The sequence below is a fragment of the Phacochoerus africanus genome, chromosome 3, assembly GCF_016906955.1.
Source record: "Phacochoerus africanus isolate WHEZ1 chromosome 3, ROS_Pafr_v1, whole genome shotgun sequence".
In the NCBI taxonomy this organism is placed as follows: Eukaryota; Metazoa; Chordata; class Mammalia; order Artiodactyla; family Suidae; genus Phacochoerus; species Phacochoerus africanus.
The window spans coordinates 97,513,774-98,578,109 of NC_062546.1; the positions used below are offsets into that span (position 1 = coordinate 97,513,774).

The window sequence follows — 1,064,336 nt, forward strand, 5'->3', positions numbered from 1 at the left end:
GGGAATTAACAAAACTTGCCCTGGGAAGACAGCAGGGGCAGAAATGAGACCAAGGAGCCAAAGTCCCTTTATTGAGCAAGTCTTCCTTTCTTACTGCAGGCCCAGCACGGTGGCAGGACCCGGGGAGGGTGGATGGGGTGGACCAGGCGTGGCAGTTCTGGAATAACATGCAGCTGGGAAGACAAGGACTGGCTAATACACAAACAAGGAAATTTGGAGCATTAAGTCTGTGACCAAACCAGTGGAATAAAGACCCCCCCCTGCCCCAGAAGCTGTGTCACTTCAGCAGATCTGAATCACAGCCTCACAGAGAGAGGTGCAGGCAGAGGGAACAGCACCTGAAGTGTGGGGCCAACGGTGTGAATGCCCCCCACCCCCATCCCCTGTGCTGCTCAGAGCGGGGCTGGACCCATGTGATCGAGGGGCTGGCTCAGCACCAGCGTTTGGAGAGAGAGAAGGCAGGGCAGAGCCTCACAGGCTGAGAACAAGTTTAAACTCTGGACTCTTGAACGTGGACGTGACCACCCGATTCACCCGCAGATGAGTGTCTTCACGTGGAGGGTGTGCTGGAGGCGGCAGATGGGGAGCCCTGTCCAGACCCAAGCAGGCGGCACAGGTACCCACTAACCCACAGACACTCTCTGGGACTGGAGTTTTAGGAAAGGGGAAAAAGGAAGTTGCAGAGAGGCGGGTGGGACTAGGTTTGTGGGAGGAACTGGGCACCTGCCAGCTCCCTTCCCTTCCTGGGCACTAGGGCCTTGGAAGGCAGAGACCGGCGGCGTCCGTGCCAGGAGCAGTGGGCTTGTGAAGGGGGGCTCTCAGCTTTGCTCCTCACCTGATCCTTGTCTGCAAGACCCCTCCAGGGATTTGGCCCTCTCTTGAGGTCAACGTGAAGCTTAGAGGGAAGAGGAAGGCCTGGGACAGGAGCACTGGGGCCACTCTCTGCATCTCAACTCCACCCTTGGTTATTGGTTAGGGTACCACCTGCTCCTAGGGCTGCAGGGAGAACAGGCAACAGCTGTAGCCTTCAAGGGCTGAAGGGCGATACCCTCGCCAGAAGCTACAGGAAAGCGGTATATAGCCAAAACACGCTTTCACAGCTCTTTGGTATTTAAATTTAAAATTTTAAAATAAGAATTGCATATATTTAGGCTGCTCAGCATGCTGATTTGATCTGGGTTTACTTAATGAGATGGTTACTCCAGCCAGGCTCGTTAGCTCAAGGCATCTCTTATCATGACCACTGTGTGTGGTCATAACCCTGAGGTCTGCTCTCTAAGCAAACTTCCAGGACGAGATACAGGACTGTGACCTAGAGTCACCAGGCTGGATTCACTCATCCTGCAGCTTTGTCCCTCTGACCAGCTCCTACCCATCTCCCCCATCTTCTGGCTCCTGGTCACCCCCTTGCCTGCTCCCCCAGGACCGTTTTTTAAAACTCAGGGGTTTCCTTCCATTATTGTTGTTATAGTTATTGCTGTTATGGTGTGTTTCAATATGCAGGAGACCCTGTATTTCTTGGCACACCTTTATTGTCGGCGGGGATGGGACAATGCTTGTTAGATTTTCTGTGATTGTTCACTTGTTTAGTTTAAATAGGGAAACAAAATGAAGACTTTACCTGACTCTCCAAGATACAGTGGTGGGCTGGCATAGCTTCTTAACCTCACAGCCCTGGTGGTCCCTTGCTGTTTTAACAAAGTGCTAACAGTCTGGACTGGGATGTTTGGAAATCAGCCCGCTCTGCTCCTCTCCCCACCTGCGTGCAAAGTTTCCTTCGCTCTGGACAGCTGCTTGATTTGGGTTGGATTCAGTTCTCAGGAGTTTCTCCACAGTGCAGAATCTGGAGGAGCTCTATTAGTTTTGGGGGTTTCTTGGTTGTTTTTTTGTTTGTTTTGCAGTGCCCATGGCATGAAGAAGTTCCCGGGCCAGGGATTGAACCCCGAGCAGTTGCAGGGACAACACCAGATCCTTAACCTGCTGAGCCACAAGGGAACTCCTGTTAGTTTTGAGTTTATAGAGTTCAGATGGTTCCAGAACTGTGGATTCTTGGGTATTGGATAGGTATTGGGTTGTAGGTTTGTCTTTTTTTTTTTTTTTAGGGCCGCACCTGCGGCATATGGAGGTTCCCAGGTTAGGGGTCGAATCCGAGCTACAGCTGCTAGTGTATGCCACAGCCACAGCGTCTGTGACCTACACCACAGCTCATGGCAACACTAGATCCTTAACCCATCGAGTGAGGCCAGAGATCGAACTCACATCCTCATGGGTCCTAGTCAGTTTCGTTAACTGCTAAGCCATGAAGGGAACTCCTGGGTTGTTAGTTTTGTTATCAAATCTAATGTGTTTATTCTGGGAGAACTGGGGAAAATACAGAAAACTAAATTGTCACCATCTTCCTAAAATCCTTCTTAACTGGGCTTTCAATCTCTACTGACATGTAGAACAGAGTTGACTGAATCAAATGTGTATCATGGGGAGTTCCCGTCGTGGTGCAGTGATTAACGAATCTGACTAGGAAACATGAGGTTGCGGGTTCAGTCCCTGCCCTTGCTCAGTGGGTTAAGGATCCGGCATTGCCGTGAGCTGTGGTGTAGGTTGCAGACGCGGCTCGGATCCCGTGTTGCTGTGGCTCTGGCATAGGCCGGTGGCTACAGCTCCGATTCGACCCCTAGCCTGGGAACCTCCATATGCCGTGGCAGCGGCCCAAGAAATAGCAAAAAAAAAAAAAAAAATGTGTATTATGTTTGTCTTGCTACACAAAATCTACATAGACTATATTCCCACAGATCAAATGGAAAAGAATATAACACATCACTGCTATTCATACAATTCACCAAAATTCAAATTCCCTGTGCCTTCTAGTACGCAGGATTCTTTAGAAAGCTGTCTCCAAAGGCTGTGGTCTGTACTTTGCTCTTAAGATTATGAAATAGGAGTTCCCATCGTAGCACAGCAGAAACGAATCCAACTTGGAAACATGAGGTTTTGGGTTTGATTCCCGGCCTCGCTTAGTGGGTTAAGGATCTGGTGTTGCCAAGAGCTATGGTGTAGGTTGCAGAGGCTGCTTGAATCTGGCATTGCTGTGGTTGTGGCAGCTGTAGCTCTGATTGGATCCCTAGACTGGGAACCTCCATGTAACACGATGTGGCCCTAAAAAGCAAAAAAAAAAAAAAAAAAAAAAAAATTATGAAACGATTTTCCTGGCCGCCAAGCAAATGTGGCCTATATCCTGCCACCCTCTCACAGAGTGGTATATGCAGCTCTGGTCACCACACACTTGGGAATCGACAAAGAAAGCTGGAGAGTGATGAAAGTTGGTGATGAGTTAGGCTCCCATGGCTGTTATCAAACATTTCCAAAGATTCACTGGCTTAAAACAATACATATTTATGGTCTTATAGTTCTGGAGATCAGACCTAAAGTGAATGTACAGGGCCAGTTCCTTCTGGAGGCTGGGGAGGCACTTTCCTGTCTTTTTCCAGCTCCTCAAGTGGCCTGTGGCCCCTCCTCAGCCTTCAAGGCCTCAGAGAAGCTTCTTCTCTGGACTCTGCTCCCACACTCACATCTTCTTCCTCTGATTCCGACACTCCCCGTCTCCTCCTCAGCCGCCACAGGCGTTAACGGATGAAATTCAGATGTGAAAAAAGGGCCTGTGCAGAGGATCCAAGCGTGGAGCTCTGGCCAGGGCGGGGCCTCCAGTGCAGAAGGGTGGAGAAAGGAGCCTGGGGTCAGCACATGCCAGATGCCCTGAGCGCTGACCCAGGCATCTCCGAGCCCCCACCCCTGCATCAGCCACACGCTCCTCCAGTGCCTCTGAGTCCAGGACCGGCAAGATCCACCACTGAGAGACAGAGATGGAAACCTCTGTTGCAGTCAGGGTGCTGGTAGCTGAGATGGGATCACACCCACGGTGGAGGCAGAACTGGGAGGGGCAGCAGAAGAGGCTGCACCTGGTCCTGATGGGGCCTGGGTAGGGCAGGGTGGGGCTGGTCCACAAAGTGGGGTTGCGGGGAGGGCTTCCTCTGTGCCCCTCCCATGAGATGAGTGTTCTGGAGAGGGCTCTATGCAGCAAACTGCATGGGCACCTTCTGCCAGGGACGTGGAACCAGCTGTCCACTGGGGTCACTTGGGGGCAGCTCCCCGTACCTGGTCCCTGGCACCCCTTGTGGAGGGGTGGTTTGAGCACCCATGCCCTCAAGCTGGAATTAGCCTCTGGGATCATTTCTGGGGGGTCCTGTCTGTTACTATTCAACCACACTGCCTTCCACTCATGGAAAATATTTACAGAAAATGTTGGTTTATTATATAAATCCACCCCCAGGGCTCCAAGTCACCAGCACAATGATGCATTAGCTTTAACTTTCCTGAATTGCCCTGCTTCTGAAGATCTGCATCCAATCCTTGGCTGGTTTGTTCTTCTACAAGAGACAGGAAGGACCCAGTTCCCTGGCACTGAGAAATGGCCAGGCGAACAGAAGAAGCAGTCCATGGGCTGCACTGGCAGGAAGCCTCCAGCTGCTGGACTGGTCAGAAATTGGGTCTCATGTTGGGTTTGACCCTACATTTCAATTCTTGTGCCAAATGCTGGCTTAGGATTCTTGGTGTCATGTGTAATCTACAGTCTAATGATCCAAGCTGACTGAATGTTGAGTCAGTAAGAATTTCTTATTTCTTTTTATATATTTACTTCTTTGAAAGCAGATTTTCTTTAAAGAGGAAGAAGGTAAATGTCACCCATTTAAATTTAAAATGTGAAATGAAATATATTTGATTGTGAATGGACACAGAAACGTGTTTTTTTTTTCTCTTTCCCAATCAACAGATTTTGTAGGGCAGCCCCATTATTTCAGCTGCCTCCCTGCAAAGCCTCTGCATTGCATACACAGTGAGTCCTGGCTCCCTATCACTAATGTCTTCACAGCCGCGCCGTGTCCCACCTGCAGTCTGGGCTCTGTGACCCATTGTTTGGTGCCCTCCATTTAGTGGTCTCAGCTGATGTCACACAATTTCACTTCCAACGTCTCTGATGCTATAAAACTCCTCCCTTTTATTTATTTATTTTTCATCGAAGTGTAGTTGATTCACAACGTTGTGTTACATTCTGGTCTACAGCAAAGTGATTCAGTTATGTATAGATGTATTTTAAAATTCTTTTCTATTGGGGTTTGTCACAGAACACTGAATGTAGTTCTCGGTGCTATACAGTAGGACCTTGTTGTTTATCCTCTTCATGTGTAAGAGCTGGCATATTCTAACCCCAAACTCCCACTCCATCCCTCCCCAAGCCTGTCCCCTTGGCAACCACAAGTCTGTTCTCTATGTCTGTGAGGCTGTTTCTGTTGTGTAGACAGGTTCATTCGTGTCATATTTTAGGTTCCACATATAAGTGATATCATATGGTATTTGTCTTCTCTTTCTGACTTACTTCACTTAGTATGATAATCTCTAGTTCCATACATGTTGTGGCAAATGGCATTATTTCATTCTTTTTTGTGGCTGAGTAGTGTTCCATTGTGTATATGTACCACATCTTCTTGATCCATTCATCTGTTGATAAACATTGATGTCGTTTCCCTGTTTTGGCGATTGTAAACAATGCTGCTATGAACATAGGGGCGCATGTATCTTCTTGAATTATAGTTTCAAGTGGATATATGCCCAGGAGTGGGATTGCTGAATCATATGGTAGTTCTATTTTTAGTTTTTTGAGGAACCTCCATACTGATTTCCATCGTGGTTGTACCAATTTACATTCCCACCAACAGTGTAGGAGGGCTCCCTTTTCTCCACACCCTCTCTGGCATTTGCTGTTTGTAGACTTATTAAAGATGGCCATCCTGACTTGTGTGAGGTGGTGTCTCTTTGTAGTTTTGACTTGCATTCCTCTAATAATTGGCAATGTTGAACACATTTTCATGTGCCTGCTGGCCATCTGTATGTCTTTGGAGAAATATCTAGTTAGGTCTTCTGCCTCCCTGCCTTTTTTTAGATTTTTTTATGGCCACATCCATGGCATATGGACGTTTTGTGACCTATGCCACAGCTGTGGTAATGCCGCATCCTTTAACCTACTGCGCCTGGCAGGAAATCAAACCCATGTTCCTGCAGTGACCCAAGCTGCTGCAGTCAGATTCTTAACCCACCACGCCACAGCAAGAACTCCTCTTCTGCCTTTTTTTTGATTGGGTTGTTTGTTTTACTGTTGTTGAACTGTATGAGCTATTTGTATATTTTGGAAATTAGGCCCTTGTCACTTCATTTGCAAATATTGTCTCCCATTCTGTAGGTTGTCTTTTTGTTTTGTTTATAGTTTCCCTTGCTGTACAAAAGCTTGTAAGTTTGATTAGGTCCCATTTGTTTATTTTTGCTTTTATTTCTATTGCCTTGGGAGACTGACCTAAGAACACAGTGGTATGATTTATGTGAGAGAATGTTTTGCCTATGTTCTCTTCTAGGAGTTTTATGGTATTATGTCTTATATTTAAGTTTTTAAAACATTTTGAGTTTATTTTTGTGCATGGTGTGAGGGTGTGTTTTAACTTCACTGATTTACATGCCACTGTACAGTTTTCCCACCACTTGCTGAAGAGACTGTCTTTTTCCAGTTGTATATTCTTGGCTCCACTGTCAAAAATTGATTGACTGTAGCTATGTGTGTTTCTCTTTGGGCTCTCTGTTCTGTTCCATGGATGCGTATGTCTGTTTTTATGCCAATACCATGCTGTTTTGGTTGCCATAGCTTTGTAGTATTATCTGAAGTCTCTCCTCTCTTTTAAATTCCATTAACATGTTTTGTCTATTTCTACCTTTGTGCATCTATTTTTACTGTTCCCTCCAATAAGACTGCCAACCTCTTTGTCTCCAACAATTAAAATAGAGTCTGGGAGTTCCCATCATGGCTCACTGGTTAATGAATCTGACTAGGAACCATGAGGTTGCAGGTTCGATCCCTGACCTCACTTAGTGGGTTAAGGATCCGGCATTGCCATGAGCTGTGGTGTAGATCGCAGACGTGCCTCGGATCTGGTATTGCTGTGGCTGTGGCCAGCAGCTACAGCTCGGTTTAAACCCCTAGCCTGTGAACTTCCATATACTGCAGGTACGGCCCTAGAAACACACACAAAAAGACCAAACAACAACAACAACAACAACAAAATCCAGAGTCTGGGCCTCAGTGTTGCTACAAAGTTTCCTGCATGATGTCTGTTTCCACTGCTTTGTCCTCAGACCGCTAACTAAAACTACGGAACTGCTTACATGAACCATTCCAGCTTCAATTTACTATAATTCAGGGACAAGATATCTCATTGCCCACTCTTTTCTGGGCACTGCTTCAGGTGCCAGGGATACAGAGGGCAAGACCTTGAAAGCAGCCGAGGCCTGGGGGTCATGGAGCCTGCCATCTCCTTGGGTCAGAATTTGGATGGACAGAGGCTCAGAAATTCAGCCCCTCATGCAGGGGGGGTAGAGGGAGTCTCTGTGGCTGCGTGGATGACCAACTGAGTCCAGAGAAGAGAGTGCGGTCAGCAAGGGTCCAGGCCGAGAGGAGGGGTTGTGTTTGGAATATTCAGACTGTTGGCAAGGCTGATAACTGGGCAGATGGAGCAAGGGCAGAAACAGGGTGTACTGGAGGTCAGGCCTGCTGGGCACAGCAAGGGGTCTGGGCACCACCATGGAATTTACTGGAGGGTGAACTTGGGCTGCTGTGCGGGATGGATGCAGGAACAGGGCTTCGGGCCCCAGGAGGGTGATGGAGGCTCAGACCCAGGGAAGTAACGGTGACCGAGAGCTGGTCAGACTTAGGACACATGCTGGAGGGAGAGTCAGCAAGACTGGCTGATGGGCTGGGTGTTTGATGTCAGGATATCAGGGTTATGGGAAGTTCTGATGCCTGGGGCCTGAGCAGGGGCTGGCTCAGCCATGGTGAGCAGATCAGGGGAGGGCAGGCAGGGGTTCTGCTTCAAACCTTTCATCTGAGCTGCTGATAGACGTCCAGTCAGAGTTGGGCATGTGAGCCCAGAGGGCAGGGCTGCACAGCCAAATGTGTGAACCTGTGAGCATGGTGGCCATACTTACACTCTGGCCTGGAGTGCGATCTCCTGAGCAGCGACACAGGAGAGACGTCCAGTGTTTCCAGGAGGAGAAGAGCATCCAGCCCAGTGGCCAAGGACACAGGGGGGAAAACCACAAGTTCACAAAAGAATCACTTCAAAAAATGGGTTTCTGGAAGGTCAGCAAAAGTGGCCAAATATTGTCATGAGGACAAGGAAGATGAAGAGGACAATTGCAAACAGGAAGCTGATGGGGGCTTTGTCCAGAGCACTTCAAATGGGGAGTTCCCTGGTGGTGAGAAGGATCCAGTGCTATCACTGCTGCAGCTCTGCTCACAGTGTGGTGCAGGTTCGATCTCTGGCCTGGGAACATCCACGTGCTGTGGGTATGGCCAAAAAGAAAAAAAAAAAAAGAATATCTCAAACAGTGCCACCAGGGTTGGAAGTCTGCTCAGGTGAGTTCGGGGCGGGGGCGGGAGTGGGGGTGGCGGTGGTTGGAGGCTGTTCCGTAGAAGAGGACAGAATAGAAAAGGGAGGGGGAATGTGGAGGGTGATGTTCTCTCCTCAGACAGTAATGTCGGGGTTTTGCTTGATTTGATTTGATTTTGGTTTGGGTTTTCGACGGAGATCAGCATGTTTGCATTTTGATGAGTTGGGGTTTCTCACAAGCTTGGCCTCAGTCAGTAACAGGGAGGCCCCACCTTTGCTCGGAGCTCCCCAGGTTCACCTCTCGTTTGATTTGTGTGGGAATCAGCTACTATGGTTTGTTTTTCTTGGGTGGGTCTGTGCCTCCCTGGTTGGTCCCAACTCTGGACACTGGAGCTGTGCTATGGGTCACCCACCCTACGTGCCAGGCACTTTGCTGGCTCCGAGCTGCGTGGTTGTGAACCTGAACTGAACAGCCATTCAGAGGGAAATGTCAAGCCATCTTGGGAGGCAGAGATCCCGCTCCTATCCACCCCCTGGGGGGTGGAGAGAGAGTCGGGCACAGGGCTGGCATCTCCCCTGCAGAGGCCTGGTACCCAGGGCTTCTGGCCTCATAGTCTGTGCAAAGCAAATGGTGCTTTGAAAAGCTAACTCTCAGCAAAAATTAAAATTCAGTTCAGAGTTGGCTCAGGTTCACTTTTAACAGGCTTCTTAGCAATTACACAGGTGTCATCACAGAGGGGATCAGTTAATTGAGGGGACACAAAGCACTTCAATGTCATCAGTGCCCCCGTGGGTTGTTTTCAAGAAGCTCCGAGTCCTACAGCTGGAACGTTCAGGTACCCCTCGCCCCTGCTTCTCTCAGGGCTAATGGGAGTGTGAACGCTCTGTGGAGGGCATTGCATTGTGTGAACAGGAGCAGCAATTATAGCACTGATTGAGCCCACAAGGCTTTGAGATTATGTCCTGCAGAAAGAAGCTTGTGTACAATCCAGAAATTGGCTGTGTCAGGTGGCGTTCAGAATGAATGCCAGAAATAGCCTGGTTTTGGCGCAATCAGCCACCTCACACCCTTTTTCTTAAAAGCTTAAAGGAAGAAGAAAGCCCTAAACATTTCTTTGGTCCAGAGTGTTTGTGCCTGAGAACCGGACCTGCCAGGAGGGAAGTGATCAAGAAAAGCCTGGTGTTCCTGTGTTTTCAGCCAGAGCAGTGGGCTCCCAGTTTCGTGGAGTCAATGGGAAACTGTTTGACCTTGTGATCCCAGAATGAGCATTCTAGGGACATCTCACCTGGGTACAGGGCACCAACCCTGCAGCCTCCAGAGCCGTCCTCCCTCTGCTGACAACCTTGGCCTAAGGAGGCCTGTGCCTGGGTCTGACACAGGTGAACTACTTGTGCTCTGAGCCTGAGGAGAGAGGGAGTCCTGCTCAGCTTCTGTGACACATTCTCTGGTTCAACAGCCCACTTCATAGGCCCGTAGACATGACTCAGGACCCCTGTCCTGAGCACACAGTCTGCTGCTCCTGGACTTAGAATCTGCGTGAAGCATCTGCAAAGGGGAGTTCCCGTAGCGTTGCAGCGGAAACGAATCCGATTAGGAACAATGAGGTTGTGGGGAGTTCCATCCCTGGCCTTGCTCAGTGGGTTAAGAATCTAGCGTTGCCTTGAGCTGTGGTGTAGGTCACAGACGTGGCTCGGATCCTGCGTTGCTGTGGCTGTGGTGTAGGCCGGCGGCTATAGCTCCTATTCGACCCCTAGCCTGGGAAGCTCCGTGGGTGCGGCCCTAAAAAGCAAAAAACAAAAAACAAAAAAAAACAAACAAAAAAAATCTGAAAAAGGATTGCATTCGGAGGACTTGGCTTCCGTCCACCTTCTCTGACAGACTGGCAACATTGACGCCAGTTCGAGTTTAGTGCATAACCTTTGGGTGCTGTGCCCAAGTCAAGCCATGTATCTGCTGAAAATGCAGCACATGCTGCAAAGAAAGGAAATGCCTCTGCCCTGTTAGTGCATCACAGGAACCCGTGTTTGTGGGATGACCCCACGTGTGGTTCCTCACCCCCAGCGGGATGAAGCTGAAACCCTTGACACCACCACCTGGTCCCATTTTTCCAGCTTCAACTCTCTCCTCTCCCTACATCCTTGCCAAACATTTCCTATATTCTGATTTAGTATTTTTCAAACTTATTCACAAAGATTATTGCACACTAACGGCAAGGCCTACACGGTATTGCTCATGTTCACAGAAGGCCTTATTTCTGTGACAGACTTACTTGCAACCTTCTCAGATTTCATTTACCTCTGCTTACAATGTCTTGATGCCTCATTACTGTTTGGTGAGCTCCTATTCATTATTCAAAGCCCAGTTGAAACGGTATCAACTCTGAAACCTTCAACCGCTCCTCCCTCAATGAGTTGTTGTTCCCACAGCCTTTTGCTATAGGACCGATTATATTCGTGGGTATCTTTGGATGTTTTTGTCTATATCTTTGCCTTCTATGTTATGTAGTGAGCACCTCAGCAGAGGGACTTTCTCATCCGCCCGGGTGTTTCACGTCACAGTGCTGGCACAAAGCGGGGTTTCTAAATATGCTTGTTCTTTGTCCAAAGAAAGGACTAAGGAGGCACAGCGCTAATGAGTGACACATTCTTACTGGATTGTATTCAGCAAAAGCCAAGTACAACTGTTCCGGTGAACTGGCTGATGGTCCCCCTCCCCTCCCCTGCTTCCTAATTAGAATTGACAACTGTAGGGTCACCGGCTTTGCCTGCCTGTCCAGCACCCCATTTCTCTTCTTCATAGGGGCACCCTGTTTTCCTTTGGGGACTCACTCCTCTCCAAAACATTTAACTTGGGTGACCCTCTGAGCATGTAATTGGGTGAGGCTACCCTACCCTGTATTTCTAGGGGAGGCGAAGAAGATAGGCCTATCCTGAGAGGGCCCTCTACCCCAAACGCTGGGGTGGGTTCAAGATGGGCACCAATTCTAAAAAGACCAATATGTATTACACCTACACTGCTAGGATTATTGAGGGAAAGCCCCTCTTTTTCTGATGTACTGGGTGCAAAGCCCACAAAAGCCCCAAGCTTTGGGAGTCGTTGTTGCTGCCATGTCAAGAAACCACACCAGCAATGATGCCTACACAGAGGCAGCCATCAAAGATGGGGATAAATTTCCAATGTGACCACCTGGATGCTGCCATGCCTGATGCTACATATCCTAAGTCATTTTGAACTGGGCTTCAGGCCATCGCAATGTCCAGGGAATTCCCTGATGAATCTCCCTGCCAGAGAACACCTGGCTCCACAGTAATGTATTGCCTTCATCACCTCCAGCTCTACCAGTCTTGGGAATCACTCATGTAAACACAGGGGAGAGGACCTTGGCCCCAGGGTGTTGTGCCTCTTCTGCTTTTGCTTCACAGACAGAACTGCTGTTCAACTGTGGACTCGCCAGATGGTGCAGTTTCCACAAGGGCATCTCCTCCCAGTCTAGCAGGTTTATTTCTGCCACCAGGTTATAATGTTGGGACACACACACACCCCACACACCCCCTTAAAGGCAACTTTCTATGGATCCTGGGCTGCTGGACAGGCCTCAGCACAGGTCTGATGGCTCTCTCTGCCCGATTCTTACCACGTTTTACCGTAAGGTGACAGAGAGAAAACAGCTATTTGCTTTAATGAATTCTCCTTTGCAAATGAGAGATTACTTTAAAATTGAAGCAGCCAGGGCTGATACGCCAGGTGGAAATAATTACATTTCGTGCTATGGAAAGATGAGAAGCCGCTTATAGAGGGACGAAAAAAAATGTTAAAAATCCAAGTTCGAGAGTGTTCTAGACAATACGGAGTGAGCTTTTTTGGTGTGGAGATTCTGGTTGTGTGCCTGGGATTTAGTGCACCCCCCTCCCCACCGCCCCCGTGGGAAGGGGTCCCAGTTCCTTCCAGCCAGACTGGAGTCAGCAGCACTGCAGCGAGGCAGACACTTGGGCCGCCGCGGATGTGCTAACGTCACCACGAGGTATCAGGGAGAAGGGTCTCTGGCCAGGGCTGCGTGCGACAGGTGTCAGCTCCGCCAGGAGCCGCTCAGGTAAAGGGAGGGACAGGCCCATCCCCAGTGCTCTGTGGCAAGTAGGCCTTTTCCTTCCACAGCTTCTGCCAAGAGGGGGGTGATGCGGCTTCTGCGCCTTCTCGGCTCCTTCATTCCCGGTTCTTGCCGCGCGGGGGCGCTCTAGGCAGGAATGCGTCTTCCCTGGCTCTGGATCCAAAATCTGCCAGAGTCCAAGTCTTAGGATGACAGAAGGCTCAGGATGGAGGCTCTTGCCACCATGAAGGAACTTTTCTGATTGTGGAGATGACAGACCAACGCAGGAAACCTGCTTGAACCTGCGTTACTTCATTTCTCTCCAAAGCTCCCTAATCCTAGAGTCAGGTCAGATAAGAAACTAAGACGAATGCTAGGGAGTTTCGGAGGCTTGAAGAGGTATGTCCAGTAAATCAAGGATGCAGTTTCCGGGAGAATCTGGACACGTGTGGAAGCCGTGGAACTTGGGGCTTCGCAGGTAGGCGCAGTGGGAGGTGACTAATAAACGCTCTGTGGAACTCCACGCCTCAGTCGAGATGTATGCTGACCTTTTGACCTAGAGATTTTAGTTTTTAGGAAAACAGACTAAGGAAATAACTAGAGATACAAATATTCACATCCAAAGATGTTCATAACAGTGCTATAGTTAATAGAAAAATGATTGAAGGTATCTGAGTTCAAAATGATGAGCTGGTTAAATACAAATGCAATGAAACTTTATTAGTCATTAAAATTGTTTTGAAATTTTTTTAACTAGTGGAGAATTGTCTGTAAAGAACTTTTAGGTGACAAGGGAATATGGGACTCTACACAAAATATGCTAGCCATGCAAGTGAGAGTGGTGCTTTCTATAGATTACATGGATATTGCACAGAGAGAAAATCAGAAAAGAATCCACCATCAAAACCCAACTATAAATATTTCTAAGTTACATATATCTTAGCATTATGGGTACAGGTTGTTTGCACTTTCGTCTTTGTATTTATTGTGTTTTCTGAAATGTTGATAATGAGAATAGTTTTTAATTCGAAAATTTTTTACTCAAATATGTCATTTAACCTCGCAAACGCTTAATTTCTCAATACAAGAATATAACGACCTCTTCCAAATTTTTTCTTGTTTTGGTTCATGCATCTGACAAAAGGTTGTATTGAATGAATGCTACTCCTTGCCAAGCCTCAATTTTCTGATGGTGACATTGAGTCAGCCGTCACATGTCCTTGAAGTGTGTGGGTCTGTGGATTAGTGGAACCCAATCTCTGCTTTGGACACCAGTGCAGAGGTAGCAATCCCTCCTGTCTCCCACATGAACTAAAGTGGGGGTGTCTCACTCCAGCTGGGTGCTGGGAGGGGTTTAAAGAAAGCACTGCAGCCCTGGGCGCTGAGTTCCATATTCACCCCAACCAGCCCCGCCCCCTCCCTTTCCTGACTTGAACAACCTTCTTATCTGGCGTTGCATGGGGTCTACTAAAACTTGACAAGCAGCACTTTTTTAAAAATAGCGACGATTGTTGCGTTTTTAATTTAGTTATTTTTCATTTCACTTTTTTTTGGCTGCCCCTGTGGCATACACAAATTTCCAGGTCAGGGATTGAACCCATGCTGCAGCAGCAACCTGAGCCACAGCAGTGACAGATACTTAACCCCTGCGCCGCCAGGGAACCCCAAGGAGCAGCATTTTAGAAGGTTTTCATCTCCGTGACTAATCACTACTTTATTATTTTATTATTATTTTTGTCTTTTGTGTGTATTTTTTTATGGCTTTATTAAGATATAATTCACATACCATGCAGTCTACCCATTTTTAGTGTACAGCTCAGTGGTTTTTTTTGTATATTACTCATTAAAAAAAAAGTAAAATATACATAGCATAGAATTTGCCATTCTAACCATTTTAAGTGTACAGCTCAGTGGCATTAATTACATCCATAAGGTTATACAACCATCGCCACTGTCTGTCTCCAAAATGCTTTTATCATTATTATTATTATTATATTTTATAATGATTTTTATTTTTTCCATTATAGCTGGTTTACAGTGTTCTGTCAATGTCCTACTGTACAGCAAGGTGACCCAGTCACACATACATATATACCTTCTTTTTTCTCACATTATCATGCTCCATCATAAGTGACTAGACATAGTTCCCAGTGCTACACAGCAGGATCTCATTGCTTATCCATTCCAAAGGCAATTGTTTGCATCTATTAACCCCAAATTCCCAATCCATCTCACTCCCTCCTCCTCCCCTTTGGCAACCACAAGTCTATTCTCCATGTCCATGATTTTCTTTTCTGTGGAAATGTTCATTTGTGCCATTTATTAGATTCCAGATATGTGATATCTGGTGGCTTTTTCTTTCTGACTTATTTCACATAGTATGAGAGTCTCTAGTTCCATCCATATTGCTGCAAATGGCATTATTTTGTTCTTTTTTATGGCTGAGTAGTATTCCATTGTGTACATACACCACATCTTCTTAATCCAATCATCTGTCAATGGACATTTAGGTTGTTTCCATGTCTTGGCTATTGTAAATAGTGCTGCAGTGAACATATGGGTGCATGTGTCTTTTTCAAGGAAAGTTTTGTCCAGCTTTGTGCCTGAGAGTGGGTTGCTGGATCATATGGTGGTTCTATGTATAGTTTTCTAAGGTACCTCCATACTGTTTTCCATAGTGGCTGTACCAGTTTACATTCCCACGAATAGTGCAGGATGGTTCCCTTTTCTCCACGCCCTCTCCGGCATTTGTTATTTGTGGACTTATTTTATTATTATTTAAAAAATTTTTTTGGTCTTTTTGTCTTTTTAGGGCGATACTTGTGGCGCATGGAGGTTCCCAGGCTAAGGGTCTAATCGGAGCTGAAGCCGCCAGCCTATGCCAGAGCCACAGCAATGTCAGATTTGAGCCACGTCTGAGACCTACACCACAGCTCATGGCAACGCTGGATCCTCAACCCACTGAGCAGGCCAGGGATCAAACCCACAACCTCTTGGTTCCTACTCCGATTTGATTCCACCGTGCCACAGTGGGAACTCCCTATTTGTGGGCTTATTAATGATGGCCATTCTGACTGGTATGAAGTGGTACCTCACAGTAGTTTTGCTTTGCATTTCTCTAATAATCAGTGATGCTGAGCATTTTTTCCTGTGCTTGTTGGCCATCCCTATGTCTTGTTTGGAGAAATGTCTATTCAGGTCTTTTCCCCTTTTTTCAATTGGGTTGTTGGCTGTTTTCCTGTTGAGTTGTATAAGTTGTTTGTATATCTTTTGTGTTTTTAGGGCCGCACCCGCAGCATATGGAGGTTCCCAGGTCAGGGGTCTAATTGGAGCTACAGCTGCTAGCCTATGCCACAGCCACAGCAATGCCAGATCCTTAACCCACTGAGTGAGGCCAGGGATCGAACCTGCAACCTCATGGTTCCTGGTTGGATTCGTTTCTGCTGTGCTACTATGAGAACTCCCTATTATTTCATTTTATTTTTGAACAAAAGTTGTAAATAGTTGAGGTATACAATATGATGATTTGATATGTACATAGCGAAATACTACAGTTAAGCTAATTAATATAGAATGTCTTCACATAGTTACCATAGATGTTCAAATTTATTCATCTTATAACTGGAAGTTTGTGGCCAGCCTCTCCCCATTTCCCCCACCCCAGCTGTTGGAAACCACCATTCTAGATTCTGCTTCTGTGAGTTTGACTTTTGATTCCATATGTATGTGAGATCATGCAGTAATTTTCTTTCTGTGCCTGGTTTATTTCACTTAGCAGAATGTCCTCAAAATCCATCCGTGTTGCCGCATATGACAGAATCTCCTTTTTCTTTTTCTTTTTGGCCACGCCGGCTGCATGGGGAAGTTCCCAGACTAGGGACTGAACCTTTGCCACAGCAGTTATCATGCTGATCCTTAACCCACTGCTCCACCAGGGAACTCCTGTATCATATTTCTTAATCCATTTATCCATCAACAGACACTTAGGCCATGCCCATGTCTTGGCTATTGTGAATAATGCTGAGAGGTGTGCAGATATCTCTTTTACGTAGGGATTTTATATCCTTTGGATAAATACCCAGGAGTGGAATTGCTGGATCGTATAGTAGTTCAGCATTTAAATTTTTTTTTTTATGGCCACATCCACAGCATATGGAAGTTCATGGACCAGGGATCAAATCTAAGCTGCAACTTTGACCTATGCCATGGCTGTGGTCATTTGATATCCTTAATCTGCTGCACTGTGCCAGGGATTGAACCTGAGCCTCTGCTGAGAACTGAGCTGCTGCAGCCAGATCCTTAACACATTGTGCCACAGTGAGCCCAGCATTTAATTTTTTTGAGGAAACTTCATATTGTTTTCCATAGTACTTGAACCAAATTCCATTCCCACCAATAGTGCATAAGGGTTTCATTTTCTCCATATCCTCACCAACACTTGCTAACTCTTGTTTTTTTGATCATGGTCATTCTAACAGGTGTGAGGTGACATCTCATTGTGGTTTGGTTTGCTTTTCCCTGATGATCAGTGATGTTGAGCATCTTTTCATGTGCCTGTTGGCCATTTGTACACCTTCTTTAGAAAAATCTCTGTTCAGGTTCTGTGGCCACTTTTTAATTGAGATGTTTGATTTTTTGCTATTGAGTTATATGCGTTTCTTATATGTTTTGGATATTAACCGCTTACCAGGTATGTGGTTTGCTAATATTGCTTCCCATTCCATGTGTTGTATTTTCATGTTGTTCCCTTTGCTGCTTCTCCTCCTTTCTAATCTCATGGTCCAGAAGCCCTCAGCAGGACTAACCCTCCCCAACCTGGCGGGTGTGCGGACAGACGTAGCTGTTCTCACACACACCAGCCTGGGTCCTTTCACTGCCTGCTTGCTTCTTCCTCTTCACCCGATGAAACATGGAGCTATAAACATTTGTGATGGAAATGTTCATCACTTCATCACTTTCATTGCCCCAAAGTCTTATACAGTTTTTGCACGTAGTGGAATCCAATAAATATCTTACATAAACTGCTGTTTGAGTCCATTTCTGAACCTTGGTTATTAGCATCAAACTTATTTTTCAGCCCCAAACAATATTCTATCCTGATCACTCTCCTTATTTACCGTATTTAGCTTGGAATGATTTCGTTTTTCACACAATAAAATTTACCCTCAAATGACAAAGGCTTTGCTACCAGGGGTTAGATCTTAATGATTATACCATTGGCTGTAGAGGTGTTTTTTTTTTTTTTTTTAAATGATGGAAAAAAACTTAAACAGTAATAAAATTGATTTCTGAGAGATGGTAGTGAGGGATGACTTGAAGCGAGAGCTTAATTCTCTGCTCAGAAATTGAACCTGGGTAGGCTGGGTGAAAACTAGGAGTCCTAACCACTAGACCAGCTAGAGGCTAAAAGCAGAATTGCCCTGATTCTTGCCCCTTTTTGAAAGCAAGAATGTTTCAAGGAGGCAAAGCCTGTAAAAATAAGCACAAAGTTTATTGTTAGAGCCACATGTGGGAGAGCACACAGAGAAGTAGTCTATTTAAGGCAGGAGCAAAGCAGTAATACACACCCTAAAGAGGAGTGCGGGTGTGGGCTGTGGGCGTCCCCCTCAATGAGGCCGTACCAGAGATGTGATTTAAACCACTTATATAGGACAGCTCTTCCGGGTCTTAGAGTTTTCCTTTGGCCAATTATCTTGTTTTATTCCTCACACCTGAGGGACATAGGACATTCCCCGATATGCATGGGCATCTTTTGGCAAAGATGGATTCCAGAGCAAAGGGTGCTGGGACGGTATCAGGACTTATTATGGCCTGGAGCCCCCTCCCTTTCTGACCCCTAGGAGTCTTACTGCGCATGTGTAATTGGGGAGGTCTCCTTGACCCCAGGTGATTGAAGAGGTCATCTTCTCTTTCTATTCCAGCAGAACTCAGCTCCTGCCGTTAATTTTTTCCTTGACGTGTCAAAGAGAAACAAGGCCCAGTTTACTCAGCCTGACAAGTCCCAGCTGTTCTCAGCCCAGAGGCCCATCTATCTCTTACCTCAAAATCATTGGAACTAATATGTAGGTCTACCCTCAAAGTTATTATTTGAATGTAGATATTTCTATATTTTTAGAATATCATTTTTTTTTTTGGCTTTTTAGGGCTGCACCCGTGGCATATGGAGGTTCCCAAGCTAGGGGTCCAAGCAGCTACAGCTGCTGGCCTATACCACAGCCACAGCAACGCAGGATCTGAGCCTCATCTTTGACCTATACCACAGCTCAGGGCAACACCGTATACTTAACCCACTGAGTGAAGCCAGGGATCGAAGCTACAACCTCGTGGTTCCCAGTCGGATTTGTTTCTGCTGCACCACAATGGGAACTCCAAAATATCAGCCTTTCTATCATCATATCTTATTCACTTATTTCCCAATTCTGAAAAATACTCTTAAGAAAAAAAATCTAATTATCATAAATGACAAATGAGATAAATCCTCCTCCAAATGGGATAAGTGAAGCCCTCGCTCTTTGGGGATGTGACACACTCCACTTGGTCACATAGGAATATTTTCTCTCTGATACTCAAGTCTCAAAAAAAATGGATAAGTTCTTAAACTTGAATTTTTTTTTTTTTTTTTTTGCCATGCCCAAGGCATTGCAGAAGTTCCTGGGCCAGGGATCAAACCTGCACCACAGCTGTAACCAGAGTTACAGCAGTGACAATGCTGGCAAGTTCCCTTCATAACACAGCAGAAACAAATCTGACTAGAATCCATGAGGATGCTGGTTCGATCCCTGGCCTTGCTCAGTGGGTTGGGGATCCGGCATTGCCGTGAGCTGTGTTGTAGGTTGCAGATGTGGCGCAGGTCCCAAGTTGCTGTGGCTGTGGTGTAGGCCAGCAGCTGTAGCTTCCATTTGATCCTTAGCCTGGGAACTTGCATATGCTGCGGGTGCAGCCCTAAAAAGCAAAAAAGCAAAAAAAAAAAAAAAAAAAGAAAAGCTGGATCTTAACCTCCTGAGCCACAGGGACGTCCTGTTTGTATACATTCTTTGGTACAAGTCTAGCACTCAAGAACTGTCACATTTCAAATTCAGTGGTGGTAAGGAAGAGAAAATGAAACTGCTTCCAAAGCGAGCAGCCATCTCCTGCCTGCGCTTGCTCTCCTGATTGTATTTTTCCATCCGTCTTGTTTGCTAGACCATCATTCTGAACAATCCCTCTCCTTCTTTTGTGATTATACCTCTCAGAACTTGTACATCATTAACATGTCTCTTAGTCAGTGCTGCACGGCTCTTTTTCTGGTGAATATGCTCATCCGCCTGTAAATAGTTCCATTTATTACCTACCTCTTCTTTATGGTTTGTTCCCCTTTTGCAGAAACTGCAGCTGCTGGTCACTGGGCCTCTAGGGTTTCCTTTGCCTTAAAGGACTGCAGAGTTTCACCCCCGGTTCCTGGTTTTAATGGAATGGGTGGTGTTTTCTGAGCCTCATAACCTCTGTACCTCCTGTGATCAGCGTTTATGGTGCATGTCTCTGTTTGGGACATTGTTACTGTTGGACAGAGCTGACCAGGAAAGAAATTGTTATCAAAGTGAGAAGACATTATTAGGCTAATAAATATGTGAGGGAGTTGCACCTGGAAGAAACTCTGCACTAGGGAATTATGTTTGGGTGTATTTTTAAATTTTATAGATATAATGAATATATATATATATATATAGAGAGAGAGAGAGAGAGAGAGAGAGAGAGAGAGAGAAATGAAATATGTTGAACCTGAATCAAGCAATATCAATTTAGTCAGTTTTAAAAAATCTCTCATTCAGCAAGAATGAAGCCATGAGGAGGGAAACCGCTCCTGGGCTGTAACACATTTGCAAGTCGGGAAGCCGGTGTCTGGAGTAGAGGACAGTGGCTGTGGATTCACTGAATTCTTGTTCCTTCTGACGCTGCAGCTAGGCTGGCACAGTCCAGCGAGTGTTCAGGAGCCCCCACTGTCCCTCCTGGGCCTCCCTATGGGGAGCTACTGTGTGTAATTAAGCAGCAGATAAATATATAGTATAAGTTCAATAAGTGCCTGCTGACAGCACAACCTCTCTGTCTGATTTACCTGAGTGCTATATCAATATTTTTCTTTGGTTTTGTGGATGCCTAGCTTCATTGTCATGGTGCATTTTATTTTAATTTAATTTAATTTTATTTTATTTCGTCTTCTCTAGAGCTGCACCTGCGGCATATGGAGGTTCCCAGGCTAAGGGTCTAATCAGAGCTGTAGCTGCTGGCCTATGCCACAGCCACAGCAACGCCAGATCTGAGCCGCATCTGCAACATATACCACAGCTCACGGCAACGCCGGATCCTTAACCCAACTGAGCAAGGCCAGGGATCGAAGCTGCAACCTCATGGTTCCTAGTCAGATTCTTTAACCACTGGGCCACGACGGGAACTCCTGGTGCATTTTAAAAACAGACTTTATTAAGAGTTCCCTGCTGGCCTAACAGTTAAGGATCTGGTGTTGTCAGTGCTACGGTGCAGGTTCCATCCCTGGCCCGGGAAGTTCCACATGCTGTAGGCACAGCCAATTAATTAATTAATTAGACTTAATTTTTTTTAGAGCAGTTTTAGGTTCACAGCAGAATTGACTGAAAACTGTAGAGATTTCCTGTGTACCCCACACACATTTGTTATGGTTGATGAACCTACAGTGACACGTGTCCATCACCCGGAGTCCATGGTTTACAGTGGTGTTACTCCTAGTGTTGTATGAAGATAGTTACCAAGGCAAAGAGATGGAGTTCCTGTCATGGCTCAGTGGTTAACGAACCTGACTAGTAACCATGAGGTTTCAGGTTCGATCCCTGGACTCGCTCAGGTTAATGATCCGGCTTTGCTGTGAGCTGTGGTGTAGGTTGCAGAGGCAGCTCAGATCACGAGTTGCTGTGGCTGTGGCGTAGGCCGGCAGCTACAGCTCCGATTCGACCCCTAGCCTGGGAACCTCTATATGCCTCGGGAGCGGCCCAAGAAAATGGCAAAAAAGAAAAGACACAAATAGACAAATAACTTTAATGGCATGAAATCTCAGCAGGTGTATTTGGAGCATATAAAGAGGAAAGTGGTTTAGGGTGTTTCTTTAAGTAACTTGAAAGATCACAAACTTCCCTGAGAATAAGTGAGTTTTCTGGTCCAAAGAATGCAGTTGAGATTTGTTCTGCTTCATGGACTACTTGACCCACGCTGAACAGAAATATGAGAACAGAAGAGCGGCGGCTGAAGTGAGGGCTGGATTGAATTGGGAACATGGGGCCAGGAAGTGGGTCTGAGCAGCAGCTGTGAGGGCGCCCACCCAGGTCCTAAGCTGAGCCCTGGCTCCAAGGCCACACCCACTGGGGTGAAGGAGCAGGCGGGCTCCTGGAGACCCATTGACAGAGAACTTCCAGAGGGAGGCCAGCCCAGAGCCCTCGGGAAAATTTGTCAGTGTGGAAACCATCATCCCAGCATCTGTTTATGTGAGGTCGATGGGAACATAGTTCTTCCAAGTATAATCCTGGGAGCTGAGTAAGGTCACAGCTAAACCCTAATCACCGCTGTCACCTGCTGACAACCATTGCAGCTTCCTGAATCCAGACTTACAGTGTCTATACCATGTCCTGACCCACTTCCAATCAACCACCGTCAACTTCTGGGAGCTTGTATGGCCGTCAGCTGGAAACTAGGTAGTAACATTCATAAGGGCAGGAAAAGTGTTTATGCCTATGTCTGCGTGGCCCAGGGTGTGGCTTAGCAGGCAGAACTAATGGTTACCGCTTGTGTACCTCTTGGCATCCTGTGGAACTTAGAGTGAGTCCTGATATTACCCTGGAGGCCAGGTCCCTTCCTGTCACTTCAGTGACCCCTTTGTCCCTCTTTTTTCTTTTTCTTTTTTTTGTCTTTTTAGGGCCACACCCGTGGCATATGGAGGTTCTCAGGCTAGGGGTCTAATCAGAACTACAGCTGCCGGCCTATGCCAGAGGCACAGCAATACCAGATCCGAGCCTCGTCTGTGACCTATACCACAGCTCACGACAATGCTGGATCCTTAACCCACTGAACGAGGCCAGGGATTGAACCTGCAACCTCATGGTTCCTAGTCGGATTTGTTTCTGCTATGCCATGATGGGAACTCCGTCCCTCTTTTTTCTTTGGCCTCACCATAGCATGTGGAAATTCCCAGGCCAGGCATTGAATCGTGCCACAGTAGGACAGTACTGGATCCCTAACTTCTAGGCCACCAGGGAGCTCCCCCGCTCGCAGCTCCTGAATGTGGAACCTGAGGTCAGAGTCTGGTCGATTCCACTCATCCCTGTGTCCCTACCACCCAGCTGGAAACCACTGGAATTGGAGGTCAAATGAATTCCAACAGAAGGAGAGCAGTTCAGAGCCGCAGGGCCTTCCCAAGCACTGGGCCAGCATCAGCCCAGAGTCCGTGGGTCCTTCGCTTCGTCCCACAATTGGCAAATCGCACTGGCTCTGCCACCTCCATTCTTGTCCTCTACACCCTTTTTCCCCTCCACCTCACCCACGCCAGCCCCTTACTGATTCTCCAATTACACGAACCTGCCTTGTCTTCTCTTACCTTCTGGCCCTGGTTTCTCTCCACACAGTGGTGGGAGAATGTCCGCTCCCGACTCTGATTGTTTCACCCTCATCCTTGACATGCCTCAGCCTGTTCTGGCTGCTGTGACAAAATACCATAGACGGGGCAGCTTATAAACAGCAGAAACTTACTGCTCATAGTCTGAGGCCAGGTGCCAGCTCGGCGGGAGAGGGCCCTTCCTGGTTCACAGACAGCGTCTCCTCCAGTGTCCTCGTGTGGAGGAAGGACAGCGGGCTCCCTGGGGTCCCTGTTATGAGGGCACTGGTCCCATCCTCAGGGCTCCACCCTCGTGGCCTCCTCACCTCCCAAATGTCCCCCCTCCTGACACCATCACCTTGGGGGTTGATTTCCAGAGTGTGAATCTGAGAGGGACAAGACACTCAGACTGTAGCAATGTCCTTGGGTTTCTCCATTTCTTTCATGGAGTTCAAACACCTTAGTATGACCTCAAGGCCCTGCATGACTGGTTTGCCAGGATTCGCCTGTCTCATCTCCCATACACCTGCTAGACACATCTCCCTCCAGTCACAGAGCTTCCAGACGAAGGCCAAGGATGCACATCTTCACTCTCATCTTGTAGAAACCTCTGCCCTACACTGAGCTGTGTGACCGGGAAGGTAGGTCAACCTCTCTGGTCCTCTCTTCCTCATATATAAAAGGAGTGGTCAGACAGGATCTCGCGCCACTGCCTTTCCTGTGGATGGACTTAGTGATATTTAAACACAACTCAAGGTACAAATTCGGGGAGGGGAAGGAAGCTGTAAAACACAGATCCTGCTGGTTCTCGAAATACAATTAAATACCCTTCAGTGGGAAGATATGGTTGTCTGCCACCCCAGGGTCCCCAGAGCCATGGGAAAGTGGTGAATTAGACACAGATGCCTTCACGTGAAACAGGGATCACAGTGAGAGGAAGCAGAACATTGTGAAGGCAGTTAAGAGAAGAGCTAAGACTCCAGAGAGATGAGTCAGGAAACTCAAGGAAACAGTTGGTCAGGAAACACAGAACATTTTTACCCTGTCACTCATGAATGAGCTCCAAAAACCTTTAACTTTCCCCCTTAATGAAACAATCATAATAGGTAGGACTTAACTCTGATTTTGACCCATAATGTCTCCTAAAATAAGTTGGAAAAATCGAGGGATATACATTGCTGGCAAGGTAGTGTGTAAACACCTGGCTCTCAATTTACCAGGAGCCGAAAAGGTCACAGCATCATTGTGTCCACCTGGGCTGGTGTCCATGTGGACGCCCACACCAGGGCAGCCTTCCTGGGCCTTACATACTGTGGGACAGACCCAGGAGACCAGGAAGAAGCAGGAAAGGAAGATGGGAGGAGGCTGAAGGAAGATTCAGCTCCTCCACCCCTTGTGCAGGCGCCTGAGGAGGGAGTCCTGCTCAAGGTAGGACATCCGTGGGCACTGTGGGGCGTGCTGAAGTAGGCGGAGGGTTCGAGAGTCCTGGGCGACTCTCAGCAGACTGTCGGTTATGAAGGCCTGAGGGAAAGGAGTGCCAGCCCCAGGCAGACAAGGACTTCCTGCTGGAAAGTGCTTGTGGCCCAGCTGAGTATCCTTTCTGCATTTTATGGTCTTTTCCTCCTCCTAGGCTGCTTCTAGTTGCACAGTTTAATCTTTATACAGTGATTGAAACTGAAAACGGCGAACTCATAGAAGCAGGGATAGAATGGTGGTTGTACGGGCTGAGGTGGGAAGAATAGAGAGTTGTTGGTTAAAAGGTACAACCTTTCCATTCTCAGTTGTGGAAATCTTAACTGACCACAGTTAACACTATTGTATGATGCACACTGCTAAGAGAGCGGCTTTCATGTTCTCACTGCGAAAAGGAAACTGTGCCAGGCGCTGAATATGTTAACTTGTGGTCATTTCACAGTGTATATTATGATTAAATGTCCCATTGCACATCTGAGGTATACGTGACTTGTATTTGTCAATCATACCTCAAGACAGCTGGGGAAAAAAACTTCACAAATGCTTCCAGTTTTATCATCCGCCTCCCTGGGCAAGGGAGGAACGAACTTGAAACAAGGGGAGGCATTTTATTGCTGAGGAAACGGAGCCGGTGGAGGAGAGAGGACTGCAGACTCTCCGGCTGGTCTGCCAGGGAAAGGGGCAGGGATGGCTGCTCTGGCCTCCTGTGTCCCCACTTGCTGCTTCTATGAAAACACACCTAAAAGCAGCCCTTGAATGCTTTTCTCCATACCCACTGTGTGTTGACTTGGGAGGTGCCCTTTTATACAAGGAACGCTCATCCTAGGAGAGTTGTTCAAAAGATCAAATGCTCTGAAAACATGGATAGATGCAGTGAAACACACGGTGAGGTAGCAGGATGGTTTTGGGACCTTAGGAAATTTCCCAGACATGCCGGGTCGTGTGGGGAGGGGTCTGGGGTCTGCCTGCCTGGGGCATCACCACTCACTGATGGTGCCTGATTGAAGTCCGTCACATCATTCATGATAAGTGGGTGTTTGTGTGATGAGACACACACCCCTTCCTGGATCACTGCTTCCTTGTGGATTATTTGTGTCCTCAAGGAAGACAGAGATCGAGGGAAGTCTCAGGGTCATGACTGCAGAAATAATCAGTACCTTAAATTTGGACAGCGCTTTCTTGACAAAATGCCTGACACCTATCACTTAGTTCCAGTATCTCCCCCAGACTCCAGAACCTCTCAGAGGCTACCCTCTGTACTGGCTGCTCTGCCTCCTCATCTGTTACCCGTTTTTACAAAAGAGCCTCTGGGAGTGGAAAGCTCTGGAATGGCATCCTGTGATGCAGCCCAGCCTCTGCGTCTTTGGACCTGCTGCCCAAGCTGAGCTCAGTGGCCCGTTACCACCCAGGGCACTCTCCAACCCAGGATCTTCCCGACGCCCTCCTTAGGTACCTGCAGATCCAAATGTATGAAGATTGGATGTGGACCACCAAGCCAGCCTTCCCAAGGGAGGGGATGGCCCTCCCTGACCTAGAGCCTACTCCTGAGGGCCCCTCACAACACCCCTGCCCAGGTGGCTGTCTGAGCAGGTTCAGTAACTCACAGTCAGCCACATCCATCACATCCCAGGACATTAATGCTGCCTCAGAGACTTAGTCTTGTGGGATTTTCAAAAGCTTTCAGCTGCTTACAAGGCCTCTTGGCCAATCATGTGTCTGCTTGGCTCCCCTGCACTAAAGGGAGGATATTGGCTTAAGAAGTGTCAGTGGGGCAGTTTCCATCACGGCTCAGTGGAAACAAATCTGACTAGCATCCATGAGGACACAGGTTCGATCCTTGGCCTTGCTCAGTGGGTTAAGGATCTAGAGTTGCTGTGAGCTGTGGTGTAGGTTGCAGACAAGGCTCCAATCCCACATGGCTGTGGCGTAGGCCAGTGGCTACAGCTCTGATTCCATCCCTAGCCTGGGAACTTCCATATGCCTTGGGTGCAGCCCTAAAAATACAAAAAAAACCCCCACAAAAACCCAAGAAGTATCAGTGGGAATCATCTCAGTCAAGGCTCACACTTTGCAGCTGGGAGAACTCGGGCTCAGAAGGCAGAGCCCTGATCCCTTCCACTGCTTCAGGCTGCGTGCAGAGGTCCAACTCCAGAGTTTCAGACCCTCCAGCCCTACAGGAGGGCTTCCTCATTGGAGGGACTATGTCTAGAGGCTTCTTGTTCATCCTGGTGCAAAATCCTGAGTATATATAAGGTAGGACTCTGATTCTCCTCCCTGCCTTCTGAATATAAGGTTTGTATTTATTTCGCTGAAATTCTGAACATTAATGAGCATTTGGTGGGGAGAAACTGAGACTATGGAAACCCCCTGCTCCTCAACCACCTCCTCTCTAGGATCAATATCTCTTGGGGGTTCGTGTTCCTCCCCGCACCCCTCCAGGCTGTATTATGATTGTATTAAAATGAGTCAAATTCATGGAGTTGTTTCCATTAGGTCTGTATTGCTTTTTGTGTCACTCATACATCAAAGTAAGTGTTTATTGAGACATAATTGACAGATAACAGTTTCAGGGGTATATCACAGTTTGGTGTTGTGATCATTTCTTGATATACACATCAGTCAAGTTAGCGTCACCACACATAGTTACAGTTTTTTCCTTGGGATGAGGATTTTGAAAATTTACTCTTAGCAACTTTCAAGTATACAATGTAGTATTAATTATAGTTGCCATGCTGTACATTTCACAGGCAGGACTTATTTCCTAGCTGTGAATTTGTATTTTTAGCCCCCTTCCCCCATTTCACTCCCCTCACCCCCACCTCTGGCAACCACCAGTCTATTCTCTTATCCATGAGATTTTGGTTTTTCAGATTCTACCTATAAGTAAGATCATATGGTTTTTGTCTTTCTGACTTATTTCACTTAGTATGATACCCCCAGGGTCCATCTATATTGCAAATGGAAGGATTTCCTTCTTTATGGCTAAAATATCATTCCTTGGTATACACACATCTTTATTCCTCTGTGGATGGTCACCTAGGTTGCTTCCATATCTTGGCAATTATGAATAATATTGCAAGGAACATTGAGGTCCATGTATCTTTTCTAGTTAGTGTTTTTATTTCCTTTGGATAAATGCCCAGAAGTGGAATTGGTGGATCACATGGTAGTATTTTGAGGAACTTCCATCCTGTTTTCTAGAGGTACACCAATTTACATTCCTACCAATAGTGCACAAGGATTCCTTTTCTTCACATCCTTGCTAACACTTGTTACTTTCTGATAGTCATTCTAACATGTGTGAGCTGATATCTCATTGTGATTTTGATTTGCATTTCCCTGATAGTTAGTGACATTGAGCATCTTTTCACGTGTCTGAGGGCCACCCATATGTCATCTTTGGAAAAAATGTCTATTCAGTTCCTGCCAATTTTTAAAATGGGTTTTTTGCTATGGAGTTGTATGAGTTCCTTACTTATTTTCTCCCATTCAGTAGGTTGCCTTTTCATTTTGTTGATGGATTCCTTTGCTGCACGGTAGTTTTTTTTAAAATTTGTAATCCCTCTTGTATATTTTTTGCCTTTGGTGTCAAATCTAAACAAAAATCATGGCCAAGCCCAACCTCAGGGAGCTTGCTGCCTATGTTTTCTTCTAGGAATTTTTTGTTTTTAGGTCTTACATTCAAGTCTTTAATCCATTTTGTGTTAACTTTTTGTCATGCTGGGTGCCATCTTGAAATATCCACAGACAAGGAGAACAAGGATGAAATCATTGTCTTCTCACTTTCAAAACTGGGAGCAGGTATTTTTCCAAAGCTTCTTTGACTCCACTGGAAGCAAGGTGGCCACAGACAGCTTGAGCACTGTGTCAGCTGTCAGAGGCACTCTTGCTGTGATTGTCCAGATTCTGAGCCTTTAGCAGGGATGAAGAACCTTTGGAGAGACTTGGAAAGGGGGTGGGCTCTGAGAGGTGGGTGAGAAAGAGGAAGTCACTTTGTCTGGCTGTTCAGACAAACCTCAGCAAAGCAGCAAAGGCAGGACCAGTGCCAGTTACAAGCCAGCAGGCCTGCCTTCCACAGGCTCTCCAAGTGTAGAGAAACCTACTGTTTTCCTTCTGGGATTGTCTCTAGGCTTTTTAAACCAGATTTAATCTTTATAAAATGTGATAACCAAAATAAAAGGATTAATTTTCCCTATCACCCTTTTTCCTTCCTTGGCAAGATCCTGGTTTCAATAGCATTTCCAGAGGAAATGCTACTCAAAAAGGGGTTTGTGGAGTTCCTGCTGTGGCACAAGGGGATCGGCAGCATCTTGGGAGCACTGGGATGCAGGTTCAATTCCCAGCCCAGCGCAGTGTGTTAAGGATCCAGCATTGCTGCCGCTCCAGCTTAGGTCACAACTATAGCTCGGATGTGATCCCTGACCTGGAAACTCCATATGCTACAGGGCGGCTAAAATAGGAAAAAAAAGGGGGGGGCGGTGTTTCTTACTGACTTTACTGGGGGTTTGCTTGAAGGTCTGTTTTAACAACTTTTGAATCAAAGTCCAGCCTGTTCCAATCTGTTTCAGGCAGAGAGGCTGGAAATGAGACTAGTGGTCAAGGTAGTGGAGCCAGAAGGTGCACCTTGACATTGATCTGGCAGAAGGGGCTCGGCGTGCGGGGAGAGGAAGGAAAGGAGGGAGGAAGCAGTGTGAGAACCAGGTCTGGATGAAGCCTCATAATGAGGTTGTTAATTGCCACGAGTGCCTGGTGGTGGTGGGCTCTTCAAGGAAATGACTTAATGGAATCACCTTCCGACTCTCCTGCCTACGGGACAAATACCTTCAATGATGTTTAGCTGAGTGATGCCTTATGCATCCAGGCCTTCCCTTCTTGGCTTCATTTTTTTAGTTATTGGCTTGTGTTAAATGTGCCACATTCCCAAATTATCTCAAATGCTGACCGTGTACTTTTTAAAAATTAATGTTTAAAAAATCTTATTGAAGTATAGTTGATTTATAATGTTGTGTTAATTTCTGCTGTACAGCAAAGTAATTCAGTTTTACATGTATATTCTTTTTCATGTTTTTTACCATTATGGTTTATCATAGGATAGTAAGTTTAATTCTTTTGCTATACACTAGGTCCTTGTTATTTACCCATTCTGTATATACTAGTTTTCATCTATTAACCCCAAACTCCTAATCTATCCCTCCCCACACTCTTCCTCTTGGCAACCACAAGTCTGTCCTCCATGTCTATGAGACTGTTTCTGTTTTGTAGATAGGTTCATTTGTGCCGTATTTTAGGTTGCACATATAAGTGATATCATGTATGTTATTTGTCTTTCTCTGACTTATTTCACTTAGCATGATAATCTCTGGATTCATCCATGTTACTGCAAATGGCATTATTTCATTCTTTTTGGTGACTGAGTAGTATTCCATCATATATAGGCATCATATCTTTATTACTCTGTTGATGGACATTTAGGGTGCTTCTATGTCTTGGCTATCATGAATAGTGCTGCTATGAATGTAGGGGTGCATGTACCTTTTTGAATTATAATTTCAAATGAATATATGCCCACCAGGAGTGGGATTGCTGGATCACATGAGAAGTCTATTTTTAGGTTTTTTGAGGAATCTCCACCCTGTTTTCCATAGAGGTTGTACCAATTTACATTCCCACCAACAGTGTAGGAGAGTCCCCTTTTCTCCACACCCTCTCCAGCATTTGCTATTTATAGACTATTTAATGCTGGTCATTCTAACCAGTGTGAGGTGGTGTCTCATTGTGGTTTTGACTTGCATATCTCTAACAATTAGAGATGCTGAGCATATTTTCATGTGCCTTTTTTGGAGAAATGTCTATTTAGGTCTTTTATTTATTTATTTATTTATTTTTAATGTTTTAAGGCCACACCTGTGGTATATGGAAGTTCCCAGGCTAGGGGTCTAATTGGAGCTACAGCTGCCGGCCCATACCATAGCCATAACCATGCCAGATCTGAGCGCATCTGCAACCTACACCACTGCTCATGGCAATGCTGAATCCTTAACCCCACTGAGTGAAGCCAGGGATCGAACCCACAACCTCATTTTTCCTAGTCGGATTTGTTTCCACTGTGCCACGATGGGAACTCCTTTTGTTCATTTTTTGATTGGGTTGTTCAGGCTTTTTTGTTATTGAGTTGTATGAGATGTTTTTACATTTTGAATTGTTTTTATATTTTGGAAATTAAGCCCTAATCAGTCACATCATTTCCAGATATTTTCTCCTAGTCTGTAGGTTGTCTTTTCATTTTGTTTATGGCTTCCTTTGCTGTGCAAAAGCTTTTAAGGTTGATTAGGTCCCATTTAGTTTTTCTTTTATTTCTATTGTCTTGGGAGACTGACTTAAGAAAACACTGAACAGTTTGTCAGAGAATGTTTTGCCTATGTTCTCTTCTAGGAGTTTTATGGAGTTATATCTTATGTTTAAGTCTTTAAGCCATTCTGTGTTTATTTTTGTGCATGGTGCGAAGGTGTGTTCTAACTTCATTGATTTACATGTAGCTGTCCAGTTCTCCTAACACCACTTGCTGAAGAGATTGTCTTTTCCCCATGTATATTCTTGCTTCCTTTTTCAAATATTAATTGACCACAGAAGTGTGGGTTTATTTCTGGGCTCTCTATTCTGATCTATATGTATGTTTTCATGCCAGTACCACACTATTTGGATTACTGTAGCTTTATTGCATTGTCCAAAGTCTGGGAAAGTTATGCCTGTTTTGTTCTATTTCCTCAGTATTGCTTTGGCAATTCTGGGTCTTTCAAGGTTCTATATAAATTTTAGGATTATTTGTTCTAGTTCTGTAAAAAAATGTCCTTGGTAATTTGATAGGAATTGCATTAAATCTATAGATTGCTTTGGGTAGTATGGTGATTTTTAACAGTATTAATTCTTCCAATCCAAGACCATAGGATATTTCCCATTTATTTGAGTCATGTTCAATTTCCTTTATCAATGTTTTATAGTTCTTGGTATACAAATCTTTCATATCCTCAGTCAGGTTTATTCCTAAGTAGTTAATTTTTTTGATATGATTTTAAACAGTATTGCTTTCTGCTTCCCTGCTCTGGTATTTCATTGTTAGTGTAAAGAAATGCAAAAGATTTCTGTATGTTAATTTAGTATTCTGCTGCCTTGCTGAATTCATTTATCAGTTCTAGTAGTTTTTGTGTGGAGTTCTTCAGGTTTTCTGCATATAGTATTATGTCATCTGCATATAATGACAATTGTACCTCTGTCCTACCAATTTGAATACCTTTAATTTCTTATCTGATTGCTGTGGTGAGACTTCCAATACTGTGTTGAATAGAAGTGGTAAGAGTGAGCATCCTTGCCTTTGTCCAGACTTTGGCAGGAATGCTTTCAGCTTTTCACTGTTGAGCACTATATTCTGACCACATACTTTTAGATAGGATAGGACTCTTAACACTTTTTATGTGTAGTTTTCCAGATTAATTTTGGTGTAGACATAAGAGTTAATGCCAAAAATTTGTTCACCGATCCTCCAAATGCCATTTCACCAAACTAACAGGGCTATGTATCAAGTTCAGTTATCAAGTTCAAAGTATCAAGGCAATTTTGCTTCAAGGTCATGCTAAGTTCTCTATACCAACTTCCCCCTGAAGTCTGTAGATTTGATGTTTTTATGTTAAACATCATTGGACAACAATCAGCTGCTTTTCCTGGGCTGTGAAGGTTACCAGCATGTGTGCAACACGTTCCCTCAGAGATGCACTGACCTCTCCTCTGGGGCCTCATGATACTGTGCACACAACTCTGCAATGGTTCTTACCTGCTAATTGGAGAGCAGATGCCAACTTGAGCCTGAGCACAGTTTGCCCTTCAGTTCAGACTCATCCAGAACAGTGCTGGATGGTGTGGGGTCTGTGGATGTGACAAACAAGCATACAGAGGAGGTGTAGAGGCAGGGTACATCGGTGAGGAAAGGGAGGTGAGCCTGAAGACAGAAAAAAAATCCCTGCCCCTAATACTATGTGCTGTTACAAGCTGGCCTTATAATACTTTAAAGAGGGGTGCAAACCTCACATCAAATGGAGGTCAATTGACAAACTGATATTTTGAAAAAATAAATGCAATTCTGATGACCAATAGTGATTAATATCTATTATATAAAAGATGCCTTAAGTTGACAAGAAAATTAAAGTTGTCAAGGAACAGGCAAAGGGAAAATGTATGAAGCATAAAAATAAATTATTTGCAGAAAGGAAATTCATATAACTAAAAAACACTTAAAAACATGTGAACAGAGTTTAGGGGAAATTACAATGAAAATAATACCTATTGGTTTGAGAAATATTCAAAGCATTCTAACATAAACTGCAAGACATGAACAGAATAGGGAGTCTCACACATTCCTTGTGAAAATACAAATTTTATCATCTTTTCAAAACATGGAAAGATATATTAAAATTAGAAATCTACTTACCCTTCATACCAGTGACCTGACTCCTCATCCCATAGGAAAAAAGGGACATAGGAAAATGGGTATCAGCCTGTGTTTGGCCAAGGTCACCAAACATATTAGCAGTACAAGAGCAGACACTAGAACGAGTGAGTCTTGGGGATTCTGAGACCTGGGAAGCTGGTCAGTCATAATCACCAGGCTAATTGGTGGGTGGCCACTGTCTCGGTTACTCCACTGAACCAAGGAATCCTGGCGGGGGGGAGGCAATAAGGCTCCACCCCACTCTGAGGAACAGCTTAAGGTGAGGGCTGGGCAAGGGACAGCTGGTGGTGTGCTTAGGGAATGTGGGCCCATCTCCCTGAACAGCCTTGTCTCTGGAGTTCTGCTGTTTAAGGGGTGGTCTGCCCTGTGTGGAGGTCACAACGCCACCATCTGTTTACACCAATAGCAATTAGAACAGATCACAGTCCATCCCTCTCATGAGCACGTTCTTCACACCAATCTATATCCTGTCATCACAAGCCATCAGCAAGGTGACAATGTTCCCTGTCCTCCAGGGAAAGTAAAAATAATTACAGTTGCCAGCCTTCCTTCCTGGGCCCCCACAGCCAGAGTCGGTCCCAATGACAGAAGGATTGAGATCCCTGGGGTCCTGGGATGCCCCCCTGCTCCCTCCTTACCTGATGAGATGAACCCCACCACTCAGTGTTCTCAGAGTGGAAATCTTCATGCTTCCAGAGGGAGAGTGGTCATCCATGTAAATCACGTCAAGAGATGAAAGATTTACACAGAAAAATCCTGGATTGGGAGAATCTTACCTGTATCCGTCTCCTAGGGAGGCAGCCACATTCTTCCTCCAGGGGAAATTCCTGGAGAAACTCACCTGAGAAACCCCAGCCTAGGTTTCCAGGCTCTCCGGTCCAGATAGGAACCAGGGTGGCACAGCATCCACCAGGGGGAGGAAATACACACACAGTCAATCATGTGGTTCTGCAAACATGGGAGGGGTCTCCTCTGTCTATTTCTAGTCTTCCCTATTTTGTAATCTCTGTGGTTTAATCTCATCGTTTTCTACAGCCCTTGGTCCACACAACACGAACACCAGTGGCTTATTCCAACCTCTGAATCCTTTCCAAGGGCCTCCAAGGGGCTTGTCAGGCACAGGATTTCACAGAGATGCTGGCTGCACAGGAAGTGGGTCTGGGAGTCGGTTCAGACCTAACTACACACTTGTTAATTTGGACAAATTGTCTTGACTTGACACTTCTTATTTCCGCAATACAGATTTTGGACTGGGTTTCTTGAGATATTTCTATTTGTAAAATTTGTACAGCTTTATAAAGACACCTGTCTTAAGCTGAGTTTCTTGCATAGCTGTTTGAGCTTTTTTTGGAGTTCTCTTTTTCTGACACTCCGTTTCTTGGTAAAGGTCAACAGCATCACTTGTCTTTCATTCTGAAGCCCAGATTTCATATAATCAAAATCACCTTTGAAAATCTTTGCATCACCCGCAACTGCAGTGAAACGATGGTGCTCCCAGGCCTGAGCCTCCTGACAAAAGCAAGTCCCTCTGCACCCACACAAGCCAGCTGCTGGAGGGGCCATTCGCCCAGGCCAGCGTTTTGCTGTTTTAACCACCAAGCGTAATTACCTTTATGACTACGAGACTTTTCTTTTAATGTTTAAAATATTAGTATCTGTGTTATTCCAGTTAAATATTAGCTGGTTTATTGCATGTTTATTAGAATGGGTAAGGCTACACATGGTGTGTTTTCCAAATTAGAAATGGAATCGAGACTACTTGGACCATGTACTGATTTCTGTCAGGAAGAACGTGTCAGTAGCAACTGCAGCGTGAAATGGTTTTGTAATTAGATCACATTATTAGATAATTTTCCATGCTCACCACTGATCATTTTTTAAAAACATGTATAGAGAATTGGGAAGGATGGTGGGCGAGAATAGAAAGCAGGAGCCTGCAGAGAAGTGATTCTTGCAGAATGTTAGTGAAGAAAATGAGTTGAGGGTGTGTGGTCTGTGGGGGTTTGTAATGGTTCTTGGGGAAGATTATTTCACTGGTGAAGAACTTGTGTCTGTTTAGAGGAAAATAAATTTTATATTAGGTCAAGGACTCATGTTCTCAAGGGTACCCTCAGGATGAATTAAACTCCAAAAATGTGAGGAAAAGGCAGAAACTGGTGTTTCCACAAAGAAAAATTACAATAAATACATGGAATGATATTCAATGTCATTAGTAATGAAAAAGAAGAAAAAAACAATTTTTTCCCAACATAACATTTAAAAAAATCATTGTAACAGCCTGGAAAGTAGCCACATTCTGAGTGGAGAACAAACCCACCCAGAGTTTCCCGGATGCTGCTGCAGGCAGTTATACCAGAGTCACAAAGATATTGCAGGCTCAGTTGGGTGGAAATTTGTATATTTTACTTGTTTAAAAATATTTTCCTGTATGTTTCAAATTTTCTACATTGACAATATCTTGCTTTATGGTTGGAACAATTCGTCCTTTTTTTTCAGCTGCACCAACAGCATACGGAATGTCCTATGCTGTGGTGGCTGCAAAGCTGGATTCTTAACCCGCTGTGCCACAGCAGGAACTCTAGAACAATTTTATTATTTGAAATTTTTAGGGAAAAAATCTTTTCAGAAGTTGCTGTAGATGGAAAGGTACTGAAATTGCAGATGACTGAAGCGCCGACCAGATTTAACGCTAAGTAATAATTCTTAGAAGAAGTACCTTTGGGACAGAGGGAAGCCAGCCTCAGCCCCCAGGGGCACAGCGGGTTCCTCTAGTCACATGAGAAGGTTACCAGGCACTACCTCCAGCTCAAGTTTCCTGCTGAAACAACCAGTAAAGTAGGAAATGCAAAGACTCTCACAGCCAAACAGACTACAAAGGGAAATGAAAGGTTCATTGTTCTCTTTAGGTACTGAGTAAGGAAGTTTTCTTCAGCTGTCTATTAAGGAAATCAGTGCAGCATCATGTGAAACAGGTTGAAATGTTCCCTGTCTATGACACATACATAAGACCTCCCAACTACCATCCTACCTACCTTATTATTTTACACAGGAGAAAACAGGCCCAGAGAAGTTAGGTAACTGGCCTGAATTCACAGAGCAAATTTACAGCAGGGCTGAGACTAGACCCTGGAACCTGCCCATATCCCATTACTGGTGCCCTTTCTGTCTCCTCCGAATAGCCTGGTCCCTCCATCACTAGGTAACTCCCTCTGGGTGTGTTTGAGTTTACCCACTTCTCCCACCTCCACTGTCAACCAAAGGGGTCAACTAGCCCCCACCCCAGACCTGCCCTTCAAATAACAGCACGTTTGGAGATGTACGTCCTGTGACTTGGCTGCTGACATGCACCAATGCGTCCCTTTGCACTTGGAATGAACCCAAACCATGTGACCTCACTCCCTCCCTGGGCCCACTGACCACACAGCCTCTGTGCTACACCTGCCCCTCGGAATCCCCTCCTCCCAGGGTCCAGTGCCTCCCCAGGCACGTCCGAGCAGCCCTCTGCCTTCAGGGATCACCGAGTATCAGTGTGGGTGCCCTGGAGAGGGAGACCTGTCCGAAGTGGGTGCGGGCAGCAGGCCACGTCCAGTAACTGCTCTTTAGTGGGAAGGACCCGGGGTGGCTGAGGGTAGAAGACAAAGTGGGGCTGACAGGAGAGAAGGCAATGAAAGGAATGTGTAAGGAGGCCATGTTATCAAACCCAGCAAACATCACAGGCTTCAAGGACACCACAGGGCACCTAATGGCAATTCACACCATCACAGCGGCCACAGGTTCACCCAGGAAACTTGCATAACCTATAACTCGGCACCATGAAAGGGAGACTGAGAGCGCAGGGTCTGCCAGGAGGGGCTGTCCTGGGAATAGACAGCAGATATTATGGGGAGGGCTCCGGTGGGGCTGGCTACCCCCTGAGGGCACAGAGGCATCCAAGCTACCTGTAGGGGCCTGACATGCACACCCCCATCCTTAGAGACCAGTGTGTGTCCTCCTTCCTCTCCTCCTGTCAACAACACAGGACCTTATTGTCAATCAGCTCACAGGTCTTTGCAAATCAAATCACCCTCCTTCAGTGTGCCAGGTACAAGGTGCTGGAGGCAAGTGGGTTTATCTTTATTTCCCCGTGAGACTGTCTTAGCTCTGAGCCCTCCAAAGAGATGACCTGTTTCACATGTTCCCTGTTCCTGCTGGCATCAGGGTGAAGCTTTTCAATTTAGGTAGAAATTAAGTGCAATCAAATTGATGATGTGGTTCACATTACACAGGTCACGGGGGCTTTGATCTGGACACCTAGAGAAAGAGCCAACGGGTTGAAGGGGGCAGAGCCAGGGGTATAATTCTGGAAGAAAGGGGCTGTGCAGGGGATTCTGAGGTGAAAGGGGCTTGCTGCGAAGAGGGGGAGAGGGGCAGCAGTGGTCTCAGGAGATACAGGCTTGGCTCCCAAGGTAGGTCCAGGCTTGTGGGCTGAGCTTGGGCAGTTCAGGGAACCTCTTCACAAAAAAGAATTCAAAGTAGCAGACGAGCTGTGGGCAACTGTGGAAGCAAGGTCCCAGTGCGTCCTCAGCTTGAAGTGTGAGCAGAATTGTATGGTATGGGGCTGAATGACCATCAGATCTGTACTGTTGCTTTTGATCCAACTTAGAAGTTTCTTCCCCCATGTTGTGGTCAGCGTGCTTACACTAAGGGCAGTTTCTGCCAGCCACCATGGTTCAAGAGAATGCTGACAAGTTTCCTGATAGAAGCTCAGTCAAGAAAACAGTGATGCCCCAGAAGCAACTCTGGCCTCCACCTGGGCACTCAGACACCCAGGAACATGTAGAAGTGCTGGAGCTGCGGGCCCTGGTGCCCTGGGGCTGCAGCAGCAAAATCCCGCAGCCTGCGTGTCCTTATCCACAGCAGACACTTCTCTCAGTTTTGGAGGCTAGAGGCCTACAATCAAGTGCCAGTGATATGGATGGCATAGGCACAGGTAGCTGTAGAAGTACCATAAGGGACCACAGATAGAGAGGGAAACCTAAGGGACTCTGGAAGATCACTGTAAGTTAATAGCTGCTCAAGAAAGCCATCAGAACCAGACAAGGCAGGCTTCCTTGACTAGTGGAGGTGCAAGAGATGCCTCAGATCATTGGGTGGGGGGGGTGGGGGAGGCCTGCAGTCAGGTTCAGACCAAGGGCAGGAGTTTGAGGACCACCCTTCTGCTGATTTGAATAAGCACCGTGACTGGATACCAAGGAGGAGCTACTCCAAGAAAGAGGAAGAGGCGGTCTTTTCTGATCCACATTCCTCTTGGATGATAAAACCGTAGTCCACCTAATCCTCGAGGCAGAGCTTCCTTGACTGCCCGCTTGCATCCCTCAAAAGATCCTATCTTAATAAATCTACTTCTTGCCTATTACTTTGTCTCTCACTGAATTCCTTCTGCACAGAGGCATGAAGAACCTGAACCTCAGTGAGTCCAGATACCAGGTGAGTAGTTCTAATTTGAAACTGTGGGTTTAAAGTCCCAGTCTGGATTTAGGCCGGGGTTCGAGTCTCAATCTGGGTTCTGAATGGGTTCAGGCCATTAGTGCTGTCAGTTTCACCAGAATAGTCAGCTGAGGACCCTCTTCATGTCACAGGCTCTTTGCTGTGTCCTCAGTGGAGGAAGGGCTAGGACTGTTTGGGGTCTCTGTTATAAGGGCGCTAACCCATCATGGGGGCTCCACCCTCATGACCTCATCACCTCCCAGAGACCCCTGACACCGTCACATTGGCAGCAGGAGTCCAACATGTGAATCTGGGGGGACACAGACTTTCAGACCATAGCAAAGGGTGATGGCCCTTCTTTTCTTCCTTAAAGCTCAGCCTGCCCCCTGCTGGGGAAGAACTCAAATACCTGTGGTTTGCGCAAATAAACTGAGCTTCAATTTGCAGAGTAACTGTAAACAAAAGAAATTCCACCTCAGAAATGGAAATGAGTCAATGGTGCCAAAGCAGGAAAGCACTTCCATGAAGGAAATGATGGGGAAAAGCATTGACAAATATCCTACTGGGACTATAATTTTAATGACTAGATTGTTTTCAATTGATTATAAGGATTCAAAGACCCGGCCTGCCAAGCAGGAATCACAGTCTGTTCAACTGAGAGAAATTAAAGTAAAATCAACAGTCTGATTGATTAAGCAAAAAAGTTCAAGGCTGGAACACTGCCTTAACTGTGAATTTGTTATTATTTTGAATATTTTATTTTTGCAATATTATTTTGTTTTGAAAATTAATTTTTATAATGATTTTTTTCCCATTATAGCTGGTTTACAGTGTTCTGTCAATTTTCTGCTGTACAGCAAGGTGACCCAGTCACACATACATATTTTTTTCTCACATTATCATGCTCCATCATAAGTGACTAGATATAGTTTTCAGTGCTCTAGAGCAGAATCTCATTGCTTATCCATTTCAAAGGCAATTGTTTGTATCTATTAACCACAAATTCCCAATCCATCCCACTCCCTCCCTCTCCCCCTTGGCAACCACTAGTCTGTTCTCCATGGCCATGATTTTCTTTTCTGTAGAAAGGATCATATGTGCCATTTATTAGATTTCAGATATGTGATATCATATGGTATTTGGTTTTCTCTTTCTGACTTCACTTAGTATGAGCGTCTCTAGTTCCATCCATGTTGCTGCAAATGGCATTATTTTGCTGTTTTTTTATGGCTGAGTAGTATTCCATCATGTATATATACCACTTCTTAATCCAATCATCTGTCAATGGACATTTATGTTGTTTCCATGTCTTGGCTGTTGTGAATAATGCTGCAGTGAACATACAGGTGCCTGTGTCTTTTTCAAGGAAGGTTTTGTCTGGATATATGCCCAAGAGTGGGATTGCTGGATCATATGGTAGTTCTATATATAGATTTCTAAGGTACCTCCATACTGTTCTCTATAGTAGTTGTACCAGCTTACATTCCCACCAACAGTACAGGAGGGTTCCCTTTTCTCCACACCCCTTCCAGCCTTTGTTATTGGTGGACTTATTAATGATGGCCATTCTGATTGGTGTGAGGTGGTACCTCATAGTAGTTTTGTTTCACATTTCTCTAACAATCAGTGACATTGAGCATTTTTTCCTGTGCTTGTTGGCCATCTCTATGTTTTGTTTGGAGAAATGTCTATTCAGGTCTTTTGCCCATTTTTCAGTTGGGTTGTTGGCTTTTTTGCTGTTGAATTGTATAAATTGTTTGTATATTTTAGAGATTAAGCCCTCGTCAGTTGCATCATTTGAAACTATTTTATCTCATTCTGTAACTTTTATTTTTTTATGGTTTCCTTTGCTGCAGCAAAAGCTTATCAGTTTGATTAGGTCTCATTGGTTTATTTTTGCTTTTATTTCTGTTGCCTTGGGAGACTGACCTGAGAAAACATTTGTAAGGTTGATGTCAGAGAATGTTTTGCTTGTGTTGTCTTCCAAGAATTTGATGGTGTCTTGTCTTACATTTAAGTCTTTAAGCCATTTTGAGGTTATTTTTGTGCATGGTATGAGGGTGTGTTCTATATTCATTGATTTACATGTAGCTGTCCAGTTTTCCCAGCACCACTTACTGAAAAGACTCTCTTTTCCCCATTTTATATTTTTGCCTCCTTTGTCAAAGATTAATTGACTATAGGTGTCTGGGTTTACTTCTGGGTTCCATTGGTATGTATGTCTGTTTTGGTACCAGTACCACACTATCTTGATGACTGCGGCTTTGTAATATTGCCTGAAGTCTGGGATGATCATGTGATTTAACCCTTCATTTGTTACTGTGGTGTATCACATTGATCTGTGGGTATTGAAACATATCTGAGATGCTGTCTCCCGTGCTTAAGTCTTAATTTTGCCCCCAATAAAATTTAACTCTCAACTCTCAGGTTGTACATTTTTTCAAGTCAACACAGTCATGTTTGAGAATCCAATACATTTTGAAGGCAACACAGACTGACAACCTTGAACACAAACAAGTATATATACATGTTCCTTCAGTACACATAACAACACAATTCACCAACTTCACGTGAAAGCCAAAAATTTATTATTTTACTTTTTATTTTTTTATTTTTTTAAATGATTTTTATTTTTTCCGGAGTTACTGTCGTGGTGCAGTGGAAACAAATCCAACTAGGAACCATGAGGTTGCGGGTTCGATCCCTGGAATCGCTCAGTGGGTTAGGGTCTGGCGTTGCCGTGAGCTGTGATGTAGTCACAGATGTGGCTCGGGTCTGGCATTGCTGTGGCTTTGGTGTAGTCTGGCAGCTACAGCTCCGATTAGACCCCTAGCCTGGGAACTTCCATATGCCGCGGGTGTGGCCCTAAAAAGACAAAAAGACGAAAATTATCTCTCATTGAAGTGATATTATCTTGCATGTAGAAAACCCTAAAGACTCCCCCAAAACACTGAACTAATAAGTTCAACAAGGTTGCAAGATACAAAATCAACATAAAAGAAATCAACTGGATTTCTATATACCACTATGAAATATTTCAAAATAAAATTAAGAAAACAATCCCATTTACAATAGCATCAAAAGACATTTAAGTATAAACAAGTGGAGTTTCCTCGTGGCTCAGTAGGTTAAGGTTCCGGCATTGTCACTGCTGTAGATCTGGTTATTGCTGTGGTGTGGGTTCATTCCCTGGCTCAGGAACTTTAGTATGCCATAGGAGTGGCCAAATTAAAAAAAAAAAAAGAATAAACTTAACTAAGGAGGGGGAGAACCTGTACACTAAAAACCATGGTATACAGATGAAAGAAATTAAAGCAGACATGAGTAAATAAAAATGCATCTCATGTTCAGGGATTAGAAGACTTACATTGTTAAAATGGATTCACACTATTCGAAGCAATCTACAGATTCAATGCAATCTCTATCAAAATCCCAAAGACCTGTTTTATAGAAATAGAATTATGCATATGGAATCACAAAAGGCCCTGAATAGCCACATCCAAAGTTGGAGGCATCACAGGTCATAATTTCAAAATATATAACAAAGCTACAGTAATCAGTATAGTATTGGCATAAAAAGACATAGACCAACAACAGAGGAGGGATCTCGACCATAAGCTGACGTGTACCTTGTCAATAACTGAGTCAAGAATACATGATGTGTGTGAAAAGGATAATCTCTTCCATAAGTGGTGTTGGGAAACGGGACATTCACATGCAAAAGAATGACATTGGACCCTTAACATTCTTCATCATGAAAATCAACTCAAAATGGATTAAAGACTTAAACATAAGACTTGAAACTGTGAAACTCCTAGAAGAAAATACAGGGGAAAGGCTGCTTCTTGACATTTATGTCAGCAATGATTTCTCAGATATAACACCAAAAGCGTGAACAACAAAAACAAAAATAAGCTGGATTATATCAAACTAAAAGAACCAGTCAAGCAGTTGGAGGATTGGAACTCTGCCCCCAACTCTGAGAAGGGGAAGGGGCTACAGGTAGAATCTACCCACAACAGTCAGCGATTTAATCAATGAAGCCTCAAAAGCAGCCAGCGTGGGGAGCACAAGGAGATGCTGGAGAGGGGGCACCTGGAGAGGCCGTGGACACTCCGACCCACTTCTGCACACCTGCCTCATTCCTCTCCCACCTGGCTGCCCTGAGTTCATTCTTTCATAGTAAACCGGTAATTTAATACGGAAAATGTTTTCTGAGTTCTGTGAGCTGCTCCTCTAGCAAATTAATTGAACCCAAGGAGGAGCAGTGGGAACCTCCCATCTACAGTCAACCTATCAGAAGCACGGGTGACAACCTGGATTTGCATTTGGCACTGGGAGTGGGCAGTCTCGAGGGCCTGGGCCCTTCACCTGTGGAATCCGATGCTTACATCCAGGTAGAAGAGAAGCCCCACACAATGGAACAGAATCACACCTGTTCGCCTGACACTGGACCTGTCCACAGGCTGGACAGGCCGACTCCCTGGGTGTCCAAGGACTGACAGGTCAAGCTGTGGCACTCCTGCTCCATCCACAACAACCTCAGCCCCTGACCTCAGCTGTACTGCCTGTGCTCTTTCTGGTTTCTGGACCTTGAACTTGGTGGTGACCTTGGCGCTCACCAAGGTTCATCCTTACCCACCTGCATCTTCTGCTTCATGGCCACACTGGGGAGCAAGCCCTCGAGGGAACAGCCTGCTGTGACAGGTGACCTTAGGTAGTCAAGTTATCCAATAGCTCCAAGCCTCTGTTTCCTTATCTGTAAAATGGGTATTTAAAAAATGCTTCATAAACTTTTGTGATATTTGAATGAGCTAATGCACATAAAAACCTTAGCGCTGAGTCAAGCTCTCAAAAGACAGTAGCCATTTTGTAGGTTATCTTACAAGGTCACAGACACTGAAACTCTGAGAAGGCACCTAGAATTGTGCTTGGAGGCTGCATGGCCATGAACAAAGGCTAAAACAAATCCCTAACGACAGGGTTGCTTTCCAGGGCACAGGAACCAGGCTCTTTGCAATGCTGGGTGGTGCCCCTGCTCCCACCTGGCTTCTGAAAGTGGATGTGACTCCTTCCCTCTTCATTTCACTCTTCTTAGACTTGAGTCCTCAAATAGAAGAAACTAGGTCATTCCTGGACCCCTGGGGCTTGGAAAATAGACTTCTGCCTTGGAGAGGAAAGGTTCACTGATGAGAAATTCCCCAAACTTAATCAAGATTTGCAAGTGTTAAGAAGAGGTGACACTTTGAGAAGTGTTAAGAGGAGAAGCATCACAAGGAACTCCCATATGGAGAGAGCTGGGGTCTGCTCTGTGCCGAGTGCTCACTGCCTGCAGCCCACACTGGATTGGACTCCACTGCCCAGCAGATCTGAGGTCTAGTCTCATTTGTGCTCCTGTATCAAGGATGGTATCTGGATGCAAAAGCTACTGAATTGCAGATTTACTGAATTTATTGAAGAACTGAATTACTGATTGCTGAACTGTTGGTTGAAAAACATGCACCCCTGGGGCAAGAAGGGCATAGATGTCTCCCTGTTTTAAACGTCTCGCACGTGGTTGTAGGCAAACCTCAGAGCTCTGCTCTCACCTCCTCCACCTGGGCTCTTGTTACGCACAACACTTGTGTTGCAAGTCACACCAACGGTGGGTGTGCAAGATATTTAACAAGATTCTTAGTGTATTAAAACTCTTGCCACGTTAATGAATATAGCATCAAAAGAAGTTATTTTGCTGGAAATTATAACAGTTGGAAAGCATTCAAAGAACTCTGTGTTTTGTGCCTGGATTTCGAAGGGGACCACGGATGGACCAGCCATTCTGAAAATATTATTACCTGTAACTTTGCATCTAAAACATCCTCAGATTATAAGAAGTCATTGTGTTTTCAGAATACAAACGAAGCACAAATTCTTTTGCATTTCTATTTAAAGTTTAGAAACAGATTTCACTATTTTGAACCTCACAAAAACAACTTAATAGAGTTTATAGTTGGATGAGCATTGTTGAAATAGGCCTATAAAATGACTCAGTCATTAACACCCAGCTCTAAAATAATCACGAGTCATTGAATACAGAAAATGTTGTTGACATCTCTGCATGGATTTTTTTAGGACTTCGCAATAACTGAAAAACATTGCTTTTTGGAAAAATGAATAATTTACAATCTCAAATGGCTTTATGTGTGTCCAACAGTGTGCAGACACACCACAGCCTTTCTGAGCTAGAAACTGCCAGGGCGGGAAGAAGGAAAACCCTGACTCTCCCTTCTCATTCCCCCAGGCCTCACACCTCCTCCTGGCCTCATTCTCCCACATGTTACCACCAAAGAAACACCCTTTCTCACTGTGTTTCTCAGAGTTGATAGCAGCCTACTTACCAATTAAGGGAGCAAGAGCAAAGATTTCAAAACTTCACAATGTTGTGGAGTTCCCTTCGTGAAGTTTCCAGATCCCTCCCCTCCAACTGCCCCCATCTGTCCTTAGCCTGGGAAATGGGAACAGACCACACCTCCAAGGGGAATGTGTGTGTGCTGGGGGAGGGGTGATCAGGAGCCTTCTGGGCCCTCCCGCCCCACAGCGAGCCCTGCACTCTAACAAGAGGAAGTTGTGGCAAGGCCAGGAAGTGGTGGTTTCTTCTTCCAGCCACTGAGACTTCCTGGTGTTTGTCACCACGCTTAGAATAGCCTGCCTTGACTCAGGCCCCCATCTCACACGTCAAGAATAAACACCAATTTCTTGTGAGATTTGCCACATCTGCCTTGTAAGCCTTTAGCATGTTTCAGTAAGACTACAGAGTGAATAACAGCAAAAACAAATATTTGGGGTCATACAAAAATATTCACAAAGAAGATGCGAATGAGAAGTTCCTGTTGTGGCTCAGCAGGCTAAGAACCTGAGGATTCTGGTTTGATCTCTGGCCTTGCTCAGGGGGTTAATGATCTGGAATTGCCACAAGCCATAGCATGGGTCACAGATGTGGCTTGGGTCGCACATTGCTGTGGCTGTGGCATAGGTCTGCAGATTCAACCCCTAGCCCAGGATGCAGCACACTGTATCAGTACTATGCCTCCAGTATTGTTCCGAACACTTCCACATATCACAGAGTTGAATTTTCACAACTATTCTCATGGTCATCTCTTGGATGAGTGACCATAGCACAGGAGAGACATGACCTCACACAGTGGGCAGAGCCACAGAGCTGGACACACACCCAGGCAGAGAGTCCAGACGCACCAGCAGCCCCAAAACCAGTGGGAGTCTTGTCTCTAGCAACCACTGGGAGATCTGGAGCTTCGCAGAGGAAGAAGCTGATGTTTTGGTTTCTGAAGAGCAACCTGTGCGCAAGATTGTCTGTTGTTTTATTTGCCAATTTGCTAAGCATTTCAAGATTACATGTTCCCCAGTGGCTTTTCACATCTGCTAATTAATTCAGCAAAGCACTTATGGCCTAATTGTAGTAATAACTTTACATGATTAAACTCAATCAAATGCCATGTCATTGGTGAAGCTATGTCTTTTCCACTGATGAAATTCATAAATGAGATATCATAGTCCATATGTTCACTTTAAGTAACTTTCCAGGGTCTTTGGATGACTGGTCCACGAAGTTACATAATCAGGAAAATTAATTGAGCTAGTCATCAAGCTGGGGTCTCAAAGGCAGTGCAGCCAAGGGCCTGTCAGCCCAGGAGTAGTGCAGGAGGCAGCGGTGGAGGCTGCTGTCCTGGGTCTCCGTGTCCACGTGCCACCTCCCTGGGTGAGGCCCTATGGATCCAGCATCTCCTGAGCCCCAAGCTCACTGTCTCCCAACTCAAGACCATGTTCTAGAACACCATTTAGGGAACAGCCAAACACATATGTGATCTATGTAACCAAACAGCAGCTGACCCTAGTGAAGTGGGGGTTGCTGGCTGACTGAAGAAAAAGAGGAATTCTTAAGATGCAATGAAACAGAGTAACCTGGAGGATGTAGCCGGCGAAAGGAGCTAGTCAGGGAGAAATGTGTACGCGATGCCACGCTGATGGGCTCCTGGAGCAGCCTCTCTCAGAGGGTCAGAGCCAGGCAGGGGGCACGGGCAATGACTGAGTCGGGTTGACTAGGCGGCCCTTCACAGCGAAGCCCGCCACTCCCGAGCCTGCAGAGTGGGTTGCCACTCCGCGGTAGGGGGGCCCACGGATTTCCTGATGACGGAACAGCTGTGGGGCCTTAACTCGCCCAGTACCTTTTGCACACTCTCCCTCCCCCGCACTGCCTGGCATTCTCTCTCCTTCCCGGGTGCTGGCTTTGTTTTGCTTCGCCAGCGGAGATGCCAGACCTGCAGGCGGCTCCCCTTAGAAGGTCTCTTTAGATAAAGGCACCTGTCGCGGGCAGGCAGCCCTGAGAAGTTTTGTCTGTCAGATGCTCTGCTTCTGCTGGGGGAGATGTGCTGTTTAAAAGGATTAAGCGGCATTTGTTTTAAGTCTCTCTTATATATGGTTCAAATGCACCTTTGGATTTACTTTAGATTGCACAGGATCCTTCTTGCCTGTTTAAACAGATGATCGTCCAGCAGGCAGTTTCAGCTGCCAGCTGCTTCCTGCTTTAAACCCCGGCCTCACAGAGTTTATTTATGTAAGATGTTTTCTCAGCCTATGAAGCACAATTCCGGAAGCACAGAAGAAATGTTTTCACCTCCTCCGCAGTGGAGCACAGCCTATTTATTCTCCACGCCTGAGTGCAGGCAGAGATTTTCTGCAGATGCCACCAGTGATGTGATCTGTGGGGAGCGGGACTCTGAGCTTGAAAGGGAAGAAGTGAGCTTTGCTGTAACATTGTAGAAAGTGAGGGAAACACCCTCAGTGAGGAAATTCAAAAGCATTCTGGTCACAGATGGAGATGTTGTAACCCTGGGACACAGGAGGCTGTAGAAGAGCCTGCGGGGAGGATGTTGAAGGTCCTGGGATGGAGGAGGAGGAGGAGGAAGCAGCAGAGGCAGAGATGCCCCCAGGATGAGTGAGCATGGAGAGCAGGTGCCACGGAGTGAGCCGCTGGCATTGTTCTTTGTACAGGGACATGATGTGCATTACATATTATCATGTGTTATATTATCGTTATATGTAATCATGTATTTGTAATAGTGTTATACTATCATTATATGTAATCACGTATTTATAATATACTTATGTAGTATAAAGTTATATAATTATGTAATTATACCATTATCAAATAATTTATGAATATATATTATATAATAAATGACATATAATGTATTAAATATACCATATAATATAGTATATCATATATACTGTATACTATACCATGTACCATATACTATATATAAATGTGGTAATACTATGTTGTATATAATCTATACCATATTGTATATAAAGTATTTAATCCTATACATTATTAGTTACATATACTGTAATATATATCTATGCTATATATAGTATAGAATATTCTATGTCGTAACATAGATTATATATTAATATTTGATGTAAATATATAATCCAAATCTAAATATAGGAATATAAAATATTTTAAAAACACAATATTTTAAAAAATTAAATGGAGGAAGACACAAATATTATATATTTGCCTCTTCCAACAAAGAGCAGCCTTTGAAGAATCCAATAAAAGCTAGAACGGGTTCTGGCTCTCTAATCAGCTATGGAGTATTGGGAAAATCGGTTAAGCCCCTGGGCCAGTTTTGTCAGCAAATGGAAGATGAGCTGACCCTCCTTAGAGGTCCTTCCCAAGCTTTCCTCCTGAGTTCAGCCCAATACAGGCCATGCACACCTGTGATCAGGCCATTGGAGAAGCTCCCTTTGGCGAGGGTCACCTCTATCCCTTTGGTTCCTTTGGCGAAGGTCACCTCTATCCCCACCCAAGGCCCACGAGGACCCAGCAGGCTGTGAAAGACCCTCTCCCTCTGCCTGGAACCCCCAGGCCCCTCACTAAGCTCTGGCTTCTGGACCTCTTCCTGCCTTTGATACTTTTCTTTCTAGACACCAGGGTCTTTATCCTTGAAGTTAAGTTACTTAAGATATTTTAGCTCTGTCTTCTTGTATCACTTGTTTTTCCTAGAACATAAGACCAACAGATAAATTTTTTTCTTTTCCTTTTTCTGTTTTGGCTGCTCTTGGGGCATGCAGAAGTTCTGGGGCAGGGATTGAACCCAAGCCACAGCAGAGCCAACACCAGATCTTTAACCTGCTGAGCCACTAGGGAACTCCAAAATTTTTTCAATTTTTAAAGAATCTTTATGCATTCTTTTAACTTTTTCCCCTTTAATTCTTCTGTTTTTTAATTTAAGACCACCAATTGTACACATATTGTTTCCCATTGTCTCCACATCCTTCCCCAGCTCCTGAGTCACTTAGCCACTTTGCACAGTGCATGCACACTGTCCTGAGCAGTTCCAGGTTTGCTCATGGTGTCCAGGACTGCAGCTCTCACCTGCTCCTCCTATGTCTGAAGCTCCAGTTGTAGCTTCCCCTCCAGGCCCTTCTCTCCACCTGTTCCTTGCCCTTCTGTCCTTGTCCTGCACTCTCTCCTTGGAGCCTTTAGATCTCTTCCTTCAGCTTTTTTTCCTAAGAGCACCTGCTTGTCTTGACTGTAATTTTGTTTAGTAATGTTTAGTAATGCTATTTCTTTGAATGATTTCTTATTTCCTTTTTACAATTTTGAAAAAAATGTAAAGACACAGGAAAAGTACAAAGAATACTCACGAAAGGCATCTGTGTTCCCACAACTCAAATTTAACTATGTACTTTCTTACATTTGTTTTTAATCCCTTTAAAAGAAAAAACATATAACAGATACAGCTTAGGAATCCTTTAAATAAACAACACATAGGCCTGTCCTCACTCACCTGGTGGTAAACAGTTTGATGTGTGTGGTTTGTCTTTTGTTTTGGCTGCACTCTCGATGCAGAAGTTCCCAGGCTAGGGATTGAAACTTCTTCCTGCCCAGCTGTTTAGTATCTTCCCAGGATCTCCACCTGGCCCCAGTCAGAGTCCTCCCCATTGCTGTTTATCTTTGAAGGAAGCCAGTCTGGTCCTTCAGGCTTGTGGGAGGAGGGACAGGGTATGGGCTATAGAGCACAACACCTACCTGGGTTTGCTGCCACCGCCTTTGGGCTCCCTCTCCCCAGCTCCTCTGGGCTGACTCTCTTAGCTAAAAGGCTGGATCATAGGCAATAAAGATAGCACATGGGTTGGCCTTCAGTTCAGTTCCCCCTTCTCAGGCCCATCAGCCCCAGGGATCCCCTAAGCCCCTTGCTCTGGGACTGAGCCAGCCTCCATGGCAGGTTAAATAGGGGCGGGCATCCCAGGCCAAGTGAAGTGTGATGGGTCCATAGACTCTACCGCTTTCTCTTCCCTGTCCCTGCTCTGCACCCCAGGGGTGTGGGGCTCAGGGCACTTGGATGGGGGGGCGCAGGTAACCCTGGGCATTCATACTTCCTTAGCCCCCTCTCCCCTGCACCTGGCACGAGAAAGTCTCTGATCCCAGGGCTGCAGAGCCAGGTCCTCTTCCCAGGCTCCTGTACAGTGATGTAGGGGTTATGAGAAACCCCGAGGAGGCTGCTTTTCCACACTATCACCTCAGGACATTTGAACGATTAATAGTTTAGCAGCAGGGAGATATGCCACCATGTAAGCAGTAAGTTTCCCAGTTAGAAAACAACCAATCGGAGAAAAAATGTTTTTAATAGAGAAGAAGAGGTAGTGGGAAGGCTGAGTTTTCTATTTTTCACCTGGTAGATTAATGATTATATGTCTGCACAGCAGCAGCTAATAATTTCAAATAGGAGGCATATGATTAAATCTCTCGATGTTATCTGCAAATTGTTTCTCTGAGCTCTGCTTTCAAAGGGCAGCTCTCTAATTAGAGTCAGAGATGGTTATTATGGAGTTAGCCCTCACAATCCACTGTCTCCACAGGTGAGTTATTCTTTAAAGCACTAATTAGGCATACATTCAGTTCCTTGTACCGTATCTGACCTTCAACGTTTTGTTCTTTTCTCATTAGAATCATTTCTCTCAAACTTCGCCCATAGTATGGAGAGACTATTGAGCACTCTTCGCTGCTCCCTCCCAAGGACTTCAAGTAGTCTGCCCCTTCTGCCTGCGGCACTTTGCTCAATAAGTCCTCTGAAAGTAACAGAGGGTTCGCTCTTGACTTGTTATTATTGAAATGGACCTTGTTCAGGGTCAAGGATCCCTACTTTAATCTTGAATGGTCGCCAGTGAGCAAAATGCATCATACCTAATACGTCATCACTCCTTAATCTTCATTTTGCTCACTGGTGACCATTCGAGATCATTTTAGAGATGTCTTAAATTTAGGTTCTTTTTTGAAGGGTTAATTAAACGACATTATAGGAACTGCATTGACATCCTTTAAAAAATTTCCCCCCCTCTCTTCTGAGTGAGCTCAGTTTCTGGCTGGGCTGGTGGGTGACAATACTGAGGCAGTGGCCTTTTCTGACAACAGATCAGGAAAACTAATGGCTTTCAGGGCCACTCACTGTGCGCCAGGCTGGCACAAGGACAATGCAAGTGATCTCAGCCCACATCACAACCCCGAGGGGAGGGGAAGAGGAAACAGAGGCTCCGTGGTAGAGGGTCTGTCTGTGGGAGAGCTGGGGCTCAGCCCCTTGGTCTGATGTGGGACCTGGCCTCTTCTCACCCCACTGAAGAAAAGATGGGAGCTGCTGGTGGGTCCTGCAACCTGACGACAGTCAGCTTCAGGTGGCAAATCAGTGACACTCCCACCAACAGCTATGTCTCCTGCTGTTCATCCTCTGTGAATCTCTCTGTCTGCTTTTCATTCAGTGGGTGGCTCGTGCAAGTGCAGGTGCCTAAACTGTAGCAGCTCCGATGGGGAACAAAAGCCAGCTGCACTCCCCATGGAGATCCTGGTCTAACTCTGAGAGGTGGACCTTAACCAGGTCACATGGCTAATCAATAAACATTCATAACTGAGACAGTGGCTCAGGGACAATACAGGGCTGGACTCAGAGTTTCTCCCTCAGACCTTGCAGGTCAAGAGGCTCCAGCAGGAAATGCCTGTGTGGAGGCCGAGTGGACAGTTGGTGAGGAGAGCCTGGAGAATCGGGGCCATGGGGTTTGATAGGTGGTGCAAGTCGGGGACAGTCCTGCTTCCAGAGGGAGGCATCCTGCCCTCATCCCTACTCTGGACATCTGCCTGTTCAGAAACTTGCAGACCAGCAATGCCTCTAGGGGTGGCAGGACAGGGGTCCCAATATGTCCCAGTCCTAATCCCCAGGAATAGCAACTGTGTTAGGCTCCATGGTAAAGAAGTCCAGGCTATTCTGGCTGACGATCAGTTGACCAGGAGGTGGGAGATCATCCAGGTGGGCCCAGTGCAACAAGGAGAGGGCAGGCCAGTAAGGCTTGGGAGGTTGTGCTGGCTTTAAAGCGGAAGGGTCCCTGAAGCCACAGAAGGTTGGCGGCATCCAGAAGCAAGAAAAGACAAGAAAAGGATTTTCCATGGGAACACAGCTCTGCCAACACCTTGGTTCTAGCTTAAGAGGCCCCTTTCAGTCTCTGAGCTCCAGAACCATAAAATGATAAATTCGTATGTTTGAAGCCATTGAGTTTGTGCTAATTTTTTCTTCAGCAAAAGGAAACCAATACATCATTCAATGACTTTTTTTTTCCTTTCTGAATATTTCATTTACCATGTTGAGTTGGGTGTGAAACAACAGGTTTGTGTGAAAATGCAGTTAAAATTGACTTAATTCTTCAGCCAGGGCCAAGCATGTTTCTAAATAATGCCCAACTTGGTGTTTATACCCTTCAGTTAAAAAAAGTGATTATTATAGAAATATTGAAACTGTATTGTGTTTCCCTTGGATTTTGTCTTTTTTTAAAAAAAATTTTTTAGGGCCATACCCACAGCATGTGGAGTTTCCCAGGCTAGGGGCCAGATCAGAGCTACAGCTGCCAGCCTATACCACAGCCACAGTAATGCAGGATCCGAGCATTGCAAACTACACCACAGCTCACGGTGACGCTGGATCCTTAACCCACTGAGCAAGGCCAGGGATTGAACCTGCATTCACATGGATACTAGTCAGATTGGTTTCCAATGAGCCACGACAGGAGCTCCTTCCCTTGGGTTTTGGATAAAGAGGTGTAGGACTTAGCATCTCTTATTTCATCTTTGTCCTTTTTATTCAAGATGAAATATTTTCAAAAAATGTCACAATGACACAGACATGTTCAGTACTTGCTGTTTCCTGGTGGTGGGGTGGGCAGAACTCCTGTGTTAGTATATAAAAACAGGAGACCCAGGACCAGACAGGAAGACACAGTGAAAGATGCTGGATTTTTGGACGATGCCAAGTTGAAGGGTATGTGTGGCATATGCTGCCAAGGGTCCCAAGACCACAGCCTGGGGGCCTGGTGCCTCCAACATGCAGTGCATAGCCCTTGGCCTGACGACTTGTGCCCTCCTGAGCACTCCCGCCTGAACAGCCCCAGCTGGGCCACGGTGCTGCTGTGTAAGTCACTCTCTGTGCTTGAAACAGCCTTCTGTTATCTAGCCTAGTCACACATGTGTGCCTTTGCTTCCAATCATATTTAAAGCTGAGCCTAATTGGATTTAATTCTATTTTGCTTGAAGATTTGTTGGGAATCCTTTGGAGGGATTATTACTCCAAACTTACATTAAGTCTGGATTAATATTTAAAGGGTGGAATGCCTACACAGCATCTTGCATTTGTAGCTTCTCTTCGTGCTGCAGAAGGAAGGCGGATTAGCAGGGAAGGTTTGGTAAAGAAGTGCCTCCCTCATTCTCTGTGCTGTATGTGTCGGCTGTCTTGACCTGCCTCAGGGCCTAGGGTGAGCAGCTCAAAACCCAAAAGCTGCGCCTGGAGTCAGGTGAACAGAGCTCTGAAACTGCCATAATACCCTTCCGGTGGTCCTTTTTCTTTTTTAAAAAAATCTGCTTTTGCTTTATTTCTGTTGCATTTTTCTTCCCAAGGGGGCACTGCAGTGATGACCAAAGCGGGCGGTGAGCAGCAGGCAAATACCATGCGAGGGGTGCTGCCCTGGACGGATGGAGGGTCCGGCGGATGCAGAGGGTCTCCTCTGACAAGGCTGCTCATTCAGGGAGGGTCCCACAGCCGATCCAGGGCCACCTGAGTTTCCTGCGGGTGGAGGTGTCCCCCGGTGCTAGCGCTTACCCCAGCCCCACTCCCCCAACAGCCTTCTTCTTTCCTACCTCGGTGCCCCCGCCACTTGCCCCCTGGAATCTACCCAATGACAGTTCCCGTTGCTGCTATAGCAAATGACCTTAAACTACAAGTTGATTACAGCGCTGGAGGTTGGGGTCCTAAAATGTACACGTTGGCGGGGGAGGGTTCCTTCCGGCTCCTCTAGAGGAGAATCCATGTCTCTGCTTTTTTTTCTATCTGAAGAGGCCGCCAGGGTCCCATCCCCATCGTTGGTCCCAGAGGAGAGAGGAGGAGCTGGCCGGCCAGGGCGGGAGCAGGCTCAGGCTCCGGCTGTGCAGGGGCTGAACCTGCAGGTAGACGGAAGGTTGAACCTGCCTCCCTGGGTCCAAAGGTGCTGGAGCTCAGACGTACCCGCGGCCTTAACAACTGGCTCCGGTCTGGCAGATAAGGAGCCTGGATGCCGCCACCTCTGAGGTTTTACAAGTGAAAGGCTTTTCATAGACGCATCAGAGAACTGAGATCACGGGGCAAACTGACGCCCCCACATGGAGACAGGCAGGTGAATGGAGAATCACAATTTACTGGAGCAGAAGTCTGTGTGGGAACTAGTCCTGGGGCAGGAAAACCTGACCTGTAACAGGGAAATTGGTGGAGGCTTCGCGGGGACAGGTCTGGGTGAAAACTCTGGGGGCCACACTGTGTGGTTTCCCAGCTCTCAGTTCTGCTTATGAAGTCCGCCCTCAGGGGGAACTGGTTACCCAGGGCGAGACCTGCTGGGTTTTCCCAGAGGATGGTCAACCACAGGAGACAACCATGCAACTTAGTCTCACCTACTGTGGGGAGAAAAAACTGAGAGGCTCTTGTAGCCGTCACAGCCCCTGTAGGAGGGCCGGTCAAAACCTGACAGTAATCACAGGCCTCCCCACCCCATGACCCCATCCCCCAACACCTGGTCCCGATCCCCCCACATCGCTATCCCCCAGCCCCACATCCCCCACACCCACATCCCCATCTCCCACACCCCCATTCCCCCACACTCACATCCCCACCCTCCACCCCCACATCCCCATCCCCCCATATTCCCATCCCCCACAATCCTGTCCCCCACACTCACATCCCTCCATATTCCCACTTTCCCACATCCACATCTCCATCCCCCACTTCCAGTCCCCGTTAATCTGGTCCCATGAGCAACAGAGGATTCCAGTGGAAAACACTGCCTGATTCAGACCTCGTTTAAAGAAGATCTCCTCTCCTATGTCACACTAAATTAAATTATTCAGTTACACATTTAACAAGTCACTGTGTGCGAGCCATAAAAAGAACTGAAGTTCACCTTCGAATCCGCTATAGACAGCATCATTGCATCTACTCATCAGCAATAAGATGTTGCTGTTTCCATAACCACAAACGTGTTGTCCTGGGCTATCAGGTCAGAGGTCCTGCCTCTTCAGACTCATGCTCTTGGGGTGACTCTGCTCACCCAATGCCAACAGGGGACTTGCATTCAGGTTCTCTAGCCCCAGGGACTACACCATACCTCCTGGGTTTCCCAAACCCTACCCACACCTATGTACACCGTCCCTTTATTAAACTCTCCTTCAACTACCTGAATTAGAATATTCCATTGTTCCCTCAGGAGATTCTGCTACAACTGAAAAAGTGGAAAGGGCTCAGGTATGTAACACAGACCTCTTTCCATTCCTTTTGGCAAAATAAATGCCATGTAGTTGCTCAAAAAAGCATGCAGTGTTCTGTATCTTTTTTTGTTGTTGTTACTATTTCTTGGGCCGCTCCCGCGGCACATGGAGGTTCCCAGGCCAGGGGTTGAATCAGAGCTGTAGCCACCGGCCTACGCCAGAGCCACAGCAACGCGGGATCCGAGCCACGTCTGCAAGTTAACCCACTGAGCAAGGGCAGGGACCGAACCCACAACCTCATGGTTCCTAGTCGGATTCGTTAACCACTGCGCCACGACGGGAACTGCAACCTCATGGTTCCTAGTCGGATTCGTTAACCACTGCGCCACGACGGGAACTCCCCAAGTGTTCTGTATCTTAACCTGGGTGGTACACCCATGTGAAATTTCAGGGCGCCGTCTAACCTCTTCTGGGGAGAAGTCTGTGAGCAGAAGGGGCACCAAAGCACAGGTTAAGTTAAACTCCAGAAGCCGGGAGAGCCAGACAATTCTGGTTTGCTGCACTGTTGGCAAGGCCCTGCTGTAGAATGCTTTCTTCTTATTTTTGTACTTTTTCTAACCAAAAGGCTACTTGAAATACTTTTACCATTTTCCTGTCACCACCATGAAAAGCACTCTTGGGGTCTGACACTGGGTCAAGTGTGCTGAGTAATTTCACATTTAGTTTTGTCTCAGAAGTTGTGGCTGGTGCTCCCGACACCATTTGCTGCAAGAGCCCTCGTTTTCTGTGAGACCAGCCTTGTTCACAGGATGCCATGCACACACAGCGTGTACAGACCAGGACCCGTCGAGTTGATTCTGTCTTCCTGTGTCACATGTTGGCACTGACACTGGCCAAGTGCCAGAGCACATTGGACACCTGAGTGAACTGGGCTTTGCTCCTCTCAGACCTCATCTGTTCCATAAGTGTTTATGACTTGACTGCTAGATGCTGGCCTCTCTGCTGTGTCCCCTGTGAAAGGTCAAACATATGACAGTTTCAGAGGCTGCAGTTCCGGCCGCTGAGCAGGGCCCTGTGTGCCGCCCATGGGGCCTTCCCTTGCCCGGCAGTGGCGTTTGGGCTGCTGGGCCCTGTGAGCACCTTGGAGACCCAAGCTTTGCCCAAATTTCTCTGATTCCAGCAGTAGCAGCCTTTGTTCATTTTACGTGTGGTTGAAAGCCTGGTCATTGGAACAAAGAGTTCGAGGGCTTAACAAAAATAGAAAATTGTCCTAAAGCAGGGGTTTCCAAATCTGGCTCCACAGAATCAACTGGAAGGACTCTGGGCAGTGGAAGGGTGCAGGTTTTACCACGATCAAGGGGACGGAATCTCGTGGGGACGGGACGGCCGCTTTGACAAGCTAGTCCAGTGATCATATTGCATACATCCTGGCAAATCTGGGACCAGCAAATCTAGGCCAGCAGTTGGACTGTGTTGAGCACTAGCATCTCCTGAGTGGCCTGAAGATTAGCAGATGCTCAGACCTCACCCCGGAAATTCCCAGTACCCACGACAGTACCTGGGAATCTGCATTTAAAGAGATGCACCAGGTAATTCTAATGTAAGTAGCTTGTGGGGGGAGGGGGGGAGGCTGTCCTGAAACACATGAACTCAGTTAAAGCACATGTGTCCCTGCCTGGAGCTTTCTGTTTCCAAAGGCAAGTGTTCCCTGTCTAACTATCTGAGGCTTAAAAACAGGGTTTCATTTTAAAATAACTGTGGTTTCTGAGTGGTGGAATTATGGATTGTTTGTAGATGTTTTTTGGTTTGTTTGTTTTGCTTTTTAGGGTCGCCCCCAGGCTAGGGGGTCAAATCAGAGCTATAGCTGCTGGCCTACACCATAGCCACAGCAACACTGGATCCCCGACCCACTGAGCAAGGCCAGGGATTGAACCTGCATCCTCATGGATACTAGTTGGATTCGTTTCTGCTGAACCACAACAGGAACTCCTGTAGATGTTTCTTTAGGCTTTTCTAGGTCTTTCTATTAGGTGTAGTACATCCCATCTATTATATTGTTTTAATGAAAAAAATGGTGATAAATAATTTTAAAATATGCAACCTGTCTCCTTTTTAAGCAACAATTTTAGAAAGACATTTTGGCCCATTGTTTTAGTTTCCATAAAACTCACATCACGTGTGTTGTACAGATTTCATCAAAGCCTATTTAACCAAGAGCAGGCTGACACACGTGTATTTGATCTTTCCATATTTGCTGCTTTATAAACCACAGGCTGGTTGTCCTCCTTTTTCATCTTCTGCCCCTGCTTATTGTTTATGCTCACATGTCTCCTGTTCCGCATCCTCTTCCCTCATCCCCACCTTGTATCTCTAGTTAATATGGGGAAATCTTCATGCGGAGCAAAAGCAAATTAATATCTTTTTTTGGGGACATGATTAAAAGTGTTTTATTTATTTACTTAATTTTTTTTTGTCTTTTTGCCTTTTCTTGGGCCACTCCCTTGGCATATGGAGGTTCCCAGGCTAGGGGTCGAATCGGAGCTATAGCTGCTGGCCTACACCAGAGCCACAGCAACGCGGGATCCGAGCTGCGTCTGCAACCTACACCACAGCTCACGGCAACGCCGGATCGTTAACCCACTGAGCAAGGGCAGGGACTGAACCCGCAACCTCATGGTTCCTAGTCGGATTCATTAACCACTGCTCCTATTTACTTAATTTTTAACTGACATATAACATTATATTAGCTTCAGATGTTTGACATAATTATTCAATATTTGTATATACAGTTGACCCTTGAACAATGTAGGAGTTGGGGGCGCTGACCCTCCACACAGTTGAAACTTGAGTATAACTCATAGTCGGCCCTTTTTATCCTCAGATCCAACCAGTCCTGGATTGTACAGTACATGGTACTTATCACTGAAAAAAATCCATGTATAAGTGGACCTGCACTGTTCAAACCTGTGTTATTCAAGCAGCATCTGTAATTGCCTTCTTTGTGTAGAGTAATTGATCATATATGCCTGGGTTTATTTCTGGGCTCTCAATTCTGTTCCACTGACCTGTGTGTCTATTTTTACACTGGTACCACACCGTGTTAACTATTTTAGCTTTGCAATATAGTCCAAAATCAGATGCTTCCAGCTTTGTCCTTCTTTCTAAAGATTGCTTTAGCAAATTAACACTTAACGTTCTACAGCGAATGAAGGAAGTAAGGAGAACATCTATCTTAGTGTGTTGGGCGGTATAACAAGATGTCACAGACTAGGTGGCTTATAAACAGCAGAAGTTTATTTCTCATTGTTCTAAAGGTTTGGATCCAGCACCTTCTGTGTCCTCACAGGGTAGAGGGAGCAAGGGATTGGGTCAGGGGGGCTCCATCGTAATTCATAAGAGCTCCTCCCCATGCCTTGTGCACCTCCCAAAGGCCTCACCTCCTAATGCATCCCATTAGGCATTAGGATTTCAACTCATGAATTTTTTGATATTTACTTATATAAGTTTTATTGAAGTATAGTTGATTTACAAGTTTGTGATAATTTCTGCTGTACAAGAAAGTGATTCAGTCATAGATATACCCATATCCATTCTCTCTCATATTCTTTCCCCCCACAGACTATCACAGAATACTGCGTAGGGTTCTCTGTGATATATAGCAGGTCCCCGTTGGTCAATCATTCGATATACCTCAGTGTGTGTGTGCCAATCCCAAACCCCCAGCCCACCCCTCCCCCACACCTGTCCCCTTCGGTAACCATGAGTTTTTCAAAGTCTGTGAGTCTGTTTTTGTTCTGCAAATAAGTTCATTTGAATCATTTTTTTTAAAGATTCCACATATAAGTGATATCATATGATTTTTGTCTTTCACTGTCTAACTTCACAACTTATAAATTCTGAGAGATCCAAACATTCAGGCCACAGAAACATTAAACTTTATCAAGTAAATAAGCAACAGTATCTGTATTTTGAGATCAAAGGAATCTTCTGGTTCAGAACAAGAACCTGCATATTTAACGTTTTTTTTTTTATAAGAAATGTGTCTCATTTATTTATTTATTTACGCAACAATCATCTGTTAAGTGTCTGGTGTGTACCAGGCACCATCCTGGGAGCTGGGGTGCATCAGTGAACAAATGTGAAAAAAATTTCTGCCCTAGCGAAGCTTATATCCTAGCAGTAATAAATAAATTCATGAACTCATAAACTAATAAGGGTGAAAAAACAGGCCAGTGTGAGGGGGTTTCAGAGTGTCTGGGGGAAGCTGCAATTTTTTTTTTAGGGCCACTCCTGTGGCACATGAAGCTTCCCAGGCCAGGGCTTTAATTGGAGCTACAGCTGCTGGCCTATGCCACAGCCAAGCAACACCATATCTGAGCCATGTCTGTGACCTATACCAGCTCATGACAATGCTGGATCCTTAACCCACTGAGCAAGGCCAGGGATCAAACCTGCATCCTCATGGATACTAGCCAGGTTTGTTAACTGCTGAGCCACAACGGGAACTCAGAAAGTTGCAATTTTAAGTGAAATACTAAAGGTAGGTCTAATGAGAAGGTGACATTTGAGCAGAACTTTGATAAAGTAGGAAGACTTTTGTATGTAAGTGTATGATACTTACAAGTTATCTGAAAGCCCAGCTTTTGCAAGATCTTGTGCAGGCACTGTCTACTGGGCAATTTTCCTTCCATCCCAGGATAATAAAAGGTAGAGCAAGGGGGCACTTTACTAGTGACAGCAGGAATCACAGCAAATCTGTTTCCTTCCTATAAATACCATTTTAAGGTTTGATAGCTTTAACAACTATTGTAGACAGCACAACTGTCCTTCAAAGGGGAAACACCCGCACAAAGTAAGTTATTTATTTTTCTTGGAAGATTTTTCTTTAAAATACATCTAATTTCCATGGACCTTGAGGCTGTTTGGCTCATAACACTGGCTGAATTCTTGCTACCAGTGTACTTTCTCTCCTGGTATGAAATATTGATCTTCCTGACTCTCTTTTATCTACTCCCTTGTACATGACTTTGAGCTAGTTAGAATATCCACATTGCCTTGAAAAGTAGTTCTTAGAGTTGGATGGAGAAGCAGAGGAAAGGGTAAATGTCTGGCTTATTTTGCTGCAACGTGTCAACATGAGATAGTGGGGCCAACGAACAGAAACTAAGCTAATGTTTCAAGACTTGCTACCACCCCCGGGGCAACTTGACAGGATAGCCACATTAATCCTTGGGAAATTCCATCAGTAGCTACCTACATGTCACCCGTGGATCATGGAGCCAAGAGATACCAGCTGTGCACAAAAGTCTCATCAAGTCCCAGCCAACCAGCTAATTTACCATGGCCCAGGACACATGTAAGCCCCCTCCAATAAGGGCAAGGTATCTGACAGCTGGTGAGTGATGCTGATTTAGGGGGCTTGAGTGAAAGTATAAAATGGTGAACCCCACTCATGACATAATAGAAAATGTCAATCTGGGTTCAATTGAAGACAAAATTTGATTTTGGTACCAAAATTTCTCTGCCTTTGAAAATCGCCAGGCAAGTTCATTGATGATTCTACTAACATGACGTTGAGACATTCACATTTTAATTGTTCCTCATCTTCTTTTAAGGTGGCTTTTAGAAGGTCCTAAATTATGTTCTAAGTGCTCTGCCTGGTTCTGTCCTAGAAGTTTAAAGAATCTGTTTATGCACAAGTGGATTACAATATCAGCGCTCCAGGCAGAACCAACTTTGTGATTTCTTTTCTCACACGTTTCCTAAACATGAATTAATATGATTTAATTTGCCAAAAATGGGTGTGGGGAATAAAAACAAAAGAATGTAAACATCCCGCAGCTAAAGTGCTAATAGCTGGGCAGATGAACTCACTTCCACATGGCCAGAGGGAACCCTCCACTCATTCACTGATAATGGAGTACATGGCAAGCACCCAAATCAATAACTGTGTCACTCTCCTTGTCCCAGAAAAAACATGCACCTAACTCTGTGTTCCAACAGGGTCCTTCTGATAATTTGAGAACTGAGCAGAAAAAGAGTTACTGCCAAAACATACACTGTGCCATCTCTTGAATTTAGTGATGTGGTTGCCTTTATTAGCTTTTCTTTCTTTATTCACATGGAGTCCAGTTACGGTCTGGTGTCCTTTCCCTACAGCCTGGAGGACTCCCTTTAGTCTTTCATGTAGGGCAGTTTTGCTAGTTATAAATCCTCTCAGTTTTTGTTTATTGGGAGTGTTTTAACTTCCTCTTCTTCTTCTTCTTTTTTTTTTTTTTTTTTTTTTTTTGCCTGCACCCACAGTATGTGGAAGTTCTTGGGCCAGGGATCCAACCTTCGCCACAGCAGTGACAATGCTGAGTCTTTAACTGCTACACTACCAGGGAACTCCTCATCTTCATTTTTCAAGGGTAATGATGCTGATAATAGAAAAAATAGGAGGTTGCTTCTGGTATCTTAAAGAGAAAAATAAATAGCAATTTACACCATATAGAACTATCTAGTTACATGCAGGCACTGGAAGGTAATGGTGCCTGGAATGTTCTCTCTAGAAACTATAATTTCACCTTGTTTTTCCAGATTTCCTGTGGATTCCCTTAGCTCTGCAGTAACATCAGATCATCACCTCTGACTTTATTCTGTACAGTTCTCCATCTGTGGGGGGCAACGCTCTCCCCAGAAATGCAGGAATCATCTTGTTCTCCTGGTCCTCCCTTGACTGAGCTGTCCAGTTGCCTTCTCTGACTCGTGGTATAAGTCATTGTCCTGAGCCCCCCTCCTCAGTTTGGCTGTGCCTCAAAGATTTTCCAGGATTTTTATCAAATATGCACCCAGGATTGGGCTCCCTGCCTAAATGCGCTCCTAGCTTTTACTTTGCTTCTCTTTCCTTCAGTCTGCTCAAACCTAGTAGAGAAGTGCTTCCAGGAAGAATGACTTCAGAAGAGAAGTTGCCTTTTTTTTTTGCTTTTTAGGACCGAACCCACTGGCATATGGAACTTCCCAGGCTAGGGGTTGAATTGGAGCTGCAGCTGCTGGCCTACCCCTCAGCCACAGCAACATGGGATCTGAGCCGCATCTGCAACTTACACCACAGCTCATGGCAACGCCGGGTCCTTAACCCACTGATCCAGGCCAGGGATGGAACCCACATCCTCATGGTTCCTAGTTGGGTTCATTAACTGCTGAGCCAAAACGGGAACTCCTGCATGTCATTCTTTACATCATCCTGAAATATTAGACTTTCAAGGATGCTATACCCACCCACGGCTCATGTCACTTACATTACCCTGGCTTTTATGTGGGAGTAAAAGCAAAGATCATTTGTAGAGAGACTGAGAAAAATTGTTGGTATTTTTGCTATTCTTTGCTTCTCCTGTCCTTCGAGGTGGGTTAAGATGCCTGGAATGAGGCTCCATGGGCCTGCAGCTAGAGAAAGGTGAGCTGTCACTGGTCAGGAGATGCCTCACTTGTTTATGACGTCCCAGTGAGACTAGGTCCCGGTGGACACAGAAACGACTTCTGGCCCTTGTACAAACCTATTCTCCAGGCCACGGCTGGCTTTCACCAACTTGGTCTCTCAGATGGAGACTATTGATGGCTCAAGAACTCTCTCTCCGTCTTGCCATCTTCAGCACTTTAGATGAGGCTGTGGTTTTCATCTGAGCAGAGAAGCGAAATTTCTGTGTTTCGGTTATTTATTTCCATGTGTGCATTAGACACTTCTCCAAAAGATAAGAATCATTTGTTGACATTTTCACCCATTTCAATTCCACTTGGTTTTTAAAGCTGGATTTGTTTAACTTCCTTTTCTCCTAGACATTATTGGGAGAATGATTAATGCAGCCCATTAACTATTTCATCATTTTATTGCTCATAACCAGACCAGAATTAATTTTCCAAAATTATGTAGCACATTACTTTGATGATTTACTAAAACCCAGATGCATTTTGGGAGTTCCCGTCATGGCTCAGTGGTTAATGAATCCGACTAGGAACCATGAGGTTGCGGGTTTGATCCCTGGCCTTGCTCAGTGGGTTAAGGATCTGGCGTTGCCTGAGCTGTGGTGTAGGTTGCAGACGGCTCGGATCCCAAGTTGCTGTGCCTCTGGAGTAGGCGGGAGGCTTTAGCTCCAATTCGACCCCTAGCCTGGGAACCTCCATATGCCGTGGGAGCGGCCCAAGAAAATGGCAAAAAGACAAAAAAAAAAAACCAAAACCAAAACCAACCAACCAAACCAAAAAACCCCCAAAACCCAGATGCATTTAAAATACTGCCTTTCTATTCGTTCTGCTTTTTTTTTCAATTCAATCAAAAAAGCAGTAAACTTCTGCTGACAAAATTGCTTGGAAACCCCAGCTGTTCAGTGGACAATTTTGCTGTCTTCAATTTATTAAGTTTTCACTGTAGCCCTGGTGACAGGGTCTCTGTGGTACCACTGTCCTCATTTGTACCACTAGGGACCCTAACCAGAAACACAGAAAATTATCATGATTGGACTATATGATACTTATAAACACTCTAATAAAAATACACTAGGATGAGGTCTCATTAAGAAATGGGAAATAGCAGCAGCCATCAGGGCTTTCAGCTGACACAGACCCCTGGTGATTCACGGTAGCCTGTTCATCTTCCCAGCTTCTCATTCCATCACGTCATATCAGTGGCTTGAAACTGGCCATGAAGGGAGTATTTACACCATGAAATTAGCCAACACTGCAAATCAGGGCCTCTCTCCCCTCCTCTGAAGAGCTGGCTTACCACTGCTGGACATCTCCTAGGTGGCTGCGTGGCCTCACAGCCTGTGCCCCTCACAATGCATTCTCGGTCGTCCATACAGGTCCTCTCCACGTGGGGCTGGTGGGGTCACAGGCGCGCTCACCCACAACTGATTTTCTCTCCTGGCTTCCCCAAGCCACACTGTTTGCAGTGTCTCCTCACCCACCTGCTGGTCAAACAGCAGCCATGCTCATCTTCTCTGTTCACACTGACCTGTCGCCCCTGCAGCTTCCCGCTCAACCTCTTGGAGCGCCTGTGCTCTGCTCATGTCTCACCTCTGGAAGGTTTCCTGAACAGACTGCCCACCTTACCCCGAGGCTGCGCTTCTGCACTAGCTCCCAGGAGGAACTGGTCAGCTGTGCCCCCACTAAGCAGAGGGACAGCATCATGATGGGCAAGAGACCTGAGGGGACTGGAAGTCTGGGCCAGTCAGAAAACCAGCTCAGAGATGCTGTGGGTAATAGGCTGCAGACACCTTAGCATCCAAGCCCAACTCCTGGAGTGGGGTGCACTAGCATTTGTGGTGTAGGGGGAGGGATCTGGGAATCTGAGGCTCAGATTACAGCAGACACTTGTTCTCTATCCTGTCAGGAAAAGAGAAGCGTGTTTTCAGTGGGAGGCTTGGCTCCAGCGCCCTGTTCCAACACCAGCTGCGCGAGTCTTGAAGGTGTGGCCTCATCTACAAGGAGAGCTTAGGCTTCATGGCAAAGTTCTCTCGTGGTTCTAACAGTCTATCATAGCTTATTTTATTGCCTGCTTCTCATGTAAAGCCATAGAGAAATGAAAGAAGCATATGCCAGCATGGAAATAACCATACCATGACAGGCCAACTTCAATACCACATTTGAAGTAACTTTGAAGATGGATGTGTTCCCAGTGTTTCAGCTCTTGTTATGTTCAGATACAATAATTTCAGCTGGGTGGGTGGCCAGTCTCTCCCACTCTTCTCCACAGAGAGTAGATTTTCAGGACTCCATAAAGTGTAAGACCTTAGTCTCTGCCTTCAGAGATCTTACAATCTTCTTGTAAAATAGATTTTTTTTTTTAAGTCAAGGGCAGTGTGGGTTGGGATTTAAATAACTGAAAGAAGTTACAAGATACTGTGGTTGTTTACTGAATGATAAAGATTAGAAGTACTGGGGGAAAAGAGGAACACTTAAAACAGGCCTGCTCCTTGGAGCTTCCCTGGGCTGGTGGATTGTGTCAGACAAACCACTTCACCACCCTTGATCCATGTCTGCCTACTTGTATGGTCCTAGCAAGGTTACTGATCTTTTTGGAAGCCTTGGGCCTCATCTTCAAAACATGGTAATAAGATTGACCTTCTAGGGTTATTTTGAGGAAAAGGCAAGCAGAACATATGGCATAGAGCCTGCTGTGTAGTGAGTATTAAGTTCTTTCCAAGGTTACGCCATTAAAAATAATGAATAACTGTATGGATGAGGGTTTTTTGTTTATTTTTAAAATTTGTGGTGGTGTATTTGCAAGTAAATTACTATAATTGGAATTCTTAGGACAAATATAACTGCTTGCATGTGGAATTTTGGTAGACATTGCCAAGCCAAGACCCCATCACCACCATATGGTGGAAAGACCCTGATGCTTACCCATAGAGACTATCTAAACTACTGTTATGTCCACTCAGTGGAATAATCTCTAGGCATAAAAGAGGAAGAAAAGAAGGGGGACCTTTTTTTAAGTTCAGGGATCAAACCTGCAGTTGTGATCTGCAACACAGCTGCAGCAATGCTGGATCCTTAACCCACTGCTCCATGCAGGAACTTCTATGTTATGTTTTGCTTTTAGGGATGTGCGGTTTATGGCTTTTGACAAATTTATAGAGACATGTAGCGTGACATTGTAGTTTTACACTGATTATTATTTTTTAATTAAAGTGTAATTGATTCACAAAGGGACTGGTTCTTAAATTGGGGATATGCAAGCAATATTGCTGACCTGCTGCCCACAATCACTGTTACAGTATTTTAAAGGCATGTAGTCAAAGAACACTACTGTAATAAGCACATCAGGAATAGTTTACAAAAATATTTTTCTAAAATATGAATACTTACTATGTGCTTCCTGCAGTGAGTTCCAAATATGCAAATGCACATTTTATTTAAAAAAAATACTAAGAGCAAATACTTATATACTGCTTACCATACACCAGGCATTGCTTTGAATATTTTGAATATATTAATTCATTTAATTGTAATGATTCTGTGAGGTAAACACCACTACTGTCTCCACTGCTAGGAATAGTGAAGCAGAGAAAGATTAAAGCCTTAGTTAATAACCTCAGTTCTGATATGAACCCTAGGAGCTCACACTGCAGAGGCCAGAGCCATGCTCCTTCCTCCCCTGCCCTCCCACAGTACCTGAGCAGGATCCTAGGGGATCCCCACATCCTCTGCTTTAGCTCCCTTCTGAAGTACCCAGATAATAGTATCTAGTGAATATTTCCTGAGTTGTTTTACAGACGTGAAAACCCCCCACCAAATGGAAGATGTTAACTACTTGAGGATCATGAGCATACAGCCCTAAACTCCTGGAGCCTAAGGAATGATGATGTTAACTCCTGTGACACCCTGGCCTTTAAAAATTATTTGCTGAGGAGTTATCTACTAGGGTTAAGGATAAGGTGTTGTAAGTGCAGTTATTTGGGTTGCTGCTGTAGCCCAGGAACTTCCACAATGCTGAGAGTGTGGGGTGTGTGTGTGTGGGGGGGGGTGGGGGGTGCTTTGTTGAAACTCTTGGGGGAGTTTGGGGCTTTGGGGGCACAAGCCACCCATCTCCTTACTTGGCCCTTTGATAAACCTTTCTGTGCTCCAAACCCGTTTTAGTTTGTTGGCCTCACTATGTGTTGAGCACATGAACTTGTGGCACTAATGCTACTACCCCACATTCTTTTCTCCTAACTGGGAAAACCCCACAGGTTGAGACTTGATCCTCCAACCTTCCACAAAGAGAAGAGCAAAACTCTAAATCGTTTATAAATAGAAAGCACCTAAGCCTTAAAACTCTGTATTCTAGCAATTAGGTGTACAGGTGAATTGAGGACAAATAAAAGCTACATTCTCAAAATTCAGACTATTTCTGGGCAGCAGTTGGGTTGGAAAGTTGGGCAGGTTGGGTGAGCAGATTTAAGTATCCGTCTGCCGTCGACTGGGGAGTAAAAAACCAAGTATCCAACGCTTTTCTCTGCTGCCAGGTACCAACACATGGAACCTGGGGCCCGCCCACGCCCACTGCACAAGTGCGGGCGTGGGCAAATTGGGCCCAAGAGGGCGACGCCCTCTGCGCAAGCGCGCTCCTCAGACTCAGGCATCAGGGTAGCAACACAGCCACGCGGAGCCGCGCTGGCCAATCAGCGCGGCTGGGGGCGGGGCTTGCCTGCGGCGTTCCCCGGTACGCGGCGAGCGACTTCCGGCAATAAACTCCCGACGCGCCGCCGTCAGGTGCGGGCTGTGGGCGTGGGCGCGCCAGGTAAGGACGGACGACGCGCGCACCGGCTGGGGACTCTGGGCGTCCGCGCGTCAGGTGGGGACCGAGGCAGTCCGCCGGCCACACGGCGTGGCCCACCCCTCCCCCTTCTCCACGCACACCGCCGTGGACCCCCGCCGGTTCTGCAGAGCAGGCCCTGCCCAGCAGCCCGCGCTCCCCTGGGTCCTGAACCCGCCCCCGCCAAGTCGGCCCCTTCTGCGTACTGCAGGCGTCCCTTTCCACGACCCGGGGTCTCCCGGCGTCCGCCCTACCCACTCATGTCTCTGTGTCCCTCCCACCCTCTCTCGGGCACCTGGCCCGACCTTGTCCTTCTGCGGCTCCCGGTCCTCTGCCCTGCACACGGCTTTGACTCAGGTCTTCTCGTTAGTCGTTTTCTTGTTTATTTCTCTTGAGCTGATGCCTCAGTTTTGCATCCCTCCTTTTCCAGTGAGCTCCTTTTTAACCCTTCTCCCAACCCTGGCCGTTTTCAAACTAATCTTAAAGGATTTGGGGAATCGTGTCTCTTCCTGTGCCTCTTCCTCTGGAGCCCTCATTTCTTGCATCTTCCAAATCTTTACCACCCAGCCTTTATCAGAAATGACACGCTCTCTTATTCTTTCATATCCCGCTTTCCTCTCTTTGGGGGGGGGGGGGTGCATGTTTTCCGTTTCCATGAAGCGCCTGTGATCATCTCACAGGCTTTCTTGCAGTAAATCCCATTTCTCTTTCTCAGCTCTTGATTTACCATTTCTTGATGTTCTTTTAGATCAGATTCTGGCATACTTAGAAGCCATAGTCACGTTGACCCCAAATTGTTTGACCCTCAGTTATTTGGAAATCTTATAAGGAAAAGAAAGCAATAGAGAAAGCAAATGCTTATCGAGGACCAATAATTCTTTTCTCAAAACAATGAAAATTATTTTCTCAAAATTTTTGATGACAGGTGAGAAATGATGGGGAAGGAAACTCCTTTGCCAGCTGTTCTCTGAATATAAAACTGCCTTACTTTTGTCTTCATTGTATCTTGGTGGTTTCTTGTTTGTGTGCAGTAAGTATACCGAGAGCTCTTGCTCTCTAGTTACAGTTTTTATTGTTTTGAAAATCTGTTTAGTAACTGAGGTAAGCATGGTTATTCAATTTCGTCTTCATCTGACTTAAATATTAAATAGCAAAATACATGTAGCCTTTTCAAATTTATTAGAGTTAAGTTTCTTGTCATTTTTTCTTGTCTCGGTGTTTTTATAGATCATACCTAGAGATGTATGTCATACAAGGTTAAAAAAATGTAAGCAAACACCCTTTGCAGTTTTATGACATCTATTTTATTGGATGTTTAGGAATTGCTGTTATAAAATACAGTGATAAAGCTTAGATCATGGAGTGAGAGTCCATGAGTGTAAATCCCTGCTCTGTCAAACTTTACCTGTTTCTTTCTTATTTATTTTTAATAGTTATTTCCCCAATACAATTTTTTTTCTACTGTACAGCGTGGTGACCCAGTTACACATACATGTACACATTCTATTTTCACACATTATCATGCTCCATCATAAGTGACTAGACATAGTTCCCAGTGCTACACAGCAGGATCTCATTGCTAATCAATTCCAAAGGCAATAGTTTGTATCTGTTAAAGCCTCAGTTTCTTCATCTATAAAATAGAGACTTAGGAGTTCCTGTCGTGGCACAGAAGAAACGAATCCCACTAGAAACCATGAGGTGGCGGGTTCAATCCCTGGCCTTGCTCAGTGGGTTAAGAGTCTGGCATTGCTGTGAGCTGTGGTGTAGGTCACAAAATCGGCTTGGATCCTGCTTTGCTGTAGCTCTGATTTGACCCATAGCCTGGGAACCTCCATATGCCTTGTGGGTGCGGCTTAAACTTTTAAAATGGGGATTGTAACGTTTTCTACCTTATAAGGTAGTGTGAGAATTAAATAACAGAGGCAAATTGTCTAGGGTAAGGCCTCACCTATGCCCTTAATGTTTGCTACTGTTATCATTAGTTAACAAAAAGTGGGCTTGCCTAAGGAAAGACATTTCTTGGTTACTGCTGATTTTCTGGTGCAGGACTTTCTGCTGGCAAGTGAACTTCATAAAGTGCTGTTCTCCTGCAGTGCTTTACCCACTTGTCCTGCCAGATAATTGGAGATGAAGGGAGGATTTACAGCAGATGGCTCATGCTCTTTGACATCAGTTGTCATCAAATGTGCAAAAATTGCAAGTTGTACTGGCTGTTTCACTAGAATAGCCACCCTTTGGGTGGTTGCTCTTATGCATTTAATAATTTTCAGGAGTAATTTCTAGTTTTTATTTTTGTATTTGGAAATTCTCAAAACAAAGGTAATTTTAATTAAATGTATAAAATCTTAGCAATTCAGATCTTTTAGCAGAACAAATAAATACATTTTTGTAATAGGTGGGTTTTCATCTTTCTAAAAGTTTAGCAATATTGTTTTTCTGTTTGCAAACTTGGTAGATTCCTCAGACTGGGGATATTTTTGAAAATTTGAGATCCAGGCCTTTCAAATTGCAACTCGTGTGTTTTCTTTCTTTTTTTTTTTTCATGTTCCCCAATAGCTTTTTTGTTATTGTTTGTAATAACTGTGCTTCAAGAGTCTGCTTTGGTTCATGAACTAAAGCCTAAAGTGTAGATATAAGGATTATATGTAAGTTATGAAAGTATGTAAATATCATATAGGTATTATAGAAAGTTACATATTGTAATAACCTGTAAGGGAAAAGAATCTGAAAAATATATATATAACTTACTTTGCTGTTCATCTGAAACTAACACAAAATTGTAAATCAAATACATTTCAATTTAAAAAAGATTAAAGTATAAAGCCTAAGGATTATACTTTAAAATAAAGCTTCACTGTCTTCCAAAGAGTGTAACATGACATCTCTGGAATGGATACATCTAAACATAGCTATGAATATATGGAATATGCACATTTGTTTCAAAACAAATACTTTCCTTTGTGTTGCAAACAGAACCCTTGGAAATGTACTGTTTTTCATTTCTGTGATGCGTTAAGCTGCATTTCACTCCTTCTAACTAATGGAAATACACTTAAGCAGCTGTAAAGTTGAGGCCAGTTTGTTTCTCACAGAACTATTAAAGTCAACATGAATTATCTCTAGAATTTTGGTAGTTGTAAAGAAATTGATTATTTTACTGGAAACCCTAAGCTGACTCTTAACTTTACAGTAGAAACTTCGTGTAAATGTTACAGGGGTTGCTTGTGAGGCCTGAATATAAGTGCCTTGGGTAGTAAGTGGGCTTAGTGTCTGCATAGGCAAGTGCACTGTTTGTGTGTCATCAAGTCTTAAACATTTTCTTCGCTGAGGTGGAGTAAAGAAGTTTCTGTTGCTTAATTAGTTGTTCTTTCTGCCTCCATTCTCCTATTCAGTCTGCCCTTCAGGCCCTGGCAAATTAGTCTCAAAACAGCACTGCTTACATCGCTAGATTGCTCAAAAACTTAATTGTTCAGAGAATAAAGTCCAGTACTTTTGATAGTCAGCATTCTCCTTGTTCACTTTCAAGCCAACCTGCCAGTCCTCCTGCAGATGTCTCTATTTCAGCCGCCTCTTCTGCTTATTCTCAAACATGTCACTTGTAGTCCATCTTCATATTTTTTTCATCTACATTTCTGTGATTGGCATCTTTTTCCTGTCCTCTCCATCCACTCCAGATTTAACCCTGTTTTAGGCCAAGCTTATATCCTAGTTTCTCTTCAGAGGTTTCCCAGGTGATTTGCTTTTTACTCTAAATTTCTTTAGTTACTTTTTCCTTACTACTTTAGTACTCACATGAGAGATTTCATGTATGCATATTTACATATATTTTTGATGAGAAACCAAATTCATTCATTTAAATATATGAAGACTTCTAAAATCTACAAGAGAAGAAAAAACTAAAAAATCTGTAAAATGTGTGAGCGTACAAATCACAAAAGAAGAAAGGAAACATACTGGGGACATTTCTTCAACTGCATCAGGAAGATTGACATAGTTAACAACATCACCATTTCTCCCTTTCAGATCAGCAAGTTGTGTTCTATAAAAATTGTCACATGGGTAATACATATTCGTCTAAAAAAATAATAAAATAAAAATGCCCCAAAGAAAAAAAGGTAAAATCGGTTGAAATTCATTGTTCACATTTTGCTGTATCTGCTTTCAGACTTTTTCTATGCATATGTGTAAATTTGTGCCCACATTTAGAAATACATATTAGTATTGCATATATTCTCCTAAAACTTGGCTTCTTCCAGTTAATATACCATGAATATCTTTTCATTTTAATAAATCTCCACACAATTGTTATTAATAGCCATTTAGCATCCCAGTGTAATACATATATTTAAGACCTCTTTTAGATATTTTAATTGTTTATAGTTGTTACAGTTCTTGTTAAAAAAAATTCTTCAAGGGACATTTTTCTACATCTACATCTCCCCCTCACACCAGTTTTACTGAGATATGATTGACATACAGTACTGTATAAATTAAGGTGTAGAGCATGATGACTTGTGTACATCATGAAATTATTACCACAGTATGTTTAGTGAACATCTATCATCTCATATAGATACAACATTAAAGAGATAGGAAAAAAACGGAGTTCGCATTGTGGGGCAGTGGGGTAGGGATTTGGCATTGCCACAGTTGTGGCATAGGTTGCAGCTATAGCTCAGATTTGATCCCTGGCCTGGGGAACTTCCAGATGTTGTGGATGCAGCTGAAAAAGAAAAAAAAAAAGAAATAGAAAAAAAGGTATTTTTTTTCCTTGTGATAAGAACTCTTAGGATTTACTCTTCTTAATAACTTTCATATATAATGTAGAGCAGTGTTAATTATCATGTTGTAAATTACATCCTTAGTACTTTGTAACTAAATATTTATGTCTTTATTAATTCATTTGCACATATGCATATATATTTTAAAAATATATTTACATATATTATTGAGGGGAAGTTTTTTTTTTTTTCCACTTAAGGATGTATTAGTATACCCTTAAGGGAATGTAGCATAATAACACATTTAGTCTGTGTTTAAATGTTTGTCATTGAAGTAATCCTGTATTTGGCTTATTAGAAAATTCTGCACAGTTGCCCCTTGATTTTTTTTTTTAAACACAGTTTGAATATACTGAGAGATACTTTGGCAATTGTTAGAGATGGTTCTAATAGACATTTTCTCTTGTTTGTGTTTTATGAAACTAAATTTGCCATTAGGCTTCATCTACTTGCTCCATCATGGTACTTGCCTTCTTTCTAAGAGTGTCCTCTGGTCTGTGTCTGAAACCTCATGAAAATCAGAATATCAGAAACATACTATTGGACACACTCTTAAATACTCTGGATTGATTGGACATGGGTGGTGGCTTTTGCATTTTAGGATAATTAGTTTTGAAATAAGTCTCTTAAGATGAGGCTTATCAAAATAGTGCTGAGATTTAAGGAATTATTTTTATTATCCTCTAAAGCAAGTTAAATAATGTATGACTTAAAAAGATGTGTTCTGGTTATTAATTAGTTTAGCAAGGTTTTGACATCCTCTTACAAAGGAAAATTACTTCATTTTTTTGTTTCATATTGAGCACTCGTAGTTGACCCAGGAATATTTTTGAGGACCTGTAATTTCTCTCCTAAACTTTTTTTTGTCTCTTCTAAGCCAGTATCAATGCCTATTTAATAGCCTATTTTTTGTTAAGGGGAGGTCCCTGGTGGCTCAGTGGGTTAAGGATCTGGTATTGTCATTGCCATGGCAGGGATTGGATCCATGGCCTGGGAACTTCCACATATCATGGGCATTTTCCAAAAAATGTATTTGGAAGATGGTATTTGAACACTTTGGTCTCTCATGTACTCTATGTTATAAATATAACATATTAGTCTATTAAAACTGTTCTTGTTATCAGCTATCTTTTTGTAGCTAAATACAATGTATACTTTTTAAGTCTTACAATACTGGCATATTTATAACCCTTGCATCTGATCATTTCTTTCTTAAATCCATTCTACTCCTGCCTTCCCACTTCCCCTGTATCTATGGCTTTTTTTTTTTCCTTTTTTTCTTTTTTTGCCTCAGTGTGCAGTGGCTTGATGTGAGATCTCAGTTCCCAGACCAGGGGTTGAATGAACCATGGCAACAGTGGTAGAAGTGCTGAATCCTAACCACTGGGTGACGAGCCCCCCCCCCCCCCCCCCCCCCCCGCTTCCTTTTCTGTGTCCTTACCTTTTTTGGCCACGCTCACAGCATGTGGAAGTTCCCTGGACCAGGGATCAAACTCAAACCATAGCAGTGACCCGAGCTGCTTCAGTGACAATGACAGATTCTTAACCCACTACGCCATAGGGCAAGTCCTTGATCACCTTTCTTGGCTCATTTTCATCTGCTTGTCCCTTTATCAGTGACCTTTAGAGCTTGTTCTTTGGCTCTTTTCTTTCCCCACCCTGTCTGGTCCCTGTCACATTGTTCCTGTGGCTGTACTGTTTAGATGCTGACGGCTTTGCTACCTTGTTCTCTAGCACTCTCTTCTGAGCTGTGGATCTGTATTTGCATCATTCATGTGGTGATTGTTGAGCTACTCTTCTGTGCCTGCTTGGTCCAGGTGGTTGGGATACAGAGTTGAGTAAGACACTGTGTTTTGTTTTCTTTTTCTTTTTTCTTTTTTCCTTTTTAGGGCCACTCCCACAGCATACGGAGGTTCCCAGACTAGGGGTTGAATCAGAGCTACATCTGCCAGCCTATACACAGCCACAGCAACACAGGATCCGGGCCACTTCTGTGACCTACACCACAGCTCATGACAACGCTGGATCCTTAACTCACTGAGCAAGGCCAGAGATTGAACCTGCAACCTCATGGTTCCTGGTAGGATTCGTTTCCACGGCACCACGACAGGAACTCCAGACACTGTGTTTTCTAGAGGAAGACAGACTGTAAACATGGAAGTGTTTCCAGTGGCACTTACTACTGTGAAGACACAGTAATAAGAGTTCTTTTTGTAAAGCTCAGGTCTGGTTGAATCGCCTCCCTGCTGAGGTCCATTTCTTGGCTGCTTGGTGCCCTCAGTAAAGTCCAGCTCCTTTGACTTTGTCCCTTAATTGCCTCTCCATTCTCACTTCCAGCCAGTCTCTCTCCCTCCCTTACATCGGCAGCTTCAGCCAAACTGAGCTGTATCCTGTTTCATGTTATGTTGCTTCTAATTTCTGGCAAGGGTTTTCTGTTATTATTATTATTATTATTTTGGCTGTGCCTATGGCATGTGGAAATTCCCAGGCCAGGGATAAAACCTGAGCCACTGCAGTGACAATGCCAGATACTTAGCCTGCTGTGCCACAAGGCAACTCCTGTGTGGTGTAGTATTCGCTTTTCTTCCTCACTCCGACTGCCTGTTGTTTGGGAATGAGCTGAGGGATCAGTTCTGGTAAACCTTTGATGACATATGCAGGGTTGGGCCAGTAAATCTGCCAACACTTGTCTGTCCATTTTAGTACAACTGAGACACTGTGCTGTGTGCATTATTTTTTCACCATGTACAGACATTTAAATATTAAGAGTTCATTAAATTAATGTTGTAAATGAAAAGAAAGTTTTACCAGTTACATATTTTTAACATAAATTAACCGTTTTTTTAAATAGGAGAACTATGCCATTTTTGGGTCAGGACTGGAGATCTCCTGGATGGAGTTGGATTAAAACAGAAGATGGCTGGAAAAGATGTGAATCCTGGAGTCAGGAGCTTGAGAGACAGAGTAACCCATGTAACATCAGTCACAGCATGTGAGTCTAGCTAAGCAGAGCTGTGTCATCTCCTGCTTCACGTTTATGCTTCTGTCTGTTGAGACCCTGAAACTTACCATGTGGCTGAGAATTGCCTAATACTAGGCCTGTGTGAGAAACAAGTTGGTAGCTAAAGTCTGGGTCTAGTAGATGGCCTAGGACCCCCCCCCCTTCCCCCACAGGCTGCTTTCTTGTTTTTTATTTAGGACATTTAATTCTTACAATAATCTGAGTGTTAGTTATTATTACTATTATTAGCCTTCCGTTACAGCTGAGGAATCTGAAGCAATGACAAGATACAGTTTTGGCAGCATGTGTCAGAGACCCATAGTAATGGTGGCTTATGCAAGACAAGTGTGTTTCCCTCTCAGAGGCCTGAGTTGCTGTGGTGACTGTGCTTGGGGGGTGGGATGAGCTGGTCTTGTTGCTGTGCCATCTGCAGAGTGTAGCCTCATCTGCATGGTTCAGGGGGAGTCATGCCCCCACATCTGCACTCTGCCAGAGGGGGCATCCCCTCACACTTGCTCAAGTGCTGGCCACCATGGAACTGGGGGCTGTGGCTTTTCTCCTGGCGGCCGTGTGTCCAGATGGAAGTCAGAGATGGGGCAGACACAGAAGCAGGCTGGTGTGGCCATATGCTGACTTGCAGTCTCCATCACAAGGGTGATTAGGCCTTTGGAGGGTTGGAAAGGTCTGGAGGCTTCTTCCTCCAAAGTGTCATGGGTTTAGTCATTGATTTCATTGCCTGTTTTTATCTCACATTTACATAATTATCAATTGTGTATTTTGAACTGACAGGTCATCTGTTTTTCTGACAGGAATTTAGTACCTTTAGACTAGAGATTGGGTTTTGCCTTTTTTAAAGCAGAAATTTATGTTTCAGATTATAGTAAAGATAACACAATATTGGTTGAATTTATATTGTGGCATTTCTCTGCCATTCTGAATTCTAAAATGTCAGTTTAAAAACAGCTGTAATGTCATGTCAGTGACAACTGTAATGTCAGTAGCATTATTGCTACTTCTGCACTACAGCATTGCATGTGTTTTTTTCCTCATTTATTCTTTTTTTACCTTCATTTCAAACATGTTTTAAATGTCTAAGACTAATTTTTTCTCGTAATACACGTAGAATTAGAGAAATACAGTCAAGACCTGTTTTCTTTGTATGACAAACTCATGTCCTCCCATCTCCCTTCCTCCCTTCCCACCAGTGGTCCCACTCACCTCTCACATCACTGGAAAATTCTTTGAAGTAGTATGTAGTGCTGGCACAGCCTCTCTGTGGGCATCTCACAAAGACAGAGGCTGTGTCATGGCAGCCGTGGAACGTCTAGCAGGGTGACATGAGGGGCCATTAGCACTTTGCTCCCATGCCAGTGCCTTGCAGATCTGGGTACCCTCTCTTTGTACTAACAGTGTAGGAGGTTACCAGCCTTACATGAGTTTTACAGAGCGTGGCTGTGGTCAGCTCACTCACTCTCTGCCAGAGAGCACAGTGGGGCCGCCGTCAAGGAGTCTGAAGACATCAGACTTGTTCTCAGAACCTTCCAGTTGGAATTTTAGTTTTCATCTTTATTAACTTCATCCAGAACACACAGGATGTCTAGATCAGAGATGTGTTTTATTAATTACCTCCTTGTGAACAGAAAATGTGTTCCTCCCAGCCTAGCGCGTATTCCAGACACTTCCCAGGGAGGGGCTGGGAGAAGATCCCTTTGCTTTGCTTGTAGACAGGAAGGATGCAGCTGCCCCTCCCCTTGCTCTAGACAGGCTCCTTGGAAAGTCCTACCTCTTTCCTTTGGTGTGTAGACAAATCCCTCTGTGAGCCAGACCTGAGACGCCTCTGGTTCATTATCACCACGCTGTTGTGCATGCTCAGTCTGCACCATAGGTCAAGCATTTACCAGGTGTCCCCAGAGCTGGGATCCAGCAGTAAATGGGAACGGGCACAACCCATGCTTTGGGGAGCTTACATTCTAGTTGGGTAGCCAAACAGTGGACAGAACCAGCTCCATGTCCTAAGTGCTGTGAAGGGGAAACAGCCTGTGTGGGAGGGAAGGGTGCTGAGGGTGGGTGGTGGTGTATGGAAATGTCGAGGGAGGAGCCTCCCTGGGAAGGTGGGCTGAGTGGGTCAGAGAGGGCCTCCCAGGCCTGGAGGGAGGGCAGAGACCCCAAGGCAGGTGTGGTCTCTGGCAGATCAGCACAGACTCCAGGTGGGTGGGATGGGGTGGTGGGATGGCAGCATGGCCAAGGCCAGTCACTGAGGGCCCCCAGGGTGGGGGAGGGTTGGTCAGATGTTTGGAACACAGGGGGTTGTCCAGGTTTTTGTTTCACTCCTCCTGGCTTTGTGTTAGAACAGACCACAGAGAGGCTAGGGCAGAGCAGATGGGCTTGTTCCTAAGAGCCTGTGTGGTAACCCAAGTGGAAATGACAGTGGTGGTGGGTGATTTTCCAATGGAGCGGTATTGATTTGTGCTCCTGTTACCAGTGTGCGTTCATCCGACCACACTGCTCATCCTCTTATTTTTTATTTCTTGGGAATAAATCCATGTCACTAAATGTTGATTTACTTTTTTTTTTTTTATCTCACCCACACATATAGAAGTTCCCAGGCCAAGGATCAAACATGCGCCTCCATAGCAACCTGAGCCTCTACAGTGGGACTCTTAACCGACTGTGTCACAGCGGGAACTCCCACATCATTTTTTATAGTGCCGGGATTAGTTATATGGCCATATTATAGCTCCCAGTGATAGTAGTTATTCCCATATTGAGGTATAGTTGATGTATATTAGTTTCAGGTGTACAACATAATGATCTGGTATCTGTGTACATTGTGAAATGATTACCACAATAAATCAGGTTAACATCTGTCACCACACATAGTTACACAACTTTTTTTCTTCAGATGAGAACTTTTAAGGTTTACTCTCTTAGTGACTTTCAAATATGCAATTACTTTTATTAGCTATAGTCACTATGCTGTATTGTACATCACATACCTGAGACTTATGTATTTTATAACTGGAGGTTTGTACCTTTTGACCCCCTTCACGCATTTGCCCATCCTTACCCCCACCTCTGGCCATCTCCAGTCTGCAGTCTCTTCTCTATGAGTTGGTTGTATGGGGTTTTGTTTGTTTTGATTCCACATATAAGTGAAATCATATAGTACCTGTCTTTCTGTTTCTGACAGCTCACTTGGCACAGTGCTTTCAGGTCTGTCCATCTTGTCCCAGCTGGCAGGATTTCATACTTTCCATGGCCGAGTACTATTCCACTGTGTATACATGCCTCATGTGATGCGTAACTGCGCAAATGTACACACTGCTCATTCACCGATGCCACTTAGGCTGCTTCCATGTCTTGGCTGTTGTAAACAGTACTGCAGGGGACGCGGAATTGCAGATATCTTTTCAAGTTAGTGTTTAAAACTCAACAATAAGAAAATTAACAATTCAATAAAAAAAAAAAAAACAGGCAAAAGATCTGAACCTGCGCTTCACTAAAGAACATACATGGAGTGCTAGCACACATGTGGAAATAAGCGGAGAAGAATAAGCTCAATATCATTAGTCACCAGGGAATTACAGGCAACCTGGGAAGACACGTTGCGGCTAGTCTGAGGCCACAGTGCAGTGGGGAGCCAGCAGACCAGCTTGGAATGCAGCAGGAAGTTCCAGGGAATGAGACAGCTCTAGGGCCTAGATAAGCTTGCCCATATTCCTGGTGGTTTGAGAAGCTGTTCTCCCTCCAGATAACAGGTGTGCCATTACACACCTATGCCAATGGCTAAGGTTAAAAAACAAAACGTTAAAATGCTGGTGAGGACAGTACTGAATACTGGCAAGAATGTCCTAAATTTGGAGTGTAGACTGGCACAGCTGCTTTGTGAAATAGTTGGGCAGTTTCTTGTTAAGTTAAATATATAGCTGCCATATGAGCCAGCATCACTCCTAGGTATTTACCCAAGAAAAGTGGAAGTTTATGTTTACCCAGTACCTTTATGTGAACTTAATAGCAGTGTTTTTCAGTAATTGCCCAAACTTGGACGTAACCCACACTCTTCAGCTGGTGAGAGACCGTTCTGGCAGCAGTGCCAGCTCTCTAGGAAGAACCTCCAGCAGTGACAGGACTGAAGCTTTGATTCACATGACATGATGAATCTTAAGTTCATTTTGCTTAGTGAGAAAAACTCAACCCCTCGTGTGACTCCATTTATATGACATTCTGGAAAGAAAAACTATAGGGACGGGAGGGGTGAAAAACAGCCTGATGGTTGCCAGGGGTCGAGAGATGGGGGAACGAGTCAGGAGGCATTTGGGGGTGTGGCGGAGCTGCCCCATAGGGAACTTGCTGGTCCATTTATGACTCTGCATTTGTCAAAACATAGAGTTGTGCTGCACAAAAAGTGAATTTTACTCTTATGTAAATCTTAAAAAAAAAAAAAAAAGCCACCAGGATGTGTGTGATGGGGAGCTGGTACCCAAGATGACCTAAACTGTGACATATGGGTGTGATTGTGTTGCAAACGAACCCCATAACCACACTGAGGTGAGAGTGGAAAAAGGAGCTGACCTAATGGGAACTTTGGAAAACTGTGTTGATAGGATATTGTCAGGCTATAGACAGACACTCTAGTTGGTGAACTTGCTTCTCGTATCCCAGGGTGTGGGTTAGCAATTCTGAAACTACTTTATATGTGTTTTGGGGTTAAGCCATGAGTGAAATTAAGTGTGGATAATGAGAGCCAGATCTTTCACTTTGGAGAAAGAAGTCACAAAATAATGCTAGAATTTACCCTCTGGTGTGGATTGGTGTTGGCGCTATCAGTGTGAACTCAGGTGGTTGTTGTTGTTGTTGTAGGTGGGGTTGGGGGCATAGACGCAGGGGTCAGTGTGTAAGAGTTAGTATCATGTATTCCCACTTCTGTCCACTGTGGCATAGGTTGCAGATGTGGCTTGGATCCAGTGTTGCCGTGGCTGTGGCAGCACCTCTGATTCGACTCCTAGCCCTGGAACTTCCCTGTGTTGCAGGTGTGGCTCTAAAAAGAAACTGAAAATAAAAAGACTGACAATAAATGGTGGTGTAGATGTGGAGCAAATGGAACTCCCCAAGTTCACATTTCTGGTAGGAATGTAAAATGTAGCCACTTTGGAAAGTTACATGACATATGTCCAAAAGACTGACAGCAGTGTAGAGGGATGGCTTTATTCACAGCACCCCAGACTGGCGACAGCCAGTGTGGGCTTGATGGAAGAATGGGTAGAGCAGTTGTCATATGTTCTTATAATTTAATGTCACTCAGCAATTAAAAGAACTGCCAATACAACAGTAGAAATGAATCTTAAACACATTTTAAGTGGAAGATGCCAGACGCAAAAGGACATATCCCTTAAAATCCTACTCAGGAATTCCAGAGCAGTCAAATTTACCTGTGGTGCTAGGGACAAACACCTGTTGCCCTCTTGGGGATTGGACCTGGGAAGTTTATTTCCTTTTTTTTTTTTTTTTTGCTATTTCTTGGGCCGCTCCCGCCAGAGCCACAGCAACGCGGGATCCAAGCCGCGTCTGCAACCTACAGCACTGAGCAAGGCCAGGGACCGAACCCGCAACCTCATGGTTCCTAGTCGGATTCGTTAACCACTGCACCACGATGGGAGCTCCGGACCTGGGAAGTTTCTTGCATGTTCTTACTATCCCGGCTTCTGAGCAAGGGCATCGTAGAAGAAGGGGTAGCGCCTCCCTCTGGAGTGGTTTAGAGAGGTTCCCCTTCCCAGCCAAGTCCCAATGCAGTAGGCACGAAGCCCCTCCTCACCCACGTTCCAGGGCAATCAAGTCCTTCCCTGGAAGGGGGACAGAAGTACTGTGGTGTTTTGATTCCTGTAGTTTCATAATTTAGCTTATTATAAGCTGGAAGCATGATGCCTCCACCTTTTTCCTTCCTCCTAAAGATTGTTTTGGCTTTTGTGGTTCCATACACATTTTAGGACTATGTGTTCTATTTCTGTGAAGTAGAATTGGAATTTTGATAGGGATTGCATTGAATCTGTAGATTGGTTTGAGTACTGTGGATGTTTTAACAATGGTAACTCATCTAGTTCATAAGCGCAGAATATGTTTTCATTTATTTTTGTCCTCATTAGTTCTTTCAGCATTATCCTGTAGTTTTCAGTGTAAAACACCTCTTGGTTAAATTTATTCCTAGGGGAGTTCCCGTCATGGCTCAGTGGTAACAAACCCGACTAGGATCCATGAGGATGCGGGTTCTATCCCTGGCCTCAGTGGGTTAAGGATCTGGCGTTGCCGTGAGTTGTGGTGTAGGTTGCAGACGTGGCTCGGATCCGGCATTGCTGTGGCTGTGGTGTAGGCCGGTACCTGCAGCTCTGATTGGCCCCCTAGCTTGAAAACTTCCATATGCTGCAGGTGTGGTCCTAAAAAACAAACAGAAGTTTATTCCTAGGTGTTATATTATTTCGATGCAGTTGTAAATGGAATTATTTTCATTTCTCTTCTAATAGTTTGTTTGCTCTGTGACAGTAGGTGCTCTTACATTTTCTCTTTGTTGAAATTCTTATTTTGTTCATCAGTAGAGCTCAGTGAGCACTTCCTGATGATGATTTTGAAGGCTTTATCAGGTAAATCACTTATTTCCATTTTATTAAGGTTTTCCCCTGGAGTTTTATCTTTAATTTGGAGCATAGTCTTCTGTTTCTTCGTTTCCTTGACTCTCTGTGATTTCTGTGCAGTAGATGAAACAGCCACCTCACTCAGTCTTGGAGGAGTGGTCTGGTTTAGATGCTTTCTGCTGTTCAGCAGGGCCCTAGTTTCTGGCTGTCTCTCAAACCTCTGTGATTGTCCAGCCAGCCTCCTGTGTATTTAGTCTCTCTCTGTAATTGAGGGTGTGCCAAGACCTGTCAGTGTCCAAGGAGAGAAGCCCAGTCATTACCTGGATTCGGGCAGCAGCTTTTAGAGTATGCAGACCTACCTCTGGGCGAGTCTGCAGATGGGCGTCCTGCCTGCTTCCTAGAGTTGAGACCTGGGGGAATATCCGGTGAAGAATGGTTTCTTTCTGTGCTGCTGTCCTACCAAAGCCATGACCACGGCTCCATGGGCCACCAGAACCAAGCTCTCAAGGGCTGAGTTCTCTTGCAGCAGACACATACACCGCTCCTCACTCAGAGACGCTGTCCCCCAGACAGCCCCAGGCACAGCTGTGACCACACAAACAGGTCTCTTTCTCACACCTGCCACCTGCTGCCTGGCTTCTGGCTCCCTGAGAGGAGTCTGCGCCACCGGCCCTTCAGAAACCGACTCTGTTCCTTGTCGCCCCTGGCGTCTCTGCTTTCAAAGCTGGGTGTTGGGGGCCTTGCCTCTCAGACGCAGGTCTGAAAAGTTGCAGTGCTGAGTGGGTTCAGCTCCTTGCTTCTCAGGGAGAAGCTCCAGGCTGAGTTCCCATCTCACTGTGGTGGCCGCTGGCTGGGGTTCACGGCGAGACTGTGGCAGGTCCCTCCACCCACTTATATATGGATTTTTTTTTCTCGTTCGCTGGATTGTAGGGCTTACTCTGCTGGTTTGGGGGTTTTGCAGAGGAAATTGTCCTGTGGGTAGCTGTCAATCCAGCATATCCGGAGGAGGTGACCAGAGGCTCTAGTTTGTTTGGTCTGAATTGTCTCCTAATTCTTGTTTGCTTCCTTCTTAAATGGACTTTATATTTAACTGTCTAGCTCTGAGGAAAGAGATTTAATTTTCTTATTGGTTAAATTTATATTTTTAAGATTCTTTTTTTTTTTTGGTCTTTTTTTTGCCATTGCTTGGGCTGCTCCCGTGGCGTATGGAGGTTCCCAGGCTAGGTCCAATTGGAGCTGAGGCCACTGGCCTACGCCAGAGCCACAGCAACTCAGGATCCAAGCCGCGTCTGCAACCTACACCACAGCTCATGGCAACGCTGGATCCTTAACCCACTGAGCAAGGCCAGAGATCGAACCCCCAACCTCATGGTTCCTAGTTGGATTTGTTAACCACTGAGCCATGACAGGAACTCCTTTATTTTTAAGACTCTTAACTGTTTCTTCTCTTTCCATTTATTTACAGAGAGTTTCATGAAATAGTCTTTCATGGTTTTTTAAATTTTCTGTTGCATTTGTAATTTCCTTTTTGTCGTTCGTTTTATTTTTGGCTTTTTGGCTTTTTAGGGCCGTATCCTAAAAAGGCATATGGAGGTTCCCAGGCTAGGGGTCGAATTGGAGCTACAGCTACTGGCCTATACCACAGTCACATCAGTGCGGGATCCAAGCTGTGTCTGCAACCTACACCACAGCTCATGGCAATGCTGGATCCTTAATCCACTGTGCGAGGCCAAGGATCAAGCCTGCATCCTCCTGGATGCTAATTGGGTTTGTTATCTGCTAAGACACTATGGGAACTCCTATTGTTTAATTTTTTATTCATGTGTGTATTTAATGCCCTAAAGTTTCCCATGACAGTTATTTTTCTAGGGTCCTATAAATTCTGACGTGTATTTTCCCATCCTTTTGCACATGTGCATCTTCTATTCAGCATGGTGTTTGATTTTTGCTTTGTGAGCCAACTCAAAACACTTTTCCTTTAGAGGAAAAGCCCGTTCACACTTACTGCAGTGTTCGGCCTCAGTTCCCTGAAGTTAATGTTTTGGATGTACAGTATACGTTTACATCTGTATCTGCCTGTATTTATGCACCTCTCTCATACACACCACAGAGGGCCTGGCACCTTGTGTTTTGCTTCATTTGCCTTTAGTCTTTTGGTATGTAGGAGGTTTTTTTACGTCTTGTTCTCACTTTTATGCTAATACCTTTGTGTGTTACCCTCAGTTCCTGTATGAATTCTGTCAGCTCCCTACAGTGTATGATCTTGCAATTATGCTGACCTGGCGCCCCTGCCCTCCACTACCTTCTTGGTCATTGTTCTCTGCTAAGTGTCGTGTAGCATCACGTGCTGTGTCTTTTCTGTCATCATGGACCCTGCATGGATGTGTGGAAACGTGTGGGCCTACAAGTACATACGTGTTACTTACTCAGCATCAGCCTTTTTGCCTCTCCTCTTCAGCACTGGTGACTTTCCCTGCTCTTTCTGTAGTAGATTCACCACTATTTCCTGGCTGCAGTGCTTCCTGTGTTCGTGCACATTGGTAACATTTGTTGTGACCTTTACCCTAAGACTGGATTTATCTCAATGGTAAATCCTTGGCTCACTTGATTGTGGAAAATACATGATCTGAGCCTGTTCTGTTCCTGGCCTTGTGATTCCTCTTTGGAACTTCAGGCCTTTGCGTCTTTCTCTCTTATGTTATGGACGTGTGTCCTTGAGGTAGGTGGGAAGGGAGTGTGACGGACACGACCAGGTATTGGGTGGGTCTGTCGTTCAGGAGAAGCAGTGGATCAGAGAACACACATGGGTGTGGGGACTGCACAGGGCAGCCGTGTTCCCAGCTCTCTCTCACAGAGTTTAAGGTATATGTTATCCTAAATTCTGTAAATATGTATTTTACTTGTGAAAAATGGGGGGAACTCTCAGTGCCTCAGTGCAAATGAAAGGATAAGAGATAGTGAAACATGCAGACATGGTCTGTGGTTGAAGGACTTCTTAGGAGAGTGTGAGGTGACATCACCAAGGAGGTGGCTGCAGCAAGGGGCCCCTCCCAGGGACAACCTCTGGGCATTCCTTTGAGGGATGCAGAACAGGTACTCTGCATCCGCCAGTCCCCTGGACCACACAGGTATTTGATCAGGGCACCAGAAGGTGATGATGGTCAGGCAGTGCCCACGAGTACATGCCCAGTACACACACAGGCTAACGGCACAGCCCACCCATTCTCCACCCCTCACTGAGGGCACCCAGGCAGCAGTCCAGCCAGAATCCCTTCCTTTTGGGCACTTTTTTTTTTTTTTGGACCGCCTCACGGTTTATGGAGTTGGAGTTCCTGGTCCAGGGACCAGGCAGGGGTCAGATACAAGCCACACTGGCAACGTATGCCACAGCTGCAGCAACGCTGGATCCTTTAACCTGCTGTGCGAGGTTGGGGATTGAACTTGTGTCCTAATGCTCCAGAGATGGTGCCAATCCCTTTGTACCACAGGGGGAACTCCCCTTCTGGGCACCTAAGAGACACTGGATACCGATGGGAAAGCACTACCTAGTTAGGAGCTGCCAGCCCAGCCTTGGAAGAATTCATCCATGAAGAAAACACTAATTACGCAGATCACAGCAGGACTGAGTATCATGCTGAGACATTGGCATCTAAAATGATATCCTGTCTGGGATTTATGTCAAAATAATTGAAGTGGGTCCAGTAAAAGAAATGGGCGGAGAGAGAGCTGAGGTAAGATGGGTTGTGAGTCAATAACTGTTGAATGATGAATTGCCAACCAAAATGAGGGGAGTGTAGTAATGAGGTTAATTCTTTGTCTTTTATAGGCAACTCAAGACAGATATGTGCTTATTTGTTTTTTTAATTATAAAATTAGCAACCAAAACAAGGGAAAATTGAAATAATGAAAATTTAGCCAATTCTTAGGAATACGATTGGCAAGGAAGACTTTTCATTTATTTATTTATTTATTTGTTTAGTGCTTTTTAGGGTTGCACCTGTGGCTTATGGAAGTTCCCAGGCTAGGGGTTGAATCAGAGCTATGGCTGCCGGCCTACGCTACAGCCACAGCAACATGGGATCCAAGCCGCATCTGTGACATACACCACAACTCATGGCAATGCCGGATCCCCAGTCCACTGATCAAGGCCAGGGATCCAACCCGCATCCTCACGGATACTAGTCAGATTGGTTTCTGGTGCGCCACAACGGGGGAACTCCAACTTTTCATTTTATACTCGGGTTTTTTTTTTTTTTTTAAAACATAAATTACCTTTATGATTATTAAAACTTAAATCATTCACAAATCTTGGTAATTTTTCTTACTAATTATAGAATTTCTTGTGACTTAGATACACTGTAGTTCACACTGCCAGTTAACTGTTTTCAAAGCTGGAGGCTTAACTTCCCTTATTTTATTTCCTAGAATTGTGTGGAAATGATTGGAAGGTGAGAGCCCATCACAACCCTTTGCATTTAAGACCCTGCTGACCCTAGTAGAAACGGCCTGGGGGTGAAGCTTAAGGCCATGTTATATGACTCTTCAAGAAAAATGTCACCAATTTTCTAATAGGTCAGCACTAGGATGAGGACCACAATGTGGGGAAAGGTCAGTTCACACTGGGACAGTGTTAAAGCCACAGGCTGACTTCCAGAGTGGACTTAGGAAAAGAGAGTAGCTTCTGTGCTTGGCCCTCAGGGATCGAACCCATGCCACAGCAGTGACAGTGCTGGATCCTTAACCACTGAGCCCTCAGGGAAACCCAGGAGATTTTTTTTTTAAATTGAAGTATAGTTGATTTACAGTATTTGCTAGTTTCAGATGTATAGCAAAGTGATTCAGTTATGCATACACATATATGTCTTCTTTTTCAGATTCTTTTCCTTTATACGTTATTATAAGCTACTGAGTACAGTTCCCTGTGCTATGTAGTAGGTTGTGGGTTATCTGTCAGGAGATGTTTTGTTTGGGCCACGCTCGCAGCGTAATGGAAGTTTGGGCCAGGGATAGACCCAAGCCACTGCAGTGACAAGGCCAGATCCCTAACCTGCTGTGCCACAAGAGAACTCCATGTCCGGAGGTGTTTTCGATGGTTCTTTTCCACATGCATCCTTGTATGGCTTGGTTTTGGTGAAGCTGTGCACCTTTGGCAGGTTTATCAGAAAATGTTCCCCAGAAGGAGCGTGCCCAGGGTGCTGTGGGGTATTTAGCTGTGGGTGTGGAGGGGACTCACCTTCCTAAGTCAGATGTGTTTTCACTGTGTAATTGTTCTGTGCTTTCTGCATGTTATTCTGTCCCCATTGGCTGTTCCCTCCCTTCAGATGAGGGAGAGTGTGACAGCTGGGCCTTCCCAGGGCCGGCTCTGGGCACAGCACAGGTGGGTGCTTCCCTGCACCCAGCCGGGCACAGCGCCTGTGCCCCCCTCTTCTCTACTGGTGCCAGGTCTCATTTCTGTGACACTGTTTCTGGAGAACAGTGTGTTTCTGTTTTTCCCTGATGCATTTGTGATTGTAGTTAGAAAAACTTCAGACTTGAAAGCTTCTACTTTCAGTATATGAATCAATGACAACAAACAAGTGTGAGATTAAATGTGAGATACAACCAGAATTAACCAATTTCTATGAATTGGTGTTATTTACTGCCTGCCACTGAATGCTAAGTTGCTTGTTTTTTTGTAAATGCACTTTTGCTTGTCTTGATGATTTACAACTATTGCCAGTGTTGTTTAAGTCTGTTCTGACAGTGATAAATGGATTCATTTGGCAAATTCAGCTGTTTTTATTAAAAGTGAATACTGGTTAGTGGAAGGAGCTTATTGTCAAAGAGTGGTGACGAGGAAATAAGTAATGCTACTCCCTTGGTTTTGAGCATCAGGCCCTGCATCTCTGCTAGCCAGCTCAGTACACAAAGCCCCTCTTTGCGGTCAGTGTGCTGAAAAAAAATTGTGTGCATCTTTAGTCTGAGTGGACTGCTTTTTACATAGTCACTTTTTTTTTTTACACTATAGGAAAGAAACTTTAAAAAAAATGTATTCAGGGTGTTTAGTTATCACCTTATGTTTTTTTTATTTCATCAAAAAAAGGAAAAAATGGGAAAGTTTTTAATTAAATGTATTTAAGTGTAAAACAGAAATGTTTTACTTCATCTGATTTCAGTTTGGTTCATGTTTAAAAGGAAATGTTACGGTATAATAATAGTTCCTGTTGGGTCTTTGGAAATGTTGAGACAACAGAAATGCTTAGTGTTTACTGCAAATCATTAGTATCAGGTGTCATGTTGTCGTATTAACTTTAGTCCAGAGTACATACTATAAAATTGTAAGTTTTATTTTTTTATTTTTTTTCCCACTGTACAGCATAGGGACCCAGTTACACATACATGTATACATAATTTTTTCTCCCATTGTCATGCTGCAAAATAAGTATCTAGACATAGTTCTCAGTGCTACACAGTAGGATCTCATTGTAAGTCCATTCTAAGAGCAATAGTTTGCATCCGTTAACCCCAAGCTCCCAATCCCTCCCACTCCCTCCCCCTCCCCCTGGGGAACCACAAGTCTTCTCCAAGTCCGTGATTTTCTTTTCTGTGGAAAGGTTCATTTGTGCTGTATATTAGATACCAGATATAAGTGATATCATATGGTATTTGTCTTTCTCTTTCCGACTTACTTCACTCAGGATGAGAGTCTCTAGTTCCATCCATGTTGCTGAAAATGGCATTATGTCATTCTTTTTATGGCTGAGTACTATTCCATTGTGTATATATACCACATCTTCCTAATCCAGTCGTCTGTTGATAGAAATTTGGGTTGTTTCCATGTCTTGGCTATTGTGAATAGAGCTGCAATGAACATATGGGTGCATGTGCCTTTTTTAAGGAAAGTTTTGTCCGGATATATGCCCAGGAGTGGGATTGCTGGATCATATGGTAGTTCTATATATAGATTTCTAAGGTACCTCCATACTGTCCTCCATAGTGGTTGTACCAGCTTCCATTCCCACCAACAGTGCAGGAGGGTTCCCTTTTCTCCACACTGCTTCCAGCGCTGTTATTTGTGGCCTTACTAATGACGGCCATTCTTGCTGGTGTGAGGCGGTATCTCATGGTAGTTTTTTCATTTCTCTAATAATCAGGGATGTTGAGCATTTTTTCATGTGCTTGTTGGCCACCTGTATATCTTCCTTGGAGAAATGTCTATTCAGGTCTTTTGCCCATTTTTCTATTGGGTTAAAATTATGAGTTTTAAAGTCTGAAACTGCCTTGGTTGAACATGTCAAAATCCTTAGGAGATTCTAAAACATGTGCATCCCTTCCCAAAACAACATTCTGAAAAGAACCAGGATAAATCCTAGATTTCTCAAAACAAACAAAAAAAACCTAGACATTATCCTTGTAATTTCAAACCTGTGATTTGTTGCATTGAAAAGTAACTGTTTGCCTTCAGAATTTAACATGATTTTTACTTTGGGCTCCTGAATTGCAAGCCAAATATTTATTATCTTTTTTTTTAATAAAATAAAATCCAAATGAAATCTGTGTAAAAATATTTTAATAAAATGTATCTTTATTTCAGTATCTTAAATAGTGAAGATGAAGAAATATACAATAATGAAGAGCATGAATATGCATCCAAAAAAAGAAAAAAGGACCACTTTAGAAATGACACAAATACTCAAAGTAAGATAATTTTCATTAATAATTTTGTGATATTTTACTTGTTGAATATGTTCAGAATTTGCTTTGATAGTGCTGTCCTATGACATAAATGCTGATACAGATATAAGTAGCAGCACTGAATCCACTGTTGCTCACTGATTTAGGGGTCAGATTTTTGCAGTTCAGCCAGTTGAGTAAGTAGTTAGATTTGCAAAAATGAAACAAAAGACAGCAAACCCCACAAAACAGCCTCTATCTGAGTGTTGAAGAGCAATCCTGAATTCTGGTCTGTTTGCTCCCAGGCATTGAGGCAGAATCAGAGATGTCTTGTATTTGGCTTCAGTGCAGTAGATGCTGCTGATCAGAGCAGCAGGCAGGATGGGAAGGGAGGCTCTGAAAGGGCCCCTGTGCTGATGCTCAGCCATGAGTCATGGTAGTGTGTTAGTGAATTCAGTCCTGGGCTCCTGGAGGCTCCCATGGACGTTATTGCTATGATCCTCGAAGCTTTTGGAAATGAGCTATGTGGAAAGTGTATTTAAATGGAATACCATATAGATGCAGTAAAAGAGGAAGAGAACTTTTATTAGGGTACCAATGAAGTACTCTCTTATAACCATTTATGTTTTGATATGACTGCAGCTGCTGGTGGCACTATTTTCTTCTAAGTTACCCAGAGTTGGTACTGTTATAAATCACTCTTCATGCAAGGATGCTTCAGCACCTCTTAAACTGACTTTAGGAAACAAAGCCGTTCTATGTACATTTAGCCGAATCAAAGCATTTATCTTTACATGCCAGATAATTTTGTTAGCATGCGCAACCATTGAAGTTCTTTAAAATCTTCAATTTTTAATGATTCACCAGATTTTAAAAACAAAGCTAATTTTTATTCTAGGTTTTTATCGTGAAAAATGGATCTATGTCCATAAAGAAAGCACAAAAGAAGTAAGTATTCTATTATAAAGGGATATTTTGTATTGTTTCTTTTAAAACAATTCTGTTAAAACAGTATTGTTTCTGATGTCACATTAGTTTCTTTTGCAGTATCAAATCTGTGTTCACATTTTAGCAGGTGAAAGTATATGAGGGTCTTTGAGACTGTGTTTCCTGTGTGTATGTGTTTGTGTGGTTTATGTCAGTGCCCCATACAAGTCTGAATCAGCAGAGAGCTATTTCAGATCAAGTATAGACCCCTAGGTACTTTGATAGTTTCTCACCTTGCCCTTCCCAGAAGCTGTTCTTAGTGACCCTCTAGATGCTCAACTCTACATGTTTCCTTTTCTACTTACTTGGTATCTGGGGAAGCTGAGAAGCTGCATTTACCTTACTTTGCAGCAATTGGGAAAAATAATTTAGGGAGCAGTTGTTTAGTGTGTAGTATGTTAGTGTGAGTTAAGTGTCCCAGAAGTGTTAATAATGGATGTTCTGAAACCAGCCCAGCTTCCTAGAAGCTTACCAAAGATTACATTCTGAGACAGAATTTAGTTGACCTGTTTGGTGATGGTTAATATTGTTAAATGGATGTGAAACACTCTAATCCTTAAGATACACTCCAGTTCACCAGGAAGGTATTTGGCAGAACCTGACCCAGTTTGGGCTTATGAAAGACTGCTAGGCGTTTCATCCGCTGCAAATTGCTACACATTACAGAGAAGAGGTCCAGCTTGGACCAGCACACGCAGCAGAAGGGAGACTCCTGCCCATCTGCAGAGTGTCATGGAGGTCCTGGGAATAGGGCCACAAGCAGGCGCAGGAGGGCCAGGACTTGGGCAGAGACTAGCACCTCTCACTGCACATTTCTTCGGGCCTTGGGCTTCTCACCTGAGGCCCACCACGGGTCTGCTCTTGGTCTATGTGGCCGCCCATAGCTGCCACAGCCCCAAGGTTCCACGTGTGGCTCCAGAACCCCACAGAACTGGGTGTGCATGTGGTTCAGAAATATGATTTTGATCCCCCTTAAGATGGTGTTGTGAGATGGGAGGCTGCCTGGAAGGGATCTGTTACACCAGTGTTTGGAATTCTCTTCATTGAGAAGAGAAAAACTGTTGGTTATGGTCGATTCCAGATATAGTCAATACCAATTAACCTCCATAGCTCCCAGGAAAGTATTTTGCACATTGTGGATATTCAGTAAAAATACATATTGAATATTTTAAGTAAGAGTATCATGTTGACTTGTACACACACTGGGACTATTGTTGGGATTTGGGTGTAGAAACAGATCAGCCCTCACAGGGCAGTTTGTGTCTACGACTCAGGTTTTCATCTCCAGCTGCCCTTTATGGAACCCCTCCTGTCCTCTGTTTGAAATTGTGAGGCCTGTCTGTCACCTCATGTTTTCTGTGATTATTTTCTGCTTTCTCTCTCCCTGCAACCCTGAATTGAAAATATATGTCTGTTCTAAGTATTTCAGATACAGAAGATAGAGTTTAAAATGTCTTCTGCAACCTAGGGAACAAGTCTGTACAATCTATCATTAAGGAAAAACATCTGAAATGGAGCAGCAGTATTTCTCTACTGAAAAAAAGTTACTCATGTTTCATTTGTGGTCTTTGACTATTGGACCTGTGGGTCTTATGACTGTATTCTTGGTTTTGGGGTGCTAGGCATCCTGTCCCCATCCTCCCATTGCCCCCATCCTCTCCACCCAGATGCTGATTTTCAGACCCCCACCCCAGCCCCACCCTCCCAGGTGCCTCTGGGCCTTGATCCTGTGCAGCTGGGTGTGTGTCCAGGCCTGTGGGCATGTACAACTCCCTGAAGAGGGTTGAACTTAAGCCTGTGTGTTTATAGCAGATGCTTCTTCATAGTGGCCAAGCACAATTTATGTATATGTAGTTGCACAGACTAGAAGATACCCAGTTAATTGTATGATTGTAGGGTTAATATTGTCCTCCCCCTAATGTGTCCTGACAAAGGAAGTTGACACATATTTAATAAATATTTATATTTGTCATTTTATCAATAGTGGTGTAAAAATGCTAATGCATATTGTCTTGATTATATGTAAATGACTTTAGCATTGCTTTAATTTTACTCTATTCTCATCTAAGTATGGAATAAATCATAATAAAAATGAATATCCTTTGCCAAAGTTTTAAAAAAAATTGCACAGACTACTTCACATTAACTGTTGGTTCATTTTGACTAATTGATCAACATGACAGATTTTAACTCTTCTGTGTCCTTTTTCCAGAGACACGGGTATTGTACTTTAGGAGAAGCTTTTAATCGCTTGGACTTCTCAAGCGCAATTCAGGACATCCGACGGTTCAATTACGTGGTCAGAGTAAGTATTTTATTTCAGAGCCATTTGGTGATGCTTTCAAGTGACTGGGTTTTGAAGATTATAAGTGTGAAATATTTAAGATGCTTTGGCATCTATGTGAAGCTGTAGAAGACCCAAGAGGAGGAAGGGTTGTGATGAGGCTCCTGGGCTGGCACTGGGGGTGCCTCCTGCACTTTCCTTTAGAGGTCTCTCCCACCTGCCTTGTGTGTTAGGGTCTTGAGATGTAAAGATAAGGCAGAAGTTTTTCTTGGGATTTCTCACCCGGTTGTTTCACATGCATTTTTACTGTATGGTTTTCACAGAGTGTGAGCCCTGCTTCACAGTGGGACTGCAGGCTAATAGAAAAAATAAAACTTATACAGAAGAGAACTCCTCAAAAGCCTTACTATGTTAGTGATCTGCTTTAGAAGGAATCATTATCTTGGCCATAATACATTCCTTTATTTTTCACTTTTATTTGCCTAAAGGTTAACCACCCTGTGATGTATTCACTATCTTACTGTTTTAGGCAGTGAATGAGTGAGGGGTCCTGTAGCTGTTAATTTGGGTTCTTACTGGCTCTCTGAGACTTTGGAAGGAATTTCCTTGTAATGGCTTTTAGGTATTAGACAGTGTTGCTTGAAGGACACAAAGCTGGAAGGTCATATGCCTTTAAGCCTGAGGGGTCCTCCCTGTTGAGTGTGTGGTCATCGCAGCAACTGGGTCACTTGTGCCATGTGCTCCCTGCAGTCTCGCCAGATGGGTCCCTTGGCAGGTGTCTGAGTTCCCCCAGGCACCTGCACACTGGACAGGGGTCTCCACTGGTTACTTCTTTTCCTGCTGCTGGAACTGGATTCACTTCCACTTTGTCAAAATGTCAAGATTTGAGTAGCCGGGAAACGTGTTGTCAGAGAGGCCTGTTTTACAATAAACGTTTACCCCCATGTGCTCTTTGATAGGTCAGCTCAGACCTCCTTCCAGCCGCTCTTGACCACTGTCCACCAGAGGGTGCAGGAAGGACCCTGGGGCAGGATGGAGACTGGGGAGAAACCATTCCTCCTGGTTTCAGTGTCATACTTTGTGCCCCTTGCTGTCTAGGCCCGTGGTTTGCTGACCTCTGGACGAGGCTCTGAGTGCTCTTTCCTACTAATCCTGGTCTTGTGAACCACCGAGGCCACACTGTGGTTCAGAGTAACCTTTGTCAAGGCATCTTCCTGAAGGTAGAAACACCTGCTTTAGCCTCATGCTGAACATCAGGACCTGTAAAATTGTAGGTTTTTGTGCTGGTTGTTTTCCAGTACATGTGAAAAAAAGCACAACTAAGTGTGTGATGTGTCCCTGTGCCAACTAAACAGTCCTGCAACCCATGGAAACTGCTTTTCTCTGCATTGCCTCTAGTGACAGCTGCTGGGAGCTATGACTCTGGCAGGTTCTGGGGCCACCATGCTAGGTCCTGCCAGCATCTCTGGACCGTCCCATGTGGCTGGTCTCACTGTGGCACTGCCACAGTGGCTGAGAGCTCCTGCCAGCCAGCCCATCCCCAGCAGAGATCCTGCTCCTAACCCTCTTCCCACCCCTGCCTCCTGCTCCTCCAGATGCCATGCAGAGTGTGACCTGCCCCGTCCACGTCTGCAAAATGCGAAGACAAATGGATTGGCTGCTCTGGGATCACATTCCCATCTGGCCTTGCTGCCCACCCCACCCTTCCCTCTGTCACCTCCCTACCACACCTGGTGCCCCCATGTACTCTCCTGATCATGTTCTGTGTCTCAGTCTCACCTCAGGGCGACTATCTCCCTCCCCCTACTTGCTGCCCAGTCCCCTCTCCCTCAGTACAGCTTAAGGGGCAGAAGCTCTGCTCAGTGGGGTCTCTTGGCACCGTGTTGTGTGGTCAATCATAGTTGACCTTAGGGCTGGAGCAGTGTCCTTGGTATTTGGTACCTCTCTGCTGCTTTATTGCCTACCCCACACCTAACAGGACATGGGGAATCTTTTGCAGATCTTCTCAATAAGATGATTTCCCATAATTAGTGCTGTGCTGTCCATATGGTTAGTACTGATGTTGGAAAAGCTGTAAATGTACAAGCAGTAAACACTGACAGGAAATGCCTGAGGAAGAGTTCCCTTCTTTCTGATGGCATTCAGTAAATTTCTCCTGAGAATTTGTATCAAAACAGTAATACATGTTTTTAATTAATATTTTATATGAAATCCCATTGTTCATTGAAAATTAGTAATTTTAAACTGAGACTAATCAATAATTACTGCATAGTTTCTGAATAAAAATAAGTATTAGAGGAGTTCCTGCTGTGGCATAGCTGGTTAAGAACACAACTGCAGCAACTCAGGTCACTGTGGAGGCTCAGCTTTAATCCCCAGCCCTATGCAGTGGTTTAAGGATCTGGCATGGGTCACAGCTTCGGCTTGGGTTCAACCCCTGGCCCAGGGACATCCATATGCTGCAAAAGTGGCCATTAAAAAAAAAAGTGTTAGAGTTTAGTGTTCAATATGAATTGTTTCAGTTGTCAAAAGTAAGTAGTTTGGGAGTTCCCTCGTGGCCTAGCAGTTAGGGATCTGGTGTTGTCACTGTGGCTTGGGTTCGATCCCTGGCCTGGGAACTTCCATGGGCTTTGGATGCGGCCCCCCCAAAAAAGGTAGTTTGGAATGGAATTTTAGTCTTTATTCTCCTCTACTTTGGCAGGAATGGAAATTCCATGTGTTCTGTATACATAAATCCCAATTAAATGGTCTTTTCCACATCCTGTATATAAAACAATAAGCTGCTTTTGTTAATGTCTGTTAAAAATGTTTGAAATGGGGAGTTCCCTCTCCCACACAGTGGATTAAGGATCTGGTGTTGTGTCTCTGCACTGGCTTGGGTAGCTGCTGAGGGCTCGGGTTTGATCCCTGGTGCAGTGAAGTGGCTTAAGGATCTGGTGTTCCTATAGCTGTGGCGTACATAGGCTGGAAGCTGTGGCTCAGATTTGATCCCTGGCCTGGGAACTTCCATATGCCTCAGGTGCCGCCAAAAAAAAAGTTTGAAACATTTCTTTCTTTCTTTCCTTTCTTTCTCTTTTCTTTCTTTCTTCCTTCCTTCCTTCCTTCCTTCCTTCCTTCCTTCCTTCCTTCCTTCCTTCCTTCCTTCCTTCCTTTCTTTCTTTCTTTCTTTCTTTCTTTCTTTCTTTCTTTCCTTCCTTCCTTCCTTCCTTCCTTCCTTCCTTCCTTCCTTCCTTCCTTCCTTCCTTTCCTCTCTTTCTTTCTTTTCTTTTCTTTTCTTTTTTTCTTTCTTTTTTGGTCTTTTTAGGGCTGTACTCACAGCATATGGAAGTTCCCAGTCTAGGGGTCAAATCTGAGCTGTAGCTCCTGGCCTATGCCACAGCCACAGGAACTCGGGATCCAAGCCTCATCTGCGACCTACACCACAGCTCATGGCAACGCTGGATCCTTAACCCACTGAGTGGGACCAGGAATTGAACCCATGTCCTCATGGATACTGGTCGGATTTGTTACCACTGAGCCACGATGGGAACTCCCTGAAACATTTTCATACACAGGTTACTTTCATAATTTTTCAAAATGTTAGTCTGATTCTGATAAATATTGTTTTTCCAAGGTGCATTCGCTCAGCTTTTTAAAGGGGAATGGAAAACTGACTTGGTGTGTTAAATTCTTTTGGACAGGGGAGTTCCCATCGTGGTGCAGTGGAAATGAATCTGACTAGGAACCATGAGGTTTCCGGTTTGATCCCTGGCTTCGCTCAGGATCCAGTGTTGCCATGAGCTGTGGTGTAGGTCGCAGATGCGGCTTGGATCTGGCGTTGCTGTGGCTGTGGTGTAGGCCCCTAGCCTGGCAACCTCCATATGTCATGGCTGTGGCCCTGAAAAGACAAAAAAAAAAAATTCTTTAGGACACAGCGCCTAATTTAGGATCACTGTTGAACTGTTGAATCCCATAGGCAGCGCCTGCCAGTGCTGGTGGCAGTAGTAAGGCAGCCTGTAAATTTGGGATGGTGAGCTACACCCTCAGAACTGAGGTGGGCTTAATGAATGGTCTGTCACGGGCTCTTTGTGCACTTAGCCCATTTTAAACCTCAGGCAAATGGTGCTTTGTCCATCTGGTCACTGATGAATCCAATCATCATGTCCAGCTCTGGGCTAATGTGTGTAAACACACCTATGTCACCTGTACTACTGAGCTTTGTTAGCGCACTTATGCGCAATTGTGTTTCTTCACCACTGTTCAGAATTCATTTAATAATTATAATGTATATTTAGTTTCTGACTGATTGTCAGTGATGTGGCCATTATGTTAAACTGCTGTCAAAAGTATCTCATAGGAGTTCTCTTGTGGCACAGCAGGTTAAAGATCCATTGTTGTCACTGTAGCAGCCCAAGTCACTGCTGTGGTGTGGGTTTGATTCCTGGCCCCAGAACTTCTACATGCTGCAGGTGCTGCCAAAAAAACCTTTTTAATTAAAAAAAAAAAAAAAGCTGGGAGTTCCCGTTGTGGCTCAGTGGAAACAAATCTGACTAGTATCCATGAGGATGCAGGTTCGATCTCTGGACTTGCTCAGTGGGTTAAGGATCTGGTGTTGCTGTGAGCTGTGGTGTAGGTCACAGATGTGGCTCGGATCTAGTGTTGCTGTGGCTGTGGTGTAGGCCTGCGGCTGCAGCTCCAATTCAGCCCCTAGTCTGGAAACTTCCATATGCCATGGGTGTGGCCCTAAAAAAAAGCAAAACAAGAAAACAAAAAATACCTGAAGTCTTTAATTGGTAGTAATTTTTCTTTCATTGACTAACTATTTGCAGTTGTTTTATAAATGTGCTGAGAAACTTTCTTATTGGAAAAAAAAATTACAGTCAAGATACAGTTCAGATTTGGCCCTGGTGGGTGAACAATTGTTAAAATCCAGTCCTTCATTCAACTTACTTCTCATTTATCCCATTTATAAATAATGTTTGGGTAAACTAAATGCATTTTGGTCAGTCTTATGATCTTACTTTCATTAAGGTAAAGATTTAAATTTGGTGGAATTTTGAAAATTTTAATTAGAAAAATTAGCCAAAGATTTGGAATTATTGGCACATATGTAGTTATTTCACCACAGAGGAGGAGATTTGCAGAGTTAGAAGTAGGTGCCCTCATCTGCGGTGGAGGAGTCTGGGAGCTGGTGTCAGATTCTGGTAGAACTTGTCTCTGCAAACCAGCACTTTCAGGGAATCTTCCTATTCAAGCTTCAGTCACCCTTCCAGTAGGAAGCTCCTCATGCTTGTCAGCAACCCACACTGCACTAGTCAGTTCTGCCTCTGGCCTGTGTGCGCTGCTTTGGTCATCCATGTCTTATGTCCTCACCTGCCCATCTGACCCCCGAAGTGGGAGCCCCAGGGGAGTGGGGAATTCAGGATCTCTGCATCCTGCTCCTCCTGAGCTGGGAGCTACCAAGCAGCACCTCCTTCGTGGGGGCAGAACCCGTCTCTCCGTCCGGTGTATGGGCCCTGCTCGTGGGATCTGGAGGGCCCGTGCTCTGGGGACAGGGTTGGGGCTCGGTCCTGGGGAGGGAGGTGGATGTGAGTAGTATTGGGAGGAGAGGCCCGGTGCCTGGGGGTGGAGGCCACAGAGGCTGTGTGTGCCTGTAAGAAGCCTGAAAGCAGCTCAGTATGGCAGTTGAAATGTATGAAAATGCCAGATATGCTGTTTCCTAAAGGAGACACATTGTAGGGTAAACCCCACAGAATCGTGAAGCTTATGTGCCCTAATGTGGGTTCTTTGGAAAACTGTTTATCTAAGGTCCTTTGTTCTCTGCCTGTGGATGGATCAGTGAGACTTCACTGCCATCTGTAACACATATCCACTTTCTTTTGCTTATAAACAGTGCTTTTGACGTTGATTTTTCATTGAATAGGCCTAAAGTAAGGAAGTCACACTGGTGCTCATGAAGCAGACTAGACAGCACCAGGGAAATCATGGACGCCTTCTGTCCCTCTTGGCTCCTATGACAGCCCCTCCCACGTCTGGCCAGTGTCAGTTTCTGGGTTATTCTTAAGGAAATGTCCTCTCTTCATAAACAAACCCATGTATATGCTGATACTTTGTGGGTACAGGAAGGATCATTCCATAGGCTGTTAGCTTTATAGTGTATTATTCTGTAATAGTGAACACGAATCATGGGTTTCTTTCCGGATAAATGCACAAAATGCCTCTCTTGTGTCTTAACAGGTGCATTTTCTAACGGCATAATTGCTAATTCTTCATTTTAGCTTCCCTCTAATCAGAATGTGTTTTACTTACTGACAGTTTGGTTTATTTAAGCTTTCTTTAAGCCTCCTCACAGGAGCATCAATTTTTCTGTGGGATAGTAACTTGGCGTCCTCATGGTCCTTCCAGTTTGCAGGAGGCGCAGAGTGAGGCCATGCTGGGCGCCATAGCTCTGCAAACAGCTCTGGAGCCATCTGCATATCCATGGAGCAGCTCGAGGTGTTTAACGCCATTGTGTGTGCTGTTCTGTTGTATTCTTGGTGTTAGGGGAGTTGAACCTTGTAGTTTAATTATTAAAATATTTGTTGAGAAACATTTTTAACAGACATTAATCCTCACCACCGGCGTCTGTGGCCTATTTAGAGAACAGCGCTGCCTGACGGGGCAGGGTTTGTAGGCTTTTTAATGACTCCTCAGGCCTTTCCAGCAATGTTGGGAAACTTGGCCTCTGAAATGTGCTTAAGTCCCTTCTTGTACTGGGGTCACACAGAAGGAATCTGTTAATCCCCCAGTCCCAGTAGAGGATTAGGAAATATTAATAAATAGGTGGCTAACAAATGCGCTGATTCGGGTCCTTAATGAGAAGTGGGTCATGAAAGATTCATGTTTAGCTAAGATGGGATCTTGCAGAATAAGTATTTCTCCATTCACAGCATTTCACTGAAGGGGTAAAAGCATATACAAGTGTCCTGAAAGGGTATTTCAGTAACTTTTTTACTTAGAAGGAAGTTTGGCAGTGGAAACTGGATTTCTAAGAGGGGTTGTTGGGTGGGGGGAAGGGAGTCAGAGGTACAGGCTCCTGTGTATAAAAGAAATAAGCTACAAGGATGTACTGTACAGCATAGGGATATAAACAATATTTTATAATAATTATAAGTGGAGCATAAACTTTAAAATTGCACATCACTGTGTTGTACATATGAAACTTATTAAAAAATAAATAAAAGGGGTTTTTGAGTGACTTGACCAGAAGAATACAGCAGGGCTGGATTTCCTGGTTTTGAGCTGTAGTTTTTGTTGGTGATGGGAAGGGTGGTTGGGAAACTTACTCCCCTTTTGTGACAGAATATCCATTCTCAGACTGGGTATCAGGGTCCGTCTTCACTTTGAAACTGCTGAGGACCCCAGAGAGATTTGCTTCTGTGGGCTTTGTCTATTAATATTTACCCTGTAGAAATAAAAACAGGTTTAGCAAACATTTCTCTATTGAAAAATAAAGAGTTCATTGCCATGTCCCCATCCTACCCCCGCCCCCCACCCCATAACTGTCTTTGTGGTGTCTGCTGTGGCTGGGTTCAGTCTGCAGCATCCCTTGCCATGTGGCCTAGGACCTTTGCCACACACAGGCCAGGTGACCATGGTGCCATGAAGGCAGCTGGATCTGGGTCCCAGGGGCCCCTGACAGCAGCTGCCCTCAGACTCCTCTCTCTTCACTCTTGAGGAACTGGAGGGATGTGGATTTGCATGTTCTACCCTGTTTCCCTCCTGTCTTAAGGGTCTCAGGAGCAGGGACCTGTCTGTGAAGGTTGGTCATTGTCCAGTGTCCGGGGCATAGCTCAGTCTCTGCCGGGCAGTGCTGCCCCCTGCCTGCCCCCTGAACTGGTTGTCATCAGCAGGGAAGCTGGTCTTATGGTCTCACTTGGCCTGAGTTCTTTGTCTCTAATTTGGTTGTAAACACAGGATGAGGAAAGGGTTCTAGTCAGCATTAAAGTGGTGCTGAGAGTGATTCTGGTCCAACAAGGAAGACCCCCACTGACACTCAGCTTCTGTGAGAGAGTAAGAACAGGGACAGACCCTGTTGCCTCGGCTTCTCAAAGTGTTTGGCATGATCTAATCCCATCTTGGGCCAAGGCCCTAGAGTGTTGTGTTTCTGTAATCACTGTAATACAGGCCACTTTTATGTAAAAATGTTAGAAATTGCAGGAGTTCCCATTGTGGCTCAGTAGGTTAAGGACCTGATGCTGTCTCTGTGAGGATGCAGGTTTGATTCCTGGCCTTGCTCAGAGGGCTAAGGATCTGGTGTTGCCGCAAGCTACAGCGTAGGTAGCAGATGTGGGTCTGGGTGAGGCCTGATATAGGAGGCAGAAGGTACAGGGGCTAAGTTCTTTGTCTGTAGGAAGTGAGGGAACTGTGGGAAGAGGGCTAACACAAGCTCCAGGGACCGAGTTCACACAGAGAGGTGGGCTGTGGGGTCACTGAACAGTCACACAGATGAGCCATGTCTTTGAAAACCAGCTTTGGCCATAGGAGCAGAGGAGAAAGGGGACAGCATTTGGGCTAAGAAGCCCGGAGAGCTGCCCTGGCTGTTCCTGGCCACAGCACCTTCCTCAGAGCAGGGAAGGGATGTGACTCAGCCTTCATGTTCTAAAGGCAGGAAAGCCCCTGACGGATGAGGATCTGTGGGGTGGGCACCCAGACCTGACGGTTCCGTGGAGGTGAGGCTGGCGGGAGAGGGGTGCTCAGCTCCTGAGGGGTGAGGCAGCAGAGTGTCATCAGGGAGCAGGCGGAGTTGGGATGGGAGGGGCTGGGGGATAGGGACCCCTGGGGAAGTCCAGGAGGACATGGGGGTCTGAGAGGACTGGGAAGGAGACCGTGGCTGTGGGGCAGTTGGAGAGATCCGGCTCCTTTGTAACTGGGCCCCTGGGAGGAATCACAGCCAGGGCTGGCAGACCCCTGAGGTTGTGTGGGAATCCCCTCCCAGGCCTCTTCCTTGGAGGTAGAGCAGCAGACCTGCTCCCAGTGCATGCAGCTCACGGGGTCCTGGGGTCGCCGTGGCTGCTCCATCCAGAGGTGACGTGCACCCCTCTCTTCCCTCCCCTCAAGCTGCTGCAACTGATTGCAAAGTCCCAGCTGACGTCACTGAGCGGTGTGGCCCAGAAGAACTACTTCAACATTCTGGATAAAATTGTTCAAAAGGGTAAGGTGATGGTTGATATTTTAATAATTAAATCTTAATTAGAAATGTAGTGCAAGGAGATGGGATTTCTTTTATTTACCCCCAGTATTATGGTGTCAAATAATGTGATGCTGTGGGGACAGGGGCTCAGGTTGGCTGCTCAAGTGGTGATGTTGTTACTGTGGTTTACTTTGTTAAAAGGTGCTTGCACACAAAGGAATGTGTTAGAATGATCATCTCTTGAGTTTTAAAAAAGACTCCATTTCAGAGTTCCCTGGTGGCTCAGTGAGTTAAGGATCTGATGTTGTCATTGCTGTGGCTCGGGTTGCTGCTGTGGTACAGGTTTGATCCCTGGCCCGGAAACTTCACATGCCATGGGCATGGCCCAAAATAAGAAAAAAAAAGGACACCATTTCATGTTTGCCAGTCTTAGCTCACCTGAGCAGTAGTGTTTCTATAATTAGCAAGGTTGTGACTTAGTTCCTAGGTATCAGATAAGCCTGTAATCTTTTTAATTTAATGTTTGTCTTGATTAGTTAGTAGCCAGTAAAAATGGAATTCTAACTTAATGTACATACATACCATTTTAAATATAATTCTCTTTATGATAAGTATGGAAGAAAAAATATATACGCATGACCGGGTCACTTTTTTGTATAATAGAAATTGACAAAACAAATATCATGGAAAAAATAAAAATCATAAAAAAGTTTAAAAAAGAGATCAACAGTTTTAAAGGCAAAAAATATGCTGTCAAACAACTCAAAATAAATACACTATCAGACAATATTTTGAAGTTTTAAAATCTCATTTATACTTGTGTTTTCTCAAAAATGATACCACCCTGGAGTTGCAGGGAAATTAGATCATTATTTTTTATTGTGGTGAAATATACATGTAACATTGAACTTGCCATCTTAACCAGTCCTGAGTGTACATTCACATCATTGCACCACCATCACCACCATCGTCTTTGGAACTCTTCATCTTGAAAGACTGATACTCTGTCCCCAGCCCCTCCCCTCCATCTGCTTTCTATCCCTATGAACTTGACTCTGTCAAGGACCTCATATAAGGAGTGCATCTGTGTGGTTCTTACCGTAAAGTTTTCAGGGTTTATCCACTTCGCAGCATGTCTGAATTTCCTTCCTTGTAAGACTGATTTTCCATTGTGTGTATAAATCACATCCCGTTTATCTGTGTTACCTGTCGATGGACCCTTGGGTTGTGAAAATAGGTCATTCATAACAGTGGTGGGTGACTGCATGGGTACCTCATTTGGTTCTGTTTGTTCCAGTTCTCGATGACCACCAAAACCCTCGCCTAATCAAAGATCTTCTCCAAGACCTGAGCTCTACCCTCTGCATTCTCATCAGAGGAGTGGGAAAGTCTGTCCTGGTGGGAAATATCAACATTTGGATTTGCCGACTAGAAACCATTCTCAACTGGCAGCAGCAGCTTCAGAATCTCCAGATGACCAAGGTATGGATTTCTTGGCCTACAGGTGCTTTTAGTTTACAAAAGCCATTGCCACTTCCAAGCATATGTGAAAGACACCCTTTTCAAAGATTTCCCTCCTTTACAATTCATAAGAATTAAACTGCTGTAAGATGGATTTGGACCAAAAGACCTCTTCAATAGTTGTTTTGGGGAAGATGGTGGGGTTGGTAGTTATTAAAAAGAACTGATCCTCTGGGTGATGAGGTGGTAAATTAATTTACCTTTATAGGAAATAGGTGTTCCAGGCTAAAATAGCATTTGATGAATTCAGGCTCAATTGTATGGTGGTGACTGTTCATCTGGCTCTTGCTTCTCCACAGTTATGTCTTCACCCCCTCTTCTTGCTCTCTTGTTGTACGTTGTGTGGACATGTTTCTAGTTCAGAGGGGACATGCAAATCACGCCAGTTATTTTGATGTTTTCTGTTTGTTCTGGTAACTTGTTTCATAAAGAAAAATGTTGATACCATTGACCTCAGGAAGTGTTTTGGGTTGTGTTTTATTTATCTGGTTGCTTTCAAAGGTGACTGTGGAACACTGTCACTTAGGGCCATTTATCTGCCATCCAAATACAAGGTTTACAAAGGGCAGTGATTCCCTGACTGAGACCCTGAAGTTACAGTGGATGGTCTCACATGCAGTGACGAGGCAGCCTTGGCGTGAGCATCCTCCCGGGCCATGCCTGCCCCTCTCTCGTCGTCCCCCAGGGAGATGGCTCGCGCTACAGCCTGTGCTGGGGAGTAAGCACTGGCTCTCTCAGCAGGTGGACGGTGGCCTGACGCTCAGTGACCTTCCTGTGCACATGCTCAGCAACATCTTGTACCGGCTCTCGGATGGGTGGGACATTGTCACCCTGGGTCAGGTGACCCCAACACTGTCCATGCTCAGCGAGGACCGGCATCTGTGGAAGAAGCTGTGCCAGTACCACTTCGCGGAGAAGCAGGTGAGCGTGGCTCCTGGGGCCGCTCAGGGCTGTGCATAGCTGACCAAGGTCACTTCTGGGAGAGCTTGTCTTTCATGTTCAGAAAGAGCCATGATTCTAAAGAGCAACCCAGAGCAGAGAGCAGGACAAGAGTGGGTTCCTCCTAATCCCGCGTCCTTCCTGGGCCTTGAGCCCCACTCCCTGGGTGGCATTTAGCCTTCTGGGATGGGGAGCAGCCATGGGATCTGGGTGGATGCCTGTGTGCCCACTCCCCTTGCCCCTGCCCCACCACCCTGGTATTTCTGGAGCGCAGCACCCATGACCTCGGGTGTCAGCCACCCTCGGGGACAGTCGGGGGCAAGGCTGACATGGTCCTGCCCTTGGGGCTGGGGGGTCTCTGCTGAGGGGCAGACCTCATGTATCTTCTCAGATGTAGCTCTGGGGACGTTGCCTGGAGTGACCTGCTTTTCACACAGGCATCACAGCCATTCTGGAGGGCAGCTGAGGCCACAAGGAGGTTCAGGCCCTGATGTGAGAAGAGCCATGGACCCTTGAGCGGGTGGAGTTTGGGTCCAAAGGCAGCTGCGTGTGTGACCTTCTGAGGAACTGAGACACTCTTATCCAAAGTAGCCGCCCCATCAGGCAGCCCCCAGCAGCTTCAGGCTTGGTTTCCCCACATCCTAATCCACACCTGCTACCCCGAGAGATTGGTCACAGCCCTTAGTGGGTATGAAGTGGTGCCTTTGCCCATTTCCCTGATGACTGAGCTGTTGGGCATCTCTTCATGTGCCTGTTGGCCATTTGTATGTCTTTTCAAGCCCTTTCCCATTTGTTATTTGGATTGTCTTTTTGTTCCTGAGTTGTAAGTGTGCTTTTTATATTCTAATTACAAGTCCCTATTGGATGTATGACACATGTAAATTATTTTCAACTAACTAGTATGTGGACATCATTCCAGATCAGAACATTTAAGTCTGTTTAACAGCTGTGTGGTATTTCATTGTTTAGACACACCATGATTTATTTGCTTAATCCCTTGATTTAATCCAAGTTTAATTTTAAATAATCGAATGTTTCTTGCAGTTTATTGCCTTTTAAAATCATTATGTGATAATACTATGCTGTGAAAATCATCTGACTCTGAACAGAATTCTGTCTGTCTAGTTTTGTAGACATTTGATCCTTTCAGAGAAAGGTCATATCGAATGGAAGCTGATGTATTTTGCGCTTCAGAAGCACTACCCGACGAAGGAGCAGTATGGAGACACGCTCCACTTTTGTCGGCACTGCAGCATCCTCTTTTGGAAGGTAAAAATTTCAGGTGTACTCTTGTTGGAGTTTGAGGATGAGAATTAGGAGAAACAGACTATTCACCTGTATTTTAAGTGTAATGTTTATATTTAAAAAATGGGAAGTTGTTTTTGTAATGAGAGAGGTAACAGTGGGATGGGGGAATGGGCTTAGGAAGTAAAACAACTTGTGGTTGGACATGAACACCAGGCCACCTCTGTCCCCTTGCATCACAGTAGCAGGCAGGGGCCTGTCACCACTGGCCCTAGTGGGGGCGGGAGGGAATGCTTCCTGCTGGACTCCAGACGCCCTGCAGCCCCAGCCTGAGATGGGGATGGAGGTCAGGATGCCCCACCCTCTTCTGGAGCCTGTGCTGCACACTCGGCCGAGCCCCACAGCGGTGCCTCCAGGAGCTTCTCCTCACAGCTACATTCCTGGAGCAGGCGTGAGGCCCACGCAGGTGGCTGGGTGTCTCACGTATTTGGCGCATACGTGGCAAGCCTTATCCTCGGTGGAGACGAGTCCATCCCTCTCTCTGTCTCCCTTACACTTCTTCACAGACTCTGATAAAAACGGATTTCCCGGGGGTGGGGGTGGGGGTGGGGGCTCCTGTGCTCTTGGCAAAGGCACATTTCCTCAGCCAGGTAGGAGTGCATGTCCATGGTTTGCTTTGAGTCTGAACTTGTCTAAGGGGACGTTTCACTAGGGAAAAAGTGGCAAAACCAGCAGGCTGTCCACGCCTGCGCCTTGGCATCCTCAGGTGTGTCCCTGGGGCCTGATCCTTCTGCCTGGTTGGCACTTGGAGCTGTTTATTTCTTGTGCTTTTTGTTTATCTCTAATTTGTTGGATGGGTTACATGGCACACTCTAAACTTTTGAAAAAGTAATGACAACTTCAGATTTTTTTCATTTCAGATTATGTTTATGGTAGTGCGGCTTTTATGTTTAAATTATGAGCGTGGCTGAGGGGTGCAAGTCCCTGTGTCATTTGATTTGATTTAATGTTACCGGCATATAGTTGACTTACAATGTTGTGTTTGTTTCAGGTGTACAGCAAAGTGAATCAGTTATACATGTATCTATTCTTTTTCAGATTTCTCTCTCATTTAGGTTATTACAGCATATTGAGTAGAGTTCCCTGTGCTATACGCAGGTCCTTGTTGATTGTTTTCTTTGTAGTAGTGTGTATATGTTAATCCCAAACCCCTAATTTCTCTCTCCCCCCGTCCCCCATGGGTGACCGTAAGTTTATTTTTGAAACCCCGAGTCATTTTAATACCTTCCTTACCGTGAGGAGGTGAGCAGTGTCCCAAGTAATTTCTGCTGTCTCTATTCATCAACAGGATGGTTATGTTGCTTCCAACTCATTTCTGTATATTCTAATGTGACTTCTTTTTTGCAAAATTAAAAAAAGGAGATGTGTTTTGAGGTTGCAGTATTGCTCCTCCAGACAGGAGCATGTTGAGCTTCCCGCCTGGGTACAGCCGTGCTTGCAGGGACTTGGACAGCATCTGAAGGGCAGTGAATCCATGGTCAGTTGGGCAGTGAGGTCACAGTACACAGAGGACAGCCCTTGTTTGTTTATTTATTTTTGCTTTTTAGGGCTGCACCCAAGGCAAATCGGAAGTCCCCAGGCTAGGGGTTGAATTGGCGCTAGAGCTGCTAGCCTACACCCCAGCTCATGGTAACACCAGATCCTTAACCCACTGAGCAAGGTCAAAGATCATGGATACTAGTTGGGCTCTTAACCTGTTGAACCACAACAGGAACTCTGAGGACAGCCCTTATTTTGTCCTTTGTTCCCAGTCAGAGGGACAGAAACACACATGGCAGGTGCCAGGGTACAGGGTGGGCGGGTGTGCTTGCCTTCTCCCGCAGCTCTGAGCTCCCCCAGTCACAGGCCCTGACAACAAGCACCTGAGGAGGCATCTTCAGGGATAAGTCAGATGCCACGCTCTGGTTCCTGCTGAACTGATGCTTCTCCTGAGGAGGGTTTTCTGTCCTCCTCCCAAGTAGACTGTTTTATTCTGACAACATTCTCGGGGAAAACATGATTCCTGGGGTAGACGTCTTTGGCCTTGCCTGTGAGATGCTTTCCTAGAGACAATGTTCAAGAATCCTGGAGCCCTGCCCTTAAGCAATGAACCGAGAAACACTGTCCTTTGTCCCTGTGTTGTTGGTATGGACGTTCTGGTTCTTTACAAATAGAGAGGTAGTGCTTTAGCTTTCCAAAATTTGCATGCAGATTCTCTTATTTATGAAAATTCTTGTCTTCAGCCCTGAAATGCTCACAGTCTTACCTGCAACCACAGGCCTCAAGACTGGCTCTGTCCCCTGTGTGGTTACATCACAGCTTTTTCACCAGAGGCCATTCCAGAAGACACCATTAGAGTCAACTTTATTTCCTTTTTTTTTTTTAGGGCTGCAGCTGCAGCATTATGAAGGTTCCCAGTCTCGGGGTTCAGTCGGAGCTACAGCTGCTGGCCTACACCACAGCCATAGCAACTCAGGATCCGAGCCGAGTCTGTGACCTACACCACAGCTCATGGCAACGCCGGATCCTTAGCCCACTGAGCAAGGCTAGGGATCGAACCCACGTCCTCATGGATACTAGTCAGGTTCTTTAACCACTGAGCCATGTTGGGAACTCCCAGAGTCAACATTATTTCTGAATTTGTGTGAAAGGTTTAAAAAAAGTGTCTGAAATTTCTGACAGAAACTGCTTCCTGGGTTAGCTCCTGAGGAGGCCCCGTGCCCTGTCCTGCCCTTCAACTCCCGTCCTGTGGCCTCAGGGCAGTTCTCAGCCTCACAGAGTCTCCATGTGGAGTCTCTCTGCCCTGCACACGGTGGGTGCTCAGGAGGTGGTTCCTGCTGGTGGTACTCAGTGTCAGGGGACGCCTCGTCCCATCACGTTCGCACACGTGGGCCTGGGCTGATGAGCAGCTCCGTGCAGCCCCTTTGTCTCTCCTGGTTGGTTCCTGTCTGTCCTTGCTCCACTCTGGGAAGTCTGGGTATTGGTTTTTCTACCTGCCTTTGTGAGAACGTCTCCAAAGTGAAAGGGGCGGCGGAAGAGGGGTCGGGGGGTATACTGTTTTAAAAACCATGCAGCACAGTTTTAGGGTCACCAAGCTGAGTCACCTGTGAGAGCGCAGTGCCTAGCTTGGGTCTGCCTGGCTTCAGTGGGGCCACCGCCCAGGGCACTAAGCAGTGACTTGAGACTGTTTTGTCCTTCCCTTCCTACCTGTCCTCCACCAGAGCTTCTGTACTTCTTAGCTTTATAAAACTTCAGTTAAAACTGGGTCTGGTGTGGACAGAGTGAGTCCAGTTAAAGGCCGGGAGTCAGGACCCCGTGTTCCTTTTTTTGTCATGGCACATCCACCACCAGGAGCTGTGCTCACGCCCGACATGGACATGATGGGTCTGCAGTGGCAGTGGGAGCAGAGTCGAGGCTGGAGTCCTAGGCAAGCCACCCAGGAGGCTGACAGCCAAGCCCAGGTCTGCAGCAAGGATGAGGGAGCCAGATGGGCCAGCCTCGAGCTGAAATCAGGATGAGCAGGAAGGAATCGGCAAAGGACTTGGTCATGGGGCCCTGGGCCCATGTGGAATCTGGTTTGAGCACTTTATTTGGCAGGGTTGACTCTCAGCTGGCAGAGGGCACAAGGGACCTTCCGAGAAGCCTCCTGGGACCTTTTCCAGGATGCGCTGCATGCAGCAGCATTGCTCTGCGGTTTTCGGTGGACAGTTCCTGAGGGGCATGGCTCTGCATCCTGTCGGTTGTCAGTCTGAGGCTCAAGGAGCAGAAACTGCACAGCTGTCTGAGATGGCCTGCAGGTCCTGGGGCGGGGGGTCCTCGGCGCCAACTTTCATCACGGTCTTACTGCCCAGGTTTAGCCACCTGACAATTCTAGTTATTTTGGTAAATGATACACATCAAGCATAAACCCGCAGTCATCTGGCTCTTCCTAATAATCCTGTTTTCCCTTTTTCCTCCCTTCACTGCTCTCCTCCTTGATCTTTCTCCACCGGCTCCAAGGACTGCCGCCTTGCTTTGTTGCTCGAGGTACCTCTGCCTGCCCGCATGCTTATTAGTCTGCTTGCTCTGCCAGCACTGGGGTTTCCACGAGCTGTCTGTGGACCAGCTCCAGGGGTGGGGAGAGGCCCTGCCCTGAGGGAGGGTGTAGACTGGGGTATGAGAGTGGCTCGGGTGACAGCACTGTGCCTTGGGGTTCCGACTCCAGCCAGCGGCCCCTAGCCTCAAGGACCCCCAGCACTGAGGCTGCTCTATCTTCAGACACGAGACTCATCTTTGCTGTGATGAGACGTGGCTCTGGGCCTTCGGGAGCGCAGCAGGCGGTGCCTGGAGTAGTTCCCAGGGTGGACCCTGACCCACATGGGAGGGGAAAGCACGAGGCCAGGATGGGGGCAGGGCCCGGGGCACAGGCCACCCATCTGCCCACCTGCTGGAGCAGGAATTCCTGTGGGGCTGCCTTTGTTTTCATAGTTCTCAGCACTTACTGTCCACGAACCTTTGTGGTGGGGTCCAGTGTCCACTTAAACAGCTGGCAGCTTTGAGCTGTCTTCCCTCCAGAAACGTGCCATCTATGCTAACGCCTTCTCCTCCCACAGGACTCGGGCCACCCCTGCACGGCCGCTGACCCTGGTAGCTGCTTCACGCCTGTGTCGCCGCAGCACTTCATTGACCTCTTCAAGTTTTAAGGGCACCCCTGCCCCACCTGCCGTGTCCTGAGCAGCACCTGGTAGGACGTATCCTCCATGACTGAGCCATGACTGCGGTGCCCCCCCTGGAGTGGCCATGGATGGACTTGCGGGCAGGAGCACCTGTTGTGTTTCCGTCTTTGAAAGGGGGTTAGGAAACCCAGGCAAAATCATTTCTACTTCTTAAAAAAATTCTTCTAAGCACATCAAAATTTGCAACTTGGCATATTTGTGAATATGGTTCAGCATCATCTCTGCTGAACTAAGACTAACAGCCAAGAATATGCTTAATCGTCAAATGATCATTTCTTGATTTTGTAGTAATTGGGGGCGGGGACAGAACATTGGTTCTTGTAAGGATGTTGTGCAGAATATTTATTTTTCTTAAGATGTATTTTAACTGTACTGATTGTGTCCCCATGAATGCTCATGGATACAGACAGAGCCCAGGGAAGTAAATGCATGTTTCTGGTAGCTCAGCGGTGTAGACGTCTGCCACCCACAGACATGAGCTTGGGGCTGTGGTCCTGGGTTCATGGACAGAGGCTGGCCGGCAGGGCCCCGACCTGGTGGCCAGCCCTGTGTGGCCTGCATTTCACTGCTCTGAAACCCCTTTTACAAAGTAATAAATCATGTTCCTCTATCAATTTTAACTTCATCAGTTTTGCATCTTTCTGAAAAAAGTAGTACTAAGGATTTTGATATCATTTATTGAAACCTTTCAAAGATTTTATTTTTAAAATATTGCATGTGCATTTTAGAAAATTTTGAAAATAAAGTTTATAAAAGAGAATAAAACTTGCATATCACCCCGCCACTCAAAGATAGCTGTGCTTGCCAGAAAGCAGGTAGGGGTGGCCTGGTGGATGCAGGGAAAGAATGGGGCCACGCACCTCAGCAAAACCGCTTCTGCTCTCTTCTTAGCACATGGGGCTTTGCAATTTGCATATTTGTAAATAAAGTTCTGTGCTGAACTAACACTAATAAGAATATGCTTTATTGTCAAATGATAGTTTCCTTTGGTGTGTGTATCCACATGAAAACTTTTTATAAAACCATAAGCATCGGTATATACTCTTCTCATTTTATAACCAGCCTTTTTTTCAAGTGTTTGTGAAAATAGGGTGTTTATTGGCTACATGGTACCATGCAGATGGAACAGTGTCACTTCGTGAGAAGCACCAGCACACATGTGCAGCAAGTAGAACCAAGGAGATGGTCAGATGTTTGTAGAGATCTTCTCAGAGTGCCTGGCCTCTTTCTTCCCCAAGTGTGGACTTTTCTTAATGCTTAGCAGCCAATTGCTTCTGTATTTTGTTTTGCTTTTGGCAGATTACCCAATGTTTATTCTTTGCCTGTTTCCCTTTTGGGGTGTTAGTATTTTTTGTATCAATTTCTTTTTTTTGTTCAGCTGCACCTGCGGCATGTAAAAATTCTCAGATTAGGCATCGAACCCACAACAAGGCTGCAGACTGTGTCACAGCCGCGACAGCATTGGGTCCCTAACCCGTGCACCACATGGGAACTTCTGTATTAATTTCTTCTTAGGAGGACTTTAATCCCTTGAAGTTGAATTCTTTTCCCCCAATTAATAGTCCTGGGAGAGGAGTCCAGCTGTTCCACCCTATCATGCCATTTCCACGGACAGAGACAGAGGGTGGTTCCTGGGCCCTGCCTGGCTACTTTTGGGAGATCTGATGACACCAAATGGGAGGAGACAGAAGAGGGATTGTCCTGACACCACCTCCTGTGGTGTTTCTGGGTGCGGTTCCACCAGGACCTGCCAGATGTGGGCTGCACAGCATCACTGCCCTCAGTGTGTCATCTGCTCCCCTCTGGGCTCAACCCAGAGCTGCCCTGCAGGAACCACTACCCCCAGGACACCAGTGTCTGAATGTCCCATTGAGTCTTCCTTTGTCTTGTGGTACCAAAGGCATGTTCTCTCATAAAGTCTGTGACTTTGTGAGTTAGGAGGTGCCTGCCGCATCAGGTTCTGCAGCGGACCAGGGGCTGCTGTGTGTGTGCTGTGCGGGGCTGTCCATGGAGGACCTTGGTTCCTTTAGGGATGGTACTGGGGGCTTTGACCAGGTGTAACTGTTGCTGTTTACTTTTAAAATCATATAGGGGAGTTCCTGTCATGGCTCAGCAGTTAACGAACCCGACTAGCATCTATGAGGACATAGGTTGGATCCCTGGCCTCGCTCAGTGGGTTAAGGATCCGGCGTTGCTGTGAGCTGTGGTATAGGTTGCAGATGCAGCTTGGAGCCTTTGTTGCTGAGGCTGTGATGTAGGCTGGCAGCTACAGCTCCAATTCAACCCCTAGCCTGGGAACCTCCATATGCCACGGGTGCAGCCCAAAAAGCCAAAAATAAATAAAATGAAATAAAAGGTAAGATGTTTATAGACTGGTTTTCTGAAGATTCCTTAAGAGGTAGACACACAGCATCGTGTCTTCTTCAAAGAGGGGTGGGTTCTCACCTTCCCTTTGGTTTCGGTCTACACGCCCTTTCTTTTCCTCACCAGCTTTCTTGCCAGACTCTCCTGTGCATGTAGACGGTCAGGCACACACACATCCCTGTGTCTTACTGGGAAGGTCTTGGTCCTTTGCCCATGGCTGTGGTGCTGGGCACCACTATGGGCTCCTTATCAGGGTGCAGACTTAGCTTCTAGCCTCACTTTTTTAGTTTTTTTTTTTTTTTAATCAGGAAAGGATGTTGGAATTTTTCTCCTGCTCTTTCTGCATCTGCAGAGACAGTGGTCATGTGTTTGACTTTTGTTTGCTGAACCAACCTTGTATTCCCAGGCCCATGGCCCATGTGGTTTCTACACCATTGGTGGGTTTAGTTTGCTAGGGGTTTTTTTGTTCTTACTTCTCTCTCTGTTTTTGGCTGCCCGGCAGCATATGGTGTTCCTGGGCCAGGGATCAGATCTGAAGCCACAGTTGTGACCTACACCACAGCTGTGGCAACTCCAGATCCTTTAACCCACTATGCTGGGCTGGGGATTGAACCCCGTTCTTGGCATTGCAAAGACACTGCCGATCCTATTGCGCCACAGTGGAAACTCCTAGTTTGCTGGTTTTACTGATCATTTTCACAGGCAAGATTAGCTGTGCTTTTCTGGTGACGTCTTTGTCAGGTTTTGGTATCAGATCCCTAGGCTGGGCTTGCCTTGTTCCCTCCCATTCTCAGGAGGAGTTTGTGATGGGTTGGTGTGTGAATCCTTCTGTAAATGTTAGGGTGATTCCCCGGAGACCCAATACCCAAGTGTCCACCAACGGAAAAGGGCCAAAAAGACCAGTCCTCCACAGGATGTTGCATCCTCCAAAGACATTGTCACTCTTTCCTGTTTAAGAGAAGACCTGCACCAGACATGAGAGACAACTCAGCTGTGTTTTGTCTTTTGGATAAAATTTTCACTTTTCAGAGTTCCCTTCATGGCTCAGTGGTTAACAAATCTGACTAGTATCCATGAGGACGCAGGTTCGATCCCTGGCCTTCCTCAGTGGGTTAAGGATCTGGCATTGCTTTGAGCTGTGGTATAGGTTGCAGATGCGGCTCGGATCCTGAATTGCTGTGGCTGTGGTGTAGGCCAGTGGCTACAGCTCCGATTCAACCCCTAGCCTGGGAACCTCCGTATGCTATGGTGTGGCCCTAAATTTAAAAAAAAAAAAAATTTTTTTTTCACTTTTCTCTGATAGTCATTTGAGAAATTTGTACAGATAAATGCAAGTAGCTTTTTAGTATTTAATCTACATAGAAAATTCAAATGTTATTAAAACTTTTTAAATTACAGTAAAATACACATAAAATTTACCATTTTTAACCATTTACCATTTCTTCACCATTGTTCAGTGTACGGTTCCCTGGCATTAAGTACATTGACATTGTCGTGCAAACATCACACTGTCATCTCCAGAAAACTTTTCATCTCTGCAAAATGAACACTCTTCATCCCCATTAAACACTAACTCCCCATCCCCCCTTTCTGGCCGCTGGCACCCAACATCTCCGTTTTCTCTGTGGGTGTGATTTCTATAGGCCTGCCAAATAACTGGAATCATATAGTATTTGCCTTTTCTCCATGCTGTAGCGTGGGTCAGGATTTCCTTCCCTTGTAAGCCGGGTAGTTTCATTGTGTGGGTGGACCACCTTGTGTTTATCTGTCATCTGTTGATGGACACTGGGTTACTTCAAACATGGTGTATAAATCTCTCTTCTCGATAATGATTTTGTGCCCTTTGGATATATATGCAGAAGTGGAATTTCTGGATCATGTGGTAATTTTATGTTTACTATTTTGAGAAACTACCACACTTTTCCTTGGTGGGAATGTAAAATGGTGCAGCCTCTAACAGTGCATGCGGGTTCCAATTTCTCTACATCCTCACCAACACTTGTTATTTTGTGGGGTTGGTTTTTGCTTAATTAAAAAAAAAATTTAATGGTGTTTGATTGACTTACAGTGTATGTGTTTCAGGTGTACAGCAAAGAGATTCAGTCATACACACGTCCATTCTTTTTCGGATTCTTTTCCATGTAGGTAATTAGAGAAAATTGAGTAGAGGTTCCTGTGCTGGTTGTCTCTTTCATATATAGCAGTATGTGTATGTTAATCCCACACTCCTAGTTTCAGTTGGTTTGCTTTTGATGGTAGCTGGGAGGGTGGTATCTTGTATCTTGTTACGGCTTTAATTTGCACTTCCCTGGTGAAGAGTGATGATGAGCATCTTTTCCTGTGCTTGTTGGCCATTTATATGTCTTGGGGAAATGTCTATTCAAGTCCTTTGCCCATTTTTCAGTTGAGTTGTATGTGTTTTTGTGGTTGACTATAGGAAAAACCACAACCCTGGATACTAACCCTTATCAGATATGTGACTTGAAATACTTGCCCCTGTTCCCTAGGTTGCTTTTTCACTCTGCAGATTGTGTCTTTGTGCCCAGAGGTTTTTAATGTTGATGTCCACTTTTCTATATTCTTTCTTTTGGTGCTTGCATCTTTTGTGTTATATCCAGGAATTCACTGCCAAATCCAGTGTCATGAAGTTTTTTCCTATGTTTTCATTTTGAGAGTTGAATAGTTCCAGCTCTTTGATCCATTCTGAGTTAGTTTTTGCAGGTGGTATAAGGGCAGGCTCCAGCTTCATTCTTTGGCATGTGGATATCTGGGTTTCTCAGCACCATTTGCCGAAAGACTTGGCCCCCTTGTTGAAAGTCATGATTTGGTAGAGACTGTACTGAATCTGCAGGTTGCTTTGGTGGGAGTTTTCTGGTCCACAAACAGGGGATGTCCCTCAATTAACTCGTGTCTTCGTTTTCTTTCCGCCGCCTCTGCTCAGTTTATTCCTAAGTGTTTACTCTTTTGTTGCCATTTAAGATGGAATTATGTTCCTCTTTGGATTTTTCCTTGTTATTGTATAGAAATGCAATCAACGTTTATATGTTGATTTTGTGTCCTACAACTTTATTCCATTTTTTTTTCTTTTGTATAATCTTTAGAGTTGACTACATAAAAGGTCATGCCACCTGCAAACAGGTAATTGTACTACTTTCTTTCCAATTTGGATGCTTTTTATTTCTTTTTCTTGCCCAAATGTACTAGTTAAGATTTCCAATACTAGTTCCTGCTATCGCTCAGCAAGTGAAGGATCTAGTGTTGCCGCAGCTGTGGCTCAGATTTGATCCCTGGCCTGGGAACTTGCATGCTGCAGGCATAGCAAAAAAAAGGAAGGGGGAAAAAAAAAGACTTCCAATAGTGTGTTGAATGGAAGTGGTGAGAGTGGGCATTTTTGTTTTTGCTCCTGACCTTAGGAAAAAAGCTTTCACTGTAGAGAAGATGTTAGCTGGGGCTTTTTATTTGGCTGTGTGATGTTGGGGCAGCTCCCTTCTATTCCGAGTTGGTTGAGTATTTCTGTCATGCAAGGGTATTCAGTTTTGTCTAACTTTTTTTTCTGCATCAGTTGACAAGATCATATTTTTCCTTTGTTCTCTTAACGTGTGTATTAGTTGCTCTGACAGTGGCGACTGCATCTTGGTGAGAGTGGATCCTGGGGCCTCACACTGTAACAGTGGAACCATCTCTCCCTTCAGTGGTTGCTTCAAACTTTAGAAGCTCCGAAGTTTGTTCATGTTTGTTTATAATTCTTACGTCTTCTTGGTGAATTCTCAGCCTTTAAATTTAAACAACACTAAGATGATGAAATTACAGGATTATGGGATTTACTTTAACATAATTCTTTGGGTTGGGGCCAGGGGGTTAGCTAGAGATAAAACAAGATTGGCCAGGAGCTGGTAACTCCGAAGGCTGGAAGGGTGGGTACAGGTAGTTTCCTCAGGGTTCAGAAGACCTTCTGTGAAGAGGCAGATATTAATAAACACTTGTGATTTTGAGGGGCCCACATTTTCTCTTGCAGCCACACTCCATATGTGTGGACTTGGATGGCATCAGAAGGCACAGTGGACAGTGAGTTTCAGTCAAACTTTATGGGATTTCATGTGCCACGATATATTCTTTGTAAGTTGTTCCACCATTTAAAAACGTAAAAACCATTCTTGACTTGTGGGGCGCGCAAGTACAGGGGGTTGGCCTGTTGCCAATAGGCTGTAGTTTGCCAGCCGGTGATAGACTCTTGTCGCTCTTGGATACAGCTGACATTTTCCATTAAAAAAAAAAATGTTACTTTTTCTAATATTTGTTACCCTGTTTTTGATCATGAAAGTAATGTATATTCATTGTAAAAAGTTGTTAAAAAGCCAATACACACAAAAATTAAAATGCTACCCATAATTCTATGTCAAGGTATTTCTTTGTATTTTGATATATTTCCAGTATCTTATCTCACACCAGTGCCTTTTGAAGATACAGAAGCTTCCAAGTTACAAAGCAGGAGCAGCAGGAATTAGAGCTGTGGGTCTCCCGGGGAGGCGGGGCCCTCGCTAGGATCCTGCTCCCTGCTGCCCAAGGGAAACCGGTTTCCTGTGCACTTGTGCATGTTGAACTGTGGAGTTTTCTTAAAGGACAAAAATCCCTGGCATCTCCTGCTAGCTTGCTGCACAGTTCTAAAATTTACAGGGAAAAGAGCATTTTGAAACCCTAGTCTCTGAAGAAAAATCAGATCTCAGAAAGAAAACTCAAATAAAACAAATGATATTTTTCCCATCACTTCCCAGATGTATTCAGCTCTCTTGAAAGCAAAAATTCTATTCCACCTTCACACTAAATTCTACAGTTCTGAAAAACTATGCTGATACATAAATTTCTTTTTTTCTTCTTTTTCTTTGAATTTTAGGGCCACACTGGCGGCACATGAAAGTTCCCAGGCTAGGGGTCTAATCAGAGCTGCAACTGCTGGCCTACACCACAGCCACAGCAATGCAGGATCCGAGCCGCTTCTGTGACCTACACCACAGCTCACAGCAATGCCAGATCCTTAACCCACTGAGCGAGACCAGGGACCGAACCCACAACCTCATGGTTCCTAGTCGGATTCATTTTTACTGTGCCATGGCGGAAACCCCATAAATTTTTAATTATATGAATTTTTCCATCACTGAGATAGACCCTGGAGGGAGAATGGCAATCAGGAGACAGATGACAGTGGCCTGGGACACAATCAGAAACCTGGCCAATACTCAGTGGAGAACCTGGAGCAGAGGAGTGGATCTGTACAGAAGCGAACCACCCGGACACAGCCTCTATAGGAGCAAAGAGGCAAGGCAGGCCCTGTGGGTGAGAAAGCTGTCAGCCTCAGATGTGAGACCCACATTTCACACTTGTTTCATTGTCGACTAAGCCCCTACAGCAGGCCAAGCACACCCAAACACCATACCCTGGCTTTGAGGAAAAAGTTCAAAGCAGTTAGACATTTTCCAGACAGTTGGGAAAATGTGACTGTCTATGAATATTGGATGATATTAGGGAATTTTGTTAGGTGTTCACTGCTGTGGTACTTATGCAGGGGAATGGTCTTATTTTCAGAAATGCATGCTGAGTGCATTTAGGGGTGAAAGATCATGATGTCTAATTTAAATGGTAAATTTATATCTAAACTTCAAGATAGTTCATCACATAAATACATTATATGTGAAGCAAACATGACACATTCAGCAATTGTGGAATCTCAGTGGGCTGAGTTGTCTGTCCACTGCACTATTTTTATAATGGAAAAGGCCTAGGTAAAAGTTACGTACTTAAAAATTGAAATACTTGTCACTTCCAAAAAAAAAGCCAGATTGCAACATGCCAGAGTAATTATGAAAAGTAACCACCATTTAAGAGTTTTAGGTGTATCTTGCCTCTCCCTTGCACGCTGCTGCTTGGCTCAAGAATGGTGCATGCTGTGGAGAAAAAGCACAGCTGTTAACCCGCCCCCCAGACTGAGACTTGGGGCTCCAACAGGGTGGCCTTTCCTGTTGTTAAAATTAGAACAACTCTCATTGGGGACAGTTCTCCTGGATGAGCTGTGAATGCACAGAAGCTGAGCCCTGCTTCTGGCACCATCAGGAGAACCAAGGCGCCAGAGGTGGGTGTGAAAAGCAAACTCCAGGAGGAGCCCTTTCCCTCACGGAGCTGGCAGATCCAGAGGAACTTATCACTCATCTCACCAGGCACAGGCCGCCCTAGACACTGCTGCTGTCACACAGTGCCTCCCGAATTCTGCCAGTTCCATGACCTTGCTTCCTGGGAAGAACCAGGTGGCAGGTCCCATTTCATGAGAACGTGAAGGTGGGGGAGACGGGATTAAAATGGTGGAGAAGGACTGGAGCTCACCTTCTCTCATAAAAGCAACAACATTACAACCAATGGCTGAACAACCTCCAACAAACAGACTGCAAACTATCAAAGAAGATATCCTACTCCAGAAGACAAAGAGGAGGCCACATCAAGAAGGTAGGAGGGGTGATTACGCAATATAAGCAACCCCATACCAGCTGGGTGGGCGACCCAGACTGGAAAGTAACTATCACAGAGGCTCACCCACGGGAGAGTTCTGAGCCCCACATCAGGTCCCCATGCCTGGGGATCTGGCACTGGGAGAAGGAGCCCCCAGAGCATTTGGCATTGAGGACTGGTAAGGCTGGTACACAGGGCTTGAGCTCCATGGGACTGAGGAAAACAAACTCCATTCTTGAAAGGCACATACAGACTTTCATGAGCACTGGGTCCCAGGGAAAAGCAGAGACTCCATAGGAATCTGGGTCAGATCTGATTGCAGTTCTTGGAGGATCACCTGGGAAGATGGGGTGACTGTGGCTTGTTGTGGGGGAAGGACATGGAGGCAAAGTTCTCAGTAATAATCATCAGCGTGTGCTCCTCTAGAGATGGACGTTTTGGAAAAATCTGGCCCCACTCCTCAGGGCTGAGAAGCCCCAGGCCAAACAATAATCCAGATGGGGTCACAGACCCATCCACCAGAGAGATGAGACTCAGCTCAGCCTACCAGTGGGCATTCACCAGTCCCTCCCATCAGGAAGCCTGCAGCAAGCCCCCGGACCAACTTCAGCCGCAAGAGGGGTCGACATCAGAAGCAAGAGAGGCTAGAATCCTATTGTCTGCAAAAAGGAGATCACGCCAAAAATCTGTTCAAAATAAAATGGCAGAGAATTATGACTCAGATAAGGGAGCAAGAAAAAAACCTCTGAAGAATTGCTAAGTGATCTGGAGATTACCAGCTTCCATGAAGAAGACTTTAGGCTGATGATAGTAAAGATGATTCAGTCTTGGAAATAAATGAGGTGAAGATTGATAAATTACAAGAAACACTGAGCAAAGAAATAGAAGATTTAAGGATTAAGCCAGCAGAGATGCAAAATATAATAACTGAAATAAATTCACTAAAAGCAACCAACAGTAGAATATAGGCAGAGGAACAAAAAACGAGGTGGAGGACAGACTAGTGGAAATCACTGATGTAGAACAGAAAAGAGAAAGATTGAAAAGAAATGGAAGACAGTCTAAGAGAAACACTGGGACAACATTAAACACACCATCATCTGTATTATAGGGGTGCCAGAAGGAGAAGAGAAAGGACCAGAGAAAATATTTGACGAGATAACAGCCTAATAAAACTTCCCTAACACAGGAAAGGTCTACAGTTTCCTCCCAGCTCTTTCCTCTGTGATGCAGACGGAAGCAACACGTCCATGTGCCGGCTTCTCTCATCATTTTGTCTAAATCATTTAAGCTCAAGAGTTTTGTGGGAATCAAGGTTGATTCCTCACATCCTCCCATGGGGCGTTCCTTCATCTGGACTTTCCACTCTGGGAACTGAAACAGGATCCCGGTCAGGACGTGTGTCTTGGGGAGGAAGCCAACTTTGGGTTTCTGTCCCCCATTGCTAACAGCCAAGTCCTGCCTAACCTGAGCAGTGGATGAGCCCCGGGGGCCACAGACCTGGGCAGGGGACGTCCCTCCAGGCCACGTGGAGGTGCAGGAGGACCTGGGTACTGGGTCCAGTCTGTGCTGGGCTTAACTTCAGATACAGCCCAATGGCTGGCAGGTTGGTCCCCGCACACTCACCTTCCGGCAGCCTTCACGACCAGGCGCAGCATCTTGTCCTTGTGCCAACAGGATGGCATGCTGTTGGATTGCGACACGACATGGCTAGAAAAATCCCAGAACTGAGCTGGGCTTGTCCCTGTGGTCTGTTTCATATCTACCCTGTCTTCCAGAGTTTTCCAGAAGGGATGAAAGAAGAGGTGAGTCACCTGAGCCCCTCATCCTAACACAGCTGTTAAAATGCATCATGTGCCACACCACCTGCCTTCCCAGGGCCAGCAGACCCAGCCCGTCGACCAACTATATAGGGCTCGCTTGTGTTCAGCTTCTAGAGCCACCCCTCACCCTCACATCCTGGGGTCGCCTCTCCAGGTCTGGCCTCTTGGGAGTCTGTGGCACCCAGAGTTCATGTCGATAGGTCAGACCTTCTCCAAGCTCCTCTTGTGCCCACAGGATGCTGGATGCTTGGCCAGCGCTGGCCTCCACCCTCTACCTGGGGGTCCCTGGAGCCAGCATCTTGCTGCTGAAACACCATTTCCCACGTGAAATGCAGCAGCGTTGGGCCTGAACTCAGCCAGTCCACTGGTTTGCATGACAGTCACTTGCTTGTAAACTTGAGGGGTGGGGAGTCCTCAATGTTGGCAACTGGAGAGGTCCCCACGGAAACCTCCTTTTGCTGGGACGTCCTGGCATCCACGTCCGGTCCTTTCTTGCCGGGTCAGGCTGTGACGCCCCAGAGCACATGGGGTCTCGGGGGATCTGGGCCCCCGTGGCCCCGGGCAGCCTCCCCAAGTCTCTGCTCCCAGTGAAAAAGAGTGATACCAGGAAAGAGGACTTGCTACTGAAATCCTGTCTCTCCCATAAAAAAACATTCTATCTTTGGTGCTTTTGAAACAGGAAGTGATGACGGCCCTAGAGGGTGACCAAGCAGCTGCAGACACTCAAGGGGCAGCTCTGAGGACCAGGGCACAGGGCCAGTGCCAGCCCTAGCCCCAGCCCCAGCTGGCACCTCTCAAGGTCACCAGGCCCTGAGGGCAACTCCACCCACCCCACCATAGGGAGCGCACTGGGCCATGTGGCCACCCACCTGAGGGCGCCAAGCCCACCCCCTCTCTCCACTCTTCACTACCTCACAAGCTTATGAATCTCCCAAACCCTGAAATGCCTTCTTTCAGTAGAAATTTTACTTTTTTCAATGGCTGACAAAATCTAGATCACTTTGTTCTGCTATTAGCTAATACTGGTACATTTTTCAACAGGGCTCTTTACAATATGCATGGAAAGGCATTTAGCTTACAAAGTAGCATTTTTCTTAGAACAGGTGCATTCAACTGGCTGAATGTGACAGTTGACTGGCACCTGCCAAACCATCCACCGCCATCCCTGCCCCTCTGTCCACCAGGGACCCTGAAAATCAGGAGGTGCCCTGCAGGCAGGACCAGGCTGGGCTCAGCACTCCCTGTGGTCCTGAGTATCCAGGACTATAAACTACAAAACACAACCATGCGGACAAGTGCTCATCTCCACAGTTTAACCCTGACCAGTTGACGGGCAGCTTATAGCCCCATCAGACCCATGGTGAAGCAACAACTACCAAGTGCTGGTTTCTGCCTTCAGGGCCACATGTGACAGGGAGGACCCACTTGGAGGGGTTAGTGCCTCACATCCAGCACCCAGAACTGCTTTTCTACCAAAAAATTTATCACAAAGTTAAATCACTTTAACCAATTGATTTCTTTAAAGCTCATTAAATAGTTCCCTGCTCATCTTTTGTTGAGTCAATCAAATATCAGTTGAGAACCATGAGAACAAGAGTAGATAAACGCATAGAAACAGAGAGGTGAGGAAGTCCCCTGGCCCGTGACCATAGTCGGAAGGGCACATATACCTGGTTATTCACATACAGTATCCAAAGGCAGATCAAATATGCAAAAGATACATCTCAGAAACTGACGTTGAAGTTGGTTATTTATTTATGAAAAAGTCTACAGTGTGGTTTGCATCTTCAAGGAGGTTCAGTGTTGAGATAGGTGCTGTCAGCTCTGAGCGATTAAGTCACCATAAGCAGATGCCAGTAATCATGCAAACTAATAGAAAGTATAAACCAAGTTTTTATTTTTTTAAAAAAACCTCAGCATTAAGGATGAACTCGACCTTCTTTGAAGCCAATCATTTTCTTACTAAAAAACGACAAATCGGCAGTCAAAGAACACAGGCACTTTCCTCTTCACACAGAGAAGCTGTGTGTTTAACAGAACTTGGACATACCCGTTCTCTCATTAGCCAGTGAACAAAACCAAGTCACTTTGGTAAATTCTATCAAGAAAAAATATCTTTCCTCCAAAGCACACCAATAAATATTTATATTAAAACCCACAAACAGTTATTTTCATTTAGTCAGATACAACAGAAGAAAACTTCATTTTTACATTAATTTCTGTAGATAAGAAAAGTGTGATTTATGTGCATATTCCAACCCCAGTCTGGCTTTGTCTTCAGATTTTGAGCAACAATGTTATGGGGGCTGTTCTGCCAACTGCATCATGATGTGTCACTGAGGGGAATTTCAGGCACTTAAGCATCACAGCCCACGAGCAGCAGACTCCCCACCACACTTTCCAGAGTCCAGGACGCAGCATTTGTTTCCTGCACCTCAACATAGGATTGGCACGGCACCGGCAGAGTCCAGGACGCAACATTTGTTTCCTGCACCTCAACATAGGATTGGCACGGCACCGGCACCGGTGTGAATCGTGGCCCAGAGCTTGACTGTGCAGTCACTGCAAGGGCTCCTTTAGGGAGAAGGAACACAGGCTACGTCCTGAACTGTTACCTGAGGAAACAAGATTTTCAACTCCGCTACTAAGAAACAAAATCTCCACATCAAGCAAGGTTCTAACACAAACTGAACTTTAACACTCGCAACACGTCCCCCTGTGGGCTCAGTGAAGTAAACTTCTTGTCTATTAAAAGAGATGACAGATAGTGGGGGCTGGTAGTTAGATGACAGACTGAGGACAGACTATAGATGGCAGGTGACAGAAATGCTGAAGGACACCCCCTTACATGGAACATCACAGAAGTGGTCACTGAACACCTTGAGGACACTGGGTTTTCACAAGAGAGGAACGCACAGTGTAACTGGAGGGTTTTGTTTTTAGCCGGAAAAGCTCTGGCACCTTCTCTTTGAAACCACTGTGACCTAAGGGAGACGTGCCGAAGTGCCCAACATGGGGGTCACTTGTCAGGGAGACAAAAAGCAAGTCTGGAAACAGAAGAGAGATGCCTCACTGGTGCCCCCAACCTGCTGTAACACAGCTTCTCAGGGTCCAATGGCAATCACAATCTCACATGGAAAAACAAAACCCTGGGTAAGAAAAGAGGCACTTCTAGCATTTTACATACAGTTTTAACTCTACAACGAGCAAGTTAATATTTTCCAAACAAAATCAAGTGTCAGCTTCCTAAAACTAATTCATGCTTTATAGCATTCTTTAATCTGCAATCAAAAATGAAGACAAATTTTACAAGAAAATAAAAATCAGTATTTGAAAGTTCAGGAGAAGTAAAAACAAAAACTCAAAATAACTACTGTCACCATCTAACACAGACACTGGAGATGGGAGATGCGTCTGCAGACAGTGCATTTCATGCTGAATCAAATACAGCCTTTGCTTTTCCAGTGTTTAATCTGCTTAAATGTTTTAAAATTTAATAGAAGAGTTTAATTTGCCAGGCTAAACACAATTTAACATAACCTTTGGAAGATTCATTTCACACCTGGATTGCAAGTTTCTGGCAACAGAAGAGAAGTGCACGGCTGCCACATTCTTGTGTCACAGACACAGGTGTGCTACATGCAGAGAGGGGACAAAGAGCGATGACGGGGACACAGGAAGACAGCATCAGACCACATGCCTCCAGTTTCAGCAACACGTGGACAACAGGAAGAGAACATTTCTAAGGTAAGGCAATCGATGTGCAGGCCCTGCATGTCCACCGGGAAGTCACAGGATGCGGTTTCCCAAATCACCACACGAAGAGGAAAGTCCAAATGCGAGACTCTGCTCTTTCTATCCGGGAAAGACCAAACAACTTGATACACGAATAAAAAATATCATGATCCAGCAAACTCAGAATCTGAATGAAATGACACAGAGGTGCAAAATTAGGCAAATTTTGGTTTGGAAACACTTGGGAGCTGTGTCGTCTCCGCGGACACGTCACTCCAACTCTTCCCAGTTATCCGTCAGGTGACCTTTGCTCTGCCGGCGAATGCTGACCAGCTTCCCGGCTGACTTGAGGCTCCAGCGGGAGCTGCTCCCCGCGCCGGCCAGGCTGGTGTACTTGGTGGAGCCCTTGGCATCCTCCTCCCAGCCTGGCCGGGATGGACGGTCACTCGGGGGGTCCCCTGAGTCGGCGGTTACATCTTCAAGAACAAGTTTTGGAGGCTCCCAACCTTCAATCTCATCTGGTTTCTTAGACTGTACGTTCTGTTTTAAAACCAAATTGTCCCAAAATCCAGACTTCTTCTCTGTCTTCAACTCTTCTTTCACTCGTAAGTTAGTTCTATAGGAGACAAAATAGTTACGTGTTGGTGATCCAATCACCTTAGGGCCTCAAGTTGTATAAATAAAAGGTTTTTCTTTTGAAAATTGTTTAAAAAGCTCACATAAATTTATATGTAAAATGTGAAATATTACTATTATAGGAAAAATAGTCACTACGTCATTAATGAACCTTTGACCACCACATTTAAGGTGGTCACCCTCAGAGGACACAGAAGAGAGTCTTCTCAAGGCCACTCTGGCAGACTGAGCCCATCTTCCAGCAAATGTGACAATGACCCAGGCCCAGAGTAAGCAATCGGTTCACAGAACACTGTAAATCAACTATTCCAATAAAAATTACATTGAAATGGAGATTGTTCCATTTCCTAAGTTGGTTTCTCGCACAGGCTTATTCACAGAATAACGTCACAGCCACTCAGAGTGCAGGGCACCCTGTCCCGTGAAGGAAAGGCATTCCATGGTGGGGCAGGTCCTCGCACACACGCATAGCCCTCTGGCCACCAGGAGCACCTCCAGGGCAGTGTTAGAAACACCTGCGTCCAGGCCTGACCCCCCAGACCCTGACAGCCAAGGGGACCCACTACCAGGTCTTCAGAGCAAAGGGCACATGAGGCCCCCACCACAGGGTCAGAGGAAGATGCCGGCTGCCGCTGGTGGGTGCATTGCTGCCGAGGGACCTGTCCTGGGGGGAGGGCAGCTCCGCCCATCAGGGTCACCAGCTGTTGGCAGTGCCATCAGGTCATCACTGAGTGTGTTTTCATTTTTTAAACTTTCAAAATATTTATAATAAACTGGAAGCACTGCCAGCTTAAATATATTGTCTAATTTTTTTTACAGTTTAATAATCAATCTCTGCATTTTTTTTTCTTTTACAGCCGCACCTATGGCACACGGATGTTCCCAGGCTAGAGACTGAACACCGAGCTGGATCTGTGGCAACACCAGATCCTTAACCCAAGGTGGCACAGTGGGAACTCCAATCAGTGCGTTTTAACTTTTTTTTTCTTGGTTTTCTGAAACTACTACATGGCTTAAGCATGGCTGCCAACTGTTTCAGGGCTCAGAGTTAGAACTTGAACTCTAAGTTCAAGAGCTGGTCTGAGCTCCACTTTTCCATAATCTTTCAATGTGCAAACAGTTACCCTCATGACCTCCCTCCCACTCAAAGTACATTTCACTTTTGTCTCTGAAACATCAACATCAGATGACTCATTTCTGTTTCCTCTAGGGGGGAGGAGACGCCCGCCACCCTGATGCAGGACTCACCCTCTGGACTTGGGGGACTTGCATCTTTCCAGCAGATGCTGTTCATCATCCTTGTTAAACAGAGAAGTCACTTCTTTCCAACCCCGGAAACTCGCCCCCTGCACCTGGAACAGAAGATGGCACGCGATACAGCAAAAGAACAGGCCTGCTTTGCCCAGTGACCGTGGAGCCGAAATCTCAGGGATAGCTGGGGCGACTCCCTCCCCTCGCTGCCTGTGGTCATAGTGGGTCTCCGAGTGGCCCAGGGTAGTCACTCCCCACTTAGCAATGGCGGATCAGTCGTCCCAGTTCTGCCAAAGCAGGTTCGGGTGATGATGCTTTGGAGAGCAGTGGGGGCAAGAGGTGGGCCTGTGCTAACTTCCAGAGACTTTGAGAGGAAACCAGGCATTTTGTCGATTCTATGACAGATGGATTTTATACAAATTTTTCATTTCTGAATCAGGATGTGTCTTAGAATTACTGCGGGGCATCTCAGGTTCAGAGAAAGTCATAAGAAGGGAGAGAAGAGAAGAGACAACAGGTTCCGGAACCTGTGTCAAATGCTCTTCTCGCCACTCTGACACCCCGGGAGCCCGGGGCCACACCAACTCCCTTCTCTTCTCCTTGGGGGAGCACAGCCCCCACCCTGGGAAGCCCTGGCTTTAAGATGCTTTGAAATGGCAAAAATGCAGTAGAATTGAGAAGAAGAGGCCACGGCACCAGAGTGAGACATCACAGGACAGAAACAGGCCAGTAGTCCAACAGGGCGAGAGGGGCCTGGAACATGAGCAGGGCACTGGGCACCACCTTGGTCTGGCCAGGCTTGCCAACCCCGCTCTGGGCAGGGGCCTGCAATATGCCAGCTCCAGGGGTCAGAGGTCACAAGGAGGGCAGCATCCACTGCCTTGCGCTGCACAGGAACACAAGTGACCAGCGATACTGGGTGTGGATGGGGCCCAGTACCTCACACCTGCAGCAGAGGCCCCGCTCCATCCAGCAATCCTAGGTGACCTGACCTCGGCCTGAACCCACTAAAGAGGATGCCATGCCATCACAGGCCAGCAAAGCCAGGAGTGAAGCTAGGCCTAATTCCATTCTCACTCAGGAGCTGTCACACTGGCCCTTCTGGTACACACTGCAGGGCACAGCCCCTCTGCACCTGGTCACCTGACTCCCCAAACCCCAGCCTGCTGTCTTTCACCCTCCTGCTGCAGCATCAGCATTGCCTCTGGATGCCCGCACCCTACACTCCTCCATGGTGCCCACAGGGCAATGCCCAAAGGCTCCATTTTTGGAATTATCATGAAAATGTCTATGAGGGGAATTACTGAAACTGAAATCATTACCCCATATCTCCGCTTCCTGATGATAAAAAAAAGTCTCTAGTTAATGAGCTTCAAACAAATGTCCCAAGAAGAGGAAAATTAACACATACAAGCAAAATGAATCGAGAGAGAAAGTTCTGAGAAATGGAGCATGCAGTGAAGGTGCCTGTGGGAAGGGAGTAGAAGAGTTCAGATCCAGAAATTCAAGTGTAAGGTCATGATGCTGGGGGGAGGCAGGGAGGGAGTTTAGCTGAGAAAATAATACAAAGGATGGACCAGACCAGCCGGAGGGGCAGGAAGCCTGGGGTGCAGTCTTCACAGCCCTGGAGTCGATGGCAAATCTAAAGCTGAGTCACCCTCGTGTGAGAGTGAGAAACTGAAGCTACTTAATCAGGACAACCTTATTCTGTGCAGAAAACAAGTCAAAGCATATAGTGTCAAAAGACATCAAAACACACACAAAAAAATGAGAGCAGGATAAAAAGCAAGGAACAAAGCATTTACAATACGACCAGAAAACTATTAACAAGGTCTCCTGCCTATCAGTAATTAAATATAAATGGACTAAATTCTCCAATAAAAAGACACAGAATGCTTCTTACAAGAGACCCACTTTAGCCATAAAAACACACAGAGGAGTTCCCATCGTGGCACAGTGGTTAACGAATCCGACTAGGAACCATGAAGTTGCGGGTTCGGTCCCTGCCCTTGCTCAGTGGGTTAACGATCCGGTGTTGCCGTGAGCTGTGGTGTAGGTTGCAGACACGGCTCGGATCCCGTGTTGCTGTGGCTCTGGCGTAGGCCAGTGGCTACAGTTCCGATTCAACCCCTAGCCTGGGAACCTCCATATGCCGCGGGAGCGGCCCAAGAAATAGCAACAACAACAACAAAAAAAGAAAAAAAAAAAAACAAACCAGAGACTAAGAGTGAATGGATGGAAAAAGATACTTCAAGCAAATGGTAACCAAAAAAATTGGAACAGCTACACTTGTATAAGACAAAATAGACTTTATAAATGGTTACAAGAGACAAAGAGGTCATTATATAATGATAAAGGGGTCTAACGATCAAGAAAATACAATTATTAACATTTATGCACCCAACACTGGAGCACATAAATATACAGAGCAAAAACAGGACTAAAAAGAGAATTAAATGGCAATAAAAATAATAGGTGGGGAATTTAATACCCTACTACAAAAGTGGATATAGATCATCTAGACAGAGAATCAGTAAGGAACCAGTGAATTTGAACAACACTATGGATGAAATGAACCTAGGAGACACATGCAGAACATTCTATACAATGACAGCAGAACACACATTCTTCTCAAGTACACATAGAATGTTTTCTAAGATAGACCATATGTTAAGCCACAAAACAAGTCCAAGCAAATCCAAGCAGACTGAAAGCAGGCTAGGTGTCTTCTCTGACCACAACATGTACCATCAGTAAGAAGAGGAAAACTGGAAACTGAATACATGGAAACTAAAAACACTCTCCTGAACAACCCACAGATCAAAGAGATATTAAAGGGGAAATATAACTGTATCTTGAGACAAAAAATTGAAACAAAACATACCAAAACTTACAGGATGCAAAAAAAAAAAGTTCTAAGAGAGAATTTCACACACAAACAAGAAAGATCCAAACAACATAACCTTCCCCTATGCCTCAAGGAACTAGAAAAACAAAGTGCAATTAAAGAAAATGATAGAGAATAAATAGAGAAAAAGAAAATGATAGAAAAGGTTTACAAAATTAAGAGTTGGTTCTTTGAAAACATAAAGCTGACAAATCTTTAGCTAGACTCACACAGGAAAACAGAGATCAACAAATTTATAAATGAAAGGAGACATCACAATTGATACTAAATAAAGACAAGGATTATAAGACACTACTAGGAAATTACAACTGATATCACAGAAAAACAATCATGAAGTTCCTGTTGTGGCTCAACAGTAATGAACCGACTGTTATCCATGAGGATGGGGATCCAATCCCTGGCCTCACTCAGTGGGTTAAGGATCCAATGTTGCTGCACCCGCATGTTCATTGCAGCACTATTCACAATAGCCAAGACATGGAAACAACCCAAATGTCTATCGACAGAGGACTGGATTCGGAAGATGTGGCATATATACACAATGGAATACTACTCAGCCATAAAAAAGAATGACATAATGCCATTTGCAGCAACATGGATGGAACTAGAGAATCTCATACTGAGTGAAATGAGCCAGAAAGACAAATACCATATGATATCACTTATAACTGGAATCTAATATCCAGCACAAATGAACATCTCCTCAGAAAAGAAAATCATGGACTTGGAGAAAAGACTTGTGGCTGCCTGATGGGAGGGGGAGGGAGTGGGAGGGATCGGGAGTTTGGGCTTATCAGACACAACTTAGAATAGATATACAAGGAGATCCTGATGAACAGCATTGAGAACTTTGTTTAGATACTCATGTTGCAACAGAACAAAGGGTGGGGGAAAAAATGTAATTGTAATGTATACATGTAAGGATAACCTGACCCCCTTGCTGTACAGTGGGAAAATAAAAAAATTAAAAAAAAAAAAAAAAAAAAGGATCCAATGTTGCTGTGAGCTGCAGTGTAGATTGCAGACATGGCTCAGATCTGGCATTGCTGTGGCTGTGGTATAGGCTGGCAGCTGTGGCTCTGATTTGACCCCTAGCCTGGGAACTTCTGTATACCGTGGGTACAGCCCTAAAACAACAACAACAACAACAACAACAACAAAACAAAAAGCAAAAAACAAACCCAACCGTAAGAAACTACTATGAGCAGTTACATGCCAACAAACTGGACAACCAAGAAGAAATGGAAAGATTCTCAGAAACATACAACCTACTTAGACTGAACAGAAAGAAAACAGAAAATCTGAACAGACTATTTACTAGTAAGGAAAATGAATCAGTAACAGGACCAGACAGCTTCACTGATGGATTTTACCAAACATTTAAAGAATTAACACTAATCCTTCTCAAACTCCTCCAGAAAACTGGAGAGGAAGGAACACTTCCAAACACATTTAACAAGGCCAGAATTACCATGACACCAAAGCCATGAATAGCACAAGAAAATTATAAGCCATGGATAGTACAAGAAAATTATAAGCCAGTATCTCTGATGAACATAGGAGGCAAACATTCTCAGTAAAAGAGCAGCAAACCAAATTGAGCAGCATGTTAAAAGCATCATTCATGATTAAGTGAGATTTTTGCTGGGATACAAGGATGGCTGAAACACACAAATCAAATAAATGGGATACATCACATTAACAGAATGAAAGAAAAAACATATGATCATCTCAGCAGATGCAGAAAAAGCACTTGACAAAATTCAACATTCATTCATGAAAAAAACTCAACTAATTATGCACAGAAGAAACATACCCCAATCTAATAAAGGCCATATATAAATAATCCACAGCTAACATCATACTCAATGAAAGGTTGAAAACTTTTCCTTTAAGAACAGGAACAGGACAAAGATGCCCTCTCTCACCACTCCTATTCAACATAATACTGGAAGCCCTGGGCAGAGCAGTCAGGCCAGAAAAAGAAACAGAGGGCACCAGAGTTGTTTCTATTTGCAGAATCCATGATTTTCTATACAGGAAGTCCTAATGACTACACCAAAAACAAAACAAAACCACCAAAAAGCAAAAACCTGTTAAAACTAATCAATAAATTCAGTAAAGTTACAGATTACAAAATTAATATTTGAAAATTGGCACCATTTCTACACACTAATTTTTTGAAAAAGAAATAAAACAACACTATAATAGCATTTAAAACATCAAACACTTAGGAGTAAATTTAAGCAAAGATGACCTCCATACTGAAAACTGTAAGACAGTGATGAGAGAAACTGAAAAAAGATGCAAATAATTAGAAAGGTACCTTGTGCTCATGGGATGGAAGAATTAATATTGTTAACATGTCCGGGCATCCCCTTGTGGCACAGCAGGTTAAGGATCTGGCATTGTCACTACTGTGGCATAGGTTTGATCTCTGGCCCAGGAACTTCCACATGCCACAGACGTGCCCCCCACTAAAAAAATTGTTCATACTACCCAAAGCCATCCATTGAGTCCATGCAATCCCTATTGAGATTCCAAAGGCATTGTCTAAAGAAGTAGAAAAAAATCCCAGTATTTGTATGGAACCACAAAAGACCCTGAATGCCAAAACAATCCTGACAAAGAAGAACAAAAAGACATCACACACATTGACTTCAAGTTATACTATAAAGCTATAGTCATCAAAATGGTATGGTACTGACATAAAAACAGACAACTAATACTTGACAAGGGAGCCAAGAATATCAACGGAGAAAAGACATTCTCTTCAACAAATCGTCATGGGAAAACTGCACAGCCACATACATGCAAAGAATGAAATTTGATCCCTATCTTACACCACTCATAAAAATTAACCTGAAAAGGATTAAAGACTTGAGTGTAAGACTGGAAACCATAAAACTCCTAGAAGAAAACGTAAGAATAAAGATTCTTGACCTAAGTTTTGGCAGTGAGTTTTTTGGAACTCACAACTAAAGCACAAACAACAAAATAAAAAATAAACAAATAGAACTACACCAAACAAAAAAGCTTCTGCACAGAAAAGAAACCATCAACAAAGTGAAAAGGCAACCTATGGAATGAGAAAAAAAGTGTAAACCATATTATCTGACAATATTCAAAAAACACAGAGAACTCATACAACTCAATAACAACAAAAAAGCAAATCTGACTAAAAAATAGGAAGAGGATCTGACTACACAATTTCCAAAGAAAACATACACATGGAGATGGGATTAAGATGGCAGAATAAAAGGACTGGAGCTCAACTTCTCTCCTAAAAACAACAAAATTAACAACTAAAGACTGAGCACTCTTCACCCAAATGGACCGGAAACCTAAAAAAAATACCCTACTCCAGAAGACAATGAGGAGGACACATCCAGAGGTAGGAGGGGCGATTATGTGATATAAACAACCCCATACCTCCCGGGTGGGAAGCCCCACAGACTGGAAACTAACTGATTCACAGAGACTCACCTACAGGAGTGAGAGTTCTTCTCCCCACATCAAACTCCCACATGTGGGGATCTGGCACTGGGAGAAAGAGCCCCTGGAGCATCTGGCATTGAAGGCCAGTGGGGCTTGTGCACAGGAGCTCCACAGGACTGGGGGAAACGGAGACCCCATTCTTAAAAGGCACACACAGATTTTCACGTGCACTGGGTCCCAGGGCAAAGCAAAGTCTCCATAGACTGGGTCAAACCTGACTGCAGTTCTTGGAGGACCTCTAGGGAAAACAGGGGTGAAAGCGGCTTGTTGTGAGAGAAGGACATTGGAAGCAAACTCTCGGGGATTATTCAACATCATGCCTTTCTCTGGAGGTGGCCATTTTGGGGAAATCTGGCCCCACCCACAAGCGCTGAGAAGCCCCAGGCCAAACAAGAATCCAGGTGGAATCACAGCACCGCCCCTCAGTGAACAGGCTGCCTAAAGAGCCCCCAGGCATACAGCAGCCTCTAATCCCATCCAGAGACTAAGCCCCACCCACCAGAGGGATAAGAATCAGCTCTACCTACCACTGGGCAGGCACCAGTCCCTCTCATCAGGAAGTCTACAACAAGCCCCCATACCAATTTCAGCCACAAGAGGGGCAGACACCAGAAGTAAGAGAGGCTACAACTCTATTATCTGTAAAAAGGCCACCACACCAAAAACCTATAAAAATGAAGAGACAGAGAACTATAGCTCAGATGAGGGAGAAAGAAAAACCCCAGAAAATCAGCTAAGCAATGAGGAGATTCTCAGCCTCCAGGAAAAAGACTTTAGACTGTTGATGCTGAAGATGATGCAAGAACATTGGAAATAAACGGGAGGCAAAGATGGATAACTTACAGGAAACACTGAGCAAAGAGATACAAGATATAGAACTGAAACAAGAAGAGATGCAAATACAATAACTGAAATAAAAAATTCGCTAGAAGCAGCTAACAGCAGAATACAGGAGGCAGAAGAACGAATAAGTGAGGTGGAGGACAGATTAGTGGAAATTACAGAAAAGAGACAAAAGATGGAAAACAAATGATGGATTAAAGACCTAGATATAAGACCAGACACTATCAAACTCTTAGAGGAAAACATAGGCCAAACACTCTCTGACATCAACGACAGCAACATCTTCTCAGATCCACCTCTTAGAGTAATGACAGTAAAACCAAAAATAAACAAATGGGACTTAATTAAACTTAAAAGTTTCTGCACAGCAAAGGAAACCTTTAATAAAACAAAAAGACCACCCACGGAAGGGGAGAAAATCTTTGCAAATGAATCAACTGACAAGGGATTCATCGCCAACATTTATAAACACCTTCTTCAGCTTCATACCAAAGAAACAAACAACCCCATCCAAAAATGGGCAGAAGATCTAAACAGACAATTCTCCAAAGAAGACATACAGATGGCCAAAAAACACAGGAAAAGATGTTCAACATCTCTCATTAGTAGAGAAATGCAAATCAAAACCACTAGGAGGTACCACCTTACACCAGCCAGCATGGCCATCATCAAAAAGTCTACAAACAAGAAGTACTGGAGAGGGTGTGGAGAAAAAGGAACCCAATGACACTGTTGGTGGGATTGTAAATTGGTGCGACCACTGTGGAAAACAGTATGGAGAGTCCTCAGAAAACTAAACATAGAACTCCCATTTGATCCAGCAATCCCACTCCTGGGCATCTATCCAGAGAAAACCATGACTCACAAAGACACATGTACTCTGATGTTCACTGCAACACTATTTTCAATAGCCAAGACATGGAAACAACCTAAATGTCCATCGACAGAGGAGTGGATCAAGAAGAGATGGTACATATACACAATGGAATATTACTCAGCCATTAAAAAGAACGAAATACCAGCATTTTTTGCAACCTAGAAACTATCACGCTAAGTGAAGTCAGCCATACAATGAGAAATCAACATCAAATGCTTTCACTGACATGTGGAATCTGAAAAAAGGACAGACTGAATTTCTTTGCAGAACACATACTGAATCACAGCCTTTGAAAATCTTATGGTCTCTGGAGGAGACAGTTTGGGGGGTAGGGGGATGCACTGGGGTTGTGGGATGGAAAATCTATAAAATTGCATTGTGATGATCATTGTACAACTACAAATGTAATAAATTCATTGAGTAATAAAAAAAATCACTTATGCAGGACAAAAAAACCAAAAAAGAAAAACATACAGACGGCCAAACAGACACATGAAAAGATGCTCGACACCATTAACCATTAGGCAAATGCAAATCAAAACCATAAGGAGACATAACCCCACAGCTGTCAGAATGGCCAGCATCAGACAAGAGATAACAAGTGCTGGAGACGGTGTAGAGAAAAGGGAACCTCTATGCACTGTTGGTGGGAATGCAAATTGGTGCAGCCACTATGGAAAACAGTGTGGAAGTTCCTCAAAAATACTAAAAACTAAAACTACCATATAAGCTAGCAGTTCCACTTCTGGGTATTGATCCAAAGGAAACAAAAATACTAACTAGAAAAGATATATGTGCCTTCAGGTTCACAGCATTTTTACAATAACCCAGACATGGAAACAACTCAAGTGTCCACTGGCAGGTGAAAGGCTAAAATGTGGCACATACATACAATGGAAACATAAAAAAAAAATAAAATTCTGCCTTTTCTGACTACATGGATGGACCTTGAGGGCATTATGGTAAGCGAAAGTCAGAGAAAATAACACAAATGCCATATGATGTCAGTTATCAGTGGAATTTTAAAACTTTTTTAGATTTGTGGTTACCAGAGGAGAGTGGGAGAACTGGAGCAAAGCGGTCAAATGGCAGAAACTTCCAGGTACAAGATAAACAGGGCCTGGATATGCACAACAGGATGACGTGGTCAGCAATGCTCTGATGCATATTTGAGAGTAGATCCTAAAGGTTCTCATCACAAGGAAAAATACATTTTCCTTTTTGTGTATCTATGTGAGATGATGGATGTTAACTAAATTTACTGTTGTCCTCACTTCAAAATATATGTAAGTTGAGTCACCACACTGTACACCTGGAAGTTATTCAGTGCTGTGTCTCAATTACATCTCATAAAACTGGAAAAAAGGAGAATAACTGGACTTGTGAACTCCATCTCTTTGGATCAGGAAACTAGAGCCTTATCTGACCAAGTTAAACAGTCTAAAGTGCCATCCTTCAAACTCAGGCTCACAATTCATAGATCTTAAAATATTGAACAAAATGTCCCAAAGTTAGAGACCAAAATACAGTATCATTTGCATTTACTCTTATTTTCTTCAAATTATAAAGCTCTAGCTTTAAGTGCTTTAATTATTCAAATGCATTAAATGTAGATTTCTCATCTCAAATTCTTCCACCGAAGTGTGGAACCCAAGCTGCGGGAATGCTATGCTGTAAGGCCTAGGGCTACCTGCCCCAGGGCGGCTCTCCATCCAAAAGTTGATCAAAACACAAATTCTACTAGAGCAAGAAAAATTAAGAGCAAAACTCAATGCTAATAAATGAGATACACCATTTAAATGATGGGAGCAAAGGAAATATGCCAAAATATCTCTGAAAATCAGGAACAAATGCAAGGGTCAGTTCTGTGGAGATCACACGGCCCAAGGGTACCAGTCCAGATCCCATGGAACGTGAATGCTTTGGTAAGAGGTACTTACGTTCAAACAGGAGAAGCACGTTAATCTTCCTTGGGTCAGGTATCCCAGCATTTTATCAGGAAAGCACTGCTGTCACCCCACAGTGGTCACCTACACTAGGCAGGAGATATGAGCCACTGTCACTGCAGCCCTGTCCCCTATAGTCACCCACATGATAGTGCATTTTCTTGTGTGGATCAAAGAGGTCAAAGTGCACAGATCCTAACTCCAGAGTTGCCCTGTAGGACCGTCACTCATTAAGGAGGGCTTAAATGTGTCTGGCAGCTTCTTCAGAGTAAAAAGTACTCAGGTTGTACACTGTGCCAGCCTCTCCTTGGCGTCACCACAGCCACCACCCTGCCTGAGGATGATGTCCCTGTAGGGCCTTACTTCCCAGCCCCCAGGAGGAGTGGGCATGCCCTGGGACCCCACAGGGAACAGGCTGGTCTAGGGCCTCCAAGGAAAACTGCAGTGAGCCATGGCCAGGCTAAGGTTTCAATGACAATGTCATAGAAAAGCCTAATTTTCTTTCTAACCATTCTAGATTTTAGAACTCACAATAACCTTCTGTTTACACAGTGAATTTACTGGGAAACTGGTAATCCTAGAGGAAAGTGACTTCATGGACCCAGCCCAGGCTTCCAGTCAAACTGTGAGGCCAAACCCTTGGCTCCGTCAGCTCCTGGCTCCAGGGAGAGTCAGACAGGACTTGACATGGCATGAAGTCATGGCCAACGGCCTTGGAGGAAAGAAGTGCCACCCCTGATCACGAAGACAGTTCCTGTGGTTCCCTCGGCCCAACACGAGGGACACACCAGTCACTCCACTGGAGCATCAAGCTTTGGGGATGACCAGGAGGGCGGAAGGCCGTCTGTACAGACGATACCTGGACAGAAGTGGCTCCCTCGCTGGCGTCCATCTCGCTGACAGGATGGCTCTCGACAATACACCACAGAAACCCCGCAGGTTAAGTAAAGAAACAGTTAATGCTTCACTTGGCTGCTCTGAAGACAGTATTCTGTACACCGATCTGAAAGGATCATCCAGTCAGTGCACTGCCTATCCCTAAGCACTAGGCAGCTTTTTTTTTTTTTTTTTTTGGCTTTTTAGAGCCGCACCTGCGGCATGCAGAGGTTCCCAGGCTAGGGGTGGAACCGCAGCTACAGCTGCTGGCCACAGCCACAGCAACATGAGATCCTTGACCCACTGAGCGAGGTCAGGGATCAAACCTGCGTCCTCATGGATACTAGTCAGATTCGTTTCCTCTGAGCCACGATGGGTACTCTGCCAGGGGGCTTTAACAACAGGTCATCACGCAGGCCCTCCCATTAAAAGTGTGGGGCCAGTGGGTCCTGGGAAGGGAGGAATGGGAAAATCTCAATAATTTCTGTACTAACCTGTGTGGGAAAAGGGATGGATATCCTTGTATGGATGACTGAGTCACTCTGCTGTACACCTGAAACTAGTACAACATTTCAAGTCAACCATTCTCCAATAAATATACTCCAATAAATATAAAAAATAAAAAAGAAAGGCAGAATGCTGTTCCTCATCGAATTGAAGGCTATGGTCAAAATGTATGTTTTCCAGGAGTTCCTGTCATGGCTCAGTGGTTAAGGAATCCAACTAGGAACCACGAGGTTTCGGGTTCGATCCCTGGCCTTGCTCAGTGGGTTAAAAATCCAGCATTGCCATGAGCTGTGGTGTAGGTCACAGATGTGGCTTTGGTCCTGCGTTGCTATGGCTCTGATGTAGGCCCGCAGCAACAGCTCCAATTAGACCCGTAGCCTGGGAACCTCCATATGCCGCAGGTGTGGCCCTAGAAAAGACAAAAAAAAAAAAAGAAAAGAAAAAAAAAGATAAATGTATCTTTCCCCCCAAATTCACATGTTGGAATCCTAAACCCCGATGTGATGGTGCTGGGTAGGGAGGTCTCTGGGAGGTGATGAGGTCCTAAGGGTACATCTCCTGAGAGGGGACTGGTGCCCTTAGAGAAGAGATGAGAGTGCCCCCAACAGCTCCCTCCATGTGCAGACATGGCCCCATCCTGGAAGAGGTCTCACCAGCACTGTGAGAAACAAATTTCTGCTGCTTGAGCCACCTAGTCTGTGGTGTTTCGTTACAGCAGTCTAATCAGACTATTACAAAAATGCTTAAAATCTGTCTTCTGGAGTCCCCAGTGGCTAGCAGTTAAGGGTCTGGCATTATACACTCCTGTGGTATAGGTTCTATCCATGGCCTGGGAACTTCCAAATGCTGTGGGCTGAAAAAAAAAAAAAAAAATTCTCTCCTGTTTGTAAGAAACTGGAACAAGCAAACCCAGTGAAGAAACATAATCCATCACTTTGCCAACCAGAATCCAAAATACAGGGACTTTTTTGCTAGAAATATTTCAGACAGATGAACTTAACCATTCACTCCTCCCATTTCCCATGGCCTCTGAAGCCCCTCTCCAGTCACAGCAATGGGGACATAAAAGCTGACGAAAGCCAGTGTAATCAGATAACCAACATGTCAAGGAGGCTCAGGTTGGAAAAAAAGAAAAGTGATTAATCTCAAAGCCAGACTTCTGCAAACACACAGAATTCATGAAAGGAAGTGAGTCCTGGAAGGAAGAGGCCTCGGCAGGGAGCGCCTGGACACCAGGTCCTGTGTGGGTAGCTTTCCTGCTCCCTCCCCACTACCAACCCTGTCCTGGGGGCAGGGCTGGGGGAGCCTTAGGTCTCCTGGTCTCTACAGCCTGGGGCATCGCAGTTCCCATGCTTACCCTCCTGCCCACCTGCACAGCCAGAGAGGGGTGCCTGTGAGCAGCAGCAGCTGCAGAGCAGAAAGGAGGGCCATGAGTGTTTGGTTTCCTCCCTGGCTTCCTTGTCTGCACACAGTGTGTTCCAGGATGGAAGTGACAGAACAGCCCATAACCCTACCAAATGTTTAGATGCAATTCTCTACTCCCACAGCTGGATGATCATTAACCAATAGCAATCATGTAATTATTACCAATTGTAAAATTTTAGATATTTGCAATCATACTACTAAAAACAGTAGTAAGAACCTAACTTTTCCTAAGAGTCAAAACAGAAGAATTCCAAATTGCAGAAAGATGCTAAAATAAACACATGTAAAACCCAGTCCAAAGGTAGCTGGTGTTTATACATCACAGCCATATTCTAACCTACTACTGCAAATGAACTTAAAAGGTAGATGTGTAAACCTAAAAGCCAGAAAAAACAAAAACAAAAACAACAGATAAAGAAAAAAACCCACGTCTTAACTCAATCCCTCATTCCTTTTGAAATGATCAAAGGTATTTAAATACACTGAATGGCACCAATCCTAAACACTAATTTTAAACAGTTTCAGAACTGATGGAAATGGGGGTCCGTCCCCAGAGCAGAGCTAACTCCCACAAAGGGCAAGTGAACATCTGTGGCTGGAGCTGCCAGCAGCAGTGTGGTGCCCCCAACCCGGCTCCCTCCTTCCAACCGGCCCCCACTCAAGGGACAGAGACTCCCACAACCACCAAGTTGCTGCAAAGGCTGCTGGCCTCTTGGCTAAGCTGGCCCCCTAGTGCCCCCACCCAGCCCACCTTTTCCCTCCACATCCTCTCTGCACGCTGGGAGAATGCTGCCAACAGCAAAAGTAACACAAGGCTTGCATCTTGTGCCCCAACCAAGAGCATCACCCTCTCCACTCATTTCTGTATGAAACACTGCCTGTTGGAAGGGGGAGGAGGTCGAGCACATGACTTAGACCAAGTAATGAGCAAATCAAGTAACAGACAATGGGAGGGCAGCCACACTGACCTCTTACAGCCCAATCCCTGCCCCTGCCCGCCACGCGATCACTCTCAAATGGAGTTTTAAAAATTAAGGCAAGTATCAACTTCCACCTGTAAAGCCTGAGAAGACTGGGAGGCTCCCCAGGGAAACTACTGAAAAGTGTGAACAAACAGAACCACAACCATCCAGAGCCTCTGGGTGAAATACTCCTGAGTGAAGAGTAAATAAAAGATACCTACTCCAGAACATCTACAGATATTTGAAAACTGAGCAATTAAGAAAATGTACAAAGGGCAAGTGAGCATCTGTGGCTGGAGCTGCCAGCAGCAGTGTGGTGCCCCCAACCCGGCTCCCTCCTTCCAACCGGCCCCCACTCAAGGGACAGAGACTCAACTGGTGATCTGGCCCAGGCTGCTGCCCACCCCTCACCAAGTGCTCAGCTCCTAGAGTGGGGACCACTCAGAGAGGCTGGAGCCTGGCCCAGAGGCTGCCAGTAAAGACTGCCAGGAGGAAGGCCTTGGGACAGAGTCTGCAGGACTGAGGCTGCCTAGTTGGAGGTTGCGGCACAGAGGCTGCAAAGATGGAGGCTGATGGCTATGAGCGCAGGACAGGAAGCACAGGAGCACCTGGGGCCAAAGGCACCAACTGCATGGGCAACAGAGCACAGAGGAATTAAAACTAAGGGCTCTTGGGCACAGGGAGGCTGTGAAAGGCAACAAGGAGAGGACTGAGGCTGGGCTGGGCTGAGCAGGAGCCTGCAGGAGAGAGCTGGGAAAGAGAAGCCACGAGGCGCCCTGGAGGCCGTAGCAATGATCCAACAGGGCCCTCAGAAGTGCTTCCATCAAGGAGCCAGTTAAAGCCATTTATCCCCCTGAGGATTACTGAAAATGACAGAGCAACCAGCTGGCAGCCAGGGTAAGTTAAGAGCTGGGTACTGACAGGGAAAGAGGATGGGGGGGCCGGCCCTGCCCACTGTCATCCCAGGTGATGTGGGCACACCCCAGACTGCACCCTGATGAGGTGGGGGCATGGAACCAGCCCCACTAAATAATCTAGCCAGATACTAAACAAAGCAATAAATAAATGAATGAAAACATAAGTAAAAGGAATGGTGGGATGTGTACCCAGAGTTGCTGCAATACAGAACAATCCTAAAATGTGTATGGAAACACAGAAGACCTCAAATAGCCAAACAATCTTGAGAAAAAGAGCAAAGCTGCCAGTAAATGCTCCCTGATTTCAAACTATATTATAAAGCCACAGTAGTGAAATAGTGTGTTACTGGCATAAAAACAGACACAAAAATCAATGGAACAGAATAGAGAAGCCAGAAATAAATCCATGCATGTATGATCAGTTAATTTACAACCAAGAAGCCAAGAATACAGAATAGGGAAAGAACAGTCTCTTCAATAAGTGGTGCTGGGAAAACTGGTCATTCACATGCAAAAGAATAAAACTGGACCACTACCTTACAGCACAAACAAGAACTGACTAAAAACAGATTACAGACTTGAGTGTAAGACAGGAAACTATAAAACTAGAAGATGGAGTTCCCTCAGTGGGTTAAGGATCCAACGTTACCACTGCAGCGGCTCGGGTGCTGCTGTGGCACTGGTTCAGCCCCTAGCCCACCGACTTCCACCTGCCCCAGGCAAGGCCAAAAACAAATATCAAACCAAAAACTCCCAGAAGAAAACATAGCTAGGCAGCACCTTGACATCAGTCTTTGTGATGATGTTTTGGATTCACCACCAAAAGCAAAGACAACAAAAGCAAAAAGCAACGAGTAGGACTATACCAAAGTTTCTGTACAGGAAAGGAAAACATCAAAAAAATGAAAAGGCAAATACAGAATGGGTGTAAATATTTGCAAATCTTGCATCTAGTAAAAGGCTAATATCCAAAATACATAAAGGACTCATAAAATTCAATACAAGAAAAATCTGATTTAAAAAATGGGCAGAGGATCTGAACAGACATTTTTCCAAAGACATACAGTTGGCCAATAGGTATGTGAAAAGATGTTCAACATTACTAATTATCAGGGAAATACAAATTAAAACCACAGAAGTATATCACCTCATACCTGTGAGAATGGCTATTATTAAAAAGACAAAAATTAAAAACAGAACTACCAAATGATCCAGCAATTCTACTTCTGCATACTGATCCAAAGGATAACACTAACTGGAAAAGATATATATATATATATACCCCATGTTCACTGCAGCACTATTCACAACAGTCAAGGCATGGAAACAACCTAATGTGCACAGACAGATGCATGGCTAAAGAAGATATGGTCTCTACACAAATATTATTCAGCCATAAAAAGTGAAATCTAGACATTGGCAACATGGATGGACCTTGAGGACATTATGCTCAGTGATTTCAGTTACATGGGCAATCAAAAACAAAACAAAACAAACAAGAACCCAGCTCACAGGGAGAAGAGTGGCAGATGCCAGAGGCAGAGGGGGGATGGGGGCAGTGGGTGGAAGAGGTCTAAAGGTACAAACTTATAAAATGTCCATTTTCTAATGAAAAAGTTTGAAGCAGCCAAAAAGGGGGGGAAGTATGACCCAAAGACCCCCCAAAAAGTGGGCAACAAACTGACTGTGAGAGCAAACCAGATGTTCAACAGAAAAACACTACAAAACAGTCATTATAAACAGGTGCACAGGACTGAAGGAAGCACCACTGAGAAAGTAAAGGAAGGCAGAGCAGCACCAAGCAGAAGATGGGAGCAGAGGCAGAAATGACCAAACAGAACCAAGTGCAAATTCTAAAGCTGAAAAGTACAGTAAGTGAAATTATAAAAATTCACTGCAGGGGCTCAACAGGAGGTCTTAATTTGGAGAATTAAGAATTACTGAACTTGGGGAGTTCCCACTATGGCTCACTGGGTTAAAAACCTGACAGTGTCCATGAGGATGCAGTTCGATCCTTGGCCTTGCTCAGTGGGTTAAGGATCAGTGTTATCACAAGCTGTGGTGTAGGTCACAGATGTGGCTTGGATCCCACATTGCTGTGGCTGTGGTGCAGGCCAGCAGCTGCAGCTCTAATTCAACCCCTAAAGAACTTCCATGTGCCGCAGATATAGTCATGAAAAGAAAAAAAAAATTATTGAACTTGAAGCCAAAAACCAGAGAGGAAAAAAGATGAAGAAAAATGAAGAACCTCAGAAAAATGTGTGATAACATCAAGCACAACAGCATTGCAAGATGAAGTACCAGAAATTAGCCAAAAAAAAAAAAAAAAAATCAAATAAATAATAGAACATTTCCCCAAATAATTGAAAAACAAAAATCCATATATCCAGGAAGCTCAACACACTCTGAAGAAAGAGGCAGAGGAGTTCCCATCTTGGCTCAGCAGTTAGCGAACCTGACTAGCATCCATGAGGATGTGGGTTTGAGCCCTGGCCTTGTTCAGTATATCAAGGATCCAGCGTTGCTGTGAGCTGTGGTATATGTCGCAGACACGGCTCGGATCCCACGTTGCTGTGGCGAGGTGTAGGCTGGCAGCTATAGCTTCAACTGGACCCCTAGCCTGGGAACCTCCATATGCTGTGGGTTCGGCCCTAAAAAGACAAAAATAAATAAATAAATAAATCTCTCTCACACACAAAAAAAGAAAGAGGCACAGAGACCCACAAACACAAAGATCACAATGAACAGTGTTTTGTTTCACCCCCAACTGGGTCACACCAACTGGTTTACCGTAATCCAATCCTGCCGGTAACCACCAGGACTTACTCACAGACTCCACAGAAGGCTCAGCCTGTACAGAAGACACCAGCCCGTACAGAAGACACCAGCCCCACCTCAGGGGCCCAAGGCTGCCTTCAACTTCTGATCAAACAGGTATCAACTCAGAGGTTCCAACAACACCATCAGATCAGTGATTTAAAAAAGAACACCTATAACTCAGGAGAGTGCTGTACCTATGATCACAGGTTTATTATAGTATTAACAACTCAGCAACAGCCAAGTGAAGAGATTAATGGGGGGAGGGCAGAGGAGGGTTGCCTGGGAGGGAATGAGAGCTGCCCTGCCCTGTCCCTGTGTCCCTGTGGATGCAGAGCCAGCTGGTCTCACATACACACTCACCACACATTAATGTGTTCACCAACCTTGAACCTCCACTGAGCTGCCTGTCAAGACTATTTATTGGAACTTCATTATACAGACATGACAACTCATTAAATCACTGGCCATGTGACAGAACTCAATCTCTAGCCCTCTCCATTCCTGAGGGTGATGTGGCTGAAAATCCCAAACCTCTAATCCTATGCCTGGCCTTGCTGGTGTCCAACCCCCACCCTGAGGCTACAGAGGGGCCACCATGAGTCATGTCCTGAGCATGATAACGACTCCTGACCCTCAGGAAATCCCAGTTTGGAACCTTGTGCTAGGAGTCATGGACAAAGATCAGACACAGTCTTTACTACACACACAAAGACAAGGAGAAAGTCTTGAAAACTACAGAAGAACGACTAGTCACTTCCCCAGGAACCCCAGTAAGATTAGGAACTGACTCAGAAGAAACAATGAAGGCCAGAAGGCAGAGGGGAACATGTTTAAAGCATTCAATGAAAAACTGACAAAAATCCTGTTTCCAACAAAGCTAACTTTTAAAAGTGAAGATGAAATAAGGACTTCTCCAGATAAGCGAATCTGAAAGAATTTGTTGCTAGCAGACCTGTCTTACAAGAAACAATAAAAGAAGCTCTTCAGAATGAGAGCAAGTTAACTCTAAATAGTAATTCAAATCCAGGTGAAAAAACAAAGAGCACTGGTAAAAGAATTATGTAATTATAAAACACAATGTAAATGTACTTTCTTTTACTTCTTAGAACTTTTTAAAAGTGTATACAATAATATGTATATAATGTAATGATGGGCCTATGTAATGCAAGTGTAATTTATCTGCCGATAACAGCATAAAAGAGGTGGGTGGGAGTAAAATTGTATTGGACTAAGAAAATGACTACAGATGGTAAAATAGTAAGGTATTAAAATGTCACATTAAAAATTATACCCCTGGGAGTTACCATTGCCACTCAATGGTTAATGAACCTGACTAGCATCCATGAGGAAGCAGGTTCAATCCCTGGCCTCGCTCAGTGGGTTAAGGATCTGCCATTGCTGTGAGCTGTGGTGTAGCTTGTAGATGCAGCTCAAATCCCAAGTTGCTGTGGCTCTGGCACAGGCCAGCAGCTGTAGCTCTGATTGGACCCCTAGCCTGGGAACCTCCATATGCCATGGGTACGGCCCTTAAAAAAAAAAAAAAAATTATACTCCTCAATATAGTTCCCAATGTGGCTCAGCAGGTTAGGGACCCAAAGTTGTCTCTATAAGGACGGGGGTTCAATCCCTGGCATCAGCCTTGCTCAGTGGGTTAAGGATCCAGCTTGTCACAAACTGTGGTATAGGTTGCAGATGCAGCTCAGATCCAGTGTTCTGTGGCTGTGGTGTAGGCCTGCAGCTACAGTTCCAATTTGACCCCTAGCCCAGGGAACTTGCATATGCTGCAGGTGTAGCCATAAAAAGAAAAAACTAATAAAATAAAATATACCCCTGGAGTTCCCTGTGGCTCAGTGGGCTAAGGACCTGGTGTTGTCACTCTTGTGGCATGGGTTCAATCTCTGGCCCAGGAACTTCTGCATGCCTCAGTCCAAATAAGAATATATACACTTAATGCAAAAGAAAGCAGTAAGGGAGGAATAAAGGAACAAGAAATGAGACATATAGAAAACAAAAAAATAGCGGATGTAAATTCAACTCCAGCAATAATACTATTAAATATGAATGAAATGGGAGAAAACAGTTTCAAACAATGTGACTGAGAAGGGCTTAATCTCTAAAATATACAAGCAACTTATACAACTCAACAGCAAAAAAGCCAACAACCCAGTTGAAAAATGGGCAAAAGGCCTGAATAGACATTTCTCCAAACAAGATATAGGGATGGCCAACGAGCACATGAAAAAATGCTCAACATCACTGATTATTAGAGAAATGCAGTTCAAAACTACAATGAGGTATCACTTTACACCAGTCAGAATGGCCATCATTAATAAGTCCACAAATAACAAAGGCTAGAGAGGGTGTGGAGAAAAGGGAACCCTCCTACACTGTTGGTAGGAAGGTAAGCTGGTACAACCACTATGGAGAATAGTATGGAGGTACTTTAGAAAACTATACATAGAACTACCATATGACCCAGCAACCCACTCCTGGGCATATATCCAGACAAAACTTTCCTTGAAAAAGACACATGTACTCACATGTTCACTGAAGCACTATTCACAATAGCCAAGACATGGAAAACCTAAATGTCCAAAGAGAGATGAATGGAATAAGAAGAAGTGGTATATATACACAATGAAATACTACTCAACAAAATAATGCCATTTTCAGCAACATGGATGGAACTAGAGATTCTCATACTGAGTGAAGTATGTCAGAAAGACAAATACCATACGATATCACTTATATCTGGAATCTAATAGATGGCACAGGTGAACCTTTCCACAGAAAAGAAACTCATGGACATGGAGTACAGACTTGCAGTTGCCAAGGGGGAGGGAGTGGGATGGACTGGGAATTTGGAGTTAATAGATGCAAACTATTGCCTTTGGAATGGATAAGCAATGAGCTCCTGCTGTATAGCACTGGGAACTATGTCTAGTCACTTACGATGGAGCATGATAATGTGAGAAAAAAGAATGAATATATATGTATGTGTGACTGGGTCACCTTGCTGTACCGTAGGAAATTGACAGAACACTGTAAACCAGCTATAATGGAAAAAATAAAAATCATTAAAAAAATGTGAATGGATTGAACAATCCAATCAAAGGCAAAGATTGTCATACTGGATTTTTTTTTTCTTTTTTCTTTTTAGGGCTGTACCTGCAGCATATGGAAGCTCCCAGGCTAGGAGTCAAATTGGAGCTGCAGCTGAAGGTCTACCCCACAACCACAACAACACTGGATCCTTAACCCACTGAGCAAGGGCAGGGATCAAATCTGCATCCTCGCAGATACTATGTCAAGTTCTTAACCCATTTAACCACAACAGGAACTCCCATACCAGAATTTTTTTTTTTTTTTTGTACTTTCAGGGCTGTACCCGCAGTATATGGAAGTTCGCAGGCTAGGGGTCCGACTGGAACTGAAACCGCCAGCCTATACCACAGCCACAGCCACAGCCACAGTCATGCAGGATCCGAGCCACATCTGGGACCCACACCACAGCTCACGGCAACACTGGATCATTAACCCACTGAGCAAGGCAAGGGCTTGAACCTGCATCATCATGCATGCTAGTCGTGTTTGTTAACTGCTAAGCCATGATGGGAATACCCCCATACCAGAGTTTTAAAAGTGATCCAACTAAACGTTGCCTACAGGAGACATATTGTAGATTCAAAGGTAAAAACAGATTGAAGGTAAAGGAAAAAGATGTGTCACACAAACAGCAACTACAAAAAAAGCTGGAGTGGCCATATCAGTAATTAAAATCAACATTAAGTATTTTAAAGTTACCAAAGGTAATTATTTTATAATGATGTATAGCTTACCAAGAGGAAGATATAACAATTAAAAACATATAGGCACATGGAGTTCCCGTCGTGGCTCAGTGGTTAACAAATCCGACTAGGAACCATGAGGTTGCAGGTTCTATCCCTGGCCTTGCTCAGCAGGTTAAGGATCCGGCGTTGCCGTGAGCTGTGGTGTAGGTTGCAGACGCGGCTCGGATCCCGCGTTGCTGTGGCTATGGTGTAGGCTGGCAGCTACAACTCCAATTCGACCCCTAGCCTGGGAACCTCCATATGCCGCAGGAGTGGCCCAAGAAATGGCAGAAAGACAAAAACAAAACAAAACAAAACATATAGGCACATAACAACAATATAACAAGGAGTTCCTGTCATAGCTTGGCGGAAATGAATATGATTAGGATCCATGAGGACACAGGTTGGATCCCTGGCCTCACTCAGTGGTTTAAGGATCTGGCATTGCTGTGGCTATGGTGTAGGACAGTGGCTACAGCTCCAATTCGACCTCTAGCCTGGGAGCCTCCATATGCCACGAGGGTGGCCCTAAAAAGACAAAACAACAACAACGACAAGATACAAGAAGCCAAAATATAGACAAATAAAAAGAGAACCAGCAAGTCCACCAATAAGAGACCTCAGTATGCCACTATCAATAACGATTAAAACTAGACAGAAGACACGAAAAACACTACAAACTAGCTTATCTAATAGCTATCAATAAAATACTCCCTCCAACAGGAGAATACATATCTTTCTGAGGTGCACATGGAACACAGACCATATGCTAGATCATAAAACAAACCTCAGTACATTTAATAGGATAAAATTACTCACAGTAGCCTCTGACATCAGAGGAATGAAATAAAAAATTAAGAGTTTCCAGGTTGCTCAGCAGATTAAGGACCTGCCGTTGTCACTGCTGTGGCTTGGGGCACTGCTGTGGCGCAAATTCAGCTCCTGGCCTAGGAACTTCTGCATACCCTGGGTGCAGCAAAAAAAAAAAAAAAAAAAAAAAGCAGCAGCAGCAGCAGGAAAACCTCACAACTACATGGAATTAAAATTAAACAACACATGCTTAAATAACCAGTGAGTCAAACAAGAACTCAAAAGGGAAATCAGAAGCAATTTGAAATGAATTAAAGTGAAGACACAACATTCAGTTTCAAGTATAACTGACATACACTTTAGCTATAATAAAACTGTCATGGTATGCTCTAAGTATGGTAGCAATAAGTTTAAAGAGTTTGTTTTGCTTTGTTAAGCTATTTTAAAAAAATCAATGATTTTTTTAAAAGAGCACTTCCTCCATCTGATAATGAAAAAGTCACTGCTAACATCAAACTTTTTTGTAAAATATTGTAAACTTTTCCTGTAAGATCAGGAATGACACAAGGGTGCCTATCTCACCACTCCTATTCAACACAGTTTTGAGGTGCTAGCAATGCAATTAAACAAGAAAAGGAAAGGAAAAAAACATCCAGATTGGAAAGGAAAAAGTACAGTATTTCTATCTGCAGATGACACATTTTACATAGAAAATCCTAAGGAATACCCTAAAAACCTATTAAAATAAACCATTCAAGGAGACAGGATACATGATCTTATGCAAAAAGCAGGTGTGCTTCTATACTTCAGAAATGGGCAATTAAAAAAAAATAAATAAGGGAGTTCCTGTCATGGCTCAGCGGTAATGAACCAGACTAGTATCCATGGGGACTTGGGTTTGATTCCTGGCCTCGGGTTAAGGATCTGGCGTGGCCTTGAGCTACAGTGTAGGTTACAGAGGCAGCTCAGACCTGGTGTTGCTGTGGTTGTAGTGTAGGCTGGCAGCTACAGCTCTGATTCTACCCCTAGCCTGGGAACTTCCATATGCTGCAGATGCAGCCCTAAAAAAAAAAAAAAAAAAAGTAAATAAAACAATCTCATTTACGAACACATCAAAAAGAAAACTTAGGAATACATTTTACAAAAGTTCAAAATTTCTTCTCTGTGGAGTTCCTGTTGTGGCTCAGTGGGTTAAGAACCATTGTATCCATGAGGATGCGGGTTTGATCCCTGGCTTCATTCAGTAGGTTAAGGATCAGGCACTGCCACAAGCCTCGGATGCAACTCAGATCCCAAGTTGCTGTGGCAACCCCTAGCCCTGGAACTTCCACATGCCATAGGTGCAGCCCTAAAAAAATAAAATCTTCTCTGAAAACTACAAAATATGATTGAAATAAACTTTTACAAAGTCTGAATAAATTTAAAATATTTTTATGGATCAGAAAACATAACATGGTTACTATAGCAATACCCACCACCCCATCCCCCCACCAGACAGATTTACAGATTCAATGCAGTGCAATCCTATCTGACCTCTTGGTAGAAACTGAGACGCTGATTCAAAAATTCACATGGAATCACAAAAGACTCCAAGTAGTCAAAATAATCTTGAAAAAGAAGAACAAAATGGAAGGACTCACATTTCCCCTTTCAACGGTTATCAAGAGTGTAATACTGGCAAATGGAATGATAAACAGATCAATGAAACAACAGAGAATCCAATATGCCTTAGCTTCTCTAGACCATCCACAACCACAGCAATGCATGGGCAGGAGGTCACTGTCCTCAGCGCTTCCCTAGAGCAACATCCTCTGCTCCAGCCCAGGGTCCAGGATGCCTCTGCCTCACCTGCTGTCTCCAGAAATCCAGTACCTTAGCCTCCGTGTGTAAATACAAGGAACTGTTTGGCTGCTAGAAGATCCACATCAGCAAAATGGACTGTTTGGTCTAAGTGGCTATAGGGATTGGCAGTCCCTATTGACACTGTGAAATGGGCAAAACCAGCCTCCAACTCCCGGAGAAGCTGTCCCACCTGAGGACCACAAGAACACAAGCTGCCTGAGCCAAATGCACCAGCTCTCACAGAGCTACCCTCCCCTGGCCTTCAGAGGGGCTGCCACCAACAGGTTTGAGAATAGCTGCTTCTGGGCCTGAAGGGCTAAGTAAAATTAAGATTCTCATTTCTAAGTTGAAGGAACTGGATCTTGATGGAATCTGTCCTGAAAAAAAAAAAAGTCTAGAAATGGAAAAGTTTTACAATTCAGATTTTGTTACACTTCAGCCAGTACTTCTGAATAAAGTCACCATAGACAGCAGGAATGAAGGTCAGGGCCCCATTTACCATCTGCAGCCTAGCGGCAATTACCTAGGCCTACGCAGCTTGAATTTCATTAAACACAGACAACACTGACCTCTTCCTAATGAGACAGCTGTGGGATTAAATCTGACAAGTCCTTCCACTATCCTCATTTTAAATATATTTCCTGATCCATTTTCGATGATTTTAAATGCTCACTAATGAATCTCTTGGCCAGCCAAAAAACTATCTGTGATACTATGAACTCTCCCTCGCTGAATAAAACTACAGGCATTTAAAATATCGTGTATATTAGCATGTTTAAAGTACTATTGAAATAAATGATGCCAGAGTTCCCTAGTGGCACAGCAGGTTAGGTTATCTGATGTTGTCACTGCAGTGGCCATGGTCAAAAAGAAAAAAAAATTATATTCTAGCCAACATAACCCAGTAGAGTCAGAAAAAAGATAAGGCAGCTTTCTAACATTTTTACTCAATATTACTCTGTAAGTTTTTTTTTTGTTTTTTGTTTTTTTGGCAGTGCCTGTGCCATGCAGAAGTTCCCAGCCAAAGATCAAACCCAAGCCACAGCAGTGACAACACCAAATCCTTAACTGTTAGGTCACTAGGGAACTTCTATCCTGTAAGTTCTAATCAGTACAAGGCATAGAACAGAAATGAGTTAAAATTACATGCAAAGAGGGAATCCCCCTGTAGCACAGCAGGTTAAGAATCTGGCATTGTCACTGCAGTGGCTCAGGTCACTGCTGTGGTGCAGGTTCGAACCCCGACCTAGGAACTTCCCCATGCCGTGGTGCGGCCAAGGAAAAAAAAAAGCAAAAACAAAAACCAAATAACAAACAAACAAACAAAACTACTGGAAAGGAAAATACAATTATTATTACTTAGGCAAAGACCATATAACTAGAAAATGGAAAAACATCAAATGAAGAACTGTTAGACCTAATGAAATGGCTGAATATAAAATAGGTATACAAAATTAAATAGCTTTACTGCAGTTAAAGACAGTAGAAAAAATGCTATTCTCAAGATAAGAATATTTAAAATGTCCAAAAAAAAGTTACAGGTAGTTACCTTAACAAATTATATTTCCAGAAATGACCTAAAGAAATGGTCTGACAGAGAGATTTCTAGGTAGGGTGGGGGCAGAATGTGCTGTACTCCAAGCCACGTGGGCCTCAGAAGATCAGATCTAAGCCCTTCTGCTTCTCCCCAAGCCCCTCCACAGTGAGCCATGGCCACTAATGGCAGTAAGACATGCCCTTAGGAGTGTGGAATACAAAGAAAAAAGAAAGATGAAAATTCAAGAAAAGGAGAAGAAAATCCATACACTTGAAGAAAATACTTTCAAGAGACATACCTATCAGGTATTTGGCCTATTGTCCAAAATAAACAAAGAACTCTTAAAAGTCAACAATGAGAAAATGAGAACCCAATTTAAAAATGGGCAAGGAGCTCCTGCTGTGCTGTGGTGGGTTAAGAATCTGACTTCACGGCTTGGGTCACTGCAGAGGTAAGGGTTTGATTCCTAGCCTGGAGCAGTGGGTTAAAGGATCAGGCATTCATAAAAAAGAATGAAATAATGGCATTTACAGTAATGTGGTTGGACCTAGAAATTATCATACTAAGGGAAGTTAGACAGAGAAAGACAAACACAGTATATGATATTACTTATATGTGGAATCTAAAAAAAGGATATATTTACATTTCAATCAGTATAAAATACCTAGCAAAAAATTTTTTTTTAAAAAAGGTAAATTGATGAGTTCCTGTTGTGGCACAATGGAATCAGTGGTGTCTCTGGAGCCCTGGGACACAGGTTCAATCCCCAACCCTACCCAGGGGGTTAAGGATCTGATCCCTGGCCCATGAACTCCATATGCAGTGAGGTGCCCCCCCCCCAAAAAAAAGGTAAATTGGGAAAATATTTGATAATTCTCTAATTTCTCAAGGATACAGAGAAATGAATATTTTTCTTACAAGGTTGACAGTACAAAATAGTATAGACTTTCAGAAGCACATTCTGGAAATATTTTCACAAAAGAATAAAGAAGAAATGGAATCAACCTAAATGCCATCATGAGAGAAGTTAATTAAATTATGGCAGAGCCACACAATAGATACTATCAAGCCATTAAATATAAGAGATCTATATTTCTTGATATGTAAGAGCACCTATAACATATTAAAAAGAAAAAAGGTTTAAGAAAAAATTTGTGTAGCATAATCCTTTTATCGTAAAATATTTACATATATAAAAAATTGACAATAAAGTTATTTCTGGGTTTAAAATGGTTTAATAATGGTTACTTCTGGGTTTAAAAAAAAGGGAAGACTCTTATTTTCTTTAAAACTTTTCTTACATCTCATTTTTTCCTTTTTATTTTTGCCATACCCATGGTATATGGAGGTTCAAAGGCTAGGAGTCGAATCAGAGCTGTAGCTGCTGGCCTATGCCACAGCCACAGCAACGCCAGGTCCAAGCTGTGCCTGTGACCTACACCACAGATCAGAGCAACACCAAACCCTTAACCCACTGAACAAGGCCAGGGATCGAACCCACATCCTCAAAACGAATCCGTAGTCAGATGTGTTTCCACTGAGCCATGATGGGAACTCCTCATTTTTTGCCTTTGAATACCTATTACTATCATAATTAGCAAAGGGTATTAAAGCAAATAATCAAACCAAGAGAAGTTGAAATTTTCTAAACCAAAAAATAATTATCTTTAAGGAACTTTTATTCCATGTTCAAGGGTATCTCTCGAAAACTTTCATGACAGGTAAATCACTGTTGGATAACAGGTAGCTACAAGAAAATATTTCCAACAAGTTTTAAAATCCTCATCTAAACTCCTAGAAGAGAACACAGGCAAAACATTCTCTGATATCAACCTTACAAATGTTTTCTCAGGTCAGTCTCCCAAGGCAACAGACATAAAAGCAAAAATAAACCAATGGGCCCTAATCAAACTGACAAGCTTTTGCACAGCAAAGGAAACCATTAAAAAAAAAAAAAAAAAAGACAACCTACAGAACAGTTTCGAACAATGCAACTGACAAGGGCTTAATCTCTAAAATATAAAAACAACTTATACAACTCAACAGCAAACAAACAAACAATCCAATTGAAAAATGGGCAAAAGACCTGAATAGACATTTCTCTAAAGAAGATATACAGATGGCCAACAAGCACATGAAAAAATGCTCAATATCACTAATTATTAGAGAAATGCAAATCAAAACTACTATGAGGTACTGCCTCACACCAGTCAGAATGGCCATCATTAATAAGTCCACAAATAACAAATGCTAGAGAGGGTGTGGGAAAAGGGTACCCTCCTGCATTGCTGGTAGAAATGTAAATTGGTACAACCACCATGGAAAATAGTATAGAGGTACATCAGAAAACTAAACATAGAACTGCCATATGATCCAGCAATTCCACTCTTGGGCATATATCCAGACAAAACTTTCCTTGAAAAAGACACATGCACCCATATGTTTACTGCAGCACTATTCACGACAGCCAAGACAAGGAAACAACCTAAATGTCCATCCACAGATGATTGGATTAAGAAGATGTGGTGCGTATACACAATGGAATACTACTCAGCCATAAAAAGAACAAAATAATGCCATTTGCAGCAACATGGATGGAACTAGAGAATCTCATACTAAGTTAAGATAAGTCAGAAAGAGAAAGAAAAATACCATATCACTTATATCTGGAATCTAATATGTGGCACCAATGAACCTTTCCACAGAAAAGAAACTCATGGACTTGGAGAACAGACTTGTGGTTGCCAAGGGGGAGGAGAAGGGGAGGAAGTGGGATGGACTGGGAGTTTGGCGTTAATAAATGCAAACTACTGCATTTGGAGTGGATAAGCAGTGAGATCCCGCTGTATAGCACTGGTATCTAGTCACTTGTGATGGAGCATAATGGAAGATGATATGAGAAAAAGAATATATACATGTATATATATATATATATATGTATGACTCGGTCATTTTGCTGTACAGTAGAAATTGACAGAACACTATAAATCAGCTATAACAAAAAAATTAAAATCATAAAAAATTTAAAAAATTTTTAAATAAAAAAATTTAAAAAGGATACAAATGAATTTATTTGTGAAACAGAAACAGACTGACAGACTTCAAAAATCTTATGGTTAGGGGAGTTCCCGTCGTGGCTCAGTGGTTAACGAATCCGACTAGGAACCATGAGGTTGCGGGTTTGATCCCTGGCCTTGCTCAGTGGGTTAAGGATCCGGCGTTGCCGTGAGCTGTGGTGTAGGTTGCAGACAAGGCTTGGATCCTGAGTTGCTGTGGCTCTGGTGTAGGCCGGCAGCTACAGCTCCAATTAGACCCCTATCTTGGGAGCCTCCACATGCTGCGGGTGCAGCCCTAGAAAAGGCAAAAAGACAAAAAGACGAAAAAAAAAATCTTACGGTTACAAAAGGGGACAGGTAGTGGGAGAGGAAGGAACAGACTGAGGGTTTGGGATTGGCAGGTGCGCAATGAGGTATATGGAATGACTGGTCAATGGGGACCTGCTGTACAGCACGGAAAACTCTACCCAATATTCTGTGGTGATCTGTGTCGGAAAAAAATCTGAAAGAGGGAGATCCTGTCGTGGCTCAGTGGTTAATGAACCTGACTAGTATCCACGAGGACATGGGTTTGATCTCTAGCCTCACTCGGTGGGTTAAGGATCTGGCATTGCCATGAGCTGTGGTGTAGGTCACAGATGTGGCTTGGATCTGGCGTTGCTGTGGCTGTGACGTAGGCCGGCAGCTGTAGCTCCGATGAGACCCCTAGCCTGGGAACCTCTATATGCCACGACTGCAGCCCTAAAAAAGCAAAAAGAATCTGAAAGAGAATGGATGTGTGTACACATATAACTGAATCACCTTGTTGTACAGCAAAAGTGAGCACGACCTTGTAGATCAAATACACTTTAATAAAACTTGGGGAAAGAAAAGGATCTGGCATAGATCACAGATGCAGCTTGGATTCAACCTGTGGCCTGGGAACATCCCTATGTCGTGGGCACGGCCATTAAAAAAAAGGCGGGGCCGTGGTGGTGGTGGTGGGGGGGGCAAAAAGACCTGAACAGACCTTCACAAGGAAGACTGATACCAAAAGCACTGAAACCAAAAGCACGAATTCCTATTTTCTCATCTCTATTTTCTTTTCTGCACCTGTGTTCCAATTTCAGGTTCAAAAGTGATTAATCAAAGATCTCAGCTCCAAGTGGTGTCCCAGCCTTAGCGAACGTCTGTGCACTCACAAAATAAATATCAGGGGGGTACACTGCACATTTATTTCACGGAAAACAGTAAAGCATTAACTAAAAGATATATAGTAAGTATATGAAAAGATGACAAATATCATGTCTTCAGGAAACTGCACATTAAAACAAAAGTTAGAAACTACTACACAATTTTGAAAACGGCCAAAAGAAAAACACCAACAACATCAAATGCTGGTGAAGATGTGGAGCAACAGGAACTGGTGGGAAAGCAAAATGGCACAGTCACTGTGGAATCCCACTTTGGAACCTCATACGAATAAACATACTGTAACCACAAGGTCCAGCAATCACATGCCTTAGTGTTTACTCAAAGGAGTCCAAAACATATAGTGACACACAAACCTGCTGTGGATGTTTACATAAGCTTCATTCTTAATTTCCAAAACTTGGAAGCAACCAAGACAACCTAAATAAACTTGATACATCCAAAAAATGGAGTATTATTTAGCTAAAAAAGAAATGCACCTTCAAGCCATGAAAAGACATGGAGAAAACTTAAAATGCATATTACGTACCAAGTAACAGAAGCCAATCTGAAAGACTTCCTACTGTACGATTCCAACTCTAAGCCATTCTGGAAAAGGTAGAACTCAGGTACTGGGGAAGGGAGGAATGACCAGGCGGAGCACAGAGGATTCTTAGGGCCTTGAGAATACTCTATGTGACAATACAATGATGGATATGTGTCACCATCCATTGTTCAAACACAAAGAACATACGTACCAAGAGTGAACCACAATGTAAACCATGGTCTCTGGGTGTTTGTGACATGTCAACATAGATGCATCATTTGTAGCAAGTGCTCCATGTGGTGAGGATGGTGATCATGGGGGAGGGTCAGGGGGCCCAGGTACATAGGAAATCTGTGCCCCACCCTCAATTGTGCTGTGAACCTGAAAGTGCTCTATAAAATAAAGTCATACTAAAAAAAAAAAAAAAAAACCTAGCTCAAGAAGATGCATACACATAAAAAGTAAATGGGAAAGTAATGACTGAACAAGAATGTATAACCTAATAACCGAGAATTATATTTTATTCTGTGGACTTTCTGAGGACTTCAAGCCCAGGAGGCAGCCCCTCAGTAATGAGGGACTGCACCAAAGGGAGGAGCCAGGATGTATAGGAATTTGTGCAACAAAGGCCAGGTGGTGAGAACTTCAAAAAGGTTAAATAATGGTCAAATAAAGAAAAACAGGTATCTCAAGTTAAGGAATTGAGCGCTCTTCTTTGCATGGGAAGATACAGAGCCTGGGCTCATTGAAATCATTCCTTTGATATGCAGCTCAGCTTATGGGCCAGCATCCTGGGCTTTCCCAGCCACAGTTCCCTTGGGTGGACCACAGCGAGCAGCTGCAGGGGCTGAGGGCTTGGCCAGAGCAGTGTGAGTCTCCAAAGGGCGGCTGCAGTGGTTTGAAGGCTGCAATATCCTTGTTTACTGATGTGGCAGGTAACACTTTTCATTTACAAAAAGGAAGACATTTTTAAAAGTCTAATAAAAGGCAACTTGAGCCACCAGTTAGTAAATATATTATAAAACTTGAGTAAGTAGAACTGTGGAATGGAACAAGAACACACAGCAGAATTCAAGAGAACAGAATGGAAAAACCAACAAACCCTAAAGCATAGCATTTATAATATGAGTGATGTGATAAAGAGGATAAAAGAAGGATTTTTTTTTGGTCTTTTTAGGGTGTCAATGCGGCATATGGAAGTTCACATGCTATGTGTTGAATCGGAGCTGAGACTGCCGGCCTACACCACAGCCACAGCAACGCGGATCTGAGCCATGTCTGTGACCTACATCACAGTTCACAGCAACACCAGATCCTCAACCCACTGAGTAAGGCCAGGGGTCAAACCTGCATCCTCATGGATATTAGTTGGGTTCTTAACCCCGTGAGCCACAAAGAGAACACTAAGGATGGTTTTTTTTTTTTTTAAATGTTTTTAGGACAACTGGTTGTCTATTTTGAGAGGGAAAAAAAAATCCCTTAAATCCTTATTTTCCCAACCAACAGGAAAATAAATTCCACACAGATGAAAGAGTTGTTCCTTTTAAATGAAGCCATAAAGGAACTAGAAGAATCTGATCTCAAGGAAGGAAATGCCTTTCTAAGCATAAAAGTAAGAAGAAAGACTCAGGGGAAAACTGAGGGATTTTATCATTTTTTAAAGTTTTAAAAGAAAACACTTATTTTAATAAAAAGTCTAATTTGAGGGTTTGGTACAGTAAATAAATAGTTGGTCTTTGTTTCCTGGCACAAAGCCCCCCCCAAAGCCTTGGAATTTAGTCTTTTGTGTGCTAATAAGATGACACAATGGGGGGGGGGGAGGCAGGGCTAGAGCGCTTCAGGATGGGGGCTGGTCACCAGGAAAACAAACTTGTACAGTTGGAACTTTCAGTCCCACCCCATCCCCTCCCCTGACCCCTGGGAGAGGAAGGTTAAAACGGATGTCAATGACCAAGGGCCAGTGACTCAACCTATCAAACCCAGGTAAGGACCATTTGTAAAATCCCCTAAACAGCAGGGTTTGGGGGCTTCCAGGTTAGTAATAGCACAGGTGCTGTGGGAAGACAGTGTATCTACAGAGGTCAAGGACGGCCCTCCCCAGGCACCCTGTTCCTTGCCCCTTCCTGCGTTTTATCCTTTATAAACCTGTAATACTGAGTAGACTGCTGTCTCAGTTTCTGTAAGCTGCACTAGCGAATTATTGACCCTAACGGGAGAGCATGTGGCCCCTACTTAGAGTCGGCTGGAGAGAAGTGTAGGTAGCCTGGGTACCCCATTTTTTATTATGGTAAAAATAATAATACAAAATTTACCATCTTACCCATTTCTAAGTAGACAGTACTGTCTTCATGTGGGATATGCCACACACAACACAACAGACCAGCTGCCTATTTATTTCTCACAGCTCTGAAGGCTGGAAGCCCAGGATGAAGGTACCTGCAGATTCAGTGCATGATGAGACAGGCCAGCCCCCTTCCTGGTTCACAGATGGCAGAAGATGCAAGAGAGTTCCCTGGTGCCTCCTTTTTAAGGGCACTAATCCCATTCATGGGGGCTCCACCCTCATGATCTAATCACCACCCCAAGGCCCCACCTCCTAACACCAGCACCTTGGGGATTAGGTTTCAACTATGAAATTGGGGAGACAAACATCTGGTCTTCAGCAAGGACAGTACTAATTACACAGTGTTGTGCAAATGTGCTCCAGACTTAATCATCTGGCAAAGCTGAAACTCCTACCCACTGAACAGTAACTCTCCTCTTCAGCCTTCCCTAGCACCTGACACCTCAATTCTACTTTCTGAAATAATCAATACCTCACATAAGTGGAATCATACAGTATTTATCTTTCTGTAACAGACCTATTTATTTTACATAATATCCCTAAGGTTCATTGGTGTTGAAGCTTATCAGGATTTGCCTCTTTTTAAAAGCTAAACATTATTCCATTCTATGCATATACCACATTTTCTCTACCCACCATTCTTTGATGGACATTATACCCTCTTCAACTTCCTGGCTATTGACAGAAAGGGAGAGAGGAAGGGAGGGAGGGAGGGAGGGGTGAGACTACTGAATAATATGGTAGTTTTTTGGGGGGGTTGATTTTTAGGGCCACACCCTAGGCATATGGAAGTTCCCAGGCTAGGGGTCAAATCGGAGCTACGCCTGCCAGTCTATGCCACAGCGATAGCAATGTGGGATCTTAGCTGCATCTGCAACCTACACCACAGCTCATGGCAACGCCAGATCCTTAACCCACTGAGTGAGGCCAGGGATCAAACCCACGTCCTCATGGATATTAGTTGGGTTGGTTACCACTGAGCCACAATGGGAACTCCTGGTAGTTCTATATTTAAAATTTTTTTTCTGAATCTCCATACTGTTGTCCATAGCAGCTGCACCACTCTGTAACCCCACCAACAGTGCACAGTGTTCCAATTTCTTCACATCTTTCCAACACTTATTTTTTGTTTTTCTGATAGTGGCCATCCTAACATGTGTAAGGTAATATGGTTCTTATTTGCATTTCCATGCGAAAAGAATACAGGCGATTTGCATATTTCTTTGGAAAAATGTACACCCAAGTTCTCTGCCTATTTTTAAAGGCAAGTTTGTTTGGTTCTGGCACTGAGTTGCAGGAGTTCATTATATATTCTGGATATTAACCCCTTAGCAGATAAGACGTTTGCAAATATTCTCGCCCATTCCATAGGTTGTCTTTTTACTGTTGTTTCCTTTGCTGCAGAGAAGCTCTGAAGTTTTGTGTAGTCTCACTTGTCAATTTTTGCTTTCGTTATCTGTGTTCTTGTTAGTATATCTAAATCACTGGTAAGATCAATATTAAGATTTTTGCTTATGTTTTCTTCTAAGAGTCTTATGGTTTGGGAGCTTATGTATAGGTCTTTAATTTCATTTTGAGTTATCTTTTGTATATGGTATAACATCAGGGCCCAATTTCATTTTTGCATGTCAATAACCAGGCTTCTACATTTCATTTGCTCAAGAAACTCTTCTTTCACCATCATGTATTCTTATCACCCTTGCCATAGGTCATTTGACCATAAAATGAATTATTTCTGGACTATCTAGTCTGTTCCACAGATCTGTATGTCTGTCTTTATGCCAGTACCATAGTGTTTATATTACTGTAATGTGTAATATGTTTTGAGGTCAGGAAGTGTGAGGTCTCTAGCTTTCTCTTTCTCAAGAAAAAAAAACTGAGGGCCATTCAAAAAGTATCTTGGCTATTCATAGTTCTTTAGGATTCCATAGGACATTTAAGACAGATTTTTCTATTTCTGCAAAAACTGCCACTGGATTTGGTAAGGACTGCAGTGACTCCATAGGTCATGTTGAGTAATACAGACATTTTGACAATGTTAAGACTTCCACTCCATGAACATAGGATGTCTTTCCAATTATTTGCGTGTTAATTTCTTTCAGCAATGTTTTCTTGTTTCAGTGTATAGTTTCTTTTTCTCTTAGTTATATTTGTTCCTGAGTTTTTTATTCTTTATGATGCTACTGTAAATAGGATTTTTTTTTCTTAATCTCCTTTTTGGAATTTTCACTGTAGTGTATAAAAATAAAACTGATTTTATATCCAGTAACATCTCTAAATTTGCTTGTTAGCTATAACGTGTTTCTGTGTAACCTTTAAGTTTCCTACATATAAAATCATATCATCTGCAAACAGATATTTTACTTCATCCTTTCCCTTCAAATGACTTTTTCTTGCCCAATTTCTCTGGCTAGGACTTCCAGTGCTACATGGAACCGAAGTGGCAAGAATGGGCATCCTGCATTATTACTGATCTTAGAGGAAAAGCTTCCACTTTTTCACCCCTGAGTGGATGTTAGCTGTGGGCTAATTATGGTTTTTTCCCTTTATTTATAATCAGTTGAATGCTTTGTCATGAAAAGGTGTCGAATTTTGTAAAACGCTTTTTTTGCATCGAGATGATTATGTGGTTCTTCTCCTTCATTATACAAATGTGGTATGTTACACACTGATTTTTGAGTGTTGAAACATACCTGTGTTCCAAGAATAAATCCCACTCCATCAAAGTGCATTATCCTTTTAATGTGTTGCTTAATTTGGTTTGCTAGTATTCTGTTGAGGATTTTTGTATCAATATTCAGCACAGATACTGTTCTGTACTTTTCTTCTAGTATCTTTTACTGATTTTGCTACTAAAGTAATTATGGCTTCATAAAATGAGTTTGGAAATGTTCCTCTTCAATTGGGGGGAAGAGTTTAAGAGTGATTGGTATTAATTTTCTTTAAATGTTTTCAGAATTTTCTGGTTAAGTCATCTGGTCCTATGTTTTTCTTTGTTGGGAGATTTTTGATAACTGATTCAAAATCCTTATTAGTTACACATCTATTCAGATTTTTATTTCTTGTTTGGTCTTGGTTGGTTTTGTTTCTAGAAATCTATTCATATTTTCTAGTTTATCTAATTTGTTAGCGTATAACTGTTTATAGCAGTCTCTTACAATCTTTTTTACTTCTGTGGTATCAGTTGTAATACCACATCTTTCATTTCTGATTTCTGGTTTTTTTCCTCTGAGGGTTTGTCAATTTTGTTAATCTCAAAGACAACTCTTAGTTTCATTGACTTTTTTTTCATTGTTTTTCTACTATCTCTATTCTTATGATTTCCTTCTTTCTGCTAACTTTGAGATTAATTTGATCTTCTTCTAGTTCCTTAAAGCATAACTATATTGACTTGAGGTCCAATTTTGAATATAGGCATTTGCCACTATAAACTATACACTGCCACTATATACTCCCACTACTATATCTGCCATTATAAACTCCCTCTTGGTACTGCTTTCTACATCCCTTCAATTTTGGTGTCTTGTGTTTCTGTTTTCATTTGTCTCAAGATATTTTCTAATTACTCTTGGGATTTTTCTTTAATCCATTGCTTGTTCAAGAGTGTGTTAATTTCAACTTATCTATGAACTTTCCAGTTTTCCTTTATCTATCGACTTCCAGGTTCATTCCACTGTGGCTCAAAAGATTTCAATCTTCTTAAATTTTTTAAGACTTGTTTTGCGGCTGAACACATCAACTCAATGGTAAACTTGAGGGGAATGTGTATTCGCTGTTACTGGGGGGAATGTTCTGTATAGTCTAAAGTCCACTTGGTCTACATCATTGTTCAAGTCTGTTTGCCTACTGATCTTCTGTCTGGTTGTTCTATTCATTCTTGGAAGCTGGGTATTCAAATTTCTTACTATTATTATGTTGCTGTCTATTTTTGTCTCTAATTCTTTCACTGTTTGCTTCATATATTTGGGAGCCCTGATGATATATCTATGTAATATATATAATTATCTAATGACCTTTGTTTCTTGTGGCAAGTTCCCTCTCCCTTCTTCTTTCTTTCCTTTTTTCAGCGGTACCCACAGCATATGGAAGTTTCTGGGCCAGAGATGAAATCCAAGCTGCAGCTGTGACCTATGCCACAGTTGGGGCAACACCAAACCCTTAGCCCACCGCACGAGGCTGGGGATCAAACCCACACCGCCACAGACACAAAACTGAATCCTTATCCTGCTGTTCCATACGAGGAACTCCTCTTGTGACAGTTTTTGTCTCATTTTTTTGTCTGATACACGCACACCTATTTTTAAAAATTTATTCAGTTACTCTATGTCTTTTGATTGGGGAATTGAATCCACTCGCACCGAAAGTAATTACTGACAAGGAAACACCATTTCCATTTTGTCGATTGTTTTTTTGCATGTCTTGTAGTTTATATTTTCCTCCTTTCTGGTCTTGCTTCCTTCCTTTGGTTTTCTGTAGTGACATGTTTTGATTCCTTTTTCATTTTCTTTTCTATTATCTTCCATAGGTGGGGGTTACAGAATACATTTAGTTTCCACAATCTTTTAAACTGATAGCAACTTAATGCAATCACATACAAAAGTGCTACCCCTTTACATCTCCCCTCCATTTATGTTACCAATGTCGCAAATTACGTTTTCATATTTTAGAGTTATGATTATTTTTTATCTTTGCAGTTCCAAACCCAAATTAAAAGCGATTTACATACCCCCATTATGGCATCTGTCTATATATTCACCTTTACCAAAGAGCTTTGTTTTCATGTGCTTTTGTGGTACCTCTAGAATCCTTTCACTTCCACTTAAAGGGATTTCCCTTAGCATTTCTGGTAATGCAAGTCTAGTGATGATGTACTCCCTCAGCTTTTATTTCTCTGGGAAGGTCTTACCTCTCCCTCATTTCTGAGGAGTTCCCCCTCGTGGCTCAGCAGTAATGAACCTGACTAGTATCCGCCATTTCTGAAGGACAATTTTGCTGGATACAGTTTTCTTGGTTGGCGTTTCTATTTTCTTTCAGCATTTTGAATATTATCATCCTTCTCCTTCAGGCCTGTGACGTTATTGCTAAGACACACACACACTGAAAATCTCATGGGAGCTCCCTTGTGTGCAACAACTTGTCTTCTTGCTGCTTTCAAGATTCTCTCTTTGCCTTTTGATAGTTTTACTCAATGTCTTGATTTGATCCTGTTTGGGCATCCTGAATTTGGAAGTTAATTTCCTTCCTTGGGTTTGGGATACTTTCGCCCCTTCCTCCTCCTAGTTCTCCCTTACTGCAGATATTGGTCCACCTGTTCACATCCACTAAGTCTCTTAGGCTTTCTATACTCTTTGTTGTTCTTTTTGTTGTTGCTTTGTTTTGCTTTGTTTCACGTGATCTGTCTTCAAATTCACTGATCCTTTCTTCTGCTTGATGGATTCTGTTGTTGAACCCCCCTAGAGAATTTTTCAATTTAGTTTATTCTTCAGCTCCAGAATTTGTTCAGCTTTTTTATATTTTCCCCATTGATACTGACATTCTGTTCATGCATCATTTTCACAACTATGGATAGTTCTCTATGCTGTCTTGCAGCTTACTGAGTTGAAGGCAATTATTTAGAATTCTTATGTAATTTAGAGATCTCAGATTCTTTAGTGTCAGTTTCTGGATATTTATTTTGTCCCTATGATTGGGCCATATTTCCCTGTTTCTTCATACACCTCATTATTTTTTGGTGGGATTTGGGCACCTGAAAAAATGACCACCTCTCCCAGTCTTTATGGGCTGGCTACATACAGGGAAAGGTCTTCACCAGTAAGCCTGACTAGATTCTGGGAGCCTCTCAAATCTTTTCTGGGAATGTGTCTTCTCTGAGCTAGTGCATTTAACTTCCAAACTGGAGCTTTTTCCCAGTTCCTCTGTCCAGAGCATGTGACCTCTCTCTCCCTCTGGCATCTACAGAGCTGTAGGTTCTCTGATACTGCAACAAGCAGCCAAACTCATGCTTCTTCTCAGTGGCTGCATATTCCACATATGCCAGCCAGGTGAGACAGAACTTAGTTCCTTGGGCAGCTTCTCAAAAAGTCAGAATGTTGGGAATGTTTCACTCTTCCCTCCTGATGGAGGAGTCCTAAGTGTAGCACTTACTACCAATCATGCACTTGTGGGAATGGCTGGTGAGAGGGGAAACAAAGCCATTTCCTTGCCATTTCAATGCAGCTGTTCCTGGCTCTGTGCTTGCTTGGCTTACTGAAACCTCTTCACTGGTTTCTGGAGTCATGAAGGCTTTTTTGGACCATGTATTGTTAAGTCAGGGACTCTATGGAAAAATAGGTCTTGGGCTTCCTTTCACCACCCTCCTGGCATCACTCCTACGTTTGCCTGGGCACCCATGTGGCTGACTTCCGACATGGGAGCAGTCCTGTGGGACTGGGCCCTTAACTTGTGCTAACTTTGGATAGTTAAAATCAAAACTGAACAGAATCATAGGATACCCAGTTGGTGTCGGCGAACTGGAGAACTGCTTAGTATCAGAAAAAAACATGGGAGTTCCCGTCGTGGTGCAGTGGTTAACGAATCCGACTAGGAACCATGAGGTTGCAGGTTCGGTCCCTGCCCTTGCTCAGTGGGTTAACGATCCGGCGTTGCCGTGAGCTGTGTGTAGGTTGCAGACGCGGCTCGGATCCCGCGTTGCTGTGGCTCTGGTGTAGGCCGGTGGCTACAGCTCTGATTAGACCCCTAGCCTGGGAACCTCCATATGCCGCGGAAGCGGCCCAAGAAATAACAAATAGACAAAAAAAAAAAAAGAAAAAAGAAAAAAACATGGGGTTATTGGGTTTTTTATGACAAAAATGGAAAGGTGTGGAGATGATCATTCTTACTTATCCACTGTCCTTTCTCTGTAAAACTTCTCAGCATACTTTCTTACCACATCAAACAGAATATCTAATTATCTAATGGGGCAAAACTTCTCCATTTATTGTTTAAAACACCATCACTGGAAAACAATTTTATTTACTTTGTCTTTTTAGGGCTGCACCTGTGGCATATGGAGGTTTCCAGGCTAGGGGTTGAATCAGAGCTGTAACCACTGGCCTACACCACAGCCACAGCAACACCAGATCCAAGCCACGTTTGCGACCTATATCACAGCTCATGGCAACGCCAGGTCCTTAACCCACTGAGCAAAGTCAGGGATCCGAAAACAATTTTATTTTTAAAAAGTATTATTCATCTTTAGTCAACAAGCTTAGTATCAGCTACAGACAAATACTTGGCAAAGATGACCTCAAAAGATATAAATAGTTATAAGGAAACACTAAATCACATCAGGTATTATTTTAAAGTTTAACTGATTAGAAGAGGGAGAATGAAGTAATGGTATATAGCCAACAGGAGGCCACCAGCAGAACTGTGTAATAAAGCCTTTTGGTTATGATAAAATTTGCTGCTGTAACACAACAGCTCTGGATACTGCCCTCCCACAACCACAACCTACATAGGACACATCTGGGAAGGGGCCTACATGGCTTCCTCTCCCTTGTGATCTACCAGAACTTGGACATAGAGTCCCTGCTGGTGCAAAGGATGCTGGGAACTGAAGTCTGGTTGGGGAGCAGAAACGGGGGGAAATCAGCAGTCTCTCCCAGAAGAGTACCTGCCGGCCCCCCAGCTCCACAGAACTAAGAAGAGCACCACTCCACACAGCTCCTTCTATGTACAAACACATCTCTCAGTTCCTCTTTGCTCTGTTTGGGTTAAGATGCTGCATGTGATCACATGTGCTTCTCAATGTCTTCTCCGTGGCTACAAGAGCATGACTCATTTCATTGCGGTATGAGACAAAGGACTGAACAAGACAATTAATTTACATGGAAGCACTGAAAGCTATACAAGTGCACACTTGTTAATTTAAAAAGTAAGCTCAGGAAGAATATAAATGAGCTCTAGCACACAGCCATTTATTTCCATATTCAGCAATTAAGACTTCCTATTTGCACCCTAATCACAACAAATTTCACATCACAAACCTCTAATGAATTAAGTTGCCTTAAAATTAGAACAGACTTCAAATAGCCTTAGTCTAAACCAGGGGTCAGCAATAATGGCCTGACCCTGTCTGCGTAAATAAAGTTTTATTGGAACACAGCTTACTGTTTGCTTACGTCCCAGCCATCTGCACAGGACAGCTGCAGTTGAGCAGCTGTGCCCCAGACCACATGGTCTGCACAGCCCTTTACAGTCAGTTTCCCAATTCTTGCTCTAGGCCACTCACTTAAAACAGGGCTTCTGGAAAGAGAATAAGTAACCCACTTACCCCAAGTCACACAGTTAGTGACAGGGCTCAGGTCCACCTGTGGACCCCAAGCTCCCTCCTCTCCTCCCCTGGTCCCAGATCACTCATCCACTGCCCTGTAAGCTCTGAAATGGAGAGCCAGGTTCTTGCAGATTTTACACACAAATGATAAGCCTCTCAGCCCCTCCCCCACCCCAGCACCTGCTCAGCTCGTGGACCTGGACAGCAGACACTGCCTCAAAGTCATGTCCACAGTCAACTCACTGCTTTCCCTAAGGCAACAACTCCCTCAGCCTCCTGCTGTTCAGAGGTGACCTCTTCGTTCTGATCACTCGGTGACCATCAGCCTGTGATCCTCACCTCCAAAGGCACCAGCTCAGCAAGGAGATTTCTTTCCGCCTTTCCTGATATACTCATCCATCTAGAACTCAGGCTCTTATTTCTTGTCTGGACACCCACACCAGAATTCTACCTGTTCCATCTGCATCTCACCTCTAATCACTCCTCCTCAGTCAAGTACTCATGGTCAAACAGCACAAGGCTCTGACTCAGAGGCCTCTCACATTATCCCTCATGAGGTGTCCCAACTCTCCCCTGCCAGTTAAACTGGTCTGCTTTCTACCTCACAAACCTGTTTTGGGTCTTCCTGCTCCCAAAGCTATGCCATTTCCTCCCTTTCTCACTATCTTTCCTCACGAACCAGCTTAACTTCTACTTGCCCTTCCTCAACTTATCAAGTAAAAAACGGAGGTGTGTAAAGCAAAAGGTAGATGCGTGCAGTACAGTCCTTTTCACACAATGTTCCAGTACTTTTTTTCTTTTTTTTTTTTTGGCCAAACCTGAGGCATGCAGAAGTTCTCAAGCCAGGGATCAAAGCCATGCCACGGAAGTAACAATGCCGGATCCCTAACTGCTAGGCCACCAGGGAGCTCCCTCTAGTACTCTCCACTTGCTGATTCACCAGAGAACCATTTACCTCCCACAGTAAGACTTCATAAATATACTCATTATTACAAAACTTAAGCACAGCAAAAAGTAAATGTATACTATGATGTTTGTTATATTGAAATCTGAGCCAAAACCTAATGTTATCAATGCCTTTTAAGGCACTGATTATTGAAGCCCTAGGTTTTTCTGAATATAAAACATGAATATTTGGAAAATGAAGAAAAAAGATATCACAAACTTAGGATATTCTGTAAGGTAAGAAAAAGAGCATAGCCAAAGAATAAATAAACTCAGAGAAACCTGGATTCAAATTCTTGTTGGTGGCTATGTAATGCTGTGCAAGTTTTTTAACTTCCTTAAGTTCCTCGTATAAAATCTAGTTGATTCTCCTTACTCAAGGCAGCTGCATTGTAAAGCTGCCACGAACAATGAATCAGCAAATACTCCATCACTGCTCTTAGGGGGAAACATCGGTCAGGTTCCTACAGGGCTCTGGGCACAGCACTGCCATCAGTCACTCGATACATAGCTGGTTTTGTGCGCGTTTCTGTATAGAAAGGCCTTGGTTAACACATGCTGTTCGTTGTTCGTTAATAGCTCCTGGCAGCACACAAACTCAGGCCCAAACAAACTCTCCTCGCACATGTGTTTTCCGTCTGTTCTTAGGACACTAGCCGGCACTTCAATGCTACAATTGGGGACCATTTAACCAGCAAGATCACCAATAAAAAGGATAAAAATATGAAAAACGTGGCACCAGACAGCAGAAAGGATACCTGTTTACTGTGTCAGAGCTTGGTCTGTGCGACCTCGGCAGGACTCGAACTGCTTTCTGTTCTCCAAGCCTCTGTGAGCCACTGAAGGCACCACAGTCGCTATGGGGGCTCCTGAGAAATTTCCGCCAGCAGGTACACCTGCGAGTTGGAAGCCACGGAGTAGGAGGGTCAGCTGTCCCACCCTGTGGGTTCCCACAAGGCTCCCCAGCCTTGCAGAGCACTCCTGGGGCCTGGCCTGCAGCAGGAAGCAGCCCGAGGCAGCCACGTGTTCTAAAGACCAGCTCTCCCAGTACCGCACTCCCTCTGCTGTGCATCAGTGAGTACTGAGCATTCCGGCATCGTCCAAACACAGAGCGGATTAACAGCTGCCACTTAGTTTCAACAATATAAATTTTACTTCCATCTCCAACTGTGGTCATGAAGCTGAACTCTAGTGTTCTTCAGTGAGCACTGGCTACGATCTTGGAAGGTGCAGCCCACGTCAGGGGCGCCCTGGGCCTTGCTGCCCTCCATGCCCTGCCACTGTCCACCCTGCCCCCGGTCTCTCCTCTGCTCAGTTTCTGCAACAAGCAAAGGTGAGAAGGGTCGGCCTTCCACTGGACGTTAGGGCAGAAAGTGTGCTTTATGTGATGACCCATGTGTGACCCACGGGGAGGGCGGACAGCTGCAGAGAACGAGGCATTTGTGGGGCTGTTCCTAGTCTGGAGTCATCCTGAAATAACAACAAAAGCTCTCCTGGGCTTCAGTCTTGGGGTTTTAGTCCCAAAGCTAGGGCTTATGGCCCTGCACCGTCCCCTCACCCCAAAATCCGGAGTAAGGCAAGGTCAGCCTTCTCCTCAGCAGACCATCTAATAAAGGCAGATTAAATGTCCCCAGCCTCACTTCATGGAGACAGGCCACACACCTAGGGAAGGGCTGGGTGAGGCAAGGCAGGACAGGTGAGTTAGACTGTGTTCAGTGGTCTTCACTTTGACCCACATATCAAAACCCAGGGATATAACTCAAATGTGATAATGAGTGGCAATTTTTTGAGAATATTCTAAGTCGTATTACTTCAAGCTCTACTAAAACTCAGTGAATCTTATGAATTAGGATTTTAAACTCTTAGGAATAACAATTTCAATCTAAATGCCTAATACTAGCACCTGCAGATGAACGTCATCAGGGCAGTGTTCCGGGGCCCAGGAGACAGACACCTCCCCCTTCAAGCAGCTGACCCAGCTGCAAGGACAGAGCTGGGAGCTGAGGGCTGGCCCAGCGCACTCCTGGAGTGGCTCCACAGGCACGGCCAGTAGAGGCACCCACACCTTTGACCAGCTGGTCTGAATTCTGGGGGAAGATCTAGACCTCTGCTGTCCTAGACACTCACCAGCAGCTAAGCAGCCACTGGGGGCTGGGACAGGGGTAGTTCCATTGAGGAAATGCATTTTAAATTATTTAAATGCTAATTTTTTTAAAGCTACTGAAAAACTTTTATGTATGTTTAGAACAACTTGAATAAAACAATCTACTTTTTCAACGGCAAACTTTATAAAATCTACATACTGATCAAGTATTTCTGAGGAAAAGTTGGCATCCAGGGAGTTCCCTGGTGGCCTAGCAGTTAAGGACTAGGCATTGTCATTGCTGTGGCTCAGGTTTAGCCCCTAGCCTGGAACTTCCACATGCCATGGGACAAGTGGAAAAAAAAAAAGTTCGCATTCAAACAGATTTGCCTGTAAATGTAAAACACATACCAGAGTTCCAAGACTTAGTATGAACAAAAAGTAAAAGTAAAATACCTCATTAATGAATTTCTATATTGGTTAAATACTAATATAATTAATATTTTGGATATATTTAGTATATTGCATTGGGAAATTAATTTCACCTTTTTAAAAACTTTTTTAAGGTGGCTACTAGAAAACTTTTGCACTATATTTTTATTGGACATTGCTACTCTGTCAAATAAACAGGAGAAACCTCAGGCCTCCTTTCAGATGAGTAGCTGAATCTAGACGGAAGAAGTATTTTACCTCTGATCTTGTTTCTTTTCTTGTCTAACTTGGACCCTACTTCCTAGTCCCTCAAATAACGCTCTGCTTTCATTTGATGAAATCTGTTTTGCTGACTAAATGTCTGATGTAGCTCATGTTGAAATGTCTGATAAGACTAACTCTGCAGGAAGTATTTGCCTGCCCCCAGATGGACCCAAATCTAGGAGTAAAGCAGACTTTCTGGGGCTGCAGTGCTCTCATCATCCTCCCAGGCCAGTGAAAATAAAACCGAGCCTGCAAGCTCTCCCCTGCACCCTGGCCCAGTTCCCTCAGCACCCTGCACACAACTGCAGATACCACTGCATGCAAACCACCTCACAAGTACTGACAGGTGCACACCACTGCACACCTGGCCCCCTTCTTGGCATCAGGGACAGAAGTGGACATAAACTCCTTTCTCTGGGGAGATTTTGGACTGGAATCTAGATGACTCTTAAGAAAGGTCTGTGCGCTCTCAAAATGCTATCAAGTAAATAAAAGGCCAGCATAGGTGTCCAGCGTGCTGACGTCTGGAATCACCGTCACCACCACACCCCCCCAACCCCGGGCCAGGCCAGTTGAGACTGGCCGGGAACATGGCTTAGAGGAGCCTGACAACATTCTGGTTACTGAGACTGTCTTTCAGTCACCACCTAGTAGCTATCACCCTCCTGCTTTGTGACTGGGTTCCACATCTGGCAAGCAGTGGCAATAACCCATGTCGAGGGCCTAGAACAGTGTCTAAGGACAACAGACAACCATTAGTATGAGCTTAACCATATCACAACTTCACAGCTGAAAAACAAAACTGAAGCTCGTCTGGGTCCGGTGGCTGCACAAAAGGACACCTGGCCCATACATGGCAGAGGCAGGACTCAATCAGGTATATAGGGAACCAGCACCCAAATCCAAACCACCAGGTTTAAGTCCCTAAAATCAAAGTCATTCTGACTCCACTTTAATTATATCTAGTGACAGGTAACAGGACTGATGGGGGTTTTCACTAGTCTGCACTTAGGCTTTTAAACATGGGAAAAGCTATCTAATGTCGTCCATGAGAAAAATATAAATTAAAACTACATTAAGATACCACTTTTCACCCATCAAATTTAAAACTGTGCAAACATACTGTATTGTATCATACTGGCTGGCCTGCTGTGAAAGCCACTCTCACCCACAGCTGGTTGACAAACACATTTGTACGGCCTCTTTGAGAGGGGAGTACAGAGACATCTATCACACTTAACAAACGCGGGTGCCCTTGGACTGCAGCCCCACCTCCAGACACTTATCCTCAGATATGTGAGATGATTGATGCTCCTGACTAACAGAAAGAGACTAGTAATAACCTCCTAAAGGTCATCAAGAGAAATCTAGTGATTAAATGTCTATATACCCATACCAGGAAATACTGTCTAGCACACACAAGCTCACACACAAAATAATGGAGAAGCTCTTCACATAACAAAAGGAACCAAAAATGGATCAGTAAGTGGAAGAAGCATGGGGTAAATGTCTTAAAGTTGTTAAAGCCCATGCTCTCCCCAATACACCACCCCTAAGAAAGAATGCTAGGCCTCAGAGCATTTATTTTCTGAACTAAGGCACTCAGATCAACCATCAACCATCTAGTTATTATTCCCTTCCTCCCAACACCATAAAGCAAACTTCAACAGAGCCCCCAGATCGCCAGACAAGAATGACAGTGTGTACCTAAACTAAGATTTACTACCTCTTGGCTCTTCCTCTCTTCAAAGCAGAGTAAAAAAACACCTGAAATGTACACTTTTTTTTTTTTTTGGAATGCCTACAGATTATGGCTAAGCCTTTTAGTATTTTTAACATGAAAATATGCCAAAAATTCTGTGATTTTTGTTTTTAAAGACAACAATTTAAAGCTAGCCATATCCCTGTGCAGCACAGCTTGAAGCAAGTGAAAAACCAGCCTAAACCAAATCAATGAGGGTCTCAGCTCTACATTTCCTCCTCCACCACCACACAAAGTGGAGAAGCAGAGTCCAAAAAAAATTCAGCAACCTCAGTATGCATCAGAAGAGTCACAATCAGAGAAATTTTAGCAGTTAATAATCCACAGCCTTAAAAATGTATTTCAGCTGCTGTGCTGAGACAGGAAGTGCTCACACAATTATTCATTGAGGGAACAATTCAAAGTGTGGAAAAATGTAGTGGGAAAGCAAATGTATGATTTTAAACACATATTTACGTATATGCCTAAGTGTTTCAAGGATAGCTATACAGGAATAGCTGTCATGGCTCAGCAGTAATGAACCTAACACCTATAAAGACATGGGTTCAATCCCTGGCCTTGATCAGAGGCTTAAGAATCCAGTACTGCCATAAGCTGTGGTACAGGTTGCAGACGCAGCTTGGATCTGGCATGGCTGTGATGTAGGCCGGCAGCTACAACTCCCAATTTGACCCCTAGCCTGGGAACTTCCATATGCCATGGGCGAGGCCTTATAAAGACCAAAAAAGAAAGTATAGCTGTACAAAAAACAGTAACAATACTTCCCACTGGGAAGAGGAAGAAGTTAAGGCCCAATTTTGAAAAAAAAATTTTATTGGATTACATTTGATTTACAATGTTGTGTTTCAGGTGTAAAGACCCAATATTCAATATTCAGAAATCTTTTACCATATGCAGAGATATGTTTTAAAAATAAATATTAGCCATTAAAACTTGTCCCTCTTTTTTAGGGGGGCCATGTCCACAGCATGTGCAAGTTCCCAGGCCAGGGATTGAACCTGCATCACAGCAGCAGCCCAAGCCACTGCAGTGACAATGCTGGATCCTTAACCTGCTGCACAGGAACACTTCAAAACTTGTCTCTCTTTTTTAAGTGACTAAAATAAATGATTCACCTTAAAGCGCTCACTGTTACACTTTAATACAAAATAGATGTGTATTCACGGCAAAAAAAGCCAATGGCCTAAGAGAAGTTCAGAGAAATTTATTTTCTACAATTTTAAAACTATTTTAGGAGTTCCCTGGTGGCCTAGAGTTAAGGATTCAGCATTGCCATTGCTGTGGCATGGGTTTGATCCCTAGCCCAGGAATTTCTGCATTCTGTGGGCACAGGAAAACAAACAACTATTTTAGTAACAGTTAAGTGTTCCTTAAATCCAAGTAATGACTGAATGCCTCACATTTCAAACTTATTAGAACTTAACATTAAGCTTTTTTTTTTTTCATTTTTATTCATTTATTTTGTTGTTGTTGAACTGTCTGTATATTTTGGAGATTAAGCCCTTGTCGGTTGCAACGTTTGCAACTGTTTTTCCCATTCCGTTGGCTGTCTTTTTGGTATTTTTTTTTTTCTGTTCTTTTTAGGGCTGCACCCACAGCATATGTAGGTTCCCAGGCTAGGGGTCAAATTGGAGGTGTAGTTGCAGGCCTATGCCACAGCCACAGCAATTCCAGATCCTTAATCCACTGAGCAAGGCCAGGGATAGAACCCTGTGTCCTCATGGATACTAGCAGATTTGTTCCTGTTGAGCCGTGAGGGGAACTCCTGTTTTTTTTTGTTGTTGTTTTTTTAATTAAAAAAAAAAAAAACAATGCACAGACACAAAAACCCCACAGATTACATCTATGTGGCCTGATTTTTAAACAAGTCCAACAGACCAGATATGAATACAAAGTAAATGCCTTTCTAGAATAAGGCAAAGTATACTTCTAGCCTACATGTTTAATATGAACCAGCCAACTGACTTTGGGCTGAAAGAATGAAAATGAAACAGAATGAGAACTTTCCAATGAGACAGAATTTAACAGGTTTAAAACCTTATCATGTATTAATTCCTACCTCTTTCAATTTTAAAATAAAATTTTGTAGGCAGAAATTTTATGGTAGACATGTCATGAATTTTAGAATTTATTCTAAGAAAAGCTGGATTAGGAATAAAGATCAATCACCTGATAAAGTAAAATTTGGAGTACGGCTCACTTGCCACAAAATGTTTCTGTTTTTCTATAGCAAACTTTTTGCAACACATTAAACTATAGATACCCTTAATAAAGTAACATTACAAACTGCAGTCAAGGAGTTCCTGCTGTGGTGCAACGGGATCAGTGGTGTCTGGAGAGCTGGGACACAGGTTCAATCCTTAGCCTGGCACAGTGGCATTGCTGCAGTTGTGGCAACAGTTGAGACGGCAGCTTGGATCTGATCCCTGGCCCTGGAACTCCATAAGCCATGAGTGGCCGAAAAAGAAAAAAGAAAGGAACTGCAGTCAAATCTCACCCCTAGAAGATAACATAGGAGAAAATCCAGATGACTCTCAGTACGGTGATGACTTCAGAGGTAACACCACCAAAGGCAGGATCCATGAAAGAAATAACTGATAGTCTAGACTGCATTAAAATGAAAACTTCTGCTATGAAATACAATGTTAAAAAGAATGAAAAGACAAGCCACAGGCTGGGAGAAAATATTTGGAAAAAAACCTGACAAAAGACTATTATCCAAAACACACAAAGAACTCTTAAAACTCAACAATGAGAAAAAAAATCAACCCAATTAAAAAGTGGGGCAAAAAAAATCTGAACAACAATCTCACCAAAGACTTAATGGATGGCAAAAGAACAACATAGAGGTATTCCCATCATACATCATTAGGGATATGCAAATTAAACAAGATACTACTACACACCTGTAAGAATGACAACATCAGGAGTTCCTGTCGTGGCGCAGTGGTTAACAAATCCGACTAGGAACCATGAGGTTGCGGGTTCGATCCCTGCCCTTGCTCAGTGGGTTAACGATTCGGCGTTGCAGTGAGCTGTGGTGTAGGTTGCAGACGCGGCTCGGATCCCGCGTTGCTGTGGCTCTGGTGTAGGCTGGTGGCTACAGCTCTGATTCAACCCCTAACCTGGGAATCTCCATATGCCGCGGGAGCAGCCCAAGACCAAGAAATAGCAAAAAGACCAAAAAAAAAAAAAAAAAAAGAATGACAACATCAAATGCTGGCAAGGACAAGAAGCAATGGGAACTTTCATTTGCTGCTGGTGGTTTAGCCACTTTGGAGACTCTCACCCTATGATCCAAGAATCACACTCACTGGTACTTATCCAAGGGAGTTAAAAACCAATGTTTACACACAACCCTAAACATGATGTTTTATAGCAGCTTTATTTATAACTGCCAAAACTTGGAGGCAACCAGGATGCCCTTCTGTAGGTGAACAGATAAACTGGTGCATCCAGAAATGGGATATTATTCAGCATTTTTAAAAAATGAACTATCAAGCCATAAAAAAGACATGGAAGAATCTTAAATGAATACTGCTTAGTCAGTGAGAGAGGCCAATCTGCTAAGGTTACATCTTATATGATTCCAACTCTATGTATGACATTCTGGAGAACACAAAACTACGGAGACAGTAAAAAGATCACTGGTTGTGGGGAGGGGTAAATTGGCAGAGCAGAGGATTTTTAGGGCAGTGAAACTACTCTGTATGACACCAATGGTGAATTTGTGTCATTATAAACTTGTCTAAACCCATGGAATGTACAACACCAAGAAGAACCCAAATATTAACTATGGACTTTGGATGAAAATGATGTATTAATGGTGTTCATTGATTTTAATAAATGGGATGTTGATAGCACCAGGGGAGCTGAGGAGGTGTGGGGGCAGGGTATACAGAACTATCAGTATTTTTCCACTCAGTTTTGCTGGGTACCAAAAAAAAAAAAAATTATATTAAAACACACAAACACAATACACAGTTAGAAAAAAAAGTACAGATAATTCTGTACACTTTAAGATCAGGGAAAAAAGTTTAACAAATGTATTATTAATGGATGAATCTAGGTAGTATACATGTGGATGTTCAATCTCCCATCCTTCCCTGTTAGAAATTTAATTTAAGAGGAAAAGAAAGGCTTTAGGATTCATTAGGAGAAATGGAAGCAAAACACAGAATCAATTTTAAAATTTTAAGAGTACATTCAGAAAAATATTGCTCATGTTTGATGAACAAGTTATTTACAGATTTAAACAACAATCACATTTAAACTGCATATAAATTCTCAACATGTTTAAGAGAGTTGCTGTTTAGAGTAACCACAAAATTTTGAGATTTAAAGAATTATTAGGGTGAACACTAATACTACCAAAAAGTGATTTCTGAAAGACACTTAGGGTAGGGACCGTATTTATATGCTTAATCAAAGGCATTTAACTCCTATTAAAAAAAATTACCTATCAAGGTGAAACAATTTCAGTAACAAGAGAAATTATTTAGAACCAAATGGGAAAGAAACAATCTTGTGAACTATTTAAAGTCCTGAGAAGAAACAGAGCACCACTAACTTTCATAGCAGGTTTAACAGCAACAGGAGCTTCCAAACATTTAACAAAAAAGGAATTTTATGGCCACCGTCATTTTAAAAATAAAATAAAGAGCTGAATTTCTGACCTAAATTTCATTGCACATGCAAAAGAATACGGCTCTGGAAAGGAGGGTGGGGGTGGGGGTGGGGGTGGGGTGGAGGGGCGCGTGTGTAATACATACAGGATCCACCTGGGATCCTTTTTAATTAAAAAATTCTAAACATTCCAGGCATATCTCTGAACTGGTAAGGCCAGAATCGCTCCAATTTCTGTATAAAGGACATCTGCCCTCTTTCTCTTAGCAAAGGTTTAAACAAAGGTTAAGGTTTGTTTCTTATCCAAGCAAGTATTTAGCCCACTTAGTATGTTGCCGTGGTCACCGAAAGCTTTTGCTCTCCCAGGCAGGTCGATACGGCCCCCAAAGCAAGTCTTGCGGGGCCGCCGACTCTCCGCGCGGAGCGACGGCCCAAGGACCCGCGCAGCCTCCACTGGGCAGGCAGGTCCACCTCCGCAGCAAGGCCACAGCCTGAAGCCAGCCTCGGAGGTGCTCCGGATGCGCGCCCTGCGCCCTCCCACCTCTCGGGGCTGCGCCCGCGTTCCCGAACCCGCGGGGGACGGGGGAGGGTGTCCGGCGAGGACGCCGGGTTCAGTGACTACTAATGTGGTGGCGGGGGAGGGGGGGGGGTCACCAGGAACCACGGCGGCTAGCCCCCGACCAGCCTCAGGAGCCTAATCGGCCGCGCGGCCCCAGCCTCACCTGCCCGCTCCCCCACCTGCGCCCCCACCCCTCGCCCCCTCACCTGCGCCGCGGCGGCAGCGGGGGCAGCAGCCGACGGCGGCCCTCCTGGCAGGCCCTCTTCCTCCTCGGGGGGCTCATCCAGAAGCACCCGGCTCCTGCCCAGCTTCCACATGCTCCGGGGCGGGCTTCAGCGTCCGTGCGTCCCTGCGTCCGTGCGCGCCCCTCCTCAGCTGGCCCGCAGAGCGGACGGACTCGGGCTGCGGCTCCTGCAAGGACCGGACGCGGCTAGTGGGGTCGGGTGGGGCGGGGCCGGGCTGCGGGGCGGGCCCACCCTCCAGGACCCAGCCCACCTCACCCCTACCCCTCCCCGGGCCGGGCCCCCATAACTCCCAGACCGGACCATCCCCCAGCCCAGAACCCGGCCTATCCTCAACAACACCCCACCCCGCACCCCGCCAGGACTAGGTTCCCGTGCCCAACCAGACCCACCATCCGCCTGGGACCAGACCCACCTCTAGACCAGGCCACATCCCTGGGGCCCCCATTCCCCCAGCTCGCTGCGCCCCCAGGACACCGCCCCCCGGCCAAGCCCCGCCCCCTGCCCGGCCCCCAGGACGGGGCTCCTCCTTCTCTAGCGAGGTCCCCGCCCCCACATCCACCCCACGAGGTCCTTACCTCGGCCCCCCAACCCCGAGCTGACCTGTCCCTCACCTTCCACTCCAGGATCAACCCTCACCGGGGTCCCTTCACCTGGCCCCCACTTATCTCGGACCTCCCCCGCTCACCCCTCCCGGTCCGACCCCCCCTCACCCCTTACTCCCCACCCGGGTTCCCCCTCACCACCCTGAGGTGAGGTCCTCACCTCTCACCCCTCACCCCGCGGTGGGGCGGGGCCAGGTCCTCCGGGGCGGAGGCGCGGGGGGCAGGGCGGCCCGGTGGTCGGGTCACCATGACGACTGCCGCAGGACGCGGAGCGGGCACGGTGCGCAGGCGCACAGCCTTAGGTCCGCGGCTCCAGGGAGCGGTGGGCGGGGCTGGAGGCGGTCCCAGTTCCCGCCCGGGCGCCCCCACCCCCGCGCCGCGCTCTGGGAGCCTGCTATTGAAGAGCAAATGTGCCACATGTGGTGTAATTCACAGGCAATCAAAGGAACTTTGACAGGTAATTTTAACAATCGATAATTGTTACTTTTTCTAGGTAAAATTAAAAAATCGCAGTGAACGTGGCAGCGCCCCCTTCCGAACCCCAGCGCAGGGCGGAGGGGGACACTTTCGAAGCACCCTCTTGCCTGTCACCGAAAGTCAGAAGCAGGAGAGGCACCTCACATGTTCCCAAGTACAAGGTGACTTTTATTTCCTGTCTCATAAAAGAGCCAAACAATAAAATATAAAAAAAATTCAGCTCCATTGTAATCGGGAAAATGCAAATGAACATAAGAGGCCTCCTGTCTAAGTGGTAAACGTTTGCAAAGATGAACCCAGTTTGGAGTACCACGTAGGGAAAAAAAAGCTGCTGGTAGCGTGTAAAGGATACAACACTTTTGGAAGGCATCCATTTGTTAGTATCTATAAAAATTTTAATACGCAAATCCTGGGCCCAGCAAATTAACTTCTATAGAGAAATTTTTACTCCATATAATTTAGTATTTCTTTTTTTTTTTATATAGGGCCACACCTATGGAGGTTCGTAGGCTAGAGGTCTAAATGAGCTGCAGCTGCCTGCCTACGCCACAACCACAGCAAGCCAGATCTGAACCACATCTGCGACCTACACCACAGGTTACGGCAATGCCAGAACCTTAATCCACTGAGCGAGGCCAGCATCGAACCTGCAACCTCATGGTTCCTAGTCAGGTTCACTTCCACTGCGCCACGATGGGAACTCCTAATTTAGTATTTCTTATGTTTTCACACCTAATATGTATTGCTTGAAGAATTTTAAAATACATTTTGTAAAAAGAATCCAGAACTGCAGCCTTCTTTAAACATTTTTTAAAGCTTTGTAACTTTACTACTCTGATAAAAAAAAAAAATCCAGTGTATCTTTACTAGAAGTGATTAGCAGTAAAATATTTTAAATGAAAAAAAACTGCACTTGTTTTGGGAAAAGGCATGCAGGAGCCCCAAGAACAGACCCTGTGGTGACTGGCATGGGGGCCCTTACAGGGTTAGTGGTCTTCTAGTGGTCTTCTAGGAGGTGCTAAGGAGCTGAGTGGGATAAGCCAGATTCTAAACATCAGGCAGCAAGCTTGAAAGCAGAAGGTGGTAAGAAGCCTAGGAATTCTCCCCCTCCCCACATCCATTCCTCAGTGAGTCACACACAGGCACACACACTAGGACCCCAAATATCTCTGGACCCACCAGGCACAAATATTACAAATTGATGTAAAACCACAGAACACCTGATAAAGAATACTCTACCCAGTAGAAATTAAAGAACTCCTTCTTCATAGGAATGTAAGGGCTCATATCTACTGATAGAGAGAGAGAGAGAGAGGGAGATAGGTATACACACACACACTTCAAACCAGGTCAAAATAAGTTTGGCCTTCTGGGTTGGAAAGCCTTCAGGAATAAAAACACTGAATGTAGATGTGGCAAGGGTTTTAGTCTGTACCACCAACACACTATGAATTTATACCCCAGGGTCCATAGAGTACTGTCAAAATAAACACACTGCAAGCACAAACACTGATAAAAGTAAAAAACAAAACAAAACAAAACAAAAAACCCATAAAGTAGAGGTTACAAAACAAAGCCAGGATCCAAACACAGCCCCTTCAAGGTCACTACAAACAAAACATGGAACTGTAACTCAGAACACTTCAGCAAATAACATGGATCCCTTTATTCTCCCAAAGAGAGTACAGAGGTTGTGCCCAACCACTGGCTTCCTTTCCGTCTGGCATATCCGCATTTCTGTGCTTTTAAATTTGTCTTTATAAATTTATCTCTAACCTCCTGCAAATCTAGGCCCATCTGGAATGAGAAGACCTGGCTAACTAAATGCAAAAGCTAAACTCCAGATAATTTAAACAACATTTTGCATTATTCTGAAGAGGGCACGCAGGTGCAGCCAGCAACCCCAAGCATGGTACCTGAGGCAAGCAGGTGGGAAATGAGTTCTGCATCCTGGCATCTTTAGCACTTCTCAGGAGTTCTAGGAATCTGACCATAATCATTCACTCACTAATTTATGAGTTTTATAAAATTGGCATGCACCTGTTAAAGTGCATAAAAGGGGTACTTTACCAACCCAGCATCACAAAAACACAACTTTTACACAGAAGAATCCCATCCTGGATTTAGAAAGACATGGTTAAAGAACCTTCCATATACTGAGTCCTCTTTGAGGAAGCTACTAATTTTAACCCTAACTGCCCTTATTGGTTGATAGAGTCCTGAAAATTCACTGTCTTAGGAACTCTGTTAACAAAGATCAAGTGTGCCATCCTTGTTTGAAGGCTTCATTTAGTGAGATGTTACTCTAGCAAAATTAGCTTTACAGGAAAATGTGGTCTGGGGCCCCAAAAAAACTTCCTAGCCACAGGAGCTGTTTGTGTGAACTGAGCAGCTTCAGAGATGGTTCTGCACCCCAGAAGGCTGAGCTGAGCAGGGTGGGCAGCTGGACTTGAAATCACAGTATTCAAGTCACGTGGCAACTAAGCTAGGCATCTCTGACAGAGCTTGAACTCCCACGTGCCGTATCAAAGACCTACACAGAAACTCCATCCACCTGCGATTAGTTTGTAGGAAAATCAAGGAAGCAATCACTGATAACCACTGGCAATTGAGGCACTCTGTAAACTGAAAGATCAGTGTGGCCTCACCTTGTGTATAGATCCCTCCCAACCACCTTTCTGTGTGTACGACCCTTAGCTGTAGGTATATGTTACAATGACTCTGTGCCCTCCTACCTTCTCAAATACCTTCCAAGTACATCCTATGGCTAGTGTGGTGCTAGGAACAAAATATGCACCAAGAATTCACTATTTGATCACCAATTCCATTTAACTAGTGTTGACAGACGTGAAACGAAAAACTGTAGCTATGGCTTACTTAGTGCTCCCTTATTTATACCAGGCAGTCACTAGCACTTTATATACATTATCTCATTTAATGGAAAGAATGCAGAATTTGGAGTACAATGACCTGGATTACAATCTTAGTTCTGCTTAAAGGAAAAAAAAAAAATAATAATCAAGTCCTGAAGTCCCCTGGTAGCTCAGCAAGTTAAAGATCTGGCATTGTCACTGCAGCAGCTTGGGTTGCTGCTGTGGTGTGGGATAGATCCCTGGCTCAGGAACTTCTGTATTTTGCAGGTGTGGCCAAAAAACCCCCCAAACCAAAACCAAAGCCTGAAAGGATTTGCACCAAATTTCAATACTGGTTACCTGTAGGAAGTACGCTTGAGAAATGGAGTAAGAAAATTCCATTTTGATTTATGTAGTCATATATATGAATTTTGACACAGAGACATATTGTATATAAATCATATACATTATATAGCTGGTATGTAAGAGGTGTTCAAAAATTACTTGTTGTTTTTAATTTTTAAGAAATTTACTACTCAGAGTTTCTGTCGTGGTGCAGTGGAAATGACTCCAACTAGGAACCATGAGGTTGCAGGTTTGATCCCTGGCCTCGCCCAGCGGGTTAAGGATTTGTCATTGCTGTGAGCTGTGGTATAGGTCACAGATGCGGCTTGATCTGGCGTTGCTGTGGCTCTGGCGTAGGTTGGCAGCTGTAGTTCCATTCGACCTCTAGCCTGGGAACCTCCATATACCACGGGTGCAGCCCTAAAAAGGAAAAAAAAAAAAGAAATTTACTACTCTTTAAAACATAAACAATTTACACATTGAAACAAACTAATGATTGATTTGTTCTAATTTATCTTCTTTTTCATGTTAAAACCCTATAATAACCTCAGTGACTATATCCAAATGTATACATAATGATGGTGAAAAATGTAAAAGCTCACATTCCTGCAATGAAACATAATTGTACAGAATAAATATTACTAACAATTACATGTATACTTATGGGAAATTCATGTTTTTGTACTTTTCTATGTTTTTCTTTCTTTTTTTTTTTTTGTCTTTTTGTCTTTTCTAGGGCCACACTTGTGGCATATGGAGGTTCCCAGGCTAGGGGTCTAATGGAGCTGTAGCCACCAGCCTATACCAGAGCCACAGCAACACCAGATGCGAGCCACGTCTGCAACCTACACCACAGCTCATAGCAATGCCAGATCCTTTACCCACTGAGCGAGGCCAGGGATCGAACCTGCAGCCTCATGGTTCCTAGTTGGATTTGTTAACCACTGAGCCACGACGGGAATGCCTTTTCTATGTTTTTCAAGGTAAAAAGTTCCTTGGCCAATATACATAGTTCCAATTATTTGAGTTGCCAACTCTGTGACTCTGGGACATCATTTTAGCATTTTGAGCTATTATTCTCCAGTCAGCCAGTAAGAGGAGGTTCACAGATGGGATGAGGAAGGGAGGGCCTGACTTCAGCATAAAGACACAGTATGCACTCGCTGCGATGCTTTGGAAGAGTTCTTGCCTTCTCTGAGTCTGGGGTTTCCAAGTCTTTAACCTGAGCATGACTCCTCTTCCACTTGTAAAGGCCCCAGAAGCATAGCCTCTAACTCACAGCCAGACTGCATCTCTGGATAAATGCAGCACGTGAAGCACATGCCTCTGTGACCTGAGTCTGAGCTCACTTCCTCCTTCCACAAACAAGCCTTCTATGAGGCACACAAACTCTCCCTAACCAACTTGGGCTCCTCCAGAGTCCGATCTTCAGCCTCAGTCCTGCTGGCCTGTGTCACTCAGTCTCAGCAAGACCCCTGCTGGTCAGCTTGTACCTGAGCACCCAGGGGAGTCAGACCACCTGGTCCGCCTTCAGCAAGAATCCCCTGACCCCTGAAGTGTCCTCTGCATGACTTTCCACCCTGACTCTACCCCACTCCTGGGCAGTAATCCCCATGGAGACGCCCCATCTTTAGCCAACCATCCAAATAACTTTTCTTAGAGGTGCTGCAGCTGCCCAGAGACACAGCCTTCATCCCCTCACATTCTGAAAAACAGAAGCACAGAAAACCTGAAACACTCCCACCCGTGGCCCAGCCTCCCTCCCATGAGGGTCCCCCTTGGCCTTCTCCATCCAGGACGCTGACTTTCCCAGGACTGATGGTCACCTCCATTCAAGTTACTAGCTGTCCTCTAGGTCACCAGACCAAAGGCCTGTGCCTTTTAATTTATTCATCTTTCCTTCAAGGAACTAATAGGGTAAATAATACAATAAAATACTGACAGGAGGAATGAATATACTTGCCCACCCACAGCACCTTTATTTTTAAAGCACTTCTGTATCTGCTGTCCCATGTGAATTATTCCCAACATCTTAAATAACAAGCGTATTGTTTATTCTTTTTTTATTTTGTATTGAAGTATGGTGGATTCGTAAGGTGTTCGTTTAAGGTGTACAGCATGGTGATCTGAGTTTTTTTGCAGATTGTATTCCATTATAGGTTATTACAAGATATTGGGCATAATCCCCTATGCTGTATAGTAAATTTTTGTTGCTTACTTTATGTGTAGTAGTTTGTATATTTCCTTTGTACCGTTACAATCATGTTAAGAGGTTGTAGTGTATTTAAATAATTATGTTATATGCTTAAAAAATGTGGAAACTGAAAGTCATCAACGTGCATTTTTAGAGCCTGTAAACTGTAATTCCAGACAAAATAGCAGGGTTAAGCCCTGCAGTCCAGGAATGCAGGCTCCACCAGCTTCCAGTATCTGGGTTTCCTCGTCTCTAGGGCAGGAGTGGCTGCTGGGCGCATCAAGGGCTCATCGATCTGGAGCCCCAGGGTCAGGATCAGAAGCCTGCTGGGCACCCTAAGAGCCAGCCGCTCCAGAATAAAGGGGAGAGGGAGCTGGGGGCAGGTCTGCCCGCGGGCAGAGCAGACGCGGCTTCTGGAGGCTGCACGTCTCCCCCAGGCCAGCCCACCCCGCACCCGCCAGCCGACCCTGCCCAGGCTGGCTGGAAGCAGCAGCTCTGCCTTGGCCCCAAGAAGCGTCCATCTGGGGGTGCCCGGCCCGAGTTCAGGCGCTCCCTCAGTTCCAGGAACGTGCAGACCAGGGGTGGCCGGCTGTAGGGAGGGGTGTCCCGTGCCCCCGCCCCCCGCCCCCCCGCCAGACTCAGGTACCAACTCTGGAATCTATTTCCTGGGCTCCGCCCAGTAAGCCTGCGTCCAGGTCTCAGGTGAAGCGAAGCCGAAGCCGAGACTGTGCGGGTCACCCCGACCGGTCTTCCTCTTCTCCCCGGGGAGGAACAGGCCAGAGAGTGGCGAGCTCCACCTGAGCGCCTTCAGGGTAAGCAGGGATTCGGCCCTTCCTTCCTGTGGGGCGGGGAGGGGGGCGGGTGCTGGACCCTGGACCCAGACTAGGGACCCGCGCGCGCAGGGCACAGGGCGCAGCTTCCCGCACCGCCTTTGGCAGCGACTGCGCGGGGCCAGCGGACCATTTACATTTATAGTCCCACAATTAGCAGATGCACCACACGCACTTACCACGCGCACACACACATCACACACTCTACATACACCTTACACACACTCCCCCCCCACATACAATCCATACACACATGCACACACCACACACACTCCCTCTACACACACACATGCATGGGCACACACCACACATACCAGACACACCTCACACACACTACATACACTCATGCATACACACCTCACACACAGTCCCACACACATGCATGCACGCCCATCACACACATGCGCAGGTACACACTCACGTGCACTGCCAGGCCCCTGCCACCTTCAGGGCCACTGGGGAGAGCCCAGCAGATACACCTTCAGCTGCCGCAGGCTCTGCAGAATCAGTTTCACTGCTCCGCAGTAAATTCCATCTCACCACTGAATTGGTCCATTTTTTTTGGTGTCAAATGGAAGAATTTTAAAGAAGAAACACAGCAGGGCAATGACTGCACAGCCTTCTCAGGAGCTGAGACCCCTGTGCTCTATGAAGGAGCGGAGCCTGACCCCGGTGACCTTGGCCACCCTGCTCCCTGGTGCCCATGAAGGGCAGGTGTCCCATGGGTGGCTGTGTGTCAGGATGCAGCCCTCTTCCCATCCTTCCTTCCTCCTCCTCCCTTCCTTCTTTCTTTTTTAATAATTGTATTTGGAAAGGCTTTTTCTTATGTAATTTGCCTGTCTCTTTTCATTCTGTTTAATAGCAACATATTTCTTATACTGATGTTAAAATAGTGTCTTTTAAAATATTCACTGGGGTTTCTTCTGCTTACAAGGATAATGCACATTCACAACAGGCCACCTGGTAATAAGGAAGAGCACAAAGTAACCAGAAATTATCCAATTTGCAGTAAGTTCCTAATCAAGCGCAGAGGCCTGGCCCCCCACCAAATGCAGGGAATGTGCAGTGCTGTCCCTTTGTGAGGCTCTGCCTGCTAAAACTCTGTCTCCAGGGCCGTCCTCGTGCATCAGATGTGCCTGAGCTGACAGAAGCTCTCAGGCCCTCGGGAATGCTTACCAAACGTCTTTCTGGTTCCTCAAAACAGAGCTGTCCCTTTGCAAGTCGTGTTCCATGTCCTACCTTCTCAAGAAATGGGCTGGAACCAGCCCAGCTCTTACTCCCCCTAGAGTTCCTGGTACCTATGGGACACCAGTAAAGGCCACACAGACACCCCTACTTCTCCCCACCCCCCACAGGCCCCTCCAGTCAGCCCCCTACCTGGAGAATTCACCTACCTCCAAGGCAGATGAGAGGGCATTCCTGACCCTGCAGGCCCTGCTCACAGCTGATTTTCCTCAGTGAACAAGTGGATAACTGCTGCCAGAATTTGGCCTCTGTCTGCTGGTGCCAAATTGAAACAGAGAACATAGAAACAGAGTTTTGGGTAAAGGAGAAAAAAATAGCTTTATTGCTTTGCCAGGCAAAGGAGGGCCACAGCAGGCTAATGCCTTAAAGACTGTGCCCCCGCCCCCTAGAAAGAATTGCAAGGAGTGCACGTGGTGGCCTCGTAATCCTGTGTCTAGCTGGACTGAGAGCCCCTGGAGTTTTATAGTAAAAAGGAGAAAAACAGGTTTTCAAAGAGGAATCAGGATTGGGACAAACATGCATTCTTCTTTCTTTGGGGGAATCTTAGTCATCGAAGCTGGAGTCAGGAGATCTTGGCCTGATCATCATGGTGGTCTTCTGGGTTATTGCCTAGAATAACAGTACTTGAGGAAAGGGGCATATTGGTCAGAGATTAGAACGAACCAGGAAAATTCCTGAAAAACATCATGTGCTAATAAGCTTTAACCCACAGGCAATTATGCTCAGGGTGCCTAATATTTAGCTTATGGGTGCTTGTGTTTAGGGTGTAACTAAATTAGGAAGAAGGACAAGGAAGGACTGCAAGCTGTTCAGTTTCAAAGTATTCATTTTAAAAAGAAGCATGAGGAATATAACTTTTCTCTCAGGGGTATAAGGCGCCTGCTTCATAACCCATCAGAACTAGGCCAGTCACAGTTTGCATTACAGGAATTAGGGTGTGAGGTTTTGTAGGGGAACAAAACCTTCCCTCCGCCCTCTTAGGCTCTGTGACTGAGCCTGAGAATGAAACCAACATAAGGAAGATTAACAGGAGAAAAGCATACAGATTTTATTTAATATTTTTGTGTACACGGAGGAGGCTTCATAAGAAAAATGAGGAGTGAAGAAGCATTTAGGATCCAGAGCTTGCACTTGTTTTAAACAAAGATATGATAAATCATGGTGCTGTGACAAGAGGTAAACAGTGGGACATGGACTAGGACACACACTGGAGATCAGAGTCATGTTAGTGGGTTTGCCCAGATCCCAGTCCTCATGACCTGCTTCTGTGACAAGAATGTTCTGCTCTTCCTGGAGCAGAGGGCCCTTCTCACAGGAAAGTTCCCGCCCTGCTTCCGGAAGGGAGAAGAAGGTCAGAGAGCCTCCTGATCTGCTGCTTCTCAGGCGGCCAAGGGATCAAGGCACCATTGCAGAGCACTCCATGTTCTGTGCCCTTCATGGAGACCCAGGACCTCAGGCTAGAGCTGGGGGCAGGCCTGGTCCAGACCCCACTCTGGTGCTGAAGAGGACCCAAAGCCAATCAGAAGAGGCTGAGGAGGGCAGTCTGGGGCTCAGAGAAGCAGGGGAGTGAGCAGGTGCTCATACCAGCCCCCAAGGCTGGTCCCTTGTGGGGACCAGGACCACAGCCGGGCCCCCTCCAGGGTGGGCACCACATTTAAATTATACTCTCAATTCAAAATTTTCATCCAGCCTTTATTGTTAACTGTCATGTACTAAGAATTTTCCAATGAAATTTAAAATTCTCAAAAATATAAATCTATCTCTGTAGGCCTGTCCCCAGCCAAATCTCTTAGCATCATAAAATCTCCATATAGGATCCTGCATGGTCAGGTTGCCTGGGGACTAGGAGTAGCTTCGCTGAAGATGTTGGTAGCTGTCAGCATAAATGTAGACTCCAGGGGACCCGGCAGTGAGATGCTTGAGCTCCCTGTCTGGCCGGCTGCCTTGGGGGAGTCTGGGCCCTTAGAGAAAGAAGAGGGACTTGGAGATGCAGCTGGGCTCCTCAAGCTAGCCTGCCTGCCTTCATTTATTCAACAAACACATTTCGGGATAAGTACCAGATCCTGAGAAATAAGGAAAAGGAGTGGTGAGTTTTGTGCAGTGTTTCTACTGTTTTCATAAGAATGAAATAAATCCACGAGCCATGAGAAATAAAATGTCCATATAGAGGCAAGTGCTTCCCTGTGCTGGGGGAGCCCATCACGGCTCTCACCTCTAAGGGCCGTGGCCTGGTGATCCTGTGTCCAGCTGGACTGAGAGCCCCTGGGGGCTGCACACACTGTCTTACTCCTATATGTGCTTAGAATCTCATCCAGAACCTGTCACAGAATAGGTACTTAATAACTATTGGTTGACTGCAGAAATTTGAATCAGTCGACTCACAAAGCCCTTCTGCCCATAGGTCCCTAGGTCTTGCTGAAGCATCCTTGATCATTAAACATGAGATGCTTCTGCAGAACCCCAGGTCTAATCAAGGATGTGACACTCATGGATGTGACACCAGTGGAATTCCCTTGCAGGGGAAGGCATGGCTGGACACAGACAGACATTAATTTTACTGATAAGAGGGGCTTCAGGGAAGACAGGCCTTGAAGATGTGAATTCATTCTGCAAATTGAATGAATATCTTTTGGTTAAGGTGAGCATGTCCGGGACCAAAGAAAAATGCCACATCTGAAACACAGTGCATGGGGAGGAAGTTAAGGCAAACAAGACAGTACTGTACCACTTCCATCCTTTCGCTATGGATAATTTGATGGTGTGGTGTGGCAGGATTTGAAATTGCATCTCATGTTCTGGCAATTCTACAAGGCAGCCCGTGTTTCTGCGGGTTGATTGATTAAGCGGGTTTCCTCAGAGCTGCATATAGCACATGCTAGTCAGACTGATTCATCCCTACATATTACAGATTACTGATACCAAGAATATATATATGATACTTTGAGAAGGGAAAACTAATGGATTGACACCAGTGCCTAAGGACCGTGCATGTAGGACACCAAGAAAAGCCAGGATACTCTCCATCTTGTGGAGGTAAATGAAAACCATCTAAATGAGAGCAGGCAGAGCCTGTACCTGCAGGGCCTGCTGTAGGGGTCCCTTGGAAATCAAAGTCAGGGCCCTGGGGAAGCTCTCAGGGAGAGAAGGGAAGGTTCTAGCATTTCAGGGATGCCCAGGTGAAGGCTGAGGGTGGGGCAGCTGCAGTGGGCCAGTGAGGAGGGGCTTCCTCATGACTCTGCTGATCCCCAGGGGAAGCGGGGACAGAAACAGGGCAGCTGATTCTGACTAACTGTCACAGAGTTGTTGTTGGGCTTCCTGGGCTGGTTGCTGGGGACGGAGCCTGACCTCCTACACCTCTGACCTCAGCAGGCTGGCTCCCTGGGCTGCTTTTCACAGGTTGTGGGTCAGATTTCTACTTTTTATATGTCCTGGCCACTGTTTATTTAAATACTGAAGCCCCCACCTCGCATCTATGGTTTCTCTTTCTGCAGTTTCAGTTACCTGTGATCAGAAAATATTAAATGGAAAACTCCCAGAAATAGACAACTTATGGATACTAGTTGGGTTTGTTACCACGGAGCCACAACAGGAACTCCAGACAATTTAGAAGTTTTAAATTGTGCATGTCTGAGCACTGTGATGAAATCTCGCTCCGTCCCACTGGGATGAGAGTCACCCCTTTGCCCAGTGAGTCCAGCCTGCCAGTCACCCAGTCACATACTAGCTGCTGTGGTGATCAGATCGCCTGCTGAGGAGTCACAGCTTGTGTTCAAGTGACCCTTACTTTACTTAGTAATGACCCCAAGGCTCAAGAGGAGTGATCCTGGCAAGTCAGTAAAGGGTGCCCAATTTATAACTTATACTGTCACAGGGATGTATGGGCAGGAAAAAACACAGTGTATAGTGGGTTTCAGTACTGTCCGAGGTTCCAGGCACCCACTGGGGTCTTGGACCATGTCCCCAGGGGTCTTGGACTGAGGATACAAGGACGACTGTGTGTAAAGAACCGAACCCTTAAACACAGGCTTCTGAATGGATGGCACTTCAGCCCACATGCTTTGTGTTTCAATAGGGACCACATGAATTCCCTTTTTCAACCCCATATTCACAGGGACAATTTCCTTCAAAATAATATTCATACTCTTACCTTCCCAATGCAACAAGATTCTGAGATTTCTTTGTTTATAGGCAGCTCTAGTGGGTAAGATGAGAACATGTTTTCCTTCCTATCACAGAGACATAAGTTGGTAGCAAGGATTCTGCTTTATGAAGAGCTTTAAGAGGTATTTAATAGTCCCTGGGTTTAAAATCATTAAGAAAGTCTTATTCATGTCCTCAGAGAAAATGAGTCAACCGACTCACGGAAAGTACAGCATGAAACCTGCAGAGCACTTGGCTGGCACCATTTACATGTCATATTAAAGCCCTTTCTAATCAGAGGAAATATCTCATGCACTCTGTCTGTCTCCCTCCCCTCTCCTCTCTCTCTTTTCTGCCCTCCTCTCCAGGGTCTTCCTGCAGGACCCGCTTCAGGGAAGGCGACTCCCCCTCCCCCTACCGGACTCCGCTGGGTAGATTAACCAGCGGTTCCAAATGATGAGCTCAGTGAGTAGCCCTTATTGCAAATTGGTGCCCACAGATTTCAAAATAGGCAGGATCCTTGGCCCAAGAAGAAGGGGAAAATGTCACTTTTGTCACAATTGTATACCGAAGGTGATGAGAGAAAGACGAGCATAAAATATGATCAGGAACACGTGTTAGAAAGAGTTCTTGACTTTTCTTACATGAGGAAAGGAAGCAGAAAAACAATACTTGACATTTTTGGAGGTTAAAACCTACCTATTGAGGCGGAAGACAAACATCTGGGGGTGGTGGAGATGTTCCCATTTGAACGCAAAAGAAATCAGTCTTTGCAGGGGTAGGACTTGGGCATCGAACTGAGTTTTAACATACTCCTCTTTGCCTTTTCCTTCGGAGAATACGTTACTGAGCCTATTTAAACTCTCCTGAAATCTCGTCTTTTCTCAAGTTGCTGGAGTTCAGCTGTTTTGCTGGACTCTGAAGCGGGACTGGGCTAAGACCGGTGTTCACTCCGGGATGGGGGCTGAGGAAGGGCTGCATGGAGAACTCGGTCCCCTTTAGATAAGGAGAGAGGACCCCTGCCCTCTGCTTTCTCTCTAGAAAGACTCTGAATGTCGCTGTTCCCAAGCAAAGATTTTTCTATCCGCTCCTCCTTCTTCTTCGCGACCCACTCCTCCCCTCCCTCCCTCTTTCTCCTCCCCTCCTCCTTCACCCTCCTCTCTCCTCCTCCCCCCTCCCTCCTCCCCTCCCTCCCTCTCTTTCCCTCCTCCTCCTTCCCCCTCCCTCTCCGCCGCCTCCTCCCCCCCTTCCCCCTCCTCCCTTCCTCTTCCCCCTTCCTTCCTCCCCCTCCTTCTTTTCTTCCCTCCTTCCTCCCCCTCCCCTCCCCTTTTTCCTCCTCCCCCTCCTCTCTCCCCGAGCATTTTTGTCCGCGGAATCAACAAAGAGTTTAGTAATAACTGTATTTCCTTCAACTGGAAACTTGCCATCCCGCCCCTCCCCAGACGAGAGGTTCCAATTCCCTGAGGAAGGACTCGGACAGACCGGACACCAGCAGACCAGCGCGCCCCCTTAGCTCAAAACTCGGCTGCGCGCCTCTCTCGCCCGTTAGTCGCTTGCACTTTCCACCGCGTGCCCCTAAATGCTCGTAATTCCTCTAATTATTTTTTCTGATTAGCTTTTAATGTTGCAGGAGTGGGAGCGGCGCGCGTGTTCCAGGTACATTCGGTCCCATGGAGGCCCCCAGGCGCCCCCTCCCGCGGCTCCCCGTGCATCGCGTGGGTGTGAAAAGTTCCTTTTTTTGAGAGTTCGCTCTTTCGGTACCTCTCACACAGATGAGCTAAACAGCTAAACACACTTGGTTTGAGTAACTCTAGTGCTTTGCTCGACTCCAGAGCCATGCTGCGCTTCCCCGGATCAGCACCTGATTTGAAGCGAGACCACTGCGCAGTGGCCACGGACCCAGCTTGACAGCTCACTTTATGTGGCTTTCTTTCGGGTGTTGTTTTAACTGTGCGAACAGGTCCATTTTAGTATTAATTAGACTGCAGATCCTCACCAGGCAAATACAAACATACTGGCTAACTTTTCCTTTAAAAAAAAAGACAATCCATGGCAAAAATACATATTTTGTACATTAGGTAGCAAAACATGAGGAAGGAGTTCTTTTGCGACAGGATGATCCAAAACCACCTTGCCAACTGCTGACTGCCATTCTTCGAGGGTAGGAGATTTCCAAAGTACCACAGCTTTGGTGGTCGTTTTATCTGGAAAAGGTGGATGATGGAGGATGAGGGCTATGCTGTCATGTTATCTGAACCACAATTACCTGGCAGGGGATTAAAATGCAGACTCTTGAGTTTGCATTTCAGGAGATTGGGGTGGAAAGATGAATCTGTCAGAAGTCGCTGGACCTCTGCTGCAGTCCCAGGCACGCCCTTTGATGGCCCTCTTGGTGTGGTTCTGGTTCTATTTATATTACTATAATGGACTATTAATTTTAACAAGCCAACTAAAAAGTTGCATGCCAAAAATATCCACTGTGCCTCTCTACATAGCCATTCTATTTTCTGAACCCAGATCCCACACACAGACATGACAGATATGAATGCGGCCCTGGGAACCTGTAGTGCCAAGGGCTCCCAGGCATTTGTCCCTCTCCTCCAGGAGCCCTGAGCTCTGTGGGAGCATCCCCCTGTCCACAGTCTCAGTGGAGAGACTCATCCAAACAGACAAAATAAAACACGTGACCTTGCACAAGCTCCCAGCTCCCGCCACTGAGCTCAGAGACACAGACCCGAGTGACCAGCATGGTTAAGAGCAGCTCAGGAAGGAGTGACTCACGGACCAGCCCAGTGCAGGAGGGTAGTACCCCTGCTTTCTAGCGTTGCCCAAGTTTGCAAGAAGTTGAAAGCAAAGAGGGTTCTGTCGACATTTGATAAGCAAACAGGTTGGGGAGTCCCCGGAGAAAGAACCAGGCATGGCTTTCTTGACATAAGAGATTGCATTTTGGCCTAAGCCATTTTGTGATCAGAGCTTGGCCTCCGTGCTTGCCCTTGAATAGGCCTCAGTAATTAATGATCTTAAGGGGATGTTCTGACACTGACACAGTGAGTCCTCAATCCCTGCCTGGCCTGTGTGGCCCAGCGTTCAGGGCTCCTGCCAGGACACGTGTTCACGGCCTCCTTGGTGTGGTTTTGGTTCTGGTTCTGGTTCTAGTTCTGGCTGCTCCACGCACCCTCCCAGTATCTTTCCTGGTCTTTTTTGGCTTCTATCAGCCAGAAGTGGCGTCTGTTCCTTGTGTGAAACAGTCCACTGGGAACCACATATTTATAAAATCAGTGAAGCATTAACTTGGGTTTTCTTGGACAAACCTGTCTGAACAGCTGGTGTGAGGGTTCATCTTCATCATCTTTAGAGACACAAAAACTGGTGGTTCAGGTAAAATCCCTGGGCACGGACTTGAGGATCCAGAGCTGGTTGGTCTCAAAGGCTGATGGGTTTGGCCAGAGCCCTGAGCTGTGGTTAGAGGCCAAGCCGTGCACCCACCTTGGGGCCTCTTAGAAGTCACATAGACTTGTGGGCTCAGCGCCCCAAGTCCCTGGTGGAGACAGTGCTGTTACTTCACATCTGCAGCTCCTTAAATAGAGCAAAGGATCTGCCTTGCAGTCATGGAGAAATGTTGGTTTTTCAATTTTTTTGAATTCCTTGACTATAGATGATCTGGTTTCCAGGACACTTATATCCATGAGTAGGTGAAAGAGATAATCGTATTGAAATTTACTTGTGCCTTCTTAGTGTAAACGATTTGATATCCAAGGAATGTAATAAATACTCAGAATCACATTTATCTGCAGATAGCAAGTTAAGAGGTCCATTCCTATCAACAAAACAGAGGTCGATTGTCTCATTTATTTAACTTTCTAGTTGATTTGTGTTCAGATAGAACTAGCGGCTGTTTGAAAAATGCTTTAAAAATAATGTAAAACTTTTCTCCAAAAATTACCCAGTGACCAAAATACCATAACATCTCTCTTTTTTTTCCCTGCGGGAAAGAACTAAGCATGGTTTTCACTTCCTAAAATAAAGGCCTTGCAATTAAGTATATATTCAACCCTTATGATTAGATTTTCATGTTGAGAGTCCAGAACCAAAGATTGGAGTTGATTAATGGTTATGAAAACCAATTTCATTTATTTCACCTTCAAACTAATTTAATTTAATTTTATTTTATTTTTCTTGCTTTTCAAGGCTGCACTTGCCCTGAAAAGATCCCAGGCTGGGGGTCGAATCAGAGCTGCTGGCCTATGCCACAGCCACAGCAACACGGAATCTGAGCCGTGCCTGCAACCTACACTGCAGCTCAAGGCAAAAACTGGGTTCTTAACCCTCTGAGCGAGGCCAGGGATTGAACCCGCATCCTCACGGATACTAGTCAGGTTTGTAACCTGCTAAGCCCCAGTGGGAACTCTTCAAACTAATTTTTAAAAGGAAGCTAATATGTTAATTTGCCTTAGAGCAATGTGTCATTATATTCCATAGTGTAAGCTCTGGGTACTATTTTTCCATCCCTTTAACCCTAATTTGAAAAGCCACTGGCATTCTCCTCTGACTTAGGGCTGTCTTTGTGTTTGACCCTTATTTACAAAGTCTGACATTAGCTAATTGTAAAATTCTAGACATTGCCTACAAATGTTCCAAAAGACATTTTGGTTGGACTCAAAGAGACACAAGAAAATTAATCTTAAGTTGGGGACATAGAGAAAGTGAGAAAAATTGAAGCCCGATAGGATGACATTGACTTGAATTAACCCAGGGGACAAATGGTTTGTTTGTTTTCTGTCATCCAACCAGACTACTTTTCAACTGCTATTTATTTTATTTGAATTTCTTTTTATATAACTCAGACCTAAGAATGACCATTTGGAGACGAAAATAATGCCACAAATTACCTGACATCTTTTATTCTAAAATGCAGTTGGCTGTGGAATTTTGCTGCTAAGATGGGGACAGGTAATTATTGCAGGGCCCATGAGGGAGCCGTCCGTTGGGAAGATCTTGGATTTTCTGCACAAATGTCATGCCAGCCACTCTATTTTTTCAGCACAGAGGGTCCTGGGTAACAGCTGCCATGAGGAAGAGGTCACCAGGCCTAGATGACCTGAGTCATGACCCCGGGGGAGTCCAGGAAATGTGTGGGTTTTGCCTTGAGATTTTTACATTTTACACCAGCTTCCTTCTCTATTTATTCCTGCCAGTTTGTTAAAAAAGAAGAAGGAGGAGTTCCCATCGTGGCTCAGCAGTAACGAAACCAACTAGTATCCATGAGGACGCAGGTTCGATCCCTGGCCTCGCTCAGTGGGTTAAGGATCCTGCATTGCTGTGGCTGTGGTGTAGGCCAACAGGTGCAGCTCCTATTAGACTCCTAGCCTGGGAACTTCCATATGCCACATTTGTGGCCCTAAAAAGAAAAACATTTTTTAAAAGGATGATGGTGATTTAAATTAGTTGATCAATTTTCTCATCTGTTAAATGTGGAGAATCAGTCACAACCCCTCAGGGTGACTTTGACGGTGGCAGCAATTGACAGTGAAGATCTGAGAGCAAGTCCAGCTCATGCCCAACTGGCCTCAACCTCTGAAGCCACAGATCTGAGGGTTCCTGGTTCTGCTGCTCCTGCAGGATCCCCAAACTAGGGGCCTCCATCCAGCCTCCTGGCGCCACAGTCCGGACGCTTGCCCAAGGCTGACAGGGACTGAATGTGTTTTGTCTCCCCAAGTCCATGTGTTGAAGCCTAACCCACATGGCCTTTGGGAGATGACCAGGTCATGAGGGTGGGGCCCCCGTGGAGGGGTTAGCACCCTTATAAGAAGACCCCACAGAACCCTCCCCTACGTGAGGACACAGGGAGCAGACTCCGTCTGTGAGTCAGGAAGGGGCCCCTCTGAACACTGAATCTGCTGGGGGCTAGGGGGAGGCTGGATCCTAGATGTCCAGCCTACAGAACCCAGAGGAGTGAATTTCCCTTGTTTATAAGGCACCCAGGCTATGGTGTTCTTGTCACAGCAGCCAGAATAGACAGAGACAAGACTATATGGTCTCTATTGTCCGTGGCCCCACAAAGCTTGGAGGGGCTGAGTCTGAGGATGGTTGGGCACTTGCTTGCTGGGTAAGAATGTTGCAAAGGTTTTTATTGCTACAGCTTTTCCTTCCAAGTTTCTCAGAGCAAGTGGGAGAACTTTGCTATCGAGGCACGAGGGTTCCAGCTGAGCACAGCGTCAGCCAGGAGTGAGGCCCCTCTCACCCACCAACTCTGGCTCTGAGACTGAAGGTTATGGGGATGAAGATTTCCTGATCCCTTTAAACCATTGATCCCAATAGGTGTACAAAATGAATCATTTATCTGCAGCGCAAAACATTCAAGAAACAAAAGAAAATGCTTTTGTTGTATCATTATTTTTTCTCTTTCAACTCAGTTTCTTACGATGAGGAGGGAAGGGCAAAACCATTAAAATCAATGGAGATATTTGGATAAGCTGGGTTTGAACTTTTCAGTTAGTGTTAAGTACAAGTTTCTTGTTCTAACAAAGGGCTCGAAGGAACTTTCAAAGGTACTTCTAATATAGAATTAACAACACAAACGCAGCACAATTCAATGCTTACTCCTGACCTGGGGAAGGGCCCTGGGAGTAGGAGGTACTGGAACATGAATCAGCTGTTTGTCTAACAAAATAATAGCAATTCAGGGCCTATTTCAGTGGAGGATTAAAATCTCTGCAAACTTGTATCTTTTATTAAAGTTCACTCACCTAAGTGAAAAGATTTAGATGCATTTAATCTTCAATTTTCATTTAAAATAAGATGATAGTAAATGGAATTTGTGGGCCAATAAAGTATTTGTATGCATAATATCTACAGAATGCCGAAAGTGAAACTTACTTAAAGAATGAATTATGAACCTCATTACAGAGATAAAATGTATATGGAGTGGAAAATATTCCAAATGTGAAATAGAGTATTTTTCATTAGGCAAAGCCAAAATGTTGCACCAAAGGTTTTCTTTTTTCTTTTTTTCTTTTTAGGGTCACACCCAAGGCATATGAAAGTTCCCAGGCTAGGGGTCTAATCAGAGCTACAGCTGCCGACCTTCACCAGAGCCACAGCAACGTCAGATCTGAGCCTCGTCTGTGACCTATACCACAGCTCACAGCAATGCCGGATCCTTAACCTACTGAGCAAGGCCAGGGATCGAACCCGAAACCTCATGGTTCCTAGTCAGATTTGTTTCTGCTGCGCCACAAAGAGAATTCCCAAAGGTGTATTTTAAATGTATTAGTTTTCTTTTTTCTCTATTTTGGCCACGCCCATGGCATGTGGAAGTTCCCTGGTCAGGGACTGAACCTGAGCCACAGTAGTGACAATACCAGGTATTAGTCATCTTATGTGAGAAAATTTGTTTCAGTTATAAGAATGCCTAATTGTGTGGGGCTTCAAGGCCCCTTCAAGGAGATGGACCTCAAAGCCTTTGGCCAAGACAAGAATGACCAGACCCTTATCATCGCCCCACCTGTCTCATTGTAATGCCGTCCCACACCTTGAGTAACCTGACCTACTCCTTCCTGCTCCTACAAGGAAAGGTATGAGGCCCACTCCTCACCCCCACTCCCTTATAAGCCCCCAGCCAACCAGCAAGTGTATTCTGAGACCCCTTTTTCCCCCAACCAATAAGCAGGTCAGCAGGTGTATTGTGAGACCTCTTCTCTTCCTGGGTTATAAAAACAGACATTACCACACACTCATTGTTGGCTCTCCCTGATTGTCAGGAAGTCCTCCTGCTGTGCTTGCAACTTCTCTTATCTCAATAAACTCTACCTTCTCTCCACCTCACTGGACTCAATAAACTCTTCTTTCTTTTCACCCTGATACAAGTCTGGAAATTCTTCTTCCGATCTGTGTGCAAAGACCAGGACATTTTGGTGGCCTGTACAGGGACTTACTGGGGATCTCTCTAGTACAGACCACGACAAATTGGTTAAATTTTATATAAGTAGATACAGTCTTTTTTTTTTTTTCTTTTCCTTTTTAGGGCCACACCAGTGGCATATGGAAGTTTCCAGGCTATGCAACTGCAGCTGCCAGCCTACGCCATAGCCACAGCAATGCGGATCTGAGCCTCGTCTTCGACCTGCACCATAGCTCACGGCAACACTGTATCCTTAACCCACTGAGTGAGGCCAGGGATCAAACCCGCATCCTCATGGTTACTAGTTGGGTTCGTTACTGCTGAGCCACGACAGGAACTCCCAACCAATGCTTTTAAACAGAAATTAAATGTTCATGGGACTCAATCTGAGAAATATATAAAAAGGAAAAAATATAAGAAGTTAAATGATAAAATCCTCATCAAAACTGATGAATAAAAAAAATCATTAAATATTTGACCAGTAATATCTCCAGAATCCTCTAATACCTTCATTTCTTTGGGCCTTTTGGTTCTTCATCTTGGAGAGGTTACCAAGTGGAATAAAGTCCCAACTGGTTTGAAATTTTAAAATTCATTTTAAGTTGATGTATCGATTATTCATTCTTTGGGAGGTACATATCAAGTACTTTGCTGCATACGTGGATAATATTGGTTACAAAGATGCTTGTGGAGTTTGATTGTCTCATGACCAAATCCATTTACTCATTCACTTCTTTTGCTCTGATGGGAAGACCGAGCTTCCTTTCGAAGCTTTGTTACTTGTGGTGGCGGATAATGACCAATGCACTAAAGCCCTGTTCCTACAAGCCAAACCATGTTTATTTACAACCCCAGGAATTTAGAAAGGGAGTTTACAAAAGAAAATGAGGTCCAGAGTGGCGCTTTCTCTCCCAAGTTCTCCACGCAAACACCTAGAGGTGTTAAATTTGGAATCTTGACTTTTGGTCACACAGCTCCTGGTTCCCCTTGGTGTTAGCTTTGGCTTCACTGCGGGTGGTGGGTTCCACTCAAAGGCTAATGGGGTGGGTGGTGGGTGGGGTTCCCTCCATAAGGAACAAGCCCACCAGACTCAAGCAGGGTTTCCGGGGGCACCCCTGCTCCCTAACACATACTCAACCAGCAGCCACAGCAACAGGAGCCATGGCCCTGGAACGCTTTTGAGGCTGTGAAGTCAGTGTCTGAGAGCGAGCTCATCCCTGCACCCAAATCACTTGAAAAGTGCAGGCTGCTTTCCTGGAGACCAAGGCCAGGGTCCTGTGGCTCCTCTCCCCAGTTCCTCGGGTAGCTCAGACCTAGGGACTCGGTAAGGGTAATCCTTGCACAATGTGGAGTTGGGGCCCTATCCTCGCACTTCAGTCAAAATTTCACGTGTGACTTTACAGCCAGTTGTCTGAGGTCCCCAGGGCCTACTGTGGGAGAAACCCTCGTGGAAGGGCTGTGCAGGGGTCACCACACCCTGCGCCCTGGACCAGGCCTCTCGGAAAGGAAGAGAAACTCCACGCCTCCTCCCGCTGAGCGTGGCGACGGGTGGGGCTTCCTAGGTTTGCAGATTTCCTCTCCCAGCCCAGCTGCGATGTGCACCTTCCCTTCACGGGGCTCCAGATCTGCCGCAGCCCGTGCCTTTGCTGGGCAGGTTCAGGGCTGCAGGCGCATCTCATTAGATTCATCAGGCTGGTGGGGACACGTCCACCGTGCTGATGGTTGTGTGTGTGTCCCCTCCTGTTTCTAGGATCTTCAGGGATAAAGACCACGATTTATTTCTCCTAGTGTTTTGGGTAGAACTAAACACTGGGCGTGAAACAGCGTTCAGTCAACATTTGCCCCTTAACCCCCTCCATCCTTCTCATGCCTATTCTTGTCGCCCAGCTCTGAGCCTGACATTGAGGCCGGTTCATCTGAGTAGGTAGACGAAGGTGTGGGGGCGACTCACCCACCAACATGCACTCAGCTGTGGGAAGCCAGGCCTGCATTGGGCTCCACTTATCAACATTAACCAGCCAGCAGGGTGGGAGCAACACCTGCCTTCCAGCGTCCTGGGGTAGATGCTGTAGGATCCCAGCTATCTGGGGTCACTGGTCCCTGGCTTCACCTACTGCCTCATGGAGCCTTGGGACCCCCCAGTCTTTCCTAAGAAAGTGCCCTGGTCTCTCCTAACTTCATCGCACAAAAGAGTGAGAACTGAGGGAACAAAAAGTCAGTTTTGACCTGGAAGAGCAGAAGTCAGCCTGCAAGTCAGCACGGTGGCACCTTTATCCTTCATGTCTTCTGTCTACTTGGGTTTCTGGAAACACTGGAAAGAGCTGCTCAAGCGACATGAATCGTCTGCAGCTGAAGTTAGCACTCATCGGCCACAGGTGGGTGCCAACTGTGGGGAGGGTGTCACATCCTCCCTCATGGAAGTGAGGGTGGTGACAAGACCAGCAATTACAACAGTAATGACATGGGCACCTGTGATGTCATGGCAGTGGGCGGCCCGGAGTTAGCACACATGGGAAGGATTCCCCACTGGCTGCTGGAAACTGGCTGGAAGTGGTGGGGTGGCGGGGTGGGGAGGGGGGAATGGGGGATGCCAGAGTGGAAGGACCCCATCTCCTCACTGCCCGGAGCTCCGCTCAAGCCAGATCCAGAGGAACAACAGTGTGGGTGCCCACAGTTTGCAGAGACAAGAAACACGCTCATCTTCCGGGCAAACGTCTTGTTACACGTGTCCAGCCTCTGTTTTATGTCAATATTTAGTTTTTCTCTCTAATGAATATGTTAGCGAGAAAGACAGAAACAGAGGGAGAGGGAGATGGAGAGAGATAGAAAGACAGTGAGAAACAGAGAGAAAGAGACAAACAGAAGACAAAGAGACAGACAGTGAGACAGAGCGAGCTCATAGGAGGAGGAAGGAAAACAATGGGGACAGAGTGATTCTAGCTCCTGGCCCTCTAGCCTGTCTCTACCCATCAGTGACCAGGGCCAGAGCCAGGGACCCTATAGGACCATCTGGAAGCTGAGGCTCACCTGTTGGTCTCACCTCCCCAGGGGCCCCGCCTCCTGACCTGCTGCCCTTCCTCTGAGCACCACTGCCTCCTGGGCACTGGCCCACCAACTTCCGCGCAGGCGCAGGGGAGCTCTGAGGAGTGAGGGTGGGAAGGAAGCAAGGCTGGATTCACCACCACCCCACGGCCCGGCTGCCTGGGTGGGGGGAGGGCAGGAGCGCCAAGAGCCTGAACCCCCCAGGCCTGGGAGGGAGCGGCTGTCAGTTATCCCTGGCGCGACTCAGAGCAGGGCGTGCGCTGAGGACGCTGAGGACGTGCTCCAAGACTCTGTTCCACCGCGTGATGGTAATAACAGTAATAACAATTCTCAGTACAGGTGTGGGAAGGGAACTATGTTCACAGAGGAATCAAGAGAAGTGAGGTCCCTTTAAACTCCTGGCCGGCTGGGAAGACAGGAGTGGGGGGTAGAGAGAGTGGGGGGACTCTCTCCCCCAAACCAATTGCTTCGCTGTAGGAAACGACTTTGGAAATCATTTGAAGTCTCTGTAGTTATCCTGAGGGCAAATACCAAATGGGGAATATTCATTCAGGGAAATCTCAGCGACTACGGTGAGTCTGTGGCATTTGATTTACGTCCTGCTCCCTGGCCTCCGAATCTTCTTAGGGGAACCAATCCAGGGGCTCCCTCTTTCCAGATGTGGCCCAGGGCACAGGCGTCCCCACCTCAGCTCCCAGTCTAGGTCTGTGGAGGACAGGCAGCTGTGTTTCCCATCTACCAGCCCCTGGTGCAGAACTTTTACTCTTGGTGGATACTGAAGGGAGGACCAGTAACAACCCCCTCCCACACTGTAGGTTCAGGACACCAAGAGCACCAGCTTAATAGCCCCACCCAAGCTGCTATGCAGGCAGAGGTTCCACGCCTTGTGGGGCAAGTGGAGAGGACCAGGGCTGCGCGCGCCCCCCCCCCCTCCCCTGCCCCCGCCACGCCACATCCCTCACTGGTGCACGCTCACGGAGCAGGGATGCCACCCCAGGAAGAGCCGGCCACTGCCCCCGCCCCCAGCTGCTGTGCAGAGGCCCAGGACTTCTGCCTGGGAGAGGCAGGCTATAATGAGAAGTCCTTGCTCTGCCTGAGGGGACCGACATTATTTGGAATAGACTGTGGAGAATTCTGTGTGTACAAGTGCTGTCAGAACCAATGGAGATCTTTTTTTTAATAGCATTTTTTAAATTACTCAATTACATTTATAGTTGTACAACGACCAATGGAGATCTTGGTAGAGAGCAATTAAGAAGGTACTCACACTACCATGATACCAATAGCGACCAGTAAACAGCAGAGCAGTCAAAAGTTTGACAGAGAGCCAGGGAAAGAGACTGCCAGAGAAGAGCCCTCCTTGGATCAGTCTACCCTGGGGGCAGGAAACCTGTCCTGAGCCCCAGGCTGCACCTGTTCAGGAACACTCAGAGAGGGACAGGGGTCAGACTCAGAAACTCTCCCAGGTTATTGTCACACAGCCCCATGGACACAGCCGGGTCCACCCAGCCCCACCTACACAGCCCCACTGACATAGTGCTGCCCACAGAGCCCCAGTGACAGCCCCACCCACACAGCCCCATCCACACAGCCCCAACCATACAACCCTGCCCGTGCAGCCCCGCCTTTACACAGCCCCACTGATACAGCCCCATCCACACAGCCACCATGCCCACACAGCCCCTAGGCACTAATGGCTTCACACTTCTGACCAAACAGGCTGAGCAGTAGGCTACCGTTACCCAGGAGCAGCTCCTAGGAATAAACTATACACATCCCTGGCACTCTGGAAGACTGTGTGCATGCCCAAGGCTGTGTCCTTCAGGAGAGATCAGGGAGGGGGGAATTCAAATTACTGGTCTCCCTGATGTGGGGCAAAAAACCAAACTGGGATAGCAGCCTCCATGCTGCACAGACACCCAAAGGTAAGGGGCAAAACTTTCATGGGGCACAGAGACTTAACCACAACCTTTGACAAATAAGTGGCTTATGCTGGTCCAACGTGACCCCTAGGTAGTCAGGCTGAAAAATGAAAACAAGAAAAAGACTGAGCAGGCATGTTAGAAGCTGCACACCACAAGAAAATAGAATTCACAGGTAGTTTAGCCAGGTCACTAGATAAATAAATCAATGAACATGCAGACAACAACCTAGGACAGGTGAGGGGGTCAGGGTTTGGTATAGAAAGTTGCTACAAGATAACATTTAAATGTCTATCTTTCAACAAGAAATTCCAAGACATGTGATGAAGGAGAAAAGTGTGGTCCATACACAGAAAGCCAGCAACAGAAGAGGTTTTGGGAGGGGTCGAGATCTTGGACTTAGCACACAAAGACTTTGAAGAAGCCACATAAACATGTTCAATGAAGTGAAGGAAACCATGTCTAAACAATTTAGGAAGTGTCTATGGAGTCCCCTGGTGGTTCTGTGGGTTAAGGATTCAGAATTGTCATTGCTATGGCTCAGGTCACTGCTGTGGTGCAGTTTGATCCTGCGGAACTTCTGAGTGCCACAGGCATTACAAAAAAAAAAAAAATTTAGGAAGCATCTCTTCAAACAATATCAATCAACAAATAGAAATCATAAAAATGGACATTATAGAGTTGAAGGTAAAATAACTGAAGTGGAAAAGCCCTAGATGGGCTCAAAGCAGATGTGTGATGGCAGAAGGACTTGGAAGACTTGAAGGTAGATCAGGAGCAATTGTGCAAGCTGAAGCACAGAGAAAAATGAACAGAGCCTCAGAGAAATGTGGGACAGCATTAAACACACCAGTAAACATGGAATGGTATTACTTGGATAGAAGAGAAAAAAGGAGGGCAGGAAAAAACCCTTTAAAAAGGATTGAAAACTTCCTAAATGTGATGAAAAAGATTAGTCTACACCTCCAAGGAGTTAATGGACAACAAGTAGAATAAAAGCAAAGAGACTGAGAGTGAGACATGTTGTTAAAATGTTGAAAGGCAAAGAAAGGAAAATCTTGAAAGCAGCAAGGGAAAAATGACATCACACACCAGGGAACCCCAGGAAGACTGACGGGCTGAGTTACAGAAACGGAGGAGGAGGCCGGAGGCAGTGTGATGACTCACTCAACAGGCTGAGAGCAGAAGCTGTCCATCAAGGATCTTACAACAAGCAAACATGGAGATGAAATGGAGGCGTCCCCAGATAAACCAAGTAGGAGAGTCTGCTGCTGGCAGAACTGCCTTCCAAAGTGTACTAGGGAGTTCTCAAGCTGCGAACAGGTGACACCAGACAGTAATTCAAAACCACGTGGTGAAACAGTTAGTAAAGGCTCCTATGAAGGTTACCGTAAAAGAGGGGGTAAGAACATATCTCCCCTTCTCGTAACTGACTTAGAAAATACTGCATAAGACAGTGTGTGGAGAACTGTATTCTTTGGATTCTAACATGTAGAAATGTAATACATTTGAAAACAGCAGCACATGGAAGGTGGGTAGGAACAAAGCTGTACTGGAGAAAGGGAGTGACAGAGGTGTTAACCCACCCCCACGTCCACGGGAGGAGAAGAAGAGAATCAAAAATGGTGAGTAAGAAGTTTAATATAACACTATTCATTTACATAGAGTTTCCACTCTTCTCTCAGCTTCTTTAAGAAATTAAGTTTATGTAAAATAATAATTTCAACATTGTTATTATTGGGTTCGTGACATAGATAGAAGTCATAATACCATGAATACAAATTCTATGCAATGGAGCTGTGTTGGGGTAACATTTCTGGATTTCACTGGCATTAGGTTGGTATAAACATGAAGTAGATTTTAATGCTAAGATGTATACTGTAAGTTGTAGAACAACCACTAAGAAAATAACTCCAAAATACAGTAAAAACAAAAACCAAAAAACTCTGTTGTACCAGAAAATATCCATTTAATATAAAAGAGGGAAGTAAAGGAGAAATGAAGGAACAGAAAAGTCATGTAGAAAACAATGAGCATAATGGCAGATGTAAGTACAGTTGTACCAATAAAAACATTGAACATGAATCAACTGAGCAATTCAGTCAAGAATTCAGTCTGATAATTCAGACTATCTATGTCACAAAACCAATAATAACTGTTAAAATTATTATTTTACATAAACTTAATTTCTTAAAGAAGCTGAGAAAATAAAGGAAACTAAATGAATAGAGTGTGCAATTCAGGTGTCAAACATATCTCAAAAAAGCTGGAAAATGAAAATGTCAGAGATTATTTGAGTGGAAACAGAAAAAATATATATGATAAAGACATTATATTTATATGAAGACTGGAAACAGAAAAAATATATATGAAAAAGATATTTATTTACAGATATTTATATGAATTTGCACTGTATGCTGGGTTACATAAATATAGACTATCTATAGGCTATGCAGTATAGATTCAAAAAATACAAATGGGCTGAAAGGAGAACAGTGGAAAAAGATATACCATGCCAACTATGAAAGGCCTAGAGAGCATATATTAACATCAGGAAAACAACAGACTTTAAAACAAACGTTACTAGAGATACAGAGTGACATTTTGTAATAATGAAAGGGTTAATTCATAAAGAAGATATAACAATTATAAACCTATGTGCACTTAAGAGTGGAACCTCAAAATGCATGAAACAAACTGATAGGATGGAAGAGGGAAACAGACAACTCAATAATACTTCTTAGAGAATCCAAAACTCTACAGTCATTAAGTAATAGATCAAATATGCAGACGATCAAGAAGGAAATGGAAGACTTGAATAACACTCTAAACCAACTAGAACTAACTGATATCTACAGAATTCCACCCAAAACAGCAGGATATACATTCTTCTCAAGTACATGTGAAACATTCTCAGGGTTGACCATATGATGCACCATAAAATCAACTTCAGTACATTTAAAGGGACTGAAATAATACATAGTATGTTGTGTGAGCACAATGGAATTAAATTAGGTATCAATAACAGAAGGAAATTTGTGAAATTCACAAACATGTGGCAGTGCCCAGGGGAAAGGCAGGAAATTAAAGTAAGATTAGAGCAGAAATAAATGAAATAGAGAATAGAAAAATAATAGAGACATCAACAAAACCAGAACTTGCTTCTTTGAAAAGATTAAAAAAAGAAAATCCTTTAGCTAGTTTAACTAAACTAAGGGAAAAAAAGGACTGAATTACCAAAACCAGGAATGAAAGAGGTAACAGCTCATAAAAGTAATGATTCTATACAAATATAAAGGAAAATGAACATTATCAACAATTATATCTCAAAACTGACTCAAGAGGAAATAGAAAATAGGAATAGACTTAAAATAAGTAAAACAATTAAATTGATAATGCATAAACTTTCTATCAAAGTCTAGCCCAGAGAGTTTCATTGGCAAATTATATCAATCCTTTGCAGAAGTATTAACACCAGTGTTTTACAAACGCTACCAAAAAGCAGAAGAGGAGTAAACACTTCTCAACTCATTCTATAGGACAGTGTTATCCTGATACCAAAGCCAGGCAAAGACATCACAAGAAGAGAAAACCATTGATTAATGTCCCTTATGAATACAGACGCAAAAAATCCTCCCAAACACTAGGTAATAGATTAAGAGAACATATAAAGAGGATTATACACCACCACTAAATGTGATTTATCCCAGGAATGCAGCAAGATTGTTTTTTTGTTTTTGTTTTTGTTTTTTGTTTTTTGTCTTTTTGCTATTTCTTTGGGCCGCTCCCATGGCATATGGAGGTTCCCAGGCTAGGGGTCGATTCGGAGCTGTAGCCACTGGCCTACGCCAGAGCCACAGCAATGCAGGATCCGAGCTGCGTCTGCAACCTACACCACAGCTCACGGCAACGCCGGATCATTAACCCACTGAGCAGGGGCAGGGACCGAACCCGAAACCTCATGGTTCCTAGTCGGATTCGTTAACCACTGCACTGCACCACGACGGGAACTCCGCAAGATTGGTTTAATAGCAGCAAATGTAATACACTATATAATTAGTAGAGTAAAAGACAAAAACTACATGAGCATTTCAATAGATGTGGTAAAAAATCGTCCTTTCACAATTAAAGAGTACTTACTAAACTAGGACTAGAGAGACCTCCTCAGTCTGACTCTTTTATGTATGGTCAATTGATTTTTGACAAGCGTGCCAAGACATTCAAAGAGGAAAGAATAGTCTTTTAAACACATTGTGCCATATGTAAAAAAATTAAGTCAGATCCTCTTCTTATATTACACACAAAAATTCAATAAAAAGGGACTACATACCTAATTGTAAGAGCTAAAAGTATAAAATTCATATTAGAAAACACAGAAGTAAATTCCCATGACGTTGGGTGTGGCAATGGTTTCTTAGCTATGACACCAAAAGCACAAGGAATTAAAAAAAAAAAGAACGAATGAAAGAAAGATATAAAAGAAATTTGACTATATTAAAATTAAGGCTTTTTTTTGTTGTTGCAAATGACACTATCAGTGAAGTAAAGTAAGAAGACAATTCACAGATGATATTTGCAAATCACGTATCTGATAAGGAGTGGTATCCAAAAGAGATGAAGAACTCTGAGAACTCAATAATAAGATAAATAATCCTACTAAAAATTAGGTAGGGATTTTAATAGATAAGTCTCCAAAGAAGACATGCAAAGGGCCAATAAGCACATGACAAGATGCTCATCATCATTAGCCACAGGAAATGCAAATCACAACCACAATGAGATCTCACTTCAAATACACTAAGATGGCTATAATCAGAGGCAGATAACATCAGAGTTGGCAAGGATGGGGGAAATCTGAGCCACTGAGATGAAAATTCAAAGAGATTACATACACTGCTGATGAGAATGGAAAATGGCACGTCACTTTGGAAAACTGTAGCAGGTTCCCCAAAAGTTAAGCACAGAGTTACTTTATGCTTTATGCTCACTCCCACTTGAATATGCAGGAGACATGAAAGCACAGGTCCACACCACCTGCACAGGAATGTTTGGGCAGCGTTACTGAGAAGAGTCATATGACTGTCATTTGGTGACTAGAAAATAAAATGAGGAGAATGAGGTATACTTTAGAAATGAGGTATATTCCCCCTCGGAGTAAGAGAGGGGCCAGCAGCCCCTGTCCCTTTGAGTGGCCATAGCAAGAACCCTAGGGCTGGACGGGCTTTGGTGACATCGGACGCCTGCCCCCAGAGGCCGGGGGAAGGAAGCCGGCAGTGGCGGAACAGAGCCTCACGGACCATTGGCCCCTCCCCGGGGTGACTGCCCTTGGCCAAGCCCCTCACGCCACCCAGAGTCTCAGGAAACAAAGCCAGGCCCCCTCCGGCGCAGCGGACCGGGCATCCGGGAGCAGCACGCGGTCAGGAGGACAAGGGCGACACAAGTCTGCCCAGCCTAAAGTCATCTGACGCTACGTGGCCAGCCCGCTGGGCTGGTCGCCAATCAATCCGGTAGGCGGAGGGAGCCTGATTTCGCACTCCCGCTGGGGCCTCAGAGACTGCGGTGCAGGACCCTCCCCCCGACCGACAACCCCACAGCCAGAGAGCCAATCGCTTCTGAACTCCCGTCGCCAGGCTCAGCGCCTTGTGGGGTCGCAGGAAGGTTCCCTGAGATCCCCAGGCGCTCAGCAGACAGGCTGTGGTCTCAGGAGCCGCGAGGGCAGCGGAGCCCGCCGCCACAAGACCAGCGCTACGCGCAGCAGGTGCACGCGGTCACACAGGTGCATGCTGTCGCCTCTCCGTGTGTCCTTGGGGACTTACTTGGGATCTCACGGCATCTGGGTCCCATGAGGCTTTGGGACCTCTCCAGGGCAGGGCGCGACCTCTGGGATGCAGGATGGAGCCTGGGGGGTGGCACAACCTTCGGGAAAGACTGGGGGAAGACTAGACGTTTAGGGCCTGGCGGGGGTTGCGGGGGCGGGCTTCAGGGTGAGGACAGGACAGATACCAACCGCGGCGCGCTTGACTGGGAGGGACATGCAGGGGCCTTAGCCGTCCAAGCTCCCCTGCAGCCAGAGGAATCTGGGGAGAGGCAGCCAGGGCTAGTCTTATGATGGAGATTCTAACGTCAACATACACATTGCCAGCCAGCGAATACAACTAGGAAGGGGATATTTCTTAAACACGAGAAAATATTCATCACAGGAGTTCCCTGGTGGCCTAGTAGTTAAGGACTCCGCATTAGTGCTGTGGCTCAGGTTCAAACCCTGGCCCAGCAAATTCCCCATGTCGTGGGCATGGCCACACACACACAAAAAAGAAAGAAAATATACATCACATGAAATTTACTGCCTTAACCACTGGTGAGTGCACAGCTCAGTGGCCATCAACACTCCATCTCCAGAAGTTCTTGTCTTCCCACATTGGGACTCTCTCCCCATGAAACACAACCCCCCCCCCCCCCCCCCCCCCCCCCCCCCCCCGCCAGCCCCTGGCCCCCACCATCCTATTTCCTGTCTCTGAACTTGACCCCTCTGGTTGCCTAACAGAAATGGACACAAGTGTTTGTCTTGTGCTCTGGCTTATTTCACTGAGCCTTGAGAGGCTCATCTGCCATGTTGTAGCAGGTGTCAGAATTTCCTTTCTTTCTGAGGCTGAATAACATCCCATTGTACATACGGATGGACCACAGATTGTTTCTCCATCCCTGGTCAGTGCACAGGAGCTGCTTCACCTGGGCTGAGGGCTGGCCCTGTGGGGGAAGTGTTAATGTGCCACAACCCCCCACCCCCACCCCCCACAACTTGCTGAGCACCCTGGGCTCTGACTCCCACTCTGCAGTAAGTCTTATAAAATAGCTCAAGAAGCTCTATACCTTCAAAGTTCTGGAAGTTCTTTCGAAGTTCTAAAATTTCCACCCTGGTAATTACGTTTATGACAAATTTATTGAAGAAGTGGGAAGGAGGTGCAGCAAGAGGAAAGTGCCTACTGGAAAAGCACCAGAAATGCCCACGCCTTTTACACAATTCAAGATCATGCCAACGTGTTAAATAAAAGGAATCTCATTTGGTATTCCTCCTTGGAAAGAAAAACAAAACCAAAGTAATAATACCCCCAATTCCTTTTAGTTTCTGCTCCTGGCTTGTTCTCATCTCTGAAGCAGACTTGGTATGTCTGTCTGGCCCAGGTTATACTCTGGCAGAGGTCTTAGCTGCTCCTTCTGCCTATCTGTGCTAGCTCCTCTGGGGCAGGGTAGGGGGTCACCCCCAGACACGCTCCAGCCTGGGGCAGCACTGACCTCATGATGCTGCTCAACATGCTGAAATAGCAGCTGCCAGGCATGTACTGTACCCTTTTTTTTTTTTTTTTTTTGGTCTGCAGATTCTAAATAAAAGGCTGAGAAAGAACAAAAGGGAGGGAGGGGGAGAGGGAGGAAGCCCAGACCACTCTCCCTCACTCCTGAAAGAACCCCCAGCAGCACCCCACAGCTTGCACCCTTTCCTCACTGGATAAAAATCTGGCAGACCTGAGCTGTAATTGGGGGATGACTAAAATAAATGCATCAGTTCTCTGAAAAATCACACAGGAATTGGTGTTTTATAGGCACTGACTAATTTTTCGTGATGGTCTCCTGGGAGGTGATGGAAGGGAGCTCGAGGGAGCTGGGGTCCCTTCAGCAGGCATTTCTCGAGGGCCATTCCCACCCAGGCCTTCTCCTAGCTCAGAGCCACACTTATTTCTGAGGCTGATGTTCAAAGCTGTGCGCTAAGCTCCCAAAGAAATTCTGCCTACTCCCTATGGACTGGCTCAGACATTCTCTGCTTTAAACTCTTTACAGCTTCAAACTGAAAAACAGTCCCTGCTCCCTTGAGTCGGACACCCTGGTTTCATCCAAGACCAGAGGTGCCCTACGGGGCAGAGACGCCAACCTAAACCTTGTGCACAGGCAGAGAACAGGTTGCTGGATAAACACACGTGGCTGAGAAGTTTGCTTTTTTTTTTTTCTTCTTGCAAGGCGTTAAGTTCTGATGTTACAGTTATTTGTACCAGTGTCTTATGTTTCCACCTAATCATAAGCTGCTCAAGTGGAGACTGTTTTGTTCAACGTTATAATATACACAGCATCTTACGTCATCTTCATAAACCTCTGTTGAAAGAAAAAAAGTAAATTCATTAAAAAACCCACCTAAATCCTGACAGTGAGAAATGTATTTAACATTTTAGAGTTAATAACTTCCTCATCTGTGGCATATGGAGGTTCCCAGGCTAGGGGTCAAATCAGAGATGCAGCTGCTGGCCTACACCACAGCCACAGCAACGCCAGATCCAAGCTGTGTCTGTGACCTACACCGCAGCTCACGGCAATGCTGGATCCTTAACCCACTGAGCGAGGCCAGGGTTTGAAACCACATCCTCATGGATACTAGTCAGATTCGTTTCTGTTGAGCCTCAACAGGAACTCTTAGAGTTAACGACTTTCATTAGTTAATGTTTTCAGAGAAAAAAAGTGTCTCAAGATAATTTTTCTCAAAACTGCAATTGATGTCATGTAAAGTCCTGACAACCATTCCGGGTTAGCAACATGCCTTGAGTAAAAAATTTTAAAACCCCAAGCCAGGAAGAAATTTTCAAAAATTGTCTTACTTAAGGCCAAAAGAAAGTGAAAGATAAAACGATCCGAAGATTCTTAAAGCCCATCAGTTAAAACATGTATGGAGTTTTATTAATTCAAGATGCTTTATATTACCTATCATTATAAATAAATTTATAAATATTATTTTGGTGAAGGATCACTACAATAACTAACAAAAGATGTCTCCAAAATACTTAAAGAATAAACCTCAGGTGGTCAAAAAGCACATGGAAAGATGCTCAGCAGCACTAATTATTAGAGAAAAGCAAATCAAAACTACAATAAGTGCACAACATTGTAAATCAACTATACTTTAATAAAAACATTTTAAAAAGGAGTTCCAATTGTGGCTCAGCACATTAAGAATACAACTAGTCTCCATGAGGATGCAGGTTCAATTCCTGGTCTTGCTCAGTGGGTTAAGGATCCAGCATTGCCACAAGCTGTGATGTAGGTTGCAGATGTGGCTCAGATCTGGTGTTGCTGTGGCTGTGGTGTAGGCCATTGGCTGCAGCTTAAATTCGACTCCTAGCCTGGGAACTTCCATATGCCACAGGTATGGCCCTAAACATTGTTTTTCTTTTTTCAAGTACAATAAGGTATCACCTCACACTGGTCAGAAAGAGCATCATCGAAAAGTCTACAAACAATAAATGCTGGAGATGATGTGGAGATAGGGAACCCTCCTACACTGTGGATGGGAATGTAAATTGGTACAATCACTGTGAAAAACAGTAAGAAGGTACCTCAGAAAACTAAATATAGAGCTATGATGTGATCCGGCAATCCCACTCCTGGACGCATATCTGGAAAAAAGCATAATTTGAAAAGATACATGCACCCCAAAGGTCATTGCAGCACTATTCGCAATAGCCAAGACATGGAAGCAACCCAAATGTCCATCAACAGAGAAATGGATAAAGAAGATGTGGTACATATATACAATGGAATATTACTTAGCCATAAAAAGAGCAAAATAATGACAACACTATGGACCCAGAAAATTATTATACTAAGCAAAGTAAGCCAGATAGAGAAAGACAAATATCATATGATTTCACTTATATGTTGAATCTAATAAAAAATGATGAAAGAACTTATTTATAATATAGAAAAAACTCACATCTCAAAATAAAATTTATGGTTACCATAGGGGAAAATGTGGGATGGATAAATTAGGAGGGTGGATAAATTAGGAGGGTGGGAGTAACATATACATACTACTGTATATGGAATTGATAATTAACAAGGAACTACTGTATAGCACAGGGAAATCTACTCAATATGCTATAGTAACCTATGTGGGAAAAAAAATGGGTATATGTATAACTGATTCACCTTACTGTACACCGAAATGAATACAGCATTGTAAGTCAACTATACTCCAGTAGAAATTTTAAAAAATAAACCAAAACCCAATAGAAAAATGGGCAAAATTGTGAACAGAAAGTTCATGAAAGAGGAATACAATGGCCAAAAGCCATGAAAAGATGCTCAACCTCCCTAGTAACTAGAGAGATGCAAATTTAGATGATGTCATTTACATCACCTGACAAAGATGAAGTACCTTAGTGGTGCTCAGGTGGGGCGATTTTGCCACCAGGGCACATTTGGCAGTGTCTGGAGTCATTTTTGGCTGTCACAACTAGGGGTGCTACTGGCATTTGGTCAGTAGAAGCCCAGGATGGGGCTTAACACCTACAGTGCACAGGACAGTGCCCCCCAAAGAATTATCCCGCTCACATGTTAGTGGTGTTGATACAGGAAACCCTGAGACACATTGGAGGGGATGCAGATCAGGCAGGACTCCTGGATGTTGCTCGTGGGAATGGATGTTGGCATAACCAGCATAGAGGCCAATTTGATGCCATCTTATAAAAGAAAGATATGTTCACCCCAGGGCCCTGCAATTCCCTTTTGAGAGTCATACCTTTGAAAGACTCTCACACTCAAGCATAAGAGAACATGGTGCTAAGTGCTCACGAAACACTGTCTGATCACTGAGGAGCAGCATGTTCTTCAGTAGGACAAGGGACAAGCATTTACACAGTGTAATATTATGATGCCTTAAGGTAAGTGGACCCCACACATTCACGTAGGTAAGTCTCACCAGCATAATGCTGAGAAGAACTGCCAACAAAGGAATTAACATACAGAGGACATTTTCAAGCCCTCAAAATGTTATCTAACTTTCACCAAAATCCAATCATCCGTCTGCAGAAATAGAAAATCCTATCCAGGGAATTCCTGTCATGGCTCAGTGGTAACGAATCTGACTAGCATCCATGAAGACGCAGGTTCGATCCCTGGTCTTGATCATGAGTTAAGGATCCGGCATTGCCGTGAGCTGTGGTGTAGGTCCCAGATGCAGCTTGGACCTGTCATTGTTGTGGCTGTGGTGTAGGCTGGCAGCTGTGGCTCCGATTTGACCCCTAGCCTGGGAACTTCTATATGCTGTGGGTGCAGCCCTAAAAAGACAAAAAAAAAAAAAAGAAAGAAAGAAAAGAAAGAAAATCCCATCCAAAAATATTCACATGGACTCTCAAGGGACCCCAAATGACCAAACTGCTTTGAAACGAACAAAGGTGAAGGCATTGCATTCCCTGTTTTCAAACTTACTGCAAAGCTACAAAATGAAGACAGTGTGTGGTGCTGGCCTGAAGGCAGACATACAAACTGTGGGATGAGCAGAGTCCAGAAATGCACCACATGTACTGTCGGATGGGTTTCAACAAGGGGGTAAAGACCGTTCAATGTGGAAAGGACAGTCTTCTCAGCAGATGGTGCTGGAAAAACAGGATTCACATGCTGAAGAATGAAGTTCGAATCATATCTCACACCATTTACAAAAATTAACTAAAAATGGATCAAGGCCCTAAATGTAAGACCTGAAACTATAACACTCTTGGAACAGAACACAGGGCAAAACCTTCATGACACTAGATTTGACAATGATTTCTTGAATGTGATGCCAAAGGCACAAGTAATAACAAAAAAAAAATACAAATTGAACTTTATGAAAACTAAACAATTTTGTTCATCAAAAGGCACTACGGTAGAGTAAAAAATCAACCCACAGAATGGGAAAGCATTTACAAATCATATACCTTTTAAGGGATTAATATTCAGAATACACAGAAAACTCCTAAAACTCAACAACAAAAACACAACCAACCCTATTTTTAAACGGGCAAAGGACTTGAATAGATATTTTTCCAAAGAAAATGAACAAATAGCCAATAAGCACATGAAAAGATGTTCACCTCACTCCCACCTGGATGGCAACTATAAAGAAAAACAGAAAATAATGTGTTGGCCAGGATATGTAGAAAGTGTAACCCTGTGAACTGTCAGTGGGAATGTTAAAATGGAACAGCAGCTGTGTAAAACAGCCTGGAGGTGCCTCAAAAAATTAAAAATAGAATTACCATATGATCCAGCAATTCCACTTCTGGGTATATAGCCAAAAGAATTGGAAGTAGGGTTTCAAGGAGATATTTGTACACCCATGTTCACAGCAGCATCATTCACAAGAGCTCAACTATATGTCACCAGCGATGGATGGATGAACACAATGTGGTCCAGCCACACAATGGAACACAATTCAATCTGAGAAGGAAGGAAACTCTCACATAGGATTTCGAGCAACTTAATGAAAGAGCAGCTTTTCCCTAAGAGTGGGCGTGGCAGCCTCTGCATCTGCCTGTCTCAGGATCTTCTCTGCAAACACGTCAGTAACCTGACCCTGAGAGCCAAGGCCAATGGCAAAGACATTCACCTTTCAGCTCGAGATGAAAGGCAGATGCTTGGTTTTGGGGCTGCCCGTGTTGTGGAGACCACGAAGGGAGAGGAGGAGAGGCCAGGTGCATAGGGGTGGTGGCCAGGGCTCCTCTCTGGAGCTGGGCTCACACCCTTCTATCCATGGCCCTCAGAAGCTGCTGTGCAGGGCTTTCTGGTCCCTTGACACAGCACTGGGACTTGGTGACTAGGGGAGGCAGCAGGTGGTACCCTCAACCCACAGGGATGACCTTCACGGCTTCTCATCCAGGGTGCCAGGTGCTTTCAGGGTGTCAAGTCAGCTGAGAAGATACAGTCCTCAACACCCCATTTTAAGATGAGGCCAATGGCTGGGCACGGGAGGCTTGCTCACCCACTGGCTGCAATAGCAGCAGTTCCAACAACAATTACTGATCAGGTTTCTGGGACCCGGGCAGCCGAGGACCTTAATGGAAAGCACAGTAGTCAGTAGTGATCTTATGGGACCTGATGGAAATACCACACTTACCCTCAGACATGAGCGAGGCCTCCTGCCACATTATTTTGGGGCTGAAATTACATCATCCTAATGTGGCAATCCTGCTTAGCATAGTGACCACTCAGTCTAGTTACATAATTATCTTTATGTTGGAAACACTTTTGTCAATTAGGCAGATAAGGTCTTTCACAATAATGGGTCAATGGGAGAAAAGTAGAGAAGATAACAGTCCTTAGAGTTGAAACAGCAAAGAAGTGACTACATTGGAACTTGTATCAGAAGGTTCTCAAAATGCTTTACATTTGTCCAAACCACATGCATTCTGGGGTGGAAGCTCCAGCAGAAATGAGTGTGCTTCCCGCCAAGCTAGGTATGGCTAAGAACTTGTGGGTTGAGGCGTTGCCCTCTGGTCTTGTCAGATGTGGGACTGGTGCAGCCACACAGGGCTTTAGGGTCAGGGTGACATGTGAGACTGATGTGCCTCACTGCCTTCACAGTATCTGACCCCCTTCTTCCCTGATGTGAACACTGGTAGCTCCTGTGACTTGAAGCCTCAGCAAAAGCCACTATGTGCAGACATGGGGGATTCACCAGGAGCTTGGCTTTGATGACAGTGGGGGTGGAGTCAACATAAGGCATCACCTGCTCCTCGACTTCTCAGTGAGACCACAGTGGCCCTGGGGAGAGGACTGTGAAGTGTGCATCCCATTTCAGCAGGGACCCCAGACTGGCCCATACAGCACCAGGCTGACTCCCTCAACTCCAGGCTCAGTCTAACCCATTGGCCAAGTGACTCCTGTGACTCCAGGCAGCCATAAGACTCCAGTGAACCTAGGACCCAGGCCACTGCAGCACTGGCAGCACCCTGGGCACTCCCGTGAACCAGGCACCAGGCCAGTCCCCTCAGACCTACACCCAAGCTGGCTTCCAAGGACCAGGGCTCCTGGTCTAGCCCAGTGCCAGACTGTCCCTCACAGACCCAACCTACAGGCTGGTCTCTGAGGGTCAACCCTTCTCAACTCTTCCAAAAACTGAAGAGGAGGAAGTACTCCCCAAATTATTTTATGAGGCCAGAATCACCCAGATACAAAAGCCAGATAATGGCATTGTAAGAAACTAAGACCACAAGCCAACATCCCTGATGAATGGAGATGCAAAAATTCTCAGTAAAATACTAGCAAATTCAGCAGTACATTAAAAGGATCATAAACCATGATCCAGTAGGATTTATCCCTAGGATGCAAAAATGGCTTAACATACACAAATCAATAAATGTGATATACCACATTAACAGAATAAAAGATAAAACTGTATGATCATCTCAGTAGATGTAGAAAAGTCACTTTCCAAAATTGAACATCCTTTCATGACAAAAAACAACAAACTGTGCATAGAAGGAACTTATCTCCACATAATTAAGGCCATAAATGAAAAGACCACAACTAACATCATACGTGGTACTGGATTGTTGAAGCTTTCCCTTTAAGATCAGGAACAAGATAAGGATGCCCACTCTCACCACTCCTATTCAACACATGCTGGAAATCCTAGCCAGAGCAATGAGGCAAGAAAAGAAATAAAAGGCATCAGAGTTAGAAATGAAGAGTTAAATAGTCTCATTTGTAGATCACATGATGTTACATATAGAAAATCCTAAACACTCTACCAAAAACCTGTTAGAACTAATAAATGAATTTAGTAAAGTTGTAGGATACAATATATACATATCTGTGTAACTGGGTCACCATGCTATACAGTAGAAAATTGACAGAACATGGAGTTCCCGTCATGGTGCAGTGGTTAACGAATCCGACTAGGAACCATGAGGTTGTGGGTTCGGTCCCTGCCCTTGCTCAGTGGGTTAATGATCCGGCGTTGCCGTGAGCTGTGGTGTAGTTGCAGACGTGGTTCGGATCCCGAGTTGCTGTGGCTGTGGCGTAGGCCGGTGGCTATAGCTCCGATTAGACCCCTAGCCTGGGAACCTCCATATGCTGCAGGAGCGGCCCAAGAAATAGCAAAAAGACAAAAAAAAAAAAAAAAGAAGATTGACAGAACACTGTAATCCAACTGTAATGAAAATAAAAATCATTATATAGAAAAATGTTTAAAAAAATTGCAAAACTATAAAATTCATGTGCATGATAAAAAAATAAAGTTGTAGGATACAAAATCAACACAAAAAATCAGTTGCATTTCTGCACATTAACAATGAACTATTTAAAAAAGAAATACAGAAAATAATCTAATAACTTCAAAAATAAAATAACAAATATAAGTGAATTTAATCAAGATAGAAAAAAGATTTGTACACTAAAAATGATAAGGTATTGATGAAAAAACTGAAGAAGACACAGGATGGGATTAAGATGGCAGAATAAAAGGACTGGAGCTCAACTTCTCTCCTAAAAACAACAAAATTAACAACTAAAGACTGAGCACTCTTCAACCAAATGGACCAGAAACCTTAAAAGGATATCCAAATCCAGAAGACAAAGAGGAGGTCACGTCAAGAGGTAGGAGGGGCAATTACATGATATAAACAACCCCATACCTCCAAGGTGGGATGTCCCACAGACTGGAAACTAACTGGTTCACAGAGACTCACATACAGGAGTGAGAGTTCTTCATCCCACATCAAACTCCCACATGTGGGGATCTGGCACTGGGAGGAAGAGCCCCTGGAGCATCTGGCATTGAAGGTCAGTGGGGCTGGTGTGCAGGAGCTCCATGGGACTTCGAAAATGGAGACCCCATTCTTAAAAGGCACACACAGACATTCACGTGCACTGGGTCCCAGGGCAAAGCAAAGTCTCCAAGGAATCTGAGTCAAATTTAACTGCAGTTCTTGGAGGACATCCTGGGAAAACAGGAGTGAATGTGGCTTGTTATGAGGGAAGGACATTTAAGGCAAAGCTCTTGGGAATATTCAGCAGCATGCCATTCACTGGAGGTGGCCATTTTGGGAAAATCTGGCCCCACCCACAAGCGCTGAGAAGCCCCAGGGCAAACAACAATCCAGGCAGGATCACAGCCCCGCCCCTCAGTAATCAGGCTGCCTAAAGAGCCCCCAGGCATACAGCAGCCTCTAATCCCATCCAGAGACTAAGCCCCACCCACCAGAGGGATTAGAATCAGCTCCACATACCAGTGAGCAGGCATCAGCCCCTCCCTTCAGGAAGCCTACAACAAGCCCCCATACCAATTTCAGCCACAAGGGGGGCAGACACCAGAAGTAAGAGAGGCTACAGCTCTATTAACTGTAAAAAAGGTCACTACACCAAAAACCTTTCAAAATGAAAAGACAGAGAAATATAACTCAGATGAGGGAGAAAGGAAAAACCCCAGAAAATCAACTACGTGATGAGATTCTCAGCCTTCAGGAAAAAGATTTTAGACTGTTGATGCTGAAGATGATGCAAGACATTGGAAATAAATTGGAGGCAAAGATGGATAACGTACAGGAAACACCGAGCAAAGAGATACAAGATATAGAACTGAAACAAGAAGAGATGTAAAATACAACAACTGAAATAAAAATTTCACTAGAAGCAGCTAACGGCAGAATACAGGAGGCAGAAGAGCAAATAAGCAAGGTGGAGGACAGATGAGTAGAAATTATGGATGCGGAACAGAAACAGAAAAGAGATGGAAAACAAATGAAGAGAGTCTCAGAGAACTCTGGGACAATGTTAAATGAACCAACATCCGTATTATATGGGTGCCAGAAGGAGAAGAGAGAGAGAAGGGGATAGAAAAAATATTTCAAGAGATAATAGCTGAAAACTTCCCTAACATGGGAAAGGAACCACTCACTCAAATCCAGGAAGCACAATGAGTACCATATAAAATAAACCCAAGGAGGAATACCCCAAGACACATATTAATCAAACTGACCAAAATTAAAGACAAAGAGAAAATATTGAAAGCAGCTAGGGAAAAGAAACAAGTAACATACAAGGGAACCCTGATAAGGTTATTGGCAGATTTTCCAGCAGACACTCTGCAGATCAGAAGGGAGTGGCATGATATAATCAATGTGATGAAAGGAAAAGACCTCCAACCAAGATTACTTGACCCAGCAAGGCTCTCATTCAGATTTGAAGGAGAAATCAAAACCTTCACAGATAAAAAAAAGCTGAGAGAATTCAGAAACACCAAACCAGCCTTACCACAAATACCAAAGGAACTTCTCTAGGCAGAAAAGAAAAGATAGCAACAGGAAACAAAAATTCCACAAATGACAAGGCTCACCAGTAAAGGTATATCTACAGTAAAGATACAAAATCAACCATGCACAATTATACCACCAAAATCAGAAATCATGAAAAGAGGAGGGTACAAATGCAGGACACTGGAGATGAACTTGCAATTAAGAGAACAACAACTTAAAACAATCTCATACATATATAGACTCATATCAAAACTTCAGAATAACTGCAAACCAAAAATCTACAACTAATACACAAACAAATACGAAAAATCAACTCAAATACAACACTAAAGATAGTCATCAAACCAGAAGAGGAAAGAACAAGAGAAGAAGGGAAGAAAAAAGAGCAACAAAAACAAATCCAAAACAATTAATAAAATGGCAATAAAAACATATATATCAATAATTACCTTAAATGTTAATGGACTAAACGCCCCAACCAAAAGACACACACTGGCTGAATGGATATGAAAACAAGACCCATATATATGCTGTCTTCAAGAGACCCACTTCACTTCTAGGGACACATACAAATTGAAAGTGAGAGGATGGAAGAAAATATTCCATGCAAACGGGGATCAAAAGAAAGCTGGAGTAGCAATACTCATTTCAGACAAAATAGACTTTAAAATGAAGAATATTTTAAGCGACAAAGAAGGTCACTACATAATGATCAAAGGATCACTCCAAGAAGAAGATAGAACAATTTTAAATATCTACATACCCAACACAGGTTCACCACAATATATAAGGAAACTGCTAACAACCTTAAAAGGACACATTGACAATAACACAATCATAGTGGGGGACTTTAACACTCCACCTACAGCAACAGACAGATCATCCAGACAGAAAATCAATAAGGAAACACAGGCCCTCAATGAAGCATTAAAGATGGACTTAATAGATATTTATAGGACATTCCAGGCAAAATCAACAGAATACACATTCTTCTCAAGTGCACATGGAACATTCCCTAAGATTGATTACATCCTGGGCTACAAATCCAACCTCAGTAATGTTAAGAAAATTGAAATCACATCAAGCATCTTTTCCAACCACAATGCTATATGACTGGAAATCAACAAGAAAAAAACTGCAAAAAACACAAACACGTGGGGACTCAACAACATGCTACTAAACAACCAATGGATCACTGAAGAAATCAAACAGGAAATTAAAAAATACCTAGAAGCAAATGACAACAGATACAACACTCTGAAACCTATGGGATGCAGCAAAAGCTGTTCTAAGAGGAAAGTTTATAGCAATACAAGCCCGCCTCAGGAAACAAGAAAAAGCTCAAATAAACAAGCTAACTTCACATCTAAAGCAGCTTGAGAGAGAAGAACAGACAAGACCTAAAGTTAGTAGAAGGAAAGAAATCATAAAGATCAGAGCAGAAATCAAGGAAATAGAAACAAAGAAAACCATACAAAAGATCAATGCAACGAAAAGCTGGTTCATTGAAAAGATCCACAAAATTGATACACCCTTAGTCAGACTTATCAAGAAAAAAAGAGAGGACTCAAATCAATAAAATTAGAAATGAAAAAGGAGAAGTAACAACGCACATCACAGAAATACAAAGGATCATGAGAGACTACTATATGCAACTATACACCAATAAAACAGAAAACCTAGAAGAAATGGACAAATTCTTAGAAAAGTGCAATCTTCCAAGACTAAACAAGATGAAATAGAAAAGATGAATGCACCCATCACAAGAACTGAAATTGAAACTATGATTAAAAAACTTCCAACAAACAAAAGTCCAGGACCAGATGGCTTCACAGACAAATTCTATCAAACTTTTAGAGAAGAGCTAACACCTCTCCTTCTGAAACTATTTCAAAAAAGTGCAGAGGAAGGGATACTCCCAAACTCATTCTATGAGGCCATCATCACCCTGATACCAAAACCAAACAAAGATACCATACACACACACACAAAAACAACAACAACAACAAAAAAAACACTAGAGGCCAATGTCACTGATGAACATCGATGCAAAAATCCTCAAAAAATACTAGCAAACTGCATCCAACAATACTTTAAAAGGATTGTACATCATGATCAAGTGAGATTTATCCCAGGAATGCAAGGGTTCTTCAATATCTGCAAATCCATCAGTGTGATACACCACATTAACAAACTGAAGAAGAAAAACCATATGATCCTCTCAACAGATGCGGAAAAAGGCTTTGACAAAATCCAACACCCATTTCTGATAAAAACCCCTCAGAAAGTGGGCATAGAGGGAACCTACCTCAACATAATAAAGGCCATATGTGACAAACCCACAGCGAACATCATTCTCAATGGTGAAGAGCTGAAAGAATTCCTGCTGAGATCAGGAACAAGACAAGGATGTCCTTTCTCGCCACTACTCTTCAACATAGTTTTGGAAGTCCTAGCCATGGCAATCAGAGAGGTAAAGGAAATAAAAGGAATCCAAATTGGAAAGGAAGAAATAAGACCATCCCTATTTGCAGATGACATGATACTATACCTAGAGAATCCTAAAGACTCTACCAGAATACTGCTAGGGCTCATCCACGAATTTGATGAGCTCATCTGGCAAAGTTGCAGGATACAAAATTAATACATAGAAATTGACAGTATTTCTATACACTAACAATGAGAGAGCAGAAAGAGAAATTAGGGAAGCAATCCCATTTACCATCGCATCCAAAAGAGTAAAATACCTAGGAGTAAACCTACCTAAAGAGACAAAAGACCTGTACTCTGAAAACTATAAGACACTGATGAAAGAAATCAAAGATGACACAAATAGATGGAAAGACATACTATGCTCTTGGATTGGAAGAGTCAATATTATCAAAATGACTATACTACCTAAGGCAATCTACAGATTCAATGCAATCACTATCAAATTACCAAGAACATGTTTCAGAGAACTTGAACAAAATATATTAACGTTTGTTTGGAAGCACAAAAGACCCAGGATAGCCAAAGACATTTGGCTGAAAAAGGAAAATGGAGCTGGAGGAATCAGGCTCCCGGACTTCAGACTATACTACAATGCAACAATCATTAAAACCGTATGGTACTGGCACAAAGACAGAAATAGAGATCAGTGGAACAGGATAGAAAGCCCAGAATTCAACCCACGCACCTACAGCCAACTCACCTATGGCAAAGGAGGCAAGAATATACAATGGATAAAAGACAGCCCCTTCAATAAGTGGTGCTGGGAAAACTGGACAGCCACAAGGAAAAGAATGAAATTAGAACACTCTGTAACACCATACACAAAAAGAAACTCCAAATGGATTAAAGACCTAGATATAAGACCAGACACTATCAAACTCTTAGAGGAAAACATAGGCCAAACACTCTCTGACATCAACGACAGCAACATCTTCTCAGATCCACCTCTTAGAGTAATGACAGTAAAACCAAAAATAAACAAATGGGACTTAATTAAACTTAAAAGTTTCTGCACAGCAAAGGAAACCTTTAATAAAACAAAAAGACCACCCACGGAAGGGGAGAAAATCTTTGCAAATGAATCAACTGACAAGGGATTCATCGCCAACATTTATAAACACCTTCTTCAGCTTCATACCAAAGAAACAAACAACCCCATCCAAAAATGGGCAGAAGATCTAAACAGACAATTCTCCAAAGAAGACATACAGATGGCCAAAAAACACATGAAAAGATGTTCAACATCTCTCATTAGTAGAGAAATGCAAATCAAAACCACTAGGAGGTACCACCTTACACCAGCCAGCATGGCCATCATCAAAAAGTCTACAAACAAGAAGTGCTGGAGAGGGTGTGGAGAAAAAGGAACCCAATGACACTGTTGGTGGGATTGTAAATTGGTGCGACCACTGTGGAAAACAGTATGGAGAGTCCTCAGAAAACTAAACATAGAACTCCCATTTGATCCAGCAATCCCACTCCTGGGCATCTATCCAGAGAAAACCATGACTCGCAAAGACACATGTACTCTGATGTTCATTGCAGCACTCTTTTCAATAGCCAAAACATCGAAACAACCCAAATGTCCATTGACAGGGGAGTGGATCAAGAAGATGTGGTACATATACACAATGGAATATTACTTAGCTTTTAAAATGAACAAAATACCAGCATTTTTAGCAACATGGATGGACCTAGAAACTATCACGCTAAGTGGCGTCAGCCATAGAATGAGAAATCAACATCAAATGCTTTAACTGACATGTGGATTCTGAAAAAAGGAGAGACTGAATTTCTTTGCAGAATAGATGCTGACTCAGAGGCACTGGAAAACTTATGGTCGCCAAAGGAGACAGTTTGGGGGTTGGGGGGTGTGCTTGGGTTGTGGGATGGAAATCCTAAGAAATTGGATTTTCATGATCATTATACAACTACAGATATGACAAATTCATTTGAGAAAGAAGAAAAAATTTAAACAACCCTGGAAGAATACACAAAGAACTAGAAAGATTTTTTTGTGTTCAAGGATTGGAAGAATTAATATCATTAAAATGTCCATACTTCACAAAGCCATCTGTAGATTGAATGCAATTCCTCAAAATTTTGATAGCAATTTTCATAGAAATAGAAAAAAATCCTGAAATTCGAATGGTACCACAAAAGACTTCAAATAATCAAAGCAATCCTGAGAAAGAACTACGTTGGAGGCATCACATTGCCTGATTTTAAACTATATTACAAACATACAGTAATCAAAACAGTATGGTACTGGCATAGAAAAGACACATACATGAATGGAACAGGATAGAAAGCCCATAAATAAGCCTATGAATATACTGTCAACTAATATTCAGCAAGGGAGCCAAGAATACCCAATGGGTAAGGACGGTCTCCTCAGCAAACAGTGTTGGGAAAACTGGACAACCCCATTTAGAAAAATGAAACTGGACTCTTATTTTACACCGCTCACAAAGAATTAACTTGAAATGAATGAAAGACTTAAATATAAGACTGGAATCTATAAAACTTTTAAAAGAAAACAGGAATAAAGCTCCTTAACATGGGTCTTGGCAATGATTTTTTTTTTAGATATGACACCAAAAGCAGAAGAAACGAAAAATTAACAAGTGCGTTGACTCAAACTAAAGCTTTTCTGCACAGCAAAACTAACCCTCAACAAAATGTAAAAGCAACCTACAAAATAAGAGAAAATACTTGCAAATTATGTATATGATAAAGAGTTAACATGCAAAATAAATACAAATAATTTATTTGTATAAAAGCAAAAACCCCCCTAAACAATCCAATTTAAAAATGGGCAAAGGAACTGAACAGACATTTTTCCAAAGAAAGAAGAAATACAAATGTGACACCTGTCAGAATGGCTATCATCAAAAAACAAACAAACAAACAAACAAACAAGAAATAACTGTTGGAGTTCCCGTCGAAGTGCAGCAGAAAAGAATCCAATTAGGAACCATGAGGTTGTGGGTTCGATCCCTGGCCTCGCTCAGTGGGTTAAGAATTCGGTGTTGCTGTCAGTTGTGGTGTTGGTCGAAGACACGGCTCAGATCTGGTGTTGCTGCTGTGGGCTGGCAGCTGTAGCTTTGACTGGACCCTCAGCCTGGGAACCTCCATAGGCTGTGGGTGCGGCCCTCAAAATACAAAAGACAAAAAAACGTGTTGGTGAGGTATGGAGAAAATGGAGCCCTCGTGCACCACTGATGTGAATGTAAATTGTAAATTGGTGCAGCCACTATGGAAAACACTATGGAGATTCCTCAATAAATTAAAAACAGAATTACTATATGATCTAGCAATTGTACTTAAGGATACTTACCCAAAGAAAATGAAAACACTGACTTGAAAAGATATCTGCCCACCCACGTTAAAAGTAGCCCTATTCACAATAGCCAAGATATGGGAACAACCTAAGTGTCCATTGACAGATGTGTGGATTAAGAAAATGTGAGATATATACATATACATATAGATAGATTTAGATATATAGTGGAATATTGTTCACTCATAAAAAAGGAGGAAATCCTGCCATTTGCACTGCACCTCTGGGTGTCCAGAACACCTGAAGATTCTTTCCCTGTGGATGGAAGGAAGGTGTTGTCCAGGACTCTGTGTCCCTGGGTCACCACCTGCGCATGCAGTGCTCAGCAATAAGGGACTTTAACAGGCAACCCTGCTTTCCTCCAGCATTGTCTGCATTTCAGTAACTGCTGCCCTAGACTGTCCTCACAGGCACTGTCCCTGCCACGTGATGGCTGTCCTGTTGAACATTCCCCCCTTCTCAGGGGCTGCCAACTCTGGAAGCAGGGGATGACACACAGGCTTCCTGTGCATTTACCCTCCACGGTTCCTGCCCTTGGAGCCACATGCTGTCCTCCTGCTGCCTCTCTGCACATCCTATTTCAGGTTGAAGACATGACGCAGGCTACGCTCTTCCAGGGACTTACCTCTAGACACCAGGGTCAGTGCATGCGCTGTCCTCCTGGTCACCTGGCTCTTGTTACAGGGCCCAGCTGAGAGCTCTGCCCCTGCTTGTTGACCCCACAGGTGTCTTTGTGGCCGTGGTCACGTTGCTCATTCTTTGACACTGGATAAAATAGCTTCCTAGAAGAAAGCTGCAGGAAGCGATCTTTGCAATAAGAATTTAATTCAGAGGCTATAGCTCTGGGCACACATGAAATGTCACATGTCTGCCTGTCGTGGGGGGAGGTGCAGTCACACTAGCCATGTTCACTATAGCAAGGGTGACAGGGCTGGGCTGAGAAACAACCCTGTGTCTGAATTCCTTGGCCATCTGCCTTGCATTAAATTTCCCATTTCTTGACCCTCCATTTCCAGTTGGGCTTTTCCAGGGCCAAGAAGAATGAGGAACACAAACCTCTGGGAGGTGTGTCCTGGCTGCCCTGATGTGAAGCACTCTGGACACCTTTACAGGACGGGCTCATTTTACAAGATGAGCTCACATTGTAGGTGGGGTCGCGCCACCTACCTGGTCCTTGGGGAGAACATGGATTGGCCACACAGTGCCATGGACACTGGAGCACACGCAGAGCTGGAGGTTACGCCGTGGGTTCCTGAAGGATGCACCTCATACACCAAGAGCCTGTACAGATGGTGCTCAAGAAATGGTGGCAGACGCTAGTTTTAATACAAAAAATATGAAATCTGGAGTTCCTGTTGTGGCTCGGTGGTTAACAAATCCGACCAGGAACCATGAGGTTGCGGGTTTGATCCCTGGCCTCGCTCAGTGGGTTAAGGATCCGGTGTTGCTGTGAGCTGCGGTGTAGGTTGCAGACGCAGTTTGGATCTGGCGTTGCTGTGTCTGTGGTATAGGCTGGCGGCCACAGCTCTGATTAGACCCCTAGCCTGGAACATCCATATGCCGTGAGTGTGGCCCTGGGAAGAAAAGACAAAAAAAAAAAAAAGAAGAAGAAAAGAAATCTTTATATTCTGGCTGAATGTTTTGTGTACAGTTCCTCCTGGGAGCCCCTGACGCACAAACCTCCACCAGTTGCTCGTCCCCTTAAGCAAGGCTCCAAGGCCCAGTTGTCAGAGAAGCGTTGATGGAAACCGCCCACCCTGGGAGGGCCGGTAACAGCCACTTGCAGGAGCCGTCTCGCAGCAGGAGGCCCTGATGAGGAACCCAGTGCTGCCCTGAACACTGATCAGGAGGATCTGGGAGGAGACTACCAACCTCCCAGCATCCTTGGCACTGGAACCCACCGTGGCTGAGAGGTGACTGTGCCACCAGGAAGGACCGTGAGCCAGAGCAAGTCCAGGCTGAGCGAGACAACTGGCCAGAGACACCCGGGAAACTTACTCCATTCCCATAAGTCCTGAGCCTGCAAGTCACGAGGCAGGCTGCCCTTACCTGCTGCTCTCTGCCCGGGCCCTCTTTCTGATAAAGCCTCTTGCTTTGTCAGTACGTGTTCTCCGCAGACAACTCATTTCGAGTTAGACAAGAGCACATGCTTGGGCCCTGGAAGGGGTCCCGCTTCCTGTACCACATTCACACTCTAGTGGGCTCCCGTCCCACTCCCATCCTGCTCCCAGCCATGACTGTAGGTGATGGGCTGGCTCCCTGGGCTGGTTGCTGTGGGTGGTGGACTGTCAGGGTTCTACTTTTGCATCTTTGTCTGGCTGTGTCTATGTCTGTTTGGTCTCTCACTGGGGCCCAGGAGTGAGCACATGGCCAGATATCAGGGTCCCGTGGCTTCTGGGCACAGGTGCAGGGCGCAGGCACGGGCGCAGGCACAAGCGCAGTCACTTGCTTCTGTCTCTGCCCAGGTGCTTGTTCTTGGAGGAAAACTTCTGGCCGGACACCGTCTATGAACACATATCACTCACCCATCAGATCATTCCTGTTCTCTCCAAATCCATCTCGAGGGATCCTGCGTTCACGTGGGTGTGTGCATGGACTTTGGCAAATTCACTTTCAGCTGAAGATGATCACAGTCCAAGCACATGTTTTTTGGATCCATTCTTGTGCCCTCTCCCTGGCATGCTGGAAGCACTATCGCTTGGCTGAGGCTGGGACACCCTGTCACTCCTGGACCCGGGGAGACGCCTCCAGCTGAAGTCACACGTTTCCACACAAAATGTATCACCTGCACTCTTAATGGGCCTCCAGGGAAGCACAGCTTCCAAGGCCTGGGGACATGTCAGCATCTGGTCCCCATGGCCAGGACCCCACATTGGCCAACTCGTGGCAGGAAAGGCGAGGACAAGTGTGCAAGGGGCTGGTGGGAACACTGAATATTTAGACCTTTCAGCTCTTGATGTCTGTCACTGTCGCTCTGACTCTAACTTGGCAAACTAGAGCTAGGTGTGTCCAGGCTTCCTTCCCTCCTTCGTTCCTCCCTCCCTTCCTTCCTCCAAACCTGTGGCGAATGGAGGTTCCCAGGCTAGGGGTCGAATCGGAGCTACAGCTGCTGGCCTACACCACAGCCACAGCAACTCCAGATCCAAGCTGTGTCTGCGACTTACACCATGGCTCATGGCAATGCCGGATCCTTAACCTACTGAGAAAGTCCAGGGATGAAACCCACATCCTCATGGATAATAGTCAGGTTCTTAACCTGCTGAGTCACAACAAGAACTCCCTGACTTTTTTTCTTTTAATGAAATGTGACCTTGTGCTATTTGACTCTTGTGTGCTGAGGGGGATGACCTTTTTGCTGGTCTCTCTGCGGTGAGACACCGACCTGGCCTTGGCTTGCAGATGCTCCCATGTTTAACTTTCCCACTGCCTCCAACATGCAGTTAGTTCAATACAGAGTCTCATGGAGAAATGTTCATCATTTAAGTAACCAGAAACTATTATAATTCTTCCTTCAAACATTTGGCATTAACTATTCCAAAATGATAGCCATTATCAAAAATTATCATAAGTCATTTACTTTTAAGCAGATGCTTAATTAAGACTTTCATGAACTATTACAAGACTCCACCAGGAGAAGTGTGTGGTCATGCAAATCAACTTCACGGAATTACAAGCTAGAGTGACTTTGAGCAAAACCCATGTGGCAGCTTGAAAGCTGTAATTAGAAGCAGAGAAAATTAGAATTTTTCTCCCTACCTGCAGCAACCTTACATATTCAAAGTAATTCTCCACCAATCAATAAAAAAATGTCTTATCAAGAGTGACAAGGATAGCACCGGAAAATATTCAGATCTCACAAAGGCTAAACTTGAAGAATTTGGCTCAATTGACACATAGCAAAACCTGAATCAGAGCTGGTTTTGGAGGGTGGTTTCTATTCCAAGGTCAGAAAGACAGAGCCAGAGGGAACCAACGTGTAGCATCTCCTGGCACCTCGGACTGTCCACATCTATAGGCTGAAGTTGATGTCTACGACCCATGTTCCAGCCCTGGGAGGTGGCACAGACCATGGGAAAACACAGTCTCCTTGTAAGGGCCTGACCCATAGGTCATGCTTGCCCCAGTCCCCCACCCGAGCCCTCAGCTCCAAGTTGGAGCTCAAACCCACTAACAAATAGCGGATGGAGGAGGGGAGAATGTGTTCCGTGGGCCATGAGTGGCTGGGAAGGTGTGGTCAAGGCAGGCAGGGAAATGTGCGAGCAGACAGGCAGATGGCGGTGTCACCTTAAACATGGGCCACCAAGAGTGATGCGTCAGATGCAGGACAGCTGCCCATAAGAAGCAATGTCTCACTTTTAGAGGACACTTTGGAGGGTGTGGGATGGGACCTGCACTGCTCCCGGGGTTGGGTCCTGAGCTGGGCACAGACCCCGACGCCGCAGCCAAGATCCCAGTGGAAAGAGCAGGAAGGGCAGCACCCAGGTTGGGAGTGCTGGGTTCTGCCGACCCTGGGCCTGAAGTGGCACCTTAGCTGCTGTCTTCCTTCCCTCCTGACCTGATAGGCAGGTGACCACATGTGACTCTGTCCCACCTGAACCCGAACCGTGAACAGCAGCAAGTGGTGCTTCTCTGTCCCACACTTTGAGAACACCAGGAGCAGACGGCTGAAGTTACTTCACCTCTGATGTTTGGGAGATGGGAGTCGAATGAAGAGGAGCCCCGATGACTCATAATGGCAGTGAATTCACACGGAAAACGGTGGAGCCCACCTTCCTGAGGCAGAAGGACCAGCTCTGCCTTTGCCCGGGCCTTCTCAGAGCATATCCTGCCTGGAATCTCCGCACACCTTTCGGTGGATTGTTCCAACGGGTGTGCTGGGATGTTTGCATACAGGTACAAATATAGGTGCAAATACAGGTGCAAGTGTTTGCAGCCCAACAGGATGATCTACCGTATTTATTCAAATACTCTTGTTGATAACAGGATTTTCTGCATAACTGCAGCGCTTTGAAACACAGATAGCATTTTAATGACCCAGTGAATTTAGACACAGGGATTTAGAACTCTAAATCACACTTTCCTCCCTCTACCAGGATTTGGGGAGATCAGAAAATGGTACGTCTGTTCTGGAACTTTCTTTAGAGTAACTAAATATTTAGCTGAAAGATGTGACTAACACACACTACCTTTGCATTTCACGCTGAAAACAGTGGCTTGTGAAAAATGCGACAATCCAATGGCTTTTATGTTCAGAGTGTTCCTAACTTTCTTTGCTAGGAATGGGGCCTCTTCCTTAGGTCAAGAGCAGAGAACATGCAAAACAGGTGCCCTGCTATCCTCCCAGCCGCTGGGGATGGGGAAGCCACAGAGCACTGACCCACCTCAGGAGTTAAAAGACTGTCCTGTTTGCTGCTGGCAGCTGGCCCTGTGAGCACTTCCCCCCAAGACGGCTCAATCAGCAAGCCTCCCACAACAGACTGCACTGGGCCCCTCCCTTGCTCGGAGGCCTGGCAAAGAGGCAGCCGAGAGTCAGGGCTTGAGCAGCCCTGCGGCTGGAATCCACCTGGGAGACACCCCAGGGGCAGTGTGGAGTTCTAAGAGCCCCAGGCCAGAGAGGAAGATTGATCTACTCCCCACCCTCCCATGGGGTACACAGTGGCAGCTGGCCTGGCAGGCAAAGCACGCAGAGAGCAGGGAATCCCACTGCAGTGGTCTCGGAGAGCTGCTCCTCTTGCTGGGAGCCCTGCTCCTTGCTGTTCCCTGGGGAAGGGGCAGGCTATGTCGGCCTCATGTCTGACTCCTGACCCCAAGCCACCCCCACCCGCCTGCTCGGGGCAGACACCATCACCAGGAGAATATGCGATGCACAGAAAAGAGTCCCATCCTCTCCTGTCTTTTGGAGGGATGTCTGACTCAGGGTGTGATCCTTGGGGCGTCCCTTTCCCTACAGGACTGTCTGCCTCCCAAGGGTGCCAGGCAGGAGGGGTGCCAAGGCTCTGAGGCTCCCCCCCGCAGTGACCCTCTGCCCGTTCCTGCAGTGGTTACTGATCTCTGCCTGGCTGCCCTGGGCACTGGCCAGCCTCTGCCTCACAGCCCAACCTCACTGGAGACTCCAGGGCATGGGCTGGGCGGCTACATCCTCAGGTTGCAGGTGGCACCATCACAGGGCCCTTCATGTCAAAAGAGGGAGGTGATGAGCGCAGCCTGAACTGGGTCCCCTCAGGGTTCACAGATCCCTAGTGTGCGTCTGGAGATGAAACCTATGAGGAGATGCTGAAGGTGCTGAGGTCCCAGGGGGTCTGACACCCCCACAGGACCAGTGTCCTTACAGAAGGACGTGAGGACACAGCGAGGAAGGTCCCTGGACTGGACGAAGGGGGTTCTGTGGTTTAAGCCTCCAACCCGTGGCTTTGTTTTGGCATCTGAGCCAACTAATATGGTGAACGATACGCCCTCTCAGCCAACATGAGGTTAGGGTGGAGGTCCCCACCCCCCCAGCCTGTACTGGACAGGGAACAGCACACCCCCCACCCTGCCTCTACCAGCAGGTGCTACTGAGACATCTCGCAAACTGAGCAGCCGTCTTGGCTGGCACAACCAGGGTAGCTGTGACCTTTTCTGAGGCCGGAGGAGGTGGCTGGAACTGCAGAAAGAAACCCTAACTATGTGTGTTTGTGATGAAAAGACCACACGCAAACACCTGGAGGCATCGCCCAGGGAGACAGGGGACTCTCCTTCAGTGCAACTTAGAAACCGACCTAGGGTCCCATCTCCAGGGTGGTTTAAAAATGGCTGAAAGATGGCATTAAATGATTTTAGGCAAGTAGGATATTTGCTTATTCATGCATTCTAAAACCTTGGTTTCTGGCCTTGTCCAGAATCAGAGATTTTAGAAAAACACTGCTTGGGAGCTGTATCTCCCGGGTTTACTATGTTTCCTTTTCAATGGCTAGATTCAGTACAAAACAGATGTTCAAGTTGAATTTGATACTGCAAATCAATATGGGTTTTTAGAGTTTACATTCATGCTTTGGTTCAATTCAAGTTGCCGGTCCAGGCTCAGGAAGAAAAATGACATTTTATTTATTTTTATTGAGTACCTTCTATGTACCAGGAACTATGCTAGGTTTCTTAGGGGTTGAAAATATCCCAAATCTACCTGATATTATGAATCACATTGGGTGCGGGGTGTAGGGAAGAGGGATTCTGCAAATACTGATTCTAATTCTGAAATGTTTATTCAAAAAACAATCACCCTGAGCTCTGTGAAGAAATGGTGGTCCCAGCTCTGGGGCATAGAAAGCACGAGACTGCCTGGGAGAGCTGGTGCTTTCCAAGGGCAAAGTAGACCTCAGAGTTTAACAGGCACAAGTCAGCAGGATGTTGGAGCCAGCCTGATGGGGCTCCCACTGGACAGGGAGAAACCCATGCATGTGTCCAGATGGGGAGCAAGAGACCTGAGAGAGACAGACAGAGAGACCAAGACACAGCTCATGGGCCTCCCTGGAGGTGACTGTCACTCTGGTCAACCAACTCTACTCAGAAAGTGGTTACTAAAGGGAATAAATTAAATAGAGACCTGCCTTCTTAAGGCAACCTGGCTCATTCTCAGTGATGAGGGAAAGAGGCCCCTTTCACAGAAGAATGCCTGTGGTTAATGTGAAGCGATGACAGAATTTAAAAAGCAGCTCTTCTGCAGCCCAGTGGAAACAACTGACTAAGGGCAGTTGTGAGGGGTCTACACAAGCCGGAAAATCTGCAGGTCCAGCTATGCTGGGGGGAGTGATGGCCTTTGGGCCTAACTCCAGGATGCAGCTGTGGGACCACGAGAGCAAGAAACTGGCCCAGGCTCAATGGACACGGAAACATAGGAGGAGGCTGAAGGGCCCAGGACTGGGTGGCTGGCGGGCTCCTGGTTTGAGAGGTGCTTTGGGGCGACAGGATGTGGACAGAGTAGCAGAGCCTCTTCCCTGCCACCACCGCCACCACCACTGGCCTGCCCACCCTTTGGGCAGAATTACCAATGCCCCCAGAGGCCAAGGCTTGGAGACAGTTCACCTGGTGGGTCAAAGGTCAGGAATTAAGTGTCAAGGGTCTTACGCATAAACCTCATCTTGAGCTTAGGCAGGAGGACCTTGCAGCTCAGGGAGGTGCCTGGGCTCCAACTGAAGCTGTCTAAAAGGACCAAAGCAAAGACATTCAGAACTAGTTTGTAAAACGCATGGCAAACAGCAACAAACCTCAGCGTAGCTAAAAAGGGCCATGGATGTGAGTAGACGTTTCTCCAAAGACAAGCGGAGGTGGGCTTTACTCTGGGAGAGGGACACCACCCACCCCTCAAGGGAAGTTAGCTTTTTGTCTGCCTTCTAATCCAATTAAATCTAAGAAACCGGCATCTTGGGGACAAGGACTCCTGCTCTTGTAGTTTCGCTTTTCCCAGAAGATAAAATAGTTCTTTTACCTGAAGTTTCTGTCTTTTGTCCAAAGGCCCCTGGGCTTCTTGAAAGGCTTGTAGGACCTATGCTGCCCCCCAGGGCGCCCCACCAGCCCCACCTCACCCTTGACACCCTCCAGCAGGGGCATAGCTGGAGAGCCCTTCGATCTCTGCTTTCCTAAAAGCAGGACAAAAATGCCCACTTGTAGCAGGTCTGTAGGAAGAGGATGACTCCTGGATCCGTTACCATGGAGACCATCCAGACCCTCAGCAGATGGCTGCTTCCCTGGTCCTGTCACTTCTCTGAAAGTCCCTGCTCTTGGTTCAGGTGCCCGCAGCCCCTCCCATGGGTTTCCCTTGTGGATGTGGGATCCCAGCAGGGTCTGCTGTCAACCTGCTTTGACTTTACTCTCCCAGCCGCAGCACTAAGCGTGGGACGGGGAGGCACAGCTTTCCCCCACAAACACACCCTGACAGGCAGCTTCCAGGTGCAGGGTGTGGGGGGCTCTTGTAAAGTCCTGGGGACATGAAAGTCCAAGACTGAGTGTCATGTGTCTTCCAGGGACCAGATCTGACCTCAGGCTCAGATGGCACCTGAGGTACCTCGCCCTACCCCTCTGCCCAAGGGTGACCAGGGCTGCTGGTCACACACAGAGAAATGCAGCTCTCCCTGGCTCTCGAGGCCACGTTCTCTACCACATGGAGCAAAGGCAGGACAGACCTCCGGGACACAAAGCCAGCCTCTGCAGGCTGGAGAGAGGAAGCAGAAGGCAAAAGTCTGAGAAACTGGGGAACAAGACCACCTGCTGCAGATACAGCCCAGTCGCAGATACCCAGCGGAGTGTGCTCCAAGGCCTGATTTCTGCCCTGGTGATCTGCTACTGAAACTCGAGCCCCTGAATCCCCTTCTCAAAGCTAAGTGGTAATTTCATGAGCAAAGGTTGAATTTTTCCTAATTCAAAAGGGTACATGCATAGATAAAACCCATCTTATTAAAAAATGTGAGTATTGAAAACATGAGCGGCATCTGATAGAACTTATTACTCTTTAAAGTAAACAAGTAGCCAATTTGGGGGTTTTCATCACCATTAGTTAGGGATTCCCTCTAGGTCCCAAGAGGCTGTTGAGACAAGCTCACTGCCTTCCAGGCTGTCCCCAGCCTCAGCCAGCCCTGGTCTGAGGCACACGTGGGTATCCTCGGGATGAGAAGCAGCACTGGGCTTTGCCTTTTGTCTTGGCCTAGATTTTCTCATAGCCTAGGCCTCTGCTGCCTCTAGACAGGAGACCGCTCTCTGACTTACAGGAATAAATTCTATTTATTCTCGCACTCAGACTCCCTAAAGCTGCAGGCATGTTTGTGAGTGAGTCAAACACAGCAAATAATAATGAAGCCTGCAGAGGGTTCTGTGCATGCATTAGCATAACCAGGAGTCTCGGAATCTTCTGACATTTAATAATCTAATATGAATTTCATTAGTTTTCTTTTGCCCTTTGCTCACATGGACTTCAATTTTTTACAAAAGTGCCGGTTTCATGTTTCAAATTACCAGTGCTCCGGTGCACTAAATACCCACCCAGGTGGAGTAGCTCATGCTCCTCTCTGTTGTGCTTGGTTGTCTGGCTGTGCTGTGGGTTGTGTAGTTGACTGGTTGTGCTGTTGTGCTGTGGGTTGTGGTGTTATGCTGTTGGTTGAATTGGTTGTGTGTCTGGTGGTGTAGTTTACTGGTTGTGTGGTTGTACTGTTGGTTGGTTTAGTTGGTTCTGTGTTTGGTTGTCTGGTTGGCCGCTTGTGTGGTTGGTTGGTTGGCTGTGGGATCAGTTGATTTTCCTTTTGCTTCTAGGAGCCCCGCTACTAAACTAATCATGCTGCTGGCTTTACCCCACATGAGCACCCCTGATGTGCAGCATCTTTCTCATGCGGTCTTTCCTCTCTTCTCCACCTCCTCTCCCCTCTCTAGGCATTCATTCTACCTGTGTCTTTATTTGAACACATTCTTGCAAGACTTCTGCTATTGTTTTATGTGCATGCAATTTTTTTGGCCACCTCCGTGGCATGTGGAAATTCCTGGGTCAGGGACTGAACCTGAGCAGTGACAATGCCAGATCCTTAACCACAAGGCTACCAGGGAACTGCCTATGTGCCATGCATTTTTATGAAAATGTTTTCATGGACATGTTATCACTGTGTGTCTTAATTTCCCTCTGCACTCTACCAACGAGGCTGCAAGTCTGTATACTTTGCTGCTTCTAACACCCACCATACATCCTGGTCTGTCGGTGGACAACAGGCAGCCCCCTGCTCCTGGCCACAAGCAATGATGAAATGGATGTCTTTGCACATGAGCTCAAGGACCTGTGTAAATTCCTTGAGCTATGCACCCAAAGGCAGAGCAGCAGAGTCATAGGTGAGGCCCACACTTGCTAAAGTAGTTCTTGAGTCTTCTCCAGGGTGGCTGTCCCGCTCACGCTTCCTCCAGCTGTGCACAGCCCTCATCTTCACCAACACTTGGTAAGACCCAGCTTTCTAAACTCTCCCAGAGGTTGCTTTTATTGCCTCTCCCAGGAGACTCACAAAGTTCTGTATGCTGGGCTCCAGGCTCTAAGTCTGCACAGAAGACCCCTGTGGAGTTTACTTTGGAAGGTGGGGTCCTCCTGGGTTCACAGGACCCTCAGCCCTGCCCTCCCTCCACACACCCACATTGAGTCCTAGGCTGTCGTATCCTCATACACTCAGTGGGGGTTTACTACAAAGTCTGGCTACATACCTCTCCCCGCCCTGCCCCAGTACTGAGGACCAATTATAAACACCAGACCCTGAGCCCGCCCCCACCTGCCCGTTCCTGGGAGCCAGAGCTGGGCCTCTGGGGGGCTCCATGGGATCACTCGTGGGCCTGGGAAGCATGGGGGTCCTGCTCTGATGGCGCTGGGTTCCCCTCTCCCTGCAGAGGAGGAAAGGCCATGTGAAGACACAGGCCAGGAAGAGGACCCACAGGAGCCCCAGGCCTCAGATCAAGGCCTTCAGCCTCCAGAATGGAGGGAGCCAGCGTCCATCTGGCATCTTATGGCCGCAGGCAGACGCCCTCTGTCCCCGGGCTCTGCCCTCGGCTGCACTGCCTCCTCTTCCTCACCCGCCTGTGTCTGCGTGCTCTGAGTAATACACGTGGGCCGAGTTCTACTAAGGGACAGAGCAGGCAGCAACCTGTGACTCTGTCGTCAGTTTGCCAAGGCACAGTTCAGCCAAGTAACAAGGCCATTAAAGATGCCCCTCCTGCAGCAAGAGCTGCCATGGGTGCTCATCCCGTGAAGTCCTCAGCAGACGGATGACTTGCAAAGTGCAGACTTTTCCTTTTCAGGAGCTTTAAGAGGGCTTCTCATAGCATTTCACTGGTGCTATGAGTGGGGACACAGGTGTGACAAAGTGACTTGGTCCTTCAGGTCTTGACTTGGCTGGAGTCCTCCAGGCTCCACACTGTCCGAGTTGCCCTCTTTGCAGCCCTGACTGTCCACACCACCTGGCCAGCACCACCACACATTCTGCCTAAAACCAGACTTTCCTCGACATAGCAGGGCAGACATGCCTCCTCACTGTGCCGGAACTGCGGGATCCCCTAAGTGGCCCCATGAATGTGGGGCTGGGAAAAGGGCCATGGGTGGGCACAGCATCCACCATGCAGGGCCTGAGTCTGTCTGTCTACAGCCTCGTAGCCCAATCGTCTCCCTGTCTTTGGTCATGGTCTCCCAGCATCTCCCCTCCCCGCCTGCTGGTGATTCAGCAACACGAGGGCTGTTGCCATGGGGACTGATTTTCAGAAAAGGTGAACAGATTTTGGTACAAAAGGAAGCGTTGCCTCCCCCAGTATATGCAGACTGTGGTGCTCCTGAAATTCGCAGCAAATGTGCAGTTGTGTGTGCATGTGAAACAGAGCCGGTGCTGTGCTCCGGTGGTGGTGAGCAGCTTCCCCACCTGCATACCTGTTGGCAGAACACCTGCAGGTCAGGTGGCATCTGGGGAACCTACACGAGAGCCATCCTATATGGGGGAGATCTCCTTGGCCTCTTCTGAGCGCCGACTGTCCCCCCATCTCTTTGGTGTCCAGAGTTCCCCCAAGTTACAGGGCTCCCCTTAGGGTGGTTCAGCCACCAGGGAGAACTACTGCAAAGGTCCTTTAGGAAGTAATATTCTTTTTTTTTTTGGTCTTTTTTTAGGGCCACTCCCATGGCATATGGAGGTTCCCAGGCCAGGGGTCAAATTGGAGCTGTAGCTGCCAGCCACAGCCACAGCTACAGCAATTCCAGATTCGAGCCACATCTGTGACCTACACCACAGCTCATGTTAACGCCGGATCCTTAACCCACTGAGCAAGGACAGGGATTGAACCTGTGTCCTCATGGATGCTAGTCAGATTTGTTTCTGCTGAGCCATGACGGGAACTCCATAGAACTAATATTCTTTGGGTGAAGAAATCGTTTTGCAAAGTTCAATGCCTCCTTCATTATGGTTTCAGTCTCTTTCTCTTGAACACATAACATTTTACATATTAAATCCAAGGAAAATGAACTGTAATGCCGATAGTTTTAGCAGACTCAGCTTCATTCGAGTCTCTTACTATGAAATTCTCCTGACCACTGGCATGGCTGTCACGCTCCCATGCCTGTCTCGTGTTCAGCAAAACTAATGGTGCTTGTTTCTGTGTGGTGGGATTTGAGGTAATATATTACTTTCTTCTTCTTCTTTTTTTTTGTCTTTTTGCCATTTCTAGGGCCGCTCCCGTGGCATATGGAGGTTCCCAGGCTAGGGGTTGAATCAGAGCTGTAGCCACCGGCCTATGCCAGAGCCACAGCAACGCGGGATCCGAGTCGCGTCTGCAACCTACACCACAGCTCACGGCAACGCTGGATCATTAACCCACTGAGCAAAGGCAGGGATCGAACCCGCAACCTCATGGTTCCTAGTCAGATTCGTTAACCACTGCGCCATGACGGGAACTCCAATATATTACTTTCTTAGTTGTACTTTTTTGTACTGCTTTACTTTCTAACAGTATGAAAACAATACTTCTTAAAAGTAATAACAATGATGTTCTTTGAGCTCTGAGGTGTCAGCCTGGTGGGCTTCCTTGGATGCACTGTGAGGGTCTGTGCCCCAGGACCCTCCACTTCCCTGGGTTCACAAGGCTCTGACTCTGGGCCACTCTGCATTTCCATGCATCTGGCTTCTGAGCGACTTTGTTTGTCCTGCTGGCCCCATTGTGTGGCCTTGGCTTGCTCTGCCGCTGTCCTCTGCTCTGATAGCACTGCTTCGTCTGCTTTGCCCTTCCTGCTGGTAGTGTCCTCAGTGTGAAGTCCTTGAAATCAATCTGCTCCATGGCCCCCAGCCTTCCCCTCTGGAACACGTGGCAGAGGCTGACCCTCAGGCCGAGCTTGGCGCCAAGTTCAGCCAAGCCAGCCTCGCTGGGACAGTTACTGATGCTCCCGCCTTCAGAGCACTGTCAGGGCCACTCACACGCCCGAAGACCCCTGTCCTCTCACTCCTATTGATCTGTTGGGGTTTTAGCTATGACTTACCCTTGTGGCAGCAACACATGGCAATGACATAGCAGCTGACTGGCTCCTTTCCATCTGTGTGGGTCATCACCCAGCACAGTTCTGGGGTGTTTCTGAATCACAAACAGTAAGTGCATCAATTAATGGGGCCACATTTAGAGGGATGGTCAGGTACAAGGACAGTCAGTGTCCAAATGGCCCCTCAAGGGCTCTCCCAAGCCACCAATGCACGTGACAGCCGTCCAAGACCAGCACATCGTACACACAGGCGCCGTTCAGATCACACGAGCCTGTGCCCATTCTACTCTGGGCACCATGTATCATCACCGGGAGGATATGATGGATGTCTGAACGTGTCCATCACGGGCAACAGCTATTCTCAGATGCCGATAAAAGACAACTGGAGAATTGGTGAGACTGAGCTTGATATGTAGGTCATAACGTTAGCTTTAGTGAAGGAAGTACTAACATTTTGTTACTTGTGGTCGATAAGAAACTTAATTAAGGTCAAGCAAACATTTCTTCATCCACAAAGTGGGGACAGCAGCAACTGTTAAAGCCTTAGTAGGTTTTGGGGAGAATATTTTGATAGTATGTGAAAAGGACTGATCACATGCCTGGCACATAGCAGGTGCCCAGTAATACCCGTTACCCTTTTTCCTCTTTGTTCTCCATCATGAATATAATTAAACGTTGAATGAGCATCTACACTTGCGATGAGAACATCTTTGGGAAGAGAGGATGGGTTTCACTGTGGAGTTTGTGAGGACAACCAGACGGGCTGGCCTTGTGATTCCTACAGACGCTTACTGGTGTTCCTTCTGTGATCTCTGCCATCAGTTACCGTCCCCCTTCACAGTGGAATGTTCTAATCCCTAAAGAAAACACATACCATTTTAGGAAGGCATGTTTCCAGCAAGGGCGAATTAAATTTTAAGAGGAGATATTCCTGGGAATAATTTCCAGCAGTGTGTCAGTTTTTGTGAATCAACAGTCTAGCTGCTGACTAAAATACCTCCTTGTTGCTGCAGATGGAAAATAGTCACACGACAATGAAGCACCTCCTCCCTTCCCTGTTGCCCCCAGTCCTCTGCTTCCTCCTGTATCCCAGATACCCTCATCCTGCACTTTTGGGAGCAGCTCAGATGTCAGCTTTTGTGAAGCAACTTTCTCCCTTGACTCCTCCATGAAGGTAATTTCTCTCCACGGACTTCCGATAACACATCAGCCAGACGTTCTGCACTTGACTCATCTCACATTCTACTTTCCACCTTTAGTAAAAGTGCTGTGTGACACCAGCAAGCCTCCAAGTTTTCTGGTCACCAGCTTCTCTTTTGCAAAATGAACTGGACTCAAGAAAATCTGCCTGTGGCCTGTGTCCACCAGGGCATTCTTCTCAGCGCTCCAGGGACAAGAAGGTGTCAAACAGAAGCGTCAGTAGGGTTCTCCCTGGTGGGTGGGTGCATACTGGGCCCCACTAAAGACGCGCTGGGCTGCCCAGCATCCAATACTCTCATCTGCAGGCACTAATAGTAGAGACCTTCTTCCAGAACCTTCTCCATCAAGAGAAGAAAACCAAAAGCAGCAACCAACGGCTGTACACCTGGCACTGCCCAGAGCAGCTGGAGCTCAGGGCAGATGCACACACACGCCTGCCAACTCCAGTCTCCAGAGGCTCTGATGAGCCACAGCCCCCAGGCAGCAAGGCCTGTGGGCAAGGGACCGAGCTCCCTGATTCCACCTCTCCCTCTGAGCCTCTGCTGAGGCACCACTGCCCAACCTGTGCAGCCAGGGGGCTGGGTACTCCATCACATGATGCCATCGGGTGACCCTGCGGCCGCCTCCTTCGGATGGCAGGATGGATAGGGACGTAGGTGGGGAGGGCACCTGCTGGGTGGTCTGGCTGCAGAGCCCACGGGGGGCTGGGAGGGTACACCTTCCAGCACCCGCAAGGCGCCTGGACTCTGCAGTGGGCATTCCTGAAGCTGCCTCTGCTAAGACAGGGAGCCCACAGTGTGTGTGAGAGAGCACACACATGTTCAAGTGTGCACACAGGTGAGTCTGTGTCTGAGTGGGGAGGGTTCTCCACTTTTGAAAATCCAGTTTCTATGGTAACACTCATGGCTCCTTGACATGGCCTGAAGGTCAGCCCAAGTGAAACCTGGAGGCCATGTGGTGACGCTGGGATACCAGCCTGACACCCTGTGAGCAGGTGGCTCAAGGTCCCTAATCAGTGGGTTTAAAATGAATCAAAGGGAGCCCACCCTGGAGCCTGAGCCCACAGGGAAGCCCTTTAGAACGTGGCCCTCCCAGCCTCCTGCCACCTCCAGGGAACTACTGTGGGCGGGAAGGGGCTTGGGGTCCTCAGGAGTTGGAAGCAGCCCCTGGTGGCAACCAGTGAGGAATCTAGGACTGCAGCCCCACAAGCACAGGAAGCCTGCCTGCAGCCTAGGAGGCCCTGGGCCCAGCACACAGCTGGCCAAACATGGGCCCGACCACTGCCTCTGGGGGCAATAAAAGGCCACTGGGTTTGCGGTCATCTGTCACGCAGAAGCAGACAGGCAGTCCCCCGCTGTGTGAGTCCTGGGAGTCCTCATCCTGTGAAGGTGAGCAGTGCCTATGTTTCTTACTTCGGAGCCTGACGTATCATCAGGTTTGTGAATGAGAAGATGCGCTCCCTGGAAAAAAATGGGCACAGCAAGCACTGGACGGAGAAAACCCAGAACCAGTCCAAGCGGGGGTGGGCAAAGCCAGGGCAGGTATCCTCGCAAACACTGAGCCTCAGGGTCAGGGTGCAGAAGAGGCCAGACGCTGCCACCTCTTTGGGAAGCGGGAAAGGCTGGGCTACCTTCTGATACAGTTGTTGCGTGTCAGCGAGCTGAGCAGAGTTCCCTGTGGTCTTGCAAGTGCTTTGTCTCCTTCATTGGTATGGTTTACAGAGAACAAGCGACATGGACTGAATGAATATTTTGCAAATTGCAAAAGATAACTCGATATAATTATCATCCCACTTCAACCACACTGGGAGAAACAGATCAGTGTGTTTATCCCGACAGAGACCAGGTTCACTTGTTTTTTGTCTCTAGCAGAGGCGTTTTTCTTTTTGAAATTAGAATGATACACAAAACTGAGGAGCCCTCATTATCCCAGCTGCTCAATGACACCCCCGTCCTCTATACTTGAGGGGGTGGCCAGGGAAATAGACAAAGGAAAGGCCAGTGACCTGACAGGAGAGGTCACAGAGATTCTGAGCTGAGGCCAGAAAGAATCAAGTAAAGGGTCAAGTCTTATCTGCACACTTGAGGTTTTCCCTGGAATCCATCAGTGGTGCATTAACTTGAAGACATGGAAAAGATGTCAACTGTTTATAACTGAAAGACACAAACCAGACGTTGAGAATTAACAGGAAATTATGAATCTGCCAATATTTAGTTTATTTTCACATTGGCCAATGTGTCATTAATTAATAGTCACCTCTATGGGAAGATTACAACCTGGCACGTCAGAAAGTCAGGTGGGAGCAGCTGGTGGATGCCTGCCAGTGAGTAGCCCCTCAGCCCTATGCAGGAAGAGGCATGACTCCTGGGTCTCCTATCTCATGGACACAGTGTCTCAGGGAGGGGGAAGATGCCGAGGTGGCAGGAGGTCACGTCTCTGCTGAAGGGACATGAGACGAAGGCTGTCGTGGGTGTGGACAGGATGCTACCCACAGCTCCCACTTCAGAGTGAGGCTACATCCAGTTTTCAGGTCCATGGAGTTGGTGGACCATCACCCACTCCAAGGAGGCAGCCCTGGGCACTAGTGAGCCTGTCCTGGATGATGACTTGTCTTGGTTGGTGGCTTGTCCTGGTAGGTGGCCTGTTCTGGTTGCTGGCCCATCCTGGTTGGTGGCCCATCCTAGTTGGTGAGCTCATCCTGGTCAGTGACCCATCCTGGTCAGTAGGCTGTCCTGGTCAGTGGCTCCACTTACCAACCTTCATTAAGCTTGGGGTGCTTTGCAGCAACCATTCTCAAGCTGATGGATCTGCAGAACCAGTAGGGAATCCTCCAGAAGGTTCTACTCAGTGGTACAGATGCTTCTTAAGGACATGGAAGGGGGAAGAGAAGAGGAACTCTGGAGGATAGGGCATCAACAGTGAAAGGAAGCAGGTAAAATGATCTTTTATAGATGCTATGATCTTACATGTGGAAAACTAAAGATCTCACACACACACACAACTGTGAGAGCTAATATATGAACTCAGCACTAGCAGGACACAAAATCAATATAAAAATCAGTTGTACTTCTACAAACTAGCAATGAACAATCTGTAAAGGAAATTAAAACAGTTCTACTTATGGGAACATGTCTCAACATAATAAAAGCTATTTATGAAAAACCCACAGCCAATGTTAATACTCAGTGGTGAAAAGCTGAAAGCTTTCCCACTAAAATCTGGAACAAGACAAGGATGCCCACTCTCAGTACATCTATTCAGCATAGTATAGAAAGGCCTAGCCACAGCAATCAAAGAACAAGAAATTTCCTATTCAAATTGGAAAGGAATAGGTGAAATTGTCATTATTTGCATATGACGTGATACTATATATAGAAAACCTTAAAGATGCCACACAAAAACACTAGAATTGATAAAGGAATTCAGCAATGTAGCAGGATACACGATTAACATAAAGAAATCAATTGCATTTCTTTACACTAACAATGGAATATTAGAAAGGAAATGTAAACAATTTCCTTAAAAAAAAAATTAGGAACAAACCTCACCAAGGAGGTGAATGACTTATATGCTAAGAGGTATAAAACATTGACAAAGGAAACTGAAGGTGATTCAAAGAAATGGAAAAATATCCCATGCTCTTGCACGGAAAGAATTAAAATTGTCAAAATGGCCATATTACTCAAAGCAATCTACAAATTTAATGTGATCCCTATCAAATTACCCATGAAATTTTTCACAGAACTAGAACAAATAATCCAAAAATTTATATGGAACCATAAAAGACCCAGAATCGGCAAAAAAAAAGAAAAAAAAGAAAAAAAAGAGAGAGAACAAAGCTGCAGGCATAACTCTCCCAGACTTCAGGCAATATTACAAAGCTACAATAATCAAAACAGCATGGTACTGGTACAAAAACAGACATACAGATCAATGGAATAGAATAGAGAGCCCAGAAATAAACTCAGACACCTATAGTCAATTAATCTTTGACAAGGGAAGCAAGAATATAAAATGGGAAAAAGTCTCCTCAGCAAGTGGTGCTGAGAAAATTGGATAGCTGCATATAAATCAATGAAACTAGAACACACCCTTACACCATGTATGAAATCTCAAAATGGCTAAAAGACTTAAATGTAATATAGGATACCATAAAGCTCCTAGAAGAGAAAATAGGCAGAACATTCTCTGACATACACTGTACCACTGTTTTCTTAGCTTGGTCTCCCAAGGTGATAGAAATAAAAACAAAAATAAACAAATGGGAAATAATCAAGCTTATAAGCTTTTGAACAGCAAAGGAAGCAATGAAAAGACAACCTACAGAATGCAAGCAAACATTTGCAAATGATGCCACTGACAAGGGCTTAATCTCCAAAATACACAAACAGCTCATACAGCTTAATAACAGAACCCTGAACAACCCAATCAAAAAATGTACAGAAGACCTAAATAGACATTTCTCCAAAGAAGAATTACTGATGATTAATAGGCAAATGAAAAGATGTTCAACATGGCTAATTATTAGAGAAATGGATATCAAAACTATTGTGAGATATCACCTCACACCTATCAGAATGGTCATCATCAAAAAGTCTACAAATAACAAATGCTAGAGATGGTACTGAGAAAAGGGAACCCTCTTACTCTGCTGGGAATGTAAATTGGTGCAGCCACCATGGAAAACAGTATGGAGGTGCCTTAAAAAAACTAAAAATAGAGTTGTCATATGATCCAGCAATCCTACTCCTGGGTATATATCTGGACAAAACTATAAATTCAAAAATATACATGCACCCCCATGTTCACAAGCAGTACTACCCACAATAGCCAAGATATACATGGAAGCAACTTAAATATCTACAGAGAAATAGATAAAAAAAGATTGTTACATATATACAATGGAATACTACTCAGCCATAAAAAGAATGAAATAATGCCATTTGCAACAACGTGGATGGGCCTAGAGATTACCATACTAAGTGAAATAAGTCAGAAAGAGAAAGACAAATACCATATAATATCACTTATATGTGGAATATAAAAAATAGTACAAATGAACTTATTTACAAAACAGAAACAGGCCCACAGACAGAAAACAAACTTACAGTTACCAAGGGTGTCAGGGAGGGATAAGTTAGGAGTTTAGGATTAGCAGATGCAAACTATTATAAATGGGATGGATAAGCAACAAGGTCCTACTGTGTAGCACAGGGAACTATATTCAATATTCTGTGATAAATCATAATGGAAAAGAATATGAAAAAAGAACATACACATATGTATAACTGAATCACTTTGCTGTACACCAGAAACTAAAACAAATCAACTACACTTCAATAGAAATACATTTTTGAAAAATTCCATCAGAAAGATTAAAATATAACATCAGAAACATTATAATACTTAGAAGTAAGTTTAGGGAGTTCCTGTCATGCCACAGACATTCGTTTCGTGGAAACGAATCCGACTAGGAACCATGAGGTTGTGGGTTCAATCCTTGGCCTCGCTCAGTGGGTTAAGGATCTGGTGTTGCCATGAGCTGTGGTATAGGTCACAGATGCGGCTTAGATCTGGTGTTGCTGTGGCTCTGGTGTAGGCCAGCAGCTACAGTTCTGATTATATCCCTAGCCTGGGAACCTCCATATGCCATGGGTGTGGCTCTAAAAGGACAAAAGACCAAAAAAAAAAAAAAGGAGTAAGTTTAGGAGTTCCCATCATGGTGCAGTGGGAACAAATCTGACTAGGAACCATGAGGTTTCAGGTTCAATCCCTGGTCTTACTCAGTGGGTTAAGGATCTGGCGTTGCTGTGAGCTGTGGTATAGGTCACAGACGTGGCTTGGATCTGGCGTTGCTGTGGCTTTAGCGTAGGCCAGCAGCTACAGCTCCGATTAGACCCCTACCCTGGGAACGGCCCTATGCTGTGGGTGAATCCCTAAAAAGACAAAAGCCAAAAAATAAAAATAAAAAAAAGACAAAAGTAAGTTTAGTAAAGGAAAGACTTCTATACTGAATACCATAAAACATTGCTAATAGAAATTTAAGACATTAACACATCCTGTGTTTAGGAACTGGAAGGCTTAATATTGTTAATAAGATGTCAATATTACCCAAAGCCATGTGCAGATTCAATGCAATCTCTATCAAAATCCCAATGGAGTTTTTTCCAAAAATAGAAAAACCCAGCCTAAAACTCATACAGAATCCCAAGGGATCCCAACCAAATAGCTAAAACAATCTTGAAAAATAACAAACTTGGAGGACTCACACTTTCAGATCTTAGAACTTACTACAAAGCTACAGCAACCAAAACAGTGTGGCACAGGCATAAGGACAGATACATAGACCAATGGAACAGAACAGACTCAGAAATGAACTCTCACATATGTGGCCAATCTACATTTGACAAGGTGTCAAGACCATCTAAACAGAAAGGACTGCCTCTTCCAACGTGCACTGTTGGGAAACTGGATATCCACAAGCAAAAGAATGAAACTGGATCTTTACCTTATACCATGCATAAAAATTAACTGAAACTGCATCAAAGACCTAAATGTAAGAATTGTAAAAAACTATAAAACTCTCAGGAAAAAAAAATAGGGAAAAATGTTTATGATACTAGTTTGACAATTATTTCCTAAATATGACAGCAGAAACATAAGAAACAAAGGAAACAATAGATAAATTAGTCTTCATCAAAATTAAAAACTTTGGTGCAAATAGTACTACTAAGAAAGTGAAAAGACAAGCCACATGATGGGAGAAAATATTTTCAAATCATTGATCTGATAAAAGATTAATATCCAGAATATATAAAGAACACTTATAATTCAATGACAAAAAGTTAGTACTCTAATTCAAAAATGGGCAACAACTTCCACAGGCATTTCTCCAAGGAAGAGAATGGCCAGTGGGCACACAGAAAGCATCAAGTGATGCCACTAGGATGGCTGCTATCAGAAAAGGGACCACAACAGGTGTTGGTGAGGACGTAGAGAACTGGTGAGGACTGACCATAGCCTGGCAGTCTCTCAAGGTGTTAGCGCAGAGTTACTGTATGAAACAGTGATTCCCTTCCGAGAAGAATGCAAACAAATGTCCATGTGGAATTTTGCACATGATGTTCACAGTAACATTATTCATAACAGGAAATGGGGAAAACAACCCAAGTGTCCATGGCTGGATGGTGGATAAAAGTGATGTGCATATACCACAGTGGAACATTTTCCAGCCTTAAAAGGGAGAGTGGTAATGACTCACAACATTGTGAATGTACTTAACGCCACTGAATTGTACATTTAAAAAACGGCTAAAATGGCAAATTTTACCTTAGAATATTTTACCATAATAAAAAGTATATTTTCATGGATAAAGTCCAATCCTGTCCTAAAACAATGCACCAATTAGTGTTTTTTTTTTTGTCTTTTTGCCATTTTTTTGGGCCGCTCCCAAGGCATATGGAGGTTCCCAGGCTAGGGGTTGAATTGGAGCTGTAGCCGCAGGCCTACGCCAAAGCCACAGCAACGTAGGATCTGAGCCGCATCTGCAACCTACACCACAGCTCACGGCAACGTCGGATCGTTAACCCACTGAGCAAGGGCAGGGATCGAACCCGCAACCTCACGGTTCCTAGTCGGATTTGTTAACCACTGCGCCACGACAGGAACTCCATCCAATTAGTGTTTTTAAAACTCTGTCGTGCTGAAGACTGGTGATGGCTTCCATAAAAAAAGGAAGATCAAATAGGAAAAACGTGTGTGATGTTATTCTCAAAGTAAAGAGGAAAAAAAGGAAGAAAATAACAAATTCTGCTAGAATCAAACTACTTAAACAAGAATATTTTAATACTCATATAGCATTTTTAGACAGTCTTTCAGACACAAAGTTTATATAAAACTATAAAAATATATGTAACAGCTTCAAACTATACAGTTTATTCAATTTAACAGAATGCCCATGAATCACAAAAACAGGATTTCCCATTGGCTCAGTGGCTCAGTGGGTTGGGAGCCCAAATAGTATCCATGAAGATGAGGGTTTGATCCTGGCCTTGCTCAGTGGGTTGAAGGATCAGGCGTTTCTGAGAGCTGTGGTATAGGTTATAGATGCAGCTTGGATCCCGCATTGCTGTGGCTGTAGTGTAGATCGGCAGCTACAGCTCTTATTCTACCCCTAGCCTGGGAACTTCCATATGCTGCAGGTGTGGCCCTAAATTAAAAAAAAAGAAAAAAGAAAGAAAAGAAAAAAAAAGAAAAGCAGAATCACTATGCAGTAATTTAAGACATATGCAATTTCAAAAAATTTTCAATTTTATCCCAATTTCTCATTTAAAGTCTCAGACTACATCTTACCTATTATGTATAAACATATGAATAAATAATATGGCAGAAATGTCTTCAGAGTTCTTAGGGTTTGGGTTACAAATAAAATTTAGGGAATTTCATCTTCTTTATGAATAGGAAGCAAGTCTTAGTCCATTTCACATCTGTCTTTTCTGTTTTCTTATTAAATATAAGCTCTTCTTAGATATATTGATTTTATTCATTGTTTTTTTCAGGAAGGATATGTGTGATCCAGTAGTTAAAGAAAGCTGAGATTACTCGGGCATAGTCTGGAGAGCAAAAACAAAACAGGACAAAAAATAAAATAAAACAAAAGAATCCAAAGAGAAAAATTGGAAGTTATTATTTTTGTGGATATTAGTCTTTAGGCCCCAAGAAAACCCTAGAATAATGTAATAATACATAACACGGATGTTGAAATGACGTTGCTTGTGAAGCACATTTGTGACTCCTACAGTACAGGTGAGTCTGGAATATGTGTATTTTACTTGGGTTACAAGTTGTTAGACCTGAACTTTCCAACATCACATGCAATATTCCTTCCATGTTTAGCATCTGAGCTCAAAGAAAACCACATACACACAAAATGAAACATCAAAGGAAAGAAGTCTACATCAAAGGTGGACACAATAGCAAGAATTGAGAAGCACAACCCAAAGTGAGGTGGGCTGGGTGGATGGCACTCAGTTCTGAGGAAACTGTCCCAGGAGTGGCCGGCAGGGGCCTCGCACCCAGTAAAGACGCTGGCTGCCGGAACTCCAGGTCCCTGTTGCCCAAGCCACCACCTACTTTCCAGCGGGGGGGCAGTTCCCACCTCGCACACTCCACGCAGAAGCTCATCTCCTGTGGAAGCCCACGGCTGCCTGGCCCTCCAGCCCTGGGCTCCTGCCTGATGGCCCCTAACTTGTAGGCAGAGGGCTGGGGAGGGGAGTGCCTCACAGTGTGTGAGCTCAACGCTATAGAAACACAGAACTGCTCCATCCTGGCCAGTGAAAAGTGACTATGGCTAGCAGAGAGGATGCCCCTGGGCTGCTATTAAAGGCTCTCATTCCCCTGCTTTGCCTCAGAGAGACACGCCTACTAATTAAACTCTATAAGCCAGTTTTATGGAAAAGAAGATGCCTTCAGAGCGCTAAATCTGAATTGGAAAGAACCAATATCTGAAAATAAAGCTTCGCCATTTATAAGATTTTATTTTACAAAGTAGCTTGACATAGAAAAACTCTGAATGCACATCCTACATGCACTGAAAAGGAATTCATTTTTATAGACTTAAGTGCTTCATACCTAGTTTTAGTTCCACCAAGGGCTTAAAGTACATGCGCTCATAGGCAGACCCCGCCCAGTGGTTTCAATGTAAGAAGGAAGAAAAGCATTTCTGCTAACCCCCCACTTGCTGCCCCAGATGCTTCTGATGTGTTTCAGAGCCATGCTCAAGGAACTCAATGAAAATTTAACATTTGAAATGATTTATTTTCATCTCCTAAAAACTTCATATTAGTTTAACTTAAAATTGGCTTTTTGCAATTTGAGATAAAACTTTCTTATGCAAATGTAAATTTTAAAATACCTACTATAGCAGGCCTGACAACCAACAGTAAGGAAAGAGCAAGGCTCTGGATCCCGGAACTGGGTCCTGAGCACCCCGTTGCTCTCCTCATGTGTAGGGCTCTGCCAGCTGCACCCCTGCATCGGGGTCTCCCCACCCAGAGCTGCTCCCATGGCAGCTCTCCCTCCTCCTTCCATCCTTTGGCCAGTAGCCTTCCCAGGCCTGAATCCCGCCACACCTGGACCAACAGGCACCCCCCCCCAACCTGTCCTGGCTGACACCCCCACCTGCTCCATGGATGCCCTTTCCTGCCTCAGGACGGGTGCAGGCTCCACCGTGGGACTCAGGCCAGAGACATCCCACATCTGGTCAGCAGGGGAATGACCAAAACCCCACTGGTGTCCTGACTCTCTCCAGTCTGAATCCAGCAGATGGAAAGACCCTGCACTCAATGCCTCCCACCGTACTAGCCTCCCAGAGGAGCCCACTCTCCCGGGACCAAGGCCACCAAACGCATGACCTCCAGGGCCCTGCCTGCCCCCACACCCTGATGGCCCCCCTGTGCTCCTTCTCCCTCTGGCTCACTCTGTCTCTGCTGGAAGCAGGCACAAGGGCAGGTCTCCCCCACACTCACCCACAGTGGGGGCAGAGCCCCACAGGGCACAGGCCAGGGCCCCTTACAAATAAGGTCCTGGATGTCTGGGGAGGCAGGCCACCCTGAGACCCCGGGTCCACCTCTCCCACTATCCCAACCCCCAGCCCCTGCCTCACTAATTATACTGATGCCATAGTGCTTTACTGTTGGCTTGACTGTTAGTTCCTGTGACCAGATGTGACACGTGACTGCCTTGACCCTTCAGCTGGACCAGGAGGGAGACATGCATGGCACTTGTCTAGAGACTTGCTGCTGGGTGACCCACTGAACCACTTCACCCACTCAACTGAAAGTGTCCAGGAGTTCCCGTTGTGGCTCAGTGGTTAACACATCCGACTAGGAACCATGAGGTTGCGGGTTCGGTCCCCGCCCTTGCTCAGTGGGTTAAGGATGCGGTGTTGCCGTGAGCTGTGGTGTAGGTTGCAGATGCAGCTCGGATCCCTCATTGCTGTGGCTCTGGCGTAGGCTGGTGGCTACAGCTCCGATTTGACCCCTAGCCTGGGAACCTCCATATGCCGCAGGTGCGGCTGTACAAAAAGCAAAAAGACAAAAAAAAAAAAGTGTCCAGCGCCTTCTCTGGGTCCTGCATGGGCTCTGCTCTTTGCCACTCAGAGCAGCGCCCTCAAGAGTCCTACCCTCTGGTTTCTCTGGCCAGAATATTCCCACCATGGCCCATTTCAAGCTGCCTATGTGACGTCCCCACCCATGGTGGTGTGAAGGCAGGAGCACAGCTGTCCCCCTGCACTTCACAGTTTGCACAGAATGGGTCCCCAACAAAGGACAAGGTAGCAGAAAAGAAAACTCATAGACCAACTCTCTTTAACTGTAGGGGTTCAGAAAGGCAGACCAAGATATTTGGAGGATGGAAAGAATGGGCCTTCTCCAAATCTAGCAGAGAAGGAAAAGGGAAAAAGAAACGAACTCCGGCACTTCCATTTAAACTACAGAAGCTTTGGTCCTGAGGGTGGAGCTCATGGGTGTGAACAGTGGATTATGTATAGGCCTGTGCATATTGGGAGGCATTTTCACAGCACATATAGACACAAGAAGGATATTCCTCTGGAAGGCTCTGCTCTGCCAGCTCTATGTACACTTTGCATTTTCTGATTTGGGACTGTTTTGGTGGAGTGTGTGGTTTTCAGAGGCAAACCTAGGCTGGCATCTAAAGCAGCACAAAGAACATAGGACAACACATACCGGGTGGCAGCGAGCAGTGCTCTGGAAATACCTCTAGGGCTCTCTTCAATCTTTCAGTGTCTCGCAGAAGTAACAGCGTTTTCATGTGATCCAGGATGAACACGTCTGAGGAGGACATGCTGTGACTTTCAAGATGCTGAAACAGCTCTTCAGTGGTTTCCATAAGGACAGCAGAATCTGAATCCCTGGAGGCACCTAAACAAGGCAGGATCACTTAGAAATGCAAACTGAAGATGCGCTCTCACCGGAAAATAAAGCCTCCAACATTTGTTTGCACTTAGGATGATATGTTTGGGACATAAAAAGCCACCAGAAGGGATAATCAGAGCAGAACTTGGAAAAGTAAACAACAAAGTACAACTGCTGAATGACAGGGGAACGAGTTACGGGCACAGATCTTGTAAAGCTGCTCTAAGCGTTGCATGCACAGGAATTCTTGCTGAGCAGGGTTAGGGGGACATGAAGCTGGGCCCTCTGGCAGCCACACCCAGATCAAAGCTGCTGGGTGTTTGTGATGCTTCCGGGAGGTCAGGGAGCATCCCCTCCTTGCTGTGGCAGGCAGCCGTCCAAACACAAGGTGCCAAGTTCATTTCTGCACTAATCCTGCTTGGGGTTCACGGACCTTCATGGCCTCTGCCAACTTTGAAAGACCCCCCAGCTTTCCCCTCGTCCATGTCCCTCCCGCCCCGTCCCAGGCTGAGGCCTCTTCCCACATGTCTGTTATGCTCCTGTCTGCTGTCCTTTCCTCTCCCCCTTCACTCTGCACACTCCCTTCGGCCCACCTTCCAGTTGCTAATTGTCTTTTACACTCAATCTAACCTGCTGTTTGACCATATCGTTTTTTTTTTTTTTTTTGGTCATGTCTGTGGCATTTGTAAGTCTAACCTGCATCCCAGTAGTGACAACACCACATCCTTAGCCACTAGGCCACCAGAGGACGCTTTGTTTGAACTCGTCTTTGAGTTCTTAATTTCACTTATTTCTCAGGCCTAGAATTTCCATTTTATTATCCTAACAGATTTAAATTATCTGGCGAAAACTCTCCATTTTGAGTTTTTCTCCATTTTCTCCCAATATTTGGTTTTGGTGGTACAGTCCTGACCTTGCTGTGCCTGGCATGCTCCCCTGCAGGACTGGGAGAATCCCAGGGTTTGGCTGGCAACTCTTACTCCAGGGAGGTCCCCCCTTGGCCACGCTCGGAAGACAGAGGGGCAGTGGACTTGTCCACTCAGGGACCGCTGAACTCAAGCAGGTACCTACCTGCACCTGAGCACGGCCTATGTGCTGTACTGGGTCAGTCCAACCCAGTCAGCTTGGTCCCTCAAGACGTGACAAAGTCCAGCCTACCACTAGTAGGACCTCTGCTTCTCCTCTCACAGAACTGGCCCACCTGGCTGCTCTGAACCCTGCTGACCCTTCCCCAGGCCTCGCCCAAGCCCTTGTCCAGAGTGGCAGGCACCTTGAGGGAAGGAGGGCTGTGGGGTTCAGGCTCAGTGCCCTGGCCATCACCTCCTCTGGGATTTGTCCTCTCAGGCTTTTACTCAGCAGCTCTCAAGATTCTAAGTACACTTTCAAATGGGCTTTTCGTCCCCTTGGCAGGAGGGGCCATTTGCCCCGAGCCCTGCACCTCCCAACAGAGATCTCTCTGAACCTCTAGTCCTTCCCCTCAATGTACCAGCCATGCCACCTGTGAGTGGCATTGGGCTATTTGTCAAGGATGTTTTCAGCTTAAAACAAAGTGCTGACAAACAAGCTGAAGAGAAAAGGGTTAATATTCTTGGTTCAAATGGATCCATCAAGTATGGTATTTTTGCATCACTAAATCCATTCCTTACACCACAAATTATCACATAGCCAGTATTTCTTCACTCTGTTGGTGCTGGAGTCTGGATGTACTAACCCAGCAGGTACGCATCAGAATGGGAGGTGGCTTATCTCAGAGCCTCTGCCCTTGGCTCCTGGCCAGCACCTGCTGCTTCTTCCTGACCCATAGGGCAGCTGCCCGTGAAGTTCCATACAAAGGTAAGAAATTGCCACCCATTAGAATAAACCTAGAGTAAGTTCATCTCCTACATCAGTACAAATAGTGATCAGATACGCTTACTGTGAAACCGCAAGTCACACATGGAGCAAGTCAACGTGTGCCCTAGACAGAGAGCTGGACTTCTTCCATTTCTCTGCTGGCTGATGAAAAGGAACAAGAGTACATCAAAACCCCCAATCTGGATTTATCTTTTCTTTAGACGCATATCTGAGAATGCCAAGATATTCTGAAATCACACTATAGAGAAAAGAGAATGATGAGACCAATCTAGAGTGCCCCCACAGCTCCAAAGGGCCGGCTGGCTGTCTTTCTAGGTGAGCCTGGGGCAGAGGGCCAGCCCAGATCTTCACTGAGGTGAATTTAAATATGCAGATTTTGGCCTCAAAACTAACAACTTATTCTGAATACTGAATATTTTAATATGTTTTGGATTTTAAACATCTAAATATTTTTTACATTTGCTTATTTCCCCCAAATAAGTGGATGCCACTATTCAAAGGAACAACAGGAAAAAACATACCATCAAAAAAATAAATTTCTTGTGTTGACTTCAGAAAGTTTAGGATGCTATTTGCCTTTTCATTGGTATTTTTAATGTCTTCCTCCCCGGTGTCTGTAACCCCTTCCTTCTCTGCACCCCTTTCCTTCTCTGCATCTGTGGCTTCGAGGGCGGCCCTTTCCTCCTCCTCTGCATCTGGGGCTCTGTCCTCCTCTGCGCCCAGGGCTCCGTCCTCCTCTGTGTCTGGGGCGTCCTCCCCACCGCTTCCTCTCATGTCGTCCTGCCCGCTGCTGTTCTCCTCAGGCTGGTACATGAAGTTGACGCCAGAGGCTCCTGTTAGTAAGCCAGCTGCTTTCTTCCTTTTAATCTGCTGTTTCTTTTTCAGTTTCCTTTTTTTATTTTTGCTTATCATGGGGCCATCTGTGTGCCGTGGCTGCAATTTTTCTTGTAAAAGACTCTGTTGCTTCTCTAATTCTGCTTGTTCGACATGAATATTGGGATTTTTAAGTTTTTTCTTTGATTTATGCTTTCTAATTCTTCTTCTCTTTGGTTGCTCACAAAGATCCTGATCTATAAAGACAGAAATTTAAATACAACAATTTTCATAAAAATGGAACCATAACAAACTTATTAGGCTAAATAAATTTTCCACTGGGATCTTGTAATTTTAATAGAAAAGGGATTTAAAATATTTACTTTAGCGATTCACAACCTTATACCAACAAAGTATACCATTAAGGATCCTGAGATTTACAGTTAAAGATCAGCAGCCTACTGCCATGTCTAGGGCACGGTTACTGCTCACGAGGAGCAGCATCCAGGGGGCTGCTCTCATTTACCCCCAGCATCTCCGTCCCTCGGGTGCTTCCAGTCACACAGTGTCACCCTCTGGGTCATTTCTCTCTGCAAGTGTGAGGAGGCAGCATGAACGCTCTCTGTGGGGACCACATTGCCATCTCCTGCTTCTCTTGGTGGTAACATAGGAGTTTGAGAAGGAAGAGCTGGGAAAAGCTGTAAAACACTTCCTACTTTTCCATATAAGTGTGTGTGTACTTGTTAAAGGCAAACTTAATGCACAAGGAGATGCTGAAGGTCAGATGCTGGGATTAACTGTCATCTCTGAGTGCTGTGGCTCTAGGCTGGTCTCTTCACCACTTTTCTGGTTTCCAACTGTGGGACACTGAGCAGATACTGCTTTCATAAGGGAAACTTACTATTTTAAACTTGATGAAATTATGACAACTCAAAACATATGGGGTGCCTCTAAATTCTACTTAAAGGAGACTTCATCATCTTAACTATGTCAGGAAAGAAAAAAGGCTAAAAATCAATGATATAAGCAAGAAACGAGAAAAACAACAGCAACTTAAACCTGGTGAAAGTAGAGGGAAAGAAATAACGAGCAGAAGAGCAGAAAATAAAGGAAGAGAAAATAACACAACAGAGAGACAGCAACCAGCCTGACAATGAAGGACGAAGATGGACAAGCGGCACAAACGGGACAGGATGGGTGGAGGAGGCACAACTCCAGTGTCGGCGCAAAGTGTTAACCTACATCCCGCAGGCACTAAGTAAGAGCCACTGAAACGGCTCTGTGAATAACTCTGCAAATACGTCACATTGTCTGTCTGTGTGAAATGAAGAATTCTGAGAAAAGTATGACCTACCAAACTGGACACCCGAAGAAACAGTCCTATATCTTAATAGTCCCATGCCTATTTAAAAAATTGAATCTTTAGTTAAACATGATTCCACAAAAGACCTTCAGACCTAGGTGTGCTTTCAGAGACAACATCTTGATGCAACTTAGTGTGAAGAATATCCAATTAAGAGTTTCCATCGTGGCTCAGCAGGTTAAGAACCCGACTAGTTTCCACGAGGATGCAGGTTTGATCCCTGGCCTCGCTCAGTGGGTTAAGGATCCGGTGTTGCTGTGAGCTGTGGTGTAGGTCACAGATGTGGCTCTTATCTGGCATTGCCGTGGCTGTGGCTCCAATTTGACCCCCTAGCCTGGGAACTTCCCTATGCTACAGGTGGGTGCAGCCCTAAAAAGAAAAAAAAAAAAGATAACCAGTTAATTTACACTTGAGGTTCAACATTTCTTTTGAAAAACAGTAATGCCTGTTATAAATTAGATATGATGTGGGCATTAACAATCGATACAGAGATCTGTTTATTTTTTAAGTGTTAGCATTTCTAGCACAACCTATAGACCACTGGGCAATGGCAACACATAACTGAACATGATTATTTTTAAAAAAACAATGGGAGTTCCCACTGTGATACAACAGGTTGTCTTTGCAGTGCTGGGACAAAGGTTTGATCTCTGGCCTAGAACAGTGGGTTAAGGATTGTGCTTTGCTGCAGGTGTGGCATAGGTCACAATTGCAGCTTGGATCTGATCCCTGGCCTGGGGAACTCCATATGCTGTGAGGCAGCCAGAAAAGAAAAGAAAAGAAAAGAGAAGAGAAGAGAAGAGAAGAGAAGAGAAGAGAAGAGAAGAGAAGAGAAGAGAAGAGAAGAGAAGAGAAAAGAAAAGAAAAGAAAAGAAAAACAGAATGTAGCTGTTTGGCTGGGTTACATGCACAACTCCAAGTAATATAAAATAATTTATAAAGTTATGGAGAAATGATAAACTTGACTGTTTACATTATTTTCCATGCTGAACACACCAGAACTTTTCACGATTCCTCGTTCTCCGCCTACGACTAAAATCGTTCCTCTGGTTATCAGCCAACTTTTTCTTACCAGCTTCAGCCTCAAGTCCTGTAGCGCATTCCCACGGTTACATTCTCCATCCGCTGTGATCCCAGGGCACATGGTCTGTCTGTATCATCAATAACACTCAGTACTCAGGGCCCAAATCTGGTATTGTCTTTCCTCATTCACTAACCTCTAAACGCCGCAGGACTGAGGATCCTGTCATAGTCACTGCTGTTTCTCTGTCTGACACACTAGGTTCTAATCAACAGCTTGCATTTCAGATCCAGCCACGCTGCAGAAACAGTGCGATCGGGGACAGAACTCCACGTGCTCTGAAAGTCGAGAGCAAAAGCTGCTTATTTATCTTTCCATGAGTATGAGCCAACTGTCTTTTGGAGCCTGAAGGATGGCCACATGTGGTGCATTTAAATCTACGTTTGTCCTGATTGTAGGCATTACCCCTTGGTGTTCATACAATCAGAAAGGACTCTCATATTCAGGCTTTCTCTCTCCCTATCAGTGATTATGGTGAACTTAGGTAGGTAGCAGTCTGGGCCTCCTGACTTTTACTGACAGGAACTTTCTTTGGCTCTCAATGAGTTAATACAAGTCCCGCACCCAGCCAATGGCTTCCATAGCCCAACATAAAGAATCCCAGGATGGCTAAGCCTGGTGGCCCTGGCAGTTGTTCCACACGAAGTTCCCAGAGAGCCTGAAAATGACATTCCCCAGGGAACAGGGTGACAGGTCACCTTCACAAGGTCAACCTCTGGACACAGAGGAGATCCATGACCCTGGCTCTAATGTGACCAACTACTCCTTCAGAGCAGATGCTCTTGTGCAAAGCAGTTTCCCATTTGGCTCTGATTACCTTGAGATTAAGAATCTGACTGGATGTGAGAATGCGATGGAATTTATATCCAGAATTCACAAGATTCTTACACTACTTCATTATTTTAGGATAAAGCCAAAAAAATCATTGCTAAGATTGATGTCAAGGAGCTTACCACTATCTTTTCTTCTAGGAGTTTCATGGTTTCAGTTCTTATATTCAAGTCTAAAATTTATTTTGGGTTAGTCTTTAGATAGGGGTCTAGTTTCATTCTTTTGCATGTAAATGTCCAGTTTTCCCAACAAAATTTATTGAAGAGGCTGTCCTTTCTCCATTGTATATTTTTGTTGTAAATTAAATGACTATATATACATGGATTTATTTCTGGGCTCTCTATTCTGTTCCATTCATCTATGTTTGTTTTTATATACTAATAGCACAGTATTTTGATAGCTGTGTAATATAGTTTGAGGTCAGGAAGCATGTTGCCTACAGCTTTGTCCTTCTTTGTCAGCATTGCTTTGGCTATTCAGGGTCCTCTGTGATTCCATACATATTTTTAAGGTTGTTCTATTTTTATGAGAAATTCCCTTGGAATTTTGACAGGGATTGCATTGAATCTGTAGATTGTTTTGGACAGCATGTACATTTTAACAGTACTAATTCTTCCAATCCATGAGCATGAAATGTATTTCCACTTACTTACATTTGTCATGATCAATTTCCCTCACCTTATAGTTTTCATGTATAGATCTTTTACCTCCATCATTAAAGTTATTCCTAGGTATTTTATTCTTTTTGATGCAATTGTAAATTTAAATTGTAAATTGTTTTCCTAACTTCTCTGATACTTCATTGTTAGTGGAAAGAAATGCAAGTGATCTTTTTAAATGGATTTTGTAGCCTGCAACTTTATTACAGAGTCAGTTTTACTTCTTCTTTCCTGACTTGGATAGCTTCTTAGGGGTTGAGTCGGAGCTATAGCTGCCGGCCTACACCACAGCGACAGCAACGCAGGATCCAAGCCATGTCTACGACCTACACCACAGTGCATGGCAATGTCGGATCCTTAACCCACTGAGCAAGGCCATGGATTGAACCTGTGTCCTCATGGATACTAGTTGGGTTCGTTAATCACTGAACCATGATGGGAACTTCTTGGATGACTTCTATTTCTTTTTCTTGCCTAAGCACTGACTAGGACTTCCAATAGTATGTTGAATAAAGTGCCAAGAGTGGGCATCTTCATCTTAAATAATTTCTGAGCTTCTTTTCTCAATATCTCTTTCTGGAATGTCTATGAGTTGAAGAAATACTAATCAATAACTTTTATTAGTTGAATAAATATGAACTATTATCCAATAGAAGTATTCCTAATCTGTTCTATTATTGTAATGAATTCACTTACAATAAGCTAAAGTGGTGTATATGTTTAATACTTCTCTAACCAAGTATCTTATGAATATGTGGTTTTTTTTTTTTTTTAAATAAAGACATGTTAGAAAACTGTGCAGAATCTACTGGGAATTATTTCAAAATTAATTTCTGGCCACGTCTCCTTAAGTCAAAAATACATCTAAAGTTATGCTGGCTCACTCCACTGTAACCAGGAGGGATCCAGGTATCAGGTGTGTGCCAATAGATACCAAAGAAACAAAAAACATGAGCATATAAGACAGTTTTAGACTTCTAGGAAAAAACCCAGGCCTTTTTTGGTGCTCTAAGAATACATTAAGTCTTTTCCAAGTCTGGCCTTTGTTCTTGCCTGGACTGAGCATGGCATGATGGTCCCTCCATTCAGGATGACCCCACCTCCACTGCCCCTCACTTACCCTCAAGTCCCTGTGAGAAAGGAAAGGCTGCACACAATTACATGCTCCATTAGGACAAGAATGAAACCTGCCAACTCTGACCTGTGATTGTGTCACACCCCTGAGCCAGTGTGATGTGTGTGGAATGTGGCCCTGGTCAAAGGACCTCAGCTGAGAGCCACTGAGGGCTCTACTTAGACTCTGGCTGCACTGGGTGAAAATCTTGCTTATCAGTCAGGTGAGCTCAGAGGGCCTGCTCCGCTCTGTACCCGAGAAGCCTCAAAGAAATCACAAGTCAGGATTTCTTCAGGCCAGACAGAGCCAATAAGAGCTGAAAACTCATCTGCCTTAGACTAAGGCCCAAATCTGTCAAAACACATTGAGAGGATGGAGGTTTAATTCACGACGAAGCCATACCAGAACTGTGCATTTAGCTCACAATTCCAAAAGGCACGGAGTTAATAACTATTTCAATTGCACTTGCCATTAGAATAATAATCATAATAGCTTTCCATAAAAATGACTTGATTTTAATGTCTTTGCAGCTTGATCTGAACACAAAAACCCTGTCAATACAGTCAAACCACTTGCGATTATGAACAAGGAGAGTGGACTGGTGCTTCCTTTTAGGCTGTTTTTATAAATAATTACTCAACATGGCTCATCAAACATTGACTGAAGACTTAACTCTAGCAGGTACTGGAGCCTTGGGGAATTAAGAGCTGGCAGTGCTCACGTTTGCACAAGCTTTGTAATAAACCCAGTCTGATCGACATAGCAAGTGTGTGGGTTTGCCAGTCGAGGATTATTACGACATTAGGTAGGCAAGGACAATGAGGCCCAGAGAAGTAAGGAAGACCACATGCAAGGTCAACAGCAGGGCTGCAAACCCAGGGCCCTTCGCACTGACACTGACACTCTGCAACCAGGCAAGTTGGACTATGTCTCCCAGGAAGCAGAGGTGAGACCAGAAAAGCTGGAATTTGCACAGATAATCAGGCATGGGGTGGAAGGCAAAGGGAGGGGGTGCCTCCGTGTCAGTGGTGGGGCTGGGGCAGAGGCCAAGAGAGGACTTAGGAAGGGAGGGCCCCCATTGGGGCAACCAGGCAGAGGGCAGAAGCTAGACGGAGGCCAGGGCGTCACAGGGCCAGATGCTATCCTGCTGGCTGGAGGGGGCTCCAGCAAGGGTAGCAGGTCTCAGACAGACATGTGAGGTCAGCAAATGAGACACCTGCACTGACCAGCGTGGAGCAAGGCCTTGGCAGGACCGACTCATACATGGATGACAGGGGTGGATGGGAGTCTTGGGGGCCCAGCAGGCAGGGGCGGGGGGGTGGGGTGGGAGGGGTTCTGAGCTCACAGGAGAATTTTATGAAGATGGATCTACACCTTGTTCTAACAAAATACATGTCAGATGGGTGAAATATTTCACACAGAAGTATGGAAACAGGAGCCCTGCAAGGTTCTGGCATGTGTCACCTATTCCTTCGGGTGCTGCACTTGGTGCTCATCCTTACTGACCTGCGGAAGCTAGTTACCTGGTAAGGAAACCAATTTCTGTCCACTGTAGAAGGTACAGGTACCACCTCTCCTGCCTCTGCTTCTGAACCTGTTTTCAGTGCCCTTTGCCATAAAGGCACTGACGGTCAAACCTGTCATTTAGATTTTTAGGCTTGGAAAGACTTTCCTTAAGGCTCACATGAAAATGTAAGAGATATGTTGCCCAAACAACTGGCTAAAATTTAAAAGACTGAAAATGTCCAGGCAGTAGAAGAAAGGGAATTTCCATAGATTGCCTTCACAAACGAAAACTGAACAGTTTTCTGAAAGACAGTTTGTTAGTATGTCTTCAAATTCAGAAACACATGTACTCCTAAACTTAATACTCCCACTTCCAAGAATTTATATTCAGGAGGTAATCAGACTAGTGCATGTATGTATAAGGGAGTTTAAGTTCTAAATGTTGTTCAATGCGGGGAAGGGGAGGCTAGTAAGAAACAAGTTCCTTTTATAAAATAGATGTTAGCTACTTAAAAAAATGATATATCTATATGCACTGAAATGGGAAAAAAACCTCCATAACATAGTAAGTGTGGAAAGTGGTTTATAATGCAGCATATATAACATCGTACAACTGCTATGAAATTTGCACGTGTTTATAAGATGGGCACAGGGTAGGGTTTTAAATATGTTACTGAAATCTTGGGCTGGTGGCCTCAGGTGGTGTTTTAATTCCTGCGTATCTTGCACAATGCCTGACTTTTCTATAAGTATTTCTGTGGTCAAGAAAAGCAAAATACCTCTCATTAAAAAGCAAACAAACAACCCCCCCACACACAAAGATGGCAATAACAGTGATGGAAAGGCCCTCTTTCCTAAAGGTTGGCCTGTTTTCTAGTTTATAAAGACGGAGGCTCCTCTTTCTGTGTAGAGTGTGTAAAACGTGCAGTTTCTGTGTGGAGGCTCCAGAACTTCACCTGCTGGCAGGAACTTGTGCTCTTTTCATTGTGAGACAAGGATCTCTTCTAAGCCGCTCAGGGGCTGCTATGATGGCAGGAGGACAGCGCCCCTTCGGAGTGAGAGGATGCACCTCTGGCTGCATGGGATCTGGCCCAGGTGACATGCTGCCCGGCTTTCCAAGGACAAGCACCTGCACGTAAGTGACAGGACACTGCAAGTCGGAAAGGGGGCAGAGGAGTATGGCTAGTAAGAACCTTTACTTCAGTTAAGGAAAAAAGGGGATTATGGTACAGAAAGTAGCGGCCGTGAAAAGTACAAGGACCGTCCTGCACTGAGATTGCCTAGTTCCCAACTGTGTGGAACTGCTGCTGGCTCACTGGTAGTTGGGGTCAACACTGAGGCCTGGGACCAGGGCTGCAGTTTTGGTCCTGAGGAGAGGAGGGAGAGGGGCACTAGGGCTTACTGCTCTCTGTTGAGAGGCTGAATTCTTGGTTCGGCTATTAAGATCTGGGGGCAGCAGGATGCCCGTGCAAACAGAAAATGAGCTGACCAAGTATACACCATCCATACTGGGAGGGGTAGGGAGCAATGAGGTGCCACCACTTAGAGAGAGGAATTACTGGGGAAGAGCAGAGCTTCCCCAAGAGAAATGGGAGGAGCAATTTCCATTACAGTTAAAACATATCAGTTAAGAGAATCAAACAGTTTCACCCCAAAAGAAAACCAGTTTATGAAATATCCAACTCCTAACAGTGAAATGCACAACTGTATTCAGTTCTCCATGTGGACTGACAGTACAGCGCACGAAGACGACGCATTCTATCAATCTTGTGGGGCTTCTGGGAGGTGGTGTGTGAATGGCTGATGACACCATCCCAATGTGTTTAGCACCATGGCCAGGAGCTCCCACAGGGGGTGTTGGTGGGGCCATCAGTCCCACATAGGATCCTGGAGGGTGGGTCTGAGACCCCATCTGACCGGAAGGAGCCCCTGAAGACCCAGGTGGAAGCCACCGTAATCAAATTCAGAAGATGCCTCATATGAAATGCGAATTTCTGGAGTACATCAGACAGTTCTTGGGACAGTACTTTAGACTGTGTGGCTTCAGAGCTCACAAAAGACTTTCAACAGCCCTTGCCACCTGTTAGAAACCTTCCTGCTGCTCCTGCCCCATGTCAGAGGCAAAGGGGGCAGACAGAATGCCCCTGAAACCAGTCTCTCATCCACCTTCACTTGTGGGGTCAGAACCAAGGCCCTGGCAGAGGAACGCCCATCATGGCACAGCCGTGACTTCCCTCCATCTTGCTTGCCAAAGGCTACCATGTGGGACCCACTCTCTTCAGCCCACACTTTACTCCTTACTGAATGTGAGCTGGGCCATGCTGGCCCCTCCCACTGGCCCTCCTTGCCTGCTCTGCCTGAGTCACTAAGTCCAGACCTGAGATTCTCAGTGTGACTCATGGTGGGCCCGCACCACAGAGCCGGCTGTCCCATGGGAACACTCATGTCGCTGAGCACTGCGATGTCTCTGGAGGCCCTCCTGGCACCCTAGGTGGTGCTGGTTGTGTCCAGGTGACTCACCAGACAGAATCTGGTATGACTGCACACTGGAAGCCCTCTGCACGAGTCCTGAGCCCCCTGCCTACCTTGTGTTCCTAGAGCTTGAGCACATAGGCCCTTCTTAAAGGGAAGGAGTGGTTGGACACTATTTACCTGGTTCACCTCCAAAAACGGCACTGGCACTGCTTGGCAACATCAACACTACAAGGTTTCAATCTAAATAGGAGTTAATACCTACTTTAAAAATACTTTAGAAAGTGTTTTGAAGATATTCTGTCTTCTGTTTAAAATACATTACATTTTTGCCTGTTTTTAAAAAATATATCCTGGAGTTCCCGTGGTGGTGCAGCAGTAACGAACCCGTATATATATATACATGAAGACATGGGTTTGATCTCTGGCCTTACTCAGTGGGTTAAAAATCTGGTGTTGCCGTGAGCTGTGGTGTAAGTCACAGACGTGGCTCAGATCTGGCGTTGCTGTGGCTATGGTTTAGGGCAGCAGCTACAGCTTGGATTGGACCCCTAGCCTGGAAATTTCCATATGCTGTGGGTGCAGCCCTACAAAGAAAATAATTAAAATTATCTATCTATCTATCTATCTATCTATCTATCTATCTATCTATCTATCTCCTGAAATAGAATGTGAAATGTTAAAAACAATTTAAGATTTTTGAGTTTTATGATAGCAGATGTAATAGCTTTTACCCTAGCTGTATAACTAAGATTCCAGTAAGAAGTTTAAATCTTAAATTCAAAACAAGCAATGTAAGTGCTGGGTAGGGCAGCACGGAAGTTTATTTGATTAAATTACAAAGCAGGAGTTCCCGCTGAGGCGCAGTGGTTAACGAATCCGACCAGGAACCATGAGGTTGCGGGTTCAATCCCTGCCCTTGCTCAGTGGGTTAACGATCTGGTGTTGCCGTGAGCTGTGGTGGAGGTCGCAGACGTGGCTCGGATCCCTCGTTGCTGTGGCTCTGGTGTAGGCCGGCTGCTATAGCTCCGATTGGACCCCTAGCCTGGGAACCTCCATATGCCGTGGGAGCGGCCCAAGAAATGGCAAAAAGACAAAAATAAATAAATAAATAAATAAATAAATAAATTACAAAGCAAAAAATACATCTTATTTCTATTTTTTTTTGTCTTTTTGCTATTTCTTTGGGCCGCTCCCGCGGCATGTGGAGGTTCCCAGGCTAGGGGTCGAATTGGAGTTGTAGCCACTGGCCTATACCACAGCCACAGCAACGCGGGATCCGAGCCACGTCTGCAACCTACACCACAGCTCACGGCAACGCCGGATCCTTAACCCACTGAGCAAGGGCAGGGACCGAACCCGCAACCTCATGGTTCCTAGTCGGATTCATTAACCACTGCGCCATGAAGGGGAACTCCTATTTCTATTTTTAATTGCTGGAGAATGACTGTTTTTAGATATCTGGATAATTGAAATAATACTAGATAAATAATGAATGAATGAATTATTGAATGAAAAAAAGGTAAGTAAAGTAAATAAATAGGAGTTAGGCAATTGAGAGGTGGGGAAAAGTATCACTCAGAAAACAGAAGTCCAGGAAAACAAAAGCAATTGAATAAAACAATAAGCAGCTGAGACTGGAGCTTCCTGGTAGCCAAAGCAAAAAGTACAAATAAGTAACACATCTCTTATACGATAAGAAGAGTATAACAGTTCACAAAAGCAAATACATTTTTCTAGTACTGAACTCTAAAATGAATTTTTTTTTCACCTGAATTTTTAGATAAACATCGGTGAATGCACAGTGCATAAAAAACAAAACTGTAAATAATAGTTTAAAAAAAACTAAAAAGAAAAGAACACTCTGTGCCCTAAATTAACCTACACTAGAAACTGAACGCTCAAGTGAACTTCCAAGTGACATTTTCCAGAGCACAGAGACAGGAAGACCATGTCCTTGGGAGGCACCCTAAGCCTAACCCAGTGGGCCTCAAACCAACCTCTCAGGTAGGGGTCACCCGCCCAGCACCTCTTGTCACATATCAGGGACTTGTTTGTTATGGCAGAAGAGCCAGTCAGAGCATGGAGCCCAGCATGTCAGCAGCTGGCCAGTGTGCAGCATGTGAGAGCCCAGGGGATGGATGTTGCACTGGGGACAATATAATTTTCTTCTGGAAGTTAAATGGCCTGACAGCTTTCTTGCCAGCTACTCAGGAGCATGTCTCGGTATCTGCAGGAAAGGCATGGTGTCTCCTAACCACCAGCTCCCAGTCTGCAGAGTGTCTCACCAGGAGCCACCCCATCTCTTCCCCAGAACACAAGACAATTCCTCCCAAGATGGCTGGGAGTTGGTATGTTCTGTGGACAGACATGACTTACTGTCCCAGCTGCCCTAGAGGGATCCTGATCATGACCTTCACACAAGGCAGCATCCTACAGATGTACCAAGATGGGGAGCAGTGAGCTTGCTTGCTAAATCAGGCTGCTTAGCATGTGAGGAGAGGCTGCCAAGAAGGGCAGTTTCCTTTTGGCATATACACATGGGCCATTCTCAGCTCAGGCCAAAGGTTTCCTGCTTCTTGAGAAGGACACGCAGCGCCGCATGTGCACGAAGATGCCAAACATCCTGGGCAGGAGAAGCACGTCCTATCTCCACCCGAAGCTGCAGCTTGGTATTTAAGTGACTTGAACATAGTAAGGGAGGTCCTAGAACAAGGTCCAACAGTATTGTTTAGGTTTGCTAACATTACTGCCTTCTTGTGTAACCCTCCTACCCATTCCTAAAAACCCTAAGTGTAAGAATTTGAAGCCTGCACTTGCTGTTGGGGCCCTTTCGGCAGAGTGGTTCTCGGGATTTCAGGACACCTTCTTGTCCTCATGACAAGCACACGTGGCCCAGGGACAAACCAGAGCTGCATCAGTGAGCAGGACTGTCCAGTTGGATAGGCCCTGGTCAGGCACCCAAACAAGGGACCAGGGTAAGGGATGCTCACAGTAGTGCTGGGTGGGGTGACCCGACCAGGCTCAGAACCGCAGCCCAAGGGAGGAGGTGGCTGGATTTGGGTGTCAACATCAGCTTGGGCCTCTGGGGGTGGGTGAGGGGGGACAGGACACAGAAGCTGCAGATGGCACTCGTCCTGAACTGACTTACTGGTGCTGGGCATTCAAGTGGACATCAATGCTGGACACAGTAACCACCGGGCTTTTCCTCCTTTTCCAAGTCTGGTTCACATACTCTCTTTGCCTAAAATCGCCACCCAAAAGGCTGTGTAAGTCACTCTCACTGGCAGGTCTGGTACCCCCCACACCCAAAGCCCTCAGGTGAAGTCCTGACCCTGAGACCTTGAAGGCACCCAGCCTCTTACCTGCTGTGTCCTCACTGCTGGAGGAGCCCTCTGGGCTGGAGAAGCTGGGGGGCTCTGGAGGTGGGGCCCAGCCCTCAGGGGGCAGGCCCACAGTGTATAGGCGTCGTGCAGGCCGGACCTGAGTGTCACTACCTGCGGGAAGAGGCAAGGGAAGATGCCGTGAGACATTTACTTGATTCTCCAAATTCACCGAAGGCGTGAAATCACGGCCACAGATACCGATTTTTTGTGTGTGTCTTTTTAGGGCCATACCCGCAGCATATGGAAGTTCCCAGGCTAGGGATCGAATTGGAGCTGCAGTTGCCGGCCTACACCACAGCCACAGCAACACAGGATCCGATCCACGTCTGTGACCTATACCACAACTCATGGCAATGCCAGATCCTTAACCTACTGAGTGAGGCCAGGGATCAAACCCGCATCCTTGTGGATACTAGTCGGGTTTGTTATGGCAGAAGAGCCACTCAGCTGTATAACCAGCCAGGAAAAATGAATGAGCTATGATTATTTAAGTTCACATTAAGTTACTTATTATGTAAACTTCTGGGTTTTTATAATATGATGTAAAAACATAACTAATTCACGAGGAAGAAGTAGAAAATAAAAAGACTCCATATAACACACCCCTCATTATCACAACACGAATCTCAACATTGGTGAATAACCTTCTGGAACTTTTTTCCATATATGCTAACAACCCATATGCACTCTGTGTGTGTGTGTGTGTGTCTGTGTGCACATATGCATATGTGCACACAGACACACACACATCTTAATGGGATCACTCTACACATATTTTATCATTTTATCACATATTTATCATTATCATATTTTATAACATTTGCATATTATAATATTCAAAAGTTAACATGATAAAATATTAAGATATGTTTAAATCTACATAATCCTTTAATTGCTACATGATGTTCCATGTTATTGGCAAATTTAATTAATTTAACCACTGTCCTAGATTTGCACATAAAGGTTGAACTAATTTTCACTACCACAAGCAGCTGCTATGGCCACCCTTGTTACTTGACCACGTGGTCTCCTCAAACACACCCCTGGAAATGGACCTGTTGACCCGAACCATCCAGAAAAGCAGCTTAAGGTGCTGCCCCCAGGTCAACACTTCAATCTCCATGTTGTCATTCAAAACACAGCAATGTAACCTTCTTTATCCAACATAAGTGGGTGTCCCAATGAGTCTTTCACAGAAAAATGAACATTTAAAAAATGTATTTATTCATTTATTCATTCATTCTTTTTTGGCCTCACCCACAGCATATGGAAGTTCCTGGGCCAGGGATCCAAACTGAGCCACAGCTGCAACCTACACCATAGTTGTGGCCATACCGGATTCTTAATCCACAGCAGGAACTCCCTGAACATTTTATTTTAAAATAATAACCACAAGGGTTGAATGAAATGACTAATATATATACAACAGAATGTGTGGTTTCAAGACGTTTAAGTATAAAGACCTTGGAATATTTTCAAATTCTTCTGCCATCAATATATTTGATTCTCTTGAAGCTGAGATGCAAGAATGTAGTTCTTAAATTAATCTGATCTGCCCAGTTGTTCCTCCTGGAATTAAGGGCAGAGTTGGAGATGTGCTTTCAAGCAGTCTGTCCCCTATCAGGGAATATCTGGCCATTTTTCACAGAGTATTTTTGGAAACTTTTAATCAGCTAAATTTTTCTTAGTAAGGAAGTCAAACAGAACTTGGAAATGTTACTGTTCACTGAATTGTCAGGCTGTGGATGGGCAGCCTTGTGGCAGTGAAGCACGAGGTGATGAGGAAAAAGCTGGCCCAAGGCAGCACTGCCAGCCATGTGGCTGGCAGCCTGGGATGGAGACGGGCCTCCAGGCCTGCTTCCTCACCTCTTCTGGGTAGAGAGTACACATTGAGGTGTGGTCAGATGCCACGTCCCTACCTGGTGCTCAGCAGTCAGCAGGATGTGTGGTGCCCTACCTCTCCCCAAGCTCTATACACAAAGGACATGAAGCTCTTGTCGGTACTAAAAGCTGTAACTTCTCTTCTCTGTTATCATGTCCTTCAGACTTGGCCCGGACTCCTTCTGCCATGCAGGATTTTAAACTTTACAAGGTATACTTATCAACATTTTCTTTTATGCCTCTGGGCTGCATATGAGGCTTTACAGGGAAAAGCTGTCCCACGGTTCCTCCCAGCCCCGTGACGGTCCCCACTTCTCAGATTTATATTCTGGCTCCTCCTGGGATTTAGACCAAGTGCAGCTCCTGTCACTTTTCCGGCCAGCCCGCATACTCAGTGTTCTTCACCCTGCTGTCCCGCCCCCTCCCTCCTCAATGTCAGCTAGACTGTGGGTGCCATTCAAGTGGTGTCCCAACAGAGGTGCTGCCACCATGGAAACGTCCTACATCTGTGCGTCCCACACGCTGGCTACTACTCAAAATGCAGTCTGACTGGGGAACTGAGTTTTCATCTCCAGTTAATTTTGTTTAAAATGAAATAGCCGCCTGCAGACAGTGCTGCTGGTCACCCAGCTCCAAACCCACAGCCTCCATCCTCCAGCCCAGCATCTGGGGCCAGTTTTCCGCAGGCAGCCTCTTGCCCTTGAACTTCGGGGTTTTGCTTTCACTTGTCCTGTGAGCACTCCTGCACTTTCATCTAAGAACTCTTTCTTCTGGGAAATTCGACATGGTTATTTGTCTCGAGAAGGTGGACCTTACATCAAATCTTCTGTACAGGTATGTGCACACTGGTCATCTCTTGAGGTGACGCATGCTATAGAGGCCGGTTGTGTTGGTCTTTTCACAACAGACACCTAAAACAGGCAAGAATTTTACACCGCAGAGATGAGCAGTAAAGCTCTTGGGAACAACCCACAGCCTTCTGCTTCTATGCACCCATGTCTCCCAGCTGGATGCATGTCTCTGGACAGGGCTGGGACTCCCGCCTCTGTGACAGCAGTGGCGTTCAGCTCTGGTGCCTTCCCCATCAGCTGCTTGTACCCAGCTGGCCCCCACATCCTAGGGACAGGAGGAAAACAGCCCAGCGGAGGCCAAATAACCCAGAGGAAGGAAGAGGCAGCAGGGTTGGAGCACCATGAGCTAAGGCAACACCAAGGGTCCTGGTATGTAGACCATCCCTGAGGGAGGTGACAGAAAGGAGGGCAGAAAAACATTTGAAGGAACAGGTCTTGAACAATCCCCAAGTGGGATAAACATCACAGGCCCAGAGACCCAGAAATGTGGGGAAGTTGCACCGACGCACAGCCAGGCCGACTGCAGAGAACCAGCGCAAACACTGATGCAGTCATGCCAGCGAACCTGGCAGTGGCCAAGATAAATGGCAACTTCCATGATGAATGCAAAGTTTATAAACCTCCCATACTGTGTAAATAAAACAAAGTGTACATATAACAACGAAAAAAAAGTGCAGAACAGGAGTACCGGCTGTGGCGCAGTAGGTTCGAAAAATCTGGTGTTGCTGCCGGTCCGGCTCAGGTTCAATCCCTGACCCAGGAACTTCCATGTACTGGACAGGGTGTAGCCATAAAAAAGTAAAATAAAAATGCAGGGGAATGATGACTGCCAAATTCTGGGAAGACAAGAAAGGAAGTGGGATGGCGAGGGGATTTAAGGACTCCACCTACAGCGCTGTCATTATACTGGGACATAGCTGTCCTGTAACACTGTGTAACTTTAAGGTGTACAATGCAATGTTTCATTTATATGTTGCTAAATGATGACCATTGAAGGGTTCACCTCACATGGTTACATTTCTTCTTTGGGTGAGGACATTTAAGATCTGCTTTCTCAGCAACTTTCAAGTACTGTTAACTGTAGTCACCATGCCGTATGTCAGATTCCTGGAATTTATTCATCCCACAGCTGGAAGTTTGTGCCCTTTAACCAACATCCCCCCACCCCCCACCCAGCCGCTCTCTGTTTCTTCTGTTTCTATGTGTCCCTGTTTTTAAGACTCCATGTGTAAGTGAGATCACACTGTATTTGCCTTTTTCTGTCTGAATGATCTCATTCAGCATAATGCCCTCAAGGTTCATATATTACTTTTCTTAAATGACATGAAACTTTCGAGGAAGTATGACAAAACGTTAAGATTTGAAAGATCTATGTGATGATGGTTCAGAGGCATCTGTGGTATTATCAAGGTTTTAGAAGAAAATATTCACATCTTAATGGAAAACTTATTGCAGCTTGTATCAAAAAGAGCTTTTTGGGAAGTTCCCATTGTGGCTCAGCGGAAATGAATCTGACTAGCATCCATGAGGATGCAGGTTCAACCCCTGGCCTCACTCAGTGGGTTAAGTGTCTGGTATTGTCTTGAGCTGTGGTGTATGTTGTAGCTGCAGCTCCGATTGGACCCCTAGCCTGGGAACCTCCATAAGCCGTGTATGCGGCCTTAAAAAAAACAGCTTTTCAACATTTCTATGGTCAACTCCAGACATGTAGACATTTCTATAAACAGTATGTACACAGCAAGACAAACTGAGGCCATGCAGCCTGCCTGACAGACCCCCCCAGCCACCCCACTTGCTATTTTTGTATGTTTTAAAACCTTGTGCCCCATGCACATTTTGGAGCTGCCAGAGAAAGACCTAATTTTCCTCTACTGTAAAAAGATATTTAAAATGAACTTGTAATATTCCTCTTTAAAAAACAATTAAAAAAATTTTTATGGCCACACTCATGACATATGGAAGTCATATGAGGCCAGGATTGAATCTGAGCTGCAGCTGCAACCTATGCCACAGCCACAGCAATGCCGGATCCTTAACCCACTTCCCTGGGCCAGGTATCAAACCTGCAGCTCTGCAGCAACCTAAGCTGCTTCAGTAGGATTCTTAACCCACTGTGCCACAGTGAGAACTCCTAACATCCCTCTTTTATGTGTATCTAAGGAAATCTAAGGTTCACAGCAACTAGATACGTACCTTCATCCATCTAAAATACATTAACAAGCTCTTAGCTCAGTCAGAAATCCTAAACCAACCTTTTTTCTTCTGGAACTCTGACCTTCCTCCAATTCTGCCCTAATACAATGATTTTAACACTTCACACTTCCCAAATTTCATTCTTTTAAAAATTTCTATGCTACTAAGTTCCTATTCTTTCTGAATTATTACAATTAGTAGAATGCAATTGATCAAAATAATAATTACTTTTGATAATTATTCAATACAAAGTTAAATCCTTTTGGAAATGAGTCTCTTAATTAGAAGAAAGAAACATGGAAGAGATTTATTACTGGTATAATAAATAAGTCAGGGTTCTAACATGCATTTCAACCTATTTTTCATTTTTACAGAGACAGCTGCTGAGAAACTGAACACATCAATAAGTACATGACAGTGTATAGAGTTTTTTCAATAGCAATGTTACTTCATTTAATTCTTTCTGACTTACACACTAAAAATCACAGAGAAATCCGTCATAAAAGATTCTTTTATTTATTTATTTATTTATTTTTATCTTTTTTTTGCTATTTTTGGGACGCTTCCACGGCATATGGAGGTTCCCAGGCTAGGGGTCTAATCGGAGCTGCAGCCACCGGCCTGCGCCAGAGCCACAGCAACGCAGGATCCGAGCCGCATCTGCAACCTACACCACAGCTCACGGCAACGCCGGATCGTTAACCCACTGAGCAAGGGCAGGGATCGAACGTGTAACCTCATGGTTCCTAGTCGGGTTCGTTAACCACTGCGCCACGACGGGAACTCCTGAGATTCTTTTTAATAATCAGCTGATAACTCAATTATTTCCTTCAATTTTGCTCAAAGCAAAGAAATGGAAAACATCTGACCTGTCATTAGAATAACTGTCACCCATCATTAGAATAGTTCACTTTCTTTACTCAAGGCCTCTACCAGGTCCCAATGTGGCTTCTCCACCCAGAAGACCCTCCTTCTGTAAATGGAGAGCAGCAGCCACGGAAAACAAGAGAACAGCCAGAGGACATGGGGAGGGTCTCTGTGACAGTGGCCTGTGGCCTGGGGCAGCCATGGAGTCCTGGGGTGTGGGGCTGGCTCTGGGAGGCGCCCAGCACAGCCAAAGGGATGCCCACCAGCAATCACGATGCCGACCAGGCCTCATTGAGCAAGTGCCTTCATTGCTGTTTCCCCCAGCCCAGGCATGAGAGCAGGTGGGTGGGAAGCATAGAGGATGGGGGAGCAGCCCAGAGGACACTGAGCCCAGAAGCAGGGGCAGCTACCTAGCAGATAGATCTGCCTGTACAGCATCCAGAAAGAAGCCTCTAGAGCTGACGGCTGGCAAGGGGGCCAAGAGGCAGGTGGGAGCCCTGGCAGGCCAGCTCCATGCGCCAACAGAGGGCAGACCCTGGGTCTCTGGGGAGTCTTCCCAAAGTGAATGCTGGGGACCTCAACCTCTCTTCCACCTCTGAAGAAGCACCAATGGGATCACAGAAATGAGGAATAGCGCAAGTGTGGCGACAGACTTGAGAAGATCACGGGGAAAGCAGACCAAGACCGTTAAGACACGGAAAATGAACTGGAAGAGGAAAAGGTGTGATCACCTGGGAGCCCCAAAGTCTGATGACCCTCAGGATGACAGCACAGAAATCACCAAGGAAACAATTTTTAGCCTGATTCTGCACTAAAAGGGCCCATGAATACCCAGTATGGTGATAAAAACAGACCCTCACTGAAAATGCAGTGTTAGATTTCAATTCACTGGGTGAAAAAGGAAAACCTAAAATAATCCCAAGGCGGTGAAAAACCAATTCTATTCAACGGGACTGAGAATCAGAATGACACCCGACTTCTCAACAAGTCAAGCCTTCATTCAAAACTATGAGCGAAAATGACTTCTAACTCAGAATTTCAAACCCTTTGAAACTGTCAAGTGTAAGAATAAAATATTTTTTTTGGATGTTCCTGTGTGGCTCAGGCTGCAGTTGCAGTGCGGGTTTCATCCTTGGCCCAGGAACTTCCACATGCTGTGGCTGCGGAAAAAAAATAAACAAAACAGAAAAGAAAAGGAAAAAAAATATCTTTTATAGAGTTGCTATATGATCCAACAATCTCTCCTGGATATATCCTGACAAAACTCTAATTTAAAACGGTGCATGCACCCCAATGTTCATAGCAGTAGTATTTACAATAGCCAAGATATGGAAACAACTTAAATGCCCACAGACAGATGAATGGATAAAGAAGATGTGGTACACACATACAATGGAATACTACTCAGCCATAAAAAGAATGAAATAATGCCATTTGTAGTAACATGCTTGGATCTAGAGATTATCATACTAAGTGAAGTAAGTCAAACAGAAAAAGACAAATACCATACGATATAACTTACAAATAGAATCTAAAACATGACACAGTGAGAGTTCCCGTTTCGGCTCAGTGGGTTAGGAACCTGACTAGTATCCATGAAGATGCAGGTTTGATTCCTGGCCTTGCTCAGTGGGTTAAGGATCCGGCATTGCCATGAGCTGTGGTATAGGTTGCAGATGCAGCTCCTATCCAGTGTTCCTGTGGCTGTGGCTGTGGCTGTGGTATAGGCTGGCAGCTGCAGCTTCAATTTGACCCCTAGTCTGGGAACTTCCACATGCCACAGGTGGGGCCCTAAAAGGAAGGAAAAAAAAAAAAAAGACACAGTGAACTCATTTACAAACTAGAAACTGATTCACAGACATAGAGAACAAACTTAAGGTTACCCAAGAGGAAAGTGGGGGAGGGGGGTGGGGATAAATTAGGTGCTGAGAATTAAGAGATACAAACTACTATATAGAAAACATCACTCATATCTGGAATCTAATATACAGCACAAATAAACCTTTCCACAGAAAAGAAGTGCATGAACTTGTGGTTGCTAAGGGGGAGGGAATGGGATGGACTGGGAATTTGGGGTTAATAGATGCAAACAATTGCCTTTGGAATGGATAAGCAATGCGATCCTGCTGTATAGCACTGGGAACTATATCTAGTCACTTGTGATGGAGCATGATAATGTGAGAAAAAAGAATGTATATATGTATGTGTGACTGGGTTACTTTGCTGTACAGTAGAAAATTGACAGAACACTGTAAACCAACTATAACAGAAAAAATAAAAATCGTTTAAAAAATGTAAAAAAAAAAAAAACAGATAAACACCAAGGTCCCATTGTACAGCCCAGCAAATTATATTCAATATCCCGTAATAAACTATAATGGAAAAGAATAGGAAAAAGTAATCTGAAACCAATTTTTTTTTAATTCAAAGTTCCCCAAATATTTATCTCCCAAGTCCACTTCTCAGGAAGCTACTAGGGAATGTGTTTGAAGGAGCAAACCTAACAAGGGAAAATCAAGGAGGTCCAGGGGGCTAGAGGCACCTCCGCAGGGTGGAGGCGGGGAGGGTGCAAGCAGCGGAGGAGACAGGCCAGGCAGGGTCAGGACCACAGGCAGAGAGGCTCCAGAGGGAAAAATGGCACGGCTGACTGTATCAGAGGCAGCTGAGATTCAGGGAACGAGGCCAAGATTTGGGGAAACACTGCAAGTATGTAGACAACTAAGCAAACACACAAAGAACCTAGGACAATGACTAAATTCATCAAGCTCCACCAACTCCACTAAAGTATGAGACAGAAATGATCCCATGCTCTGAGATGTGGGTGGAAAGAGTGACAGGTATCAACTGCCAAGTGGTGAAGGCGGGAGACAGGCCCAAGGAGAAGGACCAACGTGTCCTAGAAGGATGCAGGCTGGGGGGTCATGCTCGCCTCTGGTGGGGATGAGGGACCAGACCCTCAGCCCCCTTGAGAGTCAACAGATAAGGCTGGAGAACAGAACAAATGGGAAGCATGGACAGTGTGCATTTAGGGACAGGGTGGCAAGTCCCCAGTTGGGAGGGCTGCTGCCTTTGGAATGGGTGTGTCTGTGCTACGGTGCTCAGGCGGATGAGCCTGCTTTTTTAAATTCTTGTGGGATTATTTGACACTTTAAAATATATGTAGAGGAGTTCCCATCATGGCTTAGCAGTCAACGAACCTGACTAGTATCAATGAAGACACGGGCTCGATTCCTGGCCTCGCTCAGTGGATTAAGGATCTGGCGTTGCCATGAGCTGTATGGTGTAGGTCACAGACGCGGCTTGGATCCCGTGTTGCTGTGGCATAGGCTGGCGTTTACAGCTCCAATTCGACCCCTAGCCGGGGAACCTCCATGTGCCGCAGGTGCAACTCTAAAAAAGATACCCCCCCCAAAAAATTTTAAAAATATATGTGTAGATATATATGATGGAGAATAATGTGAGAAAAAGAATATATGTGTATATATATATATATATATTTTATACACATACATAACATATATGTATGATTGGGTCACTTTGCTGTACAGTAGAAATTGACAGAATACTCTAAACCAACTATAATGTAAAAAATAAAAATTGTAATAAAAAACAAGACAAATATATGCAGATACAACTGATAAATTAAAATAATACTAAAAGCAGTAACAAAAAAATAAGGGTCCAATATGGGCTCCTGGGTAACAGAAATTCACCAAAATATTGGTTGTTGTGGCTGTTTACAGATTGTGCCCTTGCCTTTAAGAAGAAGTGGAATTACCTACACTCTCCTAAAAGAAAACCAAAAAAAGTAAAAGTGCTTCTGTAAAGTGAACAAATCATAATCACCATGCTTTGTCCTAACTGTACAAAGAACACTTTCTCAACCTCATCCAAGGACTGACTGGCCAAGGCCCCTTCCTGCATTTGCTGCATCTTCATACTAAAAAGACGTGGGCACTATTGCGGCTCAGATTTTCACCAAACGCCTCCTCCGCGAGCCTCATGCTTTCAAGGGAACTCTCAAAATGACCTTTACAGAATTTTTCATATGACCTACATACAGCTTTTTTTGTCTATTTGATTGTGATTTCACTGTTTTGCCTTCAGCCTTAAAATAAATTATCACGCTTTTCCTTCAAAATTCCTGGGATATATGGCTTCAAAAAAATATTTTGCTCTTTCACAATTAAAAAAAAAAAAAAACACTCAACAACCTAGGAACAGCAGGAGCTCTGACATGACAAATGGCACCATGGAACCCGATAGCTGACATTACGCTCCACTGAGAAAGCCTGGGCACTGCCTCCCCCTGAGATCAGAATGAGACCAGGACTTACAGTCTTGCCACTATTCTTCAACCTTATACTAAAGTTCTAACAAGGTAATTAGTTGAGAAAGAAAAGAAAGGGCATCCAGACTGAACAGGAAGAAGGAAAGTATCCCCACTCACAGATGTGACCTTACACATAGAAAACCCTGAAGAATCCTCACACACACAAAGATGCTTAGAGGTACTAGGTTTGGCAAAGTTGCAGTATACAAGATCAATACACAAAAAGCTATATTCTCATATTTAAGAAACTATTGTCTAACCCAAGGTCAAAGGATTTATTAGTATTTTCACATACTAGCAATGAATATTCCAAAAAAGAAAACAATTCCATTTATAATAGTTATCAAAAAGAATAAAATACTCTGGAATAAATTTGTTTTTAAGTGTAGAATTTATAATGAAAACTACTATTGTTAAAAGGAATTAAAGATGACTTAAAAGGAAAGCTATCCTAAACTCATGGATTGGACAAATTAATATTATTAAGATGGCAATAATCCTCAGAGTGTTCTGCAAATTCAATGCAATTTATATTAAAATTCCGACTGCCTTTTTTTGTTGTTGCAGATATGGACAAGCTGATTCTAAAATTCAGATGGAATTGCAAAGGGACTCTGAAAAGCTAAAACTATCTTGGAAAACAATGAAGTTGGAAGACTTACTCTGATTTCAGAACTTACTACAAAGCTACAATAATTAAAGCATTGTGGCACTGGCTTAAGGGCAGACACTGAGACCAATAGGATAGAACTGAGAGCCCACAAATGCACCTAAAGATCCATGGCCAATTTTGACAAGGGTGCCAAGTATACTCAAGGGGGAAAGGGCAGTCTTCAACAGGAGGGTATCCACAGGCACAGGAATAATCAGGAACTCTACTTCACATAACAGACGTCATGAACTCAAAATGGATAAATGCCTTAAAAGTAAGAGCTAAAGCTACCAAAACACATGGAAGAAAACTTAGATGAAAAATGACCTTAGATTTGGCAATAGTTTCTTAAATATGACAACAAAAACACAGATAATGAAAGAAAAATGTAGATATATGGAGTTAATCAAAATTAAAATGTTTTATACTTCAAAAGACACCATCAAGGAAGTGAAAAGCTAACTTGTGGAATGGAAGAAGATATTTGCAACTCATAGATCTGATAAAGGTCTAGAGTTCAGATCATAACCAACTCTTACAACCCAACAAAAAGACAAACAATCCAATTAAAAATTGGGCTAAGGAGTTACATGTACATTTCTCTAAAAAAGATACACAAATGGCCAACACCACAGTGAGGGCAAATTCACACCCACTAGGACGGCTATCAAGACAACAGAAAAGAGCAAGTGTTGCCAGGGATGTGGAGGAACCGGAACCCGGCTGCACGACAGATGGGGTAAACAGTGGTGCAACTGCTTGTGGAAAAGTTTGGCGGTTCCTCAAAACGTTAGACATAGAATCACCACATGACCAGCAATTCCACTTCTAGGCTTACAGCCAAGAGAACTGAAAACACATGTTCACACAGACACTGGTGTGGGGGTGTTCAAATCAGCATTATTGATAATACCCTAAAGTACAGAAACAACCCAAATGTCTACCCGTTGATGAACAGATAAACAAATGCAGCCTATCCACAGAATGGAACAGTAATCAGCAACAAAAAGGACTGATGTACTGATCCTTGTTACACCACCAGTGAACCTGGAAAACATGCTAAGCCATCTAAGCTTCTCACTGGTCATCACTACACTCAGATGTAACGTGACTTAGCAAACATGAATCTTAATGTAAACAGCTGTCTCTTAACCACATCTAGGAAGGCAAACAAGGTCTTGGAGTGTTTTTTTTTTTTTGAAGTGATTTTATTTAAAATTTTTTTTTTATTTTCTTGCTTTGTAGGGCTGCACCTGTGGCGTACGGAAGTTCCCAGGCTAGGGGTCAAATCAGAGTTGTAGCGGCCCGCCTACACCACAGCCACAGCAATCCAGGCTACGAGCTGCATCTGCGACCTACACCACAGCTCATGGCAACAATCGATCCCCAACCCACTGAGCAAGGCCAGGGATCGAACCTGAATCCTCACGGATATTAGTTGGATTCGTTTCCACTGTGCCACAATGGGAGCTCCCTGAACTAATTTTAAAAATGAAAAGTCAATCACGTTTGGCCAGGAAATGTACATGTGATGGGGCGCTGGTCATTATTTATCATTTATCTTCAAAGGGGGAACTGGCCTGGAATTTGCAGTTTTTTTCCCTGAGAAAGGACCACCTACATGTGAAGCCTCAACTGTCCCACCTCATTTTTTTCTCCACTGGCCTCACCACTGGTGAATAATCACTGTTAAAATTATCAAGCAGAAGAGGGAAGAAAATGCAAATAAACCCTAAAATTTTCAAAAGACCAAGAACACTGGTTTGGACAAATCTGGACAGAAAGCCAGGACATCACAGGTGGCCTGTCCCTCCTGTGAGCAGCGTGTCTCCCCACAACACCTGCCTGTCTGAACTGTCTGTGGTTCAAAACCCCCGGGGTCTCCCACAGGTGGAGTGGGTACTGAATCCATCGTGTAGGCAGCAGCACGCCAGGGGCTTACATCACAGACATCCATTCTCTCCCTGTCCTGGAGGCTGGACTCAGGACAGAGGTACCAGTGGGCAGGTCCCAGAGGCCTCTCTCCCAGCGTGTGGACGGCTGTCTCCTCACTGTTTCCCCACATGGTGGCCCTTCTATGCGTGTCTGTGTCCTGATGGCCTCTTCTCATCAAGACGTCCATCACACTGGATTAGGACCCGCCCAGCAGCCTCATTTCAACTTCACCACCTCTTAAAGCCTGTCCTCAAATACCATCAACACTTTGAAGCCCTGGGGATCAGGGCTTGACTGTATGAACTTCAGAGGACACAATTCAGCCCCCGACAGCACACTCTTTGGAAAGTGAAACCACACTAAACACCAGCCACACTCCCTCCAGTATGACCCCAGAGACGGGGCACATCCCACCCCTGTGGGCTCTGTCAGACAGCAGCAGGCGGTGGTCCTGGGGGACACGGCAGATGCTCAATGCCCTGGACCACACACAGGCACAGGAGAGGACCCAGAAAGGGAACTCAGTGGCCGTGGTTTGTTCTGAGGGACAGGCTTGCGCAGCCCCCATTCGGGGGGGACACCCTTTCCTCGTGCTCATCCATGGGCATGGCTGCTCAGGTTAGACAGCTGTGGGCGTGCCTGGCCATCCCGTGGCCACACTCAGGGTTGTTTGTAGGATCTGGCCTGTGGGCAGCTGGCACACCTTGGGCCTGTCAGGCCTGCCCACCAAGATCGGTCAACCAAGTGTCAGGATGTGTGGACACAAGTGACTGAGCCAGGCCAGCAGGAGACCAGTGCTCAGGGACAGAATTGGTTGGGAACAGAGCACAGTGAGGGGCCACTGCCAAAGAGAAATGGGACAACCCCGAGAAAGGGTTCCCAGAATTCTGCAGGCTCAGGTCCACCTGGGCAGTGAGGGGCTGCAGCCCTGCCTGTGTCCTGCTCAGCGGCCCCTCACCGGCGACACTGCCACGCTGATGAGAACCCAGAGTGAGAGGAGCCTCTGCTGCTGAGCACCCCAGTGCTCAGGGTCTTCAGACAGACGTCTGTGAGGAGCAGTGTCAGGGGCCCACCCAGGGTGGACAGTGACTGGGGCAGGGTGACAGGGAAGACTGGGCGGCAGGGTTAGCTATCCAGTCTCTACGACTAGGAACAGCATGCAGATGAACCCAATGCAAACGGCAACCTTGACCTTGTCCCTGGCTGGTGGCGCCCATGTTGGCTTCTTCCTTCCCCAAGCTCAGTAACTGTCTACCAGAGCGTGAAAATGACCACTGCCCACCCCCCCCCCACCCCCCTGTGAGGTCACAGGGACTCATGCTCACCTGACACAGGGCGGATGCTGCCACCCTTCAATCTCTCAGGAGCCACTTTTTCAAGTGGGTTTTTGGAAGCTGGAGTCACTGGTGCCTTCTTTTCTTGGCCATGTGGAACATCAGGGTAAAGTTTCTTCAGCACTTTTCCAACAAACACTACAGAAGCAAGCAATTTGCAAAAGAAAAGAGTTACTGCTGGCAGTTTTATTTACATTGCAAATAGATTTTATATAAAACAAGGACATCCTGGAGTTCCTGTCATGGTGCAGCGGAAACAATTCTGACTAGGAACCATGAGGTTGTGGGTTTCATCCCTGGCCTTGCTCAGTGGGTTAAGGATCTGGTGTTGCCGTGAGCTGTGGTGTAGGTTGCAGATGCGGTTCGGATCTGGTGTTGCTGTGGCTCTGGCGTAGGCTGGTGGCTACAGCTCTGACTAGACCCCTAGCCTGGGAACCTCCATATGCCACGGGTGCGGCCCTAAAAGGACAAAAAAATAAATAAAAAACTCAACAAAAAACAAGGACTTCCTGACATCACCACCATCCTGCTACAGGACATCACTGGGGTTGTCCCTTAGGATGCCCCAGCACTGTCCCCCAGAGGACCCCTGGCACTGTCCCTATTAGAGGACCCTCCCAGCACTGTCCCCATCAGAGGACTCCCCCCCAAGTGCTATCCCTGTTAGAGAAGCCCCCCAGCACTGTCCCCATCAGAGGACCCCTGTCACTGTCTCTCCAGGACACCTCCTGACACTGTCCCCATGGAAGGACCTCCAGGCACAGGATGCCCACAAGTGTGGGCACAGAGTCGAAGCCCTGTGGGGAGGATGAGGACTGGGACCTGGGGGTCTGTACCTGGGCTCATACTTCTGTTCTCCCCTCACCGCATCTCTGGCTGAACAAACATGGAAAACACAGACTGTGAGCTGCTTTCAGACCTGGGTTTGAGTTCCTGGCACCCATGTGCCCCAGGAGGATGGGGCCATGGCAGACACGTAGGGCAGACACCGGGCAGCCCCTGGCCCCCCTCCAGCACCTGCCTGCCCACCAGTTTCTTACAAAGGTGTGCAACCTTCACTTTTTATTTTGGTTTACAATTCTGCTCTAACTAGAGGGCAAGAGCTGCCACAATGAATAAATATTTCCGTCCCAATTTAAGCGTGAACAACGAACAGGTATAAATCTCAAAACAGCATCCTAGAAAAGGTGAGGGGAAAAGGTTCATCAAATGAATTTGTTTTAACCTTCTTAAATTTAGAAAAAAATCAGCAAAGAGAGAGAAAGCTGCTCTGGCATCTGGGGAAGAAATTGGGATCCTAGAGAGAGCCCCAGCTCCTCAGGTGATGAGGTGGGAGGTACATGGGGGCGCCGAGCTGTGTGAAGGGACATTGAGCTGTGTGAGGGGAGGTGTGCCAGGCAGCTGTGGGCATGGAGGGCAGGCCCTTGACCCTGAAGACAGACCACCACTAACTTCATCACGTTCTCAGGCAGTATGCACATTAGAAATAACCCCCTCCACCAGTTCCAGTTGTAAAAAACTCAGTTTGGGTCTAAAAACACAAAAGGCCTCCTCAGAAACCTCTGAAATCCCAGCCTGTGTTCAGCGGGGCTCATGGGAAGAACGCCATGTCCTGACCACCAGAGCTTCTGGTTGGAGGAAACCATCCTGGTGACAATGCCATCTCTCAAGGCCATACCTGTGGCCAGCTGAATAGCACAAGATTCAGCCCAGGATGGTCCCAGTACTTCTGTAGAACAGGGCCTGAGGCAGCACCTGGGTCATGGTGAGAGGTGGGCCATTCTGTGAGATCAGGGCTCAGAGATGCATTCGAAGGGAAGGTTCCAAAATTTCTGCTAAAAATCAAATGGCCATGTCCATTTCCTTAACTAGCAGAGGGAGAAATGTTCTATTCCAAGATATCAGCGTGGCAATTTCTAGGGAAACAAAAGGCAGATAAAGTAAACTTTATCTAGGAGTTGCCTTGTGGTGCAACAGAAGGGTCTGGCATTGTCACCACAGAGGCTTGGGTCTCGTGGTGCAGATTCCAGGGCCACGAGCTGGGGCCGGGGCTTGGCATGCAAACCAGCTAAGGATGAGAAACAAGGCTATGCCTTCAAAATTCAAAAACAAATGTTAATAAAAAGTACAACTTAAATATAAAAGTTTAAATCCCAAATTAATATTTGGTAGGTGACTGAGGGGAGAATGGCACCCAGACTCAGATGTGCTAATTCATAAAGGTCAGAGGTCTGTACAATTCATACTTTATCAAATGGGAAAGACAATTTTCCAAAGTTTGAAATTTAAAAATGAGCACAGGAGTTCCCATTGTGGCTCAGTGGTTAATGAACCTGACTAGTAACCACGAGGTTGCGGGTACGATCCCTGGCCCCACTCAGTTGGTTAAGGATCTGGCGTTGCCATGAGCTGTGGTGTAGGTCATAGAGGTGGCTCGGATCCCACGTTGCTGTGGCTGTGGTGTTGGCCAGAAGCTGTAAGCTCCGATTAGACCTCTAGCGTGGGAACCTCCATATACAGCATGTGCGGCCCTTAAAAGACAAAAGACAAAAATACAATACAATAAGATAAAAGTGAGCACAGTAGTCCAAAAACTAAAAGAGAAAACCTTTCAGGATCCTAAGCTAAACAGGATTAAGCATCCTGTAAACCGAAAGCACAGCACGTTGTGCATCCTACACGTGTGTGTATTAAAACCTCACAAACAAAAACACACCTTTTTCTGCAGAAGCACATGTTTCCCTATAGCACATGCTTCACAAAGGGATGAGTTCAAGGGCATCACGCAGCATGACTGCTTTCACTCCTGGAAAAGGCTGGTTTCACATACCACACACAACCTGTGAGCTACTTATCCAGGGTCTTGTCAACAGGCACGAGGACCGATGACCCCGAGAGAAGCCAGCATGTGCATGTCAACAGCAAGAGTGGGAGCTGCGTCTTCAATGAGGATTTTTAACTAGCAAGTCTTAACCCACTCCAAGTGTTCAGGTATCTCAGATTAAAATAATATGGCTAATAAATATACATGTCTAATACTTTCAGTTGCCACAATTTAAAGCATAGAGTCTTTTTAAAATAATATGATTTTTAGGAGCTCTCTTCATGGCTCAGTAGTTAACGAACCTGGCTAGTATTCAGGAGGACTCAGGTCTGATCCCTGGCCTTGCTCAGTGAGTTAAGAATCCAGCGTTGCTGGGAGCTGTGGTGTAGGTCGAAGACACAGCATGGATCCCGCATTGCTGTGGTGTAGGCTGGTGGCTACAGCTCCGATTCAACCCATGGCCTGAGAACCTCCATGTGCTGCGAATGTGGCCCTAAAAAGACAAAAAGAAAAAAAAAGACTTTAATTTCTAAAGAATCAGCTAGCTTTAAAAGAGCAATGTATAAGAGTTAATATACTTTCCACCAACTAATACTGCTGGAGGACTCCTTGGTGAATATCAATTTCCACCAGCATCTGAGACAACACTCACTGTCTGAACATTGTCCTCTGAAGCAAACAAGCAGTCGGCATGGACCTGCCCCAAGTGGGCAGTACTCTGTTTTTCGAAGGGCCCATGGGGTTGCCCCTGGGCAGTCCCACTGGGCTCCTGTCACAAGAGGAGCTCATAGTCTACTTAAAGAGAAATTACCAGCTCTTTCAGATCAAAAGAAATGCTGTATAGCCACCAGATTCACTTCTCTGAGCCCCCACGGCTGTGAAAGAGGTGGGAGCCCCATGAACTGCCTGCAGCTTCCTACAACCAGGGACTTAATACTAACTGGCCAAACCTACTCAGGGATTCATGTTAAAAGCAGAACATAAATGAAAGGTTATTTTTTTCAGGATACCAGCACACAGTAAAGCATCATTTTTGAAAAGCATCTGTCATCTTTGCTCTGATGAAATGCACCTTGTGCCTGTGTGTGTACGTGTGTGCACGAGCGTGTGCACGCCTACTGCAAATGTAGGCCTAAAAATCAATTTAGAGGTTAAAAGTCTCTTTTCTGCTTATTTTCCACTCTGCTCAAAAACAGAAAAGAGCAGGAGTTCCCATCGTGGCTCAGTGGTTAACGAATCCGACTAGGAATTCGACTAGGTTGTGGGTTGGATCCCTGGCCTTGTTCAGTGGGTTAAGGATCTGGTGTTGCCGTGAGCTGTGGTGTGGGTCACAGATGCGGCTCGGATCCCGTGTTGCTGTGGCTCTGGTGTAGGCCGGTGGCTACAGCTCTGATTCGACCCCTATCCTGGGAACCTCCATATGCTGAGGGAGCGGCCCAAGAAATGGCAAAAAGGCAAAACAACAACAACAACAACAACAACAACAACAACCAAACAGAAAAGAGCAGAGCAAGGCCCTCTGGTCCAGGAAGCAGCTTCCTGTCGCCATGGGAACCAAATGAAATGCCTGCCTCTTCCCCTTCCTTACACCCTGCTCCCCACCCTGGATGCGCCCCTCTCCTGGCAGCAAGAGCAGGTTGTAACTTGAAACTCTGGTGTCTGTCAAAAAGTAATCAGCAAAACATAAAAAGCAGGGGAGCGGAAGCTGAATGCTTGCAGGAGACAAGGACGGCCACTGGAACTGGGGCCTGAGACACAGCAATGTGGGAAAAAAAAAATTCTGGAATTCACAGGATGAGAGGTCAACAGAGTAAGCATCTCTGTGTCACAGGGAAGAATCCTCTCAATATAGCTTCTGGAGAGGACTGCAGGGAAACTTGCTATTTCAGGTTGAGGACACAAGCCAACAAAACTAGTTGTCAGCAAAGTGTTCTTTGGAAATGAGACACCTAGGAAGAATTGTAAATACATGTACCTCAAAAGGAAAGTTTCCTTGTCGGTGGTAAATGACTCAGTTCTGAACTCTTCTTGCAGCAGGTATGTGTTTCAGAACATAACAGTTGGGTATGACAAAGGAAGGGGTTTGCTTGCTCCATTTGTAACAGAGATGCCAACAGCAGCATGTCAAGGAAACAGGTTTCCTGCGCAATGGGCGTCGCCCTGCATGCCTCCCAGCCTGGAAGCCCCTGATGGGGGGATCAGGTGTGCGGTTAGGAAAGGCTCCTGGGGGGGAAATGGAAATCAGAACTTTTTTTTTCTATGATAGGCCATGCTGAGAAAAGCCAAGGAAGATGAAAAATATGTGGTAGAAAAAAAAAAAAAACCTTGATCTTTGAGACCCGAGTTACCCATTAATGTCAGAAATATCTTTCTTTTCCTTAAGAAGTTCACTATGATGACAAAGTTCTATGCATTCCCCCAACACCTGTGTACAGAACATGCTTTACCTCACATTGCTATAAAACTATACATTTGTTTTGATTAAATATATACTGTCAGCATTCCCGTCCTGGCTCAGTGGTTAACAAATCCGACTAGGAACCATGAGGTTGCGGGTTTGATCCCTGCCCTTGCTCAGTGGGCTAACGATCTGGCGTTGCCGTGAGCTGTGGTGTAGGTCGCAGACGCGGCTCGGATCCCGAGTTGCTGTGGCTCTGGCGTAGGCCGGCGGCTACAGCTCCGTTTGGACCCCTAGCCTGGGAACCTCCATGTGCCGCGGAGGCGGCCCAAGACATAGGCAAAAAGACAAAAGTAAAAAAAAGTATTTCCTGTAAGGCTTTCTGATAATGGGTGAGATTAGAAATGATACTGACTCACAGTGAATCTCCAGCCAAATACTTCAAAACCTTTGTTATCATCCCTCTGTACCATCGCCTCTTGGAAAAGCATGACTCTATGAGGACAAAAAAACGTGCAGTGCTAATCTGGGGACATGAGGAATAAAATTAGCTAAAAACTACATCTCAAAGGGTGGATGTTAAAACAGATGGTGCCGCATGCTCAGAGGAATTACATGAAAATAAGAGACCACAAATATTAACAAATAACTTTTAAAATGTGACGTCTTGATATTTCATTATGAAAGAAACATCAGAACAAACAGGTTTATGACATACATTTTTAGAGTGATTATTCAAATGGAAAAGTGATTATTTAGAATTTGAAATGAGAGTTGGCAGGCTTTTTGAAATTGTATATAAATGAAAAACTGCTACTGAAAATAAGACCAGAAATGAACATTAATCCAAACTTTCACCATGGCTAATTTGATGATGGCTTCCTGACCTTAGACTGGCATATTAGAGAAAATATTCCAAAACAAGCCACTGAGAAAACAAACATACATGCCACACCACATCATAAAGAAAAGGAAGACATTCCCCCACCTCAGAAAATACTCAGCTGATTTCTTTTTCTACCTGATATCTGTATCTCCTAAGAGACACTTTAAATTTTCTTAGGGTTACTGTATTTCTTTTATTTTTTTTAGGACTGCAGGTGTGGCATATGGAAGCTCTCAGGCTAGGGGTCAAATCAGAGCTAAATCTGCCCGCCCACACCACGACCACAGCCACAGCCACAGCCACAGCCACACTGATCAGAGCCAGGTCTGTGACCTACACCACAGCTGACAGCAATGCCAGATCCTTAACCCACTGAGGCCAGGGATTGAACTCATTTCCTCATGGATACTAGTTGGGTTCATTTCCACTGAGCCATGAAGGGAACTCCAGGATAATGTATTTCTTGAAATCTGGTATTTTCAATTTTCTTTTTTTAGTGAAGACCATGTCACCTGCCAACCTATCCATGACTTTTTCAACAATAATATTCACTATGGGGTTTTTAACAGTTGTTAGGAATAAAGGAATAAATTGATAATAGCACCACATCAATTCACAAGAAAGAAAAGCTCAGCATAGTATGCTAACTCAATGAATGATAGTTTCTTAATGAGTTTCATCACAGAATTATAAATGGAAAAACAATTAGCTAAGACTTAAGCAAGAGTTGGCAAGCTTTCTGAAATATTAATTAAAGGGAAAATAGTTCTCAAAATAAGGCCAGAAATAGTACTCAAATGGGGCTTAATTAGCTGCTTATGCCATGACCAGTCTGAGGTGGTCTCCCCATCTAAGTAGCAGACATAAATATTCATTTTCTCCCCAAACTTTAATTCTTAAAAACATATTCTAAACTCTGTCCAAAATTTTTGTAGAGTTTTTCTGGCAGCAATTACTATGCTGTTAGCCATTCAGAAACATTTTAAGTGCATGCAAGGCTACTCTTATTTCTGTGGGTTCTGGTGACTGGTACTCACCCAGAGGATGCACAGAGGGCAGTCATGGCCCCGGGCCCTCAGGGTGGCCTCTTGAACCCAGACCTCTGGCCCTGCTCCTCACCCAGAGGATGTGAGGGCCCGGGCAGGGCAGTCTGAGAGCAAGATGCAGAATAACCCACTCCCTTTGCTCCAGTGCTTTCATCTTTTCCAATCTAATGGACACTGGTTTTCTCAACAGAGATTCTGAATTCAACCCAAGGAGCACTAGACTTGCCTGACCGGGGCCAGGTTATCTGCTCACTGGGAGAGGATCAGCTGGCATCCATCGCTCCTACACCCCACCCAAACAGGAAGCTCCCTTGCTCCCTATCATCATCCCCCCTCCTCAAGGGACTGTCCTCTTCCTTCTGTCCTGAAGCCTCATCCAGGCACTGTCATTCCTCTAGCCATTGGGCTGAGCACGGGCACCCCACCCGAGCAAGGCTGCCCCTTAGCCACCAGAGTGTCTTCTTCACAGCCAGGGCGTAGCTGTCACATGACCCTCCCACTTCATACATGGGGCCTGGGTGATTGGTCCTCATGGCTTCACTGTTCACCTTGTATTGCACAGACCTTAAAATTTCTGTCTCTTATGATGTTCTGATGAGCTCTCCCAACCACCAGCCAGGCCAGGCCTCCTCTGCTCTCCCTGTCCCCAAGAAGTGACCTTCCTTGGCCTGAATGAATCCCCCACGTAGGGTGCCAGGCAGCTTGGGATACCCCTGTTGCCCAGAGCCCAACAAAGCCATTAAAACCGGTCAGTCTTACATGTTCCCTCCCCAACCTGTACCCTGAAGATCCCAGTAAAGGCTGGGGCCTCACCACCCATGTCCTGCCTTCTGCCCCCCACCCTGACCCCTGGCGCTTCCCTGTGTGGCCCTGGGTGCATAACAAGCTGGCCTTCCTGAGCCTGTCCTGCATCTCCTCTGGTGACCACTGACAGGCCAGCTTGACAGCAGCACCCACCTACAGACAAGGCATGAGGGTCACAGGGAGCTCCTTCAAGGTGCACCCCCCACCCCCAAACTGCACACACACCAGGCCAGCGTTTGTCAGACCTAGAAGAAAGAGAGTTGCAGCCTCCCAAGCACACCTCCCACCCCTCAGCCCCACTGCAGGGATTAGCCCTCCCCACTGGTCAGCACCCGCAGGGGGATGTGGCACCCCAGGTCACTGGCTGAATCCTTCTAGAAGGCAGACTTCCTGTATTCCAGAGCCCAACACACAGTGGGCATGAGCGAATGAAGGGTGGAGGAGCTCAGTGAGTTCTGGCCAGGTACACAGCTAAGAAAACCACCAACAAAATGAAAAGGCAACCTACTGAAGGGGAGAAAATGTTTGCACGCTATATATCCAAAATATATAAAGAACCAATACGATTCAGTAGCAAACAACAACAACAACCCACAAACAATCTGCATAAAAATGGGCAGAGGAACTGAGCAGACATTTCTCCAAAGAAGACATAGGGTGGCCAATAGGTACGATAAAAGATCCTTAAGATTAGAGAAATGCAGGAGTTCCCATTGTGGCTCAGCAGTAATGAAGCCAACTAGTAACCATGAGGACACGGGTTCAATCCCTGGCCTTACTTCATGGGTTAAGGATCCTGTGTTGCTGTGGCTGAGGCGTAGGCTGGCAGCTACAGCTCTGATTCAACCCCTAGCCTGAGAACTTCCATATGCCACACAGGTGTGGCCCTAAAAAGCAATAAATAAATAAATAAAATAAATACAGACTAGGGAAATGCAAATCAAACCACAATGAGATGTCACCTCACACCTATCAGAATGGTCATCATCAAAAAGACAAGAAAAAACAAATGTTGGTGAGGATGTGGCAAAAAGGGAACCTTTGTGCACTGTTGGTGGAAATGTATATTGATGCAGCCATGGTGGAAACAGGCTGGAGGTTCTTCAAAAAATTAAAAATAAAACTACCAGGAGGCCCCCAGTGGCCTAGAGGTTAAGTATTTGGCATTGTCACTGCTCTGGCATGAGTTCAATCTCTGGCCCAGGAATTTCTGCAAAAAAAACAAAACTCATTAAAAGTAGAATTACCATATGATCTAGCAATTCCACTTCTGCATATTTACCCAAAGAGAAAAAAAGACCAACTCCAAAAGATACATGTACCCTAGTGTTCACTGCAGCACTATTCACAATAGCCAAGGTATGGAAACAACCTAAGTATCCATCAATGGATAATGAATAAAGAAGATGTGGTGTAGACATAAGATGGAATACTCTTCAGCAATAGAGAACGAATCTTGCCATTTGCATCAACGTGGATCACCCTCAGGGCATTATGCTAAGTGAAATGAGTCAAAGAAAGAAGATACTGTAAGAATTCACCTATATGTGGAATCAAAAAAAAAAAAAAAAGAGTTTGGTGTTCTCAACAAATCTGACCAGGATCTATGAGGATGCAGGTTCGATCCCTGGCCTCACTCAGTGAGTTAAGGAGGATCCAGAGTTGCTGTGAGCTGCGGTGTAGGTCACAGACACATCTCGGAACCTCTGTTGCTGTGGCTGAGGTATAGGCTGGTGGCTATAGCTCCAATTCGACCCCTAGCCTGGGAACCTCCATATGTTGTGGGTGTGACCCTAAGAAGCAAAAAAAAAAAAAAAAAAAATTATAGCTGCAGAACAGATTGGTGGTTGCCAGAGGCAGGTGGGGGATGGGAGAAAAGGGAAGAGGTGGTCAAAAGGTACAAACTTCCAGTTATAAGGTAAACAAGCCCTGGGATGTAATGTACAGCATGGTGACTATAGTTAACACTGCTGTGTGGCCCATTTGAAAGTTGCTAAGGGAGAAAGTAGGTTCTAAAAGTTCTTATCACAAGGAAAAAAGAAATTCTGTACCTAAGGTGATGGATGTTAAGTTACTGGGTGGTCATTTTGCAGAATATAGTCCATTAAGTCACTATGCTATACACCTTAAATCCATACAGTGCTAAATATCAGTCATATGTGAATAAAACCGGGAAAATATAATCTTTCTTCTTTTCATTTTAATGTTGATGATAATAGGGTAAGGAGAAGTTTGCTGGACTTTCCCTTGAGGTGCCTGCAGTCCTCTGTATCTCTGACATTCATTCTAAGGCACTTGCTAGGTTAACCAATTAAATGTACCCACCTTGCCTTTGGTGCTGGTAAAAATACCCCCATCACTTAAATAAATATTAGTTAAGTGCCCAGCAATTCAGAGTCCCTGCAGATGAATAGAATCATCATCTCTGCTTTACAAATAAACAAACTGGCTCAGAGAGGCTTGTTGCTGTGCATCAAGTGAGGAGAAAAGTTACAAGGTGTCCTGCCAGGTTCCACATCCAGTTGGGGCATTCTCATATTTGCTCACACCAAGGTGTCCCCAGGGTCTGGGTGCCACAGGCCTTGTCGCCCCTAGACACCCAGAGATTCCCAGACTAAGTCTGGGCCTATGTGTCCCAGAGAGTCCTGGGGGTAACCCTGCCCAGAGGCAACCCTTGGCCCAGGTCTGGGGCCCCTGCAGTTGGGCAGGAATCTTGGCTGAGAACTAAAATCTGGGGTTTGAGCAGGTAGCAGCTCCCACAGTCCTAGATCACTCACAGCCTCCAGGTCTCCACGGCCCTGAGTCTCCACAGTCCCTAGTCCTTCACAGCCCTGGATCCCCCACACCCCCTACCCCTCACAGCCCCAGGTCCCCGCCCAGCCCCGGGCCCCCACAGTCGTGGGTGTCCCCACAGCCCCAGGTCTCACAGTCCCGGGTTCCCACAGTCCCAAGTCCCCACAGCCCTGGACCTCCACAGCCCCGGGTCCCCCCACAGTCCCGAGTGCCCCCAGGCCTGGGTCTCCCCACAGACTCTGGGCCCCCAGAGCCCGGGGTCCCCGCCGTCCTGGCGCCCCCCAACCCCAGGTCCCCAGAGCCTCCAAGTCTTCCCACAGTCCCGGGTTCCCACAGCCCTGGGTTCCCACAGTCCCGTGTCCCCCATAGTCCCCACCCCTCAGAACCCCCGGCCCCCTCAGCCTCCCGGCCCCCTCAGCCTCCCGGCCCCCTCAGCCTCCCGGCCCCCTCAGCCTCCCGGCCCCCTCAGCCTCCCGGCCCCCTCAGCCTCCCGGCCCCCTCAGCCTCCCGGCCCCGCCTACCGTGTCTCCGCTGCGCGGCCATCCTTGCCCTGCAACCTCAGCAACTCCAACCCGGGTTCCAGCTGCTCAGCGGCGCTTCCGGATTTCCCCCCGTAGGCCCACCCACAACACAGGCCTACCCAATCAGGATTCAGAGTCTTTGCCGCTCCCTGCCAATCAGCCGCGCACCGGCTAAGGAGTGGCTCTTAAGGGCTCTGTGGGCGTAGCTCGTGGGCGATAGTACTCGAAGCATGCGCAGAGGGAAGGGAGTGAAGCTGGGTGGGTGAGCGAACCCTGCAAAGGAGGTGTCAGCAGGAGGGAGTCAGGGGTTAGGGGGTCGTCGGTAGGAGGTCATCGGGAAGGGTCACTGGGACAGAGGTCAACAAGAGGGATCAACGGGAAGAGGAGTCAGGGTTACGGGGTCTTCAGAAAAGCGTCCTATGAAGAGGGCTAGGTGTCAACGGGAAGTGGTTAGGGAGTCAGCAGAAGGGGAGTGAGGGGTTAGAGAGTCGTTGGGAGGGGAGCAGTAGGTGGTAGGGTTGTGTCTCTTTGCCACCCATAGTGTCACCTAGGATCCCAGGGCTGCACAGCGCTGGGAGCGGTGGGAGGGGTCCGCTGAGCGCCCACCGGACAGAAACTGGAACTCAAAGCAGAAAGGAAACCAGTAAGAAGGAGGTTTGGGGACTGTCACCAGGACGACCACTGCCCCTTGACCCCTGTGGCCCTGACCTCTTTGGCAGCACATTGGCAGGTGGATTTCTTCTCTGAGCTCCCCTCCAACTATTTCACTTCCTCTGGAAACTTGGTTTATTGTTTACCCCTCTTCCTTGATTCATTTCTTGGAGAACATGTTTCCTGAGAGTCTGTCTGTGCCAGCCACTGCTGGGGCAGCTGCAGCACCTCCCTAACAGCTGATGAGCAGAGACAGAGGTCTTAGGTGAGATGGACAACATGCCACATGGAGAAGAGAGCGGGGAGGGGTTTCAAAGTGGGGAGATGGGGGTCAGCCTCCCAGAAGATACTCTGAGCCAGGCTTGAGGCAGAGGGAGCAAAGCTTGATGATGTCAAGGTAAAGAGCTCTCAAAGCAGAAGGGACAGCCAAGGCCCAAAGCAGCACAGGGCCAGTGTGACTGGAGCACAGGGAGTAGAGACAGGGCCAGCCACCACTGGACAGGAAATCAGGCATTGCTGGGCAAGGTCGCATAAGTGTGAGGATCAGCCTTATGTTTTCCAGGCAGCCAGATGGAGAGTTTGGCTGGTTTTGAGCAGAGGAGTGAAGTTATCTGATGTCCATCTTGAAGAAGTTGCCTGAGCTGCTGATCTGAGAGCAGATTTGGTGGAGAAAGCATGGGGACCAGGTAGAGTCCATCACAGCGAGAAGGATGGTGGTGGAGGCTTGGGAAGAGGATTGGATATATGTAAGAGAGGTTTTCTGATTGACCACCTGGGGCTGTGGCAGGAGAAAAGTGTGGAATTTGGTCTGGGAACTGGGAGGCTGGAGTTGTACCAAAATTAGAAAGCTCCAGAGGAGTGGGGGTCATCGTGGGGTGCCGTGCAGAGCTAGGCATGTTAAGTGTGAGGTGCCTCCTAGACACGTAAATGTAGGGGTCACCTAGGCAGTTGAATATGATTTTAGAGTTCAAGAGAAAGGCCCAGGACAAAGATATACAGCTGGGTTTGCCTGCATTTCAGTGCATTTAAAGCTCTAAGGGGGAATGTAGACAGAGCAGTGGTCCAAGGACAGCCATGAGGGACTCTAACTTCTGGAAGGTGGGGAGATGAGGAGGGAGCAGCAGCGAGGAGGGAAGGACAGTGAGCTGTCCTGAAACCAAGTCAAGTCATCACTGGCCTGAAAAGATGCTGAGGGGTTAAGATGAGGACCCATCACAAATAATTTTATCAAGTGCAGGTTATTAGTGACCTTGATTACAGTAATTTTGCTGAAATGGTAGAGGCAAACCTTAATGCAAATTCAGTAGAGAAAATTGTAGGAGGGAAATGGAAGACATTGAATTCAGACTTCTCCCTCCTGGGGAGTTCCCGTTGTGGCGCAGTGGTTAACGAATCTGACTAGGAACCATGAGGTTGCGGGTTCGGTCCATGCTCTTGCTCAGTGGGTTAACGATCCGGCGTTGCCGTGAGCTGTGGTGGAGGTTGCAGATGCGGCTTGGATCCTGCATTGCTGTGGCTCTGGCGTAGGCTGGAGACTACAGCTCCGATTAGACCCCTAGCCTGGGAACCTCCATATGCCGGAGCGGCCCAAAGAAATACCAAAAAAAAAAAAAAAAAAAAGACAGACTTCTCCCTCCCGGGCCCGAGATGGGACAGCAACTGGAAGTTCCCAGTGACAGAACACACACACACTGCATATACATAAAATCAAAAGAGGGCTTTTAGAAAACAGCACATAACACAAATATCAGATTTATGTGCTAAAGGACACAATCAAGTTGAGGTTGAAAATAAGTAATAGAGGAGTTCCCTGGTGCCTCAGTGGGTTAAAGACTTGACATTATCACTGTTGTGGCACAGATAGATCCCTGGCCCAGGAATTTCCTCGTGCCATGGGCATAGCAAAAAAAAAAAAAAAAAAAAAAAAAAGAAGAAGAAAAAGAAAATGAGTAATGAACACAAAGGACACAGTTAAAAAGTGGGCTAAAGACTTTACCAGACACCTCACCAAGGAAGATGGACAGATGGAAAATAAGCACATGAAAGGTTGCTCCTCATATGTTATCAGGGGTTGCAAATTAAAACAATGACAAGACACCACTACACACACACCTATGAGAATGGCCAAAATCCTGAGCACTGATAACATCGAGTGCTGATAAGGACATGGAACAATAGGAATGCCCATCATTGCTGGTAGCAATGCAAAATGGTGCATCCACTTTGCAAGACAGTTTGGTGGTTTCTTATAACCTAGACATACTCCAGCTCTATCATCCAGCAATTGCATTCCTTGGTATTTACCCAAAGGAGACAGAAACTTTGTCTACACAGATATTTACAGTAGCTTTATCCATAATTGCCAAAACTTGGAAGCAACCAAGATGTCCTTCAGTATGTGAATGGACAAAGAAACTTAAAACTTAGTCCTTTCAGACAGTGGGATAGTATTCAGCTAAAAAGAAATGAGCCTTCAACCATGAAAAGACACAGAGGTACCTTAAATTCACATTACCAAGTAAAAGAAACCCATCTAAAAAGGTTACATGCTATGTATGATTCCAACTCCACGGCATTCTGGAAAAGGCAAAACTATGAAGGCAGTAAATAGATAAGGGGTTAGGGAAGGGAGGGATGAACAGGTGGAGCACAGAAAATTCTGAGAGCAGTGAAACTACTCTGTGTGATATTATAATGGTGGATACATGTCATTATCCATTTGTCCAAACCCATAGATTGTCCAACACCAAGAGTAAACCCCAGTGTAAGCTATGGACTCTGTGTGATAGGAACATGTCAACCTAAATTCATCAGTTGTAACAAATAGACTAGTGGGGATGGTGCTAATGGGGGAGGCTTACAGGGGGAGGGAGAGGGTGCAGGGGGCATAGAGGAAATCTCTGTAACCTCCCCCTCAATTCTCCTGTGAACCTAACACCATTCTAAAAAAAATCAGGTCTATTTAACAAAACAGATGGGGCAAGAGGGGAGAGGTGCACGATGCAATGGTGTCCTTGATTAGGTCATATCCTGACCTTGTTCTCTACTTAGCATTCAGACCTGCTCTGCAGTGTTTTTATTTTATTTTACTTATTTATTTTTTAATTTATTTTTTGTCTTTTTGCCATTTCTTGGGCTGCTCCTGCGGCATATGGGAGGTTCCCAGGCTAGGGGTCGAATCAGAGATGTAGCTGCCGGCCTACACCAGAGCCACAGCAAGGCGGGATCCGAGCCGCGTCTGCAACCTACACCACAGCTCACGGCAATGCCAGACCCTTAACCCACTGAGCAAGGGCAGGGATCGAACCCGAAACCTCATGGTTCCTAGTCGGATTCGTTAACCACTGCGCCACGATGGGAACTCCCTGGAGTGTTTTTTTTTTGTTGTTTGATTGTTTTTTTTGTGTTTTGTGGGGTTTTTTGTCTTTCTAGGGCCACACCTGTGGCATAGGGAAGTTCCGAGGCTAGGGGGCAAATTGGAGCTGTAGCCACCAGCCTACACCACAGCCATAGAAACACCTGATCCCAGCTGCATCTGCGACCTACACCACAGCTCACAGCAATGACAGATCCTTAACCCACTGAGCAAGTGCCAGGGATTGAACCTTCATCCTCATGGATACAAGTCAGATTTGTTACTGCTGAGTCATGATGGGAACTCCTGCTCTGGACTTTCTAACCTCACAACAAGTTCTTCCCAGAAACCATCTCTTTTCCTCCAGCCCTGTTTCTTTAATCTCTTTCACACCAAACTTCTTGAAAGAGCTGAGGACAAATTCAGTCTCCACTTCGTCATCCACAGTTAACTCTGTCACCCATTTGTGTTTCCATCCCCCTCCACTGTACTGCTCTAGTTGACATCACAGAACCTCATGTCCCTAGTTCTAAAGCATGCTTATCAGTATCCATGTGCCACTTGATAGTGTCCCAGGAGCACCATATATCCAGCATCAGAGACCTGGGATTCACTGGCACCCTTTCCTCTCTCTCTCTTCCCCTAAGACCCATCAGAGAAGTCACACCAAGTGTATTCTACTGTAACAGTTCTTACTCCCACTGTCTAGTTCATATTTTCAGCCTCTCTTACTAGGATTTGTCCAGGCACTTTAAAATTGATCTCCCTAATTCCACTTTGTTTCCCCACACTCCTGCCCCACATCCATCTCTTTTCCTCATAGCAGCCAAAATGACCTTTAAAAGATCTCATTGCCATTCAAAAATCAATGAATGTAATCCATCACATTTACAAGCTAAAGAAGAAAAATCACATGATCATATCAATAGATGCCACCCTCTCACCATCAGGGACAAGGCAAGAATGCCTCCTCACCACTTTTCAGCATTGTACCAGAAGTCCTAGCTGATGCAATAAGACATGAAAAGAAAATAGAAGTATATAGATTGGGAAAGGAGATATAAAACTGTCATTGTTGGCAAATGACATGATTATCTATGCAGAACATCTTATTTCCTTGCTAAAAATCCTATGTCAAATTTCATTGCATTTAGGAGACAATTCAGAGTCCTCTGACCAACCCTGACTTGCTCTCCAGATGTGTTCATGTTGTCCTCTCGCCTACTCACTTTGTTCTGGTTACTCTGACTGCTCAGAACACCAAGTCCCTCTACTCCTCTGAGTCTTCAGGTCTGCTCTTCCTTGTGCTTAAAACCCTTCCCCTGCTCTTCTTTTTTCTTGCCTGAATCCTATTCCTCCTCCAGGGTTCTGGTAGAAGTGGCTCTGATTTCATGCTGTTGTTCTGTAGAGACCCTTACATTCACCTGCATGCAACCTGAGCCCTACTGGTGGCCCTTATGGCTTTCTTGAGGGAACAACAGGCAATCATTGGCAGATGGATCAGACAGAAAAATGTCCAGCCTTCCAACTGAAGACAGGCAGTTCTGAGGTGCATTCCAATGGTGCTTTTGGGGATCTCCAGCCAGACTGAGATGCAACGGTCTATGGGGTGGTCAGCTTGATAATGCATCCTATTAATGTTCCCTCCCTCTTTGCCTCCCTCTTCCTGCTTCCACTCATTTCCTGTATCACCCTCCCAAATAAACTTTCTGCACCCAAATCCACAACTCAGGACCTGCTTGTGGGGGAACCTAGAGGAAAAGACTTAATGAGGATTCCCTCAAAGGGTTCTTATCTCAGGGCTGTATGGGCTGCCCTTTCAACATTCAATAACACCATACACTTTCCTTTAGAAAAGTAATTATAATTTTTAATTTTATGTTACTGTGTTGTTAAAAAAAAATGATCCTCTTTCTAGACGGGAAGCTCCAGGGGCCAGAGACTGCCTCTCTGTTTTGCTCACCTGTTGACATACATGATGAGTACTCAGTACAGTTTTCCTGTTTTAGTTGTTGCTCTTGCATGAATGAATACATAAATGAATTTTTAAAGATGAAAGGATGAGGACAAATATGGAGAGGAGGAAAGTAAATGGAAAGTACATTTTAAAGTTAAAAATGGATCTAGAGTCTAGATTTTTGATTAAGGTTTGGCACATACAACTCATTGATTTCTGGAAGAGGAGACCAGTTGGAAGATAAACACCAAGGAGAAATGTGATTCTTCCAGAGAACAACTTCCTCTAGTTCATCTTGTATCTGTTCCCTCAGCAGTTGGAATTCTGCTATAAAACAAGCTGCAATTGATAAACGTGAGTGATCAGTTATATGAAGAAATATGGAGACAGTGCTCTAGTTTAAATATCTTGGAATTTCTGGAAAAGATTGGTTTGTCTCATTCCAAATATTTTTTGGTGGACTGATTCTTTTTTCCTGTTCTAATTACTGCCTATTTTCCCTATAAACTTGCATCTTAATTTAGCAGCTTTCATGTCGTTTATCTCATTTAAACTTCACAACACCCCAGTTAAAGATGTGGAAAGCTCCGTTTTGCAGATGTATTAAAATCAGGGCTCTGGACTGGCCCAAGGTCAGGGATAAGTGGGAATGAAGCCAGTGGGTCTCTGGTTACCGGTGCAGTGGCTTCACGCGAGGCCACGGTAACTTTCCTTCCTCCCTGGCACTCCCATCTTGGAAGGGCGTTTCCGTGAATTTAATCCCGGTCTATCAAAATATAGCCAAAGTCGCTAAATTTTCTAGTTCGTTGCAGGTTGTAGAACACAATTTCTAGTGAACCAATTCTTCCCCATCTCTGGGCTGGTGTGGTCTGTGCGCTGCGGGGAGAGGATGAGCAAAGGCGGCCAGACCCCATCTCGCCCCAGGTTTCCCGACGGAGAGGACGCTGTTGCTGGGCGTGGGGAGTACACGGCGACCCTTCGTCCCTGCAAAAGCACAGCGGCACGTTTCTCTATGGGGAAGGGCGAGCGTGGAAAGGTGCAGACGCAGTTTAGGCACTCACGGTAGCAGGAGGGATACTCATCTCTCCGAGTCCTCTCTGCCACGTGAGTATCCCAGTTATGGAGAAGACTTTATCCGGTCCACGAATCCCTCGAGCGGTGCGCCCGTGTGTCACTCCTTCCAGCTCCCAAGCGGGTCGCTCTGTGCCAGTTGTTGGGGATGTGTGTCGGACGCGCGGGCGGACTTTCCAGAGCTGTGAGCACCTGCTCTATGAGCAGCGTGAGGCCGCTGCCCCCGGGGGCTGCTTGGGCGACTCCTATCCTCAGCTGTCCCCGCGTGACCCGCCGCTCCCCGCGCAACAGTTGGCGTGTGCTCCCCGGGCCGTGCGCGCCAAGAGCGACAGGAGGCCAGGCGGCAGGTACCGGCCGGGGTCGCAGCGCGGAGGCCTGGAGCTCCCCCCGGCGCGGGCCCGGCCCCTCTCCAGATGCCGCCGCGCGCTGGCCGCCCCCCCGTGCGCCGGTGCCTCCCCGGGCGCCCAGTGCGCAGGCGCCGGCCGTGAGGACCGACAGTGCGCCGGGCTCGAGCTGGTCGGAGCGGCGGCAGCTGCGAGGACCCGCGGGCTGGCTGACTGATGGGCGGACAGGCCATGTCGTCCTGCACCTGCTGAACTGGAGCGCCCAAGGATGTCTGCGTTGAGGAAGGTGCGAGCCGCAGGGGCCGGAGCGCGCAGGGACGGGGCTCGGGGCGCGAGAGCCGTCGGGGTTGGGGTGATAGGGGCGCGGGTTGCCTGGCGGGATGGACCTCTGGGGCCCTCGAGGGCGGCTGAGTTGGGGGGGCGCGGGGATCCCGGGGCAGGGACCTCGGGGCAGCCTGTGCGCCAGAGCCCCGCACCCCGATCTGCCGGGGGTGCGGGAAAGGGCGCAGAGCCGGGCGTCGCGGAAGGGCGACATTCTCTTTTTGGCCCCGCAAGCTCGGAGACCCGGGAGTGAGCTCCGGCCGGCGAGGGGCTGCGCGCGGGGCTCTGGCTGGGCACCACCAGTGAATGGGGGCGGCAGGCAGCAAACTGCGCCCCCTCCCCCAGCCCGGCGCAGGGAGGGACGCCGACCGCCCCTGGGAGCCGGCGAAAGGAGCCGGGAGCCTGTGCTGCGCGCGGGGGGCGCGGGGGGCGCGCGGCCGGGGGACGGGAGGGGTCACTTCAGCCGGGGCGCAGCGGCCGCAGCCCCCGGGGGGCTGGCGGAGCACGCCGGGAGGGTGGCCGCGGGCTCTCCAAGTGAGAGCGGAGCGCGGGGGCTTTTTAGGGGTGGTTGCTAAGCGAGGCGCTACCCGGCGCAGGATGCTGTAACCAAGCCTCCCCCGGCAGCGGCTGTTGCCGTTCTGGGCTCGCTTGCTAACGATGGCAGGAGAAATAACGAGGATGTCATTATTACAGCCTGGGCGGCGAGGGGTGGGGGCGGCAGGCACGGGGCCGCCTGTGCCCGCCAGGTGGGTGCCCGGCGGCCGGCCCCCGGCTTGCGCGTGCAGTGCCGGGAGCCGTGGAGCAGAGTGGACCGGACCCAGAAGGGGCTGGGGAAAGAGTCGGGGGTGGGGAGGGGGGCGGCAGGGCGCAGAGCTCTGGGGCCCGCTGGTTTGCAGGTACAGGGCGGCGGGAACCCGCTCTGGGGGGCGACCTGCGTCGGAAACTCGGGAGCGGCTCCTAGGCTCTTGCTTCTCTCTGGAACGTGGTCTGGCCGCCTGCGTGTCGCTTCCCCCCACGAATGGCGACTCGGCCCGGCTCCGGATTCGAAATTTAGGACTTATCTGCGCGGCTGGCTCGTATCGATCAAAAATAAAGCGATCGGCAGTGAGCCCTTCCTGGGATTAATTCTGTCAGCGCGGGCTGTGGGTGGCTGTGGAGCCGGAAATGTAAAGCGCACCTGCTTTTTTTCTGTCATCTGTGGAGGACTTCAGACAAGGACTTTCTTGAGGGGTCTCGGCCCCGGAGGGTCTTGGGGCTTTGCTGGTAGTAAGCAGCTCAGTGTCCTGGTGGACAGTGTGGTTGTAACTCGGGCCTGGTGATCCGTGACTTAAGAGAGACTCTTATTTGCGGATGTGAATTAATTGTATTAGTTATTAGAAAATACCCCAGCGTCTCGGCATGGCCTGAGGGAGCCCAGGAGCCTCATCTGAAAGGACTCTTTCATGGTCTCAGAGCTGACACCACAGAACCCTCTCCCCTCCCCCCCTACCTTGGAAGGAACGACATTTGGATTGAGTACATTAAAACACCATTTTTATTTTTACTTCCTTTATATCCTCTGAAAAAGCTAATAGGTAACCAAGGCAAAAAAAATGGTGAAATGATGAAAAATGATCATTTTTGGCAGGTCAAGTTGTTACTCTGGTGTTATTTAAAAAAATGTCATTAATCAGGATTTTCCAGTAGCCAAATCGTCTTGTGCAGGCGGCTGGGTGACTCACAGATTTGGCTCTGAGAGTAATTGTAGAGTGTGTGTACCATTTCCTTTTAGATGGTGTGACTTTCTCATTGCTTGGAAGGGAACAAATTAGAATATTTTATGCCCCACATCTGGCAGCAGGGCTAGCAGGCTGTGGGGAGTTTGCTCTCAGGCACATCTGGGCTGGGAGAGTTATGGGCCTAATGAATGAAGACAGTGGGAAATAGTCCTGATCAAAGCATACTGCCCTTCCCACTATCACTTCTGAGTCCTTTCCCAGGTCAGAGTTCCATCATCGGGGCTTTCTTCTCTGTGGTCACCTGTCCAGGGATGCCTGCTTTCTGTCTCTGAGCCCCTTCTGTCCCCCTCTTCACCTCCCTCCCAAATTTCCTCTGTCTTGGTTAAGAAATCTATAAGCACTGAATAACGTACCTGAGTATCTGCCATATCAGACCTGCAGGTTACACTTTAGGTTAAAGAGCAAAATGAATTCTCCATAGATAATCCAAAGTGATGAAGTAATTAAAGTTTTTCACCACAAAGATGTATTCTGAAATACACATTCCATTCAGCTTTCTATGCTGTTAATCATCCAAACAACTTTGCATTTATAGTATAACTGTCCAGAGTGGTGCTACTTGAGAGAGAAATAAACATGCATTTATTCTCTAATGTCTTTGCTTGCCTCAGGTTTCTTGTGCTGTAGATGAATTAATAACAATGTGTTTTCTATCTGTAGAATTTAGACTACTTTGTATGATTTCTCTCCAGTGTTGTAAATATGTCCTCCTATGACAATCTACGGCTTCTCCTATTTTTGTTTACTTCATTTTTGAAATTGGTGGAAATTCCATATTAAACATTAAAAGCAAAACAAAGCACTTTGGAAAATTTAAGTTGTATTGGATTCCAGATAACCCAGAATCCAACCAATTCTGAAACTAAATTCTAATATTTTAAAGATTATTAGAGGATCTGTTATCTGTTTTTAACAGAGTATCTTCCATCATGTGCCTACATGTGAAATGGAAGAAATGCTGTAATTCTTTTATATTTGAGGAAAAACTTCATGATCTCAGTTACTTGATGAGTTAAGTGATATCACTTTGACCATAGGTTTTAAGGGGAAATTAATTAAATGTATTATTAATTGACCCTTGGAACGGGCATACCATGGTCATTCACTGGATGCAATAAAAATAACTATGATTCATCATTTTGGCCAGATGGGAGTCATATTTAAAGCATTGCCAGCATGTTGGTTATAAAAGAATTATAGGCCACCAAACAGGAAGTTACCGGGCAAAGCATCCTCTGCAGTTAAAATCGTTTTGTTTATCAACCACAAGTTTACATACAAGTTGTTTTTATCATAAAACCGTAGTCTCAGCTGATTGCCAACTGTGGAGTAGGTGGTGTTGTCTCTGGGCACTTGTGTCACAAAGCCTGAGGACGGTGCCTTCCTGTTCCTTCACAGCAGACACTCTGGATATTGGAGAGCTGAGCATCTGGGCTTTGGCATCGCGGATGGCGTTGAGGGGCACAGATTATGGTTTAACTCCTGCCTCTGCCTTAGCAGAGTGGTTACCTTTACTGTACCTTCTGGCCCAGGCTTAGCGCCAGCAGCCTCAGGTCCCTGCAACGTCTGCAAGAGCACAGTCTGCAAAGGCAGTGGTGTCGGCAGGTAAACGGTGGCTCTTTTCTCTGCCTGGCCTGGCGAGGCCTTGCCTGAAGAGCTCCCATCAATCAGTGGCTCAGGGCCCTCGAGTGTCCTTCCCTGTCCCCCATGAGGCACCACCCATTTCTGGCTGTTCTGACATTTCCCCCAAGGAACTTCAGTTGACATTGCTCTTAAGAGTACACGTCCCTCCAGAATTGTCTCCAGTGGTTTCCGTGACCTTTGTTCCTGAGCCATCCGTCTTTCTTGGTGGATCTCCAAGGAGTTCGACTTACCAGACCCATGGCAGGGGGCCTCTGTGGTCTTGGCTATCTGGCCTTCCAGGACCACTGCATGTTGATTTCTTTGCAGAGTCCGCCTTGCCCACTTGCAGGGTTTGCTCAGAGGAGGGCACCCAGTTGTTTGAGAAAGTCAGGACCCCGTTCCTCTCCCAGGAGCAAGTTCTTCCTGAAAGAACACGGCATTTCTTCTGAGCCAAGAATGGTACATGCCTTTTGAGGAGAAGAAACCTTTAGGAAGTAAATTTAAAAGGATGTACGTCCGTCACCATGCAGCCTGAGGGGGTGGCCTGTCTGGAAAGAAAGCCAGTATCCAGGATGACAGGGCCTGGCCGTGGGTGGACAGCAGGGCCCTGGATGGACACGCTTGGTCCTATGATGTCACTGATGTCCAGAGCCAAGTTGGGCCTAAAACCATCATTACTACTTCATTTTCAGTTATATCAACCAGGAAATCCCCCTTTGAAGTGAGTTTCTGTCCTGACCACCAAATGGGATGTAGAGGTTTTTAGTTTCCCTAAAAATTTCTTTTTTCTTTTCTTTTCTTTTCTCCTGTCTTTTGTCTTTTTAGGTCTGTACCCATGGCATATGGGGGTTCCCAGGCTAGGGGTCTAATCAGAGCTGTAGCCACCTGCCTACAGCATAGCCACAGCAATGCCAGTTCCGAGCCATGTTTGCGACCTACACCACAGCTGACGGCAATGCCGGATCCTTAACCCACTGATCGAGGCTAGGGAACCTCATGGTTCCTAGTCAGATTTGTTTCCACTGTGCCACGACGGGAACTCCACCTAAAAATTTCTTTAATGCTCTCATTGTGCAGTGACATTTGTTCATTGGTGACATTTTTGTCTGGTATGTCTTTTTGTGTGAATCCACAGAAAAAAAGAAAAATTAAAATTAATCGTTGCTAAAAAAATAAATATTTGCAACCTATACATGTGTAAAATAATAGCAAAAATTGTTTTTTGGCCATACCTGAGTCATGTAGAAGTTCCTGGGTCAGGGATCAAACCTGCACCGCAGTTCTGGCTTACACCACAGCAGTGGAAATGCCAGATCCTTAACCTGCACAGCAGGTGTGTGTTTTTGCAAACTCCTCTTTTCTACATCTTCCTCGAGTTTATCCTCTGAGACTTTGAATTGCAACGTCCCCCGAGGCATGTTCCCAGCCCTTTGAGACCACTGCTCAGTCACCCTGGGGGGTCCTTGGTGCCTCTGGGACCCTGCTGGGGAGACCATATTTCTGCTCTTGCCAGGAGAAACGAGGGAAAGATTCGGTTACCCCCCCGCCCCCCGTTTCTTCCGTTGTGTTTTAGATCCTTTCACTTGGTAAATAGAGTGGATAAGCAAACCCACAGCCAGCTGGCCCCTCGCACCCTTGAGAAAGCTGCCTCCCTTCATGCCCTTGCCTTTTGGTTCTCTGAGTTGTGGGTCTCACTAGATAGGAAACCTTACAAGCACATCAGGGCATTTGCCTGTTCTATGAAACTTTTGGCCCTTTAAAAATAATTTCCATTTTCTGACATTCTTTGCAATGTTTCAACAGTTTCCAAACAAATTTCTGAATATATTTTCTGATTCTATTAAAAATAGTACAGAATCCATATTATAAATAATTTAGAAGCTTTCACAAACAGTTGAATGTTGTACCTTCGCACTTCCATTGTGGCCATTGGGAACATTCCTGAGTCTGCAGTGAAATTGTCTAGATAATTACCATGGTTAGGTTCAAAGTCTTATTTTTGTTGTGAAAGATGGGTCACGCAGCTCTTTAAAGCAACTGAACAGCACTTCCTCGTCTTCAGTTCGTCCCCTTGTTTGTTCCTCCAGTGATATTTTATTAAGAGTCACAGCAGGCACTCACTTAAAAAAACCCCAGTCTTCTTCTGTACATAACTAGTCCCAGCAATTTCACTTCTGGGAACGTATCCTAAGGAAATAATCATGAATTTACAGGAAATTAGCTAAACAGATGTTCACTCCAGCTTTGTTTCATAGTAAAATATTGGAAAATAGCAATAACTGGAGATTGGATAAATCCGTTATGACATAGCATATTGTAAAAAATTGCACATCCGTTAAAAAGATGAATGTTATATATTTATACTATGGAAGGGTGTTTATATCAGCATCGTGGTCCCCTTTCCATGAAGCTGCTCTTGGTGGAGCCCAGAGTGGCATCTGGAAGGACCCACAGCAGCCAGAGGGAGGGGCCATTGCCCAGGCCTTCAGCACCCCCAGAGCCAGGCATCCCCTACCCCCGCTGTTCCCTGAGTTGCCACCCAGTGTCAGGGCCTTTGCATGGCCATGGCGTGTGCTCCCCATCCATTGAGGGCTTGTCCCTCTGCTGGGATCCACAGGCTGCCATGTTAGAGACCCTCAGAAGCATTTGTGGGATAACATCTAGTTTATGCCAGGTCAGAATAGGTTTTCTTGGTCAGTGGTAGTGTTCCCTGAAATGGCCATCCTGCAACCAGGCTCTTTCTGTCTGTGGCTCTGCCACCATCATCCTCATCCAGCAGGGAGAGGGAGGATCTGGGGGGCCATGGTGCTGGGCCCCTCTGTCACCTCATGGGAGGCAGGGAAGTAGAGGAAGGGGTTTGTGATGAATGGACTGTTTCTGCGAAGCCTTCCTTGTTTCATTTTTGGAGCGAAGAGACCTTACCTGCAAAGTCTCCAGAGGTCTTTGCCTCTCGTCCCATCATGCCTGAGCACTGTTGACGGTCAGTCGTACCCCTCCCGGTGAGCTGTGCCTCCTGCTCCTGAGGCTGCGCAGAGGAGGGAAATCCTGAGGGAGGAGCTAGCTTCCCCCAGAAACCAGGAGGGGCTGTGTGGTTACCTGCCCTCAGTGTCTGCACACAGCTGTTCTGAACGTGTAGTTGCCTGGGCATGTAACACGTCTGTCATTTAATAATGTCTTAAGGAATCTGTGTGTCTGTGCAGTGAGGGGTTGCAGAGATGTTGTGAAGCAAGTAGGATAGAGAAACACCTTCTGCTGACCTACTGGACCCCTGTAACTTGTCCACCTTTGGTCAGTCGTTCATCCAGCCGTCATCTGAAGGAATCCACTGGCAGGACCTGGACTGCTTATGGCCTGATGGGAAGCTGAAGATGCTTCAGGAAGATAAGATAAGGGTCTGGCAGGGGGGTCTCTGGGAGCCTCTGTGGGCACCCCTGCCTTGCTCTGTGAGGTCAGGTGTCCAGCAGACTGCTCCGTTTCAGCCTGAGGCGTGCAGGGTATCTGGGCTGGGGGTGGTGGTGGGCAGGACAGAAATATCCAGTCTTATTCTGTGACCCGAGGGGGAACCCCACCTGGCCTTTCCCCAGCAGGGCCTTGGGGTCCAGACTGGGGGGCAGGTGGGAGACACAACATCTTGTGTTGTCCCATGTCATGTCTTGTATTTTTTAAAACAGACACCATAGGGGTATTGGGTCAAAGCGGGGTCCGCGGTGTTGGAGTCTAGCAGTGTCTGCAGAGACAACTTAGATTATTAACTGTGGGCTCTGCCTCTGGGCGGCTCTACAGTTTCTCTCTGGTCTGCATTTGGGATATGCTTTGGAAAGTATGTAGTGTTTTCCCCGGAGAAAAGAATAGGCAGAACCCAGAGGTCTGTGTTTTATTGTCAGACTTGTAACACATTTCCTTGGTTTCTAGACCTTCTTGTTATTCTACTTCTGGAAACTCCTCTCCCCTATGATATATTTTGTTCTCGCATAGCCGGTGGGGAACTTGAGGCTGATAGGTGCTCTCATACATTTTCCTTTTTTTTTTTTTCCTGGTCATCTAATCTGCTAAATATTTAGAAATTATAGAGAAACACAAATTAATGACTTGGAAGCCACTAGTATCTCCATGGCCTAGAAATAATTAGTTTATATCTTGCATGCTTCTTTCCCATCTTACTCTTATTATTTTTTAAACCAATATTGGGAACTATCTTGGTTATTTTTTTCACTTATATTCTTTTCTGGGAATTTGCTCAAAATTTCAAAATATTGGAGCTCCCATCGTGGCTCAATGGAAAGAAATCTGACTATTATCCGTGAGGATGCAGGTTTGATACCTGGCCTCGATCAGTGGGTTAAGGATCCGGCGCTTTGGTGAGCTGTGGTGTAGGTCACAGACATGGTTTGGATCTGGCGTTACTGTGGCTGCAGTGTAGGTGGGCAGCTTCAGCTCCAATTCGACCCCTAGCCTGGGAACCTCCATATGCCATGTATGCAGCCTAAAAAGACCAAAAAAAAAAAAAAAATCAAATATTCTTTGACAATTTATTTTAACTGTAGTGTTCCATTGCAGTGTTATTCAGCCATTCCCCTGTTGCTCAATATTTAAGTTACTTACAAAAAATTTTTGGCCATTAATCTGTGATTATTTTTTGATGCTTTCTGAAAATAAAGATATTTTTTCTCTAGTAAATTCCTAGAAACAGAATTATTGAATTAATAGATGTATCTACTCTATTAGGGCTGCTGTAACAAATGACCACAAACTCAGGGGCTTAAAACAACAGAAAACAGAGAAGTCTGAAATCATGGTGTCTCAGAGCTGTGCTCCCTCCAGAGAGTCCAGGAAGGGACGCTTCCTGTCCCTCCAGCTTCTGGTGCCAGCTGTGGCTCCCTTGGCCTGTCTCTGCCCCATCCTCGTGGGCTGTCCCCTCTGCATCTGTGTCTCCTTCTCTGTCCACCTTGAATCTCTCTTCTGAGGACCCTGGTCATTGGGTCTGGGACATACCCAGATTACCCAGGATTTTCTCCTCATGGCAGGGTTCTTCATTTAATCATATCTGCAAAGACCTCTTTTCTAGGAGTTCCCGTTATGGCTCAGTGGTTAACAAATCTGACTAGGAACCGTGAGGTTGCGGGTTCGATCCCTGGCCTTGCTCAGTGGGTTAAGGATCTGGCATTGCTGTGAGCTCTGGTGTAGGTTGCTGATGCGGCTCAGATCCCTCATTGCTGTGGCTCTGGCATAGGCCGGTGGCTATAGCTCCGATTCGACCCCTAGCCTGGCACCTCCATATGCCGAGAGTGCAGCCCTAGAAAAGGCAAAAAGACAAAGACCTCTTTTCCAAATAAGGTCACACTTTTGGATCACAGGGATTTGCATGGCAGCACCCACATGCAATGAGTACAAATGTCCTGTGAACCCTGAAACCGCTGGTGAATAGGTTTTTAGACCAGAGCTTCCCCAGCATGCTGCCCCCTCAACAAGTACTAGAGAAAAAGGACAGCTGATATGGCACAGGGCGGGCTTTTGTAAGAGCAGCAAAGGAAAGCAAGTCAAAAGAGGCAAAGGAAAGGGTCAGTAGCTTAGACCAGAGCTCATGGAAACTTTTCTGTGCCCACCCGAGCGGAGCTGTGAGGGGAGCCTGGAGCACCATCCTTTTCATCCTAAAAAATGGGCTGTACCTTTCATGTGCCAAGGTTTTTCATGTGTGCATAAAAATGGACTGGGAGGGAGTTCCCTAGTGGCTCAGCAGGTTCAGGATCCGGAGTTGCCACTGCCGTGGCACGGGTTTGATTCCTGGCCTGGAAACTTCCACCTACCTTGGGCACACCCCCAAAAATTGGACAGAGAAATAAACACGAAATTAGTGAAGGGGTCTGTAAGCATCTGAGAAAAAGAACCACTAATGAATGGTAACAAAAATGCAAATTAAAACATCGCTATAAAGAAACTTATCAAAGGAGTTATCTTAAAAATACTTAATGTCCACCCATTTTCAGAGCTGGACTTTCAAGGCATCCATTTGTTTGCCTTCTTCAGTCTTCCCAAATGTGCCCGCAGTGGCATTTTGTCGCCCGACACACAGTCTTTCCTGGGTTTGCTGACCGGAGAACCCTGTGTTCCAACTTTATAATGAAATGTAGATTTCCTGTTTCAAAGGTTTAATGGGATAGCATTTTTAAAAGAATTGAATCTGGCTAAATTTAGTGTCTGAAAAATGTCCAGACCAAAAATAGCTCTATTCCAAAATATCTGTCTTCGGGCCCATGCTGTTTTCCTTTCCTTTGGAAGGTGCACTGCCGAGGGCTGGAGGCTTCTTCTCCCTGTCCGTCCCATCGGCACACAGGTGTCAGCAGCCTGTGCTCTCAAGAGGGTCCGCATGTGCTGCTGTGTCTGTTACGCTGGACTGTACTTGTCCGAGGTGCCTGGTGATGGATGATGAGGTGTCATCGGCTGCCGCCTCCTGCTTCTTCCTACTGGTCCTTATTCTTTGCTCTTCTGAAGACATTAAACAGATGAATCATGAGGTTAAAAAACATAAGACTTTTTGGGGGGTTTCCTTTTCCTTTCTTCATTCTTACAGTTAAGTGTTACATTTCTTATTCAGTTGACATTTTTTGAAGCTTAATATTATTATCTTTTCCTTAAGAAATAGCATTCTGTTAGCCCAAGATAGGGTCATTGCTTGATTCTTGTGGCATGAGGCTTGGGTGAACCTAGTGTTTGCTTGCCTAGCTTTCATGTCTCCTGCTGAGGAGGAGGAGAGGGTAATGGAGGAGGTGATGGAGGATATAGAGATGGAGGAGGTGATGAAGATGGAGGAGGGGGAGGAGGAGATGAAGATGGAGAATGTGATGGAGGAGGAGGAGATGGAGGAGGCGATATAAGTGAAAGTGATGGAGATGGAGGAGGAGGTGATGGAGGAGATGGAGATGGGAGATTGAGGAGGTGATGGAGGTGTTGGAAGAAGAAGATATGGATATGGCACCTTTCCATGGAATCACTGGCATGGCTCCCTTCACTGTATTCTCTTGTCACATGCGTGCTTCTAGTGTGGACAGAACCATCTGTCCTGTTGCCCTGTCATGTAGCCAAGAGGCAGAGGTGAGACTCAGATGACCCTGTGCTCATGCAGGCAATGGGCTGAGGTGCCCTCTGCTCTTCACTCACTGCATCCTTCATCCTCTGGGAACGAGCTTGTCTGTTGCAGGTCTTGAGCTGCTGGTCACAAAAGCATGTGAGATGCAGTCCTTGTCCTCCTGGGTTGCCAGCAGTGGATGCGGGACCAACAGAGAGCTGGAGGGTGTTCCTGAGTCCCCAGGGCATCAGGTGTGCACAGTGCCTGGTGTCAGCCTCATCCAGAATGTGCACGAGGGATTTCCAGGGATTTGGGAAGAAGGAGGCATGTGGGTTGCTCAGAGAAGTGCTTCCTGTGGACACCACCAAGAAGGGGGTCTGGGTTCTCCTGAATTTATAAACAGGGGCTACAGGTGGTGGCCAGGAGGTGTCAGACCTATAGAGGCCAGTCCTGGACCCTCGTGATGGGCCCTGCAGGGTGAGGCGGCCTTGAGGGTTTTACTGCTGCGTCCTCACGGCAGACCCGTGGGGGAATGTGCAGGCTGGCTGGGGCACTGACTGCAAAACCCGGGGTTGCTGTCCCAGCAGAAGGCTTGGCTCTTGGGTCCCTAAGGATGGCCTTCCTCTCAAGTATCTTATCCTTTGTTCAGTTAAGGAGATTCTTCTTCATCCTGTCTCCCAGTTACTATTTTTAGACATGTGGGCAAATCTTCGGTCACTCTATTATCGTTTTCTCCTAAACCCCCACCTTGAAGGAACACACTGATTACAGAGGAGAGAGTCTTTTCATTTGACTTATTTGGATCAAGTATTATTGTCATCTCTGTCTTGTAAACACAAGGACAGAGGCCCAGTGAGCCGGGGGCCCTCGCAATGAGATTTGGGGCTGGAGCAGCATGTGGCTCCCAGACCCAGTCATCGGGGGAGTGAGGACAGTGATCACTTTGGCGGAGTCCCTCCTCGGCTTCTCAGAACCTCAACTTGATGCATGTGCCTTCCCAGGAACGCAGACACTGGGGGCAGGTCGGGAAGGTGGTTCTTTTTCAGTGTTACTTCTGGGCTGATGTGGCCATGATCAATTTATAATTCAGCTTCGACCATCAAGACCATGAAGGCGTTTGGTCTGTGAGAGGAAGGTTTTGCCCCAAGGGCGCCTGGCAGCACTTCCTTCCAGGACGGGGGAACAGGGCTTTCTTGAGGCAGCAGGGCTGGAAAGGCGTTTGGAAATTAGGGGCAGACTCTTGGGGAGTGACAGGTTCCCAGTGAGGCCGCCCCAGGGTAGGGGGTGCCTGGGAGGTGAAGGAGCCCCAGAAAGAGAATAAAGAGCGAGGAAGTAACACCAGCCCAGGAGCTTGAGTTCCTTATTCACCCTCGCAAATTGTGTAGGTAGAGTTTATCAACGCACCAGATGGAGCTTTATCTGGCCTTTAAACATGCTTGTGTGTCCTCCAAGATCATCAAAGATGATAAAATGAGACAAATAATCATCATTTTCCTTGAGGCCTTTAAAAAGTCTGTGCAGAGGACATATGATATGTTTCAGGCTCTGCCTCAGAGGAGGGGTGGCAGCCTGTCTGTGTAACTGCAGCGGGAGGGACCTTGGAGACCCTGAGATTCACACTAACAGCAGGACATGTCCTCCAGTGCTGTGTGAAGTAGCCCTGCCTGTGGCTGCTGCCTCCACCTGGGGATACCCAGCCCCTAGCAGGGAGGGGGGAGGAGGAGGGCCTTATGGGGGAAGGATGGGGGGGTCAGGGGAAGGGCTTTATGGGGGGAGGGGTGTGGGGAGCTGCCATCAGGCCCTCCTGGGGAGGATGGGGTGCTGGGGGGCCTGAGGAGTGGGGGGACTTGAAGGGTGGTCCTGGGGGGTGAGCGGCACCCATCAGTGCTTTCCGAGTCAGACCTCTGCCAGCCCTGGCAGCGGGGGCCCCATGCTTCAGCCGACCCTCAGGGTGGCTGCCACCGCCGCTCATCCAGCGGCAGCTCATCTTCCCGATTTTACTGAGCAGTACTCCTGGGACTTTGCTCTGAGAGGCCTCACTGGAGCGCAAAGGGAGGGACAGACCCTGGCTGAGAAGTCAGGACCCCCGGCATGCCTCTCCCAGGGTCTGGGGCCAGGGTGGGCCCGGTTACTTAGTGTCTTCCCTCTTCTCAGAGGAAAATCAGTGCTCCGGCTCTGCAGCCACAGGGAGATTAAAGGCGTCACCTAGAGTTCCCACCACCATATTATGTTTTTATTTAAAAATTTTTTTAATTTAATTTTTTATTTAAGTATAGTTGATTTACAGTGTTGTGCCAATTTCTTGTGTACAGTCTTACATATATGTATATATGTATAACTTCCCTTTCTCATATTATCTTCCATCACAATCTATCTCTTGAGACTGGATATAGGTGCCTGTGCTGAACAGTAGGACCTCATTGCTTATCCATTCAGAACACATGTTTTTAATCATCTGGTAAATCACTCTAGCAATTTGTAATAATCGGGGTAACTTTGAGGGAGTGTCTAGAAACTTGCTGATCGTATGGTCCTTTGGAAGATAACTTTTGGGTGCACATCTGGTGGGTACAAAAGAGCATGTAATTTAGTATTTATTACTGATGAATTCATTTGTTTGATGTGTTTTCTTGTAAACTCCCAATGTGCCAAAACTGTGCTCGGCATTATGTATATTTCAGCAAATAAATGAGAAAGACCATGCGAGGGAGCTAAGTATTAAACACAAAGCAGTCATCTCACGTAAGTGCTTTTTGTTCCTATCTGTCACAGCTCTGAGGACTGCTTGGTATGCCCCAGTATTGGCTCTGTGACGGTGGTGGGGAGCCTGGGGTGGAGGGGGCAGCTCAGGCTCTGGACGGAGTAAACAGGAGTCAGGAGCGCTGATGGGGAGTCTTCTGGGCTTGAGGAAAGGGGTGCAGGGGCATCAAGGATTAGCTGGGGCTCCTGGCCTGAGCTGGTAGGGGTGCAGGTCAGCTTCCAGTTTGAAAGGTCCTCTGATCCGTTTTCAGTTAGTGGATGCAATTTTATGTATTTAAGAGAATTTTTAAGGCAATTAAAAAAATACATGAACTTTAACTTGCCATACCAGGCCTTGCTGTTTAGACATGAAGGTTGGGATTTACTCTTTTCCTTCTCCCTGAATCCATATTCACATCCAGCCCACCTGGACCTTCTGGATCACTGAGAACAGGAATCTGTTGGGTCGAACTGCTCAGGTGGAAATGTCCTCTGGTAAAGCTGCACATCTCACAGATTGGGACCCCGAGGTTGGGCCCGAATTCCCTACTCCCCTAGGAGCACTCCTTCCCCGCCACCAGGCTCTGGGCCCCGACCCACCCTCACCACACTGTGCTTGAATTAGGAGAACATTCTTGCAGCGCAACCCCCCCAGCACCCCCGCCTCCAGTCTCTCTTAGTTTGAAACCATCCTACACACAGCTGCTGGGATAATCTTTCTAAAGCCATTTTTATCATGTCACTTCTCTGCATGCTGTTTTCTGTTGCCTTTTGTCAAATCCAGATTTCTCCTTTCTGGCTTTCAGAGCTTTCTGCAAAATGCCCCCTTTCCTAGGGTTTCCGTCATGAGCCTTTATGGAACGTTTGCCCCAAAGTGCTGCTCAGATTCCCTGTTGATGTTTTACGTCGTCTGCCACTGGGCCTTTGCACACACTGTACCACCCACCAGGAAGATTCTTTATCAACCCTTTCCTCATGTTACTTTTCTTTCTTGATCCAAGTGCATTCCTTTTTCCTGTCCAAGTCTGGAATCTCTTTCTTCTTGGACCTGACTCCTACAAATGCTTCCTCCCCTCAACTCTGACTGTTTCCTTTCCTTTGGGTTTCCTTTAGTAACTAGTTACTCACCTCATAACACTTGAAGCTTTCTTACATAAGATACCTTAATCCAGCAAACCAGCCACCATCTAATGATTGGCCAGATTTATGAAGATGTCCTGGGAAATACCCCACTAGGAGCTTTCTTTTATGAATTGGCAATGAGGCAGTTACATGAGGTTTATTTCACACTGGGTTTTAGGCATGTTGTTCTGTAAGTTGAGTCATACCCGTGTTTCGTTGGCTGGTGGGATGTTCTGGCAGATTCTTAAGATTCCTAAGAATGATGGCCCATGACTGGTTTGGACCTTTGGCCTTGGGTGTCCCATGCTGTGTGGTGCTGACTCATAGGCAGAGTGGTCCGCCCGCTGGAGGAGTTTACAGCCGTGCACCACTCAATCTCAAATCACATGGCCTTGATGTAAAGACTGTGTGTCTTTGATTTTCCCGTTTTGGATGCATGTTTTTAGCAGGATCTAGATGGTGTTGAGATTGGGGGGAGACTGTGTGCAGCTCACCAAGCTTTACCTGGAGTTCACCGTGTAACCAGAGTCTGGCTCTTCTCTGTGCTTTTGGGCCAGCAGAGCCAGCATAAGGCTCCCCACAGCTCTGCCAGGGTACGACCTGAGCCCTTGACCATGGTGCATAAGTCTATCTAGGCTTCAGTAACTTATCTGTGAGGTGAAGATGAAGGTAATTTCTCACCTACACACGTGGTTGTGAAGATCAAAGTGAAACAGGTTTCTGAGGCTGAGGGCAGCAGGCCTGGGTGGTATGGGGCCAGGACCCACATCCAGGCCTTCCTTCAGCCGTGCTCCCCACAGACATGGACGCCTGGTTTCTTCCTGAGCTTCATGTGCACATGTGCGTTGAGAGCACTTTTTACCACAGGAAGAACTGTATTTCTAAGTTAAACATTACCTATGTTAAAATTTTGAATCCAAATTTTCTTTGTTTAAATCTTACAACCTCTATGATTTTTTGATTAAAACATATTTTATTTTTATTGATAAAAATACTGTCTGTATTTTTGTTAAATTAGAAATAAACAGCTTGTCCTCGGATGCATCTTAAGCCACACAGGTTTAACTGGGAACTTTTGAAAAATATAAGTGGAAGTTCCTGTTGTGGTGCAGCGGAAATGAATCCGACTAGTATCCATGCTAGCTCCATCCCTGGCCTCCCTCGGTGAGTCGGGGATCTGGTGTTGCTGTGAGCTATGTGTAGGTCACAGACGTGGCTCGGATCCCGTGTTGCTGTGGCTCTGGTGTTGGCTGGCAGCTGTAGCTCCAATTTGACCCCAGCCTGGGAATTTCATTATGCTGTGGGTGCAGCCCTAAAAAGCAAAAAAGAAAGAAGAGAGAAAGAGAGAGAGAAAGAGAGAAAGAAAGAAAGAAAGAAAGAGAAAGAAAGAAAGAAATTCCAGGATTCCCTCATGTTTTTTTTGGCTTTATCTGTGGCATGTGCAAATTCCCAAGCCAGAGTTGGAACCCTCACCACAGCAGTGACAATGCTGGATCCTTAACCCAATGCGCCGCCACCACGGAGCTCCCTCTCTCAAGGTTTTGATCTTGATGACTTCGCCTTTAATTGGTGTCTGACGCTGGCTGTGCGGTGCGCTGAGCCCCAGGCCTGGCTCCGAAGACCCCGCGTGGCTCCCATGTGTCTCCTCTGCCCCAGTGACTGCAGGTTTGTCAGGGGTGGCGGGGCCTGCTTCCTCGTTCTTGCCTCTTTTGGTGTCTCCTGGGCCCCGCGTCTTCAGCCCCCTCCTCTCGGAGGCTCTGTATTTGCTGTGGTTTTGGGGCTCCCTTTCTTCCTCTGCGTCCTGGCCTGGCACATTAGAGGGCTCGGGAGGAAGGGAGGCACGTGGGCACTTGAGCTTGAATCAGATGTAAGGCAGGATTTTATTGTGTTTGGCTTTTCAGTTTGAAAAGTGCTAGCATTTCCCAGCATGACAAAAGTGACATTGGCCAGGAGTCCCCTAAGCTTTATGTTCTCTCTGTCTCTCCATAGTGCCGTTTCAGAAGGTCTGTATTTCTGTATTTCATGAGGAGATGTGGGTTCCGAGTGTGCTGCCTCTGGCGAGTGTGCAGGAACACTTGTGTTGTGACCCTTGGGGAACACTTGGCTTTGATTTTGGAAGCAGGCATCTCAGTGACCGGGGTGGACAGGCTTCCTCTCATGTGTGAATGTGCGTGTTACATGGGTGCCTAGCCCCTGCCTTACGGACAGAACACAGTGAAAAGCTCAACATGCATAGGTTCCCTTTCCCCCAATTGGTGCTGAGGTCGAGGGGCCCTGCCTCCCAATGTTCCTGTCACACTTCTGTCCTCTTCACGCACTGCCCTGCCTGTCTGTAGAGACCCGAGGAGAGGGCACTTGTTTCGGGGAACATTGGGATGGAGAGACAGTGGGGGCAGTGGGGGCAGTGGAGACGGGAAACAGGAGGGGGTGAGCTCTGCACGGCCACACCCAGGAATAAGGGCAGGTGCAGTCGCAGTAATGCTCGCACCCCAAACTCTGGGGTTAACACTATACTTTTCTTTGCGTGCTATTATTATGTGTACTCGAGAAACCTGATTTTTAGGGAGTTAGCTCTTATTTAAGCAAAGTGAAGTGATTTCATTTTCCAGTAACACTTTGCACACCGGGCTAGAGGCCGTCTGCTCAGGAATGCTGAGTGTCTTGCTTGAGTCCGAGGGGCTGTAATTGGCCACCTCACCTGGGCCATGGTCCTGTTGGGTTGTTAGAGGAAGAACAGCCAAAAGGAAAGGCACTTGAATTGGGGGTCCCCACTTTCAGGACTGTCCGTGGGAGAGGGTAGCTGAAAGGATCTGTGAAGAGAAAGATGAGGAGTGACAATTAAATTACAGAAATGCCGAGTGGATGGCAAAGGCCATTTGCAGGTGCGCAGATGATGCTGGTTGAGAGGAGGTGGCCTGTCCGATGGGGAGCTCGGTCACTCTTGTCAAAGGGTCAGACGCGCCAGGCATGGAGGAGCGTGTGTGACATGGTGCCTGTGCACATGGGAGACTCAAGAACTCAGTTCCTGCAGCTGAACTGAGAAGGGTGGGAAGATGAGGGGGAAAAAAAAACGGAAAATCATCTTTTGCAGTCTTGAACCGTAGCTGGTAACTTCCTTGTTTAAAACAACACAGAGAATGAAGCGGAGGGTGAGTGTCATAAGTAAACCGAGGCTCTGCAGTGCTGGGAGCCGTCTGTCTGGAACTGGCTTCCGGCATCTAATTGGAGAGCTGGTTCATTCCGCTCGGATGTTTATACTTTACAGCTCGCCAATCTATAACCAGATTTAGTTTTATGGTTTAAATATATTGGTGTGACGCTGACTCAGGGCTCCTTCTTCCAGGAAGCACGACGTTCTATCTAAACAGAGTTCCAGGTTCACGGTCCTGGGTGAGCCGCTGCCCTCACATGCTCCCTTCCACACGTGCACCTCAGGTGTGGGCTCGGAGCAGAGTCAGGGCTCCTCCCTGCACAAGGGGGAGCAGTGTGTGCAGCACTTTTACTTCAGTTCCTATTTAGAGACTCACATCCGTCACAACACTTTTAAGCCCTTATTTGGTCATTTCCTTATTTTCTATGAACTACTCCATCTGGGAGAAGAAATGGGATCAAAACTTACATAAATGCTTGTTATGTACTTTGGTCACTTTGGTGTTGAAAAGAGAACTGTCGGTTTCTCCTAAAATCCATTAACATGTCTTCTGAGAGAATAACTGTTTGAGGCCTTGAGTGCTGTGGTGGCCTGGCATTACTCCCAAGGTCAAGCTGCTCTGCTTTATTGTTAGGGAGTAATACTCACCCACACATTGTCTGCCAGAAGTTCCTCAGGTCCACACCTCCCTCAGCTGCGCCACACACACCATAAACTAGGGCCCTGGGTGCATCCTCCAAGCAGCTGGGTGCAGGGTTCATTATCAGAGACACTGCCACCCCAGGAGACCGAGGACACCCCCCATTGCTTGAGACCGAGGCGGGACCAGGACAGAAAGCAGTGCCTCTATTGCAGATACTGACCACAGAACTTTCCTTTTAATTGTGCTCAGATTCACCTATGTGATCCAGATATTTGGTCATATAACCTATTCAAGGATAAGTGAAGATTCAGAAAGGAAGAAAAAAAAAAGAGTCAGTAAAGCTTGTGGCAAGAACTGATGTAATTTGATAGTGAATGCAGTAGTGAAGAAGTTTAACTGGAAAGTTTGAACTGCAATTAGAAACGATTTCATGAAGTTTGAGTCCCAGCAGACCTCACTTTATGCCACTTCGCCTGATTGTTCTCTGCAGAATGGAGTTTTTTACAAATTGATGGTTTGTGACAACCCTGCATCCAGCAAGTTTATCAATGCCATTTTCCCAACAGCATTTGCTCACTTTTGTCTCTGAGCCACATTTTGGTTGTTCTCACAGTATTTCAAACTTTTCCATTATCACCATATTTGTTATGGTGATCTGTGATCAGTGGCCCTCGATGTTACTATTGTGATTGTTTGGGGCACCATGAACTGCGCCCATATTAAGACAGGAATTTAATCCATAAAGGTTGGGTGTGATCTGACAGCTCCACAGACCAGCAGCTCCCCGTCTCTCACCCTCTTCCGGCCTCCCTGCTCCCTAGGACATAACAACACTAAAGTTACACCATGTAGCTCTCCCTACAAGGGCCTCTAAGTGTTCAAGAAAGAGGAAGAGTCACACATCTCTCACTTTTTTTTGGCTGCACCCTCAGCACGTGGAAGTTCCCAGGCTAGGGATCAAACCTGTGGCACAGCAGTGACCTGAATCCCTGCAGCGACAACCCCGGATCATTAACCTGCTTCTCCACAGGTAAGCTCCACACGTCTCTTATTCTGAATCAAAAGTTAGGCATGATTAAGCTTCGTGAAGAAGGCAGGGGGAAGCTTGGCCTCTTGTGCCCAACAGTCAGCCAAGCTGTGAATGCAGAGGAAGAGTTCTTGGAGGAAATTAAAAGCGCTCCCCCAGTGAACACACAGATGGTAGGAAGCGAAACAGCCTTATTGCTGATTTGGAGAAAGTCGGAGTGGTCTGGATGGAAGATCAAACAAGCCAAAGCCTGATCCAGAGCAAGACCCTACCTCTCTTCCGCTCTAGGGGCGCTGAGAAGTGAGGAAGCTGCAGAAGGAAGTTTGAAGCCGGCAGAGGTTGGTTCACGAGGTTTGAGGAAAGAAGCCACCTCTGTCCCGTAAAAGTGCACAGCGAGGCAGCAAGTGCTGACGCAGAAGCTACAGCAGGTTACCCAGAAGATCCAGCTAAGATCATGCACGGAGGTGGCTGCCCTGAACAACAGATTGTCGGTGTAGCCGAAACAGCCTCCTGTTGGAAGGAGCGGCCACCTAGGACTTTCCAGCTAGAGTGGAGGCGTCAATGTCAGCGCCTGGCCTAAAGAGGCACAGGACAGGCTGACCCTCTTGTGGGGGGCTCATGCAGCCGGTGACTTGAAGTTGGAGCCAGTGCTCTTTTACTATGTGACAGTCCCAGGGTCCTTAAGAATTATGTTCAATCGACTCTGCCTGGGCTCTGTAAACGAGGAACAAAGCCTGGATGACTGCACACCTGTTAACGACACACTTGCTGAATATTTTAAGCCTGATGTTGAGACCTACTGCTCAGAAAAAAAGATTCCTTTCAAAACATGACTGTGCACTGACAACGCACGTGGTACCCAAGAGCTCTGATGGAGACGGACAATGAGATTCATGGTGTCTTCATGTCTGCAAACCCACATCCATGTTGTAGCCCGTGGATCAGGGAGTCATTTCAACTTTTAAAGTCTTGTTTGTTTGCTTGTTTGTTTATTGCACCCATGACGTGTAGAAGTTCCAGGGCCAGGGACTGATCCCATGCCACAGCAGTGACATGCCAGATCCTTAAACTGTTGCTCCTTCTGGGAACTCCTTAAGCCTTATTATTTAAGAAATACATTTTCCAGGAGTTCCCGTTGTAGCTCAGCAGGTTAGGAACCTGACTAGTATCCATGAGGACTCAGGTTTGATCCCTGGTCTCGCTCAGTGGGTTAAGGATCCGGTGTTGCTGTGGTTGTGGTGTAGGCTGGCAGCTGCAACTCTGATTCGACCCCTAGACTGGGAACTTCCATGTGCTGCAGGTGCAGCCCTAAAAAAAAAGCCCCCCCCCAAAAAAAAGGCTATATCTGCCATAGATTGTGATATATTCCTCTTTTGGACCTGGGCAACCAAATCAAGTCAACTGAAAATCTGGAAAGGATTCACCACTCTAAATGTGTGAAAAACACTGGGGACTCATGGGAAGAGGTCAGAATAGCATTAACAGGGATTTAGAAGAGGCTGGATTCTAACCCTCATGGCTGACTTTGAAGGCTGAAGACTTCAGTAGAGGAAGACACTGCAGATGTGGTAGAAACAGCAAGAGAACTGAAACTAGAAGTGGAGTCTGAAGATGGGACTGAGTTGCTGCATCTCAGGATAAAACCTGAAGGATGAGGAGTTGCTACTTCTGGACGAACAGAGAGTGGCTTCTTGAGATGGAAACTACTCCTGGTGAAGAAGCTGCAAAGGCTGTTGAAATGACAACAGAGGCTTTAGAATATTACGGAAGCCTGGTCGATGAAGCAGCAGCAGGATTTGAGAGGGTTGACTCCAACTTTGAAAGTTCTCCTGTGGGTAAAATGCTATCAAATAACACTGCCTGCCATGGAGAAGTTGCTATTGAGGCTGGACCCTCCACCAGCAAAAAGATTACAGTTCACTGAAAGCTCAGATGGTGGTTAGCATATTTTAGCAATGCTATATTTGTTAATTAAGGTAAGAACCTTAGTTTTTCAGACATAATGCTATTGCATAATCAATAGTCTACAGTGTGGTGTAAACACAACTTTTATGTGCACTGGGAAGCCAGGCACTTTGTGTGGCTTGTTTTATTGTGGTGCTCTGAATCCCAGCCCCCAGCCCCAGTAACTCTAAGCCGTGCCTGTCATTGCAGAAGAGACTTGAGAATTAGGGGGAGTGGGTGAGGCTCCCTGTCTCTCTACCCTGGCTTCAATTTGAGTTCCTCTCTGCATTTTATATAGGGGTTTTTGTGTATAAGTTTATTTAAAATGTAATTCAAATGCAAAAAAAAAAATGGTAACATGAATTAAGATTTTCAAGGGCCCTTCCAGAGCTAAGATGATTTGATAATTGATAAATTTTAAGTACTGTGATTGGGAAAGACCTTGTTTTCCTTGGTATGTATATAGTTTGTTGAGAGTATTCTAAATCCTGTTACACGGTGGATGGAAAAATGAAAGAAATTCTTCACCAAGTGACTCTGACAGTTGGGTCACACAGTTGGTAGAGGCAGTTTCTGTTGATTTATTGTACTAGGAAGAAAATAATAATTTGCCAAATGCATGGCATTTGACTTAATTGTCTTAAATGACTTTGAAATATAGCAGCTCTTAGGGGCAGATGAATCTCAGTCTAGATTAGATTTTAACACAACATCTAAAAATGATCCTGAAATAACAATGACTTAAATAGACATTAATTTTTAAATTTATTTTGCTTAATTTATCAGTTCTAAAAGTTTTTTTTTGTGTGTATGTATGTATTTTGGCTTTCTAATTATACAAACAGGGGCCAAAGTGGGAATATGCATGGCTCTAAGAAAATTATTTCAGCATCAGGGCTATGACTTTTTCTATCCACGGGCCAAGATGGATGCTGGTGCTCTCTCATTGCATTTGCTTTCTAGCCAGTAATGAGAAGGGCACACTCCCTGGAGTGTAGCACATGTCTTAGCATTTCTGCTGACAACTTAAGCCTTCCAAAACTTGGTCAGATGGTCATTCCGTTCTTCACAGTAAGCTGGGAGAGGTAGTCTTCATCCTAGAGCAGGAGTAGGTACACTTCTTCTATAAAAGGTCAGATAATAAATATTTTGGACTTTGCAGATCATACAGTCCCTCTTGTACTTTTCTGCCGTTATTGTGTGAAAGCAGTCCTGGACACACATAAATCAATACACATTGTCATATTACAAGGAAGCCTCATAGACACTGAAATTTGAATTCCATGTAATTTTCACATCATGAAATATTATTATTTTCATGTTTTTAGTCATTTAACAAAGTGAAAACCATTTTTAGCTTATGGGCCAATTAAAAACAGGCAATAGCAGTCAGCCTGCTGGTCAGTTTGCCAACCCCTGTTTTGAATGCCATGAGTCCAGTTAAAACTTGAGGATTCTAGGAACAAATAAGGACATTATATAATCCTCTAGGAACAAATAAGGACATTATATATAGGTAATATCTTCAATTCATTAAGAAGATGTAACAATTATAAACTTATAGATACTCATCAACAAAGTCCCAAAATATATGAAGCAAAAATTGATAGAATTGGAGAAATAAGCAGCTTTATAGTAATAGTTGGAGACATCAATAACCTACTTTTAATAATGGAAATAACAATCAGACATAAGAGCAAAATGGAGCTGGAAGACTTGAGCTGCAGTAAAAACTGATAGTTCTAGCAGACATATAAAAACGTGCAACCCAGCAGCAACTCCACATACTTCTCAAGTGTACATATGACATGCTGCAGGATAGACCATATGCAGGATATAAAATAAGCCTTAATTCATTTCAAGAGAATGAAATAAAACAAAGTATCTTTTCTGACCACAGTGCAGTGAAACTAGAAATCAAAGGAAAGATCCTTAACTATGTGCAAACTGAGGAACACACTCTTCAATAACCAATGAGTGAAAGAAAATCACAAGGGAAAGAAAACAGTACCTAGGAAGAAATGAAGAAAAATGCACAGTATATCAAAACTCATGGGGTGCAGTGGAAGCAGCGTTGAGAAAGAAGCGTATTCCTTCAAGTGCCTACATTATAAAACAAAAATCTCGAATCATTAACCTTACTGTATCTTAAGGAACTAGAAAAAGAATAGCAAACTAAATTTACAGTTAGCCAAAGGAAGGAAATAATGAAGATTAGAGTGGAAATAAACAAATAGGGAATAGAAAATCAGTAGGGAAAATCAGTGACACCAAAAGTTGCTGATTGAAAGAGATCAGCAAAATTGACAAACTTGCATAGATTAACTAAGAAAAAAGAGAATAGAGTCAAAATACTAGACTCAGAAATGGAATGTTACTGATTTAAAAGAAATAAAAAGGATTGTAACATAATACCATGAATGATTATATACAAATTAGATAAACTAGATGAAATGGACAAATTCCTAGAAACGCACAACTTCCCAAGGCTGAATATGAAGAAGTAGAAAATCTGAATAGACCTATAACAAGTAAAGAAATGGAATCTGTAATCAAAAACCTCCCGAAAAAGAAAAGCATAGGAGCAGATGACTTCACTGGCAAGTTCCACCAAACATTTAAAGAAGAATTAACATCATTGTTTCTCAAACTCTTTCAAAAATTGAAAAGAACCCTTTTTACTCATTTTATGAGGCCAGCGTTACTCCAATACTGAAGTCAGTCAAAGACAAGAAGAGAAAACTATAGACCAATACCTTATGAATATATATGCAATAAAATACTAGCAAACCAGAATTCAACATCACAATTAAAAGAATTCCACACCATGACCAAATGAGATTTATTCCAGGAGTAGAGTGGTTCAGCATGTGAAAATCAATCACCACATAAATAGAATGAAGGAAAAAAACCCACATAATCATTGTGATGGAAAAGCATTTTATAGAACCCAACTCTTCTCAAGGTAAAAAAGAAGAGTTTTTTTTTTTTTTTTTTTTTTACAACACTCATTAAACTAAGAATAGAGTGAAGCTTCCTCAACATGGCAATAGCCATATGTGAAAAACCCCTAGCCAACACCTGCATAAAGACTGAAACCTTCCCCTAAGATCAGGAAGAAAACAAGAATGCATGCTTCCATAGTTTGCGTACAGGCTGGTACTGGAAAGTTCTAGAGTGAGCAGTTAGGCAAGTAAAGAAATAAAAGTGATCCTGGAAAGGAGTAAGTAAAAGTTTATTTCCAGATGACATTATTATACTTTGAAAACCCAAATACACACACACACACACACATAAGCCGTTAGAGCTGATAAACTAAGCAAAATAAATTTAGCAAAGTTTGGGGAAACAAAACCAACACACAAAAATCAGTTGTATTTTCTATGCGCTAACAATGAACAGTCCGAAAAAGGAAATTAAGAAAATGATTTTCTTTGCAGTAGCTTCAGAAAGAACTCAATAATGAGGAATAAATTTAACTACAGAAGCAAAAGACTTGTACACTGAAAACTACAAAATGTTGCTGAAACAAGTTAAAGACACAAGTAAGTGGAAAGATATCCCCTGTTAATGGACTGGAAAACTTAATATAGTTAAAATAGCAACACCCTGCAAAGCAGTCTACAGGGTCAACACAATCTCCATCAAAATCCCTAGGGCCTTTTTTTTTTTTTTTTTTCTTTCAGGAATAGAAAACTCCATCCTAAAGTTCATATGGAATTTCGGTGGAGCCCAAATAGGCAGAAAAATCTTGAACAAGAACAAAGTTGGAGGACTATATTCTTGATTTCAAAACTTACTACAAAACCACTATAATGCAGCAACCTGGTACTAGCATTAGGATAGACACACAAATGAATGGAATAGAAGTGTGAGGTCAGAAATAAACCCCAGCATTTACTGCCAATTGATTTTTGATAGGAGTGCCAGGTCTGTTCAGTGGGAAAAGAGTAGTGACTTCAACAAATGATGCTGGGAAAGCGGGATGCCTGTATGCACGAGAATGAAGTTGGACTCCTACCTCACACCATATACCTGCAGTCACTTGATGTGAATCAAATACCACTGTAAGAACTGAAACCCTTAGGAGAAAACAGGTCTTTATGACTTTAGGTGAGGACCAGCAGCACAGACAACAAAAGAAAACAATATATAAATTGGACCTTGTTTATGTTATAGAGAAACTTTTGTATATGGGGCGCTATCAATAGACTGAAACAGTCCATTAATAGGAGGGAGTTTTCACAAATGATGTGTCTGGTAAGGGTTTAATATTCAGAATATCTGAATCCTGCAATTCACTCACAAGATGACAAACCACCCAATTAAAAATGGGCAAAGAACTTGAATAGTTATTTCTCCAAAAGTGATATAAAATAGTCAAAGCACATGAAAATATGCTCCCATCATTAGACGTTAGGAAAATGCAAATCAAAACAACAAAGAGATATCACTTCACACCTACCGGGATGACAAATGCAAACAAGCAAACAAAGGATAATTAAAAACTCCAAAACAACAGCAAAGGAAAAGAAGTTTTGGTCAGGATGAGGGGAAACTGGAATACCTTGTATATTGCTGGTGGGAACGGAAAATATTTCATCTCTTGTGGCAAACAGCTTAGTAGCCTTCAGAAAGTTCATAGAAATAGCTTATGACCCAGCAGTTTCAATCCTAACATGTACTTAAATGATCTAAAATCAGCAACTCAAACTGAGGCTTGAATGCTTATGTCAGAGCCTTTATTCACAATTCCCAAAAAGTGGAATAACCCACTACCCATCAGTGATAAACAGACTGTGGCCCATCTATACAGTGGAATATTATTCAGCCTTGAAAAAGAATGCAGTCTATCAGGTACTACAGGATGAGGGATCTTAAAAACATTGTGCTGGGAGAAATGTCAGATACAGAAGTACAAACTCTGTACAGTTCTGATTGTGTGAAATACCTCGAATAGGCAAATCCATCAAGACAGAGTACAATGAGGTTACCAGGGACTTGGGGGAAGGGTTATTGCCTAATGGATACAGAGTTTCTTTCATGGCTGTTGAAAAATTTTAGAAACAGTGCACATGGTTGTACAACATTGTGAATGTAATTAATGCCCCTGAATTATAGACTTAAAAGTGGTTAAAATGGCAAATTTTATATTATTTATATTTTGCCACCACTGTAACAGAAACCTTAAGCTCAGGGGCTGTATCCCTAAGGGTAAAAAGGGTGGATTGTATACCTTAAACTTGCACAATGTTGCACATTGGTTATACTTGTGTGTTACTCCGTGGTCTCCTGGGGCCTCTTTGCCCACCTGTAGGGAACTGCCAGGTAATTCCCCTCTTTTTTGTTGGCGCTTAATGAGTTGTGACCCTGTTAATGCTCATCGACTATGTAGGGTTGCTTTAAGAGGTTACAGAATGTTTAGGAGGCCCTTGAGTACAGTGATGTGGGTGTGACCATCCTAAGTGTGCCCAGCCGACAAGGCCTGTGAACGTGACTGATGGGGAGCCCCCCAGGTTCAGGGTCAGCCTGGTCTTCAGATACGTGCACAGTGGGGTGGGGGGACCTCAGAATGAGCAGAAACTCAAGGTGGAAATCTCGGAAAAGGGAAGGGCTGGTGCAAGGGCCAGGGTGGCTTGGGGAACATGGGTCCAGTGTGCGGGCTGAGGACGCAGTGTCACTATCACTCTGAGGTTTTGGTTAGAGTTCCTCGCAGAGCCTGCTGCATGTGGCTTCATGTAGGGATGGTCCCCCTGATGTGAAGGAGGGCAGGAGCCCAGCAGTTGAGTCCTGTGGGTGGCCACCTGGGGGACCCAGATTGGGCTCCTGAGTTCACATTGAGTGATGTCCTGAGACCTGTGCTTCACCTCCTGGTGTTTCCCAGGTGGAAGCAGGCATTGGGCTTGTACCTGGTGTGATCCTATTTCTTCTTGGGTGTGTGTGTGCTAAGCCACTGCTGTGAGTATTTTAAAAACTATTAAATAGTGGTGATGGCTGTGCAACATTGTGAATGTACTGAATTCCACTGAATTGTGCACTTAAAAAAGCTGAAAATGGTAAATTTTATGTATATTTTACTATGTATGTAGGGAGATCTGAAGTGTATGATTTCCTGACTAATATACACTTTTTTTTTTTTTAAATGATGCTGTAAGAGCCAGCATAATAAAGATTTCTCTCTCGGAAGTGCTACTTTGCACCTGTCGTTTTCAACGACTGTAGATATACGTATTTTTCGTTGTGCCTGTAACATGTGGAAATTCTGGGGACAGGGGTTGAACTCATGCCACAGCGGTGACAATGTGGGATCCTTAACCCACGGAGACAGTAGGGAACTCCAATTACAGATATTTTTTAATGGCACTTGTAGATTTTAAAGAAGATGGTAGCCCTTTTTGTTTTCTTCTGTCTTAGGCTTTAAAGGATTAAAATACATAACTATTGACATATTGGAACTTCCAAAATACGTTTTCTTAATATTTTTGATGTTTGGCGCTCATATCTTCCATCAGTGACCTCCAGCATCCCTTGTAATTAAAAACTCAGTTATGCTTGTAACCATCTCGAGTTTCATCCATGAAAGACATCATGCGCCATCACAGATATTTCATGTGTTTTGCTGTGAGAGGGTGTATAGTTCCTTCTTACCTGAAGAAGTGAAAAATAACCCAAACCTGTTTCTAATTAAAATGGTGGTCATGTACCACTGGCCAATAGGAATAGAATTCTGCCTCTTAAACCAGAAGCACAGAATATAAAGTAGAATAGAGCATCAAGTGTGCAGCTCTTGCCACAGGCCTTGCCTCCTATATTTAATTTTTTTTCTTGTCTTTTTTTTGTTTTTTTTGCTACTTTTTGGGCCGCTCCCTCAGCATATGGAGGTTCCCAGGCTAGGGGTCTAATCGGAGCTGCAGCCACCGGCCTGCGCCAGAGCCACAGCAACGCGGGATCCGAGCCGTGTCTGCAACCTACACCACAGCTCACGGCAACGCTGGATCGTTAACCCACTGAGCAAGGGCAGGGATCGAACCCGTAACCTCATGGTTCCTAGTCGGATTCGTTAACCACTGCGCCACGACGGGAACTCCTGCCTCCTATATTTAAAATGAAACTGATTTTGTGAAGGGTCCGTGCCCTGAAAGGGAGAAGGTGCTTCTTCCTACATCTGCTTCTGCTTCTAGATGGTTCCCGACATGTAGCTTTTCCTTTTCTCTCTTCTGACTGTCTTTCTCCTGTAGCTCAGAGCTCACCGTTTCTAAGGAGAATCCCCGGAATTAACCCATTGGCTATTCAGATCCTTTGGGAGGTGGTTTTGAATTTTGTTTGCAGATCTTTTTTTTTGTATTGGTGGCACATATGTGTGTTTGTGTGGCATAGCAGTGATGAATGTGGGTTTGGAGCCACATAAATCTGAGTTCAAATTCTGACTCCCCCACTCCCACTGTCCTATTCTTTTTTTCTGGCTGTGCCTGCGGCATGTGGAAGTTCCTGGGCCAGGGATCAAACCCATGCCACAGCAACAACCTGAGCTGCTGCAGTGACCGCACTGGATCCTTAACCCATTGCCCCACTGGGGAACTCCCCCCCTTACTGTCTTATAGTGGATGAGTCACTTGATCTAAGCATTGGTTTCCTTATTTGAAAAGAGACACTTTTTCTACTTCACAGGCTCGATACTCACAGTTTCTGAGTATCGAGCCTGTGCCATGTGGAGCAGAATCATTGCGCAGATGTGTCTCTACCCCCATACCTGTGCTCTTTCCCGTTATGGGCCAGCTGCTCTGCAGTGCTCCACAGACACTCTGTAGACACTGCCTTTGCAGAGTCTAGATTATTGTGCCAGGGACCAATGATGTTATTTCTCTGGTCTCTGATAAAGAGAACGTCTTACAAAATAGTCTTATTTATAATGAAGCTATGTTGCTTTCCATCTGGGATGTGTTGTTATTATTGTTGTAGTAATAGCAGTAGTGTTATTGGTCACAATTGGGCACAAAATGTGAATTTACCTTTGTTTTCTGCTCTTTCTTCATTTACCACAATTGTTTCCTTTCAGGATGAAAATTTATAATCTTGGGTGGGGCCTCTGCCTTCCAGATTTGCACCCTACACCTGGGAACAACAGTGATGCCCTGTGCACACGTCACTAGGAGGCCCCAGTGGTGCAGTGGCAGAATTTCTAGCCCCTTGGAACTCTCGCCCAGGGCCTTTTCTGAGTCAGAAAGGAAGATGAAGACAAAGGATAGTTAGTTGCCTGTGACTTTAACTTGCCCTCTCTCTTAGGTGCTGTACTTAAAACCCGAGTCCATGTTATTCTTCGAGTAGCCAGCTTTGAGCCCACCTTGCCTGATGGCCCTGGGCTGCCATCCTCCGGCAGTGTCCTCCCTGTGCCCCCGTGAAGGCTCCTCCTCACCTCTCTGTCTCTCCCTTTCCTTAGGAAATGTCCTTTTTCTGCTGCTTGTCTGCAGGATTCCTCTTCCTCTTCTTGGGTGTCTGTTCTAGTGTTCCTGGGCCTCCCATGCTTGGGCCAAGTGATTCTGCTGACTCCTGCTTATCAGGGGAGACAGACATGGAGGGGAAAGACTGGTCCTGCCTCCCAGACTCGTGCTTTTCAGGCTCTGGGTCCTGGAGCTCTGTCCCCAGTCACTGCTTGCATTTTGTTCCTAGCTTGTTCTGGTCCTACTGGCAGTCGTGGTGCAGCGGTGCACCAGTGTTAGTGCCAGGCTAAGCCATGCCCACCCTGTGAGGTGGGGAATTCACCTTCCCTGTGCAGATGAAGACAGGCAAGTTCAGGTCACAGGGCACCAGTGGCAGGCTAACCTGTGCCCACCTCGTGAGGTGGGAATCACCTTTTCTATGCAGATGAGGACAGGAAGTTCAGGACTTGGTCAGGTCTCTGCAGCCAGTAGGTGGCAGGACATGGACTGGCTTCAGGGCCACATTCTTCTCATTTGACCACGCTCCCCACTCCCATCCTAGATATCTCTAAGGAAGTGGTCTGAGCACTGACACCTTGACAGTATCACCATGATGTTGCAGGGGCGGGGGTGGACATGGCATGATAGCCCCCAAAACTGGGTGTGTTCATACCCTCCTAGAGCAGAATCTGGGCTTTGACCTTCAAGAAGGGGTCTTTTGTGGGGGTTCCCTGGTGGTCTAGTGGTTAGGACTCGGCACTTTCAACCACCGTGGCCACAGTTCACTCCCTGGTCTGGAAACTGAGGTCCCACATCAGGCCACTGCACATCATGGCTGAAAAAAATAAAAAATAAAAAGGAGGTCCCTGGTGGCGCAACAGGTTAAGGACTCAGTGTTGTCACTGCTGTGGCGCGGGTTTGATCCCTGGTCCAGGAACTTCTGCATGATTCAGGCAGGGCAGAAAAAAAGAAGGGGTCCTTTGTGAGTATGAATAAGTAAGATCCTCTTTCTAAATTCTATATTATTATTACTGATGTTTATCAGGTCAGAACCATGCGTGAATGTGGGGTGGGGGTGGGGCCTGCCTGAAGCCGACGGCGAGCTTGGGGGGGGGCCTGTGGTCAGGGCTGTGTTGGACCTTGAATGGGTCCTGTGTTTTGTGGTTACAAGGACACAGTAAACAATTTAAAGCATGGAGTCTGTTCACTTTATTTGGATCAAACCACCTCTCAGAGATTCTCATCTCACTGTTTCACTTTAACATGCCGTCAACTTGCTGGTTTACAGATCGCCTCCTTTTCGGGTTTGGTCCTTAGCAATGATGCTTTGTGATGACCTAGGAGATAACTTGGAGAACTGCTTTGTCCCTATCATGGGGTTCACTGCACGTGAGTCAGGGGTGGCACCCTCAGATCTGGGGGATGCGTGCTGTGTAAGAGCCAGTGGGAATCGGGCACTGGGTGGGAGAGCTGTGCCCTCTGCTGTCCAAATGGGTCCCCAGGTCTCAGAGGAAGGGCAGCCTCGAAACTTCCACCAGCACTTAGCAGTGGGCTTTGTCCTTTTTGATCAGAATGTGAACAACATTGTTCTTAATGTTTCATGGAGAATTGTCTTTAATTGGTGAAAGGGACACAGATTTCTTTTTGGATGATTTTTGACCTATTTATTTTATAGTGGTTTGGGCACAAAGTTGATGAAAATGAGGACAAAATTGGTCCTTTTTTTCAAATTAAAATTTTAGGTTATTCTTTCTGAATTTTGTTTGTTCTTAATACACAATTGTCTGAAGGAGTGTGTTTCCCCTATAGAGTGATGTTACACAAGTAGTGTGTGTTTATGCTTCTTTTATTTTGGCCGTGCCAATGGCATGTGGAAGTTCCCTGGCCAGGTATCAAACTCACGCCACAGCAGTGACAGGGCTGGAGCCCTAACCCACTATCCACCAGGGAACTTCTCTCTCTTATTATTAGGACATTGATCCTGTTGACTGGGGCTCCACCCTTATGACCTCATAGAACCTAGTTACAGCTTTAACCCCCCATCTCCAGCACAGTCACGTAGGTGGTTGGGGCTTAAGCATACGAATTTTGGAGGGACCCATTCAGTCTACAACACTGGTTGAAATATGCATGTAAACCTCTCTTTCCGAAAATTAAAATGGTTATTGAGTTCAACAGGTGCATTTTTTTTTGTCTTTTTGCCTTTTCTAGGGCTGCACCCACGGCATGTGGAGGTTCCCAGGCTAGGGATCTAATCGGAGCTGTAGCCACCAGCCTATAGCACAGCCACAGCAACACAGGATCCGAGCAGCATCTGTGATCTACACCATATCTCATGGCAACGCCAGATCCTTAATCCACTGAGCAAGGCCAGGGATCGAACCCACAACCTCATGGTTCCTAGTCCGATTCATTAACCACTGAGCCACAATGGGAACTCCCCCAACAGGTGCATTCTTGTAGTCATCTTTGCTGATCCTTGTGTTTTAGTAGAATTATTAGTAAAATAATAGTTTATGTGACCAGACCAGAGTTAAAACTGGTAGGGGCTTTGTTTTTCACTGTTTTAATTTGTAGGTGTATCCTAGATGAGTTAGTCATGTTAAACATGAGGCAAATGACTCAGAAGGTAGAAAGGCTAGTTTATTTCTATTAGAATATGGTTCAGAACCTCATACTGGATGTTTACTGAGCATTTGCAGGGGTAACTGAGCAGTTAGCTGCCTTTGCTTGCGTGTCCCTTAAGGGGCCAGCCCCTGCTAAGTCAGGCTGTTTGATGTTGTTCTAGTCCTTCTCCCTGCCTTTTCATGGAAAAGCACCCAGTGCTTGGGAAGATTGTCCAGGATCACATAGTGATGGTGCCATTATTTGAATATGCATGTTTTAAAATTTGATATAAATACCCACTGAAATTAGCAGTGGAAACTCTGCAATCCAAGTGAATCCTTTCCAATTGTGTATGTATGTATCCATGCATGTATATATGCATGATATCTCTCTTTACAATAGGCCACCTCTAGTTCTTCTTTGTACACATTGGTTCTGCTCATGCCTCTGTGCTGAATATCAGGGAAAGAGGTGTTGCAGAATTTATACTGAAAAGGAAGGTTCTGCAAGTCATGGTTTCCAAGGAGACCAGGTAAGATGATGCAGACAGCCCTGGGTACTTCGAGGCTTCCTAGAAAACAAGCTCAGGGTGCATACTCCCGAGAGGTCAGAGATGGCTCCCCTATACAGAACAGCACCTGGAAAACAGGGGATGTTTGTACATCCAGTCCCTGATAAAAATTAGGAACTCAGAGCCATTCCTGTACCACCCAGTTCTCAGTCTCGTGTTAAATGGATGTGAGAACCATCTGCAATTCTGCAGAGGCACTGCTGGGTAGGACGCTCGAGTCCCCGCAAGTGAAGCTTGTTTGAGGAGCCTGTTCTGTGTTTAGGCTGTGCCTTGGGCCTTGGCCAGTCTGGAGTCTGTGGAGGCGCGTGGCTGTGCACATGACTGCTCCCTCTCCTCGTGCCCCCCGACCCCGCCCCGCCCTGCGCCCCCGCTGTGGTGCTAACAGTTCAGAGTGCAGCTTTCTGCTGTCTGCTCTGCTGTCTTCTCAAGTTTCAAGGGCAGCTTTTGGTTTAAGGTAAAAGCTTATCTTTTGTCCGGCACTGGAGTCTGATTTCGAATTTTCTTTTTTTCTTTTGGTCGATTCATGCCCCTTGTTAGATTCTATCACGTTAAGAGGCTGGAGGCCACTTGCTGTAATGTGCCTGTATCTGAAGTGCTGGCCTGTGTATCAGCCTAACTGGGAAACCCAGGTCCACTTGGGGGGTACTGGCATGGCAATGGGGGACCCTTACCTGGATTACTGAGGAAAGGCTCCAAGCCACTGACTCCAGGATCTATGTGAGTTGTGTAATGGGTGGCAGGTTCTGGTGACTTCTTTCAGGGACCCTCTGGGGAAATGTGGGGTTTTGAGGATCATTAAAACCAGCCTCTGTCTCCCTGGAACAGGAATGAGGGAACTAGGAGAAGTTCTTGTTGCCTGTTCAGAGTTGGATCTGGGGAAAAAGCCCACAATGACTCCTCATCAGGACAAGCAGCATCCCTGCGGTTGGTCCCTGCATCCAGACTTCCCCCACTTCCCCCAGCCCAGGGTTGGGGGGAGGGCAGGAGAAAATGCCAGTTCAGCTGGGGCTGTGCCGGGGCTGGGGACAGGGCTTCTCTGGGAGCTTAGTCACTGCACTGGTGGGTGTATTTAGTGTGAGCAAGTATCAGGAAAACCCAGGCAGCGATTTCTTGGGGTCCCCAGGCAACTGAGCAGCTTCCCATGAAGGTTTGTGGGTCCCTGTGCTCATTAGGGAGGGAGATAGCTGAGTGATGAGCAAGAAGATGGGCCCGCACGCCTGACCTCAGGAAGAGCCAGGCTCCCCGCCCTGAGGCCACGTCAGGGTCAGAGTCAGGGTCAGGGCAGGGCTCTGGCTGGGCTGGGTGGCACCTGGCTCTCTGGACACATGAGCTAGAAAGCCTCGGTGAGACAGTGTTGGATCCTGGAGTCTGTAGTGGATTTCTCATTTTGAAACTGAGAAAGAGTGAGAGAATTTGATTAGTTCATTCGATTTTCAACAAAGAATAACCCTCCCTGTGACAGATGAGAGACAGACTTTGGAAATGTGGGTAGTCCTGCCCTGGAAGTGGTGTTAGTGGGTTTAGGCCGTTGTCATGAGATGAGGCCATTATCCCAGGGTCAGAGATGGTGCAGGCGTCTCAGGGTCTTTCCAAACAGGAAAGGTTTTTCTCTACCTACAACTAATAACAGACCAAGTACTGATTAGGCACCACGTCTCATATGACTGTATTGTAATATTAGGAGAGAACAGGGACATGTAAATAAAACACCACATTCCAAGGAGCATATGCTCCCACATCTTACCTTAGTCCTAGCTGCTGCTCCTTGGATTGGGCATGAGATCCACGTACATGGGGTCCACTGGGAATAGGTAAACGTCGAGGATAAACTTGGCATATCTTTTTCCTTTAAAAAATAATAGCTTTGTTGAGCTATTGTTTAGATTCCCTGCATTTAAAGTGTATAATTCTATGGTTGTTGGTATATTCAGAAAACTGAACAACTGTCGCCATAATCAATGTTGGAGCATTTCCATCATGCCCCCAAAGAAGCTGTGTACCCACCTGTGTCCCTGCAGCCCCCACCCCCTGGTGGGACCTGCTGTTTGTCTCTGTGGGTTTGTCTCTCTGGGCGTCTAAATGGGGTTGTCTGTACCTGTCTTTTGCGACCTGCTTCTTTCACCGAGCATCATGTTGTCAGGTTCCATGTTGTAGAAGCATCAGCACTTCATTTCTTTTTTGTGGTAAAATATACATAACATAATATCTAGCCTTTTCAACATTTTAAGTGTACATTTCTGTGGTGTTGAGTACATGTATGATGTTATGCAATCTTCACCTCTATTCATTTTCACAACTGTTTTTCTTTTTTTTTCTTTTTATTTTTTATTTTCCCACTGTACAGCAAGGGGGTCAGGTTATCCTTACATGTATACATTACAATTACATTTTTCCCCCAGCCTTTCTTCTGTTGCAACATGAGTATCTAGACAAAGTTCTCAATGCTATTCAGCGGGATCTCCTTGTAAATCTATTCTAAGTTGTGTCTGATAAGCCCAAGCTCCCAATCCCTCCCACTCCCTCCCCCTCCCATCAGGCAGCCACAAGTCTCTTCTCCAAGTCCATGATTTTCTTTTCTGAGGAGATGTTCATTTGTGCTGGATATTAGATTCCAGTTATGAGTGATATCATATGGTATTTGTCTTTGTCTTTCTGGCTCATTTCACTCAGTATGAGATTCTCTAGTTCCATCCATGTTGCTGCAAATGGCATTATGTCATTCTTTTTTATGGCTGAGTAGTATTCCATTGTGTATATATACCACATCTTCCGAATCCAATCCTCTGTCGATGGACATTTGGGTTGTTTCCATGTCTTGGCTATTGTGAAGAGTGCTGCAATGAACATGCGGGTGCACGTGTCTCTTTTAAGTGGAGTTTTGTCCGGATAGATGCCCAAGAGTGGGATTGTGGGGTCATATGGAAGTTCTATGTATAGATTTCTAAGGTATCTCCAAACTGTTCTCCATAGTGGCTGTACCAGTTTACATTCCCACCAACAGTGCAGGAGGGTTCCCTTTTCTCCACAGCCCCTCCAGCACTTGTTATTTGTGGATTTATTAATGATGGCCATTCTGACTGGTCACAACTGTTTTTCATAGCAAACTCTGTACCCACTAAACACTTGCTCACTTCCCCTCCCCAGCCCATGGTGAACATGATTCTACTTTCTGTCTCAAGAATTCACCTATTCTAGGCATGTCCTATAGGTGGGATCATCCAGTATTTGTTCTGTGTCTGCCTTAGTTCACTTAGCAAATGTCTTCAAGGTTCATCCATGCTGTGGTGTGTCTCAGAGCTCCATTCATTTTTAAGGCTTAATAATATTCCATTGTGTGGATTTACCCCATTTTGTTCATCAGTTCATCTGCTGATGGGCACCGGGTTGTTCCCACCGCTTAGCTACTGGGAGGAGGGCTGCTGTGAGCACACTTGTGCATGTCATCTGAGTCCGTTTGCCATTATTTTGGACACATACCCATTGGTAACATGTATGTAACTAGGAGTGGTAACAGTTTTTCATTTTCCTGATGGCAGTGAAGTTGAGCATCTTTTCATGTGCTTGTTCGATGTTTGTATATCTTCTTTGGAGGAATAGCTATTCAGGTCCTTAAGTCATTTTTCGAATGGGGTTTTTGTCTTCTTGTTATTGCATCTAGGTTTCTTTATATATATTTTAGTTATTATTTTCTTAGCAGATGTATGATTTGCAAGTATTTTTTTCACATTCTGTGGGTTGGCCTCACTTCCTTGACACTGCTTTCATATATAAAAGTTTTGTATTTTGACCCTTTGATTTCTTGTAAGAGTTTTACATCTTTAACTCTTACATTTAGTTCTGTGATTCATTCGGAGTTAATTTTTGAGTGTTGTATAAAGTGAGAGTCCAGCTTCATTTTTTTTTTAATGTGGTTATTCAGGTTTCCCAGACTCATGTGTCGAAGAGACCGTCCTTTCCACATTGAATGCTCTTGGCACCCTTGTTGAAAACCGCTTGACCATAGATGTGAGGGTTTATTTCCAGGTTGTCTGCCCCATTGGGCTGTATGTCTTCCTCTGAGCCAGCACCACTGTCTCATTGTGTAGCTTTGTGATAAGTTTTAAATCAGGGAATGTGTGTCCTGCAGCTTTGTTCTTTGTTTTTAAGATTGTTCAGGCTATTTGGGATCCCTTGAGACTCTATATGAATTTCAGGCTGGATTTTTCTGCAAAAACAAAACAAAACAAAACAAAAAACCCAAAAAACAAAAAACAAAACACTATTGGGATTTTTGTTGGGATCACATCGAATCTATAAGATCACTTTAGGTAGTAGGAGCATCTTAACAGTATTAAGTCTTCCAATCCATGAATGTGGGATGTGTTCCCATTTATTTATATCTCTTTCAATTTCTTTCAGAAGTTTTGTAGTTTTCTGTGTGCTAGTCTTTTCCTCCTTGGTTAAATTTATTTCCAAGTATTTTGTTCTTTTTGATGCTTTTGTAAATGGAATTCTTTTCTTTTTCTTTTCTTTTTTTTTTTTTGTCTTTTTAGGGCCACACCAGTGGCATATGGAAGTTCCCAGGCTAGGGGTCCAATTGGAGCTGTAGCTGCCGGCCTATAGCACAGCCACAGCAACACAGGATCCTAGCCATGTCTGTGACCTTCACCACAGCTCACGGCAACGCTGGATCCTTAACCCACTGAGTGAGGCCAGGGATTGAACCCCCATGGATGCTAGTCAGGTTTGTTAACTGCGGAGCCACTACGGGAACTCCTGAAATTGTTTAATTATCTTTTCAGATTGTTCATTGCTAATACAGAGATGCAACTGATTTTTGTGTGTTGATTTTGCACCTGCAACTCTGCTGAATTCATTTATTAGCTCTATCAGTATTTTTTAATCCAAGTAAAAAGAGGAGTTTAAAATGAACTAAGACGATATTTTTAGAGCCATTTAACATTCATACAAAATTAAATGGAAGATATGAGATTTCCCACGTGCCCCCTTACCCACACACACTACCTCCCCCGCTGTCAGCATCCCCACCAGATGGTACCTGTGTTACAGTTGATGAACCTACAAGGACACGTCACCATCACCCAGAGTCCATGGTTTACACTGGGTTCACTTTTGGTGTCGGTACATCCTGTAGATTCAGACAAACGTAATGATGTACACCCACTGTTATAGTGTCGTACAGAGAAATTTCATCCTCTGTGCTCCACCTGTTCATTCCTCCCTCCCACCAACCTCTGATCTTTTTGTTGTCTCAGTAGTTTTGCCTTTTCCAAAATGTCATAGAGTTTGAATCATACAATATAGCCTTTTCAGATTGGCTTCTTTCACTTAGTCATATGCATTTAAGGTTCCTCTGTGTCTTTTCATGGCCTGAAGGCTTATTTCTTCTTATTGCTGAGTAATACCTCATTGTCCGGATGCCGTGCAGTTTATTTATTCATTCACTTACTAACGGGCTTTTTGGTTGCTTCCAAGATTCACGTAGTTCCATTTTATATTTTTGTTTTTGTTGCTGTGCTTTTGGTGTCATACTCAAGAAATCATCACCAAGTCCACTGCTATGAAGCATTTCACCTGTTGTATTATAGGAGTTTTTTATCATTTCAGGTCTTTTGTTTAGGTATTTAATCCATTTTGAGTTGATTTTTATAGGTGATGAAGGTTAGTCCAACTTCATTCTTTTGCATGAGGATTTCCTATTTTCCCAACATTTGTTGAAGAAACTATCCTTTCCCAATTGTGTAGTGTTGGCACTTTTATTGAAGGTCATTTGAATATCTAAGCAAGGGTCTCTGGGGCTCTCTGTTTTGTTCCATTGGGTTATTTGTCTGTCTTCATGTGATAAGGCCAATTGATTTTTGATAAAAGTGAAAAGACAATTAAATGAAGGAAGAATAGTCTTTCACACAGTGCTGGGACAACTGGATATGCAGTACATACAAAAGAATAAAATTGGACCTCCTCCCTCACACCATATATAAAAATTGATAAAGAAGTCAGACTTAATACAAGAGCTAAAATTATAAAACTCTTGGAATAAAATTAAGGAATACATTTTTATGACTTTGTATTATCCAATGATTTATTACATATGACAAACAACAAAAGCAAAAGCAGATAAATTACATGTATGGAATTATGTGCATGTATACCCATGTACATATTGTCTTTTGCAATTGCTTTTTCTTATTTTTATTGCAAGTAGAACCATTTTAATTGCAGTTGCTTTTTAAATCAGTTAAGGGAAGAAAGAGGAATATGTATTTATACAGCATTTTATAGTGATATAGCTGTCATTACTAGCTGTGTTAATTGCCTATTGCTGTTATGGCAAAGTGTCACACATTTAGTGGCTTAAAGGACCACAGACTTACTCTCTGGCACTTCTGGAGGTCAGAAGTCTGAGCTGGGTCTCACTGGCTCACACAGAGGCATTGGCAGAGCTGTATTCCTTCCAGAGAGCCTAGAGTGGAATCCATGTCCCTGCTCATTTCAGCTTTCAGTGGCCTCATGGTGCGTGGCCCCGGCTTCATCTTCAGAGCCGGCAGTGTTAGGCCTAAACCCTTACACGCCATCTCTCTCATCCTCTATCCTCTGCTTTCCTTGTCCACCTCTGAAGACCCTGGTGAGTATGTTGGGCTCACACAGATAATCCAGAATAATCTTCCCATCTCAAGACTTACCAACCCTAATTCCATCTGCAACCGAAATTCCCCTTTGCCATAAAACCTAGCATAGTCAGGTTTTGGATATTAGGGCCTGGTGATTTGGGGGAGGTGTTATTTTCCCTACTATACTGGTGTTTTTTTTGTTTTTGTTTTCCCCAGGGATTTGATTTACTGGTTGGATCACTTGCTTCTAGATGGAAATTTTTACTTTAGTGTTTCTGCTAAGGCAGTTCTGCTAGCAACAAATTCTGCTTTTATTTATTTGGAAATTTCTTTATCTTCATTTTTGAAAAGTGGTTTTGCTGGGTATAAAATTTTTGGTTGACAGTGTTTTCTCTCAGCACTTAGAATATACCAGGCCATTTCCTTCTGAAGTCACTCTTTCTGATATAATTTTGTTGTTCATCTTTTTGGAATTCCCTTGCATGTGACAAATCATTTCTCTTGCTGCTTTCAAGATTTTCTCTTGGTATTTGGCTTTTAGCATCATGATATATCTGGTTGTGGATCTCTGCATTTATCCTGGTTGTCATTTGTCAAGCTTCTAGGATGTGTATGTTAATGTTTTCCATCAAGTTGTGGAACTTTGTTGTAAGCCATTATTTCTTTGAATGTTTTCCCTGCTTCTTTCTTTTTTTATGATACTTGCATTATGTGTGTGTTGATTTAGATAATGACAGTCCACGTTTCTTTAAAACTTTCTTTTTTTAAATTTTTTATTATTTATTTTATTACTCAATGAATTTATTACATTTATAGTTGTACAATGATCATCACAACCCAGTTTTATAGCATACTTCTTCCCTTTCCCCTTCTGCTCATGCCGTTGCATAATCTCTGCTGACCCACCTCAAGTTTGCTTATTCTTCTGCTATGCAGGTATATTGTTGGGCCCCTCAAGTGAACTTTTTAACTTCAACTACTGTACTTTTCAGGTCAAGAATTTCCTTTTAGCTCTCTTGTCCAGTTTCTGTGTCTGTATGGATGCTCAGTTTGGTGAGACATTGTCAGTTCTTATCTAAGCATGCTTTCCTTTACTTTTGTGAATATATTTATAGTGGATGCTTTGGTGTCTTCATTAAGTCTAACACCTGGGTCCCTCTTAAGCAATTTCTGTTTCCTGTTTTCTTTTTTTTTTCCTGTGTACATCACAATTTCCTGTCTGCTTGCATGTCTTATAATTTTGTATTGGAAACTGGTCATTTTATAATTTATTGTGGCAGCCTAGGATTTTGATCTTTCCTCTGGGGCTTGCTTTTGTTTTCTGTGCTTGTTTAATTTTTTGGATATGTGGCTGAACTCTTTTAGTGAAATCTACATCCCCTGCAGTGTGAAGCTTTTGCAGTTGCTCTTGGGGTGGCACAGCCTTGTACACAGCTACCAGATAACAGTAGTTTTACTAGAATTTTTTTTTTTTGTCTCTGTCTCCTCTCTCTTAACACTTCTGCTTAGTTTGGTGTCACACTCAGCTGTTAGGCTCCACTGATTGTCAGCCGATTGCTCTGTTTTCTATTATACTTGGAGGAATAAATTGTGCGACAGTCTGATCAATTATATTTGGACCACTTTTCAAGGGTAGTTTTTGAGGTCAGTCTTGAGATTTGTTCAGATTCTCTAGGAAGGCTCTTCTTAGATGTATATATCCCTGCTTCTTAACAGTAAATTTGTTGCCTTCGGTTTAACTGGATGCTCTCACAGAGCTGCCGTCCTCATCCTAATTGCTTCAGCTAAATAGCCATTGTCTTTTTCTTTTTCTTTATTTCTTTTTTTTTTTTTAAGGACTTTGACCGTGGCATATGGAAGTTCAGGCTAGGGGTCTAATTGGAGCTGTAGCTGCTGGCCTACACCACAGCCACAGCAACAAGCCAGATCCAGGCAATGTCTGTGACCTACACCACTGCTCATGGGAATGCTATATCTTTAATCCACTGAGTGAGGCCAGGGATCGAACCTGCATCCTCATGGATACTAGTCAGGTTCGTTACTGCTGAGCCACAATGGGAACTCCCAATAACCATTGTCTTGAGAGTGCTCTTGGGCTTGAACTTCTCATACTTGATTTCAAATAAAGTCAGTTCCTTTGGGGAGAGATTTGGGGTTCTCTGTTGTCATGGACTGCCCCTCTTTTGGGGCACAATTTATGCACTGGCTTCAGGGCTGGGAGTGGAGTGGCCTGCCTCTCTCTGAGTGACCCCCCCTCTGCACACTGGGATGGGTAGCCACAGTTGCATCTGGCCTTCTTGGCTTGCCTCTTGTCTTGGTCATTTTGTGCTGCTATAACAAATTACCTTAGACTGGGTGGCTTAAATAACAAATATTTATTCTCATGGTTCTGGAGGCTGGAAATCTGAAATCAGGATACTGGTATGGTCAGATTCTGATGAGGGCCTCTTCTGGGTATGTCTTCATGAGGGCTTTGCTGATAGATGCATGGAGGGAAGGAAGAGGGAGAGAGAAAGGGGGAGAGAAGAAGTGAAGGGAAAGGCAGGGAAGGGAAGAGAGATCTCCTGTCTCCTGTTTTTATAAGGGCACTAACCCCATGGGGAGAGGTCCACCTGATAACCTCATCTAAACTTAATTACTTCCCAAAGACCTTACCAGTTAATACCATCACATTGACAATTAACATATGAATTTTAGGGGGACATAAGCATTTAGTCCATAGCACCTTTCTTATGACAGAGCCTCTGCTTTGTGAGTGAGCTGGGCAGAGGACAGGTAGGTGCCAGCTGGCCCTTTGCACCTGGAGTAGCATGTCCCCCCAGTGGTAGAGACCCGGTGGGGGAGGATGCTGGTGGCCTGCCCTCCTGAACCCCATCACTGAAGCCGAGGGCAAGGAGGCTGTCTCCTTGGCTACACCTGCCTGGAGTGGAGCTTCTGACATGCCAAGCTGGGGGGTGGGTATGCTGAGGCTGTGTCGGCTGTGGCTGCTTTTACCAAGATATAATGGGTTTCTCTCAATTATTTCTTCATTTGTTGCACTGCTTTTTTAGAGGTGGAGCCCAGTTCACGCATGAGGGAACCAGAGCACGGTGCTCAGGAAAATGTGGTCACACAAGGTAAAAGGCTCATCTTACTGAATGATGGTGAGGATGTGGGGAAAAGGAGCCACCCACATCGCATGTTGGTGTATAAATTATGCATCGCTTGTGGGAGCAGCCTGGCCATGTCTGGATGAGTGGAAAGTTCATCTCCTCATCTGCATTCCAAAGAAATTCTAACACGAGTACCCCAGGGCTTACGATGTTTATGTCAGTACGGCCAGTGATCTGCATGTAGTGCTTGGAAAGAATCTTGAGTAAAATGTAAGAATTGTGATGTATGATGTATACAACAAACATTGATGTATGTTTAAACCTACTGATAATATATTCATTTATGGATAAAGATAAGGAAACATGCAAGGTCATGGGTCTGGACACGTCAGCGGTCTCTGCAGGGGCTCAGCACAGGGGACGGCCAGCATCAGTGTCTTAGTTCTTAAGAAAATATGAAGAGTGGATACCCAAATTGTTGTATAATCCTTTGTACTTTCCTACACTAGAAATTCAAAATGCACAGACACACACACACACACACACACAATAAAGTTCTTAATTAAGGAATACATTCTAACATTTTGGAATTAAGGCAAAAGTTGTGTGAGCATCTGAGATAAGGTGGGGCAAGGAAAGGCATCTTGATTTTTCCTGTGGATCTTGCCTGGCCAGGGAGCGCTGACTCTCCTCTCCCTGTCTTATGGGGCCACAGACCAGGGGTGCTGCCTCAAGGGCTGGCTGTCTGTTTGGAAATCTTAGTTTTGTAAAGGTCATCAGCTCAGGGAAGAGTAGTTTCTAAAGCAAACACTGAAAAAGCCCAGAGCCCTAAAGGTGTGTTCTTGCTGTTTTCTCTCTGGCCCCACAGTGTCCCAAGATCTGATTGTGGGGGCTCCTGGCTCCGAGGTTCCTGTGGCGACATCCCCGCTTCCTCTTTGCATCTGGGGTGATGCCTGAAAGGGCACCCAGAGGTGTTGCAGTTGCACTTCTGCCATCCACCAGCCCCACCATCCATGGCCCTGCTGTTCATGTTCCATGTGTATTTCCCCCCAGTGAACGGGAGCAGCCGTTCAGGGTGGGCCTGTCTTGTGTTCTGCTCCCATTCCAGGTCCAGCTTCTTACCTGCCCTCTTGTGCTCCCTGACCTTAGATTCTGATCAAGATCCGGAGGGAGCTGGGTGTGTAGGTCCCCCCTCCCCAGCCCAAGGCCGGGGTGTTGTGCTGTGTCCTTGTGGTCCTGGTGTTCTCTGAGGGACCACCATGGGATCTCCCTTTTCTGTCCTATGTCTCCACCTCCGTCTGTGTGTTTCCTTCAGGAAATGCTGGATGGCAGGGTCCCAAGTCAGAGCTCACAGGCTGTAGGGCAAGAAAGGGACCGAAGAAACCTCCTAGTTCACTTTCAAATGAAGGCCCGCTGCTCCAGCAGTCCGGCCTGTCCACCACAATGGAGACCAGAGGGTGAGGTTTCCACATTTTTGAGTTAAAGCCTCCTTTCCCACGCATCTCACCACCCTTCACACTTGAGGGAGGAGCTTTGAGTCAGCTGGGAAATAGGCTCCTGGGAGCCCCTGTGGTTTCTGGGGTCACGCTGGTGAAGCTGCAACCTCGAACACACAGAGTTTTCCTCATTCAGAACCACGTGCCCATGCATGGGACATTTCATTCCCATTGCATGCATTCTCTTTTTTTTTTTCCTTTCTTTTTTTTTTTAAAGGGTGAAAAAAATTTAATATGGCTATACCAATATCAGATAAAAATAAAATAGACCTTAACATAAAAAGCATTATTTCAGTTAGGGGATCAAAGTACCTAATGGTAAAAATATCCCATGCACCAAATATCACAATTCAAAATGTATATAGTAAAAATTAGCAAGAGAGAGTCACAGATCATAATGGGTGATTGGGATACAAATTACTTGGCAACTAATATATCAAATTGACCCCCCCAAAATCAGTAAGATATAAAAAACTTTGGAGTACAAATAAAATCCTTGAACTAATTGCATTATATAAAGTACAAAACAGTTAGGGACAACACATAATTTTCAAGCACACATGATGATTAATGCCTACATAAGCATATAAAAACTTTAGAATCAACTGTAAAACTAGTTTTGACAAATATGAAATATTTGATATGATATGGGTCACATTATTTAACCACAATAAAATTAAGTTTGAAGGTTATGAAAAGACTCAATTTTAGAAATTTAAAAATTCTAAATGACAGAAAGCAATCAAAATGGATATTAGAAAATTTTAGAACAATTATGAAAAATTCTATATCAAAACATGAAGCATACAGGTAAAATAGCTCAGAAAGAAATTTATAGTCTTTGTAGATAATGCTTAATGTAAAAATTAAGCATCTGACTACTTTGGAAAATAGTGACAAAATAAATCCAAAAAACTAGAAGAAAGGAGTTTAACAAAGGTAACAAATATGCATAAAGTAGAAAATAAATCATCAGTAAGGAGACTCAACAAAACCAAACCTGTTTTTTGAAAAAATAAAACCAAGATGTTTCAACAATATTATTAAAGTTAAAGGAAAGCCAGTTTCAAGAGAAACAGACCAGAAAATAGCAGAATGTTAGTTTTTTTCAGCCATACCTGTGGCATATGGAGATTACCCAGCCAGGGATGGAATCCAAACCACAGCTGTGACCTGTACCACAGTTGCGTGCATTCTCTTTCTTGCAGCATAGCCCCTACGCCAATTCCAGACTTTTTTCAGGCTAAGTCTCTGTATTAAATAATGCTTACTCAGCAGGGCTGTCCGCAAGTGGCCTTGTTTACAGGCGTGGACCTGGGAAGACCTGGGGGGCCCCCAAGAAGCATACAGCTCCTGTCCTGGGAATGGCCTCCTGTGGGGACGTGCAGGCCTCAGGCAGGATGGGTCAGGGGACTGCCCCAAGCCTCAAGTTACCCTCCCCTGCAGTTGTCAGAGGCATGGCATGTGGGTGACAGAGACCAGGTCATCACCTCTCCCAGAGGGGCGGGAGAGTCAGGCTTTGCGGCCAAATGAGTTGCCCACATGCTTGTGATTTTCAGAACCTTTTGAATTTGGACTTTTGGATTAAGTAATGGTGGACTTGGCTATATTTGTGAAGGCCCAGGGTGGCTGAGAAAATAGGAAGGGAGGTAAGGGGGGAGGAAATACATGTCAGGGCCCTCCTCTTCCTCTTCTGCCCTACTTCTGGCACACATGTGTGCATGACACAGATTTCCATAAGTGCACACATAAGCACGATATACACACGCACATGTATAAGCACACAATGTACTCACATGTACAAGCATACACAAGCACACACAAGCACATGCACACATGTACAAGCACACACAGATGCATGCATAATCAATCATACATGCATGTACCTCCTGGGTGTGGACAGAAGCTGTCCTCCAGACCCTTCCAGGTAGCCCTAGACCTGCAGTGTGGGTTGAACACTGACGTTGGAGACTGTTCTCCAGGTGAGTCATACTACTTGTTGCCATTGGTTAAATAAACCTCTAATGATCTCCAGAATTGAACTTTGGGGTGCCCTGAATTGTGTAGCAGCTATGTTTTGATAGTGGACTTGTTATACCTTGACCTCAGGCTTCTGTCTGTGAATCCAGGTGCATGGGCTGCTGGGGCAGGAGGTGGAGCTCACCTCGGGAGAGGGCCCTGCACGATACCAGGAGCATCATTTCACCTGATTGCTGGAGACCTTGCAGAGGGCAATAGTCACTGAAGAACGAATTCTGCCCTCCCAGAGCCGATCCCCAAAGTGTTGGTCACCCTGCAGAAGCCCCCCTGGTGTAGGACATGGGAAATGAGGCCTGGGTGGACCCTGTTCCTCCTGCAGGGTTGCTTGGGTGAGTTGAGAGCTAATGTACGAGCTGCTTATCACTGCCCTCAGTACATCAAGTGGCTCAGAGTGTGCACAGTGGGGTGACAGGGCAGAGGACACTCTCAGTTGTGACTGGTGGGAAACAGGAGCTGACCAGACATAGAATTGGGCCCTGAGATGTTGGACCATAAAGTTCCTTGAGTGCATTCACTTCTACAGAAGAGAAGTTAGACTCAAATGGCTTGGTCAGGCCCCTCACTAGTGACTGTGTCCCCTTGTCATGTGGGCACTCCTGACTGTGACCAAGTGTCCTTGCTGGGCCTGGCCAGGTTCCACTTCTGGTGCTGAGCTGTGGGTTCTTCCTCCTCCTCCAATTCCAGGGGGGCAACAGGAAGGCCTTACCAGCTGCCGGAGCATCCTCTGGAGGAGGCCGAGATGCACAGACAGCTGGTCTGGGGACTATTTTATGGTGGAAGGAGTAACGGGAGCCCTTACAGAGCATTTTTAAGGAAGGTGTGGAAACACTTGAAAGGCTGGATGCTATTTGTGACTGTGGCACAAGTGCAGGGTGCGTGCTGTTGATGACTTTACATATTGGCAACTGTTTTTTTTTTTTTTTTTTTTTTTTATCAAACTCAGCAAACTTGATCACCTGGAAGAAATTTATGGAAGTAGAACATTTCCTTTGTGCCCCATGAGAAGAAAACAGGTGATCTCTTAGTGTGAGACAGGGCACGGTCATTGGCTGTGCATGATGGTCTGTGAATATTAGTGTTATCAGCTATACCTTCTGGGAAAGAAAATCTGTCCCCAGATTTTTTAAGGTTAATGAATAATGATAACCGGAAAAAGGACTAATTTGGAGTAACTTGAAGCTAAGATTCCATGAAGTTAAGACTTACAGAGACAGGTGGTGTCGGATCTCAGTAGGAAGGAAGCCCTGGCCTTGAATTTCCATGGGGTGTCCCACAGAGAAACGCTGGGGTGGCTGAGGGGTTGGTGGTGTCATTGTCACATGGTAGGATGGCCACGGTGGGGGAGGCTGCTTGCCTGGGAGGTATACTTGATAACTTCGAATCTGGAAAAAGGTAGTAGCGTTTGGTCGGTGAAATAGCTCATAGGTAATCCTCATGTGAGCCTTCACATTTTGAAGTCTTTTTTTTTTTTTTTAAAAAAAAACCTTTATGGAAATTTTAATGTAGTTTGGGCAGGAGGAGAGGAGTAAACTGCAGCCTATACTCTGTTTAGAACCTGAGTCCTGGACCTTTGCAGGGAGATGTCGGACTCTGATTTAGATGAAGTTTCCTCGTCCAGTTCTGCACAACCACCGGCCCAGGGGATGGGCAGACTAGGGTCAGAAGGACTTGATTCCTGCTCCTGTCCTAGGATGGGCGCCCGTTGGGATTCAGGGGATTTCTTCCATCAGAAATGACACCCGAGAGGCAGCAGGAGCCTCCAGGCGTGTCCAGGGCCCCAGAGGCAGCCGCCCCGGCGTCTGTGGTGACACCACTGACCCTTGCGGCCCTATTGCCGCTGCGAGAGTTTCTCCTCGTCAGGAGCTGCGGATGGCTCAGCATGAGTGATGATTGATAGTGGAAGGTTTGGTCTTCATGCACCATTTTTCTACCAGAACCTTCAGGGCCTTTCCTGGATTATCTCACTACACATCTTGTGTGTTCTTGCAAAAGAAAAAGTGTTCCTAGTATTTCAATTCATTTCCACAGCATGAGGCTGTTAAAAGCCCTCCTGTGGCCCCTGAGTTGAGGGCCATGTCCCTCATGGAGCACCAGGTACAAGAGGAGCATGGCTTCGGAGTGTTGGCTATGAGGTCACAGCTGCGGGGTCAGGGCGTGGGGTCATGGCTTCGGGGTGTTGGCTGCTGAGTGTCAGCTGTGGGGTCATGGCTGCCGGGTGTCAGCTGTGGGGTGTTGTCTGTGGGGTCATGGTTGCGGGATCGTGCTGCAGGGTTGGGGTGTGGGGTCACAGTTGCAGCTGTTGTGCTCTTGTCCTGCTTACCCAGAGGGCAGTTACACTTCTAATTTATTCATTTATGGAATCATGTTATGTCAATTTGTCTGTGACTTAGACTTTCTGACGAATGGCCGAAAGGCTTTGTTCCTTGTGGAAATTGAATTTGGGGACGAGGGTATATGCTGTTAGCTGCAGAAAGCCATATGTCCTCTAGTTTCCCATGATGGCCCCAAACCAGCACCCCCAGCTTCTGTAACTCACGTGGTGCTTCCCTTCGCCTTTGTGTGGGCTCTACGCGCCCCCCACCACACTGTGCCCAGCCCTTCAGGTCAGACTTCGGGGTCCCCTGCTCCAGGCTGGTGTCCTGCAGGTGGTGAGGCGGGGTCACCGGCCAGGCTGTGAACACCAGCATCCTTCGAGGTCAGCAAACTGTGTGCTTTGTGAAAATACCCATCAGAGCTTGGAGTGGGGTGGTGGTGGCAGGGGGGTAGGTCAGCATGGACAGTCAGGCGGGGACTGCATGCCCCTGTCCACTGCAGGGTGAACGTTTGACTCCTAAGCCTGGCTTTGGTTTAGAAACTGTATTTTGTGAACAGCAGGGAGTTTTCTGAATGGAGCTGCAGGGCACTCACACCCCGTAGAAATCCGGGTCAGTTTTCCGTGTTGCGTTTGACCTGGTCTCCTTAGTCCCGGTAGGAACTGTTTAAAACACTGCCTTTAGATGATCTTTTTATTCGGAGATTTGGCTGAACTCGACAAAACTGTCACCCGAGGGAGCGTTAGGCCCTGAGCCCAGCGACAGGTCTTAATAGCTGTGAAGTTTGCTCCCTGATCTTTTGACCCCTGCCCCCGCTTTCACCTCTGCTCTGACTTTAACCTCGCCTAGCTCTCTTCCTCCTGTAGTGGAGGGGCTGGTCCTTAATTCATGTCCGTGATTGCTTACATTTCTGTAAAATCTGAGGGTGTCATCATGTGTATTTCTATTTTTCTGGCCCTATTTACTTGAAAATGCTTCAGAGAGTGTTGTGCAAATGCTCGAAACTCAAAGGTATAATTTTTTTCAATGCCTTAAACATGTTTTTAAATGTTTAGTTGATGCTTTTCATAAAAGGCATCTACAGACCTCTGCTAACACCCAGGTCAAATACGTTTCTAAGGAAAATTAGGTGGCCTCCCTTGGTAAGTGAAGAGAAACCCCCTCAGAAGCCTTTCAGCGTTTACTATTCTCAGCTGTCTCCAGCGTTGGTCCCAGTGGATAGTATAAATTGGGGCTGCCAGCAATATCACTGAATGTTGGCCGTTTAATGGCATCATGTCTAGAATATGTGGTTATGGGGTGACCCTTAGTCACCCATTAGCTGTATTCAGTACTGGTCTGGGTAGTTTAGCTACTGCTGCTGATGAATAATAGTAAACACCACCACCACCACCACCACCACCATCCAGACCAGCAGAGCCCACACAGGTTGCATGCAGCTTTGGCTGCCTCTCTGCAGCTGCCCTAGCATTAGGCGAAACAAATTTAACTTCAGGACCCTCTTTCCTTTTAAAAACCACTTTGTTTAAAAAAATACGGAAGTAATTTACCATAAAAACAAACACATCATGTATGTGTATCAAGAGTGAGAACGCGGAGTTCCCGTCATGGCGCAGCAGAAACAAATCTGACTAGGAACCATGAGGTTTCAGGGGGTTTGATCTCTGGTCTCACTCAGTGGGTTAAGGATCCGGCGTTGCCGTGAGCTGTGGTGTAGGTCACAGACGTGGCTCGGATCCTGCGTTGCTGTGGCTCTGGTGTAGGCTGGCAGCTGTAGCTCCGACTGGATCCCTTAGCCTGGGAACCTCCATATGCTGCGAGTACGGCCCTGAAAAGCAACAGAAAAAAAAAAAAAGTGAGAACATCCTCTCCAGTCCAGCCATGTCCATCTGACCCAGTCCATGGAGAGAGCTTTCTAGACTGCAGTGTCCAGCAGCATAATGGGAGGCCCATCTGATTTAATCACTAGTAGCCACATTGAAACAAGTGCAAATAACCAGTGAAGTTATATTTAAGAACATATTTTAAGCCAAAATAGTTTAAACATTATCTTCTCATTTTGTAGTCCTTATAAAATTATTAACAGAATATTTTACATTATTTTTTTCTGTAAAATAAGCCTTTTAAACCTGATGTTTTCACTGCAGCCTGGCTCCTTTGGACCAAGCACACCCAGGTACTGGAGAAGCGCCTGGGTTAGCGAGTGTGTATTGGATGGAATGGTTCTAGGCCTGATCCTTTGCCCACAAATGGCTTTTCATACATAAAGGCAGTTGTGTATTCTGCAGGTGCCTTCACCCCCTGCCGGTGCTCGTGGAGGGTGTTCTGTATAAGTACACACAGAGCTTCATTCCTCTTAGTGGATGAATAGTCTGGGTCCACATGGCACAACCAGAATGCATCTAGGCCTTATGTGTGTGTGCGCGTGCGCGCGCACACACACACACACACACACACACACACACACATTCAGCTGTGTTTCACCCTTGGGTGTGCTGGGTACAGGGGATGCACAACCAGGCAGACCTCGTTTTATTGCGGTTTTCATACTGATTTTACAAAATGAAGGTTGTGGTAACCCTTTGTTGAGCGTTTTTCTAACTGCATTTGCTCAGTGCACGTCTCTATGTCACATTTAGGTAGTTTTTGCAGTTTAAGCTTGTCATTATGATCATCTTTGTTGTGGTGTTCGTGATCAGTGATCTTTGGTGTTGCCACTACTACTCGCCGAAGGCTCAGAGGAGGGTCAGCATTTTTTAGTTGTAAAGTATTTTAAAAATTAAGGTCAGTACGTTGGTTTTTTAGACACAGTGCCACTATTGCACACCTGGTAGACTACAGCATAGTGTAAACATAACTCTGATACACCTGGGAAAGCAAAAATCCTGTGACTCGCTTTATAGTGATATTTGCTTTGTTGCAGTGGTCTAGAGCGAACCCACAGCATCTCTGCGAGGTTGTTCTCAGAAGTTATTCTAAGAAGGTAGGAGGGACAGCTATTCTCTGGTTTCCATATCCTTCTTCTCGCCAGCCATCCTGTGCCTACCCAGCCCCTGTGCCCTTCCCCTCCCCTCTCAGGGACGTGGATGCTGGTCTGGTTACTACCCAGCCCCCCCATCCCCAACTCCCACTGCAGACCTTCCAGCCGCTTTGCTTTCCCTTTGCTACTGATCTGTTCTTCCTGACAACACTTCTGACACCAAATGTGTAGGTTTTCTCACCAACCAAGAACTCTCCTGACACTAGCTGGGGGTCCAGAGGTTTAACTCAGTTCTGACACCAGCTCCCAGGGTTACCACAGACCCACAGCAGCAAATCCCAGATTGTCGCCTGTACTTTTGACCAAATGGCTGCAAATTGAGGTTCCCATGACCCCCTTCTTGGGTTTGCTATTTTGCTAGGACCCACAGAACACCAGAAGGCACTTTACTTAACGTGTTTACCTGTTAATTATAAAGGATGCCACTCAGGAACAGCCAGGTGGACGGGAGGGAGACGCCCAGAACGTGGTGGGGGTGGGGAGCTGCCCTGGTCTCTGGGTTCACCATCTCCCGGTCTCCCTGATTGCACCTACTCTGAGCCCTTTCATTCAGTTTTTATGGAGGTTCCATTACATAAGCATGATTGATTAAATCCTTGGCCACTGTGATTAAACTCAACCCCACCCCTCCCTCCACGCAGGTCGGGGTGGGGCTGAAAGTTCCAACCTGTAATCAGGTGGTTGGTTCCCTTGACAACCAACCGCCAGCCTCCTGAATCACCTCATTAGCATAACTCAGGTGGGTTGAAAGGGGCTGGAGAATAACAAGATTGTCCTTTTCCTCTGTGACTCAGGAAATCCAAGGGCTAGAAGCGCTTCTGCCAGTAGCTGGGATGAAGACCAGTGATACATTTCTTATTATGTAACAATATCATGTCCCAATTCTAAGGACTGGAAGGGCTCTCCTCTGTACCAGGTGGAAATGATTGATGATATCAACAAAGTACACCAAGATCAATTCACTTGTGTTAGAAGTTTGTGTAAGAGGAAATAGCATTTGAGGAGAAATTGCAGTTACCTTCATGCAGTTGTGTCATGATGTGTGATTTAAAAAAATATTGACATATATTAATTTCAGGTGTACAACATAATGATTTGATAATTGTATATATTGTGAAATGATCATGATGAGTCTAGTTACCATCTGCCACCAATGTAGTTACCCTTTTTTTTTTCCTCGAGATGAGAATTTTAATATCCACTCTCTCAGCAGTTTCCAAATATATAACCACAGTCACCATGCTGTGTCTTACCTCCCAGGACTTATTTATTTTGTAACTGGAAATTTGTACCTTTTGATCCTGTGCATGCATTTGGCTTGTTTGTGATTTATGATCTTTAAAGCACTTTCAGCCCAGGTATGAAAATATGTGTATTTAACCATTTTTAAACTTTGTTATTGATTGGTCTTTATTTTTACGTTGTCGCACATCTGTTAATGTTTCTACTAGCATCTTCTTTAACACTTCATATTTGTTATTAATAAGTACTAAAGCTTGGCTCAGTACACTTAATAGGGTCAAATTTATAAATGCATTAAATTAATTGAATATTAAAATTTGTGTTAAAATTTTTTGCTTATATTTTTCCATCTTTAAATGCCATTTGCATTTTTCTTTTTCTTTCTTGAGCATTATTAGTAATGAGGTTTGATTCCTAATGATACTTACAGAAGAGCAAAAAAAAAAAATCAAAGAAAATGTTGATATTACCTCAGGTTTTTTTTTTTTTTGTCTTAAATAGTTAAAATGAGAACAATGAATGAAGATATGAAAACATTTGACACTCACTGCAACTGTGATTAAGTGCTGTAATTAATTTTCTAGTGTTCACAGCCCTCTTAAAAATGAAGTGCCATTAAAGTACCACATTAATCCTGTGAGTGGTGGAGGGTGGTGGTTCAGGACTCTAACCTGTAATGACGCGAGGAAGAAGGAAATTCATTGTGACAGTTTTGGTTGAACATTTAAGTGGCATGTTAAGGAATTAAGTTACTTCTTAGAGTCAAACAAATGCACAGAATCTGTCTAAAGGCCCAGGTGATTGTTGCTATGGGAACTACAGCCTCACTTCCTGAAATTCGTTTGTTAGAATTTTCTGCAGCAACAAATATTTAACCTAATTTTTGTGCTATAATTTTTGTTTCTTTTGTTAAGAAGGAAAAGTTGACTGCATTTAGAGATAATAACACTATCATTCAAAAGCTAGGGGGCTGGTTTCTGCTCACTGAAATCCCACAATTACCTTGTGATAACTGGTGGTATCTTGATAGACTTCTAGTGTGAATTCTTCCTTCAAACTATGCAGGGCTTCAGACTGCCTCTGGAATTGATGACAGATAATAAATACTCTGTCTTACTAGACTACCAATTATTTATAAATTCCTAAATATTGTAATGTTGAGATACTTGAGGGTGTTTCACATGCATTGATATTTTAAAGTTAACCATCCTCAATTCTTAGTCAATATTCACCTGCTAGTTAATTTTTTCCTGTCCTATGTATTTTTATTATTATTATTTTGCATGATTTAAGCATTGTTTTAAATTGATGTACAATGTTATATAATTATATGTTACAGATGTACAATATAGCGATTCATGTTTCAAAGATTATACTCCACTTATAGTTATTATAAAATATTGACTATATTCCTCATGTTGTATATATATATCCTTGTAGCTTATTTATTTCATACATAGCAGTTCGTGACTCTTAATCCCCTGCCCCTATATTGCCTCTCCCCCTTTCCTCACCACACTGGTAACCACTAGTTTTTTCTCCATATCTGTGAGTCTGCTTCTTTTTATAGTCACTAGTTTGTTGTATTTTTTAGGTTCCACATGTAAGTAATAACATACAACATTTGTTTTTCTCTGTCTGACTTATTTCACTCAGCATAATGCCCTCCAAGTCCATCTGTTGCTGCAAATGGCAAAATTTCATTGTTTTTTATGGCTGAGTAGTATTCCATTGCATATGTACCACATCTTCTTTATCCACTTATCTGTTGATGGACACTTAGGTTGTTTACATGTCCTGGCTGTTGTGAATAGTGCTGCAGTGAATGTTGGGGGTTCATGTTTCTTTTCAAATTTGTGTTTTCATTTTTTTAAAATATATACCCAAGAGTGGAACTCCTGGATCATAAGGTGGTTCAATTTTTAGTTTTTTGAGAGATCTTCAACTGTTTTCCACAGTGGCTACACCAATTCACATTCCTGCTAGTATTGCAAGAGGGTTCCCTTTTCTCCACATCCTCATCAACATTTGCTTTTTGTGTTCTTTCTGATAATATAGCTATTCTGACGGGTGTGAGGTGACATCTCATGGTAGTTGTGACTTGCACTTCCCTGATGACTAGCTGTGTTGAGCATCTTTTCATGTGCCTATTGGCATCTACATGTCCTCTTTGGAAAATGTCTAATCAGTTCTTATGCCCGATTTTTAATTGGGTTGTTTTTTGATGTTGATTTGTATGAGCTGTTTGTATATTTTGGAGATTAATCCCTTGTCAGTCACTTTCTTTGCAAATGTTTTCTCCTATTTGGTAGGATGTCTTTTCATTTTGTTAATGGTTTCCTTTGATATGCAAAAGCTTTTAAGTTTAATTAGGTCCCATTTTTTTTTGCTTTTATTTACCTTATTTTAGGAGACAAAAAAAATATTGCTAGGATTTATGTCAGAGTGTTTTGCCTATGTTTTCTTCTAGGAATTTTGTAGTATTTGGTCTTACATTTAGGCCTTTAAGCTATTTTGAGTTTATTTTTGTATATGGTGTGAGAGAATATTCTAATTTCATTCTTTTACATGTAGCTGTCTAGTTTTCCTAGCACCACTTGTTGAAGAGACTTTTTTCCATTGCATATTCTTGGCTCCTTTGTGATAAATTAATTGACTGTTAAGTGCATGGGTTTATTTCTGGGCTTTCTGTCCTGTTCGTTGATCTATGTGTCTGTTTTTTGGTGCTAGTGCCCTACTGTTTTGATGCCTGTAGCTTTGTAATATAGTCTTAAGCCAAGGAGTCTAAGCCTGATTCCTCCAGCTCTGTTCCTTTTTTTGGCTGTTGCTTTTTTAGGGTTGCACTCATGGCATATGGCAGTTACCAGGCTAGGGGTCGAATTGGAGCTACAGCTGCTGGCCTACACCATAGCCACAGCAATGCCAAATCTGAGCCACACCTGCAACCCTCACCACAGTCCATGGCAATACTGGATCCTTAACCCGCTGAGGAAGGCCAGGGATCTAGACTGCATCCTCACGGATACTAGTCGGGTTCATTACCACTGAGCCACACGGGAACACCTGTTCTTCTTTCTGAAGGTTGTTTTGCTTATTCATGGTCTTTTGTGTTTCCATACATTTTAAAATTATTTGTTCTGTGAAAAATGCCATTGGTAATATGATAGGAATTGGATTGAATTTGTAGATCATGTACCACTTAATTTTCGATGCTCAATAAAATATTTTAATTCTTCATAAAAGAAGTTGAGAAACAAATTTGGCTTTAATTATTGTTCTAAAACATTCAAATCAACACATATCAAAAGCCCCCAGTTGTAGTTTATCTGTCAAGGTAATTTGAGCTCTTTGAGCATGAACTTTACCAACCATTTCTCTCATTTGATGGCTTCTGTCTATTTGTGCTACTTATAGGGTGTTAATTCACAGGAATTTATTGTCTGCCAATTGCATGCCTACCTTGAACATTTCTCATGTAGAACTGTTTCTTAGGTCAAGCCCCACCAGGGGCTTCAAGGGTGCCCCAGAGCCTGCAGCTTTCATGGTATTGTCAGCTGTAGATGACAGGCTATAGGTCCTCACCCAGATGTCTTGGCATGCACCTATGCTCAGCACTGTGCTGGGCCACCCACTTGATCCCGGCCAATAGAACCATATCAATACAACGTCAAGGCAGTTGGAGATTCACCAGCCACTGCAGAATCACAAACAGCTGCCCAAGTCCCTGAAGTCACACTGAAGATTGCTTTTCCTGGGAAGTAATTTGATAGTGAGAGACCATTTATAGGGCAGGCTTTAACCCACTGGCACATGGTCCCTGTAACATCTCCACAGTTAATGAAACTCCCCAGCTCCTAATACGTGTGCCTGGCATGTGTTTGCACAAACTTTGACGGCTCAGAACACAGTGGAAGGCAGTTTGCTGTGAGAGGCCTATTCTGGAGGGGAGTTAAAATGCCACAGTGTCTCTGTCAGTTGTCTCTGTTTAGTATTGTTTTCATATTTTTAAAGTAATCTCATGAGATTATGTAATTGGAGAAATATCAATGTGACTTTTTTCTGTGTTTACAAAGCTGAGTGCAAAGGCAGGTACATTTCTTGACATTTCAGATAGGCGAGGGAATGTGTGTTATTTTATCTTAGTACAGCGTCTTCAAATGAAGCTACTCCATCTGGCTATGAATTAGGCTTTCTAAGGAGAGCACAATGAGATTGGCTTAGGGAAATTAACTTCTTTCTTTCCTTTTTTTTTTTTGTCTTCTTGCCATTTCTTGGGCTGCTCCCGTGGCATATGGAGGTTCCCAAGCTAGAGGTTGAATTAGAGCTATAGCTGCTGGCCTATGCCAGAGCCACAGCAACTTGGGATTCGAGCCGTCTGCAACCTACACCACAGCTCATGGCAATGCTGGATCCTTAACCCACTGAGCAAGGCCAGGGATCAAACCCCAAATCTCATGGTTCCTAGTTGAATTTGTTAACCACTGAGCCACGACGGGAACTCTGGGAAATTAATTTCTTGATCGTAAGTTTCACAAGTGCTTTTTCCCTAAAATATGTTAATCTGAGAAAGTGTTTGCTCTGTGCTTTCACACCTCTTTCCCCCTCTGCTCTCATCCCCACCTTTCTCCCGCTTCTAGAGGGAAATCCTGCCCCTGATACAGTATCAGGAACCTGCTACATGGCTAGGAGGGGAGGCTGCCAGGCAAAAGGACCTCAGTGCTGCTGTTGACAAAGTTAATGACTTGTTGGAGTGGGTCAAAATTATTTTTGGTGTCTAATCTCTTGCTTTTAACATAAGTGAAAGAGGATATAATAGAGTTGTTAGCTCCTTAACAAAGATCCTTTTTGATGGTGGAATTGAGGGTCATTGCCATAATAAATGCTTATTACATTGTTTTCCACTTATTAATGTAATCTAAGTTTCTCTGAGCTGATGACCATTAAAACAGGCATTGATGCCGAACTATTTCCCTCACTAAAAAGAAATAATTTAACTACGGATACATTAATGAATTGGGAAAAATCTATCTCATTAAGAGATGCATTTCTAATTAAATTTTAAGGTTAATATTTCATGCTCATTCATCAAAATTTATATTTTAGGGTCAATTCTCCAAATCTATGAGTAATGATAATTTAGGCAAGTAGAATTTCTTTCATTATTTAGAATGTTTATGTCTCAGATAATTGAATAATACATTTCTGATTTTATATACTTGTATGTACATATGTCTGTACACATGTGTGCATGTGTACAGAGAAAGAGGCAAAGCAGTCTTTTGAGCCTAAATCTGTACTGGAGTAGGATTCAGTCCTGTAGGGGAAGGTGGAATGGGACAGAGAGTTTAAGAACAAAGATGAGTGATGTAGTACTTTAGACCATTAAAGACCCACATGCTTCTGTGTTTTATAGATAATGGCTGGTGTCAGGTCGTGCAGCATTTAGACGCCAGCTGAGACACGTGAGAGTGAGTGACATAAAAGTTTTCTCTCAAAATGCCCAGTGTCGATTATATAAGATTTTATGTCCTTTGACACTTAAACATTTATGGAGAAGAATGTCATTTTATTTTTTTTCATTTTTAAAGCTGTTTTCATTTTCTTTGTCTTTTCTACCAATCATACGGAGAAGGATTTTAAATGTCAGCTTTAAAACATGCAGTGGCACATGCAGTCATTTCCTCGGATCCCGTGAATACCCAGGGACAATAAACTTGAAGACTGTGCCGTCTGGGTCTTATTTGCCCATGGCCGTTGCTGGATCGTTGACGTGGGGAAGGTGGGGTGGCCCTTGGTGTGTGCTTCTCCTCCTTTTTGAGGGCCCTGGACAATGTCTGGGCGTTTTAGATGAGATTCTCTTGGAGCCCTGGTGACTCCATCCCCTTGCACACTTGGCCCCCAGGCCCCCCAGGCTCCCCCGATGCTGCTTGTCCCCTGTCTGCCAGGAGTCCTTTCCCCACTGGCCGCAGACCTGGAGCCTCCACAGGCCCTGCTTAGCGCCCACGCTCAAGGCTGCTACTTGTCTGGGTATTTCCTCCACGGTGCCTGAGCCCCTGGGCCAGGTCTCCCCTCAGCCTTTGGGAATAGAACGAGGCCAAGTCCCCACTTTCCGCCCCTGACCTGGCCCTGGTGGCTCGACGTCGGCCTGCGTGGAGTGTTGGCCCAGCAGTGCTGTAGCCCAGGCCCCGCTGCCCCAGCCGCTTAGCTCTTGTCCTGCCTGTGTGTCCTGGGTCCTGACAGAATGATGTGGAAGGAGAATTGGCCAGGATTTAGAAACCATAACGGATTTGGAAGCTTCTTCCCAGCCCCGCCTGAGTATGAGAATTTGCCACATGTGGGGACCCTCTGGGCCTGGAGGGGACATTGTGAGGCAACAGGGCTGACACTGAAAGATAAAGACATGCAAAGGATCAGTTCTCAAACGTGCCAGGGTTGAGAGGATGAGCTGTCTCGTGGCAGAGGCCTCGATTTGCTTCCAGCGGATGTGCTGCCAAACCAGGCTGCTCTCGGCACAGTGGGCACAGGGCTGGCTCTGGTGAGAAGATGACCTCGACCATAGCTTTCTCTGTTCTTTGTTTTCTCTCTTTTTTGTTTCGTGACTAAAGTAGCTGCAGGATTAAATGTTGTTTTAGATTCTTTAGGCAAGCAGGCTCCTGATTCCTTCCTCATCACCTGTGTGCTCCTTGATGCAGGTCCTGCCCAGGCTCCAGGATGGCTTCTTGGGAGCTTGGGGTGTTTTCTTCTGTGCTGCTTGCACCCAGGCCTTGTCGCTTCTCAGCTCTGTGTCCAGGGAGTTTTCTGTCCTTTTGCAAAGTGAATACAATGACATGCTTGGGAACCTATTTCTCATATATAATGCTCACGTCAAGCTGGGGCACCCCCCCCCACCTCTGGGGACCAGCCCTCGATGCCCGAGCCCCTCCTCGGAGCCTGACTGGACTCTAAAACTGTAGGATAGGACACTGACAAACTCAAGTAGACCATTTTCCTCTCTCCTCTGCTTCATCTCTGATCATTGCAGGGTCAGGAGAGGTCCAGGGATGGGTTCTATGGCTAGCCCCAGTCTCTGTCTTGCTCTCATCCCCTTGTCCCTGTGAAGCTGCAGCTGAGGTAGTTGCTGGGCATCTGGAGTCTGGCTGGGAGGCCCAGGGCAGACCTTGGCCCTCTGGGCCCCTCTGCCACTGCCCAGCTTCTCCCTGCCTGGCCAGATGGCTTTCTGTTTTCCAGGTCACTTCATCGGGGGACTTGCCATGGACTTAATGCTCGTGTTGGGGTCCTTATTCCCATGTGATGGCGTTTGGAGGTGGGGCCAGAGGGAGTCATGAGATGGACTTGTGATGGGGTCAGTGCCCTTGAAGAAAGGCCTTGTCACACCTCCTGAGGACATGGAGACAGTGGCTGCAGGCCAGGAGGTCCTTACCGACATCCTAACCTGTGGGCCCCTTAGACATATGGCCCCAGAAGCAGAACACATCAGATCAGTGCTCAGCTTCGTAGAATTCTCATGCTTGGAGAGTAATTTCGTAAGATGGTTTGCAGGACCCCAAACTGCGTGGAGCACACGTGAGACTGTGTTTGTTCTTGTCTAGGACTTTGATGTGAGCCCAGTGGCAGATGGTGGAGAGGGGAGGCTGGGGCTCTTTGCCTTCTTTGCCTTTGACATTGATCCCAACCAGCCTGGATCCTGCTGCCAGGCTCACGGCTTCCCAGGAAACCTGGAAGCTCAGGGTTTCACACATCGCCCTGGGAGGTGATGTTGGACCAAGTGCTTGCCCTTTGGACCAAGTGCCCCCGTGGCGCTCACCCCTTAATCCCAGGTCAGTGGGTCTCTATCAATAAGGTAACGTCTGGTTGGAAATGCACTGCTGGGTGGATTCTGAAGCTTCATTGGCTCCCCCAAATCTTGAACCAAACTCTGTTTTCCCTGTGATGGCTTTGTTGCTCTTTTTGGAGAAGTGTGTGTTTCCTGGGTGTCAGTGACCAGGCCTCAGTGCTCTGGCAGCGGGAATCTGGCCTCAGGCGTGTCCCATGCTCCTCTTGATGTTCCCAGAGGTTGTGAGGGAGCGTGTAGTTACATCTTTATTGCTTAGAGGCGGTGAGAGTTGCTGATAGATTGCCTACCCCTTGGGGGGCAGTGGATTTCCCTTGTCAGGTAAAATACATCCACCTGAGGGGCCGAGTGCTTTGCAAAAAAGGCGATGTTGACAGAGGAGCAAGGGCAGAAGGTCCGCGCTGCTCTCAGATGAACCACAGCCTCCCTTGATCTAGAGGTGAATTCATCGCTGTGACTTTTCTCCTAGGTTTTGGTTATGTTTTTTGTGTGGTTTTCAAGGCAGCATTTTCCCTTTGCGATGCTGTTGGGCCTCAGCGGAGCCAACCTGGCCCTTCGCCCAGACCTTTCCTGCCTCCGTTCACCTGCTTTGGTGGAGAGACAGGATTTTGGCCCCTGTTTCAAACTGGGGTTGTATCCTTCCTGCCTGAGTGCTGAGTGTTCTTTCACACCTTGGAAGTAGAGAGCCTCCTCGGACAGGTGACTGCCAGCAGTTGCTCCCAGTCTGGCCTTTGTCCTTGCCTTGACCTTTGCAGAAAACTGACGTTTAACTGGACATTCAACTCTTCAGTTAGAGAATTCTCATTCTTCTCTCAGTAATGTACTGTTGTGTGTTCAGACGTCCCCCAAAGTGGAAAATGTCACATTTCAGCCTGCATGTCATTCTCATGGCTCCAGTCCTTGCTGTGCAGGAGTGAGTGTCATGGGCTGCCTGGGAAGCTGGCCATGCCGTGCCCCTGTCATTTGTCTGGGCTGAGTGCTATGGCTGCACATTGTTTCCTCCTGTGGATAGTGGGGAGAAAGGGGTCCTGGGGAGTGTGGATCTGTGGGGGAGCAGGAATGCGGACACCTAGAGGGGAAGGGGGCCTGAACATCCAGGAACGAGGAGACTGATTTAAGGGGACCCGCCGGCACTGATAGTGGGACCAGAATGCAAAGACATCAAGCAGACCACATGCTGGATTTCCCTCCACCGCCTGAGCACTGTATCCGTGCTCCTACCCCGCCTGCCATATAGACGTGGGAGCTTGAAGATCAGGGGCCCTGGGCCCACCCACAGTTCCTCTGGAGGAGGAAGCAGAGAGCGGCCTAGACGCCCAAGTGAAACTCTGGTGGACTTGCTCCTGCGGCAGAACTGTGTGGCCTCTGCTGACAGGAAGCTGGTTGTGTGTCTCCCCATTTCTCTCCTTCTTTCTGGGGAAAAAACCCGGTTTGTTCTTTTCACTTTTTCACCTTTGTTTGACACACATTTTTGTTATAATTACCATGGGAGATGTAATAGCATTATTTAGTTGGTATAATTTGCCCGACTTTCAAAGTGATACAAATAAATTGTAGTAGCAACAACAACAACAACAACAACAACAAAAGACAAAAATGGAGTTCCCGTCGTGGCGCAGTGGTTAACGAATCCGACTAGGAACCATGAGGTTGCAGGTTTGGTCCCTGCCCTTGCTCAGTGGGTTAACGATCCGGCGTTGCCGTGAGCTGTGGTGTAGGTTGCAGACGCGGCTCGGATCCCGCGTTGCTGTGGCTCTGGTGTAGGCCGGTGGCTACAGCTCTGATTCAACCCCTAGCCTGGGAACCTCCATATGCCGCGGGAGCGGCCCAAGAAATAGCAACAACAACAACAACAACAACAACAACAACAACAACAACGACAAATAAATTGTAGAAAATTCGGAGGGTGTTGAAAAGCACAGGAAGAAAGAACTGATCAGTTGTCATCCCACCTACCGTCCAGGAAACTGCTAGGGTTTTGTGTGTTTTCTGAGTGATGGATGCTTCCATTCCCCACTGTGGGAGTGGGTGACCACGGGCCTATTCCCTGCAGAGTTGAATGCAGAATCCCGAGCCCCCCAGTTCTCACCCCGCCCCCCTGCAGACATGAATGTTTCCCTGTACTTAGTGAATAAATGCATATCTCCTGTGAGTGGGTATTTGTGTCCATGTGTAGTTTCTAACATAAATAAGATCATCTGTGCATCGTGTCCTCCAGCAAGTTTTCTCACTTAATGTGCCAAACATCTTTCTATTTTAATGTATGTACATACAAATCTACTTTATTCCTTTAGAAAAACCTTTTAATTTCAAACTCGGGGAAAATTTCAAGAGAGGAACAGTAGGAAGACACCTGTTACATCTCAGGACAGTCCCCTGCCGTCAGTGTTTGCTCTGTACTTGTGCTCACTCTCCCTTTCTCTGCGTACTTTCCATGAACCACATGGGGGGAGGGGGGACGTGGCAGGTGTCATTTAGATTCTCCAGAATCTAGATTCTCCAGGGACGCTCAGGACAGTCCTGGGACAGTGACCATGTGGTGTGTCTGTCTCATCTACCATCACACTCCAGTTTTGTCTTAGACCCAGTCGCGTCCTTTACAGCCTAAACCCTTTTGGGCAGACCCTGTGGGGCTGGAGCTGCAGTCAGTTACCATCTCTCTGCCCCCTCTGTCACGACTTGAAGTCCATGGTCATGTAGATGCCTTGTAACCTCTAACCATTCCCCTGCTGATGGGCACACAGGTTGTTTCTGGTTTTTTTCCTAGAATAAGCAATGCTATGATAACCTTTCATACTCATTTTATTTGAATCCGTGCTGTAGCTTAGTACACGGAGTTGCTGAGTCAATGAATATTCAGGTATGCAACTTTGACAGATATGGGGTTACCAGTTCAAACGTGCTCTGCTGTCTGTGATTCCTTCCCTAATGAAGAGGTGTCATACCATTGTTTTATTAAAATTCCAGCATTACTAGTGAGGTTGAACATACTTATAATAATTTTATTTGATATTTGTATTTATATAATATAATGATTTTACAAGTCATCTTTTCATGTTCTTGGGCTGTTTAAGATTGTGCTATTGTATTCCTTATTGGAGGAGTGCTAGTTGACGCCTTTTTTTTTTAAGTAAATATATCCTCAGTAAGTGCTAATTTTGCATTTTTTTTCAGTTTTTTTTTTTTTTTTTCCTTTTAGGACCGCACCCACGGCATGTAGAGGTACCTAGGCTAGGGGTCGATTCAGAGCTACATCTGCTGGCCACAGAAACACCGGATCCAAGATGTGTCTGCGACCTACACCACAGCTCACGGCAATGCGGGATCCGTAACCCATTGAGCGAGGCCAGGGATCGAACCTGCAACCTCATGGTTACTAGTCGGATTTGTTTCCACTGCACCATGTCAGGAACTCCTTTTTTGAGTATTTTTCTTCCTATGTTTGTCTTACCGCATGGTTTAGGACAGGCAGCATTGTGTTAAACACTGAGATAATTGTGATGTCCTTTTCTTTTTGACTCTAACGAAAATGGTTTTAATATCTCATCATAACATGATTGCTTGTCATAGATCTGAGGTGAACAATCTTTTACGAATTAAACAAATTTCCCCTTCTTCTTAGTTTACAAAACATTTTAAAAAGTCGGAAATGGTGTTGAAACATATCAGAGGCTTACTCAATACCTGTGTGGGTAGGTTTCTTCCCCAGCTCTTTAATAAAGGAGTTTGGAATAAAACAACAAGTATTCTCCTCCTGAATCATTTCTGTGAAGTTATTTCAGTGCGAGGCTGGATTCAGCTTGCTCATGTTTTATTGAGGGTGTTGCATTTTCATTGCTGGGTGGAGTGTGTTCAAGTTTATTAGCATGTTGGGTACTCATTTTCCGTCACAGTCTTACCTCGACCACAAGGCCCTGGTTGAGCCATCGCCTGCTCCCGGCCGTAGATGAAGGAGGTCCGTCCCAGCCTTGGACGGCGGTACCGACACCTGGGACCCGGCTGCCCTGTCCTGCCACCCTTCCTGCCGTACCTGCCGCTGCCCCATCTCTCGTGTCTCCTTCTCGGTTTTTATTCATCTCTCGTTGGCTGCTGTCTGTCTCTGAAGAGCGCCTTTGTTAACATCTGTGAGTGGGAACGCTTTCGGAGTCCTTGGGTGACTAAAAATATGTTTATTCCCACATGAAATCTAATTTTACTGAGCGTTGGAACGAAAATTCAGTCATTTTCCTCCCAGACCACTGCCATCTACCTGTGGGAAGTCCGTCCCCTCCTGTCCCCTCCTGTTCCCTCCCTGGGCCTTGTCCACCTGGAGCTTCTGCAATGTGTCACCTCATGCTCAGGGCCAAGTGAGCCGGGCTGTGTCCACCTGAGCTTCTGCAGTCCTGTCACCTCATGCTCAGGGCGAGTGACTGAGGCTGTGTCCACCTGAGCTTCTGCAGTCTGTTGCCTTGTGCTCAGGACCGAGTGACCTGGGCTGTGTCCAGCTATGCTTCCGTGGTCCTGTTGACCTGGTGACAGGCACTGCTTCTGACAATAGGAGTTACTGCTTGTGACCTATGTCAGGCAGGAACGAGCTGACACTGGTGTGGTGACAGTGACCAGTTGTGACCATGCCTTCTCCACTGTCTGGGTCACGTTAGCTGGTGCAGCCACCCTGCGGCTTCTGTCCTGAGGTCCTCTGGGGCAGCCTTGGGAAGTCCAGCAACCCCATCACTTAGCACAGCATCCGGGGGGAGGGGGGCCACTGGAGTGGGTTTCCTTATCTGTGTCCTGTGAAGCTGCTGCAGACAGGATATCAGTGGACTCAGGGTCACATTTCCATCCGTCAATCAATACATGACCTTGTTTTACATGTGTTTCTGTTTAAAAACACCTTATTTAATATATATTATTGATCTGTTCCTATTGAAGCTGATGGCTAACAGCACTGTAACCTGCGCCCGATCAGAGCTTATCTAACACATGTATGTTCTCTGTTTCCAAGGCACGTCGCAGTTTTCTTGAATTTAGGAACACTGGACACTTGGGGGTTTGGGGCATTTTAAACAATAAAATCCCCAGTGAAGAGTACAAAAAGGCAAAAGGCACAAAAAACAGAGTGTGATCAGGACGCTGGTCGTGGTGCCGGGGCGGGAACAGGGGGGTCAAGGGGCCTTGTTGGAGCTCAGCTGGAATGTGTGGCCGGCCATTCTGTCACCCTGTGGAAATGACCCTAATACAGGTATTGATTTCGGGGTTACAGACACATTTTAGCAAGTGGGTGGGCTCACGCTCTGAGACCCCCCATAGGTGGGCCCACGCTTGGAGACCCCCATGCGGGGGGTGAACTGTGTTGCCCGGGACCCGCCTGGTCTCTGCAGCCTCACTGCCCACTTCCTCTCTGCCTCCCTGGCCACTCCTGGGAGTGATTTTAGCCTAGCCCCCATCTATCCCACTGACCTCTGCTTTTCAGTAAGTCTTCGAATTTCTGCGAAGCGGGTTGGGCTTCTGGTTGCGTTCGGTGCTATTTATAGCCTTCAAAGCGGCATCTAGGGGTCCTGGGAGGAGAAGTCTGGAAGGAGCTGCTGCTTCTTCATCCCACAGCTCCTGCCTCAGCTCAGGCCCTCACCGACCCTGGTTGCTGCCTCAGTCCAAGCGGACTTCTCTGCTGCGGCCTCAGCAACCTCTCCTTTATGTGTCACCTTGCCCCTTTCTTATAATCCTTCCCCAGCTCCCAGCCCCCATCCTTGGCATGATGGTAAATCTTTCTGAGCTCTGACCCCTGACCCGTGCTCCACTCCCCTGCTGCCCCAGCCCCCTCACCTGCTCCCTGCCAGGCCCAGTAGGGCCGCCTCCAAGTCTGTCCTCGGGGACCACCTATCCTTTCCCCAGAGCCTCAGGGCACAAGTGCTCCCGGCAGCCTGGCCCTTTTTGTTGGCAAACCCATCCTCCTCTACAGGTCAGGGACCCCTTTGACTACAAAGCCCCTCTAACAGCCCTACCTGTCTGCAGATATTTGAACTTTAATTTACTCCCTTTGGAACCTGGTATCACTTCCCTCACAGGTTTTGCTCAAGGAATAATTTACATGCAGTGACATGGCAGATGATAACTCTTCCGTAAAGTGAGTTTTGACAGTTGTGCATAACCATGTAACCACCTTGCCAAACAAGATAGAGTGTGACCTCAGGACCCTCCTTTGTACCCCATTTCTAGGAAATCCCTGCCCAGAGGTCCCCAGACAATTACCTTCTGACTTCTGTCACCTGAAAGTAGTTTGCCTCTTCCCAGAACACAGTGGATCCATCCAGTTTGTGCTATGCTGCTTGGTTTATCCCACTCAGCGTCCCATCTCTAAGGTATGTCCCTGCTGAGGACACACCGATGGTTTGTTTCCTTTATCACTGGTTAGGGTTGCAGCGTGTGGGTAGGAACACAGCACGATGCCATTCACCCCATCCCCCGGGTCGTTACCAGCACTGGCTTTCATGGTAAGGGGCCATGCTGTGGTGGTAGGTTTTCATTTCTCTTGGGTGAAACGGGGAGTGGAGTTGCTGGGCCCTGGTTGTGAGTTTTACTTCTACAGCCATTTGCACAGTCCTCCTGGGCTGTGTTTTTTTTAGCCTCTCCAGTGACACGAGATTCCAGGTGCTCCAAACCCTCCCAGGGTGTAGTGTTGATAGTCTTTCTGATTTTACCCATCCTGGGCCCTGTGTGTTTTCACGGGGTGGTTTCTGTGTCAGGCATTTGTCCGTCACCCCCAGGACTTGCCCGAAAGGGCCTGGGTCCTGCTTTTCTTCCAACTCCAGGCCCAGCTCCTGCTCAGGACCCAGCTGTGGGTGCAGTAGATGTCATGCAAACCATAGATCCTTGTTTCCCAGTGGTCGGTGTTTCTTGATCAGCTTCCTATTGAATATTTTAAGACTCTTGAGATTGGTTGTGTGTTTTGATTAGAATTTCAAGTAAAGGGAGGCAGCTTGGTGGGTGTTGGTTAAGGGATTCCTGGAGGTTACCCCACAGGCCTTCTTTAGGGTGAGCTGGTTCCTCCCTCCCAAGGCAGGGCGTTGTGGGGCTGACGCTGAACTTCTTTCCATGTTTTGACTCATCCTGGATGCCTCTGGGGCCCCTTCCCTTCGTGAGCACACATCGGTCTTAGCCCCGGTGGGGTGGGTGGGGCTGCAGCAGGCCCTGGGGCTGCAGGATGGAGTGGGCAGTGGGTAGGAGAGTCACTGGCAAAGGGGGTTTGTGAGAGAGCAGCCTGGAGACCCTGGCCACTGGGGTGAGAAGCAACAGAACAGAAGAATCAGGTACATCTGATGCCGGTTAGGCTGGGAGTTGGAAAAGTCAATAGGAAACTGGTGAATTTGGTAGGAAACCTGCCTCACGGCTTGTTTCTGGCCGGCTGTGTCCCTAACAGAGTCACTGTGATGATGAGGCATATTTTGCAAAACTGCATTTTGCTAATGATGCATATCAAACAGTTGATATTAACTGTGAACTCACTTTGGATTATTAAAAGGGCTTAAATATTGTGAATTAATGTTATAATTACTGTAATTGGAAAAGCATTTCTACTTGCTTTAATTAAAGCCTCTGCTGTGCTTACACAGAAGGAGCACATTGAGGAGCCTACACTTTTGGATGACATTTTAAAAACTTTTAAACTAGGTCCCTTTAAAGGAAGCCACCTCATACAGTTTCTGGTGTGGGCCTGCTCCCGTTTCGGCCACCAGCCCGCGTGACCCTTCTGGGCCCAGGTGTGTTGTCCTCAGGCTTGGGGCTCTCAGAGGCTCCAGCCTTGTGGGTTTGTGGACCAGGGTTTTGAAGGTTCCTGAGTTGTTGAGCCTAGTTGTTCAGAGGGAGTATTTCTTTAACGGCAGGAAGGTGGTTTGTTGGAGAGGCTTCTAGTCCATTTAGCACTGACCCACTGATCCTGAAGGGTGAACATGACCATGCAGCTGCCACCTGGGCCCCACACACCTTCCCCTGCAGTGCAGTGGTCTGTCTGCTGGGAACCTCAACCATACCCTTCCAACTGGGCGGGGCCCTCATCCTGCCGCCCTGGACAGTCACTTGGTGGGGCGCTTACTCAGGTGTCAGCAGTAGGAAACCTGCATGTATGCAGGTGTGTGCCTGCATGTGTCTCTGTGCGTGCATGAGTGCAGATGTGCATTCTGTGTGCACAAGTGTGTGCCTGCATGGGTCTGTGTGCATGTCTGTGCGTGTCCATGTGTGTGCAAACTGCAGATGTGCATGTCTGTGCACATGTGTATGCGTGTCTTTGTGCATGCATGACTGCAGATGTGCGTGTGTGTCTGCGTGCATGTCTGCATGTGTCTGTGTGTGTGAGCATGTGTGTTCCTCAGAGTGGGCTGTGCAGGTGGGATTGGTGGTGTTTGTTGAGGAGGCTGAAATGGGATTCAGTCCTCCATCCTGGTGGCCGGGAGCATTGCCTGTCCCCTCTGTGTGCTGCCCCCTGGCTCTGCCACAGCCCCTTACTGGGTGACCCTCCCTGCCTTCTTGTCATCCACTGGGAGCCCAGTACTCCCTAAGTCATGGTTCATGATCTCCCTGAATCCTTCTCCATTAACCCCTCTCTCAAGCATCCTTTTGCTTTTCTGCCCACTTGCAGATCACAGCAGCCAGCATGGCATCGTGCACTGTCTCTTTTGGGCATCTTCTCATTTCACAGAATTCTGGGCGCATGTTCGGTGGTTAATATGTGTAGTTCTGACCCATAGTAAGCAGCCATTAAGTTATAATTATTATTAATAAATCTCTATTGAATTAATGAAGCTATTTAAGAAAATAATCTAGCAAAGGGCATCTACAAGAGGGAATAATTTGAATAATTTGACAACCAGTTTATAATCTCGATTTCTAAATGCATATTATCCCACTTTATTTTATTTTTTTAATTTTTTTTGTCTTTTTGCTATTTCTTTGGGCCGCTCCCGCGGCATATGGAGGTTCCCAGGCTAGGGGTCCAATTGGAGCTGTAGCCACCGGCCTACGCCAGAGCCACAGCAACACGGGATCCAAGCCACATCTGCAACCTACACCACAGCTCACAGCAACGCCGGATTGTTAACCGGCAAGGGCAGGGACTGAACCCGCAACCTCATGGTTCCTAGTCGGATTCGTTAACCACTGCGCCACGACGGGAACTCCTATCCCACTTTAAAGAGAAACTGAGGACTATAGGGTTTTCACAAGATCCCCGGATCCTAGTCTCATGCAGAACCCTGCAGGCTGCAGCTCTTGCCTTAACCAGGCAGAATATAAATACTTTTGGGGAACATGTATGCACATATTGTACAAATGCTGAAAGGCTGTGCGGCCCGTGTGACCTCAGCACCGAATCTCCTCAGAGGGGCTGTTGGAGTCCTGGGCTATTTAAGTGGTTTCTGTAGGTTGTCAACCCTGAGTCTCCCCGCCTCCAGCAGCTTGACTTTCTGTTCATGTGGCGATGGCTTGTCAACCCTGGAGGACATGCTGAGCCCTGAGACCTAGTCAGGGCAGCACTGCAGGGTGTGTGAGCTGTGGGGGTGCTCCTCCCATCCCTGGAAGCCTCGGGGTAAAGTCCCGGGTCCAAGGGCTCTCCTGTAGGTCCAGGGCCAGCACGGTGGCCGTCTGACTGCTGTCCAGTCTGGGGACCTCATCAGAGGCCTGGGATGCAGGCTCCTCACTGCCCTTGGCTTTCTGTCGTCTTCATCCCTCTGCCCCAGCTGTCATGCCTCTCCCAAGGTCACATGTCCCTTCTTCTGCTCCTCTGCCTCCATGCTGTAGTCTATGGTGCTGTGTCCCCTGGTCTGGAGCCATGGGGTCCTGTGGTCTCTGGTCCTGTGTCTTTGGTCTCTGGTCTGTAGTCCTGTTTGTCCTGTGGTCCTATATCCTGTGTCCCCATGGCCCTTTGTCCTGTGGTCCTATCTCTTGTGTCCTATAGTTTCTTGTCCTGTGTCCTGGGGTCCTATCCTATGTCCTGTTTGTCCTGTTGTCCTGTTGTCAGGTGGCCCTGTGTCCAATGGTCCTGTGTCCTATGATCCTGTGTCCCATGTCCTGTGGTCTTGTGTGCTGTATCCCATGTCTTGGGGTCCTGTGGCCCTGTGTCCTGAGATCGTATGTCCTGGGGTCCTGTGTCCTATGGCCCTATGTCCTAGGATCCTGTCCTGTGTCCCTCTGCCCTGTGGTCCTGTGTCCTATGGTCTGTGGTCCTGTCTCTTGCGGTCTATGGTCCTGTTTGTCCAGTTGTCCTGTGTCCTGTGGTTCTGTATCCTGGGGTGGTGCCTGGGGTGGGAGAGTTAATGTGTACTTTTTGCAGCCCTGACCTCATGTCCAGCTCTGGGCCAACCACTGGGGGTGCCTGGAGGATAAAGTTCACCCCTGGGGGAGCTCACAGCCAATGGAAATTTTTTTCTCAATTTTTCTTTAACACCCCTGTGAGGAGCTTTCCCAGCCACCCACTGCTGTGAACTTTAACCCTACCCCACACCAGGTGTCCACTTACATGCCATAGCCTTTGGAGGCTCACAAAGCACTGTCACATCTACACCGAGTCAGCCCCCAAGACCCGCTGTTGCCGCCTTGGAGATCCATGAACAGACCAGGCCACTGAAGCTGCAAGGCAGGCTGAGTGTGGTTGGAGGTCTCATGTCCAGTCATTTGGATTTTATATTCGTTCAAAAAAAGGAGAACCATTTGGGGTTGAAAGAGATGGAGACTGTGTGGCAGGAAGGTGGGGGCTGGGGGGCCTTGGATGCCCCATGGAATGAGAGGAGGCAGAGAAAGTGGAGTTAGGACAGCTGGGGGTCCTCAGAGGACCCAAGTGTCCCCGTGGCTCCGGCTCAAGTGGTGCTGTCCAGTGGGTCCTGGGCTTCAGGCCCCTAGGAGGAAAGGGCAGGAACCAGAAGCTCGATTTCCTCTCCTGCCCTGTCTACACCTGCAGCTGCAGTGCCGAGACCCACTCAGGGGTGGAGCCTCCATCTCCTCTGTGTCCCGTGTCCCTTAACCCGGCACCTGGCTGCTTCCATCACGTTCAGGGCCAAGATCCTTCCCAGGGTGGCACCACCTGGCCTTTCCCTGCTCAGGAGGTTCTCAGTGAGTCCCATGGGTTCAGAGTCAAGTCCTCACTTTTTGCCTGCAGGCTGCATGTCTTCATCATCAGCCAGTCCAACAGAAAGACCACTGATGGTCCTGCACTCGTTTATGTCAACTCACTTCCTTTCTTTCTTTTTACAGTCGCACCCAGTCGCATATGGAAGTCCCGGAGCCAGGGGTCGAACCTGCACCTCCACAGGAACCCGAGCGGCAGCAGTCAGATGCTTAACCCACTGCGCCACCGTGGGAACCCCTCATCTTCCCTGTTTAAAGCTCCAGATACTTACTGGAGCAATTTGCAAAGGGCATGACTGGCCGCTCATTGACAGGCAGTGGCCTGAAGTTCCTTCTTCCCAGATACCAGACCCGAGATGAGGTTTTCCACCAAGTTGTGTGTGCAGTGTGGCTCTGAGAAGGGAAACTTCTGCACTTCCCTCCTTGCTCCCTGCCCTGCTCCCAGATTCTCACGCCCTCTGACCGGACTGGCTGAGGCTGAGCCCTGGGGAAGCCATTTGTAGTTGGTGGTTGCAGTTGCGGGGTGTCAGAGTCTTTGCTGAGGAAACATCTTTGCAGTTGAGTTCCACCTTCTCCTTGATGCTCACCTTGTCTAACCTTCCCAGAAACACGGCCCACAGGTCCCTGCTTACAGGGCTGTGATTCAGAATGTCCTGTGTCTGTGTCTGAATTCCCAAAGCACCAGGAGTTTCCCGGTCCAGAAGTGTCTGTGCTGGGACTTTTAAGCTGCAGTTTCCACTGTCCCCTCTACCACTGTGGGCTGATCTTTCTTTGTTGGTTTGGACATGACCCAGCCTGGGAATTTAACCAACACTTATACTTCTGTATCTTGGGAAACCTCCTGAAGACTTCCTCCTGGACAGTTAGTTCCTGTGGGGTTTTTCCCAGTTCTTCCATTTTGAAGAAGAAAAAGACAGCATGTTCTAAGTTGCTGATTTCCTTCGCATCTGATCTTTTCCAAGACTGCCTGTAAAATGGCGTAAGTGATTATCCTAGAACCAGAAGAAGATGCCAGGCACCGTTTACTGGGGGTGGGCCTGCGGTTCACTTGAGAAGTTAGGGTTTACCAGCTGCAAGTGACAGACCTGCAGCTCATTGTGGCTGACAGTGTGTGGGGACTTTGTGGGGTCCTGGAGCTGGAAGCAGTATCTGAGGGCTCGGATGACAGCGTTAGGGTGTAGGTTCCCTCTGTACTAGGCTTCTGCGCATCCTAGACTTGGCGGAGCTGGCAGCCACTGCGGCCCCTGTGCCCTCGCCCTCACTGCAGGAGAACCGTCCTGGTGACTGTCCTTTGGTCAGTGAGTGGTGGGCACCCCTGTGGATGAAGTCCAGGTCTGGGTTGTGGGCCCCCTGGAAGCCCCACAGCTGCCCTTATGATGGGAGGGAGTGGGGGACAGTCCCCACAGGAGGGTTAGGACAGGTCCAGGGAGAGGAGCCCGCATGCTTTAGGCAGGGACCACACACGCGTAGCAGCCATTTTTAGCCTCTTCCATGTGAGTCGTTTTTAACCCCTTAGTTGTTTACTGTGGTCCAGCTGCAGTTTAGATGCTTGAGTACATTTTCTTTCTCTTGGGCACTTTTTATGCAGCGACATCACAATTGATCAAACAGCTCCACTGTCTGCTGTCGGTAGCCACTGATGAGACAGAGAAGGTCCTGTCCAATTACAGTTTTATGTCCATCACTCTCTCCTTAAAGATGTCCTGTAAATTAGATGGCTGTGGGTAAAAGAGAAATATCAAAGGGTTATCCTTGTGTAGTGACCAGGACACAGAAGAGTGAGACCAGCAGGAGTGGTAAATGGAGGCTCAGAGCCGTGACTGGTTTGGGGTCACAGACACCCTCCTCCCAGAACTTGGGCTCTGCTTCAGACCTTTGAGCCTGAGCCTCATCTCCCTACTCAGCAGAAGACTGCCAGTAGCCCCTTCCTCAGGGACTTCAAGCAGCTTCTCCATGTATGGGGGTCTTCACGAGCTTTTTGGCATTTTTGCTTCCTTCTCAGCAGTTTGGTTATGGGGCGTTTTCCCAAGGGGCTGGAAGCGTCAAGTGTTCACGTTCTCCTCCTGAACTCTCAGCTCGCCCCCGTCTGAGGTGAAGGAGACAGCCTCTCTCTGTCCCCCTCTGTGTCTCTGTGTGTGGGTCACTCTCTGTCTCTCTCCATCTGTTTGTCTGTCTCTGTCTCATCTCTGTTTTTGTCCCTCTCTCCCTCCGTCCGTCTCTCTCTGTCTCCCTCTGTGTCTCTGTGTATATATGTATCACTCTCTGTCTGTCCCCTTCCATCTCTGTCTCTGTCTCTCTGACTCTGTCTCTCTCTCCCCCTGTCTGTCTCCCTTTGTCTCTGTCTCTCCCCCTCTCCCCCTGTCTGTCTGTCTCCCTCTGTTTCTCTGTCCCTCTCTCCCCCTCTCCCCCTGTCTGTCTGTCTCCCTGTGTCTGAGTCTGCCATTCTCTCTGCCTGTCCATATATCCCTCTGACAGCTATCGGTCTCTCCTGCCATCCCTCTGTCCGTCTGTCTGTCTCACAGCTTCTCTGTGTGGCTGGTCTCCAGCAGCCCCAGTGGGCTACCAGTCCCCTGACACAGCGTGATGCTCTCTTGTGTAAAGGGGCTCCTTGGTGGCAGGATCATTGGAAGGAAATGCATGATGACAGATAAAATGTGCTCTTTTGTTGTGAGTTAGATCGTGTGTATCCAGGTGAGTTAGAGTGACTGAAACCAGTAAAATATGGAGCTTTTTAGGAGGACACCTGCTTCCCGTGAGACACTGGCCCCACTGAGGCCTATGCACATGTGGCAGTGTTCCCTGGGTGTCCTCCAACATCACGGGATGTCCCCATGGTGGCTCTGCCGCAAAGTCATGTGACTGTGGCTTGTGTGGCCCCCTGGAACTTGGGCCTGGTCTGCCGAGGTTGTGTCCAGGCTCTTCCCTGGTTGGCGTCAGTTCCGCGGGAAAGTTGGGGTTGAGTTTGGTCCACTGTTGCTCTTTTTGAGGCTGCTGGAGGTGATGGGGTGTCCGCTCGCCCCCCGTGACGCAGGGCTTCCAGCGCTGCCTGTCTCTAGTCTCTGTCTTATTTCTGCCAGTGCCACTGGTTCTTGCAACATCAATAATTTAATATTGTGCAAATGCATTTTGTACTGAAATGCTGTTTATTATCTTTTTAGTCATTAATTCCAATATTAAGCAAACTACAGAGTAAGCTACCCGGCACACGCCATCACACAGCTTATGCTAACGGCAGTACAGCGATTATAAAACAATTGCAGATATGAAGCTGTGAGTGCCTAATGCTATGATAATTGGATCTCACACTTAGCTCTCTGCTGCCTGTTGTTTTTGAAGTGCATCCTGTAAATGAAACTTCATTAGGCTGTAAATTGTTTTTCTGTAATCCTTGCTTATGGTGTAGGCCACGCCATGTCTGTTTATTACACTATGTATTACCATTTCCAACATATCAACTCTAAGGTTTTTTTTTTGTTTTTTTTTTTGTCTTTTTAGGGCTGTACCTGCGGCATATGGAGGTTCCCAGGCTAGGGGTCCAATTGGAGCTGTAGTTGGCCCGCCTACACCACAGCCACAGCAACACCAGATCCGAGCCGTGTCTGCAACCTACACCACAACTCACGGCAATGCAGGCATGATCCTTAACCCACTGAGCAAGGCCAGGGATCAAACCGGCATCCTCATGGATACTAGTCGGGTTTGTTAACTGCTGAGCCACAATGGGAACTCTTCAACCCTAAGGTTATAACTGAGTTTTCTGGTCCAGTTTGTCTATCCTTGGTTTTTAAGACCAGGGGCAGAGGACAAGGAAGCCCAGTCCCTGTGATTTGCAGGTCAGCTGCCTCTTGTTATTATGTGCTTGGTGGTCTCACTGTGACTGTCAGGGATGCTTTGGCCATTTCAAGTGGTTTACGTTACTTATGACAAACGATTAAATGTACCCGGGGGACCCCGCGAGGTGACCTTTTGTTAGCAATGGCATCTGGAGGCAGCTGCAGAGTTAGGTGACCTACTGCAGAGCCTGTGGGAAAGAAGGGCTTTTCAGAGGAGGTGAACTTACATGTCAGCTTGTCTGGTGACAGGATGTGAATGTGGGGTTACCCATACTGTCATCTCTGCTTTCTTGATGAGGACGCTGATTCTGCTGGGTGTCTGCAGCAGTCACCTTGCCCCTGCATCCCTACAGCCCCATGCAGCCTGGACCTGGGAGGAAGCCGCCCTGTCACTGTCACTGGCCCTGGCCTGAGCTGAGTGGGGGTGACCGCCAAGCCTTTGGAGCTGGGGAGGGAACTTCCTCTCTTCCAAGGTGGCTGCTAGGGGCCGCTCTCCCTGGTAGTGAGCAGGGGACCCCTGAGAGGACGGGGCAGCCCTCACACCCATGGACCATGGTCATGGTCAGTCAACTGTGGGATAAAGCTGGCAGGGTCACACCCACCTCCGGGCTAGGGGGCCTTCTGAGCCAGGCATCGCCTTCCCCATAAGCAAGTTGGGTTTTTATTTTTACTTAATTTTTTTTATTGACGTATAGTTATTTGATATACAATGAGTTAATTATGTTTTCTCCTGTGCAGCAAAGTGCTTCAGTTTTACATTTATACATTCTTTTTCATATTATTTTCCTTTATGTTTTATCACAGGATATTGGATAGAGTTCCCTGTGCTCCACAGTAGGACCTTGTTGTTTATCCATCGTAAATACACTAGTTTTATCTGCTAACCCCAATCTCCCCATTCTTCCCTCTCCAGCCCTTGGCAACCACAAGTCTGTCCTGTGAGTCTGTTTCTCTTGTGTAAATAAGTTAATTTGTGTTGTATTTTAGACCCACATATAAGTGATATCATGTGGTATTTGTCTTTCTCTTTCTGACTTAGTATGATAATCCCTGGGTCCATCCAGCCAGTTGGCTTTTTTGTTTCCTGCACCAACCACAAAGTGGAGTGTTTGGAGGAATTCTTAGAGAGGGTGGGTAGAAGTGCCCCAGACTGCTGCAGAAGTTTGTGTTGTCTGGGTTCTCCCAAGACACAGAACCAGTAGGATGTTCACCTGTACCCACGTCTCTGCTGTGCGTGAGCCAGACGTTGATGGGACAGAGTTGGCTTAGGCGGCTGCGGGTGTGAGTCTGAAGGCACAGCCTCAGCCCCTCCTCGCCTTTGGTGCCGGATGGCAATGACACTTATTCTGGGAGGGTCACTCATGGCCAGCTGTGGAGTCTATGGTGAGCAATGCTGCCTGCCTCCAGCTCATAGCCACCTCTCGGCTTTCCTCCCCGAGGAAGGAGGCAGGAGAGTAGTTGCATTGATGGGAAGAGGCGTCGGGTTCAGGAGGGATGAAGAAAATCAGGCTGTGGTAGAGAAGATGTAGTGTCCCTGGAGAAAGCAGTTTAGAGATTGATTTGCTAATAATGAGATGCCTGTGGCATTTCAGTGCAATCTATAATTACAGAGTAATACGTTAGAAAGAAAGAGACAGAAACAGATGGACTTAAATCAGCTCTACACCCTTGCATGTGATGCTAAAGAGACTTTATCCAAGCACTGAAAAGACTGGGAATGATGGATTATCAATCAGAGCCCTGTGTGAGTACGAGAACTATGTTTCCAAACTGGGCTGAAAAATCAGAAACTAAGCCGTTCAGCTTCGGAGTTCATGAAGAACTGAACTCATGGCACAGTCATGGTTGTGCTAACATACCTACAGTAAAACATATCAAAAACACAGCACGGTGCTTTTGAGCACATGTTTATGTACTTAAAGCTCTTCTGGAGGGTCTGGTTCTCTAAACACAGGAGCTCACTGTTAAATGAGCACGTCTGATGTGATGCTTGACTAATAGCAAGTTCTTATCTGAATTGATAGTACATCGAATGAGTGATTTTCAAGTTGTCCACTTTCTGTGTACCCTTTCACCTCAGGGCGTGATGTTTAGAAGAACATCTCTGGGAGCCAGCTCTGCTTCCTTTGCATGTCTGAGGTTCCGGGGAAGGGGACAGATTCAAGTTTGTTGGAAAATGGAGAAGAGGATGGCTTTGGCTGCAGGGATCAGGTGATCTCTGTGTGTCATCTAAGGGATGAAATGAGAGAAAGGACACATGAGTCACTTGTATATTCAGCTGTGCTTTGTCACAGTGTCTCAGCCATCATAGGAGATGTTCTTATTTTAATATTATTTTGAATCAAGATTACCTTTGTTTTTAGTATAGTTGATTTACAGTGTTCTGTCAATTTCTGCTGTCCTCAGCACAGTGACCCAGAATATATATATTCTTTTTCTCATATCTATCTTCCATCGTGGTCTATTCCAAGAGATTGGATATAGTTTCTTGTGCTGTACAGTAGGACCTCATTGCCTATCCATTCTAAATGTAATAGTTTGCATCTACCAAACCCAAAGTCCCTGTCCATCCCACTTCCTCCTGTGGTTCCTTTGGCAACCACAAGTCTATTCTCAATGTCTGTGGGTCTGTTTCTGCTTTGTGGATGTGTTCTGTTGTGCCATATTTTAGATTCCACATATAAGTGATATCCGATGGTATTTGTCTTTCTCTTTCTGACTCACTTTACTCACTATGGGAATCTCTAGTTGCATCCATGGTGCTGCAAATGGCATTATTTTGTTCTTTTTTATGGCTGAGTAGTATTCCATCATATGTATTTGCCACATGTTCTTAATCCATTCATCTGTCAGTGGGCATTTTAGGTTGTTTCCATGTCTTGGCTATTGTGAATAGTGCTTCTGTGAACATAGACTCAAAAGCTTTTGCACAGCAAAGGAAACCATTAAAAAAATTAAAAGACAAACTGCAGAATGGGAGAAAATCTTTGCAAATGATGCAACTGACAAGGGCCTAATCTCCAAAATATACAAAAAACTAATACAACTCAACAACAACAAAAAAACCCCAAACAATCCAATTGAAAATGGGCAGAAGATCTAAATAGTCATTTCTCCAAAGAATACATACAGATGGCCAACAGACACATGAAAAAATGCTCAACATCAATAATTATTAGAGGAATGAAAATCAAAACTGTAATGAGGTACCACCTCACACCAGTCAGTATGGCCATCATTTAAAAGTCTACACATAGCAAATCTGGAGTGGGTGTGGAAAAAAAGGGACCTTCCTTCATTGTTGGTGGGAATGTAAATTGGTGCAGCCACTATGGAGAACAATATGGAGGTTCCTCAAAAACTAAGGATAGAGTTACCATATGATCCAGCAATCCCACTCCTGGGCATACATCCAGATGAAATATGCATTCAACAAGATTTCCTGTAGACATACTACATAGAACTTAAAATTGCTACATTTTCTCATCTTAATGGATCAAGAGAGCAAATATCCATGATCTGCAGCTCCTGTCATCATGTACCTATCACAGTGGTTTATGTTCCTTTTTAGAAAGTAAAAAAAGCTGAGCTATTTTGGGATGGTGGGGTAAAATAATTATGGATGTCATAAACTAGGTAGGAATATTTGGTAATGTTTATATTCACATGCATATGATATAATTAAGAAAATATTATTCTGTGATTTGGAAAGTAGAGTCCTGTAATTTCATCTTGTTTCTTCTTCTTAGGGAAAATACTCTATGTAAAATATAAATATGAACCATGCTCTGCTTTGCATTCTTGAAGAGCCTCTCTGTGTGTGTGTGTGTGTGTGTGTGTATGTGTGATTTCTTAAGACCTATTCTTTTCAGCACTAAGGAATAAAAAAGGAAAGTTAAATTCATATTCAAATTGTAAGTATGGTTGTACAGGAGGTTGAAGGCCTAAGCAGCCCATAGAGGCTGTGAGTGGACTGTCCTCCAGGCCCAGCCCCACCACCCTGCACACTTTCCCTCTGGGACCTGGGACCTGGGCTGGGGGGTGCTCTGAATACTCAGGAGAGCCCAGGAGTCCGAGACCTCTGCTTCCTTCACTGAGCGAGGGGACCACACTTTTTCCAGATAATCAAGCACGAGGTACCTTCCATCCTGCTCACTGCCCCCCTTCCCAGTAACTTTCTGGGGCCCAGAAGCAGGACTCAGGCTGCCTGGAGTGTGAGGCTGAGGGTGAGTGAGAGAAAGCAGGCAGTCGTCACTCAGAAGATAAAACACGTTGGATTCTAAACAGGGACCGCCTTGTTAAAATTGATCTTAAGTGGAAAGCAGAGGAAAACTTAGCAAAGGCCCTAATACATCTTTGAAGGGAGATTTCACATTTCTGCTGTAAGGTAGGAGTGATGCTATGAAAAAGGAGGGATTTTAGAATGAGAATTTAGTTTTGTCCTCCTTAAAATTGGTAGAGGTAGTTAAAAGTTGGGTGGATGTTGTTGCCACCTGGGTTAATATGATTGAAGTGAGTTACTTGCCAGGGGCACAGTGCATGGGCTCTGAACCAAGCCTTTGGCCCCAGAGACCATGCCTGTATCATTTGTTGAGCTATTAAGATGTTTCTATCAATGCTCCGAGACTTTGCTTCAACTACAAGGGCTTAATCCTTACAAATACCTACAGGGGTAGTCCTGATGTTCTCTCCGTTTTACCCATTAGGAAACAGGCAGCAGAGGATGTGTTGCTAGTAAGAGTGGATTCTGAGTCCATACCTCTGCTTCAGATCTTGTGTTTTTAGCCAGTATGCCACATGGAATACCTGTAAACAAGAACAGATAGTTATGTAAAAGCACCAGTTAGAAATATTATAGCAATGGTAACACTTGAGATTAAAACTCAGTAGATTATCACAGATCAAGCATAGCTGAAAAGTAATTCGTGCACTAGAAGATCAAGATGAAAAAAAATCCCTGGAAATTAAGCACAATAAAGAGAACATGAGAAAGCAGTTGGTGATGCAGTGGATGCACCCAAAAGGCAAAAATGCATCTAATAGAAAAGCTAAAGACAGAAATTATATAGAGAAAGGAGGGGTTGGTCTGTATCTATGATAAAATGACTGATAATTCCCCAAATTGAGGAAAATTGTTTTCAGATCGAAAAATTGAACCACCTGCTAAATTGGAATAAAGAAAAACAAAACCCATCAAAATCCATCATTGTAAGCACCATAGACACCCTTTCAGGGTGAAGACAAAATCCTGAAAGACTTGGGTCAACAAAATAGAAGTTGCTTACATATTAAGAAGAAGTGTCTCAGTAGTAACAATGGGTGCCTGGAGGTACTTGCTGAATTTCTTAAATTCTGTACTTAGTTAATTGTCCTTCTGTATTAAGGGTGAAAGGAAGATGTTTTCAGACATACAAGGACTTGGAAAGTTTACCACACAAAAGACCATGTTGAAAGAAAAACAGAAGCATGTGGTTTTTTTTCTTGTTATTTTTTGTTTTGTTTTGTTTTGTTTTTGGCCATGTCTGCAGCATGTGGAGGTTCTCAGGCCAAGGACTGAATGTGAGCCACAGCAGTGACCAGAGCTGCTGCAGTGACAATGCTGAATCCTTAACCTGCTGTGCCACAAGGGAACTCAAGGGGCATATTTTTGAGAATGAGGGAAAACAAACCCAGAAAGATGCGAGCAGAAGTACCAAAGATACATTTATAAGATTTTTTCAATTAAAATAATTCTTTTTATTTTTAATGTTTTTATTTTTAATGTTTTTTATTTTTTTCCATTATAACTGGTTTACAGTGTTCTATCAATTTTCTACTATACAGCAAGGTAACCCAGTCACACATACATATATACATTCTTTTTCCTCACATTATTATGCTCCACCATAAGTGACTAGATACAGTTCCCAGTGCTATACGGCAGGATCTCATTGCTTATCCATTCCAAAGGCAATAGTTTGCATCTATTAACCCCAAATTCCCCATCCATCCCAATCCCTCCACTTCCCCCTTTGCAACCACAAATCTGTTCTCCCTGTCCATGATTTTCTTTTCTGTAGAAAGGATCATTTTTGCTGTATATTAGATTCCAGATATAAGTGATATCATATGGCATCTGTCTTTCTCTTTCTGACTTGCTTCACTCAGTATGAGTCTCTAGTTCCATCCATGTTGCTGCCAGTGGCATTATGTCATTCTTTTTTATGGCTGAGTAGTATTCCATTGTGTATATATACCACATATTCTTAATCCATTCATCTGTCGATGGATAGTTGGGTTGTTTCCATGTCTTGGCTATTGTGAATAGTGTTGCATGTGTCTTTTTCAAGGAAAGTTTTGACCAGATATCTGCCCAAGAGTGGGATTGCTAGGTCATATGGTAGTTCTATATATAGTTTTCTAAGGAACCTCCATACTGTTTTCCAAAGTGGTTGTACCAATTTACATTCCCACCAACAGTGCAAGAGGGTTCCCTTTTCTCCACACCCTCTCAAGCCTTTGTTATTTGTGGACTTATTAATGGTGGCCATTCTGACTGGTGTGAGGTGGTATCTAAGAGTAGTTTTGATTTGCATCTCTCTAATAATTAGTGATATTGAGCATTTTTTCATGTGCTTGTTGGCCATAGGTATATCTTCTTTGTAGAAATGCCTATTCAGGTCTTTTGCCCATTTTTCAATTGGGTTGTTGGCTTTTTTGCTGTTGAGATGTATAAGTTGTTTGTATATTTTAGAGATTAGGCCCTTGTCAGTTGCATCATTTGAAACTATTTTCTCCCATTCTGTAAGTTGTCTTTTTTTTATGGTTTCCTTTGCTGTGCAAAAGCTTGTCAGTTTGATTAGGTCCTATTGGTTTATTTTTGCTTTTATTTCTGTTGCCTTGGAAGGCTGACCTGAGAAAACATTTGTAAGGTTGATGTCAGAGAATGTTTTGCCTGTGTTCTCTTCTAGGAGTGTGATGGTGTCTTGTCTTATGTTTAAGTTTTTAAGCCACTTTAAGTTTATTTTTGTGTATAGTGTCAGGGTGTGTTCCAGTTTCATTGATTTTCATGCATCGTTGAATTTTCCCAGCACCACTTGCTGCAAAGACTGTCTTTTTCCCATTTTATAGTCTTGCCTCCTTTGTTGAAGATTGACTGTAAGTGTCTGGGTTTATTTCTGGGTTTTATTATAAGTTTTAATTTTAGAATAAGTGACACATTTTTCTCTTTGACAAGCATCCCCAGCTGGTATCCATATAATCGTCATATCAGAAGAGAGGTGGCATGGTGTCAGGAAGTGACATTTGGAGGAAAGTGAGGTGTTCTAATGATCTTCATTTGTTAGAGATACTAGTTAATTGTTAGAGATGCTGGGATGTTAGAGACACTAGTTAATTGATGGCTTTGCTAGAAAAGTATGTATGTATAATTGCATATGTTAAAACTTTCAAAGGAGAAATAAAATATGTAGGTATAAAAGAAGTAGAATGAAAATTCTATAAAAGTTAGTAATGCAGAAAAAAAGAATAAAGAAACACATATTAAATTAAACATGAACTATCAGGACAAAATAAGTCCTAATTTATCAATAATCAAAATAAATAAGAATGAACAAAGATTGAATATTAAAAACAGATACTCAGACTGGATTAAATACAACATTGAGATCTGTGATGTTTATAAGAAAATAATGTACTGAGAATAGATAAACTTGTGGAAAGATTAATAAAGAAAATGAAGAAATTCAAGAATATAAAGAATTAGGGATGGAAAATACGATAGAATCACAAATAATAAAGTTAAAAGAGCCATATGATAATATGTAGAATTTTTTTACTGAGAAGTTTGAAAATCAGGATGAAATGATTGGTTTTCATGGTGAATATAGGTGCCATAAAAATGACTCAACAAAGTTAGAAGGTGTGACCAGAACAGTAACCATGGGAAAATTAAAATTTTTCATAAATATACTTTTTTTACATTTTTTATTACTCAAAAGAATTTATCACATCTGTAGTTGTATAATGATCATCACAATCCAATTTCATAGGATTTCCATCCCACAACCCAAGCACCCCCCACCCCCCAAACTGTCTCCTCTGGAGACCATAAGTTTTTCAATGTCTGTGAGTCAGCATCTGTCCTGCAAAGAAGTTCCATCTGTCCTTTTTTCAGATTCCACATGTCAGTGAAAGCATTTGACATTGGTGTCTCATTGTATGGCTGACTTCACTTAGCATGATAATTTTTAGGTCCATCCATGTTGCTAAGAATGCTGGTATTTCGTTCTTTTTAATGGCTGAGTAATATTCCATTGTGTATATGTACCACCTCTTCTTGATCCACTCCTCTGTTGATGGACATTTGGGTTGTTTTGATGTTTGGCTATTGAAAAGAGTGCTGCAATGAACATCAGAGTACATGTGTCTTTGAGAGGCATGGTTTTCTCTGGATAGATGCCCAGGAGTGGGATTGCTGGATGAAGTGGTAGTTCTATATTTACTTGTCTGAGGCATCTCCATACTGTTTTCCACAGTGGTTGCACCAATTTACAATCCCACCAACAGTGTAATTAATAGGGTTCCTTTTTCCCCACACCCTCTCCAGCACTTCTTGTTTGTAGACTTTTGGATGATGGCCATGCAGGCTGGTGTAAGGTGGTACCTCAGAGTGGTTTTGATTTGCATTTCTCTACTAATGAGTGATGTTGAACATCTTTTCCTGTGTTTTTTTTTTTTGGCCATCTGTATGTCTTCTTTGGAGAATTGTCTGTTTAGATCTTCTGCCCATTTTTTGATGGGGTTGTTTGTTTTTTTTGGTATTGAGCCGTAGGAGGTGTTTATAAATGTTGGAGGTCAATCCCTTGTCAGTCAATTCACTTGCAAAGATTTTCTCCCATTCTGTGCGTTGTCTTTTCGTTTTGCGTAGGGTTTCCTTTGCTGTGCATAAACTTTTAAGTTTGATTAGGTCCCATTTGTTTATTTTTGGTTTTATTGTCAATAATCTAAGAAGTGGATCTGAGAAGATGTTGCTATCATTTATGTCAGAGAGTGTTTGGCCTATGTTTTCCTCTGGGAGTTTTATAGTGTCTGGTCTTATATCTAGGTCTTTAATCCATTTGGAGTTTCTTTTTGTGTATGGTGTTATGGAGTGTTCTAATTTCATTTTTTTCCATGTGGCTGTCCAGTTTTGCCAGCACCACTTATTGAAGGGGCTGTCTTTTATCCATTGCCTCCTTTGTCATAGATGAGTTGACTGTAGGTGTGTGGGTTGAATTCTGGGCTTTCTATCCTGTTCCACTTATCTACATGTCTGACTTTGTGCCAGTACCATATGGTTTTGATGATTGCTGCTTTGTAGTATAGTCTGAAGTCCGGGCGCCTGATTCCTCCAGCTCCATTTTTCTTTTTCAGCCAAATGTCTTTGGCTATCCTGGGTCTTTTGTGCTTCCAAACAAACTTTAAAATATTTTGTTCAAGTTCTCTGAAACATGTCCTTGATAATTTGATAGGGATTGCATTAAATCTGTATATTGCCTTGAGTAGGCTTGTCATTTTGATAATATTGACTCTTCCAATCCAAGAGCATGGTATGTCTTTCTATCTATTTGTGTCATCTTTGATTTCTTTCATCAGTGTCTTATAGTTTTCAGAGTACAGTTCTTTTGTCTCTTTAAGTAGGTTTACTCCTAGGTATTTTATTCTTTTGGATGTGATGGTAAATGGGATTGCTTCCCTAATTTCTCTTTCTGCTCTCTCATTGTTAGTGTATAAAAATGCTGTCAATTTCTATGTATTAGTTTTGTATCCTGCAACTTTGCCAGATGAGCTCATCAAATTCGTGGATGAGCTCTAACAGTTTTCTGAAGGTACCATATTCTGGTAGAGTCTTTAGGATTCTCTAGGTATAGTATCATGTCATCTGCAAATAGTGATAGTTGTACTTCTTCCTCTCCAATTTAGATTTGTTTTATTTTTTTTACTTCTCTGATTGCCATGGCTAGGACTTCCAAAACTATGTTGAAGAGTAGTGGCGAGAAAGGACATCCTTGTCTTGTTCCTGATCTCAGCAGGAATTCTTTCAGCTCTTCGCCATTGAGAATGATGTTCTCTGTGGGTTTGTCACATATGACCTTTATTATGTTGAGGTAGGTTCCCTCTATGCCCACTTTCTGAAGGGTTTTTTTTTTTTATCAGAAATGGGTGTTGGATTTTGTCAAAGTCTTTTTCCACATCTATTGAGAGGGTCATATTGTTTTTATTCTTCAGTTTGTTAATGTGGTGTATCACACTGATGGATTTGTGGATATTGAAGAACCCTTGCATTCCTGGGATAAATCTCACTTGATCATGATGTACAATCCTTTTAATGTATTGTTGGATGTGGTTTGCTTGTACTTTGTTGAGGATGTATGCATCTATGTTCATCAGTGAGATTGGCCTGTAGTTTTCTTTTTTTGTGGTATCTTTGTCTGGTTTTGGTATCAGGGTGATGGTGGCCTCATAGAATGAGTTTGGGAGTATCCCTTCCTCTGCACTTTTTTGAAATAGTTTCAGAAGGAGAGGTGTTAGCTCTTCTCTAAATGTTTGATAGAATTTGCCTGTGAAGCCATCTGGTCCGGACTTTTGTTTGTTGGACGTTTTTAAATCAGAGTTTCAATTTCAGTTCTTGTGATGGGTGCATTCATCTTTTCTATTTCATCTCGGTTTAGTCTTAGAAGATTGTACTTTTCTAAGAATTTGTCCATTTCTTCTAGGTTTTATTGGTGTATAGTTGCACATAGTAGTCTCTCATGATCCTTTGTATTTCTGTGATGTGTGTTGTTACTTCTCCTTTTTCATTTCTAATTTTATTGATTTGAGTCCTCTCTCTTTTTTTCTTGATAAGTCTGACTAAGGGTTTATCAATTTTGTTGATCTTTTCAAAGAACCAGCTTTTCGTTGCATTGATTTTTTGTATGGTTTTCTTTGTATCTATTTCCTTGATTTCTGCTCTGATCTTTATGATTTCTTTCCTTCTACTAACTTTAGGTCTTGTCTGTTCTTCTCTCTCAAGCTGCTTTAGATGTGAAGTTAGCTTGTTTATTTGAGCTTTTTCTTGTTTCCTGAGGCGGGCTTGTATTGCTATAAACTTTCCTCTTAGAACGGCTTTTGCTGCATCCCATAGGTTTCAGAGTGTTGTATCTGTTGTCATTTGCTTCTAGGTATTTTTTAATTTCCTGTTTGATTTCTTCAGTGATCCATTGGTTGTTTAGTAGCATGTTGTTGAGTCCCCACGTGTTTGTGTTTTTTGCAGTTTTTTTCTTGTTGTTGATTTCCAGTCATATAGCATTGTGGTTGGAAAAGATGCTTGATGTGATTTCAATTTTCTTAACATTACCGAGGTTGGATTTGTAGCCCAGGATGTAATCAATCTTAGGGAATGTTCCATGTGCACTTGAGAAGAATGTGTATTCTGTTGATTTTGCCTGGAATGTCCTATAAATATCTATGAAGTCCATCTTGTTTAATGCTTCATTGAGGGCCTGTGTTTCCTTATTGATTTTCTGTCTGGTTGATCTGTCCATGGCTATAAGTGGGGTGTTAAGGTCCCCCACTATGATTGTGTTATTGTCAATGTGTCCTTTTAAGGTTGTTAGCAGTTTCCTTATATATTGTGGTGAACCTGTGTTGGGTATGTAGATATTTAAAATTGTTCTATCTTCTTCTTGGAGTGATCCTTTGATCATTATGTAGTGACCTTCTTTGTCGCTTAAAATATTCTTCATTTTAAAGTCTATTTTGTCTGAAATGAGTATTGCTACTCCAGCTTTCTTTTGATCCCCGTTTGCATGGAATATTTTCTTCCATCCTCTCACTTTCAATTTGTATGTGTCCCTAGAAGTGAAGTGGGTCTCTTGAAGACAGCATATATATGGGTCTTGTTTTCATATCCATTCAGCCAGTGTGTGTCTTTTGGTTGGGGCGTTTAGTCCATTAACATTTAAGGTAATTATTGATATATATGTTTTTATTGCCATTTTATTAATTGTTTTGGATTTGTTTTTGTTGCTCTTTTTTCTTCCCTTCTTCTCTTGTTCTCTCCTCTTCTGGTTTGATGACTATCTTTAGTGTTGTATTTGAGTTGATTTTTCGTATTTGTTTGTGTATTAGTTGTAGATTTTTGGTTTGCAGTTATTCTGAAGTTTTGATATAAGAGTCTATATGTATATGAAAGTGTTTGAAGTTGTTGTTCTCTTAATTGCAAGTTCATCTCCAGTGTCCTGCATTTGTACCCTCCTCTTCTCATGATTTCTGATTTTGGTAGTATAATTGTGCATGGATGATTTCATATCTTTACTGTAGATATACCTTTACTGGTGAGCTTTGTCATTTGTGGAATTTTTGTTTCCTGTTGCTGTCTTTTCTTTTCTGCCTAGAGAAGTTCCTTTGGTATTTGTGGTAAGGCTGGTTTGGTGTTTCTGAATTCTCTCAGCTTTTTTTTATCTGTGAAGGTTTTGATTTCTCCTTCAAATCTGAATGAGAGCCTTGCTGGGTCAAGTAATCTTGGTTGGAGGTTTTTTCCTTTCATCACATTGATTATATCATGCCACTCCCTTGTGGCCCACAGTTTCTGCTGAAAAATCTGCTGACAACCTTATTAGGGTTCCCTTGTATGTTATTTGTTTCTTTTGCCTAGCTGCTTTCAAGATTTTCTCTTTGTCTTTAATTTTGGTCAGTTTGATTAATATGTGTCTCAGGGTATTCCTCCTTGGGTTTATTTTATATGGTACTCATTGCACTTCCTGGATTTGAGTGGGTGGTTCCTTTCCCATATTAGGGAAGTTTTCAGCTATTATCTCTTGAAATATTTTTTCTGTCCCCTTCTCTCTCTCTTCCCCTTCTGGCACCCCTATAATACATTTGTTTGTGTGTTTCACGTTGTCCCAGAGTTCTCTGAGATTCTCTTCATTTGTTTTCCATCTTTTTTCTCTTTCTGTTCCATATCCATGATTTCTACTAATCTGTCCTCCACCTCGCTTATTCATTCTTCTGCCTCCTGTATTCTGGTGTTAGCTGCTTCTAGCGAATTTTTTATTTCAGTTATTGTATTTTGCATCTCTTCTTGTTTCAGTTCTATATCTTGTATCTCTGCTCAGTGTTTCCTGTAAGTTATCCATCTTTGCCTCCTGTTTATTTCCAATGTTCTTGCATCATCTTCAGCATCAACAGTCTAAAGTCTTTTTCCTGGAGGCTGAGAATCTCATCACGTAGCTGATTTTCTGGGGTTTTTCCTTTCTCCATCATTTGAGTTATAGTTCTCTGTCTTTTCATTTTTATAGTTTTTTGTTTTCTCTTCATTTGTTTTCCATCTTTTTTCTCTTTCTCTGTTTTACAGATACAAGAGCTATAGCCTCTCTTACTTCTGGTGTCTGCCCCCCTTGTGGCTGAAGTTGGTATGGGGGCTTGTTGTAGGCTTCCTGAAGGGAGGGGCTGATGCCTGCTCACTGGTATGTGGAGCTGATTCTAATCCCTCTGGTGGGTGGGGCTTAGTCTCTGGATGGGATTAGAGTTGGCTCTATGACTGAGGGGTCTTTAGGCAGCTTGTTTACTGAGGGGCGGGGCTGTGATCCCACCTTGATTGTTGTTCGCCCTGGGGCTTCTCAGTGCTGACTGATGGGTGGGGTCAGATTTTCCCAAAATGGCCATCTCCAGAGAAAGGCATACTGCTGAATATTCCTGAGAGCTTTGCTTCCAATGTCCTTCCCTCACAAGCTACATTCACCCCTGTTTTCCCAGGATGTCCTCCAAGAAGTGCAGTCAGGTTTGACCCAGATTCCTTGGAGACTTTGCTTTGCCCTGGGACCCAGTGCACATGAAAGTCTGTGTGTGCCTTTTAAGAATGGGGTCTCCGTTTTCCCCAGTCCCATGGAGCTCCTGCACACCAGCCCGACTGGCCTTCAATGCCAGATGCTCCAGGGGCTCTTTCTCCCAGGGCCAGATCCCCATACATTGGAGTTTGATTTGGGGTCAGAACTCTCACTTCTTTAGGTGAGTCTCTGTGAACCAGTTAGTTTCCAGTCTGTGGGACATCCCACCTTGGAGGTATGGGGTTGTTTATATCACGTAATTGCCTCTCCTACCTCTTGATGTGGCCTCTTCTTTGTCATCTGGTGTAGGATATCTTTTTTAAGATTTCTGGTCCATTTGGTTGAAGATTGCTCAGCCTTTAGTTGTGAATTTTGTTGTTTTTAGGAGAGAAGTTGACTCCAGTCTTTCTATTCCACCATCTTAATCCCATCTCCCATAAATATACTTTTATTAAAGCACTGGCTCAGTTTCATAGGTAAATTCTACAAAAACTACATGAATTGATAATTCTATGTTATTTAAACTATTTCAGAGAAATAAACATCACTCTCTTTTAATGAATTGTCCGATAATTTAATAATACACCAGAAAAAGGCTAATTTCACTTGAGTATAAATATAAATTGCATATGCAAATTATTAGCACATTGAATTAGCTGTATATTTAATATGACCAAGTAGGCTTTTTTCCAATAAATGCAAGATTATTTCAACAATAGAATCTCTATTGCAGGATTGCATAAAATGAACATTATGTTAAAATAGAAAAAAATACATAGTTATATCAGTAGATACTGAAAGACCTTGAAATGATAGAGAATCCATTTATGATACATTCTAAGGGAAAGAGTGATGGCAGGGACCTTTCTTAGCAGGAGTAAGGATATAACCAGAAACCCTACAGCAGTCATGGTAGTTATGGAGGAAATACTAAAAAGTTCGAAAGTAAAAAAAAATGCCAAAATGAACACCATTAGTCCATATTGTTCTAGGGTCTCTAGTTAAGGCTTATAGAAAATAAAGGAGCTAGGATATTGGAAATCAAGACTTAATTTCAGTGAAAAATGGAAGATGCTGTACAAAATCTACTAGATAAGTAGGAACATTGATTATGTAGAACAAATAGAAAATTAGTAATAAAAATCATTGTACCATATGTGTTAAAATAGCAAAAATAAGTCCGTTCTTACAACAAGAAACCCTGCAAATACCTTCGGATAAAACAGGAATGGATAAGGTCTTAAGGGAAAAATGATAAAATATTTGGAAAGGACATAAAATATTACCAAGTTCCTTGCATGGAGAGCATGTTAGTGGGAAACTCAGTATTAAAACACATCATTTCCCTTCACGTGTGTATCTGATGTAATTTTAGTCAGAATCCTGTTTGGAGGGGAAATGAAGGTGGGGAGAGGGAAGTTAATTAAAGGATAGTGAAATTAACTAAAGGAAGAAATCATAAGATTGTCTAAAAAAGAGTTTCAAGGAAAACCTGAATGGTGGGAGTTCTGGTCTGCCCGAGAGAACAGCTCATTCTCCTGTAGAACAGAACGTCTTTATCTGAGTGGCATTTTTAAGTTGGTGGAGAAAAGATGGTTTATTTGGCCAACTCATTGGAATAACTGCTACTGTTGGAGAGAAAAAATTAATTTATAATTCACAACTCAACTTTCAAATATATTAAAGTCCTAATAATTAAAAATGTTATAGAAGGGCTAAAAGAAAATTTAATAGAAAATATTTTAAAAATTGTGGAATTGCGAAGAACTTTCTCATCAGAGATCTTTAAGGACAGGATTGATAGATTTGGTCACATAAACAATATTAAGCCCATCGAAATTGTTGAAAGATACCATTGATGAAGTTAACATAAGGATGACAAAGAAAAAAAATCTGTAACCTATAGAGCAGACAGTGGTCTGTAATACATAAAGAGATACTAAAAAGTAAATTAGAGATTATTAAAAGTTATCACCCCAAATAAGTAGGCTAATCTATGGAACAGGCAGTTTGTACAGAAATATATTTGATTAATAATCATAATGAAAGACCCTTAAACCCCGTGAAAAGGAGACACTTTTTTTTTTCACTAGAGACAAAGCAACAACAACTTGATAATATGCGATGGGTAAATAGGTACAAATGTTTTGGCTACATTTTGGACCAATAATGTGCATATCCTTTGACCCAGTAATTTTGATCATAAAATCGATTCTGCATAAACTCACTGAGAGTATATAAAAATGTACAGAAGTGTTAGCAATTGGAGAAAATTGGAAACAACACGAATTCCTAACAGTAAGGTATTTATAGGGCCAATTATGAGTTTTCAAGGCAAGAAAAAATATTTAAGTACAGGCACACCTCATAGATTCTGTGGGTTCGATTCCAGACCACACAAGAGAGTCACACAAAGTGCCTGGCTTCCCAGTGCATATAAGTTATGTTTACACCACACTGTAGCTATTGATTATGCAATAACATTATGTCTGAAAAACTAAGGTACTTGCCTTAATTAACAAATACAGTATTGCTAAAAAATGCTAACAACCATCTGAGCTTTCAGTCAGTGAACTGTAATCTTTTTGCTGGTGAAGGGTCCAGCCTCGATGTTGATGGCCGCTCATTGACGAGGATGGTGGACCCTGAGGGCTGAGGTGACTGTGGCAATTGTTTAAAATAAGACAGCAATGGAGTCTCCTGCATCAGATGATTCTTCCTTTCACAAGCAACTTCTCCATGGCAGGCAGTGCTGTTTGATAGCATTTTACCCACAGGAGAACTCTTTCCAGAGTTGGCGTCAACCCTTTCAAACCTGGCTACTGCTTCATCAACTAGGCTTCTGCAGTATTCTAAAGGCTTTGTTGTTATTTCAACAGCCTTTGAAGCTTCTTCACCAGGAGTAGTTTCCATCTCAAGAAGCCACTCTCTGTTCGTCCATAAGCAGCAACTCCTGATCCTTCAGGTTTTATCCTGAGATGCAACAACTCAGTCCCATCTTCAGACTCCACTTCTAGTTCCAGTTCTCTTGCTGTTTCCACATGTGCAGTGCATTCCTCTACTGAAGTCTTTTTATCTTTAAAATGTGTTTTATTTTTTAAAAAGTTTTATTGAAGTTACAGTGTTGTGGTAAATTCTACTATACAACAACGTGATTCTGCTATGCATGCACATTTTTCAGATTCTTTTCCTTCACAGATTATCACAGAATGTTGGGTAGAGTTCTCTGTGCTATACAGGAGGTCCCCAATGGCCAGTCATTCCATGAACCTCATGTGCATATGCTAGTCCCAAACCCTCAGTCCATCCTTCACCCCAACCAGTTTTTCAGAGTTTGTTCCACTGAAATCATGAGCCCCTCAGAGTCATCCATGAGGGTTAGACTCAACCTATTCTAAACCCCTGTTTAATGTTATTTTGACCTCTCCCCATTAGTCACCAGTGTTCTTCATGCATCTAGAGTGGCAAATCCTTTCCAGATTTTCAGTTGACTTGATTTGGTTGCCCAGGTCCATAAGAGGAATCACCCTCTGTTGCAGCTATAGCCTTAAGAAATGTATTTATTTTCTTGTCTTGTCTTATTAGGGCCACACCCACAGCATGTGGAGGTTCCCAGGCTAGGGGTTGAATCAGAGCTGTGGCTGCTGACCTATGCCACAGCCACAGCAACTCAGGATCCGAGCCCCATCTTTGATCTACACCACAGCTTACCACAGTGCTGGATCTTTAACCCACTGAGCAAGGCTGGGGATGGAACCTGAGTTCTCATGGATGCTAGTCAGATTCTTTCCTGCTGAGCCACGATAGGAACTCTTGAATTTCTTAAATAGTAAGACTTGAGGAGTCCCCAGATAGTGAAGCAGATTAAGGATGCGGTGTTGTTGCTGTTGTGGCTGGGGTCACTGCTGTGGCGTGGGTTTGGTCTCTGGCCCTGGAACTTCTACATGTCACGGGTGCGATAAACAAACAAGCAAACAAATAAGACTTTAAAGTTGAAATGACTCCCTGATCCACGGGCTACAACATGGATGTGGGTTTGCAGACATGAAGACGCCATGAATCTCATTGTCCGTCTCCATCAGAGCTCTTGGGTACCACGTGCGTTGTCAGTGCACAGTCATGTTTTGAAAGGAATCTTTTTTTCTGAGCAGTAGGTCTCAACATCAGGCTTAAAATATTCAGCAAGTGTGTCGTTAACAGGTGTGCAGTCATCCAGGCTTTGTTCCTCGTTTACAGAGCCCAGGCAGAGTCGATTGAACATAATTCTTAAGGACCCTGGGACTGTCACATAGTAAAAGAGCACTGGCTCCAACTTCAAGTCACCGGCTGCATGAGCCCCCCACAAGAGGGTCAGCCTGTCCTGTGCCTCTTTAGGCCAGGCGCTGACATTGACGCCTCCACTCTAGCTGGAAAGTCCTAGGTGGCCGCTCCTTCCAACAGGAGGCTGTTTCGGCTACACCGACAATCTGTTGTTCAGGGCAGCCACCTCCGTGCATGATCTTAGCTGGATCTTCTGGGTAACCTGCTGTAGCTTCTGCGTCAGCACTTGCTGCCTCGCTGTGCACTTTTACGGGACAGAGGTGGCTTCTTTCCTCACACCTCGTGAACCAACCTCTGCCGGCTTCAAACTTCCTTCTGCAGCTTCCTCACTTCTCAGCGCCCCTAGAGCGGAAGAGAGGTAGGGTCTTGCTCTGGATCAGGCTTTGGCTTGTTTGATCTTCCATCCAGACCACTCCGACTTTCTCCAAATCAGCAATAAGGCTGTTTCGCTTCCTACCATCTGTGTGTTCACTGGGGGAGCGCTTTTAATTTCCTCCAAGAACTCTTCCTCTGCATTCACAGCTTGGCTGACTGTTGGGCACAAGAGGCCAAGCTTCCCCCTGCCTTCTTCACGAAGCTTAATCATGCCTAACTTTTGATTCAGAATAAGAGACGTGTGGAGCTTACCTGTGGAGAAGCAGGTTAATGATCCGGGGTTGTCGCTGCAGGGATTCAGGTCACTGCTGTGCCACAGGTTTGATCCCTAGCCTGGGAACTTCCACGTGCTGAGGGTGCAGCCAAAAAAAAGTGAGAGATGTGTGACTCTTCCTCTTTCTTGAACACTTAGAGGCCCTTGTAGGGAGAGCTACATGGTGTAACTTTAGTGTTGTTATGTCCTAGGGAGCAGGGAGGCCGGAAGAGGGTGAGAGACGGGGAGCTGCTGGTCTGTGGAGCTGTCAGATCACACCCAACCTTTATGGATTAAATTCCTGTCTTAATATGGGCGCAGTTCATGGTGCCCCAAACAATCACAATAGTAACATCGAGGGCCACTGATCACAGATCACCATAACAAATATGGTGATAATGGAAAAGTTTGAAATACTGTGAGAACGACCAAAATGTGTCTCCGAGCAAATGCTGTTGGAAAAATGGTGTCAGATTTCCCATTGTGGCTCAGGGGTTGAGGAACCTGACATGGTGTCCCTAGGGTTGGGGTTCGATCCCTAGCCTCAATCAGTGGGTTAAAGATCCAGCATTGCTGCAGGCTGTGGCTAGATTGCCCATGAAGCTTGGATCCTGTGTTGTTGTGGCTGTGGCATAGGCTGGCAGCTGCAGCTCTGATTTGACCCCTGGCGTGGGAACTTCCATATGCTGCAGGTGTGGCTGTTAAAAAAAAAAAGAAAAATGGTGCTAGTAAACTTGCTCAATGCAGGGTTGTCACAGACCTTTATTTTTTTTTTTAAAAAAAAACACAGTATCTGCAAAGTGCAACAAAGTCAGTGCGTTAAAGTGAGGTTTGCCTAACTCTACACTTGTGTGGGGAAATCTTGGTAGAGTGAGTGAATAACTCAAACAGAAGAGCAGGGTGACAATTCTGGAAAGGTAAATGCCTTGAAATAAATACAGTTTAGGTTGACAATCACAACAAATGTAAATTAACGTATGTGTTCCAGTCAGTGTTTGTGGAGGGTTTTTGCTAAAGTAAGACGTGGCTCATTTGCTCACTGTTTTAGGATTGTATATTTGAAAGTGAGTGTGTGGCATTTGGTAGCATGTGATCAGGCTGATGCTTGCTGGAGATTTTGGTGATAAAACAGGATTTTCAGAAGATAATGTACAACATGTTGTCTTCTGGGCTTTGTGGAAGTTAATGTCATGTGACCACAGTGTTTCAAGTCCATGTGAAGTGTCCGTGCGTGAGCGTTTGGCTCAGGATGAAAAAAGCACAACACATTTTGCAGTGTTATGTTATAAACCATGTGTTCCTCCTCCGTCTGATTCGTTTTGGGGGAAATGACAATTTTGTGTATTAGTATGCAGTGAAAAAAGGAGAAGTTTTTATAATTTATCAGAGCACATGAACGATTACCTCTTTAAAAAATGCCATGCTGTTTTATCTGGGGATAGCACTTTTATTTTTCCCCCGGGGAAAAAAATGATCAATTATTAATATTCCCTGGGATGGTTCTTTTGCTTCCTGGAATCTGCCTGTTTCTTTGCACAACCAGTCTAAGTTCACAAATATTGTTTCCATCCTCAAATTATGTGAGGGGTCATCACCCTGAGTTAAAGTATGGCTTTGTTATTTCTCTGTGGTTGAATATTTTGAGTAGTGAAACCTATTTATCATAACCTCAAACCCTGCTTGAGAATCGAAATACTTGCATAATGTACACATGCTGGACATGCTGATGCTACCCGCTGTTCCATTTAAAAATGTCTTATTTTAAAATTGTCTTATTTAAAAATGCCTGGACTTATTTTTTATAAACAGCTTCTCTGCCTGCTTTGTTCTTGCCATATTGCTGTTTTCAATTGATTTAATTATTGCTCAGTATCATTTTTTAAAATGTACATTCCATATGTCTTTTTTTCCCCATGGGGGAGATTGTTTACCCTTTTTTATCATGTTTTCCCCATTTCTGTCCATTCCTCATCATAGGCCTTCCCACCACCTGAGGCTCGGCCATAGCTCTGCCCGGTTTCCCAGCAGCTGCCAGTGAATGCCCTCGGCCCGTGCTCAGCTCCGTCACCATGGGGACCGCTCAGGTATCGTGTGACCCCTTTCCCTGCTACCAGGCCACATCTGCATGGTGGGGGGACAGCCCCAGCAGTAGTGGTGATGGAGGTATGGAGGGCATGGAGGTGATGGAATTGGTGGAGAAGATGGAAGTAATGGTGGAGGTAGAGGTGATGGAGGTGGTGGAGGTGGTGGAGGTGGTAGTAATGGAGGTGGAGATGATGGCAGTGGTAGAGGGGATAGGAATGGTGGAGGTGATGGAGTTGGAGGTGATGGAGTTGGTGGAGGTGATGGAGATGGTGGAGTGATGGAGGTGATGAGAATGTGGAGGTGATGGAGGTGGTGGAGATGGAGGTGATGGGGTGGTGGAGGTGGTGGAGGTGGAGGGAATGGAGATGGTGGAGGTGATAGGGGTGGTGGAGGTGAGCACAGATGCTGCAGAAACCTCACAGCTTCTGGGGGAGGTTTTCCCTATTCAGATCGAGATGGGTCTGTAAGCAGCTCAGGGATGCAGTGCTGTGGTTGGGGAGGTAGTGAGGGAGGCCGAGAAATCCAGAAACCCAGGGAGGTGATGTGAGATGAGGTCTGGGTTCTGGTCTTGCAGATGTCACGTGTCACACGTGCTGTTACATGTGTGCACGGAGGAGGGGGCTGGCGGAGACCGTGGTTAAACCCCACACCCAGGATGGGACTTATCTAAGAGGGACCTGATGATCTTATGGGGTTTTTAAAGGGCTTTCAGGCATTGGTGGTGGCGGCTCTGCTTCTGTGTGGGGACACAGGAAGTCACAGAGCTGATGGTGAATGAAGGGGGATGCACAGGTCCCTCCAGCAGAGATCTCCTCTGTCCCTTGTCCCTCAAACACCAGGACTGTGGTGTGTCCTCAGGACAGCTGAGGGGCCATGTCCACTGCTCACCCATCCCCCCCACTGAGTGTCTTTGGGAGCAGAGACCTGCCCTTTCCCCCTCCTGGCAGTAAATAACCAGTCAAAGTCTTTATGGCTGGAGACGTTTCATTTACTCTTTCAAAGGAAGAGGGACAGTTTGCAGTATATCATCTTCTCACTCTGGAAAAGATTTTTATCGTGAGGGATGTTGAAATTTCAGATGGACCCTCGTCACTGGCCCCTGGTAACCTTCCTCTCATCTGTCACCCTGGTGGTTCTCCCCTAGGGGGGCGTCTCCCGCATTTGCCCCCCCTGCTCAAATACAGTCCTTCACCTCCTTGATATTCCCAGAAAAGCACATTGACTTGGGGTCTCAGGGTTGCAGCCAGGAGCATGGTCACTTCTTGGTGGGAGTTTTGGGTCAGAGCCTTGACGGGACCAAGCCTTTTCTTTCTTTCCTTAAAAAAAACCACTTTCCCGTCTGGCTCAGCAAAGACCAGATGAGTGGCCTGTTCAGTGCCATTGTCAGCTTGTTAGCCAGACTCCCTGAAGCTAGCGAGGCGCTGATTTCCATGAATTAGGTCAGTTCTTAATTGCAAAGAACAAAATCTACTCTGGCTTGTGTAAACAGAAGGGGGTTTATTAAAAAGGCTGTTCGGCACATCATGGACCTTTCCGTGGGGTCTGGATGAAGAAATTCTGTGTGCGACCATCGGCCCTGGGGCCCTGGGGCCCTGCGTGATGGGGAGTCGCCCCCGCAGGAGCCTGTGCCCTGCACAAGGAGGCCCGGTGCCCGTGGGCCTGTGGGCCCTTTGTTGTCGTTGTTGTTTGTGTACCTGTTATGCTTTGGGAAGGGGAGGAGCACAGCAAGGGCAGGTAGCAAAGGTGCAGGGAGGCTGCTCAGAAATGCTGCCCCAAGTGGGGCCACTGCAGGGTCTCCCCCACTGACCCCCCCTTTCATCCCCACCCTGTCAGTGGTGGTGGCTGTTCTGTGTAGAAGTGAAAACACGATTACTTCCACCCCGAAGGAGCCCCTAGTTCTCACTCATCACACAGTCCAACTGCCAGTCTAGGGTCTTGGAACAAAGTCCATTCAGTTCAGCATCAACCCCCGCCCCTCCCGATTTCTGTGCAGCCTCCAGGAAACCAGACAGATTGGCTCAGATGTGTTAGTCTCATTTTAAATACATTGGTGGCACAGTGGAGAGAACCTGTGGAAAGTGATGAAGTTCTAGTGTCTTCGGGGTGGGGGGGTCTGCACTCAGTCTTAGGGCCCCTCCCTCCCCATCCTGCCACCCCACCCCACCCCACCCCCACCTCCTGGCTCTGCTAGTCTGGGGTTGTGATCTCCTGGATGGAGGGCTGCTTCACTCAGACTCCTGTTTCTTTGGTGGTCTTGCCCATGTGGGGGTCACTGAAGGTTTCAGGTTCATTGGCACAGAGTTATTCATAATTTTCCCTAATAATGCTTTTATTATCCGTAGAATCTGAAATGATGTCGTTTCCCTCATCTAGATGTTCATTTGTGTCTTCTCCCCTTTCTTCTCCTTGAGTCTTAGGTGTGTCAGTTTTACTGATCCTCACATGACCCAGGTTCTGGTTTCAGTGATCTTCCTTGTAGTTTTTGTATCCTGTTTCACTGACACCTGTCTCTGGTCTGGCGCGTGCTTCCTTCTGCTTACATTGGTTCACTTGCTCTTTGTCAGTTCTTTTAAATGTAGGCCCCAAGGTCAGTGATTTGAGATCCATCTCTCCTGATGCAGGCATTGAGTGCTGTGACTTTCCCTTACCGGCCATGGGGACTTCTGTCTTTGTAGAAATGTCCTGGAGAAGTGGTTGCAGCATGTGGACCTTTGTGATTAGCTGGATGGGACATGTCAGATGTCCGTCCCTGGATGCCACTTGCCTTTTCAGCCTCTTGGTCCAAACTTCCAGCCTGGGTTTCCCTGGGCACATGGATTCTACCCATCGTTTTCATTCAGAATTCCCTTATTCCCTTGCATGGATGGCAAGTTCTTGTTTTCCAGCTCTGTTTGGGATTTCTCCCTTGTTTCTCACCACTGTCATCTGTGTGCATGGGGGCAAGGAAAGGGGCTGTTGGAGCCTCCATCTCCCCCATCCTGTGCTTCTCCCACCTTCTCTCTTCTCTCTTGTTAGGGGGACTAGAGGAGGATGCCCTGGCCAGGGAGGCTGCTCCATGCAGGGGAGGCTGCTCTGGCCAAGGGAGGCTGCTCCGTGCAGGGATGGGGGGATGGTCCATGCAGGGGATGATGCTCTTTCCAAGGGAGGCTGCTCTGTCCAGGGGGGTTGCTTTGTCCAGGACAGGGTCCTCTGTCTCCCTTTAAGTCGACAATTCTTAAACAGGGCACTTTTGCCCCCAGAGGGCACTGGCGATGTCCGGAGAGATTTTTGGTTTTCACAACATAGGGGAGGGTACTACTGTATCTCAGGGGTTGAGGCCACAGTGCTGTGGAACATCCTGCAGTTCATAGGACAGCCCCTCAAACAAGAATTATCTGGGGAAGATGTCAAGGGGCACAGCTGGGAAACCTGCTTCATTTATATGGTATGTGCCTTGGTATCTTCAGGAGTCTGAATAAGGAGGATGCCAGCATAATCCTGATATAGAACCACTTCTCTTCAGGGTGCGGACTTTGCATGGGGGCTCTTGGGACAGTGAATGGTAGCAGTTTGCGTGCAAACTCATTTAAGTGGATTATATTTAAAATGTACATTTGGACTTTTGGGGATGACAGCAACCTCCTGGGATTATTCAGATGGTTATCCTTTCACTGATGTAATGGTTCGGTGTGAGTAATTACCTGCATGACCCTCACGTTGGTAATCATTATGATTGCATCCTTCCACAGAATTTAGAACAGTATTTACATTTCTGTTGTGCTCAAATAAGGAAGCAAACAGGCTGAATTTTGATATTTTGTCTCATTTAAAATCAGAAATTATAGAAAAGGTTCTTAGCACTGATTCCAGGTCAAACCGCAGTAATTACAAATGTAGAAACCTAATTTATTTTGCAAAACAAAATTCACTTTCCTCAAGGTAGCTGTGAATAATCTGGAGATGGGGCCCCTGCCTGGTGAAGCTTCCTAGTGATGAATGACAATGACAGGGCCCTTGTCCCCTCTGACTTTGTGCTTTAGCGGTGAGTCTGACTTTCAGGCTTGTGGAGACAGAACTGCAGGCCCAGAGCGTTGTGGGGGCGCATGTGTTTTTAGGGCTGGGGCTGGGACAGGACGGGTCTGTCAGCTGGACTTTCCTACTGTGCTCATAGCCCATTTTTTTCTGCATTTTGTGCAGACATTTGAGAGACGTGTCAGGGGCAGTGGCCTCACTCAGTTATCCAGAGAACTCTGGGGGCACCTAGTGCCCTTACCTGAGTGAATTCAGATTTTTCCTTTGTAACAAACTCATTGGCTTAAACAACGCAAACTGATTGCCTTAGAGTTCTGCAAATTGGAACTGTGACACGGTCTCTGTGGGCTCGGATCAGGTGCCCTCGTGACTGCTCCCTCCTGGAGCTTCTGTGGGCATCTTGTTTGTAGCAGGGGCAGCAGGTCAGATTCCATCCTGACCTTCCCAGCTTTCAGTTCTAGCCCCTTCCCTCAAATCCAGCCTCTCTGAGGGGCCCCCCTCCCATGCTCTGCTTTGGAGACACATTTGATTATTTGGGATGATGCCTCCCCACCAGGCCCCTCACTGAGTCCCTTTTCCGAGCTCTGAGATTAGGGCGTGGACGTCTTTGGGCCGTCATTCTGCTCTGCAGTGTAGATTTCTCATTTAAAACTACATTCGCCTTTCATCTTTAGTGATTTTTTTTTTTTTTTTTACTGTGAATGTGAACAAAATTTCTACATTTCCTGGAAAATGGTCGCTGAGTAATTTTTCGTCCTTGACCTCTATCTCAGGACGTGGCAGGTAAGAAGAGCTCCATCACCACCACTTTAAAAGCGCTGGTCCTGAGGGTGAAGATCCCCCCTGGAGAACCTGCATCTGTAGCTCCACCCCAGTGCCGTGGGCTTCCCTCTCACATGAGGTTTGCAAATGCAGTAAGATGTTGCTTGATTGAGCACAAAGTGAGTGAAGCACAGGGTTCGCCATCGTGAACGGGGAGTGCAGGTTGTCATTTGCCTGTGGTGGGTCAGCGTTGACCACAACGTCAGACCCACCACAGGATGTGGTTACGAGGACCCACTTTGTGACTCTGCCCCATGAAGCAGAGCCAGCCCTGTGTGGGGCCCAGGGCCAGGTTGCACTGCAGATCGGGGCTCTGGCATCGCCCAGGGTGTACTTTGCTGGGCCTGGATGTGTGGACGGGGTGTTGCAGCAGGACGCACCACAGATCTGAGCAGGTGCAACTGAAGTGCTTTCCTGCTTCTTGGTGCCACAAACTGTTAGTACCTCAGTACATTTTGTTGAATGGGAAGAATGATTTCTAGTTGAAATCATTGTAAATTTCATTGTTGTGCACACTTCTCTGCATTTTAATTTCTATTTCTTTAGAGTGGTTGGATCTTTTTGCCTTAAAAAAAGAGCTGGCTTCCTCTAGGGAGTCGGTGTAGAGGAAGAAAAGCTGTTCAGAAATAGAGCTTCTGGGCCATGTCCTCATCACCTGACTGTCCCACAGCCTGTTTAGAATGTGGAGGTCCTGGAGGTTTCATTGTCGATTCTTCCCAAACTCCACTTTGTTTCCCAGAAAACCGTTTAATCCACATTAAAGACTTTCAAGACTGAGACTATACTAACTCAGGCAGGGCTGTTCCCTTCTGTGTTACGTGTGTGTGTGTGTATCTGTGCATGTGTATCTGTGTGTGTCTGTGCTTATATGTGTGTGCATATGTGTCTGTGTGTCCATGTATGTGTGTTTGTGTGTCTCTGTGCATGTGTATATGTGTGTGTGTGTTTGTGCATGTATGTCTGTGTATCTATGCATGTATGTGTTTGTGTATCTGTGCACATGGTGTGTCTGTATCTGTGTGTGAGATCTCAGCTGTGCTCGGGACACTTCATGAACTTCAGGTGTGCACTTGTGTTACGACCTCTTCTCGATATTAGGCTGAGGCACCAAGTTCTTGAAATACTTAGCAAATGATGAAATAATAAGCCTCTTTACGATGGTGGTTGTTTCAAGCCTTCACATTTGAACTTTCCTCCCGTGTTGGCTGGTCCCTTCTACTCACGGACACATTCCTTCTTACCCCTGGGGTGGTCACTGCCCTCTGATGCCTAGACTTTACCTTGGGTAGTGAGCACGGGCCTTCTCTGCTGTGAGAGGGACTTTTGGTTCAGGTCCGAGGACGCTTCTTTGCCCTGAAGACCATCTCCAGGAGGATGAGCAGGCCTGTCCTTACGTAGCAAACAGGTGCCTGGGTTTACAGAGCTGTCTGTGACAGTAGAACATTGTGGTAACACAGTGGCTGTGTTGTCCTTGAGAACTTTTCTGTCTTAAATTTAGACACATCTGACCTGGGGGAAATCAGATCTCCGAGCTGGGTTCTGCCACTGTTGAGGTGCCTGGGGCGCTCATCCACCGAGGGGACAAAGTGATGGGCCTGGTTGCTTTGCTTTCCTGTAAACCTGCTGCTGTGCTGCCCAGCGCCTCCCTCTTCCCAGAGACAGGGATGCTCAGCCCCCACCTTGCTCAGAAGTGTAATCGTGAAGTTGTCACTTTACAGTCATTCTTGGTGACTTGCTGTTGAAATAGGTAAACAGAATGCCGGGTGTGGATGGTGAGAAACCTAAACAGAGTGCAGCAGGGGGTCTGCACCAAGCTCTGGGCAGATGCGGGGACACATCTCTGAGTGTCAGCCTGGGAGGCTCACTCAGTGAAGTCGGGAGCCAATTTTGAGGTGCGAGAGGAAGATGGAAGTGCATGATTGACTTGGTTGGTCGGGGGGTGGGGTCGGTGCTGAGCAGGTGTGCTTGGTGAGGTTGATTTGGTGCCAGACCTGGAAATGTAAGTTAGAAGGTTGACTTTCTAAAAAAAGATTTCTTTAGAGCGGTTTTAGGTTCACAGCATAATTCAGAGGAAGGTACAGAGGTTTCCCGTGTCCCTCCTGTTTCCCATCGTCACCACCCCTCTGGGTGGTGCATTTGTTACAGCCTAGGAACCTCCACTGACACATCACCATCACCTGGAGCCCATGGTTCACACTGGGGTTGGCTGGGGTGATTTTATATGCTTTGGTTTCATGTATTTATAATGGTGATGCTGAGCATCATCCATGTCCTTTTGGCCATTGGTACACTGTCTTTGGGGAGATGACCATCCAAAGCTTTTGCTTGTTTTTGGAGTTCCTATCGTGGCGCAGCAGAAACGAATCCGACTAGGAACCACGAGGTTGTGGGTTTGATCCCTGGCCTCGCTCAGTGGGTTAAGGATCCGGCGTTGCCATGAGCTATGGTGTAGGTCGCAGACGCCGCTCAGATCTGGTGTTGCTGTGGCTCTGGTGTAGGCTGGCGGTTGCAGCTCCAATTCGACCCCTAGCCTGGGAACCTCCATTTGCCACGGGTGCATCCTTAAAAAGACTAAAATAAAATAAAAACAAAGCTTTTGCTCATTTTAAAAACTAGGTTATTTGTCTGTTACTGAGTTGTGTTCTTTCTATATCTGAGAAACACGTTTCTTATCAAATATATGATTTACAAATATTTTCCTAATCTGTGGGTTGTATTTTCACTTTTTTCATGGTGTCTTTTGAAGCATAAAAAGTTTTTAATTTTGATAATGCCCAGGTTATATATTTTTTCTTATGTTGCTTGTGCTTTTGGTGTCATACTTAAACCACTGCCTACTACAGGACATGAAGATTTATACTGTGTTTTTTTTGAGGGATTTTATGGTTTTTTTGCTCTTATGTGTACGTCTCGATCCATTTTGAGTTAATTTTTATATGTGGTGTCAGGTAAACGTCCAGTTTCTTTCTTTTTTGTGTTTGGATGTCCAGTTGTCTCAGCACCATTTGTTGAAAAAACTGTTCTTTCCCCACTGGATTGTCATGGTGCTTTTGTTGAAGGTCAGTTGGCTGTAAGATGTATGGGTATATTTCTGGCCTTTCAGTTTTATTCTGTTGATCTATAAGTCTACACTTTTTTGGAGTACTTTGTAGAACTTTGTAGTAAGTTTTGAAATTGGGTATGTGAATCTTTATTGTCTTTCAGAATTGTTTTGGCTATTCAGAGTCTCTCTCACTCTCTTTTTTTTTTTTTTTTTTGCTTTTTGCATATGGAAGTTCCCAGGCCAGAGGTTGAATCAGAGCTACAGCCGCCAGCCTATGTACGCCACAGCCACAGCAATGCTGGATCCCCAACACACTGAGTGAGGCCAAAGAGTGAGGCCAAGGATTGAACTTGCATCCTCATGGATACTAGTCAAATTCGTTTCCATTGCGCTGCAATGGGAACTCCCCAGAGTCATTTGTAATTCCATGTGAATTTTAAAATCAGCTTATTGATTTCTGCAAATAAATTATATGAGATTTTGATGGAGATATTTAAAATGTAGATCAATTACTATTTTATAAATATTAAGTCTTCTGACCTGTGAACATGATATACCTTTCCATTTATTTAGGTCAACAGTATTTTGTACAGTATTTTGTAGTTTTCAGAGTATACATTTTGCACTAGTTAATTTTTTTTTGTCTTTTCTAGGGCTGTACCCGTGGCATATGGAGGTTCCCAGGCTAGGGGTCTAATTGGGGCTGTACCTGCCGGTCTATGCCAGAGCCACAGCAATTCGGGATCCGAGCCGCGTCTGCCACAGCTCATGGCAATGCCAGATCCTTAACCCACTGAGCGAGGTCAGGGATTGAACTTGCAACCTTGTGGTTTCTAGTTGGATTTGTTAACCACTGAGCCACGATGGGAACTCCTGCACTTCTTAATTTTATTCCTAAGTCTTTTATTCTTTTAGATGCTCTTGAAAATAGAATTGTTTTCTTTAATTTCTTTTCATTTGTCTGTTGCAACTGTGTAGAAATACAGCTGGTTTTTGTATGCTTATCTTGTTCTGCAATCCTACTGAGCTCATTGATTAGTTTTGTGGTTTTTAAAAATAAACACTTAGGATTTTCCTTATAGAAAATTGTGTCATTTATTAATAGAGATAGTTTTATTTCTTCTTTTCTTATCTGTACCCTTAATTTCTTTTCCTATTTAGTTGTCCTGGCTAGAACCTCCAGGATGCTGTTGACTAGAGGGGTGAGAGCAGACATAACTCTTTTGTTCCTGCTCTTAGGGAAAAGCAGTCCATTTTTCACTACTAAGCATGATGTTAGCTATGGGTTTTTCATTACCGTCCTTTACCAGGGAATTAATCACCTTCTATTCCTAGTTTGTTGAGTGTTTTACCACAAAGTGTGTTGAATTTTGTCAGATGCTTTTTTTTTTTTTTGTCTTTTTGCCTTTTCTAAGGCCGCTCCTGTGGCATATGGAGGTTCCTGAGCTAGGGGTCTAATCAGAGCTGTAGCTGCCGGCCTACGCCAGAGCCACAGCAACTCGGGATCTGAGCCACGTCTGCAACCTACACCACAGCTCACAGCAACGCTGGATCCTTAACCCACTGAGCAAGGCCAGGGATTGAACCCGCAACCTCATGGTTCCTGGTCGGATTTGTTAACCACTGAGCCACGACGGGAACTCCCCCGTCAGATGCTTTTTTGGTGTGTTCATTGAGATGGTTGTCTATCTCTTGGTCCTTTATTCTATTAATATTGTGTTTTATGTTAATTTAATTGTGGGTGTTTAGGGCAGCCTTGCATACCTAGGCTAAATCTGGTGTGTTTTCTTTTGTTTACTCTTTGCCCCTCAACATTTGTTTGTGGATTTATCTAAGATGTGTTCATTGTAAATTGCTTCTTACAGATGCCATGGTTTATTTGTTCCTTCTCTTGTTGATGGGCATTTGATTGGTGTACAGGTTTTGATTATTATGAGTAAAGTTGTTTTGGATGTTCTTTTGTTGGTCCTCTAGTGAAAATATGTTTGCTTTTTTTGGGTATATACTTGGAATTGGAAGTTATAGTTCATACATTTGCCTATATTCAGGTTGAATAGATATTTCAAGACAGGTTTCCAAAGTGGTTTTTACCAATGTGCATTTCCATCAGCAGTGTGGACAATTCCTGTTGTTGCAGATTTTAGTCAATTCTTGGTATTTTCTGTGATTTTCATTTTTGTCATCCTGGAGAGTTTGTAATGGTGTCCTATTATGGTTTTATTGTGCATTATCTGATGGCTAATGAAATTAAGCACCTTTATATATTTTTTGGCTGTCTGGCTCATTTTCAAGGTGCTTATTCCAATGCTCTGCCCATTTTTTGAATGGGTTATTTTTGTATTTTTTAAAATTTATATAGTAATGGTTTATATATTCTGGATATCTGTCTTTGATTGCAATTACTTTTTCTGACTCTGAATTTCACTTTCTTAATTGTTTATTTTGATTAGCAGTTGTTCTCAACTTTCATATAAATAATCATTTTTCCTGTGTGCTAGCATTATTTTCTATGTTATTTAATAACTATCTTCTAGTCTAAGGTCATAAAGTGATTTCCTAGGTTTTCTTCTTGAATTTTTTTTTTTTACTTTTTTCATGTATATTTGCTCTCAATCTGAAATTGACTTTGTGTCTGATGTGTCAATTTACTTTGAAAAGTGATGCTTTCAAATTAGAAGCATTATTTTAAGTAGCAGAGCAGCTCGGTGGTAATGTGCCTACATTTCTGCACTGTGGCATTTCCGTGGACACAGTGTCCTTATTACACAGCCTTTTCCAGGTTTTACAGACCAGGAAATTGACAATGAGGGAGATTAAGCAAATTGCCATGAATCTCGATGCTGAATCTTGCATTTGCCTTGACTTCTTTGAGGCTAATCAAGCAAACTGCTGTGTCCTGATGCAGACAGAAGGCAAGATGGGCCAGACACTGGACTTGTTACTCACAAAACATCAGACACCTTGACCTTCCAGTTCCTGGGGGGCAGTGCAAAGGGCTGCTGATGGCTGCTGCCCATGCAGTGTGTTTGAGCTCGGGGACCCCGAGCAGTGAGGTCTTGGTCTTGGAGGGAGATGGCTGTGCTGCGGTCCCCATGCTTAGGTCTGGTCCCAAGAAAGGATGCCTTGCCTGCTTGGGTGTCTGTCTCAGTGCCCGAGGGGTTACCTCTCTCAGTGCAAGTCTCCTGATCCTGTCATTCTCCTTCTGCGGCATCAGGCTGCATAATGGATGCCTTGTGTGTGTGTGTGTTCAACCTCCACCTTTTGTTAAGAACATTTTTTAAAAATGCATTTGTAAAAATGCTACTGACACAGTTAACAATCCAGGCTGTGTCTTGGCAAGTCCAGCCATTAAGGGGGAGATCAAGGTTGCCAGGGCCAGATAGAGGGGTCTTATGCTGTTAAGTGTCCAGCACTTTCCCCTTTTGTTAAAGAAAAACATTTGTAGCTTTTATAACTTTCCCACACACATAACTAAACACCAATATACTGCCCACTCCTAATACAAAGATGAAATAATAGGAAAAGACTCATGAAATAATACATATTAAAATATGACATGTAGATGTGAGTAAAGGCAGTGGCTTAATGGAAACAGCAGATGCTTGTGCATCCTTAGCACCAGTGTGCCTGCTTATGTTCAATAAATGTTGACACATTTCACTTGTGGCTCTTCGGTGCAGCGGGTTAATGATCCGACTTGTCTCTGTGGAGGTGCTGGTTTGATCCCCAGCCTGGTGCAATGGGTTAAGGATCCAGGGTTGCTGCAGCTGTGGTGTAGGTCACAGCTCTAGCTCAGATTAAGTCCCTGACCTGGAAACTTCCATGTCATGTGTGCAGTCGAAAAAGAAAAAAAAAAAAATATGAGTACATAGGTGTATCTCTGTTATGTTTAGAAAATTGCTATAAATGCAGTTATTTTGGCAACTCAAATCCCATCTTAACATTTTGTCCTCCATGAAATTATTTTCCAAATAGTAAGAAAAAAAGGCAAAACTCATTGTAAAGCTTCAGACAAAACAAGGCACTGCCCCCTGGATATATATAGGAGCCTGAGCAGAACGTGAACATACGAGGCGTTTTTCCATTTTTAGTGATGGAGCTGTGTTCTCGCTCAGTCGCTTGCCCAATTGGCTGACCTGTAGGAGTGCTTGGAAAACCTTTTCAAGGTCACAAGCAAGGTGGGACTGTTCCTTGTTGTGCAGCGGTGCTCTGCACATTACAGGAAATCCAGCATCTCTAGCAAATCCCAGTGACTGTAAACACTTAGATCTGCCAGATGCCCTGAGGACAGTCTTCCGTTATGAACCTGGTCTTGGGTGCTGATCTTACGTTTCTTACGTGCCCACCTCGCAGGGGACCACACTGGACTGGCCAGTGTGCAGCAGTAGGCCCGCACTTCCCAGAGTCACCCAAGTCAAGCTGCAAGTGCACACGTGCTTTACTTAAAGCTCAGCTGCCTTTCAAGGTGATTTTTCAGGAAGCTAGTTTCGAATTAAGCTTTGAATTCAGGCAAATGTTATGGGGTCACCCATTCAGATGCTAATAATGTTCCCTGCTTGTAATAAATGATAAAAGAAATTGGAACGGTGGAAACCTATTTTTTTTCCCTCTAATTGGTGGCTGGCTATCATTTAGGGACTGACAGAAGTTTTCTGGGTTGTTAAACTTTTTTTTGGTTTGTATTGACGAAGCATTCTTCCTCATTAAAATTGTTTCATTAAACATCATACAGATATAAAAAATATTTCCAAAATATGTATGAAGCATTAAAAAAAAAACCCAGTATGATAAAAACTCAGTATAAGGAAAAAACTGAGGCCTCATGATTTTATTCAGAGTTTCCTGTAGTCCCTCTTTAATCCTTTGAGCCTTACGAGGTAATCTTTTGCCTTTTTAAAGAAAAGAGTTTTACTAAAACTATTTCTATTCCCCCTCCCCCAAAAGTATTGCTTAGTTTTACAAGTATTTGAAATTTTTCTCTCTTTTTATTTTTAGGGCCGCACCTGCGGCGTATGGAAGTTCCCAGGCTAGGGGTCAAATCAGAGCTGCAGTTGCTGGCCTACACCACAGCCACAGCAATGCCAGATCCAAGCCATGTCTGTGACCTACACTGAAGCTCATGGCAATGCCAGATCCTTAACCCACTGATCGAGTCCAGGGATCAAACTCACATCCGCATGGATACTAGTTGGGCTCATTTCTGCTGAGCCACAACAGGAACTCCCAAATTTATATTAACGTTTTTATTACATATTTTTTTATTAAATATAGTTGTTTTACAGTGTTGTGCCAGTTTCTGCTATACAGCACATTGACCCAGTCATACATACATATATATACATTCCCTTTCTTATATTATCGTCCATCATGTTCTATCCCGAGAGACTGGATAGAGTTTCCTGTGCTGTAGAGTAGGACCTCATTGCTTATCCATTCCAAATATAAGAGTTTGCATCTACCAACCCTAAACTCCCCATCCATCCCACCCTCTTGGCAACCACAAGTCTGTTCTGCATGTCTGAGAGTCTGTTTTGTAGGTAGGATTATTTCTGCCATATTTTAGATTCCACATATAAGTGATATCATATAATATTTGTCTTTCTCTCTCTGACTTATTTCACTTAGTATGAGAGTCTCTAGTTCCATCCATGTTGCTGCACATGGCATTATTTTGTTCTTTTTATGGCTGAGTAGTATTCCATTGTGTATATATACCACATCTTAATCCATCATCTGTTGATGGACATTTAGGTGGTTTCCATATCTTGGCAATTGTGAATAGTGCTGGTATGAACATAGGGGTGCATGTATCTTTTTGAATGAATGTTTTGTCTGGATATATGCACAGGAGTGGGATTTCTGGATCATATGGTAGTACTGTATTTAGTAGCTCTATATTCTTCTCCATAGTGTTTGTACCAATTTACATTCCCACCAACAGTGTAGGAGGTTTCCCTTTTCTCCACACCCTCTCCAGCTTTTGTTATTTGTAGACTTAATGGTGGCCATTCTGACCTATGTGAGGTGGTACCTCATTGTAATTTTTATTTTCATTTCTCTAATAATTAGTGATGTTGAGCGTTTTTTCATGTGCCTACTGGCCATCTATATGTTTATGGAATCGTAGTGTATTTTTTCCTCTGATTTACTTGTGTATCTTGTAGTTCAGTATTTTGATTTTCATCCACATTTTGCTTATAGCTGAGCTTCCTTTGTTAGAAATTTCAGTTGTGTGAATAAATCACAGTTGATTTCTTCATTTTCCGCTTCATGAACATTTGCATTGTTTCTAGTTCTGTCCTTCCAGGATGCTGTGAGTATTCTTGTTTATGTCCTGGTACCTGTATGTGAACTTTGCCTTTGTCTTATGGATGACTTGTTTCGTTGTTATTAGAAGATGCTAGATTGTTTTCCAAAGACACTGTACCATTTTACATTTCCACTGGCTCTGGGTCAGGCCCTTGGTTTCTCTCAAATCTTGGCAGCTCTTGTCATGGTGAGATTAAACATTTTTTTGCCCATCTTTTGGATATGAAGTAACATCTCATTTGATTTGTATTTTTCTGATTGTTAATAAGATGGGACATTTTTTATTTTTATCGGCCATACATACTTCCTACTATGATAGGTGCTTATTGAAAAATTTTGTTCATATTCCTACTTGATTATCTTTTTATTGCTGATTTTTTGGACTCCTTAATATTTTGCATACGAATCTTGTGTCATTTATATGCATTGCAGATTTAGCTTCCCAATGCTTACTTGTCTTCCCATGTTTTTTATAGTTTTCTATATTCTTTTTGACTGCACCCACAGCATATGGGAGTTCCCAGGCCAGGGATTGAATCCGAGCTGCAAATGCAGCAACATGGATCCTATAACTCACTAAGCAGGGCTGGAAGTCGAACTCCCACCCCCGCAGTGACCCGAGCTGCTGCAGTTGGATCCTTAACCCACTGCATCACAGAGGGAACCCCATATTGTTTCTTTAAATGAACAGAAATTCTTACATTCAGTAAAATCCACTCACCCATCTTTTTCTCCGTGGTTGGTGGTCATGTCGGTGGTCCTTTGGAGGAGCAGGAGTGCCCTAAGGGAGTACAGTTTGGGGAAGGGACTCAGGACACTGTTGCTCTCTGGGTTTGGAAGGGTGGACACCAGGCACAAGGGAGCTGCAGGCAGAGCCCTGATTGGTAGTGTTTTGAACAATTTAAAATTTGTTGGAATGCAGACTTTTCCAACCCCTGACCATCAGGGAGGGCACTGGGGTGTGAAACCTCAACCTTCTCATCTTCCTGCATTTGCAGTGGGGCCAGAGGGTGGGTGGTGGGTGCAGAGCCCTGAGCTAAGCTCACAAGAGGGTCCAGCACGCAGCTTTGTGCCTGCCTCTAGCTCTTTAGTCCACTTGGCCTCCAATCCTTAATCTTTTTGTTCATTTTTCTTATTTTAATGGAAGGAAGTGGTATTGGTGGGCACATACATGTGGTTTCTCATTATCATAAAATGTTTTCTATATATTGGTCAGGTTGAAAAATTTCTCTTCTGTTCCTGTTTTACTAGGTACATTTAACAGTTATGAATGGATATTAAATTTTCACAAATGCCTTTTTTTCCTCTGTTGAGATTATAACACAGTGTTTCTTCTTTAATGTATTAAAAATATTCATATATTTTCTAACAGATTTACATTTTGGGGATAATGGCTCAACTTGTACCATTTTTTTTTCACTTCCACATTTAGCTTGCTTTTATTTTGTTTAGGATTTTTCATCCATATTTCTGCATAGCCTGTGAGTTTTGCTTCTCCTATTTTTCTTGTTAGGATTTATTGTTACGTTTATGCTAGCATCATAAAACAAGTTGCAATTTGGTGCTTTTCATTTGCTTTGGAATAGTTTCTGTACAATAGGAATTTTTTACCTTTAATATTTGGTAGAACTTGCCATTAGAAGCACATTGACCTGGAAGTTCCCTGGTGACCTAATGGTTAAAGATTTAGTGTTGTCACTGCTGTGGCTCAGGTTCAATCCCTGGCCTAGGAACTTCTACATGGCGAAAAAAGAAAAAAGAAAATTCTTTAAAGGCATTTCTGCTGTGGTGCACTGGGATGGGTGGCATCTCTGGAGCGCTGTGACACAGGTTCGAGACCTGGCCTGGCGCTGTGAGTTAGGGATCTGGTGCTGCTGCAGATGCAGAGTAGGTTTGACTGCAGCTGGAAACTGATCCCTGGCCAAGGAGCTCCATATGCCTCGGAGTGGGCAAAAAAGAAAAAACAAAACAAAACAAGAAACACATGGACCTGGTGCTTTCTTTGTGGGAAGATTTTAAACCTCTGCTCAGTAACTGTAATGATTATTGGAATATTCAGGTTTTCTCTTCTTGAGACAGTGCAGGGAAATTTTGTTTATCTAAACTTTTCCACATTGTCTTCATTTTCAGATTCGTTGGCAAGAGATCAGTGTCTCTTAGGGTCTGTGTGATCTTTGCATTGTTTTTAACTCTGTCCTCCTGTTAATTGCTCTTGGTTTTTAGTGCCTTTTATTTTTAATTAAAATTAAAGCAATTTTAATAACAACTTAATTGACAAATAATCTATATGCTCTTTTTTTCCTATGCAATTCTGGCCAGAATTTCTCAGTGAATCTAGGCTTTTTGTTGACGTTAGATTCCCTCTCTTGTGTACTTCTTTCTATTTCGTTTCCAATAGTTTCTTTTCTCTTCACTATATTCCCTCTTCTCTCCTCTCCTTGTTGTGTGCGGTGGTTCTTCTCTAGATTTTAGGCTGTTTAGCTCGTTGATCTCTTTCTGGTGCTCTTTTTCTACCTAATGGGAGTGTGTCAGGGGCAGACTTCTGTTGTTGCAGCTGTGCCCCAGGTGAGGGCAAAATGGTCTCCACTTCTCAGCATTTGCCCAGGCACCTGCTCACTGCTTCCTGTCCCCATGTGCTCCTTGTCCAGGATGCCAAGTGAGTGGAAGCACACAGCATGGAGCCCTTCATATTGACTTCTTTCCGTCAGAATAAAGTATCTGAGGTCCACTCCTGCTGCTGCGGCACCAAAGTTAAGCTTGAAAACTCACTGAGTGGTGTCCATTGTGTGAATGTGCCAGTTTCTTTATTGATTACATCGTGGAAACACAGCTGGGCTGTGTAGCCTCCAGTGACTGTGAGTGAAGCCACCCCAGGTGTTGCTGTGCAGGTTTTTGTGTGAAAATAGGCCTGTATTTCATGTGAGTGTTTCATTTTAGCAGCAGTATGGGGCTGGCTGGTTGGAGCGAAAGCATGTGCTGGTGTCTTTGGAAACTGCCAAGCCCTGTCCCTAAGTGCTGCCTCCCCCAGAATGTGAGGCTGTGGTTCCTGTTCCTGTGGTTTCTGGTCCTGATGGCTTCTGTCCCTTTGGCTCCTAGTCCTGTGGCTCCAGGTCCCTATGGCACCTTGTCCCTGTGGCCCAGGGTCCCTGTGGCTCCTGTCCCTGTGGTTCCTGGTCCATGTGGCTTCTTGTCCCTATGGCTCCTGGTCCCTGGGGCTCCTGGTGCTTCCAACTCTCTCAGCTTTTCTAACAGTGGGCAGTTGCATCTCTGTCGAGGTTTTTGTTGAGTTTCTCCAGTAACTAATGGCATCAAGCTCTTTTCACAGGCTTCCTTTCCATATTTATCCTTTGAGAAAGTGTCTGTTCAACTATTTCACCCATTAAAAAAGTATGTTGTTTGTAGTTTATGTGTTATTTTGAGGGTTTCATTAATATTCTGGGTACAAGTCTTTCAGATATGCGATTTAGAAATATACGCTTCTTCTTGTGAGTTGTCATTTTTTCCCTTAACAGTTTCTTTCGAACAAAATATTTTGACTTTAATAATGGTCAGTCTACAGTCTATCATCATTTTAGAAACCGTGCTTTTTTTTTTCTTTTGTCTTTTTAGGGCTACACCCACGGTATATGGAGGTTCCTAGGCTAGGGGTCTAATCGGAGCTACAGCTGCCAGCCTACACCACAGCCACAGCAACGCCAGAACCAAGCCACGTCTGTGACCTACACCACAGCTCACAGCAATGCCAGATCCTTAACCCACTGATTGAGGCCAGGGATCAAACCCACATCCTCACAAAGAATCAAACCAAAAAAAACCCCCTAAGAACTAGGAAGTTATTTAGCAAGATTGCAGGATATAAGATTAATATGCAAAAGTCAGTCACTTTTTTATATACCAGCAATGAACAACTGGAACTTGAAATTCAAAACAATACCATTTATCTTAGCATCAAACGTGAAATAGGCAAAATCTAACAAAGTATGTTCAAGATCTCTGTGAGGACGTCTACAAATCTCTGATAAGAAATCAAAGGGGAACCGAATCAATGGAGAGATAGTCCACGCTCATGAATAGGACAACAATATTGCTAAGATGTCAGGTTTTCACAACTTGATCTATAGGTTAAATGCAACCCTAGTCAACACACCAGCAGTTACTTTGTGACTATCAACACACTATTTCTAAAATTTATATTGAGAGGAGGCTAAAGACCCAGAATAGGCAAGACCATGGTGAAATAGAAGAACAGTCCTAGGACTGACCCTCCCCACCTTCAAGACTTGCAGGACGTAGCTGCAGGGATCAAGAGAGTGTGGCATTGAAAACAGCTGATGGTCAGTAGATCAGTGGGACAGAATAGAGAGCCCAGGAACAGACCTAGGTGAATATACTCGACTGATCTGTGACAGAGTATCAAAGGCAGCACAACGGAAAAAACAAATGGTTCTGGAACAACTGGACATCCACATGGAAAAAAGGGTCCAGACACAAACTTATATCCACCACAAAAATAAACTCAAAAGGGACCACAGACCTAAATGTAAAATGTAGAACTAAGGAGTTCCTGTCATGGCTCAGCAGTTAACGAACCCAACTGGCATTCATGAGGATGCAGGTTCGATCCCTGGCCTTGCTCATTGGGTTAAGGATCAGGTGTTGCCGTGAGCTGTGGTGTAGGTTGCAGACACAGCTTGGATCTCATGTTGCTGTGGTTCTGGCATATGCCAGAGGTTACAGCTCCAATTGGACCTCTTGTTTGGGAACTCCATATGCTGCAGATGCAGCCCTAAAAAAGAAGACAAAAAGACAAAAAAAAATGCAGAACTAAAAATATCCTAGAAATTAACAGAGAAAGTCTAGATGACTTTGGATATGGCAATGACTTTTTGCTACAAACCAAAGACATAACCCCATGTAAGATAACAGATACAATAATTAGTAAGCTGGACTTCATTAAAATAAATAACTTGTGCTCTGTAAAATACAATGTCAAGTGAAAGAAAAGACAGTCCACAGACTTGGAGAAAATATTTGCAAAAGGCACATCTGATAAAGGATTAGTATGAGTTTCTTAAAATTCTGCAATAAAAACCAAATAACTCAATTTAAAAATGGGCAAAAGATTCCATACCTCATCAAAGAAGAAATACATAGGTAAAAATCTAAAAGCATCTGAATACATATGGTAAATATACATATGAAAAGAAGTTCAGCACTGTATGTCATGAGAGAAATACAAATTGAAACAGTGAGCTCCTACTACACATTGTTAGAAGGGCCAAAATTTGGAATCCTGATGACACCAAGTGCTGGTGAGGCTGTGGAGCAACAGGAACTCTCATCACTGCTGGCAGGAAAGATGACTGGTGCAGCCACCTTGGAATACAGTTTAATAGTTTCTTAAAAAATTAACTATACTCTTCCCATCAGGTCCTATAATAATGCTTCTTGGTGTTTATCCGAATGAGTTGAAAACTTATGTCCACACGAAAATCTGCACATAGGCGTTTATAGAGATTTTATCCATAATTCCCCAAACCTGGAAACAATCATGATGTCCTTCAACAGGATAGATGGATGAATAAATTATTGTGCCTCCAGACAATGGAATATTGTTCAGCTCTAAAAATAAATGAGCTGTCAGGCCATGAAAAGACACAGAGGAATCTTCAGTCTTTAAGGAGGAATCCTGAATGCATAGGACTAAGTGGAAGAAGCCAGTCTGAAAAGGCTACAGACTGTGTGATTCCAACTCAGTCATGCTCTGGAGAAGATTAAACTATGGGAAGACTAAAAAGGCGTGGGTTTCTGGGGGTTGGGGGGATGTAGGGACAAGCAGGCAGAGCAAAGAGGATTTTTAGGGCTATGAAACTACTCTATATGGAACTAGAATGATGGACACATTTTGTACATTTGTCCAGACCCATGGACTATACAACACCAGGAGGGAACCCCAGTATGAACTGTGGACTGCAGTTAATAATAAAGTAGCCATGTTGGCTCAGCAACAGCAGGGGGCGGGGGGGCGCACGAGGGGCTGGTGAAGATGGGTTCTTGTATGTAAAATCCTTCTCAATTTTTAAAAATATCCTTAAAACTTCTCTAAAATAGTCTATGTATTTAAAAAAAAAAAGGATTTACACACATATTTACACATAGCTCACTCAGTCCCTAAAGAACTGAGAGGTGGACAGGACCTGTGTTTAGGCGCCTGGGGCTTGAGACTGTCCTTGGCCTGAGAGCTAGTTGATGGTGGAACCTGGGGTTTGAACCTCAGGTCTGCAAGCTGGAACTTCCTTAGCCCATTACCTCGTGGAGGGAGCGCAGGGCCGAGTTCTCTTCTTGGTCATGCCATCTTGTGAGGTCTGCTGTCATGGCCTTGGGACAGGCCTTCAGTGACGAGTTGGGCTGACAACCAGACTGAGGTGTTTTTAGAAGTCTGAGCTTCTCTGTGTTCACTCTGTGTGTGAGTCTGGTCAAGAGTCCCAGGTTACTTAAGTTGCAGGGGAGACAGGACTCCCTCCCCACCCCAATGGGGCTAATGGGGGAGGGGAACAGTGGGTGGGGGCGGGGTGGGGGAGGCTGCACACATGCTCTGAGGAAGGGCTTGCCTATGTTACAGACATAAACTTCAAAGAGATGGGGCCTAACATAGGCTTCTTGTGGTACTTCTAATATGGATGTTTTGCTTTTTTTTTTTTTTTTTTGCAGCTTTTGTGTGTTAATGGTGATAAAAAATAGATTAGTGTTATTGTTAGCCAAGATTATTTCTTCAGATAGTAAATTTGGTTTTCGTTTTAGATCATTATTTGCAATTAAAGAAATGAACCAAGAAGGATAAATCTCTTGATTTTTGGTGTTTTTGCCCTGTTGCTGTAGATTCTGTGACAACTTCAAGGGGTTTTTCATTGTTTCTATAGTAGCACTAACTCCAACATTTCAAGTGTGGCTTTTGTTGTGTAAATTTTTAAATCCACCGGTTAGAAATCAGAATGGAGTCCTGGGAAGACTTCCCAGGTTTTTCAGAAAAATCAGTGTAATTACCAGCTCTCCTGATATTTCCAAATGGCAAAGTACCTGCCTATTGGAAGGGTTTTAAAAATAAAGAAAGCTGAACTTCACAGACAGCTCTGAGATTCTCCATCCATTTGTCACATTGGCTTTTCCGTCCCATTGGGATACGTATCACTTGCCGTGGACAAAACAGCTTCCTGAGCCTGTGCTGAGCCTGTGAGGGTAGGTGTTTCCCTGGAGCCTGAGTGGAGCGCTCACTGATTTAGGGAGTTTTCAGCCCTTCCCTGTCACTCTATTTAAACCACTTCTTTCATTTCTTTGCAAAAATGCAAACATGATGAATGTCCATTTATTTCACATGTTTCTTTGTCACACGTGTGTCCCAGCCACTCTTCCTGATAATGGACACTCTGTGGTTTCCAGCCTAGGTGAGGAGATAGAGACAAAGTAAACAAAAGAGGTCAGGATATCACACAAGGTAGTGGTGTCTGTGGAGAAAGCGGGAAGTGGGAGAAGGGAGATGAGGTTGTCAGCGAATGGATGGAGGTGGGAGACCATCTGGTTGACTAGAAGCCCGAGCTCCAGCTGCTGTGTTCCAGACAGAGGGAGGCTTCCTGGCCTTTTGGTGGCAGCCATGGGCAGGGAGGTGGCTGTTTGCATCCCTCCTTGGGCATTTTATGTCAACTGGGAGGCTGTAGCTTGTGAGCAGGGCAGCAGCCTCTGCCTGCCCAGGGGATAGGATTCTGTTCCAGATGCATCTGGATGCAGAGCGGACAACCTAGTGGTGGGTTAACTGGAGGTGGGACTCAGTCATTGGTCCAAGAGCTGGTAACGGTGAGCCACTTGCTGGGTTATTGTAAGTGTTTGGTTTCCCAGTCACCTGCCGTTTTCCCTTCTGATGGCTCTGGGTCAGAGCTGGCTTCCAGGTGCACTGCTGGTCTCCCTGACCAGGTACACATGTGTTCTGGCTGTCCAAGGATTTGTTCTAGTCCCTGGAGTCCCTCCCCCTGGATGGATATACCCCAGAATCCCAGGAGGGCCAGGTGCCCACGTGCCCAGCAGAGGACCGATTAGAGAGTCACTGGTTGAGAAACTCTCTGTTAGCTACAAAGTCACGTGTTTATGTTCTGACCTAAGGTTTTATGCAAGTGAAATGCTGTTATAAAGCACTCGTTTACTTATGTGCAGTTAATTCTGAATGTTCATCTTGATACACGATTTTCTTCATTTTATTATAACTATTTCAGGTGCACACCTAGAAATAGAGAACCACATAATGCCCACCACTCCACCACTGCTTGTGTTTATTAAATCTCAACATGAAGCCAAATGCTTCCTTCCTTCAGAACTGAAGGCTTAAGGATGCAAGTCCTTGGGGCTCCCGTGTCCTCTCCTCGCCTCTGTGCACATGGTTCATGTCATCCCAGGCTTTTGTCAGATGGCGCCTCAGTTTCCACTGTGAATAAAGTAACATGAAGAGGTATTTGCAGGTGGAAGTTGGTGCATCTTGCACCGTTGAGATTGGCTTGGTTTGACTTTGGGCTGCTGAGCATTAGGGTTGTGTCCAGCTTCTGGCCTTAGCACTGCCTGCAGTGAGCAATCCCTGCATCTCCTCAGGGGAAGAGCATTGGTCCCCATAGCAGTGGTTCTCAAAGTGGGGTCCCATGTACAGTAGTCTCGGTATCACCTGGGAACTTGCTGGAAATAAACATTCTTGGGCCAGACCTCCTGGACTGGAAGCTTGGTACTGAGGCCCAGAAATCTAGGTTTCAAAAAGCATCGCAAGAGATTTTGATCCAAGCTAGAGTCTGAGAACCTGCTCTAGGATTTATGTTGAAGTGGAATCTCTAAGTCGCAGGGTAAGAAGATCTTCAACTTTATTTTCAATTTGATGTCAAGTGTGGTTTATCCTCATTATCAGCCTGTGAGAATTCCTGCACTTCACATTCTCACTCAACAATTGATCTTGTAAGACTTTTAGTTTTGGGTATTCTGAAGGCTGTGGGATAGTTTCTTCTTATTTTTTTTTTCTTTTTGAACATTTATTTTTTTTAAAATTTGTATGATGATCTTTATTTTTTTCCATTATACCTGGTTTACAATGTTCTGTCAATTTTATACTGTACAGCATGGTGGTCTCTTACTTTTCTGTTTGCTTGCAAGTCTTTGACTTTTAATGAAATTGCATGTATTTTTGCAAGTTTTACTGACTTTTCATATTTTCTTTTCTGTTCATCATCTCTTCATATCCTTAGATCATTTTTCTCTTGGTTTCTTTGTCTTTTCTGATTAATTTATAGAGGTTCTTTATGTATTGGAGATACTAATCCTTTGTCAGCTGTGACTTCTTTTGCCACCTGTTTTTTAGTGTCAATTGTCATAATATATTTAACAGTGTTGATTTTAGTTAAATTTTAAAATCTGTTTTTTCTGTTTTGCAATTTTTGTTTTTTAATTTTCTTTAGAATGCCTTCTGTACTTTCCGTATGATAAAGGGTGCCAATTGTTTTTTTCTTAAGGCTTTAAAGTTTTCATTTCACTGTCACATATTTAATTTACTCAGACTAGGTTTTGTGGCTTGGGGTGAGATGGGGATCTAATTTTATTTTCCATTTGAGATAATCTACTTTTCCAATTTGATCAACTTTTCATCACTCTTAAAAATGTCACTGTTATATGTCAAGTTCCCACACAAGTGTGGGTCTATTCTAGGGCTTTCTATTTTGTTTCCTTGGTCTACTAAAGTAAACCTTTGGGCAATTATTTATCTTTGTAATTATTATGCCCTTAAAACAGAATCTGTGGTAGAATAAGCCTACCTATCTTAAAAAATATTTTATGGACCGCTTACTTTTTCCACATGAAAATTACTTATCAAATTTCCCAGAATGCTACAAAGATTTTGATTCAAATCAACTTGAATTTATAGATTAACTGATGGAGAATTTATGGCTTTACAATATTTAGTCTTCTCTGTTACAAGCACAGTATATGTCTCTGTATATTCAGGATTTCCCCTATGTTCTAAATGCTATTTGTAATTTTCCCCACTTAGATTTTGGACATCGTTAGCTAGGTTTACAATTGGGAAAATGTGGTACAGTTTATCTCCTGTTGTGAGTGGGATTTTTATAACACCTCTTGCCTGTCTGGGTGGCTCCCCTCTTGGGCACATACACTGCCGGGTTCTTAGAACCTATGTCCAGGCCTCCTGGCAACAACTTAGTTTGTTAGGAGACCCTTAGCCCCTCTACGTGCTTGTATTTTCTGCAAAACACGCCCTGTGTCTTTGTTTCCATATTTTAACTTTGCAGTCCATTAATTTTTGCTGTTTAGAAGTTTTTTTCCCCCTCACTTTTAGTTAATATGTAGATAATTGGGAGAAAAAAATGGCCATTTGCTCTTATGGCTGCAGACCAGCATTTCTGTGGTGTTCATGGTAACTTGCTCCCTTGGAGGCGGCATTTATATAAGGAGCATTCGTTATGCTCAGAATTAATTTATAAAGGAACTGAAAAGGAAAAATTGAGCATTTATGGTATGTATGGTATGTAATTCATTACTCTTACTAATTCTCTTATAGTTATAGCTTCTCTATTTGTACGTGCAGTAGATTTTTCTAAATACTTGTGTGTGAAAAGTTTGAAGCCTTAATGATAATCTGCTTTGGACATTTTTTTTTTAGAACAACTATTTCCTGTATCCATGGCTCCCACATAGTTCTAGCTGCCTTGCAGGCATTGTTGCAAGAGTAATTTCACAAGCCGACTCACAGATATCTGATCAGATATTATTCTAAACAGAGCTTTTGCAAACCTATTGCCATTTACTGTGAAGTTAATGATAGAATTCCAAACAAGCTGGGCAATTTTTCAGAAAATTACAAGGAATGTGTCTGACAGCCTCAACCATAGCAGTTTCTGTTGGACGTGCTGGCAGAGCCGGCCTGGTGTGTGTGCTGGGAGCCGGATCGGCAGGACGCACCTGTTCAGGGGAAGGGTGGTTACTGGTGGATACCTTGCCGTGTTGGCCAAGAGATTGTTCTCTGCTGATGTGCTGTTTTATTCCTCAGGTAATACTATGTAGCTCAGAGTAAAATGTAAATTGTAGCTCAGGGCAAATGGAACTTGTCCTCTTTGAAATCATTAGGAAAGCATTTCAAAAGGAGTTTTGTAAAAATTCTCATCCTACCAGCTGTGAGGATCAGCAGAAATCCCAACCTTGCACGTCAATGTTCTCAACCATTTTCTGTAATTCTTCTGAAATGTATGTAGAAACAATAATTCCATGAGCTCATTGTGGTTGTGGCTCTTCTGGTGGATCCAGATAAAACTGAGTTAGAAATACATCAACGCTGTCCTTTGAGTTCTGCCTGAACTGTAGGAGCAGACGCTGCAGAAGTGCTGAGGAGTTAGGTAGCTCATTTCCACCTGCGATCAGAGCAAACAACTGAGGGTGAAGCATCGTGTTGTGGGCAGTAGATTCTGCACCTCGTCCAAGGTGGGGAGGGGTGCAGGCTGAACTGCCATCCCCTGAGCTGCTTCCTGACCGGGCAGGAAGCTGTGGGTCCCCATAGAGTCCTGGGGAGCCCCAGATGGCAGCAGGGTGGGGACTAGCCCTGAAGCCCTGGGACCCCTGACTTCCCCCTCCTCCATTCCTACCTCTGTGAAATAAGTGCCACAGAATGGACCATGTCCAGGTTGCCTCTGAATCTACATTTTTTGAGTCAAACATGGAAGTAATTTAATTGGAAGCCTCAGCTTTGGAAATGGTGCTTTCCTCTGTTCCTGGAGCCTGGTGTCAACACACACACACTCATGTAGGACTGTGGGCATTAAGGGTCTAGACACTGTGACTTATTTTCCTCAACAGCTTATGTGTCAATGGATGGGATTAGGGAACTTCACCACTACTTGTGTCTCGAGGGACTGTATCATCATCGCACTCTTCTGTGGGTACCTGGACATGTGTCTGTCCCTCCAGGTGTGTAGGCATGAAGCGGGGCACCGGGCTGATTGCAGGTGTGGGCTCCAGAGTCTCACTGTGCTTGTCACTTGTAAACTTCTCCTGTGCACATGGTGGCCTTTGGCTGTGTGGCTCCAGCAAGGTGTATGTGGTACCGGTTGTTCCTGGTGCCCAGGCAGGTCACGTGGCCAGTGCAGTTCAGTGAGCAGGTGGTTCTGGGGTCAGAGTGGGAGTTGGGGGTGAGCTTGTCCTCCATTCTCCACTGCTACATTCATGCCAGTGGCATAGTTTTCCCCGTGTCTCTGACTGGGTTGTCATGTGCAGCAAATAAGGATTAAATTCCCAGTATTTAAGATTTGATGACCTTAGGCTCACTCGGAAGAGTAACTTCCCAGGTGGACAGATATATCTCATCATATTTTAGCATTCATCTCATTCTGTACCAATTGGGGAAAAAAACCCCTCCTTGTTTTGGAATATCTTTTGGCCAGAAAAACACAGGAGGAGTGATCTTGTGGTTGACGAGACACTATTGGATTGTTTGTCAAGATGCTTTGGTATGATGTTTTAATTTATGTTCAATTAAATTATTTCCACTCATTGGGAGTTAGGAGCTGTAAAGTATAGGATGCAGGGATGGCATTCAAACAAGATTCATTTCGATAAACATTATATGGTCATAAGGCCTGAGTGTTAACTCTGTTTTGGAAGCTCAGGCCACTTACGGACAAATGGTGGGTCCTATGTTAACACTGGTAGTTCATTTTTTAAAAGGAATCATTTAAAAATAGTAAGGTCTTTTAAAGTAAAAATATTTATGTTAGTTGATGTTCATGGCATTTACGGTGGAAAGACAAAGTATACACTGCCTCTGTGACATCACCTTTGAAATCCTGAGGGGCCTGTATGCGCAGATACAGGAAAACTGCAGAGTGCATTTAGGGATCTCAGATGTAAACATGCTAAGGGTCTGAGTCTTTTTTGGAAGAAGTAGCCTTGAGGGCAGCCTCAAATCTGGAAGTGCTGGATGTTTAGTCTCCAGCCAAGTGTGTGGTCCCTGCACGTGTAGCGCCAGGCCAGCTTCGGCCTGCAGTCCATGCTCTCTGACTTCTGCTTGGGCTTCCCTCTTCAGGCCTGCTGGAGCCTGGTTAATGCAGGATGACCCCAGGACCATGGTTGCAGCTCTGTGCTCTGCTTGGGCCCCAGCGTGAGGCTTCTGTGCTGCTCGGGCTCAGGTCTCAGGATTGTACCTTAAGCTGTACTTTCTGGCCCTGTTGGTTTGAACCATCAGATCTGCTTCCAGATCCCTCCTAAGCCTAATCTTCCCTTATTGACCTGACGATGGACATGCTTCGGCTGGGTCTAGGGTGGTCACCACAACTCGTACTCTGTCTGATGCTTCATCCTCCTGATAGGATACGTTTTACCTGGAGTTACCTGTGGGGAGATGAAATTTGCACCCAGGCGTGCCTTCGAGAGCCTGGTCATGCTCCCTTGCCTGACACCTCCTCCTGGGTGGCTGCTCACCTGCTGGGCTTGTGTCTAGACCACCATCCCTGAGCAGGGTGGCCTTCTTGGCAGTTCTGCACTTGCTGGCCCACCAGCCTCTGTGCCCCTGATGGTCCTCTCTGGGTGGGGGTGGGCACAGGTGTGTGCTGGGGGTGGTGTCTGGCTGTCTGGTTTGCTCCCTTAGAACAAGGTAGGTCCTCCCTGTTCCATATATATTAAAAATAGGTTATGGGATGTTTAATAAGGCACAATATTCGAATCCACTCACTCTCCTGGTTTCCTTGTCATTATTATTTATTTATTTATTTATTTTATTTATTTTTGTCTTTTGTTGTTGTAGTTGTTGTTGTTGCTGTTGCTATTTCTTGGGCTGCTCCCGCAGCATATGGAGGTTCCCAGGCTAGGGGTCTAATCGGAGCTGTAGCCACCAGCCTACGCCAGAGCCACAGCAACGCGGGATCCGAGCCGCGTCTGCAACCTACACCACAGCTCACGGCAACACCGGATCGTTAACCCACTGAGCAAGGGCAGGGACCGAACCCGCAACCTCATGGTTCCTAGTCGGATTCGTTAACCACTGCGCCACGACGGGAACTCCCCTTGTCATTTTTATACAGAACAGTACATGATCTTAGGATCATCTCTGGGTGTGTGAAAGTTATTTAATTGCTTTACTTTGGGTGCAGGACAGAACCCACCATCTCCAGCATTCTTTATCCTTCTTAGCACATGGCTGTCAGCCCCTCTTTAAATACATCCAGAAGCTGGAAGCAAGCACCTGATCAGGTTCCCATCAGAGTAGTTTACAGCCTTCTAGTGCAGCCCCAGATCTGTCCCAGAACCTCTTCCCACTGGTGCTAATTCTACATTGGGGAGTATCTGTGTGCCCACCCGAGGGAGCCAGGGCTAGGAGCTGGGAAGCAGTTCCAGGGCTGTGTCCACCCCCCCAGAAGCCCGGGGTTACCTCCCACCCTCAGGTACAGTGCACCCACTGCTCACAGGCCCACTTTGCCAGTGTGCTCTGGGCAGGCAGGTGCAGACAAGTACCTTGGTGGGGGCCCCTCCGTGGCACAGGGAAGGGGCTTTACTAGCCGCCCGGCCACACCTGCTGGGCATGAACTTGGGGAGCTGGTCAAAGGCTGTCGAGATCGAGACAGCAGCCTCTAATTGTTTTCCAGCATTGTTCAACTGAGGCTCAAACTCGTAACCCCATTTATTCCCAGGAATGAAATCCCATTCATTTCTTCCGTTCTGTGAAACAGCCTAGGATTTGCTGCTCTTAATTTCCTGGATCGCTCTCTGTCACACATGACTTTTGGGAAAAGCTGCTTCGAGGTGAATTTTCCTGTTGCTCCACAGCAGGTGACAGGTTCCCCTGGTCTGCAGGCAGTGGGTCTTTGTCACTTTCCCAGTCTCAGCACTCTGCTGCTGCGGCTTCAGTTCCCATCTTGTTTTCTCTCCACTGTGAAGGCCATTCTCCTCTCCAGGTCAGATGGACCAAAGCAGGGGTTAAGCATTTCTGCTCTCTTGTCCCTGTTCATTTGTGAATTGTCTGAGCCTGTGAGGAGCGCCAGGACCTGCTATCACTGTAGATCAAGTGACCATTGAAGGCCGGGTTCAAAGGCAGAATCTGCAATGAGATTTGATCTCTGTCCCTTGGGACTTCTCTGTGCAAGAGAAAGGCTTCCTTTCTCTGTGTCTTTCCCTGGAGTGAGCAGCTTACGTATTTATTCTTTTACGTTTTTATGTTGGAATGTGTTGAATCCACATATGTTTGATTATCTGAACCTTATGCCCTGATTGTTTTCATTAGCAAACATAAACCCTTTCTGCTAAGACCTTTCCAGCTTGGTGGGGAGAAGAGGGGCTGGAGTGAGGTCACACACATGTTTCTTGTAGGTGCTGGATCCTCATTCCTGGTGACATGCAGACTGCAAGCAGAAGCAGGGTGACTTCGATCCACATTTAGACTGTACCTGGTGGTGGTCACCTTTAGTGACCTCCACAAGGGGCTAAGATTCAGGCCTTGAGGATTTTAAACGAATCACACAGATATTGGCTGATTTTAGAATTTACTTTTTGTAGAACTTTAACCTCGTCACCTGGCTTTATGGCTCAGGTTCCTCAGTGTGACGTCCCTGTTCACACTAGTTTCTGGTGGGAAATGCATCTCATCCTGTTTTGCGTAAAATTCCAGGATGTGAACTTGGCATTTAAGGGACGTATTTTGTCTTCTGCTCCAGTGCTTATTGCCAGTGTATTTCTTCAACTTTCTTGTGACAATTGTACTGATTTTACATCCATTTTGAAAATGTTTATAAACATCTGAGAAGATAGTTCAACATTTAAAATTTTATTCTTAAAGTTTATCATCAGCTCCATCAGTCATGCCCACTGCTTCAAGTTGTTTAAAGATATCAGTATTCACAATGGTCGTATGTTTTATTTTCAGCTTATTTAAAATATCTTTGGGGAGTTCCCGTCGTGGCGCAGTGGTTAACGAATCCGACTAGGAACCATGAGATTGCGGGTTCGGTCCCTGCCCTTGCTCAGTGGGTTGACGATCCGGCATTGCCGTGAGCTGTGGTGTAGGTTGCAGACGCGGCTTCGGATCCTGCGTTGCTGTGGCTCTGGCATAGGCCGGTGGCTGCAGCTCCGATTCGACCCCTAGCCTGGGAACCTCCATATGCTGTGGGAGCGGCCTAAAGAAATAGCAAAAAGACAAAAAAAAATATCTTTGGAGTTCCCATCATGGCACAGTGGAAGCAAATCTGACTAGGAACCATGAGGTTGCGGGTTTGACCTCTGGCCTCGCTCAGTGGGTAAAGGATCCAGCGTTGCCATGAGCTGTGGTGTAGGTCGAAGATGTGGCTCGGATCCCACGTTACTGTGGTTGTGGTGTAGGCCGGCAGCTGTGGCTCCAATTTGACCCCTAACCTGGGAACCTCCATATGCTGCGGGTGTAGCCCTAAAAAGCAAAAATAAATACATAAATACATACATACATAAAATATCTTCACATTTTCCTTTAATGTTTTTATTTAAGAAGTATAACTAATCTTAAGGATACAGTGAAAAGGGGGCACGTAAGAAAAAGAATGCTTTTTTTTTCTTGTTTGTTTGTTCTTTAGGGCCACACCTGTGGCATATAGAAGTTCTCAGGCTAGGGGTCAAATTTGAGCTGCAGCTGCCAGCCTACACAATGCCAGATCCAAGCCACCTCTGTGACCTACACCACAGCTCATGGCAATGCTGGATCTTTAACCCATTGAGTGAGGCCAGCGATCAAATCTGCATCCTCATGCATACTGGTCAGGTTCGTTTCTGCTGAGCGCACAGTGGGAACTCCCAAAGAATGCTGTTTTTATTCCTGAGACTGTTTCTGTTTGTCTTAAGGCTTCATGTGGGTCACATAGGTGAAGATAAGCCCTGTCTCCCACCTGGAGCCACTGTTGCCCCCCTCACAGCTTCACATGTCTTTCATTGTCCACCTGCCTGTGCTGCACCTGCAAGTCCAGCTATTCCTGTTCTAGTTTCTGAGTCTTATCCACAGAGAGGTGAGCCACCATGGTCGCTTGATGAAGCACATGTGACAGCACCTCCTGGGACGAGGTCCCTCATGTGTGGGACACACACTGTCTCCAGCCCCAGGGTGCGCGGTGCTCAGGCTGACCTCCAACCAAATCGGCCAGAGAGAGGAGGCTCTGTTGCCTGTGGGAAGTCCAGAGTGGGGCTGCCGTTCCTGAAGGTAACTGTAAAGAAGAGCCCAGAAATGTTTTAATGGTCTTAACCCCTGGGTGCTCACCCCTTCCCAGGGCACACAGCTTGGGGACTCTGCCTGCCTTGGTTGCCCAGTGCCTGATCCGCGATCCTTCCCGCTGTCTCTGGGGCAGTAGCCTTTGGGCACTGTTGAGGGGCGGGTGGAGAGCAGGTGTGTCGGGCAGTCTGGAAATGATGCTGAGGTGTCACTCAGTGCCCGGTGCTTTGTCCTCTGTAATTGTAGTGGTATTCAAGAACTTGAAGCAGTGAAATCTCTCAGGAAAGCTGGGTTCACCACTTCGTCTAAATTTCATCAGGAGAAAAGGATACCGGGTCTCCACAGGCGTCCCCACCAGCCACCTGCACATGGGCTTCAGAGTTAGTGGGCAGCTGCTGGTGGCCTGGCCCCACCCTGCCACCAGCATCATTCAGCTCCCTCTTTAAGGCCTTCTTACCTTCTTTTCATGTTATTTACTATGCAGCTTTGCATAATTTGGAACTAATTCATTGTTTTCCCCCTTCGCTACCAGCCAGCCACCTCCAAACTGTTCCTATGTTCTCTCATTGGTGACCACTCTTGTTAATGCCCCTGGAATGGCCCCAGATGGGGGCTGGCCTGTGGTCACCCCCTCCCCAGGTGCTCCCTCATTTCCTCCAAGAGAGCATTGCCCACCCACCCTGTCCTGTGTCCTGGAGGATTCTTCAGCTTTTGTCTCCTCAGTGCAGACGATTCTGCATATTTTCTTTTTTAGCAAAAGAAGATTCTGTTTATATTTATACTCTGAGAGCTTGAATTACAGTAATTAAAATAGGGGTTTTTTTAGGTTTATTCTGTGGAAAATACCCGTCACCATTAATCACTCAAAGGAAACCACATCTCAAGGCTTTTAATCACCTCAAGGCCTCTGCTCTCAGGCTGGTGCTGTGTAGTTGAACTTATCTGTTATAGGCGTCTGCTTGTGATAATTTAAATCACTCTTGCCACCCCTGTCGAGGGTTGCCCGCATGCTTTGCACAGGCACAGGCTCTCCCATGTCTGCAGATCTAATCAGGTCATAGCCCAGTTCCAGGATCCAGTCTATTTTTCTTCAAATGGCTGTCCAGCTGTCCATCGGCCATCTCTTGTCCAGTTGTAATTGAGTTTCAGATGCAGCCTTTATCACGCACTGCATTTCCACACGTACTTTGTTTTGCTTCTGGGTGCTTCTTTTCCTCTGTTGCTCTAGCATCTAGATACTTGTTTTAACCACGTTTCATAGTCTCTGACCAGGGTGAACCCCTCTTCATTTTCCGCATGCTTATTCGTCCAGATAAACCTAAAATCATGTTTCAAATTTCCAAAGAATCATGTTTGGACTTTTGATTGGGGTTATTGTGGATTTTCAGATAAAATTAGAAAGAACTGACCCCTGGAGACTCTATCATACCATAGGACCCACTTCTCCATTTGTTTGAATACGTATTAAATCATCTTCATTCATATTTATTCGATCTTCATGCGCATGTTTGCCTGCTTGAATATTACACGAGACGTGACGTGGTGCTGCTTCTTGCAACTGTGTGCTGCTGAGTCTTGTTGACTTTCTTCTTACATGTTCTGTAGCTTTTGCTTTAGCCTGTTCAGTACATATAGATTCATCATAGATTTTGATTTTTACCATTCATCTGTTATGAAATCTTCCTATTTTTGACAGTTTATCCTAGGCTTAACCATGTTCTGTAGTATCTCAGTTCTTGTCAATATCTGTCTATTTTGGAGAATTTAGTGTTAGAGTTTATTTTTTGATGCAATCTGAGTCCAGGTGATTTTATCCTATTTAATGTAACATCTATCTTGTGCTCTTAACTTTGTATCATTGCTTTTATGTGCATGGAAACTTTAAAAAGATTATGTACTTTGCTCTGTGCTGTGTATTTTGTGAGCTTTCTTTTCATTCTTTCCCAGAAATTTAGGAGGAATTTATTCTACCATTTACATTTTATTTTAAATAATATATTGAAGTCTCTGTTCTTAAAAGCAAGAACCGTTAGGAAAGGTGAAGAAACATTATATTTGTACTTTTATTTTATTTATTTGTTTATTTGGCCTGGCTCACAGCATGCAGATGTTCCTGGGTCAAGGATCAAACCTGTGCCATAGCAGTGACAATGCTGGGTCCTTAATTGCTAGGCCACCAGGGAACTCCCCATAGTCTTATTTTTCACTACAATCAAACTTTCCTTCTACCCAAGGAAAGTTCTTCTCTCATTAAAAAAAAACACCTGTTCTGTTGAGGTATAATTCACACATCACACAATTCATCCATTTAAATTGTATAGTCCCATGATTTTTAGTTTATGAAACATCAGCACAGTCGATTTCAGAACATTTCATCCCCTGTGCTCCCACCCCCCACCTGTGATGTCCCCCCTCCCATGCTACTTCCTGTCTCTGTGGATTTCCCTGTTCTGCATGTTTCCTACACATGGAACTGTGACAGTGGTCTTTGGTGACTGGAGTTTTTCCTTCAGCGTAATGTTTCAAGATTGAGTTCATCCACATTGTGTTAGAACTTTACTTCTTTTCAAAATTTCTATTTTTTTAATTTTTAAAGGTTAAACAATTTTCATTGTTTTAATTGTGGAAAAATATACGTCACATGAAATTCATCATTTTCACCATTTTTACAGGTACAGGTTAGTGGCATCAAGTACATTCACATTGTTGTCATGGTCACTATCTTCATCTTCAGACCTTTCTTTTTTTTTTTTTTGTCTTTTGTCTCTTTGATGGCTGCATCCGTGGCATATGGAGGTTCCCAGGCTAGGAGTCAAATTGGAGCTGCAGCTGCTGGCCTACGCAACCACCATAGCAACATCAGATCCGAGCCATGTCTTTGACCTACACCACAGCTCATGGCAATGCCCGATTCTTAACCCACTGAGTGAGGCCAGGGATCGAACCCACAACTTCATGGTTCCTAGTCGGATTCGTTTCCTCTGATCCACAATGGGAACTCCTTCAGACCTTTCTCATCATCATCAATTTATTGCCGAAGTCATGAAATTTTACCACAGTGTTTTCTCCTGAGAGTTGGGGTCTTTTATCCATTTCCAGTTAACTTTTGCAGATGGTGTGCAATTAGAATCCTGCCTGTCCCACCGCCTGTGCACCATCTGTTGAGAAGTCCCCTCCCCATTCACTGGTCTTGGCGCACTTGTTGAAGATCACCTGACCGTGAAATATGTGGGCTTCTGGCTGGATTCTCAGTTCTCTTACACTGATCTATCTGTTCTTGTACCAGAACCACACTGTCTTGATTACTGTTGTTTTGTAGTACGTTTAAAAATCCAGACGGGAGTTCAACTTTGTTGCTCTTTTTCATGATTATTTTGGCTATGCTAGAGCCTCTTGCAATCCCATATGAATTTTAGAGTCGTGTTGTTAGTTTCTATAAAGAAGTCAGTTGCAGAGTTCCCTGGTGGAGCAGTAGGTTAAAGATCCTATGCTGTCACTGCTGTGGCACAGGTTCTATCGCTGGCCTGGGAACTTCCCCATGTCATGGGTATGGTGAAAAAGAAAAAAAAAAGTCAGTTGGGTTTGTGGCGGGGATCACATTGAATCTGCAGATCTGTTTGAAGAATTGCCACTCTAACAGTGTTAAGTCTTCTGATTCATGAACATGAGATGCCTTTTTTTTCTTTAGATCTCGAATTTCTTTCAAAAATGTTTTGTAGTTTTCAGTGTATGAATGTTTCACTTTTGTTAAATTTATTCCATAAGTATTTTATTCTTTTGGATGCTATTGTAAATGGAACCGTTTCTATTTTTGAAATGTTCAAGCTATAGAATTACAATTGATTTTTTATATTGATCTTGTATCCTTCAACCTTGAAGAACTTATTTATTAGTTCTAATTGTTTTTAATGGATTTGTTAGAATTTTTTACATACAAGGTCGTGTCATCAAGTAGGGATAGTTTTACTTCTTTCTTTCCAATCTGGATGCCTTGCATGTCTTTCCATTGCCTCATTGCCCTGTCTGGGACCTCCAGGACTGTGTTGAATGGAAGTGGTGAGAGTGGGCGCCCTTGTCTCTTCTGATCTCACTGAGGCAGCGTTCAGTTTCTCTCCATCAAGGATAGTGGTAGTTGTAGTTTTCTTGCAGATATCATTTATCAGGGTGAGGATGTTCCTTTCTATTGCTAGTTTGCTGAGTGTTTTTATCAAGAACTTATACTTATTTTTATATGTTGCTGGGTTAATTCTGCCAGTATTTTATTAAGAATTTATGCGTCCAAGTTCATTATAGATATTGATCCTCAGCCTTCTTTTCTGGTGAGGTCTTTTCTGGTTTCGGCATCTGGGTAAACTGGTCTTAGAAAATGAGTTGGGATGTGTTCCCTTTTCTTACCTTTTTGGGAAGACTTTGTGAAGATTGGATATTAATTCTGAAATTTTTGGAAGCCGTCTGAGAGAGCACTGAATTCTAACTACTAGACACCCAGGAAGCATCTGGAAACCATCTGAGTCGGAGCTTTTCCTTGTGGACCGTTTTTTTATTACTAATTCATTGTCTCCACTTGCTAGTTTGTGTCTTTTGAGGAATTTGTCCATTTTATCTAAGTCATCTAATTTGTTGGTATACAGTTGTTCATAGTTTAATTTTTTAATCCCCTTTCCCCCCTCTAAGGTCTGTAGTAATGTTCCCTGTTTGATTCCTGATTCTATTAGTTTGAACTTTACCTTTTCTTCTTTGTCAGTCTAACTGAATATTTGTTGATCTTTTCAAAAAACCAGCTTTTGGCTTCATTTTTCTTTTGTTTTCCTTCTTCTTGCTTTGCATTTAGTTTGCTCTTTTCTAGTGTCTTAAGATGGAAATTTCTTTGTCAGTCTAACTGAAGATTTGTTGATCTTTTCAAAAAACCAGCGTTTGGTTTCATTTTTCTTTTGTCTTCCTTCTTCTTGCTTTGCATTTAGTTTGCTCTTTTCTAGTGTCTTAAGATGGAAATTTATCTCATTGATTTGAGATCTTCTTTCTTTGTGGCCACACCCATGGCATACAGAAGTTCCTGGGTCAGGAATCAAACCTGTGCCATAGCAGTGACAATGCAGGATCCTTAATCACTAGGCCACCATGGAAATCTCTTTTTTTCTTTCTTGATAAAGGCATTTGTAGCTGTACATTTTTCTCTTAAGTACTGCTTTAAATGTCTTTTCATTATTCTTTTGATTTGTTCTTTGCCCCATTATTTAGAAGTGCTTTGTTTAATTTCCACATATTTCCCAATTCTTTCCTGAAGAGTTTCCAGTTTCTTTTCTCTTATTGATTTCTAATTTCATTTCATTGTGATCAGAGAACATTATTTGTATTAAATCTCTCCTTTTAAATTTGTTGAGTTTTTTTATGGCTTAGCATATAGTCTGTTCTGGTACATGTTTCATGTGCACTTGAGAAAACTGTATTCTCTTACCATTGTTGGGGGAATGTTCTATAAATGTGTTGGGTTTGGTTGACTTACAGTGTTGCTCAAGTCTTCTTGTTGATCTTATGTCTAGTCGTTCTAGCTGTTGTTGAAAGTGAGGTGTCAACATCTTTGGCTATCATTGTTGAAAAGCTCCCTTAATTTTTGGCAATCTTTGATTCATATACTTTGGTGTTCAGATATTAAGGTGCATGTGTATTTAAAGCTGTTGTATGTCCTGATGAATTGACCCTTTTATCATTATAAAATGCCCCTTTATCTCTGGTAACACCTTTTGTTTCAGAGTCTATTTTGTCTGATATCATTGTTGCTGCTCTAGGTTTCTTGTGATGCTGTTTGTGTGATATTTTTTTCATTCTTTTACTTTCAGTCAGTTTGTATCTTTGAATCTACAGTGTGTCTCCTTCAGGCAGCATAGACTTGGTTCCACTTTTTAATCCATTCCAACAACCAGTAGTTTAATCCATGCACATTTAGTGTTGTTATTGATGTAGTTGGATTTCCAGCTGCCATTTCACTTTTGTTTCCATTTGTCTCATCTTCATTTGTCTTTATTCCTTTATCCCCCTTACTTTTTTTTTGCATTAATTGAATATTTTCTAACGTTGCATTTTAATTTCTTTAAATTTTCACTAGTATTTTGTCATTCCTTCTGTGGTATCCCAATGTTCTGATGCTCTCATCATGTTTCTTCATTCTATTTTCTCTTCTTTCTTAGGCTTGCATAATCTCTATTGATATGTTTTCAAGTTTATTCTTTCTTTTTTTTTTTTTTTTTTTTTAGTACCTCATGTGTGGCATATGGCAGTTCCTAGGCTAGGGGTTGAATTGGAGTTGTAGCTGCCGGCCTGCACCACAACCACAGAAACACAGGATTCGAGCCATATCTGTGACCTACACCACAGCTCATGGCAATGCAGAATCCTTAACCCACTGAGCAAGGCCAGAGATCGAACCCACAACCTTATGGGTTCTAGTTAGATTCATTTCTGCTGAGTCATAGTGGGAACTCCTATTTATCTTTCTTCTGTCAGTTCAGATCTACTGTTGAGCCCTTAAAGTGATTTTCAACATCAATTTTTCCCATTTTGGGGGACAATTTCTGTCTCTGTATCAGTGTTCTCTGTGTTTGTTTCTCAACATGGTATTTATACCTTCCTTTACTTCTTTAATCTTGGTTTCCATTAGTTCTGTGAGCAGGTTCATGATGGTAGTAGCAACTCTCAGCTCAGGGGAATTATTTGTTTGCTTATTTGTGTCCTATCTGGCTGGATTACTTACCCCACCCCCACACTGTATGTTGGATGTTGCCCCTCGAGGGAGCAGCCCTGGGTGCTCACATCACAGGAGGGGGCTTTGGCAGCCCTCTCTTCCTCTTTCCTGCCCACTTCCCATCTGTTAAACTATTGTTCTAAACTGTGCTCTGGGGTGTAAATTGCTCTACGAAGGAATAAATCATATTTTAGCTCCTTTGAGAGAAAAGTGTCCGAGGACTCTGATGTTTGTTCTGACCAGTGGGCTCCTCCGGCTCCTCAGGCCCTGATTCCCTCTGTAAAGCAGTCACGGCATCTGCTGCCTTTCACCACCTGCTCCAAGCGCTCTGGGGTTTAAGGTTCCCCATGCTCTGTCGCAGACACAGTCAGTTTGGGGAAGGAGATGGAATGTTATTGGCTTCTCTCCCAGACAGAATCTGGGACAGGCGCTGGAGCTGGGATGGGACGAAGCCCAGGCCCCTCTGAGCTGAGCAGCACCCTGAAGTCTGAAGTCCATCTCATGTTTAATGATGAAGAGATCAGAGCATGTTTAAATGCTTGTGTGAGGAAGTCAGTGGGGGCTGAATGTGTGGACAGAGAAGAGAAATCCATAGACACAAGTCCTTGCAGAAGAATGTGGGGTTGGGAACACACGGGTCCAGTCTCAGGGGTGGGGGCACATCTCTGAATGTAGCTGAGGTTGGGGGACCCCCAGGCTGTCTGCTGCTGGCTTTGCTATCATGAATGAGAGTGAGGTTGGGGGCTGCGGGCACTGGAAGAATCATGGGGTGTAGGGAGGAGCCCCACTTGCTTTAATTCTGACTCATCAGAAGATGAGTGTTATTAACTGGGCTCAGGATTCACCCTTAATCCCGTCACACTGGTGGCACGTGTCCCAGAATGGGATGGTGTGATGGCAGACAGTGGGCTTGAGGGGGCTTCTGTTTCTCCACATCCTCATGACACTTGTTATTTCTTGTCTTTTTCATGAAGGCCATTCTAACAAGAGTGAGGTGACATCTCATGGTGGTTTGATTTGCATTTCCCGGATGATTAGTGATGTTGAGCATCTTTTCATGTGCCTGTTGGCTGCCTATATATCTTTGGAAAAATGTCTGTTCTTGTTCTTTGCCTAATTTTTTATCAGGTTATTTGTTGGAGAAAAGGAAACCCTGGTACACTGTTGGTGGGAATATAAATTGGTACCTCCAGTATGGAGGTTCCTCAAAAAATTAAATATAGAGCTACCATATGGTCCAGCAGGGCTGTTTCTGGGTGTACGTCAGGAAATGACATCAGTACCTTAAAGGGATGCCTGTGCTGTGGTGCTCACTGTGTTAGTCACAGAGCCACGACATGCAGACAGCCAGAGTGTTCATTACAGATGAATGGGTAATGAAGACGTGAGATTGAGGAAATCCTGACATTTGTGATGACATGGATGGACCCGGCAGATGTTATCCTAAGTGAAATAAGCCAGACAGAGCCAAAGCTGGGTAGGATCACTCATATATAGAAACAGACACAACCACACAAAAGCTTGTGTCCTTGAACCTGAAAGAAGAATGTGATGACCAAGGGCTGGGGCGGGGTGGGGACATGCTGAAAGGGCCCAAATTCCAGCTGTAGGAAGAGTAAGCTCTGGGGTCTGATGTACAGCATGGTGTCTGCAGTTAACAGTACCTTGCAGGCTTTAAAGTTGCTGAGAGTAGGAGTTCCTATCATGGCTCAGTGGTGAATGAACCCTACTAGCATCCATGAGGATGTGGGTTTGATCCCTGGCCTCACTCAGTGGGTTAAGGATCTGGCATTGCCATGAGCTGTGGTGTAGGTTGCAGATGTGACTCGGATCTGGTGTTGCTGTGGCTGTGGTGTAGGCCAGTGGCTACAGCTCTGATTTGATCCCTAGCCTGGGAACTTGCGTATGCCATGGGTATAGCCCTAAGAAGACAAAAAGAAAAAAAGAAAAAATAAATAAAGTTGCTAAGAGTAGATCCAAGCCTTCTCAACAGACACACACACAGACACACACATACACGTGCAAATATAGGCACGCACACGTGCACACATAGCACATGTACACACACATGCTCACTCAGGCGTTAACACTGATTAATTCAGCCAGGAGGCCTCCAGGGTCCGCACTGATGAAAAGAGGGTGGGTCATGTGTTAAAACTCATGTTTATTATTTTAATTCCTTAGTTTTACATGGATAGAGATGCCCCCTGAACAACTTGGTCTAGGCTCCATAGGGATTATGGTCCGACCTGTATCTTTCCTGTGCCACAAGGACAAGACCCCAGGAACATGAGCCACCACCGGCACTGACTCTCCCTGTAGTTCTTTGCAAAGACTGGTTTCGTGTCATCAGCCCTTGAGGTAGCAGTGGTTCCATTCTTGGCACATCCACCAAAAGGACAGGCTCTTCCCAGGGAGCATGGGCTGTGGAGCTAGGGGCCCGAGTGTCCTCTGGGCGAGCTCAGGATTGTCACCATTCATCCCTCTTTGGGGCTCACGTTCCAGTTCTCCTTGTCCTGAAGGCATCTCCCTGACCCGAGGTCAGCCTCGCTCATAGACCTTGTCCCTGGCCCTCTGGTGTGTCCCCGTCTGTCTCCTCTCGTTGCCGCCCTTCTCAGGGAACAGGGCCCTTGTGGGTCTGTCAGTTCATCATTTCTGCTGCTAGCCCCCGTCTGTCTTTGTCGTCCTTGGCAAAGTTCCAGCGTTGGTTAATTCCATCGCTGACCTTCTGCACTCGGAGAAAGAGGCTGCTGGGGAGACCGTGTGTCTAGTAGCTGACAGTGTCCAACACTGGCCCCCAAGCCACCTGCGTCTCCCTCTAGGTTTGCAGCGGCCTCACCTGCTGTGGTTTCTTCAGGAGATGTTCTGCTCCTCACCTGCCCGCCCCATGCCCAGCCCTGCACCCCCCAGGCTTTCCTGTCCCGGCTACCCTGCTCTCCGGGGTCCCTGCCCTCCTCTTCCTCTGACCTCTTTCCTTAAGGTTTGTCCTTTTCTCAGTCTCTTGGCCAGAGCATCACCACAGCCTCTTCCTCCTCCTTGTTCTCACTGCCCCCCACCGTGCTCTGCAGCCACAATGGGACCCCTGCCCTGGGTCCAGGAACACCGTCCGTGGCTGATGGAACTCTGCTGAGAACATTACCCCCATATTTGTTGGATAAATGCCCCCGTCTTGTGGGCACCTCTGCCAGGCATGATGGTGGCATCTGCTCTCCATGGTGCCATGTTCCTCTGCCGAGGGTCTCTCATCTGGTCTCCAGCTGGCCAGCTTCATCTTGGGACCCACACGACAGCACACACTGGGCTGTGTACATGGCTGAACGGAGGGGTGTGACCATGTCCACTCAGGAGAGTCATCATCTTCCTCAAACTTGAAAAAGTTACATGCGTGACTTTTAGTCATGAATCTGACCTTACACACTTCAAGGTAGAATACTTCTGTTTAAGACAATTCAGCAAACTAGAAAGAGGATCCTTACTTTTCAGAGAATGAATTATTTGGGCTGTAAAACTCTTGGGTGGTAACAGAGGTGCCTGATGTAGCCCCATGAGGCTCATTTGTCCCTCGTTTTCTGTGAGGCATTTGCCCCATAAGTTGGCTGTTGTGGGATTTTTTTTTTCCTTTTTGTCTTTTTAGGGCCATACCTGCAGCATGTGGAGGTTCCCAGGCCAGGGGTCGAATCAGAGCTGTAGCCACCAGCCTACACCACAGCCACAGCAACGCAGGATCCGAGCTGCGTCTGTGATCTATACCACAGCTCAAGGAAACACTGGATCCTTAACCCACTGAGCAAGGCCAGGGATCGAATCCGTTTCCTCATGGATGCTAGGCAGGTTCACTCACCACTGAGACACAACAGGAACTCCGTGGAATATTTTACCAGAGACTCTTGTTCCTCTTCTGTTCCCTGTTTCTCCAGTTACCATGTTTTGAAAGCAAAATGGCAATTGAAACAGTGTAATAAATACCTCTGTAGAAGTAAGTGTGAAAGCACCTATGATCTCTCCTGACCAGCCCACCTTCCTGCTTACTGGTGCATGCTTTGCTGTCAGTGAACAACCTGTGACCTGGGACAAACCTGGGGGGTGGGGAGGTGACTCCCTGTGGGAGGTTCCCCATGTGCAGTCCCCAGGATGTGGTCTGTCCTGGGAGCCCACATGACCTGCCTTCAGCCATTCTGGGCACTGGAACTTTGCTGTCAGCAGTCAGCTCAGGACCTCTCCCTGTGATAATTGAAACGGAGCCTGAATAAAGGCAGTCTAGGTATTTTGAGTATGTCACTCCTTTCTGCATACGTGTGTGTTTATATGCACACAGGCATGCATGCACCAGCATATGTGCACCCTCGGGTTTACTTATCTGGGTGGGGATGGCTTGTCCCCAGGGGCCCCCACGATGAATACACCTGGTGAATGCCCCCTCTTCCCCTGCCTCCATCCTCGGTGCCCTAACCTGTCCCTTCTGGTTCCCACTGCAGGGGTTCGCTACGTCTGCCTCTCTGCTCCACTCTGAGTCATTGCTGGGAGTTGGTGCCATGAGCTGAGCTTTTGGGACGACTGAGGTCAAAGCCACGTGCTCAGCAGATGCCCTGTTGTGCGTGGCTGCTGTGTCAGCAGGTGTCCTAGGCAGTTAGTTGCACTGCAGGGTCAGGATGGATAAGCTTGTCCCTCTGGGGTCCTTCTGCCTCGCCCCTCCTGCTATTGCCCCAGGTTCTGCCTAGAACCCTCGGACCTGGGCTGGCAGGGTGGGTCCCTGAGATGCCCTCCGGGAAAGAAGGCCCACTGGCCTGTGGGCCACAGTGGGCAGAGCATGGCCCGGCACAATTGAGAAGGCCTCCTTCCTATCCTTCAGCTGCACGGAAGCCACAGGGATGGTCCTTCGATGTTTAGTTTCTCACAGGAGCTCCTAAGGGGAGCTGTCTGCATTTAACCAGTGACCCTGCCTGGCAGAGATCTGGTCCTGTAGGATGTGGTGGAGACTTTAACAGGCCGACATGTCCCCAGGGTGAGAGGTATGTTCGCGCTTCTCACCTTCCACCCGAGACTCTTCCTGGGAAGATGGGAATGTCTTTTGGAAAACACAGTTCCAGCTGGTGGGGAGTTGAAAGTCAGAGTTTCCCTAGATTCTATGCTTTTGTGGTCGTTTTCCTTCCCAGCATCCAGAAAGCACCTGCTCTCCAGGGCCTGGAACACGATCTCTGCCTTTCAGGTCTCCTTGGCCTCCCACCATGTACATACGGTGCCAGTGTCTCCTGCCTGGCCCTGGACTTGATCCAGTGGTTGGCTGCTCCATGGGCCCCCAGCCATGTTTCTTCTTCCCTCTGACCTCTTCCTCCTGGCTTTTCTCCCAGTCTCCTCCCCTCTGTTGGGCTCCTCTCACTTGGGGGCTGTGCATACCCTTCCCCCATGCACAGTTTGGGGGCCCAGGACCCACATGACCTGTATCCATTCTTCAGGTTGAATAGATGGGGCCCCTCCTGTTCTAGGCCTTAGGATGCCTTGAGCGAGGAGGCACACAGGTGTAAACAGACACAACTGTAGTCTACAGGGCTTTGTGCTCCAGGTAGGGGACATAGCTGGGCCCCGTGGGAGTTAGGAAAGGTGACCAGGATCCACATGGCATGAAAAGTCAAAGAGAGTTTTTATTTAGGCTTAATTTGGAAAAATCCTCGAGATTTCAATAGAAAAGAGGAAGGAAGGTCACCAGGTGGGGCAAGAGGCTGCGAATGTCCAGCAAATCAAGGCGGGAAGGACATGACAGGTGCGGCCAGGCAGCAGCTGCAGGTGGAGAGGCTCAGCATGGCCCTGGCCCTGAGCTGGCCTCCTGGGCCATCAGGTAGCAGACGATGCTGCGAGGAGGCAGCTGGTGTCCTGACTCTTCCCTTTCACCCCAGATTCACAAAGCCACCAGGGCCATGGTCGGGGCAGCCCCAACGGGGTCAACCGAGTGGTCAGGGAAGTGGCTTCTGAACCTGGCAAGGCCCCAGAAGGGGGTGGGAGGCCGGGAATGCCTGAGACACATGGTGGATAAGGACGCATGGGACATGCAGTTACAAAGGGAATTGGAAACTGATTCTGGGACCAGAAGTGTCCCTGCCACAGTTAGTGGGAGCTAGGGAAGGACCCTGAAACATCAGGGAGGTTCCATGATGGACAGGGGTGGGCCAGGGAGGGCAGGTTCTAAGCTTTCGGCTGACTGCGGGTCACAGGGAATTTGGGGGTGCCTCCCTGTGATGGTGCGTAAATGTGTCAGCTTGAGGTTGCTGACAGAGGCCTTTAGGATGGCTCTGATCGAAAAGCCAGAACATGGCAGATGCTGGTGAGGACATGGAGAAGCAGGACCTTGTGTCTTGTTGGTGGGAACTTCCGGGGGTGGCAGCCCCTGTGGGAATCCGGATGGAGGGTCCTCAAAAAATTAAGAATAGAACTGCCATTGACTGAGGATCCCACTCCTAGGAGAAACCCCAAAGGACCCAAGAGCAGGGACTCAAACAGACACTTGTCACTGTATTCAGCCAGTGCCAGTCACAGCTGGCAGGTGGTGGGCCTGTTGTGACAGATCAGCTCACGTGGTTATGGAGGCCAATGGGTATTACGTGACTGTGTCTGCTTGCTCTCACTAGCACACGTGCACAACATACTGTATTACATAACTGTATCTACACACACACTTACACATGTATGTATGTAATGTATGTGCATAACTATATCTACACACACACACATTCACACACTATTATGTAACTATATACACACACGTGTGCTTATACATGTATGTAATGTAACTATATTTACACAGGCGTGTACACATACACCATGTTCTATAACTGCATCTGCTTGGGCACATGCATGCTCACACACTGTATCACATAACCGTATGTACACATCCCCCCACACATATGCTCACACACTACATTATGTAACTATAGCTACACACACACATGTGTACACACACACACACACATGCATGCATGCATACACACGTGTGCACACACACTGTATGTTGGCCCGTGGCTTCTGCTCCCCCGGGGAACCCACTCACATTGAGTTTTGCTCCGTTCAGTGGGACAGCACCTGGCACAGTCCTGAAGGGCTGTTTCGTGCCTTTTCACCCAACCAAAGAGATCGATGCAATGAACATGCGCTCGTGGTTTATCTGTTACATATGGTCCGTGCACTCAAATCTTTTATGCTGCAAATAAATGTAATGACATTTAATTAAATAGGTGCACCAACATCAGCCTTGTCTCCAGTAGAAAGTGGGAAAGATGTATCATGACAAGATGTAGGCCAAGGCCACCTGGGGGTCTGGGACAGACATCCTGCCTCCACGGGAAGGCCCAGGAAGCCAAGCGGGGGTCAGTCCTGGGGGCAGGAGGCTGTGCGCCCCATGGCCTGCGTCTGTGACCTGGGAACCACCTGCTCCCAAGAAGGACATGGAGTCCACTCTGAGCCATGCTGACCGGCTCTGGGCCTGGCCATCCCTCAGGGTCTCTCTTCCCTCAGAGCTGCCACTGTAGCCGCAGGCCTCTTCACCCTCATCAGGGAGGAGCGAAGTGCCTGCAGCAGCTGATGACTCCACGGAAGGTTCCAGCCTCCCCAGCAGGTTGGCATTCCCTCATCTGATGGAGGCTTTGGAGGCACAGATGCCGTGGGCAGAGTGGCCCTTGTCCCACGCCCACAGGTCAGCCTGTGGGGGCTGCCCTCTCTGAAGCCATACTGAGACCGGAGCGCCCCCATCCCTGCCAGACATGGAGTGAGCCGAGATCTAGGGACTGTGTGTTACTGGGCACAGGCATGCACTGCGTTCCAGGTAGACTCTGGAAGGGTGTTTGCCGTGTGTGTTTCAGGAGGAGTCAGTGGTGGGTTGGCTCACTGGTGGTGGAAAAAGTGCTTCTGCTGTTGGAAGTGCCTGGGCAATCTGCTCAGCCTCCCCATTTCTGCACCTTTAAAATGGAGGTGATGGTGGGGGCCTCATGGTTTTGTGGCTGTGTGGCCGCATGTATCCTTGGTTCCTGTTCCCTGTTGCATACACATGAGCCCTTGTTCATCTCACAGATGGTTGTGGAGGATCCATAGGGGTGACCGTGCACTGCCCAGGTGAGGGGATGGTCCCTGCACACTCGGACCCCATGCCTGACACGTCAGGTCCCTCCTAACAGGGACCACAGGATATGCAGAAACATGTGAGGATGAAATGACTCACCCATGTATTGATCTAGAATTATTGGGACAGAAGGTGACTTGGGGCCTGGGATGTGCCCGAATGGCTCTGGGAAGGGGGCACAGCAGAGTCAGGCCTCGGTGCTGCACCAACACCAGGAGGGCCAGCTGCCATGACAGAGGGCCGTCGTCTCTGAGCGTGACATGCAGGGTCCCCCGGGCAGGATTCTAGCAGAGCGGCCACATGTGCAGAGGTTCCAGGGTGCGAGGGACTGTGAGGACAGGTCTTTGGGCCCTTAAAGGGCTGTGTGTTCTGAGGAGATACCAGGGCCTTTTGGGCAGAATGAGGCAGTGTGACTTGAGCTAGTAGGACAGCCTTGGTGGCCATGTCTGAAGAATAGGTCATAAGAGGCAGGTCGAATTACTGGGGAGGGTGATGGTGACCCCTGGGGCTGGCGCAGTGGTGGGGAGCAGGGACATGGTCAGATCTGATTCTGGACCAGGACTTGCAGAAGGCTGTGACAGTGTGAATGTGGGAAGAGAGGAATGTGGCGTGAAGTGACTAGAACCCGCCTGGGGCAGGGAGAACAGGGTTTTGGGGACACGTGGACTTGGGGCCCCCATTGGACACCTGGGGGACACCAAGTAGGCAGGGCATTGGCTCTGAAATCCAGGAAGGGGAAAGCTGATGGCTGGGGTGCAAGAGCTAAGTTGTGGGGTTTAGGGCCCAGGTAAGATGCACAGGGAGGTGGGAAGCTACAGAGCTGAGCGAGGGATGGGGAGGTGGCACCCAGCCCGGGGGAGAACTGACTTGTGTGGTCACTTGGGTGGGCTGGAAGGTCCTGGGGGAAATTTCCAGGGTTCTGCTCAGAGGCTTCTAGGAGGGATTGGGGTGAGTTACTTCTTTTATGACATTGAGCACTGAGTATTTGGGGATATTCGAAGAAGGCAGTTATCATTTTCACAAGAATGATGGAGCTATTTGAAGTCCCCACAGCATTTTTAGAATGTCAGTGGCTTCCACTTCCCTTTACTGATATGGCCTGAATTCTCTGGGACCAGATGACCCCACATCACAACAGGCAGCCTGTTCACAGTGAGGCTGAACAACAACTTTCAGTGATCTGTTAAAAAAAAAATCAGAAATGGTGTTTCTTCTCATCATTTAAATAGTTATGCCTTACTCTTCAACATAGTTTTGGAAGTCCTAGCCACAGCAATCAGAGAAGTAAAAGAAATAAAAGAATCCAAATTGGAAAGGAAGAAGTAAAACTATCACTATACATATTTGCAGATGACATGATACTATACCTAGAGAATCCTAAAGACTCTACCAGAAAACTGTTAGAGCTCATCAATGAATTCAGAAAAGTCGCAGGATACAAAATTAATACACAGAAATTGATGGCATTTCTGTATATTAACAGTGAAAGATCAGAAAGAGAAATTAGGGAAGCAGTCCCATTTACCATCACATCCAAAAGAATAAAATACCTAGGACTAAACCTACTTAAAGAGACAAAAGACCTGTACTCTGAAAACTATAAGATGAAAGAAATCAAAGATGACACAAATAGATAGAAAGACATACCATGCTCTTGGATTGGAAGAGTCAATATTATCAAAATGACAAGCCTACTCAAGGCAATATACAGATTTAATGCAATCCCTATCAAATTATCAAGGACATGTTTCAGAGAACTTGAACAAAATATTTTAAAGTTTGTTTGGAAGCACAAAAGACCCAGAATAGCCAAAGACATCCTGAAAAGGAAAAATGGAGCTGGAGCAATCAGGCTCCCGGACTTCAGACTATGCAACAAAACTACAGTCATCAAAACCATATGGTAATCGCACAAAGATAGAAATCTAGATCAGTGGAACAGGATAGAAAGCCCAGAATTCAACCCACGCACCTACAGCCAACTCATCTATGACAAAGGAGGCAAGAACATACAATGGAGAAAAGATACCCTGTTCAATAAGTGGTGTAAAGAAGTACAGCCTGTTGTGATGGGAAAACTGGACAGCTACATGGAAAAGAATGAAATTAGAACACTCCCTAATACCATACACAAAAAGAAACTCCAAATGGAGTAAAGACCTAAATATAAGACCAGATACTACAAAACTCTTAGAGGAAAACATAGGCCAAACACTCTCTGACATAAACGACAGCGACATCTTCTCAGATCCACCTCTTAGAGTATTGACAATAAAACCAAAAATAAACAAATGGGACAGAAAAGGAAACCCTAAACAAAATGAAAAGACAACCTACAGAATGGGAGAAAATGTTTGCAAATGAATCGACTGACAAGGGATTAATCTGTAAAATTTACGAATATCTCCTACAGCTCAATACCAAAAAAACAAACAACCCCATCAAAAAATGGGCAGAAGATCTAAACAGACAATTATCCAAAGAAGACATACAGATGGCCAAAAAAAAAACACAGGAAAAGATGTTCAACATCACTCATTAGTAGAGAAATGCAAATCAAAACCACTCTGAGGTACCACCTTACACCAGCCTGCATGGCCATCATCCAAAAGTCTACAAACAAGAAGTGCTGGAGAGGGTGTGGGGAAAAAGGAACCCTATTAATTACACTGTTGGTGGGATTGTAAATTGGTGCAACCACTGTGGAAAACAGTATGGAGATGCCTCAGACAAATAAACATAGAACTACCACTTCATCCAGCAATCCCACTCCTGGGCATCTATCCAGAGAAAACCATGCCTCGCAAAGACACATGTACTCTGATGTTCATTGCAGCACTCTTTTCAATAGTCAAAACATCGAAACAACCTAAATGTCCATCGACAGAGGAGTGGATCAAGAAGAGGTGGTACAAATACACAATGGAATATTACTCAGCCATTAAAAAGAACGAAATACCAGCATTCTTAGCAACATGGATGGATCTAGAAATTATCATGCTAAGTGAAGTCAGCCATACAATGAGACACCAATATCAAATGCTTTCACTGACATGTGGAATCTGAAAAAAAGAACAGAATGAACTTCTTTGCAGAACAGATACTGCCTAACAGACTTTGAAAAACTTATGGTTTCCAAAGGAGACAGTTTGGGGGGTGGGGAGATATGCTGGGGTTATGGGATGGAAATCCTATAAAACTGGATTATGATGATCAGTATACAACTACAAATGTAATAAATTCATTGAGTAATAAAATAAAATAAATAAATCATTATGCCTTTGCAAATCTGTTCATATGAATATAAGTTCTTAATTAGTTCTTAACCTTGTCAATCAATTGTCCCTGAAATTTAGAAAAAGCTAATGTGAGCTCCAGTGTTGTGAAACAGCCAGTCTAAACTCATTCTGTGCCAATTTCTGCTATTTTTAAGCTCAGATAAATTTTCTATAAAATTAAGTTAAATGGTCTCTTTGATAAGAATGGAAATATCTGCCACTTTTCCTGGTCATTTTTTAAGTAACAGGGACATAAATTTTAGGCAAAGTGTATGTGCCTGTGTGTGTGTGTGTACATGTGTAGGCAAGTCTGTGTCCACGTGCAGGTGTATGCACATGCAGGTGTGTGCATGTGTAGATGTGTGTGTGTGTGCAGGCATGTGTGCATGTGTAGACATATGTGCATGTGCAGACGTGTGTGCATTGTATAAATGTGTTGGAGGTGCAGGTGCAGGCGTGTGTGCAGGTGTAGGCATGTAAATGCATGTGCAGGCCTGTGTGTGCATGTGTAGGTGTGTGTGCAGATGCAGGTGTGTGTTCAGGTGTGTGTGTGTGCATGTGTGTCTTGGAACTTCTATCCATGGCCCCCCCTCTGCAGCAGCCAGAGGACATAGGGTGTTCTGTTCTTGACTTTCAGAAATGGGACATTGTGAGGGCAGAGCTTCTAAGCCCTGGGGACCCTCTCCCAGCCCTGAGCTCGGAGGGCCTCTGATCTGAGGCTGTTAAGAGCTGCATTCTGGGGGCGATCGTCCTCAGGTCCTCAGTGCTGGGAGAGAGAAAGCTGAGCTTGACCTTGTACCAGAGGTGCCCTCTCCCATTTTCCTTGACCAGAAAATGGGAGCTCTGGTAGGAGGTGCCTATAGGAGAGTGTGAGACGGGAAGGCAAAGGGACGGGGATGGGGGTGGGGAAGGCAGGCAACAGATCTGGATGCAGACCCCGCTCCGTATCTGGCGCAGGGTGGTGGCCCAGCCCTCTACTCACTGACTGACCACCCCTGTGGTTTTTCTGGTTTTACAAACCCTCCCCAGCATCCCAGTCCCTGCTCGCTCCCCCAAAGGTGTCTTGGCCATTTGTCCTGTGGGAGGGCTGTCTCTCTGCCTGTGTGCTCAGGACCCAGCAGACCTGCAGCTGCTCACTGTCTCCCAGTAAAACTGGGGTCAGCCCAGGAGCCATCTTGCGCCCGAGCACATCACTCCTGTCCTGTTGGGTGGCTCCATTGGGCAGCCATGCCGGGCACAGCTTCTTTTGCCCGGTGTCCTTGTCCCTCATGGGAGCCTGGACCAGCCTTCCACACATCATAGGGGCAGCGGGCTGGTGTCTCCTGTCACCTCAGTGTGTAATCTGTGTGGTTCTAGGGGGCCCTGGAAACCAGGGTGATGCTCCAAGGTGCGGTAGGGGTGAGAAGCAGCCCTGGGACAGCTCTGATGCCGCTACACCTGAGAATCACCTGGTGGCATCACAGGCCACTCCTGGCCCATTCAATCAAGTGTCCATGGGGGCCTGGGCCGCTGGGCCAGGCATCTGCAGCTGGAGAGTCTGACTTTGGTCACAGGTTAGAGTTCTCCAGAGAAGCAGAAGCAGTGGGATGTACGTCTTCGTCCACACACCTGACCACACGTCTGTCTGTCTGTCTAAAAGGAGACTGATTGTGTGGACCTGGCCTGTGGGGTTATGGGGGCTGACACACTCCACCCTCTGCCCGCTGCGAGCTGCAGTGTAGTCCGTTGTTCTGGGAGCCTATCCAGTGGGTGGTGCAGACACTGGCCTGATGCAGGAGAGGGGACCCAGCTCATCTGGGAGGCGGGGAGAAGGGGGACGCACTCCTCCTGGCCCCTCCCCCTGTTGTGTCCAGGCCCCAGGTCAGGAAGGGCCATCTGCTGGACCTGGTCACCCCACCCTTCACCCAGAAACATCTGCATACACCCAAAGAGGGAGTTTCATCTGGGTGCCAGGGTCAGGGTGCAAGGGCGTGCCTGATCCAAAGAAAGCACCCTAGTAGCCCCTGACTGGTTCAGAGAGCTGGGCTGTAGCTGAGTTCAGGGTTTACCCTGGGGAAGGTTTGAGGAGAAAAGATGGTATTTCTGACCAGAGTGCTGATGGTGCAGAGGTGGCTGGAGGGGGTCTGACTCCCCCACCCCGCATCGAAGACAACTAAAGCCCAGGCAATGACCTAACTAAGCACTCAGCTTGTGGGAATTACCCACAGTTCTCATGGGGCATGATTATCTGCCCTGAAGATCACACTTTGCTGGAGGTGGAGTCCAGTGGCTGCGCTGCCTCTGCCCCATGCTGGGGGTCCGGGGTGCTACAGCCTCCTGGAGACTTAACAAGGAGGATGCCTGGTCCAAGGTCTGGTCCTGGGCGTGATTGGACCAGCTGGGCACCCGGACTTCCTGTGTCCTTTTAGCAGGAGGTCTGCACAGCTCTGGGACCCCTTCTTCAAAGAGTGGGGAGGGCCCATGTGGCCTCAGCTCTGGGCACACCTCTGCACGGATGCTCTGGCCACGCGGTGGAGCCCAGGATGTCTCAGAGCCACACGCCTGCCTTCCTAACTCCTGACCTTTGCTGAGCTGGCTTCCTGCAGGCCCAGGGGTTGCAGCCACATGGATGTGACGGAGGTGGAGGGGCCCCCGTCTGCCCACAGAGGTGTGACACACAGTGAAATGTCACCTTCATCGCCTCCCCCAGCCCCCCAACTGGGAGGAGGCACCCCTGCTTTGCACAGACTTCCTGACACATGTGGTCTGTGGCAATGAGAGTAGTGCTTTTGTAGTTTGGAAGGAACATCAATGCAGGTTTTCTTTCCTTCTTTCTTCCTTCCTTCCTTCCTTCCTTCCTTCCTTCCTTCCTCCTTCCTTCCTTCCTTCCTTCCTTCCTTCCTTCCTTCCTTCCTTTCTTTCTTTCTTTCTTTCTTTCTTTCTTTCTTTCTTTCTTTCTTTCTTTCTTCTTTCTTTCTTTCTTTCTTTCTTTCAGCAATTTAGCAGCAGAATGGAACTATTACTTCTGCCTGGCGAGTTGATTTTTGACTTTTGTGTTGATATTTGTCTTTTTATTATGCAAGATGGTAGTAAGTCATAAACTCTTCAGGGGTGTGTCCATGCTTTTTTGGTTGTTTTGCAGAGCAGTTTATAGACAGCATCTCAGCTGAGGGAAATGCAGAGATCTTGCGGGAGACTTGGCAGTGAAATCATGCCAAGCCTTAGGTCTGATAGATTATCAGCCACTGTCCCCTCCTTCCCTGTCAGCAGAGCAGCTCTTGGAGGAAGTCCCCCATGGAACAGAGGGCCGTGCCTTCCCGCTTGGCGTGGGAGCAGTGGAGGGGGGGGGGGCATGTGCAGCAGTGTCTGTTCACTTTGTGATGAAACCGGAAATGCCTCAACTTCACATCAAATATAAGCACTTAAAAAAAGACTTTTTAGGAGAATTTTTAGGTTTACTAACAAAATTGAAAGAGAGTATAGGAGTTCCTATCGTGGCGCAGCAGAAACAAATCTGACTAGGAGTCATGAGGTTCCAGGTTTGATCCCTGGCCTCGCTCAGTGGGTTAGGGATCTGGCATTGCTGTGAGCTGTGGTGTAGGTCGAAGACACAGCTCGGATCTGGTGTGGCTGTGGCTGTGGCATAGGCTGGCAGCTATAGCTCTGATTTGACTCCTAGCCCAGGAACCTCCATATGCCGTGGGGTGTGGCCCTAAAAAGACAAAAAAAAAAATGAAATAGAGTATAGAAATTTCCTGTATTTCCCCTCCCTATGGACAGCCTCCCCACCAGGCACAGCCTCCCTGCCATCAACATCCCCACCAGAAGGTCCATTTTTCATAACCGATGAACTTACAGGACACATTTCCATCCCTGAGGGTCCCTCTTGGGGCTGAGAATTTTGTGGGTTTGGACAAATGGCTAATGACATGGGTCCACCATTATCGTGTCACACAGAGTAGTGTCACTGTCCTAAAATCCTCTGTGCTGTGTCTTCACCCCTCCCTCCCTCCCCCAACCTCTGAAAATCACTGATCTTTACTGTCTGTGCCGTTGCCTTTTCCAGATGTCACAGAGTTAGAATTCTATAGGATACATCCTTTTTAGATTGGCTTCTGTCACTTAGTCATATGCATTAAGTTTCCTCTGTGTATAAATGCATATGACTAAGTGACAGGAAGGGCTTAACAACTCATTTCTTTTTATCACTGAAAAATATTTCATATCTGGATGTTCCACAGTTTGTCCATCCACCTGCTGAGGGACATCTTGATTGCTTCCAGGATTGGGCAATTGTGGGTAAAGTATGCAGGCTTTTGTGTGGACATAGGCTTTTAGTTCTTTTGGGTAAATAAACACCAAGGCGCAAGATTTGCTGGATCATAGGATAAGCCTATGTTTGGTTTTGTAAGAAAGTACCACCCTATCCAAAGTGGCTGCACTGTTCTGCGTTCCCATCGGCAGTGATCAGAGTTCCTGTTGCTCCAGGTCCTCACCAGCATTTGGTGTCGTCAGTGTCTAGATTTAGGCGATTGCGATGGGTGTGTGGTGGTGTCTTCTTGTTATTTTAATCTGCAGTTCCCTGATGACATGTGATGTGGAGCAGCTTTTCACGTGCTTAGTCGACATCTGGATGTCTTCTTTGCTGAGCTGTCTGCCAAGGTCTTTGGACCTTTTTTTTTTTCTGTCTTTTTGCCATTTCTTGGGCCACTCCTGCAGCATATGGAGGTTCCCAGGCTAGGGGTCAAATCGGAGCTATAGCTGCCAGCCTATGCCAGAGCCACAGCAACACAGGATGCAAGTCGCATCTGCGACCTACACCACAGCTCATGGCAATGCCAGATCCTTAACCCACTGAGAAAGGCCAGGGATCGAACCCGCAACCTCATGGTTCCTAGTCGGATTCGTTAACCACTGAGCCACGATGGGAACTCCTGGACCATTTTTAATTAGGTTGTTTTTTTTCTTATCATTGAGTTTGAAGAGTTCTTTGTATATTTTGGGTAATTTTTTCAATCAGATGTGGCTTCGCAGATCTTTTTTCCCAGTGCATTGTGTGTCTGCTTGTTCCCGTGATAGTGTCTTTCAGAAGGTTTCGATTTTAATGAAGTCCAGTTTATCATGTATTTCTTTCATGGATCACACCTCTGGTGTTGTCTCTAAAAACCTATCATCAATCCCGAGGTCGTCTGGATTTTCTCCTACATTATCTCCTAGGAGTTTTATAGAATTGCCTTTTATGTTGAAGCTACAATCCATTTTGAGTTTATATATGTGAAGGGTGTAAGGTCTGTGTCCAGGCTCATTTTTTTGCATGTGGATGTCCAGTTGTTCCGGCAACCGTTTATAGATAATACTCTTTGCTTCACTGAGCTGCCTCTGACCTTTTGTCAAAGATCATTGACTCTATTTATGTGGGTCTGTTTCTGGCTGCTCTGCTCTGTTCCATGGATCCACTTGTCTAATTTTTCACCCACACCACACTGCCTTGATGACTGTCGCTTAGATATAAGCATTTGCCTCATCGTTCACTCTCATTTCATAGCCTTTGTAAACATTTTACCATAAGTGACTCCAGGTCAGGCCAAGCTTTGCCTAGGTTTTGTTCTCTAAACTGAGTGTTTGCTTTTTATCTGGATTTCTTGGACATGCGTGTTGAATAAGCAGGTGACACCTGAGCTTCCAGAGGTATTTAAATTGTAATGAGAAGGATATAAACATGTCTACTCGACGTACTTTCATTCTAATAGGTGTCTTGGTGGTTTTAAATTTTCTTTTCTGAAGGACATTTTAGTACTGCCTTCTCGTGGTTGTGATCATTGTGCCGATTTGCTGTACACTACTTTATGTGCATTAATTTCATCTGATTTACACCCATATGTACAAGAAAAAGTGAAGTCATTTTAAGAAGCTTATGATAAAGAGCAGGCAGCCGCCTCATACTCCACACCCGACCCAGAGACCCTCTCCCACTTCTCTACTCCCCTCCCTTAGCACCTCTGCCCCCTCCCCAAGGGGGTGACATCCTGTCCCCTATGAATTTCTCTGAAATTTATAGTTAGTACTTACATCGCATTTCATTTGTAGATTATGCCTTTTGGGGGACATCTTTCATTCATTGTTAATTGCCTTTTCTAAGAGGCCTGGCTCGTGCCTTAATGTCTTCATCACATGTTTATCTCTTTTCTATGTGTTTGGCATCAGCCTGCTCTCTGTCTGGGTGCTGGCCCACTGCCCAGGGGCCACGATGGGACCCCTCCCAACGTGGCCCTCTCACCCTTACCCTGCCCCAGTCCTCCCGGCGATTCTCCAGTTTTACCCTCTTTCTTTCATCCATGGCTAATGTTGGGGGCCGTCTCCTCCCAGAATTTCCTAGGCCCTGTTTCTGCATTTTCCAGCACCCAGGGTCTTGCACTTGGTGCATTTGGGACCATCCTCTTACTCAGACCTTTCATAGTGGTGGGTGTTAGGCTGGTCCTCAGGGCGGGTTGCGCTGGACACCTGAGGGCCTGTGCAACCCGAAGTCGTCACCCAGGCACATGGGCTCCTGTATGTCCAGCACTGTGTTCCCTTCTGTGTCCTGGACCTTTCATTCCGGAGCCCCCATTGGTCAGAAACTCCAGAGAAGGCCAGACGCATTTCTGTTCTATTATTTTTCCTCCCCAACTCTTTTTTTTTTTTTTGGTCTACTTTCTGGGATATTTTGTCGAATTTTCTTCAGGTCTTTATTTTTTAAAAATGTGGTTGTCCTCTTTTTAACAAGGGTCTTCCTGTTTGGTGGTGTTCCTTTTATAAGCCCAACATCCTATCCTTGAGTCATGGACAAGATGTCTCCCCTATCTTTCTGAAATATTATTAATCATCAGTATATTGAGATACTCTTTTTCCCTATATTGTTTCTGTTTTCTCTAACTCTGTTTTTCTATCTCAGTGTCTCTTAAAGTGGGAGTTTTCTTTAAATGTGTGATAATCCTCAGCTATAGGTCTTCATTAAGTGTGAGACCTTAAAATGTATGGAACATGTATTTTGGTGAATGAACGGGGCTTACTGGCTGGTAGAATTTCCCACTCAAAGATCTAGTGGAAAGCCAGCGTTTTAGGTCAGAGACCTACATGACAGGGGACACGTCTATTTTTCAGAGAAGAATTAGCATTTCTTGTGGGGGGGGACCCCATGGGGACCCCAACCCCTTCGTTCTGGAGGAAGGCAAGAGTGGGGTTGGGGCAGCAGTGCTGAGAGCCTGTGTGCTCGGCTTTGCTGCCATCACCCCTTCACTGCCAGGCTCTGGTTTCCTCAGTTCTCTGGGAGCTGGCACAGGGGTTGGGCTGCCTGTGGGGGAAGAGGGGTCCCTCCAGCTGCTCCCTCGCTCCTGCCCTTGGTGTACCCATACCCCTGGCCCTGAGTGCCTCCTGCGGACATGCTGGGGCCATCAGTCCCCCGCCTCTGCTCTAGTAAGAGAACCCTCTGCCCACTCTGCCTCTCAGAGACACTTGAAATCCTTTTCTTATGTGCTCAGTCATTCTGTTCCTCCTGACTGTGAGCTTTTACCTCAGCCACTCTGCTCTGCTGACCTAAAATTTGACTGCAGCCACCAAGGAGGGAACTGTCACCTAGTTTGCCTGGTGCATGGCCTGGTGGTTCTCTGGGTGTTTCCTGGCAGAGCAGATCAGCATCCTGGGAGCTCCTTGGAAATGCAGAGTCCGGGTGTGTGCATGTGTGTGCACTGTGTGCATGTGTGCACTGTGTGAGTGTGTGTGGACTGTATGTGCACTGTGTGTGTACTTTGTGTGCCTGTGTGTGTGTGCCTGTGTGTTTCAAGGCACAAGCAGAAATGTGCTGAGAATGTGGAGCAGAAATCTTTATTGATCTGTGGAAAAGTGCACATATTCATTGTCCACAGTTTGATGAGTCTGGACATTTGCAGCCCTGTGTTCCCATCATCACGATCAAGCTAATGAATACCCGGCCTCTAGAAGTTTCCTTTGTGTGGTTGGGGCTCCCAGTGTGGTGCAGACACTGTTACTGAGCAGGCGCGGCCCTGCAGCGGGTCTGGCGTGGCCTACCTGGTGGGGAACCTGGCGTGCTTTCTGCTGAGAGGAATGTGAATTTCTGGGCTGCACCCCAGGCTTCAGGGCCCCCGTGCAGGTGGTTTATGCTCCTTGGCTGATGTGCCTTTACTGTTTTACCGCCTCCTACAGTGAGAAGCATGCTTTGCTCTTGTAATCATGCCCCACGCCCGCAGGTGGTGATGGCTGAGGTTGGAAGATCTGCCCAGAGAGCAAGCCCCCTGCCCTGCCCAGCAGGCCAGCCTGCGGCAGCTGGTGCAGGGTCTGTGCGGACGTCGGCCCTGCCCACCACAGCAGGTGTCCCACTTGAGCTCCACCCACCCTGGAGGAGGGTGGGTGGCAGAGGCACCGAGACCATGTGTGTAGCCCCTGCTTTCCTGCTGCTGCAGGGTCTTGACCCTCCAAAGCCAGGGTGTCCAGCAGCCTCGCCTGGCCAGAGCCTGACTGGGGGTCAGCAGACGTGACCTTCCGGCCTCTGTGGGGCCGGGTGGCTCCAGAGGCACCTGACCTCACGTGATAGGACGCGAGGAGCAAGCATCGCCAAAGTCATGTGGAACCTCAGGGTTGTAGCAGCACGACAGGGGGGCGGCTCTTTGTCTCCTTTCAGGAGGCAGGTGACCTGCCTCTTCTGGGAACAAACCTACGCCCAGTTCTCCAACGTGAAATTGGCCAGAAGAGTTAGTTGAACGCGTGTTAATGTCCTGGCACTGAGGAGCCGTCTGCGTCTCAGAGGCTCCCGTGCTTTGAGCAGCAAGAGGAGTGACGGGTTACTTCCTGTTTAAACAGCACAGCTGCCTTCTTGTCCTTAAATTGGAGAGTGAGGACCCAGTGCAGCCTGGCTGGGTGACTTGAGCTTGCCTCAGCTTCCTCGTCAGCCCAAGTAGGACGATGGAGAGGGAAGAGCTGGAGAGCAGAGGGACAGGCCAGGGCGCAAGTGGGACACTTGGAAAAGACTCTCCATTGGGAGATGATTCAGCTATAAGAGCTGAAAAAAATGAAACTAGCCCTGTGGACGGTAGGGAGGCTCCTGCGGAACTGGCTGTCCTGCGGCCCTGCCCCTCTTCTCCTCTCTCTCCTCTTTCTCAGCCCTTGGGTCGCTGTGGGGTTAAAAGCACACAGATACCCTCCTCCTCACAAGATTCCCCAGCCTTCTTGTCTGATCCCATGTTCCAGACAGGGAGTATAAACTAGTAACGGTTAGGCCATAGATGTGGATCTCTAAGCCAAGGGCATGGAATGTTTTGCAAAATCCACAAGCATGCAAAACAAGTAAATGAGCAAATAAGAATAGCATTGGAAACAGAGACAATATAAAGGATAGAAGACGATATAAACTCATTTTTTTAGAGAGAAGAGCCTGTACTATGTGTATAACCCAAGAGTAGGCTGGCATACAAAAGGAAGATTCAGAGAAAAGGAAGGTAACAATACGAGAACAAAAGTTAAACATTTATTAGAGGGTTGGAAGATGAAGTTGAGAGAATTTTCCAGAAAACAGAACAAAAAGACAAATAGAAAACAAAAATGAGAAATTAAATAAATTAGATTCAATATGTGCAGTATCCGAATAAATTCTAGCAAAAAAGAAGAAATAGTTTGAACTTCCAAGAATTGAAGGATATGAGTTTTTAGCATCAATATTATATATGTACAGAGTTTAAAAAGTAAGGAAGGGGAGTTCTTGCTGTGGCACAGTGGGTTAAGAACCTGACTGCAGTGGCTCGGGACACTGCTGAGGCACTGGTTTGATCCCTGAGGCACTGGTTCCATCCCTGGCCTGGTACAGTGGGTTACTGTTCTGGCATTGCCACAGCTGCAGCCTAGGTCGAAGATGTGGCTCAGATTCAGTTCCTGGACTGGGGGCTTCCATATACTGTGGGTGTGGCCATGAAATTTAAAAAAAAGAAAAAAGTCAGGTAGTCCCAAAGGAGTTAAATGGAAATATGGGAATCCCGTGCATGTCTATATTATCTGAATTTCTTACAGAGAGAATGAAAGCATGAACCCCTTTAATTAAAAGCAGAAAGTAGTTTCCTTCATCTGTGCATGGTCTAGTGTCTACTCTCTGCAGTGTGGTGACCACCAGCCCCACCTGCACAGAAATGCTGCCAGCACTCTGAGGATTCATGTTTTCTTTGATTTAGATCCACATGTCCCTGTGTGGCTGCACATGCCAGGTAGCTTGTTAGTGGTGGGCTACTTAGTGCTGGGCTAGTTACTGCTGGGTTAGTTAGTGCTGGGCTAGTTAGTGCCAGGCTGGTTAGTGCTGGGCTAGTTACTGCCAGGTTAGTTAGTGCCATGCTTCTTAATGGTGGGCTAATTACTGCTGGGCTGATTACTTCTGGGTTAGTTAATGCCAGGCTAGTTAGTGGTGGGCTAGTTAGTGGTGGGCTACATAGTGCTAACTAGTGTACCACCTTAGCATCCGTGTCCCACTTCCTCTCCCCATGGTATGTGTACAACATCCTGCCTCGCCCCCACACGCCCCCCCTGGTTGCCACTGTGGCTTCTCCAAAGCCTCTGTGTGCCACTCTCCATCACTTCTCAGGGATAAAAATGTCGCAGAGTCTGGAGTTCCCATCGTGGCGCAGTGGAAATGAATCCGGCTAGGAATTATGAGGTCGAGTGTTCGATCCCTGGTGGGTTAAGGATCTCACATTGCCATGAGCTGTGGTATAGGTCACAGATGTGACTCGGATCCTGTGTTGCTGGGGCTGTGGCACAGGCTGGCAGCTACAGCTCTGATTTGACCCCTAGCCTGGGAACCTCTGTATGCCCTGGCTGCAGCCCTAAAAAGCAAATAAATAAATAAGTAAATAAATAAATGTCACCAAGTTATGGTTGAGTGGCATGGGTGGCAGATTTTGTGGTCTGAGCTGAGTGATCCAAACTCTGTGTCCCCTTCGCTGTGTGCATTTTTGGGAAATGTCAGCTGTGTCAGGTTGGAGGGAATGATTGGTGCTAGGGGAGCCCCTGGCATCCTACTTGTATATATCTGTGGTTTATCTGCTGGCAGTAGTTCCGTAGGAAGTCAACCTGGCAGCACCGTTTGCCAGTGCTCCTGAGAGTAGGGATACCAGTTAGGTAGCTTTGCGATGGGCCAGGGGAGCCTGTTCCTCACTGGGTGTTAATAGGTGGTGGGGACATGAGAGGGTTCCGTGGTCCACTTTAACTGCAGGACTTGGTAGAGCTTTATCATCTCACCTGCTCTTCCAGCCTCACGTGGGCCGTGTCGTGTGCAGAATTGTTGCAGCTTATAGGATCCTTCAAGTCTTTTGAGGGCGACTGTTTCCTAGCCTGATGAGTTTCTCTGGAAGTGCTGGAAAGGTCAGTGAGTGGGCGTGTAGGCCTCGGAATCAGACAGGGTGTGGATTTACAGGGATCCCAGGATGTTAACTCTGTGTGTGTGTGTGTGTGTGTGTGTGTGTGTGTGTGTGTGTTTGTACGGTCGGACATGGAGGGCTGGGGACTGGTCGGAGAGAAGAGTGTAAACATAATCCGGTGGTTTCTTGTCCCATAGTTTAACGCTTGCTCTCCCTCGCATGTAAAGGGCTGGTGAGGGGCTTGGAAGGGGAAGGGATTATTATTCCAGAGGAAAACTTCTGCACATGTTGACTGTATGTACTCGAATCTCCTGTATACTGGCTGGCCAGGGGCAGGCATCAGGATTTTAGTGTCTCCACAGCGCCCTTTTCTCCCTCCCCATTGGCTGATTGGTTTGCTCCAGAATAGCTGATGCATGCTTCTCGGCTGAGAATTTGGGGGGTTGTGATTGCAGGTTCATCGGTGGAGGATTTAAGATGGAAGTTCAGCTTTTACTCTAATTGAGTTGAGAAAGCATAATCATAAATTTCCCACAGAGATCTTTTCAGCTGCAATTCTTTTTAAGTCTATGCTTTGCAGTTCCCTTACATGGCTGAGTTTTCTTGGGAAAGCCATTTTCCATTATTTTCACTTTCCTTTCATTTATCAAATAAGATATTTCCTTCACCTTTTACTACCAAGCTGTGCATGTAAACTCAGGTTTTCTTTCACATTTTCTTCTTTGTGAGTCATCCTTGATGAAAGCTTCTCGCCTCAGATGCTAGAAGATGGACCCAATGTACCGCCCCAACAAGCCTCCATTTTCAGGCTCTAATTGCGTCTCATATTTTAAAAGCCATCACAAAATTGGTGGGCCATTTGCTTTATTGTAGGAGTCCCCTGAGTGCAGCTTTCAAGGTACTTTGAGGACCCATTAGGGACATACATTAAACAGAACTGCATTACCGTCCTCCTAGCAGCATATATAATCAGCACACTTACCTGATTAACCTTTTTGATGAAAAATGTATGTCCTCAGAATCTTTCAGTGCTGTTTAATTTGTTACGTCGTCCTGGGTGTGATGACTGTGCAACATTGCATGACCTTATTAGAAAAATACTTGCACTGGTTAATGAGGTGCCTTTCTCTACCTGAATGATAACCAAATTATGTTATTTATTTTTTTTGAAACAGGTTTTACCTGGCATTCTGCAGAAGCATTGCTGTATCTTACCGGACAGGAACACAGGTAAATGCATTTTGTTCTTCTGATTTGAGATTCTTGGTCTTGTATCAGTGGAAAGTTGAGAAATATGGTTGCATATTTTAGATATCTTGGTTTTTTAAGGTGGTTGTTTTATATTTTGACTGAAACAAGCCAAAAAAATGGATTATTCAGTTCTACAGTGGGTTATGAGTTGAGAGATCTGTTTTTGTTTGCAAGTTAAATAGATTTAGGTGGTTGTTGCCTTGGATTTTTAAGGGAAATTGGTTGGCTTATGAAGCCATATATATTAATTTTAAAGTTGTTTCTTTTGTGGATTATATTGATTTATTAAGGAGAACCTCCGTTATTGGCTAACATGGAATGTGTTTGCAATCCAGGCTTTGCTTGCAGTCAGGGTAGGAACTGGCAGATGTTATGTGCTTCAAACCTGAAGGATCTCAGTGAGTAAAACAGTGGGTTGGGTGTCTTGCCTTGGCGATTGTATGCTATGTAATTTCTCACCGAGGGACAGATGGATGTGGCTGGAGGTGGTCTGTGAAGTAGTTCATGTTACTGTTAAGAACACATGACAGAGGAGAAAGGAGTCTAAAAAAACCCTTTGAAACTTTGCCATTTTAAAATTAAAAAAGAGAACAATTGATACAGAGTGTGTTATCCTGTGGGTCTGCATCTCATCCACTCTCCTGTGCTTCTGACTTAAAGTGCTTTACTCAGAGATACCAGGTCTGGAGGAAAAGGCAGAGAAGCTGCACCTTCTCTGCAAAGGGCTTTGTTAGAGTTTATTCATCTCTAGAATCAGTTGTGTCCTGCCAAATATGTCTGTCTGAGTCCTGGGATACTTTTGTTGGGTATGAAACTGAAGCTCCTGGCCTTTCCTTATGTGTTTTTTAGCTAAACAAAATGAACCATCATGGACTTTTCCGTGATAATGAGAAGAATGTAATCTGTTTGGGTTTTGTCTACTTTTATCATAAATGTCATTCTGAATGGATGGCATGTGGACCAGGGTCCCCTTCTTAAATAATCAACAAGGCACTGTTTTATATTATGCATGCCAATGTAAAACACCAAGTATTTTGGAAAATGGAATCTTCATTTCGTTGCTTATGATTATGGTTGAATTATGTTACTGACTGTGAGTTTTCAAAAAAGTTTATAGGCCTGTCTCAGTTTTGGTTTTGCCCCATCAATGTTGCCTCCGCTGTGAATCTGAGTATGTTTACTGCTTATAGGGAAGTTTATTTAGAACATGGTTGGATGTTTTTTTGAACCTCTTTCTATTTTGTGAAAGTCTTTGTTAGTAATGTAACTATATGGATGAGACACGTGTGAAGAAACAAAGATTTTGCAAATTTTGCCCATCAACAAGTATAACAGAATTCGAAGGTGGATACGTTTTCTGGATGAGTTTCTTTCTTCCAGATGAGTCCTTACAGATTCTGAAAAACATCAGATATAATGATAAAAATAATTAAATGTTAACTACTGTTCTGTGGGAATAAGTGGGTTTTAGATATTGAAATGAGTTTGCTATATGTTTAGACTGTTATATAAGAACTTTCAAGTTAATATGGAAAATATTTCCAAATTGAAACATTTCATTTACTTTTCATAAGAATCCAAGTAACCAACCTCCAGAACCAAGCAAGCCGCCTTCCATCATGACTGGAATATTGAAGCCATCTGCTCAGCAATTTCCCTAAAACTTTTTATAGGATGGAGTGTTTAACTTTCACGTCTGCTGAGGACCCGAGGCTGTGACGTTAGATGTGGAAACGGGAAGCAATCATGTCAAATGGGGGGATAGAGGAACTGGCTGAAGTTATAGGTCTTAGAGATGTTAAGTTCACTGAGAATGAAAGATTTGAGGATTCTGGTTTTTACTGCATAATTTGATCTAATATGTCTGAATCCTACTTAATTATTTAGGAAATGTTTGGAAATTTCTTAGATGCATACACAGTGGGTATTGCTTTTGCATTTCATGGCAGATAGGGCCCTTATAAACTCAAATGTGATTTATTCTTACCTGAGCAGTTTTATAAAAGACTCCCAATTTTTGATTAAAAGATCAACTTTGAGATGGGTAGGGGTTTCACCTCAGGAAGATAAAAACCATTCTGTGATGGACAGGGGCTATGGTTGTGCAACAGTGTGACTATACTTAATGCTGCTGAGCTGGACACTCAAAAACAGTCAAGATAGTAAATTTTAGGTTGTGTGTGCTTTCCATGATTTTAAAAAGTGATCAAATTTGGGGTGAGTCGTGGCTTTCCTTTGTTTGACTTGTACTTATTTTGGAAGTGCCATTTGCTCCAGTAACTTACACATATTGTAGCTGAGTTTCTGGGGGAAGACACACCTGCTTTCAGGTGTGCTGGTGGCTGTGGAGCTGATACACTTGGCATTTGGCATTGCGGCAGCTGAGATGAGAGCGTCTGGCTGCCCATCGGGAGTCAGCCTGGCCACTTTGTGAGATAGCATTCAGCACTTCTCCTGCCGTTTCAATTAACTGTGGTAATTTTGGTTTGTGATGTGAGGAGTGGACTGTGCTGAGCCCCTCTGTAGATGACTGGAGTTTTCCTGTTTTTCTTAGGAAACTGAGAGTTGGACGGCAAGGCATGTCCATTGTGGAGGCGGAACCTTCCACCCAGACACACGTGACCACTCTCCCCGCCCCCAGCGCTAAGCTTTTCTTACACATTCATGGCAGCATCAACTCCCTTCCCTGCTCCTAGTGACCCATTTCCCTCTCCCTGTGCCTTTGGTCAGGGCCTTCCCGGGTGGCTGCCCATGCAGGGTGACCAGTGACAGTGGGTATATCCTCTGTGTGACCGTGTCATCTGCGTGACAGTGGCGTCTGTATGAAGCCAGTGTGACCTTCGCCAGAACAGCTGCTGGAAGGGTGTCCTGTGTCCTGCTTTCCTTCACACCTGTTTCTTGAGCTGCCTCTGGAGGGTCAGGAACTGGGGCCCTTGCTGTAGCAGGAGGCTGGCCTCTGTGTCTGACGTCCACTGGCGGGGCCTTGGGGGAACTCAGGGTCACCCTGAAGTTAAAATTGCCCCAAATGGTGCTCATCCTGTATGGTAATAAAACTTAACAGGGTAGCGACCTCTTCATAGAGAGCATTTTGCTGAGATTGGCTATTTTCCAGACTCAAGTTAACCTTCTTTAGGTGTTTGCAAACGGAGATCTCTTCCTGCCGCTCCTAAGTCAGGGGAGGGACCTGGACTCATGTAAAACGCAGGGGGTAACTCCCTCTGCTGCTGTGGGGGTCTCAGGGTCCGAGCACTACTCACGTGGAGACACTGTCACAGGCACATTCCGAGAGAGATCATGGACTCTGAGTGTGTTTTCCAGGTTGTGCGTTTGACTATGAGGGGCAGGGGCTGCTTCGTCCTTAGATGGTCTGACTCCTCCAAAGGCCCGGGCCTTTGGGGAAATCAAGCTCAGGCAGGTGTGAGCTCACTAAACTCTGTATGGGCAACACAGTGGGCAGGGGTTCTGCCCTGAGCTTAGGGGGTCTCGCAGCATTCATCTCCCATCTGTCAGGGCACAGCCCACCTGCTGCTGAGAATACCTGGAAGTTACAACAATGACTGATTTTACAGTTAAGCAGCAGTACTTACCTGAGCAGACTTTCATGGTAACAAGTAAGTAGTGACACCTCGAGTGGATGGAACACCTGGTGGTATTTGATTTTTGAGATCCATCCTACCCCACTTGACGGGGAAAGCATGATCGTGGCATAATCTGCGTGCAGAACTGGGTGGAAAGATTGTATTTTCCTGTATTCTGCGGGACTGACCTTTGTGTGTTTGTACAGCTGTAGCGTGATGTCCATGGAAGACTCGGTGTTACTGACTCTGACCTTGGGTTGCAACCAGTGATGTGCTGGCTGGTGCTTCACTGCCAGCTTCAGGCACTGGTGAGAGGATGTCAGGGGCCTACGCGGGTTGTTGGGAGTTTCCAGGGCATACATGCCCCACCCTGGTCACTGGATATGGGTCGGGAGGGTCCTCACTTTCCCGCCCCCATTCTGCAGACCAATGTTAGACTCCAAGGTGTGTGACTTACTGTTGCACAGCTGCAATGTATTTTGCTGAGACTCGGGTGCAGGCTTCCACTATGGTTCAGTGTGCAAGTCTGCCATGCAGTCTTTTCCTATGGAATATGGTGTACAGCAACCCAGTGCAGCTGGGGCTCTGGGGCAGGGGCACAGGGAGGAGGAGCTGCTGGGGGGCCTCAGGACATGATGGGGGGCGTTCACACACCTGGGATGCCTCACCTTTGTGGAAGGACAGGTGGATGGCATTTTAATGTACCGAGTCAAACATAAGACGTCTTGTCTTTGGATGATCAAATCCTTCAAGTAAGTTTCTTTTACCCAGAGACTGAAATTATTTATAATACCTTTTTTTTCTTTCAAAAAAGAATGAAGGCTGTGGAATAGGGTGCCATATGATATGATTCATAAGCTAAGAATAACCAAGCAGCACCGAGTCGCACTGCATGAGGAGGGGGTGTATCAGCTGTGAGGATGCTTCTCCTTTCAGCCCGTGACTTGCTGACCCATGGCCACTCTGGGGTGAGCAGCCGCTCATCCCCCTGCCCTTTCAGGATTGAAATCCTCCTGTGCTTAAAGGGCTTTATTTCATAAATAGAAATGGCTATATTAGAATACTGGTCATGCTATTTAATTATGGCCAGAATGAGAGGTTATAGATCCATAGTTTTAAGGCCAAAACTGTTTTATTCCATGCAGCTCATTCTTAACCCCAGGGCTACTCAAAGTGGACGTGGCGTTTTTGTGCCACTTGGGAAGGTTGGGCCTCTGGGACTAGAGGCCCCTGAATGAGGCTGGGTTTCAGCCCAGCTCACCAGGAGCAGAAACTTTGGTGTAGAGCCGAGATTAGACCCTCTCCACCCTTGCACAGGTGACGTGCTGATTTACTCAAGTGTGTGGTGACTACCGGGTTCACGCGGAGACAAGGTCTATGTTCCAGGTTGGATGTTCTACAGGTGCGACTGTGCTGAAAGGTTTCATGTGTAAACCTTGCATTCGACATTGGATTTAAGGGGCACCTGCTCTTGGGGCAGACCTATGGAGCCGTGAGCTGAGCTGTGTCCTTGATGCCAGGTGGACCTAAGGTCAGGTGTTTGTGTGGTCATAGTCGGCACCGTCTGCAGATTCACAACTCCTCGTCCTCATGCCCACATTCTGTGGGGGCTGTCTTGCGCCTTTCCACTGAAGAGACAGGTACCTCAAGTCTGTATTAATTGGTGTTCTAGAAGCTCTCCGGAGAGAAACGGGATCTGCAGAGGAGAGCTGCCCGGGGTCACTGGAAGTCTTCCGACTGGAGTTCTGAAGCTCCTGGATTGCAAGACGGCCCTGGTCGCCCCAATTTCACTCACCAGCACCACGCGGAGGAGCCAAAGCCATCTTAGGAAACTCCCCACTGGAACAAGAACACTGCGAGGGAGGGCTGGGCACCACCCAGGCCCACCTGCCCCTCGGGGTCCCCAGTAGCTGCAGAGCGTGGGGGCTGACGTGCAGCCTGTCAGCATCTCTGCGTTGCTCGGTCTACATGGCTCGCCTGCTATACAGACCCGTGCTCCTGTCCCGGCGAGCCACACCACCTCCCTGAACCCCCACCCCCTTTGCCCTGTTTTCTCGCTGCCTTTTTTTGTGTTGTTGTAGATGCAATGCAAGACAGTTGGGGGGCGTTTATGTGTGTAAACACCATACATTCTTCCTGGTATAGACACGATCCAGTCACTCCTGTGCACATAAAAGGGACAAAAGTAGGTTGTCACCAGTGCTGTGGCGGATCACTAAAGCCACCTATCCTTTGTCGCCAACAGAAGAATGAAGGCCTCAGTGACCCACCCCTTACTATTGGGGCATAAACTGTGGACTCTGGGGGCGTGGAGGTGAAGAATAACCTCGCAGCGAGGATCCTGGCTTCTTGGTGGGGAAGAGGCCCTGGGAACCAGGACTTAGCTCCTGGACAGAGGTGTTGCGCTGAGCCCTATGGCCTGGTTCCTGGCACCGGGGTTAGGATGAGCTCTGCGGGCCATTTCCTCCCGCCAGGCCCAGGTCTCCCAGGAGGCGAGGGTCAGACTTGGCGCCCTCTGCCCCCGAAGGGCACCTGCTCTATGGGTTTTGCCTGTTCCTGGGAAGAGCAAAGTGTGAGGTGCCTGAGATGTATGGAATCACCAGCCTTCCCTTTGCTTGTCCTACTTTCGAGGAAAAAAGTATGAAACCCTTCTCCACACATTTCAGTGTTGAAGGCAGAGAAAAATAACACAGTTCCTAAGTCCAGTGTTGTGTTTCCTTGTAAGTTACTCCAGGAGGTTTGGACGGGAACATTCTGTCCAGAGAGAGGTGGCCAGGCCCTGCCAGGAGGACAGAAAGACCCCAGGCTCTGCCCCCTCAAGGGGCTCCCAGGGGCCAAGTCCATTCCGGCGGCCGAGATGGACCCTGGGCAGGGCTAGAACAACAGCCTCTGCTTGTTCCGCCTGCACTGCCCGCGAGGCCTCTTCTGGCGGGTATTGCCGTGTCTTCACATGTCCCTGGGGTCTCTTTTCACAAGTGGGCAGATCCCACCACGAAGCCCCGAGGACATTGTCACTCCAGAGTGTGCCCCCCCAACACCATCACATCTGGATCTGGGGTTCAACCTGTAGATCTGGGACATAGATGTTCCTCCACAGGAGCCCCACGCCTGACCAGGCGTGACCGACCAGGTGCCTGTTCTTCCTGGAAGCTGTTCATCCTTGTATTTAAATTGCCAGGAGGTTAGTTGGACCACCAGTTTCAGAGTCTCCCTGAATGGGAGGAATCCAGTTTCAGGTAGAGGAGCTTTCTTCCAGGTGAGTTGGTTGGAAAACATCCAGAATTTCTGAGACTCCTCGGTCAGGAGTCAGGGCCTATTTCTGGCCCTTGGCTCTGGGCTGGTCTGGCCTTGGACCTGGACTTGGCTCTGGGCTGGGCTGGCCTGGCCTTGGACCTGGCCCTGGCCCTGGCCTTGGCTCTGGGCTAGTTTGGCCTTGGACCTGGCCTTGACTCTGGGCTGACCTGGCCTTGGACCTGGCCTTGGGCTTGGGCTTGGCCTTGGACCTGGCCTTCGGCCTGGCTTTGACCAGAGAATGAGCCTCAGCAATGAGGCTCCACTGGGTGTCTGTCCCTAGGAGATGGGTGTCTGCCCCTAGGAGCTGAACTTCCCCAGGGGCCTTTTCTGAACCTTGGTTCTTTTTGTTTCTTATTGTCATGGCATCCACAAGTCCAAGGCACCTTTGTGAAGTAAAGTTGGTCAGTGTGCACAGTGTAACTCTGTCCTGACTTTCAGGGACACGTTCCTGGGTCAGTTTTGCATCTGAAGCCACAGATAAGATCTGTAACTAAAGGTGAGACATCTGGTGCTGCTGTTTTAGAGTCATGGGCTAAAAATCACAATTACTCTTCTCAGGCATCCCAGCTTTTCCAGAACACGTACCTCAGACTCCTCCGAATGGTGCAGGTCTGTGTGCACGTGTGCTTATGCAAGTTTGACATTATGCAAGTTCAAAATGTCAGGCTCAGGGCTCCTGGTTTAAAATGCCACTTCGTTGCAGCCAGTTAAGGGCTCTTCAAATCTTGTGTTAGTAACTCCTTGTGAGTCCTCAGTAGAAATAGGGTCCGAGGAGTTGTCTGAAATCCCTGCCAAGAGGTGGCTTTTACAGGATCCTTGGTTAATCCTTGACCGTCTCTGATGAAGTGGACGGGGTGGCCTGTGATTCCAGGAGAAGATGGTGACATGACATCTCTGCGCCCGACTCTGTCCACGGCAGTGACTCTGTCTGTAGTGACACCCTCCTCCCTCACAGCATGGGCTTGTCTTCGTTGTGTTGAGCCACAGCTGCCTGGTTTACAGTCTTAACTAAAGAAATGTTGCTATAGCCTTTATTATGTTGCTTTTTGTATTTTAGATGCATAGGTATTTAAGACAAACTAGTTTGAATTAAAGATAAACTGATGTGTTTTTTATGAGTCATTGAAAATAGCAAAGTATATTGTTAAAAAATACCTGTCAGTCCATCTCTACACAAAGCCTGAGAAGGCTTTTCTTGAAAGGAGCTTGCTGTGGTGTATACAGAGGTCAAAACATAGTATTGTACACATGAACCAAAGTTATAAACCAATGTCACGTCAATAAAACTTAATCAACTTCTAGAAAATCTTGATATGTAAAATGCACTATAACTTGACATTGAGCTGACAGGATTTGACATGTCGTTGAAGTGGGCTTAGCATTTTCCAGGATCTTCCCCAAATCCTCGCTGAGTACCCGGTATCTGGCTGCACAGTGCCAGATTTTTGGTGCATTTCTGAATTTTTTCCTTCCCTAAGGGATTAGTGATTAATTAGGAGGCAGGGAAGGAAGCCCCCTGGCCCCTGCAGATGAGCCATCAGGGAAGTGCACGTCCTGCCTGAGGTCAAGTCTGCTGTCAGCACGTGCCCCTCAGGGTCAACATCACCCTGAGGAAGGAGGCAGTGGGGACCAGGGAGGAGGTCAGAGGGAGTGAGGGGGTGGGGGCGGGGCTGCCGTGGCACCAGCTCTCACTCCTGCACCATCTGTGGTTTGTCCTAGAGGCTTGCTCCCCAGTGTCCCCGAGGGCGAAATCTCCCCTTACAAGATGTGGTTTCAAAGCCTCGGGTGGCAGTGTGACGAGCCCTCTGTCCCATGCCTGTATCTAGCCCGGGGTCCCCAGGATCACCCTGTTCTGTGACCTTGCAGGCAGGGCTGTCCTGATGGCTGAGACTTCATAGCAAAGGGCAGTGAGGAGAATGGCGAGGGGAGCAGAGGGGGTGGTGTCCAGTCTCAAGGGTGCCAGCCCTGTGCCGTCCCAGCAGGCCCTTGCAATGGCATCGTTCACTGGGGCAGCTCCCTGGAGAGTCTGTGCCCTGGTTTTCCTGGGGCTCTGGTCACACAAGCCCCCACCCCACGCGCCCAAACCCAGAGGTCCAGGAAGGAGGCAGGCACTTGGCATAAACCGTGTTGTTTGCACAACATTTGAGCCCAAGAACCCCTCTTGCCTGTTTGGAGTGGTTCCTGAGCCGTGTCCATTGCTGCCTGAGGTGGAACTGAGCCCTCACTGTGCCTGGACTGGTCATAGTCCTGTGAAAAGCAGGCCACGAGCCTGATGTCCACCTTCACGGGGCTTGTGTCCGCAGATTGAATTGAGCTACTGCTTGTGTTTGTTTCACTGTGTTCCTTCTCTAACTTGCCATCTTCATCTCTTTCTAGTCTTTTTGTCCCTGTTCCTGGCAGTCATCCTTTCCTACCTTCCCCCCCAGATAAATAGTTCTCAACATTTCTTCCCCATTTCTGTAGCCCACTTTCTGAGTTCAGAGCCTATGAGCTGGTCAGACCCCCTTGTGCTAGAGTGCATGTGTGTGAGTGTGTGTGCACACGCGTGTTTGCATACATGTATATGTGTGTTTGTGTGTGTGCGTGCGTGCATGTACATGCATGCGTGGCATCTCCCGATGTCTGTACCTGGGGAGGCCCAAGGCTGTTGCAGTGGTGCCATGTTTCCTCCCAGGGGTTCTCTCTCTCAGGGGGTCACCTCCCGCCCTGCCTGTGAGGACACTCAGGGCCACTCCTGGTCACAGCCCCTCCCAGAGGGAGCTGTGCTGGTGGAGGCCGAGCCCTGAGGTGTGGTGCTGGCTGTGCTCTCCTCTGTGAGTCTGTCCTCTCCAAGGGGACAGTGAGCCTTTGGGGAAAGAGTCAATTTGGTCTTCTGCGAGGTGGTGGCCTGTGGGCTGCACTTGGGACACAGGAACCACTTGCCAAGGATGCAGGGGTGATGCACATCCCTGCAGGGGCTGGGCTGTAGCCGGACCCTGGCCTGGGCTGTGGGCATCTAGTTAGTGGACGTTGCTTCTGGCTCTTGCAGCTGGGCGATCACCTGTGCTACTTTTCAGAGCAGGTGTGTTTCTTGCATTTTCTCATGTATTTTGGTGGAAGTGGGAAGAGGTGGCATCACTGCTGCCAGCCAGATGCCACTTTAGAGGAGATGCCTGCTCTGTTCTCTGACCAGGTGACCTGGTGACTGTGCCCTCTGTGGAGGGTCACAGCTCCCTGCATCCTCAGAGGGAGGTGCTGCTTTAGGAGGGAAGGGCCTGCCCTAAACTATGTGAGGGGGATCCTGAAAATTTTCCCATTACCCGAATTCCTTGTTTTGAGACTGAATGCAGTTTTTATTTATTATTATTATTATTTGTCTTTTTAGGGCTGCACACATGACATATGGAGGTTCTCAGGCTGGGGGTTGAATCTGAGCTGTAGCTGCTGGCCTACACAACAGCCACAGCAATGCCAGAGCTGAGCTATGTCTGCAGCCTACACCACAGCTCATGGCAATGCTGGATCCTTAACCCACTGGAACCCATGAGAACAGGAATCAAACCTGTGTCCTCATGGATACTAGTCAGATTCGTTTCTGCTGAGCCATGACAAGAACTCCTGAAGGCAATTTTAATATTCGCCGGGAACAATATTTTAAAATAATGCCAGGACATTATTTTAGTGTAGAAATACTCTAAAGGTTAAAGTTTTTAAGAAATATTAATTTATTTCATCTTTGATGAAGACGATTATTTTATCAGGTTTTAAAAATAAGTAAAAAATATTTCTGAGCTCTGCTTGAATATGTGGGCCAGGATGGTTGTGTGTTTGAGGACTTTTACAACCTGCCACCATACGGCACACATGGGAGAGGATGTTTTAGTGTGTGTTTTAATACCTGGTGAAAGCATCAGGTAAGACAGTGATTGATTTTTCCATCAGGGGCTTGCTTATTTAGCAGCGCAATATCATGGTTAAGCAGTGTTCTGGGGCCTCATAAGTCATGCTGTGAAGACTTGATTTATGGCACCTGCTTCCCCGGGCTGAGGTGACGTGGGGGGGGGTGAGGGTGGAGGCACGGACAGTGAGAGAAAAGTGTGTCCTGGTGAGGTCGAGCTGCACCTGTGTCCCCATGGCTTGGGCCCTGAGGTACCCATCTCCTCTGCGTCGGGTGGGCAGTGGGCGGTCCTTATGCGCCGGGCACAGCCCTGCAGACTCTTTGGAGTGACATGTGGAGAGAGCCTGATGCCAGGGCGGATTCACCACATCAGCCACCGAAACCCCCATGTCGCTTCTCATTGGCATCCACGTCCGTCACCACGGAAACTTCCCACTTTACAGCCCCTTCCTTCACACTGATGTTCCTATTTAGGAGGCTTGCCGGGAGAGGGGGATGTCAGTGACATTTAAATGCATTTTCTTAAAGGTATTGATAGGATTCCCAGGGTCACAGTTGCAAACCCCACCCCCCCCAGCACAAGGTACATGGTGGACAGTTGATAAAAGCAACTTTAAATTGAGCTGAGTTGAACCTGTGCCTTTATCAGGCCACTGGCGTTCTGTTACTGGAGATGCATAAGCAATTAAGGGAGATGTCACAGGGAGTGGTTTTAAAATAACTAAACAATTGAAGCTGAAGGCCTAAGGTTTATTAGATGCTGCCACATGGGAGGAATTCCAGGGCCACTTCCAAGTTCTCTTCCAGAGAAAAGTGTTCCTGACACAACACAGGGCCCATGTCGATGATGTGAGCATGTGAACGTCAGTGTGTGCAGTCTGAGGGGGGGCTTCATGGGGATGTCCTGCATGTTCAGTTCATGCATCCAAAGGTTGCACTCGTGGCCCCACAGCACAGTGACCCTTATGTCCTGCAGGGGTAGTGTGGCATTGGTACAGTCAGTCCCCAGGACCATGGGACACCCTGTCCCCCCTCCACCTTTGCAGCGGAGGGGACAGCAAAGCGGCTGTCTTTGACTGGGTGCCTCTGAGGGCTGCGTGTGGGCACAGCAGCGGGGGTGGGGGGAGGGGGGCTGCGGCCATGTTAAGGAGGGACCCTGGTGCCACCTGCGCACAGGTGTAGATGCAGGACCTACGTCAAGAAGGGGCCACTGTCCGCTTGCTCCAGATTGTTCCTGGTTGTTTATTCTGTTCAGCACCTCTCCGTGGTAAAGAATTGGCGATGATCCCACAAGCTTGGGGCGTTTGGATGAGCCTGGGCTTTCGTATGCACAGGGAGGTTACCTTTGATTTGGAACCTTCCCTTCTCTGTTCGGAGGGAAGTGAGACTGAGGGAGGCAGGGAGGAGGGGAGGAAGCGGTGGGTGGAGGGTAGCCTTGGGGATGGACATCAGGACAGCCCTGCTGGCCCCTCTGGGTTCTCCACGGGGTGGACCAGAGACCCAATGGCTTCTGTCTGAGGGTGTCAGGGTTCCCAGAGGCAGAGCAGGAGGGTGTGTGTGTGTGTGTGTGTGTGTGTGTGTGTGTAACAATATGTGTCTATCTATAGATACACATACTTAGATTTACTTTAAGGAATTTTGGCCCATGTGATTATGGAGGCTAACCAGGCATTATCGAGGCCCAGGAAGAGCCTGGGTCTCAGTTCAAGTTGACTTTGTAGGTCATCAGGCAGAGAAGTCCCCTCTCACTTGGCCTTTTTGTGCCATTCAGGCCTTCATCTGATTGAAAGAGGCCCACCACAGTGGGAGGGGTTGATCTGCTTTACTGAACCCACTCATATGATGATCTCATTCAGAAGCCCCCAGAATGGTGTTTGACTAAGTACCTGGGCCCCCATGGCCCCCATAAATGCAGCATCACTGGAGGGCTCACCTTGAACAGGTGCCTGGCCAACATCAGGTAGAGGTGGTCCTGGGGCCAGGGAGGCAGCTGTGAAGAAGACTAGCCAAAAGGGCTCTCCAGCTGGGAGCCAGGCCGCCCTCCCTGAGACTCCAGGTCCATCCACTCACGGTCAGTGAGCCAAGCTTCCATCTGTCCAATAGGGTCGTGTGAACCATGTGCCCCTGACCCACCTGCAAAGGAGCTGGAGGGTGTGGGCAGGGGCTTAGCCACCCCAGGCAATGGCACTCAGTGTAAGGTCCTGGGTCAGACCTCAGTTACCTTGCGGGATAAATTCAGGATCCCCAGGCATGCAAGGGGTGGGTCACAGGGAGGATGGAGAAGTTTAGGAAAACGCTGAGTTCAGGACATGATATCTGGTCTCTTCAGGCTCTCAGGGTGGGTCTACCTTCTTGCACGTGTGTGGGGGGATATGGCTGCAGTTCTAGAGCCTTGGGAACCTGCTACCTGAGCAGCAGGTGGTGAGAGCGGGATTTGGAATCAGGATTCTCTGGGTCTCAAGCTGTGCCTTTTTCAGTAAAACAATCTGGAGTGCGTGTAGGTCTGAGCTGGGAGTTGGGAGACAGCTTGGGGTTACCTGGTGTCTGTGCCGCCTAGCAGCACCCAGGGAAGTGTTTATTCAAGGAGGCATGCTCAGCCATGGTCCTGCCTCATGCCTGAAGTCAGTGCCTCCTGCACCTCATTTTTTACAAGTATATAAAAAGCAGATTACTGTTTGCCTCCCAATAAAGCAGAGGACTGGCTGAAGTCAGGGGGAGATACGCAAACATAGACTTGCAGGGACAATGGTTGGAGCGGGAGGTGGTCACCTGATTAGACTTGGCAATTGGCACCCTGACCATGATTTGGCCCCTGAAGGTGCTGACAGGGGAAGTACTCCCCCCACCTTCTGTAAAACTCAGGACTGGGGCAGTTGACAAAATTTGAGTAAGGTCTGTAAATGAAATAATAGTATTGCCTTCATCCTCCCCCCCCATTTTAATAATTGTCTTGTGATTATAAGAAAAATGTGCTTGGTTTTAGGAAACATATATTGAGTCGTAAAGGGCTCTTATGTCTCTTATGTAGTCTCAAGTGGATCAGAAAAAAATTTATGAAAGAGGAAGAATGGTAAACACAGTCAAATGTTAATTTGGGGGAAACCTGGCGAAGAGTGGGTGGGAACTCCCTATATTGTTTTTGCAGCTTTCCCCTATGTCTGTAATTGCTTAAAAATTAAAAGTTAAAGAACATTTCTTAAGATGAAGAAAATTTTGGTGTGAAAGAATGTTTTAAGTTCTTCATTCAAAACCCAGCTTTCTCCCTGATCCTGCTTGGAGTCCGTTTGGGAGGAAGGTAGAAAGTATTGGAAATGGCCTGGCCGGGTATGATGCAAGGCTACAGGGAGGGTATTGACATTTCATTGAGCTCCTCTATGCTGGTCTGTAAAGATATCTGCCAAGATAATCCACTTCAGTTCTTGCAAAAGCCCAAGGCGGTGAGGGTGCCCCTCGCTTGGAGGAGCTGGGGCTGGCGGAGTGCTTCCCTATTGTCTCAGATCGAAGAGTGGCAGGTTGTGTGGGTCCCACACCAACGTCTCCTGCCATTTGCTCGGCCCCCGGACTGTGCAGCCTGGTGAGTCCTCGGTCCTGTGGGCACGATCGTGGGAGGGGCTGGACTTGGTGCGTCCTGGCCCTTCACGCCCTCGCCTTGGCTGGGTGGTGGCCTGTTTGCATAGATCTCTTCAGGCCTCCGCCAGGAGGTAGGGTGGGGGCAGCTGGACCAAGCACCCACGGCCACTTGCCTGGCTCTCTGTCCATCTGTTACTCAGGTGGCCTGGATGCTGCCGCACCTCTGAGAGGGGCTGGGAAGAGGCAGCACCCAGATGAGTTTGAGGTGTGCAGGTGCGGCTATTTCTGACTCACAGCGAGGATGAGCCAGGGGAGCGGGGAACATATGTTCTGAGCCAAGGACCCAGCGTCACTTCACACTTATTAACGTTCCACGCAGGTGCCTGCGCGGATCAGAGCGGTGCATGTCAGCTCCAGCAAAAAACTGAATGTTTAGGGAGCACAAGCTCCCACGTTTCCCTTGCTTGAGGCTGTTTATGCATAAATGAGGGCAACTAACCTGACACAGGTCAACAGAGAACAGTGCTGGGTCTCCCGAAGGCCCCTCCCTGGCAGAGCTCGGCCATTGTGCCTCAGAGTTGTGAGGGTCATCTGTGGGGATTAGAAGGATGGACACTAACGGCTAAGGAGCGGGGCCAGGGTCCTCTCTGCAGGCAGAAGCTCAAGCCTCTCAGACCATGTGTGTCTGTGCTGCCACGTGGATGTCCCCCTGACCACCTGACTGAGGGAAATGCAGCCCAGGGGGCCCCCCTGGCATTGGGAGAGGCCTCGCCCACCTGGCCCCTGTCTGGAGGCCTATAGTCTCCTTGGTCCCCCTGGGCCAGGGCTCAGATGCTCACAGGGGTGGTTTTGAGTGACAAAATCACTCTGGAACTGAGGCCTCATGGAGATGTGTGCTTCCCTTTAGCAAGGTCTCCCTGTGCTGGTTGGTGAGTGGCCTCCAGCCACGTGGCTTCTGCTGGCCAAGCTCTCAGTGCACCAGGTTCTTGAAAAAGTAAAGTATCTCAATGTTTTTATGTTGATTGTATGTTAAAAGTGATGATATCTTTTTATTTTGTATTAAATTTTGTTGTAGAGTTGACTTACAATGCTGTGTTAATTTCAAGTGTACTGTGAATTAGTTATACATTGACATATAAAGATAATATTTTAGATATGCTGGATTAAATGAAATATGTTAAAATGGATCCCTCCTGTTTATTTCTAAACGTGGTTAATGAAAAATGAAAACTATATGCATGGCTCACATTGTATTTCTCTTGCACGTTTCATAGACTGACCACATGGTGCATTAGTGCCATGCGATTCTGCTGTGTTGCTCATGGCTGGTCATTTCTAAGTCTGTGTCTTGGAAGAGTCTTCTGTCCGCTGAGCCCAGGAACCAGTTTTCTGTCCCGTGTAACTTAGCTCAGAGCAGAGTGTCTCTTACTCTCTGGACACTGTCCAGCTTAGCTTTCTGTTGTTTTTTTAAGGGAAGATACGTGTCTGTGTGCTTCTCTGTGGTGATTCATGTCTATAAATCATGTTTGCTTTTGCCCAGTGGAAATAGGGGGGCACAGAAGAATGGACAGCATTTTTAAAAGTTTTCTAGTAAGTCAGGAACACGTCAAGAACCTGAGTAGGAAGTTTTGACAAGGACCCAGGGCCCTGCTGAGAGGAGCTTGTATGAGGCCAGCCCAGTGCCATGGATTGGAGTGGGCACCTCCCTCTGGTCTCTGTGCACCAGATACACAGCCCGTGGCTGTTTGCCTGCAAGCTGCTGCTTCCCCGAAGCTCAGGACACCGTCAGCAACTCTTTAACTCTTAGCCTCAGCCGTGCTATGTTCTGAGTTTAGTGGACCTGTGTCTCCACATTCCTTACAGAGAATATTGTAGGACTGATTAGCTTTGGTTTATTGATTATTCTATTATGTAAGAAAAGGCCCAGTAAATGGTCATGACTGGATTGGGATACAAATAGGAACAGCCTTCACTGGGTCTCAGGACCCACATGGATAAGAAGGAGGAGGAACTGCATCGTGTTGACAGATTTCTGTTGAGTTTTCTTTGTGTGTCTGGATGGTCCGGGAGCTGAACTTCAGGGCAGCCTGGCTGGCAGAGGACTCGGGGGCCGTCAGGGACAGGGCATGGGCAGTACATGAGGCATGGACACGTGTGGTGGGAGGATCCCTTCTGGCTGGCACAGTCCAGGAAGCCTTTCCCAAGAGGGCCCTGAGTTCCGTGGATGAGTGAGCTCTCCAGGGGCAGCTGAGAAGGGAGGCCCACCTGGCAGAGACAGTGCAGTGGCCTGGGGTCTGGAGCGGGGCCAGTGGGCAGGATGTAGGGCAGCAAGGGCTGAGGGCCAGGCAGGGACTGGGGTCTGAGGACCCTTGTCTCACTTGACCTTGGGGCTTTCAGGGAAGGGGGGCCTCTGAGCAGGTGAGCACCGGGTGCATCCGACGCAAAGGCTCCAGGGCCTGCGCTCAGCGCCTCGGGGGCCACGGTCATGGCCTGGAAGGGGAAGAAAATGCCATGGAAACCTGCCGGTGTTACCTCAGACACTGAGGGAAAGTGGAAGCTGGGCAGAGGTGAATGACTTGTCCTGCATGGAGAAAATCATGTTCCGAGACCTCACAAGTTAGCCTGTGATGAAGCCACATGATGGCCGTGTCCTTACTGCAGACCCAGACCCGCGGCGAGTGGATGTGGGGCTGTGCCTGTTGGGCTCGGCTGCCGTCCCTTGTGGCGGGGCCGTCATTGCCGTGTGCATGAGTTATGCATAGCGCCAGCCCCCTGAACTGCCAGTAAAAGAAATCCAGAAATATAAGGGAATCATGATCTTCATCTTTAAAATTAAAAATGCCTTTGGCTGGTATTAAAGCAACAAGAATGCTTGGAATTTAAATGAAGTCTGCGAGAGCCCTGGAAAGACCATGGGACTTGGAGCCTGAAGACCTGGCTTAATGTTTGAATTTTGCTACTTATTTTATGACTGTTTTGACATTTACTTAAATTCTCTGGGTTTCCATTTCACCTTTAAAATTGGGATAATAAAAATGGCTGCATGGAAAGATGGCTTAGTGACACGGATGGGAAACGCATATAAAACACTTCCTGTTGTGAGGTGCTGCCTGCTGGCCTCATGAGGTCTGGGAACCAGGAGCAGAAGCAGAAAATGATGGCATGTCTTCTCTGAGTCTGGTGCTTCAGACTCAGGTGCCCTAGGTGGTGTTACTCTGGGTAAGAGGTGCCTCATCAGGCTTAGCTTGCTCGACCAAAATGTGTGGAAGTGGGACCAGCTGGTCTCTAGGATGCCCTGCAGACTCTAGTGCACTCATGTTGTAATCCATGTGATATATGCTCTGTACCATGTGCACACACCCATGCACAATGCACACCCCTGCACCATGCATACGCACACTCCATGCAGCATATAGCACATGTATGGCACGTGTATGCTCCATGCACACACACACACACACACACACACACACTGTGCGGCACATGGCACACATATGCACTGTCCATATGTATACAATATGCAGTATGTAGCACATGCATGCTTTATGCACACACACCATGCAGGATAGGAATATATATGCACTGTGCACATGTAGGCAGTATGCAGTATGCAGCACATGTATGCCCCATCCACACACACCATGCAAACACACTATGCAGCATATGGCACATATATGCACTGTACATGTGTATGCACTATGCAGTTTTCAGCACATATATGTCCCATGCACACACACACACTATGCAGCATAGGTACATATGTGCACTGTGCACATCTATGCACTGTGTAGTGTGTATATAGCATATGTATGCACCATGTGCACACATGCCATGCACATGCAATGTAGCATATAGTACATGTGTGCACTATGGATGCACACACACCATGCACACATACACACATGAGCATATAGCACATATATGCACTGTGCACATGTATGCATTATGTAGTATGTAGCATGTATGTGTACCATGCACACACACTATGTAGCATACAGCACATATATGCCCTGTGCATGTATATGCACTATGCAGTATGACTGTGCACACACATCATGCACACACACACTATGCAGGATAGTCACATATATGCACAGTTCCAGACAGTCTTCCTCATCCCTCACACCCGCTTATCCTCTGCTGGGCATCTGGGAGGTGCAGGGGTTGACCCACTGCCAGCACTGCAGTCACTTTGAACTTGAGCACTGGGATTTGCTTCAAAAGGCTGCCTGAGGCATTTATTCATGTATGTTCTAGGGAAGTGAGGGGTGGAAGGAAACTTTTCAGGAGCTGCTTTGAAAACAAAGTACAGTAACACTCCATCCTCGTCTGTCCCTGGGAGTTTCCAGGTGCTGGGGTTTGTTTTTCCCCTCTATTTTATTTGGTTTTGCAATCATAATTGTACATTGTTGCTCAATTACTTCTTCTCCTTGTGCAGACCTTACATGAGCAACAATGGGTGCAAGAGGGGGGACAAAAACATGTTTGATAACTATGTTTTTATTCAATATAACCAGAAAGATGCATCCTGTTCAGGAGGTGGTCAGGGGAAAAACATGGCTTCTTACAAAAGTTGAAAATAGCTTTGCAGAACCCTCCCCTTTTGTTGTGATTATTTATCCTATAAATGGCCCTGGGGGAGGGCGTTTATTCACCATGCTGCCTGGGGGCTGTGAGGGAGGTGGGGGGCTGGCACATGGGAAGGTGCCCACATGTCAGCAGGGGAGCTATGGCCAGGGCTTAGGAATGGGCAGGAGGGTCACCTCAGGGACATGCCTGCCTAGCAGCCCCCCACCCCAGGCTTTGTGATTGTCTCTGTATCCGAAACGTAGAGCAGATCACAGCATGATTTTGAAGGCCAGAGAATATTCCTGTGGGTGGGCCCAGGCCATCCGCCCGGCACCCGGGGTGTTTTCACAGAACAGTGTCCAGGACCTGCTGGTCCCTGAGTCCAGGTCATGTTCCTCTGGCTGAGCACTTTCGCCTGATTGCTGATCTGCACCGCCAGCATGGGATCTGACCCAGACACAGCAGGTTTCAGCTAGTGAGGTGTAGGCACCTGCATCTGTGAATCCAGGGTTAAAGCATCCAGTGGCTTTTCTTGGGAGGTGACCTGGCTGTAATGTGGCCAGACAGCTGTGCCCCACATCCTGTGTCCAGCGGGCCTTCCTAAGCCCTTCTCTCTGTCGGTCTCAGGTCCGAATTGCCCACTCAGAGAAACACACAGCAGCTGGGTAGAGTCATCAGTGTCTGATTTCACCCACTCAGCAAACTAAAGGCTGCTTTCAAAAACCACGCAACATCCACGAGTGTGTCCCCAGCTGGCAGGTGCCTCTCTCCTGTTGTGCCCCTTCCCCACAAGCTCTGATAGTAACCTCATCAATTATGGAGATCAGTCTATTTCTAATATTCAGAGAGCTGAAATCCCAGTCCGCCACCAATGGCGAAAAACGGAAAGCTGTGACATCATTAACGTTTTTCTTTTGCAGCTGTCTGTGATTGGCATGATCCTCTAGCATCTGTGAGATGGCAGACACACATTTTACATCAGTTTTTATTATACATTATGATGCAGTAGCCACAAAATACAGCTTAACCCTCCCCTTCTTTTTCCCCTTTGTAGGTTCACCCAAACCCCTAGCTTTAAATTCAGCACCTATGGGCTGATGTTAGATCATCCTGGAGATGCTGCTAGAAGCAAGGTGGTCTAGCTGCAGCATCTGTGGACTGTTTTCTCTCCCTTTTTTTCAGGTTTATCTAAAGCTTTGCTTCAGCCTCTGTGACCTGATTGAACTTTTATTTCTCCCAACTTTTAATATTTTGGGCACATCCAAAGCTCACTTAGGAATGTTTGGGTCCTTCCCTTCCCACCTGGAGGAGAAAAAAAAGCCTGAAGGCAGCACCAGGGCTGCACTTTCCCCACTTACTTTATCCAGAACAGCCAAAAACAGTCCAAGAATCCAGCAGACCATGTCTGTTGGGTCGGATGTGTTGCTGCTGAATTTCACAGGTAACTCAGGCTGCCTCAAGGAGGAAGGCTCAGGAGCTGAGCTGACATCAAAGGTCTTCCACCCCACCCCTCCTTCCTTTTTTCTCTGAACAAGCTTTCACCATATTTCAGTGAGCTGGGATTGTTTTAGCAAATCCCACTTCTGACACCAGCTGTGTCAGAGTCTCCACGGCCAACCCCAGGATTGGTGGCTTTCTGGGGGCCTCACAGGGCTGGGCATGCAGTCTGGCTCACAGATAAGATTTATCCTGTGGAAGGATACAACATAACATGGCAAAGGGAGGGGTACATGGGACAGAGTCCAGAGAAACAGGTGCAGGTGCCAAGGGTCTTCTCCCAGTGACGTCCCCTGGGACCCTCAGCTCCTCCGGCAGTGAGCTGGGATGGTACTGAAGTGCTGTCAGAGATGTTTGCCTGTGTGCAGGAGTCCAGGGTCCTGTAGGGGTGGCTGGTCCGACACCACACAATGGCCACGGTCACTAAAAGTCCAGACTCCCAGAAGGAAGCAAGTGTTCTATACACCCCACTTTGTTTTCACTAAGAGCTCAGGCACAGTGAGCCACTTCTATCAGTTAGGGAACATTTGAAGTCAGTTTGTAGGGTGGGGAATGTCCACTCATCAGGGTCTCAGATATCCACAGAGGTCAGCTTTGCAGGCAGGTCTTTCTGAAGACAGCGGCCTCAGGCCTGCTGTGCTCTCTCTTCTCTGAACAGTGTATGCTCGAGAGAAAAATGTTTAAGGAGACGTTTGCAATTGTGGGTGGTTTTGTGCTGAGTCTTTGAAATCCAGTGTGTATTTTCACTTGGGGGACTCTCAATTAAGGCTGTTTCACGTGTGGCTGGCAGCCCTGTACTGGCCGGCACTCCCCACTGGGCTGCCCACCTTCTATACAAGGAGGGCACTTACATATGGTCACGTGGAAGAACTAGTAATACGTTTTGAGTTAGGACATTGCATAGGGAGAAGCTGGTTAATCATTGACTAGATTAAAATGGCCAGAAGTTAGTGGAAATATATGAACCCTCTAAATGTGCCTTAAAATTTCTCATCTTAAACTCCAGCAAGTCAACCTTGGTCTCTGTTTTTCTGTGCTAAATATCAATGGTGAAAACACCATAATCTCCTTGCAAACAATTAATCTTGAGGTTCCAAATAGAAATGCAGCTGTGCTTCTCTACTCCGTGGTTCGTTTGGGTGTGGCCAGTACCTGGCATTGACTCCATCTGGAAGACAGAGGGGTGACTGTGGACGAGAGGTTTTGTTGCTGGTCTGCTGGTGGTGCCCATCTCTCCTGGGCATTGACCTCAGTGTACATGCCTGATGTGACAGATTTGGGCAAAGTTCTTTCTTTACCCCCCTGTTTCCATTTCACAGTTAGTATAGTTCCTTTGGGGGGGGGTGTTGATAGAAACCCATATCGGGGAGGTTTTGGATTTGGTGCACAGGATGCCCCCCACAGTGTGAATTCTGGTTTCTGTTTCTCCTTTACTGACCGATTTCTGACAAGTGTGGACCACTTTAACAGCCGAGGCATCACTGCTGACAAGCTTGCCTCCTCCTCCCCTACCCTTACCTCATGCCCGTCCCCCCTGGGCAGTACCCACGCTGCCTCGGGTCTGAAACAAGGCTGTTTTCCTTCTGGTCATTGCCTTTTGAGAAGGAGAGGGAGTTTCTACACCATCTTTGAAATTGACATATTTGACCTTGAATAACATGTAGCATTTTAGTGGCTGTGGTTGGAGTTTAAATTTCCTAGTTTTCAACCCTGGGCTCAGGAGGGTTGCCTTTCTTCCTCCCTCTGCCTTTTTTCCACCTCAGCCCAGAAGACCTTTAGGTGCATTTATTCCTGTGTAGGATTCTGCCCAGGAAACCTACCATTTTAGCCCGTTGCCACGTGTTTAGGGAACAGGTTTTTGGAAGTTCTGGAGCTGCGTCTTTGCCGGGAAGGCTACAGAGGGCATCCTCCAGTTTCCCCAGGGGTGAGGCCCCCCCCCCCCAAGTTTATCACAGTAGAAAGACGAGCGGCTGATAGGGCTGATGCTCCACAAGCCATGTTACCCCTCAGCATCAGTAGAACCAGGCTCCACAGGGTCTCGGAGAAATTCTGGGTCAACTCCGCAATTTCAGTGGCAGAAGGTGGCACCTCAGTGAGACCCAGAGAGACCCAAAGTTGTAGGTGTCACATTGCCAGTGACACCTGTGATGTGCTGGAACTTTGCTGTATGGCTTGCAGTCTCCTAAGTAATTTTCTTATGCTGTTTAACCCCCAAGCCAAGAAAGAGCTGGAAATTGGTGATTCTGCACAAGGTTTCTCAGCCTTGGCACTTTGGACATTAGGGGCAGGTCGCTCTCTGCCACGGGGCACCCTGTGTGCTGTGGGGTGTTGAAGGGCACCCACTAGGCCCTCCCAGTCAGAGATGTCTCCAGATGTGCCCACCTGTCCCCTGTGTGGGGGACAAGGGGCCCCCCAGCTGGGACACTGAGGAAAGGCAGGGAGAGGAGAGAAGTGTGGAGACGATGCTGCAGGAAGCAGGCTCCACGGCTGAGGTGAGGCGGTGACTTGCTGCAGCTGCCAAGGGTGGGGAGGGACGGCTGCTTTCCTGCTGTGTCTGTGCCTTCTCCAGAGTCCCCAGGAGCGGCTGTGCTATCTCTGTGCCCCTTCTGTCAGCCGTCTGCCTGATCTTCTCAGTGGCCTGGGAACCTGATACCCCCAACAAGTAAAGCAAAGAGCAGAGCAAGTTTGCCCTGGGTCTGTCCTGTTCCGTGTTAGATGTGGGGCAAAGCAGGGCTCCAGGGGCACTACAACTCCTCCTGAAGTCCAGGACCGACCTGACCTGATACCGCCACCAAGGTCCCTTCCCCAGGTCAGGGCGGCAGCGCCACCTGGTGGCCGCGTGCAGCAGAGCAGCCACTGTGCAGCATGTGCCTGGAGGGGTGGGGCTTCAGCGCCAGCACCAACCATCCACCTAGGGGGACTGTCCCTCCTCTAGAATGTCACCCTCGTCCCTCAAGGTCCTTCCTCCTCCAGGAATCCTTGAACATGACAGCATCGAGGCCCTGGGGAGGACAGCGACCCCTGTTATATAAGAAACCCCGACAGTCTCAGGACAGGCCCCTGGGGTGTCCTGCCAGGGGCTGTAGTAGTCCCGCCGGATCAGGGGTCTGCAGGCCTTCGTGGAGAGCGGTCTAAGCAGCATGTTAGTGTTTGTCACATAGGCCTTCTTGGTGGCCTCAGGGGTGACACAGGAGAGGCCGTGCTTGGTCCACGGCCTGGGAGGGGTTTGGGCTCCTGTTGTGACCAGTGGTGACCGTGTGTGTGTGTGTGAGCATGTCTGTGGACAGTGGGCCAGCCCAAGTTCCTGTTGGAGGCTCTTTGTATAAGAGTGACTCAGTCAGTGTGGAGCCCGAGGGCAGAGAGGGACCCAGACTGAGGGACATGGAGTTGTCGGGAGGGGCTTGTCCTAGAGGACAGACCTGCTGATGGGGGAGCGTGTGTGGGTCAGGGGTGTCCATGTGTGTGCCTGGGGGGCATGTGGGGGAGGGTCAGAGGTGAGCCCCTTTTCCGGGACTTCCCAGGGGACCCTGGAGGCGGCGATGCCTGGACCCCAGGCTGTGCCTGCAGAGTTGGGGGGGCCATGGGGAGGGAGCTCATCATCCTGCAGGGTGAAGGAGGATGAGGCTCAGCCCTGAGGACTGGGTGATGTGAAGGCTCAGGCAGAGATCGAGTGTTGCAGGGCAACCCATCATTCCTGTTCTCACCCACCCCCAGAGCCCGGGCCCACCTGCGGCTTCCAACAGCTTGAGGGTGGGTGGGCAGCCCCAGCCATGGCCGTCGGGCAGGGAACCATGTGGAGATGCTGTGGACAGAGCTGGGTTTGGGGGAGGCGAACTGCCCTGAAGCTCTGGCTGCTCACAGCCCAGCAAGGCAGTGGCTGCTGGAACATCCGCGTCCTGATGCAGGCTTTTCAAGGACAGTGCCGGCTTAAGCAGGAGAAGCACAGGGGCATGGGGGTACATAACCTGGGTGTGAGGCCCAGGTCACATGCGGGTGCTGGTGTATTTCACTTCTGGGGCCTGTTTTCTCTTGGGGCACAAGTCCAGGGCCTTTAGTGTCACCTCGTGAACTGTGAAGTGGTGTCCATGTGCATGTGGTGCTGAGTCAGGGGAAGCCAAGTGCTGTTGAAACACAGACCCTCGGGAGGGGGTGGGATGGGGAGAAGTGTGATGGGGAGAAGTGTGAGGGTGCGGGTGGGGCTGAGCACCTTGTAGCCTTATCCTTAAATGGAAGTAAGGTGCACACACCAGTGGAGGGTGGAGGTGGTGACTTCTTAGAGATAAGCACATCCAAGTCACCAGCAGAGATAAGGGGCAGGAGAAGCAGTGCAAATGGGCTGCCAGATGGCAGGGGGTGGGCTCTGGCCAGAAGCTGTGGGGGCTGCTTGAAGGTCTGTGTGTGGGGAGCAGTGACTGACTTTTGGTGGGCTCCAAGGAGGCAATAGATGGGCCCAGGGCATGCCCAGGACATCGAGAAGCCAAGAGAGGCTCTGAAGCCCAGGGCAGGTCCCTTCTGCTGCATGTGGCTTGTGTGGGAGGAGCACACAAAAGAGAGGCTCATTGTCAGGGGCTCCCAGCTGCATCATCCAGGCTGAAGCTCAAAGTCCAGTGCTGGAGGCTGTGGGGAAGCTGAGGCCACTGGCCTCTTAAGTGTTGGTGTCAGAATGAGCAGGAGATGGGTCAGGGACCAGCTGTGCCAGGCCCCACGCAGAGTGGCAGGACAGTCAGTAGAAGACCATGTCTGCAGCATCAGCGTCCCCTGCCTCCTTTTGAGCAAAGTGATGAAATCCATTGTGAAGCCTATGAGCCAGAAAAGAGGTGACACTCTGGAAACAGGGGCCTGGGACATGGCAGTGGGACCACAGCATCTTCACCCCAAGGGGTCTGGAGACAAGTCCCTCAAACATGCTGACTTGGGGTCCAGGGACCAAAAGCCAGAAGTTCTGTGATTTGCACAGAATCCTGTAACTCGAGGTGCCACTTCTGCATTAAGTCCCAGTCTCCCCACAGCTACAGCCACCATGACACAGTGCAGTTCTTTGCCGATGTGCTCGTCTGTTCACCTGCTGCCCTGTCCTTCTTTTACTTATGTTTGTATCTCCTGGAACTTCTTGCCAGTAAACAGTCTCAGAGCATCTGCTCTGGGACTTGGAAAGAGGAGGGCTGGGAAAGAGGCTTAGACCCCTGGAACCCTGCTATCCTGGGGCATTTGTCCTGTCAATGAAAAAGCCACAGATGGATACGTGAGATGCCGGGGTGCCCTGTGCCAAGAAGGGGAATACGTCAGGGTAGGGTGAAGGCAGACACAGACAGGGTGCCCGAGAAGGCCCCTCTGAGAAGGAGACATTGGTGGAGAGATGTGTGAAATGAGAGCGGCAGGTGGGGGGTGGTGCAGGGAACCAGATCCCATGGGTCTGGGCTGGTCCTGCTGCAGACCTGGCTTTGCGATGAGAGAGTTTCCAGCAGGGACATGTTTTGACTTGAGATGCACTTGAAAGCCACCCTGAGACCAGGGGGTGTTGGGGGGAAGGACGGCCTGGGTGAGGTGACAGTGGGCTGCCTGGGGTATCATCCTGAAGAGTGTGGGAAGTACTGGTCAGCGACATTTTGGTGATGGAGCTGATGGGATCTGCTGATGGAAAGAGTTGTGGTCCAAGGACCAGCAGGCGTTAGTGAGGCGTCCATCATAGGCTAAGCAGTGGAAAGCGTTGATTGGCAGGGAAGGAAAGAATGAAAGTTCAGTTCTGGACAATGCTTGTTTAGCTGCTTAGATGTTCAAACATGTGTGCAAAGCAGCCCCTGGGCTGGGACATGGGACAGAGGCCGGGCTGGAGCTGGACCCTGGGGTTTTCACACACATGAGACCTGAGAGCTGGTGAGGGAGGAGAGCTGGGAGCAAGTGTGAGGAGAGAAGTGGACTGAACCATGAGCCCGGCTGCAGTTCAGACCATGGAGAAAACCTGGCACAGGAGAGGAGGGAGCAGACAGCAAGCCTTGCACCTGCCCCGCAGGATAGGAGCGCACACCTGTGTGCACACCTAGGCATACACGCACACTCACACTCGTGGGGTCTTCCCTCTTGGCTTTGTTCCTTTCTGGCAGTGGCCTCCTTCCCTGACTGTCCCCCTGCCAGTGAAAGTTCTTGGTGTCCAGGACGCCGCCAGATGGTCAGCTGGGAGCTGATGGACCTAAGGAGGAGGGGGCAGGAGCCTGGGCACCGTAAACAGAATGTGGTCTCCTTGGGGCTTGGACCACCTGGCCTCCGCGTGGGTAAGGACAGTGTTGATTTTCTGCCAGCAGGAAAATAGGAGCCACAGAAGACATGATCTAGGCACCGCAGCGTTAATAACATTTTTTAAACAAGGCACCTTGACAGGTCACTGTGGGCACATTCCCTCCTGGTCCTTCCAGGGGATCGCATGGCCCCAATGCCCCCCACCCTCCAGCCAGTTCCCTGACCACAGGGACCTTTGCCCCAAGCAGGAGAGTTGATCCAAATTGAAGACCAGTGCTGGGTTTTCAGCCTCACAACCTGCTGACGGTCACTCTGGGATGTGGAGGTACAGCCTCCTGATGCCAACTTACCAAAAGTGAACCAATGTGTTCTGGCCAGTTTTGTTTTATTTGACTGATGAGATGGAACTTGATGGGGACCACTGCTAACAATGGGGTTCATTCCAGTGGAAAACATTCAAGGTCATTTCCCCAACCTTCTCATTATACAGCTAACAGAGAAATGATACTGTATTGAGCAGTCATGTAATTTTTACAACACTCTCAAGATACGAGCATTTTCTCTGTGATATAGTTGAGAAAACATGTTTGGGAGAAGTATGACACAGTTGGTAAATCAGAACCAGAAGTAAATGCTCAGTTGGTACATTTGAGCATTATTCTATATGTTCCTTGCAGAAAAATTTGCAGAATATTTCCTGTAGAAAAATTAAGAGATTAAACCAAAGGGAAAATGTATGTACATCTTCTGCCCAGAGAGAATTACTTTTATTTGGATTCTTATTTTATTCATGTTTCTATACATAGGTTACATAAATAGAGGAATATGTATAGTTTTATAATTTTTTACTTAACATTTTATCATAAATAGCTTTCTGTGTTTCTTTTCTCTAATGCATTATTTATAATATTCCATTGTGTGCCTTAAGCACAATTCAACTAATTTGTGAGACTTCTACCTTATTTCTGATACTTTACTGCTTTTAAAAAAATACCGCAAGCAATGTCTTTGTATCTGCCTTTTCACATGGTGCCTCTGTAGGTGAGTAGGTAGGTAGTACGTTTCTGTTTTAAAGGACAGGTACATCTTTAAGACTTCTGATATTTATTGCATTCATGAAGTTGGTCCCAGTTTTTACTAACTATTTTCAATAATCCAACAGATGTTGACCAAGGGATGGGCTGTGCAGGGAGCTGTCCAAGGTGCTTTATGCCATTGTGTGTGCCTTGTGTTCTTAAGTTCTTTTCAAAGTTTTCATTTTAAACTATCTCAAAATTATAGAAAATTGGAAATAAGAAATTTATCTTGGAGTTCCCATTATATCTCAGTGGTGATGAACCCAGCTAGCATCCATGAGGATGCAGGTTCGATCCCTGGCCTTGCTCATTGGATTAAGGATCTGGCTTTGCTGTGAGCTGTGGTGTAGGTCACAGATGTGGCTTGGATCTGGCATGGCTGTGGTTGTGGTATAGGCTGGCTGCTGCAGCGCGGATTCAACCCCTAGTCTGGGAACCTCCATGTGCTGTGGGTGTGCCCCTAAAATTTTAAAAAGTTATCTGAAGGTTCTGGAGTTGTTATGGCTACAGATATTTGTTTTTCTAAATATTTCTGTTTGATCTGGTAAAGAAGAGCAGAGTCTTATTGGAACTATAAAATAACTAAATTGTCATGAAAACTGATGGGACTCTGTAAAGAAACTTTGCATATTTGGTCCTTAGGATGGACATGGCTGATGGATGTGTCACGCTCCCTCGGGAATGGTCAGATATGCTACCAGGGTGCTGCCCACATGGAGATTGTTTGTTTCGTGACATGCGGGAATTAGAAAGTGCAAAATTTAAATGTGAACGTTCATGAGATTTTCAGGGTTAATATTTGCGGAAGAATTTGTTTAACTTCTAATTATCTCAGTTGTCATCATACCTGTGTTTCCTCATGGCTCATTACTTTCTAATTTGTATTAAGATTTTTATCATAGGATATTTTCAGTGAATTCTGAGGCATTAGTTGGTACAAGATACTGGTGAAAGAGTGTTTCATTTCAGCTTGTAAAACTGTAGCCAAAGTGAGGTGCGCAGTTGGCGGAGAAGGAAGGGGAGGGACCAGCTGAAGGTGGATGGCTGTGCTAAGTGTGCTTAGGGGGCAGAAGGATGGCTGGTCCGGGGGAGGGGCTGGTCACAGGCACAGAGCTCATCACATGGGGTGAGTGAGCCTGGGGTCTGTTGCCTGGAGCAGCCCTGTGCTGTGTTCTTAACCCTTCCTAGGAAGATCAATCAAATGTCATGTTCTTGCCGCACACACACACATCATTAATAATAATAGTGGGGGAGGGGGTGTGTGCTGGAGGCGGGGGCAGGAAGGGACTGCCCGCAAACCCAGTGGACCCTGCGTGTTAACTGTGCACAAGTTTTCACATGGCAGTCATAACTCAATTCATGGTGCAGAAAGAAAAAGGAGGGCTTTAGATAAAGTTAAATTACTCCATTGGCTTTGTTGGCCTTGGTAATTAGCTTTTGTGCAGCCTGACCCCAAAGTCATCTGCCTGGAATGTGTGGCCTCAAGGGGTCCTGACCCAGCCTGGGTGCCCAGGAATCCATGGTTGAGGGTCAGCTCCGTCCTGAGGCTCCAGCCTCAGTCACCGACACCTCCCACCCACACACTCCCACCACCAAGGCCCTTCTTCCAGGGACCTGGCTCAGGGCAGAGGCTGTCACGCCTGGTGCAGGAAGCAGAGATTGTGGCTGTTAGGGCCTCTCAGTAGACAGCAGCATCAGGTGGGGGAGGAGGGGTCCCCGGTATCTGGAGCAGGACCATCACATCACAGTTGGACCCCTGCCCTCAGCATCGAGTGCTTCATTCCACAGTTGACACCTTCTCAGGAGTGTCCTTCCAGCCTTTGTGAATGTGCTGTATCCATTCTAAGGCTGCACCAGGGCTGAACCAGGGCTGCCATCACATCCACCTGTCCCCCTGCCTGGGGAGGCCGACCCCTGTGAACTGACAGCTCCTCACCTGCAGGAGCTTTTTATGAACCCGTGGCTCTCAAACAGGCCGCATTTGCTTTCCAGCCCCCAGTCTTTCACAGGATGATTGAATAGGCCACCGATGCTACGATATGGGGACACTTGCAGGTGTTGTGGAAACAACAGGACAGCAAATACCTGGAGAGCTTCATGCCTGAGCACAGATCCCTGCTTCCAGCCGTTCTGGAGCTGAGGTGTCCGGGATCCAGGACCCCTGGCAGGTTCAGTGTCTGGGGGGCCCTTCCTGACTCACAGGGGTTCTTCTAACTGTGTCCTCACATGGGGGAGGGGCTTGGGGCTCCCTGGGGTCTGTTATTAGGGCACTGACTCCACCACGGGGGCTGCACCCACATGATCTCATCACCTCCCAAAGCCCCTCCCCACCCCGGTGCCATCACTTTGGGGTTAGGGTTCAACCTGTGAACATTGTGGGGTCAGAGCAGTGGGGAGAAAATATCCTGGAGGTTTCTCAGAGGTCGAGGACGTGTGTAGTTACCTCAGAATCCACATTAAGGTCCAGATTAAGGTACAACATGGGAAGATATGTGTTTCAAGAGTCAGTACAGTAATAAAGAAAATTAACTCAGAAGTGAAGACAACAAGTGCCACCTAGTTAAAAAACAGCAGCTAACAGCTGTCAAGTGAGAGCCTTCTGGAATCCTAGCTGGACCAACCGCATGGAAAGTCAGAGTGACTTGTTACTAGCAAAAGTGTCCACCAGCTGGGAGTCACCAGCTTTCTTCTCTTACATGCAAGCTTCTTTTGCTGATTAGTTTAACCATTGCTTTTTGTGTGTATACAAAATTTCCATGTACTTAGCTGACAATGTTATTTACAGCCTTAAAGGTAAGCTTTCACCAAGTCCCTTTAACATAGTGTCTGCAGGGAATAATTTTATCATCTTAATTTTACAAAAAGAGACTTCGAAAGCCTGAGCTTCATGACCCCATACCTATACTCTCTCTGAATTTTGATGTATTTATAATTGCCTAGGTAGGTAGCCAAAGATTTCTGTTATTAACTAATATTATTTTAAGATCTTGAAGTCACTGAAGGACCTTTGGAGTTACATTAAAAGTTGCATCAAAGAACAACACTGACACTGTTGATGTGAAAAATTTGTCAGAGACGCCATTTAAGAATTTTAAACAATCAATGCAAGTGTAAAATCAAGTTTGCAACATTACCTCAAGTTTGCCAGAGCCCACTCTTTTTTCCCCTAAAGATGGCTTATTACAGTTCACTTTAGATAACACAAATGTGTGCATTTTCATAACCCATGTTATTCAGAAACAAGGACAGGGACATATAAAACTGTACAGAAAAATTTAGCAAGTTCATGCTTTGCCTGAGAAAACTGACTCAAGTCTGGTTCACGGTATTGACCACGTCATGATAAATCCGAGGAGACTGATCACTGGTCTTAAACACTTAAACACTTCAAAGCAGACTGATGTGCTCAGGCAGTCACCTTCATTGAAAGTATCCTGTGACCTACGTGTAGCTACATCTCCACTTTTAAGCCACCAGATGAAAAGTGACTCAGGAGTTTGGTTGGGTGCACTCTGAAGGCATCCTCGCAGCCTCCTTTCCTGTGTCCCCTGTGGAATCACGTAGCAGCACGGCGGTGCCTGGGGCCGTCCACATCTGCACATACAGTGGAGTTGGGTCCTGACCCAGTGTCTTACTAAAGCCTGGCACAAATCAAGTAACTTGTACACAATTCTTAGAGGTTAAACTTTGTTTACAGTTGCTGCACAATATTGGCCCTATTTCTGTGGCTGACATAGGTCCTTGGGTCCATCTGGCACCCAGGGATTGGTGCCTCCACTCCCACCCTGTATTGCCCCCCCACCTCCCACCACTGGTAAACCCTGGTTTGCTCTCTATCCGTGAGTCTGCTTCTTTTATGTTACAGTCGCTAGTTGGTGGTATTTTTTAGGTCCCACATGTGATGTTGTGACGTCCCACAGTACTCGTCTTTCCCTGGTCTGACTTACTTCCCCAAGCCTCCTGCACAAGGGCAGTTACTGCTAATGTACTTGACAGCATCTGAGTTCAGATGTTCATCTGGAACCTTGGTTGGATCCTGGGAAAGTACATTTGAGTGTTGGCTGTGGGGGGTATGTGGGACACAGGACTGCAGGCTGGGAGGTGAGCACCGTCCTGGGGCCTCGGTGTCCTGAGTGGCTCCCCCCATCACTGGGGACAGCTCCTCTGCTGCCCTTTCTCTGGTCAGCTCAGGCCCCGGGACCTGGCCAGGGACACTCAGGCCCGTTCCTCCCACAGGGCTGAATCTTCCTTTGCCTGGAAGCCTTCTGAGCTCAGAGGGACAGATGGAGTCCTGGCCACTGTCTCAGCAGGTCCTGGTGACAGAGCATCCAGTGGGACCAGCTGAGCCCTGACGTCCCCAGTAGATGTGGCAGAGGACACCCCTCGGGTCACCACTGAGACGGGGACAGGAGGGCAGCACGTGTTCATTAGCAGCAATCATGGAGGTCTTCCTGAGAGAGGAGGTCCGCAGGTGATTAGCTGCTATGTTGCAGCACGAGAAGCGCCATGTGTCAGAACTGGGGCGTGACTAGAGCTCAGGGTCCTGAGCACAGTCCACACATGGGTGAAAACAGAGGGTGGGTTCCTGAGAAATCGTGACTAAGGGGATTTTTAAAAATGTTTCAGGTCCTGAGGAAGCTTTCATTGTAAACTAATTCCTGAGGTAAATTTTTTGATAAATCCAACATTTTTGTATAATTGAATTAATTCTAAATATCTATTCGTTTTAAGAGCTTTTACATCAGTTTTTAAAAATTAAGTGTTTTAAAATTATATGTCTCAGTTATATAAGAAACACAAATTGTTTGTAGATAACGTGGAAAATAGTGAAAATGGGAGAAAATGAAGCTCTCTTAGAGCCACAGTGGCCTTTTCAGTGTAAGAGCTTGCAAACTTTAAAAAATGAGAATGATTATTAAGTGCTTTTGATAATGATGAGTTCATAACATAGACACTGTTCTGAAGCATTTTTCACTAACAGTATGTCATGGGTGTCCTGTTATTTCCCCTGCTGCATTTTTGCTACCAGTAGAGCTCTTTTTTGATTTTATTTTATTTTAACAAGGTAGAAGGAAGTAGATAAAGAGTGAATGTCTCCCACTTCCTGCTCTAAAACCAACTTTATGTAAAATACGCCCCATTCCCCACAGGTGCTCCTGTAGCACTTGGCTCATGAGCATGTGTTTTGTCCACCTGTGATCAGTACCTGGACAGCTTTCTCTCTGGTCCTTCTGTCTTGAGCCTCGTGGTGGCTGCACGATACTGCACGTGTGATGCACCATCATGACCTTATCATGGAATCCAGACTTTTCCTCTTCCAATGAGGCTGAAACTATCTCTGTTTATCCTTCTCAGCCATGCAGGAGCTTCGCAGGAGAGGTCCCTGGGTCAGAGCTGGCTCAGCGTTCCACTCCCTGTGCTGTCCTCCCCACGTGTACCAACTTCTTGCCCCCTGCTACTGGCTCGTGTGGCTGCACCATCAGGTTTGCTCATGAGTTTTTCTCCATTGCATCCCACCCCTATTTACAGAAACAGGATCCAGGTCCATTCCACCTTAAAAGTGAAGGTTGGGATAATACATAATCTTGAGAAATCTGTGCCAGTTCTTTCTGAGTCCTTGTGATTTACTTGAATCCAAGAGGGAGTCTCTGGTTGCTAAAGCTTAGTGAACATCCTTAGTTGTCTGGAAATGCTCATGAATTTCAGGGTTTGTGTATTAAATAGTTGCACGAGGAGGTAAGGATAGGATAGCCTGTAATTCAATTTGAAATAAGAGGAACTATGCAAAGCTGCTCTAATACTCAAATGCACAATTTTCTCAAATCAGCTGGGATTTTTTCTTGGATATGTTGTGTGATTTTGAGGAGATGCACAAATATGTGTGTGGATTTATTTGACAGTAAAGTTCAGTGTTGCTGAAAGAAGTTTGTTTTGCTGCTTTATGCAATCTTGAGGCATCTAACAAAAGTGTATACAGCAAAGGTGTTTTTCATGATGATTTGGGTGACATTTCTTTTATTGGGGCTTCCTTCATCCACCTTATTCGGCCATCTCTCTCTGCTTACACACAGCTGCACCCCACACCTGTACCCCCACACCTGTGCCCCACACCTGCACTCCCACGCCTGTGCCCCTACACCTGTGTCCCCACTCCTGCATCCCACCCCTGTGCCCCCGCACCTGCGCCCCCACACCTGCACACATGAGTGTTTGTTCTGTGGCTTTCTACTCCTTCAGATGTTCCTGAGCTTCCAGACTTCACTTGATCACTTCAGGCCGTCTTTTGGTTGGAACTTGGACAAATCCTGCTTCTCACTGAATGAGTCCCTAGGTGTGGGCATAATCAGAGCCACATTGGCCCTGATGCACCTCTGCTTTCTCCCACCTGGCTCTGGGGCTTCATGAGCGCACTTGGTATGGTACCTGGGACCCAGGGCTCCTGGAGGCAGGATGCCCACTCGCAGAGGCTGAGTGCAGGCCACATTGAGGGGGCAGGGAGACCTGAGCCCCAATGTCTTTCTTTCTTTTCTCCTGTTGGACGTTTCTGTAACATATATGGTGGAGGAAGGGACCACGCTTTAAGATCACTGGGAAAGATGCACATGAGCCTGAGCTGGGGTCCCAGATGTGCCCCAAGGCAGGGCTGGCAAGACAGCCACTGCTGCCCAGGAATAGTCTCATGCTGGCTGGTGAGCCAGCCATTCACTCTTCAGGACTCCTGTGTGTGAGTTCGAAACTCAAGATAGCACGGGGCTTAGGGTGGGTGGAGGGGGGACCAGGTAGAGCACAGGAGACTCAGCCATGAAACTAGTCCATGTGACACTGCAATGGTGGGTCCGTGTCATCATACATGTGTCCAAACCCGGAACATATCCCAGAGCAGGAGTGAAGCCCAGTGTGAACCGTGGCCTCTGGGTGATGGTGACATGTCTTGTATGTTCCTCAGTTGTGACAAATGGACTGTCTGGGGGGGATGCTGATGACGGGGAGGCTGTACATGGAGTGGGGGGGTGGGGTATGCAGGAAATCTCAATTTTGCCGTGAACCTAAAAATGCTCTGAAATATGAAGTCTATTAAAAAATTAAATGATATAAATTCAGAATCATGAATTGTATTACAAAGATGATAAATATTGAGATGTCCCACCCTAATTAACGTGGCTACATTTTACTGTCCTGAGGCTCCTTGCTTCAGCTGCATCATCAGGGAAACACAAGTCTCTTCTGCAGGGCTCCCGACGTCCCCTTTCTTGGCTCCTGTCTGGTGACACCACCTCCCTGGGTCGGGGCCAGTGGGGTGGGTGTTCATGCCAGGGATGTCAGCATGTTTCCCGTCAGGACCTGGTTTATCATTCCATTGATTGTGTGGACTTGAAATGATTATGTCATTAGTGCAGATTAAACTGAAAACCATGTTGTGTCTGTAACAGTCACCTTGTAAGTGGCACAAAAATTGAGGAAATGCTTTTAATTCTCTAAAACCACTGTATGGTTCAGCAAGGAAATGGCTCACTTCATGGACACATGAGAGAAATTCTGACATCTTTCAATTCCTTTTGCTCAAGAACTAAACAGAAATACCCACCAACATTCGCTGTGTGTCAGGGGCGTGAAGCCTCTTTGCTGAATCGGATTGTGATCTGCTTCAAGTTCTTTTTTCATTTGTTTTATTTTATTTTTATTATTATTATTATTTTTTGTCTTTTGTCCTTTTAGGGCTGCACCCATGGCATATGGAGGTTCCCAGGCTAGGGGTCCAATCGGAGCTGTTGCTGCCGGTCTACACCAGAGCCACAGCAACACCAGATCCGAGCCTCATCTGCGACCTACACCATAGCTCATGGCAATGCTGGATCCTCAACCCACTGAGCGAGGCCAGGGATCGAACCTGCCACCTCATGGTTCCTAGTCAGATTTGTTAACCACTGAGCCACGGCAGGAGCTCCTGCTTCGAGTTCTCATTTGGTGACTCTGCTGTTGGTGATTGATGTATATACATTGATGAATAAACGTGATGGGTTTACAAGTCATACCAAAGATAGAGGTGTGTTGAATTTACAAGGAAGAGTGTTCTATATTTTGTTTTTCACAATTGCACGCTGTGCATTCTTTACATAGGAAATCTGCAGACATGTGCATGTTTGTTTCTCTATAGAGGCAGCTGTTCAGCCCTAGCAGCACTCCACTGTTCCAGGACGCATCACATAATTCTTGTTTGTAAGTGTCACAATCTGTCACCACTGTGGATTGAAGTAAACACATGTGATTAGATTAGATTTCATAAGGATATTTTACAGAAAAATTTGCAAGGAAAAGACAGTAGTGTTTGCTTTTAAACCAAGGATCATTTTTTTTCCTTGTAACTATCTAAGATGCAGGAAAACACAAGTTTTATGTCCTTAGACATGTGTAATTACTTTAATAAAATGCTCTTAAAACTTAGTGTATGAAAAATGCTTTAATTATCCAATTAAATTGGTGACATTATAGACTTGAGCTGTGCAAAGTTTCTAGTATGTTCTGTGGCCTTGATTTCGGGCTTACAAACACAGCAGAGATTTTCAGTGCACTTTCTGTGACATGTGTGAGACCCCAGGGCATCTTGACATTGATAACATACTTAAAACCTCTGAGCAAATACAGAATTCCAGTGCTGAAACAATTTGCAGCATTCTTTTAAGCTAGAATGCAAGCTGACAAATTTTAACCTACATCAAACAGTGTAACCATGAATGTCAAAGCCCACCACCACATGCAAAAAGTCTTTCTTTCTGTATCAGGACCTTGCTGGGTCCTAAATGCTGACTTGGGGACCCAAGAGCATGAGTTAGCATTCAGGACTTGCATAGGTAATTGAACTTTATCAACATTAAAAAACTTGCTCACTCAAAGCTGTCGTCGTAGAACTGAAGAGACAACCCAAGGATGGGAGGAAATCATTGCAAATCATACATTCATGAGGACCTGAGTCCAGAATTCATAAGGGCTTGTGCAACGTGGCAGCGCCTTACCAGCCCATCTCGAGGTGCCGCCTAAGTGAAACCCCTCCTCCCCTGCAATTCATCCTAAACCTGCCAGCTGTGGCCCCCTGCGGACAGCCTCAGTCCACCGCTTCTTGCCATGGCAAGTGCGGATGGTGGGGTGTGCTCTTCTCCACAGAGCACTGTGACTTGGTCAAACTCACGTTCCTGACGCCCACGACATGGCACTGTCTGACGCAGCAGAATCTCCCAGCAAGGCTCACTTGAGGCTCCTTCTTCAGATCATACCACTTAGTCTGGCATGTTTACTTTTGAACTCATGCATCTGTTGGGTTATTTTGAGGAGTTAAGACAGAATATGAATTTTCACTCATGCCCAGTAGATTCTACAAAAGCTGGAAAACCCGTAAAGCAGTCTTCATTCTTTGTTGAGTATTAGAACAGTGCCCTCTTTGTAGATGTTTATTCAGATTGTGGAAACTTGGTGATGCAGACAAGTCGTCTGGATGGAGAGAGGGGCTGCTTTCACGTGGACCCTATGGAAAGGCATTTCCAAGGTGTGTTACAGTTTGGTCCTAAAGTCAAAAAAGCCTTTGCAAACCATCTTAACTTTTTATGTTTTCTTTATGCATTCACGATAAAAATAATGCTTATCCTGGATGCTAGTAGCTGAAGGTGTAAGACATCTTATTACAAAAATAACTTTGCCACCATCCTTCAGCCGTGAGCACGCCATCCATTTCTGAACCAGTGATCCCTGTAGCAGTGCAGTGAATGGAACAGCCCGGTCGAGGGTTTGAGCCACACACTGTTCCTTCTCATACCTCAGGCTCTGCAAGGGTGTCAGCAAATCATTAAGAATCATTAAGGAGACTTTTAAGTCTGGGGATGGGGTGATGGCTGGTTGCACATCTGGATGGGTTCAAAGTTATTGAAATCCTTTGAAAGCAGTCACAGTGACCCCACAAAGGACCGTGACAGCAACTAGACTCTCCTCTAATGGGATTATAATGACAAAATCATAAAAACATTAAGCAAATGGAGATGGGAGCACTAAATATACTGCTACCCAAATAACTAGGAGAACGGATGCTAAGACCAGAGGGAACCCTGGCAAACGTACCCCCAGGGAGAGAGGTTGAGTACTGGAATGAAACCCAGGAGCAAGTGTCCATCTGTGACTTTATGAGTTTCCTAAAAACGTGCTATTGCTCTGGTGGCTGAGGGACATTGTCCTCAGTCACAGATCCTGACTCAGGGGAGGTCACATGTTTGGGGAATCTTGCCGTCTCAGGAAGCTCTGGCTGGTGTTTGCTCCATAGCAGGTCCTGGGCTGCTGTCAGGATGGTTTCCTCCTGGTTATCAGCTGAACTCTCATCCTACTTTTAAGTGACGTGACAGTTTCTGGTGCAACACAAGTGGAGCCCTGCTGTGTTTCCCCTGGAATTTAAAGTTTTCCTGCAGCGCCCTTATACGCAGTGTGCCTTGGAGCACAGGTTTGGAACTGTGATGTTAATGTTTCTTTTCATTCTCTCCCTGCGTTGCATTCAGCAGATAGTTATTAAATGTGTGCTGTGTGCAGGCACTGGGCTAAACTCTGTCAACGCACAGGTGACTTCAACACGGCTTTTCCCTGTGGTTAACGGTGGTGGGTAAGCAAGTCTGAAGTGACTGCCCCGAGGGTGCCCAGGCAGAGTCCCATGAGCTTTGGGGGGTGCAGTGTACCAGGCGCAGAGGGAGCCTGTGGTGGAGGAGGTGGGGGGGGGGCATGGACCTAGGGAGGAAGCAGCTTTGGCAGAAGCAATAGGCAGGTAAACCCAGAGCCTGACACAGCAGCAGGTGGGGGTTAACTCCTGGGAGTTCTTTGTGTATTTTGGATAATAATCTCTTCCAAGGTGTATGATTTGAGGATATTCTTTCCCATTCTCTGGGTTGCCTTTTCATGGGAAAATTCATTGTCCCATGAATTTTGACATGGGACAGAAATGTAGTGTCTTGATACCCTAATTGTCTTGAGGCAGCGCCGACGCCTTCCTTGCAGAAGAGTGGGTGTGTTGTTTACCCACATGCCTCAGTTTTCTCACCTGCAGAGCTGGCATAATGATGGTGCCTAACTCACAGGGTGAGATACAGATTGAATTAATAGCTTAATGTGTGAAAGACCCTTCGATCCCGGCTTGGAGTCCCGTGCCTCTGAATACGTGTTGCTCTTTCGACTCAAGTATTTTTATCTCAACCGGACTGAAGGGAGTATTGATGGTTTTTTTTTTTTGGGGGGGGGGTTGGTTTTTTTTGGCTGTGTCTCTGCCTATGCAGAAATTACTGAGCCAGAGATCAAACATGATCCAGAGCTGTAACCAGAGCCACAGCAGATCCTTAACCTGCTGAGCCAAAGGGAACTCTGAGGATTGATGTTTTTCTTGTCTGTTTTCTCTTCTCTGAGTCTTTTCCCTCGGGTAAGTAGGGATTTTCAGGAGTCAGGCAAGGATTTGAATGACTGCTGTGCACCTGGTGCTGCAAGGGCAATTTTGCAGGAAAGCGTTTACAAGGAACTTAGATGAAGTGGTGTAAGTCATTTCTTTGTGGGGAGCATAGCGCACTGTAAGGAAGGCCAGCGGTACTGCTGATGAAGCGAAGATGATGGTCAAGAGAATGCAGGTCTGTGCTATCAAGTGAAGTTCTCCCAAGAGCAGTAAACGCTGCAGGGTATTTGCAGATTGAGGATTTCCGAGTTTCAAGGCCTGTCCCACGTGAGTACTGGCAACTCACCAGCCGCTTCTAACAAGACTGCACCATGCACACAGGCCCGAGGTTGTCCAGCTATCTCCGGCTGTGTCTTCAGCTCAAGCTGGCCCCTGGTACACACTGTCTGGTGGTGGCCTTTGCACCCACTTGGGATCTGCCCTCGCCTAATGTGGGGCTTCAGCAGGAGGCACTGTCTCAGGTCTCTGATGCCTTGTCCTGAGGGCCTCCTTGAGAAAGATGTGCCAAATGAATATATTTGCCTTAACATCATGTTTCTGTCTACCTCTTCCCTTCAGGATGGTAATTTCTTTGGAAAACGAGAGCTCTCGTTCACTGTGAACACTGCCCAGGGCCAGGCAGGGGGCCCAGGTGTTGTGCTACCTGTCGGGGTATACACAGCCCTAATCCGCATTTGGATCCATTTCCTCACATGTGCCTGAGAAGCAGGGGCCCAGGGTCAGCTCCCACCCGCATCCTCCACACCCCAGCATCTCTTCACTTCTCTGAGGCTCTGCTTCCTTGCTGTTCCTGGGGTGGCCCTGAAGGTTAGCACGGGTGCCCAGCCTGGGGCCTGGCCTTCTTGCTGTGTCTTGCTGCCCCAGTGTTCCTGCAGGGCCTGTGCCTGTGTCAGGGGCCTGCACCCAGTGTAGGAACATGGAGCAGGTGACAGGCCTTTGGGACTTGGAGCAGTTGCTCCCCATGGGCCTCACGTGTAACCTTTGAGCACCGGCTCCTCCCAGTGTTGTAAACCACCCACAGGGATTCTCAAAAGCGGGGACTTGGGAATCAAAGTGGAGGGGGCCCCAGATGAGACATGGAAGTCAGAATACAGCCTGGGCCTCGGCTAGGCTCGTCCCCCATCCCCACTCCATGGATGCAGCGGGTGGTCGCATGCTGCAGCCCTCCCCCTCCCCTGGGGTGGGGTCCTAGGGACCCCCTGACCTCTCTTCACAGTCAACATCAAATGCCAGACATGGTGAAGATCTTCAGTCCGCTGCCCACGAGGACATGGGGGATTGGTGGCGGTGAAAAGTCTTGTTTCTGAGGATTTGAACATGGCCTGAGTCCCTGGCCACAGAGCAACTGCTGGCTGAGGGCTGACACCTGGCCTGCAACAGCTCTTCTTAGAAAGGACCTGAAAGCTGGGGAGGACAGCACAAAACCATCTGTCACCACTCCAGGGACCGGAGTGTAAGGCAGGTCACCCATGCGGGATGCGGAGGTCACCCTCAAGTGAAACTACCATTATTGCATCAAATTTCATGTTTTTGATTATTTACCGTTTGGATTACTGAGTATCCGATGAGCGATGAAAAAGTAAATGAAAGTAGCATAAATGAGGGTCCTCGATTCTTCACTGTCACTAAGTAGGGAGCCTGGGATGTGCTGTGTGCCTTTGTCACTGTCCATTGTAACAGGAAAGAGGACCCAGCCCCTGAACCATACCTCAGAATAATTGCTGCCTGTGTGTATTTATCTAGATGTTCAGCTTAAGCAGAACAGATGCTACGTGTCTCAGACATAGTTCCAAATACATCTTGAGAGGAAGGTAAAAGCAAATATTTATAAAGTGCTTGATAGTGTACTCTTGCAGTGTACTCTCTCCCGTAGTTGACGTACTGGAGCCAAGTCTCATGCGTCCTTCATCCTTGGCTCAGTGAGGTTGCATCCAGGTCTCATTCTGACCAGCAGGAGGGGTCTCTGGAATTGGTTCAAGAGAGAAGGTCAGAGTCCTGGCTGGACCATCCATGGCCCAGGACTCTGATGCAGAGTTTGTCATTGGTGTGGTGGTCGCACAAGCTTCAGAATCACCCAGGGTTCTCATCTCTGATCTGATGCTGTGTAGACAAGTTATTTAATTCCTCAGAACCTGAATTTCCATCGTTAAAGAAACAAGAGCAATAGCAGTGTCAGGATTTAATAAAATAGTGCATATTTTATAATTTTATAATAGCGCATATTCTCAAAAATTCTTATTTCCCTGTTTGTTCACCAGTTGTTGGGCAAGTCACAATGATTAATGCAGAGAAAACTTTGCAGAGAGAAATCATTATGTTTCAAAGGAGAGTAGACCGATTAAATTTGCTTGGGATCTTTAATGACATTTCATAAAATGAAATTATGTTAAAGTCCAATGTATATCTGAGAACAAGACATCCTACAATGGCAGAATTTGGTTAATTTTCCTGAAAATCGGATCTGTCAAGCCTGTCACAGGCAAAGTGTTTTAGGATCACTGTTGGGCCTTTTGATTCCAGTGCCTCCTCAGGTGTGTGAATGAGGGAGGCACGTTCATTGTTGCTGGGAACCACATGGGCTGGCCCCCAAGTTTATCCCCTGACCCCTGGCACAAGCTCCCATGTATTTGAGCAGCTGGACCAGACCCTCTTCACATGCTGTTTTCTCAGATGTGTGCCCGGAAGGTGCTTGGTGGGGACTGTGGTTGGTGGAGACTGTGGCCTGGTGGGGCCTGTGGCAGGTGGGGACAAGTCAATGGGAAGATCTTGGTCCAGGATGGCACAGGGCTGAGCACATCCGAGCTGGATGAGGTGCTGGCCTCTTAAGTCTCATGTCTTTTGGGGTGGATTCCTATAGGCTAATGGAAATGTGAGCTATGTTTTTCACATAGGTATTTTAGTATCTTAGTGTGTGTGACTTCCCAGTGTTATCTAGTCTTAAATGCTACATCAATTATAGTTTCTTCCTTGAAGGAAAATTTGCAACCAGAACTCTCTCCCAGATGCCAAGAGGTAGAGAAAGGGGTGTTGGCAACAATAGCAAATAGCCTTGGGGATGGTCAGATTTGGAAGAGGGGCCACAGGGAGCAGAAGTGTCTTACACCCATTGGGCACCCACCCCACTGTCAACACTATGTCGGATAGTCCACAAGTGCTTTAAGTCATCTGCGCCCAAAAGGAAATTTAATGTCATGAGCAAATTCCTGGTGGAATCCAATTAAATTCCAGTTGTTTTTCCTGCCTCCACCAATCGTGTCTTTTTACTCGCTTCCTTGGACATTTCCTGCTCTTCCAAGTCCATGCTGCCTTCTGCCTGCTTGGCTGACCTGTCGTGGGTGCCATCTATGCTCCATGGTGTTTCTGTCCACATGCCCTGAGGGCTGGGGGGGCATGACCAGGAGTCTGCAAATTGCAAGCACCTTGTTGGGGGAGGGTTCCACTTTCTCCCTGCTTACTCTTTTGTAAGGCTCAAATCCTAATGCTCTCTGTCCCCAGGCCACCCCAACCCCCACCACCAGCTTGTTCTCTGTATCAGTGAGTCTGTTTAGGTTTCTGTTGTGTTTCTGTGTCTGTAAACCTCCAGCTGTGTAATGAATAAGTCATGGGGTGGGGGGGATGTGAGGTACACACGGGAGAACGGGAGATCAGGAGATACAGTCAATAATGTTGTAACGACTTTGTATGCTGACAGGTCTTAACGCAGTGGGCATTTCAGAATGTGTAAAAATATCAAAGCACTGTGTTCTACACCTGAAACTAATGACATTGTATGTTAATTATAAATCAATAAAGAAGATAAAAAAAGTTCAATTCATCAGCCACCCCACAGGGAAGAACTAAACCTGCCGGAACCCTCCAGCATCCCTTATGGTTGCCCTGGAAACCCAGCGGGCAAACAGCCAGGACAGTCCACCCATGTGTGCAGAGGTTGGGCTCCCTGGTCTCCCTGTAGCTTAGGGATCCCTCCCTCTCTCCTGCAAGGAGATGCCCTCGGCATCTCTGCTGGAAGCTGGAAATGTGTCCCCAAGGATGGCCAGCCTTGCTTCCCTTTGCAAACACAGCAAGGGTTCCAGTGGGTCTCAGGTCTGCTCTAGAGTGACTCCTGTAGGCTGGCTTCCGGATGGGGTCCTCTTCCTTTATCAGCTGCTGACTTTCAGCGCCCTGGGCTCCTGCGTTGCACGTACAGACCGCAGCCTACACAGAGCACCCGGAGGAGGTGGCCTTGAGCTGTGGCTGCTGTGAGGGTCCTCAGAAGCACACTGGGTCCTGACTCAGCCTCGGGAACCCTGGACCTCCTTCTGGAAGCTCCTGCCAGACAGCCTTATTGGAAGGGACCTTTCCGTGGCCTCTCGGTCTGTTGGGCCCTGGAAAGACTAACATGAGTGCCCTTCGACCTGCAGTCTCACCATCTCAGTTCCTCATCGTAGGGATTTCATGTGGAGTAAAAGGGCTTTTCATAGGCCTTTTCTCTCCCTGAAGCTTCTTATCTACTTGATGCCCTTCAGTGTTCAGACCACGTAGGTACCAAATCACCTTCAAGTACATAAAAGAGTTTTATAATCATGTGTATTTAAAAAGAATATAGATTTTAGCTTCAGGGTCTCCGTGAAACCTAGAAATACAGTATCTGGAAACTGAAGCTCTAAAGTCTCTCGGCAAGTATAATTTTTCATTCTTTTCTCCAAAGCCTCAGCTAACACTCAGCCTACAGTTCTTTTATTACCTGCCTAACTCAGTTTCCGTAGCTATTCATTTCACATGAAGGACAAGAAATGTGATTTCTTCTTAGTTTAAACTTTCTTTGGCAGCGTAATAGATTGTCTAGAAATCCCTCACAAAGCTCTCTCAGCCCTGATCCTGGATCCTGACTGACCCTCTGTAGCCCTGACACCCACAGGCCTCTTGTCCCCCTCTCCCACCCCCAGTTGCTTGTGGGGTCTGACCTTGGGTCTGACCTTGGGTCAGATGTGCCCTCCTTCCCTGGGTGCCCCCACCTCAAGCTGAAGGGGTCCATCAGCCCCACCCCCTCCCAGGTCCTGGCTGCACCCTGTGTCCCTCTCCCTCTCAGCCCCCTTCCCCACTTGTTACCTGCCTCCTTGCGTCCCCACTGCCACCTGGCCTGCAGACTCCTTGACGTCCTCCTTTCTCGGGAGCATCCCAGAGCCTCACTGTATCAGAGCCTCACTGTATCAGAGCCTCACTGTATCAGAGTCTCACTGTATCAGGTCCCTGTGCTCTCCTGACGCTGCCTCCCAGCTGCCCTCCCCTCAGGCCAGTTACCTGGGTCAGGGATGTCCCACCAGGTCCAGTGCTTCTCCACAGGCCTGGCGTCCAGGGAACTTCTGCTCCCACCCGTGTCCTGCCTCTTCTCCTCCCCTTACCCCTCCCTCCTCACAGATTCCCTCCCTCATCATCCACCCCTCCCTCCTCATCTGTCCTCTCCATCCTCATCTGCCTCCTCCCTCCTCCCCTCCCTCCTCCCCCTCATCACCTCTTTCTCTTCCCCCTTCGTCTTTCCCACTCCCTCCTCACCCCTCCTTCCCCAGCCCCTGTCTAAACACGGAGTAATGCAGCACGTCTGAGTTGCCTGTAGGAGTGTGATCTGCTCCTACCCTGTGATACCTCTTTGTCCTCACCCTGGGACCTGCGCAGTTGATGGAAATGATGGAAAGTGTCAGAATGTCACTTGTTTGGTGCTATCTTTCTCTCTCTTTTTTTTCTTTTTGCCTTTTCTAGGGCCGCTTCCGTGGCACATGGAGATTCCCAGGCTAGGGGTTGAATTGGAGCTTTAGCCACCAGCCTATGCCAGAGCCACAGCAACGCGGGATCCAAGCCGCGTCTGCAACCTACACCACAGCTCACGACAATGCCGGATCCTTAACCCACTGAGCAAGGCCAGGGATGGAACCCGCAACCCCATGGTTCCTAGTCGGATTCGTTAACCACTGCGCCACAAAGGGAACTCCAAGGTGCTATCTTTCTTAAAGTAAGGCAGCACTATTGACATGAGGTGGGGGGTCTCCCTGCTGAGTCAGAGCCCATGGCCTCCACAGGTATGTGGTCTGCTCTGCCCAGGATGGTAGAGACGGTCACTAGTGTCTAAACTGCTCTTAATTTAAAATTTCAAGTTGATAAGTTGCTGTCATGGTTCAGTGGCTAGCGAACCCAACTAGTATCCATGAGGATGGGGTTCGATCCCTGGCCTTGCTCAGTCGGTTAAGGATCCAGCTTTGCTGTGAGCTGTGGTATAGGTTGCAGACGTGGCTCAGATCCCAAGTTACTGTGGCTGTGGCTATGGCATAGACTGGCAGCTACAGCTCCGATATGACTCCTAGCCTGGGAACTTCCATACGCCGTGGGTGCAGCCCTAAAAAGACAAAAAAGACCAAAAAAAAATTTTTTCAAGATGAATCTAACCGTATGAGGTCGATGGTGTGGTGGCTGGAGTCAAGGGTTCAGGGACAAGGGCTCCAGCACTGCCCAGGATGGTCCTTGGTGGACCGGCTTTGAAGAAGGTCTTTTATGACATGAAGTTGCTCTTGTCATTTTAAAAAGCTAATTTGTTATTTTTCTAATGCTTTTAAACATAACTGAATTATAATTACAGGTACTAAAATTCAGCATTAACTGTGCAGCGTGGTAAATTTTGAGGAATGCTCTCACTGTTTCACCAGAAGTTTCCTGCTGCCTCTCCCAGTCTTTCTGCCCACCCCCAACCACCCAGTTCCAGGCAGACATCATTCTGACTTGATTGCCACAGACCAGTCCCTGCAGTGGGATTGCATGTGGATGGATCACCCACTTGCCAAGTTCAGTGTTCACCTCCCTTCAGGTATCTCCTTGAAGGATTCTTCCCGGATGTTGCTGGATTGGTGCTCCCTCATCTCTCCTGTCAGGTGTGTTCCTGGTTTCCAACTGCTAACTTTGTACCACGACGTTGGCTGCCCAAGGGTGACCTCAGGTGTCTACGTGGAATGGCCTCAACCCCCAGCATGGAGCCCCTGCTCTCTGCCTGCCCCTGGGAACGAGCAGGGCTTTCTCCTGGTCACCACTGGCTCAGATTCCTTCTTTTGTTGCCAGTACCTGAAATACATCCTTTCTTCTCATATTTTCTCTACACTTTGCAGCTTTACTGAGATGTAATTGACATGTAACATTGTGCAGGTGTAAGGTGTGTAACATGATGATGAGAGACGATTTTTACTGCAAAACCAGGCTACTCTGCACATCTTCAGCCCAGACTCACTTTTTGTGGTGAGAATTTACAGTCTCCTTTCTGTCTTAGCAACTCTGGAGGTGGTAATGCGGTTTTTCAGCGTGGCCAAATCCACGAAACTTGTCTGGCTCACGGCTGGACATTTGTGCTCTTTGACCCGCACCTTCCCTCCCCCAGCCCCTGGCCACTTTCTTCCTTCACAAATCACCTTCTTCATAGAAGGTCCTGGAACTTGCCCATAGAGACTGAAAGCACACACTCCGCAGCCTCTCAGGAAAGCTTATATTTTAACATAGCTGTAGCCAAGATCAGTTCTCTAAACATGGAATTTTAGTCACTGCATCAGGAAGCTGCTTGGCCATTTCCTCTGTTTGCTTCTGGTGTGACAGCCTTTCTGGCACCTTAGAGACAAGCCATGCCTGCCATGTGTCACCCAGCTCCCGAGAGCCCTGGCTCTGAGCAGCAGGCCACTTTTTGGTTCCCCTCTGACATGTGATGGGGCAGACGTAGTCTAGGAAGATCAGAGCTTGTAGTGTCCATCCTGGGGAAGCCTGGGACTTGGGATTCAGGTGCAGGTGGTTCTGGGTGAACCACTGAGCTGCAGTGTCCATTGCCAGTTACTTTTGGACTTTGGGGAAGTCACTGGAAACTGTTTTCAGCAAACCACCCCTACAATGATTTTTAATAGTGGTGTCATTCTGGAAGTTTTCTACAACACCCTGGGTTCCTCACTGGCGTGGTCCTGTCTATCTCTGCTTCTGAAGCCTGGAGCTTCTTCCTAGAGCAGGGCAAGTGTGTGGGATTTCGATGCACTCACACACGAGCCTGCCTGTCTCTGTGAGAGGTGGGTCATCCACCCTGAGGACGGCCGGGGCGCTGGATAGAGCTGGAGTGACTGTGGCTCGCAGGACTTGGTGATGAGGCAGGTCCCCTCCATGTAATTCAACCTCTAGAACAGCCGGAAAAGCTGTCCTATTTCAGTTTATAGACCAGCCGTTTATCCTATATTTGAGTGCATTGTGCTTTAATTACTCAGGAAATAGAAGGTTTAAAGCAAATTAGATGACGGGATAGTTGGTTTTACCCAGATTGTGTCACATATTTAGTACCTGAAATAGATAGGTGTTATTTCTCCTAGTACTGAAATAGATTCTAATGCAGTTTTGTTCACTGTAATAACCTCAGAGTCCACAAACATGTCTGTAATAGTTGAATAAATGAAGAATACAGAAAATTACCAAAATGCTTTTATTGCCTCAGACACACTTTTATTTAGTTAGTATGAAAACCAGCTTTAACTGGATAAGGACTGTTTGGTGGGAGGAAGTGGTGTGATTGCAAAGTAGGTTGAACTAATACAAAGTCCTGCCATTTTTGTGATGCATTAGTTTCTTGGACTTTAAGAACTTAAGATGCATCTGTAATTGTTTGAAACATTTCTTGTTGAGTATGAAATAAACTTTACAGTGGTTTTGAGATTCAGTATTTTTTCCTTTTAAAAGGTATTTCCAGATAACCATTTTTTTTTTTTTTTACAGTTTGCATTGGTGGATTTTAGTATTTCTGTTACATATATGAGTAGTTCTTCCCGTGGGATTTGTGAGTCCTGCACTGCTTGAGTTATAGAAATACCCCCCCCCCCCGCAAAAGCAATGGCTTATACCTCTACTCAAGATCTAAGATGGCTGGTAAAGTAGAAACCATCACTGGACATGACTCAGCACTAGCTGTTTACAAACAGGAACTGTTTTGGTTAGGAAATACTAAAGTAAGTAGAATCACGTTTTTAAAAATCTGAGGGCTCAGCCCGGTTTGCTGATTCTGTAATGGGAAATCTTCCAGGGTATTTCTCAGGGTGGTAACAGTAGAAACAGAACTCTCTTGGGGTGTGGAAAGCACTACATGTGTCTCCACAGAAGTTCAAGGTCATTCCCTCCAAGGTGGGCTGGAGGACTGGGAAGACGCAGGGAGATGGGTTTCTGCCGTGGTCTGGGGAGGCAGCAACAAAGCTCCCAGCCCCACCATGTCCCCCTTTCTGGGTCCTCCTAAAGAGACAGAGGCAGGCACTCTGTTGGTTAGACCCATGGGACAAGACTTGAAGGAAGCCAGCCACACACACAGCCTCCGAGAGGGTTCCCGCTGGTTCCCCATGTCTTGCTCCTCTGCCGGTGCTGAGGTGGGTCTCTGGGAGGCAGACAGACCGCTGGGCAACTGGACCCTTTAGTTGGAGTCACTTTCTTTTCTTTGGCTTAGAAATGCAGCCCACAGACTGTCACCTGCCAGTCACTCCCTATAACACCTGGTTGCCTTGGGGGCTGGGGGTTCATGCTGCCCTAGGCATATCAGCCCTCTCCCCAGGGGCCCAGCGAACCCTCGTGAGAACAAACAGAAGGTGGTGACTCAGACGGGGGTGTGGGAGCTGCCTCCTCAGTGAGTCTGAACGATGGCACCAGGAGCCTGGATGCCCTGGGCGCAGGTCCTGACTCGGATCCAGGTGGCAAGAAGCAGGTTTGCACTGTCCCTTGGCTGCGCCACCTTCTGTCCATGAGCCTGTCTGTCCTCAGGCAGCTCCCTCAGGGCAGCAGGATGAGTTTTGTCATCAACCCTGGTGCAGAGGTTTCCCATGTCCAGCAGTGTTCTGGACATTACCTGCCCTTGAAAGAGCACATGAAACTGCGTTGCCACCAGTTAATTGTATCCCCGTTTGGAGCATCATTTACTTTAACATCCAGCCCCTGCCTGCATTGATTGTCACATGGTTTACAACAGTTTACAATGAAATGAAGGAAATTGTTATGTACTGGTTATCTCAGTGTTACTGTACTGGTTTCTTTTGGAGCACGCCTCCTGGAACTTACATGTATAGATTAAAATTGTTGCCTTCTCATGCGGTACACCGTGTTCCAGCATTTCCAGAATTTCTCTTTGGAACCTTCATAGACCAGGACTTTATCCAGAGATAATAATATTTATCATGGGCTTTGCTTCCGATTTCGCTCAGTTTCTGCGTGAAGTTTGCATAGAAGCATCATGCTTGGGATCTTTATTTTTCAGGTTGAAAAGATCAGTGCCCATCATTTCACATGCAAAATGAATCCAGATACTGAAAATTCGAAAAATTACAGAACAAATTTAACTGCTGTTTAAGTATCTGGAAAAATCTGTGTATTTTCATTTGCTATATTTTCTTCCTTTTTCTTTCTAGTTTCTCTTTTGTACTTTAATTATTTTATTTTTATTAAAGTATGGTTGATTTACAGTGTTGTACCAATTTCTGCTGTAAAGCTAAATGACCCAGGCATATATATATATATATATATATATATATATATATATATATACACACACACACACACACACACACACAGTCCCTATATATAGACATCTTCCATCATGGTCTATCTCACAAAATTGGATAGTTCCCTGTGCTACACATTGCTTATCCATCCTAAATGTAGTAGTTTGCACCCTAAACTCGGTGTCCATCCCACTCCTTCCCTCTTCGCCCTTGGCAACCACAAGTCTGTTCTCTATATCTGTAAGTCTGTTTCTGTTTTGTAAATAGGTTCATTTGTGCCATATTTTAGATTCCACATATAAGTGATGTCATACGGTATTTGTCTTTCTCTTTTTGACTAACTCCACTTAGTGTGAGAATCTCTGGTTGCATCTATATTGCTGCACATGGCATTATTTTGTTCTTTTGTATGGCTGGTCTTTTTGTTGTTGTTGTTGTTTAATGAAACGTAATCCCTGTTAGAAGACACTGATGCAGTGTAGAAAGCTGAAGGAAGGAAGGTGGTGATCTAAAGCCCTGCTGCTCAGGAATGGCTAACCTGACACCAAGTCTGCTGAAGAGCCAACTTCAGAAGCACTTGTCTCAATGACATCATGGTCTACATAGAATTTTTTCTTAAAATTGTAAAGTGTAACACTTTGATTTTAATGGAAGTAATAAATTGATGTGAAGCTGAAAACATTGCTGTGGTTACGTGAATGCTTCTCCATCCCAGTGACACAATTCCTTGAGAGGCTTCCTAAGAATAAAAAAAAGAAAAGCATTGAAAAATACTAAGCAGCATCGAAAGATGAGAGTTTATTCTTACATTTTCTCCTGCATTCTTTCCTCTGCCACAAGAATTTAAATATGTGCTTGCACATGTGCGCGCACACACACACACACACACACACACACGAATATAAGTCTGCTGGGCAAGGTCTACAGCACCTACAAGCATGTAACCCAGCCTCTGCAGAGGCTGTCTTTCAGCCATTCACGTGGACTCAGCACCCCCATGCCCACACCCGCCCCTCCTTTTATTGTAGCTTTTCCAACTTGACTTCTTTATTTTGATCTCTAGTTGGTTAATTTTATTATCAAGTGGTCCTTTTCAGTATGAGCCATGGGCATTTATTTCCTGATTTTCTTCCTAAATGAGAAGATCCTTTTCTCTTATTCTCAAGGGAAAACTTGACTGATCTTAAAATCTTGGGTCACAATTTTCTTTCCCTTCATGCTCTTAATAAACCATTCCCTTGTCTACCAGCCCAGACAGCAATTCTGGTACCACAGTCTTCCTCATCCTGTTTTGGGGGCTGGGTTTAACTGTAAATGGACCTTTTGTCCCAGGAAGGGATGCAAGTACCACGGTCCTGCACTGTTCCTGCTGGAGGGCACCTGCCACCTTCCCAGTGCTAAGGGTGACCCAGTCCCTGAGTCACATGGACTGGAGATCTTCTGGAGGTGTGCACCAGGTGAATTCCCTCCTCTACGCCTGTGTGACTGATAACTTTAAAAGTTGTATATTTAACTCTCACATAATCGAGATATTTCTTGGTATCTGTGATACTGTTCAAATTTGTTTAGAATATTTATTGTGTGTCATTATTTCTTGTTGTGGTTTTGAATGCTTTCTTCATGTCATGCATACTCCCTCTCGTTATATCTTTGAAGCTATTTTATTTCTCGTTCATTCCTGTTTTCATTAGATGTTTGGTGCATTTTCTTCCTGAGCTATGCCAGTTACCCTTCTCCTGGATTGCCTTTTTCCTTCCTGTCTGATATCTTTTCACTGACTTTTCTGATCTTGATTTCAGTGTAATTATCTCAAATCTTCGTCAAGACTTTTCTTTCACTATATATCTGCTCTGATAATTGCTAGTCCTGACTGACTCCTGGGTTTTGTGATGCTGCTATTTCAATTCTCAATTTAGGTTTTTCCCCCTGCAACTTTGGGGGGGGAGGAATATGTTTTTACTCTCATCTCCTGGTTTCATTATGATCAGAAGAGGAGTAAGTGGCTATCGTTTTTCCCTACTTCTCTACCCAGAAGCCTGACAAATTGACATTATTTCAGCCAGAAGCCTGCTAAAGAAAAACATGCTTTTGTGTTATTTTTTCTAATGTTTCTAATGTTTACTATTTTTAGGTCAGCCTTTGACAACAAAATAGTAAAGTAATGTTTACAAAAAAATTTTAGGTTTTTCATTTATAGAAATACAATTATAACATGATACCATTATTGATCAAAGTGTTTCTGTTTGTAAGTCACTCTGATACTTAAAATTTTGAGTCAGTATATTGAAATATCCAAAGTTATAGAGATAAAACAAAAAACTGGACTGTTTTTATGGGTAAGATGAGGTAATATTTTAGAATTAAAGCATCGCTATTTGATTTCCACTATAACACTGAAAATAATGTAGAAGCTGTAAGTTACCAGGATTTAGGAGTTTGGCAGCAGGCAGTTTATCTAGAGTATATGCAAATTTAAGTCTCCCCACAAAACTTCTGTCACTGTTTCTAGACCAAGAAGCAAGGACAAAATCTTGTGGTTCAGGACTTCATGGATGCAGATGTGAAGGGCTGGAAATCACCACAGATGTTTGCAGGCTCAGTGGCCTCGCTTTGCAAAGTGATTAAAGATTTTTTTTTTTTTTTTGAGCTTAGAAAATGGTAATGAGAATGAGGTAAACTGACCCCATTCATTTTCCTGTTTGGGAAATGCAGCACTTACCACAGTTCTGGGGACTGTGCTGTGTCCTGTGGGTTTTCTTTTTCTTTTTCTTTTTTTTGTCTTTTTTCGTTTTCTAGGGCTGTACCTGCAGCACATGGAGGTCCCCAGGCTAGGGGTCCAATCGGAGCTATTGCCTCTGGCCTACGCCAGAGCCACAGCAATGCGGGATCCAAGCCGCATCTGCGACCTATACCACGGCTCACGGCAACGCCAGACCCTTAACCCACTGAGCAAGGCCAGGGATCGAACCCGCAACCCCATGGTTCCTAGTCGGATTCGTTAACCACTGAGCCATGATGGGAACTCGTGTCCTGTAGGTTTTCTTAGCCTCCTTCCATGTGTCTAAGAGCTGCTGTTCCTACTCTTCTTACCGGTTCACGGATGGAGAGTCTGAAGGTCGGGTGCTTAGATGCGGCTGCAGGGTTATGAGGGCTGAGTCCAGTGCTCCGTCTGGCAGCCGGACCCCAGAGCCCTTTTTGTTTGTCGCTGCCTTTGAAACAAGACAGTGCTACACAAATGCGATTTTTCTAGCTAGTTTTCAAAGCACATACTCAATAGTCCCTCATGCCCCATGACCTCAAGCTGTAATCAGTGGGAAAGAGTCTTAGCGACAGGGCCACAGTTAACATGCTTAACTAATCCCACATGACTTGCTGTTTAGAGTCAGGCTTTGTAAGAAGATCAGGTTTTAGTTGGGAAAATGCTCAGTAAAATCTACTCAGCAGTTACGTGTGGAGTGACAGCTGCCCCACGGGCTGGGGGTAGGTGCGTGGAGTATCAACAAGATCCAGGCCAGGTGGGCATGTCCGAACCCCCTTCCTGGACACGTGAGTGTGGAGGTGTGTCCCTATGTGCTGGCGGTGATGTGGGGCCTGAGCCTGAGCCCAGTTACTGGTGGCCCATCACCTGGGTTCCTAAGCCTATTATCATTTCTAAAAGGGGCAAGAGAGGATGAACCAGAATAAAAATGAGAAGTTGTGACAGTGCGGGAGGTGCAGGGTGGTTGATGGAGAATAGTGCCCGAGGAGCTCGTGATGAGGGACGAGGATGAGGTCGCTGTGGCTCCTGGAAGCAGATCACACACATGCTACACACATGCTGTGCATCCACAGAGCTGGAACCAGTAGTCCAGATAGCACCTGCTGCATAGGTTTGCGCACACAGGCTCTACAGTGGCCTGGGTGCCACAGGAAGTTCATTTATCTTACTGTCCACGGGGTGGACAGGCCTCGGCACCGTGGGTGAGCAGACCTGCCCCCAAGCCGGTACCGCTGCTCCGCTTCATTCCATGTTGCAGGGTGCCAGATGGGGCACAGCTGTAGGGGTGCTTTCCCCAGGCCGGGTCCTGGTGGTGATGGCCATGGGGCGGCCACTAGAGCAGCAGCGGTTGTGTGCATGCCCACTGGGGCCAAGGCCATGCCCCTCTATCTTGGCCCACAGTGGGTTCGCCTTTGCTGGGCATTGGTGGCTGCTAGTCTTGATAAAAAAATCTGCAAGAATTTCATCTGTCACCTCACTCACTGATTAGCACAGGCCTCAGTAAATCTGTTACAGGTGTCAAAGCTGCTGGAATGACGATTGAACTATCTTAGGTGGCTGAACTATCTTTGGCCAAACCATTTTCTAACAAATCCATCTCTTTTGGTCCAATCTTTCACGGCTGGAAGTGAAGCTGTCATTTGATGTTTCCAGTGACCAAGGATGAGCTGGCTTAGTGGGCTGGCCCTTCTCCCCTGTATGTGGCTGGGGCTGCTGTCACCTGCAGCTTTGACAGGGAGGAGGGACCCAGCTGTCCCCCCACAGGGCTGCTGGCTGGGGCACCTGGCAAACCTCTGTGTCATCACCCACGTGGCTGGCCTTGCCACCCAGAGGCTGGATTCCAAGTGGGAGCCACTGACTGAGTAGTTACATGCTCATCCATCAAGAGGTGACCACACACCATTTAGATTTAGCTGCGTTTTTGGTGTCATGTTTTATTGAAATTATCCTTTCATTTTGGTGTACTCCTCCACCCCCTCCCAGATGAAAATTTTCACCAGTACCAGAAAGATACTTATTTCAAATCTTTTATACCTGTTTTTTTATTCCTGTGGTGGTGCCTGGCACACAGGAAGTGTCTCGTACACATTAGAACAGAATTGACATTTAGGTTGTTTCCAAGTCTGTGGCTTTTCTAACGTTAAATGAAAACATACTTTTAAATTTTCCTGTAGTAATTGAAATTTCCTGAGAATCGTTCCTAGAGGTTAAAGTACTGGCTCCCAGTGCTGCCTGTTTCAGGCTCTCCCTGCGTGCTTCCCAGCTCTCTCCCCGGGGCCCAGAGACATTTAGGTTTTATTGGCAAACATGGGGCACTGTTAGCCAGCACCAGGACATTTAAATTTTGTCTTTTATCTTCATAAATTTGAAAAGCCAAAGTGACATTTCATTATTGCTCTAATTTGCGTTTGGGGAGTACCATTCCTTACAGAATGATGTAGGTGAGGTCTAGCTTATTAAATACATGTGCAGTTTGGGGATTGGCATGGAGTGTTATATTCGGTGTAGAGTTAACTGCATTTAGAATTGAAAGAGGTGACAGCAGTAGTCCAGTCTGCGTGTGAGCTTCTGTGACACTTTTGGGCTTTAGAGTGTCTGATGGCTGCATGAAGAAGTCAGGCTACTCCCACACTAATCACTGACTCTCTGGGTCCATCACAGAGGAGAATTACTGACCTCATTTCACTTTCTCAGGAATTTATGAGCAGTCCCAGTAAGTGTGTAGCTTTCCTGACGCCAGGCTGGGGCTGGGCCAACAGGGTGAGCCCTGCCCCGCGTGGTCCCCGGCCCTCCTCGTGCACAGTGGTGCACCTGCGCCATCATGAAGTCAGAACACTGTCAGCGTGTCTTACATCCTCCAACTGCTTCAAAACACAGAAACCACAGGGCGACCCACGTTCATGGGCACATGCAGACAGAGCACTGAGTACTACCAGGGCCTGCGTCCTGGTGGCAGGGGTGTCACACAGACCTCCCCCTGGTAGGAGGTGCGGAACAAGTCACAGGCCCCGTGCACGATGGGGCTCCAGCTCTGGCGCTGCCCTGGGGCCGAGTGAGGCAGGAGCACTGGGCATTGCAGGGTTGCTGGGCGCACTGTGACCTGAGCCTACTGTGGATCTGTAACCGGTTCACAACAGGTTTGGAGCGCACTGGTGGAAGGCAGCGAACGTGGGAACAGGAAGGAGTGGAGTCCTCTCTGCTGCTGCCCCAGAGGGGGTTTGCTGGTGCCCAGGGGGAGTGGCTTTGCCTGACTGTGATTCCACCAGAAAATGATGGCATCCAGAAGGTCTGGAAGCTCAGCCCCTCCTCCCTGCGAGCCCTTCAAGTACTTGACTGAGACTCCTCTCCTGCCAGCAGAGCGTCCTCACACTGACCCTGCCCCCTGGGGTGCAGACCCAAGGGCCAGTCCCCGCTGTCACAGACTTTTCAAGGGTCCCACGTGAAATCTAAGGGCCCACAGGGTATTTCTGGGGATGTGCAGGTGTGTGACAGCTGCATCATTAGGACTTAGCTGCAGTGGAGAACAGTGCAGGTCAGGGAAAGGCTGGGCCAGTGACTGTGCTTGTGAACACAGTCATGGTTTTATAGGGTCTGTTTCCTGCAGACATTTGTGTTACAGGACCTCAGCCGCAGGCATGCACAGTCTTATTTTCTGCTGCTGTGACATCCTGGGGTCATTTGCAGGGGATCCAGGGATCAGCCATGACCAAGGATGGGTCGGGGTGAGGAGAAGGAGGGGCCCCTCCTGCTGCCTTTTCATAGGATGGATGGTGTACGCTGGCCCTGGATGCCTTGGTCGCATCAGCAGGAAGATGCTTCCTCCACTGGGCACTGAGCCAAGGCCCTGGGCCCAGCATCAGGGGCTCTGTGCGGCCTGGAGTGCCTGGGATGATAAGATGTAGCTGTGTCCTCCGTGGGCGTTGGGTGGAGACAGCAGGCATCCAAGCTGGAGGCTCGGCCTTGCCTGTGGGCACCAGCAGGAGAGTTAGCAGGAGGCCACTGATTTGGTCCTGGGGCAATGAATACTGTGTCTGAGCTGGAATTGTAAGTTTGGGGATGGAGTTTTGATTAATTTTGAGCCCAGAAACACGAGGGTCTGTGTTTCTCAGATTATATAGCAAAGGCATTTTAAAAGACAAAATGTGCCATCATGGGGACAGTAAAGCCTATTCTTTAGTGCTTGATTTTTGAAAAAATGTTCTTTCTCCAGTGGAAAAACACCCTCCATTTGGAAGCCTGTGTGTCCTTTCTCTGTAATGGATCAGAGAGCCTGGCCTGTGCGTATGTGCTCTCAGGTTATTAGTTGAAAATGACATGATTCTCCAGGCTCGAATAAGTTTTTATGTATTTCCCATATTCATCCAAATTGATTACTGAAGCAGGACCCGGATCTATCTTGCCATGAACATGTTGGTTTTTGAAATTAGGAAGTGTTTAAGAAATTTAGGGTCAAGGTTTTGACAAAGTGGTAAATGTCGGCGGTTATCCCTTAGAACAAAAATATCGCTAAGAAAGGTCATTTGAAAATTTGATTGCAATTAGTTTTTATGAAGAAGTGAGACCATTTCAGTTTTGACACTCAACTGATTTTACCACTAGCATCTATTAATGTGAGAACTGACAGATTGCATCATATGATTTTAACAGAATTATGGTCATATTCTAGTAAGATGTGATTTACCTTTTTAAAGGTGTTCTTAAAGAGGGAACAAAGTGAGTGCATATAAAGTCGTATTTTTTTGTTTTTTAGGGCCGCACTTGTGGCATATGGAAGTTCCCAGGCTAGGGGTTGAATCGGAGCTGCAGTCGCTGGCCTACACCACAGCCACAGCAACTCGATTTGAGCTGCCTCTGCGACCTATACCACAGCTCATGGCAATGCTGGATTCTTAACCCACTGAGCCAGGCCAGGGATCAAACCTGTGTCCTCACAGATGCTTGTAGGGTTTGTTTCAGCTGAGCCATGTTGGAAACTCCAAAATTGTATTTTCATATTGATTCGCTGTAGTTTCTGGTGGCTATTCCCCCATGAACAACAGTTTAAGACATTAAAGATACGTGTAGGGGGCCGTGGCTTCCAGTGGGACCTGCATGGCTGGGTGAGTGAGCACTGTCCATGCACAGAGAAGGGCTGGTGCTGTGTGGGGGCCACCCTGCCCCCCTCTTCGTGGGGAAGGATGGAGAAGCTGGGTCAGGGACAGGCAGCACCTGGCCAGTCTTCAAGGGCAGTGGAGATGGGCAGGGTCCTGGCTCCCCCCACCACCCCTTTCCCTGTGCAAAGATGCTAGTGCTGGAACAGCGAGGCTGCCAGTGCCCCAGCAGCCCGTCCTCAACCTGGAGCAGGAGGTGGCAGAACCTAGAGCCTGTGGGCACCCGGGGGCAGGTGCCTGTAGCTCCAGGCTGATCCTGATGCTTCCTCACATCCTTCTCGGCCAGATGCTCTGAGACCCCAGAGGTCTCATCATCCTCCTTTATGTTTATGTGAATGTTATGTGTCATGAGCATGGTTGGGGGCAGCAGGTGTCAGGGGACACCCTTTATGAACCAACCTGTTGTTCACACCTCTCTGTTTTTGGGGGGTCTCCTCCTAAGTTGTGGACCCCAACTCACTGGGGTTACACTTCTGTTTTTCCTCCACTTCCCCTCCCTCTGCTCCGTCAATAAAGTAGACTCGCTTCCTGTTAACAAGGCCACTCAGGACGTCTGTCAGGAGGTGCCAGTGCCATCAGCAGATTCCACAGCCTGTGGGGAGGTGACCATTTAATCAACAGCAATGGCTCTTCTTAATGGTGCTTGACCTAAGGAACAAACAATAGATTTTTGGCAGGAGGCTCTATTGGGAATTCGATTGTGATCCAGGGTTAATACCTAGAACAGACTGTATTGATGCGCTGACATTTCCCATGAGGGCAAATGATGAACTGGAACTTTTAAAATTCAAGTGAGGATGTTAGCTTCACACCCTGGATTTTTTTTCCAGCTTCAGTACCCCGTCGAGAATTGGATGGGGTCATACCCCGTGTCACACAGTCTTAGCCCAAATCCACCTTTGTCCTGCAGGGGACCTGCCTTAAAGGACCAGAGGCTTCCCCCTCCTTCTTCCTGCAAAGTGGGCCTGGTTCCCTGTCAAGGGGTCTAGTCCTTGCTTTCAGGACCCCGGTACTTTCCAGAGGAAAGTGGAGGGAGAGGATTATCTGAACCAGAGATAGAATCCATAGCAAAGGCCCCTTTATCTTTTCAAAACGCTTTACAGGAGACCACAGTTGGCTTCAGTCTTCCCACTGTTGCATACTTGATGGAAGCCCTCTGAGGATAAGAGTGTAATTTGCCTTTGTTAAGTTTCCAAAAAGACTGTGGGAGTTCCCGTAGAGGCGCAGTAGTTAACAAATCTGACTAGGAACCATGAGGTTGCAGGTTTGATCCCTGGCCTTGATCAGTGGGTTAAGGCATTGCCATGACCTGTGGTGTAGGTTGCAGATGAGGCTCGGATCCTGCATTGATGTGGCTGTGGCGTAGGCCGGTGGCTATAGCGCCGATTGGACCCCTAGCCTGGGAACCTCCATATGCTGTGGGTGTGGCCCTAGAAAAGGCAAAAAACCAAAAAAAAAAAAAAAAAAACCCAAACAAACCAAAAAAAAAAGACCGTGTTTCCCTTACTGCAGTTGCTGTGATGGTTACTGTCAATGAGCTGAAAACTTAGGCATGTTCAGAAGGCTGTTATTTTTAAAATATCCCCTAATGGCCATTTGGGCACATACATAAGCATATATATAAGTGCACATATGTTTGCACAGCCTGTGATGGGTGGAGCTGTTCCCTGGCCGATTGCGGCTCCTGCCCCAATGAGGCTGCCGGCTCAGAGCCAGGTCAGGGCGAGAGGGTGAGGCTTGGCTGGGAGGCAGCATCAGGGATGTGGTCTGGGAACCCCGAAAGATTTCAAACCAATTTCCCATTGTAATGCTTGTTTTCCTCCGTCAGAAGGTAAATCCAGAGGCCCTTGGAGACGTTTGGTTTTTAAGTGTCCCGGCTTTGACTTGAAGAATCTGAGCACAGACCTTGTGCTACTCTGTCCCAGGATCTGCAGGCCCCCGAGGGCGAGTGAGAGGCCACCCAGGGTGCTGGGGGAGGCAGGTGGTGGCTCGAGGTCAGGCTCCTGTTCCCTGGGTGTAGACCGTTAGCAAACTCGTGGGCAGCCGGACATCTAAACACGTTCTATATGCAGGCTGGGCTCCTTCCTGCAGGGGCTCGAATCAGAGGTGGGGCTTTAGTGGAAGAAATGACCGTGGGCTGCTTCACAGGCCATAGGACATCCGAGGAGGGTCATAGACAGACCTGCCTCTCCAGGGTGGAGGGTCCAGCCAGTGTGCTGTCGCCATCTGGTCCTCGGGGGAAGCTCCCTGGTTCCATCCTCAGCCCCTGTGGCAGCTCCTGGGCCTCCCATCCTCACAGGCTTATGTCCTCTCCCCGCCTTCTCCTTGGGCTCCTCCCTCTTTCTGGAATCAAGGAAGAAGATGCGGAAACACTCTTAGAAACCTGTTTTTAAAAAAGTGCTCCTGGCTTGTGATAGAAAGTGCCCGAAGCACATGTTTCCCAGCTCTGGTACCCACAGGAGGCTGTTTCTGGGTCTGCTGGGTGCTGTCCGAGTGGGGCTTGCATCTGTGGTGATGCTCTGGCTGGTGCTTGTCACGTGCCTGACCATTCAGCACACCTTTCTGCCCCCTCGTCTACAGCATGGGGTCCTTTTCCCTACAGCTGATAAACGCTGGGGTTGCAATGCCCCATCCTTCTGGTCCCCAATGCCTGCGCTCTGTCTGTTTCTAGGGTGATCACTCCTGGTGCCAGAGTTTTTTTTTTAATCTGATTATTGAAGACCCCTGTGACCAATTCTCATGTCTGGGATTTTCGGGGAGCTCCTTGTATATGATCTGAACTTTTGAATTAAACGGTTGGTGTGAAAAAGTTAAGAGCCATTTGTTAAACACCTGCTGTGCCCTAGCCCCTGTGCTTTTGGCCTGGGCAACCTGATGCGAAAAACCAGATGAACAGATTCGAGACCAGGAGGTGACAGTGGCAGCTCAAGGTGCTACTTTGCAGAGCTGAGAGCACGGTTCTGCAGAGTCCTAGGCGTGAGAACTAGGTGTGGTCACAGAGGTGGTGCTGGTCTGAAGGATGTTGGAACTAATGCCTGAGGGAGGAGCAGGGCTTTCCTGGGAGGCGGAAGCCCAGGAGAGGGGGGGCGGTGCTAGCCCATATTTACCGAGGAAATGGACAAGTGGGGCCATCACTTGGTCCGGCAGTGTCTCTGGGGTCTCTGGACACCAGGGCTGTGCAGAGCATCCTCAGGGCCCTGGGAGCAAGTGGCGGGGTGGACCCCTCTCCTGCATCCACACCACCAGGTTCACCCCTGTCTCAGACCTCGGTCAGCTTCAGCCAAGGGCAGCAAGCCAGGCATCCCACTGCCCATTTCTGTAAGGACGGCTTTATTGGAACCGTCACCCCCACTGTTTTGTGTTGCCTGTGCATGCCTTCCCACCACAATGAAACTTGGGACAGAGCGTGAGTTACCCTCAAAGGCTAAACTAGGTACCACCTGGCCCTCTATAGAGGTTCAGGACCCCTGCTCTAATGGCCCTTCACTCTGCTCAGACAGGGACTCCAGCTCACACTTTCCCAGTGACTTTCTTCCTCTGCTGCTCCAGGTTGATGGTCAGTGAGTTAGTTAACTGAATGGCATAGCAGGAAGCGCGAGTCGTTCATTTGATCACGGGGCATCTTCCTGTGATTATATTTTGCATTGAGTCAGGAAGTCCTCCTACAGACAAATCACATTTAGTGTCTTATTAGGTAATGCACTGGCTCTCGGCTGTCTTGTGAGCTCCTGCCACTGTCAGATCCAGCTGGGCCACCTGCTGAGGTTGGGGCTGCACACACAGGGCTCTAATTCACCCCATAATCAAATACAAGACTCCAAAACTTAGGAACTTGGGATATTTAACCAGGTTCCTAATTTTTACACTCATTGGCTACTTTACTCTACATCTTGTTCCTTCTTAGAAATATTTTGTTAATTCAAAGGAAACCTGTTTCCACTGTCACTTCAACTGCAATGTCATTGCTGTTTGGGACTTTGACCTCTTGTCGTTAAAGAGCTATTGTTGCCTTGTGTTGTGTGATTTACTTTCCAAACCCTTAAATGGACACATACAGTGAGGAGCTGGTGCAGCTGAAACAGCCATTGCTGAGGATGGTCAGCAGAGCAGTGCTGGCTTCGGACTTGCACTAGGATGGACATGCCTCCGGGCGCTGACCCAGGCCCACTGTCTAGTCCCCAGTCCTGCAGGAGGCAGCTGAGAAGGTCAGGCCCACTGGCCACATTCCTCGCTCCCCTTGTTGGAGAGCCATCCGCGTGCATGTCACAGGCTGTAGGTGCTGCTGTCATGTGAGCAGTGGGTGTCTATAGCTTTTCATCCCCAGGAATGTGCCTTTTCACATGCACACAGGTCCTTGTACTCAGCTCTCACACCCTTACCATTTGGAGCTCAGAAGTCTTTCTCCATTGTGGCTCTTCCTCTTGACATAATCGCACCAAGCAGATAAATGCTGGGCCCTGAGTGTCTGCATGGTGACAGTCCCGCAAAGTGAGATCTTCCCAAGAATCTTAGGTAACAGATGACTCTGTCTCTCTGTGTCCTGAGGGCATACAACATTGTTCTCCCTGTACGTAGAGACCAAGAGGCCTTTGCCGTCCTCCTCTGGTGCTCAAAACCACATCTGGGTTTGAAGGTGAGTTATTTGTGCCAGAATTTAGTGGCCTCTTTGTCTGCAGGAACCGGGGCTTCTGCTCTGGATCTCTGACTCTGCCAGAGTTTGCTTCGGCGTAACCACACTTCCAGAGCCGAGTGGGATTTGTGTTTCTGTCATATTCTTTCATAACTCTGCGTTCTCCTTGCTCTGCCTCTGCCCAGTGGGGACCAATGCAGGACTGGTGACTCTGCCTTGGCCCCGGGGGACATAAACTGTGACTTCCAGGCTTGGAGCCCACCGACCTCTCAGGAGACAGAGTCAGAAGGAAGGCCAGCGTACCGTCCCCTGCCAGGGTCACCTTGCTGTGAATGGAGGGAGCCGGAGACAAAAGCCATTTCTCTGCCGTGTGACAGAATTATTTCCTGAACTTTGGCTTGATATTTTAATTGTCAACGAATAAGAGATGTGTCAGGAAGCAGACACATATATTAATATTTGATCGCTACAAAACACTTTCTAGAAAGCAAATGAAATAAGAGATAAAGCGTGTCATTGATCAAGTGTCTGTGTAGAGAGTGGAGCTACTTCTGCGGATTATTCCACAGTGAAGTTATTTATTCATTTGCTCTTGAAATGCAAGGAGGCCATCCTGTTACCAAAGGCTTCTGAGCCCCAGCGTAAACTCTGCTGCAAGGTGGTAGGTGCGCCAGAGAGTGCCTGGGGCGCACAGTGAGGCGACACTGTGCCCACCTATCGCAGAGGCTCTCAGCCTGTCCCGAGCCCCTGCCGGCTCCAAGGCAGATCCTGTCACTCTGCAAGTACCCGCTCATTTCTTACTCTGAGTGAAGCCTCTGCTCCTTGCGCTACATAGTAAGAGCACATTCATCTCAGCAGTTTCAGGACACTTTAACTATACTGTCACCGATTTCATACTGACTCTAAGCAGGTGCGAGGCCTTAGTAGTCATGGCCACATAATTTATTGACTAAATTGTCTGAGAGAGAAAGGAGTGCTGTAACCATCGTGATCAAGCAGTGGCAGTTACTGGGTCACACTGGACATGGGGTCACCCTGATTTTAGGAATCACTGAATTTAAAGGAACATGAATCTGCCCCAACTCTCTTTGGCAAAACGAGAGCCTGGTTAAGTTGTTGTTGAGCCAGTACCTACAGAGCCCGAGCAGAGCAGGACAGAATCTTTGCAGATTTGAAGCCCCTGAAGGGGACATGTATTTGACTCAGCCTTGGCTTCATCCTTGTCACGTGCTGCTCACTGGCCCTGGGAGGGGACAGTGGTTCATCAGCATCCCGCTGCACTGAGGCATCCTTATACCCGCTTCATGATGAAGAGACAGAAAGGAAAGAGAACGGTGAGTAACCCAAAGTCACTTGTGATTGGGTTCCGAGCTCCAGTGGAAAAGCAAAGTGCTGGCTTCGCCTGGAGGTTGCTCCTGTGCTGGTCACATGTGTTAACAGAGCAATCAGTATGAACTTCAGTATTAACTTATTCCTGAAATAAGTAGTTCCAATGAAGGCGACATCTTAAATATTAAGATGGAGTTGCCCTTGGCATTGGACGTGTAAGGAGGATCCTAATGCGTGGGTTTTCTAATTTTTCCAGCATGTAAAGATCAGAAGTTGCCAGCTGTGAAATACAATGTATTCTGGAAAATGTTTGTGGAAGAACAGTGGAGATGACCTATTTCATTTCTCAATGATGGACGTGCCCTGTGAGGCACACAGCCACGATTCGGGTGGCCCGTGGCATTTCTCATGTTTGACTTTCAGTAGAGATGCCCTGGTGTGTGCAGGGCTGGTGTGTGCATGCTGAGCTCAACCAACATCTTTGGACCAGTTATTGGAGTGATTTTCCCCTAATTACAGATCAACAAATTGTGGGCGGGCAGAAACCTGTCCAGGCAGTCAGAGGCCTGGAAACACCACCCAGTGATGTGATAAAAAGAGTTAAGAAGCCAAAATAATTTGCTAAATTAATAAGAACTCAGCTAAAGACTCTGAAAGGCTTAGGTTCAAATGATTTCACTGAGTTTATTTCCCTGGAGAAAAGCTCAGGTCAGTGTCTGGTCTGTCCGTCCGTCTGTCTGTCAACCATGGGGTCAGGGTCACACACTGCAGCACATGTGGCAGGAGGGGGGCCCCTTTCCTTCTTCTCTTTGTGATGAGGTCACTGTGCCCTGTCTTGTCATCGCCTCCAGTCTCTGCTTCCGGGGAGCATCTTCTTGATGTCACTGCTGGTTTTAGGGAAGGGTCCTGAGACCTTTGTGGACAAGTTGTGTGCATGGAGGCACCATGGGCACAGGGAAGGATGCGTGGTGCAACGTCATCTTGGGGTTAAGCGGACTGCTGCTAACCAAGAGGCACAGAGAGGAGCCAGGAGAACATGCAGAGGCTGCTGGACGTGCTGTATTCCAGGGTGTGAGAGGCAGAGGTGCAGCATCCCCCTGGACTGGCGACTTTGAGACGCAGCAGCTGATTTAAACAGCCATAGTCAGGCTGGAGAGGCTGTCATGTGGATCTGCTTGCAGCGAGTGCATGGAGAGTGTAGACTTGGATATACGTGTCTACACGAGAGCATCAGTGCACAAAAGGCCGGCGTTCTGATGCGGTGCCGCTCACGTCAAGACCGAGGCCAGGACTCCCCTCCCTAGGCCGTGGTATGATGTTTTCAAATGTTCAAGGGAAAACACTTTGGCTAATAAGTATATTCTGTTCGGTCTGGATGCCCAGGGACACAGGGGTGGGGGACCTTAAACCAGGTTGTTGTCAGAGTCTCTGAGATGGCCGAAGCCACAAGTGGCTGTCACATCCCACCAGCTTTTTCTCAAAGGCTCAAGTAAAGCACTCCTTTAAATTATGGAGGATTCTTTAAATAAAATTTGTCTGGATTCACTTCCAGGAAGATCAGCGTATTTTAAGATAGAGGACAGGCCCTGCTTTACTAAGGAGTTTTGGCATCCACCTGCCCTGGATGCTGTGGCTATGATTCTAGTGGGGTCAGTTCAGGCTGGACTCACTTTTTCTCTGTAGAGACTCATAGACGTCTCATTTAGACTCAACAAAATGAGTTATTAAAAATGACTGAGCACAAACTAAAATGAAGAGTATTTTTTGTGTGTGTGATTGTAAGCGTGCCAGAGTGTCTTGCTGCGATAAACAGTCAATAAACAGACAAGTGGCATCAAGGTCTTCCTACTCCAGGATCTGCTGAGGACTATTCACAGAGTGTCTAGAATATTGTTCGCAGCCCTGGTTCCATCCCAGCAACTTTTTCCCTCACATTAGCCCAGTTCTGCTGTCTTCATGAGTATAAGTTTTTCTCTTGCCTGATTTTGCAGTGAGATGTGGCATTTCCATTCCATCGTCTGTCTTTATTGCTATTTTCAGAGAGTCCTTAGTATTTCCATCTGCGAGTGCTCAAACTTTAACTACAGTTTTTGCCCAGAGTTTTCTGTCTAAATGCTCTGCGAAGTCCCAGCTGCTTGATCTTTATTATAAACGATGGTGATGCCGCAGACTGTCACCCCCGCCTCTCAAGTGTCTTGGCCCTGCTTTCACCTGCCTCCACTCAAGGGCACAGTCAGACTCACGGGCGTAGGTTCTTTCTGGCCTGAGCTCCGAGTCGAGAGCAGCCCCTCTCAGAGACAGTGGAACTTCCTCTTGGAGACAGCGACGTGGGGCCTGCTGGTCCCCTCTCCACACCCACCTCCATGTGGGCTCCTCACTGAACTCCATTTCCTCCGACAAGATCACGCTCTCTCGCTGGCGTGGTGGGCTTGAGGCAAAGTTACAAGAAGGTAGCGTGTTCTTTTGTACCTGGATGGGGAGGTCCAGTGATGGGGGTTTGTTCTGTTCCTTTTAAGTCCACAGAAGCGTCTCCCAGGACAGGCAAGGGCCTCAATGTATTCTCAGAAGCAGAACTTCCCTGTGTGCTACGTGAAGAAGAGGTTTCAAGGGTTAGATGAGGGGGTTTCTCAAGTTCCCTGTGCTCAGAATGAAGGCAGAGCGTGGTTCCTGACCTGACACCTTGGTTCATGTTGTAAGGGAGCAGCTGGGAACATTCCTGGAAGGACAGGCTGGTGGAAAGATAGATTATGTGAATTAACTGCATGTGTGGTATAGGTCTTGCTTTTCCAGTTCAGGTGACTGCATGTTTATACATCTACACACACATATGTGAACAGACGTGTCTATACACCCATAATTATGTAAGTACACACGTGCATACACACACAGTGATTCCTCCTCTCCACCTATGGGTGGTGGCAGAGACCCCCCATGTTGAGCGTCCACCCCGTCCATGAGGCTCAGAACCACACGGTTTACCTTCCATCCTGAGGGAAAAGCAGGTAGCAGCCTGAGGTGGGGTGGGGGCTGGGAAGTGAAAGGGGCTGTCCTGCGAATGGCCCCCGTGAAGGGTAGGGGCCCAGGGCTCTCAGTGCCACCTCCAGAGATGTTCTGGGGAGCTCGTGGGCAGCAGTCAGCACCTGGAGGGCACAGCAGGTGCCCCTTCTGGACCAGACGAGGATGTGAGGGGGGCTGCCCAGATGTTGAGCACTTGGCTTCCACCTCGGACCAAAAGGTGCAGAAAAGCCAGGCAGCCCTTGGTGCCCACGTGGCGTGGACCCGCCGTCTCCAGAGCCGGGAATCAGCGTCCGTCCTGCAGAGCAGAGTGCAGGGATCACACACTCCTTTGTGACCACGTCTGCAGCTCTCATTCTCCGTGGCGCCAGCCCTTCTGAAATCACGAGCGAACCATCTTGTTTTCCCCACCGTGGTGTCACTCACATCTCTCCTCCAACAACCCTCAGTGACATCAGATGCTGCAGACGGTGAAGCGGTCACTGGCTGAATGTTCCCTGGTTTGGTTTTGCAGACGATGATACCCGCTTCCTCGGATGCACCGCGGGACGGACACTGGGACCGGCCGTAGGTGCGCGATGACCCTCCCCCGGAACGGACCCACCGGCTGTGCCTCGGATTTTCTAACAATGTTTTTCTTTTCTTTGCAGGTCACTTATGTTAAGATGGTTTTTCCTAATTTGTCACTGTATTCATCTCCCTATCTGGAAACTGAAAAAATTCACAACAATGGCAGAAGAGCACAAGAAGTTTTTATTACTGTTTAGCCATTCGCTTTGTCATTTTGAATCAAAAATGTAGAAAACTCAAATTAAACATATATAAAATATTTGGCATGACTCAGATTTCTTTTTTTAAACTTTAGCTTTATTAAGATGTAATTGACAAAACTGTGAGGCATGTAAGTGTATGCCACGTGGTTTGATATACGTATACATTGTAAAAGAATTCTCACTATGTAGTTAATTAACACACCTATCACCTCACGTATTTATCTTCTTTTGTTGGGGGTGAGAACATTTAAATTTTCCTTGCTTAGCAGATTTCAGTGATACAGTAGTGTTATCGCCTGTTTAAATTAGATCCTCAGATATTACTCATCTTAGAACTGAAAGTTTGTTCCATTTTACCAGCTGTTTGCCCACCACCAACCCCTGGCCACTACTTTTCTATTCTCTGCTTCTATAAGTTTGTTTTGTTTTTGTTTTAAATATAAGGGATACTTTGCCGTATTTGTCTTTCTCCGACTTATTTCACTTAGCATAATGCCCTCTAGGTCCATCCATCTTGTTCCAATGGCAAGATTTCTTTCCTTCTCATGGCTGAGTAGTGTTCCATTGTGTTTGTGTGTGTGTGTGTACACACACTATCTTCTTTATCCATTAACCCATCGATGGATACTTAGGTTGTTTCCATAATGACTCAGACTTCTTATTCAAGCAAGATATTAACATTTATATATAAACTCTATTTATATGTTTATATATAAATTAACACTGAATGTCAGTCTAATCCTATAGGTATCTTATTTAGGTAAAATATTTATGAAAATGCCCGCAAGAGTGGTGACACGTTTTAGAATGATATTGTGACCCTCCTTGTTTTTGGAATTCTAAAGATCATCACTAAACACTAGAATTGTCTTCTCTTTTAGGTAGGACCAGTGTGTAAATTATTCAAATCACTCACACCATGTGCTTAAAAAACTTAACCAGGTCAGGATCCTGCCTGAGAAGCTGGGCATGACTGCCACTGTCCTGTGGCAGGTGCATCTCTGACGGCTGTGCCTTTGGTTTTCAGAATTTAGTTAGAATTCTTAAGGGACCAGCTTCACGGGAAAGGCATAAACACACAGTAGGAAATGGAAGTTTCCCCATTTTCGTGGCTACTTCACGCCTTGTTCTAGAACAGGGTTCTAACAACCAGTGTACTTGTGGATTTGCACCAGTTAACACAGCAGTTATTCACAGGGTATCTGTGAAGTCTGGGCATGGGGCTGGCTTAGCTGTTTAGGCAGCACATGCAGTGTGGATGGTGGGATATGGGTCAGAAACGGAAGGTTCTCGTGGCTGGAATGCAGCCTAGGAGCTGTGAGAGCAGACACAGGATGCGCATTTGGGGGTGAGGTCACAGTGGCCTGCCAGCTGTGGTGGGAATTTGGATTCTCAGAGGCAATGGAAAGCCCAGGGGGGTCGTGCGGGGTGTCTCTTGCTGGAATTTGCATTGTCTGGAGCTCCCTAAGACTGTGGTACAGAGGCTGTGTCAGAAGTACAGGCAGGACAAAGATGAGAGAGGTGCTCTGGTGGCCTGGAGCTGGCAGGGAGCAGAAGGGGATGCAGACCTGCATGGTGGTGGGCGCATGGCATCAGCAGTGCTTACGGTCAACTGGACATGGGTATGGAAGAGGCAGGTCCAGGCTGCCCCTGGGGCCCTGTGAATGGACGGGAGGACCATGTGGCCCTCCCGTGCAGACAGGACACCAGGCCAGGGGCAGGGTGTGCAGGCTGACCTCCCAGTCCTGGTCCCGGGGTCATGCCTCTGGGTCACCTCCTTCCAGAAGCCTCGGCTGCCTTGGTACAGAAGTGGCAGATCTGGGCTGCAGCTGCTTTGGGGACATTGCTCAGCATCTGGATGTGACTTGGAGCTGAGACTTTCTTAGAAGTGATGTAGGTGAGAAACACCAGCATGTAGGGGTGAGTGGAGAAGTGAAACTGCTGAAAAGGAGTGGCCAGGGGTGCATGGGAGTTAAGGTCGTAGGGCCAGCGTGGTGACCTGGCTGGCTGCCAGGTCAGGGAGGGTGAGGGTGCCAGCTGAGAAGCATCTGTGTGGATGGGAGGGTGGGGAAGGCGTCTTCAGGCCCAGTGGGCACATAGGTGGGTCCTTGGAGCAGTGGCTGGGAAAGGCGGGCGGTGGGGGAGGGGTGCTGTTTCTGAGCCAGAAACACGAGGGTTGAATTGAATCCTTCTGGACAGAAACCAGCAGAAAGAAGGAGATTGACAGTGAAAGAGACAGCTCCTGGCAGAGAGAAGCTGGTGAGGGAAAGGCTGAAGGCTGGTTGTTGCTGTAACTGGAAGTCTGCACATCAGCAGTCTGAGGACCAGGATTTCCGTTTATTTCAACCTCAGAATTTGAAAAAATCCAGTAAACTTATAAACATGGGAGTCTTTGGATGAAGTCACTGTTGATATAAACACACATAACACCACTTCTCCAGCACCTCTTAGATCACTGCTCCGGGAGGACTTGAGACCAGCCCCCCACCACTGTCCACACAGCTGATTTTAGTGCCCTTAGAAATAGAAAGTGACCTGTTACCAGTTCATTCCCAAGGCTCTGCTGTTTTGTTGGATGCTCTTCTTCAGATGAAGTGAAACTACTTAAATATTTTTCAAATGTGATTCTCTTCAGAATTAAACATATTGATCAAAGCACACCAAGGCTTTTAAAACTGCGGAAATGGGATTCTAAGATGAGGGTGGCTGAGGTACAAGTGTGCTTGTTCGATTCAAGGATTTTGATAGTCTTGGCATCTATACGTATGATGAATTTTATTCCTTAAAATGTTGGAAAGAAGAGCTGTTTAAAGCTCACAACATAAAACGCTCTCCTAGGATATTTTAGATTTTTAACTCTTAGTATTTGGTACTTTTAGTGAACTGACAAATGTGCACATCTGTGGAAGAATTGAGGACGCATGTTCCAAACTATGCTTGTTTTGGTTGCTCTGGGTTTTGCTTTGTTTAAGCAGCTGCACCCTTTTTTTTTTTTTTTTGTCTTTTTCTAGGGCTGCACCCATGGCATATGGAGGTTTCCAGGCCAGAGTCCAGAGTCCAGTTGGAGCTGTAGCCACCACCCACAGCCACAGCCACAGCCACAGCCACAGCAACGTGGGATCCGAGCCGCGTCTGCAACCTAAATCACAGCTCATGGCAACAACAGATCCTTAACCCACTGAACAAGGCCAGAGATCAAACCCGCAACCTCATGGTTCCTAGTCAGATTTGTTAACCACTGAGCCATGACGGGAACTCTGAGCAGCTGCACTCTTGACGTCATCCAGGTGGCAGACAGTAGGATGTCACCTGGAGAGGTCATGTCATTCAGGTTTTGTTCACTGAACTAAATTAAACCAGAGGCACCTGAACAGCCAGTACAGCCTCTCCGGTCTCTCTTGGAGGAAAAGTCAGAACAGAGCAAATCGCAGACTCAGGCGTGGAGGGTCTGAAGAGAAACCCAAGGCCAAGGGTCCGAGCCTGCCCCACCTCAGAGCCATGTGGCCTCCCAGGAAGGGGAAGTGGTCTTTGTTGTTTCAAAAATAATATCAATTTTAGGAAAATCTATTTTCCCTCAAGGCTGGGGGCGTCTTCTGCCTCCTATTTTCAAACCCCTTCCCCCTCCATACCCTCCGCTGCTCTCTTGTTAGCAGACGCCACTGTCCCATCAAATAAGTTCCTCTATTTATATGTCATGATCCAGCCTGTGCCTCACCTCGACATGACGAATTCAGCTTCCTTTACAGAAGTCCTAGGAAGTCAAGACACAAGGTCAGGGGCCTGGTGACTGCCAGTGGTCACCAGGGAGGTGGAAGGGCCTGGGAACCGTCTTTTCCTAAGAGTGTGATGGTCGTGGTCAGGGCCTCCCTTCTGGTCAGTTCTACCAACCGACCAAGCATCCCTGAGTCAGACTCAGATTTTTCTAAAAGGTCCCTTTTGCGGTCATTTTCAACACATGCAAAATCTATGATCACTTTGGGAAAGAGCAATAATACAAAAGCATGGAAATGCCTGAATTAGTTTGTTTTTATTTAGGATAATTCTACCAAAAAAATAAAAATCCCTATGATTCTTAGATGATTTCACCACTATGTTTAAAAGCAATCCTCTGAAGGTAGTCCATTTCAACTAGAAATGTGCTCCCCGATGGCCATCTTTTCCATGCCTGGATCTTTAACCCCAAAGAGCAAGTTGGCCCAGCGACCTGGAACCTGCCCCCTGAGTCCCCAGGCCTTCTGTCTGTGCCGCGTGATGGTCAGAAAGCCTCTGTCCAGTGTGTGACTCAAGTAACATTTGTAAAAGTGCCTGCATTTCGGGAAAGACTCTGCTGCCGTCGTGTCTGGGCTGCGTCAATGTCCTTCTGCGTCAGTGTAGACGGGATTGTTCTGGGCTCCTGTGTTGGGAATAGGCAGGTGTGGCTTCCAGCCTGGGTCGGCACGGTGGCCACCAGTGAGTCCCCACCAGGCGTCTCCACGCAGACCCATGCAGTCACCTTCATTTGTGGACACGATCAGTCCCTGTTAGAAGACTCGCCAAGGCCAAATACCCTGCTGTTCTGCTGTGTTGATGTAAGCGTTTTCTGATCTAGTTCCTTTCAGGCCTCCATGTGCCGGGTGATTCCACCATACCCCTGAGTCCCAGGCGGGCTGTGGATGAGTGTGGGAGTAGGTTTCTCCTCATGTTGAACATCTAGGCTCCCGTTGAGCCCAGAAGCCCTCCCTGAGAGGAGACGTGTCCTGTGCTTATCTTTGAGGCATCCCTCTGTCACCGGTTTCACAGCTCTGACAGCCGTGCAGTTACGGCCTGGGCATCACAATTGAACAGAGGTGTTGTTCACAATTTTGAATTTTGGAATGGCCAATTTTTAAGATAAAATGAGCGCCAGCATCCTCATGACTGTCAGGCCGTGTTTGATGAGCTCCTGGCTAACATCACAGCCTCCAGTGCATCCCCTTCAATCCATCTCCTCCTGGCCAGAGGGACCTTTGAGCTCATCCATGAGATGGGCAGGTGGTGGGTTAGAAGGTGGGCGGCAAGGCCCTGGGGACTGAGTGGATGGGGCAGGGGCAGAGAGCACCTGATGTGGGTGCCCCATCCACACATAGAGACCAGGGCCCTGCCCAGAGTGCCAGCCTGCTCTGAGCTCCAGGCTGTGGGCCAAGAAGGAGACAGAACTGCTGACGGGATCCTTGTGCAAACATTGGGCAGGGCCCCTTTGCGCCAGGCTGGGCAAGGGGTGGGGTGAGCCGGTGAGTGAAGTGCAGACACCCAGCCAGAGGTGGGAACACTCACCTACCACCCCTGCCCCACCCGGAGCAGTGCACATGTTCGCTGGTCCATAGCAGACATTGGGCGGAGTGCCAGGACACCCCCCTAGGAGAGCAGCAGGCCACCTGAGGGCAGTGTGATGTGGAGCCCGTGTGCCCGGCCTCAGGCTGGACAGGTGTGTTCAGGGCACCCCAGGCATGGTACAAGGGCCACAGTGAATTCACTGGTGTGGCTGTGGCAGCAGGAAACCAGGAGATCCTGCAGTGGCTCCCAGCACCCGGGGGACGGTGTGCACATGAGCCCAACAGGTCAACAGAGACCTGGGTGCCTGGTGCCTATTGTGTAGGGAGAGGGCTGTGCTCTCAAGAGGGATGAGACTCCCTGATGTGGTAAATAAAACATTCAGTAAAGTGCAGGCTTCAAAAATGCTAGAAGGTGACTAATCTCAATTAGTCTTGAAGCAGCTCCCGGTTGTTGGATGTCATGAGCGCTTGCCGTCTCCTGGGCCAGGGGCTCAGCATCCAGCCCCTTCTTGCTGCTGGAGCCCCCAGATTGGGGGAGGGGCCTGACGACCAGCAGGCACTGGACTTCACCTCAGAGTGCAGCTGGGCCAGTGGATGCCTATGTCTCCTGACAGCGGAAGTGCATGTGGACTTAGGTCTTGCCTCCCCGGGGCGCATCCCCCACCCTGAGCTGTTCACTTCCCTGGCTGGTGTGGACGAAGGTCTGAGGTGTTGGCCTGAAGTCTTGGGGAATCGGGAGGTGGCCGCCGAGGGTCCGGGGACCTTGCATGTGGTCCTCCAGGGCTCATCAGTGGGCTCGCCCTGCACGCTCAGAAGCAGTGCTTTAAGTGCCTGCAGTTCCTGGAAGCCATGAGTGGCTGCTTCCTCTGGGGGCCATTATCCTAGAAGTTTAACCGAAGAGAAACATGCAAACCTGGCTTCCAGGGCTCCTGGGCCCTGAGCTATTCATGCTGAGGCCTCCTGCTGGCCCCACAGACACCGCGGCCTCAGAACCACTGGGACTTCTGACTGTCATTTAGATGGCGGGGCCCTACCCAGAGCTGCAGATGCAGTAGGTCTGGGAGGGGCGGGGGGAATGGCTGCATTTCTGGTGAGCTCCCAGATGAGGCCCACATTGCAGGTCCAGTGACCAGAGCTGAGAACCACTGTCTAATAAGCAGAGGCCTTGTAGATGGAAAGGTAGCAAGTTTCCAATGAGCATAACTAAGTGGGCTGATTCAGGGCCAGGGACCCAGCGTGGAGCCCACAGAGGCAGCATCAGTCTGCTTGATTCTGTGCTTAGGAGCTGTGAGGGCATTGTGTTAGGTGGATGATGGGCACAGGCGTGTGCAGGGCGTTGTGATAGGGGGATAGTGGACGCAAGTGTGTGCAGGGCACATGTTGGTGGGGATGGTGGGCACAGGTGTGTGCAGGTGCCTGTGCAGGTTCAGCAGATGCCTTCAGAGCAGCTGCACCCGTGTGTTCTGGGAGGGGAGCCTAGGCAGGTAGGGAGCGTATGGCCGTCATCCTCCCTCAGCTGCTTGATGCAGGTGCCCTAACTGTTGCGAAGATCATGCCAGGTAAGTCCCTCCACATGCCGGTGGGCTTGGTTCTGGGGAGTTCTGTCTGGGAATGACCCCAGCCTTGGGTATGAGGTTCCGTGTACAAGGAGCATCAGACATGCCCAGGACAGCTCCCTGAACTTGAGGAAAGAAACAAGAAAAAGGCCGGCAGCCTCCATGAAATGATGATTTTTGCATCCCCCGGAGGAGCCTCTGCCAGACACCAAATTGGAAACTAAGTGGCGGAACGAGATAATTCTTAAATAATATTTAGGGCAGTAATAAATATTAAAAGTTAGTGGTAATTCTCAAGAAGTAAGTCTGTTATGAGTTTGTTCATTTGAGTAAATTAAAAGCCCTTGGTGGTTTGTGGTTTAATTTCGTGGCTTTCTTCCCTGTGGCCTCCATTTCTGTATGAAATCAGGGCTTTGGAAGAAATAATGGAACCACAGCCAGATCTGAACATAGGAGGGGGTCACATTTACCGTGTGCTGCAGGACTGTACACGGCCCTGTGACCCTATATTTGCTCACTGGAAACTCAGCTGTTTCTCAGAAGATCACACTGTTTCATAAGAAAGTCTGAAGATTCTGTGTCTACGTTGTCTGTGCTGGCAGGTTTCTTGGGATCTCCGTCCCCTTGGATGGTGGGTGTTTGTGCACCTTTGAGTTACACTCACTTCTTATGCACCTAAGGGGCCTGACCTGGAGAAGGATCCTAAGGTCACAACTGTCTGTGATTTTCTGGGAATTGTTTCAGCCCTCACATCCTCAACGGTGGGATGGACACGTTGCTCCAGGTGAGCCTCCGCAGTCCAGGTGGGAAGACCGAGCGAGTGACAGGACGGCCTGGGGAGGTGACCACAGGGCATTGCTCTGGACAGGCCAGGGAGGTGACCACGGGGTGCCATTCAAACTAAGAGAAGCCTTTCCTTCCAGGGCAGGGTCCCAGCCTGGTCGCTGCCCCTGTGACCTGGGCGGCACTTCTGGCGGGTATGGGACATATCCAGGTAAAGCACGCAGAACATGCCCTAACCTCTGCCTCTCTTACCTGGTGCTGGAGGCGGAAGAGGTGTTTTGAATTCCTTGGGCCTGGGGATGGCACAGAATTCTGTCCCCTCTTCTCTGGGGAGATTCCGTCTTTCACCCTCCCTATGGTTCATTTCAAATAAAATTTAAATGCAAACTATAGCTGTTAGATCACTGAAATCTGGGGAAATAAAACAGGGCCACTCCTGGCATTCATTTACCAGATTTTCCTGAGGGAACATCAAAGCCTCAAGCTCATCATCTCAGAAGCCATGCTTCTCCTTCACTCTGCAAACCCAGGGGCGTAGCGCCTCACTCCTCTGGGTGGCAGGATCTGCAGCACAGCTGGGCTCTCAGCACAGGCTGCCCGAGGCTGGAACTTGCCTCCCATGTCCCTGTGCCCTGCCCACCAGGGTCCCCCAGGCCCACACTGTGCCCCCCAACATCCCTGCCCACTGGGGTCCCCAGGCCCGTGCTGTGCTCCCCCCACATCCTGACACACAGGTGTCTGCCTTTCTGTAAGGTGACTCGAGTGAGGTTGCTGAGGCCCAGGGGTCCCTGGCTCCCTGTGGGGTGCAGAAGTGCTGGTATTTGCCCAGATCCAGTGGTGGCTACAGGGGCCTCATGTGACCTGGCTGTGCTAGAACATTTTCTCATGTTGTCCTGTCAAAGCTCTCTGCTGTTCCCCTTTCTAAAAATGCCACATTTTGTCTGTGGAGGAGCAGGAGACCAGAGTGAGGGTGGTAAGTCACAGCTGAGCTACCTAGAACTGTGGCCAAACCGGGACCGAGCCCTCAACCACTTGTGGCCCGAATGTTGGACATGCCTAAAGGTTAGAGGATGGTGGTGCGACAGGAAGCGTCTGGCCAGGCGAGTTGATGGTGCTGAGGGCCAGGGCTGTCATCCCATCTGCTGCATCCTGCCTCTGGCCACTGGCAGGTGGAAGAGAACCCCCGCCTATTCTCTCTGGCCCTGTTGGTTATGCGGACTTGAAGGGTACCCTGAGAGGTGACCATCAGGACGTGAGTGTCCCTTCGATGGAGCCATCCACCTGCTATACAGCTCAGGGACAGCTTATCAGGGCAGAGCTCCGCAGCCAGTGTCTGCACTCCAGACACTGGACACAGGGGAGGTCCATGCCTGCGCGGACAAGGTGCCCAACCATCAGGATCACGACCTCAGAGCACGTGGAATCCACATAGACACTGACACCATGCATGCCCTCTGTGGACAGGTGGTAGCTCAGATGGCAGCCTCTGGGCAGATGCGGCGGGCAGACCTGAGTGGTGGGCAGTGTCCTCTGCCTGTGGGGGTGATGCCCACTTGGCAAACACTGGGCCTTCTGTACCACAGGATCCAGTGGACCCCCAGCCTATGGGGGGGCGGGGTTCTGCCCCATCTTTCATTTCTCACCAGCCCTTGGTACAGAGTAGAGGTGGTTGAGATGGCCAGTGTCCCCAAAGCCCGAAGTAGGGCAAACCAGTGAGTGAGTGTCCGTTTTGCCCCAGAATTGGGGCATCCAGGACCTGACTTCAGACCCCCACCCACCCTTGGACTCGCGCTTGGCGCTCCGCAGACCTGGCCGGCTTGCTCGGTCTCTGTGTTCTGCACCTGAGAATGGGCCTCACTTCACACCGTTAGCCCCGCCTCACGCCCCAGGTGCCCATGTTTCTCCTGACCTCAGAGAGGCTCAGGTCCACCACAGATCCTTGGAGTCTTAACCACGCTTGTGGGTCAAGTCCTCCCTCTTCCCTGTGTCTCCCCAGGAGTGGTGGGGTCACTATCTCTGTCTGCAGGGACCTATGGACATATGTCCTCCCCGGGTCCCAGCTGTCCTCCTGCCCCTTCAGGAGCGGCCTCTCACTCCCTCTGCTCCTGCAGCCAGTGTGCAGACTGCAGGCCACACCTCATGCAGTGAAACCCCAAGGTCTCACTGTTCATTCCTGCCTGGCAGCACCAGTGACCTTGCCCCCACAGGCCTCCTGTGTCCTGGACACCATCGACCCACCCACCGCCACCCCGCCCACTGTCCCTTGGTCCCTCTGACCTCAGGCTGCACATACTCCTTTACCAGCCGCCCTTCCACCCACACTCCCGCCTGGCAGGACCGTCCGGCTGCCTTGGCTTTCTGTGCAGCTGGTTGACTTGCTGAGACCACCCTGCCCCCATCAGGTCCTTTTGGTCCAATTTCAGAGCCACCCTAGCATCCCAGTGCCACCCCACTGCCCGCCCTATGCCCTGCTGGGCCCTCCTTCACAGTCCACCTGGCGGCCCCAGGGATCCTCCAGAGAGGACAGCTGAGTGCTGTCTGGGATGATCCCCCAGCCCCTCACTCGCTGGAAGAACTGAAGACCTGCAGGGCCCACCTCCTAAGGTCAGGACCTCTGGCCTCTCCCCTCCCGCAGCCCTGGGCCTGGTGGTCTCCCCAAAGATCTCGGGCCATGCTGCCCCGTTCCTGCCCTGGGGGCTCACCGTTCCCCTGCAGGCATGTCTCCCCAAGCCAGGGAGACAAGAGGGCTCACTGTCCCACTGGCCTCTTACTTCTCTCTTCCCCACTTCCTCTTTGTTGCTTTGGTCACCCCGTGACATGGGTGTCAGAGGCCAACACTGAAGTCTCTTTCCTCCTCTTTTCTCCCCACAGAAAAGTACACACATTTGTCCCGTTCCTGTTTCCTTCAATAAACCATCAACTCCGAGAGGCGGGCTTTCCATCCTGTGCCCAGGAGTGCCTGGCACACAGTAGGCTCTCAGTAAATACCGTGTGGGGGTGTGTGCAGGAGGATGCCAGGCGCCCCGGGGCTCAGCATGTTCTGAGCCTTTTCTCCTTCTTTGGTTAAAATGAAATTCATTGTGGTTTCTTGAAGGCTTGTATAGACTACGTTTACTCTGGGAAATGCAGGGCATGGAGAATATACTCTGTCATCCATCCTGGACTTGAGATAACCGCTGTCATTGAGGCCATGCTATATCCCCTCCGTATGCATGGGCAGACCCAGATGCACAAACGCACACACACACATCGCCATCCACCTTCAGAGCACAGACTTGAGTTTGTGGTAGGCTGATGGTTTTCACCACCTTTTAAACATTAATCATAGATGGTAATATCTAAATGCAGCCATTGTCAGTGTCCTTACACTCTGCAAGTTAACACCTAGGAGGGGGCTCACGTACACATAATGATTTCTTTCAACCCTGCCCCCTATTTGTCATATTTAAATAGCTTCAGAATCTTTCACTGTCACACGTAATGACACCTGAGAACATACGTGATTGAAATGTTCCTGAGAAAATGGTGTTTCTCAGGAACTGGCCTAAAGTGCAGACTCTCAGAGAGAGACCTTGATTCAGCAGGCCCCTCAGGGTGGCAGACACAGCCCTGTTCTTCACCAGCTTCCCCAACACCCGGATGCACAGCCTGGGAGACTAGGCCAAACCTGCTGCCTAGATGGAAACTGGCCTGGGACAGGTCTGTAGAGCCAAGCGGTCTCCCCCAGTGACATCCAGGTACCCACTGCAGTGCCCCTGGGCATTGGCTGTGTCACAGACTCTTTTAAGAGAGCCAGGCTGCCCTGTGTAATGTCCACACAGCGTCTTTAAGTGGCACTCAGCCAGGAGAAGCACTCGTCTGTAGACAGCCTCTCTCCACACAAGATCCATTATACCCGGATGTGAAGGGGTCAACCCCACAGGCGTCTGTGGGGACATATTTTCAAAGCGTAGGCACAGATTTGATTAGTTGTAATACCCTCCAGTGTAAGATGGCACGCTAGAATATTTTATTTAAAACGCAACAGAGAATTTAGCCCGTTTGCAAATATCAGCGGATTTGCTAGTGTACAGTTCTGTCCTAATACGGTGTTTTCTGGAGAGCTAAGTGGACTGGGTTTTGTGTCTAGAGTCAAGTTGTGTCCCATCCACCTCATTGCTTAGACTTCTCAGACTTAATCCTCTTGTGACTCCTGCCCACTTGGCACATGGCCTATGCAGGGGCCAGGACAGCGTGGGTCCGGCCCCAGCTCTGCTTGGCCACTGCCGGCGGCCTCTCTGAGGATCTGGACTGCGAGAGGTTATGCTCCCTCCTCCCTGGATGGAGGGCGTGGACTAGGAGAGTTAAATTCTGACCTGCTGGACATTCATGAAGCAGGTGAGCCCACACTTGCAATTGCAAATGTATCTGTTTTTTTTTTCTTGCACACCAGCGCAATGCCCCAAAGGAGGCAGAGGGAGAAGCTGGGTGGTCACGTGTCCTGCAAGGTGACAGCAGAGTTCTTGTCCCTGACTCTGGAGGTGTGTTTGGTGCTGAGTTCCCTATGTCACCAGGGGCCATGGGAGCACCCCATCCTGGCCAGCCCCCACCCCCTCCCTGGTGGGACAATGTCGGATGAGGTTCTTCACGGTCAAAGATCTTCTCTTTCCTTTTTCTGCTCTTTCCCTTCTTTCTCTCAGTCCCTTATTTCTTCCTTCTTTCCACGAGTGCGGAGGATTTATTTTACATATGGCACCATGTCATGTGCTCTGGGATGTTCAAAGTTAAATTCTGTGTAACCCCTGGCCTCAGAGATAATAAAAGAGAGAACCGTTTTTACTGGTCATTTGAATACGTGGCAATAAGCACACTATTCATGGAGAAGGACTTTGTGCTAAGATTTAGAGGCAGGAACTGAGAGATTAGTATTTGGGGTGACTGGTACCCCGGGTGCTACGTGGGGGAAGAATCCGCAGGTGGAGTCTTTGGAGGCGGGCTGGGGTGGCATGGCAGAGCCAGGAGGCCAGAAGATATCACTGCGTTCTCACATGGGAACAACCACCAGACATTTAAGGCCTGACTTGGGAGGTTTGCCTGTTCTGACTGACCTGGTGACTTAGGGGGTTCACCTGGTTACTTACATGGGTTTGCCAGGAGCTTGGTTCCATATAATGGGCTTATTTATAATGTTATGGCACAGGCTCCAGACAGGCTGTTGGCATTTCTGAGATAGGGTCTGTAACAACACTGCTGACAGATTCCACCAGGGGACCAGAAATGCTTGCAGTTCGCTTATACTATCAATATTCAGACTCATTGTCTTCTCCCAGATGTCTGTCTATACAGCAAACCAAGGAATGCCCACGTTAAGCAAACATATGAGCCTATTATGAGAATCGTAAATGTGACATAATTAATAAATGTGCCAGCATTTCTTTTTCCTGTGGGGTTAATACGTGACAGGCCTGAGCTAATGTGTATATATTCACAGACACAAGGAAATATGCATAATGTGCATTGCTGTTTGCATTTTGCAATGGTGAAGTGTTCCTTTATGTTCTAGTTTGTAATGTGGGGTATTCACAAGAATCAGAGCTGAATGTGGGTGATGAGGAATCTTTTCTGTCCTGGTGACTAGCTAAGCCCTTTGGGCAAATTACTTGGTGCTTCCTGACCTCAGGTTCCTGATCTATGAAATGCCTCCCACATACTCAGTGCCAGGAGTTCAGAAAGAGCAAGAAAAGGAGGGGGCTGTTCTCCCCAGGAGGGCAGTGCCCCCCAACTTTGTCCTGACCCCCCCCCCCAACCGAGGTCCCTGAGGCCAGTCTTAGGAAAATGTGAGAAAGGAAATGTTTTAGTGTAACTTATGTGAATGGTGAAGATTGTCTCAGAACAGTAAGCATAAGCCCTGGTGACCAGCAGGAACTTGTCAGTTGTGCTGCCCAGGAAACAGGATGACTCCAGGACTGAATTGCAAAGGGCCTGCAGTCACTCTACCTAACATGCTGGGAACCAGCAGGATGTCACCATAGCAACCAAGCGAGTAACCGTTGCAGGTTGGCAGGCAGCAAAAAATCATTATAATATTTAAGAACCAAAACTTTAATATTTTATTTTCCAATCTCATCCACTGTGGTTTCCCCTTCTTAACAGAATGGATTCCTATCCTAGTCATAGAAACTTGTTCCATAATGCTTTCAGAGCAAGAGCTGTAGGACTTAGATTTTCCAAAAGATGAAAATGGTCCTTTAGGAATCTAACTGTTATTTGGGTTTTTCTGGGTAAAGAAATCTGTGTTTAGTGCTACAACACATTTCGTTGTTAAACTTGCTTCAGTTCCCAGTTTAACCTTTGACTTCTGGGAGCTGTTCATCATTAAAGGTGCTGAAATTGGGGGCTAATAGTTTTCAGCAAAGTGGTTCTTGGAAGGTTTGTTTGTTTATTATTTTTCTTCCTTTGGTTAGAACACACACACGTATACACAAAGAGTAACAAAAAAATACATGCATAAAACCCTGTAGCCATGTATGTATTCAAACATAGTATGTAAAAATTATGCTCTGCTATTTTAGTGTCTGTATTAAATGACTATGCTTCATTCTTAGACAAAAACTGAGGGTTTTAGTTAGCTATTACTGTTAGGATTTCAGGACTTGTTTTACCATCAAATAAACATAAGACTTTGAATCACAGATATCATTAAGATAGTCTAACTCACGTATATTAGAATATGTTATATTTATGCAAATATTTCTATTTTTCATTGAATTCCTTAAGAATATAAAAATTGAATAAAACATACACAGTAATTTGTTATTCCCCCCTTGGATTGAATGACCAGGAATTATGAGATAATGAATGACAAATGAATAAAACATAACAGCAGAAATTAATTTCTCAGCAGAAACAAAGATTATTTAGAACATTTGGATTTACTGCTTTGTATTGTGTTAGTTTTGTGCTGTTTTATTAGTCAAAATTTTAAAACTCTTGAGTGGTCTGAGAACAGACTCCTCCCAAATAATCAATATAAAGAAAAGCTGTAACTTACCTAGAAAGATTTTTCCTTATCAGACTTTCTTACTAATGCTTTTTATTTGTTTTATAAAAAGCACTAGAACAAAATAATAACAGTCTTCTTAGCCCATGATACACAAAAATAGATTTTTCTCACTGAGCATTTAATTGTACATGCACAATTAAATAGTTTGCTCCCACAGCAACAAATGTTGAAATAGCACATGCTCAGAAAAAGTCATGTATGAAATACACATGTGTCTCAGATGTTGATAAGGATCAACTTTCTTAAACATTTACCCAGAAGTCAATTCTATGTGACAGATACTTTGGTAGCGGAAGCTATTAATAGAATTTATATTGGGTTATGAAGGTTGTTATACAGCCATATATATAATAAAATTTATTGTTTTAAAAAAGTAGAGTTTGTTATGAGACCATGTTCTTAAGTGTCTAATTATATGATGAAACTTTGACAATCTCCAAACATACAGTGGTCTGCTAGTGGTTCAGGAGCTATAAGATCTCTTTTAGGGGAGGCAGAAGACAGTTCATTAAGACTTCAGCTCAACTTATTAAACTGGCAAGTGGATTTCTACTTTTCATTTTTAACTGTGTGGACCATGATTTAGAGTCCCAAAATTTAAGTCTCCTCCTTCTGCTCCAAGTATGAAGATGACAAGTGTCCGGCCCCTACCCATGGATATAGTAGGGCTTTATCTGGTTTAATGTTCACATCAGATAATAAATAGATGTTTCCACTTAAACTCTGTGCTTATTACTTAGATTCCATTATGTGTTTTTTAATAGCCCTGCTGGCAGACAGTTGCCATTAAAAACCTACAGCCAAATGCCTCTTCTCTCTCAATGCTGTCTCTCCTTCGCAACAGTAGACACCCTTCTGGCTGTTCGACCTTCGAGTGACCTTCCTCCAGCTACCTCAGGAGTCTGAATGTCCAGAGGGCTCCTACATGAGAAAGAGTGAGAGCTGGTTCCACTGAGGAAGTTGCCAACCAGAGTCTATAGAACTGTGTTTGAACCCTGATTCTTCATAAATTGGGGCAAAATATTTACTGTGTGTAAACCTTAGCTTCTCAATGTTTAAATGCAGGGACAGTAAAACCTGTTTGGTACAGAAAAGAGCCATTGGAAAGAGTGAAGCTGGTATAATCCTGGTGAACCATGGATTGTATTGAGATGTGAGAAGTGGTGGTGGCAGGGGACTTGGGTGTGGGATGGTGGGTGGCCCCTGTGTCTTCTGGGTGGAATCATGTCACTTCAGGGCCAGTTGTCTGTTAGGCTGCACCCTAATAAACTCACAGTAACATTAAAGGACTTTAAGAAATTATTATGCTAAGTGAAGTCAGTCAGACAATGAGACGCCAACATCAAATGCTATCACTGACATGTGGAATCTGAAAAAAGGACACAGTGAACTTTGCAGAACAGATACTGACTCACAGACTTTGAAAAACTTATGCTTTCCAAAGGAGACACTTTGGGGGGTGGGGGGATGCGCTGGGGGTGTGGGATGGGAATACTATAAAACTGGATTGTGGTGATCATTGTACAACTATAAATGTAATAAATTCATTGAGTAATAAAAAAAATTGTTAAGTTGTGGTTTAGGAAATCCTACCCATGCTCTTTCTTGTGACAACTTTTGATTAAATCGTTTCAGTCCAGTGCATTAAGTGGAATCGTTTTATGAGAGGCCTGACCGGCGGGTCATCCACTTTTGATGTCATAGTGTGTTTCCCTCAAGTGCGTGCGGCTCCTTAAAGTCTGTGGGTTTCAGAGTTTCATTTTGTTGAGCAAATCTGTGCATTTGGAGAAGGATTGGATTCTCGCGGCTCTGCCTACGTCTTCCCTCTGGTCACCTGCACTTTTTCCCATCGGGCTTGCCTCTTTTTCCTGGTGTATTTGTTGCTTGGTTTTAATGCTAGGACTTTTCTGGTTTGGGATGCATATTTCAAGGAGTCATTTTTGCTCTCTTGCTGTAGAACTAGTGAGGAAGGGCATGCTGCCCCTCAGCCAGCAGGACCACATCCCAGGGTCCCAGCATGTGTGTCACTCAGTGCGGCTCCAGGAGAAGCTGTGCAGAAGGACTCAGTGCCTCAGGGTGAATGTGGTTTGATGACAGGAATTCTGTTAGCGTCGTGTGGAGGTGACATTGACCTCAGAGTGGACAGAGCTGGGCTTGAGTTCAGACCATGCTGGGGACTCACTCCAGAAGGTACTTTTGGACAGACTCAGTCTCTCTAGTTGAGGTTGGAGGCACCACCACCATCTGCACTGACGAGCTGCGGTGGAGAAATGCAGTTACACCCATGAAACTTCTCACTATGCCTAGTAGGAGGCTCAGGAGGAAGAAATCCCAACTTAATCATCTGCCTTCATTCATAGTGAATACAGCCAGCAGGTAGATGAGGTGTCGTAAGCAGAGATCCCCTTGAGAAATGAGAGACAGTGTTTGTCAAACCTGAGAGCTCACGGGCCACCGGGAGCCATCAGATCCAGGTTTGCTCAGGACTCCTGGGAGGTGGCACATTTGCCCCATGAAGATGGCTTTCAGTTGTGAAATGGTTACTGCACTGTATTCAACCTGGAGTAATCTTGATACTGGGACACACAGAGTCCTTATTAGACATGCGGGTACGATGAATTAAGATTAGGTAGTTTGTATTCATTTAGATTTTAGACAGCATGACCAAATTAAAACACATTCTGACACTGGTGAATTTGGATGACACACTTCATGTTAATACAGAGATTCAAATACTGCATGTATTTTCAGCTTTGCTGAATTATTTTCCTTTGTGCTAGTTGTGTAAGCAACAACGTAAATCATTAATTGAATAATTATGTTTCCCTTCTACAGATACGCATGGCATTTGTCTAAGAATTCTGCAGCTTATTTGTTTCTATAACATACTAGCTGGACTGTCTATTGATTTCTTATATCTACCTCTGAGAGAAGATTAGGAATCTTTATTCTGAACACCAGCAAATCCTTCTGGAGGTTATGATCAGAGGCCATGCAAACAAGAGCCTCTGGGGTAATTGTCTCTGAATGAGATTTATTCGTGAACAGCTTGTGGCCTTTCACCCTTAAGAATTGTGACCATATTCATTGATAACAACACTAGAGGTTAAAATGTGCAACCCAGAAAACAAAAAGAAAGATAATCTTTCATTTGATGGAGAAAAACAAAGTACTTGTTGAAGCTTTGATGCTCAGACAGGAGATGGAAAAAAAGGTGCTGAGAAATTGTTTCCCTGTTTACTGATTCTCAAATCCTTCATTCTGTGTTAGGCCCTAACATGAAGCTGCATAAAACATGAAAACTTGTTTTTTAAAATTTGTGTTTCTGCGCAAATCTACGAGTTTAGATTTAGTGATAGGGAGGTTTAGGGACACATAGCCTCTTGGAGAAGTCGGAGGGGGCTTTTTCTGCTCCCAAAGGGAGGTTAGGTGAAGCCCTCAGGTTCTGGATGGACTTCCATTGGGCATTTGGTCCAGTTTACTGCCACTGGGGCTCATGCTGGCCCTTTTGCTGAAATGCCTCCCATTGGGACTGAGATGTTGCATCACAAACAGGTTGTTTCTTGCTTTGTGGGAAGAGGCTGCCTTCCCATTTGGACGCATGAGGGTTAACTTCCTGTGTCCGTCTGGGCCACCCACAAAGCTGGTAAACCGGTGTTTCTGGGTGTGGCTGTGAAGGTGTTCCCAGGAGAGAGCGGTCTTTGACTCTGTTGGCAGGTCAAGCAGAGCACCCTTCCCGAAGCGGCAGTGCTGTCCAGTCCATCGAGGCCCAGGTGGGAAGAAGGACCCTATCTGTCTCCTGCCCCCAGTGCTCAGCCCTCAGCCCAGCCTGAGCAGTGCCTCCGCCATCCTGGGTCTGCAGATGGCAGATCCTAGGATCTCTCGGCCTCTGTGATCACAAGGCCTCCTCTTATGGACTACATCCATGTCCATTCTCTCTTGGTCCTGGGTCTCTGGTGAGCCCTGGCTGACATTAACCATGTGCCAGAGACTGGAGCCCTGGCTGTGGCTCTGAACTGTGATTGACAGTGAGTCCTTGTTCTGCACTAACCACTCAATCACAGGTACTGTTCTGAGTGGCTCTTCAGTCCCCTGTGTGGCTGGTACTGTTCTGAGTGGCTCTTCAGTCCCCTGTGTGGCAGTTCCCAGATCTTGGGTGGCATTGCGACAAGCCAGTCAGGTGTGTGTGGTTCAGCAAAGACCTCAGTGTTGGTGGAAGGGAGGTCTAATGGCAGGGGGCTGGGTGTACTCACCACCTGGGGGTTAACCTGTCCCTGATGTGGTTCCTGAATTAGGGTCCTCAGTCAGTCTGGGAAAGATCAGTGCTGGTCCCAGATGTGGGTTCAAGGCCCCTCCCAGGGCACAGGGCTGGGACACCAGATGTTTGAGGTGACTCTGCAGGTGACCTCACTCCCTGAGCCTCAGTTTCCCTGATGACCATGCCAACCTGCCTCTACCCCCCAAAATAAATTATACATGTGCTGGGAAGCTTGAAAAGCATAAATTCTACTCAGCGAACATTGTATGTCACCTGAGGGTCACGTACAAAGTAGCTGCCCCTGGGAAAACACACCAGCGCCCCTGTTGCTGGAGCTGCCAGGGGCCTGGTGCCCCCACAGCCCACCTGTCTGTGCCCCAGCAGACCCTGAACCTAAGCTGCCTGGGCCCTCCCATCCCACCCCAATTCACACCCATCCAGAGAAGATCTGTCTTCACTTTGGCCCCAGCGTCCCCGGTCCCCAGGGATACCTAGCCTCTCCACACCCTGCCTGGGGGGCACATGGTGTATCTGCCAGGAGCCTGGGTTCCAGGGCTTCGTGTCCCAGCCTCCCCACTGGAGGGGGCCCAGGAAGGGCTCCAGCCTCCTGGGCCGTGGGTGTGAAATGAGCACGCTGTTCATAATGGCCCTGGAACTGCTGTGGTTACTCACCTGCTGTGTCCTCCTCTGTCCGTGGCTGCACTGAGGCAAGTGTCTCGATCCACTCTTATCCACGATACTCCCAGCATGTGGCGTGGCCAAGGGGAAGGACGGCTGTCTGCGTCCCCCCGAGTGCACAGGCTCTCCTGGGGGAGACTGGTGTGGGACAGCAGCTCTGCTGCATGTGGGTGCCTTGAGCAGAGAAAACCGCAGACAAGGTGACACCTGCTGGAGGGATCTCAGGCGGTGACAATGGCCTGAGCCTGGAGGACTAAGCCCGGTGGCCGTGTAAGTGATTCCAGTTGGTTGGTTCTGATTGTCATCAGCAGCATAAAGCACATGCATTAAAAGCTGGCGGTTTCGAGGTGCTTCTAGGCTCTGGGTGCAGTGTGTCCCACGCATCTCGTGTTGCTGGAGAAGCCGCTCAACCAGGTGGGAGGGCCTTGGGGATGTGGGTCTGCAGCTTGAGTTCTTCATGGTGGTGTCAGTGATGATGTGAGCCCCTCCACAGAATCTAGCACTGTCTCAGGACTTGAGGTCGAATGTGTTTCCTGGGGCTGCTATAGCCAGAGGCCACAGGCTGCGGACTTCAAACAACATAACTGCCCAGTCTCACCGTCTGTGGGCAGATGTCCAGCACTGGGGCCCTAGGGCTGGCTTCTTTTGAGGCTCAGGGCCCGTCTGGCGAGCCTGGCCTTGGCATGGACACAGGCCTGGTGGTCCTGGCTTGTGGACGCACCACTGCAGCCTCTGACTGCTGCCTCTCTAGCCGGAAGCCTGCCCTTGGCTTTGGGGCCAGCATGAAGCCAGCATTGCTGCCTCACGAGACCCTTATGAATGGTGCGTGTGAAGACTCTTGTTCCCAGATAGGGTCACATTCTCAGGTTCCAGGGGACATAAGTTTGGTCATGGTGCTGTCCCCACAGAGGGACACACCATGTGTTTGGCTCAGGTGGCCTTCCTTCCTGAGCTGGGTCATGAGGTCCCCGCCAAGGTCTCCGAAAGCCAGCTGAGGTCAGGCGCAGCGTTGCTGCAGGAGGCAGCCTGATGTGTGGCCTGAAGCCGACTCCCATGCGCCCGACCCTGTGGTGTCCCTCACTCAGAGCCCCATCTCGACCTATTGTGACCTGGTGTCCCCAACGTGGCCTCCTGTGCCGTGTGGCTTTCAGCCTGGGCACAGGTGCGACTCCAGCAGACCTCCCCTCAGTCCTTGGGCACTGTGCCTGGGAACATCTCAGGTGAACGCTTGACCCCACCAGGAACACACGGCGCATCAGGGCCTCATGTTCGACTGAGGGTGTCTCCAGTGCCACCAAACCTGCTGTCTTCATTCACCTGCCATCTTAGGTTCAAGAACGTGGAAAGTCTGCCTCCCCCACTGAATGTCTCGGTCACCAAGTGGCGGGAGGGGGGTTCCGGGAGGCTTATTGGGAGACTCTGTGTCTGTCTTCTCCTCACTGTGTCCCTGACTCCTGTGTCCCCGACTTGGCCGTGGGCATCTCGCTCTTGAGCTTGGTTCTCCCCAACCGTCTGCCTGGGCACAGAGGGTGACAGGGTGGAGGTGGAGGTAAACAGCCCTCAGCTCACTGGCCATTCCAGATGCTCCCTTGGGGATGGAATTGATGGCAAGGCCACTCTGCATGTTTCCTGGGCTCAGCGTCCATCCCACTGACCAGGAGTCTTCCGGAGCAAGGGCTGCAGGCAGGGGTGAAGTAGGGTGGGTCTCAGCTCCGTCAGGGCAGCAGCAAGGTCCCAAACCTCCGCTGTCAGCAGACAGTGTTCCTCAGTCCTCCATCCCACTGCCGCTTAGGCCCCTCCCTCTTTCCCAGAGGAGGGGCTGTGCAGAGCCCTTTGGGTGGAGGGCTTTCCTGGGCTGTCACTTTCCAGCCCTCCAGAGCCCTGCGCTGCCCTGGTGGCCGGCCTGTGAGTGCCCTGCCCACCACTTTCCAGAGACCGTGGCGTCAGTGCTGTGACGATCCCAGGAAGTTGCCCATTTATGGCCACTGGAGCAAATGATTTCATCACAATAGGTGGCTCCCGTCTAAATAGGGATCGTTTGTGAAATGAGATTATAGCCGTTTCTGTGAAACATCAGCAGACAGAGGCACCTGCTTTCTGCATGGACGTCCCGGGGGGTTCTGCAGGCGGCCGCCTCCGTGGCTAATTCCATTTCCAGCCAAGAGCCTCCCTTTCCTGCTCTGGACCAGGAGGCCCCCACATCCACATGGAGTCAACTCCAGATCCGTGTTTTCTATTACGCTTGAATATATGGGACACGCGTCGCAATCCTATGCCCGCCACCCTGCTGCAGTGCACTTGTCTGGCAGAGCCCTGTGGCCGCTGGTCCATGCCGTGACTCCCAGCCCCGGACACACGCTCCATGCCTCTGGCCTGGCTGTCTTGCCACGGTTTCGAAGCTTCCTCTCAGCGCCCGGCTCCCGTTTGCTGAGAAGCCGCCTGCTCTTTGCATGGGAGCTGCAGGCAGCAGCCTTGTCGCGGTAAGTCCAGGGTGACTCTCTTACTTTTCCCGCCTGGGAGGTCCGTCCACCGGTGCGGCGGCACCAGGCAGCGGCCAGAGCCAGTAGCGCCCAGCTAGTCAGGCTCCGGGAGCAGCCTGCCCTCGGCACTTTGCACCATGTTTCCCAGAGCCCTCCTCCGAGCCCGGCTGCTCCACCTTTACAAGTGAAAAGCCTGTCTCTCCGTAGACGCTGTGGCAGCAGCTGGGAGCATCTTCATTGCCGCGGAGGGTTTGGGGAGAGGGTTGGCACAACGGGCAAGCACGACACCGCTGTCTTTCTGAGAAGGCAAGTTCAGTCTCCAATTAACCCTTCTCCCCATCGTCACTGGAGACCCGAGAGGCTGTAATGCGAGAACTATTCTGGCTCACTCTCCATTTATGAAAGCACAGATGCAGCAGCTGGGCTGCTGGTCTCAGCATTCCTTTGGGAATGAGTAAATCCAGGGAGCTGCTGTTATTAAAACCCGTGTTTTCTATGCAAGCCGTGGGGAGAGAAGCCTGTGAAGACAGCTTCCTTTGTATGCCTGATGCAGCCAGGGCCCCGCTGCCTCCCAGCAGCTGCATCAAAGAGGCTGAAAGGGAAGGGGAAGAGCTGTGACTGAGATGCTGGGAAGCGCTGCCTTGTGTTTATGCCATGAAAGCCAAAAACCCCCTTAGGAGCAGGAGGTGTCAGTGTTTAGTCCTCTGTTTAGTCCGAGCAGCATCCTCTGTTCTGGCAGAGGTGATGGTGCTGGAGTGTGAGGGCAGTTGCCGAGGCTGGAGCCGAAGCCGGCATCGGAGCACCACGCTTCACTGAGGTCCCTGCAAGCCAGGGTCTCTGGCTGACACATCCCCAGGGGCCTGAGGCAGGGACGGTGGCAGGTGCCTGACCAGCCCTGGGCAGTGAGCTGAGGGGGTTTCTTCTTGTGCTGATCTCCCTGCTCTGTTGGCGTTTTCTTTTGCTTTACCTCGTGCACAATATGCATCCTCTACATAGTAGTGGCCCCTTTCTGACGAGAGGCTGTGGACAAGGGTTGTTTTCACGCCGGCATCTATAGGCAGTTGGTCTCACAAGTCCCTGTTATAAATGCCCAAATGTCTTCTGTGTGGATGTTACACTCTGTGCAGAACTTAGCATGTCCAATAAGAAGCAGCTACTGGTTGCCCATATTTAGGTGAATATTGACAATTTCATTCATAATTTTGTCCCCAGAGCTCAGGTGCATTTCCATGCAGAGGCTCAGTGTTACAGGGGGATCTTTTGCAGCCTTTGGTTTATTCAGGGGGCAGAATGGGGCAATGGGTATTTCTCTGGCTTGTAAGTCACTTTTTACTCAGCAACAAGTGCTGGCCCAGGATCCCTGATCAGGAATGTCACTCGTGTAAACGGGGGCCCCCATACAGGGCGGTGCCTCCCCCAGGGAGTAGCTAGCAAGTGGGCGCCTCTGTGGGATGTGTGGCCATGCAGAGGGAGAGTTTGATCTCCACCAGCTGCAAGGGGGGGTGTCTGGGCCGAGGGTGTGAGCAGACGCCACTGCCACCCCTCCCTGGGCAGAGGTGACAGCCGACTGAGTTTACTTCTCAGCCCTGGTTTGCAGCACAGATTCAACAATAAGCGCTGACAAGTAATGAAATGAATAGCGAATATTTCTTACCAACTCATTTGTCTATTTCTAGCTAAAACAAAAATGAATAACCTGAAAATAGGTCTGTATAGTAACACTGTTCAAATTGGAAAACTATAACTGCAAGATGTACACCCAATTCTTTAAACGTGACAGGCAACAGACCTTCCACAATCAAGCTAGAAACACCCTCGGAGGCTGGTGTGCATTTGGCAGAGAAACGCTCACTGTCTGCTCTTGTTTGGTCAAACCGACACCAGTCACTTCAAAGCACTTTTTGTTTTCTGAAGCAACCTCACTTTTATTTAAATACTATTTAATTTGAGAGCTTGCTTTTTCTGAACGAGCAAGTCTTTATAGCAGCAGATCAGACTGACATTCTCTAAAATATCCAGAGTCCACACAGGCTGAATGGGAGACTCCACACGTTGGACGTACAGAAGTGAGCTCTGCCAGGGCTGGGAGCCTTTCAAGACCGTTCCCTCTCTGCTTTGAGTCTGCTGCATGCTGCAAAGGCATCAGTGCTTATTAGGAGGAATAAAATGATACCATGCATGCGCACATGTATGCACGTGCACACACACACCCTGCCTCATCACAGACACGCAGATCCAGACACACACACCCCTGCCCCACCACAGACACACACACACACACACACACACTGCATCATCACAGACACACAGATCCAGACACACACACCTGCCCCACCGTGCGCGCACACACACACACACACACACACACACACACACAAAAGACAGCAGAAGCTGTGTGAGAGCAGCGCAGGGCCCGCGTGGCAGGAGGCACAGGAAGGGTGTTGGGCAGTATGCTGTGCATTTGAAGCTTCCGTGGTGTTTGGGCCTTGAGCTAGGACCGTCTGTCTCTAACCCGGCTCGGCGGTGGCGCAGGCACGGTACTTCTGAATAAACACGCCCCCACGCAAATGTGACTCCCTGGGCCATACTCTCCATTCAAACATGGTCCCTCTCCACGCATCTGTGTGCAGGAGCCCACTCACGAGGGCTGTGTCTCCACTCTGACTCAGTGAGTTGTTTCTGAAGATACAGCTGTTGCCAGCAATTTGATCGTTGGGCCATTATTTTATTCATGATTATTTCAAGATAATAGCGGTAGTAAAATTAGGCTTCTCCCTCTGACTAGCATCAGGGACAGTCATAGGATTCCTGCTTAGGAAACAGTTACCATGAATTTTCTCTCCCGTCCACAGTTCGTGAAAGTCGCACCCATTCAGCGGGCGCGAGGGCGGCGTTCCTGGGCGGAACCTTTCCTTCCATCACGTGGGCCACAGCACAGGGTGCTTCGATTTGGGGGTGGGAAGGGGCTTGTGGAAGGGGGGTCCCGGTCTCCTGGCAGCTCTTCTTATTGATGGCGGGTGCTCAGCAGAGGCCAAGTCCTGGCCAGGGCCGGTGGTGTGTGTGTGTGCGATTTGCCTCTTCATTTGCTGTCCCCGGACGCTGCCTAGGTGTTTTCTTTTGGGGGCCGCGCAGGTTCTCCTATCCCATGTGGCTGTCTGTGGCCGGCAGGTCACCGCAGAGAAGCTGAATGATTTAAGGCCTTGGGAGCCGCATCAGCTGGTCCGTCTGAAGGGCTGAGCCAGAGGCTGCGGGCGCCTTCCTGAGTTGCTGGGCTGGGCAGGCGGTCCCTCGCCTCCTGGGCTGGGCAGGCGGTCCCTCGCCTCCTGGGCTGAGAATGGAGAGGACACCTCCCAGGTTCCTTCCTGAGTGGTCCCAGGGGGACAGGCTGTGCACCAGGGACCCTCGTGCCCATTCGGAGCTTTGAGGACATGCACCCCAGCCTCCTCCTACTCGAGCTGCCTACACAGCCTGGTGGGTACCCAGGAGGCTGGGCTTAGCTGGTCTAGGGCATTTGTCCTGAGCAGAGGAGGAAGGTGACTGTCCCTGGATGGGGACGGGTCCCCACTGGAGCTTGGGAGCTCTGACCCATCACAATACTCAGACCCACAGCCCTGCTGGCTCCATCGTCTCCCAGGCCATAAGCACCATTGCGTCTGTGGCAGATGCCTTGTGCTAGTGTTTCCTCTGGTTTGATTGATAAGCTGGGCCATCCACCTCCCTCCTTATTGTCTTAGCCTGTCTGATGCAGGGTGGATGGCTCTGCCTGGGCCTGTTTCTGTTCAATTCTAGACCTGTGTCACCAACTGATATCCACCTGTCCCCTGTCTGCAGGTCCAGACCCAGCCCTGCCTATGCTTCCTCCCAGTCCTGTGGGGGTGGGAGTCGGTGGGGGGTGTCTGGGGCCAGGTTTCCTCCTGGGAGCACCTTGTGCTGGGAGGGGATGGGGTGGGGTGGGAGCACAGCAGGTGCAGTCCAGGGCCCCAGAGCCCATGGGCCATGGTGGACACACACCCCTCACTATGTGGGGCCTTTGGGGCTCCTGGCGGGGGGCGCCTTGCAGACCTTCCCTCTACTCTCTTCCCACCCCTGAGCTTGTTGTTCAAGATCCTGCTCTAAAAAGGGGGGTTTTGCAAAAGCAAAGGGTTGGGGGGAAGGAAGGGGGGAGGGTCAGGACCTGGCTGCAGTCTGCTCACCAGACCTGGAGGAGGCTCCAGGGTGTGCATGATTCTGGGTCCTGGTAACCAGGCGCCCATCGAAGACACCCAGCATGTGGCCGCGTGTGCTGCTCTAGCCTTGAGCACTCTGGGGCCCTAAGGTGGCGACAGCCTTTCTTGCTGCTGAAAGCAGTGATGTCTGAAGAGGGGGGACTGCCTGATCCCAGGTTTTCCCACAGCCGGGGCTGGGGGAGGGGCAGCGCTGCTGGACGGCAGGCAGGTCAGCTGAGCCCCATACCCCATTCTTCCTCCCTCCAGTCCTCTCAGCCCTTCAGGCTGACTCTGTGATGCAACACACAGGATGTAGACTTAAACTTTCAGCATGTTGACCCCAGGATTCTAGCGGAGGTGGGGGTGCTCCTTTCACCAGGAGCTGCCCCTCCACCCCCTACAGTTGTAGCCTGTGCTCCTGTCATGTTATGAGCATGATTTTAATGTGCCAGTTTGCTACTGTAAATGTCCACGTGAGAACCCGAGCTGGTCCAGGCATGGTGCCTCTGAGCGCCAGGCCTGGCCTTTACAAGGAGATCCAGCAGGACCTGGGGGGGGATGGCCCCAGGCCTGTGGAGCCAGGAAGGAAGGGGTTTCTGAAGAGGGCAGGGAACCCATGTTTAGCTTTAGAAAATGCTTTCTTCTGGTGCTTGAAAATACATCTTCCTGACGGTGCATGCTCTTCCCACTGCGAGGCTGCTTGCTGGAGCCTCCAGTGGACAGAGCCAAGGAGGCCGTGGCCCATCCGCTGACCTTCTCTCTGCTGCTGGCACGCAAGCTGCTTTATAACCACGTCCCTTCTCCGGCTCATCACCGGCTGTTTCCTTGCTTTGGGGAGGTAGTTTCAGGGCTGCGTTTTCTTTCCTCCTGAACTGCCTGGGAAGGATGCGGCACCACAGACAGGCTTCTGAAGAGAGAGCAGCCGCGTTCCTGGCCAGAGGGAAGCTGAAGGCTGAGGTCTGGTAGTGCTCTGTGACCGGGAGGCGTGTGGCTTTCATATCCCATCCACATGAAGCCCAGAGACCTCCTGTGAGGGTGGTGCCCTGGGTGTCCTCTGACACTTGTCACAGTGACCGTCTGTCCAGTGTTTCCTCCTGAATAGATGCCAACTTAAAAAGTGCACCTTTCTTAGTTAAAAAAAAATTCTCCTCCATTCACAGACAAGCAAATGGGTTTGGCTTTTAATGTTTCCCCTTCAGCTGGTATTTGGAATGAATGAGTGAATTTGTGCCACGTGACTTTTCCCACGGAGTCCAGATGGGCTATGACTGGTCTGATGGACCCCAACCACTTGGGGTGTGCCACCTGGGTTCAGCGGCGGGTGACAGGAGGCCCCGTCCATAGAGCTGAGCGCGAGTTTATGACTGGAGTAGCCGTTTAGCAGACAGTGTCTCGCAGGTGGAGTTGGCTTGTGGGCATGTCACTTAGCAATGCCCGGGCCACTTCTAGGCCCCCATTTGGGCCCCTGGTTACTCAGGGCTGCAGATATGGGGGGCGTGTCAGTGCCTTTCTACAGGGCTAGCCTTCACGGGCTGCAGCCTCCTCTTCCCGGGACCTCAGCTCTGAGCTGGCCCACCAACCCCTCTCCTCATGGCCAGAGGAGTGACGTTGGTGACTTGGTGCCCATCCTCTGGCAGCGGGGAGCCTGGTCTCATGTTTGATGGGGCTCTGGGGCTTTGGGCACTGCACGGTGGGCACGGCTCTCCCAGGGGCCTGATTCAGCAAAACTGAGTGGCCACAGCTGTACAAATGTTGGGGTTCCAGACCTTCCACAAGATAGAGCCATCATGCTGCCCCTCGGCTACCTCTTCCTGTGCCTGACTTTGCCCATTTCCTTCCAGTTTCTAAACTTCATCTCTTAATGCCCTGGTGAGTGTTATCTATCTGTTACGATGTCCATGGCTGCAGGTTCCAGCGGTCTGTGTGCATGTGTCACTGAGATTTTCCTAATTTATTTAATTTATTTTTATATGTGTATGGGTGTGTATTGGTGAAATGACTATCCTTAATCACCCATTTATTAAATCTAAGAAGGCATTCTTCAGAAAACCTTGTGCTTTTTTGATGCAGCTCCAGAAGCCAGCCGAGCCAGGTGCCTGTGCCCTGAGGTGGGCAGGGACCTTGCCTAGGGGCATCCCTGCCTGTGGATGGGGGGATCTGTGGTGTGTCAGCCTGGCTGCCACATGGCCTTGAAATGAGAGTGGCTGCTGGAGCCGCATAGATGGGTGGGTGGGGTTCCTTTCCAAGGGAAGGCCTTGGTACCCTATTAACTCAATCGGGGAGTTCCTGTGTGACACGTTGTGGGTTTTGTGTCCCACTAGTTAGCCCTCCCCACTGTACCTCTGCTCTGACACCACCAGGACCCCTAAGAAAGGCACCTCCTTTACTGAAGGAGGGAAGGCCCATGGGGACACCATCCCTCGGTGGTGGTGTGGTTCAGGGTGGGTTTTCTACCTTCTGAACCAGTTCCTGAATGCAAACCCTACAGAAACATCTGAGCTGATTTTCTCTCCTGCCTTTGCAGTGCATCAATTCACACTCTCTTTTTTGATTTACCATAAATACATTTTTTTTAAAGATACAGATACAGCAAAAATAGCCACATCAGTTGCACATGCCATGGTCATTGGGGAGAGCTGTGCCGAGTTTCCTCTCCCGTGATGCATGTTTCTCTGGGCGTTGAGGAGCCTACTGTTCAGCCATCCATCCTCTGTGCTGTGGTTACCACCTCTTCTCCATGCGGGAGGGGCAGGGGATGTTGAAACATCTCTGATCCCAGATGGAACTGAGGATGGTGTTGGGGGTAGAGGCAGCGGATGCTGTGTGTCAGGGTGGTCAGGACGAGTGTCTGGGCCCCAGTCCCCAATCGTGATTACCTGGGAGTTGTCCACAGAGGCTGGTTTGGGGAGAGATCTGAAGTGTGCCTTTCAGAGAGAAAAGGCAATTGTTATCAGTAGCAAGTGATAGAGGGATGTTTAAGAAAAATGTTTCCTGGAAAGTTCACAAGTGGATAGAAAGACAGGGCCTGGTCCTTCTGCAGATGGCAGGGTGAGTGCCCTGCCCCCCAGCAGCCCCGCCCCTGGGGAGGGGTAAAGAGCCTGCACCTGCTTCCTGCTCTGTGTAGATTTGGGGAGATGAAGGTCCTCAAGCTCAGGGCCAGTGGCCTCAGTGACTCAGGCCCCCACAGCCAGGGCTTAAACAGCCAGGGGGCTGGAAGTCCAAGGTTGGGGTGTCCCTGGGGGCCCTGCGGGGGCCCAGGGGTTTGTTCCAGGTGCCTCCCGCTCTGCTGGCCCCTTTGGCTTCCCTGGCTGTGTGGATGCATCACCTGGCCTCTGCCCCCTCTTCATGCAGTGGCCTCCCAGGTGTGTCTGTGTCCAAGCTTCCTCCCTTTGTAATGACACCAGTCCTCCTGGACTGGTGTGCGACCCCATTAACTATTCACCTCTGTCATGAGGTCACATCTGAGCGGCTAGGGATCAGGACCTCAGCAGAACTTGGGGGGGACTCAGTTCAGCCCACGACAGCTGGTAGGAACTGGTCTTGGGGGTACGGCATGGTGCTTCCATGATCTGGGGACCGAGCGATAGTGACAGAGTTATGGCCTCTAATGAGAAAGTCAGTCACTGTCTTGATTTTGATTGTCACCGAGGTGTTGCACTTGTAGCGCAAGATCATCGGCTCCCTGTTGACAGGGTTTCCAGCACAGTGTGAAAAAGTCCTCTGTTCCGGGCCTCTGTTTACACCTCCAGAGAAGAGGTCCTGTGGCGTCACCTCTGATGCTCACGTGAGGCTTAGGAGGGCTTTTTAAACTGGCAGCCACCTTACAGCATGTCCTAGGGAATTGGCTGGAAGCCCACATCTGAGTTTTGTACTGAAACTGATCTCATGAAACCTTTAAGATAGTTCTGTTGCCCAGCTTCCCCCGCTAAGCCATGGCCCGAAGTCACCACGCATTGATCAGCCCCTCCCCTGAGGGGGGGTCTTTGAGGGAGGGGGTTCCACCAGGTGGAACTTCTGGGCAGCGGCTGTTTCCACCGCCCCCAAACCCAGAGGGGTTCCACAGGCTGCAGGCTTGGTGGCTGTGCCCAGCCCTGGACACTGCATTTGAAGGTCAAGCTGTGGTGACCTTGGGTCCCGCTTATTCCTGGGCTGGGGCTCCTGAATCTTGACACGGAGTGGTTCTGGACCCCACTCTTCCCAGCGCCCTCCACCTGCTGGCTCCCTGGTGGATTTTCTTCTAGTTCAGAACATCTATTCAGCTAGCATAACAGTAATAATAAAGGAAGAGCAGCAGCCAGAGCCATCATTTTGAAATTAATAGACTTGATGACAGCAGTTGTAGGCTGATGGAAGGATTGAGCAGAAAGCACCCCTCTCACAAGCAGTTCCCCTTGTTGTAACATCTCGCATTGGTGCCGCATTTGTTACAACCGATGAATCAATACTGGTATGTCATTGTCTAAAGTCTGTAGTTTACATCAGGGTTCGTTCTTGTGTTGCACATTCTGTGAGTTTGGACAAGTGTAGGGTGACGTGTGCCCACCATCACAGAGTCTCACAGCGTAGCTTCACGGCCACAAGAATCCTCTGTGCTCCGCCTGGTCATCTCTCCCTCCCCACCCCTGATCTCCTTCCTGTCCCCATTCTTGGCCTTCTTCAGGATGTCACAGAGTTGGAATCACAGACTGTGGCCTTTTCAGGTTGCCTTCTTTCACGTAGTGATAAGGCTCCTCATGTCTTTTCATGGCTCATCGAATTGCTGAATAATATCCCCTTGTCCGGATGGGCCCAGTTTATTTGACCATTCACCTACTAAGGGACATCTTGGTGGCTTCCAGGTTTTGGCAATTGTGCTATAAAAATCGAGTGCAGGTTTTGTGTGGACATAAGTTTTCAGCTCATTTGGGTAAATACCAAGGAGCGTGATTGCTGGATTGGATAGTAAGAGTGTATTTAGCTTTGCAAGAAATTGCCAGGCTGTCTTCCAAAGTGTCTGCATGTATGACATTGGCATCTTTGCCACAATCTGTATACAGTCTTTGGTGGGGTATCTTTTGCACTTTTTTAATTGAGTTGTTTGTTTCTTATTGAGTTTTAAGAATTCCTTGTGTACCAGTCTTTTATCAGATATATTTTGCAGATATTTTTTCTCAGTCTGTGACTCTTCATTCTTAAGCACTATTTTAATATAATATATATACATATACATGTATATAAATAGATCTTTTTAAGTAATATATATCTTTTTAGGTAGTAATGCTTTCATTTCTTCTGGATTATTCTGTTGAAACTGTGTTTCGAAGTATCTTAATCAGGTTTGCAGCAGCTATCAATTGGCTGCTGCACAGCAGCTGGCAGGTTAAGCCAGCATCTGGCCTCTACCTGCTACCGTCTGTCTTTGGTGGCTTTATTCATACAGGTAGGTTCCCCAGTAAGGGTGCAGGTTCTAATAGCCATGCCTCTATTTTATGAACATTTATTGTGAACCATGAGTAGGAATGCACCTAGGTTCTGGAGATACAGAGACAATTAAAACATGATTCATGTGTTGGATGAGGTTATGATCCAGTTGGGAAGATGGTCATGGACATAAATAGCATCAATCCACAGGAAGCAAGAAAGCTTTCCTGAGAAGCTGTGGGCACAGCGCCCTGGGGACCTCAGAGAAGAAGCCAGTTTAATTTGGGTTTGAAGGATCAGGGGTAGCTTCGAGGAGGGAGTCGGTTCTGATTGGACTTAGAGGTCCAGCAGGGAGTTTTATACCAGAATCAGAGGAAATGATCTCAAGCTGAAAGTCTGTGGGGCAGGCGTCCAGCAGCAGCCCTGTGGCGTGAAGGGCTAAGGGCTAGGAGGGATTAAGCGATGCCTGAACACTCGTCGTTTCTAAGCACACCTTCTCCAGGGTCAGCCTCGTTCCTACTGGTGTATGGCTGGTATTGTGACCTTGTGATGGCCTCGATGCTGCAGATGGGTAGATGGAACCTGGTCGAGGATATACGTTTTGGACTCAAATGCACAGGGTGTGGCCTAACCCAAAGTGCCCTCGCAGTTCCTATAGGGCTGCCCCCAGGCTGGAGCACACATGGACTTTCGGTGGGGTGGAGCATGCATGGACTCACATGTTAGAACTTTTTGCAGCTTGCTTCCCACCGCATGCTGATCCTGCTGTCAAGCATGCGGTGAGCAGGTTGTGGTCTTGGACCATGTGAGGCTGACACTAGTCCTGGGTGCAGTTGAGTTCGCCTTCCCCCCGCCCCGGGCTGGGCTCCTTCCTCCTTTGGAGCCTGAGGCCTCCTGCAAGGTGTGTTATAAAGGAAACTAGTCAAGCCTGAAAAATACCCTCTGCCCCCAGGCTTGAGCAGAGTGAGGTCCACAGTAACGAAGTAGAACTTGTTTTGTTACAAACGAAAGAAGGACGGATGAAGAGAGAGAGACAGAGAGTAAGAGAGACAGAGAGACAGAGAGAGAGAGAAAGATGGGGAGAGAGAAGGAGGGAGGGAAGGAGGGAGGGAGGGATGGAGGGAGATGGAGAGAGAGACAGAGACAGGAAGAAAGAGAGACAGAGACGGGGAGCAGGAGGGAAGCAGGGCGAGGTGGCCCTGGTGGGTACTGTCATTGGTGCCAAGGGCCTGCGGTGGCTCCACAGAGCCTCGGGAGGCACGTGCTTGCTCTTGACTCCAGGAGCCAGTTTCCTCAGCTCCAGTTATGAGTCACTGATGCTCATATAATCAAGTTTTAAAAAAATAACTCGTGAGTGGTAAATCCACACTAGGTCACATCCACTTATGTGTCACTCTGAGGAATTGTCCTGTTTATTCTATTGTACTGGAAATGGGTTGTATTAAACGGTGCTTTAAGAGAGTAAAATATTCCCTGGAATTCTAAATTCCTAGATCTAGAATGTTTTTAAAAATGGAGAAGACATGGATATTTTGATAGTTTAATGGTATAAATTTATATGGATATAAATACATACTTCATTTTCATACCCAGGTATTATGCCTGGTATATAAAAATTTAAAATAAGGCTTTATTCAGGAGGTGATTGCAAAATCTAATTAAATTTGCATTAGTATGTTGTTCCACTTTTTAAAAAACAATTGGATAACGTTTTAACTTGCTGCATTTCTGAATGTTTGCTAGTTCCTGAAATAATCAGAAAAGTAATGACTAGAGTAGTAATAACAATAACATTAAAATGTTAACCCATGTGTACCCCTCACAGGCTATCTCACCTTGTAAAAGCTCAGCGAACATTCTTTTTTTCTCTTTTCTCTTTTCTAGGGCTGCACCCGTGGCATATGGAGCTTCTCAGGCTAGGGGTCTAATCAGAGCTGTAGCCACCGGCCTACGCCAGAGCCACAGCAATGTGGGATCCGAGCTGTATCTTCGACCTACTCTACAGCTCATGGCAATGTTGGACCCTTAACCCACTGAGCGAGGCCAGGGGTTGAACCTGCAACCTCATGGTTCCTAGCCGGATTTGTTAACCACTGAGCCATGACAGGAACTCCTTAGTGATCCTTCTTAACTACTGCCATTTGTGTTACTAAGTTTCTGATTTAAAATAGGATAAATAAATATTTTAGGAGAAACGTATCAACAGTGTGTTTCTTTCTGGTTCTGTCCTGTTCATTCATGGTTGGTTGAGTCTTACCTGTGCTAGGAACTTGGTAAGTCTGAACACACGGCCACGTGTTCTGAACTTCACATCATCTGCAGCCTCAGAGGAAAGAAGTCAACAAGATGATCTGATCTCCACACTAAATGGATTCTGAGCTGCTGTCAGTCCTCCCCTGGCCTTTCAAGCCAGGATGACAGGAAAATGTCCCCTAACCTCTAGGAGGAATCAGAAGAGGAATCCCCCAAGGAAGGATGATAATGCGCCTTCTCTCTCCTCCTGTGAAAAGGGCAGGGCTCCTTGTGGGTAGAAATGCAAGCCCCCTTCTCTGCAAGGGATGGTGCCTGCAGTTTCGACAAGCATCTTCTTGTTACTTTTTATTTTAACCCATTGGAGACAGAACTCAAATAGTAGGTTGAAAACCATACTTAAAGTATGTTGTGTTCATAATTCGAAAACAACATCATGGAGTTCCCACTGTGGCACAGTGGGTTAAGGATCCAGCTTTGTCTATGCTATGGCTCAGGTCGAAGCTTCAGCCCAGATTCGATCCCTGGCCAGGGAACTTCCATATGCTGCAGGTGCAGCCCTAAACACAAAACCCAACAAAAGTAATTTCATGGACTTCTTGCAAAAGACAAAAACATTTTTCAAACTTTTTTTCTCTTTCCTTCTTTGACTCTTTTTGGTCTTCACATTTCTACATTCTCTTTGTTTTTTGAAGAACTACTTTATTTGGGAGTAATAGTGTGTCTGGATCTGGTTAAGGTGGGGGCAGCAAGCCTGGGATGCCAGCGGAGGTCTTACACCTACACTGAGGGATGCTATGGCTCAGGGAAGCAGACTAATAACAGACTCACGGATGATTAAACTCAAAAGGAGAAGCATGTGCCACTGGAACATGCTTGCCAAAGAACCCACATTTGGCACATGCTGGGCTGGGCACAGTGGGGGCTCCAGGCTGTGCCAGTCTGTCTCTGTCCTTGGGTCGTCTCCAGAGAAAGGTTAACACGGCCGCGTGAGGCCTGCTGAGTAACCAGGGCAGTTAGCACACAAGAAGAGTGCGTATGTTCTTTCCTCTGTGTAGATTTTACCCAGATTAAAAAACCTGGTGGGAACAAAATGCCACTTTGTCGAGATCATCAGTGGTGACTGATTTGAGAAAAGTAGAATTCAAGATAGGCTATTCTTGAAGCTGCTTGAAATGAAGGCAGGGTAGAATTCAGGCATTCTTTTTTTTTTTCTTTTCTTTCTTTTTTCTTTTTTTTTTTTTTGGTCTTTTTGTCTTTTTAGGGCCACACCCGCAGCATATGCAGGTTCCCAGACTAGGGAACCTCATTACCCAATCACTAGGGGTCTAATCGGAGATATTGCCACCAGCCTATACCACAGCCATAGCAACTCAGGATCTGAGCTGTGTCTGTGACCTACACCACAGCTCACAGCAACTCGGGATCCTAAACCCACTGAGCAAGGCCAGGGATCAAACCTGCAACTTCATGGTTCCTAGTCGGATTCATTAATCACTGAGCCACAACGGGAACTCCTAAAACTTCTTTTTAAAAGGGTTCATTATTGGTTTATAAATAAATTACATAGGAATGTTAAAATACATGCTGAAATTCAGAAAAAAAGGAAGAGGATAAATGTCGGCCACAATTAAATTACTTAGTTATGAGATTTGACCCCAGATTCACTGTTAGTCAAGGCATCAGAAATGTGGGTCAATTATAGAAGTTCTCTTCTTCAAAAGAGGGAGAGGATGTTAAATTTTAAGAGGAATATTCTTCCTAGGGTCCTACTAGGGGACAGAAGGAGACCTGGACAGTCCAGCCTCTGCTCAGACCCATTCCCCCCACTGACTCCAAGTTGTGGCCTCTGCCTTGGCCGCTTTGGGGAGCCCAGGAGAGCAGTCAACTTCTCTGTTTCTGATCATTCCTTGCTGGATTTTAGCAAATACCAGATATTACATGAGATTTTGAAGATTTACCAAAGATTTTTGCTTTTTTATGGAGTTTAAGTTTGTATTGACTTCATTACCCAAATTTATACTCTGAATATTTTTAATTGAGCTCCTTCATTCCATAAAGTATACATATATTCATGTTTTATGAATATTTTAAGTATGAATTTAGAAATGGCCCTTCCCCTCATAATTGTACTAACTGGCATCATGAATTGATGAGAATCAGATCTTAATGGTTGACTGAACAGGGGAAGTTTATGTGATATGAGTCTTTTGTTAGGGAACAAGTTCCAAAAGCAGATCATTAAAAAGAATTTAAGAGCATTAATTTCAAATGTGAGCACTGTCCACCCCAGCAATTACACAGGTTCCCAAAGTGAGTAATCAAGCTATGAATGTTAACTTAAGAAAAGAAAGTCTTATTTTGCACCACAATGAAACTTTTCCTAAAATAGAAAGTGACTCCTGTATCCCATAAAGGAGTGGCTCCCGGAAAAATGCAAACTCCTAAGGACAGGAGGCCTCTCTGCCCACTCTTCCCAGGCGTGGTTTTGGAATATGGTGAGGGCATCTTATTTTGTGAAATAAAGCAACATTTCTACTCTGGGCAAGTCTCTGGATCAGGAAGAACTTGTAATATCCATTACAAACCTGTGGTCCCAGTGTGTGACCAGCGGGCCTTGCTGGTGGTAGCCTTCACATGAGACCACGTAGAGGACCGCGTGCCCGCCCACATAGCGCATCGGCCCGCCTCTTGGGCGGGGCCTGGACCCCAGGTTCCCCGCCCTCTTCGAGGGCACACTGCTGAGTTCTCCAGCTAATTTTCAGTCTCCTCACCCTCCCCTTTCCCACGTGAGATGCGTAGCCGCAGGACTCAGTGTCCCTGACTTGCCAGGCCGCACCTGCTCCTCGGAAGCCAGCCCAGCATCTAGTTCCGGAAGTTTTCTGTGGGAGTCAGTCCACGTGGGCCGACGGCCTTTCCCTTTCATCCTGTCTTGGCCCCAACATCTTCTCCTTCTCCGGATGCATAGGGAGCAGCCAGGTAGCATCCCATTTTCCCTCAGTGTCAGGGTCTTCCCCCCAACAGACACCCCACCTGCCTCCTCGGCCCTCCTCGCCCCGGGCGGTTTCTGCCAGTCTACGCCTCCATCCCTGCAACACCCAGGCCCTTGGCTCACTGTTGGCGTTGAAGTAGGTATTTTGCAGATATGCTAAAAATGCTAATTTGTACCAACTTCCAAGTCTATGCTGTTGTTATCAACCCTGAACTGGTTAATCTAATGAGGAGGAGGAGAGGATGTGGATGAGAACTGGGCTCTGTCTGGGATTTTATCATTTTTCATGACCAATTAAAGGAATATTTTCCAAACAAAACCAAACCTGAGCATGTTTCCCTCTGGGGCAAGTTCTGCATCCATCCCACAAGGACCAACTGCATTCTTGTTGAGCCCTGACCGTCTGCCAGATGCAGGGTCCTGCCTCACCCCACCCTCTGGGCAGCCCGTCACCCTCTGGGCAGCCCTAGTGGCCAAGGAAGCAGAGCTGGGGGTTGCTCTGGCCTCCCTGCAGCATCTCCGCCCACATCTTGCTTTGGTTTTCCTGGGGCCAGCTCCCAGGTGTCCGGCGGGGGCCCAGCGGTCTAGAACAGGCCTGGAGGGGAAGGTGACAGGCTGCAGTCAGTGTCCCCTGGGAGGGGAGGGCCAGGGGGACCTGTGAAGTGCAGGGAGGTGGGCAGACAGGGCCCCCTGGAAGCTGGGCACTTGGGGTTTGTGTTTCCAGTTTTTTTCCCTGATGTAGGCTTATTTATTTATTTTTTGTGCAAAAGCCAAAGAGGGTGGCAACCCCCACAGGGAGAGCTCTCATTCTCGGGGTCTGGGTGGAGGTCTGGTCACCTCTGCTTCAGTCGCTTCAGTGTTTCTGTGCTGCCAGTTTAAGATTCCATGTCCAGAGACCAAGAAGCCCAGGCTCCAACTCCGGGTGCTGACTTCAGCCTCACAGACTTGGCTTTCAACACACTTCACTCAAGGTCAGCCTGTGATAGAGACCATGGGGCCTGGGGCTCTGACACCCTGCGGAAGGGCCAACAGGGAAGAAACAAGCCCAGGCCCTACATGGGAGCTGGTGTCACCATCACCGCCGTAGGCCCTCTCTCCGGCACAGAGGGGCCAGAGCACGTGTGGGCGGTGGGCTCCCAAGGATTGGATCCACAGTCACGGTTGGATAAAAGCAAGTGTTCACAAGTATCCACTGAACTTGGTGTTAGTAGAACAAACCAGAAAGGCTTCTTTTTTCAGGGAAGTGGCCTTATTCCTCTTCTTGATTGTAACCACAAGCTAATTACTAAGAATGCAACTCATAAGGACAATCATGAGGAAAAGGGAATAGAAATCCTCCCTCTGTAATCCCTCCACCCTGGCTACTGACGCCTCTGAGCCAAGGCTTCGCAGGCACACGTACAGCAACGTGCTTATCTTCTGACACTTTGCTGTTGTTTAGTGTTTTGCTTTGGTGTCATGACCCACGTCTGTGTCACACGAGCCCCCGAGGGTCCTGATTTGTCGACCACTCATATTCAGGGCCGTGGGGAGGTTGTGTGTCTTCCTCAGATGCGCCTTGACCCAGCTCTGCATTTCCTCCTCCCCCTCCTCCCCTGCCCATCCCCCTCCGGTCCCCTCTTCCGTCTGACCAGCCCTGGCCACCCTTGGGACCATGCCCTCCCAGGTCTGTGCCCTGAGTACCATGTGGATGCCAGTTCCCATGGCCTGGGTCTCTTTCCCTGGAGACTGCACGGCTGGCTCCATCAGAGACCAGCTGCTGTGAGGGCCCCTTTGTGCCCACTCAGCCCCTCTTGGGCCCCCTGCACTGGGCAGTTGCCCAGGACGCTGAATTTGGCTTGAGGCCCTTCTGTTGCCGTCTGAAATTCTCAGCTGTTTTCCAACAAGGAGCCCAGTCGTCTTTTGCCTGCGAGAGTGTGTTTGGTGTCCTTGTGGAAGAGATAGGCCAGATGGGCCACGCGCTGCACAACATGGGGCCTGTAGGGCATGTGTGTGTGTGCGTGTGTGTGTCACAGTGAGACAGAGAGTTATTTCATGGATTTATGGAGCTGGCAGTTTGGAATTCTGCAGGGCAGGCTGATGACTGGAGACCCATGGGATACCTAATGAATGCTACAGCTCAAATTCAAAGACAGTCAAGGCAGAATCCCCTCTCCCTCGGGGACCTCAATCCATTTCTACCTGGCTCCTCAACTGATTGGACGAGGCCCACCTGCTCGGTGGAGAGCAGTCTGCTTATGTAGGGGCTGCCAACTTAAATGCAATTCCATCCAAAAACACCTTCACTGCTCCACGTAGACTAGTGTTTGACCCTATACCTGGTGCCAAGTTGACAGGTACAGTTACCACCCCCCAGGAGACACAAGCTCAGTGCTGGGGCTGCTCAAGCCTGAGTGAGCTGGGGGGCTTGTGGTGCTTACAGGGGACCCTGCACCAGCTGTGGGATGTGCATCAGCCTCTGACATGGGGGGGCAGTCCATCCCTCTCCAGCCACAGGTGCCACAGACAGGTCTCATCTCTGAGGAGGGGGCTGCCTGGGGGCAGCTTAGCCCCAGCCCAGGTTCCTGGTAGTAGAAACTGGGTGCAGGCCTGAGGATGGATATCTTCAATGCTATGGAAGTCATTAGCCCCTGACACATGAGTGGTTTCAGGCCCCCCAGGATGGTTTCTTCCCCATCCACTCTTTGGGTTTTGAAGGTTGTCAGGAGGGTCCATGGTGAATCCCAGGGACAGAGCATCAAGGGTTTAGGGTAAAACCAAACACTTCCAGTACAGAGAATGAATAATTTTGTTTTTCCAGGGGGGAAAAAAAATCCTTCGAGTGCTTTTCTCAGTTTTCTGCTGAGGCTTAAATTTTTTCGTCCTTTGACAATATCCCGTCTTTCAGTCCGTCTTGTTTCTATGGAGACACCAATGAACTGCAACTTGAATTCTGTGGTTCATCACAACATAAGGCTCCTTTAGGGCTTGATCCGAAGCCTCCAGACATACACTCCATTTTGTGTTATTGAGTGTCCAGCGGGCACACCAGTGACAGGTGTGGCCAGGTCTACATGTGTGTTTTCTGCAGAAAGGGGTGCATGACGCTCCACACAGCCGCCGCTTAGCATGGCAGCTAAGCATCCCCCCACATTTGGACCCTCCAGCTGCTGCTTTCATGTTTGTCTTCATCATTGTTGCTCTGTGCAGGTGGTTGTTTTGTTTAGAGTGGGAAGAACGCCTCCGGTCAGTGCTGGGGGCTGGTCTGCTCTGGTCTGGAACCGCCTTCCACTAGGGTGGTTGTCAGCCTGGGCTGCTGTGACACAACACCACAGGCTGGGCGGCTGTGACCAGCAGGCACTTCTCCCAGTTTTGGAATCCAGGCCCTGGCAGGTTCAGCATCTGGCGGCACCTTCCTTGTTCACAGATGGCATCTCTGTCCTCGGGTGCAGGAGGCCGGGTCCATGGGGTCTCTGTCTTCAGGGCACTGGTGCCCTCGTGACCTATCATCTTCCACAGCGCCCCCCAACCATCTCTCTGGGGATTAGGGCCCAACACATGGGTTTGGGGGGCACAGAACTTCAGTCTGCAGCAATAACCTTGACCCTCATTCAGCAGAGACGGGACCCTCTCGTCGCCTTTTGCTCGGTGTTTCTAAGTGACGGGCGCAGAAGCCCAGGGCTGGAGGCTGAAATTACTGGGCCAGATGCAGGAGGCGCAGAGCCTTGCAGAGGCCACTCGGCCCTCCGTCCCGCCCTGGGTGTGGACACACCGACAGGTGGCCAGTGTCTAAGTGGTGGGCCCCCCACCCCTTGCCTGCCCAGACTCAGGCCCCTGGTTCAACACCCCTCATGCTGGGAGGCGTGGCCAGGCCCCTCTCGGGGCTCCGGCCTTGGGTGAGGACTGTTCCCTGTGTCTGTCGTCAGCAAGAGGATATGGAATAAGAAACAACCTGGGGCTTGTCTCTTATTCCTTCCAGGAGTATTACTTTAATGATGGGATGGTTGTAAAGGTCAGAAGCTGGAAGTAAGGCCATTTAACACATAACGGGTGCCCTTGAACTATGATCGCTGCTGTTGTCACCACCACGATCAGCTCTCGGGCCAGACAGTCCTGAGCCACGGAGGAAATTTTGTGAGGCTTCACTCTTTGTGTTATCTTTTCCTCTTTCAGTATTAGAAAATATTGCTTTAGTTCTAGAATCCAAAGTAAAAAGGTGATAAAGCAGTTGTACACATTAATAAGAGTTTATTCATTTTTCAAGATGGATCTTAAGCATGAGATGCCTAAGAAATGTCTGTTGAGTAAATGTTTGCCTGCCTTTCCCCAGAGAGCGTGCTCCAGCTGAATTTGACACCAAGAATGCCTAATGATTTTAGGACACTTTGCATATTTTGAAGAAAAGAAGTTCATTTCTCAGCAATCAAGGTCTAGAATGTTAAATGAAGAAAAGACTTAAAGTAAACATCTTAAAAGACAGGTTTGTTTGGAAATGACGTCGCCGTGAATCTTTTTCCTAATTACCAGAAGGCAAACATGCAAAGGGTGCTGTCGACATGTCTGGATTAAAATTGGACCCATATTTGCGCTCTGCATGATGGCAGAACTGGAGGTGGATTATGCCCAAACCCCTCCCTAAGAAGAAGCACCTGGGACCCGTGTTTAAAGATTAAAAGATTGCTCAGCTCCAGCTCACTTCCTCCACAGAAACTTAGATTTAATGGGTTTGGGTTGGGGCTCAGAAATGCAGCGTTGAAAGTTCGTCTGGGTCGTGCTCATCCCCAGGGTCTCCAGGCAACACCACACTATTTGGTCCAGACCCACCAGCCTTGTCTCAGAAGCGCCCCTGTGGCAGGGCAAGCCCTTCTTCTCAGACCTGCCCTGGGGCCAAGGGGCACTGGCTGCCCTGTCCCCCACTCAGCCCCCCTTCCACCCCCCCCATCACCTCCACAGCTTCTGCTCTGAAGAGACCCCTCAGGGAGTGACCTCACTGCAGACAGAGCTCTGGTTCTCTTTTAAACCAACACTCATGCAGAATGTTCCAGAGGTAGCTCCCTCCCTGGCACACATGAGCCTTGGAGGACGACCGAGCCCACAGCACTCCTCACTCACATCCCGGACACGCTTCCCCACATCCAGTTGTTTCCCCACAGAGCCTTTACATTTGCAAACTCAACTGGACATGAGTCATTCAGGTGTGAGATGACAAATAAGACGCCAGCAGGATGCTCACCAGCCTCTGGGTCCTGATGGTGCCAGGAGGGGCTAGGCTGTGTCCAGTGCTGGAATCCAAGGTTCAGTGTTGGGGAGGCACTCTCCCCTTCCCCACCCACGTTGGTGTCCACTGTGTCCTCAGGTGGGGGGCTGGGCTGTGTCCAGTGCTAGAGTCTGAGGATCAGTGTTGGGGAGGCCCCTCCTGGCCCACATTGGTGTCATCTCTCTGTGTCCTCAGGTGGAGGGGCTTGGGGTGTGAATGGGCCTGTGGTTTAACCTTCCTCCTGGGGGCGGCTCCTCAGGGTCAGTTCTCACAGCCTGCGGGCAAACCCATGCATTCCTGCCCAGGCACAGACTTGGTGACATGGCCAAACTGTTTGCTTGGGAAACTGGCCCAGGGCTTGGGGACGGTCGTGGACAGATTCCATACCTGCCCCCAGTCCCTGGATGTGCCCCTTTTCCTTTTCTCTTGCTCTGGATGTCTCCGAAACCATAATTGTAATGTATTACCGTCACTGCCTGTACCTTCTAGGGGGAGGGGGCATGTGTTTTGACAGCTGGTTCCTTGGGGAGGGGGAGCTTCAGGGCCGTCTCCTCCAGGCTGATGTGCAGGTAGAAAATACTACTATTATGACATTTTAAAGAGAGTCTTTGAGGGCAAAAATGGAAAGAGAAACCTGAGTCCATGCTGCTAACCTTCCTGGCACCTAGCCTTCTAAAACTCTGTGTGCCTTGAAATCTAGTTGGATTTGGTCTTTCTTTTTAGAACTTTTTTGAGCAGCTGGGAATCCTCCCAGGGTGCTCCTGGGAATTATTATTTTCTGTTAGCATCTCGAAAACTTCACAGTAGTACAAAGAAAACAAGAAGTCCTTGTGCGCTCTGCGGAGACACCAGTGTGAGCGGTTGATGGTTCTCAAAGTTGTTTGCCTGTACGTGCCTGGCGTGCAGGGAGGCATGGAGGTGAGGCCGTGAGCAGATCCAATGACTTAACCCTCCTGACCTTCCAGCCCAGCGGCCCCACGCCCGCAGCCACATCTCTGTTCCTTCAGGAGGGCCCTGCTCCTCTGGCAAAACACACGGGGCAGATGAGGAAGCGCTGCTTCCATGTGGGTATTTGAGGCGAGCCTGCATGGGGCTCCCCATGGTCATCAAGTGGTAGCTTGTTCGAGAGCTGCTGGTTCACTTGCCAGAGCAGCCTGACATTTAGCCGTTGGTGCTTGTCGTGGATGGTATTTAGCAGCAGTTCGGGTCATTATGTTTACCCAGCCTTTGGCTTCCTGAGATAATTCACACACACTTAGATCATCCCTTCCTGATTCATGCATACGTGCATTTCAGGCCCTTTTTTCAGTAACAGCACGTTGCTTGTACTCAGGCTTTTACAAGAACGTGAAGGGGTAGCAGTCAGTCCACAAGGGGGTTTTCAGACATCATGCCTGAGCAGGACAGGAACCCCCTGGGAACTGCCCTCCTGCCCCCAGGCTCAGCCTCCCCTCAGGGCTCCCCACCCTTTCCCTGTCCCCGCATGGGGTCAGGGGGACGGAGATGCCAGGGAAGAGGTACCTCGGAGGAGTTACATGCTCTGCAGAGGTGGCTGGATTTGAAAAGTGGGCTTAAATGTCTTACAGGTGGTAGCAGTGAAAAATCCATTTCCTACAGCAGCCCTTCAACCAAAGAGGTGCAGTTGCTTTGCAGCTGTCCATGTGAAACCCGCTTTGAAATTAAGCAACAAGAGACACATTTTACCTGAGTCTTTTCTGGTGACGGGCTGATGTGACAGTTTTCTGCATGTGGGTGTCTTGAGGCCCAAGAGCCACCAGGCACATGCTACCTTCGGGTCTCTAATGTGGGTCTGCCTGATCCCGGGTGGGTGCAGTGTGTATGTGGAGTAAGCAGAGCGCGCTGACGGGGTTCTGAACGCTGTCACCCAAGGGCTGGATTTGCAGTGGTCTCGTCGTCTGTGGCACGGGAAGGGGAGCTTGTGGTTCTGTCCCTGCTGGATAATTAAGCGCGAAGCCTCTCAAATATCAAGAGATCCCTGAGGGCAAATCCTCAAGGCTTTGCCTCCTCTTAGAGCCTCGCTGAATGAGGATTTTTACTGAAATGTAATGTCAGTGACTTCCAAAGTGTCTCTCGTATACTGGGAAAGAAAAGGACACAGCCACATCAGTGGATGGGGCAAGAAGCCAGGCTGGTGGGGCAGCGAGTATTAGCCTAGGAAAGGGCTGTCACCAGGGCAGCTGACCGGGTTGCAGCCGGGAAGGGCGGAGGGCGCTGCGGCCAGATGATCCAGGCTCAAAGTTCAGATCCCAATTCCATGCATGCAAGTGAGGTCCCCGAAGTCTCCTTATCACAGAGGCAGGAAGTAAATGGTGGGGCTGGGGCCAGGGTGGCGCGTCAGCATTTGATGGGGATGGTGGCAGCTTGAGAGAGTGGAACGTTCTTAGGTGATGTGGGGATGGTTGAATAATAGCCTGCATGTGCTTCATGCCACTGAGCTGTGCACTTAACAGTGGTGTGAAATAGTAAATTTTATGTTTATTTTACCACAAAATGAAAGCAGCCAGCGTATTTCAGATCACAGAGGAACATTTAGTCCTGTGAGAAAGGCTCAAATAAACAGAAGAAAAAATCATAAGTCAATATATGTAAAACTGTGTACATTATAAAGTGTTATCTGTTATCACTCTCACTTTACATAGGAATCTACATCTTAGTCTTAAACCACTCTGTGAGTTGGGCGCATCCCTGTGAAATCAGGTCTGAGGAACTAAGTCTAGAATAATTTCAGGGGGCGAATCATCCCTTTTACTATCTCACTCTTTGAAACTTTTGTAGTCTCGTGTTCTGAGCTGAAAGCGCCAGCTTGTAATTTGGTGTCCAAACTTTTCAAATCCTGGATCCTATGTTCTCAGCACGTTCAGAGGAAGCTGGTGGAGCCGCACACAGAGGGGTGGCCTTGGCGCTTGCCCCCCCACCAGCCCCTAGCCCTGCCCTGCTCCCCAGCCTTGTGCACAGAGAGGATAGTCAGGACTGTGACATGAGGACAGAGCTCACAGGGAATCACAAAGCAAAGCCACAACAACAAGAAAATAAAGACTTCCGACCACAAGGTGGCCGTGCGGTCAGAGGTCAGCCCACTCGCAGCAGGACAAGGCTTAGGGATGAACACGGAAGCCCCACATGGGGGGTCAGCTCTGCAAAGTGCTTTCTTCACACGGCTTGTGCAGCCTGTAGAGCTGCTGACCCTACAGAAGAGATGAAGGGAGTGGGGAGGGGAGCCTGGGGCAGCTCAGCGGCAGGGCTGCCAGGGTGTGCGAGGTGGCCTGGGGTCCTCGGATGGCATCTACTCTGGGGGTGCATGGGGCCTTCCTGGGGGGTGTCTCCAGCCTCTCACCTGGGTGGCATTATTCCCTTGCCTGAGCCATGATTTGGGGCCACAGGTGTTCGGATATTTAGGGGATGCACTTCCTGGTTGGGGGGGGGTGGTCTCAGTCTACACCAGGGAGGCCAGGAAATGTGGTTCAGGGGTTTCTGGGGAGGACGGGCCTGTATCTCTGAGACCCATCACCTTCCTCCTAAGGCCCCACAATAAGCAGGCAGGGTGGCTGTCACCAGAATCCAGTGCACTGGGGTTAGGATGCATGCAGCTGGTCTGCTTGGGGCCAGGGCTCATCCTGACACAGGTCCTGGGCTGTCCTGGGGCCATGGGCTATGTAGCCCTCAGCCCAATGATGGCCAGTGCCTGAGGCCACAGGCAGGTCCCAACATGACACTGGCTGTTCCACCAGGGCTTCAGGAAGGCCCGAAACATGAAGCTTTGTGGCTACCCTTTACTACGGACATAGAGTACCTGAAGGGGGAACAGTCACCTTCAGGCTGAGCAGGCCTGGTGCAGTGCTCCCCAGGACCCCTGGGGCTTCCCCTGTTCCTGCAGAGGAAGAAGGCCTGGTTCATGGATCAGGTGGGCTCAGAGGTCCACAGGTACCTTAATCAGGTGGGCCTGGAGGTCCAAGTTTACCTTAATCAGGTGGGCTCAGAGGTCTGGAGGTACCCTAATCAGGTTGCCTTCTAAGCACGGAGGGGCTGACCTCAGGATGCTGCCTCCATCCATGTCTGTGGGGTCTCCCAAGAGGCCCAGCAAGTTCCTATCACCAGTGCACCTGCAAGGAAGGGTGGTGACAGCCTGAGAGCCTCCAGAGGCCATACCCCGTCCCTCCCCCACCTGCTCACTAGCAGAACCCCAGCTTCTCCTAAATGGGCCATTCTGTGTGGACTAACGCCCTGGAATCAGGACTCAGGCCTGGGTGCAGTGTGTCTGAGAGGGCTGCCCCGATGAGGTCCTTCCCCCACTCTGCCCAGGTCCTTATCCCAATGCACTGTGCAAGAGGGGTGCCCTGACTCCTAGCACCAGAACACAGGGTGGGGCAGGGGCATCCTGCACTCAGGAGGTACTCAGCCGATGGAATTGGAAAGGGCTCTGGTGTGGGGTTCCCAGACCGTCTGGGGCAGGGCCTGCAGGGGCCACCCATGGCCACATGAATGCAAGGAGTAGCTTATCTGTAAATGCTGATCAGTGTTTTTTCATTCTGCTGGCTTGCATTTACAAAGTTAGGTTGGAGGACATCAAGTTTAAGTCACAGCACAAACCTCAGGGTGTTCCAGCTACCCGCCCTCCACCAGATGTAGGACTAGAACCAGGAGGCCCTGGTCCTGGTTATTGCCTGCCAGGACCAGTGGCCTGGGGTGGGGGGTGGGGCTGTGGGGACCATGCCTCCAGGCCCCTGAACTTCCGGGACCCCAGCTTAGCACCCGTAGGCAGACCACCAACACAAATCGGTGGGTGCCCTGGGGCAGGTCACACAGTCCCAGGGGTTCAGCACCATCATGTGGTCATGTAACAAACCCAGGTTGTAGCTTCAGATAATTTCCAGATGCTTTCCTGGGAAGGGAGTGGTCACAGCAACCCCAGTGGCTGAGTGGCCATCACAGCCCTGGTGGTTCTGGGAGAAAACCCAACTCTTAATGTGATTATGGGGAGCACTTATCTCTGCACAGAGAATAAGACTTAATTGAAAATGACCTTGTGAAGCACATCGTCCCCTGGGGTCATGGACTAATGTAATAAAGCTTGAGCATCTCTAACACATGACAAGTCTGCAGTTTTACAGGAGCTCCAGTGGCTGGCCACCCAGCAGTCGTCCCTAGATCAGGACAGAGGGACAGATGCCTGGCGCCATAATGGTGCCATGTGTGCTGCACTACTGCTGTGGTTTGTGGGGTTCTGGGAACAGTGAGGCCGTGGGGATGGTTCTGGGCGTTGCACTGGACTAAGGAAGTGGAGCCGTGTGTGTGTGTGTGTGTGTGTGTATGTGTGTGTGTGTGTGTGATGAGCATGTGAACTTGTGCACCAAAGGTCTCCTTCAGCCCAGCCTGGTCCCTGCCACGAGCCAGGCCCATGATGGGTGGTGTCAGGAGCAATTCACAAGGAAAACTCAGCTATTTGGGCTTTGTGGGCTCTGTGGTGAATGAATCCTAGAAGCAGGTTTCCTTAAGCATCTCAGACACACTTTCTTCTGGGAAGAGTCTTAGCGGATGAGCAGAGCAAGGGCAGACGGTCTGTTACACCAAGTTTATTCACTGCATGGAGAAGGCCGAATTAGATGCACCAAAAATGGATTTCCCTTCCTAATAAAATGGGACTCGTGTGCTGCTCAGGTCAGGAAGACTGAATAAACCCACGCATCGACACTGAAGCTGATGGGTTTATTTAAATTGGGTGACGCGGAGGGAGCAGGGCTGGGCAGCTTATTCGTTCTGTGATTTTGGCTGGAGGCTGACTTTGCACCTGGGGCGGGGCAGTGACTGGGGGTTAGCGGGGGTCCCCAGATGGCTTTCCAGGAGCAGGAGCGGGTCACCTAGCGGGGCATAGGTTAGGTGCCGATCCGTCGCCCCTGCCCTGGAGGAGGGCCGCCCAGAGCTTGGGTCTGAGCTCCTGCGGCCCAGGAGGGCCAGGAGGCCATCTGCGGTGGGTCTTCAGGCGGTTGTACTTGTGCCAGACAAGGGCCGAGGGCCCAGGCCGTCCAGGGGAAGCCAGCTGGTCATTATTCCTTGGGGTCTCATCTGAGCTGGGGTAAAGGAAGGGCCGCGGCTGGAGTGGGAAGGTCAAGCCTCCCAGCCCAAGACAGACCCCTGTCCCCTTCGCTGGAGGGAGCCCACGCTGACCCTGCCCGTGGGTGGCTTTCTGTGTCACGTGGCGTCTATCCCAATTCTGCTTTCCTCCTCCCTCTCTCCCCAGCAGAGCCTTTTCACAAACCACAGACATTCACGGCCTTGCTGTGGCTGTGCCCAGGGCCCCACTCCCTGCTCCCCTAAGTGGCAGCACCTCCCTTCCTCGCCCAACATGGGGATCAGCAGCCCTGAGGGGAACTGTGTGTCCCTCAGGAACTCCTGCTTCTGCTTTTGTCCAGCTCAGGCCCAGCTTGTCCCATCACATCAGAGCCTGGGTTCAACCCTCATTCCTTAAGGGCAGACAACAAGCATATCCAGGCTCATCCTGAGTCTTTTCTGGAGAAGGTTGTGAACCCCAGCTTGGCTTGTGTTCTCTCTTTATTTTGGTTTGAAGAAACCATCCTGTTTTCAGGTCTTGTTTCAGCTCCTAGTGACAGATGTCACCTAGGTTCACAGCAGCCAGAACAAAGGGGCCAAGGAGGGTCACCCACAGAGGGTGGACCAGGTAATGACATCGTCCACACCATGCGATGCTCACCCTGGAAAGGAAGGGGATTCTGACCCTTGCTCCAGGTGGATGGCCCTGAACTAATCCAGGCAGAAGGACATGTCTCTAGGGGTCCACTCATGCCAGGTCCTGGAGGAGTCAGGTCCTCAGAGGGAGAAAGTAAACCGTGGGCCTCAAGGGCTGGGGGTGGGAGGGGAGTCCGTGTTTAATGGGGATAGAGTCTCATTTGGGAGGGTCAGGAAGTTGTGGAGGTGATGGTGGTGATGGTTATAGGACATCTCAAATGAACTTGACGCCCTGAGCTGTGCATTTGACAATGGTGACGGGGGTGAATTTTATGTTGTATATGTTTTACTGCAATGAGAAAATGGGAGGAAAGGGACATAAATGACAGCAGAGTCAAGTTCTGGGTGGGAGGGAGGGGCTGGAAGTTTCTTGGGAAAGGACTTTGCTGAAATGTGTGAGCTTGCAGACCCTCCAGAGAGCGGCTCTCATTAGTCCAGGCAGTGGCTTTCCTGGTCTGAGAGAAGATGCGGGCTTGCACGTCAGACCCCTTCCGGAGGGCGAGCCTGGGAGATGGGACTGTGTGGTGGAAATAATTTGAGCACAAAGGCGGTGGGGTGGAGTTCGCTCAGTGTCCGAATGTCCCTGGGCCCACCGCACTCCGGGGATAACAGGCTTAGATTCTGGGCCACGCCCCCTGGGCTTAGCACCTCCTCCTGCACCGCCCATATTTTTCACGTGATAGCTGGGGTAGCTGCGTGCAAACTCCTGTTGAGCCCTCACTTGCAGGTGGTGTCAGGAGGGGCCTGGGGAGGTGATGAGGGTGAGGTTGGAGCCTGTGAGTGGATTAGCACCTGATAACAGAGGCCCCACAGAGCACCGCCACCCCGCCCTGCTTCCCCACTTGAGGATGCGGGAGCCTGAGCCCAAAACAGGTCCTCACATGGGTCAGCACCCTGGTCTCTGGCTTCAGCCTCTAGAACGGTGAGAACAAATGTACGAGCCACCTGTGTATGCTGTTCTGTTACTGCAGCCTGAGTGGACTAAGGTGCTACTTTATAAGGTTGTTACAAGGATTGAATGTGCTTCTATTTGCACAGTGTTTAAACAACACCCAACATGTCACAGAAGCTATGGCATGTTTTGTTAAATGGCATAAATACAGTGGAATTCTCAGAAATTCTTCTGGGCAATGATAAAACCCAGATAATCAGGAAAATGCATGTGTTCCCAAAGTGAGAGCGCTGGGTCCTGTAAAATCAGGGCCGGTGCTCTCAGGACAGGCACTTGAATGGTGGCCGAGCTCAGCAATCTTGAGATCTAAAATGACAAACTGAAAACATGCCCATGTTGCCTGCTTAGAGCCTCTGAGCTTCTTTGGTCCTCTGTCAGCTTCCACCACAAGCAGGGACGGTACAGGTGCACTGGATCCTTCTAGGAGCTCAGTGATAGGAGCTGTCCACTTCCTCAGAAGGCAGAGTGTCACTGCTGAACACCAGCGCTGGGAAACCAGCCCCCATGGGCCCCCTGCAGAGTATCTGCCCAGGGACAGCTCGGTCCCCAGCGGGCATGTGAGGGGTCGTGGAGATCCTTGGAGGTGCAGAGTTGGGGGGCAGTCCTGGGATGGCTTTCTGGAACCTGAGAGCATGGCCTTGAATGGGTGTCTGTTACTCAGCGGGTGTGGCCAACGTCAGCTAAGGTACCCCTACCTGGGCCTGAGCTCCTGAGGACTAGGGAACCCCTCCATTTCCAGGCTACTTGGTTTTAGGGAGTTGTTGAATGACTAAATGACGCTGAACCCGTTGCCTTCCCTCCATCTCTCTATGGCTGCACAGGATGGAATACAAGGACAGGACTTGTCTCCTGGGTCCAGGGAGTGGGCCATGCTTGCATGCGGATGTGTGTGCCGTGTGTCCCTTCCTGGGTGCAGTGAGGGCCAGCGCCTGGCAACCTCCCCTGGGGTCTGTGAGGCCACCCTCTGCAGCTTCAGCGATAGTTTGGGGTGAGGAGGACTTGGAGTCAGAAAACCTGGGTTGGAATTTGAATTCCACATGGTGGGGCCGTGCAGCCTCACAGAAGGCTCAGAACATTTCCTTCCTCCTTCGGGACCTTTGTCGTAAGTGGGGGGGATGGTGTGTACCCCTTGCAGCAGGACCAGAGCAGATAATGTATTTGAAAATATCCAGCACAATACGTGGGCCGTGGTAGGAACTGCATAAAAATCAGTGGGATTGAATCTGAACATGGTTGGTGGGAGGGCGCAGACACCAAAGCAAACACTCAGCGCCAGCCAACAGCTCTTGGCTGAAAGTGCAGAAGGGAGATCCCAGGGCAGCTTCTGCCAAAAGGAAACTGAAGATAAACCTGCTGTAAGCCCCAAAGAGACCCAGAGCTGCTCTGCAGAGTCCGAAAGCTTTGGGGGGGGGGCTTTAAAAATCACCTCCACCACTTAACTTCCTGGACGCTTATTATCTGGAAGGGGTTGGAAAAACCAGTACAGTCTCTCTGACCTCCCTCATGAAGCAGGTCTGGGCCAAGCTCAGATGGTTCCACATGGTGCTGCCTGAACCCCCATTTCTGAAGCTGCGGACGTTGTTTTCTGGAGCCAGAGATGTGACAACGGTCTGCGTGGGGAGACACCACTCGTGGAGGTGCTGTTGTGGCACACGCCCTGCCCTGGGCCAGGAACTGAGGCAGAGGTTGGGAGGCTGTAATCAACTGTGGACAAGCAGGTGTCAGGTCTGGAGGGCAGAGGCAGGTGTGTTTGTGATGGTGGGGGAAGGGGCCCCCCTGCAGAGGTGTGAGTCAGGAGGGAGGGAGGAGCTAAGTCTTGGGTGGAGGTGAGCTGGTTGGGCCAGAGGACCCGATTCCTCCCTGGGGGCAGGGGTGTGGTGCTCAGATGGAGGTAGGGCGCTCTCAGGAACCGTGAGGCCCTCAAGCAGCTCACCTGCACTGGGAGGTGCACAGAATCGATCCCTGAGATGCTTTTGGGCTCACAGCCCCCTGCTCCCCTGTGGGCAGCACCTGTTCACAGATTTTCAAATCATTGTTCAGAAATATCAGTATTGCAAGCACGGAAGAAGCATTTTAGAAGTGTGAGCACCTACCCTTTTCCAGGGGGAGGGACCCAGTGGGCTTGTAAAGCTATGTCTCTAATGGTCGTGATGACTTTGCACATCTGTGGATTAATCTGGCCTGGAGCGGTTTTGACCTGCTCCCAGAATCAGGTCCTCAAAGCCTTCAGTTCAGATGAGGAGGGCCTGGGTCTGAGGAACCACTGTTCAGCTGTGCCCTTTTCACAAGTGCATTCATGAGGCAGGATGTATGGAGACTGTGGACTCTCAGGTGCAAGACGCTGAGCCACGTGGCCTGGAACTCGGACCCTGTGCTTCCACCTGGCACAGGTAGGGTCTTGGCCCTGGGGCTGGGGACTGAGCTTAGGGGTGGGGGCCTCCAAAACCTGCGTTCACGTTGTCTCCCCCGGCAGGATCCTCCTGGACTCAGTGCCCTCCTCTGCACCCGCCCCAGACTCCAACTCTTTTCTCTGCCGCCAAAACAGCACAATTCATTCAGGGCAGCCATCTGCCTGGATAGGTGCTTCCTTATGATCCAGGAGCAGCGTTGCGAGGGGGCACCACTTTGTGCCTCTTTCTGCTTCCAAGTGCGGGGAGTGGCCCTGAGTCCCAGCAGATCCTGCAAAAGGATGTCCCTCACACGGTCACTGCCCGGGGACCAAGTGACCCTCACAGAGTCACCACCCTGGTCTGGAGGAGATCTGGGGTGAGTACAGTGGGCAGTGAGACCCTCTTGAGCATGAACTGTGTCAGGTGGAAGAGAGCTGGCCCTGAGCCAGAAGGCACCTCCTGCAGTGAGTGAGTCTTCAGAATGATTTGCATCCTTGAGGTGACTCTGAACCCTTCAGCTCAGACTTGCAGTAGATGAGTTTTACTTTGCAAGGAGTAGAGATGTGTTTCTAAGGGACCTGAGTGGCATGTTCACCGTGTGTGACATGAGCATGAGGACCCACTTACACACAGGGAGACAACTGTGCCTGAGATTATCATTGGTCCCACTTTAAAAAGGACACTGGTCTTTTCACATGAGCAGGGAGGGTAGATGGCGAGTCACTGTGGTCCATACCGTTTGCATGGATGACGCAAAGCTCGTGCCCCTTCTGCGTTGAGGCATCCAGCTTGCAGTGTGTGACCCGTGCTTCAGGTGGGCTTCCCATCTTTGGTAGAAATACTTTTTATTTCAGGCCGCACTTGTTGGAATGACGTGAGCTCCTTGTTCAGGTGCAGGGATTTTAGTAGAAGAGTGTTGACTGAAATCACTCCTTGCCTACCCGTGCCCAGCTGTGCTGAGTCCCTGCTGGTTTTTTTGTGGTGTCCAGACCTTTCTTAGCCCCTGTGTCTGTCAGGTCCTGAGCAGCACTGGCTGGGGAGAGGTGGCAGAGCCCATGGCTGGCCTTGTCCCTGAGCTGCAGTGCAGGGTTTGTGAGCACAGGTCACAGCTGCCATCACAAGCACAGTAGCCTGCCTTCCCTGGCAACTGGTTGAGGCCCATGTGATGTTACACCTGGGGGCTGGTTGCCTTAACTTTGAATTCAGGTCTCCTTAGACACTGTCAGATTTCCTGCATTCCAGGCAGCCTGTCTCACGGGTGAAAGGCAATGGCCGAGCTTGCACATCTGCTGTGACCTCCAACTCAGCAGGGGCAAATTCTAACAGAAGGCAGTGAAAGTTTTGATGCTGGGCGAGCGCATCAGGCACAGGATGGTCCTGCTGTCCTGCCCAGCGCCACCTTCCTCAGGTCACCGGCACCCCTGCCCGGAGTGGGGAGCCTGCTCTGGGATGGCTCGTGCAAATAGCTGGCAGACAGGGTGGCACTGCCAGGGCAGAGCTGGGCAACTGTGTCCCTCTAACAGCACAGGGACTGCAGGTCGGCTTTGATAGGCTGAAGGTCATGGCTGTTCTGATGCGCAGGCAGCCCTGGGCCTCCGTGAGGCCTCCTGAGCATCCAGGAGAGTGGGGTGCCTTCCTTGGGGGCGATGGGCATGGCCGCCCTGCCCTCAGTGATGAGTTGTCCTGGGCACTTCTCCCATGAGACACCGGGGGCCTCTGACAGGGCCGTGGAAGCTCAGACCCAGCTCCCAGGCCATCTCCCTTCACAGCCGCCCTGCTGGGGCTCTGCGGTGGGACGGCCCTTCAGAATCTGCTGTCACTTTCCCACATGGCAGAGAGGCCCCCAGTTGTATTGAAACCAAATAGGGGCTTGGAGAGGCTGCTGCTGCTCCCTTCTCCACGGGCCCGAGCCTGGTCCCTGTCCCCAAGTCCCCACCATCAGTTCCATACCCATCCTGCTTCAGATTAGCCTGTGGCTGGGGGGCCGCTGCCTCCTTGGGGGCCTGAAGTTCATGGCCGGACCCTCTTCAGCCCTTCCTCCAGTAAGAACATAGGCTGTGAGGACACACGCAGCTCTTCCTAGAAAGCGGGTTGGCCTGCTGGTGCCCTCAGGGTTGGAGGCGTGGGTGAGGTATTTGTGTGCCAATCTGGATTGTCTCATGGATCCTGAAATCCACCTTGTGCGCTGTCTGTGTGCAGGTGAGCAGAGAACAGACACACACCAGTTATCCACGAAGAGGCCACTAAGGGGACCTCAGTCACAGCCCAGTTCCGGGGTCTGGGCAGCAAAAATGCTGGGTCACCGATGACAGGCAGGTGTTGTCCGTTAGATGGTTTCTCTCCTGGGAGTGGACTGACCGTCCCAAAGGGCTGTTTGAAAACAGTAGCGAGGGACATGTTGGGAGCATCATTGCCACAGCCCAGACCCCAGAGGAGTGTGGCATGGAAAGGTCAGCCCCCCCTGCAAGGAACGTTTACATGAATGGCAGGTGGGACTGCTCTTCCTCACCCTTACAGTTTCATCGCCATAAACTTGGTTTTCACTGTGACCGTGTTCATGTGCATCTCACCTGCTTCACACACCTGTAGCTCCTTCTCCAAACACCTAAGGTTCTAAGGTTCATGTTGGCTTTAAGCCAACCTGCCCCTCCCCTTTGAAGAATTTTAGTGGAAGACTACAGTGGAAGTCCCTCCTTCCTTCCTCTTTTTCTTCTCCAGGAACTTTACTTTTTAAGTTTAGTTCGGTCTTCAGAGCAGCCTTTCTCTTACTGCTCTGACCCACAGTCGCACCTGTGTCAGCAGAGCCCTGTCAGGAGCCGGGCGGAGAGGCTCCGGGAGAGTTCATTACCCGGGTCGGTCCTGGTCAGCAGGTGGTGGTGAGGGGGGCTGAGAACTCCTTCAACCCAACTGGGCCTATGTCTTCATCTCTTACACGACCTGGCTGGGGGTTAGGGGACTTGCAGGTGTTGTTGGGATAACGGCCAACATCGCCTGGACTGTTCAACTCTAGAGCTCAGGGTCTTTGAATGAGTGCTTTTGACTACCTTGTGAGTTATAAACCAAAAGGCGTCCCCATTCATCTACCTTATAGCAATTTCACTTAAAACTGCCTCTTGTATCCCAAGCACAAAGGAAGAGGCAAAGAACAATACTTCCCATTACTCTGAGTCTCAACGGAGGTTCTTTTATGTTCCATTTATTGGCTCGCAATGTGGTGATGGTAGGATGTAACCTCGCAGACGTGGCTCCCGGGACATAACGGCGAGCGTCCCCCAGTCAGAGCAGGAGCCCAGGGCTCCGTGGACGAGCCCAGGATCTTCTGGGAAGCAGTTCAGGCTCCTCACACTGTTTTCCAGGAACCAAATGGGAGATGCCCGTTGCTATTGGCGATTACTAAGGAAAAACATTCAAGTGTCATAGAGTTGGACTGAAACCTTGACAAATGATAAGCATAAACCTGAGTGGGCCTTTCAAGTAATTTGTAAATAATTTTTCATTTGTTTCCTAAAGAAACAAATAAAGGAAATAGTATTCTCTTCCCCCTTTCCCTTCTTCCCTGACCCCTCCTCAATTTCTCTGTCTGTCGCTCTCCTTTCCCCCTCCCCCACCCTCAGTCAATTTCTCTCTCTTTGTCTGTCTGTCTCTCCTTTTTCCCTTCCCCACCCTCAGTCAATTTCTCTCTCTTTGTCTGTCTGTCTCTCCTTTTTCCCTTCCCCACCCTCAGTTACTGTCTATCTCTTCCCTGTCTCTCTCCTTCGTCTTCTTCCCACCCCACCCCCACCCCTTTTGAAAAGAACCTAAAATGAATTTCCCTTCAATACTTTGTAAACATATTAACATTCACTAATAACAGTGTTAAGCCTTAACATCACCTTCTCCTCTATCCTGTTCCATTTGTGTAAAATTACCTTTTTTCACAAGAGGAATCTCTCTTCTGAGACTAAGGATGTACGTGTAGCTGTACCGCATGTTGGAGCAGAGAACATGCTTTCTTGTCTTGTTTGGGAGCAAGGGGCCATGACCTTGAGCGCATTTAGAGCTCGGTCTCCTCTGGACGTTGAACAGGTAGCACTGCCCCGAGAGTGGAAGTTTCTCATCCTCACCCCTCGGGGTCCAGTGTTGACACCTAGACACAGTGCGTCAGCTGCTGTTCCCGGAGCTCCGTCTGACCTCACAGGAGCTGGGACGGAGCTTGGGGATGCCCTTTCCCGCCCCTGACAGTAGGTCGAGGGTCCTTGTTACCCAGGGGTCACCGGGCTCTGAGCGCGGGCTCCTTTCCCCTATTCTGTCCCATTTGTGTTTTACAAAGTTTATACAAGTTTCTGCTTCTCCTCTGGCAGTGGGGCTGCTGTGTGGCTGTTCTGAGCATCCCTCTCACAGCCTCACCATTCATGAACCTTCACCAACTTATTGCTTTAGCTAATCTGTGCCATTGTTGTGAGTGACCGGTGGTCGTCATTGTTTTTTGAAATACGGATAGTGTCATGCAAGTTTCCTTGGCTTCATCCTGTGATGAAGGATATCCTTGCGCAGTCCCCAGGCCAGGTTCCCTTCTTCCTCACACCCTTACATGTTAGGATGTGGGGCTGCCCCCTTAGTGGGGGTCTCATTGCCACCTTAGTTCCCAGTTCCTCTGCCCTCTGACAGTCCTACCAAAGGACATTTTCTGGTCATGAACACTCCCAGTGCCTCAGTTTTGCTGTATGTTCCAGGTTACGGGATCCCTGAGGCTGTAGCTGGCCTTCTCCCAGAGTGGATGGCAGGGCCTCCCACAGGCTGCGTGGCCTCAACTGTGCAGCCCCCAGCTCACGGTCTGTGCAGCTCCCTGGCTCCAAACCCCAGAGGTGTGGGACAGGCTTCCAGCCGGGGATTTCGAGGCCCGGAATCCTATAGTCAGAGCTGGAGGATTGAGTGCCACTGCATCCCTGAGGAGTTCTCAGCTCTCGAGCAAATGTTTTCTCATGGAAAAATGAGTTTCTTCCATTACCTGAAGTGGAATTTCCTATAATAGCTTCACCCTTATTTTCTGATTCCAGGCATTGCATTTGGATGTCTCCATATACTGAGATCTGTGGGATAATAAACAGTCCAAGATTTTGTTTGAATTCAGTGTAACCACTTATTTCCAAGTATATCATGCAAATGAAACCCACTTGGCTCTTGAAAATACGGGCTGTTTCCTTTTGCTGTCTGGTTGGATTCAAATCTAGTAGGCAGGAAGGTGATTTATGCTTGTTTTATTAGGTAGAGATCATAAAGGAATGGCTATTTTCTTACAAATGCACGTCAATTTATTTGTGCTTTAGACTTGCATGTTTTGACATATATAATTTATGAAATAGAAGGGCTTTGGAAATTTGAAAGGAAAACATTGCAGAGGAGTGCAGACTGCCCTGTGGCCATGTGGCTGGGGCTCCCCGTGGTCAGGCTGTATGGCTGAGGCTGCTGGGTGGAGACAGGGCCAGGCAAGACAGGGAGAGGTGGAGGGAGGTGAAACAGGACAGGCAGGCACCATGTGGGCACCAAGCAACCTGCTCCCAACCCCTGTAAAAACCACACTCACTCATGGACTTGGCCAGCTCTAAAAGCCATGAATTTATTTCACACATCTCAGGCTAAGCCTGGAATCAGGGTAAAATGTCCATGTTTTACTCACCCAGTTGGCAATTCTTGTACTGACAGGTGCCATAGATTCTGCCTTTAGGCAGATGGGCAGCCACACCATACCTGCCTGGCTATGAACTTCCACCACTGTGTACCCTTCATTCTCAGAAAAGCATTGATTTTTAAATATGAAGATCTTTGGAAGTTGTACTCACACGGAAGCCTGTGTTTGTATATTTGTATCTGGCTGTCGGTGACTTCTGACGTGGAGGAGGTGACAGTGGTTCTCTTGCCCAGGCTGCATGGGTCACCTCCAGTGAGCTCTGATGTGGAGGAGGTGACAGTAGCCCCTAGCCTGCATGGGTCACCTCCATTGAGCTCTGGTGTGGAGGTGACAGTGGTCCCCATGTCCAGGCTGTGTGGGGTCACCTCCAGTGAGCTCTGACAGTGAGCTGATGTGGAGGAGGTGACAGTGGTCCATCCCCCCAGCTCCCACCTGTGTCCGGAGACTCTCACACATGGAGGGGCACTGTCCTGACACCTGCTACTGGACTAAGGCAACAGAAACCAACATATCACAGCCCCATTCAGAACTCACATCTGCGTGTCCGTGGACTACCTACAGGGTTGGAACCCAGTGTTTTCCAGCCAGGCCCACATGGACGTCCCCTAACTCATCCACTCAGGTGTGGCAATTGGGTTGACAATTCATGGATGTTTCCATAGAATCTGAGTGGAGTTAAAAGATGTGTGCTCTTTTCTGGATCTTTTAATAATGAATAAAGCATGCAAATATTTTAAATAATGTCATCTTCCCATTAAAAATAACAATTATTTGATTTTTGCCTTTGCAAAAAGAAGTAACCAAAAAACTTAATATTTAGCAACTAGGTGTTTACACACTTAGCATGTGTCAGAAATCTTGAAATACCAGAAGTTGGTAACTTTTAACAGGACCCCCAAAATATGCACTATGCCCAAATCATCCTCTAATCAGAGAATATTAAGAGCTAATTGTTTTTAGAAAATTGCAAGTCTAGCCTTTCGTAGTTTTTGATCAATCAATATTGGAAATAAACCCTGAAAGCATTTGCACATTATACTTGGACAAAGATATCAGAAATATTGTGAGCAGGGCTGCCCAGTGTATGCAGAGTCAGCAATGCAGACACTTCTCTGGGTTGCTAACATGTTTTGGCAGCTGATGGGCAAAGGATTTTTAGTATCAGCCAATCATAGTAAACTCAGAATTCCACCCCGTGGACCTGTCCTCTCTTTGTGTACAGACATGAATATTAGAGTCATATGTTTAATTAAGAAGGTCTTCAAAAGATAAAATGGGTTAAAAATTAAAGGCAATGATGTACTTTTTTAGAACTCAGGAAAGTAGCCTCACTAGCATTTACTACTATAATTCTAAATTCCATAAAATATTGGGGGGGAAATATCTGGTTAATGTTTTCCCTGGGGAGCATCCCTTCTCCAAGCAAGCTGGCCTTGTAGGTGCTCAGAGGTAAGACAGAAACCTGCTCTGTGATTTCATGTTTACTTCATTTTGGGGAAATATCTGGTTAATGTTCTCCCTGGGGAGCATCCCTTCTCCAAGCAAGCCTGGCCTTGTAGGTGCTCAGAGGTAAGACAGAAACCTGCTCTGTGATTTCATGTTTATTTCATTTTCTCAGATTAGCTGGGCTATTGTGTTTGTAACTGGGAGTACAGTTAGATTTGATTTGGGGCATGTTTCCTCTTTTCTGCGTGTGTGTGTCTGTGTGTGTACGCATGCATGTGCTTGTACACTTTTTTACATAACAAAAATTCCTCCTGCTCTGATGGGAGAGAGACAGTCTCTGTGGCAGAAAGACACACTTCACTGGCAGAGTCTAGATTTGTGGTTGAAAGTCAGCAGACCATGAGCCTGTGACCCTCAGACCCCGCGCTGGTTCAGTGAGGCACGTCTCACAGGGTCACCCGTTGTAATCACAGCTGACACGTCTCACATGCATCACGTGAACTCAATGAGATGACATAGGGAGCCGTGCTGGGCACAGAGTAACCCTCCAGTTAATTGGCTGTGATGAATGTTTATAATCGACAAATGCGCCCATCTCACTCTTGATTTAAAGAGTTATCTGGAGAAGCAGGTTCCAGGTGATGGGGATTTTAACGTTCCATTTTGTTTCTATGTACATATGTCTGTATGTGTTTACTTGTTTTTAATCAGTCCTTGCTCATAAAATGATAAAAGGCAACTTAGACATAGTTCACATTCAAATGGAAACAAAATTTGAAAGATGAGAACAAAAGGGACCTGACTTGATGTGAAACACTGTGGTAGCTTGAGCTGGCCACGCGTCCAGACCAGGTGTGGGCGGAGGATCAGTCTCAGTATCAGTATTGATTGTGTCTGTTCAGTGAGAACAGGTGCTGGGCCCAAGGGAGACGTCCATCCCGCTGGTTTTCACCAGGAGCCATAAAGTGCTGCAGGGCCAGCCTGCGCACCAGCATCGCTGTAACCACGGCAACCAGCCACCCGAGACTCCTCCCAAGCCAGCATCTGAAAGGCTGAGGGCATCACATCAAAGTGCAGCCATGGTGGGAGGGCAGAGAGAGAGGCATCTGGGCTCTGCAGGAGCCCAGCCTAGAGACCTAGAGACTGGAGGTGGACTTTCCCTGGGGGGGGTGGGGTGGGTCTGCTTTGCTTCCTGCAGCCCCTCACTCCCCCGCTCCCCGCAACAGTGAGGCCACTGAGACTCATGGATAGGCTGTAAGCCCTAGATGTGCCCTTAGGCTGTTCTGGAGGCTGACTTAGTCCAAACCCAGAAAGACCTTCACCCCCCACGCACACCTTTACTTGGGCACTTGACTGTCTTAGAAGGATGTGCACTCTTTTCCCTAAGTTGAGAAAAATTTTACATTTATTTTAATTACTAAAAATATAACATGTTCATATTATAAAAGAGTAAAAGCAGTGATCCAAGTTTTCTAGGGGAAAACTAGAGTTTTTCTCTGCTTCCCCTGGGTCTCAGAGGCCCCTCTGCAGCCATTGCTTTGAGCTGGGGTGGTGCCCGTGTGTGTGTGTGTGTGTGTGTGTGTGTGTGTGTGTGTCTAAGAAAGTGAATGGCTTTCCTGAGAAGGAGCTACCAGTGTCTCACATTAAATGTAGTGCTTGCTCTGAGGGTCTGGTAAGATATTGTCATTGTAAAGACATTTCTTTTGAGTTCTAGTTTGTGAAGAGTTTCTCTAGGATATCTTTTTAATGTTATGCTCCTTGGGGGGTGGTGTCTGTTATAACGTTCCCCTCTTGATTTAGAGATTCTGCTGGTACATTGGGTAACACCAAGTCATTCATCGGCTTCTGGGATATATCCCACTTGATTATGATGTTCTTTTAATGCCTTAGTGGATCTGAATGATGAATATTTTACTTAGAATTTTTGCATATTTGCTCAGAAGCAGATTGTTGTGAATTTGAGAGTATCAGTTGTATCTTAAGCTTGGCCAACTATTAAAGGATATCAGTTGTATTTAACTGTCAACATAGACGAAAACAAGACTAGTGTGGATGTTCCCAGAAAATGTTGGAAGGGTAGTGCAGTGATCTCTTGAAATGAATGATAACTTTTTCTTTGTATGTGTTTGCTGCAAAATCAACAAGTAAGCACTGTTTGCCTTAGAGTAGAACGCTCTAAGGTAAGGTATCAGAAAGAGGTAAATTATAGACACACAAAGTGGTGCTTTTGACAATGGACTTGTAACTTCCAGAGAATCTTTCTTTTCTTTTTGGTAATTTTTATTGCACAATCTATTATATAATCAGCTTACTTGGAGCCCCGGCCAACACCTTGACCTTATAAACCGTTGCATGAAGCCCCGGTGAGTGGACAAGGGATCTGCAAGCCCCAGATGCAGAATACAGGATTCCTGCCACGTTCCAGCAGTTTACTTGAGCATCCTGGGGGTTAAAGGAGGAACACAGGGTTAACTCCCAGCCAGACAATGAAACCTCTCTGGGCTTCATCAGTCAATACTGACTTGGGGGTTTTTCTTGGCAGCATTTTTATTTACTATAACGTGTTTGTGTATAGATTTTTATAGACTACCATGCTTAGAAGATTATAAAAACATTCATCTTTCTGTAAAACCAGGAATGAACTAGGGTTTTATAGCATTCTGTAGGTTATTGGTAGAATAAATCATCCAGGGAAATATAAATACGTGAGCCAAAAAAAATCATTTTTTTTCCTTTTAAAGGAGATTTAAGATGACACCTTATAGATATTTATTTTCCGGAAAAATGAAGCCCAACTTTGTCAAAAATAGATTTTTATGACTGTCTTTCTCAAATTATAAAGCTGATTTGGGGTTAAGAAGGGCCTAGACCAATCATTTTATGAGTCACGCAGTTTATATGTAATTGGCATTTTATTCAGATTTTATTCTAGCATCAAACTCTAGTTCAGCTGGCATCACAAATTTGCATTAATATTAACAGCACTAAAGTGAGCAAGGTAATTTAAAGTAATATAAAGTAGGACTTGAAGTGAAATGAAAGGAAAGCACTCTATTTGATTAAACTTTGATTATGATTTTTAGGACCAAAGAGCCTTCTGGTAAAATGATCCCATTACTCTTCATTTTAATTTGATGAAAACCATCCATTTTCTCCACTCTAGTCATGAAAAATCTCCCTCCTCAGGGTCTTTAGCACCTTCAGACATGTGGCTTCTGTGAGTCCTTTACAGTTTCATTCCTGGTATTGGTCACGTAGAATTAAAAGCGTAGGCAAGTGGTGTAGACACAAAGGAATATTGCTCAGCCTTGAGAAAAGAGGGAGTCCTGCCATTTGTGACAACATGGTTGGACCTTGAGGGCATCATGCTGAGATGTCAGACGGAGAAAGACAAGTGTTGTATTTTCATACATGTGGAATATAAAACAGCTGACCTTGGAGTAGCCACTGTGGCGCAGTGGAAACGAGTCCGACTAGGAACCATGAGGTTTCGGGTTCAATCCCTGGCCTCTCTCAGTGGGTTAAGTATCCGGTATTGCCATGAGCTGTGGTGTGGGTCGCAGACGTGGCTCAGATCCTGCGTTGCTGTGGCTGTGGTGTAGGCCAGCAGATGCAGCTCCCATTCGACCCCTAGCCTGGGAACTTCTGTATGTCGCAGGTGTGGCCCTAAAAAAGCAAAATATATATATATATATATATATATATATATATATATATATATAAAATAATAATTAAAAAAGCAAACCTGGGTGGGTACCCATGTCCTGGCACAGGAGGTAGCCATGTCCACATACAGGTTCTGTTGTACAGAGATGTCCAGGTGGGTGAGCCATGAACCAGGTTCCAGGGGGGGGTGTTGGGTGGCAGAGCAGGGAAGATGGGCCCTTTCATCTCAAGTGATAACTCCTAAAAGTTAAGAAATTGGGTTGTTGCAACTCTTTCACGGTTTGCCTGTTGCCACCTACAGGGGGATGGATGACCCTCTGAGAATCACATCTTATCGGGAGCCTCGTCCCTTTTCTGGGTTCACATCAACCTTTCCTGGGCCTGCTAGCAAAGGCCCCCTGCTGTGACCTTCCAGGGGACTATGAAAGAGTGAGGGATGGGTGCTTCCCCAAGACGCCTAGGGGTCCCTGGGCTTTCTCAGGGCTGACCTCAGCGTCAAGCTTCCCACCTACTCAGCACTGCACCCCAAGCTCTTAAAAGTCTGCAGTGTTTCCAGCTCTAAAGGGGGTTCGTAAGTCAGGTGTCCGGGCAGGAGCTTGTGAAAGGTGGGGTACAGCCTCACCTGCACAGCTGTCCTCACAGGCTCCTCCCTGGTGCCTGTCCCACCTCTTGTGAGAACTAGGTCCCACCCTATGACCTCATTTAACCAGAACTACCTCCCTAGAGACCCCATCTCCAAACACGGTCATACTGGGGAGTAGGGCTTCAGCCTGTGAATTTCGGGGACACTTGTCGGTCCATAGTATGTGCCAAGCCATAAAAGTGACCAAGAATCTTATTACTGGTGGGGCCACATGGCCCCATTACCGTGTGGGTGCCGTGGTCTGGGGACAGTCATGTAAGCTGCCCAGCCCGCCCCTCCCCCTCACACCACGCCCTAGGGCAGAAACTCCCCATTATTACAGTGGATGATTTTTAAAGAGATTGGGGATGTGGCTGTGCCTGAGAGAGGCAGTTATCTTGGGGGGTGACTGACACAATGGGACAAGGCCTCACCACAGACCAGGAGTGACCAGGAGGGAGCAGACTTGTGATGAGGGAGGGGTGCTCATTTTAATTGGCCTAAAAATTGGATACAGTTGAACCTCTATATCCACAGGTTCCAACTGAATATTTGGGAAAATATTCCAGAAATTTCCAAAAAGCAAAACCTGAGCTTCCTGCAATGGCAACTCTTTACATAGCACTTACGTTGCATTAGATATATAAGTAACCTAGAGATTATTTAAAGGGTGTGGGAGGATGCACAGAAGCTGTTTGCAACAATGCACCGTTTGCATGAGGGACTTGAGCATCTGTGGATTTTAGTATCCAAGGGGGGATCTTGGAGGAAACCTCTCAGATACCAAGGAACAACTGTATGTTTTTCAATTAAATCATTTTAAAACACTACTGCTGAATTTCCCAGCAGAAGTGAATTTCAGCTGAAGATATCCTATCAGACCTGATTTCTTTCTTTCTTCTTCTTCTTTTTTTTTTTTTTTTCAGGGCCTCACCCACGGCATATGGAGGTTCCCGGGCCAGGGGTCTAGTTGGAGCTACAGCTGCTGGCCTGCACCACAGCCACAGCAATGGCGGATCCTTAACCTGCTGAGCAAGACCAAAGATGGAACCTGCAACCTCATGGTTCCTAGTTGGATTTGTTTCCACTGTGCCATGACAGGAACTCCCTGATTTCTTTTACAGTTGATAAAGATTGCTTCATGGGCCCAGGAATCAGGGCTCACAGATTGAAAGCATGCTGGTATTTAGAAGAAAGTCTGTATTATTAGAAAAAGAAAAGTCGATACAGATGATCAGTAATACAGTCAGAGGGGATCTTTCTTATATGATTAATGGGAATCCGAACAGCTCTCATGTTTTTAAGAGATTATACTGACTCTAGAATGTTTTTTCTGTGGATATAATCAAAGACGTGGACACTTTATGTACATATTAGCAAGAGTTGGGAAATAACCTTAAAATTCTAAAATAGAAGAATGATAAAATGAGTCATGGACCAGAGCCTGGAAAACAAGGTTATATTTTAAAATAATATTTAATAATAAAGTGCATAAGATATAAAGAAAACTGAGAGGCATAAGCTTCAAGGCTGAATGTAAATAATGCAAAAGGCTGATATCTTTCTTTGGATTTTCCATCATTTCTATGTTTCTTTATTCTTTTAAAAACTTTCCTCAAATTTTCCAAAGTGAATTCGTATTCAGTTTACAATTACTAAGCATCCTATAAAAATTTTACATGGAAGAATTTATAAATGATTAGCTTATTTTCATTTGGTTAAGAAAGGTTGGGAGAAATATGTCTCGAAGTGTTATTTGCTATTTCCTAGGGGATGTAGATATTTTCATTTTCTGCCTACACAGATAGTTCTTTTGCCATGGTATCATAATCGAGACGATGCTAATACTCTTTCACAAGGAATCTTTTCAGAAACTTGGAATCATAGCTTTGCTTTTTTTTTATTTAAGGAGCTGAGGATCTTTGAACTTCCGAAGGGCTGCCATGGAGATTTTTGTGTGTATCAGCTGGATAATAAAATTTAGAATTACGAGGTGCTTCACCAGTAAATGGAAAGGTTATACGGAGTTTCCTTACTTTCCTGAAGAAAAAAAACCTACAATAAATAAGCCGTGGGTTCTGTGCAGTATTTGCCTCATAATTTCAAATCTAATAAAGAATGAGTCAGTAGGTTTATTCAGCAACCTCTCAGCTTAGAGATTGATAAGGAAGCAAGCAGATCAAGTTCCAAACACAAAGAGATCAAAAGGAGAGCGGGTGTCTCTTAGGACTTTGATAGGTGGTATTTATGAATTATTTGGGGGCGGGGGCAGCATGGAAGGATATCTTCTGTAGAAGCTTCAGAGGAAGATGAAGCGTGGCATTTCTGCCTCTCAGAACTGAAAAGGGCAAATATTAGAAGTTGCCTTTTCCTCCGAGACCTGCTATAAAAGGGATTCTGGAGAAGCGCAGCCATGTAAGTGGAAAATGCGTAAGGGCCTTGCCTGGTTTGCCTGGAACAGACAGGGAGGGGCCTTCGAACTTGCTGCCCCTGAAGTGGGGGTCAGGCAGCCTCCAGGCCAAGGGGGCGGGTAGAGAGCCCAGGAAGCAGGAAGCTTTGTCAGGGAATCAGGCCTGTGGGTGATGAGGCTCAGGGACGAGCCACCTCCTGGCCACCCCTACACTGGATGTCTGCTTAGCTTCTCTTTCTAAAAGGTTTTCCCGCCAGAGTGGACCGTGTGAGAACCAAGGCTCTGCTTCCGAGGTGTGATTCTGGGCAAACCCCTGGGCCCAGATCCAGACCCAGTCTGCAGGGCACTGCCTGGAGAGCCTGGGAACCTGCGGCCAAGCCCTTGTCCCCCCGTCACTGCTCAGCCCTTTGACTGGAGTCCAGTCACCACTTTCCCAGCCAGTGTTTTCTCCTTTAGGGAAAATAACCTTTCCTGTTCTCTACCACTGTTCTCTAAACAGTTATTTTAAGGATAAAATGAAAACACACGTAAAATGCCTGAAAAGACTGAGAGGTTTTATAAACTGATACGAATCAGACATTAAAACACGCCACCCCCAGCAGGATTTCTCTGTGACGTGGTTGTAATGAAAATGTTCTCCAAAACCTCTGCATCAACGTTAATTTACTATTTCACCACTGTGATTCCTTTCAGTTAATACCATCATCAGACTCATTTTTTTGCCTCACAATTTCTTCCCCCGGAGCCATAGAAGGGGTATATACTGAGGTGCTGCAGCTCTGTTAACTATAGTGTGTTTGAGTTGCTATAACAAAGTGCGTTAGGCAGGGGCTTAAACAACTTATTTCTCAAGGCTCTGGGGGCAGATCTTTGTCTGATGAGAGCCTCTTGGAGGCCGTGGGGGGTCTGTTATAAGGGCACTAATTCCATTCACAGGGTTGCACCTTCATGACCTCATTACCTCCCACCCGCCCCCAACACCAACACACGGGTCGGGATACAACTGTGACTTTGACAGAACATAAACCTCAAGTCCACAGCAACCATGAGTAAGATATTTGAAAAAAAAACAAAACAAACAAAAAACAAGTATGCAATTGATTTCAGCAAAATTCCCCAAATTCAATATCACTAATATTCTGATTCCCAGGTTCTCCATTGTGCCTTGGAGGTGGCAGTTCCTTAGCACAGCGTCTCAGACACTCCCGACTAGGCTTGTTCTACCTCTTCAGTCCCATGCTGCCTCTTTGCTGCTCTCACCCTCGGCCCCAGTCACTCAGAGTCCCGGTGTGCCTTCCTCCCACGCTTTGCTCTTCCAGCCCCACCGGCCAGGGGAGCAGCCCCTCTGTGCTATGCCATGACCTGTGACACCTGCATCTGTGAGGGGTTCGCCCCACCCAGCGCGGAGGACACGCTGGCACAGCCGCTCTGCTCCGGTTTTGCATTCCAACTCCCAGCTCAGGGGCAGCCTCACATAGAGGGACAGGCATGCAACGAGGGGGGACAGTTCTTTTTCCTTCTACCTCCTGCAGGGCCCATGGATTAGAACAACAGATCCAAAAGAGCAAAACACACAGGAGCTTGTTGACGTGTACCACATGCACACCTGGTGCACATGGAGGTGAGGGGCTCAGAGGGGTGGGTGGTTCAGGCTCGTGTGGCATCTGAACAGAGAACACGGACTTGTGCAAAAGTAACAAGACAGAGGACAAGGACTTTGAGTTTCTAGGATGACAGACTGTGGGGACAGGAGGTCACAGGCCAGTTCTAAGCAGGTTTGCACGTGGACCCCTTGGTGCATCTTGGGCTGACGAGGGTCCGGAGCTGTCCTTCCTGGGGTAGGGGGAACCTTTGTAAATCCACTCCCTGCTCTCAGGCAGACAGAGAGATGGACTGAGCCTCTCTTGCTTCTGCTTCTCCTTCTCCTCAGCTGCCTTCAGCTCAGAGAGTTGATGCCAATGCGGCATATGATGGTGTCTACATTTGTGATGTGATTATCCTAGCAGATAAGGGAAGGCAAGACGAGGCAGAATTATAGACCCTGTTCCACCCCAGGGGTTTCTTAGAGCTCTTATTACTGTCCCCAGCATGTGTGCCTTCACGGGACATCCCGAACAGGAGCAATGAGATCATGTAGCTTAATGAGGGAAGTCAAGGCAGAGCAAAGATGAGGCAGAACAGAGAAGGGGAAATGAGTTCCAAGGGGCACGTTCCTGTGGCCGTGTGCTGGAAGGGCACTCGTGAAGATAATGAATATAAACTTACACTCTCCAAAAGCAGATAGAAAATGCACTGGAGCATTAGAGTGGATGATTAAAGAGAAAATAAACCGGGAGGTGAGATGACTGTTTAGAGGGCTGGAGAGGCCTGTGGAGCTGTGTGCTGGAGAGCTCGCTGGAAGGAAATCTACCACTTTGGCACTGTGACAGTAGGTAAAAATTACAGGGAGCCTTCGGAACTTAGTTTTCCTTGGAGTCTGAGCGTTTCTCCCCAATCTCTGTATCCCTTTGGTTAGATGTTGCCTTTTTAATCCATCCGAATAAAGGATCCTTGCCTTATTTGTCTTTATTTACCCTCATGGCCAACTTCAGATGTTAGAGAAAATAGGCCCTTTTCCTCCACAACCACAGAAAAATTAAGCTGAAAATGTTGTCCTTTCCTCTGCTTCCATTTTCCTTCCCTTTCTGTTGTAAATACCATGTGATGGGCTTTTGTCATCCAAGTGTGATCTGCAGTTTGGCAGGGGTCTCCCAGCCACTCTATCCTGTGGTCTCCCCAGCACGGCCCTGGCAGCCAGAGGGGTGGGGGTCCAGTTCAGGGGTCTCTGAACTCCCGCTGGCCGCTCAGGAGGGCCCTGCTCCAAGAGAGGCAGTTTTTTCCACAGTCGGTTTTATTTGTCTCTAATCTTAGTAAACTTTCCAATAAAATTTATTTATACAAGGATGCCCACATCCAGATTAAGAGAACAGGAACTTGGACAGAGTACACCCAAATCACGAGATAGAACTTGATCAGCACCCCCCAGGCACCGCCCCCAAGAGTGACCACTCCGTGTTTTCTTCCCACAGTTCATCAAGTGGGGATGATGGAACCCAGAGCACAGCTGGCCCCCTGTGCTCGTGTTGGGTGTGAGCTTTGACTGTGGGGATGGTGCACAGCCCCTTTGCTGTCCTGAGGCCTATGGCTATACCATGGGCAGCTTCTCTCTCCTGATGTCCATCGGCAACTTTCCTGCCCCTCTTCCCCTGGCCCTCCTTCCTCCCACCTCCTCCTTTGTTTCAGTGTGGAACCTGGGCAGACAGCACTCCTGGGGACCCCCTCCTGGGGTGGGTGGTTGGCGAGTGCAGTCAGGAAGGGAGTGCTGGGCATGGAGCATCTGTGTGCCCACCTCTCTGTGCACGGCCAGACAACCCAAGTCCCCGAGTCAGAGGTTGGCCCCGTCCCCGCCCTTCACCTTCACTGGCACCTGATGACGGGAATCTTCCAGAAGGAGCCTCTCCTGATGGCCCATAATGGTAGTAGTGGTATCTCTCTGTGGTTTTGTTTTTGTTTTTGTTATTTTCCTCTGTAGGGCAGCACCCGCAGCATATGGAAGTGCCAGGGCTAGGGGTCGAAGCAGAGCTGCAGCTGCCAGCCTATACCACAGCTGCAGCTATGCGGGATCCTTAACCCACTGAGCAAGGCCAGGGATCAAACCTGTGTCCTCATGGATACTAGTCAGGTTGGTGACCACTGAGCCACAACGGGAACGCCCCCTCCATGGTTTTGATGTACATTTCCCTGATGGTCACTCATGTTAAGTTCCTTTTCCTGTGGGTGGTGGCGTCTAAGTAGTTCTGATGCACATCTCGTGGCCATTTTCATAATACGTTGTCCATCTTTTTCTTAACATAGTCTGGATATAAGATCTTTTAAAGCACAGGTTTTCAAATGCCTTCTACTCTGCGGCCTGTCTTTCCTTTCTCTTAACATCCTCTTTGGAGCCCGGAGTTTCTTTCATGTAGCCCAGTAATGTCAGAATTGACCTTCAGAGTTAGAACTTCTGTTGCTTTTCTAGAAGCTTTATTGCTTAACTTAATATTTAAATCTGGAATACACCTGAAACTCTGTGTGTATGTTTTCAGAGTGAAGTAAGGGGACGGGGGTCTACATTTATTTTTCCCAACTAGATATGCAATTGACCGAGGTAGGGAGGAAAATCTTTTTTCTCTTCTATCTAAGGTTCTCCAGCTGGGGCCCTGCAGAATTAAAATTAGACTGAAAACAGATGGATTGACAAGAGTGAAACACACAAGAGCTTGTCAACACGTGCACCACATGCACACCTGCCGCACACAGAGATGAAGGGCTCAGAGGGGTGGGTGGTTCAGGCTCGTGTGGCATCTGAACAGAGAACACGGACTTGTGCAAAAGTAACAAGACAGAGGACAAGGACTTTGAGTTTCTAGGATGACAGACTGTGGGGACAGGAGGTCACAGGCCAGTTCTAAGCAGGTTTGCACGTGGACCCCTTGGTGCATCTTGGGCTGACGAGGGTCTGGAGCTGTCCTTCCTGGGGTAGGGGGAACCTTTGTAAATCCACTCCCTGCTCTCAGGCAGACAGAGAGATGGACTGAGCCTCTCTTGCTTCTGCTTCTCCTTCTCCTTGGTTGCCTTCGGCTCTAAAGTGAGTTGATGCCAAGTTTATGGCTGTCTCTGGGCAGGACGTTCTGCAGCCCTTTGTGCAGCAGCACTTACTAAAAGAACAGTGCCTGCCCCTGAGCTGTGTCCCCTTTGCCATGGTCCAGGAAGCCTGAGGACTTGTCCTGGGCTGCCTGCTGGTGTCATGGGTGCTGGTCAAGACTCAGCCCGGACCCTGCTGCCGTGATTTCTGCTGCTCCTGCATTTGGCTTAAGTCCTCGAGCTGAATCCTTTCTCTTCCAGGATGGGTTATGTTACTGCCACTCTGCATTTACATGTGAAATTTAGAACCAGTGTCTTAGATTTTATAGAGAGTAACTCACTAGACTCTGATGGGCAATTTACTGAAGATGTTGATTCAACATAATTTTATAATTGTTTATTGCTATTATGTAGAAATCAAAGGTTTTTTTTTAACCTTGTTCTAGTAAAATTGCTATATTCACTTACTAATTTATTCTAATTTAATTTTTCTGTAGATATTTTAGACTTTCAACATCCATAATAAGTTAGATGCTGATGCCAGTTTTTCTCTAGTTGTTTTATTCATTTTTCTAGCTATGTTGCACTGGCCAGGACTTCCAGGACCATACTGAATAGAAGTGAGGATTTGAGGCGCCCAAGCTGTGTTCCTAAATTCAGTGAGGGGTGGGGAATTTATAATATTTCACTATTAAATATGATAATTACTATAGAATGTATATATACCCTTTATTGGGACAAGAAAATTTCTTTCTAATTCTGACCTGCTTAAAATTTGTCATAAATTGAATTTAATCATTTTCTAACAAGATGATTATATGATTTTTATTCTTTATTCCTTTATATGGTATTATATTTTTTATTTTTATATAAAAACCTCATTTGCATTCCTGAAATAAACACAATATCTTTGTGTTTTTTATCCTTTTGAAATATTGTTTAATATTGGCTAATAGTCTCTTTAGTACTTCTCTGTGTATATTTACAACAGATGCTTCATTTCTTTTTTTTTAAATCCCTTTGGTTCGGAATTAAGATTAATCTGACCTTGGAGTTCCCATGTGGCTCAGTGAGTTAAAGATCCAGCAATGTCACTGTAGTGGCTCTGGTCACTGCTGTGGTGAGGGTTCAATCCCTTGCCCAGGAACTTCCACATGCTATGGATATGGCCAAAAAAAATTGGTTAAGATTAATCTGATCTGAGTTCCCATTGTGGCTCAGCAGCTTAAGAACCCAACGTAGTGCCCTTGAGGGCATAGGTTCAATCCCTGGCCTCGGTCAGTGGGTTAAGGGTGGGGCTTGCCGCAAGCTTCAGCTTAGGTCACAGATGTGGCTCAGAACTGGTGTTGCTGTGGCTGTGGCATAGGACAGCATCTGCAGCTCTGATTCAACCCCTAGCCTGGGAAGTTCCATATGCCACAGGCGGGGCCATAAAAAGAAAAAAAAAAAAGATTAATATGACCTCAAAACACATTTGGAAAGTGTTCTTTTTTCTTTACTCTGAAGATTTCTTGTAATTGGTATTCTCTAAAACATTGGAAATATTTCTGGGGAAGCCATCTGCTTATGGTGTTTCTTCTATGAGAAGGTTTATGGCTCCAGATTTTATTTCTTTATTAGTCAGAGGATTGTTGAGATTTTAAACTTCTTTTTGTGATAGTTATCATATGTTGTGCTTTTCAAGGAATTTTTCCATTAGATTAATATATAGATTTGTGATATAAAAGTTGTTCACCCTATATTCCAGAAAACTGAAGAGGAAAGTATGCTTCTAAATTCATTTCACAAGGCTAACATTACCCTGATTCTAAAAGCAAACAGAAAGAAAAATACAGGCCAATATCCCTGATGAGCATAGATGCAAAAATCTTCAACACAATATTAGCAAACCAAATTCCATAATCCATTAGAGAGTCATGCACCACATTCAAGTGGAATTTACCCAGGTATACAAGGATGGTTCAATATCTGCAAATCAATCAAGGTGATAGCACACTAACAAAATGGAGGATGAAAAGCATATGATCCTCTCAGTAGATGTAGAAAAAGCATTTGTCAAAATTAACATTCATTTATGATAAAAATTCTGGAAAGAGTGGGTATACAGAGAACATAATTCAACATGATGAAGACCATATATGACAGCCCTCAGCTAACATCACACTCAATGGTGAAAGGTTGAAATCTTTTCTTCTAAGATCAAGAACAAGACAGGATGTCCACTATCACCACTGTAATGATTTTTCCTTTTCCACTTCCTATATTTTTGATTTAAGCCTTTTGCTTTGTTTCCTTAATTAAATTTAAAGGGGTTTATGGATTTTATGTCTTTAAAGAATAGCAGTTTTTCGACTTTGTTGATTTTTTTCAATGCTACGTTCCTTTTCCTGTTTAATGACTTTCTGATCTTATCTTTATTGTTTTTTATTTAGTTTTCATTTTCTATTCTTTTTTAAATTTCCTATTATGTAGTATTAAATCATTGATGTTTAGCTTTTGTCTTTTCTGATGTATGGATTTAAGGCTGCAAATCTTTCTTTTGTTGAATTTTAGCTTCATCCTGTGAGTTTTGGTATATATATTTTAAGATCTTTAGCTCAAAATGTTGTACATTTTCTATTTAATTTCATTTTGACAAGGACTTTTTAGAAGTGTATTACTTAGTTTTGAAATAATTGGCCATTTACTAGTTATCTATCTTACTATTGAATGCAAATTCAATTCCACTCTAGTCAGAGAATATGTTTTCTGAATGTTATCAATCTTTTGAAACTTGCTGAGCTTTGCTTTAACTTTCAGCATATGGCCAATTTTGGCAGATGTTCTGTGTGCACTAAAAAGAAGAAAATTGTTTTATTCTTGGATTCAGCATTCTGTAAAAATCAGTAGCTCAAGATTTTTAACCCTCTTGTTCAGGTCTTTCAGATCCTTACTGATATTTTCTGATTAATCTATCTGTGTAATCCTTCAAATTTTTCTAGATTTATTTTTTCTCTTCGATTTGCCAGTTTCTGCCTCTTAATATTTGGAAGTCATTTATTGACACGCATAATTTTCCTAGAAAATTCTCTCGTTTGTCATTATGAAGTACTCTATCTCTTTCAATGATTTTGCTTTAAAATCCACTTCATCTGATGTTATTATATATCAGCTTTCTTTGGTTTAATATTTGACATTTTATCTTCTTCAATGGTTTTACTTCCAAACTTTCTCTGTCCTTATGTTTAAGTTGTATTTCTTACTCAGGTAGTTGCTTTTATTTTGTCCAGTCAAACCATTTACATATTAAATGAAATTCCTGATGTACTTGGATGTATTTTTTTCATTTTTTAAGTTTTATTGACATGTGGTTGATTTAAAATGTTATGCTGTGCAGCAAGGTGATTCAGTTATACATATACATACCTCCATTCCTGGGTTTAAACCTCCCATCTTACTGTCCAAGTTCTGTCTGTAGCATAGATTAATGTTTTGTTTTTCTCCTTTGGGCCTCCTGTGGTGTTCACCAGATTTGTTTATTATGCCCTCTTTCCCTCTTGCCTGCTGTCTGCATATCCCATTACTATTTTCAGTAGCCCCACCAGGGATCACTGCAGCCATTCTTATGTTATTGGAAACTAATAGGAGTGGAGTATTTGTAACCCTTTCCAGAGCTTAAAACTTTGACTTTCTTTGATTTCTTCCTGCTTTGTGTTGTTTGGGGCCCAAGTTTAAATTCAGCATTTGTAAGCCCTTCGAAACCCTACTTCTTTGTAATTGTTATTGATCTGTATTTATCTACTACAATGTTCACCTTTTTAGCTTCTATTTAATTCTCCCATTTCCTTTTTTCTGTCTGGGGTCACTTTTCTTCTCCCTGAGAACTCCCCAAATTTTGGCTTTAGTGAGCATCTTTTGGCAACAAATTCTCTAACTTTTTGTTTGTTCAGAAATGCCTTCATTTTCCTTTCCTTTTCAAGAATGTGTTTGTTGGCTGTGGACATGCAGGGGACAATTATTTTCCTTCAGCTTTTCAGCAATGTCACTTGTCTTTCTTTGGGGAGATTTACTGGGAGGTCATCCTGTTGCACTGTTGCTTGATGTGACATCTCAGCTTCTGTTATTGCATCCTACCTGCAATAACACATGCACATCTGTGCATTCCAAGCGGGCACGTTCACCACGATGCAAGGCTCTGTGGGCTCCATGTTTATGGTTCACTTTCCCTTTGTCCCAGAGATGATGGTTGGTGGTGGCGCACTCTTACAGTTAACTCCTGTGGCTTCTGAAAATCTGGGGATGGGAACCCCAGTCCATCCGTGCACATCTGCGGGGCTGGGCGCTGCTTACTTTACACATTTCTGGGATGTAGGGAAGGACCTTGGCATTTGCGAATATTGTGCCTTGTAGTGAGGCTATCCAGGTCAAGATCTGTCCAGGTCAGGGTCTGAGCCAGGTCAGGGTCTGAAACGTGAGGCAGGAGTTATGTGAGAATCCAACTAAGCAAATTACTCCAAATGTATTATTACAATGTCACTTGTTTGTCACACACACTTTTTTGAGTTTAAAAATAGTATGAACATGAAAAACAAGTAATGTTACTGTCTGAGAGACTCATTATCAGTCTAATATAATTCCTTTTTCTTTTTTAAAAATTTAATTTTGTTGAAGTATAATTGATTTACAATGTTGCATTAATCTCTGCTGTATAGAAAAGTGATCTGGTTATACATACACACATATCCATTCCCACATAGGTTATCACAGAATATTGGTTAGACTTCCCTGTGCTATACAGCAGGTGCCCGATGGCCGCTCATTCCATAGACCACAATGTGCATATGCCAGTCCCAAACTCCCAGTCCATCCCTCCCCTACTAATCCCTCCCCTTTGGCAACCATAAGGTTGTTTTCAAAGGCTGTGAGTCTGTTTCTGTTTTGTAAATAAGTTCATTTGTATCATTTTTTAAATTCCACACATATATATATAAGTGATATAATAAGCTGTTTGTCTCTTTATGACTTCCTTCATTTAATGTTCTATCCATGTTGCTGCAAATAGCATTATTTCATTCTTTTTTATGGCTGAGTAATATTCCAATGTATATAAGTACCACGTCATCTTTATCCCTTCACCTGTCATTTACATTGTTTCTATGTCTTAGCTATTGTAAATAGTGCTGCAGTGAATATTGGGGTGCATGTATCTTTTCAAATTATCATTATCTGGATATATGCCCAAGAGTGGAATTGCAGGATCATATGGTAGTGCTATTTTTAGTTTTCTGAGGAACCTTTTGTTTTCTTTTGATGTACACATGTGTAAAACACACACATACACATGCAGGTGGTATTGTGTCATATGTGTGACTTGGTTTTCTTCTTCTTCACCCACCTCTGTGTAGTTATCAATTCTACAGTCCATGAATTTTTTTCAAATCATTGTAGATAAGGATTGGCTGATATCCCATTATGATTGGATTTTTATTAATTTAACTATGCCCCCATTACCATACACTTGGGTTGTTCTAGGTTTTAAACCTACTATTAGTGCCATTGCTATAAGCCACTCTTGACATGAATCTTTGATTTCATTTCTGATTATTTCATTAAAATAAATATTAGAAGTAAAATTAGAGATCAAATGTTATGAACATCTTAATGCTTATGATATTTAATGGCAAATTACCTTTCTGATTGTTTGAATAAATTGATATTCCAGTGAGAAGTTTACAAGTACTGTGCTTACCCCAGTCTCACTAGCATTGAATCACAGTTCCATTTTAACCTTTCCCAAATTAAAAAGTGACAGTTGTATCTTGTTTTAATTTTCATCCCTGTATTTCATAGAGAGCATAATGTGTGTTCAAATATTTCCTGGCTCTTTATATTTCTTCCGTAAATTTTATTTGTAGACTTATTTACTTTGGATAGCAATAGAATGATAGTGATTTTCTTAATGTTTTCTAAGAAATCTTTGTATAATGTTGATACTAATATTTTCTGGGTTTGTTTTTTGTTTGTTTGTTTATTTTTGTCTTTTTAGGGCTGTACCTGCAGCATATGGAGGTTCTCAGGTTAGGGGTCAAATCGGAGCTGTAGCCACCAGCCTACACCACAGCCACAGCAACTCAGAATCCAAGCTGCGTCTGAGACCTACACCACAGCTCACAGCAACACCAGATCCTTAACCCATTGAGCAAGGCCAGGGATAGAACCTGTGTCCTCATGGATACTAGTTGGGTTCATTAACCACTGAGCCACGATGGGAACTCCACATTTACTGTGTTTTTAAAATATATTTCCATGTGGACTTATCTTTCTATTATGTGAATACTGCTTTTAACACATATGAATTGTGGTGTAGTCTTAGCTTTTTCCTTAGAAGGTATCCATCCCTTTGCTGGTCACTCGGAGTGCAGGTCGAATGGATCTTCTTGCCTTAAAGAAACAGCACTAAATATGCAGACAAGATAAAGAACAGTCAGTCTCAGAGGCTGTGAATAACTGAAGGATTTTTACTTTAATCTGTGATCTGGTCCTTGCAAAATAGGAAAATAATTTATTCAATTATTTTCTCGTAGGAGAGGAAAAATAATTTTCCTTCCATTCTTCTGAGTTCTTGGGTGAAACCTCTTATAATAAAAGACAGATTAAGAAGAAAAAAACAAACAGAAGTTTACCAACACATAGACCTCACGTTTACATGGGAAATAGTGAAAATGACTAACTCCCCAGGTGGCTTAAGATTTGGGTTTAAAAATCATCTTAATGGGGAAAAGAGAAGTGGATGTAGGCTGTGGGGGAGGGTAAGTGGTTTTAGAAAGGATGTCTGGGCCTCAGAAGGACAGGGGAGGGCGACAATTTGTGACACAGCCTCTCTGGGTGTGAAGTCCACGTCCAGGCTCCTCTCCCTGACAACAGTATGTCCCCCCACCTCCCCCTGCCCCCGTGATGAAACTCCAGGCGGGGGGATTCACAGCAACAGAATTCCTTTTGGAGGATCTGTCTTTAGGCAGAGAAAACCTCTCCCTGCTTTTGCGATTTTTCCAGTGCTTTCAATTCAAATAATACACCAAGTGGCATGTTTTGGGACAGTGGGCCCTGAACTTCTCATCGTATTTTTGGGGTGGCCTCTTCTGTGGCCCTCCACCCCAGGCACTATTCTTTGAAATATAAAAATATTATAAAGAATACTTGTAAAATACAAGGCAGTGAGTAAGTGAGTAAGTTAGTTGATCAAATGAAGTCTTTGAGGGTTTGGGGGATAGACGAGACATCTTCTATGCAAGAAGGGGTCTCCTGGTGGGGATGGGGCTTTAGCAAATGGCCTCAGAGGTCTGTCAGATCTGCAGTGGGACCCAGAGCCCTTCCTCCGCCCCTTCATCTCCATCTTCAAGTGCCTCTTCCCAGACATCTGAGTGGATACATCCTAAACCGGACAAGCCAAACCTTCATCACTCTTTGCCTCTTAGAGTCTCTGCCCAAAATTTGCTGTGTTACTCTACAAAGCAGCTATTTATCTTTCTCTCTGCTCGCTTTTGAAATGACTTAAATGAATTAGCATGTTTTAAAAGTGTGGAACCTTGCCTACTAAGACATTTTTCCCTGGCAATATATTTGGCACTCATTAAAAATTCAAGCGATTCTAAAGAAAGTTAAAAATTCAATTTACCTCCTTTATTCATTCTTCTTTTAGAAGCAGGAAAATGGTTTGATTTGCAGAGCACCACACCTGAGGAAATCCTGTCTCTGCTTTGAAGTTGTCCATGTTTCTGTGGGAAAAGGGATTCCTCAGCCTCAGACTGCAGCAATGTCAGATCCAGTTTGCTCCTCTTCTACGCAGGCAGCCCTCAGCCCTAGTTCAGAGCAAGTCCGGATAACTGTCATGGTCTTCAGAAGGAAAAAACTCTGCTTTTGGCATTGACTGTATCTCAGTCAAAACCTGTCTGCCTCAAGCTCTCTCCAACAGTTTCTCAGCCTCCTAAGTAGCACATTGCTGCCTCTTTACAGTCATGGATTTAGTGAGTGGAGCACGTCTATGATTTTCTCTCGTGGTAGCACAGAGAGCAGAGAGTGTGTCAGTCCTGTGGATGTCACACAAACCCTCTTCTGCCAGAATCCACAAGGGCATCCTAGGAAAGGCGATGTATGGGGTCCTAGCTGAATTCATTAGCCTGTTTTTATTTTCTTTTCCTTTTTCACTTTAGAGTGAAATCATCAAACATTAAGTGAGAGTCGCAAACCCATAACTTTGATTTTAACTTTTCACAGGCAGATTGGGATGTGTCTCTAATGAGAAACAATCCGTCAAAATTAGGCTTTTCTTGTTTTGCCAGACCATTAACATTGCTTTAACGTCGTTAGCTCTACTTAGTGGCACACGATTGCCATCTTAATTAAGAGCATAGTGTAATGTTTTTCAGATCCATTTCAATAACAAAATGCCACCTCCTGAGGTCTTGATAAACACATCTAGGACATCCTTGCTTGGGAAAAACACTAATGACATTAAAATATGTTCAGCTGGTGACAGACTGGCTCCTTCATGTGCAAAGTTAATCCCACATTAGCAGTGATCCTGTTTTCTTCTGGCTTTTTGAGATGTAATTGATGTATAACACTGTGTAAGTTTAAGGTGCACAACGTGATGATTTGATACCCATATATTGCAAATTGATTACAGCTGTAGGGTGAGTTAACACCTGCATCAAGTCACAAAATTACCATTTCTTTTTTTGCTGTGAGAACATGTAAGATCTCAGAACAGTGATCATATTTTACAGCACTTTTCATCTTTAAAAACTATCTTTTGAAAGAGAAAGCAGAAAGGAAGGGAAAGAAAGAAGGAAGGAGACAAGCAAGAAGGGGAGAGAAAATAAAAATGTGCTTTAAGTATTTTAGTCAGTTTTCTTCCGATTAATTTTCTTTGCCTTATCTGGGAATAAGGGCAAGTTTTTATATGCAAATAATTCATGTTAGAAGTGATGAGGTAAACAGAGGGACATGAAAAAGAATGTTTTTGCAGATTTGTTCTGGGCCTTTGGTAGGTTTTGGTCCCTGTTTCCTGGGGGCGTTGATGAACCGGGTTCCCAACAGAAAATGGTACATCAGCTCTAATATGTCCTTTCCTGTGCATTTTATATTTTGCTTGAATGACTTTGTAAGCAGTTAAAATTACCTTAAAATCTTTGAACACAGTCATCTAGTTTGATCTCAGAGTGGACTGGCCCTGTGCTGCTCCTTCAGGTACCTTGAACTTGAGTAAATGAACTTGACTCTGGGCCATTGTGACAGTGAATCTATTTCTGTCTTCTGGGTTGTGCTTTTCTCTCTTTTTTTATATATAATAACACATTGTCGTTCAGAGTTGGGGGATTCAGAGTAGTTTAATTGTATCCATTGTTACTCTAATTTCGGAAGATTCAGTTTAAAGGGAAGCCTTACCTTAAATCCTAATACTGCTTCTTTAAGTTTTTCAAAATATTTTTATTGAGGTATAATTGATGTACAATATTATATGTTACAAGTGTATGATATAGTGATTCACAATTTTGAAGGTTATGCTCTATTTATAGTTACTATAAAATATTGACTATTTCACCAGTATTGTGCAATAGATGCTTGTAGCTTATTTTATACATAATAGTTTGTACCTCTTAATCCTCCACCCTTGCATTGCCCCTACCCCATTACCTCTCCCTGCTGGTGACCACTAGTTAGGTCTCTATTTCTTTTTTTATATTCACCAGTTTGTTGAGTTTTTAGAGTCCACATCTAAGTGATAGCCTATAGTATTTGTCTTTGACTTTTTTCACTAAGCATAATATCCTCCAGGTCCATCCCTATTGTTGCAAATGGCAAAACTTCATTCTTTTTTATGGCTGAGTAGGATCCATGAGATGTCACCTCACACCTGTCTGAATGACCATCATCAAAAAGAAAACAAATAACAACTGTTAGAGGGGGTATGGAGAAAAGGGGACTCTCCTGCACTGTTGGAGGGAATGAAATTTGTGCAGCCACTATGGAGAACGTCCCTGGGGGTCCTCAGAAAAATTCAAAATAGAACTACTGTATAATCCAGCAGTTCTACTCCTGGAAATAGATCTGAAAAAACAAAACCACTAATTCAAAAAGATACATGCACCCCAGTATTCATAGCAACACTATTTATAGAAGCCAAGACATGAGAGCAACTTTAATGTCCATCAACAGGTGAATAGATAAAGAAGATGTGGTACATTTATTCAATGAAATACTACTCAGCCTGAAATTTTGCCATTTGTTATTTAAGTTTTGAGCATGTGCCATTTTGTGTAAGGAAATCAGTAACTCCAGTGTCCTGCAGACTTGGATGGCAGGAGAGGGTGTTGATCTGGGAAGGTGGACAGGTGGCCCCCTAGCTGCATCAGAGATGAGACTGCATTTCCAGGGTCTCCCTTGAGCAGTCCTCGCCAGAGCGATCTCTGCCCTTGGGGGGCTGGAGTGGGAGTCAGGGGGGTGTCAGTCACTGCTGGTCTTCTGTCCTGGCTCTTGTCAGATGTTTGTGGCAAAGACAAGTTCAGTTAGCCTTTGAGTTACCTGTTTGGATTTCATCGCCATCTGCTTCATTTTGTCCTGAACTCGGAGGGTCCTCAGAGAACAGGGTTGATAATGTGGCTTTTCCACTTCTGCGGTTTCTGCAAATCACCATCTCCAACTCTGCAGCTCATGCCCAGTCCCCTCCCGGGCTAGTCTTTTCTCTGGCTTCTCACCAGCTGACCTTATTTCCTGATCCTTCTGAAGGGTGATGTCCCCAAGTCAGCATGTTTGTCCTCCAGGGAGGCTGTAAACGTCACATTCTGAGCTTCTATCCACCTGGCTTTCCCCTCTGATGGGACACAGTGGAGAAAATGCCACTGCAGTTGGGTGTGAACTGGAGCCAGATGGCAGAGGGGCAGTAGGGAGAGGAGAGGACAGGTGTGCCTGAGGGTGGGTTCCATGAAGGCTATCTGGACAGAAGCGCTAATGGACAGGAGGAAGCAGTCAAATTCAGACCTTTCCCGCGCAGTGTGTGATGCTAAGCACCCTTGGCGTTAGGCCAGTGGGTGAAATTTAAATCAGCCTTGTCTAATTTGAGGAAACAGGACCCCAGACCTTGAGGATGCCTGGTTCCTGCTGGAGACAAGCTGAGGAATCAGGCTCCTGTCTGAAGAGAAACCGGTTCAGACACTCCCCTGTCCCAGACACGAGGGCAGGGGTGGCCTGGGTTGGGCTGCAACTTGTGCTCCTTGCACAGGCTTACTGACCCCACATCGTGGCAGCTAACCTTCCCAAACTGTCCAAGTGCTGTTTGGGAAAATGTTTAAGAAACCAGTAGAGAGAAAGGCAAAACCAGCTGTGTTTTGTCATAAGCAGCCTTCGTAAGGGAACAGCCACGTTTGTCTACCTGCTTCCTGGCCTCTGCATGGTCCAGGCTCCCCGACGTGGGGTCTTGTCCAAGGGGTCCTTACAGCCTCCAACACCTGTGCTATCACTCAGCAACCTTGACAAACTGGTTCTATAAATGTCCCCGGAACTTTCCCAAAAAGCTCTGTTGCAGGAGGATATTTCAGGCAGCAGGTCTGGATGTGGCGTAGGCAGGTTGCTAGGCAACCCTGCGTCCTACCACATCTGGCTGGGTCCCCTTAGTGCCTGAAATGAGCTGAGAGAGAAGGAAATATCACCAGCAGGGCGGGCTTGCAGGGCAGGGGGCCTTTTCCCGCCATCCAGGGAGCCCCACGAGCTCTGTGTGTGGACAGTAGGAAACCCTTCAGGCTGTACTTTTCTAGGTCATAACAATCGAAGTCTCTCCTAGCATCCTCTCAATTCTGGCTCCTGCAGGACTTCTGGTCCCTTAAAGCCTGGGGTGAGCAGCAGCCCCATGGGACATCCCTGACCTCACAGCCTCCACGGTGGAGATGCTGCCCCAGCACTGTGGACTCGGAGCTGGGGGCCCGGTGTCAGTGACCACCTCACTGTGGTTTATCCATCTCATGGGCAGAATAGGAGCCAATGGCCTCAAGGGTGTTGGTAGCAGGAAAGTGTAGATAATTAGGGAGTGGCGATTTTGAGCATACTACCTCTGCTGTAACATGATTTATTTGACCGTAAGCTTACACAGTTTCATTTTTAAGAATGGTTGTTTAATCCCCAGCTTGTGAAGCTCTTGAGCGCCTGCAGTCAGCCCACCGGGACCCTGGGAGGTCTTCTCAGCACCAATGCTAACTCCCCTGTGAGCCCTGAGAGGGACTTGCCTCCTGGGAGTGGGTGGCAGGGAACCCGGTGGGCAAAGAGGATGCCTGCTTGGAAGGAGGGGTCCCGGGTCCTGCTGCCCCTGACTCCAGCCCCGACTTTGCCTGTGTCTCTATCACCCACGTGGCCTCCTGTGTGTCATCCAGGACACGCAGGGCAGTCCAAAGGCTCATCTGGCTCATCCCTGGGACCTCCTCGCTTGGCCGCCCATTTCTCCCTGTGGACCTGGCATCGCTCAGCAACTCTGTCCTCAGCTGGATTTGTCCCCTGGGCATCTCCTTGACTCTGCCTGTCCTCCTCACCTCTGTCCTGGTCTCGCTCCCCAGTGTCTCATACTCAGAACCTGGCCAACCTCCCACCTGCTTGAGGACCACGAGTTAGGCCCACAGTCTCCCCCTGCCCCCTAAGTTATGTTTCCTCTCCTATCACTCTGCACCCCGACATTCACCACCTCTGAATGCCCCACGGCCTTTAATGAATGCCCCACGGGCCTAACCCTAATGCTAACCCTAACCCTAACCCTTAAACCCCTCAGCACCCCACACCCTCACCCACACCCAGCTTCCTCACCACCTTGGGCCCCATCTTGGTCTGGTCGCACTGCTCTAGCAGAACCCACAGGCAGTTCTGGAGGCTGGACGTCCAGGATGCAAACCCAACAGGTTCAGTGTCTGGGGGGCTGTTCCTCACTCACAAGCAGATGAGTCTTCTCACTGTCCTCATGGAGGAGGGGAGCTCCCGGTGGCTGTTATCAGGGCACAGACCACCATGGGGGCTGCACTTTCACGACCCATCACCCCAAGGCCTCCCTCCTGACACCTTCACATGGTGGGGGGGGGGGTTAGGATCCAACACATGGATTGGGGGTGGGATGCAAACATTCCTTATGTATTAACTGCCTCCCACTCAGGAAGGCCCTTCTGGGAAGATGGGACCTCCTCTGATAGGAGGTACCTTCCAGGCCTGCTGTCCCCACAGCCCCACAACATGCTGCACCTCCTGTCACTCCCACTCTGCACATCCCCGCAGGTGAAGCATGACGTGTGGGGCTTTGGTACCCTGCACCCTCCGCTCCCCCTCCTCCAAGGCAGACCCCCCACACTCCCACCGACCTCCTCTGGGGCAGACCTGAAGATGCAGCGTGGGTTGTTCCCTGCCTTCCTCTGTTCCCACACAAGGGGCTTCCTGTTCTCAGAGACCCTGCACCTTCTGACAGGCCGCCAAGCACCCCAGAGTCCCTCCCAAGCCCCCTGAGCAGGTGCCGCCACAGCTTGCTGGACCAGAACTGGCCTCTCGGCCCCCGAGTCCTGCCACAAGCCCCTTGAGAATGTAGACCCTGTGTGTTTGGCCTTTGTGCCAGAGCCACAGGACATGCCCGGCCAGGGCACAGCCTCACTGGGTGTTTGTCCCATGACTAGATGATGGGGTGAGGGTACAGGGGGAGTGTCCTGGAATAGGGGAAGGAAAGCAGGTGTTGTGGGGAGAGGACCTTTGGAGACACACCCTGGAGGTCACTTGGAGTCCAGTTCACCCCCCACCCCCGTACTATGGTCTCTCTGGCCACCTGCTGATGGAGAGTGACCAGGAAGGCTCCTCACAGGTGGATGAGCACGGCCCTGGGCTTCTCCCATCTGTACCCTGCTTCCTTCTTCTTCCATTCAGCCAGGGATGTGTGGGAAACAGCCCAGCGCTGTCCATAGAGAAGGCGGCTGTGCCTGCCAAGTGTCCCCCGAGCCTGTAACCTGGCCACGTCCAGGCCATCACGGCCCAGCGTCCCTCTTCCTCCTGCCCATCAGGCAGGCTGACCACTTACCAGACCTCCCCTCTTTGGCACAGAACCCACAAGTGGCTCCACCAAAGTCCTGTGGGGACAGATTTAATTAGGCTGAAACCCAGGAGTCCATTTGCTTAACCAGATGTGGGAGGTGGTCCTCGTGTGCAGAGCCTGGAGGGGTGGGGAGGGGATCTCGGGAGGAGGGGGCGTCGCCCGAAGGATCCAGTTATCTGCTCTGTGTTCTGAAAATGTTCCTTTATCATCATGTTTTACCCCTTAACCTCCCTTATCCTAAGCTGGAGTCCCTGCTGGTGGAACCCGAGGTTAAAGCTGGGCCCTCCAGGTCACATGAAGGGTCTCTCGTTTATGGTGCAGTTACCTTGTGTCTGAGCTGAGGGTTGGTGGTGACGCACTCTTGCAGTTAACCTCCTGTGGCTTCTGAAAATATGGAGAAGGGAACCCCAGCAGGGCTGGGTGCTGCTCACTTTGCACATCCCTAGGAAACACGTTAGGAAAACCCTAGCCATGTTCTAGTTAGTGCTCTGCTTATGTGGACAAGCAGCGTGTGTCTGTGTCCTGCTCTCGCACAGCCATCTCACCCCCTTGCGGGGTCCTCGGGTGTGGCCACAGGTCCCTCCACTCAGAGGTGGATCTCAGGAGGCTAAGCATCTGCTCCAGCCCTGGGCAGGATGGCTGTTTAGCGCACCATCATCCAAGACTTAACGCCACCCTTTCCACTTTCTCCCCCGCTCCCTCCCCGCCCAGCCTGAGCGCAGCAGCTCCCAGCCAGGGGTCAGTGAGTCCAGAGTCCGAGTGCTTGGTGCAGCCACTGCCTTCCCTGGTGTCAGCAGGGTGGGTTCTCCTGTGTCTGTGTGAGTGGACCTGACTGAGAGGCCCAGGTCAGAGGATGGGGCTGGGCATGTGCAACTGTGTGCAGGCAGGGCCGTAGGCAGACGGCCAACAGCTTGGTTCTCATTTCAAGTGAGGACAGGGTTCAGGGACTCTGGCAGAGACTGAGACACAGCCACTGGAGAAAGTTCCACAAGGCAGTCCAGGGCCCCTTTGAGAAGCAAACACCCTTTCCAGGGCCCAGGTGGGGAGGCTGGAGTCCCAACTTCCTGGTCATCCCCTCACATTTGCGGCCCCCATGTCCCCGCCAGCCAGTCCCATCTCAGACTGAGTCTGGGGGTCGTGGGGCCCAGGCCTCTGATCTCTTGGGCTCCCCGCCTTTGTCCTGGCTGGTCTGGTCCAGCTTCTGTTCTGGCAGAGGTGGCAGGTTCTTCAGAAATAACCCAAGGCAATATCCTAGAGAGCGTGGGCCACCTGGGGCCTGGCGCTCCCTAATTTAAATACTTCCCCTGAAATAGACACTAATTATTTAAAGAGGAGGTGAGACCTCACGGGAACAGTGCAGGGGCCTCTTAAGATCCTGAGTTTTGCCTCATCTGCATCTTGGGCTCCCTGGAAGCTAAACGTTATTCTCCACGTTGTCTTACTTTGAGCAACATCTGAGCCAACACAGGAGGTAGATTCCAGGCTTAGAGACCAGGGTACCAGAGACAGGAAAACACATGCACATTCGTTCTCACAGCTGGGAGGAGCAGGGCTGCAGTTTAGACACAGATTCAGCCTGTGTTTCTCTTCCTGACAGGCCACGAGCTGTGCTAAATGCCATTTATGGCCATTTATGTTATGCTCCTGGGATATAAAACATACTTGGTCTAAAGTTGCCAATTAAAATGAACTCTACAGTTATTTTGTGGCTGCCACATAACTTTCAAAAATTTTTAAAATGAGGCAAAGTAAAAAAATAGACGTAATTGTGTGTGTTGCTCTGAGAAATAAGCAGGTATTAGCTCATTACTGCATGCATGTGCAGCCACGCGTGTGCACGCGTATGTAACCCATTGTTTTCCCTAAGATCCATGAGCCAGAATGGTCATTTATTTATGTCTGAGAATACCAAACTTATACTTGATTTAAAATTAATTTCACTAACCCTGAATGATTTTGGGTTATTAGATGATTTAAGATATAATTATACATTTCAGAGGGTGTGTGAGTGACTTTGTAAGTGTGATATTTTCATATGAAGAAATTGCCCTTTGAATGACTTTGGATGATAATTGAATGTTTGGCTGAATATAGGAGTGACTCCACGTTTACCAAGTGGCTTAAGCCCATAGGCCACCCTCTGTGCTTTGTATGTAGCACCTGGTCCTTAAAGGCCAGATCACCCTCTGTATGTGAACGACCTAAAGAGCCTGTTGGTGCCAAAGCCCCGTAGAATGTGTTAGTCACCATGTCCACATGGACAGCTCCCCACTAGGGTGTGTCGGTGATCCTGTCTGCACTGGACAGCTCACCTGTGGAACGTGTCTGTGGTCCTGTCCACACTGACAGCTCCCTTATAGGGTGTGTTTGTGATCCCATCCACACTGACAGCTCCCCTATAGTGAATATCCTCCATAGAGTGTATTGTGACACCATCCACACTGACAGCTTCTCCATTGAGTGCGTCTGTGAGCCTGTCTACACCGACAGCTCCCCTGTGGTGAGTGTCTCCGATCCCATCCACACAAACAACTCTCCTGTAGTGAGTGTCTGTGACCCCATCCACACTGACAGCTCCCCCATAGTGAGTGTCCTCCATAGAGTTTGTTGTGACACCATCCACACTGATGGCTCCCCTGTAGAGTGTGTCTGTGATCCCATCCACACTGACAGCTTCTACATTCAGTGTGTCTGTGAGCCTATCTACACCGACAGCTCCTCCATAGAGTGTGTTGTGATCCTGTCCACACTGAGAGCTCCCCCTTAGGGTGGGTCTGTGACACCCTTGACACCGACAACTGCAAAGTTGATTTTCTTGTGATTTGGTCACTTTAGGGATCACTTTAGTGGAACCCTTACTTTCCATTTTCCAAAGGACATGAGTAGACGGTTGGGCCCAACGCATGGAACTGAAACTGACTAAAATCAAAGGAAACTTTCATGGACTGACCCTTTTCAAAGGTACGAACTTTCTATGGCTTTCGTTTTCCTTGTGTTCCTAGGACAGGAGGCACGGAGGATGCCTGCGTGCGTGGTTTGTTGCTGAAGAGGCCAGATATTTGACACAAAACTTACAGAAAATGTTGCGGTCACTCAGATTACCCCCAAAACTGTTGTAAACTTACGGATTTGGGGTCTGGTCCCCTGAGGATGCCCCTCCATGCTCCAGGCCCCGCATCCTTGCAGAACCACTGAGTTGAGGGTAAGAGGTTCCGGGACCATTGACTGTGCCTGGGTGGAACCTGTTTCCATCCAGTGTGGCTTGTCCTGGGGGTAGGACTGCGTCAGGCCAGAGACGACCCCTTCCCCATGGCCAGCCATCTGCAGGACACCTCACCACCCAGGCCCTCACGCATTTGGCAACTTGAGTTCTTGGTGAGTCGTGTGCGTATTAACTCACCAACGAGCACGCTCTGGCGAGTCTAGTTTTCTCTCTCTCAGTTTGCATGGGAGAAGTGAAACGCCTGCACTTCACAAGGTGCCTTGTAAGGGCAGGGCTGCTATGGCCATTTTAAGTAGTTTCCAGTCCCATCAGGCAGTTAGATGGACTCGTGGTTACAGCATTTCCCTTCACAGGTTAAGCAGTTCCGGCAATGCCTTCAGGGAGCAAGTGGGGCCGGGCAGGACTTGTCCAGCCCAGGTCTGTCCCTGCTGGCGGCCTCACTCTGACCCCGTCCAGGACCTAATGCCTGACCCAGGGACACAGGTATGCTATGGGGAGAGGACTGGTCCTGGCCATGCTCCTTCCGATGCTGCAGGGGGACCTCCCTGGAAGCTGCCCATCAGCTAACACAACCATTCTGCCAGTTTGGGGCTGTGGTCCTGCTGCTCGTGGTGTGAACACAGCATAAGACTGGGCTGCTACTTACGAGTGGGCCATTCAGCATAGAAAACCCTCCTGTAAAGAGCAATTTCCATCTTGGTGGACAGAGCAGGCTGGTTTCAGTCTGTGCCCTGGGGCAGCCGGTGACCTGAGGCCCGCGGTCCCCTCCTCCTCATGAGTCAGAGGAAGCCACTCCCACCCAGGTCCCCGCAGGGTGAGCTTGGTTCTTGACCTCAGGTTTTCTAAGGGCTGAGATCTTCTCTGGCCTTGGAGGCTTTTTCTTAGTGAAGGGACTCTTTGGTGATTATTTTTAATTGTAAACTGAGAGGGACAGTGTGTGTGCTTTTTGCTTTGGGTCACATTCATCCACTCGCCAGTTTCGAGGAAACAACTCTGTTCTCAGAGAGATTCCCGTGGTGTCCCTGGTTTGACTTATGTTTCCATATGGAGGGACCTGCCCAGAAGGGACACGGAGCCAGGTGGCCATGTGGAGAAGTGCAGAGCCCACGTTGATCCTTCAGGACTCAACCTGCCCAGGGCACGTCACCGCTGTCATTTTTCTGCAAGACCAGCCTTGATTTTGTGTTCTCCTTGCGTTCATTTTTGAAACCTAATTCTGGCAACCAGGTAAGTAAGTACAGACTGGTAACACTGTGGGGTTTTCACTGGAAAAAATATTATATTGTCCTCAGGGTTACAGCAGAAATAGACCTCTGGTGAGCGTGTCTACAGTTGTCTAGTATCTTAATGGATTTGTTTTTATCTGATGTGTTCCTCCAGGTACTTGAAAAGTAATAGGGTCTTGTGCTCAGCCCACAAGAGTAGCTTGGTTGTGTGAATGGTCGGTAACAGCAGTCACGGGAAGGTTGGTCTTACCCTCACAGCTTTTGCTCAGGCTCTTTGTAAGCACCTCTGGGTTTCCCACCATGCACAGGGCCCTCCTGGCGAGGGCTGTGGATGATCTATTAATATTGAAACTGACCATCGTGAGCCCAGGGCCTGGATGTCACAGGCATTCCTAAGCACAGTAGGAGAGAGGACCGTCAGTGCAAAGGTGGCCTAAATGTTTGCAGGCAGAGTGAGAGGTAGTCCTGAGCATCTGAGTCTGGTCATCAAAAGTGTTCTGTGTAGCTGGCATCAAAGGCTGGCACAGCCGAGTCCCCGCGGGAGGCACAGGAGCAGGGCCTCCTCGGGCACACACAGGCCAAGTCCACGTTAGAAACTCGAGTTTGCATAGTGGTCACTGCACATGGACATCTGGGTAGGAGTCTGAATTCACCGGACACCTGTTTGTAGCAGCTGTGAATCGAGCAGAGGCTGGATTGTGACACAGGACGGTGATGGGAGAGCTTACCTGAGGGAAAGGAGCTCCCATTTCAATAAAGTCAGTCATGATGACTATTGAAGAAAAACATGCAGCTCTCTCACTTGCTTTGTTATTGGAGACAAGTAAGTCGAGGGGAAACCAAGTGGGTTTAAAATGGTCAGAATATAAACAATACAGTAATCTGAGAATCACACGTGGTATTTAGTGTAAAGAATCTGAACTATGAAGGAACACACTTCAGTTCCACATCAAGGGTCCCCTGGTGGCACAGTAGATTAAGGATCTTGTGTTGTTACTGTGGCGGCGTGGGTTCGATCCCTGGCCCAGGAACTCCCACATGCCATGGGCATGGCCAAAAAACCCTTCTGTATCAAGGCTGAGAAAGTGGGCAGCGGTTCTGCATCCTCCCTTCCTCCCTGTCTCATGGTGTTAGAGTTACCACGTGGCTCAATGATCAAACTCCTTTACAGATTGAGTCATGGCCGAGGCTTTGGTTTTCTCTGTAATCTGCTGGGAGGATGTCAGCTGGGTGTGGGGATGTGCTGGGGGCACCCCAGGTGCCCGTGACCGTTGTCCAGGGTGAGTCTGAGGAGGGGCGCCCTTCCTCTCTGCACCTCCTGGATGTGGGTCAGTATTAGGGCTTTGTCTCTTCAAACAGATGCCTGAACCCCCTCCCTCCTTCCACTGCCCTGCAGATGCCCAGGCCTGGGAGGTCGGAGGTCTCGGCTCCACTCTCTCCAGCCAGGGCCACAGATGCCCTTTGATGTGATCTCTGCTGGAGGGGGGTGTCACCGCCCCCCTGCCGTGAACCTGTAGGGAGGGGGCACCTGCCGGGTCAGGGAATCTGTTTGGAGGAATGGACGGTCTGATGGCCCCTCTTTTCATCATGAATCACTGTTATGCTGACATTTTTATGGAACATTTGTGAGAAATGTCTGTGCAATTCTGGTGTTTATTTTTTGATTATTTTATTCTTTCTTGTAACATTAAGTCCCCTGCTGACATCGTAGAACAATTTAATCAGTTGGGGGAAAAAAAGTCTCTGCTAAAGAAAGTATGGTTTCATAGTTTTCCTTGAATGCATAATGGTTTGAGGTAGCTTATAAGTTTTGAAGAAAAAAATAAAGACTCACAAAGGCCTCCTGACACACGTGACAATACAGCACAACAACAACGGCAGATGTGCCAAATTTGCAGGAATAAATCACTCTGAGGTTTTGGTTCTGTGAGATTTATTGTGAAGTGCTCGGCCAGGGAGAGAGAGTCCCAAGGAAGAGAGCCACCCTTGTACTGGTTGAGTCAGGTCCCCCAGTGCGGCTCGTCAGATACACAGTCTTTTCAGAGAGCCCTCTCCTTGTGCCCCTTTGGCCTGTGGGATCCGTGGGAGGAAAGGGAAGTGGATGCAGCATTGGCCACTGGGCTGTGGCTATTGTGACTGTCATGCTCCAGGGGCTTCTGTGGGTCTGATGGAATTATGGGCTGTCCTGGCCCACGGCTGCCCAGCAGGAAGCTCAGCCTGCTTTTCTGAGACCAGAGTCAACCATGACTCAGATGGAACTAATGCTTAAAACTGGGGTCCAGTGAATTTTAAGCTCATTGTGATAATCACGGAAATGGACCCCTTACCCGTCGCTGGTTTGGGGGCTTCGCTGAGCAGCAGCTTCCTTAAGTGGACTCATTACTCCTGAGAACCAGCCTTGCGGGTTAGATGGGGGCCGAGGACACTGAGCAGGGCCCCAGGCTGACACAGAGGCCAGGGCTGGGAGACCTTCAGGAAATCTAGGAAGAAGGAAAAGTGCTGCCCTGGGGGAATGCGTATGTGACTAATCTCCACACTCGATCGTTGGTTTGCATCTGCACACCTGGTGTCGGGGGCGGGCACGCGTGCAGCAAGACACAGCTTGGGGGCCTGTGCCCGCCAAATGACCTGTTTGGGGGATACAGAGAAGGAAATCAATGAATGTCTCTCTTGTCTCCTGCAAAGGGAGGTTCCATTCTCCTCTGAAGTCGTCAGATAATAGTACAGTTCCCTCAGAAGTGCAGAATCGATTCGGATTTCCCCTGAGATCAGCCTGGCACCCTTCACCACCTGCCTCACGGCTCCAGGTCTGCACGTCCATGTTAAGTGTGAAGACCTTTCTGAGGACACTTAGGCTGAGCCCCACAGCCCTGCGCAGGCACATCCTCACCTGCAGGATACTCACCTGCGCAGAGGTGAGACGCGGGTGCTGGTGCCTTTCCCAAGGGAGGCCCTGCACACCGTGTGGCTCCAGTTCCCTGAATCTGTGCTTGTCCACCAAGAGCTCAGCTGGAAAGTCCAGGCCGCCGCTGTTTGTGAACAGAACTCCCCTCCTCCTGCAACAGGGAGCTCCGTGGAATACCCTCATTTGGCACCTGACACATTCCTGCTGGTGAAAGTTGTCTTCACGTGTGTCCCTCTGCGCTAGGACCTGACCAACACCAGACTTGTCCTTGAGGACCGAGCCAGGGTCCAGTGGACACACCCACATCCAGGGAGGCTTGTGGCCCAGTGTCATTGCTCCTGGGAGCAATGCTGGGCGCTCTGAGCGGGTGGCGCCCTCCTGTGCCTGCAGGTTGCCCTTGGCAGGCAGAGTGAATCCAGTGAGGGCTGATTGGCCACCCGTTGCTGTGGCATGTGGGGTCAGGCTGTGTGTCCAGCCTTTGTCACCCATATGGGTCACACACGTGGTTATGTAGCCTCTGGAGTTCAGCGTCCTGGCCACCGAGAGGATGGAGCAGTGTTGCCAGCGGGGGGACCATGCATCCGCCACCCCATGTGCTGGTGCCCGTCATCCCCTGGAGCTCCTGGCAGCCCTGTTAGGCCTGCACTCTGGGCCCTGGGTGTCCAAACAAGAGGAAGAAGGCAGGATGGATCAGGGTAGGTTCCCGCTGGAGGGGTGGTTTACAGAGGTTCCTTCTGTTTCCCTGTGGAAGTGACTACGGCCCCTTTACTCACTCCTCTGTCCTTGTGGGGACAAGGACACACAGTCTGGGCTCTGCCTCTTGTTCCCCTCAAGCTCCAAGCCACACTCCCTCCATGTGCTCATGAGGCGACAGAGCCAAAACCCAGGAACATGGCCCTGCTGATTTGGGCGGGACGGGTATCTATAGAGATAGGCAGCAAGCAGCCCCCTGGAGACGCTGGGACTCAGCCACAGGCTCCGCTCATGTGCATCAGATGGTGATAGGACCAAGGGATTCAGCACCCTGCAGATCATGTTGATAGTGTATTAATGTTTAAATTATCCTTTTCTGAGTATATAATAATAGAGCCAATATCGTCTAATCATCTAGTTATGGTTATAAATATGCATGTGACATGTTATTGTATGCCATGTATACTATTTTATGTATAATGCGAGATTCCATGTGTAATTACACATACAGTTGCAAGTGCACACTTGGCCTCACAGTCCCCATGGGCAGTCGGCCCTCAGTAGGTGAGGAAGGTCACGGTTCCCACAGTGCAGCCTCGCGCCCGCAGTCACACTTTACTTTGGACTCTTTGCCAAAGCCACCCACTAACTTTTCCCTTCTCTCTTTGTTCTTGGAGTGTTTTTTTGCGCAGAGCAGGAGTTATATGTCAGTGAGCCTGGCTTGTATTGGGTTCTCCGGATAGAAACATGGTCCCTGGCCACCAGCCTCCTTGCTGTACCCCCACTTTGAAAGTGCAAACTGGAGTCTGCACATGTGTCCCTCCACTCCAGACAGGGTGTCAGCGTGTCCACGTCAAGGAGGAGCAACATTGTTTTGGTTCCTTGCTGTGTGGCTTTGTTGACTTGTGTCTTTAATCTTCGCTAATGTTTATTTCCATTAAATTTCAACATCAGAGGAAATAGGAAAGCCCTATGAAGCAGGAACAGATGCTCTGTCACCTCCCATCATGAAGGGTGTGATTGCAGCTGGTGTGGCAGGACACAGCTGGCTCATGTGGGTGGGGGCCATGGACAGGGGTGCTGTGTGGTCACTGGGAGGGGAGCAAGGCCGTGTTTCAGTGGGGAGAGCTATCACCCCAGAGGACTACCTGAAAGTCAGGATGGGTGAATCTGAGGAATATGTTGGTTTGCTTGAACATGCACCCACAGGCAGTGTCCCTGAGGTGACTGACAGAGTTGTGACTTTGAGGCATTTGCTCTTGACCTTTGCAGGCCTAGGAACTGCTCATTTCTCATGAGAGAAAAACCTGTGCTTCCCGGAAGCGGTCGGTGACTGGGGAGGGTTTTCCTGAAGCTGCAGTGAACTTACTCAGGGGCTGGTACCCTGTTCAGTCTGACCATCATTGATCACGCTTTTGCTGTGGCCACAGGAACCCTTGTTCAGACAGCTGAACCTAGCACCACATAGCGCTGGTGAACATAGCATTTGGTGTCAAATGGTGACATTGTGGTGAGGCCAAGCTTTCCTCTTGCTCTTTCCCAGGTGAGCTTTGAACCACTGCCTAATCCCCTGATGCTTATGCACAAAGGCAGCACAACTTCAAACCCACCTTGTGCCCTTGGGGAAAGACAGGAAAGTGTGGAAGCTCTAGCAAAACGGGGGCTGGGTTTTTTTCCACTTTGAGGGAGAATCTTACCTGTGACTCTGCTGTCAACTCCTGTAGATGCCCAAGATGGCCTTGTACCCAGTCATCTTTCCAACCACTTGGTACCTGTACCTCTGTTTCCAGGGCTGGCTGTGGGAAAGGCAGCAGGAGAGCCTCCTTACCGGCTTTGGCCTCTGATTGCTCCTCTAATTCAGAGCACTGGTCTGCCCACCACCTCCCTCCACGACAACACCCATGGCCCCTGTCTTTGGAGCTGTGTCTGCAGCTGTCCCATCCACCTACCTGGGCCCAGGTCTCCATCTCACCTGCATGACATCCCTGCAGATTTACTTATGACTCTGCTGTAACTTCCAGCTTCTGTCAGGAGTGAAGTTTAAACACACACCCATGTGCTTAAAATTAAAAAAAAAAAAGAATAAAGAAATATAAAGCAACTGTTCTATACCTTCGTATAACACCAAAGAGCCTGGAGTGTTTTATGGACTTAATTTCCTTAATCCCTTAAGCTCCCAAGGAAAGTCAAGATCCATATGTATTACATATTGTTGCCTCCACTTCACAGTTTGGGAGAAAGGTTCACTTAACACTACAGGGACCCTGGAGCGCTCAGCCCTGCCGCCCTCCCTGCCAGGTGCCCAGGCCAGTGGGAGGCCACAACTCCCAGGAGAGGAGAAGTCAGCAGCCTCACGGGTTCCCAGCTGTCCAGGCACCTGCTCTGGCACCTGCCGCAGGATCCTTGTCGAGGCCCAGCTGGTTCTGCTGCCTCCCCAACACTGAGGCCTGATGGAGGGGCTCCACGTTCATCCTTCCCTTTGTACCTGTTTAGTATCGTTAATGCTGAAATTACCATATTGATTTTCTTTTTAATTTGGTAAGGTAAAATAAATACGGTGCCAAGTAATTAAATCAACTCTCCACAAGGTCTGTGCATTGTAGTTTCAAATAAATCTTTTTTCCTCTTTGTGCTGCAATCACAATTTAAACTAGATATATGTATTAAATGATACGGGAATAGTGCTTACTATGTTAATATACACTTATGCAGAGTCGTCGTGTTTTTATGAAATAAAAATGTGAGTATAAAGTTTTTGAGCCAAATAGGAAAAATATTTTAGCCTTCATAGCATACCTTTAAACATATTTGCAGCGATTGTTAAGAATAGATTTAAAAATTTCAGTATATTGAAACACCAGCTTCAGTGTACAAATAATTATGGGAAAACACAGTGATTAGTAGATAGAAAATTGAAGCCTTCCCTTATAAGTAAATATTGGATTATTATTTGAGTAAATGCAATTAAAATATTTGCTGTTTGATACTAGCCAATTAGAGTGAAAACATAATCTCATTTGTTTTTATTTGAATGGAGAAGCACTTGTAAAATGTTATTGAGTATTCCTATTAGGTTTCTAATAATTCCATAAAGTTTAAATGAATAAATCAAAACCTTCCCAGTGACAAAAACTTCGAGGACAAATTATCCTTTGTTTCCCTGGCAGAGCCAGGTCTGTTCCTTCCTTATTGAAGTATCATTGACATAGGCGGAAGTGCCCCAAACTCCTGTAAGCAGACAACCCTGTGGCCTGTCCTCCATCAAGATGGAGAACTGGTGCACATTCCCAAAATTCCCTCATAAAGTCATCTGATGTTGATCACCAAGGACCAACCCGAGTCCTTTAGTTGAGAACTGGTAGTTGCTACACATGTGGTGTGCAGGGCATTGCAGGAACTGCATTATGTTCTGTAAGGAGACGGAAATTGACTGGTTGTGTATCTGTCCTTGAGCCAGGGAAGAAAGCATCGATACTGAAGCTAGGAGAGCTGTGCTCCACCAGGGGCCACACTGCCGTGGCAGTGGTGTCCACGGGAGGAGCCCCAACAAGAGAGTGGGCCTGCTCCAAGGGGCTGCCAATCTCACCTTCTCTCTGCCTCCCTCCACCCGCCGGGGTCAAATGGCTTCAGTTCCTTTGCTGCAAACCCAGAACATATTTTTCCTGTTCCTTGTCTGTGATTAGGTGATAGAAGTTCACATTTGAGGTGGACATAAATACTGCAGAGTAATCAAGACTGAAGGTGAAGGGGGAGTTTTATGGGTCTAGTTTCATGGCACCAGTCCCAGGAGATTGCAGCCTGCAGACTGCATTGGGGAGAGCCATGCCTGATGGATGGTCTTGGCCCAAGAGCTGATCTGTTCAAAGCATTCACGTTCAGCACCTTCGGTAGGAGAGGTTGTTCACATTCACCTTGCTCAGTTCACAGGTGTAATCTGCCTGGTTTTAGTTCTCAGCACCACATAGACCTTTGCAAGTTCCCAGCAGGAGCTTCAGGGCAACCGCCCCTCCCCCAAGATACCAATAGGAGGGATGTGTGACATGAATCCTCTGAGGCTCAATAATCAGAGCATCTTTCCCATGTGTGGGTGTCTGCCAGAGACCTCCCTGTGACCTGCTGGAAATTGCTCTTTATGGTCCACAGACTTGTTTCGGAGGAACAAGCATTCCATTCCGCAATCAGCAACCCCTGTTACTCTGACTATCCTGTGCCCCGTGGGTCACCCTTCCCTTGAGGTCTTGCTGCCCATGGCACGGGGGTCAGAGTGGGGGCTGTCAGGGGAGTGACTGTCGCTTAGCATCGTGGTAACAGCCTCCGACCCAGGCCGGCTCCTCCCCTGGGGGACAGAGATCAGAGTCCATCTTGCACCTGGAGAGGCTGGGATGGGAGGTGACTGCCCCCAGCTCACCCTCGTCTTCCAGAACTGTCCTGGGGAGGTGGGGGGAGGCAGCAAGCATTTGTCAAAGGCCACGAGGAACCAAGCGAGGGCCACATCCTCTGCAGGATGCGGTCCTGTGTCCAGGCTTGCATTTCCTCAGGCACTGGGCATCATGCAGCTCTGAGTGTTGGACGTGGGTGCATAGGGGAGACCTGATATCCTAGTTCTGACCTGTGTGAAAACTGTTGCAGCAGGTAGGATTTTACTGCATCTCACTGGAAAGTGTTAGTTTCTCCAGAGAAACAGAACTGGAGGAGGTATGACTGTATACCATAGAAGGAGATCTGCCACAAGGATTTGGAAGGGTCAGGTCCCAGGATCTTCAGGCTCAGTGGTCATGTCAAAGACAAGCAGAGCTGCTGGTGCTGTCCAGTCTGAGGCTGGCAGGCCAGGGACTCAGGGAGAGCTGGCGTTTCATTTAAGTCTGAAGTCAGGAAGAACTAGCAACCCAGTTGATGAGAGTCAAGCAGGAAGAATTCCCTCTTCCTGGAGGAAGGGTCTGCGCTCTTGGCTAGTCAGGCCATTGACTGATTGGACGAGGCCCACCCACCTAAGGAGGACAGTCCACTTGACTCAGTTGACCTATTCAAGTGTTCATCTGGCCTGAAAACACCCTCAGAAACAAAGCCAGAATAATGCCTGACCGACTGTCTGGGCACCTCACACCCCATCAGCCTGGTGCATTTGGTTAAGGTCACAGAAGGGAAAACAGAAAAGCTGGAAACACCTTGCTGTGGAGACAAAGTGGCCCCTGAAGATAACTAACAACACAGCTTGTGTGCACCTCGCTGCCAGAGCACCTGCTGATGGAGGGAAGTTCACGTCTTCGTTGTGTCCTGGAACTGCTGGATGGGATCGCTAGGACAAGACCGCACACTGGAATCCACCTGAAGGTAAATGTGCTGAGTTAGAACTCACAGATGGCACTCGTGAGGTCAAGGTGCTCTGAGCATTTGGTCATGTGTGTAAACAGGTGGGTCGTGTGACACGACCCAGTTAACTCCAGTCATAGCCGGTACCCATCCCCTAATAACCTCCAAACACAGCCATTGCCCAGCATCCATGCTGGCTGCCTGCCTTGGGCTAAGTAATGACCCAGCTTGTTCCGAGTAACCTGCCACGCCTCTTGTAGAAGTTCCCAGGTGACTTGTCCAGATAGATCATTCTGAGGAAACAAACTAATATTCTGGGTACTTTATGTTATATATATTTATATTATTTATATATGTAATATATATATGTATTATTTGTTTATATAAATACCTTTTTTTAGCAGATTTTAAGGGGCAGGTTTCCATCTTCCACAGATCTTATCAAATAGGGAAAATAATGTGTATAATATTAAAAGCCAAATAAGATAGAAATTAGTGACATGAGCAGGGGAGCCTGTGACAAGCCTGCAGTGTGTCCTGGAGCTGGGGAGGCTGGTAGAATCCCAGGAGAGGAGACCCTGGCAGGGTGGAAGTAGACACCGGGCTTCCAGACCGTGCTGGCAGTATTGCAAAGTAGCAAGAGTGGAGCTCAGGAGTGTTCAGGAAGCAGTGGGAAGACAGCCTGGCCAGAGTGAAGGGCTGGTTAGATGGAGCTGCTGGGAGTCTGACCCTGGACAGAAGGGGGACAGCCTGGGTGTGAGAGGTGGCAGTCTGAGGGGGTGTGGGTGGTGCTTAAGAGCAGTAAGTTTATGATCAGGGCTGTGATGCTGCAGCTAGCCCTTTCGTTTGATTCCCTCAAGATGATTGCGGAGCTGGGTACCAACTCCTTCAGCCACATCAGTGATGTGGAGAGAAACCAGAACCTGGGAGTGAGTGAGAAGAGCCATCTCAGGGCAGTGGGGCTGAAGAAGGGACAGTCACATGCACGAAGAAAGTAAAGGATATTGAAGCTTAGGAAATATTTGTAGCTCGCGAAGCAAATTGCGTAATGCCTGGAAAAGATGGATGATTTGCAATTAGCCTAGTGATTAGTTACATTTAGTTTTGGCAGTGCTTGGTTTGTGTGTGCAAGTGTGTTTCCTGATGCTAATATTTGCTCTAATAGTTGATCTGTAGCATGTGCTACTAAAAATGAATGCAAATGTTGCCTAGCCAGGAAGGGTTCCCAGAGCTGGAAATCTATTGCCTTGTTTACTAAACACAGCAGCCTGTGAGACGGGACCCCCTGGTATCTTCCTCTGTCAGGTGAAAAGCTGGAACACAGGGAGGCTGAGTGACCGGCGGGGCTGTTGAGGTTCCCTAGTGGAGGGAAGGTGTGCAGGACAGGTGCTGGGACTGCAACAGGGCACAGGAGAAGAGCTAATTCCATCCAGCTGTGTTTCCGTCGTCACAGCCTCCTACCCACAACAGTTTTTAGTGGAAATTTACTCTTTATTTATTTATAAAATAGGAATAAGAACATCTAATTCACATAATTTTTGACAATAAAATGAAGTAATATATGTGAAGACTGAGAAAGATTTCTACAGATTTTTACTGTTATTCATGTTAAATATTACATGGACCAGCATAGGATCAGGATGGGGGAAATCAAGAATGCATTTTGTTCAAAGCCATTTGGTAGCTCCAAGTTGTTCACGAGTCTTTACCAGGCTTAATTCATTGCTCTAAAACCATACGAGGTCATACTATTGGACATTTTAAAAATCATGATTAATTCAAGATAGCAGGTGTGAAGGCCTGAAGCATTTTGGTTTATTAGTTTCAGATGTGAAATGCGGTGAAACCCGCGAACCTCTGAAGATGGGAGGATGAGGCATCTTCCTTTGCGCTTGAGGTCACCTGTCTCATGGGGTCTGTCTCATGGGGTCGTGTAGACGCACCCGTGCAGCCGTGATCCCTCAGCCAGAAGAGGGAAAGGTCTGTTCTTCTGGGCAGGACAGGACTGGCTGGGCATTTGCTGGAACATGGCTTGGCCTATGCCCTGGAAGTTAAGTAGGTCTTTGCCAGACAGTCTGCAAGCTGGCTGTGGGCACACGGGTCCCCCCCTCGGTGGGGGATGCTGTGAGTGGCAGGTGAGGTTTAGAAGCAGGAGTGGTCCAGTGCAGGTGGAATGGTGGCATCTGGGGATGGGTAGGGGCACATGACACTGCAATCATCCAGTTTAATCAGTGCTGGCCATGCCCCAGGCCCTGTTCCAAGGGGCGCAGTTCTCTTGGGTTTACTCCTGTGCTCATGGAGTTGGAAAGGTGACTGGATTTGCCCCATCATAGAACCCTGTGTGGAAGAGGTAGGTTCCAAACCCAGGTAGTTCCCTCAGATCCAAAATCATTGAACTTTTCCCCAAATCTGCCATAGAAATCACACCCTCCCCCCAGACTATCAAGAATCCAGCCTACCTTGAGGGGAGTTGGGGGGGCTTGACTGGGGAAAGGCCTTTGGGGTGCTGCAAGCCACCAGTTCCCTGGACCGTAAGCACCAGTTGGACCGTAATTTGTGACTTTGTCACCATTGCCACATGGACTAGAGCCCTGCCTTGCTCTTTCTCTCCTTCTTGTCATCCTGTGATCCAGCCCAGCATTGTGGTGGCGGGGGGTTGGTCTGGGAGTTGGGAGTTTACCTGCGGGATCTTAGGCTGAAGATGAGTGTACTTGAAGTAGGTGCACGTGATGCCAGTTCCCTTCTGCTGTTTTCCTGGATCAGTTGCCAGTTCCAGGACATGTCCAGCAATAGTAGGCCTCCTGCAGGCACAGATCGCTCCCAGGAGACCATCCAGTTCCCACGAGGATAAGATCTGGGGGGCAGCGCCCATGCCAGGGATCAAACCTGAGCCACGGCAGTGACGACCATGCATCCTTAACCTCTGACCACCCCCACTCCCTGAAGATAGATTACGTGGCTCCACCAAATGAAAGCAGGTCAGACACACATTAGCAGCAAGGACACGTTTTTCATCATGAACATTGTCTGATCACGTTCCAGGAAACACCTCAACGTGTAATCCGACACTCGCTGGTTCCCTATTTAATAGTGCAAAATAGTAGAAGAAAAAGTCCAAACCAAAGAAAAAAGCAGTAAACGCCAAGATTGGTGGGGAAGTATCATGCACTAGCTTTTAAAGAAATATTGGGAGCACAGTGGATAGTTATAAATATTCACAGAAAAGGAGTTCCCATTGTGGCACAGCAGAAACAAACCCGACTGGTATCCATGAGGATTTGGGTTCAATCCCTGTCCTTGCTCAGTGGGTTAAGGATCCGATGTTGCCGTGAGTTGTGGTGTAGGTGCAGCTTGGATCCCGAGTTGCTGTGGCTGTGATATAGGCCGGCAACTGTAGCTCAGATTCGACCCCTAGACTAGGAACCTCCATATGCCGTGGGCGCAGCCCTAAAAAAGCAAAGAAAAAAATCAAGACAGCAAAGAGTGCAGACAGATGTCACTGCAGACAGAAAAGCAAGGCCCCAGGCCAGTGCACCTGCCCACTTGGCTCCAGTGGGACCAGAGTGTGGCGGCTGAGATGTGGGCCACCAAGGCTGCCTTCCCAGCATGGGTGGGTCCTACCTCAGCAGTGTCTCCGCTGGGCAACTTCACCAGGTCTCAGGCCTCAGTTTCCTCGTCTGTCAAGGGCAATGTCACAGAGTTGGTGTCAGGATGAAAGTGGTCGACCTGCCCTGGGTGGGAATACAGAGCCAGATGGGAGTAAGTACTGTGGCCAGGATTTATGTGGGCTCTGAGTGTCTGGGAGCCAGGGGCTATGGGGGCAGCGGCAGAGCCCAGGACGCCCTCAGGTGGCTGGCTCTTTGGTGTCATAACCCGGATCAGCCTAGGCTCTGCAGTGGACAGCCTTGAGGACCTGGAGAGGGTGGGGTGGTCCGTGGCTCCTATGCAGACGGGGCTCGCAGCTGACACATGGCCAGGCATGGCGGCCTCTCCCTACACCTGATGGTCATCCCTCTGTTCGGAGAGGGAGTCCTCTGATGCCACAGATGTGACACGTGGGTTGTTTTGTGAGCATCTGCAGGGCTGTCTGAAGCCACCCCTGCCCCACGAGGGCAGTCTAGTCCTGGGTCCCCTGGAGCAGCCAGGGAAGGCTGGGTCACATCTGTCCTCTGGTTTCTGGCAGTGATCTCACTGGCTGTCAAATGCCCCCAGGCTAGGCCTGCACGGCCGCCCACAGTCCTTGAAGGCAGACTTTAGGGTGTGTTCCCAGCCCCGCTGGGTATTTGACAGGGAGGGGTCTTCCTGCACTCATGCCCAGGGTGTTGTGCAGGAAGGAAGCAGTAGAGTTACCCTGAGTCATGGCGCCAAGGGGCCGCTGTAGGGCAGCCCCTAAGTGCCTTTGAAGGCAACATTGTCACCAGAATAGCACAGGCCATGCATCAACTGTAACGGAAAACAGGGACAATAACAACAGGGTGTCTGCGCTGGTTCCTGTGGAATTTCAAAGCACCTCTCAGCAGGCGAGGTGACTCACGCTGCAAAGACCCTTGAGGGAACTAAGTATATGCTGCTTGGCTTTCTGGCAGGTGGCTGATGGCAATTCGCTGGTGCGATGCCCACGCTGTCAGTACCCGGCAGATGCCCCCCACCCCCACCCCGGCACCAAGAGAGGCTCTCAGGGCATCCCTGCCACGTCCTCCGGATGTGCCTTTCTTAGGAACCACTAACTTGTCACTCCAAACTGTTAAAAAAAAAAAAACCCAAACTCCAAAAATAGACAGCCCCAGATAGTCCCTTAGTCACACAGGTCGCCTTGCTTATATCACAGAGCATTTTCAACTGAGTGACTCTTACCTGGAGCTCAGAGCTGGGCAGAAGTTTCATGCTGTGTTGAAAGTGAAGGTGACACATGACGAGTGTTTGGGAACCGGGAGCCCATGGTGGGGATTCAGTGCCCACTGGGAGGAGGACAAAGGTTGGTCCTTAGTGCAGTCAAGAGACTGGGCTCTTTAAGTAGGACGTTTAGCCTGTCAGAAACTTCTGGAAGAGAAACGTTCATCACAAAAACAAAATGGGCAATTTAACAGTTTCTGACCTTTGTTTAATGACACACAGAAAAGTGACATTCGCTTATGCTAAACTGAGTCTGCATTTGTGCAGTGAGGGAGAGATCAGGTTGTTGATGAAGAAATGACCCTTCTGCTCATTGGAACACATGTCGCAGCTGGTGTGTGAGGCCCTGAGCCTGGACCCAGGGTTGAGAGGGCAGGGCTGGCCTATCCCTGGGGAAGGTCAGCGTCTGCAGGCAGCTTTGGGGGACACAGGGAAGGGGGGTAGCGCTCATGGCACATCCCGCAGGCAATTGGGTGCTGGGGAAGCAAGGGGACAGGGGCAGGGCCTGGCCACGCCAGAGTCTGTGATGGGGACAGAAACACAGACGCAGGGGAGGCTGGACCACAGACAGCGGGGTGGTGGATGACTCCGGGTCTGGGTGCCTGGGGAGGCATCTGGAGACCCTTGGAAAGTCCATTGAGGGTAAAAAAAAAAAAGACCCAGTCTTCAAACGTGTGAGGACACTTGTCTGTGAGATTGATGGACCTCAGTGCGCTGAGGCACTTCCTGTTCATCAAGGAAGGATGCTTGGAACCAATGCTGAGCCCCTCTGGGCCCTGACAGGCGGGAGCTGGTACCTGAGAGACGTGGAATTCCTCTTTCTTCAACCTTGGATTCAGGCCTCATGCCCCAGGGTCCAGAGGAGCCCCCGGTAGCGGTCTTCCTGGTGGTCTTAGTCTGTGGCCATCGGCCGTGCTGCCCGCCTGCCCGCCTTTCCTGGGCTTGGGGAAGCCCAGCAGTGCTAAGGGCTGGGTAGGCAGCCGTGCGCCTGGAACCGGGTCAGGCCTCTAGCCCTGGGGCACCATGTCCAGTCACAGGGGTGGTGGGCCTCTCTCCATATCCTGGCACTCACCTGTCCCTGAGTTGCTAGCAGAGAGGAAACCAGGGCCAGAGGTCACCTGTCACACTGAAGGTCAGAACCTTGTGCACTTTTCAAAGTGCTAAAGAGGAAGTAAAATGGATTATCTTTTGAAATTTTCCTGTTTAACTCCAGTATACATCCTTCGCATGTTCTTATAGAGAACAAGAGAGATGGCCAAACCTCCTTTATTTTTCATTTTTTAAAGTAAAAAAAAATTATTTTCAAAGACTATATTTGGGGAGCAGTTCTAGGCTCAGGGCAGGTTTGAGAGAAAAGGACGTTGACTTCCCATAGGCCCCGGCCCTTGCAAGCCTCCCCCATTCCCCTCCCCTCCTGGCACTTACGACTGATGGACCTGCAGACACGTCCTGTGGCTCAGAAGTGTGGTTTCTGGGGTCACTTCTGGGGTTGGACAGGCTAGGGGTTTGCCTGCATTGTAGCCACACGCAGAGTTTTCACTGCCCTGCTTTTGTGTTCCAAGAATGTGTTTGCGATGATGGCTTTTGTGCCAATGTTTAAGATGCTCTTCAGTCTAAGAAGCAGAGTCTTGAGAACATTCAGTCAAGAAGGCACTTGTGCTCACTGCTGGCTTCTCCCGTTTCTGCTCCTCTTCTCCCTCCTGGTCTGTTTTCCATCTTTCCTTCTTCCAGGCGTCCTTGGTACAACAAGGCGTCTTACTTAGATAGCGTTGCACGTTGGTGTTGGTCAGCAGCCAAGCCAGCAGAGGCTCAGCCTGTGTGCAGCCTGTTCCTGATGCCAGCCCTGGAACCAGTCGAGGTCTGACCTGCATGTGGCATCGGCTGGGCCCTCCATGGTGACTTGTTTTTGATTTGGGCTGATACCTGTGATCACAAGGGGATCCTATCTCCATTGTGCCAGTAGAAGCTTAGCCAGTAGCTGAGCTGACTGCTGCCTGGTCCTAGGTTTTTGCTCCCTTTATTCAGACACCTCAGGCTCAGAGTTTGGAAGGAGGAGCCGCAGCCCGGGTGTCTCTGGCGCAGGACTGGGACCTGCCACCTCCGGTTCTGCCTCTGGATTTGGAGCTTGGCGTCTCCCCTCAGACATACCTCCAGACCTGGTGGTTCCTGTCCAGCCCACTCCCGGTTTCCCCCTTGTGATGTGAAAATACTCTGCCATGTCTTATGTCAGGAGATGAATAGAATCCCCACTTGTACTGCAGGGAAGCTTCTGGAAACCTGACCCCTTGCTGCTAAGGAGCGTGTTTGCTCCTCTTCCCGGGAAGCTGCCCTGCGGGGTCCGGCCCTGGTCTGCTGCGGTTCCCAGGGTGGGAGTGGGCGCAGCTGGCCTGGACCGTGTCTCCCTTCATAACTGAGGGTGGGCTGCAGGGCCTGGCACCTCGACCCCCAGCTCTGGTGGTTGGTAAGGGGGGACAGTGCCCGCAGGAGTGGTGATCTTCCCTGGTGGGAGTGGTCATCCACCGGCAGGACCCCCCAACTCCCTGAGTTAATGGAGCTGAGAGGGCCGCTGCCTCCCTGCAGGCACCTTCGGGACTGTGCCAAAGTCGTCTACACTTGCAGGGGTAGGAGATGGGCTGGGTGGCCATCACCCCTGGTGGAGGAGCCTGAATCTGCTCAGCCTGTGGCCCAGGGGTCACTTTGTTTCTCTGTGCATCTCCATCTTTGGAACAAGGGATGGGGGAGTGACAGTATCGTGTGTGAGGGGCACTGCAGGTTTGAAGTGGGGGTGAATGAGTGTGTGAGGAGCTTACCACAGCCCTGCATGCAGCCATGGCTGCTAAACACCCACCCTTACGGCCAGGACGGGGCATCAGGACCGTTCCAAAGGCTCCTTCATGGTGACAAGAACCAGCCACAGGGCGAGTGACAGAATAAGGCACCCGCCCCAAAGTGAGGCCCGGAGTGAATGTGGGAAGGATTTCTATCTGCTCCCTTGTCAGGTGTTCTTTCAAGGCATAAAGACTGAGATCCTGAAAAGGAGCTAACAATCTGTGCAGTCCTTTTCAGATGACTTAAGAAAAGTTATTTGGCTGTCCTTCTAAAAAAACTAAAATTTTAAGAGTTCACAAAATTTCAAAAACTTAAATTTTTGAAAACCTGGAGTCAACCTAAAAAGCCTAATAGCAAAAAGGTCAGGGCAGCGTCCTGGGTGAGAATGATGAGCAGGTGCCAGAAGGGGAGGATGGCTTGTGGAGGAGGCAGCCTGTGCAGATGCAGGGGTGGGGATGGCAGGGTCCGGGACTCTGAGAGCGTGAAGCTGGGGACCAGGGCTCCCAGTGCATGGACGAGCCCCATCAGAGGAAACGTTACCAGTTATATTTATGTGTTACTTTCTCTGTTTTTCACTCTGAGAAGTCATCTCGTGGTGGACGTTGGTCCCTCTTTGCCAACACGGGGCTCAGAGAGGCTGGTACCTCAGTTGCTGAATATGGCTGGGAGGCTGGACCGGGATTCTCAGCAGATCTCAGGATTTGAACGCGGACCCTCCCTCTAAGGGGGATGAGTGCGTTCAAATTCCAGGCTGCTGGTGATCAGTCGCTCTGCTGTGTTGGGAAGGGGGCTGAGCCAGAGCCACTAGGCTGGGAGAGAAAGCACAAGAGGAGCAGGTGGTCTGTGCGAGGGCGTGGCCGCCAGTCTACAGAGCCTTCTTCCAGCTGCTTGCAGAACTGGATGGGTGGTGTCCCTGAGTTGTGGGCGGGGCCTCAGCTGTCACTCGGGTTTGAAGGGATACATTTCATTAGGTGAAAATGCTTCCAGACAGAGCACATTTTCTTAGTTGACATTTCTGGTTCTCCTGTGAGTCCAAGAATATTCCTTTCCAGCTTAATTGAGAAAAAGGGTGGCCCTGCCTGAGTCTGTGCGCAGTGAGGGCAGCAGCTTGTCTCTGAGAGTCCCTGGAATTTCAAAGAGGTGACAGTTTCCAAACTCTCCCTCATGGTTTCATTCCTGAGCCTTCTCGGTGCTGGTCAGTGAGCGATGAAGGAGAGTACCAGCTGCTCTGCCGACCTGGTTATAATCCCTCTACCAGACAGGGGTGGGCAGGGGCTCTCTTGTGTGTGTCTGGACTCTCCTTCTGCATCTCGTGGGAAGTCTGTTCTGATACCTGATCCCGTGCCCTACAGCTTGGGGTCCAGTGCCTGGACTCCTGGCTGCCAGCCACCCCGCTTTCCATGAAATCCTATAGTTCCCCAGTGACCCTGGTAACCCTCACCCTGGCCACCATTTGTACAAGCCAGTCTTTTCAGGCCATGCTTCCTGGAAACACGCTCACTTGGGTAAAGAGCAGCTTGTTTACGGTTGGATTTTCCAGCATGCTTTCAGTTAAAAGTCTGCCTTTTCTGGAGGAAAGCGGGTCAGTTAATCCACAAGTGAATGAATCCTCCTTGAAAGTTAGCGTGCCGGCCACTGGCTCACCAGGTGCCTCCCATGCGGGGATTGACTGTCGGCCCTGCCAACCCAGCCCAGGAAATGGCAGGAGCTTGAGGCAACTGAATTTGGAGGGTGAAGCAGCACCTGTCAAGGCCTGGAAGTTACCAGTGCCCATCGTGCTCGCCCAGGAATGAGGAGGAAATGGGTATAGAAATGGCGTGTTGTTAAAGGGTATAGAGTGTGTTTCGGGGGAGGTTGCTGCTGTTCTGTTTTGATTTTGCTGTTTGTAACCAGGAAACCCTTGCCCCAAGTCCCTTCTCCTCCAGAGCGTTGTTACCACTGGCACAGGTGCCCGGGCTCGGACCCTGGACTGAGTCCTTCGTGGTTTCCTTTAATCCTCACTTGTCACCTGGGGAACTGGTGATCACAGGTTTCCACTGAAGACCGTGAGGCCAGCAGACGAAATTAGCTGAAATGAGGCTGAACCATCAATGGCGAATGTGGATTTGGACCCGAGGTTTAACACAGAGCAAACGGACCTGTGCTGACCTTGTGACCTTGAAGGGTTAGTAGCCCATGTCCCTGACCTTTTGTCCTGGCATCAGGAGTGGCTGTCATCACGATGTGTCAGAGTCACCTTGGCAGGGAAACAAATGAGTAACCAGCGCCCAGTGAACACTCGGCCCATCCCCTCCCTTCTCTGGAAGATGAAGCTCAGAAAAAGAGGCAAGTGTGCTGGTGACCCAGCTTGTCTGAATGCAAAAAAAGAAGTTTGAACCCAGAAACTCCTTAGGTAGGTTTTATGCCTTCTGTGGGCTACTCATCAGAGTTGAGCTTTAGATTTGCTCCTTAAACTTTATTAACTAACAGATTATATGACAGATTAAAGGCGATGTTTCCGATTTTCAAATTGTTCACTTTCAAAGACTAAATCGTCAAAATAGTAAGACTCTAATCTGAATACATATTATTTAAGTATGTACACACACCCAGAAATGGTGGTCTGAATTGCTGAAAAGAATTCTGGACTATTGACTAATTTTATAGAAATGAATTTCTTTCTTTTTCTTTTCCTTCCTTTCCTTCCTTCCTTCCTTCCTTCCTTCCTTCCTTCCTTCCTTCCTTCCTTCCTTCCTTCCTTCCTTCCTTTTTTTATTATCTTTTGTCTTTTTAGGGCCACACCTGCAGCATATGGAAGTTCCCAGGTTAGGGGTTGAATCAAAACTGCAGCTGCCTGCCTATGACACAGCTACAGCACCTCCATATCTGAGCCACATCTGCAACCTATACCGCAGTTCATGGCAATGCTGGGTCCTTAATCCACGGAGTGGGACCAGGGATCAAACCCGTATCCTCATGGAAACTAGTCGAGTTCATAACTTCTGAGCCACAACAGGAGCGCCCTATAAATGAAATTTTAATGTTTTCAGTCTAAAGTGGGAAATAATTAAAAGCATGGCTGAATAGATATCATTTAGGAACCTCCTTTAATGAATAAATAAATACCTTGCAACACTTGAGCAGGTTAAGTTTTTCCTTTGTAATACACTTTGGCTATTAATTTGTGTACCAATTTCATTTTTTCTAACTTAGTAGAAAGATAGGCTTCAGGACCATGACCAAAAGCACACATTACACATTAGTAGATATTATATTATGATTTTGGAAGAAATATAAAACACGAGAATGCAAAGAGAACAAACATATGGCAGAGTCAAGGCGAAGAAAGATCTGGAAAGTCTTTAGATCTTCAGCCTCTTGGTCAGAAGACTCAAAGGTTGGCTTCAGAAAATTAGTTAGATTTTGGGAAAATGACCTGAACTCACCTCCATCACATTAGTGCCAGAAAGTGGATTCCATCCTTTGCAGTGGAAATAATGCTTTCTGCAGAGCATCTTTCTGTGGGTGTCTGCCGGCTGTCACTCTGGCTAATTTTGTGTCCAGGCCTCGGGGGACCAGGCTCCCCACAGGGTAAAAGCCCATGTGAGCACCAAGGGTTGTCAGAGTCCGGTTGGCAGAGAGAAGTCCCAGGTCTTGGAAAGTCCCAGCCACCTGTGCTATGCCCAACAGCCCAAGGCCTGCAGACCCCAGGCCCTGTCCTTGTGGGGTCTTGGTCCCTAGAGATCTTCTGTCATCGCTGCCTGAAATAGCGCGGGGAGTCATGGGCCGTTGGGGGAGGGACCAGTGAGCAGAACTTTGCAGGGTGAGCCCTGAAGTCGGCTGAGGAAGGGGCTAGGGCAGGGTCACCACCCTGGCGGTAGGGTCACCTGAGGGTCCTCTGCTCCAGGAGGCCCCCGTTCTCTTTCCTCTGTTTCCCGGTGTCCATCCTTAGTGAACCTAATGTGTCAGTGGCGATTTTTCACGGGTTTCTGGTCTCTTGCTCCAGGACTGTGTTTGTCCTTTTGTCATTGAGTGCAGCCCCTCGGGTTCCCCCCTTAATTTATCTTCAGCGCTTGTTAAAACTATGCTTTACACTGTGTTTCCTCAAGGACAGTCACTAGCAGTTGTCAGAGTGATTCATGGTGTTTCCACAAGTACCAGGTGCTTATTCATCATAAAACTATCCACCTGGATTCCCATTCCTCAGGGGACTGTGTTGCTGGAACAGCGTGTTGTTCTCTGGTCTTACTTACTAAGTTCTTCAAACCACCGACCCCCAAAGACCCCTGCAGAGCCACCCACAGCTGAGTCCCCAAGGCATCAATGCTTCACGTTTGGTGAGGCTACAAGTTCGGGGTGGGGTGGCAGCAGCCCCGACCTGCAAAACCAGGATCCTGAGCAAAGACATGCTGACATCAGAGAGTCCAGACTCAGATTTGCAAGGGTTTTATTGATTTTCCACTTTTATTGGAGATAATTGACAGAAGTCACTGGACAAGTTTAAGGCACACAGCAGGTACATACACTGAAATGGGGACCACACTAGGCTCTGCCAACATCCGTCTTCTCATACAGTCAATAAAAAGACAGGACAAAGTAAAACAATTTTTCTCCCTGTGTTTAGAAGGCTTAGGACCTGCTCATCAGCTCAAGTATGTCCTATAGCTGTGAGAGCTGGAGGCAGGCGCTGTCTGCTAAGTCCCTTGTGCCCACTTGTCTTACACCTGGGAGGTTGGACCTCCAGACTGCCTCCCTCCAAAACATCACCTCTGGTCTCACCAACATGTCTGGTCTCTTCTTCTTGGGTCTGTGTGAGTTTGTGAGTGTGCTTTAACTCCACTTAGAAGTGAGGTTATATGCTATCTGTCTTCCTCCGTCTAACTTACTTCACTTAACATAATGGTCTCAAAGTTATTCCAAATGGTTGGATTTCCTTGTCTTTTTTCCTAAGTAACCTTCCACCATGTACATGTGTAGGTGTGCATGTGTGTGTGTGATGTCTTTATCCATTCATCTGTAGATGGACACCTAGGCTGTTTCCATGTCTTGTGTATTATAAATAGTGGTGCTGTGAACATATCTTTTTAAGTTAACATTTTTGTGGAATTGTGGGATCATATGGTGGTTCTATTTTTTTTTTTTGTCTTTTTAGGGCCAGTCCCGTGGCATATGGAGGTTCCCAGGCTAGGGGTCTAATTGGAGCTACAGCTGCCGGCCTAGCCAGAGCCACAGCAACGCGGGATCTGAGCCATGTCTGTGACCTGCACCACAGCTCACGGCAACGCCAGTTCCTTAACCCACTGAGCAAGGCCAGGGATCGAACCCGCAATGTCATGGTTCCTAATTGGATTCCTTTCCACTGAGCCATGATGGGAACTCCTTTTTTTTTTTTTTTTTTTTGAGGAACCTCCACACTGTTTTCCGTAGTAGCTGCACCAATTTACATTTCCACTAACAGTGCACAAGGCTCCCTCTTCTTGACTCCTCACCAGTACTTGCTGTTTCTTGCCTTTTTGATGTGGCCATTCTGACGGGTGTGAGGTGATGGCTCAATGAGGTTTGATGTGCATTTCCCCAGTGATTAATAATGTAGAGCATCTTGTCATGAACCTGTTGGCCTTTCCTATATCTTCTTTAGAGATATGTTTGTTCAGAGTCTCTGTGTATTTTTTCATTGGATTATTTGTTTTTTGCATTGAGCTGTATGAGTTCTTTATGTTTTGAATATTAACTTATTATCATATATGTGGTTTGCAATTATTTTCTCCAATTTAGTAGTTTGTCACTTCACTTTGTTGATAGTTTCTTTAGCTGTGCAGAAGCTTTCTTGTTTGATGTGGTCTCATTTATTTTTTATTTTATTGCTCTAAAAAAATCATTGCCGGGTCTCATGTCAAAGAGCTTTGTTTCTGCGTTTTCTTCTAGGAGTTTTGTGGTTCCAGGTCTTACACTTTTGCTTTTTTAGGGCTGTACCCATGGAAGCTCCCAGGCTAGGGGTTGAATTGGAGCTATAGCTGCCAGCCTATGCCACAGCCCCAGTAACTGGGGATCTGAGCCTTGTCTGCGACCTACACCACAGCTCATGGCAACACCAGATTGCTGACCCACTAAGCAAGGCCAGGGATCAAACCCACATCCTCTCGGATACTAGTGGGATTCATTTCTGCTGTGCCACGACGGGAACTCCCTTACATTTACATCTTTAATCCATTTTGAGTTAATTTTTGAGTGGTGTAAGGTATGGGTGAACTTTCTTTCTTTCACATGTGGCTATCCAATAATCTCAGAACTGTTTATTGAAGAGGCCATCTTTTCTCCATTGAGTGTTCTTGGCTCCTTTGTCAAATATTAGTTGACCATATACATGTGGGTTTATTTCTGGGCTCTCGAGTCAGTTCCATTTGTTTATTTGTCTGTTTTTATGCCATTACCACACTGTTTCCATGACTCTTGCTTTATAATATAGCTTGAAATGGAAAAGCCTGATGCTTTTTGCTTTTGTCTGTCTTTCTCAGGATTTATTCAGCCATTCAGGGTCTTTTGTGATTCCATATAAGTTCTAGACATGTTTTTCTACTTCTGTAAAAATACCATTAGAATCTGAATAGGGATGTACTGACTCTATAGATGCTCTGGGCAGCATGACAGTTGCAATTACACAGAGTATTTTCCCTTTTATGGTGCTCTAAGATGCCAGGCGCTAGGAAGTGTTTCAGGCATCAGGCCCAGTAACCACCAACTGCTGAGGACATGGATTCACGCTCTTCATTTTGAAGAGAAGGGCTAGGTTCACAAGGGAATTCAGGGGAAGGCACAGACCCCCAGAATGTCACAGGGTCCATGAACTCACCCTGACATGTCACTGGCATTGGGAAGGGAGGTGACCTGGCAGAGCCAGAGGACTCTTCTGGCTGTGACTCTGCTCTGTGTGAACCTAACAAGGGACATGTGTCATCATATATTCTGACATCGTACATCATACCTTATCCATCATACATCATATGTCATCCAGACCCACAGAGTGTCCACCCCAAGAGTGAGCCCAATGGGAACCACAGACCCTGAGTGATGGTGATGTCATTTGCTTTCACCATGGCATGTGGGGGCTGTGGCATGGAGGGACTCTCCCTGCCAAGCATTAAGCTGTGTGACCAGGAGGACCTACATGGGGTGGGGTGGGTGATCATTGGCCTCTTGGAAACCCCATATGTTTGCTTCCACCTGGCAACTGTGGCCTGCATGTGTCTTTAATGGTGCACCTGTCCTCACCTTGATTTTAACATCTCTGAGACTGATAATCCTCAGAGTTTAAGCTTTGAAGGGAAAAGCTTTTCCAAAGTAGCTTTCCTCCCACCTGCATCTCGCTCAGGAGCAGAGACAAATCTCCCAGGGGTCCCCGCTCTGTTCTCAGGTGTCCCTGCTCTGTTCCCAAGGATCCCCGCTCTGCTCCCAGGGGTCCTTGCTCTGTTCTCAGGGGTCCCTGCTCTGTTCTCAGGGGTCCCTGCTCTGCTCCCAGAGGTCCCTGAAGGATGCGTCTAGAGCCCATGTTTCATCGGGAGCTTCCCTTCCCATCTTTAGCCCTGGTTTCCTCATTAGGACAACCCCCCACACTTTGGAAGAGCCATATTTACAGGGAGGGAGGGATGGAGAAGAGCCTGGAGCTGAGACTACGTAACCCCCTGTTCCAGCCCTGCTCCTGGCTGTATGTACAAATTACCTCTCTTGTCCTCACCTCTTGGTGACGAATGTCATCCTCGTTCTCACAGTCAGCTTCACCCAGAAGTTCCTCCTTTGTTCTCGTGTCTCACCTGCGTGCTCGTTAGTGAGCTGGCTCGTTAGTGAGCTTGCCAAGATGGGTCACGCGTCACTCGGTTATGGAAGGAGTGGCTGTGTTTCTGTTGGGAATTTCCTGCTCACCCCCTAAGCCTGACAGTAAGCATGTGCATTTTAAGTGTCAAGAAGTCTGTCGGTTCTGAAGAGGCTTTTGTTTTACTAAAAAATAGGCCAGATCAATGCTTCTCAGACTTCCACATGCTTGTGTGTCACCTGGTAACTCGTTAAAATGCAGGTTCTGACTTGGGGGTCTGAGGGAGGGACCTATGGTGTTTCCATGGCGATGCAAGTTCTGCCTCATGGACGCTTCTGTATCAGTGGGTCGCTGCCACCCGGGGACCACTTTGCTTACCAGGGGCTGTGACACATTAGAGTGTCTCTTCACGTACTTAATCAGCCTCTCCTGTGTGCCCTGCACTGTGTCAGACCCACTGAGAGAGTAAAGACGAGTCAACAGTGAGGTCCCACCAGCTTTCTGACACCAGAAGGACATGGCAGAGATCATCACAGAGCCGTCATGTGGGACAGGAGTGTGTTCAGAAATGAAAGACGGGAATGTCAGTGTTGCTGGACCTTGGAGTCAGGTTCACGCTTGTGGGTCATGGAATGAGGTAGAATGGGGTTCAAATCTGGGTCGAACTTCTTATGGGTTGTGTGTATAACAGAGCAAATGACCTTGTATGTAGGATCTTAATTTCCACCTCTGGGAGTTCCCATCGTGGCGCAGTGGTTAACGAATCCGACTAGGAACCATGAGGTTTCGGGTTTGGTCCCTGCCCTTGCTCAGTGGGTTAACGATCCAGCGTTGCCGTGAGCTGTGGTGTAGGTCGCAGACGTGGCTTGGATCCCGCGTTGCTGTGGCTCTGGCGTAGGCCGGTGGCTACAGCTCCGATTCAACCCCTAGCCTGGGAACCTCCATATGCCGCGGGAGCGGCCCAAGAAATAGCAAAAAAACGACAAAAAAAAAATTTCCACCTCTGGAAAAAAAGACAAATGTACATGTGCATGTATGTGGCCGTATGCATGCATGTACCCGCTATCTCATGTGTGCATACTAACATGCATATGTGCCCCCGCACGCATGTGTATACTGCGTGTGCATGCTAATATGCATATGTGCCTGTGTACACTGTGTGTGTGCATACTAGTATGTATATGTACCCAGTGCACACACGTGTACACTGTGTGTGTGCAGATATGTACACTTAGGTTGTATCAGACACAGTACCTCTCTGTAAGTACAGCTGTGCAATTTCCTGTGATGCTCAGTGTCACTGTGACCCCAGGACTCATGTCCTGAGCTATGGGCAAGGAGGGGACCAGCCTTCAAAGAGGAGTGTGCGCTGTGGCCTCACCTGGTCCTCCAGGAACATCCCCTCGATCTCCGAGGCAGGCAGCTTCCCTCTGTGGAGGACTTGGCACCCATACTGTGTCTGTGCCTCTTTGCTCCCTTGTGGCCCCGCCAAGGGCCACTGACCCATGGAGGGAGGTGAGCAGAAGCTGGGAAATTGGCCGGGTTTTCCATACTGAACAGTAACAAAACGAAACAGTGACCTTTGAGCGGGTGAGCAGACCAACAACCCAGCCCTGGCAGTGGGTGGGTGCCTGAGGACCTCACTGACATGCTACTGTCCCAGACGTCAGAGGGCCCCATTGCGGTTCGCACTAGAAGAGACATGGTTTTGTTCTCTGCTCCTGAGTGTGGGTCTGGAGAGGATGCCAGCCCTTGAATGTGATTCCTTTCCAAGGGGGATGTTGAGGGGAAGGGCTGTGAACCCTCCAGGGACCATCCCAGGGGACTGTCCCAAGGGACACTCAGGTGCCCCCACTTGGCGGAGGAGGCCTGGCAAGTGCTTCCTGTGCCTCCTCAGCTTGTTCCCTCTGCGTTGTCCATGAGTAGCCCTGAGTTGCTGGATCGTCCAAGCATCCAAACCACGTGTTTCCTGTGACAGCAGGCAGGCAGGAACCCACCCAAGTTCATGACCTGTCAGAGGCGAAGTTGGGACCATTTAGATACTCTCCTGCCACTTGCTGGCCCCTATTTTGTCTTAAAAAAAAAAGGCTTTGGAGATGACTTGAGTGGATGATAGAGAGCCTGCATCCCTATGCCATTATTTCTACTTTTAAGCAGATAAGCCCTAAAACAGTGGCATCTGTTTTTGTCTGAGTTATCCACAAGCCTTGGACAAATCTGAAAAGAGGTTAATATGTATATTCCATTTAAAAATTATGGGAACATCATTTTAGCAAAACCCCACAATTCTAGATTAAAGAGAGAAAATAATCCACATTGGCCCCCAGCAGTTTATCATGAAGGCTTCGTGTGGGGACCGTGGTCCTGAGCACAGAGCTTCCCTGCCCTCGCCCAGTCACCCTCCCTCAGCCCTGGGCTCACAGCCGCAGGGCCATGGGCAGGAGTGACAGACGCTCCTGCATCACTGGGCACAAGACTCAGAGCCCTACCCTCTAATTGCACAGGGGCCTTTGGGGGACCTTCCCTGTCCTGAAACTCTTTAGGGGACCCGCCTTGAGTCACCTCGTTAGCACACACAGACCCTCATGACTCAAGAAATCCCAAGGATCTCAGTCACTGGGGAGGGGACAGAGCAGAGCACGCAGACAGGAGGCTCTCTTCCTGGGCCCCAAGGCTGTGAGGTCAGGTGTCCCAGGCTGGTCCCCCAAGTGCCACCTCCTCCCCGTGTCCTCACCACTGTACCTCTGTGCATGGATGTCCTTGCTGTCCCCTCCCCTCCTTGTGTAAGGATACCAGCCCCATTGGATCAGGGCTCCACCCTCTGGCCCCATTAACCTAAATCCCCTTTAAAGGCCCATCTCCAAGGACAGTCACACTGGGGTGCGGGTGTCAGAGTAAGGATTTGGGGGCATACAGTTCAGTCTGTAACACCAAGACTTTTTAGAACCTCTGTGCCAGGAACCCAGGACAAAACTGAATTCTTCATTACATAGCACTCAGTACCTGTCCTCCAGCCCCGTACCCCCCCCAGACCCCCCCTCCCCGTGCTTCCTCTTTCCCCCACCAGCTCCTCTCTCTGAGTTCTCATGCTCTCTTCCTGGGGTGGGGACCAACCCCCACCCCTACTCCCACCCCTGCTCAGGCACCAGCAGAGCGAGGGGAGGAAGGGGATGTAGGCAGGAGACACGTGACATATGATGCCAGCGTGAATGTGGCTGGGCACACGTGCCCTCCTCATCCCAGCACCAGATTGGGGGGTGTCCCACGTCCTCTGCCTCACCCTCTGCAGTTGCCAACTGTTGAGAACCTTAGCTCTGCATTATTCACATTCATTGCCAGCAGACGCTTCCAATGCTGACTTTCTACTCTGGCCCACAGTTGATGAAATTCAGTGTCTTTGATTCTCAAAGGACAGCAGGCACTATTGGGTGATGTCTACTAGGGACCCCTTGGGACCAGGATCAGGTTGGGTGTCATATGGGGTCTGCATTGGGAGTAGTCAGGGGACATGCGTTGAGTGATTCATAGATGATACTGATCAGGAGGTGACAGCCACATGCCTGCAAGGGATGAGGGATAGACACCATGCATTGAGATAACAAGTTAAACACTAAGAGGACCGGGGCAAGGCATTCTGTACTAAGAAAGGTGTTCTCACTAACCTTCAGGGGGAGAATGCATATCCCACGGAGTTTGGGGTGTTATGAACATCCCTGACAGCAGCCCTGCAGGGGAGCTGGCTGGTCCACATGGAGGCCAAGCTCAAATCGTGTGTGCCTGTGAACATGAAGAATTCTGGCCTTCACCCTATCCTGGGTTGGGGTTTCAGGATTTCCTGCAAGGACGAGCCTTATGCATCCCCCTCTGGGAGTGTCCTCTGCAAAGACCCTGTGACCAGGGGGGGCGGCCATGATGAATGAAGCCCACCTGTGCTGCTGGGGTCCCAGGGCAGGGGTCTCCCCACAGGTGGCCCAGGAGAAGTGCAGACATTCAGGGACCAAGGCCTCCTGTGACTCTTCCCAAGCCCATCTCAGGATCCAAGGCAACCATACCCACCCCGAGGGTACTGAATCACCCTCTGTGCCCTGAGCTGCTTTCCTTTTCACACCTGGAGGCTAATTGGAGTCTTGGGGGACTAAGGGGGGGGCCACACTGTTGTTCACGGGAGGCTCCCGAAGTGCTTGCTGAACTGTGTGTGGCGGCCCCTCTGCCACCCGAAATGCTAGAGGGGCAGGGCCGGGCTCAGCCAAGGCTACTGCCTGCTTCCTGAGGGGGTGGCACTTGCCTCCCAGCCCGGACCCTCCTGGAGGAGATGCATCTCTGCAGAGTTACCTCCATCTCCAGTCACTGCAAGCTGAACATAGTCACATTTCACAGGGAAAAGTAGAAGGAAAAGGATCACCTTCTCAGACAGCAGCCCCAGGCGATGGAGAACTAGAAGGAGTTGTCACCCAGTCACGATGTCATGGCTGCTGGGGCTCCTTCCTCATCCAGGTGAATGGGGCCTGGCGGGTCGAGGGGTCAGCTCTGATGCCGCTGTGTTGTTTGGATTTGTCACGCTCGATACAGATTGCTTTTATAACTCAGGATAAGAGCAGAGAATACCTCTCCAGAAAGTCGTTCTCCAGTGAGTTTACTGTGTTCAACTTCTAGTCCATTTCTTCCTCGTGTCTGTCCTGGGTTTTCCCATTCTGCTGAAATACATCAGGATCCTTTGCAGGGGGAGGAAATGCACCTCTCACACAGATGCCCAAAGCCACCTCTCGTGATCCACTCGCTCCCCAGCAAAGGGGCGTCATGCATCCGAGCACTTCTCATTGCAGGATGTCCACCCTCTGGCATCCAGTGTGATGTCATTTCAGTTTCAGCCTCATCGGTTTCACTAAGTGACCCATTTGGCCCAGTGTCTTCCCTGTTTTAGAAGCTTACGAGGTCTTAATTCTAAGGAATGCAGGCGTAGGTCCGCTGTCGGTTTTAGGTTAGCAGCCTGTGTGTGTTTAGGGCTCCACTTAACCGCCTTCTGGGTCCAGGTCTGATTCCGGCCTGGCTGCACGCAGGGTCCTGGGCTGACAGTGACGGTATGACAGGCTTGTAGACAGCTTGGTCAGGCGGTGTCCCATTCCTGCAGAAGCAAAGGTGCCAGCTGCTGTGGGAAGTGTGCCCGGGGTTGCTGATGAGGGCAGGGAGGGGTGTTCTGTGTTGGGACAGGTATTCGGGGACTCGGGCGACCACCATGGCTGCAGCAGGGGAAGCAGGAGGGGAGCAAGGCTGGCTCATCACAATGGAAAAGGTCCAGTGTCCATCCAGAGGATCACAGGACCGCCTGGAAGGCAGGTCTGTCTGAGCGTTGCTAACATGGACGACTCCTCGCCTCTCACCTGTAAACACAGCAGTCACACCTGTCTGTGTGGCACTGACTCAGGTCTTTCTGTAACCAGCCTTGTGACTTGCTCTCCAGCCAGTGCTCACGGGCCTGCCCTGGGCTGCCAGGGGTAGTGGCTTAGCTGCTGCCCTGCAGGGGTGTGTTGTGAGGGGAGGGGGAGTGCAGAGATGATGCCCCACATGGGTGTGCCATGGGGCATGCTCACAGCTGCTGCCCCACAGGGGTGTGCCGTCGGCCAGGGCTCAGAACCTGGCCCCTGCACCTGAGACCTGCTGAGAGCTGTGGGGATGAGGGTACTTGCAGTATTTCCAACTGTAGGTGGCCCGTGGCCCGTGGCTTTTCACGGTGCGGTGTGTGTGGACAGGTGCAGGTCCACAGGGCACAGTGAGTTGGGTCTCCTGTCTCAGGTGGAGGGCCTTTCCCCTTTGGGGCACAGATGGCAGCTTAGAAAGTGCCAGTCTAGTCATGGAACACGTGAAGGGGTTTTCCAGTGGTGACAGACACCACACAGTGAACTATGTTGATTTTCCATAAAATATATGGATGGCAAAACCAAAAATTCAGTTATACTCAAGAAAGCTGTAACAAAGGAAAAGAAACAATAGCACAGCGGCTCCTGGGTGTTTCAGGAAGAGGACTTGACTTAACAGCCTGCAGCTGTTGGGTTTTGAATCAACCCCAAATCTGCTACCATTTCTGTAAGCACAATATCAATTGCACTAAATAGATTCTAAGTTACTGTTTTAAGAGAACATACATTGCTTATGTGATAGAGTCACTGTCAAGTTACCTGCTCATCTCAGTGACTCAGCCCTCATCCCACCCCTCCCTTCTTCCTTGGTTTCTGGAGCCCACCCAGCTCTGAGCAGAGGCTCTGGTTCCATGTTCTGCACAGACCTGTGGTCCTGATGCAGACTAGGGAGTTGGCACACCATTCTCTTCTTCGTCATGACAAAGTTGGACTTGGGGATAGAAGGCTAAGGGATGACCAAAAAGACCAGGAAGATGAGGGGAGCTCGAGTTCTGAAGAGCTCTGTTCTGCTGATGAGTCTTTGGGAAATTTGGCCATCGCTTCACTTCCAGGTGCCCGTCACCTCATCATGAAAGAAGGGACTGGCGGGCAGCTGCTTTCTGCTCTGATGGCAAGAAATCGCACTCAGCCTCCAAAGGCAGAGTAAGCAGCACCCTTCCTTTCCAATGGAGACCCATGAGCACTGAAAGATACATTTCAGAATATGCCACCCAAGTTTTTAAATCAATCATTCATTCATTCAGCAAAGACTTATTTAGTGTCTGGTTAGTTTGTATTAGACATGTTTGAGCCGCAAGCACTGGCCATGAAGCCACCACATGGGTGGACTCTCTGCACACAAGAGCTTCCCATACTGCCTTTAGAGCCAGATCTATGAATGAACTGCAGTCTAGAGTGAGGGACAAAGGTGGGCCATCAAGGAAGCCTGCCTGGAGGAGGCGACTTAGATCTGGGTTGCAGTTTCCAGCAGATATGTCCCCCCGACTGCATTTGTTTTAAGTACTTTCTTACATCTTTATTTCTCCAGCCTTATTTTGTCAAGACTTACCTTTCTCCTGTAATTGGAATTTTGATTAACTGGGGTTCTGAGATTCCTAAAGTTTGCTAAGAGTGACCACATGTGTAGTAGTTACTCTTCCCCTCACAAAACATCTCACATCTCTTAATTTACTCAAACTTCATTTGAAATTATTGAAGACTTTTAGCATTCTTCATAAAGAAAGATTTCTTACTAGGTTCACTTCTGTTTATTATACATTACTCTTGTTCTTAGGATAGAAATATTTTAAATTGAGTTCTCTTCTTTGTTTTATAATGAGAATTAGTGTGACCCTAGCACCTTCATCAACTCTTCACTTTTTCTAAGATCTCTTACTTTTTCTATAGAGAAAATCATATTTGTGAGCAATGATATTGCTTCCTTGTTTACTGAATGATATTAACTGTTTTGCTGATGCAACACTTGTAAGATACAGTTAATGTATCGTGTACGTTTGGGGCGTACAATGTAGTGGTTCACAATTTTTTAAAGTTATGCTTCATTTAGAGTTATCATAAACTACTGGCTTTATTCCCTGTCTGTACAGTATGTCCTTGTAGCTTATTTATTTTATACATAGTAATTTGACCTCTGACTCCCCTCCCCCTCCTCACTCCTAATCACTACTTTGTTCTCTGTATCGGCGAGTCAGCTTCTCTTTTGATACACTCCATAGTAGATTTTTAAAGTAATTTAAGGAAGTCCACATCTCTTTCCTTTTTCTGAAAGTTTTGAAGTAAAATTTTGTCAACTGTCTTTTTACTATATATCACAGTGGTTATCAGCTATATCCCTGTTAAGTTATGAAAATAGTTACATTAATCATTTTTCTAATATTATCGCATCCTTAACTTCCCAAAGTAAATCTGCATTGTGTTTGTTGCATTGTGAATTTCATATATTGGTGAATCTGTATTACTTACATTGAGTTAGGAATTTCCATCTGTACTGGTAGGTACGATTATCCTGCAGGCTTCTTGTGACCTCTGTTGGGTTGTGAACCGTGGTCAACCAGCCTCTTAAGTCAATTAGAGAGCTGTTCCGTTTCTCTGAGTTCTGACCCAGTTTACCTGATGTGTGTCCTGCCTAAAATTTGCAGGCCCCAGCCACAACTTGTCTGTGACCATCAGCCTCTGTGAAGTGCCCTTGGACACAGTCAGTCTTTTCCACGGCCTGTGGGGTCTTAAGCTTCCCACGTCTTCCTGAGGCGCCGGGAGGATAAACACGGGCAAAGGCTCTGCCTCTGGATGGTGTCTGTGCCACTTCTTGAGCCCAGTCCGTCCCCAGGGACGGGCCCCGCCGCCCCCCTAGACTTCCCTCCTCTGAGAATTGAGCCCCACGTGGCTCCTCCACGCCTCCTGGCCCTGCCCCTACCCTGAGCGTGTTCCCGGTGTGGTTTCTTCGCACCCCTTTAGGACAAGTCCCACCCTTGCCACTCTGAGAGAGACTCTGCTCCACCCAGCTGACCACTTGCTGGTCTTCAAGGTTAGTGTCTGTCTCAGGAAGGCCTTCATCACCGACTCAGCAGGTGCAGTTGCGGTGACAGTGGTCACAGCACAAGCGCCACAGCACGAGTGCCACCAGCACAGAACCCCAAGTGCAGAGTGGCTGCAGCTCTGCAGCAATGGTCACCTTCCCCACCCCCAGCCAGGATGCTTCTGAGAGGGGCCGAGGCTGTGAACGTCACACGAAGGCAGCTTGAACTGGGACTGTGATGGCATTTGGGGGACATAGCCTTCCTAAATATCAGGAAGATTCTGTACTATCTGTGCTCCACAAAGAGGGAGGCCAGGGCAGTGGGGCAGGAGTCTGCCCAGCCTGCTTCTAGGAGCCTGGTAACCGCCCCCATGGCTTCCTCTGGCTCGCTCTGCAGCCTGCGGGCACCCAGTCCAGCATCCAGGTGCGAGTTGCCTCCTCCCTGTGCCCCACACCAGAAAAAAAGTGCTTAACCAGAATTTCTGATCTCTGGACGGGTTCCTGGTCTGCACAGTCGGCATTCAGTAAATCTGTGGAGAGGGGATGAATACTAAACATTTACTGTTCTTGCTACGATCAAGATTTTCTCATTAGCCATGAATTATACATAATATTCTCTAATGAATTAAAAACCATCTGCCACTGCTGTTGTTTCTGTGAACATGGCCATAATCTGCACTAAACTGGGCGTGTACCTCCCCGACTCAAACTCCCTAGAACGGACGTTTAGAAAAGCGGTGCAATCCTGTTTCCAGACGGCACTCTGTGCTCACATGTTCTGCTGCTCACTCCTCTCCAAAGCCTCCTGGAAGTTTCCAAATCAAAAGGGAAGACAACGATATCTGTATAGGAAACAAAGGCCATCATCAAGGGAAGAACTTTGGGGCATTAACAAAAAATGTGGTGCCAGGAGTTCCCATTGTGGCTCAGTGGGTTAAGCACCCGACAGAGTATCTGTGAGGATGTGGGTTTGATCTCTGGCCTTGCTCAGTGGGTTAAAGATCCTGTGGCTGTGGTGTAGGCTGGCAGCTGCAGCTCCAGTTCAACCCCTAGCCTGGGAACTGCCACATGCCACGGGCACGGCCCTAAAAAGCAAAAGAAGATGTGGTGCTGAGGGTATAGTGTGATTGGAGGGTCTCAGCTCAGTAAGAACCATATCAGAGCATCTCACTTGGAAGGACGATAAGGAATCTGTGAGTTCGGTAGCGGGATATGTCCTTAGCCGCCCTCTGATCAGGCTTAGGGACATGGATACTTGTAGGTTAGCAGGTTGGTCAGTGCATAGCATCCTGGAAACCTGCCTCTGATGAGCCTGGGAGAGAGGCTGCTTATGTGTTCAGGGTGTTGCTTAGTTCCAATCGTTGGTTCCCTGTTAGTTCATGACGGGCCTTTCTTTAGGCTTCCTCCATCTGCAAAGAGCACACGGGGAGATGTGTGTGTGTTTGCAAAGGGCACATACATCTGCAGGGGCTTGACAGGTGTCTGCAGCCCTGTCCCGTTTGAGTATCAGGTGGTTCATGAAAGAAGTTAATTACCCTAGATGTTGAGGAATAATCCCAAGCAGCCATGTCCCTGCTTCAAACTGGAGGCTTTGGCATACCAGAATGTTCTATCTTTACCTGAGTGAATTAAGTTTCTTCCTAATTGTCGTGGAACCAATTCTACATTTTTAAATTTGATTCTTGCCTTAAACTGTACTCTAACCCCCCCCCCCCGGCCATCACATTGCCTTCATAATGGTATATGTGTCACCCTCTCTCCCCTCCAAAAAGTCATGTTCACCTTGAATTGGATAAAACGTAACCAGTATGAGGTAAACAGCAGCATCATGATAATCAGGGGATAAACTCTATTCTGTCTCAGTTGATGGAAGGTAATGAGAAATCAAGATAAAGAGGAGACGTATTCAACTCAGAGATGCTGTTTTTCACTTCATAGTGAGACATAATTCGATGACAGTGCTGTGTTTTTTTCACCGCATCTCCTGTACAGGGTGGGAAGAAAAAGAACGACTTTGAGCCAATTAGTGGGTGGATGACATTTCTCTTTCCCCTACAAGACAACTAAAAGTTTAAAATATTAAGGAAAAAAAAAATCACTGCTTAAGAAGGGCTGCTTGGGAAAAAAAGTGTTTAACCAGAATTTCTGATCCCTGACTTCTCTTTCCTTCTGTGAACAGGAGAGGAGAAATCCAAGGTAAAATAGTGTTTTATCACTTGTCTTCTTGATGGGCTGATATCATTTAAAAATATGATTTGTTAAAAATCTTGTGTGGCTCACATATCAGGGACATATGCATAGAGAGGGGCACTGATTTATTTGATTCCCAGAGTAAGATTTCCTAAAAGGAAGAACAAACATTGTTTTGCACAGTGGGTACATTATTCTCTGTGATCATTATAGCGGGTTTTGTTATGACTGTTCAGTTTCCCCTAAGTGAGGCTGTTGGATCTAAGAATAAAATCAGCTGAAAGTAAACAGAGATCTATTGAGCACCAACTGTATGCTCTTTCTCTAGCAAGCAATGTGTGAGATATGAAAGAAGCAGGATGTAGGGTCCTTGGCATTAAAAACACTCAAGGTACTTTCTTACTGTCAAGTGTGTTACTTTATCAGCTTTGATTCTCCTTTCTGTGTGTTCTCCTAATATTAATTAGTATGAAGGCAGATTCAGGCTAATCAATTAATCAAAAGGGTGGTTTGGGGGTATACAGATTGCTTCAGGCTTCACAGTGGCAGAATTTAAACTACAAGGATGATTAAGATAGGGTTTCTACTCTCAAAGAGCTTATGGTCTAAGGGGAATTGCAAGGAAAATGACACATAATAGAAGTATTTTACACTTCCTTAATCATTACCTGACGTCCACAGAGCATTTGGTGTGGTATGGGCCAAGGAGATGGAATATAAAGATGGCCACGGCACCGTTCTTCCAAATAAGACCTACAATCAAGTATGCACACTTGCAAGTATACAGTGTAGAACAGATTTCACTGCTGTATCCCAAGTATCTAGAACACAGCCTGCTTGGCAGAGAGAAATTTTCCAATCAATAGTTATAATAAATAGTATAAATAAACATTCATATACAAGTTCATTTTTAAAGGCTCTTTCACTTTCAGGATTTTATTTCTCTCAGAACTACTCCATGTAAGAATAGAGCAGAAATTAATGAAATACAGAATGGAAAATCAATGAACCTGAAACTTGGCTTTTTGAAGAGATCAACAAAGTTGTCAAGCCTTTAGCTAACTGATGAAGAAAAAAGGGACAGCTCAGATTACTAAAATACAGAATGACAGTCATTACTACCAACCTCACAGAAAAAAAAAAGAATTATAATGTAGCATCCAGAATATGTGAAGAATTATTAGGATTCAGTAACAAAAACTACAACCCATTTGAAAGTGGGAAAAGGACTTAAATCAATATCTCTCCAAAGAAGATACACAAATGACCAATAAGCACATGATTAGCTGTTCTGCCTCATTGCTCGTTAGGGAAATGCAATCAAAACCACAGTGAGATACCACTTCATATGACCAGGATGACTGTAATTAAAACCAATAAGAACAATAGCAACTAAGAACTCAGGAGGAAAAAAAAGTGTTGGTGAGGATATGGAGAAATTGAAATGCTTCTATGTTGCCAATGGGACTGTAAAATGGTTGAGTTGCCATGGAAAATCCTTTAGCTGTCTGGAAAAAAAAAAAACCTCAGAATTACCATATTACCCATCAAATTCCACTCTGAAGTATACACCCAAAAGAATTGAAAACAGGATCTCAAGTAGAAGCTTGTTCAGAGAAGCATTTATTCATAGTAGCCAAAAGGAATAAACAGCCCAAATGTCCACAGACTGAGAAACAGATGAATAGACCTTGGTATACACATGCCATGGAGTATCATTCTGAAAAGGAGCAAAGTGTTGATGCATGCTAGAACGACGAACCTCCTAAGCATTATGTTAGGTGAAAGAAGTCAGATGTAAAAGATCACTTATTACATGATTTCACTTGTGTTAAATATCCAGAATTGTTAGATCCACAGATAGAACACAGATGGGTGGTTACCAGTGTCAAAGAGGGGGGTGGGATGGGGAGCCACTCCCTGACAAGGATGGAGTTTCCTGTTGGCTTCATTAAAATGTTTTGGAACTACATAAAGTAAGCGTTGTACAATGTCGTCAATGTGCTAGAAGCCGCTGGATTTTTCCCTTTAAAGTACTTTAGGTTATGTGAATTTCATCTTAATTTTTTTTAAGTTTTTAATAATCATAAGGGAGTACTATGAACAGTTGTAAGCCAATAAATAAATTAGGTAACTTAATTGAAATGGAAAAATTCCTAGATAGTCACAACCTGCCAAAACCGATTGGAGAAGAAATAGAAAATCCAAATAGACCTATAAGAAGGAAAGACGTTGCATTAGTAATTGGAGTTGTTATTATCATTGTAATAATAACGACAATCTGAAAAGGAGAGCTCAGGTCCAGCTTGTTTCACTGATTTAAAGAAGATTTAATATCAATCCTTTACATATTTGTTCAAAATTGGAAAAGAAAGAAACCCCCACCTCATTGTATGAGGCCAATATTACTCTCAAACCAAAACCATACAGTGATCTCACAAGAAAAGAAGCTAGGGACCCATATGTCTTATGAACATAGATACAAAAATTCTCTACAAAATATTAGCAAACTGAATCTAATAAAGTATGCAAAGTTTTTTTTATTAAGGATTTTTTATTACAGTACAATTGGTTTACAAGTGCTATATCAATTTCCGCTGTACAGCATCTGGACAAAATTTTCATTCAAAAAAGATATATGCACCCCTGTGTTCATAGCAGCACTATTCACAACAGTCAAGATGTGGAAACAACCTAAATGTCCATCAACAGAAGAATGGATTGAGAAGATGTGGTACATGTACAGGATGGAATACTACACAGCCATAAAAAAGAACAAAATAATGCCATTTGCAGCAACGTGGATGCAACTCAGGATTCTCATACTAAGTGAAGCAGTCAGAAAGAGAAAGACAAATACCATATGATATCACTTATATGTGGTACAAATGTACTTATCTAAAAACAGAAACAGACTCACAGACATAGAGAGCAGACTTGTGGTTGCCAAGGGACATGGAGGAAGAAGTGGGATGGATGGATGTTTGGGGATTGGTGGATGCAAACTATCACATTTAAAATGGATAAGCGATGCAACAACATATAAAAGTTTACACATCATACTAATTGGGATCTCTCCAAGAATGGAAGGTGAGTTTGACATTTGAAAATCAAGTAATGTAATGCACCTAGTGAATAGAATAAAAGGACAAAAATGACATTATCAACTCAGAAGCAAAAAAAGTATTTGATGAAATTCAATGCCCTTTCATGATAAAAACACTCAACAAATTAGGAATAGCAGGGAAATATTCAACTCCAATGAGGGGCATCTTTGAAAAACCTAGAGTTCCCATCATGCTTAATGCTAAAAAACTGAAAGCTTTCCCTTGAATATCGAGAGCAAGACAAGGATGCTGCTCTCACAGCTTGTATTAGACATGGACCTGGAGGTTCCAGCCACAGCAATCACGCTTGGTGAAAAAAAATTCATATTGGAAAGTAAGAAGTAAAACCGTATTTTCAGACAACTTGAAAGGATACAGAAAATCCTAAGGAATTCACTAAAATTATTATAAATAATGACTGAGTCCTACAAGGTTATAAGATGTAAAATCTATATACATAATTAATTGCATTTATGTACACTTCCAATGAACAAAATATAATAAAAGAAGTACGTAATTTATATTCTGAAAACTATAAAACATTGAAGGAAATTAAAGAAGATTAAGTTAATGAAAAGCCATCCACATGTTCATAGATCAGAGCAGAATAGTTACCATTAAGCTGGCAATACTCTCAAATTGATCTACAGATTTAACACATTTCTGCTAAGAACCCAGATGATTTTTTTTCAGAAATTGACATACTGATCCTACAAATCATATGGGTATTCAAGGGACTCAGAATAGCCAAAATAGTCTTGAAAAAGAAGAACTTGAAAGTTCTCATACTTCCTGATTTTAAAACTTACTACAAAGTTACACTAATCAAGACAGTGTGGTACTGGCATAAGAATTGACCTATAAATAGATGGAATAGAATTGAGATCACAGAAATAAATCAGTTGTTTTTCAACAAGGTGCTGAGACAATTCAATGGAGAAAGGATAGTGTTTTCAATAAATGATGCTTTAACAACTGGATACGCACATGCAGAATAATAAAATTGGATATCTATTTCACATATAGTCAATAACTCAACATGAATCAAAATTTTCAATTTAATAACTAAAAGTATTATAATAAAACAGAGGTAAATCTTCATAACCTGGAATTAAACATTTTATTCACTGTGACACCAAAGGTAAAACTGGCAACAGAGAAAGTGCATCAATTGGAATTCATCAAAAATTTATGGAATTCCCTTTGTGGCTCAGCAATTAACGAACTCGACCAGAATCCATGAGGATGCGAATTTGATCCCTGGCCTTGCTCAGTGGGTAAAGAATCTGGCATCGCTGTGAGCTGTGGTGTAGGTCGCAGACACGGCTCGGATCCTGTGTTGCTATGGCTGTGGTGTAGGCCAGCAGCAGTAGCTTGGATTCGATCCCTAGCCTGGAAACTTCCATTTGCCGCAGCTATGGCCCTAAAAAGCCAAAAAAATAAAAAATAAAAATAAAAAAATTTTTTAAATTTATGTTTCAAAGGACACCATTGAGAAAGTGAAAAGAAAACCCATAGAATGTGAGTATTTGCAATCATATATCTAATAAGGATTTGCATTTATGATATATAAACTCAATAAAAAATGATATATAAACTCAATATATTTAAAAGACAAAGGATCTAAGTAGACATTTCTCCAAAGGAGGTATACAGATAGCCATCGGGCACAGGAGAAGATGCTTAACGTCCTTAGTCATCAGGAAAACACAAACCGAAACCACTGCGAGACACCATTTCACACCCACTAAGATGCCTGTAATAAAGAGGACAGATGATAACATGTGTTGGCAAAGGATGTGGAGAAACAAGACCCTCATCAGCTGCTGGTGGGGATGTAAAATCATGCAGCCACTTGGAAAACAGCCTGGCAGTTCCTCAAGTGATTAAACAGAGTTACTGTAGGGCCACTGATTCTCCTCATAGGTATACACCTAAGATAAATGAAGACATATGTCCTCAAAGAAGCTTGTGCACAAATGTTCAGCATGGTATTCATTACTCAAAATAGCCCCAAAATGGAAACATCCCAAATGCCCATCAATCATGAATGGACTGATAAGTTGTGGGATGTTATTTACCAGTGAAAAGAATGAGATACGCAAGCCCACTGCAGCTCGGACAGGCCTTGACAACATCCTGCTCAGTGAAGGAAGTCAGACATAGAAACCACGTGTTGCAGGATTCCAGTTATTGAAATGGCCTGAATAGGAAGATACACACAGAAGCAGAGTAGGTACTTCCTAGGATTGAAGGGATAAGGGGGCAGGGGCGTGCTGTTAAAGTGTATGTATAGGGTTTCTTTTGAAGTGTGATGAAATGTTCTAAAACTGATCAAGGACTTCCCATCATGGCTCAGCAGTTAATGAACCTAACTAGCATCCATGAGGATGCAGTTTCAATTCCTGGCCTTGCTTAGTGGGTTGGGGAATCCGGTGTTGCTGTGAGCTGTGGTGTGGGTCACAGACAGGACCTGGATCCGGTGTTGCTGCAGCTGTGGTATAGGCTGGCGATTTCAGCTCTGATTGGACCCCTAGCCTGGGAACCTCCATATGCTGTGGGTGTGGCGCTAAAAATATATACATACATACATACATTAATTAATTAATTAATTAATCGTAGTGCTGGTTGCACAACTCTGTGACTATATGAGGCGCCATTAAATTATACACATTAAATGGGTAAATTGGTATGTGAATTGTATCACAGTAAGGCTATTCCTCACCCCCTGCTGAGAAAAACCCTACTTTAGGCTTTATGAGATGTAATGATCACTTGCTTTACTTTAAAGACTCAGTGTGGTAACAACTTGGTCACGATGGCTGCTGGGATCTTAAGCCTAGTTTTATGTCAATCGCATGTTGTATTATATATATATATATATATATATATATATATATATATGAATTGCTTTAGGAATTAAAAAGTATCTCTATAAACAATCAATCCAAATTTTTAATTTCTTTCTCTAATTTGAAGAAGCAACTGAGATGCTTCTTTAGGGAGTTCATAATTCAACATGGTCACTTTTGTGATTGGATGGTGGCTGATCAAGTCAGTCAGCTAAGCAATACAGCAATCACATTGAAACATCTGCCTGGGGCTTGTCAGGCTCTTGGAGCCAGTTCACCAAAGCGAGGCATGAGCCTGGGGTGGACAGTCCTATTGAAGCCAGGCATCTGGACTCCGAGCTGGGCTGTCTTTCCTCTGGCTTCTGGGCTTTGAGGAGACAGGTCTGAGGGCCATGTCCCAACCCTTGACCCTTTCTGTCAGTGTCTCCATCCCTGTGCCTTCCCAGCCCTGCCCCATGGTGGCCAGCAGACTGGCCTGTGGTGGTGGTGAGGAGGCACTGCCTTTCACCTTGCTTCTCCAGGCCAGCTGGCCTGGCACCAGCTCCTCTTGTGTCCTGAGTGATATCTAAGGGCTGGGTTGTCAGTGGGCTGACATGAGGTACAGCAAGGCAGGGATGCCAATATATTGGGGTAGTTTAACCCTTTAAAATTGAGTGTAGATATTTGTATTTGTTGAGTGTTTAATTTGCAAGGAGCATTCATTTACATTTCATTTATCCTCACAAAATCTTTGTAGAATGGATGTTATCACTCTTAGAAAAAAGTGATGCATATGTTCAGTAACTTACCTGAAGCCACTCACTCATTCACTCATTCATTTTGCTGCTAATAGCTTTATTGACATATAATTTAAAAATCATATGACTTACCCCTTTATTTTATTCTATTTTATTTTGTCTTTTTGCCTTTTCTAGGGCTGCTCCCATGGCATATGAAGGTTCCCAGGCTAGGGGTCCAATCGGAGCTGTAGCCACCAGCCTACGCCAGAGCCACAGCAATGCAGGATCTGAGCGGCGTCTGTCACCTACACCGCATCTCATGGCAACGCCGGATCCTTAACCCACTGAGCGAGGCCAGGGATTGAACCCGCAACCTCATGGTTCCTAGTCGGATTCATTAACCACTGCACCACGATGGGAACTCCATGACTTATCCCTTTAAAGGGTACAATTTGATGGTTTTTAGAGTATTTACAGGGTGGTAATGCCATCACACAATCCACTCTTAGAACATTTTTGTTCCCCGCAGAAGAAACTCCATGCTCATTAATAGCCACCCCAGTTCCAGCCTCCCCCCACCACCGCCCTCCAGCCCTGGACAACCACTCATCTGCTTTCTGTCTCTACAAATTTATCTACTCCAGACGTTTCATATCAGTGGAGTCATGCGACGTTGGTGTCTTTTGTGGCTGGCCCTCTGCACCTAGTGTGATTCATCCATGTTGTAGTGTGGACCAGACCTTCCTTCTTTCTTATGGCTGAATGATATTCCACTGTATGGATATACTCTAATTTAGCCACTTATCAACTGGCGGGCATTTGAGCTATTTCTTCCTATTGGTTATGATGAGTAAAGCTGCTCTGTACATTCACGTGCCCTTTTCTGTGTGTATCCCACTAACTTTTACAGCATGTTGGCCTGGCCCTGTGCCATGGGGTATATTTACAGAGCTGAATCTGGTCTTGCCTCTGCAGCAGAAGACTCACCTGTAGCCCTGTGAGAGAAGGGACTGTGATAGTCTCATTAACTGCTGGCGACATCACCTTAACCTAACAATTGATGCATGGCACATCCTGAATGGCACCTTAACATAAGGCCTGATGCATGGCACATCCTGAATGGTAGCCATGTGGCTGAACACAGTGAATGAAAGGGCAGGATGCAGTGACAGGTCATGAAGAATTCTGGACAACAGCGAAAGAGCTCACAGCTTGTAAATGGTCAGGGTTGGAACCAGTCTCAGAACTTCTGAGCTCCAGGTCCAACAGGTCCTGCTCCCTAGTTGTTATGTCATTGACAGTTATTGATAGATGATCTTGGTCAATAGGAATTCAGCGAGTATTTGTCAATGGGCTTCCAAAGCAACACAAAGAGATATAAATATATAGTAAGTGCCCTTTGAGGAACTCCCGCTCTGAAAAGACAGAACAGACCTGAATACGGAAGACCTGAAAGGTGCCGTTTTAAGCCACAGGTCTGTAACATAGGCCAGATTCACGAGTTCTGCACATGGTAGTGTCCTACAGGTGTGTGTGAACTTGGTGATTATAATAATGCTAACGATACAAAGAACTTCATATAACAGGAGAGGTGGACTAGATGATCAGTGGGGTCTCCACTGCAGAGATTCCACGGTTATTCTATCAGTGGCGGTGACTGCCCTGCTGAAAGCCCCAGCTGAGTATCTGCAGAGATGTCGACTCCTTATTTATCTACTACAGTCTTCTTTTAGTGGACAGTCTTCCTTCCTGGAGCCTGTTACCTTGGAGGAAAACTGAGCTAGCAAAGCGTCTTCTTGCCCTGCTTCCTAAGCAGAGGGTCCTGGTGGTTACTGTCATGGGCAGTGTTTTAGTTTGCTGGGGCTGCAAAGTACCACAAGCCTATGGCCTGAAGAACAGACTCACTGCTCAGTTCTGGAATCAAGGCGTCTGCAGGATGGGCTCCATCTCAGGCTGTGACTCAGGGTCTGTGCCTGCATCTCTCCTGGCTTCTGGCAGTTCCCTGGCCTGTGGCAACAGAACACCCATCTCCACTGTGTGCATCTCGCTGGGTTCATGTCTCTGTGTCCAAATTTCCCCTTTTTATTAGGACAGAGTTGTATTGGATTAGAGGCTGTCCTACTGAGGACATCTTAACTAGCTACATCTGCAATGACACTTCTCCCAGTTAAGGTCACATTCTATGGTTCTAGAGATTAGAGGTCCCACATAGGAACATGGGGTCACAGTGCAGCCCACGCCAGCTTTCCCCGGTTCTGAAACAATCCATGCCAGGGAAGAGTTTGCAAACAAGGCTTAAAACTACATTAGGTGATTTGGGATTGCTAATGAGTTTGGTTTTATTAGGCATCATTGATGGAAAATCTTGGATGGTGAGAATTAGTTTATAACTTAGAATTAACAGATCATTTGGTTGGAGCTTTGTATGAGCTCTCAAGTGAGTTAGTACACAATGTTTGCAGCACGTGTGTGGTGCCTACGGCTTTTAATGCTGAATAATGATAGCATTATTTAGGAATTCTCTCAAAACTAAAGTATTCTGTACTTCTTCCCTGGAGTTGCCGCAGCTTGTCCCTGCAGAGACCTACCTGCAGGAATACTCTAGGAGGTAGAAGGTGGTTCACTGGGGGGTTCTCTGACGCTGTTGTCACCTGGGTGGGAACCAGTCGGCCTTTGCATCTTTTCGCTCTGCATTGGACTTAGTCATTTGTAATGTACTCCATTGCAACTAATAGAATTGACTGGAGCCTGTTACCTTGGAGGAAAACTGAGCTAGCAAAGCATCTTCTTGCCCTGCTTCCTAAGCAGAGGGTCCTGGTGGTTACTGTCATGGGCAGTGTTTTAGTTTGCTGGGGCTGCAAAGTACCACAAGCCTATGGCCTGAAGAACAGACTTACTGCTCAGTTCTGGAATCAAGGCAATTTCTTAAAGCAAGAGTATGACAGATTTAAACTGGCAAAAATCATGTAAGAGGTAAAAAAGTAATCAATTCTGGAAACGTTCAGATTGGCGTTGTTCAATTTTAAAGTTCAGTGGCACTTATACTCTTAATTCTGATGATTTAATTTGAACTTAGAAATAGAAAAATATAGCTGTCACACTGTTCAAATGACTTTTCTAATAAATCTTTTTGAAGTTTTAATATGACAGCGTACATCAATTATGAGCGTTCCCTCTCTTTTAAATAGTTCTTTATGGTATGAGATTATCTCTGAGGGTACTACCGGGAAGACACACACTTAAGACTTGCTTTGATGATTGACATTCCTGTATAATTTGGTATAATGGGATTTAATTTGTTTGTAGATAAACTTACCTAAAGGGACCATCACAAGAACAGAAATCTCATCGCTTATATAAACAACAGAAAATTAATTAACATGAAAGTACTAATTAGTTTATCCAATTTGCTGGCAGAGCTCCGGGTACTGAGGGACAGAGAGAGGCTGGCACACTCGCGAGAGGCAGATGGAGGAGGGAGAGGGGAGCTGGAGGATAGAGATTTCGCAGCAGCAGAAGGGAAGGTGTAGGGAATCACAACCCCAGTGCCACCTACTCAGCCAGGCAGGACCTGGAACAGGAGAGAAAAATGCTTGGACCCGTGGCTGGGGCCCTGATGTCGTCACTGACCGTGGGGTCTTGGTTACCCGTGATTTCTCTGCGAGTCCCCCATCCATAAAATTGGGAAATACCTGTGCCACTGGCATTGCTTGCTTCTTAGAAGGCATCCCCTCTCTCTGTCATGCTCCACATCCTGCTCCCTCTCAAATGCTGCTGGAGCTCCTTCCTCAAGGAAACGTCCCTCCTTAGAATTAAGTCGCCTTCTCTGCTGTGGGCCGGGCAACTGTCCTTGGGGGCACAGTCAAGTTCACATGTTCTGTTTGTCCTCGTGATTCCTCAATTTGTGGGCACCTCTCTCACTTAAGGATCAGCTCTGAGGGAGGGGCCACAACGGAGAAATGAATGAAGAATGAATGAATGAATGAAAAAACTTCCCTCCAATTCCTCAAATACCATCTCGGTCTTTCTCTGCAGAGCCATTCCTGACCCTTCAGCAAACTCAGGTGACCCTTCAGCAAACCCTCCATTTTCCATTTCCTTTTATTATCACATTTGTTTTGTTTGCATGTTTGTTTCTTCTTGGAAAGATACTCCCAGTGCTTACTGTGAGGCCTGTAACATGGTGTGTGCTGAGAACAGTGTGTTAACTGAGTTAAATGAGGAAGGAGGTAAGGAGCAGGGGAGTGGCTGGCACCTCTTAAGTCCTGTGTAAAAGAGACACTATGGAAACACAATGGAGGAGCAGTTAGAGCTGACTTCCTAAGAGGATTGAGATGTAAAATAAATCTTAAAGAATGACCAGGACTTCAACATATGGTACTGAAACACTTGAATCTTTGCACACAAAGGAATGAAGTTGGGCCCCTATCTCACACCTCATACAAAAACTAACTCAAAGTGCATCAAATACTTAAATGTAAGAGCTAAAATTATAAAGCAACCTAAGCATATATCTTTGTGATCTTCGATTAAGTAGTGGTTTCTTAGGTATGACACCAAAAGCACAAGCAATGAAGGAGTAAAAAGACTAATTGAACTTCATTGAAATTAGAAATGTTTGCAGACTTCCCTGGTGGCCTAGCAGTCAAGGACTCGGCATTGTCACTACTGTGGCTGAGGGTTGATCTCCGGCCTGGGAACTTCCATATGCCAAGAGTACCAGTGCCCCCCGCCAAAAAAAATTGTGTTTCAGAGATCACCATCAAGAAAGTGAAAAGAAAACCCACAAACTGGGGAAATTTTTGTATTTATATTTTATATTTATTTTATATAAAATAAATGCTTTTGCGTAGAAATTGCAAAGAACTCCTAGAACTCAATAATAAAAGACAAGCCAACAAAAATTAAGTGAAAGAATTGATATGTCTCCAAAGGAGACCTGCAAATAGCCAATAAGCACATGAAAAGGTGCTTACCATCATTCGACATCAGAGAAATGTAAATCAAAACCGCCGTGGGCACCATTTCACATCCACTAGGATAGCTCTAACCAAAAACAGACAGTAACAAGTGTTGGTGAGAGTGTGGAAAGATTGAAGCCCCCATACTGCTTCTGGCAATGTAAAATTGTGCAGCCATTTCGGAAAACAATTTGGTATTTCCTCAAAATGCTAAACATAGAGTTACCGTATGACTAGAAATTTCATTCCTTGGTGTAAATCCAAGAGAAATGAACCATATTTTCACTCAGAAATTAGTACATGAAGTTCCCATTGTGGCTCAGCGGGTTAAAAACCCAAAGTAGTGTCCATGAAGATGTGGGTTCAATCCCTGTCCTTGCCCAGTGGGTTAAGGATCTGGTGTTTCCACAAGCTGTGGTGTAGGTAGGTCACAGATACAGCTCAGATCCTGCATTGCTATAGCTGTGGCGTAGACCAGCAGCTGCAGCTCTGATTCTAACCCTAGCCCAGGAACTTCCATATGTACCAGGTGCAGCTCTAAAAAGAAAAAAGAAAAGCCAGTGCATGAATGTTTAGAGGCAATTGTCATCGTAGCCCCAAAGTACAAACAACCCAAGTGTCCAGCAACCATAGAATGGATACATGAATTGTGGTCTACCCATACAGCTGAATATTACTTAACAATCAAACCAAGGAAGTACTGACACATGCTATACTGTGCATGAACCTTGAAAGCATTTTTCTAAGTGAAGCCAGTAACATATTACAACCTCATATTATAGGACTGATTTGCATGAAATGTCCAGGATAGGCAAATCTGTACACAAATTAGATTAGTAGTGCCAGGGACTGAGGTGAGGAGGAACTGGAGGTTGACCACTAATGGAGTCAAGATGAAAATATTCTAAAATTGATGGTGGTGATGGTTGCACAACTCTGTAAATATGTTAAAAACCATCAAATTGTATTCTGTAAAGGGGAAAATTGTATGGTACATGAACGATATCTAATAGAATGGTTATTTTTTTTTAATTAGTAAAGAAAAAGAATGAAGTGTCATTTGCTAGGCAAAGAAGGGCAGGAGGACACACTTCATGCACAATAGCATGTGCAAAGGCTCAGGGGTAAAGGAGTCTGGCTTGATTTAAAAACACCAAGTGTTCTGATGTGGTTCTTGTGTAACCAGGGAAGGTAGGAAAGGTGCCATCTATCCCTTGCTAAGAGGTAAAGACTCTACCATTTAGGAAATGGACCTATGAACAGAGTCAGAGCACTTTAACTTCTGCATTGAAATTTTTATGTTGAAGCATGTTCCTGTTACTTATGTGTTATCAATGACTACCTTTCCATTCAAATGAACACACGTGATTTCTAAATATCTTATGTGTTACAAATAGGATCCCCACGAGGCCTCTAAACGCTTTGTAATCACCTCATAACACTTGGTGACTGTGATGTTCAGGAAGTGGGTAATTGGCCCAAATGAAATTAGTAAATGAAAGAGAGAAACTAACCTAAAAACACAAGAGTTCTAGAAACTTTTAGTCAAACCTGGAAATAGAGCAACAGTTTTGCTGCTGATCACAGTTATATTCATGAAAATTACAACCTGAAGCGGATGATGCTTTTGCATACATTAAACTGCTCTTTAAAGTCTCATCCTTCATCGTTTCCTCTGTTCTTTCTATGGATGCTCCTCATCTGTGGCTGCCAGAAGCTCAGTGAACTTCTTTGCCCTGTTTCTCCTCTGCCTCTTTCACTGGGTTGAAAGACCCTCTGGATTTGCGGATCCCTCGTGCTCTTCTGTGTTAGGCTGCAAAATAAAGAATGGTTTCAGGAGCCCAGATTTTAAATCACTTTCAAGTTCTCAGGATCAGTGACAAGGCTTCTATTGTAGCTATGTTTGGCTCCAATTTAGGGGGAGATTTTATATAGTATAAACTGTCACAAAGACTTATTTTCTTTGAAAAATAAATTCAAGCTAATTCAAAAACATTTGTAAAGGCTCTGTACTTTTGCAGGTAGGTTTAACTGCCTTTCAACTTCATGCACTGCCTACAAGTGCCAGAAATGGGGGAAAAAAACAGGTTATAAGTCAAAAATAGAAAATACAAATTCAAGTGAAGTTAAAGAGTGATGCTCATCACCTGGTGAACATTGTTTTGACTGACCCAGTGGGATTCTTTCTGTACAGCAGTGTGAGGAATGAGCCCAGACAGGACGAGTAAGCTGCAGCTTCTGTCCACGGTGCTGAACAACGCCTTGCTTATCAATGCCTGCGAATCCTGCTGTAATAAATGAATACCTTGCTGCAAACAAAGAAAGAGGCTTAAGAATAAGTGAGAGTTTGCTGACATGTTTGGAACAAACTAAGGACACACTGATGTCAGGGAAAGGATATATGATATAGAAGATTCTAGTGGAAATATTTGCAACTCAGGGAAATGAAAGTTACCCTGAAGCAATCTTGGACCTGTCCTTACCTAAGAGGCTCCTGTTAAGGCCTGTGTCCTAGGTCTGCCTGTGTCATTATAGTATAGCAGACTAGGTGGTGCCTTTGGTATTTTATACCAACTTCCTTTAGCCTGACAATAACAAATGAGGCCGAGTCCCCTGAGACAAATATTTATTTTCCGGGTGTGACTATCAGAAATAGATATGGATTATGACCGAACACCTTCTTAAAAAAATTAGTAAATGCTTATAAGCACCTATGAATATGCCATTCCACATTAGAGGGATTCTCAATGCAGACACATCCATACCTCTGTGTATATGTGTCCATCTTTGTATTTTTGCCAGAGTAGGTAAGACATAAAGATAGTAGGAGCATTTATAAAATTATATGTGTATATATGTATGTTTTTATGTTTGCATTTATGCATCATGAATTTATGAATAATTTCTGTATTCACATATGTACTTATATTTATATATGTATGTGTGCACATGTGTGTGTATACATACATAATTAGATCCCTATGGAAATATTAAATGAATGACTAAATATTTATGTGAATGTAGCTGGTATGGCACAAAATACATAGAAATATCAGCATTAAAATGTTAGATTGATGCATAGGAATTAACTATAGTACAATATAACCCTTGGGGAGATTTTCTCTTCAAAGAGGAAGAATGGAATCAACATTTTCAAAGACTATTCTGATTCTGGAAAATGGGCACAAGTGCAGAGAAGGGCCAGGCCTGGCCTTGTGCACCCTGTCTGATCTGGAGGGAGGGAAAGCACCTCCACCACTGCCTGGGGTGCAGGGAACTTTATGGCCCAGAAGGAAGAGGTAGTTGGTGCTGCCCACATGAGGACCACATGAGGCTGGTCCACAAGAGGCAGCATGAGACAAGAGGACAGGGGCAGAGGTGACAGGTGATCAGCATGGCAAGTCTGGGTTCTTGGCTTCCAGGTGTAGGCAGATTGGGTGGCCCCTCACATGCGCACTGCCCCACCCTGTCCTGTTTCCCCTGCACCTGGCAGCTGTTTCCCAGCATTCCCTGTTCTCTTCCTTCGCCTCCTGCCAACATCTGATGTGCTGCTCTAATAAGCCACATGGCAGGTGCTGTGTCCTGCCTGGCTGAGGTCCTGAAATGTACCGGCTTTACTGCAGGCTGATGGATTCTGGTTTTTGTAATTATGTACACTGTGATGAAACTCCTGTGGTGATAAGAATCTTGAGCATTCTGTATTTAACACATTCATTGAGTGCCTCTTGTGTGCCAGGAACTGTTTTAAGTCTGTTGATAGAAGGGAGAATACCCTCAAGAAGATCCAGCTCTTACTGCATCCTGTGTCCTGTGGGATGGGGAAGGGGTGCACGACAGACCACTAACCAAATGCACAAAGGAGCCATCCCCGAGTTTCAGCCTGAGCATGAAATAGGGTGATTGCACAGAGGCTAGCAGGAGAGGTTTGTCCACCACAGATTTCTCACTGCAGAGAAGATGCACATGTTAAGATTTGGGAATGGCACTCTGGGGAGAGGGAGGACCAGATGCAGATCCTCCCCTGGCTGAGTCCAGGGGATGGAGCCTGGGGACAGGGCTGAGGGCTCGGAGCCTTGTGGGTGTGGTTCAGACTTCTCCTTGTTCTCCTAGCTGTGATGGGAAACGGGAGGAAGCTCAGAATGGGGGTGGCAGGGTTTGATTTGTGCTTTAAAGCTGCCATGTTGAATGCTGGAATGCAAACTAGGAACAGCCGGAAGCCGTAAGGCAGTGGATCAGTCTGGTCGATCTTGGGCGGGGAGTGGGCAGTGAGGGTGGAGGGCAGTGCATGGGTTCCTGATAACTTTGGGATTTCAATTAATTGGATACAAGAGTGTAGGAAAGCAAATCATCACAATCTACTCCTGTCTTTTAGCCTCAACTATGAGATCAAGGTGAGATGGTGAAATCTTGAGATATTGACTATCAGAGACCACAAATATACCATCAAAACTGAGTGAAAACCTGTGCATCTGGAAGGTTTTTAGGGCAGTGAAAGTATGTCTATGTCACCCTGTGATGTTGGGGATGCCTCATCATCCATTTGTCCAGGCCTATAGCACAGCAAGAGAAGGGACTCTGGGTGATGGTGATGCGTCCATGCAGGTCCCTGGATTATAACTTGTGTGTTGTGTGGTGGGGATGGTGTTACTGGGGGTATGAGCTGTGCCTGTATGGGGGCAAGGGTATGTGGAAAATCTCTGTACCTTCCTCTCAGTTTGGCTGTGGACCTAAAACTACTCCAAGAATAAAGTCTGTACAAAATAAAACAAAACCAAACAAAAACCCAGTCCATCTGTCTTCACATGTTGAAGATTGAATTGGTGTTATTTTGATGGCTCTTAAAATTTGAGCAATAGTGGGTGGGGCAGGAGGTCTGGTGGGACACGGGGAGAAAGGCAAACTCAAGATGCTCTCCAGGTCAGTCTGTGGGACACAGTGTCTCCACTGGAAGGAGGGACCTCAGGGACTGTACCTTCAGCACCAGCAGGCAGTGGGTCTGGGCATCTGAGCTGGGTGTTTGGCTTTGGTATAAATGACTGACAGTTAAAGCTGTGAAACTGAATGGAACCACCCAAAGAAGCCTTAGAAAATAGACAAGCAGTAGGTCAAGAACAAGGCCTGGGGGACATCTTTTTTTTTTTTTTTTTTTGGAGAGAGGTTTTTATATTGGCTTGTGATGTTGAAGAGACTGAATGGAGGAAGATCCTTGGAAAACCAGAAATTAAGTTTAGCACAGCTTCCTTCCTGGAGTGTCTCTGAGGATGGTTGAATGATGGGCAAGGACTGCTTATGCCCTTGACTTTTTTGTTGATTCTGAGGAAGGAAGTGGTCCAGGATTCTTAAGTGTCACTGCTGCATCTAAGGAGCATCTGTCACACCCAGAAATAGATCACTGGTCCTGATGTTGACTTGCCCACATGACCAACCACAGGCAAATGACTTCACTTTGGGCAGCTCCCTTCCTGCTGAATGAAAGAAATAATGATGCTGGTTATTTACATACAGTCATCCTGGGAGTTAATAAGATTGGAGTCGTGAGAAGCATTGAATTCCATGGATAAAATGGCATGAGACAGAGTGACCTATTGATTCTTCACCATCAGCCAGTTACTCTTGGCTGACTTGGTGTCCCAAATGTACTTGTGTCCGGCGGTGATGCACTTGTGTCCAGCGGTGAGTGTGCGTGTTTGAACTGAATAATCACAGGACCTGATCTTTATTCAGAGATTTCAATAATAATTTACTTTTCTCATGTCAGCTTACTGGGAAGGTCAGTCAGCCTCCAGAGACTCTCAAAAGTCAGATGCGCACTTGGGAGGTTGGCAGCCAGGGGTGCAGAATGAGAGCTGCAGGGCACAGTGTGCCTCTGCTGTGTCCCCATTACCTGGATGATGCCAGGACATGGGAGATTTCAGAGATTTGTGGAAGGAAGGGACAGAGGGGGCAAGGAGTCGGGGAGGGAGGAGAGGATGAAAGGAGGGAGGGAGGGACGGAAAGATGGAAGGAAGGAGGAAGGGAGGGAAAGAAGGAAGGAGGGAGGGGGCGGATAGGAAGGAGGGAGATGGTCTCTGAGTGACGTGGACGCCTGCACATCAGCCTGACCTTGGACCCTGAACTGCCTCTGCCATTACGGATCCTGTGTAGATGTCGGTGACCAGCAAAACAGTGGCTTCCAGACAAGAGAGGACCACACCCTTTCATCCATTTGTCCATGGATTTTATATTTGGTCTGTTATGGTTCTTTGCTTTATTAACACTGCCAATTCCTGGGTTTGCCTTCACATTGTAAAATTTAATTTAAAAACCTCATTAGAATTTTGCTCACATGCAGTCATTTGATGTGCTCACCTCTTTTGATTGCACCCTACTCCTCAGTTAAGCGTGGGGCACACTTACAAACAGCATGTTCCCAACCATGTAGTTTCTGATGTGTTTTTTTCCTGTGCTTCTCAAGCACCAAGGAAGCCTGAATGCAGTTTCCCACCATCTTGCTGCCTCTGTGCACGCCTGACGTGTGCCTTGAAAGATGTGAGGGGCTGCACGTAGCAATCTTCTGGATGAATGTTTTGAAAATGATCAGAAAGAAACCTGCATGACTTCTTCCCCAGACCTGGACTCTAGTTCCTTCCCCCAAAGGGCCCCCCCTCCCTAACCTGGACAGCTCTGCTCCTACTGGGGCGCCCGTCCCTCTGGCTGACGCCGTGTCGCCCACGCTGCCAGGGAACATTCTGCTCTCAGTCTTGGCTCTTCTTCCTTTGTAACTGGTTCTTCTCCGCAGCATCTGCCCGTGAGGTGAGCTCCGTCTTCATAGGTGAATGATCAATGAAATCCTTTGCAAACCACTAACATTAGGCAATTGATCAGTGTCTGCAGGGTTAGGGGACAAGGACTGGAATGATGACATCATTCACCGTTGGACTAGCCCTGGGGTAGAATCTTCTGCCCTCTGAGATAGTCAGATTGTGTCCTGTGATTGAAATCAGAACAAGGGTAAACCCAGATGATGGTGATATTAACAGGTAATATTTAGGGACTGACTTTGTGCCAGAAGTATTGTTTTCCATTACACTTCACCTATTTGCATTTTAAAGATCGCCTTTCACGTGATGAATCCGCATCCGTCCAGGCTCTTTCCTGTACATCTATAAATATTCAGCACCATGTGTCACGATATAATGCTATCAATGCCTGTCCCCAGCAGAAGGCCTGACACCCAGTAGGCTCTCTGTACATATTCACTGAGTAAATATTAAAGGATTCACTTTCAAGGTGGAAATGAGACACAATGTTCTACCTTTGGTTTTGATCTTAGTGCATCAAATTTCATAGAATCAACAGATTATGGTTTCCTGAAGCAATTCCTTGGATGAATTGTCAGGTGTCTTGAGCTGTTATGTCAGGTGATGTCCCCAAACAGGCATGTTGTCACTTGTATTATCGTATCCCCAGGATGTTATGGGATAGTTGTGGTGTCCTCTTGTCATGTTATTATAAGTTGTGCTACCTTATGGCCCTGCTGTCCTGTGACGTGGATTGTCTGTCGCTGCGTAGTCATGTCCTATGTTGTCATGTGGTGATATCACATAGCAGTGCTGTCCTATATCACACCATCAGGCAGTGTCACATCTAGTGCGAGGGTGAGTGAGCGCCAGGTCCCATAATCTGTACGGGCGTCTCTTGAGCCTTATTTGCTTGTCTGGAAGCCTGACAGTTGCTGTGGTGCCTGGTTCAGGGTTTCCCTGCCTCCTGTTGGGTTTTGCCTCCCGGGCTCTCACTATGGAGCCCTTCCTGATGAGAGCGCCCAGAGTATCGTATGTCCCCCATGGCGCAGTCTGCTCTGAGGCTCACTGAGGGGGCTGTTCTCCATCAGTCGGCCCTGGTGGAGGATGGTGTAGGGCAGCAGGTTAGTACAGTTGGCACCGCCCCACCCTCTGAGCCCAGTGCTTGCGTTCTGGCTCAGGCCCTCACCTCCACCCCTCTCTGCCCACAGCCCAGCCTCCAGCAAGTGCCCCTCACGCCCCGCCGACCGTCTAGCCGCCTGCTCGGAGCAGAGCGAGCCCATCTGTTTTTGCTTTGGGGCTGAATATGAAGGAGCCTCAGGAGAGGGTGTTCTGTGCCAGTGGTCTTGACATTGGCCTGACCAGGGGTGCTTCAGTGCCAGTGAGTCTGTGCTCCTGCATCAGCTTTTCCTGCTCGTGGGCTGCTGGGGTGGTGCCATGGCCACTTTGGGGCCTCCAGCTGCTGTCAACTGACCACTGCCCCTAGCGGGTCATGGAGGGGGGCAGGTGGGGGCTGTGGCCGTCCCCATCCTCAAACAGAAGGGGGCCTAGCTGTGTCACACACAGGCTGAGAGCTGCCTCTCTGAATCTGTGTATAATCAGAGCAGCCTCTGGGATAAAATGAGCCATGGGCTGCACTGAGCCATAAATGTCCCCTTTTCTGTGAAATTAGAATATGGCACAAGCCTCAGGCCAGACCACGGGGGCTCCATCCAGCATTAGGTGTGTGGCCTGGGGGTACCCATGCTAGGGCTGCGTCTGGAGCAGGGGGAACACCAGGCCAAGCTCTGTTGTATAGTCAGCACGGGATGCAGTCCTGTCCACACATGGCCCCAGCTGATGGGGATGAGCCCACGGCGCTGTGGGTCCAGGTCCCTTCCACACTGTGACTGTGACTGGTGCTCCCGGGGAGGAGGGCAGTGACAGGTCAGATCTAAGGGCAGTGCCTCTCCTGTCTCAGGATCCCAGGTTGTGGCGGGGCACGTATTCACAGACAGAAGACAGGAGCATTGGTGACAGAGCCCCAGTCCAGTGCCAGGCTCCCCCTATATAACATGCTTCATTCCCCTTGTCACCTGCAGTCTTGGGCCAGGAGGGCAGCCAAGGTTCCAGGGTCATGTGCCTTCCATGACCGGGGCCGTGCAGGGCCACAGTCTTGCACGGACTGAAACAGTCACCTTTCCAGAAAATCATGAGTGTAGTGCCCATCAGCTGCCCAGGGTCCCCCCAGAGTCTTAGGGTCACATGAGTGGGTTGAGACGTGAACAGAGCCTGGGATGGGCCCCAGGCCATTGTCCCCTGGGGCACCGCCTGGCACTGTTACTGGCCTCCCTCCTCCAACCCCCGTCTCAGGACTGCCTGCTTCCTTTTCCCCACCATGGCCACCTTCTGGTTCCTGTAATCCTAGTTTGGGACCAGTGAAGCCTGCTTATCACTCTGCCTGGGTCCCTCCTGCTGTGAGCTGAGCTCTGGGAGGGGGCAAACCTCCAGACAGCCCCGATGGATCGCTGACAGGCACTGAGGCCCCTCGTCACTTAGGAGAAAGGATCTCCAAAGGCCTCGAACCCCCACTCGACCTGATTGGGGTGTGAACCTGAGGCCCCCCCCCCGAATCTGTCACCTCCTCCATCTGCTGTCTTATGACCTCCCATGTGCCCAGCTGGTACCTTTCCCTGTGGGCCTCCATCCCCCTCACCCCCCAGGAAACTCAGTGCTGTCGCTCTACCCCCCTTCTCCTATTTCCAGGGAGCTTCCTGCAGCTCAGGGACACGTTCTATTCCTCCCTGTTCATGGAGCCTCCTCAGCCCTGGTAACCCTGAACCACACTCAGTCTCCCAGCCGCCTCCTTCCTTTAACGACAGTTTCTCAACAAGGAAAGTGTCTCCCACCTGTTTGTACCACAAGACTCAGGACAGAGCTGGGAGTGGAGCTGGGCTCAGAGTGTCCCTGTGGGATGGAAGGGGACTTCAGTGATGTGGTGACTCAATGGTCTTTATTCCTGGGAGTGTCAGTGCTCAGCACCCAGCACTGCATGTGAGCTGGTGGGCGAACGCCAGGCTTCAGTCGGGTCCACAGACCTGCCCGCCCAGGAAGCTGCCTTCCGCTGCCTCTGGGAAGGATCCACCCACACCAGCTGCCACTTCTCTGGGAACTTGGTCACCCCCAGCCCTCGCCTGCCCTCTTGCAGGGTAGACAGAGCAAGAGCGCCTGTGCCACGGCTTGCTCTGCTCTGGGCGATCAGTTGCTGTTGGACACCCAGCTGAGTGGGGCTGCAGTGTCTGTCTGATCACCTGGACACCAGGGAGAGGGTGAGCTGGCAGAGGCCACCTGTGACTCCAAGGTGCTCGGAGATGGGGAGAGAACGTGGGCAAGAGGTAGGCAGGGAGTTCAGGGCAGGTCATTACACGAGGTCACAGGAAGGCAAGGATTTGGGCAGATGTCATTACAGAAAGGTCACAGGGAGGCAGGGGATTTGGGCAGGTGTCATTATAGGAGGTCACAGGGAGTTGGGGGTTTAGGCAGGTGTCATTACAGGCGGTCACAGGCCCAGGTGTCTTCTGTTGCTCTGGAGCGTGTCTCTGCCTGCCAGAGGGTGACGTCTCGGGTCACCACTGCGTGGTGAGGGGTCGGAGAGTTCACCACGGGCCATTCACTGGAGTCTCAGCTCCAGGTGTCACGTGTTCCTGGGAGCTGCTCACTCCAGCTCCGAGTTGACCCCCAGGATGCATTTTCTGGAAAGAACCAGGGGGCCCTCCCCACATGTTTGAGTCTCCTGTGGCTCATGGCTGACAGCCTGTGATGGACCTTTAAGAGAAGAACACTGGTGTGCAACAGTCCTGGGCTTATAACACATACAATAGGTTTCTTACTTATGAATTCACTGGAAATCTTTTTTTAAAGGCTAGATGCATTACTCACTGAATTTGAAATGGCGTTTGCTTACAACTTGCATTCTAGAGAAGTTAATATTCAACTGGCTGGCCTAATGCCTTTTTTCCGGAGGCTTTGGAATGATCTTTGAGTTACAGAATTTGAGTTCCTTGAAGGTATCAGTTACTGAGCCATTATTATCATAATCATTGTTATTATTATGCTACTACTGTGTTTTGATCCAGTTGGATAATTTTTAACATGTATAAACCATGATGGAGATTAAACCTACTGAGAAAGTCCTGTATTTGGGGGTTGGTTTTGCTGCAAATTTGATTATTGTTCCCCTGGGCCGGGGGTGGAAATGATTCTCATCCCAGTAAACAGCCTGGCATTGAGTATTGGTCCCGGGTGGGGCAGTGGGGGTGGAGGGTGGTTAAATCAAGGCTGGGTATGAAACCGACCCCATGGGTGCTCTCTGAGCTCTGAGCTCTCTGGTGTGGCTGCCCCGCCCTCCACCCACCCTCAGCCCAGGATCTGCTCCAGGGAGACACAGGTCCCTGCGGTGACCTCCCCCCTGCAGGCGGGCATGCCCTCCACCCAGGCACCAGGAGCCCAGTCACCTTCACAGGGACCCACTGTGGCGTTGGTGAGAGGGGCAGCTGGAGTGCGTGTGTCCAGCATGGTGAAGGGTCCCTTCAGCCACGTTAGCACTCTCGATGGCGTAGAATTGGACAGGATCCTTCACGATGGGCCCACAACCCCATTTGGGGGATGAAGTCACCCCCTAGGGCTACCCTTGGCTGGGAAGAGGAGACTCCTGGGCAGGGGGCTTATGTAAAGCTGTCTGTTTTTGCAACTCTGTGGCCCTTTCCGACTCTTAGGAAAAGGAAGGGCCTCTTTTAAGTTTCTAGTGGGAAAGCCTGGCGGCCCAGGGGGCGCCTTGGGGTCCACCCTCCACGTGTACGGGTGACCAGGCTCCCGCGAAGGCAAAGCCCACCTCCCACTGTTGCTGGTGGGTCCTGGGTGGTCTTCTCCCACCTCCTGCACACACCGCACAGGGAGCCGGGCCTTGGAGCCCAAGGGAGGCTGACATGGGGGTCACTGCACCCCAGCCAGGCCCCATTCCACTTCCTAAAGACGCTCTGGAGGGGCTGTGAGCGCCCAGGGCCTGCTGCAGCCCAGGGGTCACTTCCCACACACAGATACACACACACACAGACTCACAGACACACACAGAGATATACAGCCACACACGGACACACATATGCAGATGCATAGATAATCCACAGCCACAAATAGACACATATGTACAGAGACACTCAGAGACACACACACACCCCCTGTATGGGCAAAGTCTGCCCTGGCCTGGCTTCCTCCCACCCTCAGCCTCTGGCCCCAGCCATCCTGGACCAGCCCCCAGGGACCCCTGAGTGATGGACACACTGCTGCCGCCCCCTCAGGAACCAGCCATGGGTCCCAGTTTCTAGTGTGTAAAATCCCCTTCAGGAAGGTCCCTCCACTGCCTGTGTCCCCAGCCTCTGCTGTGAGCCCCACGCAGCCAGCTCTCTAGTCGTGCCCTCCATGTCACCTGCCTCAGCCTCCTGCCCCCCACCCCACTACCCCCATGCCTGGTGTTTCCCTGGCGTTTCTGTTGTTGGAAAGCCTGCTCTACAGTTAGGAAGGGGTCCCCTCTGTGACACTGTGACCCCACCCAGAGGGCTAGCTTATCCCAAGTGAGACCTGTTCTGTTTTCCCCATGGCCAGACAGGCCAGCCCCAAGCGCCAGTCACTCACCCTCCATCCCCGGCTCAGAGCTGTCACTGTGCCCACCAGGGCTGAGGGGCAGGGAGGGAGTGGACAGGCTGGCTGGTGTGCTGGCCACAGAGCTAGATTCTTTCCCAGGAGGACGCCTATGGTGGACACACTCACACCTGCATTTGTGGTCATTTCCCTGTGGGGCCAAATGCCATGACCCCCCAACACCTTGGTCTCATCTGCAGAGCCTGGTCCCCGGCCGTGGGCCTGCTCTGTGAGGGTTCGTCATCTATCAGGTTCCATATGGTTTTACTTAAACACAGTATTATACTTTTGCTCATACCTATTTGTGCCTGAAAGGTTTAACAGGGTTGTAATCAAAGTAAAGCTTTCGATAAGAAAATTAAGTGATAAAAGATGTCCTCATTATTTCAGCTGGGTAATCTGAGCTGTGTAAGCTGTGAACATGTATTGAACAGGTGCATGTGCGTGACAAGAGTTATTGCCGTATGAAAGGTGTCATGTAAAACACTTGCAGCAGTCGTTTCCTTACAGTAGTATCTGCTGAGGTTCAAGGTCAGGGCCTGCTGGCGGTCTGACCCAGCGGGGGCCGGGGGAAGCGGGGGGTGCTGGCGCACATCCGCCTTGGGAGCTGGGCTCTTCTGTACCTGCTGAGTGAGACTCTGGAGTGACCCTCTCTCTGTCTGTTCTGTTTGCAGAGTCGCAGTGCACCCTCTGCGGGGAGCCAGAAGGTGAGTACCCCCCACACCCGCCTCAGGTCGGCACGCCCTGTGCTGAAACAGACACTGCAGCGTGCCTTCCTGAGGCAGCTAAAAACCCCAAATGCGTGCTTGGTGGTGTTTGATGGAAAAAGTGAGTGAAAAACCAGAACCCAAGGGATGAGCTTTGCTCAGGACACACTCATCTCTAGAGGAAAACTGGCCTCGCACCCAGATTGCCACACGTGAGGTCTGGGTGGAGAAAGTTAACTCATTTTCTCCCTGTAATCAGTGCCAGTGTTGGAAATACATCTTTGTTGGCCCTCAATAAATTGGCCGATGGTGCCGATGAGCCTCGCATGAAATAAGACCTTCATTGTTGTGAGGAAGGGGAGCCGAGGAGGGATGGGAGCTCCAGGTCCCCAGTACCATGTGGGTTGAGGGCCCCTGGAGTGTCCACGCCAAGGGGCTCCAGGACACACACATGATCATGTCACTGGAAGGTGAAGGAAAGTGACCATAGGGTGAGCTCGGAAATTCCATCAAACACTGTCCCTTCGATTTTGTGTTTGAGATATTAGCATTGTTTGGAATTCCTCCCGTGTTGTTTAAAGAATATGTAATATTAAGTCAGATTTTAAGCTTCACTGTTATAGAAGTGAACTTTGGGTCCCTGGTGTTTCTGGGGTCAAAGGCATGTGGGGTTTATGGTCTCCAGTGGCTGCCCCAAGATGGCGGTGAGAGGTGATCTCTCAGTTGAGTTGCGCTGCTTCCTGGCATGAGGACAGCAGGGATGCGGGGGTGGGGGAGGTGGTCTCAGGGTGGGGTACAGGTCATTGTGGGGGGTCATGGGGTGTTGTAGGGGGTCGTGGGGGTTGTGAAGGTTGTGAAGGTCGCAGGGGTCATGGGGGTTGTGAAAGTTGTGGGGGGTTGGGGGGTGACAGATGGAGTTCTCCATTGTGTTCTGTGTCTGGTACTAGCAGCTTTGCAGGCCCATGCCCCAGCCTCCTGTCCAATACTCTTTGCTGCCCCCCACCCAGCCCCCCTTTGTGGAAAGTGGACAGTGTGCACACACGCTGCAGAAGTTGTGACAGGACATTCTCGTAATGGTAGTGTCTCCAGCTTGTGCTGCATCTCACATCCACGTGTCCCTGTGAAGGACTTCCCTGTTCTGTGGAGGGTGATGGGCTGCTTCCTGCTGTTCCAAGGGAGCAAGTGTGGCCCCCAAAAGTCAGCCCAGCCCTCTGTGTGTGAGGCAGCACCTGAGTTAGAAGGCAAGTCCTGGGACCCCAAGGTGGCCGCTGGCTCCAGACCGCAGACCCCGCTGAGCTGCAGCGCAGATGGGAGACCCCACACTCAGACAGACCAGGGCCACCCATCCTGACACCCTGGGGCTGCTTCCACCTTCCTGTCCGCTTCCACCTGCCCATCCGATGTCCAGCATGGATGCTGCCCGCCGCTCCAGGAAGGTGGGAGCTGTTGGGGGAAGGCGGAGCGCTTGTTTTTGTTCTGGGGGCAGATGGGCTTGTGAACATTTAACAGGAGCCGAACTTGACTCAGAATGACCCCAGTGGTCCAGACAGAGGCCCTGAGGGACAGGGCATCTGAGGCTGCGGCTGGCTGGATGGTGGAAGGGCCGTGGGTGGACCACCTGCGATCCCCTCCCCCACAGTGAGCAACTCCCTGCAGCCTGCAGCCGCTGCAGAGTTTCAGACTTGCAATCCGTGCTGCTCCAAATCAGAGCGTTTGATGGCATGGCCTCAGCTGTGCTTTATTTTTTGAAAAGCACTATCATATGAATATTCATACATTTTTAAATCATTTAAGTAATTAGTCTAAGTGAGGGCTGGCTGGGTGCAGTGAGCAGAATCTGAAATTACTTTTTTTGTTCAGTAATTTCTTCGGCAGCTTCCGTCAGTTAAGTCATAAGCCGGGCGCCCAGGGATCAGAGCCAGCAGCAGGCAGGCTGTCGCTCAGATCCAGGCTGGGCGCAGTGCTCCTGACACCCAGAGGGTGAAGGCACCATTGATTCAGCTCTGCTTTCTTGTGGGGGCTGCTTCACTGCTGAACCAGTGGAGTGGGAAACACCTATTTGCATTTTAATGATTGGTTCTCTAGGAGAGAGCTGGGTCTTTGGATGCAGATTAAATAATCAGCATTGTCTCAGTTGATAAGATCTGTCAGGCCAGTGAGACTGGGAACAGGTTTGCAGGAGGCTGAGTGGGATTGTGAATCCCTGTACTGGTGTGGCCTGTTTGTCAGAGAGCTTTAAATTTTAATTGTATATCATAACTTCGACATGCAAATTGCCAACACTTGCTGCATTGCAAGTTTTCTGAAATTGGGATGTGTATGTTTTTATGAGATGAAAATGTTTCATGAAATTTATTGTTTATTGATGTCTTTCTTCCCGCCCAGCACACACAGCCGACTCCACTCTGAATGCTTGAAAGAGGGTGGTAAAAGTGGAGCCAGGTTCATCTGCCATGGGCCAGGGTGTGGCCACCAGATGCGTCCTGTGAGGGGGACCTGTTCCACAACAAAAAATAGTTCAAAATTTACTAAGAGCAATCTCACCTGTTCAAATAATTTTCTATAGCAATTTAGTAGTAAGACTGTCTCGATCTGCATCATTTCCCTAGCAGTTCCTGTTACCTTTTAGACATTGGAGGTAATCGGTAGTTATGAAGCAAGAGGATCGATCACCTTCTGAGGTTTTCTTCACATTGCAAGAATCTCTGAAGGCTTGTGTGAAATAACTCATCACTTTAAGGAGGAGAAATTAAGAGTAGATGATCCTTTTCAAACATTATTGGCAGATACATGGTACCACTTGGTTTTAATAAGACCATAAGGAAAATTATGGACATTGGGTGGGACCACCAATGTCAGCTCATGGATTTGTCTGTTTGTTTATAGTTTGTGGTTTGATCTGCCCTCCTACCTAATAGATTTTCTGATGTGGGAAGAGAGGCACAGGTGCCTGGCAGGGCACTATAATGTAATAACAATGTCCTACATTTATATTATTTAAACCAGTTAAAAGTAAGAGATAAACAGGCTATTGTGATATAAATTTGGCTTGAAGGAATGTGCTACAAAAAAAGTTACGATGGGATTTAGAATGAAAGATGTTTTAGTGATAGAGGCCTTAAGATTTTAACTTGAAAAGCAGTAGACATTTGTGGTGGCATAAATAGACATGGGATCATTTGGAAAAATGTTATTTTGTAGAAATTCCAGTCCAAAACCAAAAGTCAGGTTTAAAAGTAAAATCTCAAAAAATTTGAGAGATTTTTCTTTCTAAATCTGGAATTTTTTTTTTTTACTTGACCATTTAAAAACAGAAATTAATATTCCTCCTGGAATTTTGGACAGACAAGAGTCCCAAAATACTTCTCCCTTCATACCTCAGGAGAAAAAAAGGAGAATTTCCCCTGTATTTAGTAGTAGCATATTCTTGATTTTTTAAATACAGATTTTCCCTACAAGTGACTCTAAACAGTGGAAATTTTCCACACTATTTTTGTACCTTAATTGAGAATGTGTCATCCTGAGATCTTAAGGCCTCTCAACAATTAGGGAAAATAATAAGGTTGCTTTTAGGAAACTGGGCATCAAAGGGGTTAGAGAGAAGCGTTTCCTCCCCTCCTTCCAGCTCCCACCCCCGTGGAAACGGGGCAGCAACTCGAAAATACAAGCCACTCCCCTCTTGTTTTAAGACCCTATCTTTTTAATTCTATGCATTGGATAAAAATATTTTTTTCCTGACTGCTCTTCTTGGACGGTTAGTGGAAGATAACCTGAATTTATTACGTTCTTGACATGTGCCAGGCACTCCAGAAAGATTAGTGTTGCTTAGGAACTGAACACTTCAACTAATTTTTGAGTGAAAGCAGAGCTCTGCTCCAGCCAGTCTGTCTTCTAGGACCTTAAAATGGTTTGTGTTATAGTGGAAATCAGAAAATAATATCATCTAGGGCAAGAGAGAGAATATTGTTCCTTGTAGAGGCTTACACCAGAGGACGTGGGGACACGTGGAAGACTGGTCCCTCCCTGCTACAAACAGGAAACCACTGTATTGTTTTATCAGCATTTGCTTTCAGCACGTCTTGAACTTGAAAGAAAGAAAGCAATTCTTCTAGGGTACAACATTAGGAAAGAATTTTAAACTCAGGGATGGGCCTGGTTCGAGAGACAGTAGCCTCTGAGAAGCCAAACCCAGAAGGATGTGGGGTGAGGGGCGCTGTCTTGCACCTGTGGGCAGGATGGTAGGGACATCGGGGGACTTGGGTGGGGACACACGTGGGGACATCTGCAGAGATGCTGGAACTGAACCCCTGGAATGAGGCCTGGAGTCTCGATGAGAAGGACGAGGAAACAAAGCCCCAGAGAGTGTAAAGGAAGCTTATCACATGCCCAGGAGCATAGTCTCCCACGAGGTAATCACGCTCCAGGCATGGATGCAAGATCTGAGTTTCCATCCCTGTGACAGAAGGACCACATGGGGGAATTGCTGTGAACGTTGTTCCAGAAGCAGTTAGGGTTCTGTCTGAACCTGCTGGCTTCAGCGGACTCTAAATCACAAATCATCTATGGGATCTTTCACAAAACAGGGCTCATGAAACTCCTTCACTTAAAAAATAACACACCCTTGGAGTTCCCATCGTGGCTCAGTGGTTAACGAACTCGGCTAGTATCCATGAGGACTCGGGTTTGATACCTGGCCTTGCCCAGTGGGTTCAGGATTGGTATTGCTGCGGCTGCTGTGTAGGCTGGCATCTGTAGCTCCAATTCAACCCCTAGCCTGGGAACTTCCATATGCCGCAGGTACGGCCCTAAAAAAAAGACAAAAGATAAAAAAATAAAAATAAAAATTACACACCCTACTTAAGATAAACCTGCAACAAACTGTTATAACCCATATAAAGACACTTCATAGGGTAAGAAAGCATGATGGAAAAATGAGAATCCATAGACTTGCATAGATGGTGCATGGGTTTAAAATTATTAAATAGACTGTCAAGAGGAAAAAGGAACCATAATAAAAGAACTGTATGGTATAAAAGCAAAGACAGGTTAAAAAACAGTGTATCCGGGAGTTCCCTGATAGCCTGGTGCTTAAGGGCCTGGTACTGTCACTGCTGTGGCTCAGGTCACTGCTGTGATATTGGTTCAGTTTCTGGCCTGGAAATTTCCACATGCCACAGGCACAGCCAAGAACAACTAACAAACAAAAAACAGTGTAGCTAGAGATAAGCAATGTCGTTTAAATTTGCTACTGTGTCCACATGTTATAAAGAGGATTTGACGGAGCTGAAAAGAGAATGAGCAAACTAGAAAAATTATAGGATATTACCTTGAGTTTTATATAAAAATATAAAGGACAATATGAAACAAGAATGAAGACACATGGGAGGTGACTTGAGAAGCACAAACACGTGTCAGGAATCAAGTGAGGAAATTAAAAAGAATGAAGAGAAGGGAAGCATTGCTCAAAGTGGGGGAATGCTGAGAATTTTCCAGGACTGAAACAGCGGGCTGGGCCTCTTGATCTGCAGAGTCCTGATTAAATAAAACACCCACATCTTATAAAGTGAAACTTCAGGATATGCAAGACAAAGAAGTGATTGTAAATATAGCCAAAGAGAATGGACAGGTTACAGCGAAGGCAGAGGCTTCCCACCATCAGAATGGATGCTGGATGGCATTGGGGAATATTTAAAAGTTACTGAGAATAAAGGGAGTAAGGCAGACACGTGCGTGCAGTACGCATCCCATTAAAAGAGAGAGAGGAGAGGGGGACGAGAAGAACAGCTCAGATAACACAAGATGCGTGAGAGAAATGACTCAAGTATTTTTACAGATAAATTAAATCATTATTTAACGATAACAAGGATACTGCTCTGAGAGGTTGAAACAGCCATTACTTTGGAATTGACTCAAAACGTGCAACAAAAAAGACAAAGAAAAGAGGATTACCTGAGAACCTGACAGGTGGCTCCCTAACCTCAGAGTGGATGCAGAATCTTGCTGGGGGGAACTGGTCCCCCAGGGTGTTTCCTAATTCCAGCAACCCTGCAGGGAATCTGTCTAATGTCTGCTGAAGGGAGCTCCTGCCAAGGTCAAAGCCTTAGTTTTCAGCTTGGCCTCTGTCCTTCTAGACTGTGGCTGTGTGGCAGGTCAGCAAGTGCTTGCCAAATGGTCTGAGCCTTTTTTGGAAATATTTTCAGAAATCCAGGACTCTCTTGTCTTCTTGGGGGGATGAACAGGGATTCCTCTGGACTACATTCTCGTGGTGGAGCCTCTCTGCCTTCCATCCCTGGGCATCCCCAAGCCTGGGGAACCCACCTCCCGCCCTCTAGTCTGTGTGACCTGAGGAAGATAAGTGTCTATTTCTGAGTCATAGGTCAGATGGTATCATCCTGCCTCAAATGTTGTTAGGGCCTCGTCGTCTATAGGATGACTTCCACATTCAAAATCTGCCATAAACATACGTGCCTTTCCAACTTCATGTAGCCACGTGTAAGCCAGGCTCCCTCGGGATTCTGGTCATCATATCCTAACCTTGGGCTCCAGGAGTGCAATTGGACTTGAAGATTTTGCTGCCAAGGGATGGACAGAGGAAGACTGGTGGGAGGTGTGTGTGTGTGTGTGTGTGTGCGCACGCGCGCGTGTGTATGCACGCACGCATGTGATAAGCAGAGGGAAGAGTACCAAGGGACACACAAGGAGTGGCTGGCATCTGTTATCTCAGCAGAGGTTAGTGTTGCAGGGAACACGTGAAGTACATTTTGTGTTAAACATAGATACTGACTCACAGACTTTGAAAAACTTATGGTTTCCAAATGAGACAGCTTGGGGGGTGGGGGGGGATGCACTGAGGGTTTGGGATGGAAATGCTGTAAAATTTGGTTGTGATGATTATTGTACACCTACAAATGTAATACAATTCGAAAAAAAGAAAAAAAGAAAAAAAAACCTAGGAAAGCCTAGAAAAGACTTCAGGGACGAGCCGGAGGGCCATATGTCTGACAAAGCGTCCCGTGTCCTCTCCATCACCAGTGGGCACCTCCAAGCCTCTGTTATTCTTCCTGTTAGCCTTCCTTTCATTTTCCTTCTTCTGAACATACTGCTGGAGCATAATGCGTATCAGACTCGGAGCTGAGCACAGGTGTGTAGGTGCTTTGAGCACAGGAGATTTGTCTCTTCCTGCTTACATCCCATAGCACCCAGTCGTGTATTTTTGAACCAGATGCGTAAAGCTGACCATTAGGATATCTGGTCCTGTTGCCAACAAAGGCAGTTATGTAACCTATGTTTAGACTCAGAGGCGACGCTAATGCTATTAAATATGATAAAATAGAGTGAAATGGGGATGAAATGCACATGCCATCTGGTATCTGAGACTCACAATTATGCATTTATGCAGAGTGATATAAAGTGCACAAATGAACTCTAATTTGCAAATTTCTATTTTTTTACATTATCCAATATCTGAGTTTCAGGCATTCAGCTGGCACTGAAACAATTTTACCTCATTAATTTGCTCAAGGAATAAATAAATATTCTATTTTCCTGGTCACCAGATAATTTAAATATCAGGCTTCAGGTTTAGTATGTGTAGATGAAGTGCTCTTTTCTCGCTGCTAAACTAATGCCTATTTATTGGATGCTGAAGCATGTATGGGAGGCGAAAACACACACAGAATATATGCAATTGAATGTCGAGAAGAGCCAAATTAAAGTTATTTCTAGTAATTCATAATAAAATCCTTTACAATATTGGAAAAATAGCTAAAGTGAGAAAAACTTCTGGCTACACTCGCAGTGTGAGGATAGGCTCTGACATTTGTCCTCCATGACAGAATGTTGGCACCTTGAAAGCAAGAACTTTGTTTTGAAAGTTGAATGTCATTCATGCCATCTCATGAGACGTGCACAAAATACCCCAAACATAGGCTGTCTTTTGGCTGATCTGATGCAAGTTCAGTATCCTTGAGAGAATTCTTTCCATCTTCTTAAGTTGTAGGAATACAAGGAGGTAGAGTGCTTCTGTTCCCGAGAATGAAATGTCCATGCAGAGGCTAAGGTATTTCACTTACTGCCTCTTTTCTGCCATTCTCTATGCCCGTGTTTTATGCTGTACACTGGCAGCTGTGGTGAGGATCCTTTTGGGAGTCTCCTTCAGACTTGACAAGTGCCGAGAAGTTTTGAAAGACAATGAAGCATTCCTGTGCCTCAGACCTTTGGGCAGAGTTGGCTTCATGCCCAGTGCCACCAGCCCGTGAATCCACATTCTCCAGTCAACCCAGGGAGCAGCAGCCAGTGGGTGAGGCGAGTCTTAGCGGTAGATGGAGACAAGAGAATGCCAGGTTAAGCAGCAGGGCTCCTGATCAGGCTCATTACCTGGGGCTGCCCAGGCTCTCACTCCTGTCTACCCCTCTCTCCTGACCACACTGGGGGCTTCATTCCTGCCTTTCTCTCCTTGATTATCTTTGATTTCCTGCCTGCATTTCACAAGCATTCTGTGAGTCCCAAAACACTGCTGAGTCCTGGGAAGAAAAGCTGAACAGTGTTCCAACCTGGACAGAATTCTCTGAGCTCTGGGAATGTGCTGGAAAGACCAGGCATCACGGGCCAGGGATCTATCATGAGCATTTCACAGAGGAGGTGATGCGAAGCCAAGGTCAAACCATTGACCTTTCTCCGATACTTGCCCCAGAGTTTGTGTTTACAGGTTTGGCTGGGTTTTAGGTATGATTTGTCCTTTAAGTGACAACAGAGATGAGAAACCTTTCTTGCTGAATCCCTTGTTATTATTATCAATAATGTGTATTGCTAATTGTGCTTTTCTCTCTGATTGTTACATCTCATTACCAATGTTATGAATAACAAATAACAGATTTTTACAGCATCTATCTTTGTAGAATGACCTTGGAGGCAAATATACCAACAGAAAATTCCTCCTCCCAACCTGTCTTGTGATCAATGACCCAGAACTCAGGCTGGGAACCTACAAGTTAGCAAAAATGCTTGCAAGGGTTTGCAGATACGGACACCATGTTTTAAAAATAGGACACTTGCTCTGGTGTAATGGGCAGACCAGTCTTGGAACAAAAAAAGGAAACTAGATGTGTGACTCACTTTTCTAAAAATGCTAAACACACAGTGGTTCTCTCTTCATCGGCTTCTTGAGGGGCTCATGTGAAATAATGTGTGTGGAAGTGTTGTGACTCCTAGCTTCTGTATTTTCCTGGCTGGGAGGGTCCTCAGGAAAGGCCTCACCCCACAAACACGTGACATGCATATGATGGACTTTGCCCATTTCTCTTTATCTTTCCTGTGGTTTCTCCATTAGAAGTGCCCCCTCCCTTCTCACTGCAGACATACCGTCTTCCCTTCAGCTCAGCTCACACTTGACCATGATACAGAGCATCCCCATTTGGCCCATGGGTGGTTTTTTATTTTCCTTAAAGATCACGTTGGACCTCGTCTCAACAAAATGGGAAATGACATGTCGGCTGGGGGGGGGGGGTCTGTGTTAAACGGTATAGAACTAGGAACATGAGAGCTACTCATCTGTATGTGCTGAAGTGGGTGGAATCAGGGGAATTCAAAGTTATGGGAACATTTTTTCTGAGACTAGAAGTGGAAACAAGAAGAGGCTATACAAGGTGGTGAGGGGACCACTTGGGCAGATGTGGTTGTTGAGCACCACGATCTCATTGACTAATAGGATATGAAAATCCTTGGATTTGTCTCGAAAAACAGTTTTTGAAATACAGATCTTCTTGGGATTCCTGCCTCATATCCAAGGAAATGGACGTTCCTAGGGACAAATACAGACTCTGAGTCCAGTGGCCCAGGACTCAGGAGCCAACGATCCAGCTCCTTTGCAGGGACTGGGAGTGTGTGCTTCCATGGGAAGCTGCTCATGTACCTGAGGCTCTCACCCAAGGCTTCCTCAGGCTTCCGCGCACACATCCACAGAGCACAGCCTCAGTTTGTTTTATCTTCTAGATACTCTGCAGAGGCATCAGTTTGGTTTCTGTGACGTCCCGTGTCATTGACCTGCTATTGAGTGAAACCCCGTGTCTTATTATTAGACACATGGCAACAAAGGCAGATGGGAACTAATTGTTCAAAATTTCGATGAGGCCTGACCCACTTCCTGTCATTCAGATTCATGTGCTTCCTCCACCCCTCCATGAAATCGATGACAACTTTGGCAGATTAACCATTACCAGACTAAATAATGAATAGTTAATTAAACAAACTAATGATGAAAGTACAAAATAAAAATGTGTGAAAAGGGAGAAAAGAACATAAATTAGGAATACAAGATTTGAATTAAACAGGTTGGGTACAAATCCATCTTTCTCCCCTTAGAACCTGTAGACCTTGAACAAATGGTGTAAGTTCACTGAAGTCTTCTGGAATATGGGCAAAACCGTACCTGCATCTCAAGGCACTTTTGAGATAGTCATGGCGCATCGTGCCTGTACTTAGTAGGGACTTAGCAATGTGTTCTGCTTTGCTGTTTACGTCCTTGCTCAGTTGTCGATTATTCCATTTCTGTGTTTTTATTCCATGGCTATTCTTTCTGGGTTATTCTAGGTGTTGAGGAAATGCAGATGAAAGAGATAGTTGTGCATCTAAAGGAAATCTTACAATTAAAGCAACAGTTGTAAGAAACAGCTCTAAATAAACCAATTGTTGTAATGATGGTGATGATGACCAATCTATTGTTTTATAGAAAGTGGTTCCCAAGTATCATGATGCTTGGCTCACATGGTAAAGAGGCACTCCAGGGAGCAGAGAATTGGAGACGCAGAGAAAGGATTGGTTTGTTTTTGCATTTTAGGACCCCGCTAAGATGTAGCTATGGAAACCCTTTTCTTCTCTCTGCCAGAACAATCTCTCTTCCTTGGCAGAAGAGAGACCCATTGGCAGCGTGTCACTGCACCTGTGGCACCTGTGTCAGTGCCACTCAAAGGAAGGGCAGGGGATGCTTGCTTACTCAGGTGGGGTCTGTGCCAGAAGAGTTCTCCAGATCTGCCCTCCTGACACTTCTGAAGGCTAGAGAGAAAAGTAGAGGCTCTGCAGACAAGTGGACCCTCCACCCATCCCTCCAGACCTGGCCATCCTTGGCATCTGAGAGTCCTGAGGTGGAAGAGGTGTAGGGTAGGGTCTTTCAAAGAAATGCTCAGTGTCTCCTGAGTTAAAGGGAGCTCCCATCTGGGTCTTTTGGGGATGACCAGGTGGGATGTCTTTGCACCACACCCAAGGAACCAGCCTGCAGAAGTGAACGGAATTGATGTTTCGGGGTCACAGTCACATGACGCCACATGACGGACCAAGCAGTCTGACTGGATTACATGGAGAAAGTTGACCTGATATCTCTCTTTTAACAGACCTGCTTTTTATTGGTTTTGAATAATAAAATCCTCTAATTCCTTAAATTCTGAAATCATTACTTAGGAATTGTGAAGCAAAAATAAGGAAGTTAATGTCACCAGATTTAAGAGGGAGTTAGAATATCAGCATTTAGGTGAAACATCAGATTAATTGAATTGATTGACATCTCCAGTCAGCACTAATTAGGGGTATGGGCCATTCCTGTGCATCAGCAGATGTAGGAGGTCTGAGATTGTACCACCTCCCATAGCATGTGCCATAGCAGCCCTGTATCACTCCCTGTATCACATCCTGTATGATGCCCTGTATCATGCTACAGAGTCTTCATACAGCTTTGTAAGGGGCCCATGAGCCATAGGTCTGTGGAGATGCTAAATCTGTGGGCAGAACTTTTGGATGTGTCTACATGTGCTATAGTTCTCATCACGTTCTCATAGGTTTGTGAGTGCAGAAGGCTGTGGGTGTGGGCGGCTGGCTGGGAAGATGCACAGGCGGTTCACCCCTCAATGCTCTGTGCATCCATCTCTGCCTTGGATCAGATAAAACCCGCTGGACCCCTGGGCACTGACCCTGGCCCAGCTCACTTGCTCGCTTGTGAACGTCTACACAAGGCCCACCCTTAACACTGGGAGTAAATGATACCCACATGTTCACTGCCAAGGCCTGTTTTGGTTTGTCCAGATAGGTGTGGCTGGGTCCAGTTCGCCTCGAACACAAGCACCCACCCCCTGGCCTGGTACTGAGTCCTGGGCATGAGGCAGCCTGGGGAGCAGGGCAAACTTGTGCCCTGTGCCTGTGCTACCCAGCCTGCCAAGAACAAGCCTGGGATGCAGAGGCACCTGTCACCCACAGCCTGCAGCAATTTGCCTGTCTGACCTTATAGCTTGTACCACAGTTAGTATCACCTGACTGAGTTTGCACCAGAGACGGAAGGCCAGGCCCCCAGTTCCTGGGTCGTGTGTGCACTTTGGAGCAGGAACATGTGACAGCGTCATTTTAGATGTCCTGCCTCAGCTCCATGGTGTGTAAAGATGGCTTCATCTTTTCCAGAAGGCTCCCTAGCTTTCCACGGATCCTTGGAGTTTACTGCATAAAAACATGGGCTTGAATTTGAATTTAATCCGAATTCTCCAGCCAGTACAAATGCTTCGACTCAGAAGCTATTTTTAATGAACTGGGATACATACTGCATGTTAAATTAAGATAAACTTGTTGTAGAATTCCCAGTGAGGGAAGTGGGATTCTGTTCAAAGCATGAGGCTAGAAAGACATTGATGTATAATTCCAAATGGGAAAATTTAAATGCATCTTCCTGAGTTTAGTACCTTGGTATATAGGCAAGAATTGCTCCATCTCTGAGAACCCGGCTATATTCTTATTAATATGCCTTCTGATTTTAAAATCAGTTCAAAACCTGAGTCATTCAATAACCATTTTTCATGTATGAAAGTCTTGTCAATTTAAATAATAGCTTTGTGATAAAAATCGTTTATAATGCCGTGTTGTCTCAGCGTAACAGCACTGTTTATCACTTCTTAATTTGCATTTGTCAGATTTTTTTACATGGGAAATGCATTTTTAAATTATACTTTAATGTGTCTAAGAGATAAGATTCTTTAAAATAGTAACTCTTCTCTCCCCAAGTGTAAGTGTGCTAGAATGAAGATGCACACGCCTGCATGAAGAGAAGACCAGGTCAACATGTAGAAAAGATGTAAAGTGAGTGTCTTTGGGTTCATTTTCTGAGGTGGTTTTCTGCATTCATCTTTTGTTGTTTGCATGGTGGTCCAGTGCAGTGAAACCTAAGAATTGTGGACCTAACACTCAGGCTGATAACAAGAGCAGAGGAGAAACTCTGTGGTGCTTAATGTATTGACCTGACGATGCCCCAAATTTCCTTCATTTCTTCATCAGGGACCTTGGCTAATTTGGCAGTGACACCTGTAGCGGCCAGAGTGCATGTTCCATGCAGCTGCCTCATGTTCAAAGCTCTGTGTCCACCTGATTTGCTACCCGTCGTTCACTATCATAACCAGAGCATTGAAGTTGTCTGCTCAGCTGGGCTCAGTCCCTGAGAGACTGGGTCTGCATTGAGAGCAGTCTGGCAACAGCGCCAGGTCCCAGCGTCTTCCTCTCTGTAGTGATGTGTGGTAGGGGACTTGACAATCATATTAAGGGCGGGGAAAGAAGTCCTTAAAGGGCCCCACATCCCAGGGTTGCAGTTAAAGGAACACAGGCTCAGAAGGGCAGAGCACATGCTGGTTCAAGGGGCAGTAGAACCAGACATGCTCTCTGGCTTGTGGCAGAGAATTTGGAATAAAAAAGTAAAACACAGTGATAGATTTGTGCCCTATGTGCCAAGGGAAAGGTCCCTAAATCACGTTCCAGAAACACCATGGACACTAGCATGGAAGCAAGGTGGTGGCGGTTTCTCTCTCATCAGAAGTTAAATTCCAAGTGTAGTTGAAATGCCTCAGTGCATCACCCCTCTGTGATGAGTTCCCTTCTCAGATTTACATAGACGTAGCACCCAAAGGTAACGCAAAAGCTCTGCTTGTGAGTTTGCTAAGAAAAGGCTTAAAGTCAATCACTCTCACGCCAAGCCTTCTGGAACTTTGTCTCCAATCCAAAAAGACAAAAATTCATCAAAGTCCATATAAAACAAGGGTTTAGGGAGATAATAATTAGGACTAAAATAAAATATGCTTTTCATTAAAAAAAAATTACTATTACTCTTTTTGAAGCATTCGTTGATTTAGCATATTCCATATGTATATGCCAGGGTTTTTTCCTAATCATTTTATTTTGATCTAATTTGCAAAAGAAAACCACCAGAAAATATAGGCAAGGAAAATGAAAACAGAAGTCGTCCATCCTCTGAGGCTGTGTCTGAGCCCATAACAATTGTCCCCCTGCTTATGACCCTTCTGACCCTTTGCAGCAAGGAGAACCTTTGCAGCAAGGAGAACACTTTCCTGCAAGGAGACTGCCCTTTACAGCAGGGAGAACGGGAGAACCTTTGCAGTAAGAATGCCCTTTGCAGTAAGGAGAACACCCTTTGCAGCAAGGAGAACCTTTTCGGCAGGGAGAACCTCTACAACAAGAATAATGCCCTTTACAGCAGGGAGAACCTTTGCAGCAAAGAGAACGCCCTTTGCAGCAAGAATGCCCTGAAGGATTTCCTGTTGCAACATTAGGTGCAGACCGAGTGCTGGTCTGCCTAGGACCCCCAGTTGTGTGTCTGAATTTCCATCACCTTCCAGAAGACCCCGCCCCTTACCCCTTAGCAAGTCTACTTTCTGGGGGTAAAACAAACCACTGTTACCTATGTGCTATGGCCCAGTTTCATTGGTTTATTTTAACTGTGCTGTTGATGACAGACATAAACTAGACCACACTGCTTAATTGATGTATTTTTCTATCAGTTAAAATTATTTATGTCTTGGCTTGAAAGGAAAAAGGAGACGTCATAATTTTCTCATTAAAGTGAATATAGTGAATTATTCATTTTATGGCTTTTCACCTCATAGCAGTTTTTGACAATGTCCTAGGCATGGAATAGAGCTATTTGTTTATCTAGAACCACGTCTTTCCTAATGATTTGCATTCTTGCCTATAACTTGTGAATGCAGTTCCATAGCATTAATATGCTTTTAAATATCATTCTTAGTGGTTACATATTATTGCATTGTATTGGTCCACTGTGATTTTTTGAATTAATCTTCTTTTAATGGAAATTTAAGCTGTTTCTAATTTTTTTACTAATAGGAATTTGACCTTCATGAATATATTCATAGCTTTACCTGTATGCTCTTTCATGATTATTTCCTAAGAGTAAATCCTAGAAATCCTAGAAATAGAATTGTTTATTCAAAATGTGGTTACTTTATTAGAATTTTTGGAACACAGGAGTGATCTATACCATCCTGAAGGAGGGCATATCCATGCGTGTGTGGCCTTTACACCAAGTGTTTGTAAGCTCAATTATTTATTATTGTTAGTATTTCACAGATATCTAGATAGCCTGTCTTCACTAGGCTTTGTAGCAGATGCTAGGGATGCAGGAAGAAGCAGAGCAGGACATGCAGGGGGAAGTACACGTATCAGGAAGTCTATAAAGACCCCATGGTCCTAAAGGGAAAGGCTAGTTTCACCAGAAGGCGGGTGTGTTAGGAAAACTGATGATAAGAGAGGGGAGTCCTGAACTCAGTGGTTCAAGTGTCTGGGTGTCGGCCAGGCAGGAAAGCTGTGGGGACCCCTGGGCTATGTGCAGCTTTGGCCGGAACTCGGAGACAGGGACAGTGGCACAAACTCACGGGGTCACATAGCATCAGGGGCTGCAGTCCGTCTGCTCCCAACCTCAACTCTCCCCACATTTTCATAAATCGCCCACCTCCCCGGGATTGCTGGGCAAACGCTGCACAAGGAAGTTTGCATAGGCGGGTCCGTGAGCAGCAGAATTTGTGGCAAGAAACTCCTCTGCAGTCTCAATTGGTTTAACCCAGTTCCGGGCTGGGTGTCAGGGGTAGGCGGTGGGGTGAGAGGCATCAAACGGCTTTGAGGATGAACCAGTAATTCTGCTTATTTGAGCTTAGGTAGCAGTGAGTTTCTCATGGTCTGTCGCAGTTCCCATTCAGGAGATGTGATCTTCCCTTTTATGTTGTTCCCAGAAAGACGCACACAGGTCAGACCCAGAGCACACACCTGGAGGTGAGACAGGCTGGAGGTTTTGACAGTGAGAGGCTTAAAGTCCTACCAATGCCTCAGTATCCATTTGATTAAAACATAAGCCCTTCTTTCAGAGAAGAAACATTAGAAGATATTTATGCATAAATGCTGTTCATGTTGACAGACCCATGACCATTACATAGACCTGAGTTCTTCCAGTTCAGACTCGGAGAAAGAATATGTAGAAAATTAATAATAATTGGGAGGAAATGAACTTTATTCACCCCAGGGAATAGATTTTTAACTGCCTAAGTTTTCCAAACAAGAACAAAACAAGCAAGAAAAGCAAAAATGGACAAGTGGGCTACATCAAACTAATAAAGCTTCTGCATAGCAGATTAAACTATCATCAAAATGAAAAGACAATCTACTGAATGAGAGAGAATATTTGCAAGCCATATATCCAATAAGGGATTAATATCCAAATATATAAGGAACCCATATAACTCAATAGCAAAAAAATCTGAATAAAATTGGGCAGAGGATCCAAACAGACTTTTCACAGAGAAGACATTCAGATGGGCAGCAGGTTACAGGAAAAGATGCTCAACATCACTATCATCAGGGAGATGCAAATGAAAACCACAGTGAGCCGTCACCTCACACCCGTCAGAATGGCCATGATCAAATAGACCACAAATAATAAATGCTGGTGAGGGTGCGAAGCAAAGGGAACCCTTATGCTCTGTTGGTGGGAATGTAAGTTGGTGCAGCCACTATGGAAAAGAGCATGGAGGGTCCTCAAAAAAAATTAATAGTAGAACCACCATATGGTCCAGCAATCCCACTCCTGGGTATTTATCCAAAGAAAATGAAATCACTCTCTCAAGGAGACATTTGCACCCACATGTTCACTGCAGCATCATTCACAACAGCCAAGATGTGGAAATAACCTAAGTGTCCATCGACAGGTGATGGATAAAGAAGATGTGAGATACAGACACAGAGTAATGGCAACTGTGTGTGGCGATGAGAGTGTTAACTAATGTTCCTGTGGTAATCATTTCACAAAATACATGTATATCAAATCATCATGTTTTATGTCTTGAACTCACACTGTGTTATAGGTCAATTATATTCCAATAAAGCCGAAAAAAGCCCAAACAAACCAGTATTTTTCTCACTTAGGCTTCTGTGAAATTGCAGGTGAGAGGTGTCACTCGTGTGGTTTGATTGTCACACTAGAGTCATTTTAAACTAGACTTTCTCAATCTCAAAAGACCTTTGTCAAAAAACTTTAAAGTCTATTATTTTTTATATTGAGTTATTCAGCTTATTGATTTTACTCTCCAGAATGTTATTCAACTCAATTTCATTTCAATAAAACTGGTATGCACAGCTGTTTTGAACTCTGGTCCCCATGAACACAGACTTGTACCTGGGATGCCAGCCTAACTGGATTTGTCTAGAAGTAGGAAAGTTAGACATGTCCAAACCTATGATTCAAGACATAAATAAGAATCCTAACCAATACACAAGGTGCATGCTTTGGAGGGAAATCGGAATTCTAGGTATGTGAGCTTTTTATCACTGCATAGCAAATTACCACCAACTTGGTGGCTGAAAACACATTCATGATGTCGCAGTTTCTATGAGTCCCGAGTCTGGCACAGCTGGTCTTTGGCAGGACTGAGGTCAAGGTGTAGGCCAGGGTGTCTGAGCTGTACCCACGCCCATGGCTGCGGAGCCTGCAGGTAAGATTCACTCCCTGAGGCCTAGGAGCCTTGGCAGCTTCCTCCTCACATCTCGGTGGAGCCTGAGGACCCAGGATGGAGTCTTCCATCCTAATGTGACCCGACCCCAAGGGCAACCTCCCTCACCTTGACCATCCTCTGTGGGTGAGCCCTAAGGTGAGGGCCTGCCCTCACACAGGGGCAGGCGTGAACACAGAGGTGAGGGTCCCTGGGACCACCTGGAGTCTGTCTACTGCCCCCGGCGAAGGAGCAGCATGAACACTCTTCTCCACACCAAGCCCAGGCTGTGGTGTCTTTGAAGGTTGCCCCCTGAATGTCTGGAAGTCCCTGAGTGCCTTCTCTTTGACTTTACTGGGATGCTCATACTTGGCCTCAGAGGTGGTGAAATGCCTCATTTAGCCGTCACCAGCCTGTCTAGGGGTCCCTCCCCATGGGCTTCCTCACCACAGGCCAGGTTTATTGATCAAATCTTAGACCAGTTGCAGAGGATTAGAAGTAGCCAGCAGCCGTGCACTTAGCTTACCATCTGTCTACACCCCACACCTCCTGTCTCTTGCCTTGAGATTAAGAGTGTCCCATGAATATTTAACTGAGGACAATCAAAAGATCTACCTGTGTCACAACATGTATTTATATCCATTTAGTTAACAGACATGCATTGATTTTCCTTCTGTCAGAAAAACAGACTCTTCTCTAGGCATTTAAACAGAAAGGGATTGGACAGGTGATGGTTCAGGGCAGCTAAAGGAAGGCAGGATCATGGCTCCAAGATGAAAAAAAGCCCTTCATGCGAGAAGTGGAGTTTGATGGGTGGCGAGGGGTGAGGACATCGACTGTGAAGTTGGGGAGCCACGTGGGTGAAGCTGTGGGTTGTGGGCCTGAGCGGGGGTGCTGCCCTGTGGGTGATAGGGCTGGGAAGGAGCCCAGGTCAGGCTGCCATGCCCCTACTGCAGGTGTCATTTGTGGTGCAAATTTGTAAGTGGCGCCCGTGAGGCATTGCAAAGGTTGGGTATCCTACAGCCCACCCCTGACACGACGCTTGTGTGCAGTTTCCTGGGAAACAATCCACTCCTTTAATGTCAGAAGCTGTAAGAGGAACTGGGGTTTGGAGTCGCGCTGGGTATGGCCTAAGAATCTCAGAGACAGCTCTGTGACCTTGGGCGAGAAATGACCTTGCTAAATTTTCTCTGAAAAGTTAGGATAATAACAGTTCCCAGCTCACAGTGTTGTCAGTTTTAAATGAAATTGAGTGAGTCATGTTTTTATCATAATGACTGACACATAATAATAATTCGATTAATATAAATACATGCATGAATGTCACAGGTTTTTTTCAATCCTTTTTTTTTTTTCGTTTATACCCTATAAATGGCTACGCGGTGCTGACTTAGTGACCTCAGAAGGCATGTACCTCCAAGGCTTAGGTTTGTGCTTCCAGCCAAGTGCCTTTGTCCCCGAGTCTGGGGCCAAGAAGACAGCTTGCAGGTTGGCGTTTCCTGTCTTCGTGACATCAATGGCTCCCGGCCCTTTGGATTCCCCACATGGCTTAGGGGCTTATGGCTCAGTTCCTGAGCCTGCTACCCACCCCCCCATGGGCTGTCACATGTCCACCCCCAGGAAGCCCAGGGGCCATGGTCACTGCTGGGTCAAGGTCACCGCTGGACAGAGGTCACCTCCCGGCTAAGCTAGCCTCAAGAACAGAAGCACATTCTAGGACTGACTGGTGCTGAGCACTGAGCATGTCATTAGTTTCACCAGCATGTGGGCGGACCATGGCACCACATGTTAATCATGAGACCCTCCCCCACCCCTGGAAGCCATGGATCTGACCAGACTGCCCAGCAGAGCCCGAGACCCTCCCGCTGCAGCTCCCGGAGGCTGGCTGAGTGACAGGGTAGCTGAGACATAGGGACTCTGTTCCCATCACCTCATCTTTGATCAGCTGCAGGAGGAGCTTCGGGAGGACGGCAGGTGTCGGTGCTGTGCATCACTGCTACTTAGTGGAGGTCAGGCTTGGAGCCGAGGGCCTGTCACCCTGGCACGTCCCTCCAGTGTCCTAGCCCATTCCCTTTTTTAGAGAAAAAGCATGATTCTTTAGATATAACATTTGTTTTAATTTATTGAATACAAGTTATTTTAAAATAAACGATAAATACATCTTCCTACACTCCACTGAAAAGATGAATTAGTTCAGTGGCTGCACAAGACAGTTTATTTTATCCCTGATGCTTGGTTTTGCTTTGTTATCATTTCTAGTTTTCTCTTCGGCATTTTTAACTCTAGAAAGTGACAGTGATGCTACTAAGACTTGTATTGAATATTGGAGTTTTAGTAAGAATTCTCTTTGCCACCTAACAGGTATCTTGAAAGTATTCATACACTGAATTTCTAATTCTGGGACTCTATCTATGGAAATAAGAAAATACTCAGAAAAAGCCTTAATACTAGTATGTTTGTTGCAATCTTATTAGAAAAGTAAGCAATTGGAAACCTCTGAAGTCTGATGATAAGGAGTTGGCTGTTAAACCACGTAGCCTCCATGCAATGAAATCACGTGTCTCCTCCCAGTGTGATACTTTAGAACACTGATTTAAAAAATGTGGGACATGCCATAGAGCATGTCTGCTTTAAGTAACGTCACTGAATTATCCAGAGATGAAGTATAATGATGTATAAAGCAATCCTCTTCCAAAGTGGAGCTCTAGATTCTTATGTTTTCTCCTCCCTTCTTTCTCAGACCTCCTAAATGTTCTGTAATAAGTCTGTGACATACTAATGGGAAACTTGTTTAAAAATTACCACCTCCCAGTCCCTAGACAAGCAAGCAGGGCGTACCGCATGCATTTTGAGTTGCAGGACTTTCATTCGAGCAGCTAAGCGCCCCGACTTACAGGACAGGCGCCTGTGGTCACAGGGATCTACCAGAGGCTTCTGTTCCCAGGAGGGATTTTCTAAACTGCTTCAAAGAGACCCGTGACAATGGCCCTGTCATATCATCAAGGCTCCAAATGAGAAGAAGACAGCGGGAGAATGCAGGCTGACCTGTCTCAGCACCGTTTCTAACATCAGTTCAAAGAAAGGATTCGCAACAAACTGAGGCCGGCCAGCGCCCCATTCACTGTCTGCCCCTCTCCCCTCCCTTTGCTCTTCTCTGCACCCAAACTCCTTCCCGACCCCTCTTTGTCCTTGACCTTCCTCACGGCCACTCATCTCTTTCTGCCTCCCCTTCTCTGCATCACGTTCCCAGGGCTCAACAACCTGCAGATGCCTTGTTTCCTTTGCTTTTGGCATCTTGCCAAAGTTTCGCACAATTCTGTACAGTACAAATGCTACCAGATAAGGTAGTTTCCATGTGAAATTTAATGATGAGAACTTACTTCTGCGTCATAGATTTCATTAATCTCCTTCTCTGTGGTTTCCGTGGTGGAAGAACAATATAAGTAGATGAAAAGTCTATTTTTAGTTAAAACATCTTGATATCCACCAAATGAATGGTCCCAGTATTCATTGTTGGAAAAACAGTTCATACGTTTCTTTTTTAAAAATGTCTTGTGATTCATTTTTCTCAGCAAGCTCAGTTATATTTTTAAAAGATACTAACAAGTGCATGTCATGTTGCGCATTTAGATTAGCTTCAGAAGATATTTGAAAAGATGCTTATAAATAGAAACTGCCCTCGAGATGATATAAGACATGCTTTAGCTCGGCTGCATAAATATTTGGTGTCTTGGTGCTGTAGGGTGATAATAGCACATCGTCCAGTTACACAGACAATGCGACACATCTTTTTGAGGGAAGAATTCCGCTGATTCATATAAAAAGTGTGGCCTTTGTAAGCTGAGAAAAATAGCTTGTAAACGGAGATTTTTATGACGTGAGTCCCCACAAAAGCGCCTGAAATATTTCCATTTCCGACGTGTCCACCCATATTTTTCTTTTAGATCAACAAATATAGTATGTGGAAATCAGAAAGGAAAGCACTTTTAGGAAGGCACTTTGGGGCCAGAGGAGTTTTGTGCTCTCGGCCGTGGTTTCTCCTGCGTGGAGTGAACAGAAGAGCGAACATTCCGAACCTGGAGCTCTGATCGGAACACGGTTGGAGCGCAGGTGAATGTCAGCACTGTTGTTTCCACACCCACGCCCCCTCCTGCCTTCGGAGGCAGGAGTCCTGGCAGGCTTTGGGCTTCAGCCTCTGTTTCCACCCATGACAGGCCACATCCAGCCCTGCAGCTTTTGTCAGGGGCATGAACTGGAGAGACTGGAATTTTATTTATTTATTTATTTATTTTTGTCTTTTTAGGGCCACACCTGCGGCATATGGAGGTTCCCAGGTTAGGGGTTTAATCAGAGCTACAGCTGCTGGCCTTACACCAGAGCCATAGCAATACCAGATCCGAGTTGTATCTGTGATTTATACCACAGCTCACTGCAACGCCAGATCCTTAACCCACTGAGCGAGGCCAGGGATCAAACCCGAATCCTCGTGGTTCCTAGTCGGATTCATTTCCGCCGTGCCACAATGGAAACTCCCTGGAGAGACTAGAATTTTAATCCACGTCTGTCTCCGAAGTGTGTCCTCTCTGTCCTGTACACATCACCTCCACGTGTCTCTGAAATCCCACCATCCTCAGGGAGGGCCAGGGTGCGTGGACAATGTGGGGAAGTGCCTTGACTCAGTCAGGTGTGTTCTGGGAAAAAAAACCAGTCTGCAGAGTGATGAGAATGGTCTGTACTCCAGAGGGGCTTGTGTTTAGATCAACCCCTGGTCACTGGCCTCCGTGAATTATGGTTGGAGAAGAGCCACTCACATCGGTGAGCTGATCTACCCCAGGCTGCTTGTCTGTCTGGTCCGGAGTGCGCAGGTGTATGTGGCTGTGGCTCTGCTGATTCAGGAAGGGACCCTGCAGGCTGCTTATTACACCTTAACTTGAATTTGGTTGCTGATTGGCTTCCTTTGTAGAGAATTGTGTAAGATCTCCAGCCTGAAGCTCAGGAGTTAGCAATTTTCAGTCATCTGTGTATCACAGTTGCTGAATGTAAGACAGTCTCTAGGGAGAGCAGAGTCCCTTTGGGTCTGTTCTTTGACTCTGACACTCAGAACTTCCCTGGCCTCTCTCTGACACAAGAAATGCAAACATGCTGCTCAGGGTCCCTCAAGTGAGGTTCTGGGCCATTTCCAACATGAAGGAAACTAGTTTCTGGATTCGAGTGTGATTATATCTCAGTAGCTGGTCTGAGGAGCCAAGATTTAAAGACTGGATGAGGTTAAGGGAGCAGTAAGTTTGTTACAGGAGTGCTAATAAATGGGAGCATCTACCTTTTTAATGAATTTGAGAAAATAAAATTCACTAGTATATTATGACATGTGGGCAAGTCACACTTAACAAATGGTGGGTATTGGTTTGAGACTCAGAGTTGCCATTTTAGTTCCAATGCCTGCTCTTCATGGTTGTTAGTGGGTCTTCAGGCTCACCCTCTCTATCTGATGCTCGGCCACCTGGCCACGCCCAACCCACCCCATTTTGGACACTCCACACTGGTCTTGAGTCTGATTATCGGTTGAGGTATAAGAGTTCACATCTCACTGCTTGTATTCCTATGGACCTAAAGGCAGGGGGTTTCCAGCATCAACCTTTGTCATGTCACCAGTTCCTGCGCCCCCGGAATTTTACTGCTCCCGTGGGGTTTGCAGAGTTCCTCCTGCTGTCTTTGAGAGACTTCCACATCCCATCCCACAGCATCCAGACAAAAGGACCCCTGGGCTAACACTTCATAAGACCACGTGGCCCCTCATGTGTGGCCTCCCTGATGAGCACACAACTTGAACACCACACTGCGGGCTGGCGAAGGATCGGGGGAGCTTCTTGAGATCCCAGAACAGGTCATCAGATTAAGTAGCAAAGGGGGTTTGAAAGACTTGCCTAAGCTGTGTGTGTAGGACAGTTTCACGTGGTTTCACTCAGCACATCCTGACCATGTAAGATACTCAAGAAGGATAAAGTGGTAGATCCGGGGGAAGAGAAGATATGACATTATACTAGGGATTGAACCAAAATGAGCTGGGTTGGGAATAGCCAATTGGTTTTTAGGGTCCAAATCATAATATTCCAGTGACATGGTTAGTGGTGGGACTTAGTCCTGCCTGGGGTACAGGTTCTGGGAGAAACAGTCAATGTGGGGCTGGTTATGTACCTTGAGCAGTCAGATGTCTTCCTGGAGCAGGTCAGCAGCCAGGATTGAGTGAAATGCAGACATGCAGACATCAAAGCTGGGGGAGCAGGGGAGGAAGGGTGGACCTGGAGCCCTGCGGGTCTAAGCATGCATTCAGCTTCACTTAGTTCTTATTTCATCCTGTTAAGTCTTGTCTCATGGCCCAGAATGTGGTCAGCCAAGGTCCATATTCCATGTGACCTTGAGAAGAAGGAATGTTCTGCTCTTGTGGGATGAAGCCCACAGATACCCTGAGACCCCGGTGATGGGTGGTGGTGTGGATTGAGTTCAGCTCCTTCCTACTGACTCCCTGTCTGCTCCATCTGCCCCTTACGGGTCGGGGTGGAGCCTCCAACTGCCATAGTGGATTCATCTCTTTTTCTTTACCATTACGTATGATTTTGCCCAGCGTGGTTTGACGAAGCTCTGAGGTGGAGTGTGTGCGTGTTGAGAATTATTGCATCTCCTTGGAGAATTGCACAATGCTCCTCTATCCCAGAGGGACTCCCTTGCTTTGAAGTCCACTCTGTGCGAAATGAACAAGGCTACTCCCGCTTTGCTTAGATCAGTGATAACATGGCATATTTTTCTCCATCTGCTTGCTTTCAATCTGTATGTAACTTTATATTTAAAGCAAGTTCCTTTGTTTTAATGTCTTTTTGGTCTATCTTTTAGGGCTGTACCCATGGCATATGGAGGTTCCCAGGCTAGGGGTCTAAGCCCTAGCCACTGGGCCTACAGCACTGCCACAGCAACGCTATATCTGAGCCGTGTCTGTGACCTACACCACAGCTCACAGCAACACTGGATCCTTAACCCACTGAGCAAGGCCAGGGATCAAACCCAAAACCTCGTAGTTCCTAGTTGGATTCGTTTGCACTGCGCCACGACGGGAACGCCTAAAGCAAGTTTCTATAGACAACACATTTGCTTTTGTACTCACTCTGCCAATTTCTGTCCTTTAATCAGTGCATTTAGACCATTGGTGTCCAAGTGATTATCAATATAGTTGGATTAATATCTACTGTATTTATTACTGTTTTCTATTTGTTGTCCTTCTTTGTTCCTATTTTTGCCTTCCTTAATTGTCATTTTAAAGCACAGCCTACTTAAGTGTTATTACCCCCATTTCATAGATGTGGAAAGTGAGACTCAGAATTACTTATATCTTGCCCAAGCATGTGCATTTATTGTCAACAGGGTTGAAACTTAGGAATGTCTGACTTCTAAATCTGAGCTCCCTCCATCCCATGAAACTGCTTCCAAGATCTTTATTTAAAGTTTTCAATTCCTATTCTAAGATTACAACCACATAAGGCTCTAAACCCTTTATAATGGGTCAGAGATTAATTTGTGGGGGAGAACCAAGCACACACTCAGCACTTGAAAACAGGTGTTTGTGTGGGAAAGACACAGACTCCGGGACAGGACAGACTCTGGGGTAGGATGGTGGCTCCTCTATGGGTCCTGTGTTTGAGAGGATAAGTACACCTTTCACATTTGAAAATATACCTGATGTAAATGCTCTAGTGCTGTGTGAAGATGCAGAAGTCCCAGCCTTCCAAGATGCTCAGGCTGGGTGGCTTCTCCACACACACACAAAATGGCAAGAGGTGAGGTTTCAAAGAAATGGCACTCCTTTTTATTGTAGTAGGCCATGCAAAACACAAAATTCACCATTGTAACCATTTTTCGTGCACAATTCAGGGCCAGTAAGTACATTCATAATGTGGTGTAACCATCACTGCAGAAGAACCGTCGTCCCTTCTGGCAAAGGTAACAGGAAGGACATCATGAGCAGGTGACAATGACAAGCCCTTCCCACCATGTTCTGCAGACCCCCTCAGAGAGCTGTACACCATGAGGTAGGTCCCTCCCACCCAGTGACAGCAGGTGACAATGATAAGCCCCCATGCTCTGCAAACCCCCTTGGAGAGCTTTGCACCATGAGATGGGTCCCACCCAGTGAAAGCAGGTGACAATGACAAACACCCTGCATACTGCAGACCCCCTCAGAGAGCTGTACACTACTCAGGTGGGTCCCACCCAGAGAGAGAGGATGACAATGACAAACCCCCCACATTCTGCCGACCCCCTCAGCGGGGGTCTGAGGTGGGCTGTCAGGTGGGCCCCATACCATAAGGGAGGTGCTTTGTTTCACCAGATGCTGTGAACCTTCCCACCTTTGCTCGGGCAGCTGGCAGCCTCATGGGCTTCAGTTCCTGAGTAAAGTGACAGCTCTGATTTTCTATATAGGTTCTGTCCTTTTCTGTGTTTATGTTGACCACTTTTGTTCATGTGTGGGATAATTTTATTGTAAACATCCCCCCAAATCTTTTTGAAAATAGATGAGCAAAAAGGATGACAAGTACCCTGTTATCAGATATAGTTGTCCCTTTGTCTGGACACTTAATAGAGTGAGAAATGCCATATGAATACAAGCCCAGCTTTTACTCCGAAGGAGTGACTTATTTGGAGTCTGTCAAACACACGTTTCTGTCTCCAGCCTCTGATTGTCACTCCCTTTATGTTTCCCTTTTCTTGGAAAGCCTTCCCCAGTCTCTGTCATCGCATTCCTGCTCACCTGTGTTTCCAGGTCACTTGTCAACCCCTGTGAACAATGTCCCATCCCACCCGAGATTCACCAAGCATGAGAGCCTCTGTCCCCTGCTGCATCCATGTTCCCCTCCAGGCAGGGACCACCCTTGTTTATCTTGTCTGTTCCAGACACTCAGTGTAGCAGGCGCCCAGTATATGCTCCTGTTCCCACCAAACCAGCTGGAGCCCAAGTTGAACTGAGACATCGACCTTCTCCGGATGGTGGGAAGGAGGACCCCGTTTTCAGTCACCTCTCTCTCGTGGACTCTCTCTTGATTCTATGTCTCCACGTCTCTCTCATACACACACAGGCACATGCACACACACACAAGCGTACACACACACATAAGCATGCACACATACACACACATGCACACACACTTCTCCCCTCTGTTCAGTGACAGGGACTTGGTCAAGGAATGTGCCCCTGACCCTGAGAGTGTACCATGCCGCACTCTCCCAGGGCAGTTCCCGGCTTTCCCTCCTTGCCCCCGCCTTCAGTGCTCCATGCAGTTTATCTGGGCAGAATTAATGGCACAGGAAGTGTTCTCATTATCTTTCTTTGGGTCTGAAATTTTCCTGAAATGCTCTATGTGTTTTCCTGTTTCTTTCTGCACTGAGTTTTACTTGTCACCACCTCATCTGCTAACCCCCCTTTTGAACAGACCTGCTGTTTCTGGAAACTCTCAGGAGCCAGAGAACCAGGGCACCCCTGGCCCACATTCATCCTTATTTCTGCTGACAACCAGTCAGGACACTGGGGACAGGGGAGACGTGAGGGGCAGAACCTCTTGCTCTGATTCTTGGCGGTTTCCTTTCCAGGGAGTGTGGCCCTTTTCCATCTGGTGCTGGTGTTGACCACCGTGTTTTCATGGTTCATTTTCTGCAGAAGCCGTGCTTGAGAGCTACATCATGCTGATTCTGATGCAGAACGAGCATCAGGAGTAACGGGTGCAGCACCATGTTGGACGGAAAGGTTGTGCCCTTTCCCAGGCCCCACTTGACCCAGAGCTGTCCCCTGTCCCCTGTCCCGGGTGGGGCAGGGCTTCCTCACCTTGCTTCCTGGATCCAGACCAAGGGCAGTCACATCCATCACTGCACAGCATAGTTAAAAGTCTTTCACAAGAACTGGATTTTCTTGATCATGTTACACTTAGGATGGTGAGCGTTGTCTTGTTACGGCAGAAAATGTGGTTTTTAACATCAGGATGTCACAGAAGCCAGATCATGAGCCGCATTGTCCTTTGTTGGTTGATAGGGACTAGCATGATGTCATGTGTCCCCTTTGTGGAAACAGCTTCCCTTCTTTTCTCATGAGTGACTGAGACGTACGTTAAAGTCTCCCTTCTTCATCCTAACTCTGTGGCACAGCCTCCCCAGTGCTCTCCAAGTCCTGCCTTGCAGGGACTATGCTATCTGTCCCATGTCCCAGAGCCAAGCATGAGGCCTGGACCCTGGAAGCCATTGGACCAATGTTGAGTTGAATTTTTTTTTTTTTTTTGTCTTTTTGCCGTTTTCTTGGGCTGCTCCCGCGGCATATGGAGGTTCCCAGGCTAGGGGTCAAATCGGAGCTGTAGCCACTGGCCTACGCCAGAGCCACAGCAATGAGGGATCTGAGCTGCGTCTGCAACCTACACCACAGCTCACGGCAACGCCGGATCGTTAACCCATTGAGCAAGGGCAGGGACTGAACCCGCCACCCCATGGTTCCTAGTCGGATTCGTTAACCACTGTGCCATGACAGGAACTCCTGAGTTGAATTTTTTAAGTAGAGTGAACAAACTATTTCTATTCATCACCAGCTTTTTTTTTTTTTCCCTGTCTTTTTTTAGGGCCGCACCCATGGCATATGGAGGTTCCCAGGCTAAGGGTTGAATCAGAGCTGTAGCTGCTGGCCTACACCACAGCCACAGCAACGTCATATCCAGGCCGCGTCTGCAACCTACACCACAGCTCACAGCAACACTGGATCCTTAACCCATTGAGCGAGGCCAGGGATCGAACCCGCGTCCTCATGGATGCCAGTCAGATTCGTTTCCGCTGAGCCACGACAGGAAGTCCCATCACCAGCTTTTTACAACAAGAAGCCACTCCACTGAAGCAAATCTGTAGGTGTTGATGGTGGCACCCAGTGTGACCTTGGCCACCACGAGGTGGTGGGGGGATGGCAGAGCCTCTGATTCCTGATTCACTGTAAGCAGATAAGCCCCAGGCCAGCCCGGCAGGGTCTGCCTGTTTGTGCAGCCTCATGGGACTCCTGGGCACCTCCTCCAGCCTCTGGAGGGGAGGGAAGCACAGACCACGGGTCCCTGGCTGCTTCACGAGGAGGTGCCCACTCCTCCTGGTCCGGGCGTTGATCACTCAGGGCTGTGGCCCTGTGGGGGGGCTGAACTGGGGATGAACTGTCTGGGGCTCCACCAGCTCCCTAAGCGGAAGGCTCCACATCTCCATGATGTGCATCTTCTGCCCTCCCCTGACACCTGGCACACAGTGACCCGGGACTCAGCTCACAGGCCAGTCCAGGTGTCACCTGCAGCTACAGGTCAGCTCCAGGCTGAGTGGGCATTCTCAGTGGTCTGCCTCCCTCAGGCACCAAATGTACCAGCTGATTTTGCAGGAGATATCTCAGTATGAAAAATCTTGCTGTCTTTTGTCCAGGTGGGCTATGGAATACCTGTTATTATAAAAAATGGTGGGAGAAGTTGTGTCATTTAATTAAATGCCTGATATAAAGAGTTTATCACCCAGGCGTATATTGGCTATACCCAGTAACTGAGGCTCTGCTGGCTCCTGGAGGTGCAGTGCAGATGGTGGGCTGTGTGTTCCTGTCTCACCATCTTTACACAAAGACGTGTGTAACATAGGTGGGTAGATACACATACACACATACAATATATGTCCCTGTATAAACACACAAAGCACACACCTACATATATAGTACACACACACATACACACATATATATATATATTATATATTTATGTGTGTGTGTGCATCTCCTCAAGAAGTGAAATGTCTTTGTAAAACCCTCCTGGTGGCTCCATGACCCGTGCTGATTCAGGCACCAATGGGCGGGCAGGTGAGGCCATCCTGGAATGTCTGTGCAGTGACCCTTTATTCCACAGAAAGGAAGAGAGAAGTGCCTTTTTGCTTAAAGCAGACTGCATCGTTTGCACACCTTTCCCAACATGCACCTGGGAATTTGAAATCATCTCAGGAACCGTGATTAGCACAGCATCAGCAAGTGCCACCCGTGGTGACTGGGGGGCAGGGAACACACCTCTGCAGGTCCCTGATGAGTTAATGAAATCCTGGACCATGTCTGTCCACAACCCTTTTTGTGTCTGTAGTTAGTGCCGTGGTTTTAGCCTTTCCCCTGAGGACTGGTTTTGCAGGGGACGCTCTGGGGCCTGGAGCCGAGGTGCTACTGGCTGTGCCCCCCCCCGCCTTGCCCTTACACTGCAGTGGGCTGGGGCCCTGCAGAGCCTAAGGATGAACCTACATCACATCTAATGCTCTCAGTGAATGCGTCGTGGGCTACCTTGAGTTCTTTCCCAGAACCTCAATTATAACTATAAATAAATTCCAGTGTGTGCTTGAGAGAGATTTTCAGGGTGCCTTTAATCTCACGTGGAATTCGGGCTGCAAATGCTTTGTAACTTCCAAAAATGTTCTTAATGATCATCAAGATCAAATGAGGGTGTTAGCACTTGGTGTTTCTCAGCCCTGCAGGAACCATACGTCTTCAGAGAGGCGAGCCGAGGATGTGGGCTCATCTCTGTCATGGCCTCGTGTGCAGATCATGCCTTTTATCAAATTCTTTTTGCAATTCTCCATGAATAAAGATATGCCTGGAGCAGGGTAAAAACTGATTTCATAATCTATGTGAAGTCTTCCTGATTTTTGAATTTTGACAAGTCCTGTGAATGAAGAACACAGCCTTTTTACTTTACAAAGTAAGCACTTAGAGAACCTAAAACCCTTAGATTCATTTGCAGGAACTGGTGCAGGGGTTCCAGTGAGCCTTACCTGAGCCCCTTCCAGTGAGCCCCGTGTCCCCTGCCAGCACAACCAGCAGGGTGCATGGGCGCAGGGCTGCCAGGGGCTCTGCTCAGCCTTGACTTCCCATGATTTCCAGGACACTAAGCAGAGATTAGTTCTCTGTGTAATTGGGCATGACCAGTGGTTGGGTGAGGATGAAATGAAAGCAGGTGTGTGAGAACCTCTAACTGAGCCTGACACACATGCTCTGCTAATCTTGTCCCTTCCCTCTCTTTGCTGCACAATCTCCACGAAATTGAGAAGAAAGATGGCTCCCTGGGAATCTGCTAAGAAGGAGTCCAATGATGAGCTCAGAGAAATTCAAATAATGAGATGCTCGTAGGCATCTAGAGAAAGATACGTTTATCTTTATGAATAATTGTTAACATTTGTGTATATAAACATATGTTAGAAAAACACGCTTCTGCCCTTGTGTTTAGGATGAGGATGTTTGTGAGGTTGCTGGCTGTGTCCTCTAAGAACTGGAGCTTCAGTTAGGAACTTTAAATTGTACATTTCACTGATGAGAGATGTGGTATAAAATGGATATCAGGGACATACAGAAAAATAACAGGCAATGAGGATCCTTGGGCATAATTTTATTTTATTCAGCAACATTTTTATAAACGATCAGTTAGAAGTAATAGAATCTAAATTCCTTAAACCTGTTTACCAAGCTCATTCATGTCCCTATTCATCTACCCATCTACCCATTCATTCATCCATCCATCCACCACCCACCCATCTGCCCATCTATCCCTCCATCCATCCATCTACCCACCCACTTGCACACTCACCCATCCATCTATCCATACACTCATCCATCCTTCCTTCCATCCATCCATTCATTCATCCATCCATACACCCACCACTCACCCATCCACCCACCCATCCATCCACCTATCCATCCATCCACCCACCCATCCATCCATCCATCCAACCAACCATCCATCCATCCATCCATCCATCCAACCATCCATCCATCCATCCACCCTTCTATCCATCCATCCACCCACTCACATCCATCCATTCATCCATCCACCCATTCATCTATCTATCCATCCATCTATACATCTGTTCATCCATCCATCCACCAATCCATCCTATAATGGTTGAGCAATGCTGTGTGCCAGACCCTGTCATGAGCTAGCAGTGGAGACACACAGGAGGCCATAATTCAGATCATGGTAAGTTCTGTAAATGAGGTGTGAATGAGGCTTTATGGGAACTCAGAGGAGGGAGCTCAGTGAAGTGTGACCTGTGGCCCCAAAGACCAGGAATGGACAGGACATTCTCCAGCCTGTGATTGACTGTGAGCATGAGGAAGAAATCTAGGGAGAAAATCCTGCTGCAAGTCACTCTCACAATTATAGTAGACACACCACATGCCAGGACAAGGGTCCTCTGGTGTTAGATAGGAGTCACTGAATGCCTAAAAGGGCTGGAGGGTTTTTTGTAACACTTTTGTAAATAAAACCTTTCATTTGCAAAGATAATCCTGAGAGGCAATGTGATTCAAACTGACTAGCTCATGGAAAGTGGTGATGGCCTAACCAGATCCCATGGGCCTAAGTAAACCTTCTTGAGGCCAGAGCAGGAGTGAGCCCCTTTCCCAGGCTGGTGGCAGAGCTGGGTCCTGGGCCTAAACCCCGAGCATCCCAGGAGAGAGGAGGCTAGTGAGATTACTAAGGATACTTGTCTAGCCTGGAGCTGTCAATAGAGAACGGGAGCCTGTGGAGATTGCATTTTCTAGGAGCCATGTGTAAGAGGAGCAGGCAGATCAGGTCAGGTTGGACCAGTCACATTTCAAGCACTCAGAGTGGCCAGCATGCCATGTTGGATGGCACAGCCCTTCACTTTGAATCCATCGCCATGGGGCAAACCATGTTCCCCCAGACCCCATGGAGCCCATCTTCCAGGAAGCACACGGGGCTTCCAGGGTCATCAGCCTGGGCTTTATCAGTGGGGCTTTTCCAATCTGCACCTGGTAAATGAGGATACACGTGTGAAATCTGGAAGCAGATTCACACGCTTTTTCACACGTCGATTTCATCTACTGTTTTACTGTAAAAATATAATGATGTTTCCTAAATTTCCCTATGATAATCTCAGAAATACAAAGTTGCACACATTTAACAGAAAAGCTTATGAAGAAAGTGTTCCATAATAAGAGAAGCACTGTTTCATGAATTAGATTTTGCAGGTGAATGGTTAAAGAAGATGTGGTACGTTTTACAATGGGGTATTACTCACCATAAAGAAGAATGAAATGATGTCATTTGCAGCAACATGGATGGACTTGGAGGGCATTATGCTGAATGAAATAAGTCAGACAGAGAAAGATAGTTACTGTATGATATCACTTACATGTGGAATCAAAAAAATACAACAAACTAGTGAGTACAACAAAAAAGAAGCAGACTCAGAGACATGGAGAACAAACTAGTGGTGACCAATTCGGGGAGTGGGAGGCGTAAAACTACTGAGTGTTAGATGGGCTCAGGGATGTATGTACAACACCGGAATCTGGCCAATGTTTTGCAATAACTGTAAATGGAAAGTAACCTTTAACAGTGTATAAAAAATTTAAAAACCGAATGCATTTTTAAAAAAGAATTAGATTTTGCTAATTCTTTGGCTCAATAACCAACTGATTAGTTCAAACCAGAATATTCACTTTGCAAGCTCCTCTTCTGAGGTTGGTTGTGAGTTAGAACTAATAATGCTCACCTCTATCTGATATCTTTACATTATTTTTTTTAAAAGTGCCGTGAACTAATCAGAAGAAAAGTGCTGCATAAAACCAAAATGACATCACAGTTATCATCTGCAGTCCCCACTGGATTGCACAGCTGAAGTAGGTCAAGAAGTGGTCTGAAGAGACTTTCTTGTGTTAGTCAAGATTTGAAACAACTTAAATGACTTTTGTCCTGATCAGCTCAAGCTGCCATACAAGAGACCACGGTGGGGGGAGGGGGGCTGTCCCCAGCAGGCATTTACTGTGGGCTGAGAGTCCACGGTCCAAGTGCCAGCAGGTTCGGTTCCTGCTGGGGACCCTCCCCAGCTTGCAGGCACAGTTTCCGTTTTGTGTCTTTCACCTGGCAGAGACATCCCCTCCCATTAAAAGGGCACTAGTCCTATGGGGTAAGGACCCCACCCTATGATGTCACTTAACCTCAGTTACCTCCTTCTCCACAGTCACCCTGGGGGTTCAGCTTTGATGTACTAATTTGGGGGGATGTTGGTACACAATTCAGTCCACAGCAGTTTTCAGAACCAACACCACCAAAATGTGCACGTGCGGCCCCCAGAGTTAGAACAGAAGATGGGCAGGGGCCTGGGCTGGACACTTGCCCCTGAGATCCCTGCTCTCCCTGGCATCTGCTGAGATGGCATAAACTATGAAATGTCTGGACAACGAAGAGCCGTGTTTTGACCACATAAACCCACCTGGACAGGTGGGAGAGGTTGTCTCGTTCAGCCCAGCACCACGTCAGCATGACAGGTATCTGTCAATAAATCAAAGAGAGGGAGATCAAGTGTGATATTTTTGTAAGAAAAAGGGGACTGACTCTGCCTGGCATCCAGAACCACACCCTCCTGGGCACTGCCCCAGGGGTACGAGGATGGTGACTGTCGCCTGCTGGGTGCTGATGAGGCACTTGCAGCCCTGCTCGGGGGCTGTGCTCTGGATGGGACAGAGCAGCTCCCACAACTCTAGTGGTCATGATCTGACCGGGTTGCCTTTGTTTCTCATGTTCGATCGCATCTTCATTGTAAGTTGGGATTTTCGGCTGCTGACGTTGGGGAATAAGCAATGGAATTTGCCGCGTGCACCGATCAGGTGGCTGGCTACCCTGGCTCCACCTCCAGGGGAGAGAAGTCCTTGGAAGAAGGAAGAGCCAACGGAATGAGGAGAGTGGTCAGCAAGTGACATTTTTACTCCAAGATTTCGTGCAGAGGGAAAGGATCTTGAAAAGCAAAGTGTATGAGGTGAATTGTCCAGGACTTGACATATGGACTTTAATCTCTTGCTCTTAAGTGTTGGTAGGTTGTTTTTTCCGTTGTAAGATCCAACTTTGTTGATGGAGAATCAGTAGTTCTTCTCTCTATGCCTCCAAACATAAAGAAGCCAAATGGGAGTTCCTGTCGTGGCGCAGTGGTTAACGAATCCGACTAGGAACCATGAGGTTGCGGATTCGGTCCCTGCCCTTGCTCAGTGGGTTGACGATCCGGCGTTGCCGTGAGCTGTGGTGTAGGTTGCAGACACGGCTCGGATCCCGCGTTGCTGTGGCTCTGGCGTAGGCCGGTGGCTACAGCTCCGATTCAACCCCTAGCTCGGAAACCTCCATATGCTGCGGGAGCGGCCCAAGAAATAGCAACAACAACAACAACAACAAAAAAGACAAAAGACAAAAAAAAAAAAAAGAAGCCAAATGGCCCTGCTCACAGCACATGAGGTGACACCCCCCGCCCCTGGCCCCACGGAGGCTGGAGAACCAGCGAGAAACCCCAGAGGAGGCAGTGTCAGGACAGGAGGGTTGGCGGTTGATGGTGCCCCCCACCAAGCCAGTTTTCCCCCCTCTCTAGTCTCTGGGGTTTGGAATAAGCTAATTAAGTCCTACATCTGCTCTGATCTGGACTTCATAGCCCGGCTGCACTGGCTGTTCTGGGAGGCACCCTTCTGTCCCCACATCCCAGCATCCTCTCTCCTGTAACCAGAATCACCGACAAAGTAGACAGAGATGGGCTTTTAAGGCGTATTTATCTCCCCAGTAACTGGAGCAGCTAATGCACTCTGAAATGTAGGCGGCTATTTCCCGAGAGCAGAGAACATGCCCAGAAAACGGCTTCACCATCTGGATGGTCCAGGCCATTTGCTCATGTTCCACAAACACCAGTGGGTGAAATCGGAGGATAGCGTTTTTAAAAGCATTTTCCAGTGCAGAGGCCATTTCACTGTTCATGAACTTGCAACTTAAGCCGAAAGAAAAGCTATATCGGTAGCTGGTCAGTGTGTCCTTGAAGGGGAACTCAAATATGTCTAAGAACTTCTGATCTAGTCACTGGGTTCTGCCTAAAGGAACAAAGGGGCTGGTGAGCTGCAGGATTACACAGCATTGGTTTCCCTGAGCCTAAATCCACTGTGGCAGTTGGTGCAGACACTGAGTGTAGAGAGTAGGGCGACCTGTTGATAAGGACAGAAGCCAGATCTTTATATGGAGTTTCTCTGCCTGTGATCAGTGGGGGAGAAATCTGAGATTCTAGGCATCCACTTATGAAGAAAGTAGTAAGTGGGGGTGTTCAGTATCATGATAATACACTCACGCCAAAAACAAATAATAAATGTTTGTATCCAAAGCAGAGTATCTAAGGAAAATGACCACAGCAGTTATTGACTTAAAACGAAGAGTATTAATCCATTTTTTTTCTTTTAAAAGAAGAAAATAGAGCAAGAAAAGGCAGAAGTGGTGATTGTTTTCTTATTCCAATCCAGTTGATTAAATACATATGACTCTACTTAAATTTTTTTTTTTTTAATTCTCATGGATAAATAGACAGTAAGGGGAGATAATGAATCAGATGTATGAAACTGCAGGGAAATGACTTCTCGGAAGCTGAGTAACACTTGCTCATGAACCCCTGGGGCGTGTACCTACACACCAGTGTTTTCGTGTCACTGCTGTAGTCAGTTACCATACAATAAACACCCTCTGGCATCACAGGAATCAGCTGAAAAGGCACATATCTGAAAGGACCCTTGGTGGTGTCATCTGCTGTCACGCACAGACGGGCCAAAAAGTAACCCTCAGATACACACGCAGGTGGAATGAGGCAGATGCGAGCTGAAAGTCCCAGCTAAGGATGATTACATACAAGGTGTCTTCAGTGGCCTCCTCCACCTCAGGGGGAATCATACATAGCATGTGCCTCCCTGGAGGTCAATCCGAGGTGGATGGTGTCCTCCAGTCCCATCTGGGCTGATGCTGTGGGGTGCAAGGCGAGGACCCAGATGGCATTGCCAGTTCCCACCCTGTGATCATGGCCAGTGACTTCATGACCAAAGTAGATAGAAAATGGAATGTCTTAGGGAGCTGTGGGAATCAGAAATAGCACACATGACAGGCCTGGTCCCTGGCAACTGGGACACACGGTAGCTCTTGCTTCTGTGATTTCCTGGGGCCCCAAAAGCTATGGGTCTTCAGCACTGGCCTTATTCAAATCACATGTTTATCTTACATTTCTCTGAAAATAATGAGTCCTCATGACCTATTATTCAATTACAAAACTTTTGTTTTAAAGTTTGTTTTAAAGTATGGGCCTGAAGAATTGGTTCAAATTCTGGCTTTGTCCTTGACAAGTTATGTTCTGTTGGTGCTTAACCTCCCTAAGCCTTGTGTCCCCTCAGAAAATGGTCACCCACATAAGATTTGCAGGAGAACCTCTGTGTGGTGCTTAGTATGTAACATAGCCACCGTCCCTGGCAGTATGTGCTACACATGGCATTCTGCATGTAGGTCTCTAATATTTTTACTCTTTTAAAGAAAGCATATCCTTCTTCTTCAGTATTCTTCACAGATCCTACCAAAGCTATACACAATTAATTGGTGCTCAAAACCATTTTAGAAGTACATTTTTTAATTCTGAAGTTTCTGGATTACAATTGGCAAGTTAGCTGATTACCCCTGAATTTAGTCTTATTTCCAGCTTGGAGTCACAGGAGATCATGTCCTGTGTCACTTATTCATCTTATGTATTTACTATATTTGGCAAGATGGCTGAATGGTGCATATTTCACTGTATAAATAAGCATTAATGATTTATAAACATATGTAAAGATGCTTAGCCTTTTTAATGATGAAAGAAACATTTTTAGTGAAATATTTTTCTCCTCATCAAATTGGCAAAGATCAAAACCTGTCTTTATGCCCTGCACTGGTGATGGCCTCAGATGCTCCCAGCATGATTGACATGGCTTCTTTAAAGGGAAATTTAAGATGAACAAGAGTGACATCAGCAAAACGGTGGAGTTGGCAGTTCCCTGTGCCAATCCACACACAGAAACATCAAAAAAAAAAAAAAACCAGACAGAAATGGTCAGAAACAACTTTGTCAGAACACTAGAAATAGTAAGACGTTTACAGCAACCAACGAAATGCTTCATCCAGAAGAAGCCAATGGCAGGTGTGACCATATAAAGCAAAAGACAAGAAAGGAAAAGAAAAAGCCAGCTTAAAATTGGGGAGTTCCCACTATGGTGCAGCAGTGGGGGATCCAGCTTTGTCTCTGTGGAGGCTCGGGTTTGATCCCTAGCCTGGCACAGTGGGTTAAGGGTCCAGTGTTGCTATAGCTGTGGCATAAGTTGCGGCTACAGCACAGAGGCTATGCTCAGAGGGAAATTAATAACTGTAAATGCCTGCATTAAAAAAGAAGAAAGATAGAGTTCCCACCATGGCACAGCAGGTTAAGAATCTGACTGCAGTGGCTCGAGTCAACTGTGGAGGTGTGAATTTGATCCCCTGCCTAGCACAGTGGGTTAAGGATCTAGCATTGCTGCAGCTGTGGCCTAGGTCACGGCTGTGGCTTGGATTCAGTCCCTGCCCAGGGACTTCCATATGCTGCAGATACTGCCATAAAAAACTTATTTTAAAAAAGAAGGATATCAAATCAACAAGCTAACTTTATACCTTGAGAAACTGCAGAAGCCAAAGCTACGAGAAGGAAATAAAAATCAATAGTAAAGTCGAGATAATTAAAGTAAAGAATAGAAAAACAACAGAGTATCAACTAAACTGAAAGTTGATTCTTTGAAAACATCAAAAAATTAACAAGCCTCTAATAAGACTGACAAGAAAAAAAGAGAAGACATAAATAAAATCAGAAATGAAAGTGGAGACATTACTACAGACCATATAGAAATAAATATTATTATAAAAGAATACTATGGACAGTTATACAACTAATTAGATAATTGGGATGAAGTGAATAAATCCCTACAAACATGCAAATTACTTAAACTGACTGAAGCAGAAATGGAACATCTCAATAGACCTGTAAAAAGTTAAGAGATCTGTGCAGTAATTTACAAAACCTCCCAAGAAAAATATCCAGACCAGATGGCTTCATCTTTGAATTCTATAAAACGTATACAGTTAACACATTTGCAGCATTAACACCATCCTTTTAAAATTCTTCCAGAAAATAGAACAAGAGAGAATACTTCCTGACATATTCCTTGAGGCCAGTGTTACCTTGATGCCAAAACTAGATAAAGACATACAAGTAAAGAAAATTATCTACCAGTATCCCTTAGGAAAGACTAACACACCTACTCCAACAGGTTGGACACGTGAACAAGCAGGGTTTATTCAAGGAAGGAAAATCAGTAATATCTTAATAAAGGTGGAGGAAAAAACTCAGAAAAAACCAAGGAACACAAAGGTGGTTCAACATAAGAGTAATCAATTAACACTATATTGAAAGAGGGAAAGGAAAAAAAAACACCCGAACACCTCAATCGATGCGAAAAAGGTATTTTCAAGATCTTATAAACATTCATGTTTAAAAACTATCAGAAAATCAGGAATAGAAGAGGACTTCCTCAACCTGATAAAGGGCATTTATGAAAAGTCCACAGGTGAGATTTCCAGCTTTTGACCCAGTTTCTGGGTCAGTACTCCAAGGACATAATGATTCTTAATGTTTATGCCCCTAACCATAGTGCGTGAAATACCTAAGGCAAAAATCGATGGAATCTCAAGGAGAAATAGATGAATCCATGGCGGTAAGTGTAGACTTCAATACCGCACTGTCAGTAAAGGACGGATCCAGCTGCAGAAATTCACTAAGAACACAGTTGTGCTGAGCACCACCCATCAGCTGGACCCAACTGAAACCTGTGAACGACGTCATCCAACAGCAGACACACCTTCTTCTCAAGGTCACACAGAACATTTACCAACCTGCTGTGTTTGGGCCAAAAATCTAGACTTGGATCTTACATCTTTTACAAAAATTAATTCCCAACAGATTGTAGGTGCAAATGTAAAATATGCATCTATAAAACTAGCAGAAGTTAATATAGGAGAAATCTAGGTGATCTTGGGTCCGACAATAACTTTTCAGATACAATACTGGAGAACAGTTCATGAAAGAAAAAAATGTAAAATTAAACTCTTGCTCTGCAAAAGACACTGTTATGAAAAAGAAATGACAAGCCACAGACTTGACTGGTGTTCAAAATATATGGAGAACGACTAAAACTCAACAGTAAGAAAACAAACATAGAGACAGAAAGTATATCAATTACCAGGGAATGGGGAGTTATTGCTCAGTCATTACAGGACTTCTGCTTGGGGTGATGAGAAAGTTTTGGAAGAAACAGTGATGATGGTTGCACAACGTGACCAATATATTTAATACCACTGAATAATACACTTTAAACTGGTTTTAAAATGGCAGATTTTCTGTTATATGTATTTTACCACAAAATTCACAAAAAATGTTTAAATGCACACACCTTTTCACTCAACTAAATTGGAATTCATTCCATAGAAATACACACATGATCACATAAATAGAGGTAGAGCTATTTATTGCAGGAGGGTTCATAGGAATGAAAGACTGGAGACGAATATAATTGTCCATCTGTAAGAAAAGGTTTACTTGGCTGTGCATCTGTTTAGTGGAATTCTGTGAGTCCAATGAAATGAGTGAGGTTGAGCCCTAGCTATGATGTGTTCCAATTTCAAAGGCACTGAGCTTCATTTTAAAAATAATATTTTTTTCCTTATGGAGTTCCTGTCATGGCACAGTGTTTAATGAATCCGACTGGGAGCCATGGGGTTGAGGGTTCGATCCCTGGCCTTTCTCAGTGGGTTAAGGATCTGGCGTTGCCATGAGCTGTGGTGTAGGTTGCAGACGTGGCTCGGATCCCTTGTTGCTGTGGCTCTGGCGAAGGCCGGTAGCTGTAGCTCGGATTAGACCCGTAACCTGGGAACTCCATATGCCACAGGAGCGGCCCTACAAAAGGCAAAAAAAAGACAAAAAAATAATAATAATATTTTTCCTTAGTAGAAATAGGGCCACAGTCAGAACTGAAAGAAAATGCTCACCAGTGTCCACTCTGACTGATGATTGCCCAGGCACGCCAGGTGTGTCGTATTTGAATATTATCGCCTGGGGGTGGGTATTTGTATATGTACGCTGTGTAGACATAGAATACATCTGAAGAGATGGCTATAAACCTGGTAGCAGAAGTTGCCTGTAAAGAGGAAAATAGCAGGTCCCCACCTGATAGTAGTTGGAACGTTTATCTTTTACCACGTGTGTGCACTGTGTGTGTGTGTGTGTGTGTGTGCGCACGCGCGCACATGTGCATGCATGTGCTATTTTACAGGTGAAGTAAGAAACCATCACAATAGAATAAAAAATCATTGATCTTCACTGCCTAGCTTTCTCCAGGTCTCCATGAAAAATGTAAAAACAGAAGCACCTGTTGCTTGTCTAGACGGTGGCACCGTTGACCTATACCCTTGGCCATGGTTACAGGGAATCGTAAATCCCAAAGCGCTGATAAAATCTTAAAAGAGGAAATGAACAAATGGTGGTGAGGATCAATTCCTCATACAAGTTTCTTTTTCTCCCCCAGTGAGCCCGGCACTGAGTCAGTCTGGGGGGCGACTGAGAACACGTGATGGTAAAAACACAGCCCTGTTGCAAAGTGGCTGGATGCTGTGTCTTGCCTATACTGATTCGGTCCCAAACAGCCCGTCAAGCAAAAGGCAAAAGATTTTCCAATCAGAGGATAAGAAAAGGTTCAAATTTAAAAATATGTATCAAAACAAAGAAGACTGAGTCGCATGTAGGGGCACAGACAGGGGCCTGGATCCAGCAGAGCTGAAAGTGAGCCCAAGTCATTTATTCCTTCCCCAGATTCATTGTCACTCCAAAGACAGAGGCTCACAAATTCACCGCACTTCCAGAAACTGCCCAAAAGTTGCTTTCCTACATAGGATGATAAAACAACTCTTGTTTATAGATTTTTAAAATTATGGTATTATCCCACAAACGTGTATTTAAGACACACACATTTATTTGCCTTAGAATTTATAGCAGCACATCCTTTTCAGTTGTAATTGTGATTACTATTAACTACGCAGGTGAAATATTTTTGGTAAATGACCCTGGAAAATAGAGATTTTCTTCTCACACCTGGGGCCAAGTTCATTGTACAGCTAATTGAAGCACTTACTGGTGCTCTTGGCCTTAAAGGTGCAGTATATTTTGTAGCAGTAAGGAAGTTAAGGCTCACACAGTACTTTTCGCTGTTCAAATCATTACACTGTATCTGCTGTCGATTTATCTGTTTGTAGATCTGTCTGTTGTTGGATCAAGTATTTGGGGAATCCTCTGTCAAAAAATAACATTTTTTAACACATCCAGGGAGGCTAGGCTGGGTTACTCTTCTGTCATAAGCTTCCTCCGTGATGTGACCTCTCGGGTTTATTTTGCCTTGAGGGAGGGAGAGGCATGGTTGAAGCACTTGGTCCAGCACAAGGTGGACAGCAGACACTCAGCCAGAGGAGCCCTTCCTCTGCCGGGCCTGCTGCTGCCTCCCTCATGCAGACCACACACCCTGCTCCCTGGGATGCACACACACACACACACACACACACACACACACACACACACACACACCTCTGAAGGGTTGGGCACTCTCCTTGGCCATCCCACTTGCTTTCCTGCCCCCAAATTCCTTGCACATTTTCATCGATTCCATGTGATGGATGCAGGGGGCGGAACTGGTCACCAGCCTATAGTAGTGTCCCCTGGATTTCTGCAGATGAATCCCCAGCCTTTGAAGAAAAAGGCTGTATGTTTCCTTTTATGTTCTCCCTGCACTGTGCCGGCCAAAGACCAGACAGGACAGTGATGGAAAAGTAGTTATAAGCACAGTTACTTTTTTCTGAATTATTAATACAATTTGTAGAATATGGCCTCATTGTGATATTTTTCTAATACTTTAGCCAAAGAGTCATTTTTAGAAAATGACCCTATGGCACCACACTTAGTGGGTAACTTTTGGGGAAGAGTAAAACTTCCTGAAGTAAGTCAAGAAATAATCGGGGATATGGAGTTTCTGCTGTGGTGCCACGGGATCACATCAGCAGCGTCGTGGATGCGCTGGGACACGGGTTCGATCCCCAGCCCAGCACAGCGGGTTAAGGATCTGGTGTTGCTGCAGATGCTGCTTAGATTGCAACTGTGGCTCGGATCTGATCCCTGGCCTGGGAACTCCAGGTGCTGGAGGGCGGCGGAAAAGAAAAGAAATAATTGGGGATAATTCCCAACAACAGAGAAAATCAGCAACTTCTAAAAATAGAAATTTAACGGGTATAGAATCCCTTATACACTATGTGGAAATGGGTTTCTTCCCCCTTCCTTCCTTCCTCCCTCCCTCCCTCCTTCCTTTCTTTTTTGTCTTTTGATAGCTCTTGAACAATCCCATATCAGTCTTTTGTTTCTCAAAACCAAAACAAGGTGAAAAAGGTTGGGTGTGTGGCTCGTCCAAGAACACGTGCTCATCACCTCCGCCTCACTCTCTTGGCTCAGCTTCCAACGCCGCTTTCGTGTTTTATTTCCCATGCACGCATCCAGGACATTAACATATCCGTACCCATTGTTTCTCTCGGAGGCCAGCATATGCCAGTCAGCAGAATGGTGGCCTTTAGTGCCCTTGATTTTGTGAAAGGCCATTTCTGACCTGGACGTTTCCACCCCATGTGGCCCGTTGGGCCCAGCATGACTGACTGACCAATTACGTGGTTATAGGTCACCTCCACCAATGCGGAAAGCAGCTCCCCACCTCTCCAAAATGGGACTGAGGCTAGAAATTAAGCGCTGTCAAGCAGTATATTAATTTATTACTTTTTAGATGAACGTCAAATGGCTCATATCAAAATTTAATATAATTTCGCTCTGTTTTAATTTTCTGGGCAAACACAGGGACTGGACGTCCAGCAGCTAGAGAGCTAATCCCACGCTCATCTGCCTTTGTGCCTGGTGTCCACACTGCACCTTCGTATTGTTCTCATCACAGTTCAGTCCAGTCTTTCTTCTCCATGGACACCTGTCGGCCGCCTCAGAGTCACGGAGTGGGAATGGGGCAGAGTTGAAAGGCTGTTGTGACTAGACCAAGGTGTGCATCTCCTGCCTGCCTGGAAGGCATGTCCTCAGAGCATGAGGGGTCCAGTCTGTCTGCCCGTGCCCTCCAGCTGAGCTCATTCATCCCTCCGTCGGTCACTCACACAGCCAACACATACGGAATGCTTTCCCTCTGCCCAAATCTGGGTTAGGGTGTCAGGGACGTGGCAGAAACAAAAAGATTTTACAATTTTTTCTAACTTGGAATGTTCTCATCTGAAGAAGTTTACAGTTTAGAAAAAGAGGAGGAGGGAAGGAAGATAGGAAAATAAAAAGTTATGAAGAAATATGGTAGATCCAGGCAGTGGAATATCATGCCATTTATATGTAGGAATATTCCAGTGATAGTGCAGTTATCCCAATAACATGGACCATTATTGAATGATTTAAAAAAGGAGTGAAATACTGGCACAGGCTGCAACTTGGATGAAGCTTGAAAACCTCATGCTGAGTGACAGAGCCAGACATAAAAGGTCGTGCATTGTATGATTGCACTTTGATAAAATGTCCAGAACAGGCAAATCCACAGACATGGAAAGCAGATTGGTGGTTGCCAGGGGCTGGTGGGAAGTGGGGGGTGGGGAGTGACAGCTGGGGAAGGGGGGAGAGCTTCCTTTTAGGGTGATGAGAATGTTCTGGAATAGACAATAGTGATGTTTGTACAACATGGTCTGTACTGAAAACCACTGAACTGTACACAGGGTGGTGAATGTCGTGGCCTGTGAGTATATCTCAAATCGTAAAATGTTTTAGGAACTGGCGAGATCACCAGAGAGTGTGCTGGACATCCACAGTTCCCAACTGGTAACCCGAAAATCTGCTCTTCCCTATTTATAAAACAAAGAGCCAAAGAGGAAGTGCCTTTCCCCTACCAAGAGGCCTTTGCTTTGGAGCTGTGGTCCTAGAGGCCTTTTCTGGAAGGAAAGATGGAAAGAACATTGGCTCAGGTTTAGGTGGAGACGCCCTACCTGCTGGCATCAGAATATGAGATAATTGTGCTATTGTTTTGGCAAAAGGAAGGATGGAGAGAGGGAGGAAGGAAGCAAGCTGGCATTCAGCCTGAATGGCTATTGAATCTGAATGTTTTAAGATGTTTAGATTTATTTTGGTCATGCTTTGTCTTGATGAGCACTGTTCTGGGCTGCACTGTGTCCTCTAGCCCATGCTGGAGCCCTACCTGCCAGCAGCTCTGCAGGAGCGCTCAGTTGGCACAGGGTCTTTGCAGGCTTGGTTGGTTGGGGTGAGGTCATACTAGGGGCCGGTGGGTCCCAACCTCCTCAGGGAGAGACTAGGATACAGACACACATGTGGAGGTTGGACAGATGTGGGTGATGCGTCTTCAGTCCAGGGCCACCAAGCCTGCCAGCAGCTGCCTGGAGTGGACAGCAGGCCTCCAGCAGACCCCTCACCCCACCCCCTGGGGCCTCACAAGCCACCTGCCCTGCTCATACCTCCTCTTCCACTGGCTTCAGAGGTGAAAGAACAAATTTCTCTGCTGGAGCCACACAGGCCTGGGGTATTTTGTTTTGACAAATTCTAGCAAACTAGTACAGGTCCTTTTAACAGGAGTACGTTTTTACAATCCTTTTATTTATTTATTTATTTTTACAATTGCTTAATCTTTGTTAATCTGTAACCAATTTTACTGTTTTAATTGGTAGATTTTTCTGGTCTACGAACAAGCATAAGATTTTCCTGATCATTTAATTCAACTTAACTACAGGCAGGGCCCTTAGCTTGACTTTTGTGTGAGTTAATGAATAAGTAATGAATTAATCATACAGCAAGTGACTGACCCACCAGCCAGGAAAGCAGCTGGGGCCAGTCTGGCCAGGACAGCAGTCTGAACAGACAGCAGTCAGGCCTGTGTCTCCTGCCCAAATGTGGGTTGTTGGCAAAGGTTATTTTTCTCAAAATCTAACGTGCGATTGATACACAGACACAAAAAAGGTTTGGAGTCTCTAGTTTTAATTATCTGCAGAGGGATGTCATTTCTGCAATCAGCTCTGCTAGAAAATATGTTCACCTTGATTAAACAACATGCGTCATGTAATCCCAACACCCCCGTTCTTCCAGCATCAGATCCCTAACTTGTCACCATCTGCATGAAACAATTAGGAAGCTGTTACAAAGCAGTGGATAAACAGTAATGAAGGATTAGGACTGGAACTGCATCCATGTGAGTGAGCTCTGTGTCAGGGCAACTCTGCCAGCTCCCACGTGTCAGACGGTATATATCTGATGTTTTTGACAGGCAAGAATCAGACCCTGGTTTTGGCAGTGGCTTCCTACTGGCATAAATAACAGTACCGAGAAACCAGCACATACTTTGTATTTCATTATGGTGCTCTTTCCTTTGAAATAGCTCGTTTGAGGTTAACAGAATGTACTCATTTTGTGTAGGAGTGTGAAGGTTCATATATCCAGACAGGTATACCTGGCTGTCTTCCTAACTCCATTGTTATCAGCACTCAGTCTCCCTGCTCCCTCAGCCCCGGCATCCCCCATATTCTCCAGCAGCTGCTAGCGCAGTCTTCCCAAAATGCAAATTAATTATGTCCCTTCACTACTCACACCGGTTCAGTGGATTCTCATAGATTTGTGGATGAAGTCAAAACTCATCACACATGGGTTCAGCATGGATTTTTGCACCTGGAAGATGGGAATCGACCTAGTTTCTGCTTTGTGGGTTTTTAGGAAACTTGGCTGGTGTGCTGGCCAGGGCTCAGGTGCAAACAGTAGCTCCTGTTTGCTGGTTTATGTGGAAAGGGGACATGGAGCAGTGGGAGGTACAGGAGCCAGGCCAGGACAGGGCGGGAGGGACGGCTCTGGCCAGGTCCCTGGGTACTCTCATCTCCACAGTGACCAGGAAACCTCGTGGCCACCCTTCTGAGCCCACAGCCTCTGGCTTCTGGTCAGACGCTCCGCTGCTGCCCCAGCTGACTGCTGAGTTGGGAACTCATCTCCCTGGAACTCCACATCACCTCTCCCACAACGCCTGCCCCTCAGGCAGATCCTTTGAACCTGGGTCTGATCTCCTCTGATGCAGATTCAGTTCAGAGACTCATGCAAGGCAGCTGGTGGCACAGAAATCAATCCCAGATAGAAGCCTCATTACAAGGACTAGGCAGTGCACCTATCTATCTACCTACCTATCATCTATCAGTCAGTCTACGGTATCTTTCTATTTATCTGCCATCTATCAGTCTATCATCTATCAGTCATCTATCAGTCTATCATCTATCAGTCAGTCTACGGTATCTTTCTATTTATCTGCCATCCATGTATTGTATTTCTCTATCCATTCCGCCATCCATCTTTCCAGCATCTGCACCCTAGAGAGGAGTGGGAGGGGGGTGGAGTTAGCCTATACACAGAGCCAGTAAACTATCCATTTGTTATAGGAATATTGCAACTAAAAAGTCAAACTCACTGATTTTACAGAGCTTACATTCTACTGGGAAGGTAGGCACTTAGTAAGTTGTCATGTCAACAGACCACGTCAGTTGTGATGAGAAAATCACAAGAGAGAAAAGGAAGTTATCCTAGATGGGGTGTGGACCCCTTGGAGGAATTGACCTTCAGGTGGACTTGGGAAGAAGCGACACAAGGGAGCTTTGGAGGAAGGCCACTCCAGGCAGAGAAATGTCCAGCGTAAGGAACCAGAAATGGGAAGGAAATCCAGAAGGTAGGAAACACCCAGGTCGGTGTTGCTGGGGTGATGCTTTGGGCAGGACCACGTCAGTGAGACCCCGGGGAAAGAAAGAGGCCATCGTGAGGATCTTTAGTATGTGCCATGGGTTTAATCTCTAGTCTAATGAGGTGGAAGCTCTCGTGACGCTGATGCTGGTCAGAGTAACCTCCGGGCTTAAAGAGTGGGGAGGGGAACAAACTAAAGAGTTTGCATCAAGGCGAAAGAAGCCGCAGCCGTGACGTGGGGGCTTTGTTCAGCAGTGTTTGGACTCCGGGCACATCTGTGAAGATGACAGTATTTTCTGTTGCATTTATTGTGAGGTGAGAGGAAAACAGGATCAAAGACAGCTGACTCATTTTTGAGCTGAGCACCTGAGTGGTTTCGTAACCATGAGGTCATCTGCGGAGGAGACCAAGGGAGAGAGATTTGCCACCAAAGAGCCGGGTTCTCTGAGCCATGCTGAGCATAGTGAAGACACACCAGCAGTGTTAAATAGGCAGCTAATTACAGCGTCTGGGCTCAGGAAAGGGGCCAGGACCGGGGTGACCGCTGGAGAGCATCCAAGTACAGAAGATGGCAGTTTAAACGTGGAGCTGAATCAGATGTAGGGAGGGATATAGTGGGGGAAGTGGGGGTGGGGGGCAGGGAGGCAGAGGATCTGGACGAGGTGAGGACACATAGACAGAGATGCCCAGATGGTGTGTGTGTGCAAGTGCAGAGGGTCGGCCTCAGCTGCTGGAATGATTGTTTGATCACTTCCAGGAACTCAGCTCGTCCCAAGTCCCTCTCATCACGTGCACGCTGAGCCCCAGCCGCCCCAGGTCTCTGCGCCTGCCCGGGGACAGTGTCCTCTCCTTCCTCTGCTTTGAGGTGCTGCCCTTTGGCCCCTGGGCTGGGGCCCTTCCCTAGGCAGAGCGGGAGGCCCCTCCACGCGGGCAGTTAGTGGGGGCCCCGCCGGCCCCCTGCCTGCACGCAGTCCCCAGGTGTCACCTACCTGCATATTCAGTTCCTGTGTTAAGAAAGGAATTGTAGGCTCTTTTCAGAATGTTTAAAAACATGTACAAACCTGATGGTGTTTCTTTGGTACTGCATTTCCTTGTCTATAAAATCTAAAATTTAGCGGTTCTCTGGCTTCAGAATTCTGAGAGGGAGAGGGAGTGTAAATAGTTGTACTCAGTGATTAGCTGAGTTCTGTAAAGTAGGGGCTCTTTTATTTTCTGTTTATAGAGTCAATTTTCTTAGGCCCATTCTTTAGTTTCCAAAGTAATTAAGCAAATGGACACAGTAAATGCAAGCATTTTCATTTATTTCATGGCATAAAATGTAGCATAAACCTCAAACTGTATTCTCATTCTGTAAACTAGAAAGTGTAACTATGCCCTTAAGGTTAGCAGAGACTGTGCCTTAATGTCAGGTGAGCCTTGTGTTTTGAATCAGTTTATAGCTGTTAACTACTTCATATGTACATAATTTAACAGGAATTTAGACTATTTCACATTTTATAAAATAGAATTCCAGTTAAAAACCAAGCATAACGAAAAACATTGAAATGCCAAGTTTAAAACATACATCTTTGAGCAGGATAAATACAACAGAGGCAAGTCAGGATGTTTAACTGTGGGGGAAGCCTGGGAAATGCAGCAGCACATCTTCGGCCTCAACATTCACGGCTGCTTAGCCTGGAATGATGCCCCCATTCTACCCTGGAAAACTCCCTTCTTCGCCAAAAGCATGGGTCAGAGGTTACTATACGAGGATCCTCTCTGAGGCTGAGTTAATCCCTCCCTTCTAATTCTCATCTATTTATGTAGATTTATAGTTGTTTCATTTGTCACAATGCATAATGGTAATTATTAGTTATAATTATTTTCCATGTCTGCCTCACTTGGCAGACAATGAACTCACTGAAGGTAGAGTTCTTTTATTAAAATGTTCACTGGTTTCCCCTCCGTGCCCTGCAGAACAGTGCCTACTACATGTTAGTTGTGTTAAATTAAACCAAAAACCTTACAGACTCCAAAGCAGCCATAACACACAGCCTCCCCACTGTGAGGGCTCAGCCAGTGCCCGTTTGGGGACTGGGGGCTCCCAGCTCACCTGTGAATGGGGCATGACTCTGTCCAGGCAGGTGCATCCTGTAGGGCAGGGCCACTGTGCAGGATGCACATGTCCGTATCACCATGTCACCCTGAGACAGTCGTTACTACAGTTGGGTTTAGGCTGCCGCTTTCTGGAACATCCACAAACCTGTCCGCAAAACCCAGCCTGCAGCCTCTGCTCAGCTATCAAGTTGCTACATTGAGCCTGGGACGACTTTGATTGAACCCTCTGGGAGAAAAGTCTCATGGCATGTTTCATCCCTGACCTCACCAGTCTGCAGCGCACAGCTTCTCGGGGACCACAGTTCGTAACTATTTGTGTACTGTTTTCACCCTGCGTCTTTCCAAAAGCCCAGTTGTCCTGCTATTGGATTAACAGGTTTCAGCAGCGTGAAGGACGCACTGAATCTCTATGTGAATTCAGTTCTGTTGGCCAACTGACTGTGTACCTGTACTGATGTGTGTCTGGCCTTTAGGGTCCTTGAGGTTCATCAGACAAGTGTTGTGAAGGACGCAGGACCCGTCTCCTGTCTCTGTGGCTTCAGTACACACTATTTGCACTTGTACCGCATTTGAGCCTTATTTAACCTTTTCAGATCAGGACAAACCATTGTCTGGGCCCCAGATCAAGAGATGTTTGTGACTCCAAGGCCTGAAAGTTTCTGTGGAATGACAGACCCTTCTCTCAGAGAGTGTGTTCATTTTCTCTCCCCTGTGCATTTGCACAGACTGTGAACTAAGCCCTGCTTCCACCCTACAAAACTCTAAGAGATGGTGCTACAGTTGCCCTTTTAAGACTCAAGGTGATCTTATGTCCCCATCATTGTCTGGAATCTCACCATAGCTTTCATTCCGCATGTTTCTGTGTCGACAACAAGCACAGCATTCTGCTATCATCTTAAGTGTTAACATTGCTACAAGTGTAAAATTATTTAAGGCACAATATTATATCCATTTTCCATACAAGTGTCTTTTTAAGTGTTATGATATGGGAAACAAAAATGTTATTGTATCAAAAATTCCTTTTGATGGGGATTAATTCCCGCTTACCTAGCTGCATTGTTTTTAGTCTTTCATCAGTTCTTTAATTATTGAGAATTAATATATACAAGACACTTGAGCAGGTAGATTTCTCTTTTTCTGTCTTTCTTCCTAAAACACCATTGAAGAGAGAAGTACGAATTGTAATACCTAAAACAAAACTTTTCTCGACAGCCCGAAACAAGGTAAGGAGCTGACCTACTTCCTTTCTGCAATTAGCAGTAACATAAATGGTCTCAAACCAAGGCAGTGACCAAACAGCTTATAGAGTAATCAAACCCATCCTGCAGCTGTATTCACATGAAGGTGTGTTCGTTCTCCAGGGAACACTAGCCCTTGCAGCTGAGCCTTGCAGGAAACGCTGGCGCTGTATCATTTAAACAGCTTTTGTTATCCTCTACTGTTCCAAGATTTGAGGTGCTCGATGAACTGATTTTTGTGCAGACTGTGTGTGCATAAACTGCCAGCTCAGCCCAAATTAAACCTTATTACCATATTCTTTTTTCCATTTGGGCCACAGCAGGGATCTCTCCCTAAATGGTCTAGGAAGACACATGAGCCTAGAGAGCCTGAGTGGAGGAGCCCTGAGCAAGGCTGGTTTGTGGGCAGGTGGGCAGAAAGTTTGCAGCAACCTTGGTGTGTACACCTGCCAGTGAAAATGGTCACACTCAGGCCTGTTTTCTTGAGAAAGGTTTGCCCAATCGGTGTCGAGCTTTGCCCAATCTCCCTTTGGAGTTTTCCCAAGGATCTCTGTAGACTTAGCTCATTTCTCATCACAGAAGCCTGACCCGGCCCTTTCGTGCTGCTTATCACAGTGTAGGTCACAAGTGTGTGGCCGTCTTGACCAGTGAGAGCTGTAAGACCCAGGAGAACATGAGCATCTGCCCTCCCAGGTCTCAGGCCCAGTGCCGAAGGGAAAATGGGGCTGCTTATTGAATAAGCAGGAAAAGCACCCTTAAAAGTACTGAGGTATCAAGGCTTCGCTTTTTTCCAGTCCCGTGACTCTTACTGTTTACTTCCTCTTTAGTGTCATCCTAGGTAAAGATTTTAAATGTAACCTAAATTTAGGTTTAAATTTTGGTTACCAGCATGGATTTTACCATTTGTCTTTGCACAGTGCAATGCCAGTCTTAAGTAAAAGCAAGAGAGCATAACTCATATGCAGATCACTGCAATTATACCAGTTGTATTTCCTCACTAGTACACACAGGGTGTTTGGTTCCTGGTGGACCAGTGGAAAAGTTGAACAAAACTACCTCTTACTTTTCGTCGTGCCATACGCCATATGAGGTTCTGTTTATGGAGGCTTTGTTTATGCCCAAGTCATGGTTTGCAGCCTGCTTGTCTCATCAGGAAGTTTCCTAGCACCGGATTCCTTTGGGTGTCACTAACTTATAATTTGTGAAACTTGATCCAGAGAAGTTTAACTTGATCCAGAGAAGTTGAACTTGACCTTGAAAATTTTAGATCTTTGGGGGAGTCAATAACCCTAGCAGAGGAAGTGGCAAGAAGGACATTACAGCCCTGCTCCCAAGACCCCTGTGAAGGCTGCCTCCTACATGCAGCCCAATCTCAGCCGACCCCAGTCTCTGAGGGGCTGGGGACCAGGGGTCAAGCCCAGCCACTCCTGCAGTGTCAGAGCACAGCACCCATGAGTCAGCCTGTGTGCCGCACCAGACACTTCCCTCTGCCCAGCGTGCACACCTGTCCTGTCTGTGAGTGTCCTGTGAGGCATCGGAAGTCCAGTAGGAAACCTCGACTTTAGATACAAGGTAGCTGTCTACTGACTGGGAGAGAAAAATGAAAAACCTCTGTGCTTTGCTCTCAGCCCATTGTAACAGACTTCTCCCTACCAAGAGGTTTATAAACCACAGAAATTCACTTCTCCTGGTTCTGGAGGCTGAAGTGTGAGATCCAGTGCTCCCTGCAGCAGGTTCAGCATCTGCGGGGCTGCTTTCTGGTTCTAGCCAGTATCTTCTCACTGTGTCCTCAGGTGGAGGAGTTTCTGGGGGCTCCCTGAAGGCTCTGTTCTCAGGGCACTAATCCCATCCTGGGGGCTCCATCCTCACAACCCCATCACCTCCCACAGACCCAGCCTTCTCACACAAACATTCAGTTTAGAGCCACTGTGAAATTGTTGGCCACAACGACAGGATATATAGTGATAAATCATGTTTTGTAATATAAAAGCAATACTGAGAAAGAAAAACCGGAACGTGTGTTTCAGTAAATTCTGGTAGCTAAAACACAAACCAAATGTGTGCTAAAACCGAAGGATTCCTAGGTGATACCTTTAGGCAAAGCAAATTGATCAGTAAAAAAAAAAGTAGAAAATAAGACAAACGAAAACTTTGAAATGAATGTTTACGAGAGAGCTGACATACGGGATTATGGAAGGTGAAATATTTCAGTATAAGTTGTTTATATCCTGCATAAGGGAAAATACCAATGTGACTACTGCAGGGACTTCCACGCTCTTGCTTCAGTGACAGAAAATTGTCCTGTGGGAACATGCTCACCAACTGAATGACCTGGATTCCCGCTGAGACTAGCGGTGACCTCATTTGAAAGCCCTGTATCCTTTGCTTTTGAGCAGAGTTTAGAAGGAGTAACACATTTTATCATTTTAGTAGAATAATATAAAATTTACCTCTGATCAGCCTAAAGCCTTCTGACTTGACAGTCAGGGGTAAAGACTGCCCAGGGGGTACGTTTGCCTCTTGGTTGTGACCTTTTGTGCCCGCCCCCCGCCACCTCCCCCCACACACGTGCTTGGCCTCCATCAGTGCAAACCCCCAGCTCTGTTTAGACTCTGCTATCACTGCGTAGTTTTTGAACAAGGGGCCCTGCGTTTTCGTTGTACACAAATTACAGTCCTGGTAACAGGGGTGCCATCTCTACAGGGTAATTTTTTATAGTTTCTTTTTTCTTTGTTGAGGGGATACTTCTTATATTTATGCCTATTTACATGAGTATAAAAATTTTAAGAACCTTATTTGATTCTTAAAATTGCAAACTTGTAGAGACCCTTCCTCCAGGTTCTCAGCAGGTCGGACTATTCTTTCTTTGAAGACACAGAAGTGTAGGGATTGCCAGCCCGGGAGCTTCCCCCACCCCACCCTCCCCCCAGATTCATGCAGAACTCAGTGGGGCCTTTCAGGTTTCCTGGGTGAAGGTGAGATGCTTCTGTTAGGGTGACCTTTTTACAGCTAATAACATTTCCTTCCTCAATTCCACAATCACAATTCAGTCTCTTAAAAACTACTACTAAAACAGAACCTCGGCAGGACAAACGTCCTGTAATAATGGAAGGCACGGTGGAAAGGTTAGATTGCTGATTAAATATTTGGATTTTCAGGGTCTAGAACTGTGTTTCTGAGAAATATACTATATACATATTTGCTGTGAAATGATTTGCGCTCGGGCTGCAGGGCTATGGGAGGTGGGATGTGACAGAGACGAGGTGTCTGATTACCACAAGATTCTCACTCTGAGCGGGCACTGCCATGGGTTTTGCAGGGAAGGCTTGTCTCAAACCCCGTCACAGCTCACGCATCCTGGGCCAGAGTCGCAGGAACGGTTTTTATCGTGACCCTGCTCAGCATCCACCCAAGAAGACAGGAGAAATCCCAAGAAAGGTGACTGGATCACAATCTGATTCCAAGTAAGCCCAGGTCAGCCACTGAGTGGCTGAGATACTGTGAGAAACTGCATTAGAAAAAAAAAGAAGGGCCTTGCAGTCCGTCTTGAAAGGTAACTTTAATTCCTGGAATTCTTTAATGAAAGGATTTGACTCTCAACTCATCACAGAAGGAGGACAGAGTGCTTGTCTCGAAAAATGTTTGCCACCTGAGACTTAAGTGGTATTTTGTTTCAGAGCAGTACTCCTTTTTCAATGTTTTATTAATTGGTTAGATTAAGCCAGATCTCTTTGGGAAAGGTTATTTTTTTAGTTCCTCCTGATCTTTCTGACTTATAACTATTTTGGTGCCCAGAATGCCATCCTTGGACCTTTTCTATTCTATTCTCAATTTGCATTTATTTTCTAAGTCACCCCATCCTTCCCATGGTTTTAAGTGCAATCGACTTTTTGATGATTCTCTGGTTGATACAGCCAACTTCACCATCTCCTCAGAACTCCACTCATATCCTGCAGTCTCCCTCGAATCCTCACTGATGTCTAATAGGCAACTCTAGCATTGAATGCAAACCATAGTCCCAACCCAGCAACATCGAATGCTGATAAGGACGCAAGCAACAGGAACTCTCATTACTGCTGGGGAAAGCAGAATGGTGCCGCCACCTTGGAACTGTTACTCTTTCTTACAAAACTAAACATATGCTCATCATATAATCCAGCAATCATGCTCCTTGGTATTTACCAAAATGATCTGAAAAAAAAAATATGTCTGCACAAAAACTCTACGCACAATGTTGATAGCAGCTGTATTCATAGTTCCCCAAACTTGGAAGCTACCAAGATGTCCTGTGGGTGACTGGATAAACTCTGATGCATCCAGACAGTGTATTATCACTCAGCACTAAAAATCAATGAGCTATCAAGCCATGAAAAGATAGGGAGGAAATTTAAATGCCTATGACTAAGTGAAAGAAGCCAATCTGAAACATCTACATCCTTTATGATTCCAACTACATGACAGTCTGGAAAAGGCAGAACTGTGGAGACAGTAGCAAGATCAGCAATTCCCGGGGTTGGGGGAGGAAGGGCTGATCAGGGCCTGAGGCTACGCTGTGGGACACCGTCGCCGTGGGTACATGTCATTTTGCTTTTGTCCAAACCGGGAGAATGTAAGGCACAGAGAGTTGTCCATGTAAAGTCTAGACCTTAGTTAATGACAATGTTTCAGTATTGGTTTGTCAATTGTAATAATCGTGACCACGCTAATGCAAAGTGTTACTAATGGGGGTTGAGAGCAGGGAAGAGAGGATACACAGGATGAGGACTAGGGTCCTTTGTTCCCTCTAATCTGAAACTGCTGTAGGAATACAGTCTGTTGGTTTTTAAAAAGCCAGCTCTTTCCAGCCCTTCTCAGCAGCTGCCTCTCCCTTAGCCTGTGTTTTCATGGATGGTAACTCACTGATCTCGATGCTGAATTAGGGCCGCTCTTCCTTGGCATTTCCGAGGTGTCCCCATCTCCAGGCAAAACACCGGACTCCATGTGCATGCACTTCGTTCAGACATACCCAGGGTCTCACACGCCCCACTCCCACCACCTGGTCCAGCCTCCGTTAGTTAAGGCGAATTCATGGTCACGTGAGTTAGTGTCCCAGGCGCTTCATACCAACGCCTCTGTGGCTCTGTCCCCTCATGCGAAAGCCCGCCCCTTCCAAGTGCTGTACCACCACCCCGCTGACCAGAGCCCCCCAGAGGCATCTTCCCTCCCTGGAAGGGAGAACCCACCTCTTAAATGTTTTAGAAGCTGCCATGCGGACCTGCCATGAAATCTCAATACTGTAAGAGAATGGAGAGTGTGTGGAGCTCACATGCCCGTTATTGGGGTGCTCACGTGGGGACGGGGCACACTGCCATCAGCAGTGATGAGGGTCCCGGGCTCCTCACGCCCCACATGTGGCTTTCCTGGCCACAAACCAGCAGACAAGGGTCTGGAGGGTGGTTCAAGTTTCTGTGGCCAGAACTCATCACGTGGCTGGCTTGGGCACAGAGGAGTTGTAAACATACCATGCAGCTGGGCTGCCCCCAGCCTGGGAAGGAAGCCTGCACCTCTCATGCAGAGATGAACAACCAAGCATGAAAGCAGCCCTGCCCAAAGGAGACCAGAGGTAAAACCGCAGCTGACATGGACCAGCCCCAGGCTGGGTGCAGCAAGCAGCTGGGGTTGGTTAAAGCCTATTCTGAGGAGTTAAAACTCCCTTCAGGACTCCCACCAGCAAGAGCACAGGTGGCCGTTCCTGTGGGTCCAGAACCAGGACTTGAGGCAGGATAAGCAGACACCCTTCATGGACCCCTGCCCTGTGCAGGGCCTCCAGGCTGCCACCCCAGTCGTGGCAAATGCAAACACGGTCTGTTTTTCCTAAAACCCAACACTGCCAGACAATCACAGCTCATAAATGCACCTCATTCTCCAAACAGCCCTATGGTTCCCTCAGTGAAAGAAACTGAAGCTCAGAGGTGTTAGAAGCCCACTCGAGGCACAGAGTCACAAATTCAGGCCCTGGTCCATCCCTGACCTGGGCTTCTCTAGGGAATGTGCTCAGCAGTCACTCACTTCCCGTGGCCGGGCCTCTCACGTTTCCAGGAACAGTATGAAGGCTCCATGTGGTACACAGGCCTCGGGAACAGTGGTGACACAGAATCCGCATGTCCCAGTGATGCACGTGGACAGGCAGAGCCCAGTGTCACGTGTCCCAGAGCTACAGTGGAAGATGAGTGATGGAAATCTGACTCTTCCTGACAGCAGATGGTGGAGAAGAACCAGGAGTGGGCGGAGCTTCAGTGCTGATTTCAGAGGCTGTGAACATGAGTGCCCCAACGTCACTGAAGCAGCCTCAGGGCTGTGCGCGGTTAGGGGTCTGGAGCTAGAAGGAGCCTCAAGCTTGGCTGGTCCCCTGTCTCCATCCCCTGCCTGGTCACAATCTTGGAGAAGCTGAGTGGTCAGCTTATTTCCACACAGATGGGGAGGGTATTTTTAAACATAACAAGGTCACGTGGCAGCAATCATTTGGATTTCCATGGCATTTTGTTCCCCAGTCACTTGCAAGCAGAAAGCTCCCTGATGGGGTGTTTGTGTGTTTGTTCTTCCTGGAGCCTCTCAGTGGGCATTCGAACCTGAGTGTAAGACACCTGTACTTTCCGCAGACTTTAAGTAAACCACCAGTGTCTGCTGCCTGAACAGCAACATGATCCCATGTGGGACTCCTGGGCCATGGCTCACAGTGGCAAGGGAGGTGGGTGGGGGGTGGGCAGTGCTCCAGCCTGGGGAGCTGCATGAGCAGCAGGCAGGATGCCCAGTGACTCCTGTGCTCCAGGCCTAGGCATGAGCATTTATATTCTGCTACAGAGCAGACGCTGTGAAGCCCTGAGGACACGGAGAAGTCGCAGCCACGGGGTGGGGGGATCTTGAGCTCCTAGCTGCTGTGGGTCTCTGTCCAGGTTCCTGCCGGGAAACAGGGGCAGGGGGAGGGGCAGGGGCTCCAGAAGGAAAGCCGCTTCGGGTAAGAGGAAGAGGGGCCTGCCCTGGGTGAGACAGACAGACGCGGACTGACCAAGTTGCAGACCAGGGACCAGGCCTCCCAGGCAGTGGGGAAGTAGGAGGGCCCTGATGCAGCTCGACCTGCCGTGCATGCACCACCCGCCCTGTCAGCACGGGGGCTCCTGCCATGCTCAGGGCACCTGCACGAGCACGTCTCTAAGGATGCAGGTCTGGGGCCAGGGTACCCTCAGACTCTGCAGTCCTGGGTCCTCCAGCTGGCCACGCCTCTCATCTCCCAAGGTGTCTCTGTGGGTAGGTGGTTTTCCCCCTTGATCCCTGGTCAGAGGAACATCTATGGAGCCAGTGTCACATGGTAATAGTGGCAGGAGTGAAGCTGTGTGGTCAGAACAGGTGGCCTCATTCACTGAGTGTCCATCACACCAGGACCTGCATGCCTGGGACTTGGTGTCAACACAGCCTTAGAGGATTCCCACCTGTAGCTACCATGTGAGGCATGGGCCGTTCCTTGTGGAGGGTCAGAGCAGAGTGCTGATCCCACCCTGGACTATGATAGCAGCAGAGCGGCAGAGAAGGTCAAATTCAGGGCGTCTTCTTATCTCCCACCCTGGTCCCAACCCAGGTGGCTGCAGAGGATGCTGGGCTCTGCCCGAGGAGGGACTCAAGGCAGACAGGAGAGCTTCCTTCTGGAGACTCATGCAAGGCCCAGGAGACAATGGCCCCCCCAGGCCCCCGAGAGGTCCTTTGCAGCCTGTGCCTGGGGGCCGGGACTTTTCGGCATTACTCCCCTGGGGAGGAGTGGCACATACTGCTCCTTGGTGCTGTTCTGGAAATTCTGACCAGCTACCTTGAAAGCCACCAAGTTGAGCACAAGGGAAAAGTTTGATTGCAATGAAAATTGACAGCTTTTTCAGCTGCAAACCTAAGTTACTTAAGCTAAGTGTGCTGTGGTGGTCAGGAGTGGCCTGTGGGCAGCCGACACCTGGGCAGGACACAAGTTCCAAGCTGCCCCCCGCCCCCAACGCATCTCCCTGCCCCCAGGCAACACCTGCATGTGCGCACACGTGTGCACACACACACCCACCTCCAGACAAGTGCAGATTTACAAGGCCTCTGTTGCATTTCTCTAAGCACATGTATGGAGGCGTGCTATGAATTTCTCATTTTTACTGTATTGTTCCACTTAATCGTCTCTAAAAGCCACCAGTACAGTTTAGGAAGCAGCTTCCATTAAGAAACCGTGCAGACCTAATGTGTGTGAGGCAGCCCTTCCCACCCCCTTGGCCCCATGCAGAGGAGAGGGAGCCCTAGGCCATATGTCGGATCCCCCAGAATAATCCATGGGGCCGGCAGCTTGGTGTTTGGGTGCTCCATGGTGAAGGTTTCCACAGCAACCTGGCCTCCTGCCTTCTGCAGTGACAGCTCTGCCACAGCTGTTTCCCCAGCACGTGGAGCCCTGCTGGTTGTGAAGAAAAGGGTACCCAGTGGCCTCGTGAACTGCACCCCACCTGGCTTCTCTCTCCTCCATCCTTCTGTCCCCATCCGTTCCCTCCTGTTTCTCCATCCCTCCTGGCCCCTACCTGCCCTTCCCCCACCATCCCTGCCCCTGTCCCCCATCCATTCCTGTCCCCTTTGTTCCCTCCTGTGCCCTCCCCGCCCCGTCCCTTCCCCACCCCAGACCCCTCCTGTCCCCTCCCATCCCCTCCTGACCCCGTCCCCTTCATTCCCTATCTCCTCCTGTTTCTCCTGACCCCCCACCTCTTCCTGTCCCCCCCAGCTCCTCCTGTCCCCTCTCTCCACCTTTGTCCCCTCCTGTCCCCCATCCCCTCATCCTCCCCTTTTTCCCACCACTAGATCTGCCATCCCTTCATCAGATGGCTCCCAGGACCCAGACCTCGCAGGGGCTTCAGTTAATCTATGAAGCCGCACAAGTCCTGTAAATGTCTAGGTATATGCTGGCTGCTACTGAGCTGTCCACTCATCCAGGGCAAACCTGAGGGGACAGCCAGTGCCGGGGGCCTTGGGTGACGCCTCTGTGGAGGCCCCCCCACCCAGAGGACTTCCATTTCTCAGACATGAAAACCCCATCGCAGACTAGCCTGGTCTTTCTGGTCCCTCTTATCTGGAAACAGTTTCTCTGGAGAAGCAGTGTGAACCTGGCCTCAGGGAGAGATGCACCAGGTGCTCCAGGAGGGAGGGGTGTCACACAGAAGGACCTGCAATGCGGCCTGATGGGTGAGCAGGTGTGTCAGATGAGCCAAGCCACTGGGAGAGGGTTCGATGCTCAGAGGGACTCACGGGGCTGGGGGAACCCAGGACAATGTTCGCGTATTCTGTGGTATGTTGATTTGTGTCCTAACTAGTTCTGAAAAGGATGTATTAGGGCACAATAAAACACGTTTCAAATGAATCAGAGAAATAAGCAGACAGAAAGTAAGGGAAGGAAATTAGCGAGTGCCAGCGCTGCAAGCTGCTGAACAAGGTGTCCGAGCTGCCGGGAGGATCTGTGTTCCCTCTGGTTTTGTCCTGGGCACTAGGGCCGGGAACACAGTAGGTGTACAATAAATACATGTGGATGAGTGACGCTGTGCACTTGCTCTGGGCAGGCTAAGTGTTCCGGAAAAGAGAACAGGCTTCTTTCAGGACTCAGAATATCTAAGTGGTGAAAGCAAAGAATTTCCCAGAAAAATATAAACACAAAGAGAAAGAAGAAAGAAAACCAGGTATTCCTGATAGTCACACATGATACACGCAAAGTCAGGTTCTCCTGTGGAGCCTCCGGAAAGGAAGGAAACTGCGGGAATCTGATGCCTGGAGCATGGGGTCAAGGGCGGAGTGCAGCTGACCCGGCTTCCGCCTGTGTCCCAAGAGTGTGAGGGTCCCCAGGGCGAGGCTGGCAGACCGGGCACTGTCTTTGCTAACAACTGAGGAGTTACTCCACAGAAACCAGCTCTGGCCGTGCGGGCAGCCGGTCTCTGACCTGTGACCCTTTGCCCCCGGCGCTGACCCTATCAGCTCCCTCCCTCTCCCTGTCACTGTCCCATTTCACGGACAAACTGAGAGATGCCTTGCGCTTGTTCCATGGAATGAACACGTAAACCAAGACCCTGTTGGCATAAAACCGCAGAGATGCAGGACCAGGGTTGTAGGCACAGGACTCCTTCTGGGATGAAGATGCCTGTACACGCTTGTCCCCACTTGCTTCTAATGCGTCATGGACCCATCCTTCCTCCTGTCAGTGCTGGGGAGCACTCGGCGGGTTGGGGGCACACCCTCCATGCCCCTGGCCCGAGGCTACCACGCAAGCCTGCCTCCTGCTCAGCACACACCTCCAGAGGGCGCTGTGCACAGACTTGCGCGCCTGGTGCCTCAGGAGGAGTGTGGTGGGCTGCCTGGCGCACAGTGCCCTCTGACATCAGAGAACTAGACAGCAAACCAAAGGCAAGTGGGGTCAAATCCAAGACCCTGAGGAATCAGGGGCATCCAGCCCAGTGAGGCGGGGGCACCACAAACAGGGTCCGTCTGTCCTGTGAACACATCTCACGTGGCAGGAGCTGTGGCATCAGGGTGGGCAGGCCTCCAGGAACACGAAGGTTGATGGCAGAGCAGCCGTGAGGTATGCGGGGCTTCGGGGACCACTGTCTGGAGTGGCAGCGCAGTCTACCCCAGGGGCAGGCCTCCTGATACACATGTGAGCTTCTCCCAAATTTGGTAGGTGTGGAAACCATGGCCAGAGCTTCTCTGGCATGATCTCCTTCCAGGCTGTGGTGATCCCGGGAGGTGACACCATCACCCATGTTAAGTGGCCAGGACCCTGGGTCTTGGGGGGCAGGGGGAACTGAGACCTGCGTTTGGTGACGAGGACCCTGGGTCTCGGGAGCCTGAGACCTGCAAGTCTGCGGAGGCCGGCAGGAGCTCAGGGCCGCCTTCCCTCAACTGTGGTCCCCGTTGTCACAATCACTTTTAAAATGTGAGAGCTGGAGTTCCTGTTGTGGCACAGTGGTTAACGAATCCAACTAGGAACCATGAGGTTGCGGGTTCAGTCCCTGCCCTTGCTCAGTGGGTTAACGATCCGGCGTTGCCGTGAGCTGTGGTGTGGGTTGCAGACGCGGCTCGGATCCCGCGTTGCTGTGGCTCTGGCGTAGGCCAGTGGCTGCAGCTCCAATTCGACCCCTAGCCTGGGAACCTCCATATGCTGTGGGAGCAGCCCAAAGAAATAACAAAAAAAAAAAGGTAAAATGTGAGAGCTAATCTCTCCGCACTGTGGTGGGAGTTTTGTCGCAGTTCTGATAATAGACAAGAAGCAGGACCTTTGCTTTTTTCCTCTGGGATCCCATGAGTCAGTGACAAAGTATATATTCCCAGGAAGCAGCACTAACAGCATCCAGTTACATTGTTTCAAGGGTGGAGGGGGAAGACAGGCACCACCTGCTTCCATACCAGGTGCCTACAAAGTAAATCTTCAAATGGTCCCATTTTTGTTTTAAAAAATTACATTTTTTACATCCACCAGCATTTTCCGGGAGAGCTATATTTAATTTTCTTGGCACATTTTCTTTTCTACGGGACATTTAATTTCATTAGATAGTCTTAAGCAGAAACTCTTTGTAGCCAAATGGTTATTGAACATGATCTTCATAAATCACGCCTCTCTGTAGCACAGTAGGTATTTAACAGAACACTTTGTCAGCAGTTTTGCATCTAGGGCAGGCTTGAGGTGTTCTGTCCAAGGAGGCTGGGCAGGGAATGAGTGTTACTGACCGAGCACAGGCGTGGGGCATTTCCTGGGTGGTTTACTGCTGAAAGAGGTTACAGCTGGCAGGGGGCCCAGCCAGTTGCCACGTCCACTGGGGTGCTGACCAAGGCCGTCTGCACGGTGAATGTCCCCCCTCAGGTCTGTTCATCCCGGTGGCCCTGGCTTCTCACAGGTGTCGTGGGTTCCTGCATGTGGGCTCTGGCAGGTTCTGTCCTGCTGGTTGCCAGGCCCCGTGGAGGCCGAGCCTGTAGCGGGGCAGCCACGCAACGGGGGACCGAGAGGCCGGCTCCAGGCAACCACAGCTGCATTGCTGTCTTCCAGGATCCCGCTGCCGCCTCAGTGGATTCCCAGGCTTCACACAGGGTGCATTGATCTGTGATAGGCTGGGGGCCTTCTGACTTTGCTTTCTTGGGGTTCAGCGGCAGTTGGTATATGTATCACAACCCAGCGTGACGACATCGACCCTGGGTCAGCAGGCGTTTTCTGTCCAAGGAGGCTGGGTAGTTAATATTTCAGTGTTGGAGTCTGTGTGGTCTCTGGCACCACTGCTCACTTGTGCAGATGTAGCGAGAAAATATCCATAGACAATATGTAATGATTAATGTGTTCCAATAAAACTTTATTAAAAAAAAAAAAGCAGTGAGCCAAAAATGTCCTGGTTTAAACCCCTGGTGTAAGAGCTCATGGTACAGAGCAGGAAATCAGAAAGGGGTGGGGGGGGGGAAGCTGTGCTCAGGGGTGGGGGCACAACCCTGCCACTTGGGAGCTGTAGCACAGTGCAGTCAGTGACCCATGTGGCAGCCACCAGGACTGCGTCTGGCCCAGCCTGGCCCTGCCCACAGGGAGCAAGAAGCTTGCACAGTAGGTTCCTCAGGCCCCCATCACAGGTGAGAGGCCCCTTTGCCATGTGAATGAGACACTGAGGTGTCAGAGGCAGAGGTGACACAGGACGACCCAGCATGCTCATGGTTAGAGTTGGGCAACGTGGACGTTTGGAAGGCGGATGCTTGTGATAGCCACACTGAACTAATGGGTTACATAGTTTTGTGATCATTTTCTCCAAACCAAATTGATCTTTAAACTCTATCTTGCAGATTAATTTTCATTCCAAAGTTCTAGTCGGTCAGTTCATTAACTATGAAAGGGATGTGAAGTCACAAGGGGCATCTCAGCACCAAATGGATGGATGTGCTGGCATCCAGCACAGCCAGCAAATACTTCCTTCCTCCCTCCTTCCTGGTTTATATGTATCAGATCGTGTTGATGGAGATGAGCACAGAGAGGGACACACACACACATGCACAGTCATGCACATGCACACACGCACAGTCACTCCTACACACACACGGTCATAGACATGCACACACGCAATCATGCACACACACACACACACACACACACAGAGTCATGCACATACACATGCACACAGTCACTCCTACACACATGTGCACGCGCACACACACACACACACACACAGTTATACATGCACTCACATGGTCATGCACGTTCACAGCCATGCACATGCATACACAGAGTCACACATGTACAGGAGTACACGTGTATGCACATGCACATGATCATGTGCACAAGCACTAAATAACCTCTCCTTCGCCCTTCAGGGCCTAGCAGACTCAGCCAGAGAGGAGAGAGTCTCTGGTGAGGCTCGGCCGTCCATCTCTGCCCAGTGTCCTGAGGCCTTTGGAGGGCAGGAGGCCTGCTTTCTTGCAATGCCACCTCTGCCAGGAGCAGGACCACAGGCCGTCAGCCTGGCTGCCACCATTTCTGTTGCCACCAGAGAAGAGGTAGATCGTTAGTAGGATCTTTTTAGCAATTAGTTTTTGAACAAAGCATCTCCAGAATCGTTTTGTTAAAATTTAGGTATCATTTCCCTAAAGTCTTGATAATAACAACTTCTGTCCTTTTAGCCAAAGAGCAGGCTGGGTGATCTGGGGGGCAGTGTCAATGAGAATAATTGATACAGAGGTGGGGCATCAGTTCTGGAGGAGCAAAGGAGCCTCAGGCTCAGGGAGAAGCCCGATTGGCATGGGCCAAGGGCAGGGTGGACACAGGAGACGGGGTCTGAAGAAGCAGACACCACCCTGTGGAATTGGAGGGAGCGGACGGAGGCCAGACCTCAGGCTCCGTGGGCTGATTTCAGGCAGCTGGGAAGGCCGTGGGGTCAAGGGCAGAGAGCACTCAAGCCAACCTGCTGGTATGCCCTCCCCGCCCAGTTCAAGGTGCAGAAATCAGCACCTCTGCCCAGCTACATGGCCTTTGTCTGGTCCCATCTCTCAGACACGACTGGACGCAAACTGGAAAATTTCCTGTATCCCTTGTCTCAGCATTGTCGAAAGTGGCCAGACTGAACCTCACAGTGAAGGTGAAGAGCGTGTGAAATATGGCATCTTTGTGGACATGCAGATGGTGTCACCTGCTCGGCACTTGGCACTTCTCCCCTGTCGGTTGCATTAAAGCAACATTTTCATACCACCCAGTTCTTCCTCTTCCCTCGCACTCAGCCTACGCTGCTTGCTCAGCGTCGCCTTAGCTACAAAGTCCAAATAGGAAAACAGGTGCTGAGGGTCCAGCTGCTCCTCTCTTCCTTGAAATGTTAGGCTAGGGCCTCGCACAGCAGAGGGGGTGCTGGGTGCCTCAGTCACTCACCAACCTGCCCTCACCACCTTCCCTTTTCTACCTTTTCCTCATGTCCCTTTGACTTGAGACATAGCCAGGAACCAGTTCTCAGCAGCTGATAACCTAGCCTTACCCAGGGTGTCCCCAGACCACCCCTGGGCTCCATGATGTGATGGGAAGCAGCTGTGGTTTCACTGCAAAGGTGACAACCACATCCGGGGTCACAGGGTAGGGTCCAGGGGAGGCAGCGGAGGAGGGACAGCTCCACCCCCCCGTGGAGTCAAACGTAATCCTCCGGCATCAACAATGACAAGAGGTCTGGGCACAGCCTGCAGGGAAGCTTGCTGAGCCATGTGCGGGTTACTGCGGGTCAGTCGTACAGGCATGAGGCCAAGTGATGTCCTTGGCCGGGGCAGCCACCAACAAAACAAGCATTCTGTGCTGCTCACACATCAGCCTCAAGTACACAGCATGGCCTGAGGCTCCGGCTTACAGAGATACTCTCATGGGGCAGGACACCCCCAGGGCTCACAGGTCACCTCCCAGGACACCAGATTATGCCCTTCCTCTGTATGTATCCACATTCTTTTATAACGTTATTACAAAATGAGTGGTGGTTTTGTTTTCATTTTTTTCCCCTTGACGAAATAAGACTTGGCATCCTGTCTTGCTCCCTTTATTTTTTTTTTTATTTTTAATTTTTTTTTGTCTTTTTGTCTTTTTAGGGCCGCACACATGGCATATGTAGGTTCCCAGGCTAGGGGTCCAATCGGAGCTGTAGCCTCCGGCCTACACCACAGCCACTGCAACGCCAGATCCAAGCCGTGTCTGTGACCTACACCTCAGCTCAGGGCAACGCCAGATCCCCAACCCACTGAGCGAGTCCAGGGGTCAAACCCACAACCTCGTGGTTCCTAGTTGGATTCGTTTCTGCTGCACATGATGGGAACTCCTGTCCTGTTCCCTTTAATTGGGGGTTTGATGGGCTTGCACAACTCATATGCCTGGCCTGGCCTCCTACTCGTCTGCACCCCCACCCCCTGCTCCTCTTTCAGGGTAAATGCTTCCACTTACAGTCAAAGGTGCCTGAATGCCTGACACCCTGGGGTGGGGGGCGGCGCCCTCCTATCAGTCCTTTCAGCCACTTCCACTCTATACAGGAGATAGTTGGTTATTCAGAGAAGAGCTCAAAGGTGCTGTCGCCTGGCTCTCTGACAAGACCGTTACTGTAGAGCAGGAGCAGGTAAGGAATTGAGTTTGGAGCAGGGTTCGAGCAAGGGCCCTGGGGTACTGTGTACTTTGTGTGAAACAGAATCCTGTCCTTGACCTGGAGGGCAGGCCTCCTTCCTCCGAGTGGACAGTTCTCCAGGGAGACCTGTGGGTTTCTTTCATCACCACTGAGGACGACACGGCATGGCTTCCTCTCTCGTGTCCTGGCTGCTAAAATCTAATAAGATAACATTTAGGGGCAAGTTTTATACAGGATTTCACCCCAGCCACTCTCCCTTCCTTGACAGTGGTTTCTGATATTACTTCCATTTTTTAATATGAACTCTCCTGTTGGACACATTTTAATATGAAAAGCCATCTAAAGCCTTTTAAGAAAATAGAGTATAAATTACAAAGTAATTGGATTAAAAATGCATGCTTTCCTTTAGCAGTAGACCTGTCGATAAAACATGACCCTTTGCATCCTATAACCCTGTGCTTCTCATGCCTTTTCCATTGGGTTATATTCGCTTCTTTGGTCCAGGCGCTAATCTGGGAGGTAGAAGGGCAGGTGGCCATTGCCATTCCCTAAGGAGCCAATACATCGCCTGGTGGTCTGGGCACAGGCTATGGAACCATCAAGCATTTCAAATGCAAATTTAACTCTTCTGAGCTTTTTTTGGTCAGTATAATGATGCTTGTATTACCTGCCACAGCGCTGTTGTAAAATTAAAGGAGTGTGTTTACAGTGTGTCCCCTGTCATCATTGCTAGTGACAGCCCTCTAGGAAGAACGCACAAGAGGCAGAGGTTAATGACTCAACAAGGCAGGAACAAAAGGGGCGGCCTTTGACCTCCATCCTTGCTGCCACCTCTGGGGCAGCTTCTGGCCACTAGTCCTGCCCAGGGCCAGGTGAGCCCTGAATCGCCACCGTGCATTCACAGGAGCTGGGGACAGTTATGTACCTAAGCTTTCCGGGCACCTTGGGTGGATTCTTTGTGTTTCAGCCTCATGCCCAGGGACACACCCTCCCCCTGGGCGAAGTGTGCTTATAGGTCAGTGCGGTCATCTCTGGGTGGGGCGGATACCTCTTGATTCATGTGGAAATTCACCACCAAGGTCTGTGGCCTTGCTTGGAGACCTCATTAGTCAGGGTCGCTCTTTCTGTGAGTAAATACGGTGCAGTGAGATGCAGTGAGGTGTCAACGGAGAGGAAGGATTTGGCTCCCGAGTTCTGACCTTTAGGCCCAGCTGGGGGACCCCGTCTGCAAGGGCCGATGGGTAGGGGGCCCTGTCCCTTCCCGTTAACTTGCGCAGATGTGATGCAGTGGGCTGTACATGCAGTGTTACCATGAGATACACAAGCTGGATTAGGGAAGAGCTGTCAGGCACTCATCACCCAGGACTGAGACACGTGGAAGAGGAATGTAAACTCCTGACTCACCCTGAGTTTACTTTAAAGCTGTGTGTTGTTGCATCCCAAATCCTATAGACCAGCAAATCGTGTACCCTGTACATATTTGCTAAACTTCCAAGATGAACATACGTGCCTCTAAGTGCAGGCAAAGTCTTAGGAATATGCCATGTTTATAAATGTCCTGGGTTGTTCCCCAGCAAATGGAACAAACATAACCTTAAAATTAATATAAAGGGGAGGAAAATGTTGCTTTCATATTGAAACAGATTCCTTTATAAGACACTGTAATTTCACTACATGTGTGCAATCAACCGATTATTAAAAACTCAGGCAGAAATAACCGCTGCATCATGCTCCCTGCTCGGGGACATAGATACTCATGAGACCGTGATTGCAGGGGATCTGTGGGCTGGTTGGTCCCTCAACTCCATCAGCCATCTGTAGACACCTGTCCCATCTCAGTCTCTGAAGCTCTGAAGCCCCTCCAGGCCCTCGGCCTGATCCAGGTCCTTACCAAGGCTTTCAGAGGAGCCAGCAGTGTCACTGCTCCTGCATGTGATGGGTCCTCTGCAGGGACTATGTGAAAAGAGTGAGCCTCTGTCCCCTTGCCTCCCCCTGCCCAAGCCACTGGCTCAAAGTCCACTGTCCTGCAAACAAAACCCACTGGAAGGGGCAGGAAGATCCAGGAGCAGGATGGGGGCAGGGCATCCTGATCTAAGAATGGGGTCCCAATACTGCAGCAGAGGTGCTGCTCTGTCCCTCAGCCTCCCATGGGCCACTGGAGGGTACTGATCCCTCCCAAGGCATGGAAATGGCCGAGACACAGACGTGACTCCACTGTGAAGTTGGGGGGGGGGGCCTAACTGACCTTCAGCCTGTTCCCCCTGGCAGGAGCTGTGCACCTGGTCCAGGTGCTTGGGAAGGACTTGTAGTCCCCAACTGTGTCTGTGGCTTCACATACCTGCTTGGATTGTCAGTCATGGTGCCAGACGAGGACATTTTGTAGTTAAGCCTTGTCTTTGATGTTTCTTGGAGGTTCTCATTAGCACATCTGAATGAAAGTGCTAGATAAAATCGAGGCTGCTCCTGGGTAGGGAGCCTTTCTCAGCATGAAATTGAATGCAGGAGTATTAATAAGAACAAATAATTGACCTAACATCTAAATCAAATTTCTGCAGGTCAAAAAAACATTGTAAACAAAATTAAAAGGCAAAAACACAGCAGGAAAAATATTTGCAACATATTGACATGAAAATATTAATATAGGAAAAATATCTCAAATCAATATGGGAGATGCAAGTTGGTAACCCTCAAGGGAAAAAAATCAACAAAGGAAAATATAGTAATGTCACAAAGTAAGAATTTAATAAACCTGTGAAAAAAAATTCAGTGGAATAAAATAAGTGGAAATTGAAAAAAAAAAAAAAGCTTAAAAAAGTCTTTCTTTTACTTATCATACTGTTAATTTTTATAGCAACAGTGGCCATCACTGTAAGTGAGGGCTCGTGGATGCAGCCTGCTGGGGAAATTACATATCAGAAACCTTAAAATGTTCGTTTGCTTTGATCCCCAAATTCTGGTTCTAGGTATTTACCGTAAAGGGTGTTCTCTTAGCATAAAGTTGAAGAGTACCTTGATGTTCAACAGTGGGAGATTATTTAAGTAAAGAAAATACACAAAGAAATGGAGCAGCCACTGAGATGATGTGCAGGTGGGTGTGTAATGGGACAGAGACACACATGTCTGTGTTTGAAGTGGACGGAGCTTCAGGACAAGTGGTCACTTTGTGTAAGAAGCGTGTGGTGCAGAACCTGTTGTGATGACCGGGGACCAAGCAGGGTGTCTCCAGGAGATGAGGTTGCGGGATAGTCCATTTCTCTGCCTAAGCAAGTGTGCACATTTTAAAATGGAAAAACGTGTTACTTTAAAACACTGCAGCCACCAGCCCTGGACCTGGTTTTGGGACAAGTCCCTGTAGGTGTCTATAGCTTCCTGGCCCCTTCAAGCCTCAGGCTAAGGCAAAGATGGGCTGGCCGCCCCCTGAGGGCCATCCCCACTCCAGGCCACCAAGCGTCCTGTGATCTTGGTTCACACACAGATTGGCCACAGGTGAGTCCCCACCCCTCCCTCCCACTGTGGGAGGGGACCTCACAGTGGCCCTTCTCTGAGTGTTTGTGTTATCTTCCTCTTTCTTTCCCCAAAACCCACTGTAAACCCCTTGATGGCCAAGGCAGTGTCATCAGTCCTTGCCTGGTCACCAGACGCTATACATCTGGAACAGGGCAGTCCCACTGGAAGGTCATGAGGGACTCGTGCAGGTGATGCAGGCGTGTATATCTGCTGGCCTCACACAGACAGGTGGATGTTCACAGCAATAAACAAAATCTCTCTTTTCTAAGTTTTGAAACCGTGATACATTCAGAATTCTAGCTGAAAAGCCTGAGCTGTGAGAGGAGGTTTCAGGGGAGTTGAAGCTCAAAGGCCCTTGGGGACAGATTTCCCTGGACAGGGTCCCAGCTCTGTCTGTGCTGCTGCCCAGCCCCCAGTCTGACTTCAGGTGAGGGCGGGGGTTCTCAGCGCCTGCAGCACGAGAAACCCAGGGCGAATTGGTATCTGGTATGGGAAAGTCAGGAGGAGCCAGGTGAGGTCTCCCAGGGGATGGGTTGCCCTGTCATTTCTGAGCACTCTTGGCAGGGAGGTCAGGAGGGGCTCCATGCTGCAGGCTGGTCTGTGGCAGAGTCAAGGCAGGGATGGCCTGGCCATATACACACATGCATACACACATGCACACACATACTGTGTGCATATACAAACATATACACACAGACACACACAGTTGCATGCATGCATGCACATGTATAAACATGTGTACACACATGCACACGTGTGCTTGAGTGCACATACATACATGTACATATATACAGATACACACAAAATATGCATGCACACGCATGCACAAGCCTGCGTATACACATACATACACAGTGACACACATACATACACACAGGGATGCACTTACATGCACATGTGCACAGACATACACACATACATACACAGTGGCAGACATACACATACATGCACATACACACACATATACACAGGGGCACATGTATACATGCATGCACACACAAGCGTACACACACACCTAGATCGAGAGGTTCCATAAGCGCACATTGCATACCTTCTCTGGGTCAGGAACTTCTCTAAGTGTTGGGATACATCCATGAAAATTCTGACCCGGGGCCCCTGGAGCTGATATTCCCAGTGGGTAGGTGGGACCACAGAAAAGGAAAGGGGCCTGAAAGGGGTGTTATGAGTAAGGTGAAGGGAAGCAACGCCAAGGAGGAACTGCACTAGGGAAGGGCAGGCTTCACCCACACTGATGTGTGACAAGGACGTGGAGGTGATGAAGGGCTCGGCTGGTGGGCATCGCGGGGGGGGGCCCTTGAGAGGTGATCAGAGGGTGGGGGGTGGGCTCCATGTAGGGCTCTGACCTCTGCCTGCTAGGAGACAGTGTAGAGAAGCAGCATGGCCCCCTAGTGTGCTAAGACCAGGGCTCCAACTGGTGCCTGGAATGGAGCAATGGAGGCCTAGAAGATGCTCATTCCCATGGCTATGTGCTGCCCTGCCACATTCCTGGAGGAGAGACTGGGGGTCAAGTTCATGAGTCAGACACCCACATTGGGGGGACCCAGCAGGCAGTTGAGCATATAACTCAGCCCCTGCATTTGCTCTGCCTGGAAGTTACCAGCATCCAGAGCACATTGAAAAAGATCCTGGGGGCTGGGTGGACCAAGGATGGCCAGGGCCACCCACCAATGAGACATCAGGAGAAAGAGGCCGAGAGGTTGCAGATGGTGAAGCATGGACCAGGTAGGTGGAGGAGGTGGAGGTTCCTGGTGTCAGAGGGCATGACTGTGACATCTACCGGTGGCAGGGGGAGGCTGCAGGGGCTCTAAGGAACTTTGGGCATCAGTCCGGCTGTCCTTACTGCCGTTTGCTCTGCCCTGATGGTGAATTCTGCCAGGTCTTTGGGTATCTATCTGGTCAGGAGGTGACGTCAATGGCCTTCTCCTGTTTGGATTGTCCCCAGGGGCATTTACCAAACTCTTGGGTCTGCAGGTTCCTTCCTTTGGGGCGGGGGGTGACAGATGCCCTCAATCTCAAAGCCCCTGGACCACGGAGCTGGGTCCGGCCCCTCGCCATGGGAACTCACAAGCTGCTGAGGCCAAGAAGGTGTACCAGCCAGTCCAGAGCCCGGGCCTACCTGTCCTCCACCTGCAGACTCAATTCTTGCTCAGGAGCCTTGTTACCTTCCTAGTTGCCCTCCGGTCCACCCCCCATGCAGAAACCTGTCTCACATTCCTTCTGGGTCATGTGTATTCCAGGCACATGCACCATGTCTAAAAGGGAGATGTCACCAGATTTAAATACCATCCTGAGAACAGAAGGACTCTCCTCTGAAGCATCACGTTGAAGCATCACGTGGTCCCCTGTGCTTGGGGCCAGAACCCAGGTTAAGTCTGTTCATGGAACAGAAAAGTCAAATTGACCATCATTGCTACCCTTGGGCCTCACTAAGCAAGATTTATGGCAGTTGCCACCAGACACCAGTGACCGCCAACATCCTGGAGGGCCGTCCTGAGCGAGCCGGCCTCCGCGGGCAGCGTGGTCCAGTTCTTTCATGGATCAAATTCTCCTCTAACAAAGGACTTTGGGGTATTGAGGCTGGACCTTAACTCATAGTTTTTCTTCAGATGATATTTGAAGGGCACGGATTTATCTTTCTTAATGAGTTATAAAAATGAAAACAAATGGAAATCCATGTGCTGCCTTTAGAAATGATTTTTCTCTATCGATTTTTTCTTTCTCTCCTTTTGTCATCACCAAGATTAACCTTCACACAGGACTCGGTGGGCATCCCTCTGCACCTGTGAGACTTTCTGGCCCTTCCTACCAATCATCACAGCTTTAGGTAAATGGTATTAAGTGAATTCCATTCCTTGGCTTGATTTCCTGGCTCGGTGCGCAGTTTAAGTATCACCAGAAGTCCATCTAGAGGCCCACCTGTGTCCGGTTATTAGATGTCCCAGTTGAGTGAGTGGGTTAAGCATGCTCTCTGTGAAAGGTACCCTCTCCTTTGAGCAGGAACCAAGATACATGAAAGGGGACTGCAAGGTGGCTGGCGACTGAATTGGTGCAGAAATAGCTAGTGCGAGCAAGTAGTCCCCCAGAATTTGCCACCTTATCAAGGTTCTTAAGGACCCCAAGTACACAGGGTATTTCCAGGTGTGGTTTCTTTTCCAGTGGAGCCTGGAGGGGGCCTGGAGGGGGTCTAGAGGGAGGCCAGGTGGGGGTCTGGAGGGGGACCTGGAGGGGGACCTAGAGAGAGGCCTGGAGGGGTCCTGGAGGAGGTGGCCATCCCGTCACTTTACAGCGGTCTCTTGTTCTTCTGTCTAAGGACTGCTTGCTCTGACCTTCCACCACTAGGTCAGGGTCACGTAGGAAGGGGCCCGTGGAGGTGGGGACAGCAGTTCCTTTCTCTCTGAGGTAGACAAGCTTCCCAGGGTGGATGTTGGGAGGGTGGGGAAGGAGACCTGGAGCAACTTGCAGATGGGACTTAGGCAGTTAAAAACCACCTACAGCCAAAGGTGTTCTGTGATCACACTAAGTGTTAGGAGCAGACGGAGCACCACCGGGAGCTGTGCCCAAGCAAATCCCCCACCGCCGGGACACATGCGTCCCCTGGTGGTGGTGAAGGGATCCACAGGGTCTGTCCTGGGCCAGGGGGCGGGGATAGAGGGGTTGAGGCCCCGATGTTGGGGAGTCACACGGTTCCTTGCACGTCTCTGTCTTCATATCATGAATGCAGGTCATGCTCTGGATGCACAGAATCTGCTCAGAGGAGGCGAGGCGCCTGGTCTGCATGAGGGGCTGCTCTGTCAGAGCCCATTTATTTCCTCATTTCCCCAGTTTCTTGTCTGAGTCCCTTCAGCCATGGTTTTCCACCCTAATAATAGTCGTGCATTCTTTCACCCCATTACCCATGCAGGGGGTGGGGGTCCCTCCTTCGCATGGGAACCTAACATCAGCCCTGAGCGGTGAGAGAAGTCAAATCTATTTTCTTTTCCCGTATATTTTAATTCGTGAAGCTAAAGCCTTCATTTTGAGAACAGCACTGACTTCTTTTAATGACATTCATTTCAGGTTAGGAAACACGACCTCATGATTCGCTGAACTTCTCTTAGGCAATTGAGTGTGAAATTTCAAGGCAGATAACAAGGTTCTCTCCCCTTGCCCCTTCTCCCTGGTTTCCAGTCTCTTTCTCCTGCTACCTTTTTGAGGGGAGGGGTGGTGACCTCGCACCCTCGGGGGCCTTGTGGGGATGGCAGGAGCAGGGGGAACCATCCAGGAGGGAGCATCCCTTGCCCCACCAGCCACCTCTGCCCTCACAGCCTCTCCAGCCCCACCGTGACTGTGGCTCAGGCCAAGGGCTGCTAGACCCTCTGAGTTTTAAAGAGAAGCCAAAAATCTGGTTTCTGTCTGAAATCTCATTTTCGATGTTGGCAAGTAATTCATACAGGGAAAAACAAAACTGGGGACTCATGATTGGGCCAAATGAAATGCATCTGCAGGTAGATTTGGCCACCAGTCTGGAAGCTTGCACTCCGCCCCCTCTACAGGAGAAGTGACTCCCGTGAAAGAGCAGGTGCACAGGGCCTGCAAGAAAGATGCCACCCTCCTCAGAACATGGGTCTCTGGCCTCTCGCAGCATCATCTCTGAAACCAAACTAGAGCTGGAGTGAATGCCCTCCCCCCCAGTCTTCCTGCTACCACCCAGCCATGCCTCTTTTCACACAAAAACCAACCACAACAGGGGCTCTAAGTGGGCTTTAGTCCAAGCCGTTGAGGGCTGGTACTCTCTCATGGGGAAGGATGTATCTGCACATCCTGTTAGGACACTCGCAAGCAGCAGACGGGGTGGGCTCCAGGGCCAGGACTGCAGGAGCTCCAGCCTGGAAGGAACGTCCCTGAGCTGAACGCCCTTGTCGGGTTGACTCTAAAGCTGCCTCCCAGAGTTGCTTAGTACATCACACGCATGCATCATACTGGAAAGTCACCAGTGAGGGAGATTTTATGGTCCAGGGCTGAGAACTGACCTCAGCTCTACAGGATGAAGGGAGGGGTGGGGGTGGGAGCCCAGCCGGGAGACCCCAGGCCACCTGCCTCTGCTGGCTGGCCTTTCCCAGAGGAGGCTCGAACTTCCTTGGCTTCACGGCAGTGGGCAGTTTTGCAGCTTTGAGTAGGCGCTACCCAAACTAGGCTCCTTGCCTCCTGCCTGGCCTGAGACCAGAGGATCCAAATGGTGACATTTCACAGGGACGGTTCCCGGGTCCTGGAGAAAGACAGTTTGGGGCTGTAAAACTGGCAAGAGGCTCCTAAAAAGACTGACATCTCAAAGGGGTGGGAGAGAGGATTCGTGTTGACAGATTTTCTAAAGTAAATGCTCTGAGAAACTCGAATCAGGAAGAGGCATGTCTGAAGCTGTCACACTGAGCTTCCTCTGGCCACAGCCTGCAGGCTGGCAGGTCAGACCCTCTGCTTTCCCCGGGGCATGGAGGCCTGTGGGCAGAGCGACTCGGCCCTGGAGGGGCACCCAGGTGAGGGGGTCCTGAGACCTCAGGAGGTATCACACAGGGAGCTAAAGCGTGTGGGTCCCTCACCTCTGCAAGGCTTGCATTACCCCCTGTGCAGTGGGTGGGGGGAGGGGAGTCATTTTGAATCCATGTGCTTCTTGTCGCAAAGGAGGAAGTGCACATCACGGAACAGACACTCTGAGAGGGTCCGGGACTGGCCCTTCAGGAAGCTTGCTCACCTGGATGAAATGATTCTTGCTGAACTAAAAGCTGCCACCTGGATGTCCTCCAGCTGTTACTGGCATTGACCCATTGGGAGAGCCAAGTCTACCCGCATAGAGCAGAACATCCATCTGTGTCCCCATGGACAGAGCCTGGCAGCCACATCCCAGTCTCAGGACCCGGGCACAGGCAAGGGACCACAGCAGACTGAAGGGAAGGTGCTCTGCATCAGGGTCCAGGACGGGGCGCTGAGAGCAGCTTGCGAGGATGTAAATGTTTTGTCCCTGCTCTCTCACTGCCCGGAGTCAGTGTTTGTCCAGGAGGAAACTGGGTGTCGGTGGGGAAGCCACACGTGCTGTGGAGGAGGAGCACCCTGTGTGTCATGCCTCAGAAACCGCCCAGCTGAGCTTTATCCTTGTAAAATCGACCCTTGCCTGCTCTCAGAGCTGGTGCTGCCCCAGACAGGCCAGGCCTGCAAACTGAAACCCAGGGGCTGGTCCAACTCTTGGAACTGTGTGCCCTGGCCCTGCGGTGGAAACCAGGAAGCCCTCAAGATGTGGAACGGTTTCCCACTTGCTTCTCTCTTTCTCCCTTTTCCCCTCTTTTTAACATAAATTCTAACAGGTCATTTCCTGAATGGTCAGTGTGTATTTCTTCATAAAATAAACATTACCTGACTTGCACCAGGTTCAGTGCCAAGGACTAGAGACAGAGGTAAATGAGACGTGTGTCTTGTCCCCAAGGAATTCACAGTCTAAGGGGACAAGAGGCAGAGTGGCTGCACATCCACCCACACTGTTCTGGAGGTGGAGAGATGGGACATTGACCAAGACTTGAGGAGGGGCAATCCAGGAAGGCTTTCTGGAGGAGGTGGTACCTGCGCCAAGTCTCAGCGTAAAGGAGGTATGGGGGCAGAGACACTCCAGGTGGAGGATGAGCAGGAGCAGGGGATCTGAGCCGGAAAGCTACAGGTGTGTGCCTGGCGTGTGCCTGATCAGCCCAAACAGGGCAGAAGAGGACAGTGGTGAGAAATAGGCCAGCCTGGGAGATGACCCAGGACACTGGGGGCTGCAGACAGTGCCCACCTGAGGTTTCCTGATGGATTTTCTCAGATAAGGACAAAATTAGGAGGCTTGGTTAAGTGATGAGGTCCTAGAGTAAACAGTGGTGCTGAAATTTGCATAATGTATTCCCCCCACTATTACATCCCTGGTGGGACTTACTGGCTGCAAATCACACACTGAGAGATGGTTTTTCCAGGCAGGGACGCAGTGGTTGTTGAACCACATGTCAGAATTTGACCACTGCTGGGTTGTCACCTGTGGGATTCCCTGGGTGACAGGAGCCAGAATAATCCCCCTCCAGAAGGTGATGGCTACAAACCGTTCTTGTTGATTCTCTTCTGAATCCCAGACCTCTCTAAGAATCTGGTGGAAAGGTGTTGGTGCCTGAGGGAGAATTCCCAGGTCAGCAGTAATAAAATGAGCACATGATCCGGGGCTTTCCAGCTCAGGAGCTGAAGTCCGACTGTGAGCCCAGCCAGGCCCCACCCCACTGGGAGCTCAGGAGAAAGCGGGCCCTTCCAGCTCCACCCGAGCTGTTCCCACCACCCTCCAAGTCCAGAGAGGTGGGACTCACACATTTCTAATGAAAGGCTCTTTGGCTACGGTGCTCGGAAAACTCTAGCCTCATCTCATAACAGAGAGGGTTTGATGCATGTCTCACTGAACACTTTTTTAAAAAGTATGTACTGTTGTGTGTGCCTTCTTTACTGTGATTCAGAATATCGTTCCCTTCTGCAAGTGTCAGCCTGTCTGGATTGAAAGCCAAGTTTTGATCAGAGCTGTGGAGTCAGTGGGCCCACGTCCAGGCATAAGTTACATGTAAGCAGTGACAAGAGGAAGTGGGGGGGACCCGGGAGAGGGGGGACACGGATGCCTGGGCTGCTTTCCCTGCCCTGTGCCTTTGTCTCCCCAGAGGTGGAGAAGGTGACTGCTGAGGCCTCAGAGTCCACCCTCCTGCTCTGGCTTGTCAAGTCGTGGTCACCAACTCTCCCTCGTGTGCAGTTGTGCAGATGGCCCGCTGTGGGCTCTGGTGAGATGGCAGATTCTAACAGAGGCTGGTGGTGCTGGGCTGCCGGCCCATAGACCACATGGGAGCCCTGGGCACGCACATGCCTGCCCAGAGTCCCACAGCCCCATGAGCACTCTCCATGGACAGTCCAGAAAGAGGGGAGTCTTCCGTGAATGTTTATGAAAGATGCTGGCCACTCCAGCCCAGCATGTCATCAGCGAGACCTCTTTGTGGAGGGCGAATGGTTGAAAAGAGGGAAATGCAGATCTTTCAGGAGGACTGAGGTGTCCATTAGCCTGGTCATCATTCTCATAAGTTGACGTATTTTTTTGTTTTTGTTTTTGTTTTTGTTTTGCTTTTTAGGGCCATACCCACGGCATGCGACATATGGAGGTTCCCAGGCTAGGGGTCAAACTGGAGCTGCAGGTGCCGGCCTACACCACAGCCACAGCAACGCGGGATCCAAGCTGCTTCTGCAACCTACACCCAGCTCACAGCAATGCCAGATCCTTAACTGAGCGAGGCCAGGGATTGAACATGCAACTTCATGGTTCCTAGTCAGATTCGTTTCCGCTGCACCACAACGGGAACTCCTGGTTGACGTATTTTTAATGCTGGGAAAACTTCATGATAAACTGGAGAGTTAACTGGTTGTTTGTTGAGTCCAGCAGTCAGAGCCGCCTGTGCGTCTATGAGGAATCTATAAAGCCCAGCACCTTGTCCCACTGAGGTGAGCTCCCGGCGGGTTTGCTGGGTCCGCTCCAGCACGAAGTCTGCCTTGCCTTCCGTGGCTCCAGGAGCTCCTTCAGTATGGCCTCCCCGGCATTGTGCCCCCATTTTCCAAGTGCTGCCTCTCACCTTGTCCCAGGCTCTGCCCGGCGCTGGCCATACACCCGGTACCCAGCCCTGCAGCCCAGCAAGATTACGGATGGGGACTCAGCCATGTTAGGAATCCCATGTCCATCAGCAGCAAACTATCCAAGTGGTCAAGGTTGGTGCGAGTTTTCTGGGGCAGCTGTGACCAGGGCCAGAGTCTGAGTGACAAACAAACGTGTCTCTCCCCGTCCAGAGGCTGAAAGTTTGAGATTGAGGTGTGGGCAGGGGTCCCTGGGGCCTCTCTCCTGGGGTGTGGATGGCCTCCTCCTCCCCATGTCCCCACATGGTCACCCTCTGTGCGTGTCTGTGTCCTGATGGCTGCTTCGCATTAAGGACGCCTGTGGTATAGGATTGGAACCACCCCAGGCCCTCATTATACCTTCATTGCCTCTTTAAGGGCTCTGTCTCCAGTGCAGTCACATCCTAAGATCCTGCACGTTAGGATCTGGGGTTTGCAGTCCTGCCTATGACCGTTGGTTGTGCTCCTGGCGGTGCACCATGATGCTGCTATGTCCTTTCTTTCCCTGCCTCTACATTTTCTCCATTTATTTTGTTTGGCATCAAATTTAAATTCCAGGAGTGTCTGCATTTTACAGAGACATTTGGTTCTGGCACTTTGATCTTAAGTGGGTGCAGGGAGCCCATGTCCCTCAAGCCCAATTCAAGTCCCTCAACAGTGACAAAGCCCCACCCCCAGTCTATCCCAGTCCTCAGCAAGTCCCACAGTCTCTGAGTCTTTATGCCTTGGCATCTGCAGGAGTTTTGTGGCCACAACATAAGAAAGTACCCTGCTTCCCAGACACCTTCCAGGACCCACTGTGCACACTCAAGAGGACGTACAAGACACACCCGGCAGGACTCAGGCACTCAGGCCACGGGTCTGTGCAGTGTGTCCTGCTCACTGGGTGGCTGGCCATGCAGGCACAGGCCCTGGGGACTTGGTGAGGACCTCTGGGGGGACCTGGCACCTTGTGCGCCTATAAAGGATCAGTCTCTACCTCCTGACGTTCAGGAGCATGAGTGAAACAAGACGGGGTAACTGTAAGGCACCACGAAAGAGAGGAAAGTGCCCACACATCGGGGAGAGGATGGCAGTGTGGTGGGGGGGACAATGACTGGGGGACAACCTGGACCCTCAGCGCAGAGGGAGCCGTGATGCCTCCACCCAGGGTCCCTGAAGGGGCCAGCCCAGCCACGCGCTCCGCAAAGGTGGTCTAGTCTTGCCGGCCACTCCAGGGCATTGGACACCATCTCTGGGCTCCACTGGGTGAGGCTCTACACTGCCTCTGGGTTCCACCAGGTGAGAGTTCTTCCCAGAAGGAGCCCTTTCCCTCCGCTCAGGTTCACCAGTTCTCAGCCCCACCCTGTGGGTAGAGGCGCTGAGCGGGGCCTCCCTTCCAGGAGAATGGCCCAGGTCTTAGCCATGCCCAGCCTGCTAGCCCTGAGGGTGCTGCTTGGCCAGCCCCTCTCCCCAGGGCTTGTGGTTCCCCCAGACCCATCTCCGTCCACCCCAACCTGGGCCAGGAGCACCCCCACCCGTCGCCATGGACCTTACTCTTTGCATTTTCATAGACTTGGAAAATGCAGGTCTGAACTGACTTCCCTTTACCTTCTATTCACATCAGACCGTCTTTCCTCAAGTAATAAACCACGTACTTGTTCTTGCTCCCTTTGCTTAAAATGGAAAAGGTAAAGAATAAGCTAAAAAAAAAAAAAGACAGGGGAAGCTGTCTTTTATTGTGATTTCCAGTATTTTCAGGTGGACAGAATGCGGGGTGCAGTCCCAACTGGTGGGGACACACCTCGTGACACACGTTTCCCTTTCCAACCTCAGCTTTCACTGTTAATAGCGAGGATTATATTTCTGCTGCTTCTGTTATTCTATTATTATAATTGTCATCTGAAGCCAGTGTGTCCCTATACTGTCTTGTTTCTTCCTCCACTTGCTCCCTGTGCATCCCTTCTCACCTGTGTCAGCTGCTCCAGAGGAGGAAAGTTCTATTTTTCTTCTGTCCTGTCCTGTACCCGGCAGCACCACCCCACGTAACAGGCCGTCTTTAGCGAGGTGCTGAATGGCACTGACATGACCTTCTCTTCGCAATAACCCTCTAGTGCAGCCAGGACTTCTGCTGCCTCTGCAGCCTCTCACCAGCCCCAACTGCGGTCCTGGACCCTAAAGGCAGATCAGGTCTCAGTGCCCATGTACACCCAGAGATGCTCTGGTCAGCTTGACAAAAGTCAGGTGCATTTCCTGGACTCACCACAAGAGAAATGGATGATGCAGGCAGAATGGTCCAGGCTGGCCTTCTGCCCAAAATGCCACCGTGACCACTCCCTGTACGATTAATATCCTGCAGCAGTTTGCAGCTTCCGTAATTGGAAATCTCTTCAGCTAAACCCTGTTATTCTCACTTCCCGTGGCTTGATTGGAAAAGGAGGAATTTAAAGATCTTTTGTGCTTTCTCACATTTGATGGTAATGAAACTGGATGTTGAGATTTGAGGCGAATAAATCACTGCTAACAGGACATCTCAGGGCCCTTCGCAGGAGACCAGAATCTTGCTGGAGAGCTTAGCCCTGTGTCCTTGCCGGGTTAGGAAGGAGACATGAATATTCGTGACCTTTCCTATGTACCAAGTGCTTTGTTTGGGGTAGTGGAACTGTCACACCAGCCACATGAGATGGGCTTCATGCTGTTCAGCATTTCTAGACTCTGGACAGAAAACCAAGCCCCAGAGAATCACAGCTTACCGAGAGTGTTCTCCTGAATATACCACCTTGCTCTGAAAGAGGAAGCACGGGAGACTAGGAAGGAACTCCTTACAAGCAAAGACTTGGCATTTTATTTTTTTATTTACAAATTTCATTGAAGTGTAGGTGACTTACAATGTTGTGTTGGTTTCAGGTGTACAGCAAAGTGAATCAGCCATATACTTACATATATACCGATTCTTTTTCAGAGTCTTTCCCACTGTAAGCCATCACAGAGTATTGAATAGATTTCCCTGAGCTGTATATAGTAGGTCCTTGTTACTGATTGATTTTGTATATAGTAGCGCGTATATGCCAATCCCAACCTCCCAATCCATCTCTTCCCCAATATTTCCCCTTTGGTAACCATAAGTTTGGCTTTGAAATCTTGAGTCTGTTTCTGTTTTGTGGATAAGTTCTTTTGTATCATTTTGATTAGAGTTCACACATAAGTGATATCATATGGTATTTGTCTTTCTCTTTCTGGCTTCACTTAGTATGTGAGTCTCTGGTCACATCCATGTTGCTCCAAATAGCATTATTTTGTTTTTTTTTATGGCCAAGTAATATTCAACTGCGTATATATACCACATCTTCCTTATCCATTCCTCTGTCAATGGACATTTAGGTTGTTTCTAAGTCTTAGTTATTATTAATAGTGCTTCTGTGAATATACAGGTGTGAATGTCCAGGAATGGGATTGCCTAATCATATGGTAGTTCTATATTTACTTTAAGATACCTCCATACTGTTCTTCATAGCGGTTGCAGCAGCCTGCATTCCTGCCAGCAGTGTATGAGGCTCTTATGACTTGGCATTTTAAGATTTTTGCTTTTTTTTTTTGCCTTTTTTTAGGGCCACACCCACGGCATATGGAGGTTCCCAGGCTAGTGGTCTATTCAGAGCTGCAGCAGCCGGCCTATGCCACAGCCACAGCCACACCAGATCCGAGCCGTGTCTGTGACCTGTACCACAGTTCACAGCAATGCCAGATCCTTAACCCACTGAGCGAGGCCAGGGATCGAACCCCAAACCTCATGGTTCCTAGTCGGATTCATTTCCGCCGCACCATGATGGGAACTCCTGACTCGATATTTTAAACAGCTAAACTTGGTGAAGAGATAGAGACAGAGAGCAGCAACGTGGCCAGCAGGCATGTGAGGACCTGGCTCCACCTGCAGCCCTGCCTTTGCCTTCTTCCTGCACCATCTCAGCAATTAAGTCATCATTTCTACAATTAGAAATATTATATTAACCACCTGATAGGCTCTTTTGCTGTTGGTTTCCCAAATACTTCAGATGAGTGGCATTTTCAAATAATTTTTGTTCAAAATAGGTCATGTATAAAGATAAGCTTCTAAATAGGAAATGTTACTGGATTAAATATGACATATATTAAAAGCTTCACCCCTTTCTCCCTTCATCCTTTCCCATCTTCTCTCCTTCTTCCCAGAGATCAAGACTCAGGAAGAGTCTGTGTGTATCTACACCCATCTCTCTCCCTTTCTCTCCACCCCCACCTCTGTATCTACCTATGTATGTGTCTATTTGTCTAAGTCATACGAATACTATGTGTCAAGTGCTAGAATACAGGATTCACACATCTAAGTTTGACTTGATGCAATTTGTTATGGCTTCAGAATATGAAACTGGGGTAAAACAGAAGAAATTAGAAGAAAAGGCTGTGCTTGTGGGGGACATGTCCCTCTAAAGAAGGAGAGGGGGTTCCCTGAGGAGAAAAAAAAAAATTATTTCAGACAGAAGACAGCACAGGGAAAGGCTTAGAGATGAGAACATCATGGTGTGTTCGGGAAACCTCCACTGGCAAAGAAAATGGCAGGAATCAAAATGTGACAGGAGAAGAGACTGGGGGGCGGGGTCAAGACTAGTCACCTCTTCCTCAGCGGTTCTCAAAGTCCAGTGAGGATCAGAGACACACCACATACCGCTGGGTCCCAGCCGTGTCTCCTGTCAGTGGTCCAGGGTGGGGCTGGGCATCAGCACAGCCAGCAAGTTCCCAGGTGATGCTGTTCCCGGTCCAGAACCACCCCTGGCACCTGATCAACCATCTCTAGGCCAGAAGCAGCCATCAAGCAGAGTGATGGAAATGGTTTTGCACTCAAGAAAAAAAAAAAAAAATCTGTTTTCAATGTTGAAGATAAATTTTCCAGAGAGAAACTCTGGCAGAGGGACCAGGTGGGAGGGTCAGAGGGCCATGTAGGGAGGGGGGACAGAGGGATGGGGGTGGGAGGCCCTTGATTGCTGCTTATTGGGCGTCAGCTGTGCTGGTACACAGACACCCACCCCTTGCCCTGCCCTCAGGATGGAGGGAGGGCTGCAGAACCCTCTGCTGTGGGGCTGTGCTGCACGTCATAGGGCATCTGGGGACACCTCCCCCCCCACCTCTGCCCTCTACACACCAGAAGCACATTGTGAAAAAGTAGAGAAGTTACATAGTTCAGTGCAGAGCTGGTGTTCAGACCCAAGGCTCTCACCTCAAAGCCGAGGCTCTGAAATCCTGCCGTGAATGGATGGGGAGGTGGGGGAGATAGGGGAGAGGAAGTGTTGAATGACAGTGGCTTTCTTATGTTTTATGACTTGTTTCTTATTTATCTCTGCTAGGGAGGTCGTACATTTCCCCAAGGGAACATGGAGTTAGAACCCTCCACGTCAGAATGAATCCCAATGTGAGAATTTCTTAATGGAAGTTTCGTCCTTCAGCCTGGAGCCGTGGGAGTTTAATTTAAATGTTCGCCCTGGAGTTCTGAATACACTGCTAAAGGTTTCAGTGAAAGGAACACTGCATACCCTTGAACTTAAAATAGAGTATTCCTATGGTGACTTACCCTAGAGCCACGTTTGTGTTTGTCCTGTCACCTCTCCTGGAGGCCTGGGGCTCTGAGCTGCTGGGAGTGGTTCCCCTGATGGGATGGGAGGGGAGGTTGCCTGCAAGGAGGGTGCATCTCTAAGACTAAACCTTGGCCTAGAGGTTTGAATATTTGCATTTACTTCTGTTTGAGCCTTTAAGCAGTCAGCTTATCCTGCAGCAGAGTGTGGGATTGTGGAGGTTGTGCCAGGGCAGCCAGAATGGCTTCTGGGCTCCTGGAGAGGTCCTTGTGCTGATGTGCCAGCAGGTCCTATGGTGCAGGCTCGAGCATGTGCACCTTGGACCCTGGGCTGAAGCCTGTCAGGGAGGAAGGGCTTCACTCTCTGAGGGCCCAGGCAGGGGCGTCTGCAGAGATCCAGGTCTGGGGCTAAGTGTGACCTGAGTATGGAGAGACGTCTGCCCACAGAAGATATGTAGTGGAGATTGTGGCCCTGATGGGACCCAGGTTTTGTCTGTATTTATTGATCTTATCTTTATAGACTGAGTATGTGTATCTCTCAAACATATGTATCAAACCCCAGCCCCCAGTGTGATGGTGTTGGAAGGTGGATTGGGAATGACTGATTCGATTTAATGAGGTTGTGAGGGTGGGGCTGTGATGGGATTAGCGCCCTCTGTCTCCAAAGCCAGCCTCCTGGACATCCCCTTTATGGTGATGTCCATCTTATTTGAAAGACAGTGACTTCCCCCCACCCCTGCCCTGGATTTAAGAGGTCGGGAAGTCTGTAGCCTGCAGCCCAGAAGACGGGCCTCACCAGGAACCTTGATCTTGACGCCAGCCCAGAGAGTGAGAATAAGTTTCTGCCATTGTAATCGCCTCATCTGGGGTTTTTCCAGCAGCCCCCAAAGGGTGGGAACATTGTGTCAGAGCCAGGGGGCTTCACCCAATGTGCCCATCACATCTCACTCACCTGGAGTCTGCACACCTTGGCCATCCACCAAGGAAGGGAATCAGGTGCAACCCGTGAGGGACCCACCTCACTGGCTTGCCTTCCACACCCCGTCTCCACACAGGCGCCATCGAGGGGGTGGCGTAGGATGCTGACTCCCCCACAGCCGTCACAGAGATGGTCCACGTGTACGTCAGAGGCACAAGCACTGTTTTAAGCCACAGGTCAGTCACTGTGCAGAATGGGTGAGTTTAGGGGAAAAAAATCACAAAACAGGCCTCCCCCCCGGAGATGGGGGCTGGGAACGTGTATAGGACCCCTAAACCCAGCACCCCCCGGTGCCCCCACTTCACCAAAACCCTTGGAAGGTACTGTTACCCCCCAGACACACACAGGAAGAGCTGAGGTGCTGTGAGGGCTTTCCTTGGCCGAAGGTCAGCTTGTGCTCTAAGCCAATACCTATTTTTCTTCCTTTTTCGGATGATTAAGCAAAAGGTTACAAGAGTCATTTTGAAAACAGTGGGAATTTTGAAGATTTCTGTTTGCTCCAATTTCCTTACGAAGGCCATCTGGGAAGGATTTGTTCCTGCTGTGCTTCACTATATCTCTGGAAATTAAACTTCTCTCCATCCTGTAACCTACAGCAGAGAGCATTTGTATGGATTGACTTGGGCTTTAGAGGTTTGAACTCCAAGTTCATCTGAGTGTTTATGCTTCTGTAATTATGCATCTTGTTTAACTTCATCAGCTTTACTTTGTAAATCAAGACACTATGTTAGAAAGTAAGGATTAGGTCGTTGAAATCACTGCCTCATACTTAGTTACCTAATTTAATAGCACAGCAGTCTGAGTGGCTTTAAGGGCTTACACCACTTAACAGAGCGACAGTCTGTGACGCCCCATGTGCCACGCTCTAAGTCGGAGGCTGTGTCCTCAGGTGACATTGTCTGCAGGGTGATCTGAGCCCGATGTAGCCACCAGGGCCGTTTCCTCCCCTCCATAACCCTCCTTAAGATGCTCCAGAAATAAGATTGGTTTTTTGTTTGTTTCTTTGTTTTGTCTTTTAGGGCCGCATACATGGCATCTGGACGTTCCCAGGCTAGGGGTCAAATCAGAGCTGTAGCTGCTGGCCGACACCACAGTCACAGCCATAGCAATGTGGGATCCGAGCCACATCTGCTACTTTTATTTTTATTTTATTTTATTTTATTTTATTTTATTTTATTTTATTTTATTTTATTTTATTGTCTTTTTAGGGCCACACCCACAGCATATGGAGGTTCCCAGGCTAGGGGTCTAATCAGAGCCGCAGCTACCGGCCTACACCACAGTTCATGGCACCACCGGATTCTTAACCCACTGATTGAGACCAGGGATTGAACCTGCATCCTCACGGATATTAGTCAGATTCGTTTCCTCTGAGCCACAATGGGAACTCCCCAGAAATAAGGTTCCTAAAGTCACCTGGCTGGATAGCAGAAGATCAGACCTCTTAAATCCGGGGTAACGGTTTTTCAAATAAGATGGACATCACCATAAAGGGAACTTGAGTAATGGTGCAGCCCTGCACAGTCCAGGAGGCCTGAGTTTGGGGGCTGTTTCTATGCTGCAGACTTTTAGTGGGGCCTCCCACACAGACGCCTGGCCCCCAGCCCTGGCCTCTCCCTCCATCGGTCAGCCCTTCGGAGCTGCAGTTCCTCCAGATAGAACCAGCAGGAGGCCCTGTCTGGACCAGAGCTTCCTGACCATCCACACCCTAGAGGAGAAAACCACCAATGGGACTGACCACTTGGAACTCTGTTCTGACTGCACACAGCTGGGCTGGCACCAACCAGAGCCCGCTCTCCCTCTGCCACCCAGCGGAGAAGAAGTGGGAGGGCGGGTGTTCCAAGGCCACGAGGCTCCACTCAGAAGCTCTAGGGGAGGAGTTCCCATCGTGGCGCAGTGGTTAACGAATCCGACTAGGAACCATGAGGTTGCGGGTTCGGTCCCTGCCCTTGCTCAGTGGGTTAACGATCCGGCGTTGCCGTGAGCTGTGGTGTAGGTTGCAGACGCGGCTCGGATCCCGCGTTGCTGTGGCTCTGGCATAGGCCAGGGGCTACAGCTCCGATTCGACCCCTAGCCTGGGAACCTCCATATGCCGCGGCAGCGGCCCAAAGAAATAGCAAAAAGACAAAAAAAAAAAAAAAAAGAAGAAGAAGCTCTAGGGGGTAGTTCCCGTCGTGGCGCAGTAGAAACGAATCCAACTAGGAACCATGAGGTTGCAGGTTCGATTCCTGGCCTCGCTCAGTGGGTTAAGGATCCGGCATTGCCGTGAGCTGTGGTATAGGTGGTAGACGAGGCTCAGATCTGGCATGGCTGTCGCTGTGGCTATGGCTCTAGGCCGGCAGCAGAAGCTCCGATTAGACCCCTAGCCCTGGAATCTCCATATGCCGCGGGTGCAGCCCTAAAAAGACACACACAAAAAAAGTTCCAGGGGGTCGTGGGGACCCCACATGTCCCTCATTTCAGCAGGTCACTTTGAACTCTGATCCTTCCTTTGAGGAACCGGCCGTCTGGTCAGCTTGGTGCTGCCAGTGTTTCTTAGTCCTGCTCAGTCCTGCAGCATCTGAGTCATCCAGAAAATTCAGCCGTGCCTGGAGGACCCACCAAAACAGCTCTTCCCTTCTTTTTGAATTAAAAATGAAAAAAAAAATCAATATCTTTACCAAAAAGGTTTGGTTTCTACAGCTACAGGACTGAAATGTGACGTGTAAGACATGAGCAAGGCCGTTGTTATCTGTCCGCTGCCTGGGGTCTGAAGTGTCATGGGGCTGGGCCCCTCCTGCTCTCAGCCTGCGTTGTGTCCCTGGCGTCTTGGGACCGTGGCACCGTTTCTGCTGATATTCATAGGCTCCAAACTCTGCCAGGCCGTGTCCCCATCTCATCGCATCACAGTCACCTGCATGCAGCCACACTTGTTATTCCTGACTTGCAAGACGGAGAAACGAGCTGGGCAGACAAGTTAAATGCATCTCAGGGATTCAACCCGGGGCAGTCTGCCCCCTGCTCTCCTCTCACCATTTTCTTTCATTCATTTATTCATTCATTCATCCAACCGGCTACTGAGGGAGCACGTTGTTGCTTTTCCTTCAGTTTTTTCTCATGATAATAGTAACCACATCATTGTTATTAACCAGGGCTTTGCAGGTCCTGGAGATATAGAGATGGAACAAATGTGAACTCATGGGGCGGGGGCGGGACACAGCAATTAAGAGAAGGTACCCCCAGCACTGTGGCGGGCACGTGGATGGTGCGACAGCCCTGCGGCCTGGATGCCCTCCATCCTGACCTGCTGGGAAAGCCGCCTCCTGGGTATGTATGTGCTCCCTGGAGCCTCCGAGTGGGCAGCCCGGGCAGGTACCTTGCTCCACCCTGGGCCCAGCCACGCAGCAGCTCTGAAATATGTGTATGAGAACGTGGACAGACCTGCAAGGAGGCTCAGACAGGTCTCCTCACCCTCCTCTTGTGGGACAGTGGCAGAGGGAGCATCTTAGCTTGCCACACTGGAGTAGCAACACCCACCAATGGTCGTAGCCACCTCTTCAGGAATTATGGGATGGAACTGTGAGTTACCACGGAAACTTTAGTTACCATGACTGAGCTCAGCTAGGCTGTCATCCTTGGAAAAACATATCTCTGCGTAAAATTCAGGCACAGGATTGCAAAAGCTAATCTACTGCCCCAAAAAGACATTCTGAGCAAGGCTTTCCTCTGACACAAGGTCTAGACCTTTCTCCTGTCACCTGGCCCACAGTGATGAACATGAATGACGAGGCACTTGCTCTGACTCACTTTTGAAGCAACAGGGTCAGCGAGGGGCTGTGCCCTGGGGACCTGGTGTGGCTCTGCCAGCGTCTTGTGTTCTGGAACAGCTGTAAACCCTCTCTCCTTACTCAGCCCACTAAGTGCTGACATTGGACAGAGGCCAGCTGTCTTGGGTTCTTATCTAACAACTTAAACCCCAGAGGGATGGAAAGTTTAAAGTAAATCGGATCGTAAGGATTCGGGAGGTAATCCTGGGGAACATTTACATCATCTTGGAATTGGTTATTACTTTATGACCATGATTCAGGGGGGAAAAAAAAAGCATAATGGAAAAGCTATTATATTTGATGTCATGAAACAATACTAAAGAAGTCCTTTTTTCATCAAAATTAGACTTAATGGGCAAATTTAAAGTAGAGGAATCATTAACAGATATTGATAAAGAGCTAATATCTTTGACATATTAAAAAGCTTATCGTCTTGCCAGATAATTATGATAAGCTTTTTTAGTGTAATTTTGGTTGGGTTGATTAGCCAGACCTGCTCCCCTCTGTAAACACGGTTAATGAGTTGCAGATTTGTTTCCTAGTTTCTTTTTTTCTAAAGCTTTTTAATATGTCAAAGATATTAGCTCTTTGTCAACATCTGTTAATGATTCCTCTACTTTAAATTTGCCCATTAAGTCTAATTTTGATGAAAAGGGGACAAGGAAAAACAGGTAGTTCACAGACACATGCAGAAAATAAGAAAATACAGTCAAAGGGGATTCAGATTTACCATGGATTATGTCCATGTGCCTTCCCATGAGATTCCACTGTTTACCTATCAAGTTGTCAATGTTTAACAACAGCCAGTGTTAGCACATTAGCAAAAAAAAAAAAAAAAAAATGGGGGAACAGGCTGTCATTTGTGTTTAATATATGTATTATATGTATTTACATACATTAAACATTTCTAATGTTCAATATGGGAATTTAAAGTAAGCATAAACCTTAAGAGAGGGATTCCACTTCTGCAAATTTATGTCAAGGAAATGTAAATTCCTTGTCCACCTCTGAACCCCAGCACCTAGAAGAGTGAATACACAGAAAGCTTTAAGTAGACACATATGGAATCTTGAAAAAAGCCAAATAGGTACCCACAGACATACGTGCAGAAGCATTTATAGTTTATTATTGTAACAGCAAAAAATTAGAAGCCGTGGTGCATGTTTCATCTAAGGGGACTGGTTCAATATACTTGAGTACATCTGATAAGCAGAGCTCCATGGGCTGTTAAAATTCTGCAAGAGGTACATGGATGCAGTGAGAGTGTGTGTGTGGAAAGGGACTCTCATCAAAGAGAGTGTACCTACTGTATTGTGTTAATTAGGCTGAAAATAGCATAAGGAATGTCATCTTCCATGTAAAACATCTCTGTATACATAGAAAATACCCAGAAGAGGGATATTGATCAGTATGAGCTGTGCTGTATTTGTATTGAAGGTCATAGCAATGGCCTCCTTTGTAGACTTGAGCCAATTTAGAATCATTTTATCATGTATAATCATAAATTCTGCAACCAGAAAAGTAAGCTATTTTTTTTAATAGTGAAGTACTTTCTGAGTAAGATAGGAATAAAGTAGTGAAAATTCTCAAATGTGGAAGAGGTGTTTTAGGAAATAGTGCTGATCCTACCTGCTTTGTGCTGGGTGCTGTAAAACATAAAAAGAGCAACAGTAAAAGATAAGTCCACCAAAATTGACTTAGGTTGCACAGTGAAAGCCATGCAGGATGGCTCGGGGGGCCTGGGTTCAGAGGGTTGACTGACCCACCCAAGGAAAGAAGCTACTCAGTGACACAGAAAAGTTAGGGTGCTGTGTCTGAGGACTGTTTCTGTGCTCTTGTCTTATTTTTTGGAGACTCATCAGCTTCGTAATGAGGGGTGACATATCGCATCCGTGTCCCCCCCCCGGCAGCTGGGACAGGCAGCTGGGCACTGCTCCCTCTAGCCTGGTGGGTTCAGGTTCTTCCTTTGAGGCACGAAAACTTCTCGGTGTGTGAACGGCCACATCATAGCCCATATTAGCTTCGTGGTGACAGGAAATGTGAATTAAATTCCTGGTCAGATGACCACTGGCAGTTCCCAGCAAGCATTTTCCAGCTGAGTAAACTAATAAATCTATTTACCCTTCATGGATAGCAGGCCTATTAGCTGCAGATGCCTTTGGCAGTGGATGGTGGAGACAGAAGGTCGTTCGTTCGCTCGTCTCTGGAGCTGTAATAAGCTCATAAAGGAGAACTCGCACAGCCTGTTCTGAGTCCAGTGTCTGCCATAGTGATGAAATGTGCGGTTGCAAGTAGGAAAGGGCTTTCATAATTCAGTGGCTCTTTCAGATGCTAGAAATGCCTATACTCTGGCTTCAGTGTCTGTTAATAGAAGGATCCAATCAGCGTTCATTAGGTTAGAAGTCAAGTGCGTGTTAGTGAAAAGGGACATCTGATGGTGCTGTCTGTGACGCAGAATAAATGTGATTCCAAGCATGCAGCCCATGGGGTACATGGAGGAGCCATCCCTTGTCATATGGTGTTTACTGTCCCTTATCCTGAAGAGCAGCCCGCTCTTTAGGGGAAGGAAAGCATTTCTTGATTCTTGGGTATAAAGACACTTCTTACCTAGAATTCATGAGAGAGGCACGGCGCAGTGTTTCAGGAAAATTTTTTTTTTTTTTTGTCTTTTCCGGGGCCGCTCCTGCGGCATATGGAGGTTCCCAGGCTAGGGGTCTAATCGGAGCTGTAGCCACCGGCCTCCGCCAGAGCCATAGCAACATCAAATCTGAGCTGCGTCTGTGACCTACACCACAGTTCACAGCAACACCGGATCCTTAACCCACTGAACAAGGCCAGGGATCGAACCCACAACCTCATGGTTCCTAGTCAGACTCTTTAACCACTGAGCCACGATGGGAACTCCTCAGGAAATATTCTTCACCTGTTTTTAAGGCAAGGACGCAGTAGCTGGTTTCTGGCAGTTTCTCACAGCCCCATCCCTCCATCTGGCCAAGAATGGACTGTCCAAAGGCAACTCATTGAAAGCGTATTCTGAGGGAGTCACTTTGTCATGTCAGTGGAGTTGAACTAGGAACAAAGGCAAAGATAACTAAAAAATTCATCTGTTCCTTCGAAAAGCACCCATGGAGGCCGACTCAGCATTGAACACTACACTCACACTTGACATGACAATGGCAGCTTCTGCTGGCCTTCACCCTCCCTGTCCCGGAGCCCTGGGTCTTGCGCAGGACGCTGCGAAGGACAGGGACCCTTCAGTGTCGGGTAGACATGCCCAGGAGCCAGTGCTAAGAGACAGCAGCGGCTGAGGCCACATGTCATCGGTGACCCCACCGTGTGTGGCTTGTGATTCCCTGCACCCAGGGAGAGGCTGAGTGAATCCTTCCACCCAGGCCCACAATTCCACAGAACAGATGTGACAGCAGAGAGGCCCGCTCGTCCCTCACTGTGTCCTCAGGGACACCAGCTTTCAGGACCTGCCTTTAGGGAAGAGCTGAGGGGCCAGGACTGAGCAGTTCCAAGGGGGGTGGAGCTCCAGGGGCCTCCCTGTAGCATGAGAAGCAGATCCAGCCCGAGCGGCATTGCTGTGGAACCAGGAGGCCGGACCGTAACCGCATGGCTTCCTCCACATGGGCTTCTTCAGAGCAGCGCCCCCAGGTCCATGTGAACCAGATGTCAGAGAGGAGCCAGAAGGAGCATAGTCAGGAGACAGAAGAGGATGTTCCAGAAGCAGGAGGAGCCTACAGGGCAGGACAGCTGGGGGCATGAGGGGCCATGGTAGGGAGCCAGGCGATGGACACAGAAGTGCCACAGGACCATGACCCCAGGGCTCTGTCCTGAGTTTCAAATCAGTGGGAGCCTGCGCCCACCCTCGGTTTTGCAGAGGGAATGAAACCCAGGCAGCCCCCACCTGCTGAAATCGTTGGTTTGGGCAGATGATCCTGGCCAGTGGCAGGAAGGCGGTCGCTTTCCCATCGGTGGACCCCGGATTGGATTGGCATCCACACAGGTTTGTGGTGGCTTCCCATCCCCTGCGTGCTCAGGAGGAAGTTTGCGCTGTCTTGCCACAGGCTTGCAGCCCTCAGGAAAGCTCTGGGTCAAGTAGCCTCCTTTGGTAACAGAGTCCACACTCAGTCTGCTGACTCTAGCGTTGTGGGCCCTCTTTTAAATGCCTTTTTCTCGCTGTGCTTGAATGTTCTGGGTAAGGAGGTGATGGAGTGAAAGCAAATCCTTGTCTGAAATTACCTCAAATAGCCTGGTTATTTCCATATTACTCTGGATTTTAATTGTGCCCTTACAAGGGATGGAACCAGCTGAGAGTCCCCGGAGCCTGCTAAGGAACCACCAGGCTTTCTCTGCGGCAGTGGGCCCCAGCGCCTGTTCAGCACCTCCAGGCTTGGCAACGGCACTGGGGGCTCAGCAACTATCCCCCCAAATGCAGATGGACAGGTTTGGTATAAATGCTACAAGAGGGCTCCTGGGCTTGAGAGTTTCGCGGGGACCACCCCATCCAGAGCTGCTGAGCCAGGCTTGCTGGGAGCTTTTCCCATGAAGGTTCTAAACTGGGTGTTCTCTGTTGGGGAGAGGCTGCGCTACACATTGCAGGGTGTGGCCCAGCATCCCTGGACTCTGGCAAGTCCCATCACGGCAATGAAACTGTCCCCAGGTATTGCCAGGTGGCCCTGGGGAGGCAGCCCCGTGGAGAGGCTGCTCTTTATTGTGGTCCAGGTCTCCGATCCACCCGTCTGTCCAGAGCTCTCAGGGCAGCCCACTTCCTCCAGGGACCTGTGTGTTCAGATGCGCCTCACGCATCCAGCGCACCCTGGATTTTCCGTGATGCCGCGTTCACAGGCATCTCTCCTCATGAAAACCTGCGTGTGTTCCTACCTCTTAACAGCTTCTGATGGTTGCCATTTGCCCGCCCAAACCATCTGCGAGATTTTCTGGAAATACCCCCAGCTCGGAGCTCACCTCCATTCTCACCTCCCTCTGGCCCCTCAACTGTGCTGGGACCCAGTGTCTGGAATGAGGTGTGGGTGGTGACCCAGGGGCTTCTGCCTCCTCGATCCTGGAGAGTGGCCCTCTGCTTCCAGACAACCAGCAGCTGCTTTCTGACTTTGAAAATGCTCCTCAGAATCTGTGACCTTGCAGTATGTTTGTATGTAAGCTTCCATGGGAAAGTGCAGCATTTTCTGATGAGGTCGAACCTGGGGATGCTGGTGAGCTCACCACCCTCTGACACTGAGACGCCTCCCATGTTTCATTCACTGTTAAGCAGAAGCTTCAATGCCACTTTAATAGGAAGGTTTCAAAGGCACAGAATCAAGTGCCAATGGCCACCACTCACAGTGCTGATTCCCGTGACCTGCTGGGCTCCTGGGTCCCCGGTGTGGAGAAAATGGACGATTTATGTGTGTCCATCAGTGATGGGTCAGCTGATTCCCTGCAAGTGGAATCCCCTTTTAACAAAGGGGCACATGGGCCTGGGTCCAGAACTCAGTCTCCCTCCTGAGTCGCACACAGCGCTCCTGTGTCGAGCACTGTGTCACCTCAAGGGCCACATCTGAGCATGCATTTGCCCAGGAGACTGCCTTAGAGGAGGGGGACTCAGGAAAGATCAATTTATCATGTTCCCAGGAGCGAGTTCCAAAACAGAGATGAGCAAAAGTAAGGAGCGGGCACCTTCACTGACCCTTGGCTATTAAATCCATCTTGTTTGTGAGCCAAAGGGCATCCTTCTGGGCACAGAGTGGACAGGAGGACACAGCCTCCCATGTAGGTGCCCAGCCCCTCCCCGTGCCCCTCACTCAGGACTTGCCAGAATCTTGTCTGCATTAGGGCCACACAGAATCCGCTGACTCTGTGGAATCAGGTGGTGGCAGCATCTGTATTCCTGATGCAGAACAAACTCCTTGGGCTTCTTGGGGACCCATCAACCTCGTGGTAAGGCAACAAGTGTTGATCACCTGTCATCCCCTGAACATGTGAAAGTGGGCTCATCCTTTTCATCAGACGCCCTGTCACCTACTTCTGCAGAGATAGCTTGTTGCAACACCCTACAGTCTAACTGGGACTGAGGGAGAGCCTCACCGTGGCTGATCTGCAGGTCCCACTCTCAGGGTGGGGGGGGGGGTGAAGGTAGGATGACAGGCACCAAGCCGGCTCTCTGCCTGGAGCCGTGTCACATTGGTAAACCCTGGATCTCGAGTAAAGCAGGGCTCACAGGACATATACGACATGGGTGCCACCAGGACTGTGTATGACCAGCACTGGCCTCACTGCCACCTCAGGGTACCAAGGGAAATCCCTTTATTTTATTCAGGGGTTTTCCCACATGGCCATCATCCCTCATCCTAAAGCCCCTTCACATGCTCCACGGCTCATCTCTTTTACCTTCCCGCCTAAATAGCATTATTCTGGAAGGAACGGCGAGTGCTAGTAGGGGTATAAAAACAGGTATTCTAAGATACTGGAAAGCTTCCTTTGTTGTAATTCTGCAGTATTGTAGATGAATTTGATTCAGCAGCTAAATTAGTACTCCTCTGACCCTTAGTTACTGACCCCGTATATTAAAGGTTTTAAAGGTGTCACTGCGGGAAGCACTGCCAACATCTATGGGGCTTGCCGTGTTCCCAGGAGTGAGCTGACCCTGCAGCCCTGAGCCTCTTAATGAAGAGCAACTCACACCAATCATTCTGCCTAATCATTCACTCCAACCATTTGGTTTGAAAATCAGTGCTTATATTTTTGTTCGAATTTATTAGGTACATAAATTACATACAATGAATAGCTGAAATATATATTATTATAACTTGAAGAAAACAGACGAGTATAACCAAAACAGCAGAAAGTGGAGTGTGGTTTTGAAGCTGTTTTTGTGTCAGTGATTTCAGAATCTCCAGGGCGATGCTGTAAAGTACACATGCGTGGTCCAGCCTCCTGCGAGCCGGAGGGGTCAAACTCTAGCTTCTGTTTTGTGGATGAGGAGCATCTTTTGTGGGTGAGGAGCATCACACCATCTGCGTGATGCTCCCAAGGTCACGGAGCCAGTGGAAGAGTGTGTGGGGCTGTGGTCTCTACCTCCATCCATCTGTGAAAACATCCAGGAGAGATGAACCCCAGGGAGGTTCAGCCCAGCATCTGGCGGCAGCCTCCGAGTGAAAAGGAACTGAGGGTGTAGCCCCTCTGGGCATCGTGTGTCAGGACTGTTTCCAGCCGTTGGATTCCTTCCCTGAATGTCCTGCTTAAGCCCTTCCTGCATGGCCTGCCCGCACTCTTCAGGCACTGGTTCCAAAGTTGGATCACAGATCCATTGGCTGCGAAAAACCTGTTCTTGTACAAGCTTCTTGAATCCACAAAGAATGCACTTGTGTCCATAGCGGTAGGCATACTTGGTGAGAAAGCCCCAGCTGCTGGGGCTGCAGGACACCCAAGCACCACCTGAAGGAAACTGGCGGAGGCAGTGGGGAGACCAGGGGTGCTGGGCACCTGTCACCTGCAGATGCCAAGCTGCAGGGACCTTGCCATGCAGCCCCTACAAAACCAGAGCACATGGTGTCGTCACTGCCTTCATGCTGAGAGAGGAGTCGGAGTCCCAGAGTTGTTGAGGCAGCACTCGTTTCACTCCGATTTCCTGCCTTTTATCTGTCTCCTGGACAGGGTAGTGTCAAGAGCTGCTTCCAGGCAGGGTCATGTGACCCTTTCCAAGCTGACATAGTGGACAAGCTACAGGTGTCAGTCAGTGCTTCCAGGAAACAGGCCAGACAGAAGGAGGGAGGAGGGCAGGCAGTGGGGGAGGCGGGGGGTTGTGAATTGGGTGTGGCTCAGAGTCTTGTTTCCACCAGCCACCACTTGGCGGTTCTGTGCGCAGCCCCCCGGAAGTGTTTGAACAGACCACAAGGGTCCTGGAATGACGTTGAGAAATTGATCCACGTCTACACCAATGGGCTCATGCATTTGAAGGATTCAGTTACTGCCCCTTCTTTCCTGGCAGGAATTCGGAGGCTCACAATGCAGACACTAGGGCACCTGGAGCCTTGGGCTCTATTTTCAAATCGTGGCTGCATCTCCAATTCATCTATTATGAAAGCAGGAAAGATCTGAAATCAGGGCATGTTTGGGGAACAGAGTCTGTGGCTTCAGGTGAGTCCTAAACGTGGGATGGAGAGTTCATGTGCTCCAGAAAGCAGTGACTTCATTAGCAGGAACACCTAACTCCTTCTCCACCAATGAGTCAACTCCATTCAGGCAGTGTTGCCACAAGTGCCGTGTCCTGGAAGTTCTCTCTCAAAGGTCTTGATCTTGGTCCTCAAAAAACAAACAAACAAACAAGCAAACAAACAAAAAAAACCTATTGTGTAAAAAAACCTATTCTCCACCACTGAACAGTGAAGAAATAGATCCTACATCCTCAGTGTAACTAAGTCATTCATTAAATTGTATGCTCTACAAAGTAGCATAGGACCTCACTATCAATGGTCTAAAATCTTAAAACTGTTAAATTTTAGAATATATCCTCAGGTCTTTAAAAAAAATCTAGCGAGGAAGTTGCCTTGTGGCACAGTGGGTTAAGGATCCAGCGTTGCTGCAGGTATGGTGCAGATCGCACCCATGTTTTGGGTTTGATCCCTGACCTGGGAACTTCTACATGCCATGGGTGCAGCCAAAAAAAAAAAAAAAAAAAGGAAAAAAAATTCTAGTGAAAGGATTTCATTCAGCACATTTTAGAGAAGTAACTATCTTTCTGGTCACTAAGCCTGATTCATAGTCGTGTTGCCTCCATGTTTCTCTTATGCCCCAAATCTGTATTTTGTTGTTTATCTAATATGTGTCAGGCACAGAGAGTCAGACGTAGCCATCACCCCACCTAACGCTCAGGACACCCCTGCAAGGCTGGCAGGATGTGGCACCCACTTTACAGACAGTTTAGCCGAGCCTGGATGAGCCCAGGAAGGAACCCACCCACTGTTTCCAGCAGCCCGATCTCTGTTGCCTGGATGCTGTTGCTCTGCCATTGGTGGACACACTGGTGGCTGTGGGCAGAGGCCTTGGGGAGCCGTGGAGCCTCTGCCCTCTGCAGCCCAGGGAGCCCAAGTCACATCGTGCACACAGCCCAGGTGGAGGGGCCTCTCTCACTTCACATCACTCTCAACCAGAGTGTGATGGGATTCTTTCTACTTTCCTTGTATCCCTTACAAGGGTTCAAAGTCAGATTCCCAGAGAAGTTCAATCTAAGGGGTAATTGTACTGGTGCCCTCAGATCCAGTCACTGTCCCCATCAGCCCCACTGCCCCACCTGTACCAGCCTCCCAGAGGACAGTCCTGGCCTCAGCCTGGGTCCCTGATGGCCTCTGGGTCTTCCATGGAAATGACCTTTCTGCAGAACCACCCATGTGCCTGAGACTGAGACCAGAGAGGCTGTCACAAGGGCCCAGATCGGGGGGAGTATGAGCTGCTATAGCTGATGGCAGAGAGGGCAGAGGTGTTCAAGCCTCTTTTTTTTTTAGATTTTTTAAAATTAGAGTTGATTTACCATGTTGTGCCAATTTCTGCTGTACAGCAAAGTGACCCAGGCATACATATACATATACAGTCTTTTTCTCATAGTATCTTCCATCATGTTCTATCCCAAGAGATTCGATATAGTTCTCTGCTATACAGCAGGATCTCATTGCTTATCCATTCTAAATATAATAGTTTGTTTTGTATCTACTAACCCCAAACTCCTTGTCCATCCCACCCCTTCCCCCTCTTCCTTGGCAACCACAGTCTGTTCTCCATGTCTATGAGTCTGTTTCTGTTTTAGAGATAGGTTCATTTGTGCCATATTTTATATAAGTGATATCATAGGGTATTTGTCTTTCTCTTTCTAACTTACTCTTGATGATGATCTAGTTGCATCCATGTTGCTGCAAATGGCATTATTTTGTTCTTTTTTTGAGTAGTTTTCCATTGTATATATGTGCCACATCTTCTTATTCATTCATCTGTCAATGGATATTTAGGTTGTTTCCATGTCTTGGCTATTGTGAATAGTGCTGCAGTGAACATAGGGGTACTTGTTTTGAACTGTAATTTTGTCTAGATATATGCCCAGGAGTGGGATTGCTGGACCATATGGTAGTTTTATAATTAGTTTTCTGAGGAACTTCCATACTGTTTTCCATAGTGATTATACCAATTTACATTCCCACCAACAGTGTAGGAGGGTTCCCTTTTCTCCACACACTCTCCAACATTCGTTACTTGTAAACTTATTAATGACGGCCATTCTGACCTATGTGAGGTGGTACTTCATTGTAGTTTTGACTTGCATTTTTCTAAAAATTAGCCATGTTGTTTTTCATGTGCCTACTGGCCATCTGTATGTTTTCTTTGAAGAAATGACTATTTAGTTATTCTGCCCATTTTTTGATTGGGTTGTTTGTTTTTTGTTGTTGAGTTGTGTGAATTCTTTGTATATTTTGGAGATTAAGCCCTTGTTGGTTGCATCATTTGCAACTATTTTCTCCCATTCCATAGGTTGTATTCTCATTTTTTTTGTTCCTTTTTTTTAATGAGGAGATTTTTTATTTTTTTATTAATCAATGAATTTATTACATTTATAATTGTACAATGATCATCACAATCCAATTTTATAGGATTTCCATCCCACACCCCCAGCATATCCACCCACCCCCCAACCACTCTCCTTTGGAAACTGTAAGTTTTTCAAAGTCTATGAGTCAGTATCTGTTCTGCAAAGAAGTTCATTGTGTCCTTTTTTCAGATTCCACATGTAAGTGATAGATTTGATGTTGGTGTCTCTGACTGGTGTATGGCTGACTTCACTTAGCATGATAACTTCTTGGTCCGTCCGTGTTGCTAAAAATGCCAGAATTACATTCCTTTTAATGGCTGAGTGATATTCCATTGTGTATACGTACCATCTCTTCTTGATCCACTCCTCTGTCGATGGACATATAGGTTGTTTCCATGACTTGGCTATTGCAGATAGTGCTGCAATGAACATCAGAGCACATGTGTCTTTGGGAGCCATGGTTTTCTCTGGATAGATGCCCAGGAGTGGGATTGCTGGGTCAAATGGTAGTTCTATTGTTAGTTTTCTGAGGCATCTCCATACTGTTTTCCACAGTGGTTGCACCAATTTAAAATCCCAACAACAGTGTACTAGAGTTCCTTTTTCTCCACACCCTCTCCATCACTTATTGTTTATAGACTTTTTGATGATGGCCATGCTGGCTGGTGTAAGGTGGTACCTCATGGTGGTTTTGATTTGCATTTCTCTACTAATGAGTGATGTTGAACATCTTTTCATGTGTTTTTCGGCTATCTGTATTTCTTTGGAGAATTGTCTATTTAGATCTTCTGTCCATTTTTTGATGGGGTCGTTTTGGGGTTTTTGTTTGTTTGTTTGTTTTGTTTTTTTGGTATTGAGCTGTAGGAGGTGTTTATAAATTTTGGAGATTAATCCCTCGTCAGTCAATTCATTTGCAAATATTTTCTCCCATTCTGTGGGTTACCTTTTCATTTCATTTAGGGTTTCCTTTGCTGTGAAGAAACTTTTAAGTTTAATTAAGTCCTATTTGTTTATTTTTGTTTTTACTGTCATTACTCTAGGAGGTGGATCTGAGAAGATGTTGCTGTCGTTGATGTCAGAGAGTGTTTGGCCTATGTTTTCCTCTAAGAGTTTTATAGTGTCTGGTTTTATATCTAGGTCTTTAATCCATTTTGAGTTGATTTTTGTGTATGGTGTTAGGGAGTGTTCTAATTTCATTCTTTTCCATGTGGCTGTCCAGTTTTGCCAGCATGACTTATTGAACAGGCTCTTTTCTCCACTGTATATTCTTGCCTCCTTTGTCATAGATTAGTTGGCTGTAGGTGCGTGGGTTTAATTCTGGGCTTTCTATCCTTGTTATTGTTTTTATGGCTTCCTTTGCTATGCAAAAACTTATAAGTTTGACTAGGTCCCATTGGTTTATTTTTGTTTTTATTTCTGTTGCCTTGGGAGACTGACCTAAGAAAACATTTGTATGGTTGATGTCAGAGAATGGTTTGCCTGTATTCTCTTCTAGGAGTTTGATAGTATCTTGTCTTAGGTTTAAGTTTTTTAGCCATTTTGAGTTTATTTTTGTGCAAGGTGTGAGGGTGTGTTCTAGATTCATTGATTTACATGCAGCTGTCCAGTTTTCCCAGCACCACTTACTGAAGAGAATGTCTTTTTCTCATTTTATATTCTTGCCTCCTTTGTCAAAGATTAATTGATCACAGATGTCTGGGTTTATTTCTGGCTTCTCTATTCTGTTCCATTTGTCCAATATGTCTGTTTTGTACCAATACCATACTGCCTTGATTATTGCAGCTTTGCAATGTTGTCTAAAGTCTGGGAGAGTTATACCTCCTGCTTTGTTTTCTTTTTTCCTCAGGATTCCTTTGGCAATTCTGGGTGATTTATGGTTCCACATACATTTTTGGATTATTCTAGTTCTGAAAAGTGTCATGAATAATTTGATAGGGATTGCGTTAAATCTGTAGATTGCTTCAGTAGTATGGCCATTTTAACAATACTAATTTTTCCAATCCAGGAGCATGGAATGTCTTTCCATTTTTTTTGAATCTTCTTTAATTTCCTTTATTAATGTTTTATAGTTCTCATCATATAAGTCTTTTACCTCCTTGGTCAGATTTATTCCTAGGTAATTTTTGGGTGCAATTTTAAAAGGCATTGTTTTTTATATTCCTTTCCAATATTTCATTGTAAGAACGAAGAAAAGCAGCTGATTTCTGAACATTAATCTTGTATCCTGATACTTTGCTGAATTTTTTGACCAGTTTGAGTAGTTTTTGTGAAAAGTCCTTAGGGTTTTGTATATATACTATCATGTCATCTGCATATAGTGACAATTTTATCTCTTCCCTTCCAGTTTGGATACATTTTATTTCTTTTGTTTGTCTGAGTACTGTGGCTAGGACTTCCAATACTGTGTTGAATAAAAGTGGTGAGAGTGAGCATCCTTTTCTTGTTCCAGATTTTAGCAGGAAAGCTTTCAGCTTATCTCTGTTGACTATTATATTGACTATGGGTTTTTCATAAATGGCTTTAATTATGTTAAGGTATGTTCCTTCTATACCCATTTTGGCAAGAGTTTTCATCATGAAAGGATATTGAATTTTGTCAAATGCTCTTTATGCATCTGTTGAGATGATGATGGGCTTTTGACTTTTCTCTTGTTAATGTGGTGAATGGCATTGAAAAAATGGTGATTTTCTAATCGGACCAATCCTAGATTTATTAGCTAGCTTCTAGCTGTCAAGAATTTTCCCTTGCTCTTTTTTGAGTATCATTATGAACCCAGAGATTTTGAATTCTGAATTTCTTGATTCCTTAATTTAAGTGCTTGCTTCATTCACATGGTGAGGTCCCCTGTGAGGACCATCTCATTTCCTGATAATGTCATCCAAACGCACTGAGAAGATGAGAAATGTAAGGGTCTTATTCTGACATGGGTTTAGGTGAATAAATGCATGGAACACTTGAATAAAAAATCGCAGCCCCTGACACAGAGGTGGCAGGTGACATTTTTAAATCCAATCAGCAGATTGACCTTTCAGTGTCAGTGAGGTGGGGGCTGTAAACTTCAGCTCGTCCTCCTTCCGTATTTTCTTGGTGGGTGGGGCCAGGGCTCCAGAGCAGGATGCCCTGGGAGTTTCTGTGGGTGCAGAGACCTGCGGACCCCTGGCGACCGCCCCAGAAGTGCTGACTCAGTGAGGGGACTGCATCCCCACCCCACGCACTCCCAATGGCTGTGCCCTTGTGTCTGACAGCTGACCACTGCCACCTTACTCCACCTGCTTGAGGCCTCAGGGTCCCAGCTCCATCAGAACTGCCCAAAGGACACTCAGGAGCCAGGCTGCTGCCCTGCGTCTGTGTGTGGAGCTCTCAAAGGGAGCTCAGCAGGCTTTAGAGCCTGGCACCAACCCACACTCTATGCCCAGTGTCTGTCAACATGATCAACAGGTGTGCCTGCAACTTGTGGCGGGAGAGGGTGGGGCAGGAGCCCCAGTTGGAACTGCTTCTTGTCATAGAAGAAACTCCTGTGGGTGAATCTCTGTTTAAGAACTACACTTACCCACCCTTGTGGAGCTCTAGGAAAGCAGAAATAAAATGGCTTCGGAAGAGCCTGAAATGACTTAACAGTGTCAAAAAATGGATCTGCTTTTGCTGTAAACACATAGGATTTGAATGAGTCCAACAAGAAACACAGCCAGATAATTCAATGCTCACATTAACTAACAATTGGACAGAGATTTTCCTTGTTTATTATTTACCTGAAGGCAGCAACCAGATGTGTGCACATGAGGGTCCTTATTCACTGAAACGATCCCACCCAGGTGGTGGGTGACGTGCAGCCCCTCAGGGAGATACACATGCAGCCGCAAGTCACTCTTTACCCGATTCAGGGACTTCTGGGCTCTGAGCTGGTCATTAGGCATAAATAGGAAGGGTGCCCCCTCAAAGGAGGCCTGTCCTACAGTCTCATTCTAAGTCTTACATTTCAAGGAGACATAAATAAGTTTATGAAATCATCAGCATCACTCGCCCCCTGTGTTTCCTGCCTCACTGGAGACTGACTTCCCTCCTGCCAGAGCACGGATACTGCCAGGTGGTGGTCATGGCTTCCAGAGAAGTGATGTAAAGAACAGCCTTCAGCTCTTTAGGTCTGTGCAGTAGAAAATGATTCAGGCTCCAAAAGGAAGGAAATCTGTCGCGAGCTGCCACATGGATGGACATTGAAGACACTCTGCTGAGTGAAGGACGCCAGTGCCAGGAGGGGACTGTCACCTGGTTCCTCCTACCCCAGACCCCTGGAGGAGCTAAACTGATGGGACAGGAAGTCGAGAGGGAGGTGGGATGAGAGGAGGGGCGGGGGGGATGCAAAGTGTGTACCTGTGACCAAGTGTCCCGTAGGATGAAAAGAGGTCTCAGGATGATGGTGGTGGTGGCTGCAGCCCAAGGGGCTGACACCACCGACCTCCACACTTAGTCGAGGTTGAGATGGCAAATTTTATACCATGTGTCATTTACCAGTTCTTAGTACTTGGATGGCACTTTGCAAACTAAAGTCTTTGTAGTTATTTCAGCGCTGATCCATGTAAGGATTTTAAATTTATAAATGATACCTACTTGCATAGCTTCAGACATGGTCATATTGTGAACTCAGCCTTTGCACTGACTTCAGTGAAACTTAATGTATATCGTATATAAAATGTACATGTTAAGCTAATAGGGGTGTGTGCGTGGGCACCTGTGCAAGTGTGAGTATTAAAGAACGGCTGAGCCATGCCCACTTTTGGTTGAGGGTAGATAAACCCATCCCTGCTGGGTGAGAATGTGACCTGCTGTCGGGGCCCCTGAAACTCCACAAGGGTTAGGAGGTGGACCGGGTCTTAGCAACATAAGAGTGACCCTGCTGGTCACTCAGGTGGGGCTGTGGGGGAACATCAGATGGTGGCTGTGGGGACCCAGGAGGGTATGGCTGTGTGGCTGAGCCAGGTTGTTGGCCTCTCCTGTCCTGCGGCCCCTGCACATGCCCAGCGTGATGTGTCCTCACACAGGAGGCTGTTGTCTGAATGTCCAGGGACCCGGCTGAGGCCTGTGTGGGCAGTGAGTCAGGCTGGGAACCCCCATGGCCCACTACCAGGATGGCCCACCCAGACAACCTGAGGGCCCTGGACCCCAGTCCAGCCTGAGACAGCCCCACGTTCAGTGCTGAGAGGGACAGTGACAGTGATGTGTGCTAAGGGCCAGCCCAGACTTGGGGCTGAAGCCAGGAGAGGATCGAGATGGGGAGCAAAGCAAAGGGCCACTCCCGAGGCAGGTACTGTGGGGCAGCTGTTTACAGGCCAGCAGGACAGGGCTCTGAGCTCCCAGTGATGAAGAGTCTGCCTGCCCTGAGGGTCCCAGCAGATGCAGGATGAGGAGAGGGAGATGGACTCGCCCCCCACAAGATGAAATCACGACAAGTGCAGAGTCAGCGATGGAATAACCATAAGATGGTTTAAAACAAGTCTGGTGAAGACCCACTGAAATAAAGGGATGAAGAGTAACATCCTTCCAAGCAAATTAAAATGATGAGCGAAGAAGAAAGAAATCAAGGACAGATGAAAGTGAGGGAAAATGTAGTCACTAAAACTTAGCAGTGATGCACTAGGCAGGATGAAGTCTAGACTGATGTACTCAAAGTAGGAAACAGAAATGAAAAGCCAGGGAGGACAAGTTTAGAGACTCCAATGTATACGTAGGAGGAATTCCAGATGAAAAGATGCTGGGGAGGACAAGGAAGCCATGGCCAGGAGTAATCATCACCCATCACCAGACTGAAAGTGTCAGCCGCAGCCTAGAAGGAAGATGCTGCAAACCTGCACAGATGTAGTTAAACTCGCACCTGTCCATGATCAAGAAACTCATACTGTGAATTTGAAAACCGCCAGAGGAACAGGATCAGACCCCAGTAAACTCCACATTCCAACAGAGAAGATGGCCAAATTACAGCCCCTAAACATGGAAGAAAAGTAACCTCCCATCGAAACCTTCATGTCTAGGTAAACCGTACTTATCAGAGAGCAGTGTAGTTATCAGACTCACAAAAGCTCAGCCTTTCATTATATGTGAAATACTGCTAAACTGTATATTTAAGCAAGGAAAAAAAAATGACAGGGTAGCTATGGGGTACAATCAATACTAGTGAGCAGATAAACCCACAGAGATATTTGTTTATTTATTTATCTGGATTTCGTTGCAAGTATTTATGTAAAAATAATTTCCTTGTTTAAAGTAAGTTTCAAAATCTCTGCATTACAGCATTTTCCCCTCACCTGCGGAAAAGATATATTAGTACAATGTACAAAATACATTCTAAGATTTTTTTTGCATATGTATTTCATACAGATTTGGGGGGGAAATATTCTGATCATAACTTTTAGATAAATCAATAAACATCACTTTTAATATAATTTAATTTGGCTTGTCAAAGGCTTATTGACATTGCTTTATAGAAATATTTTATAAGTCTAAGTAATTACTGAAGTTTAAAAATAATGTTTTGCATGCTTACTTGAATAATTGAAAGAAATTATTTCCTTGGGAAGAAGAGTGTTGAGACCCTTCTCTGTCTCAGCAAATAACTTTAGTAAAGAAGAAATGCATAAAAAGGGCAACAAGAAACACTACCTAGGATTACAAATATGTTCAACAAGACACTTGTAATAATCATGAGCTAATATGCTCCTTACAACATGGCATCAATTTCTATAAAATCAAAATGAGAAATTGACAAATCTGCAGTCATAGATTTTAACATTTTTTTAAGAAATAAGCCAACCCAAAAATGAGGCTATAGATGATTTGAACAGCACAGTGACAAATGCAATAAAACAATGTATCAACAAATATAGAATAAAATGTTTTCTTTCCAGCACACACAAAACACTTGCAAAATCAACCACAAAAATGTTAAAGAATAAATATGATGAAACTGCTTGCTGTAAACATAATGCAATTAAATTAGAAACCATAACATAAGCAAACATATCTGTACATTTGGAAACCATCAAATGCCAAAAGGAAATAGACTTCTATGTAATTCATGATTTAATGACACCACAATGAACATTATAAAGTATTTGGAATTAAATAATGGCAAAAAAAACTAATATCAATACTTGTGGCATAAGGCTAAAATGATAGATTGTAATTATAAAAATCCATAGATGCATTTACTGAAAAATGGCAAAAAGAATTTTTAAAAGAATAATGGAAAGTAAGTGAGTTAAATAAATAGCAAAATGATCTGGAAAAAAGAACAGTGTACACCAGGTAAAAAGAAAGAAAATAAGCAAGGTGAAAGAAAATAAGCAAGGTGAAAGAAAAATTAATCAAAATGGAACTCAGAAATAGTTCCTTGAAAATAAAAAAACCTTTATCAGTTATAAAAAAAAAAAAAGAGGGTGTTCCCGTCGTGGCGCAGTGGTTAACGAATCCGACTAGGAACCATGAGGTTGCGGGTTCGGTCCCTGCCCTTGCTCAGTGGGTTAAGGATCCGGCATTGCCGTGAACTGTGGTGTAGGTGGCAGGCACGGCCCAGATCCCACATTGCTGTGGCTCTGGCAAAGGCCGGCAGCTACAATTCTGATTCGACCCCTAGCCTGGGAACCTCCATATTGCCGCAGGAGCGGCCCTAGAAAAGGCAAAAAGACAAAAAAAAAAAAAGCAAAAGAAAAAAAAACTGATAAAAAATCAGAAATTCTTAAAAGTCATAGTAAAATTTTAAAATCATAATATAATGAGCAATTTCATGAGAATAAAATTCTTAAATCTAGAGTAAAAACACAACTTTAAAAAAATTAAATTGGCTGAAGAATACATCGAGAGCCCAAATAAACCGAATAAAACTGTAATAAGAAATGTGAACCTCCACTCTTCTTAGGGGGTGAGGGAAGGACTATTATAAATGGAAGAAAGAGCCTTAGGGAAGCTTCAGAGAACACAGAACGGAGGACACTTGGCCAGTGCTGTAAGGTATGTCTTCTTGATATTAAAACAGGCCACCGACTGAATAAGGAAAGGAAATTACTAGTCAGTGTATTTGTGATCACAGATGGAAAACATTAAAATGTTTTTTAAAAATGAAGGTACCTAGAAGTTCCCGTCGTGGCTCAATGGTTAACGAATCTGACCAAGAACCATGAGGTTGAGGGTTTGATCCCTGCCCTTGCTCATTGGGTTAAGGGTCCGGTGGCGTTGCCGTGAGCTGTGGTGTAGGTCACAGACACGGCTCGGATCCCCCGTTGCTGTGGCTCTGGCGTAGGCTGGCGGCTACAGCTCTGATTAGACCCCTAGCCTGGGAACCTCCATATGCCACAGAAGCGGCCCAAGAAATGGCAAAAAAGACACACACACACGCAAAAATGAAGGTACCTAATAAATAAAAATAGGTGTACACAGCAAGTAGGCACATAATCTTAATTTTAATACAGTGATTTCCATTGAACAAGTATGGTTTATCTTGGGGATGAACAACTATTGAATCTCAGAAGATGTATCAGAAGGTTTATAGGTAACATGAGGCAGGCGTGTGCTAATCAGGGCCTGTATTTCACTCCCCGGATGCGCAGACACAGCTCGTACATTTGAAGCTGCCCCGCACCCCTCTCACCTGTCCAGCAAGCCTTTCCCTTGCCCCAGTGAGATGTGGGTGTCTCCGTGACAACTCACCGTCTCCCAGACTAAGTCATTCATCCTTGTGATTCAGCACTTGATAAAGTCCTGGCGATGCAGGAGATTCGAAACAATGCTGACAGAATGAAAGCTTGGATTTATTTGCTGATAATGTGCAAGCTGAAAATTACTCAGCAATGCTAAGAGCTGCCCTTTTATGAAACAATCTTATAACCACAACTTACTAAAAAACAATTCCTGAAGACAACCATCTGCAGCCTTAGGAATGGCAAGAAAATGCGCCAACGCATATATCAGCGTGATTTCAGTAACCCATGGTACGGGCTAGTAGGCAGCCGGCAGGACACGCAAGCTAGAGCAGAATACTCGTGTACCCGCTGCATCCGTGTGGAGCAGGTGGTCAGCGTGCTCCCCAAGCCCTCTCCTCCAAGGCGGAAAAAAAGAGTGCTTTTGTGCTCATTAAAAAAAAATTCAAGGAACACTCATCTACTCAGCCAAGGTGATCAGGCCATTAGTGATGAGGTCAAAAGTATATGCTCAGAATACATTTTGTTATTTGTTTAGAAACATATTTGACACGGAAGGCATGAATTTAAGGTGCAGCATGTTCATTTGATCCATTTATGCACTGTGACGTGATTGCCATGGTAGCAATAATTAGCACCTCCATCATGTCTCATAATCTCCTTTCTTTTCCATGGTTGAAATCATTAAGTCTAGTCTCTTAGCGAGTTTGAATTATTGTACAGGACTGAGTCTGCAGGCGCGTGCTGTGCGTTGGCGCTCTGGGGCTGATTTACTGCTTGTTGCATCAGAATACACTGGAGTCTTTATGTCCTTCTAGGTATTTTCCAGATGGACACCGGTTAGTATTGTGCTGTGGAATGAAAGCAAACAGAAGGTGGAGAGGCCGTGTGTATATGAAAACAAGCTTCCCATTTAATGAGAAGGGCATTTGATGGTGTAGGAAAACAAACCACTGTAGTACAGTCTGCCTCTGGGGTAATTTTATGACTCATGCATTGGTTTCAGCATCTACTTTAAAGATGAGAATCTCTGCAAAAGATTTCAATCCCTCTAGGTCCTCAATGAGCTGTGATTCCTTTGGCTGGATTTTAATTTGGACTTTAAGTAAGCATTAGAAATTGTCCTTGCAAAAAACAATCAAAAAATAATAACGCAGTTTAAATATTCAAAGACGTCACTACATTTAATAGAAGGACTTAGGTGTATGTTGTGTGTGGGAAGACGTGTGCTTTCTGGAATATAAGAAGTTGTGGTAATGTGTTTTTGCAAGACAGGGGAGTTCCCATTGTAGCTCAGTGGAAATGAACCAGACAAGTGTCCATAAGGATGCAGTTTCCATCCTGGCCTTGCTAAGTGGCTTAGGGATCCAGCATTGCCAAGAGCTGTGGTGTAGGTTGCAGACACAGCTCGGATTTGGTGTTGCTGTGGCTGGGGCATACGCTGGCAGTGGTGGCTCCTATTCAACCCCCAGCCTGGGAACCTTCATGTGCCATGGGTGTGGCCTTAACAACCCCCCCCCCAAAAAAAAAGGCAAGACTGGGGACTCTGGGGACAGGATGGGCAGGCTCCTGGTGAAAGGAAACCAGATCATGTTCAGAAAAGCTGGATCCACATGCTTTGTGGCTGTGATGCCTCCAGCAAATGCAGACCCCCTCCCAGACTCAGGGAATGAATATGTAAAATGACATTCCAGAGTTCCCTCTGTGGCGCAAAGGAATCAATGGTGTCTCTGGAGAACTGGGACGCATGTTCGATCCTCGGCCTGGCGCTGTGGGTTAAGGATCTGGTGTGGCTGCAGCTGTGGTATAGGTCGCAGCTGTGGCTCAGATATGATCCCTGGTCCAGGAACTCCATGTGCCCTGGGGTGCCCAAAAAAAGGGAAAAGAGTGACATTCTCAGACTACAGATTTCAGGATACGATCACCCTTCTGTAAGATGAAGACAGGTTTATGACCCACCTCCCATACTTTGTTGGGGGAAAAATCCATTTGAAGTCATGTACCTCTGTCACAAGCACAAGTCAGTTTCTACCCAGAAACACCTTTGAACTGCAGTATCTGGAGAAAAACAAACCAACTTGGTAGTGGTGATTCAAAGGCTGTTTGTCTTTAAAATAAGACAATATTCAGCCAAAAATGGAATAGCAACTTCTTAAATATCAGGCATGAGAAATAACAAGAGAAGGGTGACGAACACTCACTTCTCACCGGACCCCAGCTCTTAGGGCGTCAGGAGAGCTGTGTCTGTGCTCAGGGGGTCCTCACAGTGAAGCCTCCCCTCCCCCCAAGGAGCAAAGAAAATGTGTGCACGGAAAGTAGAGAAACCCTTAACTGAGGCCCACGAGCAAAGGAGCAGCCATTCCCTTTTCCAGACGCTCAGTTTACACAACCAGGGATTCAAGTGAAAAGCACCAAACAGAACCGCCTTTTGTGCATCTTTGGGGCCATTAATAAAAAGGCCATCTCGTGTCAGTCTGAAGCCTGGTTAGAACTATTGTGCTTAAGCCCCTATTCAAATTTTTTGGATGTCCTTACAGGCTGAGAATTGCTAGATTTAACTTTTTAGCGCTAAGTGGAGTAAGCCTTTTACTTATCAACTTGTTGATGTGTGTCCCATGGATGTGGACTGCCCACCAATGTCAGACACCTTGCTGGCCCCAGCTCCCCAGCCAGGCAGATTCTGCTGTGAGCATGAGCAGTAGGAACTAGCAACTCTGGATCTGGAGCTGCAGAACTGCCTTGGTGGCCAGAAGCCCCTCACAGGCTTGTTCTCTGGGAGGCTTGTTCTCCCCCAGGACAGAGCAGCTCCTGTTTCTCCCGACACGCAGACAAGCTGAGCAGACAAGTTATGCAGACAAGACGACAGCATTCTGGTGTTGTCCTGTTTTCAGATGGGGCAGAGGCTGGGGGCCAGCTCGGGGCTGGGTTTCCTATCCCCACAGACTCTGCGGGGCCTCTCATTCAGCCTTCCTCTCCTCGTTGTGGGTTTTCATCCAGGATTGGAGAGGCCAGTGTACCTCCTGCATGGATGTTTTGGTCCTTTAATCAGTTGATGATGGTAAACACCCAAGACAGTGGTGGCACCAGGAGCCTGTACTGGCCAGTCACCATCACTGCCGCAATCACCGGCTCAGGCAGGCATGCTGGTCACCTGGCGAGGTTCCCACCCTCACACTCATGACAGGAACAGGTGTTTCTCTCCCTGCTTTTTCTTTTCTCCTTACTCCCCCGGCGCAGACAATTTGTAAAGGCCAGTCGCCAAGATCAAGATTACAGCTCTTAAAAATTCTTCATCGATTTGCTTTGCTTTCTGAACAAAAGCAGCTGCCAAATTTAATCTGAGAAACTGCTTTTACATTCAAGAACTGCTACCTGCTTTGAAAAAAGAGGGAGAGGATAAAACATCAAGTTAATTGAAAGGACCAAGAGTGAAGGGATTAGTCCAATCAAGGAGAACACAGTTTTGTCTACACGTTCAGTCTTAATGTCCCATGAAGATTCACATGGCGTGGTCCCCTGAAACTGTTGCCTGGGTGGATAGGGAGTGGAGCATGCTGGGTATTGTTTATGGAACTTTATTTTGTTTCTAGAATGTAAAGGGCCATTTTTTTTATTATTATTAAATGGAACTTTATTTTGTTTCTACAAAGTAAGGGCATTTTTTACTATTAAATGGAACTTTATCTCTATTTTGTTTCTAGAAAGTGAGGGCCATTTTTTATTAATAGCAAAACACATTTGAAATGTTCACATTGAAAGCACTTACACCAGCTGTTCTTTTCCCCGTGCGTTGTACTTGGCATGCTGTGGAGTTTGAGATGAAAGGCCAGGGCAGCAGTGGTTCAGGCAGGGCCCGTTGGCCTGGAGAGCATGTTTCATTCCCCCTGTAGGGTGTTTGGGGTGATCTGGGCCCAGAGGGAGCTGACCTGACTGGTCCAATTCAAGGTTGGGGCCCTGGGTTGGGGCTTCCTGATGGTGAGTTCACCAGGCTGGGTGGGGGAGCGCAGGGGATAGCCACATAAAGGGGAGACATTGCAAAGTGGGAACAGAGCACATGTGCAAAAGTTCCTGGAAGATCCTCCAGGGCTGTGGGCCTCATCTCCACCTCTCCACTGACCCCTCCTGGCGCACAGGAGGCTGCCCATCCCAGGACCTCTGGACCTCCGAGGAAGTTGCCTCCCACCCCTGCCTGATGCAGGCAAGTTCTAGTCCAGCGGCTCCTAACAGCACACTGGGGTTACCTTGGCTGGACCACGTGTTCCAACGTGATGCTCTGATGCGCAGCAAGTGAAGGGAGTGAGAATGGCAAACTCAAGTCTCCCCTGGAAAATGGGCTGGGCCTGCATTCCACCAGCCTCCAGAGTCCGTCTTAAAAATCAATCATTTAAGGTATATCCTGCCTTCTTGGAGATGGAACCCACCCAGAGACACTCTAGGTTTTCTGGTTCTGAAAATAGTCTAGTACTAGCCCAGCTCGAGTGTCAGCACAGGTGGGCAGCATGCAGGTGGTCCACACCAGAACACAAACCATGAGTGAATGGTCCCACCCACCTCCCACCTGCACAGGCGCCAGGGCTGCACCTTGAACAGCATGGTTGGGGAATACCCTTTGCAAGGGGCCTTGCTGCTGAGCTTGCAAGATCACTCTGTTGACCCTGGCATGGTGTTGCATGGGTGTGGTGGCACTGTGCTTGATGAGCCACCCGGAAAAGCCCTTCATCCCAACAGCGTGTTCAAGGAACATTCCTAATCAAAATGGTTAAACTGTTGATCAAAGGGGAACAAAAGCACAGACCTACTGACTTGGGGATTTTTTCTGGGTGCCCAAATTGTGCTGGTGGCACTGAGGATGAATCACCCCTTCCGGGATGGGGAGTCACACAGGGGTGACAAGATTTTTTCCACCCCAGCAACATCTGATGATTCATCCCCACTCTTTCTGCATGACACATGAGCAATCTAGCACAACACATGGGCTTTCCAGGCCCTGGAGAACCTGAAGCCTTCAACACGGGCAGGATGATACCCCTCTGAGAACCACAAGCCAGGCTTCACCATGTCAATATTAACGTAGAGAAGCAAGGAAATAGGGACTTACTAAGCCATTCCATCCCCCTGTAAACATTCCTACAGGCAGTTCAAGGCCAGCACCTCCTTAGGAGGCGGCTGTGGGTGGGCTTGTCCATGGCCCAAGCAAGCAGGGGGGGCATCGAGGCGTTCGGTTGTCCCTGTGCCGCCAAGGGGTTAATCATGACTGTCAGCAGCTCAGGTCTGCCAGGAGAAGTTCTCTGGGTAATCGTGGAACATTCTTGGTGGGACCAGAAGAAATTGCACTCAGCTTCCCTCAGCAGATTATTAGAGTCCAGTTCATGGGGTGGGTCAATGGCCAGGACAGGTGACCGAGAAACCAGGCTGGATGGCAGAGGAGACCTTGTCCTGTCATCCTGGGCAGGTGGACCCTGCCTAGAGGATGAGCACGCTCAGTGGACGCCTCACCTGCTACTGGGAACAGGGCCCTGATGCTGTTCATACATCTAGATGCACACACAGGAATAGTCTCTATTTCTTCTTCCTCCAACTCTAGTTTCGCCAACATTTTAACAGCCTTTCAACCCCCTCTTCCTGACTGTTATGGGATGTTTTGGCTGTTTCTGATATAGAGACTCAGTGCTCTCCAAAGCCAGTCTCTTATTTAGTAAACAGACATGATCTCAAGTCTAGATATTGGAGTTGAAGCCCCTAATTTTCCATGTTAATTTGTGACTTAAGTTACTTTTGTTGGGGTCTGTGTAGCTCCTCCAGCCCCTGGTGAAATGGCATTACGACACCTATTTCTTTCTTTTTTTTTCTCTCTACATTTTCTTTTTATTAACAATCACAATTGAGCATCAGGATTATTCCAGTTTTTTTCTTTCTTTTTTTTATAATTTTTTTTTAATTTTCCCACTGTACAGCAAGGGGGTCAGGTTATCCTTACATGTATACATTACAATTACATTTTTCCCCCACCCTTTCTTCTGTTGCAACATGAGTATCTAGACAAGTTCTCAATGCTATTCAGCAGGATCTCCTTGTAAATCTATTCTAAGTTGTGTTGGATAAGCCCAAGCTCCCGATCCCTCCCACCCCCCTCCCCCTCCCATCAGGCAGCCACAAGTCTCTTCTCCAAGTCCATGATTTTCTTTTCTGAGGAGATGTTCATTTGTACTGGATATTAGATTCCAGTTATAAGTGATATCATATGGTATTTGTCTTTGTCTTTCTGGCTCATTTCACTCAGTATGAGATTCTCTAGTTCCATCCATGTTGCTGCCAATGGCATTATGTCATTCTTTTTTACGGCTGAGTAGTATTCCATTGTGTATATATACCACATCTTCCGAATCCAATCCTCTGTCAATGGACATTTGGGTTGTTACGACACCTATTTCTTAAGAAAGTCTGTCTCACGGGGATGGTCTGCAAGTGCCTTATAATCCCAGAAGTTGGCACTAATACTGTTGCCTCCAGTACAACACAAAAACACCCTCTGTGTGAAGCGCTGTTCCATCAGTTTCTGAGCAGGTTCCGAGAGGGATATCACTCTGGATGTCCCTCAGTGCCTAGGGTCATTCACCGTGCTCCCAGCCTCCCTCCACAGCCCAGAACTGGACCTTGGGGGCAGCTGAATCCTGGCACTGGTCCCCAATATGAAGAAAGCTTATTTCATCTCCACCAATGTTTTTGGCAAATATGCACCCAGTTTAGACAGGAAAAATAAATATTTCTGCCCAAAGTGGATAAAATGAAATACTTTCTGCAAAGGATCCACCGTGTCATGGGCTGTTTCCACTTTAAAACATGTTTTGTCCCCAGAGGCCACGCTCATCTTCTGCCTGACACTTTGCAAGGATGGCCCTGCCACCTACATTTTTGTATCTCAGATGCTGTGGTCCTTCTCTTCCTTCCCTTGCCTGGGAGGGCCAAGGCTTGTGTACCAGGGGACATGCCTATGCGGGGCCCAGAGAGGCCTCCTGTGACCCGCAGCTCTGCACCCCGGTGACCGGGCCCCTCCAGCCCTTCCTGTCTTCCCACTACTGGGAATTAAAACCACAAGGTCGCTGCTAACTGGCTTGCCTGCACCATCTCCCCGGCTCTCTGCTTCTGTCAGGAGGCCATTTTCCAGGATTGCAAAGGGAGTTTTTCCAAAGGATAAAAGTGTCGACCTCCCTTCACTGTCCCCAGACCCGAAGACCTGTGGTTAGTAAGGAGAACCCAGTGCTCGCGTGTAAGGGGTGACTCCCCACTCACAGGTGTATGAGGGGTGACTCCCAGCTTGCATTTGACCACCCAGTGGTTCTTCTTAAAAAGAATGCATTGTATTGACGATATTTTAGTGAAACTAGAACAAGGAGGAAATGAGAAGTCTTGTGTGCAGGGAGCAGAAACAGAGCAGCGGATGCGAAGATCTTTTCTCAAGGGAGGCATCTGACCTCTCCCAATATGAACTTCTTCAGAAAATTGCTTAGCGTACGCAGGCCGTGGAGACAATGAGGTTCATACAGGGGAAGGCAGCGGCACTCGCTAAAAACACGGGACTCGTTGCTATGGGAACTATAGTCCGCAATTGTTTCCTGAGCAGGATCTGGCTGGAATTCGAATGGGGTCTAATAGCGATATCCTGATATTAATCGATGTTCTTTATTAGATATAGCATCACTTTCGCAACTGTTAAATACAAACATGAAAATAGGAACATTTTGTCAAAATATGGTTGGCCATTTAAAAGTCGTTCTTGGTTGTAATGAAATCCCAGCTTCTATTTGGATTTGGTGAGAACAGAAGGGAAATGACTATCTGTGCCAGCCAGAAACTTGTGGCTTCATCTCCAGAAATAATTTACTAGGTAGAGCATGTTTAAGGTCTAAGAATTAAAGGAGAAAGCAGAAGCCGCCCAGACCACGGTCAGAGCCGAGTTTAGGCAGGAGCCCAGCGGGCACCTCCTGGAGTCACAGTCCCAGGCAGCTGAGCCCAGGGCTAGGGGCAGCCGTGCCAGTGCCCACATGTCAGGGAGAAAGACGTTGAGGGGTCGCAGGCTCCCGGGGTGAACAGTGATTCGATCCCCATCGACAAGGCCCAAGGTCACCCAGGGAGACACGTGCTCTGGTTGTAGTTCCCTCATCCCTGGGCAGTGGGCAGTCCTGGCTGTCCTTCACTGACCTGGGCTCCAAGGGATCCATCACTTTTCAGCATCACACAGTCATTGCATTGCTATGTGAGGTTTCTCCAATTCCAAAATCTGCGTGTTTTCAGGGGCGAGACACTATTCTTTTTCTTAGACCAAGACTGAGGCCATTGCAGCAGAGTGGCCCAAGCAAAGGGCAGATGTGCAGAAATAAAACAGCAACACAGGCACTGTTTCCCCCCACCTCGCGCTCCATCTGTAGTCCAGGTTCAGGCACCCTGAGCAGTGCGGGGGTTGGGGTGGGGGCTGGAGATGCAGGCATTGATGAGAAGTCGGAGAGACTTCTGAAGCTGCGAAGCTTTCTCCTGTGTCGCTGCTGGCCAGTGGGCCTGAATCCAGCTTTTTAAAGGTGGCAGAATGTTTTGGGATTTGAGTATCCACTCTGTGCAAGGTGGTACTCTGAGTGCTTAGAGATTTTAACACCTAGCATCCCCCCGTGGCTCTTCTCAGCCAGGTGGGAGAACAGGTTAGTAAGGTGCCAAAGGCAGGCCCTGGCGATGGCAGATCCAGGCTGAGCCGGGCCATTTGGCTCTAGCCTCTGCTCCCAGCTGCTCTCACCTCTCATCATTCTAGGAACCAGAAATCTTCTTAATGTAAGGAGGGAAACAGTTTGTTAAAGAGGGAGAAGACCCTGATACAATTTCCACCAGATGTATAAATTACAGACACGGTCCCAAATCATGCTGTAAATTCATTGGGTGCCTGGTTTGAGTTCAGCATCTTTTTTTAACAGACCATGAAATTCTGCACTGTAGGGTCTGTTGAATCCAACTTTAAAATGGACTCACATGAGAACCCCCTGCATACTCTGAACATTGTGTCAAAGCTTATTTTCAAGAATGTCTGCAGAAGCCAGCTGGGTGGCCCGTGGTTGCCCTTCTCATCCAAGTGCAAAGACACTGGGAGCTCCTCATCTGCAGGATAGGAAAGGGGCTGCTCACTGGGAATGAACAGGTGGACCTGCCATAAGGATCACACAAGACCTAGAGGGAGATATTGCAGGAACTGAGAAACTGCAGCTATTCTGACGCAGATGTGGCTGATCTGGCCAGAGCTGAGCCATGCACACTGATTCTTGAAGGCCAGTTGTGTGTGTGGCTCAGAGCATTCCCGTCACCCCACCAGCAGCAGGAGGAGGGCAGTGGTGCCCAAGAACCAGCTTCTGGGGATGAGGTACCAGGGGCCTCTTGAGTTAGAGTGATCCATAGCTCTTTTTATAAGTGAGGAATTCATCGGCACACGCAGTACTGTGTGATAACAGATTTTGATAATGGTTCATTTAATCGCACATTGTAAACTGCTACTTTTATGCCCAGGTTGGGAGAGTAACTTCTGAAATAGCTTTCATAAAACGAACCCAGTGTAAAATAAGCTTAGTCTACATGGTAGCCTTATCCACATTGGGATTTTCCAGCCGAATGGTTGGTGTTCATGAAGAGAAGTGAAATGTTCAGTGGCTACAATTCAAGTAGGTAAAAGCCACTGAAAGGAAAATTCTGTACTAGAGATGTAATGTGAGGATAAAAATCAAGCTCAGAGAAACACAATTTTGAGGAAGGAATGTTTGAATGAAGAGATGTATTTGTGTAATTGATGTGCAGTGTTTGTTTATTGCTAATCTCCTCATTAAAATGCATTTCGAGTTTTCACAGATTCTGGAGATTTAATTATGGATATACTATTTATCATTGTATTATACGATTGCCTGAAATTATACCTTAGTTATGTCTGTGCCTGTTAAATAACACAAGTGTCTTCAGCCTCGCGTTTTGATAAGTGTCATTGTTCTAACTGAAATTCGTGCTCCAACTTTATACATAAAGAGAAAATGGGCTTTACTAATTGATCCAGTTGCTATGGGGGACTGTCCACAGTCCAAATGGGGACTTTCTTAAGCCCTGGCAATGCGGTGACGTGTGGCTCTTCCTCAGCCTAGGCAAAGGGATGACTTGCCAAAGCATTGACCCTGCAGGCTACTGATTGTTTCAGCCAGTGTGACCATACCGCTCACCTAGACTGTCTGGCATCTAGTAATTTGTATCATATAGATATGCTTAAGTCTTTTTACATGAATAAGAGTTTTGAAAATAAATGCATTCATTGGCGGAAGTTACTCTTCTAATTGCGATTTCAATTCAGTGATCATTCACTTAATATTTAGTGCATTTCTCTCTTCCAGACAACCATTAATTACATGACTTTAATACTGTAAACAACACTGGGTTAACACTGGGTAGCTCTAATATATACTTTAAAAATAACTTCAAATTGTTTCATGTTGCAAAAGTAATTTATAGTCGTTATAGAAAATTTAGGTAACACAGATGAACAGGAAAAAATACCAAGACATAGTTCCACCCCCGAAGATGGTCCTGGCGGGCGTTTGGGTATTTCTGCTCCTCCCTCCCTCCCACACATGTATAATTACAGTATCACATTATTTTTCTACTCTCTATTGTTTTAGGAATATCTTTTCATATCACTAAATCTCTTTTCTGCAACATAGATGTGTCATGACTTAAATGTTCAGGGTCATGCTCCTTAGAAAGGGGACAGATTAAAACTAAAAATCTTTATTTTTTTTTTAATTGCAATCTTAGCTCTGTAACAAAGAGAGCCATGGCTTAAGCTTCCTAATTGACACACCTCCAACAGTTGTCTGGCTTTTCCAGTGTCCCTGACTTCTTGCCCAGACTGAACTTACAGTGCAGAAAAGCTGGACACCTCTGCCCTTGGTCAGCCCTACAGCCCAGGGTGGTGAGTCTCTGCAAAGCACCCAACAGTGTGACAGTTCTGTCACCAAGCCCAGATAAATGGATGCATACACTCTATTTTTATTTTTATTTTGTCTTTTTTAAGGGCCACACCCTTGACATATGGAGGTTCCCAGGCTAGGGGTCTAATCGGAGTGGTAGCTGCCAGTCTACACCACAGCCACAGCAACGCAGGATCCTTAACCCACTGAGTGAGGCCAGGGATGGAACCCACAACCTCATGGTTACTAGTCGAGTTCGTTAACCACTGAGCTACGATGGGAACTTCTACACTCTATTTTTAACTACTGACAATACTAACAAATCCTCACATTATTATTTGAAAGGGACGTTGTGGCAGTTTCCTGTTGCTGGAGATCATGTCTGAAATATTTCCACATTGAAGGCCTTCCCTAATCCGTTCTGTTTGACATCTTTCATTCGCACCATTTCTATGGTGGGAACATCTATTCCTTCTTGGAATAAAGACAGACCCCTCATGGAACATTTTGAGGAGACCACCACATCATCATCAGGTCTTTTCTCCTCATTTTCAGGCTCGCGATCCCATAGTTTAATTACAGTTTCATTAACTATGGTCTGTTCTCATGTGCTTACTCTCAGCTGGCCTATGGAGTCCTTCCATAATCACATGTCCAACAGGTGGGACTCAAACACCCAAGCAGATGCCACAGCCGAAAGGAAACTTCAATGCATAAGCTTCAGAGCCATCATCCTGAAAATGTTGATGTTTCTTTGCTATTCTTTTAAACTATGGGGAGACTCAGCTTTCTCATTGAGCCTTGCTGCTCTCATTGCTACATCTAGATAGCAGTGCACTGCACTGATAAGCCAATGAAGTACAGGAAGGATGTGGAGGGAAGCGAGAAGCCTGGTCCCAATTTCCACCTGAGGCTTGACCATATGTCACCTTTTGTGCACTTTTCAATGCCCCGGAGTGTCAACCAAACTTGACACTCAGTGGGTCTGTGTGTTCAGAGATCAGCAGGACAGGATTGGAGCCCTGATGAAGCTCCTATTCTCCTTCAGAAGTTGATACACATCCTGAAGATGGTCTGGTCTTCTTATGGGGCTCAGCATAGGCAGGGAGCCTGGCTGGTGTGGCCCTGCCTGTGGTCCCAGAACAATGGCCTTTGCTGTCCTCTCCCTCCCAAGGTCGTCCAGGATGGAAAACTCAGTTCCATGGTGGCCCTGGCCCTGCAGCGTGGTTCTCAGCCAGGGCTGACCTTGGTGTCTCCTGGGGTCCTGCACCCACCAGAGTGCAGCCCTCCAGCCACCAGGGCACTGGTCAGAGGCGGGTTGGGACATGGCAGAGGAGCGGGGGTCAGGCAGGTCTATCAGCTGGGCGTCTTCTCGAGGCTAAGCAGAAGCTGGCCTTCCAGAGCCATTCCAGATCACAAAGCTGGTGTGGGATCAGCCTCAGGATGGATGACCTGGGGAGGCGGGTGGGACCTGTGCAAGTCCTGAGCACAGGGCGGGGCTGATTCTATAGTGTCACCAGCACCCAGGACCATACTTAGAAACTGGGCACCCAGATATGCCAGGAGAGCCTGGGCCCAGCCCGCCACTGAGGGCGGATCTTAGGGAGGAAGTTCGGAGCCCAACTGCATGTAGAAAGTCACGGGAAGAGGGCTTTCCAGAAAGATTGCCTCAGAGTGAGGTGGGCGCAGGCAGGGCCGGCCCTAAACAGGGACCTGTGGGGCGGTTTTCATTCTCTTTTGTGTTAACTGAGGCCACCTGGGCCCCCTCGCAGCCCCCCGTCCCCTTCTAAGCTTTAGCTCCTCTCCCAGTGGCCTCCCCACTGTAATTATGCAACACTGCGGTTCTAAATCACCACATGCCGAGTATTCTGGGAAGACAGAAAAGCTACAAAGTAAGTAGTCAGGGTGCCAGCTGCTTGTGCAGCTGAATGGCAGAGAAAAACGTCTCATCTGCTTGTGTCTCTTTTTGCTCAAAAGCCTGGGAGGCTGAAAAATGCTATTTGGGCTAATTATTGAGAATTATTGAGAAGAGAGAGAGTTAGAACTAGTAAAGTACAAAAAGTAATTCTTTTTTGTTGTTGTTTTAAAAGAAGCACTGTAATAAGTAGTCCTTTAAAAATGCTCAGCAAAACGTGTTCTTGTAGGTTTTAAGTTAAAGCACTGATCTGTTCGTATCATTACTTTTTCCGTTTGAAAACGCATCACACCTTCAAAGTATAAACTTGAAACTCCGCGACGTTGGTCGTGAATTCCAGCTACTTCTCATTGGTTTCCGTGGCAGTTTTAAAATGACATGAATAACGCAGGTTCTATTTAGTAGAAAAACAGAAAAGAACCCATCCAGCACCGCCAGGCTCTCCTGTAAAGCTCCGCTAGTCTGTGTCTCAGCCTGTGCCCCTGAGCAGGTAAATGGTTGTCATGACATCGTGGTTTGCAGGGGACAGACGACCCCGCCACATCATAGGGCCCTGAAGGCCCAGCCCTCACTGAGCATTTCATATATATCCAGGTCTGAATGATGTGCATTCTCTCACTTTATCCCTTTGATCACCCACAAGGGAGGTGTCATGATGGTCACTGTTTTGATGCAGACAGCAGAGCACAGAGGTTGTGGCACCATGACCATCACTCCAGCTCACATTCACGCAGAGCCCTCATGCTTCCTCAAGCCTTTTCTACCCCAGCAGCCGCTCTCCCAGAATGCTGCACCAAGTCGTGGGTATCCCAGCTGAGTGTGACCAGGGTGGGTGTTTGCTCTCCACTTGGGCAGGACCAGAAGGAGCTTGGCAGGTGCTGCTGAGAAGGGGGGAGGCTGGGCACCTTCCGAGGGCCCTCAGGACCACACTGTCTCACATCAGTCCCACTGAGCCAAGCCCTGTACTCTCGGTGTCGTTTGCAGGGCAGGCAGCCGAGGCCTAGCTGGGCTGAGGAGCCTGTTCACTTCAGACACCTGAGAGACAGGAAAGCCGCTGCTGACCGGACTCTGCCCCCCAGCCCCGCTTCCTGTGGTTACTTGTGCTGGGCAGCCCCCAAAACAGCCCTCGCTGCTGGGCACAGCTGTGTGGACCCCCTCGCTGGCCTCGCAGGGTCCAGGGAAAGAAACACAGTCATACTCTGTTAGCAGGTGCATCCACCAGGTGTGGACACTGAGTGTGTGACGGACTCATCAGCCCCCAGGCGCAGACCCAGGCAGGACCAAGCCCCTGTCCACACACACGCAGATGCAAAGGGAACATGTCTGGGAGGGGGTAGGGCACAGGTCTCCAACCCCAAGTGAGAGGGGCTGAGGCCAGGAGCAGGGAGAGGGCATTGGAGAGCTTGAAGGCAAGCAGGCAGGAGATGCTGCAGACTCAAGGCTGCAGGTCTCATAACGGCCCAGGTGGGATCCGTAGTCCTCAAGGTGCAGCCCACAGACCCTGTATCACCCTAGAGCTTCTCAGAATACTAATCCCCGGGCCCTGCTCCATTTAACCCAATCGGACTGTGTGAAGCTGGGGCCAGGCAGGTGCAGGTGGGAGAAGCATTGGTTTGGTACCCAGGCGCAAATCATCCACAGATACAGGCGCCTACACCTGCCAGGTTGTGGAGATTCCAAAGCCAGGAGGCATTGTGCATGGGTTCAAGGCACAGAGCTGACCAAAGCACAAGGAATCCATAGTTTAGAGAAGAGATGGATGGACTCGGGGTATTGGAAGCAGGTCAAGGGCACAGGAAGACACAGAAGGACAGGTCTCCACTGAGGAGACGACCCTGAACTGAGCATCTAGGAGGGACAGGTGTGCTCAGATGTTTGCGCGTAGGCCTTTCAGGATCAGGGAAGTTGATCAAGGAACCAGGGCTGGAGCTGGACGTGCAATTGGCCAGCACAGCTGGAAGACGTGGATGAGGAAAGACCATCTTCCTTGTGTTCCCTGTAGATGCTTCCCATCTCCAAGAGCAGCACCAATCACGATGATGTTCACCTTTCTAACCGGGTTACCGTCGGGGTCAACCTAATTCCCCTGTAACATGGGTGACAAAATTGAGTGTGAGCGTGTGTGCGAGCATATTGACGGTCATTGTGGATTCTGAAGGAAGACCCAGGAAACAAGTAGGTTGTTCTGGATTTGCAGTCATTTGCAGACTGAACGTGGCGACATCTCAGAACACCCTTGGGAACCCTTGAAAGAAGCACCGTGTTGACCCAGCATAACACGGCACCCAGGCCTGAGAAGTGGCAGAGAGCTTTCTTGGAGCCCAAAAGTTTTGAAACCACCACCTTGCCATGTAATCAGAGCATTTGTAAGGGTCAGTGGGGCACAGTGATGAAAATGAGCTGTCATCAACAATCCTCATTAGGATGTGGTATTGCATTTCAGCAAAATGTGGTTGGAATAATAACCAGCTTGCAGGCATTTCAATATACTCCAAAAATGTAAAGCATCAGGCTGGAATTATAATAAAAAAAATGTTTTAAACCCCTCTCATTAGACAGTTCACTTTGATTTCAGTCTCCATAGAAACTGGATATTCAGATGCATTAAGATATTTTTGTCTTTGGAGTTTTTGTATGTCTTGAATTTGGACATGTGCACAGACAAAAAGCCAGATGCGCGGCCAGTGTGTGAAGCGAGAACTAGAGAAAGCTCACGTTGGTAAAGAGATCTAGCCAGAAAACAGTGCAGGGGGGATTCTGTCGAGAGGCAGATTCAAGGTTGACCCTGACCCAGGAAACTTCCCAACAGCGGCCGCACTGACACTGGTCCCTGGTGGGGGTGAGGGGGACAGGGGTCTCCTCACAAGCCAGCCGTCAACACCCATGTGTGTGACAAGCATGTCAACAAGGAAACGTTTGTGGGGATGTCACGTCCTGGCTCCACCAACGGAACTGCTCTGAGAATGGCTTCCTACCTTCCTGCTGCCTCCACGTGGGCTGGAGGTTTGCTTTCCTGTAAAGTGTTGGTTCTTTTAAGGCTGTGCTGAAACCCCTCGTCCTTATGTGCATTTGAAGGCAGAACTTTGCTGGCTGTGACCTGGGTCTGTGTTGTCGTGGGAGGCAGGAACGTGCCGAGGTGAGTGTTTATTTCAGGAATACAGATTTCTCTCACATAAAGCGTGCTTATCGTTCTGAGCTCCACTGAAACGTCTCCAGGTGTACCACCTGTTGTATATGTCCTGTCTTTTCTAATCTGAGTGTCTCCAGACTGAGGCCTGAGGGGACACCTCACCTCCGGGTCCACTTAGGAATCGTGGAGCAGGGAGGGCTGCAGGTAGTGGACAGAGCCCCAGGTGAGTGAGACAGAAGCTGACTCTGGTGTTGCTCCAGCCTCAGGCATGCTGTGTACGCCCTCTCAGCCACCGGCCATGCAGGCATAGGGCCTGGACATCCAGCCCTAGCCCTGCCATTGGGGAAGCCATCTCTACCTCACTGCTGCAAGTCTCCTACCAGGACAGCAGGAGCCGTGCAGGCTCTCGCCTCCTGCCCCTGAGCTCCTGGTCCCCTGAGTCAGCCCATTGGGTCCAGGGCAGCCGGCAGTGGGCACTTACTGAACCTGTGAGGCTGGGGTGTGCTCCTGCAAGGAGGCTCTGAACGTGCCTTGAAGTGGCCTGAATGTGGGCAGGTGCACATGCCCGGGACCCTCTGACCTTTAGTCAGGGGGATGCTGCTCCAGAGCCTCCAAGGCCAGCAGCTCCAGCTCAGTGCCAGCCACCAGCCCGATCAGAGGCAGAGATCCTTCTGTGTCCTGGTGGGACTGAGTCCAGAGATCTGGAGGTAGAGGGGGTGAGGCGCCACAGGCTAGCTTCAGGCCCAACAGGCAGAAAGCTGGTCCCCTAGCCCCCGGGGGGACATGAGCCACAGGTATCCAGGTCCACACAGGACCCCAAACTCATCTGCGTCTGTCCAGGCTCCGGACCTGGGAGGAGCCAGGGGCAGGGTGTGAGTGTGTGGACGGAGTGACCTCCATGCCCCATCCTGGCTCCTGTCTACTGGTTCGGGTGTGAAGGAGAGTGGGTGCTGCCATCCACCTGCCTCTCCTCTTCCATCAGCTCTGCCCCTCCTTCCTGGGACTTCCTGGGCCCTCCCACCTGCTACAGGCACAGAAACCCATTTCTTGTGGGATAAAATATCCCTTCCTCAGGAAAGCACCTGAACCCGCAGCCTGAGCTGAATCACACTGAAAAGTGTCCAGGGCTCTGCCCCCCTTATCCCCACCCCATAAATCTCATCGAACCTGTCAGTTCTTCCTCCATGTAGGTCCCAAGCTGACCAGAAGGGCAGCGTCCAGTGTGTCATCCTGTGTGGCCTCAGTGTGACCAAGATCAGTGTTATGTGGTTGGGGGCCAGGTTGTGTTCTGTCTCTTACAGGACATCCCACTAAAAAAGAACCAACTCTCCTTGACTTTTAACCCAAAACTAACCCGTGGGTTTGATTCTGAGGTAGGTTTTACCAGTGGTTTTCCATGGATTAAGTTCCTGCTGCCATTTTGCATTTTACTCAGCAGCGACCTCCTGGATGGTTTTGGAACAAGCGCTTTCCTAAGAAAGCTGCAGATTCTGCAGTATTTTGCAAACAGGAAGCTTTCCCCTCTCTTGGCAGAAGCACCGTGTGTGAGGCAGGCTGCTCACCCCAAGGACGTGCCTCTTAATCACAGACAGCGTTGCAGGTTAGAAGGAAACATTTCCACACAGCCTCTTCCTCCTTCTTAGCTGCCAACACTGCTTTTGCTCATTTTGCCCTTTTAAATATGACTGAAATTCTGTCAGTCTCACTAAATGAATAACACAGTGTGGGTGTGACAGCCGAGTATTTTCAAGGCAATCACATAACTGCTCAGAATTGACTTTGGTGCCTATTCTGTTACTTGCAAATAAGGAACTCTTGGGTCTGTTACAGTGGACTCTTGGAAGCTGCCAATTTATAGTAACGATTGGGTTTTTTTAAATTACTATGAGAAAGATCACGTTTCTGCAGCAAACTACGCTTTTTAATTAAAAAAGTGCTGCCGAAGAAACACCAACTGCATTTATGAAAAATAAGATAAATGAGACTGATTGTGGATGAATCATCTAGAACTTGTGCTTGATCATTGCCTAAGAGCAAGTGTGTCTGTGAGAGAACTTCAGTGGGATCTAAGGAGGAGCCCAGAGCTTGCATTCGGGCGCAGGAGTTTGGGAAGAATGAGGAGGCTCTGTGCTCAGGCCTGAGTCTGTCCATCCTGCGGACTGTAGGCTTTCGGAACCAGGTGTCTTGTTCCCTCTGAGCTTCAGGTGACTCGTGAAGACTCGGGTCCTAGTGGAGTTGCAGGGTTTTTAAGGGTGTCCTATGTTCAAGCAGATTAAGTGTTAGCCGAGACATTTTGTGTATTCTTTTCCATCCTGTTTTATTTATCATGCTTATTTATGTTTTTAAAAAGGCTGACCCCAAAGGATAGTTGTCAAGGTGTAGTCAGAATCCGTATGAATGGTCTGTGGTTGGCTAGCATAAGAGCAGATGCGGAAGGAAAACCAGGACTTAGGTAGATCCCTTTTGTGGTCCTTATTTTAAGTGGGGTCTGAGTTGGCGGCTGGGAACACTGATGGAAGAGGAACATGTAATGAGAAGCGTATTCCAGCCTGTTTTCTACAAACATAGGTTTATATCCCTCATCAGTGGCTAAAAGATCCATTTCAAATGCTAATCGACAAGCTGATGGCACCAAAGCAAGGCTTCAGTTCTGATCAGCCAGATGGTTCCTTGCGAACGTCATTTCAAGCAGCTTCATTTCAAGAGGACCTGCGATCTGGTGCTGACTAAAAATGCACCTTTCTTGCAGCTGCTTTCCCTTGATCTTAGCCCTGCTTCTCTCCTAATGGAGAGGCTTCTCCTGGGTGAAGTTCGAGGTATCCCAGCCTCTCCTCGGCACCCCCATCCGTTCATCCTGAAAGATTTCCTCTTCTTCCAAGTGTCTTCATGAGCACAAAACAGAGCCACTGTCTACAGCCACAGGCTTCATGCTTTTGGTGAATTTCCTCATTAATCCTGTTTTGGAGAGATCGCATGTTTCTATAGCTCATAAAATGGATGCAGACAAAAATGAAAGTGACCATTCCTGAAATTCTCTCTGTTCTGTCTGAAGTGTGTTGGAAATATTCTTTTTAAAAAATTAGTTATCTAGTCATTTAGGTTAGGTTAGCATTTTGAATAACTGAACACTTTCCCACAGTAAGGATAAAAACATACATTTTCTGATTTCAGGTGGAAGTTATTCTAACATTATATTACTCCTCTCCTTTTAGTTTGTTGAACAAGATGAGATGACTGATGTTTCACTGGCTCTGACCTTTTGAAATGGCAGTTCCCATGGTTTAAGCTAATGTATTTAGATGCAGCCTATCAGCTGACATTGTACATAATGGCTGGGCTTCTGGGAGCTGATGAAACCCTAGAATTTTCCCCAGGGTGTGGAGATGTGTCTGTACTTTTTACCAGTCTGAAGCCATCTCTGACTCTCCCGTGAATGTTCCTAGACTCTCTAGGTAGCAAGGGGTGGGGACAGCAGATGCGTTTCCAGGAAAAGTTGTTTTCTTCAGCTTCAGTGACCTGACCTTGATGGGCAGGTCTAGCAGGAAGACTGAGAGGTTTGTCCAGCACCCCGAGTGTGAAGAGGAGCAGGCGAAGGGAGCCGGGAAGGGGATTCTGCTTCTCCGAGTGGGGAGACCTGGGCGCTGGGCAGCCCTCAATGTCCCGGCCAGTCTCCTGCCTACTTCCTAGTCAGAGCATGTGCTGGAGAGACACCCGCTGGTCCACACAGCACTTCACGTTTTCAGGGCCACGTGGAGGGGCTGTCCCGTCACATAACCCCATTCCTTGTGTGTAATCGGCCTTGTAACTCAGTTCTGAGCAGACGTGTTTGTCACCGTCAGGAAAAGTGCAGATGAGCATGGATTGTTTCCTCCTCAGATTGGCTTCGACACCAGGCAGGTGTCCTCTGTAAGACTGATCGATTGGCTGAAGCACATAACTGTGACCAGACAGCCCAGGGCCGGAGCCCTGCGCTTCATCCCATGCTTTACATGGGGCCTTAAGTCCCTAGTATTTCCTTCCCAGGGGCAGCCGGCACTGAGAAGGTTTAGCGCCTTCCAACCTGTGGGGCTTTAATGGGATGATGTGATAGCTCATTCCTGTCCTGGTCTTGATAGGATGACTTGAATGTCGCCAGGCAGCAGGAAGTATGTGGTGTGACACCGCTAGGAACCCCCAACATGTCACCTGAAACAGGATCCGAAATCCCAGGCGTCTGTCCCATCACTTTTCCCTCTGAAACAGGGAGTTAAGTAGGCTCAGGACCTGAGTCTGTAGGTATAAAGTTATTTTCCATTTAAGACACCCACCCAAACACACCATGGCCATGACCCCTCATCTAAGCAGCTCAGCGCTGAGCTTATGTCTTGTAACTAATGGTTTTGGTTAGCGATGAAACAAATGTTAATGGAGTTTTTAATTAAGTTTTTAAAAAAAACTTTTTAAACAAACATTTATCCAGATACTTGCTGGGGCTTTTTTTTTTTAATCTTATTTCATGTGTCCTCACAATTCCTAAGGATTAGGAGGATGTTAAGATGATAAGAAAATAAACTCCTGCAAAGTGAGGTGACTCGCCCGGGTTGTACGGCTAAGCTCCAGCTTGGGGATCAGTGCGTCAATTCTGAAACCTCCCAGCCTCCTCACCTGTGGACCATGGTGGGTCATGTCAGAGCCACCACAATGACAGGCATCACACTCATGGTTGTCGTGCTGTGTTTCTCATTTGTCAGAATGGTGAATTTGAATCCTTTCTCTAGATAGATTCTATAGCTAAGTTCTGCTGCATTTTTCTTAAACTAGATCGGGGCACAATTTTTTTCTCAACTTTAAGAGATGAAATATCATAATCTATTTTGTGGTACAATCTCTTTGGAGAACATGAGGTGGAATCAAGAGAAAAGAGTTATTATCATCTTTTAAATCAGGGATATACTTTATGGATGAAGACCGACATCCGCAGAAACTGCTCATCTCTTCGCCTCTGTCACAGTGCATTTTCTCATTCAATAGAATTTCCACCCAAAGTCTGGATTAATAGGGATGCAGAAAACACACTCTCTGTAGAACATAGACAGCAAGCTGAATTTTGAAATAATTGAAATTGGAAACCCCAGGCCAGGCTTCCTGTCTCCATAACCAAGCAGTCGCAGACTCGGTGAAATAACAGGTTCTGGTGAAGGACCAGGAGGAAGGGAGACCAGCTGGTTCATGTTGGAAAGGGCACCATTTTCACTGGGTGGTTGTTGTATCAGGCAGATAGAAATTAACTTAACTCGTCTTCTGCAGTAACTCAACCTCGGGGATACAGGCTAAGCATCCTGGGTTGCTTGGCAACAAGTGCTGGTAGGGGAACTGAGCAAGTCCAGGGCAGGCGCTTTCTGAGAACCATTATCTCCACGAAACATGCTGGGCCCTAGCCCTTAGGCACAGAGGGGCGTGACTTATAGGGTCCCCTTTCCTTTCAAAGGGCCGATTCAAGACAAAAAAATGCCACTTTGCAGCAAATGACTGAAACAAATGCTGCTCCTCACCTCATCACAGGAGAAACTTTAGGCAACAATGAAAATCGATCGCAGCTTTGACTCAGTAAGCGACCCTGACGTGCTGATTTATTGCCTGATGGTAACTCGAAGCACAAGGCTATGTGTTCTGTGCTGTCAGTGCACGGAAGCCCTGAGAAGGAAGGCAGGTACCAGTATGGTTTTCCAGCACCTTCCAAGCCCCCCACCCCCATCCCCATGCTCTCCCAGCCCAGTCATATCCTGGGCTCGGTCTCGCTGGGGATTTTACTGAGTTCACCGAAGCTTCACTCTGTAACCTGCAGGGGGGTAGGGGAGTGTAGGAAGTGCACTGGGGGCAACAACCCCAAATAGCTCCAGCCCAGAACTGGGCCAGTGGGGCGTGACAGCAGGAGAGGGAGACTCACGTCTTGAATGAGTCCTGCTCCATTTCTCAGTCACTTCCTGGTGAATCGATTCACTGACCAGGTTCTGGCAAAGTTTGGCAGCCTCTCTGCTGGTCCCCCAGCTCTGTCCTCTCCTCCTACTCCGCTCCAGACCCTGCATCTCCAGGTGCTCCCTGTATCCCCTGACCACATCCTCCACCGCCCCCGTCTCTGCCCAGAGTCCAGTCCCACAGCCCCTGCTCTGGGCTGCCCCTTGGGAGCTCCAGATAGAAGTGGGCTCCTCTACTCACTTGTCACAGTTGCCCTGGTGCACGGTGTGGCCCCTTACAGACCACATCCCAGGCAGGGTTCAGGGCCCCTGAGATGCAGAGCCTGGCCCATGCAAGCTCTGAAGGAACTCGAGTGTCTGAGCGCCCAGTAACTGCAGAGAGCGTGGCTGCCTCACCACAGCGGCAGGGGCGCCAGAGGAGAAAACCCACAGGGGTTCTCAGATGTGTTCCACAGGGCCCCAGGTTCCAGGCCACACTGCTGGCTGGGACAGTCATGAGGAGCACAGCAGGCCCTGAGGCCCCAGCTCTACTTGATCAGAAGGCCACCACACTTATGTGACCAATCATACAAGTTGATTTGATGCCCCCCCCCCAAAAAAATTCTGATGCTAAGATCTTTTGGAAATTGTCACCCAGTAGAGAAATGCTATTTTCCCAGTCCCCCACCCAGACAGAGTCTGCCTCTGCTCTGCTGGATGGTAGGGACTTCAGTCTGCATCCTGAGTCCTCCAAGGAGCCACTTCTGGTTGGTCTGCACAAGACGTAGACAAGACCTAGACCAAGGGTCAGAAGGCAGATAAGTCCAGGCTGGCCCTGCATCGCACCAGGGGTCTTAGGTGGATCTGAGACCCACCTAGTCTGTCACATGATGTGGACTTCAGGCCTAGGCATCCAGTCCTGCCAGGTCAGGACCCCACCGTGCCCCCCACCCTGTGAAGGGCCAGTGTCCTCCTGGCGGGTCTGTGTCCTGCCGTTGCCCCAGCAATTGACCACAATTCGGGGCTTAAACAACAGAATCTGCTCCCACAGTCAGGGGCTCCGAGTCTGGAACCTGGTGTCAGGGTGCAGGCAGGGCTGGGCTCTCCTGAGGCTCCAGGGTGGGTCCTCATGCTGCTGGTTGGGGGGCACGGCTATGGTTCTGGGCTTCACTCGGCTTGTAGACACAGTGCTTCCATCTCTGCCTCTGTGACCATGTGGCCTCCCCCTGTATCTCTGCCCAAAGCTCTATCTCCTCCAAAGGGCCCCGGGCATGGGTTTAGGGCTCACCCTCATCCAGCATGACCTCACCTGAACTTGGTCCCACCTACACAGATGCCAGGGGTGGGCACAGCATTTGCCCTCAGTCTTTCTAAGTGAAAAACACTTACTGAAAACATCCTGCACATCAGGCTCCAGGGTTTGGAGACCTAGCAGGGTCCCACCTCATGGGACATGGAAGTCCTATGGGTATCCATCTGTGTCCCTCAGTCCAGCCCCCGAGCGGGAGGGAATAGTGGCTGGCATGGCTGCCAGCAGTAACCCCAGCTCCAGGGAAGCTGATCTGCAGCATCGGCCCTGAGCCCCCAGTGTGTGGAGAGCACCCTGTTCTAGAGGGGAGGGAGCCCTGTGGATTCCTTCTGGGGACTGCAGGACTGCCTCTCCCCTCTTAGGGGCCCGTGAGCCCTAAGCCCCATGGGCAGCTGCATCTGTTTCACCTCCCTGTTTCTACTCCAGAGATCTTCTCCACAAAGATAACGGAGAGCAGCCCAGAGAGAAGCCCTGCTCCCGTGGTTTGACCTGCCCGTCTTTTGTCACCTGTACCTTCCTGAGAAGCTCCTGCTTATTCACAGGAGACCTTCTCCAGCAAGCCAGGGTGGTTTTCATGCCCTCTCCTCAGGATTGTTTTCAAGGTCAGGAGCACCTCCTCTACATTTACCCAGGAGTCGTTCTTGTTCTAAGTTTATGATTTGTGGCCTTAAGATTCGCACACAAGAGGCCTGGTGAAGGGTCTCCATTGCGCAAGAGGAACTAATGGACCCTCCTCAACTGGGTGGCCCGTGGCCATGTCCCAGGAGTTGCCACACAGGGACTCCTGTAAACTCAGTCACAGCAAGTCACGTGGAGCAGCTCTCCTGCCTCCTGGTGGCTGTCACTCCTGCTTTCAGCCAGTCACTCCACTGCAACTGTCAGCTGAGTGCCCGTGGGGAGTGGCCAGTCAGATGCCCCTGGAATCCCCAAGGCTGGTGCAGACGTTCTGCACCAACCCAGCCCCCTTGGTTCCTATGACCAGCGTCCGCCCCAGCAGGGCTCAAGTTCTTTCCGAGTGGTCAACACTGACACAGCAGTTGATAAATATTTTTAATACTGCCTCCGTTGGCACACAGCGTTCTGTTGTGTATCCTCCTCTCATACCTTCACAGAATAGCACACACGACCACGATGGTGGATTAGTGGCAAACAGAAGCATATTTTTCTCTTAAATCTTTGATGCCTGACTGAACCCTCAAGCCAGAAAGTAACAAGTGGAGGATACAGAGGTGACAGTGAGTGATCTGCCAGCACGGTCCTGCACCCTCTGGGCTATTGCCCCTAGCTGCTGTTCTGTGATGAAAAGTGTTGCCCACTATCTCCCCTCCCCAATGCTCAGCCCGCCCACTGTGAGTGCTGGCTCGGACTCGTGCCCAGAGGGTTCCACATCCAGAGCTCAGGTGCTGCCTCTGACCAGGTGTGGCCTGAGAACGCGGCACCTGAGGCCCGGCTATGCTGCTCACCTCTGGGTCACACACTGGGTTTCAAGCCAGGACATGGGCAGAGCCAGCTCTCCAGGTCTCAGCTCCTCTGCGCCTCCCATCCGAGCTGGTGTGACCAGGGGATGAGGCTCCATATGGAGGTGACCCAGCCAGACCCCAGATCCATAAACAATGATGATTTAACCACTTTCTGTGTCCAGTTCATGAATGAGCCCTCCCTGTAATAAGCATGAAGTGAGATTTGTCTGCACAGAGTCCAAGCCGTCTGGTCACTTCTGTGAATTTAGGCGAAACTCCTCCATCTGCTTGAAGGGATGATCAGGTCCTCCTCTTGGCAGCACTCAGCCTCTCTCACAGCCTCCCGGTCCCCATGCAGACCCCGGCCTGCATGGCCATAGAGCTCTGGCCTCTGCTGGAGCATTAGCGTCCGTGAGTACAGGGCCTGTCCGCTCACCTGCCCTCCTCCCCATCCAAACTTGGCTTTAACAAGAGGGGCTTCTGGTGGAGGAGAATGTTTATGCCTGTTGAGAAATCCTGCTGGGCAGCTCCTATCTTTGATCCCATCCTTCCTGCTGCAGGTCAACTGGGAGGAATGCTTCCCTCATTCCATTTCAGAAGAGCCGCAGGGGTGCCTGGCAGACATTTTAGGAGACTTCATGGGGGGCACAGCGGCCACCCTCTACTGCATCAGGTCCCCACTCCCAGCCCTGCCCCTCCCCCAACTCTCCGGGCTGCCCTTGCGAGCCCAGGCGGGGTCCTCAGAGTCCAGAGTCTCCCACTGCATGACGGCTGAGTCCAAGGAACATCCTGCAGCACCCGGAAGTCAAGGAAATATCAGACTTTCACCCTCTATTTGATGATGATTCTAGAGTATGATTTATGGTATCTTACGAGCCAAATGGAAAGATTCAATTTTCAGATTCCTCTTTGCTTTTCCTCTGGGAAAATCTCAGACGTACCTCTTCTTCATTAAGGGGAAAGCACGCTCTCTAGTTCCTCTTCCCACGTCTGATGCTGCAGTGCTCAAAGCCGGCCCACCTTCCTCTAGGGCAGGCGATGCCAGCCACCTGAAGCGTGCCTGGGGGGGCACTGCTCCTGCGGGTGGTCCAGAGCACAGGGCACAGCCAGGCATCCCCAGTGTGGAACACAAAATGCCCACGGATCTCCGACCTCAGGAGGAGAGATGCTCTGTGGGGTGAAGGGTGGCCTCTGGGGTCTCAGCAAAAAGTGCCTTGCTCCATGTCTGTGCACTGGTGAAGAGGCATTCAAATCTACTTTGAAATCCTCCTGAGGCCTTATTTATGTGCTCGTCTATGGGACACACACAAAATGTAATCCTCATAATGTCCCTAGGGTGCCTTTGAAGCCATATTAACAAGTAAATCTGCTCTGGTGACACTGTGATTCCTTCCTCTCCTCCGTGTGCCCCCGGGGGTCACCAGCCCCGCTCTCCTAGGGCCCAGGTTTCCACAGTTCAGCTGAGCGCAGCATGTTGTTTTTAGCTGAGTCAAGCCGATTTCCACTGAGACCAGCTGGGACGCTTTGATCACATGCTTCCCCCGCAGTTCCTCGCCCAGGGCAAGTGTCAGTGTCACCATCATCAGAGCGAAACTTCTGAGAAGCTGCCCCCACCCCACCCCCGACCCCTCCCACCCCGGCACTCCTCGCCTCCAGTCAGACCTGCTCATGGTGCTGTGTTCGCCTCCAACATATTAGCCCAGGTGCTAAGCCAAACCTGCTTCATAATCTACAGGCTGCACCGGACACTTGGGAATCTCAGATTTGCCAAGACCGGCTTCTTCTGCGCTGACTCATGCAGAGCAGAGCGCCTGCTGTTTGCAGCACCACCTTTCACTCCTACACGCCAGGCAGGGAGCCTTTGCCCCGGGGGTCTGCTTCATCCTTCTGGGAACACGCATGATGGCGTTGCTGGACCAAGGGACAGGCTGCCAGCCCACAGACAGGGGTGCCCAGGTGCCCAGGGGGCCGAGGCTGAGACCACGCCCTCGCCACCTCATTCTGGCCTCTGGCTAAGGGCTGGAAGGGACCAGCCATGACGTAAAATACAAACATGGTAGGACTCCCATCCCTATGAGCATGTGTGTGGTCGGTGCCACCAGGTAGAGATCTGGCCGCAGCTGCCTTGTCCCGCCCTGCATCTACACCTGCTCCTCCTTCCTCCCCTTCTCCCTCAGTGTTCACTGCATGCTCTTTTATGGCCCTCATGGCCCAACCCAACTCAGTGCCCTCTGGTAAGCCTGCACTGTGGGGAACTGTGCTCTGTGGTTGAAACTCTGGCTCAGAAAATCAGCTTTAAACCCTGAGCTTGGGGGTAAGGCCACTCAGTCATCTCTGGAGCATGTGATCCAGCCTCAAATGTCCACAATTCACCTGTCCATGGCCACGGCAAACAGCATCCTTCCCACCTGCCCAGAGGAAAGTGGATGCAAAATAGCTGCTTCTTTTCTTCCCTGACATGTTTTTCCTCAGGTTTAAACATATGGATTACTGTGGTTCACAGACTCAGTGACGACCAGAAATTAGATGATGTGACCCAGAATAATTTCAAAGGTGGGAAATTAGAAATGGTGGCTGGTGGAGTCACAGCCCAAACCAAGCAAGAGGCCTGGCCTAGGAAGCGGTCAGCAGCCGGAGCAAGTGAGTTCTTGCTAATTCTGCACTGGGGGACGAGCCAGTGGCGTCAGGCCATTCAAACAGCATCTGCAGGGTGGGAGGCGTAGGGTTACATTCTGCTCCCCGCCCTTGTCAGCAGGGCTTCACTCTCCATTCTTTGTGCTCGGGTCAATCAGTGTGACCTTCAGAGGTCACCACCCTTCCTCGCTCCCCAGTGGTCTCCTTTTACCCCAATCAGCGTGTCTTAACCCATCAGTTAAAATGGCCGAGGTCATTTGAATTTGACCCAAGTTGATGATAGTGGGACCCTCACTGTCTGACAGTTGCAGGAGGCCTGTGGGAACTTCTCGCCAGTTCTGGACAGGTTCCCACTGGAATCTGCTGCTGATTGTGCAAATCTGGCCAACCCAGCACTGAGTTTGCAAGAAACCACCTGGTTAACCATCTCTGAGCCGCTGCTCATATGACCTTCAGTACTGTTAGAGAAACAGCGTCTGTTTCAACCTTACCTACCTGCTCATTTTCTTGCATTTCTCTGACAAAAGAGCCCGTTTGCGTCTTTGCTTATTTCTCTTCTTCCTGAGATATCAGGGGACTTCCTGTGACCTGTGCCAGGGTCCAGGCCATGTCCCTTTCCACTGGGAGTTTGTGCCCTGGAGACACTAAGGAGTACCAGGAGCTGTTACAAATCCTTGTTGATACAGGCAAAAGGTGCTTTGTGGGTGTCAGGGTTTTCTCAGAAAGTCCATCTGGGGTCCTATAAGGCACTCATGAGGGTCCCCAAATGTGAAGGCCACAGCTTCATACCCTAGCTTTCCCAGATGAGCCCATAGTTGTCCGTAATTCGGGCCATACTTCCTCCCAAGGCTGTCCTGATTATGTTGATCTCTCCACTAACCCTGTCTCTGCTTAAGTTAGGCAGCCCTGGGGATCAGAGCCCCCATCGCTGTGTCTGGTAACCCAGGGAGCCTTCCTGGTGGAGGGGCTACTCTTCCATCTGACTCCTTCACGTGGTGACAGCCTCAAAGTGTCCTGAGGTTGGGGGAGAAATCAAAGGTCAGAATGCGGCATTAGCCACGTGGGATTCACACAACAGAAACTCCAGAAAACATTAATTTATTAACATCCCCTAAAGAACACAGAAACAAACTTAGCAACCCTGTCAGACGCCATGATACCAAGTGGCAGCACTAAGACCCCGAGACAGCCAGCGTCACATGTCAAATAGGAGAGTTGCTGTTGACAAAATAAAAACAACAGTAAAAATGACAGAAGTTGGTAAACGTGTTTCCAAGTCTCTGGGTGTGAGTTTCACGTGTGTCCTACGTGGTCACTGAGCAAGGCCACAAGCCCATATAACCACGTGATGCCCACCCAGGCCACAGCGCCCACACTTGCTTGAGCTGAGATGAGGACATGCACATCCTTTCCGATAGCAAAGGCTTTCATAGGAAAGTCTTAGGGGACAACCACTATTAGAAATCTATATATAGAGATACCATATGATCCAGCAATCCCACTCTTGGGCATATATCCAGACAAAACTTTCCTTAAAAAAGACACATGCACCCACATGTTCATTGCAGCTCTATTCATGATAGCCAAGACATGGAAGCAACCCAAATGTCCATTAACAGACAATTGGATTAGGAAGATGTGGTATATATACACAATGGAATACTACTCAGCCATAAAAAAGAACAAAATAATGCCATTTGCAGCAACATGGATGGAACTAGAGACTCTCATCCTGAGTGAAGTAAGTCAGAAAGAGAAAGATAAATACCATATGATATCACTTACATCTGGAATCTAATATAAGGCACAAATGAATCTTTCCACAGAAAAGAACATCATGGACTTGCAGAACAGATTTGTGGTTGCCAAGAGGGAGGGGGAGGGAGTGGGGAGGCTGGGGAGCTTTGGGTTAATAGATGCAAACTATTGCCTTTGGAATGGATTAGTAATGAGATCCTGCTGTGTAGTCACCTATGATGGAGCATGATAATGTGCAAAAATAGAATGTGTGTATGTATGTGTAACTGAGTCACCATGCTGTACAGTAGGAAAAAAATTATATTGGGGAAATAACTATTTTTTAAAAAAGTAAAAAAAAAATGTGCCCTTGCCATGAACTACTTCAAAATAAAAGAAATCAAGTGAATTCAGGTAATAAAAAAGAAAAGAAAAATCTCAGGGGGAAAATCAGAGTTTGTTGAATTTTATTTTCTAAGGCCCTGAACTCTTGGAGAATGAGTTAAAAAAACCTCTGATTCCTTGGCCAGCCCAGAAATTAAACTCATCCTGGGCACCTCTGTGCACTGAACCTCCTCTGACCCCAGCTGCTATCCCCCCAGCAGACCTGGCACAGCCACCTCGTTGTTGAGAATGGCCAGCTGGGTAGAGATTCCTGGGACTGGGCCCTGACCTATGACCACAGGACCTTGACACTTCTGCTGGGATCAGGTCCATCTTCCTTGGGAGGGTTAGACATGGCCACACTCAGAGAGGAGAGAGGTGTCCTGGCTCCTGTGTCACCTGGTATCTGCCTACATACAGTCTGGGGAAAATTACTTCCATTTCATCAGATTCTGTGTGCTTCAGAGTATGTGGCTATTAAAGATACTCTCAAATCCAGAACAGTGGCTTTCCCAACTCATTCTTTTCCTTCTAAAAGAACCTGAAAACCAGTTGATCTACTTCTTGGCTTGTGGGCAGAAGGGGACCCTGTAATGATCTGTTATGAACCTGCAACCAGGCCTGCTTTACAGCAGCAGGAAGACACTGATGAGCTTCAGGGATTTCTGAATCAGCGATGCACTGGCTCATTGCACTGTGGAACAATGTAGTTTGGTGTCCTCTCTCTCAGCAGTCAGACCTGTCACTGCCCTGGCCCATCAGGTTAAGGCCGTGAGTTTCAGACTCAACATTTCTGACTTAGAAGGGAAATGTCAGTGATGTTTCTTTTGATGGTAAAATGAGTTCCAAAGACCTTCATTGCCTAGAAATGCTTGGAAGCCTAAACCTGACGGCTTAGACTTGCAACAGCTGGTTCTGAGCCTGACAAATTGCGACAGCCCCACGTGTCCTGGCTGGAGCATCGGTTCTTCATCGTTGGTGGTAACCCAGAACTCTGACTCCGAAACTCAGGGGGTTTGGGTTGATTGGGAAGCGTCAGGGTTCTTCTTGCCAGTGAAACCGACACAGCCCCCCAGGTGCCCGCCCGCCAGCGGGAACTTCTGTTCAAAATGGCTGTAGAACCTGACACAGGAACATTCATGCTGTTAGTTCATGAACTCTCTTGGGAGATCCAAGAAAAATTAAACCAGCCCTAACTGGCCATAAATGTTTGAGGAATGAGGACAGTAATAGATCATTATGTGGTTTCTGAGCTTCTTTCACTGACTCTCAACCTGAGTCATTGGACTCTAGCGAGATGTCCTGGCAGCAGAAGGCTGATGTGGGCCCTCATTGTATTTTCCTCTCCAACTTCCCGCCGTTCGCCTCACTAACATCTGCCCTGTCGGGACTGTTTTGCCACCGTGGCTGCAATGTCAATAAGGAGGAGTTACCGTAACTTTTGATGCGAATGAATAAATTGAGGGTGAAAATTATCCATGAACGTCGGGCTTTGCTACGGTCGCATTCACAGAGCTGCAGAATTGTGTGGACATGGAGCAGGCCTTGACAGGAGGCTCAGAAATGAGCTGGGGAATTGGATGGTTTTAATGCAGCTGTCCTGTCAGTTTTCTGTTTTAAAAAAATGTATTTTTATCCTCCTTTCCCCTCATCTTGCCAGATAATTATGATAAGCTTTTTCAGTATAATTTAGGTTGGGTTGATTATCCAGACCTGCTCCCCTCTGTAAACACAGTTAAAGAGTTGCAAATTTTTTTTCCAGTTTCTCGAGCTTAGAGCCCAGGCAGGACTTATCTGTCATTCAAATGCAGAAAATGTTTTTGAAAGCAGCCGGCATGTTCAGAATTCAGGGGGAGTTGGTTTAGAATGGAAGTTGCTGCGAGACTATGGGGAAGAGAACAGGAGACACAAGTATTTGGGGACTGTGTTCGAGGAGCAAGCATCTGTACAGTAGAAACAACCAGTGAATTTGAGGGGCTGAGTCCCCAGCTCCATGCTCCGTGTGTGGGCAGGTGGCACCTCCCTGGTGCTCCTGGAGCTCAGCTGCCAGGGGGCTGGCGGTGGTCTGAGCATTCAGCCCTCCTGACAGATGGATGACAGGTGAGTGTGTAAAGGGCTCAGGCAGGAGCAGACACTGCCTGACCTCAGGGACTCTGCTCCAGGTTGCCTCTTCCCGACCCCATCCCTCTGCGGCTTCCTCCCTAGGCTTAGCCTCCACGCTGGAGGGGACCTGACAAAGGGGCAGCGTCTTCCAAGAGCCCTTTGCATCCTCGTGGACAAGTCAGGAGCAGGGCAGGAAACCAAGGCTGATGAGCATTAGTACCAAGGGCTTGGCTAAGGGCCTTCCTGTGACTTTTTCTCTCGTTGTCTTTAAGTGACCCTTGGATTCTGCTGTTGCCCTCATTTTGCAGAGAGTGGGGAGCTCAGGCTTAAGCTACTTGCCCAAATCCTACCACGCCTGGATTTGAGCAAATCAGCCCTCCGAAGAGAGTGATAGACACGGTCCCCGTAATCTCAGCGTTTGTAAAAGGCCACGAGGCCGAGGCAGATGGAGCAGGACGTGTGCTCAGGACCAGGTGGGGGGGTCTTAGCTCAGAGCTGCCTGAGGTCTGGTCCCTGTAATTTAGGAAGGACGGTGTGGATAAAGTATTGAGAGTGGTCCTCCTTGGAGAGGAAGGGCCTCGGGGAGGGGTGGGGGGGGCAAGCTGGAGGTGCCATCTCCCCAGGAACAGGGGTCCCTACACACTCACCAGGTGGGCCCAGCACAGCTGATGGGACCCCACCATCCATCACTGTGTCTCTTCCAACTCTGAATTGCGAAGCTTCCTGCCAAATGGGATGAAATCGCCAGGGTTTTCATTATGGAAACACAAATTGCCGGAGGCAGGTTCAATGCCAGGGAGAATCATGCACTGTGTCACAAACATGGCATTAAAATGCTGAGAGGCGTGCATCCGTGCAGCTGCCGCTCTCTAGAAGCACTAACAGGAAGACTGGCGTCTCCACTCCCAATGTCGCTGCTAACCCAGGAGGCCAGCTGCTTTGGAGATTGAAACAATATGGGGGCAGCCAAGCTGCCACAGCCTGGCACAGACACCTCTGGCTGGGTTTCAGGTCAAGGACTATATAACGTGTTAAACCAGAATCAATCTGGGATCCGAGGGCTTTAAAAATGAATTGCGATCCGGGCGCTGCCCTAAAACCTTGTACCAGTTTGGTTTCCTGTGAGCAAACCTGACGTGTGATGTATTTACAGAAAGAAGAGCGATACCCTGGATGTGATCTGTCAACGCATAATTGTAACCAGGTTCATCTGTCATCTTCTGACAAATGTGATTTGCCTTTATTAATATCCAAAGGGGAATAAATGAATAATGGCCAGGCCTGGGGATATTGATCAAAATTCAGTTCTGTGGCTTAGAAGCACTGAAAATGGGTATTTACAAAGACTCAGGGTCTGAAACAACCATGCATAAATCGAATTTTCCAAAGTTTTTTTCTTTTAGAAAATAAGAGTAAACGTAACATTTGGCTATGAAATACTTTAATATCTTGACTTATATAATGAATTTCATACACAATTGAGTTTTTTTCAAGTTTGTGTATCAACTGAACATAATACGTAATGTGTTTTTGAAGTCACTGTCCTCACCCCCAAAGCCCCTCTGATGGACATCTGTCACCACACTTGCTTCTGGGCACCGTAGTCACTGTTGTGTGTGATTTTCCTGCCAGACAGTGGCCCCTGGAGGGTGTGGTTCCCATCTCAGTGTCAGCCAGCAGGTGAGGGTGGGACATGAGTGCTGGGCAGGATTCCAGGGGCTGAGTGTGGGCAAGTGTGGGACAGCATCCCTTACACGCAGCCAGGGAGATGGCAGGCAGGACCACTTCTCAGATAATCCCTCTCAGGCCCCCTTCCAGGATTCAGCTTTTAAAAAATGGGAGCCGCAAGACAAGTTCAAAAAATCAGTTTGAATTTTAGACAATTCATCTATTGATATCATTTCATTTTCAGTTATATTGAAAAAGTAACATAAGAGCATATGGGAGTTTGGAAGAAAAAAGTTTTTAAAAGTGTGAAAATGTTACCATTTAAATATCTTTTTCCTTTTCTTTTCGATAGAAGTATAGTTGATCGACAGTGTTTCAGATGTACAGCATTGTAATGCGGTTACATATACATATAAATGTATGTTCTTTTTCAGATTCTCTTTGATGAGAGGTTATTACAGGATAATGAATATAGTTCCCTGTGCTGTACAGCAGGTTCTTGTTGTAAATGCGTCTTTGGAAGGAATTCTAATCCTCGCGAGACAGTCCACCGTGAGGCAGATTCAACCAGAGAATGTCCCTAGGGTCCCCAGCATGGCCCAAGGCCTCCTTCCCCCCTTGTCCCCTGTGGGTTGAAAGTCCCTGCACAGTGGTGTCCACAGGATGCCTCGTCCCCCTGGGCACACAACAGTCCCTGGACGCGGCGACCAGAGTTGACACAGGGTCGGTGCTCAGGGAGGCTGAGGGGGTCCATTAGGACTTTAGCAGAAATGAACTTAGCACATTTCCATTCTGAGCCCAGATTTCAATGCAGGGAAAGGAGTGTTTTCAGAGGAATCAGAAAAGGACCGTGGGCATGTCGAGGAAAGACGGCAACAGTAAAAGTGCTGAGGACACGCGCTCAAAGGCAGACCCTGATCCCAGGCCCATCTAAGCCCGGACTGGCTGCACAGATGGGTTCAGCAAACAGATGAGCAGTTAGGGTTGACATGCAGAACAGGAGTGAAGTCGTACTTTGGATCCAGGCCATCTAACTCCAATAAAGGAGAAAGCTCGCATTTTGGGCTTTACTGATGACTGTTGAAAACCAAGTGTTTCTATAATCTCTTTAGTGCTTATAAAGCACAGAAGCCAGGCTGGCTGAAGAAAATCTGGAAAGAACAAAAGTTTAAAGAGGAAAAGAAAACAAGGCCATAATTCCTCCAACTGGGGACAGTCCCTCTTGGCATCTTGGTAAATGGCCCCCGGCCTTCCCCCGAGCAAACAAGGATCATGAAGACCCCAGGGCTTTTGCATCCCACTGTCTCGCCTCGTGTTACACCAGGACTCTCCACCATGGCTAAAAACTAACTCTGTGCCGTGATTGTTCCATAATTTATTAACTGTTCTGCTTTACTGAGGTTTTTGAAAATCTAGGCTTGCCAGCCTTTTTTTAAGGGATAAAAATGAAGCATCACTACTTACCCTTGAGTCATTTGCATAAAAGCCAGAAAAAAGGCACAAAATAACCGGCACCCTTGTTAACCCCTGCCTTGTCAAACAAAGCCCCTCACACTCAGGTAGACACCGGCCCTGGAGCAGGAAGAAGCCCACTGTGATGCCAGAACACCCAGAACCAGAACTTCTGGACCCAGAACCCCCAGGGTGAGCCTGGGCCTCTGCATTCTTCTTGAAGTCCCCAGGGTGTGGAGGCAGGATTTAGCAAATAGAGATACAGGATGCCCTTGTAATTGTGAACTTCAGAGCCACAACAGGATCTCAATTTTTGGGTTATACTACAAAATTATTCTTTGTTTATCTGAAATTCAAGCTGACTGGTGTCCTGGATATTGCCTGGCCGCCCTCCCCAGGGACTTCTAATGCCCCTGTGGAAAACCACACATCAGACACAAAGATGGTGTCTGGTTTCTGTACCTTTCACTCCCATCTCTGAGCCAGTTACCTAAGCAGTAACTTAAGCTGCAAAGGCTAGTTCTTTCTAAGCTTTGTAAAATGCCCTTTGCTCTGTCTTTAAAATTGTATTTCCAGTTTAAACATGGGGAACATATGTGAGAATTTGACACTGTGTTCATTTGGATTTTAGATTTAAAACATAGCATATAAAATATAATTAATGTCCCTTTTGCAGTATATCATGTTCAAGTTTAACAGCAGACAGGTAGGGTTTCATCCCAAAGCTTTCTCATATTTAAATAAGAAAGTCTGCTTTTACTTCGGCATTTCTTAATCTCTTTTCTGAGTCCAGAGAAATTCAAAGTGAAATGTGTGCTGCTCTGAGTCAAAAGTGAATTCCTGTGGAAGGTGATTTTGTAATTTGTTTGCACCAACAAACCGTCACTTGATGACTATCACCTGGTTTGCAAGCCCGGGATGAGGGACCGTGGCCCATCCATGGCCCATCCTCCTCTGTGAGGCATGAAGGCCCACCCCTGCCTGCTGGGCTTCAAGGGACATTTAACTCCTAGCGAAAATTCTGCAGACTTTAGGGCAGCTTCTTCTGGGACCTGATCCTTGGTCCAAAATAAAATTATGAGCACTTTTACAGATTTCAAAGAAAAGCCATTAGTAATCGTTCTGGCGGAGCAGCTGCAGCTGAAACGGGAAGGAGGAACATCAAGAGCTAATCAGCGTCTTTGTCCTCTTGAAGCAGAGCTGAGCCCCCAATCTGTGCAGCTTCCAGTCCTGTCATTAGGAAGCTGCTGGAATGGAGACCTGAGTGCTTTCTGCAGAGGGAAACTTAGAGACTGGAGAAGAATCGAGAAACTGGGTGAACTGTCAGATTGCCAACCTCCGTGGATTGTTCCTTCAGCGAACTGAATTCCTGGGGGTCTCCTGGGTGCCCAGAATAGCTGTTGGTGTCACCCCTCCCACCTGCCCACGGACATGGCCCACAAACTGCTCTGTGTGCTGTATCCTGAATTTTTTCTACCCTCAAGGGGCTTTCTGATCAGGTACAGGGGCAGGAAATACCTTCAGCCTGCCCTCCACCCTGTCTCCATCTTTAAATAAACAGATAATGGGGAGAATTTCTAGCAAGACTGAACAGAAAGTTCTCATCCAGACAGAGGAAACCCCTGGCTCGAGCCTACCTGCTGGGCCCAGACAGAGACAGAGCTGAGGAAAGGCTGGGAGGTGTGGACAGAGCACACAAGGTGGGAGCTGTGAGTTCAGTGCTATCTGGGGACTTCCTGGGGACTGTGCCTGGAGGCAGCCTCTCGGTAGCTCTAAGAACTGCTCCCAACACAGGGGGTTGCAGTCAGCATGTATGTGACTTTGGCAAAGGGTACGTGTAGCCAGCCACACGTCTGGGTGGAAAGTCACTGCTAGTCACCAGGAGCAGGTATCTTGGTTAAAGGTTTTAGCGCTTTTCTAAGTAGGAGAAGGTGGGAGAAACTATGTTTGTAAAATTTGAAAATTTCTAAGTGAAGACCTGGTCACCACTTCACGCAGAGCGCAGGTGCTCGTCCCTCAGGGGCTGTGGAAGGTCAGGACATCAGTGGCTCATGACTTGATGACTTGATCCTTGTGGACCCTGGTGGCAAGCGACCTTCTTTAGTTGGCGATAGGAGTGGCACAGAGGGGTGCGTGAGCCTGCACATGGTGGTGGAGCGAGGCCAGGGCCAAGGCCAAGGGGGCAGAGCCGGGAGATCCCTGGGCTTGGATGGAAGGAAGAGAGAAGAAATGCCCGTCAGAGGAACCCACCCTGAGGAGGCCCAGACGGGCAGCGGCTCAGGGTGGTGGTGGGGCCTGGGCAGGGTCAGACTTTGGAGCCTGGGTTGAATAGCAAATGCCTCACATGCTGCGTCCTCCAGCTCAAAACGTGCTTCCAGACCCAAAGGAAGTGGGCGCCGTCCCACGTGATGCTCTGGGGGCCTGTGTCCCCAAGGCTACAGCACCACCGCCCCCCCCCACCCCTTCCACAATCTGATGGCTCCCTTTCTTACACGTAGAGATCTGCATAGATTTCACTGTAAAAAGGGATTGTACTACTAAAAATCAGAAATCACGACCCCTGTGGGGACTGCAGGTGAATCCCTGCTGCCCTCTGGGCCTGCGGCTGCTGTGTTAAGGACAGAGGTGTCCTTCCTGCCCCACCCACGGGAAACAGTGGGGAAACAATTAAACACGTAAATAAAAACCCCACATGGAGCAGGACATGCTGCAGAGAGACGGGCACAGTGGATAGAAGCGTATTGTTTCATTTTCTTGGTATTTATGAGGTAATAAGAGTCCTGTGTTCTTTCAAACCAAGAAATCTGGTATTTTCTTAAGCGCAGTTTCCCTTTTCATGGATAAACCTTGTTTTCCCTTCTACCTACTTACTACTTTGAAGCCTTAACTGTTTCTTATTATTACTTCCAAGCGGGCATGATTTAAAGATAACTTGCCCCCTCAAAAGATGTAATCTGGGAGTTCCCGTTGTGGCTCAGTGGTTGACGAATCCGACTAGGAATCATGGGATTGCGGGTTCGATCCCTGGCCTCCCTCAATAGGTTGGGGATCCGGCGTTGCTGTGAGCTGTGGTGTAGGTCGCAGACACGGCTCGGATCCCACATTGCTATGGCTGTGGTATAGGCCGGTGGCTACAGCTCCTCTTCACCCCTAGCCTGGGAACCTACATATGCCACAGGTGCGGCCCTAGAAAAAGACAAAAAGACACCCCCCCCCAAAAAAAAAAGATGTAGTCTGTTCTAAGAGGGTTTAGAAACACAAAAATTGTACATATGTACTCGCCGCTCTTTTCTGAGTCTTGCAGCGGGGTGTTTCAGGTCAGCTCTTTAAGAAGTGAGGGCTCACTCATTGCTGATGCCCCCGGACAGCAGGATGCAGCTCAGTCTTGGAGTCTGTTCCTTCTGAGTCGCAGTCACTCAGCCTCTCCGGGCCGTGATTTCTGCATCCATCAGGCCAGAGGGGACCAGTCCTGCCATAACCACAGATTGGTTAGGCCAGTAAACTGAGGCAGTGAGACCCGAGGACCTGTGAAAGTGCACACAGTTTCCTGTATCACTTTGCTTCTCCACTTCTCTGAAACCTGGTGGTACCAGGACCCGCGGGAGGCAGACCTGGCAGAGCTGTCCAGCCCTGGTGCTGATCCTGAACCCAAGGTTGAACTGTATTCAGGGGGAGAAAGAAGAGAGTGAGATGGTGTGACGGCACTGGGTGCACGCTGGGTGGATACTGGCAGCCGCACAGGAAGGCATAGTCTCTGGAGGGTGAGGGACCAGGCCCAGGGGTGGATGTGCCCACACGAGACCTGGCTGGCATCTTAGACCCAGCACTTCCTCTGCGTCCTCTGATGCTGCCTCAGAAGCTCGGACTTGAAAACCTCCACCACCTGGAGTGGCAGGAACTAGCGGGGGATCAAGTGACTAAGGAAAGTTCCACAGAACCATTTTCCACAAAGCCTCGAGACATCCCCATGAGCAGGTAGAAAGTCAGCTGTGTGTGGTCAGTGTAGGAAAGCCACGTCTCCTTCAAACTACTGCTGTGCTGTCACACTGTCATGCTGCCATCACACTTCCATCACACTGCTGTCACAGTGTCACCTGCCACACTGTCACAGTGCCATCACACACTGTCACCTGCCACACTGCCATCACACTATCACACTGCTGCATTGCTGTCACACTGCCACACTATCACACTGCCATCACACTGTCACCTGCCACACTGTCACACTGCCACATTGCTATCACACTGTCATCATACTGTCGCCTGCCACACTGCCATCACACTGTCACACTGCGGCATTGCTGTCACACTGCCACACTGCCACACTGCCATCACCCTTGCCCTGATCCCTGCCAGCTTGTTTCTTTACTTGGGACCCGACTTTGCTTGGCAGTTCTCCAGAACCATGACATGGTCTCCTCTCATCCCCTACCCACTGTCTGCTCTGGTACTGGCAGTTCCCACTCTGTCCCAGCAGGGGCCCCACACGTTGGGAGGGTCTCTGGTTCCCGCAGTGAGGGCACTGGCTCCCCAGTGACCCTAGCCCCTTCAGGTGGCACAGCCCCTTTGCTGACCTCTGAAGACACAGAACTTCAGATTACCCAGCTCCCTGAGCTGTCACCACATTGCTGGGCCACACGTTGGAGACCCAGTAAAGGGGACATTAACCCATAAGGTGACTTCATTGGCAAGTACCATAAGCTCCGCAGGGGAAGGCAGTCCACAAGAACCCTGTGACTGAAGGGTTGTGTTTCTCCCAGGGCCTGGGGCTCAGAGGTATGAGGGGCACGCAGAAGGGCCAGTGCAGTTTTCCAGGGCCTCTCATCCATGGCAGCTTCCATTGTTGCTGATAAAGCATGATGGGAACTGGAACACGGCATCGGATGCAGGCACTCCTCATTTTACAGAGCGACTCATCTCACACGTGTAAACCACGGGGCTGCCTCCTCCCCACGGGCTGTGACCTGCTGGGGGCAGTAAAGGAGCTGTGGCCGCAATGCCCAGGGTCCGCACATGTAGCAGGAGCCACCCTGTCATCACCCCAGCCAGGCTGCTTCCTGGGTCCCACTGTGTCACATCAGGGACAGACGCCTCCTCCCCAAAGCACCAGCTGGGGCAGAAGAGAACCAACCCATGTTCATGGTCTCAGCAAGCCCGGTAGGGCAGCTCTGGGGCCCCACCACTGCCAAAGTGGCACCTTGCCCAGGGAGCTGTGAGAAAAGGGGATGCACCTCATGTGTCCTGGGACACTGAGGACGTTGGGGTGACAGCCCAGGGCCTGCCTACACATGTGAGTGAGACATACCTGCATCTACGCTCCCAGCTCTGAGTGGGCATCAGGCAGAAACACAAGAGCTGAGCTTCCAAGACAAGTGGGTTAGAAAAGGCAGGATCGAGGCCCTAATGACAGCAGCATGCTCCGAGTGACGCTCAACAGCCAGGAGGTGAAACCAGGAGCAGACATGGGGTCATTCCCCCTTAATCAAACTCAGTGTGTTTGAGTGAAAGTCTTTCTGGAGCAATGCTGCCAAGGCCTTGCTCTGTCTTGACCTGATACAGGACAGACCAGAGGTGAAAACGAGGCCAGGGCGTCCACACTCACGGCCCAGGGCATTCCACTCACAGGCCCAAGCTGCCCTTCGCACAGCCCTGGGTGGCACTGTGAGTGGTGTCCTGAGACCATGAACCTTGTGCCTCCCGCGAAGGTGGGGCTGAGCGCTACCTCCACCCCGTCCCTGTGGCCACACATCAGGCATTTTTGTCATGCATGCTTGTGATTCCACCATGTGATGTTAGCTCATCATCCAAGTTCACATATTAAAGCTTGTCCTTTGCTTCGTGTGTGTATGTAAACCAAGGAGAACAAAAGGGGTGGGAAATCGAGGGGTTGTTCTTTTGGTTTACTCTCCTAATTCTACTCCAGCCACGTCATGTGGACTGTTTCCAGGTTGATAACACTGACTGTGTGACTGCTGTCTCCATGGCAACCATATTTAATTAGCACTGTGCACCCTAATGCATTAAACATCCCCACAAATGAAAGCAGGGCCGTCTCTGGCTCTGTATTGTACTTAGTGTGGTCATCCAACCAACCAGCTTTGTGGTCAGTGGCTCATTAATGGAAAAACACGACTTCAAATGTTCAGAAAGTGCGCTCCAACGGGTGCAGAGAACTATGTGAAATAACTTGAGTAAGCTCTCTTGTGAAATATCTACGCCACTCCAGACAGGCATTCCTTACACAGATGTCCATGCATAACATCTGTATCCTAAAGGCTGTGCCTGGGATGAAATTCCAGCACAGACTGACCTGCGAGGTGGCCACAGCCCCCCAGCCTCCCTCATGGCCAGACCTCCCGTCTTCCCTTCTGAACATCCTGTAAACCTCCTGGAAGTGGGAGATGCCTATTTGCTGAACTGAAGACAGTGCAAATGTAGTGGGTTGATCACCATGTCCTAAAACAAATCCCCCAGGACTATACCATGGTAACATGGTATTTAGTGCTGCTGGAAGGATGTAATTACTGAAATTTTTGCCCAAAGCCTATTCATGAATGTTGGAAGCCTGTATAAGTGCATGTGGAGTCTGAATATGTAATTTTATGTGGAATTATACTTACGGAATATGTGCCCAAATGGTGGCATATCTATAGCTATGTATTAAACTCATCTGAAGCTCCCCGTCTCCACAGGGAGACCCACTCTCTGCAACCCCCACTTGCCCTCAGTGTGGGGCAGACAATCACCAGGCATCCAGCAGGGCTAAGCACCCCCCAACCCCTTCACCACCCAGCAGCACACATGGGGCCCAGAGCAGCCTGCATAGCAAGACGCCTGGCTTGCCCAGCGGAGTACAGGATGAAGGCCACAGAGGTGTCCATGGCCAGCGGCCCAGGGTGAGCTGGACAAAGAGCAAAGCACCTCCTTGTTCTCACCACCCCATCTGAGAATGGAGGGCCCCAGCTTGATGACCATGTCACTCTGAGAAACCAGTCTGCTTTTTCACTAATCATAGAGTGAACAATTGAAAATCAATGACAGCGACCTGAAATGCTCTCCCAGCAGAAGGAAATGAGATTTGGACAAAACTGACCTAAGAAAAATGAATATTAAAATTAGAGCAGTGACCACAGGTTTGAATATTGCTCGATGAGGCCTCAGATGAGACAGGACTTTGCAGACCTCAGAGAAAGCCTCCTCGAAGGCTTCACTGGCTGTAAATAGTCGTGGGCCGAGTTTGCAGAACCCTGTTCATGCCAAGGCTAGTGAGTCTGAAGGAAACTCTCCCACGCAATCCCTGTGGCACCTCCATGGGGGGTGCAAAGAAATAACACCACAGGGCTGTTCTCAGAGAAGGTGATCGTTCCTGAGGTTTCCGCCAGAGCACCAGCTCTGAGCGGCGGCATTTGAACAAACAAAAAAGCATGTCTCTCTTGTGTTTGCATGCCTGTGGTGGGGAGTGTGGGAGAGTGTTTGCGTGTCTGCCGTGGGCAGTGTGGGAGAGGCGCTGTGAAAACTGTGAGCTACACCAGCAACTTATTAAAGAGTGATTTTGTTTCTCTTTGCAGAGGAAGAGGGCGGGGACCTGGCCCAGCCGGGCATCAGCTTTCCGGGGCCGGCAGAGGAGGATCTAGGTAGAGTACGCACCCCAGCCTGGCCGCTGCACAGATTAGACGTGACCGGACGCTCCAGGCTGGAGTGACCATCTGCACGTCCATCACTGGTGACCCTTCCCCGACAAATGTTCAAAGCATATGTTCGACTTTAAGTAAGATGCGGTGACATTTTTTTTTAAAATAGTAGTTTGTGAACATTATGGAAGCTTTAGGTGAGAACATGGTTGCTCCAGATCATCACAGATTAACTGTGATGGCAGTAATTAGCCTAATTATTATTATTAATTATTAAGGCTGTCATTAACATAATTGATACATGTCCACACGTGTAAAGCGATATATCTCTCCTTATCTCCTTTGTGACTAAAACTGTAAGTAAATCTAAGGAAGGGAAAAGCTTTTTTATTTGCATTTTTTCAAGTAACTGTTACTTGACATAGAAGAGCTGACTTCCCTGGGCCAGCCCAGCGCCAGCCCAGCACCAGCCCAGCACCTCTGTGGTTTGGATGCTGAGTGCAATTATGCGCTTCCTTCCAAAGATGCTCCCAATCACTGTCACGTTCTGTTTTCCCCAGTAGTAGTTAAAATCACGTGGAAATTTTATGGAAATTTTATTTCTATGCTGCCACAGTCACAGTGAAGCTGGAGCCGTATCTGGCCGTCACCGTTTGACATGAAGGCACGCTTACATAAAATGGGGCAAATGCTTCTGTTCAAAATGTGGAGCTGTGGATAAATTCAACGTCAAAGAGTTGAATGAAATCAACATGAAACAGTAACTGAGAAAATACACACTCCAGTGGCTCTGGGTTCCTGGCCCGGCATCGAACATGGTTATTCACCAGCTGAAAACACTTCCGGCTGCCTTCCCAGCGTCTGCTGGCCATCTGCTGTTTGATTTATATTTAAATTTGAATTTTTCTTAGCTTGTATCAGATCTTTAGCCAATGAATCTGTTGCTCATTTGATTGGCTTCAAAAATAATATTGAAAAGGGGTTCCGTCGTGACTCAGCAGGTCAAGAATCCAACTTGTATCCATGACACAGGTTTGATCCCTGGCCTTGTTCAGTGGGTTAAAGATCCGGTGTTGCCTTGAGCTGTGGTGTAGATCACAGACGTAGCTCGGATCCCACATTGCTGTAGCTGTGGTTTAGGCTGACAGCTGCAGCTCTGATTTGCCCCCTGGCCTGGGAACAGGTGCAGCCCTGAAAAGCAAACAGAAGTTGGGGGGGGGGCTCTAAATATTGCCTGGTCCTCCACTTGTGCTGCTGCCCCAGCTGTGGTGGTGTGTGCAAGGAGGGAAAAACTCTCCATTAGCCATCAGGTGGCAGGATGGACGGAAGTAGCCAGTGGACAGTCCTCGTGGGACTGGGTGCAGTGGTGCCCCTGGTGTGGGGGTGGGGAGTGTGGTGTTGGGGGGGTGCTCGCTGGGGTCAGTGGTCTCTATCAGCCCCTTTATGGGAACATTGCAGCCCAGCCTGCCTCTCATTGGTCAGTGTCTCCTGGGGAGGGGAGGGTTTAAATACAGGTTCCCAAAGGGCTTAGGGTCTGTAAAGTTCCTGTGTGATTCCAACACACACCTCAGGTCAGGGACACGGATGTGAAGTTTGTGGAAAGCTAATTTATAAGAAGGTTAGAAAGGGAGAGGGAGGAGAGAAGATCTATGTTATGTTCCCAGTTATTATGCTGACTAATTGGCAGCAAATACCCTAATTTTAGACATTTTATTTTCCAAACTGGGTTTTCCAGTTTCCTCACCTCTAAATCGAGGGATTGAAACTGGACAGGTTTTTAAGGCTCTTGCAGGTCTTGGATTTATGGCTCCCCAATTCTCTCTGCCACGTTAAAATTAAAAGCACTTTATGACGATGTTAAGGCCGTAACAGTGAAGTGAGTCATGCTCATTTCCAAACACCAAGGGCCTTTCACAGCGCGGTAGAGGTCGAAGTCGTAAAACAGTTCAGGAACGTTAGCCTCCAGTCCCATTCAAAATACCAACCTTCTGTTTTTCCAAGGACTTCAGTCTTTAAAAACTTCAAGGAAGGATGGGTGACATTTAGTGAAAATGCCCAAATTTTCTTTAGTAATGGACAAATAAGTAAAGTGATCTTTTTAGAAATAAGAATATCACACCTCGTGCCTATTACATGTTAGGGCGTGCGCGGTCTCTGAAGTGCAAAGGTGTCACGCATGAAAAGCAATTTTATGATGAGGAAAGTGGCCGTGGACAGAGGAAGAGAGAGGTTTCTATAAAATTAATTTAAAGTCAGTGATAAAAGCGGGTTAATGCAGCACATTCAGCATGACCACAATGGAAGGGAAAACCCACTTTTTCCAGAAGAAGCGTTTTAAGGGAAGACCTCAGACACACACATATTAAATTGCTTTACTAGTAACTTTTGTGACATTGGCTCATTATAGGAGATGTGATTTCTAATAATGGCTTTTCTTCATCCCTCAAATGTTATATTTAAGTCCATTGTAAAATTGGTGAGTTCTAAGCATCTGTGGGGACTGTTACATTGAACTAAATGTTACACTGGCAAGTCAATTGCCAAGTGAGAAGAAAGAAGCAGACTAAAGGATCCATCAGAAAATATAAGGCCGATAGCGTGAGACACAGGCAGCCCTGAGAAGATGGACACATTGTGCAGTTTTAGAAACACCTGAATATAAAGTAATGTTTAACAACGCTTAAAGCCTCCTATAGGACTGGCACATGTTGTGAAACTATTTTTATATAAAGGACATTACTGGCCTCATTTTAAGATCTGCACACCATTTACATGAATGTCTCGTAGTAAGTATGACACAGAGCTAATTTTAAAGGAACCCCCCCGTTTAGATATTCATTTTTGTGTCCTTTTATGAACACCCCTAGAGATATATATCGAGGTGTAACTGTAACTTAATGGGTGTCCACCCTTATTTCCTTCAGAGAAATTTCTGCAAGTGTCTAGAAATAGTGGATGCAGTGTCTTACCGAGGATCTGTCTGGACGGTACCAGTGTAACCATTTACTGCACCCTGTCCCCCTCCTCCAGGGCCCTCTCCTTGCCACCCCCACCTTGGAGGCCCCTCGGGACCTGCAGTGCCCCCGTGGGAATCCAGACACCACAGAGGGCCCTCCTCCCAGCCAGGACATGGCATCACTGTCACATGCTGCAGAGGGTAAGGGGGGTCTGACATGGGGAAGGCTAAGTGCCAGCTAATCAAGGGGACATTCCATGTGACGGTGTGACCATGTCATGCTAACACTTTACAACAAATCAAAATCAATTTTAAAGTTACTCCTTCCATCTGTTGGAAATTAGGAGAGTGGGATTTTTCACCCGAAGTTCTGGAATGCATTCCCGAGCTCTTCTGCTTAACTATCAGCTTTTACCTGCACGGTTTCCAAGCCTGGATGCTGCTGAGTAAATCCTGGTACCTTCTTCCCCAGTTTTCTCCCTTCCTCAGGCAGTAGATCTTTATCAATCTGTTCATGCCTCCATGAGTGCGTGGCTAGGTCTTAGCGCGTTTGGGCCACTGTAAAAGATGCCTCCTACCAGGGGCTTATAAACAGCAGACACCCACTTCTCCTGGTTCTGGAGGCTGGACATTTAGGATCCAGCAGCCCAGCCCTACCCCTGACAGGTTCAGCATCTTCTCACTGTGTCCTCAGGTGGAAGAGGGGTTGGGTGCTCCGTGGGGGCTCTGTTGTGGGGACTCTAATCCATCCATGGGAGCCTCATCCTCACGACCTCACCACCTCCCAGAGGTCCCCTCCTACATCATTGCCCTGGAGGTTAGGATCCAACATGTGAATTTGGGGGGAACACAGACATTCAATCTGTAGCAGACGACGTTCACGCCCACAACAACGACCGAGCATTTTCTCCTCTGTAGGCAGTCCCCACGTGAGTGACCAGCCAGCTCCCTAACTCAGCAACCCCCACCTGGTGGAAGGGGTAGAAAAAAAATATGTTCCTGCTGTGTATATAAGAGAAAATGAATTCAGGGCAGTTAGACTGATTTGGGGCTAAGAATTCAGCCCCGAATCGAACAGATGCAGATGAAGGAGCCAGAAAACGTGAAGAGGGCGGCACAGGTCAGGGTCAGGGGGACAAGCAGGTTTCCAGAGACAGAGGGACAGAAAGTCCCTTCCTTCCTGGCTGCCAGGTACCCAGGGGACATGCATGAGGGGTGGGCCCTTGGGGGGTGGCTGGCGGACAGGAGGGAGGGGAGTGGGAGGGGCCAGCTGCAGTGGGCAGGACTTCGAGGGTGCAGGGTCACCCCTGAACTCTACTTACAGCTCCCATCAGGACCTTAAAGAATGCACTCAGAAAATCAGGAAAAAATGTGCTTTCATTTTGAAGCCAGTGCTGCCTGAGCAGCATCTTCTGGAAGGTACAGGTGGAAGGGGGCTGCACACAGACCGCTTCCCCTCTGGGGGTTCTGTAAGGTCACATGGTGACCAGGAGCAGTCTTGCTCTTGCTCTGCTGGAGCTGGTGGGACCAGCCAGGGTGTGTGGTGTGTAAATACCTGATGAACAGAATCGGGGGCGCTATCTGGCCCTCAGGCTCCCCCCAGGGAAGGTGCGGGGGCTGTGAGTACAAAGGGGACCCAGTGCTACCCTGGAAGCCTCAGTGGGCCAACCAGCAGGATTCCCACCAGGCTCCACGGGGAGGAAAGAGATGCCCCAGGAGGAGGTGGGAGAGGGACCCTCAGGTTCAGGCCCATTGCTGCGTCATCCGTCAGCTCCCGACCAGGTTTCTCAGCCTTCATGCTGCAGCCACAGAGGATGCTCTCAGTGTGACAGTCCCCCCCAGACCCCAGGTGTGACAGTCCAAGGTGTCTGCACACATACCCTCGACAGAGCCACCCTAGCGCAGGACTACTATTCAAGATCCTCCCCCTAAGAGGCACTGAAGTTGAGGGTTTCTGTTGAAAAAAAAAAAAATACAGAAAACAAAAAGAGACTTAACTCTCAAGATTATATTTTTAGAGTTCCCCTCGTGGCACAGTCCTTAATGAATCTGACTAGGAACCATGAGGTTGCCGGTTCAATCCTTGGCCTCGCTCAGTGAGTTAAGGATCCGGCGTTGCCGTGAGCTGTGGTGTAAGTTGCAGATGCGGCTTGGATCCCACGTTGCTGTGGCTCTGGTGCAGGCTGGTGGCTACAGCTCCGATTAGATCCCTAGCCTGGGAATCTCCATATGCCACAGGAGCGGCCCTAGAAAAGGCAAAAAGACAAAAAAAAAAAAAGATTATATTTTGTCTCTGAAATCATTTTGTAAAACCACAAAGAACTAATCAAAAAGGAGCTAGGTGAATTTCTTCTAATTAAACAAGTAATTTTATTTTTTGCAAATTTGACATCGTTTTGTTTTCTTCCAGATTTTTTGTGAAATAACTGATGTAAGTTTGAGGTGTCAAGCCTGATGACCTGGCTCATATAGGCCATGAAGTGATTACCCTAGTAATTTAGTGTCACCATCTCCAATGGGAACAAAATTAAAGAAATAGGAAAGATCTCTTTTCCCCTGTGATGCAAATTCAGGATTCACTCTGTAAACAACGTTATGCACAACGTAGAGCAACGTTAATTATGTTAATCTTGTACATTACAGCCCTAGTGCTTAGCCATCTTATAACTAGAAGTTTGTATCTTCTGACCACTGTCACCACCATTCAGGGACATGACATTATTGTGGACGGCGTCCCAGCACTGTATTTCCATCCCCACAACGCACTCCTTTTTAAGTGGCAGTTTGTACTTCAATGTCCCCCTCTTATTTCTTTCCACACCCCCTGCCCCCTGCCTTCTGACCAATACCTGCTTGTTTCTCTTTATCTACAGCTCTGTTTCTGTTTTGTCGTATTTATTCATTTGTTTTGTTTTCATTTATTCATTTTACTTTTTAGATTCCACATATAAGTGTGATACAGTTAGTCCTTGTGTGACTTATTTCACTTAGCATAAAACCCTGTTGTCACATTTCATGTTGTCACAAATGGCAAGTTTTTATATATTGTTGCATTGCTTATCCATTCTAAATGTGATAGTTTGCATCTACTAAGCCAAAACTCCCTGTCCATTCCCCTCCCTCCCCCTCCCCCTTGGCCAGGACAAGTCTGTTCTCTATGTCTGTGAGTCTCTTTCTGTTTTTGTAGTTAGGATCATTTGTGCCATATTTTAGATTCCACATATAAGTGATATCATAAGGTGTTTGTCTTTCTCTTTCTGACTTACTTCACTTAGAAGAGAATCTCTAGTTGCATCTATGTTGCTGCAAATGGTATTATTTTATTATTTCTTATGGCTGAGTAGTATTCCATTGTGTATATATACATCTTCTTCATTCATCTGTTGATGGACATTTAGGTTGTTTCCGTGTCTTGGCTATTGTGAATAGTGCTGCAATGAACATTAGGATGCATGTGTCATTTCTGACTAATGTTTTTATTTCCTTCATATATATATCCAGCTGTGGAATTGCTGGATAGTATGGAAGTTCTATTTTTAATTTTTGAGGCCCCTCCATGCTCTTTTCCATAGTGGCTACACGAATGTACATTCCCACCAATAATGCCTGGGGGCTCCCTTTTCTCTACGTCTTCACCAAAACTTGTGATTTCTTGTCTTTTTAATGATAGTCACTCTGACAGGTGTGAGGTGATGTCTCACTGTGGTTTAGTTTGTGTTTCCCTGATGTGTCTGTTGGTAAAGTCAGCATGTGAACGTGAGATTGTGGCGCAAGAGAACCATTTATGGCTTTGAAGTCTCTTTGAGAAGTCAGTGCAGTGTAGACCTGGTCTGGAGGACAATGTGTGGATATCACAAGGGGGTGGTGGTGGAGGTGGAATGATGTGCTGGGGCACAGTGAGAGGACACTGATGGTGGAGGATAAGGAGACCACAGACCCCACATTCCTGGCCAGACACAGGGAGGGTCTCCTCCGCCTTCTGACGCTCTGGGGTCTGCAGAGCTTCTGCTCACTCCTGCAGAAAATTTGTCTCGAAGGAAGCAAGTTATTTCCACACACACACACATGTGAGTGTGAATAACATGTGAAGTCTTCATTTCACCTTTCAAAACCCTTCCTCCTAAAATGACACTTATACTGCAACAGTGACTCAAGCCAGCAGCTTCTATAATAAGTGAACGGCTTTTGTACTGGGTGCCATGGGCTGGGGTGGAGACCGACGTGGGAGGGAAGGAAGGTGATGGAAGAATTGGCTAATAATAAAAAAAAAATCCAGCTATTTAATGGGCCATTTCCTGAGTCAGCATGTACTTTTCATTTCATGTTTCTAATGTTTATATTTACATGACACTGTAAAACCATAGGCTGCAACCCATTCAATGGATCATGCATTCACATTACTGGGTCACTACCAGCAATTTTTTTAGCCTGTCACTAATTTTACTTATTTTCAGATTAGCAGTCTTGAATGCAAAGAGTCTCCAAGATAAACTATTTTTTAAATTTTATTGAAATACACTTGATTTACAGTGTTGTGTTAATTTATGCTGTACAGCAAAGTAACTCAGTTATACTTTTTCAGACTCTCTCCCATTATGGCTCATCACCGGATATTGACTATAGTTCCCCGTGCTCCTAAGAGGACCTTGGTGTTCTACCAGCAATTTTTTAAATAAAAAAGAACAGGAAAGGGAGTTCCCATTGTGGCTCAGCAGAAATGAATCTGACTAGTACCCATGAAGGCACAGGCTCAGTCCCTGGCCTCACTCAGTGGATTAAGGATCCAGCATTGCCGTGAGCTGTGGTGTAGGTCGCAGACACGGCCTGGATCTGGCGTTGCTGTGGCTGTGGTATAGGCCGGCAGCTACAGCCCTGATTCAACCCCTAGCCTGGGAACCTCCATATTCCGTGGGTGTGGCCTTAAGAAGACAAAAGAAAAAAAGAACAGGAAAATCTGGAATGTATGGAGTAGAAAATATCAAGGTACATCGTATAAAGCAGGACAGGTACCACTGAAGGACACATCAGGGGACAAGACCAGGATTATCTGACCAAATGTTGGTGTGTGTGTGTCTGTCCGGTGTGTGTGGTGTGAGCATATGTGGTATGGGGGTGATGTATGTGTGTTGTGTGATATATGTGTGTGTGTGGACTAGGTTCCAGTGTAATAGGTGTATTGTGTATGGACACAGTGGCCCTGGGCAGTGGATGAGGGGAACCTCTGGGTGCCTGGGTGGAAGCCCCGAGCAGCACTGAGGGGTGACCCCAAGTGCCCGGGGACCCACGTCCACCTGATCTCCCTGTGCCCTTTGGCACCTTGTTTATTAAGCATAAGGGGGAAGCAGTGAGAGGACGTCTTACATCCTGCAACAATTAGGACGAGTAACCTGAACATATAGCCTTTCACAAGCTTATTCACATTTAGTGTTTGACCCGTGTTAACATTCATCAGCTTTACTATAGCCGCTGTGACTGCCTTACCACCCCGCTGTCACCAGCTGGCCTCTACTAACCAGGTGTGAAAGGATGAATTTCAGGGCCATAGGTGTATCCGTGGAGACTGTCTGTGGGGAAAGTGGGCACTAGCTCACTGACGGACATCTGGCTCTGGGTGCATCTAGAACACCATTTCCAAGGCTGCTAAATCCACTGGCAAGTTGCAATCACTGAAACAGAGACTTGCGACATTGGGTTGTTGTTGTTTTGGGGTTGATTTGGGGTTTTTGTTTGTTTGTTTGTTTTGCTTTTTTCGTTGTTTTTGGTAGCACCTGTGGCATATGGAAGTTCCTACACCAGGGATTGAATATGAGCCACAGCTGTGGCAAAACGGGATCCTTAACCCACTGCACCAGGCTGGGGATCAAACTTGCGCCTCAGCAGCACCCTGAGCCGCCACAGAGACCACGTTGGATCCTTAACCCACTGCACCACAGCAGGAACTCTGAAAGATTGGCTTTGCATCCTGCAGGTTTTGCCCCTTCAACTGTATGTGACTCATAAGCCCACATGCATTCAGTGAGTCAGAAGTCATCAGGATGTGTCTGTCTCATTGTGTGGATGGAGGACTAAGCAAAGCAGGGCACTTGCTCAGAGAATGGGGGACACTTGCTGGTCTGTTTGGTGTCAGTGTTTTTGAGTCTGGAATCCAGGACGTGGGAAATGAAAAGTCAGCCGGGAACAAGACCAGGATTATCTGACCAAATGTTGGGATTCTAGCGGAGATCTGTTGCTTGTGAAAAATAAGTAGCAGATACACTGGGGTTTGGGGGGAATGTTACCCATATTCAGTGGTTTAGCACGCCACTGTTGTTGCTGGCATCAAGACTGAGAAGATCCTTGGCCACACAAGGAGGTGAGAGAGCACCAGGAAGGGGACGTGGCGTCTCTGGGAACCCCCTGCATGTGCTCCCTGTTTCTTTGGGCACCTGGTTCGGGGAGTCTAATCCCACAGCCGCCTCAGTGTCCCCAAGACTGACTGACAATCACGGAGATAAAGAGACTCATCCCAGGTTAGTGATGAGCCAGCAGCCACTCTGGACCTGAACTAAACCACTTTCCTACCCAGCACATCTTCCTTCCCCAAGAAATAAAAATTTCCTGTCCCGTGTAGCTAGCTTGTAAACAAAAAGCAAACATTGCACATGACACCAGAAATTGAACTGTTACATAGGTGATAAGAAACGGAGTCTGGAATAAATGTTAAACTAGCAAGTCCATGTGACTAAATACGATTCATCTGCTGGACCAATTGGCACACGCACCTCTGGTCTCAGGCATCAGAAGCATCTCTGTACCAGTTCCATCTTCTCAATCAAAAACCGCTCTCTCCAGGTCGTGACTTCATGCAGCTGAAAACCTTTGTTATACATGAGCATCCCATTTTCACCCCAAGACAGAGCTGAAAAATAACATTTCCACAGTGGAAACGGTCTTCCTTGGGAATGACGGCCGTGGAGTCTCTGACGAGATCACGTGGATAAAGTTGCGCATCAAAGTCTGCTTAATAATTTAAAAGAAAAATCGCATGCTCCAAATCTCATCAAGGAGGAATAAGAAGCACACCTATCTTATGTCCATTTTAGCCCTTCCCAATGATAGACTTGATTCAAGTCCATGCTGGCTATAATTAGCATTAAACTTGGGACTAATGAGGTGCAGAAGGCTCCCATTGACTGGGGCTGCTTAAACCTGTGCAGCATCATCAATCCAGGCAGCCAGGTGAAGGCCTGGTGTCACTTACCCTGAGGCTCAATGCTGAGGGGGTAAGCCCTGGGGCAGCGACACTGCAGTGGAACTACCTGAGTGAACTGCAGAAAGCAAACACTTGGTTACATTACAGGACAAGAATAAGACCTATACACACAAATGTTAAATGTAATAACACCCTATAAGCTAAAAATAACCCAGGAATTGTATTACACTTATCCTGAAAATATAATAGTTATTTGTTTCACACAATTTCCTAAGCAGAACATCGCCAAGCAAATATCACTACTCATGCAAGTTGTGGTTAAATTATAAGAGGTATTAGGGATGGAGGTTAAAGCATATTTGCTACAGCCATGGGTATATGGAGATTTTTCCTTGAACCTCAATGCGTCAATTCTCATTTAGGAAATTACAGCCCAAAACCCTCAGTTCTCCATGTGCCTCACTACATACTCTTAAGTGAAGCCAAAACTCACAGCAAACCAAAGAACAATACACCCAAACAGAAAGTTATTCATAATTAAAGACAACCTAGTGATTGATCTAGTTAAGCAATTCTCCTTGTAGAAAATTCTGCAAACTTCAGCAGCTTGCAAATGCCCATGGGCCCTGGCTCCCTGCCGTGTCAGTGAAGCAGGACCAGGAAGCTCTACTATTGCACTTATTCATCTGAAGACTAATTAGGTAAATTGTGTGTCTGTTACTAACATTTTCTAAAGAAAGGTCACAGGCAATGGGCAGGCCCCCTCAAGCCCCCGCTGGGCCATCAGAGCAGCTACAGACGGGGTGGCCGAGGCCCTGGACAGGCCGTCAGCCCGGCTACTTGTTCCCCTGAAAATTTCCACAGGAGCATGGTGATGAGGGGCCCCCTTTCTTCTGTTTGCTTCCTACGGGCCCTCATGGCAGGGGGTGACCATGACCTCCCGCCCAATGGCTGGAAGGCTGTGTGTTGCCAAGTAGTGAGGACGAGCATTTTTCTAGAATCATCACATTTTAAACCTGACCCCGCCCAGTTGTTCATCTGAGGAGCAAAGGAAATGAGCCCAAGGCTTCGTGAGGCGTTGGTGACTGGACGGGTGGCACTTGGGTGTCCTGACCCCAAGACGAGTCTGCAGCCTCCATTCAATAGACAGGAGCCTTTTAGCCAATTTTATGCAAATGAGCAGAACAAGTGGTGACCGCACACTGGGCCTGTGCTGCTCCAGGCCAGCTCTGCTTATGGGCGCTGGCTCCATGGGCCCTTCCGAGACAGCAGAAAGGGCTTTACCCGTAATGGCCAGTACGGACATCATCAGCATGTGTGGCTCTGGTCACCTCAAATGGGACAGTGACAGGAATGTATCCACTTACATTTAAGTTTAAATCACCCCGTATTGGCCCAGAAAGGTCTCAGAAGGCAAGCTGTGATGGTGACCAATGCAGGCAGGAGAGGGGGGTGCCCTGGGTGAGGGGACATGGGAGGGCTGAGTCTGGCAGTGCCCAAGCCCACCCTGAAGGCCACGAGCGGTTCCTGGGGACCAGGCCCCAGAGAAGGGGCACGCCTGGGTAAATGCCTGGAGAGAGGGCAGTACCTCCCAGGGACAGGGCACCAATCTCTCAGGAGGAGGGGAGGCTGAGCTGAGGGGAGGCTGACCCCCCACCACCATTGAAGCCGAGTTCCCTGCAGCGGTGGGGGGGGGGTATGGAGAGCAGGTGACATCTCTCAGGGGGCTCAGGGCAGAGGCTGATGGACCAAGGGATGCGGGTGGTGGGCATGTGTCCTTTAATAATGCCCCTGTGGTGGGAACAGGGTCCTGCTGGGCCCTGGCCCTGAAGCGAGTGTGTCCTGGCGTCTCGAGCTGTGGGGAAGGCCATCTGTCAGGAGACGTCTGTGTTTATTTTTCAAAAATTAGGCCTCGCATTGTGCAGCAGCCCTGGCTAGCAGCAGAGTATGGACGGGGAATTAGGGAGCGTTGCACAAATGAGCGTCCAGAGGCAAATTGTTTGCACCTGGGAAGTTGCCAGAATGAGCGCCCGGGTAAGCAGCGGCTCACTAACTGGATTTCCATCAAGGCAGAGCTGCAGACTGTTTTGTTGCAGTGACAGCTTAGAGAACATTTAGAAGTGATTAAAACTGATGGCTCTGCTCAGTCATGGGGTCTGGTGTGTGTCACACGGAGCTGCCTGCAGATCCGTCCAGAACATTGAGCATTCCGTTCTCATGTTGTGGGGCTTGTCTGCACAGGTCGGGCGCAGAGTCAAGTTTGCAGATGCCCAGCCCCTGCTGGACTGGCCACCATTCCCAAACTGCATTCCAGTCATAATGAGGTGTGTCTGATCCACCCCGGTCCACCAGGACAGAGCCTCTTAGGTCTTGCGGGTTGTTTGCGGCCGAGCAGCATGAACTGACCGACCCCGACTCGGAGCTTGAGCCTGAGGGAGGGCCATGAATGTGTGAATGAGAGGCCAGGGCAGTGAGAAACGGATAGAAGAGGCGCTCAGGAGCAAGGACAGGGTGTGGAGCTGTGAAGGTTGTGGGGGCTCAGCTGGGTGAAGGCCCAGGATGTACTATTCTGATCCTGGAACCTGGGAACGAGCAGAGTTCCCTGGAAGGACGTTCCAGTCAACAGACCCTCTAATAAGGCCCCTTGGGGGGCCAGGCATCCGCAGGCGTCTCGGGGGACAGGAGGGGAGAGCTGGTGAGGAGGGGTCACCTGGGCCATGAGCTGGAGGAGGCAGGGACACATCCCGACACAGCCTCCCTGAGGGCCCAGCCGGGCTGTCGGAACTTTGCCCCATGGAATCCAGTTCAGATTTCTGAGCCCCACAGTCTAAGATCAGTGTGTGTTGTCAGGGCTTGGGGGTTTCTGTTTGGCTGGTTTACAACGAATAGACTATTATTTTGAGCAATTCTAGGTGTACAGAAAAATTGAGCAAAAAATACTGTTCCCATATATCACGCCCTCGTTTCCCCTATTATTACATCTTACATTAATGTGGTGTGTTTGCTATAGCTGGTGAGCTGATATGGATCCATGGTTACTATGGATTATTAACCATTACCATTGTCATTAACTGTAATTATTAGAGTTACTCTGAAGTCCATGATGTGCCTGCGGTTTCACTCTTTCTGTTGTACATTCTGTATGTTTTGGAAGATGTATGAAGACATGTAACCACTGTCACAGTGTCACAGAGTAGTGTCACTGCCCTAAAAACCCTCCGTGCTCCACCCGGTCCTCCCTCCTCCCAACTCCAAGACCCTGGCACCACTGATCTCCTTACTGTTTCCAGAGTCCTGCCTTTTCCAGGATGTCACACAGTTGGAATCCTATAGTATGTGACCTTTTCAGATTAGCCTCTTTCACTTAACACTATGCATTTCTATTTTTCCTGTGTCTTTTCATGGCTTGATGGCTCATTTCTCTTTGTGCTGAAGGATATTCCATTGTCTGGATGGACTATGGTTTCTTTATCCGATCACCTACTGAAGAGCATCTTGGTTGCTTTCAAGTTTGGGGAATTATTACTGTCTTCCAATTTAATTAAGGCTACCCTATCATTTTTTCCTTTCATGGCTCATGTTTTGGGTGTTGTACAAAAATGCACTAACACAAGTTTCCCTAGATTATCTCCTGTTATCTTCTGGGATTTTATAGTTTTGCATTGTACATTTAGGTCTACAATCTATTTTGAGTTAATGTTTGTAAAAGGCGTAAGGTCTATACCCAATTCTTTTTTTTTTTTTTTTGGCATGTGAATGTCTAGGTGTTCCAGCACCATTTGTTTTCTTTTGTTTTTTTAAAAAAACAAAAACAAAAAACTGTTTTTTCTCCATTGAATTTCCTGCTCTCCTCTGTCAAAGATCAATGTTGTATCGTATGGGTCTATTTCTGGGCTCCATGTCCTGCCCCATTGATCTGTCTGTTTGTTCTTTTGCCAGTACTGTGCTGCTGTGCTGCCCTGATTACTCTAACCTGATAGTGATTCTTGAAGTTGGGTACTGCCTGCTCTGACTTTGCTCCCCTCCAACATCATGCTGCCTCTTCTAGGTCATCTGACTCTCAAAATACACTTTAAATTGATATGTCCTTATCCACAAAATAACCTGACTGGATTTTGATTGGAGCTGCATTGAGTCTATAGACCAAGTAGGGAAACATTGATTTCAAGACAATATCAAGTCTTCTGATCAGTATGCATGGAATAGCTCTTCATTTATTTAGATCTTGATTGATTTCTTTCATTGAAATTGTGTACTTTTTCCTCATACAGCTCTTGTATATATTTTATTAGCTCTATACTACATTATTTCATTTTTTGTTGCCAATGTAAATGGTTTTGTGTTCTTCATTTCAAAATCCTATTATTACTCATTGCTGGTATATAAGAAAGCAGTTTAACTTTGGAATGTTAGTATTATAGCCGGTACCCTTGCCATAATCACTTCCTATTTCCAAGAATTTTTAAATTGATTCTTTGGAATTTTCTACATGGAAAATCATGTCATCTGCAGAAAACGATGGTTTTTTTCCTCCCTTCCCAATCCGTATATTTTATTTCCTGTTTTTGGTCTTATTTCATTAGCTAGGGCCGCGGTATGATTTGAGTGGGTGGTGAGAGGGTCCTTGCCTTGTTCTCGATCTCAGCTGGAAAACAGCTAATTCCTTGCCAAGTATGATATTAACGTAGGGCTTTGTCAGTGTTCTTTATCGAGGTGAGAAAATTCCCTTCTAGTCCTAGTTCACTGAGAATTTTTATCCTACAAGGGTGTTGGATTTTATCAAATGCTTGTTTGCATCTATGATATGATCATGTGATTTTTCTTCTTTAGTCTATTGATTTTTTTAATAGGAGTATAGTTGATTTACAACCCTGTCTTAGTTTCAGGTGTAAAGCAAAGTGATTCTTGTTCAGATTCTTTTCCATTATAGGTTATTACAGATATTGAATACATTTCCCTGTGCTATCCCCCCAATCCTCATTTATCTACTTTATATATAGTAGTATGTACCTGTTAATCCCACACTCCTAATTTATTCCTCCCCCACCCCTTTCCCCTTAGGTACCCATAAATTTGTTTTCTATGCCTGTGAGTCTGTTTCTGTTTTATAAATAAGTTTATTTTGGTTTTCTTTTTTCTTTTTTTGTCTTTTTACCTTTTCTAGGGCCGTTCCTGTGGCATATGGAGGTTCCCAGGCTAGGGGTCAAATCAGAGCTGTAGCCACCAGCCTACAGCAGAGCCACCGCAACACGGGATCCGAAGCCACGTCTGCAACCTACACCACAGCTCACGGCAACGCCAGATCGTTAACCCACTGAGCAAGGGCAGGGACCGAACCCGCAACCTCTAGTCGGATTCATTAACCACTGTGCCACGACGGGAACTCCATGGAGTTATTAATAATGTTCCTTTTCTGTCTTCTTAATATCTGTGGGATCAGTAGCAATGGCCCCACTTTCATTTCTGATGTAAGCGGTTTGTGTATTCCCTTTTGTTCTTAAATAGGCTAGAGATTAATCAGTTTTATTGATCCTTCAAAGAATCAGCTTTTGGTTTTATTGATTTTCTTTTCTGATGTCCTGTTTTCATTTTCATTAATGCTTATTACTCTAATTTTGATTATTTTTTTCTCCATTTTATGTTAGATTTAATTTGCTCTTTCTTTACTAGTTTCCTAATGTGGAGGCTTAGATTATTGATTTAAGGTCTTACATCTTTTCTAACATATGCCTTTAGTATCAGCTTACAGTGTTGTTCTCCAAATTTGGGGGACGTCCAGCTGTCTTTTTGTTATTGATCTCTAATCTAATTCCATTGTTTTCTGAGATTATATTTTGTATGATTTCTATTTTTAAAAAATGTTTCACGTTTTATGGCTCTGAGTGCTCTATCTTGGTGAATCTCTGTGTGACCCCAAGAAGAATATATGTTCTGCTGTTGCTGGGTGAACTCATCCACAGGAGTCGGTGAGACCCCATTGATGGATGGTGCTGCTCAGTTCAGCTGCGTCCTCACTCATTTTCTCCTGCGGGATCTGTCCATTCTGATGGAGAGGTGTTGATAGCAACCACAATAGTGGATTCATGTATTTCTCTTTCAGTTCCATCAAGTTTTGCCTCGTGTATTTCGAAAGCTCTGCTGTTAGACAGACGTTAAGGACTCTAATGTCTTTTTGGAGGACTGATGACTTTATCATCACATCAAGCCCCTCATTATGGCTGACAGTTTTCCTTGCTCTGAAGTCTCCCTTGATGAAATTAATGATGGCTATCGTGGCTTCGTTTTGTTATCATGGCATAACTTTCTCCATCCCTTTACTTTTCATCTTTCTGTGTCTTATATTTAAAGCAGGTTTCTTTATAGACAGCATACAGTTGGGTTTCAGTCTTTATCCACTCTGACAGTCTCTGTCTTTCTTTTAGTTGGTGTATTTAGACCATGGATGTTTAACATGACTATTGACGTACTTGGATTAATCTACCATATTTGTTATTGGTTTTGCCCTTATTCCTCTTTCTTTCTTTCTTTCTTTCTTTCTTTCTTTCTTTCTTTCTGTTTCCTTCCTTTCACTCCTGGTCCTTCCCTTCCTTCCTTTCCTTCCTTCCTTCCTTCCTTCCTTCATTCCTTCCTTCTTTCTTCTTCTTTCTTTCTTTCTTTCTTTCTTTCTTTCTTTCTTTCTTTCTTGTCTTCCACTCTCTTTCTGCTTTGTCTGGTTTTAACTGAGCATTTTATAGGATTCCATTTTCGCTCCTTCGACTATACTTCATTTCTTACTTTTTAGAGAGTTTGTAACACATTTACAAATAATTCAGGTTCTCTTTTGAAAGCCCTATGCTGCTTTACAGGTGGTACAGACACTTTGTGACAGGGCATCCCAGTTCCTCTGTCTTGTCCTGTGACGTTGCTGTCATTTCCCTTGTCACTGCACTGTAATCACCGAGCACTTGGTTGCTGTTGTTATTTCAAACAAATTGTTGTCTGTTAGGTAAGTTAAGAAAAAAATAATTTATTTGACCTTCATTTACGCCTTCTCTAAGAATTTTCCTTTGTTATGTAAACAGTTTCTCACCTGTATGATTTTTATTCTTTCTAAAGGATTTCTTTTAAGGCAGATCTACTGGCAACAAATTCCTTAGGTTTTTCTCATTTGTCTGAGGAAGTCTTTAGTTCACCTTCACTTTTGAAGGATATTTTTGCTGAATGCAGAATTACAAGTAGGTGAGATTCTATTTTCTTCTTCCAATGTTTTAAATACCCCACCCACTCTCTTCCTGCTTGCGTGGTTTCTGAAGAAAAGCCCAGTGTCATTCTCACCCTTGCTCCTCTGAAGGGAAGGTGTTTTTCTCAAATATTCTGTCTCTGATTCGCTGTGCATATGATGTGCCTACATGTACTTTTTTTTTTTTTTTGGCTTTTGTGTTTTGTCTTTTTAGGGCCACACCCGAGGTATATGGAGGTTCCCAGGCTAGGGATCAAATTGGAGCTACAGCTGCTGGCCTACACCACAGCCACAGCAATGCCAGATCCGAGCCGTGTCTGCAACCTATGCCACAGCTCACGGCAACGCCAGATCCTTAACCCACTGAGCGAGGCCAGGAATCAAACCTGCATCCCCATGGATACTAGTCAGGTTCGTTAACCATTGAGCCACGGGAACTCCGTATATTCTTGGTGTTGATCCTTCTTGGTGTCCCCTCAGCTTCCTGGATCTGGAGTTTGGTGGTTGTCATCAGTTTGGGGAAGTAGTCATGTTGCCTCATGTAATAATTCTGTTCCTGGTTTCTAGCATTTCCTCTGAGTCCTCCTTAGAGTTTCCAGCTGTCTGCTTACATTGCCCATTTGTTCTCACACGATGTCCACTTTTGCTGTGGGGACCCTTAGTATATTAATCAAAATTGTCTTTAACCCCTGGTGTGATCATTCAAACATTCTGGCCGTATCTCTCTCTCGTTTTTCTGCTGAGTCTCTTCAGACCGGGGTGTCTTTGGTTTGCCTTGTAACACCTTGGTGGAAAGCTTTACGGATGAGCTTGATGGAAGGAACGAGGTGCATGGTCTTTGATGTGAGGTCTCGTGTTCTCTCTACAGCTGGGCTGTGCTCCCTGTTTGCTGTAACTGCAGGTGTCAGAGGACGAAGCTCGCTGTTGTATTGTTTGGGTTTCCTCTCCACGTAGGTGAGACAGGAAGCTAGGGAGGCCTGAGTGGGCGCTTCCCTTCCCCCAGGGCTGTGGGCTCCAAGCAGCCCAGTAAGTTCCTCCAGTGGGCAGCATGGGCTGGAGGAAACACCTCTGCCTCACTTTGTAAGGCTCCTTTCCCTCCCTCTGCTGGGAGCAGGAGGGCACTTTTCTAGGATCTCTGCCTGGAGAACCTGGCAGGGCTCCTGGAAGTTAAACTCACAAAAGGATGGACCCCCTTTCTGGACCTCCTGGATTTTTTTGCCTCCCAGACTTGTTCCCACAGAGCCTCTGGCAGTCAGCCCATTTCAGTTTAGTTTTCTCCGCCCAGTTCTGGATTCTGCTCCTTATATTGTGCTTGTCGGTACCCTCGCATGTGCATCTTCCACTTTTGAAGCAGTGACCTTGTCCTCTGCTGCGCCTAAGACGAGAGGCTGCATTTCCCTTTGTTGCTTGTTACTTCTTGTGGGAACATCAAGCTCTGTACCTACCGGACCACAAACTGTAAGTGTGATGAGTGTTATCCTGATTGTGGACATTTGTTACTGCATTCAAAGGAAGGACTCGGACAAATGGAAGTGGTGGGTGGTGTGGCCAGGGGACAAGAGAGGACACTGCACACAGAAGCAAGGGAGCAGGCGCCACCAGCAATGGTAATACCATGGTCCCCGCCCACAGAGGAGCTGATGTGTTGGCCAAACATCATGGGAGCAGAGTTATGGCCACCAGCAGTGATGGAGAAACTGAGATGTAAGGAGAAGTCCTTTGAGAACAGACCATAAAGAACGTTGCCTGTCTAGAGAGCTTGATTTTATACTGAAGCAACTCAGAGACCTCCGGCTGGGTTGTCTGTTTGTAGAGGAAAGGCAATCTGGGAGCTGGGCTTTTGGAAGGGATTGGACTTGGGGGGAGGGAAGGGCAGCTACTGGTGGGGGACCCCAGAAGGAGCTCGTGGAGAGTCCCCGGGAGAGGAGCGAGGACCTGCGTACGGGCAGAGGTGATAGGAGGTGCAGACTTGCTGCAGAGAAGGTCCTGCAACTTCTAGAGCCATCCATGTGCTCTGAGTTTCACGGTGCCAGCTCAGGCGGAAGTTACCCAACCAGGGGATGATGCAGAGTGTCATCACCAGCCCTGTGAAGGCTTGTGGAACTCAGTCGCTCAGGCTGCTCCTCCTCCACTCCTTCCACAAGGAAGAATTTTGCTGGCACAGTGTCCCCAGTGTCAGAGTTTCCTCTTCTCCGCAAGACTGTCCCACAATCGCAACCCCTTGGTGTGGCCGGGGCCCCCCAGGGTGACTTGGGCCAGCTGGACCCATGAGAAGCCTAACCACTTCTATTGGGGGCCTGGGGACAGTTACCCTTGTGGACCTTCCAGGGGTTCGGCGCTAGTAAGCGAGCGTGCAGCTGGGACCTGTGTCAGAGCTCCTCTCACAGATCTCGGGCTCAAGCTTATGGTTTGCTGGCCATGTGGCCACTGCAGGTCTTGGTTGCCTTGACTTCTCACTTCTCTCACATGCAAGGAGGGTACAAATGCCCTCGGAACATGGCTGTCTGGAGCAGGAAGAGAATCTGTGCAGTGAAATGAAGGTGCCTGATGTAGATGCTTCTAGAAAAATGAGCATGCAGAACTAGGAGATGGAAATTACCTATCTTGGATAATAATTCAAAAATTTTCAAATTATATGGCACCACGTGTTTCCCAAACAAATAAATCATGTTAACTGGCAAACAGCAGCCATTTATCCTTTCTTTACTCTTGGGTGAAAAAATATGTCGTCACAACTTTTGGAAGGAAACTCAGGGAATAGCTCTGCAGACTTAAAAGGACACAGGTTTGCATTGCAGTCTGTCTGCAGATCAGACACCAGAGATGGGCAGACGCTAAGAGCACCATCCGAGGAATGACCATCACTGGTGCCCAGGCCACACCGGGAACCAGCAGGCCGGCCTTGAGGGTGACCTCACCCATCATGACCCCCTTAGAGTTTCCCACATAAAACAAGTTGGGGGAGGGGCAGCAGCCCCTCCATCTGGCACCCAGAGGACACGGGACATCAAACAAGATCCTGCAGTGAGATGTTTAGTGTGGAATCTGCTGTTCCTGTGGTTTCCGTCCATGGAGAGAGCCGGGGACCAGTGTGCGTGGCCCAGTTGTGATCAGCGCCACTGGCCTGCAGTCTGAATCTCCACCCTCGTCTCATGACATATGTAGGGCCCTGCTGCCCCAACCCACACAGGCGGCCCTGGGGTCTTTGGGCCATCCTGGGAATTCCAGGACAGGTCTGCAATGGGGCTATGGAGCCATCATTCAGAAGATGAGAAGGTCATGTGGGTACCACCCAGCCCTCCACAGTCCCAAGACAGCATCCCAGACCAGACTTTGCTCAGACTGTGACTGCTCCAAATCCAGGGCACCCAGATCCTCAAGGGCAGGACCAGGCAGTCCCTGAATACCTGGACCCCATAGGTTGCATATTTTTTTGTGTGTTGCCTACGCAGGAGGAATGCCTTGCACAAGAGTCTTCCTCTTCTGCTCTCAGTGACGGAGGACAAGCCCCACCCCCACCTTGCCCCCAGCACTTCCGGCACACAGTGGGGATGCAAAAGGTCTATGAATGAATAGACTGAGTAAAACAATTCAGTTTAACAGATCCAGTCAGTGAGTTGAATTTCTCTCGTGATTCAAGAAGAATCGTCTCCTAAATCAGAGCCCATGGAAGTCAGCGCCCGTGGAAGTCGTTCCTGGGTTGAAATGTCGGGGTGACTGAGCATAAGCTCTGGCCTTGTCTTTAGGGATGTTCGATTCAGCAGGTGTCGTCTTGAGTTCTGGAGAGCAGGGCAAGTCTAGGAACCTGCCCCGCGCTCCCTCTCAGCAGAGGCCAACGGGCATCCTAGGGGGACTTCTGCAGGACGGGATTGCATGGCCTCTAGAGCACCCCAGGTCGTTGTTGCTGGAAGCCTCTTTCCAGGGCAGGGGGACAGCAGAGGGCGTCCCTGAACTCACTCTGTGCGTCCCAGGAGAGGAACTGCCTCCTCCCAGACTGCTGCCGAAAACAGATGTCACCGGACCCAGGTCCCCCCACTTGCCATTCAAAAGCCAACAACTGAGAGGCGAGTGTCATGGAAAGGAAGGCACTCTAACCAGAGAGCCGGCCATCTGCAGAGAAGGCCATCTCACGGCCAGAGACCAGCTCTCAAGGACCAGCTCCTTGGCCGAGAGTTTGTAAAGGGGAGGTGGAAACAGTCTCAGTTACTTGTGACGACAGGTCAGATTCTGGTCCTTTCTCCATGCAGGCAGACCCCTGACCCCTGATCCTTGGGACACTGTCTTGCCTGCGGGCCCCACCTGCAGATGTCCTGGGGCAGAGAGCCCAGGGCGGAGAGTCATTCATTCATGGCTTCTTTCTCCACTGTCCTCTTAATCCAGAAAAGGGGTCAACAGGTTAGACCTTGCGTCCTGTATGTTCAGTAAAGCAAATATTAGGAGTTATGTCAAGCACTACCTAGTGTCCCTTTTATGGTTCAGGTTTAAGAGAAAGAAATAAACAGGGAAGGGCCAAAAGAGCTGCTTGCAATGAGCCAAGTTTGGTTCACTTCTCTGTCCTGGGGCTCTGGCGGCCCAAAGGAAGCACTGCAGGTTGGGGCAGGAGGAAAGGGGGGTGGTTAGGTTTATTCTCTCCGCATGCTGGAAGCTGGACAGCCGAGATGCAGGAGTCGCAGGGCTGGTCTGCAAGGCCTTTCTCCCCATGTCCTCACGTGGTCATCCTTCTGTGTCCTGGTCTCCTTACAAGGACACTGTCACACTGTATTAGGGCCCATCCTAATGGCTCAAGAAATTGCCTCTCTACTGACCCCGATCTCCAAATGCAGCCTCATGGGGAGGAGGGAGTAGGGCCCCAGCATATCGGGGGAAGGAGTTAGAAGGAGCCATCATTCCATCATTCTTCCCTGCCTCCCTGGGGCGTCCTCCACCCCCAGGCTTTCTTTCGTCATCCTCACCATCATCCTAGGGGCCTGCTCAGAGCACCCCCAGCCCCCATCTTCCTTTTTTCTCCCAGCCCCTCCCCAAGGGAAGAGAATCAGGCCACAATGGAGCCATGGTCCAGGCACTTGGTGCCACCTCCAGTCGCCCCATCCTTACCATGTCCCTCGGGCCACTGGAGCCCGACTCGGTCCCTCTCTAACTCCCTTTTCTCTGAAAATCAATAACAATACCTTCTTTCTCATACTCAGTTTTACAACATTTTACTTCCCAACCCAAGGCTCCAGTTTTTTTAATGGAGACTCACTTTGTCACCAGCAAATGTGTTCCAGACAATAAACCTTCATCCTTAGATCCGTTTGGGATGGGGGGGTGGACACAGAAATGGGGGGTAAGAACTGGGGCCGGAGGACAGGTGGGACTTGGGGTCAGGCAGACACGGTGGGATCCCCTCCCAAGCCGCTGGCTCGCCGGCCTCCCACAGGCTCTGCATCCTCCATGTCAGGGACCCCAGAGCCTCAAGATCAGGTTCATGGATGACTCACTCTCTCTGCCAAAGGGGGGCTGCGGGGCATCATATAGACACATGCCCATGGGCATGAATTCCACACGCCTGCACTGAGCCTTTGCCCAGCGTCAGAGCTGAAGAGCCGGGCGCCCGGCACGTGTGAGGATGGTGTTCAGTGATAATTGCAGCTGGGGGACAGTAAGTCGGGGTTGGAGGGGGTGAATGTCACGAAGCAGGGAAGGGGATGGTCGGTGGGACGCCGTCTGGTTTGCAGACTCGGGGTCAGGGAGGTGCGCCCCTCCACACAGAGGTGGGGACACAGAGTTGCCCAGCTGTGGTTGCAGCATCTTCAGTTTTCTCAGGCCAGGGTCTCCCTGGGATTTGGCTTTGAGCTGATAGAAACTTAGTGTTTGTGCAAGTCTTCACAAGCCTCATGGAGAAGAGGGTCACTGCCCTCCCAGCCTCAGGAAGCTTCTCGTCCAGCAGGGGTGACCAGTTTTAATCCAGTAACCACCTAAATCTTTCAAAAAGTCTGCACCGAAGGAGGTAACAGAAAACTGATCCCAAGCATCAGAATGCCTGCTGAGAAGTGAAGCTGGGGTCTGCGGGCTTCCCGACGTCAGGGGGTCAGCAGAGGCGCCCTCACCCCCCAGGAGGTGGAGGTGGAGAGAACGGGTCTGGGCATTTTTCTGACCCGCTCTTGTGTCTCTAGCGAACAGATTCCGAGCTCTAAGGGGCTGAGATGGGAGGGCCTGCTGTGCGAGCGTGATCCTGGCCCATCGCCTTCCTGCCCTCCTGTCTTTCACTTCGTATTTACATTTTTAATTTACTTTACTGTCTCAATGGTATTTGTAAAATCAAACTAAATCCTCATTGGAACCTGTCGGGGTAGAAGCAAGCAGACATGAGCTAGGTTTCCTGAAACCACCAGAAGCATCCTTATGCAGCTCCAGCCAAGACGGTCCTTTCCTTGGAGGGCTGTGAGTCTGCTCCCCAGGGACGGGCTGTTAATACTCCTGCGGCTTCTAAACATGCCACCACCTAGTTTATCCTACTGATTGATAAATGCCCTCAGGCAGTGAAGGATTCACGCTTTGCCTCTTCCCAGACACAGTCACTTGTTTTAATTGTTAATGTACCTGTCTGAATCAAAGGTATGTGCAGAAATATTTTGACTTCAGCTTTTTTTAATGTTTTAAGTGAGTAAAAAGGAGAGGCTGGTTGGTAGACACAGCTCTCTCTCTCTGACTTGTGATGAAGGAAAGAAGGTTTAGTTCTAGCCAACCATTTAGAAAACGGGCATTCGGGAGCTCCCCTCGTGGCTCAGTGGTTAACGAATCCGACTAGGAACCATGAGGTTGAGGGTTTGATCCCTGGCTTTTCTCAGTGGGTTAAGGATCCAGCATTGCCATGAGCTGTGGTGTAGGTTGCAGACGCGGCTCGGATCCCTCATTGCTGTGGCTCTGCTGTAGGCTGGTGGCTACAGCTCTGATTTGACCCCTAGCCTGGGAACCTCCATATGCCGCAGGAACGGCCCTAGAAAAGGTAAAAAGACAAAAAAAGAAAAAAAGAAAGAAAGAAAAAAGAAAATGGGCATTCATAAGAAGGAAGCAAGTCACCCTGAGAATGGTAGTGGTATCGTCAGTGACAGCAGTTTCTATATCCCCCCAGTGCCACACCTACTGGCAATTCCCTTGTTTAGGCCCTGCCCACCAACAAAGGTACTTCTTCCTACTCTTCTCACAGGTAAATTATTTCCAGATGAGTCATGCAGATGCAGAGACTTGGTCTACACCTTCCCAAACAAGACCTTCTCCCCCAACATTCCCCTGTTAACGAACCTTAAGCAGTTAGACATCGATGCTGGGGAAAATTGGATAATGGCATAAATCCATGCTGATGTTCTCTCCTTTATCATTGGATGTAGTGAAAGAACATGTTTCTCCTGGAAATTGCCAGGCACTCAGCAAAAAAATGAATACTGTCTAGACTACTTTCTGGTGGATGCACAGATTTTAAATTAAAATGCTCACACCAGGGATTGCAATATGAGTTTCCATCATCTTGAAAAGTTTGGACAAATTTAATTTTCATAAAACTTCCAGTTTATAAATTGAGAAATTTCAGGTAGTCATCAACACTTCCTTAAAAGTTACTGTGAACTCCTGTTTCAATATTATATTTGCTTATGAAATAATTCTCAAAACTCAAATATTTTAAAACAATCTTTATTTTGCAGGATTCCGACATATACGTTTGGGAATTGGCAACAGACCTTTCTGACAGGTTATAAATTTTTGTCGAAGCAGAAATGTATGATAATCATTAAAAGTTGTAAAAGCAGAGAGATTAAAATTAAGAAAATTGATTTGTATCAAAGAAATTCAGGAGAAGGACTGGAAAACAATTTTAAGTACTTTTTGAAGCTACCCACGTGTTTCTCAAGGCATATTTTTCTAAAAAAGTCAGGGAAGACTTTGGGCCTCAGGAGTAAGGGGTAAGGTTTACAGCCCTTAGTTTACTTCTGCGTTTTGGAAGCCATTGTTTTTGAGTGAAGAATAAAGTTCTATTTAAAAGCTACTTCTTTAGCCCATAACTAAGAGGTCATTTGGGGAGTTCCCATCGGGGCTCAGTGGTTAATGAACCCGACTAGTATCCATGAGGACTCAGGTTCAATCCCTGGCCTCACTCAGTGGGTTAAGGATCTGGCATTGCCGCGAGCTGTGGTGTAGGTTGCAGACATGGCTCAGATCCCGAGATGCTGTGGTGTAGGCTGACAGCTACAGCTCTGATCCGACCCCCAGCCTTGGAATCTCCATATGGCATGGGTGCGGCCCTAAAAAGACAAAAAAAAAAAAGTCATTTGGTAATTAAGTACAATTAAGTTGCCAGGGGTGCTCACCATAAATGCTTAATCAAAAATATAATGAAATTCTGAAAAAACTCCTCATGTTGACATTCCCCTCCCAAAAGACATCTAGGTGCAATTTTTCTTTTAAAGTAGAACTTTGATACATGTGGCATTAGGGGAATTAAGAAAACAAGCTACTTGTATACCTTACAAGTTATTGGTGATATTATTGAAACTGCTGATCAAAGAGGCAAGTGAGATCATTAGGGTATGTGTGTGATCAATATATGCAGGGTACACTATGGAAAAGAATCACTAGGGTGTGTCTGTGTGTGTATGTGTGTGTGATCACTACGGAACAGGGTACACTGAAAAAAGAGATTGAGTTCATCCTAAATTTTAGCTGAGTTTGCGGTTTGAACATGTGAAAGCCTCCTTCCGGTCATTTTCGGTTTGCAAGTTGGCCATTTGCATCCGTTTGCCCGAGCCAGCAGTTTTCATCCCCCTGAGCATCCCTCATGAAGCCCTTTCTGGCTGCAAGGAACAGATGCCTCAAGTCACCTTCAGGCATACAGTTTGCTGCAGAGGCCACGGGGATTCCGGGGGCAGGGCCCTATTGCGAGTGCGCAGCTGCTGCGCACAGAGGACCAGTGCGTCTTTCCAGGAGGAGGGCCATGAGGTCCCTGCGACCCTGGTCATCATGCCCTTGGACCTGGGCATCCCACATGATCGCTGAGACGGTCCCTGCTCTGCTGCTACTGCACTGACACACCCTCTCTGATTGCCTGGATCTCAAATCCCCGAGAAAGAGGGGTGTCGTTCTCTGCTCACAAGGCAGCAGGGTGTGCTGGCTCGGCCTCCCTCCTCACGGATCAGGCCTCCTCCATCCCTTATCCCCTAAGGATGGTGCAGAAGAGGGTTCATGGAAGGTCTGTGACATGGGCAGTTCACTAGTGGTCAGGGAGCTGTGCCTGCAGCCCCACAATATCTTGAGCTCTTGCCCAAATGTGCATGGCTGAAAAAGTAGGCAATAGATTTGATTTTACTAAATTGGGAACTAGGCTTACAAGGTTGACGGGTGTTTTCATCCCTCTGGACAAGTGCTAAGGGGGTGGAGCCTCTGAGGATCCCACGCTTCGCCAAAGGGCGAACAGCACCTGAGCCCCCTCAAGTCCAGTCGCTTGCTGGGTTGTGAGTGGCTCATCCAGCTCTGTCCCTGTCCCCAGAGATCCTGCTGAGACTGGAAGGGGGGTCTCTCCAGGAGGTGGAGCAAAGAACATAGGCGGCTGTAGAGGACACCACAGGCACTGCCCCCACCTCATGTCTAGGCCCAAGAAGACCGCTGTTCCCGCTGGAATGTGACAAGGATACTCTCTGTTGCACGTTCCAGAACTATTGACATCCGCAGTGCTCTTGAACCCTGCCTATTCCCCCAACCCTCGATTCTGTTGTGTCCTCATTTCACCACCAAATAGGCTCCCTCCCTAAATAAGAAATTCCCTGAAAACCCAACCAGATTGAATTGCATTAAATTGGTGCGGATCCCTTGGCTGATTCCCAAGGCTCAGCACTCTGCCTCGGCTATTAGATGGATTGGATGAAGCACTTTGCATGCAGTGGAACGCCCCCTGGGCAGGTGCCGAAGGTCCCCTCCCCCTTCAGGCTGAGGGCTGGCACATACCTCATTCTCCCCTGAGGCCCTCCTCTAGGAACTGGGGTTTACCGTCATTGTTCAAACCTCTGTCCTAGATATGGAGTCTCTAGATGCTGTCTGGAAATTTCTGAAAGGGCCAAAGTTGGAGATGGGACCTCCCAGCACCCACATGCGGCCTCCTGGACGGAAGGATACATCTCTTCCTCCAACATGCCAAGGATGTGATCTGATACATGAGGTTTTTGTCTGATGTGGCAGTAAACAGCATACTTGTCCAAAGGAGCCCCGAAAGCTAAAACAGTGTGTGTTCCCAGGGCCCTGGCTCATCAAGCACAAATCAGTGGGTGTCAGAAGTGGACACATCCGTGTGGTTTTCACACCCCCATCCAAGCAGTGGGGGTGCACAGCCCTAGTGAGAGCAGAGAGCACACTGCCAGCCCCTTGCTTTCCCCCTGCCTGCTGGCCTCCTCCTGGTTTCTGCAGGGTCTCACCTCCCACCTGTTACAGCCTGTGTCCAGGCAGGGTCTGGGATGGGCAGTATGGATGACAGCTGAACCAGGTGGTCAGCAGGAGAAGACAGGGGACAGAGGCTCCCACAGGCCCCGCCTTGAACTCTTCCCTGGGGCTACTCCATCTGGGCATCTGTGACCCAATGAGAGAAAGAAAAACACCAGGACCACGACCAGACAGACCTCCTCCCAGCCTGTCCAGTCCGAGATGAGAGGGCAGCTGACTTTGCCCCCACAGATGACAGTACCTGGGGTCCGGGGAGCTGCAGCGTGTCTACATACAGGGAGGGTCCCAAGCCTGCAGGCTTACGACCTGGCACCCACACGGCCCCCAGCAGTGAGGACAGCAGCCTTCACTCCCAGGGTAACACAGCTGTTCCTCTGAAAATGTGGAAACCATACAAGCTTTGAGGGTTTTGTCCACTGGGGGCCGTGATTTTATAAAAGCAAAATTTTTTTAATAAAGGAAAAGCAGAGCAAAGGGCCTGAAAAGCTCAGCAGTAGAATCGTTTCAACAGAACTGCACTCAACACATCACAGTTTGGAAGTGGCAGGGGTTTGGGGCAGAACCTCCCTTACAAAGGCTCCAGCTGCTTGAAAATAGTAACTGTTCTCTGGCAACTCCAGCCTTAGAAGATGGTGGAGGATCTAAGTGTTGCTCAGGGGCCTTGGGGCAGGTCCTGCCCCTGGCAGAGCGCTGGGCACAGAGCCTCTGTATTAGCTTCTCTCCTGACATTATCATGTAGCTGCCAGCCTGATGGACAGGTAGTGCTTCACGGGACACTGCCGTGTACATGGTAACTCAGACAAAAGATTGGCTGGGGCACAAAGCCACAGAGGAAGCCTCTGCGTGCAACCCCAGCCAACCTGAAGTTGGGGCAGCCTCTGCCGTTTACAGGCGGGTGGGCTGCATCCCTGAGGTGAAATCCCACCGTGTGGGGGACAACGCGCAGGAACTCGCCTTGCAGTTGCTTCCCCTGGGGGGTGCTCGTGCACAGCCCAGTTTAAAGGCCTTTGAACTACTAGGTAAATAAATGGAGCACCTCAAGTGAGTGAGGAAACTCATGGTGTTCCTGAGCAGTCACAGGGCCAGATCTTGGACAGCGAGAGTGAGAGAAGCTCAGACTCAAGCAGGCCGGATTCCAGACCCTGTGCCCTGTGCGGTCCCAGCACATTCAGTCTCCCCCAGCAGTTATCCAGCAGGTGATTATACATTTGCTGTATAACCTGCACTAATATTATCAAATCACTTTAAGTTAGTTTATTTACTAATTTATACCTTGTCTTGTTTTATAAGAATATGAAAGGCAAATAACAAAACCATGTAAAATACACTGATGAAATATAAATGCAGGTACGTAACCATGATCCAGGAACTTGCAGTAAGAATGATGGACTAAGGGAGACACTGTGACTGTCATGGACCACACACTGGCCCTGAGCCACCAGGCAATCACAGCAGTGGAACCCCCCTAGCAAAGAAAAGACATTTAGAAGCAAACAGACAAGCCAAACACACTGTTTTCCCAAACGGCACTGCACAAATCCTTTACTGAGTTCTAAACACATGAGGATAACATTTTTAAAGTTTGTATACATTCAATTTTGTGTTTTTGATTACGTCTTCTTCCATCATATAATATTTATTCATTTGTAAGAGGTCTATGGGTATGTAATTCATATACCACACCACTCACTATTAAAATGTACCAGCCAATGGTTTCTTCATATTTACAGATACATGCACCCACCATGGCAGAGTCAATCTTAGGATATTTTCATCACTCCACACCCTAGCAGTCACCCCAACTCCCCACCCCAGCTCCTGGCATTGATAATCTAATTCCTGCCTCTAAGGATTTGCCCTTCCGACACTTCGTAGGAGTGGGATCCCGTAACGGTGGTCCTCTGTGACTCCCCCTTTCACTCAGCATGTTTTGAAGGTCTAGCCATCAGGTACCATGTTTCCATACTTAAATGGTTTATTGCAGAATAATATGCCATTTAGATGGACATAACTACTTTTGTTTATCATTCATCCATGGATGGGCATTTAGGTGGTTTCTTTTTCTGACTATTACAAATAATCCTGCTATGAACTCAGGTATAAGTTTTTGTTGGCTTCTGCCTTTGTTCCTCTGGGGCAGTTATCTAGGATTTGAATTCCCGGGTCAAGTGGTTACTCTGTGTTTAACCTTCTGAAGAACTTCCGAAACACCTGCCCCACCTTCCATCTCCCCAGCAGGGCATGAGGCTTCACTTCTTCTGTATCCTCAGCAACACTTATTTAGACATCCTGGTAGTGGGAAGGGGTATCTCGTTGTGGGTTCAATTGCATTTCACTGATGCTGGTGGTGGTCGAGCATCTTTTCATGGACATTTATTGGCCATTTTTATATCTTCTTTGGAGAAATGTCTGTTCAGCTCTTTTGCCCATTATTTGCATTATTTATCTTTTATAATTGAGTTGTAAGAGTTCTTTATACATTCTAGATACAGTTTCCTCACTAGATACGTGATTTGCAAAAAACTTTCCTATTATCTGGGTTATCTTTTCACTTTCCTAGTGGTGTCCTTTAAAGCTGTAAAGTTTTTCATTTAAGGGAGTCCATTTTAACTTTTTTTTCTTTTTTTCCCCTGTGCTTTTGATGACATATCTAAGAAACCATTTGTAATCCACATTCACAAAGAGGTGCATGTATGTTTTTCTCTTAAGATTTTTATACTTTCATCCCTTTCTTTTTAAGTCTTTGTTCCATTTTGTTCATTTTTGCACATAACATGAAGTGGAGGTACAACTTCCTTCTTCGGCATGTGGAAATCCAGTTGTCCCAGCGCCTTTTATAGAAGAGACTGTTCTTTCTCTATTTAACAGTCTTGGCAGCCTTATCAGAAATGAACTGGCCATAGGTGCTTGGGTTTATTAATGGACTCCGAATTCTATTCCATTGGTCTCTACATGGATCCTTATGCTAGAACCACACTGTTTGATTACTGTAACTTTGTAGTAAGTTTTGGAATTGGGACATGTGAGTCCCCCAACTTTGTTCTTCTTTTGCAAGATGGTTTTGGCTGCTTGGGACCCATGGCATTTCCACTGAATTTTAAGGATTAGCTCTTCCACTTCTGCAAAAATACCAGCTGAAATTTCAGTAGGGATTGTGTTGAATCTGGAGGTCACTTTTGATAGTCTTGAACTCTTAAAAATGTTGTCTTCTAATCCAGAGATACATGATGTCTCTCCATTTCTTCTTTCATCTCCACCACCGCTTCCCAGTGTTCAGTGTGCAAATCTTTCACCTCTTTGGTTAAATGTAGATGTAGGTATTTTATCCTCATAGATTTTATTGTGAATAGAATAGTTTTCCTAATTTCCTTTTTGGATAGTTCATTGCTCTTATGTAGAAACAGAACTGATTTTTGTGTTTTTATCTTGTAACCTGCAAGTTAATTGATTTTATTAGTTCTAATAGCCTTCTCATGTGTTCTGTGGGAATTTCTCTATATAAGAACATGTCATCTGTGAATAGATAGTTTTACATCTCCCTTTCAAATTTGGATGCCTTTTTCTTTGTTTTTCTTATCTAATTGCTCTGGCTAGAACTTACAACAGCAAAAGTGGGCAATTTTGTCTTGTTCCAGACCTTAGAGGTAAAGCTTTCACTCTTTCACAGTGAGTATGTGGGTTGTTCATAAATGCCACTGTAATGTAATGTTGAAGAAGTTCCCTTCTATTTCTGGCTTTCTGGGTGTTTTTTATCATGAAATCATGTGGAATTTTGTCAAATGCCAATTTTTTTTTTTTTTTTTTTTTTGGTTTTTAGGGTAGCACCTGTGGCATGTGTAAGTTCCCAAGCCAGGGGTCAAATTGGAGCTGCAGCTGCCGGCCTACACCACAGCCACAGCAATGCCAGATCTGAGCTGCATCTGCAACCTGTAGTCACAGCACATGGCAATGCCAGACCTTTAACCCATTGAACAAGGCCAGGGATCGAACCCACGTTCTTATGGATACTAGTCGGGTTCATTACCACTGAGCCACAACAGGAATTCCTCAAATGCTAGTTCTGCATCAACGGACACGATTGTGGGTTTTTTTCTTTCATTCTGTTAATGTATTATAATACACTGATTGATTTTTTTTAAATTTAAGTTTATTGGTGTCTAGTTGACTTACAATGTTGTACTACTTTCTGTTATACAGCAAAATGAATCAGTCATATACATAAAGATACCTGTTATTTTTCCCATATAGGTTATTAAAAATTATTGGGTAGATTTTCCTGTGCTATGCAGTAGGTTCTCATTAATATATGGTATTTTATATACGTTATTCTCACCATCCCAGTGATTTTTGTCATGTTGAACCATCTTTGCACTCCCACAATAAATCCAACTTGGCCCTGGTGTATAATCACTTTATTGTGCTACTGGATTAGGTTTGCTGGGATTTTGTTGAGGATTATTGCTTCTATATTCATAAGGGATATTGGTCTGTAACTTTCTTTCCTTGTGATCTCTCTCTGTGGCTGCCATATCAGGGTAATGCTGGTAATTTTAAGGGAGTTAAGAAGTTTTTCTTCCTCTCCTTTTTTTTTTTTTTTTTTTTTTTTTAGAGTTTGAGAAGGATTGGTGTCAATTCTTCTCTAAATATTTTGTAGAATTCACCAGTGAAGTCTTCTGGTCCTGGACTTTACTTTGTTGGGTGGTTTTGTTTTGTTTCGTTTTTTGGTCTTTTTATCTTTTTAGGGCCACACCCACGGCATATGGAGGTTCCCAGGCCAGGGGTCCCATCAGAGTTTCAGCCGCCAGCCTACACCACAGCCACAGCAATGCAGGATCTGAGCCGCTTCTGTGACCTTCACCACAGCTCACAGCAATGCCGGATCCCTAATCTGCTGAGCAAGGCCAGGGATCGAACCTGCGTCCTCATGGATGCCAGTCGGGTTTGTTAAGCACTGAGCCACGAGGGGAACTCCTGTTGGGAGGCTTTTGATTACTGATTCAATCTCCTTACTTATAAGTTCTGTCTTATAGTTCTGTCAAGATTTTCTATTTATCTTAAAGTTATTTGCGTATCTCTATGATTCTGTCCATTTCATCTAGGTTATCTAACTTGCTGGCATGCAACTGCTTTTAGTACTCCCTTAAAATCTTTTTTATTTATGCAAGATTAGTAGTAATCCACCATTTTTTTTCTGATTTTAGTAATTTGAGTGTTTTTTTCTTTTCAGTCTAACTAAAGGTTTGTCAATTTTTTGATTTTTTTGAAGAAACAACTTTTTTATTTCATTGATTCTCTGTATTATTTCTTACTTCATTTATCCCCACTCTGAGTTGTATTATTTCCTTCCTCCTACCAACTTTATATGTAGTTTTCTTTTCCTATCCCTGTGAATTTGAATATCAGGTTTTGAATTTTGGCAAAGAAGTTAGCTGGGGTTTTCATGAGGATTTCGTTGCATGTGCAGGCCAATTTGGAGAATAGTCCCATCTTAACCATGTTAATTCTTCCAAGTTATAAATATGGGATAGCTTTCCATTTATTTAAAGCATCACTAATTTCTTTCAACCATGTTTTGTAGTTGTCAACATACAGATCTTGAACTTTTCAATTTTTGAGGAAATTTTAAGGGGTTTTTAAATAGGCTCCCTTTGACATGATGAGCCACATCTCTCATGTCTTCACATGGTAAATACAGGAACAGGTCCACTTGGCTCTTTCTTTCTGTCTTCCCTGAACTGCACTGTGCTGCAGGGTCCTGGCAAGACAGCAGGGTGGCCTGCAGCTCCTGGGGAGTGAGAAGGAAGGTGGGCTGAGCAGGTGCTGCCTGGAGGGCAGCAGGAGGGAGGAGGGGGAGGATGGGAAGATGAAGCAGGGCAGAAGGGACAGCTCCCAGTTTCACATGAGACCCCACTGACATTTCTGGGGAAATGTTGGTGAGTTTAATGGTTTGGGAATATACGTCATTCTTTAGCAGGCAACACCATGGCGTGCGTGACAATGTTTTTGCTCTTTCATTTTGTCTCATTCCAGCTGCTCTTTCTGTTTAGTCCAGTGGCCTTCCTCCTGTAGCTGACTTGTCCTTCCCAAGTGATGCAGGAGCATGTGATAGCATGGAGGCCCTGTGCCTTCCCAGGAGGCAGATGAGATCAGATGGAAATGCATGGCATGGGCAGGCAATGCAGGTATCAGGAGACAAAATCAATTTCCTGGGGGAAGGACCTCCAAGCGCCCCTGTCGGGAAGGGCCAGCAGTGCCTGTCCCTGCAGCCAGGGTGTGGCCAGTCCAGGCCTCACGCTCCCCCAAAACACCTGGGCCCATCGCCATGGCATGTACCCAGCTAGGGGGCTTAGGCTGTGCTTGGGGTGGACCCCCAAGCCTGGCTTCACTGGGAAGGGCCCAAGGGCCCCTGCATACTCCCCATCCATCAGCAGCCTGTGATGGCAGCAGACCAACAGAGCTGGAGGCTGGGTCTCCAGTGCAGCTGCTGTGGGTGTGGACGTGAGCACGTGTGTGTTTGCATTGCAGTGCAGTCTCAGGAACCCCACTCCACCCCTCCCCAGCCTTGGTCTCCTCAGCCTGCCATGGGAACAGGCACTGCTCCCTGGGGGCCACGAGGAGGGCAAAACCTGTGACCCAGCCCCAAACACAGCAAGCACTCCATCACATTCACTGGGTTTTAATAGGCTTAACTCCACCACTCAAAATGTGTTTTTTAGATCGGGTATGCCACCAGTCTCGTGAAACCCAGCAGTAAAATGTGCATTTACATTCTAGCTTGAATTGGGGGAGACGGTTAATGAATAATGATGATAATTGCTGTTTTCTTTTCCTTAATAACAAAAAAGAGTTCAGTGAATAGCTAAGAATTAGGAAGCGAAGATGCCTTCCACTTTTCGTGTTTGTGTTACCTCACTTTCACAAAAAGAAATTGCCAGCCCCTAAGTATTTATTATATGTTATGTAGACTTATTAAAAAAAAAAAAACCTATAGTACAAGCCCTCATTATATGTTTTAGTATTGCCATTATTTACGGTAGGTTATTATTTTGTGTGTTGTTATATTTCTGAGAGGTAGTACATGCGTTTCCACACCTGCATCAAGGAATTCATTCCTGGGCAGGGAAATGAGAATGTTATCAACATGTTGCATAATCAAATTTAATTCATTTTAGCAAAACTTGTCTCTTTTATGCTGTTCTTTTATGTAGCCACATTCATAACATAGCTTCCAGGCTAAACATTAGGCAGAAATGGGATACGTGAGTGGGGCGATAATGGCTCGCTTTTTAATACGGAGCGAGATTAGAATTGTATTAAATTACATGTTAATGGAAAAATAAAGCAAAAGATAATAGGATGACAACTTTATGCTGCCGTAAATTCTAGATTACAGAACACAGTTCTGCTATTTATCAGTTGAGTGCTGAGTTTCCTTTGAAAACTTGCTTTTAATTATATTAAAATATAATGTAACCTAAAATATCCCTTCTTGATATGTGGAAGTGCTCTGGCGATAATTTGGCTGTTGGAAGGAAAGCACTGCTCAGCTATTACAGGAGAGCCCCAACCCCCGACCCCCAAGACACCCAGGCACCTCACATTGTGATGAGGTGAAGACAGCAGAGGTAAAAGGCCCCGACCTGGACCTGGAGACCCCTGTCCTGCCCCCTCCTTACCACCAGCCCCCCTGGGGCCCCTCCAGACAGGTGTACTTTCTCTCCCGCTGTCAGTCACCCCAGGTATAAGCCTTACCCCTAATTGCTCAGCAATCCCTTTCTTATAATATGTTTCCACGTCCAAACTGGCCCAGGCAAGTGGCGCTTCTGAAAAGGGGACATTTTGAACCCACACTGCTGTCGAGCCCACGTTTGTGTGCCCAATGCACGGCGAGGCCAAACAAGTGGAAACATCAGAGTTTGAAGCAGGGAAAGGTTTACTGATCAAGAGGCATCAACAACTGTGGGAGACGTAGGTTCATCTCGGATCCGTGTTACTGCTGGCCTGGCGTAAGGTTTCAAGGGCAGCCTTTGAGGTGGGGGCTGCAGGGGGCACGACTTTCTTCTGAGTGACTGGTGGTGCAGGAACGGGGCAAGGTTCCAGGACTCATGATCCTCAGGCTCCTGGTTGCAACTGGTCTGGGGTCTCAGTGTGTTCTCTCCATCCCCCACCTGGGCAGGGGTCTCTGCGGGACAGCTCCAAGGGTGTGGCAGATGGTGTGTTTATCCCTAGGGGAGGAACTAGGACTCCTTGCCCTGAACTGTTGTTTAAGCTCTCGTTACTCTTCTTGCTTGACTGCTTTTCCTTTCTTTCCCACGTTCCCTCGCTTCCCTACTTAGTAACTGCTTGGGTCTGCTCTTCAGGAGTCCAGGAAGGCAGGACTCTAGGAAGACCTAGAAGACTAAAGTCTTTTTCCTCAAGCCAAAAACAGGGAATGCAGAAGGGCTTGTGCCCCCAGGTGACCCCCCAGGGTCCTGCTCCATCTCAACACCCTGGACCAGTCACCAGGCCGCTGTCCCTGGGCAGGTGACAATGTTCCCTCAAGTCCATCCCCAAGCCGGCTGGGTTTGCTGGCACCAGAGCCTGCTGCCTCTCGGCTTCCTTTCCACATCCGATGGTGGCCCTAAGTGTCCTTCGGAGGCCACCTTGGGGGTCAGGATGGGTGGTCTCTGAGTGCAGGTGTGCAGGTGTCAAGCCCCCCAAGGTTGCAGGCAATGTGCTACAGGGTAGGCTTGTAGTTGGGGAGGGCTCTCTGTGCAGTAGGGGAGCTGGTGATCTGCACCCTCAGCTGGGCCTGCACTGGTCCCTGGGGAGGCGGCCTGGGACAGCAAGGTAGGGGTCAGGCAGGGCTCCAACAGCTTCTTCTTTTTTTTTTTTTGTCTTTTTGTCTTTTTGCCATTTCTTGGGCCGCACGCGTGGCATATGGAGGTTCCCAGGCTAGGGGTTGAATTGGAGCTGTAGCCACCGGCCTATGCCAGAGCCACAGCAACGCCAGATCCAAGCTGCATCTGCAACCTACACCACAGCTCACCGCAACGCCGGATCCTTAACCCGCTGAGCAAGGCCAGGGATCGAACCCGCAACCTCATGGTTCCTAGTTGGATTCGTTAACCACTGCGCCACGACAGGAACTCCCTGACAGCTTCTTTCCTGAGGAAACAAGGCCCTCACACGTTGAGAAGCCCCACCCTCAACCCAAGGACAGTGCACAGGGGGCTTCTGAGTCTGGTGGCCTGGAGCTGAGTCTCAGAGCACAGATCTTGGAGGAAGAACCTACTGGGAGCGGACGTGCAGAAAGCCCGGGAGTAGTTAGGAGCAGTGGTTCTCTGTGATCAGAGACAGGGGGCTTCACAGGATAACTGAGAGAGGAATCTGAAGTGGGGGCCCCAACTTGTCAGCCCACGACTGGGAGCATCCACACTTCGCCTGGCTCAGGGTGGGCTGGCACATAGCCACACGGAGCTGCCATCCTCGAGGTGGCCTTGGGCAGCAGGGCGAGGACCAGGGCTGGGTGGTGGGGGCAGAGAATGGACTGGCTGGGGGTGTCTGGGGAACTCAGCTGTGGCCATGGACGAGCAGAGAATTGGGACAGCAAGGCAACCAGCAGGCAGCTGCTGTGGCCCTGGGGACCAGGACTCAGGGCGGAGCCTTGGGTGGGAGAGGTGGGAAGGGGGAGCCAGTGTGGGCAGAGAGGAAGGGGAGGGTAAGTACAGCCGGGAGAGGGACAGAGAGAGGGAGACATTGCACCCTGTCTCAGGCTGTGCGGCTGGCTGCCTGCTGTCCAGAGCAGCCTTGTGGCCCTGATGAAGGGGAGGAGGCACAGCCTGGTCCCTGGGGGAGGTAGCGTGGACATAGGGAGGGAGACCACCCACCTGGACCCAGTTGGCCTGCATGCTCCCAGCCAGTGGAACAATATTGGTGGGGCTGCCACATCCTCTCCAGGCAAAACCCGAGGGTTTCTTCTCAGCTGTTTTCCTGTTGGAATCAGCTGTCCACATCTGTATTTCCTGATATGTTATAGTATATGCATATTACATGTGAGTGTTTGCATCATATGTACATGTTATGTGTGCATATTGTACACAATAATAGGATCTATTTCCTATACTAGATGCATTTTATATGCCATATGTGCATATTTTATATGGTTATATATGCATTATATAAACCATATAAGCACATTACATACTATAATAGAATCTTTATTTCTTGAATATATTGTAATATATGCATGTCACATATATACTACATAAATATATGCATTATATACACATTTTATAGTACATACAGTATACCATAGTAGACTGTTTCCTGCATATATTATACGCACTTTATATACTATATAGACATTTTACATATGGATATATGCATTGTATATATACTATAAGTGCATACTGTACAGTATAATAGAATATGTATTTTCTGTATATATTACGTTATATACCATATATGCATATTATGTACTATATTTGTATGCTAAATACTACAATAGTCTGTATTTCTTGTATATATTATATGCACATTGTATACTATATGTGCATATTATATATAGATACATATGCATTATATAAACTACATAAGCACATTATATAGTATAATAGTCTGTATTTCCTGAATGTTATAATATATGCATATTATATACATATATTCTATATTAATGTACACATTATCTATCCATGTTATATGTGCATATCATATACTGTAATAGACACTATTTCCTGTATATGTTATATGCACTTTATGTATTATATAAGCATTTTACATACAGATGTGTGCATTATATATACATACTATAAGTGCATGCTATACACTATATAATAAAATCTATATTACATTATATGGCATATATGCATATCATGTACTATATATATATATGCTATACACTAGAATAATCTGTATATACTGTATTATAGCATATCATACTATGTATGCATATCATATATAGATATGTATGTTATATACACAAACTATATAGGCAGAGCATCTGCTGTAATAGAGTCTGTGTTTCCTGCGTCTGTTGGGTAGCCAGTTGGAAGAAGAAGAGACAGAAACACTGGGATAGCAGGAAGCAGAGGTGAAGCCAGTGGCCTCTCCAGCAAAGCCTAGAGTCCAGGATACCCTGAACTTGAGAAATACTGACAATGATAACAGTTCCAGGCATAACACAAGGTGCCCTCCTCCTGGGGCTCCACCAGTTGCTTTATCAGGACACAGTTTAGGAAAGGGCATCCTGCCTAGAGTCACAGGCTGGAGGTGGCAGAACTGGGACCCTAACTACTCTGTGTCCAAAGGCCCCCATTCCAACCCCTGAGCTCAACTGCCTTCCTTCTGGGAGGCCCAGCAGGGTCCACAACCAGCAGCAGCAAACCCTCAACCCCCCCGCACATTGCACCTGAGGTTTGGGGGTCTGTGTGTAATAGCGCAGCTCACAAATCAAAGCTTTTTTGTTTTTCCTGAGTAGGATCTTACAGCTCAAAGTCAAAAATCTGAAATGGGAAGTGAGGAGAGAGAGCCCCCATCCCCCACCCCGGCTCCACCTGCAAAGCAAGGATACAGCTTTTAAAGGACTCACGACCAGTACCTGTGCCCTTGGCACCTCAGCACCCCCACCCCGCACTCCGCCCCAGCAATACCACTGATTAAATAGATAAATAAATATTAGTTCTTAAACTGGACCACAGCATTCAAATCTACTTGAAATGTAACTTGTTTCCCCTCCATTTTGCACATTTGTTTAAAACCACAAAGTCTTGCTCTCAAGAGACCTGATGAACATCCTGGACATTAAATATTTGTAGTTGTAGACCCACCCCAGGGAATAGCAGAGCTTACTCTTCTTCATGGTCTTATACCTTAGAGCAGTCAATGTGGTATTAAAAAAAAAAAAAAAAAAGATTGTTTATTTGAATGCCCAGACCAGGGGTAACCTCTGGGAAAAACAGTGCCTTCGGCAGGGGTGGGCTTCAAGCCCCTTGCCCACCCCACCCAGAGGGTTTGTCCCAGTTCTCCCCACCCCTGCTGAGTCTCATGGGTGCTTCTGTGTTTTCTCAACAGACCAGCAGTATTCATGGTCCCCAACCCAGCACTTCAATGAGGAGAGGTACCTGCCGGCCCCAAGGACTATGAAAGGGCTCTCCGGGAGTCGGAACCCGCCGCAGCTGTGCTCTGGCCACACCTGTGGCCTGACGCCCCCCGAGGACTTCGAGCATGGCCACAGCCACCTCCACCATGGCCAGGAGACCCGGCAGCCCTACCTGCTCAGCCCGGCGGACAGCTGCCCCGTGGAGCACCATCGCTGCTCCCCCAGGACTTCCATCCATTCGGACTGTGTGGTGATGCCCGTGGTGCTGGGCGACCACGTGTCCAGCAGCACCTTCCCCCGGATGCACTACAGCTCCCACTACGACACGCGGGACGACTGCACCGTGTCCCATGCTGGCGCCAAGACCAACAGGATCCCGGCCAACCTCCTGGACCAGTTCGAGAAGCAGCTGCCCCTGCACAGAGACGGGTTCCACACACTGCAGTACCAGCGGACCTCGGCGGCTGCTGAGCAGCGCAGTGAGAGCCCGGGCCGCATCCGGCACCTTGTGCACTCAGTGCAAAAGCTCTTCACTAAGTCCCACTCTCTGGAGGGCTCGGCCAAGAGCCATGCCAACGGCACCAAGGGTGACGGCCGGCCGGACGAGCATCAGCACGGCCACCATGCCAAGCACAGCAAGCGGAGCAAGAGCAAGGAGCGCAAGCCCGAGGGCAAGCACCGCTCGGGCCTGAGCAGCTGGTGGAGCTCGGATGACAACCTGGACAGTGACAGCACCTACCGCGCCTCCAGTGTGGCCAACAGGCGCCACGTGGCCCACAGCGCCCACTGCTACCCCGATGCGCTGCAGGGCCCCTTCGGGGACCTCTCACTGCGGACCTCCAAGAGCAACAATGACGTGAAGTGCTCAGCCTGCGAGGGCTTGGCCCTCACGCCAGACACCAAGTACATGAAGCGGAGCTCCTGGTCCACACTGACCGTGAGCCAGGCCAAGGAAGCCTACCGCAAGAGCTCCCTGAACCTGGACCAGCCACTGGTGCCCCAGGACCTGAAGCCGCCGCTGCGGCCCTGCCACTATCTTCAGGTAAGGGGGGCGGGAGGGGCTGCTGCATCTGACCTGGGTCCTGGCCACTGGGCACTGCCTGCCTGTTGGAGCCCTCCGTGCATGACAGGGCCTCAGGGCCTCCAAGGTGGCAGGACACAGCACCAGGCCTGGACATGTTTCAGCCCAGGATTGTGTTTTCTTCTCTGAAAGTGGCTGGTGTGGCCCAGGGATTGCCTGCTGCTTGAGTAGTTCACAGGCTTATCTGACAGGAGCATCTTTACTTCCTGAAAAGGCCAGCGAGCGTGGTCACAGAAAATGCAGCTGGCCTCTGAGGTGTGCTTTAACCCAAAGCAGATTAAAAACAGCGGATGGCTGGAGGTGGCCTGTCGTGGAACTCGCCAGTTTTGTTTTTATTCTCAGGGCCGCATCTACAGCATATGGAAGTTCCCAGGCTAGGGGTCAAGTGGGAGCCACAGCTGCTGACCTACACCACAGCCACAGTAACTCAGGATCCGAGCCACGTCTGCGACCTAAACTGCAGCTCACAGCAACGCAGATCCTTAACCCACTGAGAGAGGCCCAGGATCGAACCTGCAACTCATGGATACTAGTTAGATTCGTTACCATTGAGCCACAATGGGAACTCCGGAATTCTCCTTTTTATGTCCTTTCCTTCCCATTACCGCCTAACCACTAACCACACCATCGCTGAGTGCACCAGCCACTGAGAGGCACCCGCCTCTTTTAAGGAGGCCTCTGCAATTACTTCTATCCGATAACAGGACCATTACCAGAACTCGAAAGTCTGGAGCTTTCCTTTAGTATATGCATAATTTGTATTCCAGTTTGCAATCACTTGGACTTGCCTGGCCGCAGGTACTGTGGGCCGAGCACTGCGTGAGAGAAATCTTCAGGGATCATGAGTGACAGTGCTAAGTGCAGGCTGAGTCATCAGGCAGTCAATTAATGGAACAGATAAACAACTGTGAATCTTCTCCTGCCTCAGGTGGCTGCAAATCATTTTAGAAATTCCAGGTGCCATCCTGGTACATTGTCCAAAATCCAGTGGTTCTATTTTAAAAGGAAATGCCAAGCACACTGCTTTTACGGGCAGATTTTTTCAAGAGGACAAATTGGTAGTTAGATAAAATATTATTTTCATAGCAATGGGAGAGACTTAAATTTTGCTTGTAGTTAGCAAACGCCAATGATACCTAAATATGAAATTTTTACCTGTACATCTAAAGGAACATGATAAATGCAGCCAGGGCCCAGTCTAGTCGTTGCTAGAGAAGCAAAACTCTTGTCTATCTCTGTGTCTGGACCTGGGAAGTCTCTGTGCAGTGTCCCCAGACTTTGCAGGAGGGACCGACCCTGGGCATTGGGCCCCTGTGCCTGACTCCCAGACCTGCCTCCCCTCCCACCTCCTGGGGCGCACATCCTCTGCAGAGCTTCACGCCCCACACCACCCCCTATGCCCACTCCTCTTACTGAACATTGCCTATTTCTCTGCCCTCCAAGAGCTCTTTTTAATTTGTATTCATGATGGAAGCTGTCAATCCTGTAGCAGGGAAGCGTGACATAATGAACCCTGTCCCTCATCCTCCAGCCTTGGAATCAGCCAGTTCAGGGTGAGGCCTGCCCCATCAGCACCCCACCCACCTTCCTGTCCAGGCGACACAAAACAAAACCCAGGCTCCCCCCGTAGTCCTTTCCCTGTTTATCTCAGAACGACCCCCTAGAAAATAAGGACTCTTCTTTTTGAGACATAACTGTAATACAGGTGAATCATTAAGGAAGAATATTCTTCAATAGTTTCAAATTCCCAGTCACCACCCACCTGCTGTGCCCTGGCCACCCACGTTTGTCTGACGGATTGTTGGCAGTATCCAGACCAGGCCTGCGGGGATGGGCTGGTCCATCTCTGAAAAGCCCGAGGGCCTCTCTTCCATCGCTTCCTCTTCTTGCTCTGGCCCTGCTGTCTTCCCTCATGAATTAGGAACCCGTGTGTCTGACCTCCCTGCGGTCTGGGTCCCCACGGTGGGGTTTCATGGGGTCACCCAGGTGCTTCTCCAGCCCCGGGTTTGTCAGGTGGTGGTCAGGCCTCCTGCCAGCAGCCACCCTGCCCAGTGGGTCACTGAGGACCTGATGTTCTTGACATTCTTGGGAGGTGCCCAGTGGAGTGACAGGGTCATCCCTCCAGCTGTTCCTTCAGAACATTCATCCTTAAATAATCACATGTGATAAGGGACTGGATCTTGTTACAGAACAATCCCTGCTGTTGAGTAAGGTCCTCGAGGCAGAGGCATAGAGAAGGAAATGGTCCCCAGCCTGAGTGGTCCTTGGGGTGGGAATCTGGCCGGTGTCCACCTGATGATGGAGCCTCCAGGAGGCCTGGTCCACAATCATCCACACTGGGGCCTCTTGGCCACCAGGGCAGCCTGGACCACAATTGCCCATGGTGGGGCCAGTGGACACAGGACTGTGGGCTTACTCAGAAGCCCCCTGCCTCCCCCTCCTCCTAGAAGCGAGTCCAACACCTACTTCCCCTTCCCATTCCCCCCACCACCGTCACCGAGGGACACCGGGCCAGATCTTTGACCTTGGGCAGCACAGGTTTGCCCCTTCCCCAGGCTGGCTTTGTTCCATGGGGCTCCAGGACCCCTTAGGGCGGAGGGCCAGCCTCTCCAAAACCTTCTTACTGGGGCTTCGTGGCACTAGCTGCATTAAACTTCCCTGGAAGATTAAAACCTCTTGTCCTCAGATGCCCAGGTTTCATCTCAGAACCGGAAGGTGGGGGTTGGAAGAATTTGTCTGAAGATGCTGCTGTACAAATAAGATTTTAAAAAACAGAAGAGAGAAATAAATGCTCATAAGCTCTATTCTTTTTCTTTTTTTTTTTTCAACAAAAGCTAGAGAGATTTAGAGCTGAACAGAGAGTTGCTTTTTAGTTCCACCTTTGGTTTGTGCAGAATATATACTTAACATTAGAGAAAGATTTTTTTAATGTTTTTAAGTAGGTCAAAGCAGACAATAGAATTGAAAGAAAATTCTAGTCCATTTTATTATTTGCCAAAGCTTGTTTTGGTATTTTCTCCATCAGCAGACCAAGCATCTGAGGTCATACTTTGGATAAGTATTGCAGTGGTCAGGGGAGATAATGGGCAGCAGCTTAGCTCAGGGGGCAGAAGGCTTCCCACCCTGGGCTACCCTGAGCTGTGGGGTGAGGAAGGGGGGAGAGGCCTGCTGATCTGTGGTGGGAGGACATGGTGGCAGCTGGGTCCGCCACGCCGGGAACATGGGCCTCCACCCCTCCGTCACTGCTGCTCGCCAGCCGCACGCACTCTCAGGCCAGCACCCGGCTCTCGCCCCCACTTCTCACCTCCTGGCCTCTCGTTCCCGTCACTTTCTCTCATTCCTCCCCTCTTGTGTCTTTGCTGGTCCAGACTCAGGGGCTCATTTCAGCGGTTTGTGCTAATTGTGCTGCTGTTCCGAAGGCAACATTTTGTGTTGAGGAGGAGGAGCCTCCCTTCCGGCACTTAGGGAAGCAGCTGAGGGGAAGGAACAGGACGAAGGCAGAGCTAGGAAGGTCGTGGTGAACAATGAAAACATCCCCAAGTTTGAAGAGTCTGTCAACCCTGCTCCCAGCCCCATCCTAAGGTCCATGCCTCCCCCCGAGCGCCGGGCGCGGGCTGCTCCCCATCCTTTGCTGGAAAGGGGGCGCCGTGCCTCCTTGAGCAGTTCCATGTGCACACAGAAATACACCTAAGAGCACCCCCTTTCCCAAGGACGTTTGTCCAGTGGGTTCTGTCTGTGGTTTAAAAAAACCAAAAGGGTTTTCTCCAGTTTCTACAATAAACATTTCAAATGGTCTCAGACAGGAGAGCCCCTGGGCGTTTGCTTCCGCCCAAGTCAGGAGTGAAAGCTGGATTTGAACTAGGCGTTGAGGGTTTTGTCACCCGTGAACTGACATCCGATGTCTGTCTGCAGAGCTGCCTGCCTCGTCCAGATTCTCTTCCTGTTCAGTCGCCACAGTCTGTCCCTCCACCCATGTCCATCTCCCCAGTCCATGATCTGGCTCCCACCCAACAAGACCTCACACACTTGTCACTTAGTCACCCCTGCATCTGGTAGCGTTGGACACGAAGGAAGGGGCGAGGAGACACACTTGTCCTGCGATCCTGGAGGACACCCGGGAGCGATGAACAGAAGGAGGGTCCTTCCAGGCCCTGGAGGTGTCTAGTGGTTCTGGGACCAGGGCACTCAGGGGCTGAATAAGCCCCCACCCTTCTGCTCTCCCAGGATTCCTGCCCCCTCAGGGTAGTTGGAATTGGGCTTGTAAAGACCACCCAGTTTCAGAAAACCACGCTTCTCAGAATCCTTCTCAGTATGAGTAGTTATAGAGGCAGAGAATGAAAAACAGGCTTGCATCCTCTGGGACAGCAGTGCTTCCCAGGACAGCGACCCAACCTGGACCCCCATAGCTCTGCTCCAGATGCATGTTTGCGGTTTCAAAGGAGGGTGTTTGTTTTCCAGTGGTGCCTGGTTTTGGAAGGTGGGCCAGAGGTTGATGAAGAGCACATGGGGACAGAGACTAATACACAGGAGAGTGACCAGAGCACAGAGTAAGTACCCGGCACATGGGGACAGGGACTAGTACACAAGACAGTGACCAAAGCACAGGGTAAGTGTCCAGAACATGGGGACAGTGCCCAGCACATGGGGACAGGGACTAGTACACAGGACAGTGACCAAAGCACAGGGTAAGTGTCCAGAACATGGGGACAGTGCCCAGCACATGGGGACAGGGACTAGTACACAGGACAGTGACCAAAGCACAGGGTAAGTGCCCAGAACATGGGGACAGAGACTAGCACATGGGGACAGTGCCCACCTTATGGGAACAGAGACTACTACACAGAACAGTGACCAGAGCACAGGGAAAGTGTCCGTCACATGGAAGAGTGACCAGCCATGGGGACAGACAGGACATAATGAATGACCAGCACACAGGGTTAACCCCAACAAGCTGCATCCCTATTCAGGGCATCACTTTTAGTACCTGCTGTCGTCTCAGGCCTGTGACAGGCCTTCAAGTAACATGTTGAATAAATTCTTCACCGAAGGACATAGGGGCTTTAAGTACGGCTAGCCAGGAGTCCACTAAATCCTTTTGCCTCATTGATCCCATATCCATCAGACTTTGATCTTAGAATCATCAGAGTGTAATGAAGACACTCAGAAAATCGTCAGTCATTTCATAGGCCTGGGATATGAGGCCATAGATGTTCTACTTTCCCCACGTTTAGAGATAAGGATGTGGTCCGCGTGTGACCGAGTGGATCCTCATGAGTGTTCATGGCAGGAGGTCAAAGGGCAGGACAACTCTCTCCCGGGGCAGGGGAGGCCTTGTGGGGAGTAGAGGGTACCGGGGGCATTGAGCAGCATCCGCAGCAGCCGGTAGCAGTACCCCCACCTGGAAGACAACCAGACCTGTCTCTGACGTCGCCACATGTCCTGGGCACAGAATTGCCCCAGATGAGAATCTCGGGGCTCCTGGGAGAGCGTGAGGTTAGAACTGGACTCCCGGTCATCAGAAGCTGACTCCCTGCTCTGGAGCAAGCCCCGCCCCCCCGCACCTCCTCCCTCCCGGCCCGGCCCCTCCCTCAGCAGCCTCCCAGCACCGCCCGCCCCCACCCCCACCCCCACAGCGGTGCGCTGAGCCATCGTGGGGACCCCAAGAGCGGTCTCCTCAGGCCCACAAGGGTTTCGGGTAACCTCGCCTTGCACCCTCCGAACTCTGTGCACTTATGACCCAGCAGGCAAGCACGTGAAAAACTCCCCCACCCCTACAATGGCTCCTAAACTTCCCAAGCCAAGTGTCGTGTTTCTAAGGATGATATATCACAATATCCCCTTGATTCAAAGGAAGCTCTGTGTGTGACCCACCTCCACATGCTATTCTGAGTATACAGCTGACCCTGAACCACACAGGTTGGAACTGCATGGTCCAGTTACGGGCGGAATTTCTCAGCAGTCAGTCCTGCAGTGGGGCTGAACTGCGCATCTGGATGGCTGACTCGAAGCTGCACTCAGACTTTTGACCGTGTGAAGGGGCACCACCCCACCCGCGCATTGTTCAAGGGTCAACTGCATGTGTCTGCTTATTTATACATTTGCTTGAGCTCTAACAAAACAGAGAAATAAAAAGGTCACTTTTAACTAAGAACACGAATTTGAATATCAAAATGTCTGGGCCCATGACACACGTGTGCAGAATGAAGTGTTCAGAAGCTTGTTTCTGGATATGGACTCATCCTAATTCAGACCCACAAAGGTTTCAGAATGACTCAGACCACTGCCCTCCGCCAGGCTGATGGGATTTTCGCAAACAATAAACAGTTCTGGGTAAACATTACGCCAAACAAAATTCTCTCTTCCTTTGATTTACATGGTTAGTCCTGAAAAATGCATTGTTCATTAAAACCTGTGCAAAAGAAAAACCAAGCAAAAGAAAAACCAAAAAACAAAAAACTTTGGTTTCTATACGTAGAGTTAGACTCAAGGCTCCCATAGTCATAGACAGGAAAGCAGACATTCAGAGGCATAGAGAACATGGGGCTACTTCATGAGGCGTGTTGGGTCCCGCCTTCCTGCAAACAAGCATCCCAGTACCTGGCAGGTTGGCCATGCCCCCAGGTCTGTGGCAGTCACGGCTGCCTAGACGGTGCCCCACCTGGAACCATGCCTTTTCCTGGAAAAGCCTAGGATGGAGACCGAGCTCTCTTGCTCTCAGTTAAACCCTCAGTGGCACGTGTGCCTGGCATGCATTTAAAATAAAACCAATAAAAATTGTGGAGTGAATGGGGAAGACATTTCCCTACAGGGACACACAACGTTTGATGGCATTTTCTGCTTTGGTTTCGACAACTGAAAGAGAATATTATTACACAACCCTGGCCCTTGTCACCTGTGCCTTGCTGCTGGAAAGGAAAAAAGGGCATTTTAATATGCGGTGTTGAAATCTCCCTGAAGCAAAAAGCAGGAGATCCCAAAAAGTACGCTAAACCCAACCTTGGAAAATGGTTGTGTAAAAGTTATAAATATCTCTCCACTCTCTATGCAAGCTGGGAATTAGGGCAATTAATTATCACAGATGCAGCAAAGACTACGCTTGGATTCACAGGGTCAGTGGCTTTTCTGTGTGAAAAGAAGCTCATTTGTTCATTCACCAGAGGCTGTAAAGCACTTAATGTTTGGGGTCCGACATGGGCCACCCACACCTCCTGCTGCAGGTTTTTGACTTGGTAATGGACCCAAGAAGGCTATTTACTGAGGCTCGGTGGCATTTCCATGTCCCTCCCTTGTCCTTTTGATGGTCTGAGGACATATGCTTTGGAAGCCTTATTCATACCCTGTGCTCGGCTCTGGTTTACACGCCTTCTGTATTGAAATTTCTCCTGTCAAAGACTGTGAAATTGGCGGCTTAAATCAGAAACAAAAAAAAATACAAGCTGGTCTCATTTGTTAGTTAATTCACAAGCTGCTACAAGAAATCTTTACTTTGTTTTTTTACAAAAACGTGCTTTTAGTTCACAAAAATTCCATGCAGCCGCCTATGAGAATGCGAGAATGCGACCTTCCTGGCATGCGGCCCCCTCTGTCTGTCCCGGCCAGCCTCCAGCCTCCCTCCCTGAACGCCCTCCCCTCCCTGTTCCCAGGTGCTGGCTGTAGGAGCCTTGCCTTTGTGTACCTCCTGCCTTGCCTGCTCATCAAGCCCCATTGAATTAGAGCCCCAGAGGTCACCTCCAGGAAGGCCTCCCAGATCATCCCTTTCTCATCAGCCTCTCTTGGTTCCTTTCCTGTTTCCCCTCTGTGTCGGCTTCTTTGGCCCTCATTAAACCGTAATTCAATTTATTTAATGCCTATCTCCTCCAGGGACAGGTGTTGCCACTCAGGACTGAATTTTCTTAAATTAAATCAATATGTTTTTACTTTGTATTATAATAGCAATATATATGGTCTGGGCAGAAAATTTAGAAAATATACATATAAAGAAAAATCATTGACGAGGAGCTCCCTAGTAGCTCAGTGAGTTAAGGAGCTGGCATTGTTACTGCCGTGGCTCAAGTTCAATCTCTGGTCTGGGAACTTCCACGTGCAGTGGGCATGGCCACCAAAATATAGATCAATTGATTTTTTTAAAAAGAAAGAAAGAAAAACCACTGAGAAACCCAGAGTCAGTATCTTCCAATGGTGATTCCATGTCCTTTTGGCTGTTTCCATGCATAATGTAGGCCTGTCTGGCTCTGATGCATAAAACATGGAGTGCACACTCTACTTTAAAATTGCCCCCCCGCCCCGCCCCATGAACATCCTTGCTTGGCTAAATACATATCTTCTGTGCAGTATCCATTGTATGCTTATAGTAAATAATTCCTGCCATCCTGTCTGGTATTATCAGTTTTTGTTTGTTTGTTTTGCATTTTTAGGTCCACAGCTACCACACGTAGAAGCTCCCAGGCTAGGGGTTGAAACGGAGCTGCCACTGGCGGCCTGCACCACAGCCACAGCAATGCAGGATCCGAGCTGTGTGTGTGATCTACACCACAGCTTGTGGCAATGCCAGATCCTTAACCCACTGAGCAAGGCCAGGGATTGAACCCATGTTCTCACAGAGACTACATCAGGTTCTTAACCTACTGAGCCACAATGGGAACTCCTCTGTTCCCTCCTTTTATCCTACTGCTCAATTCCCTATTGCTGGCTGGAATCCTGTTGTTGGGGGCATGGCTGAGTCAGAGGCATGAATAGTCTGAAGTCCTCTGATAGAAAAGTTACCTCCTGGCACAAAGCTGTGTAGAAACGCCTTTCTCCGCCTTGGAGATTTGTTCTGATTGCTGGAAACTGCCTTTGGTAAAAAGGCCTGTGCACGGGAGTGTCAAATACTCAGAGACCTTCAGTCTTCGTTTTTCATTGGTCATTTCTTCCTGGAGCCCCCAAGTCCTTGGTGTCAGGAAGCACATGCATAAACCAACCTGCTCTCCCCGTGGCTGGCTTCTTGCCATGTCCTGGGTGTTTATTTCTCCCACCAAGGCTCTGGTGGCTCCACTCCGCAATGCAGTCTGTGGACTCGTGGCAGCCCACTTGGTTCTGGACCACTCCCCAGGGTCAAAACTACATGAAGACAGGCTCTGGGCACCCAGCCACAGGAGCTTGGAAATGCCTCCTGCCCAAGCCCTGTCTGGCAGCCGTGGGGTTGGGTTGTGTGTCCCCTGGGCTACACAGCCCCTGGGGCCGGGGTCTAGTGAGAACCTGGACTCTCCATCATTTGGCCCCCTCCTCTTCCTGCATGGCCCACAGTGTTTCCGTGAGCCCTGCGTTCCTAAGCCAGCTGGGCTTTTACAACACAAGCTATAGATAAGACCCACCCAAGTGGTCACTACTGGGGCCTGGAGGGGCTGTGGTCCCCACCCTTGCACCTTGCCTCTCAGGAGGGCCCAGCTCCTGTTTGTCTCAGCCAGAGTCACAGAAGATACTTTTACACCAGTAGGCAAACATTCCATCCCAGTTTCCTGTCCAGGCTGTAACATGAGAGAAAAGGTGCTTTCGGCTGAAAACCCTGCCTTTCCAGCCAGGCATGCAGGTCCCTGGAGAGGGTGGTGAGAGACAGGCCGGGAAGATGGCAGGACTCCTTCTAGTGCTAAAGCATACCAGGAGCCTCTCAGTATTTACCGCAGGAAGAGCCCCACTTGGGACCTGCTCAGTGTAGAACTGCATCCTTTCCTGTCTCCACCAAGAGCATTGTGGGAAACTCCTGCCTCCAGCAGGAAGAGCATGTGTTGAGCCCTTTGACCACAGACACTGGGGCAGCATCACTGTGTTTGGGATCCTATGGCCTCTGCTCTTGGCTGCCATCACCGTGGTTCTGGCTTTTGTGAATGAGCACGGAGGACATGATCGGTCAGACACTTTGTCAGACAAGGTCCGTGACACTGCACTGTGTGAGGGCTCCACGTCGGGGACGACAGGTGACCTCCAAATGAGGGCCTGCTTTGTCCTCTTCGCGGCTTAGCCAACACTCAGACCTGAACTTGACACGAGAGCGCTGGGTGGGCATCACTCTGTGGGGACATGTGCCAGGAATGGTGGTTCAGGGCCCCGTCCTGACCTGACCCAGTTGCTTCCCTAGGAGTGCAGGGCCCTGGCCTGTGGCAACACCCGACCTGGGCTCAGCCCCCCACACCTGGTCAGCACTGACCACGAGACAGGGCCTCCCTTCTGCCCCCTCCTCCTTCCTCTTCTTCTCCACACTGGATTCCACTCTATTTCCAGTTTTCTCAGGTTTCAACTGCTTTCCTACCAGAAGAAAATAAAACTAAGTAGAAGTGTTTTTTTCTAGGTTCTGAGACTATAACTGAATTTTATTCTCATTTTATTTTTGTAACATTTTCTCACTTTTTCTATAATGTTGATCACTTTTATAATGGGGGGGAAACAATGATGGTATATTCAGGCCCTTCTGGGGTTTGAATGACAGGCCATGTCTGATCATAAACGCCAAGCGACCGTAAGGAGCGGCATCCTCAGGGCTCAGGATCTGTCGAGAGAGGCAGGAAGGGGACTGACGTGTCTGCTCTCCCCTAGGTGCCCCAGGACGAGTGGGCTGGGTACCCCCCTGGGGGCAAGGATGAGGAGATCCCCTGCCGGAGGATGAGGAGTGGCAGCTACATCAAGGCCATGGGCGACGAGGAGAGCGGGGAGTCGGACTCCAGCCCCAAGACATCCCCCAAGGTGACCCTCCGGCCGGAGCCTCTGCTCAAGTCCATCGGACCCAGGCCGCTGGGAGAGCTGCAAACGTAAGCCCCCACCTCCCCACCCCAGGGCTGTCTTCTCTGCACAGCCACCCCCACCTGGGCCACTTGTCACCCTACAGACATCCTAGGATGAAAACAGTAGACCTAATGGCCATCAATTTTCAAGTCCTTAAGAAAACAATCAGGCCTTCAGTTATTTACTTACTGCAGAGTAATTTAAGGAAGTAGTCATGGGTGATTTCTATGTCAAATAATGATTTTAGAGCTGTCACAGCCAGCAGCCCTCAGTACCTGCTCAGACTATTCCAGTCACTTATCAGGAGCACATTTGCGTGCATGTGTAAGTGTGTGTGTGAAAACCACTATGGGGGGGGTCTTATTTACTATAACTTTATAAGTGCATATATAGGCCACGAATTTTTTGTGGGGTTGAGTGAGGAATTGGATGATTTTTACAAATATAATCGCATATGCTTTATAGTTTGTCCAAAAGTACACTCTTGACAAATTCAACTAATTTCCCAAATATAAACAAGAAGAAACTGGAACCCCGGCTATTGGTGTGAACTATGACACATGACTCTTGTTCTTGGCTGTGACCCTGTCGTGTGTGTCGGTCCTGCCAGCCAAGTCTGGACATAAAGACAAAGGGCCGTCTGCTCTTTCTACCACGAGCTGCGTGTCCTCCGAGTGAGGATCCAACAAGAGGGTGAACCGCAGCTCCGTGCTTTGCCCATTGCGTCCCAAGTTGTTCTTGTGGTGTAATGAGCAGATGAGGCTTGATCAGGGTGTCACCTTTGTGTCATTCCCCACGGTGGCCCCATGGGCACAGCTACCCATGAACAGCGGTGTGGCTTCTCCTGATAAACTCATCTGGTAGTGTGAACTAAACTCTGTCATCCGGTAGCATGAACTCTCGGGATGAAAAATTAGAATCTTGAATTGAACTGAACTCACATGTGGCAAATGTGAACTGTACCTTTATGACTAACTCAATCCCACAGTGATGGTGTGGTATTTTTAATATTTTAGGGTGAATTTTGCATATACAACTGTTATGAGGGTTTCATTTGTTTTGCCACTCACAAAGGCAGTATTCACTTTCTACCTATATTTGCAAAGAAAAAATAATTGTAAATTACTGTAAAGCCTGCAGTTTTTATAGACTCACAGGTGGGGGGTCATATATTTCGATTTTTAAAATCTTGTGTTCTAGTTCTGAGAAAAGTGCCATTGGTAATTTGGTAAGTCTTGCATTGAATCTATAGATTGCCTTGGGTAGTATAGTCATTTTACAATATTGACTCTTCCAGTCCAAGATCACAGTATATTTTTCCATCTGTTTGTGTCCTCTTTGATTTCTTTCATCAGCGTCTTATAGTTTTCAGAATCCGGTCTTTTACCTCCTCAGATAGGTTTATTCCTAGGTATTTTATTCTCTTTGATGTGATGGTGAAAAGAATTGTTTCCTTAATGTCTCTTTCTGACTTCTTGTTGTTAGGGTATAGAAATACAGCAGATTTTTGTGCATTAATTTTGTATCCTGCAACTTTACTGATTTCATTGATGAGCTCTAGTAGTTTTCTGGTAGCATCTTTAGGTTTTTCTATGTGTGGCATCATGTCATCTACAAATGCTAATAATTTTACTTCTTCTTTTCCAATTTGGATTCCTTTTATTTCTTTTTCTTTTCTGATTGCTATGGCTAGGACTTCCAAAATTATGTTGAAAAAAAGGTGGTGACAATGGACATCCTTGTCTCGTTCCTAATTGTAAGTGTAATGCTTTCAGCTTTTCACAATTGAATATGATGTTAGCTGTGGGTTTGTTATCTACAGATTTTATTATGTTGAGATAGGTATGCCTATGTAGGTATGTAGGTATGCCCTCTATGCCCACTTTCTGGAGGGTTTTTATCAGATAAGATATTGAATCTTAAAAGCTTTTTCTACATCCATCAAGATGATCATATGGGTTTTATTCTTTAATTTGTTAATGTGGTATATCACAGTGATTGATTTGCAGATATTGAAAAATCCTTGCATCCCTGGGACAAATTCCTCTTGATCAGGGTGTATGATCCTTTTAACATATTGTTGGATTTGATTTGCTAATGTTTTGTTGAGGATTTTTGCATCTATGTTCATCAGTAATATTGGCCTGTAATTTTCTTTTTTTGTGGTGTATTTGCCTGGTTTTGTATCAAAGATAAATACCAAATACAGGAGATTCTGTCATGCCTCAGTGGTAGCAAACCCGACTAGGATCCATTGAGGATGCGGGTTCCATCCTCAGCCTTGCTCAGTGAATTAAGGATCTGGCATTGCCATGAGCTGTGGTGTAGGTCACAGATGCAGCTCAGATCCCACATTGCTGTGGCTGTGGCTGTGGCAGCAGCTATAACTCCGATTTGGTCCCTAGCCTGGGAACTTCCATATGCTGTGGGTGCGGCCCTAAAAAGCAAAAAAAAAAACAAAACAAAAATGCGCAGTTATACACACATCATTTTCAAACTACCAGAAAGCAAGGATAAAAAGAAAATCTTAAAGGAAACTTTAAAAAATAAAAGACACCTCACATACAGAGAACAAAAAAGTTTGTCTTTTTATTATAAACTATTCAAGCCATAAAACAATGACGTGACACCTGTAAAGTATTCAAAGAAAAGTCTAATAGCCCAGAATTCTAGACTTAGAGAAGGTATCTTTCAAAAATGAAAATTAAATAAAGATCTTCTTTCAAAAACAAAAGCAGGCAAATCATTGTCAACAGACCTGTTCTACAAGAAACATTAAAGGAAGTTGTTCAAGCGTGAATACGGAATAATACAATGACAGACAGACATTTGAGACTAGGCAAAGAAGGACATTCCATATCTGCCTTGTGATGGTGGCTTCATGGACGTGCACCTGCCACAGTCCAGAAAGGGAGAGATTCTGACAGGCAGCAACCAAACCAGAACTGGCAAAACCGAGGCCTGCAAAACCAGACAGAGGATGGTAAATGGAATCTATGCAAGCAGCTCCTCTGTGGTGAGAAATAAACATTTGGAGTTCCCGTTGTGGCTCAGTGGTTAATGAATGGGGACTAGGAACCATGAGGTTGTAGGTTCGATCCCTGGCCTCGCTCAGTGGGTTAGGGATCCAGCATTGCCATGAGCTGTGGTGTAGGTTGCAGATGGGGCTCAGATCTGGCATTGCTGTGGCTCTGGCGTAGGCCGGCAGCTAAGCTCTGATTAGAGCCCTGGCCTGGGAACCTCCATATGCCACAGGTGCAGCCCTAGATGATGATAAAAAAATAAAAAATAAATAAACATTAAACTGGGACAGAAAGAGGAGGCGCACGTCAGCCTCACTCCCCTCTTGCTGTGTTCATATCAGGTGGTGTAAATGTAAGGCAGCCCCCAGCACCTTCTCCCTCCTTCTGGGCCAGTGGTTGGTGAGAAGACTGAGTCATGGGAGAGCCCTGCCCTGGAGGGGAGAACCTGAGATGTGATGGGAACATGGGCTCAGAGGTGTCACAGGCCCTGAGAAACATGAGCTTCCTTTTTCTCCAGATGACAGTGACAGTCCTTTTGCAGATTGGACACCAACTCTGGCCATCCTGGAATTCATGGGTCAATGACAAATAGTTATCTCCTTGGTTCCTGGGGAGGAATTGGGTCTACTTCTGAGACACAGCCAAGTCACCCCAAGAAACCTTTGAAAGGACACAGGGTGTTCAGAACCATCTAGAAGATTCCCTGGAGGTCCATCAGGGCCACCTTTCCCACCTCCAGGGCATCAGGTTTTGCTCCTTCCTGATGCTGGGACTCCATTGTGAACTTGGGCTCTCAGTCTCCTCAGATCCACAGCTCCTAGCACCTTTCACACACCAGCCCCAAGCCCTGCGTATCCCAGGCCCCCTCCCCTCAACGTCCTGTTTCTGAGCATCTGCACACCTGGTAACCTAGCTGAGCCCACGGCAGGTTCCTCACAATCCAGCTCCTCCCAGCCTGCTTCCTTCCCACTGATCCCCAGACTGGAAATCTGCCTTCCAGCCCCACCCAACTCCCTAAAGTCTCCTGGCTGCCGTGCAGCCTCACACTGACGTGCTCTGTTCACCCTTCAGCACCAGCTCAGGATCACCTCCTCCTGGGAGTCTCCCTGAGTCACTTCCCGGTGTATGGTGCCAGAGTGCTCTGTGCTCACTTCTGCCATTCACGTGTGTGCTCTCCGCAGTAGCCTCGGGCTCTCTGAGGGCTAGAAATGTCCTGTTTATCATTGCCATCCTGTCTTTACTGTGTAGCATCTTCTATGTGCTCCACACTCACTGAATGGAGGTATAGAACTAGCCTCCTGTGAATCACTAGTCAGGGATCATTGCTAATCAGCTTAATAAGTGAACTGCTATTAAGGGCACCAGTAATATCATCTGTTTTAAAGTTTCAAAAAATAAAGATCATAAATTGAGGAATGCCCATCCGATTTCCCATCGTGGCGCAGTGGAAACAAATCCAACTAGGAACCATGAGGTTGCAGGTTCAATCCCTGGCCTTGCTTAGTGGGTTAAGGATCTAGTGTTGCCATGAGCTGTGGTGTAGGTTGCAGGTGAGGCTCAGATCCAGCGTTGCTGTGGCTGTGGCGTAGGCCGGCAGCCGTAGCTCCTATTTCACCCCAACCTGGGAACCTCCATATGCCAGGGGTGCAGCCCTAAAAAGCTAAATAAATAAATAAATAAACAAACAAAGGAGTTCCCGTTGTGGCACAACAGGGTTGGCAATGTCTCTGCAGTGACAGGACAATGATTTGATCCTGGTCCAGCACAGTGGGTTGAAGGACCCAGTGTTGCTGCAGCTGTGGTGTACGTCACAGTCATGGTTCAGCTTCCACTTTGCTGTGGCTGTGGTGAAGGCCAGCAGCTGCAGCTATGATTCCACTCCTAGCCTGAAAATTTCCATATGCAGCCCAAAAATGAAAGGAAAAATAAAAATAAAAAAGATGTGTGAGAGCAGATACACATTCACTCAGTTCCTTAAACTCCCTAACAATTAGTCCAAAGAGGACCAGATGCCTGCCTCCTTGAAAATATCACACACCTTAAATGTGCAAATCTTCAATCAGTAGGGAATTTTATGCTCCATGAAGAAGTGTCCTCTTTCAGTTTCCACTGCTGTCCCTCAGCTGGTGACCTCCAAACCCTCCATTTCAGCTGGAGGAGACCAGGGGTGAGTTCTGTGCCAGGCCACATTGAAGCTGCAGCCAGCATTAAGAGTGGGTATTTGCAGCTCCATAGAATCCAACCTCCTGGATTCCTAGGTGCCTGAAAAGGTCTCTCATCAGACCTGAAAGGGAGGTGGGGACAAGGGCAGGGGAGGCACCTGTGCTGTGCCCCTCCTGTCTCCACCTGCCAGTGAGGCAGTCTCACCGCAGGCTTTGCAGACTCAATGAGATTCTGTCTTCAAAGCAAGGTGGGCGCGCTCTGTACCAAGGCCTTTTTCTGTCTCTAGTCATGGATTTTCATGCCTCTTCATTTATTTTAATTTTTTCTCTAGTAAATCCTCAGCTTTTGAGTCTCAGACTGTGGAATCAGCTCTTGGCATTGATCTATCACTTACTACTAATCTCTTATTTTCTAATTCATTAATTTAGGCTTTCACTGTTGATTTTCTGCTACTATTTCCTTAGCTCTATTGTGTTATTTCTCTCATTCTTCAGCTAAAAGCTTATTTAGTAGCCAAAGTGTTTGAGATTATGAACATTCCTAAGAGAGTACCTCTAGCTGCATCACACATATCTTGATAACTAATGCTTTTTTGTCACAACTTTCTGGATATTCTGCAATTTTGTTTTGATTTTCCCCTTGATAAAGTGTTGAATGAATTGAATGAAGGAAAGATCAACTTACTAGGATAAATGTAGCCACTATTAACTATTCTTCTTTTTTTTGTTGTTGTTTTTCTGTTTTGTTTGCTTTTCAGGGCCGTACTTTTGGCATATGGAGGTTCGCAGGCTAGAGGTTGAGACAGAGTTGCAGCTGCCAGCCTACACCACAGCCACCATAATGCCAGATCCTGAGCCCACTGAGCAAGGCCAGAGATCAAACCTGCATCCTCATGGATGCTAGTCAGATTCATTAACCACTGAGCTACAGTGGGAACTCCTATTCTTCTTAATTTGAATTACTTTTTCAAATTTTTGTATTGTGTAAACTTTTTAATACTGCCCACCTTTTCTTTCCAGCCCTTTGGATGGGGAGCTAGATTAGAAACTTAAATAAAATCATATCCTTTTTTCCAATTTTTTCCCATTTCTCATTGTATAAGTTCTCAATTTCCCCAAAGTCAAGTCGTTCCTGATCACTCTCATAGCTCATTTACTCACTCTTTAGACCACCGCTGAGCTACTTTTTGTGCATTTTTGCTCCTGTTCATCTAACCACCATGTGTGCTTTCCTGCACAGAAGCTGAGGGCGTTTCCTCTATTCATCTCATGGTGAACTGACAGCTCTGATAGCATAATGGACAGAGAATTTGTCACACTTGAACAATGAAGAGTGTTGAAAGAGATCACTCTTTAAACACAAGTCACTCTACTTTTGTAGGATTCAGATGTCTGATGGCAGCAGCAGATGGATCAGCTGAACATGCCTGTGGGAGTCAGTCAGGGCTTTCTGTTAACAAGCCAGAAGCCAATGGCTGTCAAAGCCTTGACTGTGTTTCCAGATGATGCAGTGAATGAGGAAATTAGAGCAAAGAGAGGCAAATCTGTAAGATTGGGGGCAAATAAAATTAAAATGAATAGTAAATCAGAAGCAGCAATAATTTTTACTAAGTCATATTGTATGCATTTCTCTCAAATGTAGTAACATCGATTTATTCTGTTGAAATCATTGTCTTCCTCAGTATATGATACTTAACGTATGAATCTGCTTATTTATTCATCCAATAATTGTGTGCTAGGAACTGAGTATGTAACTGAGATAATATTAAGTAAATAAATAAATGTCAGATTGCCAAGATATTAACTAGGCCCCTAAAACTAAACAGTTAATTTAAAATAACAGAAATCATTTTCACGGAGTTAAAAAAGTGAAGTTTTGATGAATGAAATTGCTTTTGAAATAACCATTTTATTAATATTAATAAAATGGGTTTTACATCTCTTTTATTGTGAAATTCAGCAAAATATGTCAAAGTTATTTATGTTAATTCTTCCCAGAGAACTCAGTCCGGCTGGTGCCTTGATGTCCATCTGTGACAGTGTGAGCAGAGAAGGACTCCGTCACACCATACCAGACCGTGAGCTCAGTTCTAATCTGAGCTGACACTTGAGTGTTTCTTTAAGCCACTGAATTTATGGTAATGTTCTATGCAGTGTATTAGTCAGGGTTCTCCAGAAACATAGGGTGTGTGTGTGTGTGGAAAGAGAGATGGAGGCACAGAGAGATTAACCATAAGGAGTTGTCTTCCATGATTGGGCACGCTGGCAGGCTAGAGGCTTGAGGAAGAATTGATGCTCCAGCTTAAGTCTGAAGAGAGTCTGGAGTCACAATTTCTCTTCATTGAAAAGGAAGACCTTAAGACCTTCAACTGATTGGACAAGGCCCACCCATATTATGGAGAGTGATCTGCTTACTCAGTCTCCTATCTATATTCCTGTTTGACCAAATATCTGGGTCCCACAGTCTAACCAAGTCACACATAAAATTAACCATCAGACACAGCAACAGAAAACTAATACAGGAAGGCATTAAAATATTAGTAATGGGAGTTCCCATCGTGGCGCAGTGGTTAACGAATCCGACTAGGAACCATGAGGTTTCGGGTTCGGTCCCTGCCCTTGCTCAGTGGGTTAACGATCCGGCGTTGCCGTGAGCTGTGGTGTAGGTTGCAGACGCGGCTCGGATCCCGCGTTGCTGTGGCTCTGGCGTAGGCCGGTGGCTACAGCTCCGATTCGACCCCTAGCCTGGGAACCTCCATATGCCGCGGGAGCGGCACAAGAAATAGCAACAACAACAACAACAAAAAGACAAAAGACAAAAAATATATATATATTAGTAATGGATATCTCCAGGTGGTGGATTTGTAGCTGAATTTTATTTTCTTTTAACTATTTTCTTTCTTCATTTCTTTCTTTCTTTCTTTTTTTAGGCCACACCCATGGCATATGGAAGTTCCCAGGCTAGGGGTTGAATCAGAGCTATAGCTGCCGGCCTACACCACAGCCACAGCAACACCAGATCCGAGCCACATCTGCGGCCTGCGCCACAACTCACAGAAATGCCAGATCTTAACCCACTGAGCAGGGCCAGGGATCGAGCCTGTGACCTCATGGATACTAATTGGGTTTGTTACCACTGGGTCACAAAGGGAACTCCTGCTTTTAACTGTGTTCTACATTTTTTCCAAAAGCGTATATGAGTGTTAAAATAAGAAAAGATATTGAAATCAGTTTTATTGTCTAAGCTCCCTCATAACCTATAAGTACTGTTTTTCCAACAATAATTCTGCATTTAAAACAAATTATCCTTGTGTTGTAAAGTTACCATGGTAGTAGATTTATGCTCAGTGACTTTATTAGTCTTTCCAGCTATAAGTGGAATTATAATTTTACGTGGGTTTTAAAGCCATTAAGGGAAATTTATTCCCGGTAGTGTCTCCAAGGATCATTTTCCTGGGACATACAGTGAGAGACGCTTGTGGAGAGACAACTCTGGGAGTACTCAGAGCTTGGTGTTGTCGCCATGGAACCCCCTTCCTTGACGAAGTGGAAGGGGGAAGCATGTGAGCACTGCTAAATGAGAAGCTCTCTAAAATCACGTCCACCCCCAACACCACCATGAGTAGTTGGACAGACCTTCAAACATCCCCCGGCCCAGACGGTCAAGGGCTTTTCCAGCACGGACTCCCTCCCAGGACCCCATTCCATTACCCGTGACTTCTAACTAGTGAAAAGTTCCCATACTGAGAGTTTTCCATTTGTCACATCCTGCACACTTTGTGTCATAATTCTTTTTTTTTTTTCTCTTTCTTTTCAAGGTTGCACCTATGGCATATGAAAGTTCCCAGGCCAGGAACCGAATCAGGCTGAGACCTATGCCACAGCCATGGCAACACCAGATCTGACCTGCATCTGCCACCACTCTGCAGCTCACGGCAACTCCAGATCCTTAACCCACTGAGTAAGGCCAGGGATCAAACCCATATCCTCATGGACACTATGTTGAGTTCTTATCCCACTTAACCACAACAGAAACAGCAATAATTCTTCTTTTTTATTTTTTATTTTTTATTTTTTTGTCTTTTTTTAGGCGGTACCTGTGGCATATGGAGGTTTCCAGGTTAGGGGTCAAATCAGAGCTGCAGCTGCCGGCCTACACCACAGCCACAGCAACATGAGATCCAAGCCGTGTCTGTGACCTACACCACAGCTCACAGCAACGCCAGATCCTTAACCCACTGAGCGAGGCCAGAGATCAAACCTGCATCCTCGTGGATACCAGTCAGTTTCGTTACTGCTGAGCCACAACAGGAACTCTTTTTTATCTTCTGTGTTTTCCTCTACTGCCTGATTAAATTATTGTCACCCCTCAAGTGACAATACACTCATTTCTTTTCATGAGTAATCTTCATGCAGAGAATGTTTGACAACATTGTTCGCTGACCAGGTCACAATTTGTCATCTCTTACGTACAGCTACACTATTATTTTCGTTTCCAATGGGTGCACATTTACTGATTACCTCCAATCACAGCAGGATGTAGATTTTACTGTCTATTGATTCTTACATTTATACGGGGAGTATTCAAGTAGTTATTAAATTCAGCAGTTGTCATTAAACATTGCAATAGTAAAAGAACTCTTTCTTCTTAAGTAGCTTGTACCTCTTACTTTATAGAGTGGTAGGTAATCAAATATTTAACTATAAAATCAGCAGTCAGAAAATATAATGGAGTGAGAAAATGGAAATACATATTTAATGGCTGCAGTGATATTTAATTTCAAGCACTTACAGGGAAAATACTGGAACAAAGCCAGCTCTTGAGGGCAGAACAGAATGTCTCCCCTGCACCTGCCCCTCCCCCCTACACACGCCCCTCCCCCTGCAAATGCCCCTCCCCCTGCCCACACCCTGACATGGCATTTATCTGGTTTTCTATTGGTCTCACTCTAAGCCCTTGCAAGCAGAGATCACATCTTAGTTACCAGACATGGAGTAAGTAGGTATTTGATAGTATTTGATGGGCTGAGTTGTTTATAAGGAAATTTTAACTGGGGCCAATTATGTGGGGTTATTAGTGGTAATTTTTACTATCACTTTGTGCTCTAGTCATCTCACTTGTTAGGCTAACAATTTTTAAAATTGTTCCTGAAGAGCCATTGAAGAATTTCAAGTAAATTAGCAGTTTCTGTTCCAGAAAGATCGCTCCGACTGTGTGGACACAGTGAGGCGTCTCTCAGGGCACGCAGGTGAGGTGTGAGACTGCGTGAGGCATGGCAGTGGGAGCACAGGAAATGAGTGGGAAAGCAGATGCATTAGGGGCGGAGGTGGACAAAAGGAGCAGGCAGAAAGGACCCCAAGGCTGTGACTTGGGCGGGTTGGTAGTGTCTTTCAACAAGAAGGGGGCCTGGAAACAGGGGCAGATATAGGGGTTGTGCTGAGTCTGGCCTTGGGCAGACTGAGTTTAAGGTGGCAGAGGGGAGTAGCCGCTGCATCCTGATGACCAGGGAGAGCATCAGTGGGTGGTGCCCCAGCCCCCCGAGGATGCAGACCCGCCAGATCCACCCTGCCCACCCTCTCTGCTTCTGGGCTGGGGCGCCTGATCGGGGCCTGTCAGAGAGACGCAGATTGTAGCCTGAGGGAGCCCCAGGGGCCAAAACTAGGAAACTCTGAGTGACAGAATAAGTCATAAGAATTGCAATCCACAAGCCAAAAGAAGTACCCATGAGTCCATACGGATACCTGCAAAGTACTGATAAATAAGCGACTGGGGAAGCAAGACAGTTCTCTCTGCAGTAGAACTTCTGTGTAGGAGGATTGGGGGAAAGAAGAGCACACATGGGCCAGCAGCACCATGTTAACTGCTGAGCAGAGGCTCTTGGGTACAGAACCTCAAAATATCTGCCTGCAAGGCGGGTATTAGCGGCCAAGGGAACAGTAGAAACTTCCCAGTGGAGAACCCAGCAGACTGCCCCCCACCCCCCAACCAGGTAACTAGAATTAAATCAACCCTGAGACACCAGAGCATTATACACCCTGGATATGACACAGGGAGCCAGCACATCACTTCTGAGGTGTTCCCACCAGAAAGCATCACCTCCATGTGACCCTGGCAAAGAGCACACCCCTGCATGGGGCAGTTTCCTTGACAAGTGATGACACTCTTCAACCCCGTCATGGCAAACAGGGCACAGGGGAATGTACAGGTCAGAAGGGGATTAGGAACCAGGACAACCCCATGCAGCCTGGGATCCTGGGAAGGCCGCTGGAAGTGGAAAGATCAGTACTGGGAAAGTGGTCACCTTATAGAGAGTTCTGATTTCCTGGTGTTTCTAATTAAAGCACAGGATGCAAGATGTTAACACTGAGAAGAGCTGGGTGAAGGGATGTGGGTCCAAAATTATTGCAAAGTAAAGAGTTAGCTAACTAAAAATTTGGTTATTGACCTCCATCATTTCCAAGAAATGGAAATACACAGGTCACATTCTGTGATGGCAATGTAATAAAACTGAGGAGTAAATGTTCAAAATAGAGCCCCCAAAATACAACTAGAGGAAACAAGGAAGTCCCACCACCTGGACTGTGCTGTCTCCCCCTCCCCACTCCACGTCCGTTGGGTCGAGCTTTGTCACACCCTGAGTCTGTCCACGCCCCCCATGCAAATTATTCTGACTCCTGGCTGGACCATCGTGGTGACTCTCACCCCCTGGTCCCCTTGCTTCCGACCTTGACCCACCACCATCCGCCTCCACACAGCCCCTGTAAACACAGATTGATTAGTTAGTAACACACCATGGCTGATGTGCCCCTGGATTTGGGTCTTTCTGTAGGAACTCCGCCACCAATGCACAGACCTCAGGCTGTGTCTGAGCAAGACCCTAGCTTTGGAAGCGGAAGGCAAAGGGGGCAGCATGCTGATCAGTAAAACCAGGGCTGGACCCAGCCTAGCTGTGTCCACAGAGGCCTAGGCAGCATCCCGCAGACCTGCCGCCTCGCTCTGCTTTGCTGTGTGTCAGCTTCATGCAGATGCTCCCAGGCAAAGCAGGAAGGCCACCGGCCAGTCCAGACTGACTGCCCAGCTCAGTGCCTGAGGCAGCAGGAAGCCTCTTCTTCTCAACAGCAGTGGCGGCTCCTATGATGCGCCAGGCCCCATTAGGTGCTCTAGAAACACAGGGAACAAACAGACAGGAAGCCCAGCCCTCACAGGCCTCAGGCTCCATCAGAGGGTGATGGACTGCAGACACGATAACTAACCAACAATGATGGGTGACAGTGTTGCCTGTCAGAGGAGGACAGTGACTGGAGTCAAGGGTCCAGGGACCTGCAGGGTGGGGATGTGGGCAGCCTGGGAGGGGGTGGCAGCATGGGTGGCTTGGTCAGGGAGGGCTTCCGGGGAAGACGACATGTGCAGGGGGAGGTGGTGTGTGGTGTCTGAGAAGGGAGTGGCTGGTGGGGGAACAGGGCGGCCAGGCTGGAATAACAGCCAGGAAGGGGAGGGTTGGGCGGGAGGGTAGATGACATCTGGCCCATTGTCCATGTGATATAAACCCAGCTTGGCATGACTTTGAGGGACAGAAGAGCCAGTGGTGTTGAGGAAAAATGTCATCCATGAGCCTGATTGGAGCAGGGAGGCCGACTTTATCCTGGACCCCATGGGGGTTGCAGGGGGAAAGGCTGGGCTGACCCTGAACACAAGGACGGGGCAGGGGGGGTTGGTCATAGCCCGGGACAGGCGGGGTTACAGGTGAAAACCTCTAAGGGAACATCAGGGCTGGGGCTTGTGACCAGGCCAACTCCCAGGATCCTGCTGCAGGGGTGTGTGGTCGGACCACCCAGGGCCGACCACTGGGAGGAGCAGAGAGCAGCGGGGTGGTGGGGGGTAGATTGGGGCTTCAACTCAGCAGGACTCTCAGGCGGGGCTAGGTGGGAGCTGGGAGGCCCAAGCGTGGTCTGTGGAGGAGAGGAGGGTCTTGGCCAGCGGTGCTGCTCTGGGTGGAAGTTAGGTGAGTCTCAAGGCGGGGGGCTGTTAGGGCAGCACCCAGCCTGCCTGGTCAGATGGCGGAGGCCACCCGCAGGGCAGACAGGGGCTCAGATTCAGGGAGTATTTTGAGAGTCAAGGAGCAGAATTTTCTGAGAAAGCCCCCGTGCTTGCGGTAACATTTTGGGATAAGCTGGGGCGGCAGGCTGTCTCCACCAGGCTACCTGGTCGCTCACACTAGAACCTCTGGGTTTTCCATTTTCTTCCAACTTTCCTTCATCTGCCTTCCTTTTGCCAACACACGATGAAGGAGTAATTAGCTGTGGACTGTGTTCTGTGATCCCCACAATCCAGAACTAGTTAGGGCTTGTCGTCACCCTGAGGCAGCCTCTCCCTGAGGCCTGACCTCCCAGGATGTGTGGCTGGTTCTGTTTCACTTCATAGTAGCTGTCACCTGGTAAACCAGTAGTTAATACATGGTGACAAAACAACTATAATGGAAAAAAGAAAAATCATATATAAATAAATAAGTGTAATACATGGTAACAAGTTAATTGATGGTGACTAACCATCAAATGTACTCGTTAACGTGTTGATGGAATTAGCTCATTATTGAATCCGCTATTACCTATAAACCGGGTAGGTTGGTTAGTCTGACCAGCAGTATCTGCTTAGTCCTGTTTGGGCGGCTTCTTCTGAGTGTTTGAGTTGTTTTGTGGGGACGTGGAAGACCGGTCATGACCCTCTCCCAGCAGGCGCTTAGCCCTTCCCTGAAGGCAAGGGCTTGTCCCACCCACACGCCCTCCTCCTGGCCTGGTGGTAAAACCTGGAGCCCAAGGATGCGGTGGGCAAAGCAGGGACTTCGGCGTGACAATCCTGTCACTGATCTGGTGTCCTGTTTGCACACCAGGATGGGTGGCAGTGGAGGGCCTGTCCGCCCTGCTTCCCATGCTGTCTCCCCACGTGGATGGGGCACCGTGCCCAGCCCGGCTGCACAGATTTCCTGTCGTGTGGTTGTTTGTCTAAAAGACCAGGTCTGGGGGGGACTAGGACGCTTCCAAGCCAGGCTCCATATTCCCTCCGCGTCCTCTGGGCAGGAAACTGCTGTTCAGTGTTTGACTGTTTAATATTTGATGAGATCCAGGGCAAGTCATTAAACTCAGGTCTCCTTAGAGGTGTTCCTGACCCTGGCTCCCGCCTCCCGCAGCCCATTTCTGCATCTCCACCTCCCCTGAGTAGGGGGTCCCATGGCCACGCTTCCATCCTCAGTGCCCAGAGATGCGAAGCAAAATACCACACAGAGGAGCAGCCACTTTAGGCTCAGATGCACATAGCCAGTGTCTGCGTGGATTCAGGCTTCCCCAGGGAAACAAGGATGTGGATGGAGGCCTGTCTCCCAACAGCCTCTTCATGAGTATTTATTATTATCTGTGGATAAAACAGATTAAACCCAAATTCTCTAAGAGCTCTCCCCTCCGATCCCAGAAGAGCTGAGTTTCTCGGTGGGTCGTGTCCATACACCACCTGCAGAGTCACCTAGAATGTTTATTAAAGTTTGGATTTGGGGCTGACTATCCCCTTCTAAATCCATCTCCGGAATGTGACCTAAGAATCTACATTATTCGCAGGCACATTTTGATACAGATTAGCACTTGTGAAAACCATCCAATAGATATTTTCCTGTTGCCCCGACACTAGCCTTTAATATAAACTGGCAACTGTCAGAAATTTTAATAACAGAAAAGCTATTTACTTGCTTAAAAAACAATGCCGAACACAAAAGAGGGCATAGAGAGAGATAGTAACGAAAGGATCTCAGGCCACGGGAAAGTTCCCTGCAATCGCCTCCTATGAACAGTAACTAGGCGGAACCCTGGGGGGGGGGGCTGCACGATTGGAGTCTGTCAGGTCCTCCATGGGCTCCTGATGGGACAAGATCAGTGCCCACAGTCACCTCTGTCTTCCAGGCCCTCCTAAGAGAAGTGGGCAGGGTTTGTGACTCTGATTCTGAATTCACTCTCAGGACCCCAGCTAAGAGCCTGGGGAAGGTCTAGTATTTGCTTTCATTCTCCAGGAAGAAGCACATCTACGACCTGCTCAGCTCCACATGGTGAGGGGGTAGGACGGAGACTCAGACCCATATTCAGGGCTCATGACTTCACACCCTCTTCTCAGGCCCCTCCCTCTTTGGGGTGGGGGGTGCTGAAGGTTTTCATGGGGAGCTGGAAACGCTCCCTCCCTCGCATCTCTGTCTCCCTTTTTTGTGGGTGAGGAAATGCAGGTCCTTTCAGAGGAGAAGGATTTAACAACCTTGAGAAGGAAGCCATTTCCATATTCTCCTGAGGTTTTTTTGCTCACAGCTTGGAAAGCGGATGAAAGTGAGAATGCTCCCCAAAAGCACAAATCTGATGATCCCTTGAGACCCAGCCCAGACTTTAGAAACTTTCTCCATCCTTGTTTGCCTAAAACATCTCTTCAGGTTAAGATTTTTTCATTTAGAGTCTGATATTTAGCACTCTGCTCATTTCAGTGGTCACCTGCACCTCCACCCCACCCCACCCCCGAATCCTTGCCAGCTTGATGTTGTCTTATCTCAGGGGGACATGGAGCATGAGCCCTTTGGTGACTCTGGGCCCTGAGTCAGTGATGGGGCCAGAACCAAAGCTGGCAGCCCTCCACTCTGGGAGAAGACTATTATGTGGTTTGGTGTTCATCAGAACTATTAGCTTATCACACAGTTGTAATAATCCATTGCAGATTTGTAAAAATAGGCATATAATACCAAAGTGACAGGTGCAAGCTTTGGAGGCAGTGATCTTCATGCAGAATCTGAACCGCCTCACCTGCTTAGTGACCTCTCAGGAAGGGTCTCGTGCCTTCTTACAACAAGATAGCTTATCATTGCTTCCTCAGAGAATCACAGCCAGCAGCGTGGAGATGTGGGAGGTCCCTTACTGTTGTCAACTGTGTCGCCTCAGGGCCTCCCCTTCTGCTAAGGACACCCAGGGAGGAACACTGTAAACTGGCAAGTGGGCTCAGCTGGTTTTTGAGAATTCCTCCCAAATAGTCATTGCAAACATACATTTCATTTCAATTTACTAGTGACATAGGACTAAATATAGTCCTTTTCATATCTAATTCCTAACAGCTTTATTAGGTATAATTTATAGACTGTCATTCCGTCCACTTGAAGTTAAACAATTCAGTGGCTTTCAGTACCTTCACGGAGTTCCTTGTGGTCAATGTTTGAACATTCATCACACTGAAAGGCACCCCATACCTGACAGGAGCCACTCCCGAGCTCCCCCCCACCACCCCGTCACTTTGAGTAGTGCTTCCTGTCCACACAGGTTAGCGGGTTCTGGACATTTCACAGACGTGGACTCTACACCCCCACATGGCCTTGGTGCCCGGCCTCTTGTCTTTGGCATGTTTCTGAGGTTCCTCCATGTGGAGGTGAGCGTCAGCACTTCATCTCCTAACGGCTGAAAAATAGCCCATCTTGGGGCTTCATCACCATTTATCTGTTGAGGCCCTTGACTTGTTTCCCCTTCGAGCCTATTAGGAGTCATTCTGCCTGAAGCTGTCACACAAGCTTGTGCTTGCTTCTCTCACACCCAGGGGCAGGGCTGCTGGGTCATTTGGGAACGTCACATGTCACCTTTGGAGGAGCTCTCAGACTGTTTTTACAGAGGCTGAACCTCATCTACTAATGAATATAAATTTCAATGTATTCTATACTGTACTGTGCTGTATGTATAAATACACAAGTATGTGTATGACATTTATCCCTCACTTTAAGTTTTTATTTTCTTATTTATATCCATTGCTTTAATCTCTGAGAGCTTATAGGCACATAACTTTGTAATTAGAGCAGATTTTTTTCATGAACCTTGATACATTTATATCCATTGATGTTGAGAGAATGTCAGAACATGGAGGATAAAAAAATTGGAGCTTTTCCCTTTTTTCTGTTTTGTAAATAAGTTCATTTGCATCGATTTTATTAGATTCCACATATAAGTGATATCATATGATGTTTGTCGTTGTCTGACTTACTTCACTTAGTATGATACTCTCTAGTGGCCTCCATGTTGCTGCAAATGGCATTATCTTGTTCTTTTTCATGGCTAAGTAGTATTCCATTGTCTGTACCACATTCTCTTTGTCCATTCATTGCTGATGGACACATAAATTGTTTCTGTGTCTTGGCTCTTGTGAATACTGCTGCAGTGAACACTGGGGGTGCATGTATCTTTTCAAACTACAATTTCCTCCAGATAGAAGCCCAGGAGTGGGATTGCTGCACCATATGTTTGTAGACTTTCTGATGATGGCTCTTCTGACTGGTGTGAGGTGGTCCCTCACTGTACTTTTGATATGCATTTCTCTGAGAATTAGTGATGTTGAGCATCTTTTCTTGTGCTGGAGCTTTTCCTTAACCCTTATCATTCCTTCTGATTTTTCAATCTCTCTACTTTCCTTAAATCTAGATTTCCTGGAATCTAGTTCATTCTCCTTTTTTTGCCATCTTTTCCTTAAAGGCATTTCAGAAGTTCTACACTAAGGCAACTTGAATGGAGAGAAAAAGGATTTTTAGAAAGACACTGGGTCTCTTTAAATATATCCTTTGGAAAATCGAATTCTATTAAAATTTATGTGCTGCCCAGACAGCTCCTTGAGAGCAAGGGCGAGGATTCAATCATCTTGTTTCTGTCCTTGGTGCCCAATAAATGGTAGATGAATGACTCATTTTGCTGGGTAAACATATTTGGAGGAGCGTTTTAGCATGAAAAACGTCTCCGAGGAGGCGTTGTTGTGCTTTGGTCCTTCCTGGTAATGCCGTTCTCCAGGCCTCTGCGTCCCTCTCTGTTTATGTGGGCTCTGTGTACACGGGTCACAGTGCTGGCCTCATTTTGTGTCCCTTTGGAAAAATAAATTATAGTCGAAGATGTTAGCAAATTGGATTTCAAAGAGTAAACCTCAGAAATGCTGAATGTCAAAGGTTGAAATGGTTACATTCAACAATTCCCAGTGCACATATCACCGGGAAGGCCAATGTTTGTGATCTGTGATGGAACAGGTTTTGGGATCAACAGCGTTTTCAGGAAAATGGGGCTGAGGGGCCTTTCAGTGGAGCCGGATGGACCTTAAGAACGCTGCTCCCTGTAAATCCAGGTGTGAGAGCCTGGCGCCCAGGAAACAGCTTCGGGCTCACACACAGGACTTAGAGGGTCATAAGCTCAAGAACAGGCTCATTAAACAAGTGGAAAGGGAGGTCCCATCGTGGCTCAGTGGTTAACAAATCCAACTAGGAACCAGGAGGTTGCGGGTTCGATCCCTGGCCTTGCTCAGCGGGTTAAGGATCTGGCGTTGCCATGAGCTGTGGTATAGGCTGAAGACACTGCTCGGATCCTGTATTGCTTTGGCTGTGGTATAGGCCGGCAGCTGCAGCTCCGATTAGACCGCTAGCCTGGGAACCTCCATATGCCACAGGTGTAGCCCTAGAAAAGACAAAAAAATAAATAAAATAAGATAAAATAATTAAAAAATAAAAAATAAAATAAACAAGTGGAAAGGAAATGTATGAAAAATAAGGGATATCCGAGAATCTCCAGCAGAAAAAGCGCCTTGCTCAGAACTGCTCTGGTGAAGCCCGGAATCGCCACCTGCCTGTGCAAACACCTCGCAGTTGTCCACACCCCAGCTGGACAGGGGACCCGCCCTCTGAACTCCCGCCACACACCTTGTAACAAGGTGCTTCGGCTGCCACGGAGGCCGTTAGCGTGGCTCCTGCTCTGCGATCAGCCTTGATCCCGGGTCTGGGGAAAGCGTCTTTCAGAGATCAGACGAATGTGGGTACGGGGCCAGCCCTGCTCTAAGCAAGACTGAGCACGCAAGTAGTTAACATGCAGTCCTGTAGTTAGCATCCGCTCCCCGCCCCCCCCAAAAAAAACCAGACGACAGCTAGAGAATTGAGCCAGCAGCAAGCCAAGCAGGGGACAAAGGCCCACCACTGCACAATGTGAAAATAAACTCCTGAGGAAGAGTCCTGGGGAAGGAACTGTCCCGCAGACAACGGTCATACACTCCTGAGAGTATTGTTTATGAGCTAGAAATCTGTTTGAGGCGTGTAGCTGTCAATTCACTCTACATGTATGAGATATAAGACCCTTCCTGGCTGAGAACTATAGACATTGCTCCAAGTAGTTAAAGGAGACCAACATAAAAGGAGAGAAAAACTGTGATGGAAACCACCATGTTGCCATGGTGTTAACTCTCCCCAGATCGAGGTGTAGTTGCAATGTCATCTCAGTCAAAACTGATGCAATTCAGAGCAACCTCAGTTTTTAGGGAAACTGACAGGAAGATTCCCAACATGGCACAGCAGAAACGAATCCGACTAGGAGCCATGAGGTTGCAGGTTGGATCCCTGGCCTCTCTCAGTGGGTTAAGGATCTGGCATTGCCATGAGCTGTGGTGTAGGTCACAGATGCAGCTCAGATCTGGCGTTGCTATGGCTCTGGCATAGGCAGGCATTTGTAGCTCCAGTTAGACCCTTCGCCTGGGAACCTCCACATGCCTCAGGTATGGTCCTAAAAAGACAAAAAAGACCAAAAATAGAAATAAAATATAATAAAATGTGTGTGAAAATGCAAAGGACCTTTGAAGAACCAAATCAATCTCGGTAAAGGAGAACAAAGTTGGACCACTCCCTGTATCTGATTTTTCCCCTGGTCCCAGCCCTGGAACCAGCTGTCTCTTCAAGATCCCTGTTTCCTTTTAGGAGAATGGATTTAGAAGCCAAGATCTGGGCCCTGGGTGTGCTCACTGCCAGCTCCCTCAGCAGGCAGAGCTCGTATACACACATGCATCTACAAATCTTTATGTTGTCTGCCATCTGCAGATGTCTCTAACTGTAATCTAATACAGCATGGCTCGTTCCAGCTTTTCTCCTCCACCTTGGTTGTCTGTACAAGATATTTTAAAATTTCTGTAGTGACATCCTCTTTGAACCATGGTTATCTAGAACCAGCATTGCTTGCAATACTGTTCTTTAACTTTCAAATATTTGGGGATTTTCCAGAAATGTGTCTGTTATTGATTTCTAGTTTGACTTATTATGATCCCATAACATAGTTTGTATGATTTCTCTTCTCTCAACTTTGTTAAGGTTGTTTCATGGCCCAGAATATAGTCTCTGTTGGTGAATATCCAAAGGGCAGTCACTCAGAAAACCATGGATTATGTTTCTATGAACTAGTGACAATCTGCTCTCAAGACAGAGTGTTGGCAGAATAGACTGGGGTTTCTCGACCTGAGTACTACTGATTCTTGGGGCCAGAGACTCATTTAGTTGAGGGCTATCTCAACTCTCTAGAATTTTAGCAGCATCTCTGTCCTCTCCCCACTAGGAGCTAACAGCACCTACCCCAAGTTGTGACAACAAAATACCTCCTGGCATTGCCATTTGTCCCTCGGGAACAAAATGTCTCAGGTTAAGGACTACTCACATAGAATAACTCAGTGTCACAGAAGAGTGACTCTAACCAGCATATTTTAAAACTTCTGCTCATCGAAAGACTCCAATAAGAAAATTAGAAGGCAGGCCACAGAAAGGAATACATCCGAAATGCATATCTGACAACGGATTTGAAGACAGAATAAAGAACTCCTACAAAACGAAACTCTAGACCAATAACCCAATTAAAAATGGGAAAAATTTTGAAAAGTCACTTCACAAAATAAGATACCCAAATAACCAGTCATCAGACTATCAGTCATCCTGAAAACGAAGAGTAAACTTGAATGAGACACCACTTTACTTCCACTACAATAGCTTTGCTTGGGGAGGGTGACAGCACAGGGTGCTGCTGAGGATGTGGGTGGAGGTTACAGAGAAGACGCGTCTGTCAGAACTCAGGAGTCGTATGCGTGAGATCTCTGCTTTTCACATGTCGATTCCATCTCAACAAAAATGTGGTATTTATTTTTCTGTTCCTTGAGTTCTATTTTAGAAAAAAAAAAGTTCTTTCTGATGACTTCATTTAGATGTGTTCTTTTCCCAGAAAAGTAAACAGTTGAAATACTTTGTTCGGACAAATTCTGGCACAAAAACTGGGGGCTCCCTCTGAGCAGCCCCCCGCCAACGTCCCCCCAGGTATGTCTCAAGATGTTTCTACCAAACTCCGCAGACAAACCCTGGGAACTGGGCCACATTGTCCGGCCAGGCCTTCTGAGGGTGAACTGACAATAATGACTGCTGAGGCTACGCAGCTCCGACCACGGTCCAGGCACCTCCCTAGGTGCCATCCATCATATCCTTCCTTAGCGTTCACTGGACTCTGAGTTAGTCCCAAGGCTGTTGCCCTCATTTTGCAGACGCTCAGAGAAACCACATAACTTGTCCAGAATGACACGTTAGCAGGAGATTCAGCCAGGATTTGAACCCAGAAAGATTTCACATACATAAGTCCACCCGAGTCCAAACTGCTCTGGTGACCAAAAAAAAAAAACCCTGCATAAATGTAAAATTGGGTGACAAAAGGGTGGTTTATTTTGTCTAAATATCCAGGTATATATATATGGATCCGAATAGCTGACTGCAGTGGCCTGGTGAGGTATGTGTTTTGTTTTGCAAAGAGGTTCGTGAGCGTACAATCCAGCCAACAACCCTGACCCGGTTTGCAGATGGAAGAAAAAGGTAGAAAGCTGGAAACCTCCTTTCTACAACTCTTTTTTCACTCCTACAGTGTTCTGAAATAGACTTCCAGTCTCATTTATGTGTATATGACTGTCTGATGTGGGCATCATTTGGAAGAGAAGAGAACCAGAAAAAAATATGTTCATGCTATTCTAGAAAATTTTTGTGGTTTCCTCTTAAAAATTTCTGAGCTGACAGAAGATCTGTATGTGAAAATGTGTTCCATGCCTGAGAAGGGATTATGATTGGGGAGGGGGTTGGGGGATTTGGAGGAAATTTCAATGCCATTGATTCCTGAGGGCATCTCTGAGGAAGAGCAAGGGTGTCCTTTTGGGAGGGGTCAGCCTGGCTCCTGATCCACGTGGGAGGGGCAGCCCCAGCCCCTCTGCCCTCAGCTGCACCTCCCAGTCCCAGCTTCCCATGGTGTCCTGTCTCTGAGTTGTGATTTGTGACAGGATCTTAGAAGATGCTAAGCCCTTAAAAAATAATTGTACTAAGCTTAATGAAGCAGGAGTTGGGTTTTTAAACTATTTAAAAGATTTGCTTATAGAGGATAGGCCTCTGGGGCCTCGGCTCCTGTGACTCAGCAGCTTAGATCTTGGAGCTAAAAGTGGGAGTTCTGGGGCCTGAACAGATGAGCCTCAGTGCCCCCATTTGCACAGCAAGATCACTACCTGCCCTGCCATGTGGGGTCCTGCCAGGACCGAATGGGTTAGACCTTTCACGTGCTTACGGATCCAGTATAACCGTGTGTAAACTTGAACTGTTGTTGAGTCTGTGTTTAAAAGGAAACAGTGTGATTAGCTTTCTGTAGAGGCAATTCTTCAAGTGGCTACCCAGTGTTGGAATAAAGAGAGCACTTGTTGAGAGTAGAAAACATATTTGAACTAAACTTGAACATATTTGAAAGTAAACCGTGTGTGGCTGCCACTCAACCACCACCAAAGGGGCTGTGGTTTGCTGTGGTTCTGAGGCCCCCCCAGACACAGCGCCAAGCTCTCGGCTGGAAATTTGGAGACAGAAAGAAGACACAGGCCTTTTTTTAAGCCCTTCTCAGAACTTTAATTCAAGAATGTTAAAACGGTGAAAAGTTGGTAATCAGGAAGGAAAGCTATTATATGGGAAGAAACTAAGATGAAAGCGCTAACTGGTGGCAGTTTGCAGTGTGAAGTCAGCAATTTCAAAGAAACACAGGAGAGGGGAACCCAGAAAGTTTTCTCTTTTGCAAAAGCCAACATGAGGCCAGAAGCTCGAGAGTCCAGACAGCCCCCCACCCCCGAGGCTGGACGCTCAGGCCCCTGCACGCGGCACTGGACTGAACACAGTGCAGGGGATGCAAATGGAGGTCACAGGTCACATCCCAGCCAGCCTGCCCCAGGCCCTGGCCGTGGGTGCTGGGCATTATCGCACACCTGCCTGACTCCAGCCCAGACTCCCTCCCTCCCAAGGCAGTGGGGGTGACCTGGAGTCCGGCAGAGACCCAGACCTCTTTTCCTGCCAAGATCAGAACTGGCTCCAAGCTCATGTCTCTCCATTTGCCTTCCTTTTTGTCTTTTCAAGTGGGGAGGAGGGAGGAGCTGGAAGGAGCTCCTGCAGGAGCTTGTACACTTGATTTTAAAACAACAACAAAAAATTTAAACAAAAATTAGTATTATTATAATTTATAATATAAATTTTATTCTATTTCTATCTAAACACACATATTACTAGTTTTACCCCAAATAATGGCTTTATAACAAATGGCCCTCACTTAACTTAAACTTATCATCAAGCCCAATTTTTTCTCAGCTGCCCAATTTCTAAAGTAAATCACAGGGAAAACAATTTATACCAATAGTTCACTTTGAAAACAAGTAACATACTTTGGCCAAATATAGAGTCAGAATTAGCAATCTAATATTTACACACATTTTTATACAGGCCTATATAGTGATCATAGGCCACTGTGATCCAAAATAGGAAAAAGAATACATTATTTTTGCCCACGTTATTCCAGCTCTGGGTCAAATAAAGTGAATTCTTATTATATTGTGGAAAGATTGTCACCAAAACTTGAAAGCAGTTCGATTAGCCAGAAATGTAAGCTAAGCTGAACCTCCCATCTGCCAAACACCCCCAAGGTTTTCCCATACTTTTAACATGTTACAAAATAACAGAGAAGCTGGAGGCCATTGAATTTTAAGGCTGTTTGGAAAATATGATCGTACCGATAAGAAAATGCATTTGATCTCAGCCTGCTGTCTGCCCCTGTTGTGTAATCTAGATAACTTTGCGTAAGTTCAAACTGAAGGCAAGCCTTTGATTTCTTTTTATTTTCTTTTATTTTTCTGAGCGTATCAAGCTGCCAAAAGCTACCATGATTTTTATGGAACTCATAGGTTTTTGAGCCAAGTTCCTTACCATGCTATGTGAGTTACCCATGCCGTCAGCACTATTTTTTTTTTTTTTCCAATATGGAATGGCCCTCATTTCACTTCCTGGTCAGGAAACATCAGGTTTCATCACTGTGCTGTACACCTGAAAATAACACAATATTGTTAATCAGCTATACTTCAATTTTTAAACGTTAAAAAATAATAAATAAAAACTCAGGTTTCAGAGGTTCCCTGACCGCACAGCAGGTTAAGGATCCATCATTGTTCCATCGTTGCTCAGGTCTCTGCTGTGGCGCAGGTGCAATCCCTGGCCTGGGAATGTCCTGTGCCATGGGCACAGCCAAAACAAAAAAATTTCCAGGTTTCAAAGCAAGTCGGTGGCCTCCAGGTGGCTTTTGAGGAAATCAGCTCCTGTGAGTGTCCACAGGAGCACTGACAGGAGGCAGGATGAGACTTGGCAGCAGCCTCGGGGAACGTGGCTCAGTGATGCTCACCAGCGCCTCTTCTCTCCTCTCTCTCTGTAGCCAGAGCTACCTGCAGGCTGCCAGCGACGGGCCTGCCGGCCACAGCCTGGACCCCCCTGCCAACTACAACTCCCCGAAGTTCCGCTCCCGGAACCAGAGCTACATGAGAGCCGTCAGCACCCTGAGCCAGGCCAGCTGCGTGAGCCAGGTGGGACCCCTGCCCCCCACCCGCCTGTCCCCTCTCAACCCTGCAGGGAACCAGCAGCCTGGTGTGTTCAGTTCCTGTGTACGTATGCCCGCAAGTGGGAGTGCTGGCACCCCGGGAGGTCTAGTTGTAACTTTGTGAGGACCTCCTAGAAGGTTCCCCACAGCAGCTGCACCATTTTCCAGCCCCAGCAGCTGTTCCCAAGGTCCCAATGTCCCCACACCCCCAGTGCCCTGCTTGTCTTGTGATTGTCATCAGTCCTAATCCTGAGAAGGCCACCCTCCGCTGTATGGAGAGTGCAGGGAGCTCTGCCATCAACAGGACAGTCACCTTCCTCAAGAGCTTCCCAGTTTTCTCTTCTTTGGTCTCTCAAGCCCACACAGTCTAGAGGCAGGTTAGGTGCTTATCTGCCTTTATAGTTCACAGGACCACACTGATGACTCACCACTGGCTTAGCATCTTCCTGGCACATCTTCAGAGGGGCTGAGCTGTGCTTTGAGTTCCAGAGTAAAATACTCACTTTTGCAAAACCCCCTTGAGCTGGTGAACAAACCAGCCCTCAGAGAACAGGTTATTTCAACTCCTGCCTAAACCAGTGTGAGAGCCTTCTCAGCCGTGTATTTGTTTGGGGAGAAAAGTCACCTCATTTCTAGAACCTCTCTGATGAGTTTTGTAGCTGGAAGCAGAAGCCTTGGTCCTTGTGAAGTGTCCATCACTGTTCGTGAGATGCACCTTCAGGCTAGATGGTGCCTCTTCCCCAAGAAGCTCCAGGAGCAGGGCGGGCTAGCAGGAAGGGATCCACCGAAATCCTGCATCCAGAGCTGGGGGGCGCTGGCGACATCACTCAGTTTCTGGCCTTTTTAGGTTGTCTAACTTGGCTCTTTGACATAAACGACATAAAGAAATCTGAGACTTTTTTTTTCCTTTATCCTTTCTTTAAGGCCACACCCATGGCATACAGAGGTTCCCAGGCTAGGTGTCTAATAGGAGCTGTAGTTGCTGGCCTACTCCAGAGCCACAGCAATGCCAGATCCGAGCCCCGTCTGTGACCTACACCACGGCTCATGGCAACGTCAGATCCTTAACCCACTGAGCGAGGCCAGGGATCGAACCCATAACCTCATGGTTCCTGGTCGGATTTGTTTCCACTGCGCCTTGACGGGAACTCCTGAGACTTTTTGATATAATTCCACATAAGGGAAAACTTAGCGTGAAAGGGATTTGTACTCCAGAAGATTTCATATTTCAAAGCAGCATGAGTGCCTTGTGTGCATTTCTCTCACCAGGTGCTCAAGGCTGTCATGATGGGTGGTCACCTCTGTCTTTGCCCTGAATTTGTCTGTCTCAACATCAGACACTCTTAAACTATTCAGACGAGTGCAGTCACCCATTAATTGTTCTCTCTAGCCTTTTCTGCTTGGACAACCTTAACATTCTCCTCTTACACTGGGCTTTGGGCAGGCAGTCCAGCCTTTCGCTCCCTCACACCTTCCTCCTGGGTTCTGCTCACTCCAATTGTCCAGTGAGAGGAAAGGAGCCATTATTCTAGCTCAGGAGGAAGCCAAGGTAGGAGTCAGGGAGTCAGGTGACAAGTCCCAGCTAGAAGGGGGAAACCAGGTGAGTATCCCAGACAGAAGCGGGGAATCGCGTGAGGAGTGCCAGGCAGAAGTGGGGAGTCTATACATAGGTCTGCAATTAGAGGTGGGCAGAAGCTGTCTTCCCTATTGAAGGGGAAATCAGTATTTAGAGCAATACTTTTTACTTACCTGTCAGCATAATCTGGGGTGTCAGGAAATTATGGGTGACATTTCAAGCCGTGGAATGAATGATACAGGTGGTTGTGTTAGGCTGAGACCTGAGAGCATGCCTAGGCTGTAGGACCTGCTGGGAGGTGTGACTGAGGTGCTGAGAAGCAGAGGGCTTCAGAAAGAAGAGTCCACCTGCTCAGGGAGGCCAACCCAGATGTCGGGCCTCCCCCATAAGCCCAGGTGTCAGGCTCCTCCGTAAGCCCCGGTGGGGGACAGTGGAGGCCCAGTCCATAAGGGCTGTCCTGGGGCCTCTGCCTGAGCCTGGGTTCTGCTCACACCGCCTCAACCCTCCCAGGAACCCCACCCCCAGTATCAGCATCACCACAGGCACCCCACACAGGCTTACATGTTAGCATAGAAGGTGCACCCAGGGTGCGCCCTAAATATAGGAGCAAGTGCCCTCCCACCACAGAGTGAAAATCATCCCCCACTGCCTCTGCCCTCGAACCCTGGACCTCCTGCCCTCAGACCTGGAGCAGCTGTAGGTCCCCAGCGCGGTCTGGGCTCTTCATTCTTAAATTCCCATTCCTTCCCCACCTGGTGATCCTCAGCCTTGTCTTAGTGCTCGGTGTCACTTCACTGGACTTGCATTTAAATCCTCTAGACTCGATTCATGGGAAACACACAAATATTGCCACCTAAACTTCAGGAAAGAGAGGTTTTTCCACCCTCGACCCCACACAGAGGCCAGGCCCCTGTGGGCACATCCAGTAAGTCCCCTCCCCGACCCAAAGCCTGATCATTTCTTCTTTAAATATAGTTGGAACTTTCAGGTCCCCAGGGTGACTCAATACCTAGAAATTAAATCTCAGGCTTGAAAATAACGACTTGACCTGCTGGGCCGTCAAATGCAGGGCGCTGCTCTCCCAGGCTAAGGAAGAGAAGCCACAGAGCTGGAATTTGGGTGATGCCCTTGTGTGTGGACAGAAACTCCACCTAGCAGTTGCGTTCTCCTCTGGCCTTGGGCTTAGAACCCTGCCCAGCTGGAAGTTAGACTCCAGGATGCCCGACAAATGCAAATAAAAGCAACTTGTGCTCTTCAGTGTGGTTCGTAAGCACAGCCTCCTGGCCTGGAGTTGGTGCTGCAAACAGCCCAGGACTTGATGGCATCATGGGGAAACAGAAAGAGGAGAAACTGATATTATGAACAATGCACTGAACTTCTAAATTCAGTCTCAAATGCAGAACTAACGGCCAGTCATCCTTTAAAGCTTTGCCTCGAGGGGGTCCATATAATTTTAAGGACATCCTGGAATTGGCAGTTTACATTAGTGTTTTCTAAGAACTAGCCCAAACTTACTGATTCTCAATGCTGATATTGGGTTGATTTTCTGGAAATGGAGGATGGTAGGTGGGGTGGTCTCTTGCCAGCGGCTGTGATAACCTTGGCTGGGTCTGGCCATCATCCGAGCTGTCGGTCATTTCAGATGAGTGAAGCGGAGATCAATGGGCAGTTTGAGTCCGTGTGTGAATCCGTCTTCAGCGAAGTGGAATCTCAGGCCATGGATGCCCTCGACCTCCCAGGATGCTTCCGAACCCGCAGCCACAGTTACCTTCGGGCCATCCAAGCTGGTTACTCCCAAGATGATGAATGTATCCCCATGATGACACCCTCCGACCTCGCCTCATCCATCAGACCCACAACAGGTAAAAGGACACCCTGCCGACCGGCGGCGGGAGACAAGATGGTGGCGTTCAGGTGTGCATTTGCCTTTATCCTCAAAGTTTTGCCAGAATTTGCCTCTGTCGGTGCCGAGTTGAAAGCAGAGACAGAGTTTTGGGCAAAGGAGAAAAAAATATCTTTATTGCTTTGCCAGGAGGCAAAAGGAGGGTCACAGAAGACTAATGCCTTAAAGACTGTGCTCCCAACCCTTAGAATTGCAAGGAGTTTTATAGTAAAAAGGAGAAAAACAGGTTTTCAGAGAGGAATCAGGGATTGGGGCAAACATGCATTCTTCTTTCTTTGGGGGAATCTTGGTCATCGAAGCTGGAGTCAGGAGATCTTGGTATGATCACGATGGTGGTCTTCTGGGTTATTGCCTAGAATAACAGCACTTGCAAAAAGGGCATGTTGATCAAAGATTAGAACGAACCAGGAAAGTTCCTAATAAGCTTTAACCCACAGGCAATTATGCTCAGGGTGCCTAATCGTTAGCTTACGGGTGCTTGTATTTAGGGTGCAATTAAGCCAGGGAGAAGGACAAGGAAGGACTCTAAGCTGTTCAATTTCAAAGTATTCATTTCAAAAAGAAGCATAAGGAATCTAACTTTTCTCTCCTGGGTATCAGGCGCCTGCATCAGAAGGGGCGGGTCTCAGTTCCTTTCAAACGTTTGGGAACTTTTCCAGGTTGTATTTGTGATGTGGTCCCATTTGCCGTGGTGTTTTGAAGCATTTCTTTCAAAGACAACCTTTCTTTTTCCTTTCTTTTTCTTAGAATGAAATCTGTTGGTTATCAGGTTTCTTTAAAATAGTCGACTACAGTTTTAACATAGGAAACTACTTTATGTGCTGACACTTGGGAGGTGACTGTGAGTCTAATAGACCTGTAAAACTGCGGCTGATACGTGGTGACTCCAGGTCCTTCGCTGTGGCATCCAGCCAGGTCTCTGCGGCCTGGCGAGCGGATCCATAAACACAATTCAGTGCCACAGAGCAAACTGATCGTTAATGTAAATTCACTCATCATCTCAGGGCTGTGCGGGTTCAAGGTCACAGTTTCCTTCAGCTCTTAGGGAAAACCATATCCACCCCTTTGGAAATTTACCACCTAAACTAAATGTCACTGTCTGATATTTCACTGCACTATCATTATTTATATAACCGTGAATATACATGGCCTGGAGGAACGCATACAGCAGCCGGTGATCAAAGTCTGCAGGGCCACAAGTAAAAGCCACACAGAGCAGCTCAGGAGCAAGCAGTGCTGTCAGTAGTGTAGGATCTGGAGCTGCAGACGTGCTGGGGGAATTAGGAACAGTTCTGGGAAGGACTGGGGAGAACCTGGCTCATGGGGGTCAGGGGTAAAGGCCAGATCAAAAAGGTCTGTGTCCCTTGTCCCCATGCCACGGACAGAGCTGGGTGTGTTTGAAGCCATTTAGCAGGACTTTGGGGTGATGACTTATAGTCACATGTAATCACAAGTTGCAGGCTCAAGCTGCTGCCCAAAACCTTCATCCTCACGGGCAGAGCCTGCAGCAGAGAGAGGGCAAAGGAGATTTGGATCTTGTCCTATCTCGCCATCCCACTAAGGTCTTGGCCGTGTTAGCTTTTCAGCTTTTCACTTCTCCGTTGTGTCTGAGAACAGTAGTAGCTCTGAATAATTGATCAGGGCAGCCTGAGAGTGAGCAATCAAAGGGCCGTGGGGTCTCCATGACCTTTTTTTGTGGTCTTGTGGTGCCCAAGCGGAGGTTAGCTGCTGAGCCTGGGGCCTCCCGTGGAAACGCCGTGGGTCACAGTGGGCACTGTTCTGGGAGGCCAGCCCCACGGCTCCAGAGCCCAGGACCTGCTCCACTGTGGCTGTGAGGGGTGAGGGGCGGCCAGTGGGGCTTGGGCGACAGAGCTGAGCCTCCTCTTAGCGTCCTATTGTCCCTGCTCCTTCCCCTGGGGAGATCCGGGACCACCCCTCATGCTCTGCCTTTGTGGGGGGAAAAAACTATGAAAAATGAGCAAATTAGAAACTTAGGGGAGTATTGAGCCTACAATAATTGCATTTCTAAAAAACACAATTTAAGAGATAATTGCTGATATTCACCAATATTTGTCAAGCGTCTCTTATGAGCAAGTGACAATTAAGCACCCTCTTGGTCTTCAGAAATGCTGTGAAACAATAATTACCTAGAGAAAATGACTTCATTGTTTATAGAGCTGTCATTCCAGAGAGAATAAAAAGAAAAACAGGTTTCACAGAGAAAATACAAGAACCAGTGCAGAACTCAGACTAAAATTTTAATTTATGTACATATCATTTTACCAAGCACATTTTTGTATTCCCAAAATGTATGCACCAAATAAATTACCCCCAAAAATGCTTCTCTTCAAAGTATCTACTGGATCTTGACCTAGTTATTTAATCAAAATTTCCTCTAGACTCTGTCAGAGGGTGGGGTGAGGTCCTTCCAAAGTTGGGGGCTGATCTGGTAAATGAGAGAAGAGGTAGAAACTTTAGGAGAGATGTCCAGGGGGAATTGCAAGGTGCCTTTTTGAAGAAAAGTGGGTCCAGAGGAATCGTTACCCCCGCCCTCCCCTGTTGGATTCTAAGCATTTTGTAAATTCAATATCTATAACATTTCTTCCCTAAATAGAGTTGAGGCGGCATGCAACCATAAGACTGTGAAAAATACCAAAGAAAGGAAAAACCCCCATCTGGGAAAACCCAGAAAAGCAAAGTCCCCAGCTGAGCAGGGGGTAAATGCCCACTTCGTACTATAGCTGGACTTGCAGTGAGATGCAGAGCTTTCTGTTGGCAAGGCAAAACAGGATTTCAGCGGTTTCCTGTTAAAACGCTGCTTGGAAGACCATATAGTATTTAATACCTATCCTTTGTTGATGTATGTGTGGAGAGACAGATTATTTTGACAAATTGGTTTTCTTTTATGATTCCAAAAATAGATTTTGAAAAGAATCCCCCAAAAAGTTATTTCCCAAAATATTCCCAGTGGTTACTTTGAATTATAAGATTTATTTAAATGCTTCTTTTTGAGCCTGAAACCTAAACGTTGCTGTTCTTTGGTGGTCTCCCCTATGTAAATGCAAATGTATGATGTCAGTACTCATCTAAATAATTAAATGTCACACGTGGGCCTGAAGTTTCCTTGAGCCTTTTGGAAGACGTGAGGTGTTCCATTTCAACGTTGACGGGCCGGCTGAGGGTGCCAGTGAAGGTTATGCTGGTTTGGGGGCTTGGGTTCACCCATTTTTTTTTTCTCTCAGCCCTTCACGGCGCGCGGGGAGGGGGGGATTTCAGCTGAAACACCTGCTTTTCATCTCCTCTCCAGGGAGCTCAAATAGGAGCCGATTCCTCCGAGGCCCTGGGACCTGGGACCAGAGGGTCTCTCCAGCCCACTGTCTTTCCTAGTGAAAAACGCTACGTATTGATTAGGGTTCTCTCCTTCCGTGAAGTGGTTTTGAAAACATCTAACTTTCACTTCACACATGGTTTATTTCTCATCTGGGAAATGATTTATCAGATAGATTTACTTGTCTAAATATGCACTCAGCCCGATTTTTCTAGGGAGGGCATATTATTAACACCATGGAGGAAAACACTGTAAAATTAGATTATAATGATTTTTCCCTGGGTCAGGAATTTTCTCAACATATGTCAGAACCAATTCCCAAAATCATTACAACAAAGGGAAAATCCATACAGAGTGGGACAGAGGAAACAGCCTAAGCTTATTTTCATTTTGGTGTTTATGTTTCTATAGTAACCTGTCGCTCAAGCGCAGCATCCTTTCCGGTTTCCAAGGCGGCCTCTGGCTGCCTGAGTTTGGCTGCCTCCCTAAGCTCTGACCACGTGACTCCAACCCGGTCCCTCAGACCTCTCCTCTGACTGCCACCCTCCTGCCTTCCTGGTGTCAGCACCCTGGCGATTCCACGTGGCCAGAGTGACGGGCAACACGGTCAGATCTCTGATTTAAAGCCCTCTGCCATAAATAATCGATGGTTGAATGAACACATACATTCATGCTCCCTTAAATAAGTGGGCGAAGGGATACACCACCCAGCCAGCGTTAGGGTCCTGCAGTGATACCCGTGTTGTGCAGTAGACCGCTCAGCGCCCGTCCCCGCCCCCCATGCTGCCCCCTCCTCCTGCCTTGCCCTCTTTGCTGTACTTCCCCATGCTCACCCAGAGCTGCGGTCCACCCCCCACCCCCGTTCCCTTCTCAATGCCCTCCACACTGCCTCCCCCTTCCTTTCTGAAAGTCCTGCCTGGCCCTACACTGCCCACCTGGCCCCCTCCCTGGTTTGTGGTTCCCCGTGAGCAAAGGCAACAACCTACGTGGTGAGGGCATAACCTGGAGGCCTGGCCCGGCCCAGCCCCCAGCTGCCCTTCCTCCCCTTGCACAACTCCTTCCTAAAGTCTCTCACTTCTATGCTTCTGCATATGCCCTTTGCTGAGCCTGGAATTAGCCTTTTTGGATTTTTTTTTTTTGCCTAATTCTTAGCTCTGCTTTGAGAGTCACCTCAGGAATCACTTCTTCCAGGAAGTATTCACTGATTCACTCTTGATCTAATTAATGTAAATGCCAACATAAATTCCTCCCATCCCACCCAGGTCATATGAGCTCGAACAAAACACATACTTATTAAAACCAAAAAAACCTGATTTTCATTTATTTTTTAAATGCACTTAGCTTTTAAAAATATAGAGATAGGAGTTCCCATCGGGGCGCAGCGGAAACGAATCCAACTAGTATCCATGAGGATGTGGGTTCAATCCCTGTTCGATCAGTGGGTCTGGGATCTGGCATTGTCATGAGCTGTGGTATAGGTCACAGACACAGCTTGGATCCTGCCTTGCTGTGGCTGTGGTGTAGGCCAGCAGCTGTAGCTCCAGTTTGACCCCTAGTCTGGGAACTTCCATATGCCACAGATGCGGCCCTAAAAAACAAAAGTAAATAAATAAAAATATAGAGCTATTAGACACCAAAACATTTTGGCTATGGTGGTGAATTATATTTACTATTTGGATATACTTACATCATCTCATAAATATGTTTAGAAAACATTGATATTATGGCTTTGATTTCTTACAAAATGTTAGTTTAAAAAGCATTACATTAAAATAAGTTATTTAAATTCATAAAATTATAAACTATGCTGACAACTTTGAAAAGAAAATAAGTTTGCTCTCTCAGAGAAAAAGAAATATTTCAGCAATGCTTTTCAGTCAAAGCACCCAGTCAGTATTTAGTTTCCTTTCGATGAGGTGGAATATGAATCAACATTGGAAATCAGAGGAATGTGGCCACAAAGTCTTGCATATATATTTGAGTTTATTAATTATTTGGACTTAATAATTTTATGCATACTATCTTTAAAATGCTATAAAAATTACAATTCACTTGGTACTTTTGCAACTTCAAATTTTTCTTCCTTGTTTGTAGTTTCCAAGAAACACTTTGACAGTTTAATGTGATATACTTGAACTTATATAAAATGGTTTCCTGTTAGGCATTTCTATTCTCTGGAGAATTGGCCTTTAAGAAAAATTATCCTTTGAGGCATTGCTCAGAAGGGAAAGAGACCTCCTGCACCCTGCCCATCTGTACCGTTACCATCTGCAGCACCTGTTCCCTAGTTCTTGGTTGGTCTTTGCTTTGGCCTATTGGTTGAGGACAAAGGCATTGGTGTTCTGTATGTGCAGTACTGGTGATGGTTAGTTTTATGTATCAACTTGACCAGGTCCAGATATTTAGGCAAATGCTGTTCTGGATGTTTCTGTGAGGGTGTTTTTTGATGGGTTAATATTTAAATCAATTGACTTGGTCAAGCAGACTGCCCTCCCCAGTATGGTGGGCCACATCCAATCAGTTGAAAGCCGGAACAGAAGGAAAAGCTGACTCTCCCAAGAGTAGGAGGGAACTCTTTTGCATGGCTGTAGGAAATCAGCCTTCTCCTGCCTTTGAACTTGGACTGGCACATCAGCTTTTCCTTGGTCTTGTCTCTCCTGGGTCTCCAACCAGTTGACTGGCCCCCCCAGACCTTGTGTCCCTTTTTTTTTTTTTTTTTCCCTTTTTAGGGCCACACCCATGGCCTATGGAGTTTCCCAGGCTAAGGGTCAAATCGGAGCTACAGCCACCAACCGACACCACAGCCACAGCAATGAGAGATCCAAGCCACATGTACAACCTCCACCACAGCTCACAGCAATGCTGAATCCTTAACCCACTGAGGGATTGAACCCACAACCTCATGGTTTCTAGTTAGATTCATTTCCGCTGCACCGCAATGGGAACTCCAGACCTTGTGTCTTGACAGCCCCCACTGTCATCCGAGCCAGCTCCTCGTGATAAACATCTTTCTCTGTGTATGCACACATTCTTTTGGGCTGTTTCACTGGACAATTGTGTCGAATGCAGTATCTCCAACCTGAGGAGTTCTTCAGGTTCTATATTTAAAATGGTCAGAATATTTACGCAGAGAAATTTCCCCGGCAGCCCTTCACTCTTGAGCTTTGAAGAGATGGATCAGAATTTTCAGCCCTTGTGGCTGTGGGCGGGGGTGAGGGTGGGGAGGGGGTGGTCCACAGATATGAAAAGCTGCATTTGTAAGATTATCAACCAGCTATACCTGAAAGTCTGGAAACACCATTCACTTTAGAAAGCTGTCTTGAAGGATGTCACAGTACAGATTTTATGCAGGTCCAGGGAGCTGGCCTCCCAGATGGCCAGGCTCAGCAAGTGCTACCTTCCAGGGACCATACACCCTCCCCAGCAGCTGGTGACAGCAGAGGAGGAATGTGCCGCCTGGCGGCTCTGTAGGCCCCTGATAATGTCCGACTGCCAGGACTGGGTTGGCACTGGACAGGTGCCTGTTAACAGGACTGTGAGCATGCTCAAGCCAGAGGGCAAGTGAAAGTCTGGTCTAGAAAAGAGACCAAGGGTGGGAGCTGGAGGAACCAGTGTCCCTCCCCATAAAGGAGCTAGGGAGAGGTCCAGCATCAGAGGCAACCAAGAGGCAATCAGCTAGCTGAGGGAGGGCCTGGGACACACAGAAAGGGTGCGACAGGGCCCAGGGCACGTTCTGACCGCCAGGGTAAAACACAAAGTTTCACTGTGTCCACTCACTTGTGATGGAACATGATGAAAGATAATATGAGGAGAATGTATACAGATGTATGACTGTGTTACTTTGCTGTACAGCAGAAATTGATAGAACAGTGGAAATCAACTATAATTTAAAAAAAAAAAGATGTGGAGTTCGAGGGAGGAGGTTTCCTTCCCCCTCCCAGCAACCCTGCAAGTCCTCAGGAAACTAACATGGAAACCAGGGACCTCCTCCCCACAGAGGCCTCCAGGGCCAGAATCGAGGTCCCCAACCTGGAACCCAAGGGCCCCTGAGGGAATCCCTGAAGTTCTCAGGAATTCAGGGCCACGAGCCAGAGATAGATAAACAGCAGATCTTTATTTTTTTCTTTTTCTTTTTTTTTTTTGTCTTTTTGCCATTTTCTTGGGCCGCTCTCTCGACATATGGAGGTTCCCAGGCTAGGGGTTGAATCGGAGCTGTAGCCACCGGCCTACGCCAGAGCCACAGCAATGCTGGATCCAAGCCGCGTCTGCAACCTACACCACAGCTCACGGCAACGCCGGATCGTTAACCCACTGAGCAAGGGCAGGGACCGAACCCGAAACCTCATGGTTCCTAGTCGGGTTCATTAACCACTGTGCCACGACGGGAACTCCAGATCTTTATTTTTTCTAACGTTGCACCATAGCTGAAGCGTCTCTCGGCTGTGAATGTGGCAGCAGGACAAGCTTACAGGAGCATGACCTCTGACCTCCCGGGTGTGGGGCTCAGTTTACCATCCCTGCAATTCCCACTAGGATTTCATGCCATTGTCTGTGTTGACCGGGCTGTGAAATCACTGTTGTTACTAATTCTGTTACCATATCCCATTATTACTGCAGGAATGGACACATACATGTCACAAAAAATGTTTGACGTTTTGGTAACTGTATTTCAGTGTAATATTTAATCCTCGGCATTTTATTTTTGGGATTTAAAATACATTGAGAAGGGAGTGCAGGCTTGACGGAGCTGCTCAAGGGTCATGGCCCAGGAGCAGGGCTGAGGACCAGCCCCAGGTCACCCCAGAGTGTAGGCACCATGATGGGGTGTCTCTCTCTGACCAGCAAGCTTTTCTGGCAGCCACAGGGCAAGACATCTCCAATTTTCAGCATTTGCAGTATAAGGCTTTCTCATAGACAGTTGATATAAGAGATTATTGTAATTTTTACTGTTAGCTGTCTTCCTCTGCCGCAGTGAGAGTAGACACCCTTGGGAGCTGTTCAACACTCTTATCAGAAGCCTCTGGAACAGTGAGTGATCTGTTCACATCAAAGGACACAGTACACAGGAGGGGGACGATACGCATCTCCTCACTGCCAGGAGCACAGCACACACCTTCGGAAATTGCTACCAGCACCAAACACCACCGCATCTGGAGGCCTAGGTCAGCCAGGGGTAGGGTCTTTTAGGTGAGCTAGCTACATGGGCACCTCCAGCCATGTCACCAGTCCCAACCCCCCAGCCTCCTGTGAGGCCAGCTGGAAATCACAAGTGCCACCATCATTACGAAGCAATGCTGCTGCTCACTGGCTGGCTGGCACATCCACCTGAAACGGTGCACAAGCCCGTGCTTGTAGGCTATCCTTGACCTCAGTTAGTGTATTTGCTGGTATGGCCAAGGTCACAACCGCCTGAGGCACTTTGGAACATGCTCCCAATTAGGTGCACTCAGCCTCCTGATCTGAGCCCCAGGCTCTACAGGACTCAGTGAGAGTGTGTTGAATGGCTGACTTGAGAGTTTACAGTTTATAAAATATTTAAATCCATTTGCATTAACAGTTTGCACTAGCTTAATATTTAAAATCAATATTTAAACTCCCCCGGGCTCGGCTCTTTTCTCAGACCTCTCTGAGCTTTTCCTCTGGGCCCTTCTGCTTTGGACAGTGTCAATTCAGACGTACCCACTGCAGTCTTTATCAGATGCTCCCTGTGACATACCAGTGGGCCACCGACAACTTAGTCGTGCAAGAAACAACACAGCAATCTTCTCCCTCTAAGGCCTTTGAATTCCAGTTCCAGGGGCGGCACTCCTCCTGCCTGATATACCAGGAAATTCAGCCCCCGTCATTTGGGGTGAACTCAGGGCGTGACCAATGCCAGGACTCCCAGGTGGCATCCAGGCATCCAGAAACCTCCTGGTCATGGACACTGTGCCCTAAGGCCTCCACGTCCACTTCCAATGGGCCTCGGGTTTCTTGGGTCTCCATTGCATCGTCAAGACTCAGCTGCTTAGAGACCCACACAGCTTCCTCCTGGCTGCCGGTCTTTTCAGAGTTGTCCTCTACCCCCAACCCCACCCCCACCCCCTGGGCAAGTGCCACTGAGTTTAGGTTTTCACCCAAGTCAAGGCGAGCTTAACCTGGAGACTCACCTACACCCAAGAAAATCTCTGCAGAAAGGACACCCAGAGTCTCTTGCAATGGGAAGAATTGTGGAAAAAACATACAAATAATATCCCAAAGTTTTATCCTACAATATAGGTCAAGTGCAGAGGTTTTCCCAGGATGGCAGCAAGCCATGCTTGTTAATTATTCCTCAGATGACGTCTGATTGCACTTCCAAAAAGAGGTCCTTAGTGGCCCATTAACTGAAAAATCGTTGCCTGTGAGCCTTCCCATTTAAATTCTGATTCCCTGGAGTTCCCGTCGTGGCGCAGTGGTTAACGAATCTGACTAGGAACCATGAGGTTGCGGGTTCGGACCCTGCCCTTGCTCAGTGGGTTAACGATCCGGCGTTGCCGTGAGCTGTGGTGTAGGTTGCAGACGCGGCTTGGATCCAGCATTGCTGTGGCTCTGGCGTAGGCCGGTGGCTACAGCTCCGATTCGACCCCTAGCCTGGGAACCTCCATATGCCGCAGAAGCGGCCCAAAGAAATAGCAAAAAGACAAAATAAATAAATAAATAAAATAAATTTTGATTCCCTGGAAAGGTAAGAACTATTCAGGCATATAAACTGAATTTGAGGGAACTGCCTTTCTCTGAAATTCAAGAGGTCCAAAAGCTAAATACTCATAGCTCAAATATAAATAAATATATATATATAGTCTTTTTAGGGTAGCACCTGTGGCATATGGAGGTTCCCAGGCTAGAGGTTGAATCGGAGCTGTAGCCATTGGCCTATGCCACAGCCACAGCAACACCAGATCCGAGCTGCATCAGTGACCTACACCACAGCTTACGGCAATGCCGGATCCTTAACCCACTGAGTGAGACCAGGGATCAAACCCGTGTCCTCATGGATACTAGTCGGGTTCGTTAACCGAGAGCCACAATGGGAACTCCTCAAAATATCTTTTAAGTTAGGAAAAATTCCTGTCACTAACTTTCTTTTGCCTTTATGCACAGATACCGGAGCCACTTAGCACTCAAACTGTGAGGCAGTGCCAGCTGGTTATTTATTTCCAGTCGAGGTATTAGGCTAACACAGAATCGGTTTAGGCCATTTTAATGCTCCCAAGTTTGGAGGCAGAGATTGACTGAGTTTGATTACTCTGAGATTAATCTTTTAACCCCTTTTCGGACACCAAAAAACCTTGAGTGCCGCACACTTAAGTACGTGGTGAGCTTGGTTTACGGTTTTAGGGACCTGGGCTGTGACGTTTGTATCTCCACTGATACTTTTTTTTTCCTTTGGTGGTATTAAGCATTTTCTAAGTTTTCTTATTTTATGATTTTTATTTTTTCCACTATAGTTGATTTACAGTGTTCTGTCAATTTCTACTGTACAGAAAAGTGACCCAGTCATATGTATATATATATACATACATATATACATATATACTTTTTCTCACATTATCCTTCAACATGTTCCATCTCAAGTAACTATATATAGTTCCCTGTGCTATATAGCAGGATCTCATTGCTTATCCATTCCAAATGCAATAGTTTGCATCTACTAACCCCAGATTCCCAGTCCATCCCACTCCCATCCCCTCCCACTTGGAAACCACAAGTCTGTTCTTCAAGTCCATGAGATTCTTTTCTGTGGAAAGGTTCATTTGTGCCATATATTAGATTACAGATATAAGTGATATCATATGGTATTTTTCTCTTTCTGACTTCACTTAGTATGAGAATCTCTAGCTCCATCCATGTTGCTGCAAATGGCATTATTTTGTTCTTTTTATGGCTGATTAGTATTCCATTGTGTATATATACCACATCTTCTTAATCTAGTCACCTGTCAGTGGACATTTAGGTTGTTTCCACTTCTTGGCTATTGTGAAGAGTGCTGCAATGAACATATGAGTGCGTGTATCTTTTTCAGTGAAAGTTTTGTCTGGATATATGCCCAAGAGTGGGATTGCTGGATCATACAGTAGTTCTATGTATAGTTTTCTAAGGTACCTCCATACTGTTTCCACAGTGGTTATACCAATTTGCATTTCCACCAACAGTGTAGGAGGGTTCCCTTTTCTTCACAACCTCTCCAGCATTTGTTATTTGTGGACATATTAATGATGGCCATTCTGGCTGGTGTGAGGTGGTATCTCATAGTAGTTTTGATTTGCATTTTTCTGAAAATTATCCATTGATAACTTTCAAGTGACAGAGAGGTGGCAGTGAAATGAGGTAGGGAAATAGTTACATGCAATATAGGAAACATATTCACATGTGTAAGGCATTCCTTTTTAAAATACTTAATTGCCTTGGATTTATTTCATTATAACATAGCCATTAAAGTGTTAGGGCCATGCTCTGCTCTTTAAACACAAGTAATGGGAAAGCTTTGACATCCCCAGGGGATTTATCATAAAGAACATTCATGCCTCTGCTTATCCATATATTCCTTTTTTGGAAGCCAAGGAGGAAAGAGATAAGGAAGAATGAAATGACTGATCATATCCAATGTTAGCAGTGAGTGTAAGAAATTAGAAGGAAGAGGTTCACCAGCTCAGGAACATGGCTCATTTTTGGCCTAAGCAGGGGCAGGTCGGCTGAATTCCTGAAGAAAAATCCACTTGGTTAACAGGGGACAAGGCGACATTTCCGGTTCTTTAAATTGTCCGTATGTGCTTTCATCTTTTCTCTAAGAGAAAGTTGGTATTTTCTTTGTCCGTTTGTTGGTTTACAGCAGGTCACTCCTTTGTTGCCATTTTGATCAGCCACACAATCAACTGAATGAAACCCACAAGTGTTTATTCTGTGCCCAGTGTCTGTAAAATAGTGGAGAGGTGCTTCATCAAACAAAGGGAAGCAGAAACTGAAATGGACATAGAAGCTCAAGACATGTCTGCAGGTAGCTCATCGCCAGGTCTTCGACTTCGCTGCTCATACTTGGTCCTTCACATCGAACCCCTTCTGCTAATTCATGCTGAGTTATTACAAATGGTCTATGATTCAGAAATGGTCCAAGTTCCTTCCTCTTCTGAATGTTCACAGCAGGAACTTAGATCTCAGACCTCGGCTGTGGGCACAGGACTTTCCCCTCACAGTCCTGCAGACTGAAGTTTAGTCTCTGTGAGGGAGTTTTCTAAAAGATCTGTTCCTTCTGGCAAATGGTGCCAAAAAGAATGAGTTACTTAGCCATCTGGGTTATTGAAGAGGCAGACACTGTTCTTTTCCAAGGGTACCGAGTCCACATCTGCTTCCCTGGCCTGGGTGGGCAGAGGCACAGGGATGGAGTCTCTGAAGCAGAGATGCTGGGGCCATTACTACCGTGTTAAGTCCTGGTCTCCGTCTCCATTTCCACCAGGAAAACCGCTCTTGGCACAGCTCTGCATCACGTAGAGAGTTGGGGAGCAGTGCTGACAAAGAGTGCTTCCCTTTCTCAGACTTACAGCCCAAGGTCCAAGGGCTGAAGATAGTAGGCTTGTCAGACGTTCTGTGTGGCCGAAATGGGAAGTGTGCCTCATTCACTGGGCAGCCCTCGGGCCAGCAGCAATGAGCTTGGCCTGTCAAGACAGTGGGGACATGCTGGGAGCTCAGGGTCCTTGGTGGGAAGCCGAAAGCAGCATCCAGCTCGGCTCAGCTCATGTTCAGCCACCCCAGCTTCCCTGGAGTCAGCTGGGCCTCAGCTCTGTCAAAAGGGAGACCAGACGTCTGGGGAGCAGTGTGGACCTGAGCCCCAAAGGTGGAAGTAGCAGAGGCAGCTGAGGCCCTAGAGCAGATGGACTGCCATCCCCCCCAGGATGGTTCCCCTGGGCAGGTGTACCAACATCCCCCCAAGGATGGTGCCCCTGGGCAGGTGGACCTCTACCCCCCTGAGGATGGCTACCCATGGCCCCCTTTCCCTTGTTTCCCCTGATTCTGCTTCTACATGCAGCCCTGTCTCCGTTCACTGCTGAGCCAGAACTGTCCAGGGTGGTCAAGCCTTCGCCTCCCTGAGGGTCAGATAAGAGTTCCTGGGTAGCAGTTGGGCTGCAGAGAAGCTTCTGCTCCTATTCTGCGTCTGGATTTGTGAAAAGTTAGGGGGAGAAGGACGGATATGGCCTTTGTTGGGAGGTGGGGAGAGGGGGGACGCGGCAAGCCCTGCCCCACTCGGCTGACCCTGCGGGCACTTAGAGGCCCTGTCTGGGGCCCATGCGCAGGGAGTTCATTCTCTAAAGCCCCGTTGCCTGATGAGCTTCGCCTCTTCCCTTTAGAATTGAGTTAGCTTTTTTCCTAGTCGTACATTCATTAACATGCAGGTGTGGAATTTAAGGATGTTTGTGTTTCTTTCCGTTTTAGAAAAACACTCCCATTAGTCTGGAGCTAAATGTGTATTAAACAAAACCCTGGGTTTAGCAGAAGAGACAGTTCAGTTCTGTACACATCAAGCTGCTGTTCAAAAGCTGTCATGACTTTGCACTTGGGGCCCATCCTGAGTGCATCATGACATCATCTTAGAGCATCATGTGTGCATCAGTGATGGTTTAGGTCCCCTCCCCTAGGGCAGAAGCACCAGGAAGGCAGGGATTGCCTCCCTGCTGGATCCGCAGGGCCTGGATGTGCTGAACATGAAATAAATACTTGCAGAGTTTGTATCAAAACAGTGAACAAATGGGTTAACTAATAAAGGCTCTCTGAGATATGAGCATGGTCCCAGTGCAGGCAATTTTCCCTCTGTGATTATGTTGTGAGTTTAGACCTGAGCCAGAGGAACGAAACAGCATGTGTGATGCTGACATCACCTTGCAGGAGACCAGCAGACACCCAGGCACGTGAATCAGCAACCTGATCCTTTGTGGGGACACATTTGAGCCTCTTTGTGCTTCATCACAGAATCTGCACCCTTTGTCTTCCAGCTCCATGTGTCCAGGTCGGGTTTTCTTTTTAATAAAGAGTAACGTGTGACATGGAACCTGGTAATAGGCATCAGCGTGCAGACCGTATAGTGAGCAGATTCTGGATGGCACAGTGACTTGCCACTTTATCTGCATATCGCCTCTCTGTTCTTGTCTCAAGGCCGAGCTCTGGGACAAGTCACTGCACCAGCCTCTCCTCTTAATGAACCCTTTGCCTTGGCCAGGGAGGGACGCAATTTCCTGGAGATTCCAGGTGGCAGTGGCCTAGGTGCCATTAGAAGCTCCTGGTTTTCAGGGCCCCGTTGTTAATGGGGAATTTGAAGCAGATATACTCCCAAGGCCAGGACAACACAGGAGACAAGTGATGTTTGCCTGTGTTTGTCTCTGCTCTGGGTCTGCAAGCTTGGCGGGGAAGCAGGACACATCCCTTTGCAGAGGTTGAGGAGTGCCTGGAGCCTCATGGCCACTGATGGTGGTGCCAGAATAGGGCCCAGGTCTCACTGGTCCAAACAAAGCCGCCCCCATCCCCCACCCCACCCCACCTCACTCCCCTAGCAGCCCCCAGCCTCCTGGCCACTCCAACTGCTTGTGCTCATACTGATAGTGGTTACGGATTCAACCAGGCTCAAAAGTTCACCCCAGAGCCTCCAGCCCAGAGCCCTGACTTATGGGCCCAAGTGACCTCTGCCATCTGACTGCCCACTCCCAATGAGATGCACACAGAAGACAGATGTGATGTTTGGCCCAAGTCAGGATCAAAGATCCTATTCTCTTTCTACAACTATCACTTTGGGGTTATGGCTACACTGTCTACATGACAGCTCTGGGGCTTCCCCACTTTCTTATCGAGCTTCCCAGGAGAAGTCTCAATATTTAGGATGTATTCATTTGATGCTAAGCATCAGAAAGTATAAATAGCTCAGCAGCTGTGTGCTCTTTGCACCCCTGCGACCAGCATTCACTTGGTCATTTCATGAATGTTTTTGCTGGAAGGCCACTTTCCTCTCTTGGAGCAGAGACAGGAGTGACTCTGGAACTTTAGCTCCATTCAAGCTACATGCCTTGAATGCCACATGCAGATGTGAAAATCAGTGATCTCACCATTAAACAAGATACCACCGCAGGAATTACTGCCCCCACAAATATTGGTAGGAAAAGACAATTCTGGTACAACCTTAATGTAGGCTTCATTCACAATTAAACATCCCAAGTGAAAAAAGTTCAGCCATGGCTTCATTCACAATTAAACATCCCAAGTGAACAAAGGACAGCCATGGCTGCTGTGAAGACAGAGGACCTGGCTGTCCGCCACTCAGCCCACAGGTCCTCCAAGAGCTGGTTAATCCGGGTCACCCACTCACATTCCTTATGTTGCATTGTCAGCCTTTCCACTTAAAAAAAAAAACTTCTTTTCAAAATGGTTTTCCTCAAATTGAAAGCTTCCCATTCTTGAACTCCTGGGACACAGCTGTGTCCTGCTGGACCCTTGGTGTGGAAGGGAGCCTCCCTCCGCTGCCCCTTCGGTTCATCCTTTCCTCTTGCTACCTGAGCCCCTGGCTGGAGGCCAGTTCCCCATGGCATCCGCGTGGCCTGGCCCCTGGAACACTCAGAATTCTGCATTCAGACACTTAGGTGACTCTTCCCATCATTGAATGTCCGCTCCTTCTCAGCTTTTCCTCAGAAAATCCAAGTTCTTATTGTGTAAAGTGACTTTTAAGTGTTTGAAATGAAAACAGGAATTGTCTCAAACCGCGAGACAGCTGTCATCACTTGGTATCCCTGTCCACATGACGTTAAAAGCTGGTTACACTATAATTTCTTGCTAATTAATACATCTGAGGCACGTCGCTGCTGCCAGCCCACCCAGGTTGCCCAGGAACTTGGGGCCACACAAGCTTTTGTAACGTTAGAGATGTCATTTCTGCGTCCTGTTTGATTTACACTTATGTTTTGAGACTAACATTAATTAAAGTGTCAAAATTGCTTTACTCTTTTATGTTGCATCTTTGCCTGTAGTTTGGTTTCTCCCGTATCCAGACTCTCATTCAGACCTCCATGGGCCTGATTACACTAAGTCCTTTCATGCTGTTATCTTTGAAGTTCTAATTAAGAGAGTGCAGTGAATTTAAGTGTGGCTGTTACATTCAAAGAGAATGGTGAAGCCCTCCTTTTGAAATATATTTTGTCTTGATTATGTATTTGTGCTTTATACCATAGTATGCTAATTTCCAAATTTCCTTTTTGGCTTGCAAACAACTTTTAAGGATTGAATTTGGCGATGATGTCCAGAATCCCAGGTGTAGATGGATAATCAGGCCTGCCTTTGAAGTAATGATGTATTCACATTGTGGGTTACTCAAAGTCATGTTCAAGTGGAGGCTGGCCAGCCATTTATTTAATCCCATTCAAGTTAGTTTACCTGAAATTAAATGTGTTTCTCCAAATTCTCTTTGTATAGGCTTGCTAACCCAGCACTTTGAGGACCTAAAGGAAAGACCTTATGATCGATTTGTTATGATCTCTTGAATGGATGGGCGGATGCCTACTGATTTGGCTTTGCCTGGAGAAAACCTCTAGATTTTTTTTTCTTTTTAGGGCCTCACTTTCGACACATGGAGGTTCCCAGACTAGGAGTCGAATCAGAGCTGTAGCTGCCGGACTATGCCAAAGCCACAACAACACAGGATCAGAGCCACGTCTGCAATCTATACCACAGCTCACGGCAATGCTGGATCCTTAATCCACTGAGCAGGGCCAGGGATCAAACTCAGCCTTTATGGATACTAGTCAGGTCTGTTAACCCCTGAGCCATGACGGGAATGGCACAAAAATGATTTTTAGTTGAAGTATAGATGTTTAGATATTCCATAAGTTTAGGTTGTTTAAACTTGGTTCCTGGCTAAGCTCTTGGACGAAGCCATCTGGAACGCTGCCCTTCCCACGTGATCAGGGAAGATCTCTGAGATTTTAGGCACAGTCGTGGCCTAGGTGGGCTGGCTCTGCGCTCCTTTCACTCAGCCAGCAGCCTCAGTCACCACAGCCTCTTCCTGGCGTCCCAGCTGGTGGTGCTCTGATCCGGATCTTTGAGGCGTTTCTTCAGGAAGGGCCTGGATGAGATTTACTTAGTCCCTTGTGTGTGTTTGCCTCCTCCATGCCTCAACTGCTTGGATCAAACAGGGAAGACTAATAGCGTTTCCTTTAAGTATCACTACTTTTAGTTGAATGGCATTTTCATAGACATCTCCCTAAAACGTGTCATGTGCAGGCACGTCTCCTTCTACCTTGAACAGGGTGATTGACCGTTTCTTGGTGGCGCCAAGGCTGACACTGGTAGCCTTGGACTCAGGACAGAAGGCACTTTGCAGAGCCTTCTCACCCCATTATTCTCGGGGTGAGTCTCCTGACTCCCCTGATCCCTGAGACACACTTGGAGTCCAGACTAACTCAGGAAATGGATTAAAACACAAGTGCATCTTAATCTCTCTCCCTTAAGTCAGGAAGCCACTTAAATCTCCAGGGATTTTCACAGCGTTACACACATGGGGAAAGAAATCAATGACAGGCTTTTAAAACCGACAGGATGTTCATACCTTGACTCAAATTTTTAAAAAAAATTTTAAAAATTGAGTAGTCAGTTCTCCAGATACCTAAATATACTAAGGAATCATTTCGTTTTGCACTTCAAAATTCATATTTGATCAGTTTTATTTAAATAAACCTTGGAATTGTTTAGAAATCTCTCTGTTGACTCATCCACTTTTTGAAGCTGTACAAACTCCAATAGAATCACATTGCTAAATTAAATTTACAGTTTCCATTCATATATAATGTTTGTCTGACCTGCACCGTAGAAAATGATAGATAACACAGCCTGTAACTTAACAATTAGCCCCATCATTATTACCCAAACTATTCAACTGAATAATTGAATATCTTTCTTGAATGCACAAAATAACTATAACTGTTTATTTTAATCCATAGCAGCAAATTAACATGATCAAATGAGAATTTTTAATTATTTCTTTAATATATTTCCTAGCTTCTAATTCTAATTCTAAAGAAAAATTTAGGAATATGTAATTCTCTCCTACAAGATCCTAAGTACCAATGTGTATTTGTCAAAAGAGTGGACTCATGGATGAATACATTGATGTGTTTTATTTTTCAAAAATTCTGTCTCTGTGTTATTTTATTTATCTAAATTTGTGTGTGTGTGTGCTTTTTAGGGCCACACCTGCAGCATATGGAGGTTCTCAGGCTAGGGGTTGAATCGGAGCTGTACCTGCTGGCCTATACCACAACCACAGCAATGCAGGATCCAAGCCGCATCTGTGACCTACACCACAGCTCACAGCAATGCCCAATCCTTAACCCACTGAGTAAGGCCAGGGATCAAAGCGTCCTCATGGGTGCTAGTCAGATTCGTTAACCACTGAACCATGATGGGAACTCCCATTTATCTAAAATATTTTCTGTACATTATTTTTATTTACCAAAGCCAACTGATACGTTTAAATTATCAAGTTCAAAAGCATTCAGTTGACCAGAAATATAAAAGCGATATTGTCTGATGTAAATAGCCTCATTCAAAATCACATGAGTCATATGTGGAATCTAAAATATGGCACAAATAAACCTCTCTACAGAATAGGGACAGACTTGTGGTTACCAAGAGGGAAGGGGAGGGACTGGGATGGACCCGAGTTTGGGGTTAGTAGATGCAAATTATGGCATTTAGAATGGCTAAGCAACGAGGTCCAACTGTACAGCACAGGAAACTAGATCCAGTATCTTGGAATAGACCACGATGGAAGATAGCATGAGAAAAAGAATGTATGTATATGTATAACTGGGTCACTTTGCCGTACAGCAGAAATTGACACAACATTGTAAATCAACTATACTTTAATTTTTTTTAATGCAAAAAAAATAATCACATGAAGAATTACATCATATGCATAAAGGGCTTGTGAAGGTGGCAAAAATACACTCAAAATGTGCATCGAGGAGTTCCCGTTGTTGCGCAGTGGTTAACAAATCCGACTAGGAACCATGAGGTTGCGGGTTCGATCCCTGCCCTTGCTCAGTGGGTTAACGATCCGGCATTGCCGTGAGCTGTGGTGTAGGTTGCAGACGCGGCTCAGATCCCAAGTTGCTGTGGCTCTGGTGTAGACCGGCGGCAACAGCTCCAATTGGACCGCTAGCCTGGGAACCTCCATATGCTGCGAGAGCAGCCCTAGCAAAGTCAAAACGGACAAAAAAAAAAAAAAAAAGTGCATCGAATGTCGTTCTTACATCTGAAACTATAAATCCCACTTGGACTTCTATCCTAATGTGTGAGAATGGGTCTGGTACCTGGGTGCCTGGAAGTTTTTATGTGTATTTCTGAGTATTTCTTTAAGTTGTGTAAAGTTACTCTCAAAACATTAGGTTGCAGCCGTTTACATCCATTAAAGGTACATGCTGGATTTTCCCTGGCGCTGTTACAAAGGGAATCAAGTGCACTCGTGATAAGTATTTTTCAGGGGCTTAGAAATGTCCCACAGGTGCACCCACTTCCACCATCGAGATGGCGGTAATTGGATCCTGTAGAAATGCTCACAGATCTTTCCCTGGCCCCCTGCCAAGCATCATCTCAGATGTCTTTGAGGGAGTCCAGCGGTCCTGGAGGACTTCACCGTGCTCATTGCCCTGGAACTGATCACAGAAGCATGGCAGCCCCTTAATGCTGCGGCCAGCAGGGCAAGCAGCCCCAAAGCTTCTGGACCCATGTCTAACATTTAACTGTCTGAGCTCAGGGAGGAAGCCGCATCACCTGTATCTGCCTCATGGGACTGTGGGAAGATGAAGCGCTGCAGTCCAGTTAAAAACAACCCAGGGATGGGCACTTACAAGCGTTCAAATGTTAGCCCTTTTCAAGAAAACTCGGAACAAATAGAAATCCTCCTCATGCTTGTTCAGAATTTCTTTCCCGTTCACACTGGAGCCTGGAAGGAACACCACTGCTCTGAGCCAGCGGGGCCTGGGCTACCACCCCTGTGTGACCACAGCCGTGTGGACAGGGTAACCGCATCTTCTTCCTCCCGCCCCTGAACCCAGCTGGCTGGTCAGTGTGCTAAGAAGTGGGTGGGTAAACAACACCATTATTCGACTAAAACAGAGAACAGAAACTTCCCCTGCAAAGTTTACCATCCAGATGCAAAGCCCTGTGCTCTGCCGGGCTGCTGCTCAGCCCGAGGGAAGAAATAGTTCCCAAGACTATGCCTCTGCAGCATTTAATGCAGAAATGGGGCAGCTTGGAACATCACTGTGTCCCATTCGCACTTTCAATCTTAGAAACCTTTATCCCCTAAGTAATTGTCTTTGGTTTCTATCATTCGAGAAATTGGGAGATAATATCAATTAATTTCTTTTTCTCAGTCTTAAGTCTACTAGTTAATAGTCCTTTCAGACTTTTTGGGCCTTGGACAGGGAGTCCAATTGAAAACTCTTCTGCCGCCGAATGTATTTGGATTTTTTTTTCCTTTAGAAATCCTGGGACTGATATAATTAAAGGGAAATTCTTACTAAAACAGTGATTCTCCCATTTAGTTTTGCCACAGGCAAGGACTCCAGTGTGCTTCTCTGCGCTCTTGGGGAGCCTGTGTCTTGAGAGAATAAAGTCAGATGAGGCCGTGAGAAAAAAGGCTGAGCTATGTCTAGGTCAAAGAAGAAAGAGTCATTCTAACCAGTGAGAGAGGTGCTGAGTGCCAGTCTTGGGGCTGACCCACTGGCTGACCTCAGGAAAACATTTAAAGCCACCCACGAAGTGGAAGAATAGACGCCATCCACCTGTGCGGCTGGTCTGCAGCGTCCATGAGGAGTAAAGGACAGAGAGCCAGGTGGGGCAATGCACAGCACACTCACCCAAGTGCGGGTGTGCCCCTGGTGTGCTCGGGGCACGTGGGCACCGGGGTTGTTCTTTCCTGAAACTGAATCTCATAAATATACACCTTGTGACATAGTCACAGTCTCCAGAGAGATGAGGGGTGGTGCCAAGTCCATATGGGGTTTATCTTTCTGTTCACTGGGGGCAGAGCCCTGAGCGGCTTTCAGTGAGCACAGCAAAGGGGCATCCTTCCTGAGACTTTGCTCCACGGGCCCTTCCTGAGCTTTGTTCCCCATCATCCCCATGACAGCAGATGAGTGACATCCTGAGTGCTCCCTTTTCTGGCTGAGCAAGCCGAGGCTGATAGAAGGTAGCATCTCCCCGATCAACAACCCAGAGCAATGGAACTCTAATAGAACCGGAATGGAAGTCGTGAAATTTCCCTTTTTTTAATTAATTATTTTTTTTTTGTTGAAGTATAGTTAATGCACAGAGTTTTGTTAGTTTTAGGTGGACAGCATAACAAATCAGTTATATACATACATGTTCTCCTTCATATTCTTTTGCATTATCATTTATTGCAAGACACTGAGTATAGTTCCCTGTGCTGTACAGTAGGACCTATAGTTGTTTATCTGTTTTATATATAGTAGTGTGTTCCTTCTTCCCACCTGTCCCCTTTGGTAACCATAAGTTTGTTTTCTACCTCTGTGAGTCTATTTCTGTCTTGTAAACAAGTTCACTTATATCCTTTTTTTAGATTCCACATCTAAGTGATATCATATGATTTTGTCTTTCTCTTTCTGACTTATTTCCCTCAGTATGATAATCTCTAGGTCCATCCACATTGCTGCAAATGGCAAGATTTCATTCTTTTTTATGGCTGAGTAATATTCCATTGTATATATGTACCACATCTTCTTTATCCACTCCTCTGCTGATTGACATTTACGTTGTTTCCATGTCTTGTATATAGTGCTGCAGTGAACATTGGGGTGCATGTATCTTTTTGAGTCATGGTTGTCTCCAGATAGATGCCCAGGAGTGGGATTTCTGGATCATATGGCAACTGTATTTTTAGTTTTTTGAAGAACCTCCATATTGTCCTCCATAGTGTTTGCTTTCCCACCAGCAATGCACAGGGTTCCCTTTTCTCCACATCTTCCCTAGATGATGACTTTGGTGCCCACAGGAAGAAGCTAAAGATTCTGAAGTGCCCAGAGTCACAGCATCCACAGTAAGACCTCAGGTTGATAGCATGTCTTTATAAAATATCCAGGAGTGGTCTGACCATGAAAAGTAATGATCGTATCATTTCAATGCCAGTTGGTTTTAAACAATAGGAACAGCATATATTTGGATGTACCTTCTAAAATGTTTTTTAGGAGAACAGAGTAGCCTCAGACCTGACATCTAGGCTTTGTGGTCATGGTGAGAATAGTATCTTCCAGGAAAGTTCTCACTATACTTTTACCAAAAGCAATCAGTCATAGTCTCTGGAAACCGCTGCAAAACTGGTTCCATTGATACTGTTCCATCCATGCTGCTCTGGACGGACAGTACCCCAAAGACATAGAACCATGTCAACTCCAGTGGCCTGAGAGCAGCCTCAGTGGCACCTGACACAAGTCTAAAAACAGCACAGACTCCTCCCCTTGTCATGCAGGAAAGATCACTAGGCTGCACCCTCCAAGGCATGAGTAAAGCCACTTCTTATGCTGCAAACTGCCCCCTTTTAATTAACTTGTGGGGAAAATATGTTGCTCGACTACATTTTTAGAAAGAAATCAGTTTTAAAATTCATATTATCACCTGGCAGCAAACACATTATAAGGTGAGAAGATGTGATATGGGATCATGAACATAAATTATAAAACTCTGAAAACTTTTTATTCATGAAGTATCCACATAGGAAGGAAGTTTTGTTGTTTTGTCAATTTTCAGTCTCTTAAATTGTACTAGATACACTTAGTTAGATCGATAAAATTTTTTTTCTCTTTACAGCCACACCTGCAGCACATGGAAGTTCCCAGGCCAGCGGTCGAATTAGAGATACACCTGCAACCTATGCTGCAGCCACGGCAACACTGGACCCTTAACCCACTGAGTGAGACCACGGATTGAACCCATGTCCTCACAGAGTCAATGTCTGGTTCTAACCCTCTGAGCCACAACGGGAACCCCAAGATTCATAACGTTTAACATGGGTGAAGGGACCCCTTTGAGGTTAAGTGTGAGGCAGTCCATGGACCTCACAGGATGTGGGTTTTGCAGTGAATCTGCTGCTCCTCCTGGGAAGACCTTTCTGTGTCCATGAGACCATGTGACAGTCCTTGTGTGTATGTCACCCCCACTGGTGAGAGGACACAGCTGGGAGAGTCCACCCATTTGGCGTTTTTATAATTGCTTTCTGCTCATCCCAACACTATGAAAATGAATATGATGGTACTGAGAGACCCCATGTTTTAATCTATCCCTGTATTTCTCCGTTGCCCTGCATTGTCACTGCCACTGTTGTCAGGACGTGGCGTTTCTTCAGAAACAGTATGTCAGCTAAAGAGAAGCAACACAGAACCGGCTCTGGGGTGCCAAGTGCTGGGAGCCCAGTGGGGATGCCTGCTCTCCACTGTTGGAGAATCTGGAGACAGGTCATTATGGGACAAGGACTCTCCTTCAGTAAATGGGTCGAGTGGGTTCCCAGTGTTTTGTATGAGACGCTGTCCATGCACTTTCTGCCCACTTTTACCATCAGCTCTCTTCATGTGTAGACGCTGCCCTGGATCCCTTTGATGTAGCAACGCTGTGAAATAGTGTTAAGAAAAGCTTAGTGAAAAACCAAGTTTTAAGCAGCCTCCACCGTCAAGGAGAGGTGAACACACTTTAAACGAGCAATCCTTATCCAGGATTAGGAAGCAGAGCTGATACCCAAACAGAGGGAAAGACGAGCTGCTGCAGGATGGCCTGGCCACACCAGTTTCCCTTCATGTCACCAAGGCCCCACCAGAAAGACCATGATGGCCTAGCTCAGGGTTCTTTCTGAGCTGGGTACTCTGCATGGGGGGCCCTCCTGAGCCCTGCGGGATGCCCAGCACCCTGGCCTCCTCCCACTAGATGCCAGTAGGACCTCCCCAAGTGGTGACAATGAAGAACATCCTGAGGCTTTGCCAAGGATCCCCTGGGAGAGAGAAGCACACGTTTGCCGGGTGAGCACCACTGGCTGATGCTGCTGGGATCTGAGTCTCAGCAGAGCAGGGCCCTGAGGGCAGGCACTTCTCCCAGGCATCCACCATCCAAGCAGAGTGAGGCCCAGACAAGGGAGAGACCCATGGGACAGAGCTAGGCACCGCCCCAGCCTCCTGCACGCTCTCCCCCAGCCTTGCTTCCCTCTGGCTGGTGTGGGATTGTGAGTGAAGGGGGCTACAGGAGGGCAGGGGGCTGCACTCCGAGGCCAAGTGGGAGCCAGTGCTGTGGGGGAAGGCAGAGCCATGTCAGGGGTTCAGGGGCTGGAGATGGGGCTGACATGGGGCCAGAGGGCTGACCGGAGGTTTCTCCAGCTGCCCCAACATGTCCCACACCCAGCCGACCCGCATCCTAGAGACCTGTCTGTGGGTCCCTGCAGACTGGGGAGGGGGCAGGGATGGGGTACGTGTGTGATGGCAGTTAAGAGGCTGGCCAACAAAGTACTTTCACTGCTTGGACACCAGGTGGACAGGTCTGGGTGAGGGTGTTCAACTGCCCTGGTGACATAGGAAATATAGGCAAAAGGGCCCCAGGGTGCAGCTGATGGTCCAGGGACAGAAGGAGCGACCGCCCTCAGGAGGGGGCCGCCCTCCACTGCCGGTGACACAGCCTCCTATTGGAGAGTTCCTCTTTCCACTCCTGGTCCAGCGCCAGCTGGTTTGTAAGTGTTGGAAATACGGAGCCTTACCTTCAACATCCCTGAATGCTCCCAGAAAGATGCTTTCCACAGTCAGTTTTCAGTAATTTCCCTTTAGAGGTTGATTGACATTAAGGGAGAAAGACATACATTGGTTGATGGATCGATTGATCGATTGCCTTTTTTAGGGCCGCACCCGCGGCTTATGGAAGTTCCCAAGCTAGAGGTCGAACCAGAGCTGTAGCTACCTGCCTACACAACAGCCACAGCAAGGCGGGATCCCAGCTGTGTCTGCGACCCACACCACAGCTCATGGCAGTGCCGGATCCTCAACCCACTGAGTGAGTGAGGCCAGAGATCAAACCTGCATCCTCATGGACACTAGTCAGGTTCCTTACTGCTGAGCCATGACAAGAACTCCCAAGAAAGACTTTTAAAAGATGATTTTAGACAAAGCTTAAAGCCCATTTTCAAAGAACTGTCTTCCTCCACTTCAGAGCCTCTTTTTCATTAATCCCTTAAAAACTGTGCATTTCATAAACTTTCATGTGCAATTTTACGCCTTAAGACTCAGATCATCCTGACCTAACAGACTCATCTTGTTTTACTTGCCAAGGTTCTCCAGGGACAACACTTAAGGGTTTGTTTATTTGAGAAATCCACTGACACAGATGTAAAAGTCACTGGCGGAGAAGGTGAGGGTTAGGAGTGTTGTGTAAAATCCCCACAAACAGGAGGGGTGCCCTGCATTTCCAAGCGGCAGCAGGATGGCCGTTCTCAGGCACCGTCTGGAGGCCCTTAAACGAGACGGCCGCCCCATCTGCCCTCCTGGGCAGCCTGCTGGGCACATGTGGTCTCAGAGCCGCCAGCCCTCACACCCCTGCAGCCTGCATGGGCGCATGTGCTTTACTTTCCTGCTGCAGAAATCAGCAACTCCCAGATCCCAGCACATGCAGTTGAAGAATTCAGTGCCTCCTCAGAGGCTTTAATACCACCCATGTCCAGTGGCACCTACTGGGTGGGTTTGCTGTTGGGATGTGTGCAGAACTCACGTGGGTGCAGGGCTCAGAGGAGGCCAGGGGACTTGTATGGACCAGGAGACATGGAGACTTTGGTCCCTTCTCAGTCGGCCCTACAGTTTAAACCCAGTGAGTGTGCTTGCAGGGAGCAGACACCTTCTGATGCTGAGTGTTTTCTCTACCACAGAAATAATTCCTGTTCATTAGAAGCATTTGCAGAAAGTACAGCAAACAGCCACATTGTCACTGAATGATATCACCGTGATTAGGACGTATTTTTCATTTTTCTTCAAACAGGTTTTCTTTACAAATATATTCCATCTTGGTCTGGATACAGTTTAATAGATTGTGTTTTAAGGGAGTTCCCGTTGTGGCTCAGTGAGTTACGAACCTGACTAGTATCCATGAGGATGCAGGTTTGATCCCTGGCCTTGCTCAGTGGGTTAAGGACCTAGTGTTGCCATGAGCTGTGTTGTAGGTTGCAGATGTGGCTCAGAGCCCACCACGTTGCTGTGGCTGTGGTGTAAGCTGGCGGCAGTAGCTCTGATTCAACCTCTAGCCTAGGAACTTCCATATGCAGCAGGTGTGGCCCTAAAAAAACAAAACAAAAAAAAAAAGCACTTCTATCTTTTTGTAAAATGAGCATCTCCAAAAGTGCCAGAACCTGTGTGAAGAGGAAGGTGTGGCTGCTTCTGTCCTGCAGCCAGAAGTTACCTCATCTGTCGCTACTGCTGGACTTTTTGGTGTTTTTACAAATTTCCACTGCTATAAACAGATCCGTGTAGACCATCTCTGAGTGTAAAGCATTTTCCCCACACTCTGCCTCTGTTTTTCAGGCTTGACATTGGGGAAAGACTTGCTTGGTGGCTGAGGGAACGAACAGGCTGTGGACCAGTCCCTGGCCGGAGGGCCCCGAACTTGTGCTGACTGGCCTCTGTCTCTCTTCCAGCCGTGTCCTACACCAACTACAAAAAGACCCCACCGCCCGTGCCCCCCCGCACCACCTCCAAGCCGCTGATCTCAGTGACAGCGCAGAGCAGCACGGAGTCCACGCAGGATGCCTACCAGGACAGCCGTGCGCAGAGGATGGCGCCGTGGCCCCAGGATGGCCGTGGCCTCTACAACTCCACGGACAGTCTGGACAGCAACAAGGCCATGAGCCTGGCTCTGGAGACAGCCGCGGCCCAGCGCCATGTCTCCGAGGGCCAGAGCGGCGTGGTGCGGACCAGTGACAAGGCCATCCTGGCGTCCAAGGCTGAGGAGTTCCTCAAGAGCCGGAGTTCCTCCATTGGGGTCCAGGTACCAAACCCCACCCCCCATGCCGTGACACAGACCGAGCGCCTCGGCCCAGGGTCTTCGTGGGGACCTGCAGGGCCACGAGCCCCACAGCCAGAAGAAAGCCAGTGGGCACAGCCGGGGTGACAGCGTGTCTCAGGCTGCCCCCACCACCCGACGGCCCTCACCCAGGGCATTTCCAGGGCTGCTGGCTGCACAGGGCATGTGGAAATTGGTTATTCTGATGCTACAAAGGGAGGTATTTTGTTGAAACCTGATTTTTTGAAAGCTGTTCAGTCTTGCAGCCAAACAGCAGAGTGGGAGGGAAGGCTTTGGGAACAGAGGTCAAGGAAGGAAAGGGCTTTTTGTAGGAAACAGGGGCCACTGACCCCAATGCTGGCAGGTTGGCTTCAGTCAGGGTTCTGACCACTGAGGGGCACCCACAGCCATTCAGGCCCCTGCGTCTGCCTGAGATTCAGGCTGGGCGACTGCCTTGCCCTGCATTGGCAGATGCTCCGGGGTCCTCCTTCCCCCTTCCTATCACCACGTCCACTCAAGCGTAGGGTCAGCCCAGGACAGTCCTCAGACCCTGACTGCTCCTCAAGGTGCCCTTGGCCATGGTTCCTTGGCGTCCCCAGCAGGCATGGGCACCCCATCAGCCCGTGTTCAGCCAGGAGTGCTAAGAGCCCGGGGGCTTCACTGGCACCAGGGAGGAGGCCGTCGGCTCAGCAGGTGCGAGGGGAGCGATGTCTGGGCATCCTGGGGACAGGGGACAGCAGGTGGGGAGACTGCCCACCTGCCTGGGTCCTCTGAACCCAGTCTCCACACTGTGGCTTCATTGTTTTGTTTAGGATTCTGAATTCCCAGAGCATCAGCCCTACCCAAGGTCGGATGTAAGTACCAAATGTACTCCAAAGCCAAGTACGCATGACTTTATTCTATCTCCCTTTCTGGACTATTCATACACCTGCCTTGTCACCTTTCTGTCCTGATTCTATATGCCAGGCTCTATGCTAGGTGCCCCCGCTTAATGCAGGGAGCCCCATCTCCCTATGACGCAGAACCACCCACCTTGATGAGGACAAAGATGGGGCTCAAAGCAGCGGCCTTGCTGGGCCAGATGCTGGTGGGGCAGCTGGGGTTCACACGGGGGTCGCTCTGCCTCTCAAATCATGTCCCCAGAGACTTGTGAGGACCCCAAGTTAACGAGGCCAGAGTCCCGTCCTGGTGCCTCTCACCCTGGTTTTCCCACCTGCGCCTTCTGCAGCCTTTCTCTGGGCTGCCAGCCCAGCCACACACCAGGCTGGAGGGTCAGGTGGACAGGTGGACTTTCCACCTTTATCTGAAAATAGTGGGAACATTCCAGATAATTTAGACGAGTCCAGACTCTTCCTGAAGCCCATAAAACCTGTTTATCTGGCCACCACTTACTGTCTCACACCAACCCTGACCCTGCCGCTCGCCCTGCACCCATTCTGCTTCAGCAACTGCGCCTCTCCTGCGAGGGCACCCCCACCCTGAGCGGCTCACATGCCTGCCCTCCCTACGAGGCTTTCAGACCCCTTCCCCGTCCCCAGATGTGTGTTGTGTGCAGGCCAAGCCACACCTGCCACTCCCCCCCACAACCCCCGCCCCCTGGCCCCCGCGCCTAGCACAGCGCCTGGCACATAGTGGCTCTCAGTAAATGTCAGAGAAGCGAGTGGTGGGCGAGTGTGGTGTGTGTGTGAATGCAGGGCTGCAGTGTCCTCCATGGCGGCAAACAGTCACAGTGCCGTGTGAGCTTGTCACCTCGCGGTCCCAACCCCAGGGAGCGGGAAAGCCAAGGCCTTGTCAGAGAAGCTGAGCGTCGGGGTGAAGGGAGCCGCCTGAGCATGGGAATTCACTCAGGACGGCAGGAGGATGGGGCCGGTGAAGCAATGGGGAGACCACTCTAGCCACCTGGAAGGCTCAAGGAAAGCATCCCAGGGCAGGAGGGGTGTTGCGGCACAAGTGGAGGTGACCCTAAGGGTAAGGACAGGCTTGGGGACACGGGTGGACAAAGTGAATCTGCGTCCTGGCCCCACTTGGAGCCCACCTCCTCCTCCCTTAACCCCATGGGCTGGTGGGGCCTGGAGCCCAGGTGGGACACGTGAGTTACCTACACGTTCATAGCTGACTGGAAGCCCGGCCCAGTTTGGTCCAAATGCAGGCAGTGGGGAGTTTCATTTTACAAACACCCTCTTCCCACAGAGCGAGCACTACCCCCCACCACCCCTGCACTACCTTGATGCCCCTGAGGGGTAGAGTCCTCTGTCCCTCAGCTCAGGGCACCTCCCATGACATTCTGCCCCAAGCTTTGCAGGTGGGCAGCACCTGGGGCCCCCTAATGACCTGGTCCAGCCAGCACACTTGTCCTCCCACCTGCCACCCATACCTGGGCCTACATCACTTTTCCTCATGGTGATGGTGACTTTTACTATTTTTTTTACTTTTTAGGGCCACGCTTGTGGCATGTGGAAGGTCCCAGGCTAGGAGTCAAATCTGAGCTTCAGCTGCCAGCCTATACCACAGTCACAGCAATGCAGGATCCATGCATCCTCATAGATACTAGTTGGGTTTATAACCACTGAGCCACAACGGGAACTCCTGCAATGGTGGCATTTAACTTTTCCATGTGTTCATTTTTGGTCTTTTCTGTGATTTGTCTGTTGTTGCAGAGTTTCTACTTTTCTTGTGTGTGTGCGTGCATGCGTGCGTGCGTGTGTGTGTGTGTGTGTGTGTGTAAAACTCTACTGGGGTGTTCGCTGTTTCGAGACCTTGCCATTTGCGTTGATGTTCAGGAATCCTGCCATCCCATCTAAAATGGCAGCAGCTCCCTCTGTGACATCACCAGGGTGACCTATGAAAGCCTCAAGGTTACTCAGTCTCAGTGTCCTCTGTGAGGTCATGCCAGCTTACTCCCGACTCAGAGGCCTTCAATGTCCGAGCCCTTTTCCAGCAACCTCCTGCCCTGCTCTTCGTTAACTGCTTCTGCCAGGGCTAGAAGCACGTCATGAGGCAGGGCTGGCAAATCACGTTTAACTGCTGGACTCATAGTAGGTTCCTGAGAGAAATGCTGAGACTTTGTCTTGGAAGTCATGGACCTGCCTTATTCTGGGCAAGGTTTTGAAGGCAGAGCCTAATATGGGCAGTTTAGAACAAAAACTTGAGATGGGAGTGAATTCCAGCACTTAAGTCTGGTCACTGCTTCTTTCTCCCAAGTCCCTCCAACCATGGGTGAGCTGCCTTGACTTTACACAAACCTGCACCACGCACGCATGGGCACAATCAAGCATATGCACTCACGTGTGCGTGTACGTGCATGCTTACCCGTGTGCTTCACATGTATGCACATGTGCATTCACATGCGTATATACACACACCAGCCACACCAGATTCCTGGCTTCCTGAACGAAGCCCTTTGGCACTGTCCCTGTCCCACCATTCCTCTGCGGCCCAGCGTCAGTCGTGAGACCAGGCCCCAGGAGAAGGGAGTGGGGCTTCTGGGTCCCAGGCTCAAGGCTTCTTGGCAAGGCGCCCACCACTCAGTGCAGCGACGAAGGGAGACGCATCAGGGATGGCGTGTGTGCCTCATAGAGTTCACTCAACTTGCAGGGGTTTGCTAATTCATCTTTCTTCTCAATGCCTACAACATCAGGGGTCTTGTCAAAATGAATATATTATATATGCACATATTTCTGAAAACCTTTACAACTCTTTACACTTCCAGCCAGACTTTTTTCTTGGGAAAAGAGTCCTTTGATTTCCTTTCCACTAGGCAAAATACTAATTCCTTTTCTTTGTCCTAAATTTGCTTATCTTTCCCATCTGTATAAATTCTCCCAGGATTTCTGAAATTGGCAAATATTTAGCTCATCCTGGCTTTATATCATTTGATCATCTCCCCTCCACCTTCTGGAAGACTGCAATTTTCTCAGAAAGGTTCCATATGACAACCACTATAAAAACCTATAACATTCGTTAAATGTGTATCCTTGAATTTAACATCATTTTAAGATATCTGATGCTCTTACAAGTGGAGATGAGAGGACCACGCCTCATATTTGCTGTGGAGAAACTTAACTTGAATCTGGCTTCACACAGAGACTTTTACATCCATCAAACCAGGTGTCCAGGGTTCCCTCCTGTTTGAGATAAGGAAGAAAAGACTCAGCAGAATTTAACAGGCTTACCTGAGGGTCACACGACCAGCAAGTAGCAGATCTGACTGGCTTCAAAAGCTATGCTTTTCCCATTCACTAGAAAAACAAGAGAATTCAATAAAGTGTGAACATTGGAGAAATTGACCTTGCTCAGTGGGTTAAGGATCCGGCATTGTCGTGAGCTGTGGTGTATGTCGCAGACGTGGCTCGGATCCTTTGATCCTGTGTTGCTGTGGCTGTGGTGTAGGCCGGCAGCTGTAGCTCCAATTCAGGAACCTCCATATGCCATGGGTGCAGCCCTAAAAAGCAAAAAAATAAAGAGAGAGAGAGAAAGGAAGGAAAAGTATCTTGTGGTATTTTGGCTGTACTGTAGTCACCCCATGGTACATTTATGTGTCTGAAGATGCGTGTGTTGCATGTGTGCACACGCATCTGTGACGCCACTTGCCGCCGTCCATCCTCTGTCTGCACTGTATCCTACTCCTCCTGTGGTGTGATCCTTCTAACTTCATCTTCATGAACTGCAGTTATTCTGTGTCCAGAGTAAATCAAACATACTGTATGTTACTGTTACCCCACTTTACTCTCCTATTTCCCCATGTTTCACCTTACAATTTGTTAGAATTTAAGGTACCTTCTTTAGACTAGAATCCTAAAAGTGGAATAAGTGAGGCAAGTATTCTGAACAGCTTTCTGATTTAAAAAAAAAAAAAAAAGTGCTCTTTCCATTACAAAAAGCTCTCTAAAACTATACGAATGAATTGATCTCACCCATGTTATGTATCTCTCAAATTCGACACTAACTACCAAAATTGTAAAGGGAGATTCCTTTGACCCAGCACACACACAGGGGCTGTGAATGTAATCATAAAAGAACATAATGAGCAGGCGTGTATGTACAGCAGCATCATTTACAATGGCAGAGAACTTGTCATAACCAAAGAGTCCCTCCGCTAAAGATGGACTAAGTAAAGCAGGTTCCAATCTTAGACGGAACAGCATGCAGTTAAAACACAAGGCAACCACATTTGCACTGACATGGGTTAACATCCTAATATATTAAATTTTTTTTGTCTTTTGTCTTTTTAGGGTCGTACCCAACGGCATATGGAGGTTCCCAGGCTAGGGGTCGAATCGGAGCTATAGCCATTGGCCTATGCCAGAGCCACAGCAAGATGGGATCCGAGCCGCATCTGCAACCTACGCCACAACTCACAGCAATGCCCGATCCTTAAGCCACTGAGCGAGACCAGGGATCAAACCCATGTCCTCATGGACGCTAGTCGGGTTTGTTAACCACTGAGCCACGACGGAAACTCCCTAATATATTCATTTTTATTGCAACCCTTTTTGTGTAAGGCAATAATAGTAATAGTCTCCATGTCCAGCAAGGTAATATTTATGCAAGCCATGACCCACTTAAAAGCTAAAAAGAAGTGGTACTTAACAGCAGCAAGGTCAGGAATTCTGTTGAAGTCTGTTTCCTCTGGTGGTCAACCTATTCCCTCTTTCAGATGCCAAAATACACAACACAAATGAGGGACAACTTCTATGCATGTTTTTTCAGAATTAGAACAATAAAAAGTGGGGAGCCCCGACCGCTGTCCACAGCTCAGAAGCTGACGGGGAGAGGGCTTCAGGCTCTTCACGTGGCCATGATGATTCTGGCCCCAGCTGCCAGTGCAGAGCATGGGGTGCAGCCAGAGACAACAGGTGCGAATCCTGGCTCCATCCTGTGCACCCCTAGGCAAGTTACCTCCTCTGATGTGTTCACTGTAGCGGCAAATGACAGCAGGGACGTGGTGAGCACAGGAGTAGTGACCGTTGCCTGCTCTTAGCATGGTGCCTGGCGCAGGGTGAGTGGAAAGCAAGCACCACCTCTGAGCAACGGGACTTCTGTTCGTCACAGATGAGTCAGTCCTCAGTGACAAAAGCTTATCCAGGACTTTGCCGGTCACAGTCCTAATTGTCAAGTACACCTTTTACTCATAAATCACAGAAGGGAGTTTCACAGTTATTCATTTAATGGCTTGTATCTTACCCTCATGGCAATCATTAATGTTTTTAAGAAAAGTTGTGTTTTACAGCTTAGTGACGATATTTTGGATTGGGGTCAAAAGTCCTTTTGGTGCAGTAGGTAATATTTTTTATTAAGAAAAAGAAAAGGGACAGTCTAGTAGCTGGAATAATTTTTATAACTAAACTAGCCTAACAGTCCTGCAAATTTTTCATACTGAGAGTTTGGAGGGTTTGGGGGGCGTTGTTTGTTTGCTTGTTTGTTTCTTAGGGAAAAAATGCACGCTACTAGGATTCTCTTTGTGTTGACTTTACACCTCTGATGAATGTAAAATGCTTCGTGGGTTCAGGAGATTTGGGCAAATACAACTGCAACATGTAGAATACACAACTTCCATTCTGTTCTGACCTCGCCCCACTCTGGGCAGGGCTTTGCCGGCAAATGGGAGGCGGGAGGCGGCTCTCCACAGGATCAGATGGAGGGGTTGCCTCAGTGTCCGGGAAACGCTTCAGCTCCTTCTGTGTGCTCTTGTATGTGGAAATAGCCATCCATAAAATTCTATGAACTTGCTTGTGTGTTGCTCTTAGCTGTATCTGGTCCAATCTGTACCCGCTTTACTGTAGGGTGTGGTAAGAGCTTTTAAGTCCTGTAATAATGCAATCCAACTAAGCAGTTTTATTAGCATACATTTAAAAGACTGAAGTGCAGCATGAAGTTCAAGTGATGATACAGAACTTGGTGAAACACAGTAGCAACAGAAAATTACCCCAATATGAATGCATTTCCCTCTCTTTGTGATTTTACTGGGTCAAGTCCATCTCTGCATTAATTAAACAAATGCATAATTAATTACAGCAAATGAACACACACACACAAATAGTCCCTGGCCCAGGTCCCCTATCTCGGTGCTAAAATAAGATGTTCTGTGTTGAATTAGGTGGAAACAGCTACAGATTCTGACACGGAGAGCCGAGGCCTACGGGAATACCACTCTGTCGGGGTGCAGGTGGAAGATGAGAAACGGTAGGTAACCAGCCCCTCGAAATACCTCGTGTCTGCCGAAAGTCTGAGTGCCGGTGTCAAAACCATGCTGCCCATCAATAATTCAGGCCTCTTGTGGAACAGGGTCATATATTTATACCTTTCAGTTTACATCGCTCAAGTATGAATTTACATCCTCCAGTGCCTTGTTTTTGCAAGCAGCCAGGGAATAATTTTTTCTAAAGTAATTTACCACCTACGAAAGCAGAGTGGCTGACAGCTCTGAATGTCAAATCCTTTATCCAAAGGGAAAAAACCCGGGCTGAGGGTAAAGCAAACCATGTTTTCTCACCTTATCATGTTAAAATGAAAAGGAAGAACAGTTCCCACTGTGGCACAGTGGCTTAGTGATCCAGCTTGTCTCAGAGGAGCTTGTCCAGCAAGCTCTGGCCTAGGTCAAAACTGTGGCTCAGATTTGATCCCTGGCCCTGGAACTTCCATATGCTGCAGGTGTGGCCAAAAAAGAAAAAAAAAAAAGGAAAAGGAGAAAAAGAAAGAGGGAGAGTGAAGAGCTTAGCTGGGTGGGGGTTGTTACACTTCAAAGGGACTCCTTTACAGGATTGTTCCTTAACAAGAGCAGTATGATTAATTAATTTTATATTTAAAACAGCATATCTCATCAGTTTCATAAGACCAAATTTTGACAAGCACATTACATCTTAAACTCCAGTTAGTATCTGGTGGAAGCCCCAGTGATTGGCCCACAGTGGAGAATTTTAGGACCCACCTGCAGAGGTTTTTATTGCAAAGGAATTCAGAGCACAAACTAATAGCTTCCCTAAGACCTCTCGGAATCCAGACGCTGTCTGCACCTGGGGATCTGGGCTTGCTGCCTCCTGCCCCCCTGGAGGCTCGTTCTCGGCTCCTCTGCCTCCAGCAAAGGAGACAAGTGGCAAATCTATTAACCAGCTGCACCCACAGCTGTGCCATCTGTGGGGCCAGTTGGTGTGAGCCAAAATGTATAGCTTGGGCGTAGTTTGGATGTGCAGACGCACATGTGCCCGGGCGCACACACAGTTCTCACCAGCAAAATCTGGACTCCAATTATAAGCTCGTTTCTGCCAATCATTTCAGTAACTGGCCATGTGGAGTGGGTGACATTCAAAGACATGCAGTGAAAATGTTTTTAAAACACCTGCTGAAGTCAGAATTTGAGTTCATTATTTGGCACAAAAGCCATAATCAGGATATTACTTTATTCAGGTAAAAGAAGAAGCCCGTATCCTGAAATGTGATATGAACAGAACTCACAGGACACAGATGTTATCACATGAAAGAACTGTATACAGTAAAGAAGCAGCAGGGCCTCACTTTGTGTATGAGCCACACCCGGAAGTGTGTTCCTGAAAGGCAGGCGGCCACCCGGGGAGCAGGGCTGCAGGGGACACATTGACCCTCATCCTTTCCTGCAGTGACCAGGAGTCCGAAGTGGGTGCTCTTTAGACATTGCATCATAGATGTAAGTTAGAGGTTAGTTATTTGCAAGCCCTGGCTTGCTGCACCTGGTCACCTCGGAAAGACTCCCATCCATCCTCTCTCCCTCCTTTGCAGACACGGGCGTTTCAAGCGTTCCAACAGCGTGACGGCCGCGGTGCAGGCGGACCTAGAGCTGGAGGGCTTCCCAGGACACATTGCCACAGAGGACAAGGGCCTGCAGTTTGGGTCCTCCTTCCAGAGGCACTCGGAGCCCAGCACCCCCACCCAGTACGGGGCCGTGCGGACCGTCCGGACGCAGGGGCTCTTCAGTTACCGTGAAGACTACAGGGCCCCCGTGGACACTGCCAACCTGCCCCCGCCTGACCCCTGGCTGGAGCCGTCCCTGGAGACAGTGGACAGTGGACGCATGTCCCCGTGCCGCAGGGATGGCTCTTGGTTTCTGAAGCTGCTGCACACAGAGACAAAGAGGATGGAAGGCTGGTGTAAAGAGATGGAGCGGGAAGCCGAAGAAAATGACCTCTCCGAAGAAAGTAAGTGTCTGGGTCAGCCAGTGTCCCAAGGCTCTGTAGACACTCTAATGTTTCTGTAAAGCAAATTAGCAAATGAGAGAATCCACAGGAAGTCCCTTTGATCCTGGAGTAAATTGAAGAAAGAGTGCTTCCTACGTGGTCCAACAATTCCAAGCAAAGTTCGCAGTAAGTGGACAGAGAAGTAATTGCTGTAATAGTGAAGGGATCTGGGTTGGGTTTGGTTAGATAAGGGGACAGGTATTGCTACCAGTGTTCTTGGTCGTGGAGTTTATCTCATCCTCCTCCTGCCACATCTCTTGAATCCTGGCAAGGACTTGATGTGGAGCGTTTCAGAGAGCATTTCTTCTAGCTGCATCACAGTCCCATGTTTATAAGAAATTGCTCTGGCTTTACGCCAAAGAAAAGTTAGCAAGTGGTAAACAGTTAACCAGCCACTAGTGATGGAACATGCCAGCTCCCCGACCACAGGGCAGGTGGGTTCCATGCATTTCCCATGTCCCTGAGAAAACTTCCCATCAGGACTGTCTAGAAGCAGCACAGCATATGCCGTGTTGATTTCTAAACAAATCCTCCATCTTCGATAATAGACCAAGAAGACCACAGAATGATGGTCTTAGAATATACTTAGAACTAACATTCATCTTTACCAAAATACAGTTTCACAAAGGAGATTCTAAATGTCTTGACAACACTTGCTCTCTTTGATTTTTTTTCTTTTTCCATGAAGTCTTCTGTACATTTGCTAGATGACTATAAATTCTGAAGTTCAGAATGACCCCTGGCGTCCTTTGTAACATCGCCCCGGCATTGCAAGTCTAGTTGTCCACTGTAATAGATTATGTCAATAATCCAGAAGTGGACACAGGAGGATGAAAGTACGAGGACTGTAACTTACAGAGCACATGGCACCAACCCTGAGGACTCAGGAAATAGTTGTTGTGTTGATCTTTAGTTGTTAGAACTTATGGTGTTAACTTAGGGAGAAAGGGGGAGGTCGCCCTTAAATTCCATTCTCCTACATTTCTCTCTTGGTCATCAAATTCTATGTGGTCTGCCTCCAAGGTGGCATTAGACACTGAGGGTGTCGGAGGACATGCGGCCCGGTCTCCGGCTGTGGCTGCACCGCGTGTGCCTGAAGAGTGTCACCTGCGGAGGGCAAGTCCCATGGTGATTGCTCACAATTCCGATATTTAACATCCCTCCCTTCCCACAGCTTCTTTTCATGTATCTGCATGTGCTTTGAGCTGGTGCAACTGTGTGATGGTAACAGGGATATATCGTCTTTATCACAAGGATAACACACAAAAGACCAAATTGCCTGAGCGGACAGGGAACTTGAATGAAGCCAACAGCAGCAGCTGTGCGCTCACTCCTGCAGGAAGCCTGGGGCTGGTGCCCCGGGTTCAGGACCCGAAAGGCACAAGCCTGAGGTGGATCGTCAGGATATGTTTTCCATATCCTGTGGCTTCTCTGTGGAACGCCTCTGAAGAGGAGGAGGTGGGGAAAGTTCAGTGAGAGCTAAGCCTTGTCATCTTATAAGTGTGGCATCTTAGTCTCTGATCCCTTGAATGTACACTGTTGAGGGTAGCTCCCAGAGGGTCTGGCCTCCCTCTGGGTGTGGAAGATATGGAGGCATTAGTCTTTGGTGTGTTTGTAAGATAACACAGAGCAAAACCTGCCTTATGTGATTTTCCATATTTAGTGTGTACCTTTGATTCTGTTATTATTTCTTCAAGGATTATCGTTTTTTAAAAAGAAATCTCTCAGCCAGCGTGTGCTGAGCACTGTGCCAAGGACTATACTAAGTGCCTCACTTACATCTTCAAGGGCTCAGCGAATGTGATACTTAGAAACTATTGTCACCACTACAGCAACAGAGAAACTGAGGTTCGGAGAGGTTAAAATCTCACCCCATGATCCACAGCACAGAGCAGTGGAATAAGGTCCCAGTCGGAGCATCTTCCTACCACAATGCCTGACGCTGTTAAACCCTAAAGCTCTGTTTCTGGGGGCTTTCTCCCCACGCTGCCCCCCCCCCGCCATATTCTACCCACTGGCTGCTTCTGATATTTTAGGAAACGTGGAGCCCCTATCCCCGACCACTGACCTCATTCTGATTCTCTGTAGCTGTGGCTCCCACGTGTGCACCAGCAGGAACCCCCGAGTGACACACTTGCATGGCTGTCCCTCGGCCTCTGGGAATTAAGAGGTGAAGCATTGTCATGATAAGTTATGATTTTCTTGTCACTGGGGGCATTCAAGAAAATTCTGAGACTAGGTACTGGGTATGCCGTTCGATTTGATAATCCACAGTGTCCCAAATCAACAATGAGATGCCATCGCTTAGGATAATGGTGTTTGAACTGCAGTTGTCCTAGGGTTAGGCCTCTGGAGAACATGTTTTTCCTTCAACAAGGTGGGGGTGGGGGGCAGAATGCCTGCCGTCCATCAAGTCTATCTCCCTAAACTAGGTTTTTAAAGTCCCTTTTGAACCTTTGGGACCTTTTTCTGGACTCTCTGCATCCTGTAACACCCAGCAGGTGTTGTCTGAATACACACTGTGAGCCATCCGTGGAGGGCAGGTGGGTGCAAACCTTGAGCAGGTGGCGTCTAGAAGTGCGGTGAGCTAAGGCAGGGAGAATAGGACCAGGATAGAGGACTTAGAACAAGTGAGAGATGGTCAGTGCAATACGAGTAGATAAAGTTTTTTAAAAGCTCAGAGTCTGGAGCTCCCGTTGTGGCGCAGTGGAAACGAATCCGACTAGGAACCATGAGTTGTGGGTTCAATCCCTGGCCTCGCTCTGTGGGTTAAGAATCTGGCTTTGCCGTGAGCTGTGGTGTAGGCCAGCAACAGCAGACCTGATTGGACCCCTAGCCTGGGAACCTCCATGTGAGCAATGCTGTCAGCAGGGAAACTCTGCGCTGGCACCATGACAATGTCTGGGCTGGCCCTCGAGGGGAGGTGGGTCTTGTCCATGGACCAGCAGGCGGGGTGAGGAGAGGGGATGTGATGAGAAAGTAGCGTCAAGAGCACAAGCAGAGGTGGAAACCAGCCAGGGGACCTTCAGGAAGACCTTCTCGACATGAACTTTGCCGGGTGGGGGGCAGGGGGGGGACCCTGGGCCACCACTTCTCAGAGTCCCTGGCTCTGCTGTCTCCAATGCCCTGGGGGCACGTGCTTCTTAAAGGAGGGAATAGCCTTGCATTTTCCCAATGCTCCACCCCTGCTCTCACCTGAGATCAGGCCCCTGGAACCATCACACTGGCTATGTGGGCTATTGGCCAGCAGTGCAGCCTCTGCAGAGTCAGAAGGGGAAGGAGGAGGAAGAGGCGGCAGTCTCCACAGACTTCACAACCCCACTCCTTCACAAAGTGCAGTCTCTAAAAACCCAAAGGGCCCTCAGCACATCTGCGAGGACCCCTGAGCTCCAGTCCGAGGACACCAGCTCAATAACTCTGACTTTGTGTGGGTTTTCCCACCACTGTTTGAAGACTGCGCGTGAGTGCATTTCCATGTGGCTCGGACACAACAGAGATGAGGGCTACTTGACCCTCTGTGATTTTCTTAATCTCCTAACTGTCCAGTTTTATCTGTGAACAAAGATGACAAAACACAGGTTATACACCTCCACGGCCTGTTTTGCACATACACCTAGCACTGTGTTGATCAAGCTCAGGTGTTTCCCTAGTAATGTTTTAAAGGTAAGAGCAGCTTCCATTTTCGTCCTCATTTTAAGAACAGAGACAAGGTTATCGCGTATGGCCCTTTTAAAAAGTGAAGATTAGAGGAAATGGCTGTTGAATCAAAACCCTGAGGTCAGAATATTGAAATTTCCATTACATGAGAGAACTTTTTTCTCAAGCTGTAATTCTATAATCACAGTTCACTGAATTGATTGAGTGAATTTAGATTCAGCCAACCCTGTGCGATTAATAAAAGCATCATGAGCCCAGTTAAATACTGGTTTAAGTCACGTTAAAGCAGGCTTCCTGTTGTTAAGGCATAAATAGATATGTTCTGGAGGGATTGTAAACTATCACTAGACTAGTGTTTGGGGATTTTTGTATTATGTTAAACCAAATGACATAAAGTATGTGGCATAAAGTAAAAGCAAAAAAAGTATATATATATATAGTAGATTTTTCTGAAATAAAAGAGATTGTTCCAGAGCCACCGAGATCCTCTCTAACAAGTCCACAGTGAGATAAATGTCATGAGGAACTCAACAGCAGGGGCTTTTGAGATGTCCTGGGACATTCTCTTGCCCCCAGAACAGCTCTGCCCCCACAGAGAATAATCTGAAGACCTCCTGATCTGCTGCCCGGACCCGCAGACTCGCAGAGTTGGCGGCTTTGCTGATTTCCTCAGCTAAGGATCTCCTTTTACTGACAGAGCAGTGAGGGCCCCCAGCATCACTAGTCACCTTAGTGAAAGAGTTAGGAATCCGTGTTCAGCCTGGGTCTCCCGACCCCTTCCCTGCTGAGGTGCCACGGTCCCTGATGGGAGCTGTCTGGCTCTATCACTGTGTAGTTGGCACCAGGAAGAGCAGATGACAGGATGTCAGGTGACCCTGAGGATGCAGGGACCACATCAGAGTGCAGGGGACGAGGACATGGGCACAGAGAAACTGCACCATTGCAGAGAAGATGACAAAGGAAGGACAGGCCTAAGGGTGATGGCTCTGGGCACTGGCCACCGCCAGCCTTGGGGATCTGACACATCATACAGTCAAACAACAGCCGCTGTCTGGTGGGAAAGCCAGCCCCTGCTGTATTGCAGCTTTTTTTTTTTTCCCCTGTCTTTTTAAGTTCATACCCAAGGAATATGGAAGTTCCCGGGCTAGGGGACGAATTGGAGCTACAGCTGCCGGCCACAGCCACAGCCACAGCCACAGCCACAGCAACACTGGATCCAAGCCACGTCTTCAACCTACACCAGAGTTCACAGCAACATCAGATCTTAACCCACTGAGCGGGGCCAGGGATCAAACCCACATCCTCATGGGTACTAGTCAGTTTCGTTACCACAGAGCCACAATAGGAACTCCTGTGTCCAGCTCTTGCTAAGGATGTGCTGAGTGCTGATGGAGCTTGGAGAGAATCATGTGCTCAGGAAACAGGAGAATAAGAAAGCTTGCACTCTTGAAGGGAGGAGCTTTGTGGAAGCAGCCTGCTCTACAAAATAGTCAGGAAGGCAGACGAGGGGTCCAAGGGTGGGAAACCCTCAGGTGATCATTCCAGTCGGTCTACAGATTCCACAAAACCCACTTCACGTTTTAGAAGGAAAGAACAGTGTCCATGTTGTCCCGGCACGTCATAGCACATTTAGATTGAATTGGCAATTTCAGAGGATGCATGAAAAATAAATTAAAAGAGCAGGTAAGTTAATCAGATGTCTTCATCCATCAGAGGCAAGGTTGGCTCAGGTTCTCTGTAGATTTGCATTTGATGAACATGAGCCCTTATCTGCCACTCTTGAAAGACGGTGTCTAAACGATGACAAAATTAGGGGAGGGGAGTGGAAAAGAAGAAAGTGGATTTTCACCTCAAATTCTTTGCAGTTATAGGAAGATATTTACATGAAGGTGTCAGGCTCATGCTCATTCACCAAGCAGCTCCATCCTTCCGCCATTCCGCGTGAGCCACACTCCAACATTCATTCTCTCTGGAGCAATGATCAATATGCCATTATGATAACTCTCCACCATGTCAAGTCACCACCAAGATGTCCCCCGGCCACACTGTGCTACAGATTATAAATTGAAGTGCTTATACTTCCATTGACGTGTGCTTTAAGAATATGAGAATTAGGGATCAAAACTTCAAATGCTGTAAAACTGATTGGCTTTTTAATTGCCATTTGAGGAAGCACAGAGTCAGTAAAAAGAAGTGCCTTTACCAAGCATTTCTGTATCCCTGCTGGTTTAAACAAGTCTCTTTAAAGGTTCTCACCAGCCATGCTGGCTGTGGGGTCACTAGTGGAAATGCAACGTTTCAAAACCACAGATTGTTTCCACTCAGCAGTCAAGATCAAAGCTGCAGAAATGAACTCACTGTGAGGGTCAAACTGTGAACAAACTACGAACAAATCCTTTCCCCCTTCCAGGCTGTGCCCCCTCTCCACTCCCCTCCCCCCACCCCTCCCCCTGCGGGGCTGGAGGCAAAGCCAGTGAGCGTTGTGTGGGATGGAGGGGCTGGGGGAGCAGCCCTCTGGTGATGGATAGATAAGGCACAGGTGTCAGGGTGGTGACAAGACAACATCCTTTTTTTTTAAGTCTGAAAGGATGCCAGAGTGTGGTCCCAATAATGCACCTGTATTAGAGGTTACCCTTTCTAACTCTAATATTCTAGGAGCAATCTAGAATTAGATGACTTTAGATGAATTATGAATTTCTTAGCAATGATAAGGGTGCTGTGGTGGTACCGGATGGTGGTGGGGGAGGCACTGGCTACCGTGGGTCAGGAAAACCAGCATATCCTCACAGGGATGTGATGGGGGCGGTGGAGGGGGGCACTTGTGATACTTTCCTTCCAACTAGAGTGTGTGTGAAACTTTGGGGAACAACAACCGACAGACAAGTGAGAGAATACAGGCAAATTAAGGGTTGGGGTCCTTTATCTTACCCAGCAAAAAAACACATTAAGAACGTGTTGTATACAAGCAGATCCTCAGCTGGCAAACATGGATGGTGGGCTGCCCCTCCTGCTTTGAGGCTGGTTTCTGTTACGTTAGAACGTGTCCTTAGCGCCCTTCACAGCAGCAGGTCTGTTTCTGGGACATGGGATACTTCGTTACGTGGCTGCTGAGGCCCTTCCTGACCACACCTGTGACCCCCGTCTCCCCAGGGGGAGGCCCAGGGACAGGGTCCCTTGCAGTGTGGCGGTGCTGTCACGGGTCAGTCTTTGATGCCACTCTCTAATGCATGTTGAATGAGCCTTGAGCCATTGTTTTGGAGCCTGCCTGTCAAAATCATTAACATTTGGGGAAATTTGGGAGGGAGCCAGCGAAATGGAGTTTATGTCTCTGGACTTGGCTCACACTTTCATGGACACCATCCAAGCCAGCAGCGTTCAAGGGCCGAGGGGATCAGTTCACAACCTGGAGCTGGTGGAGATGCTGGGTTGCAGGCCCAGCCCAGACCCCCGAGCAGGGACCTGCCTGTACGCAACCCTCCAGTCCCTCACGTGCTGGTAGGTCTGGCCTCTGTGGGCAAATCCCATAGAACTTCGGGAGGTGGAACATTCTGTCCCGGAGCCTGAAGGTGGTGATGGGTCTGTCTCTGCTTCATCATGGCCACATCTGCAGGCTAAGCGCCCCTTTTCCTGAATGCTTTCCAGCGGGCGTCAGAGACAAGCTTGCCACCCCCCTTCCCATACAAGGCTGAACTACTGAACTTGGAGTTTGGGGGGTCTGGTGTGCTGCTTGTTATCTGTGTTCTGCACACGTCTCGAGGAGGACCCAAAAGAGGAGATGAAATTGAGCAGATGGAGGGATCCATTCAGGCCCCTCAGGCAGGTCCCAGGTAACCTCGGGGGAATGACTGGCAATTGTTGCTTCAGGCAATAAAACATCAGAGATAAACGGGCCCTAGTCTAGTGGCCAGAAATGTTTTCCAACAGATTCCTAAGTGCTTTTGAGAGTCATGGGAGCTGGGATCCACCAAAGCTATTATTTCCAAAACAATGGTGATGTTTACACAGGCTAAGGTTGGGGCAGAAAGATGGGAATCATGCAAGCACCTGGAGGTTGTGGGTGTGGCTTTTCTCCAGAATTTCAGGCATGAAGTCTTTTATTTATACAGTAAACTCCCGGAGTTGTCATACCTGTCCTTTAATTGGCTAAATTCTTTCCACTGACAAAGCTATAATATTTACCTTTTCAAAGTACTATTTGATGAATTAAAGTGTTACAACCTAGAAGTGGCTTGTAGGTTAAACTGACCCTTTGTATGTCCTAAAAGGGGGGGGGGGCGGGCCTTGGCACACCAAGGGGATGTTCGCACCAAGACCAAGTAGGACGCCTCCACCGTGAACAAGTTGCGCTGTGAGCGGGTTGGAGTGACTGGTCACCCCACTGACCCCCAAGGTCTCGGTGGTGTTAAACTTTCCAAACTAAATTCCCAAACCATACACTTCCCAAACTAAACACTGACGCATCCTGGTAGCTGGCACTTGGTCAGTGGGAATCACCCTCGTGTTCAGGAATGGAGCAGAAAGATAATTCCACACAATAGCCTGTATTTCACACAATAAACTCAAAGTTCTACCCTCCAGGGAAAGAGACTAGAATAATGGCATATGCCCACTTTGTGTGATGCTTTTGCTTTAGTTTTCAGTTGACCCAGTTTTAAACCTGCTTTTGTTTTTGTTTTTTTTTAACAGTACTTGGTAAGATCAGGAGTGCTGTTGGAAGTGCCCAGCTTCTGATGTCCCAGAAATTCCAGCAGTTTTATTGGCTTTGCCAACAGAACATGGTAAGTAGATGCTCAATAACACCAGACCCAAAACCAAACTGAATGTTCATTCTTTCCCCTCCTGCCTGTTACAGACACCTGTGCGCTTGCAGCCTATTGCCTGAACAGGGGACACGTCCCCGCTCTGGGACCATTTAAATGTGCAGCCAAAGCAGAAAGGCTGCCGGGTGTGTTGGAGGGTGAGGGACTGGGGTGGACAGGAAGACTGGGGTGGACAGGATGTGTGAGATGCACCTTTGCCATCAGACTGTCCCTAGAGACCCGAGGAAGGAGGTGATGCAGGAACCACTGCCACTCGGATGCCACAAAGGAAAATGGTGCTGGGAAGTGGCTTGAACAGAATATGTAAACACTGCACTTAGAGAGATTAGGAAGAGATTTTAGAAATATTGTTGGCTTTATATTTTACACTCAGAAGTGAAGTCAAATACCATGGACTAAATTAAGTAATACAGTTAGCATTAAACTTGGTTCTGAAAATTTCCCTGAAAATCAAAGGGAAATAAATACATGTATATAATATATATGTATGCTTACATATGCTATATCTATGTAGAAATGTACATAATTATACATACACATAGTTATACACACACATTTCCTTACCTGACTAAAGACAGTACTCTATTATTTGGAGAAATAACTAAATAGTGTTCACATTACTTTACAGGCTCTTTTAGTTATAATCCATATATTGACCTCTTTCAGACCAAACTTTGTCATTAAAACACAGCAGGTCTCTGCTAGGCCTCCCATAGCAATGGTTTGGGATGATTTGATTTTGTTTTGTTCCATCTCTAAATTTACAAGGAGGCGTGACTTTACAGTATGTTCTTCCACATCAAAGGCGGCAGAGCTCATCAGAGTTGCCAATTCATCCCTTTTAATCAGGGTCATTAAAATACACGTCTTCTCTAATATTTTCCAATTAATCCCATTAAGTTCACCATGTTATAATCAACGTTTAAAAGGGGGATCAGGCAGGTTTAGAGTCCCTGAGAGAAACATATAGCTGCAGAAACATTCAGTTAACCTGCTGGCCAGTCATGTTCTAGCCTCCTCCGTGATCTGTTTAATTATTATCTTTTAGGAATTGATTTAGGCCACTGGGGAACGTGGCACCCGCTGCACAGAGTTGGGGAGAGTAGTCCCTACATGCAGCAAAGGCACGTTATTTAAGCTTATCAAATACCATGTCTCCTCTCTCAGAAGCAGCTAATGTTAGAATTACCCACCCTAATATTTTTGATGCATCTTCTACCCATCAGATTGCATTTTATGTGAAATTTGAAAAAATTCTGGTGCAGCTGCTTCCTTTTCTTTTGGCCTCTGTCTGGGATTAGACAAAAACCCTGGAGCAATTGTTAAAGTTGGGATGGGGTGCAAAGCAGGGCTGGCAGGAGAGATGCTGAAAGGACAGGCAGGGGCCGTGCTCACCCGAGCCTAACTACCCACGGTTGTAAGCTCTAGGTTGTAATAGTTTTAAGTCAAGGAATGGCTGTGGGATGTCAGAATCCACCAGATACTTAGAAAGGACGATGGGCAACTCATCCAGACAACACCAGAAAGGACCTGCCATTGAAGTCAGTGGGCTGCACCCGAACCCATACCTGCACCCACACCCACACCCACACCCACACTGGCACCCACACCAAGATTCACACCTGCACCTGTACCCACACCTGCACCTGCATCCAAACCCACACCTGCACCTCCACCTGCACTCACATCCACACCTGCACCTGCGTGTCAGGGGCCTCAGGTCCGTGCTCCCAGGCTGCCCCCTGGTGGCTCAATGGAGAACAGGCCTCAAACCACAAATAATGACTCCAGATAGCAGTTCTCACTCTGGATGAGGAGAAAACAAGGGCATTTTGTGCAAGTGACAGTTCTTGAGATGCCTTCACATCAGCACAGGCTTCCATCTGGCTGCATCCCACAGAACAGACAGGGCTCAAAAAGTGACCTTCTGGGGAGTTCCCGTCATGGCTCAGTGGAAACAAATCTGACTAGTATCCATGAGGATGCATGTTTGATCCCTGGCCTTGCTCAGTGGGTTAGGGATCAGGCACTGCCATGATCTGTGGTGTAGGTCACAGACGAGACTCAGATCCTGCATTGCCGTGACTGTGGTGTAGGCTGGCAGATACAGCTTTGATTCGACCCCTAGCCTGGGAACCTCCATATGCCGTGGGTGTGACCCTAAAAAAGACAAAAAAAAGTGACCGTTTGTGGAACCAGGACTCATTTGCATGTTGAATCCTAACCCCCATGTGATGGTGGGGGGGGGGCGCCTGTGGGAGGTGATGAGGTCATAAGGGTGGAGCCCCCGAAATGAATTAATCACCCTATAACAGTGCACTTAGAGACATCCAACCCTCCCCCATGAGAGGACACAGTGGGAAGACCCCCTGTGAGCCAGGAAAGGGTCTCATTGAACACTGAACCTGCCAGGTCCTTGATCTTGGATCCAGCCTCCAGCACTGGGAGAAATAGCCCCTCAGTCTCTGGTACCCTGGTTCTTGCAGCCCAAATGGACTAAGCAAAGGTTAAAGGAAGTCAGAAGCAAACCAAATAGAACTTCTTGTTGTACTTCATGTGAGCAACTTGAAAATAAGCTGGAGATTACACATTTTAAGCAAATTCAGATAAACCTTTACCCAGCAGAAACTTCTGTGTTTAATATTAGATAGCCCCCCACTGAATCAAGGGAACCACACCCAAAAAAAGCTTCACCCAAGATTGGGTACAAACTCAGGTGCCTGCAGGCAGGTAAACTGGCCGAGCTGGCCTGGTCAGTTCAGAGAATGCACGGCGCAGCCACTGGCCAGCACTGGGTGATGAGAACAATCAGGCCGCTGGCCTCTGATCCTGTGGAGTCACCCAGTTTTAAGTATAGACAACTCACTGCAGCTACACACATCCATCAGGTGCTGGGACCAGAAACAAAACCCATCTCAGGGTCACAATGGCCCTCGGCTGCCTGTGTGCCAATATGTGGCACACCTGTGCCTTCCAAAGGCAGGAACCTTGTCCCCAAGACGATTCTGTTCCTTCAGGTGGTTGACCTGCCTGTCCCCTTCTCTGTGTGGGAGCAACAGAATACGTGGTCCATGTGTAGGGTGTAGACCATCGAAATCTGGGCTGAAATCCCTCAGAGAGCATCAGAAAGAGCCGTGGCTCCAAGCCCCACCTCACCACCTGTGTCTTGTACTCTGTGGTCTCTTTGATGACGGCCATTACGACAGGTGCTAGGTGACATCTTATTGTGGTCTGATTCACGTTTCCCTGATGATTAGTGACATTGAGCATCTTTTCATGTGCCTGTTGGCCACCTGTGTAGCTTTTTTGGGAAAACGTCTTTTTCAGATCCTCTGCCCATTTTTTAATCAGGTCAATAAACTTTATTTTTTAGAGAAATTTTAGGGTCACAGACAAATTGAGTGAAAAATACAGAGAAAAATCCCACACACCCCCCCCGACCCCACACATGCTTAGCTCCCCCCCATCATCAACATCCCCGCCAGACGGTACCTGTATAACATGACAAATCTACATGAACAAACACATCACCATCACCCAGAGATACACTGGGGTTCAATCTTGGGGTTGGACATTCTTTGGATTTAGACAAGTGTATCCACCATGACAGTGTTGTACAGAGTAGTGTCACTGACCTAAAAAATCCCCTGTGCTCTTCCTGCTCATCCCTCCCTCCCCTCAACCCCTGACAAACCACTGATCTTGTTACTGTCTCCATAGTTTTGCCTTTTCCAGAGTGTCGCAGAGTTGGTATCACACAGGAATAGCCTTTTCAGATTTTTTAACTGTCAGCAAATACTTACGTAAACAGTTACTGACTCCTTGTGGGCCCTCTTGAACATCTGCACAGATCCTGGGCTAGCGGGGCTTCTCCCTGACCCCTCCCCCTGAAGGGCACAGGTGGGAAGAACACCCCCCCCCCCGGTGTGCGCTCTAACACCCATGCGTATTGGCAGGACCCGAGCGCCATGCCCAGGCCCACCTCCCAAGACCTGGCCGGGTACTGGGACATGCTGCAGCTCTCCGTCCAGGACGTCAGCATGAAGTTTGATGAGCTGCACCAGCTGAAGCTCAATGACTGGCGGGCGGCGGAGTCTCCGGACAGAAAGGTAACCCCCGCCACTGTGGCTGCAGGTGCCACTCACCGCCCCAGGTTGTCCAGTCCACCTGCTCCCAATATCACGTTATAACGTTAGGCTCGGTCCCTGGTGGCAACACAGAACCCACGTGTAAACCCACATGGTCTAACCAGTGCAGTTAAACCCCAGCACGTGCACTGAGCCCCTTTCTTGCTCAATTTCTCAAGTGCAGACATTCCAGGAAGACCCTACAAGTCATGGGTAAATCCATGGTCTTGTTTTCTGTAGGGATCTACCATCTGAATTAGCTTCTCAAACCTCTGTGTGTTTTGTTCTGAGCTGACTTTCCCCAGGGAAAGTTCCAGGTTGGTTCCAGTGCATCGCTCAGAGTCAGGAACATTCTAGTTGTATACCTGGTGTTGAAAATGAGAAACGCTTAAACTTCACAGAACAACTTGAGGTTGTAAACTGAGCCTTGGCCCTGGAAACAGGCTGAACTATCCACTGAGTGTGAACATATAGCTTCACTTCTTCCCGTTAGGCGTCATTTAGGAATAATGAATAGGTCTGAATTACCAATAAAGATGTTGATGTCCTAACACATTTTTGAGATGTTCTAAGTAGTCATCATCTGATTTTCCTGGATGGACATTATCAGTTCAAATAAAATGTTAAGGAAAATTAAGCCAACATCCTTTGGCACAATGGCATTGCACATATAGCAGAGGATGTATAGCTAGATAATCAGAATAAAAACCACCCACCTCCCCATCGACTTTTCCCCAAAAGGTGCTGCCCACTGTCTTGATGGCTCCAGGCCAGAGGCCACAGCTGCCAGGACAGGTGGCTGACCAGGTCCTTCTGACTACAGATAACAGGGCAGAGGGGCCCCCAAGGGACCAGGTCACATGTAAGCAAGACCAGGAAACCTGTAGTTCAGTTTTGAAGGGGAGGAGCTCATAAGGGGTGATTCCAAATGAAAAAGTTATTCTAATAAATCACTGAGAAGACAACTTCTTAAACCTTTCTGAAGATGCGCAGTAATCCTTACATCCACATATCTTGGTGTGACTTATTTGAGAACAGGAGATAAGGGTCAGAAATAACGATGTGCATCCTTTTACCAAGTCAGGGAACAATCCTGTGTGGTCAGTGTCGGGAGGCTCAAGGCCCAGGATAGAGAATGTGGCCAGCGTTCCCTGGGGCGCCCACAAGAGACAAGTTCCAGGACCTCAGACCTTGGAGTCTGTTGAAAAGACGGGTTTGGCAGGGGTGTCAGTGGCATCATCTGACACACCCAGGAGAGGCGGAGACCTGAGAGGGAGCGGGTGCCCACACCGAGGGGACGGGTGAGGGTCTGAAGGGCGCATGAACTGATACCAAGGAGGGCGGGCACCCTGGGGTTTGCATCAGGAACCGAGGGAAGTCACAGCAGCGCACACGGCCATGCTCAGTCCCTGACTCCCCAACTGTGACTTGTGATGCTTTTCAGGAGGAAAGAAAGGTCCCCCCTCCAATACCAAAGAAGCCCCCCAAAGGGAAACTGGCTATTACGAGAGAGAAGTCTCTGGACCTGCCGGACAGACAGCGCCAGGAGGCCCGGAGGCGGCTGGCGGCAGCCAAGCGGGCAGCCTCTTTCCGCCAGAGCTCGGTGGGCGAGCGGGCCGACAGCATTGAGATCTACATCCCTGAAGCCCAGACGCGGCTCTAGGCCCGGCCACCCCTGCGCTGCAGCCACCACTTCCTCACGTCCCTGGTCCCTTGTCTGTCCCCTCACCTCCTGTGGTGTCCTCTGTGCCACGAACGCGCTGCAGAGCCCGGCGGCCACGGGTGCCATCTCGGGGCCGGTGTGGCTCCTCCCTGGACTGCTGGCTCCCCGCCTGCGAGCCGGAGGGGCATGGGGACCCCTAGCTCCCCATCTGTCCTTAGAGGGGACAAGGAACCCAGTTCACACTTTGTTATTTATATTTTTATAAATCGTGTGATATTCGAGGCAAGAATAACAAATAACTATGAATGGGTGCCCCCCAACTCACTCGAGGCATTAGACACCCCACAAGGAAGGTGCTACAGCTTCAGAGCAAGAGCGAAGGACCCCACCTGCGGCCTGGGGTCACTGTGCCCGAACCTGGCTGGCCCCTCATGCGGCTCCTGTGCCAAGTCCATGGTGATGAGAAGTCACCCGTGCAGCCAACACCCCCCCCCCCCGCCACGTGGTTCTCCCGACGCCGGGCGCAATCTGCCCCCACAGATGTCCAGCCACAGCCACATGGTCAGAGTCGCTGAGTGTCCATCCACGCAGGGAGGGCCGGGCGAGACAGACCAGAGCCTGGGAAAGGCTGCTCTTCTGTAGCAGGGGTACAAAGAGAAAGGAGCTGTTACTCAGACGAAAGAGTCATTTATTTTTTATTCCTTTGTAACTTAAAATATCACACACGGTTCTATCTTTAAGTTGCACCATTTACGCTCCATGTGCTTTTTTTTAATAGATGTATATATATATTCTCAAATGCTCTATCAGTTGACTTTCCAGGGTATCCTTAAAACACAAAACCACAAAAAAAGTTTGCTTGTTTAAAATGACAGTTGTGATGTTGTAAAAAAGTTTAAGAAATATGAATGTGAGTGGTAAGTATATCTCAGTTTAAATGGTAAAGAAGAAATGTAGTTTACATTTGTATTTTTCCAGAATTCTTTTGTCCTATGCAGTACTGCTGAAGTCAAGAATATATTTCTTGCCTGTTTTAGACATGACAAAACAAAACAAAAGGTCACATCGTGATTTCCTGCTGCGGATTTGAAGAAAAGCAATTAGTTTTCATGATTCTGATTGGCACCCGAGAAAAAAAGGAAGGATTCCAGTGGAAGGCTTTCCATTCCTAAAGTTACATTTAGACACCGTGACCATTGATCCACTGCTGTGTCTGTTCAGACACACCTCGAAGGAAGCGCCTAGTGATTGACACACCTGGTCCCACACTGGAGTTCCATTCTGACTCCAGCTAAAGGCAGAGGACAACGCTGGTCCCCTGCAGCCCCAGCCCCCGGCCCCCATAGCACTTTCTTTCCCTTGACTTGCACTTTAAAACGCACCCAGCTCCCTTGCAGCCTGAGGACAAAGGAGAGACTTCAGAGAGGTCCTCAAGCAGCTGGGCGCGGCTTTTCCATTTCCTCACATCCCACATTCCATGAAGCATGGGGTTCGGAGGAGCACAGATGATGTTAAGCATGTGTAGCTTCAGAGTGTTACTTTTTTAAAGCTGAGTAGTTAAGAATTCCCTGTAGGAACAAAACCCTGAAAACTGAACCTCATATCTGGTATATAGTTTACCAAACAGCCTTAAAATATATTTGGAAGCAAAAATCAGTACGAATGTATATCCTTGAAAAATGCAAAAAAGGAGAAAATCCCTGAAATATTCTTCTATAAATGAAAACTATTCCCCCTAGAGTGTTCTAAACATTTTTTTCTATCTAAACAAATAGGTAAATCCTCAGTAGTATACAATAATGATGCTTCTTCCTGTGGTCACTATACTATGTTAAAAACATGTATTTGCAAGCATTGGCATTTTAGACTGTAAAAATGATGTATTATTTAAGATGAATGGGTCTTTAGAAATAACCACAGAAAAGTCGGTGTGCAGTCCTTCATAAGAGGAAAAGTAAAATGCGTATGTGCTTGCCAGCCCCTCACATGTGCTCACCTGGAAGCCAGTGGGTTTAATCTCATTTCCTTGAACTTGTACAAAATACATCCCAACAAATTCTAGAATGAAATAATAAGTATTCATTTGAGATCCCAGATTCCGATCCTGACTTAAACAAAAGTATTCACTGGATTTGGGTTAATTTTTTTATGTTTTGTATACTCATTTTTACTAAAATCCTCCAAAGTCTTTGCCTAAACAATCCCTAGGTGAGCAAATTCGTCTACAACTCAATTTGACACTGGTTGTTGGTGCAAAGTGGGGAGCGTGCAGGAACCCCTGTTTGGTCCACATTGTTCCAAAGAAGGTCGTGTGTGGGTGGGGCCGACACATGCAGCTCGGTCTGATGGAAGGTTCCTGCAACGTGACCAAGTGCAATATATCCTTCTTAATGTGCACCCCATTGTGAACTGCAGGCAATAAGGCACATTTACGTGTTGTAAAGAAAGACAAAACTGTTCATAATCCTTGTGTTAGCCTGTCCCCCTCACTTATTACAGCCGCTCATAACACACACAGCACAGAGCTGCTGTGCCATCATTCCACATCATGGGTATAACCTGACGAAGAGAGTGTCGGGAAAGTTGAGAATAAGGTTAAAAACGATGATGCACGATGTTCTGTGAACATTACGGTTGAAAGAAAGCGTGGTGTTCTCCGTAAGCCCTGACTCTCCTTCCTGAAAACCCAGCCCATAACTCCTACTCCTTTAGAAATCATTTACCCCGCAGCCAGCAAGTTGGCTTTACTGTGCGGAAGACGCACATTCAATTTCCAAGTCAAAACACAAGTGTAATAAACAGGATCCTAAAGTTTAACAAAACTCCAGAAAGGCACATATCACTTGTTTACAAGCCCACTTTCTGTGTCATTCATCTTGTACGCCTTCATCCGTCGCTGTGTTTAACGCAAAAGTAAATGCTATCAGTCACAGTTGTTACCATCTTTTCTCAGCAAATTTGTATAACCATCCCCGGAATGGGGTGTGAAGAATCGAACTGTTGTATGATACCAAAAAATTACATTTTTGTTTAAAAGGAGATGTTGTTGATGTTTTCACCTCAAGATTGTTACTAAAGACTTTCAGCATTAAATAGAACAGGGAATGATTACAGAAAAAGCAGATTACATTTAAGATCCCCTCTTTAAAAAAAGAAAAAAAAAATAGCCACCAAGTCGATGACCCTCCAGGTAGAGGGACTCCCTGCCGGCTGCTCTAGCTGTGGGCAAATTGATGACGAGATGCGGTTCTAGAGCATACGGGTGGGGTGGTCACTTCTAGGGGGTCTGTGTTCCTAGTTGCCTTTCCCAGTACCATGCTGAGCAGCCACTGTCTCCATCACACTAGTTCAGAGACCCTGCCCTGCCTTCACTCAGACCCACTTGAGCCTCAGACGCCCCCCCCCTCCCCGCCCCGGTCTGGGGTGGATTCCGACAGAAAGGAAAGGAGGTCACACTGCAGACATGTGGTCCAAGTGCCCGGAGTGACTCCTGACTGCGGGCTTCTCGAAGCGGCTCCCTGGTCTGGGCCACCCTCTCAGGGCGAGTAGAGAGAGAGAAAGGAATGATGGTCTCCACCAGAAGCCTGTTCCTCTCAGCAGCAACTGGGTCACGTCGGACAGACTCGACTGCCTGGGGTCCTGGAGGCACTGGAGCATCAAGGAGACGCGGCCAACTTTTGAGCTGCTTTCGTGTGGAAGAGCCTCCAGCCTGGCTTGGAGTTCTGTCAGTTCCCAGGACCTCGGATGGCAAGAGGTCCCACCTGACTCCACTTCGTCTGGAGTCAGCCTAGGACCTCGAGCACCTGGGGCTGGCCAGAGTCACAGCACCTGGTCCAGGGGAAGGGAACCTTAGTCAGGGAGGCAGGGACATGTCCCTGGGGTGGACGCAGTCCCCGTGGGGGTGGGGCACCACCCCACCCTTCCGAAAAGTGGGACATCCCTGCCACATCTCCCAGAAACGGGCAGAGTAGCTCCATTCTACACCTTTCACTTGTACGTGTTTCCCAGGTACCTCCTTTCTTCTCAATGCCTGAATCCCTCTTTTTTTCCCTTTTTTGCTGCACATTTATCCTCCTCACCATTTAGTTGAAAATGGTGGTTTTCAAACAGTAACCCCTTGGACCATCCTGAGGTTCTCCTTTGTTTTTATCTGCATATCTGTTTACACTTGCTTGGAAGTTTTGGTCAAATACAGGGTTCCAAAATGTGAAAATAAAATAGAAAACCTCAAGCATAAGCGAGCAAGAATGTAGCAGCTGCTGGTTAGTAGGTCTGTTTAACCACAGAGGCGACAGCAACAGAGATGATTCACTTAGCTCCCTGCACTGTTTGTCATAAAACGCATGGCATCAGGTCACACTGGAGCCCTGTGCCTTCACAGAAAGAGGTCCACCTTGTCACTCCCACTCTGTTGGTAGTCGAGGAAGTGTGGGCAGTGGACACGATGCTGGGAAAGGTGCCCTTTTACACTTTAAGGGAAGCACCCATTAGCACAGAGTGGCTGCAGAGGGTCCTGGAATCAAATGAGAAGCCCAGGGTCCTGAGCCAACTCGTGGAGCAGCCCAGCTTCTGTTCCTACATCAGCCACCACCTGTGCAGCTTTCACCTGTCCTTGTCGCCTTCACAGGAAAACTCGACAGTGAAGACCTTTGAGCTCCTTGGAGTCAGTTCTTGTGAGCGCTAGTGCCCACTGCTCCTTCTGTGTGTGGGATGCAGGCGAAGGTCAAGTCAGATTGAAGATGATCAGGACCAACAGATGCAGCATCCACTCCTGGGAAGGCTGTTGGGGCAGGACACATCCAAACGAGCTACTTGAAGCCTTGGAGAAGGGGAGATTACCACAGGGGGTGTTTCTCTATGTCTCGTGGCTTTGACAGCAAGTGTTTCTAGACGTTTCAGGAACAAGAACGAGGTACCAAACAGCACAAGGCAATATTCACCATTGCTTAAGCTCTGCGACATCTGAGATGAAGTGAGGAGATGCCAAGCTAAACATTCAAGTGACAAAGAAAAAAAGAATTAGGAAGCAGAAAACTGAGTGCGTGGGAGAGAGTCTACGACAGAGTCTGACACACTGACCGCAGTTGCTAAAGGCATGTGAGGTTGGCCCCTCCCGCTCTGGCTGAAAGAATTAGCCCCTTTGACACTTCAGAGAAGGTGGAAGTGGTCCCTGGGAACGCTGCAAGAAGCCGCCATCCTTCATCCTTACAACAGCGAAAAAAAATCACCGTCATTTTATGAATTGCTGTCCTAACCCTGGCGTTTTTATCCAGCATTCAAAAGAAATTATTCCGAGTTTCAAGCCAAACTCTTGACCGAGGACTTCTTTGCAGAGGAAATGTTAGTTACCTGCGACAACACTACTTTTTAAAAGATTTTGTATATGCACACACTAAGGTAACAGAGGTTTACCTCCCACTTTCTTAGATTTTCTGTGACTCTTCATCATGGGTGCTTATTCCGAAACTGAAAGCCTTGGGAGTCCAGGCTTTCATGTACTCAGTGGAGGAGAGGTGGCAGTGAAGGAGAGGTTCGGCCAGGTGGGTTGCGCACACGTGTCTTTCAAATAGACAGAGAGAGGATGTTGCTTCGTGTTGGCAAACACACAGGAAGGGAGCTCCAAGGCTGTGTGCGGTCCCTTCTGATACCCCTTACCCGCTCTTTGACCGCCCCCCCACCCCACCCCCGGCCTAGCCCCAGTCACTTAAATGATCACATCACTTTAAAAGGGCTCAGCATGTACGTCTCTCTCCCTCCACCTTACCTGGTTTGCCGAATTCAACAAGGTGTGCCCTCGCCAGCAGAGCATCCTCGGCTACTTTGGAACTCTCACCTCCAAACGCTGTCACTTTCCTCCCCTGAGGTCGTCCCTGTTGGAGACCAGTCCATCCCCCCGCCATGTCACCCCTCCATGTCACATGCCAAAACGCCCAGGTGTGGCCTAAGAACTAAATCAAATGCCTCCTACAGAAATTCAAGGAATGTTAGAACCAGGAAACTAGCTGTTTAGTTAACGTTTAAAAAAAAGTATATAAATATATATATATAAATATATATATACATATGAAATCATATCCACAACGAGGGTGAACAGAGTGCCAAATATTCCACATCTGTACAGAGTTAACTCTTCACTGGAATTCAACTCTTCTATGTATTTCTCTTTCTCATGCTTTTCTGGTTCTTTTGCTAACTTCTCTTGGGTAGCATGCAGGATACCTACTCTGAATGTACACCACAGTTTCTTTCTTCCTGTCAATAACTTAGAATGTCTGTCATTACTTTAAGGCATTTAAGGATTGTGTTATTTGGGTTCTTTTCCTCCCTTTTTTTCACTCTCAGCTAATTATAAGAAAAATGTGCTCACCATTTTCTGCGTAACTCTTCTATGAAAATGCCTCTCTTGTTCGATTTCTGTATTGCTGATGTTCACCTCCTGTAAATAGTTCTGCAATTAAATTTTTTGAGAAAAGCGATGTTTACTTTTTATTGCAGTGAATTCTCGCGTTATTTTCAGCTCAGAAAACTGATACAGACCAGAGTTTTATGCAGAGAACGACCCATGTTCCTCCAGTACACGTGTAGTTGTTGAGGTGGCCCTGAGGTCTCCATTGGCTAAGAAGAGATGGACATTTATTATTGAGGCTGCACTTGTCTCACGTCCGTAAACATGGCACAGATTGAAATGAGGTTAAAACTAGCACAACCGGCAGCATTTAGTTAATGCCTGTTTTAGACTCTCCTCATTTGCAGGGAGAGGAGGCAGTAAAGATGGGTGTTGCCGCTGCAGCGCAGGCCGGGAGAGGGCGATCCGCCCCCCACCCCCACCCCCGGCCAAGCATGGAGGCCCCAGGTGGCTCCGCGTTGCCTGCCGCTCGCAGCAGCAGTATCGAGGGCGCTAGCGGGTCCTGCTCCGGCTATTGCCGGTCCGCCTCGCTGCTCGTGGTGAATGCTGCTTGCTCAGGCCTCTGCGCCCACCGCCCCACCATTCCCCCCACGCCTGCCCGCCCGCGCCGGGGCCTCGGCTTTCCCAGGATGACGTCACTGGAGGCAGCTCCCCGTCTGGGCTCCTCCCGGCCCCGGGAAGCAGGAGCAGAGGTCCTGGGGCAGAAGGCCCGGTCCAGCTGCCCTGCCCGTGTTCACCGGGAACGCGCTTCCTGCCTCCTTCCACACGGCCCCCCGCCCCCTGCTCCAGCCGCCGCCCCCGAGGTGTCCAGGTGAGTCACTGGTGGAGGCCAGGTGGAGGCGACTGTGGGACGGGAAAGGCTCAGCTAACCGCTCTCAGCGAGTTGTGTGCCTTGGGCGGAGAACTGCCTCTGAAGCTGGGGAGTACAGAGCTGGGCCAGCCAGCGGGGAAACTGAACCCGCTGAGGAATCCCTCCCGTTGGACTCAGAACAATCACAATTCTCATGCTTTCAGTTTAGAGAAACCATCTCTGAATAATTGAGAACACACCTCCAGGACTTTAGCCTCCTCTCACCCTGTCCTTCTCCAACACATCCAGAGCTAGCAAAAAGAAATTTTATACCTTTTTCTTTTTTAACCCCATTATCCTTCCCTAAAAGTTTTAATTTACTTGGTGTTTCACTGAAAAGGTTAAGCTTTCTTATGGCTTAATGCTGTTTTCCCAGGAGTCAGTACAAGTGTGTAGTTAGATGATATTCATTGTAAGTGGATTAATATTGATTGGGTGAAGAGTTACAGGGGAACTCTACTTCCCATTCAATCTTTAAACCCAAATCTTCCTCTGAATTGCCTATTAACGAAAACCAACAGCATCAAAGCAAGAAGCAATAATCAGAAAGTTAGACGCAACCATCTAAATGTTTTCGGCTTGTTTTCCATTATTTGAAGTTTTAAATAAATTGCCTTGTGAAAAGAAGACCATTGGAAAGATTTCTGCTCATTTTTGTTTATTTTTGTCTTGTGAGCTATCATCACCTAATATGTGCAAAGATGAGGCCTGCTCATCAACCCAGGTCCTGAAGTCAGCGGTGCCGCAGAAATAAGAAGAAAGAGACACAGAAATAGAGTGGGGATCAGGGGGCTACCGCCTTCAAGAGGCAATAGCAACCCTGTGTGCCAACTCATGGTTTTTATATATTTTCTACCTCCTGGTACGTGCAGGGGATACATCGGTATTTTACGTCAAACTTATTGGAAGCAAGATATGCTAGGACAGTCATTCCTTAGCACATAAAGTAATCATAAATATTTTAGCCCTCCCAGGCGGTAATTTGTTGTTTGCTTCAAGCCATCTATGACCTCTCCCATAAATCCCCCAAGGCTCCAGTCCTGAGAATGTCAAAGCTGATGGTTTTCCATCAGCAACATCAGTGCTTCAGCAATCTTGTTTTCAAGATGCCATTCTTTGATGTTCTCATTTGTTTTGCCTCAAGGGTCACGAGAAAGTCACAAGACTTTGTAAAGTATAGACTGTCCTTCTACAGCCACTCTGTGGTGCCAATCTTTTCTTTCCATTCTTTGTCACGTCGCATATTCATGCCTCCAATACAAAGAATTGTTTCTTGCTTCGTAAATAAGTGCAGAGCAAGGCGCAGGTGCTGTAGGGGAAAGGACCAAGACTGTGGAGCCTGCGTTAACCTGCTGCATCCAGACAAACAGCCCACCCCCACCCCCATGAATTCTTGGGAATGCTCCCTACAGCTTTTGTGGTTAAAATTGACTGATGGATTTCCTCCAAACAACTAGAGTCCAGTACCGAAGAAAATCCATTTTCAAAGGATCTCATGACATCGCTACAGTTTAGAGTGTGAAAAATTCAATTTTATACCCACACCATGCCTCCATGAGCCTCTCCCTACAGCCCACTGTGCACGGATTTCCCAGCTGCAACAAATGACCTGCAGTCCCCAGATCCAGGCCCACCTGGTCTGGCTCTGCCCCTGCATCTGCCTTTCATCCTGGTGGGAACACCTCTTGCCTGCCCTCCTGAACTTTCCAAACTCCGGCCATCACCTCTGAAGGCCTTCCTTCCAAGTAAGCCAATCACTTTCTTCATTCTGCTCCCAAAATGATGATCATCCTGCGTCTGTTACAGTGTCACCTTGAGCAAGGTGCATTTGTTTACTGGTTTTGGATCTTATGTGAACCTTCGAGAGCAAGAAATATATTGAACGTCTCTTTGTAGTTCAGGCCCCACGACACTGAATATACATTGACAACAGCCTCACATGCACCTGTGAGCCACCAGATGGAGGGATGAATTGGTCCAACTCCTCTGTCTCTATTGATCATTCATTGATTCAATAAATATTTAGTGGACAGCGTTTATGTCTGAGCACCGTGCTGGAAATACTGTAGTTTTTTATTTTATTTTTTCAAAAAGAGAGAGTGCCATGGGTCTGGCACTTATGTTCACCTACCAGACAGATTTTCTCCAAAACAGTTTTGGGTCTGTGATGTGTCACAGGTTTTGTTTTACTTTGCTTGCAAGCTGGTAACTAGCATGGGTGCTGGTCAAATGAAACTTCTGGATCAGAAAAGCCCTTTACTGCCCACACAGGGAATGCCATGAGCACTGGGGTGTGGCTCCTTTACCCAACTTCCTGGCGGACCTGCAAGGTGGCAGGTGCTGGCAGGTGTGCTGGGTGGGCAGCACAGCTGGGGAACAGTGACCTTGGGGACCCTGGTGTCATAGACAATACTAAGGAGGGACACCCTGCCTCACCCTCAAGGTTACGGATACCCACCTTGACCTGAGAAATGGCCCCAGAAACAGCAGTCAGGGCACACTCAGCTTGCAGGAGGGGATGGTCCTTGGGGGGTATCTTCCCAGCAGGAGTCTTTGCTCTGAAACTGCCAGGATACTACGTGCCTGTGCTGAGTGAGACCATCCAGTGATAGTTTTTTTTACTCCATCTCATCCATCGCCTTTTCTCTGTTTCAAACCCCACTTTCCTGTGATTTCCTTCCTACAGTCACTGCCAGGATCAAGGCTGCTGTGACCTGAGCCACAGAGGGCAGGCAGACCTTGTGTGCAGACTGAGTCAGCTGGCTCTGATCTAACAAGCCCCCCATACCATGGAGGACAGAGGGTCCCTGGACAGAGCTCTTTACTCACATGTAACTTTCACTCATGGACATTAGAATCTAATGACTTTGGCCTTCTATGCTGCCCCCAAATTCTCCACATTCAGCCTTCCGGGGCCATCCTGTGCTCACCATGGATATCGGACCTGTAGTTTTGTAAAAACTTAGGAAATACTTCAAATGTTTAGCAATAAGAAGAGCTTGGTTTTAGGCTTTTTTTATCTTGTTTTTTCTTTTTATGGCTGTGCCTGAAGCATATGGAAGTTCCCGGGCTAGGAGTTAAATCGGAGCTGAGCTGCCGGCCTGCACCACAGCCACAGCAATGCAGGATCCCAGCCATGTCTACAACCTACACTGCAGCTCACAGCAACGCGGTTCTTAACCCACTAAGCAGGGCCAGGACTCAAACTCATCCTCAAAGAGACAACATCAGGTCCTTAACCTGGCAATCCACAGCGGGAATTCCAAGAAGAGCTTGTTTTAATTGTATTCAAAGAAGAAGGTGGTTTCATAAGATATTAAACCAAGCAAAGTTGCAGAGCCTTTCACAGCCCTCAGCCCACAACGATTTCCCAGGGAGTATTATCGGGTCATCTCTACTTGAAACAAGACCAGTGGAAGCTTCCTAGGTGAGGCTGGACTTGGCTTTTGGGTTGAGTTGTTCCCAGCACATGTGCAAGACCAGATCGCCAGGCTGCTGAGACCAGAGTCCCCAAGGTCACTGTTCCCCAGCTGTACTGCCCACCCAGCACACGTAGCAGCACCTGCCACCTTGCAGGTCCCCTAGGAAATCAGGTAAAATAGCCACACCCCAGCACTCACAGCATTCCCTGTGTGGGAAGTAGAGAGCTTTTCTGATCCAGAAGCTTTGCATTTGACCAACATCCATAACAACCACAAAGAGACAGGACAGGTGTCTCCGTTTGAGTTAAGTAATGTACACCCAGCAAATCTGCTTTGTGCATTAATGTGTAATAAGGGGCTGCACACAGCCAGCAACTTCAGCGACAGCTCCTTACTGTTTCCAGGAATTTTCCTGGCTGCAGGCACTGTACTTGGACTCACCTCACGGGATGCAGGGGAAGAGCAGTGCAGCACAATGATCGTCCATCAGAGGGCAGCAGCCCCCCCAGTTCAGCTCTAAAGGCTGTGAAACAGTTTTCAATGAGCAAACACAAAAAGCCATGGTGATTTTTGTTTCGATTTTTGTTCAAGGATGTTGAGTAAACAAGGATTGGTAAAATGACATTATATTTCAAAGTGTAAGCAGTTTGTTAACAAGCTGTCAGAAATTTACAGCCGTCCTGGTAAACACGAAATAAGGATCATATTCTGTAACTAGCAGTTCTCTGAACTAACAGGAGAGGCTCAGAAATCAAACCCCATGTTGATTAATAAGAAAATGCAAACCATACAGTACAGTAGGAAATGTCAGATCTTTTATTTTAATCTGGAGTCAAAATCAACCAGTAACTGTTGCTTCTAACCAGGAATGTCTTGTATACAAAATATGTATTGTTTGACACTATGTTGCCGAAAAGCATCTTCTGCTCCTGGGTTGAAACATGGAGATAGAGTTTTAGGTGAAATAGAAAAGAGCGATTTATTGCTTTGCGGGGCAAAGGGGGCCACAGCAAGCGTATGACTTAAGGACTGTGCCCTCCTTTGGGGAAGAACTGAGGGAGGTTTCAAAGTCTTAAAGGAGAAAAACAAGATTCTAGATAAGAACTGGGTTGGGGCAGGCACACATTCTTCCTTATGGAGAATTTTATTCATCAGAGCAGGTGTCAGGAGATTTCATCATAGTCCTAGGGGTCTTCTAGATTATCACGTCCTGACCTTCCCTAGAACAGGAATATTTGTGAAATAGTATGTTTTTCAGGGATTATGAGAAACAAGGAAACTATCGGAAAAACCTCAGGTGCTTGGTGTAAGCTTTAATTCATGGGCAGTTGTGTTCAGGGTGCAACCAAGCCAGGAAAAGATGTGGGGCGAGCTCTACGCTATGTGTGTTTCCAAAAGGCATGAGGGATGTCCTTGCTCCACCTTAGGTGCATAAGGTGACTACAACAACAGGACAGTGGACAGCAATGTCCATCCCCCAGGAGTCCCCTCCATGAATGGCCCTCTTACTCCTGCTGCAGACAAGGCATCTCTGGGGAGAAGTCAGTGTAGACCGTAGAGGTAAATCAGGCACACATGCTGCCAAAACTAGTCTAGGAGTTTTCCACAGTAGCTTGTGGGTTATGTATTTTACAGACTTAATTCTTTTCCTTGGCCACACTGACAGCATATGAAAGTTCCCAGCCAGGGATCAAATCCAAGCCACAGCTACAACCATGCTGGATCCTTAACCCACTGCACCACAGAGGGAACTCCTAGAGATTTAATTTTTGTTTTAACTCATAAACTTTCTTCTTTCTTTTCTTTCTTTCTTTTTTTTTTCTTTTTTTGGTCTTTTTAGGGCCATACCCACGGCATATGTATGAAAGTTCTAGGGGTCAAATTGGAGCTGCAGCCACCAGCCTACACCACAGCCATGCCAGATCCCAGCCACATCTGTGGCCTACACCGCAGCTCACAGCAACACTGGATCCTTAACCCACTGAGCGAGGCCAAGTATCAACCCTGTGTCCTCATGAATACTAGTCGAGTTTGTTACCACTGAGCCATGATGAGAACTCCCAACTCATAAATGTTTATCATCTTGAGGCAACCCTCACATTTCAAACACTTTAATCATTCTACACATCAGGGGAAGAAAGGTAAAAGGGGAGAGGCATGGGGAGGGGGATGGGGGGACTGATTTAGGCACAAAATGGGAAGTTAGGGTAGCACCCAGTTCCTAGCCCACCCTGGGCGTCAAGGCTGAAGATCAATAAGGACCACTCCCCACTCTAATTTGGTTTTTTCTTGTAAAAGAAGAAACATTTATAAGAAACTGTGCTGGGTCTTAAAGTAGGGGACAAAGCTCAGTGACCACCCCCGTGGGACCTTGGGCCCCCCACAGCCTGTCCTCAAAGTACCCCCCCAAAACCTCCTCCACGTCTGAGAGCCGTGCCCCTCGCCCCAGGAATCTGACAGCAGGACTGGGGCTGACTTTTCACTGACTTACTTGCCGCCCCAGCCTTGAGGATGTTGGGCTTAGAGCTCACATTTCTCTAGGGGTTTAAACCAAGGGTACACAGTAACTTCCAATTCAGGTTCTAAACCCAAAGCCAGCTCCAGCCCCCTCCTCAGCTGGATTACAAGGATCTGCCCCAGCACATGCAGCCCCAGAGGGAAGGAAACACTCTCCAAGCATAAAACATCTGGGCCCAAATCAGCTCTACAATTTTCTCAGATGCAATAATCAATATTCAATTCAAAAGTATTTGGCAGAGATAATCCCAGGAAAAATTTATCAAAAACCAAGCGATAAGAACAGACAATAGAGAAGTTCCCATTGTAGCTCAGTGGAAACGAATCCGACTAGGAACCATGAGGTTGTGGGTTTGATCTCTGGCCTCACTCAGTGGGTTAAGGATCCAGCGTTGCCATGAGCTGTGGTGTAGGTCGCAGACACGGCTCAGATCTGGCATTGCTGTGGCTGTGGCATAGGCTGGTAGCAACAGCTCCAATTTGACCCCTAGCCTGGGAACCTCAATGTGCCTCAGGTGTGGCCCTAAAAAGACAAAAGACAAAAAAAAAAAAAGAACAGACAATAGAAACAGTTCCCTGGGCTTTCCAGAAGTTGGAGTTATGAGCTAAACCCATTAAAAATATAGAACAAAATTATATATGTATATACACATACACACACACACACGCTTCTGTATTCAGAGCAGATGGAGAATCATATATACATAATCAGGTAGAAGTTCTAGAGAGAAAAAAGGTAAAACCAAAAATGAGGACTCTAGGTGTTCCCTTTGTGGCTCAGTTGTTGACAAACCCAACTAGGATCTGTGAGGTTGCAGGTTCCATCCCTGGCCTCACTCAGTGGGTTAAGGATCCGGTGTTGCTGTGAGCTGTGGTGTATGTTGCAGACACAGCTTACATCTGGTGTTGCTGTGGCTCTTGTGTAGGCTGGAGGCTACAGCTCCAATTTGACCCCTAGCCTGGGAAACTCCATGTCTCCATATGCCTCGGGTGCAGCCCTAAAAAGACAAAAAAAAAAAAAATGAGGACTCTAAGGCAGATTACACACATCAAAGGGGGTGATGAGGAAAGGGGCTGTGGAGAAAACAGCAAGTGAAACAGAGCAGGGCATGAGAGCCGCTGGGCTGAGGGACAAGGTGGGTCAGTGGAACATGCAGGTAATTCGGTCCTGCAAGAAGAGAAGGAGAAAATGGGCCACAACACCCTTAGCCACCAGTCAGACGTGAAGCTGCCGGTTGTAGCACCTGGAACATCCAGCTGGGGGAAGAGACTGCAGTCACTGCTTGTGATGGGGTAAACTGGTCAACTGGGAAACAAAGGCAGAGGAAGAAGTCTCAGGTGGCACAGGGAGCAGGAATGGCCTCTAGGAGCCAAAAGGTACTGTGCCCCTCCCCCCACAGCTGGGGAACTGCTGCCCCCCCCCCCACCAAGGGGAGGTTGTGATGGGGGGGTTGAGGAGCCCCAGCATCTCCCAGCCTGGGGGTGGCACCCCAGCGGCAGGGGTTGGCACATTCCGCAATGCACTTTCCTCCTTCCAGGTGCCACTTCCTCTTCCTCCTGGGTGGGTCTGGAGGTGGGACTCTTGTGCCCAGCAGTGGGAACCGATGAAAAATACTTGGAGGTTCTGTGTTTGCCAGGGGCTGGGCGAGAAGGGTGGGAGTGAGGAAAGATGGAAAGCTCTGGAGGTGATGGTGGTAATGGTTGCACAGAGTGTGAATGGGCTTCATGCCACTGAGCTATATTTTACCACAATTGTTAAGATGGTAATGTATGCATTATGTGTATTTTACCACAATGACAAAGTATACTGAAGTTGATGTGTGTCTGTTTTGTCCTGCTAGAGGAGGAATCATCGATACAGGGAAGGCTGGGATACAGCTGGTATGTTGCACGAAGAAGTGGGTGTGGAGTTGTGGTCAGTTAGATGATGATGATGATGATGGATATAGATGGATGATGGATAGACAGATGGGAGACAGACAGACAGGGTGAGTCAGATGAGTCCCCCATGAGCCCCAGACCTGCAGGGTGCCCACCCACTGTCCCCAGCCTGGCGGCCACTCCAACAAAACAATGGTTCTATCCTGGGGGCCCGGCGTTGCGTGTCCTGGCCTTTCACTGGTACCTGCCCTGCCCTGACCGCCTGATTTCTGGCTCCTCTCCTTTCTCTGGGCTCCCTGCAGGTGGAACCTGCAAAGCTCTTGTGTAAGAGGCTCTGGACAGGATGAGCAGGGGCTTCCAAGTGATTCTCAGTGAGTTGACAGTGACAGGGTGTGAGCAGTGGCTTCTGCCTTCCACTTTCTACTCCGATTCCCTCCCGCCTACAGGAACTTGGAGGCGTTCTTTGGGGGAAGGGAGAGATGCAGTCCCAGCGTAGCCAGGTGGACATGGTGCACAGTCACCGGGACAGAAAGACTCGCACTGCTGTGGTCAGGGCATGGGTGACACAGGAGGGCAGGGAGAGAGAACAGGCCCCCCCCCACCTGCATGATGACCAGCAGGGGTCCCGGGAATGGCCCAGGAGGTGACGGTCAAACACAGGGTAGAGGTCAGGAAGCAGAGGTGACCTGGACTGTGGGAGGGGGCACTTCCTGGGAGAAGGTGTCATCCGGGTGACGCGGGAGGTGTGGAAACACGAATCACTGGATCAGATGCTGAGTGACCTTGGCCTCTAACACAGGGGCACACAGTGAGCAAAGTGCAGGGTGGCTGGCAAGCATCACGGGTCCCTAACTGGTCAGGAGGAAAAAAGGGTCCAGAAAAGCCACACGGCCTCCCTGGCCCTGAGCAGAGCACACAGGTGGCATTAATGACTTAGTCACCCAAGGCACAGTTGTCCTTCTCTTCCAGGAGGACAGACCCATGCCCTTGGTGGGCAGGAGGTGACGGAAATAAGCTGCTCAATGACTCAGCTCCCGGCAGGGGCTCTGTGGCTGGTCCTGTTCTGGAAGAGTGCTCTGCTCCTGAATTGGCTTCTGGACGGGATGTTGGAAGGGGCTCTGAGGGGATGGAGGTTAGGCTGTGGCTGCCCGTGCTGCTCTATTATGGATCGCTGCTTGAAGGTGTTTAAATCTTAAGTCTCTGATGGTTTCGAACATCACAGAGCAGACCCCCAACCTAATACTTTTTGCCAAACAAAACCAGAGTTTGTCACACCCTACTCTAGTTTTTTTCCAGGGTGTCTGTGACAGGGCCTTGGCTGCCCGTCACTCTGGGGTGGGCCCAGCCTACAGGGCACCGGGGACCTCCCCACTGAACTGAACCTTGACCAAAACAGTGACATTCCTGACATTCCAGCCACCATAAGAAGGCTCCTGCCCCCTCAAACCGCCTGAGGCACCAGTTCCCAGTTCCCAGCACTAGTGCTGCAGCAACCCTGTTCTCAGGAAAGGTCCAGGCCTGCACTTTTCTCTTCTCCTTTCGCTGGCACCCACCCCAACTTTTACCCCTGGTTCTGCCCCAAAGGAAGAGAACCTTCACCAAGGCCAATGGGGGAGGAAGGGAGGCAGGGCAGGGCTCCCAGCTGTCCTCCCAGAGACAGAAGGGCAGGAAAGGCTGGCACGAATCTCATCGCTGGGACTCACTACAAGTGCTTCTGCCAGAACCTGCAGGACTGACCACCTCCCCTGCCCCCAACAGCCACAAGGCAGGCTCCCCAGTCCAGCCCCAGAGCAGGGCCTTCTCCCCCGCCCAGGGCTTGTGACCCTTAAGTCAGTCCCTGCTGATCCTGCAGAACTCACGCCAGGGGGGCATGGCTTCCTGGCTGGCCACCTGGGTGAATTCACAGCCAGCTCAGTGCGCCCATTTGTGAAATGTTTTCACGTAAAATGTAAATTCCAAGAATATTTGGAATCAACCTAAACTTACACGAATTCTTTATTTTCCAAGGCCATGGTGCAGAAGTTAAATGACTTGAAGATGAAATCCTGAGGCTGCAGCTTGGTCATTTGGGGCACACACATCAGCTACAGCAGGCTTCCTAGATATGTGGGGGCGGTGCCTCCTCTTCTGGACCAGGAATGAGAGCATAGGAAGCAGCAAGAATGCTGAATCATCACCTCCAGTGTCTGTCCCAGGGCGGCCTCTCTGGCATGTCGTGGGCACTGCCTCAGGGCCTGCCAGGTGGACTCCCCAGGCCCAGGGGTGGCTGGGCTCACATGGCAACCTCACACCGTAACCTGTGCGACCTTGCCAGGCAGAGTACCCCGTGCACAGGGTGAGAGCCTCACAGGGGCACTTGTCCGACCCCAAGATGCTCTATGAACAGCATTTACAATTGAGTGGTTTGGGGTTTTGGTTTTGGCTATAAACCTAAAGCTAATACAACTTTGTAGATCAACTGTACCCCAATTTTTTTAAAAAAAGAATGCAGTCTATTTTAGAGCAATATCTCTGCTTCCTTCAAAGTGAACAGGCTTAACTAAAAGGTCATGTTTACTTGTTTGCTTGAATTAACATTCTTGGAGCACAGGCTCAAATAAAAGGTTTATGAAACACACTTTATAAGCTAAAGCATTAACTGGGGGGTCTTATTGTTTCCAATGTTATAGTGACCACCCTAAGTTTAGTCCCGTCTCTTCTCTTGATATTCGTAAACACAAGCACAAACCAGTCTGTTATTTTCTTAAGTAAATTGTGTACTAACAAGAAGTTCACTCCCAGCTACCTGGGGGCTCAAAGCTGATTGATTTTGGTTAATATTTATTGGTAGAAAGAACAAAAGACCAGCTGGAAGTGTGCAAAATAAAGTGGCCCCATCCTCGCTGTTGTTCTAGGAACGTGGCTCTAACGTGACCACAACGTGGGGCCTGTCCCCTGGTGAAGGCAAGACCATCTTGTGTTGGACCCACTGAAGGCCTGGTCCTCAGTCTGTTGCCTCTCTGTACTTTGAAATGACTTGCACCAAACAGGTTTGCCCACAGGGCTGGGCTTTGGAGGTGGTGCCAGGTGGTGCCAGACCCATACGGGGTATGACCACGGCTCTTGCATGGTGTGTGGGCGCCCTGTGGCCCTCGTGTTAACCCTTCCTGTCCTTTGTGGTGACTCAGACTGTCTTTGCAAGGCACCCCATGCCCACCCAGTAATTACTCAGACCAGAGAAGCTCTGCCCTGGCCTCCTGAGCAGAGAAGACCTGGGGAGGCTGGTGATCATCTGGTTACCGGTGGCCTTCAGGCTGGGGTGCATGGCAGAATGCTGGGGTCCAGCTCCTTCACCACTCCTTTGGCTCAGGGACTTTATAGAGGACGTGAGAATTGGGAGTATTTCCTAATTGTGGTTTGTGGTCAGCTGATCTGAAGTCACAACTTTGTCTCCACATCTGACAGCACAGACACTGGGGAGGACAGCCAGAAAGAAAACTCTCGGGTGAGCTTTTGTCTGGCGATTTCACAAATGTGCCGTCTTAATGTGTTACTTTTTTTTTTTTTTGTCGTCTTCTGGGGGGCCACACCTACGGCATATGGAAGTTCCCAGGCTAGGGGTAGAATCTGAGCTGCAACTGCTGGACTTCGTCATAGCCACAGCATCTTGGGATCTGAGCTGCGTCTGCAACCTACGCCAGAGCTCACGGCAACGTCAGACCCTTAACTCACTGAGCAGGCCAGGGATCAAACCTGCAACCTCATGGTTCCTAGTCTGATTTGTTTCTGCTGCGCCACAATGGGAACTCCAATGTGTTACTTTTTGGATCTGCCTACCTTACAACATCCTACCTGACATTTTAGAAAACCTAAATTCCCTTTTCATTCATACGCCCATGTATTCGATTTGTGTGTCACATTGTGCTTTGTTTCAGGGAGGCAGGGTGAGTTTGGAACCTGTAAATTTGTTTCTAAATTGAGGGGAAAGATCAAGGGAATTAATCTCTCTGTGGATAAGAACTCAGAACTGCTCAGAGTTGCACTTGGCCCTCCCAGTCACCTGAGTACCTCGGGTACCAGTTCTGGCGACGGAGTTGGACCAGCCAGTTTGGGGGAAGGGAAGGGCCACCTGGAGGGAGCACAGTGCCTCCCTGCAGTCACAGTTTGGAACTGGGGCACTTCCCCTCCCAACCCAGAACTGCTGACATTTCTTCTAGAAAGGAAGGCCACCCAGGTCAATCAGGAGGCCGGGACAGGGCTCCCAGCTGTCCTCCCAGAGACAAGAGGGGCAGGAGAGCCAGGCACAAATCTCACCCCTGGGACTCACTACAAGTGCTTCTGCCAGAACCTGCAGGGATTACTGGCATCCCTGCCCCCCAGTACCTACAGGGCAGGCTCCAGAGCCCCAGAGTAGTGCCCCACACACCCCCCTAAGGCTTGTAACTGTGAGTCAGACGCTGCTGAGCCTGCAGAACCAGCCCCGGGGGGGGCGTGGCTTCCTGCCTGGCTGCCTCTGCCCCACCTCCACCAGCCGAAAAACCAGAAATGTCCAAATTTGACCCTGCTGGGGCTTGTCTAGGTGAAGGTGCACTTTGGAGGACCCCACAGGCAGGACCCCACAGGCAATCTGGCTCTGCAGCCCTTGAACCAACTTAACCTCCTCAAGGCATTTTTCAAACTCTGGTTGTTATGGTGATATGTTTAAGGATTCTTTGTGTGCCAAGATAATTACAGTCATTAGCTTCAAGGTCATCATTTGCAACAGAGAGAATCCTGGCCTGGCTCAACTAACATTGACCTAGCAGTAGCCTTGATGCTGCAAGAGACTTTAGACCAATTTCATCTTTTCATGGTTGTGGCTTAGAGAGGTTAATCAGCCCTTCCAAGGTCACAAAGCCAGTGGGAGTAAAACCTGGCAAGAGAGATCAAGATCCCAGCCCAAGACCTGAGCACATTTTGAGACTCTTGGATCCATGCCACCATGTTTTATGGTTCAAAAATATGGTTTTCAGAAAAAGAAATGGATATAATGAATACTCGTAGAAGCAATTGATTCTAAGATATACTTGTATATGATGTTTTTTTCCTTCCAGGAAGCTTTCATTTTGCCAGTTGTTAAGGTTCCTGACACCTGTTACAGCACCTTGCGGCAGCTTTTAGTCAAAGCAGCACTGAGACAGGTGTAGGGACCAGCGCCACGGGGGCCTGCAGTGGGGAAGGGAGACTGTGCTGACCTCTCAACACAACAGGGACAAGTGGAGATCACAGCCAAGGAGCAGGATGTGTGTTTGGAGTGGTGGTGGATGGGACATCCCTGGGAGGAAACACCAAGGCCAGTGGCATCCTCACTGGACAGACTCAGCAGGATTCTCGCTGAAGGCAGGCCCAGGTGATAAAACATGGAAGGTGGGGTGAGGAATGTGATCAGATATCCTGGGTGGGGGATTTTGCTGTTCAAGGACAGACTCAAGGTTAACTGTTGAGGACGGAGAGAAGCCTAGCTGGTGCTGGGTCCGAGAGACCCTGATCATTGGCACTGAAGAAACCCGGAGCACCCCGGACTTGTTCCTGACCCACTGTCCCCAGGTGGTGAGCCTGGTTCCAGTGCCTTGAACTGTGGTTTGGAAGCCCAGTGTGGGGACATTCCTGCCCCAAAAGCAACTGCATTCCTTTTGGAGAAACACCTGGTTTACTTATTTGTTTAGCTGGTTTTTTGCTGTGGCCACGGCACATGGAAGTTCCCTGACCAGGGACTGAACCTATGCCACTGCAGTGACAATCCTGGATCCTTAACCCACTGAGCCACCAGGGAACTCCAAGAAACACCTGGTTTAAAACTGGGGGGAGGGAGCTTCCTGGTGGCCTAGTGGTTAAAACACTGGTTTGATCCCTGGCATGGGAACTTCCACATGCTGTGGGGTCCACCTAAAAAAAAAAAAACTGGGGAGACCCCTTCCTCCCTGACCTACTGAGAATGCAGTCATGTTGCTTGGTTCTTAGAAAGAAACAAGCAGAGGCTAGAAATCACATTACTTCTCTGCTAATGTCTTTTAGAATCTTTTCTTTTTTTTGCTTTTTAGGGCCGTACCTGCGGCATATGGAGGTTCCCAGGCTAGGTGCTGAGTCAGAGATACAGCTGCCGGGACTATGTGCCACAGCCACAGCAACGCCAGATCCGAGCCGAGTCTGCAACCTACACCACAACTCACGGCAAAGCCAGATCCTTAACCCACTGAGCGAGGCCAGGAATTGAACCTGAAACCTCATGTTTCCTAGTCAGATTTGCTTCTGCTGCACCACAACCGGAATTCCCCTGTCTTTTTCTTAATTAAACAAACAGTGAGCATGTGTTACATACATATATATATATATATATATATTTTTTTTTTTTGTCTTTTTTCCTTTTCTAGGGCCGCTCCCACAGCATATGGAGATTCCCAGACTAGGGGTCTAATTGGAGCTGTAGCCGCTGGCCTATGCCAGAGGTACAGCAATGCAGGATTCGAGCTGCCACAGCTCACGGCAATGCTGGATCCTTACCCCACTGAGCAAGGTCAGGGATCGAACCTGCAACCTCATGGTTCCTAGTTGGATTCATTAACCACTGAGCCAGGACAGGAACTCCATGTATTGCTTATATAATCAGAAAAAAAAAGATGCCATCCCTGGCCACTTCCTCTAAAATGTGCATTCAATCCTCTTCTCCAAGATCTCAGGTGTAGAATTCCATAGCTCAGGCTCCTCTTGAGCATCTGTAGGAAGCAGGAAGCAGGAGTCACTTAACCTCACTCACAGGAACCTCCATTTCCTTATCTACGAAGTACGGGCCCGTACAGCTGTGAGGTGTGAGTGAGCTGCCTACTGAGAGGGCTCAGCTTGGTGGCAGCAACATGGAGTGACCTCGCTGTCAGGAAGGCCTGGAAGAGGAGGGGACAGAGCCCTGGCCAGGCGACTCAGGAGGTCAGCGACCAGGTTGCAAACACAGGTGCCTCATTTTGGGTGCTCAAAGCAGGAATCGGGGTGCATTTCATTCAAAGTCTTCTCTGTTCCATTGGGTTATTGATCACCAGTTATACCTGTAATTTTTGAAAAAATGATTGCTTTCATCACATATTTTAAAGGTAGCAGAGCAGGGAGTTCCTGTCATGGCTCAGTGGTTAACAAACCCAACTAGTATCCATGAGGATGCGGATTCGATCCCTGGCCTTGCTCAGTGGGTTAAGGATCCTGTGTTGCCTTGAGAGGTGGTCACAGACGTGGCTCAGATCTGGTGTGGCTGTGGCTGTGGCGTAGGCCGGCAGCTGCAGCTCTGATTAGACCCCTAGCCTGGGAACCTCCATATGCCGCAGGTGTGGCCCTTAAAAGACAATAAAAGAAAATAAAAATAAAAGTAACATAGCAGAAAAATACAGTCCTTGAACATCTTAACCTAAGCTGAGAAATTTACTGCCAGCATGCTAATCAGGTCACCACTTCACCTTTCTGAGCCCAGTTCCTCATATGAAAGGCGGGCCTGGTCACAGCATGCACAGAGGACACCAAGAGTGAGGGCAATGACTGGGGAAGTGGCAGCACCGTGAGTACCAGATCTCTGTTTCTACAGGAGACTCAGGATTTAGCTGAACCTTGATGAGAATCAGAAAATCAGAAGATACAATCATTGTTGATACTTTGTTTTCAAGAGGTGTTGATAATTTAAACATCTTATTTCATCCTCAAATTCTCTTCACCACTGGGAGACTTTTGGGAAGGGGAAGCAACACAAAACAAGAGTGAGTCTCCAGAGCTGTCGTTTTTAATCCAACTCAGTACATTTACTGTGTGTCTCTCATATGGTCTCCCTACACCAAGGTGGGTGTAGGGAGGAAAGAAGGCTTTCCATGTGATTTCCCGTATTTTCGGCAGATGTGTGTGAATCATGGGTGATGTACCAGGCACATTCCCAAGTGCTGGGGATACAGGAGTGACAGGACCACATTCTCCTCCCATGCTGCTAACATTTTAGTCAGAGGACAAAGAAAATAGCTAAAACAAACCCATGAAAATACAAAGTGTCCAGCGGTGATAAGTTCAGGAAAGAAAGAAGATTCAGGGTGAGATTCAGGGGAGGGCAGGCTGTAGGGACACGTGAGCATTAGGCTGGCCTGGGGTCAGGTCTGCATCTACTCTTCACACCTGAGGTCGGAGCTCAAGCAGGTAGTTTCAGCTGGTGGATGTGGAACCCAGGGCTCTCTGAGTCAGGCCTGGAGAGGGTGCTCCTGGCTGTCTGGATCCTGGCACCTACACCCACTAGTGAACTCTAGGACCCCAGCGGCATCTCGCGGGTGCCCTGCACATGGGCTATGGGCTACCCCAGGGGGTCTGGCAAGGCCTGACTGCGCCGCCCACAGTACTTCACAAGCTGTCAAACAGCTAAGGCCTTTTTTACACACTGCAGACAGGTGAGCCACGCAGCCTGCTCCGGGTGCTAATGCGGAATCCTCCCACCGTACCAGCCGGCGTTGTGATCCTTTCCGGTTCACAAATGCGGATTCTGAGCGCAGGGTTGGCGTGGTGGGAGCAAGGCTGACAGGGGCAGGGGAAGCGAAACTGCACCTGAGGCTCGTTCCGTGGCCCCGGGCTGGCCTCTGCAGAGGTGCGGGCTGGGTTGGACCAATGTCACCGCCGGGAAAGGGCGGCTTCCCGCGGACCTTGGCAGCCGGGCTTTCAGGGGGCTCCGCGGGGTCTCCTAGGGTCCTCCGCAGGGTCGTCCCCGCGGGCGGTGGGTTCAGAGGCGTCGCCGAACCTGGGGGCCCCGGGACCCCCGCGAGCTCTGGGTGGACTCGGAAGACTCCTTCCTGGTTTAGCACCGCTCCGGAAGGGTCGACCTGGGACGGGAGGGGTAAGTCCCGGGCCAGCTCACCGTACAGTCCAGTGAGGCGGGGCGGCGAGTGCAGATCCGGCCCCGCTCCCACAGTACAGCCCGCGGCCCCCCCCCCAGCTGTGGTACAGCCCACTCCCCCCCCCCCGCGGCTGCGCCCTTGGTAGCGTCCGGCCGCGGTGCGTTTTTCCCCACCCCGAATGCGCATGCGCGGCGGCTTGGGCGCGGGTCGTGACCCATCTTTGTGCAGGTGGACGCTGGGCGCTGGTGGGTGTGTGAGTCTTGTCTGCTCCTCATCTTGGATCGCAGAACCCCGCGTCCTCGCGCAGAGGAGCCCCGCGTGACCACGTCTGGCCTGCGGTGCTTGGAGGCCTGGGCTGACTGTGGGCCGTGGACCGGTCCGGCCGCCCGGTCCGCAGGTGAGCGGGGCAGGGGGCGGGTCACGCCGTCTGCCGGTGAGCCGGGCAGGGTTCAGGTAGGTCTGGCGCTCCGTCGACAGGTGAGCGGTGGAGCAGAGGCCAGTTCCGCCCGTGTACCGATGAGCCGCGTGGGGGCTCGATCCGAGCGGAGTGGGAGCCAGTCCGGGCCCCGGTAGCAGGGGTGCAGCCGGCTGGTCCACCTGGGAGCTCAGTCCCTTCCGAGAGTCCAGGCCTTGCACGCTGAGGGACTGGTCAACGAGCGTCTTATCCCTGATTATTAGAGCTGAGCAGTAAGTTCCTGGGGTGACTTCAGAGATGTTCACTGCAGAGTGGTCTGTGCACAGACTCCCTCGAGAAGAGGGTTTACAGGAGAACTGTGAACATCATGCTGAAAAGAATTAGGCGAAAGGCAGCGTGTATGTTTTTCATGAAGAAGAAAAAAAACGTAAAAGCTCACATTTGGCAAGAGGATTGACCCAGCACCCCCCCCCCCCAATATAGTAATAGTGCTTAGAGCTGGGTAGGAGGATTACTAGGTTTGAATTTTGTATTTTTATGCTGGTTTATATTTTCTGAATTTTGTTTATTGAGCATGTTGTTTCTTTAATCTTGGAAAAAATCTTTTTGAACTGAGGAAGTGTAACTCTCAAAATGTTAGAAACATCTGTCCAGCTGATAAGGAACACATGTCAGTTTGCATTATCTGACTGAGCAGGGATGCCACTGGAGAGCAATGAGCCACAGCCTTTGGGATTTTACCTTCTTTGGGCCAAGAGGAGAGTTTTTGTGTTGCCAGGTTAACCTCATAGACTGAAGTCTGGGCCAGTCTCACTGTTGTCTCTCCTGGAAAGTCAAGTGAACCCTCAGGGGTTTGTAAGCAGCAATTCAGCATGACATAAAACAGCATGAGTTCTCCTCTTTTTTTGGCAATATTTCCAACTTTTGTATCAGTTTAGCCACCAGTGATCAGAAGGCGCTCATAGATACTTCTTTGTCAGAGCTGGGGGGCCCTGGTGGCCAGGGTCACATCCTGGGGACCCTGCTGCCTGGCTACTGCAGTGCCGGGGCTGACACTCTAATAAATTTCAAAAAAAAAAAAACTGCCTGGCCTGGTGCAATAGAACAGCCGAAGCCACCAAACCTTATACAAAAAAGAATGAGAGGAAGTTTTTGTAAATAGATCTTATAGAAAATGGGACGCGGGGAGTCAGGGGACAAGGCCTCCCCTCCCTCCCTCCCCCCGCCCCAGGGAATCACCTCCCTCATGGCCATGGTTCCTCGGCCTCCAAGGTACTGGGATGGCGAGCTTAGAAGCCGCCAGGATTGAAGGAACAGCGTCATCAGTGCTCATGGGTCTGCGGCCGTGTCAGGGAAGGCAGCAGTGGCCCCAGGTGACAAGAAGCCCTCAGTCTGGGGACTGGGGGGGGGAGGCAAGCCTGTAGCAGCAGGACATGGTGACCCCAGGGTCCCCTATGCCAGGGAAGGAGAGGGGTCTGGTCAAGGGGAGTGGGCAATGGGGCTCTGCCCTCCCGCCTAGTCTGTGCTGCATCCAGAGCAGGGCCTGGCTCACCCTGGGGGGTGCCACCTAGTCCAAGGCAACAGCTCCTCCGCTTGTCCCTGAAGAGCCCCCCACCCAAGGCCTGGCTCTGTACCCTCATGCCTCAGTTGGATCAGCTCACTCCTGTGTCCCGGAGACCCGTGGGGACAGGTCGGACCCAGAACCTCTGTGGTGCAGCGGTGTAGGAAGGGGTGTAACCAGGAGGGTTAAAACAGATGGGAATAGGGCGTGTTTATGGGGTTTAAAGGGTGACAAGTGTTGGGTTTTTATAGGGAGTTGTTTCTGAATGGCCCTGGGGTGGTGGTGGTGGGGTGTCCCTGCTTCTGCTCTGGCTCACCTGAGTCTTTGTTGCAGTGTTGGACCTTAATCCATCTGCATTTCTTTCTTTAGATAAGACACTAAAAGGTTAACTCTTCAGGAAGGTTACCTTGAAGTGTTGTGGACCCAGAAGCCAGGCTGAGCTTTCTCTGTGGGGAGAATTTGAAAGGCTGGTGTTTCGTCCTGGATTTCTGGGTCCTGGGAGCCAGTCCCCCATTACTGCCTGGAATGCTTGCACCACGCCTGCTGCCCTCCCCCCTTGGTCCTTGGCTCTGTATCCCATCCCTCCACCCTCATCTCAAGCACACACTTCAGAAGCAGGCAGACCCAGATTGGGTGTCCGTGTTCTAGTTTCTCCCACGTCCTGTGCAGCTGCAGGCTGGTGAGTGGGCCCTTGTGTGCAGCCTCGCTTTTCCACTTTCCTTCCCCTCCCAGCCCCCCTGCTGCACCCCCAGGACCCCTTGTGCTGCTTGATGGAAGGCAGGGAAGTCAAGGAGGGGAGATGGAGAAGCAGGATGTGTGCTGGTCCTTTTTCAGGGTTTATCTCCAGGATAATCAGATTTTTTTTTTAATCCGACATTAATTAATTTTTGTCTTTTTAGACCTGCACCTGTGGCATGTGGCAGTTCCCAGGCTAGGGGTCGAATTGTAGCTACAGCCGCTGGCCTACAGCACAGCCACAGCAACACGGGATCTGAGCTGCCTCTAGAGTTAGCCGCTGAGCCATGACAGCAACTCCTGACTGACATTTAAATCCAGGAATTCCTGTTGTGGTTCAGTGGTAAATAACCTGACTAGTATCCATGACAATGTGGGTTCAATCCCTGGTCTCCCTCAGTGGATCTGGTGTTACCGTGAGCTTCGGTGTAGGTCACAGATGTGGCTTGGATCTAGTGTTGCCAGCAGCTGCAGTTCCAATTCAGCTCTTAGCCCAGGAACTTCCATATGTTGCAGGTGTGGCCCTAAAAAGCAAAAAAATAAAAAACTACCTGCAGCACACAGGAAGCCCCTCGCAGGCATTCAGGTGTGCCTGGTGTAGGACAAGGAGGCCACTACACCTCCCCTCCTTAGTCCCAGGACCTTCAGCAGGGGGGCTGGAGGTGATGCCTGGGCACCTGGGTGCTCCAGGGCAGTGAAGCAGGAGCCCAGAGGCAGTCCCGGCCTGGGCAGACTCCACAGTGTGGGAAAACAGGCAGACCTGCAGCAATTTAATGCACCTAGACCAGAGCTCTGAGGTCCTGATCATGTTCCCCTCCAGGGCCCCACTGAGTGGCTTCTTGATTTGAGGCAAAGAACCCTGGGCTTTCATTTGTAAATTGGAAACACATTCTTCCCCATTTAATGGATCCAGTGGCCTAATTGGATGTGCCTGACACAGATGCTTCTGTTGGTAGCCCCTACCCCCCAGGTACTGATGGGTGGCGATCATCCCTGTAGTCAGGCGCTGGGCTCCTGTTTCCTTAGCATGTAAATAGTGGATCCAGGATCAGAACCCGCTGTTCTGGTCTCGATTCTTTGGTCCCAAAGCCCTGATGAAGTCCGCTTAACCCCAAGCCTTCCTGAAAGGGCATCTGGACCACCCCCACCCCGCTAGGAGCTCTGATGGAGCTTTTCAGAGTGACAGGGACCCTCCCAGTTCAAGGCAGAGGTTCCACGGAAGTTGGGTGTCTGGGCCCAGAGCAGACTGATGCAATCATGGCAAAATGGGAACTGGTGCCCAGACCTCATGAGGGCCGTGTGGAAAAGGACAAGAAGTTTTAGGAGGCCTCTGTGTTTCAGCAGAGTTTACGCTTTGCAGCAGCCCTCTTAATGGGGTTAAAGTCTTGGTGGTGACGCTTCCCTTCTGCCCAAGACAAAAATCCTTCCCTTCTCACGTGAAACCTCCCGTCAACTTCACGGTGCCTGCACTATGGGCCAGCAGAGAGCGGCCACATGGGGGAAACTAGCTTGTTATGGGCCACTCAGGAAAGCGTCAGGGGGCAGAAGGCAGGACATGGGGGTGTTGAGGCCCCAGCCTTTACTGGTGTCTCCAGGGCAGGGGGAACATGTAAGACTGGCCAGCTTTCATGGTTTTGTTGGGCTCTGGGTGACAGAGGTGTCCCGAGCTGCCTGGCACCTGTCCTGTGGGATTCAGGCAGAGAAATGTTGCCTCCTGGGGGTTGGCATGTGTCACAGAGGAGCTGCTGGCTGGGAGGGGCTGTTGGAACATCGCACTTGACAAATAACGTGTGTGTGTGCACAGTGCACATATGTATATGTGCACACATACATACATGCATGCACATAAATATAAGCACATGTAAGCACAAGCACACATGCATATAAGTACACATGTGTAATTAGTACCTGTATACTTACATATGTGTAGGTACATGGATACGCAGAGCCAGAGCTCTTGCAGCCTCTTCAACTTGTGTGACACTTGATCTGCGTTCAGACTGAGTTCAATTGCATTTTGAGGCATGTGAGTAAGCTGGAGTCTTGGTGTCATGGGCCTGCCGTATGAACTCTTTGGATGCAGAAATGCAGTGGGGCCATGTGGTAGAATTCTTGGTGGCCGTGCAGTTACCCTCACGGGGAGTGGGAGTGTTATGGAGAAACAGGAAAACACTTGTGTGATTGTTCTGATTCTGTGATGTCATCAGAGGTGGGAGGTGATGGTCACAGCCATGCCTTTGTAGTTTGTGGTACGTGTATGGACATACACGTAACATCTATGGACATTATCTGCATCCTCAGACTGGCCATGGGCTGTGCTCCAAAGGGTTGCAGGCTGCCAGCCCTCTGCATGGGTGCTGGTCTTGCAGCTCATGGTCCAGTGAGTGGTGGTGACCCCCAAAGCACTGAGTTATATGTAGCTGTGTAGACTTGGCCTCACGCCCCTCCCCCAGGAGATCCATGTTTGGGGCCCTGAAGAGCTGTGGGGGTAGGAGGCTCCAGGTGGGCAGGACCCAGTAGGGGCACAAGATGGATAGCACGTTGGCCCTGCCCTCACAGAGCTGTCATCCAGCACAGGGTAGGGTCAAAGGAGCGGGCAAGCCCCAGCCACCTCAGGTTCTAGAAGCATGTAATCCTCTTCTTGTACTTTGTCTTGGAGAGTCGTGGGCATCACCACTGCCTGTGGGACATCCTCCTGAGTTTGTGTCCATGCCTACCCCCTCTGTCTTTAAGCCCATTTGTTCTCCCATCCTGTTCTCAGATGTTTCTTTGCTTTGTGTATATCTCTGGCTATGGACCAGCATGAGGTACAGGCCTATTGCCCTGTTTCATGATTTGTTTTTAGGGCATTGAAGTGGCCTTCGGCCCAGCTCCCATTCACCCTACAGCTCATGACTCTTTTCTTTGTCCAGATCAAAGACAGTCGCATGAGGATCCCAGAGGCCGTGGCTCTGACCGCTCTTTCTGGGACCAGGCACTGCGTGGGACCGTCAGACAGGACCCAGCACCATGAGCCTTGGGGGTGTGGCCGACCCAGCAGACAGTGTCTTTGATCTGGACTACGTATCCTGGAAGGTCCGCTTGGTGCTGGTGGTCGCTGGCTTCACCTTCTACCTAGGTGTCTTCGTGGTCTGCCACCAGCTGTCGTCTGCCCTGAATGCCACCTACCGCTCCCTGGTGGCCAGAGAGAAGGTCTTCTGGAACCTGGCGGCCACACGTGCGGTCTTTGGCGTCCAGAGCACCGCTGCAGGGCTGTGGGCTCTGCTCCTGGACCCCGTGCTCCAGGCTGACAAAGCGCTCGGCCAGCAGAACTGGTGCTGGTTCCACATCACCACCGCGACTGGGTTCTTCTTCTTTGAAAACGTCTTGGTTCACCTGTCCAATGTGCTCTTCTGCACATTCGACTGGTTCTTGGCCACCCACCACTTCTTTGCCTTCCTTGGGTTTCTGGGCTCTGTGGTCAACCTCCAGGCTGGCCACTATCTGGCTATGATTACGCTGCTCCTGGAGATGAGTACGCCCTTCACCTGCGCCTCCTGGATGCTCCTGAAGGTGAGTGTCCCTGGACCGTCTGGGTTCCTTGGCAGCAGGAGGTGAAAGGCTGAGTTAGTGCCTGTTTAGTGCCTGTGTTCCTGGTCCTTATGGCCTCTGCTGTAGAAGTACCAGCACCTGGCCTACAGCACGCAGGCCATTTTGGTTGAACTCCATTTTATTAATTTTAAACAACTCTTTCAGGCTTCCAGCCCCATCACACAAGAAGGCTCAGTGGTCTTGTGTCTGACTCATGAGACAGTATTTGTAAGAAAACTGGATTTTTCTTTCATATGCTTTTGCCGAAACCAAAGTAATATATATGTCAATGTACATATCTTTTTAAAATGCTCATTTCATGTATTTTCACATGTAACCTGAGATTCCCCTCGCTTGCCCTTGGGTGCACAGCACCTCACTGTCGACATGGGGATGGGTTGTGCAGAGAGGTCTCAGGAGCTTCCTCGTCTTGTGTGATTGAAACTTCACGCCTGCTGATTTGTAACTTGCCATTTCCCCACTCCATCCCCTGGCAGCCGCCATCCACCCTTTGATCCTGTGAATTGGACTATTTCAGGTGCTTCCTATGAGTGGAATCAAGTGGTATTTGTCATCTGTTTCTGGTTTATTTCACCGAGTGTCCTCCTGATCCATCCGTGTTGTTGCATGTTGAAGTGTTTCCTTCTTTGCTCAGGCTCAGCAGTTTTCATCATGTGTAAAGCACATCTTCCTTATCCTCTCCTCCATCAGTGGACCCTTAAGGTTGTTTCATGTCTTAGTTATTGTGAATAGTGCTACAGTGAACACGGGCCACTAATGTCTTTTCCAGATCCTGATTTTAGTTCCTTTGGATAAATACTCAGAAGTGGGATTATTGGATCATAAGGAAGTTCTATTTTAATTTTTTTTTAATTTTAATTTTTAGCTTTTTGGGCCACACCCATGGCATATGGAAGTTCTCAGGCTGGGGGTCTAATCCGAGCTACAGCTGCCGGCCTACACCACAGCCACATGGGATTGGAGCTGCATCTGTGACCTATACCACAGCTCACAGCAATGCCAGGCCGGATCCCTAACCCACTGAGCGAGGCCAGGAGTCAAACCGGCGTCCTCATGAATCCTAGTCGGGTTCATTAACTGATGAGCCACAAAGGGAACTCCAATAGTTCTATTTAAAAAAAAAAAAAACCCATCCACAGACTTTTCCACAGCAGCTGCACCATTTGATTTTATTAGGATTATTTTTTTAGCCATACCCGTGGCATATGCAAATTCCTGGGCCAGGGATCGAATCTGAGTTGCAGCTGTGACCTACACCACAACTGCATCAATGTCAGGCCTTAGTCCACTGTGCCCCAGTGGGAACCTTGCTGCACCATTTTATATCCCCAGCAGTGCAGAATTCCATTTTCTCCACATATACACCAGCATTTGTTTTTGTTTTTTGATGACATTCCATTGTGTATGTAATCTGCATGTCCCTGATGTCTGGTGATATTAAGCATCTTTTCGTGTATCTGTTGGCCATTTCTGTGTCATCTTTGGAAAACTGTTCAAGTCCTTAGCTCATTTTAAAATCTGATTCTTTGTTTTTAACTATTGAGTTGTAGATCTTTATATATATTCAAGATTAATCTCTTAATAGATATGTGGTTTGCAGATATTTTTACCTTTTCACTCTGTTGTTTCCATTGTTATGAGGAAGCTTTTTAGTGTGATGTTGTCCCAGTTGCTTATTTTTGTTTCTGTTGGCTGTGCTTTTGGTATCAAATTCACAAAATCATTGTCAAAACCAATGCTGTGAAGCTTTCCCCTGTGTTTTAGGAGCTTTGTGTCTTAAATTTCAGCTTTCAATCTATTGCAAGCTGATTTTTGTGTAAAGTGTGAGATAAGAGTTCAGTTCCATCCTTTTGCATGTAGGTGTCCAGTTTTCCCAGCAACTTTAATTGAAAGGACTACCCTGTTCCTGCTGTGTTTTTGGCACCCTTTTGAAGATCAGTGACCGTGTATATGTGGATGTTTTCTGGGTTTTCTGTGATGTTCCATTGGTCTGTGTGTCTGGGTATCAGTTCATGCAGGGTGATTTTTGGGGGGGGGTTGTTTTTTTTTTTTTTTTGCTTTTTAGGGTCATACCCATGGCATTGGAAATTCCCAGGCTAGGGGTCGAATTGGAGCTGGAGCTTCCCACTTACACCACAGCTCACGGCAACGCCAGATCCTTAAGCCACTGAACGAGGCCAGGGATCAAACCCACATCCTCAGGGATACTAATTGGGTTTGTTACTGTTTGCACCACAACAGGAACTACTAGTTCATGCAGTTTCGATTTCTGCAGTTTTATGATAGAGTTTGAAATCAGGAAGTGTGCCTCCAGCTTTGTTTTTCTTTCTCAAGATTGATTTTGGCTCTTTGGGGTCTTTTGTGGGTTCATGTGAGTTTTAGATTGCTTTTTCTGTTTCTGTTACAAATACCGAGAGGATTGCATTGACTCTGTAGATCACTTTGGTGACCTTCCTAGTGAGTTTTTCAGTTCAGTTATTGTGTCCCTCAGCTCCTTGATTTCTATCTGGTACTTTTTTTTTTTTTTTTTAACATTTCCATCTTTGATGATGGCGCACTTTGCTCAGGTGTGTTCCCTTGACTGCAGTGATTGTCCTTTGACTGTTACTTTAATTAAGCCCAGGTACATCGTTTGACTTCACTTCAGAGTTCCTAGATCTGAAGCATCTTTGCCTAATTCTTCATCTTCCATGACTATATTGGCGTCTGTGCCTTAGACTAAGCAGACGCCTCCCCCATTCTCCTGACTGTCCTCATCCAGGAGAAATCTCTAAGGGAGCCCAGCAGGGGCCCATGGACTTCTCCCTAGCCCCCAGGGAAGGGCAGACAGTCGTGGCTTTTGTCTGCTCTGTCCTGAGCCGTCCACAGCCCAGGCCACCACCTCCACCCACTTCAGCTTCGCTGGCAGGACAGGAGCCAGGGAGCGCCCACAAAGTTGCTGTGAGGCCAAGAAGGCAGGACAGTGAGAACAGGCGGGGCTCATCACCAGGCTGCCCAGGTGAGGCTGGGACCAGGGGCAGCCTCACTGCAGCTGCCTGCAGAGCCCCCAAGGGGACATGGCAAATGCACCTCTGCAGTGACAACATCCTGAGAAAGAAAGGAACCCTAACCTCATGGTGTCACAAGAATGTGCCAGAGTTCTGAGAAAGAAATGAGAAGCAATGGCCAATGCCCTAAGGATGGCCTTGAAATAGAAAAACAAGGGGAGTTCCCTTCGTGGCTCAGTGGAAACAAATCTGACTAGCATCCATGAGGATGCAGGTTCCATCCCTGGCCCTGCTCAGTGGGTTAAGGATCCATTGTTGCTGTGAGCTGTGGTGTAGGTTGCAAATGTAGCTCTGATTTGACCCCTAGCCCAAGAACTTCCATATGCCACAGGCGCGACCTTAAAAAAAAAAAAAACGAGAAACTAATCTATTGAAGTACCGTGGACTTGCTCAAAAGTAACTTCACAAAAAGTCTGAATTGCCTGCCACTTTTAAACCAGATGTAATTGTGTTCTTTTCTACCATGGGGGATGCTTATGTTACCTGAGCCCCTCCTCCACCTCTATGTTTCCTCCTGCAAGTGCAGGACATGTCCCCACCTGGGGAGGGGTGTAGGATGTGTCCCCGCCATGGGGAGGGTGTAGGGTGTGTCCCCACCTGTGGAGGGGTTGCTCCCATCATGGGGAGGGGGTGCAGGACGTGTGCCCACACAGGGAAGGGCTTCCAGGGGTGTCCCCACCCTGGGGAGGGGGTGTGTCCCCACCTGGAGAGGGGGTGCCCCCACCATGGGGAGGGGGTGCAGAGCTTGAAGCTGTCCAGGATGCTCCAGCCTGTGCTGGGCAGAGGGAGCTGGGAGAAGCTGGTGTGCACAGCAACGTGGTCTGAGAGGTGCAGATACCCTGCTGCCGGGCTGTCCTGGTGCCCTCATCCTGGTGCTGATCAGGTCTCTGCCATGAATCCCACTTTAGTGTCCACTGTCTGCTCTGCACCACCTTTGAGTTCCCTGTTTGGTTTTAGCTACAATTATATTATTTTAAGGCACATCTATTTTGGCTTGTATGGAAGGGCTTCTGGGAAAAATAAAGAGGGAGCATATCTCATCCTAAACTCCTCTCCGAGCACCCTTCCCCCAGCGTTTGGGGTTTAGTCTGGCACGACCCGTGTGTCCCTCAGCTTTATATTCAGCCAGCATCATCCAGTTACTTGAAATGCGCAGATTTACGGTAGAGAGAGTGTAGTGAGGGGGGAAGGGGTTGAACTTCAGTTTAGGGGGCATCGGGGGTGGGGGGTGCGTTGGGGTCTGGGAAGGGGCGGTGGCCCATCCTAGGGGACCAAGTCTGTGTCCACTGACCCCGCTCTGCCCACAGGCCGGCCACTCGGACTCGCTGCTCTGGAGGCTGAACCAGTGGGTGATGGTCCACCTGTTCCACTGCCGCATGGTTCTCACCTACCACATGTGGTGGGTGTGCCTGGGCCACTGGGACCTCCTGGCCCGCAGCCTCTTCCTGCCACACCTGGCACTCTTCGTGGTGGGGCTGGCCCTCCTCACACTCATCATCAACCCCTATTGGACTCACAAGAAGACGCATCAGCTGCTCAACCCCACGGACTGGAACTTCGCCTCCCGCCACGCCGATGGGCAGGTGCCATCCAAGAAGGTGCAGTAGCCCCAGCGACGCTGACCCCAGCCTAGTGAGGACTGACCAACCCCGCCCTCCAGGGGCACCAGCCTGGATTTGCCTTCCAAGAGCTTTCCGCCGGTGATGTCACTACCCTCTGTGCCTGTCCCTGGGAGCTTAGCCTGTCTGTGCGGTCACACCAGGAGGGACCATATGGACCGGCCACACTGGAGCCATTTATGTGTCATTCAATAGCCTCATTCTGTTTGCTTGAAGAGAATTGTCTTCAGATGGAAAATAATCGGCTCTGTTGACCGTAAGCCACGTCTCTGCAGTGCCACCTAGTGGCAGGCACTGGGCACTGACCTGACCTGGGACTTGGGGCCACAGGGACTTCTCACCAGGAATCCCAACAAGAATTTTCTTTCCCTGTCTGTTGCTCAGCTAATACAACAAGGGAGATATTGGTGATCCATTTGTCTAGATTTTAGAGCTGTTTTTAACTAGTTTCCAGTGGGTGCCCAGCCAGACACTAACCCTGTGGGTGGTGTTTCTCTAGGTGTCAGGTCAGAGCAGTGGTCACTTTCCCTTTGAGCCCTGGGCTGGACCCAGCCCCTTGGAGTGGTTGGCTGCAGGCCCTCCTCCCCGGCATCCCAGGCACCCCTTTCCCTGTGTTGCAGAGCCCACGCCAACCCATAGTTCTGTTGACAGATGTATAGACATCTTATTCTTGCCACAAGTGGGCAGTTAAAATGAAGAGTCTATTTATTGAAAGCACCCTTGATTGTATTTGAAAGCCACATGTGCTGGTCGTGAACATCCCACGTGCCTCCCGCCCTTGTGCCCCTTGGAACGGTGTGCGCTGATTCCTGTGCTCTGACTTTGTACACAGGGCAAGTTATGACATTGAGAGAAGTGAACCAGCCAGGTCCCTGCTGAGACCCTGCCTCCCTCACTGAAGTCCCTGGTCTGTCGCTGCCCACTCTTCCCCTCCCCCAGCGGTGGGAGTGGAGCTGGCTGTTTCCAAAGGGCAGAACATTAATAAAGTGACTGCTGTTGACAGAATCTGAAAGAATGTCAGTCCTTTCTCTGAGTATCCTGCCCATCACTGTGGGTGTTTCCTACCTGGAGATACAAAATGTGATGGCAGATCGTCATGTGTTCAAAACTCAGTGTAAGGTTTGAAGCATTTAGCTTAATTTTTATGTGTCCCTCGCTATGACTTTGACCTTCCCAGGTTCAGTCTCTGCATCCTGTGTCTCAGGGAAGGTGGTGTTTAAATACCCAGGTTCCCTGGGGCACATGGCCCGCCTGCACCCCCACCCAGGCTTCCCGTGAGGACCCCGAAGGCAGGGGCTTTGGGTAAGAAGGGCCTTCTGCGCCTAGGACGCAGCCCCCGTGGCCTGTATTGCCCAGACAGTTGATGCCCTCCGAGCTGTGGGCGCTTTGTGGGTCTGCCCAGCCTGTGCGAGGATGTGGGCCTAGGTGACTCGCAGGTGGGGCATCAGCCCCCACCGCCCTGGCCTCTGCACCTGCTGCCCCACCAGCCGTCTCTGCCGTGGCCTATGTGGCTTTCCCACCTGGGATTTCTGGCTTTCTGGCATGAACAGCGCTGTGAGGTAGGCACCATCCATCCATTTACCTGGATACAAGGGCACCACGCTCCTCTGGCTTCACCGCCAAAGCTGGTGACTGTGTCCATCACAGAAAGTGGAGGCCCTCCTGGTATGCAGAGTGCTGGAATGGCCGTGTCTGTCTTTCTGTCCAGGTGCTGAAGCCCCAACAGGACAGCTGCCCAGCGGCAATGGTGAGCGAGGCTGCGGTGTCCTTAGAGAACAGGTGGCAACTCTTGGGGCCATCGAAGGACACGTGCGGGGTCTACTATAAAAGGGGGGGCATTGGACTTCCCGTTTGGCTCACAACATAAATGGGGGGGCATCAAGGGAGCAGCATCCTGGCTTGGGCTCTTGGTAAGGCTGGCGGCCGCTGGCAACACTCCGGATGTGGAGCTGGGGCCTGGGGCGGGGAGGGGGTCAGCCAGGCTTGTCTGCTCAGTTGTCAGCATCAGGCTGGTCAGGTGGTGGGATGAGCGCTGGACCATCTGCTAAACATGTCCAAGTGTTAGAAAAAGCCAAACTGGGATCTCTGTATGCCCCCTGCACTTGAACAGAAGCTAGCCTGGAACCTGGGCCCACAGCCCGTCCTCCCACCTACACCATTGTCACACCGGTTGGTTGTGTGGAGCCTCCTGTGCAGAGATGGCGGGTTAGGTGGTCCCGTTAGCTGTGCCCTCAGATGCTCGAGTCCACCATGTGACTTCATGATGAGGTGGGGGGAAGTGGGGGCAGGCTGAGGAGGTGCCTGGCCCAGGAAGTCCCCTCCCCCGCCCCCCCTGACAGTCAGACTCATTTCTAGTCATAAGAGTGGGATTTTCACCTCACCTGAAATGAACAAACTTGAGTGATACCCACACCATTCTGGATGTCTTTTTTGTTTTGTTTTGTTTTCTTAGGGCTGCACCTACAGCATATGGAAGTTCCCAGGCTAGGGGTCAAATCCGAGCTGCAGCTGCCAGCCTGCACCACAGCCACAGCAACATGGGATCCAAGCCTCGTCTGTGCCCTACGCTGCAGCACATAGCAACGCCGGACCCTTAACCCACTGAGTAAGGCCAGGGATCGAACCCGTGTCCTCATGGATACTAGTCAGGTTCTTAACCTCCTGAGCCAGAATGGGAACTCCTTGTGGATGCTTTCAATTCTCTGGCTTTACTAAACATCTGCTCTAATGGGAGAGCTTTTTTCTCTTTTTATTTTATTTTATTTTTTGTCTTTTTTTTAGAGCCGCACTCGCGGCATATGGAGGTTCCCAGGCTAGGGGTCGAATCAGAGCTGTAGCTGCTGGCCTACACCACAGCCTTAGGAACTCAGGATCCGAGCTGCGACCTATGCCACAGCTCTCACCACACCGGATCCTCAACCCACTGAGCAAGCCCAGGGATTGAACCTGCGTCCTCATGGATGCTAGTCAGATTAGTTTTTGCTGAGCCACAACGGGAACTCCTATTTCTCTTTTTAAATAAAGCTTCCCTTTTTCAGCAAATTTATACAGTGTACATGTTGTCCTACCTGATCATCTTTAATGATGTGAAAAAATCAGAACTCCATCCTGTGCTCCCCCACTGGGGGCGCTGCTTTCAGGCATGAGAACAAGACCTCAAACTCAAGCCCATCAAAGAGTGGCGTCCATGGGGCGAGGGCCTGCAGGGGAGGGCAAGGGTGGAGGGAGGCCTTGCCCACCTGAGGCTCACCTGCTCATTCTTCTGGCCCAGCTCTGGGCTGCACTGCAGGCAGGTCCTGGAGATGCTCCTTCTGTCCCCACAGGGCCTGTCGAAGCCTCAGCCACTTGCAGAGTCCTCGGTCTCCTCCATCTGCTTCCTGATGGGCTCCTGGTCTACACTGTATGGGCTGAGGAAACCTTCAAAGGTCCTAGTGGTACTTTCTCGTAGCACCCCAATGGTGCACTTGTCCCCAGTGGGTGCCCCCCCAAACCCCATGGCCCATCGGCCCGTGGCTGGTGGCAGCTCTTGGACCCCATCCAGCAGGTCCAGCTTGTGTCTCCAGGGCAGCCCCGTGTGCCTGCTGCCAACTGGGCATCACCAGCCTCTGGTGCTTTGAACTAATGGAGGAAGAGGGCTTGGGGCCTGGCCTGTAGGTGGGGGGACCATGTGTGTGCCGGCACCGGGTGTCCCTCCCAGCTGGGTGACTTTGGTAGGAATTTCCCTCCTGGGGGGTGGGGAGGAAGAAGGCCTGGCCATCTGGTTTTCAGCCATTCTAACTAGATTCTCCCTCTGGATCAAGGTCTCCAGGTCATCTGGCACTACTTGCAGTCCCTTCCTGTGAGAGTAAAGCTGCTCTGTGCCCTCAGAATGGCCAGTAGGAAACTTGCCATCTTCATGCTAGGGAGCCATGACACTGACAGGCCCATACTGGTCGGCCTGGTTCTGGTGATACCTGACTGTGTGAAAAAAGAATGTGAAATCTGGGCCCTGTTCCCTCTTGGAGTCCTCTGGGTGTATTTTACAAAACTGGGGCATTTTCAGCTATGCTTCCCTGTAAAGAAAGAAATTGTTATTTTATTGTAACACTACTTGGCCACAGTATTCCTTGGGGTCCAGATAGAAACGGCCCCTAATGGCTAAATTAATTACAGCACGATATTTCAGGTGAACTGTTTTGAGAAAGGGACAGTAAGTGGTGTGCAATTCCTTAGCTTTGTGCTATTGAAGCAAAGTCTTTGGGAATTAGTTTGGCTTTTATCTTGGGTATGTATGTGTGTGTCTTGGTGCACATGTCTGTCGACTGAAAAAATATATACACAGCCTAAAAGTTGAGAGTTAAGTCTTATTTGGTGGACAAAACTGAGGACTTCAGCTCGAGAGGCAGCCTCTCAAGTAACCCTGAGAAAACCGCTCCAAGGAGGAGAGGTGGGAGCTAGGATACACAGGAGTTTAGCAACAAAGGGCAGGTAGTAGGAACAAAACAGTACTGCTAATAGCAAAAAACTAGACATCTCAGGTCGGGGATTTAGCACTTTTCCATGTATGGGAAGATGCAAGGTCTGGGCTCATTGAAATCTTTCCTTTGATGTGCATGCACCTCGGCTCTCCAGGGGCCAGCCTCCTGTGTCTTCCCATCCTGAGTTTCCTCAGGGCTCACCTTCAGGAGTGGCTGCAGCCTGATGGCTGCTAGATGGCAGTGTTCTTTGTTTCCTTCCTGAGTCCCCTGAGGGCTCACTGGCCCCTTGGAGGTGGCTGCCGTCACCGGGGACTGTGACATCCTTTGTTACTGATATGACAGGCAGTATTTTCTCAGGGCCTTCTCTTTGTCTGAAATTTGACCAATGTGTGAGAGACACTTCATGACCAATTTTTGTCCCAAGGCGCTGGGAGGTTCATCCCAGATCAGGCGAAAATTCTTGTTGACAGGACACTGCAGGTGCTGATTTCTGGATTAGGCCCTGTCGATAACTAAAGATTCACTGGATCCTCTGTTGTACTAGTCTGTTACGATGCAGGAGATATTTTCCTGTGTTGCTTCTTCCCATCCCTAGAGTCACACTATTACATTTATTCCGTAAGAGTCATGAGTGTGATCTATTTCCTCAAGGTATTTAGCTATCATCAGTTTTGTCAAAGGCCTGGTTACACACTGAGTATTTTAAGAGACAACAGTCTTATAAAATAGGAGATAAATAATACAGCCAGTAACGCTGACGAAGTCATACTGCAGGGGGAGACATAAAGCATAAACCATTTGGAAACAAAGAACACATTTAAACAAAGATTGGTATAACTAGTTATAAGTTGTAATAAACATCAAGTCCATAGGTGAGCCAGCTGGAGAAGCCAAATTCTGGAAAGATCAGGTAGAGAGGAAAGGAAAAGTGTTATATCTTTCTTTACAAAGGTGTTTGTACTTTATCAACTTGTAAGTCATAGCTAGCATAAGAGGAGAAGTTTTCTGGAAAACAAAGCTTAAAGCTGGTATATTTCCCAAAATGTCATAAAGTTGTAAATCCCCTTTACCAGTTCATTTAGTCCCATTTAGTTTCCACTGATCTTGATGAAGTCATCAGGTTTTCCAATAGCATCGTCATTTGCTGTCCAGTTCAATTGTATTATCTAAAGTCTCAGAAACTTCATATTTGTTTAAAAACTTTTTGAGTCTTCTTGAAGATCTTCATTTTGCAAAAGCATCAGTGTAAAATAATGGTTGTCTCTGAAGGACCAAACTTCAAATAGCATGGTTAAATATTGAAGTACAATGCATTTGGGAAGAAACTTGGATATTTCTGTGACATAACATTTTAAGATAACTAGAATTATGATTGATAACATATCAGGGCATATGTTAGGAATTCCATAGAAGTTTTGGAATACCCATACACTATAACCTAAGATTCATCTCTAATCACTCCAGTCACTTGACAAAGTAATTTTACACACCAAGTAAGCCTAATTAGTGAACATTCCCTTCTGAGGTGTTTCAGGATTACTTGAAGCATCCCGGAGGCAACTGGAGGCTATAAGGACCTTAGTTAGAGAGTTCCTACTGTGGTGCAATGGGATCACACCATCTCTGCAGCACCAGGATGCCAGTTCAATCTCTGGCCTGGCACAGTGGATTAAAGGATCTGGCATTGCTGCAGCTATGGCGTAGGTCACAGCTGGAGCTCAGATTCAGTCCCTGGCCCAGAAACTTCCATATGCTGTGACCTTAAAAAAAAAAAAAAATTAAAAATGATTAGCATTCCCAGAATGGTAATATCAGCAATCATTTATAAATTCTAAAAGAATGAGAGAATATTGAGCTTTAGATCTACCAGGAAACAAACACAAAAGGGATATTTATTAGTGTCTAGTCTAATCCCTTTATTTTATAGATGAGAAAAAGCAACTCAGTTTTAAGAGACATTCCCATACATACAGATCTGAATGTAAAAATCTGGACTAGAATTTTCCTTCTGGTCCAGCTGTGCTTTTTAATACACCAGATGGTAGGATACATTATAAAATACCATATTAAGTTTCGGGACGTGAGCTACTGAAAAGAACTTTAATTAGATTTTAATATTTGGGAAGTTTGTTAAAAATCTCAAAGGGTTTTAAAACACAAGATCATAGGTCTCTATGAAACAGTACTTCTTTAACCAGTCAGGAAAATTTCAGAAGAAACAAATGCAGGAGTTCCTGTTGTGGCTCAGTGGTTAACGAATCCGACTAGGAACCATGAGGTTGCGGGTTCGATCCCTGCCCTTGCTCAGTGGGTTAACCATCCGGCGTTGCCGTGAGCTCTGGTGTAGGTTGCAGACGTGGCTCGGATCCCGAGTTGCTGTGGCTCTGGCGTAGGCCGGTGGCTACAGCTCCGATTAGACCCCTGGCCTGGGAACCTCCATATGCCTCAGGAACAGCCCAATAAAATGGCAAAAAGACAAAAAAAAAAAGAAAGAAAAGAAAAAAGAAACAAATGCAGATCACTTAAGGGCACAGAAAAACATATTCTGTTATCAAAAAGGAGCACTATAAGAAACTTCATCTTAACAGAGAGAGAAAGCAAATTCCAGCCTTGTAAGAGATTATTTACAAAAGCCATTTACTTAAGTAACTTCCATCTAAATTTAGTTGGTTCTGACCATGAATAAAACTTTTTCAAGGTTCTTTTCCACAGCCTTTCATCACTTTCTGTATCTATGTTATTTTGCCCCTTCCTTTTTCATCCCCAAACCAACTCTATGACATTCTTTCCTTTCCCTCAATAAAATGTAATCCATTCCTCATACCTTCTTTTTTTCTTAAATTTTTTCATTAGAGTTGATTTACATTGTTCTGTCAATTTCTGCTATACAGCAAAGTGACCCAGTCATACATATATACTTTCTCTCTCATTATCTTTCATCATGTTCCGGGACAAGTGATTAGGGGAGTTCCCGTAGTGGCCCAGTGGGTTACGAGCCCAACTAGTAACCATGAGGCTGCAGATTAGATCTCTGGCCTCCCTCAGTGGGTTAAGGATCCGGCAGTGCCATGAGCTGTGGTGTAGAAGCGGCTCAGATCTGGTGTTACTGTGGCTGTGGTGTAGGCCAGTAGCTGCAGCTCTGATCTGACTTTTACTTAACCTGGGAACTTCCATATGCCGAGGGCATGGCCCTGAAAAGACAAAAAACAACAACAATAAAAACCACAAGTGATTGGACATAGTTCCCTGTGCTGTACAGCAGGACCTCATTGTTTATCCGTTCTAAGTGGAATAGTTTGTATCTACTAAACCCAAACTCTCAGTCCATCCCACACCCTCTCCCTGCCCCTTGGCAACCACAAGTCTGTTCTCTATGTCTGTGAGTCTGTTTCTATTCTGTAGATAGGTTTCATCTGTGCCATATTTTAGATTCCACATATAAGTGACATCATATGGTATCGGTATTTGTCTTTCTGACTTACTTAGCATAAGAATCTCTAGTTCTATCCATATTGCTGTGAATTGCATTATTTTGTTCTTTTTTATGGCTGGGTAGTATTCCACTGTGTATATACCACATCTTCAGCCATTCATCTGTCAGTGGACACTTAGGTTATTTCCTCGTCTCGGCTATTTTGAATAGTGTGCTATGAACACAAGGGTGCATGTTCTTTTCTTTTCTTTCTGCTATTTTTAGGGCTGCACCTGTGGCATATGGAGGCCTAAACCACAGCCACAGCAACGCCAGATCTGAGCCATGTCTGCAACCTACACCACAGCTCACGGCAACACTAGGTCCTTAACCCACTGAGTGAGGCCAGGGAACCAAACCCGAAACCTCATGGTTCCTAGTCGGATTTGTTTCTGATGTGCCACAACGGAAACTCCCATGTATCTTTCTGAATGAAGGTTTTGTCCACATATATGCCCAGGAGTGGGGTTGCTGGGTCATATGGTAGTTCTATATTTATATTTATATTTCATTTTCTGAGGTACCTCCATACTGTTTTCCATAGTGGTTGTACCAATTTACATTCTACCAACAATGTAAGAGGGTATCCTTTTCTCCACACCCTCTCCAGCTTTTGTTATTTGTAGACTTAATAATGATGGCCATTCTGACTGCTGTGAGGTGGTACTTTATTGTAGTTTTGATTTGGATTTCTCTGATAATTAGTAGTGTTGAGCATTTTTTTTCATGTGCCTTCGACCATCCATATGTCTTCTTTGGAGAAATGTCTATTTAAGTCTTCTAACCATTTTTCAATTGGGTTGTTTGTTTTTTGTTGCTGTTGAGTTGTCCTCATACCTTCTTTACTAAGAATACACATCCTACTTCTCTACCGTGTGCTGAAATGCTTCCTTATTATTTCTGTTAGCTTTAATTACATGTTTAATTAGAATCTTCACCACTTAAAAACCTTAATTTTTAGTGAAAACTAAGAAGTAAGCAATTATGAACTGCTTTTTATGTTAGCATTCTGTAGATTGATGAAGATAAATACCAGTGATATTTTCTAAAACATTTGTTTTCTTATAGAGAACATCTCAGGGTGGCTCTGAATATATTAATTAATAGTCCTAAATACCTTTACACTTTCTCTGTTTGGTAACCACTGTCTCAGTATCTTATTTGGGAATAACCTAGCTATTCAGTAAACTTTCATCTCTTAAATTTGCACAACTCAAGAACTTTAAGTTACCAAAATATCTAGGGAGGTTAACTTAAGCAGACATTTCTAAATATAATTATTTTAGAGTTTACCAGAAGCCTTATCTTATTTATATTTACTTTAAAGTTTCACCATATCAAGTCATTTTCCTTGTTGAAAAATTTGCAACAGATATAATAAGGTCTTATTTGACTTAGATTAAACCTAATTATAATAAAAATATTTTGCTTAGTGTTGATGACTCTAAAGACATGCCTATATTAATTAGATTAACATACTTTAATTAACTTTAGTACCAGATAACTTAATATTGAGTATTTCCCAGTTCACGTGAACCTTAAAGTCATTTTGGCCAGTTTCTCTTTAATTTGTAAGCACTTACTTTTAAGTCATCTAAATAGAACTCTTTATAAATTCAATTTTGATAACACTTTCCAGAGGTAGTGATAGCTCATAGGTATAATGTGCACACAGAAATATTAACAGGCAAAAGAAGAGGTCTTATGGCTTCACTTAAAAAAAGCTAGGGGTTTCTATTGTGGCTCAGCAGGTTAAGAACCTGACTAGTATCCATGAGGACACAGATTCAATCCCTGGCCTCACTCAGTGGGTTAAGGATCTGGCATTGCCATGAGCAGTGGTGTAGGTCACAGATGTGGCTTGATCTCAAATTGCTGTGGCTGTGGTGTAGGCCGGAGGCTACAGCTCCTATTTGATCCCTAGCCTGGGAACTTCTGTATGCCGCGGGTGCAGCCCTAAAAAGACAAAAAAAAACCAACAAAAAAACTTAGCTATAAATTAGGTATTACAATATAAACTCACTAGTTTACAAAGAACTGCTGGAATACATTAAAGTTGCTCATGTAGTTCCCACTGTGGCACAGTGTGTTAGTGATCCCACTTGTCTCTGTGGCAGCAGGAGTTCAATCCCCAGCCCGTCCTAGTGGGTTAAGGATCCACGTTACCACAGCTGTGGCGCAAGTCCCAGCTCTGGCTCAGATTTGATCCCTGGCCAGGGGATTTCCACATGCCTTGGGTACAGCCAGAAAAAAACCGTACTTGCCCAGATGGCTAAGGTTTTACCTACTATCAGTAAGTTCTAGCTTAGGGAGCATCCCCAGCACTTTGAATTTTAAAATGGCCACTTTGTCAGATTTTTTCCCTATGTTTCAGGTCCTGCCTGATTTAGCTAATTAGTCAGGTTTCAGGCCATTGTGGCCAATATTTACATTCTGATTTGTAGGGATTTGCAGACAGTTGCTTTTAGTTTCCCAAAGAACTGGGATCTGTTACCTAAACTATACTAAAAGATTGATTTGCCCAACTACATTTTATTTTGTTTTGTTTTTTCTTTTCTTTTTGGCCAGACCCCAACAGTGACAATGCCAGATCTTAGCCCCTGTACCATAAGGGAACTCTGCCCAACTGTATTTTCTAGATCAGTGAGATTTCTAATGAAACTGAAATTAAGAATGGCTAATGAACCCTACTAGTATCTATGAAGATGCGGGTTCAATCCGTGGCCTCACTCAGTGGGTTAAGGATCCAGTGTTGCCGTGAGCTGTGGTGTAGGTCTCAGACATGGCTTGGATCCTGCATTGCTGTGGCTGTGGTGTAAGCTGGCGGCTGTGGCTCCAATTTGACCCCTAGCCTGGGAACCTCCATAAGCTGTGGATGCGGGTCTAAAAAGACAAAGAAAAAATAGAACTTTAAGGCTTAATTTGTGCCTTCAAAAGCTTGTATAGAGCATTCAGCAAAGACCTTCTGAGTTTACAAGTTAAACCTAGAGCAAAATCACTATATTTTTTTAATCCCTGAATGTAGATTCCTGGTTTTACTTATTTGTATGACTCAGGTAACCACATTGGTTTTTTTAGTTAAAGTACTATTTCCTGAGGGGCAGATCCACACCTTTGTCCTAGAATGCCAGGCGGGGAAAGCATTCTGCAGTGAAGCTTGTCTGTCCCACACTGTAATACAAGGGTTGTAGCCATTTTATATAAAGTACATTTAAATATACTGATTTTAGGAGTTCCCACTGTGTGGAAGTGGGTTAAAGATTCGACTGCAGTGGCTTGGGTCTCTGTGGAGGCATTGGTTCAATCCCTGACCCACTGCAGTGGGTTAAAGGATCTGGCATTGCCACGGCTGTGGCTCAGATTCACTCCCTGGGAATTTCCATGTGCTGCAGGTAAAAAACAAAACCCAAAAAACTGTACACTTCCAGGAGTTCCCATCATGGCTCAGTGGTTAGCAAACCCGACTGGCATCCATGAGGACGTGGGTTCGATCCCTGGCCTTGCTAAGTGGGTTAAGGATCCGGCGTTGCGGTGAGCTGTGGTGTAGGCTGCAGACACGGCTCAGATCTCACGTTGCTGTGGCTGTGGCGTAGGCCGGTGGCTACAGCTCCAATTTGACCCCTATCCTGGGAACCTCCAAATGCTGTGGGTGTGGATGTAAAAAGAGAAAGAGACCCCAAAAAACCCAAAAAAACTATACACTTCCACCTTAATTCTGTCCACTTATACCTTAAACTTTAGCTTTCATTAGGATCCAGTCAATAAGTTTTTGATCTTATAGGAGTTTTAGAAGTTTTTCTTTCCTTTTATTCCCTGTCCATTTTATCTATTTTATCTATAAAAGGCTCAGAGATCCCCAGAGGGGTTTGAGCCCTTGGCCTAACTGATGCCCCAAGTAATTCTAAGTCAGGTGTTGTTGCAGGAAGCAGGAACCCCCTTCCAGGGCCCAAGCATGGGCTCTCATCTGACCCTCGGAAATGAGTTGTCTGAGGACACAACTTTGCTGACAAAGCAAGACACTTTTTGGGAAGGGGTCCTGGGTGGAGAGCAACAGGTGAGGGCACCCAGGAGAGCTGCTCTGCTGTGTGTCTTGCAGGCTCGGGTTTTATGGGAATGGGGTGAGTTTCCAGGCTGTCTGGTCAGTCGTCTGGGCTCATAAAAAATCCTCACCTGAATCTTTTTTTTTTTTTTTTTTTGTCTTTTCTAGGGCCACACCCGCGGCATATGGAGGTTCCCAGGCCAGGGGTCTAGTCCGAGCTGTAGCCACCGGCCTACACCCAAGCCACAGCAACTCAGGATCTGAGCCACGTCTGTGATCTACACCATAGCTCATGGCAACACCAGATCCTTAACCCACTGAGCGAGGCCAGGGATTGAACCCGCAATGTCATGGTTCCTAGTTGGATTCGTTAACCACTGCACCATGACGGGAACTCCTATCTAACTATTTGAAGGCCTCTCCTGACACTTTTTCAGAGGGCCTAACTTCTGATCTCCTTTCAGGGTGCTTTGAAGGTCAGTGGCCACAGTGGCCATTGACTTAATCCTTGCAGAGGCAGATGGCATGGCAGTTTTTAGTTGGCAGGGGCCCTTTGTGGTTTGGGGGACATTTCATGACCATTTTGTCCCACAGTGCTATGAATTATTCCCAGCTCTGGCAGAGATTTCACTGATAGGACACTCAATGTGCTAATGCTGGACTAGGCCTTATTAACAGTAGCCAAGTCTCTGGGCCCCTGTCTTACTGGTCTCTTAAGGTCCAAGAAGATATTCCCTCTGTTGCTTCTGCCCATATGTAGTGTCACACCATTACAGTAATTATTTTGGATGGAACTATGTGTTGTCACTTTATTAGAGGCTCAGTCACACATTTGGTAATGCAAGAAACAATTTTGTAAAACAGGCAATATAAAAAAAAATACAGCTAGCAGTATTAATAAGGTCATAAGCCAGAATTTAAGTCAAGAACTTCCATTTGGTGCAGCCTAGTATATTCCCAGATCATCCAACTTAAGTTGTTCTATACCAGTTCTTAGTTTTAAGGGAAATTATATATTGGCTTTGCCTACAAGGCACCCAGCCCAATTTCCTAGTGTTACTAGGCTGGTTATCCCTCATATGGTTTAAATTTAAATGACCAGGAGTTCTCATCATGGCTCAGCAGAAATGAATCTGACTAGCATCCATGAGGGCGCAGGTTTGATCCCTGGCCTCGCTCAGTGGGTTAAGGATGTGACATTGCCATCAGCTGTGGTGTAGGTCGAAAACATGGCTCAGATCCTACGTTGCTGTGTGTATGGCTGTGGTGTAGGCCGGCGGCTACAGCTCTGATTCGACCCCTATCCTGGGAACCATGTGCCATGGGTGCGGCCTTAAATAATTTGAATGACTGTAGCCTGGTGTTAATCTGGTTGCAGATCATGGAGCATCTGGCCTTCATCCAGAGCTGGGAAAACAGATTAAAAGCTAGTAATGTTTCAGACAGAAACCATAAAGATTATAACTGCATTCATCAGTTTACTCAATCCTATGTGGCTAATCCTTTTTGTTAACAGTTTCCATTAAACTTTTAAAATTTACCTAGTTTAGTAATGTGACTTAAAAGTTATCAGAGACATGCCCTTTCTGTGAATCTCTGGAAGATGATCTAGTTTTGCAGAGCATCGGTTTGTCTTACGAATGATAAAAAGTCTTTAAAAGCCAAAAGATTAAAGATCTGATTACTATTTAAAATTTTCAATTAAATTTTATTAATTTTATTAAACCAGTATGAGTTGGTAACTCATTGTAGTTTTTTTTTTTTTGTCTTTTTGTCTTTGTTGTTGTTGTTGTTGTTGTTGCTATTTCTTGGGCCACTCCCGCAGCATATGGAGGTTTCCAGGCTAGGGGTTGAATCGGAGCTGTAGCCACCGGCCTACGCCAGAGCCACAGCAACGCGGGATCCGAGCCGCGTCTGCAACCTACACCACAGCTCACGGCAACGCCAGATCGTTAACCCACTGAGCAAGGGCAGGGACCGAACCCGCAACCTCATGGTTCCTAGTCGGATTCGTTAACCACTGTGCCACGACGGGAACTCCTCATTGTAGTTTTGATTTGCTTTTCTGTAGTAATTAGTGATGTTGAGCATTTTTTCATGTGCCTGTTGGCCATCCCTATGTCTTTGGAGAAATGTCTGTTTAGGTCTTCTGCCCATTTTTTGATTGGGTTGGTTTTTTTTCTTGTTGGGTTGTAAAAATTGTATATTTTGGAGATTAAGCCCTTGTCAGTTGCATCATTTGCAATTTTCTCCCATTCCAGAGGTTGTCTTTTCATTTTGTTTATGGTTTCCTTTGCTGTGCAAAAGCTTATAAGTTTATGTCCCATTTATTTTTATTTCTATTGCTTTGGGAGACTGACCTAAGAAAACATCTGTATGCTTGATGTCAGACATTTTGCTTATGTTCTCTTTTAGGAGATTTATGGTGTCATGTCTTACGTTTAAGTCTTTAAGCCATTTTGAGTTGATTTGTGTGCATGGTGTGAGGGTATTGATTTATATGCAGCTGTCCAGTTTTCCCAGCACCACTTGCTTAAGAGACTTTTTCCCATTTTATATTCTTGCCTCCTTTGTTGAACATTAATTGACCAAAGGTGTCTGGGTTTATCTCTGGGCTGTCTATTCTGTTCTGTTGATTGGTGTGTTTTTGTACCAGTACCACACTGTCTTAATTACCGTAGCTTTGTAATATTGTCTGAAGTCTAGGAGAGTTATGCCACCTGTTTGATTTCTTTTCCCCCTCAGGATAGCTTTGGCAATTCTGGGTCTTTTATGGTTCCATATAAATTTTTGTATTATTCTAGATTTGCGAAAAATGTCATGGGTAATTTGACAGTGATCACATTAAATCTGTAGGTTGCTTTGGGTAGTATGGCCATTTTAACAATATTAATTCTTCCAATTCAGGAGCATGGAATATCTTTCCATTTCTTTGAATCCTCTTTAATTTCCATTATTAATGTTATTGTTTTTGTTTTTGTTTTTTGTCTTTTTGCCTTTTCTAGGGCCACACTTGCGGCATATGGAGGTTCCCAGGCTAGGGGTCTAATTGGAGCTGTAGCCACCAGCCTACACCACAGCCATAGCAACTCGGGACCCGAGCTGCATCTGCAACCTACACCACAGCTCATGGCAATGCCGGATCCTCAACCCACTGAGCAAGGCCAAGGATCAAACCTGCAACCTCATGGTTCCTAGTTGGATTTGTTAACCACTGTGCCATGATGGGAACTCCCTATTATTAATGTTTTATAGTTGTCAGCACATAAGACTTTCACCTCCTTGGTCAGGTTTATTCCTAGGTATTTAATTTTTTGGGGTGCAATTTTAAAAGGTTTTTTTTTAATATTCCTTTTCTAATATTTCATTGTTCTATACAGAAATGCAACTGATTTCTGAATGTTAATCTTGTATCCTGCTACTTTCCTGAATTCATTGACCAGATCGAGTAGTTTTTGCTTGGAGTGCTTAGTGCTTCAATGTATAGTATCATGTCACCTGCATATATTGACAGTTTTACCTCTTCCAATTTGGATACCTTTTATTTCTTTTGTCTGATTGCTGTGGCTAGGACTTCCAATACTATGTTGAATAAAAGTGGTGAGTGGGCATCCTTGTTCCAGATTTTAGCATGAAGGCTTTCAGCTTTTCTCTCTTGATTATTCTATTGGCCTGTGGGAGTGTCATAACCAGCTTTTATACATGTATACCCACTTTGGTAAGTTTTTAATCATGAATGGATGTTGAATTTTGTCAAATGCTTTTTCTGCTACTATTAAGATGATCATGTGGTTTTGGACTTTTGTTAATGTGGTATATGACAATTTTCATATGTTGAACCATCCTTGTGCAACTTCAGTTGAATCCCACTTGGTCTGATAGCCTTATGGGGGGGGGGCTCCCTTATAATTGTTTTTCTCTTGCTGCCTTTAGAATCCGCTCCTTTAACTTTTGCCATTTTTATTATAATACGTCTTGGTGTAGGTCTGTTTGAGTTCAACTGATTTGGGGCCTTCTGTGCTTCCTGTGTCTAGATATGTTTCCTTCTTTAGATCTGGAAAGTTTTCAACCATAATTTCTTCAAAAGATTTTCTGTAATTTTTTATGTCTACACTGCAGCAGATGAAAGTTCCTGGGCCAGGGACTGAATCTGAACAACAGCTACAACCTACACAACATCTGGGGCAATGCTGGGTCCTTAACCCACTACACCGGGATCAAACCCATACCTCTACAGTGACCGAAGGTGCTTCAGTCTGACTGACCCACTGCACCACATCAGGAGCGCCTCAAGTATATTTTTAATCCCCTTTTTCTTTTCCTCTGGCATCCCTGTTGTGTGTAAATTGGTACACTTTATATTGTCCCATAGATCTCTTATGTTGCTTTCTTTTTTCATTTGGTTTTCTGGGTGATTTCTATTTTTCTGTCTTCCAAGTCACTTATTCCATTGGCTTATTCATTTTGTGGTTCAATGCCTTTAACTCAGCTTTCAGCTCTGCACATGCCTTTCCTAATTTTTCTTAGCTCCTCCTTGTAGTTTTTGTCTTTTTGCCATTTCGAGGGCTGCTCCTGCAGCATATGGAGGTTCCCAGGCTAGGGGTCTAATTGGAGCTGTAGCTGCTGGCCTATGCCAGAGCAACGTGGGATCCAAGCCGTGTCTGCAACCTACACCACACCTCACAGCAATGCTGGATCCTTAACCCAGTGAGCAAGGCCAGGGATCGAACCTGCAACCTCATGGTTACTAGTCAGATTCATTAACCACTGAGCCATGATGGGAACTCTCAATTCCTCCTGTAGTTTCTACTCTAGTTCCTTTTTATAAAGTAATCTGTGTTACCCTTGATTTCTTCACTATTTTCACTATCTCCTTTGTGAACTCGGTGTCTGTTAGACAATAGAGGTCTTCATTGTTTGCTCCTCCAGGGGGATTCTCCTGTTCTCTTAACTGGGACTGGTTCCTGTGCTTCTTCCTTTTGCTTATATTTTTCTTATTCTGTGGGTTTAGGGAAAACAATTACCTACTGTATTCTTGGATTTTTTTTTGGTCTTGTCTTTTTTGGGGCCATACCCATGGCATATGGAGGTTCCCAGGCTAGGGGGTAAATTGGAGCTGTAGCCACTGGCCTACACCACAGCAATAAGGGATACGAGCTGTGTCTGTGACCTACAGCACATCTCACAGCAATGCAGGATCCTTAACCTACTGATCAAGGCCAGGGATCAAACCCATGTTCTTATGGATACTAGTTGGGTTTGTTAACCAGAGAGCCACGACAGGAACTCCCTATCCCTATATTTGTGGGAGCATCCCTGGATAGTTTGTGTGGGTTTACTTTAGTGTAAGGTTTGGTTTTGGTGTGGATACTTGCTATCTCTTAGTGTGTGCAGGCTGTTATCCACTTGATAGGGGGTGTGAAGGTACATGGCCTGCACGTGCTTCCTAGCAGGTAGGGGCAATGGACAGTGTCTGCAGGCAGCACCTGGTCACCAGGCCCTTGGGAGTGGTGAGGACCCATGGAGGTGTGGGGGCTGTATGCTATGCCTGCTTGCAGGGCCCTTAGCAGTGGCAGTGACCCTCAGGGAGGTGGGGGCAGTGCCAAGAGCCCTTGACAGTGGCAATGGCAGGGTGTGTGTGTCCCCAGGGAGTGAGGGCAACGGGTGGTGTTCAGTTGCAGAGGCCTCCTCAGCAGTGACCCCTGAAGTAGTAAGCAGGCCATGCCCATTTCGCCCACCTCTGGAGTCTGAGTTGGGTACAGCAGTTTTAGCCCAGACAAGAGGGGCCCCACTGCCCGAGTGCCCATGCATGAGCAGAGAACAGTGTTCCTGCAGTGGTCCCCACCCCCCTCCTCTCACCCTCCGCAGCAATGGCACCTGGTTTCTCCTGCAGGCCCAGGCCTCCTCCCACGCTCACTTAGCTGTGGCGTGCTGCTCCCTGGCCCCTCAAGCTGTCTCCTCACTGCCAATCCTGGTCCTCTCTCTGGAACTGACCTCGAGCCTGAGTCTCAGCACCCACACCCGAGGGTCTCAGGCTGTGGTGTCCGTAGTGGCAGTACCGACAGTTTGTGCAGCTCTCCTTTGCCTTCCTCAGTCCAGCTGCTGTGCTTTTCTGAGATGTTGAGGTTCCCTCCTCCGTCCAGCTGATCGCCCTGTCAGTTAGGTGGCTTCCCAGGGTGTGGGTTCCTTTCCCCTTTTCACAGCTACCTCTCAGCAGTACTGGTCCTATCCTGAATCCTTTTTTTCCCTACCCAGTTACATGGACAGTTTCTTGTCCTTTTTGGAGGTCTGAGGTCTTCTGCCAGTGTTCATTACACATTCTGTGTGATCTTACTCCTCCGCCATCTTGATCCTGCTTCCTTGATTACAATGCTTTTGACAAAGCAGCTTAACTAAGTTGCTATGACATACATTTTAAGATAAAATGTAACAATACCAGGACATACCCATCTTACATTACACTATCCACTTAACAGACATTCTAAAAATTAATGTTAACATTCATCCTCAGCGCTCTTGTGGTGCGCCATTTAGCCTGCTAATGCACTGCAGTGAGCATATAGAAACTCAAGGTCTACTAGAAGGCAAATCACCCACCATCTTGGACCCAGTTGGTTCTAACTAGTCTCTGTCATATCCTCAAAGTCTACGTCATTCTTTTTATTTATTTATTGTCTTTTTTGTTGTTGTTGTTGTTGATATTTCTTGGGCCGCTCCCGCAGCATATGGAGGTTCCCAGGCTAGGGGTTGAATCGGAGCTGTAGCCACCGGCCTACGCCAGAGCCACAGCAACTCGGGATCCGAGCCGCGTCTGCAACCTACACCACAGCTCACGACAACGCCGGATCGTTAACCCACTGAGCAAGGGCAGGGACCGAACCCGCAACCTCATGGTTCCTAGTCGGATTCGTCAACCACTGCGCCACGACGGGAACTCCCCTACATCATTCTTTTTAAAGTTTGCGCCCTGCCCATTTCATTCCCCCCTCATAGATTTCACTCCTTTATTCTTATGGGAAGCAGAGGGGTGACGATCCATCTTCTGTAACTGCTTCAAGGCTGAGCAGGAGCACTGACCCTGCCCTATCAGGGAGTAAAAGCCTCTGGATACCTCGTCTATAGGCCCAGCCCTTGTTTTAGGTCAGTATGGGCTAGAATCCTCGTACACCAGCATCTTGATGTGCAACTGTTGTGACAGTTTCCATAATCTTCCTGTGAATCTCCCTGAAGATGAAGCCATTTTGCAACAGCATTAAAGTACAATATCTATAAATAAGATGTAAAAAGCAATTATACACCTGATTACAGTATAATCCAAGTAGGTTTACTGCTCATGTGATAATGCTTTCCTTGTAATTTAATGTACCAAATAATCCTAGTTAATTTAGTATTTCTCTGAGACGACTCAGGATTCCTCTAAAGTGTCCCAAAGTTAGCTGAAGGTCAAAAATTAAAATTTGACACTTGGGAAGTTTATCAAAATGTTTCAAAACACTTGGACAAATAAGATCATAGATCACTGTGGATAATGCTTTTTCCTTAATCAAAGTTACAAGAGATCTCAAAAGCAAACAGATCACGTGAAGGCAAAGAATTCCATAAAATCTGTTATCAAAAGTAGGATTCCAAGAAAATTTTCTTCTCTTAAGAAAAAAGTCAAATTCAGATTTGGCACCAGCTTACTTTTAAAATTACTTTACTCAAATTTATTCTAATCACTCCCAACCATGCACCGAACTCTTCTCTGGAACACTTCCACAAACCTTCCATCACTTTCTGTATCCATATTAGTCTCTTATTTTTCCATCCCAAACAAACTATAAGACACTTATTTTTTTCCCTTGATAGAATTCATCCATTCTTTTTTTTTCCACTGAAAACACATATCCTACTTTCCTTAAGCAGCCATGAATTGTCTTCTGTATCAGCACCCTATAGATTGGTAAACATAAATACCAATAATTTCATTAAAAAGCATGTACTTTCTTATAGAAAACCTCAGTGTGGCACCAAACATTAGTAGTTCTAAGTACCTTTAGATTCTCTGTAAAATGAGGCCAATGTTCATTAATTGTTTCAACATCTTACCCTGTGTGTGGAAATGACCTATTCAATAAGCTTCTACCATTTAGCACAACGCTAAATTTTCACATTATCAAATACCTGGAGAGATCCTCCTCAAGTAGACTTATCCACCACCCCCCTTTTTTTTTTTTGGCCACACTTGTGGCAGAGTTCCTGGAACAAGGATTGAACTCACAGCTCCAGCAACGCAAGGTCCTTAATGTCTTCCCCAAGGAGACATCTTAAAACATAATTAATCCTAGAGAGTTCACCCTAAAGCTCTTATTTATAAAAATTTTTATAAGCAAGTTATTTTTCTTGCTGACAAGTTTGCAACAGATGTAACAAGATCTTATTTAACTTCTGTTAAGCCTATAGGTCCAATAAGGTATTTAATGTTGCTGACTATAAAGATGTCTATTAGATCAAACTTTAATAGTGGATATTAATACTCAGTATTTCCCAGTTCATGTGAACCTAAAATTAATTCTTGCCAGTTACCTAATATATTTGAGAATTTATACAAGTTTGTTTTTTTTTTTGTCTTTTTAGGGCTGTACTTGCAGCACATGGAGGCTCCCAGGCTAAGGGTTGAATCAGAGCCACAGCTGCCAGCCTACGCCACAGCAGCACCAGATCGAGCCGTATCTGCAACCTATACCACAGCTCACAGCAATGCTGGATCCTTAATGCTCTGAGCAAGGCCAGGGATCGAACCCTCAACCTCATTGTTCCTAGTTTGATTCGTTTCAGCTGCACCACAGTGGGAACTCCTATATAAGATTTTTTTTTTTTTTTTTTGCTTTGCTTTTTAGGGCTGCACCCAGGGCATATGGAGGTTCCCAGTCTAGGGGTAGAATAGGAGCTACACAGCAGACCTGAACTGCATCTGCAATCTTTATCACAGCTCACGGCAAGGCCAGATCCTTAACCCACTGAGCAAGGCCAGGGATCGAAATGGAAACCTCATGGTTCCTAGTTGGATTCGTTTCCACTGTACGACGATGGGAACTCCCAGGAACTCCTATATAAGCTATTAAAAAATTTTCAGGAGCTCCTGTTGTGGCTCAGTGGGTTAAGAACCTGACTAGTATCCATGAAGATATGCATTTGCTCCCTAGCCTCACTCAGTGGGTTAAGGATCTGGTGTTGCCTCAAGTTGTGGCAAGTTTGCAGATGTGGCTTAGATCTGGCATTGCTGTGGCTGTGGTGTAGGCCAGCAGCTGTAGCTCCTATTCAAACCCTAGCCTGGGAACTTCCATATGCTGCAGGTGCGGCCCTAAAAAAAAAAAAAAAAATCATCTAGTTAAGTAGAGCTCATTGACAGATTAATTTTGATAATACCATCAAAGGTAAGGACATATACATAATGCACACAGACATATAGACACAACCAGAGGTCACATAGATTCATTTTATGAACTTAGTTATGAATCTGGTTATAATGATATAAAACTCACTAGTTATAAAAGTTCTTTCCTCGGTTTTGTTTTGTTTTTTTAGTCCCAGGAATTAGAAATGACCTAGATATGTGATCCTGAGAGCCCAGGTCTCAAGGCACAGGGGAAAAAAGTTCTCCTAGAAGGATTTGTTCCTTCAAGGTCAGAATTCTCAAAAGATGTTTTACCAAGCTTTTTCTAACTATATATGCAAAAAGAACTAGTTTGGGAATTTTTTAAAAAGTTTCATCTAAACCAATTTTCTCTGGAGTCTAAAGAAGTTTTGTGGCCAAACAGTGTTAAATATCATCTTTTTCTTAGTCCCAAGCCCATAGCTAGAATCTTCTCAGTGGGACAGAATTCCAAGAGGGTCCCCACAGTGGGACAGAGCCTGAATTTCCCATTTCACAAGGCAAAAAACGGCCATCACAAATCCTAACAAAGAACCTCAAGTATAGATCACACAGGTAGGGCCGTCCTTATCAGACATGCCCTTAAACACAAGATTGCTGTCTCTCAGAAAGCCTACGGAGACATAGAACTTCAGATCCGAGTACTAACAAACAGAGTAAATGGAAATATCTTGGGTCTTCAAAGGTTTCAAAGGGAGGAAAAGAGGTCAGATTGAGAGAGGGGAAGGAAGAACAAAAGGGGTGGCCTTGGAGTTCCCGTTGTGGCACAGCGATTAGCAAACCCCACTAGCATCCATGAGGACACAGGTTCGATCCCTTGCCTTGCTCAGTGGGATTAAGGATCCTGTGTTACGGTGAGCTGTGATGTAGGTTGCAGGCGCAGCTCAGATCCGGCGTGGCGTGGCTGTGGCGTAAGCCAGCAACTACAGCTCCAAATTGAATCCTAGCCTGGGAACCTCCATATGCTGTGGGTGGGACCCTAAAAAGATAAGGGGGTGTGGCCTGATAATGTGTCTTGCCACCTGCAGATGCCCAGGTGTTACAGAGCTTTTCCCTGGGTTTCAGAAAGGGGCACAGGAACTCAATTCAACTAGAGACCAGAATATGGAATTCAGATTCGATGTCTCTGCCTATCAGAGGTGATCAGCCTCCAGCCCTCAGACTAAATAACAGGCTGTCAACCAGGCTCCTGAATTCAGGGCAGAGCAAAGGAGGGTAAATGGGTGGGGGTTGAAAAGAAGGAAGGGGAGAAGAAGGTCAACCGTCTTCTTGCCCCTCACCTGGTGAGGGAACACTGGCCAGTCATCAGAGTCAGGAGACCAGGGACAAAAGGGCTTGGTGGCAGCTGCTGGGTCTGCTTGTCCCTGAGTACCCAGATGTCAGTCATGGCAAAGAAGGGATGTCCCACCAGAGTCGCCAGTTGTTGCAGGAAGTGGAACCCCTTCCAGGGCCTGAGCGTGGGCTCTTGTCTAATCCTTGGAAATGAGTTGTCTGAAGAGACACACATGCTGACAAAGACAAGAGGCTTTATCAGAAAGGGGACCCGGGCAGAGAGCAGCAGGTGAGGACACCCAGGAGAGTTGCTCTGCCTCATGACTCGCAGGCTCACATCTTATGGGAATGGGGTGAGTTTCCAGGGTGTCTCTGGCTAGTCATCTCACTCAGCCTGGACTTGCTCTGGTTCAGGGTCCTTCCTGGTGGCACAGGCACCTCTCAAGCAAGATGGATTCCAGCACCAAGGATGCTAGGAGGTTGGTGGTCTCCTCCCTCCTGTTGGCCTCTCCCAGATCTTCCAGGTCAGTCTTCAGGGCAGCACCAGACCTGGGAACCTCCACATACCATGAGTACAGCCCTAAAAAGCAAAAAAAAAAAAAAAAAAAAAAAAAAAACAAAAGAACAAAAAACCCAACTTAGGAGTTCCCATCATGGCTCAGTGGTTAACAAATCCAACTAGGAAGCATGAGGTTGCAGGTTCGATCCCTGGCCTTGCTCAGTGGGTTAAGGATGCAGCGTTGCTGTGAGCTGTGGTGTAGGTCACAGATGTGGCTCGGATCCCGAGTTGTGGCTCTGGTGTAGGCCAGTGGCTACACAGCTCCAATTCAACCCCTAGCCTGGGAACCTCCATATGCTGCGGGAGCAGCCCCCCCAAAAAAAATCACAAAAAAAGACAACAAAAAACCAACCAACCAACTTAGGTTCATCAACTAATAATGGGAGATCCTAGCACCAGAACAGACTCACCCCAATTCATCCAGACAGATGAGCACAAGGGGCCTCTGTTAGTATCGGGGCTCTAGAGCCTCGTAGAGTTCCGGCAGAGAGGTCTGTTCTGGTCCCTTGGTGATCGCCATAACTGTCAAATACACATGCACAAACTACAAGTTAAGGATGTCCACTGAATAAAATTTAAGATTTCAAACCCAGGAGGCAGCCTCTCAAGTAACCCTGAGAAAACCGCTCCAAGGAGGAGAGGTGGGAGCTAGGATACACAGGAGTTTAGCAACAAAGGGCAGGTAGTAGGAACAAAACAGTACTGCTAATAGCAAAAAACTAGACATCTCAGGTCGGGGATTTAGCACTTTTCCATGTATGGGAAGATGCAAGGTCTGGGCTCATTGAAATCTTTCCTTTGATGTGCATGCACCTCGGCTCTCCAGGGGCCAGCCTCCTGTGTCTTCCCATCCTGAGTTTCCTCAGGGCTCACCTTCAGGAGTGGCTGCAGCCTGATGGCTGCTAGATGGCAGTGTTCTTTGTTTCCTTCCTGAGTCCCCTGAGGGCTCACTGGCTCACCCTTGGAGGTGGCTGCCGTCACCGGGGACTGCGACATCCTTTGTCACAAGCAGTATTTTATTCTCACTAAGAGGAGCTTGCTTTTCTCTCCCTGGGCCTCTGAGATACAAACATTCTGACAATCTCCAGTTCCTGAGACTGAAGAGAAAAAAGGGAAAGGAGGTTTTTTGTTTCCCAAGCGGGAAAACAGAGAGCTAAGTCTAAGTAGATGCATGGATGTCAAAATTAATTTGTAAATAAGTTCTATTTAATTGGCTTAATTTCTTTTAAGGGCCTATACAAATCTTCAGAAATATCTAACCCAAATGAATTTTAGGTTCATGTAAAACACTTAGTATTAGATTAATACCTGATCTTACAGGTAGTTAAGCTTGTTTAGTTAATGCAGATATATCTTTGTCTTTTCTAGAACCACACCCGTGGCATATGGAGGTGCCCAGACTAGGGGTCTAATGGGAGCTGTAGCCACCAGCCTATGCCAGAGCCATAGCTACGTGCGATCTGACCCACATCTGTGAACTACACCAAGCTCATGGCAACGCTGGATCTTTAACCCACTGAGCGAGGCCAGGGATCAAACCTGCAACCTCATGGTTCCTAGTCAGATTTGTTGAAACTGAGCCACGACGGGGACTCCCAGACATATATTTAGAGTCAACTATAATTTTATTGTACCTGGGAAAGTTAGTAAGATCTTATTAATCCTATTATAAAATTTGTCAGCAAGAACAACTTGATAACAATGGGACGAAATTAAACTTTTAAGAGTTTGGGGAGTTGAACTCTTTGGGAATAACTATGTTTTAGGAAATTCAAAGCAGTCTCTCTAGAATTTGACACCTTGAAACTTAGAGTGTCAAGGAGTCCCCTTGTAACTCAATTTTTTAGAAAACTGCTCTAGAAAAAGGAGACAGGTTTAGTGGCCAGTAGCTCCTGTTACAGAAGTACCATATCAGAAGTTAAAACCTCAGCAGAAACGAATCTGACTAGCATCCATGAGGGCTCAGGTTCAATCCCCAGCCTCGAGCAGTGGGTTAAGGATCCAGCATTACCGTGAGCTGTGGTATAAGTTGCAAAAGTGTTTTGGATCTGGAGTTGCTGTGGCTGTGGTGTAGGCCAGCAGCTATAGGTCCACTTCAACCCCTAGCCTGGGAACCTCCATAGGCCATGGGTGCGGCCCCCCCCCAAAAAAAAACACTACTTAAATGAAGCCACTGGCTCCATCGAGTTTCTCCAGAATGACCCCAAGAACCTTGAGGCCATGCAGAAGGGGATGTGGGGATCTTAGGGCAGCTGTGTCAGTGACAGGAGGCTTCTGGGTGCTGAAAGCGAGCCAGACCCTACAGGGCTTCCCTGGGACAGATCCCGCTCCCATGTCCCCCCTTCCTTCTATTTAGAGAGGAGCTTTAGCCTCTCAGGTCTTCCACATTGCAAAGAACAAATTTAATCAGAAGTAAGAAAATTCAGATACAAAGGAAAACAGTCAAGCAAGACAAAAATAAGAGATGAGCCATAAAACAGTCAAGGACCTTTAGTTCCTCAAGGGCTATAATTTCTCCAGTTACCTTACCACCAAGCCATCAGAACTGTGCAGGCACTGACCACACACCCGGCAACCCCTCCCTCACACAGTCTTGCAAAACCCTTCCTGAAGGACAGCAGGGGAGGGCAATTCAGGTCTTTGAGCGGGAGCTGCCTTCTAGATTGTCCCCACATCGGGGGCCTTTCCAGTGCTCCATTTTCCGTCCCCACAGCCCAGAGCACATCCAGGCCCTGGTTCACCTATGGGGCTGGGTACTTCCACCCAGTGGCCACATCCTTTGTCACCCAGACAGGTAGGGCAGAACCCATGTAGTCGCCTGCAAGTGTGTGGAAACCTCCCTCTCTGGCCCATTTATACAGGTGAGCCTTGAACTGTGAGATTCCACTTAATATCCTGAGTAAGGATATTATTCAATAAATATATTGGAAGTTTTTTTTTGGAGATTTGCAACAATTTGAATAAAACAGAAAACCCCTCTAGCTTAGAAATATTAAAACAGTTAAGAGTCAGGTGTCTCATGACCTCGTGAAATACGTGTAGTCTGTATTTAAACAGGCATAAGGTAAGTGATGTTAAATATAAAATTAAGAATGTTGGTGTTCCTACTGTTTTATAACCTTGCTTCTATCTCATAGGATGATATGCCATCTCTCCAACTATCACAGGCAGTTTTTTTTGTCCTTTTACAGTTGCACCCACGGCATATGGAGGTTCCCAGGCTAGGGGTCGAATCGGAGCTGTAGCTGCTGGCCTACACCACAGCCACAGCAATGCCAGATCCTTAACCAACTAAGCAAGGCCAGGGATCGAACCTGTGTCCTCATGGATGCTAGTCAGATTCATTTCTGCCGAGCCATGACGGGAACTCCCACAGGTGAATTTTAATATAACGATGTTTCCAATACTGTATTATGAATGTGGCTACCTGCCATAAACCTTAAAACGATTCATTCATTAGCATGTAGGCTAAACATTCATGCCAGGGGAACATGGATCTTTTGGTACCTGTGCTGGCATCATCTCTCAGCACACAGTGGCCTTGACCCCCAGAGGATCCAAAAGTACCTCTTCCATCCATTCTGGAAGAAACAAGGGCCAGGTTGGTGCTACAAAGCCACTTGAGTTCCATCAGGTGCGACCCAGTATGCTCCCGGTGACCTGACCCAATCTGTGTCATATCAATTGCTATCTTTAAGGGAAATGATATACTGACATTTGTCATAACTGCATCCAGCCTGATGATCTTCAGTCTGATTTAATTGTTCCCAACATGGTGGGATGTGGGGCTTAGTCTTCAAGAGCCATAGCCCAGTATTAGCCATTTAAATCCATCCCACAACTGAGGGAGGGTCCCTCCTCATGATCCGGAAAGTTACAATTTTTGACTGAAATCTAGCTTGTTGCTCTGATGAAGCTGGAGTAACTTTAAGGAAAAACTCTTTTTTATGGTCTGAGTCAGAGCAAGGGTGCTTCTTGACTGGCCAAGTAAGGTGTCCCAGTATTAGCAGCAGCAGCCTGGACATAACTTCTAAGATGAGCTTTCGAAGGGCCATCCATCAGACCCTTGAAAAGGGTCTCAATAACCAGAAGCACAGGATGCAGGTCATTGACCACAGACCCAACAAGTGGCTTGAATTCTCAAATGTGCGTAGGATTGCAAATTCAGACACCAGAAATCAAGGCAGCGTTAGAAACCACATACCAGTCAGGTCCAGCCTTGGGACAGCCATCTGCTTCTGATGCCTCCTCGCCCTGGCAGGGCATTTCCTTCCTGCTGGACATTGCTCTAAGGCGAGTTTGAGGCCAGTGGTTCTCTCATAGACCAGTCCCAGGCAGTGGCCCTTTTTAGGGGGGAAACATAGATCTGAGGTCAGTTCTCTTTAGTCTTGCTGTTCATGAGCTGTTTAAGAGAACCTGATAAGGGACTGTCCACTGAGGTGTATATGATGCCTTTTCCAGTACACACAGCCTCCTGGTTGTAGGTCACAGGGCATCCGACCTTCATCTGAAGACCCATTACTGTGATAACAGGACCTTCCAAGCTTGTTGATGGATGTTAACAATTCAGTTAAGTGCTTGCAGTGCCATAGCCTACCCCTTTCACTAATATAGGTTCACAAACTCCATCCAGTCTCACTGGGGACCCCTTGATAATCTCAGGGGACAAATGGTGTTTTCCAAAAGGGGTAGGTCTGAGAAGGACCTTAGCCTGAGTAAGGAATAAGCCTCGGAGTTCCCGTTGTGGCGCAGTGGTTAACGAATCGATCCGACTAGAATCCGAATCCGACTAGGAACCATGAGGTTGCGGGTTCGGTCCCTGCCCTTGCTCAGTGGGTTAACCATCCGGCATTGCCATGAGCTGTGGTGTAGATTGCAGACGCGGCTCAGATCCCGCGTTGCTGTGGCTCTGGCGTAGGCCGGTGGCTGCGGCTCCAATTCGACCCCTAGCCTGGGAACCTCCATATGCCGCGGGAGCGGCCCAAAGAAATAGCAAAAAGACAAAAAAAAAGGAATAAACTTCTATCATCCTGGCCAACTGAGTTCACTGGTCCATTTGTTCTTTCACCACCTAGAAGGCTGGGGTGCTGGCCTAATGGAAATGCTGCGTAAGTGGTTAAGTCTGAGGGTGTTCCCCAAATGGGCATCACTCTAAAACCAATTTCCCTTCTGTTCCCTTCAGCGTTCAGAGACCTCAGCCCAGTATGAAGACATACCAGTCATAGAGGAGCATATCGATAACCTGAGAGGGAGGCCTGTATACAACCAATTTGCCAAGGTTCAGGGGGACCCGCAGGTAACAGCAGCTTCCCTTGCAAACTATAGTGGCTTCCCTGGGTTTGGTTTTGGACCAAGGGCATGGAATAAACCTTGCCAGCTATTGTACAAGGCTTCCAAAAATAATGTGCCCCAGGGAGTTCTCCTCCCTGCCCCCAGCTGTCCTGGGAGCTATTTGCTTTTCTTTAATAGACTTTGCTTGCTTGCTGCCTGTGTATTGGTGGAGTTCATTCTTAGACTGCCGTGAACAAGAACCTGGATTCTAGTATCATCTTTCCAGTATCATAACCACAGCGTAACAAAGGCGTTCACAGACTCTGAGACCCTGGCAGGACTACCTGACGCTCCCTATGAGCCTGGTGACTGGGGCTGGCCAGAGTCAGCAGCCCAGAGCAGTGGGGTCTCTAGGCCCCACCTCTGTTGGTTCAGTGAGCAGTGCACACAAACCTCTGACTTGCTGCTGCAGGAGGACCACCTGGTACAAGGAAGAGGAAATGGGAATCAGTTTCTATGTAATCTCCCCAAAGTCCAGGATCCAGTAAAAAAAATGTCGCTTGTCATCTTACAAAAGTTACCTGCATGTAGCGGGGCCTGTGCTCCCTGGTGGGGACTCAGCAGTGGGTCCTCTCTAGCTGCCAGAGTTCCTCTGAGCAGGGACCTGTGTGCTGTCATAAGGTGCTTCCTCTCTGGGGCTCCCAAGGGGGAGGCCCCCTCCAGCCCCTGAGTCTGGGCTGGGAGCTGAGCCCCCAGCACCAGGGCCCAACAAGGGTGGGGAGGTCCCCAGCTAGACCCCCATTTGCATGGGCAGCCCCTCCCCTGGCAGAGGCTGGGCAAGAAAAGGAGCCCTGGGCAGCCCAGCCCCTCTCTGGGCACCAGGGGCTGTGAGCACCATGGCCTGGACTCCTCTGCTGCTCGTGCTCTTATCACTGCACAGGTTCCCTCTCCCAGGCTGTCCTGACTCTGCCACCCTCCCTCTCTGCCTCTCCTGGAGCATCAGCCAGGCTCCCCTGCATCCTGAGCAGTGACATCAGTGTGGGTAGAAAAGTCATATCTTGGTTCCACCAGAATCCAGGGAGCCCTCCCTGGTACCTCCTGAGTTTCTACTCAGACTCCGATAAGCACCAGAGCTCTGGGGTCCCCAGCCACTTCTCTGGGGCCAAAGATGCCTTGGCCAATGTGGGGCTTCTTCTTATCTCTGGGCTGCAGCCTGAGGACGAGGCTGACTATTACTGTGCTACGCATCGTGGCAGTGGGAGCAGCTATCATTTCCCCAGTGACTGAGACATGGGGGAAGTGAGACAAGAACGCGGGGCACTCAGACCTTGGCTCTGAGCCTCTTTCTTGAGGGGATGTGGAGACACCTGCAGGACAGACTCTTCTGCGGTAAGACCTGTGCTTATATAGGAAAGGGAAACAGGAGTTCCCGTCATGGCGCAGTGGTTAATGAATCCGACTAGGAACCATGAGGTTGCGGGTTTGATCCCTGCCCTTGCTCAGCGGGTTAATGATCCGGTGTTGCCGTGAGCTGTTGTGTGGGTTGCAGATGCGGCTCAGATCCTGCGTTGCTGTGGCTCTGGCATAGGCAGGCATTTGTAGCTCCAGTTAGACCCTTTGCCTGGGAAACTCCATATGCCGCAGGAGCAGCCCAAGAAATGGCAGGAAGACAGAAGAAAAAAAAGAAAAAGGGAAACACACATTGAGGCTTGTGACCCGGGCCAGCGCAGGTGTCCCAGGAACACACCCAGGTGAGAACAGAACCCATCTGCCTCTGCGCCCAACCCCCAGGGTCTGGAGTAAATGAAGAATACAACTTTTTTAAGGAAAATAATAATAATAATGTGCCCCACAATACCATCTTACTGGATTCAAATGAGCAACCTTGGGAAAATATCACAAAATGGGACACCAGGCTTCAAACAGAAGGATAGGTGGGCTTCCTCTGTGGGCCTGTCACAGCCCTTTGCTGGAGTTCAGTCTTCCTCCCTCCTGTCCCCTGAAATTAACCACAGGTCAGTAAGGTGGCTGGGAGGGAAAGCCAGTGGGTGGCTGGTTTGTAAAGCCGAGGTCTTGGCTGCCTGATCGGCTAGCTTCCTCTGGGTTCTGCAGTGTCAGCCTTGACAACTAGTGCATTCAGCTGCAGATCTGCACCCAGTAATTCTAACAGGCCATCCTGGGGACATTAAAAATCCTGTTCCAACCATACCAAAGTCCTGTTCCAGCCCCAAAGCACAGCGGCTGTCTATTAACATTAGAGACTTCGCCTTTGCCAGCTGGCAGGCTCTCCAGCCTGTTGGGTGAGGAGAATTAGGCAAGAGGGCATTTTCCAGTGTAGACACTGGAGAAACAATGGTATAGCCAGCCTAGTACCCTCCATGAGGTCCTTGCAGACACTAACTCTCAGTGAGTAACAAAGTCAGAGTCATGCACTGGGCTTTCCTCTGAGAGGTAAAAGATTTCCATCGTTGACATCTGATGCATTGGAGAGCACGGAGGCTGGATTAAGTGATTTATACCTGTGGAGAGGGAGGTGGCGAGATCCAAACCACCCCAGGGAGCTGAACAGCTGAATCATGTGTGACACATTTAGTAAGGCTTCCAGGATGGGGAGCAGAGATGGTGATAGTCTCTGTGGTTTGACTCAGCACAGCTGTGAGACAAGGGGGGACAGGCCTTGGCTGCTATGCCTACTTGGCTGCAATACACTATTTGCTGGTAACCACCATGTTGCTAGGTTAGTACACCTAACATGCCCTTCATTCTCATGCACAAAGAAAAAATGCAAATCATAATTTGGATGCCCCAAGGGCTGGGCCTTTGCCTGGAGGTTTTTTAGGGCCTCTGTGGTTTCACGATGTTTCCAAGGAGGTTCAAGGTGATCTGGCTTAAGCGAATTATATAATGGATGAGCCACTAAAGAAAAATTTGGAATGTGGTTTCCCCAGTAGCCCACAAGGCCTAGAAATCCCCTCACCCACCCTTTTGTCTCAAGGCAGGGAAAGCCAGAGTGCCCTCTGTCAATTAAAAACCTTTAGCATGAGTCCTGAGTATTTATCATTAGCCTTACAAAATGGTGATTCTTTCCCTGGACACACTGTCCCTTGAGGCTGGCTTCTGAAGTACAGGGTGCCTTGCTATTTATCAAAGAACTTGAACAGAACAGCAAATCTATGTACTGTATCAAAGCTGACTTGAGGAAAAACTAGATGGACGTCCGTTTTTAATATCTGGGGAGAGTGGGGCTTTCAGCATGCGGCCCTGGGCATCACCATCCATTTAAAGCGATCAGGACGTGGATACTCAGCAATGCCCTTCAGAGGCCACAGGAAGGCGTGGGGGTTGGCACCAGAGGGGCGAGGAGTAACAGCACCAACCTCAAATCTCGTACCATCACCAGCCCATGCCATTAGGGTTGTTAACTGGTAGGATGGGAGTGTTCCCAGGGCTGGTGAAAAGCACAAGAGGCTTTCTCAGCGTGCGCTGCTATCCAGGGCTCTGCGTCCCCCACAGCTTCCTGCCTCAACGGGCACTGTTGAATCCTGGGCTTCTGGTCTAGATGCGGAATACATTTCCCATGTCAGAAGGATCCAGTGCCCATAACTCTTCAGGTACTGAGCCTAACAAGTCTCCTGCATCACCCTTATCATGGGCAACAGGGGAAATCTGATCTTTCAGGCCTAAAAATATTCCCCTCATAGGAGAAATACGGGCTTCATAAGTTTCTAATAAATCTCTCTCAGGTAAACTGGCACTTTCTACTAGGCCAAAGGGGTGCCTTCCGTTAAGTCCTAAGTAAAACTCTCAAGGTAATGACTGAAGAGCCTCAATAGGGGTCTTAGAAGCACCTCTGCCATCTGCACTGAAGTGTCTGTCACCCCAGGAAGCTGTACTTTGATTTCAGATGTTAAAGCTGAAAGAGGGCCCCTGTGTCTACTATCGGTTAGCTGTTCTCCTGTATTTTTTCTAAAGTTCATTCTCCAATGACCTGGGATTTTTTTGTTGTTGTTTGTTTTAATAGCAAAAGCAAACACTAGCTTCCTTGGTCAGTCATGGATTGGACAGGGTTTGTTAACCATTGACTGACTTTAGTTGGCACAGTTGAAGGGTCATGGTTTGTTGTAGATGTATTTGCTTTCTTTTATGGTTTTGAAAAGGTGGCTGGCAGACATGATAATGGCATCTGTAATGCTGACCAGCCTAAACAGTGTCAGAGTAGATAAGTAGTTTCTTATCTGTGCCTTCAAAAGGGGAGTTAAGCAAAAGATCATTTTGATGGTTAGAGAAAGATTTGGGTGTCAAGCCAGAACATTGCTTAAAAGTTCTCAAACCTCAAAATCATCTAGAATGCATTCATCTCGACTTTGCTTACACTGCTGAATCTTTGTCCAGTCTACAGTTTCTGGAAAAAGCCTGGGGATAAGCAAGTGACATATAAGCCAATTCCTTACATTTGGCTTAAGTCTGTGGTCTATGGAAATCAAAATTAAGGAGTGTTCCATTCTTTTTATCCATTTCTTTGCTTTACTTTCAGAAAGGAATTATCTGGATTAATTGATGCAGATCTAAAACCCCAGGCTCATAGGTTCAGATGCTTAACTCAAATTCCTTTGCATATCCCTGTGGGTCTTGACTAGGTTTGGGAAATTTCTCAGCTAGAACTCTTAAGTTCTGCTCGAGTCCAGGGTGTGTACTTAGGGAGAGGATGGTTCATCACTTCCTGTGATAGGTTTCACCTTAAAGGGGCTGTGATTCTGAGTCTGTGTCCTCTCTGTTACTGGGAGAGAGGAAGCAGCAGAAGGCAGAGGGGATAGAAGAGAAAGGAACCCTTTATCATTTCCTTTTTGAAGCTTCTAAATACCAGTCAAGCATTCTACTCAGTCTGACCTTATGCATAGCATTCACTAGCTGCATACACAAGACAACTTTGGAAAGCCAGGAGAAACCCAGTTTGGCCATTCCAAGTTGAGATCATTTGGTACGGTTTCCCCAATCAAATAAGTATTTGCAGGTATAAATTTCATGTGTATTGCACCTGGCTAGGGTGTTAGGTGGAGGCTGGTAATCTGTCATTCCTTTGGTTTTGACAGCTTTGTTCCCCATCAGAGGTATGTTTGTCAAGACAACGCACTAGTGATGACCATGTGGGGAGCCAGTGTGCTGGCTGTGAACTTACCTCCTCTAGGTTCAAGCCTGCAGTCACTTCAGCCCTCTTGCATGTCTCTACCTTCTGCAGCCTGAGACCACTGTGAGTGCTCTGATCACCGAGTGGTCAGCTCCTGTGCACGTCCTAGCAGAGCAAGCTCTGATTAGAATGAGTGGGTTTCCCCATAGGGACGGCTGCACAATATGAGGCTTGCCTCCACCACTCCCACAAATGTAGTCTTTGCCTACAAAAACCATTTCTACCCTGAAGGAGATGTCCCTTCTTTGGAGCTGAAGGCTCTCATGAGTTATCACCACTTTTATTCCAACAAACTATAAAGTAATCAATTCAAGGAAAAATGAGAAGCCAATCTCCCACCTAATTACCCAGTCCAGCCCTACTCACTATCTGAGTAAAATCTTTCCAGTATTTCTCAACTGGGGTAACCCAGGTACCGTTACTTGAAACTAAGTTCAAGGAAAACCTACTTCTCCAGGGAGGAGTTTATCCACCACAAAATAAAACATGATCAGCCTCTAGTAACAAGAAATCCAAGGCCCATGGAGACTCACTTAGGAGGCAGATGGGCAAAAGAGGCCTCTACTGGTTTCAAGTCTCCCAGTTCTCACAGAGTCCAGGTGCAAGAGAGATGTCCACTCTTGCTCCATTCACAGTCACCCAAACCGTCAGCTGAAGAAACAAACACCTAAAAGTTTTGCATTAAGTTTAATTTGGGGACCTTACTGAGGAATGTAACTGGGGAGATACCCTCTTAGCAGAACTAAGGGAGGAGCCAGGATATAATTTTTTGGCTGTTTAAAAAAAAAAAAAAAAAAGATGTAGTCAAACATCAAAGATTACTGGGTTTGGTGCTGTTTGTTTTTATGGCTGCACCCAAGGCATATGGAAGTTCCCAGGCTAGGGGTCAAATCAGAGCTACAGCTCCCAACCTACACCACAGCCATAGCAATGCAGCATCCAAGTTGCATCTGTGACCTACATTGTAGCTTGTGGCAACGCCAGATAGTCAACCTACTGAGTGAGGCCAGGGATTGAACCTGCATCCTCAGTTACTAGTTGGGTTCATTTCCACTGTGCCACAACAGGAACTCCAAAGACTACTGTTACTCACACACAAAAATTTGAAGTTATTCCTAAAGATGTATGTCTTATCTAGGGCTGCTATCCAGAGCACAGAGCATTTCCTGTTTTTCTTCACCCTGAATTCCCCTCAGGGGCAGCTGCAGTGGCTGATGGTGGGCAGCACTGTTTACTGATGTAGTAGGTGACATTCTTTGTCTGCACTACCCTGAATCATACTGCTGCTTTGTTATCAATGCCTGAACCTATATGCTTCTAAATAGAAATATCCATCATTTTTGTCTTTTGTCTTTTTAGGGCTGCCCCCACGGCATCTGGATGGAGGTTCCCAGGCTAGGGGTCCAATCAGAGTTGTAGCTGCCAGCCTACACCATAGCCACAGCAACGTGGGATCTGAGCCACATCTGCGACCTACACCATAGCTCATGGCAATGCCAGATCCTTAACCCATTGAGCAAGGCCAGGGATGGAACCTGCAACCTCATGGTTCCTAGTTGGATTTGTTTCCGCTGTACCATGACAGGAACTTCAAAAATATTTTAATCAACTGTATTCTCGTGAAAGATTTCCATTAACAGGCTATTAGTAATTAAGTTTAGGGGAGTCAAAAGTTTCAGGCAAGAGAGATTTCCCAAGTTGGTGGAATAGAAAGACCCTGAACTCACCTCCTCTCACAGGCAAACCAAAATTACTATTTACAGAGCACCTATTAATTACAAAGACTAGTCTCTACCAGAAAAGTGCTACAAGTGCAGGTGTAATGAAGGAACAAGCAGGGCAGGAAGAGCAAAGTCATGGTACAGCAAAGACTCCTAGAAGAGGGGATCAAGATGGCAGGGTAAGGATGTGGAGGTCACCTCCCACAAACATCAGAGATACAGCTATTTGTTAAACAATTCGCATGGAAAATCAGAAACTGGCAGAGCTTCTATACAGCCAAGGCTGGCAGAAAGATACACATGTAATTGGGTAGGACTCAGGTTGGGACCTAGGAAAAAGGGAGATCGCACAGATGGACATTTGTTCTGGGGAGTGAGCAGGTCAGTTCAGACTGGGCATCCTAGTCTCATGGTCCTATGTAGAGGAAACAAGTCCTCTTGGCTTCTTGGAGAACTAGTGAGATAGGAATAAAGACTGGAGAAACCTAGACTCTGTTTATGAGAAGCATGTGGGTGCTGGCTTGCCACTAGACAGGGCAGGCGGGGATCAGTCCCTGCCGACTTGGCCATGCTCCCCTAAACAAGCTGGAGAGATACCCAGCCACACTCCCCATGTCTCAGCTCAACATTGGACCTAGAGTGAGGTTCAGTTGGGGCAGTGGTCATTGTTGGCACTTACTCAAACTGCCACAGAGACAGCCCAGACTTCTAATAGCAGCTGCACTATACCACCATCCCCAATCCTAGCTGAGCAAACACTCTGACTCTGCCCATTCCACATTACAACCTTGCACTAGGCATAAGATGACCACAAATGGGGAAAGATGTGACCTTGGGCTGCATCTGAACAGAGCCACACCCCCCAACATAAACTTGTGTGAGCACGAGCCCTATTTGCTCCAGTACCCCCTGGACAGCTCCATGTAAAAGAAATTAGAACATTCTCTAAAAACAAAAATAAAATACATAAAAGACCTAAACATAAAGTCAGCTATTATAAAATGTAAAGGAAAACATATGTCAGAATGTTCTGCCTATCACAGCAATATCATTTTGGATACACCTCTTAGAGTAATGAAAATAAAAAAAAACCCAGGTAGGACCAAATTAAATCTAAAAGCTTTTGCATAGAAAAGGGAACTGCAAAGAAAGTGAAAAGACAACCTACTGAATGGGAGGAAATATTTGCAAATGATATAACCAATAATATTCAACATGTATAAACAGCTCATACAACTCATCAAAAAAAAAAAAAACCTATCAAAAATGGGCAAAAGGAGTTCCCAGTGTGGTATGGTGGAAACAAATCAGACTAGGAACCATGAGGGTGTGGGTTAAATCCCTGGACTCACTCAGTGGGTTAAGGATCTGGCATTGCCATGAGCTGCAGTGTAGGTCACAGATGCAGCTCAGATCCCATGTTGCTGTGGCATAGGTCAGCAGCTGTAGCTCAGATTTTACCCCTAGTCTGGGAACCTCCATATGCCATGAGTGTGGCCCTAAAAACAAGCACCCCCTCCAAAAAAATAGAGTATCTAAATAGACATTTCTCAAAAGACAGGTGGCGAAAAGGCATCTTGACATCACTATTAGAGAAATGTAAATCAAAAGTACAAAGAGTTATCACCTCACACCAATCAGAATGGCAATTAAAAAGTCTGAATAAATGCTGGAGAGGGTGTGGCAAAAAGAAAACCCTCCTACACTGTTGGTAGGAATGTAAATTGGTACAACCACTATAGAAAACAGTATGGAGGTCCCTTAAACTAAAAGTAGAGCTATCATATGACCCAGCAATCCCATTCCTAGGCATATTATCCAGACAAAACCATAATTCAAAAAAAAATAGTGCTATGAACACAGTGGTGCATTATTTACAATAGCTAAGACATGGAAGCAACGTAAACGGCCACCAACAGGATGAATGGATAAAGAAGTGGTATATATGCACAATGGAATACTATTCGGGCATTAAAAATGTAATAATGTCATTTGCAGCAACATGGACCTAGAGATCATACTAAGTGAAGTCAGAAAGAGAAAGACAACTACCACATGATATCACATATGCAGAATAAAAAAAATAAGAACAAATTTATTTACAAAACAGACTCAGACTTCAAAAATAAACTCATGGTTACCAAAGGGGAAATGTGGTAGAGGGGTAAATTGGAGCTTGGGATTAACATATAAACACTGCTATATATAAAATAGTTCACCAAGAAGCTACTGTATAGCACACAGAACTCTGCTCAATATTCTATAATAAGCTATATAGGAAAAGAACCTGAAAAAGAATAGATGTATAAGTGAATCACTTTGCAATACACCTGAAACATTGTAAATCAACTATGCTACACTGTGTTAAAAAAAAAAAGAAAAAAAAAAGTTATTCCCCCTACCCCTACCCCCCTGCCGTGGCACATGGAGTTCATAGACCAGGGATCAGATCTGAGCTGCAGTGATGCCAAATCCCTAACTCACTATGCTGGGCCAGGGATGGATTAAACTTGCACACCCCCCTACTCTGGGGCTCCAGAGATGCTGCTGATCCTGTTGCACTACAGCAGGATTTTTAAAGGGAAAAAAGATTTTATGCAAATGGAAAGTATGAGGAGCAATAGTCCTATGCAAGTAGACTTTACAATAGAGGCTACAATGAAAGACAAAGAAGAGCAGTATAAAATGATAAAGACATCAATACAAGAAGAGAATCTAATGCTTGCTAAAATGCATGCACCCAATACAGAAACACCTAGATATATAAAACAAACACTTACAATAATACAATAATAGAAGACACACTGCCCCAATGACATCAATGGACATTTAACCCAGACAGGAAATCAATAAGACAATACGCCAGTTGGATTTAATTGAATCCACAGAACATTACAACCTAAAAGCATTACAACACATTTTTCAAATGCACATGAAACATTCCCCAGGCTAGATCACATACTAGGTTATAATCTACAGATTTGATGCAATCCTTATCAGAATACCAAGGACATTTTTTGCTAAGCTATTCAGAACTTACATGGAATCACAAAAGACCAAGTTTTCATAGCAATCTTGAGGAAAAAAAAACAAAGTTGGAGGTTATGACTCTCCTGGATTTAAAACCATATTACAAAGCTAATCTAAACAGCATGGAAGTGGCACAAAAATCAGCACAAAGATCAATGAAACAATAGGGAGCCCAGAAATAAACCCACACACATACAACTACAGCTACTTAATCCATGGCAAAAGAGGAAGAATATACAATTGAGAAAAGACAGTCTCTTCAGCAAGTGGTGCTGGGAAAGCTGGACCACCACATGTAAATCAATGAAATTAGAACATTCCATCACATCATGTTGGGGGAAAAAAAAATACCTTAAAGATCAAAATGTAAGACCTGAAACCATAAAATTCCAGAAGAGAAAATAGGCAAGACACTGACATAAACTGCAGCAATACTTTCTTGAATCAGTCCAAGGCAAAAAGAATAAAAGAGACAAACAAATGGGAATTAAACTTAAAAGCCTTTGCACAGCAGAGGAAACCATAAATAAAGTGAAAAAGACAACCTAAAGAATGGGAGAGAGTGTTTGCCAACAGTATGACTGACAAGGGATTTCCAAAATATACAAACAGCTCATACAGCTCAATATAAAAAAAATAAAAATAAAGAATCCAATTTAAAAAGGGACAGATGACCTAGAAGACATACGGATGGCCAACAGGCACATAGAGATACTCAGCATTGCTAATTATCAGAGAAGTGCAAATCAAAACCACAATGAGCCATCACCTCACATGGGTCAGAACAGCCATTATTAAACAGTCTGCAAGTAACAAATGCTGGAGAGGATGTAGAGAAAAAGGAACCCTCCTTCACTGCTGGTGGGAATGCAAGCTGGTACAACCACTCTGGAAAACAGTATGGAACTTCCTTAAACTAAAAATGGATTTACTGTATGATCCAGCAGTTCTACTTTCAGGTATGTATCTGGAAAATAAAAACACTAAGTCAAGAAAGATACATACACCCTAATGTTTGTAGCATCACTACTTACAGGAGTCAATGCATGGAAGTGACCCATCAGCAGATAACTGGCCTAAGATACAATGTATACATACGATGGAATATGTATACTCATCAGCCATAAAGAGGAATGAAGTTCTGCCATTTCCAGAAACGTGGATAGACCTAGAGATTATGCTTAAGGAAATAAGTGATATCATACAGTATTTTCCTTTGATTTATGTGGAATCTCAAAGATATAAATGAACATATGTTCAAAAGAGAAATAGATTCACAGACATAAAAAACAAACTTGGGGCTACCAAAGGGGAGAGGGAAACTGGGGGCATGTGATTAACAGATACAAACTATCTATGTATAAAACAGGTAGGCAACAAAGATATGTTGTATCGCACAGGGAATTTTAGCAATTATCTTCTAACAGTCTATAATAGAATAAAATCTGCAATAATACAATCATGCTGTACACCTGAAACAATATTGTAAGTCAACTATGTCAATCAAAAGGAAAAAAAAAAAAGACCCATAGGTGACCTGCAAGTGAGAGGATAATTATATTGCAGAAGTTTGTCCCCAAGGAGGGGTCTGAACACCACACTGGGCTCCCCAGCCCAGGGGTCTGCACTGGCAGACCAGCCCCAGAGCATTTGGCTTCAAAGGTCAGTAGGGCTTACTCTGTGGAGCCTCAGAGGACTGTGAGAACAGATTCCACTCTTCAGGGCACACACACAAGTCCAGCTCTGAAACCCGGGGCAGAACCAGTAATCAGCCCTCTGATACCAATGCTGGGCCAGACTGTAGAACCTGGCTCTTCCTGTCAGTGGGACACCATCCCATAGCCCCAGGCCGTGGGACCCCCTTCTCCTGGGCCCTGATTCTGCCAACCAGTGGGGAGGCCACAGCCCCACGCCCTCCAGGGCCCTGACTCCACCCACCAGTGGGCCAGCACAAACCCCAGGTACCCCAGGGTTCTGCAGCTAGCCAACTTATGACCTGGCCCCACCAACCAGCAGCCTCTGCACAAGACAGGACCTGGCTACCAACTGGATTGGAAGCCAGCCATGACCACCAGACCATCCACAGTAGTCAGCTCACCATAAAGGAAGGGCCCATACAGGTCCCATTGTGGCTTCCTAGCACATGGCTCTGACCAGCGGGGTCTGCACTGCTGCAACACACAGATTTCTCCTATAAAAGGCTACTTCTCCAGGTCAGGAAATGTAACCAACCTACAGAGACACAGAAATACAGCAGTTCAGGCAAAAAGAGGCAACAGAGGAAATATTTCCAAGTTAAGGAACTGAACAAAACTGCAGAGGAAAAATGAAGTGGAGTGGAGACAGGCAGTCCACCCAAGAAAAATCCTTAGGTTAATCTAAGAACTCAAGAATGGAGGAGCAGAGGGGGAAGTTAGAAACTGTAAAGAACCAATGAGGTGAAGAATACAGTAACTGGTAGTCACACTAGAAGGAACCAACAATAGATAAAATGATACAGAGGAACAGATCAGTGAGCTGGAGACAGTAGTGGAAATCACTGATGCCAAGTAGGAGAAAAAAAAAGCAGAAAATGAGGACAGTTTAAGAGGCCTCTGGGACAACACCAAGCACACTAATATGGACACTAGGAGGGTCCCAGAGGGAGAAGAGAAAGGGGCACAGAACACATTTGAAGAATTGTGAAAACTTCCCTAACCTGGGAAAAGAAGAAACAAACATTCAAATGCAAAATTAACCTGAAGAGGATAAACACCAAGACACATTGCAATTAAAAGAGCAAAAATTTGAAGATAGAATGTTAAAAGCAGCAAGGGAAGAGTAACAAGGTACAAAACTCCCAATAAGGATATCAGCTTACTTTTTCCCCAAAATTCTGCAAGCCAGAAGGAGTGACATGACATATTTAGAGTGATAAAAGGAAGAAAACTTATGACCAAGGATACTATCAGACAAGGCTCTCATTCAGACTTGAAGATCAGAAATTTTATAGACAAGTAAAAGCTAAGAGTTTAGCACCACTAAACCAGCTTTACAGGAGATGTTAAAGGGGATTTTCTAGGCAAAAGAAAACTATGAAAGCTACAAAAGGGAAAAGCTCATCCCTAAAGGCAAATATATAGAAGAAGTGGTAAACACCAAAAAGCTAGTAAAAGGTTAAAGTCAAAATTAATAAAAATCTACATCCACAATAAACAGTTAAGGGTTACACAAAACAAATACATGGTAAAATAGGACATCAAAAAAAGTGATCATGAGGAAATGAGAGTAAACATGCAGGGTTGTTAAAATGTGTTTGAAATTAAGGTCAGCAACTTAATCAAGTCCCCATTGTGGTCCAGCAGAAAACAAATCCAACTAGAAACTGTAAGATTGCAGGTTTGATCCCTGGCCTTGCTCAGTGGGTTATGGATCTGGTGTTGCCATGAGCTATGGTGTAGGTTGCAGACATGGCTCAGATCTGGTGTTGCTGTGGCTTTGGCATAGGCTGGCAGCTATAGCTCCGATTAAGACCCCTAGCCTGGGAACCTCCACATGCCAGGGGTGTGTCCCTAAAATGACGAAAAAGACCAAAAGAAAAAAAATTAGCAACTTAAAATAACCACTTTATATGTATAGATTGCTATATATAAACTTCATGGTAATCACAAACTCAATATCTATAGTAACACATGAAACGGGAATCCAAGCACCAAAGATAATCAGATCATAAAGAAAACAGGAATAAAAAACTACAGAAACCTCAAAACCACTAACAAAATGCCAATAAGTACATACCTATCAATAGTTACTTTAGGTCCCATAGTGGCACAGCAGAAATGAATCCGACTAGGAACCATGAGGTTGCAGGTTCAATCCCTGGCCTTGCTCAGCGAGTTAAGGATCTGGCGTTGCTGTCAGTCATGGTGTAGGCCAGTGGCTATGGCTCCGATTTGACCCCTAACCTGGGAATCTCCATATGCCATGAGTGCAGCCCTAAAAAACAAACAAACAAAAAGTTACTTTAAACATACTAAGGGCTCTACTCAAAAGACAGAGCATCTGGAGTTCCCATTGTGGTGCAGCAGAAATGAATCTGACTAGGAACCATGAGGTTGCAGGTTTGATCCCTGGCTTTGCTCAGTGGGTTAAGGATCTGGCGTTGCCATGAGCTGTGGTGTAGGTTGCAGATGTGGCTCGGATCTGGTGTTGCTATGGCTCTGGCGTAGGCCAGCAGCTACAGCTCCGATGAGACCCCCTAGCCTGGGAACCTCCATATACCACAGGTGTGGCCCTAAAAAGCCAAAAAAAAAAAGCAAAAGTAAAAGAAACAAAAGACAGAGCATCCAATACAAAAACAAGACCTGGATATGCTGCCTAGAGAGATTCACTTCAAATGTGTACACAGAAACTGGAACTGAGGGGATGATGGAAAAGGTATTCCATGCAGATGGAAAACAAAAGAGAGCCAGGGTAGCATACTCATATTAGACAAAACTGAAATCAAGTATCAAACATCTTTTCCAACTACAACACCATGAGCCTAGAAATCAACTACAAGAAAGAAAGCTGCAAAAAAAAAAAACAAAAAAGAAAAAAAGAAAAAAAGAAAAAAAACCCACAAACACATGAAGGCTAATTATGCTACTCAATAACCAGTGGACCACCAAGGAAACCAAAGAAGAAGTTTTAAAAATATCTGGAAACAAATGAAAATGAAAAACTGTTCAAAGCCTAAGGAATGCAGCAATAACATTTCAAAAGGGAAGTCTATAGAACCACAAGCTTATTTCAGGACACAAGAAAGATCAAACCTCATCTTATACATAAAGGAACAAAAAATAATGAACAAAACCCAAAATTAGTAGAAGGAAAGAAATCATAAACATCAGAGCAGATACAAATGAGACACTAAAAATAAACCAACCAAAAGATCAATGAAACTAAGAGCTAGTTCTTTGAAGGAAAAAAAAAAAAAAAAGCTTTAACCAGACTCATCAAGAAAGAAAAGGGAGATGGCCCCAAAATTCAAAATCAGAAGTTAAAACGGGTAAGTTACAAATGACACTATAGAAATACAGAGCCTTATAAGAGACTCTTATGCACTATATGCCAATAAAATGTGCAACCTAGAAGAAACAGACAAATTCCTAGAAACAGTCTCCCAAGACTGACTGAAGAAATAGAAAACATGAACCGACTAGTTAGCATTGATGGGAAAAAATATATGTATACATATTTTTTAATTTTATGGCCTCACCCATGGCATATGGAAGTTCCTGGGCCAGGCATTGAATCTGAGCTGCAGCTGTGGCAACGCTGGATCCTTTAACCCACTGTTCCAAGCCTGAATTGTACACGTGCCTCTGCAATGACTCAAGCCATTGCAGTCAGATTCTTAACCCACTGAAGCACAGTGGGAACTTTGAAATCAGTAATTTAAAAAAACTCCCAACAAACAAGTCCAGGAGATAGAAGGCTTCACAGGTGAATCCTACTGAATGTTTAGAGAAGAGTTAACACCTATCCTTTTCACATGGATTCCAAAAAACCAGAGGAAGGAACAGTTCTGAATTCATTTTGTGAGGCCACCATCATGCTAATACAAAAACTAGACAAAGGCACCACAAAGAATTACATCCAGTATCACTGATGAACAGATGTGGAAGTCCTCAACGAAATCCAGGAATATGTTAAAGGGGTCATATACCATGATCAAGTAGGGTTTACCCCAGGAATGCAAGAATGGTTCCATGTCCGCAAAAATCAATGTGTTATACCTCAAACAAACTGAATCAAAGCCATAAAATCTTAATAGATGCAAAAAAAGCTTTTGACAAAATTCAAGTTCCATTTGTGACTAAAATTCACCATAAAGTGGGCATAGAATATACCTTGATGTAATAAAGACCACATATAATAAGGCCACAGCTAAGCTACTCAGTGGTTAAAGCTGAAAGCATTTCCTCCAAGATCAGGAACAAGACAAGGATGCCCACTCTCACATTTATTCAACACAGTACTGAAAGTCCTAGACACAGCAATCAGACAAGATATAAAAGGAGTCTAAATTGGAAAGCACAAAGTAAAACTGTCCTCGTCTGTAGGTGACAGGACACTGTACATAGAAAATCCTAAAGCTACCACCAAATATCTACTAGAGCTCAGTGGATCTGGTAAAAGTTTCAGGATACAAAGTTAATGTACAGAAATCTGTGTCATTTCTATACATTAAAACTATAAGAAGTTAACAATCCCATTTATACTCACATCTAGAAGAAAATGCTTAATGGAAATTATTTTGTGGTTCAGCAGGTTAAGGATCAGTCCTTGTAACCACAGTGGTTTGGGTTACTGCTGTGGCACAGATTTGATCCCTGGCCTAGGAACTTTCACATGCTGTGATCTTGGCCAAAAAAAAAAAAAAAAAGAGAGAGAGATTAAAATACCTATGAGGAGTTCCTGTTTTGGCTCAGTGGAAACAAATCTGACTAGTATGCATGAGGGTGCAGGTTCTATCCCTGGCCTTGCTCAGTGGGTTAAGGATCCAGCATTGCCATGAGCTGTGGTGTAGGTCACAGATGTGGCTCAGACCTGGTGTTGCTGCGGCACAGGCCAGCAGTTACAGCTCCAATTCAACCCCTAGCCTGGGAACCACCATATGTTGTGGGTGCAGCCCTAAAAACCAACCAACCCAAAAACCCTACAAATAAGCCTACCTAAGGAGATAAAAGACTTGTACTCAGAAAACAGACACCAACAAAAGAAACGGAAGATGACACAATGGAGAGACATACTGTGCTCTTTTTGGACTGGAATAATCAATGTTGTTAAGATGACAGAATTCCTGCTGTGGTGTAATGGGATTGGCAGTGTCTCTGCAGTCCCAGGACACAGGTTTGATCCTGTGCCTGGCACAGTGAGTTAAAGGATCCAGCATGGCTGCAAGTGCAGCATAAGTTACAACCAGGGCTGGGATCTGATCTCTGGCCCAGGAACTCCATATGCTACAGGGTGACCAAGAGCATCTTATCTAAGGTCAAGCTTTTGACTACTACAGATTCAGTGCATTTGCTATCAATATTTTTCACAGAATTAGTACAATTTTTAAATTTGTATAGAAAACCCAAGACCCCAAATAGCCAAAACAGTGTTAAGAACAGAGCTGGAGAAATCAGGCTTCCTCATTTCAGACTATACTACAAAGCTACAGTCATCAGAACAGTGTGGTATGGGCCCCCAAACAGACACACAGATCAATGGAACGAGATACAATCTAGAAATAACCCATACACCTATGACCAATTTATCTACAACAGGGGGCAAGAACATGCAATAGAGAAAACAGTCTCTTTAGTAAGTGGTGCTGGGAAAACTGGACAGCTACATGTAAAAGAATGAAATTAGGAATTCCCGTCATGGCTCAGTGGTTAATGAACCCAACTAGTAGCCATGAGGATGCAGGTTCAATCCCTAGCCTCACTCAGTGGGTTAAGGATCCGGTGTTGCTGTGAGCTGTGGTGTAGGTTGCAGACATGGCTTGGATCCTGTGTTGCCGTGACTGTGGCGTAGGGGGACAGCTGTAGCTCCAATCTGACCCTTAGCCTGGGAACCTCCATATGCTGCTGGTGTGGCCCTAAAAAAGACAAAAAAAAAACCCAAAAAAAGAAATTAGAACACACCTTCACACCATAAACAGACATCAATTCAAAGACCTGCATGTAAGACCAGAAATAATAAAACCCCTATAAAACTCAGTCAGAACAGTCTTTGATATTAAGTTGTTGCAGTATTTTTTGGGGGTCCATTTTTTTGGGGGGAGGGGGTCATGCCCATGGCACACGGACATTCCTGGGCCAGGGATCAAAACTCACCACAGCAACTGAAGCTACTGCAGTGACAATGCTGGATCCTTAATCCACTATGCCACAAGGAAACTCCCTTGTATCCATCTAAGGCAAAAGAAACAAAAGCAAAAAATAAAGAAACAGGACTTAATTATCTTTAAGAGCTTTTGCATAATAAAGATAAACATAAGCAAAAATACAACCTACAGAACTGGGAAAAAGTAGTTGCAAATGATGCAACCAACAAGGGCTTAATCTCCAAATATACAGTTTGTACAACTCAACAACAGAAAAACAACCCAATGGCAAAATGGGAAGATGACCTAAATAGACATTTCTCCAAAGAAGATACACAGATGGCCAATATGCGCATGAAAAAAATACTCATTAGCACTAATTATTAGAGAAGTACAAATCTAAACCACAATGAGGTACCACCTCACAGCATATGGCCATCGTTAGCAAATCTACAAATAACAAATGCTGGAGAGGGTATGGTGAAAGGGTACCCTCCTACACTATTGGAAAACAGAATGGACATTCCTCAGAAAACTAAATATAGTACTACCATATGATCCAGCAATCCCACTTCTGGGCATATATCCAGACAAAACTTTCATTTAAAAAGGTACATATAAACATACAGTCACTTATATGTGGAATCTAAAAGGAGGATATGATGAACTTTTTTGCAAAACAGATACTGATAGAGACTTTGAAAAACTTATGATTACCAAGAGACAGGTTGTGTGGGGAGGGATGGGCTGGGGGTTTGGGATTGAAATGATATAAAGTGGGGTTGTGATGACTGCTGTACAACTATAAAAAGTACTAATCCCCCAAAAAAATAAGAGGAAAAAGAGATACATGCACCCCTATGTTCACTGCAGCACTATTCACAATAGCCAAGACATGGAAACAACCTGCAAAGGTCCATCAGGACCTCCTGTCAAGTCAGAACTCCTGGGATCATCCTCATCCATGGCTGGTCCACTCGGTCTGCAGGTCTCGCTAGCTCTACCTGCAGGACCAAAATTGACACCTCACACCTCCATTCTCTTCGTCCCGGCCTCCCTGCCTCCACCCCATTTCTGTGTATACAGCTGGTCTGGTCCACAAAGCAGAGCCATCTGGGTCCCAGCAGTCAGCACACAGCTGTCCTTGGCTTGGAGTCAGAGCCCCGTCCTCATGTGCCTCTTGCATTGTCCAAGTGACCTGGGGACCGAGGCCCACAGCTAGGGTCCTGCCAGCTCCAGGGCATCATACCTTCTAACCTCCCCTTGCCCTGGCCATTCAAAGCCAGTGTTTCAGACTCTGGCGCTACTGATGCCAGAGGAGAAATGCTGGAGAAGGACCTGGTCTTATCTTCTTTGAAGGCAGAATCCAGCAGAAGACCACAACTGGGAAAGACAAGAGGCAGGGTACATGTGGAAGAGCACAGGGGAGCTTGGGGTGGCTGAGGTCACTGATGTGGGGCAGTTTTACAGGTCTTTCAAGCCACTCCTCTCCATGTTTGGTCCTGGTGTGCATGTGCATCTCTCCACTTTGCAGGACTCCCGCTGGGGTCCTCCTCCTTGATCCAAGGCCTCTCTCGACCTGATCCACACCACACATCTCTGACCACCTCAGGGCCCAGGGCTCTCACTGCCACCCTATCTCCAAGCATCCACAGGAGCCCAACTGCAGCTGCTCCATGTAGGCCTGGGTGTATCCTACCTTGAGCCCCAAGACCTGTGGACCCCAGATCTTTTACCAGGAGGCTGAAGGGTGAAGTTCTTTCTGTAGCTCCTCCAGGCATATGGACCGTACCCACCTGGGGCCACAGAGCTCTCACCCACCTTGTCGAGGGGCCCTAGGCAGACCTCCGCTCCTCTAGCAGGGTCGGTTTTAAGAAGGAGCTGGGGTGCCTGCATCACTGTCACCCTGTTTACAGCGGTAAACCTGGACAAAACATAATGAACACATTACAGAGGCAAGGATTGAAACTCAGCCTGGGAACAGACCACTGCTTTTATTAATCTTAGGGTAGAGACAAGGGGCTGCCTGAGGCCCCTAACGGTAACATGGCTCCAAGCGAGCCTGGAAGGTCCCCAGTAGTGGGGTGGGACACTAGGGAACAACCAGGAAGGCATAAGATCAGATACTGTTCAAAGTGGCTCGAGGTCACCAGGTGCACAGCTTGCTGTCAACACCAGTTACCGTACAGCTTTTAGTGAAAAGAAGCCAGCATGAAATACCAGCATAGAAAAGGCGGCTCCTGTATCCATTAAAAACAAAAGCCCCCATATGGGGAAAAAAAAAGTCTAAAAAGGAATAGATGTATTATGTATAACTGAATCACTTTGCTCTATGTATACCTGAAACTACCAACATTGTAAATGAACTATACTCCAATAGAAAATAAAAAAATTTTAAAACAAAAAAACAAAAGCCAATCCTCTTACCTGCCACCTCAAGGACCACACCCAGGGCTCCTTGATGAAGATACCTCACGGGGGAACCCTAGAGACTCCCCAGCTGCCTGAATCATCCAGCATGGCTGATAACACCCCACCCCCGGCCACCCGAGTCATCCAGTGTGGCCTCACAGAGCCCCTTTCCCACTTTTTGGGACTGAGGGTGGTCCTAATAGCCCCGCCTGTCCGCAGACTGGGGGAGGCCTCCACATTCACGAGCCCAAAGGCCAGCTGAATTGCACTGGAAGCTTCCCACTTGTTGGCGTTACCTCCGGACGGGTGGTTGAAACTTCCTGGCCCCTTTGGATGGCCCTGAGGTTACAGGGCATCTGTTTAGCCTGAGCCTTGGCCTGCCTTCTACACTGGTTCTCCTCCTCCTTGGTTTGACCTCCATTATTAAATACCCCAAAGGTCACCTCTAGGAGTTTGTGGGCCTGACGGAAACTTTTGAGTTTTCACCTAATATCTGGGGCATGTTGATCAAGGTAAGCTTCTTTTCCTAGCCCATCTAATTTAAAAAGCTTCTAAGTCAAGGATACAAGAAGGGTGTTTCTTCCAAGTTAGATGGGAGTCATCCCCTGTTGAAAAGCCTGTAAGCAAGAACAAAGCTCTGCCGGGAGAGATTCTGCCTTCTGGAAATGCTTACCAGAGGCTTTACCCTGAGGGGGTTTTGGGCGGCCCTTGACCAGGTGTATCCCATTGAACTTGGTCCCTTGCACAAGGGATCCTCCCACATCACCTGGGGAGGACATTTTGGCTATGGCCAAGCACTTGCCAGGGCTTTCCTTAAGGATATCTCACTATCTCTCCTATACTGGGGCATAGCCCCAGGACTGGGCATCAGGAGACTCAAGATGTGAGCTGCATGGGGTCGACCAGCCCAGAAGGCTGTTCACAGGAGAGAAGAAACTGCCAGGGCATGAAGCAAAAGGGGTCCTAGAGATGAAAAGCTGCCGGTCTCCCTAGGAGGAACCCGTGGACAGAGGAGCACAGGGGATAGACAGCAGGACTCCACAGTCATTCGCCCCATTTCCTTAGCAGTTCTCACAAGACCTCAGGGGACCTGTGAACTCTATCCCAGGTAAACAGCACCGAATTAGCAACACGGAAAGACATCTCACTGCGCCAGATAAGAAGGAGAGAAAGCTGCAGGAGAGGAGCCTGAACAGTACAGGAGAAAAGACTCAGCAGGCTCCTTCAGGGCCGGAAAACCTGTTTCCGGCAGATACTAGAAGAAGGTGTCCACCGTCACCCACAGCGTTATGACTGCACAGCTTGGGAGACCCCTAGACACCTCCAAAGACAGGAGCTGTCACGGTGGGTGGACCAAGACCATGACCTGCAAGTATGAGAAGAGAACGCAAGGCACAGAGCAAAGGAGAGAAGGTAAGGGTCTCTAGCTGCAGAGCCCCGGTTGGGGAGAGGGGGGAAGCACACACCAAGGAGGGCTTACCCTCATTTATACTGGGATGGGGACAGGGGTTGGGACACGTGCCATCTCTCCCCTGAGCAGGATTCCCACTGGTGTCTTCTACCTTCCTTTCGTCCTTCCCCTAGACTGAGGGTCTTCTGTGGGTGTCTCATGAAGGAAATCCACATGGTGCTCCCTCCCAACTGTATCCTGCCTGGGTCAGCAGAGAGACCAGTTGCAGCTGCTCACCTGGGGGCTCCTACCTCAATATGAGGACTGACAAAAGCAAGACCAGGTGGGAACACTCCCAGCTTCAGTTAAGACAGTAAGATGGCAAAAAAACAGTCCATGATTTACTCTTCCTCATGGATGGTTATTTTTGGAAAGTGGTTATTTCTCGTAATATAGCATTAATTAATATATAATAGCTCTACACTAGTGTATTTTAATGGTTACTATAGATTAAGCATTGATAGACACAGCCACCTAATCTCATCCAATGTCAGGAGATGTTCAGTCCCGAGGCCAAACACATAAGGACACTGGCCCACAGGATGCACTGCGGCCGTCCCTCCAGCCAGGGTCCTATGGTTGTTCCCCACCGGCTACTTGTTGAAACCCTAAAGGTCCATGCAGAGGGTATTCCTTCCCTCAGCGGGGTTGTTCAGGGGAAGACACTGGCTCACCTCCTCCTGCGGAGTTTGGCAGCCAGGAGCAGGGTGGTGTCAATGACAGGAAGTCACAGAGCACACAAACAGCAGAGGTGGGGGTGTCTCTGAGTTGCTGTACTAGGGCACCTCTATTATAGGGTACAGCTGTTGTAGCACACCACGGGCTGTACCTCCAAGGATCCAGGTGCTCATGGCAGATTCAGCAACTGGGCAGGACTCTTCCTGGCTCACAGGCTGTGTCTTCTCAGTGTCCTGGCTGGGGGACGGAGAGAGAGCTGGGGGCTCAGGGTACTGATCCCCTTTCTGAGGCCTCCATCTTCATGACCTCCTCCCAAAGGCCCCACACCATTACACTGGGTATTACGATCCAGCATGAGTTTGGGGACACGGACATTCAGACCTTAGCAGAAAACCCCCATACCAACATACAGGATCCACACTGAAAGCTGGCTAGGGGAGGAAGGGGGTGAGGTATCTGAGCAGATTGGAGGGTGATGCTGAGCCTGGGCAGTTCTGGTTAAAACTGGACAATGGGAAAAAAAGGTACATACTCCTGAAGCCCAAGGAGTCAGGGTCTAATTGGGAATCCTCAGATGAATACTTGTTCCAGGAGAGACTGACCCTCCATTGCTCCAGCCCATGTGTCACGGTCACCCTGGCCCAGGCTATCCCTTTCTCCCCAGTGTAGTGTGGCCCACAGGGTTCCTGGTCCCCAGTCCTGCTCCCAGGACTGGACAGGCTGCCCTGGGGCATGTCAGGTGAACCTCGGAGAGATGTGACAGAAATGAACCTGACCAGAACTTGATCATGACTGAGCGAGTCACATGAACCAGGGCACATAAAGCTCGCTTACGCTGTACTTCAGACATGAGTCTACACAGAGTGAACATACATACATACCTTAATGCTTCAGCGTTCAAGTGCACTTTCCTAAGTCTTAGTAAGAGCACTGACCGCATTAATGAGTTGAATACTCTAAGAATGACTAAAACATCATGAGCAAAGGCTGTTGGAAAACAGGCACCCGACTTGTTTCAAGCAGCGTTGCCAAGAACATTCGACGTGTAGGGAACGTGGTATCACAGAGGAAGGACTGAGAGTTGGGATTAGTAGATGCAAACTAGTATGCAGGATGGAGAAGCAAGGTCCTGTGTAGCACAGGGAAGTGTGGTCAATATCCTGTGATAAACCATTGCGGAAAATATGAAAAACGCCAGTATGTATAACTGAGTCAGTTTCCTGTACAGCAGAAGTTCCCATTGTAGGTCAACTATATGTCAACAAAGAAATACAGCATCTGCACAGTGCAGAAGACTGCCTGCGTGAGCAGCATCTGCCCACTGTGATGACCCAGCGTGAGCGCTGACACACCAAGGCCCCCTCCCCATGCTACAGCACCGGACTGCCCTTCACATGCTGCTGTTTCCCACACCATCTGGACCTTAGCTCTTGCCCTTCAACACCTCCAGCCTGAGGTCTGGGAAACAGGGCTCTGAGCAGTGTTGCTGATGCCTACACTTGCCTGTCTTCCAGAGGGGCAGGGGGACAGCCCCGTGTCCCACTGGGGAGGATGGGGGTGAACCACCCAGGTCAGTGCCATGCCTCTGCCCCCGCGCCCAGGCCTGGGGACATCGTCCCTCCACTGCCCCAGGAGCCTCATGAAGTCGGTGTGGGGACTGGACTGGCTGCTTCTCTCCCTTTATAGTTGGCTGGGCCAGTTTACTGCACACGCATCCCCCCACCACACCCCCACCCCAACAGTGTCCTGGGCCATGGGCCTCTCCACCTTCCTCCTCAACCCTGGAGGAAGGTGGTGCATGCCAGGGTGGCCTTGGGGTTGAAACATCTGAGACTGTTCAGGACTGACTGGGAAGGTGCAGCATCTCGGGGTGCTAAGATGGGCTGGACCAGGTTTCCTGTCAGTGGCTTCCTGAGGCTGCAGTGTCCGGATGCCCTCCTAGGGTGACAGGTGAGTGACCCCTCAGTGAAGCCCAGCACACAGCAGCCAAAACACCGAGACACCAAGGTCTGCAGCACAGGGGCTTACTTGCAAGGCAGCCAAGCAAGGAGCCTGGAAGGCAAAGATCGCAATCCGCCCATGAGAGGTGGGGCTGGGCCCCACGGGCGGGGAAGTGGGCCACCAGGCTCACATGATCGGCGAGGGGCGGGGGCCACCCTTCTGCGCAGGACCCCCAGGTTCCCGGTAACCAGAGGCCACTCCAAGGCCCAGGTGAGGGGTCGGTGGTCCTATCCTGTCTCAACTGACTCAGCCTAAACCAGATGCGGCTGGGACTCCAAGTTCCTGGAAAACAATTCAGGGAATGTCTTATTTAAGCTCTGTGCACACAGAGGATCTTCCTGACCTTTACCAGTGATGGCAGGTGGAGCTAATTTAGCTCACTGGTTCAGGGTTCAGTCCCCCATCTTTCGCGGCCCTTCCTCGATCTGGAGGGCGAGGGGTGAAGGAGTCCCCAGGCCCTTCCTGCCTCCATCTTACTGGTCGATCAGGAGTGGTAAGGAGCACAGACTCAACATGGGCTTCCTGAGTCAAGCTCTGCTCTCGAGTTGTTTCTGATTTCAAGGTAACTTGGATCCCAAGAAACACACCACCTTTGTGCCAGCTGTCCAGGTGGCCAGAGGCTCAGGACTGGTAACTGAAACCACAAAGACCCACCCTTGAGCACACAGACTGCCAGACATATAGGATCTCAGGAGTTTATCTAGGATGAGGTCAAGCAGGGATCATTTTTATCTGCTATAGCGCCTCAGTCACTACCATTTGGCTGAACCCCTGAGATGTTAAATATGGCAGTGATGTAGGCAGAGAAGAGCATAGTTTCTCTAGTATTCTGAACCTTGATTGGCGGGGGGGGGAATGCCAGGGCTTTTAAATCTGAGGGTGCCGGGACCTGGAGAGAAAGCACCTGCTTGGTTAATGGGACAGGTGATTAGCCTCGGTGACGGGTTACAGCTGAAGCCCATGAAGTGCAGATGGAGAAGGTGATGACCATTAAAGGGTCAGCACAGTCAAGTACAGACAGGTTTTGGAAGACAGACCTACAGCTAGAGAAGTTCCTCACTTCTGCCCAAGTAGGAGTTCTCACACCAAGCTTTCCCTCCAAGACCAGGAGGTTAGAAGGACTAACAGGAGTTCTTTTTATTTGTTTTTGCCATTTCTTGGGCCGCTCCTGCGGCATATAGGAGGTTCCCAGGCTAGGGGTTTAATCGGAGCTGTGGCCACCAGCCTACGCCAGAGCCACAGCAACGCAGGATCCGAGCCGCATCTGCAACCCACACCACAGCTCACGGCAATGCTGGATCATTAACCCACTGAGCAAGGCCAGGGACCGAACCCGCAACCTCATGGTTCCTAGTCAGATTCGTTAACCACTGTGCCATGACGGGAACTCCCTAACAGGAGTTCTTATTACAAGTTACTAAGCTGCTGTCTGAGGGAGGCATTTGACTACAAAACCACCACTGTGGAGTTCCCGACCATAGTTCAGTGATTAACAAACCCACCTGGTATCTATGAGGACACAGGTTCCATCCCTGGCCTCCCTCAGTGGGTTAAGGATCCATCATTGCCGTGAGCTGTGGTGTAGGTCACAGATGGGCCTCAGATCCTGTGGTGCTGTGGTGTAGGCTGGCAGCTGTAGCTCCCATTCAGCCCCTGGCTTGGGAACCTCCATATGCCACAAGTGCAGCCCTAAAAAAAGGTCCCTACTGCAACAGACCTATTGATTCTTCTCACAGCTTCTGAAAAGCAACGTAATTATCTGCCAAATTTCACCCCTGACCCACCCCGGGCAAGGTCAGCATCTAGGAATCAGCCCAAGTTGGAAAGATCTCATTCACATTCTCTCCTGGTTTCCATCCCCCATCAGGTCCCGTCCAGCAAGGACAGAACCAGGGGTGGGGATGTTTATCCCCCACAATTGCAGCCCTTCAAGGGCTACTTTAAGGGGGTTTTGCTCAAGTCCAAAGTTGGGGGGCTCCAGATGTGGCAGAACCGGGTCATTCCCAGGAACCCCTAGTCCCCTGGTGGGAACTTCGGTCCTAGTTAGAGCTCCCCCAGCCCCTAGGGAGCAGCTCTGTCTTTGAGCTCAAAGCCCCAAATACACAATCGGGCCAAGGATCTGCCCTCTTCCCCACTGCCCTACAGCCTCACTCAGGCATTAAGGGAAGTCAAGCTAAACCCATGTCTTGGGTCTTAGGCATCTTCTGCCTTACTGGTCATCTGGCACCACCCACATCCTGGATCAGGGCTCCCTGTTGAGTTTAAGGTCCCTCAAGCTTTTGCCAGAATTTCTCTAGATATTTTTAGAAATGCTGATGAGCAGCACAAAGGTGTTTTAGGTCCTTAATCTGGATCTCCCCTCTGGCAGGCATGTAACTCCTGGGATTCTAAACTCCAGGGCATGCAAAAAGGGCCTCCCCCAAGCCCAGTTCCATAACCTAGCAGATGTACCTGGACAAGGTAGCACAGCTGTGGCTTAGAGACTCGTGGAGAACACTGCAATCACGTGAACAGCCAGCTATGGGACAGTCTGTCACAAGGTGACCTGCAGGGGCATGTTAAATCAGATTGGTGGGAGCCATTAGGAACTAAGCCCAGGCTTTGATTGTTCCTCTAATGGGGACCCTTTAAGCTTGGACTGTCTGACCCCAGCAGAGCCCAACCCGTTCAGGTGCCACTGCTCCCCCCCCACCACTTCTCAGCACTCCCCCCCAGACTTGCCTTTGAAGGCTCAGGCTGGTCTCTGGGGTTAAGAGCTGTGGATCCTGCCTTGCGCAGGTCTGCTCTAGTGGCGCTTTAATGTCCTTAAGTGTCCCTGTGCCAAAGCAACACTGGTGAACTTCAGAAACCATCCAGAAGGGGTAGGCACCGGCGAGAAAAAGCTACTCTTCGAGTGGGTCTTGTCCAGCCTAGCAGCTGTAAGGGTGTCTGTTAGCCTGCAGATATGGTCATGGGGTTTAGAAAGCCCCCTTGCTCGCCCCCTACAGTGTAAATCAGCCTCCCAATGGTCCTGGTCACCTGAGGCTCCCTGTGGGGACACGGACAGATCAGCTTGTTTGCTGTCACTGTTGGTCAGCCTGGGCACCCTATATACATCATCTGTTTCTCTTCCGAGTCTCATTTGGGAAGGACTGTCTGCTCCTGCCAGCAACGTGCAGACTGGTCACACTTTGGGTGCCCCGTCAAGTGGGGGCTCCTACCTGTTGCTGAGTCCCCCTGGAGCCCGGTTCTTCCTTGGGTCAAGGCCACTACTCTGTTGCTTTTATCTCCTGAACCTGGTACCTACTGTGAAAAATTTTGAAGGCCATTTCAAGAATGGGATATAGAGACCTCTGCAGGCCCAGTTGAAAGGTGCATGGTCCTATTCTGTCTGTCCCAAAGCCCCTTCCCTAGGAATTGTGAAGGCTCCTGTTTTACCTCACAGGGTTTGTGAGTGCTTCTGTCTTGCCCCCACTCCCCGCAATCCTGCAAGAACAATCTCAGCCCATCCCCAGCATTCACGCCCCACTTAGGACTTCCTTTGCTTGCTGCAGCCCCTTCTGGGCCACCAGGTGTTTCTGCATGAGGTGATCAGCCTCCTCCTGGGCTCTATTTAACACCATTTAATGAACTTAGGAGGGTATTTGTGAATTTCAAACACCTGCCTGGGTCAGGTTTTGGATTGCAAGGAAAGACCACCAGGGACAGGTTTTTCTGTTCTCCTTGGATCATCTCTAGAAGTTGGCATATTCTCCCAAATCAAAGTTGTGAAAGGCGAGTGGATCCAGACCCCCACCATCAAGAACCACCCCATCGGCTGCCTGGTCTCAGCATCCACACCCCCACGCTAAGGGGGATTTGCCTCAGCCCCTATTGCCCCACCCAAGTTTGGGGGTTTCCTGGCCCGAGTGACATTAAGTCACCCTCCTCTCCATTAGGATCCAACTCAACGGGTTTCTTCACCTTTCCTATTGGACATAATTTTACATCTTCTTGGCACAGGTTTACTCTGAAATAAAAAACTACAGAAAATATTTCATCCCCTCTTTTCTTCCTATTTACAAAGTCTAGTCAAAGTTGCATTTATAACTTGGTTTCCAGGCTATTTACTCATACCTAGAGAATACTGCGGCCGGGAGGTCTCCAAGGGGGGCTTTGCTTCCAGATGGTCGGAGTAACATCCAAATGTCCTTTGCTGCAGTAAATAAACTTAGTCCCTAATTGCCATTTCTTATCAAGACAATGAAGGAAGTTCCCATTGTGGCTCAGCTGGTGAGGAGCCCAACAGTGTCTGTGAGGATGCAAGTTGATCACCAGCTTTACTGAGTTAAGGATGCTGCATTGCTGTGGCTGTGGTGCCAGATTAGCAGCTGCAGCTCTGTTTCGACCCCTAACCTGGGGACTTCCATATGCTGCAGGTGCAGCCCTAAAAAGGGAAAAAAATCAGATACAGACGAACATAGATAAATAAGACCAAAACCCCTGTTTCTCACCAGGACCCCTATAGCTGTGACCTTTCGTACTATCTCCAGACACTCCTGCCAAAGCGGGGCCTCCAGCCACCAATGGGGTCAGGACAGGCAAACAAGGGGACCCTTACATTTCCCTAATGAGGTTAATCACCCCCTAAGACATCTTCATACTCTAAACCCCACACTGCTTCTCTGCTGCAAAAAGAAACCAAGTGCAGAAGGTTTGTGGCACCTGCCGGGGGTTCAGGACGGCCCTGCAATAAATGGACTCGGCCGCCATTCCGCTCCGGCCACCAGCTCTCAGCACCGCGACGGGCAAGCCAAGATCTCTCTAGACTCCCTCCCACAGCTCCTAAACTTCTTACCAAACCAAGTCTGTTTTGCAGACACACAGCAAGCAGAAATACAGAAGTTTGAAACGAGAAGGGTTTTCTCACTGGGAAACCAGACAACAGAACGAAGACCAACCCCAAGTCCACCTCTAGGCAGGGGGGCGGGGATTTAAAGGATCAGAACAATGCGCCGGATGGGCCACGTTGGGGGCGTGGACGCACGCGGAGGGCGGGGAAAGCTGAGTGGGAAAAGGTGCGTAAGGTCCTTCGGCGCAGCGTAGCTGGCTGCATGCCTTCCCACCTTCACGTGGTCACCTGTGGACCCTTGCAGGCCCAGTTGAAAGGTCCGTGGTCCTATTCTGGCTCAGCCAAATGAGACTCAGCTGAGTCCAAGTTCCTGGAGAACAACTTATTATTTAGGCCTTGGGTCATGGGGAGGTCACCTAAGTCTTGAAAGGAGCTTGATTAGTGAGGGCAGGTGGAAGGATTTGATGCCTTACCATGATTTCAATTTGAGCACCAAAGAGGGTCTGGCTGTGATCCTTAGAAGGTTTTAAACATGAGATGATCACAGTTATCAAGCCGCCTGGAGGTATTTGATTGCTGATGATCAACGTCTGTGGCCTTGTTACTACCAGGCTCCAGGTGGGCACAGACTGTGCCTCAAACCCAACTTCTCCTCCCAGAACCAAGGGCAGTAATAAATAGTGAGGAGTACTGAATTGCTGAATATTGGAAATAAACCTAGTATTTATTTATTTATTTTGCTTTTTAGGGCTGTATACCCAAGGAATATGGACGTTCCCAGACTAGGGGGCAAGTCGGAGCTGTAGCTGCTGGCCTAAGCCACAGCCACAGCAACTCGGGATCCAAGCCAAGTCTTCCACCTACACTACAGCTCATAGCCATGCCGGATCCTCAACCCACTGAGTGAGGCCAGATATTGAACCCACATCCTCATGGATCCTAGTTGGGTTCATTAACCACTGAGCCACGAAGAGAACTCCATAATCCAATATTTTAAATGACAGCCAGTGCTGCCAGGGATCAGACTGCCAGGAATGGACATGGCCTTAAAACAGCAAAGATTAAAATGCATGTTTACAGCACCACATAAGTAAACAACCTGACCTATAGTGGTTTGGAGAAAGAAGAAATTGCTAGATTGCGAGGAGCTACAAAGGAGATGAGACTTAAGTCCCAAGTTAAATGGGAGCCCTGAGGACACAGGTCTGCCTTGTATGGATATGCAGGCTGTTGACTGCACAAGGGACTTGTGGCAGCTAAAATCCAATGGCTCTACTCACCAAGCTATGTACTTGCACTTGGGGACTGGTGCACTGGAAGGTGCAGGCAAATGATGAACCCTGTCCAGGGGAGAGAATCTATTAATGTGGGTTTAGGGAGAAGGGTTTAGGGATCACCTTATAGAAACTGGGGTTTCATGGAGATAGAAGGGAGCCGACTGGGGAAGTGGACTGGGGGCCAGTTTCAGCAGAAATGAAATAGGAATCTCCTGCTTTCATGCAGTACATGGCAAAAACAGAATCCCTCAGCATCCCCCAGGTGCAAGTAATAGTGCAAGTGGTAAATAGTGATACCAATGATAAATAGTAGGACAAATGATAAATAGTGATACGGGTGATAAACAGTGCTAACATAAAAGTGACAACATAAAGATTTGGTGTGTGTACATATTGTGAAATAATCACAATAATTCCAGTTAATACCCATCCCCTCGCCTGGTAACAAAATGTTTTCCTTGTGATGAGATCTCTTTAAGATCTACTCTCTCAGGAGATTTCAAATACACAATATAAAATTGTTAACTTTAGTCACCGTACTGCACACTAAATCCCCAGAACTTAACTTACTTATCTTACTGCTGGAAATGTGTAGCTTTTGACCCTTTCCTCTCATTTTGCCCACCCCCTGACCCTCACCTCTGGCAACTGTCAATATGATTTTGGTTTCTGTGAGTTCAGTTTTTCTGGATTCCACATAAAAGTGAGATCATATATATATTTGTCTCTCTCTGCCTAAATTATTTCACTGAGCATAACCCCTCAACGTCCATCCATGTTGTTGAAAATAGCAGAATTTCCTTTATTTTTGTTTACTATTCTCTTGCATATATACATATCACGTCTCCAACCATTAACATGTCAAGGGATTCTTGGGTTGTTTCCCTGTCTTGATTATTGTGAATTATGCTGCAATGAATGTGGGGGTGCAGCTATCTTTTCCAGATAACAGTTCTGTTCCTTTGGATAAATACCCAGAAGTGGGATTATTGGATCTTATGATAGTTCCATTTTTAGTTTTTTGAGGAACTTCCAGACTGTCTTCCATAGCAGCTACACGAATTTACATTCCCACAAACAGTGCACAAGTGTTCCTTTTTCTCTACGTCCTCACCAACACTTGTTATTTCTTTTGATAATGGCCATTCTAACAGGTGTGAGGGGATACATCACTGTGGTTTTGATTTGCATTTCCCTGATGATTGAGTAATGCTGAGCATCTGTTCGTGTACCTATTGGCTGTTTGTATGTCTTCTTTTGAAAACTGTCTCTTTAGCTCCTCTGCCCATTATCTAATTAGATTGTTTGGCAATCGAGCTGTATGAATTCTTTACGTATTTTGGGTATTAACCCCTTTTCAGAAGGGGCCATCTATTTCCCATGGTGTCACTGGAGGAAATGCGAGGTCACTCATCTCAGAGCACAGGGTTGAGAAGTGAAATACTTTACCAGTCATCTAACTAGTCGAGGAGTATCTGGGATAAAGACACACATCTTTCTATTTTCAGCCAAATGCACATTTTATTACCACAGGGTATTGCTTCTTATGAATACTGTTTAACTCACCTTTCATTTCAATGAGCATTCCCATGCTGTTTTCCAAAGAAGAAAACCTTAGGAGATTTTAGAAGACGGTGCCATTTCCCCCTCAAATCAGTTTGTTGATATTATTCACCTTCTGCAACATGGTGGTCCTGTCTGAGTTTCATTTGGGAAGGAAATAGGAAAACAACAATATGGTGAGCATGCACTGAGTCATAGCTTTTCCACAAATGCTTTCAGATCTTGGCTGGATCTGACCCAGCAGGGGCCAGGAACCGGAACCAGAGAGGATGGCTTCATTGTTCTTTGTTGTCTGCTTGTAAATAATTCAAAGTTAAGTTTGAGGGCAATTAGATGAAAATCAAAAAGGTAAAAAGCGACAAACGCTCATTATAATGCCTGATTTTGGATAAAGTAGGAAAACAGAATCTATTGGTACTGAGGATTGGTACTTAATGGGGACAATGTGGTAGACTGAATGACCCTCACCTGAAGGTGGCTTGTGACACAGAAACTCACATCTTGATGGTTAGTGTGACACAGAACCTCACATCCTGATGGTTAGCTAAAGTTAATTTTCTTTGACATTATTGCTCTGATTGTTGCTTTATACCCAGGTGAGCCCATAAAGCTTAACAAAGCCAAAAACCATGCATTTGGAACTGTAAGTGATATAAAAGTGTTTCTATACACATACGGACAGGAAAGAGGAAAAACAATAGAAAATAACAGAATTGAACAATAAAATATTTAAATTTTATATTAAATTTGCTGCCCCCCAAAGAGGTAAGTTCAATTAGAGAGGAAGGAGGAGGGAGAGCCTGGAGAATGAAAGGGACTCATGGGGGTGGGTGGCGACCTTGAAGATTCATAGAGTTCACGTCCTTAAAACTCACTTCAAGTGCTGCCTCTTCTTACCCTTGACATCCATCTCGCTTAAAATAAATGAACTCTTGGAAGTACCTGTTGTGGCTCAGCGGCAATGAACCCGACTACTATCCATGAGGTTGCGGGTTTGACCCCTGGCCTTGCTCAGTGGGTTAAAGATCTAGTGTTACCATGAGTTGTGGTGTAGGTCACAGACACTGCTCAGATCTGGTGTTGCTGTGGCTGTCATATGAGCCAGCAGCTGCAGCTCTGATTTGGCCCCTAATCTGGGAATCTCCATATGCCACAGGTCCAGTCCTAAAAAGCAAAATAAATAAATAAATAAAATTTAAAAAATAAATGAACTCTCTTGAGTATGACTTACTATATAATGAACGTACCCATTTTATTACTTTTTATTTTTAGCTGCACCTGTGGCATATGGAAGTTCCTGGACCAGGGATCCAATCTGGGCTGCAGCTGCAGCAATGCTGGTTCCTGAACCCACTGTGCCACAGCGGGAAGTACTGAATGCTCTCATTTTAAATGTACAGTTAGATGAGTTTAGAAGAACGCGTACACCTGTGTCGCCAGCACCTGTCAGTCCAAATGTCCTCGGAGCTCCTCCCAGGCCATTCATCCATCTCACCCCAGTAGACCGTTTCTGCTTATTCTAGAACTTCACATACATGGTGATACATAGGGTAATGCATGGAGATTTATTAATACTGCTCCATTGTGCTTTATGGAGTAGCATCCTTGTATGAATATAACAGGATTTGTCTAGTCACGTGTTGATGGACTGTCTCCACAGGGGCTGTTTTGAATAAAGCCACCAAGAACACTGCTCATAGCAGTCTTGTAGACATACATGTTTATGTAGTTGGGATAAATACCTAGGAGTGGAATTGCTGGGTCAGATGGTACATATACAGTTAATTTATGAGACTGCAAACGGTTTGAGCCACTATGATGAACAAATGAGAATTCCCGCTGCCCCACAGCCTGTCCAACACTTGGTGTTGTCAGATTTCTCCACCTTATCATTCTGGTGGGCAAATACCTCATTTTAAACAACATCAAACTAGGCTCATGTTTGGAGGGTCAAAAGCAGAATGAAGAGAAGGACACAGACAGAGTTCTAAAAGTAATTGGGGGAAAACAAGAAAGATGCTGGCGAAAACCTCACTCCTTGTGTGTGCCTTACCCCTTTGGGCGAATCAAAGCCATGGTCATGAGGGAGTTCCCGTCGTGGTGCAGTGGGAACGAATCCGACTAGGTACCATGAGGCTGAGGGTTCGATCCCTGGCCTCACTCAGTGGGATAAGGATCTGGCGTTGCTGTGAGTTGTGGTGTAGGTCACAGAAGCGGCTCAGATCCCGAGTTGGTGTGGCTGTGGTGTAGGCCAGCAGCTACAGCTCTGATTTGACCCTTAGCCTGGGAACCTCCATATGCCACGGATGCGGCCTTAAAAAGACAAAAAGACCAAATAATAATAATAATAATAATAAAATGTAGTATCCACGTGGAAGAGTGTGGTCCCATTCAGTCAACCACTGGCCTTTCTCCTCTGTAATAATCCTCGTCCTTGAAGTCCAGGAGAAATCCATACTTTACGTTCAATCTTTTGAATAATTACAGTGATTAAAATGTAGTGTGAGCGGCTAACACAGTCTAGTGGGAAAGACAGAAAGAAATGCAGTTGATCCATGAACAGTGAGGGGGCTTGAGGCCCTGACTCCCAAACCAAAGAAAATCCAGTTTCTGTCTCAAAAACAAAGGCATTGGTGGACTCGGCCAAGGGCAGGGAGCTGAAACATCCTGGAGAGAATCAAGACTCAAACTCTAGTTCTTTCAATTCCACCAGTTGCAATCTCTAAGCAAACACAAACTTTCCCCAAACTTAGTTCATTTAAAGATCTGTCAAATGAAAACACAGGTGCTATGCTTATTGGAAAAAAAAAAATCCACGTATAAGTGGGACCCTTGTAGTTCAAATGTGCTTTGTCAAGGTCAGCTACAATGCATACTCCAAGCTTCCCTTGGTCTCTGCAGCCTTCAGGTGAAGAGGAATGCAGGACAGTGGCTGGCCCTTCTCTCCTGCTTTTGCATGTCTGCCCCCAGAACTCATGTTTCTAGAAGGTAGAGGCTGAGACTTAACTCCGCCAGAGGGTGGGAGGGAACCCTCCTAGGTTTCTGAGGTTCTGGATCAAATCTGCTTTTTGTATGTCTGGTAGCTGTGCAGACGCTAGACCTCAGGAGGCTGAAACTTACAAACGGAAAACAGGCTCAGCGAGCACCTGTCTGGAAAGCTTGTGGGAGGGTGGGAGGGAGCGAAGACAGAGGAGCAGGCAGATCTGACAGCATTTGCCCAGGAAGGTACCTGTGGTCTGTGAGCAGAGGCCTCTCGTGTGGAGCTGGGCTCAGAAGAGACAGCCCAGCCGCTGGGGGTGCAGAGCAGAGGACCAACCCGGTCTTCAGCCAGTGATGGCAAAAGAAAAAACTCCATCTCCTCTGCTAATACTCCTGACACCAAATGCGTGGGTTTTCCCACACCTGCTGGTGTTCTACTGTCTCCCCGAGGCAGCATCACACCTTGGGGTTAAGGGCTCTGGTCACACACCAGGAGCAGGTTCTGACACCTTGGGTCCTCACATCCCCTTCTCTGGTCTCACAGAGAAAGGCTACTTTATTATATAATAAAAGGTAAGATTAAAGCATCCAAACAGCCAACAAAAGAGGCACAGAGAGTCCTGAGGGCAGGGCTGCTGTCCACGGAGGTGGGGCTTGTCCACCCACCTGGAAGCTCTCCAACCCCATATACTTCTGGAACTTCACCAAGGCTTCTTCACGTAGGCGGCATCCATCATTATGTCCTTTTCTGACAGCATTTGCCCAGCATCTTCCTCCCTGGGGCTGGGCGCTGGGGCTGGGGTCTGGGGGCTGAAGGCTGGGACCTGGGGTGGGGGGGTATGTTCTGGGAGCCGGAAGGCCCAAGCCTCTGATCAGGGCTCACTATCTCTGACAATGAGCTCCCACCCTGAAGCCATCCGGGAGTGCCTGTTGAGCAAACACGCCCTCATCACCCAGGAAATTCTAGGGGATTGGGGAGCAGATACACAAATGTGAAAGCAGATCACAGGGGTGGAACAGAAGCCAGGTTGTGGGGGAGTAGGGGGAGCTGGGGTTAGAAGCAGTGAGCCTCCAGGTCAGGCCCTGCAGACGCAGACCCCGGTTCAGAACTCATGGGAAGGGTCCCAGGCAGGGCCCGTAGGCCCTGTGATGAGGGTCTGGAAGTTGGGGTGGTGGCCTGAAGGGGGGGGTGGTGGTGGAAATAGCAGAAGTCTGAGCTCCAGTCGGCCGTGGGTAGGAGTGGGGACTCCTCATCTGGAGAAAGGCGTTCCTGTCCTGGTGTGGGTCTGAGTGGATAAAGGGAGGCCACTTAGGGCCTCAGCACTTCCAGATACAATGGGAGTCTGTCCTGCTGAGAGGGTGAGGTGCTGTTGGGGGGCAGCCCAGCTGGGGGGTGGTCAGGGTTGGAATCATCATGAAGGGCAGGGAATGAGCTGTAAAAGGAGACAGCCTCTGGGCTCCTGTAAGGAAGGTGAGCCCCTGGTGAGGGGCTGTGGTCGGATTGTCCGAGCCTCTCTGTCCACTGCAGTCCCCTTCACCCCCTTGGCCCCTTGGGACCCAGGGCATAGGTTCCCAGAGCCCAGGGCTGATCCCCCCGACCCCCATCCTCCCTCCCTCTGCTCTTCCTAAAGGCCCCTGATGGTCAGGTGAAGGTGCTGAGTGGAGCCCTGGGGTGTGCTGGCCTTGGGCATGCCCTACTTCTAAGGAGACCCTCAGCCCATGCGGAGAAAGGGATGCAACCCTGCGCAGGGCTGTGGTGCACGTGCTCCCTGGCCTCCTCATTTGGCACCCCTGACTGTGTCTCCTTCCACCGACTTCTGCGCAGGGAATCCCAGCTTGTTCTACGCGGGACCAAGCCTCTTCCAGCAGGAAAGCACCTTCTAGGTCACCACAGATGTCCTCTTTCTCTTCCTGGGACAGTCCTTCCCAGCTGTACCCCCCAAAGTGAATTGTTGGCCAGAGGAGAGGGGGTGGGGGGGTCAGAGAGGGGAGGGCCCTCTGCGTGAAGAGCTCTTACACCTCCAGGGAGCCCTGGTGCAAACCTGAAGCGCTGAGATGCACGCCCCCTCCCCCGGCTCCAGCCTCCCCCATCCCTCCAGGCTCCCCCCATCCTCACCTCCCAGGTCTGCACTGCTGGTGGGAGCAGCATTCTCTTTGCAGGGCTCTGCCCTCCCCTCCCCCACTGGAGATGGAGCAAAGCAGGAAAACAGCTTCGTCCTTGTTGCAAGTGCTCTGGGAACAAAACAGTCCTGTCTCCCGCCTGGAACAATGCTGCCTTCTCCCCCTGGATTCCAATGGCCGCCAGACCCACAGAAGCGCGCCCGCGCTTTGCTTATCTCCCTAGGCTCCTGCTCCTTCCCCCAAGTTGTCCCCTTGGCCTGTGGCCCTCGAAGGGGACCTGGGCGGGGGCGGCTTTGGGCGAGCAGTGGAAAGGGCAAGCGTGGGAAAGTGAAGGAGGGACTCTCTGTGGAGCACAGCGTGCTGATCCTGACACGGCCTCCACCCCCAGCCCCTGGGTCCAGGGCTGAGGCAGTGAGTCCACGGACACACTCCCCTGGTCATGCATGTAAAGGATGCATGGTTGAGGGCAGAGTTTGCTCCAGGTTGGTTTTTTCCATGTAACACAGTGTTTTTGAGCTGCTGAATACTCAGCTCATTCCTTTCTGTTACTGCCCTTTTTGTTATTGTTTCATTACCTATTGTTACACGCAGTGATCTACTGTCTATATAAACCACACTTCCTTTACAGCTTTACCCTGTGTCTCCGGTTTTGAACTATCTGCACTGATTTGAACAGTCTGAACTGTTATGCATAAAATATTCTTGTAATAGCTTATGTCTTCATTTACTTTGAGTGAACATCTAAGAGTGGGAATAATGTGCTGATCCTACAAGAAATTGCTAAACAAATTTTCTAAGTGGTTGTACCATTTTTCACCCCTGTCACAATTTGTAGTTGTTTGTGACCATTAATTTTATGGGGCAGCTGATGGCCGTGGGTTAATTACATTAAGGGTTATTCGTAAGTGTGTCAGTGGGGAGCTTCTGGACGAGGTTAGCATTTGAGTGGGTGGACTCAGCAAAATAAATCCTTGACCCCCATGGGGGTTGGGGTGGGAATCATCCAATCAGTTCAAGGCCAGAACAAAAGACAAAGGATATGGGAATTTCTCCCTTTTTCTGCCTCACTGATGAGCTGGGTCATCTCCTGTCACCTCTTGTCCTCAGCACTGCTTCCCTGACTGGAGTGGCAGGTCATGGGGCTTCTCAGCCTCTTGTGTGAATCCATTCCTCACAGTCAGTCGATCTTTCACCATGTGTATTTGACCCTTGAGCAATTTCATCCATATCCCTGGTCCCTCTGCTCCATATTTCTGGATTTCCTCATAGGCCTAGATGTACCTCCTGATGGTTCTGTTTCTCTGAAGAACCTTGGCTAATACAACAGCAGGTCCAGTGCTCCACAGCCTTACCAACACTTGCTATTGTCCATCTTTAATTTTAGCCATTCTTGTATGGGTGAGGTGGTATCTCAGTGTGGTTTTAATTTGGATTTTTCTGAAGATAGTAACATTGAGCACCCTTTTCTATTCTTACCAGCAATCAGCAAGACTTCTATGGTGTACTGCCATTTTTAATTTTTTTATTTTTTATGGCCATACCCATGGCATATGGAAGTTCTCGGGCCAGGGACTGGATTTGAGCCCCAGCTGAAATCTATACTGCAGCTGCAGCAATGCTGGATCCTTTAACTCACTCCACTGGGCCAGGGATCAAACCTGTGCCTCTGCAGCCACTGGAGCCACTGCAGTCAGATTTTTTTTTTTTTTTTTTTGCTTTTTAGGGCCATACCTGAGGCATATGGAAGTTCCCAGGCTCGGGGTCATATTGGAGCTACAACTGTCAGCCTATGCCACAGCCACAGCACCTTGGGATCTGAGCCACATCTGTGACCTACATACACCACAGCTCAGGGCAATGCCAGATTCCTGACCTACTGTGTGAGGCCAGGGATCAAACCCACATCCTCATGGATACCAGTTGGATTTTTTCCACTGTGCCACAATGGGAACTACTGCAGTAAGATTCTTAACTCACTGCACTGCAGCAGGAACTTGATTTGTAGGAGTACTTTTTGACAAATCTTTTGTCATATGTATGTAGTACGAATGTTTACTCCCAAACTGTGGCTTGCCTTTTCATGCTCTTAATGGTTTCATAAGCAGAGATTTAAAATTTTGAAGTCCAATCTGATAATTTTAAATGGGTAGTGCATTTAAATGGATGGTCCTACCCCAAGATCAATATTTCCTATATTTTCTTCTAGAAGCTTGATAGTTTAATTTTTTTCTTTTTGGCCACCCTGTGGCATATGGAGTTCCCAGCTCAGGGATCAGACCTGAGCCACAGTTGCCACTGATGCCACAGCTGTGGCAGTGCTGGATCCTTAACCCACTCTGCCAGGCCAGGGATCAAACCTGTATCCCAGTGATTCAGAGATGCTGTCATTCCCATTGTACCACAGCAGGAACTCCTTCGTGGTTTAATTTTTAAACTTAAGTCTATGAGGCATCTCAAATTTCTAAATTCCATTTTTAACTCTAGGTTATTTGTAGGTAATTTTGGACTTTCTATGTACACAATTACATCGTTTGTGAATACTCAGTCCCCCCACCCCCAATCCTTATACTTTTTGTTTTCTTGCCTTATCACACTGGTTAGATGTTCCAGTGCAGTGTACACCTTTCTCAGTATCTGATAGAAAAAGCAGACAAAAAATAGTAACAAATATGACCTAAGTGACACATACAGAACATTACATCAGCAGGTGAGGAATACACTCTTTTCAAATGGTCACAGAACATTAACGAACATTGATGCTATGGTGAGCTGTGAAGCAAGGCTTTACAAATTTTAAAAAACTGATATCATGCAGATTATATTCTTACACCACAGGGAAATGAAGCTTCAGGCATAATGAAAAGAAAACTAGGAAGTCCCTTGATATTTGAAAATTTAACCTGCCTTTTCTAAATATGCCACAGTCAAAGAGAGAATTGCAGAGGAAATTCTCTTCCTCTTCCATATCAGGGCTCACAGAAAGTGGTGACTTATCTGAAGAACCCTAGAATAAACCAGATTGGATTGGAGGCTTCAATCAGAGTCCTTTCTGCTCCAGAGCCTCACCTCAGCCCTTCCGCATTGCCCTTGCTGGTGCCTCCAGCTGGCCTTGAGGAAATGGCCCCACTCTGTGCTGAAAGGTAGGATGCTGCTGTATCAATCCCGTGATCCAGCACTGCATGATTTCTTTCTTTAAATTTAAAAACAAGATGCATTTTTGAATATAATATGACAGGGCTGTATTTTAAAAATTAGTTCAAATAAATTTTAGTGTAATTGCATCGTGGCTTTGTCTTAGCATTGCTAGAATGATACGGGGTTCAGCATAATTTTTTTCTTCTCATGAGGCCATTTTTATTGAAGTATAGTTAATTTACAAGGCTGGGATAATTTCTGCTGTACAACAAAGTGACCCAGTCGTATATATATACATATCCATTTTCTCCAAACAGCATGGTTTCTGAGTGAAAAATGATGGCAAAATAGTAGCCTCTTGAAATTAAGTTTTTTAAGACAAACATGTGAGCTATCTACCAGAAATAGTGATTCAGGAGTTCCCGTCGTGGCACAGCGGAAATGAATCCGACCAGGAACCAGGAGATTGTGGGTTCAATCCCTGGCCTCTCTCAGTGGGTTAGGATCCGGTGTTGCTGTGAGCTGTAGTGTAGGTGGCAGATGCAGCTCAGATATGACGTTGCTGTGGCTCTGGCATAGGTCAGCAGCAACAGCTCTGATTAGACCCCTAGCCTGGGAACCTCCATGTGCCGCGGGTACAGTCCTAAAGGCAAATGACAAAAGCCACACACACACACACAAGAAAATAGTGATTTAATTTTTTTTTTGCTCCTGAAAAAAAATAAGATGGATCGAAATTATATTATGGCTTAGTGAACATTTACTTTTGCCAGATATCACACTGTGTTCTTTGCAGAGTTCTCCCTTTTAAACTTATCTATGATGTAGATATTATTAGTCCTATTTTCTAGATGGTGAGACGGAAGCTCAGAGATTGTGTAAGCCACACAGGACTTTATTAGTGTTAGAAGCCAAAACAGGATCCCCACGTCGACTCCAAATCCCTCGTTTAATCCACACACGGTATTATTTCCCTCTCATTTCTGCTCTACTGGATCAGAAACCAACAAGTATCCAGATCTTGTTGTGTGGTGAACTAAAACTAATTCCCTTGGCCCTTCTACCTCTGGCCACCATGACTATTAGGAAAATTTGGTAGGAGAACTTTGAATAAGCTATTCAAAGATAGCTATTCAAAGACCCCTAGAGGAAAGGACCCACAATATTTTTTCTGATATTAAAGTCACCAAGAGGAAGTATCTTCTTCAATTGACCCAGGCTTTAGTATCGTCAAGTGTGCTCTAAGGTGGGTCTGAAATAGTATTTATTCATTTATTTGGCTACACCTGTGGCAGGCAGAAAGGATCGAACCCACACCACAGTAGCTACCAGAGCCACAGCAGTGACTATGCTGGATCCTTAACCTGCTGAGCCACCAAAGAACTCCTGAAATAATATTTAAAAATAGCTCAGGAGTTCCTGCTGTGGCTCAGTGAGTTGAGGACCCGGCGTTGTCTCTGTGAGGATAAGGGTTAAAGATCTGGCATTGCCACAGGTTGTAGCATAGGTCGTAGATGCAGCTTGGATCCTATGTTGCTGTGGCTGTGGCATAGCTCCTACTTGACCCCTAGCCTGGGAACTTCCACATGCTACAGGTGGGCCTGTAAAAAGAAAAAGAAAAAAACCCCAGCTCAGTCCATAAAATTAGCAAGTACTAACAATAAAACATTGCTAAAATATTACTTTATCTGCTATTGATTATTTCC

The 1,064,336-nt window shown here is 46.9% G+C and overlaps 5 protein-coding genes and 2 long non-coding RNA genes across 24 annotated transcripts; 3 read left to right on the plus strand and 4 right to left on the minus strand.

Annotated features, from left to right (window-relative positions):
• Positions 1-488: 488 nt before the first annotated feature.
• On the plus strand, positions 489-111,596 carry FBXO25 (F-box protein 25). 10 transcript variants are annotated; one of them, XM_047772213.1, is made up of 12 exons: positions 67,599-67,688; positions 68,629-68,733; positions 75,339-75,479; positions 89,685-89,788; positions 90,663-90,712; positions 92,964-93,056; positions 102,114-102,207; positions 103,484-103,668; positions 104,449-104,628; positions 105,772-105,915; positions 109,930-109,956; positions 110,523-111,596. In XM_047772213.1, exons 3-12 carry the CDS (start codon positions 75,346-75,348, stop codon positions 110,610-110,612), a joined length of 1,101 nt encoding a protein of 366 aa, XP_047628169.1. In that variant the 5' UTR covers positions 67,599-67,688; positions 68,629-68,733; positions 75,339-75,345; the 3' UTR covers positions 110,613-111,596. The 10 variants fall into 10 exon arrangements, with proteins under 10 accessions (XP_047628167.1, XP_047628165.1, XP_047628169.1 ...); XM_047772208.1 differs by having other exon boundaries at positions 67,601-67,688; positions 104,446-104,628; XM_047772211.1 differs by lacking the exons at positions 67,599-67,688; positions 68,629-68,733 and adding an exon at positions 489-616 and having other exon boundaries at positions 104,446-104,628.
• Positions 111,597-123,059: 11,463 nt separating this feature from the next.
• On the minus strand, positions 123,060-187,613 carry TDRP (testis development related protein). Of its 7 annotated transcripts, none has more exons than XM_047772221.1 (4): positions 187,589-187,613; positions 178,856-179,060; positions 126,947-127,050; positions 123,060-125,678 (listed from the first exon to the last, which is right to left on the minus strand). In XM_047772221.1, the coding sequence occupies exons 2-4, from the start codon at positions 178,964-178,966 to the stop codon at positions 125,333-125,335; spliced, it is 561 nt and encodes a 186-aa protein (XP_047628177.1). In that variant the 5' UTR covers positions 178,967-179,060; positions 187,589-187,613; the 3' UTR covers positions 123,060-125,332. The 7 variants fall into 7 exon arrangements, with proteins under 7 accessions (XP_047628177.1, XP_047628174.1, XP_047628175.1 ...); XM_047772218.1 differs by lacking the exon at positions 187,589-187,613 and adding an exon at positions 179,657-179,772; XM_047772219.1 differs by lacking the exon at positions 187,589-187,613 and adding an exon at positions 179,307-179,373.
• A 57,108-nt stretch (positions 187,614-244,721) lies between these two features.
• Positions 244,722-294,943, minus strand: ERICH1 (glutamate rich 1). 3 transcript variants are annotated; one of them, XM_047772225.1, is made up of 6 exons: positions 294,860-294,943; positions 283,579-283,725; positions 269,521-269,652; positions 256,838-257,386; positions 254,274-254,468; positions 244,722-245,391 (listed from the first exon to the last, which is right to left on the minus strand). In XM_047772225.1, exons 1-6 carry the CDS (start codon positions 294,879-294,881, stop codon positions 245,279-245,281), a joined length of 1,158 nt encoding a protein of 385 aa, XP_047628181.1. In that variant the 5' UTR covers positions 294,882-294,943; the 3' UTR covers positions 244,722-245,278. The 3 variants fall into 3 exon arrangements, with proteins under 3 accessions (XP_047628181.1, XP_047628183.1, XP_047628182.1); XM_047772227.1 differs by lacking the exon at positions 244,722-245,391 and adding an exon at positions 250,743-251,141 and having other exon boundaries at positions 254,305-254,468; XM_047772226.1 differs by lacking the exon at positions 244,722-245,391 and adding an exon at positions 250,743-251,141.
• Positions 294,944-302,401: 7,458 nt separating this feature from the next.
• DLGAP2 (DLG associated protein 2) lies at positions 302,402-959,838 on the plus strand. Its single transcript, XM_047772228.1, has 16 exons — positions 302,402-302,523; positions 398,586-398,692; positions 460,789-460,843; positions 677,275-677,307; positions 827,938-828,003; positions 867,883-868,952; positions 879,561-879,772; positions 904,513-904,660; positions 907,893-908,112; positions 935,198-935,547; positions 936,375-936,416; positions 942,659-942,744; positions 944,314-944,729; positions 953,112-953,203; positions 957,202-957,354; positions 958,817-959,838. Exons 2-16 carry the CDS (start codon positions 398,678-398,680, stop codon positions 959,033-959,035), a joined length of 3,177 nt encoding a protein of 1,058 aa, XP_047628184.1. The 5' UTR covers positions 302,402-302,523; positions 398,586-398,677; the 3' UTR covers positions 959,036-959,838.
• Positions 959,839-962,448: 2,610 nt separating this feature from the next.
• LOC125123061 (uncharacterized) lies at positions 962,449-965,996 on the minus strand. The gene is made up of 5 exons (XR_007133968.1): positions 965,573-965,996; positions 965,403-965,471; positions 964,800-964,905; positions 964,448-964,594; positions 962,449-964,023 (listed from the first exon to the last, which is right to left on the minus strand). It is a non-coding gene; the product is annotated as an uncharacterized LOC125123061 (long non-coding RNA).
• Positions 965,997-980,703: 14,707 nt separating this feature from the next.
• Positions 980,704-983,039, minus strand: LOC125123062 (uncharacterized). The gene is made up of 2 exons (XR_007133969.1): positions 982,686-983,039; positions 980,704-981,166 (listed from the first exon to the last, which is right to left on the minus strand). It is a non-coding gene; the product is annotated as an uncharacterized LOC125123062 (long non-coding RNA).
• A 108-nt stretch (positions 983,040-983,147) lies between these two features.
• CLN8 (CLN8 transmembrane ER and ERGIC protein) lies at positions 983,148-994,945 on the plus strand. The gene is made up of 3 exons (XM_047772229.1): positions 983,148-983,369; positions 988,596-989,235; positions 993,629-994,945. The coding sequence occupies exons 2-3, from the start codon at positions 988,693-988,695 to the stop codon at positions 993,926-993,928; spliced, it is 843 nt and encodes a 280-aa protein (XP_047628185.1). The 5' UTR covers positions 983,148-983,369; positions 988,596-988,692; the 3' UTR covers positions 993,929-994,945.
• Positions 994,946-1,064,336: the final 69,391 nt, after the last annotated feature.

Coding starts and splice junctions, on each gene's coding strand:
- DLGAP2 (XM_047772228.1), top strand. Junction 944,730..953,111: donor AAATGACCTCTCCGAAGAAA/GTAAGTGTCTGG, acceptor TTTTTTTAACAG/TACTTGGTAAGATCAGGAGT. Junction 957,355..958,816: donor CGGAGTCTCCGGACAGAAAG/GTAACCCCCGCC, acceptor GATGCTTTTCAG/GAGGAAAGAAAGGTCCCCCC.
- ERICH1 (XM_047772225.1), bottom strand. CDS start 294,881: ATGGCCGCGCAGCGGAGACACG. Junction 269,653..283,578: donor CAGCATCCGCCCTGTGTCAG/GTGAGCATGAGT, acceptor CTCTTCCCGCAG/GTAGTGACACTCAGGTCCGG. Junction 254,469..256,837: donor AGAAATTTATTTTTTTGATG/GTATGTTTTTTC, acceptor TGCCTTGTTTAG/GTGCCTCCAGGGATTCAGAT.
- TDRP (XM_047772221.1), bottom strand. CDS start 178,966: ATGTGGAAGCTGGGCAGGAGCCGGGTGCTTCTGGATGAGCCCCCCGAG. Junction 127,051..178,855: donor CCGCTGCCGCCGCGGCGCAG/GTGAGGGGGCGA, acceptor CTTCTGTTCCAG/GTGCAGGGGGCGAGTTTCCG. Junction 125,679..126,946: donor AAGTCCCCCAAGTCCAGAGG/GTGAGTCCTGCA, acceptor TGTCTCCTATAG/AACTAACTTACGAGTGAAAG.
- FBXO25 (XM_047772211.1), top strand. CDS start 75,346: ATGCCATTTTTGGGTCAGGACTGGAGATCTCCTGGATGGAGTTGGATT. Junction 102,208..103,483: donor GGATAAAATTGTTCAAAAGG/GTAAGGTGATGG, acceptor TGTTTGTTCCAG/TTCTCGATGACCACCAAAAC. Junction 105,916..109,929: donor GCAGCATCCTCTTTTGGAAG/GTAAAAATTTCA, acceptor ACCGGCTCCAAG/GACTGCCGCCTTGCTTTGTT.
- CLN8 (XM_047772229.1), top strand. CDS start 988,693: ATGAGCCTTGGGGGTGTGGCCGACCCAGCAGACAGTGTCTTTGATCTG. Junction 989,236..993,628: donor CCTCCTGGATGCTCCTGAAG/GTGAGTGTCCCT, acceptor CTCTGCCCACAG/GCCGGCCACTCGGACTCGCT.